The sequence below is a fragment of the Tachyglossus aculeatus genome, chromosome 9 (assembly GCF_015852505.1).
Source record: "Tachyglossus aculeatus isolate mTacAcu1 chromosome 9, mTacAcu1.pri, whole genome shotgun sequence".
NCBI classification, from domain to species: Eukaryota; Metazoa; Chordata; class Mammalia; order Monotremata; family Tachyglossidae; genus Tachyglossus; species Tachyglossus aculeatus.
In genome coordinates, this window is record NC_052074.1 from 26822246 (window position 1) to 27975083 (window position 1152838).

The window sequence follows — 1152838 nt, forward strand, 5'->3', positions numbered from 1 at the left end:
AGATTTTCACCCATCTCTCGCTGCTAACTCACTGCAGGATTTTCAAAACGTTTTGGTCATGTGAATCCGTGTCTGAATAATGAATAATAATAATTCCCTGTATCTCTCCACGACCGCTCCTTCCCTGGGGCTCAGGGCTCACAGGGCAAACCTGGATTTTTGTCATCACCCAACCCCTATGTTATCCAAAGTTGGATTTCGGTACTTTGTGGGGAGTTCGGGTGACTTGACCAAAGGCACTTTTTTTATGGTATTTGTTAAGTGCTTACTATGTGCCACGCACTGTTCTAAGTTCTAGGGTAGATACAAGCTAATCAGGTAGGGCACAGTCTCTGTGGGGCTCTTAGTCTTAATCCCCACGTCACAGATGAGGTAACTGAGGCACAAAGAAGTGAAGTGACTCGCTCAAGGTCACACAGCAGCCAAGAGGGGAGCTGGTACTAGAACCCAGGTCCTTCAGACTCTCAGGTCTGTGCTCTAGCCACTAGGCCACACCGCTTCTCAGCGTGACACTTCCAGACAGATCTCAGGAGCTGAGACAGGCAATGGGCTGCAAAGGTCCATAGAGGGGCTCTGAAAATTTCTCCTAATGACAATAGGAGATAAAAAAAGATAATTTGCTTACTGTCGTTAAGACCCAGATGACCCAGCTTGTGAGATCAAAATGTTAAGACCCCATGTTTTTCTGTACAGCTAGCCACTTATCTTGCCACTAGCCATATAGATTAGTGGCAAGCCCAATAACAGCATGACTAGAAATAGTTTTCATCCATAATGAGAATCATCATCAGAGTTGTACTTGTTAAGCTCTTACTATGTGCGAAGTACTGTGTTCCACATGGGGCTCCAGTGTAAGGGGAAGGGAAAACAGGTTTTTCCTCCCTATTCTACAGATGAGGAAACTGAGGCCCAGAGAAGTGAAGTGAGTTGCCCCAGGTCACCCAGCAGGCTCGTGGCAGAGCCAGGATTAGAACCCAGGCCCATGTTCTTTCCCTTAGGCCATCCTGAAAACAGTAGTAATTATTTTGGTACTGTTAAGCACATACTATGTGCCAATTACTTTTCTAAACTGGGGTTGATACAAGCTAATTGGGTTGGACACAGTCCCTGTCCCACAAGAGGCTCACAGTCTAAGTAGCAGGGATTAGGACTGAATCACCATTTTACAGATGAGGAAACTGTGGCATAGAGAAGTTAAGAGACTTGCCCAAGGCAAGTGGCAGATTAGAACCCAGGTCCTCTGTCTGCTGGGCCTGAGGTCTTTCCCCTAGGCCATGATGATACCATGTACTTGGCAGGCAACAACTAGGTGGGGATGATACAGAACTATTTAGTGGTGGATTTTTCCATCAAGAAGATCTCTCAGAGCAGACAGTCACTTTTTTGGATGATTAAGAACAAAAGATTCTACTGTAGAATGTCTTAGTTCTTCTGTGCCACCTAAGCATTTAAGTTGCCACACCCCCACCGTAACATTTATGTTTATTTATTTTTATCCTGGTGTCGGTTGTGTGCTGTGCGTCAACCACTGTTCTAAGCACTGAGGAAGGTACAAATTAATCAGGTTGAACAGAGTCCCTCTCCTGCATGGGCTCACAGTCTAAGTAGGAGGGAGAACAGCTATTAATCCCCATTTATATTTTATATACTCGTTTAAAAATAATAATAATAATGATGGCATTTATTAAGCGCTTACTATGTGCAAAGAACTGTTCTAAGCTCTGGGGAGGTTACAAGGCGATCAGGTTGTCCCACGGGGGGCTCACCGTCTTAATCCCCATTTTACAGATGAGGGAACTGAGGCCCAGAGAAGTTACGTGACTTGCCCAAAGTCACACAGCTGACAGTTGGTGGAGCCGGGATTTGAACCCATGACCTCTGACTCCAAAGCCCAGGCTCTTTCCACTGAGCCACACTGCTTCTCTTTTGCTTCTGCTATCTGTAATTTATTTAAGTGTCTGTCTCTCCCTCTAGACTATAAGCTCCTTTAGGGCAGGGATCCTGTTTTCTAACTCTTTTGCATCCTCATAGTTGCCTAGTAGAGTGCTCTGTACAGTGTAGGCTCTCAATAAATGCTACTGGGGAGGAGGAAAGGCAGGTTAGTTTGGGAATCCCTCCTTGAGGAGGCGGCTCTCTTGGAAGGCTTTCAAAGTGGAAAGAACTTGATGTCTTGATATCGAGGAGCATTTGAGAATACCCTTCTGCTACCCTTTGCCTCAATGATATCAGATAGGATGTTGGCATTCGGCGAGATCTTTTAGAACCTGTAATTCCGAGGCTGGAAGATAGAATTTCCAACGGACTTCCTAAGATCCTGAAATGTACACTCTTTGTAACCCTAGATTGGGGCATTTCAACCACCTCTTCCTCCTCTGATCTTTCTGAGGGTTTTCTGTGAGCCTCCGCAAACCCGCTTCACCAAGGAAAAATAACGTGTCAGGGAACTTCGTGCTAGAGAGAAGGGAGTCCGATAATAACATCTTGCCTCTTCGGTTTAAACCTTGGCGAGAAGGGCCAACAACGAGGAATTTAAGCAGCTAGTGCGGGGTTCCACACACACTGAGGTAATTAATAAATGCTGCTGACTGACTGTTGACAGGAAAGGGGGTTGGGGGAGAAGAGGTGAAGATGCGAGGGAAAGTGGTTTTGTCAATAGCTCTTGCTTGTAGTACCGATCCCCAATTTTCCGTTGGATCCTCTCCACAATTTTGTGATTTCCCCACTTTGAGAAACACTATATTCCATGATGGCAGCCTTCCAGAAAGAAAGGATGATCTGATATTTAAAAAAAAAATCTAAAACCTCTTGCAATCTTCTTCTAGCTTGAAAGGGAGGTGGAAGATTTGGCTTCTGCTGTGACCCACCCCATTCTCCCCTACCAAAAATAAATTTGCCGCTTCACTGCTCCTAGGATGGAGACTCCATAAAAAACACTCCTGCCTGAAATATGGCTATGGAACAAATAAACAACGCTTGTTGTTTATGTCAGCGGTAATGGCATGAGGTAAGCATTCTGTCCCGCACTGCCAAGAAGCTGAGAAATTGACAGTGAATGTAATTTACTTACTTAAATAACGTAAAACTTAACCAAGTTAGAATTCTAAACAGAATTTTTAATCCAACACCTTTCCACCGCAGAAACGGAATTTAATCTCATTTATTTTTATTTCCTTCCGCCCCAAGTTAGATGTCATTAATTGCTCCGTAAAAGCTGGAGGAAGAGGGCGTGATGCCCGTGACATGAAAAAACGTTTATTTTCAAGTGTTCCCAGCCAGCAGACTCACAGGTACTTAACACAGTGCTTTGGGATAGAGTAAGCTCTTAATAAATATTAGAATTATTCAATCCTGTCAGATTTGTCTGGATCAGGGAAAAAATGTCTTTTTTTTTGTCCTAAGAGTCAGAGTGGCTGGAAGAACAAGGTTAGATGAAACAAAGAAGAGGTGTTTCAAGGATCTCCTCCAGGTGCCTCCTTCGGCTATCCGCTCCCTTCACCCAGGACAACCCAGCTCACACTCTTCACTCCTCCTAAGCTTATCTCTAACCTGAACCTTGCTTGAAACTATTCTCTGATCCACTGCTCACCCCTTTTCCACAAATGAAATTCCCTCCATCTTCAGATCCGTCAAATCACGTCAGGCCCCACCTTCAACGTCCTCTTAAAAGGCCACTTCTCCCAAGAAGCAACCCCTGATGAATCTCCCAGTTTCCTGGACATCCCCTCTAGACTGTAAGCTCGCTGTGGACAGGGAATGTGCTTACCAACTGTGTTAGACTGTACTCTCCCGAGCGCTCAGTACAGTGTTCTGCACACAGTAAGTGCTCGAGAAATACAATTGACTCGTGCCACCTCATCCAACCACCTTAGCACTTGTGGATCTCGATTACATGATTATTCTACTTTTATTTCATTGTTTATGTTTGTTTGTATTGTTTTTATCCACTCAAAGCGTCACATCATCACATAGAAGCAGCATGGCTCAGTCGGGCTTTGGAGAAAGAGGTCATGGGTTCAAATTCTGGCTCTGCCAATTGTCAGCTGTGTGACTTCAGGCAAGTCACTTAACTTCTCTGTGCCTCAGTTACCTTATCTGTAAAATGCGGATTAAGACTGTGAGTCCCCTGTGGGGCAACCTGATCACCTTGTAACCTCCCCAGCACTTAAAACAGTGCTTTGCACATAGCAAGTGCTTAATAAATGCCATTATTATTATTATTATCATTATTACTGGGTTGTATTCAGACAGAAAGGGGTTGTCAGAAAATCATTTCCTAACTCCACACCGGTGTTCTGCCCTTAATGTGAATGATGAGCTCATTTCACTGCTGAACTCCAATTTCATCAATAGACCAGACACCGTGAACTGAATCTCTCAAGGTTTTGATTCCTAAAGCACTATTTAAAAAGATTAATGAGCTAAAGTTTATGGTTAAGTTGATATGTTTGGCACGTATTGTCTCCCACCATTTGGCTCTAAGCTCCTTGAAGGCAAGTAGAAATAGTGTGGCCTAGTGGAAAGAGCACAGGCTTGGGAGTCAGAGGACCTGGATTCTAATCCCGTCTCCACCACATGTCTGCTGTGTGACCTTGGATAAATCACTTAACCTCTCTGTGCTGTTCCCGCATCTGTAAAATGGGGATTAAGATAGTAAGCCCCCGCAGAACAGGGACTGTGCCCCAAACTGATTATCTTATATGTACCCCAGCAGTCAGTACACTGCCTGGCACACAGTAAATGCTTAGCAAATGTCATTTAATTTGATAGCTTTAATTCTACTTGTTATAGCTTTAATTCCATTTTTTTCCTGACGATTTTGACACCTGTCTACATGTTTTGTTTTGTTGTCTGTCTCCCCTTCTACACTGTGAGCCCGTTGTTGGGTAGGGACCGTCTCTAAATGTTGCTGATTTGTACTTCCCAAGCACTTAGGACAGTGCTCTGCTCACAGTAAGCACTCAATAAATACGATTGAATGAATGAACTTAAAAAGGACTGGGTTTTTAGTGCTCTGCACACAGTAGGTACTCAATAAATACGATTGATTATTTCTATCAAATGTCCCCAATAGTCTTTTACAGTGGTCTGTACCCACAGGGCGCATAGTAAATACTGCTGCTGATGATTATGGTGCTGAGAAAATGAAAGAGAAGTAAGGGGAAAAAGTTTGGGGCAACAGTGATGATGAAGAGTGTGTTTCTTGGAGCAGAGAAGGGATGGGCAAGGATGAGACATTTGACATTATTATCAATATTATTATTACTGTATCCATTAAATGCTCACTCTGCATCAAGCACTGTTCTAAGCACTGGGGTAGATACAAGTCAATCAGGTTGGACACAGTCCCTGTCCCTCCTGGGGCTTACAGTCTAAGTAGGAGGGAGAACAAGTATTGAATCCCCATTTTACAGCTGAGGAAACTGAGGCACAGAGAAGTAAAGCAACATGCCCAGGGTCACACTGCAAGCAATTGGCAGAGCTGGGATTAGCACCCAGGTCCTCTAACTCCCAGGCTCATGCTCTTTCCACTAGAGCCTGCTGTTTCTGACATTCACCAGGAAAGAGAAGTGAGATGGAAGGGAAATAGAGAGGGATTGGGGAGGGAAAATGAGGAAAGGAATAAATATTTTCAGAAGAAAATCTAGGAAGAGGAGGAAGAAGAAGAAGAGCGGTAGGGGAAGACAGAGAAGAAAAAAAACACTGTTTGCCAGCTTCTGAGGAATTCAACCCCTCACCACTTATCTTTTTTAACTCATTTTAATGTCTGTCTTCCCCTTTGGTCTGTAAGATCATTGTGGGCAGGGAATGTGTCTACTAACTCTGTTGTACTGTACTGTCCCAAGCGCTTAGTACAGTGCTTGCACACACTCAATAAATACCTCTGGTTGATTTCCTTTGGAAAATTTGGTATTGGCACACTTTTTAAATGAGGGAATTCAAAGAGTGTTTTCTTCTCTTTTTGCTTTGTGAAATCTCATCAGCACTGATTTCTCCTCGAAAACAAACTGAGTTGTAGACAAAGTATCTCATGGTCCAGAAAAGGGAAGGAATCTGAAAAAACACTTCTCGAATCACTGGTAGTTGACCACCAGAATCTTGCATCTACTCCAGCACTTAGGACGGGGCTTGACACTTAGAAAGCATTGAAATATCACAATTATTATCATTATTATTATTACTCTAGACTGCAAGCTTGTGTCTAGATGGTAAGATCATCAAGGGCAGGGAGTGTGTCTGTTTATTGTTATATTGTACTCTCCCAAGCGCTCAGTAAAGTGCTTTGCACGCAGTAAGCTCTCAATAAATACGATTGAATGAATGATTATAGATAATAATGATGATGATGATAATTATAATAGCAACGACACAACTACCTGCGACTAGGGCTTCTTCTTTTTCCTAGCATTCCAACCCGGGCACAAATGAATGCCAGCTGGTCTCCATCTCACTTAGACCCACATTTTCATTTCAGCATTTGATTTTGCTTCTTGCTTTCAGTTCTCCCTTGCACCATGGAAACTTTCATCTCCAACATTATTTCTCTCCCTCCTGCTTAGGTTGAAGTCTGGGTTTGCATCTGGTTTCTCTTTGATTCCTTTTCACTCTGCCTTGTTTACTTTCACATCGAGACGGCTGTTTTTATTCAATTCCCCTTTGTTTTCTTTGGGTTTTTCAGGTGTTTTAATCTTCTGTTCTACTGTCCCATTCTTCCCATTCACCTTCCCTTCCTCGGTGCTATCTGTGACCTGGTTCCAATAAAATGTGTTGTGTCTTGTTTATATCTCCACTTCGGTCCTCGTTTCCTCCCTGAGAGCATCGCTTCGGCAGCTTTTTCTGCTTGACTTGTGCTGTCTGCACTCTCAGAGAGCTGCGTTTCTTGTTGTGATTTCATTTGTTTGCTTTGCTCCCTGCCATAATGCTGGCTGTTTATAAACTCTTAAGGAAAGCTTACTTTTGAAATGGAAATGTGGCTTCTGTATTTCTCGGGCTATGTGGGGAAATGTCCTGAACTTTGGGGTTTCTGTCCTAATTACCGGAATGTTTCCAAATTGGAACCTGGAATGTCCAAACCAGTAACAGTATTAGTAGTAGTAATAGAAGAAAAGGAATTTATTTAGTTTGACTGCATGGCCTAGTGGCTAGAGTGCAGGCCTGGGAGTTAAAAGGACCTAGGTTCTAATGGTGGCTCTGCCACTTGTTTGCTGTGTGACCTTGGGGAAGTCACTTAACATCTCTGTGCCTCAGTTACTTCATCTGTAACACGGGGACTAAGACTTTGAGTCCCATTTAAGACAGGGACTGTATCCAACCCGATTTGCTTATATCCACCCCAACACTTAGTTTAGTGCCTGGCACATAGTAAGTGCTTAACAAATGCTATGATTATTGGTATTGCTTGTATTACTGTGTACAAACCACTGTACTGTTCTTACTAGCAGAGAACTCCCTCACAAACACACCCCAAAACCACTTTCACAGGGGTTCAAATCCTTTGCATTTTTTAAAATGTCATTTCATTCATCAACTTTTTTTTTTTCCCCTCAAGAAAGGAGTACAGCCCAAAACAGACCCTGCAAATTAAATATAGAATCTAGTGCCTGGACTAATCACCTGTATATATGTTTGTACATATTTATTACTCTATTTATTTATTTATTTTACTTGTACATATTTATTCTATTTATTTTACTTTGTTAATATGTTTTGTTGTCTGTCTCCCCCTTCTAGACTGTGAGCACGCTGTTAGGTAGGGTCCATCTCTATATGTTGCCAACTTGGACTTCCCAAGCGCTTAGTACAGTGCTCTGCACACAGTAAGCACTCAATAAATACGATTGAATGAATGAATATTTTTGGTCCCTTTCTTTGGAAGAATTTTTAGGAATAACATTTCATTTAATCCCAGAGGGACAAACAACAACGTTCATGATCCCGTCAGTATTGCACTGTACTTTTCTAGAATCACTTCTGCTACAACTGTAGGAAAACGAATCAACAAATAAGCAGAGCAATTTATTCCCCTAGGACCCAAGAAAGCAAGGACAAGCTCATATTGCACCATCCTTTCCTTTCCTTCACCCTGACTAAGCCCTGTTTTAATTCCCAGCATCTCTTTCTCTCTTTTGGCCCAAGCCTTAATTTCCTTTGGAGGACACTGTCATTCCCAACCTTGCTTTGAAAAGTCTCATTTCTCTTCCTGCCTCACAATGCCTGTAGTGGTGATACAGCACTGTCCTCAAGAAATCCGTCCTTACAAATAGTGTGTGTTTTGTGTGTGAGAGAATTAGAGCCATGGGTGACTGCCAATCCCATTTACAGACTGCCTCTAAACTGCTGTATTTGCCAATCCAGAGCCTACCACTATTTTCATTTTCCCTTGGGGTGTTATCTGATATATTTTGCGCCATGTTTTAAGTGCCTCCTTTGGGACAAAACCTGCTGCTAAACACTAGAGTGAGTAGTTATAAGTAATCACATCAAACACCATCCCTGTTCCAATCAAGGCTCACAATCTAAAAGGAAGGGTGAGCAGGTTATCACGTGAGAAGGAGTGTGGCTCAGTGGAAAGAGCAGGGACTTTGGAGTCAGAAGTCACGGGTTCGAATCCCAGCTCCACCAACTGTCAGCTGTGTGACTTTGGGCAAGTCACTTAACTTCTCTGTGCCTCAGTTACCTCATCTGTAAATTGGGGATAAGACTGTGAACCCCCCCGTGGGACAACCTGATCACCTTGTAACTTCCCCAGTGCTTAGAACAGTGCTTTGCACATAGTAAGCACTTAGTAAATGCCATTATTATTATTATTATTATTACCATTTTACAGATGAGGAAAGAGGCACAGAGAGGTGAGGTGACATAGCCAAAGTCACCCAGCGTGCCAAAGGCAGAGCTGGGATTAGAATCTAGGTCTTCTGGTCCCAGGCCATTTCCATTAGGCCACACTTACTCCCTGATCTTTCCAAAATCTCTGCTCCACGGAATTTATCCACAGCTTTTACATACATATCTGTAACTTATTAGTCCCCTCTAGACTGTAAACTTGCTATGGGCAGGGAATGTGTCTGTTATATTGTACTCTCCCAAGGGCTTAGTACAGTACTCTGCACACAGTAAGCCCTCAATAAATATGATTGATTGTTAATTGCTGCATAGCAGGCTGACTTATCTTGAGACAGTTGTCTTCCAGCTCCTTCTCAAATGTCCATAGCTCTGCTACATTGTTTGAGGTTTAACTTCCTTGTGACTTAAAATGTTTCTTCTGCCATCTTTTCCAAGATTACCCTTCTTCAGAAAGCAAGGTTCTTACTTAATTGTCGGCATGGCTCAGTGGAAAGGGCACGGGCTTTGGAGTCAGAGTTCATGGGTTCAAATCCCGGCTCCGCCAATTGTCAGCTGTATGACTTTGGGCAAGTCGTTTAACTTCTCTGTGCCTCAGTTCCCTCATCTGTAAAATGGGGATTAAGATTGTGAGCCCATCGTGGGACCGCCTGATCACCTTGTAACCTCCTCAGCGCTTAGAACAGTGCTTTGCACATAGTAAGCGCTTAATAAATGCCATCATCATAATCTGTTAAGCACTTACTATATGCCAGGAACTGAACTAAGCGCTAGGGTGGAGACTAACTAATCAGGTTGGACATGGTCCCTGTCCCATCTAGGGCTCACAGTCTTAGTCCCCTCTTTGCAAATGAGGTAAGTGAAGTAACAGGGAAGTGAAGTGATTTACCCAAAGTCACACAGCAGACAAATGGAGGAAATGAGATTAGAATGACATTAGACGGCCCATCCCACCTCTTTCCAGCAAGAAGTCCAGGGACTCGAGCTTTTACTTTACGATCACACTTTCCATTACTAAATTCCTGCCCTGAATCATTCCACAATGTCTGTCATGTCCTGGTGAATTGCGGAGAAAATGTTCAGAGATACTTTGGGAGGTAAATGGCTTCACCCTTTCTATTATCGAGTCAAAACGTTTCAAAGCCCAATGATGTTCAGTGGTTTTTTCTACTCTGTACCCTGTCTACGTATTGAACATAGGCTGTGCAGTGCTCTTTCTCAAAATGGTGCACATGATAAGCAGCCTTTCCACTTTGCTCTTGGCTTCCAATTTTATAGATTTCCCAAAACAGCGACAATGATCGGAAGAGCAGCAGCAGTATCTATTGGGCTCCCACTTAGTGTGGTGTACTCTGCTAGGTGCTTGGGAAATACCGAACAACAAACTGGCATATTCCCTACGCACAAGGCGTTTTCACTCTAACAAGAGGGTGGGGAAGATAAACAACAGATTCCCCAGCACAGTCTCTGGGATGGGGGAGTTATGAATTACAAATATCTATCTTATTAGGTTCATTACATTGTTTCATTGAGCTGTGGAAGGAAATAAAGCATTTAAAATCATATACCTTGCTGGTTGTTGAAAGGATACCTGGTATGATACAAGTGATGACTCAAATTAGCACTATTCTGCCAAAGCTGGAAAATCTGCATAGATGTACTCTTTGTTTATTTTCAAACTTCTATTTCTTTTCAGCTCAGTGGAGAGCCTAGTATAACCCCTGGCACTGCAGTTTCCCATCCTCAAAGGTCCTGTTCTTTATGCGAGACCAGTGTTTTATCAAGAACACCTTGATTCAATCTTGGGTTTATCCCAAAGCCCTCTGCCTCCCCACCGCTTCTCCAATTCAACTTGTCTATACATCACTGGGGAAGCCTCCTAACATCCATGTTTTAGATCTGTCCTTCAAGACATCTGGCATTTGCTCTTTTCGATTTGCATTTTTCCTGCTTTTAAAGGCATCTTGCTTTCCCCCCTACTTCATGAAAATGCATCAGTGCCTTCCCACTTGATGATCACTGTATTTTTTTTAGAAAATTGGAATCAGCATCTCCTATTCTTCTCTCCCTGCAAGGTAAATTTGTGCATGCTAGAAATCCTCTCTGCAACTCTAATGAACGTTTCAAAAGTCAAAGCCATTTTTAATGGAGCCGTCCGAAAAAAACAGACAACCAAAATGCTCTCCACTCGTTCCACATTTTCTTGAACACACATTCCTTCTCTGCTGTCACAACCGTTTTGCTTTGGAAAGGTGAACGCTTTGAGGTTGGACGGGCTAGACAATCCATAGCTCTCGATCCAACGAGGCCCATATGCAGCCTAGTTTCATAACGACATCAAACGCCAGGGCTCGGACCTTATCGCCTGGTCCGGCCCCATCTACTAAACCCTGGTTCACTGCAGATTACTTGTTGCATCCTTTCCCTTTTTCCACCCTCATCCTGATTCCTAACTGACGCGCTCTTTGGCTGTTGGCCCTTTTCCACTGGGCCTCTAATGTCTTCGATTCTGCCTTCCTGCTCTTTGTAAAGAAGCAGCATGGCCTGGTGGATAGAGCACCAACCTGAGAGTCACGGGACCTGGGTTCTGATCCTGGCTCCACTACTTGTCTGCTGTGTGACCTTGGGCTAGTCACTTCACTTCTCTGTGCCTTAACTCATCTGTAAAATGGGGATTAACACTGGAAGCCCTATATGGGACGTGGACTGTGTCCAACCTGATTAGCTTTTATCTATGAGTAAAGCTCTTGGCACATAGTAAATGCTTAACAAATGCCATAAAAAACCCACAAAAGAACCCAAACCACATGTTAGAAACACTATTGAGGGCCTTGAATCCCCCCCCCCCCCCCCGCCCCCACCATGTCACTTATGTATACATTTGTAATTTATTTATTTATATTAATGTCTGTCTCTTCCTCCCCAAACTGTAAGCTCACTGTGGGCAGGGAATGTGTTTGTTTATTGTTGTATTGTACTCTCCCAAACGCTTAGTACAGTGCTCCTCTCACAGTAAGCACTCAATAAAATATGGATGAATGAACAGTGCCAGACAGATGCTAGGGGAACAGAAGAGAAATAACTGCTTCCCTCAAGGATTTTATGTTCTAATGGGAACACAAGCAAAAACTACATAAAATTAGATCACGTGCAACAGAATAAGAGAAATACAAACATAAGCGTGTCTACATGCATGCACGCACACACACACACACATGTGACTATGGACTCTTTTTCAAAAATCATTTCCTAAGTTGTAAGAGATTTGAAGGGCTCAGCAATGCAAAGACCCCATTTGGCCCTAAATCATTTATCCCAGGATTAGACCCCCTTGTCACGAAAATCCCTACCGCTGCACTTAAAAATCCAAGTCCTTGTGTTCTGCCAGAGAAAATTCATGATGCATGATCATTCAGAATAATCCCTTAACTTGAATGAGGAAATGAACCTTTCTACTGACCAGTAGAAGGGATGAACCAGAGTTTCATCTGTAAAGATCAAATGGGACAGGGTAGAGGATTTTTTTTTAAGGTGGAGTATAGTAATAATGACTCCTCTCCACTGCTAGTGGCTACAGAAGCTATTCAGAGCAGGGCTACCTACTGTCTCTACTAATTTCCCAACTTTATGTTTTGTGGTTAATCACTTGAATCCCCCAGGGGTAAACGCCTCTAACCCCCCAAAAAGAGCTTTCCAACATCTAGTCTCCCAATATTTCAGAAGATGTCATGCTTGATTAATTCTTTATAGAAGCAATAAGTTCTGGAAATTGACTTTAGTTTGTGCCAACTGGCTATTCTGGTAGAAAAAAATTGGCTCCTCTTGTTCCGTTTGACAAGGTGGTCTAAAAGCCTCTTCATTCGACCCCTCCCAGGTAATGAGAAGCAGCATGGCCTTGTGGATAGAGCACAGGCCTGAGAGTCAGAAGGACCTGGATTCTAATCCTGGGCTTCGCCACTTGTCAGCTGTGTGGCCTTGGGCAGGTCACTTCACTTCTCTGTGCCCAGTTACCTCATCTGCAAAACGGGGATTAAGACTGTGAGTCCCAAACTGATAAACTTGTATCTACCCCAAGGCTTAATACAGTGGCTGGCACCTAGTAAGCACTTAAATACCCTAAAAAGATGGCTCTGTGGGCTGAGGATGAGAGAGGGGGAATTTCTTTCACCTCTTGGGATATGGACTAGGATGGGCTTGGGAGGCCCTGTAATAATAATAATAATAATAATAATAATAATAATAATAATAATAGCATTTATTAAGTGCTTACTATGTGCAAAGCACTGTTCTAAGCGCTGGGGAGGTTACAAGGTGATCAGGTTGTCCCACGGGGGGCTCACAATCTTAATCCCCATTTTACAGATGAGGTAACTGAGGCCCAGAGAAGTTAAGTGACTTGCCCAAAGTCACACAGCTGACAATTGGCAGAGCCGGGATTCAAACCCACGAACTCTGACTCCAAAGCCCGGGCTCTTTCCACTGAATCACACCGTGCAATTCCCAAATGGAAGGGCACCTGGAAGTCAATGAGATCCTAGGAGGAATAGTTGTGGGGCTTGGGGAGGGGCAGGTATTCAATTAATCAAGACTATTTCTTACACCTAGAGTAGGCAGAGCACTGTACTAGGAACTTGGAATAATAACAATAGCATTTGTTAAGCCCTTACTATATGCCAACCACTGAACTAAGCACTGGGGTAGGTACAAGATAATCAGATCCTTCATGGGGCTCACCTTCTAAATACGAGGGAGAGCAGGTATTGAATCCCCATTTTGCAGATGAGGGAACTGAGGCACACAGACTTTAAGTGGCTTGCCCAAGGTCACACAACAGGTAAGTGGTAGAGACAGGATTAGAACCCAGGTCCTCTGAATCCCAGGCTCGTGCTCTTTCCACTAGGCCAGGCTGCTTCTCTAGGCTGGGCTGCTTCTCTGGAAGAGAGAGTTAGTGCCTGGCCTCAAGGAGTTTGCAGTCTAACAGAAGCTGCTTTAGCCAGTGAAAAGAGTATGAGCATCAGACAACTTGGATCTAATCCTGGCTCCACCATTGTTCTGCTGTGTGATCTTGGGCAAGTCACTTAACTTCTCTGTGTCTCAATTATTTCGTCTGTAAAATGGGGATTAAGACTGTGAGCCCCATGTGGGGCAGAGACTGTGTCTGACCTATCTTGTATTTATCCCAGTGCTTAGTAAAGTGCTTAGAAAGTACTAAAACATTTAACATAAACCACAATTGTTGTTATACAATCAAAGGAGAAGGCAGCTTCTTTGCCCCTCAATAATTTACAGCTCAATGCCACACCCTGGACACAACTCTGTGAAATGAATGGGGGCACTTGAGAATAAAGATAATAATAGCATGGCTTAGTGGAAAGAACACAGGTTTAGGAGTCAGAGGTCGTGGGTTCTAATCCCGGCTCCGCCACTTGTCAGTTATGTGCCTCAGTTACTTCTCTGTGCCTGAGTTACCCCATCTGTAAAATGGGGATTAAGACTGCGAGCCCCACGTGGGACAACCTGATCACCCTGTATCCTCGCCAGGGCTTAGAACAGTGCTTAACAAGCGCTTAACAAATACCATCATTATGATTACAGTGCCTGGGACATTCATTCATTCATTCAATCGTATTTATTGAGCGCTTACTGTGTGCAGAGCACTGTACTAAGCGCTTGGGAAATACAAGCTGGCAACACAGAAAGAGCTTACCAAATACCACAATTATCATTATTGTGGTAATAAGAGAAGCAATAAGAGAAGATAACAAGAGAAGCAGCGTGGCTCAGTGGAAAGAGCCCGGGCTTTGGAGTCAGAGCTCATGGGTTCAAATCCCAGCTCCGCCAATTGTCAGCTGTGTGACTCTGGGCAAGTCACTTCACTTCTCTGGGCCTCAGTGACCTCATCTGTAAAAGATGGATGAAGACTGTGAGCCCCCCGTGGGGCAACCTGATTACCTTGTAACCTCCCCAGTGCTTAGAACAGTGCTTTGCACATAGTAAGCGCTTAATAAATGCCATTATTATTATTATTATTATTATTATTATTATTATTATTGTTATTAAGGTTAACGCAGTGCCTTCGTCAGGCACTTGGAGGCACTCCGCTACCAGCCATAATCTCATCGGGAAAGGCACGGGAAGCCCAAACTGGAAACCAACTCGGTGGGAGAACTGAGGTGTGAACTTCCCCCCAGACCACATTTCTACCGACAACATCCGAGCTGAGAAGTGGCAAAATCCCTCAGAGCTCGGCCTCAGTATGGGAAGGAAAGAATGGGGAGTGTGTGATAATAATAATCATATAATTTTAGTACTTGCTAAGCGCTTACTATGTGCCAAGCACTGTTCGAAGCTGGTTGGGGGGATGCAAGGCAATCAGGTTGGCTCAGTATGGGAAGGAAAGTATGAGGAGTGCGTGATAATAATAATATAATTTTAGTACTTGCTAAGCACTATGTGCCAAGCACTGTTCGAAGCGCTGGTTGGGGGGATGCAAGGTAATCAGGTTGTCTCAGTATGGGAAGGAAAGAATGGGGAGTGTGTGATAATAATAATAATATAATTTTAGCATTTGGTTGGGGGGATGCAAGGTAGTCAGGTTGTCTCAGTATGGGAAGGAAAGAATGGGGAGTGTGTGATAATAATAATAATATAATTTTAGCATTTGCTAAGCGCTTACTATGTGCCAAGCACTGTTCGAAGCGCTGGTTGGGGGGATGCAAGGTAATCAGGTTGTCTCAGTATGGGAAGGAAAGAATGGGGAGTGTGTGATAATAATAATAATAATGACATAATTTTAGCATTTGCTAAGCGCTTACTATGTGCCAAGCACTGTTCGAAGCGCTGGTTGGGGGGATGCAAGGTAGTCAGGCTGTCTCAGTATGGGAAGGAAAGAATAGGGAGTGTGTGATAATAATATAATTTTAGTATTTGCTAAGCGCTATGTGCCAAGCACTGTTTGAAGCGCTGGTTGGGGGGAATTCAAGGTAATCAGGTTGTCTCAGTATGGGAAGGAAAGAATGGGGAGTGTGTGATAATAATAATAATATAATTTTAGCATTTGCTAAGCGTTTACTATGTGCCAAGCACTGTTCGAAGCACTGGGGGGGGATGCAAGGTAATCAGGTTGTCTCAGTATGGGAAGGAAAGAATGGGGAGTGTGTGATAATAATAATAATAATATAATTTTAGCATTTGCTAAGTGCTTACTATGTGCCAAGCACTGTTCGAAACGCTGGGGGGGTGGGGGATGCAAGGTAATCAGGTTGTCCCACGTGGGGCTCACAGTCTTAATCCCCATTTTACAGATGAGTTAACTGAGGCATAGAGAAGTTAAGTGACTTGACCAAGTTCACACAGCTAGGTGTGTGACATAAAGAAGCAGCGTGGCTCAGTGGAAAGAGCCCGGGCTTTGGAGTCAGAGCTCATGGGTTCAAATTCTGGCACCGCTACTTGTCAGCTGTGTGACTTTGGGCAAATCAGTTAGCTTCTCTGGGCCTCAGTTACCTCCTCTGTAAAATGGGGATTAAGACTGTGAGCCCCCCGTGGGACAACCTGATCACTTTGTAACCTCCCCAGCGCTTAGAACAGTGCTTTGCACATAGTAAGTGCTTAATAAATGCCATCATTATTATTAAGTGGAGGAGCTGGGATTAGAACCCACGACCTCTGACTCTCAAACCCGGGCTCTTTCCACTGAGCCAAACTGCTTCTCGTGTACCTTGCGGGGCCTTGAGCATGAAGGTCAAACCGTGGATCAGTGGTATTTATTAATAATAATATTAACTGTGGTATTTGTTAAGCGCTTACTATGTGCCAGGCACTGTACTAAGCACTGAGGTGGTTATAAGCTAATCAACAATCATCATCAATCGTATTTATTGAGCGCTTACTGTGTGCAGAGCACTGTACTAAGCGCTTGGGAAGTACAAGTCGGCAACATATAGAGACAGTGCCTACCCAACAGTGGGCTCACAGTCTAAAAGGGGGAGACAGAGAACAAAACCAAACATACTAACAAAATAAAATAAATAGAATAGAATAGATATGTACAAAATAAAATAAATAGAATAGATATGTAATCGGGTTGGACACAATCCCCGTCCCACCTGGGGCTCACAGTTTTCAACTCCATTTGACAGATGAGGTCACTGAGGCCCAGAGAAGTGAAATGACTTGCCTGAGCTCACAGGAGACATCAATCGTATTTATTGAGCGCTTACTATGTGCAGAGCACTGAACTAAGCGCTTGGGAAGTACAAATTGGCAACATATAGAGACAGTCCCTACCCGACAGTGGGCTCACAGTCTAAAAGGGGGAAGGAAGTCTAAAAGGAGACAGGTGGCCGAGCCGGAGGATTAGAACCCAGGTCCTTCTGACGCCCAGGCCTGTGCCCTCTCCACTAGGCCGCCCTGCAAATTCGTAAGATGGATCCACATTTCGAACCCAAGACTGCTTGCTATAGGAACTGAGGGAACCGCCTTCTCTCCCAGTTATCCATCGGCTTGCCCAAGCGTTTGCCAGCCCTGCATCTTTCAACCTCAGGCTTACTGACCGCAGCCTGCCCACTGGAGTCACTGACTCTATTGGCCCCGAATATTGTCACCAGCTTGCTGATACCTATTCACCTAATAATATAATACCTAATACACCTTTATGCCCCTCTCAGGGTCGCACCTGGAGAGTTTCCAGTACCCTACCAGTCTCGACTACGGGAGGGAGAGTCAAGCAGAGGCCTGTCCATTCCACTTCCAGCTTGGGCAGTGGCTGGCGAGTGGAAGGCAATCAGCTGCAAGTCAAAACTCACCCGAGCTGGGCAGCAGCCGCAGGGGAGAGACTCGAGGGCGGAGACAAGTTGGCTGTGCGGAAGAGGCAATGGTAAAACACTTCTGTATTTTTACCAAGAAAACTCTATTGGATACACTACCAGAACGACTGCAGATGGAGGTGGAAGGGGGGACGTGGCGTTCTGGGAGAGACGTGTCTATGGTGTCGCTATGGATTGGAGATGACTTGACAGAGTAAGACAAGACAAATATCCCTTTATACCTATATAATACCTTTCACATCATACAATACATAATGATAATAATAATTTTGGTATTTGTTAAGCACTTACTATGAGCCAAGCACTGTTCTAAGTGCTGGGGGAGATACAAGGTAATCGGATTGTCCCACATAGGGCTCACAGTCTTAATTTACTATTCTATTTATTTTGTTAATGATGTGCATACAGCTTTAATTCTGTTTGTTCTGACGATTTTGTCACCTGTATACATGTTTTGTTTAGTTGTCTGTCTCCCCCTTCTAGACTGTGAGCCCGTTGTTGGGTAGGGGACGTCTCTATATGTTGCTGACTTGGACTTCCCAAGCACTTAGTACAGTGCTCTGCACATAGTAAGCGCTCAATAAATACGATTGAATGAATGAATGAACCCCCATTTTCCAGATGAGGTAACTGAGGCACAGAGAAGTTAAGTGACTTGCCCAAAGTCACACAGCTGATCAGTAGCAGAGGCGGCATTAGAACCCATGACCTCTGGCTCCCAATCCTGCACTCTTTCCATACCACATAAATAAACGTGGTATTTGTTAAGTGCTTACTGTATGGGGCTTGGGGTAGTGGAGTGGATAGACCAGCCGGGCTAGGGAGTCTGAAGGACCTGGGTTCTAATCCTGGCTCTGCCACTTATCTGCTGGGTGTCCTTGGCAAGTCACTTCACTTCTGTGCCTCAGTGACCTCATCTGTAAAATGGGGATTAAGACTGTGACCCCCGTGTGGGACAGGGTCTGCATCCAACCTGATTAGTCTGTAACTACCCCACATGGTGGCACATAATAAGCGCTTAACAAACACCATAAGAATATAGAGGCCAAGGAGCGTACAAGGCTCTGGGATACACAGAAGATAATTAGGTCAGGCACAGTCCGTGTCCTACATGGGGCTCACAGTCTAAGCAGGAGGGAGAATAAGTATCCAATCCCCATTTTACAGCTGAGGAAACTGAGGTCCAGAGAAGTGAAGTGACCTGCCCAAGGTCACACAGCAGATAAGTGGCGGAGCCAGGATTAGAACCCAAAACCTCTGAATCCCAGGCCCATGCTCTTTCCATTAGGCCACATTGTTTCTCGGCTATTTCCCACCCACGTCGATGATGTGATTTAGGGTGGCCACTACTGTCTGTAAAATAGGCCGGACTCCCTTTAATAATAATAACAATAATAATAATAATAATAATAATAATAGTATTTGTTAAGCGCTTACTATGTGCAAAGCACTGTTCTAAGCGCTGGGGAGGTTACAAGGTGATCAGGTTGACCCACAGGGGGCTCACGGTTTTAATCCCCATTTTACAGATGAGGTAACTGAGGCACAGGGAAGTAACTTGCCCAAAGTCACACAGCTGACAGTTGGCAAGGCCGGGATTTGAACCCATGACCTCTGACTCCAAAGCCCATGCTCTTTCCACGGAGTAACACTGCTTCTCTGGAAGCAATGATATGCTTTGGCATTACACAGGTAACAGCCACAGAACAAAAAGACAACATGCGGACTCTTCAGCTGCAGTCCACAGGATCTAAAATATCGGACCAGGAGAAGTACTAAGTGCAACCTCACTTGCTCCAGCACTTAAAAAATACCTTAAAAAGTTGAAATCAATTTGCGTTCCCAGCCCAGGGCCCTGTGGATACAAGCACTGCTTCCAAGCCATGGGACTCAAATGGGAGGAGGGGAAGTGGAGAAAGGGGTTGGGTTTTATGGCCTGGACGCCATGTCCTGGAATTCAGTGCCAGAGGGAGGCTGACAGCTAAAAATACAAAATGGAAGACATAAGGCATCCAGTGTTGTATTCGTACTGGCCAAGGAACAGACTGGCAAAAATCGGGTATCATGCGACACCTGGCAGAGGGTGGAAGAAGTGGACTTCAGGGAGCCAAAAGGACTCACACGTGACCAGGGAAATGTCACCTGTGGGTTAAGACCAAGGGCAGGCAGCAGTGACCCTTTGAGGATCATCTCAGCCTCTCCCTCCTTCCTCCACCCCACCCAACGTACTCGTTCCGGGAAAATCTTCCATCTGTTTTTCTTTTTTCCACCCCCTTCTTTAATTGAAAATCTTCCTGAACTCTGTGCTTCAGCAATTTCCTGCGGCAACATATTCCCCCGGCTGATTATACGTTGCCGACCCAAGCAGGTCCCCGGGGGGGCATTTTAGCTCCCTCCATGCCTCTCCCATCTCGCCCCTTGTCCCACTCCACGCTTCCCTGGATCTTCCCTCATCCTCCTGCTGCAAGACTGAATGAAAGGAGAAGTGAGGAGCCCGAGTTCACGGGGTCATTCTCGCCCAAACCCCTCATTACTGCATGTCCCTGCCTTGCCCGAAAACCAACTGTGCTTATAGAAACAGCCAAATGGGGTAGGTTCAATCAATCAATCAATCGTATTTATTGAGCGCTTACTATGTGCAGAGCACTGTACTAAGCGCTTGGGAAGTACAAATTGGCATCACATAGAGACAGTCCCTACCCAACAGTGGGCTCACAGTCTAAAAAGGGGGGGGGGGGGGATCAGAGATCAGCCAGCTCACAGGGACGCTGTCACCACCGAGAACAATGTGTCTGCTAAGTCTGTTGCACTGTGCTCTCCCAAGCTCTTAGTACAGTGTTCTGCACATAGTAAGAGCTCAATAAATACCACCAATTGATTATTGTTATAATCATTACTATTATTTTTGCTAAGCATGTATTGTGTGTCAAGCACTGTTCTAAACTCTGGGGTAGATACAAGTTAATCAGGTTGGACACAGTCCCTGTCCCAAAGGGGGATTACGGTCTGAGTAATAATAATAAAATAATTCTGGTCTGTAAGTGCTTACTATGTGCCAAGCACTGTTCTAAGTGCTGGGTAGCTACAAGCTAATTGGATTGGACACAATTCTTGTCACTAAGTGCCAAGCACCATTCTAAGTGCTGGAGTAGATACAAGTTGATCAGGTTGGATACAATCCCTGTCCCGCATGGAGCTCACACTTAATCTCCACTTTACAGATGATGTAAATGAGGCGCAGAGAAGTGACGTGACTTGCTTAAGGTCACATGGCAGCCTTGTGGCAAAGTTGGGATTAGAACCCAGGTCTTTCTGACTCCCAAGCCTGTATTCTCTTCACTAGGCCATGGTAACAGACACTGAATCCTCATTTTACAGATAAACTAAGGCTCAGAGAAATTAAGTAACTTGCCCAAGGTCACACCGGCAGGTGACCAGCAGAGTTGGAATTTGAACCCAGGTCCTCTGAATACAATGCAGAGTACACAAACACTGGATTACAACCAAAGGCTGGGAGAGGGAGAAAACTGAGGGCAAGTAGGGGTTAGCCAAGCCTCCTTTTCAGGGATTGCCAACTAGAAGCTTGCAGTGAGTGGGGAATCCAGTGCGTCTAAGGCCAGAGAGATGCAACATAGAGAGAAACACAGAGAAGCAGTCTGGCCTAATAGATAAAGCACAGGCCTAGGGGTCAGAAAGACCTGGGTTCTAATTCCTGCTCCGTCACTTATCTGCTGTGTGACTTTGGGAAAGTCACTTCACTTCTCTGAACCTCCTCTGTAAAATGGGGATTAATACTGTGAGTCCCATGTGGGACATGGATTGGGTCCAACCTGATTACGTTGTAGCTACCCCAGTACTTAGAACGCTGCCTGTCAGGGAATAAGCGCTAAACAAAAAAAATGAATGAAAAGGACCAGGCCCCTCCCTTAGTCTGTAGTTCCAGCCCCTCCCTTGGGAAGATCTCACTTGGGATGCTAAGACATCTGAGCAGGAAGGGGAAGAGAAAACCATCTCTCTCTGAACCTCAGGCTCTCCCCTCCCAAGCCACCTGGTTTCCCTGGGTTCTCCAGGTGCCATCTTCGAAGGAATAAATGCCACAGAGTAGGTGGGTTGGTGATGCAGTCTAGTCACTAAAAAGGGTGATGATGAGATGGGCCTAGTCCCATCTCAAACCTAGTCCCATGGCTCCACACAAAAGGGCCACCTCTACCTTTGACATTTTCACTCTGATTCTACTTCGATATTCCTCTTTAATCACCCTTGGTGGCTTCTCCCTTCTCCCCCATGGTATCCCCACTTTCTGGTCCTTTCTCTCCCAGAATCCTTCAGCCTCTAGTCCACCCTCACTTCAACCCCCGGACCCCTGCTCCTCTCAAATGATGTTACCTGCACTGAGTTGGGTGTTTTGCACATGGGAAAACAAAGGCTCAGACTGCCTGATGACCATTACATCTAGTCAAGAACAAGAATATCCTGAATACTTAAGTCTTCTGTCTGCCTCCAAATGGGAAAATGGACCAGACAAGACCCCAGGAATCTTTCCTCTTCAATCCTACAATTCCGGGAGCCTGCCTGGTTCTTACAAAATGGTATACTAAGTCAGAAGAGGGAGAAGGCAACTTCTCCAAATGTCTGCAGATTTGTCACGTTATCACTAAAAGAAATGTAATATTTGGGGGCTTGCACTGTCAAAGATCTGATCTAGTCCACTTTTCTGGCCACAGCCAGGATCCCCCTAAACCAGCCCAGATTCGGGGAAGACTTTCTCCTTTCCCCAAAATATCTCCAAGGGAAGAGATCCCCAGAAGCTTCAGACAAATAATCCAATGTCCAACAATCCTCACTACTAGGATGTTTCTTCTTATTCCCTGTAATCTCTCAGAGGTTAAGTGTTCACAACTGTATAAATCACCAAATCGTTGAAACTGCCATGGTAACCATCATCAATCAATGTGCTGTACTAAGTGCTTGGGAGAGTACCAAAGAGTTGATAGACACGTTCCTTAGCCAAAAGGAGTTACAGTCTAGCAATTAGCAGTGCTTGCAATTTCTGCAAGCAAATTATGACCCCCACTCAGCAAAAATACCCACTCAGTCAATCGTATTTATTGAGCACTTATTTTGTTCAGGACACTGTACTAAGCGCTTTGGGAGAGCACAAAAATAGTGGTCTACTTGACAATGATGAATACTGGGAAGGCTGTGGTCTAGTGGAAAAAGCCTTGGCCTGGGTTGCTGCGAGATCTTAGGCAAGTCACTTCATTTCTCTTTTCCTCAGTTTCCTCAACTGTAAAATAGGGATTCACTACCTGATTTCCCTTTCATTTAGACTGTGAGCCCCATGTGGGACTTTGTCCTACCTTATTATCTTGTTTATACTCCAGTGTGTGGAGAGTGTTCAACTCACAGTAAGTGCTTAACAAATACCATTTAAAAAAACCCTAAAAATGAAAGGTTAATTAGCAGGGATATGGTCCCCTTTAGGCAAACTGGTCTTTAGAAAACTGCAAAGAGAGACAGGGCAATATTGAGAGAAGACTCCAAATTAAAACACAAGCCATTCAATCGTATTTACTGAGCGCTTATTGTGTGCAGAGCACTGTACTAAGCTCTGGGAGAGTACAATATAACAATAAGCGGACACATTCCCTGTTGACAATGAGCTTTCAGTCCAGAGGGGGAGACAGGCATTAATATAAATTAAAGATATGCATGTCTGTACTGTTTGATATTCACCCCACCTTCAGCCCCAAAGTGCTTCTGTACATATCTATAATTTGTTTTAATGTCTGTTTCTAGACCATAAGTTCCTCGTGGTCAGGGATCTTGTCTTCCAACTCTGTTGCACTGTACTCTCCTAAGTGCTTAGTCCAGTGCTCTGCACACAATAAATGCTCAACAAATACCACGGATTGATTGACAGAGCTAGTCGGTGGTAATTTGGCTTGACTAATGACCTAAGGAAAAAATCTGGGGAGGGAGGGGGGAGCTTCTCTAGGGGGCTCCAACAGTTCAGCTCTAAATAGTCCTGATGTTAAGATTACCATCATGATCTACCTAGATTTAGTCACCTTTGCCGGCTCCTGTGGCCTCGCCAGCTTGCTTTTCAAAAATCAAGTCCCCAGAGTGAACTTCCCTTTCCTCCCATCTCCTTCCTCAGCAACACATTCATTTCAGTGGCTCCTCATCTCCTCTGGAGATCTCTGCTAACGTTCATTTACCTGGGCAATGACCAGCCTGCTGAGGTTAGGCACAATCCACAATCAGATAAGTCAGGAGCAGGAAGGAGCTGTGCTTGGGAAATTGGATATTCCACAGAAAGCACTTGAGGTTCTGGCCAGAAAGAAACAGAACCAGTTCATCCCACAGTAGAAGGAGCAAGCTCAGAAATGCTAGCAGGTTGCTGCCCCTGTTTCTGAAAACTGCATCGCTAGCAGCCAATCTGATTGCTTTTGAGGTTTTGTACTTCTGGATGGAAGCACCTCTCTCTGCTCAATATATCAAAGGTTTTGTTCTTTTGGATTTTAGACTCCATTGATAAATTGATTATAACCCACTCCTTCCCCCATAAAATACATTCAGTGCAGCACTCTCCCATCCATTTCATGGGGAAAAGAAGTTCAACCAAACCTCTGCTGATGGAGCAGACAGTCTGGGCTCCTATTCAATCTTAACCTATTTATGTTGTGAACTTTCTTGACTGACTTTTTCCAAATGGCCCATAACACTAAAATTTATGGGGCGATGCCCAGCATTTAGTCCCCTTAATTACGAGGCCTTCCGAAGAGTAAAGCAACTCCTGAGTTCTTAATCCCTGATTTGCATGATTCACCGCAAAAGACCTTAACTGTGACCTGGAGTCATCTCCTCTGCAGAAGAAACAGCCCTCAAGGAGAACACACTTCAGAATCCCTTCCACACTTCCCTCTTCCCCTGAGGAGCTGGAGGCTCTTGGAGGCTCTTCTAATCTGGTCCTCACCCCGCCCCAAGGGTTCATGGACAGGAGCTCAAGTCTCCCACTGCCAAATATCGTAACTCCACCGATTGCCGCGGAGAGAGAGCCTTGCTGATCTTCCCTCCGAGGGTCAATCCTTACGATGATTGGCAGCTCTCTGACCATCTTGCCCACGCTACTGCATCTTGCCCTGTGAGCCACCGGAGCTTCTGATTCCTGCCACGAAGATATACGTGTTTAATCAGGCTCTTGACAGGTAAAAGACTGTGGAAAGTGGACAGTTTGTTCTTGGGAAACACTGCTGTTCACTGTCTAAGCTCGGTGTTTACTTTGGAAGTGAATGAATAACATTGTTCTGGGAAAGGAAATTTAAAAAGCAGGGTTATAATTTACAGCAGAAAGACCAGATTTGAAGGTCTTTTCATTCTCTGCTTCCCTCTCCAAGTCTTGCTCCTCTTCGCACACCCTTCTTCCATCTCTAATTCTCCGCTGCTTCAGTTCCACACTTCTAAACCCCCCACAACTGAAACAGAACCCGGCTCCTCTCCTCGGCCCTGACAACAACAAGGGCCGCATAATTGCCAGGTTCTGTCCAGCTGCCAAGGAAGCAAACTGCTTCAAGGCAAAAAGCGTTTCCCCCGGCCCCCCCTCATTTTATCAAAACCAAATGCCCCTGGAACTTGAAAATGCAGCAAAAGCGCCGATTAGAGCAGGACATTTGCCCAACATGGACTCCGGGCAGTGGGAGGACAGGAGATTTTCTTGCTCTCTCCCTTCATGCTGGAGGGAAGAGTATCTTTCTACCAAAATATTGACAAATAAAACTCTCTCTTCCCGCCATTGATAAATTCCTTCTGCTGACACGAAAATATCATTTGAGTTTGCAAGCTCTTGAAAACACAGCATCTTTTCCTTTTCCATTCCAGGTTCAGGAAACTCCCAGGGGCATCAGCGAGCACCCCACCCTCCCCCACCCAAGAGCGCTGTCGGCTTCGTCAGGTTAACGAGATGTGATCGGTGGTTTGGTGGGCGCGGTGTATATGCATGTGGTGGCCCTGAAGCTCAGTGGTTGTTTGTTTCTCTTAGAGCAGACCTTCCCGGCTCTCCTTTCATTCAATCGTATTTATTGAGCACTTACTGTGTGCAGAGCACTGTACTAACCGCTAACAAAACATCTCTCTGCCTCCTCCTTAACCTGCCCCAGATCCCAACCAAAATCTGGGCCACCACTGCATCCCCAAGTAATATTGATAACAGTAACTGTGGTATTCATTAAGCGCTTACTAGGCACCATACTAAGCACTAGGGTAGATACAAGATAACCGGGTTGAACATGGCTCCGTCCCACCTCGGGCTTGCAGTCTTAATCTCCAATTTACAGGTGAGGGAACTGAGGCAACAGAGAAGTGAAGTGACCCGCCCAAGTCACACGGCAGATAAGTGGCAGGGTGGGGATTAGAACCTAGCTCCTTTAACTCCCAGGCCCGGGCTCTTTCCACTAGGCCACTGCATCTCAAATGAACAATAGGAAGCTCGCTGAGGGCAGGGAATGTGTCTGTTATAATGTTATACCGTGCTCTCCCAAGAGCTTAGTGCGGTGCTTTGAACACAGTAAGTGCTCCATAAATATGACTGACTGACTTTTGGGGTCGTAGCTGATGTAGCTCGGTTAAAAGGCCCGACTTTCGGGGGAAATGGCTTGGCAGCTAGGAGGGAAGAGCACTGTTTTAGACTGTGAGCCCACTGTTGGGTAGGGACTGTCTCTATATGTTGCCAATTTGTACTTCCCAAACGCTTAGTACAGTACTCTGCACATAGTAAGTGCTCAATAAATACGATTGATGATGATGATGATGATGTTGAAGACAGAGACTGAACTCTAAGCCGCTGAAAGCAAAGTGTGCTCCATTGCTCCCGCTGCTCTCCCTCTGCCCGTCTTGGGGCAAAGTCAGACATCCTCTTCTTGTCCCCCGCCTCACCCCGTCATCCTCTGCGATCCATTTCCTGGACGTGGAGACGATGCTAGACCTACCACCCGGGATTTGGGATGGATGAACTAATTCATGATGAGGTGGCTGCTTTGAACATTTTAAGGGCTGGTCAGGGGCCAAGCCGCGTTACCCGGCTTCAAAGCCACAGACGACATAAAGGAGTTCATTTGTAGCCCTGACTACTCCAGATTGTCACAACAGAACCAGAACAAGCTCAACCGTGGTGCCTGGCTGATTGGATGCTTTTCATGGAGAAGCAGCGTGGCTCAGTGGAAAGAGCACAGGCTTTGGAGTCAGAGGTCAGCGGTTCAAATCCCGACTCTGCCGCTTGTCAGCTGTGTGACTTTGGGCAAGTCACTTAGCTTCTCTGGGCCTCAGTTACCTCATCTGTAAAATGGGGATTAAGACTGTGAGCCCCCGTGGGACAACCTGATCACCTTGTAACCTCCCCAGCGCTTGGAACAGTGCTTTGCACATAGTAAGTGCTTAATAAATGCCATCATTATTATTATTATGGAGGGAGAGAGAGAGAGAGGGAGAGAGAGAAAGAGCGCGAGCGCTTCTGGACCCTTGAAAAAAAAAAAGGGATATATGCTAGGAGGTCCAGCAGGGGGAGGGGGGTGGGAAATGGCACCTGAGCATATGTCCGTTTATTAATAATAATAATTATGGTACTTAAGTGCTTACTATGTGCCAAGCACTGTTCTAAGCACTAGGGTAGATGCAAGGTAATCAGGTTGGATGTGGGTCCCTGACCCATATGAGGCTCACACCCTTACTACAGATGAGGTGACTGAGGGTGAGAGAAGTGAAGTGACTTGCCCAAGGTCACACAGCAGATGTGTGGCAGAGTCAGGATTAGAACCCAGGTCCTTCCAACTCCCAGGCCTGTGCTCCATCCACTAAACCAGTACAACTGCTTTGTTATACTGTACTCTCCCAAGCGCTTAGAACTGTGCTTTGTACATAGTAAGTGCACAATAAACACGATGGAATGACTGAATGAACCAGAGGCAAATGGGGGTGGTTCTTTCCTATTAAAATTAAACACACAGTAAGTGCTCAATAAATACCACTGATCAAAAAGACACAAGGCTCCCTAAAAGACCTAAAAGACTTCTGCACCCACCGCTGAATTCTGTCCATCAGCTTGGGAGGGAAAACCAACATGATAAACAGTGAAGCAACTGCACCACAGAACGCACTTTGCTCATTTATTCTGACAAGCGCCGTAGAACGGGACTGATTTACGGTCATACTTCACGGCGCGCTAGTAAATGTCCCCTAGTATATTTTGCAAGAGTAATGAAGTCTTAGTAACACGAGCCCTCGCTGCAGCCTCTGCTAATAAATTTCTTTCTGAGGAGTGGGGTTAGGCTGGCAGGCTCTTGGTGAGAATTATTGGGTGGGCGGATTAGCGAAGTGAGAATTAGGAACTCTCTGCAAAAGCCAGCCTCCCTCCCCGGCTTCGACTCTTCAGAGGAGAGTGGGTAGTGTGCTCTCTCTCTTTCCGTCGCCCTCAAAATAGAGAGCACATTAAGGGAAACGCGCTTCTACCACAGTCAGAGAGAAACAAGACATTTGAGTCAAGAAGCTGGAAAGGATCCATAACTGCTCCTGCAGTTGGACGGCGAGCCAAGCAGACTGTCGGACTGTACTGTTTTCTTTGGGCTCCTGTCTCAGCAGTGAGGGAGACGGGGAGAAGCGGTGTGGCCTAGTGGATAGAGCACGGGCTTGGGAGGCAGAAGGACCTGGGTTCTAATCCTGGCTCCTCACTTCTCTGCTGGGTGACCTTTTGGGCGAGCCACTTCACTTCTCTGTGCCTCAGTGACCTCATCGGTAAAACGGAGACTGAGACTGTGAGCCCCAAGTGGGACAGGGACTGTGTCCAACCTGATTTGCTTGCATCTACCCCAGCGCATAGTACAGTGCCTGGCACATAGTAGGTGCTTAACAAATACCAAATACCAAAGTTGTTACTCCTATTATTATTATTGTTAGGTGGAGTGGTGGCACTGGCAAACCACAGTTGGCAGGATGGGTAACAATAGGCTTAGCATCGAAGTGGGCTCACTAACAGCCTTTCCTGGACCAGACTGGGAGTTTGTGGGGTGACAGACAGCAGGACTTTATTCTTTAAATGAGACTGAAGGCAGAGTTGTATTTATTGAGCACTTACTGTGAGCAGAGCATTGTACTGAGCGCATAAGAGAGTACAAAACAGCAGACTTGGCAGGCACATTCCTTGCCCACAATAGAGACAGACATTGATATAAATTCCAGCTATAATAAGAAGTGGGGTATCTTAAGTGCTTAGTCAATCGTCTTTATTGACCGCTTACTGTGTGTACAGCACTGAACTAAGCCCTTGGGAGAGTACGATACAATAATAAACAGACACTTTCCCTGCCCACAGTGAGCTTACTACGTACCAAACAGTGCACTTAGCACTGGGGTAGATATAAAATGATCAGGTCCCACATGGGGCTCATATGCTAAGTAAATGGGAGCGCAGGTATTGAATCCCCATTTTGGAGACAAGGAAACTGAGGCACAGAGAAGTGAAACAACTTGCCCAAAATCACACAGCAGGTAAGTGGCAGAGCAGGGATTAGAACCCAGGTCCTCCGACTCCCAGTTCTGTGCTCTTTCCACTCAGCCATGCTGCTTGTCTACTTGTACTTATGAACGCAAATCCTGTGGGGCTGAGGGAGGGGTGAATAAAGGGTGAACATCCAAGTTAAAGGACAACACAGAAGGGAATAGGAGAAGAGGAAATGAGGGCTTACTCAGGGAAGGTCTCTTGGAGGAGATGCGTCTTCAACGACTCTAAAGGTGGGGAGAGGGATTATCTGTCGGATACGAAGAAGGAGGGCATTGCAGCCCAGACGAAGGATGTAGCCGAGAAGTAGGTGGTAAGATGAACGAGATGGGGGTACAATGAATAAGTTGGCACTATCGGAGCAAAGTTTGCAGGCTGGGTTGTAGCAGGAGAGTAGCAAGGTGAGATAAGAGGAGGCAACATGACTGACTGCTTTAAAGGCCAACTGGATCACCATGGCGAATCTGGAAATTGGTGGGAAAGAGGCAACAGAATTCCCCTGGCATGATGGGTTAGATGTAGGGGAGGCCTTTTTTTGAGCAGGGCATCACAAAGCCCAAGAGAGTGCTGAATAAATATGATCGACTGACTGAGAGAAAGCAGTCAACTGGTTGACAGCAACAAATCCTGCAACAAGTAGCCAGCTTCTCATCGACATACAGGAGTTTTCCGAGACTGGGAAAAGGAAGCCAGCCATTTCAGCCACATTCGTGTTCCCAAACAGCCACGCATACCAGCAACATTTTCTAATATGACAGCTGTAAGCTCACTGTGGGCAGGAAACGTGGCTACCAACTCATTTATATTGTACTGATTAATAACGATTGTGATACTTATTAAGCACCAAACTCCTGTGCCCCAAACTCCTCTAAGCATGGGAATAGATACAAGTTAATCAGGTTGGACACAGTCCCTGTCCCACATGGGACTCACAGTCTAAGTAAGAGGGAGGAACAGGTCCTGAGCCCCCATTTTACAGACAGGGGTAACTGAGGCACAGAGAAGTGAAATGATTTGCCCAAGGTCCCACAGCCAAGAAGTGGCAGAGCCATGATTGGAACCCAGCTCCTCTGACTCCCAGGACTGTGCTCTTTCCACTAGGCCTCTGCCCCTGTTCAATGCCACATCTCCTCCAAGAGGCCCTCTCTGACTAAGCCCTCCTTTCCTCTTCTTCCCTTCCCTTCTGCATTGCCCTGACTTGCTCCCTTTATTGATCCCCCTACCAGCCACAGAGCACTTATGCATACATCTGTAATTTACTTATTTATATTAACATCTGCCTCCTCCTCTAGATTGTAAGATCACTGTGGGCAGGGAATGTATCTCTTTATTGTTATATTGTACTCTCCCATGCACTGAGTAGAGTGCTCTGCACAGAGTAAGTGCTCAATAAATACGATTGACTGACTGAGCCACTCTCTTCCAAGCCCTTAGTACAGTTTTCTGCACATAGTAAGTGCTTAATTAATACGATTGATTGATTGATCAGGCTAGATTTGTAGCTTGGAAGAAGCTTCAGGGTTCTCCCTTCCTGAGCTTCCAAGGGCCCTGTCTGGAAACTCCGCTCTGCTTCTGCTCCTGCAGCTGCTACCGTCGTTCTGATTCTCCTCCAGAGCACTTAGTCCCAAAGCCAAATCGTTTTTAGAGCTTGCCTTGTCTCTCTCTGATTTTTTTTTTTTTTACCCCCCACTAACTTGGAGCCTCTAAGAACTTCTGGGGATGGGGTGAGGGCTAGGGAGAAGGTTGACAGGGAAGAGTCCTCTGGCAGCGATATCAGAACGAGATCTAGGGCAGATTCCCCCGTGGTAGAACATCTTTCTGTTACCCTGACAGTCATGTTTTCGCTTGGTAAAATCTGTTCGAGTTAATAAAACATGCTGTAAATAAGTGCAGGCCTGGTAATGGTTTCATCTGCTCCCGTTCTAATCTCCCCTCTCCGTGTCAGCCTCATGACATCACCTCGTGGAGGCCTGCCCTGTCTGCTTGTCTTCCAGTCCCGTTATGTCAAATGAGAAAATGAGAAAGCTCTAAATATTCTCTTGTTAACAACTGGCGCGTGGATTAGCCTTTCACGTAAAACGGCCCGGAGTCCAACCGGTAACGGCAGCAGCGGTACAGCTGTTAACACTTTTGGTCCCGCTTGCTCCCCTCAGAAGGTCCTGAGTTCTAACACCAGCTCCACCATGTGTCTGCTGTATGACCTTGGGCAAGTCACTTCACTTCTTCTGGGGCTCAGTTACCTCGTTTGTAAACTGGGGATTAAGACTGTGAGCCCTGTTTAGGATAGGGACAGTATCCAACCTGAATAATTTCTATCTATACCAGCATATAGAACATTGCTCGGCATATAGTAGTACTTAACAAGTACCATAATTATTATTATTATTGTTAGGAATAACTTTTTAATTTTTTAAATCATACACTCGATTGCTCTGCTATCCATGTTCCAAGGAGGCGTCTGTCCGACAGATCAACTAGTCCCGCATGCCTCTTCAGTGGCCACAGGTGAGAGACTAGTAAGGCAGGGAATGTATCTGTTATATTGTACTCTCCCAAGCGCTTAGTACAGCACTCTGCCCACAGTAAGAGCTCAATAAATACAATTGACTGAACGACTGATCAGGAGCAGTAAACTATCTGAATGCAGCAGACTTGAGCGGATTATCAGCAATCAATATGTGTTTTTTTAAATTTATTTTTATTTTAATGGTATTTGTTAAGCGCTTACTATGTGCGAGGCACTGTACTAAGCACTGGGATAGATAAAAGCAAATCGATTGGACACAGTCCCTGTCCCACGTGGGGCTCATAGTCTCAATCTGTATTTACTGAGCGCTTACTATGTGCAGAGCACTGTACTAAGTGCTTGGAAACGTACAGTGCAACAGAATTAGTGGACACGTTCCCTGCCCTTAACGAGCCATACAGTCTAGATGGCTATATGTATATATGTATATCAGCATTTAGTGCATAAGTGCCAGTGCTTAGAACAGTGCTTGGCACCCAGTAAGTGCTTAACAAATACCATAATTACATATATACATAAAATTTAAGTACTTACTAAGTGCCAGGCACTGTACTAAGCACTGGGGTATATACAGGGCAATCCAATTGGACACAGTTCCTGTCCCACATGGGGCTCAGAGTCTTAACCCTCATTTTACAGATGAGGGAACTGCGCCTCAGTCACCTTAATCCTCATGTTACAGATGAGGTATCTGAGGCACAGAGAAGTGAAGTAACTTGCCCAAGGACACACAGCAGACAAGTGGCGAAGCTGAGATTAGAATCCAGGTCCTTCTGAGTGGTCCCGTGCTATAATCGCAATAACTAGCTTGGAACTCCCTCCCGCTCCATATATGCCAGATCACCACTCTCCCACTTTCCAAGTCTTATTAAGGTCATATCTCCTCCAAGAGACCTTTCCCAATTAAGTCCTCTTTTCCCCAGCTCCCTCTCCCTTTTGTATTGTCTAAGCATTTGGATCTGTGACCTTTGGGTACTTAATAGTCTTCCCACCCTCAATGCCATAATAATAATAATGATGGCATTTATTAAGTGCTTTCTATGTGCAAAGCACTGTTCTATGTGCTGGGGAGGATACAGGGGGCTCACAGTCTTAATCCCTATTTTACAGATGAGGTAACTGAGGCACAAAGTAGTTAAGTGACTTGCCCAAAGTCACAGAGCTGATTGTGGCGGAGCAGAGATTAGAACCCATGACCCCATACCATTTGGGTATATATCTTTAAATGATATTGTAAATTATTTATTTGTATTAATGTCTGTCTCCCTCTCTAGGCTGAAAACTTGTTGTTGAGAAGGAACATGTCTGCCAACTCTGCTGTATTGTACTCTAAGCACTCAATAAATCAACACTGATGATGATGATGATCTTTTTTATGGTATTTAAGTGCTCTCTACATACCAGGCATCGTACTAAGCACCGAGGTAGACAAGTGGCAGAGTAGGGATTAGAACCAGTCCTTCCAACTCCCAGACCCGTGCTCTTTCCATTAGGCAATTCTGCTTCTTACTGCATCGATCTGATCGTATCTATCCCAGCTGTTTGCACATAGTAAAAGTGCTTATCACAATTATTATTGTAAGCTATTACGCGAGTAAATCTCTCTCCATGGAACCCGTCGTGTTTGCTCTACCGTATTCTCCCAAGCGATTAGCACAGGACTCTGCACGCAAAAGTAATCAATAAATATAATTGACTGACTGACTAATAATAACTGTGGTATTTGTTAAGCACTTACTATATATATACGGAAGGAGAGAGAGCGAGAGGGAGAGAAAGGACTTTTTGTCAGGGAAGCCAAACTCTATTATAGACTCAGACAGTGACCAAGAGCCCAAGAGCAGAAACAGCTAGCCAGTTGGCTTGAGAACCAACATTAGAAAGCCAAAAAGGACCCCAAGCCCCTTTAGAGGCCACTGCAATTCTCCCGACAGCCTCCCACAACCCCCAAGCCCACCACTAGCAGCACAGCCTGGGAGGGGCCTGTGTGATCCTCAGGGCCAGTGAGAGAGGCAAATAATAATAATAATTATGGTATTTGTGAAGTGCTTTCTATGTGCCAGGAACAGTACTAAGCGCTGGGGTGGATATAAGCAAATTGGGCTGGACACAGTCCCTGTCCAACGCGGGGCTCACAGTCTCGATCCCCATTTTACAGATGAGGGAACGGAGGCAAAGAGAAGTGAAGTGACTTGCCCAAAGTCACCCAGCTGACAAGTGGCGGAGCCAGGATTAGAACCCATGACCTTCTGACTCCCCTATCCACTATACCATCCTGCCTCCCAAATCTTACCTCAGGACCTTAATAATAATAATAATGATGGCATTTGTTAAGGACTTACTATGTGCAAAGCACTGTTCTAAGTGCTGGGGGAGGTTACAAGGTGATCAGGTTGTCCCACAGGGAGCTCAGTCTTAATCCCCATTTTACAGATGAGGTAACTGAGGCCCAGAGAAGTTAAGTGACTTGCCCAAAGTCACACAGCTGACAGTTGGCGGAGCCGGGATTTGAACCCATGATCTCTGACTCCAAAGAACGGGCTCTTTCCACTGAGCCACACTGCTTCTCTGAACCTCTGCCTTCCTCCCGAACCTCCACTATGGCCACCAGACTAAGCACCTGGCTTTAACCGAATTCCCTTCCTCCACATCTGTCCCTACTCATGTGATCTGTCTCAACTCCCACTCCTTTTTGGGTCGTCCTGACTTGCTCCCTTTGTTCTTCCCCCCCTCCCAGCCCCACGGCACTTAAGTACATAGCTGTCATTTTCTTTATATTGATGTCTGTCTTCCCACCCCCCAGACTGTGAGCTCATTTTGGGCAGGGAATGTCATTGTTTATTATTGTACTGGAGAAGCAGCGTGGCTCAGTGGAAAGAGCCCGGGCTTTGGAGTCAGAGGTCATGGGTTCAAATCCCAGCTCCACCAATTGCCAGCTGTGTGACTTTGGGAAAGTCACTTCACTTCTCTGGGCCTCAGTTCCCTCATCTGTAAAATGCAGATGAAGATTGTGAGCCCCCGTGGGACAACCTGATCATCTTGTAACCTCCCCAGCACTTAGAACAGTGCTTTGCACATAGCAAGCGCTTAATAAATGCCATTATTATTATTATTGTACTTTCCCAAGTGCTTAGTACAGTGCTCTGCACACAGTAAGTGCTCAATAAATACAACTGAATAAATGAATGAATGGCAGGGGTTGGAAAACCCTGCTGATTCCTCTTCAAAGGGTGTGTGAGCTAGAAAACCTCTCTGAAGGAAGCAATAACAGGCCTGTCGCTACTGAACCACCCAGTTGCAAGAACAGGCCAATGGTTCTTTGGGACCCACAATCTCCTGACGGAGATAGATCCCCCCTCACTTTGTCACCCAGTCAGTAGAGCCACCCGGAGTTGGGGAGGTGTGGCTGTCCTCTTTTTATTTTTTAATGGTATCTGTTAAGTGCTTACTATATGCCAGGCACTGTACAAAGCACTGGGGTATGTACAAGGTAATCAGATTAGACACCGTCCCTGTCCCACAGTCTTAATCCCTGTTATAAAGATGAAGGAACTGAGGCCCAGACAAGTTAAGTGACTCCCCCAAGGTGACACAGCAGACAAGTGGCAGAGCTGGGATTAGAACTCAGGTCCTCTTGACGCCCAGGCCCGGGCTCTATCCACTAGGCCATGCTGCTTCAGTAGCAAACTGGTGCTGAAATGAGATGCTCGGAGAAGTTGGGAGGTGGAAACTATTCCGCTGAAGCGACTGAGTCAGTGGGAGGGGCAGGAATGGGCCCTGTCTCCTGCCTCCTGTTCCTCTCCACAGACCACCCGGGCTTTCCGGTAAACGTTAGCTTATTTTTACCCACTAGAAAAGAGAAGAAATTGGAACAGAAAGTCAAGCCAAGTCATGTTCCAGCTGGAAATAAGAAAAGGGCAAAGAGGAGCCATAGATAGAAACCAAAATAAGCTGTTGCCAGCATAATGAGTGAAGCCTCCGAGCAGAGTGAGAGCTAAAGTTCCTGCGTAGAGGGCTCTCGTGGTAATCGTGGTAGTTGTACGGCACTTACTGTGTCCAGCGTTGTTCTAAACGCTGGGGTAGATACCAGTTAATCAGGTTGGACCCGATCAGTGTTCAAACACAGAGTTCCGAGTTTAAGAAGGAGTACAGGTGTTGAACCTCCATTTTACAGTTGAAAAAAACAGGGAACAGAGAAGTTAAGTGCCTTTTCCAAGGTCACAGAGCAGGCAAATGGCAGAGCTGGGATTAGGACCCAGATCCTCTGATTCCCCGGCCCGTTCAAACACAGTTCCGCGTTTAAGAAGGAGTACAGGTGTTGAACCTCCATTTTACAGCTGAAAAACCAGGGAACAGAGAAGTTAAGTGACTTGTCCAAGGTCACAGAGCAGGCAAATGGCAGAGCTGGGATTGGGACCCAGATCCTCTGATTTCCCCGGCCCATGCTTTTTCCACTAGGCTAGGCTGCTTTCCCCGCTACACCTTCTTAGGCAATTTGCAGTGGCATTTCACAAACTTGACAGTCAAGACTGCTTTCTTCCTGCAAAAGATATAAACAATAGCATCACCATCATGGTGATGAGAGTAGACATCTGGCCACCTTGTGGAGTTCAAACCACATCATGAAAAAAAAATCATTTTTGCATCCCTCCAGCTTGGTGGAGGTACGGTGGGGCAGTGAGCCAGGGTGATTATCACATCATATGTAATTTTATAAGAACCCATAGATTAAAAAAGTTCTCTCTCCTGGATACTCTACACTTTAAAGAGAGAAGAAAATAATAATAATAATAATAATAATAATAATAATAATAATAATAATCTCATTGTGGGCAGGGAATGTGTCTGTTATACTGTACTCAGTGGAAAGAGCACGGGCTTTGGAGTCCGAGGTCATGGGCTCAAATCCCGGCTCCGCCAACTGCCAGCTGTGTGACTTTGGGCAAGTCACTACACTTCTCTGGGCCTCAGTTCCCTCATCTGTAAAATGGTGATGAAAACTGTGAGCCCCCCATGGGACAACTTGATCGGCTTGTAATCTCCCCAGCACTTAGAATAGTGCTTTGCACACAGTAAGCGCTTCATAAATGCTATCATTATTATTATTACTCTCTCAAACACTTACTACAGTGCTCTGCACACAGTAAGCATTCAATAAATATGACTGACTGACCAACTAATAATAATAGCAATAATTGTGGTATTTGTTTAGCACTTACTATATGCCAGGCACTGTTCTAAGCACTGGGGTAAATACAAGATAATCAGCTTGATGCAGTACCTGCCCCACAGAGGGCTCAAAGTTTTAATCCCCATTTTACAGATGAAGTAACTGAGGCCCAAGTTCATGCAGCAGACAAGTGGTGGAGCCAGGATTAGAACCCAGGTCTTTATGACTTCCAGGCTTGTGCACTATCCACTAGGCTGCTTGCTAGGGATTAGAAGTGAAATGAACATTCTCTCTCGATGTGAAATTTATTAAAGAATACCTGAGCTCTTCCCTACCCGCTGGCAGTTCAGTTGGCTCACCCTGGTATTTTTTGTATTTTTTTTTAATGGTATTTATTACGCGCTCTTTGCCAGGTCCTGTTCTAAGAGCTCGATTAGATACAAGATAATCGCACTGGAAGCAGTCCACGTCCCACATGGCACAGAGAAGTTAAATGACTTGCACAGGGTCACTTGAGAGACAAGTGATAAAGCCGGAATCAGAACTCAGGCCCTCCGACTCTGTTTTCTAGCCCCACCTCTGGATCCTCAGTATTTCTTCTTGACACACCCCTGCTCCATGCATCCGTTTACTTACAACAACCAAGCCTAGTGCCTTCCATTCCTACAGATGCTTCAAAAACAAACTCGGAGGGAGAGGAAGGCTAATATCCAACAGTTCTCTAGGTCCTAGTCAGGCAAGACTTGCCCAACGAGTTAATAACAGTTGGGCTGAGAATTCCTTCTGACTGAAACCCTGGAAAGGGGATGATGGGCCGGTTCCAATATTTCACAAGCAGTTAGCATCAAGTGTTTCAGGCCTGAGTTAGCCGGAGAGTCTTCCTATTGCCAAGGTTTATATTTCATTGTCAATGCGTCTGTTTCCCCTTGTGCGAGATCCAGGCACAGCTGCAGCTACCAAGCCCTCACTGCTGGAGCAGGATAATAATAGCAATTCCACAATTCTCACCTCTGAGCCGGAGTTGGAAGATGGAGTTGCTGGAGGTGGCTGAGAAAACAGGAGGAGAAGGAACTGGTGCTTGTCTGTTCCCACTCTGGCTTCCTCATCAGACTCCGTTTGAATCTCCTTTCGGTTTTTCCAGGCCGAGTCAGAAGACGCGAGGACGCTTCTTTAAAGTCTAGGGAATGAAACGGGAGGAGACTTTTTCAGATTGGAAATTCTGATACCAGAAAATTAAACACCAACCTTCATCACGGCTGAATCGCGGATGAGGGCTCGCTGAAGGATTTCCCAGAAAGCTGGGATCAATCAGTCAGTCGACAGCATATTTGAGTGTGGCTCTGTGCAGAATTCTGAACTGTAACTGTGGTATTTATTAAGCGCTTATTATGTGTCAAGCACTGTACTAAGAAGTGGGGTGGGTACAAGGAAATTGGGTTGGGCACGGTCCCTGTCCCACATGGGACTCACAGTCTTTTTACCCCAGTTTACAGATGGGGTAAATGAGGCCCATAGAAGTAAAGTGACTTAACCAAGGTCACACAGCAGACAAGTGGCATAGCCGGGATTAGAACCCATGACCTTCTGATTCCCAGGCCCGTGCTCTATCCACTATGCCAATGCTGCTTCTGAAGTAAACGCTTGGGAGAGTACAATAGAAATTAATATAGGTGATCCCTGCCCTCAGGGAATTTACAATCTAGAGGGAGAGACCAATAATAAAATACCGATAGGAGGAAGTGAAGATATAGTTATAATCGTTTAGGTAGTAACCACGTGAGGAATATAAAGCAGGGAAATAAGAGACTAATCAGGAAAGACTTTCTGGAGGAGAGGAGACTTCCAAAAGGTTTTGAAGATGGGGAGAGCTGTGGTCTGTTTGATACGAAGTGGGAGGGAATTCCGGGCCAAAGAAGGTGAAGTAGCAGAAAAGATGAGAATGAGACCCAGGGAATAGGTTAGGTTGAGAGGAACAAAGAGTGTGAACAGGGCAAAGAGAATAAATACATGGAAAAGAGAGAGCCAATGGAGTACTTGAAAACTAACTGTCAGGAGTTTCAGCTTGATGTGAAAGACAAGGGGCAACCATTGGAGGTTTTTGAGTCGGGGGGAGATTGTGCAAAAAAAAATTTTCGAAAAATGATCTGAACAGCAGAGGGAAATAGGAAGTGGACAAGGGAGAGACTGGAGGCAGGGAGATCAATATTCAGGCAATATTCAGCCTGGGAATTGGATTTTGAGGTTTTGGTGGGAGACCCATGTAGAGATCTCCTGAAGACAAAAGGAAATGCAAGATTGAAGAGAAGGAGAGAAATCAAGAGTAGCCGGGGAGGTTTGGGAGTCATTCACCTAGGGAGGGGGTAAGCTGAAGCTGTGAGGGCAGATGAGTTCCTCAAAGTTGTGGATATAAAGCGAGATGAAGAGACACAGAAAAAAAGCCTCAAAGATGATCACATTTTGGGATGGGCAACAGAGGAAGAGCTGACAAAGGAGACAGAGGAGGAGCAGGAGGAGATGGAAGATGAGAAGCAGCATGGCCTGGTGGATTAAGCACAGGCCTGAAGCCAGAGCACCTGGGCTCTAATTTTGGCCCTGCCACTTGCCTGCTGTGTGACCTCGGGCAAGTCACTTCACTTCTCTGTGCCTCAGTTCCCTCATCTGTAAAATGGTGATTAATACTTTGAGCCCCATGTGGGACAGGGCCTGTGTCCAACCTGATTACCTTGTATCTACCCCAGGGCTTAGAACAGTGCCTGGCACATAGTAAGCTCTAAATAAATACCACAATTATTATTATGAAACTCCCCATGTCTGGCACATCCCCTGTTTTGCGCAGAGTATCTCACCATTACATTCTGGACCTGCCATCCATTTTTATTGTGAGATTAAGAGACAGGCTTAGAATTGTGACTTTCATCATGAATTATACTTCATTTCACCCTTGAAAAGAGTCTTGGGTCCACTATCCGAGAAGCAACGGGGCTTAATGGAAAGAGCCTGGGCTTGGGAGTCGGAGGTCATGGGTTCTAATCCTGACTCTGCCACTTAGCTGTGTGATTTTGGGCAAGTCACTTAACTTCTCTGTGCCTCAGTTACCTCATCTGGAAAATGGGGATTAAGACTGTGAGTAGGACAACCTGATCACCTTGTAACCTCCCCAGGGCTTGGAACAGTGCTTTGCACATAGTAAGCACTTAATAAATGCCATCATCATCATCATTATTATTATTACCAGACAGAGCATTGGATTTGGATCCTGACATGCTGAACTACTTCTGGATCTTCTCCCAGATATGTGAGACTTGACCTCTATTTTCCCCAAATAAGCGTTCCAAATGTTCCAATCCCGAGAATGTTGTGAAGATGAAAACATAAAACACTTGGTTTTCCTTAAGAAGGGCAGTAGATTTTGCTTTTATTATAGACTTCCAAGTGTCTAAAAGAGTTCTCTGCTCACAGTAGACATTAATACTACTGAATGAATGCATGCAAATCTCAAAATAGGAAAAGATAAACATGATTCAAATACTATTCATGAAATTATGTTATACAGAACTGAAGGGGAACCAAACCAAAACTCAGGAGACTTGTGTTCCAATCTCAGCTCTGCCACTTAGCCCCTGGGTGGCCTTGGGAAAGCCACTAAGCTTCTCTGTGCCTCCATTTCCTTATCTGTAAAATGGAAATAAAATGTGTGTTCTCTCTCCCTCTTAGATGGCGAGTGTCACGCAGGACAAGGACAGTGTCTGATCTGAATTGTACTAGCTCAGAACTCAGTACAATGCTCGGTTCATAATGAACACCTAACAAATGACATAATCATCATCATCATGATTTCAATTAGTGCTACTTTAAAGACAAGGGTACCCTGGCACCAGAAACCAGTCTACAGCAGAATAGCTAAAATAGTACAGGAATAAAAGAGAACTCCCGGTTTTCCTTTCTACTTAGACTGTAAGCCCCATGTTGGACAGGGTCTATGTCGACTATGCAGTGCTTAGTACAATGTTAGGCACATAATAAGAGCTTTAACAAATACCACAATAAATATTATCATTATTATTATTGTAAAGCACAAACACAAACTGATTTAGTCCCCTGAAGCTTTGGTTATCCTTTTGGCTACTGCACAGGGATCGTGAAAGCCCAGAGTGGTTTCCAAACTGCAGAGACAGATGGATTTTGGACGGGCCCCCAGTGACTTTTAACCCCGAAACATGTAGTGTTTACTTGCTTGTCGGCATATCCGCTGTAAGGGAATATGTTCACACTCCTTTAGTTTGGGGGATTTGTTTTTATCACCATCATGTTGGACATGTTATTATGCAAACAGAGCCCGGAATAAGCTGGAGGTAGGGAAAGAAGCTGCACCAGAAAGCTTTTCGGGTTTTTGAAGTTTGGTGTGAGCAATTAAACTCATGAAAACGATGGATGAATGATGGATGAGAAGTAACGTGGCGTAGTGGGCTCCACCACTTGTCTGCTGTGTGCCTCTCTTCTCTGTGCCTCAGTGACCTCACCTGTAAAATGGAGATTGACACTGCGAGCCCCACATGGGACAGGGACTGTGTCCAACTCAACTTGCTCGTATCCTCCCCGGTGCTTAGTACAGAGCCTGGCATGTAGTAAGTGCTTAACAAATACCATCATCATTACCATCATCATCATGAACAGACGAGATATACACAAGGGCAGTGCGTGCATCCCTTCTCTTCAAAGCCCATTTTTACCCTTGAACCTTTGCTTCATGCTGTGGAAATATTTTATTCTCCTTTGTGGGGGGTCAAATAAAAAAAACCCAAATATTGCCCCATGAAATCAAAACACATATATGAAAGCAGTGTAGCCTAGTGGAAAGAGCATGGGCCTGACAGTCAGAGGAACTGGATTCTCATTCCGACTCCATCATTTACCTGCTGTGTGACCTTGGGCAAGTTACATAACTTCTCTGTAATAACAGTAATCAATAATGATTGTACTTGTTAAGTGCTTACTATGTGCCAATCACTGTTCTAAGAGCTGGCGGTAGATCCAAGGTCATCAGGTTGTCCCACGTGGGGCTCACAGTCTTAATCTCCATTTTCCAGATGAGGTAACTGAGGCACAGAGAAGTGAAGTGACTTGCCCAGGGTCACACAGCTGACAAGTGGCGGAGCCAGAATTGGAACCCATGACCTCTGAGTCCCAAGCCCGTGCTCTCCCCACAGAGCCACGCTGCTTCTTATTCGGAACTTGATTATCTTGTATCTACCTCAGCACTTAGTACAGTGCTTGACACGTAGTAAGTGCTTAACAAATACAATTATGCTATAACTGTCCTTGAATAATGGTTATATAAAACCTGAGAGGTTTTCCAGGCAGAGGAATTCTTCAACTCACAACAAACTGCAGACCCACAATTTTTAAAACTAACAACTAGAAATCAGTGACATTTCTGAACGGATTCATTTTGGGTTTTTCTAGATTTAGGTCAGATTTCTGCAACGTTTGGAAAGTAGCAAACATAACATCATTATTTTCCCAAATGACCAAAATTGTAGCAGGTAACTTGAGGCCAGTTAATTTCCCCACAGCAGATGTTAAACTCTTTAAAAAAAAAAAAATGAACAGTAGGAGTTTATGGAAGAACAACCAGTAGCTTATGGTTTGTTGAAATCAACGTGTGAGGTAAAGTGAATCATTAAAGGCCCCACTGCTGTGGTGATAGAGTTTTGGGTGGAAGACATTTACATCCTAGGAGGGAAATTAATGCTTAGTAGATGCCTGCCTAAACTTTCCCCTCAGCATATGGAACACTAAGGGCATGCCACGAGACCGCAAAGGCGCCACCATTTTCTAGAAGAAAGGTGAGAGAGGAGAATGGGGAAATGATTGCGGTATCTGCTCTTCCGTGCCAGCGAGATTGTAACTAACTTCCATCTGGACTGGCTAATGAACTGCAACGTTACCCAGGTGCTGCCTAATAATAGTAATGACGATGACGGAATTTGTTAAGCGCTTACTATGTACTGTACTAAGCGCTGGGGCGGGTGCACTCAAACCGAGTTGGACACAGTCCCTGTCCCATGGGAGAATCACCGTCTCAATCTCCATTTTACAGATGAAGTAACTGAGGCCCAGAGAAGTAAAGTGCCTTGCCCAAAGCCACACAACAGACAAGTGGTGCAGCCGGGATTAGAACCCATGACCTTCTGGCTCCTAGGCCCGTGCTCTATCCACTAGGCCGTGCTGCTTCTCTGGCCACATGCTTTGGAACAAAACGAGGCTCAGTGCACGGGACCTTAGTAACACAACAGATCCAGGAAAATGGCAGGGAACACCGACATCAGCAACAGACAGAATTCTGTCTGTAATTTTTTTTACTGTTTGTATTCATTCAATCGTATTTATTGAGTGCTTACTTGTTCATTCATTCATTCAATCGTATTTATTGAGCATTTACTGCGTGCAGAGCAATCAATCAATCGTATTTATTGAGCGCTTACTGTGTGCAGAGCACTGTACTAAGCGCTTGGGAAGTACGAGTTGGCAACATATAGAGACGGTCCCTACCCAACAGTGGGCTCACGGTCTAAAAGGGGGAGACAGAGAACAAAACCAAACATACTAACAAAATAAAATAAATAGAATAGATATGTACAAGTAAAATAAACAAATAAATAGAGTAATAAATATGTGCAAATATATATACATATATACAGCTGCTGTGGGGAAGGGAAGGAGGTAAGATGATGGGGATGGAGAGGGGGATGAGGGGGAGAAGAAGAAAGGGGCTCAGTCTGGACCGAGACTGTACTAAGAGCACTGTACTAAGCGCTTGGGAAGTACAAATTGACAACATATAGAGACGGTCCCTAACCAACAATGGGCTCACAGTCTAGAGCGGGGAGACAGACAACATAACAAAACATGTGGACAGGTGTCAAGGCATTGGAATAAATAGAAGTAAAGCTAGATGCACATCATTAACAAAATAAATAGAATAGTAAATATGTACAAGTAAAATAGAGTAATAAATCTGTATAAACCTACACACAGGTGCTGTGGGGAGGGGAAGGAGGTAGAGCGGGGGGATGGGGAGGGGGAGAGGAAGGAGGGGGCTCAGTCTGGGAAGGCCTCCTGGAGGAGGTCAGCTCTCAGTAGGCCTTTGAAGGGAGGATGGCGGATGTTGGGAGGGAGGGCATTCCAGGCCCGGGGGAGGACGTGGGCTGGGGGTCGACGGCGGACGGGCGAGAACGAGCCCAGTGAGGAGGTTAGCAGTGGCAGAGGAGCGGAGGGTGAGGGCTGGGCTGGAGAAGGAGAGAAGGGAGGTGAGGTAGGAGGGGGAGAGGTGATGGACAGCCTTGAAGCCGAGAGTGAAGAGTTTTTGCTTGATGCGTAGGTTGACTGGTAGCCACTGGAGATTTTTGAGGAAGGGAGTAACATGCCCACAGTGTACTTGTGTGCAGAGCACTGTGCTAAGCGCTTGAGCACTGTACTAAGTGCTTGGCGTCTGCTAAGCGCTTACCATGTTCCAGGGACTGTATTAAGCACCAGGGTAGATACAAGCTAATCAGGTTGGACACGGTCCATATTCCACCTGGGGCTCAAGGTCTTAATCCCCATTTTACAGATGTGGTAACTGAGGAACAGAGAGGTTAAGTGGCTTGTCCAAAGTCACACAGCAGAGAAGTGGCAGAGCCGCGATTAGAACCCCGGTCTTTCTGACTCTCAGGCCCATACCCTGTCCACAAGTCCGTGCTAATTAATAATAATGATGGCATTTATTAAGTGGTTACTATGTGCAAAGCACTGTTCTAAGCGCTCGGGAGGTTATAAGGTGATCAGGTTGTCCCATGGGGGGCTCACAGTCTTAACCCCCATTTTACAGATGAGGGAACTGAGGCCCAGAGAAGTTAAGTGACTTGCCCAAGGTCACAAAGCTGACAATTGGCGGAGCCGGGATTTGAACCCATGATCTCTGACTCCAAAGCCCGGGCTCTTTCCACTGAGCCACCCTACTTCTTACTAATTATTAAGCAAATTTGATTGTCCTTTGTTCGCCACAATTTTATGGTTACTCCATGACCGTTTAGCTTTTCCAGTACATTTGGAGGAAAACAGTGGTAACTTCAGTCTCACTCAATTTTTATTTTCAGGGCTTCCATGCTTGAAGGTTTTTGTCCAGTTCAATCCCCTGGGAAACTCTTCTAACTGAACAGTTTACTACCACTCATCAAAGATGTTCGAGACCAACTAATCCATCAATTAATCAGTGGTGTTTATTGGGAGTTTACTGTGTCCACAGCACTATGCTGAACATTTATTAAGCACCACCTAAGAGCTATGTGCAAGCACTTAGTATATAATGCTCCGCACATCGTAAGTGCTCAGTAAATACCATTGATAGACTGATAGTGAAATCCTCTTCAGAGTCACCAGAGAAGCATTAATCCTGGGTCTGTGTATCAGCCCAAACCAGAAAAACCTACACAGAGCTACAGTTTCCACTGGTAACAGAATTTATACCAAATTCTTCCTGCACAGCTCACTGTCCACTGATGCCTAAGAGAATGATGGTATTTGTTAAGCATGTACTAAACGCCAGGAACTGTACTAAGCGCTACGGTGGATGCAAGCAAATTGGGTTGTTCTACTGGAGAAGCAGCGTGGCTCAGTGGAAAGAGCCTGTATATATGTATATATGTTTGTACATATTTATTACTCTATTTATTTATTTATTTATTTTACTTGTACATATCTATTCTATTTATTTTATTTTGTTAGTATGTTTGGTTTTGTTCTCTGTCTCCCCCTTTTAGACTGTGAGCCCACTGTTGGGTAGGGACTGTCTCTATATGTTGCCAACTTGTACTTCCCAAGTGCTTAGTACAGTGCTCTGCACACAGTAAGTGCTCAATAAATACGATTGACACAATTCCTGTCCCATGTGGGGCTCACAGTATCAATCCCCATTTTACAGATGAGGTAACTGGGGCACAGAGAAGTGAAGTGACTTGCCCAAGGTCACACAGCAGATCTGGGATTAGAACTCATGACCTTTTAACTCCGAGGCCCGTGCTCTATCCATTACATCACGCTGCTTCTCTAGAAGATAGAAGATACTGTACCTTCAGGATGGGATATCAAACTCCTTACCAAGTTGGGCATCTAGAACTTGGGCACCTGTATATATGTATATATGTTTGTACATATTTATTGCTCTATTTATTTATTTTACTTGTACATATCTATTCTATGTATTTTATTTTCTTAGCATGTTTGGTTTTGTTCTCTGTCTCCCCCTTTTAGACTGTGAGCCCACTGTTGGGTAGGGACTGTCTCTATATGTTGCCAATTTGTACTTCCCAAGTGCTTAGTACAGTGTTCTGCACATAGTAAGCGCTCAATAAATACGATTGATGATGATGATGATCTAGAAGGTTTTTATGATGCCAACCTGTTCTATGGCTAAGAGATCTAGACTGACTTCAGGAGAGACATGTCCAAAACAGAACTGATCTTTCCACCCAAACCCTGTCCTCCCCATGACTTTCCCATCACCACACTACCTGGTAAGAGGGCTTGGAAGTAGATACAAGACAAACGTAGGATTTATCCTTCAATTTGTGAGAGAACTGCTGATCCTTTCAGTAGTCTTTCCTGTCTCAATTGGCCTCATGGATAAAACTTCACTTTCATATTGTCATCTTTGAAAAATCACGCATCGCTATAACACTAGGAAGGAGTGGAATGAGCCCAAAGAACTAACGGCCCAGGTTTTCGACTCCTGGGACAACTAGTAGTAGAGTTAGTTGTGCTTCCTACCTTTCTAGACTATAAGTGTGTTGTGGGCAGGGAATATGCCTTTAGGTTGTTATATTGTACTCTCCCAAGCACTTAACACAGTCCTCTTCATGCTCCTAGGAAGGAGCATCACTTAGTAGAATAAGCAGACCTGGGAATCAGAAGACCTGGGTTCTAATCCTGCCTCTGCCACTAGTCCACTGTGTGACCTTGGGCAAGCCACTAGATTTCTCAATGTTTCAGTTACCTCATCTGTAAAATGGGGATTAAGACTGTGAGCCCCATGTTTACTATTCTATTTATTTTATTTTGTTAATACGCTTTGTTTTGTTGTCTTGTCTCCCCCATCTAGAATGTGAGCCCGCTGTTGGGTAGGGACTGTCTCTATATGTTGCCAACTTGGACTTCCCAAGTGCTTAGTACAGTGCTCTGCACACAGTAAGCGCTCAATAAATACGATTGAATGAATAAATACGATTGAATGAATGAATGAATGTGGGTGCTCTGCACACAGTAAGCGCTCAATAAATCAATCAATCGTATTTATTGAGCGCTTACTGAGTGCAGAGCACTGTACTAAGCTCAACAAATAGGATTGAATGAATGAATGTGGGACAGGATTGTCCCCAACCTGATGATTGTGTATCTACCCCAACATTTAGTAGAGTGTCTGTCACACAGTAAGTACTTAACAAATGTCATTAAAAAATAAAACAAGAGAAACAATCTCAAATTCATTCGGTACACAAATGCTTAGTATGATGCTCTGTGTCAAGTAAGCATTCAATAAATATCACTGATTGACTGACAGACTGTAAACTCCTCTAGACTGTAAGCTTGCCCTCTAGACGGTAAGCTTGTTGTGGGCAGAGAACATGTCTACCAACTTTTATATTAGTCTCCCAAGCACTTAGTACAGTGCTCTGCACACAGTATACACACAATAAATAGAATTGATTGATTAGGACAGGCAGCAGCCCATAGGATTAAGCACTAGCCGGGGAGCGTAGGTGATCCCATAGGCCTCCCTGGATTCACTATCTTTCACTTTTCTGGGTCTAAAACAGAGATAGGATTTTTTCCTGATTTCCAGGGGCCTTTAGGGGATTAGTGGGCTAAGAACTCCCTGAACTCTTGGGAAGAAAGCGGCTTTATAAATACCGGGATGATTGATCTTTTTGTCGGAGGTTTTCTCGGAGTGATTGGAGAATCAGGCGACTGTTCCCCCTTGGCTCTCACTGGACAGGAGGGGGAAAAGGGAAAAGCCAAACCAAGGATTAACCACTTTGGTAAACGACACAGGTTACTTCACTTCCATCTAACTCCTAATAGGCACAGGAAATTAAAATCCGGCTTCTCAGCCTCATGATAAATGGCACGTCCGCGCCGGAATGATTGTTGGGGCAGAGAGGTGGGGCTCTGGGTTTGGGGGCCTCTGAGTCCTGGGTGAATGGATTAACCCTATTTCAGGGCCTCACCTGGAGTCTTTAGGGAAGCAGCATGGCCTAGTGGCTAGAGCACAGGCCTGGGAATCAGGAGGACCTGGGTTCTAATCCCGGCTCCACCACATGTCTACTGTGTAACCTTAGGAGAGTCACTTCACTTCTCTGGGACTCAGTTACCTCATCTGTAAAATGGGGATTAAGAGTGTGAGCCCCCGGTGGGACAGAGACTGTATCCAACCTGATTAACGCGCATGTACCTGAGTGCTTAGAACAGTGCTTGGTACATAGTAAATGCTTAACAAGTACCATTTTATTATAATTTCCCAATAATCCTACCAGGCTCCTGTCTCCTGTGCATAGGGCAAAGGGGACCTGATTATTATATCGTTATGGTACTTGTTAAGTACCTATTACATGCCAAGCACTGTACTAAGCATTGGGGAGTCTACAGGTCCAGGTTTTTACAGTCAATAGAAGACTGGACCCCATTATAGCTTACATTATTATTAGTAATAACAATAACTGCAGTATTTGTTAAGTGCTTACTATGTACCAAGCACTCTACTAAATGCTGAGGTTGACGCAAGATAATCAGGTAGGACATAGTTCCTGTCCCACATAGGACCACAGTCTAAGTCAGACAGAGGAGGATTTAATCCACATTTTACAAATGAAGTAACTGAGGCCCAGAGAAGTGCAGTGACTTTCCCAAGGTCACACAGCAGGCAAGTGGCAGAGGCAGGATTAAAACCCAGGTCCTCTGACTCCCTTTCTCTTTCCTCTAGGCCCAGGCTGTTTCCCACCTGGTGTGGGGAAAGTCTAGGAACTAGCTAGCTTAATCAATCACTCAACTGTATTTACTGAGCACCTACTATTTACAGAACACTGTACTAAGTGCTTGGGGGAGTACCATACAACAGAATTAGCAGATACGTTCTCTGCCCATAATAAGCTTAATATAAATCAATAGTATTATTTATCATAGAGGCTTTCTCGGGATTATGGGGACCTGGGGATGGGGGTCTCTCCTCCTTACAACCACTGTCTGATCTGATTGCACCGATTCTACCCCAATCAATCAATCAATCGTATTTATTGAGCACTTACTGTGTGCAGAGCACTGTACTAAGCGCTTGGGAAGTACAAGCGCTTAGCACAGTGCTTGGCACATGGTAAACACTTAAATATCAAAACTATTACCATCACTATTCATATGATCCAACAGTCAGTCAGTTAATCGTATTTATTGAGCACTTACTGTGTGCACAGCGCTGTACTAAGTGCTTTGGAGAGTACAATATAACAATATAACAGACACAGTCCCTGCCCATTACAGGTTTACAATCTAAACTTACAGTCTAGAAGAAGAGCTCCATTACCTTAGCTCAGAGGAGAGTAAGGTTTGTAACAGTCTCCTATCTGGTCTCACTGACAGCCATTTCTCCTGTCTTCAGTCAAACCTACCTACAGGTGAAAAACTTTTTTTAAAAATAGCAAACCTAGGAGATCATTCCTGTCCTCAAGAACCCACATTCCCCTCTCACATAAAACAATAGCTTCTGGCCACTGGCTTCATGGCTGTCCATCAGCTGGGTTCCACCTACCTAGCTACTCACTTCTCCGGGAACACTCGGCTTTCTCTCAGTTCTTCCCAAGGATCGATCAATCAATGGTATTTATTGAGTACTTACTGTGTACTAAGCGATTGGGAGTATACAGTACACAAAAGTAAGTAGGCATGACCCCTGCCCACAAGGAGGGTTAGCACGGCCTAGTGGAAAGAAGCATGGGCCCGGAGTCAGAGAACCTGGGTTCAAATCCTGGCTCTGCCAACTGGGTGGCCTTGGGCAAGTCACTTAACTTCTCTGGGCCTCAGTTCTCCTGTTGTCCTTTGACTGTGCGCCCCACGCAGGACAGGGACTTTGTCCAACCTAATTCACTTGTATCCACCCCAGTGCTTAGAACAGTGTTTGACACATAGTAAGCATTAACAAATACCATAAAAAGGAGCTTGCGGACTAGAGGAGGAGACAGGACCGCCTAACTGTCCGTCTCATTAAGCCTTCTGACCTCCAAATAATGGCTCACAACATTCCCCCAGACCGGAATTCCCTCACTGTTCAATTTTAACAAACCATATCAATCAATCGTATTTATTGAGCACTTACTGTGTGCATAGCACTGTACTAAGCGCTTGGGAAGTACAGGTTGGCAACATATAGAGACATATCCCTCCTTAACTGATCGATCACGCACACAAACCCCTCCCCCAACTCCCCTGCAAGCCAACTCCACCCTTATGCATTACTATTTCTTAATTTTACTCAACTTTTTAACGGTATTTGTTCTTTGCACATAGTAAGTGCTGAACAGATGCCATCATTATTATTAAATGCTTACTATGTGCCAAGCACTGTTCTAAGCACTGGGGTTGATGCAAATTACTTAGGTTAGACACAGGCCAACCAATCTTGTGCTGATTTTTTATATCTAATCTCTGATTCTCTTAACTATGGCTTTTCTTCCCCTTAAGGCTGTAGGTTCTTCAAAGGCAGACACAGTGACTTTATAAGTCTTCGGTACTTTCCTCAAGTGCCTAGGACAGTGTTCTCTCCAAATAGAAAGGAAGATGACAGGGGACAGAAGCACAGAAGCGATGGAGGCATTTCTGTATCTCCTCCTTCACTTCTTTCTTCTCCTGCTAAGTCTCAGTTCACATGGGGTAAACTGAGAAACAGCACCATGTGATGGATTGACCGTAGGCCTGGCAGTCGGAAGGTCATGGGTTCTAATCCCAGCTCTGCCACTTTGCTGAATGACCTTGGACAACTCACTTCACTATTCCTCAGTTACCTCATCTGTAAAATGGAGCCTCACGTGAGACAGGGACTGTGTCCAACTCGATTTGTTTCTATCCACCTCAGCGCTTGCTACAGTGCTTAGCATATAATAAGCGCTTAATGACTACCATTATTATTTTTAATAAATTTGACAAGTGGCTGTGCTACAACTCCTCACCAAGAGGCCGAAGCAAAATATAAGCAGGCTGGAGCAACTGATGGAGAATCGGAGTCTGTGGAGATCGGTTTGATCACTGATTGAACTCCCTTGACTGAGGCTTAGAAGATGAATTTTTCAATGGGGGAAATGAGGTTGTTATCTTTTTGGCTCTGTTATATGCCCCTGTTGTCCTCAGAAAATATAACAACTTAAGAGCATTACTGGATTAGGGAATCATCCATTCAATTCAACATTTTGTCTCTGATAGAATGCTTAGAAGGACTGTAAATAGTTGCCATCCCTGACACCCATTCTAATGCTTAGGGTTGGACCTTCTAAAATCCATAACATCAATCAATCATACTTATTGAGTGCTTACTGTGTGCAAAGCACTGCACTGAGTGATTGGGAGAGTACAGTATACCAGATTTTGTAGACACATGAGTCCCCATTATAAACCTCTTGTCCACGAACCTGTCTAAATCCTTCGTGAACCTACAAATATTTTCTTCTGACTTAAGCTTCTTGTCATAATGAATTCCATATGCTGACTACCTGGTGTGCTAAGAAAAGCTTCCTTTTATTGGTGTTGAACCTACCACGTATTCAAGCTTCAATGAATGGTAGCTCAGCTTGGTGTTGAGGGATTTGATGAAAAATTTTGCTTGACCCTGTCTGCACTCTTCATGCTTATCCAGACTTTAATCATATCCCACTCGGCTTGAAGAATGTGTCTCTTTATTGTTGTGTTGTTTTCTCCCAAGCACTCAGTTCAGTACTCTGCACATAGTAAGCACTCAATAATATGATTGAATGAATGAATGAAGAATCCTAACTCCTTCACTCTATCTTTCAAGGAAGGGTCCGGATATTCCTGGGTCTTGCGATTTTTTTCATAAGGTTGTTTTAAAAGCTGAGACTGAGCCCGTTCCTTCCTCTCCCCCTCGTCCCCCTCTCCAACCCCCTCATCTTATCTCCTTCCCTTCCCCACAGCACCTGTATATTTGTATGTATGTTTGTACATACTTATTACTCTATTTATTTATTAATTTTACTTGTACATATCTATTCTATTTATTTTATTTTGTTAGTATGTTTGGTTTTGTTCTCTGTCTCCCCCATTTAGACTGTGAGCCCACTGTTGGGTAGAGACTGTCTCTATATGTTGCCAATTTGTACTTCCCAAGCGCTTAGTACAGTGCTCTGCACACAGTAAGTGCTCAATAAATATGATTGATTGATTGATTCCTCTGACCATTTTGATCTCTGCATTCACCCCAACCATAGGGTGACCAGTGAATGCACTCGAAGATCGAATAGTATTCATTCGATGCTATGTGACCTTGGGCAAGTCACTTCACTCCTCTGTGCCTCAGTTCCCTCATCTGTAAAACAGGGATTAAGACTGAGCCCCATGTGGGACAGGGACTGTGCCCAACCTGATTAGCTTGTGTCTACCCCAGAGCTTAGTAAGTGCTTAACAAATACCATAAAAAAATGCTATGTGCAGAGCACCGGACTAAGTGTTGGGTGAGTACATTATAACAGAGTAGACATGTTCCCTTCCCAGAAGAAGCTTAGAGTTTAGAGGATATGTTGAACCCTGAGCCCTACTGCTTGTGCTATGTAGAACAGGGAGTTTAGTGTTTTGTGGAAGCCCTCCCAAACCTACAGAACTCCTCCACCTTTGTCAGAGCCTTTGTGCTTCCCTGCCACGTTCCTGGATTCACAATCTCCAGATCTGAGCCAGGAAACTCTGTAGCAGGATCTGAGGGGAGATGGGCTGTGCACTTCTTATAAAATAGTTAGACAACGTGCTTGACAGAGGAAAGTCAAGCTGCAAAGCCATCCAACCACAAGCCAGCTAGACTTAGACAAAATGGAATTCCAACCAAGCCTAGAATTTCAGTTGGGTTTGGAGGTAGGTGGAGTGGGAAAGAAGTGTGGGGAGGAGTTGTGAAATATGCCCACCATCTTTAAGACTCAGCCTCCCACCCAAACCCTATCCTCCCAAAGACTTTCTCATCACTATAGATATCACCACCATTCTCATTATCTGCCAAGCCCACAATCGTGGCATTCTCCTCGACCATCTTTCTCATTCAATCCAGTCTGGCACCAAATCTGGTCATTTCTAGCTATGCAACATCTCTAGAATATCCACCCCTTGTACTTTATCCAAATTGCTACCACTCTGATCCAATCATCTATCCTGCCTTGATTACAGCATCAGCCTCTTTACTGACCTCCCTGTCTCTGATCTCTGTCTACTCCAGTCCATATTTCACTCTTTTGCCTGGATAATTTTTCTAAAAATTGTTCAGTCCACACATCCCCACCTCTCCAAAACCTCCAGTGTTACCCATTCGGCTCTATAGCAAGCAGAAACTCCTTGTCATCAGCTTTAAGACACTCAGCCAACTCTACCCCACCTATTTTACCTTGCTGATTGTCTATTACAGCCCAACCCGCACACTTCCCTCCTCTAATGTAAACATGCTCTATGCATCCATCTCAACTGTCTGCTGCCAACACCTTGCCCAAGTCTACCTTCTGGCCTGCAAGTCTACATACATGACAGACCACCACTCTCTCTACCTTCAAAGCCTTATTAAAAATAAGTCCTCCAAGAGCCCTTCTCCTATTAAGCCCCCATTTGCCCTACTCACCCCTCCTTCTGCATCGCCTACGCTCTTGAATCAGTACCCTTAAGCACTTCACCCCAGCCCCAGCCCGAATATAACTCCATTGTATTGTTCGCTCTTAAATGCTTAGTGCGGTGCTCTGCACACAGTAAGCACTCAATAAATACCACTGATTGATTGACTGATTAAGACTTTAATCAAAAAAGTCGTGGAGGAAATAAACACATCTTTGTGAGCGTCAGAATGGGGCTAGAGCAGTTTGTTGAAAGTCATGAACACCTTGAAACTATCTGAAATTCCACCCACGTCATATTCCCCTTCAAACCAAGTCACTCTTGAGTTAATAGGTGAGATTACAACAAGGATGAATAGAGCGGGAAACATGAGAAACTACTTAAACACAGGTCACAGAATTATACAGAAAACGGTATTTCCACCCCAAACTCCAGCATCTTTCCCCTTAAGCCCCTCGGCTGTCTCACCATTCACAAGTATCAAATTCTTCATTTAATTTCCAAAGGAGATTAAAATTACAAACAGCTCCATTTTTAATAGCTCATTATACCAGAGACCTCCAGCTTTCCTCAGCTCAGCTCCTGCTCCTAATGGAAATGAATAAAACCTGGAAAATATATCAAAATATCGACCTGTCAGCTCGGGAGGGATATTTCCGCAGCTAGGTCTAAAGAAAGGAATAAGCACACCGATAGCTTCTTGGTCAGCCAGTCAATCAGTTGTATTTATTGAGTGCTTGCTATAAACAGAGCACTATACTAAGCGGTTGGGAGAATACAATACAACAATAGACAGACCATTCCCTGCCCAAAGTGAGCTTAGAGTCTAGATGGGGAGACAGACATTAATATAAATAAATTATAGATATGTACACAAGTGCTGTGGGGCTGGGAGGGGAGACGAATAAAGGGAGTAGGGGAAAAGGGCCTAATCAGGGAAGACCTCTTGGACGAGGTGTGATTTTAATAGGATTTTGAAGGTGGTGAGAGTGGTGGTCTGTCATAGATGGAGGGGGAGGGGGAGCTCATCCCTTAGCAGATCTTTTATGGATGTCTTTATTCAAACTCAACTTCATAGCATCCCAGAAAACTAAGGCCCAGCGTGCTCTTTGCTGGAAAATGTCCTAGTCAATGGAGAAGCAAGGAATAGAGTAACTCTTACCACACACCAGAAATTCACCTCCCCTTTCTGCAATTTTAGACATGCCACATGTCTGATTCATAGCTTTGGATGGCTAAGGAAGGTACAAATCTCTATTATTTTCCAGGAAAACATGGAAATTGATGACGCTGACTGTGCTTCTCACAGTCTTCCAGCAGAGATTCTAAACAAGGGGAACCCCATTCTCTCCATTTCACAGAAAGGGCCACGAGTTGAGTTACCACGGCTGTTAAATGGTGATTAAATCCTACTCTCTCCTACTTCGCCTGTGTGTCCCATGTGGGACAGAGACTGTGTCCAACCTATCTTGAATCTACCCCAGCCCTTAGTACAGTGCTTGGCATATAGTGAGCACTTAACTACCATCACAAAAACAGTGGCTTAATGTGAAGAATTGGGTTCAAGACCAGAAGGCTGATGTCAAGTTGGTTAACTTGTTTAACAGCACCTAGCTCTGTATGGGAGCACTTGGAAACACCTATCTGATGAACTGAACTTAGGAGCTATTTTTGAGTCAGCCTTCATCGGCCTCCCTAAATGGGAGGGGCTGGAAAAAACTCTCTCTCTCCATCCTCCTCATTCAGGAGGATGTCAGAGTCTCTAATCTCCTGGTTCAGGCTTGGAAGCAGCTTCTCTTTTTATTTGTCCCCCATGGAGAGGACAGTAGCCGGTTGGATCATCAATAATAATAATAATAATTTTGGTATTTGTTAAGCGCTTACTATCTACCAAGCACTGTTCTAAGCGCTGGGTGATATACAAGGTAATCAGGTTGTCCCACATGGGGCTCACAGTCTTAATCTCCATTTTCCAGATGAGGTAACTGAGGCCCAGAGAAGTTAAGTGACTTGTCCAAAGTCACACAGCTGACAAGTGGCAGAGGCAGGATTAGAACCCGTGACCTCTGGCTCCCAAGCCCGTGTTCTTTCCACTGAGCCATGGAGGGTGTAGGGGAAAAGCTCACACAGAATCAACACGTCAGTTGCATTTATTGAGGGTTTACTGTGTGCAGAGCACTAAACTACATGCTTGGGTGAGTACAATACAAGAGAGTTGATAGACACGTTCCCTGCCCATAACAAGCTCAGAGTCTAGAGGGGGAGACAGACATTAATATAGATGAATTATCAATATGTACAAAAATGTTGTGGGGCTGAGGTAGGGGTGAATAAAGGGAGCAAATCAGGGTGATGCAGAAGACTGTGAGCCCGTTGTTGGGTAGGGACCGTCTCTATATGTTGCCAACTTGTACTTCCCAAGCACTTAGTACAGTGCTCTGTACACAGTAAGCGCTCAATAAATATGATTGAATGAATGAATGAAAAGGGAGTGGGAGAAGAGGAAAGGAGGGCTTAGTCAGGGAAGGCCTCTTGGAGGAGATGTGTCTTCCATCAACCTTTGAAGGTTGGGGAGAGTAATTGGGTCTTTCGAATATGAAAACGGAGGATGTTTCTGGCCAGAGGCAGGACGTGAGCGAGGGGTCGGTGGTAAGATGGACGAGATCGAAGTAGTGAGTAGGTTAACATTAGATGAGTGAAGCATGCGGGCTGGGCTGTAGTAGGAGAGCAGAGAGATGAGGTAGGAGGGGACCAGGTGATTGAGAGAAACTGACAGAAGGCCCATAGGAAGCCTACATGCTGAACAGCAGCACGGAGAATGAAATGTCATGGAGGAGAGAAAGTAATAATAATAATAATAATAATAATGTTGGTATTTGTTAAGCGCTTACTATGCGCAAAGCACTGTTCTAAGCACTGGGGTAGATACAAGGTAATTAGGTTGTCCCACGAGGGGCTCACAGTCTTCATCCCCATTTTACAGATGAGGGAACTGAGGCCCAGAGAAGTGACATGCCCAAAGTCACACAGCTGACAAGTGGCGGAGCCGGGATTTGAACCCATGACCTCTGACTCCAAAGCCCGTGCTCTTTCCACTGAGCCACGCTGCTTCCCAGTAGGCTCTGCAGCTGCACGGTTTCTGGGGGTAGGGGCCGGAAGCGGGGTGGTGGAGGGGTTGGATGTGAACAGCTGAAAAGATTGCATGAGTGGAACTAAGGCTAAGAATCATTTCTTTATGGTAGTTGTTAAGCGCTTACTATGTGGCAGGCACTGTACTAAGTGCTGGGGGAGATACAAGCTAATCGGGTTGGGCAAGTCCCTGTCCCACATGGGGCTCACACTCTTGTAATCCCCATTTTACAGATGAGGAAGTTGAGGCACAGAGAAGTGAAGCGATGGCCCCAAGTCACACAGCGGACAAGTGGGAGAGCTGGGATTAGAACCCAGGTCCTTCCGACTCCCAGGCCTGTGCTCTATCCACTAGACCAGGCTGCTTCTGTTGAAGGGATTTTGATATCGGCAAAGAGGGAAGGGAAGGAAGGAAGGTGAAGCTATCAGACTGGCTAAATCAATCAATCAATCAATCGTATTTATTGAATGCTTACTGTGTGCAGAGCACTGTACTAAGCGCTTGGGAAGTACAAGTTGGCAACATATAGAGACAGTCCTCTGATCTTAGGCAAGCTCTTGAAGACATTAGAAATGTGTGAGGTCTCTCAGCATCTGGAGAAATGTGAGCTGATAAAATGGGCTACCTTCTTGGGCACTTTGCTGGAGAAATGGGATGGAATTCACTTTGTAGAGGGAGATAACACAGAGAGTAGACAGATCGAGAGCGGGAAGGGGAGAATAATTTCCTTGGATTCTTCCGAGACGATTTAGACATTTGGCCGACAGAAGCCCTTGGCTAAGGCATCACAAAAGATGGTATCACTGCTCTCTTGATAAGGCTTTCTGTACTCAACCACTGAGAATCTGCAGAAACCTGAAGTTAGGGGTCAGGGTAAAAGACTGGAGAAATGTCTTTCATATCAGCGTGGCTCAGTGGAAAAAGCATGGGCTTTGGAGTCAGAGGTCATGGGTTCAAATCCCGGCTTCACCAACTGTCAGCTGTGTGACTTTGGGCAAGTCGCTTAACTTCTCTGGGCCTCGGTGCCCTCATCTGTAAAATGGGGATTAAAACTGCGAGCCCTCCGTGGGACACCCTGATCACCTTGTAACCTCCCCAGCACTTAGAACAGTGCTTTGTACATAGTATGCGCTTAACAAATACCATCATTATTATTATTATATCTACCACGTTGTGGACAGGAAATGTGTCTGTCAGCTCTGTTGTACGCTCCCAAAAGCTTTAGTATAATTCTCTGCACATAGCAAGCACACATTAAATACCACATGCCTACCAACTTTGTTATAGTGCATTCTCCCAAGCCCTTAATACAGTATTCTGCACATAATTCTGCACAGTCTTTTAGACTGTGAGCCCACTGTTGGGTAGGGTCTGTCTCTATGTGATGCCAATTTGTACTTCCCAAGCGCTTAGTACAGTGCTCTGCACATAGTAAGCGCTCAATAAATACGATTGATTGATTGATTGATAATAAATGCTCAATAAATTCCATTGATGATGAAGAGTGATGCACTGATTCCCATCTCCTTTGGGTTTCCACATCCGACTCCCTTCTGTTTCCTCAGCACAGCGTGAACCTCCTTACAGGCTTGCTGCAGCTCGGGGTGAAATGAAATCATTAGGTCACTCATCCTGAGTGATTTGTGGTTTACCTACAAGGGGCAATTAGGAAGGATTGTGGTAAAGGGAAGCACCTTAGCCAGGGCCAATCCCATTAAACAATTAATCTCAGCTCTGGGGGGTTGTTAATTAATAGTTCAACACTAATCCTTCCGGAGAGGAGGGGTTTGAGGAGTCTGGCCCTCTGTACTTAAGAGGGTGTTAATGAGTCTAGAGTCCTGGCCTACCATGAGAGTTGCAGTTTATACCCTAGATGCCCAGGATTTAAGGCGGAGTCTCTCAATTTTGCCCTCGCAGCGGCAGAACAACCAGTTTTCATTCCTAGAATCTGTAATTTATTTTAATGCCTGCCTCCCTCTGAAGATTGTAAACTCCCAGAGGGCAGGGATCGTGCCTATCAACTCTGTTGTTTTGTACTTTCCCAAATTCTTAGTACAGTGCTCTGTGACCAATCAAGGGTATTTATTAAGCAACTTGTGCAAAGCATTGTATTAAGAGCTTGTGAGACTAAAATAAAAGGGAATTAGCAGACACAGTCCCTGTCCATAACAATCTTAGAGTCCAGAGGGGGAGACACAGTAAGCGCTCAATAAATCCTACTCAATCAACCTATTGTTCATATATATTGAGAAGCAGCATGGCCTAGTGGATTGAGCACAGGCCTGGGAATACGAAGGACCTGGGTTCTAATCCCGCAACCACTTGTCTGCTGTGTGACTTTGGGCAAATCACTGCACTTCTCTGTGCCTCAGTTCCCTCATCTGTAAAATGGGGATTAAGACTGTGAGCCCTACGTGGGACAGGGACTGTGTCTAACCCGATTATGCTGTATCTACCCCAGCATTTAGAACAGTACTTGGCACATAGTAAGCGCTTAACAAACACCACAATTATTAATTATTATTATTGAGCCCTTACTGTGTGCAGAGCATTGTACTAAGCACTAGGAAGAGTATAATATAACAGACTTGGCAGACATGCTCCCGGCCCACAACAAGCTTACTTAGACCGGGAGCCCAAGTGGGACAAGGACTCTGTCTAGAAAATACAAGATACAGTGCTTGTACAGAGTAAGCACCTACCAATACCATGCAAATAATTATTATTAATAATAATAATAATGGAATTTATTAAGCGCTTACTATTTGCAAAGCACTGTTCTAAGCGCTGGGGAGGTTACAAGGTGATCAGGTTGTCCCACATGGGGCTCACAGTCTTAATCCCCACTTTACAGAGGAGGTAACTGATGTGCAGAGAAGTTAAGTGACTTGCCCAAAGTCACACAGCTGACAATTGGCGGAGCCACGGTTTGAACCCATGACCTCTGATTCCAAAGCCCGTGCTCTTTCCACTGAGCCACGCTGCTTCTCTAATAAATACCACTGATGGATTGATAGAATAAAGGTGCTGCTACTTCTGCTCCCTTTGGCATCTTTCCAACCATGAACTCCTCCACTGGCGCTCACAACCTGCTGTAGCACTTTGGCAAATGTAGATCTACCTATTCTGCTATTTAAGTCCTTTTTCCTCCTGTCTGTAAATTTTTCTGTGTCTTTCTCTTCCATTAGACTGTAAACTTGTCGAAGGCCGAGATGGTGCCTTCCGCAGCTATTCTCTCTCAATCGCTTAATACGGTGCTCCGGACACGGAAGGTGCTCTCCGGGATCGGAGGGAGGTTGTGAGAACTCCCACAGAGGCAGGCTTAAGGGGAGGAGAGACAGGAGGATGAGACCATCACTCTTAGAAACACTGCCCCATGGCTTGGCATCATGACACTTTGACAGACTTTCTGGGATGTGTTAGTCCAACCCTTTTTATATAACCTATTTCCTCAGTTTTAGTCTTTTTCCCCATTTCTGGCACCCTCCTTAATAATAATAATTATGGGATTTGTTATGCACTTCCTATGTGCCAGGCACTGTTCTAAGCACCGGCGTAGATACAAGGTAATCAGGTTGGACACAGTCCCTGTCCCACATGGGGCTCATAGTCATAATCCTCACTTTACAGATGAGGGAACTGAGGTACAGAGAAGTGAAATGACTTGTCTACGGTCACACAGCAGACAAGTGGCAGGGGCAGGATTAGAACCCAGGTCCTTCCTTCTAACCACTAGACCCTGCTGATTTTCTGACTGAAAGGTTATCCTAGGATTCCGATGACCCTTGTCTTGTTCAATCCTTCCTAGAATTCTAATAGAGGCTGGGTCAATAGAGTTTGCGGGTCGAAATACTTTGTGATTCTTATAGGCCATTCCACAGGCCACAGGAATGAACTCAAACATGCAAATTTGCCCAGAGACACAGGCTTTCGGCCAAAAGAAAATTCGGCAGAAGGAAGGACTTAATCACAAAGAGAAAATATCCCACTTGATATGACTAGTTTTTCACCTAACGTTGTCAACTAGTTTGCTCCCAGGGGGATCTGAGATAGTAACAATCAATAATGCAATTTATTTCCTTTTTCTTTTGACTGATTGCTTAGTCGTACTGTGTGCTGTCAGCCAGCCATTTCAGGTTTTTTTTTCCCCACTGGGCTTTAAGGAATGGATGGACAGTCCCACTCAGTCAAGTTTCAAACCTCCTCACAAAAAGATGAGTTCCAAATTTAGACTCAGACTCCAAGCTCTCAAGCTAGAAGTTACCATTTGCTCTGGAAAGGCACAAATTTAGGGCTGTAGTATGTTTTTATTTATTCTTCCCTTATTTTATTTCCCTGGAGTCTCAGAAACAGGGGCAGGAATTACTGTCAAATAAGAATCTTCAGTGTTTGAATAGTGCAGGTTTCTATTTGGTTAGGACTTCATGTTCTGTAAATTCAATTTCCCTAGAAAAACAATGGCTCCAATTAAGGAGAAATATTCCACAAAATTCAGAAAAATTTCATAAAGCCATTTTTTCAGAAGCTCAAAGCACCTCTGGTTTCTACCATGGAGGTGATTGAAGCCCACACAGATGTTCTCACTATTTGTGGAGACTACACTTGGAGGAGTCAATATAACTAGACCATAAGCTTCCTGTAGGCAGGGAATGTGTCTACTGCCTCTCATTCACGCATTCCTTCAATCCTATTTATTGAGCACTGACTGTGTGCAAAGCACTGTACTAAGCGCTTGGAAGAGTACAGTGAAACAATAACTGGACACATTCCCTGCCCACGACGAGCTTCATTGTACTGTCCTCTCCCAAGGGCTTAGAACAGTTCTCTGAATGCAATAAGCACTCAATAAATACCACTGAGGATGATGCTCTGCACAAAGTAAGTACTCAGTAACTACCAGGGATTGAATGAAGGAGGGGTAAGAGAAGCAGTGTGGCTCAGTGGAAAGCGCCTGGGCTTTGGAGTCAGAGGTCTTGGGTTCAAATCCCGGCTCTGCCAATTGTCAGCTGTGTGACTTTGGGCAAGTCACTTCACTTCTCTGTGTCTCAGTTCCCTCATCTGTAAAATGGGGATTAAAACTGTGAGCCCCCCCACGGGACAACTTGATCACCTTGTTACCTCCCCAGAGCTTAGAACAGTGCTTTGCACATAGTAAGTGCTTAATAAATGCCATCATTATTACTATTATTATTATTGAGGGTTGAGTTAGGCCAGTAGCACAGAACCACTGTGCCCATCATACCATTATTATTATTCATACCATTAATCTCACTGCACCTCTGTGGTGATAATGATGGTGTTTGTTAAGAGCTTACTATGTGCACATAGTCCTTCTAGACTGTGAGCCCGCTGTTCTGTTGGGACCGTCTCTATATGTTGCCAACTTGTACTTCCCTAGCGCTTAGTACAGTGCTCTGCACCCAGTAAGCGCTCAATAAATACGATTGAATGAATGAATGAATGTGCCAAGCACTGTTCTAAGCACTGAGCTGTGGTGTCATCAATCATATTTATCAATCGTATTTATTGAGCACTTACTGTGTGCAGAGCACTGAACTAAGCGCTTGGGAAGTACAAACTGGCAACATATAGAGACAGTCCCTACCCAACAGTGGGCTCACAGTCTAAAAGGGGGAGACAGAGAACAAAACCAAACATACTAACAAAATAAAATAAATAGAATAGATATGTACAAGTAAAATAAATAAATAAATGAATAGAGTAATAAATATGTACAAACGTATATACATACATATATACAGGTGTCATCAGGACGAAGCTCACTGAAGGCAAGGAGCATGTCTAACAACTCTGTTATTCTGTACTCTCCCAACAGCTTAGTATGGGGCTCTGCACAGTGTAAGTGCTCAATAAATACCACTGTTGGATCAGTTTACTACTCTGATGGCTCCCACCTGCTGCAGCCTGAGTGTGCTGACACAGAAAATCTGTAATACTTCCCAAGGTGTTCAGTGCCCCTGTTTTTCATTGGAGAATAATTAATCCGTCGATCACACTTATTGAGCACTTACTGTTCCCCCCCGCCCTACCTCCTTCCCCTCCCCACAGCACCTGTATATATGTTGGTACAGATTTATTGTTCTATTTATTTTACTTGTACATATTTACTATTCTATTCATTTTAATAATGATGTGTATATAGCTATAATTCTATTTACTCTTCTGGTATTGACACCTGCCTACTTGTTTCGTTTTGTTGTCTGTCTCCCCCTTGTAGACTGTGAGCCCATTGTTGGGTAGGGACCGTCTCTATATGTTGCCGACCTATGCTCCTCAACGCTTAGTACAGTGCTCTGCACACAGTAAGTGCTCAATAAATACGATTGAATGAATGAATGAATCTCTATATGTTGCCAACTTGTACTTCCCAAGCGCTTAGTACGGTGCTCTGCCCACAGTAAGCGCTCAATAAATACGATTGAATGAATAAACATTATGCAGAGTGCTTGTAAGAGTTCAATATAACTATATAACAGAAACGTTTCCTGCTCACCATGAGCTTACAGTCTAGGGGGGAAGATGGACATTTAAAATAAATAAATTATCGATAGGTGAATAAATGCTGTGGGGCTGAGGGAGGGGTAAGTAAAGGGTGCATTTCCTCTTCTCCCACTTCTTTCTGTGTCACCCTTATACTTGGCTTTGTACCCTCTATTCACCCCTCCCTCACGGGCATTTTGGAAAGACCAGGTAAGCAGCAATCAGTCGACAAATAGTATTTATTGAGCATTTACTGTATACAGAGCACTATACTAAGCGCTTGGGAGAGTACGATATAACAGGGTTGGGAGCCAAGTTCCCTGCCCACAACAGGGGGAGATAGAGAAGTAGTGTGGCTCAGTGGAAAGAGCACAGGCTTTGGAGTTAGAGGTCATGGGTTCGAATCCCAGCTCTGCCAAATGTCTGCTGGGTGACATTGGGCAAGTCACTTAACTTCTCTGAGCCTCAGTAACCTCATCTGTAAAAATGGGGATTATGACTGTGAGCCCCCCGTGGGACAACCTGATCGCGTTGTAACCTCCCCAGCGCTTAGAACAGTGCTTTGCACAGCGCTTAACAAATGCTATCATCATTATTATTATAAACTATGGATGCATACATCAGTGCCGTGGGGCTGAGGGTGAGGTAAATAAAGAGTGCAAATCCAAGTTTGGAAAAGTATTAAATAGTTTAAAGAGGGGAGAGGCCAGGGAGGAGCCTGGGAAGAACAGCGCTCCAAAACTCTTTGAACTATGTCTCTGCTACTGAGAAACGGGAAAGAACAACTACTCTTAAAATCTTCACTAAAACATTCTCTTCAAATAGACTAATCCATGAGCTCCTAAAATTATACGTAAAGAATAACCAAATACATAGGCACGTGGCCCTCCCAATGAGCGCATACCTCTGATCATGGCCCTAGGGGGAAAAAAAAATCTCCCGGAGACCAGGACGGTAAACAGCTAGCGCAGAGGAAGTAGGATGTCATTAGTATTGCACTCTGGGGAAGTAGTTAGTCTGGAATTGCAACGCTGCTGTTGCAATGTTTCCTGCTTAATAGCCAGTGGGGTTGTTATCCTTGTTTATCCTTCGTTACACACAACAGCTCCCAGAAGAAGGTCTAAGCCCCAGGTTCTGGCCAAGTTTCATTTCGGGTCATTGCATCTCACAGTTCCCCCTCAATTGAAGGGAGTAGTCTTCATTACTTAGCCTAGGCTCTAGTGCAATGAGGCAGGAAGGCTAATTAAACCACCAGATTTCACCTCAGAGATGGCTGTCGTTCAGCGGTGGTTGAGCAGATCCTTTCATTTCAGCTCATTGAGTTTGAAAAGCACCCCTAGGATGAATGAGGGCCCCCAACTTGTTTTTTTGTTTCCCTTTCACAAGTTCAAGAAGCAGCAAATACGACACGAGCAGGAATAAGGAGAAGAATGACTACTCAGAAGTAGGATGATTCTCCCCCTCTAAGACGGCTAGCTCCTTGTGCAGAGGGGATGTATCTACCACCCCTGTTGTACTGTACTCTCCTAAGTTCTTAGTGTCATGCTTTGGACATAGTAAGCACTCAATAAATAGGAGTGACTAACCACAGAAAAAATGCCCTCTCTTCTTTTAGCAATGATTCCCCAAAGAGCCTGATGTGTTCAACTGAAGCCTCCAAACATCTGACTCAACAGATAGGAAGTACCATTAGCCCCATTATAAAATCAGTCAGGATTAAGACTGTGAGCTCCATGTATGACAAACAGTGTGTCCAACCTGATTTGCTTGTATCTGCCCCAGTGTTTAATAATGGCATTTATTAAGTGCTTACTATGTACAAAGCACTGTTCTAAGCGCTGGGGAAGTTACAAGGTGATCAGGTTGTCCCACGGGGGGCTCACAGTCTTCATCCCCATTTTACAGATGAGGCAACTGAAGCACAGAGAAGTTAAGTGACTTGCCCAAAGTCACACAGCTGACAATTGGCAGAGCTGGGATTAGAACCCATGACCTCTGACTCCAAAGCCCGGGCTCTTTCCACTGAGCCACGGTGATCACAGTGTCTTTAGTACAGTGTCTGGCCCAAAGTAAGCGCTAAACAAACACCATTAGAAAGAAAAATCATTCAATGGTATTTACTGAGCGCCTATGTGCCGAGCACTGTTGTAAGCGCTTCGGAGAGTGCAGTATAACATTTGGTAGACAAGTTCCCTGCCCACAGTGAGCTTACAGTCTAAAGGAAGGAGAGAAAGAGACCCAGATGACAAGTTTCCCTGCTCCCAGTTCTCAATACTCCAGTGAAAGATGAGAATCATATCACAGGTGCCTACATCTGTTTACCATTCCATCATTTATCAATCGATCAATCAGTGGTATTTACTGAGTGTTTACTGTGTGCTAAGCACTGTACAAAGAGCTTGGGAGAGTACAGTACAACACAGTTGGTAGACACGTTCCCTGCCCACAAGGAGCTTACAGTTTGGAGGTGGGTACAGATGTTGAAATAAATTAATTCAATTCCAGATATGTACATAAGTGCTATGGGGCTGAGGTTGGGATGAATACCAAGTGCTTAAAGGGTACAGATCCGGGTACAGAGGTGAGAAACAAAAGAGAAGGAATAGAGGAAAAGAGGGATTAATAAGAGAAGGCCTCTCGGAGAAGGTGTGATTTTCATAAGACTTTGAAGGTGAGGAGAGTGATGTATATGGAGAAGTTATTTTCCTCAAGAGCTAACACTTTTTTTAATGGTATTGGTTAAGTGCTTACTATGTGCCAAACACTGTACTAAGCACGGGGGCAGATACACACTAATCATGTTGGACATTGTCCCCCATGAGGCTCACAGTCTTAATCCCTATTTTACAAATGAGGTGACTGAGGCACAGAGAAGTTGAGTGATTTGCCCAAGATAACCCAGCAGAGAAGTGGCAGAGCTGACTCCCGGGCCTGTGCGTTTCCACTGGGTCATGCTGCTTTTCTAACACCTTCATCTGCACTGTTGTGAAATCAGTCTATTTAAGTGATTTAAAAGCAACCCTATATTTAAAACAACCCCTTGATATCTTATTTTTCAGAAAGAAAAATAAAATTTGCCCTCCATTCACCTTTCTCCATTATATTGGGGCTGAAACTTGGCTCCTTTGGAAGTTCCTCCAATGGTCAACTAATAAATCAAGAGTATGTACTGAGCATCTACTGTATGTACAAGACAGTAAAATAAATTACTGACGTACATACAATAGATGCTCAATACATTTATTTTACTGTCCCTACCCTTTTCAGTCATTAATTCATTCAATCATATTTATTTGAGTGTTTACTGTGTGCAAGGCACTGTACTAAGTACTTGGGAGAGCCTTGTGGGCAGAGAAACTGTCTACCAACCCTGTTGTACTCTCCCAAGCATTTAATACAGTGCTGATCCCACAGTAAGCACTCAATACCATCAGTTGACTGATTGAGTGAGTGATGCAAAGCCCTGTATGAAATGCTTGGGGGAGGTACAACAGAATTCTAGACTGTGAGCTTGCTGTGGGCAGGAAATGTGTTTGTTTATTGGTATTTTGGACTCTCCCAAGTGCTTGGTACAGTGATTTGTACACAGTATGCACTTGATAAATACTAATGAATGAATGAAAGTGACCTCTTATATGAAAAAACGAACTTTCACTCCAGTCAGAGTGAGAGACAAATAAATTAAAGATAAGAGGAAGCAAGAGAGTATAAAGATACGCACATAAGTGCTACGGGAATGTTTGTGAGGGATTAATCAGAAAAGACCTGGAGGAGGTAATTTCAGAAGGGATTTGAATGAATGACTGAACTGAATTCCAGACTGGAGAGATGATGTGAGCAAGTGGTCCGGAGCAAACTAGACAACTGCAGGGCACATTGAGTAGGCTGGCTTAAGAGGAAGGATCAAAGCATGTGAACTGGGATGTAATGGGAGAAGAAAGATGATAAATAGGTTGGGAGAGTGTTGACTGAATAACCTTAAAACTGGTGTACAGGAGTTTCTGGTAAATGTAAAGAGGAATGGGCAGCCACTGGACGTTTTTGAAGAGTACGGTGATGTGTGTAGAATGATGCTGTAGAAGAATGACCTGGGCAGCAGAGTGGAATATGGACTGGGGAGAGGACAAGCAGCATGGCCTAATAAAGCACAGGCTTGGGAATGAGAAGGACCTGGGTTCTAATCCTGACTCTGCCATTTGTCTGCTGGGTGAACTTTGGCAAGGTACTGTACTTCTCTGTGCCCCTGTTCCTTCAACTGTAAAATGGGGATTAAGACTATGAGCCCCATGTGGGACAGGGACTGTATTCAACCCATTTTTTTGTATCCATCCTAGGGCATAGTAGAGTGCCTGCTTCACAAATACCACAATTATTATTATTATTATGTTATTTGAATACTGAATTTGTAGATCTTTTCTTTGTCCTTCCCCTTAGAACATACGCTCTTTGTGGGTCAGGAACATGTCCCTTCTCTGCTTTCTACTTCCCAAATGCTTAGTATACTCAGAGGGCCCTCAATAAATCCTATCAATCTGTCCAGCTAGAATGACTTCAAAATGGTTGGTTTTGCAGAGTGTGGGAAAATCTCCAAAGGTGTTAGAGGCCTGGCAAATTTTCTGCAATCTATTGAATTTTCACGTAGATGGAATAGTCTATTCTGTTGTGGCTCCACCCCCAGAAATCGTCACTAATTTCACATTCCACCCAATTGCCCAGCCTCCTGAAAACATGAGCCGCCTGTTCCGAGAAGGTAGTCTCACCCTGGTTCCCGGCATACAATCCCAAAAAAGAGAGAGAGAGAGAGAGACAGAGAGAGAGTGTGTGTGTGTGTGATTAATAATTTGGTTACTAAAGCTCTAGGCTTGCTACAAATGTTTCCCCAAACCAACCCAACTCTCCACACTAGTGCTGTCATCAAATGCTGGCGCAAACTTTCCCATCCCGGTTTCTGATTTGCAACTTATAGCACAAAGTGGGGAGGAGGTGAAGGCAGTCAGTCATTTGGATTTATGTAGGTTCTCAACAAAGACTATTAACCCATTCATCTTATAGGCTTAGTACATTGTTTTGCGCTCAATAAATATGACTGAATGAATGAACATGGGAAACTCTGCTTTTCCACTGGCCTGTCCCTTGTTCCAAACAGATATTGCACTGGATGCCCTTCTGCCTGGCATTTTTATTTATAATGATAATGGTATTTGTTAGGCGCTTACTATGTGCCAAGCACTATTCTAAGCACTAAGGTCAATAGAAGCAGCGTGGCTAAGTGGAAAGAGCATGGGCTTTGGAGTCAGAGGTCATGGTTTCAAATCCCGGCTCCTCCAACTGTCAGCTGTGTGACTTTGCGCAAGTCACTTAACTTCTCTGTGCTTCAGTTACCTCATCTGTAAGATGGGGATTAAAATTGTGAGCCCCCTGTGGGACAACCTGATCACGTTGTAACCTCCCCAGTGCTTAGAACAGTGTTTTGCACGTAGTAAGCGCTTAACAAATACCATCATTATTAATATTATTATAGAAGGCTATTAGGTTGTCCCATGTGGGGCTCACAGTTTTAATCCCCATTTTACAGATGAAGTAACTGAGGCACAGAGAAGTTAAGTGACTTGCATAAAGTCACACAGCTGACAAGTGGCAGAGCTGGGATTCGAACCCACAACCTCTGACTCCCAAGCCCGGGCTCTTTCCACCAGCCTCCCTCTGCCTTCCCCTCTAGACTGCAAGCTCAATGTAGACGGGGAATGTGTCTGTTGTATTTTTCTATTGTGCTCTCCCAAGCACTTAGTACAGTGCTCTGCACATAGTAAGCGCTCAATAAATATGATTGACTGACTGACTTTGGCTCCTAGGTGAGTTCCATGGCTTGGAAAAGGTGCCTCTGCTCAGAGTGAAATGGAAGCGGGACCCAAAGGCTCTGGAGAGAGATGGCCGGTCCATCCCAGCGCTTAGTACAGTGCCTGGCACATAGTAAGGGGTAAACAAGAGAAGCAGCGTGGTTCAGTGGAAAGAGCCCGGGTTTTGGAGTCAGAGGTCATGGGTTCAAATGCCGGCTCCGCCAATTATCTGCTGTGTGACTTTGGGCAAGTCACTTAACTTCTCTATGCCTCAGTTACCTCATCTGTAAAATGGGGATTAAGACCGTGAGCCCCCCGTGGGACAACCTGATCACCTTGTAACCTACCCAGCGCTTAGAACAGTGCTTTGCACATAGTAAGCGCTTAATAAATGCCATCATTATTATTATTATTAAATACCATTATTCTTATTATTATATTCAGTTTGCTCCCAGAAACTGCTGGTTATTCCTCTCCAGACTATTTAGTAAGAGGTGGTGGCGTGGGGAGATGGGGGGACTGAAAGTAGGAGGCGGGGAGAAGCCAACAGGCTTATCTCTTTTACTGTTTTGCAATGGGCTGGGGTCTTTGCTCCCAGAACTGGAACTCAACTACTCGTGTCCCCTAAAGACAGAAGTGGAGATGGGGGGCATTTATAGGGCAGTAAAGCCAGAGGGGGGCTCAAGCCCCCATTACCACACCTTTGGGATAACTTTTACTACTAAATAGACATGAAAAGCAGCATGGCTTAATAGATAGAGCAGGGGCCTGGGAATCAGAAGGTTCTAATCCTGGCTCCACCATTTGTCTGCTGTGTGACCTTGGGAAAGTCACTTCACTGGGCCTGAATGCCCACATCTGTAAAATGGGGCTGTATATATGTTTGTACACATTTATTACTCTATTTATTTATTTTATTTGTACATATTTATTCTATTTATTTTATTTTGTTAATATGTTTTGTTCTCTGTCTCCCCCTTCTAGACTGAGAGCCCACTGTTGGGTAGGGACCGTCTCTATATGTTGCCAACTTGTACTTCCCAAGAGCTTAGTACAGTGCTCTGCACACAGTAAGCGCTCAATAAATATGACTAAATGAATGAATGAATGATTGAGACTGTGAGCCCCACATGGGCCAGGGACTGTCTCCAACCCGATTTGCTTGTATCCACCCCAGCGCTTAGTACAGAGAGCATTTAAACACCACCGTTATTACTACAATTATTACATGGTAGCTAAACTGCCCTAAAAAAAAGTTGAAAATTATTCCTCTTGTAATACATATGCACACACCTAGCAGAAAGTCTTACATAGGTGAACACATCCACAGACGCACACAAATACACACGCATATATCCCCTGATCTGACTTCAGCCAGTCATGACTTCTAGAAACAGAGGCCTTTTCTCCGTGCTTTGTGAATCAGGTTATGATCACTTCAGGACTCCGGAGGTATGGGCTTGGCGTTTACTTTTGAGAAGTTCACAGAACTGAATTAAAAAAAAAAAAAACCCAAGAAGGAGAAATGAATCTCATTATTGTCTCTGCAAAAGAGGTTCCTCAACTTCTTTTAAACTCTGCATTTTCTATTTAGACATTTTTTTAAAAAGAAAAAGATTGAATCTAGTGATGCTGAACGTAGGAAATTTAGTCTTCGTAGTCGTATTATGGTAAAGGAAACAAAATGAAAAATATAGGGGTCAGGAACCAAAATTAATTTTAAAAATATACGAAAGCATGTATCTGGTGCCTCTGTCCAACTGAACGGACAAGTCTGCCATACCCACCACAGCCTGCCATGTCTTGAGCTGATTGATTAATGGGACAGAAATGAGGAGGTGTGAATTTATTTTGGACCTCAACAGGAATGGAAAGGTCTGGCATCGACTCCCCTCGGCTAAATATGCATTCGAAAAATCTATGAATGATGAGCACCTACTGCTATCCTCGGGGGCATTGAGACCTTCAGAAAAGAAGCATTCTCAACGGGGTGACTTTTCAGCAAATGCTCCGTGATTTATAGATGTTTGGGTGTTGTATTTTTGGTTCCTGGTTTTTAAGTCCAGGGTTGCCGGTTCAACAACCACCGCGGACCCCTTCCTCCGGGAAATCAAGGCGGGAGCTTTCTTTAGGGGAATTGGAAAGCTGAGAAGGGAGACAAAGAAGAAGTTTTCGTTCCTGAACTTAGCTGATCCAGGAGGGAATGGAGGGGAAAGGGCTAGCGCACTGTTCGGCTTGAAAGTAAAACGGTCCCACTGAGGTGTTTTCTCCATTAAGCATGGAGAATCATTTAGCCGGGTGAATGGTAGTGTAGGAGCAATAAATAATTTTCCAACAGAGAAAAACTGCAGTCAGATAGTTGGGCACGGGATGGGGACAGGGGAAGATATAGTGAAATTCATCAAATTTTATCTGAGTAGAAAACCCCAAACGCAGAAGGATTTCACTGTATTTGAGGGAAAAGATGATTAAAAACTATGTCATCTTTAAGACCAAATGTCGGCTTCCCCGCTCCCGGCGGCCCTATCCCTCCGGTACACTCACCATCTCCTTTTCCTGGCAAAGGCAAGGAACTCCCTCAAAATAAAATAACCATAATAATACAAGACAACCTCTTGAAGAAATTTGGACTCCTACTTTCTGGCTTTATAAGTAGTTCTAAGAGAAACAGAATCCCACCCCAGACAAATCAAATGCCCACATTTTAAAAACAGAGCTGAGTTTTCTTGGGGATCATTTTGACAACATTTGCAGACTAAATGCAGCATTTTTCTCCTGCCCGAATTTGATCGAATGGATTTTTTTTTTTTTTTCTGGACTGTGGATACACACAAATGCATGGAGGTTTGTGCATGCACGCACATACGCACACACATACACAGAGGTATAAAAAGTAATCTTTCGCTAAAACACCCTTCATTAAAAGCAGATCTGTTCTGCTTCTGTTCTATTTCATTTTGATGATTGAAATTTTCCTCATATAATGTACTTTTTTTCTACTTCAGTTATTCAAAGGAAAATATGATTATGCAAACTCAAGCATTTTTGGTGGATTACAGAAGGCGAGGACCGGGAAAGAGTGGAAGCAAAGAGATGAGGGAGAGAAAGAAAAGGGTCAGAAAGAGAGGGAGAGGAAAGAAGATGGAAAAAGAACGAGGTAGGTGGAGGCAAAAAGAGATGGAGAGAAAGAAAAGGTAGAATTGAGAGTAGAAACAATACCAGTCAGGCAAGAAGAAAACAAGCGATACCGGTCACAGAAATTTCAAACATTCTTTACTGCCCTCCTTGGAAATGGAGATTTGAGTACTTAGCTGAAGTTCGGTTCCACTTCCACTTGCTTCTGTTAGAAGGCCCTGTCTCCCACCATTTAAATTAGTTAATTCTTCCGATAGATTTATTAAGCACTGATTGTAGGCAGAGCACTATAGTAGATGTCTGGGTATGTACAATAGGAGGAAAAGGCATGACTCCGGACCTAAAGAAACTTTCAGTAACTAAACAGGTAACCTGAGTCTCTCTATGTGAGACTGTCTTCTTCTTATCCCCAGAAAAATGTTACAAAATGTAACAAAAAACAAAAAACAAAAAATGTTACACAATCCCAACGGAGGAGGAATTTGTAGCTCATTTTGTTCCGATTTATCTTTGGGCCCTGATAATTAAAGCACCTTGACCAGTACAGCCTAAGAGAGAGCTACAGATGTATTTCTCAGACAACACAAAGTTTACCAGCCAACCAAATTTCCACTAGTCCTTCCCTAATGTTAATGTAATAATTCACTGACAACAGGGAGAACTAAGAGCTTAGTGCTGGATTGGACAGATTTATCCAATCCTGGTTGTGCGTAAATTTTACTTTACTAAAATTCTCCCTTCTTTTCAGTCTGTTTTCCTGTGAGACCTGTGGATCTATGAGAAACTTCAAAAAAATTAAATTTGAAACCGATTGGAGCCTACAGAGCATCTACTTCGTCTCAGTGCCTCGATACTGCACCGTGAATAGGACATTTGACTCTTGTTTTATCCAGCTATGAAAGAGGGATCACATCATTGCTGGTCCCTGAACTTGCTATTTTAAAAAGTTTTTTTTTTTTTAAGTTAAATTTGAGTCTCGGGGGGAAAGAGAGTGGATAAAAAAAGATTATGTGATAATAATATGCCTGTGGAGAGCCCGTCAAATAAAATGCATTTTCTCCAGCAGGCTATTTCTGGGAAGGTGCACGCTGAAGGGATGTGTTTATCCTAATGTGAAGCAGGACAGAACTGGGCCCCAGCCCCTAGACAGTTTTTGAAGTTTTTCGTCACCACAGGAGACACCGGTGGCATCCAGGAGACGCAGCGAGAACATTCAGTGCCGACTTGAATGCGTGCTTTCTTGGCTTCGGCAGAGGGAGAGAGGAGAGTGGGTGGAAGTCAGGAGTCCAGAGTTCCTGCTCCACTTTTCTCACTGACCCAGTTGGTGGTCTTAGCCCAGCCCACTCACTTCCGAAGCTTCCTCTTTTGTGAAATGGGTCAGACAATACTGGCATCCTTCCTAGGGCCCACATTAATAATTACAATAATAATAACAATAATGCTGGTATTTGTTAAGTGCTTACTGTGTGCTGAGCACCGTTCTAAGCGCTGGGGTAGATACAAGTTAGGTATCATTAGTAGAAGATATCGGGGAGATGAGAAGAATGTTCTGAATCAGGCTTTTCTACTGATTTGCCTTTTACCCTCCATGAAGTCTCTCCTCTCTAGAGCTGAGATTTCCTGATTTGTATATTTGAGATAGTACTGCCTGCCTCCTACCCATGCCCCCAGGATATGGTGAGAAGCAGCAAGATGCTGACCGGGAAATGTCTGCAAAGGAAATTCAAAGTATTATGAATTCTAGTGAATTCCCCAGGTGAGAGTCCTCCACGTCTATTGTGCTCTACCAACTAGCTAGTACAGGGCTTTGCACACAGTAGCTGCTCTATATCACGGTTCGTTAGGTCTGGTTTTCCTCAGTGCTTCTGAATCAATCAATAGTATTTATTAAGCGTTTACTATGTGCAGAGCACTGTACTAAGCACTTGGGAGAGTACAGTGCAACAGAATAAGCAGACACGTTCCCTGCCCATAATGAGCTTACAGTCCAGACGGAGAGACAGATGTTAATATTAATAAATAATTTATAATATATAATTTAAAGATATGTCCATAACATCTGTGGGGTTAGAGGGAGTTCAAAGGTTAGAGATCTAAATGCAGCATTCTGGTCACACTGCATATGGGAATGTGTCATGCCAGAGAAGTAGCATAACCTAGGGCCTGGAGTGATAGGACCTGGGTTCTAATCCCGGCTCTCCCAATTGCTTGCCTCACTTCCTTGTGTCTCAGTTTCCGCATCTTTAAATGGAGACTAAATAACTGTTCTCCCTCTTACTTACACTGTGAGCCCCACGAGGGATAGGGACTGTGTCCAACCAGACTATCTTGTATCTACCCCAGTGCTTAGAACAGTGCTTAATAAATGTCATTGTTGGTATTATTCATTCAATCGTGTTTATTGAGCGCTTACTGTGTGCAGAGCACTGTACTAAGCGTTTGGGAAGTACAAGTCGGCAACATATAAAGACGGTCTCTATGCAACAACGGGCTCACAGTCTAGAAGGGGGAGGCAGACAACGAAACAAACATGTAGACAGGTGTCAAAACCTGCAGAATAGAATTATAGCTAGATGCACATCATTAATAAAATAGAGTAGTAAATATGTACAAGTAAAATAGAGTAATAAATATGTACAAATATATACAAGTATTGTGGGGAGGGGAAGGAGGGGCGATGGGGAGGAGAGGAGGAGAGGAAAAAGGGGGCTCAGTGTGGGAAGGCCTCCTGGAGGAGGTGAGCTCTCAGTAGGGCTTTGAAGGGAGGAAGAGAGCTATTTTGGTATACGTGCGTAGGGAGGACATTACAGGCCAGGGGAAGGATGTGGGCCGGGGGTCGAGACAGGCTGGACAGGTGAGAATGAGGCACAGTGAGGAGGTTAGTGGCAGAGGAGCGGAGGGTGCGGGCTGGGCTGGAGAAGAATAGGGAGGTGAGGTAGGAGGGGGCGAGGTGATGAACAGCCTTGAAGCCGAGAGTGAGGAGGTTTTGCTTGATTCGTAGGTTGACAGGCAACCACTGGAGATTTTTGAGGAGGGGAGTGACATGCCCAGAGCATTTCTGTACTGAATGTATTATTATTATATTCTGAGATCAAGGGGAGGAAGCAAAATGTCAAAATGAAAGTGTTGCTTTTTTAAAAGGAGAAAACCCCAGATCTGGGACCTCCAAGGATTTATGGTAACATAGCCCAGAGGTTTTTTTTTTTTTTTTAAAAAAAGGCAAAAAACCATGATTTTATTTAGTTTGCTATTTCTGTTTTGTGGCTCTTCTAGTTTGGTGATTGGGGAAAGTAGCCTGAGAGTACACTCACACATGTTTTGTAGGTTGGTAAAGTTTTGTTCTTTGATTCAGAGCTACTTTAAAGGCCTCCAGAACATCCAACCATCTCAAAAGAAGGCCAGGGTAATGGCTCTTTCTCAGCTAAGGCCAAAGCTGCCAGCAAATAGTGCAATCCCCTGCCTCCCTTGCAGGAATGGCTGTGAACACTAAGGTCCATGTCTATAGGACAGGGAGAAGCAATATGGCCTAGTGGATAAAGCAAGACTAGACTGTGAGCCCGTTGTTGGGCAGGGACCATCTCTATATGTTGCCAACTTGTACTTCCCAAGAGCTTAGTACAGTGCTCTGCACACAGTAAGCGCTCAATAAATACAATTGAATGAATGAATAAAGCAAGGGCCCGGGAGTCAGAAGGACCTGAGTTCTAATCCCAGCACTGCCACTTGTCTGCGGGGTGACCTTGGGCAAGTCTGAGTGCTTCAGTTCTCTCATCTATAAAATGAGGACTGAGACTGTGAGTCCCATGTGAGACAGGGACTGTATCCAACACGATTATCTTCTATCTACCCCAGAGTGCACATAGTAAGGGCTTAACAAATACCACAATTATTATTATTATCAATATCATTATTACAATTACAGGACATGTATCACAGACCGGGGGAAAGGGAGCTAAGATCTGGAAAAGCCCCAGAACACAAAGGTAGAGTTGGAGAAAGGATTCAGGACCCCATCTCACTTCCTGTCCAGTCCTAGGTCTGTTAGCTGATGCTCAGGGTAACTTGATTAGAGGTGGCAGACTGAAGAAACAAAGCTACTTGGTCAGCAGTGGGCTCACAACCTTCTGGAGATAATCTAAATCCTAACGGGAAGACATAGCTTCCATTTGGAGGGTAGACACCTGTCTGCATTTAGAGTTTGAATCATCAGGACAAAAAACCAAGGAGAGGAAAATCTTTAGGGTCCAGGGGTATTTATTGGTGGGGAAGGGAAAGCAGTGAGTGAAGAGACCCTCGCCCAGATCTGCAATGATGAGAAATACTGGAAGTTCCAGACCCCAGGCTCACCCCTCCCAGCAAAGAACATCGGCCTCAGTTTCTCCATGTGACAAAAAAATGGGGATTTTTCATTTTTAATCTCTCACTTTCCTGGCCAGGATCACCTCTTTGAAGAAAAGAAACAGAGAAGAAGGAACACACACACACACAACCTAAGGAGCTGATCTCCTGTTGTATCTGATGGGCTTCTCTAAGCCGGCACAACATCGACGGAAGAGAAATCTAAACCAAAGTCCGAATCCGCCGTATGCCCACTGCCCTCGCTCGACCCTTCTCTCCCTGGCTACCAAGCAGGGATGAAAAAAAGAGGGGTAGGAAATTCCCAAAGGAAATCGGAACAGGGAAAATGAAAAATGGAGCGAGAAGCCCTATCCCTCAAGCGGCAACGGAGGTTAGAGGAACTTGGCTTTGATACCCATGTGTATATTTATCAAAAATTCAACACCAGAAGCCTCAGGGATGGACTGAACTTCAAGGAGCCTGCTGACATGTACCCTGCTGGGTCTCTGAGGCCCCGGCAAACACACATCTCCATTTTATCGGCCCCTTAACCACAAGATGGCAACAGAGCTTTATGTCAGGCCGGTGCCCAAACAGGCCAGGCCTGTAATAAGGGGATGAATTACCCAAAAACCTTCCCCTATCTGCTATTTCAAACACAGAGATCTCTGACTGACTTCCAGTCAGGACGCGGATGAGCAAAGGAGTGAGATCACCTTCTGTTTTATTATCACAATGCCTGACTGTGAGTGGACTTGACATGCTAACTGTTGGCTGAGCTACCAGGTTTTTCCACACCAGAGATCTTCCTTTCTTTCTAAATCGCTGAAAGTGGGAGACATTCCATTTTGCAACCCAATTACGCATCACCACGGAGTCACGTAAGAGCCTCTGTTGTTTCATTCCTTCTTTTTATACTTTGATCTTCTACCCTTTTCTGTCCTTCCAAACCTCACTGCACAGTTGTGCCCTGTAATTTACACTATAATAATAATAATAATGGCGTTTATTAAGTGCTTACTACATGCAATGCACTGTTCTAAGCGCTGGGGAGGTTACAAGGTGATCAGGTTGTCCCCTGGGGGGCTTACAGTCTTCACCCCCATTTTACAGATGAGGGAACTGAGGCCCAGAGAAGTGAAGTGACTTGCCCAAAGTCACACAGCTGACAATTGGCAGAGCCGGGATTTGAACCCATGACCTCTGACCCCAAAGCCTGTGCTCTTTCTACTGAGCCACGCTGCTTCTACTTACTCTACTGCACCCTACCCAGCACTCAGTATAGTTCTCAGCACACAGTAAGTGCTCAGTGAATACTACTGATTAAATCAGCAGGACCTGATGGAAATAGCTATCATTTTGTGCCATGGGTTTTATGGATGATATATAGATAATGAACATAACCTAGATGAAAGAGCACAGGCCTGAGAGTCATAAGACCTGTGTTCTAATCAACCCAGTTGCTTACTGTGTGACCTTGGGCAAGTCACAACTTCTCTTTGCCTGCTTCCTCTTTTTTAAAATGTATATTAAATTCCTGTTCTTCCTACCATTTATTCATTCATTCATTCACTCGTATTTATTGAGCGCTTACTGTGTGCAGAGCACTGTACTTTGAGCCCCACGTGGGACAGGGCCTGTGTTCAACCTGACTATTTTTTATTTACCCCAGCTCTCAGTAAATTGCTTGCCACATTGTAAGTGCTTAACAAATGCTGTAACTACTATCATTATTATTATTAATGAACTCATCTCCATTTTCTGTGCCACTGTAGGACTGGGGAGCAGCGTGGCCTTGTGGATAAAGCACAGGTTCTAATCCTGGCTCCGCCATGTGCCTGCTGGGTGATGAGTCACTTAACTCATGCCTCAGTTTCCTCAACTACAAAATGAGGATCTAATACCTGATCTCCCTTCTATTTAGACTGTGGGGCTGGAAATATATTCATCCTCATTGACTTGTATCTACTCCGGCATTTAGAACAGTGCTCAACGCATAGTAGGCGCTTAACAAATATTAAAAAAAAAATTCCCATAAAATGAAAACCTTCATGTGTTGGCTGATTTTATTGTGGTGGTTTTGTGACCTTTGGACATTTGATGTTTGCCCCGTCACCAAACTCACAGCACTTATGAACATATCTGTAATTTATTTATATTAATGTCTGTCTCTCCCTTCTAAAGTGTAAGCTCGTGTGGGCAGGGAATGTGACTGTTATATTGTACTCTCCCAAGCTGTGGTATGGTGCTTTGCACACAGTAAGCTCTAAATACAATTAAACTTATGTACATATCTTTAAATTATACCTAATAAATTACTTATATATTCATGTGTGAGCCCATTGTTGGGTAGGGACCGTCTCTATATGTTGCCAACTTGTACTTCCCAAGCGCTTAGTACAGTGCTCTGCACACAGTAAGTGCTTAATAAATACGATTGAATGAATGTGAATGTAAGTCTCCCCCTCTAGACCGTAAACTCATTATGGGAAGGGAACATGTCTGCTAATTCTATGGTCCTGTCCTTTCCCAAGGCTTAGTACTGTGCTCTGCCCATGGTCAGCTCTCAATAAATACCATTCATTCATTGATTGGTTGAAGCCTCCAGTAATGTCCAGGTGAAGTGTCTCTACTACAGGGGAAGGTGGAGGAGAAGAATGTCAGGATGGGTTTGGTTTTGGGGGGAGAGTACCTCCCTTCTTTCCATGGCCCTGGGACCACAGCCTTAATCTGGTGCAGTGAGTCGGGGGAGGTGGTTAGGGGGACACGGGAGTCAACTATTTGGAGAACGAGGAGCATCGGCAGCAGCCAGGAGGCTAAATAAAAATCCAGCGGGGACTTGATCGGAACGGCCTCAACCCAGATGGAAAAGGATTAGTACGAGCTCCCTGCGCCGTCCAAAAATGACACATTAGAGGCGTCTGCTGCCAGCAAATTCTAGGTATGTTGGCACCAGCTGGAGAGAAGCGGAGTTGCCCGGTTGGAAAAGGAACAAATGATGAGAGAAGTGTGGCCTCCAACTGAGAAACGCCAACATCGGGATGGTAAGGCTACAGGGAAAATCATCTTGGATTGCTGGGAATCAATCGGTTGTAATTATTGAGTGCTTATGGTGTGCAGAGCACTGTACTAAGCAAGTGGGAGTACAATACAGCAATATAACAGACACAGTCCCTGCCCACAACAAGTTTACAGTCTAGAGGGAAGGAGTAGGGACAGTTTAAAATAATCTTCACCTCAGGTTACTCTTGGCCCCACACAGAGATGAATCTCCCAGCACCACGTTTCCCATCCCAGTCTTCTCACATGGGGAGGGATGAGGGTTGCGGATAAGAGAGGGAAAGGGGGACTCAAAGGTCTGTAAGTACAAGCAGGGGATTTTGGGTGATGCAGTCTATCAGGAAGGTGGCAGAGGCAAACTTTCATATCCTACAGTAGAGGCTCTCGTATAAATATGCTACTGGTAAGTTTCCTCTGCCCTCATCAATCAATCAACCAATAGCATTTATCGAGCTCTTTCTGAGTGCAGAGCACTGTACTAAGCATTTTGGAGAGTACAATATAACAGAGTTGGTAGACACGCTCCCTGCCCACACAACGAGCTTACAGTCTAGAGACAGTCTCATATTTTCTCTTTCAAACGGGTGTAACCCTACTTCAGCTGAAGAGTTGCCACTTGGGCAAGAAAGGATCCGCAGTGGCTCTTGCCTCCTCTAATAATAATAATAATAATAATAATGGTACTTTTTAAGTACTTACTATGTGCCAAGCGCTGTTCTAAGTGCTGGGGTAGATACAAGTTAATCGGGTTGGAAACAGTCCCCTGTCCCACATGGGGCTCACACTCTTAATCCCCTTTTACAGATGAGGTAACTGAGGCCCAGAGAAGTGAAGTCACTTGGCCAAGGTCACAGAGCAGATAAGTGTCAGAGCCACGATTAAAACCCACACCCTCCTGACTCCATAGCCTGTGTTTTAGCCACTAAAACATGCTACTCCTTTGCAGCTGTGCTCTGAGCCACCTTGAGAATTTCTAGTAAGGTATGTACACTCGCCCCCTGCCCCTGACTTGCCCCCACAAACCGAGCTGTCGGCCCTTGGAAGCCCACCCAACTACACCACGACTTCATACTGGGCCTGGAGGGGCCCCTTTCTTTCCCCTCCCCTCTTAACTACCACAATAATGGTATTTACTACAAGTTTACTATGTTTAGAGAAGCAACGTGACCTAATGAAAAGAGCACAGGCCTGGGAACCAGGGGATGTGGATTCTAATCCCGGCTCTGCCACAAGTCTGCTGTGAGACCTTGGGTAAGTCACTTCACTTCTCTGGGCCTCAGGTACCTCACCTGTAAAAAGGGGATTAAAACTGAGCCTCATGTGGGACAGAGACTGTGTCCAACCTGATTACCTTGTCTCTATCCCAGTGCTTAGAACAACACAACTACTCAGGCTGAGAGTCAATCACCAGGGGAGGTAGTGGGGCTTCAGTGAAGCCCAGAAAGCTTAAGTGACTTGCCCAAGCTAGGCAAAGAAATGAGGCCTAGAACTCCTATTGGCTAGTCTGTCCACCAGACTTTGTCCTGCAGAGTGTGAACACCTCACAGCATGGCTGTGACTGGTAACAGAAGTCCCCTGAGTGTCAAAGTTCATTCAATCTTATTTATTGAGCGCTTACTGTGTGCAGAACACTGTACTAAGCGCTTGGGAAGTTCCGGTGATCCTCTCAGTATGCACCTGTAGACTTTTGGGTAGGGCCTTTCATCCAAAATGCTGACTGGGCTGGGCTAACAGATGGGACTACTGAGACTCAGAATCAGTTCTGACCCCCTCTGTCTCGAGTCCACAACCAAGTTTGGTCTCTTGACTCCCGACAAAACTCTGCATCATTCTTTTCCCTCCCTTTCTCCCCCCCGGCCGCTCCCCCTAATTTTGAAAATCGCTTCTTTCCCATCCAGAGAGTGCCCTTCTTGCTGGATGTTTAGGACAGAGAAGCAAGCAAGAACCCTTTGAGCATATGCAAGCAGAAAGCCTACCCTGATTGGAATGCGGAAATAGAAAATCTGATGGTGGGCAAAAGTGGAAAGAAATGTCAGGCCCAAACTCTTCCCACGATGTCACTGTATCCCACTTCTCTCCCATCCCAGCCCAAAAGACAGAAGTCAAGTAAATTCCCAAATTCCTCCTTGGGGGGGAACAGGGAGGCTACTATGGGTGGGGAACCACCCCCCTGCCCACCTCTCTTCCCCAGTCTTGGGCAGAGAGAGGTTTTGAGAAACTCCAGAGAGTCTCCCAAGATGGCAGGGAGGGGCTCTTCCCCAGGACACCAGCTTCAGGGAAAATCCAGCACCCCATTCACTGTAAACCACTCAGAGCAGGTAGAAAAACAGATCTCTGGGGAACACGGAAGAAAGGCGGTGGTAGAGATGACTACTGATGCCTTGGGAACCACGGACTTCAAAATCTGACCTTCGTGAGTTTTCTGCACTACGATTCACAATCTGTGAGTACTCCGGGGTCATAGGTTGGCAATGGTGCCCTTCCACGGCACTCAACTTCCACTTGGCATTGCCCTCTGGGAGCTCATTCCTCATCGGGACATGAATCGAGGTGATGGGTGGTTTTGATATTGAGGCTTGGAAGCAGAGTCCTGAACTAAGTGAATTCTAGCACTAAGACTCTGAATACTCCTATGCCCTCTGGGGAGAAAAGTGGAATGGCCACAGCGTATTTTTCATAGAACCACTGTTAATTACAACTTTTCCACTGTCTCTCTAAGGACGCTGGGTGGTTTTCAGGTGCCGAGGCTTAAGAGCCATAGACAATGTACCTTTTGCCTCGGGCTTTTTCCAAAGTCACGTCTGAATTTTTAGTTCACAGAGGTGGCTCCTGGCTATGAACAATTTACTGACCAAAACCACATTGTTTGGAAAACTAATAAACATGAGTTTTGCAAACTCGTTGACACAAAATAGCCTAACTTCCCAGAACTACCAGAGGTCAATTAACTTTTCATGATCAATTCAAGATTGATATAAGCAGGTTAATCAAAATTACAGGGAATTCAGATCAGTTCGAAGAGCTAAAATGTAGCAGCTTTCTAATTAGACACAAACAATTTTGTGCTTGCTAAATGCTCTCCTATTTTCCACAAAACAATATCTAGACAAGGGAAACGTAATCAGTACTTTCAAAGTGAACATTCTAAGGTTTCCAAATATGCAAGGAAGCCTGAAAGGAGAGTAATAGGGAAAGAGGTTTGTTATTGCTGGAAATCACCACATTCTGCACTGCACACATATTTCCATATTGTGATGCAAAAGGAGACTGACAACATAGACTTAATACAGTCTCTTTGGTTCCAGGTCAGTGCCAGACTGGAATAAAGTAGCATGACAGGCTGTTCACAGTGAAAACCCTTATTCATCCATCTTATCCAAGAAGACTTTTCTACTGCGCATCCTCCATTTTTTCCAGAATGATTTCCAATTAAGGCTTAAATAATTCAAGCAAAGGGTTTTCTTGGCTGCTGGGAGGTTACTTTTGTGGCCAGAATAGAAAATATTAGCAAATTTTTCCTAATGCAACATAATTACTGCCCGCTCCACCTCCCGGCCAAATGATATAGGCAGACTAAGTTGGATCATCCTAAAATCTTCCACTTCATGGCAGCTTCTTCTTTTCAACTGTTTATACACAACTGCTTCTGCCCATTTACACGACCCCTAGACCAAGTTGAAGCTTTTCAATTCAGTTACTCCATTCCCATAAGTCATGCCTAGCGTGCTAAAGGTGGACATGTTTTTGAGATTTCAAAACGGGCCAAGGAGTGGGATTAAAACAGGAGGAAAGACAGAAAAATAGAGAACCACAAAGGAAAAGGCAAAATAAATGCAGGAAAAGGGAAAGGATTGGAGGAAAAGACAAAGAAAGAAGTGGGAAAGCATAAAATAAATTGAACAGGGCAGACCCATCAATCATCCTTGCTTTTTATTCCACTGGTGATGGGAAATGGATTGGACAGATGATCTCCAGCCTTACCCGATTCATCCATGCCAACGTGAACTATTCTTGGACTCTATAACTTTTCAGGGCAGTCAAATCGACTAAGCAATTTCTGGAGTTCAAATGAATCAGTGGCCTTGACTAGTGATGCATTGGGAACCACGGACTGCAAAATCCAGCCTTTGTGAGCTTTCCAAACTGTGATACACAATCTGCGAGAACTCCAATGTCATAGGTTGGCAATAGGTTGCCCTTGCTTGGCAGTTAACTTCTACTTAGAATTGCCCTCTAAGAGCTCAATCCGGAGTCCAAATCAACTGGTGTTTTTTACTGAGTGGTATTTATTATGATTTGCGGCAAGTCACTTAACTTCTCTGTGCCTCAGTTACCTCATGGGGAAAATGGAGATTAAGACTGTGAGCCCCCAGTGGGATAAGGACTGTGTCCAACCTGATTAGCTTGTCCTTGAGGGCAAGGATTGTGACCCCTGATTTCTACTGTATTGTATGCTCCCTGAATTTAGGACAACGCTCTGCACACAGTAAGTGTTCAAATCCCATTGACTGATCTCTTCGTGCTCCATAGGTTCAGAAATAATTTGTGCAACTGCTGAAGCAGGTTGTCCCTTTCATAACTGCGAATCTCAGTGGATTCTCCATCAGGTCCAGGTGCTTTGCCATGTTTAATGATTGACTGCTGAGTTGATTTCCTCACTAGCTGAGACAAAACCCATGTCTGAGTTTAGGACGCTTTTCCATTTCGAAGAGCCTCGGCTTCATTAGTAGAAGATGCATTGAGAAGGATGACTCTTCTTCAGGATTCCTTCTTTGTCTGGGGTCAGTCAATCAATGGCATTTATTGAGTGCTTAACTTTGGGCAGAGCACTGTATTAAGCACTTGACAGAACACAACAGAGCTAGAGCTAGGCAATGCTCATTTGGGGTGGGTAAAGTTAAAAAAAAATCCAAGAATCTAATGCAGAACCAAACAACATCTTGGCCCTTTGAAATTTTTGTTGGGAAAAGCAGCCTTGCTCAGGGTGACTCTCTGTGTTTACTTTTTCTTCAATTGTTCCTAAAAGTCAGACACCATGACTTTTTTTCGATTAATTTTATATAGAGAGGGCTGAGTTTCTCAAGAAGCCAGCAGCATGGGCATTAGTAGGTATCTGACAGTACTAATGATATAGTGTAGCTTAGTGGAAGGAGCAGAGGAGGCCTGGGTTCTAATTCTGCCTCCTCCACTTCCTTGTTGTGTGATCTTGGGTAAATTACTTCATTTCTCTAACAATAATTAAGAATGATACATTTATGGCTCTTGTTAAGCACTGTTCTAAGAACTGGGGAAGATACAAGTTAATCAGGCTGGGCACAGTCCCTATCCCACATGGGGATCAAAGTTTCATTAGGAGGCAGTAGGATTTAATCCCCATTTTGCAGAGGAAAGAATTGAGACACAGAGAAGTGAAGTGACTTGCCCAAGGTCACACAAATGGAGCCAGGATTAGAACTCAGGTCCTCTGACTCCCAAGCCCAGGCTCTTTCCACTAGGCAATGCTGCTCTTTTCTGTCTCAATGTTCACATCTACAAAATGGGGACTCAATCCCTGTTCTCCCTCCCCTTAAGACTATGAGCATTATGCGGGACAAGGACTGTGTCCGATTTGATTTCACTGTATCCACCCCAACACTTAGCAAAGTACTTGGCACACTGTAAGAGCGTGATTCATTCAATCGTATTTATTGAGAGCTTACTGTGTGCAAAGCACTGTACTAAGTGCTTGGGAAGTACAAGTCGGCAACATATAGAGTCAGTCCCTACCCAACAATGGGCTCACAGTCTAGAAGGGGGAGACAGACACCAAAACACGTAGATAGGTGTCAAAATCGTCAGAACAAATAGAACTAAAGCTATATGCACATCATTAACAAAATAAATAGAACAGTAAATATGTACAAGTAAAATCAATAGAGTAATAAATCTGTACAAATATATATACAAGTGCTGTGGGGAGGGGAAGGAGGTAGGGCCAGGGGGATGGGGAGGAGGAGAGGAAAAAGGGGGCTCAGTTCAGGAAGGCCTTCCCAGAATACCACAATTCTTAATCTTTAATTCACCCTCATCCACCTTTCACTCACCCCACTCTTTTCAACTGTCTTCCCTCTTCCCCGACACTCACACTTCCCTTCCACCACCAAAATGAAGAACCAACATTTCGCTTAGCCTGCTGCCATTAATGGAAATCATGATGACCTTTGCAAGGGAGGAAAAAAGGGAAAACAAGACTGAGAATGGCAGATGAAGGAGGAATAGGCTGGAGAGTCCACTCTTCTGGTGAGAAAGACACCCTTCTCCAAACAAGATAATCTTTATGACCATCAGCTAAGGTCCATGATCTAGGGGGTATCATTAGGGTTTTTATAAAGAGGAAGGAACAAGGTGCTGAAAGGGTCATGGCAATCAATCAATCACTGGGTATTTATTGAGCACTTACTATGTGCTGAGTACTGTACTAAGTGCTTGGGAGAGTACAACAGAATTAGCAGAGGAGTTCCCAGCCCTTAATGAATTTACAGCCCAGAGAGGGGTAATGTATCACCACCAAGGAGTTGATGTTAGGAGAAGGCTTAGAGGGAACATGAGGTCTTTCTGGTAACTCAAGGGGTTGATCTCATTTTGTTTAATGGCATTTGTAAATTGCTTACTATATTCCAGGCACTGTGCTAAGCACTGGGCTAGAAACAAGTTAATCAGGTTGGACACAGTTCATGTCCCACACGAGGCTCACAGTCTTAATCTTCACTTTACAGATGAGGAAACTGAGGTACAGAGAAGTGAAGTAACTTGCCCAAGGTCACACAGCAGACAAGAGGTGGAGCTGGGATTAGAACCCAGTTCCTTCAGACTCCTAGGCCCGGGTTAGATCCACTAAGCTCCACTGCTTCTCTATTATTTGGTCAGTGACATGAGATCCAGTCCCACCTCTTCGCCACCCCCGTGCCCTCTCAATCAATCAGAGGACTTTGCTGAGCGCCTAATGAGGGCAGAGCACTGTACTAAGCACTTGGGAAAGCACTAGACAAAATCACCATACATCCCTGGAGGGCTTTAATAACCACAGGTGGAAGAAAATTGGGTTTAACACCCTCTCTGTAAGATGGCACCCCTCAAAGGCAGAGCCATCTGCAGGGTTACCTCCTGCTGGGACGACAACCATGGTGGTAGAATGACCCTGCAGAATCAACAGCAGGGTTTCCTGCGGCTCTGAGAAGCGTCTCTCCCGAGGTCTCTTGCCAGTGAGGAGTAACAGGATCTCGACTCAACGGTGGGATGGCTGTATGCCACAAACCCTGGGGCCCTGGGAACTACGAATGGAAATTCCATAAATTCTGGACTGCAGCAGCAACAAAGGGTTCTGTTAATGCCGTCTACGAGGTGGATCGGAGTGAGGGTGGATAGCCAAAGGGGAGGCTCTCAAGCCATTTACAGTGCTGTCGCTGGATTTATAAGGGTTCCTCTCCCTGGCCCCCAGTTGCAAATCAGATCTGAGTAGCTTACTCTACCCTGCACTGTTTGCTTGGTGTACCTCTCCTGGGAAATGGCTAGCCACGAACTGATGCCGTTCTCATTGGAATATGGTACTTGTTGTAATTCCACCATGGGTACCTGTGGAAGTGGAAGTTTTGACTTCTGGTATAATAAAAGAAAAACGCCAGGACAGGAAAGGCTCAGAAATCTAGGCCTCAAAAATTCCTCCCAGGTTCCTCTCGGGCTGGATCCGGAGCTGGTTCGAACCAGTTGTTTTCCCGGGTTCCCAAGGCAGTAGGGGAGTTCCAGCTCCTCAGGACCAGACTCCGTCCTCAGGGGCCCAAGCCTGGCTTCCTTCAGGAGCCGACATGCAGCAGAGGCCTGCCTCTGGCGGCCCTGGAGTCCTCTCCTCTAGGAGAGGCGAGTAATGAGTCACGGCCGTCCTTTTCTGGCCAGCAGCAATCCTGGCTGGCTTTCAGGGCTGCGGTCTGAAGTGATAGATTCAACCCCTGGGGCAAGTTACTGAGGAATTACCCGGCTTGGCCCAGGCTGTCTTCCATTAGGAAGCCCAGGTTCTGACCAAATGTCTCGTGCAGACAAGCCTGCTCTCAGTTGTGTGCGGACCCGGAGGCTGGGGCAGAGAGGGAGCTGTAGAATGTAACCTCCTCTCACATGTTGGAGCCAAGCAGGCTCTACTCAACCCCTTTGAGTGGGGCTGATTTTCAACATGCTGAGAAACAGCATGGCGTAGCGGATGGAGCCCAGGCCTGGAAATCAGAAGGTCATGGGTTCTAATCCTGGCTCCTCCACTTCTCTGTTGTGTGACCTTGGGCAAGTCGTTTCTCTTCTCTGGGCCTCAATTACCTCATCTTTAAAATAGGAGAGTGAGACTGTGAGCCCCACGTGGGATAGGGACTGTGTCCAACCCCATTTGTTTATATCCACCCCGGGGTCTGGCCCATAGTAAGAGCTTAACCAATATCATAATAATTATTATTATTGAAACAATTGGGCTAGGGCCAGTGAAGTTCCTCAGCTCTACACCCACCCTGTCCCCTGCCCCAATGAGTGAGGACAGTGGGAGGGAGGATTAGGAGCAGCTAACCCCTGCCTAGTCTTCTAGACTGTGAGCTCACTGTTGGGTGGGGACCGTCTCAATATGTTGCCAACTTGTACTTCCCAAGCGCTTAGTACAGTGCTCTGCACACAGTAAGCGCTCAATACAATTGAATGAATGAATGCCTCCCCCTCACCACCCAACTTGGGCCCCCCAGACCTCACCCCCATGGTCTAGTGGAAAGACCACGGGCCTGAAAACCAGAGGACCTGGGTTCTAATCGCAGCTCTGCCACTCGCCTTCTCGGTCACCTTGGACATGTCACTTCACATCTCTGTGCCTCAGTTGGCTCATCTGAATAAAACAGGGATTCAATACCTGTTCTCCCTCCTACTTAGACTGTGAGCCCTGTGTGGGCCAGTGATTAGAGAAGCAGGGTGGAAAGAGTGCGGCCTCTGGAGTCAGAGGATCTGGGTTCTAATCCTGGCTCGGCCACTTGCCTGCTCAGTGACCTTGGGAACATCACAACTTCTCTGCGCCTTAGTTTCCTCAACCATAAAATGTGGATTTAATAGCTGTTCTCCTTCCAATTTAGACTATGAGCCCCATGTGAGACCTGCGTGTCTTGTATCCATCCCAGCATTTAGTACAGTGCTTGACTCACAGTAAACACTTAAACACCACAATTTCATTTACAGAGAAGCACCACGGCCCAATGGATAGAGAACAGGCTTGAGAGTCAAAAGGACCTGGGTTCTAATCCCAGTTCCCTCACTTGACGGCTGTGTAACCTTGGACAACTCACTTCACTTCTCTGTGCCTCAGTTACTTCCTCTGTAAAATGGGAATTGGGCCTATGAGCCCTTTGTGCGATGGGGACTGTGTCCAACCAGACTATCCTGTATTGACCCCAGTGCTTAGAATAGTACCGGCACAAATTAAGCTCTTAACAAATATCATTATTATCATTATTGTGTCCGACCTGATTATCTTGTCTCTACCCATTGCTTAACACCTAATAAACACTTAGCAACTACCCCTCATTATTATTATTATTACTATTATTACTACTACGTCCTGTTCCCACCAGTCTGGGAGGGGTTGCTGGGTCAGGGTAGAGCTGGTAGGATCTGAGACCCAAATGAGAAACACTGTGTTTAGCAACCTTCCCTCTCTTCACCCTGCTGTGACCCCACCCGCACACTCCCCTCTCACCCTTTAATTTCCTCCTCGCCACCGTGGCTACTCTTCTGGGCTCTTTCCCCCGAGGTTCCAGAGCTCCAGCTGTTCTTGATTTGGGGTGAGCATAGGCGATGGCCCATTCCCAGATGGCAGAAACTGTCTCGTTCAGCCTCGGAACCCGGTTCGCCTTTCGGTGAGGAAGGGAATTTGGTGCCTGTGGTGGACCGAGTCCCGGTTTGCTGCCAAGTGGAGGAGGACAATAGGTGACAGCTGTGCCAAGGTACTTTGAGGACTGCGGTCTAAGATTGTCCAAACTTATTGTGGGAGGACCCAAACCTCGGCTTCGACTTCCAGAAATCCGTGGTGTTGGGTCAAACCCTATTCCCGCTACTTCCCATTAATTCCAATAAACACCAGAAGCTTCCCGCCAGCACATTTACTTATTGTAAAAAAAAAAATAAAATAAAATGATTCATGGAATTGCACTCGCTGCATTCCCAGGGGCTGGCTGGGCTATGCGTGTTGACATAAACTGGAAAGGAGGAAAGGCTTGACCTGATCAGGATGAAATCCTTCCCTCCAGGCTTCTTTCTTTTCTTCCCTTACCCATAAGCAGCAGTGACAGCAACCTAAAGAACTGGAATGTGGTTCCCAGACCAAACTTCAATTCGGTCCGTGGAGAACACATTTTCTCTGCCTCTCCTCCTCCTCCTTTTTGATGTATTTCAAGTCCCAGGATCCAGATGCTGGCTATTTTTTTTTTTCCCAGCCAAAGAGATCTGCCTTCCTGGAAGCCTCCCTTAGTAGTCGTGTGGATGGCTAAAGAGACCTCCCTGGGGTCTGCCTTGTGGTCGGGCTGTCTGGACTCCCTCTCGGACACCCAGACTCGCCTTCTCTTCCGGTATGCGTAAGATGGGGACAGACGGACAGCTAAGGCCTTACTCGAAATTCTCCCGGGAAGCTCGCAGTTTCAGGGATTGAGGAGGAGGCTTCAGATCATGTTCTTGGAACGAGTGAGATCGACTCTCTCCGTCAGCCAGTCAATCATATTTATTGGGCAATTTCTGTGTGCAGAGCACTGTACTAAGCGCTTGGGAGAAGGCAATACAATAATAAACAGATATATTACCTACCTACAAAAAACTCCCCCTTCTCTATCTTGACCTGGGTCCCTAATTAGGCACTGACAAAAGAGTCATTAACTCTTTCGGGGCCCTAATGTGAGAAGCAGCGTGGTTCAGTGGAAAGAACCCGGGCTTGGGAGTCAGAGGTCATGGGTTCTAATCCCGGCTCTGCGACTTTGGGCACACAGTCTTTTCACTTCTCTCTGCCTCAGTTCCTTCATCTGTCAAATGGGGATTAAGACTGTGAGTCCCATGTGGGACAACCTGATTACCATGTATCTACCCCAGCACTTAGAACAGTGCTTGGCACATACTAAGCGCTTAACAAATGCATCATTATTATTATTGAATAAAATCGCCTCAATGGTACAAAATAGTACTTCCGTCATGAAATGGAGTTACTCCATGCCTCCATAGGTGCCTATAGCTTTGACTATTTTCTTTCTTTCTTTAATGGTATTTCCTAACCTCTTACTATGTGCCAGGCCTTGTACTAAGCGCTGGGGTAGATACAAGCTAATCAGGTTGGCACAGTCCATGCCCCACATGGGCCCCACTTTACCGATGAGGTAACTGAGACACAGGGAAGTGAAAAGACTTGCCCAAGGTCACACAGCAGATAAGCGGTAGAGCCACTTTTCTTGTAGGTCATGGAAAGGGAACTGGTGAACGAATGAGAAAATTGGAAGGACCTCAGGAGATTCCTCCTTTCTTCTCGTAGCTACAAACTTTGGTGGCTCCACATTCCCTTGGTAGCCCATCCATATTTAGTCACCCCAAAAAGTCAAGACTTTCCTCCTGTGTCCAACCAAAATCTCCCTCGATTTAGCAGACATTTCTGTATGATTCATTCCTGTTTTCGAAGACAGGCATTAGGTCTTCCTGGATCCATCACCTCTAGGCTAAAGACCTGATTAAGAACTATAATCCCCATCTGTAAATGGGGATTCAGACTGTGAGCCCCATGTGGGACAGGGACTGTGTCCAACCCGATTTGCTTATATCCACCCCAGCGCTTAGTACAGTGCCTGGCACATAGTTAAGCACTTAACAAATCCCACAATTATTAATTAACTAGAAAGAAAGTCTCAATTTAGAACAATCAAATGATTAAGCTCTTCCTCTAGACTCACTGTGGGCAGGGAATACTTTTACCAACTCTATTATTCTGCACTCTTCCATGTGCTTAGTATAGTGCTTGGCACACAGTAAGCACTCAATAAATACAACTGATTGATTAAGATAGGAGCAATAGGACCACACCAAAACCTCTGTTGGATCAAAAGTGTATCAGGGGCAATATGTCAGATAGAATGCATCCAGTACACAGCTTCACTAAGTTTGGGACAGGACTTTCTTTTCTCTCTTTAACCACATTCAGCTCTCCATCAGTAGGATTTACACACATGGAACCAACTGTAGAATTGGGCCCATTACATTTTACTTCCTCTATTTGATATATCAAATAGCAACTTTCAAAATAAACTGAATTCCTTTTTAGTACTGGACTGTAAAGCCACATTTAGCTGAGGGGTTTTTCAAAGGTGTTTCTGGTCGTATTGAGCATTTATATGCAAGTGCAGTTCCTGGGAGTGTATGCCATCAAACATAAACTCCCAGAAATAAGAGGAAATCAGTTTAATTCTAGTTCTAATAATGGAAGGGGAAGAAGGGGAAGAAGGGGAAGAAGGGGAGGAAGGAAAGGAAGGAAAGAAAGGACGTCTCCCCCCTCCAGCCTGTAAACTCGTGTGGGCTGGGAACGTGTCTACCAACTCCATTATATTGTATTCTCCCAAGTGCTTAGTACAATGCTCTGCACCCAGTGAGAACTCAATAGATACAATTGATTTACTGAAGAAAGAGCTCCCCTATAAACTCAGAATGACCTCCTTTGAAATTGCTATTGTCCAAGCACCAGATCAGAGAGAGCTTGGGGTTATAGAAGTATAGGACTGGAAGTGACCTTTATGGATCATTAGATCCTTCCCTTTGCTTTCAGGTAGGATAACACTACACCACAAAACTCCATGAGGGCTTGAAATTTGGGATTGTAGCTTCTATTTTCTATGATTGTCCCTCACGTGCCTAGCACAGTGCTCTACACACAGCAGGCCCCGAAGAAATTTCTGGAAGATCATGATGATGATGACGTATGCCATCCCACCTTGCCGATTCTGAAAGATCGGCAGGGAAAGCGATGCCATCAGAGGGTCGGGGGCCAGAGGAGGTGGAGTTCATTCATTCATTCATTCAATCGTATTTATTGAGCACTTACTGTGTGCAGAGCACTGTACTACGTGCTTGGGAAGCACAAGTTGGCAACATATAAGGACGGTCCCTACCCAACAACGGGCTCACAGTCTAGAAGATGTCCAGGACGTGACTCCCAAACTACTTTATCCTGTGGATTCCATTGAGGGAAATTAACAAGAAGCAACTTTAATTTTCACCAAAGAAACTACAAAAAGCCAAACTTCCACCAAGCTCATCACAACCCAGGAATAGCAGGCCATGGTCTGCTGCTTCTTACAGGACCCCATCCAGATCATTATCCTGGTGGGGCTTTTCCCCTGAGGCCTTGCACTCTGTAGGGGCCCAATTTCTACCAACAGGAGAACAAGGAGCAATGGCTGGGTTATGGGCCTTTCCACCTCAAGACTTTGAGGGCAGTTTGTCAGGGAAATGAGGAGGAAGGGAAAGATCTCCTGACAGAGGAAGACACAAGGCAGTCTCCATTGCTTCAAGGCTGATAGTTGTCCTGTAACCACTTCAGGAATGTCTTCCTCCCTACATCCCAACTTCTCCCTGGCCCGAATCAACAGGATTGCTTGACCAGCTCAAAGAGTCTCTACTTTTCAGGGGCACTATGGATGCAGAGGTGGGAAAGGCCACAAATAGGATAAAGAAGAGAAACCAAGGGCGGAGGGTCATGTTACCATTTTCGGGTAACTTCTAGGGGTAAATAGAAGAATAGAGAGAAAGAGATCTGTGGTGAGACCATATTGTAAAGGAGGAGGTTACATGAACCTGCTGTTCTGGTATGATCCCCATAAATCCAGTCAGAGTTAACAGTCTCCGTAGTTGATTCAGAATTCCCCAATGACTTTGGCAGGAGTTGTTGACCCCTAGCTAAAGAAACAGTAGTCTATGGGCTCAGACAAATAATGAGGGAATACATACCCCATCCCTGACAACTTAAAACCTTATGGGAGTCATAGCCTCAGCTACTCCATGCAAGGAAGTAGCCATTACTGGTCACTAGCTAGGAGTGCAGTGAAACTTAATAAAATGCTTTTGGGATGAAAGTGACCACTTTTTCTGTAAGCCAAAGGGGAAATTGGAAGTAGAGCTTGGAAGAGAAGCAACATGGAATAGTGAATAGTAAGGTGGTCATGCGTTCTAATCTCGGCTCCACCATCTGTCTGCTGTGTGACCTCGGGCAAGTCACTTCACTGGGCCTCACATCTGTAAAATGTGGGTTGAGGCTGTGAGCCCATGTGGGACAGGGACTGTGTCCAACCCAATTTGCTTGTATCCACCTCAGCGTTTAGTACAGTGCCTGGCACATAGCAAGTGCTTCACAAATACTACAATTAATTTTCATTATGAGGCAGGTATTTTGAGTGGTGGCATTATACAGTATTTGAATTTCCATCATACTTAAAATCTGCAGAGTTGGTATGCGAGAGGAGAAGACTGCCCAATGTAACTGTTCACTTACACCCTACATGAAACTGGGCAAGTGTCAGAGGGGAGTGATCATTTGTCAGATATGATGAGGGAGGGAGGTCCAGGCCAGAGGATAAAGAATAAAGGATAGAGAAAAAGGATAAAGTCCATCAATAAAGATACAGCACCCTGAGAATGAGGAAGCAAAATTCCCAGTTTAAAAACAGAGTCACCCTGTCACTTCACAGGTTTAGGTGTTAAGGACAACCCACCTGCAGATGTCTAGATGTCAAAATCAGATCATTAGGCAGGCGGGTAACTGATTCAGGTGAACCCCCACTTGGAGGTGTGAACCCTAGTGAGAAGTGCTTTGTTCTCTGTGTTTCAGGAATTCCCTCTTGCCATCCTAAGCCAGAAGAGGAAATTCTAAGGCACAGTAGGAAGCAGAATTGGTGGAAGGGGGAGAGAAAGCCTGCCAAATGTTTCTTTCCCTCTTCCCAAAGGATTTGGATTCGTTTTGCGGGTCAGCTCACACTTTCTCCAAACTAGATCATCTCATTCCCATACCCAGCTCTGCCTTGTAAAAACAACCCAGGGCTCGGCATTCATCCCAAGCCAACCTAGTACGTGTTTTCTATTCTTTCTTCTAGCTACAGTGATCCATGAATGAACTGTGAGTGGAAATGGCTCTCCCTAACCCTCTCCTCTCTCCCTAGCTCTGACACGATAACAAACAGCTCTCCAAAAACCACCTAAATTTATGAACTGCTTATAAATGTATGGACTCTTGATTTATAATCCATGGCTCCACCTGACATCAGGCTCATAAGAATATATATATTTTTTCTTAGTATCAATGTGATGAGATTTTAAGTATATTGACGCAACCTAGATCACCTTAAGGACAGTTCTCAGGTTCCTAGTTAGCAGTGTCGTCAAAGACCTAGGCTCAAAAATCCACACCCAGGGATGTAAAAGTAGCTACCTGTTGTTTCAAAGGCTGGGTTGATGCCTTCTGAAGAAATACCTCACTGGTCGTCTCTGCGTAGAAGCCCAGCTCTGCCATTTGTCTCCTGTGTGACCTCGGGAAGTCACTTAACTTCTCCGTACCTCAGCTACCTCATCTGTAAAATGGGGATTAAAATGAACCCTTTGTGGGACAGGAACTGTACCCAACCTTATTATCTTGGTATCTACCCCAGTGCTTAGTACAGCACTTGTAAGCACTGAACAAGTGCCATTAAAAAAAATATGTTGAGAGTTGAGGTCAGGGTATAGGAAACACTTGCTAAGTAAAGGTCTACTGAAAGCTAGAGCTGTTTTGTCCCTTGAGACAGTGTGTGCAGAGCAGAGTGTGCAGAGCACTGTACTAAGACCTTGGAGAGTACATTAAAACAATAAATGGACACATTCCCTGATACAATGAGCTTGCAGTCTAGAGGAGGAGACAGACATTAATATCAATAAATAACAGATATGTACATAAGTGATGTGGGGTTGGTAAGGGGGATGAATAAGGGGAACAAGTCAGGGAGATGCAGAAGGGAGTGGGAGAAGAGAAAAAGGAGGGCTTAGTCGGAGACGGCCTCTGGCCTTCATTTCCACAGTCTCAGTGAAGACGCCATACATGCCACATTTTGAAGCTCGGGAGAACATCAGCAAGCATATGGATAAAGAAAATCCAACACTCCTCCAAACCTCTTTCCCAAACACCACATCTTCTACTACTAGACAGTCCAACCTGTGAAGTCATTGTGCTTCTGAACGTAGGCATGCAGGTGAGGCACTATTGAACACTTCAACATAACCAGAGTATGGACGATAGGGAGGAGCATAAATCTATTCCCACAGAGAGCCTCTCCTCATCAAAACCAACATCACTGACGAGGCAATCAAAACAGCACAAAGAACCTATCCCATGCCAGACCAAGAAGCATTGCCCCAACACCCCAACCCTGAATCCAGAGAAAATATAGATCCTAATTCTGAAAGAAGAGGCTGGATGCTGACATTTTTCTTGATTTAAGCTCCAGGTCCCATGTGGTGTTTGGATTGGAAAGCTGCAACATTCCTTCAAGTGGGGAGCTCTAGATTTCAGCCCAGTTGTTGCTTAGGGATAGGAAAGAATCCTACTAGCTTTGGATGGAGGTGGAGAGGTGGGGCCATGTGTTGGGGGATTGGGGGGTGTCGTTCAAGAGGAGGTGAGGACAGTAAATGGGGAGGGAGAGTGGAGGATTCTGCTCTCCTGACACATCAAGACATTGTGCTCACCATTGTTGCCTAAAATACAGCACTGCTGGCAACCCATTCCCTACAGGAGGGCTGATCATCCGGCTGCAATTTGACTAAAAATAAAACAGGAAGACCAGAGGCTGAACAGACACATTAGGGAAGCAGCACAGAACCTGGGAGTCAGAAAGACCTGGGTTCTAATCCCAACACTGCCACATGTCTGCTGTGTGACCTTGGCCATGTCACTTAATGATGATGATGGCATTTATTAAGTGCTTACTATGTGCAAAGCACTGTTCTAAGCGCTAGGGAGGTTACAAGGCCATCAGATTGTCCCACGGGGGGCTCCCAGGCTTAATCCCCATTTTACAGATGAGGTCACTGAGGCACAGAGAAGTTAAGTGGCTTGCCCAAAGTCACACAGCTGACAGTTGGTGGAGCCGGGATTTGAACCCCTGACCTCTGACTCCAAAGCCCGGGCTCTTTCCACTGAGCCACGCTGCTTCTCATAATGCCTCTATGCCTCAGTTACCTCAACGGTAAAATGGGGATTAAGATGGTGAGCCCCATGTGGGACACGGACTGTGTCCAACCTAATTAGCTTGTGTCTGCCCCAGAGCTTAGCACAGTGCCTGGCATAATGAGTAAGCTCTTAACAAATACCATAAAAAACAACAACAACAAAAAATGGAAAACCTAGCAGCAGAGACAAGAAGGAAACGAACACTCTCTGAATTTCCTAACAGCTCCTCGCTCTGCCTAGTCTCTCATCTGCTCAGTGCTGAGTTTCTGGACCTGGTGTCTGGGCAAGGGAGGTCCTACCCCCTCCTCTCTCTAGGCAGGGCAGTTAGTAAATTTAAAGCACTCAGTCACCATACCCCCTCCTACCTAACCTCCCTGATTTCCTGCTACAACTCGGCTCACACACTTATTCCTCTAATGCCAATCTATTCACTGTACCTCGATATCATTTATCTCAACACCGACCGCTTGCCTACATCCTGCTTCTGGCTTGGAACTCCCTCTCCATCTCTCTCTCTCTCCCCACCTTTAAAACCTTATTAAAAGCAGATCTCCTCCAAGAGACCTAACCTAAGCCCTCATTTCCTCTTCTCTCTCTCCTTTCTATACACTCCCTGCACTTAGATTTACATTATTTATACACCCCTCCCTCAGTACATGTTTCCCCCTCTAGACTGTAAGCTCGTTCTAATCAGGGAACGTGCAGATCGATTCTGCTATTTTGTACTCTCCCAAGTGTTGAACACAGTGCTCTGCACCAAGTAAGCACTCAATAAATACAATTGTTTGACTGGGAATAGTTGAAGTCGTAAGGGTATTTACTGAGCCACCTCTGGCTTCAACTCAAGGGAATTCAGAACTTGGAAATGACAAGACTGAGAAGTGACACTTTTTCTGCCCGCAGGGAGCTTGCGTTCTAACGAGGAAGACGGACGTAAAATACATTTTCCAATGCAGTAATCAAAGTGATTGACTATGGCTTAGTGGCAAGAACACAGGCTCGGGAGTCAGAGGTGGTGGGTTCGAATCCTGGCTCTGCCACTTGTCTGCTGTGTGACCTTGGGCACGTCACTTAACTTCTTTGTGCATCAGTTACTTCATCTGTAAAATGGGGATTGAGACTGTGAGCCCCTCGTGGGACAACCTGATTACCTTGTATTTACCCCAGCGCTTAGAACAGTGCTTGACACATAGTAAGCACTTAAATACCATATGTATTATTAGTATTATAATTGAGAAACATTTACAAAGCACTCGGGATGGGTTTGAAAAAGTCCCCTGTAGACTGCCACTATTCTGTGATGGGGATTGTACCTACTGACTTTATTACACTTGGATTATTACACTTGTACCCTTCGTGATTCACCAGCCTTCAGCAATACAACAGCACTTAAAGACATATTGGTAATTTCTTCATTTATATTAATGTCTGTCTCCTCCTCTAGACTGTGAGCTAATTGTGGGTAGCGAACATTATCTACCAACTCTGTTGTAATGTGCTCTCCCAAGCAATTAGTTCAGCACTAAGCACACAGTAAGCACTCAATACCGTTTATTGATTACTATGTTGTACTCTCCCAAGCGCTTACTACGGTGCTCTGCACACAGTAAACACTCAGTACCATCGATTATTGTATCATACTCTCCCAAGCACTTAGTACAGTAAACAATAAATGCCACTGATAAACTGTATCAACTTTTCCAACTAGTAATAACAATGGATTTCAATGATCTAAAAAAACCACACTGCAGTAATGCTAGACATGGCTGGAGGCCTGGGAAGGCTAAGAGCTGCAAGAAGTGGAGAGGAGTTTGCAAGAAGGAAACTCAGGCTCCTGGTATCCACGCTTTTATCCGTGGAGTCTTGCTTCCTTCCTGGTTTTTAGAGCCTTCATCTCAGTACCAACAGCCGCTACAAGGCCACGCTTTCGGCCTGGACTTTATCAACTGCTGCTCACTGTTTACCAGGGTCAAGAGGGAGGTAGCTGGGGAGAGGAAAGAAACTTCTGAAAATTCTCATTGAAAATAAAGTACAGAACAGTGTTGCTAAAACGAACGGAGAAAATCTCCAACCATTTGGGTGCCTGCGAGTAAACTTTCGAACGTGTCTGAAATGAAACATTGATAAACACAAGTCCGTATCATAACCTAATGGTCTGGAAAATTCAGTTTGAGACACAATGCTGACTTTCAGTTATCCAGGAAAAGTGCACAAACTTGCGAACATATTTACATCCATGCATCACACATACATACACACAGTGTCAAACTACCAACCAATTTTTTATGCATCTTTACAGTATAATACTGCTCAGATTCTTTCTCTTCTCCCCCCCTTGTATTAATTTTCTTTTCAAAGATGTGTTTTATAGCCTTCCTGAATACTTGTTTGTTAGTGGCAACTGGAGACCAAATTTTACAGCTGAATTTTACCCTCTAAAAACTAACGAATGAATAACCAAAACACAGAGTCACCTATCTATAGTTCCATGAAAGCAACTAGTATAATAACATCTCCAGAGTGTGCAGTGTAGCAGCAGCAATAAGTAAAGGAACCCTTGCTTAGCATGAGGAATTCTATATATCTTGGAAATCTTTCATGAATCTAAACATTATTGCTAAGAAAGGAATAAACAGTTTGAACCGCTGTTGCTATTCACTGAGGGCTCACAGAGTGGAATATACAATTTCTCCTCTCAAAGCTCAAGTGAAATATTCCAGATATATCTGGAATTGGGTAGTGGGACAAGAGGCATGTGAACAGAAGTCAAAGGAAACTTTTGGCTTTGCAAGAACTTGGCAAGGATAATGACATTTTACACTTGTTCTGCCTTGCTTTCATCCAGAGAGCGTAGGAGTGCTTTAGAGATTTTTTAAAAATGGTATTTAAGTGCTTACTCTGTACTAAGCACTGGGGTAGATACAAGACAATCAGGTTGGACACAGTCCCTGACCCACATAGGGCTCACATTCAATCCCTATTTTACAGATGAAATAACAGGCATAGGGAAGTTGAGTGATTATCCCAAGGCCACACAGCAGACAAGGGTGGAGCTGGAAATGGAACTCAGATCCTCTCACTCCCAGATCTGTGCTCTCCCACTAGGCCACCCTGCTTCTCTTTTCTTAGATCATCTTAGTTTTCCATCTTCTTTTGTAAAACATGTCATCTGATTTTACTTTATATCTCAGCCCAGGACAAACAGGCTTGAAAAGTTTAAAAAGAGAGGTAAAACCTGCGTTAGGCTAAATACGAGGAGCGCCTTTGAGTCTATACTCTCAGACAACGCTACATGAGATCACCGCATCACAGTCATAGATTCACTGGCCTGGATCCATCTCCGAACTATCTTCATAAAGATATTCCACAGTTTCTGACTGTGATTGTTCCAAAATTTTCCCAGACCTCGACATTCAACCCAGAGGGCTAGAAGTTTTCCATTCAAAGCTTCAAGGGCGACAGCATAGTGGATAGAGCACGGGCTTGGGAGTCAAAAGGACTTTTTTTGGTATTTGTTAAGCGCTTACTATGTGCAAAGCACTGTTCTAAGCGCTTGGGTTCTAACCCTGGCTCCTCCACTTGTCTGTGTGACCTTGGACACTTCACTTCTGTGGGCCTCAGTTACCTCATCTATAAAATGAGAATGAACACTGTGAGCTACCTCATCTATAAATTGAGAATTAACACTGTGAAAACACTTTGTTTTGTTTTTTCCTCTCTCCTGGATCTTGATTTTTGAGTACAGGAAAGCCTTTTTTATGGTATTTGTTTTGTGCTTACTCTGTGTCAGGCACTGTTCTTAGCACTGGGGTAGATACAAGGCAATCAGTTGGGACACAGCCCCCTGTTTTATATAGGGCTCATAGTCTAAATTAGAGGGAGGGGAATTTAATCCCAATTTCACAGATGATGTAACTGAGGCACAGGGAAGTTAAGCGACTTGGTTAAGGTCACACAGCAGATATGTGGCAGAGTGGGGATTAGAACTCAGGTCCTCTGAATCCTAGGTCTGGGCTCTTTCCACTAGGCTGTGCTGGGACATAAAGTTACCGGGAGAAGCTTCTAGGGGATGAAGCTTCTGGGAATTGGTGACATCTTGAATGGCATCAGGGAATTACAGTGCCAGAAACTGATCCCTTCTGAGGCCTGTACATGGTGCTAGATATAGTTCTCAGACATTTGCTTGGCCAGCTCCATTGCCCTGGCAGTCAGAAGGACCTAGGTTCTAACAACAGCTCCTCCACACGTCTGTTGAGTGACCTTGGGCAAATCATTTCACTTTTCTGGGCCTCGGCTACCTCATCTGTAAAAATGGGGATTAAGAGTGTGAGCCCCATGTGGGATGGGGACTGTGTCCAAACTGACTGACCTGTATCTACTCCAGCACTTAGAACGGTGCTTGGCACGTAGTAAGCAATTTACAAGCACGGTACTTATTATCATCACCATTAGTTGACCCAACAGAGTCCTACACCCTCCCTCCCTTCTCTTCACTCTTCCCAGCTCGTTGTGGGCAGGGAATGTCACTGTTTATTGTTGTGCTGTACTTTCCCAAGTGCTTAATACAGTGCCATGCATACAGTAAGCACTTAATAAATACGACAATGAATGAGGTGGGAGAATGTATTCTGCAGAATCTGAAGGTTTGGGGCTGTCCGGCTCAAGTGAGGATGTCTGGTCACCTCAGCCTGTCCCCTGAAGGCTCCACCCTCTAAATCCCATATTGAGCTCCACAAAATATCCTCATTTTAAACCTAGGCCTTGCCTGGGACAGAACCACATCTGTCTCAATGTGTGGGGAGGATGCTGATGGCCAAGGCATTCATCCCTCTTCACAGCTGACAAACGATCACCTTCCCCATCTTCAAAGCCTTATTGAAGGCACGTCTTCCAAGATACCTTTCCTGATTAGGCCCTCTTCTCCCACTCCCTTCTGCATCACCCTTGCACTCGGATTTGCTTCCCTTATTCACCCCTCCTTCAGCAACACAGCACTAATGCACATATCCATAATTTATATTAATGTCTGTCTCCCCCTTTAGACTGTAAGCTCATTGTGGACAGGGAACATACCTACCAATTCTGTTATATTGTATTCGCCCAAGCACTTAGTATAGTTGTCTGCACACAGTAAGTGCTCAGTAAATATGATTAATTGAAGCTCAACATTCTGTCCGACACCCTTCCCATTTCCCCTGCGGATACTCTACCGCCATCCATTCCCAACCTATCTTTGCCTCAACCACCCAGACCAAAGTAGAGTATGTTTAGAGATGTAAATAAAAAGCAGATCTGAAACCTGGCACCTAAGCTTGACAAAACTGCATCAGAGCTTTAATCTCTGTATCGTATCTCCATTCCTCGAAACTCAGGGTCGTGTTTCTGGTCATCAATTGGAAAAAATAAACAGAAGAATTAGGTACAGAAATCCTCCATGTTCTTAAACCCCATGAAACCCGGCTAATGCTATTAGGGGAAGCTCTGACCCTTTTATATTTCTTTCCTACAGACTGTTGAAAGGATCAAGGGCTAATCACGGAGGCTTTGTGGCAGGTCTGTTTTGTGGAAATGAATAAAATATTCACCCAAGTATTCTGCAAGTGATTTCCTTCCAGAGGGAGAAAGGATGTCTTAGCATGGTGTTTGCTCAAGTTTAATTTCCTTTTATCTCAGGCATTGGTGGGAAGACTTCCCTACACTGAGAGCCCTTCAATGTATGCATGACATATTTCATCATCCTGAAAAACATATACGAAACAGAGCCCTGTTTCAATGAAATGGGGGAGGCAGGAGGAAAGATTCTATTTCTAAAAATAATAATAATAATTATGGTACTTGTTAAGCACTTACTATGTACCAAGCACTGCTCTAAGCACTGGGGTAGACACAAGTTAAAAAGGTTGGACACAGTTCCTATCCCATATAGGGCTCAGAGTCTTCACCCCCATTTTACAGATGAGGTAACTGAGGCCCAGAGAAGTGAAGTGACTTGCCCAAGGTCACCCAGCAGACAAGTGGCTCTATCCACTAAGCCATGCTGCTTCTCTGAGGTTCTCTGAGCTTCTCTTACAAGAGGTTAGAGATAGGGAGGAGATGTAAGAACCTCCAGATCCATTCAATATGGGCTTCTAAATATTCTGGACACATCCTCCTTTCCAGGCCTCAGTTTTCTCTCTTTTAAAATAGTGAGTCTACTCCTGTGGACATGGATTATGCAGTTATTGATTTGGGGGTAGAGAGAGTCTCACGAATAACACTGTGCCTAGATAGTTATAATTGAAATGTTTCCACTCCCACTCTCCCCCCTAACAAAAAAGAAATGATCTTCCTTCTTTCGCTTTGCATTTTGCTAGGATAAATATAGGAAGACAATGCGTGCCATGGCTCAGGAAGCTATTTGAACACATACTGTGTTTCTCTAAATAATTTTTAGGATGACATTTCTATTAAAATGGACAATATTCGATTTTTACTAAATAGATTTATTCTGGCTCTCCCAACCTGCTCTCCAGTACCTATTTAATTTACGATATTGTTTGTAATTTCTCACTTGAAAAGAATTGTCAGAACTGTATCATCAAAAGTAGAATTCAATTCCAGGGCAACACCTGTGATATCGCAAATAATATATCCTATGGACATGTATGATATACACACAAATGATGCATATACCAGTGGCAAGAGAGTAAGGGCAGACATAAGGATATAATCCATAAATATCTTGATATATTTGGACCTATCTTCTAACCATGCAGGAGTGTGCGTGTCTGAAAAATGAAACAAACCCACTTAATAGTCACAGATGATCTGTGACAATAACTCAACTGTCCTGGTGAAAAATTACCATTGCATGAGTGCAGACTCAGAATGGTCCCATTACAGAAAGCCCATTAAGCTTCTGTGTTCCTTCCAAATCTTCCAGACCCCAGTATCATCAAGTGAACAGATGGATAACTAATCCAATAGGGTGCTCTGAGGCTTCAGTTCAGGCTTTCATTTGCTGCTTTGAAGTTTTCATCTGAAACTGGAAACACGTTCCAGAAAGGAGATGACTCGGATACACTTTGGGTGCTAAGGCTTTTAGAAGTCAAATTTGGTCATTCGATTGTATTTACTGAGAGCTTATTACGTGCACAGCACTGTACTAAGTGCTTGGGAGAGTACAATACAACAATAAACAGACACAATCTCTGCCCACAACGAGCTCACAGTCTAGAGGGATCGGCCCATTTTCTAAACTGTCCAGCCTGGCTTTCAAATTTGGCACTGGCGATCTCATTCACCTGTGCCATCTGGCTATTTTCTTCTGCTCGGGGCTGTTACTTTAGCACCATGCCTGAAAATCTGTTTGGAAAGAGGGAGGAGCATAAACACAGGAACATGTTGTCAGCTCCTGAACTGGCCAAGGGGACCACAGAGACAGTAGCACATCACTGGGAGAACAACTCTCAATTGGATGTGTGGTCTCCTTGGGAGGAAAACTGATATGTTTTACCCACAAAATGGTCATTTAAACTGCAAAGACAAGGGGAAAATGTGTACTTGCACCATCTGGCTTGTTCTTTAAATAGCTCGTTTGGGGAAAGAAAAGTTTTCTCCTGCACCATGATTTATGCTTTTACCTTTTCTACCAGTAAATTTGCAAAATGAGATGGGTTGGGGGGGGGGGGGGGGGGGGGGGCGGGAGGGAAAGCAGGGGAAGAGGGGAAGGAGGAAGGAAGAATGGACAGAGAGGCCAACAAGGATCCAGCAATAGTTTTGGTTTGCATGCTGCTGCCTACACAGCAATATCCAGCCCAGTTGAAGTACATTAAAGACCCAGACAATTATGTGTCTATAGATATTATGTATAGGTACATCTAAATGCTTGGAATGCAAACCAGAGCCAAAAAAAAATGAAAAACAAACAATTACGAAAAGAGAAATGGCATTCTCCATTTTTCCTCCAAGCTCCATTTTACTCAGATATCTGATTCTATAATATAGGAAACGCCAGGGAATGGAATTGATGTTCTAACTTGGTCCTGGTCCCAACAAAATGAGGGCTGGTGCTGTTATTGATTCCTTTATCAGCCCCGTTCTGGACAAAATCCCCAGTCCAAGCTATCCAAAGCTTGGATTAATGTGGTAGTAGTTTGGATGGAGGAGATCAGATTTTATTGAGGTTGTGAAGATTGAACTGAGAGGATCTGGTGACAGATTGAATATGTGGATTTAGTGAGAGAGAGAAACTGAGGATAATGCCAAGGTTACAGGCTTGACACACAGGGAGGATGGTGGTGCTGTCTACAGTGATGGGAAAATCAGGAGGAGGACAGGATTTGGGTGGGATTATGAGGAGTTCTGTTTTGGACATCCTAAATTTGAGGTGCCACAGGGAGGTAGCGCCTGGGGGTGTCAATTGTCTCAGTAAAGTAGTTGACCAGGTCATTAAGGGCATGAGATGGATTTAAACATTTGAAATTATTCTGAAATTAGGTACTTGAGGAGTGGACGAGGATTCAGCGGATACCGTGAGCAAGAGGTCTTGGATCGTGTCCGCTGAAGTAATGGAATTTCTGGCTCTTGCTTCCTTCCATGCAGTCTCTCCCTCCTTTGCAATGGGCAACTCCTTTGCCTCCCCATCCCTAGCTACCTTTTGATTTTTGGCTCAAGAGAACTGGCTCTAGGGCCACTCCGTCCCCCACCGTAAATAATGTAGAGAACAGGACACCCCTTAGAGGCTCCACCTCTAGTTTCATCTTGCAATATAGAAAATACGAGCTCATTTTCCTACTTCCACCGTATTTGGAGACTGTGGAAACAAGCAACTGGGCACTTTCAAGGTAGAAAACAATTTGTCTAGCACCAGCCGTGTGTGTTGGACTATAAGAGAAAGCAGGAGATCTCCTCTTGAGATACTACTGGGAGAGTTGAAGGAGGGCAGGAGGAGAGAGGGACTGGAGAAGAGCAGAGGATATTTGAAGAAGATCATGCCTGGTGGCTTCAATTTTCTTAATGACGTAGGTGGTCAGAATATTAGGGGCAAGAGAAAGGGGAGGTGAGGGGACAGATGTTTGAGGAGGAAGTTAAATGTCTAGAACAACTGGCAAGGACAATGGGCTATTCCTTTCTCTCCCCAACCCTAGCTACCTTTTGATGTACCAGAGAAGCAGCATGGCTCAGTGGAAAGAGCCCGGGCTTTCGAGTCAGAGGTCATGGGTTCAAATCCCAGCTCCACCACTTGTCAGCTGTGTGACTTTGGACAAGTCACTTAACTTATCTGTGCCTCAGTTACCTCATCTGTAAAATGGAGATTAAGGCTGTGCACCCCCCATGGGACAACCTGATCACCTTGTAATCTCCCCAGTGCTTAGAACAGTGCTTTGCACATAGTAAGTGCTTAATAAATGCCATTATTATTATTATTACTACCATTTCCTGCAGATTTCCTGCAGGCTCAAGAGAACTGGCTCCAGGGCCCCCAAATCCTAGTCCATGATAGGAGACAATGTAGAGAACAGGACATTCCCTAGAGGCTCCACCCCCAGAACTCACTTTGTAATATAGAAAATACGGGCTTCCTTTGGGAAACAAAACTCGTTTTCCTTCATCCCCCATATCTTGAGCTTGCGGAACCAATCTGGGAAAACACGGGTTTCCAATGGGAAACAAAACTCATTTTCCTTCTACCACAGATCTGGGGCCTCTGGCACCAGCAACTAGGTATTTTCAAGGTACAAAACAATTTTATTAGCACCAGTTCTGGGTGCTTCCCTTCTGCTCAGCAGAATGATGTGTTAACAGTTTTGTTGGTTTAAGAGTTCACACTTCCAGCACATTTCACTATTGGCACACGGCATTTTTTAAATGCCTTTTAACAGTTTTCTTCATTACAGCAGGTCCCAGTCCGTTTTCAAAACTGCTTTCCTTAGTCAAGGTGTTTGTTATTCTACATGGGGCCACCGACACCCGGCCCACATTTAGGCCTCCGAAAATGGTTCCCACATAAGGTGCAGGAGATGCAATGAACCGAGCCACGGGATCAACTTCCCCAAGAGCAGCCCCACTTGATATAGGCACCAGGGAGGAGTGTTTCGGTAATTTCTGGGAAACGTCTCTGTTTGCCTGGCCCAAAGGACTGGACGTGAGTGGTCAAGCCAACAGGGCAGGAGAGGGAGGAAGGAGGGAGAGACTGCACGGAAGGAAGCAAGAGCCAGAAATTCCATTACTTCGGCAGACACGATCCAAGACCTCTTGCTCACGGTGTCCACTGAATCCACGTCCACTCCTCGGCTACCTAATTTCAGAATAATTGGGCTGTCTGTCTAACTCGGTTTGTGAGGAGCGGGTTGGGAGGTTGTTGAGAGTCGGGGGGCGGCTAGGCAGGGAGGTATTTCTGCAGAAGCAATTTGACCTAGTGAAGTAAGCGTGGCTTAGCGGAAAGAGCACGAGCCTGGGAATTAGAGGACCCGTGTTCTGATCCTGGCTCCTCCTCTGGTCTGCTATGTGACCTTGGTCACTTAATTTCTCTGTGCCTCAGTCACCTCATCGGCAAAATGGGGTTTCAGCGATTATTCGTATTCATCGAGTGCTTCCTGGGTGTCACTAAGCACTTGGGAGAGGACAGTATAACAGAGTGGTAGACACTTTCCCTGCCCACAGAGAGTGTACAGTCTAGAGGGGGAGACAGACATTAATATAGATTATAGATGTGGATATTAGGTGCTGTGGGACGATATGGGGCATAATAATAATTATGGTATTTGTTAAGTGCCTGCTTTGTGCCAGGCACTGCACTAAGTTCTAGGGTGGACACAAATAAATAGGGTTGGACCCAGTCCCTGTCCCAGACGGGGCTCACAGTCTTAATCCCAATTTTACAGACGAGGGAACTGAGGCACAGAGAAGTTATGTGGTTAGCACCAAGGTCACATAGCAGACAAGTGGCGGAGCCGGGATTAGAACCCAGGTCCTAGCGACTGTGCCTAACCTAATTGTAGCTATCCCAGCACTTGGTACAATGGCTGGCACATAGTAAGCACTTAATAAATACCTTTCACGGAAAAAAAAGAAAAAAGGAATGTCAGGTTCAGGAATATCCAGGTGTCAACACAGCAGGTCCTGCCCAGGTCTGGCTGGTTTAGAGTGGATTTCAATTTCTTTTGCCAAACTATACTTTTGAGAGGTGTCAAATAGCCCAAGCTGATTCCACATGCCAACCAAAGCATTTGGTGGGGAGGGGGGGAAAAGGGAAAAAAGAGAACCCAAGCCAAGAGAGAAAGCTCCTACTTGAAGAAAAATGCATTGTTCTGAGTTGGCTGCTTCTTTTTAAAATGATTAGTTAAGCCATGTATAAAACAGGTAAGTCTGTTTTGCAATTGCTAAGGCGACTTGGCAGTGTCTGCACTCGAGTAATTTTTGTGAGCTGTTGTTTTGTGGGATAAGAGAAGGGAATCCTTTCAGCACCGCTGCCAAAAGCAGCCAGGCTTGTAAGGTGAAACATCATTTTTAAACTAAAAAGACCTCCACACCACCATTCCTTTTTTATATTATTATTTTAAATCCCCAAAGCATCTACCAGACAGTGAGGAACAGAGGCAGGAAGGAAAGAACTAAGGAAACTGTCCATTCTCCTCCTCAGCCTTGGATAGCAATAAGAGTGTTTACAGCTCCTCCTCCCCCTAGAGTTCCGAACTCAACTTTCTAATGAGTCATGAAATCATAAAATTAAGCCATTCTGGGAAGCCAGAGGAATTTGGTTTAAATTGTGTGTTTGGGGGTTGGTAGACATTAGAGGAATTTTTGTGTCTGGATGTCTGTTGCCCCCCTCCCCACCCCACCCCCTGTTTTCTTCATTTTCAAACTAACAAATGAGTCACAGTTGTTAGATAAATGTAAAATGCTCCTAAAAAAAATTAAGAGTTCAAGGAGGATGCCTTTTTTTCCCCTCCAAACCCCCAGTCTCTCCTTACACCTTTCCTCCACCTCCTGCTCCACAACCAGAGATGGGAGAAACTGTGAATTCTTTCTTGGGTCAGTTTTCTAGACCCCCCACAGTTCAGGCTCCCTAGAACATGAGCTGAACCCCACCAGAGCAACAAATAAGTGTGAGCTTCGGGGCCATCTGGAAGAAAGGAGTCTTTATATGTTATAGTGCAAACTGCAACTTTAAATAAGTTGGAAAACCAGAGATGAACAGGCAAAAGCTTAACCAGTGACCTCTCTTCATGAGCCCTTTGAGCCAAAGGGGGGACATTTAACCCAGGAACCATTTCATCTCCACTTGTCCCTTGACTTCAAATCTGACACGGGTAGTTAATTACAGGATCTCAGATTTGATTCCTCTTGGATCTATCTTGGGTTCTCTCTCCCTTAAACAGGGAGCCCAAGTTGGGTAGGAACTGCATTCAATCCGTTTATACTATACCTACTTAGTACAGTCCTTGGCACATAGTAAACATTTAAAAACCACAATTACTATTATTCTTTGCTCATATCAGAGAAAGGAATGCGTGACTGGTCTGCTGAGATGAGGGATTTAGTGCAATCATCTCCTTTGTTTATCTCTGGAAGCTGTACATCGTACCCACAGTGCATCTGCTCTGGGCTTCAGTGTGCTACTGTTGTCTTTGCCTAGAGCGGCTCTGTTTATTTAGGAAAATGGATTAACACTCCACTCTTCAGCACGGCATTTTCGGAAAGGTTAATCTTAGAGGAAACCAACTTGAGGCTGAAATCTAACCCACTGCCAGCGAGGCAGTAACAGCTGATGGACGAGCACGATGCATATCAGCAGAGTCGCTCATTGTGACTTAGTCCCTTGTGAGGAGTTAAAGGGCTCCTGGAGATGCGCTGGTCTATGATTTTCCATTGGAACAGGGACCTGTGGTCTTCGTCATCACTGCAACCAAATAGTCACATGACCATATCAAGTAGCGGGAATACTGGCCACTCATGGTCCTGTCCATAAATTATGGCCTGGAGTGGTGCCACGATCATAATAGTAACAATAATAACTGTGGTATTTGTTATGCACTTACTATGTGCCAGACACTGTACTAAGCCCTGGGGTGGATACAAGGAAAAAGGGTTGGACAAAGTCCCTGTCCCACACAGGGCTCACAGTCTTAATCCCCATTTTACAGATGTTGTAACTGAGGACCAGAGAAGTGAAGTGACCTGCCCCAGGTCACACAGCAGACAAGGGGCAGAGCAGGGATTAGAACCTGTGACCTCCTGACTCCCAAGCCCATGCTTTGTCCATTACACCATGATGCCTTTGGGTTGAGTTCCTCAAGGTACTCAGAGAATTAGGTGATGCTGAGTTACTGATTCTTTCCATCACTGTGTGGTTTGAAACAAGACACTGCATTCACCCAGGACTCTCTTTCAGCTTACAACCTGAAGGAAAGTTCTCGGGCCAGAGGTTAGAGTCCAGAATGAAGGCTTTTTCTTCACCAGTTTCACCAACAGCCCAAAGTTTAGGAAAGTGATACGTTTGATAATGGCTTAGAGCTTAGGCAGTGCTGGAAAGGGTAAAGTCATTATTTGCATCTTTGTTTGGCAATAACAGTGCTCTGAGCTGACTGGTCTCACTCAAATTTCCAAGTAGTTGGCTGACACAACTAACTCTCCAGAGCTCACACATAGGTCAGTTCAAAAACGGTGTTTTCATTCCCAACGTAGTCAGTGGCCACTGCTCTATCATTACATTTGGTTCTCAGAAACCAGGGATTTTAAAAAGCAAGACACATATCTGATCATTAAACCAGGAACTGAAAACGCCAGGGGCAGAGGCTAACATGGAGACAGCACTGCTATAGTGACTGTGGCCAAGTCACTTCACTCTGCTTCAGTTTCCTCACCTACAAAATGGGGATTTAACCTTACCTCTCCCACTTAGACTGGGAGACCCACATGGGACAGGGACTGTGTCCAACCTGATTAACCTGTATCTACCCCAGTGTTTAAGGCAGTTCTTGACATAGAGTAAGCACCCATCCTCTCTGTAGCTTCACTCACACTCTTCCCTCCCTGAAATTTCTGGAGCTGTTTTTGGTTGGCAAAGTTGGCACCTCGGAGAGAAGTGTAAAAGATGGCAAGGAGGAGAGGCGTCAGAAAGGTTGTAGGAGTTCCCTCTGGTGCCACGGCGTACCCTGGGAAATTAGCCAGTTTTCTCGGGGGTAAAGCTCAGCAGTCTAAGTTTTCTATCAAACTGATATTCAAGACTGTCTTTCAGAAGTTGTTCCAAGCACAGGAGTAGAGGCCACATTGCTTTGCAGGTGGCTAGGTGTTGTGAGCCTGAAGAAAACCAACGTAACTTACCAGCCCCCACATAACCTCCTAAAACCTCACCTCTCCAACAAGTCTTCTGTGACTAATTGCCAGCATTTTAAGTCATATAAACCCTTCATCCCCCTCTAGCCCTTATGCATTTACTTATACCCAATCTTAGCAATTTGTATCTATGTTTATTCAATTTGTACATTTGATGATATTTTTCTACTCCAGGTGTAACACTCTTTGTCAGTCTTCCCCATTAGATTGTAAGGTCCCTGTCGGCAGGAAATGTTCCATTTCTTTATTTGTATTTCCCAATAGCACTGCACCAAGTGGATGCTCAATAAATACTGATACTTCTACTATGTCAACAAAGATCTTCCCTGGCAAAATGGTGCTGGATATGATGTCCTGGGCCCCAAGCTTAGCTGGGTCTTTTCCCACTTGAGTGGGAGAGCTACTTTTTTGAAACATATGCTGGACCCCTATAACTAAAGCCACATGACCTTATCAATCAATCAAGGGTATTTACTGAGTGCTTACTATGTGCAAAGCACTGTACAGAGAATACCAGTCAAGAGAATTAGCAGACACAGTCCCTGCTCATAATGAGCTTACAGTCTAGAGGGGGAAACAGACGTTCACACGAATATATACATAATTTATCATTTATAATTTAAAGATATGTATTCAAGTGGGATTGGGGGTGAGGTGAATATCAAATATCCAAAGGTCACAGATCAGAGTGCATAGAAGATGCAGAAGGGAGAGCAAGCTGGGGAAAAGAGGGATTGCTGGGGAAAAGAGGGATTAATGGGGGAAGGCCTCTTGGAGGACATGTGACTTCAACACTGCTTTGAAGGTGGAAAGTGGTGTTCTGGCATATATAGAGAGTGAGGGAGTGCCAGGCCAAGGGGAGGACATGGGAAAGAGGTCAACGGCGAGATAGATGAGACTGGGGCACAGTGAGTAAGCTGGGACAAGAGGAGAGGAGTGTGCGGGTTGAGCTGTATTAAGCTACTAGTGAGGAGAAGTAGGATGGGGCAAGCTGATTGAGTCCTTTAAAGCCGATGGTAAGGAGTTTCTGTTTGATGTGGAGGTGGATGTGCAGTCATTGGAGGTTCTTGAGTAGTGGGGAGACACGGACTGAACATTTTTGTTGATAAGTGATCCATGCAGCAGAGTAGAGAAGCAGCGTGGCTCAGAGGAAAGATCACGGGCTTGGGAGTCAGAGGTCATGGGTTCTAATCCCAGCTCTGCCACTTGTCAGCTGTGTGACTTTGGGCAAGTCACTTAACTTCTCTGTGCCTCAGTTCCCTCATCTGGAAAATGGGGATTAAGACTGAGTCCCATGTGGGACAACCTGATCACCTTGTAGCCCCCCAGTGCTTAGAGCAGTGCTTGGCACATAGTAGGTGCTTAACAAATGCCATCATTATCATTATCATCAGAGTAGGGAGAGACAGAAGGCTGGAAGATCAGAGAGGAGTCAAGGCGGGATAGGATAAGTGTTTGGATCAGCATGGTTGCAGTTCGGATGGAGAGGAAAGGGTGGATTTTAGCAATGTTGTGAAGGTAGAACCAACAGGATCTGGTGACTGATTGAATATGTGAGTGGAGTGAGAGATATGAGTTGAGGACAGTGTCAAGGTTACACGTTTGTGAGGCAGGGTAGATAGTGATGTGGTCTACAGTGATGGGAAAGATGGGGGAGGACAGGGTTTGGGTGGGGAGACAAAGAGTTCAGTTTTGGACATGTTTAATTTGAGGTGGCAGCAGAACATCCAAGTAGTTATGTCTTGAAGGCAGGAGGAAATGCAAAATGGCAGGAAAGGAGAGAAGTCAGGGCTGGAGGTGGAGATTTGGGAATCATCTACATTGAGATGGTAATTGAAGCCATGGGAGAGAATGACTTCTCCAAGGGACTGGGTGTAGATGAAGAATAGAAGGGCACCTAGAACTGAGCCTTGAGGGACCCTTATTTTCAGAGGGTGGAAGGCAGAGGTGGAGCCAGAAAAAGAGACTGAGAAGGAGCAATAAGAGACAGGAGAAGAACAAAGAGAGGACAGTGTCGGTGAATCCAAGGTTGGATAAAGTTTTAAGGAGAAGAGGATGGTCTACAGTAGCAAAGGTGGCTCAGAGGTCTAGGAGGATTAGGATGGAGTAGAGGCCATCAGATTTGGCAAGAAGTCACTGGTTACCTTAGAGAGGGCTGTTCTGTGGAGTGAAGGAGTTGGAAGCCAGACTGGAAGGGGGGATCTAGGAGAGAATTGAAGGATAGGAAGTGGAGAAGTGGGTGTAAGAAACTCTCTCAAGAAGTTTGGAAAGAAATGGTAGGAGGGAGATGGGGCAATAATTAGAAGGAGCCATGGGATCAAGAAAGGGTTTGGGTATTTTTTAGGGTGGGCAAGAGATGAGCATGCCTTGAAAGCAGTTGGGAAGAAGCTGTTGGAAAGTGAACAGTTGAAGATGGCAGCCAAGAAGAAAGGAAGGGAGGGGGTAAGTGTTTTAATAACATATGAAGGGATGGGGTCAGAAGAAGGGGTGGATTCAGAGAGAAGGAGGGAAACTTCATCTCATGTTACTGCAGGCAATAAGGGGAGACTGGAAAACGGTGACGGAGAAAGCGGGGATTGGAGTGGAGAAGGGGAGATTTTAGAGAGATCATGTCTGACGATTTCAATTTTGTTGAAGTATGGCCAGGTCATTAGGGGTGAGGGACTTTTTTTTTTTTTTTTTCAAATAATGGCATTTGTTAAGGTCTTACTATAGCCAGGCACTGTACTAGGTGCTGGGGGTAGCTATAGCTAATCGGGTTGAACACAGTCCCAGTCCCACATGAAGCTCACATTCTTAATCCCCATTTTACAAATGAGATAACAGGCACAGAGAAGTTAAATGACTTGCCCAAGGTCACACAACGGACATGTGGCAGAGAGGCAGGATTAGAACGCAAGTCCTTTTAATACTACTACTAATAATGATGGCATTTATTAAGCGCTTACTATGTGCCAAGCACTGTTCTAAGCGCTGGGGATGTTACAGGGTGATCAAGCTGTCCCACAGGGGGCTCACAGTCCTAATCCCCCATTTTCCAGATGAGGTAACTGAGGCTCAGAGAAGTGAAGTGACTTGCCCAAAGACACACAGCTGACAGTTGGCGGAGCCGGGATTTGAACCCATGACCTCTGACTCCAAAGCCCGGGCTCTTTCCACTGAGCCACGCTGCTTTTCGTGCTGCTTTTGACTCCTAAGGCCCATGCTCTATCCATTAGGGCATGCTGCTTTCCCTTGACCCTGTCCCCTGAAGGCCCTAATCCAGTCCTAATTTCGACCAGCAGCAATTTACTCTTTTACCTTTATTTTACTTCGGCACGATGATTGCTTAGGCATAGTGGTAGAATGGTAGAGGGGTACCACTCATACCAAGGTATTTCATAATTTGTCCTACACATTCACTCTGTGATGAAATAGCAACATATTGGAGTCCAGGTAGTAACCACCAATGATCAGACAATAGCCATGTTAAAAATAAGCTGGAGCTGGTGGTGTTGCCGAGATAGGATTTGCTAGCTAGATTTCAGCACAAAATGAGTAAGCTTTGTGGCAACCTAAGGACCACCAGGGAAGAAGGCTGAAATCTTTGCCTGTTGATAAACGATCCCACTTCCTTATTTCTCTAACAGAAATCATTCAACATTTACTCCACTTCCTTTTTTCTCTCTCTAAGCATTGGCAACCTACATCAACTGGGGGAGAGCAGATCACATTAGACCAATTGAACTTCCTTCTCTGATAGGGTGAGAGGTCTTTTTGGCTAAGAGGAAGCAAATCAATCACTCAGTGTGGTATGTACTCTACATATCACAGACATACAGTGAGACAAGTACTCTACTAAGTGCTTATAGGCTTAGTACATTTATTGAATTATAGTTAATCAGTCAATCACTTAAGCAATTAGGCTTAATTGACTGACATTCTCCCAAGTGCTTTCTCAGTGACAATTTTTCTTCTTGTTTTGTTTTTGAATGGGATTTCTTGAAAGCTTACTATGTGACAGGCATTGTAATAAACACTGGGGTAGATCCAACTTAGGTTGGACACAGTCCCGGTTCCACATAGGGCTGACAGTCTTAATCACCATTTTACAGATGAGGTGACTGAGGCACAGAGAAGTGAAGTGACTTGCCCACGGTCACACAGAAGATCAGTGATAGAGCTGGGATTAGAACCCAAGTTAGAAAGGGTTAGTTGTGGCCTCACTGCTGCTAAGTAAGAATCAACTCTATAAGGAGATAAGTGGACATCCATCAGTAGTATTGTTAGAGGAACTACTATGCACAGAGCATTCTCCTAAGCGATTGGGAAAGTAAACTGTAAGCTTGTAGTGGGCAGGGAATGCATCCATTATATTGTACTCTCTTAAGCACTTAGTACAGTGCTCTGCACACAACAAACTCTCAATAAATACAATAGACTACGGTAAGTATGGTGGATCCCTGCCCTCAGTGAATTTACACGCCTTACCCATCGCAAGGGGATGGGTTTGAAGATCAACATGGAGAGAGTGAGGGACCTGAGTCGGAAAGGCTGAGCCATGCCAAATTTATCCTATGTAGCGAACTGACTTCCTTTTTGGGAGGAATACACTAATAGCTTAGTTATTCACGTGGTGAACTTCTACTCGGGAGGAATTCACGCATCCGTTAGCGAAACACCTAGCCCCCCACCAAGGAACACTTTCCTCTCAGGAGAAATTCACTTATGTGTTATTCTCAGGTGAGCACCTAGCTTCCAGCCCAAGAGTGCTCAGGGGGACACCGACCTGTCCCAGGGTTCCTCATTTCGTGCAGACAAAGCGGGCATCCCACGCTCTGGGCAGAGGTGACATGGAGTTGGCTACTGCAAGTCTCAATCCCTGCTGCTCAGGGGTCAGCAGCTTGGGGTTGCAAAATGCCAAGCCCAATTCTCAAGCCCACTGATTTTGTGATGCAAATATAAGTCTTGCAGAGACTGGCTCCAACTCAATTAGGATGTGATTTAGTCTTAAGAGCAATTTTCAAGCCATTGTGCCAATGAATAGGAGTTTTTCCTCAGCATTTCCTCTTGCCCAAGGGAGGGCAGCTTGGTTAATACATCAACACCCTCGGGGAAGGGAGAAAGGCCCGGGATTGGCACCTTGTTCTGTTTTCTTAATGTCTTGCTTATGAGTCAGAATCTGGGAGAATCCAGTTGGAACCACTAAGGGCTGCATTGATTCTTATCCTGTACTTACAACTTTGCCTTGTGGGGAGGTGTCTCTACCACTGAGGTACAGATTTCCTGGTACTAATAATATTAGTATTTGTTAAGTACTTACTATGTGCTAAGCACTGAGGTAGGTACGGTATAATCAGATTGCCTGGTTGGAAAGAAAGGAAGAGAGGAAGAGAGGGAGAGACAGACAGACAAAGTCCATCAATCATATTTATTGAATGCTTACTGTGTGCCGAGCACTGTACTAAGCTCTTGGGAGAATACAACAGATACATTCCCTGCTCACACCAAGCTTACAGTCTAGAGGGGTAGACATACATTAATGATGATGATGGCATTTGTTAAGCACTTACTACGTGCAAAGCACTGTTCTAAGAGCTGGGGGGACACAAGGTGATCAGGTTGTCCCACGTGGGGCTCACAGTCCTAATCCCCATTTTACAGATGAGGTAATTGAGGCTCAGAGAAGTTAAGTGACTTGCCCAAGGTCACACAGCAGACATGTGGTGGGGCCGGGATTAGAACCCATGACCTCTGACCCCCAAGCCCGGGCTCTTTCCACTGAGCCATGCTGCTTCTCTAAGAGTATGAATAAATTATAGATATGTACATAACAAAATGAGAGAGAAAGGAAGAAGAAAAGAAAGAGGGAGAGAAAGAGAGTGAGAGAGAGAAAGGAAGCAGCTTTCATGGATAAATCATAGGCCTTGGAGCCAGAGAAGCTGGGTTCTATTCCTGGCTCCACCATCATCATCATCATCAATCGTATTTATTGAGCGCTTACTGTGTGCAGAGCACTGTACTAAGTGCTTGGGAAGTATAAGTTGGCAACATATAGAGACAGTCCCTACCCAACAGTGGGCCTGCTGGGCAAATCACTTAACTTCTCTGTGCCTCAGTGTCCTCAACAGCAAAACGCAGATTCCCTACCTGTTCTCCCTCCTACTTAGATTGTGAGCCCCAGGTGTGACAGTTAATCTGCCTGACTTGATTAATGTTTATCTACCCCAGTGCTTAGTACAGTGCTTGAAAAAGGTCCGTAAAAAAAGGAACAAGTTTGTTCCTTTAAGACTGAAATGGGACCCAACAATGTATTGGATTCTTTCAGTCTGGTATTTGGCCCAGTAGATAAGGAGAGAGTGAGGTGTTTCAGTGAACTTATTATTATTATTATTAACAATAGTAGTAGCATCTAAGTGTTTACTATATACTAGACACTGTAATAAGCACTGTGATAGAAACAAGATATTCTGACCATAATGAGAAGCAGTGTGGCTCAGTGAAAAGAGCCCAGGCTTGGGAGTCAGAGGTCATGGGTTCTAATCCCAGCTCTGCCACTTGTCAGTTGTGTGACTTTGGGCTACTCACTTAACTTCTCTGTGTCTCAGTTCCCTCACTGTAAAATGGGGATTAAGACTGTGAGCTCCACGTGGGACAACCTGATCACCTTGTAGCACCCCCCCCCCCGCTTAGAACAGTGCTTTGCACATAGTAAGCACTTAATAAACACCATCATCATTATTATTATTAATTACAGTTCTTCTCCCACATGAGGCTCAGTTTTAGTAGAAGAGTGAACAGGCACTGAAGCACATTTTTCAGACAAAAAACCTGAGCCATGAAGATATTAAATAATTTGTCTAAGGTCACATGGCAGCCAATATTAGAACCCAGGTCCTTTGACTCCCGACCATGGTCTTTCTATTAGGCCATGTGGCTCATCCTCTAGTCTGTAAGCTCACTGTGGGAAGGGAACGTGTCTACCAACTCTGTTATACTGTACTCCCCCAAGGACTCAGTACAGTGCTCTGCCCATAGTAAGCACTCAATAAATACAGTTAGTAGATTTCAGTGGGTGCGGATTTTTGTTGGAGGAGAAGAATGAACTCAGAGCAAAGACTCTGCCAGGCAACTGGGCTGGGGTTACTAGAGGCCATCCGAGCACGATTTGAGGGTGCAGCTGGACAAAGGCTGACGACAGGCTGGCGGATGCCATCTCTTTTAGACTGTGAGCCCACTGCTGGGTAGTGACTGTCTCTATATGTTGTCAACTTGTACTTCCCAAGCGCTTAGTACAGTGCTCTGCACACAGTAAGCGCTCAATAAATACAATTGATGATGATGATCTCTTGGCAAATCTGCCCCTGCTGCCCGCCCCTCACCATTTTCCTCCTCAGAGCTTCTAGAAGTGCACTTGGGATGGGGATACAGAATGGGGAGGCAGCCTGTAGAACTGTTTTGTGGGGGGATCTTCTTTTGGAAGAAAGGGACACCTGAATTGCGATTAAGTCTTCCCAAGAAACTAGTACAATACCAGAGACCCAGGGATGGACAATCTGGCTTAATTCATGGTCATCAAAGACGGCGGCTCTGCCTGGGACTCTGTCTTCACAGAGGATGATATCACCCCAGAAGATTTCGCTGGAGAAGGGCCAGGGGAGAGAAAGTAGTTAGCTGTGCAGGTAGGACTCCAGAGAGTTAGCTGCAAGAGGGATTTTCCAGGAGGAAGGGTGTGCCTTGATGGGCTGGATAGGGCTTGCCTAGTAGTTTTGCTGTTGGATTCCTAGACATTCTGGTGCCTGGGGTTCAAATCCCCAACAGACTTCTTGGTGCCCCAAGGCTGACTCAGCCCCAAGACAGGCAAATCGGAAACACTTTTTGCAGGTCACTTCAAACACTTTGTTCTCCTTGCTACTTCTTGCTGCCCTTTGGCCATTTAATTGGTCCATCTGAGGTCGAGTGACCAACTGTCTCCCAGTCATTTTTCTATCATTCATTCATTCAATCATATTTATTGAGAGCTTACTGTGTGCAGAGCGCTGTACTAAGTGCTTGGGAAAGTACAATACAGCAATAAAGAGAGTCTGCACACAGAAAGAACTCAATACCACTGACAATGATTGATCCCACGCCACATTCCAGCTACAGCCCCATATCCCTATTCCTGTCCAAGTACAAATGCCTCTCACAAGATGTGACTACCCTCTGTCTTCTCTTCCTCTCCTCCTGGTCCTTTCATGAACTCCTATCTGGTTTCTGTCCCCTTTATTCCAGACCATCTTCTCCAAAGTGACTAATGTCCTCCCTGGAAATGCCATCTAACCTGGGTTTTACTGTAATCCTGTTGTGAGCAGGGAACGTATCTGTTTATTGTAATTTTGTACTCTCCCAAGCACTTAATACAGTGCTCTGCACACAATAAAGACTCAAATACGATTCAATGAATGACACATTCTCTCCTAGTTCTCCCACCTCTTCAATCACTCCTCCTCAAACTCTTCCCGCTGGTTCTTCCTCCATTTTTCATTCCGTAACTTGAATCCCTTAAAACTCCAGGTCTCTCTCTCACACACACACACACAGGAGAGAGGCTGCCCCACCAGCCTGGGAAGGACTCAAACACTTCAACTTTTAAACACTGGGAAAGTCACAGCTGGAACTGTCGCTGTGACTTTTCTGACTGTCGATCTGATTTGTGAGGAGCCTGAAAACCCATTAGTTCTGTAATATTTACGTAGGTTTCTCTCCCCTTCTAGACCGTGATCCCATTGTTGGGTAGGGACCATCTCTATATGTTGCTGATTTGTACTTCCCAAGCGCTTAGTACAGTGCTCTGCACACAGTAAGTGCTCAATAAATATGAATGAATGAATGAATATTAAAAAAACCTCCTGCCCACTGATCTTAAGGCCCTTGATCAACTCCTCCTCTCCCAGTTACCCACTTTATCCTAACACTATATCCCACCTCAACCTCACTGTCCTGCTGACACTTTCCCAGAGCATGAAACTCCTCTTTCAAATCCACCTGACCTTATTCCTCCCCATCTTCTAAGCTCTTTTGAAATTATGTCTCCTCCAGGAAGTCTTCCCCAATTAATCTCTCTTCCTCCTGCATGCAAACCCCTGACTTCCATTTTAGCACTTCTGCATCAAGTATGGCTCAGTGGAAAGAGCACGGGCTTTGGAGTCAGAGGTCATGGGTTCAAATCCCAGCTCTGCCAATTGTCAGCTGTGTGACTTTGGGCAAGTCACTTAACTTCTCCGTGCCTCAGTTCCCTCATCTGTAAGATGGGAATTAAGACTGTGAGCCCCCTGTGGGACAACCTGATCACCTTGTAACCTCCCCAGCGCTCAGAACAGTGCTTTGCACATAGTAAGTGCTTAATAAATGCCATCATTATTATTAAATATTCCCCGTGTACTCACCCACCCACAACACTTCTGCTATGTTCACATATACTGTACTTAAACATTCATATACATACATCCTTCTTCCTCTTAATTGTCAATGTTCACGTCTATCTCCCCTGCTAAATTATAAGCTTCTTGAGGACAGGAGTCAAGTCTATTAATGAATGTACTCTCCCAAGCACTTAGTAAGGTAGATGGCTCAATAAATACTACTGATCAATACCAGCAGGCTGTCTGTTATGTATCCTACCCAAGCCCTGCCCACCATCCAAGCCCAATGTCAGAAAAGGACAGCTAGAGTTCTGCCTAAGCACAGCAAAGCCAGAATCTCGCCAAATGCACAGTCTCCAGTTGTCTCCTGTCTCCTCAGACGTGAATTCTGAAGAACAAGTACTCTTTCAAATTTTTCAACCATTCTGGATGTTTATAGAGTCTTTTATTTCCAAGGAGCAGTGAGCTCATCTGCATCCCATTACTAAATCGATTTAGCCTTTCCATCCCCCCCCACAACATCACCTTCAGTGATCCTCAGCCTCTGCCTTCTCACCTGCAATGTATGTTGCCTCTTGGTAAACTCCGCTGTGAAAAACTGCTGTCATTAAGCCTCCGCCAATGTGCTGGACTGACTTGTCTCTCCTCCCCAATTCCAGCCCTGTGGTTTCTGGACCGACCTTGTGGTTTGCTAAAGGTTAGGCCCTGGATAACTCTAAATTTTCTTAAGTGGAATTCAAACCCCACAGTCATTCAATTCATGATTCCCAAATCCACCCTCCCCCATTCTCCTCCAGAGCCCCAGCCCGTGAATTAGGGACGTTGCTCGGAATTAGACGTTTCTCTTTGCCTTGAGTTCTCTGCTCAGATTTCCAGTTCCTACCCTATTATTTGGGGTCCCAAAGTTTCATGTAGCTGTGGGATACTTATTCACAGGCGTGCCTCCGCTCCCATCTCTCGCTCTCTTTCTCTCTCTCTCTCTCTCTCTCTCTCTCTCTCTCACACACACACACACACACACACACACACACACACACACCCTCTCTCTCTCTCTTTCTCTCTCTCCTCACTTGCCCGTCCCAGAGACTGAAGTCAAAGTGCCGGGCCTAGCATATGGCAAGACCCAACTGCTAGAATTATCTTCCTCCTTTCCTTCTCACTTGCGCACTCACGCTCTCTCTGGCTTGCACAGCAGAGCCTCGATTCAGTCATAACTCCAAATTGTGAGCAGATGAGCAGATTATTGAGTTGAACGCCGGTCAATCATGACCTCACCCCTATGTATTGAAATATCTGTGTTGGCTCGCCAACAATTTCACATCCACTTTCTGAGTTTGGCTCCAAGGCTACTGGACTTTACTCACTCGCTCCATTTTACCTTAAAAGAGTCACTTGTGCTTCACAGACATCTTCAGACTCTGAGGTCAGCTAGTGCCCATTTATCGATCATTCCAACATTCTGACTCCAGAGGCCACGGCTACCGACGCTTCTGGCTCCTTGGATTCTATTTTGCGGAAATCCCTGTGATCCCATCCAATTTTTCCTTCTACATCTATTATCATTTTCTAAACATGAAAAGAAGCCGTCTCCTTAAGGAGCGGCAATTCCCGTTCTCCCGCTGAGAGGGCACAGAGAAGCAGCGTGGCTCAGTGGAAAGAGCACGGGTTTTGGAGTCAGAGGCCGTGGGTTCAAATCCCGGCTCCGCCAATTGTCAGCCTTGTGACTTTGGGCAAATCACTTAACTTCTCTGGGCCTCAGTTACCGCATCTGTAAAATGGGGATGAAGACTGTGAGCCCCCAGTGGGACAACCTGATCGCTTTGTAACCTCCCCAGTGCTTAGAACAGTGCTTTGCACATAGTAAGCACTTAATAAATGCCATCATCATGACAAAAGGTTGTGGGCACTCCCAGACTCTGTTCTAAGCAATCAATCAATTCAGCAATGGTATTTATAGAGCTCTTACTGTATGCAGAGCACTGTACTAAGCACATGGGAGAGTACAATCCAAGATAGCAATAAGCTTTATTCAGGCGCCAGCTTCCTGTACATACAGCCCTTTGAAGTTTATTTAACAAATTTAATGTGTCAGATGACCTTGAGTGGATGTACATATTGTTAACACATGGTATTTTTCTAGACCATTTTAGTTGATGACAGACTCAGGCAAACATGATCTTGTTCGCCCCTGAAACAGACTTGAAGAGTCAACTACCCATCCTAAAATGAGAATAGAGAAGCCCAAAGCCATTGGAGAAATTGTCCAACTAGTCCAACAGTGGCACCAGAAGCAGAACCCAGGAGTCCCAGCTCCCATTCCAACCACAGAGACAACATATGCATATTACATAGCCTGCACCCTGGTTCAAAATGGTAAGCATTTTGTAAGTCACTCCCAACTGACTTTAAAACAGGTGTCCCATATTCCCAGACATGGGGCAACTAAAATAGAACAACTGTCTCACCGGACTGTCTTTTACTCTTGATTTGGGCGGTCAATCTTGCCTACTACATGGAATGAATGCTCTTTGGGGGTGTGTGGTCATCCATTTCCTGTAGGACTGGACAACTGTCTAGACATTTAAAAACACACCATTTAATACTGCTGTCTTAATATTTTCTGAGGATTTCAGGCCTCTTTCAGCCCCAAATAATGAAGCTGCAAGGCAACAACTTGAGTCACCAAGGGAAGGTGAGTATGTTTTTCTGGGGAGCTTTACAAATCGATTAAATCCCTGGCTATCGGAAATGGCCAAGGGATTGCCCTACCCGGAGACAAGATAAGGCCTCCTAAGGACCATTTTAGGATACAACTGGGGGAGAGAATGCAGACAGTGAGTAACAAAAAATACGTTTTCACGGCTCAGAGACTTTATTCCCAGCTACAAAGCCAGTCATTTCACTTTATCAACAGAGTCTGCATACTCTAAGCTCCCCAAGAGGTTTTTTTTTTTGAGGGGGGGGGTTGGTGTGGAGGGGGTCAGATCTTCCCATCTGAAGGCTTGCTCAGCACCCAGTTTTGGTTTGGTTTCAACTCAGATTCACTTCCTTTCACATAGGCAACCCTGGGTTGGGTAAAGCCCAAGAGCAAACCTGAAATTCACAGATATTCAGGTTGGGAGAGTTCAAACCTTCCTTTGAGGTCACATCCATTGTTGACACTTCCATCACCGAATTCTCCTACTTCTAAGGAGTAAGTTCCAGAAACATTCCAGTGTTTCTTTTTCCTCTGCTGCTTCTCTGATCGACTGCTAGAGCTAGAATTGGAAGTTGCAGGACCAGGAGCCTGGGGGAAGCAGTTCTGAGACATTCTCTGGCATCTGATTACTAGCATTCAGTAGATGAATATTTGGCAGGATCCAGAAATTCCCAAGACCAGGGGGTGGGGATGGAGGGGTCCCTCCCCTCCTAAAGGAATCTGACCTGGGGCAAAATAATCTAATTCCCTTTGAAATGTGCTTGCGTTCCCAAGGCTGCTGGCCAGTGTGTGGATTGGAATGGTGGTGTGACTATTCTCTGATTCAGGCCTCTGTCTGGGACCCTGCACAGACAGCAGTGTGTGATGGGACTGAGGGCAGCCCACCATAAACTCACCATAAACTCACATTTACCCCTGGTCCAGATACTGCTGACTAAATGTAAAGTGGGAGTTTGCTGAATCATTTCAATGTTGGTTGCTCAACTCTCCAATTCTGCCCATCCACAGTGCATGGGTTCTGTGAGCAGAGCACTGTACTAAGCACTTGGGAAAATACAATATAATAGAATTGGTAAACACGATCTCTGCCCAAGAGGCACATGCAGTCCACAGCGGGAGACAGTCAATCAGATAAATTAAAGAATGGGGAAATAATTTTCAGTTGAGGAAATTATAGATAGGGCAAAGGAAGCTAGACATAGAGGAAGAAGGGCACTTTTGGACACTTGAGTGTCATGTTTACATTCAATGACTTGTTCTGCTCCTTTGTCCTGTTAGAGTTGAAATACTTCCTGTTGTATCATCCTGGGCACCTGCTTTGTAAATCATTAATAATAATAATAATTGTGTTTGTTAGGCATTTACTATTAAGTGCTAGAGTGGATACAAGCTAAATTAGGTTGGACACAGTCCCTGGGCTCACACTTTTAATCCCCATTTTACAGTTGAGATAACAGACCCAGAGAAGTGAAGTGACTTGTCCAAGGTCACACACCAGACAGGGGACTGAGCGGGAATTCGAACCCAGGTCTTTCTGGCTCCCAGACCCGTATTCTATCCACTAGACCACGCTCCTTCTCTTGTCAGTCCCTCTCCCCTATTAGAACATGAGCTCACTGAGGTCAGGGACTGGGTGCCTGGCTTTTGTCATGGTCTCCCAAGACCTCTAGGTTCAGTGCCTCCGTTCATGGATCGAAGAAGTCTCTCACTACAATCTGCCATTCATCATTACATCACATCCCCTACCTCTCCATTTCCTCAACCAGAGCTCTGGCCCAGACCCTGCTCCCAGACCCCTGCAAAATCCTCACCAAGTCCCCTACGACAAACCCCCTTCCCCCTCAGATTGGCCTTTCATAAAAGCAATAGAGTGATGCACTCTGCACACCAATTCAATCACGCAGCATCCCCTCATTCATTCATTCATTCCATCGCATTTATTGATCGCTTACTATGTGCAGAGCACTGTACTAAGCGCTTGGGAAGTACAAGTCGGCAACATATAGAGACGGTCCCTACCCAACAACGGGCTCACAGTCTAGAAGGGGGAGACAGACAACAAAACAAAACATGTGGACAGGTTTCAAGTCATCAGAATAAATAAAAATAAAGCTAGATGCACATCATTAACAAAATAAATAGAACAGTAAATATGTACAAGTAAAATCAATAGAGTAATAAATCTGTCCAAACATATATACAGGTGCAGTGGCGAGGGGAAGGAGATAGGGCAGGGGGGATGGGGAGGGGGGGAGGAAGGAGGGAGCTCAGTCTGGGAAGGCCTCCTGGAGGAGGTGAGCTCTCAGTAGGGCTTTGAAGGGAGGAAGAGAGCTCTAGCTTGGCGGATGTGCGGAGGGAGGGCATTCCCTCCACTTTGAGATCCCCCCCACCACCACCCCAAGTGCTCCTGGATTTGTCTCGAACCGCCCCCTACTGCGCCCCTTCCATCTGCTTCACAGACAGCGAGAGGCCTTTTGAAGAGAGGGACTTGGAAGTATTTCAAGAGAAGAGAAGCAGCATGGCTCAGTGGAAAGAGCCCAGGCTTTGGAGTCAGAGGTCATGGGTTCAAATCCCAACTCTGCAAATTGTCAGCTGTGTGACTTTGGGCAAGTCACTTAACTTCCCGGTGCCTCAGTTACCTCATCTGTAAAATGGGGATTAAGACTGTGAGCCCCTCGTGGGACAACCTGATCACCTTGTAACCTCCCCAGTGCTTAGAACAGTGCTTTGCACTTAGTAAGTGCTTAATAAATGCCATTATTTTTATTATTATTATTATTTCAGTCCAATTCTACCTTGGGTTTGGGTGACCTGCATGGCCCATCCCAACCAATAGATGATCCGGCTTCCATGTCATCCTTTTATCCCATCCCAGGGGAATCCAAAAAATCAACCCAGATTGGGGACTAACCTGGAAGGTAGCCTCTAACGTCCAGTGGCTCTGGACAAATGTCTTGCTGTGGAGCTCCTGAGAGACAAGAGCATTTCTGGCTGTCACAGAATTGGTCTTAGCTCAGCCCTATCTCCCAGACCTGTGGGTTCATCAGAGTTTCACATCCCAGCGAGGGTTCTGGTCCAGGGTTCTATGTCCAAAAAATAAAGATGCCAGAGTCCCGCAGTCAGTTTGCTTTTCAAATTTGATATCCACCTCTCGCTTCTCACCCTCTATCCATCTGAAACTGCCATGGGACTCAGGAAAGCAGCGTGGCCTAGTGGTACTGGTACTGACTCTTGTCTGCTGACACTGGGCAATCCACTTCACTTTTCTGTGCCTCAGTTACCTCATCTGCAAAATGGGAATTAAGGCTGTAAGCCCCGCGTGGGACAGGGACTGTGTTCAACCAGATTAGCTTGTATCTACCCCAGTGCTTAGTACAATGCCTGGCACATTGTAAGCGCATAACAAATATCATAAATTTAAAAAAAAGAGCTGAGACTTTGGTGTGAGTAAATAGGAGCAGGCAGCAGGAGACATGGGTTTTGCATCTAACACCACAGACTAAGATCATCAGGAAAATGTGTGTTGAGAGTGTTTCATGAGGGTGAACTCTGGGCAAACTGGGAAATGAAAACTGAAAGATGTAAATTCCAAGAGATTATCGCTGGATTCTTATAGTTGTCATACAAACCCTCTGCAAACCAAACAGTGGTTCAGAAAGGGACCGTCTTCCTCATGACGGCTACTATGGTTTGTTGGAGCCAGCAGTGGTTTCTAGTCTTTCACTGATGAAGTTTAATGTTCAAAGCCGATTTTTTTTTCACACTTCTGTCATGTTTCCCCCAGCTGTCGGGCATGAGTCAGGAACAGAATGCCGAGAACTAAGGAAAACTTGGCCCGGCAAACTGCAAGTTCACATTCAGCCACTCCACACTAAGATAATAATTAATAATAATAATTGTAGTACTCGTTAAGTGCTTACTATGTGCCAGGCACTGTTCTAAACACTGGGGTAGATACAAATTAATCAGGTTGAACTTAGTCCGTGACCCACATGAGGCTCACACACTTAAACCTAATTTTACTGATGAGGTAACTGATGCCTAACGAAGTGAAGTGACTTGCCCAGGGTCACACAGCAGACAAATGGCAAAGCTGGGGTTAGAACCCAGGTCCTTCTAACTCCCAGGCCTGTGCTCTTTCAGCTATGCCGTACTGTTCATTTATTCATTCCGTCAATCATATTTATTGAGCGCTTACTGTGTGCAAAGCACTATACCAAGTGCATGTGAGAGTACAGCAGCAGACACATTTCCTGCCTACAATGAGCTTACTGCTCCACCAAAGTGGCTACATTTAATAAAAACTGTGAAGGAAGGGAGGTATAGAATCCAAAGCCAAAATCATTCTGAGTTTTCTTTACTACCCATGATCACTGACTCCAAAGCCCGGACTCTTACGACTGAGCCACGCTGCGATCAGGTTGTCCCACTTGGGGCTCACAGTCATCATCCCTATTTTACAGATGAGGTAACTGAGTATTATTATTATTACGGTATTTGCTAAGCTGTTACTACGCATCAAACACTGTTCAAAGCACTGGGGTAGATTCAAGTTAATCAGATTGGGCATGGTTCCTGTCCCTACTAGACTGAGAGTCCCATGTGGGACCTGATGATCTTTTATCAAACTCAGCGCTTAGGACAGTGCGTGGCACATAGGAAGCACTTAAATACCACAATTATTATTATATTATTACTACTATGATTATGGGTTTCTCAGCCTAAGTAGGAGGGAGAACTGGTATTGAATCCCCATTTTTCAGATGAGGAAACTGAAGCACAGAGAAGTTAAGTGATTTGTCCAAGACCACACAGCAAGCAAATGACAGGCCTCGGATTAGAACCCAGCTCCTCTGACTCCCAAGCCCATGGTTTTTCCACTAGAGTATGCTGCTTCTCATCATGGGGAGGAAAGATGAGCAGATCAGACATTTTTTTTAAAAAATGTGCTAAGTGCTTACTATGTGCCAGGCTCCCTACTAAGTGCTGAGGTAGATAATCAGGATGGACACAGTCCCTGTCCCACGTGGGGCTCACAGTCTTAATCCCCATTTTACAGATGATATAACTGAGTGACTTGCCTAAGGTCACACATCAGACAAGTGATGAGATAGGATTAGAGACCAGGTCCTCTCATTCCCAGGCCTGTGCTCTTTCCCCTATTCTACGTTGCTTCTCCAAGTTGGATCTGAGGAATCAGTAAGACAGGCAGATCCACCATTTCCAGCAGAGGTTCCATTCCCCATAACTGTCCACCTTGTTTTCTCAAAGAACTAGCATCTTGGAATACTACCGGAGGGACTCTTCTTCAAAGACCCACAGCCTAGTTCAGCTGGTTAAGACATCTTGGGAAGTTGCGAAGCAGTGCGGCTCAGTGAAAAGAGCATGGGCTTTGGAGTCAGGGGCCATGGGTTCGATTCCCAGCTCTGCCAATTGTCAGCTGTGTGACTTTGGGCAAGTCACTTAACTTCTCTGTGCCTCAGTGACCTCATCTGAAAAATGGGGATTAAGACTGTGAGCTCCCCCCCCGCCGGACAACCTAATCTCCTTGTAACCTCCCCAGCGCTTACAACAGTGCTTTGCACATAGTAAGCGCTTAATAAATGCCATGATTATTATTCTTAAGTTCATACACCTTGTGGCTTCTTTTGGGGTCCAATCCACCTTTTTATGAGAGATTCTCCCCACCCCCTCTGAAAGGAAGTGAGTTTATCAAACCAACACGGAGTTGAAGCAAACCACAACCAAACTCCATTCAAATTGTGGGGCTTGCCAGTATTTCACTGTTCACCATGGAGTTATTTTTACTTTCGTCCTTCTGCGAGTGGAGTTCAGCCTTAGTTCCATTACACCACAGCAATCTCAATCTCCCACACAATAACTATGACAGATCCGAACCACAGCGGAAAGGCTGTCTCCACCAGACACAGAACCGCAATGACTGTCACTCACGCTAACCTGGAGTCTAAACTGAAGAGGAAGATAATTATTATTAATTATTTCTATTAATGTCTGTCTCGCCCTCTACTCTGTAAGATCACTGTGGGCAGGGAATGTGTCTGTTTCTTTTTATATTGTACTTTCCCAAGTGCTTAGTACAGTGCTCTGCACTGAATAAATACAATTGACTGACTGAATGACTCTCCCAGGAGTTCAAATTCAGTATTTTCCCATGGTGGGACCTGAGCAAAGGGCCAACTTAATATAGCCCCAGCTGGCAAGGAAGAAGGGAGAGAGAGATCAGGTCCCCCATCATTTCTTTTGACATTTTTCTTCTTTTGGTGCAATGGAAAGAACACATCCCTGAGAATCTGGAGACTTGGGTTCTGGTCTGGCTTTGCAAGGAGGGGAATTCCTGCTGGTGTTGGGCCATTGGTGAGAAAACCTTCTTAGGCACTCAGTGAAATTCCAATTAACTTCAATAAATAGTAAATTGAATCAGAATGGCTAATGGGATGGTCAAGGCAACTGATGATATTAGCAGTGTGGCCTAGTGGAAAGACCAAGGGCCTGAATGTCAAAGGACCTGGGTTCTAATTCTGACTCCTCCACGTACAGGCTCTGGGCAAATTACTAATCTTTTCTGTGACTCAGTTCCCTCATCTGGAAAATGGAAATTCAATACCTGTTCTTCCTCCTACTTATGAGCCCAGTTCCCTCATCTGGAAAATAGGGATTCAGTACCTGTTCTTCCTCCTACTTACATTATGAGCCCCATGTGGCACCTGATTATCTTTCATCTACCCCAGTGCTGAGTTCAATGCTTACTGTGAGCCCACTGTTGGGTAGGGACCGTCTCTATATGTTGCCAACTTGTACTTCCCAAGTGCTTAGTACAATGCTCTGCACACAGTAAGTGTTCAATAAATACGACTGAATGAATGAATGAATTTATTAAGCACTTACCATGTGCCAAGCACTGTACTACGTGCTGGGGTGGATACAAGCAAATCGGGTTGCAGTCCCTGTCCCACATGGGGTTCACAGTCTCAATCCCCATTTTACAGATGAGGTAACTGAGGCCCAGAAAAGTGCTCTATTCACTATGCCATGTTGCTCCTCAGTACTTGGTACGTAGTAAGTGCTTAACAAATACCACAATTATTATAAAGGAAACCTGGATTATAGTCCTCTGGCACAGATCAGTCCTATGCTGTGGCCATTTCGGCCAGAAATGGGTTTTGTGTATATATATATATATATATATATATATATATATATATATATATATACACACACATACATATATAGATAGATAGATAGATAGATAGATATAGATATGTATATGTATATATATTTAAAAACCCTGTGTCCAACCCGTTTCATTTGTATTCACCCCAGCACTTAGTGCGTGGTACATAGTAAGCACTAAACAAATACCACCATTATTACTAATCGCTTGGAAGAGTACAACACAGCAGAGTTGGTAGACACGTTCCCTGACCACAGGGAGCTTACATCTAGAGGGCATAATCTGGTTACTGTAATGATTACAGTCTCTGGCTTCCAAAAAAATAAAACAAAGACATAAATATGCACAAAAAATAGAAGTAGAGAGAGGAATTGGGTATGGTGGTTATAGAAGCAGAGTTTCTTGCTTCTTGTGGCTCATAGTTGAATGATCAGAGACACACAGTAATTGCTGCAGCTAAGCAACTGCCACAGCCTTCCTTCCAGCCTATTTTGGGGATCATCATCATCATCAATCGTATTTATTGAGCGCTTACTATGTGCAGAGCACTGTACTAAGCGCTTGGGAAGTACAAATTGGCAACATATAGAGACAGTCCCTACCCAACAGTGGGCTCACAGTCTGGGGATATGCAGCTGCTGCTGCTTAAAGCATCCACTGGTACAAGGCAGGATAGGATGGCATGAATGGAGGTGGTGGTTGGGCAGTATGGCATATGGCATGAGAAGCAGCATGGCTCAGTGGAAAAGAGCCCAGGCTTTGGAGTCAGAGGTCATGGGTTCAAATCCCGGCTCTGCCAACTGTCAGCTGTGTGACTTTGGGCAAGTCACTTCACTTCTCTGGGCCTCAGTTCCCTCATCTGTAAAATGGGGCTTGACTGTGAGCCCCCGGTGGGACAACCTGATCACCTTGTAATCCCCCAGGGCTTAGAACAGTGCTTTGCACGTAATAAGTGCTTAATAAATGCCATCATTATTACATGGTCTCCCAGCCTTGCAGCTTGGCACTCTCAGTCAGTCAGGCAATCGTATTTATTGAGCACTTACTGTGTGCAGAGCACTGTACTACGCGCTTGGAAGAGTACACTCTAACAAGAAAAAGACATTCCCTGCCCACAGTGAGTCTACAGTCTAGAAGGGGAGATGGATGTTAATATAAATTACCGATATGGGCATACGTACAGCCTGGTGGTTGAGAGAACAAGGTCACACCCTGATGATGAGGGATTCAGTTTTGGACACGTTGACCTGGATGCGCCAAGCAGAGTCGAGGAGGAAATGCTAGACTAGAGAGGGGTTGGGTTTGACCAGGTGGCTTTGGGAATCATCTGGGATGGTATCTGAAACTGTGGGAGGAGATGAGCTTGCCACGGTAGGGAATGTAAAGAAGCTAGGGGAAAAAGAAGCTAGATAGCTTGGGTTCAAGTTATGAAAGGAAAGAAAAAAATACAAATACAGTGAAGATGAATAGGCTGATCATTGGGTGCCCCCAAAGAGCAAGGATAAGAGTAGGAGAAGCATGTAGAAGTAAAAGGGGTTATCAATAATAATAATAATAGGTATTTGTTAAGTATTTACTATGTGCCAAGCATTATACTAAGTACAGCAGTTGATACAAGGTAATCAGTTTGGACACAGCCCCTGGCCCACTTGGGGCTTACACTCTAAGTAGAAAGGGGAACAGGCATTGAATCCCCATTTTACAGATGGGGAAACTGAGGCACAGAGAAGTGAAGTGATTTGCCCAAGGTCACACGGCAGGCAAGTGGCAGTGCTGGGATTAGAAGCCAGTTCCTTCTGACTCCCAGTCCTGTGCTCTTTCCACTAGGCTGGGCTGTTTTCCTATGCTCCCCAAATCCTGGTGCAGGCTTGAAGATCTAAGGAGAGGCAATCAACACCAAACAGGTTCACAGGAGAGAAGGTGATGCCTTTATAAAGACCAATGTGGCTGCTTCTCTTTTGTCCCTCATCCATCTTTTGTTCAGACCATTCATTCAACTGGAGCCTGGATTTGAACCCATGACCTCTGACTCCCAAGCCCGGGCTCTTTCCACTGAGCCACGGTGCATATATGTTTGTACAGATTTATTACTCCATTTTACTTGTACATGTTTACTATTCTATTTATTTTGTCAATGATGTGCATCTAGCTTTACTTCTATTTATTCTGATGACTTGACACCTGTCCACGTGTTTTGTTTTGTTCTCTGTCTGCCCCTTCTAGACCGTGAGCCCGTTAGTGGATAGGGACCGTCTCTATATGTTGCCAACTTGTATTTCCCAAGCTCTTGGTACATAAGCGCTCAATAAATACGATTGAATGAATGAATGAATTGTATATATTGAGCGCTTACTGTGTGCAGAGCACTGTACTAAGTGCTTGAATACCCTCCACCTTGCCTCGAGCTTCCTTCCCCTTTGCGTTTGCTAGACCACAGCTCTCCCCATCTTCAATGCTCCTCTAAAATCCTATCTATTCCAGCTGGCTTTTACCTGTTCAGTTTATCATCTCACCACTTGATATCCCCACCCCCACCCGCCACTTCAGCACTCCTAATGACCTAAGCACTTAGCTACTCACCCCCTCCCCAACTCTGATTTATTTTAGCCTCTCGCCTGGGTATACTGCAAGCTACTTGAAGGTATGGCTCATGAGTACTAGAGTCCTAATTCTATTGTGCTCTCCCAAGATTTTAGTATAGCTCACTACACACAGTAGGTGCTCAATAAATTCTATGAATAAATTGACTGAGTGTTTGAAAAAAAAAAGGAGGCAGTGAAACCTCCTTCTCTGGAGGGGTTTTTAAAACAAGAGGGTTTAAGGGCTGGCTTAAGCATCATCCTGCCTGAAGGCAGAGGGATTGACCAGATGACCACTTGAGATCCCTCCCAGTCTATAACTCTAAGTCTCTGCTTAGGCCCTGCCATTAATTTACAGCATTTCTGCTTCCTGTCTATTGAAATTGATGTCAACACTCTTACCTGGAAGCTAGTGAATATACCACGATCTTTTTCTTTAGGAAAAACAGAACAAAACAAAAAAATACCCAAGCCTAAACCACAACGACATTCCCCCAGACTGGATTTCCCAGAGTAAATTGATCTGAATCCCCAAAGGTTCAAATTCAGTCTGCATTTCCAAATCTGCCTGGCTCGGGTGGGCTTTAGCGCTGGCAAAAAGCCCTGTCCCTTCCAGTTCCAATGGTCATTAATGGCGGAATCTGCAGCAGCAGCCATTTTTCCATTTCATTTTCAGATCTCATGAATCATTCAATGCTGAACTACCGGACCAGGCTAGGAAGGATTTTGCCAGAACTTTTCAGATCAGACTAGGTAGGGGAGTGGGTTTAAATGGAATTGGAGGAAGAGAGAGAAAAGACTCAATGGGCTCAGAGTTTCTTCTGTAATATCCAGACACTGGCCCCTAGCCTCAAAGGTCGCACACTGACCACCTTTGCCCTTTGTGACCTCTCCGAGACAGACTCCATCATCAGAGGGAACTGCACACAACTCCTAATTCATTAATGGCAAACACATTCACCACTTGCTTAAACCTTTTCAGGCCTCATTAAGTCAGCAGCACCCTGCAGGTGTGAAGCCTTGCCTGCTCTTTCAGCTCCCATGCGGCCTTCCAAATTTTCTCACTTGATGCCTCCCGTGATAGAGTTCCAGTCTCACAGTCTCCCACAGCAGAATGCAAGGGTATCATTTTGGCATTACAGGGTGGGAGAGCATGTCTTTAGGGTTAGGGTGGGGGAAACACGCTCATTTTAGTGAGGCACTCACCACGGACAGTAGAAATCTTTCTGTCTGGGCACTTTTCACAGTTTTCCGCAACAATTCAGAGCAAAGGCTTGGGATAAAAGGCTCCTTTTGTGGTGGCAAACTAGAAGAAGGTTTTTTCTGTTGGTCTGAAGAGGGAGAGGGCGGAATTTGAAATCAGATCAGGAATTTCAGGCCTGGTAGACGCAGGATGGGACCCTCTGAAACTCAGAAATTTTCACGTGCTGTTTCTTCTTTATCGTTAACCTACCTTCACAAATTCAGTCCAGCTCAAGGTAGCGTTAATCCCTACCAGTGACACAATTTTTCATGGTGAAAGGAGTTGAAACATACACTCACCCCCAGGGTGACACGCTCATTTTTCCCAAGGTGAAAAGTCAACTTTTTCATGAGAGGTTTAGTTTTGTTCTCAGGAAAAATGGCTTTTTGTGATAAATTCCCCTTCAGCTCCTCTCCCCATAGGATAACTTTCTTTCTGACTGAAGAAAACAATAGAAATAGGAAGGCAAAAGAGGCAATAGTGATTCACACTGTTTCTCTGCCATCAAAGCAGCGTAAGGCTCCACTCGGGGGCGAACAAGGGTGTCGAGAATGCACCGTGGTCTTCTGAACAGAGCTTGGGTCTGGGTGTCCCAACCGGATGATCTTCTATTAACCCCAGTGGTAAATTTTTTTTTTTATGGCATTTGTTAAGTGCTTACTATGTTCCAGGCACTGTTCTAAGTGTCATGTTAACTATAAGATAATCAGGTTGGACACAGTCCCTATCCCACATGGGGCTCACAATCTTAATCCCCATTGTACAGTTGAGGTCTCTGAGGCACAGAGAAGTGAAGTGACTTGCCCAAGGTCACACAGCAGATGAGCAGCGGAGCCAGAATTAGAACCCAGGTCCCTCCAACTCCCAGGCCTGTGCTCCATCCACCAGGCCATGCTTGTCTGCTAGAACAGTGTTTGATGCATAGTAAATGCTTAACAAATGCCATAAAAAAAATTCAAAACTTCTCACGAACACTCCTTCTCCAGTGTGTGTCTCTCTCAGGGGGAGAGTCACAGTTTTGGGCAGAGACAGGGATGATCAACAATTGTACTGTACAAAAGAGGAGATAAGTGGCCACAGGTGACGTAGTATATCTAAACTTTCCAAATTAGCAGTGTTTTAGCCACCAATCCACTTAACCCACATTCCTATTCCATCTCAGTCGCTTGGTTCTATCCTCCTTAATGAGTCTGTCACATGTCTCCTCTACCTAACTCCTAACATTTCTTCTCCATTTTAAAGTCATGTTCTTTTACTCTCTGGTGAGCCCTCCTGTGATCTTATTTTCTTATTCACCTTCAACTGGTCAATGAGCCAATACTTGTTTCAAGTTAACCTCTCATCCCCCCTACCCCCCCACCCAGTAACTCCAGTAACTTGAGCTAGGCTGAACTTCAAAGTTCTCTTTTTTGATGGAGGCTTTTGTTCAATTTCTCTCCTTGAAATTTTCTGAAATGACCAAATCCTAACAAATAGGGTCATTCTACAGGAGATAAAACCTGGTGTTCAGGATCTGAAGGGATGCTTTCATCTTTATCAGAGTTCTCATCAACCACTGGAACAATCTTGGGGGCTCAGCTAATTTTTTTAATAGTATTTGTTAAGCATTCACTATGTGCCAGGCACTGTACTAAGTGCTGGTGTAGATACAAGCTCATCAGGTTGGACACAGTCCATAACCCACCTGGGTCCCGCACTCTTAATCTCCCTTTTACAGGTAACTGAGGCCCAGGGAAGTCAAGTGATTTGCCCAAGTCACACAGGGATTAGAACTCAGTTCTGTCTGACTCCCAGGCATGTGCCCTATCAAGCCATGCTACTTCACAGTTACTTGCAATACTTGAATCACAATGTGGTTTTAGAGCCAACTGAGGCACAGTATGATTGATGCAGGAAAAGTGCAGAGAGCAAAATCAAGACTTTTATGCTACGTACACTGCCTTTGAAAAAGTTTCTGACACCAACAGATCAGTGCCTCCTACATCCTAGAAATCATAGACATAATTCAGCCACCTATGCAGGGTACCATCCAACAATGTAAGGAGAAAGATAGAAAACCGAATCCAAAAGACCAGCATGGCCTTTGGAAGACTGCAAGACAGAGTGTGGTGACAGTGGTCATCAATCTCAGTTATAATAATAATAACTGTGGCACTTGTGGAGTGCTTACTATGTGCCAGGCACTGTACAAAGCGCTGGGGTAGATATAAGATAATCGGGTTGGACAAGGTCCCTGTCCCACATTGGGCTCACAGTCTTCACCTCCATTTTGCAGATAAGGTAACAGGCACAGAGAAATGAAATGATTTGCCCAAGTTCACACAGCAGACCAGTGACAGAGCCAGGATTAGAACTCAGGCCCTCTGATTCCCAGGCCCACGCTCCTTCCACAAGGCCACACTGCTCACAACAAGATGAAGGTCTCTAAAGCAATTGATGTCTCCAACCTTCTAATCGGTTGTGGGTCAGACCCATTACGGAAGTCAAGCTGCACTTGCACACATGGATAAGATCTCACTAACACAGTAGTGTCATCTTCGAAAACAAAGAATATACTTTCACACACAAGCACATACACACACAGTGTGCATATACCTGAAAGGTTTTGCTCAGAAAGACTGAAATGTCTCTGCCTTCCAGAAGTAGCTTTGGGAAAACCTATTACTTTAGTTTGCTTCTAACGATGCTGGTAGGCCAGCGTGCTCACTGAGGGAAGGGAAAGTAGATACTAGACACTCTCCATATTCTGGAAGATGGTCCCGCTCTCATGTAAAAATGGATAATTTGTTCAGCTGTTCCAACCCCTCTCCTTCCCAATCATCGCAAAGAAAACTTCGGGTGCGATGAGGGAAGAAAATCATTCCTGGACTTGATAGCTCCTCAGGCTAAAGTTTTCCGGTTCAGCAAATAAGCAATTGGCTGTGCACAAAAAGGGGAAAGGCTTGCTGCTTTCACCCTTGCTCTTTTTACTGCGGTTCCCCAATTAGCGACAAATGAAGTCAGATCGTGCAACTCTGCACGAACCCGGTAGGCCAAACACTCTGTCATTCTTCATCTACATTCCTCGGCTCCCCAGGTGGACTCAATTTGCTAAAAACCATTTAAGATCGGACACAACAAGGAAAGTTTAGTGCTGGTGCCAGCCCAGTGGAACCGCGGCCTCTGAAATGGACCAAGTGGGAATAGCAGCAATATATTTATATACACACTCACAGTAGCTGTCCTCCGCAGAGACTCTTTGCTTTCCGGCAGTAGCAGTGAATTGATTGAAGTCATTCATCCTGCCGTTCAGTTCCTCCTGTGATAAGCGGGGCTGGGAAGACAGGCAAAAAAATCCCAGTCAATTGGGAACAGGGAAGAAACCACCCAATTTACCCCATCAATCAATCAATCAAATTTATTGAGCACCTACTATGTGAGTACCTATCTATAAAGGGAAAAAACCCCAAAACCTTGAGAGTCATCATTCCCATTTCTCTTCAGATGCAAAGAGAAACATTCTACCCATTGAAGTTAAATGTTGAGGCTTTTAACATTTTGGTTATATTTTTATTGTTTTTTTTCCATAAAGAGGAATTAAAGACTGAGCTTCTCAAAGAAATGTTGAATCACTTTATTTTCTGGTTTACCTTCTCCCAGAGTGCTTTGCAGAAATGAATAAAGGGGCTGAAGTGGTAAATAGTGTGTCAGTCCAAAAGGGAGAGAGGAATTATGAGGCACAGGAGAGGGAGAAAGGAGTTGAGGGGTCAGAAGGAGAGATTTAAAGAGGCAGGTCCTGACAGAAGGAGGCAGTCAAGAGTGATACATGCAGGAATGAACAAAAACTGTAAGTTGGGGGGGGGGGGGAAAAGGAAATTAACAGAAACTGAGAGGGTGTGTACGAAGGAAGCCACACAGAGAGAAGAGTGAGACTGTGTGTGTTTATGCGTTTGTGCGCACACTTAGAGCAGTTTGGACACTTTGGAGTTAAATTCAAAATTTCTAGCAGAGGAAAAAATGCTTTGACAAAGTTGGGTTCAGAAGACTCTACCTTGTGACCATTTTTCAAAGTGCCTTTTAAAGCCCCTCTGTTGCAGGGGGTCTGAGGAGCCAGGGTTCAGCCGGCAAAATAAAAGCATCTTTCTGGAAGAATACTGCTGGATACCAAATCCAATTCCCCTCGGCCCGCGACCCCGGATCCAAAAAATCTTCTGTGTCTTGAAGGGAGAGATGGGCTAGGTGGATTTCTGGGGAATGATGGAGCCTCTCGCTTCATAAAGTAACTGTGCTGTTAAAGTTCTCTAAGCCAGGCTGATCAGCTGCCTGCCTTCTGAAACCAGGTATTCCCTTTTCCCCCAAGATCATGATACAAGCAAATCCCGCTGCAGGGCTAGATTAACATGGGGATTGTAGAGACTGTAACCTTTGGGTCCTAAACTAAGGCCCCCAGCTGTCCCCCTCAGAGACATATTAAGACTGTGAGCCCCATAAGGCACAGGGACTGTGTTCAACTCAATTTACTTGTATCCACCCTAGCACTTAGTACAGAGCCTGGCACACAGTAAGCACTTAATAATAATAATCATCATTATTATTACTATTACATAACTAGAGCTGTTGTTGCTTCATTTGAATCATATTTACTGAGCACTTACTGCACAGAGAACATTGTACCACGTGCTTGGGAGAGTACAACATAACACAGGGCAGGGTTTGAGAAGAACTCACTTGAGAAGCAGTGTGACCTAGTGGAAAGAGCATGGCCAGAGAGTCAGAGGGTCTGGATTCTAATCCCAGCTGTGCCACTTGCCAGCTGTGTGACCTTCGGCAAGTTGCTTAACTTCTCTGTACCTCAGTTCCTTCATCTGCAAAATGGGGATTCAATACCAGTTCTCCTTCCTACTGAGACAGTGAGCCCCATGTGGTGCCTAATTATCTTGTATCTACTCCAGCACTTAGGACAGTGCTTGGGACATAGGAAGTGCTTAACAAATACCACAATTATTCAGATCTTTCTAGTTCACACCAGAGTCAATTTTTTCATGTCCCAAAATTGCACTAGCACCATTACTACTGTTACCAGTTCATTCAGTCATATTTACTCAGCACCTACTGCATGCAAAGCATTGTACTAGGTGCTATGAATGGTCTGTCTTCTGAAAACAGGCCACCACTCTTCCCTCCTTCAAAGCCTTATTAAGATCACATCTCCTCCTAGAGGACTTTCCCAATTGAGTCCTCTTTTCCCCTACTCCCTATCCCTTCTATGTCATCTATCCACTTGAATCTGTACCCTTCTTGCACTTGATATTCACTCCACCCTCAGCCCCGCAGCTCTTATCTATATCTGTAAATTATGTATTTATATTAATGTCTGTGTCCTCTAGACTGTAAGAATGCTGTGGGCAGTAGGGCTTCAAAGCCCTACTGAGAGCTCACCTCCTCCAGGAGGCTTTCCCAGACTGAGCCCCCTCCTTCCTCTCCCCCCCATCCCCCCCACCCTACCTCCTTCCCCTCCCCACAGCACCTGTATATATGTTTGTACAGATTTATTACTCTATTTTACTTGTACATATTTACTATTCTATTTATTTTATTTTGTTAATATGTTTTGTTTTGCTGTCTGTCTCATCCTTCTAGACTGTGAGCCCGTTGTTGGGTAGGGACCGTCTCTATATGTTGCCAACTTGTACTTCCCAAGCACTTAGTACAGTGCTCTGCACACAGTAAGTGCTCACTAAATATGACTGAATGAATGGGCCTACCATCTCTGGTTTGTAATTTCTACAGTGCTCTGCTAAGTGCTCAGTAAATTCCACTGAATGATGGAGAAAGAGCTCACAGCCCTTTCTCACCCACTCCCATGTTTACGCTAGCATCTCTGGGAGGTCTAGAGAGAAAACTAAATATGAAGCCCAGGCATGTGGACAATAATAATAATAATGATGGTATTTGCTAAGCATTTACTATGTGCCAAGCACTGTTCTAAGCACTGGGATAGATACAAGGTTATCAGGTTGTCTCACATGGGGCTCACAGTCTTAATCCCCACTTTACAGAGCAGTGAAGTGACTTGCCCAAAGTCACAGAGCTGACAAGCGGCAAAGCCAGGATTAGAACCCATGACTTCTGACTCCCAAGCCCGGGGTCTTTACACTAAGCCACACTGCTTCAGCGTCTGAACAGCTGAACATTGGTCAGCCTGTTGTAATGAATTATATTTATTGAGCACTGTAGTAAGTGCTGGAGAGAGTACAAGAGTTGGTTGACACATTCCCTGCCTGCATGAATAGACCATGAGCTTGGGAGTCAGAAGGACCTGGGTTCTAATCCTGACTCCTCCACTTGTCTGCTGTGTGACCTTTCATTCATTCATTCAATCATATTTATTGAGCTCTGTGTGCAGAGCACTGTACTAAGCACGTGGAGAGTACAATTTGCAACAGAGACAGACCTTGAGTAAGTCATTTTGCTGGGCCTCAGCACCTTCATCTGTAAAACGGGGATTAAGACTGTGAACCCCATGTGTGACAAGGACTGTGTTCAACCTGATTAGCTTGAATGTAATCCAGCTCTTAGAACAGTGCTTGGCACGTAGAAAGTGCTTAAATACCATCATCATTAATAAAATAATAAACAAGCCCCCAACAAGCTTATGGTCTAGAGAGGGAGAGAGAGACATTAAACTAAATGATGACGATGTACATAAGTGCTCTGGGAGGCCCCCCTTCCCACCCACCCCTAAAACCTCCAACTCTGACTCCAGATTACCCTTCCTCTGAAAACGATACCCCAGAGCCCCTTCAGAGGGAAGTTATGAGGTTTGGGATCTGGCCACTCCCGTTAAATCTTTAATAAAAAGAGTCGTGACGCTCGGGACTTGTTCACAGAGGGCTTGGGACGCTTAAACACCCCAGCTACGCTCAGGGCTATAATTAACAAGGCCCCAAAGGAAATAGGCAACCAAGTGCACTAACCAGAGGATCAAGTGCCGTTCCTACGTCAGACCTGCCACGCTTCCCCGCCGATTCACCACTTCCTCCCTGTTGACTGGGACGATTGGAAATAAATGGGCTCTTTCCCTGGGATCCTTCTCGTCCACAGGGACTCAGACCCCCTACCCCAACCCCCATTTCTAACCCTTGTCTAGGACACTGGCTCATCAACTTCGGTGGATTCCCACGGCCAGAGAGGATCCCGGCTCTCTCATAAGGTCTGACCATGCAGAGCGGAGATGATATCCTTCTGCTCCACTGGGATTCCTCAGGGTTATTTTTCAAGCTACTTCCCCACGCTCAGCCAGCTTCCCGTCTTCATGTCTCTGGTTCTGCCGTCTGCCTCGCACATTTTTTCCCCTCTCCACATGGTGAGTAATAACCAACTGCTAGACGTCCCTCCCGCGCACCAACTCCCTTCCCCCGGGCCCCTTTTTTGTCCAGTTATTTTTGTTTTCTACTGGATGATCGTCTTTGGGAGAGGATTCTTGCCTGTCTCTTGAATGGGTGGAATCTCCAGCCAACTGCAGGATTCCCTCTGAAACACTTGGGAGAATTGAGTCTAATCTGCAGCTCCTTTGGCCTTAACGGATCCCACAAAAAGGGAGTGAGAGAGAAAAAAAAAACAGGGACAGAGAAAGGGAAATTTTTTTTTACGGTATTTGTTAAGCGCTTGCTATTTGCCAGGCACTGCATTAAGTTCTGGGGTATACAGAAGCTAATCAGGTTGGACACAGTCCATGGCTCATTGGGGTTCGTTTTACAGGTAACTGAGGCAACTGAAGCACAGTGATTTGCCCAAGGTCACACGGCAGAAAAGTGGCAGAGTTGTTATTAGAGTCCAGGTTTTTCTAACTTCCAAGGTCATTCTCTATCCACTAGCCACACTGCTTCTCAATATTAAGAGTGCTAATATGGGAAAGCAGAGTGGCAGAGAGAGAAAGAGAAAGAGAATGAGAGGGACAGAAGGAGAGTGAGGGAGAGGAGAGTTGAGAGAGGAGAATGTGACAAAGGAGAGCAAGAGAGAGAAGGAGAGCATGAGAGAGAGAGAAAGACGGGAGGGGAAAGGAGGGAAAGGGAAAATGTAAGTAATATATCTGAAGAAAGCACAGCTCATTCTCAAGAAGAGTGAATGCGGGAGTGGGACAGTACTATAACCTGTCTAGTCAACAACCTAGGACAAACTACACTGAGCTGTTTACTTATTGCTAACCATCACCTTAGTAGTTGGTCGTTCCCACTTTCCAGATTTGAAAACTCAGGCCAGAGAGGAGAAATAGCTAGCCCACATTCAAGCTTCAATGGTGTCAGAGAGCAAAGACCTTGACACAGTACAACAGAAGTTAAGCATTGCAGTCTATTTACATTATTCAAACACTTGGAAAACAATCACATTAATTGTCAAGGTGATTTAGATGACGTCCCTGCCTTTTTGACTCAGAGTGTGGCTGCCCTATAGCTTGGGTTTGTGAGAGCCAAGGGAGCAATGGGTTTCCAGGATAAATACTACTCTCATGCTCTACCATATGAACCACGGCTCACCCCAGGTCACTAAAGACCTGGGCCACTAGAGCCACAGCCACTTAATGAGCTTGCACAATGGGGGATTCCAAGTAACCGACCTACAGATGACGGGGATGACGAAGAACCCATTCCTGGAGCCTGGGTTCTCTACTTTGCAAAGAGCAGATGAAAAATGATGCTGAATTTTATATCTGGTTTTCCCAGTGTGGAAAGTCAGCCATTTTTATTCTGACCTGGTGTCAGAATAAGCCCACATGTTCAATATGTCTCCAAATCCTATCGGTTCAATCTTCACCACATTACCAAAATCCATCCTTTCCTCTCCATCCAAACTGCTACCATGCAAAACCAAGCACTCCTCCTATCCCTTCTTGATTACTGCATCGGCCACCTTGCTGACCTCCCTGCCTCCTGTGTCTCTCCACTCTGGTCCATACTTCGCTCTGCTGTCCGGATCATCTCTCTGAAAAACCATTCAGCCCATGTTTCCCCACTCCTCAAGAACTTCCAGTGGTTTCCCATCCACTCTGCATCAAACAGAAACTTCTCACCATCATCTCAAGCACCCAATTGTCTTGTCCCCTCCTACCTCACCTCCCAGATTTCCCACTACAACCCAGACCGGACGCTTCATTCATCTAGTGCCAACTGTACTTCGATCTCATCTATCTTACCACTGACCTCTCGTCCACATCCTGCCTCTAGCCTGGAACGCCCACCCCCTTCATATGCGACGATCAGGCTCCCCACCTACTGAAATCACACCTCCCTAAGAGGCCTTCCTCAACTAAGCCCTCATTTTCTCTTCTCCTACTCCCTCCTGCATAACCCTTGCACTAGTATTTGCACTCTTTATTCATCCCTCCCTCAATCCCACAGCACTTAGGTACACACCCATAATTTATTTATATGAATGTCTTTCTCCCCCGGTAGACTGTAAGCTCACTTTGGGCAAGAAACGTATCTACCAACTCTGCTGTATTGTATTTTATTGTACTCTCCCAGGCATTTAGTACAGTGCTCTGCACACAGTAAGTGCTCAGTAAATGCCATTGATTAATTGGTGTAGCACTCTACAATCTAGAAAGGTCATGGTTTGGTTACCAAGGGCTGTTATTGGCCCAGGTGAGTTGAAATTTATTCTTTCAAACTGAGGCAGCAATTTGATGATTTTATTAATAATTATAATGGCACTTGTTAAGCACTTATTACAGTGTTCTGCACACAGTAAGCACTCAATAAATATGATTGAATGAGTGCCAGGCACTGTACAAAGCACTGGGGTGGAAACAAGCAAATCGGGTTGAACAAAGTCCCTGTCCTACATGGGGCTCACAATCTTCATCCCCATTATACAGTTGAGGTAACCGAGGCCCAGAGAAATGAAATGACTTGCCCAAGGTCACACAGCAGACAAGTGGCAGAGCCAGAATTAGAACCCATGACCTTCTAACTCCAAGGCCTGTGCTCCATCCACTAAGCCAAGCTGCTTCTCATGAATTGTACTGGAAATGAGGGCCACCTTCTCCCATAACGCAGCTTGGACAATAACTCATCCAAAGTATAAAACAGTTTGGCCTTCAAGCCTCCGGGTTCCAATCGGGTCACACGGAGAGCAGGAAGAGGCCCCAGAAACAAGCAAATTCTCATAAAATCCCTTGCCAAGCTCTGCAGCTTCTGGGAATGAACTTCAATGCTTAGCCTTGCTCCGCTCTGTGCTCCATGGAAAAATTCATCTTTGGGGGAGAAGAGCTACCGGATCGATTTCAAAATGAGAATCTGAGAGCTCCTTTCGTTGGTTGGAACTCTTCACATGGGTCTAGGAATCTTGGGGTCTTTCCCTGCTCCATCACTAGCTGACTCCTAGAATGAGCTCATTATGCTGCCATTCCTCCAGTTGTAAAACCCAAGAGCATTTGGATAATTAATGCGTTTGAAAAGTTGGATAGAAAGGGAAGAATGAGGCGTGAGGTGGGGAGAGTGAGAGGATGAAAAAGGAGGAGAAAGAGACCAAACCCTTTTTAAATGGCTCTGTCAGTTTTGGGTCTTTTCTTGTTTGGAAAAAAAAAATAAATTCTGCATCCTAGAAATTACAGGCTCCTTAGCATCATCTCTGTGGTTGGAAAAAATGCTCATTTCACTTTTAAAACAAACAATGGAAAGTTGCTTTTCAAGGAGAAATCTTATTAGCCCAAGTCCAAGGAAATCCGCGGAAAATTTTAGCAAGATCTGCGGGGATTTCTGCGTCTTTTGCAGAATAGCTGTGGGAATTCACTGGGGACTTTTCTGCTTCCTTCCCCATCATTGCTGACAGGATTATATGTAGGATAAAAATAATGTCACTCCCTCCCAACCCTCCTCAAAAATCCCTGAGCTTTACAGAACACTTCACATTCGGGAGGAAACCACTCAGACATGAAAGTTCAGAGAATATTCTTAACACAAATAAACAGCAAGGGAAAAACATGTAGGAAAACAAGTACGATCAGACAAAGCCACAAATTAAGATCACAGCAGTCTAGGGCTGGGATTCAGGGCTCTGTCTGTGAAACCTCTTCCAGGAAGTGATCTCACTGTCCCTTGCGACACACATTCAAAGAGCTCTGGTTTGCAGGTTCTGCTCTTTAAAGGGGATCCTTATGTTACAGTCCTAACCCAAGCTAGGCCAAAATGTCAGGGCCCCTAGAACAGTTCCAGAACATTGGAGGCACTGGATTTGTTTGGAAGACGATGTCCCACTATCGATGCTAAGGACGGATGTGGGTGGAGAGAGCGCTACTGAAAACTAAATCCTGAAACCGCATGTCACCTGGCAGTTGTAATAATAACAATAATAATAATTGGGATATTTGTTAAGCGCGTACTACGTGCCAGGCACCGTACTAGACCCTGAGGTGGATTCAAGCAAGTCAGGTTGGACACAGTCCCCACCCCACAAGGGGCTCATACTCTCAATCCCCATTTTACAGATGAGGGAACTGAGGCCCAGAGAAGTGAAGTGACTTGCCTGAAGTCACACAGCAGACAAGTGGCAGAGCCAGGATTAGATCCCATGACCTTCTGGCTCCCAGACCCGGGCTTTAGCCACTAAGCCATGCTGTTTCTGTATCCGGCTCCTTAAGATGTGATGCCGTGTTCGGGTTTGGGATGGTCTCGGTCATTTCTTCTGAGAGTTCCTGATCTTATTATGACTGGATTCTGACTGAGTTACTAAAACCGGCTTCAATCCAGGCTCCTAACTCAGAGTCAGGTTCCTGAGGTGTTTGGTTTAGCTCTGTGGCCTGGCCAGCCAAAATAAGGTTACTAAAAAAGTGTGGGAACCTCCCGTCACCCCCACCTCCACCACCCAACTCCAACAAATTGCTTAACCAATTCAAGTGTTCCCAACCCATTTGAGAGTTAATTGGATTGACAGGGGCTCATAATTCTAGCCAGAGAGGCCCAAATTCTAAGCTCCCTCTAGACTGTAAGCTTACTGTGGACAGGGAACGTGCCTACCAACTCTGTTGTAGTGTACTCTCCCAAGCACTTACTACAGTGTTCTGCCCATAGTGAGTGCTCAACTAATATGACTGATTGATCCCTTCCCTTTGAGCATGTCTAGCCCAATAATAATGATGATGATGGCATTTATTAAGCACTTACTATGTGCAAAGCACTGTTCTAAGCTCTGGGGGGATACAAGGTGACCAGGTTGTCCCACGTGGAGCTCACAGTCTTAATCCCCATTTTACAGATGAGGTAACTGAGGCTCAGAGAACTGAAGTGACTTGCCCAAAGCCACACAGTTGACAAGTGGCAGAGCCGGGATTAGAACCCAATACACCCCTCCCCTTCTTAGGGGAAAACTGCCTGCCCAAAAGTATAGAAACCTGTGGCTTATTCTTCTCCAGGTATCTTTCAGACTTCAAGTCTGTCCCTCGTCCAGACTGAGAATCTAACACGCTTGGAGCTATGATTAATTAATATTAAGAATGTCATTCATTACGCATTTTCTAGGTTCAAAGCACTGTGCTAAGCACTGGGTAGAGACAAGATAATGATGTAGTACACAGCCTCTGTCCCATACCAGGCCTCACCGTATGAGGAAGGAAAAAGAGTTATATTATCCCCATTTTATGGATGAAGGAAGAACAGATATATTATCCCCAAATTTATGGATGAGGTTACCAATTACATTATGCTGTCCTTTCCAGAATGCTTAGTACAGTGCTCTGCACCCAATAAACACTCCATAAATCCTACTTACTGTGATCCCCAAGGAAGATCCGATTATCTAGTATCTACCCAGCACTTTGAACAGTGCTTGGACCACAGTGAGAGCTAAAGGCAGTAATAATTATTATAATAAATAACACCAATTGACTGATGAGGAAACAGAGGCACAGAGGAATTAAGGGACTGTTCAAGGTCCCGCAAGAGGGAAGTGGCAGAGCCGGGACTAGAACCTGGAACTCCTAGCTTTCCTTCACACTTTTCACTAGGCCTCTCTGAGATGATCCTTGGCCCCGCTGGTCTTCCACAGTTCGGCAGATGGGGATGCAATCTAGGAGAGGTGGCTGACGCTGGAATTGGGCTTTGCCCACCACGAGCAACAGTTGGAAGTCACCCAAAGCTCAGTGGGAGCAGCAGAACTCCAAGGCAAGTCACATCACTTCTCTGGGACTCAGTTTCCTCATCTGTAAAATGGGGATCAACACTTGTGGGACAGACACTGTGTCCAATCTGATCTACCCCAGGGCTTAGTACAGTGGCTGATACACTAGATACACACAGACACAAATACCGTTACAAAAAAAAAAATACTTTATCTTGTAACCATAGGACACTCTCGGGCTCTTGTGGCTGGAGTCTCGTCTTTGTATTCCTCTCCCCGAGCTGATTTCCCTAATTTTCACACTGACATTGGAGTAGGATGTCGTGTTATTCACTAAAACAATCTGCCCGGCAAAAGCCACGGGGTTTAAAACTGGGAAGGAAGTGAGATTAAGGTGGGTAGAACCAATTTACAAGGGGAGACAAATAAGGTTCTGAGGGGCTAGTGGTTTGATCAGCACTAGAGCCCCCAAAATCCTTAAAACTGACCAAGCCCAGCCAGCCAGACTGAAATGGCCTCACCGCTTTGAGACATTTATGAGCCTGACTAGAGGTAACAGGGAGTTCTGCAGAGGGGTATTCTCCCTTGAAAGCAAGGAGAAGTGAAGAAATGATCTGGATCGGCCCAGAAAGTCATTTCCAAAGAACTTGCCAATAATAATTATAATAATAATAATGGCATTTATTAAGCGCTTACTATGTGTAAAGCACTGTTCTAAGCACTGGGGAGGTTACAAGGTGATCAGGTTGTCCCACAGGGGGCTCACAATCTTAATCCCCATTTTACAGATGAGGTAACTGAGGCCCAGAGAAGTTAAGTGACTTTCCCAAAGTCACACAGCTGACAGTTGGCGGTTCTCTTCTGCTACCGGGCTTTATTTTGAAAACAGATGATGTAGTAAGTAGATGGACATTTGCAGTCTGGCAGATTCAGAAATGCTCTGTTGAAACTTAGGGAGTGTGACCCAACTAAAGCTTTCAAATGACCAAAACAGAATACACATAAAGGGGGTGGGAGAGAGGGAGGTTGTGGGAGAATCAGAGAGAAGAGAGAGAGAATCCGTTGGGGGGGGGGGGGGGGAATCAGTGGGAGGGTGAGGAGAGAAAAAGAGAATCAACAAGGGGAGAGAATCAGTGTGGGGGGGAGAGAGAAAGAAACAGCAGGAGACGGAATCAGAGGGTGGGAGAGAGAGAGAGAATCAGTGTAGGGAAGAGAATCAATGTGGGAGAGAGAATCCGTGCTGGGGGGAGAGAATGAGAACTAGGGAGAGAGAATGAGAACAAGGATCAGGGAGAGAGAATGAGGATCAGGGAGAGACAATGAAGATCAGAAAGAGAGCGAGAGAGTGCAAGTAATCTACTACAGGGCAAGGGCAGGAACACACATGCGTTGGCACAATTGGCAGCTAAAGGAAGCTCACTTCGACATGAGCTCTTTGTGTCCCAGGGCACAGGCTAGTCATCAAATGTTTCCCTGAGGCTCCCGGGATTCCCCGAGCTCACACCGGGGACACCTGTGGCTCTGGGCTGCAGCCTTCATGGTGTGCAGTCCTCAAAGGCACATTAGGCCTCACTTCAGAGAGGTGGAGGAGTTCTCTTTTCTTTTCAAATTCACCTCCTCCACACTTACACCTTGGCTCCGTGTTTACCTACCCTTTAGCCTCCGTCAGATGGGAAACTCCCTTCAATTCTAGGATTCTGTGGATCTATCTGGGGCAGTCTCTCCGACTCACACCCCTTCCCCACCCCCTCCTCAGATGCTAATTATCCTTTGGCACAAACTTGGGGGGAAACGCAATCCCAAGAGGCTCCTCCAACCCAACCCTCTGCCCGTTTCAAAAGAGTCCAAATTCTCGGGGACACTCAGAGTAAATGGTGAGAATTGGCTCAAGGCTGAGTGTATCTTCCACGACGCTTCTAGAGAAGAAGTCTGGCACAGTGGAAAGAACGAGGGGCCTAGGAGCCAGAGGCTCTGGATTCTAATCCCACTTTCCTGCTGTGTGACCTTGGGCTCCTCATTTAACTTTTCTGTGCCTCAGTTCTTTCTCTGTAAAATGGGGATTCAATACCCGTTCTTCCTCATGTCTAGACTCGAAGCCTGGTGAGAAAGGAGGAACTGGGTTCAACCTGATTATCTACCCCAGCACTTAATGCTTGACATAGGTGCTTAACAAATACTACTATTATTATTACTATTAGAGAAACGTAGGATTGGGTGGCAGAAAAATGAGCAGATGGTTCCTAAATTATAGGGGCAGCCACACTTCTGTACTGTACCTACCTCTGACTGTATTTTCTCTTAACCCCTCTAACTCTAACCCACTCACTCATTCAATCATATTTATTGAGCGCTTACTGCATGCAGAACACTGTACTAAGCGCTTGGGAAGTACAAGTGGACAACATATATAGAGATGGTCCCTACCCAGCAATGGGCTCACAGTCTAGAAGGGGGAGACAGACAACAAAACAAAACGTGTGGACAGGTGTCAAGTAGGCCATACTTCACTCCGCTGCCTGGTTTGTGATTCTGAAAAAAACATTCTGCACATTTCCCACTCTTCATAATCCTCCAACTGCTGCCTACCCACCATCTCAAACTGAAAGCCCTTTTCATCAGCTTTAAGGTACTCAATTGACTCTCCCTCTAATCTTCTACTAGAATCCAGTCTGCACACTTAATAATAATAATGATGATAATGATGGCACTTATTAAGTGCTTACTATGTGCAAAACACTGTTCTAAGCGCTTGGGAGGTTACAAGGTGATCAGGTTGTCCCACGTGGGGCTCACAGTCTGAATCCCCGTTTTACAGATGAGGTAACAGGCACAGAGAAGTTAAGTGACTTGCCCAAAGTCGCACAGCTGACAAGTGGGGGAGCCGGGATTTGAACCCATGACCTCTGACTCCAAAGCCCGGGCTCTTTCCACTGAGCCATGCTGCTTCGCTGAGCCACACTTCACTCCTTTACACCAGTCCGGTCCTCCATCTCATCTCTCTCTCTGACCACCTCTTGTTCACCTCCTCTCTTTAGCCTGGAACTCCCTTCCCCTTCATATCCAACAGCTAAAACTCTTCTCTCTTCAAAGCTTGACTAAAGTCATAAAATCGTATCTCCTCCAAGAAGCATATTCTTGTGGGCAAGGATCATGCCTTTAAATTCTATTGCATTGTCCTCTACCGAGTGCACAGTACAATGCTCTACACACAGTAAGTGCTCAAAAAATACCACTACTGATTTATCCCATGCTTAAAGGGAAATGAGGATCCATAAGAGATAAATTATCCCTAAACATCTAGGTAAGGGGAGGAAAGGCGGAAAGACTTTTGCTCCCGTGAAATTCCGGAGAGGTGAAGGCTGTGGAGACTTAAGAAGAAGCAGGATATAAAACCTCTCTTGCTCAGTCTTTCCTTCTGGCTCTTCCTAAGTGTTTCCAAAAGCTCTCAAACCTGCACAGCATACAAGTATGAATCATTTCCCGGCATGCCACCGGGGATGATCCTAATATCCTTTCACAGTATGAGATGGGGTTGGGGCTTGGGGGCCCGAAGCAGCGTCTACAAGAGGCTTCAGGGTCAACCAAACCAGCACTCCATCATCTCTACTCCATGGCCCTCCATTGCCTATGACTCCATGACCCTAAATTTGCTTCACTACATGATGTTATGGACTGCCCGGTATTGGAACTTCAAGGAAGACAAATGTTTCTCGCAAGGAAAAGGGGAACTTTGAGAACCCCTGCAGTGTGCCAAGATAGCCTGCGCCGTGTAATAATCTCCGAGATTCCACCGCGCTGATGCATTTGATCTTGAACTCTCCCCATTCATTTTGCTATCTCAATTCATCTGGGAAAACGAGGTCTGCCTGTTAAGCATTACATGGCATCCGAGCCTCTTCTGCTGCACAGCCGATCGCGGAATCTTCCCAGGGAAGCTCCCATGGGGAGATGTAACAACTCGGCAACGTTCACCGCAGTGGCCACGTGCAGTCATTTATCAAAAAGGCTCAACTGGGGAAAGTTGGGCCCTGCTCAACGACCGGCATGAGGCAATCGAGTAACCCAAGGGATATTTGTGCTGACTCCAAAAGAGAGACTACAATCCCCGGTTACATTTCAGCCAAGAAGAACAGGTCGGCATTTGGTTTCCAGGTTGTAACCTGAACGGACACGTCTTCTCGCATATGATACAATGAGGGGCAGAGACAGAAGGGAAGAGGAAAACAAATCAAAGGGGAAAAGTTTCCTCCCTCTGGCTGTGCCCAAGTTAAAAAGAAGGGATGGCTACTCTCTTCTTCTTCTTCTGGCCCAAACCTCAGGAGAAAGGGCCTGATGCATATCTGAAAGTCGTAGCCCTGCTGCATCTTGTGGAAGTGAAACTCAGCAGAGCCAAGGTTAAACTAAATGACAGAGTGCAGTAGCATGTGATAATTATTGTTATTATCATTATGTATTTGTTAAGGGCTATGTGCCAGGCACCGTACTAAGCACTGGGGTGGATATAAGCAAATCAGGTTGAATTTGTCCCACGTGGGGCTCACAGTCTCGATCCCCATTTTACAGATGAGGTAACTGCGTTGAGCAATGGGGAAAAGTACACTAGAGGATAACTTAAAGGGGCATCTTGGCCTTAAAAACGATTGTGGTATTTAAGTTTGTATCAAACGCTGTACTGAGCACTGAGTAAATACAAGTTATCACATCAGACACAGTTCCTGTCTAACGTGAAGCTCACGGTCCAAGGGGAAGGGCAAATAGGTACGTATTCCCTATTTTATAAATGAGGAACTGAGGCACTGAAAAGTTAAATGATTTGTCCAAGGACACACAATAGGCATGTGGCAGAGTTATAATTAGAACCCAGATCCTCTGACCCCAGGCCTGAGCTCTTTCCACTAGGTTATGCTGGGGACTCACAAGAAAAGCAGCATGCCCTAGTGGATAGAGAACTAGAGCCTGGGAGTCAGAAGGGCTGGAGTTCTAATCCCGACTCCACCCCACGTCTGCTGTGTGACCCTGGGCACATCACCTCCCATCTCTGTGCCTCAGTTCCCTTATGTGTAAAATGGGGATTAGGATGTGGGACGGCGACCATTTCCAATCTGATTATCTTGTAGCTACCTCAGCACTTAGTGCAGTGCCTAGCACAGAGTAAGCATTTAAGCAGCGTGGCTCAGTGGACAGAGCACGGGCTTTGGAGTCAGACGTCATGGATTCAAATCCCGGCTCCTCCAATTTTCAGCTGTGTGACTTTGGGCAAGTCACTTCACTGTGTCTCAGGTACCTCATCTGTAAAATGGGGATTAAGACTGTGAGCCCCTTGTGGGACAACCTGAGCACCTTGTAACCTCCCCAGTGCTTAGAACAGTGCTTTGCACATAGTAAGCACTTAATAAATGCCATCATTCAGCATTTAACAAATACCATAAAAGTGCGTAGGCAAGTGCGTATATAATATACATATGTACATATACATTTTACCAACCCTATTACGTCCAAGCCCCTATACAAATCTCCCTTTCCATCCTCCTCCTAGCTGGCATTTATTTTGGCAGCCAGTTTGGGGTACTGTGGTTTTAAGGACAGCTTGAGCTTGGAATGTAGGAGATGATGATGGGTCTACCATTCTACTCCACACGTGGCCATGGGGTCTGAAAATTTCTTAGCTCCCTCTGTTGCAGCATGGTGTGATCAAGGGAATGCCAGCGCATCCAGTATTTTTCTTCTTTTGTTCGCCAGGCATACAACCGTGCTTGGCTTTGCGTGGTGGTTGGTGCGTTAGAGTAGAAAATACGATCGAATGAATGAATGAAAAACAAGGCTGTCAGGGTGGAATTTGCCATTCCCATATGGCTCAATGTCTTCCCTCCATTAGGAGATGGACGGGAGAGGTTTCCAACTCTAGCATCGGTGGGAACCCCATGTGGGACAGGGACTGTGTCATCTATTCATTCAATTGTATTTATTGAGTGCTTACCGTGTGCAGAGCACTGTACTAAGCACTTGGAAAGTACAATTCAGCAACAAATAGAGACAATCCCTACCCAACAACGGGTATCCTATCTGACTATCTTGCATCTACCTCAGTAATAATAATAATAATGATAATAATGAAGGCATTTATTAAGCACTATGTGCAAAGCACTGTTCTAAGTGCTGGGGAGGTTACAAGGTGATCAGGTTGTCCTACTGTCTTAATCCCCATTTTACAGATGAGGAACTGAGGCACAGAGAAGTTCAGTGACTTGCCCAAGGTCACACAGCTGACAATTGGCAGAGCCGGGATTTGAACCCATGACCGCTGACTCCAAAGCCTGTGCTCTTTCCATTGAGCCATGCTGCTTCTCGATAATAATAATAATAAATATTATTTATATGATAATAAATATTCATACAACACATTATAATATTTATAATACATAATATTATTAAATAAATAATAGATTATTATTATTATTACAGTATTTGTAAAGCACTTACTACATGTCAAGCACTGTACTAAGCACTGAGGTGGACACAAGCAAATCGGGTTGGACACAGTTCCTGTCCCACTTGGGGTTCACAGTCAATCACCATTTTACAGATGAGGTAACAGGCACAGAGAATAATAATAATAATAGTATTTATTAAGCACTTACTACGTGCAAAGCACTGTTCTAAGTGCTGGGGAGGTTACAAGGTGATCACGTTGTCCCACGGGGGGCTCACAGTCTTCACCTCCATTTTACAGATGAGGGAACTGAGGCCCAGAGAAGTTTAGTGACTTGTCCAAGGTCACACAGCAGACAAGTGGTGGAGCCAGGATTAGAACCTATGGTCTTCGAACTCCCAAGCCCGTGCTCCATCCACTCTGCCATGCTGCTTCTCCAATCAATGCTATTTATTGAGCACTTACTGTGTACAGAGCACTGTCCTAAGCTCTTGGGAAAGTACAATAGAATTGGAAGAAGCAATCCCTGCTCACAAGGAGCTCATAGTGCGTGGTACATACTAAGTGTTTAAATACCACAAACAGCTCATTGTTCATTTATATTTACTGAGCACTTGCTATGTGCTGAGCACTGTACTAAGCGCTTGGCAGAGTACACTATAACAATAAACACATTCCCTGCCCACAGTTAGTTTCCAGTCTACAGTTTACTTATCTGTCTCAGAGCTCCTGCAATGAGTTTGTCTAGATCTTTATAGATTATAGACTGTTTCTCACCACCCTGATCGGATGTGAGCCCGCTGTCGGGTAGGGACCGTCTCTATATGTTGCCAACTTGTACTTCCCAAGCGCTTAGTACAGTGCTCTGCACACAGTAAGCGCTCAATAAATACGACAATGAATGAATTCCACTTTTGCCTCCAACTGGGCATCCCTGCCGCCACCCCCACCCTTTTCCCTAAAATATTCCTGCTCCCTGTGCCCCAGTAATGTGTGGAGAAGGAGAAGCAATCTGTTGGGGTGCCAAGCTGAATGCCATCTGAGGGCTAGTGGAGATTTCCTTCAGATTTCTCCCAGATGTAGATTCCTGCAGGCTGAGTCTTGCAATTCCTGAGTGGTGGGCGCCTGCCTCTGGAATGGAGATTTTTTTTCCCCCGATTTGTCACAGGGGATGCAGATCAGGGAACAATGTGTGGCCACCCACAGAGCACACAGAGGTGCATGGAAATGGATCATTGGTCTAGCAATAAAAATTGTGTTACTAAGTGTTTACAATGAGCCAAGCCCTGTAATAAATTCTGGGGTAGATATGAGATAACCCCTGTCCCACATGGGTCTCTCAGTCTAAGAAGGAGGGAGAACTGGTATTGAATCCCCATTTTATAGATGAGGAAGCCGAGGAACAGAGAAGTCATATATACTTCAAGGATACACAACAGGCAAGTGGCGGAGCTGGGATTTAGAACCCAGGTCCTCTGACTTCCAGGACCGTGTTCTTTAATTAATCAACTGTATTTACTGAGCTCTTACTATGTGTAGAGCACTGTACTGAGTGCTTGGGAGAATACAACACAATTAGCAGACATGTTCTCTGGTCATAACAAGTTTACAGTCTAGCGGGGGAAGACAGACAGAAATTCCACTAGGCCACGCTTCTTCCCAGCTAGTCTGGTGCAAACCTCCTACGATCAGACATTCATGTCAGATCTGCTTAAGGAGGCCCATGTCTCATTCAGAAGGCTGGTTTGGCCTACTTCAGTCCTAGACTTTTTTTTTCCTCCTCTCCCTGCCCTCTCTCCCCCACCAAAGTGGGGGAATAAATGAAATCTCCTTCAGACCAAGAGCAGTGGGGCAAAGCAAACATACTTCAATTTTGGTCTCCTTCCCCTTCTCCCCATTCGATATGTGCACTGCAGCTTTGGGAAATGATTTTTTTTCCCCCTTCTTTGTGTGAGTAACAGATGCTTTTCACATCTGGCAAAATTAGTGGATCTGCCCCAAAGGAAATAGTGAATTTGTTTCATCTTGTACATTTTTTTTTCTTTTAAAGGAAAAAGTAAAGCCCATTTCAGCAGTTTCCATCAGGGCCAAATTAGGGAACCTTTCCATAAAGGGAACCCACCGAAGCCGTGGGCCTGCAAAGCTAAATAACCTTTTTGAGCATCTCGTCGGCCGAGTGAAGGCGAGCCAAGTTTTCCTCTTCCCTTCCCACAGACAAGGACCTAAACGCCACCTTTGAGAGGGGCTGTAGTCCGTCAAACTAGAGCCCATTAAATGCTAACTTCCGTCTAGTTTTCTTCTCAGAGTAGCTTCCTACTGCCCCCAATAATAATAATGAGGGTATCTGTTAAGCACTTACTATGTGCCAAGCACTGTTCTAAGCACTGTTCTAAGGTAATTGGGCTGTCCCATGTAGGGCTCACAATCTTACTCCCCATTTTACAGATGAGGTAACTGAGGCACAGAAAAGTTAAGTGACTTGTCCAAGGTCACACAGCTGATAAATGGCGGAGCCGGGATTAGAACCCACGACCTCTGACTCCCAAGCCCGTGTTCTTGCGACTAAGCCATGCTACTTCTGCCCCAATTACAGTGATCCTGCCCACATCGTACAAGACTCAGCCCTTCCAGGTGGGCTGCCCACCCAGACTACCAATCACGGGGAACGCTTCAGTGAGACAGGAAATTGGGTCCCTGCATCCTCAGGCTCCCTTCCTTAAATTCCAGGCCTCAGTGGATCACTTGGCCTACCCTGACTTGAGGTGCCCTCGCGACTGTTGTCTGCTTCAGCATCTGTTCCAGGCCCGGGCTTGGTGAGCATGGTCCCCTTGGGATCGCTCTGCTTCCAAACAAAAGGTAAAAAAAAAACCCAAAACAACAACCCTGCCAGGATGGAGAGGATTTCAGTTCCCCTTTCCTGAGCTGCATTTCGTGACTTCCCAAGAAGGGAGAGTGATCTGCCTGTCACATACTCTGAATTCTTTTGAAACTTTTCTGTACTTTCCAGGCATTAAGTAAACGAACTTGCTCCAGACGCCCACCTCTCCTCGGCTCCTGGAAGGAACTGGCCGAGGAGGAGGTGAGGCTAAAGCCGTTCTGTGCCTTCAAGCTCCAAGGCCGGCTGGAAGCAATCGGCAACGGAAACGCTATCGCTCTCCCCAGGAATGCACGAGGTCTCAAGGGGACATCGGAGGCAGAACTGGAATGGGTGTATTGTCCAAGGTCAGTTCAATCCATCGATTAAAAAAAATTAATTGGTGGCATTTATTGAGTGCTTACCGTGGGCAGATCACTGTGCTAAATCCTTGGGAGAGTACACTAACATTTTCTGCCCACATTGGACAATCAATGACTTCATACCTGCAGCAGAGTTGTGGAATGGGTCATTAGTATTAAGACAGAATAGGGTGGAGCGTGGGGACAGTAGGCTGATGCTGCTTTAAGTGAATGGAAGAGGAATCACCATCATTCCCTGCTGTCGGATTGCCTGGCGTATAACTGGCCCTGAAGCTGTTCTGCCCCTTCTTCACCACTTCACCTTCCTATCACTCACTGTCTGCTGCTTCTACCTAATAATAATTGTGGCATTTGTTGAGCATTAACTATGTGTCAGGCATAGTTCTAAGACAGAGGGGTAAATAGAGCTAATCAGGTTGGGCACAGTCCCTGTCCCACATGGGTCTCATAGCCTCAATCCCCATTTTACAGATGAGGGAACTGAAGCCCAGAGAATAGTAATAATAATAATAACAATAATGACATTTATTAAGTGCTTACTATGTGCAAAGCACTATTCTAAGCACTGGTGAGGTGAACAGTAATAATAATAATAACAATAATGACATTTATTAAGTGCTTACTATGTGTAAAGCACTATTCTAAGCGCTGGTGAGGTTACAAGGTGATCAGGTTGTCCCACGGGGGGTTCACAGTCTTAATCCCCATTTTACAGATGGGGTAACAGGCACACAGAAATGAACTGACTTGCCCAAAGTCACACAGCTGACAAGTGGCGGAGCTGGGATTTGAACCCATGACCTCTGACTCCAAAGCCCAGGCTCCTTCCACTGAGCCAAGCTGTTTCTCTAAGTGACTTGCCCAGGTCACATAACAGACAAGCGATGGAGCTGGGGTTAGAACCCATGTCCTCTGTCTCCCAGGCCTGTGCTCTTTCCAATATGCCGGGCTGCTTCCAGCTGATCTGTCCATGTGGAGGGTGGCAGGTGGTTTGCCTAGGTACCAGGAAAAACGCATAGGGGATCACCTAACCAGAAGAGACCTCTAGACTTACTGCTCCCGTGCTCTAATCAGCAGGAACCCACAGTGACATCCGGGACCAGGTCAGGGAGATTTCTTTTGCAGGGTGTTTTTGGTTTTCTTTTTTTTAAAATGGAATTTGTTAAGCACTTACTCTGCGCCAGGCACTGTACTGAGCATTGGGGTAGGTCCGAGCTAATCAGGTAGGACACAGTCCCCATTTTACAGATGAGGTAACTGAAGCACAAGGAAGTAAAGTGACTTGCCAAAGGTCACACAGCAGTGAAGTGGTGGAGCAGGGATTAGAATCCAGGGCCTCTAACTCCCAGGCCTGGGCTCTTTCCACCAATAATAATAATAACAACGGCATTTATTAAGTGCTTACTATGTGCAAAGCACTGTTCTAAGTGCTGGGAAGGTTACAAGGTGATCAGGTTGCCCCATGGGGGGCTCACAGCCTTAATCCCCATTTTACAGATGAGGTAACTGAGGCACAGAGAAGTTAAGTGACTTGCCCAAAGTCACACAGCTGACAATTGGTGGAGCCGGGATTTGAACCCATGACCTCCGACTCCAAAGCCCGTGCTCTTTCCACTAAACCACGCTGCTTCTCATACCACCGCTTAGGAGTAGGGTGGGATTATAATGCATTGCTCATGCTGGTCTCTAATCTAAGGCTGCCCTGGGAGCATGATAAATATGACTTAATCCACCCAGAACTACTTGCTCCAGGAGAGCGAAGAGCATCATTCACAAAAACTCAGAATCGCTCATCATGTCATCACGAGGAAGGAGTCGTAAATCACCCTGGTTTAAGTGGAGAAGGATCGCTTCCCAGGAGGCAGAGCTAAAGAGTGGGATTGGGCTTCCTGCACCCCATCATTCACAAGGACTTGGGTTCTAAACTCCATCTGCCACTTGTCAGCTATGTGACCTTGGGGAAGTGGCTTTACTTCTCTGGGCCTCGGTTACCTCATCTGTAAAATGGGGATTAAAACTGTGAGTCCCACGTGGGACAGGGACTGTGTCCAACCCAGTTTCCTTGTACAGGGCACAGTGGACCAAACTCTGTCCCCTGGACAATTTTGCCGAAACCACGTTCAGTCTGCAGCTACTCTGCTGATGAAGACTGTTTCCCAAAGAGAGACAGGCTACTGTGACTATCAATCATAAATACTGAGTGCTTACTTTGTGCAGAGCACTGTTCTAAGTGCTTGGGAGAGTACAAGAGAGGAAGCTGTGGGGGTGGACGGGGAGAAGCGGGCAAATCAAAGCTGTCAGTTGTTTGTGTGTCGGCAATAACTGTGTTAGATCCCAAATAAAGCTGAACCTTTGTGTGTCGTACGTGACAGACCGCAACCTTGCCGCACTCCCTCAGTGACCCTCGCACTCCAGTCTTGCTGGCTTTACGAGCTTTCCTTGGCACAGGGGGTGGAGATATCTCTGACACCTGTCCACATGTTTTGTTTTGTTGTCTGTCTCCCCCTTCGAGACTGTGAGCCCGTTCTTGGGTAGGAACCATCTCTATATGTTGCCAACTTGTACTTCCCAAGCGCTTAGTACAGTGCTCTGCACACAGTAAGCGCTCAATAAATACGACTGAATGAATGAATACAATACTATAATATGACAGAGTTGGTAGCAACTTCCCTGCCCACAATGAGCTTGCAGTCTGGGGTGGGGGGCGGGCGGTCAGACATTAACATAAATAAATTATGGACAGGTATGTAAGTGTTGTGAGGCAGAGGGAGAGGTGATTTAATGGAACAAATCAGGGTGATGCATAAGGGAGCTGGAGCAGAAGAAATGACGGCTTAGTCGGGGAAGTCCTCTTGGAAGATGTGCTAGAAATGCTAGACACTAGCTCAGGGGTCAAATTGGGAAAAGAAGCTCCAGGTTAGTGCAACATACATATTTGAGCATACATGGAATTCAGGATATCCCCATCTAGACTGTAAGCTCATTGTAGGCAGGGAATGTATCTGTTTATTGTTGTATTGTACTTTCCCAAGTGATTCATACAGTGCTCTGCACATGGTAAGCACACAGATACAACTGAATACAATATCGGCAGCAGATGGATGTTGCCTTCCCTGACCTATTCAAGTAATCCAATTTCTTGTCCACTTAGCCCATCTTTAGCACCAACCATGGTGGTCTCTACTTTAAGAAGGAAGCAACCGGAGTCACTATGGTGATTCATGTGGCTGCCCCAGAAAAATCTCGGAAAATATTACCTTCCCCTTCTTATAATAATAATAATAATAATGGCATTTATTAAGCACTTACTATGTGCAAAGCACTGTTCTAAGCACTGGGGAGGTTACAAGGTGATCAGGTTGTCCCACGATGGGCTCACAGTCTTAATCCCCATTTTACAGATGAGGGAACTGAGGCACAGAGAAGTTAAGTGACTTGCCCAAAGTCACACAGCTGGCAAGTGGTGGAGCCAGGATATGAACCCATGACCTCTGATTCCAGAGCCCATGCTCTTTCCACTGAGCCATGCTGCTTCTCATGATGCTCCTTAATACACCCCAACCTATGGTCTATTCAGAGGCACCAAAGAAAGGTGCAGGTAGTTTAAAATAATAATATTTGTTTGACAGTTACAATGTGCCAAGCACTGTACTAAGCTCTGGGGTAGACACAAGATAATCAGGTTCCACATGGGGCTCACAGTCTAAGTAGGTATTGAATCCCCATTTTGCAGGTGAGGAAACTGAGGCACAGAGAAATGAAGTGATTTGCCCAAGGTGACAAAGCAGGTATGTTATGGAGCCGGGATCAGAGGACTACTCCCAGGCCTGTGCTCTTTCGACTACATTGCTTAGAGAAGCAGTGTGGCTCAGTGGAAAGATCCCGGGTCACGGATTCAAATCCCAGCTCTGCCAACTGTCAGCTGTGTGACTTTGGGCAAGTCACTTAACTTCTCTGTGCCTATTACCTCATCCGTAAAATGGGGATTGAGACTGTGAGCCCCCCAAGGGACAACCTGATCACCTTGTAACCCCCACAGCACTTAGAACAGTGCTTTGCACATAGTAAGCACTTAATTAATGTCATCATTATTATTATTATTGCTTCCCTAAGACTATATACGCAAGCCACTCTGAGAAGCAAGAAATGTTAAAGAACTCTGGAATGCCCCATGTGCATTATTAGGCAGCGATGAAGAGGATTATAGCAGTGACTCAGCTCACTTACATGAGGTAACTGTGACCATTCTCAGCCGCAGCAGAGCCTCTGGCTCGGTCCTGGAATCTAAGCAGCGCTAAGCAGCCCTCCTAACCCATACGGGAAGCCGGAAGGGGATCACTGGTTGCAGCTGGGATTCCCACGGAGCTCAGCCGGACGGTGAAGTCAGACACGGAAGACAGACCCCACTCTCAAAAGCCAAGTGCTTCCCTATCCGACACGAATTGCCTCCGCCACTTCTCTCCAGGCGATTCCCACCGTAAGGTCATTCTGGTTTGTAAATGGAATTTCCTGCCGCCTATCGCCAACCTTTCCCTGCAGCCATGACAACTCAGTGTGCAGGGGTCAGCACTGCACACCCATCAAGTGTATAATATTAACAATAATAATGGAATTTAAGCACTTACTATGTGTCAGCCATTGTACTGAGTGCTGAGGTGGAGACAAGCAAATTGGGTTGGGCACAGTCCTAGTCCCATGTGGGGCTCACAATCTCAACCCCCATTTTACAGATGAGGGAACTGAGCCCCCAAAAAGTGGCTTGCCCAAAGTCACGCAACAGACAAGTTGCCATTAACCTATGACCTTCCCTCAGGCCCCTGCTCTATCCACTATGTCACGCTGTTTGTATGTGAGGGTGAAACTGAAGCAAGGTAGGGGATCATCTCTGGTTTGCCATTTTTCGGGTACGACTATTCTGCTTCCTCGGAATTTTCCCCAGGGAGGCAGCTTCCAGGGAAAAACAACCCAAGATACAACTATAAGTTTAAACTGTCTAATGGAGGAGTAGACCCTAAGCCCTTTGCAGGCAGGGAATATGTCTACCAACTCTTTGTATTGTACTCTCCAAATGCTCTAGCGCTCAACAAATACCACTAATTGACTGAGTGGCCGACATTCCTTGAACGAGTCCACCCTGACCACATTATCCTCCTAGAAGCCCCAAATAAAGATGTCTGCATTCTTGCCTGAATTTTCAGGGACAAAATGACTGCCAGGGAATTAGCCTCCAAGTTTCATTCGAGAGATATGGAAGCCACTGTGGAACTTTTTAAACAGGTGAGCGAGGAGAGGGTGTGAAGGTGACCCTGAGAGCTCACAGCTTGTCAGGATAATTTGGGGCAAACAGAAGGGCCAGAAATAGGATTCTGTTCAGATTCTGAATGAACAGGCCTGAACTCAAAGTATCTCTCTCTCTTGTGAAAGCAGGTAAGGATAACTGATCAGATTTTTATGGGGGTTTTTTAATGGTATTTGTTAAGCACTACATGCCATGCACTGTACTAAGCTCTGGGGTGGATACAAGCAAATCGGTTGGACAAAGTCCCTGGCCCGCATGGGGCTCACAGTATTAACCCCCATTTTATAGATGAAATAACTGAGGCACAGAGAAATGAAGTGACTTGTCCAAGGTTACACAGCAGACAGCAGTGGAGCTGGGATTAGAACCCGTGTCCTCTAACTTCCAGGCCTGTACTCTTTCCACTAAACCATGCTGCTTCTTTGCCAACAAGGACAGAACTAAGGCTGGAATCCGGGCATACTGGACTCCTTGTCACTCAGACTAAGCTCCAAACGAATGAATTTTGGCAAACCTATAAGCCCGTGTCACCCAAGAGCACTGCTATTTCCTGGCATTCATTTTTGCTTGGTGTCGAAGCCAAATGCATCCATATACATGCGCTAATCTCCCCGAAGGTATGCCTCCCGACACGCAGAAAATAGGAATTCCTTGGCAGCAATTACCAGCTCAGATAACCTGCCTGAGGTCCAGAGTGTGTGCCCACAATCTGTGCAGAAATAGCTTTCATTTGGATGGTTTATTTTCATAAGCTTTTGTCTGACACTTCACAGCTGCGGTGGTGGGGACCGAACTGTCAGATTCCATCAGCGGCTGAGGTGACCAACCCCTCTCTGGGGAAGCTACTAATACGCTCTCTCACTCCTCAGATTCATTCAGCCTCTCTCTTCCTCCGCCCCTTTCTTATATCTCTTGTCCACTTAGGAGATGGTACGCTGGCCCGTGAAAAGCACCAAGGTCAACGAAAAGGCCCAAGGGAGCTCTAAGGGTAGAAAGTATCAGCAAAAAAATCACCCCTTGTCAATACCTCTGTCCCATCTGGAACCCCCAAATCCCAAGCCGAGTCTTTCATTTCAAATCTCAGTCGGAAAAGCTGCGGAGGCAGAGGGGCCTTGCGGATAGCAGTGACATCAGGTCAAATTGGCTCTGGTAACCAAGATTTTTTATTTATTTATTATGGTAATTGTTAAAATGATAATGATAATAATAATAATGGCATTTATTAAGCACTTACTATGTGCAAAGCACTGCTCTAAGTGCTGGGGAGGTTACTAGGTGATCAGGTTGTCCCACATGGGGCTCACAGTCTTAATCCCCATTTTACAGATGAGGTAACTGGCACAGAGAAGTTAAGTGACTTTCCCAAGTCACACAGCTGACAATTGGTGGAGCCGGGATTTGAACCCACGCCCCGACTCCAAAGCCCATGCTCTTTCCACTGAGCCATGCTGCTTCTCAGTGAGCCATGCTGCTTCTCAGTGAGCCACGCTGCTTCCTGTTAAGCACCTACTATTTTTCCAAAAACCATTCTAAGCACTGGGGGAGATTCAAGTTATTCAGGTTGGACACAGTCTCCGTCCTACGTGGGTCTCACAGTTTAAGTAAGAGGGAGACAATTACTGAATCCCCATTTTACAGATGAGGAAACAGGCATAGAGAAATTAAGTGACTCGTCCAAAGTCACAAGGTAGAGCTGGGATTAGAAGGAGGTCCTCTGACTTTCCAGGCTCATTCTCTTTCCATTTAGGCCACGCTGCTTCCCTTAGCTTCCCTGAGGATCCATAGAGAATGGGTTTGTTTGTTTTGGTTTTTTGTTTTGGGGGGGAAGGCGGTGTTTGGTGCGAGAGAGAGAGATCCATCTCTCTCTGTTCCTCAAAGAGTCACCATATGGATAACCTACTACATGATCAGTTGGGAAGAGCCCTGGACTGGGAATCAGGATGAAGTAAGCGTGGCCTATTTATTAGAGCCCAAGGACCTGGGTTCTAAACTCAGCTCTGCCACTTGTCTGCTGTGTGATCTTGGGCAAGTCGCTTAACTTCCCTATGCCTCAGTTACCTCATCTGTAAAATGGGGGTTAAGACTGTAAACTCCATGTGGGATATGAACTGTATCTACCTCAGGGCTTAATACAGTGCCTGGCACAAAGTAGGTGCTTAAATACCATAAATGAATAATGAAAAGAAAGGATGTGGTAGCTCTACTCCTGGCTCTCTCTGTGACCTTAATAATAATAATGATGGCATTTGTTAAGCGCTTATTATGTGTCAAGCACTGTTCTAAGTGCTGGAGGAGATACAAGGTCATCAGGTTGTCCCACGTGGGGCTCAAAGTCTTCCTCCCCACTTTACAGATGAGGGCATAGAGAAGCTAAGTGACTGGCCCAAAGTCACACAGCTGACAAGTGGCGGAGCTGGGATTAGAACCCATGACCTCTGACTCCCAAGCCCAGGCTCTTAAGGCAACACTCGACCCTTGAGGACCTTGAAGGCAACACTCGAGCTTTAAGGGATTCAGTTCCTCTGCCAGCAAATTGGGGACGAAAATAACTGCCTCAGCACTGCTCCGCACTGTAGGTGAGATTGTAGCAGGAAAGTTCATGGATCCATCCTCTAGACTGGAAACTCGTTATGGGCAGGGAACATATCTGTTAATTTTGTTGTAGTATACTCTCACAAGTGCTTAGTACAGTGCTCTGCCACTGATTGACTGATCCACAGAAGCGGGGAGGGGCTGTAATAGTACTTGTTAAGCTATTACTATGTGCCAAGCACTGTTCTTAGCACTGGGGTAGACACAAGTCAGTCAGGTTGGACACAGTCCCTGTCCCACACAGGGCTCACACTCTTCATCCCCATTTTACAGATGAAGTAACTGAGGCCCAGAGAAGGGAAGTGACTTGCCCAAGGTCATGCAGCAGAAATGTGGCAGAGCCTGGATTAGAACCCAGGACAGTGCTCTATCGGTTTAGCACATTGCTTCTTGATTCAATGCATCTGTTTCACCACCTAAAGCAAACTCTGTAGGAGTGACTCAGGGTACCTGTGGAATTTTCTTTAGCTTGTTTCCAAGGGGGAATAGATTTCATCATGGTCTTTGTTGAGCTATGCGCAAAGCACTGTAAAAAGTCCTAAAGTAGATTACAAGAAAATCAGATCAGACATAGTTTTGTTCCACATGGGACTCACCATCTAATAACAGTAGTAATAATAATGACATTTGGTAAGTGGTTACTATGTGCCAAGCACTGTATAAGGCCTTGGGATAGATACAAGCTAATCAGGATAGACCCAGTCCCTATCCCACTTGGGGCTCACAGTTTAAGTAGGAAGGAGTAGGATTTAATCCCCATTTTACAGATGAGGAAATTTAGGAACATGGAAATTAAGTGACTCGCCTAAGGTCACATAGCAGACAGGTGGCACAGCAAGGATTAGAACCTAGTTCCTCTGACTTTCAGGCAGGTGCTTTTCCACTGGGCCACACTTCTTCCCTGTTTGAGAGGAATTGGAAACAGGTGTTGACTCTCCATTTTACAGGAGAGGAAACTGAGGCCCAGAGAAGTTAAGGGGCCTGCTCTTGGTCACACAACAGGCAAGTGGCCAAGCCGGGATCAGAACCCAGGTCTAAATAATAATAATGATTATGGCATTTTATTAAGCGCTTACCATGTGCAAAGCACTGTTCTAAGTGCTGGTGAGAATACAAGGTGATCATGTTGTCACACGGGGAGCTCACAGTCTTAATCCCATTTTAAAGATGAGGTAACAGGAACAGAGAAGTGACTTGCCCAAAGTCACATAGCTCACAATTGGCGGAGCCTGAATTTGAACCCATGACCTCTGACTCCAAAGCCCGTGCTCTTTCCACTGAGCCACGCTGCTTCTCTGCGAGGTCTTGTGACTCCCATTCAATCATTCATTCCATTGTATTTATTGAGCGCTTACTGTGTGCAGAGCACTGTACTAAGCGCTTGGGAAGTACAAGTTGGCAACATATAGAGACGGTCCCTACCCAACAATGGGCTCACAGTTTAGAAGGGGGAGACAGACAACAGAACAAAACATGTGGTCAGGTGTCAAGTCATCAGAATACATAGAAGTAAAGCTAGATGCACATCATTGACAAAATAAATAGAATAGTAAATATGTACAAGTTAAATAAATACAGCAATAAATCTGTGCAAACATATATACAGGTGCTGTGGGGAGGGGAAGGAGGTAGGGTGGAGGGAGAGGAAAAAGGAGGCTCAGTGTGGGAAGGCCTCCTGGAGGAGGTGAGCTCTCAGTAGGGCTTTGAAGGGAGGAAGAGAGCTAGCTTGGCGGATGTGCGGAGGGAGGGCATTCCAGGCCAGGGCTCTCATTGGGCCACGCAGTTTCTTAGAAAATGTAATATGCAGCCCTGAGATGTCCCACCCAATCATCCAGGCCTTCACAGACCTGGATGGACTGGATAAAGAACAGTGCTTGGCATGTAGTAAGCGCTTAACAAATACCACATTTATTATTATAAACAGGTTCCCCTTATCCTTTGGTTTCTTGCTTCTTCCTCGGCCTCCCCTCCCCTGCCTCACTTACTTCCCTTGCAACATGCCAAGGACCCAGCCTACAGTACAACCCAGCCCACACACTTACTCCTCTAGCACCAACCTTCTCACTCTACCTCCATCTCATCTCCCTTACCACCGACCCCTCGTCCACATCCTGCCTCTTATCTGGAACGCCCTCCCTCTTTCTATACGACAATTACCCTACCCCCCGCTTCAAAGCCCTATTGAAGGCCCATCTCCTCCAAGAGGCCTTCCCTGATTTAGCCCTCCTTTCCTCTTCTCCTACCCCTTCGTGCATCGCTCTTTATTCATCCCCCTCCTTGGCCCCACAGCACTTAGGTATATATCTAAGCAGCGTAGCTCAGTGAAAAGAGCCCGGGCTTTGGAGTCAGAGGTCATGGGTTCAAATCCCGGCTCCACCAATTGTCAGCTGTGTGACTTTGGGCAAGTCACTTCATTTCTCTGTGCCTCAGTTTCCTCATCTGTGAAATGGGGATTAAAACTGTCCCTATGGGACAACTTGATCACCTTGTAACCTCCCCCCAGCGCTTAGAACAGTGCTTTGCACATAGTAAGCACTTAAATGTCATCATCATCATCATCATCATCATATCTGCAATTTATTAATTTATATTAACATCTGTCTCCGCCCTCTAGGCTGTAAGCTTGTTGTGGGCAGGGAATGTATCCATTATATTGCCATATTGCACTCTCCCAAGTGCTTAGTACAGTGCTCTGCTCACAGTAAGCACTCAATAAATACGACTGACTGAAGGCTCCCAACTGTCTAAGGGAGGAGCCGTGGGCTAGTCAGATGTACAGCTCTGCAATCAATCAGGCTCCCCCCCCCCGACCCACCCACCCACCTCCCCAAGTCCAATTTGGGAAAACGGGGTGATTAACGGATTTCCATCACCATTCGCCCCATAAGTCATGGACCGAAATGCCTTTTTTCAAGTTCCAAATGACAAAGATTTCATTATCCAGAGCAATAATTTTTAACTAGAACAGCGCAAACTTTTACTCCGCCTGAATTAGGCCCATATGTTGGAGTCCAACTCGGAGAAGGCAAGCTTGTCTGGAGCAGCCCAGCCTGGGAGTGGGGGAAGGGAAAGCCCCCCGCTGAAGAGCGCACGGACCCTCCCCTCCAGCCACATCAGAGCACTGGGGAACGAAGAACCGGCCACCTTACCCGTTCTCTAAACAGAATAAATCACCGGCATTGTTTCTGATGGAAGCCGAAGGATTTTCCTTCTAAAAGGAAACACTATTTAAAAACTCATGGAAGACAGCAGATACCCTGGGGGCTGAATCTCTGAAAAGCTTCTGGAAATGCCACCTCCCAAAATGATTCATCTTCTTCCCAGTTTTCGCACGGGGAAGCCGGATGTTTTATTGACTTAACTTCGGAGCCCCGAGTCAGGTGGAGTAAGTGGGAATCAAGATGGAGAAGACGGACTCGCCGCGAGGGACCGAAGCCCCTTTGCCTGACAAGGAGCTGGAAATGGAGAGCGAAATCAATCAACTAATGGTATTTATTGAGTACTTAAAGCGTGCAGAGCACTGTAATAACTATTTGGGAGTCTATGATATAGAGCTGGTGAGGAGCACCACAGCCTAGTAGAAAGAGCATAGGTGAGAGAAAATCTGGTTTCTTAATCCTGGCCCTGCCAGTTGCCTGCTGTGTGACCTTGGGCAAGTCACTTAACTTTTCTTTACCTCAGTTTCCTTATTTGTAAAATGGGGATTCAATGCCTGCCTTCCAAGACTGTGAGCCCCATGTGAGACAGGGACTGTGTCAGTCCTGATTCAAGCACTTAGAACAGTGCTTGACACATAGTAAGCACTTAGCAAACATTATAATAATAACTAATAATAAACATAACCCCTGCCTTCATGAAGCTTTCACTTTAGTAGGGTAGACAGACATTAAAATAGATTATGGATAAGGGAAGCCACAGTGTATAAGCATACGCAATATGTAAGTGCTGTGGGGCTATGTGGGGTGAGTATCTAAGTTTTTCAAAGATACACAACCAAGTGCTTATGAGACACAGAAGGGAGGGCAAAGAGGGTGAGGAACTGAGAGGTTAGTCAGGGAAGGCTTCTTGGAAGAGATATGGACAGGTCAGGGGAGCAGGGTCTGCAGGGCTTCCTAAAGGGTCTTTCCTATGGATAGCAGTGATCTAGAGAGGTCCCAAATCTTAGGCCCTCTCATGAGGAGACCGGTCCAGTCTGCTTAAAGGAAATAAGGTGAGCAGTCATCAACGGCAGCAAAACGTCTCCAACTTATCCAAGATGGCCACTACCTGAGACATTCAAAATGGTGCCTATATCAGGCTTCATATGGTGATCAAAAATGAGCAGAGTCACTGCTGCCCTCACCCCCTCAACCCCTAAACATGCATGGCAGTCATTTTTAGCTTTAGTTTGTACTGTGTCCCCACCCTCAGAAACAAAGGAGCCTTTCTAAAAAGTTTGACATTTGTAATTTTAAGTGTAGGGGAACTTTAACCTTCCTCCCATCCCTCTCCAATTTCCTCTGATGCTGAGGTAGATTGGAGTTACTGCTCTTCAATAGCAGGGGGGGAGGCTCATGCCAGGATTCAGTTAAAGCCACTTGGGGGTCCCCAGAGAAGCATGTCGGAGCCCAACAAACCCAGACTCTCTCTCTGCCTAAAGAGAGGTGGCCAAGGAGACTGAGGAACAGATAAGCAGTTTGGCTTACTGGATACAGCACGAGCCTGGAAGCCAGAAGGACCTGGGTTCTAATCCCTGCTCCACCACTTGTCTGCCGTGTGACCCTGGGCAAGTCACTTCACTTCTCTGGGCCTCAGTTACCTCGTCTGTAAAATGGGGATTGCGACTGTGAGCCCCATATGGGACGGGGACTGTGTCCAACTCAATTTGCTTGCACCCACCCTAGTGCTTAGTACAGGGCCTGGCACATAGTAAGAACTCAACAAATACCATCATTATTATGGGACAGGTGGCACACTGAATTCCCACCTCAGGTTGTACATCTGAGAGACACACCTGCCCATGAGGAAAATCGGGCTCAGCGCCGACCAGAGCGACCTTGGAGACCAAACAAACCCAAGTGTCCTCGGAACTGAGACTCTGTTCAGGCTCTAGACTGTAAGCTTGCTTTGGGCAGGGAATGAGTCTGTTATTATATTGTACTCTCCCAAGCACTTAGTACAGTGCTCTGCATATAGTAAGTGCTCAATAAATATGATCAGTTGACTGAAAAATAAGATGTGAGGCCCCAAATCAAGCAATTCCCCTCAGGGCCCGAAGATCCCAGTAGCCACCTGGACCTGGCTAGGATCTTAGTGGGTGTCTACTACCCTAGGGTGAGTTCTGACCTGTTTCTGTGCTGACCTCAAGCACAGGTGAGCACTGATTTTTTTTGGCTTTTCAGTTTGGTCTCCCTGTGGTTCAACTACCAAGACCTAAAGGTTTAGCAGGAACCTTTCCCTTCCTGCTAAACAATTTACGGCATATGTCGTATCCTTCCTTGTTCTTTTAAGACCCTCAATCTCCGGTGCAGAAGAGAACTCTATATAGTAGTTCTTCCCTCGCCACTCTGCACACCAGAATCAGCTCTCTCAAAATGTCGGTCCCCCAAACCATCCAAGTCAGAGCCGCAAAGCCACAAGGAGGATAACTGATTGCCCTGATTTCCTGACCTCACCATGTCGCCCCAGGGCCTTTCTCTGGTTCCAACGGTAGTTGCTGCTGCCAAGCTTCTCCCAACCAGGAGGGATTTTCTTTGCTAACCTTCCCCAGGGTCAGTCAGAAGCAGCCGGAACTAAACCACGGCCTAGAAATCGGTGACCGCGAGAAAGCCGTTTCGTTCCTCTGGAACGCAATTTCTTGATCTGTAAAATGGGATTACCACCACAAATCTACCCCAGAAAGCCACTGTCCATGCTTAGCCAGAAGCAGCAGGGGCTAAACCACAGCCTAGAAATCGTGACCGTGGGGAAGCCATTTGACTCCTCTGGGACTCAGTCTCCTAATCTGTGAAATGGGATTAACACCACGAAGCCACCGAAAAGAAAAACCAAATGAAAATAAATGGCATCCTGGCTTCAAATTCCAATCAGGCTGTGCGAATATTGCCAGGGCCTCTTTCCTCCCCACGGGACTGTCTTCGACACGCAGAGCAGCAGACCGCGGAGGTGGTCTCCGCTGTGTTTCCCATTATCGGGTGTTGGGTTGCAGCACTGAAATTATGAAAATGTAAAACACGAGTGAACATCCTGCAAATCACTTATTGGCAGCCCTCTCCCCTTCCGACGAGCAAACCAGTGAAGATGCTCTCGCCATTCCGTTTTTCCAAATCAGGATTGACTGGGCCTTCCCCAGGAGCGGGGTTTCCTTCTGGAGCCAAAATCATTTATATCGGAACTGAAACCGAGTGAGAAAAAGAACTCACCGGTTCCCGATTCATTCTGTTCTCATGGCCCGGGGCCAGGGCTGGGAGCCAAGAACTCCCGACTTCCTCTCCCAGCTTGGGTCCCAGCTACCATTCCGCACTGAGCAGATCACTTCCCGCTTTTGTGACTCAGTTTCCCCACTGGTAAACTGAGCCCAAGGAGCTCAGAGTTGTCTAGATTTATTCTGTAATCCATCCATACATGCTTTGTAAAATGCAATACCTTCTCTTTTGCAAATGAGGAAACTGCAGAATGAGCCAAGATATCCAAAGTGGCATTGCCCACCTTGGGAATGCCCAAGCCAGGCAGAGAGCTTGGCTCCCCTCCCCCACCTCCAGTAGCCGATTGCTGTCTCTACTAGTCCAGGCCACAGGATAATTTTGATTCCAGCCGCAGACAGAACAGACTGTGAGGGCTCACGAAGAGCACTTGGAAACTGCAGGCGTGAGTCTTCAAAGTGACCTGAGAAATCAGGTAGGGCTCGCCTGCTTCAATTTCAAATTTCATTCTGACTTATTGTTTCCAACTATTTTTCAGATAACCACTGACTCCAAAACGTCAGATGAAAAAGAACGGCCCAGTGCAATCTCTCAGCCAAACAAGCACACTGAAAAATGTCACACATATAGGGGTGCTTATCAACACTGTTTGGGTGACATTCACGAAAGGAAGACTGTAAAAAAGATCTCTTTTGGGAAGTTCTGTTAAACATGACAGCATTAGAAATTAATGAAATGCCTAAGACAGTCTAGTACAGAGTTTAGTTTTAGGATTCAGGTGCACCGAGGGGCACTAGACTGTCTTAGGCATTTCATAAAGAGGCAAGTTGAGAGTGCGGTACAGTAAGAAAATGGTTTCCTTTTGGGGAAGCAACATGGCTTAATGGAAAGAACTAGGGACTGGGAGTCAGAAGACATGGGTTCTAGTACCAGCTCTGCCACTTGGCTGCTCTGTGGCCGTGGGCAAGTCACTTCTCTGTGCCTCAGTTCCCTCAAGTGTAAAATGAGGGTTAAATACCTGTTGGAACTGGGCAGGTCACCGAACCTCTCTGAGAAGATGGTTTAATCACAGTTTCCCCACGGCTGACACGAAAATTCAGCAATGGACAAAAACTCAGAGGTATAAGATGACGCTAATTCAGTTTCTCTAAAACACACCCATAATAATGCTTCTGAATTAAGCCTCAAGTGAGATCCCATATTCTGTATTTACGTGGAAGAATGTGAAGTTTCTGCTGTCCAACTTCTACAAAATTTTGGAGTCCTGAGTCCAACAGAATGCATGTCAACAAACTTCAAAAAGAATGTCCTGTTTAATTCACGGCAGTGAAATTTTGTTATATGGAGGGCACATTATCCTTTAGGATAGAAGGTGAATCTACTAAAGGTTTATGATCTTGAACTACGTTCGTGAGCGGGGCCACAAACAGCAACGTGTTACCTCCCTGCTTGTGACCCTGTCTCGTCTTTTGATATTAAGCATGGTCTACAGGGAATCCAGATGGAAATGATTGAGCAGTCAGAAGTGGCGCCTGGGGTAAGTCCACCTCTCAGAGGTTCGACACTCCAGATCTTTGGTTTGTGTCAGACTTCCGAAAAACACGAGGCTTCCTCGATTCTCTTTGTCTATCATTGTGTCCCCAGAGAATATGCTGTCTTTGTTTCTGGTCCATCCCAGACGGCCTGGCTCACATCAGAATACAAGAGGAGCCCTCCCAAGGTGGATTTAAAAGGGACTTTGCACCTGGTCCTAAAGCCCACAAAAGCCCCTCACGGGTTCTGGGCAACAGGTAAGCCTGTGCCTTCACAGTGCAACACACCATGTTGTGACCTGCCCGGTTTCCACAATCCCTGTGCCCATGTTGATTTCCTTTGGAAGACAGAAACTCTGTAAATATAACTCACTAAAACTGTTGTATTTCTGTCCATGAATCAGCAATTCTTCTAGTCACATTTGTGAGTATTCAAGAGAGAGAAACCACTCCTTCCCCCATCAACTTTTGAAGTTATGAACTGCATCCCACAGAGTCCGAGCTAAGCACAGATCTCCCAAATGATAAAATCTTCCTTTTAAATAATACTAATTGTGGTATTTGTTAAGCACTGACTATGCGCCAGGCATTCTACTAAGCGCCGGATACAAGAAAATCGGGTTGGACACAGTCCCAGTTCCACAGGAGGCTCACAGTCTTAATTCCCATTTTATAGATGAGGTAACTGAGGCCCAGAGAAGCAAAGTGACTTGCCTAAGGCCACACAGCAGCCTAGTGGTGGGGCTGGGATTAGAATCCATGACCTTCAGATTCCTGGGCCCGTGCTCTATCCACTATGCCATGCTGCTTCCCCACCGGTTTTAGACCATGTCAGTTTTAGAACACCGGCATGCTGAGGACCTTTTCCCCCTGTGTTGAGGCACCTCAACAGACCTTATAAATGGGGGACCGCTCCCGTTTCTACCTAATCCATCAAGATGCAGGTGTCCATGAACCCTCCTGTGCACCTCTCCTGGCTCTGTGACAAGTGCCAGGAGCAGGCTGGATTTTGGAAGTCATTTCCCAAGGAGAGAAAGGAATAAGAGTCAAATCGGGCCAGCACAGAGCAACGCTCAGCACCAGGCAGAATGAAATCTTCTTTTAGAGGTGGACGACCAGTAGCAGCAGTGACAAGGGAGGTCTGCAAGCCATGTCAGGAGAGCAAGAATCAATGGAGACAGGGTCATTTCCACCAAATCAATCACTGTCTGAGTACCACTCTCCAAAAACTGCCATAGTTTCTCTCTCACAGCCACAGATACTCTCTCCTAGGACTGGTGGGACAATCACAAATATCTAATTTGACCTGGTTTGGGAGATAAAATGGAGGCAAGGGAGAGGGGCATTTATCTTGCCTCTAGACTGTAAGCTCATATCTAGACTGTAAACTCATCTCTATTATCATGATTCTTATTATTACAGTGTTTGTTAAGTGGTCCATCAGTCTTCGAAGTATTGGGGTAGATAAGAGGTAATCAGACTGGATGCATTCCCTGTCTTGCATGGGGCTCACAGTCTACGTAGGAGGGTGTAGAATTTTAATCCCCATTTTAGAAATGAGGAAACAAGTTAAGTGATTGGCCAAAGTCACACAGCAGACAAGTGGTGGAGCTGGGATAATAATAATTATGGTATTTGTTAAGCACTTACTATATGCCGGGCACTATACTAAGTGCTGGGGTTGATACAAGCAAATCAGGTTGGTTACAGTCCCTGTCCTGCCCAGGGCTCTCCGTTTTATTCCCCGTTTTACAGATGAGGTAACAGGCAGAGAGAAGTGAAGTGACTTGCCTAAGGTCACGCAGCAGACAAGTGGCGGAGCCGGAATTAGAACTCATGACCTTCTGACTTCCAGGCTCACGTTCTTTCCACTAGGTTGTGTGTAAGCTCACTGTGGGCAGGGAATGGGTCTACCAGTTCTGTTATCTTGTACTCTCCCAGGTGCTTAGCACAGTGCTCTGCACACACGACTGATGGGTTGATCTCCCCTCCCAAGACTACAGAGAAGCAGCACAGCTCAGTGGAAAGAGCACGGGCTTTGGAGTCAGAGGTCATGGGTTCCGCCAATTAGCTGTGTGACTTTGGGTAAGTCACTTCACTTCTCTGGGCCTCAGTTCCCTCATCTGTAAAATGGGGATTAAGACTGTGAGCACCCAGTGGGACAGCCTGATCACCATGTAACCTCCCAAGAGCTTAGAACAGTGCTTTGCACATAGTAAGCACTTAATAAATGCCATTATTATTATTATTATTACGGTATGGCCCAGGCTGCCTTGGGCATTGCACTCCATGAAGGATGGCAGCTTTACCAATGCAGCATCTCCCCTAAAATTCCTGACCCAGACCTCCCTCCTCCAACTCTTGGGCAGACTTTTAAACAACAGTTCAGTCACCAGTTGAAAAGGGAACAGTATCTACATCTTCAGATTATACGCGCCTTGAAGGCAGGGATCACCAATGCCACTGTACTCTCCCAAGCCCTCCATAAAATGCTCTAAACCTGGCCAGAGCTCAATAAAGATCACGGATTGAGTGACTAAAAGTCGAGAGCCAAATTTCATTTACTGTCCCCATCTTCCCATATACCTAAATGAATATTTAATACCCCCCAGATCTGTAAATTAAGTTTACAGCCAAGTCTCTCAGCTCTGTGAGTGGCTATTTCTGAACGCCTAAGCTATAGGAAGGAAGGAAGGAAGGAATTACGGCCTTCCCCAAGGAGAGGACTGTACAGACTTTGGGAGTTTTCCCAGATGCTGAAAGGTGTTCTGTCTTGATGGACACAGAGAGGGAATAATTGGGGAGAGCCAGGGAGGAAAGCAGTTTAAAACTGGGCTGAGAGATAAAGCAGAAACGACAAGCTGCTCTTCTCTTTTCCAAGTGACCCGCCGGCCTTGGCCTGTGGTAGAGCCAGTTTACGGTGAGAGAGAATAAAAGTGCTGGGTTTCTCTGAGGTAGGCCTACCATTCATTTTCCTTTAAACCTTTGCTCCCTACCTGGCACTGCAGCACTGAGACTAAACAGTCCTCCGGCAATAATCCTTTATCTGCAGGATTACATCTCGCCTATTGAAATGAGGAAAAAAAAAACCCCTCTAGGACGGGAGCTGGATTTCTTAAGACGGACCACCCTCTGACGTTGTGAGCAGTAGATGGGCAGCGTATGAACTGTTGGGGAGAAAAAGCTTGTCGGGTTTTTGTCTCAGCTCGGGTTGCTGGCATAGTACCATGGCCAAGAATTGAAATATGAGTCCTTAATGAATTATTATGATTGTAATAACTGTGGCATTTATTAATACTAGGATATGAGCACAGTATTAAGTGCTGGGGTAGACCATCAGATGAAACCTGGTTTCTGTCCCACATGAGGATCACAGTTTAAGAGGGAGAAGCAGTCTTCTGAGTGGGAAGACCATGGGCCTGGGTGTCAGAGGACCTGGGTTCTAATCCCCGTTCCACTACACACCTGCTGTGTGACCAAGTCACTTAACTTCTCTGTGCCACAGGTACCACATCTATAAAATGGGGATGCAAAGCCTTTTCTCCTTCCTACTGAGACTGTGAGCATTGTGCGGGACAGTGACTGTGTCTTAACCTATCTTGTAACTTCCCCTTAGAACAGTGTTTGACACACAGTAAGCACTTAAGTCCCACAATCTTTATTATCAATAACAACAACAAATACCACAACAGGTATTTAACCCTCATTTTACGGATAAGGGAACTGAGGCACAGAGAAGTGACTTGCCCAAGCTCTTTCTATTAAGCCACATTGCTTCCCAAAAAGGAAACAATTTTCTTACTGTACTCCACTCCCAACTTGCCCATCTTCTATCCCTCACTGACACTGTTCTCAGAAAATCAATGATATTTAGAGAGTGCTTACTATGTACAGGGCACTGTACTAAGTACTCAGGAGAGAATGATATAATAGAATTAGCAGACATATTCCCTGCCCATAACGACCTTACATGCTAAAGATATTCAAGCAGATATTCATACCAATAAGAAATCTATACTATATAAAGATATATTCTCTCTCTACATATGTATACGTATATACATGTGCATATATGTGTATATATACACGTATGTGTGTGTATTTATATATATATATACATATAAATATATATACATACACACACAAAAAGATATATTCTACCAGGCTGGAACGCCCACCCTTCCCCACATCTGCTAGAGACAAGAGAAGGAGACAAAGACTACCTAGGAAGCACATCGGATTAATTTCATTCTCTCAAAGCACAGGTCTTCCTGAACACACACCGGGGCGTAATGACATCTATTCAGGTCCAGGGTAGTTTAAAATCATAGCTAAATCAATCAACAATATTTACTGAATGTCTACTGTGTGCAGTTGGGAAGAGTACAATAGAGTAAGAAGCCATGGCCCTTGCCACATAATTTATATTCCAGGGAAGCAGCATGGCTCAGTGGAAAGAGCCTGGGTTTTGGAGTCGGGGGTTATGGGTTCAAATCCCGGCTCCGTCACTTGTCAGCTGTGTGACTTTGGGCAAGTCACAACTTCTCTGTGCCTCAGTTACCTCATCTGTAAAATGGGGATTAAGACTGTGAGCCCCCGCTGTGGGACAACCTGATCACCCTGTAACCTCCCCAGTGCTTTGCACATAGTAAGCGCTTAATAAATGCCATCATTATTATTATTAGTGAAGACTTACTACAGTTGAAGTGCTGGCGGAAAGCAAGTAGCGGTGTGATATTGCAGAGGGGGAGAGTGGTGGAGGACAGTGAGATTAGATATGAGAGTCATCCACATAGGAGTGTCAGTTGAAGCCATGGGGGACCCCACAAAAATGAAGTGACAGGAGCCAAAGGAAACCTGGGATGCTTCTATCAGACTTAATGTCCCCCACCCTTCAATCAATCAATCAATCGTATTTATTGAGCGCTTACTGTGTGCAGAGCACTGTACTAAGCGCTTGGGAAGTACAAGTTGGCAACATATAGAGACAGTCCCTACCCAACAGTGGGCTCACAGTCTAAAAGGGGGAGACAGAGAACAAAACCAAACATACTAACAAGATAAACTTCATCAAGTTGTTTCACTCTTCCTTCCCCAGATCTTTCTCAAACTGTTGAAGGGACTGAGGAATAGAGTGGGGTGGGAATGAGTGTGTTGGGGCCGGGGGGAGGATCTGTTTTGTGCACGAGAGAAATATGGAACTGCTACAAGCACAGAAGCCCCTAAGCATTTGCCTCTGACTTCACTATTCCACGTGCTCTCACTTTGAGTTTCACCTTTTGAGGACAATCAGAATTGGAACCACCCACAGCAGTCAGTCAGTTGTATTTACTGAACACTTACTGTGTGCAGAGCACTGTGCTAAATGCTTTAGAGAGTACAATGTACAAAACAGAATTATTCCCTGCCCACAATGAGCTTACAGTCTAGAGGGGTCAATATTTTAGGTCAACAATACTTAAAAGTAACACCTTCCTTGCTTTATCCACAAACCTTAAGAATCTTACCTTCCTTTTAGAATCACTGTAAATTATGTCCCTGCTCTCCCCCATTAGACTGTAATGTGAGTTTTGCTCTTGATATATATCCAGTTCTGTAACACAAGTGGTATATTCTTGAAAAGGAAGCAATGTGGCCTAGTGGATAAAATATGGACCTGGGAGCTAAAAGACATGGGTTCTAATCCCAATTATGCCACTTGTCTTTTGTGTGACCTTGGGCAAATCACTTCATTTGTCTGTGCCTCTGTTACCTCGTCTGTAAAATGGGGATTAATAATAATAATAATAATGGCATTTATTAAGCATTTACTATGTGCAAAGCACTGTTCTAAGCACTGGAGCGGTTACAAGGTGATCAGGTTATCCCACGGGGGGCTCACAGTCAATCCCCATTTTACAGATGAGGTAACTGAGGCACAGAGAAGTTAAGTGGTGTGCCCAAAGTCACACAGCTGACAATTGGTGGAGCTGGGATTTGAACCCACAACCACTGACTCCAAAGACTGTGCTCTTAAGACAGAGCCCCATGTGGAACAGGAACTGTGTCCAATCTGATTGGTTTACTATGTGCCTGGAACATATTAAGCGCTTAACAAATACCACTAAAAAAAGAAAGAAAGAAAGAGTGTGTTAAGGAAATCTCATGCCATAGCATTCACCTGTTTAAACACCGTACACACCTGCAGCAGTTTCTCCAATAACATAGCATACCACGCTTAGTCAGAAGAACGTTCCCTAATCTTACAATCACACTCTAGCCAAAATACATATTCTCCCAAGCAAGCATGGCTTGGTGGAAATAGCATAGGATTGGGAGTCGGAAGATTTGGGGTCTAATACTGGAACTTTCCTGCTGGGTGAGCTAGATCAAGTCACTTAACTGCCCTGTGCCTCAGTTTCCTCACCTGTAAAATGGGGATACAAACACCAGTTCTCCCTCCATCTTACACTGTAATCCCCTTGTGGCACAGGGGATGAGCTGATTAATTTAACACAGTACTTGGCACACAATAACTACTGTTACAATAATTAGCAGTGGCCCAGAGTAGCAGTGTGGCTTAATGGAAAGCAAAGGCCTTGGAGTCAGAGGATCTAGGTTCTATTCCTGGTGCCTTCATTTGTCTGCTGTGTGACCTTGGGTAAGACACAACTTCTGGGTGCCTCGGTTTCCTCATCTGTAAAATTAGGATTTAATACCTGTACTCATTCCTACTTAGACTATCTGAGCCCTATCTGGGACTGTGCCTGACCTTAATATCTTGTGTACCCCAGCACTTAGAACAATGGGTGGCACATAGTAAGCACTTAATAACTTAACAATGTTTATTATTAATGCTCTGTACTAAGTAGGTGCTTAGTAAATGCTATTGATTGATTGGCAGCACCAGAACCCTGTCACAAGCATTTCACTTTCTTCCTTCCTTTCTCCCTCCCTCTCTTTTTCTCTCTCTTCTGGGAGATAAATGAAATTTACACTTCTCTCCCAATCACTCTAAGCTCTGCCCTCCCCTCATATAACAGCCTGCTTCAGAGCTGGAGTTGAATTATTAATAATAATAATTGTAGTATTTGTTAAGCTCATACTATGTGCCAAGCACTCTTCTAACTTCTGAGGTAGCTACAAAGTAGTCAGGTCAGACACAGTCCCCGTCCCATATGGGGCTCACAGTCTTAATCTCCATTTTACAGGTGAGGTCACTGAGGTCCAGTGAAGTGACTTGCCCAAGGTCACACAGCAGACATGTGGCAGATGAGGATTAGAACCCATGTCCTCTGACTCCCAAGCCTGTGCTCTTTCCACAAGGCTAGTCTGAATTGACTGATGAACCTGGAGGTGGCTTATTTTATCTACTAAGCCATCAAATCCTTCTGGAGATTTCTGGAAGACTGTCCCTTGGCTCAGAAATTTATTAGCTTTACCAATATTTTCTTTCTAAGTTCTGTAAAGCAAGCTCAAACTTAGTGAGCACTGACTAGGCAAAGACCTTAAACCACATGTTTATTTTCCTAAGCTATAAAAAGTTTATAAGGGGAGCTGGGCTCCTTATGGACCACTGTACAGTGATTTGCTACTGCATTCCACCAGTATACAGAAGAGCTCTGTGCTTTACACCAGAGGGAAATCCTTGAGATTCAGTTCTCCATCTGCCAAAAACAGAACGCGAAGCGGGCGGGAGAAGAAAAAAAAAAAAAGGATGGTGAGACTTCAGAGTGTGTAGAGAATTTACAGGAAAAAAAAAGGTGTATGGAAAGTGCGCGGGTTCAAAATCCTGCAAATTCCAACGACAAATACACACTTGCCTCAGAATATCTTTCTAGAGAGCCTGCTGAGTTGAGATGACAAACAACAAATACTAAATCAGACCCCAAACTGAAGGCCAACTGCCCCACAAACCTTTCAATGTCTTTATTATTCATCATCATCATCAACGGTATCTACTGAGCTCTTACTGGGTGCAGAGCAGTGCGCTAAGTGCTTAGGAGAGTATAATACAACAGAAATGATAAACCCGCACTCAAATCCCCACACATGTAGACACAGATATATTCATCTTTGTATTAGAAACCAATATTATTAGCAGTGAGATTTTAACCATGTGTGGGGGTTGCAGCAAAGACCTCTCGGTAATGGACAGCCCCTTTCATACTGTCCCCCATAAAAGACTGTCTTTTACTGTGCTGTCGTTTTTGCTAATCCTGTAGTTTTCAATTTTTCCTCAACTTATCAAAATTATTCTTCCTTTCTTAGAGCCGGCATTCATTCATTCAATCGTATTTATTGAGCGCTTACTGTGTGCAGAGCACTGTACTAAGTGCTTGGGAAGTACAAGTTGGCAACATATAGAGATGGTCCCTACCCAACAGTGGGCTCACAGTCTAAAAGGGGGAGACAGAGAACAAAACAAAACATATTAACAAAATAAAATAAATAGAATAAGTATGTACAAATAAAATAGAGTAATAAATACATACAAACTTATATACGTATATGTATATACATACATATATACATACATACAACTTTAGTTCATAACACAAGGGCTTCTTGGGTATTCTGTGGTCATTAGTTAGCATTGCTGGACTCAGCAGTGAAGCTGTATTGTAACGAGGAATGCTCACATGCTGACAGACTGACTGCAGTCCAGGATTTCATTGTTGGAGATCCTGCTTTGCTCTTTGAAGTTTAAAGCACAGAGGCTTTCCTGATAAAAAACTGAAGAGGAGTTAGGGGAAAAGAAAAGACTTCAAGCGATGAAGTTTTGAGACTGCTGACTTTGAGGCTGGGCTACTTAAGGGATCAAGGCCTAAGACACCCTCACCTAGGAGGGTTGCCTCACTAGTTATCAATATTTTTTTATGGTTTTGGTTAAGGGCTTACTATGCCTCAAACACCATTCTAAGCACTGGGGTAAGTATAAATAATTAGGTCGGACACTGTGCTGTCAGTCCTGACATGTGGCATGGTAGAGGGAGACAGAGTCAGCCATCACAGGGTCATGGTTCTCCAGGAGGAGGAAACCATCAGAAGAGGTCAGAGGAGAGACACTGAAGGTCAGCAGGAAGAGGGTCAAAGGTTGGCTTGTGCATTTAATGTTTAGGGGGAACACAAGACTGAGAACAGGTTGAGACCTATTTTTAAAATTCCGTTTGGTACTGCATCTTTGGGGCCGTGAGAAGGCATGGAGAAAGCATCCTGATCTTTGACTGGCCACGATCAATGCCATCTGATAACAATAGCAATAATGATAATAATAATATCTGCTAGGTTAGTTATCCTATTTGTTAGGTGCTTACTATATGCCAAGCTCTATACTAATCGCTGGGGTAGATACAAGATAATCACTTCCCAAATGGGTTCGCAGTCTAAGAAGGAGAGAGGACAGCTACTGAATCCCAATTTTGCAGATGAGGAACCTGAAGCCCAGAGAAGTTGAGTGACTTGCCCCAGGTCACACAGCAGAAAAGTGGTTCTCTGACTCCATGGCCTGTGCTCTTTCTGCTAGGCCACCCTGCATTTCAGACATGAAAGTAGGAATAAGCACAAAAGCAGATCTTCAAGCAACTCAACGGCAGAAATGATAACCACGAAGTAACTCAACATTATTTCAGTCAAAATTGCGTAGAACTCCCCCTTCTAGACTGCGAGCCCGCTGTTGGGTAGGGACCGTCTCTATGTGTTGCTGACTTGTACTTCCCAAGCGCTTAGTACAGTGCTCTGCACACAGTAAGCGCTCAATATGATTGAATGAATGAATGAAGAAACTGTATCATTCCCGGCTGCATCTAGACTTACACTCTTCAGTGACTGAAGAGTTTACTGAGACTATTAAGGATACGGGGATTGGCTCAAAACATTCTCTCAAGGAAGGATAATCTGATGGGAAACTTACTTGATGATAAATGCAGATGATATATGATAGAAATGGGACCAATGAATATGCGACTGAAGCATGAACTTTCATGGCTGCTGTGAATGATATCAAAGACAAAATAATGTTGCTAAGAGCTGACATCAGTAGTTGCCCTACAATTGCAAAGTAGTAAATGGATTAACACTGAATAAGAATGAACTTGAAAATGTGATGGAAGCCAGCTGTTCTAAATTATACTGAAGCATAGCCAAAATAATACACAAACAAATCTTGGCCAACAGACCAGGCATTCTTCATTTGATAAACTACACACACACACCCCACCCCCCAACCCCTTCCCTTCTCTCCCTTTCCCACTCCCCCCCACCAAAAAAAAAAGCCAATATCACTTTAGGATAATCCTTTACCCTAGGAGAAAAAGAATTCCAAGGATGTAGTCAGAGAAGACTAGAAAATAAAATAAAAAGTGTGAAGTTTTAACTATTAAGATGTTGATTAGCATTATTTAATGTAATTAGAGTGGGTTTCATATACATTACACTGGGGATTCTGAACTCCCCGAGATTATAATTCTCTCCTGTGTATTCTCTCCCAGGACTTAATACTATTACCACCTCAGTTGAAGTGATAGCACATTGGGATATTTGTCATAACTATCAATCAATGGCATTTATGGAGTGCTCACTGTGTGCAAACCACTGTACTAAATGCTCAGCACAGTATAATATGAGTAACAGAAGACAAAACCTCTGCACTCAGGTCTAGCCAAATGGTATATAGTTAAATTATTCTGGTTTTTGAAAGGTATAGCAAAACACTGAGATTTTCACACTAATAAAGGGCGGCTTTCTACCTTATACCACAGTACTGGGAATATGCTTTTGGAGTGGATAGAAATGGTACTGTAAAAGATGCATAAAATATACTGCACTTGTTCCTAAAAAGGAACTTGAAGATAAGTGCTCTTTCTTTGAAAGAGGGGCAGAATCCATGAATTATATATGTCATAGTAAACTTGTTAGGATAATTTTGCTATAAAACGTGTTCAATTTATCTACTAAGAGATCTTAAAAGCAGACAGATCATTTATATGAATACTTATTGAGGATCACAAGTGAAATGTTTGGTGCAATTTAGCTCTGGGCACTAACTCCCTTTCAAAGCCAATACCAGAAGCATATTTTATTTTCCAGAACTCCCAGATGTATTTATGCACTATAGAACATGATAATAATAACAACAATAATTATGGTATTTGTTAAGCACCCACTATGTGCCAGCCACTGTACTTAGCGCTGGGGTGAATACAAGCAAATCAGGTTGGACACCATCCCTGTCTCACATGGGGATCACAGTCTCAATCCCCATTTTACAAATGAAGTAACAAGGCATAGAGAAGTTAAGTGACTTGCCCAAGGCCACACAACAGACAAGCGGCAGAGCCCATGCTCTATCCACTGTACCAAACTTCTCTAATCAATCGTATTTATTGAGCGCTTACTGTGTGCAGAGCACTGTACTAAGCACTTGGGAAGTACAAGTTGGCAACATATAGAGATGGTCCCTACTCAACAGTGGGCTCACAGTCTAGAAGGGGGAGAGAGACAACAAAACAAAACACGTAGACAGGTGTCAATCTCTAATCATGCCCTCATGTCTAATGATCATGCCCCCTAGTTCTCTGCTCGACAACCACCAATCACTGGCTTTGTGACTGGTTTTATAATGTTTCCAAGCAGCTTTGTGATACACTGGGAGTATCAGCACTCAGAACAATGTTTGGCACATAGCGTTTAAATACCATCATCATCATCTCCACTGATTCAGTTGACAAGGGCTTTATATAAATTCATTCAATTGTATTTAAGTGCTTACTGTGTGCAGAACACTTTACTAAGTGCTTGGAAAGTACAACTCAGCAACAGACAATCCCTACCCAACAATGGGCTCACAGTCTAGAAGGGGAGGGAACGGACAACACCACAAAACAGGTACCAGTAAACAGGCATCAATAGCATCAATATAAATATAATAATAGATAGATAACTGTGTCTATACCATAAACCTCCAAGAAATAGAGTTGCAGATCTCCTTGGAAGTTCTGGGCAAAGAGATGTGATACTGGCAAACCATGTCAAAAAGAACAGCCAAGGACACCTGTAGGAAAATTTTATATTCATTCAGTCAATCGTATTTATTGAGCACTTACTGTGTGTAGAGCACTGTTCTAAGCAAAAAATCTTACGTGAAGAAATAGACACACCACACAGGAGGATGGGAGTGGGGCTGTGCAGGTGGGATTAAAGAAGCAGCTTGGCCTAGTGGATACAGCAAGATTCTGGAGTCAGATGGACCTGGGTTCTGATCATGGACCTGGGCTCTGATCCTGGCTCTGCCACTTATCTGCTGTGTCACCTTCGGCAAGTCACTTCACTTCTCTGTGCCTCAGTTCCCTCATCTGCAAAATGGGGATTAAGACTGTGAGCCCCATGTGGGAATTGGACTGAGTCCAACCCGATTAACTTGTCTCTATCCCAGCACCTAGTGAAGTGCCTGGCACATAGTAAGTGCTTAAAAATAAATAAATAAAATATTAGCCAAAGTTAGGGTTCCAGGGATGCAGGAAGACTAGTTTCCAAAATGCCAGGGGAGGGAAAATGGGGAAGGATGGTAATGAAGAATGGGTGAGAAGGGTTGGGGAGAGAACGGAGGTGAAGGAAATAGAATCTGGAGGAGCTGGTCCTTGGCTGTGGTGGTTGTGTCAGGAAGTAGTGTGGTCTAGACTGGAAGCTCATTTGTGGGCAGGAAATGAGTCTACCAATTCTGTTACAGTGTACCCTCCCCAAGCATTTAGCACAGTGTTTGACAAAGGGTAAGCACCCAACAAATATGATTGATTGGCCCTGAGCACATCTGGTTCGCTGGTCCCCCTTTGCCACTGGAGAATTGCCAGGCTGCCTGGGCACGTGGCTTAGCCTTTCAGGGTTACGGGGCTGAGAGCTACAAGTGCCTCTAACCCAACCCCTGGGGAGGGCAAGGAAAACTTTGTCACTGACAACAAGAGGGATGTGGCTTCCTGGATCCCAGGGGAAAGGCAGACTAGTTATGGCTGCCCACCCCGCCTTACAAGCCATGGAGACAAAACCAGCATCTTCAATGCCTCACTGCTAATTCCACGGGGTGATGATCCCCCTCTTTGAGACCTTGGAGCTGGCACCTATACCTGTGGCAAACAGAACGCATCTGTTATATTGTACTCTCCCAAGTGCTTAGTACAGTGCTCTGCACACAGTAAGCATTCAAAGACGAGAAGCAGCATGGCCCAGGGGATAGAGCACGGGCCTGGGAATCGAAAGGATCTGGGTTCTAATCCCAGCTCTGCCACTTGTCTGTTCAATGACCTTGGGCAAGTCACTTCATTTCTCTGTGTCTCAGTTTCCTCATCTGTAAAATGGGGATTAAGACTGAGAGCCCCATGTGGGACAGGGACTGTGTCCAACCTGATTATCCTGTCTCTCTATCCCAGCACTTAGTACAGTGCCTGGCACATAGTAAGTGCTTAGCAAATACCATTAAAAAAGTACAATTGACTGACTGGGTCTACTCTGCATGCCTCCTCATGTCCCAGCCTGTTGGCTTCTAGGAATTGTCTGTGAACCAAGAACCAATCAGAACTCTTTGGAGTGAACCAGATGGTGGTTTTCATCGCCATCATCATCATCAACACTCGGCATCTACTACGTGTGGAATCCGGTACATAGAAGTCAAGGACACTGTCCTTCTTGGAGATAATATATGATTAAAAGAGGGGGTGACCCCTGAGAGCTAAGAGGAGCTAATTTTTCGGGTGGAATATGTTGATCCTCATTCCAATCCCGTTACTGAGCACAAGTTCAATTTTCAGACCCGTGACTGAGATTCGACAGCCCTGCTGATTGTAGACTTGTTTGAAGAGCCTATTCAACATATGGCTGTTTGAGGAGTGTATTTTGCTACTAGTGATGATCAGTGTCTGAGTGGTGAACAAGCCGACCCTGTACTATGTATTTATTCACCTCTGGCAAGTGTGGTGCACTGTACAAATCAAATGTCCAAAGTGTCATTCAGCCACCGGGAGCAATAATGACTCCTCTAAGCATTTTTGATGCAGAGTATATTTATCCATCTATCTCGGAATTTCCTGAATCCTTGACAGCCCCAGCAGCACTGAGACGGCTCAGATCAATGTCCATAGGAACCCTGAGCCCACATTTTCCACTTGATTGCTGCCAAGATTCACAGGCCCTGGATTCACCCTGAGAGATAGCTCTTAACACCCTGCCTGCTGGGGAAACCCCCGTGTCTAAGCAACTTTGCCCTCCTCATCGCAATTCCAGCCCATCAGGTCACTTTGCTATTCCATCCCTATTCCATTTTGCGGGGCCCACCCTGTGATCTGTGATATCATCGCATTAGCCAGTCAGTTGGGCAAGTTGTTGGTTTTTTTTAAATGGTATTTGAACGTGTACTATGTGCCAGATACTATACTAAGCGCTGGGATGGATACGAGCCAATCATTTTGGATACAGTCCATGTGCCACATGAGGCTCACAGTATTAATCCCCATTTTACAGATGAGGTAACAGACACAGAGAAATGAGGCAACTTGGCTAAGGCCAGCCGGCAGACACGCGGAGCTGGAATTAGAACCCAGGTTCTTCCGACTTCCTGGCCTTCCTATGCTCTTGTTAGACCAAATTTGTAAAGGTCCCTGGTTCCATGCCTGTTTTAGAGGAGCAGCGAGATGTAGCGGAAAGAGCATGGGCCTGGAAATCAGAGGACCTGCGTTCTAAACCCAGCTCTTCCACTTGTCGGCTGTGTCACTTCGGACAAGTCGCTTCTTTATCTCAGTTCGCTCATCTGTAAAATTGGGATACAATACCTGTTTCCTCTATTTAGATTGCGAGACGTGGTGGAGGTAGCAGTGGCAGGAGGTTCTGCTACAGATAATAATAATAATGATAATGGTATTTATTAAGCACTTATTATGTGAAAGCACTGTTCTAAGCGCTGGGGAGGTTACAAGGTGATCAGGTTGTCCCACAGGGGGCTCACAGTCCTAATCCCCATTTCCCCATCCCCAGATCTCACCGGGGGATGTTCAGGGGGCTTCCCCCCAACTCCACCATTTGCCTGGGGCTCTGAGATTCACCCTCATGAGCCCCTGCTTTAATCCAGCCCTAGCTGGCCCGAGGGTCACATTTGCTAAAGATTTCACCCCAGGGGGCCTGACCCCGCAGAGCAACGGATGAGGGGTGGACCTGCTGAAATGGAATAGCTCAGTTTAAAGACCACAACTTCAGAGCTCGTTGTGGGCAGGGAAAGAATCAGTTTACTGTTGTACTGTCCTCTCCCAAGCGCTTAATACAGTAATTTAACACACATTAAGTGCTCAGTAATGGTGACAGTGAAAAAAAGGGTTTTCCTGTTGGGTCTTAGAGAGCCGGGCTGTGGGGAGAGAAGGGAACATCTACTGTAGCCTGGATTTTCCGTTCTGTGGAAGGGAATTGGGGCCGTTTCCTAGACAAAGTGAACCACCTGGCCATTCCTTATAAGGAATCCTCCCCTTCTAGACTATAAGCTCATCATGGGCAGGGAACATGCCTGTGGGTTCTGTTTTGTAGTACTTTCCCAAGTGCTTAGTAATAATAATAATAATAATAATAATAATAATAATAATGGCATTTGTTAGGTGCTTACTATGTGCAAAGCACTGTTCTAAGCACTGGGGAGTTACAAGGTGATCAGGTTGTTCCATGGGGGGGGGGGGGGTGGCTCACAGTCTTAATCCCCATTCTACAGATGAGGTAACTGAGGCACTGAAAAGTGAAGTGATTTGCCCAAAGTCACACAGCTGACAATTGGCAGAGCCGGGATTTGAACGCATGACCTCTGACTCCAAAGCCCGGGCTCTTTCCACTGAGCCAAGCTGCTTCTCTAGTACAGTGCTCTGCACATAGAAGGCACTCAATAAATATGATTGACTGAAGGATTCTTTCCCATCCCTACCCCTTGCCCCATTTAGCAAGCTGAGGGTCGGATACTGTAGCAACGGCCAATCTGTAGAGGGCAAGGAAGTGCCTGGTTTAAGCCATCATTACCCAAGAGCAAGGCAAAAAACACTACTTAATGACAGTAATTGTGGTATTAAGGTATAAATGTTTCAGGCACACAGGGTTGATACAAGTAAATTGGGCTGGACACAGTCCCTGTCCCATATGGAGCTCACAGTCTTAATCCCCATCGTACAGATGAGAGAACCGAGGACAGAGAAGTTAAATGACTTGCCCAAGGTCACACAGCAGACGAGTAGCAGAGACAGGATTAGAACCCAGGTCCTCTGACTCCCAAACCCATGTTCCATATGGAGCTGTTTTTAAGGTTTGAAGGAACATAGTAAATGTTCAATACAATTAGGTTGATCTACTTCCCAAGCGCAGCTTGTACTTCCCAAGCGCTTAGTACAGTGCTCTGTACACAGTAAGTGCTCAATAAATACGATTGATTGATTGATTGATCTACGTGGCTGGCCAGGTCAGAATCAAAGGGACCCTGTCGGATCCTCTATTGTGGACAGAGCAAAGCCACGCTGGGAGAGACAGCCAGGCAGTTGGCCTCAGGATATGCACATCATCTATATTTTGTGCCGGGGAATAGAGAGCTCGTGATTTAATTCAGACCCCGATGGGGCAGGATGCAAGAGAAAGAAACGCTGTAACTTCTTGAGATGAGCTACCTCCATCAGCTGGGGAAATCACATCAAGGGATGGGATCATTTATAAGGAGCTCTTCATATTTAGAAGTCTTTCAACCGGATTGATTTTAAACCAGCTCTTCTCTTGCCTGTGAGCCCGCTGTTGGGTAGGGACCGTCTCTATATGTTGCCAACTTGTACTTCCCAAGGACTTAGCATAGTGCTCTGCACACAGTAAGGGCTCAATAAATACGACTGAATGAGTATATGAAAAATAATTTCCAACTGCTATAAGTAGGGCAATCCCCAAGGGGCCTCGAAATTTGGCAAGGAAAAAGCTCGGCGACTGTGTGGATGGGGTGGTGATAATAATAACAATCATAACAACTGTGGTATCTGTTAAGTGTTTACTATATGCCAAGGACTGTGCTAAGTGCTGGCCTGGATACAAGCAAATCGGGTTGGATACAGCATGGCTGGAGAAGCAGTGTGGCTCAGTGGAAAGAGCATGGGCTTTGGAGTCAGAGGTCACGGGTTCAAATCCCAGCTCCACCAATTGTCAGCTGTGTGACTTTGGGAAAGTCACTTAACTTCTCTGTGCCTCAGTTCCCTCATCTGTAAAAATAGGGATTGACTGTGAGACGCCCATGGGAAAAGCTGATCACCTTGTAACCTCCCCAGCGCTTAGAACAGTGCTTTGCACATAGTAAGCGGTTAATAAATGCCATCATTATTACACAAGCTAATAAGGTCTCTGTTCCACATGGGGGTCACGGTCACAATCTCTGTTTATTTACAGATGAGGTAACTGGGGCCCAGAAGTAAAATGACTCGTCCAAGGTCACACAGCAGACATTTGGGAGAGCCAGGATTAGAACCCATGACCGTCTGACTCCCAGGTTCGTGCTCTATCCACGAGGCCATGATGTACCCTGGCAGAGATCAGCATCCTCAACACTGGGTAGCATCAGCTAAACAAGTCCGCAACATAACCATCTCACAGGGAAAGAATGTTCCCAGGAGGTTGGCTGAGATCTGTGGCGCTGCCCTCAGTGGAGTCCAAAACCCTCTATGGACACACAAGTGTGGACAGAAGCTCAGGGAGATTTCCAAGACAATGCATTCACACCTTCAAAATGTTGATAGAAATTCCCTTTCACTTCCTGTTACTGAAGCATCCACAAATCTGCAAAACTCACACCTCACATTCAAGGGACCTTTTAAAGCCTTAACAGTCACACTTCAGGGCATGCCCAGATTAACTCAAAAATGACTGGCAAATTAAAATCCAGCCCATCAGCCCATCAGAGATTTTTTTTCTCCAGCATTTGTCACTTTCCTCTGGTCCCATTCCCACCCCTTTTTGTTTCTGTTAAGTCCTTATTATGTGCTAGGCACTGTACTAAGCGCTGGGGCAGATACAAGATAATCAGGCTGGACTCAGTCCATGTCCGATATGGGACTCACAATCTTAATTCCCATTTTACAGATGAGGTAACAGGCACAGAGAAGTGAAGTGACTTGCTCAAAATCACTCAGTAGACAAATGGTGAAATCAGGATTAGTATCCAGGTCCCGTGCTCTTTCCACTAGGCCATGCTGCTTCTCCTTGTATTGTACTGTCCTCTCTAGATCCAGCCTCTCCGATGATAATAATAATGATGGCATTTATTAAGTGTTTCCTATGTGCAAGACACTGTTCTAAGCGCTGGGGAGGTTACAAGGTGATTGGGTTGTCCCATGGGGGGCTCACAGTCTTAATCTCCATTTTACAGATGAGGTAACAGGCCCAGAGAAGTTCAGTGACTTGCCCAAAGTCACACAGCTGACAATTGGCGGAGCCAGGATTTGAACCCATGACCCCTGACTCCAAAGCCCGTGCTCTTTCCACTGAGCCACGCTGCTCCGATCAACCCCATTCTTTACTTCGTTCCCTGGCCCCAATTCTTCCCCTCTCAATCGTCACTAAAATCTACGGATGGGAGGGACGGGGTGGAAGCATTTTACAATTTGTGCCATATTTCGGAATCAAAGGGGAATTATTCACTCCATCACTTAAATTGCCCGCTTCAAGGCTGAGTCAATTCCTTGGAACTAATACTAGGGCTCTCCTCACCTCCTACTGACAATCTGGAACGATTTAACACCCTCTGTGTTATCCAGATGTGGTTCCCAAGTACGAATGGCCAAATTTTAAGGGATAAATCCCTTTGACTCTAGACAATTAGAGTCTAGAGTCTAGACTCTAGAGTGGACATCAGAGCCGCAATTAGCTTCTGGCTCATCAGGCGGCCAGACGATCAAGTGGGGCTGCCCTGAGTTTGGAGATTCTGCCTCTCCACTTTAACAATCCATTAAGACCTCATGGGGTGGGGGAAGGATTAACCAACCGATCATATTTCTTGAGCGTTACTATGTGGGGAGAGCACTGTAGCTAGCACTTGGGAGAATGCAACATAGCAGACTTCGTCGACACGGTCCCTGACCTCAAGGAGCTTACCGTCTAGAGTGAGAGATGGCCAGTAATATAAGTAAATTACAGATGTGTCTGTAAGTGCTCTGGGACTGAGGGTAGGGTGAATAAATAAATGGGGCTCATCCAGGGGCAGGGAAAGATTAAGCAGGGAAATTCCTTTTTGGGGAGCCAAGGCTTCGGCCCGGTGCGTCATGGAATCATGGAAATCATCTAGATTGAAGCAGTGTGGCCTAATGGATAAAGTCTGGGAGTCAGAAGGACTTGGGTTCTAATCCCAACTCCACTGTGTGTCTGCTGGGTGACCTTGGGCAAGTCACTGAACTTCTCTGTGCCTCAATAACCTCATCTTTAAAATGGGGATTAAGACTGTGAGCTCCATGTGGGACATGGACTGTGTCCAGCCTGAATAGCTTGTATCTACCCCAGCACTTAGTACAGTGCCTGGCACCTAGTAAGCACTTAAACAGTAGCATAAAGAAACCCTCTTGCCATCCACCCTGCCTATTTTCCAAATAGAGAAAGCATCAACAGGAGTGAGACAACATAATCCCCAAACCTGGGAACCTAACCAAATGTGAGTCAATCAATCAATGGGATTTACTGATAACTTCCTGTGTGCAAAGCACTTGGGAGAGTACAGTACAACACAAAAAGCTGACTTCCTCCATTTATCGGTCTGTAAAAACGGGTGCAACGAGATTAATTGCTCTGGCCAGCGGGTGAGTGTCGAGAAGATGGCGGCAAGGAGAAACAAAAGCCGAATGCTGCGGAAAAGTTACCTTTGGGGAGATTATGCTGCCCTTTTCCTTCCTTGGTAAATACTCCACGTGGCCCAGCATCCCGAAATAATCTGTAGCATATGAGGGAAAATTATAGCAGTGTCCCTAGATCTCCTCTTTGAAAAGAAGCACTTTCACACACCGAATATATGAATGATAAAAATATTGTCCTTTGAAGCCGAGTTGGCAGAAATAAAAGCACATGACATCGCTGAACTTGAAGTATAAACATGTGCTTAGGGGAGACAAGGCGGACAGCCCTGGGATCTAACCGCTCCATTAGCAGTCTTCCGTGTCCATTATCCTGTCTCGCTGGATTTCCTTTGGTGTCATGGCTCCAACGGCCTCCACAAATAGAACCAACAGACGTTCGCTGAAATTTGCATGAAGATCGCTCTAGCCATTAAAAACATTTCAAGATGTAGCTTGGGGCGGGGGGCGTGGGTGATTCTTACTCAGGGAAGCCAGGGTTGGAGCGTACCCCTTCCCAGGAAGATGGGCCAGAGACCCCGTCCACCGCCAAATTAGCTCTCTTCCTCCCTTCAAAGCCCTACTGAGAGCTCACCTCCTCCAGGAGGCCTTCCCAGACTGAGCCCCCTTTTTCCTCTCATTCCCATCGCCCCCCATCCTACAGCACTTGTATTTATTACTCTATTTTACTTGTACATATGTACTACTCTATTTTATTGATGTGCATATAGCTATAATTCTACTTATTCTGATGTTTTGACACCTGTCCACATGTTCAGTTTTGTTGTCTGTCTCCCCCTTCTAGACTGTGAGCCCGTTGTTGGGTAGGGACTGTCTTTACATGTTGCCGACTTGTACTTCCCAAGCGCTTAGTACAGTGCTCTGCACACAGTAAGCGCTCAATAAATACGACTGAATCAATGGATGAATGAATGCCCTGGTCCACGAAGGGGCCGCAGTGGCTACTTCACGGTGTGCGGCACAGAGGCTATCTTAGAAAAGAGTAGTTGTCTGGGAAATGTTGGCAATGAAAGGGAGAGAGGCAAGAATGATAGCCAGGCACCTGACAAAAGCCAAGGGCCCACAGATTGACTCAAGAGGTCAATGTAAAGGTACAGCACCTCTCCCTCTCCCCCCCCCCCCCCCCCCCGACTGCCATCTCCTGTGACTTTTGAATGAAATGTGTCCATTTCACAGCAGAATCTGAAGGTGAATAATTTTTCCCACTAAGATGGAGGCCGGCCATGAATCTACTTCTTCCCCACCCCAGCCCCCCCCAACACACACACACACTCTTCATAACCAAAACAGATCTTTCCCTCTGCCCATTATCCTGCCAACTGGCTAATGCATTTCCCTTGAGGGCCCATTCCCCATTTCAATCTTAAAGCCATCCTCTCTCTAGATTAGCCTTTCTGTCCATGCGCTTGATTTCCTCCTATTACTCTTAATCATCCCCCTTTGAACTAAGGTCCCTCTGTGGTGTTCAATGTTTCTGTTCTCCAATCTGCCCTCCACCCACCCTGCCCATCTCGGTTGCTTTGGAGGGTGATACGGATTTAGAGTCTTTCTTCCTTCATCTTTCCTCATTAGTGGGTACTTCCGTTTCCTTAATTGTTTAGGTTTCTATCCTCTGAAGTTCCTCCAATATGTCAATGAATGTTCCATTTGAACACGCTAATAAAATGTAATAATAGTCTAAAAGAAACTTCAGAGTATCATGGCTGTGTCACTGCAATCAACCTCTTAGTGCTTTACCCAACTAAGTTGCTTTTATCTGGAGAAAATTAGATCAGCTTAATAAATCTGTCAGCCACATATATAGAACAATTTAACTGTGCAAAACAACAATCGAACACAGTAAAGCTTGAGCCAGGGGATTCACTAATGTAAAGCCCTGGGACTTCTGCCTCCCTTACAGTAGTAGTAGTAGTAGTAATAATAATAATAATAATAATAATAATAATAATAATAATAATAACAATATTTGTTAAGTACCTACTATGTGCCAGACACTGAACTAAGCACTGGGGTGGATTCAAGGAAATGGAGTAGGGAACATTCCCTGTCCCATGTGGGGCTCACAGTCTCAATTCTCATTTTACAGATGAGGTAACTGAGGCTCAGAAAAGTGAAGTGACTTGCCCAACATCACACAGCAGACAAGTGGCAGATCTGGGATTAGAACCCAATATTACACAAATACAAAGACTTGCATTATAATAAATAATGATGGCATTTGTTAAGCGCTATGTGCAAAGCACTGTTCCAAACGCTGGGGAGAATATACGGTGATCAGGTTGTCCCACCTGGGGCTCACAGTCTTAATACCCATTTTACAGATGAGGGAACTGAGGCACAGAGAAGTTCACTGACTTGCCCATGGTCACACAGATGATAATTGGTGGAGCAGGGATTTGAACCCATGACCTCTGACTCCCAAGCCCATGCTCTTTCCATTGAGCCATGCTGCTTCTCGACACCAACACACTTATGACACCAACACACATATAGGCTCTGTGTAGAAGCATCACATGATATAGTAATACATACACACGAAGAAAGGCAGGAACCCCTGTGCTCTCTCCCTACCTTCAGGCTCGTGTCTCCTCCTGCCTTCAAGACACCTCCATCTGGATGTCTGCCTGCCATCTAGAACTCAATATGTCCAAGATTGAACTCCTTATCTCCCCTCCCAAACCCTGCCCTCTCCCTGACTTTTCCATCACTGTAGAAGGCACTACCATCCTTCCCATCTCACAAGCCCGCAACCTTGGTGTCATCCTCGACTCCGCCCTCACATCCAATCCGTCACCAAAAACTGCCACTCTCACCTCCGCAACATCACCAAGATCCGCTCTTTCCTCTCCATCCAAACCGCTACCCTGCTGGTTCAATCTCTCATCCTATCCTGACTGGATTACTGCATCAGCCTCCTCTCTGATCTCCCATCCTCCTGTCTCTCCCTACTTCAGTCTATACTTCACGCTGCTGCCCAGATCATCTTTGCGCAGAAACATTCTGGGCATGTTACTCCCGTCATCAAAAATCACCAGTGGCTACCAGTCATCCTACACATCAGGCAAAAACTCTTCACTCTTGGCTTCAAGGCTGTCCATCACCTCGCCCCCTTCTACCTCACCTCCCTTCTCTCCTTCTCCAGTCCAGCCTGCACCCTCCACTCCTCTGCTGCTAACCTCCTCACTGTGCCTTGTTCTCGCCTGTCCTGCCGTCGACCCCGGGCCCACGTCCTCCCCCTGGTCTGGAATGCCCTCCCTCCCTCCATCCGCCAAGCTAGCTCTCTTCCTCCCTTCAAAGCCCTGCTGAGAGCTCACCTCCTCCAGGAGGCCTTCCCAGACTGAGCCCCCTCCTTCCTCTCTCCCTCCCCATCCCCCCGGCCCTACCTCCTTCCCCTCCCCACAGCACCTGTATATATGTTTGTACAGATTTATTACTCTATTTTACTCGTACATATTTACTATTCTATTTATTTTATTTTAATACGTTTCGTTTTGTTGTCTGTCTCCCCCTTCTAGACTGTGAGCCCGTTGTTGGGTAGGGACCGTCTCTATATGCTGCCAACTTGTACTTCCCAAGCACTTAGTACAGTGCTCTGCACACAGTAAGCACTCAATAAATACGATTGAATGAATGAATGCTGGGGTAGATACAAGATAATCAGGTCCCAAGTGGCCCACAGTCTAAGTAGTAGGGAGAACAGGAATTGAAATCCCATTTTGCAAATGAGGGAACAGAGGCATATGGAAGTTAAGTGTCTTGCCCAAGGTCTCACAGCAGGCAAGTGTCAGAGCTAGGATTAGAATCCAGGCCCTCTGATTTCTAGGCCCATGCTCTTTTTGCTATGCCACAAGGTGCACATTTATTGTGCTTCCTTCCCTCTATTCTCATGACTTTCAGGGCATTCTTACCTTTCATTTATTCAATCGTATTTATTGAGCACTTACTGTGTGCAAAGCACTGTACTAAGCGAATGGGAGAGTACAATATAACAGACAGATTCCTGCTCACACCAAGTTCACAGTCTAGAGGGAGAGACAGACATTATATAAGTAAATATGTGCTGTGGGGATGGGAGGGAAGATGACTGAAGGAGCAAGTAAGAGCAGAGCAGAAGGGAATGGGAGGATAGGAAAGGGCTTAGTCGGGGAAGGCTTCTTGGAGGAGACGCACCTTGACTGAGGCTTTGAAGTGGGAAAGAGCAATTATCTCTGATAATTACCTTTGAAGCACTTAGGAAAAATGAACACATCTGTGAACACGTGAATTCATTGCTGTTAGGCACTGAAGCAAACTGGAAACAGAACTGAGGTCTGATGAATTGAAGAACCATCCTGAGACCTAAGGCAGTTGAAATGGGACTGAACAGTAAATTTTGCATGCCACAGCAGATGGGGAAATTAAAAAAAGAAATAAAATAAAATGTCATGTCCTAGTACTTACCCGAAGCCTCTTTGTCAACATGCTGCTCAAGAGGCTGGGATTGGAACCCCTGCTTTGGAAAGTGATAGCTACAGTCTCGAACACTGCCAAATTTTCCATGTTTTAAGTTGAAACCACCAACTTAGCTTCTCCCATCCTTCCCTGACACACCCTTAAATTGCAGTCCCTTTCCCCTAATCTGCTTTAGAGTCACTGCAAAACCTGCAGGGTAATCATCCTTAAAATAATTTCATCTCCAACAGGCCTAGACTTTGCCAGAGGAGTGGGCGGGAGGTTGCATTATAAGCGAGGAAGATTTTTTTTTCCCATTAAGATGACTGAAACATGATAGAAGCTCTAAGTCCTTGATGACTTGCTCCTTGGAAGTGTTGCACAGACTTGTAAAGTTGACACAGAGGATGGAAGAACCTGGCCAAGGCGGTTGGAGCATCAAACGTCTCCAACACTTGTTCCCATATTTTGGGGTCGGGAAAACCAAAATGCTTTGGCTCAAACTCTTTCCCTTTGTTTTGAAGCCCTTGTGTATTTCAGGGAAATTTTATCCATCTGGTTTTTATTCATTTACGCTCAACTCATCACAGTGTTGGTTTTGTAAGTTATCTGATGATGGAGAGCCCTTTGAGAAGTCTTTGCATTTACCAAAGGAAAAAAGAAAAGAAATGAGAGAAAGTTGCATTTTGCAAAGGAATACATTAACCTGAACCCCCGAAAAGGCTAGAGCCAGTTGAAGAGTCAAACTGGAAGTTCTTATGGGTCTGGACCCTCTGTGCTTGTTGTTTTCACACCAGACTGCCTCAGTGGTCAATGTTATTTGTGGGGCCAAAATTCCTCACTGTTACATTTGGACATGCATTCCCTACCTTACAGAGGGAATATCTATGGGCATGAAATGGATACGAGACTCACAGGGGAAGGAAGTTCTTAGGGAAAGGAGTGGGGGGACATTGCATTTGTTAAAGCACTACCTATGTGCCCAGTACTGCCAGCCAATCATATTTATTGAGTGCTTACTGTGTGCAGAGCACTGTACTAAGCACTTGGGAAAATACAATAAACAATCAACAGTCCCTGCCCACGGTGAGCTTACAGTCTAGAGGACAAGTTTACTGCCGAAGTAGGAGACAGAGAAAGCTTCATAGTCCACAAATGATCACTGTACTCTCCAAAGCGCTTAGTACATGCTCTGCACATAGTGAACGCACAATAAATACCACTGCTCAATATCCCCTGATCTTAGAATCAACAGTGAATTCAATGCTGGGAAGCAGCATGGCCTTCTGGAAAGAGCCAGAAGGACCTGGTTTCTATTCCACTTACCTGCTGCGTTACCTTGGGTGAGTCACAACTTCTCTGGGCCTCAGTTCCCTCCTTTGCAAAAGGGGGATTCAATACCTGTTCTCCCTCCTACTTGGACTGTGACCCTCTTGCGGGATCTGATTATCTCGTACCAACCCCAGTGCTCAGTACAGAGACTGGCCCATAATAAGCACTAAACAAATACCGCAGTTGTTGTTATTGGACCCAGAAGGGAAAGAAAAGATACTGGTAGCCCATGGCTGTGAGATGCAGGTAGCTGACTCCTTGGGCCCACCCCTCCCAAGATGTAAAGTTCATTTGGAAGGAAGACATTCAATACTACACTTAATTGGGAAAGACTCCCCATCTCCATGACCTGGCTGGGGTGATGTGGCACATAGGTAATAGTGAATCTCTACGATTAGAGGGGTTGAGGAATGCCCTCCCGGAGGAAAAAGAAAAAGCCCTTAACAGCACACACAGTGCCAGACTCGAGAGCAGAGCGGAACTCCCAGAATTTCCGCCTCAAATGCTTGGAAGGCGAGGGGCTGGGTTGGTGCTTTCTGGTAATTCATCATCCCTTCTATTATGGCGATACGGTTCCTCGTCGCCTTCCCCCGCTCGCCCCCGCCAGCTTCGACCTTCCACTGCCCTTCTGCATCTGGGGAGATGCCATGACGGCGGGGGCGATGTCCCTTTACAGTCAGGAAGTCTGGTGAGCCAAGTGCAGATGTGCGCGGGGAAAATGCTGTTCTCGGTTTTATGCTCACCCGGTTTAGACGGACGTGAAAGAAGGAACAATCTGGGAATGATTAGGGCCAGGACGGAGCTTCCCCCCCCCCCCCCCAAAGGCCCTTATTCCACAATCGGAAAACAACAACAAAAAGTACACATACAAACCCCTTTTTCCCCTTTATATTTTGTATTTTGTTTATAAACGGCAGTGGTCGCAGTTTCGCTGAATGAAAAAAAATCACTGAAAATTACAGGGTTTTATTAAAACGAGAGAGAAAAGAATGCCTTCTGCTTTGGTATGAAGTTGTGCGGCCCTAGGTCAAACATTTCTTGTGATTTGTTTTTAATGTGGAAAGTGCTTGCAGTTCAACATGGTAAAATTAAAAACTGGAGATCATTTCCAAGTAGGTAAGGTTTTCCCATAAATTCAAGGGATGATTGAAATTGTTGCAATAGGACACTTCTGAGTCTCTGCTCCACCCCCCCACCCCCACCCCCTGCCACAAAAAAAAGCTTCCCCTTTTGCATCAGAGAAGCAGCATGGCAAAATGGGTAAAGCACAGCCCTGGGAATCAGAAGGTCATGGAGGACCTGGCTTCTAATCTTGGTTCCACCATTTGCCTGCTGTGTGACCCTGGGCAACTCACTTCACTAGGCCTCAGTTACCACATCTCTAAAATGGGGATTAAGACTGTGAGCACCCCTTAGAACAGAGACTGCGTCCAACCTGATTATCAAGCACTGAGGTATACGCAAGTTACAGTGCTTTGCTGGCACATACACACTTAAAAACAATTAAAAAGAAAAAAAAATGCTTGCCAGGTAACTTTGTAAAGGAATTCCACGTCTGGGAACCTTTTCCCTTTTGTTAGGTTTAAACCTTTCCCATTCAAATTTCACTTGGTGCTCCATATTCCTCATGGTGGGGGACTTTTTTGGTGAACAATAATTCCATAGTGGCCTTGTCCTCAACCTGTATGATTTTGTAAACTTCAATCAAGTCCCTTTCTCGGCCTGAAAAGTCTTTTGTCACGCGGAAGCGGCTCTCTCTCCTCAATCACTTTAGTTGTACTCCTCCGTTCCTTATCCAGCTTTCCTATGGTTTGGTCATCAGAACTCTGCCTTTTATTTTGTTTTTTAGGACCTCTTTCTCCATGCCCAGTATTTTGCCGGCCATTTTTACTGCCTCTGCTCATTAAAACCTAGCAGTGACGTGGAAAGTTTGCTGGATTGTCACATTCATGATTTAAGCACAACTTCAGAAGTAAAATGCCTACCAAAATGAGGCATTTCTATTTTCTGTCTTTGCTCCAGCTTTCTTTATACTGGCACTAGAGCTTTCTTGGAAACAGGAATTTGGTAACCAAAGATTGGGCAGCAACTGGGCACTGTTCCAACACACCAGGAAATAGGAGATGGTTGCATGTGCCGCACATTAACACTTTTCATCATACTCTTCTGCTGCCTTGTGGAAAGTACACTTCACCACGTAGTGATCAGGAATACTTCCCAGACATCTGTGGCATTCTTTTGGAATCCATTAGCTCTGAGGCAGATATTTAGGCACAGATCTTTGGTTAAAATAGTCAAAAAACTCATCTCCCTCTTCTCTTCACTGTCACCCTCCTGAAAGGTTCAGTCCTAAGCGCTTAGTCCAGTGCTCTGCACACCATAAGCACAAAATATGACTGAATGAATCCTCCACTGTCAACTGCAGTACACTGCACAATCCAGATGTCTTTTTCCCCCCCCCCGCAACTTTGGAGAACAGTGAGGGATGAAATTGGGTGACATTAAATCAGCCATTCATTGATGTCCTTGGTCACACTACTTGCATTTTGGCCCCGCTCCCCATATACATAATATGGATATTTGCTCTTAAGAATAACAAGAAATGTCAGTTTTCACTCCTTGCATGCATAAGCACAATAATAATAACAATGATGGCATTTATTAAGCGCTTACTATGTGCAAAGCACTGTTCTAAGTGCTGGGGAGGTTACAAGGTGATCAGGTTGTCCCACTTGGGGCTCACAGTCTTAGTCCCCATTTTACAGATGAGGTAACAGGCACATAGAAGTGAAGTGACTTGCCCAAAGTCACACAACTGACAATTGGTGGAGCTGGGATTTGAACCCATGACCTCTGACTCCAAAGCCCGGGCTCTTTCCACGGAGCCATGCAGCTTCTCTAGCAAAGATCCCTTCCTTAATCAAATAGTGCTTACCCTTTCTCTTCCCACTCCACTGGCAAAGGTAATGGAAAAAGCATCTTCCAGTTATGTCGTCTGGCAGGGTGATTTCATTTCCAGTATTAGCCCTTAGATGAGAGAAGTCTCCCACAGTAAGGAGGAAAACAAGACAAGACAAGGGTGGAGCTTGGGTAGGACTGAGTTGGTGCACACCCCTGGAAGTAAGACTGTGAAAGGCTGGCAAATGAAACTCACACAGGGACCTCAATGGATTAAACATCTGACACTACTCAAAGCAATGTTGGTAGTTGGGAATGGCTGGCACATGGAATTAGTGAGCATGCATTTTAGCTCAAGTAAAATTCTCAGCTGAATTCAGACAAGGCTGAGCTACAAAAAAAAAAAAAACCCATCAGCCTTTACACAGCAATTGATTGCAACAGCCAGAGTTTTGATCCGTCATAAACACATGTGGACAGATAATCTGAGGGTATACATTTACGTGCACCCAAATCTATAAAACTCAGTTCATATATGCATTCCAGTAAAATCGTCCCAAGTTTTCTGAATAATATGATAGCACTGTATTTGCAAAACACATTTCTAGTTGAAAGTATGCTTGCCTAATATCTCCAGGTTTTTTTGCTTGAGGTATTAGATCTTTGACTCCAGTTTCCATTTGCTCCCTTGGAGACATAATGGTAACAATAATATTTGTTAAATTCTTTCTATGTGTCAAGCACTGGGATAGATACAAATTAATCATATCGGACACAGTCACTGCTAGGTTTTAATGAGCAGAGGCAGTAAAAATGGCCAACAAAATACTGGGCATCAAGAAAGAGGCTTCTCCCCTGCCTCCACCCCATCACTGTTGGAGTCCCTCAAGGATCAGTTCTGGGTCCCCCCCTACTCATCTGCACCCAATCCCTTGGAGAACTCATTTGCTCCCAAGGCTTCAACTACCATCTCTGTGCAGATCATTCCCAAATCTACATCTCCAGCCCTGATCTCTCTCCTCTGCAATCTTAAATTTCCTTCTCCCTTCAGGACATTTGTACTTGGATGTCCCATCGATATCCAAAACGTAACTCTTCATATTCCCACCCAAAGCCGGTTTTCCCCATGATTTTTCCATCACTATAGACAGTACCACCATCTCCCCTTGGCATTATCCTCATCTCATCTCTCATTCAACCCATCACTAAATCCTATCAGCACTATTAAAATCTCCCTTTTACAGTGCTCTACACACAGTAAGCGCTCAATAAATGATTGAATGAACACATTAATATAAGCACATATCCTATCCTTCCTTGATGACTGCATCAGCCTCCTTACTGACCTCCCTGCCTCCTGTCTCTGCCCACTTCAGTCCATATTTCTTCTGCCCAAATAATTTTTCTAAAAATACATTCAGTCCTCAAGCACCTCCAATGGTTGGTTATCCACTTCCCCAGACAGAAACTTCTTACCATTGGCTTTAAAGCACTCAATCACCTATTCCCCTCCTAACTTACGTTGCTGATTTTCTACAACTCAGCATGTCACTTTGAGTGAGGAGGTCAGTGTCAGGAACAATCTCACTGCTCTCTCTCGCTGCCAGTCCCTCACCCACAGCCTGCAAGTCCCTCCTTCATGACAGATGACCACTCTCCCCACCTTCAAAGCCACATTAAAAAAAAAACACACACACATCTCCTCCAAAAGGCCTTCTATGATTTAGCCCTGATTTACCCTCCTCTCTCTCCTGCATCATCCTTGCACTTTAATTTGCACCATTAATCACCCACAACACTTTCACTCGATCATATTTATTGGCACTTACTGTATGCAGAGCACTGTACTAAGCACTTGGGAGACTACAAAACAACAATAAACAGATATCCCCTGCCTATAACAAGCATAGAGTTCAGGGGGCAGGGGAGACAGACATCTGTTATTATAAATAAATAACAGATATGGACATAAGTGCTGTGGGACTTGGAGGTAGGGGAGAACAAAGGGAGCAAGGTAGGGTGATAGACGGGAGTGGGAGAAGAGGAAAGGGGGAAGCCAGGGAAGTCCTCTAAGAGGAGATGTGCCTTCAGTGATGCTTTTATGTAGGGGATAGCAACTGTCTATCAGTGCTTAGAACAGTGCTTTGCATTGCATTCTTAATAAATGCCATTATAAAAAAAAAAACCAAACTGTCTGTCAGATTTGAGGAGGAATGGTGTTTTGAGGAGTGGTGAGGAGTTTTTGTTTGATGCGGAGGTGGGTAGGTAACCTCTGGAGTTTTTTGTCGAGCGGGGTGATGTGCCCTGAACGTTTTTTGAGAAAAATGATCCGGGCAACAGAGAGAAGTATGGCCTGGAGTGTAGAGAGACAGGAGGCCAAGAGGTCAGCCAGTATATATCAGTAATTTATTTATATTAATATCTATCTCTCCCTCCAGACTGTAACCTCCTTGTGCACTGGTAACATGTCTACCAACTCTGTTATACTGTCCTCTCCCAAGCAATGAGTCGAGTGCTCTGCACACAGTAAGAGCTCAATAAATTTAATTGATCAAAAAGCCTTTAATAAGTACTGGGGTACATGCAAAATTAATCAGGCCAGATAGTCCCTGTCCCACAAGGAGTTCACAGTCCAAATAGGATGAAGAATGGATATTAAAACCATTTTGAAGATGAGGAAACAGGCATAGAAAAGGTACGTCACTTGCTCTTTGGCAGACCTAGATTAGAACCCAAGTCATCTTACTCTCAGGCCTGTGCTCTTTTCACTAGGCCACATTGCTTCCCACAAATACAAGCTTTACTAGATAAGCCGCATGGCCTAGTGGCAAGAGAAGCAGCGTGGCTCAGTGGAAAGAGCCCGGGCTTTGGAGTCAGAGGTCATGGGTTCAAATTCTGGCTCAGCCAATTGTCAGTTGTGTGACTTTGGGCAAGTCACAACTTCTCTGTGCCTCAGTTCCCTCATCTGGAAAATAGGGATTAAGACTGTGAGCCCCACATGGGACAACCTGATCACCTTGTATCCCCCCAGCACTTACAACAGTGCTTTGCATATAGAAAGTGCTTAACAAATACCATCATTATTATTATTAAGAGTGCAAGCCTGAGTTCTAATTCCACCTCCAATGTTTACCTGCTGTCTGACCTTGGGCAAGTTACTTCACTTGTCTGTACCTCAGTTTCCTCATCTGTAAAAATGGGGAATATCTGTGCTTCATCCTACTTGGAATGTGAGCCCCATGTGGGAACTGGTCTTGACCTACCTCAGTGCTTAGTACAGTGCATGGCACATAGTAAGCAGTTAATACCACAATCATTATTATTATTATTGGGATGTAAATGAAGAACTACAAGATGCACCATCTAAAGGCGATAGGAAAAGCAAAGGAAACAACTGCTCAGCTGCAATGAAACGCATGATTCAATGAATAAGTTTTGCCATGACCGTATATCAATTTGGAGGCATCTAGAAAACTGGAACCCATCTCAGAAGGTCACCAAACAGTTCAAGATCGCAGCTCCAACCTCTTATTTTTGTTTGGCGTAGCTGTAGATAATGTTCCGATTTCTGTAAGCTGACAGCTAGGGATGAATCACTGTTTAAATTGATTAGATATGCCTCCGCCACAGAGTCCGCTCCAAAAGACAATGCTCATTTGAGATGCATGCAGTTGGCACCCATCTTGAAACAAAGACAGCCCTTAAACCAGCAACACATCCTTGGAGACAAACCTTGGGCTGTTCTGTACAGCATGAAGGCTTATAACCACTCGGGTTCATTTTCACTGAATATTCTTTACTGAATCGTCTTCAGAGCCTCTTGTAACTTTAGCACTTGACTGTAATTGCTGTTGGCTATTCAAGACCTGGCAGTTTAAGCAGAGGGTTGGGAGTCAGGAACTGCGTTCTCGCTCCTGACTCAGAATTCCCCCCGACACTTAGAACAAAGCACTTCACCTCTCTGCCATCCTATCAATCAGTAGTATTTATTGAGCAGTTACTGTATGCAGAGCACTATACTAAGTGCTTGGGAGGGTGCAACAGAATTGGTAGACATTTCCTGTCCACAAAGAGCTCACAGTCCAGTCTGTCCACAAAGAGCTCACAGTCCAGTCAGTCAATTGTATTTGAGAGCTTAACTGTGCACAGAGCACTATACTAAGTGCTTGGGAGAGTAAAGGATAACAACAGACACATTCCCTACCCACAATGAGCTGAGACAGATTAACATAAATAACGGATAATAATAATAATGGCATTTATTAAGCACTTACTATGTGCAAAGCACTGTTCTAAGTGCTGGGGAGGTTACAATGTGATCAGATTGTCCCACAGGGGGCTCACAGTCTTACTCCCCATTCTACAGATGAGGGAACTGAGGCATAGAGAAGTTAAATGACTTGCACAAAGTCACACAGCTGACAATTGGCAAAGCCGGGATTCAAACCCATGACCTCTAACTCCAAAGCCCATGCTCTTTCCACTGAGCCATGCTACTTCTCTTGTACACAAGTGCTATGGGGTGACTATCAAGTGCCCAAAGGGTACAGATCTCAGTGCATAGATGACGCAGAAGAGAGAGGGAGTCAGGGAATGAAGGAAGGTCTCCTGGAGGAGATGTGACCTCTCCTGTTCTTGTTCCCTTCTCTCAGTTCCCAGGCAGGAATACAACAGTCCTACAGTCAGCACCCAAACTCCTTACCCTCAGATTAGAGAACAGCACTCATTATGGCCATGAAAATATATTATCTGGACACTAACTTTCATGGTATTTGTTAAGCACCTACTATGTGCCAGGCACAGTACTAAGCACTGGGGAAAATACAAGTTAATCTGGTTCATTCATTCATTCAATCGTATTTATTGAGCGCTTACTGTGTGCAGAGCACTGTACTAAGCGCTTGGGAAGTACAAGTTGGCAACATATAGAGATGGTCCCTACCCAACAGCGGGCTCACAGTCTAGAAGGGGGAGACAGACAACAAAACATATTAACAAAATAAAATAGAATAGATATATACAAATTAAATAGAGTAATAAATATGTACAAACATATACATATGTACAGGTGCTGTGGGGAAGGGAAGGAGGTAAAGCGGGGGGGATGGAGAGGGGGAGGATGAGGGAGAGAGAGAACAAAACAAAACATATTAACAAAATAAAATAAATAGAATAGATATGTACAAGTAAAATAGAGTAATAAATCCGTACAAACATATATACATATATACAGGTGCTATGGGGAAGGGGAGGAGGTAAGGCGGGGGGATGGAGAGGGGGAGGACGAGGGAGACAGAGAACAAAACATTAACAAAATAAAACAGACTAGATATGTACAAGTAAAATAAATAGAGTAATAAATACGTACAAACATATATACATATATACAGGTGCTGTGGGGAAAGGAAGGAGGTAAGGCGGGGGGATGGAGAGGGGGAGGACGAGGGAGACAGAGAACAAAACATATTAATAAAATAGAGTAGATATGTACAAGAAAAATAAGTAGAGTAATAAATCCATACAAACATATATACATGAGGAAACAGGCATAGAAATGATAAGTCACTTGCTCTTTGGCAGACCTAGATTAGAACCCAGGTCATCTTACTCTCAGGCCTGTGCTCTTTTCACTAGGCCACATTGCTTCCCACAAATACAAGCTTTACTAGATAAGCCACATGGCCTAGTGGCAAGAGAAGTAGCGTGGCTCAGTGGAAAGAGCCCGGGCTTTGGAGTCAGAGGTCATGGGTTCAAATTCTGGCTCAGCCAATTGTCAGCTGTGTGACTTTGGGCAAGTCACAACTTCTCTGTGCCTCAGTTCCCTCATCTGGAAAATGGGGATTAAGACTGTGAGCCCCACATGGGACAACCTGATCACCTTGTATCCCCCCAGCGCTTAGAACAGTGCTTTGCATATAGTAAGTGCTTAACAAATACCATCATCATTATTATTATTATTATTAAGAGTGCAAGCCTGAGTTCTAATCCCACCTCCAATGTTTACCTGCTGTCTGACCTTGGGCAAGTTACTTCACTTGTCTGTACCTCAGTTTCCTCATCTGTAAAAAAGGGGAATATCTGTGCTTAATCCTATTTAGAATGTGAGCCCCATGTGGGAACTGGTCTTGACCTACCTCAGTGCTTAGTACAGTGCATGGCACATAGTAAGCAGTTAATACCACAATCATTATTATTATTATTGGGATGTAAATGAAGAACTACAAGATGCACCATCTAAAGGCGATAGGAAAAGCAAAGGAAACAACTGCTCAGCTGCAATGAAATGCATGATTCAATGAATAGATTTTGCCATGACCGTATATCAATTTGGTGGCATCTAGAAAACTGGAACCCATCTCAGAAGGTCACCAAACAGTTCAAGATCGCAGCTCCAACCTCTTATTTTTGTTTGGCGTAGCTGTAGATAATGTTCCGATTTCTGTAAGCTGACAGCTAGGGATGAATCACTGTTTAAATTGATTAGATATGCCTCCGCCACAGAGTCCGCTCCAAAAGACAATGCTCATTTGAGATGCATGCAGTTGGCACCCATCTTGAAACAAAGACAGCCCTTAAACCAGCAACACATCATTGGAGACAAACCTTGGGCTTTTCTGTAAAGCATGAAGGCTTATAACCACTCGGGTTCATTTTCACTGAATATTCTTTACTGAATCGTCTTCAGAGCCTCTTGTAACTTTAGCGCTTGACTGTAATTGTTGTTGGCTATTCAAGACCTGGCAGTTTAAGCAGAGGGTTGGGAGTCAGGAACTGAGTTCTCACTCCTGACTCAGAATTCCCCCGACACTTTGAACAAAGCACTTCACCACTCTGCCATCCTATCAATCAGAAGTATTTATTGAGCAGTTACTGCATGCAGAGCACTATACTAAGTGCTTGGGAGGGTGCAACATAATTGGTAGACATTTTCTGTCCACAAAGAGCTCACAGTCCAGTCTGTCCACAAAGCTCACAGTCCAGTCTGTCGATTGTATTTGAGAGCTTAACTGTGCACAGAGCACTATACTACGTGCTTGGGAGAGTAAAGGATAACAACAGACACATTCCCTACCCACAATGAGCTGAGACAGATTAACATAAATAACAGATAATAATAATAATGGCATTTATTAAGCACTTACTATGTGCAAAGCACTGTTCTAAGTGCTGGGGAGGTTACAAGGTGATCAGATTGTCCCACAAGGGGCTCACAGTCTTAATACCCATTCTACAGATGAGGGAACTGAGGCATAGAGAAGTTAAATGACTTGCACAAAGTCACACAGCTGACAATTGGCAGAGCCGGGATTCAAACCCATGACCTCTAACTCCAAAGCCCATGCTCTTTCCACTGAGCCATGCTACTTCTCTTGTACACAAGTGCTATGGGGTGACTATCAAGTGCCCAAAGGGTACAGATCTCAGTGCATAGATGACGCAGAAGAGAGAGGGAGTCAGGGAATGAAGGAAGGTCTCCTGGAGGAGATGTGACCTCTCCTGTTCTTGTTCCCTTCTCTCAGTTCCCAGGCAGGAATACAACAGTCCTACAGTCAGCACCCAAACTCCTTACCCTCAGATTAGAGAACAGCACTCATTATGGCCATGAAAATATATTATCTGGACACTAACTTTCATGGTATTTGTTAAGCACCTACTATGTGCCAGGCACAGTACTAAGCACTGGGGAAAATACAAGTTAATCTGGTTCATTCATTCATTCAATCGTATTTATTGAGCGCTTACTGTGTGCAGAGCACTGTACTAAGCGCTTGGGAAGTACAAGTTGGCAACATATAGAGATGGTCCCTACCCAACAGCGGGCTCACAGTCTAGTAGGGGGAGACAGACAACAAAACATATTACCAAAATAAAATAAATAGAATAAATATGTACAAGTAAAATAGAGTAATAAATATGTACAAACATATATACATGTGCTGTGGGGAGGGGAAGGAGGTAAGGCGGGGGGGATGGGGAGAGGGAGGAGGGGGGACGCATAGTTGGACACATAGTCTACATAATTCCTGACCAGGCTCACATTCTTAATCTCCATTATACAGATGAGGTAGCTGATGATCAGAGACATTAAGTAAGTTACCCAAGGTCACACAGCAGATACGTGGAGGAGTCAGGATTAGAACCCAGGTTCTCTGACTTCCAGACCTGTGGTCTCGCCACCAGACCACACTGCTTCTAATCAGGATTTTGCAAGGGAGGTTTAGGTGGGGGCACAGAAAGGCAAGCCGTTCACCCAGGACAAGGATCTCACCTCCACCTGCCCAGGTTCTTGGTTCTTAGGACAAAGACTCTCCTGACAATTGGAGGTTCCTGCGCTCCCGCAGACAATCAGAAACTCCATCGAAGATTAATAATAATAATAAGTGTTTATTAAGTGCTTACTATGTGCCAAGCATTGTTCTAAGCACTGTGGGGAATACAAGGTAATCAAAGTTGTCCTACATGGGGCTCACAGTCTTTATCCCCATTTTACAGATGAGGGAACTGAGTCCCAGAGAAGTTAAGTGACTTGCCCAAAGTCACACAGCTGACAAGTAGTGGAGCCAAGATTAGAACACATGACCTCTGACTCCCAAGCCCGTGCTCTTCCCACTGAGCCACACTGCTTCTCTGAAACATCCATTCCCTGCATTTCCCCGGAATACACAACTCCATTTTGTTTGGCTACCTTTTCTCTTCATGGTCAACAATGCTATTTTCCCAAAGGTGTGGAACCATTTTAACTCAGAGGGGTAAGTCAGCATGGAATCCCCGAAACACAGCAACCTCCCCTTCCTGCAAGGGGTTTCACAGTAATTATAATGATAATAATAGCATTTGCCAAGCACTGTACTAAGCACTGGGGTAGAGATGAGATAATCAGGTTTAACACACAACTCAGTCTAAGCAGGAGGGAGAACAGGTACTGAACTCCCATTTTACAGATGAAGAAACTGAGGCAGAGAAATGACTTGCCCGAGGTCACACAGCAGACAAGTGGTGGAGCCAAGATGAGAACCCGGGTCCTCTGACCCCCAGCCCTATGCTTTTTTCTCTAGGCTCTCAAAAAGTGAACCTCTTAGAAAGACAAGCATCCAAACTAAATCAGGATCAAACCCAGATACCTGACATGGTAGCTAGTAAAATACAGTTTGGGTTGCGTATCTCAGGCAAGTGTGCTTGCTGAATTATAATTATGGCACTCTTATTAAGCCTTACCCTGTGTCAAGCAGTACTGGAAGCACTGGCTGATTTTATTACCTCGGGTAGAACGGGTCACTGGCCAGAATGACTGACAGATGTGAATTTCTAGAACTATGATGTTAGAAAGATGATGAACAAAACCACCAAATAAAGCAGAGAAAATTGTGAATGGTGTCAGAGAGTAAAAGAGTTTCGGACTCTAACGCCCTATGGAACAGTCCCACACCAAAGCAGGCTTTAGGTTTTCTGAATACAGAGACAAAATGCCCCAGAATTGGACTGAGGGGTCACCCACTTCACTTCTGCCTCCGTCTCTCTAACCCACAATAAAAGCAACCCAAGATGAAAGTCCCCCACCCTCTCACGAGCTCCTAAACAGAACAGCCCCTCTTTTGTCACAGACTGAATGTGGGCTGACTGAACTCCCTGTCACGAACAGTTGGAAAATCATAGTTCTTATTTCCTTAGCACCACTCCAAATCACCAAGGCTGGCATTTCTCAAAACATACCCGAATTCCATTTTTAATAACTACTTCCTTCAAACTCAATATCCATCTAGAGCCATTCTATAAAGTACAATTCCCTACTTTTCCTTTAAAAGAAGCAATTTTTCATGACAGGAAATTTGAGCGAGAAGCCAGTTATCCTGAACAGCATTCCCCTTCTCTTATACCTCCTTTCTTAGAAAGGACAGATTTCATTCGGTCTAAAAGGAAGTAATAGCGGTATTACTTACAGTCTTTCGGCTCCGCGCTGGATTTCGGTGAGGGAGGTCTCTTCCAAAACCCACAGGAGAGGGACGGGGAGGTGGAAAAGGGAGGATTTTTCAAAGCAACTAACCCCTTCAAGCACAACTTCCAGACCTGGTTAAAATCGCGTCAAGCCTCCAGCCCATTCAGCCCTCACACTGAATTCCGGACCAAGCTCACCACCTGTTGCCACGTGCACCTGTGAAATTCCTGCCATTTGAGGATTCTGAGCCACACCAGGTGGCAATTAGTAGCTTCCATAATTACCTCATTGGTAGCAGCTGCGGCTGGCATAGTTGAGCCACAGCCAGCACTTGGAAGGTGGTAAATAATGTGCAAAGTGCTGGGTAAATAATAGATAACCAAGAAGATTTGGCCTTGCTGGGTAAATGACAGATAACCAAGAAGATTTGGTCTGAATAGGAATGGCACATACATTTACCCCTGAGCAACAGGGCTGCCGGGATTTTCTGCTGTGTAATTACACTAGAGATAAGACAGCTACAGGTGTTTCTACTCTCCACAATAAAGCTTAAAACATATTGAAAACACGGAAGGATGGAGGTATCCAGAGTCCATTTTGCAGTTTGGGGAGGAAACTCCCTTCTTTCCTGAAATTCAAAAGGAACTTCAAAAGGAAAGTTGAATTCTAGCAGACTTCAAGTAGACAGTCGATCAGTAGTATTTATTGTGCGCTATGTGCAGAGCACTGTACTAAGTGCTCAGGAGAGTACAACAGAATTAGCAGATTCGGTCCCTGACCACATATCACAGCAGGTTGCTGCTGTATTGGGGGGCTTTACAAGCAGCTTTAGGTCAGGTGTTATATTTCCCTTTACTATAGCATTGTGTACTTTAGAGATTGCCAAAATGATAACAACAACTTATTCTTCCCTTTACTTTAGTATTGTGTACTTTAGAGACTGCCAAAATGAAGCAGCGGACTCGGTGGAAAAAGCCCTTGCTCGGGAGCCAAAGGTCATGGATTCTAATTCCGCTTCTCCACTTGTCTGCTGTGTGACTTCGGGCAAGTCACTTCACTTCCCTGGGCCTCAGTTACCTTATCTGTAAAATGAGGATTAAGACTGTGAGCCCCACGTGGGACAACCTGATCACCTGGGCAGTGTGGCTCAGTGGCAGGAGCACGGGCTTTGGAGTCAGAAGTCATGGGTTCGAATCTCGCTCCGCCACTTGTCAGCTGTATGGCTTTGGGTAAGTCACTTAACTTCTCTGTGCCTCAGTTACCTCATCTGTAAAATGGGGATTAAGACTGTGAGCCCCCCGTGGGACAACCTGATCACCTTGTAACCTCCCCAGTGCTTAGAACAGTGCTTTGCACATAGTAAGCACTTAATAAATGCCATCATTATTATTGTATTCCACTCCAGCACTTAGAACAGTGCTTCACACACAGTAAGTGCTTAACAAATGCCATTATTATTATTATAACAACAACAATGATAATATTTGCTAAGTGCTTACTATGTGCCAAGCACTGTACTAAACCCTGAGATAGATACAATAAAATCAGGTAGAACACAATCTCTCTCCTACTTGGGGCTCACTTTATAACACCCATTTCACAGATGAGGAAATTGAGGCACAGAGAAGTTCCATGACTTGCCCAAGGTCATACAGAAGATGACTAAAGATGAAGGAATCGTGTTCACGGGAAGTGTGGATCCTGTGGCTAGCTAAAGTAAAACTGGCGGAGTTAAAATTGGTAAACTCAGCCATCACATTTTTCATTTCACGAACAGCTATCCTTTGGTTGTACCCATGAGTGTGTCATCCTAAAAATCATCACTTGCACCCTTCATCCATGAAATATTATTATTACTATTACCTCTTTATAATGGGATTTGTTACATGCTGACTTTGTATCAAGCACTGGAGTAAATACAAGAAAATCAGGTTGGATGCAGTCTCTGCCCGACATGGGGCTCACAGTCTAAGTTTATTTATTCATTCATTCATTCATTCAATCGTATTTATTGAGCGCTTACTGTGTGCAGAGCACTGTACTAAGCGCTTGGGAAGTACAAGTTGGCAACATATAGAGACGGTCCCTACCCAACAGCGGGCTCTCAGTCTAGAAGTTTAGTGCGCCTTTACTGACTTTTCTGACAGACAAGGAGCGTGGCTTAGTGGAAAGAGCCCGGGCTTAGGAGTCAGAAGTCGTGGGTTCTAATCCCGGCTCCTCCACGTGTCAGCTGTGTGACATTGGGCAAGTTACTTCACTTCTCGGGGCCTCAGTTACCTTATCTGTAAAATGGGGATTAAGACTGTGAGCACCAACAAGGACAACCTGATGACCTTGTATCTACCCCAGTGCTTAGCACATAGTAAGTGCTTAACAAACATTGTTATTATTATTTTGGATATGTGGGTTGAAGGTTACTCAGACCCTAAAGTTGAGAGGGGAAAGGCACATCCTACTGCAAGAGGCACATGCACTAGAGTTATTTTTTGCAGCGGCTGTGATGGTTTGCAGTGAGCCATCCACACTGTCTTCTACTCAGTAGCACACACTTAGAGACAATTGATATGGAGAATGACTGCAGTGTGGGTTAGAGAAGCAGTATGACACAGTGGATTGAGTATGGGACTGGGAGCCAGAAGGTCATGGGTTCAAATCCCAACTCCACCACTTATCTGTTTTGTGGCCTTGGGCAAGTTACTTCACTTCTCTGGGCCTCAGTTACCTCAACTGTAAAGTGGAGATTGATACTGTGACTTGTATCCACCCCAATGTTTAATACAGTGCCCAGCACATGGAAAGCGCTTAACAGTACCATTATTTTTACTACCGAACAGATTTCTAAGGCCTCATGAGTAACAGACCTGGCTATTTCCTCATTCGTGTTGATAACTAGTTTTGACTTTGATGCTCAAGGCTGGAAGAGGGGTTCAGGAAGAGAAGAGAAGAGGAGGAGGAGGAGGAAGAAGAAGGAAGGGAGAGATGAATGAAGAAGGAAAGGGAAAGATGTGGGTGAGAGGGAAAGGAAACGAAGAAATGGTAAGAGGGGGAGATACAGAAGAGGAGGGTGAGAAATAGAGGAAAGGCAAAAGGAGAGGAGCAAGAGGAAGGAGACATAGGTCAGTGGAGATGGAGAGGAGAGAGCCCAGGCCATGGATGGTTCTGTATAAAGTACCACTGGTCCAAACTGATGGAGACATGTTATCCTTCAGCACTGTAACAGTTCAGTCTCCACACATTAATTAGGAGACTGAAATAGACCATAAATATTTTCATTTCATGAAAAAAATCATGTTAAACCAGAGAAGCAGTGTAGCCTAATGGAAAGAGCAGAGGCTTGGGGCGGGGTGGGGGGGGGGGGGGCGGCGGAGGGGTCCACAGGACCTGGGTTTTAATCCTGGCTTTACATTTGCCTGCCATGTATGTGACTTCATTCAAGTCATTTAATGTCTCAGTGCCTCAGTTTCTTCATCTGTAAAATGTAAAACCGGGAGTCCCACATGAAACAGGGGCTATGTCTGACCTAATTATCTTGCACCTATCCCTTCTTGTATCTACCCCAGTGTTTCACACAGTGCTTGGCAAATGATAAATGCTAACAAAACCCACAATTATTACTATTAAGTTTATGCAAACACCATACAACCTTTCATTTCTTACCTTTTTATTTTGGCCTGATATAATCTTTTATCAACTTAAAAGCCCTCCAAATAAAGTGTGATCATAAAAATATTTGGGAGCACAATGGATCTTTATTTCTTTGAAAATGCAAATGCTTTTACCAAAAAATATAAGCCATTATCTAGTTTTTTACAGTCAATAATAGCTGCAAATGTAACCCAATTCCAGACTGTATTGGGTCATTTCAATTTCTTCCACTGATACTTTGCCCAGATTAACCAAATTTTACAGCACTTAATGAACATATCTGTAACATCTACCTCCCCCTCTAAACTGTAAGCTCGTTGTGAGCAATGTGTCTACCAACTTTGTTGTACAGTTCTCTCCTAAGCGCTTAGTACAGTGTTCATTCATTTGATCGTATTTGAGCGCTTGCTGTGTTCTGCATACAGTAAGTGCTCAATAAATACCACTGATTGATCGATTGATTAGTTTAACCCAGTTTTTTGAGGGTGAGTCTCCACCCTTTCTATATCAGGTTCAAGGATGCACTGTGTTCCTTCTGCATTTGCTTAAAGTCTTGCTTGCCTTCCAGATGCCAGCTCTGCCACTTGTCAGCTGTGTGACTTTGGGCAAGTCACTTAACTTCTCTGTGCCTCAGTTATCTCATCTGTAAAATGGGGATTAGGACTGTGAGCCCCCCGTGAGACAACCTGATCACCTTGTAAGCCCCCCAGAGCTTAGAACAGTGCTTTGCACATAGTAAGCACTTAAGTGCCATCATTATTAATTCCATCATAAAGTGTTGTCACAATGGGTGACATGAGCGTGGGTGATTCTCGCAACTGCTAGAACCAATGTGTTGTGGTGTTGACTTTCGGGTGGTCCCAGAAATCAAGTTGTTCCAGGTTTTTGGAATGATCCCCTGAAGGAATTCTTGTTAACTGACAAGAACAAGACTTTAAGATCATTATGGGCGGGGACCATGACTGCTAATTCTGTTGTATTGTACTCTCCCAAGAGTTTAGTACAGTGCTCTGCACACAGTAAATGCTCAATAAATATGACTGATGGATGGTTGTGGGCAGGGAACGTGGCTATCAACTCTGTTATACTGCGCTCTTCCAAACACTTGGTACAGTGCTCTGCATGCAGTAAGCGCTCAAGGAATACCACTGATTTCATTCATTCATTCAATTGTATTTATTGGGCACTTACTGTGTGCAGAGCACCATACTAAGCGCTTGGGAAATATAAGTCAACAACATATAGAGACCATCGCTACCCAACAAAGGGCTCACAGTCTAGAAGGGGGAGACAGACAACAAAACAAAACATGTAGACAGATTGATAAATGCCCTTTGGTACTCAGTCCACAAAGGGACAGGAGCTATTTGTGTGGGCCTGGGTTTGACGCTGGCTTTACCACTTGACCACTGTGAGACACTGGGTACGGCACTTAACTTCTCTGTGCCTCAGTTTTCTCATATGTAAAATGGGGATTCAATTCCTGTTCTCCCTCCTACTTAGAAGTGCTTTGTAGGGTGCTTGGCACATACTAAGGGCTTAACGGATATCATCATCATAATAATAATTCTCTTTCAGTGATGCCCTTTCTGATGCTTGCAACCCTGAAATTAGATCAGTGGCAAAGAGCTAGCAGGAGAGACTAAGGGTTGCCTAAACATGGTGGCCCTAAAGCCACCCTTTTTTCGTTAAGAGTAAAAATGTATTGCTTCCTCTTAGAGCAAAGAGGTTAATGAATGGGAGATTAAGTTCTATATAAAACACATGTAGCTAATGCAGGCACCCATGACTCAATCCAACAGAGCTGGTAAAGTGCATGTTTAAAGCGTGTTCTGCACCCGGACATATGTACCCACATAGACAGCCTTATGGCCTAAACCACATTCAAGATTTCTGTACTCCTCTGGTTTATTTCTAGGACGTCCCGTTAAACTGAGCGACTCTACTGTTTCCTGTCCTCATACAACAATGACATCACCAGATAATAAGTCAGGGAATCGTAACCATATTTCAAAGAATCATTCAGTTTTCTCGTTTCAATTCTATAGGGATTATTTTTTCCACAGCAACAGTCCTGCCAAAACAATGTTAAATATAGGCCTGGTAGTACTTTTCACATTTGTAGGCTGTCATGAATGCTTAACAGGGCACAAGTCAGTTAGCTCCCATAACTTTGTAATTAGGCATCCAACTTCATAAAATAAATCCATCCTTTTAAAAACGGGTGATCCTGAAAACCACAAACAAATCTTGATCTCCCTATGGAAACCAGGACACCAGCTATCACGCCTCTTCACTGGTAATCAAACCAGTTGCTTCACATTTTCTGAAACAACAAATAACTTGTATATCACATTTAGCTACGAACAGATGTCTCTAGCTCATACTCTTTTCCTCTAGTGCCTCTAAACTCTAAACTTCTTGTGGGGAGGGAACATTAGACCTGCTCTATTGTACTCTCCCAAGAGCTTAGTACAGTGCTCTACACACAATAAGCACGCAATAAATGACTGACTGCTGTTCCTTGCCAATTCTGCTGCTTCTTCTTGAAGGTACAGTATGCTAACAATTTCATAACAAAACTTAGTTTCTAATCTAATATCAACTTATAATTGAAATGCTGAAAAAAGGTTCAATTAGTCTTTTATGCTCCTTTCCCTCCCATGAGAGTCTTCATTCCTCAAGGGCAAGGACCATGCTTTTATTTCTGGAGTACACATGCAAGTACCATGTACAATAATGTGCACACAGTACATACTCATTCAAAACACTCAGTCGTTGAAGAACCTCCATTAAAGTAAATATGCATAAAGTACTTACCCCATGTCTGACACCACACACCTCCTCACAACCGTTCCTTCTGCCACTATGTCTTGCTGCATCCCGACTGGTGCGACTCGCTGGAAAAATGTTCTCCAATTCTGCTGTCACAGTCTATCTGAAACACGGAGTGAAATCACATTCTGGCAGAACTGAATGAACGAACCTTCTTAAAATATCCTCTGTTTTCTTCACCTTCGATAATAGTCTCATTTCTTCGGTTTTCATCTGTGTTCCAACAATACACAGAATATTCTCATTTATCTTCTTTTCCAAAACACCAGGTGTTTTCCTTTCACAGCTGGAAGTGAAGTTCTTGCCAAATGCAATGGCCTCTACTCCATCCTAATCCTCCTTGACCCCTCAGTTGCCTTCGACACTATGACCCATGCTCTCTTCTCCTGGAAACATTATCTAATCTTGATTTTCAGGATCAGCCACTGCTTTAAAAGTACTGGATTTATTTTATGAATTTTATTGTATTTTATGAAGTTCGATCCCTAATTATAAAATTATGGGCATCTAACTGACTTGCATCCTGTTAAGCATTCATGACAACCTACAAATGTGAAAAGTACTACCAGGCATATTTTTAATATTGTTTTGGCGAGATTAACATTGACAGTGGCAGCTTCTGGCATATAGTAAGTCCTTAACAATACTGTGAAAAAAAAACTGTCTTCGCGGGGTTCTCCTCCTATTTTTCTGACTGCTCTTTCACAGGCTCTACTTTTGTCACCCACCCCCTGACTATGGGGGTACCTCAAAGTTCAGTTCTGGGTCCCCTTCAATTCTCCATCTCCATCCACTCCCTTGGAGAACTCATTTGCTCCCATGGTTTCAACTACCATCTTTACGGGGATGATTCCCAAATCTACCTCTCCAGCCCCTACTTCTCTCCTCTTCTGCAGTCTCACAATTCCTCCTACCTTTGAGACACTCTACTTGAATGTCCTGCTGACGCCTCAAATTTAACATATTCAAAATGTAAATCTTTATCCTCCCACCCAAACCCCACCCTTCCCCTGATTTTCCCATCACTATACATCACCCTATTCTCCATATCTCACAAGGCCATAACCTTGGCATTATCCTCAACTCAAATTCAGTCTGTCACCAAATCCCATCGCTTCTACCTTCACAACATCTCTAGAATACACCCCTTCTTTCAAACTGCTTACCGTGCTAATCCGCGCATTTATCACATTCCATCTTGTCTGCTGCTCACGTCTCTGCCTTCTCCAGTCCATCCAGAGAAGTGTGACTTAATGGGTAGAGCACGGGCCAGGGGTCAGAAGGACCTGGGTTTTAATCCCGGACCACCAGGTGTCTGCTGTGTGACCTTAAGCAAGTCGCTTAACTTCTCTGGGCCTCAGTTACCCCATCTGCAAAATGGAGATTAAGAGTTTGAGCCCCAGGGACTGCGTCCAACTCTATTTGCTTGCATCCACCCCAGTGCTTAGTATAGTGCCTGGCACAAAGTAAGTGCTTAACAAATACCACAATTGTTATTACTGTTCATTCAATCATATTTATTGAGTGCTTACTGTGTGCAGAGCATTATTATCATTATTATTACTGAGTGCTTACTTACAGTAAAATAGAGCTGGTTCACACCTTCCCTGCCACAAGAAGCTTACTTAAGCAGACATCACTAGCATTGGGATGCCTAGAGTAGAACCCTTTAAGGGACAAGTCCATTTATGCAGCAAATATTTATCCATTGGCACAGACAACGTGACCAGGTATATTGGTCACGTATCAGTCTTCTTGGCCACATTCGCATATAATAATGATGGCACTTGTTAAGCACTTACTTATGTGCAAGGCACTGTTCTAAGCACTGGGGAGGATGATCAAGTTTGTCCTATGTGGGGCTCACAGTCTTCATCCCCATTTTACAGATGAGGTAAATAGATGAGTAGAACCTTACCATCAGTAGCAACAGTTTTGAAAACAAAGGTCTATTAAATACATAACTTGTAAGGATTTCTGTTCTTTTGGAAGATGTGTCCCTTTTTCAGTTTACTTCATGAAATTTTGGCCCCATTTCCCACATATCCAACCACTATCAGGAAGCGCTCAATAAATATGATTGAGTGAATGAACGAATATTGAACAATTTAATTATAGCACCTTCTGGAAATTAAGCTAATGACTACATATCATAACCCAGCTTTTTTCCATTTTTTGTTCAACCTGTTCCTAATAAATGATCTCTCCCTTACTGTTTTATTTCCCAATTTGTTGCCAGTCTGCGTCTGGTTTCCATCCTTAATAATAGCTCAGCTGATGAACACTCCAGTGGCAAAGGAATGGGCCAGTAATTTAAATTTCTGCCAAATGGGAGTCCTTTTCTGAAGTCTTTGCTATTGCAAGTAGTTTCTTCCTTATTGGGCTCTATGTTCTACTCTAATGAAGGATATTACAACCTCCTGAGGCTTCCCCTTGTAGATTTAGGCCAATTACTATTGGATAAAAGTGAAAAATGTGTATAAATCACTTCCAGCCATGAATAGCATTCACTGGTAGTTTAAACTGGGGAGTGCATTCAGCTGTTCTATGTTTAAACAGGGATCTTCCTATGCCTATATCTGTTTTGAATTCATTCCTGTATCACGTTTGGTGTTTTCACCGATAGTCAAACTAACCTCTGAATAAACATTCAATCAATGGTAGTTATTAAGTGCTTACTGTGTGCACAACATTGTACTGAGCTCTTGGGAAAGACACATTCCCTGCCCACAACAAGTTAAAACATAATCACCAGGCTGACTGTCAGTGTGTTGCTGAAGCCTTGTCTTCGCAGGAGCACAAGTGAGTGACTTTCATAACATAAAATGTTGGGGACTTTTTCCTTCACTGAACTTAGGGGGGAGGAGAAAGGGAGAGAGGGTGAGGGGAGAAAGGAAGACAGGGTGAGGGGAAAATGAAAGAGGAAGAATGAAGGGAAAAGGGTGAGTAGATCCACATTCTATGTCAATCAATTTGCTAAGCAGCACTTCATTTAAATTTTATTTTTTTAATTGTTCCTGTGTTTGTCTCTCCTCCCCTCCAAAAAATAGACTATGAGCACCATGTGGACAAGGACTGTCTTTTGTTCAAGTTTTCTATGTCTAGTCCCAAGCACTTAGTATAGTGATCCCTGCATCACCTCACTTAGGCGATGTCCTATCTCACTTCAATGATGACTAATAAAACACATTATGGACAGGAATCCCACGTTCTCTAATTTTGCTTTTTGCTAACTCTGAAAGCATTTCTATGCCGCTTGAAGATATACAATTTTAAAATCTGCCACTCTATCTAGACTTCACATAGGAATGTATGAAGTCCTCTAGACTATAAGCTCGTTGTGGGCAGGGAACGTGTCTGCGAACTCTATTACATTGTACTGTCCCGAGTGCTTAGTGCAGTGCTCTGTACACAGTGCTTAATAGATACAATTGATTGATTGCATGAAATAGCCTAAAGAACTAGAAACCTGCATAGTACAGAACAGAGTCAAATTGTTAAACAAATTTTCATGGGAGTGTTAATAATAACTTCATCCAAGCAGGTAATTTCCAGTAAGTCAATATTACTAATGGTTAAGATGATGGAATTGTGCCATGACAAAGAGGGATTCTAGATATATGGATTGACAAGAAGCCTGTAAGAAAGTGAGGTTATGAACCACCAGGTCGTGGGAAATCCTGAACCCAGGTCCTCTGACTCCCAGCCCTGGGCTCTATCCACTAGGACACACTGCTTCTCACATATGCCCCAACTCACACATGCCCCAATTTTTCTACCTTTTTTGAATAAATGATAGTTTTATGCGAAGGAGCCGTTTGCCCTCTGGTTTCTCCTGCAGACTGTGGACGTGGGGTCATCTCAGAATCTACACTTCCTACTCTGACGAAGGTCAGACGGGCACTTCAGCTAGGAACAGGTGCACTGGTCTAACTCCCTATGCACACAAGTTTTGCCTGAGGATTCCAATTCCCAGAGGCTTAAGCCTTTAAAGCCACCTCTTCCCTCTTTTCTGTTCTCATATTCCCCAGTCTGATTGATTAATAATTTCACATCTCCTTCTGCTTCTGGATCATCTCAACAAGGATGTCCCGCTTGCATCTCATTTTCAACATGTCCAAACCTTGAATTCCTCATCTTCCTTCCAACATTCTCTCTTCAATCAATCAATCAATCGTATTTATTGAGCGCTTACTGTGTGCAGAGCACTGTACTAAGCGCCTGGGAAGTACAAGTTGGCAACATATAGAGATGGTCCCTCCCTACCCGGCAGCGGGCTCAGTCTAGAAATGCAACCAGACCTTGGAAATGAATTTCATCACTTCACACACTTGCTTAACAGGCTATGGGAGGACAGGCTCGTCTCTAGACTGTAAGTTTGTTGTGGGCAGGGAACGTGTCTACTGTTATATTGTACTCTCCCAAGCGCTTAGTACCAGCACTCCGCACACAGTAAGTGCGCCATAAATACAACTGAATGAATCGGTAACAGCAGGACACCCTAGCCGCTACTTTAGGGTTAGCTATAATGGGGCAGAGAAAGTTTGGAAAGTGTCGATAAATAAAATCCTCCGGTGTGCCTTAGCCATGGACCACTCTGTGACAGGACAAGGCTCACCTCGGTATTCCCTGATTGGGAATGGGGAGATTCTCACAGAGCCAAAGGCTCAGAAGGTTGTGACTCAAGGAGCACTTGAGATACCTACAGAGGAAAAGTGGCTTCTAAACATCCTCGTTTTGCCTTACACTGTAAAGATGGAACTTCAGTTGAGTTAGTAGAATGCTTTGAAATCTTTGGCTATAAGGTATTATGTGTGCACAAAGCTTTATAAGTTTTTTGACCATTAAGAAACATCATTTCTTTCCACCCAATACTCGGATGCCAAAAAAAAAAAAATGAAGAGAAACAAATTCAGCTGCCAAGTTTCTTTCATTGACTCTGCAACACATTGGCTCTGCTGTTGCAAAGCTGGTCACTTCCCCAGAAAAAGAAGCAGGAGTGAACCAAGAAAACCTATTTCTAGATCGGTGCTGGTCCCATTGATGATACTTCCAACAAGGAAGTAAACAGGAAGTGCTGAGTTGGCTTGGTGTAGGCCACCAGGAACAAAGAAACAAAATCTGTATTTACCAAATGGAAAAACACAAATCTGGTACAGAAAGAAATGCTATTTCCAAGCTTCTAAAAATGTAGGACAAATAATGAAAAGCCCCAAACCCAGAATTAAAAACTATTTTAAAAAGTGTGATTCAGGCCCCAACAGAAATACAGTCCTTGATTCCCCTTTGGCATGTCTGTTTCTAGAGAAAAAGGACTCATGCCCTCTCACCTATAACTGGGTCTATTTGTGCCTTTTCTGAGTAGTTCTGGAGATGTTCAGATGATGATAAAAAACAAATCTTTCATAAGGGACTCAAAAAAAGTCTCACTACACCCTGTTGGAGGTATTCTTCTTTCCTCCTTTTCATGACTTCCTGACAATTCTTGCTGCTTCTGATCAACAATGATGGTGATGATTATTAATAATAATAACAATAATAATAAGTATAGTATTTGTTAAGTGCTTAGGCACTCTACTAAGTGCTGGGGTAGATACAGGATAATCAGATCCCACCTGGAGCTCACAGTCTAAGCAAGAGGGAGAACAGGTATTGAATGCCCATTTTACAGATGAGGGCACTGGGGCACAGAGCAGTTAAATGACTTGCTGAAGGTCACACAGCAGATAAGGGGTGGACCTGGGATTTGAACCCAGGTTCTCTGGCTCCCAAGCTCATGCTCTTTCCACTAGGCCATGCTGCTTGTGTCTACCCAACACTGAAATGATGGGATTTGGGTTTTAATCCCAGCTCTATGACTTGCCTCCTATGTGACCTTGGGTTAAATCACTTCTCTTTGCCTCAGGTTCCTAACTTGTAAAATGGGGATTAAATATGTGCTCTTTTTTGCCCTTAGACTTGGCGCTCCATGAGGGAGAAGGACTATGTCCAACCTGGTAATCTTGTATTTTCTCCAGCGCTTCGTACAGTGCCCAGCATGGGGTCCTTAACAAATACTGAAATTCTTATTCACGGTGTTACAGTTCTGCATTACCGCTACCCTGGGGCCTCAGATGTGTTTTGGGCAGGAGATGTGTCTATCAAATCTGTACTCTCCCAAGCGCTTAGTGCAGTGCTGTACACACAATAAGTGATCAATAGATCAATCATTCAGTTGCATTTATTGAGCACTTATACCTAGTACAGAACTTAGTACCGTGCTCTGCATACAGAAAGCACTCAATAAATACCATCAATAGATTGATCATAAATGATATTAGATTTTCCCCAGATGAACTGGTATCAACACGGAATTTTCAACCAGGAAATTCTATTAGAACAATGTGCTTGGTTTGAACAGTAAGAGTTGTTAAGATGTAAGCATTTTTGAGAGGGGATATCAATTAGGTAACTTCACTGTTACATGAAAACGATCTGAAGATACCAAGTGACCTGACCATCACCAGCACCAGTTGAAGTGATACGGAAATGGTTTTTTAAAATAAATCTATTGCTCCATTTCAAATAAACCCATTGGTTTTTGAAATTCTTCATTAGAAACTCGGTTTACTCACCAATCTCCCCTGCTTAAAAATCCAACCCTCTCCCGACTCGATTACATACGATATAAACTATGAAGAGAGATTCCTGACCTTTGCAGGGAAAGTCGAGCAGTAAAGATTTTAGCGTCTATAAATTTTGGGGTGTCATTCGCTAGTAAAAGTTGGATAGGAGAAACAGGGGGAAATAGCCTATCCATATGAAAATAATAATCACGTAATATTTATTGTCTGGGATTGAAATGTTTCAAATATTCGAAGTAATAAAACATCAGGAAAAGCTAGACTTCCTGATGTAAAAAAGATCATAAATTTCTTTTTTTTTCACAAGACACAGAAAATATCAATGTGATATTTTATGCTAAAGTACAAAAAAAACCCCTTTTAAATCTAAGCACAGCCCACTCACCGTTGTGTGTCTGAAAGAAGCCGATGGCACCCAGCTGCCCCAGAGTCTGGACTTGTGCCAAGACATTTCTGACGCAGGTTCAGTTTGCAGCGAAGGTGTTTTTGCAAAACTCCAATGTACCTTCTGCCTTCAGAGGCCAGATATTGGGTCTGAAGGTGACTTGCGATCGAAGATGACTCTTCCAATAAGGACGCTGTCGACAGGAGAGATCTTTTGAACCTTGCTCCGTGAAGAGACAGCAGCGGTGCCTCTTGTCTGGGGTCCTACCTTTTGGATGAGCAGTGCTACGATGCTCAGGGCCAAGTGGCTCTTAATACTCAGACCCACAACACTTATGTAAATGCCTTTATAATCCATTTCCCCTATCCATAATCTATTTAAATGTCTGTCTCCCCGCCACTCCCCCAACAGACCGCAAGCTCCTTGTGGGCACGAATCGCATCTACCAACTCTGTTGCATTGCACTTTCCCAAGCGCTTACTACAGTGCTTCACACACAGTAAGCGCCCAATAGATCAATCATTATTCGTTCAGTGCTTACCGTGTGCCGAGCGCTGTATTAAGAGCTTGGGAGAGTTCAAAATAACGGACTTGGCAAACACATTCCCCACCCACAACGAGCTGTAGTCTAGTGGTATCTAGAGATATCAGTAGATATCATTGATTTATTAAGCAGCGTGGCTCAGTGGAAAGAGCATGGGTTTGGGAGTCAGAGGTCATGGGTTCTAATCTGTCTGCGGTGTGACCTTGGGCTAGTCGCTTAACTTCTCTGAGCCTCAGTTAACTCATCTGTAAAATGGGGATTAAGACTGTGAGCCCCACACGGGACAACCTGATCACCTTGTATCCCCCCCCCGACCAGCGCTTAAAACAGTGCTTCACACATAGTAAGTGCTTAACAAATGCCATTATTATTACTATAATTAATACCATTTTCTGAGTGTGCCCTAATTGATGCACAGCTTTATACTAAACATTTGGGAATTACAGAACTGAGAAGTGACTAATCCCTTGCTCACAAGGAACTTACACAAGCATTTTAATAGGGGAGACAGGTATAAAAATAATAACAGCAATCAAAATAAACAATGGAATGTATAAATGAATGCATAGGCATTAGTACTGAGGACAGGAATAAGTGCAACAGTGATGGGAGGGCTGATGGGTTTTGGAAATTTGGGGTGTCGGGAAGGTTTTCTGGAGAAGGTGGTGGGATTTCAAGAGGGCTGTGACTATGGGAATGGCTGTGAACTACTGGATTTGGGAAGGGAGGAAATTCCAAGGCCTAGCTCTATCAGGATATACTAGGGGTTTGGGGTTTTTTTTTTTTTTGAAGTAATGGTGATAGGTTGTCATGAGCCATTCACACTTCTTCACTCATCTCCTTCATCTTATCAAAAACCAGATTTTAACCACAGACCATGAACGCCCTGTAGGGCAGGGACTCTATCCGACCTATCTTGTATCTACCCAGCACTTAGAACAGTAACTGACAACAGAGTAACTGCCTAACAAATACAATAACAATAATGAGAAGCAGCATGGCTCAGTGGAAGAGCATGGGCTTTGGAGTCAGAGGTCATGGGTTCAAATCCCGGCTCCACCAACTTTCAGCTGTGTGACTTTGGGCAAGTCACTTCACTTCTCTGTGCCTCAGTTCCCTCATCTGTAAAATGGGGATGAAGACTGTGAGCCCCCCGTGGGACAACCTGATCACCTTGTCACCTACCCAGTGCTTAGAACAGTGCTTTGCACATAGTAAGTTCTTATTAAATGCCATTATTATTATCATTATTAATGACAATAATACTGATTATAATGATAGCATTTATTAAGCATTTACTATGTGCAAAGCACTGTTGTATGTTTCTCCCTTTAAGATAAACAAAGTTATGTGTAAATCATACCTTTCATAACATGACATGATGGCATTAGAAATATGATGTCTCACTGACTTCTGCAGTCTGTTGAGTTTGGGAAAAAAAATCAATTTTCATTTCATTTCTGCCAATTTACACGGGAAGAAATGGCTCTGACAACTGTTGCAAATGCTATTCCATCTTTCTAAATTTAAGCTGTTCATCATTTGTTCAAATTAATAGCTTAGAGGTAATATAATGACATTCAGACATAATTGCAACTGTCTTTTGAGGTTTTCATGATTATTTTTAAGTGCATGAGAAATACTTCAGTCTTCTTTTATATGTACTAATCCTTTTATGGTATTTGTTAAGTGCTTTCTATATGCCAGACACTGAACTAAGCACTGGGGTAGTTAGAGAAGCAGCATGGCTCAGTGGAAAGAGCACGGGCATGGAGTCAGAGGTCATGGGTTCAAATCCTGCTCCGCCACTTAGCTGTGGGGCTTTGGGCAAGTCACTTAAACTTCTCTGTGCCTCAGTTCCCTCATCAGTAAAACGGGGATTAAGAATGTGAGCCCCCCGTGAGACAACCTGATCACCTTGTATCCACCCCCCAGTGCTTAGAACAGTGCTTTGCACATAGTAAGCTCTTAATAAATGCCATCATTATTATTATTATCATTACAAGATAATCAGATTGGGCACAGTCTATGTCTCACATGGGGCTCACAGTCTTAATCCTCATTTTATAGGTGAGCTGAGGCATAGAGAAGTTGCTTGGCTTGCTCAAGGTCACACGGTAGACAAGTGATGGAGTCAGGATTAGAACCCAGGTCCTCGGAGCCCCAGGCCCATGATCTTGCCAGCAGGCCACGCTGTTTCCCATCAACAGACTGGTTTTAATTCTGTCATTGTGAATTTCAGCGTAATATGGACTTTTATCAGCCTAGTTCCTCATTACGCAAAACAATCTGGCACTGATTTTCAGTCGTGTGATGAGTGGGAGAGTCTCAAAATTTTAATTCATCACTCTGTGACTGGAGACACAGCCAAAGTAAATAGCAATTCTATTTAAGAAAACATCCTAGCCACTTGCTTTGCCCATCAATTTAGTGCTTTGATAAGAAAGGTTCTTTTACAGCTATCTTATCTGAAGTTGTAGTTGCACCATCAAAGAGTTTGTTTATACACTCACCAGGGCAAGGATCCTATTTCTTACTCCTTTGTTCATACCCCCCAAGTGCCTAACCTAGTGTTCTTAACACAGCAGGAAGTCAATAAATGCTGTTGATTCTAGACAATGGGATCCTCCCCCCATCACCTGGTTGAGGACTGAAAGAATTAAGTCAACAGAATTGAGTCTGATCATGGTGGAGACTGTTGATAGTGCTTCTGAACAGACACGCTAATTTCCCCTATTTGGTTGTCCTGGACATGTCTTGAATAATGATTGATTACTGGCCCAAAGTGTGTTATAATTACATAAGCTATATGGTCCCTACTTCCACATCCTGGGGAAGCAGCATGGCCTAATGGAAAAAGCACGGGCCCGGGAGTCAGAGGACTTGGGTTCTAATCATCATCATCATCAATCGTATTTATTGAGCGTTTACTATGTGCAGAGCACTGTACTAAGCGCTTGGGAAGTACAAATTGGCAACATATAAAGACAGTCCCTACCCAACAGTGGGCTCACAGTCTAAAAGGTGAAGACAGAGAACAAAACCAAACATACTAACAAAATAAAATAAATAGAATAGATATGTACAAGTAAAATAAATAGAGTAATAAATATGTACAAACATATATACATATATACAGGTGCTGTGGGGAAGGGAAGGAGGTAAGAAGGGGGGGATGGAGAGGGGGACGAGGGGGAGAGAAAGGAAGGGGCTCAGTCTGGGAAGGCCTCCTGGAGGAGGTGAGCTCTCATTGGGGCCTTGAAGGGAGGAAGAGAGCTAGCTTGGCGGAGGGGCAGAGGGAGGGCATTCCAGGCCAGGGGGATGACGTGGGTCGGGGGTCGATGGCGGGACAGGGGAGAACGAGGTAAGGTGAGGAGATTAGCGGCGAAGGAGCGGAGGGTGCGGGCTGGGCTGGAGAAGGAGAGAAGGGAGGTGAGGTAGGAGGGGGTGAAGTGGGAAAGCAACGTGGCTCAGTGGAAAGAGCCCGGGCTTTGGAGTCAAGGGTCATGGGTTCAAATCCCAGCTCTGCCAACTGTCAGCTGTGTGACTTTGGGCAAGTCACTTAACCTCTCTGTGCCTCAGTTACCTCATCTGTAAAAATGGGGATTAATACTGTGAGGCCCCCGTGGGGCAACCTGATCACTTTGTAACTTCCTCAGTGCTTAGAACAGTGCTTTGCACATAGTAAGCGCTTAACGAATACCATTATTATTATTATTATTTGGAGTCAGAGGTTGTGAGTTCAAATCCCTGCTCCGCCACTCGTCAGCTGGGTGACTTTGGGCAAGTGACTTAACTTCTCTGGGCCTCAGTTCCCTCATCTGTAAAATGGGGATTAAGACTGTGAGCCCCCCATGGGACAACCTGATCACCTTGTAACCTCCCAGGCGCTTAGAACAGTGCTTTGCACATAGTAAGTGCTTAATAAATGCCATCATTAATCCCAGCTCCACCACTTCCCTGATGAGTGGCCTGGGGCAAGTCACTTAACTTCTCTGTATTTTCATTTCCTCAACTATGCAATGGGGATTCAATGACCATTCCCCCTCTTATTTAAACTCTGAACACCTTGTGGGACACGGACTTTGTCTGACCTAATTAACTTGTTTAGATCAGAACTTGACGAATAGTAAGTGCTTAACAAATACCATTAAAAAAAAACTGTAAGAAGAAGGCTATGGGTTTACATCATAGAAAGACTGGCTTTCCCTACAAACTGTCTTCCAGATCTGACTCTGGCTTGAGACTAGAGGGAGGAAGAAGAAAAGCATCATTCTTTACTGCTGGAGTAGGGATTTGGTATCTTTACAAAAGATACTTTCATCCCACCAATCTTTTTCAACCCTAGGTGTCTGTTGATATTTTTGGAGAGCCTAGTGTTTTCCACCTTCTCCCCATGTGGAGGAAACAGAACTCTGTTCTGCTGTGTTCCTGTTGCCCAGAGAACTTTCTGCACAAATATCCTGGAGGAACAGCCACAGACTATGAACTACATTTACTTAGGGAAGCAGCGTGGCTCAGTGGAAAGAGCACAGGCCTGGAGTCAGAGGTCACGGGTTCAAATCCCGGCCCCGTCAATTGTCAGCTGTGTGACTTTGGGCAAGTCACTTAACTTCTCTGGGCCTCAGTTCCCTCATCTGTAAAATGGGGATTAAGACTGTGAGCCCCCCGTGGGACAATCTGATCACCTTGTAACCTCCCCAGCGCTTAGAACAGTGCTTTGCACATAGTAAATGCTTAATAAATGCCATTATTATTATTATTAGAGACTGGGAAATTCTCCGGCTTTCAGGAAGAGCCTGCTCTTCTTTGAAGCCCAAAATATTACCTTTGACCATACCAAATTCTTCAAACCCCAAAATATTCTTTCCTTTGACCATCCCATATTATGCATAGAGAATGATTTTTTCATATAAAAACAGGGTGGGTAATTTACCAGTTTCATTTTTATTAAATTTGTGGTAAAATCAGGTTTTAAATAAAAAAAAAAACTGAAAAAAGAGTTCTGATATTATTTTAGCTTCTTAGAAAATAATTCCTTGGTCCTTGCAGAGAGAGTTGAGGGCAGGTACAAAAGCCACTTACTAAAGTGGGGGCAAATTGGGCAGATTTTAGACTGTGAGCCCACTATTGGGTAGGGACTGTCTCTATATGTTGCCAACTTGTACTTCCCAAGCACTTAGCACAGTGCTCTGCACACAGTAAGCGCTCAATAAATACGATTGATGATGATGATGATGATGATGATGATACAAAGGGGGTGGAAATGGCAACAGCCATGGCAGCAGCTGGCACTTTTCAATGGATTTAAGCCTCAGGTGGAGGGGGGGAAAGGGGAAAGTGCCAGAATCTGCAGGACAGCCACTCACTTCCTCCCACTTGCCTGACCCCCTCCAGCCCCCCAACCCTGGACGTCTGCCCCATTAGCTCACCTTGTCTTGTCTTATGCCGTGGAGTCGTCTCTGATCCATAGCGGCACCATGGACACATCTCTCCCAGAATGCCCCATCTCCATTTGCAATAGTTCCAGTAGTGCATTCATAGAGTTTTCTTCGTTAAAAAAAATGGAAGTGGTTTACCACTGCCTCCTTCTGCGCAGTGAACATGAGTCTCTGCCCTCGTCTCTCTCCCATGCAGCTACTGCCCAGCACCGGTGAGTTTTGACTTGTAGCAGATTGCCTTCCATTCACTAGCCACTGCCCAAGCTAGGAATGAAATGGGTAGGCCTCTGCTTGACTCTCCCTCCCGTAGTCGAGACTGGTAGAGGACTGGAACCTCTCCAGCTGCGATCCTAAGAGGGTGATTACCTCACCTCCCAACTGGGGAAAGAGAGCAGCGTGGCTCAGTGGAAAAAGCACGGCCTTAGGAGTCAGACAGAGGTCATGGGTTCGAATCCCAGCTCAGCCACTTGTCAGCTGTGTGACCTCAGGCAAGCCACTTAACTTCTCTGTGCCTCAGGTACCTCATCTGTAAAATGGGGATTAAGACTGTGAGCCCCACGTGGGACAACCTGACCACCTTGTATCCCCCAGCGCTTAGAACAGTACTTTGCACATAGTAAACGCTTAACAAATACCATTATTATTTTTAATGGACAGACCACGGGCTGGGAGTCAGAAGGGCCCAGGTTCTAATCCCGGTTCCGCCACTCGTCAGCTGGGTAGCCTCAGGCAAGTCACTTAGCTTCTCCGGGCCTCAGTTACCTCATCTGTAAAAGGGGGATGAAGACTGTGAGCCCCATGTGGGATGGTACTGTGCCCAAGCTGACGATCTTGTATCTACCCAAGCGCTTAGTATAGAGCCTGGCACATAGTAAATGCTTAACAAATACCATAAAAATGAGAATGATAAGGGTGATGATAATAACAATCTGTTAAGCACCAAGCACAGTTCTAAGTGCTGGGGAAGATAATTAGGTTGGACACAGTTCCTGCCCCATCTAGGGCTCACAGTCTATATAGGAGTGAATCCCCATTTTACAGATGTGGAAACTGACGCATAGAAAAGTTAAGTGACTTGCCCAAGGAAAAGAAGGGTGGGAACCATCAGGGTGGAGGGAAGGCCGTCTGAACAGCTAGCAACAGAAGGAGTAGGGCTAAAGGTAGCTCTCTGGGTAGGGAGACCCTCTCTGACTGGATCTGTATCACTAGAATTTTAAGACAAATTGATTGAGGGATAGAAATTAGAGTAAAATCTAATAAATGATGATGTTGGCATTTGCTAAGCACTGTTCTAAGCGCTGGGGAAGATACCAGATAATCAGGTCACAGTCTCTGTTCCACACAGGGCTCACAATGTAAGGTAGAGGGAGAACAGGTATTGAATCCCCATTTTACCAAGGCGGAAACTGAGACACAGAGAAGTTAAGTGACTTGCCTAGGATCATACAGCTGGCACTTGGCGGAGCTCCTTCGGTTCCATTTTCTGGAGGTTTCTGGCCCATCAGAAACTGTGTCGGGGTGGTTGAGTGAGGCAAATTCACAAAATGGAATGTGGCCCCCCAAAATGGTGGCGAAGGCTGAAGGGGGTTTAAGGAGCATTCCTTCTCCCTTACAAACTCCAGAGACTCGGTTGGAGCTTCTAGGGTTTGGGGACCCAGAGCTGTCTGGATGGGAAGGTGGGAGCCCTTTACGCGGCCCTTAAACTGGAATTGGGAGGACTCAGTTTCTGCTCTGAGGGACAGCGGGGGGACGAGCCAGCGAAGGAGACACCAGGGACTGAGGATGTGATCGGGCCATTCCTTGTTGCCCCGGGCGGCAGTAGCTCGCTGGAGTCCTGTTTGTCAGGACACACCCATCCTATGGGTGTGGGACATTTTTCCTTACCATCAGCATTAAAGCACTCAATCACCTTGGCTCCTGCCACCTCACCTTGCCACTCTCCTACTACAACCCAGCCCACACTCTTTGCTCCTCTAATAATAATAATAATGGCATTTATTAAGCACTTACTATGTGCAAAGCACTGGGGAGGTTACAAGGTAATCATGTTGCCCCATGGGGGGCTCACAGTCTTAATCCCCATTTTACAGATGAGGTAACTGAGGCACAGAGAAGTTAAATGACTTGCCCAAAGTCACACAGCTGACAATTGGCAAAGCCGGGATTTGAACCCATGACCTCTGACTCCAAAGCCTGTGCTCTTTCCACTGAGCCACACTGCTAATGCCAACCTACTAACTATGCCTCAATCTTGTCTTATCTCACCCACATCTTGCCTCTGGCCCAGAACACCCTTCCTCTTCATATCTGACAGACTCTCCCCACCTTCAAAGCCTTATTGAAGATTCATCTCCTCCAAGAGCCCTTCCCTGACTAAGCCCTCATTTCCTCTTCTCCCACTCCATTCTGTGTAAGCGCTCAACAAATATGATTGAATGATGGGTTAAAAAGTGTCAAGCACTGTACTGAGAACTGGGGTAGGTTTTGTACGATCAGTTCGGACACAGTCCTTGTCCCACATGGAGCTCACGGTCGAAGTAAGAGGAAGAACAGGTATTTCATTCCCATTTTACAGACGAGGAATCCGAAGCACAGAGAAGTTAAGTGACTCGTCCAAGTTCACACATAAGGCAAATGACCGAGCTGGAAGTAGAAACCTGGTCCTTAGTACAGCTTAGTACAGTGAGTACAGTGTAGTACACTTAGTACAGTGCTCTGCACATAGTAAGCGCTCAATAAATACGATTGATGATGGTCCAGTAAGTCCCAGACCCATGCTATTTCTACTAGGCCATGCCTCTTCTCAGCATTATGTAAAATGAAACTACATCACGATCATCTCAACTTATTTTTTCTATTTAGTTTTCTTTAAAAAATGGTGAGATATTATTTTGGTGACTGATTACCAAAATACAAATGCTTTCTTATTAGTTAAAATAGTTTCTGACACTGAAATATATTAGTTTTCCTTATCATTGAGATAACCTTCTATTCCAAAATATACTTCATATGTCAAGATTTCCATGATTCACAACAATTGGAATATTTGATACTCTTCCCCACAAAGTAGATGCAGGGTTTTGAGGTTCCACTGTATCCATAAATGATTAACAGATAGATCACTACTCACAAAGAGAAAGGCAGTACATCAGGAAATTTAACTTTTATATATCTTTGGGGTTTTGCAGACACATGACCCTTACTTAACCATCTAATTTATATTCAATTCTGTAAAGGATAATTTTGCCATTGGCTGAAGCAAACCTTAGAGCTAATGCACACTCCTGCATTTAGCTCTATCACTCTCTCATTTTATGACAGAAACATAAAAAGCTTACCTTGGATTCCAAATGAGAAGACACACTTGAAGCAATAAACTGTAATAGGCTAGGCTTTATACAGGGCCTAGAATTGTGACAAATGTCACTGTCTATTTATTCTTAAATTATTTGTAGAAGTGTTTATGGACTCTGAAACATTCAGTATGAGCTACACAGGAAGCTATAAAATATTTTATGAGATTTACACAGGGCCGATGGTAGAATTTTAATGCGACCCGAGAATCGTCATCTAAATTCCAAGAGGGTAGGAGAATTATTCCTGTATGGTGATCAACGGGCTGTGGGCAATGGAGTAAAATGTACGCTTTAGGGAAGTTACAGACTTTATGAAGAACTAGGCAAAACTGGGCTCTTCATAACTTCTAGGCAAACAAACTTATTTTCTGCCTGGCAGTGAGTCATCAGTTTTGTTTATTTGTCTTTCACATGGTAAAAGCATTAAACATGGATTGTTTGTTATTCAGAAGGCACAACGAACAAACAGTAATACAAGGATCTCAAGAATAGAGATGCTGGAGTTTAACTCCTTCTAAAAATAAAAGCAACGCTTATTTAAAAGACTTGTAAATACAAAACTCCTACAGCTGAAATGCACTGGGTTATCTTTAGCCACCCTTATAGTCTATGTATTCCACACATTCTTTTAACCAGAAATCATCAAAAACCCAGGGTGCATGGTCACAAATCCAAACTTTGTTTTGAGGGGAACAAAAAAAATCAAACAAATGCTTTATTTTATTATTACATTCAAATCTACACTCATGCTCACTAAAAAGCAAAAAATCCATGTCCACATGGTGATTCATTAATGGTATTCATTAAGTGATTACTATGTGTCAGGCACTGTACTAAACGCTGGGGTAGATACAAGTTAATCAGGTTGGACACAGTCCCTGTCCCACATGGGGCTCACAGACTTTTTCCTCATTTTACAGATGAGGTAACTGAGGCCTAGAGAAGTTAAGTGACTCCCCTAGGGTCACACAACAGACAAGTGGTACAGCCAGAATTAGAACCCAGGTCCTTATGATTCTCAGGTCTGTGCTCTATGCACTAGGCCTCACTGCTTCTCACGTCATGGTCTTCCATTTCCAGATAGCTCACTTTCATATCCTCTCTCTTCAGTGTAGCTAGCATCATTTCTCCTATCACTTTCACTCTGTGGCTTATAATTGCATCACTGTCAAGCCAGAGGATTCCACCTTCTGAACCACTCCCAATATTGGGAAGGTCACACTTAAAGCCACACAATCAGAGATGGATCAACTGCACCACAAAACACTTTGGTCCATTGAGCAGTAAGTGTAAAAGCTGCTTTTGTTTCTATTTTTTCTGGTTAGCCGGTGTGTGAACGCATTGGCTTCAGACAAGACCATTTATTTCACTTTTAATTCACTGGTTAAAAGTCTGGTTGGACTAACAAGATCGGGGTGGTTTATCATCTTAAGATATTCCAGATGCATGACATCTGATGATTTCAAAGTGCACCAGATATCAGGAGATACCATTTCTCAATAAAGTATTTGCAGGACACATAGGAAACTGATCCATCCTTTTCTCCCAGCACGTGTGATTGTCCTAGGAGATCCATCTGACATTCTTCGGGAGGCTTTTTCTTTTACATCTAATAAGGAGAGGCATCCCTTGTCATCTCTCAGTATGCCCTCAGCAATGCAGAGGAATTAACTGTAGTGGTTACCATGGGGGCTTGATTTTTCTCCTTGACTTGTCAGAGCATGAAGGGGTGGAATGTTAAATAGGATGGAATCTGTGATAGCCACAGGACAGATGCTATGGCCATGCACCTTTCTCAGTTTTTATGAGAAAAGCTGGTACTCACAAAGTGTGTCTCAACGCTAACAACCGTGGAATTTGTGAGGAGTTCAATATGTGCCAAGCACTGTGCTTGGTGCTGCGGTAGATATAAGATCAAGTTGGGGAGAGTCTCCTGTCCCGTATGGGACTCATATTCTAAGTAGGACGGAGAACAGTTATTGAATCTCCACTTTACAAACAAGGGAACCAAGGCACAGAGACATTAAGTGGCTTGCCCAAGGCCACACAGCAGACAGGCGGTGGAGCCGGAATCAGAACCCAGCTCCTCTGGCTTCCAGGCTGGTGCTCTTTCCACGAAGCCGTGTGTCTTCAAAATCACTGGGTATGAGTTGTGCCTTTTTCATACGGTGACAGCAACATCTAGAACTTTCTGTAAAGAGACTTCTGGAATTCACAGCTAAAATGACATGAACGGTTTTCAAACAGATTTCTCCAAATTTCTACAGTGCCGTCTGCACCTCTACTTACTTGATTCTCCTGACCATATTCAAGAAGTCCTCGCTCTAAATATGGGTTCTGAGTCTTATGTCCGCACCCAGAAACCTTATTTTGCTGGCTCCTGCCTCTTATCTTGCACTTGAGCTTTTGCTGAAGTTACCGGTTGTTTCTCTACCACTCTGCCTTGCGTCCTTGAATTCTGATGCAGAGCAATCCAGAGATCTTGATAAAACTGCTCGGGGTGGTTTAAGTTGCAAAATGGTCCAGGGTGTCAGTGAATACACCCAGCTCTCCTATAATTTGAGGGTGGTGCGGTCGTGAAACCTCTTGTTAAGGAAAACTCAAGCTGTAGAACTCATCCGTTCTAACATGTGTGCATCCACATATGTGGATGGCCACGAGCAGCTTCTTCGATAACGTGGAATGCCGAGCTCAAACAGGCTTGCGTTGCTGGAAGAATGTTCCTTAGTTCCCTAATCACGGACTAGCCAAAACACACATTGAAAGCAAGCCTTGTGGAAGAACTGAAGTGTGTCTGAAGCCAGCACAGTTGAGAGAGAAAGGGAGCCAACAGAATGATTCTGAACCCACTATCTGTAAATAATTTTTGTTTTTCTGTGTGCCTTGCTTCTGCTGGACTCTCCCAAATGTGGGTAATACTGTGCTTTGCACTCAGTAGATGCTCAATAAATACTTTTGATTGATTGATGATGCAAAAGGATAGTTTTGAAGCTCTACTTTTTCCCCGTGGTATTTGTTAAGCACTAATTCCGTGCCAGGTACCATTCTAAGAACTGGGGAAAATGCCATCTAGTTAGGTTGGACACAGTCCATATCCCGCATGGGGCTCACAGCCTTAACCCCCATTTTACAGATGAGGGAAGTGAGGTGCAGAGAATTTAAGTCACACAGTAAACACGTGGCAGAGTTGGGATTAGAAGCCAGGTCCTCTGATTTCCAGTCCCAGGCTCTTTCCACTAGGTCATGCTGCTTCCCAAAATTGAACCTCTGAACTTATGTTCTAACCTTTGGACACCAAACTCCGGCAAGGGGCCTCCCAGGGTAATGGAAGGTCTGGAGAGGCAGATCAGAGTGTGCCCCAACTAATCACCAATTCTCTATATATTGTACTCTCCCAAGTGCTTAGTGCAGTGCTCTGCACACAGTAAGTGCTCAATAAATACGATTAAATGAATGAATTTTGAGTACAACAACTTCATATCCTCATTCAACTCTTTCCCTGGTTTAATTTTGAAATTGGAGAGGGTTTGCTGCTCAGGGAAAGAATGTGGCAGTGCTTGGTCCTGCCCAAATGCTATTTGTCTGCACCATTTTTCTTTAACAGTATTTGTTCATTCAGCCAATCGTATTTATTGAGCGCTGACTGTGTGCAGAGCACTGTACTAAGCGCTTGGGAAGTACAAGCCGGCAACATATAGAGACGGTCCCTACCCAGCAACGGGATCACAGTCTAGAATGGGGAGATAGACAACGAAACAAAACATGTAGACAGGGTCAAAATCACCGTTCTTAACAAAATCCCTGTGCTTAACAAAATCCCTCATTTGTTAGGCACTTATAATGTGCCAGGTACTGTACTACGTGCTGGGGTAGATACAAGATAATCAGATCGGACACAGTAAGCCAATTGTATTTACTGAGCACTTACCGTGCTCAGTACAGAGCACTGTACTAAGTGCTTGGGAGAGTACAATATAAAAATACAACAGACACATTGCCTGCCCACAACGAGCATATGGTCTAGAGGAGTCCCTGTCCTACGTGGGGTTTACAGTCTAAGTCGGAAGGAGGAGGATTTAATTTTACAAATGAGGCAACTGAGGCTCAGAGAAGTTAAGTGACTTGTCCAAGGTCACACAGCAGACAAGTGGCAGAGCTGGGATTAGGATCTAGGTCCTTTGACGCCCAGGCCTGTGCTCTTTCCACTTGGCCATATTGCTTCATCAATCGTATTTATTGATGAAGCAATCAATCGTATCGTAATCGTATTTATGCTTCACCATCTTCCAGTGCGTTCCAATGCACTGGATCGGCTCAGGCATTCACAAGTTTGATGAACGGTGCAGTCCAGATACCAGTGAAAAAACTTTCACTGGTGTGTGGAGTCAGTAGGTTGTGGGTTCTAATCCAAGCTACGCCACTTGTCTGCCGTGTGACCTTGGGCAACTCACTTTGCTGTGCCTCAGTTACCTCATCTGTAAAATGGGGATTAAGACCGTGATCCCCACGTGGGACAGGTACTGTGTTCACCCCAGCACTTAGTACAGTGCCTGGCACATAGTAGGTGCATAACAAATACCATTATTACTATTATTGGAAAACAGTGGCACCTCATGACCATTACCAAGTGTGAGAAAATACTGGGGCACTGAGATTGGAAATGTGGATTCGGCATAAAAAACACAATTCCTGGAAGAGAAAGTCACCCAAAAGGTGGATTTGTTTTAGACGTTAGAAGAGAACAAGGGTTATAAAATAGATCTTTACATAGCATTTTGAATTTTTATAATGCAGCTTACTGGGTATGAATATTTGTTTGCAACACATATCATTTGGCTGATTCTGGTCACACAATTTATAGGCAGAAAAAAAAATGACCTTGAATGCTCAATCATTCTGTAAAGTCTGATTATCTCACAACAGTTCAACCGTGTCCCAAAGCTGTGCCAACTTTGACTTTTAAATTATAATTATGGCAGATGAAAAAAAAAAGCCTGTTAAAATTGTGAATTTGGTAAAAGAATCAGAAAAATAACTAGTTCTAGGAGAGAAAATAATTAAACACTTGAAAAATTAATATTTTGCTATTTTGGGAATGTATATACTGGTCCAAGATAGACATAAACTACCTGTTTTTATTCTAAATTCAGCACACTAGTTTTTGCTGAAAAGTGAAAGGTTATTATACGGGCTTGCTGGGCAAAGCCAGATTTTATAAATAATTACCTGTCAGACTGTTCAAGATAGACAAACACATGAGAGACCAATAAAAACATGGATCTGTCATATTTCTTAGAGAAATGTATGTTGAGTCTTCATTCTTTGGGATGTTAAGTAGACCAGGTAAAACAAAATTTAAAAAAACATATTTTTCCACCTTGAGCATATTTAAAATATAAAATATGGAAGAGATACAACTACAGAAGGGATTTTGATATGAAGAATCAGCTCCTGAAACATCTAATTTAGCCTGTAAGCCTTGCAGATTGAAACCAAATGCAATAAATGACTTTTTTTTTTAAAGTTGGGATGTTTACAGCCAGTTAGTACTTTTCTATATTTAAGAATGCCAAAAATAAGAATGATGATACAAAGATAGGTTTAATCATACATGAAAATCCATGCCAAACAAAACAGATGTAACGCCAAACCCCATAAAAAAATACTATAATACACACCTCAGTACGTGACATTCAAATTAACTCCAAAGGATCAACACATTACAGGTAAAAATGATTTAAAAAAATGGTCACTAAATGGAACAATACGGAGTGATAGTATTTACAGGAGTTCACAGGTGTTTGGTCACAAGGAGAAAATTACACATAGTTTACTTCTGGCTGAAATAATAATCTTCATAATCTTTGAAAAGGGGGAGTAGAGGACAATCTTAATGAAAAATTATGAAAAATGCAGACTTGGGGAAATGACTTTCCATTGCCATTGAAATTCCCAAAGACAAAAATGAATATGGTCCCCACAAATATCAGTGTTGGCTTAGGTTAAATCTACACATAGACAGAGAAATCATCCAACACAGTTGAGAACATCGGAAACGGATATAATCCAACCAGGCTGGGTACAGTGCTCTCTTACCCGAGAGACCTGGAATTTGATTTCAGCATGGCTCCTCTACCTTACATCTGTCTTGGCTGATGGAGAACTGGTGTCCTGCCTGGAGGACTGAGGGAGACTAAATGTCTGTGAGGAAAAAGCCAAGCTGCAGGGGATAGAGGAAAGGAATACAGAAAAGAAAAACGGAGAGATGGGGAAGGAAGAAAGAAATAAAAAGGCCAAGACGGAAAAATCCCCTCTGGATGACTGGAGGTTTTACTCTTCCTATTTGAAATACGAATAGTTGTCTTAAAAAATAAACCAAGATGTGACAAAATAAATTCAGAGAACTGCAGTAAGAGCTATATGGCCCTCCTTGCTCTCTTGTTGCTTTGTCCCAAACATGGATTACCAGATGAATCACGGAAGCATATAAGACTACAAACATAAATGAGGTTGCACTTTAGCTACTTTGGCCAACAGCAGGAAAATCCATGCCAAATTTCAAAATTGTGTGATCTGCATTCTTGTCCACCTACACACTATCCCAAACATCCTGCCATTAATTAGCGGAACGTTCCAGCTAGTAAACAAGAATAACGATTGAGGGGGCAGAAAAAGAGCCACAGTCAGTCAGTCGATAGTCACAACAAACCAGCCCACTCGCTGATATACAGAGAGAAGGGAACTTGATTTTTTTTTTTTTCCTTCATGAAGGGGAGAAGAAATCACCTTAATATAACACTGCCTTTCCTGTTGCTGCAATCACATCCATGTTAGCAGGCTAGAAAAGTCATCCCATTTCTGCGATAGGCACTCTGTCAAAGAAAGAGAAAAAATCTGCAATGAATTATCACATCAGCGCAAACCAGGGATGGAGGGACAGAGGCAGGCGAAGATTTCTCCCTGTGCGGTAGACTCTTCTGGCTGCAACCTAATAGTGTGCTTAATCTGAACATTTCTGGTGGGGCTCCTCTGAGCGACCACTTTGTCTATTAAAAAAATCAGTGTGGTTAACAAGTGGTTAGTGATTCTATTTCAGGAGGGCAACAGATATGTAAAAATATGACATCCCATTTTGTTAATTGCCTCCTGAACAAAGGCTGGCCGGAGAGACACTGTTATACCCTAAGCTGTTTGTCCTTTATAAGCATGTGTTCTCTATTGACCCTGCTCCAGAATCACTTCTAGCTTAAGTATTTTAATAGTCAATAAATTACTGACTCATTACAGCCCTTCCGAGCCTAATTTATAGTCTAGGCCAAAAGCTATGTAAACAGATACTAATAGCGTCCTTTCCTCCTCTCCCTCAAATAAAGTGAATTCAAAGGAGATCTCTATAGTATAGAAAGCTTTGATGTTAGATGATACCGCAGGATGGGTTCGAATCATTCCATGAAGAAGTGGGGAAACTGAAAAGAACAACAAAACAAGTGGGAAGTTATACAGCACATTTCATTCTAAGTTCTGTTTTTATATATCATGCTATCTTTGAGATGGATAAATGAGATGAAAGTTTGAAAGACTGTGGCCCAGTGAAAAGAGCAAGGGCCTGGATGTGAGAGGCCTGGGTTCTAATCCCCACTCTGCCACTTGCCTTCTGTGTGACCTTGTGTAAGTCCTTTAACTTCTCAGGGCCTCAGTTTTCTCATCAATAGCTGTTCTTCCTCGTACTTGGCCTTGTGTGAGACCAGGACTGTGAACCTTGTATCTATCTCGGCGCTTAATAAAGTGCTTGTCACATAGTAAGCACTCAGCAAGTACTACAATGATCATTTTTATCATTATTATTATTAATAAGAATAGCACTGCTTGTCCAGAGGTCTTTCTCTGACTATGCTGAGAAGCCGTGTGGCCTAGTGGATACAGCACAGACTTGGGTTTTAATCCTGACTCTGCCACTTGCCTGTTGTGTGACCTTGGAGACGTCTGTGCCTCAGTAACCTCATCTGTAAAGTGGAGATTGAGACTGTGAGCCCCATGTAGGACATGGACTGTGACCAACCTGATTAGCCTGTATAATAATAATAATGGCATTTATTAAGCGCTTACTATGTGAAAAGCACTGTTCTAAGTGCTGGAGAGGTTACAAGGTGATCAGGTTGTCCCATGGGGGGCTCACAGTCTTAATCCCCATTTTACAGATCAATCAATCAATCATATTCACTGAGCGCTTACTGTGTGCAGAGCACTGTACTAGGCGCTTGGGAAGTACAAGTTGGCAACATACAGAGACAGTCCCTACTCAACAGTGGGCTCACAGATGAGGTAACTGAGGCACAGAGAAGTGAAGTGACTTGCCCAAAGTCACACAGCTGACAGTTCTACCTAGAGCTTAGTAAAGTGCCTGGAATATAGTAACTGTTTAACGAATACTACGAAAACAAAACCAGAAAAACCTCAAATTCAAGACTCTCGAATCTCTCCCTCTAACCACGAGGTATAAGCCTCCTCTACTAGTGAATTAAAAGTATTTGAAAATAACGAGATGCGTCCCTATTTTACTGCCGTCTGTGCCAAGGATTTTTGTATGTTCTGCTGAACTGGAAGTTCTACGGGCTGTCCATTGCTGATTACCTCATCACGAATGTAAGAAAGAGTTCGCTAGAGTGCCATTTCTCAACTCACGCTCTTTTGCCGTTCACCGCAACCTCTCTTTTTTTGCAACACACTATGGTTCTGGATTGGAGTGAATTTTCTAACGGGGACCAGCAGGATCAGACTTTTCCCTCTTAGGTCTGGACACTAAAGAAGAGTGTTAAATTAGTTCCTGAGAGAGCCACAAATAACTTTCAGGAATGGATACAGTGTCTCCCCACAACCACAAACATAAAGTCCAACGGAGCCTCGGGCCTATGAGCGGCTCCTACCCCACAGCCGGCAAAGAGAGGCTTATGCCAACATCATGCCTCTAGCTCCTTGACCTTGATATTTATAAAGTTTATAACCACAGCGACAACCTTTAACATAAATAAAATATTTAAAGCACCGGTACAGTTTACATTGAGATAAATGAACCTGAGTGTAAAGTTGGATTCATATTAAAGGTAAATGGCTGAATTCTGCCCTGTTCAGGAAAAGGTTTTTGGCTCAAAAACAGATTTAGGCTTGGCTGAGTTCACCTGGGAAATAATCAGGTTTAAAATTTTCCAAGCTGGGCAATATTAAATGGTTCCCTATGTCACTGAAAAGGTCATTTTTGGAAGACCAGCCCCCTTCACAATGCATGCTTCACTACCTATGCAAATAGGAGCAAAAAAACCTGGGTTTAATTCTACCCTCACAGACTCCCACTGAAATTTCCACCGGGAGAGAGGCCCCTGTGTTCGTGTTAAAGTTTACGAAGAAACGGACCTCGCTTTTTCTTCCGCATCGGATGCCTCCATTTGGATTTAGATTTGGAAATTAAACCTGAGGATCAGTAAAAAGCAAGCTTAGTACACTTTGGCAGCAACCTCCAACATCTGAGATGAGAACATTTCTTTGAATGCAATGCAGAAGGTCCCATGCAGAGAAAGGAACGATCGCTTCTCTTCCACGACTTCCTTGGAAGATTTTCCCTTTGAGACGACTCCATCTCTTTTAGGAATATCTCCTTATAGAGAATGATTTCTCCCGCTTCCCACCTCATAGGCCTTATCTCCATAAAAGATGCTAAACACCTTTTATTTTACCCCACCCCCCATATTCCGCTCCACTTCCATATTTTAAGACATTCTCCTAAATTAGCTCAGGCCTAGCATTTCAAAGAATGCTCACATCTACAGTCACCTTAACTGCTGGTAAATCTGCATCAAACCCCAGACCCCACTCTCTTGAGTGGCAGGGTGAAAGAACGGTCCAAACTCTGGAAGCGAATTTTGCCCATTACCAGTATCCACAGTGTCCACACTGTGTTTGCCCATGATGAAACCTGGGTTTCCCGGGCCACACTTAGGCATGGTTTAATGTGGGGGCCTGGAGAGGGATGGGTTAGACAGGAATGAGTTGACAGGGTGCAATAGTAGGGATGGGAGATTTGGGTTGGCAGGGAGAGAGAACAGGGATGTGATGACTGGCAGGACATGGTGAAGTTTATAATCTCTATAAACCTCAGGGATTATAGCAGCCTCCAGTCCCTGGTCCTTTGAGTGACAGCAGCCTTCAGCCCCTGATCCTGAGTGACGGCAGCCTCCAGCCCCTCGTCCTTTGAGTGACAGCAGCCTCTAACTCCTAGTCCTGAGAGACTGCCATTTCCAGCTGCTGGTCTGGAAAGACGTCGACTTTCAGTTCCGAGTGACCCCAACTTCCCCTTTGCGGTCCTGAGTGACCCTAGCTTCCCGGTGTTCTGAAAGCCAAATGCCCCGACCTCACTGCAGGTCAGCGGGGCCGGAAGGCTGGGTCTGTTGGTATTGGAGCGGGTTGGGAGGTTTGAGTCGGGAACTCTGAGGAGACAGTGTGGAAAGGGGTGGTCCCAGGCACTACCGGTATTGGGAAGCCACATCTGTTAGGTTGGGAGCAGGAAAATGTTCATTTTAGCACCAGATTTAACAATAATAACAATGATGGCATTTATTAAGTACTTACTATGTGCAAAGCACTGTTCTAAGCGCTGGGGAGGTTACAAGGTGCTTAGGTTGTCCCAAAGGGGGCTCATGGGCTTAAGCCCCATTTTACAGATGAGGTAACTGAGGCATAGAGAAGCTAAGTGATCTGCCCAAAGTCACACTCCCGACAGTTGGCAGAGCTAGGATTTGAACCCATGACCTCTGACTCCAAGGCCCGGACTCTTTCCACTGAGCCACGCTGCTTCTTCTTCTATTTATTACAGATAGAGCTGTTCTCCTGTATAATCTTACTATTTTATCTTACAGGAAGTGTGCTGACATATTCAGTCACAGTTTAGATGCAGCTAAATTCACAGAGGGCAGCAGCACGGCCTAGTGGCAAGAGCCTGGGCATCAGAGGTCATGGGTTCTAATCCTGACTCTGCCACTTGCCTGCTGTGTGACCCTGGGCAAGGCACTTAAATCCTCTGTGCCTCAGTTACCTCATCTGTAAAACTGGGATTAAAACCTACTCCCTCTTACTTAGACTGTGAGACTCCTGGGCAACTCAATTATCTTGCATCTTCCCATGTGCTTAGTACAATGTTTGGCACGTGGTAAGTGCTAAACAAGTACCATTCCAAAAAAAATCCAGTTCTGCTATTAAGCAGGAATTATGTTCTCGAAGAACCCTGCTTCCAGGAAAACTTTCATTGGAGGACTCAGCAGCCATGTGAGACTCATGTGTCACATGATACTATAATAATAGTACTAATATAATAATAATAATAATAATAATAATAATAATGATGACAATAGTACTCTCTCAAGCGCTTAGTACAGTGCCTTGCATTGTCAAGGGAACTCTTAGTTTGGTAACAGCATTCTAGCCAAAATGCAGAGTGAACACACACGTTACGTCGGAACTTGCATATTTGCTTTTCAAGACATCCTACTAGTATTCTCTTGCAGCAATTAATTGAATTTCCTAGAGTCATTATTTAAGGAAATTGCTTATTTCCAGTGCCACATTCAGACCTGATCTATGGCCAAATATCAGTCCCGGTAAATATATTTTAAATACTTCAGTGTCGGTCCTAGATGCCGTTTGCTTTTCAAAGACAACCGAAATAGTTCACAAGGATGGGAAATCTTTGACTCTCGTATATTTTCATCAAAAATCCTAGGGACCTCAATTGCACTTAAAGAGGCTTTTCTCCTTCCCAACTTACAATCCCTGAATCCTCTGTTAGCCGAAGAAGTGGTGCGGGCTCTCACCTGCTGCAGTGTGCCAGGCAGTCATTGGCCACTAGCTGGGCCATCTGCTCCTGCATTCATTCATTCAATCGTATTTATTGAGCGTTTACTGTGTGCAGAGCACTGTACTAAGCGCTTGGGAAGTACAAGTCGGCAACATATAGAGATGGTCCCTACCCAACAACGGGCTCACAGTCCAGAAGCTTAACAGAGAGGCTGGAGGGCCCTGGGGGTCTGGGGAGGGGTAAAGGGAGGCGGGAAGCTGTCCTTCACTACTGAGGTTCCTGCTCTTTTCGCTGGCAGACCTTGAACTCTGACCAACCAAGGGATCTGAGTTGTTAGCATCTTCACCTCACTGCAGTGATTTGAAGTGCCTTGCTTTCAACCTCCACTCCATTCCACCATGCAGTGCCAACTTGCCTCTTTATTTCCCTTTCTAATAATAATAATACTAATGAGGACAATAGTACTCTCCCAAGCGCTTAATAGGATGCTCTGCAGATAGTAAGTGCTCAATCAATATGATCAAATGAATGAAAAAGCACTAAGTATGGGCCAAGCACTGGATTTGTTTCAAGATAATCAGGTGAGACACAGTCCCTGTCCCTCATCAGCCTCAGGCTCACAGTCTAAAAAGGATGGACAGAGAACAAGTACAGAAACCCCACTTTACAAGGGAGAAAACTGAAGCACGGAGCAGTTAAGTGAGATGCCCAAGATCACACTGTAGGTAAGTGGTAGAGCAGAGATTAGAACTCAGGTCCTCTGATGACCAGTGTTCTTTCCGCTAGGCCAAACAAAACACCAACAAGAGGGCCTAGAGATTATGCTTTTAAAAATCCAGAATCGAAGTTAAATTACGCCACCAGTGAGTTTTCAGGTGGGTATTGTTCGTTTGGAACGCTCCCTGTTTTCTGGATCACAGGAAATGGAATTACAGATTCAGAGCATCTGAGTTAAAACAGCATTATTAATCATTATGAAATGGGAATTGGACACTCAGACTATTAAGCGGTCACTAATTAAATCCTTCAATGTCAATGGGGAGAAGGGTGGTTGTTTATTCTTGCTTCCTGCATGTTTAGCTTCTTTTGAGATCAATAGGAAATAAATATATGTACAGGAAAAAGAAAACAGTCTCCCATGTTGTACAGACTGAAAGCCATTGGAATGAATGTCAAAACATCGATTGTAGCTTGGCTGGATGACTAGAACCCTACCTTAAAAATTCAAGTATTTAATTTTCTTCCCAGAATTGTAACATGCTTCGTACACTATTTAATCTCTTTGCCTCAGTTTACTCATTTGTAAAGCACTGCCTGATATTCATACGGTGTGTTAACTTGAATGAAAGGGGCTTGGTTAAATCTAGTGTTCACCTTTAAAACTCTGGCGTGGTTAAACATATACCATGTGTTCCTGTGCAATTCATTCCAGAGATCTGTTCTTTGACTTCTGTAATGTTGAGAAATAAAGGGGTGTGTTTTGGCATGTTTGAAGTTGGCCACTTTGGGTTAAATCTAACAGGAGAAAGACAACAACAAAAAAAATGGGGCCCATATTCCTAAAAAAAAGTAACTACTGTGAGACATGTTGTATTGGTTTAATAATGTAAATCTTGGAATCGTGGGTACATAATACCAAAGTTGTGCAATGCATTTTCAAAAGATAAAATGTGCCCTTTTTTGTTGCCCTTCTGTCTGTGTGTGGGCAAGAGATTTAATTACAATAAATAAAGCTGAATGGTAGTCTGAGTCTTCCAAAATCAAAGAGGGGGTAGTGGCTGAACTTCATTAGCAAATGTAAATACAAATAGACACATCTTGTTTGTGACATACCATGGGATTCTCCTTTCTTTTGATAATTCTGTCTTAGTCTCCAATACTTTTTTAAAAAAATATACATAAAAACATACAATTTCAATGGAACTAGGGCATGATTTCAACACAGTCTCTGCCTGCAGGACATTTTGGATTCTTTTTTTACCTTTATGTTTTCCCATATTCAAATTTTAATGCAAAAATTACAGAGAACTGTGTGCTAGACAGTAGAAGCCTTGATTTAGAAACAGTGGAGGGAGCCCTCTCCTTTAAATAAGAGACATTCTTGGATCAGACACTGGCTGGTAGGGTGGAAAAAAGGATACAGCATTAACTTTCATTCCATTCCAAATAACCTGGAACCCATAAAACACAAAGATTCTCTAATTTTAAATACTCTCCTCTATCCCTGCTGCTTCCTTCCATTTTATTCAGGAATGCTAACTTTGAAATTTTATAAGCCCCCTTAATATCAAACAATCATTTTGGACAGTTTCATAGCTCTTTGAACGTAAAAATGCCTACATTAAAAACTCAGTGATTAAAAGGTTACTCTTCTAATTTCCCCAGCCTCTCAGTCAAACCACATGCAGAGATGTGCCGGTATTTGGAGGTTCTAAATAATTGTAATTAAGTGGCAAAGTACCAAGAGTGTGAGTAAAATTGATTAGGAGAACAATCCTAATAAGGCTTAGGGTAAAAGAAATGTGCATTTTGCATGGCTTTTGCAAAAAGGATGTAGGGATTTGTGGCTATATACCGTACATGCACTCCTGGCTAATTCATCTTTCTAGCTTTTGCCCATAATGTTGAGCTTCTGTTTTAGCAACCTTATTTTATGTATGTATATATAAAAATTCAAACTCAGATGTCTGACATGACTCCAGGCTGCAAACATATAAAATATTTATTTTGATGAAAAGTGCCAGGTTTGGCAAGACTCAGAAATTCGGCCTTCATTCACCCCGAGGACAGAGACAGCAGCAGTGTAAGTTTCCACCGTTCTGCTCTGACTGGGTATGTTTACCCTCATCCTGAGCTAGAGGGTAGCTTAATTCCTGGTCCAACGGATCTTTGGCCCTTGTGATTGTAAAAATCCTAAGCCATGTCCACTGTGAGGGCAGTGTCTCGGACATACCCACCTCCCAAGAAGAACTGGGCTCCGACCACAGCCTCATTTCACGCAGGCAACCACAAGCGGTAAATGTTGGAGGAAAAAAAAATTAGCAACATCAATAAACCACCCAAGCCTGCTGCGACAGAATGCTTACAATGAGATCAGTTCTGGGTTTCCACTGGGATCAGTTCTGGGCTTCCACTCAGTGTTTATCTGCCAGTGGTGTAAAGTTTGCATCAATCAAACCAAACTGCTACTTTAGCCAGAGGAATCTTATCCGACTCCTTCAAAACAACACTTTCAATGTGCCTTTTGGGTCCAAAATTGATCTTTTATTCATCTCTATTTTTAAATTAAAGACTTCATACTCCAGGACTGAAAAGTTTCAATAAGCACTCAGTTTATGTAGGACCTACAGAGTTCCATCTTTCCTCCCTGGGTCCTGACTCTGAAACATCACCACCTTCCATTATTCTCTGTCTAGACGCTTGTGCAATACTGTTGCGGACTAGGGAAAAGCAAAAAACAATACAGTCTGTGTCGCATATTTAAGAGCCTTAGGGGATTACGGAATGGGCAGAGGTCGTTGTCGACATGAAACAAACATATTTTCCTTTGAAACTGTCTTTTTCCCCTTGTTTCTACACAGGGCTGGCCCAGTGCTAAGAGCCAATCTGACCATGGGACTTCTGGAGATGGGAAGGCGAAACAAACATGGCATCACTTCGGCCACCAAATCCAACCTCGAGACATGAGGGATGGGGTGTCTTACTATTGGACAAGCCATATTTCAAGATTTTCGAACCCCGCACACTTGTCCAACCAAATTTCCCTACCTCACTGTGACTGGTGGCTTTATGGAGCTGAGGTAAGTAGGGGGAGAAGGAAAACACCAGGCCTTCAGGATCCCCTAACATCCGCAATCGATTGTGCCGATTTCCCGCATTTATCGAGAGGCGTGTACAGCGAAGCAATTTTGTGCAGAAAAGGAATATCTATGCCCGCAATTTTAACCCAGAGGTGGCTGGAGAGAGGGGTAGGGCTTGGAGCAGTCACTATTAATAACTTCTTGTCCAAGTGACCGTGATGGAGGCAGGCTTTCAGGATGGCATGGGTACTCCAAAGTGGGGATTAATTGTGGTATTTGTTAAGCGCTTACTATGTGCCAGGCACTGTACTAAGCGCTGGGGTGGGTACAAGCAAATCGGGTTGGACACAGCCGCTGTCCCACATGAGGCTCACAGTCTGCTAGCGCTTAGAGTAAGCGCTTAATAAATGCCATTAAAAAAAAACCCTTTACAGATGAGGTAACTGGGGCCCAGAGAAGTGAAGTGACTTGCCCAAAGTCACACAGCAGACGAGTGGCAGAGCCAGGATGAGAACCGAGGTCCTTCTGATTCCCAGGCCCGTGCTCTATCCACTAGGCCATGCTGCTTCTCTGATGTGGGCAGGGAATATGTCTACCAACTCTGTTACGCTGTACTCTCCCAAGCACTTAGTACAGTGTTCTGCACTCAGTAAGCGCTCGATAAATGACAGATTGATTGTGGTTTGGCTGCAATTGGTTCCAGGGCTCACTCTGGCCTGAGTCTGGAGATCTACCAGGAGAAAGGGCAGCTCTGAGACGTTTTTAAAAAGCGCGCAATAGCAACTAATTGTTTTTTGACTTTTTCCAAACTGCTTTGGCAGTTGCTTTGTGTGGATGTTCTCAACAGTTGTCAGATGAAAAGCACTGTGGCCTAGCAGGAAGAGCACGGGCCCGGCGGTCAGAGGACCTGGGTTCTAATCCCAGCTCTACCATGTGTTAGCTGTGTGACCTTGGGCAAGTCACTTCACTTCTCCGGGCCTCAGTTTTCTCTTCTTTTTAGGCTGTGAGCCCCATGTGGGACAGGGACTGTGTCCAACCTTATTATCTGGCATCTCTCCTAGCATTTAGTACAGTGCACATAGTGAGCACTTAAAAGCCACTATTATTAAATGAACAATTTCTGCTTTAAAGCACACCCATTCCCTTATTCTAGGGTCCTACAGTGCAGTCCAATCAGACCGTCCCTATCCCACATAGGGCTTAGTCAAAACAAACAGCTAGAATTAATGAATCTGCAATGGAATTTTATGACAACAGATCCATGCTGCAAAATAACCCTAATGGCTGACACATATTAGGCTGTTTTCTAATGTTCATGCTGTAGAATTAACGGATCACTGGCAAGTTAACTTTGGCCCTGGTGAACAACATTCAGGAGGAATGTACCAGATACTACCATTTTCTGTCCACAGTGATTAGTTCCTTTTTTAAAAAAAAAAGATATTTGCTAAGTACTTACTGTGTGCCAGGCATTATTCTAAGCACTGGGGTCGATAAAATATAGTTGGTTTGCACGCAATCCCTGTCCCACATAAGGGCTCACAGTCTCAATCCCCATTTTATAGATGAGGGAACTGAGGCCCAGAGATGTGAAGTGACTTGCCCAAGGTCACACAGCAGACAGGTGGCAGAGCTGGGATTCTGACTCCCAGCCCTGTGCTTTAACAACTAGGCCATGCTGCTTCTCTAGATTGTAAGCTCTCTGGACGCAGGGAACATATTTCCCAACTCTCTTGCAATGTACTCTCCCAAATGTTCAGTACAGTGCTTGGCACAGAGTAAGTGCTCAATAAATACCACAATTGGCTAAATTGATCAACAGTATTTATTTAGGACATACTGTGCAGAGAAAACCATACTTAGTACTTGGGAGAGTACAACAGACAATTTTTGCTCTCAAGGAGTTTACACTTGAGTGGTGGAGACAGATATTAAAATAAATTAGGGATAGGGGAAGAAATGGTACAAGAATATGAACACAAGTGCTAAGGAGTGAGTACCTAAGTGCTCAGGGAAGGAGAATGAATTTGGTCGAGGAAAGAAAGAACATTTTAAGATTTCACCATCATCATCATCATCATCAATCGTATTTATTGAGCGCTTACTGTGTGCAGAGCACTGTACTACGCTTGGGAAGTTTTCAAATAGAATTTGAATTCTATTTGAATTTCCAAATTCTATCAGAGGCAAGTGATTTTTCAGCCAGATCCTCACACTAGGAGAGGTCTTATTCTCAGTAGCTTCATCGGCCAACACAGACAACTAGCAAATTTGGGATGTCCAGATATTTGGTTCTGCAGTGGACAACGCAAAGGTTAGAAAGTTACGTTCTCAGAGCTTCATGTACATTGTCTATTGAAGGGAAATAAGAGTACTTACAGGCATGTTGTGTGGTTTGTCCAATATTGTAAAGCACTTTGAGATCTCTGAAACAAGATGTTTTAGAGCTTTGAAGAATTATTAACAACAGATGATGTTTGGAAGGTCAAGAAAATGATTTGATAAAAAGGATTTGGCACAAGATAACTCCACTGATAGAGGCTGCTAAATCTTCCAAAACGCTCAACAGAAAAAAACTGGTTTTAGCCAAAAGCCAGGGAACAATGTTGCCAGATTATTCACTGACACAGCACGCTAATGCGCACCATAACACAACATCAAGTAATCAAGCACTTCATTCCCAGTCCAACGTTGAAGGAAAAGTTTGGAGAAAGACAGATGGAGAATGGACTTTGATTTTAAATGTGGAGTCCACATTCCTGAGGTTCTAAAAACATATTTATGTATTGGGGCAAAATATCAACTCGAGTGACTGGATAAAAGCTGCATTTTACCTGAAGATTGATTCTCCCCCAAACCCCAACCCCTAAAGCGTCTCTAAGGCTTCACGACACTTTGTTTTGAATGGCGATACTTTATCACGTGAGTAGATTGATTTTATACTGCACTTTTTAGTACCTCTGAACTGTTCTGCAGAAGAGGTTACTGCAAAGTATCCCAACTTTCTCAATCATCCCAAGGGAGTGACAAATGGAACAAATTTTTACGTCTTGGCTTGCATTCATTCATTCATTCAGTCAATCGTATTTATTGAGCACTTACTTTGTGCAGAGCACCTGTACTAAGTGCTTGGGGAGTACAAGTCGGCAACATATAGAGACGGTCCCTACCCAACAACGGGCTCACAGTCTAGAACGGGGAGACGACAACAAAGCAAAACACGGAGACAGGTGTCAAAATCGTCAGAACAAATAGAATTATAGTTATAACAAATACAATTTTATATATATATTTATAGCAGCAATGCCTTTGCAGTTTCCTGCTAGCTCCACTTATCCACAGACTCCTCTGCTTATTGCCTTAGAAAACCATTCTGGGAAGCTCGTCCTTTAGACTGTAAGCTCGCTGTGGGTAGGGAATGTGTGTGTTTATTATTATACTGTACTTTCCCAAGCACTTAGTATCGTGCTTGGCATCCAGTACTTGCTCAACAAATATGACAATCAATGAACGAACTCAGAATGGACATGTGCTGATGTTACTACAGGAGGAAACTGAGACAGAGAGGCTCTCACTATCAGTGGTATTTCTTGAGCACTCACTGTGTGCTTGGGAGAGTACTTTCCTTGTCCACAACGAGTTTACAGTTTAGAGGGTATGAACGAGGTAAAGTGACTTTGTATTTTCCAAGTGTTTACTACAGTGTTCTGCACACAGTAAATGCTCAGTAAATACGACTGAATGAATGACTTACACCAAACCTAAGATCTTGCAGATATTATGTTTGTAGGCATACTTTGCCACAATACAATGCTGTATTTAGCGTATTAACCAAGTAGGTGATGGATTGGTTTAGATGTGTTGCTTAAAGCCACAGTTGCATCATCAATACTTACTGAACATCTACTGGGTACAGTGCACCTACTAGGTGCTAGGGAGAATACAACAGTGGAAGACCTAATGCCTACCTTTGAGAAGCTTACAATCTAACAGGGGAGTTATAATATACCGGATGAGAGGTATTTATAAGTAGTAATCCTCTATTGAGTAATTTAGAGCCCGTTGCCATTTGCTATTCTAATTGTGAGGCACCAAGACCTTGAATCAGCATGGCCTGGTGAATAGAGCACAAGCCTGGGCATCAGAAGGGCCTGGTTCTAATCCTGGCTCTGCCACTTGTCTGCTCTGTGACTTTGGGCAAGTCACTTAACTTCCCTGTGCCTCTGTTACCTCATCTGCAAAAAGGGGAATAACACTGTGAGTCCCATGTGGGACGTGGACTGTGTCTAACCTGATAACCTTGATCTTACCTCAGTGCTAAGAACAGTGCCTCGCACATAGTGCTTAACAAATACCTAACCTTCCCACCCTCCCCCAAAACAAAAACAAACACAAAAACAAGACAAAATAACAGGGTTAGTGGCTGCTTGAGAGGAGACGAAAGGGTGAATCCAGGAAAGGTCAAACAGGTAATCAAAGGCAAGAGGATTGCAGGCTTCTTGGAAAGAGAAATCAGTGGTACTATCAACAAAAACGCAAAAATTAGAAGGAAAGATGAGAAATTTGGTTTTAGATACGTTTGACAGCTAAATGGAGGTGGGCTCTGGAAGCAGAAGGAAATGTGAATTGGCTTATTTGGAGAGAGGTTAGAGAAGTTTGGGAGTCATCCACTCAGAGTATGTTCTCCCTCCTGCTTACCTTTCCCACAAGACTGAAAGACCCGTGAGGGCAGAGAATGTCTTTTGCTTCTGGTGCCCTATCCCACATCCTCAAAGGATAATTAATTATGGTATTTGTTATGCACTTAATAATTATGTTGGTATTTGTTAAGTGCTTACTATGTGCCAAGCACTGTTCTAAGCACTGGGGGATATACAAGGTCATCAGGTTGTCCCACATAGGGCTCACAGTCTTAATCCCCTTTTTACAGATGAGGTAAGTGAGGCCCAGAGAAGTTAAGTGACTTGCCCAAAGTCACACAGCTGACAAGTGGCGGAGCCGGAATTAGAACCCACAACTTCTGACTCCCAAGCCCGGGCTCTTGCCACTAAGCCACGCTGCTTTGTGCCAAGCACTGTTCTGAGCACCGGCGTTTGATCTCGACTGACTTATCAGGGCAGCCAAAGCTTTTCACCAGTTGCTACAGCCCAGGTCTTCTGAAGGAGTCATGAAGTCTGCACATAGTAAGCGCTCAATAAATATGATTGATTGATTGATTGATTGAGTCAGATGCTTTTATAAGGTCTAGGGAGCACTTTGTAGTGCTCTCGACACTGTTCCCCGTATTTCCCTCAGAGCCGACGCGAGGCGGGGAAGACTTCTGCCTTGCCCCGCCGCGGTCTGAAACCACATAGCGATTCGGGGAGTGCGCGGACAACACCGTCTATTCACGGAGCCCCGAATCGAAACGTAGGTGGGAGTCCCGTAATATATGGCCCCTTGATGTATAATCTCCACTCTCGAATTAATTCAATGAATCATCTAACCGGGGGGAGTGGAGAAGGGGAGGAAAACGGGGAGGAAAAAGTGAAGCTTCTTCATTTACATGGGCCCAACAAGCCGGGCGGCAAATGGAAGGATTTTCTCCAGCTCCGAGGCCCGTTTGCTGGTGGGAGCAGCTGGGTGTGGCTAGTTCCATTTCTCCTCAGAACTCTTGCTGACTGATCTGCTCTGTTTGCAGTTGGTCTCTTGTTCACCAGGAGCGGTGGGAGGTAAGAGGGGGGAAAGGTAATGCATCAGTGGCAGCCAGTGGAGGAGATGGGAAGAAAAAAAGCAAAAGAAATATACTATTTCAATCAAAGTCTGAAATTTGTAGAAGTGGTTTTGGTCTCCCTATAGTGAAAATATTTATCCAAGAAACTTCTACTCGGGTGCGAACATCCTACTTCTAGTGGGATTTTGTTTGGCAAAGTGCTGGGAAAGAGTGGAAGCTAATACAGAGCATGTCTCTAAACAAATTTATTTATTTAGTACAGATTGACACATTCACTAGAGTATTTCAGTGATTACATGTGTAAAACTATTTCCTTCAGTGGTTTCCTTTTGTGATTTTGCTAATTTATTCAATGTACGCCATTTTCATCCAATGGACTCTATGCACCATTTAGCCACCCAGGCTGAATGAGCATTCGGAGAATATAAATGTTCTTTCATTTCTCCATACTAGCATAATTATATGGCGATAGGACCGATTTAGACTCAAAGCCAGGCGAGATTTTAATCACTCAAAAATGACTTTATGTAGAGTCTAACTTTAGATTGAGAAAGGGATTTATACATTTAATAATAGGTATTTTAAAAACCACAACTTCAATAGCCGAATAAATGCCTACAAAGGACTCTACTCTGCAAGATTGCAATTTCAATATAATCAGGTGTCATAATATGACTATCCGGTTTCATGATAGGGAGCAACAAAATTCACTTGGGCAGAAAGCCTCTTAAAAATGAAGATTACAAGGACCTCTAAGCTTATCTAAACCAGCCACTGAAATGTGTATTGTTTTTGTGATGCCACTATAATCGATGGACTTTTTAGTGGTAAGGTACATGAAAGTATCAGGAAACTAGAAAAAATGATTACTTCATTTGTTTTATACCCTTATAACCTTGATAGAAAGGCAGACAGGTACATTGGCTAAAAAAAGGTGGGCTAGTAAATTAAAATACTGGAATATAATCATTTAAAATGAACTGGGGTGTTTATAATGTTCTCTAAGTCCATAATAATTGACAGGCATCCCGTCATTTCTCTGAGAGAGAACTTAGAGGAAATATTTGGCCACGGAAAGCAATGCAAACCGTTTCGCTTCCAAAAGGAAATACTGGGAATTCTGCTACCTCTGTGAAACCTCCGTTTTTAAGATTTCAACAGGAATAGCCTGGACTTAAAATTCAAAAAAACAACCCAAAGGATCTACGTCTGCTTCTATTTTGAAAATAGGTAACTGGCTATAGATCACCCTCTCCCATTGGTATCATTTTAATAATAAACCTGTCAGTCTGTGTGATCCTTTGGCCGATCAGCACGGCACAATCATTTTGGTATTAAGTAGAAGGAAATGAATGGAGAAAGATTGAGTATACAGCTATAAATCAGCGGAGGCCTATTCATGATGTCGTAACTTATATTTATAAAAATTATACCTAAAACATAGTCCGGTGATATATGAAGATTTTAAAAAAATCATTTTTTAAAACTCTAGAGATGCAAGAGCAGTTTTGATGGCGTGTGCACTGACACTGGAGTACCGTGATTACAGTGTGTTGACAGATTGGCTCATTTATCAGGCTGCCTAGGAGACAGGAGTTGAAAGTTTATCACAGTACAGTATTGCAGTGACTATGGGCCTACACATTTTACACTGACCACATTGTAAACAAAATGGCTTTGCTTATGCATCACCAGCAGCACACCAAATGCTCTTTTTTAATGCAAATAAAAAGAAACCTTAGCCGCTCTCATTTTGAAAATACCAGGGAAAGACAAATATTCCACGGCCATGTTGGGAGACTCCCTGAAGCAAAGTGATGTGCCACAAAGGGGGAACTATGATCAGGGCATTACAAAATAAAAAATCCTTGTTTATTTCAAATACCTCTCCCATTTGGTACTAGGAGCATCACCTTTAGCTGCGCTGCTGGTCTGAACAGAAAGAGAAGCATGGCCTAGTGGAAACAGCATGAGTCTGGGACTTACAGCAGCTTGGTTCTAATCCCAGCTCTGCCAAATGACTGCTGTGTGACCTTGGGCAAGTCATCTAACTCCTCTGGGCCTCAGTTTCCTCTTCTGAAAAATGGAGATTCAATGCCTGGTCTTCCTCCTACCTTAGAGTGTGAGCCTGTGTCCAACCTGATTAATTTATACCTACCCCAGCACTTTGTACAGTGATTGATGCATAGTAAGCACTTAATAGAGGTGGAGGAAGAGGAGGAGAAGAGGAGGGGGAGAAAGCAGAGGAGAAGGAAAAAGTAGAGGAGAAGGAGAAGGAAGAGGAGGAGAAGGACAAGGAGAAGGAGGACAGGAGGAGGAGAAGCAGTCAATCATATTTATTGAGTGTTTATTGCATACAGAGGACCATATTAAGCTCTTGGGAGAGTACAATATAACAGAGTTGGCAGACACATTTCCTGCCCATAACAACTGCTCTGGGAATCAGGGGACCTGAGTTCCAGTTCTGATTCTGTCTACAGTTGGTTAAGAAGAGTGCAGACTGTACATGCCCTTTGCAATACACTGCACCCCAGCCTGTGGGACCATGACCAGCAGTGATGATAATAATAATAATAATAATGGTATTTGTTAAGCACTTACCATGTGCAAAGCACTGTTCTAAGCGCTGGATGAGAGAGTGGGAGTCTTTTTGTGTCAATCTCCAGAATTATAATCAGTTCCTCTGCACAGGCTGTTGGTCCTGAAGTCTTCTGATGGGTTTATCCCTTGTTTCTGACAGTATAGTCCATCCATCACCTTCATCCCACTTTATGCCTCATCAAACGCTCAGTAAACATGACTGATTTAATCTCAACCAAGGGGCCTTCCCCAAGCTGTAAGCCGCCACACCCACTACTTCATCTCCCTTCTGCGTCGCCTATGCATTTGGTTCTGTACTCTTTAAGTACTTAATATTTGCCTCACCTTCATCCCCGCAACACTTAGGTACATAGCCATAATTTAATGACTCTAACCTCTTTGTAGGTAAGAGAATGCGTCTACCAACTCTGTTGTACTGTATTCTTCTAAGCACTTAGCGTAGTGTTCTGCAAACTGTAAGCACTCAAACACTATTGATTGATTTACAAAGTCACAACGTGGAAAAGACACTGGCTATATACTGGGATCAAAAGTCACACCTGAGCACAATCATTAGCGTGTTCTTTCAACACGGAGCACGGTTCCATTCAAAGACGCCGTTCTCTAAGAACGTGAAGGCTACGTTCTTGCGAAACCATGAGTTGAGACTCATACACTGCCCTGGTGCTGTGGTCATAGCACCACCTATTTCTTCTATGACACGATACATGGAGTCCAAACACACTCGCGCTGCGGGATAAACATTTCCTGACCGTGTTCTATCCAAAATGCGAATGGAAAACGCGTAGCTTGGCCAAACTGAGTCAGCCTTTCTTTCTCTCTCAATCAATCAATGCTATTTATTGAGCGCTTACTGTGTGCAGGGTACTGTACCATGTGCTTGGGAAAGTACAATATTACAGAGTTAGTGGATGCAACCCTGTCCACAAGGAGCTTCCTATCCACGGGACGCGTATGCATATGCACACGTGGGCAGGCTCACACTGTTGACCCTTAAAGTAGCTCTGACAGCTTCTGTGCTCTTACACCAACATATCAATAAGCGCTTTTGAATACCAGAGATTTTGCTATCTAAGCCCTCCTTTCCTCTTCTCTCACTCCCTTCTGCATCATCCTGACTTGCTCCTCCTAGCCCCACATCACTTATGTATGTATCTATGATTTATTTATTTATATTAATGTCTGTCTAGACTGTAAGCTCATTGTGGGCAGGGAATGTGCCTGTTTATTGTTATATTGTACTCTCCCAAGCGCCTAGTACTGTGCTCTGCACACAGTAAGCACTCAATAAATACGATTTATTGACTGATTACCATCATTAATGATCAGACTGTACCAATGATTCATATTAGAGAATTATTGGAGGCTTTATTCTCAAAATAAGGCTAAGGAGTCATTCTTCATCTTTAAGTTTGGGGAACATACTTGTATTATCTATTTTTCTGGAGACTGATAAAAGTACAGACAGTTGCTACTGTATGTCTGGCTGAAAAGATTTTTGGCACTTCTGTAAATGAACTGGAATAGTTTGGTCACAGTCAAAATCTCTATAAGCTTAAAGGAAATCAGCATGACTGGGAAAAAAAACCTAATTTAGCTGCTTACACAAATATTTACTAAACAAGAAAACGGACTGAAAAATGAGTGTTGGAACTCTATTTAGATAGACTGATTGTTACTTCACTATTCCATAACTGACTGGAAAGTGCCCTGTTATATGAGGAACGAATGTTTCAAACTGCAGAAATCAATCGTGGAATGAAACCTTCCACAAAGAGTCCGGAAGAGTCAGACAATTTTTACAACTCCGTATGTGCGAGCCTGTGTATACACTTGAAAATCCAAGAGCAAAATGTAAGTCTGGAGAAAATATTTTCCTTCCTAATCCATTACAGAAATTACCCAAGAACAAATAATTTCTGTAAAAATATTGTCCGTGTCAATACTCACAAAGCCACTGAAAGAGTCCACATCAATAGGTACTGAAACCTGAGTGCCTCAGTTACATTATTTTTTATCTATCAGGCCCTAATAATAAAACTAACAATAATCATGGTATGTCCTACGCACTTACTATGTATCAAAAACTGTACCTAAGCACTGGGGGTAGCTACAAGATATTCAGGTCCCACATGTGGCTCACAGTCTAAATAGGAGGGAGAACAGGTATTGAATCCCCATTTTGCAGAAGGGGGAACTCAGGCACAGAGAAGTTAACTGACTTGCCCAAGACCACACAGCAGACAACTGGCAGCATCATGATTAGAACCCAGTTTCTCTGACTCCCCGCCTGTGCTCTTTCCACCAGGCCCTACATGCATTTATTACAGAAATTAAGCCAACCATCTCAATAACAACCTGAAAATGCTTTGGGTGTATTAAATTATCAGAGCCAAATGAACTGACATTCAACATTTGGTCCCCTCTTCTCTCAACAACAGACCCTGCAGACCCTACCTCCCACATAATTGGAGTCAGAGTTCATGGGTTCAAATCCCGGCTCTGCCACTTGTCAGCTGTGTGACTTTGGGCAAGTCACTTAACTTCTCTGTGCCTCACGTACCTCATCTGTAAAAGGGGGATTAAGACTGTGAGCCCCACGTGGGTCAACCTGATCACCTTGTAACCTCCCCAGTGCTTAGAACAGTGCTTTGCACATAGTAAGCGCTTAACAAATGCCATCATCATTATCATCATCATCATAATAGGTGGAGGTGGCAGGAGAACCACAATGCAATTGGGTGAGGGGGCAGGACTGCCAAAGGGCTAACATGGAGAGTCCACCATTGAACAAAGGACATCTGCAACAAAGGAGAATTTTTCATTCATTCAATTATATTTATTGAGCACTTGCTGTGTGCAAAGCAAGAAGCAGCGTGGCTCAGTGGCAAGAGCACGGGCTTTGGAGTCAGGGTTCAAATCCCGGCTCTGCCACTTGTCAGCTGTGTGACTTTGGGCAAGTCACTTAACTTCTCTGTGCCTCAGTTACCTCATCCGTAAAACGGGGATTAAGACTGTGAGCCCCCCATGGGGCAACCCGATCACCTTGTGACCTCCCCAGAGCTTAGAACAGTGCTTTGCACATAGTAAGCGCTTAATAAAAAAAATGCCATCAATCATCACACCATTCCTCCAAACATACTATTACTGCTGTTGGATGCCGAATGCTGGGCTTGGTAGACCACCGACCTGCAAATACGTCCAGGAAGAACTCAACTGTCCAACATCCCTTCTCCACAAAGGATGAATTAACCAAGACTGCCCTTGTACAACGTTTTTTAAATAGTTTTTGTTAAGCGCTTACTAACATGTCAAGCACTCTTCTGAGAGCTGAGGTAGATATATGTCGATCAGGCTCGGTACAGTCCCTGTCCCACTTGGGGCTCATGGTCTAGATAGGTACTGAATCACCATTTTGTTGTGGAGGAAACGGAGGCACAGATAAGTTAAATGACTTGCCCAAGGTCACACAGCTGGCAACTGGAGGTGCAGGGGCAGAGGCTGGTCCTCAAATGACCCTTGGTCTTTGGGGAAATCCGTGGGCTTGAGGGAAGAGGCGGGGACAGTGATAGAGGGTGCAGGGGGGGTGGGGTTCACTAGGCAGGGATCCCCAAATCCTGCTTACCCTGGGAAGGGACCAACTGGAGGACCTGGAGACCTAGGGGAGGATAACGGGGTTCTGGGTTTTCTTAAAGTGGCCCTGGGGGGTATTTTGATCATCACTTAGGGCTGAGAATTCCTGAAAATGACATAGTGGGCTCCCACTCTAACAGGAAGGACAACAGGTATCTTTCCCTCATTTTGACAGATCAGGAAACTGAGGCACAGAGCAGAGAAGTGACTGTCCAATCACCTGGCAGGCAAATGGCAGAACCAGGATTAGAACCTAGGTCTTCTGACCCCCAAGCCCATGCTCTTTCCACTAGGCTATGCGGCTTCTGTTTCAGAAGAAAAAAACAAAACATATTTGAGTTCACATCCAATTTTTCAGAATTCCTTCTTATACCAGATGTTGTGCTGTAGACATTGAAAATATAATTAAGCACATGTGAAAGGCAGAAATTCTAAACGCTTTCTGGATAAAAGCGTGTTTATGAAGATTTGGAAATAAAAAAAGCCAAAGCCTTTTCAAGAAAAAAGTTTCCTCAACAGAGGCACAGAAAAAGCTGGTATTAACAGCTAGACTTTAGTAACAGCAAAACGGTTTAATGAGGCTTTGAACGGCCATTTTCACTGTTTTCGTTTATGGACGATAAAAGAAACAAAAATATTCCACATGGGATCACCTACACTCCCAAAACTGCACTTACTGCAGAGCACACAAAAATCGCTAGCACGTAAGGATTAGATTGGTGAGAAATGGTGGACTCATTTTAAATAGATGGAAAACTTCACACAAAATTATTTATAGTACCCTCAGTTCTGCCATAAAAATGTGTTTTCAAACCTGTTACGGATAGAATGTAATTAGGGAGGGAAGATTTTTTCCGACAAGGCGGGCCTGTTTGAGTTGGGGCACACCACGTTATAGAAGAAACCACTTGCATGTGGCACTGGAATGGGTAAGAGCTACGCCACGAGTGTTCCTTAACATGAGATTTCACAAGAATGCCACCCTCAGGTTACAGGTGAAGTGGGGGTTTATTCCTCCATTCATTATTGAAGAGTATCTGCTTCTTGACAGCATGAATGACAATGCAAAAATAAGCACTTCTGCACTGGGTTATTTTAGGTTCAGATGCCTACAGGAAATCCACCTGACTGCCGATGCCACCCAATCAATGGTATTGGCTGTACGCTTATGCTGTATTGATTGAACGCTTTTGCTGCGGAGATCACTGTACTAAGCAATTGGGAGAACACAATACAAACGAGTTGGTACACACGCTCCCCACCCACAAGGAGTTTATAATCTATAGGCTGTACTGACATGAAATACGTCAATTTTTCAATATTGTGAAGGGAATATAAATTCAGCTCGGCGGGATTATTTGAATCACTGGTTGTAAGCAACTACGTCCAATCCCTATTTTACCCTTTTTGCTACACACAAACTCACGAACCAAGATTTCATGCCCTTTGGAATGAAGGACCGTCTCTCAATGTTGCCAACTTGGACTTCCCAAGCGCTTTGTCCAGTGCTCTGCACACAGTAAGCGCTCAATAAATATGATTGAATGAATCCTTCCCAATTCCCCTCGTCCCCCTCTCCATGCCCCCCATCTAACCTCCTTCCCTTCTTCACAGCACCTGTATATAACTATATATGTTTGTACATATTTATTACTCTATTTATTTATTTATTTTACTTGTACATATCTATTCTATTTATTTTATTTTGTTAGTATGTTTGGTTTTGTTCTCTGTCTCCCCCTTTTAGACTGTAAGCCCACTGTTGGGTAGGGACTGTCTCTATATGTTGCCAACTTGTACTTCCCAAGTGCTTAGTACGGTGCTCTGCACACAGTAAACGCTCAATAAATACGATTGATTGATTGATTCGGAATGTAGAAAATCGTCTTCTCATCTAATCATCTGACTTTAGTAAATGTTTTATCAACAAAATCACGGCAGCAAAAACTTCTAATTCACCGAACCTGTTCCTGGGAAATATTTCCTCCCACTTAATTGCCATCTATCATTTATCTCTGAGTCCTGACACACTGAACTACAGAACAAAATCCTTTACTGTGTTTTGAATTCTTGAATTAAGTGATATCAGAAGCTCGATCACTACCGACAAAATGGTTTTACATAATTGAATCGGTATCTTCTGTTAACTCGGGGTTTGTATCGCACACTATTATCTGGGATCAGAAAATGAGATTTAAGTATATTAAGCAAAATTATTTTTAAATGCTAATATCATGTCCTGATGATAGAATATTGAAGACCTATGTTAGACATTACATGATTAAATTTGAAGAGAAAGACCTTTAGGCCAATAACGTCTCAGCTACATCAGGAGTCGTGCTAAGGCTAAGTGGAAAAAATCGTAATTCGGATGGATGCAATAACAGATATAGTCTCAGAGAGTGATGGTGAAAGACTGAGACAGAGGCACAAGAAATACATGCATTTTTCTGTCCACAATAATGGCTACAGGGAATAATTGCGTGTGTGTGAATGTGATACAAAGTTCACCTGGTATCTCACCCTCACTCTCCCTGTGACTCACTTTCCTTTCATTTCCTTGTCCCTCTCCATCCTCCAAAATCTGAGACGTAGCATGGCCTAGTGGATAGCACACAGGCCTGGGAGTCAGGACCTGGGTTCTAATTCTGGCTCCACCACGTGTCTGCTGGGTGACCCTGGGTAAGTCACTTAACTTTTCTGTGCCTCTGTTATCTCATCCGTAAAATGGGGATTAAGGCTGTGAGCCCCATGTGGGACAAGGACTGTTTCCAACCTTGTAGTCTTTATCTACCCTAGCCCTTAGCGCATACAGTGTGATTAACAAAAATAAAAAGGAAAATTGGAAGCCTGGAGATCTTTTAATTGTGCAAAGTTTTGAGAACCCTAAACTTCTTAAAATAGTATTTACTTTCTTGAATTCTCAGAGAACCCCTCTGAGGAAGCAGGTATAGGAAAAAAGGCAGACGTTAGACTCTGAATTTTTGAAGTTAATAGATTGAAGTAAGGAGATTTGGGGATTTGCCTAAGGTCACACTGTTAGCTAGATACCCAATGGGGAACCTACACCAGATCTTCTAACTCTGACTTCAGTGTTCTCCCCTTTAGGTAGGGCTTTAAGCATATTGGTGTAGTTTGAAGGTGTCCAGGGGGGTAGCTACAAGAGACCCGATGCATCAATGGTTCCACAATCCAGACACAAATTTTTGAAGTGAAACATCCATCTTGGGCCAAGAAACCTCAGATTTGCTCTCTCCTCACATCTCAATATTTTGGAGTAAAGGAGGAAGCGATAGTCCACATCCTCAGTTCTCATAATAGCTGACAGAGCCCGGGCCTGCGAGTCGTGGTCCTGGGTTCTAATCCCGGCTCCGCCACTTGTCTACTGTATCGCCTTGGGTAAGTCGCTTCACTTCCTCTATACCTCAGTTACCTTATCTGTAAAATGGAGACTGAAACTGTGAGCCTGATGGGGGACAGGGACTGTGTCCAACCCGATTTGCTTGTATCCACTCCAGCGCTTAGTACAGTGCCTGGCCCAAAATAAGAGCTGAACAAATACCACAGTTACAGTCCTTCTAGAATGTAAGCCCACTGTTGGGTAGGGACTGTCTCTATAGTGCTCTGCACACAGTAGGCGCTCAATAAATACGATTCACTGATTACTATTAGTATTATTCCCCTATGCCAAATAGGGGCAAACCCAGAAGAAAGTGGGCCTTCAGTAAATCTGTTACTGATGAGCAAAACAGGAAGTTCACTGCCCCTTTACTGTACCTTCTTCGTTTTTGAAAAGCGGCCCAAACAGTTCCAACTGGAGGCAAGGCAAAGTTATTGATGTCGAGAAGCCAAGATCTTTCTCCATGGTTTGCTGAATGAGGAAGGAAGAAAACTGTTTGTGCTCAGCTGTCCATTGCCTCTCTAGACTAGCTCTGAGCCAAAGAAGCAGGAAGGGGAGGGAGATGAATAAGTAAAAAGGGGTGATGTTTATCTTCTAACAAAAATCACAATGTTCTGCTCTCGGCCCTCGCAGCCAAGACTGGCTGCTGCATCTTTTAGACAGATAGTCTCTTCTCCGAGAGACGACAGACTCATTACAGTGCTTCGGCCAGAGGGAACTCACACATGCAAACCATTATGTAAAATATAATTTTTTCTTTAAGAATGCTCAAGATCATTAGACATGGTTTCTTCAATGCTAGAAAATCAGGCCAAAAATGAAAATAAACAGTTTCAAGAATTTGCAACGTAATTCCCTCATGCATTATGGAAATATAGTAAAAGTGCCCTAAAATGTGGTTTGACATTTCATGCTGCACTGTTTTTCTATTTTTCTCATTCTCCAACATTTACCCTCTTGTCCTATATCATTTCGGTTTCGCCGTATTTCAAATGGCAATAGGCCTGTCTTTCATAGAATGAGCAACAGGAAGGAGCACAGGGGCTCGTTGTAAATTAAACAAACTCTTTATAAATTAAATTCTGTGACCTAGGAGAACATAAATATAAGGCCAGAAAACATGACGGAACCTTTAAAAAAGTCCATTAAATATACAGCTTTGTTTTCCCTAATGATGTGCTATGCTAATTTAAAACTAAAGTGATGATTTAGTTGATTTAACAGCTTAACATGGAACTCTTATAAAGGATAATAAAGTCTGCAATAAGTCATGGGGACTTTAGCAATTTTGTGAATAGTATTTGGAGTATTGTTAGAGAAAAATGTAGATTTCGGTTAGTCCATTTTCTATATCACAGACCCTACCAAAAAATATTTGACTGTAGGCATTTTAGGGGAAAAAACAAGGGAACATTCCTTCACTTGATTTTTAAAACAAAATCTGGATAGAAATCTGTAAACTGATGCTTCTTCCCTACCCCCTTTTTCAGAGGCTAAATTGTCTCTTCTCTACATCATCATCATCCTAAATCGCAGTTATTATGTATTAAGCACACTAGGGTGTGTCAAGCAGTCTACCAGGCACTGGAAAATACGGTGAAAATTAGCAGACACGATCTAAACTGGATGGAGACAGCACATAGAAAAAATCCAACTCTACAAACTACCGATTGCCTCCATGAGGAATGAGAAATAACTAACACAGAGCATAGGAACCAATTCTCTTCGAACAGTCGACAACCCCGCTTTACGTACGTCTGTCTAATCTCTCATTGCATTCTCTGCTCCAGCAAAAACAGAGAAGCAGCGTGGCTGAGTGGAAAGAGCCCAGGCTTTGCAGTCAGATGTCATGGGTTCAAATCTCCGCTCTGCCAATTGTCAGCTGTGTGACTTTGGGCAAGTCGCTTAACTTCTCTGTGCCTCAGTTACCTCATCTGTAAATGGGGATGAAGACTGTGAGCCCCCCGTGGGACAACCTGATCACCTTGTAACCTCCCCGGCGCTTAGAACAGTGCTTTGCATATGGTAAGCGCTTAATAAATGCCATCATTATTATTATTTATTATTTATGTCTGGCAGGGATGAAGAAGTGCTAGTGCACAAACCATTAGTACCGTGGCCTGGGACTCAAAAGGAACTGGGTTCTAATCCCGGCTCTGCCACTTCCCTGCTTTGTGACTTACAGCAAGTCACCTCCTTGTTGTGGGCAGGGAATGTGTCTGTTATACTGTTATATTGTACTCCTCCAAGCACTTAGTACAGTGTTCACACAGTATGTGCTCAATAAATATGATTGAATGAATGATCTAACTTCTCTGAACCTCATTTACTTCATCTTTAAAAAAGGGGATTAAATATCTGTTCTTCCCCCTGTTTTAGATTGTGTGTCCTATGTGGAACAGGGACTGTGTCTGATCTGATGATCTTGTATTTACCTCAGTGCTGGGCATATAGTAAGCACATAATACAGATATTATTACTATTATTATTATTATTATTATTATTAACAGTTCCTCCGTGCTAATTCTCAGAGGCTGCAGGACTGAGCTCATTATTGACACATTGTCCAAGTATTGATACACTCTAGATTGTAGCCGCTCCTATATATGTTAGACTGTTACATACCTAAATATGTAAAACCCAGAGAGCCAGTCATTTTGGTTCAAAAACTTACCCTAGGCTGAAGCCATTCCATGATACATACAACCTAGGGGTGTGGTTGGTGTGGTTTGACACCTTGACAATCCAATGCAAGAAGCCAAACCAGATGAAGTCAGGGCCCCTTTCCCACTGGATAAAATTTGAGGATTAAGAAATCTAGTATCAATTTTACGGAAGGCAGATGAATTTGTAAAAATGACTACATGAAGACCCGGGTGGAGAGAGGAATTCAAAGATGCTCTGGGGTGTTCAGAAGGAGTTGGCCTGTTATGAAGTACCATAAGTGGGTAATTAAATTTGGAGAAATTCTACATTCTACAAATACATGACATGAACCAGATCTGGAATTTTCCGATCAACGACATTTGATTAAATGCTAATGATTTTAGTTTCTTTCACTCTCATCTTCTAATTATTCAGATAACGGGATAAACAGCAATTTTATTTCCAATGCTGTCAAGACAAGAATAACTGCAAACGATTATTGGCTGCTTTGTATACTGAATCTAACACCTCGAACTGCTGATAAACCCAAAGATGACCAAGGCCACATGTCAGAATGCAACAGAGAACTCTATGCAGGACCTAACGTCTCTACTATCATCTCCAGACTGTAAGCTCGTTGTGGGCGGGGAACGTTTCTACCAACTCTGTTGTTCTGTACTCTCCCAAGTGCTTAGTTCAGCGCTCTACACACTGTAAATACTAAAAAATATACCATTCATCTAATTTTCCTTTTGTTATCAACGTCAATCAATTAATGAAGCACTCAATCAGTGGCTGTGTCCAGAGCACTTTGCTAAATGCTGGGAGAATAGACTGGAAGTTAAAGACATAGCCCCTGCCCTCACAAGGTCTAAAACACCTAATGGTTATGATTTATGTAACACTGCAAGTAAGAAGTATTGCAAGTAGATGTACGTGTCTATATCTTGTCTATCTTGCCGCTAACCTCTCGCCCAACTCCTGCCTGTGGCCTGGAATGCCCTCCCACTTCACACCCGACAGTCAATTACTCTCCCAACCTTCAAAGTCTTACTGAAGGCACATCTCCTCCAAGATGCCTTCCCTCTTTAAGCCCTCATTTCCGCTTCTCCCACTCCGTTGTGCGTTGCCCTTGCACTTGGATTTGCTCCCTTTATTTATGCTTCCCTCAGCCCCACAGCCCTTACGTACATGTCCGTAATTTTTTTATACTAAAATCTTGTCTCCCCTTCCAGACTGTAAGCACATTGTGGGCAGGGAATATGTCTACCAACTTTGTTATGTTGTACTCTTCCAAGTGCTTAGTAAAGTGCTCTGGACTCAAAAAGTGCTCAATAAAACTGATTAACTGACAAACATATCAAGACCAACATGGCCTGTAGGAGTTTGGCATTAGGCTGCAGGCCAAACTGAAGGTTTACCAAAGGACAGTAGTGTCTAACTTGCCATGTGGCTTTGAAACACGGAACGACTATCCATATCGGATCAATCTAAGCCCCACTTTTACTCATCTCCCCCTCCCCTCTGCATCGCCCTGACTTGCCCCCTTTGTTCTTCCCCCCACTCCCAGCCCCACAGCACTTAGTAATTTTATTTATTTGTATTGACGTCTGCCTCCCCCTCTGCCCGCTTCAGACTGTGAGCTTGTGGTGGGCAGCAAATGCCACTGTTTATTGTTGTATTGTACTTTCCCAAGCACTTAGTACAGTACTCTGCACACTGTAAGTGCTTAATAAATACGTCTGAACGATTGAATCAATCACTTTCCACTGTTTCATTTGTGGTACTTATAAGGTATATTTAACAATGTAGAGCCAGTTGGGATTACCAATGAATACCTGTGCTCCCGAGTGGGACAGGGACTATTTCTGGGTGATACAGCCCAGTAAGACTGAGGCAGAGTGTGGGAAAGATAGCAGCATCATATATGGACAGATGGGTGTCGTGTGCAAGAGCACAACGTTGTGGGTGGGGAATGTGTCTGTTATACTGTTATATTGTACTCTCCCAAGCACTTAGTACAGTGCTCTGCAAACAATAAGTGTTCAATAGGTATGACGGACTGAATCATTGCTTACTACACTCCATCTACTACAGTCAACTTGTGCCAACTGACCACAACACAAATCTGTTCCAGATAGAACAGAACACTCCCTAATTCTACCTTTACATTATATGCAAATTGGGAATTGAAAAATTCTGTTAAACTTTTAGATTGTGAGCCCTCCCCTCCACCCACCTCCGAAAGGATGGGAACCGTGTCTAACTTCCACCTGCATATTCTCTCCCATAGTTTAGTACAATGCTCTGCACACAGTAAGAGCTTAATAAGTACTATTGCTTCTATTTAAAACTACTTGCTATAGCAGAACTAGGTGTATAATAATTATGGTACTCGTTAAGCACTTACTACGTGCCAGTCACTGTACTAAGCGCTCATTGTGGGCAGGAAAAGTGCATATCAGCTTTGTACTCTCCCAAGTGCAGGTATACACCTACCTAGGTATGCCTGTATGTGTGTGAATATATAAATATACATATATATGTATATTCAATTGTATTTATTGAGTGCTTATTATGTGCAAAGCACTATACTAAGTGCTTGCACTTTATATATAATATATGCTATATATGTATATAGAATTCAAGCAGTGTGGCTCAGTGGATAGAGCACAGACTTGGGAGTCAGAGGTCGTGGGTTCTAATCCCGGCTCTGCCACTTGTCAGCTGTGTGACTTTGGGCAATTCACTTGACTTTTCTGTGCTTCAGTTACCTCAACTGGAAAATGGGGATTAAGACTGTGACCCCCACCTGGGACAACATGATAATCTTGTATCTCCCCCAGTGCTTAGAACAGTGCTTGGCACATAGTAAGGGCTTAACAAATACCATCATTATTATTATATACATTTTATATACATACACATGATAAAGACTTATAGATTGTAAATTCCTCAGGGGCAATGACTATGAATTATTATTTTTATTGAATGCTCCCAAGTATCTTTGCACACGGCAGGAGCTCGACAAATATCACTGAATAAATTTATTTTTAGACACTTAAAATTACTCAAACAATACCTTTTTCACTCTGGCCACCACAGTATTTTCCTTAAAAAATGACCATTTGGATAATGGTTCAAAATGTCCAATTTAGTCTATTCCATTAGGTCTGTAATCCCTCAACCAGTGCTTTAGGAAGCAGGCACCTTTGCACATGTTAGAAATATTATGGACTAAATCAGTAGGCAAAAAGAGGTTAAATCATTAGCAAGCAGATTTTTCCTTGGTTTTAACTCCTATGTGATGACATAAAACCCATAAAAAACAGTTCTGAGTCGAAAATGATTTAAATTTGCCAGCTCCTAGCTCTTTTGGAATCCTGCCAGGCTGAATTTGGATCTGGGCAGTTTAAACTTTGCAAGGCTCTAACTTTAACCTGCTGCTGCTTAAAATGTTGACTTGGTAACACGTACGCACACACACAAAATATTCCACACAATTCAACGCAATTGACAGATTTTTCCCCATGTGCCCGCCATCAAGTCAGACTGTCTTACTTCTTTTAGTCCTGAAAAGGGTGGAACTGTGTGATTAGTCAAATTTATTTGTTATAGAAATACCTCATGGGTCTATCTAAAACTACATAAGGAGAAGACAAAGATGGGACACTGAATCTGGTTTTTGAAGGGGGAGGCAGCAGTTTTAGATATGCTTCTGCTCTTTATTTTAAAATCTCCAGTTCAACAATTCTTCAGCCACTATAAACTTTCGTACGGAAAGCTCTTATATTTAGGGTAAATAATAGTCTAGTTTTTTTGGTTTTTAGGGTATTATATCCTGGCTTCTGAAATACACAGAACCCCTTGTAGCAAAGCTGTATCACTACACAAATTAAACACATAGCTTAGCTAATGAGGTTAGTACTTAATGGAAACATGGAAAGATACTGAAAAAAGAAAATTTCCTGACCAGTTCGTTGATCAAGGGATTCCAACAAGCCTCCTAGGGTCCTGTCCTAATTTTAAGGAATATTTTCTTAAATATGTAAAAATGAACTTTTGTGCTTGGTGAAAAGTTATAACACTGAAACCTAAGCCCATTTATCTTTTAACTATTTTTCCAGTCCTCTTCCAAAATTCTGCTGGTTATTAAAACATTGCTGTGTAAATAGAAACGTTCTGCTTTATAACTTACCTTCTCTCTCTCCCCTGACACACACAATGAAGCCATTGTTTGTTAAAACTCACTCATTCTCATAGCAACAGGCCTTGATGTCACAGACTGAGTGTGGTGACTTCATTGTAGATGTCCAATTGCACAGTTTAAGACACATGATGGGGAAGAAAGCTTACAGAACACAAAAGAACTTTAGGCCTTTAAATGGAACTGCTGGGGTAATAAAAATCTCCACAAATATGATTACACATATATACTATGTGCAAGTATAGAGAATACATAAACACATGAGAAAGAGATGCACATTCATACAAGAGATGAAAATGCCCTTCTGCACTTTTGCCCATAAGGATCCCACATTTCCCTCCAGCAATTCCCATACTTCCCTCTCCCCATTCCTGCTGGAATTCCTGGAATGGTTGTCATACACGTGCTGCTTTCACTTCCTATCCACTAACTCTCTCCCATCCTGCAGCAAACCTTTGCCGCACTGAGACAGCCCTAAGGACACCAATAACCTCCTCATACCCAAGTCCAACGGACCCTACCATATTCAAATCCTCCTCGACTTCTTGGCTGCTATATGGATCCCTCTTCCTCGAAACACTTTCAAACTTTGATTTCACCAACATGTTACTTGTCTGGTTCCCCTCCTACCTCTCCTGGCAATTCCCTCTTAAGAGAATTGACTTGCCTCCATTCCATCTCTCACCCTTAGCTGTGAGTTTACCACAAGGCTCTGTTCTGGGTTCTTAACTCTTTCTGCTCTACACTCACTGTCAGGGATTTCAACTACTTAAATGGCCTCAACTTTCCCTTTAGGCTTGTAAGCTCATTGTGGACAGGGAATGTGACTACCAACTCTGGTGTACTGTACTCTCCCAAGCGCTTAGTACGGTGGTCTGTCCACAGTGAGTACTCAATAAATACGACTAAGGTTAACTGATTCAGCTTCAGCATAGTAATGTCTGTCTCCTCCTCTAGCCTGTAAGTTCACTGGGGGTGGGGAGCATGTTTTCCACATCTGTTTGTATTGTACTCTCCCAAGCGCTTAGTACAGTGCTCTGTACACAGCAAGCTCTCAATAAATACCCTTGATTGATTGGTAGATTCAGCTACCATCTCTTGGTAGACACCTTCCAAAGATATATGTTGCCGACTTGTACTTCCCAAGTGCTTAGTACAGTGCTCTGCGCATAGGAAGTGCTCAATACAACTGAATGAATGAATGAATGAATTCCCCTTAAGCCCCAATCTCGCTCCTGCTATTCAATTTCACATTTCCTCTTGCCTCCGGAAGACTTGCTTGGCCTATTGGCAAGTCAAACTTAACATGTTAAAAACAGAATCAATGCACCGTGGGTCTCTTTTTCCCTAAATCTTTTCCTCCTTCTAACTTTCCTATCTCTCTCCCAGCTTTCATGTCATCCTCAACTCTAATATCCTCCAGCGCTCACATTCTTCTAGTTCGTTTTTTCATAACACTTCCCTGATCTGTCTCTCCCTCTCCAACCAAAGAGCTACCACCTTGGTCCAAATTCTGGTCATACCCATATCACACTGCTTCAGCTTCTTCACTGGCTTCCCTACCTTCAGTTTCACCCTCTTCACCTCATCTTTAGTTTATACTTCAGCCTACTACACAAATCACCTTTTTGAAACATCACTTGATACATATCCTTCTACTCCCCAAGGAACTTCAATGCCCATTCGTCTCTCTGCATCAAGCAAACCTCTTGCCATTGGCTTGAAGACCAGCTCTCTGTAGCAGCTCTAGTAACAATAATAATAATGATGGCACTTGTTAAGCACTTACTATGTGCCAGGCACTGTTCTAAACCCTGGGATAGACACAAGCTTATCAGGTTGGACACAGTTCCTGTCCCACATGGGGCTCACAGACAATCCCCATTTTACAGATGAGGTAACTGAGGCACAGAGAAGTGAAGTGACTTGCCTAAAGTCACACAGCAGAGAAGTGGTGGAGCCAGGGTTAGAACCCAAGTCCTTCTAACTGCCAGGCCCATGCTCTATCCATTAGGCTGTGTTTCTTCTTTAATCTCTAATTTCTGTTTTAATCTCCCCTGCTTGATCTCTTTGCTTCTCCATTCACACCGGACCTCCCTTCTGACTCTTTGGTTTCCAAACACTTGCTCACACAGCTTCCCTGGATCAAAACTCCTTCCGCAGCCAAATCCACCAGACCACATTATTTTATCCCTACTCTCAGCACATATGCGCATGAGTATATTTATATATATATATTCAATTACTGAATATAGCTGCATTCAACTCTGGATCCAATGATATATCATCAAAAGTTAGGCCCACACCTATGTTACCCTGACCTTTATGAACTTCTGTTACTTGTTCCGATCCTTGTTCGTTCATGACGTCCAGCACTTCTAAACCATTTCACTCTTCCCCTGAAAGTGGGGCGTTCATGAGGGCAGGGAACATGTTTTTTTTGCTTCTTTTGCACTCTTCCATATGCACAGTAGAGTTCTCAGCACTCAGTGAGTGCTCAATAAATATCACTGGACTGAAATTCACGCTGGGTCAGTGGATGTGCTTCCCTGGTTCATTCTGGCCTGTTGCCACTAAGCACTGTGGCCCAGAGGATAGAGCACAGGCCTGGAGGTCAGAAGGACCTGGGTTCTAATACCGCTCCACCACATGTCTGTTGTGTGACCTCGGGGAAGTCACTTTACTTCTTTGGGCCTCAGTTACACATCTGTAAAATGGGGATTAAGAGTGAGGGCCCCATGTGGGACAAGGACTGTGCCTAACCTGAGGAACTTTTATCTATCCCAGTGCTTAGAACAGTGCTTGGCACACAGTAACTACTTACAAAGTACCATAATTATTATTATTATTGTCCCTTTCAGCTTGCCATCAAAGACCAGAAACACAAAATAATTGTCCAAAGTGTTCAAAAGACACAGGCACAGTACTGAAAATAAGGGGTTTTTTGACTCTTCTAGATGTAATCCCATTATTATGAACGTACTCTTCAGAATCTCAAAACATTTCATCAAACTCAAAATCCTCTCTTGAAACTCACGTTCTTCAATTTCTGTTTAGAAGCAACAGAGGCTTATGATGATTCTGTTTCTAATGCATATTTTTTTCAAAGTCCAAGATGCTTCCAACTAAACAAACTTTAGAACTGATTAGAATAAAAACGTTCTCAATTTTAAAAAGAGATACTAGCCTGGATGCTGGGCACATGTTAATAATAAAAAAATGATCTATTAGAAATGGAATTTTAATCAGTACATAACATTTGCACAAAATCAACAAGCTTCAGAGCTACTAGACAATAATAGGAATGGGATTCATGGGCACAAGAACTGCGAGGAAAATGCCTTGCAACTAGATCTCTATAGTTTAAGTTCACGGACCAAGTTTCAATTCTGTATTAGGATCATGTTTCTCCAAAACCATTTTGAGGTTTTTCCCTATTTTTAGCTCTAGAGAACAAAGGATTGTCTTAAAAACAGAAAAAAAATCAAGATCCATGTAGAGCAGTCCTTCAGTTTGGTGTCCAACCTGATTATCTTTCATCTAACCCAGTGCTTATTACAGTGCATGGCACATAGTAAACAGTTAGTGAGTACCATGAGAAGCTGCATGGCCTAATGGATAGAGAACAGGCCCGGGAGTCAGAAGGACCTGGATTCTAATCCTGACTCTGCCACTTGTCTGCTGTGTGACCTTGGGCAAGCCACTTAACTTCTCTATGCCTCAATTACCTCATCTGCAAAATGGGGATTAAGGCTGTGAGTCCTACTTGGGACAACCTGATTACCTTGTAATCCCAGCTCTGCCACTTGTCAGCTGTGTGACTCTGGGCAAGTCATTTAACTTCTCTGTGCCTCAGTTCCCTCATTTGTAAAACTGGGATTAAGACTGTGAGCCCCCCATGGGACAACCCGATCACCTTGTAACCTCCCCAGCTCTTAGAACAGTGCTCTGCACATAGTAAGCGCTTAATAAATGCCATTATTATTATTATTGTATCTACCCCACCACTTAGACCAGCACTTAGTACATAATAAGTGCTTAACAAATACCATAATAATAATAATAAGCTTGTATCTACAGCAGTGCTTAGTATAGCGCCTGGCACACTGTAAGTTCTTAACAAACACAATTTTAAAAAAACTTACAAAAAAAGTAATTAAATTAAATACCATAATTAACACTGCTGATGGAGAAATTTATCCATGGGTGCAATATCATATTGAGAATCTCTTGCATATACACTTGAATTCCCTTGGTCATAGTGGTGACGGTTTGTGCTGAGACATCCACACTCCCTGACCTGATTCCCTTATGCCCAGCAATCAATCAGATTCATTAATCAACCCGTGTGTGCCTGCATTTCTTTTCCACATACAAGGCAGGATGTAGAGAAGACAGGGGCAGTGTGTGGTCATGAAAGTGAATATCTCCAAGGTCTCATCAGAAGCCAGTAGAACTGGGTCCTCGCCTATTTTATAGGCCATCTCTGAATTTGACATTCAATACAGTAAGATGGGTAAGGCCACAGTTGGTAGGGTGATCGATTTTCTCATGGTCACCTAGCATCCCGAGCAGAAGAGGAATAAAATGCAAGCGGCATTTGAAAGCGAAGGAGCCGGGTAGAAAAAGTTAATAACCTAAACCAGATAAAAGCCCACACCAGAGGGAAAACCAGTCAAGGTCTATGCAGTTTCAATGTACTTTCAAATAGTTATTCTAACAGAGGGGTACTATTTTGGGGGAGAAATTTATGACCGGATCCCTGTCACTGAAACTCCACCTTCCATTCTGAAAATCCAAAAGCAGAATTTGGTTAACCCAACCCAAGCATTTATTAGAGTGTCTGGCACATAGTAGGAGCTTAACAAATACCATTAGAAAAAAAAAGAATTACCTCTCTTGAAGGAAAATAAAACAAAATCAGTCTTTAAACTCTGAATTGGGGTTTTATCTGGACTGAATTTAGAATCAATCGGGCACCTGTTGGGAATGGATTCAGTTCAGTTGCTAGGGGAAAATCTACAGACTTTTGCAGCCATCTAAAAAATTCAGAAAATAGCACAGAGCAAGAGTGCATTAGTCTTGCATTTTACTCTGAGGTGTCTTTTTTTTTTCCTTAATGGTATTTGTTAAGTGCTTACTATGTGCCAGGAACTGTACTAAGCTTTGGGGTAGATATAAAATAATCTTCTTTTTTAAAAATGGCACTTATGTGTTGTACACAGTACTTACACTGTTCTAAACGCTGAGGAAGATACAAAGTAATCAGGTTGGACATAGTCAATGCCCATTTTACAGATGAGGTAAATGAAGTAAAGACAAGTCAAGTGACTTGCCCAAGGTCACACAGCATACAAGTGGCAAAGCTGTGGATTAGAACCCGGGTCCTTATGACTCTCAAGCTCATGCTCTATCTGCTAAGATACGCTGCTTTCCCCCCAGCCCCGGCCAATCTTTGGTCATTCATAGGTCAGACTTGCAGGGGATGGAAGTCATTAAAATAATACAAAGATTGAACATATATCAAATCATTTTCACTTTTAACAGATTTAAATAAAACTTTTTTTTCACGTATTTTGGAAGGAATTGCACTGTCACCTTACATTGAGTCCCCTACATGAAATTATAGTTTTTTTTCCCAATTGAGTTCCTGTCGCTTACTCTCCCGAGCACATAGTACAGTGCTCTGCGCATAGTAAGCACTCAATAAATATCTCGTCTCCTAGACTCTGATCCCGTTGTGGGCAGGGACTGTCTCCATTTGTTGCTGAATTGTACTGTCCAAGTGCTTAGTACACTGCTCTGCACACAGTAAGTGCTCAATAAATACGACTGAATGAATGAATAAATGTCACTGATTGATTGATTCTTCATGGAGAATGAGCAAAGTTTTGATGAGGGCGGGGGTGTCTTTTAATCTAGCAAATAACGGAGCGAACCTCAATGCACGGCATTCTCCTTGTCCATGGGCTGTCTGATAATTGAAGTTCTTGAATAACGTTGAATCGGTTTAAGCATTGAAGCTCAGTGTTTAAATGGTCCCTGGAAAAGATGCCCAAAACAGGGATCCAAAAAACTGAAAGAAAGTAAATAAATGCAACCAGTATTACCCTACCACCACTTCTCATTACCAGACCTCAGAAAAGGGATCAATTTATCAGAAAGTTGCAGTGAGCTACTAGAAGGTACATCTTGTCTTTCTCTCAGCCCCTTCCGTTATATAAACTCATATTTGAGTAGATTTCTAAAGTAAATATGTAATGACACTCATGTAAATATATATTTAGGTCCTTTGTTTTTGTAACAAATATTACTTATCAAGTTATATGTGTAGTTTAGTTGACTGTAATATGAAGTCCTTGGTATGTGTGCTATTTACACACAAGACCATAAAGGGTTCTTACGTTGCTGAAGTGTTTTTTGGATAAATGTTTTAAGGTGTTGAAAAGTAAATGCATGTTATTTAATCCAATAAATAAGATTTGCAAGAAGCAGAAAGAACAGCTCTCATTATTTTATCTAAAATGCTGTGGTTTAGTGGACAGAGCAGCAGTTGAAGTCAGGAGACCTGGGTTCTAATCCCAGTTCTGTAACTGGCCAGGCTCTGTGATCTTGGCAAGTCACTAAATCTCTCTGTGCCTCAGTTCCTTCATCTGTAAAATGGGGAAAAGATAACATTATCTCTCTCAGACTGTGAGTCCTGTGTAGAAGAGATACTGTGCTCCATCTGATTATCTTAAATTTACCCCAGGGCTATAATTATTGCAGATGAATTATTGTAGATAATTGTAGATAATAATTATTGTAGATGAATACTTATTAGTTCATCTAAGTAGGATTTCTGCCAGCATGCCAACTGGAAAAATCTGGACTGTAATACCACCTTTAAATACATATATGCTACCCACCTTTTAAGGGATTTAGTTTGTCCCATTAAACTTTAAAATCTGGATTTGAAACGGGGAAACTTTCATTTTTTGGTATGTTTTTACATTTGAAAGATTCAAGGAAGCTAAACTTTGCTCAAACAATGAAAGGTCACCATGATAGCTATGACACAGCAACAGATGATGGACCACTTAGGCATCCGTGATTATAAACAGAAACTTCTGGAAAATCACCGCTTGAAGACAGAGAAATGAAAATGGCATCCGGCTCTACGGGCATAGGTTAATGAATAGAATTTCCTGTTGCTCAAATAGACCCACTCCAACTCTTCTACATTGTACTTTCCCAAAGAGCTCAGGACAGTGCTCGTCACAGAGGAAGCACTCAAAAAATGCCACTGATTGATTTAACCTGCCACTTTCCTGGAAGGCATTAGTCCTGGGGTTTATACCTTATGATCTTTTACCTACCCCAGTGCTTAGTTCAGTGCCTGGTACTTAGAGACCGCTTAACAAATGCCATTAAAAATTAAACAAACACAACACTACTCTTCGGAACAATAGGATCGGAGTCGGTTTGTGTGGACAGTTCTTGTACTGTGCCACTTAACACTGCTACAATCCTGAAATACACATTTCCGAGAATTGGGCAGTATTTTCTTGCTGCACTTTTAGCCTATGTAGAATAGAATCAGGCAGCATGGTAGAGTGGAAGTGCTGTTGAGATTATCACGGTTGGCTTCCTTAACAGGGAATAGTCTTGAGGGCACTTGACTCAAGGAAAACAACCAATCTGTCAAGTGGATAGAGCTATCCTGCCTCAGGAAAAAGGATCAAGACACAAGCGTGCTGTGTAGTAGTAGTAGCTCTATGACCAGAACTAACAGTCAGACTGTGTCCAACCTGATTATCTCAAATCCTTCTAGACTGTAAGCTCGCTATGGGCACGGAAAATGTCTGCTGATTCTGTTCAATTGTACTCACCCCAAGCATTTAGTACGGTGCTCTGCACAGAGCAAGCACCCAATAAATACGATAGAATGATCTTGGCACTTAGTTGAATGCCTGACACATACTAAGTGCTTCACAAATATCACCGTTATCATTAGGAGTATTTATTAACCGTATACTGCTTGCAGGGCACTGTATTAAGTGCTGGGAAAGAATACAGTGATGGGAATCAGACACAGTCTAATTGTACAGTGTTACATAATGGGAGTGCTCAAGCAGAAGGGAATCAGACACAGTCTAAATGTACAGTGTTACATAATGGGAGTACTCAAGCAGAAGTTACTGATGGCTGCTTTCATTCTTTTAAATACATCACACCCTGAGGTCTGAAATTGCCTGATGATTTACTGGAAAAACACCTTGCACTTCTACTTGATTTTCTTCAGAGTCTGATACTTTAACAGTCAGTGCTGCCTGTAGGTAAGAACAGGAGACTGGGGAGTGAGGACGACTGAGTTTGAGTTCCAGGTTTGTCACTTCCCTACTGTGTGTCCTTGGGCAACTCACGTAACCTCTCTGACCCCCAGTTTCCTCAGATATGGGGATAAGATAGAATGTGAGGCCCATGTAGGATAGCGCACATGGCCTTATAACTATCTCCATGCTGAGCATGTAGTTAGTGCTTAATAAATGCCTCAAATTATTGTTTTACAGAAAAGGCAACCCACAGACATGTAAAGAAGATAGCCTTAAAAAATGTACCATGAACAAATCAGTCATTGAAGATTTAAAGACTGCTCCTCCCACATGATGAGGCTTTTTGGGGTATAAAATGTTTCACAGTGCAAATGCCCTTGGTGGAGGAAGAAAGAGCCATGCATGTGAGCATGTGTTGGTTAAGGCATGAATATTAGGTTGTGATTTTTCCATACAACGGGGCTCTGCAAGAACATAGCCATGTTTAAGCTGAACATACCATGTGCATATTTTAGCTTTATGTTGTTTCTCCTGCCTGTTATTTATCAATGTCTGACTTACCTGCTAACTCCTTAAGGTCCTTATTCATTCATTCAATCGTATTTATCGAGCACTTACTTTGCACAGAGCACTGTACTAAGTGCTTGGGAAGTACAAGTCGGCAACATACAGAGACGGTCCCTACCCAACAACGGGCTCACAGTCTAGAAGGGGGAGACAGACAACAAAATGAAACAGGTAGACAGGAGTCAAAATCATCAGAACAAATCGAATTATGAGCAGTGACTATGACAATCAATCGATGATATTTATTGAGTGCTTACTGTACACAGAGCACTGTACTAAACACTTGGGAAAGTACAACAGAGTTGATAGACCTATTCCCTTCCCACAGGGGGTTTACAGTCCCCAAGTAGCCCAAGTAGCTACAGTCTATTTATTCTAATTCACTCTCCAAGGGCTTACTTAAGTGCTCTGAACAGATACCAAATTCCCACCTTACGCACCAGGATGGTAACAGTTGATGAACCTCCTACCAGTCAAAAAGCAGCATGGAATGGTGGAAAGAGCACGGGCCTGGGAATCAGAGTACCTGGCTTCTAATCCTGGCTTCGCAACTTAGCTGCTGTGTGACCTTGGGCAAGAGACTTCACTTCTCTGGGCCTCGGTTCAATCACCTGCAAAATCAATCCCTGTTCTCCTGAACTTTAGACTGTGAGCCCCATGTGGTGGAGGGACTGTGTCCACCTGATCAACCTATCAGTCAGTGGTATTTATCGAGTGCTTACTGTGTGCAGAGCACTGTACTAAGCACTTGGAAGAGTACAATACAACAATGTCACAAATATATTCCCTGCCCACAACAAGCTTACAGTCTAGAGGGATGATTACATACCTCCCCCAGCACTTAATACAGTGCTTGGCACATAGAAAGCGCCTAACAAATACCACAGTTATCATTATTTCCCCAAATCCATGGTTTGATATCTCTGAATTGGGTTTCTCCCTTTATAAAGATGTCAATGCCCCTTGATATCGTTGTTAGCAACTTTTCAAATATTTATGAACTCAAGCTAAACAATTTCACTACAAAGTACTGAACTGTAATTAGGACTCAATAGCTAGTCCCACAATAAACACACCCATCCAATAGAATCCTATTAGTTCACACCCCAGTTAAAAAACAAAACAAAAAAGCCCACAAATCCCAAAACTATGAATCTATGAATGAAGAAAAGGTCTCTTACCTAAGAGCACATTAGCTGCTGCCCTTGGCAGATTGGGTATCATGCCCTATCAATAGGTACATCACCACAAAGCACTCATGTAATTGGATTACATACCAGGAATCATTCAAGTTCATTCTTTATTGTATCATACGCTATATTTGATGTTGGATCTTTGATTTTTTTCTTTTTTTCAAAATCTTTTCCCACATGCTAACATATTTGCAAAATTCTGTAATTCTCAATGGATCTCTCGGTCATTAGTACCAATTAGTACAATTTTTACTATATGTGGCCAGATGTGATTTGCCAAGTTCTTTTCCTGTTAAGGTTTTAAACCCACGTGTATTTCAAGGGAAATCTAATTTGTAGGTTTCGGATTCATTTACGCTCAACGTACAAATGTTGTTTTGTGAAAGCTAAGGTAGTTGGTTGCCCAAGAAGCCACAAGACCTTTTTATTTCTTCCTTTTTACAAGTTCGTGTTAGAGTTTTTTTTTCTTTTTTGGGGTTTTTTCTTATGGTATTTGCTAAGCGCTTACTATATGCAGGGACTTTTCTAAGCGCTGGGGTAGAAACAGGCAAATGAGGTTGGACACAGTCCATGTCCACAAGGGACTGACAGTCTTAATCCCCATTTTACAGATGGGGTAACTGAGGCACAGAGAAATTAAGTGACTTGCCCCAGGTCACACAGCAGAAAAGGGGCAGAGCTGGGATTAGAACCCAGGTCCTTCTGTCTCCAAGGCCCTGGCACTATCCTTTAAGCCACAAGTTTGTGCTTTGAACCAGATGCTTGGCCCATGTTGGTTGGGAATGGAACTTAAATGGAGGAAAGTTTTAAGAATGGTCCAAAAACCATGTTCAAAATGGTTTACTCCTCTCCTGTTATTACTGAATTTATTCTTTTTTTCCAGAAAGGCGGCCCACCAATTAGGACACTGGGCTTGGGAATAGACATAGCAAACTATATGAATCAATCAGTGGTATTTATTGAGCACTTAATGTGTGCAGAGCATTGTATTAGGAGCTTGGAAGTGTGCAATACAGGAGTTGATAAACATATTCCCTGACTGTCAATCTGTATCCTCCCCAGTGCTTACAACATGCTTTGCACATAGTAAGCACTTAACAAATGCCATTGTTACTTATTATTATTTATTATTTATTAAGTCCTGTGAGATAAATGAACAAGTGCCTTGTTTTCAAAGACTGCAAAAATTCAGGTTGAAGCACAAATAGGAGAGAATTTTTCTTCATTAAAGTCTCCCAAAAAACTTGGTTTCCAATTCTGGCTCCACCGCTTGCCTGCTATAGATCTTAGACAAGTTCAGTTAACCGCTCGGTGCTGCCTTTGCCCCATGTGTAAAGTGAGGCTAAGATACCTGTTCTCCCTCCCACTTAGGCTGTGATCCCCATGTGGGACAGGTATTCTGTCAGCTGATTGCACTGAATTCATCCCATTGCTTAGTTCAGTGCTTGGCACATTAATCAATAATCAATCAGAGAACTGTACTAAGCATTTGGGAGAGCACTATACAAAAGAATTAACAGACACGTTCCCTGCCCACAACAAGTTTACAGTCTAGAGGATCTGCAAGCAAATAACATGGATTCTATTCACCAATTTCATTGCCTTTTATTCTAAGGTTGAAGCGATGCACTGCTAAAGAGAAGCAGCGTGGCTCAGTGGGAAAAAGCCCGGGCTTTGGAGTAAGAGGTCATGGGTTCAAATTCCGGCTCCGCCGAGTGTCAGCTGTGTGACTTTGGGCAAGTCACTTCACTTCTCTGGGCCTCAGTTCCCTCATCTGTAAAATGGGGATGAAGACTGTGAGCCCCCCGTGGGACAACCTGATCACTTTGTAACCTCTCCAGTGCTTAGAACAGTGCTTTGCACATAGTAAGCGCTTAATAAATGTCATTATTATTATTATTATTATTATTATTTTAACTACAACAATAATAATGCAATTTGTTAAAGGATTACTATACACCAACCACTGTGCTAAGCACTTGGGGAAATACAAGATAATTAGTTTGGACTTTGTCCCCGTCCCTCATCGGGATCGAAGTGCTTAGATCAGTGCCTGGCACATAGTAAGTGCTTAAATACCACAATTATCATCAATATTATTATTATTATCATAGTCTAAGTAGGAGGGAAAACAGGTACTGAATCCCCATTTTGCAGATGAGGAAACTGAGGGATGGAGAAGATAAATGACTTGCCCAAGGTCACCCAGCAGGTGAGAGGCAGCCAGGTCTCTTTCCTGGCTCTTTCCACTAGGTCACACTTCTTCCCTGTATTGGTAATTTGCAAATGCTTTGCTAAAATAAAACCAATACGCATTAGCTATCTACAGATGCTCTACTGTGAAACTCTGCCATCTTTCTTTTCATTAGGTTTTCTTCCAGGAATAATAATAATAATGATGGCATTTGTTAAGCACTATGTGCTACACTGTACTAAGTGCTGGGTGGATATAAGCTAATCAGGTTGGACAGTGTTCCTGTCCCACACAAGGGCTCACAGTCTCAATCCCCATTTTACAGATGAGGTAAATGAGACAGAGAAATGAAGTCATTTAACCAGGGTCACACAGCAGACGAGTGGCGGACCTGGGATTAGGCTCATAATAATAATAATAGTAATAATAATGGCATTTATTAAGCGCTTACTATGTGCAAAGCACTGTTCTAAGCGCTGGGGAGTTACAAGGTATGACCTTCTGATTCCCAAGCCCGTGCTCTATACGCCTCGCTGTTTTCTTCTGAATCCTACCAATCTCTACACTATCACCTGCCACTCTTATGCCACAGAAGTAGGGGGCAGAAGGAGAAGAGAATGAAAGTTGTCTAAATATACCCTATTAAGGAATATGTAAATGATATTTTCAAGGGTAAGGGAACTTGGTCACACATCGATCTCTCCCAACTACGCTATCCACCCACTCTGACGATCAGTTTGCAGCCAACAAGAAATTTGCATGTGCCTATTATTTAAAGCTCTAAAATGTGCATATTTTTTCCTTAGAGGGTACAATAAAAATTTGGAAACTATCATATTAACAATGAGTCTGTACAGGCTCATAAAGATGGTATACAATACAGACACCTACAAACCACGAAATAAAATATTTCCATGCCATTGAGCCTTGACTTCCTGACAGCTGCCTACTATAATATACATAAAGCCACACTTGAAAAATAAGAAAAAAGCATTCGTTTTCCAAATTGGCCACTTATGACCTCATTTTGTAGCATATTACATCTTTTTAACATTGAAAATATCCATTTTGATAAACCATCTCCGAGAACTGACCAAGAAAATCAGGGTAACCAACATCTGTGGCTACAATACTTTTATGGGGCAGTGAAAAAAAATACACTTTTACAACATTTCAAAACAATATAAGGTATTAAAATTGAAAACAATATTTGAAATGTTCTCAAGAAATTTTTTTATTTTACTTTTCCACTATGTAAAGCTGTGGCACTTTTTAAAATAGTAATACCTGCTAATGATGTTGATGAAATGGAAATGTGCCTAGGACATCCAATGATTGGCAAGAAACTTTAATGGCCACTAAGAAAAGTAATGAGTTTCATTAATCAGCACCTACCTTTCCTCTTTCAATTTAGTCTTGGGTCAATAATAATGCATATAACGAAATTAAATTTACATACTTAATAGAAAACAAGGATTTGATCACCTAGACATAAAAAGATACAGACAGACTGTGAGCCCCCATGTGGGACAGGGACTGTGTCCAACCTGATAATTTGATATCTACCCTAGCTTTTAGGAGAAGTGATTGACCCAAAGTAAGCACTTAATACCATCATAAACATCATCCTACATCTCTAAATATCAGCGTGTGCATGTGTTAAGACTCCACCCAGTTTCCTCATCCTGTACTATAAACCATGGATCAGGGCTTGCTAGATAGTTTAGATTCCGGTAATCTTAAACGTCAACAACCAATATGACAAAAAAAAAAAAAAAAAACAAATCCAGAGAGAAACACTTTGATCTTTTTTGTAATGCATTTCTACATCTTTAATATTTCAGAGATGTTATCATGGCATTATCAATCAATGGTATCTATTGAGCACTTACTGTGTGCGGAGTACTGTACTAAGCTCCTGGGAGAGTATAATACAACAGAGTTGATACATCATCTCACAACACCACTGTAGGGTAGATAGAGAGTTGACAGATTATTTTTTCTCCCTTTTACAGATGGGTAAACTAACACTGTGAACCTCGTGTGGGACAGAGACTGTATCCAACCTGATTATCTTGTGCTTCCTAAAAGGCCAGACTCAGAGTGAGTACTTAGCAAGCACTACTGAAAACAAAAGAAAACAAAAACCCCTAAGGTATGGGAAAGTGAAGTGATCTGTCCCCAAAATACCCAATAAGACTGTAGAGTTGTTAGGAATAATATAAAGTTATGTAAATACACACACACACACACACACACACACACTTATTCTGGATAACACATATACAACCAGAATAACAGTGCAGAACTTCTTTTACATTTGCCTAAATTGTCTTAAATCTTAAATCTTGTGGGAGTAAACCTGAGTTCTGTAAATAACTAGACTTTGTCGAGTTAAATCTTAGAATTTCAGCAGAACTGACCCAGCTCTATGTCCCTGTTGAGTGGATAATCTGAACATCAACCTAATTGTTTAATGTGGGCTTCTAGATGAGATATCTGCTCTCACTGGACATTACAGAGTCCTTAATACATCGCAAAATAGGCTGGTGTTGACCCCGGACCCCTTAGCCAAAATCTCTCACTTCTTTGACCAAACTGTTGCAAGAAAAACTTTAGAAAAACCTAAAATCTAGCTGCATGCAATAGTGTATTCGTCACCTTAAGGAAGTTAGAAGAATGTGAACTTATTAAAATATTAATGGCAAAAGAAACTGGCTTGGCACCTGGAATCACACAGCTGCTAAGTAAAAATTTCCTAATGAAAAGTAATGCTCAATTGGGGGAAATATGCAAACAGTCACAAGCTCACAGCAATGAGCCTTGAACAAAGCAAATTAAAAATGGTTTTGAGAGAAGAACATGGTAAAAATAAAGGCTGCTGCTGGAATAACAATGAGGGTATTTGTTAAGCGCTTACTATGTGACAAACAGTGTTCTAAGCACTGGGATGGATATAAGGTAAGCAGGTTGTCCCATGTGTGGCGCTCAGCTTAAACCCCATTTTACAGATGAGGTAATTGAGGCATCAACGGAGGCGTAGTGAATAATGGTGAGAAAGAAAATATTCAGTCAATCTTGATGGAGTGATTCTGAATTCTGATTTCATTTGGGTAATGGATGCCAGGAGGGAGTTTTTTCTGAAAACTTTAATACAATTTATAATCACAAAATTTCCAGGAATCTTTCCAGTGGAAAATCATCTTTCACAAACAAATGACTTTTGAGGGAATCCATTGTTTGCAGAAGGTGTCAGTTTTCAGTCAACATAAAGCAAATAAGATTAGTCTTTTTCCAGTTCCACACTGCTTATAAACTACATTAACAATCTTGTCACAGCTCTTATGAAATCGAATCACAGGCGCTAGAAATAGTATTTATGAAGTTTTAGAACCCACAAAGTACAGTTTTACTCACACTGCTCCGCATTTGACTTTGACGTGGAAAGAATTCCAAACAGAAGAAGTTCCACTTGTTATTTAACATGGCTCAGGTTTTTTTTGGGGGGGGGGTTGTTTTTCATGGTATTTAAGTGCTTACTATGTGTCAAACACTGTTCTACGTGTTTCTAATACAAGTGAATTAGGTTGGACACAGTCCCTGTCCCACATGGTGCTCACATAGGAAGAACAGGAGAACTGAGGCACAAAGAAGTTAAGTGACTTGCCTAAGGTCACCCAGTAAGCATTTGGCAGTCAGAATTAGAACCCAGGCCCTTTGATACCCAGGCCTGTGCTCTTTCCACTAGGCCACACTGCTTCATGTTGTGGGCAGAGAACGTGTCTACCAACTCTATTATATTGTACTCTCCCAAGTGCTTAGAAGAATGCTCTGCCCACAGTAAACCCTCGATGAATGCCATTGACGATAACGATAACGCTCTGCCTTTTTCTTGTGGTGAGCATTGCAAACCGTCTGCAAATTCACACACAGACCATAAAAATGACTTAAAATCGGCCATATCCCTGAAGCCCGTGAAAAGATTTCAACATTCACTCATTCATTCATTCAATCGTATTTATTGGGCGCTTACTGTGTGCAGAGCACTGTACTAAGCACTTGGGAAGTACAAGTCAGCAACATATAGCGATGGTCCCTACCCAACAACGGGCTCACAGTCTAGAAGGGGGAGACAGACAACAAAATGAAACATGTTATATACACAAATGCTGTCGGGCTGGGAGAGGGGGGTACAGCAAAGGGAGCGACATCTGTTCATAAGGGCAGCTGTCACACTGAGGTGGCTGGGGCAGGAATCCGGCTTGCTCTGTGCTGTGGAGACCTGCAGCCCGGGGCAATGGCAGATAACTACCAACTCTGTTTCCCAGGAGGGCTGGTGAGAGAGCTCTGCCTTCCCTAGTCCATCAGTGATGGTGGAAGGTCCAACCCAGAACTGAAGCCCCAGTGTCTGCTTCTTCCTTACCCTGAGGCAGGAAGGAGATGATTGCCTGCACTGGACACATCTGGGACAGGTGAGCTGCCCACTCCCTATGCCTCCTGGCACCCCAGGTCCTAGGAGTGAGCTACTAAGGCTGGGCACCCCTTTTCTTCCTCATCTTGGCTTCCCTCGCCCACTCCATTTTTAAACGTTGCACTTGGGGCTAAGGGGAAAGGGATAAGGAGTAGAGAAAAGAGGAGACAAGGAAATCCTTATACACTCTCCTTCCCTTCCAACCATCTCTCATTTTCCCCTTCCCCCCCTTCCTTTACTTTCCTTTCCCATCCCTCCTTCTCACTTTCCCCTCCTCCCTCTTCTTTCCCATCCATTCCCTCATTCTTTGTTCCCGTTCTCCATTCCCTCCCCCTTTTCAGGAATCAGTCAATAGCATTCACTGAAGCAGCAAGAAGCAACGTGGCTTGGTGGATAGAGTAGGGGCCCGGGAGTCAGAAGGACCTGAGTTCTAATCCCAGCTCCGCCACCTGTCTGCTGTGTGACCTTGGGCAAGTCACTTAACCTGTCCGTGCCAGTTACCTCATCTGTAAAATGGGGATAAGAATGTGAGCCCCATGTAGGACACGGACTGTGTCCGAACTGATTAACTTGTACCTACCCCAGCGTTTAGAACAGTGTTTGGCACAAAGTAAGCACCATAATTATTATTGAGGACTTATTTGATGCAAAGCACTGTACTAAGCCCTTAATGGATTTAATAGACACAATCCTTGCCCTTCAAAAGTTTAGTACCTTTTCCTTGTTCTGGGTCAGTTTGCCTGGGGGCTGCTGTTAAAAGAGTTTTTGGGCAGGAGGAGACAGATAGGGAGGAAGAGAAAAAGGATCTGTGATTTCTAGAGCATTTCTAGTTGTCCCTAATGTTATTCCCTCCCCGACATACCTGCGTTTACATACCCTGAAGAGCTTTACACTTAGCATCACTTCCCTACAAGCCAAATGGATGTCCTATCTGATGCCCCGTTATTAACGTATTTAAAAAAAAATAGGTCAGTTAAAAAGTTGTAAATCAATAATTTTTTTTCAGACTATTCGTGAAAATCACTCTCAGCAGTTGGCAGCCCTGCTTGAGGGGGCCCAAATGTGTGAACAATCATATACTGTGAATGGGATTGGAAACGTTTCAGCAAATGACTCCAGCCCATTTCAATAATGCCTTCCATTTACTTATAAGAAAGGCTGATTCAAATCAATGACTCCCATATGAAAAAAGCTAATCCCATTAGTCCTTTAGCACTATGCCACAGGATTCTAATAAGGGGACCTGATCTCAAGTATTTCAGGGTTGTGGTGGCAAACATATTAGAACTAGCAAGATAATTTCTACTCATGAAACAAATATTAAATGTTATTTTGATTCTATAGGCAGAACTCGTGACCTTTCTACTGTCTTTTATCCCATTATGGAAAATTACATGGCTCAGAGAGTTTCTGCTATTGGCCAGAATAATTATGCTACGTAGTAAGCGTTGTGGGCTGAGCACTGTACTGAGAGCTACACTTGATCCCACAGGTATATATTGTGCCCGCAGTCCCCAAGTTCCCGAAATTCCCTAGTTTTACAGTCTCTTTAGTTAGAATCAATATTCCCTGGTCACCTTCCTCATCCCGGTTAAATGTTCTATAAAACAGACTCAATACCATATTTTTGTTGGGTGAATATGGAAAATCTGCCCCAAATGATTCCAAAGTATTTCTCTTATCTGGAAATATTTTTGTATTACAGTTTATGTTGTCCCTCCATACAGGGCCCCCCTCGCCTTTGCTATAGTGCTCGTGGCCTGGCAGGACTCGAGCTCCACTGATTTTTTTTCCATCACCACGTCTCAGAGATGCCAGTTATGTATCAAGATCCTCAAGAATTGCCAAACATTCCAATCTATCCATTTCATTTTTCACGTTTCTAACTTTAAAGTAGGAGCCTTTGTATATTCTGGCTTGGTGTTTTTGTCCATTTACACAGTTGCCGGCTTCCCCGTTTGACAGACAGTGTAAACCGACCGCCCGTTCCACCCAAAAGCCCTGTGGGATTCCCGTCGGACCCTCTCACCATTACCATGACCTCAGGTCGCCTCTCTCGATCTGGGCCTCGTGCAGTTCCCCACTCACCGACTTTCTACATGTTTTTAATTTAAGAGCCACTCTATCAGTTTTACAGTTTTTAGTGCCTAAGTTTGGTGCCATTTGGGTTTTGTGCTTAAGGTGGCAGGCAGCTTCTCTTCAACAGCAGCTAGCTTCCTCACCTCTCAGCTGGGGGTGGGTACAAATCTTGTCTTTGAGAGATTTATTTTCAGTTCTCTCTCCTCTCAACTTTCCCTCGCTTAATGTTCTCCCCCCTTTTCTTTACTCATAGGACCTCCCCTTGCTGTTCCTCTCCTCCTCTCCCCGATATCATATCACCGTCATTCCCCCACCCCTTCCCCAAGTCGCTTCAAGAGAACTCTCTCCCCAGCTCTCAGGCTGCATAGATGTTGGTTGTTTCAACACAAACTCCTTAATGCACATGCGGGGCTTTCTGATAATTTGTGTTAAATTGGTAGGTTTTTGTATTTTCCCCCTTCCCATTAGGGGGTGCTCCTTCTATGGCCTTGCTTGTGGCCCTGATTTTACAATTAAAACCTAAACTAAGTGAAGAGAAATCCCATCTAAGTGAGGCTAGCATCAACCTCACCCGCTCCGGCGCCCCCCCCCCCCCCCGCTTAATTAAAAGAGAGCTCGATGAGGTCCCCAGGAATAAACTGTGAGCCAAAAAAGTTCACCACGATTCTAAATTAGGGGCAGGCAATAATTTGAGCTCTAGAACCGTTAGTCCCCTTAAAGAGTAAGGGACACACACAGAAAATGTCTGGTGCTCACAATACATATGCAAGACAAACTGCAGACCTTTAAAAGAACCCTTCATGATATGTCATACATATTCATGATTTGTAGAAACATACTACTATATTTGATACAGGCATTTATATGTGTAATTGCATTAATGTACTTATACTTCTTTCGGTCACACTGATAGACTGGATGAAATCAATTGCTGGGCTGGATGAGGACTACTTGCTCACTTCTGTCCGAAGGCTACACCATGATGCTTTGGCTGCTCAAACTGCTGTTAAAGGCAGCCTAGCTGAGCCTTTCCTCATCACCATCAGAACATAGCAAGGCTCTATAATGGATCCAGTCCAACTTTCCTCCAAGAGGTCTTCCCCGACTAAGCCTTCATTTTCTTTTCTCCCACTCCCTTCTGCATCACCCAGATTTGCTCCCTTTATTCACCCAGCCCTCAGCCCCACAGCACTTATGTCTATATCCATAATATACTAACGTCTGTCTACCCTTCTAAATGGGAAGCTCATTGTGGACAGGGAATGTATCTTTTATACTGTTAAACACTGAACTCTTTCAAGTGCTTAGTACAGTGCTCTGCACAGAGTAAGCACTTGATAAATACAGTTGATTGACTGATCCAGTCTCATTTAACCCAGTTTCTTCTGTAATGCTTGAGGATGTGTCATGAGAACTGGAAACTGGTGCTTTAAGGCACTTCCTGACCCATGAGTTAAGTATTCCAATTTAAAGCACAGTGCTTTGCACATAGTAAGTGCTTAATAAATGTCATTGTTATCATTATTAAAGATCATGTGGATCATTAAATAAGCCATCAAGGTGCTGGATGATGATGGCAGCATCCATACAAGAAGACATGCAGCTATTAGGGATCAAAGTCACGCTCACTGCAACACTGCTTGGCTGGATTCATGAGGAGAATGGACAAGAGTGAGATACCAAAGTGTGTTCTGCAGGGAAAACTGAGAGGGCACAAGGGCAAACAGGGAGGGTAGGACGAATGTTTTAAAGTCTCAAATGATGTGGCACAGCTGCCGACTGATAGACTGTCTTTTGACGGTTGAAAATTCATTCATTCAATCGTATTTATTGAGTGCTTACTGTATGCAGAGCACTGTACTAAGCAGACAGTTAGGCTTGGTGGGCAGCGATCAGGGAAAATATACCCTTCTCGAGTTCCAGAAAATCAGAATGCCAAGAAACAGATTAAAAATCAGACCTATATGAATATATGATCCAAAGATCCATCACTTCTAAGCCCTCTTCACACTTCTTATCCTGTACACTCTGCATGAGCAGGGGCTGGGTCTACCAACTTCACTGTACTTTCCCAAGTGCGTGGTACAGGGTCCTGCACATAGTAAATGTGCAATAAATACCTGTTTGATTAAACTATACAGCTACTTTGCATGTCGTAATCTAAATTATACTCCTATTCTACCCACGGGGTTACAAAAACCTTTCCTTAGGTTACTGAGTTACATTTCTGGGACTTTCCAGGCTTTGTCTTGTCTTACGCTGTTGAGTCATCTCTGACCCACAGCAACACACCACGGATGCACCTACCTCAGAGTATATTTCAATCACTGTCTCCTAACCTTGAAAGGGATGTTCACAATCTGTAATGCTGTGGACCTGGAAATTGTTCTTTGGGAATGCTAACTGCCTCTGTCACCATTTAGTTCTGCTAACAAATTCTAAAAGGCCTTCCACAGGTGGAAGATGGCACAATTTAGGGGTGATAAAAGGGCACAGCAAGTAATCACTTCAAATGAGATTCAACTCTGGAGAACCATGGATTCCTGTCAACTTAGACACTTAACACTAGACACTTAACTAGTTAACACTTAACTAGACAATTAACACTTCTAGACTGTGAGCCCGTTGTTGGGTAGGGACCATCTCTATATGTGGCCAACTTGTACTTCCCAAGAGCTTAGTACAGTGCTCTGCACATAGTGAGTGCTCAATAAATATGAATGAATGAATTAACTGCAGATCAGCCAACACACCAAGTGCTGTCCATGCACCACAGACATTTTCCTTCAGCCACGATGTAAATCAAGGATATCTTTGCTATTATTAGTGATTCTAGTAAAAGATTCATGTTTCAATCATAATATGCTAACCTGAAGTTATGAGCTCTTTGCATAATTGTTTCTGGGGACCCATAACAAAAACCACCCTACTTGTCAAATTTGAGGTGATACTCTTTAAAAAGCTTTCAAGTAAATTAGCCTGATGCCCAAGGCATTTTCTTTACAGTGACAACTGTGAAACAAGTAAGGGGGAGATGTTCCTTTAATTTAAGGCCACACAAAACAAAATCTTTACAAAATCCCACTGAGCAGCAAATCTTTTGCTATTCAAGGTCTATTTTTCAGATTGTATCATGAGAACGATTTCCACCACTGCTGCAAATTTCATTCAGCTATACCCAAATATGTCCAGATACTCAGAAAGGCTGCAACCTAGGTACTAGATTTCAGTTCTTCAGAGGGAGAAGAAAAAAAAAAACCCATACATGAATTCAAGGAACTTGCTTAACTGCCAAAAGTTTGATATTTTACACTGGTGCAATGGAGAAGGCATTCATGGATGCTGCCAAATGCACAATTGTGCTCCCCAAATTAGAGCCACTTTGGAAAATAGAAAAAAACTATTTGCAACTGGTCTCCTTTGCAATGTGGGATATCCTGCCACTGGCTTATTTTCTGACCTAAAGTTTCCAATCTATTTTAAAATGTGTTCCTTTCTATTTCACCCCTTCAAAGGACTGGCAGTTAAAGAGCTATATGCATTGGTAGAGGGGAAAACGGGGCTTTCGGCTTTACCAGAGAGTCTTTGGTTTAATTACCTTCAATAATGATGTGTCAAGAACAGATTTGCTGCTTAGTGCTAGGGGCACCAAGTGCATAAATGAGAAATATCATAAAGCACTCAATTTAAAGCACTTCATCACCTTGTCCCGCCCTACCTCATCTCCTTATTGTCCTACTACACAGGACAACAACACAGTCGGCACGTCTACTCTCTGTACCTCAATCTCTTCTACCTTGCTCGGAATACCCTCCCTCTTCATATCTGACAATCACCCTCTCGACCTTCAAAGCCTTATGAAGGCACATCTCCTCCAAGAGGCCTTCCCTGACTAAGCCCTCATTTCCTTTTTTCCCCCACTGTCTTCTGCATCATCCTGAGTTGCTCCCTTTCACCCCATCCTCAGCCCCACAGCACTTATGTATATATCTGTAATTTATTTATATTAATGCCTGTCTCCCCTCTAGACTGGAAGCTCATTGTGAGCAGGGAATACGTCTGTAGTATTGCTATACCGTACTCTCCCAAGTGCTTAGTACAGTGCTCTGCACAACAGTAAGCCCTCAATACAATTGATCGATTGATTGATAAAAGATAAAGGCCCATCAGCAGGCTCAAGATGGAAGAGGGAGTTCGATGAAATATTGGATGGTGATGGCAATTATTACTGTTTACAGTCTTACAACTGGTCTGAGTGGTCCAATTTGTACTTCCCAAGCGCTTAGTACAGTGCTCTGCCCACAGTAAGTGCTCAATAAATACGATTGATTGATTGATTGACTTGCCCAAAAGCCAAAACAAATGAAAACTGAGCAGTTGGTGCACAAAGATGGCCCCTCCATAGGACACTCAACATGTAGTGCAATGTGATGACATCACTAAACCACCTGTCTGGCTTTTAGAAACAGCTGTTGCTGCTAGCATTTATTCATTCAATCGCATTTATTGAGCACTTCCTGTGTGCTGAGCCCTGTACTAAGCGCTTGGAAAGTATAATTTGACAACAGATAGAGACAGTCTCTACCCAACAACAGGCTCACAGAGGGATGGGGAAGGAAAAGGAAAGGGAATGGTGAGAGGGAAGAGGGCCAAGGGGAGATGGGAGAGAAAAGGGGTAAAGCTGAAAAACAGGGTTGAGAGAGAAGGTAGAGAAGGGGGAGAAGGAAAGAAATTGTCCACCCCAGCGCTTAGTGCAGTGCCTGGCACATAGTAAGCACTTAACAAATACCATCATTTTGGATGAAGCTTGATGGTACTGGAGATCCCTATCCCCCCGCCACCCTACCTCCTTCCCCTCCCCACAGCACCTGTACATATGTTTGTACAGATTTATTACTCTACTTATTTTACCTGTACATATTTACTATTCTATTTATTTTGTCAATATTGTGCATCTAGCTTTACTTCTATTTATTCTGATGACTTGACACCTGTCCACGTTTTGTTTTATTGTCTGTCTCCCCCTTCTAGACTGTGAGCCTGTTGTTGGATAGGGACCATCTCTATTTGTTGCCAACTTGTACTTCCCAAGCGCTTAGTACAGTTCTCTGCACACAGTAAGCGCTCAATAAATATGATTGAATGAATGAAAAGATGGGGGGAGATGGAAAAAGGGGAAATAATAATAATGATAACAATAAAATGGCATTTGTTAAGCACTTACTATATGCCAGGGGCACTGTACTAAGTGCTGGAGTGGATACGAGCAAATTGGGTTGCACATAGTCCCTATCCTGCACGAGGCTCGTGGTCTGAACTGCCATATTACAGATGAGGTAACTGAGGCACAAAGAAGTGAAGTGACTTGCCCAAGGCCACACATCAAACAAGGGGTGGAGCCAGGATTAGAACCTTCTGACTCCCAGGCCATGTTGCTTCCCGAAGGAGGGAGGGGGAAAGGAGGGAGAGGGGAAAGAAGGGAGAGGGGAAAAGGAGGGAGAGGGGGAAAAAGGAGGGAGAGGGGAAAAAGGAGGGAGAGGGGGAAAAAGGAGGGAGAGGGGAAAAAGGAGGGAGAGGGGAAAAGGAGGGTGAAACCAAGGAAAGGGGTAGAGGGGCTAGCAGAACGAGTGGAGGATGGGAGGGAGAGAGGGCCCAGTCATACCACTATGTTAGTGATAGGATAGGTATTAATATAAGTAATATCAATCAATCAATGTTATTTATTCAGCATCTACTGTGCGCAGAACACCGTTCTAAGTGCTTGGGAGAGTACAATACAACAGAGCTGGCACAATCAATCCCTGCCCACGAGGAGTTCACAGTTTACAGCAATAGTAATAGTATTTATGAAGCACTTATTCTGCAGAGCAGTGTATTAAGCACTGGAAACAATACAAAGAGAAGCAGCATGGCTCAGTGGAAAGAGTCCGGGCTTTGGAGTCAGAGGTCATGGGTTCAAATCCCAGCTCCACCAATTGCCGGCTGTGTGACTTTGGGCAAGTCACTTTACTTCTCTGTGCCTCAGTTACCTCATCTGTAAAATGGGGATTAAGACTGTGAGCCCCCCGTGGGACAACCTGATCACCTTGTAACCTCCTCAGTGCTTAGAATAGTGCTTTGCACATAGTAAGCGCTTAATCAATGCCATCATTATTATTATTATAGGTGGGAATTAGACACAGTCCCTGCCCTTCAGGAGACTCACAACCTAATAAAATAGTGTTTGAAATATATAACATCTCTTACTTAAAAGGTGCAGTTTGGTCTAGTGGAAATAGCCCAGGCCCAGGAGTTGGAGGACATGGGTTCTAATCTGCCACATGCGTGCTGTGTGACCTTGGGTAAGACACTTAACTTCTCTGAGCCTCAGCCACCTCATCTGTAAAATGGAGATTCAACACCCCTTCTCCCTCCTATGTAGACTGTGACACTTAGTAAGCGCTTACCAAATATCATAAAAAAAGTTTTCTATGCCTTGAAGATTTGTTCCCAAAGCCTTCTGAACACGCCTTCCTCCACTGAAGAGGTCCTAGTACATACCGTATGTATGAGGTCTTATTTCTTCCTTAGCAATTTCTATCTTCTCCCACCCCGATTATATTGTAAAGCTGAAGGCAGGCGATGTATGTCCTGCTTCCCACTTAAAAGTCCTAGGTTTGGTGGTGTTCAATCAATCAATCAATCAATCGTATTTATTGAGCGCTTACTATGTGCAGAGCACTGTACTAAGCGCTTGGGAAGTACAAATTGCCATCACATAGAGACAGTCCCTACCCAACAGTGGGCTCACAGTCTAAAAGGGGGAGACAGAGAACAGAACCAAACATACCAACAAAATAAAATAAGTAGGATAGAAATGTACAAGTAAAATAAATAAATAAATAAATAAATAAATAGAGTAATAAATATGTACAACCATATATACATATATACAGGTGCTGTGGGGAAGGGAAGGAGGTAAGACGGGGGGAAGACGGGTGTTCAGTATACTCGTGGATTTTTTTAGCTTTTGCATTCCACGCAATTGAAAACATCTCTCAACTTGAACAGCGCTTCCCTTCGCATTTCTTGTTCTGCTGCCTTTGCTATTTTAAATCTCGGCGTCATTTTCATTGAACCATCTTTGGATGTGCCTCCTTGCTAGTTCCCAACGTCTTGACAGCTACTGGGTAGGCTGTGTTGCAGAAAAGCACCCCATTTACTATTTGTACTGGTAATTGGAGCCAGGGCTCCTGTTCCAACAGAGCGCCTTGCAACTTCTTTGTTCTCCAGAAGCTTTGCATTGAGCTGTCTTGTTGGACAGCTCAATGCCTTGCTTGTATTCCTAACTCGCATTAACACAACTTCGTAGCATATAACTGTGGTTGAAAGAATAGCCTTTGTAATCACGGAGTTGTGTCACATATCATTTTCTTTGAAACTGTTACTAGTGGTTTCTGATGAGTTTCTGCAAAAATGATCATCCAGGCAAAAAGTCGTGACTTTTTTTTTTCTCCTTGTGGGCAAGGAACATGACCACCAACTCGGGTTTTTTTTTATGGTATTTGTTAAGCGTTTACTACGTGACAGGCACTGCACTCAGCACTGGGGCAGATAGACGCAGTCCAAGTCCCACATTGGTCTCTCAGTCTTAATCCCCATTTTACAGATGAGATAACTGAGGCACAGAGAAAAAAGTTAAGTGACTTTCCCCAGGTCACACAGTGGACAAGTGGCGGAGTGGGGATTAGAAGCCAGGTCCTTCTGATTCCTAGGCCCTTGTTTTATCAATTTTATCCATTAGGCCATGTTGCTTCTCTATACTGAACTCTCCCAAGCGCTTAGCACAGTGCTCTAAATAGGCTAAGCGCTCAATAAATTCCACTGATTAACTGTTTACAAAGACAACGCCAAAAACTTCCCTTTCCATTTGAGACTTGTGGCATTGTTCCAGACCCGAAACATTTATGCAACTGGTCTCCACTCAGACCTATATTTTTCCAGGAGTATTGCTCCTAGCCCTTGCTTGGAAGCATATGCTGGCTATACTAAAATAGGATGGTGGTTTCTTAAACAATGGCTTCAACTTGTCAAACATTTTCTAAAGCTTTTCCTCCCAACATCCCTAAGTCCACTCAGCTGGAAGCTTCTTGAAGTCTTCCAAGTACAAGGCCTAGTACTCAGTAATAATAATAATAATGGTATTTGTTGGGCGCTTACTATATGCCAGACACTGTTCTAAGCGCTGGGGTAGATACGAAATATGCAGGATGGACACAGTCCCTGTCCCACATGGAGCTCACAGTCTTAACCCCCATTTTAAAGATGAGGTAACTGAGGCCCAGAGAAATCAAGTGACTTGCCCAAGGTACCACACTCAATAAATGCCACTGATCGGTGGACTGAATATGGTTAGTTTATATTTTTAGTAAGGTTCTGGGCCTGATTAGGAATGCACTTTCTAAGGAGACTGATCATACCCAATGCCTCCTGTACCCAATTCCTTGTCTTTAGAAGGGTCTAATTTGTAATTGCCTGTGGTAAGTTCATTTATATTTTCCCCACTTGTAAATCATTCTTCCATAAATATGAAATCCCCTTCAATCTACCTTGCCATTTATTTTCATTCAGTGCCATGACCGCTTCATATATTTTGACCAAAGTCCCTTCTAATTTCCTATTATGACTATTGGTGCTGAGAAGTTTTAGTGAAATCTCGGCAACAAGGAAACCCGTTTTCCTAAAAGATTTATGTTTTTGACAAATTACAAGGATCAAGTTTCCCACCTAAAGGATAAGCAGTTTAGACGATTAAAAACCCTATCTAGCAGCCGGGCTAAGAGCACTAGGGGTAATTTTCTTATTACACAGGCCTTGTGTACTGTGCTTATTCTGTAAAACGAACACTCTCTCAAAGCATCTGTCAACTTGCCGAAAAGAAAGGGTCTACTGGGAAGCAGCGTGGCTCAGTGGAAAGAGCCCAGGCTTGGGAGTCAGAGATCATGGGTTCTAATCCCGGTTCCACCACTTGTCAGCTGTGTGACCTTGGGCAAGTCACTTAACTTCTCTGGGCCTCATCTGTCCAATGGAGATTAAGACTGTGAGCCCCACGTGGGACAACCTGATGACCCTGTATCTACCCCAGTGCTTATAACAGCGCTTGGCACATAGTAAGCGCTTAACAAATACCATCATTATTATCATTGGAGAAGCAGCACGGCTTAGTGGAAAGAGCCTGGTCTTTGGAGTCAGAGGTCATGAGTTCAAATCCCAGCTCCACCAACTGTCAGCTGTGTGACTTTGGGCAAGTCACTTAACTTCTCTGTGCCTCAGTTACCTCATCTGTAAAATGGGGATTAAGACTGTGAGCCCCCTCTGGGACAACCTGATCACTTTGTAACCTCCCCAGTGCTTAGAATAGTGCTTTGCACATAGTAAGCACTTAATAATGCCATTATTATTATTATTATTATTATCACTGTAGGCTGCAAGAGCAGAAATAAGGTTTTGTGAACCCCACCACCTATTTTTATTAAATCCCTTGTTAAGTGCTTACTATGTGTCAAGCACTGAACTAAGCACTGGGGTAGACTTGAGAAAATCAGGTTGGACACAGCCTCTGTCCCACATGGGTCTCAGTCTAAGTAGGAGGGAGTAGAATTTAATCCCCACTTCACAGATGAGGGAACTGAGGTACAGCAAAGTTAAGTAACTTGCCCATGATCACACAGTAGACGAGTGACAAGGACCTGGGTTCTAATCTCGGCTCAGCCACTTGTCTGCTGTCACCTTGGGCAAATCACTTCACTTGTCTGTGCCTCAGTTACCTTATCTGTAAAATGGGAATAAATACTTTGAGACTGGGACTGTGTCCAACCGGATTAGCTTGTACCTATTCCAGAGCTTAGTACAGTGCTTGGCACAGAGTAAGCACTTAACAAATATCATTTTTTTAAAGTGGCAGGACTGGAAAAAGGACCCAAGTCCTCTGTTTTCTAGGCCTGTGCTCTTTCCACTACGCCATGCTGCTTCCTTAACCTCTAACACCTAGCAGCTTTGAACATCACTTCCAATGATTTCCACACTGTGTTGCCTGATGTGACATTAATGCCCCCATAAGGGCATCAAATACTGTCCAGGACATTTGTAAATACAAATTAACTGAGCAGAACGAGAGCCAGTTTTTTATTTCTTCGAATTGACATTTTTGAGCACGCTAAAAATCTATTTCTCTCCTTAATAAAATTACCTAGGAAACTTACCGTTACATCAGCACTCCTTGCTACTAGTTCCCTTAATGCAAAATTTTGAGTTTTAACACTAGCAGAGGCAGCTGGGAAACTGCACCATAAAGTCCAACAGCACGTTTAATGGCCAAAGAACTCCTAAAAATATAGTCCAGAATGATACATCATTGTGTCAGACACTTTTAAGCAATATGCTGTTTGGTTTCTCCCTTTAGAAATATGAACTCCCTTGAAACTGCTACCACATATAGTGAAACTTTTAAATAACTGCCAAGCCACCTGCTTCTCTCCAGGAAACATCATAAAAACCTTCAAGTTGAGAAAATTATTAAGTAAAGCTTACAAAACCTCTCTCTTTCAGGAAAAAAAAAATTTGGACTTGTTTTATTTAGAAAGAGCCTTTGTTGAGAATTAAAAAACACACATGCACAAATGTCATATTCTGTTCAGTGAGCAGATTAATTTGCAAGCTAAAAGCTTACCCAGAGTCCAGTGGCAGGGAACAATTCTTTGTCACTTTAATTTTTTACTGGTTCAGACTTTGGATAACATTCACTGCAATGAAGAGATTGATTACACGAGCTGTCTATTGCCCTTTCTTATGGGACACCACTGGTGGATCAAGGTTTAATAAATGGTATTTATTGGGCGCTTACTTTGTGCAGAGCACTTTATCAGGCGCTTGGGCGAATTCAATACAGTAGAGTTGGTAGACACATTCCCTGCCCAAAAGGAGTTTACAGGTCTAGAGGGCCAATAAGAATACTCCAGTTGATAAGCAGTCAAAAACCTCCCAACCCATCACAGGGTAATTCATTCAATAAGATGATTTAGAGGACATTTTGGTGGCACCATGTTTGGGAGGCTAAAGCATTAGGAGAAGGAATATAAATCAAAGGTGACTGGCAGGTAAAGGATATATGCAGCAATCAGCCAAACCCAGTGCACACTGGCACAAATTCAACAAGATCATTTATAAAAAATTTAAGTCAGGAGTACATAAAAGGGGGTCTGGTGCTAACTAAATCCACAGATAGATTACACACCGCTGAAATAAACACTTCCAGATGCTGGTGTACAAAAACCTTTTACAGAAAGAAATGATTTCTTTCATAAATCTGAAACGGAGGAGCTTGGAGAGGCAGAGGGTGAAACAGTTCCAAACTGAGCCTCCATTTTCATATCACACAAGTTCGACAGGGGTGATGACTGCCTGAGCCAAATGAACGGCCCATGTCAAGATTCAATTCAGAAATATCGCCACAGTAAAGTGCCCATCTCTGGGTGGCAGGGGAAAAAAATACCAGTGGCAAAAAAAGGAGTCTTAGTAACACCAAAATTCAGCTTCAGAGAGGTGGCTAGCTGTATTTTCTTTGAAAGTGCCGGTTAGAAGCAGGTGGTTGAGTCAGGACTGCGCTAAATATTTTCCTAGGTTGCTGTTTTTTTTGTATTTAGAGGCATACGACGATTGTTTTTGTGTAGCGATCTTTTATTGTCAGGCTAAAAAAATCAACTGTAACCCTATTTTCTTTTTTGTAGCTATTGATATTTTAAATTTTAAAATATCTTTAAAAGTTTAAGTTCAAATTTCTTGGCCATTCCATGAGATAAACTCCCTAAATAATCACCTTGGTGCTTTCGAGAATGACTCTCTGAAGCCAGCAGCTGGTCAAGTTCTAAGCAATATGGGTTTCCACAACAATCACGGAAAATAACTCGGCTACGGCTTTAATCATTAAAAACATTAATCTTTCATTTGGAAGGGCACCTTTTTTCACTTAATATCTCCCAGAACCCTTCACAAAGCTCCTTAATAGATTAGATGCTACATTTTCCTATCAATGAAACTCAGCACTCTTTTAGAACTTGCAGTGCAATGATAATCTTTCCAGGTTAAATAATATCAACATTCCAGAAAACTGAAATGCATTAAATATTCAAAACCATTTTTGGAGGCTTCCTTGTTCCTTTCCCGAAAAGCTTACTAAAATGAGTTTTTTGTCTTGTCCGACCCATAGACTATTCCGCCGACTTGAATAGGAATTTAAATAAAATCCAGGAGCTAAATTTGGTTCCGAGAGCATTTTATACCTGTCTCAGTGATTAACAGGATGGTGCTGTGTTTGAATGCTCTTATTAGACCTCTGATCGAATGTTAACGTTGATTTGTGCGCTACTCCTTGGATTGCAGGTTCCCTGCAGACCATTAATTATGTATTCCTCCAAGCCTGCATGCCTTACTTGGATCACATCCCAAAATAACTGAATGTGAACACATCATTCCAAATTCAGCTTTAGTGAAGTTTGATTGGTGTAAAGAGCTCTTTCTGAGACTGAGTTGTGAAAGGAAACACAGACGGAAAGATAACTCTATTAGAAATCCAGGTCCGCACATTGAAAATATGCTGGGTAAGGACGATGGCTATGTATATCTTACTCATTTGATAGATTTAGGCATTATACATTCTTAGATGGATGCTGGTAACTGTAAAATGTGGGCCGTCGGCAAGATAAAGGTCAACTGATTCAGCTCAGCTGCTGAAGCCAGAGTATATGGAGTCAATGTATGGATGGCCTATGAATGAACATTGGGTAAAGAATGGCTAGAGAAGCAGCACAATCTAGTGGAAACAGCACAGGCCTGGGAGTTAGAAGGACCTGGGTTCTAATCCCAGCACCGCCATTTGTCTGCTGTGTGACCCTGGGCAAGTCACTTCACTTCTCTTGAAGTGCTTAACAAATGCCATCATTATTATTTATTGTTATCTCCATTTTGAGAAGCAGCGTGGCTTAGTGGAAAGAGCACGGGCTTGGGAGTCAGAGGTCGTGGGTTCTAATCCCCGCTCTGCCACTTGTCAGCTGTGTGACTTTGGGGAAGGCACTTACCCTTTCAGTGCCTCAGTGACCTCATCTGTAAAATGGGGATGAAGACTGTGAGCCCTACGTGGGACAACCTGATAACCCTGTATCTACCCCAGCACTTAGAATGGTGCTCGGCACATGGTAAGCGCTTAACAAATACCAACATTATTATTATTATTATTATTATTATTATTCTCTGGGCCTCAATTACCTCATTTATAAAATGAGGATTAAGACTGTGAGCCCTGTGTGAGACAGGGACTGTGTCCAATCCAATTACCTTGCAACTACCCCAGGACTTAGTTCAGTGCTTGTCACATAATAAGCACTTAAATACCACTATTATTAATATTATTATTATTGATGATAAAGACTAAAATGCTAAGCTCAGTCTCTGTGCTACATATCAGTAACCAAGCCATTGTGAATCTATGCATGGAAATTACACTCTAAAAATAGGAGTTGAAGCAGGATCTGGTCTTCAGCAGAGGTCACTACAAGAGCACATAATTCAGGTAGAGACAGGGAGCTGTGAGCAGGAAACGTGTTTGCTAATTCTGTCTTATTGTAATATCCCAAGCTCTTAGTAATAATAATAATAATGATGATGGCATTTGTTAAGCACTTACTATGTGCAAAGCACTGTTCTAAGCACTGGGGGGGATACAAGGTGATCAGGTTGTCCCATGTGGGGCTCACAGTCTTAATCCCCATTTTACAGATGAGGTAACTGAGGCCCAGAGAAGTTAAGTGACTTGCCCAAGGTCACACAGCAGACATGTGGCGGAGTCAGGATTCGAACCCATAACCTCTGACTCCAAAGCCCGTGCTCTTTCCACTGAGCCACGCTGCTTCTCGGAGACACACAGCTTCTCTAGTACTTCTTTAGCACTTCTGCTTCTTTAGTACTGTGCTCTGCACATGGAAAGCGCTCAATAAATACCATTGAATGATGTAAAAACTCGTATTCGGGTTCTAATCACCCAAGAAAGTTGTTCAAACTTATGGGGATCATCTGGGCTTGCTTGTCTCCCCCTCTAGACGATATGTTCATTAGGAGCAGAATTGTGTCTGCTAATTCTGTTGTACTGTGCTCTCCCAATTGCTTAGCACAGTGCTCTGCACATAATAAGCACTCAATAAATACCACAGATTGATGCAGAGGGGCGTGCAAGTGTGGGGAATGAAGTAGCTAGAGAAACTTCTTGGAGGAGATGTGCTTTTAGGAAGAATTTGAGGGTGGAGAAAATGGTAGAATGTTAGATAAGAAGGGGGAGGCAGTTCCAGACCCAAGGGAGGATGTGGACAGGGAGTTGGCATCAAAATAGACAAAATTGACCTACTGATGGTAGCATGGTTTTAGAGGAGTGAAGTGTACAGATTGCACTGTCCCCATTTGCCTAATCAATCAATGGTAATTATTGAGTGCTATGTGCAGAGCACTGTGCTAAGCGCTTGGGTGAGTACAATACAACAGAGTTCACAGACACATTCCCCGCCCACAGTGAGCTTACAGTCTAGAGGATGTGATCGGGTGTCTCATTCATTCATTCATTCAATCGTATTTACTGAGCGCTGACTGTGTGCAGAGCACTGCACTAAGCGCTTGGGAAGTACAAGTTGGCAACATATAGAGACGGTTCCTACCCAACAGTGGGCTCACAGTCTCGAAGGGGGAGACAGAGAACAAAACAAAACATAATATCAAAATAAAATAATAGAATATGTACAAGTAAAATAAATAGAGTAATAAATACATACAAACATATATACATATATACAGGTACTGTGGGGAAGGGAAGGAGGTAAGGTGGGGGGGACGGAAAGGGGGATGGAGAGGGAGTGCTATGTGCAGAGCACTGTACTAAGCGCTTGGGTGAGTACAATACAACAGAGTTTGCAGACACATTCCCCGCCCACAGTGAGCTTACAGTCTAGAGGATGTGATCGGGTGTCTCACATTAGGCTGGGCTAACATTATGACCCCCTCACCCATACTGTGGCCAATAACATTTATTAAAGTCCAGCTCTGGTGATGTTGGGGTGGGGGTGTGGGGGGACATACTGGGGGAGAGGAGAGGTAAAACGGGGAGCATCCAGTGGTTGTGGCTATGACACAGAACTTTGTTCCAGTTGTGGCCAACAGCTCAGAGTTGTGATGGTGTGGGCCACAGTGGCAGGGAAACCTAAAAGGAGGGTGCCGGCTGCCCTGTTACCGCTTCTCCAGGACCAGGGTTCCCCTGGCTGACCTCGATTTTCCAGGCTATTTCCGGGACAACCTGAAGCACGTAGGCCAGGGACCTAGCTGCTCCTCCCCCGGAGCACCTTCAGACAGTCAATCGTATTTAGTGAGAGCTTACTATGTGCAGAACACTGTACTAAACTCTTGGGATAGTACAATGGTACAATTCCCTGCCTACACAAGTTTACAGTCTTGGGGAGGGGACAGACATTAATATACATCAATTACAGGTATGTACATAAGTGTCCAACTTGATTACCATTCTTTCATTCATTCAATCGTATTTATTCAGCGCTTAGTACAAGTCAGCAACAGTCCCTACCCAACAACAGGCTCACAGTCTAGAAGGGGGAGACAGACAACAAAACATGTATCTACCTTAGTGCTTAGAACAGTGATTGGCACATAGTAAGTGCTTAATAAAGACCGTTATAATTATAAGAGCTGTGGGGTTGCCAAGGGGGGGGATGAATAAAGGGAGCAAGTCAAGGTGGGGCAGAAGGGAGTTGAAGAAAAGGAAAAGAGGGCTTAGTCGGGGAAGGCCTTTCGGAGATGCGTTTTCCAATAAGGCTTTGAAGGTGGGGAAAGTAATTGTCTGCTGGATATGCGGAGGGAGGTTTTCCAGGCCAGAAGCAGGACATGGGTGAGAGGCTGGTGGGGAGAAAGACAAGATTGAGGGACAGTGACAAGATAGGCTTTAGAGGAGTGAAGTGTGTGGGCTGGGTTGAAGTAGGAGAGTAGTGAGGTGAGGCAGGAGGGGGCAAGATGATTGACTGCTTTAAAGCCGATGGTGAGGCATTTCCGTTTGATAAGGAGGTGGATGGGTGGGCAAACGCTGGAGGCTCTTGAGAGTGGGGAGACACAGCCCGAACGCTTTTGTAGAAAAATAATCCGGGCAGCAGAGTGAAGTATGGACTGGAGTGGAGAGAGAGGAGGAGGCAGGGAGGTCAGCAAGGAGGCTGAAACAGTAATCAATGTGGGACAGGATAAATGCTTGGATTAAGATGGTAGAAGTTCGGATGGAGAGGGAAGGACTGCTCTAAACATGGAGACTCACTGTGGGGAAAGGCCAGAATCATTGCCTTTGCTTGGCTGCCCTCCCCATAAAATTCCCCAGTAAGTATTTTGTGTGTGTGCATATGTGTCAACCTTATGCATCTGTGTCTCTCAGCTTCTGTCTTTACATCTTTCCCCCTTCACAGTCTCCTTTTCTGCCCCCAGTTTTACACCTTGGCAATTCACTTCACACCCCTAATTGTGGTATTTGTTAACTGTGCTTAGTTAAGCACAATGTGCCAAGCACTATTAAGCACTGGGGTAGAAACAAGATAATCAGGTCAGACATCGTCCCTGTCCCACATGGGGGTCACAGACTAAGTAGGAGGGGGAACAGGTTTTTTTTTTAATGGCATTTATTAAGCGCTTACTATGTGTAAAGCACTGTTCGTGTTGAATCCCCATTATGCAGATGAGGAAACAGCCACAGAGAAGTGAAGTGACTTGCACAGGGTCACACAGCAGACATGTGGCGGAGCCAGGATTAGATCCCAGGTCCTTCTGACTCCCAGGACCACGGTCTATCCACTAGGCCACGCTGCTTCCTTATTACATAGAAGAAACTAAAAAAACAAGTTGATCATACCATGTGAGATTGCATCTCCTTATCCGGCACACATATTTCTCATTCCTGCTACTCTAAATTACAGAGCTTGCATTTCGTATCAGTTACACACAACTCCCAAAGCCTTGATGAAGCATAAGAGAAAGTAATCATAAACACCATTCACATATTCTAAGAACACAATGCACATATAAACCAAATGTCTAAGCTATCTAGGACATGAAAGAGAGCTGAAGAATCTAGCATTCACTTACTGGTTTTAAAATGAGTTCGTTCCTTACTAGAGGACACAAAATGTTCCTGAATCCACTTGAATCAAGAATTTACCGAAATTTTCAGCCTACATAACTTACTGCGGTAACCAATTCCATATGTTTACCACTCGCTGTTGAAGAGGTGTTTGGCTTTGTTTGAATTCACCACCTTCATGCTTCATTGCTTTCCCATTGTCCGGGTGTTATGTTCACCCTGCCCACATCCTCCATGAAATTGTCAACTTCAATCACGTTTTCACTCAGCATATACATTTCTAGAAGCAGCGTGAACCAGTGGAATGAGCACAGCCCTGGGAGTCAGAAGACCTGGGTTTTCATCCTGCCTCTGTTACTTGCCAGCTGTGACCTTGGTCAAGTCACTTCACTTCTTTGGGCCTCAGTTTCCTCATCTGTGAAACAGAGATTCAATACCTGTTCTCCCTCCTCCTTCCACTGGGAGCTCCTTGTGGGACCTAATGATTTTGTATCTACCTCAGCGCTTAATACAGTGTTTGGCACATAGCAAGCACTACGCTAGAATTATCATTTTAATTATTAAACCTCTCAATTATTTCAGTCTACACTCATATCCACCTACCTGTACACATATCCACAATTCTCGCACCCAAAACCAGGACAGAGAAGGAAAAATTGGCATGGTCAGAAGCTGTCCAGCGGGAGTTGTAAGAGCCTCTGGATGCACCTTGAAGCACTTGTGGAGACATGGCCATTTTGGAAGGCAATGGGGAGAGATTTGGGGAATTCTGAAGGAAGGCAGAATAAGTACCAGCAGTAGGAGAAGGTTCTAAAGGCCTCATTCAGTGCCATACAGGAGCTGTTTTCTGTTTTTTTTCCTTTTGTTACCTGTCCCACCAAAAGGAGAGCTGGTTCCAGAGAGTATTTCTGTGGAGTGAAGGAGATATGTGTGCCTATATATGCATGGGGAAGATACATGTATGTGTCTGCAGGGGGAAGGGGACATGGAAGGAGGGTGAAGTGAGGTGCTGTATGTAAAACCATACGGCTGCAGGGATATTTCTCAAAAAAGTTGAAAACCCTTGTATTGGCTCATCTACCATGACCACGGTCAAGAGTTCTGTCCTTTCTAGTTACTTTTTTAAAAAATCTTCACAAAAAACTTGAGTGGTGGAGCTCCAAGCCTTCTGGTAAATATCATGGACTCATGATTAGGAAGCTTTTTCCTCTATTCAAAACACATTTTCCTTTATTTAATCTCACCCATTACTCTTCATTACTAACTCAGATGACCCTAAAAAAAACACAATCTCTCTCCCTGGTTTCTACACCCTTCAATTACTTTTAGACTATTATAGTTGTTGTCCCTTCTCGGTCCCTTAGTCATCATTTGGCCAAACTATACAGATCCTGTATTTTTAACCTTTCTTTCTAAGTCAAGTCTTTCCATTTCCTTCCATCTTTTTTTATTTGGTTTGCAAATACATCTTTGTTTAAATCACATCTTGGCTTAGGCATAGGAAACCTTGTTTGGGGTAGGCAGAATCCGCCTACAACAATAAGTCCAACTCCAAACTCCTGGCCCAACACAATAATCGAACTATGATATGCTTTGCTCTTTCTTCAACTCCAAAGATTCCCAACCTCCAAAACTAATATTACCATACAGGTCACTTCCAAATAGCATACCCTAAGCTTCCCAGCTCCAGGAAAGAAGGGGCTATGATAAGTATCTATGGAAAGATGCAACTGAAGATCTACGGAGGGTGGATGGGTGGTGAATTATCCATTTTCTCAGCAAGCACCCAACTTCCAAAACGCCATACCTTCATGTTCTTCTCCCTTTACGTATCGTGGAAGCATCATATACAGTCTGGAAGTGTTCATGTTTGCCAACAGTTGGCACGAGGGACTACTCTGCGGCAGGTCCTGTGGCTGAACCCGCCCCACGATCCAAATAAATAATCCCGGTCGTGTGTGCGTGTGCCAGTACTGGTTGAACGGCGTTTGATTACATTCCTGGGTTTGGAAATTTAATTGCGGCACTGATGGCCTGAATAATTTACTTTCTCTGATCCTATTAGTGGGACCAGATTTTTTTTTGGTTTGATTCATATAGTTCACTGTGTTCAAATCAATTATTAATGTTTTTGGTTTCTAAGATTTAAAAAAAATCCATACTGCCCAATTTTTTCATTAGGATTGTACATCCCATATCCACTCCACCCTACATCCCCTGGGGTGGGAGGGATGCAAGATATAATTTTCTCCACATGGGTGAAGTATAAGTAACGTTACGTGCCAACGCCAGGATGGGCTGTCAGGCGGTACGACTGAGGGTGCTTGAACATTTACGGTAATTTTGCTAGCGGTAGGATTTCTGTTCCCTCTCGAATGTGTTTGAGAGGGGTGTTTGGACACAGAATGGAGAGGGTGGAAGTTTCCATTCAGGGATTCATCTTTTACAAAAATAGGTTTGTTTCCCCAGAGGGAATTTTTGGACCTTCTTTTCTAAGCAGGTGGCCAGAGGTCCACATAGGGTCTTTTAGGGATGTGGGCAGAGGGAAGATGACTACAAGGAGGTTGGCACAAAATGAATGCCATTTTCTCTGTCGGTACATCAGCCTCACCTGGGCTCACCTGCTGCATCCCTCAATGCATCTCTCAGTTCTGCACTGGGGAATGGCAGAACAAAGGCCCTGGCCAAGATTTCTCCAACTGAGGCAGGGTTATCCCAGCTTCAGTCCGAGCGTCAAGGAGGGACTGGGGGGAATGTCCTTCCTTTTCCCACAGATTCCCAGAGTGGATTCTGCTGGGCTCAGTACCAGAATCGAAATAGTAAATTGAGCAGGCATTGTTATAGAAAGAACATCCTTACTGTAAAATAAAGGCATGGAATTACTCAGAACTCCCCCAAAAAAGGCATAGATTGCAAATAATATAACCATTATTGTGGGAAGGGGAGGCGCTCAATTGTCAGAGGCAGGAAATCAAACAAGGGTGAGCATAAGAGATCTCAAATTCTGGATGACGACCACAATAATAAAGTTCACTTTTGGGAAAAAAAGGATAATTTCTAAAGGTATGTACGTCTGGAATGCAAGAGACATCAAAGAGTTCCACGTTCCAGAGGCTACCCCTATCGACTCCCACTAGCTGTCAAAGTAAGACTCAATGATTGATATTTATTCCTAAGAAGAAAAATGTCCTCAAAGGATAGAACTTCTCAGGAGAGAGCTCAAGCAAGATGTCTTAAGTTCATTGGACATTTTTAATACCTGCTTTTTTTTTATTTCCAAAGAGTAATGCCACTCTAATTTTAAATCCAAAAATTGAAGGTTAAAAGCACTGCAAACCATTTGAACTTCATAAGGTGTCTGAGGCTGAATGCATGCACTTCAGTGAAGCTCAAACCTGGTAATCAAATCACTTATTCTCCCTCCAACCCAAGTATATTACTTGGGCGTATGTCATTTGAAAGAAGTGGCATCTCCAAGTAACCTAATTTTAGAATATAAAACTCTGCTGGAAATATTTGCATACACATAATTGAAAAAAAAATCTGTATATGCAAACCTTGAGAAGCAAAAATGGCAAGCCCTCACAAAAGCATAATTTATAATGGAAAGAAAATAATATTTAAAAGGACAAAAAAACTTTTTTGTCCTTCCAAAAAGGGACAGAAATTACTAAGTTTTATTTCCCAAAAGAATTATGCCACTTTTATAAAAGAAAATTACCGATACCGCAAATTGCTCTCAACAATTCCAATGCTTCTTCGCTTGACCACTTGAGAATCAAAGTTCTTTAAGATTATAAATATAACTTTTTATAACTCTGTTATTACGTACTGTGAATGGGGAAACTGGGCCAATCTTGTGGCCGTAGCGTCGGATGGCCTCTCTGATGTGGCTGGGCTGGATGGCATCGCTTTGAGCCTCGATCCCAGAGGCTGCAGTACTCTGTAACAGAAACACACAGAAATGGTTAGTAAATCAAAAACACACAACGGACCTTTAGTGCCAAAAATATGAAAATGAAGCTTTATAAAATGGACCGGGTTTTTGTTTTTTTGACCAAGGATGCACATCATTGCTGCCACACTCCAAATCCTCCCAAAAGTTCCATGGACAAATCCCAGATGACTTTAACGTGACCCATGCTTAACAGATCAGCCAAATGAGTTTTGGGGATCACGGTAATAGTTATAATAATGATGATATTTGTTAACTGTTTACTACGTGTCAGGCACTGTACTAAGTACTGGGGTGGATACAAGCAAATCAGGTTGGACAAAGCAAATTGGGTTGAACGAAGCAAATCGGGTTGGGCGAAGCAAATCGGGTTGGACACAGTCCCCGTCTCACATGGGGCTGGACTGTCTCAATCCCCATTTTACAGATGAGGTAACTGAGGCACAGACAAGTTAAGTGACTTACCCAAGGTCACACAGAAGACAAGTGGTGGAACCGGGAGTAGAATCAATCTCATTATAGGCAGGGAATGCATCTGCTTGTTATATTGTACTTTCCCAAGTGCTTAGTACAGTATTCTGCACACAGTAAGTGCTCAATAAATACAACTGAATGAATGAATGAACCCTGGTCCTTCTGTCTTCCAGGCCCATGCTCCATCCACTAGGCCACACTGTCTCCTGTAGTATTATATTGTTATATTTCACCGAGGGCTTCATGACACAGTGGTCACTGGAGAGCGGATGAAAAGCATAACAGGGGAGTCCCACCAGACAACCTTCAGGGTCCAGTTTTTCTCATTTTTTTTTTAAATGTTAGGAAATGAATGTCTTACGAGGGCTGCAACCTGGGTCGCTGTTTGAAATAACTGTAAGACAGGCTGATTTAAAATCTGAAAGATAAAAACTCTCCGTGATGATGATGATGGGTCCACTGTGTGCAGAGCAGTCTGCTAGGTACTCCAATTGGAAGGGATGGTAGCTCGAATTATGAGTCAGTTAATTGTATTATTGAGCACTTACTTTGTGAAGGTAGAACTGACAGGATTTACGGACAGACTGGAAGTGTGGGCTGAATGAGAGCGATGAGTCTTGAATAATGCCAAGGTTACCAAGGATGGTGGTTTGTCTACAGTGATGGAGTCAGTGGGGAGCAGAGGGTGGGAATGGGAGGATGACTGTTTTGGGAATGTTAAGTTTGAAGAGTTTGCAGGACATTCGAGTAGAGACATTCAAAAGGCAGAAGGAAATACAAGACTGCAAAGAAGGACTGGGCTGAAGAGGTAGATTTGCTTATAGAGATGGTAGTGGAAGCTGAGGGAACCAATGAGTTCTCCAAGAGAGTGGGTCTAGATGGGAACCAGAACTGAGCCTTGACAGATTGTCACAGGTAGGAGGTGGGAGGCAAAGAAGGAGCCGGCAAAGGAGACGGAGAGGGAGCAGCCAGGGAGATAGGAGGAGAACCTGGAGTGTCACATCGAAGTCACCTATAATTAGTGTTCCTAACGTTGAAGGCAGTTGAGAGCTTGAGGGAAGAAGAAACGCAAAACGGCAGGTATACCAACCCCAAATGGCTCCCTTTAGTACTTTCCTATTCAATCTCACCTTTTTCCTTTTTCTTTGCTTGACTTTATCTTGTCCAATGCTCCCATTTCCCAGTGGTCCTGGGGGGGTTTTCCCCAAATGTTGTGACCCAGCTATTGGAGGCGTAGGTGTTGGAGGAGGGGTGTTCTCGGGAGAGTCAGGGCTTGACTTCATCCCTCCACCCTGTCCTAAAAGATGAGGCTGAAAAAGGAAGAAATAAAGCCACTTGAATGTCAAGGCTTTCTAGGCTTAATGAATTTTATGATAAGTGATAGGGTAAACAAAAACATGGTTTTTGCCCACTTATTCAAGTAGATTAATTTAACTGCGATGATGCAGGTTTCACTTGGTACTACATATACCATCTCCTTGCGCATGCATATGCCACCCCATTTCCATGCTTGCACTTGGGCAGAACTTTTTTTCAAGTGGTATTTGTTAAGCACTTACTAAGCGCTAGGCATTGTAATAAGCACTTGGGTAGATAAAAGTTAGTGAGGTTGAACACAGTCCCTGTTCCACATGGGGCTCCCAGTCTTAATCCCTATTTTACAGATGAGGTAACTGAGGCTCAGAGAAGTTAAGGGACTTGCCCAAGGTCACACAGCAGACAAGTGGCAGACCTTATTTATATTAAGGTCTGTCTTCCCCTTTAGACTTTAAACTCATTGAGGGCAGGGAACATGTCTATCACCTTTGTTATGCTGACTCACCCAAGAGATTAGCACAGTGCTCTGCACATACTAAGCACTCAACAAATACAGTTGACTGACTGACTGATACTAAGGTGAAAATTATTCCCGGACTTCATAATAATAATAATAATGGCATTTATTCAGCATGTGCTCAATAAATATGATTATTTCTTAATGACGGATGTGACTTGTTAGACAACTAATCAAATGGACAAATAATATTTTTTGGACAACTAATATTTTTGCTACAATTGAGCCCAGTAGAGCTGAAAAAATGTTGGCTTTTGTTCATGGAGTCCAATCAAGACGGCTGTGTGATGGCTTTTTCATGTATGTCTTCTGACTGGCCAGTGGATACACATGACTGACTGTTGCTGTCACTGAACTCATACCAAGAAACTTTTGGGCAATAGGGCTGACTGATTCTGGTGGTGAACTGAAATACAAAGACAACTGGTTTTATCTGTATGCCTCCAGGACCCCAGAAGTAAGATGGATATTTTACATGACAGTTCCAGGTCACAAACATAATTTATTTTGGATTTTTTTTTTCAAAAAACACATCTCCCGTGTAGCTTGGATTCAAAACGAAGCCTGAAACAAGTTTTCCAAACCAATCGTTAGGAGTTTCCACTTGAGGCAGAGAGAAATGGGTAACCATTACATACGCTTGAGTAGAGCTCATGGTGGGCAGTGAACGTGTCTATGTTTTAACCCTGGCTCTACCAAGTGTCTGCTTTATGACTTCGGGCAAATCACTTAATTTATCTGGGGCCTCAGTTTTCTCATCTGTAAAACAGGGATTAAATCATCCTCCCTCTGTCCAATTTGATTACCTTATATCTACCCCAGTGCTTAGTGCAGTGCCTGACACAGGGTAAGTGTGCTTAATAAGCCCCATGAAAAAAAAGACCACAGACAAGGTAGGTGAAATGGATACTATCTGGACTTCAGGAAGGCTGTCATCTGTCCCACTTAGACTCACTGACAAGCAGGGAAAAGATAGTGTTATGTTAGAACTGTCTTGTATTGCACTGTCCCAAGCAGTTAGTACAGTACTCTGCAGAAGGTAAGCGTTCAGTAAACACCAGTGATTCATTCAATTGTACTTACTGAGGGCTGAGTGTGTGCAAAGCACTGCATTAAGCACTTGATTGATCGATTGATTGATGGGGGTGGGGTGGAGATAACATTTTAGAAAAATGGTCCATTCCTTCAGTCACATTTATTGAGCGCTTACTGTGTGCAGAGCACTGTACTAAGCGGTTAGTACTAAGCTGCTCCAGCCAGCTAAGGGAAGGATGGACTAGATAGGTGAGAGACTGAAGGCATGAAAATAAAAGCGTGATGACACAGTAAAGCTGGAATATGGCAATGCCAACCACGAAGGAGTATGCATAGTGGCTAGAGCACAGGGCTGGGTGCCAAAATGTCATGGGTTCTAATCCCGGCTCCGCCGCTTGTCTGCTGTGTGACCTTGGGCAAGTCACTTCACGTCTCTATGCCTTAGTTTCCTCAACTGCAAAAATGGGATTCAAAACCTATTCTCCCACATATTCAGAGCAAGTATGAGCTCCATGTGGGAGAGGGACTGTATTAGACTTGAGTAACTTGTATCTAACCCAGCGCTTAGAACAAGGCTTGACAGAGTTAGCACTTAAGTATCACAATGACAACAACAACAAAGAATGAGAATGGATGAGGGGGTGGAAGGGAGCAGGGGAGGTAAGAGGACAATTTGGGGGAGTTCACACCTCTCTTCTTTTGTACTCTCCCATTTGCTTAATACAGTGCAATACCCTCAGTAGGCAGTTAATAAACATTATTGATTAGTTGATTGAAAGTCCTCCTGAAACCCCACCTCTTCAAGAAAACTTTTCCTGTTCCCTGATTAATTTATAACCGCTCAGTCAGGTCAGGCCAACGCCCACTTTTTTAGCATTTGTAAACTTTATAATCCTATTCTCAGCATTCACGAACCTATGTACAGTTTTACTTGTTTATACACTATATATTTAACTGTACATTCAATTGTATGTTCAGTGGTTTCACCCTGATGTGCTTGTTTAAGCTGTTTACTATAGGCCACTGACTGACATGGGCACAAAATGTCTAATTTGAGACAAACAAAACATACCTCAGCAGAATTATGATACTGTATGAAGGTGGCAGAAATAGCATGACTGAAGGGGTCACCTGCCTTTGGAGTCATGTCCTGCCTGACAAGAAGAGCCAAATCCACCAACTAGAACAAAACAATGAAAATGACAGACAAATTCACAATGCATTTAGCATCAACAAATCAGCAACAAAAAAGGACCACGTATACTACGCAAGAAAAGCAAAACCCAAAGTATGTGCATGTGAGCTTTACTTCAACTCCCGTGAAGATAATCATTAATAATAATAATAATAATAATGGCATTTATTAAGCACTTACTATGTGCAAAGCACTGTTCTAAGCGCTGGGGAGGTTACAAGGTGATCAGGTTGTCCCATGTGGGGTTCACAGTATTAATCCCCATTTTACAGATGAGGTAACAGGCAGGGAGAAGTTAAGTGCCTTGCCCAAAGTCATATAGCTGACAATTGGCGGTGTCGGGATTTGAACCCATGACCTCTGACTCCAAAGCCCGTGCTCTTTCGACTGAGCCACGCTGCTTTTCTAACTAGATAATTGAAAAAACTAACAAGCAAACAAGCTGCAACTTCCTTGAAAAACATAAGATGCTAGGAAGTCACCAACACTACAGTATAAGGAACAAACTGCACAAATTCAATCTCCTACCAAAAAAAAGGGAGAAGCAGTGTGGCCCAAGTCAGAAGACCTGGGTTCTAACGCGGGCTCTGCCACATGTCTGCTTTATGACCTTGGGCAAATCACTTAACTTCTCTGTGTGCCTCACTTATCTGTAAAACAGGGATTAAATCATCCTCCCCCCTCTGTCCAATTTGATTACCTTGTATCTACCCAATGCTTAGTGCAGTGCCTGACACAGGGTAAGTGTGCTTAATAAGCCCCATGAAAAAAAGGACCACAGACAAGGTAAATGAAATGGATACTGTCTATCTGGACTTCAGGAAGGCTGTCATCTGTCCCACTTAGACTCACTGACAAGCAGGGAAAAGATGGTGTTATGTATGTGTCCAGCTATGGTGTCGTAGTTTCAGAGTCTTAGAGAAATTATTAGTATTATTAATAATAATAATAGCACTTGTTAAGCACTTACTATGTGACAAGCACTGTTCTAAGGGCTGGGGTAGATACAAGTTAATCGGGTTGGACACAGTTCCTGTCCCACATGGGGCTCAGTCTTTATCCCTGCTTTAGAGAAGCAGCGTGGCTCAGTGGAAAGAGCGTGGGCTTTGGAGTCAGGGGTCATGGGTTCAAATCCCAACTGCACCAATTGTCAGCTGTTTGACTTTGGGCAAGTCATGTAACTTCTCTGGGCCTCAGTTACCTCATCTGTAAAATGGGAAGATTAAGACTGGGAGCCCCCTGTGGGACAACCTGATTGCCTTGTAACCTCCCCAGTGCTTAGAACAGTGCTTTACACATAGTAAGCACTTAATAAATGCCATCATCATTATTATTATTATCCTTATTTTACAGATGAGGTAACTGAGGCCCAGAGAAGTTAAGTGATTTACCCAAGGCCACACAGTAGACAAGTGGCAGAACTGGGATTAGATCTTTCTAACTCCCAGGCCCGTGCTCTATCCACTAAGCCACGCTGCTTCTCTAATGGCTCCATCCTCTTCTGGAAATGGCCCGAAATATCTCCCATCGAGCACAAGCTCGACAGTGAATGTTCAGCAGTGGGGAGATGCTAAATCAGCCGCTAGCCAGCCTCAAAGTCAGGTCTGGGACTATTTGAATTGGGTGAAGCCACAGAAGCTAAATGCCAGGGTGTTTATAGGGTAATGAGAAAAAAAATACACAGTCAATAGGGAGTCTCACTCACAGATCTGGGGACACTGAGAATGACAGATGTGACAGATAAGTGCGTGTGAATTAATTCAATCATTTATTCAATCATATTTATTGAGCACTGTGTGCAAAGCACTGTTCTAAGCACTTGTCAGTTGGCAATATGGCAGATTGATCACTGGGTATAAGAGAGACTTCAATCAATCCATGGCATTTATTGAGTGCTTAGTGTGTGCCAAGCACTGTTCTGAGTATTTGGGAAAGAACAGTACAGTAGGGTTGGTAGCTATGATCCCTGCCCACAAGGAACTTACAGTCTAGAGGTGGAGCTAACCAACTAGAGAATTTCCTTAGAGTTCCTGCTGGGTAGCCAAGGGGCCAAAACAGCTCCAGAGCAAGGAACTGTCTTTATGTGCACACAAAACCAGAATGGATTTGTGGTCCTGTAGTCTTTTCCGTTCCAAACTCGCACGGATACAATCTCACTAAATTCACATGATTGTTGGACTGATGGATACTAAGGAAGTCAACTGGGCTTGCTTTGGGTTACAATAAAGATCAAACAATATCACTGGTACTAATAAAGGTCGGTCTCTACTTTCCCTTTTAAAAATCCCAGTTTTCCCTTTTTAATACAATGTAGGCCCCAGGAAAGTCAAAATAAAAGTATTCAAAAGGATTATCATATACTATGAGGCTTTTGTAGAAAAAAAATGTCATGCTTCGCTCAAAATTCTTCAGGGTGCAGTTTAAAAGATACTCCTTTGCTTACCTGTGCCACAGTCTCATAAGCAAGATATGCCAAAATCTCCATGGCAACAACATTTGGCTTTATCTCCATACTGCTACAGTCCAGCCAGTCTCGGAACTTGGAGGCTTTTTTGGCTAAATTGAAATAGGAATGTCCCAAATTAATATTCAACACATTCATCTTGCATATTCCCATTTGCATTCACTCCAGAAAATATGAATAATGATCTGAATGCAATTCAGTGCCCACAGTCCCTTGCACTGGGACTCCTCTCCCAATTTCCAACCACCATCTCTCAATATACCACTAATAAAATCAACGCCAGAGGAGAAAATGGATCAAGAACTCAGAATTATTTGGATCTTCGGTGTGTCACAGGGGAAACCATCAGCAGCTGATCATGCAGAGAGAACTTCACACCCTGCTTTTGTTTGAGAGTTCTAGCAGAGGAAGTGTTAGGAAGTTGGGGCTGACTTGCTGTATTTTGGGGGAGAGTCCTTAAATAGGGAGAAAATTTATTACTTAAAGAAGCAGCATTTAGAGAAGGCCACATTGTAAGGAAATCTTCAAATTTTTTTTAGTAATTGCAGTAGGGTCATAGCCTGAGAAAGTGACTGAAGTTAAATTTGAACTGTAAATACCCTGAAACTGTCTATATCTAGGTCCCTAGAAAAACTGACGTAGGATTTCTCGTCTAAAATGGTGGGCAAATACAACTTTAGGACTGCAACTGGTTTCAGGTAGATAACTCTCAAACCATTACTAGCACAAGTGCAAATTTAATTCGTAACAGAGGGGAAGGGATTGCAAGTGAAGTAATAACCAAATTCCTAAGAATACGATTATGATTTTTTTTTAAATAATCTGTTAACTCCTCCACCCCCGCCGCCCCCCATATCTACCTTTGTAAGTCTATAAACTACATCACTATTATGGAAAATGTGGGGCTTTGATCCCTATAGATAGAGTGCTCATGGATTCCAAGAAAAGCTAGTCTTCATTTACATAAATCATAGACAGTATTAAGCCTGGCTAGAGAAGTGATCATCCTAGGCTGTCAAGAGTGGCAGAATTATTATAATCCTCTTTAAAGCCAGCTCCCAAAGGTAACCAATCATCTGGATACTCTGACATTCAACCATTCCATCTAACTGGTAAGCTGTAAATGCTCACAAACACTTGGTTAACATCTGTGGCATACTTTTGAACTCAAAGTTAACAGTTGTCATGGATTGGCTCCGTCAGTTAGAGGAACTTGAGGCACTTTTCTCTTTGACTGGCATTTGGCTTTATACAAAGAGGCATATTGTGACAGTCCCCTAAAGAATTCATTATGGAGTGTGAGTAAAGAAGACAGTTGAATATGTCCAAGCAGATTCACATGACTTAGAGACTTAAGTAGCAAATGTATTTCTTGTTCTCCTCTTGTCATTGTGTTCAAGCTACTTTTATATTAACGAACTCTGGCTGAATTAAGGAGCAAAAAATTAGAAGGGGAAGGGGGATAAACGGCCGAGAAACGGATAATAAATAGTTGCCCTTGGTATTGCTTCTGATGGGGGAATTCCATCCACGCAGATGTGAAGCTAATAAAGTGGAAGTGTGCACCAAAAAGCCACTTCATATTGTGTACCCAGATGTTTGCTGCATTGATATATTTGCAGAGCCTGTGTTTGTTTTTGAGAAAGCCTTTGGTTGGGTATTGTCATGTTCATGAAGCCTCTGCTATCCTAAATATGGTAAATAACACTGCTTTTTTGCAGGTTTGTTTGTTTATACAATTATGCCAACTTCATTTATTCATTCGACTGTATTTATTGAGCACTTACTGTGTGCAGAGCACTGTTCTAGTGCTTGGGAGAGTACAATGGAACAATAAACAGACACACTGCCTGCCCACAACGAGCTTACAAGAGCACAGTCCAGCTTTGTGGGAAAAAAAAAATGGAAGAGGCATTTTTCTCCTCCAGCAAAGACTTTGCAAAGATTGGGTGGTTAAGAAGCAGGCTCTAGACCAGTGGCAGTGGCTAGATAAAACAAATCCACTACCAGAGGCAGGAACTAGCTTTTCACACAAACAATACGGAAGAGGGTGTCGATCACACGCCAGTCTTTTTGCCACACATACTGACACAGATCATGGAATATCCTCTCGAGAGCAAAGGACCATCCGTGATGCTGAGACTTCAGTACTGAGAACCTGTGTGAAGCAATTGATTGCACTTCTAGTGGTTTGTGCCACACCACTCACATTCTATCATCCTTCATTCAGTTCAATCAGATTTACTGAGTGCTTACTGTGTGCAAAGCACGGTACTAAGTGCTTCATCCTTGCTTGGCATGTTCCCGTGGGGGCACAGAGGGCAACAGTCTTCAAGCTTGTAAGCAGGCAGGGGTTCAACAGGCTGGGAAAGGCACATAGAGGGTTTTTTTTTTTTAGGTGTAGGAACCTAGTGACTGCAGCACAGGGCTGAAATTGTGTCTTAATTCCATCACAGAGCAGGAAGTTGACTTACTACCTGCTGTGGCCCTTTGGGATCCATATTAGAAAGCCTTACTCCCCCACTTCAAAGCCTTACTGAAGGCACATCTCCTTCAAGAAACCTTCCCTAACTAAGCCCTCCTCTCCTCTTCACTCACTCCCTTCTGCACCGCTCTAACTTGATCCTTCATTCATCCTCCCTCCCATCCCACAGCGAATACATATATATCTGTCTATACCTGTAATTTATTTATTTACCTATTTATTATATACATTAATGTCTGTCTCCCCCTCTAGACTGTGGGCTCATTGTGGGCAGGGATGTATCTGTTGTTACACTGCACTCTCCCATGCGCTTAGTACAGTGCTTTGCACACAGTAAGCGCTCAATAAATATGACTGAATAAATGAATGAATGAAAGCTTGTTTTCACGGTTTCTGCTGGACTCCATACGGGGCCCCCTGGATGGTTCTCTTAACACAAACAGACCATATGGCTGGGACTCTCCCAGCAGGCAATCCCTACTTGAATCCAGGACTGCTAGATGTCTCCATTGGTCCCAAAGTAGGGTTGACACATGCATAGAACGACCTCACCATCACTAGAGTCAATTTTTTTAAAAAAAGCAAAAGATACACACATCCACCCAGTGGATTATGTTATTTGAAAATAATGGTAGAATCTCAACCCTCCTTCCTAAACAATAAGCCCCATGCGGGGCAGAGACTGTATCCAACCTAATTCACGTGTATCTATCCCAGTGCTTAGGACAGTGTTTGACACCTAGTAAATGCTTAATAAATGCCACTTAAAAAAAAAACCCTTGTTCCTCACACCCTGCCTGGAACTCTGTTCCCGTTCAAATCCGAGAGCACATCTCTCCCCGTCTTGAAAGCCTTTTCCGTCTCCTCCAAGAAATCTTAGTTGATTAATTTCTAGACTTCCTAATTTAAACCCCACACAGCTGCCACTTCAGCAGTGCCTCCTAAACACTTAAGTACTTTCAACCTCCCATAGCACTTTTGTGTGTTTTATGATGTACTGCTACTTAGTCATTAACTCTTGTACATATGTCATGTATGTACTATATGTCCAGAAAGGCTTTGGGGGAGTTTTGAGTACTCAAGTGCTTAAGGGGTGTGGAAAGGATGTAAGGATTTAAGGTGAAAGGAAGCTTCCTGGAGTAAATGTGATTTCAGAAGGGCTTTGAAGATGGGGAAAACTGTTATTTGTCTGATATAACGGGGAAAGGAGTCCCAGACCAGAGGAAGACATCAGTGTGGACTACAGAGAGAACAAAAGGCAGTAAGTAGGCTAGTCTGAGAAGAACAGAGAATGTGAGCTAGGGTGTAGTGGGAGAGAAGAGTGGGTACGGAAAAAGGGAAAGAGCTGACAGTGGCTTAAACCCAGTCATTTCTTTTTGTTGCAGTGAGGAATGGACAACCATTGGAGGTTTCTGAGGAGTGGAATGAGGGCACTGGGAGTTTCAGAAGGGGGTTAAAGGTCTGAAATAGTTGGTGGGAGCCATGGGCTCGAGGGAGAACTTGAATCGCTGAGTGGAAAAGAGGGCAGAGTTGTAGCATGTAAGGATGACAAGTGGCAAAATCAGTCTGGTACCTGGATTTCTACCAACAGCGGAGCCTGGCACAAGTGCAGGAGCAGACAAAGAGTATTCTGGATTTAAGTCGAGGCTGGGGGTGGTAGTGTGAGACGGATGGAGGGATGTTTAAATGAAAACTAAATTTTATCTTAAATACGTTTTCCATAAATGTCCTTTCAGTATATTGGAAAAAAAGAAACAATATGAGTTACTGATGCATCGATCATTTCAAAGACAAAGCATAGAACATTCTATCAGACCTAGTCCAGCAATTACTGTACTCACATTACATTCATGTCTCTGGAGAATTAACCTTCAGATATCATTTTTTTTCCTTAAAAACACAGTTCAGCAGCTTTCGATGTTATTTTATAAACTGAAGATTTATACTTATGTTGAGGCTTGATTATAATTTTTAGGTTTAAAAATGGCATTATCAAAAACCTCTCATTTGCTGAAATTGCCATAATCCAAAGTACCATTTACTTAATGTTTCACAGATGTATGATGCCAAATTATAACTCATCTTATAAACTATACCGAATTATAAAAAACAAATGCTTCTAAACATGTTTTCTTTCATTTTGCTGACATTTACACAGAAAGCTATTTTGAAAATGTTATTTGTTTGTACTTCATGCTGCATAAATGAAGCACTCACCCCTTCAAATCAATTCTATCATTATTCGGACTCATTAATTGCCCTCCATTTTAAGGCACCATTGTGTATAATCTTTTAGTGGAGTCATATGCTACTTCGTCATGTTTTTAACTGGATCTTTTATTTTCTCGTTCTTGACCTTCAAACTAGAGGCTTAGTCATTACTGAACTGTTGCTGCAGTGCTGTTCTGCTCTGTGATAAAGCCTATTATTGTCATATGCCACAAATGCTTTTAGTTAGTTGATGTTAAGCGCTTGTGAAGTCTTTATTTCTGTTAAAGTAGTATTGTGTGTCAGAATGGGGTGTACTGAAGAGTTTGATAAAATTCGACGGCATCAGGATCTGGGTTTGGAATGAGATTGGTAAATCCTCTGGACTATAACCTCGTTATTAGCAGGGAACATGTCAACCAACTCTGTTATACTGTACTCGCCCAAGTGCTTAGTACAGTGCTCTGCACACAGTAAGTGCTCAATGAATAACTACTGATTGAAAAAGTCCTTTTGAGTGCGCAGGCATACACAAATAAAAAGTATGATGTTACAAGCTGGCTTTAGGTGCTTATAAAAGGGATGATTTTCCCATGACTGCTCTGCTTTGACAAACTGCATATATCATTTGTCGTGCTTTAGAGAACACTTGTTTCGAACGGCAGAGCACAGTGGGGTCACAGACTGTAAGCCCGCTGTGGGCAGGGATTGCCTCTCTTTATAGCTGTAGTGTACTTTCCTAGAGCTTAGTACAGTGCTCTGTACAAGGTAAGCACTCAATGCATACGATTGAATGAATGAATAAATAGGTTTGGCAGGTAAAATGATTGCATAAATTTGGTGCAGTGTTGCCCGTTTGCCCACCTATTAGCTTGCTACAACCACTACCCCATTGGGAACATGCCAAACGACCTTCAAAGCCTTATTAAAATCGTGTCTCCTCCAGGAAGCCTTTTGTGACTACACACTTATCTCCCCATCCTCTTCTCCCTCTCTTCTGCATTGTCTATGCACTTGGGTCCCAGCTCTGCCACTTGTCTGCTATGTCACCTTGGGCGAGTCACTTCACTTCTCTGTGCCTCAGTTCCCTCATCTGTAAAATGGGGATTGAGACTGTGAGCCCCAAGTGGGACAGCGACTGTGTCCAACCCGATGTGCTTGTATCCACCCCAGTGCTTAGAACAGCGCCTGGCACACAGTAAGCGCTTAACAAGTACCACGATTATTAATAATTATTATTAGCCCCCATAGCTTTTGGATACTCGCCCCACCCCTCCATACTAATGTAAATAGTGTTACACTCTGCTGCTTCCCCTGTTCATTTATTCAATCATACCGTACTAAGTACATCCACAGTACCAAGTGCATGGGAGAGTACAACATAACAATAAACAGACACATTTCCTGTCGACAATGAGCTCCTGGAATGTTTTTTAATGCCCGTCTCCTTCACTCGAATGTAAGCTCTTTGAGGGCAGGGGCCATTCATTCAATCGCATTTATTGAGCACTTACTGTGTGCAGAGCACTGTACTAAGCGCTTGGGAAGTACAAGTTGGCAACATATAGCCACGTCAATTGCACACTCCAAAGCTCTCGATGCAGTGCTCTGCACACAGTAGGCATTTATAAATGGCATTAGTTGACTACCTGAGGGTTGACAGGCAGGGAATGAAAGCATACAAGTGGTACTGCTAGTATTATAATGAATGCCTTCGTCCAGATCCTGAGCCAGGCAATATTTGTATCTGAAATGAGGCTCATCTGCTGTTTATAGTGGATGGCTCCATCACCAGCAGAGAACAATATGAGGATTAATCACTGAATACACAAGTAGTATAAAAGCAATATATAAAACCTCGTGACAAGCAAATGATTCACTTTCACATTTTGTGAATTAAGTAAATGCAGCTCTTTAAAAGAAACAGCAAAACACTCACAAAATCAGAATGAGTTCATTTTCCTGCTTCTCCAGATACAGCCATTAACACTTGACATTACTAAAGTACACACAAGAAAATATTAATGAACATAAACAACACTTACAAAAACTTAACTGGCGACTTTCACAGAATTCTGCATACTGAGCGGAGTCCATCGTTCGAGTTTGCCTTTCTGCTCTCTGAAAGATTAAAGGTAATTCATATAGTTAGTGCCCAAAATGTTTTAAAAAGTACTAAAGCAAGGCGTCATCCTTGGAGATATCAATTTTCTAGGATTTCCTTAATGTCAACCTTAATGCATTTTTCACTTTGTAGCTCCAATTCCTCAAATGGAAAAAAGGGCAGAACAGTCTAATTCATACGACTGATGGTTAATTTTCTTTTCCAAACTGAAGGTTTAAAAGTTCACAGACAATCTTTTGGAAATCCAATGGTACCAAATTTAAGAATTTGGAACTTACATAAGACTATCACAGGGAACTCTTTTTTTCTATAAAACTACGATATTAAGTACTTTGGCTTCAATCATCTAAATAATTAAGGCCTCAGATAAAATTAGTATGAATTACTGTTGCTAAAGGAGAAGAGAAAGCAAAACTCTTCAAAGCTAGTGATTTTCCTGATGCCATTTTGCTTTATTCATATCTTTTTTTTAGGAAGGTAAGGTAAACAGCTGGATAAACAAATATTACTTAATACATAGTTACATGTTCTGTATCTCCTAATTTTTTAAAGGGAGGCAGCCAAACGAATCCATATATTTCCTCTGAGCAAGAATGCAGTCAGAGCTAGCAAGATCATATTTTAAACCAGGAAGAAAACCAAGGAAAAAATAAGCACCACAGTGCCTTTAATCAAAGTTCATATAGGAGTCTGAGTCTGGTAGAGCTTGGGTTTCTTTAATCAGTTGTATTTATTGAGCGCTTGCTGTGTGCTGAGCACTGTACTAAGCCCTTGAGTACATTATACGAGAGTTGGTAGACACATTCCCTGACCACAACGAGCTTACAGTCTAGAGGAGGTTTCTTGAGCCAGATGAGCGGATGGCTTGCTGTGGCATAACCTACAATGATAACCATCCTTCACCTAGAGTTTGCTTTGTTTCATTTTTGTGGCAATAGTTAAGTGCTTACTATGTGCCAGGCACTGTGCTAAGTGCTGGGGTGGATACAAGCTAATTCTGTTGGGCACTGTCAGCCCTATCGCGAGCCCTATGAAGGACATGGATTGTGTCCGACCTGAAGAACTAGTATCTTAGAACAGCACTTAGAACAGTGCTTTGACACATAATAAGCACTTAGCAAATACCAAAAAATACAAATAAACACCAGCAAGACACATGGAAAGCAGGGATACAATGAAGGTGGACAGTGTCAGTCAACCAATCTTATTTACTGTGCACTTGCTGTGTGCAGAGCACTGTACTGAGTGGGGGAGTATAATAAAGCAATATAACAGACACGTTTCCTGCCCACAACAAGCTTACAGTGTAGAGGAGAAACAGTCAATCATATTTAGTGAGCACTGTGTGCAGAGCACTGTACCAAGAGCTTGGGAGAGTAATAATAACAATAATAATGATGGCATTTATTAGGCGCTTACTATGTGCAAAGCACTGGGGAAGTTACAAGGTGATCAGGTTGTTCCACGGGGGCTCACAGTCTTAATCCCCATTTTACAGATGAGGGAACTGAGGCCCAGAGAAGTGAAGTGACTTGCCCAAAGTCACCCAGCTGACAAGTGGCGGAGCCGGGATTTGAACCCATGACCTCTGACTCCAAAGCCCGGGCTCTTTCCATTGAGTCACGCTGAGTACAATATAATACCATAATAGACAGGTTCCCTGCCCGCAACCAACTTATACTCTACAGCTATTAATATAAAGAAAATTACAGATATGTACAGGAAGTGCTGTGGGACTGGGAGAGAGGATGAATAAAAGGAGAAAATCAGGGTGACGTAGAAGGGAGTGAGAGGAAAAGCTCCCCTCCTCCTCAAGCGGGTTAGGGTGGGCTGGAATCTGGTGTTTTGAAATGACCTTGTCTCACACTTTCACTGAACAAACCTCGGTCTTATCGGATCAGCCAGATATTTCCAGGCCCTGCCCGCATCTGATATGGGTCAAGTTTTCTTTTCACCTCTGATGTACGGCACTGTATGTGGTCAGAATCTATTCTTCAATCAGTCAGTGGTATGGACTGAGCGCTTACTAAGTGCAGAGCACTGCACTAAGTGGTAGAGTAAAATGCAAGTTGGCAGACACATTCCCTGCCCACGAATTTACAGCTTGGAGGGGGATGTCATACGTTGATATAAACACAAAATTTATAATGTATAATTTAAATATATAATTCTTGGGTTAGAGCTTCCAAAACTCATGTTCTGGGTGGAAATCTAGAATATTGCAGATGAGACACTTGGAAAAGCTGAAATTCTGGAACTATTCCAGGCTGTCCAGCATGTAAACCTAACCCTACTTGTGAGGGCAGACATACTATAATTACTGCTATTTTAAAAAGTATACTTGTCAATGCACCATCCATAATAACTCCAAAGTACCAACAGCCTTGGTAATATGGTTCATATGCCCATAGGACAAGCCTGGTGTCATTTTACTCATCCTCTTAAAAAAAAAAAACTATTTCTGGCTAGTAACATGCATAAATAAGGTCGCAGACCTTTTTAAAGGAAAGCGTACTGTATTTTTCACTGGTAACGGAATATAATCAACATACCACAAATACCTGTATGAAGGTCTAGGAGCTAAGATTTTTCATGTTCTAATCCCTGCTCTGCTACTACTGATTCATTGTGTGAGGCACTGAGCAAGTCCCTTGATTCAGCATTTCAGTTTTCTGCAAAACAGGGACAATAATGCATAATTGCCTAACGCACTGGGGTGTTGGGAGGATTGTTTAGTTGAAATGCATAAAGCCCCTTGAAAATGAAATGTTCTATCTGCTTTGATGCTCTTCAAACTTGGGTATTAGTCATCTTAAAAAAAGTGGAGTGAATCTGGAATGCCTCTTCATTCTTTCTCTTCCCACTTCCCCAGGTGCAACTTATGCTTCCTTTGACTACATGCTTAAGACAAAGCAACAAGTGCGTTCAAATGTCCTGTGAAAGATGTTCTGTTTTGTGTCAGAAGCAGTGGGTGGTGGGGAGGGATGTTGGAAGTTGCAGACACAAGGCCTGGAACTTCCGTGCTATTGGGGATCCAGGTTTCCCCGCTGTCTTATACCCTCTCCTCTCCATCCAAAGAGCTACTACCTCTCACTCACATTCATTCAATCATATTTATTGAGCGCTTACTGTGTGCACAGCACTGTACTAAGCGCTTGGGAAGTACAAGTTGGCAACATATAGAGACAGTCCCTACCCAACAGTGGGCTCACAGTCTAGAAGGGGGAGACAGAGAACAAAACATATTAACAAAATAAAATAAAGAGAATAAATATGTACAAATAAAATAAAATAAAATAAAATAAAGGAATTATGCTCCCTGACTGCAAAGGCTTATTAAAGGCACATCTCCTCCAAGAGGCCTTCCTTGACTAAGCCCTCTTTTCCTTTTCTTCAACTCCCTTCTGCATCAGCCTGACTTGCTCCCTTTATTTATCCCCCCTCTCAGCCCCACAGCACTTATGTACATGTCTGTAATTTATTTACATTAATGTCCGTCTCCCCCTCCAGACTGTAACCTCGTTGTAAGCAGGGACTGTGTCTCTTATAATGCACTCTCCCAAGCGCTTAGTGCAGTGCTCTGCACATAGAGAGTACCCAATAAATACGATCAACTGATTATTAATCAATTGTATTTATTGAGCGCTTACTGTGTGCAGAGCACTGTACTAAGCACTTGGGAAGTACAAGTTGGCAACATATAGAGACAGTCCCTACCCAGCAGTGGGCTCACAACTCTGATCCAAGCCCTTATCACATCCTTTTTGACTTTGGCATCTTCCTCCTCGCTGACCTCCCTTACCTCCCGACTCACTCTACTCCAGTCCATACTTCACTCTGCTGCTCAGATCATTTTTCTTAAAACAGAAAATAAAGTTCAGTCCACATCTCTCCACTCCTCACTGGTTGCCCAGATACAGCTGTATCAAACATTCCTTACTATTGGCTTTAAAATACTCAGGCAGCTCGACTCCTCCTCCCTTACCTCACTGATTTCCTACTATGGCCCAGCCTGAACATATCGTTCCGCTGATGCCAAACTACTCAGTGAATCTCAATCTTACCTATGTCAGCATTGACCCCTTGTCCGCATCCTCCCTCTGTCTGGGAACTCCTTCCACCTCCATATATGACAGACCACCAGACTCCCCACCTTCAAAGCCTTATTCAAATCATATGTCTTACAGACTATGTCAGTTAGGGTGTTGTGTTGTACTCTCCAAGCGCTCAGTATAGTGCTCTGTACACAGTAAGCACTCGATAAAAAATACAATTGATTGATTAATCTCTTCCAAGGGGCCTTCCCCAACCTCTAAGCCCTAATTTGCCCCACTCCTTCTCCCTTCTGTGTCACCTATGTGCTTGGCTCTGTTACCCTTTAAGTACTTGATTTTCACCCTCAGCCGCTTATTATTTATGCACATATCTATAATTTTAATGTCTGTCATCTCCTCTAAAATGTAAGCTCCTTTTGGGCAGGGAACATGTCAACCCACTCTACTGTACTCTTCCAAGACCTTAGGTAGTTCAGTGCTCTGCCCACAATAAGTGCTCAATAAATACCATTGATTAATTGATTGATTGGGTCAGCCACTTCCTTCTTTCACTGCTGTTGCGATCTTCTAGACTGTGAGCCTGTTGTGGGCAGGGATTGTCTCTCTCTGTTGCTGAACTGTACTTTCCAAGCCCTTTGTACAGTGCTCTGCACACAATCAATCATATTTATAGAGTGCTTACTGTGTGCAGAGCACTGTACTAAGGGCAGGAAGCACTCAATACATATGGATTAAATGAATGAAGCAACAACTCTGTGTGTAAGGGTGAGGAGGCTCACATTCCCTCCCATCATTATCAACATCATCATCACGATCAATAGCATACACCTACTATATGTAGAGCAGAACACTAGGAGCTGTGGAATATGCAACTGAAGTAGAAGACGTGGTCCCTAAATTCAATGAGTATATGGAATCCTATGTGAGGAAGAGTTAGGCAGTTGGTTTGGGAGAATCAAAGAAGGTGGTACTTGACAGGCTGAAGTAATTCCCTGCCAATCTTACCAATATCCTGCATCTTTCTCCAGCACTTAGTTTGATGTGCTGGACACATTATAAAGACTTAATGAATGTCATTACATCTTCAACTACTAAGGTTCATTCAAGGGCCTTAACAAACACTGTAAAAGTTCAATAAATATCCTGCTTTTCATATAAGCTTCCAAAGCCCTTTCTCCCTACAAAGATGTTTCTCTGGAAAAGTGATCATTAGTATTTTCTATGAGATGCTAATAGCCTTTATAGATATAATTAATCTCCTTAAGTCAACCAATCAGGGATATTTATTGGGCACCTGAGTACAAAGTACTATATTCAGCACTTGAGAAGGAAAACAGAAGCAAAGCAGATGCAGCCTGCCCCAGAGAGATAACAATATAATGCGGGAGACATGCTGGCAAAAGATATTCACCAACAGAGCAGGAGGAAAAAACAAGGATATAACAGGAAGTAGTACCTTTATAACTGGCTGAAAAACAAAATAGTAGAATATATGAAGTATGCACATTTACAAAAATGACAAGGAAAAAAAAAATCTGTGTTTTAGGGTAATTGTTGGTCCTTATAACATTCTTGAGTGGGAATGGGTCAGATAATAGCTTAAAAACAAGAAGGTTACAAGGGCAGCAAGACAAATCATCGGTAATTCAAGGGGTCAAGGACAAACCAGCAACCTGATTCACAATGAGTAGCTGACTAAATAACAGTTGATCACACCAAAGATCTGGAAGCAGTGTGGGCTAGTGCAAAGAGTATGGGCCTAGGGGTCAAAGGACCTGGGTTCTAATCCCAGCTCCGCCACTTGCCAGCTGTGTCACTTTGGGTAAGTCATTTCACTTCTGTGGGTCTCAGTTTCCTCATCTGTAAAACAGGGATTAAATCCTACTCCCTACTACTAAAACTGGTAGCCCCATATGGGACAGGGACTGCATCCAACCTGATTATTTTTTTTCTACCCCACAACTTAGTACAGTGCTTGGCACATACTAAGTGCTAAGATACCATAATGATAATTATCATGATCTGCATCCCTTATTCTTCACCGAAGCCCTAACCCTAAGCAGTTCTAAATGGGCTGTTCTGAGCTCCTTGGAGAGTAGGCAGCTGGAGTATGTCTGATGAGGACTAATTCAAATACTCTGATTTAGAAAATCTGAAGGTCATCACTCACACAAGTGTAGCGCCTCCCAGGGCTAAGTTCTGCTTTGTTATGTTGAACAACAGAGAAGACATGAGGTCTTTCACTGGCTACCTATCAGCAGCTCCTATCAATCCATCAATCAGTATTTACTGAGCACTTACTTTTGTGCAAAACATTGTGCTAAGTCCTTGAGAGAGTACAATGCAGTTAGTAGAGATGATTCCTTCCCCCAAAGAGCACACGGTCCAACAGATTGTAACACCATCATCTTTCTGCAGATGATTTCCAAATTGACATCTGCCAGCCCTAAATCTTTCTCCTTCTCTGTAGCCTAATATTTCCTCTTGCCTTCAGGACATCGCTACTTGGATGTCCCATCGACACCTCACACATAACATGTCCAAAACAGGACTCCTATTCCACCGAAACTCTGTCCTCCCCTTGACTTTCCCATCAGTGCAGACAGTACCACCATCCTCCCTGTCTCACAGGCCTGTAGCCTTGACTCAGCTCTCTCTTTCAACACACATATCCAATCTGTCACCAAATCTTCTCAGCTGTTCCTTCGGAACATCGCTAAAATCTGGCCTTCCCTCTCCATCCAAACTGCTACCATGTTGATCCAAGCATTTATCCTATCCTGCCTTGATTACTGCATCAGCCTCCTTGCTGACTTCCCGCTTTTGCCCACTCCTGTCCATACCTCAACTCTGCTATCTGGATCATTTTACAAAAAATAAAACAAAACAAAAAACTCATTCCATGTTTACCCACTTCTTAAGAATCTCAGTGGTTGCCCATCCACCTCTGCATCAAACAGAAACTCCTTTCCATTGGCTTTAAAGCACTCTATCACCCTCTTACCTCGCGCTTCACTGATTTTCTACACATTGACTTTGTTCCTCTAACACCAACCTACTCATTGCACTTCAATCTCATCTATTTTGCCACTGACCCCTCATATGCATATTCTGCTCCTGGCATGGAACACCCTCCCCCTTCATATCCCACAAAACATCTTTCTCCCAACCTTCAAAGCTGTATTAAAATCACATCTCTTCCAAGAGGCCTTCCCCAGCTAAGCCTTCCTTTCCCCAATTCCCCCTCCCTTCTGTTTCACCTTTTCACGTGGATATGTACTCTATTCACTCCACCCTCAGTTCCACAGAATTCATGTACATATCCATAATTTATTTCTTTTCACATCTGTCTCCGCCGCTGGACAGAAAGCTCGCTGTAGGTAGGGACCATGTGTACAACTTAATTATACTGAACAGGTGCTTTGAACAGTTCTGTGCACAAAGTGCTCAGTAAATATGATTGATTGACTGAATATTGGGCAAAATACGTAAAGGGTATAATGTAGATGTGTCTGAATCCCACTTCATCTTTTCTGCCTTGATGTTGGTTTGGATGGGAACAGGTCCCAATGCTCTTATCATGCTTAGTCTTGATTCCCTTTATCAAAGTCTTCTCCCAAGCCCTCTTGCCCCTGCAATTTGTGGGGTTTATCCTAGGTTTTCTTATTTGTTTGTTTTTTAAGTGAGAATGAGAACAAAATCTGGCTCTAATCATTATGAAGTTTAGAATGATGAATTTGATTGATAATTTGATTATATGACCTTCTATCTCATTCCTCCAAAAATGATTTTGCCCTCATTATTGTGGGGGAAGCCCGAATGACAGAATTTATGCCCTTTGTTAACTGGTCCAAGACAAGGAGTTAGAAGATGCCTGATCAGCTTGAAAGAGTGCCAGAGACTTTGAACAGACTGTAAGCAACGTGTTTCATGTCACTCCTATCATCAGTCAAACAGTAAATAAGCCTGGCTTATATCTCCTGGATTGGCTCTCATTCCACATTTTTTCCTAACTGGAGCTATAATTCCAACCTCCAAGTACTATACCTTGGTGGTCCTTCACACCATTCTGAGAAATGTCTGGAAATAAACAAAAGGGAAGAAGAGAAGTGTGGTGAAGTAATGGGATTTGACGAAGATAACTCAGGAGCAGGAAGTGGGCTAGAGAGTCAGTGGGACTACTTACAGACTGAGGGGTAAAGGGGCACTTAAGGATGGAAAGGAGCTAGCCGAGAAGCTTAATCGATTACTTTGCTCACCGAGGAAGATGTTAATATGATTCCTAGTAGTTTTTTTCCCCCCCTCACAGATAGGACAGTAAAGCTGAATCACAATATCGTGACCACACAGGATGTTTTAGACCATATTCATTCAAACAAATCATCAGGACCAGATGCCACTCAGCCAGACATTCTAAAGGAAAGCAGAGGGGAAGTTGCAAACTCTAGGCAAGAGTGTGAAATCTATTTATTCAAATGGACATTACACCTAAGGACTGGAGGATTTCCCCGATAAACCCAGCCATTGAAAAATAGTTCTAGAGGTGATCCTTGGAATTACTGATTGGTGAGCCACATGTCTAGTAGCATTTATAATTAAGTTTAAGGCCAATGAACACTTAAAGGAGCACAATTTGTGGTGGGTAGAGACAGCATGGTCACTGGAAGGGAAAAACCTTGGCTCATCTCTTGAAATTCTTTAGCAGAGAATGTGTCTGTTGTACTGTTGTTATACTCTCCCAAGCGCTTAGTCCAGTGCTCTGCACACAGTCAGCACTCAAATACAATCTTCCCCTCTAACAACCCATCAATCAATAGCATTTATCAAGAGTTTACTGTATGCAGAGCATTATGCTTAGTGCTTGGGAAAGTACACTATAATAGAGTTGGAAGATATGGTCCCTGCCCATAAAGATCTTATAATCTACATGGGGGAGAAAGCCTGAAAGCCTGTTGTTGGGTAGGGAATCTCTCTATTTGTTGCTGAATTGCACTTTCCAAGCACTTAGTACAGTGCTCTGCATGCAGTAAGTGCTCAAAAAATATGATTCAATGAATAGGTGAATGAATGAAGACATTTATATAAATTGCAGGTAGGGGAAACATCAGACTGGAAGCTCGTTGTAGGCAGGGAATGTGTCTTTTAGACAGTGGGTTTTTAGACTGTGAGCCCACTGTTGGGTAGGGACTGTCTCTATATGTTGCCAACTTGTACTTCCCAAGTGCTTAGTACAGTGCTCTGCACACAGTAAGCGCTCAATAAATACGATTGATGATGATGTCTACCAACTCTGTTATATTGTACTCTCCTAATCACTTAGTACAGTGCTCCGAACACAGTAAGCACTCAATAAATACAACTGATTGATAGTGGAATATAAGGCTATTTATATGTGCTGTGGGACTGTGGTGACAGATTAACTGCCTTTTAAAACTGTTTACGTGCTTACGAAGTCTTTCTAAAAGTTCCACACTAAAGGCTTTAAAAACACCCGAGAAGTCATGGCAGTAGGAGAATGCTTTCTCATGGATAGAAAACTGGACATAGCTCATTGTTAGGCAAGGAACAGGTACACAACTCTGTTGTAGTACTATACTGTAGTACAGTAAGGCATATGGAATTCCACAAAACAGGAAGTTGTTCAGCGCGAAAATGTCAGTAGGTTCAAGGATGAGGTCAAATCACAAGTTACTAGAAAACAGTTAGAGGGGAAAGTTTAGGGACCTGGGTTGATACACATCAAACCATGAGGATGGACTTCAAGGAAGGCAAGGATCATACAGTTCCTGCAAAAGCACCCGGCTGCCACTGTTGGAGATATAATATTGGACTGAATGGAATATTGCTCTGACCTGATAATAACATTTGCTATATCTTTATATTAAACTCCTATAATAAAACTTGGTTTACCTTGAGGTTCCTGGATCCCCTCCCAACTATTCCAAACTGAGTAGCTTGCATCTACCTCAGCATTTAGTACAGTGCCTGACACACAGTAAGGACTTTAATATCACTAAAAAAATTAGAATTTACCCATGCATTTTACTTAAGGTCTTGCTTCAGAGATTTTTACTTCATTCCACAATGAAATGTGCTAATACAAATTTTATTGACTGATAACTGAATTTATGCATAATGCTGCTTCAGCTAATGACAAATATTATTGTCTAAAAGCATCTATACAATAATCATTATTATTTCCAATGGGCATTTTTTTACTCAAATGAAATGACCATGAGCCACCCATAAAGGATTTGAAGATACCACTTTACAATGACCAATCACTGCCTTTATATGTTTTGTGAAAAAACCCTACTACATTATTTGAGTACATATATCCCATATTATATATAAACACAAACTGTTCAGCCCAAGGAGCTTCAGTGAGTTAAAAGGAGGTACATGTACAGTGTGGTCTAATGGAAAGAGCAAGGGCCTGGGAATCAGAGGACCTGGGTTCTAATCCCAGCTCTACCACCTGCCTGCTGTGTGACCTTGCAAAAAATCACAACTTTTGTGTCTCAGTTTCCTCATTTGTAAAATGGGGATTCAATACCTGTTTTCCTTCCTATTCAGACTACAAATCCCATGTGGGAAGGGACTGTGCCCAGATGATTATCTTGTAAACTACCTCACAGTTAAGTATAGTGCTTGGCATTTGGTAAGCACCTAACAAATACCATTTAAATGGGTTTTTTTAGATATATACTGCTTGACCTCAGATTTCCATGTGGCATAATATTTAGAAAATACAAAAGACCCAGAAATGTACAAAGAGAAAAAAACAGGTCAAACATTATGACTGCCTATTTTCCACTACAGAGAACGCGAAAACAATCCTCAGACACAGAACAGTGCCCTTTTGGAAAGCTTCAAGGTTTTAAAAAGCAATTTTAGCAGTATGAGGTAGATCCCACGGGACAATGGCTTTCCATGTTCTCTATTCTGTAGCACTGACATAACTCTATTGTTTATCTTTTGTTTAATGTTTGTTCTTCCCACTTCTTGGCTCCCTCAGGGATCAACAACTGGGTCCTTAGGTTTTCACGAAGAACATGAAAAGACAAGGCCATATTAAGACGAACTGCTTGGGGATTAGGGAATAAAATGTGATTTTCCTAACCAATACAATATAGAAAGCCTCACATGCAAGCATAATCTTTAAAAACAAATCCGCTAAGCATTTTCCAAATCTCAGCATTATGAAACCCATCAGAAAGTCAAGCCGCTCCAATCTCTTTACCAAGAAGTGATAGGTTCCCCTGCTGTCACAAAAGAACAAGGGCCCATTTTTCAACTGCCATTCAAAAGTTATTTTCTGGAACCTGTCCAAATGGAAATACGGAATATAATATTCATAGATTCACTAGCTACTGTGAATTCCTCTGTGTTCAGTGCTACATATTAAAATCAAAACTTGTCAATGATAACTCCCTTTGGTCTGGTATTATCTATTCGGGGGCAGGGTCGGGGAAGAAATCACTTTAACAATGCCTTTTTTAAAAAAAAAAATCAAAAACCTTTTATACCAGACATTCTAAATGATGGAGCTTTGCTGTTCAATTTAAAGGCTCTATTCGCTTTCCCTTCAGCACGCTGGAGGATTACAGGAGATATGTGCTGGCACAATAAATGCATTTTCAGTCTTCCTTAAACCTATAGCATTTTTATCTTTCCTCACTACTAAGGAATTTCAAAGCATGGCTTTCAAATGAAGATGAAACCTGCCTCTCAGGATTAAAAAAAAAAGAAGTGCTATTCTGACTTCATTTTAAAACATTCACACTTGAACCATAAAACTCTTTTTGTATAAAGATGGCAGAAAGCCAAGTTAACTTACTAATTAGTGTTAGAAGGAAACCTGTGTGCTGAATACCTACTAACTTGAAACATTTGCAAAACACATGTTAGTCACTAGTTGCCAATGTTTGGCCACAAAGTACCTAAGCTACACCCTGGAGTAATTTGTTCTCACTAACTCTGTCCTCTAGATGTATGTTTGCTGTGCATAAGAAATGTGTTTACCGACTCTGTTGTATTGTACTCTCCCAAGCACTTAGTACAGTGCCCTGCACACAGGAAGCACTCAAATATCACTGATTGTATTATACTCTCCCAAGAGCTTAGTGCAGTCCTCTGCACACGATAACTACTCATATACCCCATAATAATTCTATTTATTTATATTGATAATAATAATAATAAAACTATTGATGCCTGTCTACTTTCAATCAATCGTATTTATTGAGCGCTTACTGTGTGCAGAGCACTGTACTTGTTTTGTTTTGTTGTCTGTCTCCCCCTTCTAGACTGTGAGCCCGTTGTTGGGTAGGGACTGTCTCTGTATGTTGTCAATTTGTACTTCCCAAGCGCTTAGTACAGTGCTCTGCACACAGTAAGCACTCAGTAAATACGAAATGGATGAATTTACTGAGTGCATGTTGTAAGCAGAGTACCATACTAAGAGTTTGGGATAGCACAGTAGAGTCGGTAGGCACAATCCCTGCCCTTGAGGAGTTTATAATCTGTCAGTGGCTACTGAGGTTTTTGTGAGATGGAGACGTGTAGAAGTGATATTTATTAAATGCCCTCGGGTACAGTGCTTGGGAAAGGACATCAGAAACAGGTGACATGTTCTGTGCCCACAAGGATCATACAATGAAATGGCAGGGACAGTCAAAAAACCCCCACAACTAGAATAACCAATATTAGTAATGGATTGTATCACTGAATAAGCATGTTCTAAGGATGTCTGTGAATAAATACATACATGCTAGACATGGCTGGTGGGTTGGTATGACCTGGTAATGCTTCTAAAAGATGACGTGTGTAGCGGGGTTACGTACGAGCTGAATGGGGGAAGGCTGTAAACTGGGATACTGACAAAGAGGCTGATTCAAGAACTGAGTTGTTAAGGATTTCTGGTTAAGTTGTTTCACAGCCCTTAATGTAGGATGTAAATCTACATATGTAGCTTCATTATGATTTTTTATCAGTATTTTGTAGAACTTGTAAATGTGCTTTTAAATAAGCAAACTAATAACTTGAAAAGTGATGAGGGTAGAAAGCTGATCTTCCTTTACTTTTCTATTGTAATTTACTTATTTATATTAATGTCTGTCTCCCCCCTCTAGACTGTGACCTCATTGTGGGCAGGGAATGTGTCTGTTCTTGTACTGTACTTCCCCAAGTGCTTTGCACACAGTAAGCACTCAATAAATATGACAACGAATGAATGATTGAAGATGCTATTAATATTTTCCATAGTTTGCATTAGTTTTTTTTTTCCATCAAAAACTCTACATACCTGATCAACATGGGGAAGCCCTTTTAGTCTTCTGAATAACAGTTCTTGAAATTAGTCAGTAATCAGTGGTTTCTGACTGCTTGCTGTGAGTTCAGCACTGTACTAGGCATTTGGGAGAGTACAATAATAATAATAATAATAATGGTGGTATTTGTTAAGTGCTTATTATGTGCAAAGCACTGTTCTAAGCACTGGGGGGATACAAGGGGATCAGGTTGTTCCATGTGGGGCTCACAGACTTACTCCCCATTCTACAGATGAGGGAACTGAGGTTCAGGGAAGTGAAGTGACTTGCCCAAAGTCACACAGCTGACAAGTGGTGGAGCCAGGATTTGAACCCATGACCTCTGACTCCAAAGCCCGGGCTCTTTCCACTGAGCCACAGTACTTCTCTGTATTGAACAGCTCACAAATACTGAACAGCTCACATATAATCAATCATTGGTACTTATTCACCTGCTATGTGCTTAGCACTGTACCAACTACTTGGGAGAGTGCAGTACAACAGAGTTAGCAGACACGTTCCCTGCCCACAAGGATCTTACAGCCTAGTGGGGGAGACACATACTGAAGCAATTTACAGATAGGGGAAATGAGAGAGTATAAGGAATGCTCTGGGCATGTTACTCCCCTCCTCAAAAATCTCCAGTGGTTGCCTGTCAACCTACGCATCAAGCAAAAACTCCTCACTCTCAGCTTCAAAGCTGTCCATCACCTTGCCCCCTCCTACCTCACCTCCCTTCTCTCCTTCTCCAGCCCAGCCCGCACCCTCCGCTCCTCTGCCGCTAACCTCCTCACTGTGCCTCGTTCTCTCCTATCCCGCCATCGACCCCCGGCCCACGTCCTCCCCCTGGCCTGGAATGCCTTCCCTCCGCACAACTGCCAAGCTAGCTCTCTTCCTCCCTTTAAAGCCCTACTAAGAGCTCACCTCCTCCAGGAGGCCTTCCCAGACTGAGCCTCCTTTTTCCTCTCCTCCTCCCCACCCCCCCCGCCCTACCTCCTTCCCCTCCCCACAGCACTTGTATATATTTGTACAGATCTATTTTACTTGTACTATTCTATTTATTTTGTTAATGATGTGCATATAGCTATAATTCTATTTGTTCTGATGATTTTGACACCTGTCTGCATATTTTGTTTTGTTGTCTGTCTCCCCCTTCTAGACTGTGAGCCCGTTGTTGGGTAGGGACTGTCTCTGGATGTTGCCGACTTGTACTTCCCAAACGCTTAGTACAGTGCTCTGCACACAGTAAGCGCTCAATAAATACAATTGAATGAATGAAGAAGTGCTATGGAGCTGGGATGAATATCAAGATCTTAAGGGATATAGATCCAAGTTTATAGGCAACACAGGTCTCATTATGTCTCTCCTCTTTGTCTTTGCTAATTTTATGGTCTGTGTCCCAGGAGTTGCAGAAAACAGAAAGTTACTTTCTGCCTCTTCAGACTCCTGCCCTTTGGTTAGAAATATTGTTGCTACTGGCTCTTCTATTGAAACAGCTGAGGGAACTTGCGGGGAGATATCCTGAATGACAGCTGGCATCTGTTTCATCTAAAGATTTCTATCTAGAATTGTCTATGATTTTTTTTCAAGCTGTTCCTTATTTGCAAAATGCTTTGAATGTGAAAGGTTTTCCATGTAATGAGTGCTAAATATTATTAGTACAGAATTCATGCTAATCAAGATGGCTTCTGTATTCACAAAATGATTTGTATTTGAAACATTCGTAACCAAAGATAATAAGCAACAAGGCCTAGTGAGTAGAACAGGAGCCATAGGAGTCAGAAGGACCTAGGCTCTGATCCCGGCTCTACCACTTGTCTTCTGTGTGACCTAGGGCAAGTCACTTCACTTCTCTGAGCCTCAGTTACCTCATCTGTAAATGGGGATTAAGACTGTGAGCCCCACGTGGGGCATGAATGGACTATGTCCAACCTGATTAGCTTGTATCTTTCCCAGTGCTTAACACAGTGCCTGGCTCATAGTAAGTACTTAAATTTCATAAAAAAACCCCAAAATATTAATGTAAATCAAGTTTTGTAAAAAAAAAAAGTAGAGATGATGATGATTTCAAAAATACAAGCTTAATATAAAGCATACATGCTCAAAAAATAAGGAGAAGATCAATTTATGTTAGAATATTGTGGCTCAATCACTTTATGAGCCAGTGGAAGTCAAACAATTCTGGGCAGATTTACTATGGTAAAACAACCTTTGCAACTGGTTACCATTTGAATTCATATTAAGATAAAAAAAAAAAATCTTACATTAAGTTTGTCCCTAAAGGCGATGTTCCTAATCATTGAAAAAATCCCATTTCTTTTATCATAATTGCGTTGAGTTGCTTTCATGAGTCACGAGTGACCATATTCATCATTAGAAATCTGCCACACAGGCAGATCTAGCGAGAGTCAGAGTTGACAACAAAACTGCGAATAAAATGAATTTTTGATCTTGTGAAGGGTTAGTTACTAGGAAAGTGAAACAGAAGGCAGTTCGCCAGACTTTTAGCCAATTGTAATCTACATGAAAATACTACTAGAAAGCCAAAACAACTTCTTTGCCAAAATAGAAAGGACGGCTCTCAACACAGCTACAGATGAAAAGGGGAATTGTCTATTCATTAGGGAAAAACTCGCTCAACACTTTTTCAACCCTGAAGCAAAGTAAAATGTGGGTAATTGATTTCGTTACAGTAATGATCACTAGACTCATTTAAGAATCTTGAGGCCGAAGTCCTATTAATGAGGAAATCAGGGCACTTTCAGAAATGACAGGGCAGACCCGGGGAAGATGGCACCAGGAGGGGAGGAGAAAATTTGTTTTTTATATTATTTGTTCAGTGCTTACTATGTGCCAGGCACTGTACTAAGCAGTGGGGGAGACACAAGTCAGTCAGGTTGGACACAGTCCCTGTCCCACATAGGGCTCATAGAGGAAGGGGAAGCAGTGTGGTTCAGTGGAAAGAGCATGGGCTTTGGAGTCAGAGGTCAGGGGTTCAAATTCCGGCTCCGCCAATTGTCAGCTGTGTGACTTTGGGCAAGTCACTTAACTTCTCTGTGCCTCAGTTAACTCATCTGTAAAACGGGGATTGAGACTGTGAGCCCCCCGTGGGACAACCTGATCACCTTGTAACCACCCCAGCACTTAGAACAGTGCTTTGCACATAGTAAGTGCTTAATAAATGCCATTATTATTATAATTATTATAGACTTAATTCCAATTTACAGATGAAGTAACTGAGGCCCAGAGAAGTGAAGTGACTCTCCCAAGGTGACACAGCAGAGAAGCAGCAGAGCTGGGATTAGAACCCAGGTCATTCTAACTCCCAGGCCCGTGCTCTATCCACTAAACCACGTTGCTGCTCCGTAGCCAGCCATTAGAAACAGAAGCTCTGAAGTGTTGAACTCGCCGCAGCTAGACTACTGGTCATGTTAATGACCCCTGTCCAGCTGGGGCCACATCACTTTTCTTTCTGCCCTCCACTCTGCATCCTCCAGACCGTCACCCATGCCACCCTGAAATGGACTGTTCAGGGCTGGGCACCCCTTACAATAGGGATAATGCAGTCTATGCATGCTTCCAATCACTAACCCTGGAAAAAAAAAAATCCTTGTTCTAGGCAAAAATCCCAGCAGGGAGACAAGGCTGACATACCGCCTCCACAATAATGATGATACCAAACACTATGTGCCAAGACCTGGGGTAGATACAAGATAATCAGGTCGGACCAAGAACCTGATCCACATGGGGTTCACGCTCTTCTTCCCTCTCCTCCCCACCCCTGAGACGACCCTGAATCAACCTCGCCCCATCTCTTCCAATGGGAAGCCCGGGCCCCTTAAGCAGTCGGCAAACTGGATTTTCCAGAGTTTCTGTAGCCCAGGAGAGTGGTAGGGCTGGGGCAGCCGGAACAAGGGAGAAGTGGTGATTCAAGCCTATAACTGATCCCCGCTGGCATGGAGACAGCTCCATGGAGCCCCAATCCTCAGGTGTTGGGCCACCTGAGAAGCAGCATGGCCTACTGGAGAGAGCACCTGGGAGTCTCAAGGACCTGGATTCTAATCCCCACTCCTCCTCCACTTATCTGCCATGTGACCTTACGCAAGTCCCTTCACTTCTCTGGGGCCTCAGTGTCCTCAACAGTAAAATGGGAATACCTGGTCTCCCTCCTATTTAGATTGTGAGCCCCATGGGGGTCAGGGACTGGGTCCTCCCTAATTAACTTGTACCTTGCTTAGTACTAGAATGGTGTTTGACACAGAGTAAGTGCTTAAATACCAGGGAGAAAAAAAATCTCAGTCACAAAGGAAACAAATCACTTTAGTTTTTCAAAATTCTAAGCCAGTTATTTTTAGGCCTAGCACACACACCCTTTGAAAAGGCTAAAGATGCTGAAGAACTGAATATGCACCACATGAATAATTACTTTTGGAACCACACTCTTGGAAAAGATGCATTTGATCTTCTGATGAAGTAACATACCAAGGCAGGCAGGCAGTTTTAAGATGTGCCATCGACTTGATTATCTCCTACCCTTAATAGCAGGCTTCTGAGGGACTACATTCTGAACAGCTGGGTGCCTCTGGACCCACATTTTATCCTACGTAATTCCACAGGAATTTAAGCTTCCTTCTTATTATGAAGAAGAAAGGCTTCAGAGGAAGAAAAGCCAAAATGTAAAGTAGTAAATCATGAAAAGTGGCATGCAGGGAAAATTTGGATAAAGATTTGCATCACTTACACTCCAGAGATAACCCCATATGGATCTTCTGACTTTCTGTTTGATGTTGTTCTTGGTTAGAAAGATTATGTTAGGTGCCTAAGTAGGTATAAGGAAGCAGAACCATGGCTAAACTCTTTGAGAACACTTGTGAAGCAGATGGAAATATAGGAAATATAAATGAAATAAAAGCCAATGCACCCAATTACCTGGTAATATTCTAATTTTTTTTTTAATGGTATCTGTTATGTGCTTACTCTTTGTCAAGCACTGTACTAAGTACTGAGGTAGATACAATTTTATCAGGTTACTCAGTCCCTGTGCCTCATGAGGCTCACAGTGTAAATGCGAGAGAAAAGGATTTAATCCCCATTTTGCAGACGAGGTAACGAGCACAGAGAAGTTAAGTAACTTGGCCAGGGTAACCTAGCAAGCAATTAGCACTACACTGATTAGAACCCAAATCCTTTGACTTCCATGCCTGTGCTCTTTCCACTAGGGTATGCTGCTTCTCAATTTATACAGATAATCTATATAATACTTCCCATTTCTAGTACATTATTTGAATTGTCTTAAGATGAATCTCAAATCAAATGCTTTTTGATTTTAGTCTGAGCACATAAGTGATGAAAAGTACAGAAAATAGTTCCTGTACTTACGGGACTACTGTTTTAGGGGCGTTTCAGTATGGACCACGTACCAAAACACATTATGCAATCAAACAATCAATAGAGTTTCTGAGTGCTTACTGCAAAGCATGCACTAACGCCTGTGAGAGTGCAAAAGAAAAGAAAATCCCTGTTTCCGAGGAGCTTACGATCTAACAAGCTTATCATGGTCAGATTATATCTATATCTATCTATATAAATATATATACATTCAATCATATTTATTGAGCACTTACTGTCTGCAAAGCACTGTGTTAAGCGCTTGGGAGAGTACCATATAACAACAGACACATTCCTGCCCACAACGAGCTTATGGGCTAGACAACACATGTACATTGAATACAAAAGTGCTGAGATGAAAAGATGATCTGACCCAAGCAGAAAGAAAATTAATCAGGGAAAAAGCCTCCTGAAGGAAGGGGTGGATTTCAGAAGGGCTTTAAAGATGGGGAAAGATAATAATAATGATGGCATTTATTAAGCGCTTACTATGTGCAAAGCACTGTTCTAAGCGCTGGGGAGGTTACAAGGTGATCAGGTTGTCCCTCGTGGGGCTCACATATTTAATCCCCATTTTCCAGATGAGGTAACTGAGGCACAGAGAAGTTAAGTGACTTGCCCAAAGTCACACAGCTGACAATTGGCGGAGCCGGGATTTGGACCCATGACCTCTGACTCCAAAGCCCGTGCTCTTTCCTACTGAGCCACGCTGCTTCTCTAAAAGATGTGAAAGATGTGGTCTGGCAGCTTGCGGGGGAGTTCTACACAGGAGGAAAGGTACGAATATCAGTCAATCGTATTTATTGAGTGCTTACTGTGTGCAGAGCACTCTACTAAGCGCTCGGGGGAGTACAATAGAACAAACACATTCCCTGTCCATAATAAGCTTATAGCTTAAAGGACTGTAACCAGGCCTTGGAGGTGGGAAGACCAAGAATCTCTGTGAAATTCTTTCTGAAAAAGCGAGTTTGGAAGGGATAGAGCACATGAGCTGGGGAGTAGTAGAAGGGAGTACCCATAGCAGAGAAGCAGTACAGCCTAGTGCTTACAGCCCGGGCCTGGGACGCAGAAGGTCCTGGGTTCTGACCCCAGCTCTCCCTCATCTGCTGTGTGACCTTGGGCAAGTCACTTAGATTCCCTGTCCCTCATTTCCCTCATCTGTTAAGACTGTGAGCCCCATGTGGGACAGGGACTGTATCCAACCCAATTATCTTGTATCTACCACATGCTTAGGACAGTGTGTGGCACAAGGTAAGTGCTTAACAAATGTCATAATTATTACTGGTATTATTATGGCCTAGTGGAAAGCACACAGGCCTGCGAGGCAGAGGACCTGGGTTCTAATTTGGCTCCGCCAGATCTGCTGCGTGATCTTGAGCAAGTCATTTAATTTCTCTGTGCCTCAGTTACCTTATTCATTCAATCGTATTTATCAAGTGCTTACTGTGTGCAGAGCACTCATCTGTACCTTATCTGTACAACTGGGAGAAAGACTGTGAGCCCCTATGTGGGAAAGGTACTGTGCCCAACCTGATTAAATTGAACCTACCCCAGAGTTTAGTACAGTGCCTGGTCCGTAGTCAGTGCTTAAATACCAATAATAATAATAAAAGAGGTAAATAATAATAATTATGGTACTTGTTAAGTGCTTCCTACGTGTCAAGCATTGCTCTATGTACTGGGGTAGATACAAATTAATCAGGTTGGACACAGTTCCTGTCTCCCATGGGGCTCACTCCTTTAAATCCCCATTTTACAGATGAGGTAACTGAGGGCCAGAGAAGTGAAGTGACTTGACCAGGGTCACATAGCAGACATGTGGAGGAGCCGGGATTAGAACCTAGGTCCTTCGGACTTCCAGGCACATGCTCTATCCACTAAGCCACGCTGCTTTTTAAACGATTGTGACTGATGCAAAGATGAATAGGTAATCACTGGAGGTTTTTGAGAGAAAATGTGTGCAGAACAACATTGCAGAAAGATGATTTTAGCATTCAAGTGAAGTATAACCAATTGACCAATCAACCAATCAGCACTGTACTATGCATACAATACAGCAGAACAGAATTGGAAGATTGCGACTCCTGCCCTTAAGGAATTTACAGTCTAGCAAGGGAGATAAATTACGTGAAACTGATCAAATCGGAGTATCGACAAGGTGAATGTATTAACAGAGATGTCAACCCACCCTTAATAATAACAGTAAAGATAATAATTGTGGTATTTAAGCACTTACTACATGCCAACTACTGTATTAAGTGCTGGGGTGGATACGAGATAATCAGACTGGACCCAATCCCTGTCCCACCTGGGGCTCACAGTTTAAGTAGGAGAGAGAACAGGACTGCTAGAAGGCTGTTGATGGATCTGGGAGGGTAAGGTCCTCTACATTTTCAATTAGCATGACGGCTTCGCAGTCCTGGTTATTTTTCCTGGAATACTTATGGAAACAACATAACGAGAGTCCAACTTAGAACCAGTTTTCCCAGATAGTAAAATTCCACTCTCCCAAGTGCCCAGTTCAGTACACTTCATATAGTTATTACTCAAAAAATATTATTGATTAATGAGAATCAATGTTATTTATTGAATGCTTTTTGGGGGTTTCATTAAGCACGTACTATAATAATAATAATGGCATTTATTAAGCACTTACTATGTGCAAAGCACTGTTCTAAGCGCTGGGGAGGTTACAAGGTGATCAGGTTGTCCCACATGGAGCTCACAATCTTAATCCCCATTTTATAGATGGGGTAACAGGCACACATAAATGAAGTGACTTGCCCAAAGTCACACAGCTGACAAGTGGCAGAGCCTGGATTTGAACCCATGACCTCTGACTCCAAAGCCCGTGCTCTTTCCACTGAGCCACACTATGTGCCAGGCACTGCATTAAGCACTGGAGTAGATACAAGATAACTGAGTTGAACACAGTCCCTGTCCCACATAGGGCTCACAGTTTTAATCCCCATTATACAGGAGGGGACCAAGGCCCAGAGAAAAGAAATGACTTGCCCAGGGTCACACACCAGGTAATTGGCAGAGCCAAAATTAGAATGCAGGTCCTCTACCTCTCAGGTATGTGCTCTTTCCACTAAGCCACACTGCCTACTGTATGCAAAGCATGGTACTAAGCAGCTCGGAGACTACAAAACAACTGAGCTGGTAGATAATAATAATAATAATAATAATAATGACGGTATTAAGCACTTACTATGTGCAAAGCACTGTTCTAAGCACTGGGGAGGTTACAAGGTGATCAGGTTGCCCCATGGGGGGCTCACAATTTTAATCCCTGTATTACAGATGAGGTAACTGTGGCATAGAGAAATTAAGTGACTTCCCCAAGGTCACAGAGCAGACAAGTGGAACAGTTTATACAGCGTTAAATATGAGCAGCTCATTGAGAGCTATTGCAACCAATAACCTTATTAGGGTGATCGATTAATCACATTCTTTTTTGGGGTATTTGTTAAGCACTTGCAATATGCCAAGCACTGCTCTAGGTGCTGGGGTACATACAAGGTAATCAAGTTGTCCCAAATGGGGCTCACAGTCTTAATCCCCATTTTACAGATGAGGTAACCGAGGCACAGAGAAGTTACGTGAGAAGCCGTGTGGCTTAGTGGAAGGAGCACAGGCTTGGGAGTCAGAGGTCCTGGGTTCTAATTCTGCCTCTGTCACTTGTCAGCTGTGTGACTTTGGGCAAGTCACTTAACTTCTCTGGACCTCAGTTACCTCGTCTGTAAAATGAGGATTAAGACTGTGAGCCCTATGTGGGACAGCCTGATCACCTTGTATCTACCTCAGTGTTTGGAACAGTGCTTGGCACATAGTAAACACTTAACAAATGCCATCATTATTATTAAGTGGCTTGCCCAAGGTCACACAGCAGACAAATGGACAAGTCCACTGACTCCCAAGCCCATGCTCTTTCCACTAAGCCACGCTACTTCTCTGACTACATGCAGAGCACTGTATTAAGCACTTGGGAGAGTACAGTATAACAGCTGGTAGACACAGTTTGGTCTTCATGGAATACGGACACTTAGCAACAGCCTAACAAGTTCAAATATCCAGCAAATTCCAGGTTGTAGTCAAAGAAGCGGAAAAGCCCTTCACCCAAGGCACAAGAAAAAATACCAAAGATCTCAGTCATGGCAGCGTGGCTCAGTGGTAAGAGCATGGACTTTGGAGTCAGAGGTCATGGGTTCAAATCCCAGCTCCGCCAACTGTCAGCTGTACGACTTTGGGCAAGTCAGTTAACTTCTCTGTGCCTCAGTTACCTCACCTGTAAAATGGGACTAAAACTGTGAGCCCCCATTGGGACAACCTGATCACCTTGTAACCTCCCCAGTGCTTAGAACAGTACTTGGCAAACAGTAAGCGCTTAACAAATACCATAAAAAAAAAATCAGTCAACAGTACCGCTAGTAGATCTGTTCCTAAGGTAAGGCCTAATGTGAGATTTACTCCTGCGGTGATTTTTTTCTCTTTTAAATTGCCTTTAAAAGAGAAATGAAAGTCAGCTTTCATTTGTAGCCTGCATTCTAGAACAGAATGTCATAAACAACGTGTTTGCAACCAGAAGGATGCTTAGAGGAAAACTAACTCACCGCATCTTGCTAGAATTGATTATTCTACAGCACTGTAAAAGGCTGCCGTCTGAAATCTCAAAATGGTTTCAAATAGATTACCACAGTTGTGGTTTACTCTTGACAAACTGTAACCTGTCAAATTAGAAGCAGGCAGCTTCTATGCCCTTAACGTTTCCACTTCTACTGTCTACAGTCAGGTTATGTCTACAAGTTCAGTGTTTTTCTCTAGCTAAATTCTTTGTTATTTTGTAGAGAAGCAAGCTGTGCTTAGTTACCTTGGGAGAGAAGGCACTTATTAATAATGAAAAGCTATTTGAAGTTACCCTTTCAGCCTTAATTACCTACATTACTTTACTATTACAAGAGGCTAAGTCTAAAATTTGATACAACCCAAGCCCACTTATTTTGGGAGCGCTCCTCCAACACAGATGATGTGTTTCTGAGACACCTCTTTTATAGGAAGTCGCATTCAAGCCACCACTGATTCGTGGGAATTAATGAATTAGGGGGAAGACAGTTTAACGATATGATGATGACTGAGGTTTTCTGATACAAATACACATTACTGTTAGGCCCATGATGAGTAGAATCCTTTCCCCTGTTAAACCTGTAACATTGCCAAAACACAAAATGTAGTCAGTCAAACAATGGTATTTACGAGCCTGACTTCAGTCCAGTACAGCTGAAGCAGGGGCTGGGAGGGGATGTAATAATATCATGCTTTGATGAACAACTTGCACAAGCTTCTTGTGGGCAGGGGAAGTGTCTACCAACTCCATTACCATGTACTCTCCCAAACACTTAATACAAAAATACAACTAACTGAATGATGCGATCAACCATTTTTCCCTACACTATATCTACTTTGAGCTGATCTGTGTTTTCCAGAACAGAATTATGTTGTGGGAAGAGAATTCTCTTATTCTTCCATGGCGATATATTCAAATGGTGTAATTAAAAGCATATCGATCACAAGCTCTTTGAATCGGAAAGATATCAGGCCTACCAACTCTTCGGTACTGTACTCTCCCACGTGCTTAGTACAATGCTCTTCACACAATATTCGCCTAATAAATATCACTGATTGATTGCTGGGTTAGAACTGGGTGCGTTGGAAACGTCTGTTCTTTCACAACCTTAACATTCCATATATTGTACGCAACTTTTGGCTTATACCTTGTTGATTCATTCTCCAGAAGCCAGTAGCCTGCTATTATCAGCTTAATGGTATAGAAAGCTTACTCTTTAGTTGCTATCCCGCTTGATTGTGGAATGCCCTTCCAGGCATGGGCTGGGCTGAAAAAGTATACCAGTCAAAACTGAAAAGCTATTTGTCCCACCTCACTAATGCTTGCAAGTGGCACTGAACACTCCTTAATGGTGGTAGAAGTGCATGGAAGGTAACGCAGAAGCTTAAAACACACTGCACATGATTTTAAATATAATTTTTAAATGTTTTAAAAATAAAGTATAAACAATATTTTCTTTCTGGATAAAGCATCATAAGTGAAACCATACCACTAAACAATCATATCCTGTTTAGGCCATAATGACATCAGAAATATATGTTTATCATCTGCTTTGGACAACTTAGCATGTTTTTGGCCCAAGGCAAAGTGGAACTCAAACCACTTGCAGTTGTCCAAAACCAAGATCACCACACATTTCTGAGGTAATTGATACCTAAAAGGAATACTGCCTTTAGATCACGGTTCATGATCTAAGCAAACTAATTCCTTAAAGAAGGTTGTTAAAGTTTATAAAGCATATATGTCTATTGGATTTCCTCCAAAACTTAACATGGGTTAATTATAGTCTAGTGCACACAAGAACTATGATAAAGTAGGCAACAACATGATAACCACTCATCTCCTTTGGTTTGACTCCTTTAACCCATTTTAAAGTAGAAGGCGACACACAATCAGCTATATCTTGGCTATAAACTTAAAAGCCAAATTAATAAAATAAATTTGATATTTGACCCTGAATTTTTCACTTAACCATCTCAAAATGCTCTTCAAACATTATGAAATAAAATGTAGATGATTCAAGATGACATAAAAGTCAAGTAAGCAACTGAATAGGGGTCTTCGGCTATGATTTTCACATCTAATTGTTTCAAAATACAAAAGAAATATAATATACATCACTGGGTAAATACTGTGATATGATATGCATACTTCAGTTCATTAGTGTCTTAGGCCATAGACAGTCTACTGATCCCAAATCTCATCATGGTCAAGGAGACAATAACTTTTGATGCTGCAGAGACACCCCTAGAATAAACATCATCATCAACAACCAATTTATTCTTGCTTTTTGATGTACCACGGTAGAACTGTAAACTGCAGATGTATTTTTGCCGTGGTGGTTCTATTGAAATAAATAAAATTACTTGGCCAAACAATTACTTTAAAACAACAACAAAAACCCCCCCAAGAAATGTAGTCAGATCCAAGACGTCATTCACATAACGACAAATTCCTAGGAGTTCAGCAGAAGATTTGCTTCCCCTTTTTTCTTTAGGGCAGCTAGAAACAATTCATTTTCACTTGAATCATATGAAGTTTTAATAGGGAAAGGACACAAAAAGGGAAATGGATTTCAAAGACAGAATGTATGAAGGGAAAAAAGTACTGTTAACGTATGAATGTACTGTTAATGCAGAGGAGCATCAAGCCATCTAGACTGTAAGCTTGTTTTGGGCAGGGATTGCATTTCTTTATTGCTGAACTGCACTTTCCAAAGGCTCAGTACAGTGCTCTGCACACAGTAGGTGCTCAATAAATACGATTGATCAAATTAATGAACGAATGAATGAAGGAGCACCAGCCTGGGAGTTGGTGGACCTGGGTTGTCACTTGCCAGCTCTGTGACCTTGAGCAAGTCACTTTACCTCTCTGTGTCTCAGTTACCTCACCTGCAAAATGGGGATTAAATTCTAGTCCCTCCTGTATGCTCTATGTGGAGCAGGAACTGTATCCAACCTTCTTATCTCCCATCTACCCCAGCACTAAGTACGGTGCTTAGCACATAGTAAGTGCTTTACGAGCACCATTAAAAAAAAAAAAGAATGCTGACAATGCATTAAGAGGGGACTCAATCGAAAGAATAGGGTTGGAGCTGGATTATTTTAACCCAGGAGGCAGGACCAATTCTCTTGGGACAGACAGTTTGGTGGGGGCTCAAGATGATAACAGTCAGGGGTTAGGGGCAGATCAGAAGTTGTCAGATCACCCGATGCCCCTCTGCAAAAGTGTAAAATCGTGGCTTAAACATCACTTAGGAAATCAATCCATCAATTGTACTTATTGAGTCAGTCGGTCAATAATAGTTATTGAGCGCTTGCTGTGTGAAGAGCACTGAACTAAAAACAGCAAGTCAGGGTGACCGAGAAGGGAATGGGAGAAGAGGAGAGGAGGACTTAGTCAAGGAAGGCCTATTGGAGAAGAGTAACTGTCTGTTAGACAATTACAGTTCTTGACAAGTACCGTGCTTGACACATAGTAAGAGTTTATCAAATACCACAATTATTATTACTGTTGTATTGTACTCTCCCAAGCGCTTACTAAGGTGCTCTGCACACAGTAAGTACTCAATGTATACCACTGAATGAGTGAATACAAAAAAGAAGAAAGAATAATGAAAGAACAGTAGAAAAATTAGAAAACACAAGCCTTTACATTATTCCCCCTTTCACTGGGTTAGACTATACCTCCATTCTCTCTTGCTTAACTTCATCTATCTCATCGTCTTCAAACATGGCCAACAGCTCTCCAGTCTGGTCGATAGAATGGAGGAAGTCCTGAGCAAGCTTCTGGCGTTTGTTGGTAGTAGTACTGCCGAATTTATCTTAAAAAAGATAGAAGTAAAACAAAGGGACAACTTTTCAGGACTTCTATAAGCACACACACATTTATTGTCACGTTGTGATCACAGCCAATGTAAAGGAACACAAAAATAAAGGAGCACGCTTTTGTTTCTTACAAGGCAATGGTCAAGTCTACATGGGAATGTTTCTAAAGGAAAATTCCTCTTGCAACCTGACCCTTTGGGAGGCAAATCTAATTCCTGGTGCTTCACCAACGCTCATGATGAGACGATGGTACACACAGCGAACAATATTTTTGGTGCTCATTATGCTCCATAGTCCAGTTAGTAATCCTGCTGCCAACATGGCTACTGGATGAAAGCAAGTACTTTGGCCTGGTCTAGCTCCATCCCATTCTGGCCACCCTGCTAAAACCCGGGTTGGGGAGGTGGGGTGGAGAAGGGGGGTTCAGAGGACCCCACAAAGTACAAGAAGGAGAAGAGCAATAGAGAGCCTCCCTCAGTCTCACCACCACCCACGGAAGCAGCCACTGTCAATCAGGTGGACTCCTGGGCCCATTTCTTGGCTTTGAAAGGATTCCAAAAAATCATTATTTACTTTTTACCCTTCCCCTTTGGGAAGTGGACACGTTTGAGCCATTAGGAAACATCTGGTTTGGGAATTTGAGTGCTGGGGTTGGGGGCGAGGGGATAGATGGGCATATGGTGTTATCCTATGCAGGCACAGTTAAAAGGAACGGAAATCAAAGGACAACTGGATTTACTTCCGTTCTATGACTCTGAGCAGATGACTTAACTCTTCTTTGACTAAGGGCTTCCCCTATGAAACAGAGGTAAACATCACCTTTTCCCTCCCTACCTCAAAGGAGGCTAAATGGGTTACCGGGAACACTGTGCAAAACACTGTGCTCATTGGAGAAAACAAATATATTGAATGCTAACATGCTTTTGGATTATTATTGATCTGTCTGTTGAAATGGCTCCTATCTTAATGGCACAGCTTCTAGACTGTGAGCCCACTGTTGGGTAGGGACCGTTTCTATATGTTGCCAACTTGTACTTCCCAAGTGCTTAGTACAGTGCTCTGCACACAGTAAGCACGCAACAAATACAATTGATCGATTGATTGATTGATATGTACTGCTCAGAGAGTTTTCAGAAAGGTTATTTGGAACACTCCATTCAACTAAGAGCAGAAGTCCACACAAATTTCACCACGTTATGCTTCGAATTACTTTAGTAAAAATTAAGCAACATTTAGTAACATTTATCATTATAGCATACAGCACCTAAAATAATGCCATATATTTTTTCCAAAGATTCTGGAATGGATCCAAATTTAAAGCATATATGCCAACAGGAAACCATATCCTATAAAACTACCACACTGCCAAGAAATGTAACCTAGTTGTATCATAGGACAGGCCTATTCTTGACTTTACCCTTAAATGTTTTATAAACCTGAGGGCAGCAGAGTAGTTGATAAGTTAAAGAATATCAATTGGCTTTTTCGACAATATGAAACCTTGAACGCTTCAGGTTTGGTTCTCTATACGCGAAAAATCGTCAGGCCCCAATACTACCACTGGCAATCACTTACAGCTAAGGGAAAGGTATAACAGCCAAACACCTGGAAAAAAAAGGTCTCAGCACTGTAGCTTGCTAAGTCTTTCCATGGTTACTGGTGTATCTTGTGTATTGACAGCAGATATGAGCTTCCTAAATTCATCACTCTGTCTTTTTGTGGTTAGTTCTGGAGTGCCTTCTAAAAAATGCCATTTGGTATTTCCATGGTTTCCTGTTCTATTCTTCCAGCCAAACACATTGAGAAAATAAAACCACCCATATACCTTCTCTTCGCCCTACCCCCAAAACACATCAAGAAAATATGCAAAACATCTAATTTTGGGGGGTGGGAGGGAATGACTTTTCTTCCCTAAAGCTTTTCAAAATCAGCTAGATCGTCCTTTTGCTAAAGGTTCCAAAAATATTCTCATCCGTTCAGAGAACACATACTAGAGGTTCCAGCTGGGAAGTATCTGCTGAGATGATCCAAAGAAATTCCAGTCTCCAGGATCTGGGCTAACTGCAGAGTCATGTTTTGGCAATAAAGCATTCAGGACCATGTGCCTGGTTTCCTGAGCTAAAGTTAGGGAAGGGGCTGGAAATCGGCATGCTGAAATGCCTGGCGGGGCCAGCAGACAACTGATTAAAACTATTACTGTCAGCTGTTACTGTCATACCCAACACAATCAAGGGGTCTGGATTGCAAAACGCACGCCCTCCTGGAAGCAGTCCAGTCCTGTATCTCAGTTGATCTGGGTTCAAATTTCAGCTCCATCACTTGCCTGATGTTTGATCTTGGGCTAATCCAGTTAATTTCACCGTGCCTCAGTTTCCTCACTGGTGCAAAGGGGATTAAATACCTCTTCTCCCTCTGCTTAAACTCTAAGCTGAATTTGTCTGTGTCTGACCTGATTACCCTCTACGTATCTCAAAGCCGAACACCTAAAGCTTGGCACATAGTACCAAGAACAGTGCTCAGCACTTAGAACAGTGCTTTGCACATAATAAGCGCTTAACAAATGCGATCATTATTATAGCAAACAATACAATTATCATTATTATTATGTTGCCATCATGACTTTCTGTTGTCAAGAAAAACAGGACCTCCTCTCTTGCAGCAATGATTCCAGCTAAAATGGACAAAACCAGTGCAACACTGATTAATCAATTTCACTTGTTCATAATATAAGATGAAATATTTCTTGTTGAGAACAGAAACCTTAACTGAAAACAGATAGAGGGAGTGATAATATGTGAAGCAGTGCTGAGCAGTCATTTCGATTGCAAGACTTTTCTTCTGTTCATCATTTGGGTAGAGGCCAGAATGATAAAAACAGTTATTTGGTGTTATATTGAAAAATTAACAACTTAATCCGACTGCCTAAAATGAAATAGGAGAATTAACATTCCTAACTTTTCACTTTATATCCCCATCTATCCCTCCAGTAAACCACTATGCACCTTTCAACCAAAAATTTTCCCAAATGTCACATGGACCTACAAATATTTTCACGCTACATAGCTTACAATGGTAAAAGCTTTTTGGGTTTCAAAGCCGCCGTGTGGAAAAAATATTCTCCTGGTTTCTTGCTTTTTTAAATTTTATTTTAGTATCACACTCAGGCTTCAATGGGGTGCTGCCCCATCCTGCCCCAACTTTGTTAAAAACAGAGTTCCTCTAATTGTCATTACAGCCGCCTTTAAGTGGCAAAGATGTCTCCATCCATCACAGCCAAGAGACAGCGAAAGCTCTCAATGTTCTTCTCAGCCCATCTTCTACAACTGACGATAAAGTCCTTCCAGACATAGAAAAATCTTCCAACATGACACTTATCCTAACTACTAAAGAAGTCACAGAAGCAGAATGACCTGGTGGAAAGGGCATATCCTATTAAAGCACCCAGTGGAGAGAGAATCAGCCTTGGAATCGGTGGAACTGGGTTTCAACCTTGGCTCTGCCAGTTGCTTGCTGTGTGACCTTCAGCGAGCCACTAAACTTCTCTGTGCCTCAGTTTCCTCATCAGCAAAATGGGGATTTAAAGCCTCTTCCCCCTCCTAGTTAGACTGTGAACCCCACATGGGAAAGGGACTCTATGCAGCCTGACTAACTTGTATCTACCTCATCACTTATAATAGTGCTTGACATATAGTTCGCACTTAATATAATAATGAAGATGGTGAGGATAACAATGATAAAACAAATGCAGTCACGGAATAACTTTCCCTAAGCAGCACTTTGATCAATCATATAATGATAGATGAGAACACAGAAAATCTAATCCAGCAGGCTAGCACATCCTTTGGGATACCGTTAAACAGGGTGGCAACAGTGAGATTTGGGGCCAGAGGTTGACAGATCTGTTCGGTATCCCTATGGCTGTGACACCCAGGGATGACTCTTAGACAGCTCCACAGGCATCTTTTAAGGTTTGTATGCAACATCAAATGGCACGACAGGATAGAAACGACATTTTAGAATGATCTTCATCGGTAAGTGTTGAAGCTCTGCTCACCTCAACATCCCTATAATGGTGAATTTCACCACACCAGTGGTTTCTCCTTTTGAACGTGCAGTACAACTATAAACAGCAACATCTTCAAATACATAGGCCAGCTATGGATATATCTAGAAGTATTATTGCTAAATTCCACAATGTCATTTTGAGGGGACACCCATTGAAGCTGGAGATGATAGGTGTGAAATAAATTAAAGGAAGCACTGTTTCATGCAGTGGGTGGCAAGCATATGGAATGGGTTATCGCAGGAAAGAGTGCAGACAGAAAAATATTAGTATGTTCAAGAGTGCTTGGAAGAGAAAGTGGCCAATAATGGGTTATCAGAGAGAAATAAATGGACACAGAGTGAAAAAGTTAGAGATGTTAGATGCTACACCCCTTAACCATTAGGGTAAATGTCAAGAAAAAAAAGACACATCACAAGGTTTCTCCAAGCGTTTTGAATGGTGGGCGGGATAAGTCCAATATAGGTATTTATTTATTCATCTAGTCCTTTGCGGTTGCCTGGTTTGCTTCTCTTCTGCAGCACAATTTAATTGGCCTTTAATAATTTAGGAGATGAATTTAGAAAGAGCACAGGTGTGGGAGTCAGAGGACCTGGGTTCTAATTCCACTCCGCCACTTAATAATAATAATGATGGCATTTTTTAAGTGCTTACTATGTGCAAAGCACTGTTCTAAGCACTGGGGAGGTTACAAGGTGATCAGATTGTCCCACAGGGGGCTCACAGTCTTAATCCCCATTTTACAGATGAGCGAACTGAGGCCCAGAGAAGTGAAGTGACTTGCCCAAAGTCACACAGCTGACAATTGGTGGAGCCGGGATTTGAACCCATGACTTCTGACTCCAAAGCCTATGCTCTTTCCACTGTGCCACGCTGCTTCCCTAACAGCAGCCACTTGCCTGCTGTTGTGACTTTGGGGAAATCACAACTTCTATAATAATGATGGCATTTGTTAAGTGCTAACTATGTGCCAAGCACTATGAGCCTCAATTCCCTTATGTTTAAAATAGGGATTAATTGGCACACAATTAAATGGGGACTAAATGGGCACACAACAAGCACTTAATATGATTGAATGAATGAATCAGATCTTGCCCATTACTCTGAATGAAATGCTTCTTAAAATATAATTTTTTCAAACAAAATGTTAACAGCTTTAATTAACAGCTTTAGAAAAAATATGCTGCAGCAAGATACTGTAGTTACCAAAATATTATAATTCATAATAGGATATAATTAATTATCTCCCCCTTCTAGACTGTGAGCCCGTTTTTAGGTAGGGACCGTCTCTACATGTTGCCGACTTGTACTTCCCAAGCGCTTAGTACAGTGCTCTGCACACAGTACGCGCTCAATGAATGAATGAATTGTATTAATAACAATAGTGGCATTTGTTAAGCGCTAACCATGTGCCAGGCATTGTACTAAGCGCTGGAGTGGATATAAGCCAATCGGGTTGGACACAGTCCCTGTCAAATGTGGGGCTCACAGTCTCAATTCCCATTTTCCAGATGAGGGAACTGAGGCCCAGAGAAGTGAAGTGACTTGCCCAAGGTCACACAGCAGACAAGTGGTGGAGCCGGATTAGAACCCATGACCTTGTGACTTCCAAGTCCGTGAGAAGCCATGCTGCTTCTCACTAACAGCTTAGCCCGTTGTTGGGGAGGGACCGTCTCTATATGTTGCCAACTTGTACTTCCCAAGTGCTTAGTACAGTGTTCTGCACACAGTAAGTGCTCAATAAATACGACTGAATGAATGAATGAAATCTTCATAGGGCTGTTGAGTTTTGAAGAGGAAAAATTTTGGTTTGGCATTTCATATCAGGAGTCAATCAATATAGAACAACCATGTAGAACTGTCTTGTTTTGTGAGCCCTGCCATGCATGGGTTGAGTCCTGTATCTGATTTGATTACACAATCTACCCCAGCACTGAGCATGGTATTTGGAACGTAGGACAGACTAAGAACTACCAAAATAAATTTAAAAAGAATATATATAAAAGCAGCTCAATGGGAAAGAAACATTAGATACTGCATGAACTTATTACCAGAAAATTAAATGAAAATACAGCACTTGCTTGGAGATCTGAAAGAACACGAAAAGCCTAACTTTCTGGTTATGATTGAAACTGTATTTCAAACATATTTTATTCTGTAGCAATTTTTGAGTTTGCATCAATTGTCACCAAATCCCAAAAAAGAGTTGTTCAAGGTGGACTGAGTGGAAAGGACATGAGAATAATTTTCTTAGTTCTTTAAACTCCAATTATTAGTTCTTTAAACTTCAAACACCACATGTTCTAGTCATATATCAGAATTAAGTGACTTAAAATTATGGCTGCTTCATAAAATATGTCACAAAACCATTGATAATAAATTAACAAATGCCCATTCGAATGAATTTCAAAGCCATACACCCTTCTACTGACATCTGCCACATTCAAACTGTGCACCCTGAAATCAATTATCCTTTTAATCAGTACCAGTTTTTAGTTTGAAAATGTTCTGATATTAAACAGTGCAGCACTTACCATTTTGAGAGTGAACTTCTGTGCAGTAATTTAAATAGAAAATGGCAAGGAAAACGACTAAGGAGATATTTTAGTAAGTACAGTATCTTCCTGCAGCATATTTTTTCTAATATATATAGTGTCATATATTTATATGTACATATCAGTGTTTTGTAGGTGTGTGTATGTATGTGTGTGTATTTTCTTACCTTCTAGAAGATCATCATCTTCTATCCCTTTGACAATCTTAGATTTGTAATCCCGAAAAAACATATACTTAAGCAGTCTTCTGAGTTTCTTCTAGAAAAGAATAACAGAATACTTGGAAAAATCTCAACATACTTAACTGTTGGTAAAGGATGAACATTAAAATTATTGAATCTAAATAATTTTCATCCCATGATCGTTCAGTCATAAACATACTTGCACTAGACTATAAAGGACTAACACAAAACATTCCATAAAATGCAAATAAAGGTTCATAAGGCTGTAAAGATGAAAACCCTTCTATTCTCCCAGGATCGCATTATCCACCCTCATAATTTCTTTTGACCACAAACCTTCTTGGAACCCTCCCTGGAAATCATGATCATATCACCCTATCTCTTCCTCCTACCTTACCCTCACTGATTTCCCAATTTCCTGCTATGGCCAAGACAAAACACTTCACTCCTCTCAGGTCAACCTAGTCAGTGTACCTTGATCTCTTCTATCTTGCTGCACATGCCAGCGCTTAGAACAGTGCTTTGCACATGGTAAGCGCTTAATAAATGTCATCATGATTATTATTATTATTATGTTCTCCCTCTGGCCTGGAACTCCCTTCCCCTTCCTATCTGATGGGCTTCCACTCTCCCCACCTTCGAAACCCTCCAAGAGGACTTCCATGATGTTCTGCATCACCTATGCACTTGAATCCATAACCATTAAGCACTTGATTTTCACCCACATTGCACTTAAGTACATGCCTTCATTCTTTCCCATTTTCCCTATGTGTAATTTATTTAAACATCTGTTAAATGTTTAACTCCTGTAGGCTGCAAGCTCAGTGTGGGCAGGGATTGTGCCTAAACTCCATTGTACTGTAACAATAACAATGATAGCATTTATTAAGCGCTTACTATGTGCAAAGCACTGTTCAGGTTACAAGGTGATCAGGTTGTCCCACGGGGGGGCTCACAGTCTTAATCCCCATTTTACAGATGAGGTAACTGAGGCACAGAGAAGTTAAGTGACTTGCCCAAAGTTACACAGCTGGCAATTGGCAGAGCTGGGATTTGAACCCATGACCTCTGACTCCAAAGCCCGAGCTCTTTCCACTGAGCCATGCTGCTTCTGTACTCACCTAAGCGCTTAGTATAGTACTCGGCACACAGTAAGAGCTCAATAAATGCCGCTGATTGAATAAAGGAAAGAAATATTTTTAGAGTAATGCCTGAACACCAGACCAAGAGAAGCAGGGGATTAGCAAAGTGAAGCAAATGAAAGCTGGAATATGGAGTGAAAAGAGAAAAGGAAAATGGGAGGTCACAAAACACATCTTCAGAACTGGAAATAAAGTGAAGGGAAACGGAAATAGTATATTAGGAATATATGTGAGTCACTATCTACCTTGGGACACTAAAACTTTTTCACCAGAGACTTGGATCAAATGTAACCTTCCTCCCTTCTTTTCCACAGTTTAACCATTTCAATTTTAAGAGTGCTCTTCTCAATTTAATCTCTTCTCTAACTGGTCACAGATGAGCCTTACCTTGCTCAACCAGGGCCACTTATTTTATTCCATGCAAAACAGAATCCCTTCCGATTCCACAGAAATTTGGAAATACAGGAACAGATTTGCCTAATGAGACATTTTACCATAATACATGACACACTTTTTTGAGAAACAAAGGTTACAGCTTGAAGTGTGAGGTCAGGGAGTGCGAGTCATGCAGTGGATGAGCAATAAAGCACCTAAAAATGGGGCAATCACACTCTGAAACAAAATGCCTATTGGGCTTACTACAATGTGCATTCATTAGTCTTACTTTCTTTGGGGCTGATCTCATGCCCTGCTGTGTAACCCCAGCATGACTTTTCAAAGCTTCCAAAGCTATCTTGTTTTCTTGTGCTGCCTAAATTACACCATAGACCTAGAGCTCACACCATGCTTTGTTGAAATTACTTACAGTTCCTGCAAGCCCCTCCCCAAAATATTCATTCAATCGTCTTTATTGAGCGCTTACTGTGTGCACAGCACTGTACTAAGCGCTTGGAAAGTACAAGTCAAAAATATGGGCTATTGACTCAGGTTAAGGATTGGTTTTAAACCCCACCCTTTTCCTCCACCCACCCTGCTTACATTTCTGCTATCACTAACGAGCTGGAAACAGAAAGCAACAGGGCTTCCCACAGTGTAGACTTTTTGCTCTTCCCCAACTCATCTTCTAACTCTCTTTAATCTTCACTGTAAATCAGTCCTCTAGACTGTAAGCTCCTCTACAAAATAAGCTCACTGTGGGCAGGGAGCATGTCTACCAATGGTGTCTACTATATTCTCCTACATGCTTGTTATAGTGTTCTGCACCAAGGGAGTGCTCAATAAATGATTGATTGATTCTCCTGTCACTGACCCCAGTCACACTGTTGCCCATTCCTGAGATGCCCTCATCACTCAAATCCACTATAATTTTCCATTTTTCAAAGTCATCCTAAAATCTGGCACCCTCTAGGAATCCTTCTGTGATTAATAATAATAATAATAATAATTATGGTATTTGTTAAGCGCTTACTATGTGCCAAGTACCATTCTAAGTGCTGCAGTAGGTACAAGGTAATCAGGTTGTCCCACATGGGACTCACAGTCTTAATCCCCATTGTACAGATGAGGTAACTGAGGCACAGAGAAGTTAAATGGCTTGCCCAAGGTCACACAGAAGACAAGTGGTGGAGCCGAGATTAGAACTCATGTCCTCTGACTTCAAAGCCCGGGCTCTTTCCATTAAGCCATGCTGCTTCTCCCAATGCCCCAGGTCAACAGCTATCCTTATCACTTATGTATTTATATTTCCATGACACCTACCTCAATCAATCAGTGGTATTTATTGAAATGCTTACTGTGTGCAGAACACTGTACTAAGCAGTACAGTGAGAGTATATTAAAATACAGTTGGTATCTGTGCTCTCTGCCCCTAAGGAGCTTCAGTTTACAGAGGGAGACAGACATTAAAATAAATTATAGATAAGGGAAATGGATTATATGGATTTTCACATAAATACTTTGGGGCTGCAGTGAACAACCAAGTGCATACACTATGCTTGTTCAGATGATTGGTCTTCCACTGTAGATTATCGGCTTCTCAGTGGCAGGGCTTGTTTCTACCAACTCTCTTGTATTGCATTCTTCCCAAGTGTTTAGTACAGTGCTGTGCACATAAGTGCTCAATGAATACGACAGATTGATTGATTTCAAAGTCAATATCAATGACCTATTTCATCTTTACTTATTCTTGTCACCTGTTTATATCCCTGGTCTTCCTCCTGTTCCTACTACTGGGCAGTCATTGCCCGCTCGTTTTTTTCCCATTAGATTGCTAGTTCCTAGAGGGAAGGGACTATATCTTTTTGCTTTTTCCGTACTCTCTCAACCACTTACTACAGTGTTCTGCACACAGAAAGCAAACAATAAATTTTGTTTGATTAACTGACACTACAGTTTTGTAAGAAGTTTTTTTCTTCTAATTGTTCTAACCACATGGTTTACTTCCAAATCCACTAAATAGAAGAGTTGGAAGTGCTCCTTTTTGGAGCAATTCCTCTTTTTTGTTTCCTCCTTTTTCGGGGGACAGAAGTGTGAGGGGAGGAATTGAGAGTGAGAGAGAAGGAAAGGGAGGCCTAAAGTTTGTGTATCCAGCCCAGGCCACACTTAAGGAATTTTCTCTCTCCCACACAAACACACACGCGCCCTTAATATTTTGGGAACAAATTATTTTACGGTTTGCAACTTTATGGTTAGAAACTCTGACGTGGCAGCAGAATTAAAAAACTAAATCATGGCAAAAAGTACCAAAAAAAAAGTGTTCACCCTTCACTGAACACCTTTGTTCTATCTATATTATGCTATTTTAAACTGGTGGAAAAAATTATTTCCTGCTAAAGGAGGAGATAATGTTATTTATGCTGCTTTAGGCTTCAAGCAAAAATATTTAAAGGCATGTAAAATAGTTCAGACTACTTCAATTAGTTGCTTAGAGAGATTTGCTTCACACGTAAGGGGTATTATACTAATAATTAAGAGGTGTGAGTATTTTTCAAATAAAATGGTTCCAAGAATAAGAATACCTTCCTACCCTTGAAGGAAAATTAAAGATAGAGAAATCAAATTTTCAGAGAGAGAAATAATGCTTGGTACAGTGCTCTGCGGACAGTAGGTGCTCAATAAATACTATTGAATAAAATAAAGATGTGGCTATTGAATCTGAACTACCATGATACAGGAGTGGTAAAAGATACACAGAAAAGAGAAGGTGATGGAGGACTTCAGTTTTTTTTCTGGCATTTGTTAATGGTACTTGATAAGTTCTCACTATGTGCCAAGCACTGTTCTAAGCACTGGGGCAGACACCGGTTGGGACACTGTCCCTGTCTCACATGAGGCCCTCAGTCTAAGTAGGAGGGAGTAGGATTGGATCCCACTTTACATATGAGGTAACTTAGGCTCAGAGAAGTGAAGTGACTTGCCCGAGGTCACATGGAAGACCAGAGAGTAGAGAATTAGAACCCAGGTCCTTCTGACTTCCACGCTCATGCTCTATCCACTAGGCCGGGTTGCTTCTCAGAGTTCCTCAGAGGATCCTGGGCTATGTAGTTGAGGAAGAGACCAAACACTGAGCCCAAACAAAGATGTCCCCTTATCACAAAGAATGATTCTTTCCACCCTCAGGGTTTGGGAACTGTCTTGTTTTGGTCTATCATCATTCCGTACCTAATAATCTTTCCTATCTAGGATAAGTTTTTTGTAATCATATATGGTATTTGCCTGTGTCAATATATACACACACACTTCTTTCTCTATGAACGTGAAATAAGTGCTTAATAAATGCCATCATTAATAAAAGAGAAAAACATTAAACATTAACTACTGAACTATCCATCAAATTCAGTCTTCAATTTTCTCTTCCTGTTTATTCGTAGAATTTACCGCTTTTGCAAATGTCTAACAATTCCCTAATGTAGAATGACTTCATCCCGAAAGAGATATCATGCTTTTTGAACCTGACCAAAAAGCTTCTGCTTAAAGACGTCCACCAGTTCACTGGTGGTGTTCTTCAAAGTTTAATTAGCAAACAGATTATAAGCTCCTTGTGCGAAGGGAACATGCCTACAAACACCATTATATTTTACCCTCCCAAGCACTCAGGACAGTGCTCTACACATTGTAAGTGCTCAATACAATTGAATAAGCTCTTTAAGGTGTATATATGTGTACATATATATTTGTACATATAAATAGATGTCCTATAGACTTAAAGAGCTCATTTTTCAGCACAAAATGAATTAGAGTTGGTATTTTGTGGGATGATTCCTAGACATCCATGCACCAGCCAACATCTCTTCTTTAGAAGTCCATGTTCAACTCTGGTACTAAGTCTTGAAAATACTGGCAGGAAAATGGCCAGGAAATAGCACTTGATCCTTTCATTTTTTAAAAACCTATAATTTCACTCTTTCATTGGGCATTTCTCTTTTCAAGGTCTTAGCGCCTTCCAATTTCCATGGCATCAGCAATAAGACAGCAATTTAGTCACAGTCTGTTCAAGGTTACAGAAATTGCTTCGGGAGAGTCAGCAGACATTTTGCAGTTGTCTTTACTCAAATGTTGAGAATTTAGGCTGTGAGAATTCCATTTATTTTGTCATACTCTGGTTCACAAATTGTGTTCATTAGATCATCCAAAGAGACTTTCTCTGGAGACACAGGTCTGCAGTTTGAGAATTTAAACCAAGCATCCCAAAGATGCTCACTGGGAACTTCTGGATTAGGCTTCCGTCTTTTTCTTTAAATTAAGGTTACAATTTCTATTTGCACGATATCTTTGAGCTTTACTGTTTGTTATCTTAAATCATAACACTGGATGGGATCGCTTTAAAGTTCTTTATTTTAAAAAGACTGGATTAAAGTGTTATCAACGTTTAAAAAGTCTAGCTTTTTATTACCTTGTCTTTGCGCATTAGAAACAGCAGATCTTCAGCAGAAATAACTCTTGATCCTCTCAGCTGAGAAACTTCGGCTGCTTGCTGCAACTAATAATAAATGAAAAATGTAACATTTGCCTCCACGACATGCATTTTATTTACCAAGTTTACACAGAATTAAAGATGAATATACTGCAGTTACGACGCTTCAAGAGTTATGTATACTGAATTAAATATGGTTGAAATCATCTTTGAGGATAATTCCGTAATCACATTATTACATTTGAAAGCAAAAGGCTTGTGTTTTAGGATATAAAAATGCAATTAGATTAAACTAGCAAGCACACCTGCAACATGATACAATAAACAGAAATCTCTGATTTCTTTCATGCAAAAAAAACTTCATGCTCAGCTTCCAGCAATGCATTAATGCACCTGAAAATAATTTTATGAAATTCTATCCTTCATACCCACATGAGCAATGGTTTCACTCAGTATCACTGGCTGAATAAGTATATTATTAATCTGAGCTCCCATGCTGGTATGGCTTGAAATAGGCCTATTCAGAAGTTAAAAAGATCAACAAAAACAGTAGCTGTTTCTAATACCCAAAGGAAAAAAATACTTTTAGTTTTGGCAAGTCTTCAGTGGGCAAAAGATTCAGTCCATAAATCATAATACTGGACTGCATTAATTTTTTTCCACACTAATCACAAGCACACAAAAAGTTAACTGTATCTCCCATGCACAACACAAAACATACTGCATGAAAAGTTCAAGATTTCTCCCCAAATGCTCACTTGGGTCTTTACTGCTACAGAGACTAGAGACTTTTCAGGAATTTGGAAGTTACAGTAACTTAATCTTACTTGAAACTGACCTGGAAAATATAAGAATGTGAAAAATGATAGTTCTATTTTTGACAAGAAAAGCTCCTTATTCTGATTTGTTTGAGGGCACAGAAAATACTTAGGCTTCCATCTGAAAAAATAAGGCTAGTGAAGAAAATGTTATAAAAAGAATGGGTCTGTCACTTCTACCAAAATTCACCTCGTCATGGCCATTTGTTCTTTGAAGCGGTTTATCAAAGCCAAATTCATTGTAAAAATACTAATTCCCAAACTGTCCTAAAATGCATCCTTTCATTAAGTTATAAATATAAAAATATAAGGTACACATATTACCACTACCAAATCAGTGTTTTCTAAAAGGGGGGACAATCTTCAGGAAATGATTTTACTATCTGTGTCACGTAGGCTGTGAGTTGATTATCCTTGTGAATAACACTCAATCAATGGTATTTAATAATAATGATGGCATTTGTTAAGTGCTTACTATGTGCAAAGTTGCCAATTTGTACTTCCCAAGTGCTTAGTACAGTGCTCTGCACATAGTAAGCGCTCAATAAATACGATTGATGATGATGATGCAAAGCACTCTTCTAAGCACTGAGGGGGATACAAGGCTGTCCCATGTGGGGCTCACAGTCTTAATCCCCATTTTACAGATGAGGTAACTGAGGCTCAGAGAAGTTAAGTGACTTGCCCAAGGTCACACAGCAGAGATGTGGCGGAGCCAGGATTAGAACCCATGACTTCTGACTCCCAAGCCCGTGCTCTTTCCACTGAGCCACATTGCCTGTTCAGCGTTTTCTGTGTGCAGAGCACTGGACTAAGTGGTTGGGAGAGTACAATATAACAATACAAAGACACATTCCCTGCCCACAGTGAGCTTACAGCCTAGAAGGGGAGACAGACATTAATGTAAATAAATTAAAGGTAAGTACATAATGTTTTGTATGGCAGAAAAGGGAGTTTAGTCAGGGAAGGTCTCTGGGATAACGTGCCTTCAGCAAGGCTTTGAAGGGGGGGAGAGCAATTGTCTGTGGGATATGAAGAGGGAAGGCGATCAAGGCCAGAGGCAGGACACGGACACGAGGTCAGTGGTGAGATAGACAAGATCGAGGTACAGTGACAAGGAGAGGCAAGTGATATCACTTGTATAACCCCTTGGACATGGGACATCATGTGTGACATTCTGCAGAAGGCAGATTTCCCAGGATGCTAGAGTTTTCCTCATAAGAGACACCGAATCCCAGCTGACTTCAGAATCTCTGCTGCTTCTCCCAGGTCTGTCTGGACTCTGACACTGCATACGACTTCTCGCCCTCGGCATTAGGAGCCGTGGAAGACGGAGGATTGGCCCTGAAAATTTTAAAAACTGATACGAAAGCACCTGGCTATGCAGGGACATTGGACGGGGGACACACCAACTGGAAACTGGACTGACCGGAATAAAACTGGACACTCCAGAACTCGAATGCCACACCTTGCTCCTAAACACATTCCCTTTTTCCTTCTGCCTTCTACCTGTACTGTTCCTGTGCCCTGAATTGTAAGTTCCTTGCGGGCAGGAGTCATGTCGACTAATTCTGCTGTACTCTTCCAAGAGCTTAGTATAGTGCTGAGCACACAAAGTCACTCAGTAACCACTATATAAGAATTACAAACTACACTGAAGACGCAAGAGAATGTCAGGCTCATCCTATTTCCTACTAACTGATGGTTGGCAAATATATAAATTTTCAGCCCTAACTGAAAAAGGAATTTACGATCAATCATTTTAAAATAAATCTGAAGACTGTGAATAGTGCTCCATCTCGCCTCGGCGTCTTTTTCCAAAAAATGGTGTTTTTTTGTGCGTCCATGTGCTCCTAAAGCAATGTCTCAGAAAGCATGTAATCAATGTGGAAGGAACCAGTAGTTAAGTCTCTCTGGCCACACATGCAGACTCAGGAGGTAGCAGTGTCAGGTAATGTTTTCTAAAAATGAATAATGATGATAAATATGTGGCCAAAATAACTTCCCATTTTATAAAAGTAGCATCCGTGTTCCAAGAACAAAGCCTTCTTTTTAGCATTACCCTAGGTTGCATTATTACTTGACCAGTACGAAAATGAAAACCGACAGCAAGACGCTTGATGAATCAATGTTTAAAACATAGAACTTAGGTAAGCGCCTTTTCAATATGCTTTTGAAATTAAAAAAAAAATCTCAAGTTTTGAAAAAATGCAAATTTTTTCCATAAGCAGTGGGGAGCAATCACCAAATAGAAAGCTGGATCGGATAGTCTGAAACCATGTTAGTCTAATTCCACTCCTTGAGAATATGAGATTAAAAGTAAAAAAGCTAAAGCAGCAATATGGCAGGGCAAATCTCTCTGCTCACAATTAAAAGTTCATGAGAAATGTGTATTTTACCATTTTTGAACGCTACAAAGAGAGCAGTATCCATTGTAACTATATTATAAAATCTAACAAGAAATGACTAGGGAATAATATTTTAAGCCTAATCACTGGTTTAATGACTTTATGAAGTTAACTTTCCTGGCAGGATGCACAGGGGTACGTTAATAGTAACCTTACGGCAAAACATTTTTTGCAGCTTCAGCAAATTATAGTTTTGGTGAATGAAGTATTCATTCTGCCATGACAGAAATGCCATTACTTCAATCAGTTTTCTCTAAACTTTTTTTCCAATGTCTCTAAAATGGACTAACTCCTCTGTTCATATTTTCACCAAACACTCAGCGAAAAATAATAAAGGATAAAAGACCCACCCCACCCAGACAGATGCTTATTACAGACTCTATTATTCTGGGGTATTATTAGGTATACTAAAATTAACTAAGGATGTGGCGAGGTGTTTGCATTTCAAACAGTGAGAACTAAAAAAAAGCGCAACAATCATTCTTACTTTCATTAATGAAACAATTCAAATTTAGATCATCATTTATTTCAATATTGAACCTCTATAATAAAACTTAAGGCAAAAATTTTGGAGAATTTTGTGAAATGGTAGTTCTTCATGCAGGACTGTTATTAAAGTGTATTAACTCACATAGAGAGTTGCTGGGACTTCATTATATTGAGGCTTTTCTTATGACAATGTTTAGACTCCATCTTCACCGTATTCTCACTAATTCAAAATTAGCCAAAATATTAAATTGCCAAAGTTCCTGATTCCTAAAAGCAAATACCTAAATCACAAATTCACCTTGCTCTCAGACCCATAGCGCTTGGGCACATATCCATAATTTATTTATTTTAATGTCTGTCTCCTGCCTCCTCATTCCATTCCCCAACCTGGACTGTAAGCTCCTTGTGAGCAGGGAATGTGTCAATCAACACTATCATATTGTACTTTCCCAAGTGTTGATCCAGTGTTCTGCACACAGGTAAACAGCACATGGGAAACAGCGTGGGCTAGTGGAAAGATCATGAGCCTGGGAGTCGGAGGACCTGGGTTCTAATCCCGGTTCTGCCACTTACCTGCTGTGTGACCTTGGACAAGTCACTTCTCTTCTCTGTGCCTCAGTTTCCACATTTGAAAAATGGGGATTAAGACCATAAGCCCCATGTTGGACATGGGCTGTATCCAACCTGATTTGCTTGTATCTACCCCAGTGCTTAGTACAGTCCCTGGCACACAGTAAATGCTAATCAAATACCACAAAAAGTGCTCAATAAATGCCATTGATTGATTTACTGATAATGCTTTATTTAGCAAAAAATATTGGACATTTAAACCCACCAGAGAACTGAGATATTTGTGGAATAGTTTTATTGCATCTTCTTTCCACTCTTTCCACATTGACCCTATTTCTCCTCTAGATGAGGAAACTAAGGTACTCAAAAGTTAAGTGACTTGTCCAAGGTCAGTCACACAGCAGACAAGCAGCAAAACTGGGATTACAACCCAGGTCCTCTGATTCCCAGGCCGATGCTCTTTCCACTAGCCACAGCTTCTCTACCCAGCGCTTAGAACAGTGCTTTGCACATAGTAAGCGCTTAATAAATGACATCATTATCACCTATTGGGATTTTCACATACGGACACGAGGTACTGGTTAAACATCCACACACGCTTGACTTAATGATACTAAAAATAACTTAATTTTTAAGCACTTACCATATGACACACACTGTATTAAGCATTGGGGTAGATAGTAATTAGGTCTGACAATCTCACAGTGTTAAATCTTTTTTTTTTCAGATGAGGAAACTGAAGCACAGAGAAGTTAAGGGACTTGCCCAAGGTCACACAGCAAGAAAGTGGCAGAACTGAGATTAGAATACAGGTCCTCTGAGTCTGAGGCCCGACCTATCTCCGCTAGGTCACACTCTCCTCAACATACGGAACACTAAGGTGGCAAACTAGGACCTCAAAAATGACACCACCATCACTATCTTCAAGACAAAAGGTGAAAGATCCGACTTGACACGAATATGAAGGTATTTCACTCCTCTCTACTACACAGAGTCCTTAGACTCACTCCATAATTGGTTCCTGAAAGCTGAGTCATAAATTGAAACACTGTAAGTTGGAATCAATTTTTCCCTAAGGGACAATATTGTAAGTGGGGGATTGGTTCCTGAATCAAGGCTGGGGAACACTATTTTTACCCAAATTACCCAGTACTGCATACTAAATGAAATTTGACTAGTAGACCTACATTAATGAATTTCATATAGTCAATAGCAACCAGACTGACAGAAAATTGCAAACTACAGTACCTAAAGAATGACACTATATGCATATGCATTACCTCACTTACAAATGATCTAAAACACAGAACGACATTTACAACTATTTGTTTACCTTTGTTTAACTGAGCTCACGGTGTGCGTTTGAGTGGGTGGCACTTCCAGGAATATTTGAGGTGATTTGAAGGGGTTTTCTGAAGAGCTCCAACATGGGTGATTGGGGCAGGATGAGGAGGTAGGAAGGTGTAAAAAAAACCCCAAACACACATCAACCTGTCAGTATCAGTACCAAGAGCTCAGCGGGGAAGGAATTATAAATGTGCTCCAATCTGGTTCTGTTTCATTCATTCATTCATTCATTTTTTGTTGTTTTCATAATGGTGGTAGTTAATCGCTTACTATGTGTCAAGCACTATGCTAGGCACTGGAGTAAACACAAGGTAGTCGGGTTGGACACAGTCCGTGGCCCACGTGGGGCTCACAGATTTAATCCCCATTTGGCAGATGAGGTAACAGGCACAGAGAAGTTAAGCGACTGGTCCAAGATCACACAGCAGACAAGCGGTGGAGCTGGGATTAGAACCCAGGTCCTCCTGACTCCTGGGCCTGTGCTCGATTTTCTTGCTGCTTCATTTCATGCAAGGTGAATGTATTGCTAAAAAATAATTAACTTTATTCTTGACAGTGTTTTTATTTAGGAAGGAGGAGGCTACAGGGAAAATATTGTCAGTTAATGGTGCTATTACAGGAAGAGGGTAGGATCTCCAGAAAGAGGGCTTAGAGGGGTCCAGGAATAATGGGGTGCATTTCAGGGAAAGGAGGGGAGACCTTGGGGATTACTTTCTTTTTATATGGGGGGGGGGGGTAGCCTGCTTTGAATTGACTATCCTCTCCCCAAAGAGAAAATTGCTCTGGGGTTCAGGACCTTATGTCAGCTCCCACTCTAGGAAGACTACAAGAGGGGAGGGAAAACAGGATAACTGTGAAGCCACAGGGCATGGGGTTACCTAACAGGTACTTGACAAGTCTGAGGCCTGAAACTGGATTTGACGTTCTAAGCATGAAATCCAATGTATAAATTCAAAGAGGTTACAATGGCAACTGTCATAACTCAGATGGACATAAATTGAACACAGCCTCTAATGGCATAATCCTAACAGACCCGCTTCGAAAAATATCAATTGCATGTTCCCAGAAGCAATAAAGAGCATTTATTGAGCACCTAGTGTGTGCAGAGGACTGTTCTAAGTGTTTGGGAGCACACAGTAAGTGCTCAATAAATACGACTGATCGATGGGGGCAGGTCTCCTGGAGAGAGACAGTGAAGATGGATTAAGTGATGGTCTGTCGGATATGAAGGCAAGGGACTTTAAGGCAAATGAACAGAAGCTTGGAGGTGGGAGAGGTGAGGATGCAGACACAACATCACACAAGAAATGTGAACGTTGTGGCCTGTTTGCCCCAAGAGAAGAGCAGGCGCAACACCCAGATCTCTGTAGTTTCCACACAACTTAGCATTTGACCCCCATGAGTAGATCAGGACTCTGGAAACCATCCCTCGACCACACGCCCCTCCTAGTTATCACCCTATCTCCCTCCTACCTTTCTTGTCCAAACTCCTAGAGAAAGTTTTTACATCTGCCTCCTCTACTTCCTCTCCTCCAGTTCACTCCTAGACCCTCTCCAATCTGTTTTTCATTCCATGGAAAGTGGACTCTCTAAGGTCATCTTGACAAATGCAAGGGCTGCACTTGTGGTTATGAGAGGCCGCACTCCATTACTGGCCCTACTCAACAAGTGGCAAGGAAAAATCAGACACAACCAAGTACTGGACCGAAGTTGGTTTCCAGCTTCCCTGGATAAGTCATGTGAGTAGGATGGATAACAGTAGCAATTGGCCGTGCCAACTGCTTGCTGTGTGACCTTGGGAATGTCACAACTTCTCTGTGCCTCAGTTCTCCTATTCTCCCTCCTACTTAGACTGTGAGCCCCATGGAGGACAGGGACTGTGTCCAACCTAATTAACTTGTATCTACCCCAAGCTTAGAACAGTGTTTGACACATAATAAGCACTTTAAAGCCGTAATAAAAAAGATTGATTATAAACATCCAACTACATGGTTTAGCCCAAATAAATACACTTGAGGCCTGAATTATTCAATTGGATTCAATATATTCACTTAATCGTACGTATTGAGTGCTGTGTGCAGAGCACTGTACTAAGCACTTGGGAAGTACAAGTTGGCAACATATAGAGACGGCTCCTACCCAACAACGGGCTCACAGTTACACACACACACACACACACGAAATTAACCACATAACTGTCAACCTTCTAATTCACTTTCCATGTGGAGACCAGGTCTAAAGCTCCCATATTTAATTCCAAATATCTTTTGCCTTTTTTGCATTTGCATTAGAATGGAGTCCATGCAAAATTGATTGATACGATTATTTCTAACAAAACAGGAATTGACAGTGATATATCAATAAGAACTTATAATTGTTAAGACAGTGACTTGCATACAAATACATTCATAATTCTATAAATAAAACAGCACTATAGATAACTTTAAGTTCAGCATTTTTGTTTCTATATGATTGGCTTCTACTACTTTTTTTGCAGTGGTTGTCTACTATGTCAAATATGTGAAAGAAAAAGTTACAGTATATAAATTCATCAAAGCTGCATGCAACTTTATAGAAATCCATTTAAGCACTTTTTTAAAAATAATCCTCAAACAACTCCCAAATTTTTAGAAATCAATTTGAACTTTTATTTTGGGAATAATACTCCCACAGCTTAACAGAATTTTTGAACACATAAGCCTATAATTACCAGTATCTCAGGATTCAAAGATTCCTTTTGTATTTATATGGTCTGAATATTTACAAAGCCACAAACAATGGGAGCCAGCAAAGCTTAAGAAGAGCTATATAAACACTTGTTTATGTATTTACTGTAAGAGTACAACAGACTAGACATGGAACTAATTCTTCAGTTATCCCTCTTAAATATGAAATTAGATGAGCAAACAATAATCATGTGACTGTTTTCTTTTAAGATGTTTGTATATAAACTTTATGCAAGGAAATCTTTTATATACGAAAAAAGTCTGAATTTTAAATGTGAGCAAAAAAAATGCTTGGGAAATATTTAAAAAGCTGTAATTGAGAACACAAGAACAGGAAAACTGACAATCTGGATGAATCCAGCCCAGCAATGTGTGACAACCCTGGTCACTCTCTTTAAGGAATTGTACACTTTATGTTCATTTTCTGCCACTGTCTTCCGGGAATGTGATTCCTCATTATCCTCATCACACATGGAGTAACATGGCCTAATGGAAAGAGAACAGGCCTGGAAGTCGGAGGACCTGGGCTCTAATCCCGGATTTGCCGGTTGCATTCTGCGTGATCATGGCCAAGGCCTTTACCTCCCATAATAATGATGGGACTCGTTAAGTGCTTACTAAGTGCTAAGCACTGTTCTAGGCGCTGGGTTCGATACAAGTTAACCACGTTGGACAGTCCCTCTCCCAAATGGGGCTCACACTCTTAATCCCCATTTTACAGACGAGGTAACTGAGGCCCAGAGAGCTTAAGTGATTTGCAGAAACGTGGCGGAGCCGGCATTAGAACCCAGGTCCTTCTGATTCTCAGGCTTGTGCTCTATCCACTAAGTCATAAGTCATGGTGTTTTCTACTTAGACTGTGGGACAGGGACTGTGTCTGATTCTATAAATGTGCATTTACTCCAGCACTTAGTAAGCACATAACAGTAAAGATAATAATTTGAAAAGTGTTCCATTCCCCTTGACCTTTTGACTGCACCTCTGCTATTGTACTCTCCAAAACACTCTGCATCCAGGAGGCACTCAGTAAACGCTGATGATTAATTGATATCTGAGCAGGAAAAATATTTCAGCAGCCTGCAGTCCTAGTAATATTCAGCTATCTCAACCTCCTCTTTAGACACCCTTGTCTTGTCTTATGGTGTCGGGTCGTCTCTGACACACAGACACATCTCTCCCAGAATGCCCCACCTCCATCTGCAATTGTCCGGTAGTGTATTCTACAGTTTTCTTGGTAAAAATACGGAAGTGGTTTACCATTGTCTCCTTCCACATGGTAAACTTGAGTCTCTGCCTGTGACTCTTTCCCATGCCACTGCTGCCCAGCACAGGTGAGTTTTGACTTGTAGCAGATTGCCTTCCACTCACTAGCCACTGCCCAAGCTAGGAATGGACTTGTACTTCCCAAGCGCTTAGTACAGTGCTCTGCACACAGTAAGCGCTCAATAAATACGATTGACTGAACGAATATGCCTCTGCCTGACTCTCCCTCCCATAGTCGAGACTGGTAGAGTACTGGAAACTCTCCAGGTGTGACACGGAGAGAGGTGAGACATCGTATCCCTCCTAATACTCAGCAAAACTAGACGAAGGTAGCACAAGCAACTGCCGACATACAATACATTCAAGAGTTATAAAATAAATAATGAAATAAATAAAACTAAAACCAATGACAATCTAACAGACAATGTTAAGGAGCCAAATTTTACTAATTAAAGAATGCCTGATATTTTTAGAATGGCTTTTTTTTGATGGTATGAATTAAGTACCCAGTATGTGTCAGGCACTGTACGAAGTGCTGGCATAGACACAAGCTAATCACGTTGGACACAATCCATGTCTCATGTGGGGCTCACTGTCAACCTCCATTTTACAGATGAGGTAACAGGCACAGAGAAGTTAAGTGACTAGTCCAAAGTCACACAGCAGCCAAGTGGCAGAGCCGGGATTAGAACCCAGGTCCTCTGACTTCCAGGCCTGTGCTTTTTCCACTAGGCCATGCTGCTTCTCATGATATTTACCGACCTTTTCAGACTGCAGGTCTTGAACATTTTAGTTCATACTAATTTGCATGGGTAGTACCTGTTTCAGAAAAAGCCACACAGAATGAAAAACCCACAAAAAAGGACCGTTATCTGATGAATCGAACAGGTGGATATCTGCTGTCACATATTCACCACTGGTACTAGCTCAGCTTTAGAATTCCCTAATTTGTTTCTTCATATATAAAGTAGGGATAGTGCTTGCCCAGGCCAACCTCAAACAGATATTGTGGACATTAATAGTGACGACACTACAAACTTCTCCACCAAAAGACATTAAATATGTTTCATATGTAAGAGCATGGCATGAGACAACCAACTGCTGAAATAAAACAGTTAACTGGTCTATTTTCTCTTCACCATTCATTTAAGGAAACTAAAACTGAAGGTGCTCTCTTCAAAGACCCTATCTTGCTAGTGCTTTTAGTTATCTATATAAACGAAGTGCCATGCTTGTGACAATACTACTCAGGATAAAAACAGTTTAAACAGATATTTAGTAAAATTGAAATCCAAATACTGCTTGAAAAAATAGTATTATAGCCAATTGTGGCTGACTTATTTTAACTCCAGATATGTACTGTTAAACCAAAAGTCAAGAACTCAGACTATCATTTCCATATAATGGTTTGGATGACTGCCACAATGGTTCCATTGGGAAACTGTTCCAAACAAAGTAATTTACAGAGTTATTAAGAAATAACAATACCACAGTATTAGAGAATTCTAAGTCCATCATTAAATTAAATTTATCATTTTTACTTTCCCAGCACTTGGGAATTTGTGCTTTTTGACATTTTGGGTACCAGATGTTCAAATTTGTTTTTCCAGGATTCATAATTCCTTCTATTCCTACCACGCTGTTTACCATGGTATGCAAATTGGCAGGTGATGTTTATGTTATTGCACAATTTCCTCTCCTATAGTTTCAAATACATTTGAAAACCCAAAGCAGGTGCAAGTTGAGATTAAGGTAATTACTGTAAGCTCTATTTTGAACAACTAAATCTCCGTTGGCTTCCAATATGTCCCAGTGTTCTCACCACATGCGGAACGGTGATCATTTGTATGCACTTCCTTGTCAGTTTGTTACAGAAGATAGCATTTATTCAAATCCTACATCCTAAAGTTGCTTGCATAGGGAAACATCATGCATAGAGTTGCTCAAATTGGAGGAAGGATAGTAAAACTGAAAAGAAAAACCAGTTCCCTCAGGGCAGATTCACATTCGGCTAACACGTACAGAAAACTGCAAATGGTTAAAAGAAAGGTTTATACAACTAGAAGAATAGTCATATCAAGCTAAAAGCCAATGATAAAGCCACTCTGTAGGACGGCAATATTGATTCTGTCCTACTATCTGTTCTAGAAACAGCCAACAGACTTCAGTTTTCAGGACTAAAAGCAGCATGGCCTAGGAGTACAGCATAGCCTAGTGGATAGAGCACGGGCCTGGAAGTGAGAAGGACCAGGGTCCTAATCCCAGCTCCATCACTTGCCTGCTGTGTGACCTTGGGCAAATCGCTTGACTTCTCTGGGCCTCAATTACCTCATCTGTAAAATGGGGGTTAGGACTGTGAACCCCACCTGGGACAGGGACTGTATCTATCCTGATGAGTATATACCTCAGCACTCATTATAGTCTTTGGCACAAAGCAAGCACTTAGCGAATACCATGAAAAGACTAAAAGACTAAATGATTTTCTCCTCTGCCTTTAAAGATTCCATTCATTCATTCATTCAATCGTATTTATTGAGCACTTACTGTATGCAGAGCACTGTACTAAGCGCTTGGGAAGTACAAATCGGTAACATTCTATAGTCTGGGTAATGTGGTTGACACACTTCCTCCCTTTCCCCACTTCAAAGAAGCCTGCTTCCCCCTCAGAACCATATGTCCAAGGTCTAAGAAGTGACTGAACAGTGAGCAACTGTGAATCCAGTGACTAAATACACACCACATACTCTGTTTGGAAAGATAGCAGAGGCTATTGGCACACTGTTAACTCTGTTTTGAAATAGTAGAAAAGTGTGTGTGCCAGAGGGGTGAGGGAATTTACTGCAATTAGAAAACAGCCTTAGAGATTCCAGGTTATTGATTTGTTGACTGCGCCACACTGACTTCTGCTGTCCCAGCTCTTCCTCAGATCACGATGAATCCTTTTCAAACACCAGCTCAAATCACACCTCCTTGGCCTAAATAAGAGCCTGACTTTAAATGAGAGCAACAAGAATTTGTAATAATTCAACTGCAACAAAAACAATTACAACGTGTCCCTATTTTTATCATGTGAACCACTGATTTTGAACCAACAAGACTCATGAGATTTAAGGAAAATCTGATTCCTATTGATGTAATAGCACTCAATCACCTTGTCCCTTCCTACCTCACCTTGCTGCTCTCCTACTACAACCCAGCCCGGACACTTCACTCCTCTAACATCAACCTATTCACTGTACCGCGACCTCATCTATCTCATTGCTTACCTCTCATCCATGTCCTTTCCCTGGCCTGGAATATTCTGTCCCTCTTCATATCCAACTGACAATTACTCCTCCCACCTTCAAATCCTTACTGAAGGCATATATTCTCTCAGAGGTCTTCTCTTAGCCCTCATTTTCTCTTCTCCCACTCCCTTCTGCATCACCCTGATTTGCTCCCTTTAACCACCCCTCCCTCAGCCCGACAGCACTTGTGTACATGTCTGTAATTTATTTATTCATATTAATGTCTGTCTCCCCCTCTAGACTGTAAACTCATTGTGGGCAGGGAACGTGTCTGCCATCTGTCATATTGAACTCTCCCAAATGCTTAGTTCAGTGCTCTCCACACAGTCAGCGCTCAATAAAAACAATTGATTGTTGTAGCACCTCTTTTGAAGTCCCCCTTTCAGACAGTTCTTTTGGCGGCCACACCGCCCCCCCCCCCCCCCCACCCCACCCAGTGAGTACAGAGTGCTGACGATGATGATGAAGCCTGGGATCAGGCCAGTGAGATGAAGGGTGCAACAAAGAGGGACAGGATGACACCAACCCCCGGGAAACTTGCCAATTAGCGAGACACCTTGATGCTATGTTGTTTTGCTTAAATATGAATGCATGATGTACAACCTTGCATAAATGAACTGCTTTCACCTTGAAGATCAAACCAAATTATGTTTCAAAGTTGTTTTCCAACTGAGCCACCGAATCTGCCTCTGGCTGTTACAAATAGGGAACCACTGACGGTGATGGTTATCCTAGACTAACCTCTCTCACGCAGTCTGCATCTTCAGTCAGTTCAGAATGAAGTGAAAATGGGGAGGTCTCTCTCCTGACCTCATTTTAAGGGCAAGTTTGGCTTAGGATAATTAATATTAATCACAATAATAGTATTATTTGTTAAGGGATTTCTCTGTTCCATACACTGTGTTGAACAGTAGATATAAGATAATCAGACCAGACACAGTCCCTGTCCTACATAATAACAATGATGATGGCATTTTAAGTGCTTACTATGTGCAAAGCACTGTTCTAAGCGCTGGGGAAGTTACAAGCTGATCTGGTTGTCCCACGGGGGGCTCACAGTCTTCATCCCCATTTTACAGATGAGGTAACTGAGGACCAGAGAAGTGAAGTGACTTGCCCACAATCACAGAGCTGACAAGTGGCGGAGCCAGGATTTGAACCCATGACCTCTGACTCCAAATCCCATGCTCTTTCCACTGTGCCATGCTGCTTCTCTGAGAGAGAAGAGGTATTTAACCCCCATTTCCCCATGAGGAAACAGGCACAGAAGTCCAGGGACTTGTCCAAGGTCATGCAGCAGCCAAGCAGAAAGAGTCGAGAATAGAACCCAGGTCTCCAGACTCCCAGTTTTTTGCTCTTTCCAAAGATCACACTGCAAGAGATATTTCAGAGATATTTTGAAATAATAATAATAATAATTATGGCATTTGTTAAGCAGTTACTATGTTCCAAGCACTATTCTAAGTGCTGGGGTAGATTCATTATCAGGTTGTCCCACGTGGGGCTCACAGTCTTAATCCCCATTTTACAGATGACATAACTGAGGACACAGAGAAGTTAAGTGACTTGCCTAAAGTCACACAGCTGGCAAATGGTGGAGCCAGAATTAGAACCCATGACCTGACTCCCAATCCCATGCTCTTTCCACTAAGCCACATTGCTTCTCATCAAGTAGACATGCCCTTATCATTTCAAATTTAGTAAAGAGGCTGTGAGCCTAGTTTTTGACATTCTGAACTTAATCTAGATTACTCAAAATATTTGATGAATTTTGGTGTCAGTATGTTACACACACACACACACACACACACACACACACACACACACACACAGACACACACAATGTCTCTTCTGACATCCTGAATGACCCTACTTGGGTTATGCACTGCCCTAAATGTGTGTCTGCTTCAACTACAGATTAATGGAGAGTGTAGAGGGATAGTCTTCTGCTACCTAAGGTGCTTTCACAACATCCACTCCCTCCAAACTGCTGTCACACTGGTCCAAGCCCTTGTCTTATCCCTCTCCTCAACTATAGCATCCCTGCCTCTAGTCTATTGTCCTGCTAGTCTGTACTTCACTCAGCTATCCCGATCATTTTTCTAAAAAATCATCTATGCACACTTCTCAAACCTGCAGTGATTGCCCATCTCCCTCCTCCACAATCTCCCTGAAATTGGATTTAAGGCACTCAATTACTTCTCTCCTTTCTACTTGGTCTCACATCTCCCACTACAAACCAGCCCATAAACTCTAACACCAACCTATTTACTGTACCGTACTCTCGTATCTCTCTCTGGCAACTCCTTTCTCATATCCTCCCTCCTGCCATGAATTCCCTCCGCCTTCATATCCAACAGACCAGAACTTTCCCCCATCTTCATTCATTCATTCAATCGTATTTATTGAGCACTTACTGTGTGCAAAGCACTGTACTAAGCGCTTGGAAAGTACAATTCAGCAACAAATAGAGACAATCCCTATCCAACAATGGGCTCAGAGTCAAGAGGACGGGCTCAAAAAGCCCTACTGAAATATCTCTTCTAAAAATCCTTCCTTGACTAAAATCTATTCTCCCCCACACTATTCTCCCTTCCTTCAGGGTTACCTCTGCATTTGAGTCCTTCAAAGCCCCACTGAGAGCTCACCTCCTCCAGGAGGCCTTCCCAGACTGAGCCCCCTTTTCCCTCTCCTCCTCCCTATCCCCCCTGCCCTACCTCCTTCCCCTCCCCACAGCACTTGTACATATTTGTACAGATTTACTATTGTACTTATTTTACTTGTACATATTTACTATTCTATTTATTTTGTTAATGATGTGCATATAGCTATAGTTCTATTTGTTCTGACAATTTTGACAACTGTCTACATGTTTTGTTTTGTTGTCTGTCTCCCCCTTCTAGACTGTGAGTCTGTTGTTGGGTAGGGACCGTCTCTATACGGTGCCAACTTGTACTTCCCAAGCGCTTGGTACAGTGCTCTGCACACAGTAAGTGCTCAATAAATACAATTGAATGAATGAGTGAGTCTCTACCACCTAAGCAATTTGGTGCTTGGCCCAACCCCATCTCTCCAGCATTTATGGCCACATCTTTATAGAACAGTGCTTGGCACATAGTAAGCGCTTAACAAATACCATCATCACTATCATTATACTCTGTTGCTTCCCCAATCTACTCCCTTGATTATAAATTCCATGAGAGCAGGAATCCTGTCTGCCAATTCACTGAATTGGACTCCACCCAGCATTTAGTACTGTGCTAATCACAAAGTACAGGTCCAATAAATAGCATCGTTTGGCTGAATGATTGATCTAGAACTTCGGGGGGGGGGGGGGGAATAGGTCTTGTTAGAAATAAAGTACATCTAAAAAAGGAATTATAAAGTTGGATACAAATTTGATTTTCAAGGTATCAATCTTGCAACACAGTTCTGGTCTGTTGGCAGTCAAGTTAACAACACAGTTTGGTTAAAAAAAACCCAGCTACCTCTGACTTTCATATTGCTACTTCAAGAACAGCAGAGACAAATCTTTTCATTTCATTAGGCTAAGATACATTCATAGGCTGCTAGGTCTCGGTAAACCTATTTAGCCTGGCCATTGCAATACAGTACATTCTGAATTTTAAATGGTAACAAAAGAATGCAAAAATTTTTTCTACTTGTGCCTATTAGGTACATGTTAAATATGCTGAGTACTGAATCATAAAAATCTTAGAAGCAGTATAAAGACTAGAGAACAAAGAATTAGACCAGATTACATCCAAGATCCGCCCTTTCCTCTCCATTCAAACCGCTACCTTGCCGGTTCAATCTCTCATCCTATTCTGATTCTGGATTACTATTCTGGATTACTGCATCAGACTCCTCTCTGATCTCCCATCCTCCTGTCTCTCCCCACTTCTGTTTATACTTCACACTGCTGCCCGGATCATCTTTGTGCAGAAATGCTCTGGGCCTGTTACTCCCCTCCTCAAAAATCTCCAGTGGCTACCAATCAACCTACACACCAGGCAAAAACTCCTCACTCTCGGCTTCAAGGCTGTCCATCACCTCGCCCCCTCCTACCTCTCTTCCCTTCTTTCCTTCTACAGCCCAGCCCGCACTCTCTGCTCCTCTGCTGCTAATCTCCTCACTGTACCTCGTTCTCGCCTGTCCCACCGTTGACCCCCCCGCCAACGTCCTCCCCCGGGCCTGGAATGCCCTCCCTCGGCACATCCACCAAGCTGGTTCTCTTCCTCCCTTCAAAGCCCTACTGAGAGCTCACCTCCTCCAGGAGGCCTTCCCAGACTGAGCTCCCTTTTTCCTCTCCCCGTCCCCGCCCCCCCCGCCCTACCTCCTTCCCCTCCCCACAGCTCCTGTATATATGTTTGCACATATTTATTACTCCATTTATTTTACTTGTACATATTTACTATTCTATTTATTTTGTCAATGACGTGCACCTAGCTTTACTTCTATTTATTCTGATGACTTGACACCTGACCACATGTTTTGTTTTGTAGTCTGTTTCCCCCTTCTAGACTGTGAACCCATTTTGGGGTAGGGACCATCTCTATATGTTGCCAACTTGTACTTCCCAAGCGCTTAGCACACAGTAAGCACTCAATAAATACGACTGAATGAATGAATATAACAAACTCACTTTTAAGATCATTTCTTTTGAATTTGTTCTGTTTAGTAACGGTCATAGCTTTGGCTGTTAGCAGAAAAAAGAAACAGAAGGCAAAATACATAGGTATTAAAGGCTTCTAACAAGAAGAGTCACTTAACACTGTCAGATCAGTTACTCCTAGCAGATCATCTTTTTATTTTAAATTTACCTAAAATGGGGGGAAACAAATGTTAAGGAGTAATCCAAATTAAGCTCAGAATGTCAAAAACTAGGCTCACAGCCTCTTTACCAAATTTGAGATGACAAGCCAAACTTTCTTCTTTTCGATGAAATGATCTAGCACCCTACTGAGATCAGTCATGTCCCAGTGAGTAATCTCTAAATAGTAAATCCATCCAAATAGAGAAACAGAAATAGCCACCAAGAGACAAACCAAAGCTGCAGCTAATAGCATACAAGAAACCATATGTTCATAGGTAGTGTTTTTTTGAATCTCTATAAGCTTTGGCACATTATAATAAAGAAAGAATTGTCAGTCTCTGGGTACTGTCTCTTTTATTGAAGAACATACATTTTTTTTTTAATTTCTAGACCATCTAGAATTTAGGGCAATCATTCAAAAATGCATTCCTTTAAATTGAACTTATAGTTCCAAGTCCTGAAGTCTGGGCTAACTGAATATACTTCATCTTGCAGAGAAGCAATATTTTTGTAAGTTTATTTCATACACATTGTTTTATTCCAGATAGGTTCTTCCCTAAGGTTCTGATTTCACTGCCAAGGATAAAGAGAAAACGGTGATTTGCTTCCATTTTAAATAGACAGTCATTTCAAATACTGGTAAATGAGAAAGCTTGATGCAACGGGATGTAGTCTGAAGAAACCAAGTTCAACCAATGGAAAGATTCAAACTGTGAAAAAAGGCACCTAGAGAATTTCCCCCTAAAACAGGTTACCATATCCCTGTTCTCGAAAGATGTGTTCTGACAGCTTTTAAGGATAATAATAATAACGATAATGGTGTTAGGTAAGTTCTTACTGTGTGTCAAGCACTGTTTAAAGTGCAGGGGTAGATACAAATTAACCAGATCAGACAGTTCCGATCCTACATGAGGCTCATAATCCAAATAGGAAGAAGAAAAGGTATTGAACCCCATTTTTGCAGCTGAGGAGACTGAGGAACAGAGAAGTTAAGTGACTCGGACAGGGTCACAGAGCACACAGTCGACGCTCAATAAATACCACTGCTTGATTGAGGAGGGATTTTCCTCAAATATTCCCTGTCCTCTAGACTGTAAGCTCGTTATGGGCAGGGATTGTGTCCATTTATGGTTATACTGTACTTTCCCAAGCACTTAGTACAGTGCTTAGCACACAGTAAGCCCTCAATAAATACAATCAAATGAATGAACGAATGAATATCAAGTTCCTAACAGCCTGCCACGAGCCACAGGGTTCGAACGAGGATTTCGGCAGAGATAACCTCACGTCTGGAAAAAGAAAGGGTTTCACTTCGTCCTTTCCAGTGGGAAAGGAGAGAGAAGGCAATGTAGGTGAGGTAACCATCTGCTTCTTAACAATATCAGATTCAGTCATTGTTATGGGGCAAACAGGACAGTTGTGAAGTATACAAACCTTGAAGAATTCACAGTGGTTACAATTTGACCGGGGATATAAGGGCCACAAATTAGTGTTTCACTAAGTACCAAATTCAAAGGCAAAGGTCATGAAGATTACACACAATTGCTCTTCACATACATTAAAAAATAACCTTCATTAATGATGGCTGTCTGAGTACCAAACTGTTTAGGTTCACTCTTCTGCCTTGATCAATGCCTGGTTTATGTTTCTGAACTAACCTCCGGTTTCTTGGGAAGTTCAAGTCATCCTAAAACATCTTTAATCTACCCTATAATCTTCACTCAACATTGGGGAAACTATTTCTTAGGATATACAAAAACGGTGATCACAGTATATAAAATACACAAATACATTTTTGAGAGAATGGATGTCTTTCAAAATGTTTCAAGAAATCTTTCCTTACTCAGGAAAACGACAGTTTATTTTCCCAAAACTCTTATTAAACAATCAAGTGAAAGGACACACTGAAATAAAAATTATCACGCAAAAGTTAATTTTCGATAAGCTTGAACAGTTATTAAAATCTTAGCATCATTTTCCAAAGAGCAAACTTGCTTTTCCTTCAAATAAACATTTGTGGCCAAAATTATATTAGACATCAGTAATTTTTTTAAATTATGTAATTAGCATTAATTTCCCAAGGACATAGATTTGAACAGGCTGTTTCACAGCATTTTAGCATAGTGGGAAAAGAACACTTTTAAACTGAGGAAGGGGGCAGAAGAAAAAATAAACAAGACTGCTGAACATAATTTCCCCTTTATTGCTACTGCAAAGTTATGAAATAAAATCTATTATTTAATTACACTGGATCAAGAAACAGGAAGAGGAAAAAAGTGCCCAAGTCACAACATCCCTGTAAGAATAAATTTCACTGGGAAGAAAAGGCATTTAATGCATGTGGACCTGAATTATCCAAATTGTCCAAATCTAACCATGACATTAGCAAAACCACTTTATCAGGTTTCAAACACAAACATCAGCAGGTCTTTAAAATATCTTTTCAAAGAACTGTAAAACCAGGAACTCACTATTCTATCTCTTCATGACTACGAAAAACTGACCAAATCAACATCTTTTAAGAAGTTTTAAGCCACTTCAATGTTTTCTAGGGGGTTTTTTTTGCACGGAAATCTGTTTTCATTAGTTTATTACAAAACCTCTAGATTTGTATTGCTAACTCAACCACAATTTCATTAGCTATGGAGGATTTTCCTTAGCTAAGCTTAAGTGAAACTTATTAATGTTCTAAATTGAATACAACTGTGAGGTAATAAATTGCATTAAGCCTTTTTAATCTGCTATGAGTTTCAGGATTTTACAAGCATGGCTAAAGAAGAAAAAGAACCAGACAAAATGGCACTGAGAGAAAGAAGAAAAAAATCTCCCAGTCAAAGTAGGAGGGAGAACAGGCACTGAATCCCCGTTTTACAGTTGAATAAACCAAGACACAGAGAAGTTAAGTGACTTGCCCAAAGTCACACAGCAAGCAATTGGCAGAGCTTGGAGTAGAACCCAAGTCTTATGACGTCCAGGCCTGTGATCTTTCCACTAGTAGCACTGCTTCTCTATTGATGAATGTGGACTGTATTGATGAATGGGGAAAATTTTCACTTGATGCACACTCAATACTTGGGTCAATTTCCTTTACTAATAAAAATTATGTGTGCATGGGTCTGCCCATATAATATGTATTTGTAAATGAATACGCACACACAGATATACGTGCAAGCGCCACCCTCAATTTCGCCAAACCACATGCTTGCACAACAGGTTTTGGCTAGAATTCCGGAACGGTCTTCAGATCACGCAAACCTCTATGAATACAGTGCAACAGGTAGAAGGAACAATACTCTGTGCTCTCGAACCCCACAAATACTATAGCCAGAGTTTTCCTCAAAGTGGGATCCTGCAAGAACGCAATTGCTATGTTAAAGAACTGGGTTTACACAGAAAGAAGCTGCAATTGCATGCACACATGATGCTTTCATTTTCAAAGGTGACATTACTGCGAAAGTCACTGTGACACTACTGAATGGCTGGCAGAATTCTGGCAGGGAAAATCAGTCCACGGGTTGAATGTAAATGAAGTGACTGCTCAGACACCCACACAAATATGACAGAGGGATATGTGTATACGTGTGCGCGCACACACACACACACACAGATACACCAAATATATTAAAAATCCATCTAGTTTGCCACTGGAAATAATTAGACCCAGAAGATTCGTGAGGTGGAAACAGGGGCCGCTCGGGCGTGCTGTTTCTCAGCCCAATGCCACTTTGTCTGCTGTGTGACCTCAGATAAGACACTTGTCTGGGCCTCAGTTACCTCATCTGTAAAATGGAGATTAAGACTGTGCGCCTCATCTGGGACATGGACAGCATCCAGCTTGATTATCTTGTATCTACCCCAGTGCTTAGTGCAGTACCTGGCACATAGTAAATGCTTAACAAATATTTTTTAAAAAATCCAGAAGGCCTGAGGCATTCAAGACCAGTAGAGTGGTTATGCAGCCAGGTAGCAACAGCAGAAGAGGGGAGACACAAAGCTGAGCCCATCACATCGCAGCCTCTGACAGTAGCCAGGCTGTTGCTAGGAATTGATCTTGGGGATTCTAGGGGTTAACTGTGCCCGTAGTTTCCCTCAGCAGAAGCCCAGTGGAAGAACCTTCGCTGTTCAAGGCATTCCAGGCCAACGGGGTGCGTTTGGCTCGCTGGCAACTGTAAATCACAGTGTGGCCCACACCTGCTAGCTACCCAGGTAAGTGATTTTAAAAGAATATTTGCCCCAGCCTCCTAACACTCTGCCCTCCTTTAAACAGCCACCTCGACATCTCTCCCGTGGGTCGACAGCCTCCGCTCCCCTGGGGCCCTCAAATCCAGATTGCGCCACACGTGCTTCACCAAAAACTTAACCAGTAGGCCCTTCCACACACCTACATCAATCAATCAATTGCATTTTTGAGCACTTACTGTGTTCAGAGCATTATACTAAACCTTGGAAGAGAACTTTTCTTATATCGTACCCTACCCGCAATGAACTTACAGTCTAGAGGGAAAGCTACAGTCTAGAGGGAAAGCTTCTTTTTTAAAAAAGATAGCATCTGATAAGCGCTTACTGAGTGCCAGGCACGGCTCTAAGCACTGGGGTGGATAGAAAGCACTCAGCTTGGACACAGTCCATGTCCCACATGGGGCTCACAGTCTTGATCCCTATTTTACAAATGGGGTAACTGAGGCCCAGAGAAGTGAAATGACTCACCCAAGGTCACACAGCAGAGAAGTGACAGAGTCAGGATTAGAGCCCCTAGGATCCCAGGCCCATGCTCTATCCACTAGGCCATGCTGCTTCTGGTTTGCACTGATCTGCCAATTCTATTGCATTGTACTCTCCCAAGCACTTAGTACAATGCCCTGCACACAATAAATGCTCACTAAATACCACTGATTATCTGTTTGTCACTTCTCTGGGATGCACTTCCCCCTTCCACCGTTCACTTGGGGATAAGCCACCCCAGTTCACCCCAGTTCAATTGGGGATAACCCTCTAACCTCCGAAGGAAAACATCTGAAACCTAGTTTACAGAGAGTACAAAAATGAAGATAAAAGTGACGGTAACTTACGAGCTTTAGGAAGACAAAGAAATCTTAATTTGCCTCAATGGAATAATCGATGACATTTTAAAAAAGAGATGCACATATATGCTGGCTTTTTTAAAAAAAGAATCCATCCCAGGCAAAGGCACGCCAACATGAGACTAATCTTGAAAACTGAATTCACTTTTAATAGGCTTGTAACCATGGTGTCTTTGAAAAAAGCATCCATTGACCTGAGCTTTTAAATTCAGGGTTATAATCCAAAATCAATTGTGCCCCAGCCAGCTTTCTATCAGCGAGGTGTTTTCCTTGGCGATGACTCAAATTCAAAATGAAGGGGATTCATTGGGGTGATAATTTGCTGTAGGAGCACCTATAGGGTTGTTAAAATAAAGGCGCTGTGCTTTGCCCAGATGTTCCAACATTCTTAGATAAACAGCTCTGCCACTATATCCCCAATCCACTTGCAATTACAAAGTAAGCAAATCACTGTATGAATGTCCAGTCTTTCCTCATCTACCATTTAACTTGGAGCCTGATCTGGCAATGGCATAGATTCCTTTTTTTTTTTCTTAAAAAAAAAGCACATTGCTTCTGTACAGTTGATATTGTACTGGAAAAATGCAGTGGAAAAACCTAAAAGTCAAATTACTCACATTTTGTTCAAAGCTTATTTTGCATTTCATGTACAGGAGGTAATAAAAGGTTTAGAAGTTCCCTTCGCAATTTTCAGTGAGGAAGAAGCACAGTTTCTGATTAGGAAGTCACTGCCCCCTTATGTATCCATTTGTTTTATGACTAAGAAGGGAAAATATCTGCTAAGAGGCTAAAACACAAGCTACTTAGGTAATATTTTATCGGTGAGCAGGTAGCATTTGTGAGTATACCTAACAATACTTTCCTTTTATAAAAAATGGTTAGGTGTAAGTTACTCCTGTGAGTACAGCACAATAACTGAATTTGCATAATACTACCTCATTTGGATACATTTTCACTGTTTTAGTCTTACCCATGAGACTAATGAATTGTTTTCAATATATTATGTATTAATCAGGGACATATAATAATTATGGTATTTGTTAACCACTTACTATGTGTCAGGCATTGTTCTAAGTGCCGGGATAAATACAAGGTAATCAAGTTGGACACAGTCCCTGTTGCAAATAGGGCTCACAGTCTTAATCCCCATTTTACAGATGAGGTAACTGAGGCATGGAGCAGTGAAGTGACTCACCCAAGGTCACACAGCAGACAAGTGGTGGAGCTGGGATTTGAACCCAGTTCCTCCTGACTTGCAGGCCTGTGCTATATCCACTAAGCCACACTGTTTCTGTAGCTATTCAATCTGGATTTTCTTAAACCTGACTTTTCTACAAAGAGACTGTGAACAGATGGCTGATTAAAATGTAAATACAGACCAGTCGTTATTGGCCTAGGGGATAGAGCAAAGATCCGGGAATCAGGAGACCTCGGTTCTAATCCTGCTCTACTGGCTCAAATCTGTTGTACTCTCATAGGCACTTAGTACAGTGCCTGCAGAAAATGAGTGCTCAACTACCACAGACTATGATTTATTGATTACTTGTTGCGTGACCTTGGGCAAGTCACATCAGTTTCCTTAACTGTGAAAAAAGGAATAAAATGCCTGTTCTCCCTCCCTTTAATACTGTAAGCACTCTGGTGGAATGGGACTGTGTCCAACTGGATCTTTAATCTATCCCAGCCCTTAGTACAATGCTGGTCACACAGAAAGACCTCAACAATTACCGCAATTACTGTTATCATTAATAATGTTATTAACAAAACTTCATATTTTACAAGTGGAATTTTGCACCTTTGCAATTAACATTATGAGGAATGGAGCCTTCCTCAAAAATGAATCTACTCCAGATGAACTGTAAAACTATCTCATGATCTTCTGATGTCTAAATAAGATGCAAAATGGAAATCATAACAGATACCCCTGTCTCCTCTCTGGCAGGGCAGCCTCTACAGAGAAGCAGCATGGCATAGTGAATAGTGGCTAGACCACGGCCCTGGGAGTCAGAAGGTCATGGGTTCCAATCCCAACTCTGCCATTTGTCTGCTATGTGGCCTTGGGCAAGTCACGTCACTTCTCCGTGCCTTGAGTTACCTCATCTGTAAAACGGGGATGGAGATTATGAGCCCTACATGGAACAGGGACTGTGGCCAACTCAATTTGCTTGTACCCACCCCAGCGCTTAATACAGTGTCTGGCACTTGGTAAGTACTACACAAATATCACAATTACTATTATTATTATTATTGAAGCTTTTCCTAACAGTTACCATCTCCCCAGGGAACACAAGAAGGAATCTACTTTACCTACACTGTAAGCTCCTCTGCTTATTGTTATATTACATTCTCCAACGTGTTTAGTACAGTGCTTTGCACACAGTAAGCTCTCAATAAATATGACTGACTGACTGACTGAATGAATGAATAATCTGTTGGAACCTACACACACCCCAGAGAACTGAAATTACTCTTCATTTACGATTCATGTCCCCCAACCAGATAGTAACGAATAATAATAATGGTGGTACTTTCAGTGCTTACTATGTGCCAGGCACTGTACTAAGCGCTGGGGTAGATACAAGATATTTGGGTTGAGTCCCTGTCTCACATGGGACTCCCAGTCTTAATCCCCATTTTACAGTTGAGGAAAAAGGCACAAAGAAGTTAAGTGACTTGCCCAAGATGACAGGGCAAACAAGTGGCAGTCCAAATTAGAACTCAGGTCCTCTAATTCCTAGGCCTGTGCTCTTTCCACTAGGCCATAAGTCAACTCAAAAAGCTTTTCTGATTAACCTCCTAAGATTTACACACAGGGAGGAGAGGAAAATTGGACAAGGCTGAAGACATTCACAGCTCATTTTAGTCAAACTGCAGCTGATCTTTTTCCAGCCATATAATGAATTGCCAGTTGGCTTCTGTTCTTCCTTTCAGAGCAGGGAGGCTCTTCATCTGCACCTCCTTGGGATTGGAGGGAAAATGACAGTCCTGCAACCTCTTCCACTGGGGTATTCAGACAGCTGCGCATTGCAGCAGAGGCCAAAACTTTGTTTTTAAAACACTTTTTAATGGTATTGAAGTACTTCTATGTGTCAGGCACTGAACTAAGTGCTGGAGTAGATACAAGACAATCAGATTGGACACAGCTCAGGTCCCACAGAGAGCTCACAGTCTTAGTCCCCATTTTACAGCTGAAGTAACTGAGGCACAGAGAAGTTAAGTGACTTGCCCAAGGTCACAGAGCAGATAAGTGACCTAGTGGAGGGAACACTGGAGCTGGGAGTCAGAACGACGTAAGTTATACTCTGCAAATTCCCTCTAGACTGTGAGCTTCCTCTGTACTGTAAACTCGCTATGGGCAGGGAATGTGTCTGCTTATGGCTGTATTGTACTCTCCCAAGCGCTTAACACACAGTAAGTGCTCAATAAATACACTTGAATGAATAATCGCAGTCCCACGTCTTGTCTGTTGTGTGACCTTGTGCCAGCCATTTAACTTTTCTGTGCCTCAGTTTTCTCATTTGTCAAATGGGGATCAAGAGTGTGAGCTCTATGTGGGACATGGACTGTGTCCAGTCTGATTAGCTTGTGCCTGCCCCAGCGCTCAGTACAGTGCCTGGGCTGTGGTAAACATTTTATATCAAAAAAGAAGAAAAAAAAAGTGGCAGTTCTGGGATTAAAACCCAGGCCTTCTGGCTCCCAGCACAACCATCAGGGAGTCGAGCCTTAATCACAGAATCCCTTCGGCAGTCCCACTGAGATCTAAACTCCTGCTCATTCCAAATCACCCACTGTTGGCTAAGGTGAAAGAGGGGACACTCCAGATGTGATGCCTTGACATACCACCATCTCATCCATGTACGGGTGAGGGGTACAGAGTATTTCTTCTGCCCTCTGTATTTGTATTTCTTTGGCGGCATCCTGCGGCTCACCGACTCTATTAAGCCTAATCTGGAAATCTAGCCCCAGAGCTAAATAACAAAAGAATTAAAAGGGGGGACAACTGAAAACAAATAAGCCCAAGAAATCTGATGAATGGACACTGGCCAGAATGTATACTGGTACAGGATGAAGCTTTAGGAACATTCAACGGTAGTAGGCTTCTGAAAATAACAGAATAAAAAAGGGGACAACTAAAAACAAATAATCTCAAGAAATCTGATGAATGGACATTGGCCAGGAAGCACAGTGGTGCAGAATGAAGCTACAGGAAAACTCTATAGTAGTAAGAATGTGAAGGAGACTTCTGATTTTTTTCAGACCACCCATAACTTGCCTGGAAAATACAGAAGCAAATCTGTTCCCATTTCAGAAGACTGGGTATTGTGAAGTACACATTTCTGGTGGAGGGCGAGCACAACATGGACAACAGCTGGGAGATGAAATCCTTTGATCCCAAAATGGAAGCAATTTTTTTTTTTTTAACAAACAGGAGTGATGACATGGTAACAAGCGTCACTATCAACGTATGGCACACGGCCCAAATTACTGAGTTCAAAATGACCACTGAAATCACAGGGAACAGGACAACCAGGAACAAACAGCTGAATCACAGAACAAACTTCCTGCTCTACTTTCATCTTCTCAGGCCGTTTGTTCCCTGCTATTTCATGCTTACATATATCCGTGCTCTTTTCACCTTGTTGTATTCTGAAGACATGTGCTCTGGTGGAGTGCTACTTGAAGCACAGATAGTTAATACATTTATTCTAACTTGTTCCTCCATCCCACTATCAGTCCCCACTCACTATCTCCCCAGAAAACAGGCCATGGTGAATCACGGATGAAATAAACGAGGAGATTTTGGTAGGTTGAAATGCTGACAGTGTAACCTAAATTAAATGGAAGGTACATACAAAGGCGGTGTCATTCACCTGCTATAAATGTGCTTTCTTATGGTACTTGTCAAGCGCTTACTATGTGCCAGGCACTGCACTATGTATAGGTGTGAATACAAGCAAATCAGGTTGGACAAAGTCCTTTTCCCACATAGGGCTCAGAGTCTTAATCTCCATTTTACAGGTGAGGTAACAGGCACAGCAAAGTTAAGTGACTTCCCCAAAGTCACACAGCAGACAAGTGGTAGAACTGGAATTAGAACCCAGGTCCTCCTTCCCCAGGTCACTTAACTTCTTTGTGCCTTTTTCCTCATCTGTAAAAAGGGGATTAAGACTGGGAGTCCCATGTGAGACAGAGACTCAACCCAAATATCTTGTATCTACCCCAGCGCTTAGTACAGTGCCTGGCACATAGTAAGCACTGAAAGTACCTCCATTATTATTATTCATTACTATCTTGTCGGGGGACATGAATTGTAAATGAAGAGTAATTTCAGTTCTCTAGGATGTGTGTAGGTTCCACACTTCCACTTCCAGGCCAGTGCTCTTTTCCCTAGGCCTTGCTGCTTCATTGTTCCGATGACACACCAGAGTAACACAATTAGCATCAAGAGCAAAGACGACAGTGTCTGTAGCAACTGGAGTTGTGATCAGTAAATCTAGACAGAGAATTCAGTACAGCGCTCTGTACACAGTAAACGCTCAATAAATACAACTGAATGAATTTACACTGGGCTGATCATGTGATTATGAGGAATGGAAGAAAGATGGAACATGCGGTTGGGAGACAGAGGGCTTCATTAAGCATAATTTGAAGGAATGCCATAACTGTTAATTTGATGTAGGAATACAGGATTAATATTTTACTCAGCACTTACTGAATGCAATGTAGTGTACATAGCATATGGGAAGTACAACAGAAGCACAAAACATATTTCCTGTCCGTGATCTTACAGCCTAATGGGAAAGAAAGACTATTATTACTGATAATCATATTTATTGAGTGCTTACTGTAAGCACTGTCCTAAGTGCTTGGGAGAGTACACTATAACATCTTAGCCCCATATAGTTGAGATAATTAAAATCAAATGTTCCCACCAAATATGTGTGTATGGATATATGTATATATATCCATACACACATTATATATATTATATATAATATATTATATATTATATATGTACACAGCTGCTGAGGATGGGCATAAATATATATTAGTAAAGTGGCAGTTGAATGATTAAGATTCATGTTACTAACAATTAATCAGGGAAGGCTTATAGGAGAAGGTAAGATTTGAGAGCGCTCTGAAGGTGCAGAGGGTTAGACTCTGATGGGGTTCGGGGAGTAAAAAGTTCCACCAGGCCCCAAGGACCACCTAAGGAAGGGAGTCAGGCAAGAGAAGGGTTAAGTACGATCTGGAGGAAGTGAAGAGTCCAAGCAGAACCAGCAGGTGAGGAGAGGTGAAAGGAAAATTGAGGACAGGGTTGAAGCCACTGGTAAGGAATCTTTGCTAGATGCTGAGAGAAACGGGCAGCCATTGAGGGATTTTAGGAGGGAAGAGGCATGTTCTCAGAAGGACCTGGGTTCTAATTCTGGATCCACCACTTGTGTGCAGTGTAACCATGGGCAAGTCACCTCTCTGTGTTCAGTTACCTTTTCTGTACAATGGGGTTTAAGACTGTGAGCCTTCTGTGGGCCACGGACTGTGTCCAACCTGATTAGCTTGTTATCTGTCCCAGCACTGCAGAAGGCAATGGTAAACCACTTCCATATTTTTACCAAGAAAACTCTACAGATACACTACCAGAATGATTGCAGATGGAGCTGGGACACTCTGGGAGAAATATGTCCATGGAGTCGTTAGGGGTCAGAGATGACTCGACAGCATAAGACAAGACAAGATCCCAGCACTTAGTACAGCGCCTGACACATATTAAGCACTTAAATACCATTTAAAAAAAAAAAGAAAAAAGGGAGACTGGTGAAGAGGCTGATGCAACAGTCTAATCGTGACATGACAAGAATCTGAATCAGCGAATTGGCTGAACAGGTGGAGCAAAAGGTGAAAATTCACGTGAAGTTTTTTGAGAAAAAAAGATAGGTTGTAGCAATAGATTGGATGTGAAATAAAAATGATGGGGTTGAGGATATCAATCAACCAATGGTATTTATTGAGTGCTGAGTGAAGAACAATTTTTTCAATACAACAGAGTTGGCAGACATGATTCTGCCCATAAGGAGCTTATAGTCTACAGGGGAAGACAGACGTGAAAATATATTGCGGAGAGGAGAAATATTAGAGTATCAAGATTTGTACACAGGTACTGGGGTTGGGGTGGATAGCAAGTGCTTCGAGGTACCGATGCAAGTTTACAGGTGATGCAGAAGGGAGAGCAAACTTAGGAAATGAGGGTTTAGTCAGGAAAGGCCTCTTGAAGGAGATGTGAATTTTAGGAGGGTTGCGAAGGTGGGGAGAGTGGTGGCCTGTTGGATACCAAGATTGCGGGAGGATGGTGGGGTTACCAGTGAAGACCGGGGAAGAGGGAGGGTCTAGGTAAGTAGTTGACAAGTTCGACTTTCGGCTTGTTGAGTTTGAAAAGCTGATTCATTATTACTGGCACTAGTAGCAGCGGTTGTGGTATTTATTAAGTGGTCACTTGAAGCAGTGCACTGCATTAGGCATTTGGGAAGTTCAGAATAAAGGGATATAAACAAAAAGATTTACAGGAGTAAACAAAATAAATAATTACATGTACAAAGGGTTAAATATGTAAACAAGGAATGCTGACGATGGCTATATTAGGTTCATAAGAAGTACAGTTAGCTGATGGGTTTAAGAGTGTTCGGTGCTGGGAGATTAACAGGGCGGAGGATGTGGGATTTTAGAAGGGCTTTCAATGAGGGAAGGGCTGTGGTCTGTCAAATTTGGAAAGGGAGAGAGTTGGAATACTGCACACTGAGCTAGGATGCATTCTTTTAAAACTTTAAATAATTATGCTACATAAAATAATTATTTTAAAGCAAATATCTTGGAAAACCATTAAGAAAACAAGCATTCAGTGAACATGGTAAGGCCCTGCTTCGTCTCTCCAAATACATTTGTACAAAGAGGAAATGAGGTGACGGGTAGCGTCATTTTCAAATGAGATATATTTGTTAATAATATGCTATTATTATTATGGTATTTGTTAAGCACTTCCTATGTCCCAGGCACTATTCTAAGCACTGGGGTAGATACAAGATTTGTTTGTTCCTCCCATTAGAGTAGCTCCTTATGGGCAGGGAATGGGCCATTTCTTAATTCTGCATTTCCCAACCATCAAATAGACTCTCAATAAATGCTACTACTATTAAATTGGCATATTATGCATGTGAGAGAACATATAAAATAAATTGCAAAAGAATAGTGAGTAATAATAATAATAATAATATTGGTATTTGTTAAGTGCTTACTATGGGCCAAGCACTGTTCTAAGTGCTTGGGTAGATACAAGGTAATCAGGTTGTCCCACGTGGGGCTCACAGTCTTCAACCCCATTTTACAGATGAGGGAACTGAGGCCCAGAGAAGTGAAGTGACTTGCCCAAAGTCACACAGCTGACAAGTGGCAGAGCCGGAATTTGAACCCACAACCTCTGACTCCAAAGCCCGGGCTCTTTCCACTGAGCCACGAATAAACAAGTGTTGAAGGGACAACATAGGTAAAAAGATATAATAATAATAATAGTGGTGTTTGTTAAGTGTTACTATGTGCTAGGCACTGTACTAAGCGCTGAGGTTCGAGAGAGTCAGTATTGTTCATCAAATGAACTATGTTCCTAAATCGAGGCTAAAGTCCCATCTTCAAATTATAACCAGTATGAATCAGGCTCTCAAAACCCAAACCCAGGAGAAAACAAAAATTCTCTCACATCCAATAGGGCTCACATTTTAGGCATATCTCATACCGGTATCAAAATCGGTCTATCTTAGATCTGCCTGTCGTCTGGCTCCCCTATAGGGATTAATTTAATTGCAGATCTTAAGGCTTCAAAGATCATGATCCAAAGAATGCTATCACACCTTTTTTTAACCAATTAGCAAAGAGGCCCTGCTATCCACGGAGGCAAATATTCTCTCTCAGAAACCATGACCTAGTGTTAAAATGCAGTTCAATGACTGCTCTAAACTGAAGCACTTAATGAGGACCTGATTACAGTGCTGAAATGTTCAGTCTCTGCATGTGGGGTAACCCTAAACTTCACTTTATAGAACGATATGTCTTGTCAGTTCTCAGATGATAAAACAGCTCACTGACTTGTCAGCATGTTTGGAAAAAAGTCACTATGAATTCACGCCAGACTGTTTGGCTGAAACGTTCTGCTGTATCCAAGTCTTCGAGAATAACATGATAAAGATGAGTACTAATCCTGGCTAGGACCCCCACTTGATACTGAGCTGCAAATAGGAGATCGGACTTGCCCTTGGCCTCCCCGCCTACAAGGAATTTTGGAGCAACACTTAGTTTTCTGTTGAGGACAGTACTTAACAAAACAGTGATAATCATTCCCAAACAGCCTCTGAATTTGGCAATATTGCCACAGCCAAAAAGTGCTTTGGGATCGGAATGCTATGCCAGAATGATTTCATTATCTGAGCAGACAAAGGCATGAAATTCCAACCTGATAAATGAGTCGATAAGGATGCTGCAAGGTTTTTGAATAACATTTGTTGTTATGAATTTGTGTGCTGCTTACATCACCTAAAATAACTGATATTGAAACCACTGCAAGTACAGGCCAAAACAATACTATTATCATTAATTACCATTTACTGAGAATTGATAATCTCCAGGACTCAGTACTGAAGTGCTGGGGATTACGACCATCCAGTGAGTCGGGCAACACATCTCTTTTTCCCTCAAAAGCCTCCCCACACTTACCCTGTCTCTCTGCAACGAGCCAAAACACCTCATAGTCGGCTCCGAGGTTCTAGATGTGTGCGTGTGGATATATGTGTGTTTCAAGACTTATGAAAAATGATACCACGATTCAAAAGAATCTTTCTGAGAGAATGACTTTGGAACACATTTATAACCAGTATGTAACTCCTATAACCGGACCTTAGACTGTACGCTCATTGTGGACAGGGAATGTGTCTGTTTATTGTACTCTCAAGTGCTCGGTACAGTGCTCTGCACACAGTAAAAGCTCAATAAATATAATAGACTGAATTTACAAACACACCCCACCTTATGTATCTGCTCTCATCACCCACTATTCCCCAAATGATAATCCTTCTTCCTCCCAAGAAAACCTTCTATCTATTCCTTGCTCTTGATTTTCCTGCCCTTGATTTTCATGCCTCTGTTCCCTGGCTCACACTATTTCTCCAGCTTGAAACTCCCTCTTTTCTTACATGCAAAACACCACAACCCACCCCATATTTTTAAGCCACCGCCTCCAACAAGCCTAACCTGATTAGTATTCAGGACCCCATTAGGTATAAACCCATTTTTTTTAATGGTATTTGTTAAGCACTTACTACTGCCAGGCCCTGAATTAAGTGGTGGGATAGATACAAGTTTGTTAGGTTGGGCACAGTCCCTGTCCCTCATGAGGCTCACAGTCTTAATCCCCATTTTACAGACAAAGTAAGGGAGGCACAGACAAGTGAAGTGACTTGCCTAAGGTCATACAGTAGAGAAGTGGCGGAGCTGGGATTAGAACCCAGGTTCTTCTAATTCCCAGACACATCTGCCATCTTCAGCACTTTGGAACTTAGTCATACCCACATTCTGCTCCTCTGTACGTATGTTCATTCAATTGTAAATTATTTCTTTTGGCTAATAATAACAAAAATAATTATAGTGTTTTTCGTTTGAATGGTCTTTGTTAATCGTTGCGTGTCAGGCACTGTGCTAAGTGCCGGGGTAGATACAAGATAATCGGGTTGGATATAGTCCTTGTCCCACATGGGGCTCATGGTCTTAATCCCCATTTTACAGACGAGGGAACTGAGGCAGAGAGAAGTGAAGTGATTTGCCCAAGGTCACACAACAGACAGAGCTGGGATCAGAACCCAGGTCTTTCTGACTCTCAGTCTCGTGCTCTATCCACTGGGCCATGCTGCTTCTAACTGCTATGTGCCAAGCAATGTGCTCCACACTGGGGTAGATGTAAGACAATCAGGTCAAGCACAGTCTCTGCCCCCTGTAAGGCTTAACGTTTAAGAAGGGAGAACAGCACATGAATCCTCATTTAAACAGGAAAATGAGGCACAGAGAAGTCAAGTGACTTGGAGATGGTAACGGAGGCAAGTGGCGGACTGAGATTTGAACACACGTGTGCAGAGCACTGGAGTAAGTGTTTGGGAGATTACAATTCAACAGACTTGGTTGACACGTTCCCTGCCCACAAAAATCATACAGTCTAGAGCGGAGTTTACAGGCGAGAGGCTATAAGATGCCTGATTTCCCAGCCACGCTCTTTCCACTAGACCATGCTGCTTCACTACCATATTTCTATACATTTTTATGTCTTTTTTGTGTACTAGCTCCCTGTGGCAGGAGTCAATTCTTTGTTTTATACTACTCTAGCCTCTCAGTACAGTAAGTTCACCCAATGGACACCCAACTATATTATTACTACCCAACACAACACTCAGAACGGCATTAATTTTTGTTTACAACTCACAATAGATTTACACTTGTTTTCTCAACAGAAATTCATCAACATATTTGGTTCAGTAAATGTAGAGATAAATCCCTCCTTGCTTTCAAATCGACTAGGCCATTCCGAATTAGAAATGTAAAGTCACAGTTGTCCACACTTGTAACTACAAAAGTGATGGTGAGGCATAATGCCACGGTGGATATTATTTCAGTAATTATTCATTCCTAGGTAATCATTCCATACAATATATTTAATGGTCTTTTACATACTTGGCTGGCAAATTTATGTATTTCAACAACACTATATATTAAAATATTTAAACGAACTTTACCCGAATTGTATTAGAGGTGGCACACTGAATCAATAATTAAGCCATTATTTCTCTGTGGTGTGTAAAAAGGCACATAGAGTGATGTCAACAGCATTAAATCCTACTGCCAAAACTAGGGAAACAGTTAAACTTAGTTTAACGATAAAATTGATATTACACTGATTCTAATAAAAGAAAAAGATTTACCTTATTTTTTCTTCAGACATGCAGTCATGTGCCTGGTAACTCAATACCCACTGTATAAAATATGAACTATGAAAATGTTTTACAGCTGGTTTTGATCAGCTTCCTTTGTTTAACATTAGAAGTTAACCTCAGAAGATATATACAAGCTGCACATCCTACAGGTAATGGTAAGCAGATGTGATGCTCCCTCTCGATATTGAGCCTTATTCTATAAGGAATATACTGCGAATGCAAAAAAAGAGGAATCCTCACCAGAAATTTGGAGGGCACCTCTGATCTTTTCTAACTTGGCTCTTTAGGACCCAAATGACGGCACTAATAATAATTAATTAATCATTATGGCACTAAGCGCTTAGCTCTGTGCCAGGCTGGGGTGGATACAAGCAGATCGGGTGGGGAACAGTCCCTGTCCAAGATGGGGCTCACTGTTTCAATCTCCATTTTACAGATGAGGTAACGGAGGCCCAGAGAAGTGAAGTGACTTGCCCAAGGCCACACAGGAGACAAGCGACAGAGCCGGAATTAGAACCCATGACCCAGGCCCGGGCTCTAGTCACTAAATCATGCTGCTTCTCTAAATACCTTGGCGACAAAGAAAAGTCTAATTTTGCCCTTGCACGTGGATTTAGCCCTTCAGCACCCACAGCACATAAGTACACATCCGTAATTTATTCTAATATCTATCTCCCTCTCTAGACTTGAAGCTCCTTGTGGGGAGGGAACTTGACTACTACTCTGTTTTACTGTACTCTCCCAAGCGTTAAGTACACTGCTCTGCACTAAATGTGATTGATTGATTGAAGCTGTCACCTCCAAATGATTTAATTCAAGATATCTCCTTTAGTTCTTTTCCCCCAACGGCTGAGTGGCACTAATGCTGGACTGCACCTTGGGCAGAATGCTCCTTCAATCCATCACTTAATCAAGGCTGTCCTTAGGGGCTCTATGTGCAGTTGCAGCAGCCATAGGTCCTACACCAGGTCTGGAAAATTCTCATTCTCAAAGACCCTAAAAAGAACAAAACACTTCCAGGCATAGGATTCCTGTTTTGTGGACCTGGTATGGGACTACTGAATTTAAGGAACAGTGAGAAAGAGAACTCTCTCACTCCCAATCAATCATATTTATTGAGTGCTTACTGTGTGCAGAGCAAAGTACTGAGTACAGCGTACTCAGATGAGATCTCCTCCCTCCTCTCGAGTGCTACTCCGGCCACCTGTGCTTCTGACTCCATTCCCTCTCATCTTATGAAATCTCTCACTCTGTCCCTTCTCCCCTCCTTAACTTCCATCTTCAACGGCTCACTCTCCACTGGTTCCTTCCCCTCTGCCTTCAAACATGCCCACATCTCTCCCATCCTAAAAAAACCCTCTCTTGACCCCACCTCCCCTTCTAGTTATCGCCCTATCTCCCTCTTACCATTCCTTTCCAAACTCCTTGAACGAGTCGTCTATAAGCGCTGACTCGAAGTCCTCAATGCCAACTCTCTCCTCCACCCCCTCCAATCTGGCTTCTGTCCCCTACATTCCACCGAAACTGCCCTCTCAAAGGTCACCAATGACCTCCTGTTTGCCAAATCCAACGGCTCCTACTCTATCCTAATCCTCCTCGACCTCTCAGCTGTCTTCGACACTGTGGACCACCCCCTTCTCCTCAACACGCTATCCAACAATGGCTTCACAGACTCCATCCTCTCCTGGTTCTCCTCTTATCTCTCCGGCCATTCATTCTCAGTCTCTTTTGCAGGCTCCTCCTCCCCCTCCCATCCCCTTACTGTAGGGGTTCCTCAAGGGTCAGTTCTTGGTCCCCTTCTGTTCTCTATCTACACTTCCTCCCTTGGTGAAGTCATTCGCTCCCACGGCTTCAACTATCATCTCTACGCTGATGACACCCAAATCTACATCTCTGCCCCTGCTTTCTCTCCCTCCCTCCAGGCTCGTATCTCCTCCTGCCTTCAGGACATCTCCATCTGGATGTCTGCCCGCCATCTAAAACTCAACACGTCCAAGACTGCACTCCTTATCTCCCCTCCCAAACCCCTCTCCCTGACTTTCCTATCACTGTTGACGGCACTACCATCCTTCCCGTCTCACAAGCCCGCAACCTTGGTGTCATCCTCGACTCCGCTCTCTCATTCACCCCTCACATCCAATCCATCACCAAAACCTGCCGCTCTTACCTCTTCAACATCGCCAAGTTCCACCCTTTTCTCTCTATCCAAATCGCTACCCTGCTTGTTCAATCTCTCATCCTATCCCGACTGGATTACTGCATCAGCCTCCTCTCCGATCTCCCATTCTCCTGTCTCTCCCCACTTCAATCTATACTTCACGCTACTGCCCGGATCATCTCTGTGCAGAAACACTCTGGGCATGTTACTCCCCTTCTCAAAAATCTCCAGTGGCTACCAATCAACTTACGCATCAGGCAAAAACTCCTTAACCTCGGCTTCAAAGCTCTCCATCACCTCGCCCACTCCTACCTCACCGCCCTTCTCTCCTTCTCCAGCCCAGCCCGCACCCTCCGCTCCTCTGCCGCTAATCTCCTCACCATGCCTCATTCTCGCCTGTCCCGCCGTCGACCCCCGGCCTCCCTCCGCACGTCTGCCAAGCTAGCTCTCTTCCTCCCTTCAAAGCCCAACTGAGAGCTCACCTCCTCCAGGAGGCCTTCCCAGACTGAGCCCCCTCCTTCCTCTACTCCCCTCCCCCTCCCCATCCCCCCGCCTTACCTCCTTCCCCTCCCCACAGCACCTGCATATATGTATATATGTTTGTACGTATTTATTACTCTATTTTACTTGTACATATTTATTCTATTTATTTTATTTTGTTAGTATGTTTTGTTTTGTTGTCTGTCTCCCCCTTCTAGACTGTGAGCCCGCTGTTGGGTAGGGACCGTCTCTATATGTTGCCAACATGTACTTCCCAAGCACTTAGTACAGTGCTCTGCACACAGTAAGCGCTCAATAAATACGATTGAATGAATTAATGAATATCCCAACTTCAACTACCATTTCTATATGAACGATTCACAAATTCACCTCTCCAGACCAGAGGTTTCAGCTTTTCTAGAGCCTGGCAATTCCTGTTGCCTTCAGGACGTCTCTACCTGGATGACCTGCCAACATCTCCAACTTAACATGTCCAAAAGAGAACTCATTTTCCCATCCAAACCCTGTCCTCCCCAAGACTTCTCCATTCATTCATTCAATCGTATTTATTGAGCGCTTACTGTGTGCACAGCACTGTACTAAGCGCTTGGGAAGTACAAGTTGGCAACATATAGAGACGGTCCCTACCCAACAGCAGGCTCACAGTCTAGACGCTCAATAAATACGATTGAATGAATGAATGAATGATTGAATGAAGGGGGAGCATGCACTATCCCTGTCTCACAAGTCCATAAACTTGGGCCTTATTCTGAACTCATCTCTCTCACTCAACCCAAATATTAAATCTGTCACGACAGCCTCCCTTCACAGCATCTCTAGAATCCACCACTTCCTTTCCATGCAAACTGCTACTATGCTAATCCTAGCATTTACTTTCTGGCTTAATTACTGCACCTGACTCCTCCCTGCTTCTTGCCTTCCCCTACTCATCTGTACTTCACTTAGAACCCCCTGGCTCATGCTCCTTCCTAGACCACACTGCATTTTAAGGCTACAGATGCGCTAAGGATATTGAGATTTATAAAGACGAAACTCTGAAACACTGTATAACGGTCCACATGCTCCAGGGAACTTCTCAGGCACTGTTAATTTTGGTAATGGCTATCTTAATTACTCCAACAATTTGGAGCTCTACCTTAAGAGAAATGCTGTAAAACTGCAGTAGTTGCAGAATATTTTACTCTTGGGCTTGATAAAACACTAAACCAGAAAATCCTTTAAAATAACTGTCTAGTAATTTTAGCCAACTTTTGCACCTGGTTCTAAGAGGACAAGCCAAGTGAACTTTCCCTCACTTGTAACCTGTCAACTTGAATGAAATGTCTTTCTTCTGATGTGTTGGTGTTTTAACTGGAATAGACAACTAAGCTAAACTAGCAGCCAATCAATTTGTGAATTCTAAGAAGACTATATAATGGGAGCTCTATAAATCTTCCCTTTGCGACCAGAGAATATTAATGAAGTTATGTGAAATTTCACCAGCTCTGTTCTTTTAATAGGGCAGGTTTGACAAATCATTTAATCAAGTTACTAAATTTGAAAGGACATAAAGTTATCCATACGTGAGACAGGATATTTAGCCATAGATATATTAGCGCCTTCATGATGGACTGCTTTCGGTGCCACTTTTCTTATACTCAGCAAGGAAAAAAAAAAACAACCAAAATATAAACCACGAATTATGCTAGGTAAAGTGGAAGACATGATTTTAATGAAAACTACATTAACATTTTAGTGATGATTAGTAGTGTTTACTATCACGAACTAATGGAAAGTGACTATAATTAAATGTTACTCAAGGTTCTTGGTGCTACTCTCAGAAAGATAAATACACCTAACCACATAAACAACAAATCTGCTGACCTAAGGAGGAATAACAAAATGGAGGGCAAGATTACGCACAATTATATCGGACTCTAGTGCATTCTATTCTACTTGACCTTGGCTAAATCATTTTAACTGTTTGTACTTCTATTTTATCATGCTTCCAAATTAAAAGTTCTTGGGAAAAACAAACTATAACATCAAAGTTATGGAAATGGGAGTGGCGGGTCTTACATTCTCCAGCCTTGGAAAATCAAAAATATTATGAATGAACACTTATCAAATGCTTTGGTGTATTTGGAAATAAGGCACGATGACTCAGTATCCAATAATCTCAATCTGCTGTGGAGGGTGGGCAACAGACAGAAGAGAGACACGTGACCTGCAGTTCCTGCTCCACTGGGGCCCTGAGTCCACAGGAGGTAAACTGAGGAATAGGGCAGCTGTAAACTTGTGCCCAACATCGTCGGCAAGAAGCCCCATCCCCAACTTTTTTCATTTTGCTTTTTTTCTGGTATTTGTTCAATGTTCACTATGTGCCAGGCCCTATTTTAAGCACTGGGGTAGATACAAGCTAATCAGGTGGGATACAGTCCCTGTCCCAAGCTAATCAGGTGGGATACAGTCCCTGTCCCATGTTCGGCTCATTGTCTCAACCCCCATTTTACAGATTAGGTAACTGAGGCCCAGAGAAGTCAAGTGACTTGCTCAAGGTCACAGAGCAGACAAGTGGCAGATCCAGGATAAGGACCTATGACCTTCTGAGTCCCAGGCTTGTCCTCTATTTGCTACGCAAGCTTTAGAACATTTGGAAGGAGGTGAGGGTTTGGAGGAGGAGCCAGGGCAGGAGAGGAGAAGAAATAAGAATTTTTTTTTTTTTATTGTTTGCTTCTGAAATTTCATCTCACCCCTCTGACTGTCTTCCCCCATCTTCGACTGTGAGCTCCTTTTGGTCGAGGGACCAGGTCAGAATCAGTATCCAGGTATCCTTTCCAGTGCTCATTACAGTGCTTACTCACACAAAGAAGTGTTTAATCAATGTTCTGATTGTGCGATAATACCCTTTGTGCAATCTTACTTATTGAGCACTTACTGTGTGCAGAGCACTGTACTGAGCACTTGGGAGAGTCCAATATCACAGTGTTGGTAAACGCATTCCCTGATCACAAGGAGCTTACAGTTTAGAGGGAGACACAGACATTAAAATAAATGACAGACAGGTACATAAGTGCTGTGGGTTGGGTGAATAAAGGGCATAAATCCAAGTGTAAGGGGATGGGAGAAGGAATAGGGGAAATGAGGCCTGAAGGCCTCCTGGGGGAGATGTGATTACAGTAAGACTTTGAGGGTGGGGAGATTGGTGGTCTGTCGGATATCAAGGGAGATCATAGGCAAGGGGTCGGTGGCAAGATAGTCAAAATCGAGGTACAGTGTTGACAGGTCGGTGGCGAGATGGTCAAGATCGAGGTACAGCGTTGACACACCTTGCTTACGTTCAAGTCCAAATGTAATTACTGATTTCTTTGGCAACGTGTTATGAATTCCTCACGGCCTTCAATATCAAGGTGGGGAAATAAGGATGCTGCATCATTAAGGGTTTACTATGGGCTATCAAACCCTGCAGGTTTCTCAGTTTCCAAGAAATGAAGGGGGTGAATTACTAGCTCCTTTTGAGATCCTCCCTGGTTGCCAAGGAAGCAACTATAGCAACTATTAGCCAGGAGGACCAGAGAGGAAGGAGAGACTGGAGGACAGGAGGGAGAGGAGGAGAGAAGGCCTCAGGGAATACCAGTCAGGGAGCAACAATCCTTATCCGCCAATCACGTATTATGACTGTCCCCAGTAAAAGGCCGGTGAAGGCAGGGTATTCCACCAATGGAGGTGGGATAATTGGGGAGCAACCCATATGGCTGCACTTGATGGGGTGGAGGCTTCAGCGGTGGCTTGGAGTCCCAATGTGGGCTGTTCTCTACCCCCTCATTAGGCAGAGGCCCTGGGCATTGACCCCGTGAGCCCCAGGGTCTATCTGGCTTTGGGTACGGAGCAAGGACAGGAGCAATGTGGGCCACCATGGGGCTGGGAGTCAAAGGATCTGGGTTCTAAACCCCAGCTCTGCCACGTGTCTGCTGTGTGACCATGAGCAAGTGGCTTGAATTCTCTGTGCCTCAGCAATCTCATCTGAAAAATGGAGATTAAGACTGTAAACCCCACGCAGGACAAGGACTGAGTCCAAACTGATTAGCTTGTAGTTTAGTACAGTGCCTGGCACATAATAAACATTTAAACACCATTAAAAAACAAAAGGATGCTCAAAGAAAACGGATTAGTGGGGTAAAGTCACTTGTCAGGTAGAGTGACAAAGAGGGATCTGTGTTTTATAGTGGATATCTCCTTCAGTTCATTCACTCATTCATTTAATCATATTTATTGAGTGCTTACTGTGTGCAGAGCACTGTACTAAGCGCTTGGGAAGTACAAGTTGGTAACATATAGAGACAGTCCCTACCCAATAACGGGCTCACAGTCTAGAACCACTCACTGATGTGCTTGCTTTAGTTACAAGACTGTGTGGAGTAAAAGGGTGTATTTGCTGTGCTCTGCTAATTTTCATCTAGAAATCTGTACGACGTTTTAAAATTAACACTATACAAATAATAGTACTGTGAATATTTGACAGAAAATTATCCTAAATAAGTATTTGGGAAATGAAAGAGGTAAGCTACAAGAAAAGCATTACATTGTACTTGGAATTTAAAGAGAGAAATTCCAGAAGTAAAAAGAATTGCTATTTCTAGGCTAATAATTATCCTAAATGAGTACTTGGGAAATGAAAGAGGTCAACCACAAGTAAGCACTGCATTGCACTTGGAATTTAAAGAGAGAAATTCCAGAAATAAAAAAAATTGATATTTCTGGGCTAATACCTTACCAAATTTGCTTTATCCAAAAAAAATTGTTACTCTTTTTGAAAACGTAAAATGTCACTTCTTTCCTGGTAATATACAATATATAGTATAATACATCTATAATATATAGTATAATACATCTATAATATATAAGATATAATAAGTGTCACCTACAAAAAGGCAGCCCTTAAGATTGGTTTGTAAGATACTTATAAAGTGTGATGTCACCTGATTAATTTATGATTTCCTGTTAATTTAAGGGCACTATGCAACTCTTGCAATGAGATTATGGGGTAATTTTAACTTATTCCCCTACTAACAACAACTAGACCATTTACATTCTCAGGAATGCTGAACACTAGGTGTCAGTCTAAGAAACAGGAAAAAAAATATATTAAAAAAATCCATTATTTCCAATTAGGTGGAACACCTGAGAAACTGAAAGTATTTGTGACCACATTCACTATCACATTTAACTGCAGAATGCAGTTAAAAAGTCAATTTACCTTTTAAGACCTCCCAATTTCAAAACCAGTAAGTATCTGAAGTTAGATAAGGTGAACACTAAAGGCCATACATCTTTAATGATCTCACTCTAAGTGATACACAGAATAATTCTGGAGTTTAAATTAGCATTTAAGTTCCTTTCAGTATTATTAAACAGTTAGTCGCAACTATTTCTCTAATATAATTAATGGATCAAGTTGAGGCAGTAGAGCCAGGAGTCTACTGAAGGCCAGCCCTCAGAACTGTGCTTGATTAGGTGATTAACAAATACTGATTTAAAAGAAAAAAAGAAAAAGAGCCTGGTGGACTTACATTAGGGAATTTGTTTTGAAGAAGGAGAACCCTCAGAGACTCCCTGTGCGTCTAAGACAGCGATACTCAGAGGAGAAAGTGAGGGTTGTTGAATTAGGATTCCCCACCGCTGCACTGAGGACTGCAAATTCCTGAAGGGAAGCACATATGCCTTCTGATTTTACTTCTTGAGAAGCAGCTTGGCCTAGTAGAAAGAACATGGCCCTGGCTGTCAGGGGAGCTGGGCTTCCATTCTGGCTCTTTCGCTTGCCTGTTGCATAGTCTTGGGGAAGTCGCTTACCTTCCCTGAGCCTCGGTTCATCACCTGTAAAATGGGATTTCAAAACCTGTTGTCCCTCCACCTTAGATTGTGAGTTCCATGAGCGACAGGGACTTTGGATGAACTGATTATCTTATACCTACCCCTATGCTTAATACAGTGCTTGGCACATAGTAAATGCTGAACAAATGCAACAGATTTCATTATCATTACTTCTTTAGATCTCGGCAAGTGGCCAACAACAATCCTTTACACGCACGCAGGACAAAATAAATCGTCAACGAAGCACAGGTCTTTTCAAGAACACCCATATACCTGGATATAGTCTTACTGTCAGTAATCTCAGCTTTGATAAAGGACTGGTGTATAATTTTATACAGTCTCATATGAAGACGTGCTCCCAATTCAGAATGACCACAATACTTACAACCCAGCAACGTGTTATGAACTTATAACTAACCTAGCCCAGGATCTCTAAGTCACTGCCATTACGTCCAATCACTGCAAATATGTCTTTCCTTGCCTCTATTTCTGAATGGATGAATTCGGCAGGCCCCGAGACTAAGGACAGAAGGGTGTGCGCCTGAAGAGACTTGGAGCTGACAGAGTGGAAAGATGGCACATGGCTGGGTTACACTGAACAGGGATCCTGCCATTTGGAGCAAGGAGGCAGAGCTAGGACTCAGGTAATCTAGCTGTCAGAATCCCAGCTGAGCCCCTACAACATTGTGCTACCACTCAAGAGTAAAAATTATGATAATGGTATTTATTAAGCAATGATGAGCCCAACATTGTGCTAAACCATAGGGTAGATACAACATAATCAGGTGGAACGCAGTCCATAGCCTAATGGAGAGACCACGGGCCTGAGAGTCCTGACTCTGCCACCTGTCTGCTGTTTGACCTTGGGCAAGCCAGCTTCACTTCTCTGGGCCTCAGTTACCTCATCTGGAAAATGGGGATTAAGACTGTGAGCCCCAGGTGGGACAGGGACTGCATTCAACCTGATTAGCTTGTCTGTAACCCAGCGCTTAGAACAACGACGGGCACATAGTAAGTGCTTAACAAATACCATTAAAAAATAAATGGGGATCACCACCTAAGAAAGAAGGAGCCAAGATTCTTTCTGGCAATGGGCAGCACATGGTTTGAATGGAGATATGAGAATACTTGGTTAAAAAAAATATGATAACATAAGCGGAAAACGTCTACCAATACTCTCCCAAGCACTCAATAAAGTGCTCTGTACTCAGTAAGTGCTCAATAAATACCACTGATTGATGGACTGGTTAGTGGGAAAGGTGGAACGCAGATGGGGAGACGAGGCTATTGGTTCCTGGCATAGGGCACATGGGGAATCAAACATGTTAGGGAGTAAACTACTCCAAAACAACAACCAGAGGTCCTGAAAGAGGCATAACACCATAGGGAAAAAAAACCCCAACAACCTTTCTTTACATGCACCTGCTGTGAAATGAACTTTCCATTACACCTGTGCTCGAGGAAAATAATAAAAATAAATGATAATTATGGCACTTGTTAAGCACTTACTATGTGCCAGACACTTTTCTAAGTGCTGGGGTAGATACAAGATAGTAGGGTTGGACACAATCCCTGTTCCACATAGGGCTCCTAGTCAATCTCCATTATACAGATGAGGGAACTGAGACTCAGAGGAGTAATGTGACTTGACCAAGGTCACACAGCAGATAAGTGGTGTAGCCAGGATTAGAACCCATGACCTTCTGACTCCCAGTCTCATGCTGTATCCACTAGGCCATGCACAGTAGCTGCCTTTGAAAACCAAGGGCAGCACTTTCACATAGGCTTGCTTGCTTGTTTCTTCATCCTCTCTCCTTTATAGTGGGCAGGGGTGTGTGTGTGTGTGTGTGTCACGGTTTTACACAAAGATAGATTTGAACATGTTATGACAGAATGGAATGGAAACAGTCAATTCCTTCAGATAGTGAATCAAATGCTTCCCTAACTTGGTGGGTGACAAGTGACTGCCTCATTTCCCCTCTCTCTTGAGGTTAAGGCAACAGCATCATAAAATATCACATGAACCACCGATTACTGTTGGCAGTGAAGACTCACAGAAGTTGTAAAATTTGGATATTTCTTATTTCCTTCAAATTCACCGCTATTAAGGGTTTATTTGGGCCAAGAATTTGCTTTATATCTATGTTCATAAAATAAAATAGACTAAGCCCATGTTGATATGTATATATCTCGATATATATATCTCGATTCTATTTATTTTGTTAATGATGTGCATATAGCTATAATTCTATTTGTTCTGATGATTTTGACACCTGTCTACATGTTTTGTTTTGTTGTCTGTCTCCCCCTTCTAGACTGTGAGCCCGTTGTTGGGGAGGGACCATCTTTATATGTTGCTGACATATTTCCCAAGGACTTAGTACAGTGCTCTGCACTCAGTAAGCACTCAATAAATACGACTGAATGAATGAATTAAATGTTCTTTAAATGGGTACTGACCACATAACTTGCTTCTTCAAAATGTTATTCCAGGATGAGTCAGATATAGTTTTTGAAGTTTTGAAAAGACCTAAATGGGAAAAAAGTTGTCTCTTTCCAATGGTGTGTACACACTTAGAAAAAGATGCTGTTTAGTCACTCTTACATAGTTATACACCAAGGTCACTTATGCCACTTCGGTAATGGGAAAAAAAAAATCCTTGTTTTATGACTGGTTTAAAACAGTAATACAGCTTCCTGTACAGGACATTAATTACGGGGGGGTGGGTTATCAAAATAAGACAAACTAATATAATTTGTGATTGTATAAAATAAAGGAAGTGGAGGTACCGTAGGGACCTAATGAATCACAGGATGGAAACAATCTTCTGGATAACTAAACATTCAGACTTTGTACTAAGTCATGGAGTGTATATACAACGCAGCAAACCGGAACCCACTCACTGTTTACATGAATGGGATAAAGGAGTTCACAAAAACCATCTGGGAAAATTCCTTAGAGCCTTCTGCCTGTTCCTACTGTGGAGGAGATTAAGCATCACATATGCAGCAAAAAGCAGACTTACAACACACCTGCCTTGGGAAATAAAAAAACCCGAAGTGGCTCAGGATATGGAGACAAGAGAGTCTATGTAAGATGTGCTAAATACACTGTCACTCCCTCTCTGGTCCGTTTTCTCAGAGAAGACCGAGTAATCCAGTCAAAGAAGCACTTAATACTGCAACGTAGTTTATCTAAAGGACCAGCATAAAAGTCCATGACTATCATTTCGCTAAATGTCTGTCTTGTCATTGTTTGTTCTCCACAAATGTTAAATAATTTGTCTTTGGGGTTATAATGATGGTATTTGTTAAGCACTTACTATGTGCAAAGCACTGTTCTAAGGGCTGGGGAGGTTACAAGGTGACCAGGTTGTCCCGGGTGGGTGGGGGGGCTTCACAATTTTAATCCCCATTTTACAGATGAGGTAACTGAGGGCCAGAGAAGTTAAGTGACTTGCCCAAAGTCACACAGCTGACAGTTGGCAGAGCCAGGATTTGAACCCATGACCTCTGACTCCAAAGCCCATGCTCTTTCCGCTGAGCCATAGGCCTTTGATCTTAACTTTGAAAACAATTTTTTCATACTTCTTTTTTTATAAAGGCTTATGGTTTCTCACAGGGCTGTGGGGAAAAAAGGGTTTTTTTACAACTAAAATATATTTTTTTAACCTGAAAGATACTTTAGAGGGGCCCCCACAAAACTGAGATTCTATAACTCAAAATGACATCACATCATTTAATAATTGGATTCAAAGGGATGAAGGAGGAGGAAGAGGAGGAGAAGGAGGGAGGAGAAAAAGAGGAAGAAGAAGAAGAGAAGCAGCATGTCCTAGTAGATAGAGCACTGGCCTGCAAGTCAGAAGGATCTGGGATTTAATCCCAGCTCCACCACTTATCCTCTAGGTGACTGTGGGCAACTCACTTGACTTTTCTGTGCCTCAGTTACCTCATCTGTAAAATGGGGATTAAGGCTGTGATTCCCATGTGGGACATGGACTGTGTCCAATGTAATTAGTTCGTACCGACCTCAGCAATTAGTACAGTGCCTGGCACATAGTAAGCCCTTGAAAAGCATAATGAAAAAAAGAGCTTCCAATCCAGGCAGGGAGACAGCCATTAAACTAAATTACAGATATGGAGAGCAGCGTGTAAAGATATATACGTAAATGCTATGGGGCTGGGGTGAATATCAAAGTGCTTAGCGGGTACAGACTCAAGATACTGCAGAAGGGAGAGTAAAGAGGGTGTGGAAATGAGAGGTTAGCGAAGGCTTCTTAGAGGAGATGTGATTTTAGTAGGGCTTTGAAGATGGAGAGAAGGGTGGTCTGTCACATATGAAATGTGAGGGAGATCGAGGGCACGAACAAGCGGTCGACAGCAAGAGATGAGATCAGGTACATTAAGTTTGCTGGGGTTAGAGGAGCAAAGTGTGCAGGATGGGTTGTAGTGTGAGATGAGCGAGGCTAAGCAGGAAGGGGAGAGCTGCTGATTGAGTGCATTAAATCCAAGGGTAAGAAGGTCCTGATTGATGTGGAGATAGATGGCACCCATTGGAGGCTCTTCAGGAGAGGGGAAACGTTTGCAGAATCATTTTTTAGAATAATGGCCCGGGAAGCCAAATGCTGTGTGAACTCAAGTGGGGAGACAAGTGAGTAGGCTGGAGGGATATCACTGCAGTAGCTGTTTGGACAAAGATGAATAAAAAAAAAATAATAATAGTAATGATATTTGTTAAGGGCTTAGTATGTGCCAGGAACTGCACTAAGAGTTGGGGTGAATACAAGCAAATCAGGTTGGACACAGTCCCTGTCCCTCATGGGGCTCACAATCTTAATTCCTATTTTACAGACGAGGTAACTGAGGCCCAGAGAAGTGAAGTGACTTGCTCAAGATCACACAGCATACAAGTGGCGGGGTCAGGATTAGAACCCAGGTGCTTCTTATTCCCAGTCTATCCACTAGACTATGCTTGAATTCTAGAGATCTTGTGAATTTAGAAATAACAAGATTTGGTGACAGACTAAATATGTGAGACGACAAAAAAAGATGAGTCAAGAAGGATGCCAAGTTATGGGGCTTGTGAGACAGGGACGATGGTGGTGATGTCTACAGTGGTGGGAGAGTTGGAGAGAGTAGAGGGTTTGGATGGGATGATGAGAAGAATTTTGTCTTGGGCTTGTTAAATTTGAGGTGTCTGCAGGACATCCAAGTAGAGATGTCCTGAAAGTAAGAGAAAATGCAAGGCTGTAGAGAAGGTGAGACACTGGGGCTGGAGATGCAGATTTGGGGATCATCTGCACAGAAATGGTAGATGAGTTCTCTAAGAGAGTGGGCAGACATGGAAAATATAAAGGGGACTCAGACCTGAGCCTAGAGGGGCTCCCATAGTTAGAAAGTAGGAGGCAGGAGTCAGTGAAAGAGTCTGAGAGAAAGCAGCCAGAGAGACAGGAGAATCATCAAGGACTAAACTGAATGCCACAGATTTCTAACAGTTAGGGTAACCAGAGCCCATGAAGTGTCATCGTGGTGCAATATAATTTGGTTTAAAGCACCAACTATATAAATCTGTCAAAACAAGCCTCTTCGTAATCAGATTCAGGTAAAGTCTGAGTTAAAAGTTTTGGGAAATCAAGAGACACTCATCAAAGGTAGACACATGGGCATCTTCTCCTACAAACTCAAATCTGGAATTGATCTACTGCTATATGCTTTGCAAATGAATGCTTGCAAGAATATATTTCAGCCTTGCCCTTAGAAGCAACCGAAGTCCAAATGAAAAGTAACAAAAGGCAGTCCAACTCAACTGACAAAAATCAAAGCAACAAAAACACTGAAATTTAGATGTGAAAACTTACAAACTATATAACCCTTGCATGTCACTTTATGGTTTAGTTTTTGATTCAAAATTGATACAGAAAATATTCAATCAAGAAGTAGTGTGACCTAGTGGAAGGAGCCAGGGGACCTGTGTTCTAATCCTGGCTCCACCAGCTGTTTGACTTTGGGCAAATCACTTAAGTTCTCTGTGCCTCTCAGTTTCCTCATCTGCAAAATGGGGATTCAATACCTGTCCTCCCTCTTACTTAGACTGTGAGTCCCATGAAGAGTCCTGATTGTCATCTATCTACCCCAGTGCTTAGGAAAGGGGACTCTCAGCTCATTATGGGCAGGGAACGTGTCTTCTATTTCTGTTGTATTATACTCTCCCAAAAGCAGAGCACAGTGCTCTGCACATAATAAGCAGTCGATAAATATCATTGATTGACTGACTGGAGGAGTGACAGGTAGATTTCATGGACTAAACACTGCAGAGTATACTGGACAAAAGATTGTAAGCTTCTTACCAAATTAATCAGCTGGGTATGTACCACATCTTCAACTAAAACCGCTGTTTCATGAAGAGGCCTCCGTGCATCTCCTAAAGAAAACCTGCAAAACAACAAAGAAAGTGGTGTCAAATCATTCTTGAGACTGTGCCTCATTTGCTGTTATACACTGTACATATGCTGCATTTTTAAAAACTTACAAAACCCATGGTATTTATTGAGAATTTATTGTTTGAAGAGCACTATATAAAGCACTTGGGGGAGCACAGTACAAGACTTGGAAGGCAAAATCTCTGTCCACAAGAAGCTTACGATCTAATGGGGGTGACAGACATTAAAATAAATTATACCTAGGTGAAGGAGCAGAGTATAAGGAGAGTTACATAAGCTTTGTGGGGTAGAGTATCCAACTGAAGCAGTGGGGCTCAGTGGAAAGGAGCACAGACTTTGGAGTCAGAGGTCATGGGTTCAAGTCCCAGCTCTGCCAATTGCCAGCTGTGTGACTTTGGGCAGGTCATTTAACTTCTCTGTGCCTCAGTTACCTCATCTGTAAAATGGGGATTAAGATTGTGAGCCCACCATGGGAAAATCTGATCACCTTGTAACCTCCCCAGCGCTTAGAACTGTGCTTTGCACATAGTAAGCACTTAATAAATGTCATTATTAAACTGCTTAAGGAGTACAGACCCAAGAGCATAGGTGAGACACAAAAAATGGCATATGAAGTGAAGTATGAAGTTAGTCAGGGAAGACTTGTTGGAGGAGATATGATTTTAGTAAAAGTTGGAAGATGAGAAGAGTAATGATCTGTTGGCTATAAAGGGGGAGGGTTTTTTCAGGCAGAAAGGAGGAAAGTGAGAAAGGGGTCAGCAGTGAGGGAGCAATAGTAAATATGTAAAGGATTGCTGAAAATTGAAGGTGATAAAAGTCCCCCAAATATTCCACTTGTGCTAAAGATGAGGCTTCAGGCCCAAGATAAATAGAAACGGGTTTGGCGTGCTCTAATTTAGTTCAAGCCTTCACTGAGGTATAGTAAGTTGGTGTTAAAGGAATGAAGTGCGAGAGCTTGGATTGTAGTGGAAATGTACATAAGGGGAAATGAAGACAGTGCCTTGAAGGCAATGCTGTGGAGTTTAATGCAGAAAAGCTTACTCATGAATTATTTGTCACATCATTGAGGAACCTAGAGTGAATAGAAGAAAAGGATGTGAAATTAGTGAATGGAACCATCACTTTCTTGCAGATATTGTTAGGGAATGGTACTTCCTTGGGGACAGGTAAAGTGGTCCAAGAAGAGTGGCAAAAATCAAGATAGAAAGAGATTAACAGAGGAGTCACAGAAAGACCAAGACAGATGGGGCATGGAAAAGTCCTAGAAAAGTAGGGTAGCCTAGTGGAAAGAACACAGGCCTAGGAGTCAGAGGACCTGGATTCTATTCCCAGCTCTACCACATGTCTGCTGGGTGACTTTGGGCAAGTAACTTAACATCTTCATGACTTAATGACCTCAGCTATAAAATGGGGATTACATTCTCCTCCCTCCAATTTAACACTGAACCTATGTGGGGTAGAGACTGTCTGACCTGATTATCTTGTATCTACTCCAGCATTTAGAACAGGCTTGACACATGATAAGTGCTTAAATACCACAAAAAAAAAGGGTCAGACAAGAGACAAAGAGAAAAACGGCAGAGACAACGATAGGGGCAAAGACAGAGAGACAGGTAGATAGTTCCCGATAGCTAGATCATAGACAAAGTGACGTGCTGTAAAAAACTTCCGGAAACATCTGGTTAAAAGCTGGCAAGAGAATTTCAGAGAAGGGCAAGAAAAATAACATAATCCAGAGAACTAAGTGGTTGGCTTTGCCTAATCTCCCAGAAGTCATTGGGATTAACACATATGTACGTAAGCATAAATTATATATTATGAATTATTTACTTATATTCATGTCTGTCTCCCCCTCTAGACTGTAAGCTCATTATGGGCAAGGAAGGTGTCTACCACCTCTGTTGTATCGTTCCCTTCCAAGTGCTTAAACTCAATAAATACCACTGACTGACTGATTGATTGCTCTGCATACAGTTAACTATGACAAGTAGATCAAGACCAGGCCTGGGAATCAGAAAGATCTGGGTTCCAATCCTGAATCTCCCATAAGCCTGCTACGGGACCTTCACTTCAGTTTTCTGTGCCTCAGTTATCTCAATCAATCAATGGTATTTACTGAGTGCTTCCTTTGTGCAGAGCACTGTATTAAACCTCATCTGTAAAAGGCAATTAAGATTGTGAGCCGCATGTGAGAAAGGGACTGTGTCCAACCTGATTAGCTTTGGATCTACACCAGTGCTTAGTTCAGTACCTGGCACATAGTAAGCACGTAGCAAAGACTATTTTAAAAAAAAGTGCTCAGTAAATACCCCAGATGATGATGATGATGACCCTTTGGGAAAAGTTTGCCTCCCCTGCCAAGAGCAAAATACATTCACCCCCTTCAACTTATTAATAGTAATAATGATAATAATAATAATGGTATTTATGAAGTGTTTACTACGTGCCGGGCACTGTACTAAGCACTGGGGTAGATACAAGCAAATTGTGCTGGACACAGTCCTTGTCCCACAAGGGGCTCACAGTTTCGATCCCCATTTTACAGTCGAGATAACTGAGACCCAGAAGAGCGAAGTGATTTGCCCAAGGACACACACAGGACAAGTGGTGAAGCCGGGATTAGAACCCATGACCTTCTGACTCCCAGCCATGTGCTCTATTACACCATGCCAGAGCTAAATACAGTTCAAGAATGACTCTGGTACCTTGTTCATATGGAGAGATCCTTTTGTCTCTGCTCAGTCTTTATGTGTGGTAAAGGAGGCTAGACTGAGCTAATCTTGAGTTTTTTAAATTAAACCCAATTCCAGTAATTATCACCAAGCAAAAGCACTATCACTCAATCCTACTTATTGGATGTTTACTGTGTGCAAAGTACTGTACTAAGTGATTGGGAAGGTACAATATAACAGAGTTGGCAGACCTCTTCGACTACATTCTCTAACCACGTGGCATCAGGCAACCGGTAGCTGGCTCTGTATAGTTTTGGAATAATTTCTAGATCTACAGTGGCAAAACCTTGTATCTCTCTATTGATATTCTTTCCGACTGTGATGTTGATTAAACAGTGATTTCAGCCATGTCTCTGCCGGAGAATCTAATTGACCCGCGGTGACTGAGCCATCAAAATTTGCAACAGATTCCTGGCAGGCTTTTCTAATGCCTGCTCTGCCCTGGATATAAGACAGTTCCTATTTTTCTTTTTGTTTCTAGTTTATTCTAGAGTTAGGGGGATCCACCCACTCACTTGGAAACTCATGCTTCTGACTCCGATAGATTGATTAAAAAAAATAGGGAGGAAGAAACAAAAAGAGACAGACACACAGAAAATAGACTCAAAGATAGGCAAACAGAAGAAAGAAATGTAGGGGCAGAGATACAATGGCAGTTCTCAGATCTGGATCTCAATCTTAATCTGGCTATCCATCTGTCTCTATTTTTATCTCTCTGTGGCTGCGTAGAAATCTCTCAGTCGCTTTAAGGGGTCTTGGAAGTCAAATTTGAGGAACAGTTCTATGAATTAATGTGACCAGGTGTTTTGCTTGATAAAGAAATTCTACCTCCCTTAATTATCCTGACTTGCTACCACTTCAGATTTTTCCACTTTCCCCATATCCTTTCTGCCAATTTATTTCCCATAGAGAGAAACCTAGGTTCTGGCACTGTATTTTCTGAAAAAAATGAAAAATAAAACCACAGCACCTAGCTACAATTGCCTAGTGTACTTACTATACAGTACTTTTACATTACTTAAATTCCATACCCAAATAAACAATAATATATGAAAGCGAACATACAGAGTAGAGCACAAAGTCATATGTTTCACATTATCCTTTGGATTTTACATTCAAATGGATGATTTACAGTCTTGAGATGAGTGGATGGTACAGGTTTGACAAAAGCCTCGAAATCCTAGAAATGTGAGTCCATTCATAAGGTTAGAGTAAAAAGTTCCTTTTTTTCATATTTGTATGGAGATTTTGGAACATGAGATTGTTTTTCAAAGGGTTACTGATTCTAGAGCCATCCAATTCAGCACTGTAGATCTATTTCCCATGCACAAAGCTGAAAAATCAGACAGAAATTCAGCAATGATAAATGAATGCTTGATATAACAAATACATAAGTTCCAAGAGGGAAAATTCTACTGAAAAGAGGTAAATGGGCATTCATTAAATAGATACATTCCTAACCATAAGAGCAAAACACATATCAAGTAATAAGCTAAACCTTCCATGAATTTAGGCATTTGGGCTTAAAAAAGGTAATGTGACTTCCACTAGAACTGAAATTTCACAAACAGCATGGCCTAGTGGAAACAGTTTAGGCCTCGTAGTCTGGGGATCTAGATTCTAATCCTGACTATCAATTATTTGCTGTGTGACCTTGGGCAAGTCACTTAACTTCTGTGTGCCTCAGTTTCCTTAGCTTTAAAATGGGGAGTAAATACCTGTTCTCCTTCATATTTAGACTGAGCACAATGGGACAGGGACTGTAACCAACCTGATTAACTCATATCTACTCGAGAGCTTAGAACAGTGCTTGACAGAGTAAGCACTTAAATACTATTTAAAAAAAACGTTTTTACCATCACCAGACCAGTTCACTGTACCATTTGAACTACAAAAGAATCTACATTCCAAATGAAAATAGACCAGTTATCAAGTTGTGGGTATATCATATCACAGAGTCCATTAAAATATTTCTACGAAGATAATTTTAACAGGCAATACGCATTTCAAGTCTTCACAATTGGGATGGCTCCATTTCGTGAAAATAGGTTATTTACCTGGGTGAGACTGAACTGGTAGTAGTATTTATTGAGCACCCACGTGGTACAATACTCCGTACTAAAGAAGCAGCATATTCCCTACTCACAATGAGTACACACTCTAACAGGGGAGATGAACATAAAAATATTTACAAATAGAACAGTCATGGCAAATACCTGAATATGCATTTGAATAAGTGAGGATAACAAAGATAGGTACAACTAAGATCAAAAGGTCTAGAGATAGCTGGTAAGCTTTTATGAGTTGGAGTGCTTAGCATTAACTGGGGAAGGCTTGCAGAGGTGGTGAGATTTTACCAGGGCTTTGAATTGTAGTCTCTGTGGATCATCTTCCAGGGGATAAAAGAGTAGGGAAAAGGGAGACAGAGAGACAGACACAAAATAGAGAGAGAGACAGAGAGAGCATTCCCTTCCATGCTCCTGCAAGTAAAGAGATAAGGAGAAGTGACTATTATTTTAGTCCCTACCTTCCATCTGCTTCCCCAGGAACACACTCCTTTTAGAATAGAAAAGTGCCTCGCATACAATAAGCATTTAAATACCACTAAAAAAAAAATGGAAATGGAAATGTTCTAAAATTGGTACTAGAAGTGAAATATTTCTGAGAGGGACAGCTGAGCTGTGCCTGACAGCTGGCTAAAGGACTCCTGTAGATCGAAATTTCTTTTTTCCAAAGAAACCAAGGATGAACGAGGCAAATAGAAGATGCAAATAGAAGTAAAGGTTTATTATCCTTCCCTAAAACTAAAGGCAAAAGAGCAGAATGAAAAGGAACACTTGAAGGGAACAAAAAACATTTGGAAGAGAGCAAAGGGGCAAGTGGAAGAGGATCTCAACAGAAGATGGAGGGCATCTCCTACCCTTTACAGGTAGAATTTTATTTATTCACAAACTTTAAAAGTCCTGCATTTTTCAGACACCTATATGTCAGCCATACACACATACCCTTGAAACGGTCTATTAGAGTGACAACCAAATATCTCAAAACAGCATGTCATGAATATACAAAAGTTGAGGAAAAAATGCATATCAAGAAATTCATACAATAGCCATGACTACCAAAAAACTTCCAGAAAGAGTGTAAGAAAACCAGGAATCCACAAACAGAAGCATAATTTCCCCATTCTGTGCTTCACAGTGTAATGTTCAAATTGTGGGATAGTTGTAATTCCCTCAACAATCTGGTTTAAAATGAGACAGAGAGAGCATCCTAATATTATGTTAAAAGTGTAACTGGCATCTATTAGACTTCCTGGTCATACAAGCTCCTTGGCATTAATTCTTATAGGTTTCAATTAATCAGTTAATTGTTATTGCTGCATTTGCCCCCTAATCTGTCTTTTGCAAATAAAAATGGGATTTTTGTTAAATAGCATGATAACATGATAACATAACTAGCTCTCTTCCTCCCTTCAAAGCCCTAGTGAGAGCTCACCTCCTCCAGGAGGCCTTCCCAGAAACAGCCCCCCATTTTTCCTCTCCTCCTCCCCTCCCCATCGCCCCCCGTCCTACCCCCTCCCCTCCCCACAACATGTATATATTTGTACACATTTACTCTTATTTGTACATATCTATTACTCTATTTTATTAATGATGTGTATATAGCTATAATTCTATTTATTCTGATGGTATTGACACCTGTCTACTTGTTTTGTTGTCTGTCTCCCCCTTCTAGACTGTGAGCCTGTTGTTGGGTAGAGACTGTCTCTATATGTTGCCAATTTGTACTTCCCAAGTGCTTAGTACAGTGCTCTGCACACAGTAAGTGCTCAATAAATATGACTAAATGAATGAATTATCTAGTATGTCTAAGGGCAGTATTCATAAAAGTGTTATATTTCTTCTAAACATTAAAAATGCATGTCAAAGTCCTCGACTGTCAAAGCAAATATGTATAATTTAATTCAGTTGTTCATTACAATATAGTCCATTTGCCCAGTCACAAAGGGTTTCAGTTTTGATCAAGAAGAAAACAAGACGATTGTCTTTCTAGAATATGCAGATTTTACAGTGTTCAGTCATATTTGTTCTGAGAAAAATACGGAAAAGTTTATCTCTAGTCTCAACAATATTCCCTAAATCAAAACAGAATTTAGCAAGCCCAGAAGAAAGGAATTTTCAGTTTGTTCTCAGGGGACATGATGAAAAAGTGATGAGAAGAATGGCAAAACATAATAATACAGAACATAATTCAAATGTGGCATTTGAAGCCTATACATCAGCGCTTAGTACAGTGCTCTGCACACAGTAAGTGCTCAATAAATATGATTGAATGAATATACACTAATTGAATAGCCTGTGGCTTTCATTTAAGCAGCAAATAGTTAATCCATGCCCAACGTCTACATATACCGTTTCTAAATGTGCTGTATTGGGTGTATGGAGGAATATATGCATTTCTACTCATATAAAACTAAGACACTAATAAAGGCTCATATACAAACACCCCTACACCATATCAAATACTGTTCTCTGGTAATCAAATTCCATAGGCAAGAAATGACTCGCTTTCTGGTTGCATGAGGAAATGTCACAATAATTATAGTAAAAATAATTATGGTACTTGTTAAGCACTTGCTGTGTACCAAGCACTGTTCTAACCACTGGGGCAGATATATGATAACCAGGTTGAACACAGTCCTTGTACCACATGGGGCTCACACTCTTATTCCCCATTTTACAGATGAGGTGACTGAGGTCTACAGAAGTTAAGTGACTTGCCCAAAGTCAGTCAGCAGATGTGGCAGAGCTGGAATTAGAACCCAGATCCTTCTGATTCCCAGACCTCTGCTCTATCCACAAAGTCACGCTGAGGAAATGTCACAACCTATCATCCCCAGCACCTTCAGATTCTTATTTGATGCCTCTCCAAGATAAATCAAGGAACAAGTTCTTTCATCAGAACCCCTAGACTGAAAGCACCTTATGGGCAGGGAATTTATCTATCAACTCTGTTGTACCGTAGTCGCCGAAGCACTTAGTACCGTACTTAGCACACAGTGAGCATGCAAATACCAGTGACTGACTCATTCTACCTTCGACAACCTGAGCAAAAAGATGCACTTTGACATGACAACTTGGTCATAAGTTACCTGACTTGGGCATCACTACTGCCTTCTGCCCGTAGGCATGGTTCAGTCATTGAAAATTATCCTTGGCCTTACTGACCACCACCCAACATGTGATTTGATGGTCTATTCCATTTCTCTAGGCTTCTCTGCCTAATTACGACTACTTGCACACTCCCAGGTTGGCTGTGGCTGCTCTGGCCACTGAACTGATGACCATCATAGGCCATGAGAAGCAGCATTGTCTCGTGGAAAGAGAACGGGCCTGGAAATTGGTTCTAGTTCTAGTCTCAGCTCCACCACTTGTCTGCTTCTATGACCCTGGACGAGTCACTTCCCTTCTCTGTGCCTCAGTTACCTCCTCTATAAAGTGAGGATTAAGGCTGTGAGCCTCATGTCGGACATAGACTGTGGCCAACCTCATTAGCTTGTATCTACCCCAGCTCTTAGTACAGTGCCTGGCACATAGTAAGTTCTAAAAAATACCATTAACAACAAAAAACATACAATGATAATAATGATGATGGCATTTCCTAAGCGCTTACTATGTGTCACACACCGTTCTAAGTGCTGGGGTAGATACAAGCTCTTCAGGTGGGACACAGTCCCTGTCCCACATGGGGCTCACAGTCTTAATCTCTATTTTACAGAGGAGGTAACTGAGGCACAGAGAAGTTAAATGATTTGCCCAAGGTCACACAGGAGACATGTGGTGGAGCCAGGATTAGAACTCAGGTCCTTTTGACTCACAGCCCATGCTCTATCCACTAGGAAGCAACCAGCTTGGGTGAATAGGATTACCAAAGCTGGGACTTTTACCCAACTTCTATCTGAGGGAAATTCAGCCTCACCTAGGGTGGAATGGAGGTCTTCCGCTGTTGGCTTGCCAGTCTTATTGGCATGCCTGATGGAAAGGATTTTTGAAGCCCACTGTTTCAACTGTGTGACCGGCACATCTCAAGAGTCCATCCCTAAACACTCCCTTTCCTCTCCTCCCACTCCCTTCTATGTCACCCTGACTTGCTCCCCTTATTCATCCCCCCTCGCAGCCCCATAGTACTTACATACATATCTGTCACTATTTATATTCATGTCTGTCTCCTCCTCTAGACTGTTAGCTCGTTGTGGGCAGGGAATATGTCTGTTATACTGTACTCTCCCAAGTGCTTAGTACAGTGCTCTGCACACAGTAAGCACTCAATAAATGCGACTGAATGAATGAAAGAATGATTGAATGGAAGGCACATATTACAAGTTAGGAGGGAGGCAGGGGCGTGACATATTGCGGAGTGGCCATTCACAAGCTACAGGCAGGACTAGGACTAGAACCCAGGTCTCCTGATTCCCAGAAAAGTGGTCTATTCCCTGGATCAACAGCAGGGCTACCAAAGAATTATTCATTCATTCATTCATTCAATCGTATTTATTGAGCGCTTACTGTGTGCAGAGCACTGTACTAAGTGCTTGGAAAGTACAATTCAAGAACAAAGAGAAACAGTGCCTGCCTACAAGAGGTTCACAGTCTAGAAGGGGGGAGACAGACATCAAAACAAGTAAACAGGCATCAATAGCATCAATATAAATAAATATAATTACAGATATATACACATCATTAATATAAAGTCGCGATGGATGAGGGACACAGAGAGGATGTGGGTTTATATATCTCCAATTAAAAATGCATTATTGCGATTCTCAGTCACTAGAGCACCTTCTCAAAATGCTGACTGGGGAGACAGCAAAGGCACTACACCCCAATGTTGACGTGACTTACGGATAAACTATAAGAATACTTCTTTCCATTGCCAATGTCAATGCCGTAAGAGCTTCAAAGCGTATAAGGTTTTCTTTAAGTGTCTGTCAAAATGTATCCTGCACAACTAGCCAACCAACATCAGCATCTGACATGGCACAAAGTGTACACAGGTAATAGCCTAAAATTGCAGTTGAATTCGTACTGGGCTGCTCAGTGTTTGGTCAAATTTGGAAAGCTCAGTCCTACATATTTTCTTTAATTAAGTGCATTGGGCAAACAAGAGACAGTGAAACTTACTGAATTATGTTAAAAGGGCTATGTAATGGTGTTTTAAAATGTTAAAAATGGCAATGGATTCCCTTAACTTTATAAAAAAACAGAAGTAGTGAAAATATTTCTATAACTGAATATTTTTGCCACCTTTCTTCCCCCATTTTCCAAGTGCATGATACATAAATGTGTAAAAATGTCACAACCCACAATAATTTGTTCCAGGTGCCAATGGAAAGGGAGAAAAATATTACAGAAGAAAAGATGTCACCTGGAAGCATTTTATGGTGAACATTATAGAGATAAATAGCAGAGAAATCTTAGTTCAATCCATTAGAAATACCTCATTTTTCTTAAAATCACAAAAACACATTGATAGTGGAGAGATCTTTTTTTTTTTCTTAGAGGACTTTATTTAAGAACAATTCGGAAGCTTTTTTGGAACCAGAAATAAAATATTGATGTTTTAAAGTTACCCTTGATATATTTGCTAGAAAAACAAAAGCAGGGGTTTTTAACTAGCACCACATCCGCACCTATTAATTATGTTTGGTTCCTGATTTTATCCCAAACTCTCTCCAACAACAATGTTGAACATTAACACCGAATCATCGAAAGCATTAGGAATAGGGAGGAGTTTACCCTTTCCCTTGGTCTACAGACTTTATTTTCTCCTGTTTTTTGGGGAAAAAAAGGAAATAAGAAACAATTAAGGTCTGGGGAGTGCACGTGAAGAAAATAAGAAAGGTGCATTTTCCTATTTCAAAATCAAGAATGGAAGTTTATTAGCAATTTTATTAAAAGAGTCTAAATTCCATTCAATGCAGAATTTTCTGACATTTAGTAATGCATGATCTACACATACTAAATTCTTCCAAAATATTTTAATATAAGCTAAATGGAATGTAGCATAGGTGTACACGCCAAGCAAGTGGACACTCAGGGACTATAAACTCTCCATCCTGTTTGGCCATTAAAATATTTTGAAAAGTCACTTTTCTCACCTCAAGTGCCCTAGTTGCTCTATTTGTAAAAAAAAAAAAAGAAAAAGAAAAATAGAAGCAAATTGAAATTCTAAAACTAAATTCCCCCTCCCTCTTAGAGTGTGAGCCTCAAAAGAGACAGAGGGGACTATGGCTGACTTATCTGACCTGCACCTATCCCAGCACTTAGAACAGTGTTTAACACACTTAGAACAGTGTTTAAACACTTAGCATATGCCTAAAAAATACCATAAAAAACACACTTTCATCATCACCATTGAGTGAAGAATGAGACTATAGCCGAAGCTTATTTTTTCATTTATTTTTGCCTAATTCAGTTACATTTTTAAAACGTGTGTGCCCCAGGACACATCTGTGATATGTCCCTTGAAAAAACGAGCTCTATCATGGGGAACGTTTCCTACGTAAGTAAATGAATTTATTTGGTTCTGTTCCAGAACCAGATGGCACATTCGGACTTACAAGTACACAAAATGACATTGTAGACCACACCATTTTCCTCACCTCCATCACTGCGAGGGGTTTTCTTGGCCCCATGAACCGCAAAGGGCGTCTCTCTCAGCCCCAGGCTCCAGAACCCCAACTCTGCTCCTACTTTCCAAGCGCTTAGTGTGGTGCTCTGCACACAGTAGGTGCTCAATAAATACAACTGAATGAATGAATGTTCCATCACTCTGGGAACCCCTAGCCCAGACCCTGGGGGTCCCCAAGAGTTCATAACTGTGTCCTCCTGCCTGCAGCCCCCTCAATCAATCAATCGTATTTATTGAGCGCTTACTATGTGCAGAGCACTGTACTAAGTGCTTGGGAAGTACAAGCCAGCTTCTCTCACTGGCTCCCACCACCCCTTACAATCAGTGCCCAGCTGCAGGTCTGCTTCTGCATTGCCAAGGAGACGGGGACATTCACAGCTGTGGGAGAGCCTCCTTAATGGGAAAGAGGAGCCACTGATTGCCAACCAGCTGTGTATTGGACACTAGGCAACCTGAGGGCCCAGAGTGGCCACAGCTGCTCCTAAATGGGAATGGGGACGGCACAATAGGGGACATCAAAAAGAAGAACGTTGAGGGGAGACAGCTAGGGAAAACCAAGACAACTTCCCTGGCCCACATTGGGAAGGGGCGGTGGTGCTGGTGGGGTGACCAAAGAGGGAGAGATACTGAGTTTGGGGGAGGAAAATGCCTCAAAACAACGGATGGTGGAAACAGAGAGGCAACTGACTTAGTCCCGGCTCTGTCACCTGTCTTCTGTGTGACTTTGGGCAAGTCACGTAACTTCTCTAGGCTTCGGTTACCTCCTCTGTAAAATAGGGATTGAGACTATGAGCCCCATGTGGGACAGGGATTGTGTCCAACCTGATTAACTTGTATCTACCCCAGCACTTACAAAGTCCTTGCATGTAAGTAGCAGCATGGTGTAGTGGATAAAGTATAGGCTTGGGAGTCAGAAGGTCATGGGTTCAAATCCCTGTGCTGCCACTTGTCTGCCATGTGACCTTGGGCAAGTCACTTTACTTCTCTGTGCTTCAATTACCTCATTTGTAAAATGAGTACTAATAATAATAATGGCATTTATTATGTGCTTACTATGTGCAAAGCACTGTTCTAAGTGCTGGGGAGGTTACAAGGTGGTCAGGTTGTCCCACAGGGTGCTCACAGTCTTAATCCCCATTTTACAGATGAGGGAACTAAGGCCCAGAGAAGTTAAGTGACTTGCCCAAAGTGACAATTGGTGGAGCCGGGATTTAAACCCCTGACCTCTGACTCCAAAGCCTGTGCTCTTTCCACTGTGCCACACTGATTGAGACTGTGAGCCCCAACATGGGACAGGGATGGTGTCTAACCCGATTTGCTTATATCCACCTCAGTGCTTAGTACAGTGCCCGGCATATAGTAAGTGCTTAAGAAATACCAGAATTATTATTATTACTGACAAGTACCATTATTATTATCATTTACCAACTATGATTGGACATACCTTCCAGGGCAGATTTTACAGATAATGAGTAAGTCAACAACTAATATAGAGTTTATCACTCAGCATATAATAATAATGATGATGATATTTGTTAAGCACTTATTATATACCAAGCACTGTTCTAAGTGCTGAAGGAGATGCAAGGTAATCAGGTTGTCCCACGTGAGGCTCACATTCTTAATCCCCATTTTACAGATTAAGTAATTGAGGCACAGAGAAGTTAAGTGACTTGCCCAAAGTCACACAGCTGACAGCTGGCGGAGCTGGGATCAGAACCCATGACCTCTGACACCCAAGCCCATTCTCTTTCCAGCGAGCCACACTGCTTCTCTGCATATGCCTACACTCCACCTTAGAGTTCAAATTACTGCCTCTAACAGTCATAGTAATTTTTAAAAGTTTTCTATATGCTCAATTGCTACATTAAGCACAGCACTGTCTACAGGAAAAAAAAAACCATGAATCTGGGAGTCAGAGGACCTGGGTTCTAATCCCAGCTCTGCCATTTGCCTGTTGTGTGACCTTGAGCAAGTCACAACTTCTCTGTGCCTTTTTCCTCATCGGAGAAACAGCATGGCTTGGTGGATAAAGCACAGGGCTGACAGTCAGAAGGACAATCCCAGCTCTGCCATGTGTCTCCTGTGTGACCTTGGGCAAATCACTTAACCTCTCTGGGCCTCAGTTACCTCATCTGTAAAATGGGGATTAAGAGTGCGAGTCCCATGGGGGACAGGGACTGTGTCCAACCTGTGTTCAACTTGTATCTTCCCCAGTGCTTAGAACAGTGCTTGGCACATGGTATGCGCTTAACAACTACAATAACAATAATAAAATGGGGGTTAAATGCCTTTTCTCACTTTTAGGTAGACTGTGAACCCTATGTGAGAAAGGGACTATGTATAACCTGACTGTCTTGTAGCTATCATGGCACCTAATAATAATAATAATGATGGCATTTGTTAAGCACTTACTATGTGGGAAGCACTGTTCTAAGCGCTGGGGGGATACAAGGTGATCAAGGTTGTCCCAAGTGGGGCTCACAGTCTTAATCCCCATTTTACAGATGAGGTAACTGAGGCACAGAGAAGTGAATTGACCAGCCCAAAGTCACACAGCTGACAAGTGGTGGAGCTGGGATTAGAACCCATGACCTCTAACTCCAAAGCCTGGGCTCTTTCCACTGAGCCATGCTGCTTCTCCACATAATAATAATGATGATAATAATAATAATAATAATAACAGCATTCATTAAGCATTTACTATGTGCAAAGCACTGTTCTAAGCACTGGGGAGGTTACAAGGTGATCAGGTTGTCCCAAGGGGGGCTCACAGTCTTCATCCCCATTTTCCAGATGAGGGAACTGAGGCACAGAGAAATGAAGTGACTTGCCCAAAGTCATATAGCTGATAATTGGCAGAGTCAGAATTTGAACCCATGACCTCTGATTCCAAAGCCCAAGCTCTTTCCACTGATCCATGCTGCTTTTCAGCCACGCTGCTTCTCTACTGCTACCTAGTATGTAGTAAGCACTTTACACATTACAATTATTACTGTTTTAAGTATTATTATCATTATTATTAAGAGCTGGGGTAGATATAGTCAACCAGATCAAACATTACTTCCAGTAACTGGAAGTAATATTTCCCCACTTCAATAACAGGGGTGGGAAGTGTTCTTGCAGAATCACACATTAGGGAAAACTCATATTGTAGTATTCAACCCTTGCCCGATCCCTAACATGTGGCACTTTAACACTATATTAAGACAGACGTATGTTGTAGGAAAATGGCTCCCTAATTCTGCCACCACATTCGACTCAACATGCATTGTAGCAGAACTGAGCCATTGTGTCATTTTTTACTCCACAGACATGTAACGCTCCCATTTTGTGGCAAAAACATTTTGGGGTGATTATTTCAGGTATTGCCAAGATGTGCCATGCACGTAAGGTAGCTGAAAAATGAAATTCAATTTTAAAATGAGTACAGAAATCTGACAGCTCAGTTGTATATTTGGTTAACTTGTTTTGAAATGCACAAGACCAAATAGCTATTATTTCTGACAAGTACAACTCTGTGCACCTCTGTCCTAACAAGAACAATGCGCAGGAATGAAAAAAAATCAAAACAATCACTTCATTTATCAGTATTGATATTGATTCAATTGCTATATAATTGATTGATTTATTGAGCTAAGATCCTACTACACACAGAGAACTGTACTAAGCATTTGGGAATAACCAAAGGAGATGTGAATTGAAGATCATTAGCTAGCTTCTCCTTTCCCTCTCTATAAAGAGTAATACCGCTCCACAAGAACGACCACGATCCCTAAATAAACCAGTAAGATGTTAATGCAAAAATGATCCATGCATGAAAATTATTTGTCATGTAGAAATTAAGGCTGAATGTTTCTATTTATTCACAGTGCAGTTACCGAACAAGTCTCCTGTTCTTTTCTCTTCCCTCTGCTGCTGGAGCCAGAGGTGTTTTGGCTGAGCAGAAAAGTAGCAGGCTGAAGGAAACATAGTAGTGCTCTTAATTTCTCTTGTTGCTATTGAGAATGGCAGACAAGAGCTTCCTGAATAAAGCAGGCCAGGAGCTAGTTAGCCTGGCTCCGTAACTCTGTCCAGTCACAGTCATGACTACTGAATACTCCACCCTGGCTTTGCTAAACTTGGAAGCCAAAAATGATCTAAGCCTTGAACATTCAGCCCAGTTTCCACTGAAATGTGCAGCATAATACCAAGAGGTTCACTCTATCCCACACAGCCTTCCGTCTCCGTTTTTAAAAATTTGCTTGGGGAACAAAGGCAGGGGGAAAGGAACGAGGAAACAAGGGATAATACTTTCTAAATCCATAAGCTTCTGGGTGTCTTTTCATTTTTTTTTCCCCTCACCTTGTAGTTATCCTCCGGAGTTTTCATTAAATACATTGCTGATGTTTTGAATGCCACTACTGACCCATTGATCTCCAGAGATACAGTAGTTTCATATTTTTCTCCATATCTCTCCCCAACTTCATTAGACCCCAAAGTCGACATTCCAGGCAACATCACTGGATTCCAGATGGGATGTCACTAGGTGCAATTCAGGGTCCTGCTGCTCAACTTAACCTCGGCCCCTCAGGTATTTGATAACTTTTTGATTACCCGGTTTTTCCGTTCCCAGAGAACCGGCTCATCAGGAGCTAATCAGAACCATCAGCCCAGAAGGACTTATGTATAATCTCTCACACACACACACACACACACACGCTCTTAAATTGGAACTAAAAGCTTCAAACTAAATTTCCCCAAATCCCAGCTCCAAGGGCCCTATCTGACACACACAAGCTGAAAGACTTCCTCTCGGAGAATACAGAAAGAGACATCATGGATTTCAACAGCCCCACTTGGCGCTTAGTACAGTGCTCCTCACACAGTAAGTGCTCAAGAAATACAAATGAATGAATGCATGATTCTTCTTGAAAGTCCTCCGCACTAACTTTTCTACAGCTGCTGAAGGTAATGGCAGCAACCCTGGAAATCAGTGAGGTTTGAGGAACCAATGGTCTCCGACAACACTGCTTGTGGGGAAAAATGATGAGAGTTAAAACCAGTCAGTGATTCCCTGCTATAGCAGTATGGCCTAGTGGGTAGAGAGGGCCTGGAAGTCAGAAGGACCTGGGTTCTAGTCCCGCCTCCACCACTGGTCTGCTGTGTGACCCTGGACAAATCACTTAACTTCTCTGTGCCTGTTACCTCATCTGTAAAATGGGGATTAAGACTGCGAGCCCCATGTGGGACAGAGACTGTTTACAACCTGATTACCTTGTATCTACACTAGCGCTTAGAACAGTGCCCGGCACATAGTAAGCGTTTAGCAAATACCTTAAAAAACATACTAGCTAGCTGTGGGAAGGGAATGGGTCTACCAATTCTTATCAATAATAATTATGGTATTTAAGTGTTTACTATGTGCCAGGCACTGTACTAAGTGCTGAGGCAGTGCTAAGCACTAGGGCACTGTACTACACACTGTGGTATTTACTGAGTGCTTACTATGTGCAGAGCACTATTTTGAGTGCTTGGGAGAGTACAAGATAAGAGAAATTAGCAGACACCTTTCCTGCCCATCATGAGTTTACAATCTTGGTTATATTGGACTCTCCCAGGCACATAGAACAGTGCTCTGCACACAGGAAGAGCTCAGTAATTGACACTGCTCTTAGGAAGGATACCGTCCAATGATGCAACAATAGGAAAATAATTAAATCATATTTATTGATTGATATATTAAGCAGTACACAAAGGACATTAAGGCCAGCATTTCCATTGGGAGACAATCTAATCAAGTATGGCAGCAATCTGTCATTAGACTTCAGACAAAATTGATGCCTTACTAAAATCGCATCTTCTCCAAGAGTTCTGACCACACTTCCCCTTTCTCCTCTCCCTTCTGCGTCGCCTCTGCGTTTGATTCCCTACCTTTTAATCACTTGATATTCACCCCAATCTCAGCCATGCAGCACTCACTTACACTTTATGTATTATTATAATAATAATAATGATGGTATTTGTTAAGCGCTTATTATGTGCAAGGCACTGTTCTAAGAGCTGGGGAGGATACAAGGTGATCAGGTTGTCCCATGGTGGGGCTCACAGTTTTAATCCCCATTTTACAGATGAGGTAACTGACTCTCCCAAGAGCTTAGTACAGTGTTCTGCATCTAGTAAATGCTCAGTAAACTCGACTGAATAAAAGGAACCTAACTGAAAACTTGCACTGCCCTCCACAGTACACGTAAAAGTCTCATGAATACTAATCTTAAAAGTGGCCCTTTTAAAATTTCCTCTGCTTTAACAATGTGACTACAATTAATTTATCTTTTTCATTCAATAGGATTCACTGAGAGCTTGCTGTGTGCAGAGCACTGTATTAAGTGCTTAAAATCAACCCCACTGTATGAAGCATCACTCTGAAATAAAAACATTACCCCTTAAGGATTTTTTTTTTCTAAAAGGAAGAAGATAGGTTGGATGGTTATTTTTAAAAGTTAGCTGGTTTCTTTGGACTCTTTTGGTTATAAAAATATGCATTTTATATATGAAATTTTAAACCACACTTCAGTAATGAGGACCAGTGCCAGTGCATATTTTTATATCAAACTGAATTGGTCAACTTTATTCATTTAGGCAAACATCTGCTGCACCCTCAAAACACGAGAGCTACTTTTCAGCCAAAATGTCACTTCTCTGAGGTGATCGAGGTACATACAGACATCATCTCATTAATCACCTCAACTCCCTGAAAGGAAAAGAGGGAGCATATATCACTAACCCTTTAGATACAGAGAAATTGAAACACAGAGCATTACTTGCAATGAGGAATTGGGAGGATAAAGAGAAGAAACAAAGATGCCACAGCAAAGGTTTTAAAATAAGCATAAACCCATCTATAATCTATAAATCTCTAATGAATGGGGAGCAAGGGGAATTGCTGATTCAAGAGGATGATAAAGTTATGCTCATTTATACACTTGACACTCCCTCTAGACTCTGAGCCCTTTGTGGGCAGGGACTGTCTCTTTATTTGCTGTATTGTACTTTCCAAGGGTTTAGTACAATGCTCTGCACACAGTAAGCACTCAATAAATACGATTGAATGAATTGAATGAAGACTCCTGTGGGTAGGGAATGTGCCTGCCTGCTCTGATGTACTGTACCTCCCAAACACTCGGTACAATGCTCTGCACATCGCAGGCACTCAATTAATGCCACTGATTGATTGAGAGATGACCAGGAGCAGCATTCTGCAAATTCTGGAGAGATAATTCTGAAATGAAAAATGGAGGTCGAACTAAAATGATAATACTTTTTTTGCATTTGAGAAAAAGACAGAATAATCTACTTACGTCATTGGGCAGACTTGATAGACTACTGAAAATTAAGGTGAGACTGTAAGAAATGCATCCCCAAGGCTGAAAGCAGTCCACTCTCTAGTCACTCTTTAGTTTTAAACTCTTGTTAGGTTTTTGCTTGGATTGTTTTTTATATTAGTTTACAGAAATGCAATCCAACATCAATTTTTAAGCTGCAGGTTATCCACACTATTCATAAAATATGCTACTATTAGACATTTCTAGGCATTGTTTCAGAGTAGAAAATTAGAGACCTGTCACTTTCTGGTAGTTATACAAGTTTTTTTTTTTAATATGGTATTTTTTATGCACTTAATGTGTGTTAGGCACTGTATTAAGCAGTGGTGTAGATACAAGCTAATCTGGTCGGACATAATCCATGTCCCACATGGGGCTCACAGTCTCAATCTCCATTTTACAGATGAGGTAACTGAGGCACAGAGAAGTGAAGTGACTTGCCCAAGGTCACACAGCAGACAGGTGGTGGAGCCAGGATTAGAACCCAGGTTCTTCTGCCTCCAAGGCCTGTGCTTTATCCACTAGGTCACGATAGGAATTTGATATCAAAGTGTACATTTTCATTCTAAATATTGCTATAAAAATGACGGTGGAAAAATCAAAAGGAATCAGGACAGTGTTATCAGCATGAAAGAGAAAGAAGACATGCAACTGCATTTCTGATTTATAGAAATATAAAATTTAAAATATATAGTAGGAGATCTAAAATCCATGTCAAACAAATCAGCAAACATAAAATCAATAGTCCAGGATAGAACATAATTCCAATACTTACTTATTCACCCTCCACCCCCACCCCACAGTACTTATGTACATTTCCATAGTTCATTTATTTGTATTCATGTCTGTCTCCCCCTCTAGACTGTAGGTTCATTGTGGGCAGAAATGTGTCTGCTATATTGTTATATTTTGCTCTTCCAAGCACTCAGTAAAGTTCTCTGCACACAGTAAGTGCTCAACACATATACAACGGTTTGATTGATTAATTTAGCGCCTCCCTTCTGGATATGGACCGTTAGGAAAATCATTAAAAGTTTTACACAGGACATTCAAATTTATATATATATATATATATATCAGCAACAAATAACAGTTATAATCCACATAAAATATAAAAACTACTTTATCAGGGTTACTATATGTTCAGATCAAAATCCCTGGCCCCCAAATTTAAATCTGTAAAAAATTAAAAATCCACATGTTACTTGATCCTAAGGATTAAATAATTTTGATCGTCTAGAGTAGTATATAGTTGCCTCTGGCATTCTGACACAGGAAGGCATGGAGTCAAAACACTAACGCTAAAATCTGCATGTCAAGACGCTCCACATCTGATTCTTTTTTTATGCTTTAGCTGAGCGCTGACTTAGCAAAGCTTTTTTAAAAGAGAAAAGGTGATTTTACAGGGCAGAGGTTAAACCTATCACTTGCTGAAATTGGAATATATTCCAACGTACGAACATCCGACTATTCTAGATGAATTTCCGTAGGCTCTACTTTCAGTGATCGGAACTCTGAGACCCAAAACCTCTGACTGACGGGAAATTTGTTAATTAAGTTTCACTGATCCAAAAGGATGACTGGCCAAGATAGATTGGCATGGACAGAGTGAAAGGAAGGATTACCAGTCCAATTATTATGAGTTGAAGAAGAAGACAAGAGTCAGCTGAACGGCTGGACCAGAGAAGCTGTGATACACAGCAGAGAAGCAGCATGGTCTAGTGGATAGAGCATGGGCCTAGGAGTTAGATCTGGGAGCCGAGGGAGTTGACTGTGGTAAAAGCGGTTGGGTCAAGGGAGGCTGCTTTGTACTATGTGCAAAGTGCTAGGGAGAAACAAAATGATCAGATTAAATAATAATAATAATGATGGTATTTGTTAAGCACTTACTATATGCCAGGCACTGTACTGAGCACGCGGTGGATACAAGCAAATCAGGTTGGACGTAGTCCCTGTCCCACGTGGGGCTCACAGTCTCAATCTCCATTTCATAAATGAGGTAATTGAGGCACAGAGAAGGGAAGTGACTTGCCCAAGGTCACACAGCAGACAAGTGGCGGAGCTGGCATTAGAACCCATGATCTTCTGACTCCCAAGCCTGTGCTCTATCCACTATGCCATGATACTTGAACACTGTACCTGCCCCACACAGGGCTCACAATCTATACTCTTAACAAATACCATTATTATTAAGACCGTTTTGGCCATTGCCCTATATATTTGAGAAGCAGCATGGCTCGGTGGAAAGAGCACAGGCTTCGGAGTCAGAGGTCATGGGTTCAAATTCCTACACTGCCAATTGTCAGCTGCGTGACTTTGGGCAAGTCACAACTTCTGTGTGCCTCAGTTCCCTCATCTGGAAAATGGGGATTAAGACTGTAAGACCCCCGTGGGACAACTTAATCACCCTAGAACCTCCCCAGGGCTTAGAACAGTGCTTTGCACATAGTAAGCGCTTAATAAATGCCATTATTATTATTATTATTATTATTATTACTTACTATTTCACGTTAGAACTAGACAGGGAATGCCTCTACCAACAGTTATATTGTACTTTCCCAAGAGCTTAGTACAGTACTCTGAAAGTGCTCAGTAAATGTGACTTATTGACCACAACTCTCAGATTAGAATCAACTCTCCAGGTTTACAGTCTCCAAGGGCTCAATCTCCTCCTTTCCTTATTCTCATCAGCTTTGCGAACTGTTTCTAGACGGTGATCCCGATGTTGGGTAGGGACGGTCTCTATATGTTGCCAATTTGTACTTTCCAAGCGCTTAGTACAGCGCTCTGCACACAGTAAGAGCTCAATAAATATGACTGAATTAATGAATGAATGTTTCATCGACATGTGCTCCCCATGCATCCCTTTTCCCTCTTCATTACCTCCTCCTTCCCAGCTGCCTTTCTTAAAAGCTAACTACTCTACCTTTGCTCTACGCTTTGAACCCCCACTCCACTCCATCATTATCATTTTTATTGTCATGATGACATTTGTTAAGCACTTACCATGTGTCAAGCAACGTTTTGAACACTGGGGTAGATACAAGTGAATCAGATTGAACCCAATCCCCGTCCAACATGGGGCTCACAGTCTAAGTAGACAGAAGAACAGATAACAAGGTTACACAGGAATCAATCGGCAGAGCCGTGATTACTCTGACTTCGATGCCCGTGCTCTTTCCACAAGACCACACTGCTTCTCAAGGATTGTGGGCAAGGGATATGACCGTTGATTGTTGTACTGTACTTTCCCAAGCACTTAGTACAGTGCTCTGAAGATAGTAAGTGCTCAATAAAAGCAACTGAATTAATTGAATGAATCAAGATTCTTGTATTTCTTAATTCTCTTACTGCTCCCTTCACCCTTTCCTTCAGCGCTCCTCCTTTCCCAGAGTACATACACCAGTCAGCGGCCTAGATGATGAGTAGCCACCATGACGGATCTTACCCACGTAACCAGAGGCAAATTTCCAATGCCATGAAATGTGTTTTCCTTTTACCCCACAGCTGCTCTGACATCATAATTTTTTTTTAATTTATTCTGCTTCTCAGCACTCTCACATGTGTTAGGCAATGTTTACAGCCACGTTAGCAATAAGAGATGAGGAAGAACTTCCTGATCCTCTATGAGAAAACCTTCTGGAGAGGGATTTTTACTTTTCTCCGCAGAATTTATGACTGCTACTATGTGAAACTTTTTTTCACGGCTGGCCTTTTGTCCCCATTTTTGATCCACCATCCAAAACTAAAAAGGTAATAAAAAGAACTTAGCAGTAAGCCTTTTGGGGGTAATCTCACTGTGCCATCAGGATTTTGCCGTGCATGCTTAGGAAATTCCCCTCAGTTTTCTTAATGAAAACGTCTCTAAAAAAGGATTTACTGTAAATAACTTGTGAGCAATGACAAAAGTACCTTATAAAATATTCCCATTCAAAAACAGTAAGACCTCTGAAATCAAATTACTGATACTTTCTATAAAAAGGTGCTTAGTCACAGGGGATTAAATATTTACAACAAATAATTTATTTTGTAATTTCATTGACTGTCCTGTAGCTAAGTTAGCAACAAGTCATGGAAACGTCCCATATATGTGTGAATGACTTATGAATGCCAACCGCAAAGCCGCTTTTCACTCGGGAAACATTTGGGAGTAAATAAAAGGGTCCTGCCCAAGAACTCTTTATAGAAGACGGCTCTCTTGCTTTGCCTCTCATTGGATATTTTGCTGCGGCACTGTCTCCAGTAATTCCCTCTTGGTGGAAGATCAGGAGTGAGTATGGCTGTAAAATATGGCATTTAAGGTTAAATAGCTAAAAATTACACACTGTAACTAGGATTTCTACAGGATAATATCTTCCTGAAAATGGACTTCAAATGCACATGAGCAAATTTTACATAAAGCAAGAAGTAGCCCAAAGAGCTTCAGCCAAAGCCCTTTTGCTTAAGAAGCAGTGTGGTCTAGTAAGAAGCAGTGTGGTTTAGTAGTAAGAGAATGGGCTTGGGAGTCAGAGGACCTGGGTTCTAATCCCAGCTCTGCCACTGTCTGCTGTGTGACCTTGGGCAAGTCACCAAACTTGCTAAACTGCTTGGGAAGCAGTGTGGCTCAGTGCTCTGCACACAGTAAGCGCTCAATAAATACGATTGATGATGGAAAGAGCCCGGGCTTTGGAGTCGGAGGTCATGAGTTCAAATCCCCGCTCCACCAACTGTCAGCTGTGTGACTCTGAGCAAGTCACTTAACTTCTCTGTGCCTCAGTTACCTCATCTGTAAAATGGGGATTAAAACTGTGAGCCCCCTGGGAGACAACCTGATCACCTTGTAACCTCCCCAGCACTTAGAACAGTGCTTTGCACATAGTAAGTGCTTAACAAATACCATCACTATTATTATTATTAAACTTTTCTGTGCCTCACGTCCCTCATCTGTGAAATGGGGATTAGGACTGTGAGTCCCACATGGGACATGGACTGTGTACAACGTGGTTAACCTGCATTCACCCCAGTGCTTAGTACAGTGCCTAACACATTGTAAATGCTTAAAATACCACTGATACACCCCCCCACACCAATACCCTTTAATTCCTTCCTAATGCAGATAAAGATAGTATTAAACACAAGGCTAGGAATCTGACTCACAAACAAATTTTCAGGCAGGTAGAGAAGCTGCATGGTTTAGTGGAAAGAGCCCGGGTTTGGGAGTCAGAGGTCGTGGGTTCTAATCCCGGCTCCGCCACTTATCAGCTGTGTGACTTTGGGGAAGTCACTTCACTTCTCTGTGCCTCAGTTATTTCATCTGTAAAATGGGGATTAAGACTGTGAGCCCCACGTGGGACAACCTGATTATGTTGTATCTACCCCAGTGCTTGGCACATAGTAGGCGCTTAACAAATACCAACATCATCATCATCATCATCATATCTACCAAATGTTGTATTCTGCAAACTTCTAGTCAGTAAATCAATCATATTTATTGAGCTTTAACAGAGTGCAAAGCACTGTACTAAGCACTTGGGAAAGTACAATATAATAGAGTCAGCAGACACGTTCCCTGCCTAAGTGCTCCATAAATACCATTAATTGATTGATTGTTGAGACAATCAGCCAACATGTGAGAAACCACCCAAGATGAAATATGTCAATCGTACATTTTGCAAAGGGCAAAGCCACTGCTTCTTGTACTTATTAACCACATAGCACATGTGGTAATCAGAATGGGTAGGATCTTTGTTCCCCGGGGGGCTCACGGTCTTTCTGGGGACCGCAAGTTGTCTACCCTCGTTTTATTGATGAGGCACAGAGAAGTGAAGCGACTTGCTCAAAATTACACAGCTGATAAGTAGCGGAGCTGAGATTAGAACCCATGACCTCTGACTTCCAATCCTGGGCTCTTTCGACTAAGCCACGCTGCTTGAATTAACCACGATCTTCTTTTTCTCATACATTCATTTGCTGAGGACAAATATTTGTCAATTGTTCTCCAAGATCTTTCAGAGTTGGACAATGGTGTACTCTAAATTAATACAATACACACATTAGTACAGTACATGGCAGTTCAAATCAAATAATCCATTAAAATCAGTGTTACACAAAAAACCAAAACAACGAATTAGACTGTTACATTTCAGTGCTTTTTCTTAAATTATCCTTGAAAGGAAAAAATGATCTAAGCATTGGCATCTTAAGGTTGAACTGGAACAAATAAGGTTCTTGGATAAGTAGCACTTCCTAATTACAAAAATTGGTTTAATTTTAAGGCAAACCCATTTAGGGGCAAGATGATTCTTTTAAAATACACTGGAATTAAGTTGGTTTACTATTAGTTGCACTGAAATTTGGAAATTAAAATGAAGGTCCTGCATATTCCAAGTATTCGGTTTTTATTTATCCAGTTATGTGATATACTAACCTCACTGCCTACAGTAGCAGTATAAATAGGAAGCCACAAGGTTTGTTTCCGTAGTTCTGGAAGCATACCATACTTTCTTATTCTACCCCATCATCCTTTTGCACTTCAGTTGCTTGACAACACCTCTTTTCCCACCCACTTAGACCGTGAGACCCACGTGGGACAAGGACTGCATCAGAACTGACTAGTTTATACCTATCCCCATGCTTAGGAAAAGTTTTTGACAGATAGCAAGTGCTTAACAAATTCCATAATTATTCATTATTGTTAACAGAGATCATTATTCTCTTTCATTCAAAAAATGTATAGAATTGGCAACATTGGCTCAGGATATTTAAATTTTAAAAGTTACCTTATGTAAATGGCCGATATTAATCAAAACTACCAATGAAATGAAAATTAATTGCAATCATGAATTAGCCATCAAAACTAGATCTTGGATATACGTTTTTTGACTTGTACATATTTCTTATTAAGTTGTACAATTTAGACTTTCCCTCTTCAATCAATCGTATTTATTGAGCGCTTACCACGTGCAGAGCACTGTACTGATTGTTTGGGAGAGTACAATACAGTAAAATTAGCAGACATGTTCCTTGCCCATAATGAGCTTACACTCTAGAGGGGGAGACAGACATTAATATGAATAATTTATAATACATGATTTAAAGATGTATGGCAAAAATATCCATTAGTAAGCCCAACACTAATGCTTTGGATCATAACTTCCACTTTGGAAGCAGTCTGGTGTAGCGAATAGAGCACAGGCTTGGAAGTCAGACGGTCATGGGTTCTAATCCCGGCTCAACCACTTATGTTGTACCCCAAAGGCTGGGGTAGAGCACTTGGAGCAGTGCTTGGCATACGGTACAGAGTAAGTGCTTAACAAATACCGGTTATTAATTATATTACGTTTGGATAATATTCCCACATTCCTTAACAGAACATTTCCCAAGACACGTAGTGAACACATGCATTATCGCAGGACTGGGTGTATCCACAACTGTTAAGTAATTTTTCAAATATATCAAAAGAATACCAAACACATGACCTACTAATAACAACCCATTTGACAATCACATCTGACAAGAATTCCAAGAATGACAGTGAAGCAAAATGTCTAAACTACAGAACAGTCGAAATGTTTTCCAACTGATAAGATTTGACAACATTACAGATTAATGTTCGGCCATCAGACTGTAAAATAGTTTATTAAAAATGAATGCTGTGAAGTACTACAGTCAGTGTGACAAATACGCAAGCCAACCAGAAGATGTCATTGATAAAAATTCCTCCATGCGTGTTAATGAAAAAAAAAATGCCAAATAACTCACAGATGTTGACTGCAGTGCCTACCCTGAAATTATCCTTCATGCAATTTTCATATGTTTTATATTAAACTGGCACTGGTTACCATTTCCACTTAATATAATAATAAAATATCATCACAATCTGCACTTTCAATTAAGACAAATGGTTTCTGAAATCACAAACTTATATTGTCCTGAAACTCTTACTCTTAAACACTAGCAACCAGCTGACAACACGAAGAAAATGTGAATATTATCTCCAGAAGATTAAAGAAGATAAGATGAGAAGCAGCATGGCCTAGTGGATAGAACACAGGCCTAGAAGTCAGAAGGACCTTTGTACTAATCTTGGCTCTGCTACTCATCTGCTGTATGACCCTGGGCAAGTCCCTTAACTTCTCTGTGCCTCAGTTACTTCATCTATGTAAAATGGGGGTTAGGATGGTGAGCCCTGTGTAGGATAAGGATTGTGTCCAACCTGATTATACTGTATCAACCCTGAGCTTAGTACAGTGCCTGGCACAGAGTAATCACTCAAAAAATTCCTTAAAAATAAAAAAAGATGACATGAATTTTTTAAAAGTTTGAATGAGACAAAGAAAAACATACTAAATGTAAAATAGCCCATTTTTGGAATTTGTCTATCGGTCTTTTATTGAACTCTTACTGTGAGCACAGCACTGTATTAATCACTTGGGAGAATGCAATATAACAGATTAGCTGGACACATTCCCTGCCCACAACGAGCTTACAGTCTAGAGGGTAAGTGGAAGACCCAGGACTGGAGCAAAGATCCTCTGACTCCCAGACTTGGGCTCTTCCCACTAAGCCATTCTGCTACTTATTTCCTAGGTGAGTCTAGTACTGAACAAGACAATATATGCCAGATCAATCAATCAATTGTATTTATTGAACACTTACCGTTTGCAGAGCACTGTACTAAGTATTGGGAGAGTACAATGTAAAAGAGATGTTTCTTTCCCACAAGGATCTTAGAGTCTAGAGGGACTTTATCTGGTTTTCCTCCCCACACTTTGTTTTTTTCCCCTCCCTTTTTTATGGTACTTATTAAGCCCTTTACAATGTGTTGTGCCAGGCACTTTACTGAGCAGTGAGTTAGACACCAGATCATCAGATCAGACAAAAGTGGCTTACAGTTTTAACCCCCAGAGGTAATAATAATAATAATGATGGCATTTATTAAGCACTTACTATGTGCAAAACACTGTTCTAAGCACTGGGGGGGATACAAGGTGATCAGGTTGTCCCGCATGGGGCTCACAGTCTTAATCCCCATTTTACAGATGAGGTAACTGAGGCCCAGAGAAGTTAAGTGACTTGCCCAAAGTCACATAGCTGACAAGTGGCGGAGCCGGAATTTGAACCCATGACCTCTGACTCCAAAGCCCAGGCTCTTTCCACTGAGCCACGCAAAGGTAACTGAGGCACAGAGAAATGAAGTGGTTTATCCAAGGCCACAGAGCAGACAAGTGGTGGGACCAAATATCACAAATAGTATGGAAAAAATTGATTTTCAAGTGAAATGCATAATCACTCAATCGAACAGGGCACTGTACTAAGGGCTTGGGAGAGTCCAATGTTGAATGCTTACTGTGTACGGAGCACTGTACTAAGAGAGTGGGCAGACAGCCCATCTACTGGTGTCCTTCAGATCCTGCTGTAGCATTCTGTTGTCTTATGGTGTGGGGAATTTGCTACATCTGTGCTGTTTTTAGTTTTTACCTCTGCTTCAAAGCCCTCTCGATTTCTTTACAAAAACTATTGTTTTCTTTATTTCTGGTTCTTGTTCCAAACCTTCATGCCAAAGCTCACTACCTATTTCAAGTCGAAATGACAAACTGTCTGAGGCTTTGCATTATGGCATCCAAAATGTTCCTCTGTTCCCCTTGGTTTGGGCAATCTATTTCAGTTCACCCATCTATAGCTATTTGGCTATTCCACTAGACTAAGCTCATTATGGACAGGGAACAGGTTTGCTAATTCTGTTGTACTGTACCCTACCAAGAGTTTAGTACAGTGTTCTGCACACAGTAAGCCTTCAATAAATTCCATTGGTTGAGCCTGCATACATATATATATATTATATATAATATATATAATTATATTACCTATTGAGCCACCATGTATCCTGTTGGCAATATCATTTGAAGGGTACTAGCCAGCATTTGAAGGAACAGTGGTTAGCAGGTGTCTCTAAATTAGGAATACACAGCGGAGGTTTTTTTGCAGTACAATTTAGTTTGAATACTTCAAGGTAGGAAATGATAAAATGGAATTCAAAAAGGAACTCAGTTTTCTCAAAATCATAATTTACCCACAGACTTTAGTCGTAGAATTTTATTAGGTGGGCTTTTTAATGCCCTTTGCAAAGGTGCTTTCCTAATTTGATATTTCTTTGCCTTAAATGTTGGATTTTTGAAGATCACTTGTGTTTTATCTCTTTTATGAAAATAAGGGCTTCTTTGAAAGCTACACATCAGACATAAAACTAGCAATCAGGATGCAATGGCTAATTTTGACACATGTCATTTGGCTAGACCTTTATTCAAAATATTGTACATAATCCAGAATCTTTTCTGATTTTGCTCCTAGTATTTTAATAGATAATGGCAGAACTCCCAAATGAGCTGATAATCTCCGAGATGAATCTGGCAGCTGTCTGCTGAAACTGTGACTGAGTTTTTAATGTTAAAGTCTAAATACAAATATACTTGACCTTATTTTTTCATTTAAGGGTTTTTAGGAAGCGAGTGGTCCAATTTGTTTCGAGACCTAAAAACGAATCAAATCTGACCACAAAGCAGAAAAACTGCTTTATGTCAAGCCAAGCTCTGCTGTATAGCTTAAGGTCAAAAGAACAGTTAAAAAAGTGAAAATATTCGGAAGCTAAGGTTGACAGGGCATATGCATAAAGCAAGGCATCAAAGAGATCCAGGTTGAATCCCAAGGAACTGCTTAGAGGGCTCAGCGGAGTAAAACATTAAAACGATATTAGTTGCATCCTTGGGGTTCTTGGCAAATCGGGCACTCAATGAATGCTAATAGTAATGATAGTTCTGCTCTCTGCTACCCCTCTCCTTTCATCGGTGCAATTAAAGGTGCTGCCAGCTATTGAACTTTTTAAACCAATCCTAAAAGTTCCAAATTCTACATTTAAATTTGGTTTGAATTATATAATAATAAAGTTAGCCTAAGTGGTCAACAGATTTGGGAATAAATACGTTTCTGAGATGGCTTCTTAAGTTGACCAGTTGCTAAATAGTCTTGAATGAGAGGAAAAATGCAAGTTAAAGAGTTTAAAACCCCGAGTCTAGGCTGGATGGGAGATGAGAAATTAAAAATTGTTAGGAATTGTTAGTGAAGGCACATGTCCTCCAAGAGGCCTTCTCTAAGCCCTTATTTCCTCTTTTCCCACTCTCTTCTGAATTGCCCTGACTTGTTCCCTTTATTCAGCATCCCTGCCCCTAACCCCACTACACTCATGTACATATCTGTAAATTAATTTTTTATATTAATATCTGTCTCCCCCTCTAGTCTGTAAGCTTGCTGTGGGCAGGGAATGTGTCTGTTATACTGTTGTTTGTACTCTCCCAAGTGTTTGGTATAGTGCCCCGAACACTGTAAGCCCTCAATAAATAAGTCTAATTGACAGGAAGGATGTAAGAGCAGCATCCTTAACCTTGAATTTGGCATTACTAAATAATTCCTCAACATTTGCAAAAGCCTTTTATTTTTCCAAGGCACTGTCAGTACAACTAACTCTTTTTCTCTTCAGAATTTCTCAGTGTGGTAGGAAGAGCCCGATATTACTATCCCCATTTCCTAAATGAGGAAACTGAGGCCAGAAATACGCCAGAGCTGAACCTATAACTCAAGTCTTCTATTTTCCAGCCCAACAAACTCCGTCCTCTCCCTCTAGGCAAAGCTCTGCCGAGGGAGGGAGGGGGGGAAGGGAAGGGTGGAAAGGGGCACAAGGGAATGATTGTGGTATTTGTTAAATGCTTCCTACGTGCCAAACAATGTACTGCGTTCTCGGCTAGATTACAAGATAATCGGGTCAGACACAGGCACTGTCTCACCTGGGGCTCGCAATCTAAGCAGGAAGGAAAACAAGTATCGAATCCTCATTTTACAGATGAGGAAACTGAGTAACAAGAGAAGTTAAGTGACTTGCCCAAGATCACAAAGCAGGAAATGGCAGAGCCAGGATTAGAACCCAGGTCCTTTGACTCCCAGCCCCAAGCTCTGTCCACTCAGTCCTGCTGCTTCTCACAGACCAAGGTGGTTTATCAATAGGGATCAGAAAGAGGCCAAAAGAAGCAAGAGTTTTCATCGTTACAGTAAAAATAAAATGACAACTGATGATCCTTATATGGGGTGCTACAGGGAAGTCAAGAAAGTCCCTAGTGTTGGCTATATTTATTTTTATATTTGAGGACCACGACATGAAATGAAGCTGCTCTAACTTTGGCCCCAGCAGGAGTATGCCTGGGGTGAGGTGGGTCAAGTGATACTGCCTAAACCACTCATGTTATAATCAATACCTTCATACAAGCCCTCAAGTCTCAGGTTCGAGGTCCATCCACTGATCCTAACAGGAGATTCCATCATCATCATCATTCATTCATTCATTCAACTGTATTTATTGAGCGCTTATTTGAGTGCTCTGTTTGCAGAGCACTGTACTAAGCACTGGGAAAGTACAATTTGGCAACAGAGACAATCCCTACCCAACAACGGGCTTACTGCTTGACCATTTTACCATTGGCTTTAAAGAAGTCAATCACCTCTCCACCTCCTACCTCAGCTCGCTGCTCTCCTACTACAACCAAGCCCGCACACTTCTCTGCTCTAATACTAACCTATTCACTGTACCTCAGTCTCGTCTATCTTGCCTCTGACCTCTCAGCCACATCCTGCCTCTGGCCTGGAATACCCTTCCTCTTCATATCCGACAATTACTCTCCCCACCTGCAAAGTCTTACTGAAGGCATATCTCTTCCAAATGGCCTTTCTTAAGCCCTCATTTCCTCTTCTCCCTCTCCCGTGTCACCCTTCCACTTGGATTTGCTCCATTTCTTCACCCTACCCTCAGCCCCAAAGCACTTATGGACAGATCCGTAATTCACTTATTTTATATTAATGTCTGTCTCCCCTTACGGACTGTAAGCTTGTTGTGAGCAGGGAAAGTGTCTACAACTTCAGTTGTACTGTACTCTCCCAAACACTTTGACAAGTGCTCTGCACGCAGTACGACGCTCAATAAATACAATTGATTTATTGATATTTTAGAGAGTCTACCACATGCCACTGAGCAAGTGAATCTGACATCAATATTTATTCAAATAATTGTAATATTCAGTTTTGGCTCAAATGATAAAGCTAGTTTCAGTTAAGGATTTGTTTAGGGGGATAACATAGAATATTTAATCTTCCCTAAACCAGGAAGCATTTTTGATAGCTTGATAGCTTGAGAAGCAGTGTGGCTCAGTGAAAAGAGCCCGGACTTGGGAGTCAGAGGTGATGGGTTCTAATCCCGGCTCCACCACTTGTCAGCTATGAGACTTTGGGCAAGTCACTTAAATTCTCTGTGCCTCAGTTACCTCATCTGTAAAATGGGGATTAAGACTGTGAGCCCCACGTGGGACAACCTAATCACCTTGTAACCTCCCCAGGGCTTAGAACAGTGCTTCACATACAGTAAGCACATAACAAATACCATCACTATTATTATTATTACAGCTTGTTTGATTCCCCCTCCTAAATGCTTCAGGGAACTTAGGCTACTACGATCATTTCAATAGTAGGCATAAAAATTAAGACTATTCCAAATTAATTTCCACCTATGACGTTCAGTTGGTTTCTGGAAAACAAAGGTGTTATATGTGACATAGAAGCACATATGTAAATGTATGTATCAATACAAAGCACGCTAAAATACTTCAAAGATTTTCATATTATTTGAATCTTGAAAAAAATGTCATCAAGGCTGCTGAGTACAATTAAAAATACCACAGTCCTGTATTCAGTAAAAATCCATCACCATGTTTGTGTCTGAAAATTCAGGTAAAAAGCACTTGAAATTTTTAGTTGTCAATTATTCCCGCAAATTACCGAGTGGTCATAGTTAAACCTACAAGTATAAGGGTTAAATTGATGCTTTGTAAAGTGCATTCAAAAGCAAACCACAAAACAGTAACTTGCATTAACATGGTAAAAACAGAGCCTAATAGCAGATTTGCTCCCAGTAGGCAGTTCTCCCTGAGTTCCAGGCATGGAGAATGAAGACATGGGGGAGAAAGCCCACAAGCCGGACAAAAGGTCACATGGCTAGAACTTAAATGAGATCATTGCTTAGTAGGGAGAGCTTAAAAATACTGCTCATTTTGCATACTCAACTTGTTTCCCCTCCGTCTGGGAATAGCAAGGGCGAAGAAACCCACATCCTAAGCCACAGAATACAGGCACCTCGTCTTGCTCTATCACAGGATGACAAAATGCTTTCAATTCACTACTGTCGTGCAGACATCCTTAACATTTGTCTTGTGTTTTTTAACCAACAAAATTGTTGCATCCTTCCTGAGTTCTAAGATAGTCAGATGGTTTAAGGTAAGGGGTTTTGTATTTCTCCATACAAGCTGTGGCCCAAGATTAAAAGAGACACCATTAATCTTCCCCTCTCATTTCTGCTCCAACATCCATGTGATAATATGCTTTCAAAAGGCTTTGCTAATCTTTGTTTTTTTAAAAGTTCAAATCAATCTCTGCATGTCCACACTTACCAATCTACATGGAAAGTATAGTTACCCTTATGCACAAGCCATAAAAATACTTTAACAAACAACAACAATGAATCAGCTTCACCATGATACTTGTCAACAAGTGTGAGAAAAATGCTGTAGTTCTAAAAATATTCCAGCCATCTCGTTTTAGAGGAACTATTTTGGAATGATCAAAAGAGTTATTTTTGCCAATTAGATGAAATTTTGGTATTACTGCTTAACTGCTAGTGATAGTTGGCCACATTTCTTGTTCAAGCAACCAGAAAGCAAAAGTAATATTATGATTTGTTGGTACCATAGTTCCCCATGGTCATCGAGAAAAGGTAGATTTCATTGTGATAATCTAGTTAAAGCCAAAATACAAATTAAAAAAAAAAGGAACCCACAGTTATACTTGCTCTCGACTTCTAATAGTTCTTCTAATAGTTTCTTAAGAAAAAATATCGGGATTCTGACCTTTCCGTCCTACCCTACTGTTTCCTTAATGGACCTCACAACCCAACAGAGGTACAAAGCTGCCAGCACCCAGCCAGTAAGAGTAAATTACACAGACTCCATGGCCTCTCTGAGTCAAGCAATCTCAGATCCAAATTACCCAACTTACATCAGCTCAGCTTAATGCTTTTGAATCCTACTGTGCTGAACTGTGTGACAAAAAATACTGATCTCTAAATCCTCCGATCAACAACTGGATAACGGGTGATATACTGCTAGTGCTGTTAAGACCCCTCAGCTTCCGTGACTTTTTTTTTTCCCCATTGCATTACAGGGGTCTCTAGAGCACTGAGGAGCTTTCCTGACTGTGGGGAGGGGAATTCCAGAAATGGTGCTGTCACTAAATCAATTCTTAATTCAATTCTGCAGCTAGCCAGCTTTTTCTGACACTATTTCAGGGACTGCTGGCATATGGTTGGGAGATAGTGCTGGGGGGTGGGAGGGGGGCAAAGTTGGGGAGAGAAGGAGAGAAATAATTCCAGATGTCAGTTATATTCAAAGGTCTGGCTTGATTTAAGCCATCCATAGTGCCTGACTATTTCTTTTGTTTCTTGCTCGGAGGTCTCCAGAAACCTGCCATGCTAATCCCAAGCCTCGAAACTTTCCCTTTTAAATTTGGTATCCTCTTTCTTAATTGGGATAAGGGAGAAGAAAAGGGAAAAAGGGAAAAGAGCCAAGGGAAAAAATGATCTCCTCCTCAAAAAGGATTTTTCTGGAAATCAACCACCCTCTGAGAATGTTTTACAGTGGAGGTTTCTTTGCTTAAGTTGATCTATCTACTTTGAAATCCTCTAAAGCACAAATGTCATATTATGTAGTCAGTTCAGTAACAAATGAACTCTAAACTTTCCCTCGCATTTCAGCTAGGCATCTTCCCAGCCACTGGCCAACCTGATCACTTTTGGTCACTTTCGGTCACCAAATGTCCACCTAAAGAGTCACTAGAGTGACAATCCCTGGTAAGTATTAAATACCCGTAAGTTTCTTAGGTGGAAGGGAGTGCCTCCTTCAACATGGCTATGAAAGATGAATGAGGGCACAGGAGTGATTGTGAGGATGTGCAAAGATTTCATTGCATCACACCCCTAATCAGACGGTGCTGCTCCCTCCAAATGGCATGAGAACTAGAAAGAAAGCTCTAAAATCTGCCGGCCTTGTCAACCCAAAAAACTTGGATGGAGGACTGTTCCTACTAAGCTTGAATTCTGTGGTCCTACGAGAAAATGGAAAACTAGTGAACAAAGAGAAACCAATGCATTGCGGATTATCAGGATATTGCACAATGACATTAACAGTCATCCACAAAGGATGGCACCTGTGAATTGGCCGGATGCGGAGCTGACAACACAACAATGAAAAAATCGAGATGATGCTGGAGAGGCCTCCCCAATTTGAGTGACTTATCTCACTCACGGCTTGGATCTGCGGTCAGATAGTTCTCCATTTCAGACATAAGAGTGATCAAACGATGATCTTATACTTGCCTCTGAAAGAAATAACCGTAAGTAACTTAATTTGTATGTGATGCCCCAACAATGACTAATAGCAATGAAGAAAGAGACAACTCACAAAATGAGCTGGTTTGAATCATTTCAGAGGCTCCAAACTTGGACAGGACGACCATTACGGCAGATTTCTATGAACGGATGGTTAGGGACGCAGAAAAATTGTAAAACGGATTAGATGACACAGGAAGGGAAAGGTAAAAAGCAACGATTTTCTCAACATCTGCCCAATATTTTCAGAGGATGCTTTTCACTGAGTAAGTTCAGATTAATTGTTCACACCTTTCTCATATCATAAAAGACATTAGAATAATTAGCTTTCGGTAAGTTTTCTCTTTTGAAAATGCATAATGCAGATGCTTAGATCATCTTCAAATGAGGATAAGAAACACATCCAGGTTCTGGTCCCTATTATCTCAGCCTGAGCAAATGATGGTCTCTGGCAATGTCTAGACTTAGTTATTTTAGCCCCTATACTCTGACTCTTTCAGAAGGTAGCAAACAACATGTTTTGTCGAGCAAATTGCCTAGGATTCTGTCACCTTTATTAAAAAAAATATTTTTAATTCTCAATTATGATTTTATGTTTCCTCATAAAATTCCAGCTGTGATGGCATTTCTGCTCTCGAAAAATCCTCCTAATTATTTTAAATCACTAGTACTAGACTCATCCATTCTTGCCTAAGAAGGTCATGGATTATCTTCAATGCATTAGGCAGTCCTTGGGACATTCCACAGTTGAAAAGATTTCTATCACGTCAAAAGGGAAAGAAGAGAAAGAGCGGGAAAGAATACAGCGAAAGAGCCACAGTGTTCTAATCCTCCAGCATGCCCTCTCTACTAATCTTCTTTGCCCAGTCCCTGATAGTCTGTTTCAATTATTTTGGCATTTATTAGCTTTTACTACACACCAAACACTGTGATCATCATTTGGCTATGTACATCTAGAAGGAAGGGAGAGAAAGCAGTTACTCTCTCCACCTTCAAAGCAGAATTAAGGTCACATCTTCTCCACGAAGCCTTCCCTGATGAAGCTCTCTTTTCCCCAGCTCGCTCTCCCTTCTCTGTCGTCTGTGCACTTGGATCTGTGGCCTCTGGGCATTTGATATCTACCGCACCCCCAATGCCACAACATTAATGTACATATCTTTAAATTACTTATTATAAATTGCTTATTTATTCACATTAATATCTTTCTCCCCCTCTAGACTGTAAGCTCATTATGGGCCAGGGACATGTCTGCTAATTCTGTTATATTTTACTCTCCCAAACACTTAGAATAGTGCTCTGCACATAGTAAGTGCTCAATAAATACCATTGATTGATTTTTATCCTCACTTTACCAATGAGAAAACTTGGTGCAAAGACGACATGAATTGCCCAAGATCATCCTGCAGGCCACTGACAGAAGAAGCAACATTAGAACCTGGCTCTCCTGACATAGAGCTATGGTCTTTCCTCCATTTGACAATTTAATATGCCATAATGGAGATCGAGTGAATGAAGACGACGCTGTTGTCCTATATTTTCTTTCCTTATATTCTTACATGAATCCCATTTGACATCGAATGGCAGGTCACAACTGCCACCTTGCCAGCATTAAAACAATGCAGTCCTCTGGCCAGACATATGGGGAGAATGGACAACGGCAGGGGGGACAAGCAGCTGCTGTATGAAGAACTGAAAGATGGCACTCGTAAGCCAACAGGGCAGAAAAAAACATTTTAAAGACATAGTTAAGCATGGTCTCAAATGATGCAAAATAGGAGAGCTTCGGACAGTCCCCTGCACACAGGAAGTGCTCTATAAATACGAATGATTGATTGACTGATTGATTGACTGAGTTGAAGGGAGAGCACTGAAGCAGACAGACCTAGATCAGGCAGAGGTTGGTTTCTTGGAACAATTACTTCACAAAGTCCATAATACCAAGAGGGAGGCTTGTCTGACAGATGACCTACATGGGACAATTCATTAGTACAGCAGAGGATCTGTCCTTGATAATGCAATTAAATGTGCCTTGGTTCCATGACTAATGATTATAATAAGTTTATTATTATTAACATTAATTATTAAATAATAATGATTACGGTATTTGTTAAGCACTTAGTACATGCGTGGCACTGTACTAAGCTCTGGGATACATATAAAGTAATCAGATTGGACACAGTCCCTGTCCCACAGAGGGCTCACAGTCTTCATCCCCATTTTATAGATGTGGGAACTGAGCCTCAGAGAAGTGAAGACACTTGCCCAAGGTCACACAGCAGACAAGTGGAGGAGCAGGATTAGAACCCAGGTCCTCCAGACTCCCAGGCTCATGCTCTATCCACTAGGCCATGCCACATCTTGCAATGGCGATGGTTGGTCACAGTGGGACTGGGAGACGGGGGGATGGCTCAATCTTGCAAAGCAAGCCAGTCAGGGGGCCTGGGTTCTAATCCCTGCTCTGCCACTTGACTACAGTGTGAATTTGGGCAAATTGTTTTACTTTGCTGTGGCTCAGTTACTTCATCTGTAAAATGGGGATTAAGACTGTAAGCCCCATGAGGGATATGGACTGTGTCCAACCTGATTAGTACAGTACCTGTCACACAGTAAATGCCTAACAAATACCGTTTAAAAAAAAAGTGTGGGCCCTGTTCTTGGTAAGATCTACCTTTCCCTTACCCCAACTCAAATAAAAGGGATAGAATAATAATCATGGTATTAAGTGCAATTGAATATCTTTTTATTTTGTGTAATGCTCTTAGTCATGACAACATTTTTAAATGGTACTTACTAAGCGTTTATTATGTGCAGAACATGCACTAAGCGCTGGGGTAGACACCAGATAATCAGATCGGACAAAGTCCCTGACCCCCATGGGCCTCCCCCATGGGGAGAGAGTAGGATTTAATCTCCATTTTACAGATGACGTAACTGAGGCACAGAGAAGCTAAGTGACTTGTCCCAGGTGAAACAACAAGCAAGTGAAGAGCTGAAAGTACAACCCAGGTCCTCTGATTCACAAGTCCATGCACTTTCCAATAGGCCAAATGCTTCCATGGGGCTATAGCAAATGTTTACTTAAAAACTAGTCCAAAAGTAGATTACATGAGTGCTCTAACTAAAGACTTTCCACAAAAAGTCAATGAGCACAACATACATCGTTTTTGCAAGGAGAGCAAAACTTGAAACCAAAAATATTGTTTTAGCTTGCGAATTTTTTTTTTTTTGCATACGTAAGTGAAGTGTGACCAATTTTTCCCACTGCCTAAAATGTGGACTTGGTACCAAACTGAGTTTAAAAAAAAGTATCTCGTAATTGAAAGTCATCACAATTAATCAGAAAAGCAAACAACCCTTGCGGCTCCCCTCCACAAAAATAAAAAAACCCAGCTGGTCTTTATGGTAGACATAGACTTACATTTCTTTTAACTAGAAAACACACCTAATGATCTGTTTAAAAGATGCAGAAGAACCTAAAGATAGTCTTTCACTTCAGTACCCTAAATATTTCCAATTTCGATTAATGTTCAAACCACTTCCACTTTTTAATAATTTATGTGACTGCCTATGCAGTCAGTTCTCTGATAACTGGGGTTGTGTTCATGAGAAACTTTACATTAGGAAAATTTGCCCATAGTACCCTGCTGCGTGGATGCCAAAAAACATTTCTTTAAACATCGCACTCTATACTACCCGGGTATAGTGATGCTGTCAAAAGAATACTCCCTAATTCATCAAAATGGGTGATGAAAATATGATCATGGGAGAACTGATTGTGTATATTGTTTTGTCGCAGGGTTCAAGAGCGGCTTACAAGCTTTCATGGTGCTATCGTTAAAAAGTGCTTGGCAAATAGTAAGTGCTTAACAAATGCCATCATTAATCAATCAATCAATTGTATTTATTGAGCGCTTACTGTGTGCAGAGCACTGTACTAAGCGCTTGGGAAGTACAAGCTGGCAACATAATTATTATTATTATCTGTGGCTCCAAATGCGCGAGGAAATTGATCAGGGCTTGCTATATGTAGAGGCCTGTATCTAAGAGGTGCATACCCAAAAAATATTTAGATGATGCTGACGCTGTTGCTTATACTCTCCCAAGAGCTTAGTACAGTGTTCTGCATATAGTAAGAACTCAGTAAATTCCACTGATTATGAAGTGGGCTGTGGAGTGTACTGAATTCTACCAAGCGCTTATTACAGCACTCTGCACACAGCAAGCACTCAATAAATACGACTGACTGAGTAAATGGACTGACACACAGGAAGCCTGAAGTGAGACAGCAGACAAGTGGCAGAGTCAGGATTAGAACCCAGGTCCTCCTGACTGGTCCTCAGCGTCTCCTACACTGGCTCTCCTCCTTGTCACAAAGGACCTTCCATCCCAACCTGCCTTGCCCCAGGCTGACACGAAAAAGAAAACCAGTCACAGTACGGCCCCACCTCCACAAACCCTTGGGAAGGCTGGTGGCAGCCATAAGGAGCCTGAAATTCTGGTACAATAATAACTGGAGAAGCAGCGTGGCTTAGTGGAAAGAGCCCGGGCTTGGGAGTCAGAGGTCGTGGGTTCCAATCCCGGCTCCGCCGCTTGTCAGCTGTGTGACTTTGGGCAAGTCACTTCACTTCTCTGTGCCTCAGTTACCTCATCTGTAAAATGGGGATTAAGACTGGGAGCCCCACGTGGGACAACGTGATTACCTTGTATCCCCCCGGCACTCAGAGCAGTGCTTGGCACACAGTAAGCACTTAACAAAAGCCATCATTGTTACTATTAACTGTGGTATTTATTACTATGGGCCAAGCACTGTACATAGTGCTGGGGCAGATACGAGATAATCAAGTCCCATAATCAGAGTTAAAGAACCTGAGATTTAATCCTGGCTGCCTGGCATAATGGATAGAACATGACCCTGGGAGTCAGAAGGTCATGGGTTCTAATCCCAGCAATGCCATTTGTTTGTTGTGTGACCTTGGGCAAATCACTTCACTGTGCCCCATTTATCTCATCTGTAAAATGGAGGTTGAGACTGTGAGCCCCACATGGGACAGGGACTGTGTCCAACTCAATTTACGTGTAACCACCCGTAAATACCATCATTATTATTATTACTTGCCTGCTGTGGGGCCTTAACTCCTCTGTGTCTCAGTTTCCTCATCTGTAAAATGCTGATTCTCCCTCAGTAATAATAAATAATGATAATAGTTTATTATTATTATGGTATTTGTTAAGTGCTTACTATGTGCCAAGCATTGTTCAAGTTGAGGCACAGAGATGTTAAGTGGCTTGCCCAAGGTCACACAGCAGACATGTAGTGGAGCTGGGATTAGAAGCCACGTCCTCTGACTCATTAATTCAATGGCATTTACTGAGCGCCAGACCTGTGCTCTTTCCACTAAGCCACGCTGCTTCTTCCTAATTAAATTGTGACCCCAGGTGGGACAGGGACTGTGTCCAACCTGATAATCTTGTATCTACCCCAGTGTTCAGTACAGTGGTTAGCACAGAGTAAGCATTTAAATACCATCATCATTATTATTATTATTTTAAAGGCTTACTTCCAGGAGCTGAAAAGACAACATCTCTGCATCAGAGCCAGGAAAGTAAGTTACTGTCTCTGCCTCTCCAAGAGAACTCTGGAGGCTTGTCCCTGCACAGGACAAACCTTCACTGATGTGAAATAAAGTGAGCTAGCCTGTTTGTTTCCTGGGAAATAGAATTTCTCCTTTCCCTTTCTGAAACACCCTTGCAAACATCCAATCAGATCCCTGGGTAATTTTAAATTACATAGCTCTCACCAAAGATTGACGGTAACCCACCATGAGTCTAACACTGTGACGGAGCACATTTATCAATATATCAGAACTCCAGTATGAGTTACTTTAGGATGTTGGCTATTGCTCATAGCCTGTTGGGTTGAATTAATTTCCCTGAGGATCAGAATAATAGTCTGCCAGATTCTCTGTTCATTCATTCGTTCATTCAATCGTATTTACTGAGTGCAGAACACTGTAGTAAGCGCTTGGGAAGTACAAGCTGGCAACATATAGAGACGGTCCCTACCCAACAACGGGCTCACAGTCTAGAAGGGGGAGACAGACAACAAAACAAAACATGCGGACATTCATAGGTGTCAAGTCGTCAGAACAAACAGAATTAAAGCTAAATGCACATCATTAACAAAATAAATAGAATAGTAAATATGTACAAGGGTTGCAACCTCATGTTAACTCTGACTACACAGAGACTGTTAACACAAGATTGAATTTATTACACCATCTCACTTTATTCTGATGATGAAGGTGAAATAATATGATAATTCTGATTTGGCCAGTTAAATTAAGTCCTGTAACCTTAAGACCTTAATATACTTTCAATATATTTCCTTGGGCAGCAACTTTGTTTTTTGAAGGTTTTTTTGTTTTAAGTTTATTTTATTTTATTTCATTTTTTTGTAGGTGGGTGGGGGGAGACTAGTGTCCTAGTGGAAAGAGCATGGGTTTTGGAGAACTGGGCTCTAATCCCGGTTCTGCCACCTGCCTGATGCGTGGCTTTGGGCAAGTCACAACTTCTCTGTGCCTCAGGTTCCTTATCTGTAAAATGGAGATAAATTCCCTATTCTCACTCCCCTTTAAACTGAGAGCCCTATGTGGGACAGAGACTATATCCACTCCGGACATATCTGTACCTACCTCAGTGACTGGTACAGTCCTTGGCACATAGTGAGTTCTTAAATTCTATAATTACAATTCCCTAAACCTCTGTTACATTATTCTGCTTACACTGTCTTGGGATTATCATAGCCTTGATTCAGCTCTAATGAGAACATGTACTGAGCACCTATGGGCAGAGCACATGCTTGGGACAATACAACTGAGCAAGAGACTTGTCTCCTGTCCTCACAGAGATTTTGCTCTTATGGGGGTGGAGTGGAGGGGAGGGCAGGAGTTTTTCATATTAAAAAATCCAATGATTAAAGTCTCGTACAAACATCAACTTGTCAACAGTTCACATGGAATAGTCCAACTGATTGCACAAAGATCCAAATCACCAAGACCTTTGCTGAAGACAAGGAGTGCAACAATCAATCATTGTATTTACTGATTACTACGTGCTGAGCACCATACTAAGTGCTTGGTAGACCACAATGTAACAGGGTTCTGTGTAATGAGCTTGCAGCAACGGTCCTGTAGAAGGATGCAGACCTTCCTTGGATTATGCTTTTGAGTGGTGCTGATGTCTGCTTTATATTACAGCCTGGGGTGAGTTAAGATTGGGACGTATACTCGAGTTGTACATGATTTTAGTTCCAGGTTGGGGGCAGGTGTGGGCTGGGCAGTAATCATGCATGCATTTATTCATTTATTCATTCAATCATATTTACTGAGCACTTACTGTGTGCAGAGCACTGATTGGGAGAGTACAATTTAAAAATAAACATCTTTCCTGCCCACTACAAGCTTACAGCCTGGCCACAGATCTCATTCATTCATCCATTCAATTCATTCAGTCTTATTTATTGAGTACTTACTCTGTACTAAGCGCTTGGGTGAACACAATATAACAAGCAGACACATTCCCTGCCCACTACAAGCTTAGAGTCTGGCCATAGATCTCATTCATTCAATCATATTTATTGAACACTTACTGTGTGAAAAGCACTGTATCTAGAGCTTGGGATGGTACAATATAACAAATGGACACATTCCCTGCCCACTAAAAGCTTACAGTCTGGCCATAGATCCCACTTAGGAAACAACAGCAGCTACCATGGAGTACATAGGATTGCTCCAAGAGGCATCTCTTTAGGAGCAATTTTTTATGGGGACCAGGATGAATCTCCTTGAATATCAAAAATAAGGATGAAGAGCAGAACATAACCTCCCTGTCATGGCTTCAGAGAGGATCTGTTACTCCCCTTGTAATTAGAAGACTGATTAGTCAATAAATTTAAGCACCTAGGATACAAGGGAATTACAAGGAGACAGTAACAGAATTATTTTTTCTGGGACTCATACTTGCACTTACTCTCATTTCTTTACGAAATTTCAACAATGGGAATTTTTAAAAAGTTGGCATCTCAAACCATTTCTTCCCTGTTGTTGGATTATACTAGAGAATTCATCTAAAAAGACAATGCATTCTCTGACGTTTATTTGATGCTAAGCATAATTTTGAACAGATTACAAAACCCATCCTTTACGTGTTCGTTTTTTGCTTCAGCTTTTAAAAACTATCGTGCAGATTCTGCATTCAATTCATAAAAAAACATTTTCAGAAAAAATAAGCTCAGACATATGGGTGGGGTGTAAATGAGAAATCAAACACAGACATTGGAAAATGCCACGCTGAAACCTCCCAACGTCTGATTGGAAAGTCAACAGTTGAGTTCCACAAAGTTTAAAATGAACGATATGCAGGACGCTTTAAAAAGTGAGTTAACGGCAAAATGCCACTGCACAACCTTTGGTCCCCTAACAAAACTAAAGGTCATTTTCCAGAATTGAAAAATCTTTTTTTAAATAAAAAAGGTCTTTAAAAGCTAGACTTCATACAGAGATATCTACAGCATAATTAGTGCACCTCTAAAGAGCAATGTAGTTAGCTCCTGAACAACAGCAACTAACTTTCAGAACAACCCTCCTTCCCTCCAGCTTCAAAGGCCATTTTGGTGTGAACAATGAAATCAATCAACCAACCAAGCCATGGTATTTATTGAGTGCTTACTATGTGCAGAGCACTATACTAAGGGCTTGGGAGAGGACAGAACAACAGAATTAGCAGACATGTTCCCTGCCCGTAACGAAATGAAGCAGAACTGCAAATGGGCCCGTCCACATATGCTTCCCTACAGTTCCCTCTCTCTCTAAAAGGACTTGTAATTTATTTACAGCTCTCTGAAGGATGATTCCAATGCTTCACTGGAAATGTGCCCTGTTCTCTCAAGAGGCCACTAGACTGTTCTAGTAAAGCTTCTGTTTCCCAGGATGTTATTAAGATTACGTCTCAAAGTCTGGGACATTGAGACGCCTTTCGCTCTTCCCTCTTTCCTCCTTATCCTCCCGTCAGTCAATCGTATTTACTGAGTGCTTACTGTGTACAGAGCACTGTACTAAGTGCTTGCAAAAGCACTGTTTATAACAATAAACAGACACATTCCTGTACAGATCCACAGATCTAATGGAAAGAGCACTGCTCGGGAAACCAAGAGATGTGGGTTAATCGATCAATGGCATTTACTGAGAGCGGTCAGTCAGTCATATTTATTGAGCGCTTACTGCGTACAGGCCACTGTACTAAGCACTTGGAAGAGTACAATATAGCAAAGTTCCCTGACCACACTGAGTTTACAGTGCAGACCACTGTACTAAGCACCAACGCAAAAGAGTTGGTAGACAAGATCCCTGCCCATAAGGAGTTTAGGGACTATTCTATTGGGTCCTAATTGTGGTACATGTTAAGCACTTACCACATTCCAAGCACTGTACTAGACACTGGAGATAATCAGGTCCCACCTGGAGCTCACAGCCTAGGTAGGCATGTGAACAGGTAACAAATCTCCATTTTGCAAATGAGGAAACTGAGGCACCGAAGAAGTGAACTACCCAAGGTAACACAACATTCATTCATTCAATCATATTTATTGAGCGCTTACTGTGTGCAGAGCACTGTACTAAGTGGAGTCAGGATTAGAACTCAGGTCCTCTGACTCTCAGATCTGTCCTCTTTCCACTAGTCCATGCTGCTTCTCTACTCCTAATTCTGACTGTTGGGGCTAAAGCCATCAGGGATGAAGGTTTCTGACTGAAGAATCACACGGAGCATCTGTGAGGTGGTCAGGTCCAGCAGGAATCCTGAAAAGAGCCTGGCTAAAATGGGCAGCGAAAAGTGGAGTGGCTACCATGGTGAGCATCTTCGAAGTCGTCTTCCCATACTGCGGCAGTCAGTCAGTCAGTCAGTCAAACGTTATTTATTGAGCGCTTACTGTGTGCAGAGCACAGCAGCGTGGCTCAGTGGAAAGAGCCCGGGCTTTGGAGTCAGAGGACATGGGTTCAAATCCCGGCTCCACCAACTGTCAGCTGTGTGACTTTGGGCAAGTCACTTCACTTCTCTGGGCCTCAGTTCCCTCCTCTGCAAAGTGCGGATGAAGACTGTGAGCCCCACGTGGGACAACCTGATCAACCTTGTAACCTCCCCAGTGCTTAGAACAGTGCTTTGCACACGGTAAGCACTTAATAAATGCCATTATTATTATTACTAATTGCTTGAGAGAGTACAATATAACAGACATTTTGTAGGGCAGAACCAGGCGGAACATGGTTGCCTAACTGGGCCCTCTTTTTGCTTTAAAAACTGGGACAAGATAAAATTATACATTCAGGAGAAAAAAAAGATTTGAACAAAGCCTAGAATTCACTACTTTTATCTGAAAGGGAAATTACTTCGTTATTCTACCCACATATTTACATATTCTATATGTAGTCAATATCTAGGCTATGCTTTGTAAACCATAATGACCAAAAAATAGACAAGTTGATGAAAGAAAAGGCAACAGGATTTAGCCTATTTGACAAGGTTTCCAATTACAGCTCTTGAATGTCCCTGATAAACTGCCTTATTTCCTATAGACCGTACTGTTGCCTAGATTTTATTTTTATTACAAATCCATTCAGTCCAAATGGCTGTCTGATACGAAGATGAATCAATCATCAGTGCATATTTCGTCTCTCGGAATCTCAGTTTACAAACTGATTGGTTCATATTTGTCCAAGATTTTTGTTTTAAAGCTACACTTTGTTGTCTGAGCAAACTGACTTTAAAAGTGACTAAGCCAGTTCCCTAAGTAAACCTATGCTGAGAAAAGAAGTGCCGCTTGTACTCTTGAAGGTACAGTGGTTGTCTGAAAATGAATCTATGTTTTTTCTGAATCAGGTGACAGTTCCAAATTTTCAAGTGGCCATGTTTACAGGGCCAAAGTTTCCTGTGCAACAAAAATGCTTATAAAAGCTGGATCTGTTAACTTATCTATTTTGGGGGCAGTCACATTTTTGTCTGGGAGTGGACCACAATCCAGTTTTGACTGTTAAGGAACAGAAACACTTCCTATTTCATAAGAAACTCACATTTGAATTCCCAAATTTTAATACATGAAATATCGAAGGTGTCCCTGAACCCTTTATATAGCATAGCTTTCTGTTATATAAAGTTATATAAAGGAAGCAGTGTGGCCTAGTGGATAAAGTACAGGCTTGGGAGTCAGAAGGACCTGGGTTCTAATTCCAGCTCTGCCAACTTGACAGACAGAAGCAAGAATGATTCCATCTTTGAAATTTTCCTTTAATACAGTATTGCAGTATTTAAAATTAGTCTTTTTATTTGGATAATTTTTCTTAGATTACATTCTGCATTTTCATTTTAAAACCCCGCCCATCTGGCACATTAGCCAGAGTTTTATTACTGAATTTACCACTCTAATTATTGTGTCTTTCCTCTGCCTGATTCAAAAGCGGCACATGAAGAACTGCAGAGGATAAAGCTATGGTTCATATGGAGCAAATACGCATATCAGGTTCAACAGGAAAGTGCTTGAAGCAATTTTCAAATGTTCCATGATTACCAAATAAGAAAGGATGTGATTGCTGGGATATTCTTCAGGTATTAAAGTAATGGTTTTTAACCTGCAATACCAGAAATGCCATAAAGTTTAGATAGAGAAAAAATCCAACATTTTTTAATATTAACTTCTTAGGCAATGCATTATAATTAATTTTGGTTGTATTTTATGGAAATTGATAACTTTATCAACCTCAGATCTTTTAAATGGTTTAAAGGATTAAATGTACACATTTTGTTTTGCAATGAAACTACTTATACACTATACTTTCTCCTAAAACTTATTTGGGGCAAATTATTTTGCCCTGTAGCATATTTAAGTGCATATTTTAATCATCTAAGTTGGCAGGAGAAATTTCAAACATTTACCTTAGTGTTTGAATACAATAAGACTATTACTTATTGATAGTAAAAATTTACTCAATAATATTTTCTATTCAAAATGTATTTCTTTTGAACACATTCTTCATATTTTTATGGCTGTCAAGGATTTGGTTTACGATTTAATCACATGCAACTGTGTACCTTCAACATTGACTTAATAACACTACATCATCAATTTTGAATGAGACCTGTTCTTTTGGTATCTTTTAGGTACCCGTTACCTTGACCTTTTGAATTTTTAAACGTGCAGGACTCGATACATAATTTCATGTCTGCACAAGTAAATGTTGAGATTTTCCTCCTCATCATCATCAATCGTATTTATTGAGCGCTTACTATGTGTAGAGCACTGTACTAAGCGCTTGGGAAGTACAAATTGGTAACATATAGAGACAGTCCCTACCCAACAGTGGGCTCACAGTCTAAAAGTCCTCATCATTATGTATCCTTTGCAAAAATTTTCACTTTGATATCTGTACTTCCCAAGCGCTTAGTACAGTGCTCTGCACACAGTAAGTGCTCAATAAATACGATTGATGATGATGATGATAGTGAGCAAAGCTAGGCTAAAAATTCCAGGAAAACTAGACTATTTACATGCTTGGATGCAAAGATAGCAAGCCCCCCCTAACCGTTCTTGTCCATCACCACGGAATCCCACTCCCTACCCTTACCAGAATGAATCAGCCGGTGAGTGCTTACTGTGTGCAGAGCAGTGTATTAAGCATTTGGGTGAGTACAACATAACAATATAACAGTGTTGGTAGACACATTCCCTGCCCACAAGCCCTTGCAGTTTAGAGGGGGAGAGGGAAAAAAATTATGGATATGTACATAAGTGCTGTGGGGCTGGGAAGGGGGATGAATAGAGGGAGCAAATCAGGGTGATGCAGAACAGAGTGGGAGAAGAGGAAATGGGGGCTTAAGGAAGGCATCTTGGAGGAGATGTGCCTTCAGTAAGGCTTTAAACCGAAGGAGAGTAATTGACCTTCGAAGCAGCGTGGCTTAGTGGAAAGAGCACGGGCTTGGGAGTCAGAGATCATGGGTTCTAATCCTGACTCCGCCACTTGTCAGCTGTGTGATCTTGGGTGAGTCACCTAACTTTTCTGTGCCTCAGTTACCTCATCTGTAAAATGGGGATGAAGACTGTGAGCCCTATGCGGGACAACCTGAATAGCTTGTACCTACACCAGTGCTTAGAACAGTGCTTGGCGCATAGTAAGCGCTTAACAAAATACCAACATTATTATTATTATCTGCCTTGGAACCAAAGAGCATCCATCCCTGACAGGAGCAGCCTCCACTCCTGTCTTTCACCATGACAGTCCTACCACCCCTCATTCCACTGTATATATGCCAGCGTTTACTACAGTGCTTGGCACATAGTAAGCGTTTAATATATGCCACATTATTATTCCCCACAGAAATTCCCCTAAATAGACTGATAGAAAGCTAGGAGGCTGTAGTTAGCAGCAAAAACTGAGGTACTTCAATACCTCCATCTCCTACTTAATTCCTCTACCTTAGTTTGACACCTTGTATTTTAATTCTTGGATTTTTCATTGCTCCTATTTTTCATTTCCATTGGTCCTAAGAGACTATGCTCACTGTGGGCAGGTAACACATCTACCAACTCGGTTATATGGCACTCTCCCAAGTTCTCCCTAATAGGGCTCTGCACACAGTAAGCGCTCAAAAAATAATATTGATTGACCAATCTGCTCTTCCCCCACCTACATTAGGAGATCTATGTGAGACTGGCACAGCGTCTGAGCTAATTATCATGTGGTCAGATGACCACTTAATACCAGAGCTGGCACAGAGTAGGGACTCAATAAATACCATAACCAATCCTTGTTAATGAGGAATTGGGAGGTGTACGCTGACAGGCACTGAGGAGGGGTAGAGAGAGCAGCAATAGTAATGGTAGTAGCAGAAGCAGCATTTACTGAGAGCCCACTTGGTGGAGTGCACTTAAGTTCTTGGAAAGTACAGAATAATGAAATGAAATGTTCCCTGCCCCTAAATAAGTTTACACTCTTGTGACACTGCTTTAATGCCCCATTGCAAATGGGTCCATGAATACTTAAAGGACAAAGGACAGTTATTAGCATTGAGGATCTCCTACTACGACTGATTTGTAGATTGTGGGTGTTCCTTTCAGGTTATTCATTCATTTATTCATTCACAATCATATTTACTGAGTGCTATGTGCAAAGCACTGTACTAAGCGCATGGGAGAGTACACTACAACAATACAAAGATACCAAGTTAAAACTCTTCCCTACAGGGAGGGAATTATATTTCAACATCAGTTAAATCCATTGCTTTAACATTAATAATAATAATAATAATAATGATGATGATAGTATTTGTTAAGCACCTACTATCGGAAAGAATAAACTGAACAAAAATAGACCTAGCAATAATTGAGCTATTTATTAAGCACTTACTATGAACCAGGCACTGTATTAAGCACTGCAAATCGGGCTGGACACAGTCTCTGTCCCACGTGGGGCTCATAGTCATAATCTCCATTTTACAGTTGAGATAACAGGCACAGAGAAGCAAGTGAGTTGCTCAAGGTCACACAGCAGACAAGTGGCAGAGCCAAGATTAGAACACAGGTCCTTTTGACTCTCAGGCCCATGCTTTATCCACCAGTTCATGCTACTTCTCACAGTCCTGCTTTACTCTAGTGGTGATGGGACAAGGAACTAAATCCCTCTGGTTCTGGCATGGCCAGCCCCGTTGTCAAGCAATGGTCTAATTCTAATCACGGCTCCATCATTTGTCTGCTGTGGGACCTTGGTCAAATCCCTTCACTTCTCTGGGCTCGGTTACTTCATCTTTAAAATGGGACTTAAGACTGTGAGCCCCATGTGCATCATGGATTGTGCCCAACTTGATTAGTTTGTATCTACCCCAGTGCTTAGTACAGTGCCTGGCACATAGTAAGCACTTAAACACCATAAAAAAACTCTAATAGTTGCCAGGGGCCGGGTTTACTAATGGCATCTAGAGTTTTGTTTTTCCAACAAATACTAGGCTTTCATGTTGTTCCCTGTCCTGCTCCTGATTCTGGCGTGCATGTAAAATCATGTCTGCTATACCCCCGTTGTGGTAGGAAATCATTTTACGCTTCTGGGATTCATTCAGTAGCTGGTCCAACATCATGGCAGCAATGGAGTGAGATCCCATGATATCTTTCTCAATCAACTCTTTCAACTTTCTTATTCAAGATGCTGACTGCATCTTTGAAATCAAGTGGCATTTTCTGTGTTCCATTCTGTTAAAAATGTTTGGCAGTCATTCGAGCAGAATATCCCCTTCCTGCTTGTAGGTGTCCAGGTTTTTTGTTTGATTTTTCTTCAAATGGCATTTGCTAAGCGTTTACTGTGTGTCCAGCACTGTAGACACAACTGAACTGAACTGACCCAGTCTCTGTCCTGCATGGGGCTAACAGTCTTAAGAAGCAGGGAGAACAGGAGAACTGAGGAATGGAGAAGTTATGTGACTTGTCCAAGGTTACAGAGAAAACACTGGGCAGAGCTGGAATTAGAACACAGGTCCTCTGATTCCCAGGCCCGGGATCTTTCCACTAAGCCAAGCTACTCCATTTTGTTGTTCTTAATGACTCGGTGATACTGTCCTTTCTAAGTACTAGTGTCAAGGGCTTGTATCAACATGTTGGCAGGGAACTATTCTGTGTAGTTAAAACTCTGAGGAAGCAGTTCAGATTTTATAACATTTAAGATCGCTTCTTTCCACAGATGGGCAATGAACCACCTCTACTCTTTGGGTCTGCTACGGCTTTATTTATGGATCCATATGCAATCTTCAGGGATGCATATGAGTTTCTGGTTTGTAAATTTTGAAGACAGAATCTACAGAAGGAAGAAAAACTCTGGGCAGAGTTACCAGTTTGAGGTGGGGCGGAGGGGAAAAGGGAGAGAGAGAGAAAGACAGAGAGAGAGGAGAGGGAGTGAGATAGAGAGAGAAAAAGAGAGAGAGCCTATATAAAGAAGAGACAGAAGCCAGTTTTCATGACTAGGACCTATCCAACCTATCATCCTTGTTGAGGAGGATGTCCCCCGAAGGGTTTTATATATGGACCCTAACCCAGATAATGGAGTCGGAGGCTCTGAATGCTCCGTAACTTCTGGGGTCAGGAACTGGAAGTTATAAATTGGGAATTTGGGTACCTCCCAGTATGAGTTCTCATCTCTGAGGGTACAGGCCTTAGGTGTACCAGTCACTTTTAAATTCCTGTCTCCCTTTTTTTCCCCCTAATTCTTCTCCCTCACTTCCACATTCATGAATATCAGGGTACTCATGTAGCCATGACAGAGAGGTGGGACAGAAGGTGGGAAAGGAGGAGAGAATGTATCATGGAGGTCTAAACAAGGGTTCACTTTGAGTTAGTTGACCCTTGGAGAACACTAGAGCCATTTTCCTCCTTGGTGTTCGTCTATGAATCCAGGATTTTCATCAGGCAGCCTAAATTTGATGGAAAAATTCCACAATTTGAATTTAAAACCTAGAGATGAATTTACTTGTAATGAAACACATGAAGCAGATACTAAAACAATCTTATGATTTTAAGAAAACCATCAGCAGTCTGTATCCTTAGACCAAATCAAAACCTTAAGACTCTTGCAAATCCAAGAATTCAATGAAACATACTGTAATTTAAAGTGAGGTTAAACAAATCCATGAGCCAATCTCAGCAATCTGGTTAAAACTGAAGAGGAAACCAAAAGATGGGGTTTGCATAAGTAAAGCTGTAGTTGCTGTTTCTCAGGAAAAGTCGGGGTGAGGTCCTTTTCCTTAAACCTCCAGGCTATGGACCACACAAATGCTTTTTAACTGGTCAAAGCACAGAAATTCAAAGAGGAAGTCCTCTGCACCAAAAAAAACAGCCCTCTTTCCAGCAGAAATTATTTGTGGGACAAACCAAAGGCCCTTAGGTTTGAGACTCCTTTCTTCCACAAGAATAACACAATTAATTACTTCATTTAGGTTGGAGAGCCACAAGGTAATCACCATGAGTACTTTGAAGTTTGGGGCGACAAACAGCACGCTGGAAGCCCCTGATAAATGTTGAATGATAAATAACTGAATCATTTCCCTACAAAATTTCCTTAAATCACTTTTTGTCCTAATGTTCCCCAAGAAATACACTGACATCCAAGGGAGCCTGTTAATGGAAAATTAAAAGACAGTCAAAGCAATCCCATTTACAAATCTGGTAATTACAATTCAAGAAGTAGCATTCCCTGGAACCTAGTCAAAATAAACAAGCGTAAGAAAGTTGCACACTTGCTATATACAGAAATTTTATAATCAGAGGAATTGAAAAAAATAAGATTCCCTTTTAGATTTATTGGCTGTGCCTATGTCAAGATCTTCATTTACCAGGAAAATCAACTACAAATGGAAACAAAAATTTAAAAAAAAATTTCTACTGGCTTTATAAAAGCAAGGCACCAATATAAATTTTAGAGATGAACATCCCACCACGCTGATCAATCTCAGGTCACTATACTGATGGTATTTGTTAAGGGCTGGGGTGGATACAAGCAAATCAAGTTGGACCCAATCCCTGTCCCATGTGGGGCTCACAGTTTCAATCTCCATTTTACAGATGAGGTAACAGGCACAGAGAAGTGTAGTGACTTGCCAGGGCCGGGATTAGAACCCAGGATCTACTGATTCCCAGGCCTATGGCATATCCACTATGTCATGCTGCTTCCCCAGTACGGTAAAACTACACTTCAAATTCCTTACCTACGCTGATCCTTGGGGACAATGACATCCACATGAATGTTCCCTATGACCTTTCCATTGCTCACTTTCTTTCACTCTGTCTCCTGCTGAAGACCGTAAGCTCCTAGTGGGCAGAGATCATCCACCAAGTCTGTTGTATTTTACTTTCCCAAGAACTCAGTAGAGTGGTGGGTATACAATAAGCACTCAACAAATGATTGATATAATGATTACCGCTGTTGTCCTCCTAATCTTAATAAATTGTAACTACCCTAAACTCTGGGAAAAAGGACAAGTCTTCTTGTCTGTAAATCTGTATTCCAACTGTAGAATTATTCCAGTGATGAGAAGCAGCATGGCTTAGTGGCTAGGGCACAGGCTGGGCGTCAGAAGATCACAGGTTCTAGTCCCGGCTCCGTCGCTTGTCTGCTGTGCGACCTTAGGCAAGTCACTTCACTTCTCTGTGCTTCAGTTACATCATCTGTAAAATAGGGATTAAGACTGTGAGCCCCATGTGGGGCAGGGACAAAGATTTCATTACTGGTTTAACCGAACAATAATGAAACAGTTGAAAGATTCAAACTTTCAGCTGTCAGGCAGATGAAATTACCAAAAGCTATTTTACCAGTACAACAAAGGCTGGCAGGGGTGCAATGTTCCCAAAATAGTAACAGGAAATCTGGATGTGAAGAAAAATGAATGGAAATCAGTAGAATTTACTGAACACCTAAAGTGCACAAAGAATTGCACTAGGTGCTGGAAGAAGTTCAACAGAATGAGTATAAACACAATAGCTGGTCTCAAGCAGCTACATTCAAGCAGGATAAAATAGATTTAAACAAAACCATTATATGATTAAACCTGAAACAAATTTTGTATGCAACCAGTAGGAAGCACTATTATATGGCAGAACAGCCAGAATTTGTCATGAATGAAATCATAAAATATGACAATACGGTGAGAATAGAAAAGTCAAAATTATAAGAACTACGGAAGTTATCAAATACGAAGATGTGCTGCATGCAGAAATATGTGTGCAACGGACATAGTCGTTTTTCAGTTGTTTATAATACAAAAAAGGATTATTATATCCAAGTATCTGGAGCACAAACGAGCACCTGACAAGAAGGTAATCTATGAATAGATAAATCAGAATAAAGACAACTACCAGTACTGAGCTCTTGCTAGTGACAGATGTCGACGTATGTATGTCATAACAGAGGAACAACACATTAAAACAAACCAAAATGACATTAATGTTTACAGGAAATACATTTCACACTGAAAATCATTTTCAACAATTAGTTCTAATACACCACCCCAAGAAGCAGCATGGCTCAGTGGAAAGAGCACGGGCTTTGGAGTCAGAGGTCATGGGTTCAAATCCTGACTGCCAATTGTCAGCTGTGTGACTCTTGGGCAAGTCACTTAATCAATCGTATGTAACAACTTCTCTGTGCCTCAGTTACCTCATCTGTAAAATGGGGACTAAGACTGTGAGCCCCCCATGGGACAACCTGATCACCTTGTAACCTCCCCAGCGCTTAGACGGTGCTTTGCACATAGTAAGTGCTTAATAAATGCCATTAATATTATTATTATTATTAATAAAAGCGTGCAGGTGCTGTCTAGGGCAAATAATGAAAAATATCTACTTGGAATCTGAATTGGAAGCTTTACATGTAAATATATTTTAAAAAGAACCATGTGATGGAAGATGTGGAAAAATTTGGAAAGTAGTCTGTTAAATGTCACCTAAGATCTCAAGCACCATAGCAATTGCCTAGTGGCATCCCAAAAACAATGTTGTGATGAAAAAGTACATTACTCTCGTGAAAGAAAGAGATCTCAAACCTGAGGACCTTGAAGTCAGGCATATTGTGGGGTTGCACGTTGAGAATCAGTGTGGTCTAGTGGAAACTCTACAGGCCTTGGAATCAGAGGACTTGGGTTCTAATATTGACAATGCCAACTGCCTGCTGTGTGACCTCGAGAAAGTTGCTTAACTTCTCTGTGTCTCAGTTTCCTCCACTCTAAAATGGGATTAAATACTTGTTCTCCATCGTACTTAGAATGTAAGCCCCAATTGGGAAAGGAAACATGTCCAACCTGATTAACCAGTATCTACCCCAGTGCTTAGAACAGTGCTTGGCACAAAATAAGTGTTTAATAAATGACTATAATAATGTTACATTCAGTGTATGGTCTCCATATTGGTACAACTGGTTTGTTCAGACACAAACAAGTTTAATGGTTCTTGGCAATGGAAGATGGTGATGGTCTCAGAAATAAAACTGTGATGATGGAAATACTATCTTATATCCTCAGTCCCATTATCAGCTTAGTAGGAGCCAAAAGAAAAGCTAGAACCCCAGAAATATGGGCACGGGGCCCCAATTAAAGCCCAAAGCAGGTATGGTCAAACAAAATAAAAATCTCTTTTCATACAGTGCGTGGTGACCATATGCTCTTTTTAAACTTAGGATGTTAGTGTGTGTGGGGAGAGGGCAAATAGAAAATCAGAAGGTTCAACAAGAGCCTGGAAAATGTTGTTAATGGGAAGTATAGGCTACTAGCAGGCAGAGTTAGTGATGATAGAGGGAAGAATATGGGCATGGAAGTCATTGCCACTTGTCTGCTGTGTGGTCTTGAGCAAGTCACATAACTGCTCTGTGCCTCGGTTACCCCATTTGTAAAATGGGGTTTAAGACTGAGCACTGATTATCTTGTATCTACCCCAGTACTTAGTAGAGTGCCTGACACAGAGTAAGTGCCTAATACCAAAAAAAAAACCACTATTATTATCATTAGAAAATTCCTCCATCTTATCCAGGATCTCGTCAAGGCTAGCCACCTTGGATTTCAATTCCATATTCCTCATCAGATTGGGAAGGCAATGTGTACGTGTATTTTGTGTCCTCAACCAATGGTGAGGAATAGTAAGATGAATCCTGTGCTATGAGGTCTCTGTCCTGTACCTCTTGCGACACAATGACCAGGAGGACAAAGGAGTTTCCTTTGACGTGGTTCTCGGATTTTTTCTGTATCTAGTTTGCAGCAAGGATGTCAACTGCTGTCATCCAAAGCCTCACTGCCGTTTGGGGAGTGTGGTGTAAATGATGTTCTTCAGTAGCCTGTAAAATATGACTTTGGCTAGAATCTATCCTATAGTGGGGAGAAGTGAGATCACACATCAGAAGATGTTGATTTATATGGCATCTCTGAAATTCTGTGGTGTTTCCTTGCTTGTAGATCTCAGCTTGTATATCACTAAATAGGTTCACGCTCTCCTACCACACCTCACCAATTTCTTGCAACCCAATCTGCACACTCCGCTCCTCTAATGGCAACCTCCTCTCCATATCTCCAAGCTAGCTCTCTTCCTCCCTTCAAAGCCCTACTGAGAGCTCACCTCCTCCAAGAGGCCTTCCCAGACTGAGCCCCCTTTTTCCTCTCCTCCTCCCCATCCCCCCCGCCCTGCCTCCTTCCCCTTCCCATAGCACCTGTATATACATTTGTACAGAATTATTACTCTATTTTACTTGTACATATTTACTATTCTATTTATTTTGTTAATGATGCACATTAGGCTTTCATTCTATTTGTTCTGACGACTTGACACATGTTTTGTTTTGTTGTCTGTCTTCGCCTTCTAGACTGTGAGCCTGTTGCTGGGAAGGGACTGTCCCTATATGTTGCCATCTTGTACTTCCCAAGCACTTAGTACTGTGCTCTGCACACAGTAAGTGCTCAATAAATATGACAATGAATGAATCTCGATCTCATCTATCCTGACACTGACCCCTCGCCCCTTTAACTACGTCATCCACCAGTACACCGCTCTCCCTCCCTTCAAAACCCTCCTAAAATCACATCTTCTCAGAGAGGCCTTCCCTGACTAAGCCCACATTTCCACCCTCCCCTCTGTATCACCCATACACTCATACTGGTACTTTTTAAGCATTTTGATACTCACCCTAGTGCCACAGCCCTTACATAATTCTCCTTATACTCTACTTCCCCTATATAAAATAATAATAACAATTTTGGTATTTGTTAAGCACTTACTGTGTGCCAGGCACTGTACTAAGTACTGGGGTGGATACAGGCAAATGTCCCTGTCCCACATAGTGAGGGGGCGGGGGGGTCTCACATTCTTAATCCCCATTTTACAGATGAGGAAACTCAGTCACCTAGAAGTGAAATGACATGCTCAAGGTCACACATCAGACAAGAGGCAGAGTCGGAATTAGAACCCACAACCCTCTAACTCCCAGGCCTGGGCTCTAACAACTATGCCTTGCTGCTTATTTCAATAGCTGACTCCCCCATAGGCTGTAAGCTCCTTGTGGGCAGGGATCATGTCTAGCAATTCTATGATATTACACTCTCCCAAGTGTTTATTACAGTGCTCTACATACAGTAAGACCTGAATAAATGCAGATTAATTGACTGTTCATAAAATCAGGGAGCGCTTTGTCATTCTTCCTGACTGCAGCAAGTTTTCATCAAGTGTTTTATACTTGACACAGCAATGGCCACTTCCTTCCACATTACGGGCAACCTCTTCCTCATGGAGCGTCATCCTCAATGGCGAGAGGCAGGGTGGCTTGGTGGATAGAGCGAGTGCCACACACTGTTCTAAGCACTGGGGTAGATACAAGGTAATCATGTTGGACATGTTAACTCCCATTTTACGGATGAGGTACCTGGCACAGAGGTGAAGTGACATGCTCAAGTTCACACAGCAAACAAGTGGCAGAGCCGGGATTACAGCTCACATTCTCTTGACTCCCAAGGCCGTACTCTTGCCAGCCCCTTCAGCATTAACCTAGACACTTATTCAATCATTCATTTGGTCACTTCACCCCAATACACTGATGGTACTAACCACTACATCCTTGTTCTGTGAAGCCCACTATGTTCGGCTTTTGGGTTTTACGCAGGTAGTATTATTATGCAGCCTCAAACCTGACCTAAACTCCGGGTGTCTGCTGTAATAAGCATCCAGTGCTTAGTACAGTGACTGGGATATAGTAAGTGTTTAGCAAATACCATAATAATAATAATCTTATTGCTTTAAAGGACCAAGACGCAGCCTTTGCTGATTGGAGTTTTATTTCATTACTAGAAACAGCCTTCCAACATGGCTATGCAAATTTCACCACCTTTCAACGGGAGCACGATGACCTGCTGGTAAAGCATACAGTTGTTCTGAGGGGATAGATCCCTGGCAGAGGAGAGCAAATCAGTCACTGGGTAACCTTTCTACTTGTGTTAGATCCATCTTACTTCATTTTGAGGACACCCAAGGAGAGCTGAGTTGGCTCCAAAAAACCTCTCCTTCCCATGTTCCAGTGAAATGAGGGACACCATCGTCTGCAGCTGGTTCTCAGCCGCTCAATGAGTGACCCAGGCTGCTGACCTGATGCAGCCAAGACAAGACTGACAAGATTCTAACCCTTCAACATATGGGTTGAAAGGAGTGTAGACCTGACCCAGAAAATTTCTCCCCGAAGTACAATGCAGTCTGGCAGCTAATGCAGTATTGATCCTGACAATCATAAACTCTCATCACGACTAGTGTACACAACTTTACACTAACCCAAACAAAAAACAAAACGCAGCACTGATATTGACAAATATCTGCAGTCATTATGACTAGTGTACACTTTACACTAACCCAAACAAAAACCCACAGATGTTTTCTATGCCTGGACTGAAGACCTAGCCTAAAAGCTAATGCTGAAGAATGGCTGAGTTAATTTGAATTATCTATCACAGCACACCAGAGGTCACAGTGGAAATTGGGAAGCAAAATGACTTAGCTTAGTAGTAGTAGACAATGAATTACTTCATATAATATTTTATTAAAATCATAACATTATCCACAGGACCTCATAATTTGAGTCACACAAGGCAAGACAGAGCCTGCCCCTCAAAAGAAGTAAAATTTACTTCTGATGCCAATTTGTACTTCCCAAGCGCTTAGTACAGTGCTCTGCACACAGTAAGCGCTCAATAAATACGATTGATGATGATGATAAGGGCATGTTAGAAAGATCAACTGGTTTCCAAACATATTTAATCTCTGGTGTGAAAGCATCTATGGGTTGTTTAGCTCCACCATTTGACTGTTGTCTGACCCTGGGCAAGTGACTTAACTTCTCTGTGCCTCAGTTACCTTGTCTGTAAAATGGGGATTAAGACTGCAAGCTCCATGTGGGAAAGGAACTGTGTCCAACCTGACTAGCAAGGATCTATCCCAGTGGTTAGTACACTTCCTGACACATAGTAAGTGCTTAACAAATGCCATAAAAAATGTGTCAAGGAAATTTTCAAAATTGTGCTGCCACCTCTAGACTGTAAGCTCATTATGGGCAGGGAACGTTTCTGCTAATTCTCTTGTATTATACTCTCCCAATTGCTTAGAACAGTTGCAAATAGTAAGCGCTCAATAAATACCACCGATTGATTGATCTAAGATTTCTTCTTCGCCTGTGATGAGAGTGAACTCATCTCCCTACCTTGATGGAAGTGAAGGTGAACGCATATGTGCTCTTTAGGATGGCACAGAAGCCCTAGATTTGGTTTGGGCTGGAAGGGCCTCATATTCCTTTAACCATGGCATCCATCAATTGTCACATGTACAATTTATCATATTTCCTTAAAAGAAGGCAATATAATAGAATTACCCTAAAAGAAGAAACAGCTGTAGAGAAAAATAAGAAGCTTGGATGTGCCAATACAATTTGCACAGGAACAGATTAGGTCCCCTTTTGAATAATTAGCTAACAAACAATTAATTTGCAGTGAACAAGATTGTTTTTCAGTGAAGAGCTTCATCAAAGACACCAATCAGGAATCATCTAATAATTAAAGCATTTAATCACTTTCCTAAGTACAAAAATCCCAACAAATGTTAAACATTACTCGAGCAGTTTACTTAATAATAATAATAATAATGATAATGGTACTTGTTAAGCACTTGCTAAGTGCCAAGCACTGTTCTAAGCACCGGAATGGATACAAGGAAATCTGTTTGGAAACAGTTTGGAAACAGTCCCTGTTCCATGTGGGGCTCTCAGTCTTAATCCCCATTTTACAATGTTCACAGCAACATGGCCTGACCGGGAGGAGAACAGACAATGGCAGGTGAACTGAAAGGGAACAGAAGAAAGCCGGAGGGATGATTAATCTTCTCCTAAATGGAGTGAACCACAATCGCAAACAATGGGACACCAGAGTAGACTGTTCAAATTCCACTATGAAAAGATCAGTCTGGCAGGAAGTAATAGGGAATTTTGATTTGTGAGAGGAAGGGTAAGGACTGAATAATTCCTCTAGACTGTAAGCTCCTTGTGGGTAGGAATTGGGCCTACTGGTACTCTTGTATTATACTCTCCAACTGTTGAGAACAGTGCTCTGCGTAGAGTAAGCACTCAAATACCACTGATCGATGTATTGATTGGGTGAGAAGTGATGCTACTGGCTGTTTTATAGCAACCATAAGATGCCCATCAAAAACAGTGGAAAGATGCACCGCAAAGAGATTAACAGTGGTAACGGACACATAACCATCTGAATCAATCAATGGCATTTACTGCATGCTTATTATGTGCAGAGCACTGCACTAAGTGCTTGGGAGAGTACAATGCAACAGAGTCAGCAGACATGTTCCCTGCCCACAATGAGCTTACAGTCCAGGGGGAAGAACAAACAGCATAAGACCCACTGGAGAGAAAGTGTGAGGAATTTTTCTAATTTCTGAATGCCTCAGGAGAGACTGGGGTCCAATGAAAAAGTTAAAGAGGTCAAGAGCCTTAATCACATGAGATACAGACAAAATACAGATGGTCTTGACCCCGCCTCCTTAATTTATAAAGTAAAAAAACTGATGCTTATGGTTCAAAACCAATGCTGGTTTTCAAAGACTTTGCATTTTAGACAATACACCAAAAATCTCTAATAATTCTTATGACAAAAAGGACTAACAAATTACATTCACACCCTGGGAACAGACCTCAGTGTGATATATTGTGCTATGGAGCATCCTAAAAAAATTATTCACTGAAACACCCTTCTATTTACCTACCGCCAATAAAATGTTAACCAATTATTTTAATCATTTATTCCCAAGTCCCCCCACAACCACACTGACATATAACAAATGGTAGAATCGACGAGTGAGACTCACAGTTTTCCCCAAGACAAAATAATGTTCTTCCGATTAAACACACCCTATATGCAATATAGCTAAAGGTGGAAACAATAGAAAACTAACTAAATTGCATTTTGAGCAACACCTTTCCATCAAAAAACATAGTTACAGTGTCTTTAGGACTTGCACCATTCTAAAAATACTGTCCCACAGCTGTTTAAAATTTATTTTTTTAGACCATAGCACCACTGTTTGGTTGTTTCCAATTTCTAAAACCACAAATAGTAAAAGTGTACTCAGTCTACTGCAAACATAAATAGCAAATGCACGCTTCAGCACTTTTAAAAGGATATGGAAATTGGCAACAAAAATGCAGTTCATGTTGAAAATTTACGAGGGCCCTGCCATATTTCTTCAGAAATACAATCAGGTAAAAATTAGGAAGATCTCTACCAGCTGGGTGGCATTTTTGTGTTTTCTTACTTATATTTTTTCTAACTGAAAGACTTTCATTATGCAACTCTGGCACTCGATAAAATACAGCAATAGTACCTTTGCTAAAACCACAGTTTCTTTGGTTATGTTTAGCATTACACAAACATATTTCACCTTAGATATCCTCTTGCATTAGTGTTTAATTTGAAATAGGCTGAGGCAAATTATTTTTTCACAATATTATGCTTTCTGCGTATCACTAAATGAAACATCCAAAGTTACTCTATGGCTTCATGATCTCTCAAAGATTTCGGTGCTTCAATTTTCAAGTCTTTGGATTTTCAAATCTTGTAACCAAATTTTTACAGTTCTGCTGTTGCAAGATTTACTAACGTGGTAGGAAAACATTTTACGAGAGTGTAGGTTACATCAACTTATATAAAACCATACGTGAGCTGATTATTTTCTCTTTATCAACCAAGTTATTTTTAGACAAAAAGAAACTTAAAAACAAGAATGTCTAATTTGATACTCAAAACCAAAATTGAAGTCTGCATCGGGGCCGCACAACTCTTCATAGGAACATCTGACCATCATCATCAACTATGGTATTTTTGGAATACTTACTGTGTGCAGAGCACTATACTAAGCACTTAGGGGAGTACAATACAACAAAGTCGATAGACACATTCCCTGCCTACGAGGAGCTTGCAATCTAGAGGACTTAATTTAGCGCTTAGTACAGTGCTCTGCACACAGTAAGCGCTCAATAAATATGATTGATGATGATAATTTAGGCCTGTGTGAGAAATTAGACTACGCAGTGACAAGAGAAAACATCATTTCACAATCATCACCAAAGTGATGACATAGTTAATCCGTACTTTTTGTGACTTTTTCTTTTTTTCAAATATACTTTACCACTGGTCAAGATTTCCGTTCATTAGTCCTAGTTCCAAAGATTTAGGCATCAGCCCCAGAAGCTAAAATTTGCTGTAGTTAGGTTTGAGAGCATGTATTTTTTAAAATGTAACTCTGTTCAATCTTATAAATACAGAAGAAATGGATACTACATTCAGATTTTTTTTGGCTCTAATATACTTTAGAACTGACTTTGATTAAAACAGAAGTTCGGTGGGCAATTAATTCATAATATTGTCTAATTATTTTAAATATAGTTCATAAGATGGTCTAATTACTTTAAATATTTTGGGGAAACATGCAAACTGCCAAGATAATAAATTTTTAAAAGTAGCTACTGCTCATGCACAATAACTAGTTTTTATAAGGAGTTTAATTATATGTACTAAGCCAATGCACATTTTTAAAGATTCCCTAAATACGTAGTTACACGATAGCATGTTCATTTTCTCTTAATCTTTCAAAAAGGAGACTTTTATGGGACCACAGAACAACTGTGGAATTCTGTCTAAAACGAGCTGCACCACACAAAACAGAGTTAAATGGAATACGAAGGTAGGAGAGCCAATTTATTTTTAGGTTACATGAGGAAAAGTAACTTTTTTATTTAAAGAAAAGCAAAAACACCCCAAAAAAGTGACTGAAAACACAGGGCTTGTTGGTAAGATTCTGATATTTGGTATTAGTAACCCTAGCCCCTACTGTTTGCTCAATAAATACCCATTTTTTTCCAAGTCTTCTCACTAATAAGGCTTATACACCGTTAGATACTGTGGCCTAACCTGAATGCACCAAGTGGCTTATGAGGGGCAAACTGCTAAAGGTCTCAAAAACCTTGACCATATTAGATCATAACCACTGGGATGAAGTGAGATCATTATCTGGAATTACCTTCTTGGTTCCCAAATTGACTCCTAAATTTATGAAAGTATTCAGTCTTAATTTTTTTTTTATTTCTTAACTTGTATTTGACCACACACGCAGTCGTATATTAGGTTCAGACTGGACAAGCAAAAGCTGAATCTCTAAGTGAAATCTTCTGCTCTATTATGAACAGGGTGGCAATAGTCTTTGGCAATAACATAAGCCTTGTATTTGAGTTGGGGAAAATAGAATTTAAAAAATAAAATTAATGCTCGGAGTCAAAATAATTCAGTAAAGGCTTTGAAGAAGGATACACTAAAAGGTTCATTTTTAATTTGGCCTACATGAAAATGCATATATTCATTTATTTGTTCCATTTCCACCTGAAGCAAGCACAAATGATTTGATTCAGAGTTCTTCTGATTAATGAGAATACTGGATTCAGTATACCTTTTTGCATATCACAATTGAAAATACACTGCCGATTTGGTGATTCTGTGAAAACGTATAAGATTTTCTTATTATAGTTTTATATCAAAACATTGCTACACAGTATAAAAGTTAAAACAATCAATGGTATTTATTGAGCACTTACTGTGAGTAGAGCACTGTACTATGCACTTAGGAGAGTAAAATACAACAGAGTAGGAAGACATGTTCCCTGTCCAAAACAAGATACATAACGGTATGCGTGGAATTGTGAGGGGTCTCAATCAGAAAAAAATAATTTCTGGAAATCAACAAGGACTGACAATCTTGGGCAAATATACATTAAAAGGATCATTCTGGCAATTATCCCTCCTTTGGTTCAAATAATAAAGGAGATCCCGACCCCGCCAACTGTCAGCTGTGTGACTTTAGGTAAGTCACTTAACTTCTCTGTGCCTCAGTTCCTTCATCTGTAAAATGGGGATTAAGACTGTGAGTCCCTCGTGGGACAACTTGATCACCATGTAACCTCCCCAGCACTTAGAACAGTGCTTTGCACATAGTAAGCACTTAATAAATGCCATTATTATTATCTGAAGTGATTATTATGAAACCTTTCTGTTTTTCACAGTATCTTTTTAAATTTAATATGATTATCAGTTCCCAAACTATACGAGTTTTAAATTATAAAATGAACTTCATTAGCGAAAAGTTTTGCCAACTCAAAGAAACAGAGAATGTTTTGAAATGGTTTATCAATGTTCACCACAAATATAATCAACTAAGACAAAAACGTTCAATCCAAAATCACTTTAATTCCAAATTTTCTTAAAATAATGTTTCTATACCCTTGGAATAATCCTTCGAGATAATTTCCATTATAATGATGTTTGATTCTTTTTTACTTTATAAAGTGAATTCTACACAGCCTTTGATGAGTTCTAAGATTAGCCGGAAACGTTATTTTATGAGAAGTTCTAGTCAGTTATAATTTTGCGAGGATCTAATTCCATTATGTAGGTATTTGTTCACATTTCATGATTTCAACTTAATTTCAAAGTATTCCAAGTGCATATAATTTTTTTTAGTGGGCATTAGGTAGGAGACAAATGACTTTCACTGTACCCCATGTTGGAAGCGAAGCACTGCTTTAAAAAAATACTTCGTTATATTATATGAAAGGAAATAGTCCATGGCCGAAGGAACAAGTATTCACTTATTCCATTTATACTTATATAAATCTGTTTCTGCTGAGGGTCGTTAAGACAGGAAATGTATTCACTTATCAAATACAACTAAAAGAGCATGATTATCCTGAAAATATAATAACTACTAGCATATTGAAGGTAACAAAAAATGTTTTGGAAGGGTATTTAAAAAAAATAAGGATTCATATGAAGCAAAACCACAAAATATGTATAAAATCCACCTATAGTTGATGATTATTATAAAAGAAATTTACAAATCTTTATCACTATAATTTTACAATCTACTTTTTTAACACTTTAGATTTTAACATATCTACCCATAATTAATTTTTTAAACCATTCTTAATTTGTTTTTCTTGAACGTTTCAATACCAAAAATATTTTTAAAATTCCATGATGGCAATCTCCACCCAATATTTATTTACAAATGGTATTAAGATAATTTCATGGACTTTCATTTCTTTTTAATGAGACATATCCGATAACTGAGGAATACGTAACATTCCACCAGCTATGTTAATCATAATGCAAAATACTATTTCTCTTGGTTAAATATGAGACAACCTGTCATGAGAATCAAAGATCCATATCTTCAAATGACTCATTAGTTACATTATCATTTTCCTGCGGCTTAACTGGTTCACTATTTTTACAGCATTTTAAACTGTTTGTGAAACCTATAGCACGGCTTTGATTTCCTTTTAGCCTATTTGTCCTAGTTGTAATCCCAAATGAAATATCTATTATCTTTCTGTGGTTAAAAAAAGCATTCATAATTCAACAGTGCAAGGCTTTTGAACTCAGGCTTTCAAAGACCCGTCAAACACTATGTTGCTTTAAGACCAGGGCCTTATTTAGAAGGGTTTGTGGCTTAACTGATGAGTATTTTTCTGTCACAGGCAAAGAGAGAGTTTGTATCTTAAAAACCAAAATCTAGTTTCCAACCCATGTGGAGAGCAATAAGGCAGGCAGTCAGCAGAACAGAATACATTATATCCTGCAGGCAGCCCAATCAGTGTCTATAAGACTGATCATTATTTTGTGTCAAAAGCAAGAAAAAAATAAAATGCCGAAATATTTTTTGACTCTCGAAGCCAATGAGACAAACTTTTATTGCACAGAGACATATGCATGGGTATGGTTATTTTGTTGGAATACCTTTTTTAAAATAAATGGGGCTTTTAAAAAAAGCAAGTGCTTTCTGGAAATTTTCCCCCAAATTTGCAGCATAGGAAATGTACATGGATTTTTCTTTCATTACCAATATTTTCTTTCTGCTTGTCTACTCATCTGTTCTAACTCATATGTTGCCAACTTGTACTTCCCAAGTGCTTAGTACAGTGCTCTGCACACAGTAAGCGCTCAATAAATACGATTGATTGATTGATTGATTCTAACAGTGAAAAACAGGATCCTACCATTTGTCTGCTATGTGACCCTGGGCAAGTCATTTCACTTTTCTGTGCCTCAGTTACCTCATCAGTAAAATGAAGATTAAGACTGTGTCCAACCTGATTAGCTTGTATCTACCCCAGTGCAAACCCCTCTAATATCGCACGTGGAGAGTTTCCAGTACTCTACCAGTCTCGGCTATGGGAAAGAGTCAAGCAGAGGCCTACCCATTCTGTTCCATACTTTGGCCAAATCCCAGCAGTTCTTCCTCTGCAACATTTTCAGGATCTTCCCCTTCACCTCCATCCAAATGACTACTATACTGGTCCAGGAGCTCATGATATCCTGGCTTGGCTACTGCATCGGCCTCCTCACTAAGGCCTCCTTGCCTCCAGATTCTCCCTTCTCCATTACATACTTCACACTGATTCCTAGACCCTTCATATCCATCTCCCAGGTCTTTCTGAAATCACCATTTCCAGGAGGACTTGCTTGACAAATTTTTATTCTTCGGACTTTATATCCCCTAATTGTGCCTATCCTCTTCTAGACTGTAAGGCTGTTGTGGGCAAGCGCTGTCTCTGTTGCTGAATTGTACTTCCCAAGACCTCTGCACACAGTAAGCACTCAAGAAATATGATTGAATGAATGAACAAATGAATGAATGAGTGGTAGGCAATCTGCTACAAAGCAAAACTTCCCTATGCTGGGCAACAGCAGCATGGGAGAGAGTCAAGGGTGGAGACTCAAGTTTACTGTGTGGAAGAAGGAAATGGGAAACTGCTTCCATATTTTTACCAAGAAAACTCTACGGATCAACTACCAGAATGACTGCAGTTGGAGAATGGAGCATTCTGGGGGAGATGTATCCATGGCGTTGCTATGGGTTGGAGACAACTCGACAGCATAAGCCAAGACACCCGAGCGCTTAGTACCGAAGCTGGAACATAGTAAGTTCTTAACAAATACCATTAAAGAAAAGGGGGCCAGTTCCCAATCCAGAACCCAATACAGTTGTAAGCTCGTTGTGGGCAGGGAATGTGTCTGCTTATTGTTATATTGGACTATCCAAGTGCTCAATACAGTGCTCTGCACATAATAAACGCTCAATACGATTGAATGAATTTGCCATATTTGAGTGCTTACTGTACAATTAACGTACTAAGCGCTTAAACTGATGGTAATGCTGAAGAAAGCCTTCTTCTTTGGCACCACTGGTATCACCTCCCCATCACAGACCAGCTACGGCACAGAGGAGTTACGTGTTTTGCCCAAAGTCACACAGAAAGTAATTAATGAGGATCTCTCACACAGAAAGCACTAAATACCACTGATGGATAATTTTATCATTTGGAAAAAATGAAACTTTTTTTATATATGTAAAAAGTACATTTGTATTTTTTTCTCCCCTCACAGTACTTTATCTTTTCCAATACTGGACTCATTTCAGTTTGTGTGAGGGTCTCAACAAGATTCAAAATTTTATGACTAATCCCAATGCAAGATGATGCTAAACATTGCATTCAAAGCCAGAAGTAATTTCTTTGAAGTAAAGTTACAGGTTTTGAAATGAAAATCAGAGCTGTTAAAACATTGGATGATGCTGTGTACCATGTTCCCAACAATGCAAATTTATGTAATGATCATGGATGACCAAATTATGTTAGATAACCTCATTTACATGCCTTTAATTATGTGCAGCTAGGAATATTCAACATTCTAGAAGGACCAGATAGATTTTGAAATGGTCTAATGGCCTATACCAAAGAGAAATTCCAATGCTAAATCATTTAGGGAGTGTGATTTGTCAAATAGGTCACAGGGATGGAGGGAGGGGGGAAAAATCACATGGCAGCCAATGCTTTAAATTCTACAATGCACTTTTAATTTTGATAGCTGTGGTATTTGTTTTAGGGCTTACTCTGTGCCAAGCATTTTACCAAGCACTGGGGTAGGTACAAGATAATCACATCAGACACAGTCTCTGTCCCACATGTGAATCAGTCTAAGAGGGACTTCCATTATTTCAAAATCTGCAAAGTATCACTAATAGTTTCCATGCCAATAACGCATCATTAAAGAGCAAGTCTCAACCAGCCAAATCAAAACTTTTTGTAATTTGCCAAGTCGCAATAAAGTAATATTTATTTTGCAATGAAAAAAAAACTTCAATATCTTAATCTGAATCTTTATAAAATCCAAAAGTCAGCTTTTTTTTTAAGACATAGTACAATCTTTTAAAAAGCATTTTTGAGAAAATTTAACCATGAGGGCTCTGCAGATTGCCTTAGGTGCCCTATATACAAATGAAAATACATTTTGTTTCCTAGGTTGTAATATGGGAAATGTTAAACGCTGATAATCTTACCTAATAATATGCCAATTTACAATGGTAGCAATTCATTCTAATTGGTTGGGTTACACTCTCCGGAAAGAAACTATTTTTCCTTTTCGGTGAATAATATTTCATGTTAGGTTAAAGGCAGGAAGTCATAACACTATTGGAATGTGACTGTCTATAATTCGGGTGACTTACCCATATTCACATTTTGAAAAATAGATTAAAATATCATCACACCCTATTAAATTTTGAATGAGTTTTTTCTACCTACAGCTAGCTAAAAGTAAAAAGAACCTATAATCAGTATAATTTTATACCATGCCTAATCATTCATCAGAGAATTTTATTACCCAATATGGAACGGATTATAGTAAATGTAATTCACACATGCTGTTTCTTATTCAGAGGGAAATACAGAATAGGATGTGGAGAACTTCTAGCCAAATCTTCATTCAGATCCAAGATTCATGGACGCCACTGTAATTGACAGGCATTCCCAACCAGATAGCTGTAGACTTCATTTTCCTCTGCAATAATACTTCTTCCATTTCAGTTCCAACTAAAACATTAATGTTCTTAAGCTTTTAGCAAACTGCCATGAGCTCAGTTTCAAGAAGATTATAGTTTCTTGTTTTAATTTATAGCACTTAACTCATGAAGTACATTCCTGTGATTTTCACATTTACAAAAACCTAATATACTTCCTTTTTCAAGTTATATAATGATAAGGATAACAAACGCAAGAGAAGTAGCATGGCTCAGTGGAAAGAGCACGGTCTTGGGAGCCAGAGGTCATGGGTTCTAATCCCGGCTCCACCCCCGTCAGCTGTGTGACTTTGGGCAAGTCATTTAACTTCTCTGGGCCTCAGTTCCCTCATCTGTAAAATGGGGATTAAGACTGTGAGCCCCCTGTGGGACAACCTGATCACCCTGTATCCCCCTCCAGCGCTTAGAACAGTGCTTTGCACATAGTAAGCGCTTAACAAATGCCACCACTATTATTATTAAATACATTCCATCTTGAGAATTTTTTTGCATTTTTGTTATTGCCAATGGAAAACCAATTGGTATACAAAACAGTACATAAGTTGTAGGAAGAAGTTTTTATTTTGCACTTTTGGCTTCCCTCTTCTCAAAAAACTCCAGTGGTTGCCCATCCACCTCCACCTCAAACAGAAACTCCTTACCATCTCCTTTAAGGCACTCAATCATCTTGCCCCCTTCTATCTTACCTCACTGATCTTCTACTAAACCCAACTCGCCACACTTGTCCCCTCTACTGCCAACCTACACACCGTACCATGATTTCATCTTTCTCGCCGCTGAACCCTTGCCCATGTCTCGCTCTGGCTTGGAACTCCTTCCCCATTTATATTTCCCAGACCACCACTCCCTCTATCTTCAAAGCCCCGCAGATCACCTCACCTCCATGAGGCCTTTCCTAAGCCCTCATTTCCTCTATTTGCCCTTCCTCTTCCTTCAACTGCCCTCCCTTCTGCGTTTCCAGTAAACTTGGGTCTGCAACCCTTAAGCCCTTGGATTTTCCACCCCACTCCTACAGAATGCATATATATATATATATATATATCCACCTGTAATTTATTTTAATGCCTTTCTCCCCATTTAGTCTGTAAACTCCTTTTGGGCAGGGATCGTATCTACCTACTCTTGTACTCTCCCAAACACTTGGTACAGTACCCTGAACACAGTAATCACTCATTACTTTATAAATATCACTGGTGGATTGAGACCAACTACTAAGGAACATTGGAAATCAAATTATCTCAGAATGTCACTGGGGCCTCAACCACTGGAACACAATGGTCATGAACTAAATAAATTGCATGCCCAAAATAGAAGTGTGTGGAAAAAGCATCATACAAAAGCATCTGCCATATCAGTAAAGCTGGACTATGAAAATGACAAAACCATTAGGCTGCCCTGAAAAGCACACTTCATAATTTCAATGGCTGCACCTCCTTTATTCCTTTCTCATCCTCCTTCGTCCTTCTCTCATTTTCTTCCTCTGATTCCCCCCCCTCAACTTCTTACCCTCCTTTTCTTTATTCTCTCCCTTCCCTTCTCCCTCCTTCCTCTCCTTTCCTTCCCTGCCTTGCCATCTCTCTGCCTTCATACATTTCATCATTCCTGATATATCTGTCTCCGGTACCTCCTCCCCATTTACACTCTTCAATTTTGAGCCCCCAAGAGACAGGGACCATGTTCAATTCCATTCTGCGTATTCTCTCTCAGTGCTTAAATACAGTGCTCTGCACACCTCTGGGGCCTCCTATGTTTACACCCCATCACATATATATGGTCCAGATGTTAGCAAGGTAGCCCTTAGAACAGTGCTTTGCACATAGTAAGCACTTAATAAATACCATCATCATTATTATTATTTTTATTCACAATTCTTTCTCTAGTCCTAGAAGCCCACTGGAAACATAATCAGCACATAATGCCTTCCTAGCACCCAGGACAGCAGAGAAACCTGGATTTTCTCTACAAAAAACTAGAATCTCCATCCACATACATACCAACTCCCTTTGACAGTGAACACCTTTGAACCAAGTTAATAATACCAATTAAACAGTGAATTTTTAAAATATGGCCACTTATTAAAAGTAAATCCAGCAATTCAGGCAATTATGTTCTCAGAAATGACTGATTTCACTTACCCTTTATCTGATCTATTTTACATATTGCCTGCCTGTTTGAAGTACGCTTACTAGGAGACATATTCTGATGTGTGGAAGATCTAACCATTAGATTATTTGGTAGAGATGTGGAGTAATAATTCAAACGATCAGAAAATGAAGCAGCTTCAAAATGGGAATAAACTGAAGATAGGTTATCTAATGAAAGTCAATCAATGGCATTTATTGTGTACTTATGGCATGCAGAACACTATACTACGCACCTGAGAAAGTAAAACACAATAGAGTTGATAGACACGATCCCTGCCCACAAAGAGCTTACAGTCTACAGAATGGCAAATGTGAAAAAGGCAAACTTATAATTGACAGTCACCAATTCCAACAATGGCAGAATGAAGGGACACCTGTTAAGACTGGAAGGGGATGTCAAGTTCTAAACCAGCAAAAGTAAGTATTCTACACGGATGAAAAAATAAGTACATAAAAGTCACACAAAGTTGTGCTGGCAGAAAACAGTTCAGATCATTTTTTTAAAAAAATGAACAACAGGTCTGTAACAGACTGTTAGGAGGAAACTCAAACCATTGATTGATCTCTAAATCTATGAGAATGGATGTTAACAATGACAACTCATGCTCTCTCTCAGCATCCTGCTGCCACTAGTACTCTCCCTAGCTCTGTACACAGTAAGCACTCAAAAAATATTGACTGATTCCATGTAAAACAATACATTCCAAGTGTGCCATAACTATCACGGGATCTCCTCACTGCTGATAGGATTCTAGCCAGAGTTCTACTGTACTAACTATTGAAGGACAGATCTATGAACTCCTAGAATTTCAATGTAATTTCTGACCACCGTGGGAAACTGGTAACATGATCTTTAATGACCAACATATGCAGGAGAAGTACAAAATGCAACCTCAAGATCTCTAAATAATGTTCACAAACTTCACAAAAGCATTTTGCATGATCAGCTAACCTGCATTTTGGCAACTCATGAAAATGTTGGGCCGCCCTGAAAAGTCCACCAAAATACTAAAATCATCTTATGATGACAGAGCTAGTGGTTCCGCAACTGAAGTCGTCTTACCTAATCCTTTCCTCAGTGCTCATAAAATAAAACAGTGCTTGGCACATAGTAAGCACTTACCAAGTACCATAAAAAATGCAATTTTCATGAACAGCAAAGCACTATGAACTGAATATCAGTCTCAAGCCAATGGAATTATATGCTAGCTCGAACCATCCCCAAAATGTAGCAAACTGTCTCTATCAGCAGCAAAGTTTTCCACTGCTCCCGTTACCCCTGAGGTCTTGGTTGCTGCCTCAAAGTCACGGCACCAACTCCCATCATCTCTCTTTTCCTCTTCTCCCACTCCCTTCTGCACCGCCCTGACCTGTTTCCTTTATTCATTCCCCAACCCACCCAGCCCCAGAGCACTTATGTACTTATCTGTCATTTATTCATTTTAATGTCTGTCCCCCACAGCCTCTAGACTGGAAACTTTACAAGCACCATAATTCTTAATTATTATTAGCCTTTGTATTTTTGTTTGCCTCTCCTTACATGATCCTAGTCAGTTCTCTCAATCCTTATTCTTAGATCTTGAGGCTCTTGGGGTTAAAGGACCATGTCTATGCCTCTTCCATTTATTTCTTTCCCAGCAGTAAGTACCTGTAGTGTTTTGCACAAAGTGTTAAATGAATATTATTACGAATAACAGAACAGAATTCTGCCCTTCAACTCTACTACAAATGCAGCATACTGTCTAATTTTCCAAAAAATGAATCCAGAAAAACCCATTTAGCCCCTTGTGGCAACAAAAGATATAATATTCAGACCAATCTGCAGGATTTCCACACGACTATTCATTCAATTGTATTTCTTAAGTGCTTTCCCTGTGCAGAGTGCTGTACTAAGTATTTGGGAGAGTATAATACAATAATAAACAGACATTCCCTGCCCACAATGAGCTAACAGTCTAGAAGACTATGAGAGAGCACGAGCCTTGGAGTTGGAGGACTTGGGTTCTAATCCCAGCTCCATCACTTGCCTGATGTGTGACCTTGGGCAAGTCACTTTACTTCCCTGTGCCTCAGTTTTTAGACTATGAGCCCTGTATGGGGCTCACAGTCCTCATCCCCATTTTATAGATGAGGTAATGGAAGCACAGAGAAGTGAAGTGACTTGCCCAAGGTCACACAGCAGACAAATTCTGCTGTCTGAATACCACCCCAAGTCATGGTCACCTTGCAAACTGCTCCAAGGTGATTGGCTGAGAGGACTGGAAGGAGGAATGATTCACACAAACTTTGGTTTGAAGCTTCTTGGTGACACAGTTAAAATATTCATTGCCGGGGGCAGTTATCGTAAATCTTGTGTTACAGTTAGAGAAGCAGAAGGTGAGAAACAAGTTATTGACACAAAGTTACATAAGTTATTTTTGTCACTTCGTTTTATACCCTCACTGCATCCCACTACATATGGCCTAGCAATTACAATGACACAAAGGTCCACTTTAATCAAGTTCTTTGGGGGGGAATTCATCAAAAGAAGCTTTGGAGCATATGTTAAATATAGACAGATAGATATAGGTAGATAGATAGATAGTTATATATTACACAAAAGTAAAGGGGGGATGTGTGTCAAAATATGAAAGGTGGTCCTTAATAGAATTTTTTCCAAAGTAGTTTAAATGAACATGCTATTTAAATGTTGCTGCCTGCTTAACATATTCTAGAGAGAAATACTCCTACCACTCAGTAAAAAGGCTTTTGACTTTATAAAGCTTAAAAGTCAATCTACTGTGAGCAATTAACTCCAGGAAGAGATTTTAAACAATAAAGCTATGTAAAAAATCAGCAAACAAGGCTTACCGCTCAGTATCTTACCATTCAATGACCACCCAAGTACAGGAACACTACAGAAGCCAGAAATGTGCTTCCTACAGCCATTTTTCAAAGGTCTGACCACACACAGACAAGAAAGAAAATATTGAGGAAAAATAGTCAAAATTTAGGAAAAATATAAATTTTACTGATTGGGAAAATGTCCTAGTAGTATTCAAAAAGACTGGCTATTTAAATTGTAGAACAGAACAGAACTTCCAGAATAAAGATTTCCTAGCTTTTGAATCACTTTACAAAAATGACAGGCATTATCAATGTGAGCAATCAGTTTAAACCATATTCACAATCCCTGTAATGGTTCAATTTTTACCCAATTATCTATAAATTTAAAAAGTATCCTGGAAAGAATAAGTTGACAGAAATAAGCTAAAAGATGAAACAGTTCACTAAAAGAACCATGAAGTATGTCTAATGTAGTTCCAAAAAATGTTCCTATATACTCATCTTTTACATACATAGCATAACAGTAACAAACAAAATTTTAGGCTCCTTTACACTGAATTAATGCATCAAACATGCTGAAGATTCAGAAAAATTGATTGTTTGAATGTTAATATGAAATGTATTCCCCTTTTTCAATTCAAGACGTTTTCTTTTTAAGTACTGTAACTAAGAAAAGCTTTTACCACCAATACTTTTTCTGGTTAGGTTCTCCCATTCTAACAACTCTACTTTGAAAAAGGAGTTGTAAGCTAATGTGCTATGCAAGTTTTTGCAAGTTTATAACATTTTTATTACAAACTGAATAAATATTCTTTATCCAAAACTGGCAAAATCTTTCACAATTTTGGCTAAAAAGAAAATGCCTTTGATAATGATAAATCATTACAATTTATTATATGGTATATTATGTATTTATAATTATATATAAATATATAAAATGAATGTTCTATATTAGAGAGACAGGCAGAACATACAAAACATGTTCATCTGTGGAATGAAAATGTCCACTTACAGAGTTAAATGAAAAAAGTGCACAGGGAAATATAAAATTTAATTATCAGTAAGAACTACTGGTATACACATACATCTAAACCAAGTATCAATTTGCAGTAATTACCCTTTCAAAATTATTACGAAGTTGTTTCATATGTAACACAGGCCAACAAACAAAAGGTGGTATTATTTTTTAAATTTAGATAAAAATGTACCTTCCTAAATAAAGATCTTAAATTAAAGGAAAAAAACACCAGAATATGTAACATTATTCTGATATTTTAAAACTTAATTAAATTAAGCTTTGTATTCCAAGAGTAGTGGCAAGGAAAGCAACAACTCAGGTTCAGCGCAATTCTTCAACACAGACAAGCTAAAGACAGGCTAAAGAGATTTTCAAGAAAAAGTCATCACTGATTTAAAAAAAAAATCTTCTGGTCAGTAAAATTGAAATCATTTCTGATTGATCCTGTTAATACTGCATAATTTACTACAATTCACTGAGACAGCATTTGCTTCATCACATATCTAATCAGAAAATTCAGCACTCTTTCTGATTTAGCACTGAAACTTTTTCTTCACTACAGCTTCTCAATGCCACATACTGTTTCCATTAAATGAAATTGCTTATTCAAAAAAGAAACATTAACATAAAAATAATTAAAATTATAGTCTGCATGCCATAAAGAGAAGACTCTTTTAGACCTATCTCACATTTCGAGACATAAAATAGAGTTTATTTCAATTTATAATAAACCATATTTGGTCCAAAAATGTCAATTTTCCATTACTGATTGGGCAAAACAGTCGATTCCTTAGGATCTTAAAAGGATGAAACAATGTATGACTTTAAATTATCCACTTAGAATAAATTCCAGCTTTGAAACATGCAACTGCTTCATAAAAACATATTCAAAGATCTTTAAAATCTTAAAGGACAGTAAGAAAAGAACACAAAAAGCTACAAGATGGTTTCACAGTACCCTGATAAAGATTATTTTCAGGTTGCTTAAATAAGAATAGGGGAAAATATAACTAAAACCTAGACATGATTTACAAAATTATGCTCCATGATGTGACCGCTCAAATACGTTTTTAAGAAGAAAATAAAGTCATTTATGAAAAATAAGCTTTCTGTATAGTAGCAAAGAATCAAATCACTTAATCCATGGGATATTTTACAAAATAATTTGGGTGTCAGGCCTATTTATCAACCTTTCACATAAAATATACATGCAAATATACTATTCATTTTAAAAGTAATTTCACCAAATTTCATTCATTATTATGAATATGCTTAAGTCAACATACAACATAGTAAAATGTCCCAGGTACTAAAGATTAGTGAAAAATTACTTAAACACTAAAAAATTATCTTTCATTCACCTTTAATTTCTGGTTTTTCCAGGAACATTCTAACCACTTATTGAAGGTTTCATGCAACTACACTAGAAAAGGAAAATGGCAACTCAACTCCCTCCATTTTGAACTACTACTAAATTGGGATGAAGAGTATTATTTTGAATCAATACAAGTTCTTTTTCCACAAATTGCTCTTGACAAAACGGTTTATGTGTTTACAAAAAATGTCTGTCAACTGTCAGAATCGGGGCACCTATTTAACTCAACATAATCAAGAGTTCAATACCTTTTGGGGCAGTTTTCCACATTTGGCGTTCTCATCCAGGCCCTAACAGCTCTGAACTTGGATTTCTTAAAAAGTGTCCTTGATCAGAGGGTCCTAAAGATGATTCCTGCTACTATCTACCAGACAGAGTGGAGTGGGCAGAGGCTGAATCCAAAACCTTTCCCCATCCAGAATGTCACTTAGCAGAGCAAAAATCACCGTCCCCAAATATCAACCTGTCTGGGTAACTCCATTGCTCAAAAGTCTAGAACAGTTACAATTTGCCAGTCAGATTAAATCAAAACATACCAGAAATTTTTTAAACTGCTCAGTGGCCAAATCAATCAATCAATCGGTTTATTGAGCGCTCACTGTGTTCAGAGCACTGTACTAAGCGCTTGGAAAGTACAAGTTGGCAACATATAGAGACGGTCCCTACCCAACAGTGGGCTCACAGTCTAGAAGGGGGAAACAGAGAACAAAACCAAACATATTAACAAAATAAAATAAATAGCCTAATGGGCCTTGGAGTCAATGGACCTAGGTTAAATCCTCTCCCACTTGCCTGCTGTGTGACTTTGTGCAACTCCCTCAACTTCTGGGTCTCAGGTTCCTTGTTTGTAAAATGAGGATTAAATACCTGTTTTCCCTCTAAGACTGTTTGCCCCTTGAGGAACAAGGGCTACATCCATCCTGATTATCTCGTTTCTGCCCTAGTGCCTGGAACACAGTAAGTGCTTAACAAAGACAATTATTATTATATTATTATTATGAACTCTCTTCCAGCTCTATGATTGTACAACTCAAATTCCTAACCTGAAGCATCATTCTGCTGACTGTACTTCCACAAACTACTCAAATCCTCTCCTCATCTGTGAGTAATATTTTCAATGATTAATTTTGAAGAAATTCATTTAGCTCTAGATTCATTTTAGTCCTTGCCTAATGTCTTTCAGACTCTGCCTAATTTCTTTCAGGCTTTGGGTCAGTATTATTTACATCAATTTAAGGTTTAATGCTATGCCTAAAGCTTCTTCCATCTGTGGTATTTAGGATCAATTTAGGGCCATTTCTGCTACTAGAGAAATCCAGTTAACATTTCTCTCAAAATGTTTGTATTCAAGACCCTATAGAGTTATTACTGTATAGCCAACTGTTATTACTGTATAACTTTCCCCTCTAGACTGTGAGCTCATTGTGGGTAGGGAATGTGTCTGTTTATTGTTGTACTGTACTCTCCCAAGCGCTTGGTACAATACTCTGCACACAGTAAGCACTCAGTAAATATTACCGACTGACCAAAGAGCAGTGTAAGATAATGGCTATTACCTAGGAAATTAAGGCAATAGAACGTTGTCTAATGGCAGTGAAGCAGTTGTTTAAATGAGTCCATCACCTAGGGCAGCTGAACATCTCACTTAAGGTGGGACGGTAAATCCTTCAAGAGTTGCTTGCCAAAGGCCTTGGGAGGGAACGGTTTGGTGGCCTGGGATAATCCAAGAGGACCCTGAAGCTGAGGTGGGATGGCTGGATGGAATCAGGAAGGAGGGGGAGGGAAAACCCAGGCAACCAGTGTGGCCTAGTGGAAAGAGCCTGGGACTCAGAGGATCTGGGTTCTATATACAGAACTCTTAGATGCAGAAAGGAACTGCACCTGACCTGATTAACTTGTGTCTACCCCAGTGCTTACAACAGTGCTTGACACCTGAGCTTGCTGTGGGCAGAAAATGTGTCTTTTCTCATATTGTACTCTCCCAACCATTTAGTACAGTGCCTTGTACACAATAAGTGCTCAATAAATACAATTGAATGAATGAAATACCATAAAAAAATTTTTAAAAATTGGTCTGTCCTGGGAAGACTTATGGCAGTTCCCCCTAGACGGTAAGTTTCCTGTAGGCAGGGAGTACATCCACCACCTCTGTTTCATTGTATTCTCTCAAGCACTGTGGACTAGTGGATAGAGCATGAGCCTGGAATCAGTAGGACCTGGGTTGTAATCCCAGCTCCGCCACTTGTCTGTGTGAACTTGGGCAAATCACTTCACTTCTCTGTGCCACAGTTACCTCACCTGTAAAATGGGGATTAAGGCTGTGAGCCCCATGTGAGACAGGGACAGTATCCCTGTGGATTATCTTGCATCTACCCCAGCACTTAGTACAGTGCCTGGCACATAGTAAGTGCTTAACAAATATCACAATTAATAAATACGATTGATTGCCTGAGTTTCCAATATGACGAGACAGGCTAGTTCAACTGGGACAGTTTCCAGAGACAGGGTACCTTTCAGACTGGAGACACTGGCAGCACCCTTTTTCCACTTTCATTCAATCGTATTTATTGAGCACTAATTGTGGGCAAAGCACTGTACTAGGTGCATCTCCTTCCCCTCTTATTTTCCCTGACCTCCATTCTCCCCGCAATCACCTCTCCAGCTCTTCCTTGCCTTAAACTATTCTGCCAGCTTTTCTCCTGATAATCACAGCAACAACTGTATTTGTTAAGCATTTACTGTATGTCGAGCATTGTTCTAAGTGCTAGGGAAATAATAATAATTACGGTATTTGTTAAGCACTTACAATGTGCTAAGCACTGTTCTAAGCTCTAGGGTTAATACAAGGTAAACATGCTATCCTACGTGGGGCTCAACCCCATTTTACAGATGAGGCAACAGGCTGAGAGAAGTTAAGTGACTTGCCCAAAGTCACACGGCTGACCAGTGGCAGTGCTGGGATTAGAACCCAGGACCTCTGACTTCCAAACCCATGCTTTTTGCATTAAGCCATACAAGTTGTTCAGGTTGGATATAATCCCTGTCTCACATGGGGCTCACAGTCTAGGTAAGAGGGAGTAGGTCTGAATACCCATTTTATTTACAGATGCCATTGTACTGAGTGGAAGCCAGTAAATCCAGTTGGACTCAGTCCCCGTCTCTTACGGGGCTCACAGTCTTAATCCCCATTTTACAGATAAGGTAACTGAGGCCTGGGAATCAGATGATCTAGATTCTAATTCTGACTACGTCCCAGGATTCCTGTTTGACCGAGGGCATGGCACTTACCTTTTCTGTGCATCTGTGAGAAGCAGTGTGACTCAATGGAAAGAGCACGGGCTTGGGAGTCAGAGGTCATGGGTTCAAATCCCAACTCTTCCAATTGTCAGCTGTGTGACCTTGGGCAAGTCACTTAACTTCTCTGTGCCTCAGTTACCTCATCTGTAAAATGGGGATTAAGACTGTGGGCCCCATGTGGGACAACCAGATCATCTTGTATCCTCCCCAGCACTTAGAACAGTGCTTTCTGTTAACGAATTAACAAATGCCATCATTATTATTATTATCAGTTTCCTCATCTGTAAAATTTGGATTAAATACCTGTTCTCCCTTCTATTTAGACTGTGAGCCCCACATGGGACAGGGTCTGGGTCCAATCTAATTATCAGGCAACTACCTCAGCATTTAACATTGTACTTTTTCTTTTTGCTTTTTGTATGATATTTGTTAAGCGCTTACTATGTGCCAGACACTGTATTATGTGCTGGGGTAGAAATAAACTAATCAAGTTGGACAGAGTCCATGTCCCATGTGAGGATCGCGGTCTTAATCCCCATTAACAGATTAGGTAACTGAGGCCCAGAGAAGTTAAGTAACTTGCCCAAGGTCACACAGCAAAGAAGGTGGCTGAGTCAGAATTAGAACCCAAGTACTTCTGATTCCAAGTCCTGAGCTCTATCCACTAAACACACTGCTTCTCCTGGTAATTTGGTAAACACATAAATACCACAATTATTATAAATTAGAACACAACTTTTACTTTTATTGGTTGACCTCAAGGACCGGTACTGGGCACTGCAAGTGCTTAGTACAGTGCTCTGCACACAGTAATTGCTCAATAAATACGACTGAATGAATGCAAGCCCTCAACAGTCGATGCTGAAGTTCTTTTTCTTTAGCAATTAATTTTCTCCCATATGTATTAGGATACATTTTAAATATAACTATTAACACTTCTTAATGGGCAACTCCTGCATATGAGCAGATTATGAAGTGTTTAAATGGCACTTGTTAAGTATGTACTCTGTGCCAAGCACTAGGGTAGATAAAAAATAATCAGGTCAGATTCAATCCTTGTCTCATATGGGGCTTACAGTCTAAGTAGGAGGAGGACATACATGAGCAAAAATGTGGATGTAGAAAAATTAGAGAGTGCTCACCCACATTATTCTTGGATTAAGTTACCAAAACGAAGCCCTCATTTTCATGAATACTAATTCACTCACCAAATAAATATGTGCCTCGTCAAATAAATATGTGCTTGGCCTATATGTGTAGTCATGTAACTCAATGAAACAAATTGGACACTTTCATTTTTTACTTCAGAATATCCAAAAGCAATACCCACATGACAGTATTGACAAAATTTTACTTTCAAAACTACTTTGCTTACAGAATCCAAAAATGCCTCTCAGTTCATTGTACTCATAATGGAGCTTAGATATGGAGCAAGGAAAAGGATTCAAATCACTTTAGTACTGCCTCAATTAGCATTCACAATTTTTGCCAAAACGCATAAATTCACATTTGTTCACAAGACAGACTACCCAATTTGCACTTTCAACTAAACATTTGCAAACAGTATAACTTGTTTGAAAAATATTGCCCTTTAGGCTAACTCTCTGAGATAAAAGTCCCAAACACAAAAATGTTAATTGCAAAAAAATAAAAGAAGTCTGGACATTCCCTTTTAAAACAAAGATGATTAAAGCCATGTAATTGTGTTTTAAAAACAAGTAAACTTTCAGTACCACTAATTTCGATTTCAGAAAATCACAAGTGTAACTAAGGCAATCAAAATGATTTAATACCTAAAACGGAGTAGGATCGCATTCGGAGAATGAGTAAGGAACTAAAAGATCATAAACACAGGATTTGGAATGACTGGCAGAAATAGCCAGCCTTAGGCCAACGGTGAAGATGAATTTGGTGGTCTTGGCAGCCACTGTTCACCAGAGAGCCAACATTAGAAGAACAGACAGGAGTTAGATTAGCTTGGCAAGGTTGTCGAGAAGGGAGGACTTTGCTGTGGCTAGTACCACCATCCCTCACTTTTCTGATCTCCAAATATTCAAGGTTGGTGGGGGGGAGATTCAGGAAAGAGGGGGACAAAGAGAGAAAGGCAGAGGCAAAAGAAATGGCAGTGAGATGAACCTTCAGAAGGCAATTAAAAACATACTGGAAACCCTAACATTGTCACTAGGTGGTGAAATTCCAAAGAACTTATAAGAGGCAGCTTGTTCTCTTTTCATCATAAGCACTAGAAATCATATGCATACATAGATACATATATATATATAATATGTGTATATATATATATATGTATATATCAGTTTGAGAGCACATCTGAAAAAGAATTATTTGCTGTTTGACTTACTTCAGGGACTTTTAAGCAAGAGGTGCAGGGAAGCCCATGTACTTGAGGATTTGCTAATGGGATCCAGCCAACCACCACCAAGTCACTGGTAAATTGAGGGAACTGAGAAGGGACAAAGGAAAAGGAACAGGTGGGAGGAGTGGATAATGCAGGAAAGGAAGAAAAAATAGGGTCAGCAATACACAGCCGTTTCCAAAACATGACAAGTTTGCTTCATCTTTTTAAATCCTCATTTCTTCTGATTTTTGAAACAGCAAGGCATAGAGGGACCGCTGGTCCAATTTTGTACTGGGCAGTAGGCCCTGGTCTGGTGTAAATTCGTTGTGGGCAGAGAATGTACCTGTTTATTGTTCTATTAGACTCTCCCAAGCATTTAGTACAGTGCTTTGCCCACAGTACGCACTCAATAAATACAATCGACTGACTGACCCCTGTATTCTTTCTCAAGGCTTAGTTCAGGGCTTATGTGCCAAGCACTGTTTTAAGCACTAAGGGGCATACAAGGTAATCAGGTTGTCCCACGTGGGGTTCACTGTCTTAATCCCCATTTTACAGATGAGGTAATTGAAGCCCAGAGAAGTTAAGTGACTTGCCCAAAGTCACACAGCTGACAAGTGGTAGAGCTGGGATTAGAACCCATGACCTCTGACTCCCAAGCCCAAGTTCTTTCCACTGGCCCACGCTGCTTTGAACTCAATAAGTGCTTAATAAATACTATTAGAACTACTACTAGGCAAGTGCCTATTGCTGAGTTGGTCTAGCAGAGATGTTCAGTTCCACCACCTCTGGCTGTCTTTGCTATCTCTGCCACGGTCTCAATTTGTGCCACTGGCCACATGGATCAGGCTAAAGTGAAACGAAACACTACCCACCTATGTTAAAAAAAATAAAAGGAAATGAAAAACTGACATACATATCCTCCAACTGCTGAGCACTTGATATTCATCCCACACTCATCCTCACAGCACTTAACGTTGATATCCCTATTTTAAAATCCAAGTGCCCCTCTGGACAGTAAGCTCCTTGAAGCAGGGAATGTGTCCACCAACTTTTTTGTACTTTCCCAAGGGCTTAGAGTTGTGCTCTGCACACAAAAAGTACTCAGTAAACATCAGTGATGGATAGGATGGTCCTTGCTCTCCCCCAAAGCCTATACTGAAACCTTTTTTTAAAAAAAATTACTGCTTTTTAAGTGCCTACTATGCACCAGATACAGTACTAAGTGTAGGCATAGATACAGGCTCATCAGGTTGGACACAGTCCATGTCCCACATGGGACTCACACTCTTAATCCTTAATACTTTATGGTATTTGAGTACTTCATGTGTGCAAAGCACAGTACCTAGTGTAGGGGAGGGTACAGTCCAACAGAGGTGGTAGACATGATCCCTGCTCATGGGGAGCGTACAGAGTATGGAAGAAGCATAGGCAAGTGGAAAGAGCACGGGCCTGGGACTAAGAGGACCTGTGTTCTAATCCCAGCTCTGCTACTTCCCTGCTGTGTCACTTCCCCATGCCTCAGCTTTCTCAACTGGAAAATGGGGATTCAATAGCAGTTCTCCCTCCCACATACACTGTGAGCCCCATGTGGGACAGGGACTCCGTTCAACCTCATTAACTTCCATCTACCCCAGTGTATAAAGTAGTGCTTGACACAAAGAGCTTAGCAAATACCATAATTATTATTATGACTATTACGGAGAGACAGACGTGAAAATAAATTACAGCTAAGGGAAATGGTACAGTGTAAGGACAGGTACCTAAGTGCTATGGGGTGAATCATATCTCCAAAGGGTTCAGACACAAATGCATAAGTGACATATAAGCACAGCTTAGCAGCAAGAGCATCGGCTTGGGAATCAGAGACGTGGGTTCTAAGCCCGGCTCTGTCACTTGTCTGCTGTGTGACCTTGAGCAACTCACTTAACTTCTCTGTGCCTCAGTTACCTCATCTGTAAAATGCGAATTAAGACGGTGAGCCCCATATGGGACAGGGACTGTGTCCAACCTGATTACTTTGTATCTACCACAGGACTTAGAACAGTACTCGGCACATAGTAAGCACTTAAATATCATAATCATTATTATTTTTATTTATTTATTATTATTATTATTTATCATTTATATAGTTATTATATTATTATATAATATAATGTAGTGATTATTATTATATTATATATTATTGTATTATTTATTATTATTTCTATATTATTTATATATTTTTATTATTATTATAAGGGATGGCAAATAGGGTGAGGGGAAGTCAGGACAGGCCTCTTGAAGAGAAATTCATTCAGTCGTATTTATTGAGCGCTTACTGTGTGCAGAGCACTGTACTAAGCACTTGGAAAGTACAATTTGGCAACATATAGAGATGGTCCCTACCCAACAGTGGGCTCACAGCCTAGAAGGGGGAGACAGAGAACAAAACAAAACATATTAACAGAATAAAATAATGATTTAAGATATGATTTTAGTAAGGCTTTGAAGGTGGGTAGAGTGGTGGTCCGGCGTACATGAAGGGGGAGGGAGTTCTCGGTCAGAGGGAGGACATGAGCCAGGGCTGGGTGGCGGGTAAAACGAGATAGAGACAGTGAGTAGGGTGGCGTGAAAGGACCTGTGTCAGTACTGGATTGTAGTAGGGGATCAGCAGGGTAAAGTAGGAGGGGGAGAACTGATACATCAGTTTATCCGTTAATCTTATTTATTCAATCAGTCGCATGTATTGAGCACTTACTGTGTACAAAGAACTGAGAAGCAGTTCTTTGAGAACTGATTATGAGAAGCAGTGTGGCTCAGTGGAAGAGCACAAGCTTTAGAGTCAGAGGTCATGAGTTCAAATCCTGCCTCTGCCAACTATCAGCTGTGTGACTTTGGGCAAGTCACTTAACTTCTCTGTGCCTCAGTGCCCTCATCTGTAAAATGGGGATTAAAACTGTGAGCTCCCCGTGGGACAATCTGAGCGCCTTGTAACCTCCCCAGCGCTTAGAACAGTGCTTTGCACATAGTAAGCGCTTAACATATACCATTATTAGTATTAACTGCACTAAGCACTTGGGAGAGTTCAATACAAGAGTTGGTGGAAACGTTCCCTGCCCAGAATGAGTTTACAGGCCAGAAGGAGAGACAAACATTGATATAAATTACAGACATGTAATAATCATAATGGTACTTGTTAAGCACTTACAATATGCCAGGCACTGTACTGAGCACTGCGGTGAATACAAGCAAATCGGGTTGGATGCAGTCCCTGTCCCATGTGGGGCTCACAGTCTTAATCCCCATTTCACAGTTGAGGTAACTGAGGCACAGACTTGCCCAAGGTCACACAGCAGACAAGTGGAGGAGCTGGGATTCATTCATTCAATCCTATTTATTGAGCGCTTACTGTGTGCAGGGCACTGTACTAAGCGCTTGGGAAATACGAGTTGGCAACATATAGAGACGGTCCCTACCCAACAACAGGCTCACAGTCTAGAAGGGGGAGACAGGCAACAAAACATGTGGACAAGTGTCAAGTCATCAGAATAAACAGAAGGAAAGCTAGATGCACATCATTAACAAAATAAATAGAATAGTAAATATGTACAAGTAAAATAAATAGAGTAATAAAACTGTACAAACATATATACAGGTGCTGTGAGGAGGGGAAGGAGGTAGGGTGGGGGGTGGGGAGGGAGAGAGGAAGGAGGGGGCTCAGTCTGGGAAGGCCTACTGGAGGAGGTGAGCTGTCAGTAGGGCTTTGATGGGAGGAAAAGAGCTAGCTTGGCGGATGGGCAGAGGGAGGGCATTCCAGGCCAGGGGGAGGACGTAGGCCGGAGGTCGATGGCGGGACAGCCGAGAACGAGGCACAGTTAGGATTAGAATCTAGGATTAGATTCTGGGATTAGAATCTAGGTCCTTCTGATTCACAGGCCATGCTGCTTCTCCATACTTATGTATATAAGTGCTGTGGCACTGAGGGAAGGGTGAATTTATTGAGCGCTTACAGTGTGCAGACCACTGTATTGAGATCTTGGGAGAGTACAATATAATAGAGTTAGTAGACATTCCCATCTCACATTGGGGAAGCAGCGTGGCTCAGTGGAAAGAGCACGGGCTTTGAAGTCAGAGGTCATGGGTTCAAATCCTGGCTCCACCACTTGTCAGCTGTGTGGCTTTGGGCAAGTCACTTCACTTCTCTGGGCCTCAGTTCCCTCATCTGTAAAATGGGGATTAAGACTGTGAGCCCCAGGTGGGACAACCTGATCACCTTGTATCCCCCCCAGTGCTCAGAACAGTGCTTTGCACATAGTAAGCGCTTAATAAATGCCACCATTATTATTTAAATATCAAAAACCCCCACCTCGTAATGGTTATTAACAAGAAAGAGTAATGTGGGAAAAAGAGCTTTAATGACATTATTTCTTCATGCAAATCATGCTGAGCAAAATGACTCATATTTCAGCTTTTCCACTTGTACTCTTACTATTTTCTTTGAAAGGGAAAACATCAATAAGATGAAGTTCAAATGAACAAAAAGACCATTAAAGTAGCTGAAAACTACACCTGATAACCCCTCAACATTGCAAACCATGTCGGTGTTCTAGTTTCTAAATTGTTTTATAATACAGAGGTCCAAAGGAGAAAAGGTTAAAGAAGGTGCTTCAATTCCTGTTAATATTACTTTAATGATTCTTGCTTTCTATTTACTGAAATTTTACTGGAAAGTTTTTTTTCAGTTTCATGGACTTTCTCAAAAACCAAAAAATGGCATCATATACCCCACAATTAGCTAACCTCAACCAATGCTTTTGAGGATTAACCAGATATTTCAAAAGCAACCTGAGATAAGGCAGAATCTTGTGTTTCACTCGTTTAATTAACAAACCTTCTAGGTTTAGGGGAAAAGGTTAACTTTGTGGTTACAGCTGTAGGATTCTGCGCTTGTGGTACAAAACAAAACGTTACCTTAAGCAAGCTTATCTTATGCAAATGGATTGCAAAAGGAAGCAACTCTAAAATTCTTGAAATGGGAATTTAGATGAAAAAAATATTATTCATACCTTAAACGACTGTTTTGTAAATTGTACACCAAAATTGGTATCATGAGCACTCCTGAGTCTGGTGCTAGGCTAGATAACTCCTGCAGGCTGAGCACCCCCAGCTCTCTGATTGTCTGAAGACCTTTAGAAATCAGCAATGACTTATGAACAACCTGTAAATCAAATAATCCCCAAATTCTACTGTGCTCATAATCTTCACTTTAAAACTCTTCCAAGTTCACCAATGGTGGAGCATGAAGGCGACAATGATCAAACCGATCCACAACAATTCTGAGATTGTTTTTCATTTCACTTTTTTCCTTGACTTTAAAAAAAAACCAACAAACCCATCAGGATCTTTAAAAACACTACAAAAGAAATGTGTTAACCGTCTGGAAAAATTTTGGAAAATTCAGTTGTACGGGAAATATTTGAGAAACTAAATTTTCATCTCTCATCCCAAGATGGTTTGTATATCCTACGCACCCCGCCAAACATCCAGTTGGTCACCCCCAAATATACATGTACACAACCAGCCTTCTACATCCTGCCTCTGGCCTCGAATGCCCTCCCTCCTCATATATGATGATTACTCTCCCCCACTTCAAAGCATTACTGAAGGCACACCTCCTCCAAGGGGCCTTCCCTAAATAAGCCCTCCTTTCTTCTTCTCCCACTCGCTTCAACATCACCCTGACTTGCTGTCTTCATTCATCTCCCCTCCCAGCCCCAAAGCACTTTTGTACATACCTGTGATTTATTTATTTAAAATAATGTTTCTCTCCCCTTCTAGACTGTAAACTCGTTGTAGGCAGGAAATGTATCAGTTTATTGTTAAACTGTACTCTCACAAATGGTTAGTACAGTGCTTTGCACACAGTAAGTGCTCAATAAATACAACTGAATGAATGAATACATGCGCACACATGTCAACGTGAAGGAACAGCTACCCACATACCCAAACTCTCCTGTCCCCCACAAACACACACACATTCAGCCACATACATCCCACAATCACAAAAAAATCAGATATGCCTCCCACATTCACCCTGATCACCCCCTCCACATATATACAGTGAGAGAACCCCAACCTATCCCACTCGGACCCACAGAAGTAGGAAACCATGGGGTTGCTCCTGCCCACTAAGAGAGTGGTTCTATTTTAAGCACGTTATTATTTTGAGGACATGTGCCTTAAAAAAAAACAAACTGAGCCAATGTTGGCCACAGAATGGCGTGAAAATCCACTGCACCCACAACGGAAACATCTGTACCACAATGATGGTATAACTAGGCCTCAGACCCATCCCAAACTCCAGTAGGCCCACTTGGGGCTGCATAACCATTGGAGAGTGACTACAGGATGGCTGAACTGTGGGATGCTAAGGAGAATTGTTGCTGATTTCTGGTACAGAGATGAGGATCCAAGCAGCCATAATTTGGAGTTGGCCACCTCGGTTCCTGGGGGATCCCACACCCCAAGCCCACTAAACCACAAGTCATTTAACCCTAATTTTGAGACACTTTTGTCGAGTGGGTGACAACTACTTCTATGACTTTTAGCAGAAAAAGAGAAAATACAGTGCTTTTTGAACCCAGGAGCAGTGAAGCTGATTTGGGTTCAAACAGAAATTTATCTATTCAACTTATCGAACAGGATCTTGTGAATAAATAATAGTACCCTGCTCTAGCTCACGGCACCCTGAAGCACCTTGTTACTAATCCCACACCACCCGAACAGTACTTACGTACATATCCTCGGACTTATCTGTTTCCCCATCTGCAATTTATTTTGATGTCCACCTCTCCCCTCCTTCCCCCCGTCCAGACTGTAAGCTCCTTGTGGGCAGGGATCATGCCTACAAATTCTCGTCTTGTATTCTCCCAAGCACATTAATACATTGTTCTGCACATAGTAAAGGCTCAATAAATAGCATCAATTGATTGAAATCTCTTTGCATAGAGTAGTGTGCTTTTTAAATACTTATTAGAAATAATATTACTAGAAAATAAATCATTTAGACGCTCCTTCAGCTCATCAATCCAATGAAACATCTCTTAGAGCAGATAGTTGTCAAGAGTTAACCCCATTTTGAGGAGGGATGGCCTTTAGGCTATGGCAGAGAAGCAAAATATCCTGGCAACAGCTGGATCATTTACCATACTTGAACTCTGGCTGCCTAGCCTCAGGGGTAACATTACCTAAATGATGAAAAGGGAAATAAACTTTGCTCAGTTTAAATATCACAGCAGAATAGTATAGATTAATAGGAAGGACTTCCGCTTCACAAAAGCTTAGCCAACAGTCGGAAGAAGTCAAAGCAGATAAGATAAGAGGAATCTTAGCAAACCACTACAAGGAACAGGTTTTGATATCATTTTTACATTTGCTAACATCCGAGTCACAGAATTCAATCTTGGGTTGACTACTACCCTGGGTAGTTCTAGCAGCCACCCTAAAAATGTACTCATCCCAAGTTGCCACTCACATTGCCACAGAAGAGGTAATGACCAAAGAATAGCAAGCTCCCCTCTAGGGAGAGCTTAAAAACCTGCCGGAGATAATCCATTCAAAGAGAACCAAGAGTTGACTTTATCCCTGAAGATTTTAATACCACAATAAAGAATTTAAACGTAGAATCCCACTGTTGGGTAGGGACTGTCTCTATGTGTTGCCAACTTGTACTTCCCAAGCGCTTGGTACAGTGCTCTGCACACAGTAAGCGCTCAATAAATACAATTGATGATGATGTGGGAACTTTAGAGGGAAACTTCGGTCTGCAATAAAATACAGGGAGAAGTGCGACTTCACAAACATTCTCCCAGATACAAAAAGGTAACGCAACAGTGCAAGAGTTACAAGAAAGGTTTTTCAGATCAGTGACTACAGGGAAGAAGAGAGAATTATATAATCAGGGAGATATGTACACACAAAAACAAACATTTGCATTACATTCAAAGTTTTTGTAGAATTTCAAGGGATCTGCAGTGGCTTAGGCTATTTTCTTTTTAAAGCAAGCTGTACTGACCATTCCAAATTGGCAAGAATCCATAATAAAAAACTATTCCCTAGAGAACAATGCCAACATCAAAAAATATGCTTAATCATTTCAACCATTCGACTCTGGCCATTCAGCTGGGGCTATTTTTGAAATACACCTTCTGTCAAAGATGTATTTTTTGACTGTGGCAACAAATGAACCTGCAATCATGTTTCATATAATACAAAGTGCATAATATTTCCACAACTAAAAAAAAATTCTAGGGCCATTCCCATGACTTGTAACCTGAGAGAGAATTACTGTCAATTAAGTCTCATCATATTCAATGAAGAGTCATAAAAACAAAAAGGTCAATCAGAAGTGACACCTGAATCACTGTAACAACGGTTTTTTGCGGGTTTGTTTTCACAGTATTTTTTTTTTTTTTTTAACAGCTCTGCATCTAGGAACTAGACATTGCCTGACCACAAACCAGCCTAGTGTGGCAATTATTCATACTATTGCTAATAATCACGTCTGCGTAGTTGCTGCATAAACTTGTAATTATGCAGGCAGGATATCCCTAAGGCTTGGGAAACAACATTAGCTTTACAAGCTGAAACTTACACAAGATCGAAAAATCTTTTCAAGAGAAACTTAAGCCTTGCCAACAATAAATAGCATAATGTACAAATCTATTAGAATATATATATATAAACTGCTGTAAGTACAAAAATAACATATGGAAGGGGAAGTTGAAGCACATTGTGGCTCTTAGATGACACTAGGAGAATCTGTACCTTTATTATGCATGTAAAAATATTCAAGTAAGTTTGGCTAACAAGAAAATAAGCCAGACTCCTGGTCTCTCCATCCATATTGGTATCAGTCAGTCAATTTTATTTATTGAGCACTTACAATGTACAGAGCATTGTATTAAATGCTGGGGAGAATACATCAATACATAAGTCTTGTGAATGACAAGATTGTTTAACATTTGGTCACATGAAGATTAATTTACCAGGTTATTGAAACCAAGGGAATTATTAAGTGTTCCATAAATACACTGATTGATTGATTGATTATGATGTAGTACGGGTATTTTTCATGGCTCACCTAGGGGCTCACATAGCTAGATATAAAAAAGCAAACAAAAAAACTGCCAATGCCCCTCCTGGTCATGATTTTCATTCCTGAAAAGTAAAATACCAAGTTAAGAATACTTTTCTTGTGCATCACAAAGAGTAGTGGCATGGTACACTCATGATCCTTTGAACTCAATTTATGCTAAGATGTACCCTATGGGTACAGTATCAGTTTTCTTGAAAGGGTTTACGTTTCCAAAATGAATTGAGGCAAAGAATTAAAAATAGAACATTTCCCAGGCTCTTTAAAGTCCTATTCAAAGTAGCCTCGGGTGGTCTCCGGAGTGTCCTAGTCAACTTTCTTCTGAACCTCGCCCTCAGTCCCAAGTTCTGTTAGTTATCTACCTCTCTAATTCTGACATTCAAGGCAAGGGCCCATATGTCAACTGGAAAAAACAGACTCAAGTGAAAATTAAAGGGCTGTTCATTTTAAAGGGCTTTGGAGGAAAAAACTAGTGCATGTAATCCTCTAGACTGTAAGCTCTTTCTGGGCAGTCAGTCATACTGACTTACTGTGGGTACAGCACTGTACAAGCCTTTGGGAGAGTACAATATAACAGACACATTCCCTGCCTACAGCAAGCTTATAGTCTAGAGGGGGAGACATTAATATAAATAAGTTAAAGACATGTACGTAAGTGCTGTTGGATTGGGAGGGGGGAATGAATAAAGGGAGCAAGTCAGGGTGACACAGAAGGGAGAGGGCAAAGAGGAAAGGAGGACTTGGCCCAGGAATGCCCCTTGGAGACGTGCCTTTAATAACAATAATAATAATAACAATAATAATAGCATTTATTAAGCACTTACTATGTGCAAAGCACTGTTCTAAGCACTGGGGAGGTTACAAGGTCATCACGTTGTCCCACAGGGGGCTCACAGTCTTAATCCCCATTTTACAGATGAGGTAACTGAGGCACAGAGAAGTTAAGTGACTTGCCCAAAGTCACACAGCAGACAAGTGGCAGAGTTGGAATTTGAACCCACGACCTCTGACTCCAAAGCCCGTGCTCTTTCCACTGAGCCACGCTGCTTCAATAAGGCTTTGAAGGGCATGGAGACTAAGGGCAGGGAACATATCCACTAATTCTGCTTTATTGTACCCTTTCCAGCGTTTTGCATAGTGCTCTTCACATAAGCGTTCACTGAATACCACTGATTGATTGATCTATTGATTTAAGTAAGAAAATGGAATGAGACGGCAAGTAAGCTAGGTTCAGCTGTTCAGATTCATACTTGCACTTTCATTCATTCATTCATTCAATGGCATTTATTGAACGCTTTCTGTGTGCAGAGCACTGTACTAAGCGCTTGGGAAGTACCAGTTGGCAACATATAGAGACAGTACCTACCCAACAACGGGCTCACAGTCTAGAAGGGGGAGACAGACAACAAAACAAAACATATGGACTTGGATTTGCACCCTTTATTCACCTCTCCCTCAGCCCCACAGAATTTATGTACATATTCATAATGTATTGATTTATATCAAGGTCTGTGTCCCCCTCTAGACTATAAGCTTGCTGTGGACAGGGAACACATCAATTCTGTTATACTGAACTCTCCCAAGCACTTAGTACAGAGCTCTGCACGCAGGCAGCATTCAACAAATACAACTGACTCGTGCTTACACTTTTTCATTTCCCAAATGATCAATCAATGGAATTTACTGAGCACTTACTGGGTGCAGAACACTGTACTAAGCACTCTGGAAAGTAAAACAGAGATGGCAGACAATGCCTATCCACAGGAGCTTACAGTCTACAGAGGAGCTATGACACGGGAATCTTATTCCTTCTGCCAAATATTCTGCAGCACTTCTGAAAAAAATGCCACTTTAAAAAGACATTTTAAAATGATCATCAGTCTGAATTTACTTCAAAAATCTTGCCATTGTGTTCAAGTTTTTCCAGTTTCTTAAGCGGGCCACTGTACTGTTGTCATACAAGAATCAGTTTTGTTTCAACATTTAATAGGAAATCACCTTGTGAAATCTGAATTATGTAATTAATGTGTAACTTCTCAGTCCCCAACTTGTCTTTTATATAATGATCCACGTTGAATCACTCTTTGGTATTTACCGCATTCAACTTATTTCTGAAACCTGCCCAACTTCAAAACTGTTGGCTGTTTGAATTCACTAAAGAATGTTTTGCATTTTACACTTCCAACTTAAACAAGCCGAAATTTTATCATGGAAAGTTTCAGGAACCAGCATTCTGATGCAACCCAATTTTAGTATAGGTCTTATATGCCTGACCAGTTTACTCACCTATTTTTTACATTCAACTGTTAGCAAGACAGCTCAGTACAACTCCAAATTGCCCACAATCTCACTCAACCTATGCTAATCCTTTCTGACCTCCAAACCTCCTGTCTCTCCCCACTTCTGTCTATACTTCACTCTGCTACCTGGATTATCTTTCTACAGAAACGTTCTGGGCATGTCACCCCCTGTACTCAAACATCTCCAGAGTTGCCTATCAACCTCAAATCAAGCAAAAACTCTTCACTATTGGCTTCAAAATTCTCCATTCCCTCACCCCCTCCTACATCCCAACCTGCACACTCTACTCCTCTGGCGCTAACCTTCTCACCGTGCCTCTTTCTCACCTGTCCCATCTTCGACACCTGGTCCTCCTACCTCTGGCCTGGAATGCCCTCCCTCCTCAAATCCACCAAACAATCACACTTCCCCCTTCAAAGCCCTTCTGAAGGCTCTCCTCCTTCAAGAGGCCTTCCCAGACTAAACCCCCTTTTCTTCATCTCCTTCTCCCCTCCCCATCACTCCAACTCACCCCCTTTGCTCTACCCCCCAACCCCACAGCCCTTGTATATATATGTACATATCTATATTTCTATTTATTTATATTAACTCCTATTTACTTGTTTTGATGTGTACCTATCTATAATTCTATTTATATCGATGCTCTTAATGCCTACTTACTTGCTTTGATGTCTGTCTCCCCCATTCTACACTGTAGGCCCACTGTGGGGAGAGATTGCCTCTATTGCTGAATTATACTTTCCAAGCGCTTAGTAGTGCTCTGCACACTGTAGGCGCTCAATAAATATGATTGAATGAATGCATGAATGAGTTTCATTTTGCAAAATAAAAAACATCTTTCTTTTTAGAAGCACTAACTGCTAGGAAGAGACCTCTCTCTAAGGTAGCTCTCCAACGGACTACCTCAATACTTCAAGCCCTCCCACAAGATTGTTCTGCTGATGTATTCACTTCAAAATAGTTTGCCCTCTTCCTACCCAGTAGCTTCTGATTCCTATGAAGTGAAAAAAGTATTCTAATTATGAAATGAGTTATGAACCATTACTTGCTCATTTTTCCTCAGACACATCAGCCCAACATCCAGTGGACTAAGGCTCTGTAAGTTTGAGTTTTTTCCTCATCTCACAGAACTTTGATCTGAAGTGTACCCTACTATTGCTCAAATACTATCGACTACTATAGTTTAATCAAAAGACCAGACATCTGAATGAGAAATTATCTGAATTGATATCTGTGGGAGTTAGAGATAAAAAATATCAAGGATGGTGTCATTCTCCATGTTCATTCATTCATTCAATCATATTTACTGAGCGCTTACTGTGTGCAGAGCACTGTACAAAGCGCTTAGGAAGTACAAGTTGGCAACACAATGTTCCAGTCCCAATGTGTCAAAAAAAACCAAACACATTCATTCCTACCCTGCTTCTTTCAGTCATTTTTGATTATCCAGAAAAACAGTGTACATCTTAAAATATTCATTTACATCATAGTACTCCAGTTTAATGATGGTGATGGAGTGTCCCATGAAGGAGGATTCATGAGGCTCCATTCACTATGATTTTGTCAAGAGGACAGTGGCAGAAGTAAAGAATATTTTTCAGAAATCATGCATCTTGCCTGACCCAGCGGGAAATGTGTCAGAAGAAATGGTTGCACACACTGTTAAACATGGGGTGAGCGCTCCATCACAAGCTAGGGAAGTTGCGTTATGACCCCAAATCAGAATTATGTAAAACTTATTTCTGGGGGGGTCTTCCGAGACTGCCTCAGAGTGCACATTTCAGAAGACCAGTACCCTGCCTCATTTGACCTGCAGAAATGGACCGCCACTTCCAACTGGGTATTAAACACGTTCAATTCAGCAGCTGCCGGAATCTATCAATGGCTGCAGCAATGGCTCTGGAGTCCTAGGGAGATGGATAGGGAAATAAGGAGATGAGAGGAAAGTGAGAAGAGAGAGAAGGAATAATGAGAGGATTGAAGGAAGAGTGGGAGAAAGTAAGAAGGCAGAAAGAAGCATGGAGAAAGAAAAAAGGGAGAAAAGGGGAGTGAGTGGATAGTGAGACAAAGGAGGAAGAAAAAGTGGGTAGTAGGAGAGATCCTAAATGGAGGTGGCAAAGACTGGGATGAGAGTAAAGAGAAGAAATTCTTGGAGGAGAGGGGGATAAATGAAAAGGACCCAGATGGGGGAAGAAAACAGTAAAAGGAAATCTAATAGCCTGGGAAACATTAGAGAAAATAAGAGTTGGAGAAGAAAATCCACTGAGGTGGCAGGTCAACAATAGAGGTGGCTAATGAGTCGTTTCCATTTTTGGTAAAATTGGTGAGTTGTGTCAATACTTCGGATTTTATTTTTTTTGGTGTGTTTTTTTTCAGTGATTTACCACTTTCTCCAAAGTAATAAACAAAATTAAGGGGCAATCATTGATGATGCAAAGTAGAACAAATTATAGCCAAAAGGAAGGGACTCAAGGCCAAACTCTATTCTCAAATGTACATGCCTACACTATGGTCAGCAGGAATTACTTTTGGGGCAATTATTTTCTTTTAACTACAAAAGCAAAATAAAAATGACTTTCAACTAAACGAAAGCCTCAAAGAATTTCTGGGAAACATAAGATCAAGTCCCCTCTCTCCTTCTCTCTTGAGCCCTGCCATCTGCACCCCTCTCTCTTGTCACCTTTCTCTTCCCCGCTACTTGTCAGATTTCCTGGCATGGTGAAGCTCTCCTTCTTAGCCTTCCTGAAATCTAGTAGTGCCTCCCTCTGTGCCACCCCTTTCTCAGCCTTCGTGATCTATGAGAGGAGAGCCCCTTCCTCAACAAACCTGAATGATTATAGGCATCTGGGCCTTGAGAACTGCCTTTAAGGTTGCTGTGTGCTCTACTCTGGCTTCAGGTCACGTACACAGACATGGATAAACTAACTTTCTTTCTCCCCTCCCTACCACTCCCCCAATGCCAACAGAGGATGCGATCGAAGTTTTGGCATTCCTTCTATGATAGCCAAGAAGTTATATTCTAAACAGGGAACAATAAAACCAAAATTAAGTTGCTAGTTAAGAGTAAGTAACTTGATGTATGTTCTGTGACAGGAATATAGGCTTGTGCACAAAATTATTGCAATCTTAAAATAACATGAATATATAAGATCTAAAGGCCTTCCATTTTTTTTTTTACATAACTGGCTTTACCTTGACAGATCCTGAATTGTTGCTAATAAGATTTGTATAGCAAAACCTCTACTGTACTGAAAACAAGTTCAAAGGATAAAATAAGATTCAAATATGCTTAAAAATACCACTGTTTGGATAAAAGAAAAATTCAAAATAGTATTACTACTAGACTCCAAGTTTGTAATTTAAGATGGACTACGGTTTTAAGTTCTCTGTGGCTGCTTTTAAAAAAAAACAAACTTCGATTGTACCAGAATCTCCTTACAGGGAACAAATCTGGGGGCAGTTGAAACTGAGGAAATCAGGAATGAAACGTGTGCAGATTAGACTAAACCATCAATGTAAATGGAAAGATGACCTAAACCTCCAAATAAAGTATTTTCTTATGAAACTAATTCCCTATTCCAAAGTTTCCTATAAAAAGGAACCTTTAAAAGTACAGCAAATGAATTTCTATACACTGTGTTTTAAAATCAATCCAAAAATGTCTAGGGAAGATGTAGGTTTAACTTTTGAATACTATCCCTTGACTTTCAAGCTATGTATTAACTTCTGAAATAGTTTGACATTTTTTCTTTGTACCTCAACTTGTATTTCAAGCAGCTATAGTTTAAGCCTTGAGTATCATGCATTTATTGACCAGATGGGAAAAAAACCTATTCCTTACCCAACTAGTAAAAAGATATAAAAATTCAAAGTAAAATGATATATGGAAAAGTATTTGGTTCCTACAAATCAAATAATCCTTAGCATTAACACTAACATCAATAACTTTTTAAACTCCAGGGAAACGCACATAGGCCTACGTTTTAGTTACGGCACATTTAAAGGCTGATATTTGCCTATTTATAGTAAGAAAGATAATTCGGGCCTACAGGTCCTTTTAAAAATAGAATAGAGTCCTCTTTAATTTGAAAGCAAAGTTCTGAGGAGACTCTTAGGACTGGAGACTTTAGGGTTACCCAGCACAGGGCCTGGGGAAATTTCATATCCTAGGAGCCTCTGGGCTCTGACCATCCTTAGTCATGTCACTAAATAACTGTGGTTTACTCATGCAGTACAGGGCTCCACTGACTCTCTAAGGAAAAGGAAATCAAATAAGAATCTATACACCCTTCTCACTCATATCAAAAGGACCGATTTTACAGCCCACTGCCTCCACTTATCAGTGAGGACATTTCATTTTTCTCTGAGGAAGTTGACTGGGAATCTCAGATATGAGGGCAGAAGCACAGGGCTCCGAGAGTGGACTCTCTTAGGAAACGGAAATCAAATCATCATCAACAATCGTATTTGTTGAGCGCTTACTGTGTGCAGAGCACTGTACTAAGCGCTTGGGAAGTACAATTTGGCAACATATAGAGACAGTCCCTACCCAATAGTGGGCTCACAGTCTAAAAGGATCAAATGAGAACCCCCGCGCTCTTCTCGTTCATATCAAAAGGTTGGATTTTAAGGCCCACTACTTCCATGAAGCAGTGAGGACATTCTGCTTTTCCCTGAGGAAATACTGGGAATCTCAGAGGTGATGGTGGAAGTCAAGGTTCTAGATGGCTTAAGGGCTGCAGGAGCTCAGGTGGGGTCTCTGCACCCCCTCCCCCAAAACATACAATCTCCAAGAGTCGCAGCCAGAAGACTTTAGAATTGTGGTCTCCAATCTAAACCCCACAAAGAAGACCCAATCCCAGGGATGACACAGGGTCTCTTCTCAACTCTCCTTTAAACTTAGGCAGTGATTGCTATAGTTTTTTTGCAAAGTAGTATTGTAAAAATCTTTCTGCCTATATAAATCAGATCTATATCCCTCTTGGGTGTAGAGTTGATCTAAAAAGTATAAGCCCCCAGATCACTGGGGTTGCATGAAAGTGCTAGTGGTTTTGCAAATTCCACTTTAATTTTATGACAACTTCAATAAGCTGTGCCCTAAAATAGTACCTCCTTCCTTAAAACGCCTCAAATCTATAAATATGCTGCTTAAATTTCTATTTTACAGGCATTTTGGAAGAAAGGCCACCCGTCTTCAGATAGAGTCCATTTTACATTACTGTAGTAGAAAGCCAACCGTATAATAGAAAAAAAAACCAAAGCTGCTGGTAAACGTTAAAACATGGAAATGGTGCAGGTATAGAGTATTTATTATTCTTGAGTCGTACAAAAATACCAGATTTGATTTCAGCAGTTGGAGGTACCGAGAGTCTTGGGATAACAATTATCATGGGTCATTTGTCCTCAGAAATGCAGGCTTTTGAATCCCATCATTTCTTCATTACCTAATCTAGCTCACCTAAAATTGCTTCTTAAGGAAACAGAACATTGGAAACACTGGATTACAAGAGTTTTGGCTTTAACATGCATAATGTGGGGGCTTTGCACAGAGGCATAACAAGCTTGGAGAGAAGAGGATAAAAGGCCTGCTGGACTCCAGCATCGGCACTACTTGTAGTTTGAGGTCCCCAAACACTGTGCTATATGGCCCACTGCCCAAAACGGGGGCACGGGAAATGGCGAGCCATCCAAACCCAAACAGCTTTGGCCTTCTGCAGGGGCAGACTGGTGTTGAGGTGCAAATGTCTAACACAGTGGCCTAGCAGAGACAGCCCAGTCCTGGGAGTCAGAGGACCTGGGTTCTACTCCCGGCTCTGCTGCTTGTCTGCTGTGTGACCTCAGGCAAGTTGCTTGACTTCTCTGGGTCTTCATAACCTCATCTGCAAAATGCGGATGAAGACTGTGAGACCTATTCAGAACAGGGTCTGTGTTCAACCCGATTATCTGGTATCTACACCAGTGATTAGTATGGTGTCTGGCACCCAATAAGGGCTTAACAAGTATCACAATTATTACAGTTATTACTATCATTATTATTATTATTAAAGACATGCAGTGAGAAGCGGCGTGGCTCACTGGAAAGAGCAGGGGTTTGGAGTCAGAGGTCGTGGGTTCTAATCCTGGCTCCACCACTTATCAGCTGTGTGACTTTGGGCAAGTCACTTAACTTCTCTGTGCCTCAGTTACCTCATCTGTAAAATGGGGATGAAGACTGTGAGCCCCATGTGGGACAACCTGATCACCTTGTAACCTCCCCAGTGCTTAGAACAGTGCCTTGCACATAGTAAGCACTTAATAAATGCCATTATTATTATTATTTATTATTATGCAGGACCCCTTGTGTGACCTTGCACCCCCAAGGCATCTCTAAAAGGCATGCTTGCTCTGAGTGACCCCAAGACAGAGAGATAGAGGCCCAGAGCTTCATAATAACAATCATAATAACAATAATAATAGTAATCATGATATTTATTAAGCTCTTACTATGTGTCAAGAACTGTACTAACCACTGGGGAAAAATCAGTATCTTCAAATCATCTAAACAGGCTCAGGCCATGTTGAATAAATGCTCTTTAATTCCCTAACAACGATCAAGCTAAAATAAAGAGTGGAAACATTCATCATGGGAGACCCAACTGCATTATGATGGCTAACTGGGATAGAGAATAGCTTTCAAGTAGGGGAACTGAGGGAAAAATGAGGAAACTTGGCTCTTTCCTAGTGCTTAGTATAGTGCTTGAAACATTGTGATGACTAACTGGAATGGAGAATAGCTTTCAAGTTTGGCAGCTGAGGGAAAAATGAGGAAACTGTATCCCTTCAATTCACCGGGATCATGTCCTATCCGCTCCCCAGCAAACATTCCACGCCGAGCATCTGCAATAGTGTGTAGTTCAGCTGGAGGCGCAGCCAGTGAAAAGGATACGAGGTTGAGAGTCTAATGACAATAATAATAATAATTGTGGTATCTGTTGAGCACTTACTACGTGCCGGGCACCTTACTAAGCACTGCGATAGATGCAAGCAAAACGAGTTGGACACAGTCCCTGTCTGATGTGGGGCTCACAGTCTCAATCCCCATTTTACAGATGAGGTAACAGGCACAGAGGAGTGACTTAACCACAGTCACACAGGAGACAAGTGGCGTGGGGATTAGAACCCATGACCTTCTGACTCTCAGGCCCGCGCTCTATCCACTATGCCAAGAGTCTACTGACTTTGTAATCAAATTGATTGATCACTCAGTGCCACGTATTGAGCACTTGCTATGTGCAGAGCCATCCCTTCCCAGCTGAATTTTTAAAGACGCCCAAAGCCACTTTCCTGGAACCCTCACCTGGGTTGGTGTTCGCTGCACAAACTCATCCCAGTCTTCTTTGTCGGATTCTCTTTCTAGTCTCCCATCCCATCGGCACCTCCCGACTTTGAAGCTGAGCCACCCTGAATGTTGCACTGGTCAAGAAGCAGCCTGGCCTCCTGGAAAAGAGCCCAGGTCTAGGAGTCAAGAGAGCTGGGTTCTAATCCCTATTTACCGGTTGTTTGACCAGAGGCAAATTCTTTAATAGCTCAGTGCCTCCATTTCCTCACCTATAAAAGTGGAGATTAAATGCCTGTTCTCCCACCTCCTTGGACTGTGAACCCCATGTGAGGTATGGGGCTGTGCCTCATCTGCTTATGTTGCATCTTCCCCCAGTGCTTAGCATGGTGCTAGGGGTATAGTGCTTAACAAATACCACAATCATCACTGCTATTATGGATCACCTAGAAATGCACAGACAAATTCCCCAAGCTCTAACTAGAAGAACAAGTTCACGGGATGAGTCAGCAGGGATTGGAAGATCTGGGTCGGCACACAACAGGTCAACATACAAATCAGTATGTAGACTACTAATTCTTCTCAATGCAAAATTCAGGCTTCATTCTTCTCTTACCACAGAAGCTTTCATAACTCTTAAGGTCTTTCCTGAAAAAGGTAGCTAATTCTTCATATCCTTTTTTCAGTTCCTTTGCCCCAGATTAACCTCCCTCTTAGTTAAAATTTGGCATGTGAAATTGGGTCTTATCAAGGGAATCCACTCCATCCCACTGGGTTTGAATATCATTTCTTAGCAAATGCATGTCTTATATAAAGTTAAAGGATATATATATATATATATATATATATAAATATATACACTATATATATTTATACATAAACACTTTACATATATACTTTATATATGTGTATATATATAGCTACAAAGTATATTAAGTTAAAGTTATATAATGGGATATCGTGTAGTCCCCTTTTTCCTCTCCTCATCACCCCCCTGCTCTACCTCCTTCCCCTCCCCACAGCACTTGTATATATTTGTACATATTTGTTATTATATTTACTTTACTTGTACATATTTACTACTCTATTTACTTTATTAATGGCATGTATATAGCTATAATTCTATTTATTCTGATGGTTTTGACACCTCTCTACATGTTTTGTTGTCTGTCTCCCCCTTCTAGATTGTGAGCCCATTGTTGGGTAGGAACCGTCTCTATATGTTGCCAACTTGTACTTCCCAAGCGCTTAGTACAGTTCTCTGCACACCGTAAGCGCTCAACTATGATTGAATGAATGAATGAATGTAAGGTCTAAAAGTCCTTTAAATAGGTGGTCTCCCTTTAAAGAAACGTTGAAATACTCTCCAACACTGACTTGAGGGGTTTTAGAATCACCAAATGATAAAGCTGTCTTTCAAATAAAGCTTCATTCTGAGGTGTCAATCAGAACAGAAACATCTACAGCTATCACTCAGATATGTTGGTCAGGATCCTATGAAGCAGATTTTTTTTTCCTGAAAGTTTTTAGATAATTTTTTTTCCTGGATTCTTAGCAGGATGGAGAAAAGATGACAGTTTCCAGATAAGAGGAAGAAGTTGCCAGACGAGGAGCAAATGGGCAGAAATGAAATGGGGGCAACCACCTTTATTACTGTTAATATTCGTTGAATGTCTACTTTAGGAATATATTACCGCCCATTGTTGGGTAGGGACCGTCTCTATATGTTGCCCATTTGTACTTCTCAAGCACTTAGTACAGTGCCCTGCACACAGTAAGTGCTCAATAAATACAACTGAAAGAATGAATGAATGAATTACCACTGTACTAGGCACTTGAGGATGCACAAAGCTGTGGACAATTCTTCTCCAGGCTAGAGAAGGGGACAGGAAACAAACGCAAAAAAAAAGTTCACTTTTAAACATCAGCACTAACCCTTTGCCCTTATCCCAAGCCCTATAACTATCAAGTCCCAAACATTATGCATATTTATAAAAGGCACCCATGTTTCACCTACTCTCTTCCTCTGCTCCTTCTCCCCTCTCCATCGCCCCTACTCCCTCCCTTTGCTCTACCCCCTTCCCCACCCCACAGCATTTGTGTATATTTGTACGTATTTATTACTCTACTTTATTAATGATGTGTATATGTAAGTGCTCAATAAATATGATTGAATGAATCTATAATTCTATTTATCTATTTTGACACTACTGATGCCTGTCTACTTGTTTTGTTGTCTGTCTCCCCCTTCTAGACTGTGAGCCCGTTGTTTGGTAGGGATTGTTGCCAAACGGTACTTTCCAAGCACTTAGTAAAGTGCTCTGCACAAAGTACGAGCTCAATAAATACGACAATGAATGAATGAGTTTTCCAGCTGAAGGGTGGCTTTCAGTGCCACAGTGGTAGTGGTGTTACTGGGAAAAGGATCTAAGGACCAAACAACAGGATATTTCTTCTCCCAAAGAAGAACACAGGGTTGTTTAGGGCTCCTCATCCAGAGAGAGACCCAGATAATACTGTAGTAAAGGGTTTTCTAAAGTTGTGTCAGAGCACCTTCAAACATGCATTTCCCAAAGGAATCCATACATCAAAGTAATGCACTCGGTGAAATGATCATTTTCTCTAAGATAAAACTCTCAGAATTTAAGAAAAGGATAGTTTTGGAAAAGCAGATCCAAAATGGGAAATAGAGACTTCTCTCTCTAAACAATGAAATAAAATACTCCCCAAGATAAGGGGATTCTTATAGCATAACTCCAAAGAACAGCTTCATTTTCCTCCAAAAGCATATATGGCTATATGGAGCTCAGTGTTCTGAAAGAATAGTATCTCAAAAAAACATGTTTTTATTGATTAAGAAACAAAACAGGAATAACTCAGTAAAACAAGACTTAAAACCTACTTCCAGTTGTGCTTTGTGAACACAGCTCTTGGCATGTCTATGCATGCAATATTAATGACCATCTCAACAGGGCATTATCCCAAATAAAGCTTGCTGCTAAGAGTCATAGTACAAAAACATAACTTCTTCCCAAATCTATTACTGCTTACCATATTTTCTACTGTAATTTAGGAAAAGTGCATATGGCACAGTGTTTTCAATGACCTCATTTTGAGCATAACAAAATGAAAACATATTAAAGTCTGTCTCCCCCCTAGACTGTATGCTCATTATAGGCAGGAAACATTTGCTAATTCTGTTACATTGTACTCTCCCAAATGTTTTGTACAGTGCACTGCATGTAGTAAGTACTCAATAAATACGAGTGATTGAAAATAGGGGCAAGGGTGACTTCACTCTCCTGCTTTCAAAGATGAGAGCAACGAGGGTGTAGAAGGATGGGAGAGATTATAAAACAAAATTTAACACACTCTGACCACCCCTTCTCAAAATCTGATGCAGGCTCCTCCTCTACCTCCCACCCTCTCACAATGGCAGGGTCACTGGGGGGCATTAAACTCTCTGGGCCTCAGTTTCTGCATCTGTGAAATGGGGACAAGATAAATTGTGGAGCAGGTACCATCTGATAGCCTTGTATATACCCTTGGGCTTAGCATCTAATAAGGGCTTAATAAAAGCCTTAATGCAATTTGTAAAAATTAGGAAACCAAAAAAGTTTTTTTCAAGACACCCAAGATTAAGACAGCAGAGGTGTCACTTTGCATTTCTAGAGCAGAGGCAAGAAGGGGACGAGGATTTTTTTTTAATGGCATTTGTTACATGTTTACTATGTGCCAAGCAATGTACTAAGCACTGGGGAAGATACAAGTTAATCAGGTTAGACACAGTCCCTGTCCCACATGGGGCTTGCAGTTTTAATCTCCATTTTACAGAAGAGGTAACTGAGGCACAGAGAAGTTAAGTGACTTGCCCAAGGTCAGATGGCAGACACATGGCGGAGCAGGGATTAGAACCCAGGTCCTTCTGACTCTCATGCCCATGCTCTGTCCACGAAAACAATGGGCTTAGATTGGCTCCCAAGAAAAGAAAAGGGCACTGGGACAGAGGATCTCCCACTTATTTGGGGCCATTAGGAAAGATTGCTGATTTTTTTTAAATTTTATTTCAAGGGACGCGATCAGGGAGATGTATGTAGTGCTCTGGCAGGGCTGCTTCTCCATAGGTGTCTTTTATATACATTGAGCTGCTTTTCCAGTGAACTACCAGATCTAAAGAGTGTAAGTTGTCTAGAACTTGTGGGTAGGGAATGTACCTACAAACTGATATTGTACTCTCCCAAACGCTTACTACAGTGCTGTGCACACAGTTAATGTTCCATAAATACGATTGACAGAGAGAACAAATACACAGTTATAAATAGATATTTTTAAATATGGTATCTGCGAGAGTGCACTAAATATACGTGCTGGTTTTATAGACTTTGCAGATTAAGTAAATCTTGTTACTTTTGACAACTGTGTGAATTATACTCACAACCGGTGAGCCAGGATATGGAAATCGCTTATTTGCATTTGTATCCAAATGGATACACTAGAATTGTAATTCTGATTTCTGGACAATTTCTCATTTGAATTGGGCTAAAGAACAAGCTCATACAGCCTTTGGAAGTAATTGAATATACCCTTACATGCACACTTCCAATATTTTTCTGAACATAACTAAAGCCTTTTAAAGTAAACCAAATGTTTATCCAAGAAAGGCTTAATTCAATACTAAGCTTTACTGATGTTCACAGAATCATTAAAATCTTTTTTGGTTTTGAGGAGCAAGCCTGGTTTAGGCCTGGGTACCACAGGACCTGGGTTCTAATCCCATCCCCGCTACTTACCTGCACTGTGACCTCAGGACAAGTCACTTAACTTTTCAGTAGCTCAGTTTCCTCATCTGTATAATGAAGTCTCAGAACCTGGTCTCCCTCTGACAGACTGGAAACCCATGTGGGACAGGGACCGTGTCCAACCTGATTACCTTAGAACAGTGCTTAACACATAGTAATACCTTAACACACATAATAATAATAAGCAGCAGTGCATATGTTTACCAAGATATCCTGTGAAATTGTGTTCTTGTGAAATTCACTCTTTAGTGCTTTACCTGCTCCGACATCACATGCAAGAGCAGTTTCCCTGATAACAGAGCACAAAGAGCCAAAGCAGGCTCTTTTAGCCCGAAAAATATTCCAAAATTCCCTAGCAGTGTCCGTGCCAAAGTATGTACTGAAAGCAAGCATCATGGCAAAACTCCATGCATGGTGATCTGAATATTCAATGACTTCTTCAAACTACTTCATCCTGATATTTTTAGTACTTAAATGTTAGAGTCTTTTTTAAAAAAACTAGCCTCTGTTGACCGCTTATTATGTGCCAGGCACTGTACTAAGTGCTAGGGTAGATACAAGATAATTGGGTTGGACATATCCACTCAGGTCTCACTGTCTTCATCCCCATTTTACAGACGAGGCAATTGAGGCACAGGGAAGTGACTTGCCCAAGGTTACACACAGCAGCTAAGTGATGGAGCCGATATTGGAACCCAGATCATCTGACTCCCACCCCACTGCTAGACTGAGCTTGTTGTGGGCAGGGAACGTGTCTATTACTATACTGTATCTCCCAAGCATTCAATACAGTGCTTTGCACACAGTAAGCGCTCAATACAACTGAATGAATGCTTCTCAGTGTGGGGCCAAATGTACAGTACTCTACATTATGCTATTCCTAGAAGCTGAAGGCCTTCATCTTCAAAGAGAAGTGTATATCATAATGAAGTCTATAAGGCAGCTCAGTGGTGTTAGAAGTAAGATGTGGCAACTGCTTTTTGTACATAGTCTTAGAAAGGAAACCCTGTAATTAAAATGGTTATGAAAGCTGCTTCTATGGCTGGATATGTTACGGAATACACTGCATCTTATACTAAAGCTACACAAGATCAGTGCCAACTGGCTCTAATCCTTTCCAGAAGCTGCAAGCAGATGGCACCAAGAGGTACTACTTCATGAAACTTCCCTGAAGTGGCTACAATGTCTTCTAAGATTTCTGGTGTTCTTTCATTCTGATTTAAAACTTAAGTTGGTTTTCCATTCTCCCTCTTCTTTACGATCCTATATATTCAGATCTATGAAGCCAGGTGAGACAAATTTGTCAAACTAGATTTCAACAGTAATTTCTGTGTTCTTACCATTTTTTTTGCACTAAATTCTAGTTACAATAATAATGATGGCATTTAATTAAGCACTATGTGCAAAGCACTGTTCTAAGCACTGGGGAGAGTACAAGGTGATCAGGTTGTCCCACAGGGGGCTCACAGCCGTAATTCTCATTTTACAGGTGAGGTAACTGAGGCACAGAGAAGTTAAGTGACTTGCCCAAAGTCACACAGCTGACAATTGGCAGAGTCGGAATTTGAACCCATGACCTTTGACTCCAAAGCCCCTGCTCTTTCCACTGAGCCACATATGTACACACCCTGCAATATATGCAGGGTTTAAGCTCCTTAAGAACAAGAATGGCACCTCTCCCTTGACTTCTCCTGTTCTGCAAAAATAGTGAGCCAAAGTGGGTTACAGAAATCTGCGGGATGCAAGAATCTTTATTATTGTTTTACTAACTCCAATTCAATCATTATAATTTGGCCACTCAAGTTATTCCAAGTAAAAGGGTTCAACCAGTGTTGGCTTGGTTCATCCAGTCTGATGCTCTCAGTTTTTGCCTCTTTTTGCTATCTTTCATTCACAACCCAGTTTGTGTTTGTTTGCTTGCTCTCTCCAGTGATCCCCGGCTATGTTCAATAATTACACATAGGTTTACTTGTTTTTAAACAATGAGTTTTTACTCATCTTTGTTAAAGGGATAAATATATTTGTCATGTTTTATCAGGTGAGGCAAATAACTACTGGTTGCTACAACCTTTATCATCACTATCATCATCTGGTATAATCTTTTTGTTCAATAAATATTTTTACAAATCAAATGCAGGTGCTGCTTTGCAATTTGACTTCAATTCCACTCATGATATAATGAGGAAAAGTGTGGCCCACTGGATAGAGCACAGGCCTTGGGAGTCAAAAGGACCTAGGTTCTAATCCCAGCCCTGCCACTTGTCTGCTGGGTGACCCTGGGCAAGTCACTTCACTGTGCCTCAGTTACCTCATCTGTAAAATGGGGATTAAGATTGAGAGCCCCATGCAGGGCAGGGACTGTGTCCAACTTGACAACGTTTTATCAACCGGTGCTTAGTACAGTGCCTGGCACCTAGAAAGTGCTTAACAAACACCAAAGAAAAAAAGACTTCATGGAACTGGACACTGCCCAATTACACTGAAATCTAAAAATGGTGAATTAGTGTACATAAAATCTTTCTTATTAAGCTAGAAACAGCTGAACATTCTGTGTGCCTTGCAAAGCTCTGTCAAACTCTTTAAAGTAAAAATCCTCTCCTAGGAATTTTTCAGATTGGGCAGAGGACATGTAAAATCTTCTGATAAAAGGAAACACCTAAAATTAACTTTGAGAAAAAAAATCCAAGACAAGTTAGAGAACATTAATGACCCTAAAATTGCAAATAAGGTGCTGGCCTACATGTTTTAAAAACCTGGTTAAATGGCTGCTTTAACCTTTAAAAAATAGAAGGGAAAAAATCAATATTTCAAAGTGAATTTTCAGAGTCTCAAGGTCAATATTGAGATTTTATGGGTCACTGAGCTCTCCCTGTGTATGGACTGGGTGGAGGTGACAGAAGGGAATCTGTGAGACTAAATGGCCTTACCACACCTTGTAAATACTTATTTACTATTTCTAACATCTGAAAAGTTTAGATTGTTGATCCAAAAATAAAAAAAAAATTTAAAAAATGCTGGTTTGGGGGTTGAAGCTATGATCAAAAGATTCTCCTTATAAATAAAAATATTATGTGCTGTTTTCCATAAATGAGCAACCACTTCCACCATAAACCCTCTCTGAAACTTTTGGGACTAACAGTTAATCCAAGAGGTACAAGCTTTGAATTGGAAACGCTAATAACAAACAGTAATGTAAATTGCCAAAATGAAGAGCATATAACTTGGGTGGCCTAGGAGGCACAGAACCTAAAACTATTTTCTTCTGCCTGTTGAAGTTTGAGATACATGGTGGGGAAAGGATTTATTCAAAAATATGCTTTTAATATGTGCTCTTATTCATGTGGGAACAACCAAATATCTGCGATGCTTCTAGTGAATAAATGCTTATTTTGTCACTGCCACTGTTCAACCTGACATTATTTAGGAAAAAGAGGGCTTTTTTGTTTGTTTTTTGAATGGAATTTGTTAGGCACTTACTCTGGGCCAGGCACTATACTAAGAGCTTGGGTAGATACAACATAATCAGGATGGACACAGTCTATGTCGCACTTGGGGCTCACAGTCTTAATTCCTGTTCTACAGATGAGGTAACTATGGCACAGAGAATTTAAGTGGCTTGCCCAAGGCCACACAGCTGACAAGTGGCACAGCCGGAATTTGAATACAAGTCCTTCTGACTCCATGCTCTATCCACTAGGCCATGCTGCCTCTCTGACTGCCACAAAAGCAGTGTTGCCTAGTGGAAAGAGAGGGTACAAAAGAATTAGTAGAAACAGGAATCTTCAAGACCAGAAGCTTCACAGTATCAGTGAACTCAATGCATTAGTACCCTTAGTTTTCTAGTTCTGGGGATCAGATCTTTATACTCCCTCAACTTTGACATAAAAAGGCTGCATTACACAAAAACTGCTGGATTCTTTGGAATTGTTAAATCTCCAGTTAGTAAAAACAGTATACGCATCATCGTCAAAAGGCACAACCATCCTCCCGGTCTCACAAGCCCGCAACCTTGGTGTCATCCTCGACTCTGCTCTCTCGTTCACCCCTCACATCCAATCCATCACCAAAAACTGCCGGTCTCACCTCCGCAACTTCACCAAGATCCGCCCTTTCCTCTCCATCCAAACCGCTACCCTGCTGGTTCAATCTCTCATCCTATCCCGACTGGATTACTGCATCAGCCTCCTCTATGATCTCCCATCCTCCTGTCTCTCCCCACTTCAATCTATACTTCACGCTGCTGCCCGGATCATCTTTGTGCAGAAACGCTCTGGGCATGTTACTCCCCTCCTCAAAAATCTCCAGTGGTTACCAATCAACCTAGGCATCAGGCAAAAACTCCTCACTCGGCTTCAAGGCTGTCCATCACCTCGCCCCCTCCTACCTCACCTCCCTTCTTTCCTTCTACAGCTCAGCCTGCACCCTCCGCTCCTCTGCTGCTAACCTCCTCACTGGGCCTCGTTCTCGCCTGTCCCGCCGTCAACCCCCGGCCCATGTCCTCCTCCTGGCCTGTCCCTCCGCACATCCTCCAAGCTAGCTCTCTTCCTCCCTTCAAAGCCCTACTGAGAGCTCACCTCCTCCAGGAGGCCTTCCCAGACTGAGCCCCCTCCTTCCTCTCCCCCTCCCCATCCCCCCGGCCCTACCTCCTTCCCTTCCTCACAGGACCTGTATGTTTGTACAGATTTATTACTCTATTTTACTTGTACATATTTACTATTCTATTTATTTTGTTAATATGTTTTGTTTTGTTATCTGTCTCCCTCTTCTACACTGTGAGCTCGCTGTTGGGTAGGGACCGTCTCTATATGTTGCCAACCTGTATTTCCCAAGTGCTTAGTACAGTGCTCTGCACACAGTAAGCGCTCAATAAATGATTGAATGAATGAATCCGCCAATTTCCCCTGCAAATCCTGGTTTCTTGGCTACACTAGGGATCAAAAGTAACTCACTCGTACCTACTGAACACCTACTAATGAAGGCCACTGTACTAGATGTTTGGGAGAACACAATAACAACAACGGAGATGGTTTCTACCACTGAGAACCTTACGGTCAAGGCAAGGAGAAGCAGTGTAGCCTGGTGGAAAGAGCAGGGACTTGGAAGTCAGAGGACTTGGGTTCTAATCCCAGCTCTGCCACATGTCTGCTGTGTGACTTTGGGCAGGTCACAACTTCTCTGTGACTCAGCTACCTCATCTGTAAAATGAGGATTAGGACAGTGAACACACATGGGATATGGCCTATGTCCAACCTAATTAGCTTGTATCTACTCTAGTGCTTAGCAGTGTCTGGCACATAGTTAAGTACTTAAGTACCATTTTTTTGTTTTATTTGGGGGCAGCGGGGGGATTTTTTTTTTTTTTAAGACACAGAGATTCTCTAGTACCTTATTCCTCCACACATTTTGCACACCACACCTGGAACCAAACATTTATCTTCCACTGGAATCAGAGTTAGGAGTAGGGGAAGGAAAGAAAGGGCCAGAGATGGCTATGAGTCTTTCAGATGCCACTTTTCCCCTGACAAGATACAATGCAACACTGAATGCCCCACACTCACTGCATCCCAACTTCAGGGTAAATCTATACCCGGGAGGGAAAACAGTTATTTTATATCAATTTTAAAAGTGACGAAACTGAGGAATAGAGAAGTTTAAGTGACATGTCCAAGATCACAGAGCAGGCAAATGCAGGAGCTGGAATTGGAACCCAGGTCTCCACACTCACAGCCCTGCATTCTTTCCACTAGACAAGTCTAGTGGAAAGAACACTTGAGAAGCAGTGTGGACTAATGGATAGGGCACAGCCCTGGGAGTCAGAGGGACCTGGGCTCTAATCCCAGCATTGCCACTTGTCTGCTGAGTGACTTAAGGCAAGTCAATGAACTTCTCTGTGCCTCAGTTACCTCATATGTAAAATAGAGGGGTTAGGAGAGTGAGCCCCATGTGGGGCAGCGACTGTATCCAACTCAATTTGCTTGTATCTACTCCAGGGCTTAGTACAGTGCCTGCTATATAGTAAGTGCTTAATACCATTACTATTGCTATTATTATTAAGTCGGCATCTTATCCACATTCTTCTCCTACGACCCTCCAGTTTGCACTTTTGCCTGCCAAAGTCAACTCACTGATCCTTGTTCTCTACTCCTGTTCTGACCCCCGGTTCGCCTCTTTCCCTCTGACAAACTCCCTTCCCCTGCATTGATAACATTTATAGAGCACTATCAACTTTATTATATGAACTATATGAAAAGCCCAAATAAGGGCTCAAGAGAGCATAACAGAATGATTAAACATGATCCTTAACCTCAAAGATTTTATAATCTAGTGCAGGAGAGGGGCACAAAGAAATTACAGAAAGAAACCATTAGAGTGAACATACACGTGCAAAGTGCTAGAGTTGTGAATATTTAAGGACTTAGGTGGACTGGAAGAGTTAAAGTGGCAGTTTGGTGATATAAACTGGGAAGATAAGAGGGTTTTAACTGCAGAGGTCATCCTACAGGAGATGGAGCTTTAATAATGATGGTACTTGTTAAGCCCTTACTATGTGCAAAGCACTGTTCTTTAAAGATGGGAAAAGCTGTGGCCTCTCATATGAAAGGGGAGGTAGTTTCAGGGAAGGGCCAGGGCGAAAGCACGAGGTATAGCAGCTTGGCTTAGTGGAGAGAGCCCGGGCTTGGAAATCAGAGGTCATGGGTTCTAATCCTGGCTCCACCACTTGTCAGCTATGTGACTTTGGGCCAGACACTTAACTTCTCTGTGCCTCCATTACCTCATCTGTACAATGGGGATTAAGACTGTGAGCCCCATGTGGGACAACCTGATTACCTTGTATCTAGCTCAGCGCTTAGAATGCTGCTTGGCACATAGTAAGCATTTGAATACTATTATTATTATATTATTATTACAATGTTGACAGAGGAGACTAAGTCCCAGTGAAAAGTTTAGCTCAAAAGATTTCAAGTTGGAGTGTATTAGGGAAGGAGAGTGGCTAGAGAAGCAGTGTGGCTCAGTGGAAAGAGCACGGGCTTTGGAGTCAGAGGTCATGGGTTCAAATCCCGGCTCCGCCAACTGTCAGCTGGGTGACTTTGGGCAAGTCACTTCACTTCTCTGTGCCTCAATTACCTCATCTGTAAAATGGGGATTAAGACTCCAAGCCCCACGTGGGACAACCTGATCACCTTGTAACCTCCCAAGTGCTCAGAACAGTGTTTTGCACATAGTAAGCACTTAATAAATGCCATCATTATTATTATTATTATTAAGTGAAAAGGAAAGATAGCTGACTCAGTGCCTTAAGGCCAGTGGACAAGAGTTTCTGTTTGATGCAGAGAAGAATGAGGTTTTTGTGGCATAGGGAGACATGTGCAAAAGATTTTAGAAAAAATCACCCAGACAGCTAGAGTGAAGCATGAACTGATGTGGGGAGACACTAGCAGCAGGAAGATTAATGCAGTAGTAGTAATGCTACGACCCAAGGGCACAGACCAGCATGTAGTGAAGGACGGTGCCAAAGTTACTGGCTTGAGAGATGGGAAGGGTGGTGATACTGTCAAATATGCTGGAAAATTTGGATGGAGGCCAGGATTTGGGAAGGAAGATAAAGATTTCAGCTGCAGGCATGCTGATCTTGAGATTCTGGAGGGACATCCGTGTAGAAATGGCCCAGTGACAGGAAGAGAGGTGCCAAGACTATCAGGATACATTTAGAAATTCTCCACATAGGAGAGTTGAAGCTGTGAGAGCCTCAAAGCTTACTGACTGCTTGAACACTCAATTCCCAAAGGTGTTAAATACATAATAAAGGGACACTGTGTTCTTGCAAAAACCCATGCTGTGGAAAATTCATACTACAATACCAATTTTGATACCATGAACATGTGAACAAAGTATTTCTTCAACCAACTCAACATGGAGTACGCAAACAAGCTCACACTGTGCGATGAACACTTCCCAAATGTCTGTCCACAAAGACTGGTGATTTTTAATCTCTTTCGATAGGGATGGGGCAGTGATGCTGTGTTTCCTATCACATCTTTCTCCTCTGCTCCCTCCATCCCCTCTTCATTTTCTGAAACCTTACATCTTTTCTGGGAGGCAAAGTGGGGTTGGACTCTGTGGAAAAAAAAAAGCCAGGGCCAGTTTACAGGAGTGGTGGAATTGTTATTGGAAGTGAAATTGATATGCAGAGCTGTTATCCTCAAGTGTACTAGGTATCCTCCTACACATGGAACTGAGCTACAAACTGCTCAGAGAAAGTTAGACACACACACACAGCTCCCCCTTGCTAGATTTTTTAAGATCCGCAATAGACAAAAGGGACATAAAGGTGTAGACAACCGGCATTTCATCTTAAAGCTTCCAATCAGATCTTTGAACCTCGGGAATCAAGCTTAAAGGAAAGCTAGAATAGGGCTATGAGATGATTGGAAAGGAAAAGTGTCAAAAAAAATTAACCAAAAATTTTCTGGCAAAGGAGAAAGGATATTGGTAATACAATTACTATTCCTTTAATTAGTATAGTTCTTCCAAACCGCTTAAAAGCGCCTTCATTACATAAAATATTTCATTTGTGCTCACAACTGCCCTGTGACATAGTTAAGTACTGAAACTAAAATTAGCATAGGTCTCACAACTCTTTCTTCTAGATTATGCTGCCTCCCCTAGACTTGATATTAGTTAAAAACTAAGGTGCTTTTTGGGTGGAAATAGTAGAAGTAGATTTCAGTAACTGGAGAAAGTGATAGGGATATGAGGTAATCTATGAGGAAGCAATTCCTGCAGTAAAATTTACTTCGGCTAACAATAAATTAATAGGTATCACTAATCAGATTTTTAAAGACAGAACTGAAAAAAGATAAGGAAATAGTAAACAAATTGACAAATATATAGATTTGTTTGTTTCCAAGAATTCAAAATACCCATCTAACCTAACCTTTTCCAGAAATAATTTACTGCCACTTTCAATGTGAATGCAGTTAGATTTAAAAAAAAATAAAAAACTTAAATACAATATTCCAACCATTACTTTCATTGATTTTCCTTATTCTAACATTAGAAGACTAGAAATCCAATGTTGCGATGAAAATTTATCAAATGTTAAAGAGTCAAATACTTCAATCATTTTATATCTTTCTTACATTTAATGGTTTGACCATACCTCCATAAAAACTGGCAATACAGATGTAGCATTTGCTTTCTGGTAAAAAATTAGAAATGATGAGTTCATTGGATCATTCAGCTATGAATCAGAAATACTTTCAAAGTATACATCTTGAACCAGAAAAACCCCAGGAGTTAAGTAAATAATTACAAACCAGTCCTGAACAGAAGTTTTATCATATAATTATAATGCTGATCATTTAAAAGTATCCAAAGCGTCTCCAGCATTTTAAAGAGCTAAGCAAAGTTATTTTTAAAATCAAACATATGTGCTTTTTTTCTGTTTATGTCTTCGGAAAGAACATTCTGTATAATGAAAAACACGACCAAATTTTTCACAGTACATCACTATAAAACCCTGTAATTGACTTTTTGGGTTGGTTTACTCTATATCTATTTTTGTCCATGTAGAAAACAGCAATGATGTGGTGAAAAGACCAAAATGTAGGTCCCATTGCAGGATAAGGCTCCATCCTGATTAGTGCAGAGGTATCATGTTTGCTCTGGGAAACATGCCCGTTTTCATAGAAGGGAATTCAGTCCACAGGAACCTCCTCTTTTTTAATCAAGCCATGTAAAATGCACAGCCTCTGGTGCCTGGTTTGGACTCGGGTTGGGGTCGGAATGCCTACACCCTGAGCCCTTCCACTAACTTAAATGTGATTCAGTTCCTTGGAGTTGGATGTATTTTGAAGTGATATGTAGATTGCGAGCAATTTACCATTTTAAAATGAGATGCTAGCCAGGAGGGTCGACCTTCTTTATTATTGACTCAACTTAAGATGACATAATGTTTATGCCCTATTAATAGCTTCCATTGAGAGTCCAGCTGAAATAAGGGTTTTCTATTACCCAGTAAAGACCGAGGGAGGAATCTGATGATGAGTCTAAAGAGTATACGTTGAAAGCTGCTCCCAATCTTTCAGGCTTTATTTATCCAAAGCCCATCTGCATAGTTCTGAAGAAATGCTCCAATCTGCAACGATCGTATTAGAGTGTTTACTTTGTGCATAGAGTTGTACTAAATGCTTGGGAGAGTACGATACAACGGACTTTGCACATTCCCTGCCCATACTGAGCTTCTAGTCTAGAAGGGGAGACAGACATTAATATGGCTATAACGGGCCACAAAGTTTTTCCTTCCCTTCCTCTACTGGGGTGCAGACTGAAATCCTCCTATAAAGCCACCTCCTCCAGAAGCCGTTCACTACGTGACTGATTCCCGCCACCCAGATCCTATCCTCCCCTCAGCTACTCTGAAGCACTGTTCTAAGCACTGGAGTAGATACAAGTTCATCAGGTTGAACACGGCCCCTGTCCCACATGGGGCTGACACTCTTAATCCCCATTTTAAGGGTGGGGTAACTGAGGCCCAGAAGTGAAATGACTTGCCCAAGGTCACAAAGCAGACATAAGGCGGAGCTGGGATTAGAACCCAGATCCTTTTGACTCCCAGGTTCATGCTCTATCCATTAAGCCATGCTGCTTGTCAGTAATAATAATAACTGTGATATCTGTTAAGCACTTACTATGTGCCAGACAAAGTGCTTGGCACATAGTAAGCGTTTAAAAAATACCATTATTATTATTATTATTATTATTACTAAACGTTGAGGTAGATAGCTTCTCCCACATGGGTCTCACAGTCTTAATTCCCATTTTACACATGAGGTAACTGATTTTTCATATTTTTTTTACCAATTGTATCTGTGGTTTTTCCTCTTGCTCCCATTGTAAGCAGTCTGGGTCTGCCTGTCTCCTCTATTACACTGCAAGCTCGGGGGCGAGGACTGTTTCTACTTAACTGAATGCTCCCACATTATCTAGTCCAGTGCTCTACACACTCTAGGGGCCCAACAATTAATGATGATCATCATCAATGGTATTTATTGAGCGCTTACTGTGCGCAAAGAGCTGCACAAATGGCTTGGGACGGTTCAAAAACTTTATTCAAATAGTAGACCTCTTTGCTTTAATAGATACTTTCTGTCTACAAACTCAAAATTACCTCCATTTTACAGATGAGGGAAAGAACAATATGAATATTGGCAAACAATCCTAAGCAAAATATATCAGTAGAGAAGGTGGTTTAACTGTTTAATGAATCAGTGCTTGCTATACCTACACACAGCAGAATGAGATTGAGTCATCTTGGAGTGAATCACTATGGCACTAATTCATCATCTCGCCCTGTGAGATGAACCAAGGACTACACCGTATACAATGCTAGAGGTTGTCACGGGGTGGATGTTTGTCAGAAAAAATTGCCCAGACTGAGGCTTGCCCACTCTGGGTGGATAGTAAAGGGCTCCCAGAATTTTGTCTTTATAATAGTAATATTAATAATACTTGTTAAGCACTTACTATGTGCCAAACATCATTCTAAGCACTGGGGTAGATACAAGTTCATCAGGGTGGACACAACCCCTATCCCACAAAGGCTCACATTCTTAATCCCCATTTTACAGAAGAGGTAACTGAAGCCTAGAACTGAAATGCCTTGCCCAAGATCACATAGCAGTCAGGTGGTAGAGCTAGGATTAGAACCCAGGTCCTTCTGACTCACAGGCCTGTGCTCTATCGCTAGGCCACGCTGCTTATGGCCCAACTTCTGAAGTATCAAGAAATCTTAGAGTCCTGCAAATCCATTAATACCGTTTTTCTATTTATTCTTTTTTAAGCAATTTGGAATATTCATCTTGTTAACTGAATTACACCATAAAAACTATAAAAGTCCCATAAGATTTACTAGGTCAACACTTGATTCCTCTACTGTACTAAAGCACCCTCAGGATTACACTGGAGAGTTTCCAGTACTCTACCAGTCTCCGCTGCAGGAGGGAGAGTGAAGCAGAGGCATACCCTTTCCATTCCTAGCTTGGCCAGTGGCTAGGGGGTAGAAGGCAAACTGTTACAAGTCAAAACTCACCTGTGCTCGGCAGCAGCAGCACAGGAGAGAGTTGAGGGTGGAGACAAGTTTACTGCGCAGAACCCACCAATGGTAAACCACTTCTATATTTTTACCAAGAAAACTCTATGGCTATACTACCAGAACGTCTGCAGTTGGATGTGGGGCGTTCTGCGAGAGATGTGTCCATTGAGTCACAGTGGGTCAGAGATGACTCAACGGCACAAGGCAAGAAAAGACTGTACTAGAAGATGAAGTTTATTTTTGACATCCAAAAAAACACCTATCTTAGAACCAAAATTTGGGCCAGGGACTAGGCACACAGCCATTCCGACCGGCTTTGAACTCGGAATTTTTCTCTAAGGGTTGGAGCCCTTTCTATGGTATCAAAGGCAGAAATTCCCCTTTCCTTCAGTAGTCGGCTTAAAAAGCTGCCAGGAGCTTAGAGAGAAAATTGAAAGAGATGTTTGGTGGAAAGTTAAGAGCCCTCCAACATCTGCCTTCAGAGAACAATTACAAGAGAAACAAGGTTCTATATTCTCTTGCATTCTCTAGCACTGTATTTCCAACCTAAGATGGTCAATTTGTCTACTAGTTAGTGCCAAGTGGCAAAACAAAGGTTAACCATCAGGGTCCAATTGCTTCAACCTACAAAATAATTCATAAACATATGAGTAGAAGACAGTGAGAAACTGAAAACAAATTTAAAATAAGCTAAAACAAACAACAGATAAGACAAATAAGATGCATACTACACGTACAGAAAGAGGAGAACTGTGTTCAATCAAATGGGAGATAAGAGACAGAAAGAAGCAAAAAAAGAAATCACATGAATTGAGGAATTATATTTTTGTTCTGGTTCAGAGGTAGAGAATCAAGTTCAGTCCAGAATCTCTGTACAATCATACAACATTTGGAAGCTCGGAATTGCAAATATTCATGGAAAAAATGCAAGAACCTCTGCCACTACAAATTTACCTTCTTTCACTCTAACCCTTTCTTTTCCTCTGTTTGACAACGTTACTCTGCCCCTCTCATTAAATCCCTTAGCGACCATTCCAGTTCCTTAAATTTCTTGGATGACCTAACTACTATTTTGGCCATATATAGGCTGATTCAATCTTCCCCAGGCACTGCCCTCTCCTTCTCAGTACTCTCCTGCCCTTATGATCACATTCTCCTCCTTCCCAACTGTCTCCCAAGAAGTATTATGCCTACTCTTTGAGGACAGGGAACGTGTCTACCGACTCTGTTATGAGTTTATTGTCTACAGATGGCAGCACAACTTTGATAATTTCCTTAACATCTTTTTTTCCATGGTATTCTTTAAGTGTTTACTATGTGTGCCAGGCATTATTCTGAGCACTGGGGTAGATACAAGCTAATCAGGTTGGAGCACAGTCCATGTCTTACACGGACTCAGTTTTAAATCTCCATTTTACAGATTCAGTCATTCAATAGAATTCATTGAGTGCTTACTGTGTGCAGAGCACTGTACTAAGCGCTTGGGAAGTACGAGTTGGCAACATATAGAGACGGTCCCTACCCAACAACGGGTGCACAGTCTAGAAATGGCTACAATTACCTACAGATGAGGTAACTGTGGCACAGAGAAGTGACTTGTGCAAGGTAACACAGCAGAACCTGGATTAGAACCCAAGTCCTTCTGAATCCCAGGCCTGTGTTCTACCCACTAGTCCATGTCATTGCTTCTCCCCCACTTTCCTGCCCCCATCTGTTTGGTGGGGGTCTCTCAAGGGTCCCTCTGGGTCTCCATCTTAGGGAACATTCTTCCACCAGCACATGCCTGCCTGAATATTACGGGATATGGTATCAAAGAAACGTTAGGCACATGCATGCGGTGTCAGCCACAAGCAGTACTGGAAAGTAAGTTCTGTTAATGTGGGGTTCTATCACGGTGTGACCCAATGCTGAAGGGGCACTATAATGCAGAGACACCATAGGAGACCCGAATATTCTACTGTTTCCATAACCACTCAGAAAGGGCATGAAAAACTGATCGAGTAGACCCGTCTCGAAGTTCAATTTAAAGTCTTCACCAATCAACCAATAATACGACATGAGAAAAATTAAGTTAATTTAACAAATGACATACTCCTACGGCTCTCCTGAGGCAGATGCCAAATGTTTCACTTAATGCCGAAGCGAAATTCAAAAAACTGTAAATCTATCACTTTAGATGGCATTACCTAACTTTGCTGAGGGCTTCTGACAAGGACTAGAGAAAATAAGGTTTTTAAGACCTGAGGAATTAGTAAAAATATCCAAATGAACTAGAATTAGTATTCAGCCATTATGTGGACTGCATAAACTCCTTTCATCATGGTGCTGTCCTCTAGGGCCCCTCCAGAGCCGAATCTAAATAAAACCATGAAATACTTAACTTATTTGTATTTGAAACTAGAGATGGTTTTCTGCAAATTCCTACAGTCTGATTTAAATAAATACCCATCAACCACTACCCTACAAAACTAAATCTTGTACCACCCATTGAAAATCTTAGTTCCTTTGCAAAATATGAATGAAATCCTGCAGATTCATTTTTCTTCACTTTTGATGGCCTGAACCTAAGGAATCCACATAATGACCATGATCTTCTGTCCAAGAAGAAATTGAAGGGACTACCTTCGAAACCTGTCAACACCACTTCAAGACTGGCTGATGGGTCGCTGTAAACCACAAACCCTCTCATTCCTTCAGGAGCTAAACACACTGCTTCCTCAGTACTGGCAGCTTTGTGGTGAGCAAAAGATTGCACACAGGACCACATGACAATGGAGTGAAAACAACTACTGGTCCAAAAGACCGGCCTACATTAGACGCACCACAGCGTATCAGAGATTTACACCTTGTCCCTCGGGAAATAATCATCCTTCGGCACAAAGGGCCCAAATCTCTCATATTACGACTCCAAACTACAGAATTATAACTCTAATCTAGGGGGTGTTTTGTGAAAGAAGGTCAATCAGGGCTGATGGTGGAAGAATCATAAAAACATCCATGGCTGCAGTGGACATTCAGAAACAGGAATTAAAATATAATAAAAGGAGGTGGAAAGGGGAAGCAGAAACTTAAATCCTGGCCCCTTTATTTAAATAAATTACATGGGGTCTCCCATTGAGAACAACAGAAAACCTTGGCCCCCAGATTTCACGTTCCCTGCTCTCATGTAGCTTACAATCTAATGCATAGCACAGTGGATACAGCACGGGTTTGGGAGTCAAAGTCAAGGGTTCTAATCCCAGCTCTGCTGCTTGTCTGCTGTTTGGCCTCTGGCAAGTCGCTTAACTTCTCTGTGCCTCAGTTACCTCGTCTGTAAAATAGGGATTAAGACTATGAGACCCATGCGGGACAGAGACTGAGTCCAAGCCGATTTGTTTGTATCCACCGCAGATCTTAGTACCGTGCCTGGCACATAGCACTTAAATGCCAAAATTATTATTATTATCATCATATTATATAAATATTTAAGTGCAGCAAAAGCAGGAGTAAAAGGATAATAGGAGAAAGAAGTACAATGTATCAAATATATTACAATTTCCTTTTTTAAAAATCCGTATATACAGAAATGCTGAGGATAGAGAGGAAATGCAAGGGTAGACTACTGTGAATTAATTGGGGAAGGTTTCAATAATGAGGAGCCGTATGCTGGCAGACTTGTACCTTAGATCTTCAGGAAATGCTAGCAGAAATAAGTTTTTTGCCCAAATTACACATGCTTCTCATTTTCTCCATTTTCCTTCCTCTCTCTTCTGGTGTTCTCTTTGTAAAGGAACCTTGAACTTCTTCTGCACTAGCACACTGAATTTTAATGCTATTTTGCACAATATTCTCTCATTTAAAAGTAATGCCTTGGTTTTGCACTGCAGAATTTACCTTGGCTCTAATACCTCCCTTGCCTCCCCTCAATCTTTTAACTACTTTTCTTGGCTTGAATAAACAGAAAGCCTATTTCAATACCTATTTGTTCTCTATTATTTAGCATTAGATAATGACAGTTCTCTATTAGCACAAGGTGGCTTTTTGTTTAAAAGGATGTGAAGGCTAACATTTTGAAAAATAGTGTAAAATATATAATTCAAAACATATTGATATCTACAAAGCTGCTTAATCATGTTACTAATATATTTAATCACTTTTTGATATTCATATTGGTTCATTCCATTTTTTAAAATCTTGGAACATACTTAGTCCATTAAATTTTATTTCCTATGGGAAATTATACTTTAACACTTCTACTTAACACTATTTTTATGGAACCAATTAAGAGCATTAACCAAGAGTCCCTGTACTCCTTTCCTTCTCTAGGCTTTGATTAAAAAGAGTGATATTGATTTAATAGTATGAGAAACTGAAGGATGTTTGGTTCTGCATGTTTTTATGGTATTCAAATGATTATCATACGCTCCTGCCTTCAGGGTATGTCTACTTGGATGTCCCATCAACACCTCAGATTTAACATGTCCAAAACAGAACTCCTTACCTCCCTGCCAAATCAAGTCCTCCCCCATCTTCCCATAAGTGTAGACAGCACCACCATCCTCCGTGTCTCACAAGTCCGTAATTTTGGCATTATCTGACTCAGCTCTCTCATTCAACTCACATATTCTACCTGTCATGAAATCCTGTAGGTACAACCTTTGCAGCATCACTATAATGCACCCTTTCCTCTCCATCCAAACTGCTACCAAGTTGGTCAGAGCACTTATCCTATCCCACTCGATTACTACAGCAGCATCCCTGCTCACCTTCCTACCTGTTTCTCTCTACTAGAGGCCATGCTTATCTCTGCTACCCGGATCATTTTTCTAACAAAATCCTTCAGTCTATGTTTCCCCACTCCTCAAGAACCTCCAGTGGTTGCCCATCCACCTCCACATCAAACATACATTCCTTACCAATAGCTTTAAAGCACTCAATCAACTTGTCCACTCTCACTTTACCTCCGTGATTTTCTACTACAACCGAGACTTCACGCTTCCATTCTCTGATGCCAACCTACTCATCCTATCCCGACTGGATGACTGCATCAGCCTCCTCTCTGATCTCCCATCCTTCTGTCTCTCCCCACTTCAATCTATACTTCACACTGCTGTCCGAATCATCTTTGTGCAGAAAAGCTCTGGGCATGTTACTCCCTTTCCTCAAAAATCTCCAGTGACTATCAATCAACCGACGCATCAGGCAAAAACTCTTCACTCTCGGCTTCAAGGCTCTCCATCACCTCGCCCCCTCCTACCTCACCTCCCTTCTCCCCTTCTCCAGCCCAGCCCGCACCCTCCACTCCTCTGCCGCTAATCTCCTCACCGTGCCTCGTTCTTGCCTGTCCCGCCGTCGACCCCCAGCCCACATCCTCCCCCTGGCCTGGAATGCCCTCCCTCCGCACATCCGCCAAGCTAGCTCTCTTCCTCCCTTCAAAGCCCTAGTGAGAGCTCACCTCCTCCAGAAGGCCTTCCCAGACTGAGCCCCCTCCCTCTCCCTCTCCCCATTCCCCCCGGCCCTACCTCCTTCCCCTCTCCACAGCACCTGTATATATGTTTGTACAAACTTATTACTCTATTTTACTTGTACATATTTACTATTCTATTTATTTTATTTTGTTAATATGTTTTGTTTTGTTCTCTGTCTCCCCCTTCTAGACTGTGAGCCCACTGTTGGGTAGCGACCGTCTCTATATGTTGCCAACTTGTACTTCCCAAGCGCTTAGTACAGTGCTCTGCACATAGTAAGCGCTCAATAAATATGATTGAGTGAATGAAGGTACCACCATCTTCTTTATCTCGCCACCAACCTCTCACCCACATCCTGCTTCTGGCTTGGAACACCCTTCTTGTCATATATATCACACAATCACTCTCCCCACCTTCAGAGCCTTATTACAAACACATCTCCTCCAAGAGGCCTTCCCAGACTAGGCTCTCATGTCCTTTTCTCCCACTCCCTTCTGTCACCCTTGCATTTGGCACCCTTTATTCACCCCTCCCTCAGCCTGACAGCACTTGTGTCTATACCTGTAATTTATTTATTTACATTAATGTCTTTATTCCCCTCTAGACTGTAAGCTCATTGTGGGCCAGGAGCATCTCTACCAGTTTTGTTATACTGTACTCTCCCAAGTATTTAGTACAGTACTCTGCACACAGAAAGCATTCAATAAATCTGACTGATTGATTTGCAAGCACTGTACTAAGCACTGGGGTAGATACAAATTAGGTCGGGCACAGTCCCTGTCCCACATGGACCTCACATTTTAAGTAGGAGGGAGAACAGGTAATAATAATTCTGGCGTTTGTTAAGCACTTACTGTGTGCCAGGCACTTTACTATGTGCTGGGGTGGATACAAGCAAATCGGGTTGAACGTAGTCCTTGTCACATTTGGGGCTCACGGTCTCAATCCCCATTTTACAGATGAGGAAACTGAGGCATAGAGAATAATAATGATGGCATTTATTATGCACTTACTATGTGCAAAGCACTGGTCTAAGCGCTGGGGAGGTTACAAAGTGATCAGGTTGTCTCATGTGGGGCTTACAGTCTTAATCTCCATTTTCCAGATGAGGTAACTGAGGCAAAGAGAAGTGAAGTGACTAGCCCAAAGTCACACTGCTGACAAGTGGCGGAGCCGGGATTTGAACCCATGACCTCCAACTCCCAAGCCCGTGCTCTTTCCACTGAGCCACGCTGACCTGCCCAAAGTCACCCAGCAAGAAATTTGGCAGAGCCTGGATTAGAAGCCAGATCCTCTGACTCTCAAGCCCATGCTCTTTCCACTCGGCCATACTGCTTCCCACATCTTCCTTCACCCACCTCCTCCTTTCAAACTTTGAGCTCCGTCTGGGACAAGGACTATGTCCAACCTGACAAACTTGTATGTGAACACGTACAACCAGTTCTTATGACCCCAGACTGTGTCCTATCCAGGTAGATGTGGGTGATTGGAAAAATGTCCCCAAATTTTCCAATAATGCTTTCTCCAAGATGCAAAATGAGAAAGAGGTTTCTGCCAGATTGCTGTCAAAACTACATCCTTTCTGGATTTCTCTCCTCAAATGCCTCTATCTTTTACAAAAGGTAAGAATAATAATAATGCTCATCATTTTTGCTTATCTTTTACAGAGTTCAGTAAAACTCTGTAAGTTAAAAAAAATGTATTTGGGCTTGGGTTGTCCTCTATTTTTAAGATGTATGTATCATTCAGGTGATTGGGCCATAAGAGTTTTTCAAATTACATACGATTTTGACCGACACAATGCCAGATTACTAAGCGTACTAAGGTGCTAATACCTTAAAAATACATAGAGTTGCAGATTCCATGTTTAGAAAAACACTACTACACAATGCAGGTGTACAACTGTTTCTTTTGATACCCATCTGGCTATATCAATACAAAATAAGTAAAACAAGCTCACAGTATCAGAAGAACAGTCCCTAATTCTGCCATCATATGGTAGCCAAGACATGTAGTAAAAACATGTGTTCTGGCAGAACTGAGTGTACCTATTTGACAAATGGGTAAACAAAAATAATAAGATTAAGTGGGAATTCAAGCTTACATGGAAGATAGGCATCAGTGAAACCCAAAAATGATTTCAGGTATCATTCCTTTGCCCAACTCCCTTAATGCTTCATGTTATGCTGTTGAATATGCTCCGATGTTCCAAATCAAAATTTACTTTTGGGTAGCTTTCAGATGAAACCAAGATGAAGCTCCCCTTCTAGTCCCTCTGCTTAGCTGTGGGCGGTGCTAAAAAAAAAAAGTAATTCTAACTAGGATGTCGGCAAATGGGCTTACTGGAAGGGAGAAGGGCCACCACTGACCTCGCCAATGGCCCCCTCCCCCTGACTGCTCCAACCCCTTTCCCACTGGAACTGTCATTTGGTGACTTTTTGCTCCCTAGAGTTGAGTTCCAGCTAGATGCAGCTTACTTCTAGCACCAGCTTTGAGGAGGGAGGAGTGGAAATGGTCCCTTAAAATTGAAACCAAAGGAACTGCAGCACCTTTTAAATTATATATTTCTACCCTCCTGCTATTTCCCAACTCAGTTTTTGTTCCTCCCAAGCCAACCTTCTAACTGTACCTCCCCTCTTGAATACCCTGCCTCCATCCTCTCACCCCTCCTGCTTCCCCAGCCGGCAACTCCCTCCCTCCCAACAGAAAGAACCGTAGTCAATCATATTTATTGAACACTTACTGCACGCAGAGCACTGTACCAAGAATTTCGGAGAGTACAATATGATAAACAGGCACATTCCCTGTCTATAGCTCTACTTGAATGAATCCTCCAGTAAATCACACCTCCTCCAACAAGCTTTACCCAGTTAATTTCCCAGCACTTCTCCAGCCAACTCCAGCACTTATGAAGTTATTAGCATTCATGTCCACTTTATTTCTGACTCCTCAAAGTGTAAAGATGTTTATGCTTGTCTCCCTCAGTATATAAACCCTTTGTGGGCAGGTAACTTCTTACCTCATTATTCTGTACTTACCAAGCACTAAGAACTTACCAAGCTGGCCTTCAAAAAATACTGCTAACGCTATTACTACTACTACTAGAGGACCCAGCTTATAATTAAAAATTCAAACCGAGGTGGATGAAACCTACTTAAGATCAGGATCAAGATTTATCTGATTTTAGAATCACTCAGACATCTGCAAAAAGCCGCACTGATTTCCTCGACAAGCAAGCGGGATCTATTTAGGGAAATTCCCAGCTGGGAGGGAAATCCATAATCCTGGCACAGTATGTTCGCTTAGGCACAATAGCTATAGCAACCCTATGTTCATGGCAGGGGAAAGGAAAAGGGGATAAATTAGGGAAATGAGGCAAGCACATTTAAATTCAAAGGAAAAGACAAATAATTCAAATGGAGGAACAGATTGGAATATCGCACTTCCTTAAAGCTTAAAAAAACCTCTTGAAAGGTCATTACCTTTAAGCAAGGAACTCATGAACTGGCCGTTAAATACTACCAAACATATTTATTGAGCACTTACTGTCTGCCGACTACTGTACTAAGTTTTTGGTACTAGTACCCCACATACAAAATAAAAGACCAACAAAAAGCAGGTCAATGTCCACTACTAGCATGATCTAGTGGACAGAACTCGGAACTGAAAGTCAAAAGACCCGGGTTCTAATCCTGGCTCTGCCATTTGTCTACTATGTAACCTTGGGCAAGTCACTTGACTTCTCTGTGCCTCGGTTCCCTAATCTGTAAAATGGGGATTAAAACAATGAGCCCTATGTGGGACAGGGACTGTGTCCAATCAATCTGATTAGCTCATATCTACCCCAGATCTTAGAACAGGGCTAGACACATAGTAATGGCTTAACAGATACCATCATCATTATTTCATAATTAGTAACCCACTTTATTCTCATTACTTCCCTCTAGAATGGGTAGGTGTTGCATAAAGCATGCAAAAAGCACAGCCTGCTCTCCAGTGTTGAAAAAATACAGAAAAGACTAGAAATGGAAAAAGAGAAAGGTTTGGGCTGTACAATCTACTATATCGGATTTGGGGATATAATAGATTGTACAGCTCAAACCTATTTTCATTTCTAGTCTTTTTTTTTTCCAACTTTGATTTCCAGTTTTGTTTTAGTATGAGTATGAAGAGTGTGAAGTTGAAGCTCCCATGAGATTAAAGCTAGTTTGGTGGCAAAGATATTCACTCATTCATTCATTCAATAGTATTTATTGAGCGCTTACTGTGTGCAGAGCACGGTACTAAGCACTTGGGAAGTGCAAATCGGCAACATATAGAGACGGTCCCTACCTAACAACGGGCATCATTATCCTACTCCACTCGATTGTGGTGCAGCAGATTTAAAGGGATAAGTAAGGAAGGGAAAGATTTGACATATGAGTATTCACCATCCGTGGGATTAGAAAGAGGAGTAAGCAATTTCATAAATCACAAACGAGTGACTTTTCTTGAAAAATGAAATTCCTACATATTTTCCGTAGTTCAAAGTAACAGAGACTCATGCCTGATCAATTACCTCAAAGGAAAAAAAGATTAAAAAACTGACTTCTACCTGCATTTGACTGATACACATTTTTGATAGCCCTTCAAAAAAAAACCTGGTGATCTCATTCTAGAATGTGCCACACTCTATATATTTTAATAATTGGAAAAAAACAAATGATCCTGTTGCTTAATAATAAAACACACTGTCCCCTCAAAAACAGGTCATATTTTATTGTAAGTGAATCCAACGTTCAACCAAATTTGTGGTGGGTTTTTTTTTTTCCAAGCTATTTGATCATTATGTTTAGCTTGTAAAGATGCCACTTGCTATTGCAAGTATTCCAGTTCACTAAAGACTCGTATCATTTTTCCTAAAACTAAAACACAAATAGACTGCTACAGAAGCTATTTCAAAGCCACACAAAGCCAACGGACCTCACAAAGCAAGAAAAAAAAAGTCAAATACACATTTTTAAACAGACATATCTGGAGGGAGAGAGAAATAAAAAAAACCTGACAGGATTCAAATTAAATTGGAAAAAAGTTTTCTTATAGAATGGCTTCAGAGCTGAATATAGAAAAATAAATCACATCCTAACCAAGCAGAACAATCAAGATCAAACCACATTTAGGGAACGTTTTACCTACTTCAGCTCTGCAAAGTTTCAAAAATCTTCAACTCTAAAATCTCCACCCGCCTATAAAATTTGCACTGGTTAAACCCACATTTGCCATTGCCACCCGCTCTTGAATCTCAACACCAACTCAAGCATCCTCTGTAATCAAATATATTCAAGAGTTTCTCTCCAAATAAAAATTAGCATAATACCAAACAATAATAAAATAGAAAGGGGAAGAGGAGCTCATTAAATGTCTTTTAGCTCTAGGCACGTGCTAATTTCCATGGCTCAACTATTCATTCACGCAAGACTCTCCTTTCTAAAAGAATAATACCCTTCAAAACCTGAGTGGATCAAACATGCCTCTGGCTCTCAGTTTTAAGTGGAGGCATCTAACAATTTTTCTTTGTTTTTTGCAGTAACCTTCCTCCCACAGTATTATTGATCAATGGAAACAAACCTAAATTATATTTCATTTTCTATTTCATAATATTCTTCAAATGTGCTTCAATTAAATGTGGAAACTAACTGAAAATCTGACTGGAGTAACCATTCCAAGAACAAATTTCAAGGTAAAAAAGCAAATAAACAAAAAAATTTTATTGTAGCAACCACTCCAAGAACAAATTTCGAGGTTAAAAAAACAAAAATAATATGAAAAGTCTTTTGACCATTTTCATTCATTACACTTTGCCAAAACCACTTTTTTTTTCTTTGACCATTATTGCTTTTTGCCTGACATGGAAGGGCTAAAGACACTACAGTTTGGAGGTCATTGTAAAAACAACTGAAATAGAAAAGCTTATTTCCCAAACTTGAAACTAAAATGTTTTCATGCAATTATTTTTAATTTTTGAAGTTGGGTCAGAGGGACCACAAACATTTAAGGTGGTAATACTTTTTTCATTTTTAATATACTTTTTCTGCACTTGCACTAATCAAGGTCATCAGTCAAGATGATCTGCTGATGCTATTATTGTCACCCTTTAGTTTTTATTAAGTGCAAAACCTATTTTCTATATGTTGTATGCCTATGCATAGCCTCATGTGTGTCAAAATATAAAACATAAATCACAGAAAGAGGACTTTTCACTGGAAATGTATGAATGGAATAAATACATGGGAACAATTCCCGTCTATATTCTAAAGGGCTTGGGTCATTTTTTTATATACCTTAAAATTACTAGCAATTAAAAATAAAAACCAGGATGTGCTGGTGTCTCAAATACTAGTTTTCTTTCCCCCTACAAATGATTTTTTTCTCCTGTGTTTTGTGTTTTCTGTGTGCGTGTGTGGGTGTGTTCCATTTTTATACCTCTCAGCATTCTCAGGGAGACCGTCCCAAAATGCCTGCCCAATACCTTGGGAATGAAGCCCCAAGGAGTTAGGCGAAGAAAGAGAAAAGAATGGGGAGAAGCAAGGAATATGGCCAAACCCTCCTGGACTCCATCTGGAATGTTGGAAATGGAAAGATCGTGGTGCAATCATACTTATTGAACATTTACTGGGTGCCGAGCACTGTACTAAGCACTTGGGAGAGTCCCGTATAACAGATGTTCCCCGTCCACTGGAATTTACCGTCTAGAAGGGGAAAGACATTAAAATAAATTACGGATATATAATTTAGTATTGTGGATCGGCTTTGCCTCAACCAGTGAGGATTCGAGGCATCAAGGATTACATACATAGGCAGGAAACAGCAGCTGTTGTCCTACATATTGGAAAAAACGCACCACTGAAGGTGATTTTCATTCAATTGTATTGACTGAGCACTTACTGTGTGCAGAGCACTGTACTAAGCGCTTGAGAAGTACAAGTTGTCAACATATAGAGATGGTCCCTACCCAACAATGGGCTCACAGTCTAGAAGGAGGAGACAGACAACAAAACTAAACATGTGGACAGGTGTCAAGTCATCAGAATAAACAGAAGTAAAGCTAGATGCACATCATTAACAAAATAAATAGAATAGTAAATATGTACAGGTAAAATAGAGTAATAAATCTGTACAAACATATTTACAGGTGCAGTGGGGAGGGGAGGAGGTAGGGCGGGGGGGTGGGGAGGAGGAGAGGAAAAAGGGGGCTCAGTCTGGGAAGGCCTCCTGGAGGAGGTGAGCTCTCATTTATCGGTGATTGTGTGGCTGAAAAGACCACGGTCCAAATCATTCTGGGGCCACAAAAAGTTGTCCCTCATTGTGACGCTGTATTTAATGATGGCAACACCTAGCACTGTTTTCTCTTTTGCCTCTGTCTCCCTTTCCAGGGGAAGTTTTTGCTCAAAACGAGCTACTTCCCTACTTGATGATACTGTGCCACGCAGGTCTATCCTCAGCAATGGACTCTCAGTTATCAGCTGAGTTGCAAGTACCAGATCTTTAAACTCTTCTTCTGCCCTTCTTAATAATAATAACAATAACCATAATAATGGCACTTAAGTGCTTACTATATGCCAAGCACCGTTCTAAGCATCAGGGGTAGATACAAATTGATCAGGTTGGACACGGACTCTGCTCCACGTGGGGCTCACACTCTTAATCCCCATTTTACAGATCAGGTAACTGAGGCCCAGAGAAGTTAGGTGACTTGCCCAAGGTCACACAGCCAACATGTGGAGGAGCTGGGATTAGAACTCAGGTCCTCCCGCCCTATCAACTAAGCCATGCTGTTTCTTGATTTCAGTTCACCAATTTCAGCATTCCATACCACATCTACTTGGACATCCTGTTTTCTTTCATTCCATCCATATGTCCCATCTAGCATTGCTGAGTTCCGCTGAAGATTCATTCATTTATTCAGTCATATTTATTGAGCGCTTACTGTGTGCAGAGCACTGTACTAAGCGCTTGGGAAGTACAAACCGGCAACATACAGAGACAGTCCTTACCCAACAGTGGGCTCACAGTCTAGAAGGATGGTTTCCATGATAGAAGACTGGCTACATCACAGAACTTCACTGTTCATGATCTTAACTTGCCATCTGACACCAAGGCCTAGATCTTCGAGGCATTAACAAATTGTGATTTTTACTGTTTTTGATTTATTTTTGTCTCATTCTTCCCTTGTCCCTGACCTCCTCCCTTTAGATTTTGAACCCCTTGTAGTCAAGGACTGCATCTGAATCAATGTCTAAGAATTGTCCCCAGTAAGAGAAGCAGCATGGGCTGGTTGATAGACCACAGGCTGGGAGTCAGAAGGACCAAGGTTCTAATCCTGGCTCCGCCACCTGTCTGTGTGAACTTGGGTAAGTCACTTCACTTCTCTGTGCCTCAGTTATCTCATCTGTAAAACAGGAATTAAGACTGCGAGCCCCATGTGGGACGTGGATTGTGTCCAATTACCCTTTCTCTACCACAGCTCTTGGGACAACACCCAGCATATAGTGTTTTACAAATACAATTTTAAAAAGTCCCTAGTATACAGCTGCACACACTTCAAGCTCTTAATAAGTCCTAATAATTGACTTTTAGTACAACTCTACATTTGAATTATCTCTCTAGGCATTGCTTAGCAGTAGGGTTCTACGCACATTCACTAAAGCACTAAATTTTCCACTTCAGACACCTTTGCTCTACATATCAATTTACTTTGTTGTGTCTAAATGTAATCGTTCCAACATTCCATTTTAGGAGACCCTGCAGTTTGGATTTTGTGCCTAAAGTTAACCAGGCATATTTATATCATTTTAGTCTTTGGTTATCCTGGCATGTCCTTTGGAAAAATGCTTTGGGAATACCGCCCCCTTCTGTCTGGTGACCTACGTGTTGGGCACCACGATTTGGACAGCCACAATTGAGTGGCTAGCCTTTTCAACCAGTCGATAACACCAGGAATGGGAAATTACAGGAATCCAAATGAGATACAAGAGGAAATGATGCTAGTTCATGTAAAAAAAAAAAAAAAAACCTCTAAAAGGAAACTCTCAAGCTCTCAACCAACTCCTGAATAAATTCAGGAAGTTTTGGGGTGAAGCTACCCCTTGTGGCACAGCTGTGGAAACATTTTTTTCCAAACAAAGCCAATCCATTTGTTTTGGCGGCCGGGGGTGGGAAGCAGTGAGAGGGAGGTAAGGATGGGACGAATTTTTTAGGCACACCAATTTTCTTGGATGACTAAACACTGACTTGAGGTTTAAATCATGAAGTCTCCCTTCCAGCAAGACAGAGGAGCCTGGATCCTGAGGCTGTAGGACTGAGTATCTGCACGGAGTAATTGACTAGAGTGGATAGTGATTGCCACACAGATCCAGTCACACTCCCCCTTCCCTATGGGTCGTGTTCCCTCAGGGACATGAGTGAGTTTGCATGCAGGAATGGCGCACATTGCAAAGTACCTGAGAAGGATGGCTTTTTTTGCATGCAGGACCCATTTTGGGCCAAAGTGACCCCAGTATAGTATCAATAATCTGCCACAGCTCCATGACCCAGCAAGCTCATGCCTTGGTAGCAGCTGTAGTCTTCACCATCCCTATAAGCCAGCTATTTTGCACTCGGATTTGCACTCTAGTTACCTCTCCCTCGGCCCCACAGCACTTGTGAACATATTCACAGTTTATATTACTGTCTGTCTTCCCCTCTAGACTGTAAGCTCTTTGTGGGCAGGGAACATGTACCAATTATGTTAAACTGTACTCTCCCAATTGCTTAGTAGAGTGTTCTGCACACAATAAGTGCTCAATAAATGCGATTAATTATTTTTTCAGCTACTCCTGCTGGGTCTGTCAACCTCAGTGAAAAGCTTTCACCGCTGATATTATAGGCCCAGCAGGCCTAACTGAGACTACCAGTGTCCAATGGACAAGGTAAATCAAACAACGGGATTTATGAAGTGCTTAATGCATGCAGACCACTGTAGTAAACGCTTGGGAGAGTATAATACAACAGAGATAGCTGACATTCCCTGCCCACAATGAGCTTACAGTCTAGAGCGATGAAGGAGAATTGTGCTAAAAGGACACAGATGTACAAAAAGGATTTAGAAGATACGACAAGTAATTATAAAGGGAATTAAGTAAGTTCTACAGTACCAGACAAGCTATTTCCCTAGTTTATTTCAATGGTTCAGGTTATTCTCCTACTTAATATCTTGAATGTGCAAAGCACCATTATTCTAAGTCACTTGCACAACAATTATATCATTTCATCCTCACAATAGCCCTGTGAGGTGGTGCAAAGCAGATCCAAATCCAAAGGACCTGGGTTGTATTCCCAGCTCTGCCAAATGTCTGTTGTGTGATTATGAGTAAGTCACTTAACTTCTCTGCGCCTCAGTTACCTCATCTTTAAAATGGGGATAAGAGTGTGAGTCCCATGTGGAACAGGGACTCTGTCCAACCTGATTAATTTGTAACTACCCCAGTGCTTAGCAAATAGTAAGCACTTAACAAGTACAGTATCATAACCATTACCCCCATTTTACAGTTAAGAAAACATGTACAAAGAGGGTGAGTACATTGGCCAGACTGAGCCCCCTTTTTTCTCTCCCCCTCCCCCTCCCCACAGCACCTGTATATATGTTTGTACAGATTTATTACTCTATTTATTTTACCTGTACATATTTACTATTCTATTTATTTTGTCAATGATGTGCATCTAGCTTTACTTCTGTTTATTCTGATGACTTGACTCCTGACCACATGTTTTGTTGTCTGTCTCCCCTTTCTAGACTGTGAGCCCGTTGCTGGGTAGGGACCATCTCTATATGTTGGCAACTTGTACTTCCCAAGCACTTTGTACAGTGCTCTGCATACAGTAAGCGCTCAATAAATATGATTGAATGAATGAATTGGCCACAGGCACAGAGTAGGGTAATGGCAGACCTGGGCCTAGAACCCACATCTCCTAACCCCTGGTTGCATTAGACCTGTTCTGTAAGATGCCCTGGAACCTCATTTGAGAATCACTTAAGTTGGTCAGACTCCATGCGTGAAACAACTTCAGTGTATACTCTCATGCCAAAGTTGCTCTGAGTCCTAACTATCCCACTCTGAACAGTCTCATGGTCTCAACATCAACACATCCCTTCACCCAATTTAAAGCCCAATTGTCCACCCTCTAACCACCTCTCTCTTCAGTTCCACCTGCTCACTGACCTGACTTGACTCAAGCACGATCCTAGACCAGAGTCCAAGTCAGGCCTAAATAAGGCGTGAACCCACACCAAATCTAGTGTTTGTCTGGAACTCACGGTCTCACACACATGAGACTGTCCCAAAGATGGATGGAAAAAGTAGTTCTGGGCCAAGGAAGAGCTTGGCATGGCCTAGTGAATACAGCAAGGGCCAGGGACTGGGTTCTAGTCTCGGCTCTGCCACATCCGCTGTGTGACCCTGGGAAAGTCACTTAGCTTCTCTGTACCTCAATTAAGTCATCTGTAAAATGGGGGTTAATACTGTAAGCCCCATGTGGGACAGGGAATGTGCCCCACCTGATTTGCCTGTATCCATCCCAGCACTTAGAACAGTACCTGGCACTTAGTAAGCGCTTAAATCCCCAATTGCTATTATTATTAAAACTATCACAGAAATGCAAGAGTATCCAAAACAGCACCCTAGTCCTCAGGTTTGAGAATCTGAAATGGGGGACACCAATCAATTTATTGTGCGCTTACTGTGCAGAGCACGGTGCTGAGCGTGTGACAGTACACTTTCCAGGCTCACAACAAGCTCACAGCCTAGAGGGGCACAAAGACATGAATAAATAAGTTATGGATTTGTACATAAAAGTGCTGTGGGGCTGAAGGAGGAGTGAATGAAGAGGGAAAATCAGGGCAACGCAGAAGGGAGTGCGAGAAGAGGACATGAGGGCTTAGTCAGGGAAGGCCTCGGAGAAGACGTGCTTTCAATAAGGCTTTGAAGGCAGAGAGAGGAATTGTCTGTCATATGAAGAGGGAGAGCGTTCCAGGCCAAACATGGGATAAGAAGGGCCAGGGTGCACTGTATGAAAAAGGGAGTTCTGACGAAGCTGGAAAGATCTATACAAGATTTGCAGAATACTGGGTTGGATCTAGTCCATTCAGGATTCTACATTCTACCATATAACCCATCACCTAGCCATTTATTACACATGATTTCCTATCTTGATCATGCAGAATGTCATGATTTGGTTTGCAAATATTCAAGTGACTATTAACGTGAACTTAAGTGTACTTTTTGAAGGCATCTGTTAAGTACTTATATACCGGGCACCGTTAAAAGCTCTGAGGTAGACTAAAGCTACACAGTCCATGTCCCATATGGGGCTCACAGTCCTAATCCCCATTGTACAGATAAGGTAAACAGGCACAGAAAAGTGAAGTGACTAGCCCAGACAAGTGGTAGAGCCTGAACTAGAGTCCAAGGCCTTCTCCCAGGCCTGTGCCCTAACCACTAGACCACACTGCTTCTCTATTTTGTAACAGAAGTCAACAAATGGGCAAAGTTGTTGAAGTGGGCAGGACTGGTGGTGAGGGGATTGCCAAGTAGGGAGCTGGCTGTAAAGGAAAAAGTGGAGCCTGTAATCCTAACTACACCTTGAACGCTGTCCTTTCTTAGGCTGTAGTGATGGGTGTTTGGAGCGCCCAGAGCTGGATTGTTTTATAAAGTCATTTTATAAATAACGTTAACCTGAACAAGTTCAATTCCACGCCATTAACCGAAACAGGTTCAGTTAAGATACCTCATTTACCACCATGAAATTAATAGTCAATAATTATAATCAGGTTTATGACTGCAGGCAAGCGATATGAATCTCTCTTTGATGTTTCATCGGGGATCACATTTAGGAACTGCAAGGTACAAATGGTTAAGGAACCAAAATTAGAATCCAAAACTTTCGGACAGATATTTTGCTTCTAAGTTATGTGTGATCTTAATCATTTAATGATTTTGCAACTTTTACAAGTCAATCAATCAACTGTATTTGAGTGCTTATTGTTTCAGTACATGGTACTAAGTGCTTGGGAGAGTAAAACATAACAGTTGGTGGATGCAAATCAATGTCATCATTATCAACAGGATTTACTGTAGCACTGCTTTTGGATAAGTTACTATGTGCTAAGAACAATAGAAAAAGTTTCAGTTGTCTACAAGCTGCTGCCTTGGTCAAATAAAGAATGCAAACACACATTTAGATAAATGTCACCCAGGGAATATATACAAAATAACCATATACACAATAGGCTGCACATAGATAAAAGCATTTGTTGCTCATATGAAAATTTCTAGAAATAATTTTAACAAGGGGAACAAAATACTACCATCAGTATAGTATTCTTTAAACTTTTTCCAGAAATAGAATTGTATCCTCACAACCTAGAACCACAATAACTTTTTCTATTATTTACAAAAAGGTTCAGTCCACTCTACTTAGCTTAACAAAACATCTGTATTTTACGGAAGGTGCACCAAAGAGTCTGTTGGCTGAGAAACACGTTTAAGAACGTGTTTAAGAACAACGTACAGTGTGCTTATGAACTTTGATTTCCACATAGAAATCTAATTTCATAAACACATAGGAAAAGTTACAATATACAATTGCTAAGGCTGCACCAACTCAAATCTCCTACTGTCCTGCAAATTTCACTTCACTGGACAGTGCGTGGCCTCTACAGGTTAACTGAAAAATCTCATGTTTACCCCAACTCAATACTAATTACTGGACATGCTAAATACATTAAGCATCACTGTCCATTAGTATCACATCTGAAGCTGCTAATACATTCCCTGAAGTTCAAACACATCTGGTTTCAATATATAGTCAATATATAAGTGGGAGCTGAGCTAAATGGGAGCAATACCCATTCCCTATTACATTTAGGTCTCAGAATGCTAATGTTTAGTATTCCTACAGCTGTTGTTCCCTAAAAGAATGAAGAATTCTGGTATAACTGACAATTTCATATGGGGATATACTGTCCGACTTGGTATATTTTAATGAGCATTTAATACGATCATCTTCTGAAAGTGGTGTGACAACATTTACAGTCCAACTGGTTAAATGTACTTAAAACATCTGCTAAATTATGCAAAATCTAGAATTAGTCTGATATGCATTAAAGTTACATAATAGAATGTTGATTTTTTTTTCAATCCTTTCATGTATGAGAACCTCAGGCTGTTTAAAAGTATGTCACATAAATATTAAGATGTGCTCAAAGCAATCAAAATTAATGTTATTAAAAGTTCAGCATATTTGGTTTCTGGAATTCAAAGTTTCAACTTAAAGATTTTTTCCCTCAGCAATTATGCCTGTAAAATGCAGAAATATGATTTTAAAAGCACGAATTTAGCCAAGAAATGCAATTGCATGTACCTGTTGTCAAATGTTGATTGACAGTGAAAAAGAAGCACTTTTACAGTATAAATGTGGTGCTTCAATTTTACAAATAGTAATTTAAGTCTGCAATGGCCATTACTAAATAAATGAAAAATCTATAAGTAGTAATGAAGCTGGCATGCAAATATAAGAAGTCAAGACATATATCGCCTAAAAATAAGCTTACAATAACTATTTTAAAGGCTGTGTGTGGTCTTACCCATATATTTTGGCAAGATGCACTTTCTCCAACCACAGCTAGATTCATCCAAAAGTAGTGGCACTGGAGAGTTTCTGTCTCACCTGTCAAAGTTGAAGAACGTTGTTCAGCAGACCACCATGAGTCCATGGATAGGATCCATAGCACTAAAGCAGCTGTTCTTGATAAGTGGTCTCTTACTAGAGAAGAAAATACTTCAAATATTCTTCCGTAAGAAAATCGCTCTTAAAACACATCCATTTTAAAACAATGAGATGCGGCCACTTTGCCAGGTCTAAAGTAAACCATGTGCAGTTTGCATGGCTGCAATGGTCTGCATGATTCAGGTACCACTAATTTCCCTTTCCTTTCTTGCTGTGTCATTTTTCTTTACTAAATGGATCTCTTCAAGTTACTTAGTAAACAACTTATACTCCAACTAACTCCCAAAGAACTCATATGCTCCTACCATTCAAGAAACCATTGTATTTAAATCATTAAAGTTTAACCAGTTGTTTATAGGCTTAAAAGATGTAGAGAGTTTTATAAAAGGATGTTACCTAATTTACTGAGTGCTTAATATGTGCACATCATAGAGTTTAATGCTTGGGAGAGCTGAATACAATAAATTCTGCATTTTTTAAAAAAAGATGCCTTTATGCACTGACTATCTAAAGAGAAGGAGTTTCAATTTAATGATAAGCAGGCAGGTGAGCCCAAGACAGAAACAATAAAGATGAAGAAAATAAAAATTACCACTGGAACGAAAATATCAGTAAACGGTACTAGGGTCCTCACTGTAAAACTGAACCTAAATTCGAAGGTCTGAAAACACCCACTAGTTATGTTCAGACTAACATAAGAACATGAAAACACAAAAATGCACTTCACTGCTTAACTACGACGATGCTCTGTAATTTCAAATACTGTTTAAAACCTAAAAAGGACAAAGGTTCAAAAAAAGATTACTTTTACTTTTCCCCAGAAATATTTAGTATACTAACTAGCACAGTTAGGATATTATTTTTCTTTGGTTTTGTCAGTAGCATGTTTGAAATAAATTTTATTAAGTGGTAGTGTATGTAACATTGCATCGTGGGTAGTAGTTTCCTGCTTTAGCCTAGCCACATCCTCAGCTGTTATACGAGACAAGTTTCCCATATTTTCTGCAAGTTGCCTTTTTTCCACTTTCAGAAAATGACAGCAGAGAAAAAGTAAAATGATTCTAATAAGTTCTAGGTAGCAGGATTTGCCACTTCTAATATGTGTTTTAAATGTAAGCCATTTCGTACCTTAAATACTGAAGAACAATAGAAATAATATTCATAAAGGAACAATGAAATATTGGAGTTAGGATCAACAAAAAGTACATGATATCGAGAGTATGTCTGATATGTTCAGGGAACGTGGAAGCATTCTCTGATGAACTGAAACCTGTGTACGGAGTTTCCAGTCATGACAAGAAAACAATATTCCAAGGAAAAGGATTAACCTTATTTATTATCATTAACTAGGCCAATAATTACTTAGAATAACTTTGTGCTTCATCTACAACAGAAACTTCTGCCACAGAACACAAGTACGTACGGAATTTTAAAATCCAAGTGTTCGAACACAGAAAAAGAATTTGATCCTTGTCTTCTGCTGAAGTTTAAATTTTGCCTTTATGTCACAATTTTTTTGAATTTAGCACCCAAATTCTAGGTAATTTCATAGCTAGTTAAGGATAAAAGCTAGAGACTGAGGGTGAGTATAAATAATCTTAAAAAGTGGGCTTTTCATTATGTGTTTGCTTTACTAAAATTCAAACTGGGGATCATTGGGGGAAGAATAGTAAAGATAAATTTCATTTTAAAATCCACAAAATGTATATTTCAATCCATATTTTGAACACTGGTGTGTTTGAGTGAACTAGTATGGAGGAATATTTTTCTGATTCTAATGATTTTCAATTAAAATCTAAACATAGACTTATCATAAGTTTTAACACTGGATATTAAAATGTCATATTACAGGTATAAGGCTCAAAGTTATACAGAAATACATATCAGCCTTTGCATTAACACTTCCCATACTATTACAGTATTCATATTGTACACCCTATGTTGAAATTAAAAGCAAAATAATTGAGAAAAAATGAATAAAGCACAACTACTATTTTCAGTCAAATAAGAATGACTTCTTTGCAGTTTATGAAATTACCAAGAATGATTTTTCCCCTCAGGTAAAATTGAGTAATACTGAAAAAGGAATAAAAGAACAGTAGTTGCAATTCTGAAAACATATCAAACAAAATAAAAGTTTGTGGCATTCCAATAGTCCCAAGTGAAATCACTGATAGAATTTGTTTCACAGAGATGCTTCACTGCGATGAGTCAAAAAGCAACGAATAAAGAAATGCATACCTGATCCTGTAATTTATACAGAATGCTACACCCCAAAAATCAAATTACTCCCTAATGTTTTGATTTTGAATAAATGAAGACAACTAATTTTCACACATTCGTAAATATTTTTGCTATTTCTTTTAAATTCAAAGCTATATTTCATTTCAGTAGAAACAAAGTCTATAATTTATACAGCAGCTTCTAAACCTGCTACTTTTTTAAGCGTACTAAAATATTCCCAAAGGAAAAGGGGTTTAGTGGGTTCCTTTCTTTAAAAAAAATAAAATTGAACTGTGGTTTTCAGTTCAGATTTTAAACATAATACTTCATGGATATAAATCTGTAATCAAGGGTTTTATGGGCACAGTGACTCTTTTCAGAACTCATATCTTTATCTCATTTACTGAAATATTTCTAATGAACCAAGTTGTCATCTAGTGAACCAGTGCTACTTAAAATATACTCGGCACAATAAATACCATTGACTGATTGAGCACAATGAAAGATTTTCTCTAAAACAAAGACGGAAAGTTTTGGTTTTTTTTAATTTTAGCAAAAACAAAGTTTACCATCATGAACACCACAAATGTTTAAACTTTGTCAGCCACATATTGGCCTCTTCCCACCTCCCTCCTACCCCTCTCCCCTCCGTTCCTCTCCCCATCACTCAAGAGTTCAAATCGACTGCATGTAGCATCAAAAGTATAAGTGATTTCAGAAACCAGTGATGGGGGGGGGGGGGGGGTCATCATATACCTTCAACTCTTCTTAACTTATTTAAGGAATGTGAATTGAGGGAAAAGAAATAAATGCTCCAGGACTGTACAGCAAAAATCAAGAAGGATGTTGTTTACTCAGGGCCAAGAAAATGCTCCCATTTTGAAGCATCCAATTAACATGGATAAGAGTTGATGATCAGCAATCATTTCATCTCTCTTTCCAAGGTATTTCACCGGTTCCTACTGAGTAGAAACATTGAATACACTCAACTCGAATGTAAGTATTAAAGGACGCATTCTAATACAAGAAAACAGTTTACTCACCATCACACAAAAAACAGTTCAAAGTGTATTCAATCGCCAGATTGTGCTGTAACTATGTGCAGAGGTATTTGCAGTTACAATTCCATAAATTCAGAGCCAAATATCTGCCAATACCTTCTTTGCAATAAAGGCTGGTTTGAAATCTAATTTACAGTATACGTTGATTATGTATTGAAACTCATCAGCTATTTAATGACCCTATTTTCTTTGAAAAAATAAGACACCTATCTTTAAAGCACAAAAGTTAAAAATGTGATTTGCTAGCTGTCTTATCCTTGCCATTAAAATGGAGTTCTGGGAATATGGGAATAACAATAACCAAAATCTTTCCAACATTTTCTCATTCTGTGTGTCTGGACCATCGTAGTTTCATAAACTAGTTCCATGAATTGGTTTCAATAAGCTTTACTTATTTAGATTGATTTACAGAAAGATCTCCCCGTAAAGAGCACATAAAAAAGTAATACAGTTTAGCTAGAGAACCCCCAACGTGCGTTCCCCATCATACCCCCAAATATGTTTTCTGCAGATCACCGTCTCCACACATCCTTTCAACCACTAGCTTCATGCCACTCTTTGTTAATCTCACACTAGGAATAAGACACATGCAAATCCAGAAAGGCACGAATGAATGGTTAAGAGGGAAAATTCTAGTATTCAGCATTACAGTTATTTGCTGAAATACCCCACCTCTCCAAATTGGTGAAAACAGGAAGCCCTATTCATAAATATAAAATTCATTGCCTATGATATATAATCATCCTAACAAGGAAATGAGTTCTACACATACATATCCAAAGGGGTAAAAAGGAGATAGCTTTCCAAAGATGTTTCCAATTTTGTTCTGAATCAGAGTTAGCAAATCGAGACAACTAATATAGTCTGTCTGTGCACATTATCCCTTACTACACACAGCATTTTGTAATTTATTTCAAAGCTTCTATTATAAACAAAAAATACAGCTTCTGTTAACCCACTCCATCCTGAGCCTGTTAAAACCTGTACTGTACAGTTAGAATATAAGTGTTTTTTTATGTTACATGCATACGAGGTTGAAGATTTATTATCAATGTATCTATTAAAGTTAATGGCAAAGTAATGTTATTTAAAAGATCCTTAAAGAATTGAGATTTATATATATGAAGGAAAAGTCTTTGTGATCATAAAGCAACCAATATAAGCCATCAAAATTCTAACCAATAAAATTCACTCGAGCTGTCCAATAAATCTTTTACATTTATATTATCTGCCAAGTAGTTATAACAAATGATGAGATTCAAATCATCATGAAAGACAGATGCATAACTTCATTTAATTTTCATTACAGGAATCTGCCAGCTAGTCTTGAAGATTGGCAAACGAGACAAGACATGATTTAATATTTGTAAAGGAATCCCCAGACTAACACTTCCATGACAGCCAATTACTGTACAAAACACAGCCCAGCAAGCCATCCGCTACCAGACCTTAGCAAAGGTAAAGTTTCCTACAATGAGTTACAGAGTCACAAGTCTAAGAAGACAAGAAGAAAAAGAGAAACAGAAGGAATCCAGCCACCCAGCAAATATGAAGCAGACCCCAGATCGTGATACAATCCAAAGATGTAAATTATTGTAAATCATCACTGTTGTTCAGAATTTCACACAGTCACTTGTGCCAATTTTGTTCACTTTTCCACAGACACAATAATGAGTTAGAGAGAGGAGGGGGGTGTGGGGGGAGGAGAGAGAGAGTTGTTGGTGGGAGAGCATAAGAGGGATGAACCTGAACTGCATAATACAAATAGAGTTCTGCTCTCCATATGCTTTAACTGCACAGGAGTGAGGGCTCTTTCAGCATTTGTACTCTCTCCAAATCCTCATGAGTCACAAAAATTAAAAAGCTATATCCTTCTGAATGCCAGGAAGGGCCTTACCACGGGCCTTTTGTCAGAAAGAAAAAAAGACAGAGAGAGAGAGAGAGAGAGAGAAAGAAAGAGAGAGAGAAAAAGAAAAGGAAAAATCCACAGTGGTAGGCAGTCCCACTTTTCTTTGAGTACTGTGAGGTCACAAACCACATGATTCTGTCTCTCCAGTAACAGTGCTTGCAAAAAAAAGGAGTTTTAAAGCTTTTGCTTTTTTGGATTGTGTGAATGCTTCATTCGCCTCACAAACAACCACAGAACCACAAGTGCGGTGCAAACTTTCTCCAGGAGGACAGCAAGAAGTCTCTGGTTTTTAAATGGTTAAACTCCGCAGGTCACTACCAGCCACCGAGACCAACAGAGGCAGTAAGTGCTCTCTAACCACAGTCTATGCAGTAATAGTAGGTCCTTCAAATATTTGCTCATTCTCTTTTTTTGTTTTGTTTCCTTGCTTTTCACATGTTACCAGAGCTACAGAACTTCTTGACAGAAAAAAAACAAATATAAAGTCTATGCACTCCAGGCATACTGTAAAACTAAAACAAGGTTTGGCTATGGTTTGTATTTTCAGTTTAAGGCTTCAAGCGTTATTTACACCAGAAGGTACAAGTTCTACTTGAAAAAAAAAAAGAGGGGGGACTATGGCATCAAACAGCCTCTTCAGCACAGTGACACCATGTCAGCAAAACTTCTTTTGGGGTAAGTGTTATAATATTTTTTTATATTCTATAAATGTTCTTGCTTGTTATCGAAATAGGAACCTGTCAAACCGAAAGGTCTGTTTCTTTTTATGTTGCTTGCTTTTAAAATCAGCAGGTATTATAAAAGTTAGCTTGTAACCTGAAAATCTGGAAAATGAAATGACAACCCATCTCTGAGTCTGGTAGTGGGCACATGATTGTCATTTACTTCATTCACTAAGTAATGATTGCATCTAATGGGTAGGAAATTGATCAGGACTAGATGAAAAGCTATTAGGAGTGACAGAAATGAGAAGGGTACAGCATCCAGAAAACTGACAGATGAAGGCACTGACCCAAATTGGGCCGTGTGGGAGTGATATGAGGCACACAGCTAGGTTCATCAAAACACTGAAGTGGGCAACCATAAATCACCTGAGCCCCTGACAACTCCTGATATTAGCTGAAAGTCGGGAAAAAATAGTTTGGCAAAAATGTTCTACGTATGTATTTTCTTAACTCATGCTGTCTGAGCGTCCTGTAAAACAGGAACTAACTTCACTGTCACACATCAATTTAGCTGGTTGCAGTTCAACTCAAATTAAAACTTCAACTGTACAGTACTTAAAATATTGTCTATGGAGAGATTTAGAATGTATCAGATCTTCCTAGTCAGCTTAACACGAGAACCACTGAAACGCAAACTTTCCAAGTTAAAAACGGTTACGGAAACACTACCAACCCATTAAAAAGAAAGTATAAAAAAATTAAAAATATGGATAAAGTCAGGCTTGAATTGTAGCGGTTTTAAAACAGCATGATTTAATAGGGTTGCAAAATATTGGCTTAGATATTCAGAACAGTAAACACGGATGTCCCAAAAAGCCTCCATGAAATCATATAACTATACACACTTATCTTTACATATATGTACCTTTTAAAACACCACTATGTTGCAAGCACCAAAACCAGATTTCTAACATTAATTTTAACCCTGTCCTCTCATATCTACCTCATTTATCAATGTTAATATCATTCACTCTCACACAGCATATAGAAACATAAAAATGATCAAGCCTAACGAGATCAAGACGATGCAAGATGAGGAGGATGTGGAGTTTAGAGGACAATAGTAAAGTGCTAAGGCTTTATTCAATTTTAATCAGCAATCCTCTATCACTGAAAGAGTTCACTTAGTGGTACTGATGCAAAGTCAGCAAAATTAGACACTTACAAAACTCTCTTTAGGATGTCCAGCATTTTTCAAATAAGATGAAAGGCTGCAGGTATTTTCCTTTTTTCTTTATCCTTAAAAAGTGAAGAAAAAAGATAGACACTAGGATTCCTTCCACTGCATATACCTAACTAGATTACGCTTGCTTTCGAACTTAGTACCAATGACTGGATCTTCCTTTACCCCTACCTCACACATTTCAACTGGCTATTACTTCAATGTCTGAAACTAGTTTAAGTCCGTGATTAACAATTAAACCTGGAGAAAAGTGGGTACTCTCACAGATTTTTAAAGGGGAATCTCTACTTCTGTACATTGTGTGTCTGCAAGGAATCATGCTCAGCAACAATGCAAACGGTTACTGGGTGATGAGTAGACAAAAAAAAATCCATTTATGATAGATGGCATTTCCTCTCAAACTGCTGCATTCATGAAGCACTGCACCCATGTAGCCAGACCACATTATCCCAGTGTTTACAACAGGAAACAGAGTTTACATGTATGAGGACTTTCTTTTCCTTTAACTTCCAAGGGAGATTACCAAAAATGTAGCTGGCGAAAATGATCATAACATACAATGCTGACTAATTAATACACCTAAAGTCATTTTTAGCAGCTTTAAAGTGTGGCTTACATCTACTCCGGGTTAACATGGGCTCAGAAGCATTTGATTTTAGAATTGATTAGTTTTTCAGGATTGCCATAAAATGCCTAAGAAAACCTGCACTTTTACTTTGCTAAAGGCCTCTGTCTATATCCCACTTTCAACCTGTGTTAAAAACTTCATTATCAAGAAGATTTGTGAATTATGTAGCTGACAGTTCTAAAGCCGATGAAACGATAAGAACGCTTATATCTGGGCTGTTTTAAGCCGTAATATTGTCTATATGGTGAGTCCAAAATTCTTCGTTAACAGACCTTCCATTCCGTACCTGCTTGTTCCTGTTGATATTTTAGATTTTATTTCGGTTTTTGACATATTCCTCACTAGTAAAATTAATGATGGGTGGAAAGTAGGCAATTTCATGTACTGAATAAAGGTATCACTATACTATCAAGAAAAAACGTTTCCCCAATTCTCTGGTAATTTGAATCCATGTATTTAAATTTACCCAGTGGTTATGAATATCATGAGCATCTCTCCACTGTAAGGTCCAGAGTTATGAACACCATGTGTTTAGTTAGGAGTTCCCCTTGGGCCAGCATGATAGCAGAAATTGAGCTGGAAGGTAAAAGATTAACAGATACCCAGTTGTATAGGATCTCACTGTGCGTAACCAGGTAGCACCAACTTTGAATATGTACAAAAGCTAGGGATAAAAGAATGTATATGACGCACACGACATTACTCCTTGATGTGCTTTTCGAAACCAGTCAAATTCTAAAAACCCCAGTGTATCATCACTAGCCAGTGAGGGCTGGACAACATAATGGGATGAATACATGACCTTCCAAGGCCCATTTTGTTTAATGTTCCTGAAGTGATTAAGTTCTATTTCCATACATCCTTCATTAATGCTATGACTGGACCAAACATTTCAAGTCAATTTTATATAATCTCCACGTCATGGATATATGCAACTCATTGTTAGTTTCCAACTGCAAAAGCCAAGAACCAATCTCAGATTTTATTTTAAAAAGAAATACCGCAAAGTCCCAAACCTCAGCGAAGGGAATCTAACAATACAGGCAACGAAGTTAAAAGGAAAATACTCTAATAGTATTCCAAAATAAAATGTGCACAAATACAGAATACTTAGTATTATTTTAAACTAAAATTAGTACATACCTAGCAAAATAAATTATAGCAAGATAATATAAAGAACGACAGTACTGAAGTTCGGTACTCTTCTAGAAACCTTAGTAAAAGTTGTGGGTCGCTCACCATATTTTCTAAAGATTATTAAAGGCATGAAATATGCATGAGTATGTTATAATACCTTCAAAATGATTTTTAAAAGAATATTACTGATCTATTTAATTACCTCTGAGCTAATCACTGATAGACCGATTTCTTTACATCCCTGAAGCTGAAGTAAACTTTGAAAAGATAGAAATGTTCCAGTTTGTTAAAAGAACACTGAAATATTTGACGGTTAAATAAACTGCACAGAGGAAAAAAACTAATTCATTGGAGGTACTAAGATTTTATCAAACACACAGGATTAATCTTTATTGAATAGAACCATTCACAAATCAAACCTTACTGCGCTTCAATACTTTCTACCAGTACTAATCAATTACAAACCTTTTCTAGTGCTTCTAAATCCATGTGCTTTTAATTTTATACATTGGTGGTCTAAAATACAGTACTGAGGCTAAGATTCTATATCGTGACTTTTCTTTTTTCAATAAATATTCATCTAGAGATTTTCTTAAAAAGAGCTGCTCATATGAAAACTCTGGCAATATTTTTATACTGTACCTCTTTGTTGAAGCAAAAGGTTAGGGGTTACCTAAATACCTCAACTGTATATACAAAAAAAGGAAAAGGTAAGTATTCACATGAAAAATCCAATGGGACTAGATTATTTATTTTTGCATTTCCTATGATTAATGATGCACCAGTGCATACTTGAATACTGAAGTCAAAATAAGGTAACACCTCAAATTCCTTTAAAAACTACAAATATCAAACTTCCACATTGCACTAATAACAGATTTTAATAATCAATTCAAAACTAATAATGGAAGAATATAGAAATTCCTCAGATTCCTTGTGCCACTACATAACAATTATACCTGTACGATTTCTTCTAGGAAAATAGCCTTTAGGAATATCTTTCAACTGTAGAATGTCAACTTTTTAGTTGGTAAAACTTTACTTCAAGAACCACAACTAAGCACTGTAACTGTAGGCATAACTTATCCAAATGAACGTGTGAAAACTAACTTATACAAATGAACGTGTGAAAACTACTGATTCTTTTAAAACTTCTTCTCACTGAAATTTTAATCCAGATAAGAATGATTAAAGGTCTACCCAGTTTTGCATCATCATATTCACAGTACTATACTAATAGCGGTATTACCACTACAGAGGTTACTAAGCCTTGTTTTTTTTCCTACAGAAGTAATTACAAACCTACTAGTGAATTAAAATGGAACAATTTGTATTTTATTTGTAAGGAGTTTTTTCCTTTAAAAAAAAAAGATAGAAGCTATGATACATCCCAATAAAGTTGACTAAGTTTCTATCTGTAGTAAATCCTAAGAGAACCTCGAAGTCCGCTAGAGCATCTTAACCATAATAGAACCAAAATAACTTTTGTGATTTTTACTGGCAATTGAACTTGTATTATACGCTTTCCAATATTTTCACCTTTTACAGTATCCCTTGGGCTATCTGGTAAAGGCTGAGAAGTGAGAATAAGGAAGGAGGAATGGGAAGAATGGTCAGATCAGACATCTCAGGGTTGCTGGTTTCTTTTCCCCCATTTAATAAAAACTAAATCTCACAGCATGTTTCCCTTAGTAAACAAAAAGCGCATTTCTAAAGAAAGTATTTTAAAGATGTGATGAGAACTTAAATATTTGTAGACTCCATATCCTATAAAATATTTGTCAATTTAAAAGAATTCATTATTCGCACTATCCCTTTATGTAGTTAACATTTATTACATTTCAACAAGCCTTGAGGAAGTAGCTAGGGCTATTCAACTTTGCCCTACCCTCTAGATTTTGTGTTTATTAATTTTGACAGGTGAAATTACTCAATCTGCATATAATCCCAATTAAACTTTATGAATAGCTACTGTATGTGTACTCAATTTAAGGTTTCATTTTTACAAAACTTCAGGAACATCCTAATATACCAGCGCTTAGAACAATGCTTTGCACATAGTAAGTGCTTAATAAATGCCATCATTATTATTATTATTATAAGTTAGCTTGAGTTGTTTATGAACAGTTTTTTCAAAAATACTTCATTAATCAATACTTAAAGCCATTATTTTCTTTGCTAGGGGATAGTTTTTAATCATATATTCACTAGTATATATTCACTAGACAACTCGGTAATTAGCAATAGTATTATCTTCATAATGTTCAGGCAATATAGGCTGAAAAAGTCTGATGGAAACTCATAGACTGTTTTGGTTTTTTTGGAGAGGTTATGACTATTTTTGTATGTTATACTAGTTATCAAAATAATTTATTATTTAAACCTACCACTCATATAAAAAAGTTAAAAATGCAAAGTCTTAAAATATAGATTAATTTCCACTGCATTTATTTGAACCATGAGTGTGCCAAACCATTGTTTACTTATCCCTTATGGTCAGATATCTTACATCTAAATCCACTTTGTGGTTTAGTAAAAGAGAAAGACAGAGTAGCTGCCAGCTCTGTAATATTTTATTGTTTAGAAAAAAATTCTAGCCAAAAATCAGAAAGGCAGTCAGTAATAAAATTTACCAAAGGCAGACAAACATATAAATATACAAACACAAACAGATACACACATACTCTCTTGAAAATGGGGCAATATCAAGAGGAAAATTATTCAGGTATTCATTTTGGACATTACACATGCTGAAATAAGAAACCTTGCCAAAAAAGCTCAATCTTCCTTGTGCTTATAAGTCTCATGTAGAGCTGAACACATGAATTTTTGTGTTTATACACATGTCTATACTGAATACACATCCAACCACCCACCACACATCCCACATGAAGATAATGCAAATTAAATCCTACAATATTCGTTTTGAAGAGATAGAATTCTGGGTTATATACTGGTTCCATACTAGGTTCTATATTGGATTACAGTGGTGATCCAGTTTCTAAAGTACATTTCTTGAGGGCTTTAACAACTCATTCTCTAACATAAGAGCTAATATTCTCAAGTATCAGGAAAGAATCTCTTTCCATGGAACCGCTTAACTCCTATTTTTACTATAATAATAAAATGTACTGAAATGAGTCCAATTCAGGTGAGTTAACCCTGAAGCTGAAAAAATAGAATGAGGTACATAGTTCTAGAATTATTACTGTACAGGCATATTTGACACTACACTAATATAATTCAGCAATTCAGAAAACGATCTCGCACAAAGATTTCTCCTTTATTTCAAATGCGATCCTGGAAAAAACCTTCTTGGCGACCCAAACTTATAGTGCCCTTTCAGTAATGACAATTATTTTATAACTGTTTCACATAAGCACAGATCATGGTATAAACACTAAAAAATGACTTGAATGAGGTAAATTCTCCCTTTCCGGGGCTCACCTGGGTCACAAACAAGTAAACAGAGCCTGTAAAATCAGTATAATACTATGTAAAAGGCAAATTTTCTAATTCTAATCAATTCTGTATTTAATAGCTTTTACCCAAAAATGAAGTCCTAATATTTATGTACAGGTTATCTCCCCTGCTGGATTGAACTCATAAAAACATGGTGATGTATTAGATCTTAGAATAAAATATTATTCTGTTGGGTAATCAATCAATGAATAGTAGCTTCTTATCTATAGGTGTGCTTTAGTAGGTTTCTATAGTAAAGTAGGTTGTTATTTCCCCAACCAACAAATTGATAACAGTGCTGTGAATTTTGAAGAGTAAATGATCTAGGTGTCAAGCAAGTGAAATATTATCATGAACAGTTTACCTAATTCAATAAAACTATAAAATAGATATGATATTCATAGGCAGCATACCTTAATGCGCATTAATAAAACATTCCCTTTTCCCAAATGTCTTTTATATGTGAAGACTATTCACTTCACTTCTTTGTACCATTCCATCAGCCCTCAAAATGATGCACTGAATATGTCAATGTTGTATAACCGAAGTAATTATAGATCAAACTCTAAAATTTTGTTTTCCAATCTATTAAAAATTGATTTAAAAGAAAACTGCAGAAGACAGACACTTATTTTACTAACACTTTTTATTGCTGAAATCAACTTCATTGAATGAAAATCAAAATCAGTACAAACTCACAGGGCACAGCTAATGCACTTTCCACACAGGCACAAGGTCCAGAATGAAGGAAAAGGCAAAATATGCATCTGCTACATCTACATGATCACACAAGGCACAAGAAATGTAAAGTTACTTGACTTGTTACAACTTGCCAGAGGGACAATTAAAATCAAAACACTAATGTTAATTCCCAACGAGTAACTATATGATTGTTTATTCATTATTAGCTATTCCTAGTTATGTAAATATTCCTGCTTATAACGTCTCTTTGAAGAATTCCCTGCTAATATTTATAATATAAATATTATATTTATAGAAAAAATGTACACATTTTTCTTTGGGGTTGCTAAATTATATTGAAATATAAAAACCGTCAAATCATTCACTTTAACAACTTTTCTGCGCATTAATACATGTAATTTGAAACCAGAGAGAAGTTACCTCTTCAAATAATTTAATAGCTCACAAAATGTTAAATCTTTTGAATGTGAATGTCCTCAAACATTATTCCACATAAAAACAGCAAGAGTTAAAGTCCTTTTTGGGGGGCACCAGTCAAAATTTGTTTTTCCATATAATTTTCAGACACATAGTAATGCATATCTAAGAAATTTATTTGATGCAACTACTTTAACAAGGCTACAGCATGTTACGTATGTGACTAACACAATGCCTGTTTTGATGAAAAATGTATGTAGACAAGTACACGAATAATTCACTGATAGGAGTTTGCAAACTGAAGTCATATTTAGAACTATACCTTTACTCTAAAGAGCTGAGCTCAAAAATGCCAAAAAATGGATTTAACATTATCACTAGTTTTCAGACAGAATTTTCAAAAAACAAAATGTGAATTTTTGGCCTAAAGACAGCTTCATCTTAAATCTAAAATGCACAAAATAAATGCAAAAAAATATTGCCACAAGAATACGTGCATAGCCCTGTGAATGCACACAACACAGCTCTATCTTTTAGTCGCCTAAATACTTAGGATAAAATAAATCTGCAAAAACAGTCTGTAAAAATTCATAGTTGCTTTCTGCACTGCCCAACTAACTTGAATAAACTTTACTTAAAACCCCTTCATTTTTATCAGATATCCTGAAAACTAAAAGAACCTATACCTGACTCGTAACTTTGACACAGCTGTGTCATGACAGCTTCTTTCTTCAATTTTAAAATTAGTAATTGCCACAAATCACCTTGAACAAGTTCTGCAGTCCATTTTCTCCTGTACATACCTGTTTATTATCAATTTTGGAAGGGTCCTCAGCACTCTGCTTGCAAAAATAGATCCTTTAAAACTCTAACAGGGAACACAAAGTGCAATATTAAAGACATCATGAAATGCATTAATGGAGGTTTGGAAAATTTTCATTCCTAGAAGCCCAGCAAATGTCTGCCTTTTTTAGGTTGATAGCATCTTCTAGAAGCAACAGAATGTCTGCATATAGCCAGCAACCCTTCTTGCTGCAACATAATGATCTGATCCAGAAATTCAAGGGTACTTAAAACAACGGGCTACCTGTTCTAGCCACGCTTAGGAATGTGGCCAAATCATTTTTATTGATTTAACCTTTATAGGAATGCTACATATCCTTAGAGCAAAACATTTCTAATGTATTTATAATATGATACACCTCTGAGAAGCCTTAAAAAAAAAAAACTAAGGACAGATCGACAGGCAGGCACCCTTTCCTTTCTGGGTTTTTTTCCCTTGGTCTAGCGATAGCTTGCCTTAGTAAGTGATCTGATTTACATTAGCTTGAACAGATGGGTCGAGCTGAAATAAAACTGCGAATTGCCTTATATTCTAACTTTAAAGGATAACTACTGAAGACTGATAATGCACACATCTACTAGTTCACCTAGATTCTAAATGCTCCTTGCACGCTAGAATGAGACATTAATCGTCTCATTTGCAAACATATTTACAGGCTGAAACTTTTAGGTTTCATAGGCCTTACTAAAGAGCCTGGGCTGCATGCTAGTTACAGTCAGAGAGCTTACAGAGAGATGTTTGCCCGGACCATCTTTTCGGACTTTTGCAAGCTTGACAGTTAAAAAAAAATTCCTTCAGGGACCAGTATCCATGCTACCGACATTTGCTGAATAATAACTTCACATTGCTGAACTTCTGATGGTACATCATGTTATTTTTGCACTTCACCTCTAACGAGGTTGTACTTTAATTGTAAAGATTTATCTTAAATGGCAAACAACTTAGAGCGTTTCCAGATGGATAATCAAAAGGAGAAGCAAACAACAAAAACAAATGTACTTAGAAGATACTAAACTGTTGTAAAAAAATGTTTTTACCTCAGTAAGACTTAAGTTACTATTTAAAACTTCAAATATTACCAAAAAAAACCCTTATAAGGAGAGAAGAAACTAAATCAAATGAAAGAAACTACCGCAGTTGCTGGGGCACTGATGAAGAACTGCTATTGGGCAAAATTGCCTAGCATCTTTTTAAATGCTACTAAAAACTCACACTGGGAATTGGGAATTTTTTTTTTTTTTTTTTTTTACACAAAACCAGTATGCTACAGTATATTCTCAGCCTGAAATTTTCGAATACAGGATAAATCTCACTCTCTCTCTCATCTATGCTTTTTGAGTTTACATTTGCAATAAGCTTGGTGCTAAACTAGCAGTGTCAAAAAAACATGATCCTTCCCTCTAAAATATTTTATTCTAAAATGGAGGGCTTGAACACAGGCATTAAACCATTTTAAAACACGAAATATACACAGATTTGACAATACTAATAATAACGATCCTTGTTAAGTACAATTTGACAAGCACCTTACTGAGGCGTGGGATAGATAAAATGTAAGCAGATCGGGCCTAGTCTTTGTCCCAGGTAGGACTCACATTCTGAGTATGCTTGTATGTTTGTGGGGGGTGGGGGGAGAGGAGGAGAGAAAACAGGTGTTTAATCATTTTAGATGAGGAAACTGAGGCACAGAGAAGTTACAAGACTTGCCCAAGACCACACAGCAGGCAAGCAGCAAAGGAATCAAAACCAGCTCTACTGAGTCCACAGCCTATTCTCTTTTCATTAGACCATTCTGTTTCTCTGACAAAAACATAAATCAAAATCAACTGTATTTATTGAGCACTTGCTATGTTCAGAGAACTGTGTTACATGCTTGGGAGAGTACAACAGAGCTGGTAGACGTGTTCCTTGCCCTCAACAAGCTTACAGTCTAGAAGAGGAGACAGACATCAATCAAATATATAAGTGCTGTGGGGCTGGGAGGGTGGTGAATAAAGAGAACAAGCCATGCTGATGCAGAAGGAAGTGGGAGAATGGGAAATGAGGGCTTAGTCAGGGAAGGCCTCGTGGAGGAGAAATGACTTCAGAAAAGCTTTGAAGGGGGCAGGGGGAGAAAAATTGTCTGTTGGATATGAGTATGTTATATAACAATTTTGTTTGGTTGTGTTTTGTGTTCCATCAAGAAATAATATACCTTCCCTCTCCAACTTGGTAGTGATTGTATTTACTGAACACCCACTGGATACAAACTAAGCTAACATTCTACTAACTAAATTCACAAACTAAAAGGAACATTCTACTCCTATCACTTAATTACTCCTCTCAGTGTCTAGATGTGTGGGATTGAACAGGGGAACTTGCAAAATTTAAGATTCAAAAACTTTTACTCTATCCCTGGATGAATCATAATCATTGTAACTCTATACCATCACCAAGTCAGAAAGTGTCTTCTTGCCAAGATAAGTCCCTAGTTATGTGACCTTAAGTTGAAAACATGAATTTGTATAGTAGGAATTTCACAGGATCATCAGGCAAAAATATGTGGTTTTCCTTAATCTGGTAACACCAACCCTCCATTACACTTGACGATGAGGGTAGAGGGACAGTATGAATAAAGGATAAATATTACTTCTAAACCTTCTTCCCCTAAAATCTTTTTAAGTCCTGTTAATAATAATAATAGTAATTGTGGTATTTGTTAAGTGCTTACTGTGTGCCAAGCACTGTTCTAAGCCCTGGGGTAATCAGGTTGTCCCACATGGGGCTCACACTTTTAATCCCCAATTTACAGATGAGGTAACTAAGTCATAGAGAAGTTGAGTGACTTGCCCAAGGTCACACAGCAGACAAGTGGCAGAGGCAGAAATAGAACCCACATCCTCTGACTCCCAAGCCGATGATCTTTCCACTAAGTCACGCTGCTTCCACCACCAACAAAGCAACAAAGTGGATTTATACTGCTTTTTATCTTTCAATCAAAGGTATTTACTGAGCGGTTACTATGTGCAGAGCACTGCATTCTAAGCGCTTGGGAAGAATACAACAGAATTAGCAGATACTTTCTCTGCCCATAACAAGCTTACGGTTCATTCGTTCATTCAAATTCGCTTAGTGTGCAACAATATAAAAATATAACGGACACATTCCCTGCCCACAATGAACTTACAATCCTGAGGTGTCTCCTTACCTTTTTCCCATATTTTATATTTTTAAAATTACTCTGACATAAACCTCCAAGTGAACCTCCCATCCAATATCCAGTGGCAATATTAATGTCTAATTTGCCTCTCTATATGCAACACAAAATATCCCAATAGCTTTATTTTATTCCTTGATGGCTAGTGCAAGATGGTTAACTGAGAAGCTCCTTAAATCACCTTTTCCAAGAAAAAATCTTTTAAATGAAAGCTATTTCCTGTGGAAAAAAAACCTATATGAAGACACCTTGATTTCTACAATTGCTCCATAAGCTTAATTCTCAATATTTTGAATAGCACATAAATTTGGAAGTTTGGAGGCTGTATGGAGAGAAGATATGAAACTAGAATAGTGATGGTTATATGTACTTATACCAGTTTTCCCAATGAAATGCTGCAGTCTAAACTTGGCTGCCCTTCAAAATACAGGAGATTTCAGCTTGACGGTATTAACACATTCATCAAAACCCATGCATTTTAGTTAAATGGTTAATTATTTTATCTTTGTCTTACAATAAGATGCTTAACAAGAAAAGAGGAAAAGAAAATTACTTCAAGGTACATCCAGTTATCCTACAAGAAGGAGTCGCATTTTTGCAAATCCCCATGTTGAGGAAAACTAATAATACTTAGCATTATTTTATTTCTTAAACACTGACTATTTGCCAAGCTCTGTACTAAGCGATGGGTTAGATACAAGATAATCAAGCCAGACACCGTCCCTACCCATTTGGGGCTTACAGTCTAAGTACGAGGGAGTAGGATTTAATCTCCATTTTACAGATGGGGAAATTGAAGCAGAGAAGTTAAGTGACTTGAACAAGGTCACACAAAAGACATGCGGCGAAGCTGCGATCGGATCCCAGCTTCTCTAACTTCCAGGCCCGTGCTCTTCCCACTTGGCCATGCTGCTTTCAATGTGTAGTACTCAGCATCTTCAATACCACGCACATGCACACAAACTCCACAGCTCACTGATTTCAATTAGTCTTGAATGATTGGGCAAACACAGCCAAGTTCCCTAACAACCTTCCAGCTAACGCATGTTAACGCTGAACACATAGGTAATGGCAGAATTAGTCTAACGTCATTAGACTTATCATTCCTTTAGAGTCTCCAGCATCCAAGTCGTTTGAGCATGCAAACGGTGTCTTTCCTAAAGATGGAAAGAGATAATAATAATAATAAGTGCAATTGTCAAGCGCTTATTATGTGTCAAGCACTGTTCTCAGCACTGGGGGAGATACAAGGTAATCAGGTTGTCCCACGTGGGGCTCACATTCTTAATCCCCATTTTACAGATGAGGGAACTGAGGCACGGAGAAGTGACTTGCCCAAAGTCACACAGCTGACAAGTGGCGGAGCCGGGATTAGACCCACGACCTCTGACTCCCAAGCCTGAACTCTTTCCACTGAGCTAAGCTGCTTCTTAAGAGATGGAAAAGGGTCTATGAACAACTTGATTATCTTGAATCTACCCCAGCACATAATACAGTGTCCAGCACATAAAAAGTGCTTATCAAATACCATAATCATTATTATTTTAAAAATTAAAGATGGAAAAATATAGCCTTGGTAGAGTGGTTTAAACCTAGTAAAATATCTTTTTTTCGTTATTCACTGTATAAATAATATTCTAGTTCTCTGTATTGGAGCTAACAATTTATTTTAGATAATATAGAAAAACATAAACAAGTCACTTTTTGTAGGAAAACATTACTAGCTTACTTAGGAATTAAGATTTAAAGTTATACCTCACAATTTAGCTGGAAAAACATGGAAGACGAGGATGGCACTGAGCTTACATTTAAGTTTCAGAGTGTGATTTGGCAGGTGAAGAAAAGGAGCCTGTTCCAGGGAGAGAGAAGAAATGCTTTAAGTCAGGAGACAGGGGAGTTATAAGTAGGAAGGAGCAGAGAGATTTGTCTCAAAGAAGAGGAGCGAAGTTAAAAATATCAGGAGTTGATAAGTGAGATAGAAGAGTGTTTTGGGTCCATAATAAAGCAATCTCGTTTTGAAACAGTCAAATCAATCAACTAATGGTATTTATTGAGCCCTTACTGTATGCAGAGCACTATACCAAGCACCTGAAAAAGTACAATAAAATGGAGTGGTAGACATGATATCTGTCCACAATGGAACAGGTTTCAAGATATAAAAACTTGACTATGGATTTTGTTGTACTGTACTCTCCCAAATGCTTAGTATAATGCTCTCCACAAAGCAAGAACTCAAATACCATTGACCGATTCTAAGAGACAACGCAAAGAAGACTAGACAACTTAACTAAATCAATCAATCATATTTATTGAGCGCTTCCTATGTGCAGAGCACTGTACTAAGCGCTTGGGAAGTACAAATTGGCAACATATAGAGACAGTCCCTACCCAACATTGGGCTCACAGTCTAAAAGTGGGCTCACGGTCTAAAACTAAATGAAATGAATGATGACTCAAAAGGTTCTGTAATAATAATAATAATAATAATGTTGGTATTTGTTAAGTGCTTACTCTGTGCCAAGCACTGTTCTAAGCGCTGGGGGGATACAAGGTAATCACAGTTGTCCCACATAGGGCTCACAATCCTAATCCGCATTTTACAGATGAGGGAACTGAGGCCCAGAGAAGTTAAGTGACTTGGCCAAAGTCACACAGCTGACAAATGGCAGAGCTGGGATTAGAACCCATGATCTCTGACTCCCAAGCCTGGGCTCTTTCCACTGAGTCACCCCCTTCTGCATTTGAGAAGCAGCCTGACTACTTCCTAAAATGATGTGAAATTCCAGGAAGAGAAAAACTGGTCAGTTGAAAGATAAGGAGTTTGACCTGTCACAAAGTTTAAAGTGTGATAAATCCTGCAAGAGATGTTTCACTGAAAGAGAACCAAAAGTGGATTGATGAAGTGAGGGTGCGACTTGAATAACATCTATAGGGCCCAGTGCATAAAATGAAAGAACTCAAATTAGTGTACAGAATTAGATTTAAAGCCTAAATTCATATGATCAGCAAGTGAAAAGTGACTTATGGTTTACCTACCATAATATCCAAGACATTATAGTCACACTTCTGGCTCCTAGTAAAGTGAAGAGCATCACAGGCTTAAAAAAAAAAGATTACTTTAAAATGAAACAAATGTGATGGGAAAAAAGTCTAAGACCCATAGATAGGGTGTCAGGATGTCCAAGTTTCAGAAGATTCAAGTTTACCACTAGAATCTGAAAAAGTTATTTCCCCACTCTAACACAGTTATTGTTTATGAAGTAAAAATAACATTGTCCACATGAATTCTTATTTTATATTATTTTCTACTTACCTCACCAAATATTAAGAGGGCTTTACTGTGAAAACGGTTTTGAGTTTCCCAGCTGAAAGACACTGAATGACAAATTACAATTATTGAAATGGGGAGGTGAAAATTCTGATTTGCGATTCCTCAAACTTAATTAGTGTGAGGGGTTTTTTTTTCCTGTTTACCTTCATGGTATTTGTTAAGCGCTTACTATGTGCCAGGCACTGTACTAAGCCCTGGGATAGTTACAAGCTAATCAGGTTGGACAAAGTCCATGTCCCACATGGGGCTTCAAAGGTTTCTTCCCCATTTGACGGATAAGGTAACTGAGGCACAGAGAAGTGAAGTGACTTCCCCAAGGTCACCCAGCTGACAAGTGTCAGAGCCAGGATTAGATCCTAGGTTCTTCTGACTCTCAGGCCCGTGCTCTAACCACTAGGCCATGCTGCTTCTCAAAGTGCCAAGAAATATACCTTAAAAGGAATCTTTTTCTTGAGTAAATGGGCTTACACTGTCCTTTTTTTTTTTAACTTAATGTGCATGCTCAAAAAGGCAGAGTTTACTGTCTTGAGATTGAGATTATTATTGTTAAGTGGCAGAGCCAGGAGTAGAACCCAGGTCCTTCTGACTCCCAGGCCTGGGCTCTATCCACCAGAACATGCTACTTATAATAATAATAATAATAATAATAATAATATTAGCATTTATTAAGCACTTATGATGGGCAAAGCACTGTACTAAGTACTGAGCGCTTACAGCTCCACCTCCTTCCCCTCTCCATCCCCCCCACGCCTTGCCTCCTTCCCTTCCCCACAGCACCTGTATATATGTTTGTATGGATTTATTACTCTATTTATTTTACTTGTATATATCTAGTGTATTTATTTTATTTTGTTAATATGTTTGGTTTTGTTCTGTGTCTCCCCCTTCTAGACTGTGAGCCCACTGTTGGGTAGGGACCGTCTCTATAGGTAGCCAACTTGTACTTCCCAAGCTCTTAGTACAGTGCTCTGCACACAGTAAGCGCTCAATAAATACGATTGATTGATTGATACTGGGGAGGTTACAAGGTGATCAGGTTGTCCCATGGTGGGGGGGGGGGGGCTCACAGTCTTAATCCCCATTTTACAGATGCGGTAACTGAGGCCCAGAGAAGTGAAGTGACTTGCCCAAAGTCACACAGCTGACAATTGGTGGAGCCGGGACTTGAACCCATGACCTCTGACTCCAAAGCCCGAGTTCTTTCCACTGTGCCATGCTGCTTCTCTTCCATATCCCTTTACCCTCGACCCCTTTTCTTACCTGTGAAGGTCCCCCTAGTCCACTGCAAACGATTCTGGGTTCATCAGGGAGAATCTGGCCATCATTCTCTGTGGAGTGGGGCTGGCCACCCAGCTCCAAGCAGAGTTGCCAGAGGCTTCTGGACTCTGGTCATCAGGGAATGAGGGAGAAAGTATGTACGAGGAGAAGGAGCAAAAAGAGAAGCAGTGTGGCTAGGTGGAAAGAGCACGGGCTTTGGAGTCAGAGGGCATGGGTTCGAATTCCAACTTAGCCACATGTCTGCTGTGTGACCTTAGGCAAGTCACTTAACTTCTCTGAGCCTCTTACTTCATCTGTAAAATGGGGATTAAGATTGTGAGCCCCACATGGGACAACTTGATCACCTTGTATCCCCCCCAGCGCTTAGAACAGTGCTCTGCACATGGTAAGCACTTAACAAATGTCATCATTATTATTATTATTAAAAAGTGGATATGGGCTAAGCACTGAGTGGACCTGACAAACCCAGACCACTCTCAGCTGCCAGATATTGGGCCTTGGTGTCCCAGGAAATAGAGTTCCTGAGGGACCTTCTTCCAATTACCAAGCATACAGCAATTCAAAACATTAACAGCCTGAATCCCTGTTACGAGTGTTATAGTCCCAGCTGTAAGGGGTCCCCGGGGTTCAGGGTCATGGTAGAGCAACCTACCCAAAGTCCCAGGAAGAAAAGAGAATAATGAAGAGCAGGCCTTGACTAACCAACTTCTTGGGGACAGAGTACAGGCAACAAATTATGGTAACAGGTAATAGGTAATATGAAACTCCTCACCCTCGGCTTCAAGGCTGTCGACCACCTCGCCCCCTCCTACCTCACCTCCCTTCTCTCCTTCTCCAGCCCAGCCCACACCCTCCGCTCCTCTGCCGCTAATCTCCTCACCGTGCCTCATTCTCACCTGTCCCACCATCGACCCCAGGCCCACGTCCTCCCCCGGGCCTAGAATGCCCTCCCTCTGCCCATCCGCCAAGCTAGCTCTCTTCCTCCCTTCAAGTTCCTACTGAGAGCTCATCTCCTCCAGGAGGCCTTCCCAGCCTGAGCCCCTTCCTTCCTCTCCCCCTCTCCATCCCCCCCATCTTACCTCCTTCCCTTCCCCACAGCACCTGTATATATGTTTGTACATATTTATTACTCTATTTATTCATTTATTTATTTTACTTGCACCTATCTATTCTATTTATTTTATTTTGTTAATATGTTTGGTTTTGTTCTCTGTCTCCCCCTTCTAGACTGTGAGCCCACTGTTGGGTAGGGACTGTCTCTATATGTTGCCAGCTTGTACTTCCCAAGCGCTTAGTACAGTGCTCTGCACACAGTAAGCGCTCAATAAATACGATTGACATTGATTGATTAACAGATACAATAACAATATTTGTTAATTATGGTATTTGATAAGCAGTTAATATGTGCTGAGCATTGTTCTAAGGACTGGGGTAGATACAAAATAGGTTGGACACAGGCCCTGTTCCACATAGGGCTTGCAGTCTTAATCCCCATTTTACAGATGAGGGAACTGAGGCTCAGAGAAGTGACTTACCCAAGGTCACATGGCAGACAACTGGCGGAGCCAATTCTAGACACTGAGCTCCTCTGTAGTATGGTATAGAAAAACGCCAATCACAGACTACACCAACCACACATTTCCTCACCAGAATTCTAGGCAGAGCCACACTATTCCCTCTATTGCATATGCCCCAGTCCGTTAAGGAATACACCAAGTACCCATGGACAATCATATACACAGCTGTCAAAACTAAGTGACTGCTTCCCTTCCCCTTTCCTTCACCACACCAGGAAGCTTGGTCAGTCCCAACTGGGACAAACCCAAAAAGAAGATGGGTTCTGGATCATTTTGAGCCCCAACGTTATCAGGTTAGACTTGGGGTCAGGCTAACCCGAGTTGGGGCAAGGCCTCAGATGTCTGACCTGTGCAGAAGTCCACTTAGTGCTTTCCAGATTTGATTCTCAAAGAGACATCAAGGAGTATGGCGAGATAAATCTCCTCAACAATGTTAATGGCTGGGATTAAAACTGGGGCACTTTGTACCACTGCATGATACCTACAGGCAGAAGAATTCTGACGAAAAAAAAAAAAAAAAGAAAAAAGCATATATGTAGATAAAAAGTTAAAAAAAATCAGGCTTGCAGAAGAGTATTTAGGTCTAGGCTGGGGTGAAGATAATATATCTACCTATATATATCTATATATATTTGTATATATATATGCATATATATATAGATATATATAGACAGATATATTATCTTCACCCCAGCCTAGACCTAAATACTCTTCTGCAAGCCTGATTTTTTTTTAACTTCCCTCATTAACAGTGATACCAGCACTCTCTTCTGTGGCTTTCCTTTAGGAAGAAAAGGAAGGTCTGTTTACTTTCATATATGGATAGTCCCCTCCTCCACATATCTGATAACTGGGACAATTTCAAGGCTAAACAATTTGGCTCCACGGGTGATACTGTTTGGTCAACTTTCCAAGCTGATGTAGCAATAGAAAAACCATTTCTCACAGAATAATAATAATAATAATAATAATCACAATGGTATTTCTTAAGCGCTTACTACGTGCCAAGCACTGTTCTAAGCACTGGGGTAGGTACAAGGTAATGAGGTTGTACCACGTGGGGCTCACAGTCTTCATCCCCATTTTACAGATGAGGTAACAGGCACAGAGAAGTTAAGTGACTTGCCCAAAGTCACACAGCAGGCAAGTGGTGAAGACTGGATTCGAACCCACGACCTCTGACTCACAAGCCCAGGCTCTTTCCACTAAGCCACTAACAGGGATCAACAAACACTGGCTAAGTTTTCCAGGAAAAGACACAACTCCTCAGATGCCCTCTACCTCCCTATGGTGGGATCTTTGCCATATTACTTTGTTACACTTTCCTTAATCTTTTATGTCAATACCCCCTACCCCTCATTGATTTTTACACTAATTGCACTGAGTGTTTACCTAAGATCTTATCAACCCTGAACACACTTGCTGAGCTATGAAAATTGGGCCTTTTAAAAGTAGTCATACTGATTAAGGTGTGCTTCTCATTGTGAAATCACTCTTGCAAACCCTCTTTCCATCTTGTAAGAGTTCTAAAAAATTCAACTATTAACTTTAAAGCTTCAAAAATCACAAGTTAATCTTATTGTGGTTTTTAATCACCCCCTGCTACTTTTGCATTTAACCTAGGACAGTTGCTAAAGTTAGGGACCTTTTAGAAAGTAAGTGCTAATTAAAAATGCCATTACACCTAGCAGAACTGATGTAAGATTTATACTATGTGGGTGTGTATGTGTGTGTGTGTGTGTGTGTGTGTATAAATAAAATAAATAAAATACACACACACACACACACATATATATATTTTTTTTTAATGGACACAGACTGATTAAAGAGGATCCAGAAGCATTGTTCTCTGTGGGCAGGGAATGTGTCTACACACTGTTATACTGTATTCGCCCAAGAGTTTAGTACAGTGCTCTGTACACAGCAGCAACTGCTCAATATATATGATTAACTGCTGTTCTTAGCACCAATGACTGTTACAGTACCTTTATTAAGTGTTCAAGTATGAGAAGCAGCATGGCCTAGGGATAGAGCATGGACCTGGGATTCAGAAGGTCACGGGTTCTAATCCCGGCTCTGCCACTTGTCTGTTGTGTGACCTTGGGCAAATCACTTAACTTCTCTATGCCTCAGTTCCCTCAGCTGTAAAATGGGGATTAAGACTGTGAGCCCCAAGTGAGATGGGGGCTGTGTCCAACCCAGTTTTCATTCATTCAATCGTATTTATTGAGCGCTTACTGTGTGCAGAGCACTGTACTAAGCACTTGGGAAGTATAAGTTGGCAACATATAGAGTCGGTCCCTACCCAACAGTGGGCTCACAGTCTAGAAGGGGGAGACTGACAACAAAATTATCTTCTATCTACCCCATTGCTTAGAACAGTGCGTGACACATAGTAAGTGCTTAACAAAAACCATTATTGCTATTATTATTAAGTGAAAGCCATATCTACACAGCCTTGTCTTTGAAGATTTTCAGTCAGTGGCAGAGAGCTTTGAAATACTGTTGCCAATTTCTTTAAGATTTCCTGTTTGTTATGAGTGCTAGTGTTATGTATGGGGATCCATAGTCACACTTCAGGGATGCATAGAAATCCTTGATTTTGTTTTGGAGTACGCAGACCTGTATCCCTTCAGCCTTAGAATCTTACCACTCATGATACTTGTTCTGCATTCTCACCATGGCTCTGTATTTCCCAACTAGATTTCAATTATGCACTCCTTTTGCATTAGGTGTGACAAAGTACAAGGAAAATGGGACATTGCTTGATTTGCTGAAAGTAGCATTTCGATCTCAGAGTCACTCATCAAAACAATCCTAGAGTTCCCACCTGGCAGAAACTACAGTTTTAAAGTCTGCCTTACAGAAAGTAACCGCTATAGAAAGGAAATAAAAATCAATATAAGTGCTAATTGCTAAATAGACAGCTTCCTGATAAAATACACCTTCTTTGGAGTCTGAAGCCCACAAAAGAGAAGCTTTAATGCCGGGTTTAATGAGCAATCAGGATAATGAGCGCTATATCCATTCCTTTTTTTTTTTTTTGAAATGCTGCTTCGTACAGTAGGATACAGATTGTGACCCCAGAAATATAGACCTCGAAATATTCCAAAGCGTTTTCGCCAAGGTCCAGAAATAAACAAGAAATGAAGCCGAAGGAGGTCCAGGGACCTTGCCCCACAAGAAGATTATATAAACTGAGAAGAGTAATGCAAGCTGCCTAAACCAGTGGCCTTAATCTGGCCGATTTCCTATACAACTAAACCACGCATTAGGCTCCCCTAACGCTAACTGGCTTACTGTACTCAATTTCATCTATCTCACCGCTGACCCCTTGCCCACATCTCCCTCCAACTGAAACTCCCTCCCTCCACATACAACGGACCTCCACTCTTCCCCCCCTTGAAAGCCTTACTCAAAACCATATCTCCTCCAGGAAGCCTTCCCCGACTAAACCCTCATTTCCCCTACTCCCTTTCCCTTCTGTGTCACTTATATACAGGATCTGTACCCTTTAAGCACTTGATACCCACCCTCAGCTCCACAGCACTATGTACGTATCTACAATTGATATTCACTCATTCAATCATAGAGATGGAGTAATTACTGTGTGCAGAACACTGCACTAAGAACTTGGGCAAGTACAACACAACAATAAATAGGCTTGTAGTCTGATCAGTGTGGAGGTGGCTCAGTTGCAATTTAGCCAAGAGATTTCAAGAAAGGAAGCTCCTTTCTCCCCCTGTGGACTGTACACTCCCAGTGAACAGGGAACATGTCACTAACTCTGGTGAACTGTACTCTCCGAACTGCTCAGTACAGTGCTCTGCACACAGTAAGCGATTAAATGGTAACACATTAGAAGGGGCTCTGCAGCATCCGATCTCACTGACGAAGGCAGCCTGCCATTACTTTCCAGCATCCGTGTCTCCTTCCGCGGGCGAGAAGGACATTAGTAGACAGCAAACAAGGCTCAGATTCCCAGCAAGCCCATGGCATTGTGTGTCTAACCAGAGACTGTGATCACTGAGACGCTCCTCAGCACTATTCCTTACGGTGGCAATATGATGCTTGAATTTACCTGGCAAAACATCCAGTGGCCTTTGTTCTACTCATCATTGCTGGGTAAAGTGCCTGCTGATTCTGTTGTACTGTACTCTCCCAAGCACTTAGAACAGCACACTGCATATAATAACTGTGGTATTTGGTAAGTGCTTACTGTGAGCCAGGCACTGTACCAAGCGCTGGGGTGGATACGAGCAAATCAAGTTGGACACAGTCCCCGTCCCACATGAGGCTCACAGTCTCATTCCCCATTTTACAGGTGAGATAACAGGCACAGAGAGGTCAAGTGACTTGCCCAAGGTGTCACAGCAGACAAGTAGCAGAGCAGGGATTAGAACCTATGATCTCCTAACTCCCAGGCCTGTGGCTATCCACTATACCACACATAGTAAGCACTCAAAAAATACCACTGAGTGCCTCACACATCAGAAGTGCTTAACAAATACCATTTTTTTAAAAAAGAGAAACTTGCCCTATGGTTACGGTTCTATGTTATGCATGTGCACAACATTTTTCTTCTGACATCACCACGTGCTCAGAAGTGCCTTGGAAGAAAGTTGTGTCTACGAGAGCAGAAGCATTTGTGGTCTAATACTTAGTACCAGCTTACTAAAGTGTGTGAGTGTGTGTACACATATCCTCATGGCCAAATCAGGGAAAACTGACTGTAAAAAAAAAAAATTGAAGGGAGAGAACTGAACCATGGAGCCACAGAAGGGAAATGGAGGTAGGCAAAGCTTAGCTATAAAACAGTGTTAACAGAAATGAAAAATGGAAATAAATACAACAGCCATAAAAAAACCCTTGTGCTCACATACCAAGGCCTTAAGGAATGCAATAATATGCCAACAGAAATCAGACAATGTGTTTTAGAGAAACTTCAACATGCTCATTTCTCATTCTACTAATTCTTCTTTTCATACGGGTGTGGGTTTGTGAGGTTATTCTTTTGCTTATGTGCTCTCGGCCTGGTGAAATAAACAGAAGAGATAGAGATTACTTGTAGGAGAAAAAGAAAGCATTGATAAATGCGGAAAGTCGATGCCAAATTTGGAGAATCTTGACTACTTATGACAGAGGTAAAATACAAATCTAGAACTTTTTATATAGATGACCTGCAGCTGCTCCTGCTTAACTCTCTAGGTGCTAAAATGAATGAAAAGAGACCACAAATTCAAGTTCCCTGTTCCTTGAAAAAACTCAATCCAGGCAATTCATAATTTGGAAGTTTGAAAGCAATTAAATAACTGTTAAAAGCTGCTGGGGAATATAAAGCAATGGCACATGTAAATATTTATTTTAATGATAACATTTTAAATACAATATTTCATGTCCCCTTTCTTATGAACATTGCCTTCTGAAAACCAAGGCATTCCCAAAAACAAATTTTTAGACCAACTGAACTTGATTGAACTGTTTTGACAATGTACAGTACCAGACTGAGTAAAAACAAGCATCATCTGTAATTATAATGTATGCTTCATAACAATATTCCCTATTAATACAGCATCCACCAACACCACACCAGACATTACTAAAACAAGTAACTTCAGATAACAATGATGCAAGTGGACTCAATTTAAAGACTTAAGAGATATGGGAGCAGGCATGTCCAAAGTCATGCTCACATTTCTAATTGTGCTGAATTTTCAGATTCGTTCTTCCAGCACTGACATACAACCTTACTTTTCTATCAAGAGTTGCACAAATAGACAAAAAATTAACTTAAAAGTATGAGGGATAACACTCATGTTTGTGTTAACTACTTCGGAAATTTTAGCATCTATGTCTGATTAATTTTAAAGGCATGCATACTGCATGCAATATCAGACAGCTTTTAAAATAGAATTTAGACAAGAATGTTGTAAAGCCAGAAAGTTGCATCTAACTTTGAAAGTTAAAGGCTTCCAAACTTGTTGCTGAACACTTCATATCACATGTATTTCTTCAGCTTAGATTTAAGATTCCTGGAGAAATACCGATATTTACACCTACCAATAGCTACTATTGGAAGAAGCAATAGTGGCATTTGTTAAGCACTGCACTAAGCAGTGGGATAAGTACAAAGTAATCAGGTCAAACAGTGCTCAGTCTCAGGGGGAGAGAGAACAGGTATTTAATGCCCATTTTCCAGATGGGGAAAGTAGGAGGGAGAAGTTAGATGACTTGTCCCAGGTCACACAGTAGCCAAGTGGCAGAGCTGAGATTAGAACCCAGGTCGTCCTCCTCTCAGGCCCATGATCTAGCCACTATGAAGCAGCACAAAAGTGGAGAGAGCACAGGCCTGAGAGTCAGAAGGTCATGGGTTCTAGCCTCAGTTCTGCTACTTGTCTGCTGTGTGACCTTGGGCAAGTCACTTCACTTCTCTGTGCCTCAGGTCCCTCATCTGTAAAATGAGAACTGAGACTGTGAGCCCCACAGAGGACAAGGGACTGCGTCCAACCCGATTTGCATGTCTACACCCCAGTGCTTAGTGCAGTGCCTGGCACATAAATACCACAATCATTATTATTTCTGTGATGAACTTCCAAAAGAAGGGCTGTGTTGGTAATTTCATACTCTTTGTTTCATTCCATTAGACTTTAAACTCAGTGGGGATGGACACCCCATTTATGACCTCCCTCAACGGCAAGAACTTTCACCAAGTAAGGAACCCTGAGTTCGACAAAAGCACAGTATGCTTTGATTAGTCTACGTAGATCCATTTCTTCTTGGGGTGTCAATAAAAACTAGGCCACACAACATTACACATCATAGGATGGTACACCAAACAGCTCTTTTAGAATAACAGCTTCATAAGGAACCAAAGACAGGGTCCTAAAAGAAAAAGCAGTGCCAAGCGTTGCAGACGCTGAGCCTGACAACACAAGAGACGGCCTTTTTGTGTGCACAATGTGGCTGGGACTTTGATCCAAGTCAAACATATGTGTGAGGGTGTGGGCATGTGTGAGTGATATACAACCGCACGCACACTCCAAGTCAGTCTCCCTAGCCTGCCAGTCTCTTTGTAAACATTAATAACTAAAACCTTAAAGATGCTCCAGATCTAAAAACATTACATTCTATTTCTCTACATTTGCAGTGAAGTTTATATTTCCCCCTCTAAACCAGCAGCTCACTGTGGGCAGGGATCATTATCCACCACCTCTATTATTTTGTACTCTCCCAAGCACTTAGCACAGCACTCTGCACACAGCAGGTGCTCAATAAATACGATCGTTTTGCACGGCACAGGCCAGCAATTTATAATGGTTTCCACACAATCTGCGGAATATTTTCTTTTAGCCTAACCATTAAAAGACCCCTCAAAAGCTCAGAAAACAAGTGTCCAACTGAAGCTCCTTCATTTGTTTCCACTGTTACTGTTTAAACTCTTCTATGGGCCCTCACCACCTCGGCCATTCAGACTGCCGTAAAGTCGCCAATAAGCAACGGCAGTGGCAGCCGTACCCAGCTCCCACAACAGTCCGTAATCTTGCCCCAGTCTACTCCTGACCATTCCACCAACAGGAACTGGGAAGGGGAGGAAGGGCTACATGTGGGGACGTGCGACCAGTGCCTTGTCGGACTTGTTCGCGACGGTAACATTACTAGACTGTAAACTCGTGGGCAGAAAATGTGTCTGTTAGATGGTTATATTATACTCCCAAGCGCTCACTACAGCGCTCTGCACACAGTAGGGCTGACGGTCTAGAAGGCTCAATCCAGTGGGCCACAGAAACTGGGGGGGGGGGGGGTACTGGGGGACTTCTACTGCTTAAAGTCCTATAGTTGCCTTGGTGTTGCATGCGACACTATTGTAGTTTTCTGTGGCTTCCCTGCAGCAATTGAATGCTAGTGGCAAGACGTAAAGATCCAGCAGTGCATAAGATCTCCAGATTTTTCGCATTGTGGTGGCTTAGAACTGGGGATGTCTGTACTTTTGTGCCAAAATGCAACATGAAAGTAGAAAGGTCTTCACAATTTTAAAAGTACCTTTTTAAAATTCAAATGAGTACCAAGATGTAAACTATTATTTCCCCTCCAGTTTCAGAGAAACAGTGTTATTAGAGAGGAATTTCCAGACTAGTGAAAAGTTATTGCATAATGCTGGTAGGTAGCCAGCTACTTACAATAGATTATAATCAACATAAAATAACATCACCCACAGGGGCAAAAATGCTGCTCATTGACAAATTCCAAGTATTATTGTGAATCATTTGAGTCATTAAATCACTTATTTGGAATATCATTTGACATGGCAGAGTTGATAATACCATACTCTCTCCCAGGTTTCCGCATACCTTGGCACTTGTTGCTGTTCTGACAGTTAATAGTATTTCCTTCTCTAGGATTCTATTACTGCTTCTGAATTACCACTCTTCTAGCAGAGGCAAATGAAACCCAAGTAGCCCATTTTACAAGTCCCCTAGGTATCCTTCATGGCAAAATAAGGACTACTTTATATAGCAATAATTATATTTGTGCAAGTATCCTTCAATATTGGGATTTGCTATCATTGTTTACTATGAGATGGCTTTAGATTGAAAACCTGGACAACGCTTTTTCCTCATTTAAGGTTTTTTTTTTATGTGGGGAAGAGAGTACAGAGAACAACCTAATTTTGCATTAATAAAGAATATGTATATGTAACTACAAAGAGCAATGGTACCTTTTAACAGAACCAAAAAAAGGAATTAAAGATTAGCAAATGGGAAAAAAAATTACAACAGCTTTAGTTGATGATGTAACAGTAGCAGCAGTAGTAACCCCATGTATTCTAGGAAGCACCCTGTACTATAAACATTTGGGAAAGTACAACAGAGCAAGAGAACTGGTTCCTAACTACAGAGTTTAACACCACTTTTCTTTAACACATGGAAAATATTCCAAAGAACAAGAATCTTTACCTGATTCAAACCATAATATTTACATTAATGCCTGTCTCCCCCTCTAGACTGTAAGCTCGCTGTGGACAGAGAACGTTTCTACCAACTCTGTTGCACTGTACTCTCCAAGCACTTAGAATACTGCTCTGTACACAGTAAGTGTTCAATAAATATCACTGATTGACCAGTGCAGAGTACTGTACTTAGGAGGGCACAATTAGAGTCAAAGCACTGACACTCTGTCAGTCGCCCAGAGGACACTCCTCCCCTTTGATCCCCTTTTCTTTAACTTTTAATTATTCTTGAATCATTGGCTACTGTTAGTGAGGCCTAGGTACCAAAATTCAGTGGCATTACTGACAAAGCTCCTTGCATGTGTGTTAAATCTGTCAATCTTCCTCAGGCTTATTCAGAAAAGCGATTTACACTCCCTTGCATTTCTTCTTTGGGGGTGTGATGGATATAAGAGCTTTTGATAATGCTGTTTCCCTCTCTGAACTCAAAGAAGGTCTCAAAGGACCGGAACCATATTTTGGCACCAGCTTCCGGAGCCCTTCTTTCATTCTAAAGCATGACTGCTTGAAACAACCATAGCCTAAACAAGGATGAACCTAGCACACAAACACGCATTACTCTTTTGGTGATCATTACTGTTACTGTTATTGCTATTATTATTATGGTATTTGTTAAGTCTTAGTATATATCAAGCATTGTTCTGAACACTGGAGTAGAACAAGTTAATCAGGCTGGACATGGTCCCTGTCCCACAAGGGTCTTACAGCTTAAGAAGTAGGGGGAACAAGTAACTAACCCTTACTTTAGAGTTGAGGAAACGGAGGCAGAGAGGAGTGAAGTGACTTGCTCAAGGTCATAGACCAGACAAGCATCAGAACTTTGATTAGAACCCAGGTCTTCTCACTTCCAGGACTTGGTCTTTCCACTAGGGGAAAAGGATCAAAAGGATCTTTTGATTCCATATCAGTCCAAAAGGCCTATGGCTAGAATCTTCCTAGTAGTAGAGTGACCCCCATAGTATTTTCCAAAGTCGGTTCACTAACCGCTATTTTTGAAGATGTTCACTGAATGCTGAAACATTAATAATTATGTAATTGGAGGGAGAGAAGAGAAATAATTAGATTATTTAAATTGAACTGAATAGAGATCCAAACGTGCCTACTTTTCATTTTGAGCATGTCAGCAAACTTGGGGTGAGATTGAAGGCAGATGGCTTTATAGCAGCCACAGTCTCTTCCATTGGGATACCAAAGAGTCCATAAAATTTTCCTGACTGGCCCCAGCTAACTAGGCAAGGGGGAGAAGAGCCTCAGTTGCCCAGCACCAAGAGGAGGGACAGCCTACTTTCCATGCTTCAAAGTTGCCCAAATTAGAGCATGGCCTCCACCTTCCACTCACAAGACAATACCAAGGGGAAAATGTAGTTATGTTCCATAACTTCTCATTTTCAATTGTGCAAATTGTATTTGCACAGAAAATATTTCTTCGAAAAAATCACTCCTTTCTGGTGCTTTCAAGTGATACAAATGGGTAAATAGACACTCAGTTATGGGTTTACATACATAAAGTCAAGACATCCACACTTCACTTTGACTATCGAACTCCAGGATTAGTCTGAAACTCCAAAACTATGGTCTCAAGTTGGTACCAAGGTAAAATTGGATTTAAGTTCCATAATTTTTCATCTTCACTTTTGTATGAACAGTAGCTGGCTGGCAAATGTTTCTTCAAAAATCTCACTCCTTTCTGGTGTTTTCAAATAACATAAATGGGTAAATGGACACTAAGAGTTATGTTTTTTAATATACATAAAATTAAGACAACCTTGTTTCGCTTTGGGTATCGAAATCCAGGACTAATTCAAAATTCTAAAACTATGCTAATTTTGGTTTTGAGGAGAGGACAGTTTAGAGAAGAGAGAATATTATTTCCAACAAGAGATAAACAAAAACCTATTCCAGCTGCCAGTTACCCTAGGAAACGCCACTCTGAATAGGGTTGTGGGGGAAGGAACCCCTATCCCCTAAAAATGAAAAATGACATTTTAAACAGACGCAAACCTTTCAGAGATCACATTTCAAAATATACATTAATTCTGGTGATGACAGCAGAGATATTAATTGTTCATCACACACAAATGTGCTAAATTATCTTACAAAGAATGTGGGAGAATTAGGATGGATTCGTATATCAAGTTAAGTCCATTTTGGCATTGAAAATGCTACCGAAGGCTTAATTTTTTGTTAATGAAGTGCTGGGGACTTGGGTGGGATTTAACTGTAATTCTTAAATAATGATTTGGGGGCAGGAGGGCAGATATTGGGTTTAAATATGTAAAGCCTCCGAAATCCCTACTCTATTCACGGGTGGGGTGGATACCCCTTGAGATGCCTGTGATAAGTTCCATGTCTCATAACTTCACAGAACGTTGGACAATTACTCTCCAGTCCTTAAGTTTCATCTGAATTTCAGTGTCATATCGATTCCATCCACATCAGCCTTCCAAAGACATGCTGGCCTTCTTGACTGGATTTTTTAACTCTAAGACGCGTATCATCGGACAATACACAGAACACTAAATGATAGCATCCACCCTATCACCAGTGGAGAGCCTTGTTTCTCAATAAAGCTTCCTGGGTACAGGCTGATAAAGAGCACTGTCAGCCAATTATTGGTCCATTTTGTTTTGCTGATTCTGTAAAGCAATTGAGAATCATCGACTTTTTTGTACACGTCCTTTACGACACATCTACTAGTGTAAGATTAAGTATTTCCTACAATACTCAGTCTGTTGAATTGGAAATTTGCTGGAAAATGGATCAACTTCCAGGTATTTCATTGCCTATGATGAACAAGGTCTACCAACCCTGATATACTGTATTCTCCCAAGTGCTTAATACAGTGCTCTGTACACAGAAAACGCTCAGTAACTACAAGTGATTGATTACTGCCAGGCCTAATCGCTGCCCATGTGTGACAGGGAAAGGGCCATGTCCAGCTCTTATGATTTTGACTGACAACAATATTATTGTAAAGGAGCCCATGGACCTTGATAAACTTCTCAGGTTGCCAAACTTAGTCAATGGTTGCCACTGAATAAGGGTTAGGAACCTTGTTTTTAAACCCCTAATTGCAAGTTCCCAAGCACCTAGAAAGTTTTCTGCGCACACAATAATTGCACACTCTTTAATGATGGGGCTAATGATAGTCTAGCCTGCTTAAACTGTCAGATACTCTGGTTGGAGATCTCCAAACACTGTGGAATTGTTATTCTTTTCTGAACATCTCATATAGAACCTGCAGCAAAAATTATGTTTGCTGTGTCCCATTACATATGATCAAAAAATCAATTTAATCCTGGCAGCCCTTGCTTAACAATAGTCATTAGACAATCCAGGAGAATACTGGATCTAGATCTAGCTAGCAATAGCTACCAGTGAGATTCCACTCAATCAACAAAATGTACTGAGTGCCTGCTGAGTGCCAGTCACTGATCTAAGCATTCTGGAGAATGAAAAAGAAGACAGATGTCATTCCCCACCCTCAAGAAGTTTACAGTCTAATGGAGGCAGACAAAGCTAGTTTATAAATGGAACAGGAGGAAGAACACAGACAGAGCAGGAATTGTATTTTTGGATCAAAAGAGATAAATAATTGAACTGAATGTACAAAGGAATATATAATACACGATACCTTTAAGACTACATTACATTATAAATACTTGAATGGCAGTGATGATGCCTCTCTTTTGTGTTTTTCCCAAGTGAGTAGGTTTGGGGCTTAACCCTCAGTGAGTAAATAATAAATACTATTTAAGATGTAAATGATGCTGGCAATATGGACACGTGTGGTAAGGGTAGGAATCAATTATATGGGCACTTGGGGTGTTTGGCGTAACAGATTAGGGTGTTGTGAATTATCCAGGATAGGTTCTGTGAATAGATGGGATTGTAGAAGGGCTTTGAAAATGAGGAGACCTCTGATCTGGGGGACTAGTGGGGCAGAGAGAGTCCCATGTCAGTAACATTAATCATACACATGAGCCACTAAGATGAGGATCAAATGCTGTTATGATAGCGCACACAAACACTGAATATGGCTGACAGAAAGAGACTCTGCAGCATGTTGCGAGCACAAAAGCCCCTATGGGGATAGGGACAATCCCACTGGACACTAGGCAGGAGAAGCACAGACCAGAAACAGTTTGCAATACTAGGACACCAAATGAGAACAAGAGCAGAAACAAAGCAGTTCAGGCTGCCATTTTGAAGGAAAATTCCAATACAAACACTGCCCCCATAATTCTTTAAACTTACTTTTTTCCCCCAAATGTAATCAATATGAAAAAATCAGCTCAAATAATATGCCATTTTCAACTGATATTTTCCCAGTATTTTAGATAAGCAGTCATTCAAAATTATGCATGTACATACTTTTCTAGCACCTTCCCTTGACCAAGTGCCACTGCAATCTTGTTGTAACATAACTTCTAACTGGATTACTTTAAAATGGTCATCTGTGAATTGCAGACTTTCCTCCAAATTACCAAAATTTAATCACACTCTGCTGCATAGGATTTTAAATCAGCCAACTTATCAAAACTCCAGTCTAGAATGCAAGTTCTTTATGGATAATCGCCTAGGGTCCTCCAATAAAAACTTAGCCTAAAGTTGAAAATCCAGAGTGTAGATTTTCAATAAACAGTAGGCCTCTGTATTTCTTAAGAAGAGGCTGAAGAATACAGTTAAAAAAGTTGAGTATGAGTAGAAAGGTTGAAACAAACGATATGTTGTTGACTTTTCACTATGAACCCATACATAAAAATTAGATTTTCCAGCTAGATACTAATGAGACGAGACAACTACTTGGAATCTGTCCTTTACCCTGTTCTGAAGTTCTCTAACTTTGCAGAGGAGTCAAGGGAAGGAGAATGGTAATATACCCTCAGTCTCACTCAGAAAACACTTAGCAATTCTTTGTGATAGTAGATTATCCCCATTACACTGAAAAGCAAGGAAAATATTTAGTAGCTTTCACAAAGACAAATACAGTACATTCAAGATGAAATAAACTTTTGACAAGTTATAGTACCCACAACACAATGAGTAACAAACCATATATATATAAGGAAAAAAAGCAATCAATGGTGTCTTTTGAGTGTTTTCTTTTTAAAGAGCACTGTACTAAGTGCTTGAGAAAATACAACAGAGGTGGTAGAAAGGATTCCTGCTCTTGAGCAGCTTAAAATATAGTGGGGGAGACAAAAATTTATACAAATCACTGGTAATGGAAGCAATCAGGTATAAGGATATATGCATAAATGCTGTAGAGGTGAGGTACCAAAGGGCCTCGGTGACAATGAATAATAATAATAATAATGATGGCATTTATTAAGCGCTATCTGCAAAGCACTGTTCTAAGCACTGGGGAAGTTACAAGGTGATCAGGTTGTCCCATGGGGGGCTCACAGTCTTCATCCCGATTTTACAGATGAGGTAACTAAGGCACAGAGAAGTTAAGTGACTTGCCCAAAGTCACACAGCTGACAATTGGCAGAGCCGGGATTTGAAACCCTGACCTCCGACTCCAAAGCCCAGGCTCTTTCCACTGAGCCACACTGCTTCCCACAGAAGGGAGGGAGTATAAGGCAGGGAAATGAGGTTTGTCAGGGAAGGCTTCTTGTATGAGATATGATTTAGTAAAGCTTAAAAGATAGGGAGAGAGGTGGCCTGACATTCAATTGTATTTACTGAGCGCTTACTGTGTACAGAGCACTGTACTAAGCACTTGGGAAAGTACAATACAATAATAAACAGTGACATTCCCTCTCCATAAGGAGCTCACAGTCTCGGGGGTGGGGAGATAGACATCAGTACAAAGAAAATGATGTATGTACATAAGTCCTGTGGGGCTGGGAGTGGGGAAGAACAAAGGGAGCATGTCAGGGCGACGCAGAAGGGAGTGGGAGATGAGACAGATCTCATCTCAGGGAATGGGGACCGATATGGAGGGAGGGAATTCCAGGCAGGAGGGAGGACCTGAGAAAAGGGCCACAGTGAGAGAGACAAGTTTGAGGCATAGTAAGCAGGTTGATGTAAGAGGAGTGAAGGTTGCAAGCTGGACTGTAGCGGGAGAAGATCAAGGTTAAGTAGAAAGACAAGTGTTGACTACATGACAAAACCAATGGTCAGGAGTTTCTGTCTTGGCAAAAGGTGAAATATCATTAAATCTGACAATACCCTACACCAAGTAAAAAGTAATCATTCAATGACAGAAAAGAAAATGTGTCAGGAATGACAACTGAAGAAACAAATGTCTACTAATTTAAAAAAAAAAACGCTAGTCGATTAATTTTAATTCCTAAAAATCATAATTTGAAGAACTAAAGTCAATAAAATATATAACAATCAGAAAAATATAGCAGGGTATTATGTTTTTCCATTAACTTAAACAAGACTATGCTATTTACCAGTCTTGATAAATATTGAGGTTGAGAATATAATGACTTGGAAGTTACCTACGCAGAGTAAGCAGGTAAAGCTAAGAGGGAAAGGGAAAAAATTTGGAGAGAAAGCGGAGTAAGAACAAAGCTGGAAATGAAGTGTGGGAAAAGGCCACATAATACCATAAGAACTAAGTGGTACCCTAATTTCATAAAAACAAAATCCAAAGCACAGAAAGCTTGAAAGGTCTAGCTCAAACTAGGCATTGATATTAAAATATACCCCCTTCAGCATCACATGTTGGCAAACATGCATCAATTTATGAGTTTCATCATCTGCTCCTTGCCACTGTAGAAATCCTCAGCACATGCACATGGTCAGATATAAATTAAGCTTTTTTTCAAACACATCTAATTCAACATTGGAGGACCTTAATTTACTAGCCACTGAAAATCCTAAATTTCAGCCTAAGAGGATTTAAAGACAGAGGGCAGAGAACTACTTGGATTTGTGTGATTTGTCAAAGATTTGGAGGGAGTCAAGTCAAAATATTTACTTTATTTTATTGTATTTTAAGTTTAGCTTAATGTAGGGATCATTATGTATGTCTAGCAGTCAAAATATTAATGCTAACATCTTTTAAAACATTAATTTATATTGTAAAAAAAGCAGCATCGGGACAACTGTATAAACCAGGTATTCTGGGGCTATGAAATTGGGAGTTTCCTGAAATTTGTTAAATATATACCCAGTTCTGTGCAGTAAGGTTTGCATTCTTGCAGACCCAAATTAAGGAACGTGTGCTCTGACACCTACTCCCCATGTCCAATGTCGTGTGCTCAGCCATAACTGTTTCTTCTGACACCACATCATGCTGATTCAAACATACCTTGTCAGAACATTTGCTAATTCTATCACCACGATCTAGCCGAAACTCCTTGTGAAAGAATGAGTTCCAGCAAAAATGAGTTTATATATACACAAATTCATTCATTCAATCGTACTTATTGAGCGCTTACTGTGTGCAGAGCACTGTATGCGCTTAGGAAGTACAAGTTACAAGTACAAGTTGAAATGCAGCTTTAAAGCACAGGGTAACAAATCTGGGGTTCATGAATAGTTAGGATTTAGCCTCCACCTTAAATCATATAACACAAACCCAAAAACGGAATAGTAGCCTTGTCCAGAGGTACCTATCAACAATGACATCTAAAAGCTCAAAAAAATTCAACTCAGTAGAAGCAGATGAAAATAGCGGATGTTTGGGTCAGAAGTAAAATGTAATATAGTGGTAAATTAGTTTTAATGTTTACGAGATCAAATATCCAAAAGCTGCAAGCCCCTGAAAATAATAAAAGCTATGCGTGTCCACATTAAATTATACTGCAATATCTTTTACATATGTGTTTGTGTGTGGCCTTCAGCAGCTTGGTGTGCTACTCCGGCTTATGCGTGATTCTAAAACCAAGGAATTGTCTTTAATACTCCTTTCTAACTCTACTTTAAAAACATTTATCTATACACAATTTTCTTCCAAAGCAAAGTAGCATGAATTTCAGTTAGTCCAAACATTATGCCACAGCTAACCATTTTTTAAGAGTGAAACCTCCTACCCAGAAAACAGTTACTCAATTTGTGACCAAGCTTTATACCTACAGCCCTTAAATGCAGCAAAGGATGCATAACTTTCATATAACTGATACTCACAGCCCAGAGCCCTAAAGAAGTAGTCAGTGTTCTTTTCATCAACAAAAATTATTTTTAAGCACCTATTCTGAGTGGAGTCTAGGCTCCTGGAGATATGCAGGTCAAATAATTAACCCAGCATCTTGCCTCCAAGGCCCTAAGTAACTGCACAAATGATCAAAAGATGTAGAAAAACAATGTAGAGCTCTATGAAGAATTCTTGAACTCAAAGAAATTGTAACAGTTCTGAACCATACTATATTAGCCATCAGCCAAGCTACTAGGCTAACTCAGAAAACCTTTGGGCTTCCTTTAACTTTTTTAAGGATAAGGTAAAAATTCTTCCAATAAGTAAATTACTTACAGATTGGAGATTAGGCTTCTGAATAGATGTTTTACTTTTTCAGTCCTAATCAAGCACTATTTAGCACAGCTCTGCTCGAACACAATAAATGGTACCTTACAGATTTGAGGGACCTAGTCTGCCAACCCAAAAGCCTGATCTGAATTATCTGGGCCCTTATCATTTTCCTTTAAAAAAACTGAACAATTAATGTCTTCCCCCTACCTTATTTTCAAAATGTTTGTGATAGTCATCATCACAAGACTCTACCAAAGTTAAGTGCATGCCATTCCTACCATTCCTCTAATTCTAAAGGGACCACAATACTTCGAGGGGATTGCAAAATGGTTTTTCAGTTTAAGCACTCCTGCAGTACAGACTTCAATGCTCGATTTTCCCCAAACGTTCCATTCTCCCCAAAAGGCATAATTCCTCAGTATTACTTTTTTGCCAGCTAGTCAACATTTCTGATGAGACATAAACACTCTTCACTAGTGTGTGAACAAGCTTGTTTGAAAGATTATAAAAATGTTCCAGCTTTTCCAATAATATACTCTTCCCTTCCCATTTCTTGAATAACCTTCTATTATAACTTCAAGGGAGAATTCTTAACTTCTTCACTGTGGAGCCTGTGAATAAAATTGTATTTTATGTCAAAACCCAAAAGAGTGGCAGTTTTATCAATGCCAAAAGAAACAGTCATTTTTCAACCTACGGTCCACTCTTGGCATTGATCCCTCTTTAATAACTCGATAATTATTTTCTTCCACAAATAAAATATTCATCTTCTTACAAACTGACATGGGATTCACTCTGTCCTTATTCTTGCATCTGAGACTGGGGTTGGGGGAGGAGGGGGGAAACGCGTGGGTGGGGGTGGTCGGGGGGTGAAAAACATTAACATCAGACTATACTGAATTGAAAAACTAGTAAAAGTGGCAACTCAATTAGGTCTGAAACAGAAGGAAAATGCCCATTTCTTCCAAGCATAGCGCCAAAAATAACTTTCCAAATGACAATAGTAGGGATAGGCTTAAAGCTTTTAATGAGGAAAAAGGGGGATATAATGAAAAAATACATACTATCAGTCCTCCAAACTGGCACCAAACAGACCCTGAACACAAACTAGAAAAACAGCAGCCTTGCAACAGCCGCACCTTCTTTCCTTTAACACAGAGCTTCCAAATATCCACCCACTTCAACCAGTTGGGATGGTAAATAGGAAGTTATATCCCATTGACCATGATCAAGGAAACCAAGTTCAAAGGAGGATGGAATTGTTTCACTTCACAAACTGCTCCACAGTACATCAATCATTAAAATTTTAAAATGGCCACAAATAATATTTTAAATTCTTAAGACTAAAACCACTAAGCCGAACGGAGTAAGCACACTCAACGAGGGTCTTCAATCAAAAGCATTTAAAATGTCTAAAACCTTAAAAACACTCATTAAAAGTAAACCCGCATACCTTTACTACGGTTACGGGATTTCCATCATCGGTTCTGATTTTTTTAAATGGGCTTCATTTATCCCAATCATCTCTCTTACAGGAGGAGAGCTGCAAATATAAACTAATTAAGAAAAGTAGACTATGGTTCCACTTTGCCCTCTGGCACTCTAGGATCCCAAACCTGAAAGTCCTAACCAAATTCTGCTGAAAGCACTTCCTTTAAAAGAATTAGAGGGCATAATGACACTCTATGAGCACATTCTAGGAAGATCCCAAAGAGAGGAAAGAAGAAAGAAAAAAAACAAGTACAATTTGTACACGCCGCTAAGTCAAGCCAAATAACTATTTTTCCAAACATCTTATTAGTCATTTAAATGACCGAAACAAAAAGATCCTCATATAACAATTTTCAGTCCATTTAATTCCTATTACCCAAATATTCAAACACAAACTGTCATGGTAATTTTGATATTTATTAAAAGAGGCATGTTTTACTTATGAATCTAATAGAAACAAAGAGGTCCAGAAGCCATTGAAAACATTTGGGTTTCTCTTGGGAATTCCTTTATCCTTTACAAAAAAAGACACAAATTACAATATAAAATAATTATGTATCTTTGAGTTTGGCACACCAAAGACAGCTCTCTTTCCACAGCCTTCAGCAGCTCTTTGTATTGCCATTATTCCCCAAACAGCAAGAGTGAACTTTGTTTCCCCATAAAATTCTAGAAGGTCCAATACTCTGTTCCAGGACAGAATTATTCAATTACTAAAATTATTCCCAAATGTTTGGAGGATTAGAAAAAAAGTCCTAAAGACTTGTAGCATAAAGTTATAATTTGATGAAATTTCCCAAATTTCCCAAAAGAGAAAACCAAACTTCTATGAGGATGATGTGTGCTAACAATCTAATTGAGGTATTTAAGCACTTACTATGTGCCAAGTACTGTACTAAGTGCCGGGGTAGATGCAAGCAAATCAAGTTGGAAACAGTCCCTGTCCCACTTGGGGTACACAGTCTTAGTCCCTATTTCACAGATGAGGTAACAGGCACAGAGAAATTAAGTGACTTGACCAAAGTCACACAGCAGAAAGATGGAGAAGTTGGGAGTACTGTCTAAGTTCTTCCGAATCCCAAGCCCATGCTCTATCCCCTAGACCACACTGCTTCTCAGAAATCTGTTTAAAGTCTTTTAAATGGACTATGTGTTTTTGTATTTTTTCCAATAATATTCTTGAAGTATTTTAGTATTAAGAATAGAAGCCCTGGTGCAGAAGACGCCCTCCCGGAATTCATATCTTTAGTTTTCATCTATGATGGCTCCGACCACTTTTTCAATGATTGCTAAAAATATTCCAAAAGCTTTCAAATTGAGAATACTTGAAATTCAGAGGCATATTATAATAATAGTGGTATTTGTAAACTGTTTATTATAAGCAAGGACTGTACTACATATCCAGCAATAGGAGGGATTTTTTTTCAATTAGTTTTTAATGATTGATTTAGTTAAGTATTTGGGGGGCTGTTTTCTTTATTGATTCTTCATAAACGCAATACTACTAGCAAAAAAAACCCTTCCAGGAATACAAGAACTATAAACTCCGTGCATTTCCCAACAACTTGACAACTTTTTTCAAATTCATTTTTAAGGTAACAAAGGAATCCACATATTTTGAAGACAGTTTACCATCCCCTATCTTGTATCTCCCACCCACACAGATATTTTAGTTTCCAGTCTTATTACAACACAGATTTTTTTAAAAAATCATCGTTTTAAAATCATTATAACCCTTTAGAGGAAAATACAAAATATACTGGTCTAGACATACTAATAGAGCTGATATCAACCAACCATAATAACTGAACACTATATGGACTATATTGATCATGCTATGTAGAGCACTGGGTTAAGTGCTTGGGGAAAGTACATATAACACCAAAACAGACACAATGAGCTTACAGTCTAGAGGGGAAAAAACAGACATTAACAAAAATAAATAAATTACAGATATGTAAATAAGTGCTGTGGGGCTTGGTGGGGTGGGTAAAGAGAGAAAAATCAAGGTGCCCCAGAACTGGGTGGGAGAAAAGGAAATGAGAGCTTAAGGAAGGCCTCTTGGAAGAGATATGCCTCCAAAAAGGCTTTGAAGGTGGGGATATGAAGAAATGAAGAGGGAGGATATTCTAGGCCAAAATAGTACAGTTTCATGTATTTGTTCAAATAATTAAGCATGGACACTGGAAACACTTTATTTCTTTGAGGTAAAGCTTGTCATCTTTTTTAAAAGCAAACCATATATTTAAATCAGTTTACCAATTACCTGTATACGTAAATTCGGTAGTTCATAGTTACTAGATTTCTTCAGTTAAGTTTTGGAAAGATATTTAAAAATAAGTACCTTAATGTTAAGAGGAGTGAATACTTACATCATGCTCTGCAGTTCAGGAACAAAGCTTGCTGATTTCCCTGATGGTCTTCCACTACTTGAAGTGGGTACAGTTGACATTGGACTTGCTGCAGTACTATTCATCTGAACGAAAGAAAAAAATAAAATTTGCAAAATACATTAAGTGTGTTCCCAAGTGTTTAGCATAGTGTTTTGCAAACAGTAAGTGCTCAATAAATATAACTGAATGAATTCAAGTGTGGTTTTAAACATCTTGCCTAGTGCTACGTTCCCTGGGATAACCGTCTTTTTCCTCTATCACAAAAATCATTAGTTATACAAATTGGAAAAAAAACAATTTTCTAACATTTACTAGCATGATGTTCTAACATTTTAGATGATAAATATTTCAATATTTGTTTTGCATGAGAAAAACGGACATAACTAGTCTGAACAAGAGTTGAAATTTAAAAAAATTTACCTATGAAAATCTTTTGACATGAAACAGAATTTAATTTGCATTAAACCTACAATCTTTACCTACTGAAAATATGATCAGCCAACAGTATATATTGGCAATTTCTTTAAAGATTCATTATTAAATTATTCTTATCACTAAAAAATATGGCATTCCACATAATGGACCATTTTGAAAACTGGCTAAAGCCAACACTACTGAGACTTTCAATCTTTGTTTTTTAAGAGACTTTTCTCACCTTTGAAGCCATTCACCTTTTAATAAATTGAATAAATTAAAAATGTCAGGTATTATAAAAAGGATCTGTTCCTTTTATCGCTTCATTTAACTTTTTCAGCTCTTCAAATATTAGCATTATATACTGCATGATTACTAAAATTTCTAGATTAGTCTCATTTTCCCTAGTGAAGAATATAATGAAATAAGACACTACAGACATGTTACTACCTAAAAAGAAACAAGACACACAGAAGTCAGCTTTTCCCCGCCTTTCACACATCAACTTAATTTGTTCAACGCTAGAGAAACGTCACTTAAAACATCCTCATATTATTATTATTACATTATAATAATTATAGTGTAATTTGTTAGGTGATTACTTGGTGCCAGGCACTGTACTAAGCACTGGAGTAGATACTAGCAAACCAGGTTGGACCCAGTCCCTATCCCACATGGGGCTCACTGTCTTAATCCCCATTTTACAGATGAGGTAACAGATACAGAGAAGTGAAGTGATGTGCCCAAGGTCACAGCAGACAAGTGGTTGAACCAGCATTAAAACCCAGGCCCTTCTGTTGCCCAGCCTCTATCCATGAGGCCATGTTGCTTCATAAAAACCTTTGGTAGTAGAAATATTAATTATAAGAAGTATGTATTAAGATTATGAGCTTGCTCTTCCATATAAGACCTTACACACATCAGGTCCCACACAACTGCAAGTTTTGTGATTATGTTTTTACATAAATTAAACATCAAACTATATTTAAACATAGGAAGCATGTAGAATGTGTTTATCATTGTCATTTAAGTGTTTAGAGAATACGAAGTATTGTACTAGGTACTTGGGAATGTACAAAATAAGACATATCCACTTGACACATAGGAAGCATGTAGAATGTATTGATCATTGTCATTTACATGTTTAGAGAATACAAAGTATTGTACTAGGTACTTGGGAACGTACAAAATAAGACATAGCCACTGCCCTTGAGGAGCTAAGAAACTCCAAATACATATATACACATATGAGTGTGAAGGATTATTATGGGATAAAATGATCAGGGAATTACAAAACACCTCCTAGAAGAAATGTCTTTTTAAGAGATCTGTGAAGGGGCTGGTTTGGTAGAGCTGAGGAGGAGATGGTGTTCCTTGCTGACAGGGCTGGTGAGGTGAATTTGGGGGTTGCATAAATAAAGGATTAAAAGAGAGTAGAGGCAATTAGACGTACCTAAGACAACATCACTGGCAATTTTGAGTCCACTCTCAGGAGAATGGACGGCAAAAAACCAAATTGCCATGAGTCGAGAGAATTGACGGAGTCCTGAATGCAGGGGATATAGTCAGTCTGCCTTTCCTTCCTCCGGGACTTCTCGACATGGCTATCCCACCGGCACCTTAAGCTCAACAGAACCCAAACTGAATTCCTCATCTTCCCCCATAATCCTCTCCTCCATTTCACATTCCCATCACATTTGACGATACCAGAGAAGCAGCATGGCTCAAGGGAAAGAGCCCGGGCTTTGGAGTCAGAGGTCATGGGTTCAAATCCTGGCTCCGCCAATTGCCAGCTGTGTGACTTTGGGCAAGTCACTTAACTTCTCTGGGTCTCAGTTACCTCATCTGTAAAATGGGGATTAAGACTGTGAGCCCCACGTGGGACAACCTGATCACCTTGTATCCCCCCAGTGCTTAGAACAGTGCTTTGCACATAGTAAGCGCTTAACAAATACCATCATTATTATTATTACCACCATCCTCCTCAACTCTGAAGCCCTGGAATTTTCCTTAACTCCCAGTTCCCTTTCAATCACCATACTGAATCCCCTTGAGGGGAAGGATCATGTCTGCTAATGTCACTGTACTCTCACATACGCTTACTATAGCCCACTGCACTAGGCAGATGCCCAAGAAATATTTTTGACTGACTGAAGCAGGAAGGTGCCGTGCGGTCATGAGACTGTGCGCTAGAGTGAACAGTGTGGTTTTTCTGTATGGGAAAAACTTGAGTTTTGCTTGACAGTGAGAGGTTAAAGGTAGCTGAAAGAGAAAGAGGAGGGTGGGAACAAGAATGTTCAAGAAGGGAGAGGCGATGAGGTGCGGACTTTTGTACTTAAAGAAGGCATGGTTGTTAGAAAGACCCAAGAAAGGGCATATTAGCTTGGAATAAGGGAGAGGGACCACAGCCTCGAGGTTTCCGTGGTGACAAGAAACAGACGCATGCATTCACGCAACACGGGAAAGCGTGCAAGTGTTGAAATGCAGCATGGTTTAGTGGAATAAGCAAAGGCCTGGGAGAGCTGAGTTCTAATCCTGCCTCTGCCACAAGCCTGCTGTGAGACCTTAGGCAAGTCACTTAACGTCTCCGTGCTTCAGGTTCCCCATGTAAAATGGGAGTTAACCAAGTGTGATAAGGTTCCTCAAGAACTCAAGTTTAGAAAGAATGACTACATGTAAAATATAAAGCCAAGTATATATTTTCCTATAGTAATTAGCAGATATTGTTAAGAATTAAATCAACAAGCAGCAAAATGGATAAAATGGCAGCAAAACCCAAAAGAATTGTTTTCTATTGTACATTTATAACTAAATCAGTTTTGCAAAGTTGGGGGTTGGATTCTTGTTGAACCCCAGGTTTAGGAAAACCCATATTGTGGTACTTACCCTGTGTATGGCACTAAGGGCACATACACAATCATTTCTTCCAACACAACATCATGCTGTATTCACACAGATGTGCGATGTCAGAAAGCTTTCCTTATTCTGCCGTCAAACTCACCAAAATACGTAGAGAGCAAGCATTTTGGCAGAACTGAGTGAACTAGAAATGTTACAAAAACAAAACCAAAAATCTTGCTTCCCACTATATTATGACAAAGCCCTGGTTAGTAAACAAATCTTAGCATTTTGTTTGCCATGTAGCCATAATACATGCGACACAAATATGCAAACATACACACATCATTTGTCTAAATGCAAATAAATGAAAATCCATAAAAGCAACACTGTACACCAAAATCTCAAATGAGGCACATTCCCATAAGCACTTGAGTCACGATTCATGCAAAGGCAAAAAGGATTAACTGTAAGGTGAGACACCAGGTAATTCATTTATACATTTTCTTCAAACATTTTCTTGCCCCATAAATGCACAGTGGAAAGAGCACGGGCTTTTGAGTCAGAGGTCATGTGTTCAAATCCCAGCTCCACCACTTGTCAGCTGTGTGACTTTGGGCAAGCCACTTCACTTCCCTGGGCCTCAGTTACCTCATCTGTAAAATGGGGATTAAGACTGTGAGCCCCCTGTGGGACAACTTGATCACCCTGTAACCTCCCCAGCGCTTAGAACAGTGCATTGCACATAGTAAGTGCCTAATAAATGCCATTATTATTATTATATTTCACAAGACAAGATCCACTGTGCTGATCTCTTCCTCCTAATGGTCACATATTGAAATGCTGCACAATGAAGTCTATAGAATAGTGGTCTTATAAAAGTTTGCAAACATACCATTAAGTGAAGACCAGTTATTTCATATTTGAGGGGCTACTATCATTAACATTTTATTCCAAGTCTTTGCACTTAAACTGTGGGGATAATAGAGAATTAACCCTCTTCTGCGGCTTATATCTCAGTGAGCATAAATTAAAATAATAATAATAATCTACCCTTCCCATCAGCAAGCAGGGCTGTCCAGATGGATGCAGGATTTGGGAAAATATTATTCTAAAGAATTAGGCCATAATAAGAGGTAAAATCTGATCTGGATTTCTCAAGAAGCAGGGTATTTTCCTCTCTATTCTCCCATTTGAAATTAGGGATGGGTCATGGAATAAGGATTAAGGAAGAAACCTCAAGGCTGAAAATTTCAGTTTAATTTTCCCACTGCTAACCCAATGACCACCGCCACTCTCTTGCAAGTATTGCCCTTGTTTGAACTCAGATGAACAGACTTTCCATTGGGATATCTTTTTTTCTGGAAATATTTGCATGGTTGTTTTGGACAGGAAAGGTATCTGCCAACTCTCAAATTGCACTCTACCAGATGCTTAGTACAGTACTCTGAGAAGCAGCATGGCTCAGTGGAAAGAGCACAGGCTTGGGAGCCAGAGATCGTGGGTTCAAATCCCATCTCTGACGTGTGTCAGCTGTGTGACCTTGGGCAAGTCACTTAACTTCTCTGTGCCCCAGTTACCTCATCTGTAAAATGGGAATAAACACTGTGAGCCCCATGTGGGACAACCTGATCACCTTGTATCCTCCCCAGTTCTTAGAACAGTGCTTTGCACATAGTAAGCGCTTAACAAATGCCACCATTATTATTACTCTGCACCCAGAAAGGGTTCAATAATTACGATCGAATGATGCTATCTTGAACATTCTACTATGGTCATCTTTTTATTACTTTTATAAATCTGCTCACATTATCTTAAAGCCTCTGTTTGAAAAGGTTTCTTGAGCTCTTGAAGAACTGGGACGGTGTCTCCTTATTCTATCGTACTTCTCTCCCGGGTGCTTAGTACAATACGCTGAACACTGTATACGCTGAACTCAGGATATACCACTGACTGACCAGGATTTAGAATTGCAGCTTTTTTTGCAATTTCTAATGCATGTGTTTTGTCAGGGCTGAAAGCTGGAAGGGGTATCCAATACTACTTAAAACCACTGTCTTTTTGTCCACCAAATGACTGAATTTACAAATCAAACAGCTGTACAAGATTTTCTTGACACAATGAACCAATAGCTCATCAGATGCTTTAAGAGAATTATTTTTCTGGCCCGCATTCTGTTTGATGATTTATATAATAAACTTCTTTACACATCAAAGTCCTAACATTTGAATGCTCGATTTCCTTTCTTCCGGACACTGAAAAAAATGTCAGTCAAAAGCAGAAGCACTCAAGTCAATTGTCTCCAATAAATTCAGTTAACAGAGAACTGAAAACCTACTGTAATCTTCTCAATGGGTTAATGTACTGCAGTTGTTCTAGCTTTGAATTGAAATGCAGCTGTTTGCCATATTCTGTAAAACGAATTCAGATGTGCAGATTGGATTGCAGATTATTTCAACATGCCTAGTTTAAAAACCAACCCTAGAAAGAATAAGATAAGTTTGGATTAACACTATTTAACAATAATTATGAATACATTTTTACCTCTAACATTTACAAATGCTTTTCCTCTGAAGAAAATCTGGCATTCACATTCAATTAAAAAAAGGGAATGGAAAAAGCAAGCAACACTTCCAATGAAAATATAAGTGCAAAATTTCTAATTTAGACTGAAAAAATCCTTTCATAAAATCAGAATAAACTGAACTTTCTATACAGCTATAGTTCCAGCTAGACATTATTTGTTTTAGAATGTAAATTAACATCTCACCACTGACCCCTGGTCCACTTCCTGCCTCTGTCATGGAACTCCCTACCGCTTCCTGACAGACCACCACTCTCCACTTTCAAAATCCTTCCAATATCACATCTTCTCCAAGAGATCTTCCCTGACTTGGCCTTCATTTCCCCTCCTGTGTTATCTGTGCACTTGGATCTTTATCTTTTAAGTACTTGAAATTCACTGCCAGCTCTGCAGTACTTGTGTACATATCCTTACACGCTCCCATTTCCCCAATCTGTAATTTATTTTAATGTCTACATCCTGTCTATATTGTAAGTTCCATGAGCGCTGGGATCTTGTCTACCAGAACTTTGGTACTTGCCCAAGTACTTAGTACAATATTCTGCATACTGCTAGTATGCAATAAATACCATAGATTGGCTGGTAACAATAATAGTAATAATAGTATTTGTTAAGCACTTACTATGTGCCAAGAACTGGGGTAGTTACAAGGTAATCGTTGTCCCACATGGGGCTCACGGTCTTAAGCCCCATTTTACAGATGAGGTAACTGAGGCCCAGAGAAGTTAAGTGGCTTGCCCAAAGTCACATAGCAGACAAGTGGCAGAGCCGGGATTAGAACCCACATCTTCTGACTCCCAAGCAAGTGCTCTTTCCACTAACCCATACTGCTTCTCTACGTCTAATGAGTAGCAAGTGATCACAGAGTGATTTACACAATCTCCAAGAACTAGGACTCTATTATAGTACTGTCAGTGCACTATGAAGCCCTGTGAGTTTACACAAATGATCAATCTGCCCATTTATCATGAAGTGATGTTTTCACATGTCGTTCTTTGTACCCTGAAACGGTAAAGATGATGAATCACTGAAGGAGATTAATTTGAGATGATGAATCACTGAAGGAGATTAATTTGATAGACCAATTCCGATTCTAAATGTCCACAAATAATAATAATGATGGCATTTTTTAAGCACTTACTATGTGCAAAGAACTGTTCTAAGTGCTGGGGAGGATATAAGGTGATCAGGTTGTCCCATGGGGGGCTCACAGTCTTAATCCCCATTTTACAGATGAGGTAACTCGTCTGAGGTAACTGAGGCCCAGAGAAGTGAAGTGACTTGCCCAAAATCACACAGCGGACAATTGGCGGAGCCAGGATTTGATCCCATGAACTCTGACTCCAAAGCCCGTGCTCTTTCCACTGAGCCACGCAGCTTCTCTAGACTCTTCAACCCACTCTTGCTATAATCAACCCACTGTATCATATACAACAATGCAAGAATTTAAGGAGGAATTTTTTGTTCTGGTGTTATTTTAGCACTCACAGGCATGAAAACTAAGCTCTGAGATAGATACTAGCTAGTCAGGTTGGACACAGTCCATGTCCCACATGGGGTTCACAGTCAAACCCCATTTTACAGATGAGATAACTGTGGCACAGAGAAGTTAAGCAGCTTACCCAAGATCACACAGTAGATGGACGAGTGGCAGAACCCAGGTCTGTCTCCCAGGCCCATGCTCCATCCACTAGACCATGCCTCTTTAAAGTCAGTGAAATAGAGAGAAAGTAGAAAGAAAATTATACCATGGTATAATTCTGAATTAAAACAAGCATCATCTGCTAGGGTTTGTTGATTTGTAGATGTTCCCTCTAGACTATAAGCTTATTGTGAGGGGCGGAATGTGTCGGCTATACTGTACTCTCCCAACTGCTTAGTACACTGCTTTGTACCCAATAAGTGCTCAAATATGATTGACTGACATTTTTTTGAACACTGGAAAGCTAAGAACATTTCAGGCCCTTCACATGTCCTGTTGTGTAGTAAAAACAACTGCCAAATAATTCCAAATGCCCACTTTGGCATGACATATTTAAACAAAATTATAATACTTAAAACAATTGGTACATATGAAGTAGCTTTACTGCTGGTCCAATGGAAAGAGCACTGTTCTAGGAGCCAGGAGAGCTACGGTCTAATTGCCAGTCCGCCTTCAGCTGGCTAATGTGGGCAAAACCAAACACACACTTCACGATGCAGATGCCCTATGCTGTATATGCTGACCCAAGCTAGCACTTATCTCATCCCGACTCAGTTATGGCATCAGCCTCCTCGCTGACCTCCCTGCCTCTCCTCACTTTAGCTCATACTCCACGCTGCTCCCCGGATCATTTTTCTAACATAACTTTTACTTCACGTCTCCCCACTGCTCAAGAACCTCCAGGGGTGGCCCATCCAGCTCTGCATCAAAAACAAAAACAAAAAAAAAACCTCCTTACCATTGGCTCTGAAGCACTCAATTAGCTCATTCCCCACTACCCCACCTCCTTGATTTACTACCTCCCAGACTGCATCCTCTGCTCCTCTCACAACCGGCTCAATGAACCTCGATTCATTCATTCAATCAATATTTATTGAGCGCTTACTGTGTGCAGAGCACTGTACTAAGCGCTTGGGAAGTACAAGTTGGCAACATAAAGAGATGGTCCCTACCCAACAGCGAGCTCACAGTCTAGCGGCTAACTACTTGCCCATGTTCTCCCTTAGCCTGGAATTCCTTCCCCCTTCATTTCTGACAGACCACCACTCTCACCACTTCAAAAAGTCTTATTAAAAATATCACCTCCACCAAAAGGTCTCCCCTGACCAGGACTTCATCTCCCCTACTCCCTCTCCCTTCTGTCCCGCCTTGGACCTGTACCCTTTAAGCACTTGATAGTCACCCCACCCTCTCCTCACCAGAACTTATGTACATACTAATAATTTACTTTAATGTCTGTCTCCCCCTCTAGACTCAAAGTTTGTTGTGGAATGTATCTGCCAACTCTGTGGTACTCTCCCCAAATGCTTAGCACAGTACTGTGCACATAGCAGGCACCCAATAAATACCAGGGCTTGACTGATCTCTGCATGAGCCACAAGTACTTTGATTCCTCAGATGGGTTCTCAGTTCTGATGTCTCAGGACTGAGGCTCATCCATCATTCCCAATGGGAGACTCTACATTATTTGCCTTACTTATCTACATCATCTACTCTTTGGGTTCAGAAATGACATTACAGGAATAATAATAACTGTGGCATATGTTAAGCACTTTCCCTGGGCTATACACTGTACTAAGAGCTGGGGTGGACACCAGCAAATCAGGTTGGACACAGTCCCTGTCCCACATGGGGCTCACAGTCTCAATCCCCATTTTACAGATGAGTTAACTGAGGCCCAGAGAAGTGAAGTGACTTGTCCGAGGCCGCATAACAGACAAGCAGCAGAGCAGGGATTAGAATCCACGTCTTTTTGACTCTCGGTGCCGTGCTGTATCCACTAGGCCACGTTGCTTCTTACTTGAGTTGAATGTGGATGATAAGGGAAGCAGAGTGGCTCAGTGGAAAGAGCACGGGCTTGGATGTCAGAGGTCATGGGTTCTAATCCCAGCTCCGCCATGTCTGCTGTGTGACCATGGGCAAGTCACTTAACTTCTCTGAGCCTCAGTTACCTCATCTGTAAAATGGGGATTAAGACTGTGAGCCCCATGTGGGACAACCTGATCACCTTGTATCACCCCCCAGTGCTTAGAACAGTGTTTTGCACTTAGTCAGCGGTTAACATATGCCATCATTATTATTATCATGTGACTGGAAATGGAGTCTGGTCCAGTTCTGATTTACCGGGAATCCTCCAGCACAAAGACTCGGGAGCACAGACCAGTTTGAGGAGAACATGTCTACTTCCAGCTGCTGCTAACAGGCTGCTCCTTACAAGCTGCAGTCCGTAAGGAGCTGACTCAGCCCCCTGGCCACCAGAGAGGCCCAGAACGGCCCACCCAGGCATCTGCCCATGGAAATTTTCCTGGAATCCCAGTGGGTTAGCCATGCCCTGCCAACAATCCCTTCCACCACGTAGGCATGTAAAGTCTACTTCTGGTTCCCCTGGATCACTGGCAACGCGCATTACCTGCTGCAGTTTTCATTGCTCGGCCTTGAAGCCCCCCAAAAGTTTTGTGTTATATGAAGCTGTTTTACCCTCTACTCCTTTCCCTCAAGTGTTCATGGCTGTGCTACATTATTTGAGATTTCGCTTTGAGCCCTTGGAACATGTCTTCTGTCATCCTATCTGCAGTTTCCCATTTCAGCTCGCTCTCCACTTCACCAACTATGAGGACTAGATTCTATAAAGACCCAATGGTTAGCAAAGCAACATATCTTTGGTACAAATGGTTGGAGTGATCTCAGCTTTGGACTTGACTGAGTAAAATTAGGGAAGATTTGCAATAACAAGAAATGAATTCGCTCAACATGATAAATATCAATAAAAAGAAATAGTATGTACATACCGATAGTACAAGTACTCTTCCAAAAATACTACTTCACTATTAAATAAGTGAACTTTCCATGCCCTCTTCCCAAACTGCTTATTTACTTTTCATGAATAAGATCAAATAAGCAATAATCTCAATGCAGAGCATGGCAGCTGTACATTAAAGGTCTGGGGTTTAACACAAGACTGGCCAGGAGGCTTAGACACTCACACTGGGAAGGGTACAGGAGGCACACAAGACTTGGCAGCAAGGAGAGCTCCATGATGGCAAGAGTGCTTAGTACAGTGTTCCCGCACACAGTAAGCGCTTAATAAATACTACTGATTGATAGGTTGAGAGCTCAGAAGGGATTAGAAATGGATGGTAGTGGAAGTGCAATCACCAAAAACGTGGTTACTCAAAACTGTCCTGTGGTACTCCCAAAATGATGTACAACATTTCACAGAATGGACACTCAAATCCCATGATCAGCATATAATCCCCTTCAAGCAATTCAGTCTAGCCTATACTATCATTCTATACTAGCATTATTTAAAGGTCACAATGTATATATTATTAACACCGGTCAGAACAATCATTATCAGAAACATTCCTAAATTTTTAGGCCATTGCAAAATATAAATATCCTACACCCAGTGTTTTTCAATCAGTAGGGTATAGTAGCAGAAATGCTCAGACCCTAGAAGTTTGAAGTCTCATGGTGTTCTGAGACACAGTGAGTACTTCAGAACTAATGAAGGGTCCAGATTGGTCTTAGGTAGCCTGAAACTACATGCGGAGGGGGTGGGGAGAAGGTTCCCCAAAACCAGGAACCACCATGGCTAAACTGGTCATCTTTTGTCCAGAAGGCTAACCAAAAATCTGGCCAGCCTGGAATACCCTCAAGTAGCTTTTATTGAGTATAACCAGAATTCTAGGACACACCCCACTGGCTAGCACTTGCTTCCATGAGAGAATCAGGGAGGGTGATATTGTGGGGAAATGCACCCCTGAGCAGTTCTGGGTACAATGACTAAACCCTTGGAAGCCCTCCCTTAGAGAACTGGGTTAAATTAAAGGTCAATTACCCTAGATTTCCAGCCAGAAAGGCAACTTTTCTTTCTGTTTTCCAGACAACTAAAATCCACAGTTAGTTTAATGGCTAAGAAGTCAAGCCAGATGAAAATCAGACCCAAATGAAGTATTATTCAATACATATAGGGCCTCCGACTTCCAAGGTCATACTACTGATAGATCCTATCCACGTGTGTGACTGTGACAAAAAGCCCAATGCGTGAGCAATGCAGCCTGCCATATTGTTGGCATTAAAGGAGGCTAATGCATTGGCCTGGGAAGCAGAAGGACCTGAGTTCTAATGTGGCTCCACCACTTATCTGCTGTGTGGCCTTGGGCAACTCACTTCACTTCTCTGTGCCTCAGGTACCTCATCTGTCAAATGGAAATTAAGACTGTGAGCCCTCTGTTGGACAGCGGCTGTGCCCAACCTGATTAGCTTGCATCTGCCCATCGTTTAGTACAATGCTTGGAACACCATAATTATTAAATGTTTTCGGACTTGTCTCTTTGGCTTGACGCTCTTTGCCAAGTTTTTGTTCAGGAGAACAACCCCTCTCCCGATTACGCTGATACCGTAATGCTACTGATTGCACTGACACTAAACTTGATACACTGATACTGAACCCTGTGCTTCACTCTTTTATTCTGCGCTCCTGGCTTGCATGCACCTCCTTGAGTTCACCATTCAACAACGGTTTAGGAGTCCTGCTGTCATCCACTTTACTTCTAATCCCCATTCCGTTCCGCCACTTGTCTGCTGTGTGCCCGCAGGCAAGTCACTTCATTCTTCTAAGCCTTTTTACCTCATCTGCAAAATGGGGATTGAGAATGTGAGCCCCACATGGGACAGGGACTGTGTCCAACCCAATTTGCTTTGTATCCATCCCAGTGCTTAGCACGGTTGCCTGGCATTTAGTAAGGGCTTAACAAATACCATAATTATCATCATTAGTGTGGCCTAGAGGAAAGAACATGGAACTGGGCATCAGAGAACCTGGGTTCTAATCCTGGCTCCACTAGTCTGCTGGGTGACCTTGGGAAAGTCACAGCTTCTCTGTGCTTCAGCTCCCTCAACTGCAAAATAGGGATTCAATTCCTGTTTTCCCTCCTACTTAGTGAGGGGTATTTTATTTATTTTACTTACTTTATTTTATTTGTACATATTTACTATTCTATTTATTTTACTTTGTTAATATATTTTGTTTTGTTGTCTGTCTCCCCCTTCTAGACTGTGAGCCCGTTGGGTAGGGACCATCTCTATATGTTGCTAACTTGTACTTCCCAAGCGCTTAGTAGAGTGCTCTGCACACAGTAAGCACTCAGTAAATACGATTGAATGAATGAATGTGAGACCTAATTATCTTGTATCTACCCCATTGCTTATTACAGTGCTTGGCACAGTAAGCGCTTAACAAATGCCATAATTATGTTAGTGAGCCAACTGCATGAAACTGCCTTGAAACTTCTATGAATTTCAACGTACAGCAAAATTTACTTGGTAATTTCCAGAGCCTTGGTCAATTGAAGGTGTCTGCTCAATCAATAGTATTTAAGCGATTACTAAGCACTTGGAGGAGTGCAGTACAGGTAAGAGACAATTCTTGCCCTCAAGGCACTTCCAATCTAACAAAAGAGAGAGAGTTATAGATTACATCCAAATATGAAAAAGACCAATAAAAGATGAAGCGGTGAATACATAAATGCTAAAATAGAGGACTTAAATCCAAATATATATGTGCGTGCAAAGGGTGTCTGTGAGAGCATTAGTCTTGAGCTGGGAGTTAATGATTTTGGAAGAACAAAAATATATCAGATGGGCTTTGAGGAGGGTTTGGAAAATGGATAGAACTGTGCTGTGGCAGATTTGAGGGGAGAGATCCACTCTGGAAAAAGGGGCAAAGTTGAATGTGAGGTGCAGTTAGAAGGTAAACTTCAGAGAAACAGAGAGCGCAGAATAGGCTAATGGGAGAAGAGAAATCATAAAATATGGAGATAGAAATTCTAGGGTACTAAAGTCAATGGCCAGGAATTTCTACTTGAGGCAGAGAGGAATGTGTAACCACTCAAGTTTACCTCATCTGTAAAATGGGGATTAAGACTGCGAGACTTAAGACGTGGAATATGGAATGTGTTCTACCTGATTAGCTGTTTATCTACCCCAGTGCTTAGTACAAATAGTAAGTATCAAATAGCTACAAATACCATAACTTTGTTACCAATGTAATACCATAAAATAAGTTTTTGAGTGCAGATCATTTTAGGAAATGATCCAGCCAGAGTGATGTGGAGAGAGGGAGCCCAAACAGGAAGCTGATACAGTAGTTTATCCAGAATATCATAAACATCTATACCAGGTTGGGGACCACTTGAAAGGAGATGACGGGAACAATCCAGAAAATACTGGAAAAACCTGGGGAATTTAGCAAAGGATGGAACATGAGAGCTGAAATAGAGTGAAGCATTGGAGATGTTTTTGAGACTGTGGGATTCTTGGGCAGGAAGAATGGTGGTGTTACCTGTGAATGCAAAGTTAGGAGAAGAGAATTTGGCAGGGAAGATGGGGATTCCAATTTTGGTAAAATGCTTCTGTAAGGGCAACAGAACAGGAGACTTGATTGTGTTTTCTGAACCTGCCACTCTATAAAGACCATATTTCCTCTTCTGAGCTTTAATCTGAAGCATCATTGTAATTTGCATAGTGGTTAGTAGACTACTGTCTCTGGTAGTCTGTGCAGAAGGATTCTGGCTCACATCTTGCCTGTAATGGGAAGCTGGAAGATTCCCCCTGCATCTTCTAGTCACTTCTCTCTCCCTTTCTTCTTGAAAATGGTAATTATGGTGGTGTCTTTGAAGTTGTGTGGCATTCTCCCCAGTGAACCACATGTTGAAGGAAAGCTCTTGCAGACATCTGAGGACTTAGTATCCATCCTGTTTGTAAATTTCTGGAGGACTGTCATCAGATCTGGGTGCTTTTCCATTTTTCATGGCTGATGGCGGAGGTTACAAGATGTCAAACAAATTCAGGATTTACTGAAACCTCAGAAGATTAAAGTACAAGCTACTGTACTAAAGGAAATCTGCGGGGTTTTTTTTAAAAAAAGCATATTGTGACCCCTATGCCACATACAGAAACTATTTCCAAGAGTCAACATATGTCTACTTTATGAATAAAGCTGTGCCCACCATTTTCAAAGCCGACTGGTGATGGTGAGAACTCTAGCATGTGAGTATGACAAAAAAGCTGTCTCTTTTGATGACAGTCACATATTCTGATCAGCGTAGAGGTGGCTCAGTTGCCATTTATCCGAGATTGGAAAGAAGCTCACGAGCAGGGGAAAGGAGAAGGGAAAGAAAGAGGAAGAACAGCAGAGAAGTGAAGGAGGAAACTAGAGACGGAGAAGGGACAGGCTGCAGCCTCTTTGGGAGATTAAGGAAAATGCTGATCGGGATGAGGCTAAGGAAAATGCTGATCGGGATGAGGCTAAGTGCTTTGTACAGTGCTTTGCACACAGTAAGTGCTCAATAAATACAATTGAATGAATGAGGCAGAAGCAGGGAAGCCGGTGTGCCAACCAGGCATTTGAGAGAAACATACTCTCTCTTTAGAGCTTCTGCAACAGAATGAAAAACAGATAACAGGGAAGCCTGACATCTACGCTGCTAATATTTCACATAATAAAACACAATACATTCTGCCAGAGTGGTTTTATTTACTCAGTGAAAATCAGGTCATTTTCCTGAAACCCTAAATGAGAGGCAACAGCAATATAGCCCTAGTCCATTGAAAAATATTAGCCATCCTAATAGCAGACACTGTAATTTACAAGAATTTAAAGCCATTTTAATTATGTAATAACCTAGCATAAAATGCATAGTGGCAGTACAGGTGTGAAACAAAGAAATACAACTACCTCTAAACTGACTCATTGTCTTTGCTCATAGGCTCTCTTTTAGTCATGGTCTTTCAATTCACTTCTGAATGAACTCCAAAATGTTTGCAATAAAAGACTTCTTTGAAAAAACAGGTAGCTATCCGAAAGCGTAAGAAACAGACTTAACTGCCCTACGAATTTGACGTATCATCTCTCACTTGCGTTATACTGTCCAAACTAAATGGAGGCCACACCATTCCTCAAACAACTTCCTCTTTCCATAGTTTACTGATACTTTACTTTCAAATTTTCTTGTCAAATCCAATGCCCTCTACTCCATCCTAATCCCCCTCAGCTTCTTGGCTTCTTGGAAGCCATCAACCACCCCCTTCTCAAGGGAACATTATCCAAACTTGGCTTCACTGACACTGTCCTCTTCTGGCTCTCCTCCTATCTCTCTGGCTGCTCACTCTCAGTCTTTTTCATGGGCTCCTCTCCTGCCTCCCACCAATTGTGGGAGTCCCTCGGGGTTCAGTTCTGGGTCCCCTTCTATTCTCTATCTATACCCACTCCCTTGGAGAACTCATTTGCTCCCATGGCTTCAACTTCCAGCTCTATGTGAATGATTCCCAATCTACAACTCCAGCCTTGGTTTCTCTCCTTCTCTGCGGTCTTGCATTTCCTCCTGCATCCTGCCAATACTCCAAACTTAAACTCCTGCATCCTGCCAATACTCCAAACTTCAACTATCCAAAACAGATCTCATCTTCCCACCCAAACCCTGTTCTCCCCATCACTGTAGGCATTACCACCATCCTCCCTGTCTCACAAGCTCCTGACCATGGCATTCGCCAACTCATCTCTCTCCTCCAACCCACATAATCAATCTGTCACCAAACCTGCCTGTTCAGCCTTCACAACATCATTACAATCTCCGTTTTCCTCTCCATCTAAATTGCTACCACGTTAATCCAACCATTCATTCAATCATATTTATTGAGCGCTTACTGTGTGCAGAGCACTGTACTAAGCACCTGGGAAGTACAAGTCGGCAACATATAGAGACGGTCCCTACCAAACAACGGGCTCACAGTCTAGAAGGGGAGACAGACAACAAAACATGTAGACAGGTGTCAAAACCGTTAGAATAAATAGAATTATAGCTATATGCACATCTGATTACTGCAATAGCCTCCTTGCTGACCCGCCTCCTGTCTCTGTCCACTTCAGTCCATTCTCCACTCTGCTGCCTGGATCATTTTTCATTCATTCAATCATATTTATTGAGCGCTTACTGTGTGCACAGCACTGGACTAAGTACTTGGGAAGTACAAGTTGGCAATGTATTTTATATATTTTACTTATAAAATAGAAATACTTATTAATATGTATTTATACTTATACATTTATATATTTATTTCTAATATATCATATATTTATATTTTTAGAGAAGCAGTGTGGCTGAGTGGAAAGAGCATGGGCTTTGGAGTCAGAGGTCATGGGTTCAAATCCTGGCTCCACCACTTGTCAGCTGTGTGACTTTGGGCAAGTCACTTAACTTCTCTGGGTCTCAGTTCCCTCATCTGTAAAATGGGGATTAAGATTGTGAGCCCCCCATGGGACAACCTGATCACCTTGTATCTCCCCAGTGCTTAGAACAGTGCTTTGCACATAGTAAGCGCTTAACAAATACCATTATTATTATTATTATTGTTTTCTATAAAAAGGTTCAGTCCATGTTTCCCTACTCCTCAAGCCCCTTCAGTGGTTGCCCATCCACCTCACACAGGAACTCCTTATCATAGACTTTAAAGCATTCAGTCACCTTGCTCCCTACACCTTGCTCCCCCCCTCGCTGCTTGGAGAAGCAGCATGGCTCAATGGAAAGAGCACGGGCTTTGGAGACAGAGGTCATGGGTTCAAATCCCGGCTCCGCCAATTGTCAGCTGTGTGACTTTGGCCAAGTCACTTAACTTCTCTGTGCCTCAGTTACCTCATCTGTAAAATGGGGATTAAAATTGTGAGCCCTCTGTGGGACAACCTGATCACCTTGTAACCTCCCCAGCGCTTAGAACAGTGCTTTGCACATAGTAAGTGCTTAACAAATACCATTATTATTATTATTACAACCCCGATTTCCCTCTACAACCCAGCCAGCACACTTTTGCTCTTTTGCCAACCTACTCGTTGCACCTCAAGCTCATCTATCTAGCCACCAACCCCTCACCCACATCCTGACTGACCTGGAATGACCTCCTCCTTCATATACGACAGGCAATCCCTCTCCCCTCCTTCGAAGCCTTACTGAAGCTACATCTGCAAGAGGCCCTCCCCAACTGTGCCTTTATTTTCTCTTTTTTCCTTCAATGGTATTTGTTAAGCACTTACTATGTGCCAGGCACTGTTCTAAGCACTGAGGTTGGTCACAGCTCATATCCCACATGGGGCTCACAATCTTAATTCCCCATTTTACAGTGGGGATTTTACCCCAGGCACAGAGAAATTAAGTGACTTGCTCGAGGTCACACAGCAGACAAGTGGTGGAGAGGAGATTAGAACCCGGGTCCATGCTCTATCCATTAGGCCACACTGCTTCTCAACTTATTAAAAGCACACTTTGTTAGTTATTTGACCATATCAACCAAATTACTTATTTTAGTGCTTGAAAATAGCCATAAATTAAAACTTTCAAAATACTTAATTTTAAATCGATTACTTCTTCTGCATTGGTACGTCTCAAGTCGACACATTCCCTGCCTCAGTCAGGGTTGGCCCGACAAATCATTGGACAGGAGACCTCGATTTAATCAAGACTTTCCACAAAAGTACATTCCACTTAAATAGTAAAACATTTCCAAAAAGATATTATATTCTAGCAAGCCTGTCCCAGAGTTTTTCTTTCCACCATGTGAGTCCCTCCCAATCACTCCAGAGGCTATACTGAGAAAAGTCTCTGTCAAGATTTCCTGGAATATTCTGCTCCAAACGTTTCTTTCCTTTGCTTTCATTTCCAGACACCTCTTCTTCCCCTAGATCCAATCCCCACCCCCCAGCAATCCTCTTTTTCACAGATTTCACACAGGGCACAACCCTTGGAGGTACTCTAACATATTGGAAGGGGCACGGCTATCAAGGTGGCAACAGCACTAGCTAAGCTGCTGGGCAAAAAGGGTAGGGAGCCCAGAATGTAGTGGCAGAGCCACAGGGGAAGAAAGATGATAAACTGTTCCTGCTGTTACTACCACTAGTTCCCTAAATTCACACTTCTACCAGCAGCCCCAAAGACCTGTAGTCCAAGAAGTCAGGTGAAACCCCTACTGTTGTATTGTACTCTCCCAAACATTTAGTACAGTGCTCTGTACACAGTAAGTGCTCAATATGACGGAATTAATGGCCATCCATCCCTTAGCCGTAGCTCTGCAAAGTAGCAGTGAGGCCTAGTGGAAAGAGCACAGGCCTGGGAATCTGAAGACCTCGGTTCTAATTCTGGCTCCGCCACTTGTCTGCTGTGTGACCTCGGGCAAGTCACTTCACTAGGTCTCAGTTACCTCATCTGGAAATGGGAATTAAGACTGGGAGCTCTATGTGGAACAGGGACTGGGTACAACCCAAATACGTCATATCTACCCCGGCACTTAGTTCAGTGCCTGGCACATGGTAAGCACTTAACAAAAACTACAGTTACTATTACTCCGTGTGAGAGAAAGGGTGCGCAAGGGGAGTCTAGTGATATGTGCTCTAGTGATAGAGAAGCAGCGTGGCTCTGTGGAAAGAGCACGGGCTTGGGAGTCTGAGGTCATGGGTTCTAATCCTGGCTCTGCCACTTGTCAGCTGCGTGACACTGGGCAAATCACTTACCTTCTCTATGCCTAGGTTCCCTCATCTGTAAAAGGGGGATTAAGACTGTGAGCCCCACGTGGGACAACCTTGATTACCTAGTATCCCCCCAGCACTTAGAACAGTGCTTGGCACATAGTAAGCGCTTAACAAATACCAACATTATTGTCAGGTGAAACCTTCAGGCTGAAAGACCACAGCTCCTAAAGAAAGCTTATTCCTCTATTTGTTTAATCTCTTAAAACCACCCTATTAAAGAAAGGGGAGGCCTTGTGTCACTGCACTTTTAAGCAGACTCAATGGGTTTGGTGGGAAAACAAGCAGACTATTGCCGTGAAGAGTCCATCAATGGCATTTACTGAGTGCTAACTCTGTGCAGAACACTGAACTAAACTATGCACCAGAATTAGCAGACACATTCTCTGCCCATAACAAGCTTACAGTCTAGGAGAAGCAGTGTGGCTCAGTGGAAAGAGCACGGGCTTGGGAGTCAGAGGTCATGGGTTCAAATCCCGGCTCCGCCCAAAGTCACCCAGCTGACAAGGGGCAAGCTACTTCACTGGGCCTCAGTTATCTCATCTGTAAAATAGGGATTAAAATTGTGAGCCCCACATGGGACAGCCTGATCACTTTGTATCCTCCCCAGTGCTTAGAACAGTGCTTTGCACATAGTAAGTGCTTAACAAATACCAAAATTATTATTATTATTAGGAGAGGAGAGAAAGGGGGAGGGGACGGTGGAGGGGGGCGGACTAGGTTTTTGTCTCTTTGGGACTTGGTCAGCGCTGGATCCTCCGTCCTGGGCAAAGGTCTCCATCCACCCAGAGGTCAGGGGTTTGGGAGGCTGCAGTGGGTCTCGTGGGGAGATGGACTTCTCGATTTTTTTGGCTGCCTCCTGCTCTTCCTTCTCCATTAGGCTGCCGGATCACCTAGATCCAGGGGGAAGCAGCGTGGCTCAGTGGAAAGAGCATGGGCTTTGGAGTCAGAGGTTCAAATCCCAGCTCCACCAATTGTCAGCTGTGTGACTTTGGGCAAGTCACTTAACTTCTCTGTGCCTCAGTTACCTCATCTGTAAAATGGGGAATAAGATTGTGAGCCTCCCCAGCGTCTAGAACAGTGCTTTGCACATAGGACGTGCTTAATAAATGCCATTATTATTATTATTACCCAGGGTTGTTTCCTTGTTTTGCCTGCCGTTGGCTGATGTCCTTGATCGAGTGCTTACTGTGTGCAGAGCACTGCACTAAGCGCTTGGGAGAGTATACAATATAAAAATAAACATACACATTCCCTGCCATGTTCTGCACCACTGCCTGTCAACTGGCTCATTGCAGTCCACACCCCAGTGGGAACCTGCCTGGAAGGGGCAGAAAAGCACAAGAAATGCTACACAGCAACTGGCCTTATTTTTGGTATTTGCTATGCACTTACTGTATGCCAGGCACTGTACTAAGCACTGGGGCAGATACACGCTAATCAGGCTGGATACAGTCCCTATCCTACACGGGGCACACAGTCTTAATCCCCATTTTACAGATAAGGGAACTGAGGTACAGAGAAATAAAATGACTGGCCCAAGGTCCCAGAGCATACAAGCGGCACAGCGGGATTAGAACCCAGGTCCTTTTGACTCTCAGGCCCGTGCGCTACCCAGTGGGCCGTGCTCCTCTGTGCAGGTCCGTAGTTCCTTTTGGGAGATGCCATCGCTATGTTCCTTAAGTGTTTAGTACAGTTTTCTGCCCACAAAAGATGCTCTAATATTGTTGCTATAGAAACTCTGGAGCGACAAATCCATGAGAACTAAGTCCTCATGGAGATGCAGAATCATCATCAATCGTATTTATTGAGCGCTTACTATGTGCAGAGCACTATACTAAGCGCTTGATGGGACTGAACAACCTCTTACTGTAGAGGGTGGTTTACACAGAATATGACAACAGTGGGATGGAAGCACCACGCCAAACTGAAGTCCATTCAAGGCTGTTTTCAGTGACCAAGTTTCACAAAGTAGGTCCAACGGCAGGCAAGTGGCAGAGGGGGGAAATCAGAACCCAGGTCCTCTGGTTCCCAGACCTCTGCTCTTTCCTCTAGGCCACACTGCTTCTGCGCTGATCTCAAGTGATCATATTTAATTACACTTGTAAAACACAATGCATATCATTTGCTATCAAATCATGAAAAGTAAATGTTACTAGTGATGAGGTCATCTTTGTGAGTAGATCCTATTAAACACTATTATATTTTTCACAAGTGCCCAGTTCAGTGCTCTGCGCCCAATAATTACTCCATAAATACTGTTTAGATTAATGATCTCCCTGTGACATTGCTCTTTTATTCAATTGTATGTATTAAGCACTTACTGTGTGCAGATCACTGTACTAGGCATTTGGGAAAGTACAATACAACAATAAACAGTGACCTTCCCTGCCCACAACGAGCTCTTTAATTTATAATAGTATTCACTGGGCATCTGCTATGAGCAGTAAAATATAAGATATAGTCTATATATGTACATAAGTGCTATTGGGTTGGGGGTGGGAGTGAGTAGTAAAATGCTTAATTCATTCAATCGTATTTACTGAGTGCTTACTGCGTGCAGAGCACTGAACTAAGCGCTTGGGAAGTACAATTCAGCAACAGATAGCGACAATCCCTGCCCACAATGGGCTCACAGTCTAGAAGACGATAGGCACAATCAGAGTGAAATATGTAAAGGAGAAGAGAGAGTCTGGAGGCAAGGAGGCCACAATGAGGAGGCCAATGCAGTAGCCAAGCCAGGAGAGCTAAAGTGCCTGGACCAGTGTGGTGGTCATTTGGATGGAGGTGAAGGGGCAGATCCTGAAAATGCTGCAGAGGAAGAAGCGATGGGATTTGGCCACAGGTTGACTATGGGAGCTAAATGAGAGTGAAGAGTCGAGGAGAAAATCAAGAATGCAGCATCGAGAGACCAGAAGGATGGTGATGCACGGCGGAGTGGATAGAGCACTGTCTGGGAGTCAGAACCCCATGAAGGACTGAATTAAATGACTGAGATAGTACAATAAGATTAATCAGTGGTATTTATGGAACATTTTTGGGCAGAGCACAGTACTAAGCATTCATAGGTCTAATCCCTGACCTCAAGCAGTTTACAATCTAGGAGGAATTTCCAGTGTAGAGTCCCCAAAACAGCTTGGGGGCCGGGGCAAGACTGTAAATTTTAACAACCTGAGTCCATCACCTCTGAGATCACAAGGGTAAATAAGGAAAGTAGAAAAAAGAAAACAATAGCTCCCTTTCCCGGCAGAAAAAACAGTTAAGTGTAAGAAGGAAAATCCCCAGTGCTAGATTATAAAAACAGAAGCTTGGTTCCTGGACAGAGCTATATCTTCCAGACCTATTATCCTATTAAGTCAAGACAGCTTGATTCTAATTCTCATTCTACTCTTGATGATGATGATGATAATAATAATGATAATAATAATAATGGCATTTGTTAAGTGCTTACTATGTGCAAAGCACTGTTTTAAGCACTGGGGAGGATACAAGGTGATCAGTTTGTCCCATGCAGCTGAGCTTATTTAAATGTGAACAACCTAATGCATAATCAGCAAGAATCACCAATTCTAATTGGTTTACTTTGATGAATACGATTTCACCTTAAGAAATAAAATGACCTCCAGATATTTTGCAAGGCCATATTACAATTTAACCTTACCCCCTTTATGAAATGTGATAATCACTCACCAATATTGACCTCAAAAAGTCTTATTGTTGAAGAACAGTGTAGGTGTATTCCAACATAATAGAGCATTAACCAAAAAAACTACATTACCTAAAATGGTACTACAAGTGTAAATTACTAACAGATACTTTACTAAACTATAGTCTTCCTTAGTCTCACTGACTAATCACATTTCAGACACTTCCACTTTCTACTATCAATATGTATGGTCAGTTCTACCCAAAACGCAGCAGACAGTGAATCCTAACTCCTAGAGCTCTTGCAAAAACAAGCAAACACTCAAGGTATGCTTAGTAAACAATAACCTAACTATAAACAAATTTACTTCGAGAGAAAAAAATACAGCTGAATTTATCAAAAACAACTTCCAGGCATCGGTGTTTCAACAAATTTGTCTGCAAAAGCTTCAAACCTTTTGGATACTTTTAATCTTGAAATAATCTAGAATTACGGCACATCAACTAAAGCACTTATCACCTTGTATGCTAGTTCTGTCCTACTAGGCCCTCCCAAGGGTTTACTACAGTGCTTTGCAGTAATAGTATTTATTTTATTAGTATGTTTGATTTCGTTCTCTGTCTCGCCCTTTTAGACTGTGAGCCCACTGTTGGGTAGGGACTGTCTCTATATGTTGCCAATTTGTACTTCCCAAGCGCTTAGTACAGTGCTCTGCACACAGTAAGTGCTCAATAAATACGACTGATGATGATGATGATGATAATAGTCACTCCATACTACTGATTAACTGAACCACCATACAGCCTCAAGTAGGTGTTGATAAAAACCAAACAAAGGAGGAAGTAATTCATTAGGTTACGTAAACAATACTATACACAATGCTAGGAGCTATCAAAGAGGAAAAAACACAGTTTAATCTTGAAATAATTTCAGTGGCTCATCTTTCTGAATAGAACCTCAGGGCATGCCCTTAAAACCTCAAGACAACACTAAGTGCTCTAGAATTATGGCACATCAACGAAAGCACTTATCACCTTGTTTGCTCCTTCTGTTGTACTGTACTCTCTCAAGGGTTTACTACAGTGCCTAGCAGTAATAGGCACTCCCTACTACTGATTAACTGAACCACCATACAGCCTCAAGTAGGTGTTGATAAAAACCAAAGGAGGAAGTAATTCATTAGGTTACGTAAACAATACTATACACGATGCTAGGAACTATCAAAGAGGAAAAAACAGTTTAATCTTGAAATAATTTCAGTGGCTCATCTTTCTGAACAGAACCTCAGGGTATGCCCTTAAGACAACATTAAGTGCTCTAGAATTATGGCACATCAACGAAAGCACTTATCACCTTGTTTGCTCCTTCTGTTGTACTGTACTCTCTCAAGGGTTTACTACAGTGCCTAGCAGTAATAGGCACTCCCTACTACTGATTAACTGAACCACCATACAGCCTCAAGTAGGTGTTGATAAAAACCAAAGGAGGAAGTAATTCATTAGGTTACGTAAACAATACTATACACGATGCTAGGAACTATCAAAGAGGAAAAAACAGTTTAATCTTGAAATAATTTCAGTGGCTCATCTTTCTGAATAGAACCTCAGGGCATGCCCTTAAAACCTCAAGACAACATTAAGTGCTCTAGAATTATGGCACATCAACGAAAGCACTTATCACCTTGTTTGCTCCTTCTGTTGTACTGTACTCTCTCAAGGGTTTACTACAGTGCTTAGCAGTAATAGGCACTCCCTACTACTGATTAACTGAACCACCATACAGCCTCAAGTAGGTGTTGATAAAAACCAAACAAAGGAGGAAGTAATTCATTAGGTTACGTAAACAATACTATACACAATGCTAGGAACTATCGAAGAGGAAAAAACACAGTTTAATCTTGAAATAATTTCAGTGGCTCATCTTTCTGAATAGAACCTCAGGGCATGCCCTTAAAACCTCAAGACAACATTAAGTGCTCTAGAATTATGGCACATCAACGAAAGCACTTATCACCTTGTTTGCTCCTTCTGTTGTACCGTACTCTCTCAAGGGTTTACTACAGTGCCTAGCAGTAATAGGCACTCCCTACTACTGATTAACTGAACCACCATACAGCCTCAAGTAGGTGTTGATAAAAACCAAAGGAGGAAGTAATTCATTAGGTTACGTAAACAATACTATACACGATGCTAGGAACTATCAAAGAGGAAAAAACAGTTTAATCTTGAAATAATTTCAGTGGCTCATCTTTCTGAACAGAACCTCAGGGTATGCCCTTAAGACAACATTAAGTGCTCTAGAATTATGGCACATCAACGAAAGCACTTATCACCTTGTTTGCTCCTTCTGTTGTACTGTACTCTCTCAAGGGTTTACTACAGTGCTTAGCAGTAATAGGCACTCCACCATACAGCCTCAAGTAGGTGTTGATAAAAACCAAACAAAGGAGGAAGTAATTCATTAGGTTACGTAAACAATACTATACACGATGCTAGAAACTATCAAAGAGGAAAAAACACAGGAGAGGCTGCATGGACATCAAAGGAGGGAGGAATTTGATTCTATTTCTGTCTCTGCCTCTAAAATCTGTGCTGTGCAACCTCAGGCGATTCAAACTTTGCTTTATTTTCTTTTCTTTCCTGATCTAAAAGTGGGGTGAAAACGATAACCTGCACTGTTTGAACTGCTTACATGGAAATAGTCTTATAATTCGCCTCAGCGTGGGGTGGGTGCCCCACTGAGCCCCCATTTCTGGAGTTAACAGGCCCCAATAAGTACCACAGGCTCAGGTCATCAATCAACCCTAATTATTGGGCGCTTACCACCATCATCATCATCATCAATCGTATTTATGGAGCGCTTACTGTGTGCATAGCACTGTACTAAGCGCCTGGGAAGTACAAGTTGGCAACATATAGAGACAGTCCCTACCCAACAGTGGGCTCACAGTCTAAAAGGGGGAGACAGAGAACAAAACCAAACCTACTAACAAAATAAAATAAATAGAATAGATTACCACTGTACTAAGCGCTTCTGAGAGTGCGCTGTAAGAGTTGGTAGACGCGTTTCCTGCCCCCAGCGAATCAATGGTATTTACTGAGCTCTTCCTGCGTGCAGTGCACTGTGCTAAGCGCTTGGAAAAGTGCAATATTCATTCAGTCAATCGTATTTATTGAGCGCTTACTGTGTGCAGAGCACTGTACTAAGCGCTTGGGAAGTACAAGTTGGCAACATATAGGGACGGTCCCTACCCAACAGCGGGCTCACATAAAGAGTTGGTAGACACGTTCCCTGCCTAAAACGAATCTATGCTACTTACTGAGCGCTTGCTGCGCGCAGAACACTGTGCTAAGCGCTTGGGAGAGTGCAATATAACCAGAGTTGGTAGGCGCGTTCCCTGTTCACGATGAAACAGTGCTACTTACTGAGCGCTTACAGCGCGCAGTGCACTGTGCTGAGCGCTTGGGAGGGTGCACTAAAACGAGAGTTGGTAGGCACGTTCCCTGTCCACAATCAACGCTTACTGCGTGCACAGCACTGTGCTAAGCGCTTGGGAGAGCGCACTATAAAGAATCGGTAGGCACGTTCTCTGCCCACAACGATTCAACGCTACTTATTGAACGCTTACTGCGTGCTGAGCACTGTGCTAAGCGCTTGGGAGACTGCAATGGAACAAGAATCGGTAGACACGTCCCCTGCCCACAATCAGTGGTACTTACTGAGCGCTTACTGCGTGCAGAATACTGTGCTAAGCGCTTGGGAGAGTGCACTATAGTTAGTAGGCAATGCCACATGGGGCAACCTGATCACCTTGTATCACTCCAGCGCTCAGCACAGTGCTTGGCACATAGTAAGCGCTTAAACACCAGTTATTATTATGACTTATTAAACACTTACTGCGTGCAAAGCACTGTGCTAAGCGCTTGGGAGAGTGCACTGCAACAAGAATTGGTAGACACGCCCTCTGCTCACAACGAATCGACGGTACTTACTGAGCGCTTACTACGTGCAGAGCACTGTGCTAAGCGCTTGGGAGACTGCACTACAAAGAACTGGTAGGCCATGCTACTTACTGGGCGCTTACTGCGTGCAGAGCACTGTGCTAAGCGCTTGGGAAAGTGCTATATACCCAGAGTTGGTAGACACGCTCCTTGCCCACAATGAATCCAGGATGCTTACTGAGTGCGCAGAGCACTGTGCTAAGCGCTTGGGAGAGTGCACTATAAAGAACTGGTAGGTACTGCTACTTACTGGGTGCTTACTGTGTTCAGGGCACTGTGCTAAGCGCTTGGGAGAGTGCACCATAACCAGAATTGGTAGACACCCTCCATACCCACAACGAATCTTAGTACAGTGCTCTGCACACAGTAAGCGCTCAATAAATACGACTGAATGAACGAATCCATGGTAGCAGCATGGCTCAGTGGAAAGAGCACGGGCTTTGGAGTCAGAGGTCATGGGTTCAAATCCAGGCTCCGCCACTTGTCAGCTGGGTGACTTTGGGCAACTCACTTCACTTCTCTGGGCCTCAGTTACCTCATCTGTAAAATGGGGGTTAAGACTGTGAGCCCCCCGTGGGACAACCTGATCACCTTGGAACCTTCCCAGCGCTTAGAACAGTGCTTTGCACATAGTACGTGCTTAATAAATTCTATCATTATTATTATTACTACTTACTGAGAGTTTACTGTGTAAGCTTGGGAGAGTGTACTATAATGACGGCATTTGTTAAACGCTTACTATGTGCGAAGCACTGTTCTAAGCGCTGGGGGGAATACAAGGTGATCAGGTTGTCACACGTGGGGCTCATAGTCTTCATCCCCATTTTACAGATGAGGTAACTGAGGCCCAGAGAAGTAACTTGCCCAAAGTCACACAGTTGACAAGTGGCGGAGCCGGGATTAGAACCCATGACCTTTGACTCCCAAACCCGTGCTCTTTCCACTGAGCCACGATGCTTAGGCAATGCTACTTATTGAGCACTTCGTGTGCGCTGGGCACTGTGCTAAGCGCTTGGGCGAGTACCAGATGGCCTCAGGGGGGCTGCAGCCAACCCCCTTCTAATAACAATAGTGGTACTTGTTAAGCGCTTATTATCTGCGAAGCACTGTTCTAAGCGCTGGGGAGGATACAGGTGATCAGGTTGTCCCACGTGGGGCTCAGTCTTCATCCCCATTTTACAGATGAGGGAATTGAGGCACAGAGAATAATATTAATAATAGTAATGGTATTTGTTAAGCACCTACTATGTGCAAAGCACTGTTCTAAGCGCTGGGGAGGAAACAAGGTGATCAGGTTGTCCCACGTGGGGCGCACAGTCTTAATCCCCATTTTACAGATGAGGGAACTGAGGCCCAGGGAACTGAAGTGACTTGTCCAAAGTCACACAGCTGACAAGAATTAGAACCTATGACAGCGTGGCTCGGTGGACAGAGCATGGGTTCTGGAGTCAGAGGTCATGGGTTCTAATCTCGGCTCCGCCAATTGTCAGCTTTGTGACTTTGGGCAAGTCACTTCCCTTCTCTGGGCCTCAGTTACCTCATCTGTGAAAATGGGGATGAACCCCGTAGGACAACCTGATCACCTTGTAACCCCCCCAGCGCTTAGAACAGTACTTTGCACATAGTAAGCGCGTAATAAATGTCATCATTATTATTATTGTAACCTCCCCAACGCTTAGAACAGTGCTTTGCACATAGTAAGCACTCAATAAATGCCATCATTATTAGTAGTAGTATTATTGTAACCTCCCCAGCTCTTAGAGCACTGCTTTGCACATAGTAAGAGCTTAATAAATGCCATCATTATTAGTAGTAGTATTATTGTAACCTCCCCAGCTCTTAGAGCACTGCTTTGCACATAGTAAGAGCTTAATAAATGCCATCATTATTATTAGTAGTATTATTGTAACCTCCCCAGCGCTTAGAACAGTGCTTTGCACATAGTAAGCGCTTAATAAATGCCATCATTATTATTAGTAGTATTATTGTAACCTCCCCAGCTCTTACAGCACTGCTTTGCACATAGTAAGCGCTTAATAAATGCCATCATTATTATCAGTAGTATTATTGTAACCTCCCCAGCTCTTAGAACAGTGCTTTGCACGTAGTAAGCGCTTAATAAATGCCATCATCATTAGTATTATTATTATTATTATAACCTCCCCAGCGCTTAGAACAGGGCCCACTGTTGGGTAGGGACTATGTTGCCAATTTGTAGGTCCCAAGCGCTTAGTCCAGTGCTCCGCACACAGTAAGCGCTCAATAAATACGACTGAATGAGTGCTTTGCACCTAGTAAGCGCTTAAGAAATGCCACCATCATCACTATTATTATTATTATAACCTCCCCAGCACTTAGAACAGGGCCCGCTGTTGGGTAGGGACTATATTGCCAACTTGTACGTCCCAACCGCTTAGTCCAGTGCTCCGCACACTAAGCGCTCAATAAATACGATTGAATGAATGCTTTGCACCTAGGAAGCGCTTAATAAATGCCACCATCATCACTATTATTATTATTATAACCTCCCCAGCACTAAGAAGAGGGCCCGCTGTTGGGTAGGGACTGTCTATGTTGCCAATTTGTACGTCCCAAGCGCTTAGTCCAGTGCTCCGCACACAGTAAGCGCTCAATAAATTGAATGAGTGCTTTGCACCTAAGCGCTTAATAAATGCCATCATCATCACTATTATTATTATTATAACCTCCCCAGCACTAAGAACAGGGCCCACTGTTGGGTAGGGACCATGTTGCCAACTTGTACGTCCCAAGCGCTTAGTCCAGTGCTCCGCACACAGTAAACGCTCAATAAATACGATTGAATGAGTGCTTTGCACCTAGTAAGCGCTTAATAAATGCCATCATCATCACTATTATTATAACCTCCCCAGCACTTAGAACAGGGCCCGCTGTTGGGTAGGGACTATATTGCCAACTTGTACGTCCCAACCGCTTAGTCCAGTGCTCCGCACACAGTAAGCGCTCAATAAATACGATTGAATGAATGCTTTGCACCTAGGAAGCGCTTAATAAATGCCACCATCATCACTATTATTATTATTATAACCTCCCCAGCACTAAGAACAGGGCCCGCTGTTGGGTAGGGACTCTCTATGTTGCCAATCTGTACGTCCCAAGCGCTTAGTCCAGTGCTCCGCACACAGTAAGCGCTCAATAAATACGACTGAATGAGTGCTTTGCACCTAGTAAGCGCTTAATAAATGCCACCATCATCATTATTATTATTATTATAACCTCCCCAGCACTAAGAACAGGGCCCGCTGTTGGGTAGGGACTCTCTATGTTGCCAATCTGTACGTCCCAAGCGCTTAGTCCAGTGCTCCGCACACAGTAAGCGCTCAATAAATACGATTGAATGAGTGCTTTGCACCTAAGTAAGCGCTTAATAAATGCCATCATCATCACTATTATCATTATTATAACCTCCCCAGCACTTAGAACAGGGCCCAATGTTGGGTAGGGACTATGTTGCCAACCTGTACGTCCCAAGCGCTTAGTCCAGTGCTCCGCACATAGTAAGCGCTCAATAAATACGACTGAATGAGTGCTTTGTACCTAGTAAGCGCTTAATAAATGCCATCATTATTATTATTGAAGGAATGAAAGAAGATTGAATGAATAAAGCCCCCCCCCCCCCAAGCGAGAGGGCCAGCAAGGGCGATGCGCTCCGCCCCGCTCCCGCACGCGACGAACTCGGGGTACTTACTGAGCGCCTACTGGGCGCAGAACACTGCGCTAAGCGCTCGGACCAAACCCCAGCCCCTCCCCCCTCCAGCCCCCAACCGCGGCTCTAATGCATACTCCGAGGGGCAGCTCCACGTCCTGGGCTCCGGCAGCTGGTTGCACGGGGGGTTGCAGGGGTGCATGCACCGGGGGTTGCAGGGGGGCCTGCACCGGGGGTTGCAGGGGGGCCTGCACCGGGGGCTGCAGGGGTGCATGCACCGAGGTTTGCACGAGTCGCCGCTGCTGCCCGGACAGAGGCGAAGGGGGAAGCAGGGAGCCGGCGGGGGGACGGGAAGGAGCCAAAATGGCGCAAGGCCGGGTGGAGGAGGAAGGGCTGGAGGGATGGAGAAGGGAAGGGAGGACGAGGGGAGGAAGGGGAAGGAAAGGAGGACGACGACAGCAGCACGACCAGCAAGTCGGACCGCCGTACCGCTTCTTCTCCGCTCCCCCCGCAGCGCGGCTCACGTGCCCCCGGCCAATCAGCGCAGGCGCACGTGGTCCGGCCGCCGCACTTCCGCCACACTCCTCCGCGGGGGGCGGGCGCCGCCGCCATCTTGGGTGTGGCCCCGGGCCGCAGCGCGCATGCGCCCGACCGTCCCCCCCACCACCGCCGGGACCGTTCCGAAGCGGGCGGCCTTATTCATTCGGTCGCGCTTATTGGGTGCAGGGCACTGTACTGAGCGCTCGGGAGAGGACAGATCGGCAACGGATAGAGACATTCATTCATTTTTAGACTGTGAGCCCACTGTTGGGTAGGGACTGTCTCTATATGTTGCCAACTTGTACTTCCCAAGCGCTTAGTACAGTGCTCTGCACACAGTAAGCGCTCAGTAAATACGATTGATTGATTGATTCAGTCGTACTTACTGAGCGCTTCTGTGTGCACAGCACTGGATTAATAATAATAATAATGTTGGTATTTGTTAAGCGCTTACTAGGTGCAAAGCACTGTTCTAAGCGCTGGGAAGCGCTTGGGCAGTACAAATCAGCAACATAGAGAGACATTCATTCAGTCGTACTTACTGAGCGCTTCTGTGGGCAGAGCACTGGACTAAGCGCTTGGGAGGGGACAAATCAGCACCGTATAGAGACATTCAATCGTGTTTATTGAGCACTTACTGTGTGCAGAGCACTGTATTAAGCGCTCGGGAGAGGACAAATCGGCAACATATAGAGACATTCATTCAATCGTATTTATTGAGCGCTTACTGTGTGCAGAGCACTGGACTAAGCGCTTGGGAAGTGCAAGTTGGCAACATATAGAGACGGTCCCTACCCAACGGTTGGCTCACAGTCTAGATATAAAAGATGTCTAGATATGAGAAGCAGCGTGGCTCAGTGGAAAGAGCATGGGCTTTGGAGTCAGAGGTCATGGGTTCAAATCCCGACTCTGCCAATTGTCAGCTGTGTGACTTTGGACAAGTCACTTCACTTCTCTGTGCCTCAGTTACCTCATCTGTAAAACGGGGATTAAGACTGTGAGCCCCCTGTGGGACCACTTGATCACCTTGTAACATCCCCAGTGCTTAGAACGGTGCTTTGAACATAGTAAGCTCTTAATAAATGCCATCATTAATATAAGATAATGAGTTGGGACACAGACTCCGTCCCAGCTGGCCTGGCAGTCAAAGAAAATTGGCTTTTTATCCCTATTTTAAGGATGAAGATCTGAGGCACAGAGAGCTTGAGCGGCTTTCCCAAAGACACCCAGCAGGCAAATGGCCAAGTTGAGAAAAGAGGCAGGCTCCTGACTTCTGGTTACCTGCCCATTCCACTAGGCCACAGTTTCCCAATTTACAACTTAGGGTCAAGTAAAGTAGTAATACTTGCCTCTCCTCCTATCTCACAGAAACATGAGGACAAAATACAACATCGTGGTATTATTACTATGTGTGAGGAAAGCTGAGCCAGGGACTGAATCCAAGCAAGAATATGGGTGATCAAGGAGGAGGGTGGCCTTTTGTCTGATTTTACCACAGGTATGTCCCTTGTCCAACATGCTTCTACGTCAGGTATACGTTTAGCACCTAATCAGTCCATCATATTTATTGAGCGCTTACTGTACTAAGCGCTTGGGAGAGTATAATACAACAGACACGTTCCCTGCCCACAATGAGTTTACAGTCTATTCTGTTCTCAGTTCCTCTACTTTGGCTGTTTGCCGCAGTTCTGTGGTCTGGTTGCAGCATCTTAGTTGTCACGGACATGGGAAGGCAACACAGTGGCCAGTGCTGAAAATAAATGTTTTTTGACCTGCACATTAATGGTTCCTGACCCTCTTGGGGCAAGAAGGTGGGGACGAGGCACACTGAGGGGAGCCAGCCAGCCCTTAGGAAGAAGCAGCGTGGCTCAGTGGAAAAGAACCCGGGCTTTGGAGTCAGAGATCATGGGTTCAAATCCCAGCTCTGCCAATTGTCAGCTCTGTTAAGTCACTTAACTTCTCTGTGCTTCAGTTACCTCATCTGTAAAATGGGGATTAAGACTGTGAGCCCCCCGTGGGACAATCTGATTACTTTGTAACCTCCCTAGCAACAGTACTTTGCACATAGTAAGCACTTAATATCTGCCATTATTATTATTATTATTATTATGGATAGAACATGGGGTGGGTGTCAGAAGAACCTGGGTTCTAATCCCAGCTCCGCCACATGTCTGCTGTGTGACCTCGGGCAAGTCACTTAACTTCTCTGGGCCTCAGTTCCTTCATCTATAAAATGGGGATTAAGACTGTGGGCCCCCTGTGGGACAGAGACTGTGTCCAACCTGATTAACTTGTATCTACCCCAATGCTTAGAACAGTATTTGACACATAGTAAGTGCTTATTAACAAGTGCCATCACAATAACAATAATAATTATTATTATTAAGAGGTTGGGCATGTAGACCAGTTGCCTCAGGGTGGAGTAAAGTGGAAGAGGTGAGATCATGGCTGTTGGTGACCAGAGAGATAGCACGCAAGAGGGTGCAGGTGAAATGGGCAGCTGAATCAATCAATCGTATTTATTGAGCGCTTACTGTGTGCAGAGCACTGTACTAAGCGCTTAGCTGAAGCCTATTTGGATGACGCACTGCACCTCACTGTCCACTGTTCCAAATCTTTTTTCTTATGCTAGAGCCAAGATCCAGCAAATTCTAGTCAATTAATCAATCAGTGGTTTTAACTGAGTACTTTCTATGGGCAGAACATTGTAATAATTGCTTGGGGCTGTGCAGTTCAGGAGAATTGGTACACGTGATCCTCGTCCTCACAATCTATCTTATGAAGAGTTTACAATCGAGTCAGGGACACAGACCTTAAATTACAGATAAAGGAAATCAGAGGATATAAGTGTATGTACATATGTGCTGTAGGGCTGGGGCGGGGTGAGTAGTAAAGTGATTAAGAAGTTCAGACCCAAGTGCTTAAGTGACATAGAAGGGAAGGTTAATAGGGTGGGAAAATGAGAAGTTAGTCAAGGAAGGCTTCTTGGAGAAGGTTGTCAAGGAAGCCTTCCGGCCCCAACTCCTTAACTTTGCAGCCACAGAAGATGGGGATCAGGTGCAGGTACCTTTTAGACTGTGAGCCCACTGTTGGGTAGGGACTGTCTCTATATGTTGCCAATTTGTACTTCCCAAGCGCTTAGTACAGTGCTCTGCACATAGTAAGCGCTCAATAAATACGATTGATGATGATGATGAGGTACAGAAAAGTCTGGGGTGGCAGAAGCTGCAGTAGTAGTGAGGTCCATCTTGCTGGAGTTGTAGAAAAAATAAAATGTTAAAGTATATAAATATAGGAGGGCTTGAGGAACCAGAGCGGCAGATCTGGGGGATGAAGAGGGAAGACATGAAACCTAGGGTGAGGGAGGGTCTAACTTTAGGTTGCTCTACAGGAAAGAGGTTGTTTACCAAACTTCTGAAATTCGTAGACAGCAAAATTAATTCTGACAGGCAACTCTCAAGTGGATTTTTCAGTTCCCATGTTCATCCACTATAATGCCTTGATCCTTTCTCCCTTTTCATTGTTTGGGAAAAAAAATAATTTAGAACATAAAAGTTTTTGGTCTTGTGTTGCAAGTGCATACTTCCAACTCCTTTCACTGTTATTTGCTAATCTCTGAGTCTATCTAAATTAACCGACATCTTTTTGGAAGCCTTCTAAGAAGATATGCAGATGGTTATCTCTAAAGTGTGCTGCTTTTCCAACAAGCAGTCTAGATTTCAGCAATGACTTTACTGTCATATATTATAAGGATCTATTTAGATCTATTTAGGTTCTATTACAAGTTTCTATTCTTTTTTTGACATTAACTGTCTTAGAATCATTCTCCCTATCATTATATATCTTTCCTAGATGTATTCACTGGTGTGTTCTAGGTTGGCTTTCATTTTGTACTTCATATCTTGGAAAGATTGCTCAAGTAAAGGATTCTGTAGGGATTTCCCACCAACACGAAAGGGCTGCGGGGGTTTTCAAAACTCCAAGTAGTGATACACTATCTCTACTCTGCCCTCTGTGAGCCTATTGGGGTTCCTTGCTATGGAAGCTGAAACCTAGGTCTTGGTGGTCCCTATCAACAGCTCTGAGATGATAGCGTGAAATCAGAATTCCTCTAGGATGCCTTCCCAAAATGGGATTCACGTGGGGCTTACAGCTTCCTCCTCTGTGAAAATGGAGATTTTTTTTACGGCATTTGTTAAGTGCTTACTGTATGCTAGGCACGGTTCCAAGAGCTGGGGTAGGTACAAGGTCATCAGGTTGGACACAGTCCCAGTCCCATGTGGGGCTCACGGTCTTAATCCCCATTTTACAGATGAGGGAACATTAAAATAAATTACAGATCAGAGGATATAATAAGTCTAATGTACTTAAGTGCTGTAGGGCTGGGGTGGGGTGAGTATTAAAGCGTTTGAGAGGTTCGGACCCAAGTTTCTTCAGTTGAAGAAAAAGTGAAGTGACTTGCCCAAGGTCATAAGGCAGACAAGCGGCGGAACCAGAACTAGAACTCAGGTCCTCCTGACTCCCAAACCTGTGCTCTAACCACTGGGCCGTGCTGCTTCTCCAGACCGTTCAAATCCTATCCCGGCTTCTACTTAGACTGTGAGCCCTATGTGGGCCAGGAACTGTGTCCAACCTGATGACCTTGTGCCCACACCACTGCTTAGTTCAGTGCTTGGCACAAAGTAAGTGCATAACAAATGCTACAATTATGATATTCCTGAGGTCTCCCAAAGGCTCTAGAGGCCCCCAATTTTACACACAATTACTTGGAGAGAAGGGTCTGTGTCTTCAACTGATGAATCAGATACATCACTAGGACGCGGATTGGTGTGGGGAAGGCTGATGAAAATGCGGGATAGGAGAAAGTGGAACTTTTTTTGCCTCTCCGCAAGGCTGGGGAAAGAGCTTGAAATATAGTAGCAAATTAATGCAGGATTAAAAAGATTGGTGTGGAGTTACTTGAAAATGTGCAACAGATAAAGTATTGGGAAGCAGGCAGAATGATTTTTTCAAGAAATGAGCCAAAGAGAAGGACAATTTGGGGGTAGGAAGCTATGTTTGGAGTTTGGCACAACACAGACTTGGACATCACCCTAAAATTAGGGTATACAATTTATAGACTTGGCAGCTTGCTGCATGGCCAAGGAGCCTAAAAGGCACTTAAGATCTTTTGAATTGTCTTACTGTTTCTGCCCACTGGAATTTTCTGAAACCTTAATTCATTAAAAAATGACTTTTCAATAACCACACTTCTCTCCTTAATGGCTCTTCTTCTATGTTAAACAAAAGCAGAAAGAATGTTTTTCCCCTTAGGTAGTATTTAAATGACCTCGGTAATTCCAGAAAATCAGGGCTTCCAGGGTTATATCTCAATACAATAAAGGTAAAGTAGTAAAGTTTTCTGATGATTGCAACTTCTCAAAGAAGAGTGACTTTCCGAAGCTTGTGGGGAAAGAACAAGAGGCTATGTGAATCCATCCCACCGCAAAAATGTCTCCATCCTTTCGACAAAGTCATTTTTTAAAAAGCAAAGCATTGCTACTTTAGGCTTTTAATTCCTTTGGAATAATAACCTCAGTGTAGGAGCCATTCTACAAAGAGAGTTTGCACATGTGTAAGGAAAAACGGTAAAGTATCCGGGTTATGTAATAAAATAAATCCTGTACACTGCAAAGACGAGCCAGAGCCTCTGTAGAAGCTAGTTATTAAGGAGTCATCTGCAGTATGATGGAATGGTTTCTTTTCCTCTTGCCAACAAGGCAAAGCAGATGCCAACGAAGGATGTTCATTTCAGATTAACTGCAAATGATGCCCTCTCAATACAACTATTTCAGTCCTATAGTGAACCATGACTATCCAGTTTTTAGGGCGCTTTTTACAGGGTGTGGTTTTTCTTTTTCTATAGTCTTTTTTCTTTCACTAATTTTGTTTGCTTTTACTAATGCCCTCCAATCACCATAGAAACAATCTAGGCGGAATGTGAGGATTACCGAACTTGGCTGTATTCAATTTTATTTAATTTCCTGGCATTGAGGATCTAAATTATATAAAAAATGTTATGTTTAAATGCTGTAAACTGAAGCATATCGATTTCAGGTGCTTGATTTTACTCGAGATACAGCATTCTCTCACTGAAATGGCTACTTAAGAGTGAGGATGACCAACGGACAGCCCTTCTGACATCCCTGTGGTACTAATGAGCCCTTGTGAATTCTTTTGCACAGAAGTTTTTCCACACTATGGAAGAGTGAAGCAGTCCTTAGGAAGGGTAAACTTGGACTGAAAGCAACACCAGGCTGGTGTCTGATAGGAAGTTCAGCCTGGGTTAAACATTTCAAGACTGAGTCTGTAATTGGCACAGTGTCTTGGAAACTAAAACCTCCTGATTCCTAGTACTCAGAGAGGCATGCTGTATTAGTAGACAGTAACTTTTGTTTCATAAATGCTTTTAAAATAAACAATGCATAAGGAACTGTGTTGAAAGGAATCAAGTGTATTCTAAGTGGAACAAGAAGTCTGAGAAGTTAAGGTTGCCATTGGGGAACACTTTTTCACGTGAGCTGATGGCAACAGTCTTATTGACAACAGTAATCACGCTTCTTGGGCATCATTTCAGTTCACTGAAATGCATTTTACTAACTATTCCCTGGTAATCATCTGAATTAAGTGTGTGTTTCTTAAATTGCCAGCAGCCAAGTAGACCCTATTGCACCATGGAGTAGAAGGCAATCACCAGCTTGTCATGTACTCCTAAATGTACTGAGGCTTAATCAAATGGAAGCCAAAGAGCAATACAAAATGAAAATACAGAGTGGATTGTTTACTATTAAATCTATGGTACAATGCAGCCGTTTAGCTCAGAAAATAGTACAGCATTTGTTCAATATCATCACTGATGAGAGCCTGAAATTAATGGCATAGGCCTACATAATGTCCAAGTAAAACAGTAGTTTAAGCCTGACTTGCAATCCTGACTAGGTTCATCAATCTGGAAACTCAAATTAAGTGATGAAACAAGTCTACTATGGCCATGGGCCAATTTCCACATCAGGACTCTTTCCTTCGCCAGCATCACGGCGTCACATTAGCACATGTGAGAAAGACAGAAGGAGGGGAGGGAAGGAATGCAAGACTAAATCTTCTGGGAATTGTAGTCCCAGGTAGGGCTTAGCTTGTGCATTGAGAACCATCCTAGTAGGTAAACTGCAAGTCCCAAATAAGACTTACCACCATGGAGATCTAAATCTTGTGCTTTGCTTAGCTGGGAATTATGCTGCGGTAATTAAGGGACTCTGCTTAATACAGTGGTCTACACACTATTACTATTATTAATACTATTATCCCCGATTCCCCTAACATGAAAAGTGGACCCTCTAAGACTTTGGGGTCCAGCCATACCAGTTCCCCAATGTAGTTGAACGTCTGGTACGATGTGTTTTATAATTTACCTTTACAAAATTATTTGGTACACTTGTATTTGCAAGATTTTTTTTCTCTTCAAAAATATTGGTACCCTTGATGATGGACTTGCAGAAGTTTCATGGAATTCAGCAAGTGAATTTCTTTAAAAAGTTTCCCGTTAGAGTAAATAGTTGCTCTCGGCCCCGCATTTAGAAATGCCTTGTGCACCAATAATTGAGCAAGGACTCCAGGACCCCCAGAGCTTTTAGGGAGTTGGAGCTAGGGGCTATTAAAAGTGGCTGCCGGAGATCACAGGCCACCATAAGAAATCCTACAAGACACATGTAGCCCACAGGTCCATGGTTTAACCATACTAATCTGTGTCCTTTCTTTCCCTTTACCTGTTCCCCAGTTGACCCAGAAATACACAACCTGATGTCATCATCGACACCTCTATGGCAATTTCAATTTTAAGAAAAGGCAGAAGACCGTATATTGAGAGACAGCTGGGAAGGTGGTTGTGGGCATGGATAGATTGACATGTGGAGAACATCTGGAGACCTATGGGAAAATTCTAAGGACCTCCTGATTCCAATGCAGCCCATTTGAAACTTGAACAAGATCCTGGGGGGAACCTTAATCACAGCCCCTCAAATATTACCCTACTTCTCTTGGGGATGTCAAATTCCTTCAGGGGGTGTAGGTCTGTTCAGACGTGACTCTCCAACTATTACTATCATGGGACGCTACTCTAGCACTCCTCAGCACTCATGTATATTTGTCTACTCAATGAATTGACTTTGACCATTTTTGACTATTTCTATGTGTGTTCCCTCCACCGTTAGAATGCAAGCTCCCCGTAGGTGGGGAACATATCATTTCATTATTCTGTACTTTCCAAGCACCTCATGTAGTACACCTCACCAAGTGAGTGCTCAATAAATGCTGATACTACTACTGCTACTACTACTACCACTACTACTACTACTAGTGACTCAGGGATTGCTGGACACTGTTTTGGAACTTGTCGGGCACGGAGGAGAAACCAAATCACACATATCCCCTAAATGCCTGCTACTTCACGCACTTTAAGGCTCTGTTCTGTAGAACAGAAAGTCCTAGGTAAATGACACCAGCAAGTGGAATCTTAAAAAATTAATCTTGCTTGATAAAATATCCATGGCTATTTTTAAATGTCCCCTTTCTCTCATTCATTATTTACATAGTGCCATGAACATGCAGGATTCTAGACAATCGTTTATTAAGATTACTGTTACAGCATTATTGTTTATTCTATTTACTGGATGCTCATATTACTGAATAACCTTTGCATCTTAGAGATATGGGAAGAAAGGAGGGAAGGAAGGAGAACAAGGTTTTTTTTTTTTCTTTCTGGGCCTAGGGAGGCACTAACTTATCTTCCTTTAAAAAAAAAATGATACTTGTTAATCGCTCATATATGCCGGGCACTATACTGAGCTGGAGTAGATACAAGATAATCAGGTTAGACGCAGTCCCTGTCCCACATGGGGCCTCACAATCTAAGTCAGAGCAGGAGGGATTAGTCCCCATTTTTCAGATGAGGTAACTGAGGCACAGAGAAGTTAACTGACTTGCTCAAGGTTACACAGCAGACAAGAGGTGGAGCTGGGATTAGAATCCAGGTCCTCTTTGTAAGGAAGGATTTAGCTGGAAGGAGCCTGGGATTGGGAAATAAAACCCTTTTGCAAAGGAACAGATCATACAGTCAGGGGGAAGAGGATGAGATGGGGCTCTGCAGCTGTTCTTAAAGCAGGTCTAATAGAAATTTTGTAGAGAAAAGGAAGTGGGAGAGAAGAGAGGAGGAAGAGGTAGATTCTTGAATTAGATTTCTGCTCATTTACAAGCTTAATCCTCTTTTAAATTTTACCAGAAATTGTCTCCCATTTTTTTTTCTCCTTTGCCTCTTTTTTAAGAGAAGCAGCATGGCTCACTGGAAAGAGCATGGGCTTTGGAGTCAGAGGTCATGGGTTCAAATCCCAGCTCCGCCAATTGTCAGCTGTGTGACTTTGGGCAAGTCACTTCACTTCTCTGGGCGTCAGTTACCTCATCTGTAAAATGGGGATTAAGACTGTGAGCACCCATGGGACAACCTGATTACTTTGTAACCTCCCCAGCGCTTAGAACAGTGCTTTGCACACAGTAAGAATTTAATAAATGCCATTATTATTATTATTACTATTCTCCTTTTCAAAGTTGTGTGCTTCTTAGATGCTGACAACAGCATCCTTGTCTTCCAAAGCAATTACCTAGATCACCAAACTAACTGGCCAAGTTTTCAGGGTTTACTTCAAAGAAGTTGTCTATTGACTATAATCAATAGCTCAAGCATCTTTTCTCCCTAAACCTGGAAACACTGCCTAGCCTCGTTTTTTTTTTTCTAAAACAGTTTGCTCCTGGTTCTCCTCTAACCAATCTGGCTGCTCTTTCTCCATCTTCCTCATTTGGCTCTTCCTCTGACTCTGAATTCCTAACTATGGGAGCTCTTCAAGACTCCGTTCTGGTTCCTGTTATCCTTTCACTCCACATTCACTCTCCTGGGAAGCTCATCTACTCTCAAGGCTCAGTAAACATCTCTATATGGATGACTCCCAAACCTACCTCTCTAGCCTTGGCCTCTCTCTTCTTCAATCTCACATTTCCTCATGTCTCCAGGACATCTCTACACAGATGTCCCAACAGCTCCTCAAGCTCAAGATGTCCAAAACTGAACTCCTCATCTTCCCTTACAAATCCCCTCTTCTACCTAACTTTCTCATCCCAGTTGACATCTCTCAAGTCTGTATTTGCTAGTATTTCTTGCCTTGGCATTTTGCTTGACTTTCTCTTTCAACCACCACCACTCAATCTTGTCACCAAATCCTGTCAGTTCTTCAATCGATCAATGGTATTCATTGAGTGCTTAATATGTGTGGAGCACAGGACTAAGCGTTTGGGAAAGTACAATACAACAGATTTAGTAGAAATGTTCCCTAATCATAACGAGCTTCTTTTCTCCTTCAAATCCAGACGAGTGAATAATAGCATCTCTCTGGGATCAAAGGGAAGAATTGACCCATCATTTTGAATAAAAACAACCTAAGAAATAATTGATGATGTTTCATCCTCTTGCTTTTTCCCTGAAAATATTAATTTTTATCATTTTTAAAGGAACAGTTATATTGAAATGGATTTTTGCTTACTTGAAATGGATTTTTGCATGTCCATTGACTGTAAGCTCCTTGTGAACAAAGATCATGGCTGCCAACTTCACTTCATTGTACTTTCCCAAGTGCTTAGTACAGTACTCTGCACAGAGTAAGTACTCAATAAATGCCATTGATTGATTAATGACTGGCAGAATTATTGACCACTAATGTCTTTGGTCCCATTCTCCCCTGCCAGTAGAATTGCAACTCTGTTTCTGGGTTTGGCCTGGACTATTTCTGCCAGGGAGATAAGGTTAAAAGGAGGAAAATTACTTGCTAGTATTTCTCCTCTTAAGCACATCACTTATCTAACATAACCATTTGTAATTTATTTTAATGTCCGTCTACCTTTCTAGTCTGTAAACTACTTGTGGGCAGGGATTGTCTATACCCCTTTCTTTAATATTGTATTCTCCCAAGCACTTGGTACAATGCTCTGCATGCAATAAAGTGCTCAATAAATACCACTGATTGATTGATTAAATCATTTCACTCTTTTAACCACTCTTTCCCCTTTGGACTGGGACCTCTAATTTCCAGCATTTTTGTATCAGACAATTTTTCCTGATCAGAAGCTCTTCAAAATTGGCAGTTCCAAGCAGGTACCTGTTTCATCTGCCCCTAAAACTAGCTCTGACCATTCCCAGGAGGCAGTGTAGGAATGGTACTGTCACGCCAACATAAATGTTCACAAATCTTCTCTTCCTCTCTGTCTCCTTGGAAGTGAGAATCGGGTTAAATTGTTTTCACTTATTTCCCTCCTTAAAAACGCAAAGCATTTTCCAAAATAGCATCCCAGGACCCTCTGAGGTATTGATATGTATCATGAGTCTATTATACTGGTACTTTTCATGGGACTGAAAAAGTATGGAAAAAAGTGTATATCAAATTTTCAGTGCTTTCATCCCCTAAAAGCCACATATGCTTTTCATGTGATAGCAAAGATTTCAAGGCTTAACTGGATTAAGGTTGATATTTTTCTTTGATATTCAAAAGGGGCTAATCAAAACTTAGGGCCTAATGACCTAGAATTTTAATTTACACTAGGTCTACACCAGCAAAATGAAGAATTGAGCTAATTACCCAGATATTTCAGGACAAAGTATATTTTGACTTTCAATATACCTACAATTAAAACAAAAGTGTTTTGGGGTTGTTTTTCTTTTATGATCAGCATGATTGGCTCAATTCTCCACATAACTTTGCTAATACTCTCCTGGCCATGACTGCATAATACATTTCTTTAGAAAACAGATACGCAAAACAACCGAGGAGTTCAAAATTAGAAAACGTTTTATCTCTAGTTTGGCTTCCGGATAGAGATATTTTGTTAGACTTCTGCCCGGAGGGAATTTTTTATGGTTGAATTATAAACGTATGTACAGCAAAGTTAGAAACTGAACTACTGCTAGTCATATTGGTTGTATAGGGAGTTGTCCTTTGGTACAAATGCAATGCTGTTGACAGTGAGATTGCATCCATGGGGGTGAATATGCTCATAAAAATATAGTCATCGGTGCTGGCTTCAGGTACTTCTGCTTGAGGCAGGGAAAAATTTGCTCTCACTCCCCTCCACCCCCCAATCCATGTGATATGACGCATGCTGTAGGATTTTGTTACACAGGCTGACAAGTTGTCTGGAATATATTTTAAAGTCTGTCTCCCCTTCTAGATTGCAAGTTCCTTGTACGCAGGGATCATGTCTACAACTCTAGTGTGCTCTCCCAAGTATTTAGCACATTTGCTCTGCACATGGAAATGCTCTGCCCAGTAAATACCAATGATTGATAGAATACACAAATCTGCTTCAACCCCCATTGCTCACAGGTCCTTGTTTCCTCAGATGCCACTTCCAATGGGTGGTCACTTTTATATTTTTCACTGCTTCCTGCCCACCACGGTCCATGTGCAATGAGGCTCTTGGCTTTCATTCAATCATTCATTCGGTCGCATTTATTGAGCGTTTACTGTGTGCAGAGCACTGTCCTAAGCACCTAGGAAAGTACAATATAACAGACACTTTCCCAGCCCTCAACGAGTTTACAGTCTTGCCTCCCTTTGTACCATCCAAAGCTGACACTAGTGGTAGTGCATTTTTTCCGGAGAAGCAACATGGCCTAATGGTTAGAGCCCGGGCCTGGGAGTCGGAAGGTCATGAGTTCTAATCCTGGCTTCGCCACTTGTCTGCTGTGTGGTGTTGGGCAAGTCACTTCACTTCTCTGGGCCTCAGTTGCCTCATCTGGAAAATGGGAATTAAGACTGTGAGCCCCACGTGGGACAACCTTACTGCCTTGTATCTGCCCCAGCGCTTAGAACAGTGCTTGGCAATTACCATAATTATTATTTTTCTGACCCTTTGTCCTTTGGGGTGAGAATAGCTCAGCACCAGTGGTTAAGAAAAGAAAGGGATGTCCTGCAGCCAGCAGGTCATGCACTAGAGTTGTTTTAGCAGTAGTGGTGGTGGTGGTTTGCACTGAGCCATCCGAACTCTCTTGCTCAACTCCTTTTTGCTCAGTCCCATGCTTTGCGAGAAAGTTGTTACGGGAGGATGGGTGAAGTCTGTGGTGGGGGAACAGACTATCTCTGAGGTCTTAATAGCAAGCAGACAACTTTGTGCCCTCACCCATTTTGTAGGCCATCTTTGAATTTGATGTTCCAAGAGGCCGAGTAGGGAATCAAGGGAGTCTTTTCCCCTGTATTGCACAAACCAGTGGAAAATCAAAAGAAAAAAATACAGCCAAGATTAACAGCAGCAGCAAATATACATTTTTATATTTGTGTATGTGGATGCATGTCTATACATATAAACACGCACACAGTAATACAGTTGTTCTCTGCACAACTAGACAGACCAGAGATGAAAAAATGGTAGCTACAGATCAGAAATGAAAAATATAAAGGTAAGGGTGTTGCTTCAGGGTGCACGGTCACCAGATAGTGCAGTGCCACCTGAAAGTCACTTCTTCCTCAGGGCAGATTTGGAAGGATTGCTCCCAGCTGTTTGTGACATCACCCCACAATAACCATCAGTCTAATGAGTTTAGTCCTCTCCCAGACAAGATGCATCTACCATCAGACTCCGTGAATCACGCTTCAACAGGCTTCACACTCTCGTCCCGTGCTGTGACACTGACTCTGCATCTGGCTAACCCAGGTAGTGACTGTTCCAATCTTCACTCAGCTCCCCAGTACGGAAGTGGCACTCCAAGTGAACGAAGGAGTGAGGTAGAGAAAGTTAAAGACCTAAATGAGACAATCAATCAATCAATCACATTTATGGAGCACTTACTGTGTGGAGACTACTGTACTAAGTGTTTGGGAGAGTACAACAAAAGAAAGTAGATAAAAGTCCAGGTTCTTTGCCACCCTAGTCAGGAAGACAGAAGCAGGAGATCCCTGCTTATCCAGAAGTCCCTTTTTTTGGGTCAGGTCTGTGGAAGGAGACCTAAGAACCAAATAAGTGACTTACCAGGCTTTCTGCTCTCTTTTTGCCCAGGTTCAGCTTGTATATTGTGATCCATCAGTCAATCAGTTGTGTTTATTGAGTGCTTACTGTGTGCAGAGCACTGTACTAAGCATTTGGGAGAGTACAATATAACCATATAACAGACACATTCTTGCCAGTTGCAGATAGTGGAAGAGAAATCCGATGAACATGTGTGGAGTACGCATGCAGATCTGTACACATGGAACTTTATACTCCTCTCCATGTTAGCCAGGAGACTTCGGTCAGGGGAACCAGACATCCCTACAAGCCCAACTTTGTTGAACTAAGCCGTGGAGGTAGAGAAAAAAACAAACCTAAAACGAAAGGAAGCTTACCCTCCTTATTAGTCTTCTGCTACCTGGTTCAGAGTCATATTAGTTATTGAATCATTAGAATCATTTTCAGAGTCATTCAATTTTGGTTTGTTTATAAAAATTTCCTTTTTTAGCAAATTGTATGAGTGACGTGTGAATGACAGTTCTCTTCTGAGCCCTGTAGTTTTCCTTCGTGATAGTGATGTCAGCGGCCCTTGATTCAGGCATGAAAAAACAACTCGTATTAAATTTAGAATACCACAACCGAAGAAAGCAAGGTACTTTTTAACAGCAATTGTCACTCACCCAAGTCAAGCAGAAAAGTTACCTTTTATTTAATGACTATACATTCTTTTTTTAAGCAACCAATCAGAAGCATTTATTGAGTGATTACTGTGTGCGAAGTACTCCAAACTAAGTATTTTTAAGAGTATAATAGAGGCCAAAGACCCTATCCAGGCCCTCAAGAAGCTTACAAGCTAATGGAAATAGAAAGTATCACAGGACTATAGTTACAAAATTTTGTAACTGGTGGAAGTGGTGGTGAGCAGCGGTGAAGGAGCAATGTGTGGAGTCAGCCTGCCACCTGGATTTCCGCCACAGGTTCGAAGGTCGGAGCCACATCTTAGCAGTAAAGAGTAAGGACAGGACAGCCACCTTGCCTTCCCCTCTAATCCCCAACCCCTTCTGGCTTTGAATTGTTGGCGATGAAGAGACTGGTCACTGCAGCCCCTCCCTGGACTGGACCCACATGAGTAGAGGGACTCCCACCCTACCTCCGCCAGGTGAAAGGACTGCTGCCACAATTATCACCACGCAATTTTCAAAATGGAATGGCTATCCCAGGAGCCGTTTTTCTCCTCCAGAGCCGAGTTAGCACCTGTACCGATTTACTTCCGGCACTGCAGACACAGAAACTTTATTTATGTCTAAGACATAAGTAAAAAAATCCTTAGGTAAAGTGACCTAAGATCCTTATTTCTTCCCAGAACTGGTTCTAGGACTGGATAAATTCTGTGGTCACCCAGAAACCCTTGTTTTCCAGAACTGGTCCACTGTCCGTGAACTGAGGGTGGAATCCCCAAGGGACCCTCTCTGCCTCTCTCCCCACCTTTCCCTGACAGGACATTTGTTTGGAGACTCTGGGGAAGTCTGTAATTTGTGGCCCCCAGCTCAGTCTGGAAGGGATATGAAGTTTAAAAAGCAGAGCTACTTGGAATTATTTGATGTTCCAACCCTTAAACCACAGCTGAGTCTGAGGTGGAGGGGGGTCTGATAGACTCTGAGGAGAGGGCAGTTCATCAGCAAGTACATTTGCTCTTTTAAGCCCCCCTCCTCTGCCATACTCCATCACTCTCACCCCCACCGAGCCTTGAGGCATGAAATTCCAGCTTTCCCTGTGTCCTCAAATTGCTAGCATCAACCCTGATGCTCACTTTTAAGCCAGCCTATGAAAATTGTTCTTTGAAAAGTGAAGAACTAGGTTGTTATTGCCAGGACAAGAACTTGGCCATAAGGACTGTAGGAAGATACATGAAGCGTGAATATTTCCAGTTAATATTGGCTGATAATGAAACCCGTGAACTGAACGCTATGAATTAGTGATGTGTTTTGTTGGGCCATGAAAATATAAAGAACGGGGGAAATAAATTCCTCGTGGTATCATTGGCCAAGTAAGTTCCTTTTAATAAGGTGCCACTGAATATACTCCGATGAAAGCCCCACTTCTAACTGCCTTGTCCTGAAACGATCATGTTATCATTGTGTCAGAGGGCTGACTATGTTGCATATAGTACCAGGGATGCATTTGAAAGTTAACGGGACGTAGAATTTGTCTAAACAGGCTCAAAACACTTCACCCTGGCAACAAATTGTAGCTGAATAAAAGAATAAAAACTAACTTCTAAGGGCAATGCATAACTGTCTTTTGAGTTGAGAGATGACATACCTTGGGGGGAAATTTTATAGGAAAGGCTGTCCTCTGACTTTCCTAAATTTCAGAATTAGAAGTCCGTGAACTCTGTTTCTCTTGCTTCGGAAAGCGTTTTGCAAAGAAGTCTCAAAATCAGTTAATTTCAGAATTGCCTTGTCCCTTGACTTTTATATAAAAGAGGGAATTGATGTAATTTAAGAACTTACAATAGAAGAGACAGGAAGAAAATAAAGTGCTGTATTGTAGATTGCATCAGTTTTCAAGTGGTTCAAGTTGATGATTTACTTTATTTCTGGATTTTGAATACAATACAAAGTGGACAAAGCTGGGCTGTTTTATATTACATAGATTTTTAGTGTTGTGTACCAGAGCAGTGTAAGGTGACTTTGAGTTTTTCCTGATAAAAATAGAGCCACGAAAAAAATTCACTGAAGTGCATGGGGCACTTATAAATTTATAATGATTATTAAAGAGCTTCTTTTTTCTCTTGGTGCCAGTAAGTCTATATGCTTATCAAAAATATAGTTTCAGAGTATTTTAGCACTACTGCCCCACAGGTGTAGCCACTCAGCATGGGGGGGAATGGGGAGAGAATAGGAGCTGTCCATGGGAATGTGCTTTTTCGGCCATTTTTTTCCAGATTCATGCACATAGAATGCTTTTGTTCAGATAACTCAATGTGTTCAATCCAGTTTTAAATGGTTTTTTTTCTTTTTTAAATGATAATAAATACTACATTGCTTAAGTTTGGATCTAGAATTCACCCCTTCTAGGATGCCTGATGTGTCTCTGTCCAATGTGGACATGTCCCCTTAGGACTGTATACTCTAGGCTAATGAACGAGTGGACTAGCCTCACACAGAGCAGTTCTGCTCACGCATAGGTAGTAGAAGCAGTAGTAGCAACAGCAATAGTGTATTAGTAGTAATATTTATTAAGCCCCAAATATGTTCAAAGCACTGTAGGAAAAAGTACCTAGGTGAAAATTTGACGAGGTTCCTGGCCCTTAAAGTGGCTCACAATCTAAGGAAAAAAATTCTTCCCACTTCCATGCTATCTCCTTGGGTGAACCTGCATGGCTAGTGTCATTTTGGCTCTATGAAACTATTCTTTCCTCTTCCCCCTCTTCCTCCTTTTTCCTCCTCCTCCTCCTTCTGCACCTACATAGTTCAGCTCAGAGCAGCTGAAACTATCCAATGAATTCCAAGCAGGGGAAGGGGGAAAGGAGGAGCCCAATTTCCTCCACCTACTCTCTCTTCTCCAACTCAGAATTTGCTTACTCACCACCGCTGCTCTGCCACAATAATAATAATAGTAATTATGGTATTTGTTAAGTGCTTACTATGTGCCAGGCACTGTACTAAGCGTAGGGATGGATACAAGCAAATAGGGTTGGATGGAGTCCCTGTCCCATGTGGGGCTCACAGTCTCAACCCCCATTTTACAGGTGAAGTAACTGAGGCCCAGAGAAATGAAGTGACTTGCCCAAGATCACACAGCAGTCAAGTGGCAGAGCCAGAATCAGAACCCATGACCTCCTGACTCCGAGGCCCGTGCTCTATCCACTTCACCATGTGAACACAGGGCTGTAGGTAGCAGCACCAAGCATAATGGATGTTTGGGTTTTAGTTTTTTTAGTTTTAGAAAGGGCCGATGGGAGCCTGTCTTAAACCAAGACTTGTGTTATTGTGAGTTGTATTATAATGGGGACTGGTGGCTCTGCAAGGCTAGTGCAATCAAATAAAGCCCACAAAATATGAGCATTCGCTCTGTGTTCAAAACCTTTGTGCAAAGCTATGTCCAAAGGAGAAACATATCTAGCACAGAACTGATCATATGTGGACTATATCCTAATCCAATTACCCCATTTTCTAACCCCTAGTTTTTGAGGACCCCTTTCAGTGTCTACACTTAAGGGACCCCATTTGGCCCAAGACTGAATTCCAGAGATCATTTTTAATTCCCTTGGGCTCCTCAAGTCCTTTTATCTTCTTAGGACCTTCAGGTTCCTTCTGTTTCTTTCTCCCCAACTCACAAAATCCCCTAACTCCAGCTCCTCTCTCCAAATGTCCCCTCCAATTTCATAGTCCTAACAGCTTCCTCACTCCTTGCCAGTCTCCAAATTTTCTCCCCTAATTATATAACATTACCACACTGGTTCCCATACAGCTGAAGTTGTCGTGGGTGAGGGAACACGTTGACCAACTCCGTTGGATTGTACTCTCCCAAGCTCCTAGCATATGGTTCTGCCCAGTAAGCACTCAATAAATACCACTTATTGACTGCTTCAGTATCACACAATCAAGACTCAAATGGGACCATCTACAGAAAATTTCAACATTTCATTTTGAGTGAGAGTAAAAGAGGCAGGGCTTCCTTGGGCACAGCTTCTACGGGCAGGGTTCAAAAGGCAGGAAAGAGACCATTAGAGACCCAACCAGAGAGCTGAGAAGCAAAAAGCGACCGCCAGAGTCCCAGAGCCAGACCCAGAGAAATAGCCAAAGCCACATCCAAAGCCACAGAGATCCAGTGGCACAGCCAAAGCCAGAGAAGCAGAGCCAGAGCCAAAGGCCCAGAACCAGAGAAAAAAAACCCAGCCAGAAGCCAAAGCCACGGACACATTGTCCGGACACGGACACATCATCTCCAGTCCAAACAGAGGGGTGACCAAAGACCCAAACACAAAACTGGAGACTTGGCTAACCTGCAGCCGGAGAGTCACCTGGAAACGCTTGGAGAGGAAGCGTGCACACACATAAATATGCATACCACCCCACAGAAGAAACAGAGGGACACACACACAGACAGACTCAGAGAGAAAGGATAGCTGGGAAGGAAAGAGAGAGACAGGCCCAGATAGGAGGTGGAGAACAAGGCCCTGGACCTTACCTGGGTGTGGATGAAATTCTGGAACTTCCAGCTCTGGCTCTGTCCTGGGCTCCTGCCCAGTCGGAGGGGAGAGAAGGGAAGGGCGGGAATTAAGACTAGGTCCTGGAAGGAGGTGGTGGGGGAAGGGAATGCTGCAGCCATCCCTGAAGGAAGCAAGCTAAGGTGGGGGTTGTTGATGAAGGGGCCAAACCGAGCTGTGATCATTCCGCTGGTACCCGGGGTGGGTGACTGAGATGTCCTGGGGTCTTAACTCTTTCTTCCCCCTCTTGCACTTGCGTATTTATTTAAGTCCATCCTCTGCACTAGGTTATATGGATGTGTATTTGATTTTCTGTGTCTTATCTTTTCATTCAGAATGTAAGTGTCTCATGGTCAGGGAATGTCTCTTGTTCTTCGGCTCCATCTCCCAGATGCCTAGCGTTCTTGGAACGACTACAGCCATTTGGCACACGGATTCACTATTACCCCCAATTTGGGAGTGGGACGGAGCCCTGAGGTATTCCAAGCCTATGCCAGCAACAAAGGGTGGCAGTAACTATGTGCTTTCACTACTGGCCCAAGGTTAATTCCAGAATTCCAGGAGGGTATAAAGAATGGCATCACCTCATAGTTATTGGCCAAGAGGTCTTCACCCTCAGGGAATCGACACCCTCGAAAATTTCCTCACCAATATAATTCACTATAATGTGACTTTCCATGTATGTAAATAGTATTTAATGGCTCTCCTACAATATTTTCCCTGTAAGAAAAAAATTTAATCCTGATCCACTGAAAGAATCTTAAGAAGGCTTTAGTGTATTTAGGAGGACATTAAAGTTGGCTTTTTCATCCATCGTAACTGTGATAACGAAAAGAATGAGACATTCTGTTCAGCAGTTAACTTGGATGATGGGTGGGTGTCCTCTGTTCTATTTCTAGCTCTGTGCCTGGAACTGTCATCAATAACGTGACATCTCTGTGCATCAATAGAGGTTAGCAGTAAAGACCGTTATAGAAAACATGGGCAGAGTTTTGGATTCAGAGACTTCACTTAATTTAAGGTGTATCGTGTTTTTTTGATAATAATTGGTGAAGCAATCACATTCCCAGAAAGTCTGCTATCTGTTTTCTGACTCCATAAAAAGCTCTACAAATAGGGGTGCTCCTCCCTAGTAATCTGAAGGGAGAAGCCAAAACAATTATATCTTCTTCTAGAAGAAACTATAAACCAAAATGAGGGAGGATACATGTAATATCATAGATTCCAAAATTCCATGTAATTTCCATATGTGTCTGCCCCTTACTGGCATCAGGAGGAGGTTTTGTTCTTGGGGGGGTCTAACGTATTTTTTTTTTTCCTTGCAGAGAGATTTGAGCTAGAGATCAGTTCCAGGCTTTAGTCAGTTCCAGTTTTAAAGTGTAAATATTCAGCAGAGAGACACTTTCGAAAAGAGACTGAGAAATAGGCTGTGCCAGGTAATCTGGAATTTTGTTAGGGTGGCCTATGGAAAATTTTATTTCTACATTATAAATAACTGAAGGATATTTTAAGGAACTTGTTACTGGTGACTACCAAGAGCTACTTTTAGTTTGTTTTAATTAGCTTTTCTGAAATGTGTGTGAGGGGCCAGGGGTGGGGTGGTGGTGGAAGACACTGAGGAACAGATGGCTGTAAAACTCAGCTACCGGATATGACTAATTAAAACAAGTAATTTCTCTTTTCAAGAAGATGGCCTCAAACCTTAATTCTCTTCAGTGCTTGGTGTGGAAAGGCACAGTTACTAAAAAGTGTGGTTTGCTATTTATTCATTCGACCGTATTTGTTAAGCCCCCACCTTGTAACCTCCCCCCACCTTGTAACCTCCCCAGCGCTTAGAACAGTGCTTTGCACATAGTAAGCAGTTAATAAATGTCATTATTATTATTATTATTATTACTGAGCACTTACTATGTGCAGAGCATTGTACTAAGCACTCGGAAGAGCGAAACACAACATTAAAAAGACACATTCTCTGCCCACAGCGAGCTTGCAGTCTAGAGAGGGTCAAGCTTTATCCCTGTCCTTAATTCCTAGGTACCTGCATAGAAAGATGAGAGGGAGGCAGAGAAATGGGAGGAGACAGAAAGTTGGCTAAATGAAAACTGTCTTAAAACTTTTGAAAAACTTTTCTGATCCTAAAGTGGATATTGCAATTCTTCTCCTTCCTCTCCTCTTTTCCTTTTCCTCCTTCTCTCGCTTCTCATTTTCTCACTCAGGCTCTCTCTCCTTCACCCTCTTTTTATCCGTTGCTTTGTCTTTCCCATTTGCCTTTCCCATCTGCAGGTCTACTGCTGTTTTTCTCTTCTTCCGCACCCTCTATATATTTCATTCCTCTTCTCCAACTGAACTTGCCTTCATGAAGCACTTAGCCCCAGTGTATTTTGGTGGTCTCTAATTTTTTTTTTTTGAGGTGATGGGTGGGAAGGGAGAGATTGGGGGAGTGAGATGGGTATCCCCCGGGTGGTTGGCTATTAGACTTTCAATTTCCCTTAGACGCAGGATTAGACACTTTCTGCAACTCCTTCCCTCTCGCAGCCCCCTGTAATCGATACCGAAAGATCTCAGTTCGGCTGGACTTGGAAGCGGTTCTGCCTGGCCCGAAATAAAATGCAGAGCAAACGGTTGGTTCAGTTTTGAAGGAAAAGAAATAACCATCCAGGCCGGGCCACCGCAAGCATGGGGGAAATTGACCGCGATGTTTGCAAACAGCGAACGGTACCCAGAGTTAGAGCTCTCCCCTGTGACGGAAAAGATTATTTTTTAGAATAACTACTGCAAACACTCAAGCAATCAGAAAGCTCGTCGTTTGTCACTTTTGGGTTCATTTCAGATAACCCGGCAACACTGACTTAAAGAGAGGGTGGGATGGAGATGTCATTTATAGGTGGGGGCTGTTCACATAATCCACATTTTATTTTTTTCGGTTCTCTTTAGGAGACGGTGGGTCACCTCCGTAGCCATAGCGAGATGAAAAGGGGGAGGAAAGAGGGAAAAGGAATAAGAGGAAAGGGGAGCGTGGAAAACGGAAAAGGCGGGGGAGGGAAATTGGGGTGGGGAGGAAAAATACAGGGGGAGAAAGTGAGTGTGGGTCTGTGCAGGGGACCAGTGTGCAGGGGATGGAGAGAAGAAAAGGTTGTGAAATAAAGGGGGGAGATTAAAGGAGCTAAAAACGGAGGAAGAGTTTTATATAGCAATCTTGCGGTAGCATCTCTCTCTCTCTTGTTTTTTTCTTCCTTATCTGAACATGCTCAGTGTGCTATCCTGGGAGTGGGGGGGTCTCAGTAGCCCCCACTTAACCTCTTCATCAGGTTTTGGGGAGGTCCCTCTCCCCCATCTCTCTCCCCACCCCCCACCGATTTTAACGAGGTGGAAGTAACAGAAGTAAAGCCCGACAAATTAGAAAGGAGGGTTTTGATAGGTCGTTATCTGCTGGGAGGAGACGTCTGCACTTTTATTCTATTGGATATGTAAATTACTTTAATAAGATTTGCGCTTTTTGGTTTGGGGGGGAAGCCATCACACTCTTTAACTTAATATGTGTGTGTGTGTGTGAGTGTGTTACATTTTTCATTCATTCAAGGAAGTGCTTTAAGCTTAGGTGAAAGCTGGACCCGAAGTCTTGAAAACCTGGTAGTTCACGGTTATCTTTTTTTTTTTTTTTTGGTAAAACAAGATTTTCAAGTTGTTGAGGGGGGAAAAAAGTGTTAATGAAAAGCCTGAGGAGCAACAGTTACCATCGGGGAGAGAAAACTGCCTTTCCAGCCCCCTCTCTTTCCTTTGGGCTAAATTAATTCACTTTTTTTCTCCTATTCTTCTTTGGGCGATGCACATTGTTTTATTTATTTTGAAGGCTGCGGAGTAAGAAGGCTGGTTCGAGACACCCACGTGCTTCTGACTCTCATCAGCATAATGATCGCCTTAGCCAAAGAGCCCTGTCTATAGAAACCACAAAAACCTAATCATTAGAAATCCCAGCCTCCAAATACCACATTTTAGAACAAAAACTGCGGCATTTTTCGGCTCGTTCAATCCTTTCGACCGCAACTTTTCGGGGATGCGGAGAATATTTTTAACCCTGATTTCGAAATAAAGAAAAAAAGATTTCCACTGAAACATTTTGTGCTTTTACTGATCCTCCCCCCCCACCTTAAACAGGGGGAAATAACATTCCAATCTATTCAACCCAACCTAGCAAAGGCTTATTAAAAGCGGAGAACTGCCTTGTTTTTCTACGTCCTGGTCACTTTTTTTTCTACCAAGTTTTGGGAAACCGATTTTCTTCATCAGGTAGACAGGTCTCCAACGGATTTTCGGTCTTCTCTGGGAATCCGACTTTTGCGAATGTAAAAAAAAAAGTGATTTTCATCGCTGTCACCAATTAGGGTTTTTTTTAATTGTTATTTGGATAAAATCCCTCTCTTTCCTTTTGGAAAAAGACCTACCTCTCCCCTCCCTCGGCCCACCCACCCAAGGAGCCGCTACTTGGGGAAGCGGTGCGAGGAGGGAGCGGGAGTACTTAGCGCTTAGTGCAGTGTTCTGCACATAGGAAGCGCTCAATACAATTGAATGAATGAATGAATGAATAAGGACTGTCCCCTCGGCGAAGGGATTGGGAATTGTTCGCCGCCTGAAGTCACAACGAAAAATGACTCCCCTCCGCTCCGCCCCGAAAATGCCTTAGCGTCTCAGCTCCATCGATCCCGGAAAGGATCTCTCCGCTTGCATTCGTGGATCGGGAGATTTTTCCCTCCCCTTCCCACCCCCCCCACCCAAAAAAAAAAGGGAAGAGTCCGGGTGGGTCGGGAAGCTCAGCGGGCTCCGCTTACCTTACCTCGAGAGGAAAAGAAAATCTCGCACTCAGAAGCAGAAGTGGTTGCAAGGAGGCGGTGCTGGGGGCGAGAACAGAAGCAGCGGCAGAAGAAGAAGAGGGGAAAAAAGGGGAAAGAAGGAACCCAGAGAGGCTGCAGCCGGGACAGCAAACGAGCAGGAGGAGGAGAAGCATTCTGCAGCTGGGGCAGCTGTGCAGGGAGCAGCGCAGCTGTGCTGGGACCAGCGCAACTGTGCAGGAGAGCAGTGTAGCTGTGCTGGGAGCAGTGCAGCTGTGCAAGAGCAGTGCAGCTGTGCTGGGACCAGTGCAACTGTGCAGGAGAGCAGTGCAGCTGTGCTGGGACCAGGGCAGCGGTGCAGGAGAGCGGTGCAGCTGTGCAAGAGAGTTGGGCTGCCGCGCAGGGAGCAGTGCAACCGTGCAGCCACCCAAGGGCTATGCAATCTGCAGCGGGGCTGGCCTGAGCGGGAATCCGCCGCCCTCCTCCAGGACTGGAGCGGAGGAAGGAGGAGGAGTGGGGTGGCCCGGGGACCCAGGCGTCCGGCAGGGACCCAATCCCCCCCCGTCCGTCCTCCGCAGCGGTTTCCCGGGTCTCCGGCGGGCTTCTTCCCTCCTGGGCGACTTGAACCGAGCTGGTTTTTTTTTTTTAATTTTTCTTGCGCGCTGCTGTTGCATTTCCAGCAGCCTCGCAAGCGCCTTATCTCGGAGCCCCTTCCCCCCCGTTTCCTCCTCTCCCTCCCACCCCCCCCTTTTTTTTTTTGGCCCCCACCTCCTCGTCTCTTCTTCCTCCTCCTCCTCCTCCTCCTCCTGCGGCCAGTTCGCTAACCGGCGGCTGTTGTGATGCGTATTCCCGTAGATCCGAGCACCAGCCGGCGGTTCAGCCCCCCCTCCAGCAGCCTGCAGCCCGGGAAGATGAGCGACGTCAGCCCGGTGGTGGCTGCGCAGCAACAGCAGCAGCAGCAGCAGCAGCAGCAGCAGCAACAGCAGCAGCAGCAGCAGGAGGCGGCGGCGGCGGCTGCAGCGGCTGCAGCAGCGGCTGCAGCTGCAGCCGCAGCGGTGCCCCCCAGGCTGCGACCCCCGCACGACAACCGCACCATGGTGGAGATCATCGCCGACCACCCCGCCGAGCTGGTCCGCACCGACAGCCCCAATTTCCTCTGCTCCGTCCTGCCTTCGCACTGGCGCTGCAACAAGACCCTGCCCGTGGCCTTCAAGGTACCAAATCAATCAATCAATCAATCGTATTTATTGAGCGCTTACTATGTGCAGAGCACTGCACTAAGCGCTTGGGAAGTACAAATTGGCAACACATAGAGACAGTCCCTACCCAGCAGTGGGCTCACAGTCTAAAAGGGGGAGACAGAGAACAGAACCAAACATACCAACAAAATAAAATAAATAGGAAAGAAATGTACAAGTAAGATAAATAGAGTAATAAATATGTACAACCATATATACAGGTGCTGTGGGGAAGGGAAGGAGGTAAGATGGGGGGATGGAGAGGGGGACGAGGGGGAGAGGACTAAAGACTCCCCTCCCCTGCCCCACTTTCGGCCCAGGGGCAAGGACTTCTAGCCTTCTGGTGGGGAGGGACTGTCTCCGAGAAGCAGCGTGGCCCAGTGGAAAGAATAAGAATTATAATAATAATGGCATTTATTAAGCGCTTATTATGTACCAGCAAACCGCTGTTCCAAGCGCTGGGAAGGTTACAATCAGAATAGTGCTATTTATTAAGCTGGGAAGGTTCCAGTCATAATGGCATTTATTAAGCGCTTACCATGTGCCAACAGAGCGCTGGGAAGGTTACAATCATAATGATGCTATTTACTAAGCGCTTCCTATGTGCCAGCAAAGCACTGTTCTAAGCGCTGGGAAGGTTACAATCATCACAATAATAACGGCATTTATTAGCGCCTACTGTGTGCCTACAAAGCACTGTTCTAAGCGCTGGGAAGGTTACAATCATCATAATGATAACGGCATTTATTAAACACTATGTGCCAACAAAGCACTGTTCTAAGCGCTGGGAAGGTTGCGATCATAATAATGCTATTTACTAAGCGCTTACTATCTGCCAACAAAGCACTGTTCTAAGCGCTGGGAAGGTTACAATCATCATAATAATAATGGCATTTATTAAGCGCCTACTATGTGCCTACAAAGCACTGTTCTACGCGCTGGGAAGGTTACAATCATAATAATGGCATTTATTAAGCGCTTACTATGTGCCAACAAAGCACTGTTCTAAGCGCTGGGAAGGTTGCAGTCAGAATAATGACATTTATTAAGCGCTTACTCTCAATCAATCAATCAATCGTATTTATTGAGCGCTTACTATGTGCAGAGCACTGTACTAAGCGCTTGGGAAGTACAAATTGGCATCACATAGAGACAGTCCCTACCCGATAGTGGGCTCACAGTCTAAAAGGGGGAGACAGAGAACAGAACCAAACATACCAACAAAATAAAATAAGTAGGATAGAAATGTACAAGTAACATAAATAAATAAATAAATAAATAAATAAATAAATAAACAGAGTAATAAATATGTACAACCATATATACATATATACAGGTGCTGTGGGGAAGGGAAGGAGGTAAGACGGGGATGGAGAGGGGGACGAGGGGGAGAGGAAAGAAGGGGCTCAGTCTGGGAAGGCCTCCTGGAGGAGGTGAGCTCTCAGCAGGGCCTTGAAGGGAGGAACTATGTGCCAACTATGTGCCAACAAAGCACTGTTACTATGTGCCAACAAAGCACTGTTCTAAGCGCTGTGAAGGTTACAATCATCATCATAACAATGGCATTTATTAAGCACCTACTGTGTGCCTACAAAGCACTGTTCTACGCGCTGGGAAGGTTACAATCATAATAATGGCATTTATTAAGCGCTTACTATGTGCCAGCAAAGCACTGTTCTAAGCGCTGGGAAGGTTACAGTCATAATAATGGCATTTATTAAGCGCTTACTATGTGCCAACAAAGCACTGTTCTAAGCGCTGGGGAGGTTACAATCATCATAATAATGGCATTTAGTAAGCGCTTACTATCTGCCAACAAAGCACTGTTCTAAGCGCTGGGGAGCTTACCAGGTAATCAGGTTGTCCCCCGTGTGGCCCAGTCTTAACCCCCATTTTACAGATGAGGGAACCGAGGCACAGAGCAGTTAAGTGGCTTGCCCAAAGTCACACAGCCGACAATTGAATTTGAACCCATGAACTCAGACTCCCAAGCCCGGGCTCTTTCCAGTGAGCCACGCTGCTTCCCGAGTCTCCGGCGGGCTTCTTCCCTCCAGGCGACTTGAAAGAGCCCGGGCTTTGGAGTCAGAGGTCATGGGTTCAAATCCCGACTCCTCCAGTTGTCAGCTGTGTGACCTTGGGCAAGTCACTTCACTTCTCTGGGCCTCAGTTACCTCATCTGAAAATGGGGATTAAGACTGTGAGCCCCCGTGGGACAACCTGATCACCTTGTAACCTTCCCAGCGCTTAGAACAGTGCTTTGTACATAGTAAGCACTTAATAAATGTCATTATTATTATTATATGTTGCCAACTTGTACTTCCCAAGCGCTTAGTACAGTGCTCTGCACACAGTAAGCGCTCAATAAATACGATTGAATGAATGACTTGGAAGCCGGAGGGCCTGGGTTCGAATCCCGCCCTCCGGGTGACCTTGGCCCGCTCGCCTCCCGTCTCAACTTATGATTGTAATAACGAGGACAATTGTTAAGCGCTTACTATGTGCCAAGCACTGTTCTAAGCGCCGGGGAGGTTATAAGGTGATCAGGTTGTCCCATGTGGGGCTCACTGTCTTCATCCCCATTTTACAGATGAGGGAACCGAGGCATAGAGAATGATGATGATGATGATGGCATTTATTAAGCGCTTACTATGTGCAAAGCACTGTTCTAAGCGCTGGCGAGGATACAAGGTGATCAGGTTGTCCCACGTGGGGCTCACAGTCCTCATCCCCATTTTATAGATGAGGGAACTGAGGCACAGAAAGATGATGATGATGATGGCATTTATTAAGTGCTTACTATGTGCCAAGCACTGTCATAAGCGCCGGGGAGGTTACAAGGTGTTTAGGTTGTCCCACATGGGGCTCACAGTCCTCATCCCCATTTTACAGATGAGGGAACTGAGGCACAGAGAATGATTTTGATGATGGTGGCATTTATTAAGTGCTTACTATGTGCCAAGCACTGTTCTAAGCGCCGGGGAGTTTACAAGGTGATCAGGTTGTCCCACGTGGGGCTCACAGTCTTCATCCCCATTTTACAGATGTGGTAATTGGGGCACAGAGGAGTGAAGTGACTTGCCCAAAGTCACACAGCTAAGTGGCGGAGGCGAGATTAGAACCCACGACCTCTGACTCCCAAGCCCGGGCTCTTTCCACTGAGCCACGCTGCTTCTCTAATAATACCATTATTAGCGCTTAGAACAGCGCTCGGCACCTAGTACGCCCTTAACAAATGCCATTATTAGCGCTTAGAACAGTGCTCGGCACATAGTAAGCGCTTAACAAATACCATTATTATTATTACTATTCCCCGGACTTGGAGAAGCTGCCTAGTGGATAGAGCCCGGGAGGAAGAGGGATCTGGGTTCATTCATTCATTAAATCGTATTTATTGAGCGCTTACTGTGTGCAGAGCACTGTACTAAGCGCTTGGGAAGTATAAGTTGGCAACATATAGAGACGGTCCCTACCCGTCTAGAAGGGGGAGACAGAGAACAAAACAAAACATATTAACAAAATAAAATAAATAGAATAAATATGTACAAGTAAAATAGAGTAATAAATATGTACAAACATATATACATATATACAGGTGGTGTGGGGAGGGGAAGGAGGTAAGGCCGGGAGGAGGGGGAGAGGAAGGGGGGGGCTCAGTCTGGGATCTAGTGCACTGCCCCACCGAGTGACCTTGGGTAAGTCACTTCCCTTCCTCTGGGCCTCGGGCTCCTCATCTGGAAAATGGGGATGGAGACTGCGAGCCCCTCGTGGGACGGGGTCGGTGGCCCACCCCATTTGCTCGCAGCCATCCCAGCGCTTAGTACAGTGCCTGGCACTTAATTAAGAAGGACTGGACGAATGCAGCCCTCTAGGCTGGGAGCCCGTCGTGGGCAGGGATTGTCTCTTGATTGCTGTATTGTACTTTCCGAGCGCTTAGCGAAGCGCTCTGCACACAGTAAGCACTCACTAAATGCGATTGACCTTATTATTATAATTATTATTTTTAAAAATTATCCCCGGCCCAGCCTGCACCCGCCCTTCGTCCTCCCCCTCCCCGACCTCGTCTTTGATTTCAGGGTCCCTTTTCCCCACCAACTTTTCCAGATAATAATAATAATAATAATGTTGGTATTTGTTAAGCGCTTACTGTGTGCCAAGCATTGTTCTAAAACAGGGATTGGTGGTGCCCCTCCTCACCCCCACCGCCTCTCAACCTTCTCCTCTTGACCCAGCGCTTAGAACAGTGCCTGGCACATAGTAAAGCGCTCCACAAATATCGTACTTATTATCATTATTATTAATAATAATTCTATTTTTATTATTACCACCCCACACTCTTTTCCTGCATCTTTGCTTCCTTACTTGCACTCCAATCCTCCAAAACCCCCTAACCCCAGGGGTGAGAAAATTCACCATTCCCCATCCTCCCCCTCCCCAAATCCCTCTTCCCTTTAATCCTAAAACTCCCACCTTCTGCATCCCCCCCATTCCCTCTCTCCAAAGGGGATTCCCTGTTCCCCTCCCCTCTCTCCCCCTGAATTTGGACCCCCCCCTTCTCCCCCAACGCCCGGGAATTGGCAACGTTTTTGGGAAGGTTTGGCATGTCCAACCTCCACCCCCTCCCAATTTCCCCGTCCAAGCCAAAAGGACCGGACGCTCCCTTGGAGGAGGAGGGAGTGTTTAGTCAAACATCCAGTACGTAGCTCAGTGGAAAGAGCCCGGGCTTGGGAGTCAGAGGTCATGGGTTCAAATCCTGCTCCGCCAATTGTCAGCTGTGTGACTTTGGGCAAGTCACTTAACTTCTCTGTGCCTCAGTTCCCTCATCTGTGAATTGGGGATTAAGACTGTGAGCCCCACATGGGACAACCTGACCCCCTTGTAACCTCCCCAGCTCTTAGAACAGTGCTTTGCACATAGTAAGTGCTTAATAAATGCCATTATTATTATTATTATTTATTGAGCGCTTCCTGGGTGCAGATCACCGGAGTAAACTGGGTTGGCATTGAGGGCAGGGGGTCGTCTGCTGTCCGAGAAGGAGTCGGGATGAAGTGTGCTTGAGGGGGCGATGGGTTTAAGGGCAGGGGGCTTGGAGCCTCCTGCATCCCCCCCCCCTGGAGCCAGGAAAAAATCAGGATGGCAAAATCCCAGCCTTGGGAGCCTGAGGACCTGGGTTCTAATCTCGGCTCTGCCTCTTGTGTGCTGCGTGACCTTGGGCAAGTCATTTCACTTCTCCGGGCCTCAGTGACCTCATCTGTCAAATGGGGGTGAAGACTGTGAGCCCCGTGTGAGACAGGGACTGTGTCCAGCTCGATTAACTTGGGTCTACTCCGGCGCTTAGAGCAGTGCTTGGCACGCAGGAAGCGCTTAGCAAATACAGCGTGGCTCAGTGGAAAGAGCACGGGCTTTGGAGTTAGAGGTCATGGGTTCAAATCCCGGCGCCGCCTGTCAGCTGTGTGACTTTGGGCAAGGCACTTAACTTCTCTGTGCCTCAGTTTCCTCATCTGTAAAAGGGGGATTAAGACGGTGAGCCCCCCCCGTGGGACCACCTGATCAACTAGTAACCTCCCCAGCACTTAGAACAGTGCTTTGCACATAGTAAGCGCTTAATAAATGCCATCATTATTAAATACCATAATTATTATTATTATGAATGACATGGACTGACCCCCACCCCTCTGGGCTGGGCCTCCTCCCCCTGACCTGCAGCCCCGACTGCCCCAAGAGCCAAACATCCATCCCACCCCTTTCCTCCTGCGACCCTTCCCCTCCCGGGGGGCATTTAGAGGTCACTAGGAAACCCCTCTTCCTCCAGCCCCCCGTTAGGGTCGTGGGGAGGGGGCATGGAGGGGGTTGGAGGTTTTAACTTTTTTTGGGGGGGGTCTGGATTTCCCCCGCCCCTCCCTCCCACTGGGGACACTGTCAGCTCGTTGTGGGCAGGGAAGGTGTCAGTTCTACTCTCCCAAGCGTTTAGTACAGCGTTCTGCACACTCTAAGCCTTCATTACATTCATTCAGCCGCATTGATGGAGCTCTTACTGTGTGCGAAGGGTTGTACTAAGCTCTTGAGCACTTACAGTGTGCAGAGCACTGTACTGAGCGCTTGGGAGAGTTCAATACAATCATCATCATCATCATCATCATCATCAATTGTATTTATTGAGCGCTTACTGTGTGCAGAGCACTGTACTAAGCGCTTGGGAAGTACAAGTTGGCAACATATAGAGACAGTCCCTACCCAACAGTGGGCTCACAGTCTAAAAGGGAGAGACAGAGAACAAAACCAAACATACTAACAAAATAAAATAAATAGAATAGATATGTACAAGTAAAATAAATAAATAAATAGAGTAATAAAGATGTACATACATATATACAGGTGCTGTGGGGAAGGGAAGGAGGTAAGATGGGGGGATGGAGAGGGGGACGAGGGGGAGAGGAAGGAAAGGGCTCAGTCTGGGAAGGCCTTCTGGAGGAGGTGAGCTCTCAGTAGGGCCTTGAATACAATAGCAGACAGACCACATTCCTGCCCAAAACGCGCTCACTACGACCGATTGATGGCAGGGTGTCCCTCCCCCCTCCTCCACTCTGCCCTCCAAGCTTGCTCGAGAGACTGGACCACTGGACCCCTTGGCCGAGCATGTGTATTGTATCCGTCGGGTCCCAGCCTGACCAGCTTCCTCCCAAACTGGCCCCTGGAGGAGCCCTCCTTCTATCCTCTTTTCACCCCCTCTTCCTTCCTTTTCACCCCCCTTCGTCACCCTACTTTCCCTGCAGCAATCCTTCAGGGGTCACGGTCCTCTTGGAAAGGACCAGACACGAAAAAGGGGCGCTCCCAAGCAGTCCAGGGAAGAAACCGTTGTTGTCCAGTGCCCCCAACCTCGCAGCCTGCAGATGTGACGTGGTCACCCAGATGTATTTGAGAGGGTCCCTCCCTCACCCCTTTATACCCAGAGGTTTAGATCCCCCCGGACTAATTCCCCTTCCTCTCATCTAGCAGGCAAGTTTGCGCCTGGGTCCCAGGGTAGACACATCAGCGGGGTCTGCGTATCAGCAGGCCCAGGTATTTACCTCAGGTAAGGCGGGTGCCAAACACCCACAGGCCAAATATTAGGTCTCAGGTGCTCTATCGCCTCTATTCTCCACCACAGTTCAGATGGGATGTGTGGGCGGAGGTGGAAAGAGAAACGATTCCAGGTCAATTATAGAGCTAGTTACCTTGCTAGGCCTTATATTCAATTAATATCCCAGCAGAAATCAAAATGAACCTGCTGAGTGGTAGCGCTGCCACCCGGACCAAGTTTCCTTTTGCTTCAAATTCTGGAGATTCCTGTGAACCCTCACATCTCCCCCCACCTCCTGCCTACCCGTCTTAGAGAGAAGGGTAGTCTCTCTTGAATTTTCAAAGATTTGGGGGAACTCTGTGGCCAAGTACTGAAAATATCAACTCAGAGGAAGGGGAAAAGGACATGTTTTAATCAGGACACAACCGGAGGCCTATAATTTTCTGACTGGTCTGTTCATGGGGCAGACTGTTTCACTCAGCTGAATGGTGGGGATCAGGTTTAGGAAGATCAGGATCTTTCTGATGCCGATTTAGAGCTGTGGGTACGGGAACATATTTTGGATAGACGATGATGGATGTGAAAATGTTTATTCCATAGACATATGGGACACTTTAAGAGGAACTTACGACACGGTTCTCTTCAGAAGTAGTGTCCTCTAGAAAAATAAAGTACTTCCATCGAACTTATTGTTCCTAGATTTTAGATTGTTTTTCAAACTCGGGCTATTTGGGGGGAATTTATTTCCCCATGCTGTTAATCATAGTAGTTGCCCTATCGTATAGTTAATTCTGAAGTTTTGTGCAAGAAGAGTTCTTTTGGTTGTGAAACAACAAAGGAGAAGTATAAAATTTAATGCGTCTAAGAGGCTCTCTATTAACTAATTTACCTAGAGAGTAGCCAGTTTATTACAGGAGATAGTTAACTGCATTGATGCAATAAAACAGAATTTAACTAAAATAAAGAAACAGTGCAGTCAGGTGACATTTCAGAATAGAAATCCCCTAATTGGCTGCCAGTTTCTAAAAAGTAGCAGCTTTCTTGTTGCCATGAAGTCATGTGGTAATAATAATAGTTTGAACAATAGATTGAATATGTTTCTGTTATATGGCTTGTTAGTATAAAAGTACTATGCACATATCAGATGTGTAGATAACTTAAAATACCATGTAACTGTGGACAGTTCCCATTTTCATATGCTAAACTAATAATGCCATTTTGAAAAAAAGATATCTGCAAAGTTTGATTCTGATGTTCAGGTATTAGTTTTGTCAAGAGCTGGGATGAATAAAGTCTCATTGAACTTATTCCTTAAAATGGTTTTCATCATTGCCATCATTATCACCATCGAAAGCATTTAATCAGTGCCTGTTGTGTTCAGAGCACTGAGTCGAGGCATTTGGGAACATATAACAGAAATAAAAACATGGTGCCTTCTTAAATCCTCATAATGTGCCAAGCACTGTACTAAGCCCTGGGGTAGTAAACAAAATGATCAGATCAGACACAGTCCCTATCTCAAATAGATAAAAGAATAAGCGCATAAAGTAGAAATGCTGAAAGCCAGAGTAAATGACTGAATAATAAATAATCAGCAATACACATGAGTGTTAAAGTGGCTGGTGAGCTAGAACATGGGGATTAAGTCAGGGAAGTTAACACCCTGGAAGGTAATGTCGCACTTTGGGCTGGAGTTTCTTTTTGCTTCTGGTTCTTTAAGACTACAGTATTGTATTTATTAGATTTCAGTTCATAAGAAATCCAGAGAGGGAAAAAAACCCTAATTTACTCTAGATTTTTTCTCTTGAATTTGTGCTTCAGTAATCTGTTTTTAAATATAGACTTGTAGTTTTTAACATGGTCCACCAACTCAGTCGCAGATGAAACATTAATTCAAGAAGTATTCTAGGGCATTTTTTAGAAAGGTAAAAGGGACGATACATATAATTACAGAACAATTAATCCTAAAGGAGTCTCCATGATGTTTGTAGTGATGAAAACACATCTCCAAACGCAAGCCAATAGCTGATGGAAGATAGAGGTATCAAACAGAAATGAACATGCTAAATTTGCTGTTAGGGTCCATCAGCATTTCCACCGCAAAGTCCAATATTCAGAGTTATAAATCAGTCATCTTAAAATGTTAAAGCATTTAACTTTAATTTTAGTAAAAATATTCTTTTCTGACAAACCTAATGTATGAAAAAGCACTATTATGCAATATGTGACATTTTACATGAGGTTAATTCTTTGTAAGGATGACGGCTCTAAGTGTTTCTCTAGTGGAGTAGCATTTCGAAATGACTCTCATTTCCACTGAAGGTTGTTTTTTGATCAGTGGCCTGCGTTTAGGTTGTTAAAGGTACTTTAAGACTAGACAATTAACAACTTGCCAAAACGGAGCAGGATTTTATTTCTGTCCCTTTGTATTCCTAAATGGACAGAACTCAGATTTGGGTCTACTCAGATCTCACTTTGCTGAAACCAGACAAACAGGTTATTAAACCACATGTGAATTGTTATCCAAAAAATTTGTAAATTGATGCTCAGTTTTATATTGAAGAGCCTTAGTAGAATAATTTTTGTTTTACTGTTTTTAACTCAGGATTATTAATCATTCTTTTTTTCAAACTCCAGTAAAACTCAATTTAGGTTAAATGAAATGTGTTGGTGGGCCAGTTTGGATATTTTGGGAAATAAGTATTTTAAGAGGTTGGAAAACTTAAATTTGAAAAATAGCTGCTCGATTCCTGCAATAAAAGCTTTGCAAAATGCTTTTTCTCCTTGGCGTTAATGCCTACTTGCCTGTGCTTCTCCCAATCTATTTGTAATTCTCAATTGTTTATCGCTAGACATTTTAAATCAAGTGAGGTTCATACGTGGCACAAATATTGCTTCATATGAATTCCACTTCATTTAAAATGTCAGCCAGAATTCAAATCCTTTTTTGCCAAAAGTTCACTCTGTGAATTTTGGAAAAATGATCAAATGTCACTTTTTTCCCCCCCTTTTTGAAGTGTGACCTTGCTTATAAGAAAGAAGCTCAGATTATAGTCTACAAGTTTTAGGCAAATTTTAAGTTAAATGCAAAGTTGACTTTTTGCTATTTTATTTGAAATTATTTAGCAATAGCAAGAACAAATGACATTATTACTTCAGTAGCTGTCTATACATAGTTGTTGATTTATACTGTGAAGTACACAGAACAGAGCTGAAAACGTCCACTTCATCGTTGCTTTTTGAGGACTCTATTATAATGAAATTGCATATGAAGTGGGCCAAATAATATGGGCCAGAAGAATTAACAGAGTAATCAATTAGATTTAAAAAAAGCAGTGTACTGGGCATGGGATTACAGTGGGCAGGTTTGATTTCAATTTACCAAAATCACATGAATCAAAATTAACCACAGAAACAATTTTACCCCTGTTGCTAATCCACTCAGAGAAAGAAATTCAGAGTTCGTCACAAGAAGTTGTATATTCTGTTTCAGAATAGTGTTCATATCTTTTCTCCCTACTGTGTCCAGGCTATAGGGCTGCCTCTCAGAAGACCGGAATTAAAAACATACTATGTGTGCTAAATACCTAGTCTCAGTGAGGTGAGTTAAGGATAAAGGAGGCCTCTGGATAGGACAATCACTTCCTTCTTTGACTTGAATTTTCTTGCATTTGGGTAATGTTCCCCCTCTCCTCTGCCGCTTTAAAAGAATTGAATAGACTTCATGGCCCAACTTTACAATTCACCTCTGATTAAGATGGTATTGTCTCTGACTGATGTGTAAAGTACACACAAGTTTCATTTTACCCCTAATCAATTAGCGTTTTTTTTCTTTATGGTGGTATTTATTTTAAAACTATTTTCAGGTTCGTAGCATTGGAACAGTTGAAACTGAGCAAAGATTTGTGGATATTCATTCTCATTCATAAATGCAGTTGGGAATATCTTCAGGGAGAACTTGCAGTTTCAGTTACATTTTTTTTATGTGAAAATTCTCAAAAGTATATTTCCATACATGTTTGATATAAAAAATTATTTTTTTAAAGAAAAAACATTGTGAAATTTTATGATTTAAAACGATGCCTAATGGGAAAACAACATAGCTGTTCATTAAATTGAAGTTCAACTCTAAAAGGAAAAATCTTAGATAAATAATTTTAACTAGCAGTTTTAAGGCAAACTTCCCTTTTTGCTTTCTTCTTCTATGGCAATCTTGGGAGAAGATTTAGAGAATTTATGATTATCTGTTTGCTCTGAGGTAAACAATGGTATTACACATAAATAAATAATAAGCAGCAATATTCCAAGTGGTCATTATTGTGATGCTTGGACAAAACAAAAGAAATTTCTGAATATTATGTAATTTTTCACATTCATTCCCATAATTGAATTAATTTTCCCATTCTTCCACATAAGAAAATATTATGTTAAAAAGATTCAATGTAACAATAATGTCCCAGAGTGCTCAAAAAATCTAGTTACATTGGGGAAATTACTTTCCTCACAAATACAGCCAGTTCGAGGGAGTAATGCAGCAGCTAGGCTATACCTTAACAGTACCATATGGAATTTTAGAAGAGGAAGTGAAGAATGCCATTCTCTGTTTAAGCTTTAGGGAAGACCTTAGAGCAAGAGACTATATTTAACACAAATTGGAATTTGGCCAGACTACCACCTTAGCCCTCTAAGACTTACAAAAAGTGCAATATAATAATTACTCTTTGTATTTATGTAGCACCTTTCTTCTTAGGAGCCAAAGTATTTTACAGATGTTAACATCTCATTAGTCCTCACACCATCCCTATGAGGTAGGGAAGAAAGAAGCAGTTTATTATCCCCATTTTACAGGCTGGAAAACTGAGGCACTTCACTTGTTGGAGAGACTTGCCTGAGGTCATATGCAGTAAGTCGGGGCAGAGCCAGGATGAAAATCCAGCCTTCCTGCTTCCTAGCCCTTGTTTTTTTCTGTTAGATCATGCTGCCTCTCTTCTGTCCTCAATAAGTCCTTTCCGAGTACCAAGTTTACAATTGGCTGACATCTATTCTCTAAGGAAGATTGAGGAAAACTGTGGCCTAGTGGAAAGAACCCAAGCCTGGATGTCAGAGGACCCGCATTCTGACCCCCCACTTGCCTGCTGTGAGACCTTGGGAAGGGCATTTATTCACTTTTCAGTGCCTCTCGCCTCCCTCAACTGTAAAATGAGGATTCAGTGCCAATTCTCCCTCCCGCTTACACTGTGAGCCTCATGTGGGACAGGGACTGTATCTGACCTGATTAACCTGTAACTGCCCTAGTGCTTAGAGCAGTGCTTGACACATAGTAAGCGCTTAACAAATACCGTAATGATTAATTACTCTCATTATTGCTCAGTCAATAACTGGCGTGCTAGGACATTGACTCCTGAAGGAGAGAGCAGCACCAACAGCAGTAGCCGCAGTTGCAGTGAACATATTTTAGACTATGAGCCCACTGTTGGGTAGGGACTGTCTCTATATGTTGCCAATTTGTACTTCCCAAGCGCTTAGTACAGTGCTGTGCACATAGTAAGCGCTCAGTAAATACAATTGATGATGATGATGATGATGATGATGATATTTTGAGTGCCCTCCGTTTACCGGGCCATACACTGGGTTTCGTGGGATGTATGTTACGTATATAGAGGTTCATGCCCTGAGAGAGCTTACTGTCTAGACAAGTAAACACTGAAGGGCATAGTTTAGAAAAAATACCTGCATAACGTGTACGATGCAGGTAAGTCCAAATTTCCCCTTTGGCGTAGATGGCCATCTTTCTGGGGCATTCTACTCCTCCTTGATCCCAGCAAGAATCCTGTGGCAGTCGGGGTCCTGATCCAATTTTCCATCTGGAAAATGTACTTGGGTAAGTTAGACTCTAAAACAGGGTTGTTGAGAGGCTGGCGATAATGGAGCATTCTGGGAGAACTCATTCAGAGAAGCAGCGTTGGCTCAGTGGAAAGAGCCTGGGCTTGGGAGTCAGAAGTCATGGGTTCTAATGCCGGCTCTGCCACTTGTCAGCTGTGTGACTTGGGGCAAGTCACTTCACTTCTCTACGCCTCAGTTACCTCATCTGTAATATGGGGAGTAAGACTGTGAGCCCCACGTGGGACAACCTGATCACCTTGTATCCCCCCACCCAGCGCTTAGAACAGTGCTTGGCACATAGTAAGCGCTTAACAAAAACATCATTATTTATTTATCATTCCTCTGCCTCTTCCCTTGCTGTGACCACATCTCAACTAGGGCTCTACAAGCTTCTACTGTGCTCAGGCTCCCCAGCTGTCCTGTTCCTGAGGGTGCCTGGAGAGAGCACTGTGGAAGAAACCTTTTTGCTCCCCTGTATCACTCAATCAATCAATTTTATGTATCGACCACTTTCTGTGTGCAGAGCACTGTACTAAGCCCTGGGGAGAGTACTTTATAACAGAGTTGGTTATCACAAGTCCTTACCTACAAGGAGCTTACAGTCCAGAGTCTGCATAAATTCTTTACTTCACCCTGGATTTACCGTCTGAGGGAGAGAGGGTGTCGTGGGATGGAGTGGGAGTAGTAGATTGTAGAGAGTGGGAGAAAGCATCCAGAGGAATTGGATTTTAAGATGAGGGCTAGAAGGACCCAGGATGACAGAAGACAGGGGTTAGCCTATTCTGGATTTAGGGGTTAACTTGAGAAGAGGATTTGTGGTTCTCTTCCTATCTCTCTGGCTATTCATTCTCAGTCTCCCTCGTGTGCTCCTCCTCTGTTTCCAACCTCTAACTGTGGGAGTCCCTCAAAGTTCAGTTCTGGGTCCCCTTCTATTCTGTGTGGATGATTCCCAGATCTACATCTCTAGCCCTGATCTCCTACCTCTCTGCAGTCTCACATTTCCTCCTGCCTGCAAGGCATCTGTACTTGGATTTGCTGCCGACACCTCAAACTTAACATGTCCAAAACAGAATTCCTTATCTTCCCACCTAAATCCTGTCCTCCCCCTGATATTGCCATCACTGGAGACGGCACGACCATCCTTCCTGACTCTCAAGCCCGTAACCTTGGCGTTATCCTTGACTCTCTCATTAATCAATAATCAATAATCAATCTATCACTAAATGCTGCCGGTTCCACCTTCACAACATCGCTAAAATCAACCCTTTTCTCTCCACCCAAACTGCTACCATGTTAATCCAACCACTTACCCTATCCTGCCTTGATTAGTGAATCAGCTTCCTTGCTGACCTCCCTGCCTCCTTTCTCTCCCCACTCCAGTTCATACTTCATTCTGCTGCTTGGATCATTTTTCTACAAAAAAGTTCAGGCCTTATTTCCCCACTCCTCAAGAACCTCCAGGAGTTTCCCATCCATCTCCGCATCAATCAGAAACTCCTTACTGTTGGCTATAGCACTCAATCACCCTGTCCCCTCCTACCTCACTTTGCTGCTCTCCAACTACCACCCTGTTTGCACACTTCACTTCTCCAATGCCAACCTACTTACTGTACCTCGATCTCATCTATCTCACTGCCGACCTGTTGCCCACTTCCTGTCTCTGGCCTGGAACGCCCTACATCTTCATATATGAAAGACAATTACTCTCTCCACCTTCTAAGCCTTACTGAGGACACATCTCCAAGAGGCCCTGATTTTTCTCTTCTCCCACTCCCTTCTGCGTCACCCTGACTTGCTCCTTTTGTTCATTCCCCTTCCCAGCCCTTATGTACATATCTGTGCTTTATTTATACTCATTTCTGTCTCACCCTCTAGATTGTGAGCTTGTTGTGGGCAAGGAATGTGTCTACCAACTCTGTTATTTTGTACTCTTCCAAGTACTAAGTTTGATTGATTGATGGATTACAGCAGGAGAGGGAGGACCATCTGTGGAGAAGGAGATGCATTTGGGGTTTGGATGGGAACCACACGTGATTAGGTAGGATGGAGCAAAGGGCTGTGATGTGCTTTGAAGTCCAGGGACTGAGAGGTTTGTACTTGATCTCGTTCAAAGGAACCTGTCGGACAGATCTGAGGAGGGGTCTGCTGCAGTGGACCACTCCGGCTGAAGTGTGTAGGACAGATTGAAGTGGGAGAGTCTGGAAACGGGAAGATGAGTCTGCCTTAAGACTTTAGTGATGGAGATGGGGAGGAAGGGGAAGATCTGGGAGAAAGTGTGTAGAGAAAAGTGGTAGTACTTGGCAAGGGACAAAATCTAGAGAGTGAAGAAGAAAATGTAACTATCATCTTCAAGGTAGAAAACTTGGGGGAGAAGCTTAATCGTCATATTGCTGCTGATACCCGGGACAAGTGAGTAGCTGGATGCAGGAAATTAGAATGTGAGCTGTTTACCTACTGAGAGTCCAGCATCAATTTCAGCAGATGTGAATTTCTCTGAACACTTAGAGGCAAGACCTCCTCAAGCTTCACCTTTTTTTAGCCCATAATCCTGGTAAGATCATAGCTAAAAACCGTAGGGATTTCAGACGACAAATACCTTGGTGTATGCACTTCACTCAGTGGATAGGAGTACTGGAATTCACACTGTGATGTTTCCTAAGGATAGTTGGGGGATTTAAGAAATTCTACGTGCCTCCTGTGAAACATTCAATAAATGCAGATCATTAGTCTAATGATGAAATGAGTGGACTACCTGAGAGCATTTACTGGTCTATTTGAAGTGGTATTCTAGCCCATATGCAGATACTCCCCTACAGTTTGCCACAATCGGGACTAAATAGTATCAGAGACTTGATAAGATGCACATTCGTTTGGTAGATACATTTATATGCTCTGTCTGAACGTTCCTGATGGTCTGGTGTTGTCTTAACCTCATTTGTGTAGGTGGTGGCCCTAGGAGAAGTACCAGATGGGACTGTGGTCACTGTTATGGCTGGCAATGATGAAAATTACTCCGCAGAGCTCCGAAATGCGTCTGCTGTCATGAAAAACCAAGTGGCAAGATTCAATGACCTGAGATTTGTGGGTCGGAGTGGAAGAGGTAAAAGTCTGAAATTTTTGCTCTGGAAATGGAATTAAAAAATAAAAATAGAGAGCTGGGTTGAACAGCGCATGGCACATAGTAAGCGCTTAACAAATACCATCATCATCATCAGATGATGAAATGGGGAATGATCTGCAAACAAATAAACCCCATCATTCATTCAGTTCATTCAATCGAATGTATTTATTGAGCACTTACTGTGTGCAGAGCACTGTACTAAGCGCTTGGGAAGTACAATTCCTTTTCTCCACAGTGGGAGAAGCAGCGTGGCTCGGTGGAAAAAGCACGGGCTTGGAAGTCAGAGGTCATGGGTTCTAATTCCGACTCTGCCACTTGTCAGCTGTGTGACTTTGGACAAGTCACTTCACTTCTATGTGCCTCAGTTCCCTCATCTGTAAAATGGGGATTAAGACTGTGAGCCCCATGCAGGACAGCCTTATTACCTTGTATCCTCCCGGCACTTAGAATAGTGCTTTGCACATGGTAAGCGCTTAACAAATACCATTATTATTATTATTTAATTTGTAGACTTTAACATTTGTGCAGATAGAGCGTATTGCATCCCTGATGCCATTTGTGTTTTTAGACTTGCTTGGAGAGATTTAAAATTTAAAAATGATTTCTAGAAGAACCTGTTCCTAATTTCATCCTGTGCTTGAATATGAGATGGGAAGAGGAAGGTTGCAGAGGTTCAAGTTCTGGGTTATATGGAGTCAGATAAGAAAGTTAACAAGAGTAGCAAAGGGAGAAGGAAAATGCCAGTTGCTATTTTCCTTTAGTACCACATCAAGGAGAACTATTATTATGGCCTTTGCATAGACCATAGAAAGGCCCCATATGAACTACAAAATAAAATCATTCAAAATGCCTTATTTTACTCCACCAGTGACTTGGTTAAATTTGTAGAAGGAGTAGAAACTAGGCTTTTGTGGTAGATTTATTTTATTTTTTATTTTTTGGTTTGAACAAACTCACATCCCTAAAGCATTGCTTATTTTAGAACTTAGCTGCCTAACCCCTACATGATCATTGTCTGGGTGACTCTCTACTCTTTAAGAGTTTCCTACAAGCTGAAATGGATACTCAGATTATAGGAAGCTTTGAAAAAGATGGTGAAATAGAAAATAATTTCCTTTTATGGTTCTCGCAGCTGTTTCATAATTGGAGTTAAAGATCGAAAAGCTGTCAGTAAGGAAACCAACTCTTTAGCTTTCAGATGTAGCTCTCATGAGGGGTGACTGCATTCGTTCATTCATTCACTCATTCAGTCGTATTTATTGAGCGCTTACTATGTGTAGAGCACTGTACTAAGCGCTTGGGAAGTACAAGTTGGCAACATATAGAGACGGTCCCTACCTAACAACGGGCTTACAGTCTAGAAGGGGGAGACAGACAACAAAACAGAACGTGTGGACAGGTGTCACGACATCAGAATAAATAGAAGTAAAGCTAGATGCAAGTCATGAACAAAATAGAATAGTAAATATGTATAAGTAAAATAGAGTAATAAATCTGTACAAACATATATACAAGTGCTGTGGGGAGGGGAAGGAAACGATAGGCAGGCCACTGAGTTACATCCATTAAATAAAACTGTACATCTGGCTATGGAATAGCTACCACGGAGCAAGGGTTTTTAGGAAATGAGAGGCACCAGGTTTGTAAAAAGGCCAAACCTATTGTTCTAGAGTTCAGCTCAGATGTCAAATTATTACCATTGTAAAAGTTTGATAAGAGAGATTCAAGAAGGGTCATTTCCGATGAGTAGTTTGAGTAGTTTTAGTTTCCTTTCTAGGAACAGGGCCAAGAAGTTGTAGTTTTTAACTTTCTTTTTATAATTATGCATGATAATGAGATACTGCCCCAGAAAGGTTGTTTGAAATAAATTAAAGACTGTGCCTTCAGTAGAAGTATCAAAGCAGAAGGTGTTATCTCTGCATCATGTTTAGGTTACTTTCATTTACAAAAAGAAAAAAAATGAAGTATGCTGTATTTTCCTATTGACTGATTAGGTTTGAAATACTTTGGCTTAGTCACTGGCTTAGCCGCACCATAAATATATTGCATTTCAGTGCAATAACAAGCCTAGAGAAATAACTGAAATATGATGGATTATCTGTGTACTCTAAATGTCATTAGAGCCCTGTGAAATATTATTTTCTATTGAGATAAAGGAAATGAAGTGAAGTATTTAAAGAATCTGGCACCATACTTCTTATTTTATTTTCCTTTTCAGATTCAGCCTAGTGCTTTCATTTATCTTGATTTTTGCATTATATAGACTCTGTCTAAGTTTTCTCTGATCAATATGAGTAGAAACTATGGCAAAGTGATAGTGTACTTTGTAAACCCTCAACATATTTATTTAAGAAACTTCAAAGAGAAACAAAGGGTGTGCACTGTTTTACTATATTGGCTTTCTGAGTTTTGGCTGGTTTCCCAAATAGCAATTTTTATATTTAAAAAAAAAAGACAGACTTAACTGCTTGCAGACTTTTCACGCATGGAAGATGAAGAAAGCTTCTTTTGATGAAGTGTAATTATGTCCAAACAGAGCTGACCCCCTCCCCCTATATTTCTTATGATCTTAACGGAAGAAAGTAGGGTTTTTCCTTTGAAGCAGCCGGGACTTGGTGGAGGAGCTGAAATGCTGCAGTCTGCTGCCAGAGGCAGGATGGAGAAATTGGTCCAGACTTGTCTTCCAGACTTAGACAGAACGGGGAAAGAGAGAGAGGGAGACATAGGGAAAAAGAGAGCGAGGATACGTTTATCAGTAATAATACATTTTCATATCACATCCTTAACATCGTATGAAAGGAAACAGTAACAGTAAACAGAAGTCAGAGAAAAAGAGACAGCTTGAAACAAAAAGGCTAAGTTATTTTTCAGGGACAGGAAACTCTTCCTATGTAACTCTATTTATTCCTGCTCTGGTTTATGCCCTCCCTTTTCCAGATTCTACTTGGTTGTGCCCACCTCTAACTTTCTCTTATGCTGGGAAATTTGGATCAATACCCTGTTCTCAGTGTATCCTCTCGCTGTCTATTCTTGCACATTTGTTGTCTGAAAATAGAGCCAGGCTCCGCGAATGCCCTTCCAATCACATCTGACATCAGCTCAGGCAAAGGGATTCGTAGCTACTTCATGTTTCTTCAGAGCTCGCTCAGCCAAGCCCCTGGTGCTTGGGAAAAAAGCTCAGACCTAGGGTATCCTGTGACCTTGACCATGAAATTCCACTGATGTCCAACACTCTTGGTTAGAAGTGGGCTCTATACCAATATTCAGGGAAACTGGCCATTCAGTATCAAGGTTGACCTGTCCATCCGACAGGTTGAGAATGGGCCACCCCTTCCTCTTCTTGATTTTGCATTTTAAACGGAGCAGGGTTGTAGACAGAACATTCACCGGGTTTCTCCAGCCTACGAGGCCTTTGATTTGCCTGGACTAATTTATCTCTTTTGATCTCACTCCCCACCCTCCCCTGCTTCAGACAGCAAATCGCTTTTGGTTACAGTTGAGTCAGTTCCCTGTGTTAATTACAGGAAACACACGACTTTGGGGACTCACTATAGAGGTGGCTCCCAGATGAGTTCCAAACTGACAAAGTTAGGAAAAGAACATTAAAATTAGTTAGTTCCTTTCAGTAAAGAGGTTGCATTTTTAAGGGCATATGGAAGGCCAGTAATTTTTTTCAGCTGATGAAAGATATCCAGGAAATCAAGTGAGGTTTTATTTGCGGGAAACATAAATATCTACATAAACACATAAATTATGAAATGCACATTATTATAAAAAAAGTGGAGAATTGATTACCCAGTAGATGGTATTTCCTGAATGTTTTTCCAGCATTTATTACCACTCTCTCCCCTAAGAAGTGAGAAGATGCCTTTGGAATTATATCTTGTTGCTTGGAGTTTGACTTTTGGAATACAATTAATCTAAATGGCAATTGAAAGCAAAATTTAATAATAAATATTATTATTTAATATTAATAAATTATGTTAAGCACTTACTATGTGCCAGGCACTGTACTTAGCATTGGGGTGGATACAACAGTGCTTTGCACGTAGTAAGTGCTTAACAAATGCCATCATTATTATTGTTATTATTACAAACAAATCAGGTTGAACGCAATCCCTGTCCCACGTGGGGCTCACAGCCTTAATCCCCATTTAGCAGATGAGGTAACTGAGGCACAAGAGTGAAGTGACTTGCCCAGCATCACACAGCAGACAAATGGTGGAGGCAGGATCAGAACCCAGATCCTTCTGATTCCCAGGTTCGTGCTCGAGCCACTGTGCCAGGCTGCTTCTCATGTGGGTAGAGAAAGCCTTCCAGGAAAGTGGTTTCATTTTGAAACTTTACAGTAGTTTTATCCATTTAGCAAGGATCTCTAGAATTATATGACAGGCCAGCAGCAATTTTGTCCCTGATTTTGGGGAAGAACTGAGGGGACTTTATGATGAAATCATACAGTTTCATACTCAAATTTGAGTTAATAATAATGATGGCATTTGTTAAGCACTTACTATGTGCCAAGCACTGTTTTAAGCACTGGGGGGCGGGTACAGGGTAGTCAGGTTGGCCCACATGGGGCTCACACTTTTAATCCCCATTTTACAGATGATGGACCTGAGGCCCAGAGAAGTTAAGTGACTTGGCCAAAGTCACACAGCTGACAAGTGGCGGAGCCGGGATTAGAACCCATGACCTCTGACTCCTAAGCCTGGGCTCTTCTCACTGAGTCACGCTGTTTTCTGTCATCCTGAAAAAGTTTTTGCCCCTGATAGTCATTCATTCAATCATTTTTATTGGGCGCTTACCCTGTGCAAAGCACTGTTCTAAGAGTTTGGGAGAGTACAATATAATAATAAACAGACATGTGCCCTGCCCACAACCAGCTTACGGTCTGGGGAATATTGGCCGTATTCTTTTGGTTAGCTGAGCCCTTGATCCTCTAAAGATATCCCCTTAGAGAAAGATAATTTGACTGATTTAAAGGTTGTTGCTTTTTTTTTCAATTTATGGCAACTAATGTGATTTGTTTATTATTTGTTCACTTTAGCTTGAGATATATTCCTCATCCTGCCCTAGCTTTTGCCCTAGGCCTCATGGCCTAAGGAGGTGAAAAGGGAGTACATTTCTTCTTTGGAAACCATTATCTGTTAAATCCTATTTTATAGTCCCAGAGAACATTCTCCACCACATTCTAGTTCATTGGTTAAATGTAGCCAAGGCGACCTAAAGCCACATGCTTGGTAATAAATGATCTGCGTCTTAAACAGGTTTTAGGAACTTCCATGGCTTAGGTTGAAAAGAAAACCCAGTCACTAGACTTGACAGTCAGAGACCTGTTCTGCATTAAGCTTTATATATAACCTGCTCCGTATTAGGCTTTGAAAAGATTGCATTAAGTTTTGTGCTGCTACATATTGTTTAAGATTTGTGTTTTGATTTAATACTCTCGGAGCTCAATGAAGGGAAAAAGAATCATTGGCTAAAATTGCCCTTTTAGGTTCTGGTACAGGAACAGACTAAATGAGCAGTAAGGCTTGGGATTGCTGAATGTTTTATTGAGTCACTCTTTTACGCCCACCTTTTCCTGTCTTGTAACAGTTTGCAGTTTTGACTATCTGACATGACTTAACCGCTGCATATCTAACTGATTACAACTGTCAGTGAGTCTGCATAACAGAGACTGGTGTCCTCTTTGGGGGGATTGCAGGGTGGTGCGGGGGGAGCATTCACTCAGATCTAGTCTCACAATTTCCCCTGTGTTTTCTTTCTTCCTTTTCATCACCTTCTGCCCACAAATCTGAATCACGAGTTGTGATATCTCTACCAAATACCCACCCCCTTCTAAAAATTCAAATTCAAATTTCGTTTGGAAGATAGCACGTATGCGTAACAAACAATAAGTCACTGTCGGTGAGTTATTTCAAGATTTGAAAGAGGGAACAAATGGAAGAGGAGAAAAAAAAAAAGGAAAACTTTGTTCCAGTAATGATGAAATCATCATCATTCCACAGGCACATTAAGGCCAGGACAGGAGACACTAGCTCCCTGTTAAAATGATTCCCATAAGAAATTTTCTCTTTCATCTTCTTATTGTAGTGCAGTTAAACAAATGAAACGGTAAAGCCATGTGAAGTAAATAATATAATCAACAATGATCTACTATTGTTGTCTCATTGTGTCCCGATCTAATCCTAAGTAAAGACTGCTAAAATTGCTCTGGCTTGGATGTTTTCCTGATGTTGCAGAAAGCTGAAAGGGAGAGAAAACTTATAGGGTGGACTGCGGCTTCAATTTTTATTACCAGTGCTGCTACCACATAGCTCTTTGTAAAGTACAGTGCCAACCTTCTCGCTGTACATCCATCTCGTCTATCTCGTTGTACCTCCATCTCTTCTGTCTCGCTGCCAACCACTTGCCAACGTCCCACCTCTGGCCTGGAATGCCCTCCGTCCTCAAATCTGACAGACAGTTACTCTCCCCGCCCCCTTCAAAGCCTTACTGAAGGCACATTTCCTCTGCGAGGCCTTCCCTAAATAAGGCCTCTTTTCCTCTTGTCCTACTCCCTTCTGTGTCACCTTGACTTGCTCCCTTTATTCATCCCTCCTCCATAGCCCCATAACACTTATGTACATAACCTGTAATTTATTTAGTTATGGTAATGTCCGTCTCCCCCTCTAAATTATAAATTTGTTGTGGGCAGGGAATGTGTCTGTTTATTGTTATATTGTACTCTCCCAAGTGCTTAGTACAGTGCTCTGAGCACAATAAGTCTTCAATGAATATGGTTGAGTGAATGAATGAACATCTTGTTCTTGTAATACCACTTTAAGTGGTATTTTTTTGCTCAGGGTTGCTTACTGAGCTGAGGAGACTGAGAAGTCACAAGACTTGCCTAAAACTACAGGCTTCCTGCTCATCACAGGCAGGATCACACTTCAGGCTGTTCTATAAGGGAAATGCATCTGTGGGTTCAAACCTCAATCTGCTTGAAAATCTGAAGGAGGAGTGTGGTCCACTGGATAGAGCATGGGTCGGAGAAGCTGAAGGACCTGGGTTCTAATCCCAGCTCTGCCACTTGTCTGCTGTGTGACCTTGGGCAAGTCACTTAATGTCTCTGGGCCTCAGATACCTCATCTGCAAAATGGGGATTAAGATTGTGTGCCCCATGGGGGACATAGATTGTGTCCAGCTTGATGTGTTGATTCTGCCCCAATTCTTAGTACATAGAAGCAGCATGGCTCAGTGGAAAGAGCACGGGCTTTGGAGTCAGAGGTCATGGGTTCAAATCCCAGCTCTGCCAATTGTCAGCTGTGTGACTTTGGGCAAGTCACTTAACTTCTCTGGGCCTCAGTTACCTCATCTGTAAAAGGGGGATTAAGACTGTGAACCCCCCGTGGGACAACCAGATCACCTTGTAACCTCCCCAGTGCTTAGAACAGTGCTTTGCACATAGTAAGTGCTTAATAAATGCCATTATTATTATTATTATTATAAACACTTAACAAGTACCATTAAAAAAATCTGTGACACCGCATTAGTGTTAGATATGATTACTTGCATTTATCGTGAACTTTTTCCCTTTGCTGTTTTCAGGAAAGAGTTTCACCCTGACGATAACTGTCTTCACAAACCCACCCCAAGTTGCCACGTACCATCGAGCTATTAAAGTTACAGTAGATGGGCCCCGAGAGCCAAGAAGTAAGTACTCGAATTACTGTTGTGGTGTTCTGAGAGTATATTCTGACTACCTATTGAAATGTTAGAAAATGATACCATTTTCCCTCTATCTGAATGTGCTCCATTGCCAAGCATGCTGTTTCTATATGTAATTTTAGTGAGGAACAATTAATGGAAATTCCCAGTCTGTGGGGAAAAGAAACAACAAAAAACCTGCAGCCCTAACCTTTTTGGGCTGAAATATTTTTGCCTCGATGCTCCTGGAACTCTTGGAAGTGGTTTAGAATTTGTTTGCTACCGAGAACTTAGTTTTCCAAGAGCCACGTCCATTTCAAATTAATGGACAGAACAAATGCTGGGGAAACAAGGAGTCAGATGACAAACCGTTAAAAGGACTGAACTCAATGGAAAGCACTTGTGTATGTTTCCCATGGCTCAAGAATGTGTTTTAACTTTTTTACTCGCCCACTCATTCTCTTTATAAAGAGCACACTCCTTAATTACAAAGAATTTATTTGCAAATGATAACTTGCTCGATTGTTACAACACTGTCTTTGGTCATGTTCCAGTAATTGTTATAGATAGTTTCAGCTAATAGATAGACCTGGTTTAATCCGTCTTGGTTTATTTGTCTGTCTGGGCATCCGGCATATTTAACTGGCAATCAGTTTTATACAGTACAGATACTCTCAATGGGCCCAACATTTTTTTTCTCAAACTAAATTGAACAGAGGTCGTTGTTGCTTTTTTCAAACTAATTAAAGTAAACCTGACCTTGCTGTATTTAAAAATATTTAGAGATTAAAGATTATCCGATGAACAACCCACATTAAAAAAAATGTTATTAGGGGAAGCATCATGTTCATCACTCTGCTTTTGATGAGAATGCAGGCAAGACCTAGCCATCGTTTTTAGGGAGTCTAATTTGATGCAAGGTGGAGGTAGAGCCAACAGAAATTTTCTCAAGAGATAGGCACAACTACCCAGATTCTGAGAATTGCATTCCCTTTCTCTGAAATAGGGGTGATAAACGTGAAGGTCACTGCCTCTGTCCCATCTGTGGTAGCACCTCCTTGATCAGGAGAGCAGCTGGATAGTTTTACTCCCATGATTTTTGACTTCTGACAAAAAGAGGTTTCCTGCTGCAAAAACTGAGTTTGAGGTTGTTTTTGTGTGCATGCTTTTTTTTTCGATATTTTTCTTCTTTCTTGGTTTTGTATATGGCATTCTTTTAAGGGTGCAGTTTCTGCAATTATGGCCACTTGCTTAGGGCAGCCAGTCCTGTGTGACTGGCTTGAAAAGTTCCCCTTCTGAGGCGGGCACACCACACCTCTGTGTGGGCTAAAAAGGGAGGAGTCAGTATTAAGAAGTGTGGAGGAATGAAGCCAAGCTGAGAGGGTACCACCTGAACTATCTCAGGTCAGGCTTGGGGTGGCAGAGATCAGGACTACTTTGCTCCTCTGAAGGATGGCCACTCTTTTCCCCAAGCCCCAAGGCCCTGCTAAATTAGCCAGACTCACTTTCAGAGCTGCAAATAGCGACACACCTGCTTTATATTCAAAAGGTATTTCTTTCCCCACTGATCACAGATTCCTTTTGGAAAACATTACAAGGGGAGGGATTACCCTTTATCTGAAAAGATTTACCCGAAGTTGTGCCAAAGAGGGAAAGAATAGTCATGACTGGTAGGGAGGTAGTCCTTTTTTTTTAATAAAAGGTATTTGTTAAGCGCTTACTATTTGCCAAGCACTGTACCAAGCACTGGGGTAGATACAGGCTAACCAGGTTGGACCCAGTCTTTGTCTCACATAGGGCTCAAAGTCATAATCCTTCGATATTTTTTTTTTTACAAATGAGGTAGCTGAGGCACAGAGAAGTTGAGTGACTTGCATGAAGTCACACAGCAGAAAAGTGGTGGAGCTGGGTTGAGAATCCAGGTCCATCTGATTCCCAGGCCTGTGCTCTGTCACTGCTGCTTCTGAATACAAACCTTAATCCAGTCTCATCTTGGTGTCTAGAATACTTTGGACCTTAAAAAAATTACTAAGCCCCCTGAAAAACTGTGCATAACACCACAGTTTCACAGAGGCCATTGGGAGGATTTAGTAATTGAAATGTGAATATATTTTGAAGGTGGTCAGTACTCACTGTCACTTTTTTATTTTAATCATTATAGATTTTGGGATGTGCTTGCTTTTATTTTCTAACAATAAAATAAATGAAAGTGGGGTCTCTAGGGAGTCTCTCTGAAGCTGATTGTTAAATACTATGGTCTGGAAGTTCTTTAGAAGCTCTAATTATGCAATCCACGCTCACAGAATATCCGCGACCTTTACAACCTTTACTCTTCCAACAAAGAGTCATGGAACAGGATCTCCTAGAAAGACACATCCATTAATTTCATGGTACAGAAAAATAGATTTTTCCCTAGTGGAAGGCCTTAAGGGTCTATTGTTTGTCTACTTTAATGGTTTGAAGCAGTTGAGGTTGTTTTGACCAGATGACCCTCATGGCAATTTATGACTTTTGAATCAGCTTGGTTATCTGTCGTAGGCCTCCTCCTAGCTGATTTCCCATTGAAGCCTGTGGGATTAGGGCTGGAATGGGGGTTAGTTGATGGAGTCTTAATTAGTAGAATTTTCTGCAGATTTAAAAAGTTTTTCATAATTCAGACCAAGTACCTTGCTATTCTGGAGAGCCGCTCTTGGTAGATTTCCAAAGAAACGGTCAGATTTCCCTTTAGGAAGAGAAGATGTCTCAAAAACAGATTCCACATCGATACTTCACCCTAGTGCTCCTTTCTCCTAGAGATGACTGCACTAGTTTTTGCTCATTAGAAGTTGACACTAATCAGTGTTATAAATTATGCCCTGAGCAGGCTGTATTGCCCGAGGTAAGCGAAGTAAAATTGGGGGTATTCACGATCTGGGTGCAGCCAGGAACCTCTAATAGAGAGACCTTTTCAAGCAGTGCCCCTCTCAGAGGTTCATCCTACTGGCACATCTGCTGGACCCTACTTCTCACTCAGAAATCTGACGGGCTTCATCCTTGTTCTATGTTTTCTGTCTCTGGCAGCTGAGGCAATGCTGTCACATCACAAACAACTTCTTTCCTTAATATACACATCTGGCGTTGGCAGTTGGACCAACTTCATAAGAGCACATGATCATCACTCATTACAAGATTAAAAAGTACCCCATGGCATCATTGATGTTTTCCAACTTTGATCTTTTGCAGTTGTGATTCATCTCAGTTATAAAACTTCCCTTTAAAGGAACACAGCCGATGACTTATTAGAACCTTCATCTTAAGTAGTGTAAACATGAAAACGGTGCACATCTTTACAGAATGTCACTTACTTTCTTTGCCAGCTTATCATTTTAAGACATGACATCATGCTTAAGATCTCAAATTTGTAAGTCTTGTTTTTAGGCAAGGCACTTTGACCTTACGTTGGCAAGTTAACTCAAGAGAACACATGCCGTATGTTTTCCAGCAGTAGCAATCAACAGCAGCCGGAATGACGGAACAGAGTGCTTTCTCTTTTGAATGTTTCCATTAGATCCTCCGGGCCATCAGCACTCTGGAGGCTACCTCTCTGACGGTTCTAAAGGTTTCCTGTGGGAGATGTGAGTGGTATAGTGGAGTTGAAGACTAAACCAGTGATTTCAAATTGGGAGCCTGGTATGGCCAAAGAGGGTGGGGCGGTCTTCGGGCATGTGCAAGGGAAAAATAAACCACCCTTTTCCTAAAAATCCCAAATCGGTTTGCTGCTCAAGGTCCAAGATTTGAACGTAATTCAGCCTGCCCCTAAAACTGGATCTATGTGGGTAGATTTTAAGATAAACCAAGATAACTGACACAAAAGTGCTTTGGAATTAAAAAAAATACAATAATCAATTTCAAGGTATTATAATTATGATTTTTTTTAACCAGTTTTTCCTCAAAAAATATTTAGATACCTGAGGTCAGAGTATATTTTGGGGGGAGTTTTTCAGGAAATTTATTGTAGGGAACCTAGTCTAAGTGTGAGTTATGCAGGGGATAACCATTCCTGAATTTTTTAGAGGGGGAGAATCCCAAAGAGGTAAGTGCAGATGCCAATGTAGGATTAAGCTCTTGGCCTCCTCTTGAATTTGAAATTGGGGCTGCAGACAGATGGCTCCATCTTGATTTGAATATCTGTGTGTTAGAGCAATGAATGCTGAGAGGACATCCTTTTTGGTTTTTTTTTTGGTGTTTTTTTTGGCACTTAAACGTAAGAATTTTTTCTATTACATAACAAACAAATTAGGGAATGAATTTGATACACCCAATATTAAATTCTCATTTGTGGAATTTTGAATCTCTAAAAGGAAAACTTTCTAAAATAAAAACTGTGGCTAGGTTGAGGGGCCCAGCCTCAGTCCTTCCTCTCCCTGGTTTCCAAGGTGGAGGCCTCCTATCAATCGATCTCATTTATTGAGCGCTTACTTTGTGCAGCACACTATATTATGTGATTGGGCGAGTACACTATAACAGGGCTGGTAGACACTTTCCCTGCCCACAAGGCGCTCACAGTCTAGAGGGAGAGACAGAAAGAGCCACGTTTGGATACTTTGTAGTTCTCCATTAAGCAGCAAAAGGTGGATCTCTAGGCTGTAACTCATTTTGGGCAAGGAACCTGTCTGCTAATTCTGTGTTATTGTACTCTCCCAAGTGCTTAGTTCTGTGCTCTACACATAGTAAGTGCTCAATAAATACCATTGATTGATTGATTGATCATAGCTTCTGCTGAGTAAGGTACTAGGGAAAGATAAAGACAGGACCATCACTCGATAACTACCACTGATTGATTAATTGATTGCAGCTCTGCTGTATCCCTGGTGTCTCTTGGGCTTTGAAGCATCAGGCTTGATTTGTTGAATCTCTGGGCCTGTGTGACTCTGGCAGTTGTCCCTGTGCTCTGCTGATTTTGAGGATTGGGGATTGCTTTCCTCCTGCACCCTGGATGGCTTAGGGAAGGAGAGACCAGAGGAAGAGGAAAAAAGGTAAGAAAGAGAGGAATAGGAAGGACTAGTTAAATGAATCGTGGGGCAAAACTACTTCCCTAAAAAAGCATCTTCTACTGTATAGTAGAGGATAATTGGAACGTAGGGATTAATATATGGAACGTCACCCTCCAGACATCGTTTCAGGAAGTTTCCATTCTAAATATTGAGTGGATGACTGGATTAATTTCAAATTGTTTGTCTTCATTTGCCATTTCTGTGGCATCTCTCAGAGTAATAATAATTGTGGTATATGTTAAGTGCTTACTATGTGCCAGGCACTGTACTAAGCGCTGGAGTACATACAAACAAATCATGTTGGACACAGTCCCTGTCCCTAAAGGGGCTCACAGTCTCGAGCCCCATTTTACAGTGAAGTAACTGAGGCCCACCCAGAGGAGTGAAGTCACTTGCCCAAGGTCACACAGCAGTCACGTGGCAGAGCCAGAATTAGAATCCATGACCTTTTGACGCCCAGGCCCGTGTTCTCTCCACTAAGCCGTAGTAGGAGAAAAGACATTCTCCAGGTCTGGGAAAAGTGGGGCCAATGATAGCTGATAAACATCATCATCAGTCCTTGTTACATGTGAAGAAATTAAAGTACGAAGAGGGTAAGTGACTTGCCTGAAGTCACATTCCAAGTCAGTAGTTGCTGGGCTGGCTTTATGAATCCGGGCAGATGGGTTTTTGGGAGTTCCCTTGACTATCCTGGGGAGTTTGCTTTACTGTCTAGGAGGAAAGACAACTTCCTTCACACATCTTTTGCATGTCCCTGGGGCTTTGCTACCCACAGCTAGGTGGGAGAAAGATGTCTTTGAAGAGCTTTCACCTCCCTGATCTTTATTCCTGCTTTCATTTCCTGGCTTACACTGTCGCATTACTTCTGCTTTACTCCTTTTCTTACTTTCAGAAAGGGCTGGAGTTCAGGGGAAAGGGCGACTGACATGGTGGGTAAGTATTTTTTTACTTTTATTTTCAGGGCTACTTTAGCCCACTGGGGCACGAAACTTGGGGGAAAAAGTGCTTTTTCAGGTCTTTCCTGCACATGCCCAACTAACTGAGCTTTTGCTTATTTAGTTTCCTAGGATGCTTTTCTTGTCTACACATCCCAGGGGTATTTTCAGGCAAAGAAATTCTGGCCAGGTTGAACATCTGGAGACTGCGTGATGATGATGATGGTGGTGGTGTTTAAGTGCTCACTATATGCTAGGTACTGTTCTAAGCACTGAGGTAGATGCAAGCTAATGTCCGTGTCCCACATGGGACTCACAGCATTAATCTCCATTTTAGAGATGAGGTAACTGAGGCATGGAAAAGTGAAGTCACTTCTCTGATGGGCAGGGTGGGATTGGGTGGGTTTGTTGAGGTGGGAAGGGGACTCACATTTTCCATCAACCTCCCACTTCCTTCAGTGATAGCCAGTCCAGTCAGATGAGCAAGAGGAATATTGATTAAGAGAACTTTAGGGTTAAGTTATTTCCCCCCCAGCCACCAGTTTATCAATCATCCCTCCTCTTCCTCCTTTTTCTTTTTCTCTTCCTCTTCTTTCCTCTTTTCTTCCTCCTCCTGTTACTCCTTCCATTCCTCCTTCCCCTGCTTCCTCTCCTTGCCTGGCTCATTCATTCATTCAGTGCTTGGTAAAGTACAATGCAACAATAAACAGACACATTCCCTGCCCACAGTGAGTTTACAGTCTAGAGGGGGGAGACATTCATTCAATCATATTTATTGAGCACCTGCTGTGTGCTGACCACTGTACTAAGTGCTTGGAAAGTACAATTCAGCAACAGATAGAGACAATCCCTACCCAACAACGGGCTCACAGTCTAGAAGGGGGAGACAGACAACAAAACCAAAAGGTAGACAGGCGTCAATACCATCAAATAGAAAAATAGAATTATAGATATACACATCAATAAAATAGAGAAATAAATATGTACAAATATACACAAGTGCTGCGGGGAGGGGAAGGGGGTAGAGTAGAGGAAGGGAGTAGGGGCGATGGGGAGGAGGAGCAGAGGAAAAGAGGGGGGCTCAGTCTGGGAAGGCCTCCTGGAGAAAGTGAACTCTCAGTAGGGCTTTGAAAAGGGGAAGAGAGCTAGCTTGGCGGATGTGAGAAGGGAGGAAGCCTGGAATGCCAGAGGTAGGACATGTGCCAGGGGTCGACGGTGGGACAGGTGAGAACGAGGCACAGTGAGGAGGTTAGTGGCGGCAGAGGAGCGGAGGGAGGGTGCTGGCTGGGCTGTAGAAGGAGAGAAAGGAGGTGAGGTAGGAGGGGGTGAGGTGATGGAGAGCTTTGATGACAATCGTGAGGAGTTTTTGCTTCATGCAAAGGTTGATAGGCAACCACTGGAGATTTTTGAGAAGGGGAGTGACATGCCCAGAGCACTTCTGTAGAAAGATAATCCGGGCAGCAGAGAGAAGTGTAGACTGAAGCGGGGAGAGACAGGAGGATGAGAGATCAGAAAGGAGGCTGATGCAATCATCCAGTCAGACAGACCTCAATACAAATAAATAAATGAATGACAGATATGTACATAAGTGCTGTGGGGGTGGGAGGGGGGAAGAACAAAGGGAGCAAGTCAGGGCAACACAGAAGGGAGTGGAAGAAGAGGAAGGGGGTGCTAGTCTGGGAAGCCTTCTTGGAGGAGATGCACCTTCAGGGAGGTTCCCCCCATCCCTCCTCTTCCATAACGTTCAGTGCCTTCTATAATCCAGGGAATGAGGGAGCAGAATATGCTATTGTAGAATGTTATTTCTAGGGTAGCAAAGGCTGGCTTCGTGACTCCAATTTGATCCTCCCCAAAGGAAGCTGGCAGAGTGGCTATTAGCACGCTGGGAAAGGCAGGAATCAGCAGAAATATGTTGGGTGGAGGGAGTGGGAAGAAGCTAATAAAATAAACGAGTGGCACATTCTGCGTAGGGCCTGTGTCCAGGGCCTTGCTGTCAGTGGAGACAATTTAGCAATCCAGTGGCAAGTTTTGGCTGACACCTCTGTTGGCAGGCCAATTTTAGCTCTGTGTAGATAGCGTCATCAGAAAGTGACTTTGTTTCCCTGACTTGCAGAATATTCCTCAGCCACCAATGCTTGTGCGGCGCACAAGTGATGAAAAGTTTGAACAAATATTGCACTTCGACTGCACTCTACAGTCAGCAAAGACAAGCCAGGGTCTGGTCAGGATGAATATTTTAACCATTTGAACGGCCAGTTTGTAAAGCGCAATACCAGGATCAAAATTTTTGTGATCCTTAGCGTTAGCGCAGAGAAACATTTTAGGAAGATTTTTAAATTTCTTCTTCTAACGAGGAGGATGGAAAGGCGGACAAGGAGGCAGTAGTGATGGTAGAGGTTATGTCTGGTGTTGGCGGAATGTGTTCTTAAGTAGAACAGCTTTAAATTTCTTTCAGTATTTTTTTTTGTTGTTGACTGACTGTCAGGAACTGGGAAGATGGCCAAGGAGGAAATGACACATCGAGAGGCATTTCATGTTGTGCAACATTCTGTGGAACTGATGCAAGGATATATAGCCTGTTTACGCATTCCTTCACTAGAAGACTGCATGGCAGCAATTTTATTCAGCAGCACATGGCATGCTACAGCAGGGAGATAGAGCCCTAACATTTTTTTCAGAGCAAATTATCACAGCGGTTAAAACATGCTGTGTCCCCGCTTTGGCGTATTCCCTGATTTGCCTTTAGAATTCACTAAGGCACCCCCCTTCTGCCCCTGGTATTTATTGATCTGAATATGTTTTTCCACTGTGGTAAGCTCATGTTAAAAAGGAGATGTAGTTTTCAGAACAAGAGCACATTTTCCACATGCATATGTTCCAGTTGATATATTTGCTTTGTACTAAATATAGTAGGGCAGTTTTTCAACGATATGTGTTCTGAAAAGCATATGCATATTTGATCTGGATATGGTAACGGTTTAGTTTGAGCTGGAAAGTTTTCATTCTTAAAGCAGTACTGAGTACTTTAGCCAGCAATGTACTGTTTTTTTTTTCGAGAGAGGAAACAACTTTTCCTTTCCAGAGGAGATGATCCCCTTCAAGATCATGGGATCTACTGAAGGCTGCTACTGCTGGTGGAGCTTTAGGGATTTTGTTCCTAGTGGCCTAGTGAGAAGCAGTGATGCCTAGTGGTCAGACCACCCGCGTTCTCATCCCGGCTCTGCCACCTTGGGCAAGTCATTTAACATCTCTGGGCCAGTTTCCTCATCTGCGAAATGGGGATTCAGTGCCTGTTCTCCCTCCTATTTAGACTGTGGGCCCCTTAAGGGATCTGATTATCTCGTGCCTATCCCAGTGCTTAGTACAGAGGTGGCACAAAGTAAGCACTTAAAAACTATAATAATAATTATTATTATTCTATTCCAGCTTATAAAGACTAATGTGGTGCCCAGTTAGTGTCTCTTGGAACTGGCCAGTGCTTTTGAATATCCCAATCCTATTTGTCACCAACCCAGTGAATTTCCAAGATGAATTCATCATATAAGCTAGAGCGCATTTATTTTAGATCACGCTATATCTAGGCTGTTTTACCTTCTTTATTTACTTCACATGAAACCTCATTAAATTTTATTCTGTTGTGGAAGGGCCAGGGCAGGGGAGGGGGATAGAAGAAAAATATTCTCGTATTCTCCAATTATCGATTAGCATTTCTAAGTTAATTTCAGAAACTAGGAGAGGAAACTCAAAACAGTTTAAATATTTGGATTCAAAGCCTCGTACCCATGTCACAATTAGGATTTCTCTATTAACTTGATTTTGGAGGGCTATAATGGGGAGAGAGGTTTACCTGTTTTTACCGAGATACATTTTTAGTTCCTCATTCATTCAGTCAGTCTATTTATTGAGTGCTTACTGTGTGCAGAGCACTGTACTAAGTGCTTGGGAAGTACAAATCGGCAATATATAGAGATAGTCCCTACCCAACAATGGGCTCACAGTCTAGAAAGGGAGTCCTCCTCCTGTTCATGTTGTGTGACCAACAACTTATTTGACCATTCTACAGAACTCTGTTTATACTGCTTAATACTGACTGGAGCTTTGGGTCTCTCAGAGCAGAACCACTAGTTAAACTGTGGGAGGCTTGGTCCAACTGGTTCTTCACCCAAACCATCAGCTCGTTCGATCTGCTTATGGCTTCTAGCTGGAGGTAAAAGATTTCAGAGATTCCTGGAGTGAGAAGGGTGAGAAGCAGCATGGCCTAGTGGAAAGATCATGGTCCTGGGAGTCAGAAGGTAATGGGTTCTAACCCTGACTCCGCCACTTGGCTGCTGTGTGATCTTGGGCAAGTCACTTGACTTCTCTGGACCTCAGTTACCTCATCTGTGAAATGGGGATTGAGACTGATAACCACATGGAACAGGGACAGGTCCAACTCAATTTGCTTGTATCCACCTTAGTGCTTAGTACTGTGACTGGCACTGCAGTTGTATATATTTGTACATATTTTGTTTGTACATATTTATTACTCTTTTATTAATGATGTGTATATAGCTATAATTCTATATATTTTGATGGTATTGACGCCTGTCTGCTTGTTTTGTTCTGTTGTCTGGCTCCCCCTTCTAGACTGTGAGCCTGTTGTTGGGTAGGGACCGTTTCTATATGTTAATGATTTGTACTTCCCAAGCGCTTAGTACAGTGCTGTGCACACAGTAAGTGCTCATTAAATACGATTGAATGAAGGAATGAATGGCAAATAGTAAGCACTTAACAAATACCATCATTATTATTATCAAGTACAACTCCATGCCTCAGTGAGGGGGAATAATTAAGTCACTCAGGGCAGATAGCTGCCTATTCCCCCCGCACCCAAGCTCCCCAGGAATAAGGGCTCTTGGTGACGTGATCCGGGGTTTAATTATTCTGATAGTAAAAATCTAGTGCTTTCCAGGATTCAAAGTAATTGTTCTTCACATGGAGAGGCTTAAGAACTGGAGTGAGGTTCTGGTGGCCCTTGCACAGGAGAAGCTCCTGGTGGGCTTTACAGAACAAATATCACTCCTTTCCTTCTTACCAGAAAGCTTCTAGCCCTTTTATCATTAGGAACCTCAGTTTCCCTTCATCTATAAAATAGGAACAATAATACCTGCCTTCCCTATCTCAGAGGAACATTGAGAGGATGAAAAAAATTCATATTTGTTAAGCACGTACTATGTGCCAGGTACTGTTCTAAGTGATGGCGTAGATACAAGGTAATCAGATTGGACACAGTTTAGGTCCCACATGGGGCTCATAATCTTAATACCCATTTTACAGATGAGATAACTGAAGCACAGAAGTGAAGTGACTTGCCCAAGGTCACCCAGCAGACAAGTGATGGAGCTGGGAGTAGAACCCATGTCCTCCTGACTCGTAGAACCTTGCTCTATCCACAAGAACATGCTGCTTCTCAAGCGAGATGTGAGGCTCAAGTGAGACTGTGAGAAAAATAATGAAAAATCCCTTTGAAAAAATAAAACTGCTCCACAAAATCAAAGTATTGTTACTGTTGGTAATGGGTGAAATGTATATGTTCAGTAATTAGGGAAGCAGCATGGCGTAGTGGATAGAGCATGGGCCTGAGAGTTGGAAGGTCATGGGTTCTACTCCGACCCTTGTCTGCTGTGTGGCCTTGGGCAAGTCACTTCACTTCTCTGTGCCTCAGTCACCTCATCTGTAAAATGGAGATTAAGACTAAGAGTCCTATGCGGGACCTGGACTGTGTCCAATCTGATTACACTTGTATCTACCCCAGCGCTTAGAACAGTGTCTGGCACATAGTAAGTGCTGAACAAATACCACAAATATTATTATTATTATTATTATTACTACTACTACTAATAATAATCCACCATCAAATGCAGGCGAGTTTCCTAAAGTATTTTGTGAATGATTTGAAGAACCTCAGCTCCGAAGATGCTGCTGCCTTGGACCCAGATGGGACAGGAGTAGATGGAAAGAGGTAGTTCAGAATTAAAGAACAGGAGAGGATATTCTCTGGGTAACAGGCAGGGCAGTTGTCTTGGGGTGGAGCAGTAAAAGAGAGTCAGAGCCTGTGGAGCAAGCCTGGGGAGGTGCCTGGGAAATTTGGACAGGTGCCATTTTGGCAGGGAAAGTTGGGAAATCACTGCCGGAAAAGTTCGGTCTCCAGGGCCAAGCAACTGGCCATGCTTCTTAATTCACACAGAGCAATTCATGACATTTGGCTCTCGACTCCAGAGATAGCCCTAGGTCAGCACAGTGAGTCTAAATGACTTCCTCAAGTTATATGGGGAATTAAAGCCAATTTAAAGTCCAGGAAGACTGATCGCCAAGCAATATGAGTTCGTATTCAGGCATAAGGGTAGTTTAGGCCTACAGGAGGTGGTACGTTGCCGTTCGGAGACATGAAGGGCTCTGGGTTCTTATTTCGGGTTCAGCTGCTGGTTTAGTGTGAGATGTTGAGCAAGACATCTAATCTCTCTGCCTCAGTTTCCTCATCCATAAAATGGGATCAGTAATGCTGTCTACTTCACAGGCTTCTGTAAGGAATAACTCATAAGGAATGGCCGTAAAGAACTTGGCAAGCATGAAGAACTGTGTAAATGCTAAACAGTAATTATATAGCGCCTTTCTGCCAAGGAGCTCAAAGCACTTAGACATTACCTCATGAATCCCCGTAACATCCCTGGGAGGGAGGCATTCTGTGTTTTACAGGTGGGGAAACTGAGGCACAGACAGGTAAAAAAGTCACTTGCCCAAGGTCACAGCGCTTGCCAGCAGATCCACAGAGAAATGGGCAAAGAGCCCAAGCGTCTGGATGCCCCATCCTGAGTTCTCTATTCCCTTAGATCCTTGCGCCTTTCCATGTTTTATTTCCTTACTAAAGCCCCCTGGGTCTTCAGATGCTGGGCCATATTTTTGGAGGATGACATGAGAGGCTCTTTGAAGCAGGGCAAGCCTACTGATACAAGAGCTTATTAAAATCCTCCAGCGCTTAGAACAGTGCTTTGCCCATAGTAAGCGCTTAATAAATGCCATCATTATTTTTAATATTATTATTTCCAAGGCACTAGTCTTGTCTGGATATCTTGCAGCACTCAAACTAAGAAATTATATCTTAGGATGACTATAACCAACCAGGTCATGGTAGTGACCAAGCAAACTCTACAGAACTCTCAAAGGGATTTATGGCCTGGGAAAGGCATTTCGTTCATTCAGTTGTATTTATTGAGTGCTTACTGTGTGTAGAGCACTATACTAAGCGTATTTGTACTTTGGGAAGTACAAATCGGTAACATATAGAGACGGTCCCTACCCAACAATGGGCTCACAGTCTAGAAGGGGGAGATAGACAACAAAACAAAACAAGTAGACAGGTGTCAATACCATCAGAATAAATAGAATTATAGCTATATACACATCATTAATAGAGTAATAAATATGTACAAATATACACAAGTGCTGTGGGGAGGGGAAAGGGGTAAGCTGGAGGGAGGGAGGGGGGCTATGAGGAGAAGAGGAAAAAAGGGGGGCTCAGTCTGGGAAGGCCTCCTGGAGGAGGTGAGCTGTCAGTAGGGCTTTGAAGGGAGGAAGAGAGCTAGTTTGGCAGATGTGTGGAGGGAGGGCATTCCAGGCCAGAGGTAGGATGGCGGAACAGGCAAGAACGAGGTACTGTGTGGAGGTTAGTGGCAGAGGAGCGGAGTGTGCGGGCTGGACTGTAGAAGGAGAGACGGGAGGTGAGGTAGGAGGGGACGAGGTGATGGAGAGCTTTGAAGCCAAGAGTGAGGGGTTTTTGCTTGATTCGAAGGTTGATAGGCAACCACTGGAGATTTTTGAGGAGGGGAGTGACATGCACAGAGTGTCTCTGTACAAGGATAATCCAGGCATCAGAGTGAAGTATAGACTGAAGTGGGGAGAGACGGGAGGATGGGAGATCAGAAAGGAGGCTGATGCAGTAATCCAGTCGGGATAGGACGAGAGATTGAACCAGTAAGGTAGCGGTTTGGATGGAGAGGAAAGGGCGGATCTTGGCGATGTTGTGGAGGTGAGACCGGCAGGCTTTGGTGATGTATTGGATGTGTGGGGTGAATGAGAGACCAGAGTCAAGGATGACACCAAGGTTTTTTTTTTTATGGCATTTATTAAGCACTTACTATGTGCAAATATGTTCTAAGCCCTGGGGAGGTTACAGGGTGATCAGGTTGTACCACGGGGGGGCTCACAGTCGTAATCCCCATTTTACAGATGAGGTAACTGAGGCCCAGAGAAGTTAAGTAACTTGCCCAAAGTCACACAGCTGACAAGTGGCAGAGCCGGGATTTGAACCCACGCCCTCTGACTCCAAAGCCCAGGCTCTTTCCACTGAGCCACGCTGCTTCTCTGCAACCAAGGTTGCAGGCTTATAAAATGGGAAGGATGGTATTGCCATCTACAGTGATGGGATAGTCAGGGAGAGGACAGGGTTGGGAGGGAAGATAAGGAGCTCAATCTTGGACATGTTAATTTCACAAGAATTAGAAGAAGAAAACAACAGAAAAAGGTGAGGAAATAAGATTTCTTTTCCAACAAAGTTGAAAGGAGAGGTTGATGATAGCAGAACAGTTAGGCTCATGAGAAGTGAGAATGTAAATGGGACCAGCCCTACTGATATTTGGAAAAAGTAACTTCACACCAAAATCGTAGCAAAAACTCCCTGAACTGCATCAAAGTCTGTCTGGGTAGACCCGTTTGAAAGGTGAAGAAAGCCTATGAGGTCAAAAAACTCAGGCTTTTTTAGACCAGTGAAATTCCACAACTTGATCTGGATTTCACAATTTGGAAAACATAGAAAACATGGAGACGATTCATAGGAAAGTAACAAAGGTAATTAAAGGGTGAGAAAACAGGATCTCTAAGGAAGGTTAAAGGAAGTAGGGTCACAACCTCAAGAGGAAAAGGTTGAAGGAGGGCTTAATAACAGACTTCAAATTTATGAAGAGTCAAGCAGAGAGTGGTGATCAGCTGTTCTGCATTTCTACGTAAGATCCACTGAGAGCAAGGGGAGGGAATGGGGTTTAATCTCTGTTGAAAGGATTTAGATTACCTGTGCAGAAAGGGTGTTGAACTCTATGATCGGCCACTGAGAAAAACTGGGGAAATCTCCTCTGAACTTCTGTCGAAATACTAAGAGGAACCTACTAGTCTGGTGTGGTTAAGGGTGGTTCTATTGAAGGCAGCGAGGGCTGGATTAGGTTAGTTCTCAAGGTTACATTCAAAAAGATAAGGCTCTTTCTTTTGCTATTAAAATGAAAAGCATAATTTAAGATTCTTATCTGAAACTGAACCCAGAGGAACTTAGACATAAATAGTGTGAGGCAAGCCCTTCACGCCAACTGCCATTAGTACTGTTTCTTTAAAATCTTAATTCAATTTTAAAAAATCGCTCAAATGGCAAATGGCCTTGTGTCAAGAAAATTCTATTTTTGGACCAGCTAGATGAATCACTGAAGCCTAGTATGGCCTAGTGGAAAGAGCAAGGGCCTAAGAGTCAGAGTACTTGGGTTCTAATCCCAGTTCCACCAAATGTCTGCTGTGTGACTTTGGGCAAGTCCCTTAACTTCTCTGTGTCTCATGAGGTGCAGATCTAAGAAAAGGAGAAAGCGGGGAAAACCAAAGACCTATTTCTCTTTCTTCCAAATATAACTCTGTCTCCCTGATTCATTAAGTACATCTAGGCATTTGTACATCTGTGACCTACCTTTCCAGTGATACCACCTACTAAGTTTTCATATCCGGCCCAGAATTAGGATGGAAAAGCCATATTTTTTTTTCTTTTTCTGTTCCCTTTGATTATATTTTCCCATTCTTACTTTCGGGATTTTCGATCCTTCTTGTGTATTTCATTTCTCCATGGATTTCTCTATTCACCTCTAGGGTATTTAGTCTGCTTTCAAAACTGCTCCTGGTGACCCAGTGAATTCTCTCTTATGCATTCTTTTGAAATTCCTTAGGAAAGACCAGGAGACTGAGATAGCCTCCCAAAGGCTGATGCTTTTACCTTTTTCTCTTCAGGCTTGAATGATGAAAATAGTTCCAGTGGCCATCCTCAACCAAAAAGAATCTCATGACCGTTTTGGTGGCAGTGGGTTTGAAAGATGTTTGTTTTGTTCCTGAATTACAGGGCAAAAAAAGTCCCCTAATTATATATGTGTGAAAACAGTGGAGGAGGGGAGCTGTTATCTTCTGCTGTTTGTTTGAAAAGTTATGAACCGTGGGCCCTTATCAGGTAGTGAGGTGAGAAATGGAGCTTGAATGTGAAGTTGAATTTGTTTTGTAGGTCTACAGGCAGTATATCTGTGACAATTTCCAACAAACCTGTCTCCCTACCTGCCTCCTATCTGCATCAAGAGCTCCCAATGGGATTTTCCTCTCATAACTACCCTTCTTAGAGGAATTCTTAAGGTGTGGATGTTGACTAAATCAATAGTGAAACAAGGACTTTAAGATACCTCCACATCAAATTTTCCTAAGATTTTTCACCCACTGACTCTTCCAATTCTGGAACTAAAGTGCCTATCTTTCTCATATTAACAATTTAGAGGCAGGGTCCCATAGAGATTTAGCAGATGGTGCAAAGTAGGGATTTTAGCATCCAGGGATTGTGAGGAAGAGTGGGTGGTAGTAGTAATAGAAGTAGAAGTAGTGGTAATAATAATAGTAGTAGGAGGAGTAGCAGTATTTATTAAGCATTTGCTGTGGAGTGGGAATTAAACAAGGACCCTGTCCCTCGAGGGGTTGACAATCTCTGAATATAGGTGGGAGGGAGGGTTTGAAGACTGGGGCACAGAGACATGATTAGAAGATGGGGATCGAAGATGAGGGTGGGTGAGATAGTGCCTTAATGCTGATTGTGGAATGCTCTGAGATTTGTCCACTGCACCTTTTAACACAGTGGGTGGACAATTCCAGGGACCATCAGATTCATTTCCGAATCTTTTTAGGCAAAGTGGATGACATGGCAAGCCAGCCAGGGCCCTTGAACGTGGATGGAGACTGGCAGGAACTGTAGCTATAAGACCGTGGCTCTGCTTATAGCTGGCTTCCTCTCCTGTTTGGGGTGGACCCCTTTTATGTCCAGAGTAGGGAAGCAGTACAGTTCTCTTGGCTCCTAGGTGAACTGACAGAGATGGTCAGATTAACCTGAATAAGGAAAACAAAGGGAAGAGTGGTCAACTTCCATTTTTCTTTTACTCTGTGGTCCTCGGGGCACAGGTGAGAAATGGCCAAAATGTGCCGTGACTCTGATCACAGTGGCTTTGGTATGCCATAGAGCTGGGCACATTTTAACTAGCCATGTCCGAAGTGGATAAATGAAGGAGGGTTTATACGGTAGACCAGAACAGTTGCAAAGCATCCATTATGGTCAACCATCCACATTCTTCAGAGCCTGTGACACACATTTTTACACCCTGGGCAATTAATTACAGTTTGAGAAAATCTCATGTGTGGTTGGGAGGTAAATCTTGCTTCTCTGTTAAAAAATGAGACACAAGGAACTAAAATTTCCCAGCTTTCTAAAAATGAGTTAATTAATTAACCTAACGAAGGGAAACAAACAGCCTCAAGAAGCATTATATGTGTGACACACACAGACCAGAGCATGGCAATCTGGTGGTGATGTTGCTTGTTGCTGTTTACAGCGACTGCTGTTTCTGTTGCAAGAGCCCAAGAGAATGGATCATTATTTGTTTAAAGGAATAAATTTTTAGATTTGAAAAGATAAATTGAGTTGCTGGCCAATTTGAAAATCTCCTTCTCCGTTTGTCCAAATTATAACAAGTACTTCTGGTGGGACTGTGAGAGAGAAGCGAGGCTTTGGAGCATCAAGATTCAGGCGAGTCAGTCAGTCATATTTACTGAGTGCTTACTGTGTGCAGAGCACTGTACTAAGCACTTGGGAGAGAACGCTATAAAAATAAAAAGACACATTCCCTGCCCACAATGATCTTACAGTCTAGAGGGGAGTATCTAGATTCCAACAAGACCTTTCCAGGTACATGTGGTGAGCACCTTGCTGTGGCTGAACTTTTGAGAAGCCAAAATAATGTTATACTAATCTTGACCCTTCTTGACAAGGCTGTTTTGAAGATCAGGGTTTGCAATATTTTAGGAAAATATGAATGAGATGAGGTGGATTTTTGTTGAGAGTGATTTGCTTTTTCTCAAATTTTTCAAGTTTGAGGCCTTTACTAAAATTTCTAAATACCTAACCAAAATAAATCAAGCCTTATAGCATCTCAGGAAACAAAATAGTGTTAGTACTTCCACCCCTTTTTCTCAGTAGAGTATGGGGTAAACCTAATTTAGAAAGGAAGCGTTATTATTGGCATTTTACAGAAGGGCAAACTAAGAGGAAACCATATACCCAGGAAAGTGAGTGGGAGAACTGAGGTTGATGTTTCTTAACAGAGTTAGACTCCCGTAGTTTCTTTCCAAAACCATTTGAAAAGTTGACTGTAGTAAGATACTCACCTATAATAACTCAGTCCTGGTAACTAGCCATTCCTACGACAATGCACAGGTAATTTACAAATTAGAGAATTAAGATTACTTGAGACACTGCATTTTCAAAGTCTTGTAACAATGTATTAGATAACCCTAACAACAGTTGGAGGGATCAGTAAGAGTCATAATTATTCATCTTTATGCTTAAATATAAAATGGGGATTAGTAGTAATATCCGTTTCTTTCCAAACTTACGGAAGCATAGAGAGGGTAAATAGATGTCCCTGGTGTACTTTGAATTTCCATATGAGAAGTGTTTATGGAACTGCGAGGTAGTTTTAGGGATCCAGTTGGGAAACTGAGGCCCATAAAAGTCAGGTAATTGTGAGTGTTGGGCAATAGAGTACTACTAGAGTAATAGAGTATTGTATTTCCATTGAGGGAGAGCCGTAACTGCAGTAAATTTGCCATTGCTTCAGGGTAAAGGATCAAATGTATTTTAGTAGTAGAATGGAAATATTAAACTGTGACCAAAGACATACCCTGATCAACCTGCTAAAACCAATTCACCAACATAGTGACAGATCAAAAATAAAATTCACAGCTTCTGCTTCCCAAGGGCATCTCTTACCCCCACTTACTCAGGTTGTTCTCTAATGAGAACTCTTGTTAGTTGTGGGATTGGTCAGTGAGTTGGCCCTCAGCTATTTTAGGAGGTGATTTTATGCCTTGTTTTTATGAAAAGGCTTTATCCTCTTATTAATTAGTCTGATAGAATGATGGCTGAAAGACAGGGCTGTGGCAGACTATGGTATGTAAAACCCTTTGAAGTAGCATCGACCGAAAGACATGAACCTTGGTTTATATCCTCTTCTGTGGTTCAGCAGTACACATCACTTTAAAATGGACTCTTAAGGGTTTTTACTGGGAAGAATCAGTATGGATGGTAGGTTTTGGATAATCTCATTCTCTTTGAGAACTTTCAAGAGATAGGACTGGTCACTTTTGTTATTTTAGAATGGTGGACTGAATTCTTACCTGATGGCCCCCGATATCCAGTGGAAGAAGGCACAGGGGCATGTGTGTGGCTCAGGAGTTTATGGCTATGAGGGTCGATAAGGGCCCAAAAATGTTTCTTTCCCCTACAAAATGTCTAAAGTCACCCCTCATTCTGTGACTCTCTGCTTACTGAATCTAGCTCTGCCTTTCTGCCTTGGCCTTGTCCCCTTCTTTGAAAGAGAAATTTGACACTCATTGAAACTCTCTTCTTGAAAACCAAGTGTTTTGAGTGTTAACAAGTGACTTTGTCCCAGAAGCAATTGTAGCAAGGATTAACTGAGCTGGAAGCCAAGATTTGTAACCTTGCTGTGTATCAGAGCAAACATTAGGTCCAAGACAGTAGCTAACAAGAGTTCAATGTATGTCTTTCCATTCTTGCATGCTGTGAGAAAGTACTGACCAATAATAGACTCATTCATTGTGGAACTGCGGGTTATGGGAGGCAGAGTCCTTCAAAAATCATCTATACTGTATATGTACCTCTAAAAACACACACACATTTATCTTTAAAAGTTCTCCCTTTTTTCTTTACATTAATGTTTTCATTAATGAGCCCCTGGGGTCCTCAGAGAAAGTCCAAACGCAAAGTCTTCCACCTGAGAGGAATTTTTTAAAAAACCGAATAAATAAAAAAACCCACAAAAACCTTAACAGAAACCCTCTCACAGTTCCATCTCACTTCACACAACCAAGAGCCATTCAGATCACTGTACCTAGGAGCCTTCATATTTTTCCAGGCAGTTTGTTTGGAAAGTGTTTAGAGACCAGTTGCATGTGCTGGAAAGAACAATTCAAAAACAACTGGGAAATGCTGAACATTTTCCCTGCCTTCTACTGCCAAGTTTTAGTAGTTAATGGTTGAGTGTCTCGGGAGCTCTAGGAAAGAGTTGCTTTCCCCCATACCCCAAGTCAAGAAACTCATAGCAGCAGCAGCAGCAGCAGCAGCAGCAGCAGAGCCAAGTGGCAGAGGAGAAAACATTTCCCAACAAGAGGGGACAGTTGTGCAATGAATGTGCCGTGCGTGAATGGAACTTCTCTTGTTTTCACCTGACCCTCCTTTACTTCACTTAGTAGAAGATGGAGTCTTTGAGGGGAAAACCCCCAAGGCCGGATCAATCAATCCTCTCATTTTTAGAGCCCTGGGAAGAGTCTGGGTGCCATGGCACAGGTTCAAGACCCTAGGTAAATCCTGAAAATTGGGACAGTCCTCATTTTGTTGGGATGTCTGGAAAGGAGGGATCTTCCTTTCTGGCAATCGCTAACTACTGCCCACTCTGCCTACCTGGAAATGCGTTTGAAATTCATTTTAAAAAATCTAAGTGTGTTAAGCCAACATCAGCCTTTTCAATGACTAATTGTCCGCATTAAAGTCCAAGGGAGGCAGGGAAGACCAAAGGACCAGCTGGTGTTAGGAAAATGGACTTTAGTCTACATGGTCTTTATGGGCAGGGAATGTATCTGCTAATTCTGTAGTCTCCCGAATGCTCAGTACGGTGCTGTGCATATAGTAAATGCTCAATAAAGATGATTGATTGATTCAGTTTGTCACTGTGGTTAAAGTTGAGTCTGCGCTGTATGGCACAAACTTTTCTTCTACTCTTGTGCTGAGAACACAGTGCTGAAGGGGCAGTGAACCTGATGTTTGCAGAATCACCATTAATTTGCCTACTGAGGCTTGTGGCACAGACGGAGAGATTATAGAGCTGTCTTGGTCACTGGTGTTCTGGCAGAGTTTATGGCTATAAGGGTTGATAAGGGCCCACAGATTTTTCTCTGCTGTACATAGAAGAATAGTATATTAATGGAATGCTGTGCTCATTTTCTTCAAAACTCATGCTACTGCTCCTTTATCTTAACGCTGTTTTTGGCTTGGGGTTCATTCATTCGTTCAGTCATATTTATTGAGCGCTTATTGTGTGCAGAGCAGTGTACTAAGTGCTTGGAAAGTACAGTTCAGCAATAAAGAGAGACAATCCCTGCCCATACTGAGGTTGTTGGGGTGGGGTAGGAGTAGCCCTGAATTTTGCCACCCATTTGCTGAAAAACCCTAGAGAATCAGAGGGAGTTGATTCAGAGGGAATCAGATTCAGTTGATTCAGTTGAATCAGAGGGAGTTGCCAGTTTTCACTCATCCCCAAACCTCTGGTAATAATGGTGGCAGTGGAGCCTCCCATCAGGAAATCAGATGAGCCTTGGTCCAAGTCAAGAAGACTGAGACCAAGAGCCCTCCTAGAAGAATCAATTGTAGTGCTAATGGTTGGGGCAAAAATAATAATAATAGTAGTAATAATAATAATAATGGCATTTATTAAGCACTTACTATGTGCAAAGCACTGTTCTAAGCCCTGGGGAGGTTACAAGGTGATCAGGTTGTCCCACAGGGGGCTCACAGTCTTCATCCCCATTTTACAGATGAGGTAACTGAGGCACAGAGAAGTTAAGTGACTTGTCCAAAGTCACACAGCTGACAATTGGTTGGGCTGGGATTTGAACCCATGACCTCTGACTCCAAAGCCCGTGCTCTTTCCACTGAGCCACGCTGCTTCTCTAGTAGTAGTATTTGTTAAGCGCTTACTATGTTCCAAGCAGTGTTCTAAGCACTGGGGTAGATATAAGGTAATCAGGTGGTCCCACATGGGGCTCATAGTCTTAATCCCCATTTTGCAGATGAAGTAACTGAGCACAGAGAAGTTAAGTGGCTTGCTCAAGATCACACAGCAGACAAGTGGCAAAGCCGGGATTAGAACCCATGACCTCCTGACTCCCAGGTCTGTGCTCTGTCACTAGGCCATGCTGCTTCTCACACTTCAACACTTAAATGAAGGTATCATAGCAGTCACTGGTGCGAAGAACAGCAGAGAAACTGGCAGAATCGGGATTAGAACTCACATCCTCTGACTCCCAAGCCGTGCTCTTTCCACTGTGTTATGCTGCTGCTTTTGCTCCTGCCAATTGTGTTCCCAATGGGGGAGGAGAGTGTAGCACCGCAGAGTGTGGATGGTCTTTGTCTGTTATCCAGCTACAGGCAGAAGCAGGACTAGAACCCAGATCTCTTGATTATCAGGGCATAACTCTTGCCTCAGACCAACAGCAGTGGGTACCATTCCTGTTTTTTTTTCTTTTTATACTAATAGCACCCAGGTTTTATTTTCCGGATTTCCTACCCCCTCCTCCCAAGTTAATCCCCACCACTTGTTCTCTGTTATTTTCTTGCAGTCTGCTCTAGGTCTTCGTCTTCTCTCTTCCACTTAGAATCATCAATGGTATTTATTGAATGCTTACTACATGCAGAACACTGTACTTAGCGCTTGGGAGTTGTAGCCTGGATCTTAACTCTGCTTTTGATTCAAAGAGTTTACAGTTTGCATCCCTATTGTCCATTCTCATTATTACCTAACACCATTGAAATCCTTTATCCTGGGTATAACATTGTTCTGCAAAGCCCTTGGTGCTTGGAGGCCCGTTCTGTTTTGCCCTTAGCACAATATCATAGTCTAAAAAAACCCTATTCCACGAACAATCTTCAGATCCTCTTTGTTTCGTTATTGACAGCTGGAAGTTTCTAGACCATTGAAGTTCATTTGAGAAGGGGGGTCGGAATTGGATTTTTAGAACGGAAAAACAGACTAGCCCACTGTTTACTGCTGTTTGGCCTAAGAGAACTGGGTCTCTTAGGGCAGGATGTGCTACCAGTCAAATTATTATTATTAATAGTAATAGTATTATAATACTAGTATTTGTTAAGCACTTACTATGTGTCAAACACTACTGTAAATGCTGGGATAGATACAAGGTAATTGGATGGGACACAGACCCTGTCCCACAGTAGGGTTCACAGTCTTAATCCCATTTTACAGATGAGGGAACTGAAGCACAGGAAAGTTGTTACTTGCCCAAGGTCACACAGCGGACAGGTGGCAGACCCGGAATTAGAACCCATGTCCTTCTGACTCCCAGCTTCTGCTCTGTCCACTAGGCCATGCTGCTTTCTTAATTGCTCTCATGCTGGTGAGTCCACAGGATTGAGAATCCAAATTGGGAGAAATGAGATAATATTTTGATCTGTGCCATTTTAATAATATTATATATACAAAAAATGACCCTGAAATTCACTTGGCCTTCTCCAGTGTGAATGGCAAAGCTACCTGCTTATTCCTCAGATAATGAGTTGAAAGGGGGAAGATCTCTCAGAATGAAAGCCTCCATCCAGCTGTTTCAGCCGTTGGTAGGTCAGAAGGGCCTTTCACCAAGATAGTGAGAAGCAGCCTGGCTCAGTGGAAAGAGCATGGGCTTTGGAGTCAGAGGTCATGGGTTCAAATACTGACTCCACCACTTGTCAGCTGTGTGACTTTGGGCAAGTCACTTAACTTCTCTGTTCCTCAGTTACCTCATCTGTAAAATGGGGATTAAGACTGTGAGCCCCCCGTGGGACAACTTGATCACCTTGTAACCTCCCCAGCGCTTAGAACAGTGCTTTGCACATAGTAAGCGCTTAGTAAATGCCATTATTATTATTATTATTCTTGTCTTCCAATGATGCTGGCGTTTTACATTTGTACAAGAATAAGCCCTGTGGATAAATGAGGTCTAGTAGAAGTTGGAAGGATGGTTAAACAAATCTCCTTAAGTAAGCATGAAAACAAGCTATTTAGTGCTCATTAGTGTCTCAGGTTAAACTTTTTGAATAATTTGTCATGGTTAGGTCCTTCTGGTTTCAATGGTGCTTTTCCAGCAACTAATAGGTTGACTGCTACATATGTTCCTTGGAATGCCACTGTTCACAATAGGGTTTTAAGGCCGTGTATTTGTTATTGATGTCATTAAAGTGATGGATTTGAGCTGGGTTTTTGAGGCAGCTGGCTGGGTGGTTGAGACTAATTTCTAGCAATGGCTTTGGAGGTTGAAACCGACGTGTGGATAAAAGGAAATGTTTCTCCTTCTGAGCAAATAATTGGAACCCAGATGAATGAAACTTAAGCAAGTGGGCATTGACTGCTAGTTAATTTTGACATAGCTGTCTGGAAATCATCACCAATTAATATTTTTATGTGTAGAAGTGTCTTTCTGTGCTTATGTAAGAAAGGAACAAACTGCTTGTTCAACCCTGGGCTTGAGTTGACTGGCTGAAATGCATGACAGAAGTCATCCCCATCTTGTTCTGCGTGAAGGGGATGCTCCTTGACACAAGCATCCTATCAGAACGGTGACAGCTTCTATATCTGAACCAAAGTAGATAACTTGGGCATGTGGTAAGCACTTACTATGTGCCAAGCACTATATTAAGCACCAGGGTAGATGGTAGTTAATCAGGTAGGAAACCGTTTCTATCCCTCATGGGGCTTGCAGTCTAAGTAGGAGAGAGAACAGCTAGCCCCATTTCACAGTTCAGAAAACTGAGGCACAGAGAAGTTAAATGGCTTATTCAAGGTCACACAGGAGGTAAGTGGTAGAGCCGGCAGAGCTGGTAGAAGCAATAGTGTCTAGTGGATAGGACACCCACCTGGGAGTCAGAAGGACCTGGGTTCGAGTTCCGGTGCTGCCAATTGCTTGCTGTGTGACCTTGAATAAGCCATTTAACTTCTCTGTGCCTCAGTTTTCTGAACTGTGAAATGGGGCTAGCTGTTCTCTCTCCTACTTAGACTGCAAGCCCCATGAGGGTTAGGAACGGTGTCCTACCTAATTAATCTGTACTTACCCCAGTGCTTAGAACAGTGTTTGACACACGGTAAGTGCTTAACAAATTTCATCAAAAAAACCCCAGGTCCTCTGAGTCCCAGGCTCGTTGTCTTTCCACTAGGCCACATGGCCTCTTTGGTAGATGCAGACCAGAGCAAATACCTCTTCTTGCGGAGAACATAGGGTTGATTTAAAAAGAAAAAGAAAAATTTTTCTTTACTGAAGGGATTTAGCTATTAGGTCAAGTTTTGGCTTCGTTTCTTTTTTTCACATCTTACCAAGAAAGGGGAAATAAAATACATGCTATTACTTTCAGTGGAAAAAAACATTTCCCTACAGAAAGAAAAAGAAAAAAAGATTGCAAAGCAATATTTATGTTTTTCTATATTTCAAAAGAAGGCCTATAATATTAAGGTAATTCTGAAAAGGAGAATTCCACAGTTGTCCAGAATTAAGAAGGACATCATTAAGTCATTTAAATTTTTGTTTATTTTTCTCTTGTTATTATAAAGGATGGAGAGATCTCCTTTCAAGCTGGGGAGAAAATTCCTTTCTCTTCCAAGTTTTGTTCTTTTTCCATTTGGTAAATGTGGATTTTTCCTTTTTTCTTGTATTGCCAATGGAGCTGAAATGAAAAGGACTCCATCAACATAAACTTCATGGAGGTAAACCAAAGGAATCCATTAAATAATGCCTGACATTATTTTAAACATATCAAAACATCCTGTTTCTTGAGTTTCGTCAAAATTTATTCTTCATTTTCTTACTTTTTTACCTTTCACTGATCAAAAAGCATGGAAGACCAGTTGCTGTTTTATGTTTTCTTATCAATTTTGCTTTGTCATTTTTTTCCTCCTGTACTATGGTTCTTGAATAGAGATAGGAGGAGGGAAAATATTGGCATCCACTCCTCCCCATTTCCATTTGGTTCTATTAGTTTCACATAGGATGGTGATGGTGATGATGGTGACGGTGTTCGTTAAGGGCCTACTAGGTGCCAAGCACTGTTCTAATCATTGGGGTAGATACAAGATAATCAGGTTGTCCCACGTGGGGCTCACAGTCTTAATCCCCATTTTACAGGTGAGGTAACTGAGGCACAGAGAAGTTAAGTGGCTTGCCCAAGATCACACAGCAGACAAGTGGCAGAGCTAAGATTAGAACTCTTGTCCTCCGACTCCTAAACCCATGCTCTTAGAGAAGCAGTGTGTTTTAGTGGCTTGGGAGTCAGAGGTCGTGGTTCTAATCCCAGCTCTGCTGCTTGTCAGCTGTGTGACTTGGGGCAAGTCACTTAACTTCTCTGGACCTCAGTTACCTTGACTGTAAAATGGGGATTAAGACTGTGAGCCCCACGTGGGCCAACCTGATGATCTTGTATCTACCCCAGTGCTTAGAACAGAGCTTGGCACACAGTAAGCACTTAACAAATAGCAACATTATTATTATTATTTCCACTAAGCCACGCTGCTTTTGTAATGTCCATTAGTTCTATTTAGTTCGATTTACAATTTTTGCACCTTTATGGGATGAAATTAGACTGTTTTTGAGCCATACCAATATCTGTGTATTACGTTGACCCTTTTAATGGAGCAGGAATATGGGTTTTAGGAGGTCAGGCGGAGTAGGTTGGGCTGAGGCCCTGAACCAGTTGTTCAGGACATTTAGCACTGGCCAAGATTTCTCCAGGGTTGGAAGTCTACACCTTGAAGTTGGGACAACGTTTGGGAAATTGGGACAGGTGGTCTTTTAATCTGCTCTCCCTGGAAATAAAGGTGTTTGCATTGGTCATTGGTCGGTGTCAACCATAAAGGGCAGCAGCCAGGCCAGATGTATCCTCCACACAGTGTTCAATGGGGGAATACTCTTAAAATGGACCAATTCCTTTCATAATGGAGGCTTATGTGGTCTCCAAGGATGTCACAGACAAAACAAACTATTTTAAGCTACTTTAATAAGTGCTCACTAACTTAAACATTCTAATAATAATATTTTTCCAAGAACTTTGCCATCAGTTATCTCGTTTACTCTTGCAACATCACTGCTCGGTGTTGATATTATCCCATTTTACAGGTGAGGAAACTGAGGCTCTGAGAGGCTGATTTGTCCAAAGTCACACAGCAGGCTGGTGGCAGAGCTGAGCTACAACCCCAGTCTGTCTCTTGTCTCCTAGCTCCATCTTTTTTCAATAGACTACACTGCCTTCATCCCATCTTGAGTGAAACACGGGCTACAGTAATTCAGTCTGTTAGCGCTGTCATCTCAGAAGGAAAGGTTTCCTCATAGGAAGCTGAAAGCAATTGGACAAAATGTCAAAAAAGATACAGTTCTGCCCAAACCCATTTGGGCACTTTTCTGCTGTGCGACCTTGGGCTAGTCACTTAACTTCTGTGCCTCAGTTTCCTCAACTGCAAAGTGGAGACTCAGTACCTCTTCTCCTTCCTGTTTAGACTCTGAGGGCCATGTGGGACCGAATGATCTTGTATCCATCCCAGGGCTTAGTACAGTGCTTGGCACATAGTAAGTGCTTAACAAATACCACAATTATTGCTATTATTATTATTTTTAGCATCATTATTTGGCTCATTTAACGACTGGGTCCCCTTTAGGGAAGTTTGTGTATGAAAGTAGTGGCATTTTGGATCATCTCTGGCCCAAAGCGTCCAGCCAGGTCTTGCTATAGCTCAACCTCAGGACCTGTTTTGGAGCCCCATCACTTTGGGGAAGAACCAGGGAAGGTTTTAGCCCCGTGTCCCTTCCCCATCATCCTAGCACTTGGATTTGCACCCTTTATTCACAGTCTCCCTCAACCCCACAGCATTTATGTACCTATCCATAATTCACTTCCATTAATTTCTGTATCCCCTTCTAGACTGAAAGCTTGTTGTGGGCAGGAAACCTGTCTCTCAACTCTGTTATATTCTAATCTCCCAAACTCTTAGTACAGTGCTTCGCATACAGTAAGCACTCAATACATACTATTGATGGAGTTCCAGATGGATTTAGATGGCTAGACTGTCAAAACAGCAGCTGAATGAGATGGGTAAATACTTCAGAATGGAGACTGATCTGTTACTTTCTCTCTTTGGAATTTACCGGGTCCCACTACCTGTTGTTAGGGATTGTGTCTATTTGTTGCTGAATTGTACTTTCGAAGCACTTAGTACAATGCTCTGCACACAGTAAACGCTCAATAAATACGATTGAATGAATGAATGAATAATTCCCCCTGTGGCACCTGGTAAGAGCAGTGTGACTCCTGAATATAATCGTCTACGGTTGTGACACCCTCATATCACCCTGGCCAAGTCCACTTCTGTGTGCTTTCCATTGAAATTGAAAACTCAAGTTCCTGTTATGATCTCAGGGGAATTGAATGAGACCCAGCCAGCTAAATTCTCTCAGTGTGCTGAAATGGAAACAGTCCCACTTTTAACCCTTTTCTCCCAAGATATTAAGAGTTCACAGCTGATTGCCCTGGAGTTTCATGGGAATTTATTGGGTTTTGAATAAGGCCCAGTGCTGCAGATCAGTATGGTTAGTCATATGCCTCATGTTCAGTGCAGTTACCATGCTTAGCTACTATAGTAATAATAATAATAATAATTGTATTTGTTAAGGACTTACTATGTGCCGAGCACTGTTCTAAGCCCTGGGGTAGATACAAGGTTGGACACAGTCCCTCTTTCACATGGGGCTCACAGACTTAGTCCCCATTTTACAGGTGAGGTAACTGAGGCCCAGAGAAGTGAGGTGACTTGCCCAAGGTCACACAGCAGACGTGGTGGAGTCGGGATTAGAACCTATGTCCTCAGACTCCTAGGCCCATGCTCTTTCCAATAGGCCATGCTGCTTCCCAATCACCACTTAGTTCATAATGTACTGGAATAGGGATTTTCCTAGTAAGGATCGTCACATTTTAGTCTGTGATCAGTTTGTTGGATGTTAGACAGTAACTAACCATCTATTCCTACTTCTATCCAGAGAGTGTGCAAGTCCCTTTAGCTTTCCATGCTTCAGTGTCTACATCTGTTATGAAACTGTTATATTATGTGAGTGAAATGCCTGCCTCCTCCCAGGGATGACAATGATGATGATGAGGATAAAGTTCTTAAGTTCAGGACAAGCAAAAGGAGATACTTCTTCACACAGTGGGTAGTAAACACATGGAATTCATTATCTCAGAAAGTTGTGTAGAATGTTTCAAAAGGGATTTCTATGCATTTGTAGAACTACATCCAAGATGGGTTTCCAGGGGTGAAATTTAGCAATTTAAAAATTACATTCCTAACCTTGAGAATGGATTCCTAGGAGGACAACCAGCATTCTGTTCCTAAAGATTCCTTTGGGGATCCCGACAAAGGTATCAGTCATTGGTATTTATTGCATTTTTTCTCTGTGCTGAGCACACTGTACTAACTATACTCATTTTCATCTTCCTCACCAACTAGTCGCTCAATCAGTGGTATTTATTGAGCTCTTACTTAGTGCAGAACACTGTATTAAGTGCTTGGGAGCATACAGTACAACAGAATTAGCAGACAGGTTCCCTGCCTATAACGAGCTTACTCCATCCCCTTCCTTTCTGGCTCTCCCCATCTTCAAAGCCCCTCTGAAATCCTATCTCCTCCAGGAAGCCTCCTCTGATTAATCTCTCAGTTCCCTACCCTTTCCTCCCACCTTGCTATTGCCACCCCACAACTTTCCTGTCAACTAAGCAAATAGGTATGCACCACCACACCCCTCCAACCTCTCCATAGTACTTATGAACATGTCATTAAATTTTGTTCCTTCCCCCTACCCCTAATTTATTTTAGTGTCTGTATCATTCACTAACTTGTACACATCTTGAGGGTAGAGATCGTGTCATGGCTAGGTGACTGTGAATGGGAATTGGAAATGCTTGAAAGCCTCCACAGCCTTGCTTCATTACCATTTTCAGGCCAGCTAAATTCCCGTCATAAGATTGGTGCGTGTGTGTGTGTGTGTGTGTGTGTGTGTGTATTTCCAGTTCCTGGATTTGGGATGGGAGAAGGTGGGGGGAGAAGTGGGGAAGGGGAGGATATTTGCACAATTAAAGGGTAAACGCAAAGGTTATTATTATTATATGTATTTATTGAGCACTTACTCTTTGCAACGCACTGTACTAAACACTTGGGAGAGTACAATATAACATCAAACACATTCCCTGCCTACAATGAGCATTCCTAATTTATTTTTACATTGTCATTTTTAGCTATATTTCCATTTGTCCAAGTTTCTAAAACAGAGTTTGGACAAAATCCTTACATTAAACACCTCTTTCTGCCCGCAGATTAGTAAAACTTGAGAAGTATTTGGAAGGGGCCTTGGTCTTGTATTTATAGTCTTGCATCTTGCCTATAAGGTTGCTCAACTGCTGACCAAGATTTTAGTCAACCAAAAGTTGAACTAGGAAACTGGCCAGTGACTTTGACAGTGACTTTGACAGTTGCTGGCCCAGCAGCTGCCATACACATTTGTTGTATCCTACTCTCCCCAGCACTTAGTACAGTGCTTTGTACCCAGTAAGCGCTCAATAATTACAACTGAATGAATAAATTTCAAGGAAATGGAAGCCTCTGTACGAAGACCAGTGTGGGGTTGTCTGGGCCCCAGAGGAATTCTGGTCTTCCCTGACCAAGCCCTCATTTCCTTTTCTTCCACTCACTCCTGCATCTCCCTTGCACTTGGATTTGCTCCCTTTATTCACCCCTCCCTCAGCTCCACAGCACTTATATTCATAACCAAAATTTGCTCATTTATATTAACTAGTCTTTCTCCCCATCTAGACTGTAAGATGGTTGTGGGCAGGGAACGTATCTACAAACTCTGTTATATTGTACTCTCTCAAACACATAGTACAGTGCTCTTCATACAGTAATAATAATAATAATGGCATTTATTAAGCGCTTACTAAGTGCAAAGCACTGTTCTAAGCGCTGGGGAGGTTACAAGGTGATCAGGTTATCCCACGGAGGGCTCACAGTCTAAATCCCCATTTTACAGATGAGGTAACTGAGGCACAGAGCACTCCGTAGATATGATTGTTTGATTGACTGATTCAATTCTGGGCACTTGTTGACACTCCCTGTTCCTAAACTGTGCTTATTTTGAAAACCTCCTTGGTAAAGCATTTACTACAGTACCTTGCACCCAATAAATACTATTAATTGATCGATTGGCTGTGCTCATATCCAGTGTGCTCAGAGTAAGGGAAGGAAACATTCTCCTACTTCTCATAATATATGGCAGGATTAATCACCCCCTTCAAAATGTTTGCCACAGCCACTGGTTTCTTCCTTTATAGGGGCAGATTTAGGCTTATTTATTTACTTATTAATTTTAAAATAATTTTGGTTGGCATCACAACTGTTATCCTCTAAGCCACAGTTGGGGAATCGTAGGAGTAGATGTGGTTGGTTGATTGATTGATTGAATGAAAGGAGTAGCTCATGTGAAAGACTGCTTGATATCAATCAGTCAGTAGTATTTGTTGAGTGCTTACTATGTGCAGAGCACTGAACTGGGCTCTTAGGAGAGTAAAATCGAGTTTGCAGTATAAATGCTGGTCTGTTTACAGCAAACAGGCATCTTTACAAATTCGTTTACTAAAACAGAAACAACTCTTTCCTTCCATTAGAAAGAATTCAAACATTGAGTAAACTCAAAGGCAGTCTCTCTGGCTAACATTCAGTTCTGTAATCAAGGAATTCAATCCATTTTTCAAGGCTGAAACAGGGTGGTGTGCAATTTCCCTATTTTTTCCCCTTATTTAAAACCTCAAAACCACTATGGGCAAGTTCCCCAAGGTCCATCTGACCTCTGTGGTATGTAGCCTGCTAAGTGCACCTTCCAAGACAGACCCATCAAAGCACCCTGCTTCATTGAAATCCAAATCCACAGCTCACCCTAGCCTTGGAACAAAGCCAGTAGTGGAGTATCTTTAATAGTTGGAATAGAATGTATTTCTGCCCACCATATCTTCCTCACCATAGTTTCTTTTCTGCTCATCTTAGTCCCTCAAAATACCTCCTAGCAATAGCCGTTCATGAGAAATCAGAATCCCCCAACAACGAACAATCCACTTATGTTCTTAAACCCCAGCCACTGGAAAGACACATATTATTTTTCTGCCCTTTACTATACAGCAATGTTCAGTAAAGTTTGGGCAGCTGTGTTAGCTAACAGTTAGTCACTCCAAGGATGCTAATCAATTGAAATAGCATTACTCTTCAACATTTTTAGGTATATAAGGCACTTTTAAGTATACTTTACAGAAGCATGTAGTGGTTGACTTTAGAGAACAGTTTTTTTAAATGGTATTTGTTAAGCGCTTACTATGTGCCAGACACTATTTTAAGCACTAGGGTAGAAACAAGGTAATCTGGTTCGACACCGCCCATGTCCCTCATGGGGCTCACAGTCTTAATCCCCGCCTGAAAGATGAGGTAGCTGAGGCACAGAGAGGTGAGGTGACTTTCCCCACAGCAGACAAGTGGCAGAGCCAGGATCAGAACCCGGGTCCTTTTGAATCCCAGGTCTGTGCTCTATCCACAAAGCCACCTTGATAAGAGATCTTGGCAAGTAGCTTGGATCAGTGGGGTACAGAATGCCACCCCCACTTTGTTGAGGAGAGACCCCAGTATTTGGAAGGATCCCCTGAGGCAAAGCCCTTTCTGCAGCCTGCAAAATGCTTTTATTGTGAGACTCAGAGACCCTCTCCGGGGTCGGTTGGCCTTGAGTGGACTTTTCCCCTAATGTTGCAGAGAGTTGGTTGTCAAAGGTGATTAAGCTTGGCTTCCTCCTCTGATTTCCCCCTTGATTTGCAGCTGAAGAGATAATGCCCATCATATCTTGTAACTCACTTGTATTGACTTCTGACTGAGGCTAGACTGTGTCTTCTAACTCTGTTATATTGTTAGAGTCTACGCTCCCAAGTGCTTAGTACAGTGCTCTGCACACAGCGCTCAATAAAAATGATTGATTGATTGATTGATTGAAGCAGGTACTATAGCTGGCAGAGAACAGAAAGTACTTCTAAAAACCCTACGGTATTCCAGGAGTCCATAAAGTTTTCATTCGTCTGAGCTAAGAAGTTAAGGTTTATAAATGATTTAATAATAACAATAACGCCCTGGTAATCAGCTTGATGCCCTGATCCACATTTCCCAGTGGGCTAGGAAGGCAAGAGGAAATAGCTAAAGATGGATGTAAGAGTCCTTGGGCTATGAGATATGCTTTGGTAATTTTGAAACTTGGGCACTCCAAAATGTGTGGTTTGGACCGAGGTAAATGTTAGACTTTGTTAGGACGGAAGTTACAAACCCTCTTTTCTTGCCACAGAGTGTGCTGATGCAAAACTTTGGTACCTCCAACTGAGTTAATAAAAGGTGAGCAATCTGGGTCTTAAAACCAACAGAAAGAACTTCAGTTACTACTTCTGATTTCCTCAGTTACGATGTATGTGAGCTCTGCAGAGAATTCTGCTTTCCTTTTTGTTTCTGGAGTTATTTTTAGGTGTTGATTTAAGACTTTTTCTCTTTTTTTTTCTTTTTTTGTGGCATTTGTTAAATGCTTTTCTATGTTCCAGACACTGTACTAAGTACTGGGTTAGATAAAGATAATCAGGTTGGGCACAGTCCATTTTCCCACATGGGGCTCACAGTCTTAATTCCCATTTTACAGCTGAGGTTACCGAGGCACAGAGAAGTTAAGTGACCTGCCCAAATTACAATCTGAAGTAAACACCTAAACAACTCCTATTCAATCAGTCAGTCACTGGTATTAATTGAGTTCTTACTGTGTGCAGAGCACTGTACTAAGCACTTGGGGAATACAATATAACATATTTGGTAGACATGTTCCCTCCTTCATTTGCTTAAACTCTTAAACAACTCAAGCTATGTCTTGCTGATGGAGAGAATCCTTAATCAAAAGTCCAACTCCAGTAAGTGTACCAAGGCACTGATCACTCAGCTGTTGATGAGGCTGTAGCACCATTCAGTAGCTTCTTGATATCTAAGTGGCTGTAATTAATAATAATTATGGTATATGTTAAGTGCTTACTACATGGGAGGCACTGTTCTGAGCGCTGGGGTAGATACAAGCAGAAGGGATTGGACACGATCCCTGTCCCATGAGCGGCTCACAGTCTCCATCCCCATTTTACAGATGAGGTAATTGAGGCATAGAGAAGTGAAGTGACTTGTCCAAGGTCACACAGCAGACAAGTGGAAGAGCCGGGATTAGAACCCATGACCTTCTGATTACCAGTCTTGTGCTCTATCCACTATGCCATGTTCTCCCTGAAAGGGAGGGTCATTTGGTGACCCTGTAAGTTTCCTGCCTCACTAAAGCCCATACTAGGTTCACCAGAGGATCATGACTTGCGGTCAAATTCAAACAAAAACATCAGGCACTGGAGTAAACAGACGCAGCAGTGTAGCAAGGGGTAATCTTTCCATTCTGCACTTTGTGCGTGTATTAACTCCATTCAATAATTAGTCCCTCTCCCCCCACCATCAGTAGCCCCCCACCTCTAGACTGTAAGCTTGCTGTGGGTAGGGAGTGTGTCTGTTATATTGTATTCTCCCAAGTGCTTAGTACAGTGATCTGCATACAGTAAGCACTGATTGATTGATTGGTGTTGGAAGAAACTGTCATGCATCTGCACATAGGGTCGGTTGGGGTTTAATAATAATGATAATAATAATAATGCTAATAACACTAGTGCTTGTTAAGCACTTACTATGTGCCAGGCACTGCTCTAAGCACTGGAGTAGATACAAGATAATTGGGTTCATTCATTCATTCAATCGTATTTATTGAGCGCTTACTGTGTGCAGAGCACTGTACTAAGCACTTGGGAAGTACAAGTTGGCAACATATAGAGACGGTCCTACCCAACAGCGGGCTCACAGTCTAGAAGGGGGAGACAGACAACAAAACAAAACATATTAACAAAATAAAATAGAATAGTAAATATGTACAAGTGAAATAGAGTAATAAATATGTACAAACATATATACAGGTGCTGTGGGGAGGGGAAGGAGGTAAGGTGGGGGGAATGGGGGGGAGAGAAAGGAGGGGGCTCAGTCTGGGAAGGTTGGACACAGTCCCTGCCCCACATAGGGCTCACAGTCTTAATCCCCATTTTACAGATGAGGGAATTGAGGCACAGAGAAGTTAAGCGACTGGCCCAAGGTTACACAGCAGACAGGTGGCGGGGCCGCAATTAAAACCCATGACCTTCTGATTCCCAGGCCCATGCTGGGGTGGATACAAGTAAATCGGGTTGGGCGCAGTCGCTGTCCCAAGTGGGGCTCACTGTCTCAGTCCCCATCTGAGGGAACTGAGGCACAGAGAAGTGAAGTCACTTGCCCAAGGGCACCCAGTATTGTATGACTGTACTGTATGAATGCTGCTAGGATTTCTGCAATTTTACAGCATTGAATACAGTCAAATACCAGTCATTGGCAAGGATGCAAAGCATTCTGCTAGTGGTGGGCAAAACAGTAATATTGGATTTATATTGAAAAATGTTAGTCCTGGTTACTATCTATGAACCAGCTACCCACTAACCTGGTAACTTCCACTGGCTCAGTGGTTTTCTCTAATATGATTTTCCCTTTAGTGTGAAGTCATTCAAGAACACATCAACCTCACCAGAACAGAAATGACTGCATTTTAAATAGTTCCCTGATTGGAATTTCAAGGAGGTCAGGTGGTTATTGTGCAAATTATTTTACCAAAAGATTATCTCTCTCTTCTGTCCTGAACCGTAGATTTTGAAAATGGGGGACATGGTTCAGGACTCACATTTAAAATCAGAAATAGCCTGGTAGGTAGGGTTTTTTGTTTTGTTTTGTTTTTTTTCTTCCAGGGGGGCTTTAGCTAATTGCTGCATGGAAGTTCATTTGTAGAGTTTCATGGATTGGCCTGTGAACCTAACAGAGGAACAGGTCCTGAGTGAATTTACAAAGAAACTTAATGAAAGAAATGAATTTAGTCTTCAAAAATGAAATGAAAACCAGTTTGGCCACATAGCTCTCTCTAGGGCGGCCTGAACCACGTCCTCTTGGTTTCACTTTTTAAGGCATTTCCCCGTTTTTGTTTTATTTTAAACCTTTCTGATGAGGGTTAGAAACGAGAAAGCAGGAACTTGGGACCGACTGTAAATGCAAAGTAGGACCGAGCAGCCTATTTATCCGCCCAAATGGGTAGACCAACCCCAGACTTAAGCCAGCAGTGGATGAGGAATGGCATTGGATGGTTAAAATCCCGAGCTGGGAGCAGCACCATTCAGAAGGCATTCGGGGGAATAGAAATCTGAAATGACCGTAAAAAACCAAAGTTTGGATCTGTTCCCTTCTGCCTCAAACTCCCGTCCAGCCTGTAGATACATTCCATAGGCCACACACACAGTGACCAGCTGTCCATCACAGGACCCAGATGCCCAGCTGCAGAAGATATTCTTTCGGCAGCATAGGGCCGTTGCTTGGCAAGAGCCTTTGGCAGTTGTGAGAAAACAGTTCCGGAACCGCCGATGGGTCTGTCTTGTGGTTTTGCTGTCGCCGGCCTGTATCTGGTTTTGGATTTGACCTCATATGCCTGGACACTGTTTTCTTTTAATTTACCTTTTTCTTTATGTGTGTGTGTATGTTGGGGGTGGGGGAGGCTGGGTGTGTGTGTGTGTGTCTGGATAAATTTGTATTTTAAATTCCATGACAGCCCTGTGAACATTCAGAGATGGTGAACTTGAAGGGCCTGAGGGAAAGGCTGAGGGTGGGGAAAAAAATTTGTCGATCCCGCCCAGCAAACTGACAAAATAAAGATCAGTTTTTGTGACCGTTTGCACACCCGCTTAGTTTTATTAGCCGGAAAGGGAAAAAAATGGTTCGTTTCATCAATCGGCTACTGTAATAAAAATCAGATACAAGGGCAATCTGGCAACTTGTCAGGGTGTTGGATTCTCAAGGGAATATTCCCAGACTTAAAGGGTGGTCTACCCTTCGAAGTGTTTTTTTTTTAATTCATTGTATTCCTTGGTTTCAATCCTTATTTTTACAGTATTCATGTTATTCGGCTTCTTCTCTGGAGGAACTTTTATTTTCCTATTCTCCTGATTGTTTCAAGGTCAGCAGTTGAATGTTGCCTAGCTTTCACCCAAGGGAGTGGTCCTCCCCCTTCCCCTATTGTGGGTGGATTATTCTGAAGTTCTCTGACCAGGATATGAACTTAGGTCATTTATTTGCCAGCATGGCTTTTGGTTTGTGTGAGACACTGTTTTTTTTTCTTTTCTTTTTTATAATTTGTTCTGAAACGCGATTGATAATTTCCTGATTGCTAGTTTGGAGACCTCATTGATCTCTTTCCTCCCCTCCATTCGATCCACTCAGTAGAATTAATGTAGGTTGGCCTAAAAGAGGCCTTATGCAAGGCGACAGGTGCTAATCTATGAGGAAATTCACCTTACATCCCACCCATTAAGGGTATGGTACATAAAAATGGCTTAATGTCTCTTTAAAGGTGTCAGCAGGCATGTGTGGACCACACAGATTGGGTTCCATTGCAAGTAATAGAGTGAAATTGTCTGCATAATTATTTTAGTTGGATTGAGAATCAGCAGCCCTCTTTCAGTTCAGGAAATAAACCTCTGTTAAAACCATATGGCACTATTCTCAGAAGAGATGTTATTACAGGGCCACTTCCCTCTGAAATTGCGAGTCAGAGTTCTTGAAAGGAGTCACATGTGGGCAAAAATGAACGCAAAGATTTCCTTTTCGGGGAGTTAATGTGAAAGTCTGATATTTTTTGCTCTTTGCATAAAAATCACCCGGACACCGGCCAACTTACAGTGCACTGAAAAAAAGGCTGAATGCCTAACCGAGTTGAGTGGTTTTATTTATTATTTGAAAAATTTGCTCCCAAACCAGTAAAAAAATGTGTAATTTGTCAACATTGAAAACCTAGAATAAGGTCAGGGTAATGGCATCCTGTCTGCCCGAGCACCTTTAGCAGTTTCAGTTGGCTCTGCTGGTTTTTTTCCACTCCTCAGCATAACTGGCAGTACAAATCGCTTCTGCACTTCGGTGTAGCTGCTGAGTTTCCCACATGAGGTGGCTGCCCTTTCTTGATGGGTGAAAATGATTACTGGTTCTATCCAGTTTATATAACACTTAGTGATACTTTCGGGAATGCATTAGACTAAGTCTAGCGAACAATAGCCACAGTATTATTTTAAACTCCATGTGTCATCCGCTAGTCTGTTCTTTGGGAGATTGGCAGACCTCAGTGTCTACATGGCATCAAGATTTAGACCAAACTGAAGGCCTGTAGAGCAATTGTTGGGTTGAGCCTCCTGTAAGGCTGTGTCCTGGTCTTCCGTGAGGCACCCCATCTGAGTGCCTATTTATTTTTCAGTTTTACTCTCCCAAGCGTTCAGTACAGTGCTCTGCACTCAGTAAGCGTCCAATAGGTATGACTGACTGACTGACTCACTTCTTGAACGGTTCTACTAACGTCAGCTGAATAGCAAGACAGGATTATAAACATTGAAATCCTGGAATACAGTCAGTCAACACAAGAGCAAGGCAGTGCCCTTTAATAATAATAATGAAGATGATAATTATAATAATTGTATTTGAAGAGGAGCAGTGTGGCTTAGTGTCAAGAGCTCGGGCTTGGGAGTCAGAGGACGTAGGTTCTAATCCTGGCTCTGCCACTTGCCTGCTGTGTGGCTTTGGGCAAGCCACTTAACTTCTCTGAGCCTCAGTTACCTCATCGGTAAAAAAATGGGGTTTAAGAGTATAAGCCCAGTGTGGGACAGGGACTGTGTGCAACCTGATTGACTTGTATCTACCCCAGTGCTTAGAACAATATTTGACACATGGTAAGAACTTGATAAATGCCATGTAATTACTATTATTATTATTATTATTATTAAGTACTTACTATATATCAGGTACTGTACTAAGCACTGGAGTGGATATAAGCAAATCAGGTTGGACACAGTCTTTGTCCCACATGGAGCCCACAGTCTTAATCCCCATGGTACAGATGAGGAAACTGAGGGACAGAGAAGTGGAATGACTTGCACAAGGTCACCCAGCAGGCAAGTGGTGGAGCCAGGATTAGAACCCAGGTGCATCTGACTCTGGGTGGGACATACGAGGAGAATGAACCCAAACTTCTGCTTTAGGATGACTGGGGTGATTAGAAGAACACTTGTAAAACCAGAACTCAAATGATGTGGCCTGGCCATGCTAAGGTCCTTGAGGGCAGGGATCACGTCTAGACTGTGAACCCATTACTGGGTAGGGACTGTCTCTGTCTGTTGTCGAATTGTACTTTCCAAGCACTTAGTATAGTGCAGTAAGTGCTCAATAAATACGATTGAATGAATGAATGTCTACATATCTATTATATTGTAGAGTAGTTTGCACACACTAGGCCCTCAGTAAATATCATTGATCATTTTTAACCTCCCAAGCACTCAGGACAGGACTCTGCACACAGTAAATGTTTTAATAAAATACTAGCGATCGATTGATCGATTTGCAGCTGGGAGAAAGCAGCAGAAGACAGATCAATCTGCTGTACAGTTAGAAATGGGACATCTATCTTAGAAGAGACGTTTCAGAAAGATTGGGACACAAAAGAAGGAATGAAAATGGCGCAAGCACTGTGGTTAGCAGATGCAACAGTCCAGCGAGGAGTAATCTTCGCATACACATGGGGCAGAAGGGATTGTCAACCACTCATTGGGCTTATCAGCCACACTCTCACACACACTGATAAAATCTCACTGTCAGTACCATCATCTTCAAACCCCAAGGATGGCTCTGTATTCAAATGAATGTGTTACACAATACATAAATATTAACACCCACAATGATAACTTCAAAGTCATAGTGTGAGGAGATTGATCTTCCCACAGTTCAAGTGTCCTTTTAAGGATATTGGTTTCATTTATTGATTGTTGTTCTAAAACCTACCATTTAGTTTGTTTAGGACAAGCCCCCTAATGAATTCCTCTTCTGGAAAGCTACCTCTGGGTAACCTCGCCCCTGTTAATTTCAACCATGTAGAATCCCTGCTTTGAGCTGCTACTCTCAGAGCAGGCTTGGGGTTGGAAACCAGAGTCATCCAGAATTGCATTTTAGCCCAGTCCTGCACTTGAGGAGGTTCTTCAAGGGTAGGAACCGTATCTGACGGTTTTATCAAACCGTCCTGAGCACCCAGTATAGTGCTCACTCTCCAGTAGGAGTTTGGTAATAGCCAGTGCATAAATAAATAAATAGGCCCCATCCCTCTTTCATCATCAATCGTATTTATTGAGCACTTACTATGTGCAGAGCATGAGGGGCAGACTGGCGTGGTGACTCAGTGACAGAGTAAGGGGTGGAATTACTGACCTGGAAAGTTGCTCATCTTAAAAACTCACAACCCTCCCAGGTCAAACTGGGTCTCTCGTGGTTCATGTCCAATTGATTTGATTTCAGGGGAGTTTCTTGTGGCTGCCAAGTATCTAGAACCATCTATCTCTGCTCTAACTGAGGAAAGAGGCCCAGGAGTCAGAAGGACCTGGGTTCTAATCCTGGCTCTGCCACTTGTCTGCTGTGTGACCTTGGGCAAGTGACTTCATTTCTCAGTGCCTGTTACTGCATCTGTAAAAAGGGGATTAAGACTGTGAGCCCCATGTGGGATAGGGACTGTGTCCGACCTGCTTAACTTGTATCTACCCCAGCGCTTAGATCTGTGCTGTACTAAAATTGTTATTATTATTAACAGGAACACAAGTGAATAATTAATACAGCATTCCATCTATGGATCTGGAATGTTCAAAAATCTTTAGTGGTGAATGCTAAGGTCCTTAAGATATAGTAATTAAATGACAATGATGCTATAATCTCAAACATGAGGGATATTTGCTTTTGAAGGTTCTTTAGAAAATGACTGTAGTGTTTCCATGATTGGAGTTATGGGAGATGAATCCAAATGATTTTCCCCTTAGAAATCCCTGATTTGAAATCCTGACAGTCCACTTTCAATCTTTTCAAGCCATACTGACAGATTTGTTTATTTGAGAATGTTACAATCCACCTATTAACACAAAAGGCAAATTGAGTTGAACTCTCGCAACTAAATGGGGATTCTTTCTGCTCCTCTTCCCTGTGAAGTTGGTACATTTTCTGTCACTTAGGTGATAGATTTGGTGACCACGAAAAAGAATGTTTTATGTTGCAAGGAGAAATTTATAGAGGCTCCAGGGTTGAAACACTTCCTTGTAAATCATTCTGGGGAGGCCTGCAGAATTCTGAAAGGTTTCAGAAAGTTTTAATTGGGGATTTATATGAGGGTACAGAGTCACTGCTTTTCCTGTTTGGCTTTGGAGAGCTGATAATTCACTGCCTACTGAGTAGCAACCTGTAGTTTGTCTTTGTGCTGGTAGCAGTGAACTTGAGACCCTGCACTTTTCTTCTTTTTTGTTGTTAAGTGTGAATTCTTAGAGGTTTTTCCCAGGGTCTGCTCCACTCTGAGAAATATCTGCAGGGAACCTCCCATAAAGACAACATCAGCTTTTCAAATGCAATATAGAAAGTCATGATCTTCTCCCACGGTTTGCTATTGCCTTCACTGAGCTAAGCCCTGGGGTAGATTCAAGATAGTCAGGTTGGCCATAGTCCCTATCCCACAGGAGGTTCATTCATTCATTCATTCATTCAATCGTATTTATTGAATGCTTACTGTGTGCAGAGCACTGTACTAAGCGCTTGGGAAGTACAAGTTGGCAACATATATAGACGGTCCCTACCCAACAGCAGGCTCACAGTCCAGAAGGGGAAGACAGACAACAAAACAAAACATATTAACAAAAGAAAATAAATAGAATAAATATGTACAAATAAAATAAATAAATAGAATAATAAATGCGTACAAACATATATACATATATGTTCACAGTCTAAGTAAGAGGGAGGAGATTTTAAAATAGGAGGGAGTAGGTTGTGTACTCCAGTTGGGGTAGAAAACTCCTAGAAGCCCTTGGAGGTCCCTGAATCCTTTATTCTATCGTCCCCTATTCTCAGGGGAGACAGAGGCAGATCCAATTAGTGGGTTTTCCCAGGCTGGCATGTTTCTTGTTGAATTGATGGTTGTTTTAATCAATATTGAGGCAGTCTATGTCAACATTAATTGATGGAGCTGTGGACATTTGACCTTTAATGGTTTGAAATTCAGTTATTTGTTATAGAAACTCCTGGTGGTAAATTGTGGTGGAAACTTCTACTGCCACCACACCGGACAGTCACATAGAAGGCTCTGGTTCTCAGAGACAGGTTTAAAGTCTTCTGAATTCCCTTTCATCTTCCAGAAAAACAAACAAAACAATCAGCATGTTTGAAACGGGGACGCTTTCACTTGAGCTGGAATTTGGGGGCCCAACTTCAACATAGGGGAGAAGAAGTAGAGAAAGAAATTTGACAGAGGACCTGGGCTTCATGGAAGCCCCAGACTTCTCAAAGTCCTTTCCCTGTGTGTGTTTATCAGTTCAGTCTGCAGCCCTGTAAATGACATCACACACATTGCTTATGTTGGGCCTAGGCCAGGCCCCTTCTCCCTCCGACAGGGAATCCTCTTCCCCAGCTCCTGCGCACATTCTTTAGGGTTTGTTAGCTCCTGGGAGTTGGACTGAGTGAGAACTGAGGAAGCGAGAGAACTGACAAGAGTGGCAAGAACGATTGATATCAGAGGACTTTGTTTTTCTATTGTGTGTAAGCTTCAGGGGGCTGAAGAGAAGTGGCTGAGGATTTACTGTCAGTAAACATATGTTGCCACCACGCAGGTGCCGGCTGCCTCTTGAAGGAGATTTCATGCAGAAGATCTTCTGCTCAGGAGAAAGACAGATCATTCATTTCTCCTTCCACCACTATCATTCTACACTCCCTTTGGCCTTCCTTCCCACCTGCATTATTCCCCTCTAATTAAAGGCTGGAGTGGCCTTCCATGTTTAATATAAAGGGCAAGGATCCCAACATTGATTTGTGCAAGTATTCCATCCTCAACTGGAACTTTCTCTGTGCACTGGCAAGGCGCGGCTGATTACACCGAGAGACTTTTCAAGTAGGGAAGAGTCCTACGTTCATCTCCTGTTCCGTTTTAGTACCATGACCAAAGTTGAGATTAGATTAGCCTGAGCATGAACCTCCCAGTAATGGTACATGGAATCTTCACTTTGCCATCAGATTCAATATATTTGCCTGCTTCCTGCCTCCTGCAAATCTCCTGCCTCCAAGACCCTTTTGGGATGAGTGTAGTGGAAAAACAGCAGACACTGTGTTTCCTCAGTAGCCTCATCATGTGCTTTAGTGAAAATTAAGCTAGTGGGTCCTGGTATTTTCAAGATCAAACCTTGGTCCCTTGAACACAGTCTACCTTTAATATACTGCTACTGAAAGGAGTTCCACTTGATCGTGAAACCCCCTCCACCAAATCCACTGCACTTTTTAGGTGTGGCTTGAGTGACAGCCGAAGAGTGGACTGGCATTGCTAGTTCTGCAGGATGTGATAGAGGTGCTTGGGTTTCAGGGGAATAGGGCTGGAAGGGTTGAAAGTGTACTTGGTGAGCTCATGAGGCATTCTTGGAAAGACCTTACTCTTTGGGTGGGAGAATGCTTCAATGGGGGAGATGCCAAAGGGGACAGTGTGAGAGGGAGCAAAATTGTGAGTTCTCCCAATTATAGTCCCACTTCAAATGATGGCAGTATGGCCCACTGGAAAGAGCATGGGCTGGAAGTCAGAGGACCTGGATTCTAATCCAAGCTCCACCACTTGCCTGTTGTGTGACCTTGGGCAAGTCACCTAACTTCTCTGGGCCCCAGTTACCTCACTTGTAAAATGGAGATTGAGATTATGAGCCCCGTGTGGGATATGAACTGTGTTCAACCTGATTACTTTGTATCTACCCCAGTGCTTACTACAGTGCCTGGCACCCACTATGTACTTAACAAATTAAAAAAGAATTATCAGCAGATATAGATGTCCTTTGTATTTGAGAATGGTGCCACTGTTTGTGAGATCCTAACCCTGCATGCAAGAATGGCTGGGAAAATTGATGAGTAACTGACACACCTTTTCATATTGTTTGCATGTAAAGCTGGATCCTTGCTATGCTAGCTAATGGGTTTGTCCATACAGGATCTATGTCTGATTTTGAGCCTGCCTCTTGATATCCTGATCTTTGCACAGCCTTTGCCTGATGACTATAAGGCACTGGGAAAAAGGAAAAGGGGATGGTTTCTACCAAATAGGGCAAATCCTCTCTTTTCTGATAAAGGTCTTAGAATTCTGGGGTCCATTGAGAGAAGGCAGAATGAAGAGGGCCCGCAAGGGAGGGCCCAAGAGAAACAGTGTGGCCTAGTGGAAAAAACGTGGGCCTGGGATTCCAAGTACCTGGGTTCTAATCCCAGCTATGCAATTTACCGGCTGTGTGACCTTGAACAGGTCACTGAACTTCTCTGTGTCTCAGTTCCTTCATCTGCAAAATTCAGTACCTGTTTTCCCTCCTATGTCAACTTTGTGGAACCTGATTACCTTGTATCTACGCCAGTTCTTAGTATAGTGCTTGGCACAGAGTAAGCACTTAACAAATATTTATTATTATTATTATTATTATTATTATTACAAAAATTTCACTCTTGTCTAACCAACCTCGAGGAATAGGACAGCTGTCAATGCAATTATCCCTTAGCCTTGCTCCCTTTAATTAGACTCCAACCTTTAAAAGGAAATGCAAGTAACCTATTCTGAATGTGAATCGTATATAAGTATATGTATATTTTGGGGGCAAACTCCAATTCTTTATATGTTTCCCAAGGAAGAGAAAGAAAGAGAGACTTTCATTAAATAGTCATTCCTGATTAGATGCCTCAAAATCAAGACTGAAACTTATAGAGTTTTTGACATTTTGGAAAAACTAAGAAAGTAGTCCTCAAAAACAATTTCCAAGTTTTTCTTTTATGAAAGTAGAAACAGACTGACACTTTCACGATATGTCGCATTACTTGTGGGGTGATAATGAACTTCAAGCAGATTAAACAGAAGCCCAATTTGGATTCTGGTTTAATACCTTGTATTTTGCTTGAGAATGAAATCTCATTTCCAATCTTGTGATTTGAGAAAAGCCCGTGACATTTAGTGTTCTAACTGCATTCAACCTTAGTTTTAGGTGGACTTTTATATAACAATAACTTGATACTTCTCAAAATACTTGGCACCTGGTGCATCAGAGTGGAATGTAAAAAGAACACTTTAGCAGATCTGAGTGTGAGTAAACTCCAGTAGTTTGGGAATGAAAGAGTAGGGTTTCCAGTTACTTATTTGGAGTTCACAGAAGATAAGAATACCAGGATTAACACAATAGACACCATTTATTACACATGGATGGATAAAGCAATTATCTGTCTATCAAAGCTGCAGTAAATTGTGCAACAGCATTAAGGATGGGTGGATAGGTGGATAAACGTTATTCCGGCAAAAAAGGGTGCTGATACATGAGATAATCCTTCAAGTCTAACTTGTAAAAACTGTTTTCTTTTGGAGTTTATATCATGTTACCCCTGCAAGCTTAGATTGAAATAGCCTTTTTTATTGTCGACAGCATTTCTCAGCTCTTTAGCCATCTGAATTTTATTAGGAGGGCTATTTCAGAAACATCTCTTGTTTAATCATGTTTAAACAATCTGTTTAAGACCTGTTGTGTAGATATAAACACAATAGTCCTTTAATGTAGTAAAACAGACTTCTGAAAGATAGAATACCTAACAGACATCCATACATTATTGCTTAAACTGCTGTTTCTTCCATGCCCAAACTCAAACGGTAACCACAGACCTCAAACCATAATATACCTCGGTTAGAAGAAACTGAAAAGCACCTCATTGATGTCTAGCAAGCACAGAATTGCAAAGCAGAATACAATTGGAGAGGTCTTAGACTAGATTAAACCTAAGTATCTTAAATCTGCTTTAATGGTTGTGTTTACATCGCCTTCTCTTCATTCCTTTAAAGTAATCAGGTTTCGCAAGCGTTAAGAAAACCACCTCTCCTTGCTAACTGGACTAAGGCCAATTAAAGCAAAAAGATTTTTTTTCTCATAATTTTTTTTTCTTCTTTCCTTGTACTTTCCCCCACCTCTAAGGTTTTTACTCCTATCAGGGCAGTAAGGTTAGGCTTTAGGAGAGGGACGATTCTTTTCCTCTCGTTTTACCATTTCCAGTGTTCTTTTTATTCAGTGGAGAGGTGGCAAATGTGAAATTTGCTGGTTCTGTCGAAGGAGGAGTCCAGTGCACTAAAATGCTTCTGTGTAGTTTTCTTTTTCCCTAAAGAAAAATACACAGGCCAGAAATAAGGAAAGAGGAACCGAGTGGATAGCATTCAGAGGGAATTAAGCCAGGGATCAAGGAATTGCGTGACAGTGTCTGTTTGTATGCTAGTTGTATTTAGAATCTTTGAAGAACGATGCCAACCATGTTTAGCTGGATTACTGGCAAAGACACAGTGATGCTTTATGTTCCCTTGTGGAACAAAAAGGTGAACAAAAGTTACAGTTTGTTTTTTTCTTCCTCTCCTGCCTCGCACTCGTGCTACGTGCTTGTGAATGTGCTTATGAGGAACTTGTGTATGTGTGTTTGTGTGTAAGTAACCATGCCATTGTCAGTGCTTAAAAGGCAAAAATAAAGATGCAGTGGACCCCTTGTCATTCTGCTGCACCGGAGAGAGTATTGGGGAGCAGAATGCAGAGAGAGTAGGGCAAGAGAGCGGGAGAACTGTTCTTCATTGTCATCATCATGGGAAGTTTATTGACTGTTTACTGTGTGCACAATATTGCACAGTACTAGACACTGCTCATCTAAATAGAAATATAAATGAAGTGAGAAGGAAAGGTGGGCAGAAACTGTGATGGAGTAAATGTAGAATACTTGTCCAACCAAGTGTCACTGGAATTGGGGTATAATAAAACTGAATGTGACAAACTAGATATATAGAACTTCAGTTGAAACCTTCTTCTCCTTTTTTTAGTTCTCTTTATTTTACTTTTCCCGACTTATTTTTTCTTTCTTTCTCTTGTTTACTCCCTTTCACTTCTCCAGTCCCTTTCACTGTGCCAGTCTTCCTTTTGTCCTCTTCATCTTCAGTCAATCAATCAATGGTATTTATTGAGCACCTCTTGTGTGCAGAGCATCGTATTAAGTACTTGAGAGAATACAGTGCTGCAGAGTTGGTAGACAGGTTTCCTGTTCACAACCATCTTCGTAGCTTTTCCTCTCTTTCTTCCCTTCCCATAGGCTTTTTTTGGTCATTGAATGAAGCAGTGACGCTGTTGGTGTGTGTTGATTCTGGAAAGGGTAGCTATTCAGATGTGAAAGTACCTGTTTATCCAGACCCCTGGGCTCCAGGATGCTATTCCTGAAGAGAAACTGGGTTTGGTTTGACTGGATAACCCTTGTATTTTCTTCCAAAGATTTAAATATCAGCTGTTTGTGATTGGCCACAGGCTGAAAATTCTCAGCTCCAAATGCAGATAGATCTGGGTTTTTTTTTCCCCTTATCAAACTCAAGGATGAGATTGAATGAAGCTGGTTTCTAGCTAGAAGGCAACAAACATCCCATCCCCCAAAATAGAAATGGGATTTATTTCCTGGTGGCCTCAATGTGTTTTGGAATTGATTGGACCCAAAGTTCAACTTTTAGAAAGGAGAACCTTGCACTGATGGTCTGAGCCTCTCTTGAATTCTCTCTCTGTTCACTTAACTCCTATAAAAATAAATGTCAGTATCTCATGAGCATTAAGAAGAACAGGCTCTTTAGTCCTTAATACAAACTGGTGCCTGAAGCTATTAAAAAACAAAACAAAACAAAATAAAAAAAAGCCTAAATATTTTCTCCCAAGTCAGCTTATTAGAAGCAGCTATTGAGCATGCGCAATACTTTGTCTCATGAATTATTATAATAACTCTTCTTGTAGAGAGCTCATGGCCTAATTATATAATTATGTCTCTTGGGCATATTATATTTTTCTTCCCATAATTACATATTTACCCAAGAGACTGGAAAGACTCCAGACCTGATCTCCTGGGTGAAAAGCTTTTTCCCCTCTGTCCCCATGAACTTTGAGTCTCACATCGTGCGTCTGACTCAGTGGTGGAGACTGAATAAGGGTTCTTGAAGATGCACAGTCATATGGGGTTTTTTTTGGGAAATCAATATTTATATTGAGATGGACTCGGTAAATAGAAGCTGTGTTGGCTCATTTTTGGAATGCTGTTTGGGAAGATCCAGCATGCAACCATTTCTGGGTGGTGATTGATTAATGGCTTTATTTTTAACCTCTTTAAAGCGATGTAGAACTCAAGCTGTCGTCTTCACATCTGATGTACTTTTTGAGTTCTGGGATGAAGTACAGAGAGTTCCCTTTGATGGTAACTAAGTCAGTCATTAGAATGGTTGGGTGCTGACTCTCAAAACCTTAAAACTTCTAGGACCCAAAGTCAGTTATTGAGCCCATCTCATTGAACTTCTCCAGAAATAGCATTTGTGGACGGGGACAGATAGTGGCTTTTGAATAAATGATGATTCGGCAAGCAGCCTTTCCCAACAACCATTTCTAAAGTGATTGAATCCTGCTGTGGGAAATTCTTTTCTATTACCTAATCTAAATTTGGTCTTCTGACCTTTGTCTCATCACCACACAGTGGCAGGGACAGTTTGATTCTCAACTAAGTAGGAAAGGGGCTCTGTCCGACCTAAATATCTTGTATCTACCTCCAAGCTTACGCCAGTGCTTGGCAAATAACACTTAACAAATAACACAGTTGTACTCTTTGTTATTATTATCATTAGTAATAACAATTCCTCACAATTAGGCCTAATCTGAAGAAGATTACACAGCTCTAGGTCAGTGTCATCCTTAGCTCCTTGGAGATCCAGACCCCTTCATAACTAGGAGGCTTTTGAAGTGGTCAGCAGGTCTAAATATCTGCTCTCACAGTTTCTTTATTCTTTTTCCCCTCTTGCCTCTCCCTGTAATCTGTCCTCTTTGCCCCCCGGGCTTTTGTCCCAACCAATACATTGGCTTCAAGATATTTCACTGGGTGACTATAGGAGGGGGCAACAGATCAGGAATATTTAAATAAAGGAACAAGAAAAATCATGGGAAACATGGAGGGAGAAGGTCTTTACGGAAGTTCGTGGTGGGTATACATTTTAAGAAAAGGAACTAAATCCCTTCCATGGGACAAGACTATCTTGCAGGCTCTACCGGTTCACACCTCAGTAGCTGGTTAGCACAGCATTTAAATAGCATAATGAAAGGTGACTCGATGGACAGGAGAAGCATGATTCGTGTGTGTGAGGGGAAGCATTATGAACCAGACTTCTCCCCTCACGTCCATCTGAAGAAAAAAATGGCCAAAGGACATTGTGTGACTAGGACAGAGTCCAATTTGTTTGGAATAATTTAGGTGGGGAAAGGCAGGTGGGTGGACTGGGTGGACAAGGAAGAGTTTCACCCAGCCCATGGATTAATGATTCTGTGAGAGAAATAATTTGATGATTGAAGAATGGGATCAGCAGTTTCTTCAGACTCATAAACATAGATTGAAAAAGTATCACCATGGCGTAAGGTAACCTGGACTTGGGCATGGCACAGGTTGTGTTTATTAGCTGCTTTTTGCCACTTAGACATGCCACTTATCTATTATTTTGATGTGCTCTCTCTCCCTCATGGAAGTTGATTCAGTCATTTATTGTTTACTTGCTGTATAAAATGGAGCCCCGAGGTGAATTTTCATGATGGACTTAGGTACAAAAATCGATCAATCAGTTGTGTTTATTGAACACATAATGTGTGCAGAGTACTGTACTGAGCAGTCAGTCAGCCAGTAGTATTTAATTGAGCACTATTGTGTGCAGAGCACTGTACTAAGTTATGCTTGGGTGAATAAATGTACCAATAGCACAACAGATACATTCCCCTCCCACAATGAGCGTATAGTCTAGAAGAGGGGGGTGAATCGATGTAACAGATTGCTGGACACATTTCCCATTTGGTATAGGTTAGTGGCAGAAATTGACATTTATTAAAACCTGTAAGAGGTCCTTTTGTAAGAAAAGGACAATTTAAAAAGATTGATCTTCAGTATGCTCTTCAGTTTAGTCAACTTGGGCTATGGTTATAAAAATAATAATAATAATAATTCTGTTTTGTTTAAGGGGTTAAGTGCCAGACACTGTACTATGCTCTGGAAAGATACAAGAATTAGATGGGACATTGTCCCTGTGCCACATGGGACTCACAGTCTAAGTAGGAAGGAGAACAGATATTGAATCTACATTTTACAAATGGAGAAACTGAAGCACAGAAAAGTTAAGTGACTCACCTAAGATCACACAGCAGGGAGGACAGGGGGATTTATAAGCAAGAGCTCTCCACAGAAAATGTCCAGAAACTTTCTGATCCTTGACTTAGGAACTGTCAGCAAGAGGGCCCTGGATAAATGTTTTAATAGGGAAGTGAGGCAATTTAAGACAGCTAGGTAGACGTCTCAGGTTGTTTTGCCTTGCTCAATAAACTTAACAAGTGTGGTAAATTGGCGTGAGCAATGGAGAGATAAAGCCACCATTGTTTTCTTAGTTCCCAGACTGGATTGGCACCTCTGTCTAATTTAGCAAATTCATGATGTACGGTTTTGGAATTAGGGAGATTATTAGGTAAGCTGGGGCTTCTACTAGCTGCTGGAGCAGAGGAGCTGTTATGTAGTCATTCTCAAAACCTTTAAATCTCTGAGTCACATTAGGATTAAAGTTACTGGATGGGGGCAGAATTGACTGGCTGGCTAGATCACTGCTTAGTGCTAAACCCCCTTGTCCCCCCTTCCCCCATCCCACGAGCCTCTGCTCTCAAGCCCATGGATGTGTGAATGTGGTGACCTTTGATCACGCTTTACTCTTTTGCACATGGCTTTGTTGTAACAAAAGTCACATTCAGCCAAAAACACTCAACTTTTGAGGGGAATTTTTTTTTTTCCTCTTTCTGAAAACGTTTTAAAAAACAAGCTTTTGAACATCATTTCCCCCTCCAGGATCAACACCGCTCTCTCAAGATCTGAAACTAATTGAGTGACTGTCGGCATGGCTCAGAAGTTACTGAGAGCACATACCAGTGCCAAAAGACTTGAGAGCACAGGAAAGCTTTGACTTAAACCAGTAGGGTTACTTAAGTAACCTGCTGTAGGGTGGAAGATAGAGAGGCTAGATGGCCCCTCAGAGAAGATACTACTATTCTGGGAGAGGGTTTTCTTTTTTCCCAAGGCATGCTGATGGAGGAGAGCTGAAATTTTCAAGAAATAAATTGCGAACAGAGCTGGAGACAGAGAAATATAGCTTGAGCTAGCCTAGTCTCAAGGGATAAGGAATTTTTCTGTCAGCAGAGGCATATATCAGCATCAAGATGAAAGACAGCTTTTGTCTAAAGAGCCTGAAATAGATTGCATGCATTTTCCCATTCTTTTTGCCTTATTTCTCTTTGGGGTTTATTCTCTTTGGGTATTTGGATATGATCTTTAGCTCTCTCTCCACTGTGAGGTGCTCCATCTTCTACTTAAGTCAGGTTGCTTCCTTTCATCTTCTCATTCCCTTGTTCAATAAGAATTTCCTGGCGGCCTTCGGCTTAAGCACGTCTTATTCTCCTGGCTCATCACTCAAGTGTAGCTGTAATGTGGTTTGGTGTTACGGATTTTATTTGTCATAAGTGAAAAATGGGAGACCCATTTTGACTTGGCTTCATATTGTAGTAAAACAATTCCCCAGGGCCCAGGCGGGGTCATAAATTCACAATTTGAAAAAGAAGGAATGCATGCTCCTGAACCCACCTTATGGGTTCTACCTCGTTATACAACTCTGCTAATATCTTCAAATAGATCTCCGGGGCACTATAAATTTTGCCAGCCCCCATAATTTTTCCTGGACTTGACGCGTTGACCACTGTTACTCGTTACATTCTTGTCTTGTCCATGTGTCTTTACTACTTCCCACAGCCCTAGGCCCAGGGAAAAATTATAGTATCCCTGCAGCTACGTTTACTGAAATACTCCTTGCCCAATTCCCAACATTACTTTTAAAAAGAAAATAGAAAGTGAGAACAGCATTAATCCACTCGTGGGCAGGGAATGTGTCTACCAACTCAGTTGTATTGTCCTCTTCCAAGTGCTTAGTACAGTGCTGTGCAACCTTGGAGAAGCAGCGTGGCTCAGTGGAAAGAGCACGGGCTTTGGAGTCAGAGGTCATGGGTTCAAATGCTGGCTCCGCCAACTGTCAGATGCGTGACTTTGGGCAAGTCACTTAACATCTCTGGACCTCAGTTACCTCATCTGTAAAATGGGGATGAAGACTGTGAGCCCCACGTGGGACACCCTGATCACCTTGTAGCCTCCCCAGTGCTTAGAACAGTGCTTTGCACATAGTAAGCGCTCAACAAATACCATCATCATCATCAACCAATCAGTCAATCAGTGGTATTTACCAAGCATTTACTGTGTGTGGAGCACAGTACTAAGCACTTGGGAGAGTAATAGAATTGGCAGATACGCTCCCGGCTTATAATGAGCTTAGAGTCTAGAATCTTATAGTGTAGAGCTTATAGTCTTAACACAGTAAGCATTCAATAAATATCATTGATCGATCAAATTCAGGCTGATCCAGTGTCGCATTTCATGTGTTCAGTTATAGGGTCAAGAAGGGCAAGTCTCTGGGCCCATTCCTCCATCTTCTCATTTCAGGGGGAGATTCCGTGCAATGCCTTGATAATGCATTTCAGGGTGTTGCAAACCTTTAGACTATGGTCATACTGGTCCACTAATAGTCCAGTACTGGTCTGCTCTTCACAAAAGTACTATTCAAAGCCCAGCTTCTCCATCCCCCCCATCATCTCCCCACATCCTGCTCTGCAGCTTCAGCAGGCAAGGACCACATTCTGGAGGCCAAACCTCTAGCCCACAGCCACTGAGCAGAGATGTGAGGCTCAAGACTTCTCCCAGCATTGTCCATTTTCTAAAGAACGGCAGTAGTTTGCAAAAGGCATCCTCTAGACCGTAAGCTAGTTGTGGGGAAGGAATATGTCTACAACTCTGTTATATTGTAATCTCCCAAGTCCTTAGTAAATTGTTCTGCATGCAGTAAGCACTCCATAAACACCATTTTTTGATTGATTCATTGATTGACTTTTAGACTGTGAGCCCACTCCTTTAGACTGTGAGCCCACTGTTGGGTAGGGACTGTCTCTATACGTTGCCAACTTGTACTTCCCAAGCGCTTAGGACAGTGCTCTGCACACAGGAAGTGCTCAATAAATACGATTGAGTGAGTGAGTGAGTGAGTGATCAAAAGTGGTAATGAACCGTCGAACCCAGTGAAACTTGTGGATCAGCCACAGATGTTGGGGTGGTGTGTGTGTGTTTAGAGGGGACTCTCAATGGATTCAACCAAAAATCTGCCATTGGATACTGAAAAAGCCCCCTGCCCAGTGCCACTTATGGGCAAATATGAACAATTTTGTGATGTTTACACCATATTTAAATTGTAATTGGAGAAGAAAGTGGAAGGACAGACTTCTAAACTATTTTTGCTTTGGTGGGGCATTACTAGCAGGCTCTTCCACTTTCAACTCTCAGACCTTGGGTAAGTCACTTCAGTTCTCTGTGCCTCAGTCACCTCATCTGTAAAATGGGGATTAAGACCGTGAGTCCCATGCAGGACATGGACTTTGTCCAACTTGATTACCTTGTATCTACCCCAGTGCTTAGTGCAGTGCCTGGCACAAAGTAAGAACTTAAAAAATACCATTAAAAAAAAGCCCAAAAGAAAACACAGCTGATTTTATTCCACTAGGCAGCTCAGTATTTTCACATTAGAACCTATCTTAGATGTTAGGTATATCTTAGAGAAGCAGCATGGCATAGAGGATAGAGTATGGGCGTGGGAGTCAGAAGGTCCTGGGTCCTAATCCTGACACCGCCATGTGTCTGCTGTGTGACTTTGGGCACATTACTTCACTTCTCTGAGCATGTCACCTCGTCTGTAAAATGGAGATCGAGACTGTGAGCCCCACGTGGGACAGGGACGGTGTCCAACCCGATTTGCTTGTATCCACCCCAAGGCTTAGAACAGTGCCTGGCACATAATAAGCGCTTAACAAATACAGTTATTATTATGTAATGGGGATACTTTCTACAGCTTCTTTCAGGGCAAACTTGTCTAGGCTCTTCAGCATTTCTACCTCTTGGGATTCATTCATTCAGCCATCGTATTTATTGAGCGCTTACTGTGTGCAGAGCACTGTACTAAGTGCTTGGGAAGTACAAATTGGCAATATATGGAGATGGTCCCTACCCAACAACGGGCTCTGCCACCCAAATGAAATTGACCCAGACATTCTTGTCTGATTTCCAAAAAGACTTCTGAAAGTTTGGAAATGCAGCCTCAACATCTGGCTTCTCTGCCGTTTCTGAATATTCAATTTCCAACCTGGTTGGAGCGATAGCTGTAGGTAGGGAGCGGGGGGCAATGACTATCATTGGCCCCACCATCTCTAAACCCCCAGATCCGCTGGAAGCTGTTGTCAAGCAGAAGTTGTGTCAGTTGGGTATGCAGGGGTGGCAATCTAGAAGGTGACTGATGAACAAGATGCTCCTTCTCTTATTTGCCTCCTTCCACTCCCTCCCACTATTCCTTCTTGTAGTTTGGGGGTGAGTCACCAACAAAAGTATCATCTCTACCAACTCTGATTGCTGGTTTTAATCTTCTGCAAGTGCTAAGGAAAGAAAGGAGTGGAAAGAGAGGGAACTGCAGCATCAAGTCAGGGCAGTTCAGGGGTTAGGGGGAGGGGGCAAGGTGAGCATTTGGGAAAGAATCACCAAACGAGAATCAGGTTTAACAGATACACACTTTGGGTTGAACCAGATGATCTGTCTACCAGCTTTTCTGTCCTCCTGTCTCCTGTCTTCTGTCACTTTTATAATAATGATTGTGGTATTTGTTAAGCGCTTACTACATGCCAGGCACTGTACTAAGCATTGGTTAGATAGAAGATAACCAGGTTGGATACAGTCCCTGTCCCGCATAGGGCTGTCAGTCTCAGTCCCCATTTTACAGATGAGGTAACTGAGGCACAGAGAAGTGAAGAGACATGACCAAGGTCACCCATCAGACAAGTGGCAGAATCAGGATTAGAGCCCAGATCTGTGTGACTCTCAGGCTCCTACTCTATCCACTAGGCCATACTGCAAATGACTTTTAGTTTGATGACCTGGGGACAAACAAAGGGATGGTGCTGGGGTCTGACTGGATGTCCCTAGCTCCTGTGGACTCCCATGGGATCCAGTGGATCTGCTAACCAGACTTAAGCATCCAGGGCGTAAGATGGAGCGGATGGTCCTTCAGGAGTGAGAGGGAACAGAGCAATGTTTCTTAGGTGCAGGCAATGTTTGGTCAACCCACATTATACAGTTAGTTGCCTTATGGATGATCGTTTGTGGTCTTCTTCCTTTTCTGCCTTCAAGGACTTTGGGTCTAGTATATATCTGAACTTGATTTTCTCACCAATCCCATCAATCCCTGAGTAGGCATGTGTAGCTACCATTTTTATTTGAAACATGGGCAAGAAACAAAACAGTTCAGGGTGAAGCTAGCCCAAGTGCTTAGCACAGTGCCTGGCACATAGTAAATGCTTAACAATTAAAAAAAAAAAAGAGAGGCTGATAAGGTTCGTCATGCATTTTCTTTCCTTCCCTTGCCGGGAGAGCCATGAGGCCCAGCTAGACCCTGGCCTTATTCAGGAATAGGGGAGGAAGCTGGATGAGACCATTCTGACAAAAGATTGAAAAAAATTCACTGAGGTTTTGGCCCATATGGTTGATAATACCACAGAACTACAGGAGTTGGAAAATGATGGCTTCTGAATGCCGAACTCTGTAGGTGTGAAACCTTCATAGGAGTCTCCTTTCAGCTTAGGGAGGATTAAAAAAAAAGCCTGCTGTAATTTCACACCTAAACTACACACTGTCCAGGTAGCATAAATCCTTCAGAGCAGCTTCAAGAATCTTAGACAACAAGCACACAAAAAGTACATCCATGCGGTTCCTTTAAAATTTAGAATTCAGTTGCCCTCTTGGCTAGAGAAATACCCAGGATACCTAAAACAGTCTAAAAAAACAACCCCTCCTTCTTTAGTGTTAGGATTATAGAAGGAAAAATTTGGGAATCTAATAGTAATAATAATAATAATAATGGTACTTGTTAAGTACTTACTATGTGCCACCACTGTTCTAAGCACTGGGGTAAGTACAAATTTATCCTGTTGGACACAGTCCATGTCCCATATGGAGCTCACAGTCTTAATCCCCATTTTACAGGTGAGGTAACTGAGGCCCAAAGAAGTGAAGTGAGTGAAGCGAGTTGTCCAAGGTCACACAACAGAATTGTCGCAGAGCTGGGACTAGAACCCAGTAGCCAGTAAGCCATGCTGCTTCTCCAGCCTGACAACAAACTTGGGGTTTTCTCATTCAAGGGACTTAGGGCTATTGTCTGGGGGAGAGAGGCACTGTCCCACAGACAGACGCCAGAGTCTTAATGGAGAGAGAGCCCTGATGTGCAGCTTTTATTTCTCTTGGCCTGTTTCCTGTGGGGTGAAGCTTCCTCATGATGGTGGATTTGGTGGGAAAGGACTGCTCCGCAGACCTTAGTAGAGAAGGAGACTTGTGTCATTCCCAAGGGCTTAGTACAGTGCTCTGCATTCAGTAAGTGCTCAATAAATGACTAAGCTCACTGGGGGTAGGGAATCTATTTATTGTATTATAGTCTTCCAAGTGCTTAGTACAGTGCTTGGCACACAGTAAGCGCTCAATAAATATGATTGAATGAATGAATGAATACCATTGATTGATGGATGGCTGCAGCCTCAGCTTCTGCCCGCCCTGTCTCTTTTGCCTTTTCATTTTTTTAATTACTCTTGCTTCCCAAATATGCCTCCCTAGATATGGCTGAGGGGAGGGCTATTGGTAAGATTTCCTGTCCGACAGTTGTTAGCCCAGGCAGAAAAGAGAAATCCCCAGGCAAAAAACCCATGTGTGTATTTTCTGTTGGATTCAGTCTCAGTTTGGTCTGTCCTCAGAGCCATACTCCCACTGTGGGATGTGTATTAACGTTCACTGGAGGCTGATTTTCAGGAGGAAAAGCAGCATGCCTTTTGGAAAACGTCCCCTACACAAGACCCCCAAGGTCTCACTTTGAGGGGAAAAGCAATAGTCAAAAGAACCCTACCACTACCACACACTATTTTTGCAGACTAAAATAGCCGTAATGTCTATTGGATAGGATTCTATTTTCAGAAGCTACTGCTCCTGTTCTCCCCATTCATTATTTGCTTTAGCTGACTTTCTATTAGGGAGACAGTGGGGGCTACTAGAATGGGCTTGGTTGGGTCTGGGAATTGGCAAATTTTGGTTTAATCCCAGATCTGCTACTTGTCCACTGTGAGACCTTGGCAAGTCACTTAACCTTTGTGTGCTTCAGTTTCCTCATGTGTAAAATGGAATCTTAACTACCTCTCCCTACCTCACAGAAATGTGGGGACAAAAAGAGATGAGCAATGTGAAAGCACTACAGTAAGCACTCAAATACAAATGATTTAGAAAAATCAAAGTGCTGTACAAATGTAAAGTATTATTACTCGGTTTTTGGAAAGAGAATCAGTCAATCCATAGATTTAAGAGTGCTTAATGGTGCAGGTCACTGAACTGAGAACTTGGGGAAATACAATAGAATTTGTAGACTTTATTCCTACCCTCAAGGAGTTTGCAATATAACATGGGAGAGAGTTCAATACAATTTTCTCTTTTCTCCTGTCTCTGGTAAGTGGAAAGAAGTGAGAAATATAGAAGGGTGGGTTTAATCATACTTCATCTTTTTCTTCTTTCCCCTCACGCACACATTATTCCCCTTGTAAGAGCACAGTTTTCAGTATTAGTCTTTGATAAAAGGCTACAGAGATGACGCATAAAATATAGTTTCAACTCAAAAGGGAAAAAAAAAGCTTGGACACTTCTTGGAAAATACCTTTGTTAATTACATTCTCTTTTCCATAAGCCATTCTGCCTGTATCATGATAGTGCGCCATATTTATCCCAGAAGCAGGAAATGCCAAGAGCAGTGTCTTACATGCAGAAGACTCTGAGCCTTCAGCTCCTCCTGTCAATTTTTCATAAAGACCACATCTTGGCTCTGTTTATGGCCCAGAAATAGGGGCATCATAGTTCAGAGGAGAGAATAGTAGGAGCCAGGAGACCTGGGGATGATGTGTTTCCTGCAGGCAGTCTCTCAATATTTTTGGTTTTTTTCTCCTCTAGAATGTAAGCTCCTCTAAACTGCAAGCTCATTAATAATAACGGTATTTGTTAAACGCTTACTATGTGTCAAGCACTGTTCTAAGCGCTGGGGTAGATACACGCCAATCAGGTTGGACACAGTCCCTGTCCCATATAGAGCTCACAGTCTTAATTCCCGTTTTACAGGTGAGGGAACTGAGGCCCAGAGAAGTGAAGTGAATGAAGCGAGTTGCCCAAGGTCACACAGCAGACAGGTGGCGGAGCCGGGATTAGAACCCAGATCCTTCGGATTCCCAGGCCCGTGCTCTGTTCACTAGGCCATGCTGCTTCATTGTGGGCAGGGAACGCGTCTACCAACTCTGTTATACTGTACTCTCCCAAGCGCTTAGTACAGTGCTCTGCACACAGTAAGCGCTCAATAAATACAACTGATGGATTGATAGAATGGAAATAATAGTACTTGCCTCCAAATAAAGCTTGATAAGCACTTTGAGACAGGAGGCATTTTATCAATATAGACTTGTTAGTTTTACTAGTTTTTACAGATACTCCATCTATATTTATATATTTATATATACATTTATAATATTTATTTGATATGGTCATTGTTCAGTCATATTAATAATCTTTTATTTTATGATTTGCTGTTTCCAGGGCACAGACAGAAGCTTGATGACTCTAAACCTAGTTTGTTCTCTGAACGCCTCAGTGATTTAGGGCGCATTCCTCATCCCAGTATGAGAGTAGGTGTCCCGACTCAGAACCCACGGCCCTCCCTGAATTCTGCACCAAGTCCTTTTAATCCTCAAGGACAGAGTCAGATTACAGGTAAGAGATAGAACTATAGGTTTGACTTGCATAGACTATGGTAGACATGGGGAGATGGGGCTGTGGAATGAGATGTGTTCCCAAACTGAAAAGCTCTTGGCACTGCTAAGCGGGTGTGCTTCTGAAACACCCAGATCTGCAAATGTTAATTCGTGATTTTAAAAGGATTTGACGCTATTCAGTAAATCTGGGGAGGGAATTCGGTGAAATTCCTGCCAACCTCATGCCCTGCAGAAATATGCATCTGCACAGTGGTGGAATGACAGTAGAGATACCCTTTGGGAGCGTGTGGTAGTAATAGTATTTAATCAGTACTTACTGTGTGCAGAGCACTGGAATTAGTCCTGGGAAAGAGTATACAAGTGGGAATAGGCATGGCCCCTGTCTGTCCCTCTAGGGGCTCACAACCTATGTGATTTGGTCAGTTTTTGTTCCTTTGGCCAAAAGAGCAGGAATAGCCTGCTGCTTCAATTTTTAGCTTTTGTTCAATGCTAAGAGTTTAACTATGTCATAAAGTCAGCCTTGGGAATTGGTGTAGGCCAATGGGGATCTTTGAGTGGCAGTTATAATGAAGAGCTAGTGAGTGACCCATTGTTCAGCTAGAATTCATTTCTGACTCATATGTAACTTGTGGTTGACATGTTTCACTTCTTTGCCTATACCCAGAATTCTGTTTGCATTTTCAACAGTGGATTCATATTGAGCTTGTGGTTCAGTATGACCCCTAGCTCTCTGCCTGACACTTGTTCGAAGCAAATTCTTCTTAAGCTTGGTCTGAGGATATGTTTTAGGTTATGGTAATGTGGGAATAGCCTAATTTTTCGAGAATTCCTAAGCACCTTAGGATGGGCAAACCCCCAAAGGGTCAGAGGAAAAATACAAATAATTAAATAAGACCTATGGGAAACAATGGTCTGAATGTCAAAAGCTATTTCTAAAATCTAAGGATCAGTAACTCCTGGGCAGAAACCCTTTTTAGCATTTGACCTACCAGTGTTCAGCACATAATGAGCTCTCAATAAATACCATGATTGAAGATATTTATTTGCTTGGATTGGGTTTAGAGTTTGCAGCCGGTTTTTGTCCTGAAGGATCTTTTTTTCTTCATCCTTAGTTATGGCAGTCTTGTCAAACACTTGTCAGGCCCACAGACAAAATCTCACCATCTTCCAGTATTTCCATTAGCCCCACCTTTGTCTACAAAGGTGCCACTCCCCAGACTCTTCCCTCTCCACTTACTAGTCTCCAAATCCTTAGGTTAAAGAGAGTGAAAGACAGTGCTTCCAGCCAATTCCCTTCATAATTTCCCTTGAACATAAATGCCCAAGTTAAATTCCCTAAATCGGAATCAACCAAGGAGAAAAGAACTATAACATTACATTTTGTTTAAATGGCTGAATGATTATTTGACCCAGGAGAGGCTATCCTAACATTTCTTATAAGTGTCTAACAAATACCATGGTTATCATTATTTTATGGCTATGATTACTGCTATATTTTAGGCTGACAATGAGACAAAATAATAAAATGAATAATATTAATAATAACAATAATTATATATCATTAGTATTTGCCATTATTTCCCAATAACCATTCCAGTGTATCACTGGTCTCTGAAAACAAAACCATTTCTGCAGAGTGCAATACACCAGATAGTTAACATCCCTTGTTTTATTCCTATTGAGGTTCTGCATTATTACCGCTCACTCTCCACTGGTTCCTTCCCCTCTGCCTTCAAACATGCCCACATTTCCCCCATCCTAAAAAAAACCTCTCTTGACCCCACCTCCCCTTCTAGTTATCACCCTATCTCCCTCCTACCATTCCTTTCCAAACTCCTTGAACAAGTCCTCTACACCCGCTGCCTCGAATTCCTCAACACCAACTCTCTCCTCGACCCCCTCCAGTCTGGCTTCCGTCCCCTACATTCCACTGAAACTGCCCTCTCAAAGGTCACCAATGACCTCCTGCTTGCCAAAACCAACGGCTCCTACTCTATCCTAATCTTCCTCGACCTCTCAGCTGCCTTTGACACTGTGGACCACCCCCTTCTCCTCAACACGCTATCCAACCTTGGCTTCACAGACTCTGTCCTCTCCTGGTTCTCCTCTTATCTCTCCGGCCATTCATTCTCAGTCTCTTTTGCGGGCTCCTCCTCCCCCTCACATCCCCTTACTGTAGGGGTTCCTCAAGGGTCAGTTCTTGGTCCCCTTCTGTTCTCTATCTACACTCACTCCCTTGGTGAACTCATTTGCTCCCACGGCTTCAACTATCATCTCTATGCTGATGACACCCAAATCTACATCTCTGCCCCTGCTCTCTCTCCCTCCCTTCAGGCTCATGTCTCCTCCTGCCTTCAAGACATCTCCATCTGGATGTCTACCCGCCATCTAAAACTCAATATGTCCAAGACTGAACTCCTTATCTTCCCTTCCAAACCCCGCCCTCTCCCTGACTTTCCCATCACTATTTACGGCACTACTATCCTTCCCGTCTCACAATCCCGCAACCTTGGTGTCATCCTCGACTCTGCTCTCTCGTTCACCCCTCACATCCAATCCGTCACCAAAAACTGCCACTCTCACCTCCGCAACATCGCCAAGATCCGCCCATTCCTCTCCATCCAAACTGCTACCCTGCTCATTCAATCTCTCATCCTATCCCGACTGGATTACTGCATCAGCCTCCTCTCTGATCTCCCATCCTCCTGTCTCTCCCCACTTCAATCTATACTTCACACTGCTGCCTGGATCATCTTTGTGCAGAAATGCTCTGGGCATGTTACTCCCCCTCCTCAAAAATCTCCAGTGGCTACCAATCAACCTACACATCAGGCAAAAACTCCTCACTCTCGGCTTCAAGGCTGTCCATCACCTCACCCCCTCCTACCTCACCTCCCTTCTTTCCTTCTCCAGCCCAGCCCGCACCCTCTGCTCCTCTGCCACTAACCTCACTGTACCTCATTCTCGCCTGTCCTGCCGTCGACCCCCGGCCCACGTCCTCCCCTGCTCCGCACATCCACCAAGCTAGCTCTTTTCCTCCCTTCAAAGCCCTACTGAGAGCTCACCTCCTCCAGGAGGCCTTCCCAGACTGAGCCCCCTCCTTCCTCTTCCCCCTCCTTCCTCTTCCCTTCCCCATCCCCCCCACCCTACCTTCTTCCCCTCCCCACAGCACCTGTGTATATGTTTGTACATATTTATTACTCTATTTTACTTGTACATATTTACTATTCTATTTATTTTATTTTGTTAATATGCTTTGTTTTGTTGTCTGTCTCCCTCTTCTAGACTGTGAGCCCGCTGTTGGGCAGGGACCATCTCTATATGTTGCCAACTTGTACTTCCCAAGCGCTTAGTACAGTGCTCTGCACACAGCGCTCAGTAAATACGATTGAATGAATGGATGAATGAATTGTTATGATTATTATTACATGATTAAGCTTAAATAGTATTTAAAAGCCTGGTTAACTCCCATTTGAGTCCAGAGGGAGCTACAGTACAGTATGTAGCTGCTATTGCAATTTTGCATGTCTTTATTCAGTTTCATTATTGGATAGCTGATTTTTAATGCAGTGTTAGTATTAAATTGTGGGGGTTCCTTTGCTGTAGTGTAATTTTCAGTTTGTGGGGCTTCATTTGTTTTATCTCAGAAAAGAGCTAACGGAGGGTAGCGCCTTATAGAATTCATGATGGTCAGGATCTGCTCTGCTGTGCCTGCAGGGAAACATTTGGTAGCTTAATCTTTTCAGAAAAAGCAAAGCCCGGCTGGATTGCTTGTGTCTCAGATTTCCATCCTATTAATGTACGAGCAATCACACGATTCCTTAATGTGAAATGAGGGTAAAAAAAAATAAATGAAATCAGTAAGAAGATGAGTGTCTTTTGGATGGAAAGAGCCAGTAGTGATAATGTAAGAATATGGTCAGTATGAGTGGTGGAATCTCAACTGCAAAGCCGTAGGAACCAGAAAGGGGAGTTAAATGAGGTTTCATACTCCATCACCACTATGGAAGCTACCGATCTATAGTTTATTTGTGACTTGAGGTGTTAAAATAACAACTCTCAAAGGCCCGTGGTTTAATACCCTAGTTCTTCTTTTTCTCTTTTGCCAGTGCTTTACTAATTTCTAAGGTCAGAGAAAAACTCCCTGAACTTAACATTTTGAAATCTTGGGCAGAAGTAGTCAGAATGACTGGTAGGGCGGAGTTTCTCTCTCTCTCTCTCTCTCTCTCTCTCTCTCTCTCTCTGTGTGTGTGTGTGTGTGTGTGTGTGTGTGTATTAGTGAGGAAGAGTCATCTCAAGGGCTACTTGTATTTGGTTATTCTAGTTTCATGGTTTTTTTCAGTCAGATGGTGATGTTTTGAAGAGTGAGTTCCCTGCAGGAACCTTTGTAAAACTTCATGGAGAGCTGCAGTGGAGAAACTGGCTCATCTATGTTCTGGTTAATTTAGTCTCCTGAAAAAAAACTCCTCTCTGCTGAGATTCACTTTTTCAACAAATGAGATTTTAGGGTTCTTTAAAAAGCAAACTGGAAAACAAAACGAGGTCATCATAGTAGAGAAAATTAGCTCCTTGTGGGCAGGTTCCGAATGTTTGGATGTTTTGCTCTTATGAACTGTCCAGCCACTATGGCTCCATAACTATTAAGTCACGAGAAAGTTGGACACCTCATTCATCTCACCACAACACCAAGAAAATAGGAAGTTGAGCCTCTTATGTGCTTTTCACCTACAGTGGGTCCGTATTCTATCCCAGGGGTTATCTGGTATTGACTTTTGCAATGATTTTTTCTCCGACATTGTCTCTCCTGACTCTGGTCATCCCATCCACTCTTTCACACCTGTGGCAACAAGGAAGGGAAAGGGTAGGGGTAAAGGGCTGAATGAAGAGAAGAGCTGTAGGGTCTTGCCCATCCCTAGCCAGGGTGGAGAAGACAACTCAGAAGGGTCCAGAGCGAAGAGCTGCATTTTCTGTTAGGGGTTGTTGATGTTGAATGTGAACCCGTGGCTGGGATGGGTGTGGTTGGGGAAGTGGGGGGTGGGGGGGGGTAGATCACCCAAGATAGTTTGGACAGCTCAGTACACCTTGTTTCCTTCCCTAGAGCAAGTTTGTGCAAGGAAAAAAAGTGGCCAACCAGATTATCACTGTTAGCATCGTTAATGATATTCATCTTCTAAGTGCAGTAGAACTTCGAGTCTTGCGAAGGACTGTACAATTATCTTTACTACTCACACTGAATGTCTGTTTGGCGTGGCACAGTGGAAAGAGCACAGGCTTGGGAGTCAGAGGTCATGGGTTCTAATTCCGGCTCTGCCACATGTCTGCTGTGTGACCTTGGGCAAGTCACTTAACTTCTCTGAGCCTCAGTTACCTCATCTGTAAAAAGGGGGATGAAGACCTGTGAGCTTCACATGGGAAAACCCGATCACCTTGTATCCCCCCCAGAGCTTAGAACAGTGCTTGGCACATAGTAAGCGCTTAACAAATGCCATCATTATTATTATGGTTATAAGGAAAGTTTCACAGGAGATGACACTTCGGATATCTCTCTCTAATTCCTCTTTAAGTGTCCAGTGGAGAGATTCGAGCATGGGTGACCTGTCCTGTGGGGGATTTGGATTCAGGGTCAGCAGGGGGCTGGGGGGGTATTCATATATGTGGTCTGTCACCCCACACCAGTCACACTCATTCACTTGAAATGGAAAAAAAACCCAAACCCTAATATATGGGGAGGAAGGAAAGAGGCATTTGGAGGAGCAAATTCAGGCTTGTGCAGATACTCACTTTACAGTGCCAATATGGGGGCAGTTGGTGGCGGTTTGAGGGAGCAGGATAGAATAGGGAAAACGAAATGTAATCTGATATTCATTGGTTGGTATTTAAGCACTGAGAAAACCTACCTACACTTTCAGTGGAAGTGTATGGTGATGGTATGATAGCGGTTGTCTTTGTAATGCGGGGAAAAAAACCCCAAAACTATAAGGCTGCTTTTCTTACCTTGATGATGATTGAGATAGTCGGTCTTGGAGGCAGTGGACTCTGGGTTGCATTCCACTAACTTGTAGTACTAATTTTCCTAAGAGTCTGAGGCAAGCACAGTAGAATAGGTTGGGTGGGAAAAGGGAAGAGAGGAGGGAGTAGGGGAGAAGGTAGGGGTTGGAATTCTCTCCTCCTCCCTCAAAGCAAAAATTGCTTATCATCATGCCACCAGGCCATGGAAGGAAAAAAAAAAGGCAGGCAGCACTTGACATCTCATGATCCACAGAAGTCTACCTGGCAGTGAAAACAGGAAGGAGCTGTTTGTGTATTAGTTTAGGCCTCACCCGGCTGACTTGTTTCAGCCGATCTCTGCATGAAGTTCAGTATCATGTGCATGATATGCCCTATTGTGAGTGATTCTTACGAAAGCACTGCTTTTCTTCACACCCACACATGCATAACAAAAATGTTTACAAAAGGAGGACTGCTATTAGTAATCACTGAATTTTCGAGTGCGCCTTTTGCTGAGCCTTGGTAAAACTCAGCAGCTCCGTCCTCCTCTCCAACCCACCCCCAAACCCATTTTTCTTTAGCTGTTTGTATCAGGCTGAGTTGTTTTATTCGACCAGAGTGTTACCCCCTCCAGATGCTAGTCAAATGAGTGGATTTATTTTTTTTTCCTAAGATCCTGAGGATTCCATTTTGCAAGGGACAGTGTGCTTCTGGTTAGCAATACTAGGAGGGTCCTGGCCTTTGATCATCTGAAAGACACTGTGATTTTCAGAACTCCCAAAGACCCCTACATGATCCGAAATGATGTGGGCAAACATCAAGAGCTCCATTGCCAAAGTAAAAGGAAAATTTGCCCTGTACACATCAGAAAGCTAAAAGAGCGCGTCATGCCATTTAAAGAGGAGCTCTTTTGCAGAAAGGAAAAATGGCATGGAAACACTCTGAAGCATCTCCTTCCCCTTCTTCTCCTCCTCATTTCGCAGTTGAGTGTCTACTGGCTATACAGCCAATTAGTATTCCCTCTGGGGAATTTATACACCTCCAGGGAGAGAAGGCAAGTCTGACTACAGCCGAAACTAGCTCCAAAGTGGGCACTTGGGGAGGCAGTTATTGTGGACCTCAAGTTTGTTCACCCTACCGGAGCCCCCACAATCCCTCTCAAAACCAACCTCAGCCTCCTGTGAGTGGCAGCTTTCTTACTCTTGGGGTAGAAAGGTGGGAAGTTGGAAAGTGGGCAGTTTGCCTCTGTAGCATCCCAGAGAGAATGGTTGTGGGAAGGGGTGGGGCTCCTGGAAGGGAGAGAAGTAATAATAATAATAGCAATTATTATTATTATGGTACTTGTTATGTGCTTACTAGGTACCAAGCAGTGTTCTAAGCCCTGTCCCACCTAGGGCTTACACACTTAACCCCCATATTACAGTTGAGTTAACTGAAGTCCAGAGAAATAAAGTGACTTGCCCAAGGTCATACAGCAGACATATGGCGGAGCCTCGATTAGAACCTAGGTCCTTCCTACTCCCAGGCCTGTGCTTTTGGGACTGGCTGTTGTAGCTTCCTTTTTGAAGTGTCCCCATCAATCAATCAGTGTTATTTATTGAGGGCTTACTGTACCCAGAGCACATGGGAGAATAGAATACAATAGACGTGGTAGCCACGATCTCTGCCCTCAAGGAACTAACAATCTGTTTCTCTGCCCCTTCCATGCCATTGCCCAGGCTATCCATTGCTTAGCTGTTGGACTAATGACAATTGCTCCTCTCACCCTCCCTTACCTTCTCTCCAGCCTTCTGGAGAACATTCAAGTTAGATTGACATTTAAGAACAGCTTTAGCATGCCTAGTTGGGCCCCATCCATCAAGGCACTCAAAGAGGCTGACAAACCCACACTCACTCCTACAGCAGCACTGCTGAGTGAGTGAAAGGTGGGGTCCCTGACCTTCCCCAGTTCTCTCCTTGGGAACCTGAGGCTCGGCGAGCCAGTGTCTTGTCCCAAAAAAGACCTGCTGAGACCTTGGAGAAACCATGTTTGCAGAGCTGACTTGCTTTTTGGGGATTCCTGCTGCGTGACTCAATCCAAGGAGTGGGATCTTTTTTATGTTCCCCAAGGGTCTAGTACAGTGTTCCGCTTCTGCACACAGTGGGGGGTTCATTAAGTCCTGCGGATGCCGTGATTCTGGCCATCGTGGGGTAGCCTACAAAACTCAACCTTGTGAGCAAGTTAGGCCCCTAGCAAGCTTTTATATAGCAATAAACAGACTGCAAAGGGATTTCCAAGGAGCTCCAGGGTGTTCTTCCATCTGTGGCATAGTTTTAAACAGTTCTGACAAAAAGAGAAGCAAACAACCCAAACCTTTATCAGCCAGCATGGCTCCACTAGGATGACAGAGGTTACTGGCTCCTCCTGGGAGAGGGCATGGGCAGTATCTGGGCCTCCCAGGAGGCTTGGATTTGGAGCATGCGTGTCTGTGTGTGTCTGTGTGTCACTGGCTCCGAGGAGGAGTCTATGTTTAGTGTCTAAATGGAAAACGTTGACCATTTTCCAGTTTGCTCTATTCACTGGGCAGGAAACTCCTGAACACAGGGGCAGCCTTTACTGTTTTTATCTCTAGTCGTTTTTATTAGTCACATCCTGCCTGCAAGGTGGAGCAGCTCCATTTTTCACACAGAAATCTGGAGGATTGCCCGGCAAGGAAAGGCGAGCATCTATACGGCAAGTAGCTCCCCTCGCCTCAGTGCTCGTTCAAGGAGCTCTGACCACGCTCACGTTCTTTTTGGGTCAAATGGGTCTTGGGTCAAATTCTTTAACCCTTCTCCCTCCCCCACCCCTTGACTTGTGGGGGTAGGGATCGTATTTCAGGGCTTGTTGTCTGGAACAGTAGGGGGTGAAATGAAGACAGAAACTTCAGTTTCCTGTTTGTTAATAATCCAGGAACAGTGCACAACATCAGTAAGCCACAGAGCGGGGTCCTCCACCCTGCCCTGACAGTGACCTTAACCCCGACTTTGGGTGGTTAAAGAGCATCTTCATCCTCTTCCCTGGGCCATTCTAGCACTCCTTACAGTCACTGGGGCTCGACTATCTCAAGTCTTTCCTGAGCTCAGGGACATGAGAGTCCATGGCTCCTACTGAGCTAAGAATTGATGCTAACTGCCAGAAGTAACTCTTTGTCCACAAAGAAGCACATCAGGGAACATGTCTAACTAACTCTGCTGAATTATACTCTCCCAAACAGACAGTACGGGGCCCTGCATACAGTAAGCACTCAATAAATCCTTCTGATGATGATAATCATATATTGCCATCTCAAAGATCCCAATTATGAATGTAAAAAACTTGTCATTCTCTGATGGAATCTTACTTGACAGGATCTTATCTCTTTGGCCTTTAGTTGATGAATTGAGGACACTCAGATTATTTTTTGGAATTAAGCCATTTTTCAAAACAAAAACAAAGAAAAAACTTTAGCTATTCCTTTCCTTGGGAGGTGATGGATATCACAGATTAAACCTCAAGGGGTCCTCAAGGGATCAACTAGATTATCACCAAAGAGGACTACACTTTAATTCCTCCTAGAAAGAAGGATGTCTTTCCAAAGAAGGAGTTTCCAGAAGTTCTATGATAAAATCACTAAAGAGTGGGAGCAGGGGGAGAAAAGACCAATAAGACTTATGATAAAGTAGTTCTTTCTTATATCTAATCCACATTCCTGTGGTTGCAACCCAAGACTGCTCTTGTTGTGTTTCTAATGAAGATGAAGAACACCTGGCCACGATTCTTCTACTTCCTACTGCTAGAGGATTTGAAGACTGTTATCAAATCACTCCTTGGCCACCTCAATTCTGACTCTTTTAGTTGTCCCTTAGAGGTAGTTTTTTTATATCTCCTGTAGGTTCTTCTCATCTTTAAGAAACAGACCTTGATACTGGGCTATTACCATTCCTACTTTTTAAGTCAGGTGTAAAATCAGGATTAGAACTCAACTCTCTTTAAGTCAGTGATTTAAGCATTGAGCCATACTGTCTCCTGTCATCTTTATCTAATGAAAAGAGTATGTCAATAAAGTCTTTTATTTTATGAGATTGCTTTTGAGAACATTTTTTTTGCTCCAGCTGAAAATCATTTACCCTTTTTTTGAATAGTGAATTATATTAATGGTACAAGGCAAAGAAGTATGTCAATATCAGATATAACAACTACCAGTCACTCAGATTTGAAACACTGCCAGTTTATACAAACCTAGCCTTGAAATTGTTAAAACACAGAAGTTCATTACATTTAATGATCGAGTATCCCTCAAATTTATGAAAGGAGTGCTTATGTTAACCATTTACAATGCTAAGCCCTAGTGTAAACTGCAAACTCAGGGAAAATCCCCTTAAAATTTAACTCAGAAAGTAATTTCAAATATCCATGAACCATAAAGGTATATATTTTATGTACCTATGTATTTCTTGTAGGTATTTACCAACCAAATGTCTATGCTAGTTCATCTCCTTCAGTTAAATGTATGCTATTTAGATATCTCATCAAGTAAATTATGGGTGAATGGAAAAGAATGAAGAAAAATGAAATTGGAAGGCTTGGCTGTGAAAGAGCTGAGAGGGATTTGAAAAGATGAATTTTTTGTCATGACAAGAAAACTCAATTTTAAGAGCTCACTCCAACTTTTAAAGTGTAGTGATGCTTGAGAAAAAGAAAGAGCTGTTCCTTATAAAACAGCGGGAGGGATCCTGGGGAAAAATAAACAAACTCTTTCCCTATTTGCACATTACAGTGTAGTTGCATCTAACTATGAAAGGAGGTCTTTTCTCCACCCAAGAGCTGCTAGACAGTGCCTCTTCCTTTTCCAAAAAACAAACAAAAAGCTGACCGTAAAGTATTATTTATGAGGATATTTTGGTTCTTGCCTTAAATCACTAACCAATAACTAAAGTTAAAACCATTTGATTCTGGGTAGTTCCTTTCTTATTTTCTCTAATGTAGCCTACAACTGCTCCAGGAAATCTTCTCAGCCTTGAGATGTTCACTTTAACTTAGCCAGATACAGGACAGGATATCAAAAGTCATTTTTAAGTTTCAGAGATTAACCCGAGCCAATCAGTTGTCCATTATTTTCACTGTAGGAGCTGGGGGCAACACTAGGCCACATTCTAAGCATGTGAACTATTTCAGGCAAATATTAATAGGATTAATAAAATCCATTCCCTTCCCCCACCCCACTTTTCTTTTGGGGTCATTTTCTCAGTATGAAAAGCCAGTCTTCTAATGCCAAATTAGAATAATTAAGGGGTCTTTGCAGGTTTTTATGGACACGACCCTCAAAATTCATTCTTTTTTTCCTCTGAGGCAATTTACAAATTCAGCCATAGCATGAGCAAAACCTAACCTCCCCCTCCCCACAGGCTGCAAACCTTATTACCCAAATGTGAAGTAAATAAAGCCTAGAGCTGACAGCATGCATTTTAAGGTTAAACAACAGCATGAAACATCGTGGTTGGGTGTGGAGTACAGTATATTTTTCGTATCGTCTAAACAGGTGGACCCCCAAATGTTGTAAAGAGCCATACCTGAAAAAGAATAATCTGTTTTTCAGTGGGATTCTGAGACCAGAAAATTCAGGGGTGGACAGGAAAAGGTCATGGCCCATGGGCATGTATGGGCCCTGTTTCCTAATTGTTGGGATTTCATGATGTCACTCACATTACTGAAGTGTCCTAAATTTCTTTCTTTATCTCTCCCCCACCCCCCTGTTTTATTTTTTAGATCCCAGGCAGACCCAGTCATCCCCACCATGGTCCTATGATCAGTCTTACCCATCCTACCTGAGCCAGATGACATCACCATCCATTCATTCCACCACCCCCCTGTCCTCCACCCGGGGCACGGGACTTCCCGCCATCACCGATGTGCCCAGACGCATCTCAGGTAAATACAATGTTTCAACTCAAAACCATCAGGACATGGTGCGGGTGGGATCAGGGTAGCTTGAGAACAACCCATTCCAGTGTTGTATTCCCAGTAAAAGCAGTTGGGTAGAGCTGTGACTCCATGGAAGGGAGGAGTTTGCAAACTCTGGTGGTGATAGGCCTCCTGAAGGTCCAGGCTTTAGTAAGGAGGTGATAACCTACCAAGCCTTTGGGTTTTGTGCTTCTGATGTGTATTCCGAATCAGATGATCATTCAGTGCACTCAGATGGCTGCACTGTTGAACTGCACCTAGGGTGGAGTTCTCTGTTGTGCTAGTAAAGGTGTTAGGGTCTTTCTTATTCCACACCTCTGGCTGCTGATGTTTCTCTATCTTGCTTCTCCTAACTTTGGCATTGTAAACTGGAATAAGGGATTGAAAACCCATCCTCTGTTTATTTCCTATTTAGGTCTGCAATTCTGACTGATTCGATTCCCAAGAGTTCAAGAATGCCAGTTCTTTAAAACCCATGTGTATTTAAGATCCATATCAGAAACAGGTCTGGTCAGTTTATGCTGCAGAGCAACACTGCAGAGTTTGGGCAAAAAAAAAATTATATATATACATATAAATACAGTCTCAAACCAATCAAAGGAAAATAGGCAGTTTCTCCCAAGAATGTGTAGCAGAGATGAATGAAATCTCTATTGGCTCTAGCCAGCGGTCATCGGCTCTAGACTGTGAGAAGCCTAGGTTAGCCTAGACTCCACGGCTCATAGCGAGTGACAGGCTGCTATGTTAAATGATTGGGCTGCTCCACTCTGAGATAGCTAATCTCATCCATTTGGCTAGCCTGGGACCGTGAAGCACGGAGAGCTGTTTTGTGTCCCAGCAAGGCTTGAAGAAGTCAGGTGAATCAAGGTTAGGGGATGACTGACCAGCTATATCATGCAAAAGAAAACATTCCAATTCCCTTATAAAACCAAAAAGAATTGGTTTCTCTGTCTGGCTTCCTGGATTTGCCAGATACTGTTCCTTGTTTTAGCGTTCGGGCCCCATACACCTGTTTGATTCCTGGCCAGGTTAATTTCTCTCTTTCTCTTTGTGTCTCTGTCTCTTTCTCTCTCTTGTTTCCACAAAGCTCGCAGCCGTTACTCACTTGGCTGAATTGCATCACTGACAAGTTGAACCTCCGCCAACAGGCTTGCAGGTTTTGATTAGTTCAGACTCCTTTATTTCCTTCTAGTTGGGAGGAGGGAAGGCTTTGTTTCTCAAGCAAATAGCAGGAAAGTCTCTCTGGTACTAGTGCTCTTTGTATTTTCTGTGGTAGATGGCTTCTTATTGAGGTGAGTAGCCAGAACAAGATGAGCTCAGGGTTCTCTGGAAAACAGAACAATACTTTTTTTTTTTAATCCTTGTTATTGCTACCACTATACTCGTTCCAATTCAGTACATGTTGGGGTCTAAGAGTTCTAAAAAATATGGAACCAGACACAATCCCTGCATTTGGGGTTCACCATATTACCAGCGGGATAAAAGCAGTCTGGGGATAGGAGAAAAATGAGCTCTGAAACAGGGCAGAGGTTTGAATGGACATCAGTATTCAGTCTGTAAAGGCCCTTTGATCCATTCTGCTCAAAGTCCATTTTGTTTTACTCAGTACCAAATTGATTTGATGTTGATTAGAGGGGGAAAGTACATTCTTGCTTCTGGTTAAGTTGAAGTAGTTGTGTTTTCGCAGGTGATCCCCAGGAATATCTAGGGGGACAGTGTCAGGGACAGACTTCAGTAGCTGCACAAATCCCAGCATCTGCTTTTGGATGGGCGTTTAGATTTGAGTTTCTGCAGGGAAATAGTAAAAGAAAACCACCGACAAAAGTAACTAATAACCTAAACAGTCTGCTAAAAGCCCAGTGAGTATCGTTTACCGTTTCTGTGGCACTCTGTTCGTATGAAGTTCTTTTCAAATCTTTTCAACTAGCTGTTGCTCATCATAGTCCTGTGAGGTAATTCACTATAGTCACCCCCATTCTACTGAGGAGGAAGCTGGAACCCAGATGGCTTAGCTACCCAATGCACCCACTGAGCTAGTGCCAGAACAGGAAATACAGCTCTCTGTTCCTGAGCCTCTGATTTAAACTAGTTCTAAACCAAATTTGTTCCAGTTTTTCCTCCCTCTTCTGACATTTCCTTGAGTGAAATGCCTCTGTGCCATACTGAGAGGTGCTAGGTAAACATATATAGTATTCAAATAGAACAGAAAATCCCTTCTGTCAGGATATGGGGTAAAAGGAAGAAACAGCTGGATTTAGGCTGTCAGGAAACTGGAGGGACCTGAAGAGACCCAGTCTTGTTCCCTGATGAGGAGCTATGTCGGGGGGCTGAGTGTGGGGCCGGGGGCTGCTGGAACATTGATGAACAGTTTGTTATAAGGTAGTTTGGAGAAGGGTGTCATTTTGAATTCCCCAAGGATTGGCCATATTGAAGCATCTTACATGGGAATTTATTCTCTGGACTCTTGGGAAACACTTCATCTGAAAGGAGCTATTGTGGGATGTAGTCTAGTTGTGCAGTTGAGGCAACATGGCCTAGTGGATAGAGCACAGGCCTGGGAGTCTGAAGGTCATGGGTTCTAATCCTGCTTCTGCCACTTGTCTGCTGGGTGACCTTGGCCAAGTCTCCTAACTTCTCCGTGCCTGTTACATCATCTGTAAAATAGGGATTAAGACTGTGAGCCCTGTGTGGGATGGGAACCGTGTTCAAACCAATTATCTTGTATCAACCCCAGTGCTTAAAACAGTGCCTGGCACATATTAAGTGCTTAACAAATACCATCATTATTATTAGTTCTGTTTTCTCTCTGGCCATTCTCTAGTGCTTCAAACTCAGATTGCTTCACAATTCCTTAAGAAGGAGATAACTGTACAGCATAACTGCATGGTGGGAGGAGGAAGGGAGAATTTTTTTTTCTGAATTAACACAGTAGCTCAGAGGGAGATGCACAGTGACAAACTAATTTGGGAAGAGCTGCTCCTAATTTCTTGTAAAATGACCTGGAGTCCTTCCATCTTGCCTGCACAGAATGCTCAACTTGTCAGCTCATTCATTCATTTAATCATATTTATTGGATGCAGAGCACTGTTTTAAGTGCTTGGGAGAGTTCAATACAACAGTAAACAGACACATTCCCTGCCCACAATGAACTTACATTCTGGAGTGGGGAGGCAGATATTAAAGAAAACGAAATATATTACAGATAGTTCCATAAGTGCTATGGGGCTGGGATGGGGGAAGAACAAAGGGAGCAAGTCAGGGCAATGCAGAAGAGAGTCAGAGAAGAGGAAAGGGGAGCTTAGTCAGGGAAGGCCTCTTGGAGGAGATGTGTCTTCATTAAGGCTTTGAAGTGGGCCATCAGATAAGGCTATGACAGAATATTTAAGGAAAACAAATGGAAAACTAGAGAAGATCATTATTTATTTCCCCATTTTCAAAAGATCTTTTAAAATATATTGCTCACAGTAACTTGTGTGGTAGAGCCACAAAATAATAATAGATACCAGGTACTAGGTACCACATACTGTGCTTAGGGCTGGGGTAGATACAGGATAATCAGACTGGACACAGTTCCTGTTCCGCATGGGGCTCACAGAAAGCCCATTGTGGGCCGGGAATGTGTCCATTTATTGTTATATTGTACCCTTCCCAGTGCTTAATTCAGTGCTCTGCACTTAGTAAGTGTGCAGTAAATATGATTGCCTAACAAATGGAGATGGAGATACATATTTAATACTCATTTTACAAAAGAGGAAACTGAAGCCCAGAGAAGTTGTGACTTGTCCAAGATCATACAGCAAACAGGTGGCAGAGCTGGGATTAGAACCAAAATGTGGCTGCCACTCGTCCAGCCAAGGAAGCTCCAAAAGAGTGGGTCCCTGGCATTGTTGGGATCAAACTCACATGTCCTTTAGTAATAACAGTAATAATAATAACAACAACAACTATGATGTTTGTTAAGCACTTACTACATGCCAGGCACTGTACTAAGCACCCTGTCCCACATAGGACTCAAGGTCTTCGTCCCCATTTTACAGATGTTATCTGAGGCACAGAGAAGTGAAGTGACATGCCCAAGGTCACTCAACAGACAAGCAGCTGAGCTGGGATTAGAATTTATGACCTTCTGATTCCCAAGCCCATGCTCTTTCCACTACACCGTGCTGCTTCTTTTATTGCTCATAGGTATCTATGTGCAATAAAAGAAGCAGCATGATATATATATGTATATCAGGACATCATGACAGAATAGGTTTTATCATGTTGACATGCAGTTGAATGGGCTGAGTGATAGAAGTGACCTCACCTATCATTTTGGGTGCACAGATGACTGAGCTACCTAAGGAGGAAACACTTAATGGTAGGGGACAGGTGTTCCCTTTACTTACAATAAAACCTCTGTGACATCCAAAAGGAACAATTGAAAATCACTTTCTGTGTTTCTCACCTTTTATGTGTTCCCACAATTAATATTATTCACTCCACTCAGCTGCTCATTAGATAAGAAGGAGGGGGTGCCTTTGTATTCTGTTCCCCTAGTTGCCATTTCAGTACTTCTGAGCCACCAAAGCACAATTATTCTCACCCCCTTCTTTAGCACTTCAGGGTGTATGTTACATACCCTGTTACTAAACATTTTCTCATGCACATATCCCCTTTTCCTTCTTCCTCCTATCTGTAAATTATTTTAGTATCTGCCTCTTTGACTTGATTGCAGGCTCCTTCAGGACAGGGATCTTGTCTATTTGATCTCTTGCACTCTCCCAATCACTTAGCACAGTGCTCAAATAATACTACTGATTGATTGATTGTGTGTGTTACCCACGCATGTAGAAGATTGTTGATAAAGGGGCATAAAGACAGATCCCAAATTATTTTCAGAAAAATGAACTACAACACATGAGCACTTGAAACTTCCCTGGAAGCATAAAATAAGTCTCCATCAATAACTTTTAAAATGAAATGATGTATTTTCCTGATTTCAGAAGAGATTTGTCACTGGGTCAAATTTTCTAGAGACATAAAAGAAAGGGTTTTCAAAGGTCTGAGTCCATGAGGACAAACACTGACTCATGCACTCAAAATGCCCCGATATTTAATCAGTGGTATTTATTTTGATTGCTTCCTATGTGCAGAGCACTGTTCTAATCGCTTGGGAGAGTACAATGTAAGAGAATCAACAAACGTGTTCCATTAATTAATTCACTCATTTGTATTTATTGAGCGCTTAAGGTGTGCAGAGCACTGTACTAAGCACTTGGAAAGTACAATTCAGCATTAGAGACAATTCCTGCCCTCAATGGGTTTACAGTCTAGAAGGGAGGAGACAGACATCAAAACAAGTAAACAGGCATCAATAGCATCAATATAAATAAATAGACTTATACACATCAAAACAAACAAGCATTCATATAAATAAATAGAATTATAGATATGTACATATATATACAAGTACTGTGGGGCAGGGGGTAGAGCAGAGGGAGTGAGTCAGGGCTATGGGGAGAGGGGGAGCTGAGGAAAAGGGGGGCTTAGTTTGGGAAGGCCTCCTGGAGGAGGTGAGCCTTCAGAAGCGTTTTGAAGGTGAGCTTCCAGATTCCAGTGACCTTATATTTTGTGTACCCTAATAAGGCCTGTGGGTTCTTTAGATTGTTAGAGGCTCTTGCCATCCAATGGCATAGTGTATCTTTCTTCTCTGCATCCGTGTGGCTCTTCGACCTCTATGAAACCAGAGAAGCTCTCCCTGTTGATGACATCTCTGGAAATTCAGGTGAGGTGGGGGTGGGCGTAAGATTTAGGATTGATAATGTTTTTGCCACTTTTAAAGGACATGTAAACGTTTTACATTATTCTGTTCTGCTGCCAAAATGTTTCAGAGCAAGGGCTAAATTAAGTGGACAATGGATACCTGAGGAAAAGGAGAAGATTTTGAACTTTGCTTTTGAACTAGAGAAGCAGCATGGCGTAGTGGACAGAGCACGGGCCTGGGAATCAGAAGGTCGTGGATTTTAATCCTGGTTATGCTACTTGTCTGCTGTGTGACCTTGGGCAAGTCACTTCACTTCTCTGTGCCTCAGTCACCTTATCTGTAAAATGGGGATGGAGACTGAACCCCACATCGGACAGGGACTGTGTCCAACCTGATTTGCTTGTATCCACCCCGGTGCTTAGTACAGTGCCTGGCACATAGCAAGCGCTTAACAAATACCACAGTTACTATTTATTTGATTCTCCCCTTAGGGTTCAGGAGGTTGGAGGGGAGGTGGGCAGGGGGAGGCTGAGCCTGCCTGTACCTGCTTTCCTGACATGAGATATTCCTTTCTCACTCCCCCTTCACCTTCAACCAGCCATTTACATGGCAGATGGGCAAGGAAGAATAATTAAATAATCAAACTGTGTCTCACCTGATTAGCTTGCCTCTACCCCTGAGTTTAGTACAGTGCCTGGCACAAATACCATAAAGACCTCTGAATAGTGTTTCATAAATCTTATACAAGCAGTCAGTACAAAACGTAGACCCGGACTTGGTTGACTTCAGTTAAACTTGGCTTCTTAGATATGTTCATCAGGATCCATAAATTGCTTCAAGGTGATATGGTCACAGTTAGAGGAACTTTCTTCTTCAGCAACAGAATAAATCAAGGCTATAGACTAGGTCCGGACTTGTTCATTCTCAAAGTTGGTGCAAGAATATGATTCTGATTCTCTGGGGAAACTCATGACATTCAACAGGCAGGGGACATAATTAAAATTACAGGAGCATCTGCACGCTGATAGTCTGAAAGTGCGCACACACACACACACACACACACACACACACGCCCCCCCCCCCTTGTTAAAATTAGAAAAATATTTTAGATGGGCAATTAATCTGAGGGAGACTGAATTTACGTAACAGCCTGCACCTGGCAAAACACAAACCGAGGATCACATTAGTAACACAGTGACATAATAATGAATGTTGTCACCAAATTCTGTTTTCCATGTAGCCCTTTATTCAGTGCTGCAAGGACAGACCAGGAGATAGATACCTCAAGCAAATGGGCTAGTGGGGCCTTTGAGAAACTGAAAGATAAAATATGGGGCCAATACAGCACCATTATTTAAACCAAATCAAAGAGTGGTGTTAGGATGTGACCTTCTTTTTTTGTGGTATCTGTTAAGCACTTACTATGGGCCGGGCACTGTACTAAGCTCTGGGGAAGATACAAGCTAATCAGGTTGGACACAATCCAGGTCAGTAAGTCAATCAAATTTATTGAGCGTTTACTGTGTGCAGCTTGGGAGAGTACAAAGCAACAATAAACATACACATTCTGTGCCCACAACGAGTTTACAGGCTGCCCCAGTCTTAATCCCCATTTTATAGATGAGGTAACTGAAGCCCAGAGAAGTGAAGTGACTTGCCCCAGGAGACACAGCAGACAAGTGGCGGAGCTGGGATTAGAACCCTTTGTGGAAGAGAGCTGGATCTACCAGAGATGCCCCATCTGACTCTTAGAGCAGCCTCACCAACTCCTCTTACATGCAGTACTTAACGTTAAGCAGCAGAATAGGATCACAGAAAGTGGGCTTCTGGAATGCAGTCAGACCACCAGGGAGGAAGCAGTGCTTGTTAAATCACACCTGGGCAGGACATCTGAAGGGAGTCGCTTCAGCAGGCTCTTTTGTGAAATGAAATGAGGCATCTAAACAGCAGAGACCCAAAGATGCCTGAAGGACACAATGAAGTCAGATCCCTGTGACAGAGCTGTGGAGAATGTGGACACAAGCATACAATCTGGTATGTGACAGTAAGGAAGTGAAATGGCCATCTTAGTAGAACAGAGGCTTCAGGAAGATCATGAAACCAAGAGAGAAAAGAAAACAGTGTTAGATCCTGAGGGTAGCATATGTAACTGTATTGCAAGGGGTGTCCTTTGTATGCTTGTGATGCACCAGGGGTTGTCAGATTCACCTTGGTCTTATCCATCAATCATATTTATTCAATCGTGTTTATTGAGAGCTTACTGTGTGCAGAGCACTGTACTAAGTGCTTTAGTTAAAGTCTCACCATTAGTAATATCACCTTTTAACTAGAAGGACAGTATTATCCTCTCCCGGTCAAACAATCAATGGTATTGTATTCAACCAAGCCTTAATATAGTATTCTACACGATAAGCAGTGAGCAGGGAGTTGGTAATAATAATGACATTTATTAAGCGCTTACTATGTGCAAAGCACTATTCTAAGCGCTGGAGGAACATTCCCTACCCACAAGGAGCTTACAGACTAGACGGGGAGACAAGTGGGGTGACCAGAAACTCCTTGACAGCTGTGGATGCAGGAATAGCAAGGAAATGAGGTGTGGAGAAAGGCTAACCAATCTTTTCCTTACTGCAGTGGCAGCCACCACAGCTGCAACCAATGCCACTACACCATGGCTTAAGTGCTCATTTTCTGTGTGGCCATGCCAATGTGGTTCTATGCCACAAGCTCTAGGATATAGATGATAGGGGTGGCAGTGTCAGGAGTCCTGCTGTTATGGCCCATGTCATACTAATAGAATTTATTTATTTTTTAATGGTATTTGTGAAGAGCTTACTATGTGCCAGGCATAGTACTAAGCACTGGGGTAGATACAAATTAATCAAGTTGTACACAGTCCATGTCCCACATGGGGCTCAGAGTCTTAATCCCTGTTGTACAGCTGAGGTAAATGAGGCACAGAGAAGTGAACTGACTTGCCCAAGATCCCACAGCAGACAAGTGGCAGAACTGGGATTAATATTAATAATAACAATAATAATAATAATAATAATTGGCATTTGTTAAGCACTTACTATGTGCAAAGCACTGTTCTAAGCGCTGGGGAGGATACAGGGTGATCAGGTTGTCCCACGTGGGGCTCACAGTCTTAATCCCCATTTTACAGATGAGGTAACTGAGGCCCAGAGAAGTTAAGTGACTTGCCCAAGATCACACAGCAGACGTGGTGGAGTCGGAATTCAAACCCATGACCTCTGACTCCAAAGCACAATAGTAATTGTGGTGCCTGTCTACTTGTTTTGTTTTGTTGTCTGTCTCCCCCTTCTAGACTGTGAGACTGTTGTTGGGCAGGGATCGTCTCTATCTTTTGCTGAATTGTACTTTCTAAGTGCTTAGTACAGTGCTCTGCACACAGTAAGCGCTCAATAACTACAAGTGAATGAATGAATGAAGTGCTTAGTGTGTGCCAAGTACTGTATTAAGTGCTGGAGTGGTTACAAACAAATCGGGTTTGACACAGTCCCTGTCTGATAAGGGGCTCAGAGTCACAATCCCCATTTTGCAGATGAGGTAACTGAGGCCCAGAGAAGTGAAGCAACTTGCCCAAGGTCACACAGAATACAAGGGGTAGAGCTGGGATTATTCATTCATTCAATCATATTTATTGAGCGCTTACTGTGTGCAGAGCACTGTACTAAGTGCTTGGGAAGTACAAGTCAGCAACATATAGAGACGGTCCCTACCCAACAATGGGCTAACAGGCTAGAAGGGGGAGACAAGACAACAAAACAAAACATGTAGACAGGTGAAACATGTAGATAGGTGAACCCATATTAGAACCCAGGTCCTCTTGACTCTCAGGACCATGCTCTAGTCACTACACCATTCTGAATCCAGGTCCTTCTGAGTCCCAGACCTATGCTCTATCCACTAGGCCACACTGCTTCTGTGCTTTGAAGTGGGGAAGGTGAACAAAAGGACAACCAAGATAATTAGGGGAATGGAGAAGCTTCCTTACGAACAATAACCTGAAAGAGTTAGACTCTCTCATTATGGACAGATGCAGGCTGAGTGGATATAAAACAAAAGTCAACGAAACCGTGAAGAGTGTGAGCAAGGCAAAGTCCAAATTGCTGTGAACTGATTCCCACAACAGCAGGATGAGGGGACACCCACTGAAAGCTAAGGGAGTTTGATCCAAAAGAAAAAAAATAAGAAAAGCAAACAGTTCACATAGTGGGTGGTATGCATATGGCATTTATTATCACAGGAAGTTGTGCAGCAGGAAGTATCAGTATGTTAAAGAGGGGTTTGGATAAAGTGATGGAAGAGTGGTTTATAATGGGCTACTTGAGGGGAATTTAAGGATGTAGCAGGAAAAATGTTAGGGATGTGAGATAATCCATGTCTAAGATTTAAGATGGTTGTCAAAGAGGGCCATCTCATAGTGTTTTGGACTTTGCTAAGTGCTACTAAGCACTATGCTCAATGCTTGGGTAGAACTTGATTGACAGTTCATAAACCAATCCCTGTCCCAAAAGGGGTTCACACTGTTCCATTCACACTGTTCCTTCAAGCATCTCGTTGCTGCTGACGAAGATAGAACATTGGACCACTAGGCCAGTGGTTATCCTCAGTAATGACTGTACCTATGTTCTTAAGTTGTCCTCCCATCCCCCTTCTTGTCCCCTCCTGTTCAATTCCATCTCCTTGCTCCTCCTCTTCTTTGGTCCCACTTTCATTTTGATCCCCCCATAAGCTCCTTGAGGGTATTGTATTCTCCCAAGTGCTTAATACAATGCTCTGCACACAGTAAGGGCTCAGTAAATACCATTGGTAGATCGACTGATTGATTTGCTCTGTCTCTGTCTCTCATCTTCACTCTTTGTCCTCTCCTTCTTCTGTCCCCACTTTCTCAATCCCCACCTCTCTTTTTCCTCCATTTCTTCTTTTCCCTCTGACTCTGTCACTCTGTGTGTTCTGTCTTTCCTGCCTTTTCAGTCCTTCCTCTGACTTCAACCCTTACCCCCTTCTTCAAGCTCCCCCAAATACGGTCATTTTAGCACGGAACTACTTGTTTCCCTCTTCCTTAGACTGTGAACATCATGTGGGACTGGGGGACTGGGACCGATCTATCTTGTATGTACCCCAGTGCTTAGAACAGTTAACGCTTGATCCAGGGCCCAGAGTGCTTGCTCTTTCCCCGGCCCTATGTTAATTTTTGGAAATAGAGAATATCAAAGTCTTTAGACACGATTGGGGACCAAGTGTATGGAAACATTTGTTCTAGCAGAGTAAACATTTTAATTCCGAGATGCACACAAACTCTGAAAAGAAAACTACAGCCAGCAGCACTATTATTTGAAGTTCAATGGAGCACTATGAGAGTGGTGTTGGAGCATATGTATTTTTCAGTCCCAAATCCTGTCTGGGTGAGCAGTCACCTGTTGTGCTAACTTCATCTGTTCTTGGAAACTGAGTGCAAGTAGTTAAAACTTAATGGAGCCGTCTTGTTTAGAAGCTGCTCACAGTTTTAAAGCCGTAGGGGGGAAGTGATTACATTTAACAGACCCTAAATAAAGACAGGTAGTGTGTTAACAACTGAACTTTAGCTAGTGTTATTTTTCAATGTTAACTGCAACTAAATTAATCAATCAATCGTATTTATTGAGCGCTTATCTTGGGCAGAGCACTGTGCTAAGCAGTTGGGAGAGTACAATATAACAGGCACATTCTCTGCCCAGAGCGAGCTTACGGTCTAGAGGGGGAGAGAGGCATTAATCTAAATAAATTAGAGGTATGTACATAAGTGCTGTGGGGCTGGGAGGGGGGATGAATAAAAGGAGCAAGTCAGGACGATGCAGAAGGGAGTGGGAGAAGGAGAAAGGAGGGCTTAGTAAGGGGAGGGCTTAGTAAGGGAAGGGCTCTTGGAGGAGATGTGCCTTCAGTAAGGCTTTGAAGGGAGGGGAGAGTAATTGTCAGATATGAGAGGGAGGATGTTCCAGGCCAGAGACAGGACTTGGGTGAATCTACTAGGTCCATGGCCAGCCTTCCTACACAGATATATGTTGTCAGTTTTAGTCTCAAATTCCCAAAAAAGAAAAAGAGAGCTCCCCCCCAACCCTTCTCCTCCCTGACTTTTTCTGAACTTCTAGTTCTTTTTCTCTCTGTATCCATCAGGGCCCTCAGATTTAGGAGTGTGATCACCAGCTGCTTTAGTTGGCACAGTGGCAAGGTTTCTGGGTTTTTGTGTTTGCAGCTATGTTGTTAAGTGTGTGTGTGTAACTGGAGTTGAGATTGAAAGATGTGTGAGTTATTTAGCTTTGGTTTTGTACCTGGTCCTTTTCAGTGGTTTGTGTGGGTTCTCATTTTTGCCATGCAACCAACCACTCACACAGGAAAAAACATTTAATCAAGTAGAGAATCATACCTACCCAGAGGCAGCAGAGCCGTTCCACGGCATTTCATTGACAGCCTGGTGGGTTTCTGAGTTTCTTCTCAAGAAGAAACGAAATTTAAAGATGAAGTTTCCATACAATTCTCAGAATGACTGTCAGTAACACAAGTAAGGTCTGGAGAACTGACAGATGGAATGAGAGCTAGAATCAGGCCTCAGCCTTAGCGGCACACCACCTGTAGCAAAGCGTATTTTTAGCTCCTCCCTGGTCCTTGGATGCCATTTTTAAGTCAGTAATTCAGTCATATTCATTGAGCACATGCTGCGGCAGAGCATTCTACCAAGTGCTTGGGGGAGTACAACATAACAATAAGCAGACACATTCATTCAGTTGTACCTATTGAGTGCTTACTGTGCACAGAGCACTGTACTAAGCGCTTGGGGGAGTACAATAGAACAATAAACAGACACATTCCTGGCCCACAACGAGCTTACAGTCAAGAGGGGGAGACAGACATTAATAGGAATAAGCCACACTGCTCACCTGGGAGACAGGTTGGTCAGGGTGAGTCAAATAATAATAATAATTGCATTTATTAAGCGCTTACTATGTTCAAAGCACTGTTCTAAGAGCTGGGGAGGTTACAAGGCGATCAGGTTGTCCCATGGGGGGCTCACAGTCTTAATCCCCATTTTACAGATGAGGTAACTGAGGCACAGAGAAGTTAAGTGACTTGCCCAAAGTCACACAGTTGACAAGTGGCAGAGCCGGGATTTGAACCCCTGATCTCCAACTCCAAAGGCTGGGCTCCCTCCAATGAGCCACGCTGCAAGCGAGGTGCCGATAGACAGGGACAGTCCCATCCTCTTTGTGCCCCCTCCCATCTTCCATCACTTGGCTTGGCACTTCCAACAGTGCCAGGGGAGTGGGGCAGAGGTCCCACAACAGGGGCAGAGACCTCTGCTCATTCCCCACCCCAGTCATGTGGCCCTTTTCCACAGCAGCTGGGGAGAGAAATCACTTCTATATCTCCAGGTGAGTCTCCATGCTTCACATTGATACAACTCTAGGCAGGAATCGTGGATTCTAAGCCCAGCTCCACCCAGGACTTTCAAGATTATTTTAGCCAAATAGCCCCTAGGCTTGTGTTTTCTTATATGTACAAGGGGTTACTAATAACTGTCCTCTCATTTTCGATTAGGAAATTCAGGGAGTGAGTGAAATAAGAGCTGTCCAGTGTTCTCTCCTTAAAAGAGGGTTATGATAATAATAATGATATTAGTTAAACATTTGCTATGTTTCAAGCACTGCACTAAGTGCTGGGATGGACACAAGATAATCAGGTTGAATACGGTCCCTGTCTCACTCGGGCCTCACAGTATACCTGTCTGCTTGTTTTGTTTTGTCGTCTGCCTCCCCATTCTAGACTGTGAGGCCGTTGTTTGGTAGGGATTGTCTCTATCTGTTGCCAAATTGTACTTTCCAAGTGCTTAGTACAGTTCTCTGCACACAGTAAGCACTCAATAAATATGATTGATTGAATGAATGAGAAGCGGTTTTTACTCCCCATTTTTGGATAATAAATATGAGGCATAGGGAAGCTAAGTGACTTGCCCAAGGTCACACAATAGGCAAATGGCACAGCCAGGATTAGAACCCAGGTTTTCTGATTCCCAGGGCTGTGTTTTTTCCATTAGGTCACACTGCTTCTTGTAACCTCATCAATGACTTTCAGATACACACATACAAGGTCAGTGGTGACTGTTCATTTCCTTCTCGAAAGAAAAAAAATAAAACCTGCCATTCAACCAATGCTTGAATTATCTTCATCCTCCCTGGTGATTTCTCCAAGCTCTTTTTCTTCTGGGACTACTTCGGACAAGCCTTTTTTTTAGGGGCTAAAGGGCAGGTTGTGAAGGAAGTGAAGGGAGAGGGGGAGGAGAGAAAGGATTCATTCATTCAATCGTATTTATTGAGCGCTTTCTGTGTGCAGAGCACTGTACTAAGCGCTTGGGAAGTGTAAGTTGGCAACATATAGAGATGGTCCCTACCCAACAACGGGCTCACCGTCTATGAAGTATGGCAAAGAATGAAAAATGGAATTAATAAGAAAATGGCATCATTATCACTCATTTTTGGAGAACAGGACACCATTTTCAATTTCAACCAGTTTTTATTTAAAAAATTCTTGTGTTTTTACAAAAAGCATCCATTTATTTCCCATTTTTAACCTGAGTTTTGTTGTTAACAAACAACAGAAGCAGTGTGGCCTAGTCGAGAGAACACAGGCCTAGGAGTCAAAGGACAGTGAATCAGACAACCTGATCATCTTGTACCTACCCCACTGCTTAGTACAGTGCTCGGCACATAGTAAGCACTTAGTACCATAATAATAATTATTATTAATAAATATATTTCACATGAAAATAGAATCAATATCCTCTGCAAGCTTTCTAGCATCTGAAATAGTTGAAGATCAAATTTATTTCAAGTACTTGAATATTTTGATAATGGAAAGGGGAAGGCTGGGGGTTGCTAGATAGGAAAGAAGAATCCAGAAAAACCTTCTCAATCAATTAATCAAGGGTATTTATTGAGTGCATACTAAGTGCAGAACACTGTACTAAGTGCTTGGGAGAGTACAATACCTCCAGATTTGGATAGAGGAGAGGGATGTTCTTAGCTCATCCCTGCTCTAGGAGATGAACTCTTGAATACCATTTCACTCCAAGGATCAGCCTTAGGATGGCTCCCTAGATCTTGCTCCAGGACAGACTGAAAGCTCAAAGTCCCCTCCTTCTCTTTCCTCCCCTCTGTGTACCCTCCCTCCCACCCTGCTCACCACCTTAGCTTTGGAATAGGAAGTATTTTAGGCCATTCCCATATTGGGAAGCAGTGTGGTCTAGTGGAAAAAGCTTGGGCTTGGGAGGCCGAGGACGTGGGTTCTAATTCCGACTCTGCCATGTGTCTGCTCCGTGACCTTAGGCAAGTCATTTCACTTCTCTGTGCCTCGGTTACCTCATCTCTCAAATGGGGATTGAGACTGTGAGCCCCATGTGGGACCGGGACTGTATCTGCCCCAGCACTTAGAACAGTGCTTATCACATAGTAAGCACTTAAATACCACAGTTATTATTCATTTCCTACTAGAAGCCAAGGACAGAGAAATGTATCCCCAAAACATCACACTTAAACATTGATTTCCCTTGTTTTTATTCTAGTAATAAATCCTTATAAGTTCCTGCTTAGGGAGGGTTGCCGGGGGGGGTGGGGACCATACCTAATAAAACTCCCCAAAATAGAGTCGTCTGTATGGATAATGGCAGCAAGCACACAGGAGTTGGAACAAAGAGACAAACTGGCTAGTTGGAAGTAGTTAGGACTTCAAAGGAAATGTTTTTGGGTTTATTTCAAATGATACCCCTATGTCTAAATGGTGGAGCATCTACTGTGGACTCTGGCTAATTTGGATATCTTGGTTGAGATGGCCATGTTCATCTATAATAGCTCCTCTTGAGGAAAAAAAAAATGTTTCTGTGGAGCATAGTCCTGGAATCTTATTCTAAACTTGTTATAATTTCAACTGTTTTACCTGTTGTACCTGAAAGTTTCAGGGAGGAAGGGGAGGGGACTAAGGGAGAAATTGGTAAAAGGGAATAATCAAAGAGAGGAGGGGAAGGGAATGAGTAAAGGAGAGAGAGAGAGCTTTCATCTGGGATCTGAAACAACACCAAGGAAGGAAGAACAAAGAAAGTGGTACTTTCTTAAGAGAAGTAACTTTTTACTAAGAGCAGGAAATTGCACACTAAGATATATGTATATGCAGTGTATATTTTTATCTCCAACTCTTTCTGCAATGTGCTTTATATTTAGGACATATATCAAGATTGCATCTGTTTCCAGGGTTTGCTAATAGCATGAATACCAAAACATATTTTAGTCCCAGCTTGAAACCAAATGACAATATAAAATATTTGATTACTAATTTAGAGTCTGACTTTAATTATGGGCATCTTCTAGGTAAATGACAAATTCTTTGCTGAAGTGTTCTTGGAAGTGTATTAATGCATGGTGCTATCTGAAACAAATAATTTAAGAAATGTTTTCCTCCTGATTTTTGGAGCATTGATGAAAGTTGTTTCAATGGAAAAGATAAATTCCACTTCCTCAGGATTGTGTCATATATCTTCCTTTTGACTACTTTTGACCTTCTTTTAATTCTATATCACTGTATATAACCCACTTTATAACTACTAGGATCCCTCTGTGAGTTCATTTTATGGACAGTTACTTCTCCCCCTCTAGGCTATAAGCTCATTGTGGGCAGGGAATGTTACTGCCTACTTTGTTGTATTGTACTCTCCCAAGCATTTAGTACAGTGCTCTCCACACAGTAAGCACTCAGTAACTACCATTCTTGATGATGATGACAGAATAACTCTTGATTTCCAGTTATTGGGATGAACTGAGCACAATGCAAAACACTGTACCAAGTACTTGGGAGGGAAAGACAAGCAAGACTCATGTTTCTTGCCCTCAAAGAATTTACACTCTGTTGAGTCCTCCTATCACTCAGCTCCCTCTTTTCTGACTCCTTTTCCTTTCTGAAGTAATTTTCAAGGCTCAGTTACATGGGCTCCATTTTTCTCCCTTTAGCTCCCCTAAAGCATTAGTATAATCACCTCCAGGTTGCAACTATTTTTTTTCACTGTAGATAATGCCTAGACCTACATCTCCAGTCCTGTCCTCTCCTGTCCAGTTCTCTCCCGTTTCCTCTGGCCTTTGGAACAGCTTTGGCTGGATGACCAACCAATATTTAACATTTAATATGTCTAAAATTTAGCTTTTCCTCTTCCCTTCTGAACCCTGTTTTTCCTTCACCATTGACCACCTCACCGTTCTCCCTTGCAACCTGATGACTGTTTGTCTCCTACATTCGATCTGTCTCAAAGTCCTGCTGTTTCTTTTCAGTGATATTTCCAGATCTGTCCCTACCTCTCCACCTTTCTGTTGATTTAATTCCTAATTACCTCTCTGGAGTACTGCAACAACCTGCTTGCTGATGTCCCTGCATCCAGATTCCCTCCACTCCCATTCATTTTTTATGATGTATAGCTGCATAAATCTCCTTTCTAAATCACTGATTAGAGAACATCACTTTCATCTTCAAAGATATCTGATTTTTCCCCATTGCCTCTTGCATCAAATCCTTGACCTCTGATTACAAGAGGTTCTATCAACTAGTTCCCTCATGCCTAGCGTGCCCTTTTTTGCCCAGCTTATGTTCTCTGCCCTTCCCAAATAAGTCTCTTAATTGTCCACTGCTTTTTACTCACCAATTGCTCTTGTTTGCCCATGCCTCCTCCTTCAACAGTTTTCTAAAAACCACTTCCACCATGAAGTATTCCTTATTATCTCTCCCTTCCCAGGCATACCACCTCGGTATTCACATATCACCTTATTCGGTACTTAGCTATTGGGTATTGATCCATTTGGGCTTGCTATTTTTATCTCATCTTGCATTCTGGCAGTTATTCATCACCTTATGGGTCCTTAAATTGAGACATCATGTCTTCTACCATGTATTTCATAAGTGCCTAGTAAAACGCTCTGCGTGGAATAGGTGCTCGATAAATATTGTTAATGATGATATGTCCATATGTACTGCCCACACAACCAATACCACTGTCCAAATACATCAGTTTTAGCATTAATTATGATGGTTAAGCATGTAAACGCATATAATATATACAAAAAGGATAATGAATCCATAATATATTGTCTTGAAATTTGGTTACATTATTTAGTTAAGAAAAGTTTTTGAAATCAATTCTGGAGGAGCATATTATTTACTACTGGATGGGTAGTGGAGGGCTTTGAGGCATAGAATTTTTGCATTTGGAAAGTGCTTTGCAGTCATTGAAGTCTTTTCCAAAATCTGGTGAATTGTTCAGATTGAATAGTTGTACTTTTCCAACGAGGAAATCAAGATGAAGGCCAGTCCTGTGACTTAGTCACAGAGGCAGATTAGATCTCCACTGCTGAAGTGACTGTAGGAGCCATTTATCTCAGTAACTGCGGCAGAATTACCTGAATTGCTTCCAATGTCCTCTTTAATGTGTCTGGGGAGACAGCCTGAGTCAGCAGTTATCTTAGCATTTCAACTGAAAGCCCTCAGAGTCCCTGGGTATGAAGGATATAAGCGATAGGTAAGGAAATAGTGTGAATATAGGGATCCATTGGTTGGGTTGGAATTCAATATTGGAAAATATTTTAAAATTCTTATCACAGCTGTGACCTAGTGTCTGTCTCCATTGACAATTTATAATTCTAACTCAGTTTTCCATGGGCAGTTGGAAAACACCAGCTGATATGTATAAAAGACTGGATGTTTAGGTTAGAAATGTTAATTTCATGCACTTTGATCATAATGCTTGATGTGCATTTACTACTGAATCCATTCAACAGTCCTGTGAGTCAAGAATTCTGATGATGTCAGCCATACTCTGTAAAAAAAATATTAGAAGGAGATGATATGTGGGAGACATTATTATGAGTCAAGACTGTAATTTCTTTTAGGGAAAAATTGAAAGTTAAAAAGTCTGCATCTAGTAAGTAGCCCTAGTAATAGTAGGACTAACAAAGCAGCAATATATACTGAGCGCCCACTTTGTGTAGTGCATTGTACTAGGCGCTTGAGCTCAGTAAATATTATTTGGTGATGGAGGCTTGGGGAAAGTAGAGGGAAGATCCTAAAAGGTTACTGTGATAGGTTTAAGGTATAAGTGGCAGGCAGTAGACTCTCAAAAAAGCAACTAAATAACATGGGGATTTATGTAGCTCCTTTCATTTGAGCAGTTTAAAGTGTTCCCCAGACACTGTTTCATTTCCCTGGGGAACAATTAGGCAGGTATTATTAACATTCATCCCAAAAGATTAGGTGAGGATGGTGTTTAAGTGCTTACTATGTGCCAAACACTGTTCTAAGCACTGATATTTGCTCAGGATGACACAGTCTGAGACAAAAGAAGGCTAGAACTTAGGTCCCCGTCTAGACTAAGTTGCCTAATTTTTAAAACAGTTTTCACTGACATAAAAATAAAAGTAGGTAATCCTTAAAAAAGACTCTTCACCTCGTTTCTCCAGTCATATCAGCTTCCGCTTGGCATATTATGTATCCCTATGTTTGGGGATCTTTTAGTTTCTAGCGTGAAGAGTATTTTCATGTTTCCATACCTCTGACACTTGCGTGTTTGCTTATTTCGCAGATTCATTATTTGCATTCTGTTTCTCCCTCTTGACTGTAAACTCCCTTGAGGACAGAGGCTGTATTTCTTTTTCTTTTGTAACTCCCTCCTCTCAGTGCATAGTGCAGTGCCCTATGCATAGTGAGAGCTCAAAAAGAACTTCAGCAGACTAGACTGACAGATCTAAATCTTACAGGGTTCGCTAAGCAGGTGAGTGCTACCATCCCCATTTATAGGAAGTGGAACTGAGTTAGACAGTGTCGGAGACAATTGCAGATCATGACGGTGTTTTTGCAATCCAGTGGCCTCTCTCACTAGTCATACCTTCTTCCAGACCAGTCCCCTCCTGCAGTTACTGTAATGTCATAGTTAAAAGAAGAAGAATAATTGTACAAAGAAGGATGATAAATTTGTTCTCCAAGGGCCAAAGGAGTTAGGGTGTTGTATGATGATTTATAGTTCATCAATAATAAACCCAGTTATGTGGCCACAATAAATCCATAGAAAATTTAAATAAAGAAAAGGCTTCCAGCTTCCAAAGCCTATGAAGTAAACAGAAACAGAAGCTTGGAGAAGAGGAAAAGTTTTAGTACTATTTGCACAACAAAAAGGAATATTTGCAAAACAGTGTGCATCATCAAGGGAAAAAAAATCAGAATGACTCTTAGACATTGTAAGTGGGCCAGAGGATATGAGGTTGTTAAAAAAAATTGGTCCTGGGAAGGTAGCCAGGGGGTACAAGTTTGTCCCTTTCCTTTCTGAAAAGTGAGGAATCAAATTCAGTCCAGTAGAGACATGCATCCCAAATGAGAATTTGGTAAGGTGGAGGAACTGTTATACTCTGCTCCCCGCTGTTTGGTTGGAAGAAATGATATAGAAGCAGTGTGGCTCAGTGGAAAAAGCATGGGCTTTGGAGCCAGAAGTCATGGGTTTGAATCCCAGCTCTGCCAATTGTCAGCTGTGTGACTTCGGGCAAGACATTTAACTTCTCTGTGCCTCAGTTACTTCATCTGTAAAATGGGGATTAAGACTGTGAGCCCCACGTGGGACAACCTCATCACATTGTAACCTCTCCAGCACTTAGAACAGTGCTTTGCACATAGTAAGCACATAACAAATGCCGTCATTATTATATAGAAACAATCGTGAAAAGACTGTAAGCTTTTTAAGGGCAAGGACTGTGTCTTCTAATTCTGTTGTACTCTCTTGAACATTCACTACAGTGCTCTGCACCCAGTAATACTATTGGTTGATTGATTATGTCTGTAAAGGGCAGTAAGAGAGTTAAGCAAAGAGAGATAGGAATGCAAGCACAGGCTTTCCTGTTAGAACCTTCAAGGATTAGAAAATTTGTTGGTAGTAATATACAAGATCTTGGCTAATACCAAGGTAGCAGTTTGCTTAATATGTTACACCTGGACCCAGTAACCTACTTTCAGGAAGCTGTCTGGCAAAACTGGCTTGGAAAAACCTCCAAAAAACTTTTTTCAAAGACCACCAATTTCTTTGCTTCCTACATAAAGGACTTCTTGGTGTCAGATTGGGGATGAAGCAGCATCCACATGCCTTTGAGGTGGAGACTTGAAGATTCTTTTGATGCCCGCGTTACTCCTCCACCACCACTGTGGCTGAACTATCCTATCCTGGGCGGGAGAGTTCTGGTGCAGCTGAAAGGACGTGTTCCAGCCGTGCTACAGACTGTCGTATGCTCCACGCTGCTGGAGAAGCAGCCTGGCCTGGAGATAGAGCATAGGCCTGAGAGTCTGAAGGCTCTGGGTTCTAATCCAGCCTCTGCCACGTATCTGCTGGGTGACCTTGAGCAAGTCACTTCACATTTCGGGGCTTCAGTTACCTCATCTGTAAAATGGGAGTTAAGATTCTGAGCCCCACGTGGGACAGGTACTGTGTCCAACCCGATTTGCTGGTATCCACCCCAGCACTTAGAACAGTGCCTGACACATAGTAAGCGCTTAAAACAAATACCACAATTATTATTAGTAGTATTATTATTATACACAGTGCCAAGATGAGCTAGTTCAGCTGTGGTAGCTGCTGGGGCCACCCTAACTTCTTCCTGGGTGAGTCATTGCTCTAAACTGTAAGCTCTTTATAGGCAGGGAATGTGTCTGCTGATTCTGTTGTGTTGTAATAATGATGGCATTTGTTAAGTGCTTATTATGTGCCAAGCACTATTCTAAGCACTGGGGGGATACAAGGTGATCAGGTTGTCCCACGTGGGGCTCACAGCCTTAATCCCCATTTTACAGATGAGGTAACTGAGGCTCAGAGAAGCTAAGTGACTTGCCCAAGGTCACACAGCAGACATGTGGCGGAGCTGGGATTAGAACCCATGACCTCTGTCTCCCAAGCCCGTGCTCTTTCCACTGAGCCACGCTGCTTCTCTGCTGTCTCTGTTGTACTCTCCCAAGTGCTTAGTACAGTGCAGTGCACATAATAAGCACTCAATAAGTACCATTGATTGATTGATTGATTGCTAGCTATACCAGCCCACTTTGGGGTAAAGACACATGCCCCACCCAGCAGGAAGTGGTCATGGCCCTAACAGCCTGGTCGCTGATGGGAAGTTCAGCCAGTGCTGCTGCCACCACTGCAAGGAGAAGTGATAGTGTGTTTTCTTTTTTCTCTCCCAAGTATCCTTCTCCCCCTTCTCTCCTTTTTCCAATGTCTCTGTCTCTTTTCTTCTCTCCATTTCCATTCCTTTTTTCCCTTCCCCCGCCCCTCCATCCTGCTCACACCTTCTGGCCTTCTCTCCTAAAGATCCAGTTGCCATACAACTTTGAACCCAGTTTCTTATGCTTACCAGAAAAACTGGGTGACTTTGATAGTTAGGCTGCATTTTCCTGTATTTAAAATGGGGATAATACTTAGAGAAGTGTGGTAGGGATCAATCAGGGAGTATTTGTGAAGTCAGTAAAACAACGTGTTCACGTTTTGAGGCTCAGAAGGCAGGTACAGCTGTAATAGGGTCACAGCTGCTTAGCTTTTTACCCGAATGATCCTCAGTGTTTGAGCCACTTGACTTCCAAACCTTTCAAGGACATAAGGCAGATTTTTCTTGTACTTCCTATTTCAGACCTGGGCCAAAAGTAACATGAAGAAGGCCATTCTATGGGTACTCTGGTATGTAGACTTCCCATTTGGACTGGCTCCCAAAGGAGCAGAGGTGCACAAAACTGGAAACCACTGGAACCATAGTAACCCAATGTTTTTAAAAGGAAACAAGGAGGGTAATCAAATTAGACAACCGTCCACTATTAGGGTCCAGTGAGCAATTCACCCATTGAGTTGTCACTCTTGTAAACAGAATTTGAATGAATCAGCAGCTCAGATTTTTGAAAGCCCGAAGGTCAAGGAGACTGATTCCACAGAGCTAAAGTGTAATGGTATATCACTGGCCGAACTGTTCTAGAACTGCTTTGGGAACCCAGCTCATGGTACATTCTTGATCACTATCTTGGCTCTCTTCCTGTGCCGCAATAATAATAATACTAATAATAGTGGCATTTATAAAGCACTGACTATGTACTGGGCACTGTACTAAGCGCTGGGGTAAATAGAAGTTAATCGGGTCAGACACAGTCCCTGTCCCACAGTCTTAATCTGCATTTTACAGCTGAGGGAACTGAGGCCCAGAGAAGTGAAGTGATTTGCCCACGGTCACACAGCAGGCAAGTGGTGGAGCTGGGTTTAGAACCCAGATCCTCCTGACTCCCAAGCCCGTGCTCCTTCCACTAGGCCATGCTGCCTCTCAGCACTCTCTACATGCTCACGCTCCTCCTAATGTTTGCTAGTCCCTCACCTATCAATCAGTCAACCCATAAGTGGTATTTATTGAGCGCTTACTATACGCAGAGCACTTCTCCTCTGCCACCTCAATCCAGGGGCTAACTGATTGAACAGGATGAGGGTCATTTAATTAGAATTTGAGGAAGGGAGAATGAGTTGAGCCAGAGGAAAACTAGAGAAGGCAGTGAGAATAATAATAATAATAATAATAATAATAATGGCATTTATTAAGCACTTACTATGTGCAAAGCACTGTTCTAAGCGCTGGGGAGGTTACAAGGTGATCAGGTTGTCCCCCATGGGGCTCACAGTCTTCATCCCCATTTTCCAGATGAAGTAACTGAGGCCCAGAGAAGTGAAGTGACTTTCCCAAAGTCACACAGCTGACAAGCGGCAGAGTTTGGATTCGAACCCACGACCTCTGACTCCAAAGCCCAGGCTCTTTCTACTGAGCCTGAGAAGGCACATAGTAGGAGGAGAAAGTTAAAAACAGTTAAGTATGGTTTTACCAAAATACCTCAGTTCTTTATGGTAAAGCACTATGGAAGTAGACAAGCAGACACATAGATATATGTAGAAATGTCAAATGGGAGAGCTGGATAAAGCCCCAAATTACAATTCTTCGGCAACTATTCCTAGGTAGAGAACAGAGACAGACCAGGAGATGATTGATCTATTTTGAAGAAGGATGCAGTGCCTCTGGTAGAAAGCTGTGATATCATTTCTCCAAGAATAGAGATACTGGAAATTGTTAGAAATAGTTCAACAGCCCAGCACAAGAGACCAAAGTTGAAGAAATGAGGGATTTTATGAGGAAGTGGAAGATAGACTTTTCAAAAGGTCAACTAACATATACCAAGGTACTGTTCAAGTGAACTTTAATGCTGTCATGAGACAGAAAGGGAGTCACCAAGGGTGACTCATTGACAAGTTTGGAAAAAGACAGTGAACTGAGCCTTTGGTTGCTTTGGCCAATATCAACTGCTGGTGCATCATGAACACAATATACCAAAAGGGACAGTGACATCAGAAGGTCTGGAAAAGCCCTGAAGAAATCAACAGTCAGGCAGCAACCTTATGGGTATGGAAAGAATCTTCTTCAGTGTCTCAACAGTAGGAGGAAATATCATTTACACTTGCCCAGTATATTGGATACTGGATGACCACATTTACTCACATAATTCTCTTGCTTTTTTGTAACCCCTAAAGCCCGTACTCATAGCATGTGTACCTTCTGACCCTTCTCTTCTTCCTACCTTGTCATTGCTGTAATTACCGCTTACAAAAATAACCTTTTATTTCCTCCTCAAAAATCTGGGGAAAGGGAAATCATGCCTTGGAAAAAATTATGTGAGTAAATTGAGTAACAATTGTCTCTGTATAAGAAGAACAAGTCTAAGAGAAACAGCATGGCCTAGTGGATAGAGCATGAGCCTGAGAGTCAGAAGGACCTGGGTTCTAATTCTGACTCTGTCACTTGACTGCCGTGTGGCCTTGAGCAAGTCACTTCACTTTTATACGCCTCAGTTGCCTCATCTGTAAAATGGGAAGTAAAATTGTGAGCCCTATGTGGGACAGGGACTGGGTCCAACCTGATTAGTTTGTATCTACTATAGTGCTTAGTACAGTGCCTGGCACATAGAAAGTGCTTAACAAATACCATAAAAAAGTTAAAATTGCTCAGAAGCTCAGAAGAATTACACTCACTGAGCTTCATCTGTAACTTCCCTAGGAAAAAGATTAGGGCTTGTTCTATGGATGAGGTGCAAAGTTTAAGTGTGTGGGAGAAGGAGGCATAGATGGAAAAGTTAAGAATTAAGAGCAAAGAGGGTCAGGAGAGAAGTTGGTGGCACTACATAGAGTGAACATTAGATTCAACATGAAGACGATATCTTCTCAGCGGAGCATTGATATGAGGCTTCGTTGTGGGTGGGGAATGTGACTATTTTTGTATTGTACTCTCCAAAGTGCTTAGTACAGTGCTCTGCACACAGTAAGCACTCAATAAATACTATTGAATGAATGAATGAATATGTTATTCTTGAGTCAGAAGAACCAAAGATGGGGGCTATAAGGTCAATTCTTCTAAAATATAATTTTAGCCAAATGGTCCAAGGCTAGTTAGCCCTTTTGAAGAGGTTCAATCTGACTGCCCTTCTGTCTGATGAGGGGATTTAAACCTTTGGTCAGATTTGATGGGCCAAATTTTGATGGATCAGATTTGATGGATTTATGATGCCATAAATCCCTCAAATAAGTGTCCATTTAGAAAAAGGGAGGGAGGAAGCCAGCTCCGGAATTTTTAAACCAATCTTCTTCAAGAAATTTTCCTTTCTACATGCGTGAGTTCTTAAAATCACATGTTCTTAAGGATGAAGGATTTCTCAGTGAGACAAGGAAAATCTCCAAAAGATGACAAACTTGACTTTAGTGGAAGCATGTATTCTTAAAAATATACAAGGAAAACGGAAAGGTGGGGAAGCAGTGTGGTATAGTGGGAATAGGATGTGGCTGGGACTAAGGGGTTCTAGTCCCAGCTCTGCGACTGATCTGATTTGTGACCTTGGGGAAATCATTTCATCTCTCACTTTCTTCATCTGAAAATTGGGGTCAATCAGGTAATAGATGGTATTTATCGAGTGGTTAACTGTTTGTAGAGCACTGCGCTAAGCACTTGGGAGAGAACAAAACAATCAAGTTGGTAGACAGTTCCCTGCCTACAAGGAGCTTATATTTTAGAAGGGGAAACAGACATTAAAATAAATTGCAGATGCATATATTAGTGCTGTGGGGCTGAGGGTGGGATGAATATCAGGTACTTAAAGATACAGATCCAAGTGCATAAGCAGTGCAGAAGCGAGAGAGACTAGGGGAAATGGAATCAGGAAGACTTCTAGGAGGAGGTGTAATTTTAATAAGGCTTTGAAGGTGGGGTGAGTGGTGGTCTGTCATTTATGAAAGGGGAGGGAATTCCAGATCAGAGGGAAGTCGTGGGCAAGGGATTGGTGGTGAGATAGGTAAGATTGAGGCACAGTGAGTAGGTTGGAATTAGAGGAGCAAAGTGTGCAGGGTTGGTTGTAGTAGGAGATCAGAGAGGTCACGTAGGAGAGGATAATAACATCTTCTTTTCTAACTCACAGGGATATTTTGAGTATAAAATGAGATCATTGATGTAAAATAATTTTGGAAAAAATATAAGCACTCCTCAAATCCAAAAAGGAAGAAAGGCCAATGTGCCAACAATTGGCTAGAAGAAACTAAAGACCTAAAGGAGATTAATAAGGAATACCACCCCAGTGCATTCACAGCTTTCCACTTGGCTAAGTTTACCGAGGAACGATTTAGCTAGGTGGTGCTGCATTTTCTTTTGGCTCCTGTAGTAAGGTGAAGTCAGTTGTTATTGCCTGTTATTTTAAGGGATGGAATGGCAAAATGTCTTCAAGACTCTTCAAGCTTGTACTTTTTGCAAATCTGGTTTCTTTTCTGGGTGGACCATGTGATTCTTTCCATAAAGTAATGGGAAGGGACTCTCCACCCAGCTTTAGATGGGTAAGCATAGACACAAAAAAGATAAAATGGTGGTTTCAGAATTGCACTGCAAGTGAGTGAAAGAGCTTGTTGACTTTCGGTGTCTTGTTTGAACTCCTGGAAACCCTCGTAGTCAAGAAGTAGCAGTGTAGACTGGTCACTTGAGGATGCATTGCAGCAGTCAAGACTGTCTAATGTCCGTTAGCTATTCAGAGCTCTTGGGAAGACATATAAATTCGGTATAAGGTTTTCTTAATTGATAATTATAGAAATTGCCATCGACTTATAGTGAGGTTTGTCTACATGTGTATGGCTGCAAAGATCAAGATGAGAATCCCCATGCCAACCAGTGTGGGCACACAAAGGGTGTCTTTACTGTCATGTTTGTTGTTTGCTGCTCTGGTTTTGTTTTCATTTACTAATGATTACTTCATTGAGTGGTGACACCACCTGAACTAACACACCATGTTTTTCTTGTTGCTGGACTAATTACATTCGAGGTCTGAACTAGAATGAGAAAAAAACCCATTCATTCAATCTTATTTATTGAGCACTTACTATGTGCAGAGCATTGTACTAAGCACTTGGAAAGTACAAGCTGGCGACATATAGAGACGGCCCCTACCCAACAACGGGCTCGCAGTCTAGAAGGGGGAGACAGACAACAAAACAAAACATGGGGACAGATGTCAAGTCATCAGAATAAATAGAATTAAAGGTAAATGCACATCATTAACAAAATAGAATAGTAAATATATACAAGTAAAACAAAGTAATAAATCTGTACAAACATATATACAGGTGCTGTGGGGAGGGGAAGGAGGCAGGGCTGGGGGGATGGGGAGGGGGAGAGGGAAAAGGGGGCTCAGTCTGGGAAGGCCTCTTGGAGGAGGTGAGCTCTCAGTAGGGCTTTGAAGGGAGGAAGAGAGCTAGCTTGGCGGATGTGTGGGGGGAGGGCATTCCAGGCCAGGGGGAGGACATGGGCTGGGGGTTGACAGTGGGACAAGCGAGAATGAGGTACAGTGAGGTTAGTGGCAGAGGAGTGGAGGGTGCAGGCTGGGCTGTAGAAGGAGAGAAAGGAGGTGAGGTAGGAGGGGGCGAGGTGATGGAGAGCCTTGAAGCTGAGAGTGAGGAGTTTTTGCTTGGTGTGTAGTTTGACAGGCAGCCACTGGAGATTTTTGAGGAGGGGAGTAACATGCCCAGAGCATTTCTGCACAAAGATGATCCGGGCAGCAGCGTGAAGTATAGACTGAAGTGGGGAGAGACAGGAGGATGGGAGATCAGAGAGGAGGTTGATGCAGTAATACAGTCGGGATAGGATGAGAGATTGAACCAGCAGGATAGTGATTTGGATGGAGAGGAAAGGGCAGACCTTGGCGATGTTGTGGAGGTGAGACCGGCAGGTTTTGGTGATGGATTGGATGTGAGGGGTGAACGAGAGAGCGGAGTCAAGGATGACACCAAGGTTGTGGGCTTGTGAAACGGGAAGGATGGTAGTGCCATCCACAGTGACGGGAAAGTCAGGGAGAGGGCAGAGTTTGGGAGAGAAGATAAGGAGTTCAGTCTTGGACATAGTGAGTTTTAGGTGGCAGGCATCCAGATGGAGATGTCCTGAAGGCTGGAGGAGACATGCGCCTGAAGGGAGGGAGAGAGAGCAGGGGTAGAGATGTAAATTTGGGTGTCATCAGTTAGAGATGATAGTTGAAGCCGTGGGAGCAAATGAGTTCACCAAGGGAGTGAGTGTAGACAGAGAACAGAAGGGGACTAAGAACTGACCCTTGAGGAACCCCTACAATAAGGGGATGGGAGGGGGAGGCGGAGCTCGCAAAAGAGACTGAGAATGAACGGCCGGAGAGATAAGAGGAGAATCAGGAGAGGACGGAGTCCGTGAAGCCAAGGTTGGATAGTGTATTGAGGAGAAGGGAGTAGTCCACAGTGTCGAAGGCAGCTGAGAGGTCGAGGAGGATTAGGATAGAGTAGGAGCCGTTGGATTTGGCAAGAAGGAGGTCATTGGTGACCTTTGAGAGGGCAGTTTTGGTGCAGTGTAGAGGACGGAAGCAAGATTGGAGGGGGTCAAGGAGATAGTTGGCTTTGAGGAATTCGAGGCAGCGGGTGTAGATGACTCATTCTAGGAGTTTGGAAAGGAATGATAGGAGGGAGATAGGGCGATAACTATAAGAGGGGGTGGGGTCAAGAGACGGTTTTTTTAGGATGGGAGAGACGTGGACATGTTTGAAGGCAGAGGGGAAGGAACCAGTGGAGAGTGAGCGGTTGAAGATGGAAGTTAAGGAGGGGAGGAGGGAAGGGGCGAGAGATTTCATAAGATAAAAGGGAATGGGGTCTGAAGCATAGGTGGATGGAGTAGCACTTAGGAGGGAGGAGAACTTCTTTCTTCTTCTTTCTGTGACCCACCCTCTCCTCTCTCCCCCCCTGACCCAGAAGACCAGTATTCAGGATTAAAATGAAGTGAATCTGCTGTGGAATGGTGAAAACCTCTCTTGGGAGAGCAAAAGCTACAAGCAGTTGTGGCTCTTAGGGAGGGGAAGTCACTCCATTCTCATCATCATCAAATGGAGAAAAACAGTGCTGGCGGGAAGCATTTTCTTTGCACTTTCGAAGCTGCTGCTGTGTGTCTTGTCCCACAGCAGACCACTTGGCCCGAAGTGTGGATACATTTCCGTAAAATTCACTAACCACCTGTTTTTTGCCAGGAGCTGTTTCAGCTCTTCTCCTGCCTGTTTTTTTTTTCAATGTCTTAAAAAACAGTAGCTGTATTCAGTTACCTTGATACACAATGATGTATGTCTGTTTACACTGGGGAGGCAGGGGCCTGCAGGACTTGGAAAAACGTGAGGACTTTGAAACGGTCCCAAGCAGATACTAAGAGTGCATATTTTTGAGATCTAACCCTAGTATTTTACCAGAAATAGACATTAAAGATGTGTGGATGCTGGTGCAGAGGGTAGAGTAGGGAAAAGAGGTGCCTTTTTTTCATTTTTTCTGTAGTACTTGCCGATCCAGTGCAACATGGGAAGTTTCACTATTTGGGTCCATCTGCTTGAAGGTTTTTGGCAAATGGTTAACAATCTGTAGGATTTGATTTCTCTCCGAAAACCACTTTGAGAACAAAGCCCTGTGTAACCAAGATGTGTTTGTTTTTGTTTAAATCACTCAGAAGAGAAATCATCTCTTGTCTATTGTTAAAAAGAAAGTTTTCAATCAAAGGGAAATTCTACATATTCTAAAATATACAGACAACTCTTTGAAAGTGAAGCCAAATCAAACTCTGAGAGACCCTGTCCTCGTGCAGAAGTTTTGAGTTAATTTTCTGTGCCGAGCTGAGTGGAAAAAAACTCTCAGAACGTCTGAGGAACAGCTCTCTAGTGCACTTCACTAGATGGGCATTTCACAAAGATCTCCGACTCAGAGCTGTACCAAGATATTCTTATATGGTTCTAACAATGAAGAGAATCACCTTTGACAGACAGGGAAAGATTACATGATTTAGCCAGGGGTTTTCAGAAAATCATGTTCAAAGCGAGGATCCACAGTGGCTGAATGTGGATTTCTCTCCCATCATTTCACTCGCAAGCTTTTAGTAAAAAGACAAAGTGTAACAATATGCTGGTAAAATTAAAGGTGGCCGATTTTACTGGATCATGCCGAAGGGGCACGCTGATTGTGTGGAAAGCCAGTTGCTTTTTTTTCTATATCCCTTACTGTCTATCAAACCAAGTCCTGTGTTGTCACCAACCTGTTCTATGGCCAGTGCTGTTGTGATTAATGCAGGGTGTCACTCAGTTTAGTCACTGCTGAATATGTCGCTTTCCCTCCCCTCCCTTGGCTTTGCTGTTTGGTGGCTTGTGTCTTTGGTCAAGAAGGCATTGGTGTTCTAATGTCCTGTCTGCATCTTCTGACCCTCCCCACTCACCCAGCGTAGCTTAGTGGATAGAGCAAGGGCCCGAAAGTCAGATGGACCTGGGTCCCAATCCCAGCTCTGCCACTTGTCTGCTATATGACCTTGGGCAAGTCACTTCACTTCTCTGGGCCTCAGTTACCACATCTGTAAAATGGGGATTAAGAGTGTGAGCCCCATGTGGGACAGGGACTGTGACCAACATAATTAACTTTACCCCAGCAGTTATGACATTTCTTGGCACATAGTAAGTGCTCATCAAGTACCATAAGATTATTATTGTTATTATTAGCCCCCCACACACACCTGAGTCCCAGTAGCAGGGAGAGTAAAGAGGATAGAGAGGAAACAGCTAGTTTTAAATTCTCCTCAAGCTGATTCTAGGGTTTGGGGGTCAGTCTTTTTAGATCTTTGCCTGATTGGCTTTTCTTATCCTCATGGAGGCAATGAAAATGCTTTGCCATTGAAGCACCTTGGATTCACTAAACACATTCATAAACCAGAAGACCCCTATGACACGTTTTGGTACTGATACTTATGGGAAGTAAACCTCAGACAGGGAAAGATTACATGATTTAGCCAGGGGGTTTCAGAAAATCATGTTCAAAGTGAGGATCCACATTGGTTGAGCACACCATCCACAACTTACGGCTGCCTGAACTAAATCATGCAACAATTTTCTACCTCTGAGGGATAGTGAGAGGAGGCAACAGTGAATATTTCTAAAGTGGTATGAAAATTTAAAGCACTGTGTATTAAGCCATCTTCAGTCCCAGATTTCTCCCCCATCATCACCCTGCCACCTTCAGCCAAGACAACTCTAAGCAGTAGGTTCATGCTGGCTTCGGAGCCTTAGGTCTCTTGCCATTGTAACCACATTTTTGCTGCCCACAGGACATATGCCTTCTCATCAGCTTGACTTTGGCATGTAATATGTAACATCTCAACCAGCTCATAAATTTCTGCTTTTAATATGGTCCCAGTTACAACTAACACAGGCCACAGGAAAACATCAGGATGTCCCTTCTGAGTATAGCCTTTCTTGAGAGATTTACTTGAGCAACAATTTATCATTTAGCTGTAATTTTGAAAATGATCTTAATTGACCACACATGTTATCAAATAGGCAGTCAGTTCTCTATCCTCCACCCCTCGACTTATTTCTTCTTCCTTCTTTGCTGTGACTGCAGAAAAAGCAGTTTATGCCACTGGAGGTAGATGCTGTGTTGAGAAAGTCATGTCCTGATTTATCATAAGCAAATTGATATTAAGATTCACAAATCTTGAGAGGGAATGGTTCTCCTTCTTTCTCCCATTTCTTTCTGTTCTCCCTTTTTGTGGCTCTGTGTTTTGGTAGCCATAAGTCATTAGTGGTTTTTAATTTTTGTAGAACTGAAATAAGGGCTGAAAGGGTGGATTTGTCTTTTTTTTTCTTTTTCTTTTTTTTTTTTTTTGGCTAATCTGAGGCACGCAACCACATCTGAAGCCACTTGGCTCATTATGAATTTCATGGAAACTGATTCCCTGAAAGTGTTTCCATATGTGTGTTCCCAATATATCCTATCCCCTCCTAAATGAGAGTACAAACTTGTGCAGAGGCTGGAAATGGCTTCAGGATGTGACAGAGCAGTCACGTGTCCGCTGTGGCACTGTGGGTGGCCTCTTCCAAAAGACATGGTGTCCTGGGTGCTGGCTTCCGTCCGACAGTGGATCTGGTTTCAAAGAATATCAACCCTTCCTGGTTTTTTAAAAGTTCTTAATCACGGACCGGCAAAAAAAAGAAAACTCTCCTTCTTCCTCTCCCCCCGATTCTTTCATTCTCGTTTTTTTTCTCTCGCTCGCTCTTCTATTTGCCACCTTCTCTCCCTGAATAATGCATTTCCTTTTTTCTGAAAACAGGATCCTAAAATATCGCTTGAGTTTAAGGAAAGGTTGAAGCTATTGATAATAGCCAAAGTTCTCGCTACATCCAGTCCAACATACTTTCTTAACTGTAGGAGGATCAGATGGTCTTTGAGCATTTGTGAGCATGCAGTGGAAAAGTACAATTCATGACAACATTGGAAACAAATATTTATACTGGATAGTAGAGGCACATTTTTTCTTTTGCGAAAATCCGGAGGCTGTTATACTAACGTTTTTATTATTTTATTTTTCCCCCGGATTAGACCGGGATTCTTGTTTTGGAGTCCCATCTATACATTTAGAATAACACTTCTGTGCCACACCACAAGTTTCTCCATATACACAATGTCAACAGCTTAATCACCCTCAAGGAAAAGTCACTAAAGCTCTTGAGAGTTCCAGGTGGAAAATGACTGAAAAAAGAGGGAAATTGATGGAAACTCCCAAGTCCAACACTTTTACATAACAGTTTTTTTTGTGTGTGAGTGTGAGGGGAAGAGTGGATGAATTCACTCAAAAGTCTTGTTCGGTAAAGTGTTTTAAACTGAGATTTGGGGGAAGCTGTTTCACAGTGCAACAGCTTCTGAGATGTTGCCTGCTTAAGCTGTTTCTGGGTTGTTTGTGATGTTCTCAATCCCCTACCTTCTTTCACTCAGGGTACCTTTTCTCAGCCTTGTTAAGCAGATATCCTTCCTCTCCAGAGGATGCTTTTTTTTTTCTGGTAGTGGGTGAAATGGTTCTGGTTTAAGGATTCTGGACCAGTGTGGTAGAAAATTGCTGCATGAATCGAGCTGATTTTCTTTGTGGATCATGCACTTGCACGTACTTGCAAAGCCACAGATCTGTGGCTTTGGGTCAGTGCTGATCCTAAAAGGAGGTGTTTGCTGTCTCTTTAATGAAAAGGACCCAATGAATCCTTCCAGTGCCTAGCACAACCAGCAGATTACCTCATTTTTCCATTCACCCTGCCTATGTGCCTCACCCATTTGTCTCCATTTTCTTAGCTTCCCAGTTGCCAATGCTTGGCAAGAAGCATTATGGCCTAATGGATAGAGGGCGGGCCAGAGTGTTAGAAGGACCTGGGTTCTAATCCTGGCTCTGCCACTTGCCTGCTGTGGGACCTTGGGCAAGTCACCTCACTTCTCTGTGCCTCAATTACCTCATCTGTAAAATGGTGATTAAGACTGTGGGACAGGGACTGTGTCCAACATGATCAACTTGTATCTACCCCAGTGCTTGGTACAGTGCCTGGCACATAGTAAGCACTAACAAATACCATAAAAATCCCAACGCTTGATCTGCATTTACTATTATTAATCATAAATGTAAGGGAGGCTCTTTCCTCCACCTGTTTCTTCTAATTGGTGGTCATGCTCTAATTGTAGAGCTACTGTCAATGGGCAAAAATTGAGGCAAACAGGGAGTTTAGATCCAGGGCTAGTCAAGACAGTTTAGACCAGAAATGCCAATGATTGCCTTGCACTGAATAGGATTCTGGAAAAGAAGGGCCAGATCTGATTCATCCATCCATGTTTACCATTGGGTCAGTATCGGCCAGTATGGACTCTCTGCTTGCTCATTGTGAGCTCCTCCATGTACCTTGCAGCAGTGTTAGGAAGGTGAGTTGAGAGTGTCATCATACCTATAAAGCCCTTAGAGTTCCTTGGAAACAAAGTTGTCATGAAGCACAAATAACGGGAATTATTTTCAACATGAAATGACATATGTTTGCACAGTACATTAGCTTCATTTACAGTACATTATATTGTACATTGAATTCACTTTGCATTTGAGTTGTTTCATGTCTTTTCTTCCCATCCCGTGAGTTTTCTCTTTTTCTGTAGAGTGGGCAATCGTCTCTACTGGGAAGATATGCCGCACTGTTTTTTCTCTTCTCTTGGTACAGTGAAGAGAAAAAAGTAGGGATCTAGAGAGTCAAGGACATCGGGAAAGGAGATTGTTTGAAGAAAAATAACGGGGTGACTAGAACAGTGATGTGGAGACTGAAGAGAAGAAACAGTAAAAGCATTGTGGGCAAAGGAGAATATTCTTTGTTTTTTTTTCAAGAGAAACCTAAAAAACTTAAGAACTCCAGTGTGTCACAATAAAATGTGTAATTGCTCAGAGCAGATCCGTAGGCAACATGTGTCTGTGGTAGCCATGGTTAAGAAGAGATTGTAATGGCTTTGAAGAGTGTTAAAAAAGTGCTCAACTTCCACTTGAGCTTTGCTAGTCTCCTGTGTTTAACAACATTCAAACCATTTAGGCTTGAGAGTTAACACCTCAGTGAAGCAAAAGATGCAGTTAACATTCCGCAGCTTGTACCTTTGCTACTTTTGTTAACTACACCGGAAACAAGACTCTCTTTCTCTATCTCTGGCTGGCCTGGCTCCCAGCCAGGCAGATGAACAGAAGGAACTTGAAAAACATTCTGGATTTTTAAAAAATTGCTTGCATAGGCACTAAATACCTGAAGGGCCCAAAGAGCAAGGATAAGAGAGAAGGGTCAAAGTGGATTCCTTTTCATTTCAAGTCTTTCCTTTCTGCTTTTCTTTGTTTCCCCAAATCTCATCAACATGTGTACAAACACACATGTAGCAGTATCTGTTAAATGCTTGCGATGTGCCAGGTACTGTTCTGAGCACCAAGGTAAATACAAGCTAATCAGGTTGAACACAGTCCATGTCCCAAGTGGGGCTCACAGACTTAATCTCCATTTTACAGATGAGGTACCTGAGGCTCAGAAAAGTTGAGTGACTTACCCAAGGTTACACAGTAGATGAGTGGTGAGGCCGAGATTAGAACGCGGGTCCTTCTTACCTGTTCTCTATCCACAAGGAAACTAGGCCACACTGTTTCTCATTTCCACAACAGTATTAAGTAGGACAGGTTCATAGGTGCCTTTGGGCCATCTTACTGCTGTGGAGCCTCACTTGGTGAAAAAAAAATAGGAAGGCAGAGCTTTAAAGTAGTCAGTGTTGTGAGAGAAGAGTGAGTCAAACTATTATGACTAAAATAACACAGAGATGTTCTAGTGGCAGGAATAGAACAGGAAGGAAGTTTTGGAGCTCAAGTGCAAAGCCCAGTGATTGGAAATACTGAAGCAGCAACAGGCAATAAAAGCAAATATAATTAAAGACTCTGCTCCTGTGAGTAATCATAAATATACCGAGTATTGGCACAGGGAAGCTTTTCGTTTGATTTAGCACACCTTAGACTGCACCTAAGGTATGGTTCTTTCTAGGCCGCAATACAGCCAATTGTTAAAAATCCCTCACCTAGAAGACATATTTTGGTAAAAATAACAATCACTTTTTCTTTTAATGGTATTTACTAAGCACTTACTGTGTGTCAGGCACTGTACTAAGCCCTGGATAGATACAAGCTGTTTAGGTTGGACAAAGTCTATGTCTCACATGGGGCTTTCAGACTTAGTCCTCATTTTACAGATGAGGTAACTGAGGCATAGAGAAGTTAAGTGATTTGCCCAAGATCCCACAGCAGACAAATGGAGATTAGACCCCAGGTCCTTCTGACTCCCACCCCTTGTTCTAACCATTAAGCCACACTGCTTCTAAACTGACTAAGCAAATTGCATTGTTTGTAAGTTATAAAATTATCCTATAATCCTTTTAAAGTCCACATCTTCTTGCTGCACCTACAAGGAGTTAATCCCCGGTACATTACAGAGTATAATAATTGGAAATGATTGGTTAAAGTGCTGTAAACCTGGAGGAAATTTGTGGCATTATTTTCTATAAACCGCAACCAGAACTCATTAATTGAAAAATGAATGTCAAGTGGCATTAGCCATCATCTATAAACCAGGAAGAACAATGACCCTGACACACGATTGGTTGTAAAAACACCAGCAAAATAGTAGCAGGTAAAAAAGGGAACAAAGAAATATAAAGGGCCAACGCAAAACCATCTTAGAATTCGCTGGCAGGTTCCCAAGTATAGGGTTTTAATTATGCTTCTGCATCAAAATAAATGGAACCACATGGAATTTTAATTGTTCTTATTTTAAATGTGAACCCACAAGGGCAGTATTCTTTGGGAAATAAAAGAAAAGAAGTCTGTATCTATGTGAACCCCAGGCTTCACCAAAGAGGACTGACATTACATTGAAGCTTCATTTTTTATTTTAGTTGCCAGGGCTGTTCAGATTTTTTTTTTTTTAAGCATGATCCAAACTATGAAATGGAGGCCTGTAGAGGCATGAGCTTTGGTTCTCTTTTTTCAACTTACCTAGTGCCCCTGGCTGGGCCACTCACTGAGTTCACTCAGAGTCTATGAGAACATTTTCTTTTGTCCGAAGAGCAACCGTGGTTTATGCTTATTGCCTCCATTGTGAAACTTTAGGCATAAGCAAATCAGAGTGGAGGGTGGAGAGTATACTTCCACTCCTGGTGACTCCTTTTTTCAGTTTGGAATAAGAGAGTCTTTCTATCAAAGCAACTGGTAAATTATCCCCATTCTTTCTAGAATTTTAACAGGTTTTCTGTAGAGCTGAAGCATGGTTCATTTTCCTGAGCGACTTGGAAATTGGAAATAGGACAGGAAGGGGCAAAGAAAGCAATTAGTAGAGGGAAGTAGAAGACCCTGAGTAGAATTTCCTTTTTCTGGCTGAATCAGAGGAGGGGATGTGGGTAATAGTAATAATAACAATAATAATGTTATTTGTTGAGCACTTACTATGTGCCAGGCACTGTACTAAGTGCTGGGATGGCTAAAAGCAAATCGAGTTGGATACAGTCACTTGACCCATGTGGGGCTGAGTCTCAATTTCCATTTTACAGATGAGGTAACTGAAGCACATAGAGAAGTGAAGTGACTTCCCCGAGGTCACACAGCAGACAAGTGGCAGTGCCGGGATTTTGTATTAAAATCTGCTTAAAATGGCAGTACCTTGTCCCCACCTGGTCTGTGGTGTTGGAAGTGTGTCTAGAGCAAGAACCGGTGGGGAAAAATGGTCTGATTTTCTGGAGCGCAAAGTGGGTCAGGAGTGGGACTTCCACAGGACTGGGCCTGTATTCTAGACCTGAAGGGAGAGAGGGTGAAAACTTAAGAAAGACTTACACACACACAATGAGTGAGAAGAGATCCATGGGTACACACATGGACTTACTGAGAGACAGGGTGAGAGAGAATAAGGGAAAGGGAGAGTTGGAGAGATGGAGAGAGAAGGAGAGAGACAGACAGACAGACAGAGACAGACAGGCTTACCAGGGGAGGAAAACAATGAGAGGTAGGTTGAAAATATGAGACCAACAATAGGCAGAGTGATAAACCACAACTTAAACATACACTCACAGAAAATGCATTCCCCAAGGGGATATACTTTCTGCAATTGTTTAGATGGTAGGGGACAGAGCAGAAAAGTGAAGAGAAATAGCAGGCAACATGGCCACCGCCAACACCATTGTATTTGTCATTGCCCACCCTGCTGCTTAATCCCATTCCTGGAGTTGAGGCACATGGTCATTCTGCTTGCAGCCCACTAGGGAAGGGGAGACTGAAATTGGGAAGGAGGGGGAAACCAGATGAAGAGGTGGAGGTGGTGGTGGCCATGGGAGCTATGTCAGCTGCTGTTTCACTTTTGTTACTTGTTCCTGTATCTGAGTACCAGGCTCTTTGACACCATGACATGGCTTCTGTCACCGCTATGGCAGAAAACAGGACTTTTGGGCAGTTCCAACAGCTCTCTAAAAATTTTGTATTTTCTGGGATGGGGGAAAAGAGGGACAAATGTGGGGCCAGTCCTACCCAGTGTGGGGTAGCCAGTCACTTTATGCCAGTGGTGGGGAGCTTTGCTCTTGATGTCTTCCCTACCTGTCCAAGCATTCCTGCTCCATACAAAGGAAGTAGAGCCATCTCAGACCAGTACTCATCCTGAAAGTCTCCTCTTTCCCTTCACCCTCTTGGACTTCCCCTTCCTCTGACATCAACCAGTTGCATTTCACTTCAAGGCGGCAGAGAGTCAGGGTGCTGAAATTCTTTATAAATTTTTGTGTGACTGGTTTACATGAGCTGAATTGTCAGAGGTATAAGAAACGAGAGGTTTGATATGTTCAGCTTTGCTTAATCATCCTTCTCAGGGACGGTTACTGAGTTGTGTCCTTGGGTTGTTTGGTGGTGTTTGAAAGGCATGAGCCTCCATTCTCTTTTTTAACAGATAAAAATCATTTTCATCGTAATTATTTGTTAAGATACTAAGAGAACCGAGTACTCTGAGCTCTAGGGAAAATAGAATATGTGCAACTCCTGCCTTTAAGGCGCTCAGTCTAAATGACAGAAGTTTTGAACATTTTGGATAGCCTTAAAATTCTATATAAGCATCTGAATATAGGAGGAAACTAAAATGTGAGAGAAAACTCGTACTTATTGATGTCTTTACATAACTAATCTGGACTTTTCCAACTGTCCAAAAGAAACAGAAGTACTTTTCTTATATTCTTGTATGATTATACACAATTTTTTTGGATTTGGGGGGCACTAAGTAATATAAAAAAGCTTGCTTTGAATCTTTCAAGTGTGAATGAGCTAATGAAATGCAGCAAGCACCAAATCTAAGAAACATCCATGAGTTTAAAAAATAAGTTGTCATGACCTTTGAAAGCAAAAGTTAACTTCTTAATAAAATGCCCTTTACCTTTGCTTTCTAAGTAGCTAGCAAAGACTGTATAGTGAGAGGCATGCAGTTTGCTTTAAAGGTCAGAACTACATTACATTTTAAGATGACAATTCTTTGCCTCCAGATATCTGGTTCAAATCCAGCTTGGGTCAGAAATCAATCAGTGGTATTTGTTGAGCACTTACTGCATGCAGAGCATCATACTAAGCACTTGGGAATGTACAGTACAAGAAAGTTGGCAGATGCAATCCATGCCCACAAGGAGCTTGATGTCTACAGGGGGAGACAACACTATCTTCAAAAATCAGCAGTAATCTGAAGCCAATTTGTGGTTTTGGTGATCAGATGGGTACAAAGTGAGGTGTAGTGTCTTGTTTCTCTAACGGTTGCACAGAATGAGTTGTCTCTATCACAAAATTCCCAGTTTCCTTTGTCACTCATCTGCTGGTCCATTAAGTGTGGTACTAGATCATAGAATGAAATGGGCCCTCAAAGACTAAACTGTCCTTTACCTTCAAAATCCATTTGTTAGTTTGTGATTGGAACTTCTTCATGGAAGGCTCTGAAGGATTCCTTTAGGTTCATTCTGCCTCTTTCCTGTAAGCAACTTCAAATTACCTAGCATTGCCTGCTGGGAATTTGTTAGCAGGGCAGGGGGTGGCTCCTAATTTAACTTGGTTCAGTGAAGGGGTCAGGTTGGCATTTGATGTTAATAGAGGTGACCAAGGTCCAGTCCTGTTAAATGCCCTTCCTCACTGGACTAATACAAACTAAGTCATTTCAGTGTAAGCAGCTATTTCATGGGTCTCAATTTGAATCTCTTGATATTCTCTCCCAATATATGAGCAGAAAATATTGGCGTTTACACGCTAACATAGGTACATTATGGATTTACAAAGCGCTTTGGGATTCTTTGGAATGAAGGAGCTTATGTCTAAATGATGTGGGACTGGAAAACATCCTGTTCACTTGAAAGTGGGCATGGGCAATCTCATTAATAGTTTGGGGAACCTTTTTGGGAAGCTAAGGTTTTTCCTTTTCTCTCTCTCTCTCTCTCTCTCTCTCTCTCTCTCTCTCTCTCTCTCGCTCTCTGAAAAAATCATTCATTGTAATCAATATTTACAGATTTTCCCCCGTCTTTTGTTATAATTTTTTAGGTGCTTCAGAACTGGGCCCTTTTTCAGACCCCAGGCAGTTCACAAGCATTTCATCCCTCACTGAGAGCCGCTTCTCCAACCCACGAATGCACTATCCAGCTACCTTTACTTATACACCGCCCGTCACCTCAGGCATGTCCCTCGGTATGTCAGCAACCACTCACTACCATACCTACTTGCCACCGCCTTACCCAGGCTCTTCCCAAAATCAAAGTGGACCATTCCAGACCAGCAGCACTCCATATCTCTACTATGGCACTTCATCAGGATCATACCAGTTCCCCATGGTGCCAGGGGGAGACCGCTCTCCCTCCAGAATGCTTCCTCCCTGCACCACCACCTCCAACGGCAGTACGCTATTAAACCCCAATTTGCCTAACCAGAATGATGGCGTTGATGCCGATGGAAGCCACAGCAGCTCCCCTACTGTTTTGAATTCTAGTGGCAGAATGGATGAGTCTGTTTGGCGGCCGTATTGAAATTCCTCAGCAGTGGCCCATTGCCTTTGAACCAAACAAACCAAAAAAAAAAAATCTAATATATATTGATCAGCTATCTACAAAGTGCCTGTTTTATAGATTGTCACTCACTAAGTCATGCTATGTGCAACTGCTAAGAGAGTAGATTCTGGGAAGAGAAAGGCCTTGACAGCCACAATCAGGTCTCTCATTATGTGGATCCAAGCACATTTTTGGTCTTTGGAACAATTCGCCTTGCTTGATATTTTAAATCTACTTTACGCGGAAACAAACAGATGGAAAAAAGGTATTTTGTTCTATTTTGTTGTTGTTCAGACTGTTGTCGGAAATAACCATATCATGTGCCAATTCAAAGAGTTGGATGCCAAGAATCAGGAGAAAAAAGCAACACAACTCATCACAAACATTTGACACCTCCTAAATGGTTATAGGTACAGTTGCAGCTATGCAATGTGTCGGGGCAGCGCACTTTCCAGCCCAGTTCAAATAACTTGTGTGGGTGCCCAGAAAAAGAAAATGTAGATTGAGTGCTTCCATTAAGAAATAATTCATTCAGAAAAGCTGTTCCAAATTTTTATTTAAGCCTTACTGCAGATAAACAATTGAACTTTTCGGTTCACTGCTTTTTCTACTTTAAAAGAATTACTCCTCAAAGAACTGATCTTGTTTTGCTTTTGTGTGAATTTTTTTGCCTTTGTATAATTAACCAAACCCCTCTCCCTCAAGCTCAAACACCCCTAAACCAAACTATCCACTTTTTTATGCAAAAATGAAAACGACAATATCGTATTATAGCCATAATGGTATAGATAGTATTTGTATTTGGCTCTGTGGTTATTTTGTTTATTTTTTTTAAATTATGAATGTGTGTAAAATCTAAAATTATTTGCTATCATGGATGGTCATATAGCTTTAAAAATATTTATTATTTAATGTTATTTGGACCTTTAAACATTCCTTAGCATAATGATTATGTTGACTTTGGTCCCTAAAACCTTTTTTTAAAGAACAAAAATATTTCAGTGGGTTAAAACCTTACCTGAAACACTGCAAAGCAATTCAATGGATCCAGGCACAATGTGATATATATATCACATTATATATATATATATATGAAAGATGCTTCCACCCCACAAAATACTTTGGATGTAGCATGCTTCTATGATGTATGAAGGAAATATTGTTTCAATTTCCATTAGTTATTTGGTTGCCTTCAACACAGTTTTGCCTTCTTAAGCAATAATTAGGGATTAAAAAAAAACCCAATCGTTTAGCCTTTAATCATATATGTCACCCTTCGTCAGCATGAAATGCTGGAGTGATGTGGTTTCTTTTCTTCTTTCAAATGGATATGACACTTGTCATATTAAAGAGACAAGCACAAGTGAATCACTGAATTGCAGAAAAATACTCTGCGGTTTCAGAGTTCAGTAAAATTTCAATCTTCAAGCTTCATACTGAAGACGAAAGTCACCTTAAAGCCACATGTGTGGATTTTTTTTTTTAAAAAAGCATCAATCAAGGTATCACGGTACACCCCAGTACAGTATAGGGAAGCAAAATTGCACCTGGTGTTCTAAATCAGCCAGCCTACTCCTTACCAAACAAAAATAAATCAGGAAGAGATGAAGGTGTACCCCGCCAGGGCACTGTTGGCAACTTGGCTGGTCATTTATATTTAAAGGAGCAGTTTGCAGCCACCTCCTGTCCTGAGAAAGCAAGATGTCCTGAGGAGAAGGCAAGCCGCAGCAAGCGGCTGGACTAAGATGGAACCTGCAGTCCTTGCAGGCAGTCTTCACATGAAGGGAAAGGAAGGAGGCCAAGAGCCACAGAGGAGAAGGTTGGGCTGCATTTCTCCTGAAGGATGCACTTTGAAACCCCTACAGTGGTGAATTCCTGCCTTTCAGTAAGCCAGAGTCATGTCGAGGCATCTTTAGAGAATTACTCACCAGGTCTTCCAGGGAAATCTTACATTGTTGCTTTGGTACATCTGGCACCCTTCAACCTGATTCCTTGCTCTCTTCTGAAGAAAACTGCAAAGAAAAAACCAAACAGACCAAAAAACCCCCAAAAAACCCATAAAACCTAAACAAACCAAAAATTTGCCTTCTAAAGGTTGTATACCAAGTATGCTTAAATAAATAAGCCACTTTTCTGTTAAGTTTTCTTTTAAAACGGAAGCTGTAATTGATACTATTTATTGTTTGTTTGTGGTAGCTCGAAGCGTACCACTGTCCATTTATTTGTAAGTGTAAAATGTGTGTCTTTGTTTCAGCAGCACTTAAGCCAGTGTCTGGTTACACATTTCAATTTTAATTAAGCAAGAGAAAAATGTACTGCCAGTGCCAGCTGTAGCCTATTTAATAAAAAGGTACTATATTTGTACATTATCTTTTATTTCTGAAAAGGGCTTTTTTAAGATTTACTGTATACATATTAAGTAATTTTTAGGGGTGCTTTTGTGTTAAAATGATGTTATGATGGCTGCAGGCAGCAACCCAGAAACACTTTAAAATTTGAGAGTGGGTGGGGGTGGCGAAATTCAAACACTTCATTTTATATCTGGGTAAATTCCATTTAGACCAGATCTGTTGTGTGTTTTTTGGGTGGGGATAGTGGGAGGGAAGACTGAGATGGGTGGGGACTGGACCATTATGAGGATTTGGGGTGGGGTGGGGTCTGGGCCATTGCAAGGATTGATGGGGAGGTGAAACAGGACCAGTAATTCACATTGAGAAATGCACTCAATATGAAATTTCAGGAAAAAAACAGTGTTATTTCCTGTTGAAGGAAGCTTGTAGTACGATTCTTTAGGTAGCAGAAATGTTGGCAGAATGTTTGTAGTGACCAGCTGAGCTTACCCTACTTCAGTCTCTCCACGCCCTAGCCCTCTCACAGATCTTTACCTTACCAGAGATTTGCAAGAGTGTCACAGTTTTGTGTGAAATTGAGGAGAAGGCATCTGATCAGTACCTGTAGACTATTTCAACAGATCGACCACTGTTGACTTTCAAGCCTTCTATAATATCATGAAGCTTCTTCCCAAATGGGCAAAACATCCCAAGCCATTAAGGATCCTTAAGAAGGAGGAAGGAAGCAGGGGGAGGAGATATTTGTGCTGCCTCTGAGAGAGACCTTAATTCTATCTTCATTTTAAAGGTCTACCTCAGAATCCATCTTTACCCTCCAGACAACAAGCCATAGTCAAAAGCAATAAATTCACTTGGATTCTTCCCAAGAACAGGATTAACAAAAGCCCAGTCCTTTCCCCCTGGAATTTGTTTTTATCTATAATGCATTCTGTTTTAACAGTTTCTTTGTGAGGTGTGTTTTAGATGTTGTTTACTTCATGTTTACAAATAACTTTGCTTTTTAATGCAGTACTTTAAGTATATCAGCCAAAACCATACTTTACAGTAAGTTTTTTTTTTAGATATTGTGAGTGACATTCCATTTTTTTCGATATGCTTTATCATTCTTGGATTTCTGCTGGAACAAAAATATTTGTAGCATTTTGTGTAAATACAAGCTCCTTTATTTTTATTTTTTTTCCAATTGCTGTTGCCCAAGATTTGCTTTTCATGCACATATTGTACAAATTCTGCTTTGTGCCACAGACCGTGATTGTGGATGAGTTTACTTTTAACTTCAAAGGGACTATTTGTATTGTATGTTGCAATTGTAAATGAAATTGTTTGGCATTTTCCTCATGATTGTAATATTAATTTGAAGTTTGAATGAATTTTCAATAAAATGGCTTTTTTTTGTTATACGTGTGTTGACCTCCTTCTCCTCTGCCGACCTTTTCAAATCTGATTTCAACTCCAAACTCCTATCTTGCCCAGTTCAGTATATCAGTGGGACCTCCTACCCTGCCAGGTACCAAATGAAATAAATTGTTGAAGAGAAAAGGACTCCGGGAAATAGCCATCATCCTCTTTAGCTTCTCTCCTGGAGGCATCTGAGGGGTTGAGAGGAATCTAATCATTAGTTTCTTCTTTCTCTTACCCTGTTTCTGAACAGGGAGTTCAGATGCTCCCATTTTACAAATATCTGTATCCTAGATATTTACATATATATAGTAGTCACTCCCATCACACCTTGACAAACTCAGGGCAATTTAAGCTCTTAGTAAATTGCTTTGCCTAATCCACAGGCAGAAAAGCAGGTTAGCTGCTGGCTGCAACTGGATGAGACTAGAGGGAAAATTGGCAGATCCTTTTTTTTTTCTTTCCCTCTACTCTCCTGAATCCTTGGCAATGAAAGTCAATCAAAATGCCCGAGTGTGCCAAGCAATGCTCTTACCTGGCTGGCTCTGCCCCAGAAAGATAGCTTCTGGAGAATATGCTGGAACACAGTATTTTACTTGTTTCTAAGGACTACAAATTTAGGTTTGGTAGCTCTCAAGTGCAATCATCTAGAGAAAGCTGACCTCCTAGTGGACTAATTTATAGGAGAGAGACATAGCTTTATTCATTGTTGTTCATTTCATTCCCATGAGGTAAGCGACAATCACTGGTAGGGTAATAATCATTTCTTCCAATTTTGAATCCCCCATCTGCCAAGGTTACCTCAGGGCTTAGGAGGAATAGGTCTTCCATTTTAGTGGGATTCTCCTGTGGTCATTTTCCAAGTGTTCACACATTTCTTTTGGAGCAGAAACTTCTTCCCTTGGGGTTGCCAGATTTTAGTTTTAACAATACAAGACTCTGCTGCCAGATTTCATCTGCCCTCTGCTCTGGTGGAGAGAGCTGGGTTGGGGCGGGGAGGGGGGGAATTCCTGTTCCTCAAATATGGCATAATTACGCACCTCCTTCTTTCAAGAGAAGCCGGGACAGAGCATACTAGTGAGGGATAATTCAGCTTCTTCAAAACCATGGCCTAGAGGAAAGAGCATGTACCTGTGAGCCAGAGGACCTGGGTTCTAATCCCAGCTCTAGCATTTGCCTGCTTTGTGACTTTAGGCATTGTCTCTGTGCCTCATTTTCCCTCGTCAGTAAAATGGGGATTAATTGCATGTTTTCCCTCCCATTTATACAGTGAGCCCCAACTGACCATTTTGTTTCTACCCCAGGGCCTAGTAAAGTGCTGGCACATGCATAGTACACACTTAACAAATACCACTATTATTAATATTGTTATTAATAATCCTATCTAGAAAGAAGACAAGATATGCTTTACCTACTCTCGAGAGTAGGCTAGTGCCCTCCTCTCCCCTCAGTGTAAACTATCCTGGGTACGTGTTCCCAATGACTTTAATTGAAGGAATGTGCATACCTCTTTCAATAGGTGTCTTGCAATAGAGCTGGCACCTTGAAGTAAGGATGTGTTAGGAGGAGATTCCCTTCGTTACCTCTCTTCTTCTGAATGACTTGGTGCTCCATAAAAAAAATAAATAAATATTTTTGGATAAACTATAGTGTTGCTGGAGCCAAACTATTTGCACAGGACTAAGCTAGCTCTCTCATCTCATTAGAAATGGCAGAAAGGAGAAGAGGGAAAAAAAATCAACTTTATCACACAGTCCCCTCCCCCTCAATATTTCAGGCATTTCTGTATGAATGGGTGTTTCCTGTTAACTCAATCCCAGCTGGGGCATGGGCTAATAAACAATTTGGCTTTATGCCTCCGAGTTTATTTAGCCTGGGAAATGGGTATTACCATGTAAACAGGAAGCCCCCTGAAGTTATTATCTACAGATGCTGTTGGAGAACTACAAGCTTCTATTTATGGGATTTGAAAGCAGTCTAAAATGACTAGGGAAGGTAGGGGAACCCTTTATTCATAAATGAGTTGCTTTCACAGACTTCCATTATTTATCATTTTTGTCCAATGGAAATGGAACTCTTCCCACTTTTGTTTTGGGTAAATCTACAATAAAGTATAGAATCGAAGGAGTGATCACGAATATTTGGGCAAAAATCCATCCCTTTCATCTCTATTATTTACTTAATTTGGGTTAAATGGGAGGGCCTTCCCCCTAATTAATCAAAAGTATTTGAATGTTTACAGTGTCAGGGCACTGGATTAAATACTTGGGAGAGTGCAACAGAATTGGTAGACACATTCCCTGCTCACAATGAACTACCAGTCTAGAGGACAAGCTTGCAACCTAGAGCAAAATACCTTAGAACTTTACTTGACTACGTTGGTGGAGACCTCTCTGAAGAATGTTTCTGGGCTTCCAATAAAAGTAATTATATTACAATTTGATAGAGAATTGAGCATTTCAATCAGAGTGTCTCAAAGAGCTTCAAAGACTTCATTTGCAGGGTAGAAATGTGATTAGTTCTGGGTAAAAATGTTACCCACACCCTTCTGAGGAAGGAGGATTTGTCCTTAAAGGCAAACAGGAGAAAATTATTTTGCAGAAAATGAAAATAGCTCATGGAAGTGGGATGATTATTTGAGTTTGTAGAGTCTCGCCCAAAAGCACAGTACTCCTTTTCCTCCCCACTCATGTATTCCACAACACTGGGCCCTAAATTTACTTTCAAAGGCCTCAAAGTTTCCAGGGACTTGAAATTGTGCTTTATGGTTTAGCAAGGTCCTATTCACCTGGCACATAGTCCTTTAAAGAATTCCTTCCAAAAGAACTCTTAAGTTTTAAGTTACAGAAGAAGAAGTCAAGCAATGTGAAACAGGTGGGCACAGCACTGAACTCTATTAGTTCTTTAAAGGGATACACTCTGCTCCTGGCAGTCAATAGGTAGTCTGAAATTTGAACCAAATGTAATATGAAGGCTATACTCACAAAAGCATTGCCTAAAAACTACGCTTCTCCACATACAATCTTCTGTATGAGAAGAACTTCCCCATGATTCCAAGGAGCGTTACTGACAGTACATTAGCACAACACAGCTGTTGGTTGGTTATCAGAACCCTTATGTAAGCTTCTAAGAGTTCCTTACCGCTCAACAGCTATTCTACTTCAAAGAGTTTGGAGGAGGGGTGGCATAGGGCCAGGATACGGAGAGGAATTGAGAAGAAACCATTAGACCCTCTTTCTTTCTCCCCGCACCTCTCCAGGTCAAGTCTCTGTAACAGCAACACCTGTTGCTACCCCCCAATTCCTTGTATGGGGCTAATGATTTATTTAGGTAGACTGTTAGCATCAGGGCATGCTCAGCAAATTGGAAAGAAAGGGCAATCACATTGGTTCTTTTCAGGTGTCTGGTCATATGCAACATTTCAAGTGGGGCCAGTTGAATTTCTCCCTTGTTATCACTGCTTTAAGGTTTCTACCAGATAGCATCCAATTTGCTTCAAACTCTCCCTTACTAGCTCAACAAGGATAGTTCACCCATTGATGGCTCCTTTTCCTTTCTCAACACTTCTGTCCTACTTGTGGACTCAAGAAAATACATAACTACTCTAGGCATATAACTTCTAATGAAGAAGGAAAGGTTGAACCAATATCTAGTAATGTGCTAATAAAAGTGACAACTGAAATTCCCTTTAAGCAGTGTATCAGAAGAAATGTATCCTTAGTGCATTGTAAAAAGGTGCAGAGAAAATTCATTCAATCATATTTATTGAACACTTACTATGTGCAAAGCACTGTACTAAGCACTTAAATGATAGACACAACAAAGTCTAACCAATCAGAGGCCATCTCCAAGTGATCAGTATCCACCTTTCTGGCTAAATGAAGGGCCACAACCAATTGGAAAAGTATCTTCTCTGATTGGTGACGATCTCTAATTGGAGGGCTTCCCTTCAAATCATTTATGTGATTGACGAGAGATCCCAAATGAAGAGTGGTTCTGGCCAATTTGGAGCTATTTTCATTTATAGAGTTTGGAAGTGGACCCCAACTAATTGGAGGCCCTCTCCATCCAGTGAGCATCTTTATGGTGAGGAAACAAACTAAATGAGGTCTGTCTTTGTAGATTTAAGGTGGAAGCAGGATCAGGAGGCAATGTGAAGCTGCCTGCACCTCTGCCAGTCAGGGTCACTTAAGAAGGTGTGATTTAATGGTCAAAGAAATGTAATTTGTATGGCCTTAATGGTGTTTGTTGAGTGCTTACCATGTGCAGAGCACTGTACTGCAGGCTTGGGAGAGTACAAAAGAGCCAGTAGACATGAACTCTATCATTCAAAAGCTTAAACAAACAGCAGTCTGGATAAATTTTGGACAGCATTAGATACAAACCTTTCTTTTGTTTAAACAAAAATGAGACTGAAGGTGTGGAGTGAAGTTAATATTTAGGGGAGTTTTTTTCAAGTGGAGTTAGAGGTTAAGCTTTTGTTATTGTTTTGTTCTATGCCTGTGAGAGTTTTTCCTAGTATATGGAGTGTTCTAGTATGGGTAAAGCAGAATCGGACTAGTACCTGTGTTTATTTTGTCTGACGTGCATTTCACCCAGGCCACCTAAGGTGATTCATATAAGGAGCAAATTATACATTTTAAAAACCAATTGTGTTGTAAGTGGAATAGTTTGAGCACTAAACTGGTTATAAAATGTAATCTTTTCCTGCCATTCCTTCCCAGTTGTGGCATTCCTTTCATTTTTTTCTCTTCACCTAGTCCTGACAATGCAACTAGGTTACCTGGTTTTGCTTTCTATTTCTAAACTGGTTTCACTCTATTCATCTTTTCCACAAAGTATACTTCTGTGATGCTTGGGTTCACACCACTGCCCTCCTTTTTGATTAGCCTTTATAACACCTACACAGTGTATAATTACATTAAAATAGCAGGAGGGGGGTGACGACTCTTTGCTTCCCCCATCCCCAATCCTGAGTTTGGAAACAAATCCAGTTACACTTTTCACAAAGGTTTTCTGAAAGCTTCTGTTGTGGGGTTTTTTCCTGGTATGAAAAATATCACCCTTTATCCAAATTTCCTTATTTTGCATCTGGCAGAGGAACAATGCAGAGACTATTGCGGAGCAGAATTCTCAGCCACACCTTCTGGAACAGAAAAATGCACTCAGGTTTTACAATAAAAGGTGCTGGGTTGACCAAGAAGTGTCAGTTCAGTTTGGGAAATTGAGGGAAAGGGGAGGGAGAGGGGAGGAAACCAAGAACAAAGTTAGCCTGGAGCTGAGGTAGTTACTAAGAATTAGTTTTTTAAGGGCTAATAAATTGCTCAAGTCCTTTCCCTCCAATTGGATACTCCAGGCTTCTGTTCTAATGTGTGTAAATCTCTCAACAAAACTAGAGCCAGAATCCCGATGCAGTCCAGTTTGGTTTACTTTTTCATTTCCTTGTTGTCAAAGAACTTCCCCTGGGAGCCCAGCTTCATCACATTGCTGAAGCAAATCAATGTTAGGGATGTTACATGAAGGTCTTTCTCCCAAGGAAGTAAAATATATTCTCTCTCCCTATCCCCATTTTTCTGTCCACCTCCCTCTGTGATGTTAGGTGTCTCCCACTCCCCCACTTGCCTGTTTTCTCTCTCTCCCTCTATCTCTCTCTTCTCTACCTCTATCTCTCCTCTCCCCCACCTTCTCTCTCCCCCTTCTCTCCCCCTCTCCCCCCTTCTCTCCCCCTCTCCCCCTTCTCTCCCCCTCTCCCTCTTCTCTCCCCCTCTCCCTCTTCTCTCCCCCTCTCCCTCTTCTCTCCCCTTCCCCCTTCTCTCCCCTTCCTCCTCTTCTCTCCCCTTCCTCCTCTTCTCTCCCCTTCCCCCTCTTCTCTCCCCCTCTTTCTCTTCTCTCCCCACCTTCTGTCTTTCTCCACCCCTCCTTGATCCCAATCCAAATGTCAGAAAATGGAGACAATTATGCAAATGAAGAAAACACCAGGAAACCTTGAATAGTGGATCAAGTCTCTTGAGGGGAAAACAGGACAGAGAAGGAGAAAAAAGAGAAAAGAAGAAGGAAAAAAATAAGATTCAAACAGATCTTTGGACTCCTGAATGCAAATGATCTTTGTCCTTTTACTGCGAGTGATGGTGTTCTCCCAACTGGGCAGGATGTTCTTGTTTTTAATAATAGCCAGACCAGATGCTAAACTCTATCCTGCAACATGCTGGAGAAGTGAGAAGGACAACAGCTGATTTCTGTTAAAATGAACACCAGGAGAATAAGCCAGAAAGTATGAGAAATCTCTGGCGGTCTTTGCTTTGTAAACCCCTGTTTGGCAGAGAGATCACAGGATCCGAACTGAAAATCCAGTCTGTCCTTGTGCTCCCATTCTTTATTTGAACCGATGAGCGGGCAGCCCTGCCCACTTTTGCTAGCATTTAGGCCCTTTTCTGTGGCATCCGAAGCAAGGACCCTGATTTTTTTCTGAGTTCTGGAGTCTGAGGCCAAGGGCCCCTTGGCGTACAGTAGGTCTGCAGAAAAATACCAGTCAACAAGGAATTTTCTTGACTTGCTCCTTGCCATAGAAAATAGTGAAATCCTGACCAGGAGCCAATGATTTTCAAATGGCATCTTTGTTCTGTCCTCTTTCACTCTTTTCCCCTTGTCACACTCTATCATATCTCCTGGCTCGTTAGAGTAGAGTAGACTATTTTCCCAAATGCTGCTTCTTTCGTCTTTCTTGGGCCCCGTCAGAGTCCATTTTGGTCTCCTGTGGGTTGTGATTGACTCGCGTGGAAAGCGCCTCTGGAAAGGCAATGTATTCAGCCTGCAAGCCTCACCTTGGAGGGCTGCACGGGAACGACTCCAGGGAGGGATCTGGAGAAGGAGCAGCCTCCGTATCTTATTTTGGAACTGGACTGAAATCAAGACTGGTAGGGCTAAGATGACAGCAACACCCATATGTTGCCAACTTGTACTTCCCAAGCGCTTAGTACAGTGCTCTGCACACAGTAAGCACCCAATAAATACGATTGATTGATTGATTGATTAAAGAGAAGCTTTCTGTTGCTGCTTCCCATACAAATTGTGCCCTGTCTGGGGAGATCTGGGAAGAAAAAGAACTTCAAATAAAGGAAATTTGGATGTCAATTTGAGGATGATGTATTTAACTGGGTTTATTTTAGGAAACCTTTCTCTGTAGGATATCCCAGTCAAGCTAGGTGGTTTGTTTACCGTGGATTTCTGCCCAATAGGGGCTCACTGACCTATCATGTGACTGAAATTATCACCTGAATATACAATGGCAGGTACAATAATAATGATAATAATAGTGTGTTAAGGCTTCTCCCTTCCCACATGTTCCAGTTAGGCTTTGTGAGCTTAGGTACATGATTCTACCCATTGGCACAACTAAGAGGAATGTTGTCTTTGACGTCACGTGAGACAATTGGCATTGGTGCTGCTGGCGGTTAGGGGTGGGGTGCAGCTCCTTTGCAAGAGAAGCAGTGTGGCAGAGTGGATAAAAGTGTAGTGGAAAGAACACAGGCCTAGGAGTCAGAAGGTCATGGGTTCTAATCCTGACTCTGCCGCTTGTCTGCTGTATGACCTTGGGCAAGTCACTTCACTTCTCTGGCCTCAGTTACCTCATTGGTTAAATGGGGGTTGAGACTGTGAGCCCCTCATGGGACAGGGACTGTGTCCAACTCAATTTGCTTGTATCCACCCCAGCACTTATTACAGTGCCTGGCACATAATAAACACTTAACAGATACCATTATTATTATCATTATTATTTAGAGAATGAGGACCAAGAGCACCCAGGCAAATCCAAAATTTCATTCATCCAGTCATATTTATTGAGCACTTACTGTGTGCAGAGCACTGTACTAAGTGCTTGGGAAAGTACAATATAACAACAAGCAGATACATTCCCTGCCCACAACAAGCTAAATTTACCTCCCTAATGATGACACGGATGTCCTTATTGGTCTAAGATACCTCTAACCTTCCAACAACTAGGTTGGGTAACATTTGACCTCAGATCTGTCCCTCTATCACATAGTCCACCCTTCCTGAGAGCTAAGAAGTCTCAAAAGTACCCTCTTACGAAGGAAATATATATATATATTATATATATATATATAATAATGATGGTATTTGTTAAGCGCTATGTGCCAAGTACTGTTCTAAGCTCTGGAGTAGATACAGGGTAATCAGACAGCCCCACGTGGGGCTCACAGTCTTAATCCTCATTTTAGAGATGAAGTAAATGAGGCACAGAGAAGTGAAGTGACTTGCCTAACATCACACAGCAGACAAGTGGCGGAGCCAGAATTAGAACCTCTGACTCCCAAGCCCATGTGCTTTCCACTTAGCCACACTGCTCCTCAATATTTGTGTGTATATATGGGTGTGTGTGTGTGCGTGTGCATGTGTGCGTGCATGCTTGTATTTTGTGGGGTATATCTAAATACCACTACTCATTCTGGAAAGGAAATCTTGTTTCTTATTCCTTGGCTTGTGCTTTAGTCTCTAGACCCCTCCCCACTTAGCTCAGCAAATAGTCTCAAGGCATCAAGACTGCAGAAATTATAAAAAGAATTTGAGGTCTTTTCCATATTTGTGCCAGTGGGGGAGATAATATAGTCCACTCTTTGTCCCCTTCAGTTTATATCCATTTTCCCATTCCATTTCTTGCACACTGTTGTTATTGCAAAATATTTCCAGGACTGTAATGTTTCAAAGGTGTGGATCATTTATTCTAGTTAAACTAAACTCTTGCCACAGTACTTATGGGAAGAGATGCCTTGCGTCATATAACATTAAGCTGACGGTCAGCCATTTAAAGCCTGGAGCATGTGGGGAATGCAGAGCCCAAAGAGCTCTCTGCCAGGTCGGAGACCCAATTCTCAAATCCAATTGCAGTATGTCAGTACATGTGTGGAAAAGGGAAAAGTTGGATGGGTAACCAGGGTGGGATGTGGGGAGCGGAAATCTGACTACTAAACTGCTAGACTCTTAAGTAGATGGATAAGATTACCAACAACGAGGTCTCGGTTCACGCTTATCTCACCAACGTTGCTTCAATGTCCACAGAAACATAGGAGAGTAGATGATGATTGGATATCCAAGCAGCTGCCAAGGGGTAAGATGGAAGAGCAGAACAATTTAAAGACCTAGCGAAGGAGAGCCATAAATGATACGTTTTAGCACTGCGTTTTGAGAGGCCACTGCCACAGATAGAGCGGCAGTTAGGAGAGGTTTGCTTTCCTTGAACAAAGTCTTCACAAAGGTCATTATACTAAGAGGCTGGTTTGAACACAGAGACCAGCCGTGTATGGGGCAGGTGGGATGTCATTTAATCTGGACCCTCCAGAGAACAGCCAGAAGGCCTATTGGGAAGAGCACGGACTTGGGACTCGGAGGACCTGGGTTCTAGTTCTGCCTCTGCCGACTGCTTGCTCTGTGACCTTGGACAAGTCATTTAACTTCCCTGTGCCTCAGTTTTGTCAACTGTAAAATGGGGATTAAATACCCGTCCTCCTTCCTACTTAAATTGTGAGCCCTGTGTGGTACGGGGACTGTGTCCGACCTAATTAACTTGTATCTACCCCAGCGCTTAGAACAGGGTTTGTTACTTTGTCAAGCACTTAACAAATGCCATAAAGATAAAAAATGACATTGAAACTATTCATCAGGGAAGGCTGCACTTGGCTGTAGCTTTCTTTCTTGCTATTCTGCCATCCACCTCTACTACATCTGCTCCTGGCTGCAGGGATCATGGTGCTAACCATTCTCAGCCATGGTCATCAGGGCTTTTGCCATCATCTTGGTGAGTAGTTTGATGCGAGTGTGTGTTTCATTGTGTGTATTCCTCTAACCTCCTCACTGTGCCTCGTTCTCACCTGTCCCGCCGTCGACCCCCGGCCCACGTCCTCCCCCTGGCCTGGAATGCCCTCCCTCCGCACATCCGCCAAGCTAGCTCTTTTCCTCGCTTCAAAGCCCTACTGAGAGCTCACCTCCTCCAGGAGGCCTTCCCAGACTGAGCCCCCTCCTTCCTCTCCCCCTCCCCATCCCCCCCGCCCTACCTCCTTCCCCTCTCCACAACACCTGTATATATGTTTGTACAGATTTATTACTCTATTTATTTTACTTGTACATATTTACTATTCTATTTATTTTATTTTGTTAATATAATTTGTTTTGTTGTCTGTCTCCCCCTTCTAGGGTAGGGGCCATCTCTATATCTTGCCAACTTGTACTTCCCAAGCGCTTAGTACAGTGCTTTGCACACAGTAAGCACTCAATAAATACGATTGAATGAATGAATGCGTACATATATGTCTATAGGAAAATCTCTGACTCTCTCCTATTTACTTTCACTGTCTTTCTTTATATGTTCCTTCCTCTGCCTTTGTTACATTCTCTTGATTGCTGTCTCTTCCTCCTGTCCTTGTCTCTTTCACCCATCTCTTTCTTTTTTTTCCTCCCTTTTCTATCTTTTGGACCTTGCCCCTTACCCTCCCTTCTCCACTTTGAGCTGCCCAAATATGGTCCCAATAACTCTGCCCTATCTCCAACATACCACATGTGAAGTTGGGAAGGAGGGGGAAGAGTGGCTAACTCTGCCTGGAGTCAAAAGCAGAAAAAGCCAGTAAACCCATCTTCCCCTCATCAATTTGGGTCAGTGAGTGAAGAATACCATAATAATAGTAATTCACCTTCCATTTAAGCTGAACACACTGCACTGGACATCTAGCTGTAGACGGGACAGGTGGAATTTTTGTTTTCGAGTCACCACAAACCCATTGCAAATCTCAAACCCCATTCCAAGGCAACTGAATGAGTGAGCCAAGGCCAATCAGAGATCTTGTCTAAGGGCAAATTTGCCCTCCTCTGGGAGTATCAGTGGAGGTTCTGGTTACAGAGGGGATCTGGAGTAGGTGGAAGGAGAGGAAGGAGCACAGATCTGGCAGTCAGAGGACCTGGGTTCTAATCCCAGCTCTCCCACTCATCTGCTGTGTGACCTTGGGCAAGTCACTTCACTTCTCTGGGCCTCATCTATAAAATGGAGCTTGAGACTGTGAGCCCTATGTGGGCAGGGACTGCCTCCGACCTGATTTAGCTTGTATCTACCCCAGCGCTTAGTACAGTGCCTGCCACATAATTTAATAATACTAATAATAATGATGGCATTTGTTAAGCGCTTACTATGTGCAAAGCACTGTTCTAAGCACTGGGGAGTTTACAAGGTGATCATGTTGTCCCACAGGGGGCTCACAGTCTTAATCCCCATTTTCCAGATGAGGTAACTGAGGCCCAGAGAAGTGAAGTGACTTGCCCAAAGTCACACAGCTGACAAGTGTCGGAGCCGGGATTTGAACCCATGACCTCTGACTCCCAAGCCCGTGCTCTTTCCACAGACCCATGCTGCTTCTCAAGGTAAGCATTCAGCGAATACCACAACTGTTATTATTTGCATCAAGGGTCATGTTCTCTGTAGAGTCCTCTTAATCATTTTGATATCTCTAATGCTGGTTTCTATGTAATTAATGGTGTCCTCAGTATAATGTAGTCCATTGCTGGACAGAGTTCTGTTCCCAGCTGGGATTTCCAGCCGGTCTACCAGTCTCTGCCTTGCCTTGGCCGCATGGCGCAACATCGCGTTTGAATGCGTTGGCCCCAGAACGAAGTTCGCATTGTCCCAGAAATTAGCAGTGACAGGCCGAGGTGCACCAGGGGGGTGTCGCTCTGCAGCATTGGCGTTATGAGACGTAAAGGTGTTGGGAGGTTACGCGGCCTTCTCCAAGAAAAATCAAAGCTGGAGTCTCGCAACATCAACCGGAGTGCAATGAGAAACTCTGTGGGGACCAGAGCAAGCCATCCATTTCCCCCTTCCTCGCCTCCTGCCTTCAGTCCGGCCAAAAAACGCCTCTCCGTGGGACGGAGTCATTGCTGCGGGCCTGAAGTGAAGCTGTTCTGTTCTCCAGTCAGCGGTTAACGTTAGTAGGCTCTTGGCTGCTTGACAATTTTGGATAATAATTCAATATTTCTTCGTGAAATACTTGACCTTATTGTTAGTTTTTGTGACAAGGGGAATTTGAAGGAGCTGCAAGAATGTGAGCGAGTGTGACTGAAAAAGGCCAGTGTATGCCAGGAAGCAGTGAACGGTTTCTTTTTCTGACATCTATAAAATTTAGGTGAAAACAGGTCAACATTGATCTTGGCAAACGTGAAAGCAGTTCTATTGTTAGTAAATGAACTTCAGTTATGGATGGAACCCTAATTCAATCAAAACCATGTTCTGTTTTGAGAGACAAGGACAGTTCTTTCTGCAAAAATAAAAAAAAAACCCAGCCACTTAGAACGATGCACATAGTAAAAATGTGTTTGGGCAAAGCAGATTATTCTTGAGGAATCAGTCGGTCTAGTTTAAACACTAGGTGGGACCCATTTTGCTCTTGCCCAGTTATTAGCAGAGTTCATGCTGCCATGCCTACTTTCCCTCCTATGTTCTGAAAAGAAGGGAGACGGAACTTTTGCAGAGGCTCAGGTACTAAAAAAAATGAATTTTATTATTCTGTGTTTCATAGCTCACCTAATTTAGAAATGTTCTTTTATGATCAGTTTTAATAGCTACTTCGCCTCACAGTCCTGGAAGGAAGGGTAAAACAATCACACCCATTTTACAGATGGGGACTTAGCGCTTAGTACAGTGCTTTGCACACAGTAAGCATTCAATAAATACGATTGAATGAATGAATGACAAGGAGGCATAAACCAGTGAAGTTACTTGCCAAACCCAGTCGGCAGTAGGGCAGTCATTTGGTTTCCATGTAGGTTGGTCTCAAGATTTTCCCTTGTCTGCCACTCCTATTTTTTTAAAGATAGTTGTTAAGTGCTTACTATTTGCCAGGCACTCTACTCTGTGCTGGGGTAGATAAAAAAAAATCAGGTTGAACACAGTCCAGGCCCCACATGGGACTCACAGTCTTAATTGCCATTTTGCAGATGAGGTAACTGAGGCCCAGAGAAGTGAAGTGACTTGCCTGAGGTCACCCAGAAGACAAGTGACAGAGCTAGGATTAGAACCCAGGTCCTTCTGACTCCCAAGCCCACACTCTATCCGCTAAACCACGTGAGCCGGGATGTGGCAAAATCCGGGTTGAGGATTGACTCCAACCGGCTGAGAGAGTTAATCCAGCTGTAGATCTACCCAGCAACCTCTTAGTGTGCTGCTACTTTGAGAACTGGTGTCTTCAGGGGCTACTGACTGTATTCCTAGCGGACTCAAGCTGGGAAGCAGCTTCTGCAGACAGAAGTGGCCGAGTTTCTGCAGTTTCAATATCCCACACCTTGCTCTCTTCCCCAGCTCTTCTCCACTGGCCAGTCCGCAGGGGGCTACCAAAAGGGGAAATTGGTTGTTCTGCTTAATCCATTACCTACATGGGGGAAGCCAGCCAATCCAACACCCAGGTAGCTCCTTAGTATGGCCCACCCATCATTCCAGGGGAGCTTTGAATGTGGGATAAAGGATCCCATTGACAATTTCAAGTTGCTTCTGGGCGGGTTTTCCCTGCTTGTTTCCCTGCTACCCCCCATTTCCACTGAGAAAGTATATTAAAAGGAGGTTAAAAAAGAGAACAAAATGGTGGAAATCCATGACCTATACCTTATCCTCTACCTGCATGTTTTCCACTACCCTGAATTCAATTGGGCTCAGGCTGTATAATAATAATAACAAGAATAATAATTAAAAATAATAAGTATTTGTTAAGCACTTACTATGTGTCAAGTTCAGTGCTACTAAGTCTTGGTGGCAGGTACGGGATAACCAGATTGGAAACAGTGCTTATCCCACCCAGGGCTCACAGTCTAAGTAGAGGGGAGAACAGGTATTTAGTCCCCATTTTGCAGACAAGGAAACTGAGGATCAGAGAAATGAAGTGACTTGCCCAAGGTCACACAGCAGGTAAGTGGCCAAGCTGGGCTTAGAACCCAGATCCCCTGGCTTCCAGTCCTCTGCTCTTTTCACGAGGCCATGTTGCTTAGTGGGGATGAAGAGGTTATCTTCCTTTAAAGAAGTTTCCATCTTGATTTTTGCAGGGTGAGGTGCAAAGTCAGGGAAGATTTAGGTGACAGTTCCAAGGGGCAGTAGAGATGGTTGTCCCCACAATTTCCAGCCATATTTTCATGTCCTCTCAACCCAGCTGTTTGGGCTGGACTCACCAACAATCAATCAATCAGTGATTTTTATTGAGCCCTTATTGTGGGCAGAGCACTGTACTAAGTGCTTAGGAAACTACGATATATTAGAGTTGATAGCTGTGATCCCCGCCCAAAAGGAGCTTACAAGACTGGAGAGCTTCCAAGCTGTCTGAATAAAGCTACTAGAACCAATGGCTCTTCAACCTGTTAGTTTTTTGAAGACTGTCTCTTCCCAAAGCCCCTCTCCATTTGCTCTTCCCATAGCATTCCTCCCCCTTCTGCCCGGGCTCACACAACCAGGAGCTGACACCTATGGGAATATACACTTTCCCTTTATTCCTTGCCTTTTAATGTTCCAAACGGAATGGCTTACTGTCAGCTTCAATTCTGGTCCTTGACTGTATTAGAATGCTGTTGGATTCTGGTTCCAAATGATGTGAAATAATTATGTGAGGTGAGCTTTCTCAGTGGAAAGAACGTGGTGAGCAAGAGGGAGAGAGAGATAAAGCAATGGAATTCCTTCCCTCCTCACATCCGCCGAGCTCGCTTTCTTCCTCCCTCTAAAGCCCTACTGAGAGCTCACCTCCTCCAAGAGGCCTTCCCAGACGGGGACCCCTTTGTCCTCTCCTCCTCCCCATCCCCCTGCCGTACCTCCTTCCCCTTGCCACAGCACCTGTATATATGTTTATACAGATTTTTTACTCTATTTTACTTGTACATATTTACTATTCTATTTATTTTGTTAATGATGTGCATTTAGCTTTAATTCTATTTGTTCTGATGACTTGACACCTGTCCACATGTTTTGTTTTGTTGTCTGTCTCCCCCTTCTAGACTGTGAGCCCATTGTTGGGTAGGGACCGTCTTTGTATGTTGCCAACTTGTACTTCCCAAGCACCTAGTACAGTGCTCTGCACACAGTAAGTGCTCAATAAATGCGATTGAATGAATGAATGAATGAATGAATGAATGAATGAATAAAGGTTGGTATGGTGGAGATGTTCATATCAAAGAGACATTTTTTAGATTTGGTTTTCTTGTTCTTCCCTAATTTGGGGGACCTCGGCTGTGCTGTGTCTCTTTAAGATTTCTCAACATTCTCAGTTCCCCTGCTATCTTGAAAGTATCTGATAACTTACATTTGTGCTGGGTGCCATCCAAACTGTCACTAGACCAAATTAGAGATGCAGGAGGTAGCCTAGGCTTAACTAGGTCTAGAAAGCAGGCTCTCCCGAGGTTTCTAACTGAAATCTGTCTTCCTTGATATAAATCATCCAGGGGGATAATCATTTTCAAATGGCAAACAATAATAAAAGCTTTCCTCTATTTGGCTTCCAAGTGTCAACTTATCTACAAAGCCTGTGACTATGTAAGGGTGTGTTTTGTGTTAAAAGAGGAAAGGAAAGAAGAATTTTGGGCAGCACGCTAGCTTCTTAGGGAAATCTGGATTCTCGTTTGATCACTTTTCAAATCCTCTGGGAATGGGGGCCTCAAGAGGACCAGGTATGGGGAATGAAGGAAATGGCTGTCACAGATGTAGTTCAGCCCTTTATTTAAGAGCCAAATAGAGCTATTAGTTTTATTCATGGGTCCATGGGAGAAACTGGACAATGTCCAATTGGTCTATTTTCCTCTCTGCTCCTGACTCGATCGAGCAAATTTATCTGTGTTTCAGTATCTTCACCTTGAAAAATGGGCATCATCTTAGTCAGTGGTATTTATTGAGGATTACTGTGAGCAGAGCACTATACTAAGCCACTTGGGAATGTCCATTATAATAGATTAGGTAGACAAGACCCTTGTCCACAAGGAACTTACAGTCTAAAGAGGGAATCTTGTTCCAGTTTGAGCTTTGTCCTTCGTTTTGATGCTCTGGTGCCAGCTGTGCCTGACGGAGGGAGACTCAAAGAGAAACACACTGAGGATTAGATGGATGAAAAACTGTGAGGCAACGGGTGTCATCCCTGAATAAGAGTATCTCTCCAACGACTTCAGGTTTCTGATGGTAGCATTGTGTTTTCCCTAGACGTAGGCCAAATTTCCCACGGACATTTTAGGACTTTTGCCAAGGGGAAAATGAAGGCCAGGGCTCACTCAGATGCTTATAGTGTCACCACTGAAGAGCTATGGGGCAGAGTTCTTATAGAATTGCCCAATATGGCTGTGAGAGGAAGCACAGGCAGAGTGAGTTTGTAAGCTATAGTTGTGCCCCAAATCCAGCTTCTTCCAGAGTGTCCTAAAACTCATCCCAAAAGATATGATGGCAGTGTGGCTTGCTGGAAAGAGCACAGGCCTGGGAGTTAGAAGATATGGGTTCTAGATCACTTGCCTGCTGTGTGATCTTGGCCAAGTTACTGAAATTCTCTGTGCCTCATTTTCTCCATGAAAAACCTACCTGCTCTCCCTACTTGGCACCACCAATATTTCTGTTCCTTTTATTAGGCACCACCAAGTCCCTGAATGGAGCTTCCAATTAAAGTCCACTCAGTCAAGCAGTCATGTTTATTGAGTGCTTGCTGAGTTCAGAGCACTGTACTAAGCACTTGGGTGAGTACAGTGAAACAATATAACAGACACATTCCCTGCCCACACTGATCTTACAGTCAAGAGGCCAATCCATCAATGCTCCTTCCCAGTCATCATGGAGGAGGCAAGCCACCTTGAATTGGTGTTCTGAGAGAAGTGAGCCTCCATTTTGATGTTTAAATTGAGGAGTAGGGATTCAGGAAAGTTGTAATTTTCTAGAATCCTGAGTCAGGTATGAGTTGAAAGCAGACATCCTGAGTTCTGTGGCTTACTTGGGCTTTGAGGGAAAGCTTAAGGTTCCTGAGGGAAATTTTTCCACTTGTGAAGAGAGGACCTTAACCCTTACTCCACCTCTCTGTATCTAATAGGACAGCTTTTTGAATTGCATCTGTGCAAGTAGTGTATTCAAGCAGGCAACCAGAATTCCTCGGAGAAATGTAAGCTCCTTGAGGGCAGGGATTTCTATTTTACTCTCCCGAATGCCTGGAATAGTTTTCTGCACTAAATACATACTCTTGAGGATGATAAAGTGTAGATTTATGAACATTGGTGAGGTATCTTCATTTATAATCAAACCAGTCAATGCCTGTTGCATTAAACAACACATAGCTTATTTATAAGATGTAACTGTGTCTAGGCGAGTTTCTCTCATCTGCTGCTTCTGCTTGTTCTTAAGCTTCCTGGCTCTGTAACTTTCCCTGTTGAAGGTTAACCACCCTAGTAGTAAATATTAGCATGCACTCTTTTTCTGTAAAGCTTGTTTTTACTCAGAGAGAACACTATTAAGGAAATAGGGAATGCTTTTCTGAAAATGTGCTTCTATCTGGGTAGAACACAATTCTCTGTTGAAGGAAATGGTTGTGCACATGTGCACAACACTGGTTGAGCATTGTGACTATATGAGTTTTCCAGAATGCACAGTTTAACAGGAATGTAGCCTTGGAATCAAAGGAGAACTGAGTAGGGATGTTAGTCTAAAATTGCCAAATGCCATTTCCATTAGTACTTTCTCCTCTAGACTGATTTTACACTCTAGTTGACATTATTAAAATATCATTCCATTTTCTTCCCTCCTAATATTGTTGTTTTTCCTCATTTTCACTCACATTCCAACACCGGCGAGTATATTCTTGGTCAACTTCTTTTATTCCAATTTTTTTACCGAACCTTGATGTCTGTGACTATTATTTTCTTTTATTCTTCACAGCTGCTGTTTGCCGTTAATGTTTCCTGTTCCTTCTGTAGATTTCTGTTCCTTTTTTCTGTTTTACTCTTATATGACTGTGGCCTAGTTTGCCACATACACATTTATCCTCTCAATATGGTTTTACAAGAAAGTTGACTTTATCGTCCTTCCTTAATAGATGTGGTATTTGAGTGCTTACTGTGTGCCAAATACTGTACTAAGTGATGGAGTAGAATCAAGGTAATCAGGAAGAATACCATTCCTGTCCCTCAAGGAGCTCCTAATCTAAGTAGGAGGGAATCCCCACTATACAAATGAGGAAACTGAGGCACAGAGACGTTAAGTGTCTTTCCTAAGGTCACACAGCAACCTAGTGGCAGAGACTGGATTAGAGACCAGGTCCTCTGACTCTCAGGCCTGGGCTCTTTCCTTTAGGCCAAGTGTCATCCTAGCCAGCTTTTCTTTCCACTTTTTGGTCCTTTATTTGGTGAACTCCCCTTAATTTCATTTCAAACTTATTTCAAGTCTAATTCTGGTAGTCCTCCCAAATAATTAATGGTAATTATGGTGTTTGTTACGTGCTTACTCTGTACCAAGCACTGTTCGAAGCGCTGGGGTTGATACAGGTTAATCAGGTTGGACACGGTTCCTGTCCCACATGGGGCTCACGTGCTTAAACCCCATTTTATGAGGGAACTGAAGCACAGAGAAGCAAAGTGACTTACCCAAGGTCACAAAGCAGACAAGTGGTGGAGCTGAGATTAGAACCCAGGTCCTGCTTACTCCAGGCCTGTGCTCTATCCCGGCTCCTGACCGTAATATGGTGCAGTGATGTCCTAATATCAATTAAGAGTCCTCCCTTGGGACTTTGGCATTTACAAATAGTTTCTTAAGTCTTTGAACCTCTCTTTTGCTACCCAACTAACCAAGAGCATCCTGGTCTGGAAGCGACATGTAATAAGTCATATTCCAATACAATTTTTTAAAAATTGGAGCCCATTATTTTTCACAACTTTAGAAGGCATACCAAGTCTTCGAGAAATACAATTGAGTTATTTTCTTGGGACTGTAAGTTCCCCTGTAGACTGTAATCTCCTTCTAGGCAGCGAACTTGTCTACTAACTCTGTTTTATTGTACTCTCCCAAGCATTTAGTACAATGTTCTGCAAACAGTAAATACTCAATAACTACCATTGATTGATTATTAATAAAAAAATTGCGATATGTTGTTGGGGGCAGGGAATCTGTCTGTTTATTGTTGTACCATAATCTCCCAGCACTTCGTACAATGCTCTCCACACAGTAAGTGTTCAATAAATATGATCGAATGAATGAATTTGTTGAAATGTTTGCTGTGTGCCAAATGCTAGGAGAGATACAATGCAAGCAGATCAGATACATTCCCTTTTCCCAAATGGGGTTCCCAGTCTAAGGGGGAGGGAGAACAGGTATTTATTCCCCATTTTACAGATGAGGAAACTGAGACAAAGAGAAGCTAAGTGGCTTTCCCAAGGTCACACAGCAGTCAAGGGAGTTTTGTGCCACTTGCCTCTTTTTCTAAGTGGCTCCAAGCTTGGCTAAAGTGAAACACTGGGGATGGGGGAGTGAAGAGAATTGAAACTCCTCCAAGTGCAGCTATTTCTGCTTCACTGACTCATTCCACCCCGAAATCAGCCAGGATTCCAGATAGTAATGTCCACGTGCTGTTGGTCTCTGGGTCGTAGCAGGTGGAGGTCCCAGCTATCTCATATAGCCTGTGGCTGGAATAAATCCCCCTGATGGACTGGATCCAGCCTGTAGGCTGTTTTTTGGCCCATTCTCCCTCCATGGATGGTATGTCTGGAATAATTAATACTCTCCCCGGATCGAAACCCAACTTCATATCATATAAGATTATGATATGAAGGCTAAAAGATAGCCTTGGATGTGTGTCAAGTCTATTTTCTTTAAAATGAGAACCAACCATCTATGATCGTTTTCTGAGTGAATGATGTTTCCCACAAAAAGACAAGATTATTTTCTAGGTAAAGAAAAACAGTAAGGTCTACTTCTATCTGAATATATGCCTCTCTGTCATCATTACAGACATAGATGTATACAACTGGTATACATTTTGATTCAGAGTGCTGCATGAGTAATGCTTCTAGCCCTGGTTTGGTAGACTCTGCTGAGATTTTGATCTCTCTATTACTATCGAAATACCTGTAGTGCTGGTATCAAAATACAAATAAAGGCCATGAAACTGAATAACAGTAAATTTAAGCTGTGGAAAATTTCATATTTAGAGGGAAAATTATCGGCAGATGGTGTAGAAGTAGATCCAAGCAGAATGCAGAAAATGGGGAAGGATTACTGAAGAAATTGAACATGTTCAACTTTTAGGAAAGGACATTCCAAATGTGACACTGAGGAATGATTTCCATCTGACAAACTCTTTCTAATGCCTTCCTTTCAATAACACTGCAATGATTCTTAGCATTCAACTTAAATGTCTTCTGTCTTGTACTACATTTAGAACCTGGGTTCTGATCCCAGCTCTTCCATTTGTCTGCAGCATGACCTTGGGCAAGCCACGTAATTTCTCTAGGCCTCAATTACCTCATCTGTAAAATGGGGATTAAGACTGTGAGCCCCATGTGGGACATGGACTGAGTCCAACCTGATTAGCTTGCACCTACTCCAGTGCTTAATAGAGTGCCTGGCATTGTAATCATTTAACAGACAATGTAAAAAGAATTCAATTTCCAACATGTGAAGTGCATTTTTGCCATCCTTCCTGTTCTATTTTATTTCTACACCACCTGCCCCAACCTCTCCCCCTAAATATGAAAAGTCCTTCCGTTTCCATTTACCCTTATTCAGTTTCATGTCCTGTTTTTGAATATTAATCAGTTTCAAGTTCCTACCATGTTCCTCTAATGATGAACCCCAAATCAATGCATCAGTTTTCACATTTGAATTTCCCAATATCTTTACATCTGTATACTTCCTAATAAATTCATTGTACTTGTTTAAGAAAAACTTCAGAACAAAACCCAAATGGGAGCTATGTAAAACAATGAGCTACAAATGGTATATTTGAAAGTATACTTCACCCTACAATAGTATTTGCCAGTAGTAGTAGGAGGAGGAGGAGCAGAAGGAGGAGGAGGAGAAAGAGGAATAAACTACACTGTGTGTCCACTGGGTAAATTTGCAGCGTATTAAGTAATTGGTGAAATCCATAAGCTCCTTGAGTACTAGTAATAGTACTTAGTAGGAATAGTAATAATATTTCCCTTCCCTTAAGGGCAGACCTGGAGAGTTTTCAGTACTCTACCAGTCTCGACTGTCAAGCAGAAGCATATCCATTCTATTCCTAGCTTGGGCAGTGGCTAGTGAGTGGAAGACAATCTGCTACACGTCAAAACACACCTGTGCTGGCCAGCAGCAGCATGGGAGAGAATCAAGGGTGAAGACTCAAGTTGACTGTGCAAAAGGAGGTAATGGTAAACCATTTCCTTATTTTTACCAAGAAAAATCTATGGCTACAATACAAGAATGATTGCAGATGGAGGTGAGGAGTTCTGGGAGAGATGTGTTCATGGCATCGCTATGGGTCAGGCATGACTCGACAGCATAAGGCAACAACAACAAGGGCAAGGAAAGGGACTGCCTACTCTATTGTGCTCTTCCAAGCACTTATTACAGTGCTCTGCACACATTACGTGCTCAATAAATATCACTGATTGATTGATTACAACAGACGTGATATATTCCTTACCCACTAGGAGTTTGGAGATACATTTAGAGAGGAAAATAGTTTGTAACACCTGCCATTTGACTAGACTTCTAGCCAAGTCTTCTAGTCTAGTCTTCTAGACTGTGAGCCCACCTTCTAGACTATGAGCCCACTGTTGGGTAGGGACCGTTTCTATATGTTGCCAACTTGTACTTCCCAAGCGCTTAGTACAGTGCTCTGCACACAGTAAGCACTCAATAAATATGATTGATTGATTGGCTAAAACAATGTGTCTTTTAAGAATAGGAAAATATTATCTTTTAATATACTCAATTCTTTGAGATTTATAAAAAATTAAACAGTCCATTCTTTTTCTCTAGGATCATTACTGAATGTACCCATTTCATAGGTCTGTCTTCTTTAGAATTCTTAGCTAGTTGAATATTATGGGTTTTTTGAAATTTTCCCTTGAAGTTAGATAGATTCCTTTGAGTATATATTACCAAAATATATTTTCTCAGGCATTTTTATAGTTTATGTTCCTCTTCACAGCTTTCTTCAACATTTATACTGCCTTCCTTTAGCAACTGATATACTCCGTAAAATAACCCTGCATTAAGTATCTTCATAATCTCAAAATTGCCACACCATTCCCCTTATCAATTTCCTTCTTCTGCTTAAATTTCCAGTACATGATTTGGGTATTACTTCTGAACATCTGTGTAGTTAAGATTTAATTTTTTGTGTGTTTATCTGTTTTGGTAAAGTATTCACTTGGGCACCTAAGTCTAACAAAAACTACAAAAGTTCCATTTATCCTCCAAAACCTGGACTGTTTCCATTTGATTTTATATTTCTTATCATCTTACCTATTGATATATCAGTGATGATCTTCTTTTCTTGTCCACTGTAAGTTGCTCAAGTGTGTTCCTGTCTTTCTTAATTGATTGTACATGCAGCTTCTCTTTGGTTCTTAAGTTCCTTTTGCTATTGCAACTAGTACAAAATGATTATATTCATTGCCAAAGTTACAAATTTTTCCAAATGCAGGACCTCTTGTAGTTGATCACGCCTCTGATTTCATTTTCAATTGAAAGTCATTTCCATTCTCACTCCACTGTGATGTTTTTATTTGATCTACTGTGACCAAATTCCAGCAAACCTTGCCACATAACCTTGCCTATTGTTGTTTCCCATCAATCGCATACGTAATGAATTAGCTTCAGCTGCCTGACATATTTTAATGGTTTTGTTTAAATCCAGCTCATCCACTTCCAGTAGTTTTTTCCATATGTCCACATTCTTTATTCCAATCACTATTTGATCTCTAATGAAGGAATCTGCTTGAGTTCCAATACTGCAGCTTTGGCTTAAATTCTTTAACACTCCTAGAAAAGTTACAAAAGTTTCATCTACTACTTATCTTTCATGGTGCCTGGATCTATTGATCATCTCATGATCCTTGGCTAAACAGTTGTCCTGGAATCATTGGATTAGTGGGTTAGAATTTCTTTTTAAAGCTCTGAGAGAATAAACATTCAATAATGAATCAGCATATTCCCTGTTCTATTTGGAAATATATGGGAGAGGGAGACAGCAACAGAGGAAAAATATGAGCGCTTAGTTTTCATAGAAGAAGCTACTGAGTAAATTGTAACCTTCTGAGGCTCCTCTTTTAGATTTAATCCAATTGCTCTCAGGGCCAAGTCAAATTCCTGTATAAAACGTTTCCAGTCCTGAGCAGGTTTTACAATCCATTTGAAAGGCTTGGGTGCTATTTCATATCTAAATAGGCATTGCCCTCACTCACCAGCCTGTTTTCTGTTTCCAATTCACTTTTAGTAGTCATTCCTGTTACAAAATGAGAGTTGCTTTTTGGAAAACCCTTGTGTTAACCAAAAAAAATCTGTCATTGTCAATCGTTGTTCCCATGATAAACAAAGAGTCTGGGCAGAGATGGTTGGTAAATGATTGAAACAGTACACACGTAGAATGAGCGCTGGCAGATCATCTCCACTAGTCAGCATTGTGTTTCTGTCACTGTATCCGCTCTAGCGTATTTTAGGGAGCTAATTTGTAACTGTTCACTGGTTTCAATAACCATAAGATAACAGTGAACTTTACATACTTAAAATTAATAATGGTATTTGTAATTGCTCGGTTTGTTGCTCTGCACACAGTAAGCATCCAATAAATACCATCAGTTGATTATTAGGAACTAATGGATAGAGCACAGGCCTGGGAGTCAGAAGGTCATGGGTTCTACTCCTGGCTCCGCCACTTGTCTGCTGTGTGACCTTGGGCAAGTCACTTCATTTTTCTGTGCTTCAGTTACTTCATCTGTAAAATGGTGTACTGTGTGCCCGATGTGAGACAGGGACTCTTTCTGTCTAACCCGATTTCCTTTCCTTGTATTTCCTCCCCGCACAACCCCAGCTTTTAGTACAGTGCCTGGCACATATAGTAAACTCATAACCAATGCCATCACACACATGTGCCGAACCACATGTAAACACGTTTACTGTTTACCAGAAAGTCACAGCTTCCTCCCCTCTGAACTCAGAGTTGCCTAGAGATGAAGCTCTCTAGACCATGAGTTGGCAAGGACCCTAGCTAAGTCCAAAAAGAGGGTTCCCACTGGGAAACACACTTCCCCTCTAAACTTCTTCTGAGGGATCTCGAACACGATGAAATCTCTAGGTACTGAAGTACTCAAGCTGAACTGTAGAGATCAGAGCAAAGAGAGGAAAAGCACTGAGGATTAGTGGAACTAGTGTGGGCTTGAGGGTCAGAAGATCTGGATTGTAATCCTGACTTGGCCGCTGCCTGCTATATGACCGTGGGCAAGCCATTTCACTTCTCTGTGCCTCAGTTTCCTCATCTGTAAATTGGAGTTTAAAATACCTATTCTCCCTTTCCCTTAGACTTCATTTCCCTCTAGATTGTAAGCTCGTTGGAGGGAGGGAATGTATCTGTTTATTGTTGTATTGTACTCTCCCAAGTGCTTAGTACAGTGATTTGCACACAGTAAATGCTCAATAAATACAACTGAGTGAATGAATGAATTGGGGCCCCCAGGTGGGGCAGAGACTGTGTTTCATCTGATGTATCTACATTAGTGCTTAGTGCTGTGCTTGGTACATAGAAAATGATACCACAAAAAATAAGGAAGGCAAACTTGGGGCCCCCAGGCTAAGAACCGAACCCAAGTCCAGGAACCATTTCCTGCTGAGTTGTCACCATTCATTCATTCAATCATATTTATTTAGCATTTACTGTGTGCAGAGCACTGTACTGAGTGCTTGGAAAGTACAATAAATCATTGTCACTGTAATCTTCATCATCACCATCATTTCAAATTCATTGAGCACCAACCTGTATTAAATCTTTCTGAGTGGGGACTGGGTTTTGGCAGGTTTGGTTTGCTGAACATACAAGAGAGAAATAGCATGGCCTAGCAGATAGAGCACGAGCCAGGGAATCAGAACAACCTGAGTTCTCATCCCGGCTCTGCCATTCGTCAGCTGTGTGACCTTGGGCAAATCACTTAACGTCTTTATGCCTCAGTTCCCTCATCTGTAAAATGTGGATTAAGACTGTGCGTCCCAAGTGTGACATCCAACCTGATTGCCTTGATCCACCCCGGCATTTAGAACAGTGCCGGGAACACAGCACTTAACAAATACCACTCATAAAAAGAGAGGGATGTGCACGGGGTTGTGGGGAAATGAGAAAACAAATCCAGAAACCCCAATGGGAGATAAAAGGTAGTAGAAATTTTAAAGTGGTGGGAGCTGGAGAGAAAAGGGATGGCAGAGGGGCAGGGTTACCTGATTTCTAAAAAGAGTTGTTGGGGAAGGTGGACATGTCCATTTTATCTCCAGGGATGTTAAAACTGGCCGCCCAATCATGGAATTTCTCTGACTCAATATTAATACATTCATATAGTTAATGTATTATTATAATTATATATATATGAGAAGCAGTGTGGCTCAGTGGAAAGAGCACGGGCTTTGGAGTCATAGGTCATGGGTTCAAATCCCACTCTGCCAATTGTCAGCTGTGTGACTTTGGGCAAGTCACCTAACTTCTCTGTGTCTCAGTTACCTCATCTGTAAAATGAGGATTAAGACTGTGAGCCCCGTTTGGGACAACCTGATCTACTTGTAACCTTCCCAGTGCTTAGAACAGTGCTTTGCACATAGTAAGCGCTTAATAAATGCCATTATTATTATTATATATAATACAATGTATATTGTTCACCAAAAGTACACAATTGTGGAACATTTTGGTAAAAATAAGGACTCTGATCTTGATTCAAGAACCAAACCCCTATTTACTGCATTTTTCTCCATGATAAATTGCTTCTGACTTGAAACACCAAATACAGTCCCCTCAATAAATACTACTGTTTGATTGAAAATGAGGCTTAGGAAAAGTAGTTAAGGTTATCTTTCTGCCCACAGAGGCCTCTTTCCCTAGAGCCCATTTAAATATACACTCCAGAGACTTAACCACCCAACAACAGCAGAGTACAATGCACTCAGTAAAAGCTTTCAGTCCCCATACTGACATGAAAGTACATTACAACATTTGCCATCAATAAAAAACAATTCATTCCATGTGAAACGCATTACAGCTGCAGAATGGTTATTGAGTGATGATACCTGAATGATGGGATTACAGGAACAGGAAAGTGGACAAAGAAAAACTTCACAAGAGATGCCAAGTCACAAGGAAAGAAGCCTTGAGATCAGTGAGAATTTGACCAGCAGAACTTAGTGCATTTGCTTTCACCCAATGACAAAAAGGAGAAAAAATTTTCTGAGAAAAAGAGATAGAGAGAAACAGTGGGGTTGAGTGAGGAAATCTGTGAAATATTGAGGAAAGAAAACAAAAGAGAAGGCTATTCCTTAAATTTTATTAACTCCCCAAAGTGTTTCATATGTGGTAATTGGTTTTGTCCATAGAACATCTCCTGGTAGGGAGAGGCAGATATCACTCTCATTGCCATAATGGTATTTATTGAGTACCTAGTGTGTGCAGAGCACTGTACTAAGCACTTGGGAGACTATAATACAACAGAGTTGGTAAGCACATTCCCTGCTCACAATGAGCTTAAAGTCTAGAGGTGGAGACAGACTTTAATATAAATAAATAATATATGTTAGAAATATATACATATGTACTCTCACTTTAGAGATGAGAAAATGGAAGCACTGAGAGGTTAAGTAACTTGGCTGAAAATATGCAGCAGGACAGGGGGAGAGCTGAAATGAGAACCCAGGTTTTCTACCACCCAAACCTGTGCTCTTTCCTTTTGCCCATGCTAACTCCTTAATGGATTGGTAAAAGGTAAGCATGGTAAAATAGAAACAAAGTACAAAAAGACCAGGGCATCTGAATCATCAGCTCAGATAAAACTCAAGATGGTATCAAAGGGTAGTCAATACCAGGGGATTTCAAGTTTTAGGATCTTTGGACTGGAAAGATCTCCCTATCTCTAGGCAAGACTGTAGAAGTAATCGTAGTAATCATATTTATTAAGCAGCTCCCTTTGCTCTTCCCCCCTCCCCACCCCACAGCACTTGTGTATATATCTGTAATTTTATTTATTTACACTGATGTCTGTTTCCCCTCCCTCTAGATTGTGAGCTCATTGTGGGCAGGGATTGTCTCTATTACTGTTTTCTACTTTCCCAAGCACTTAGTACAATGCTTTTCACACAATAAGCACTCAATAAATATGATTGCATGAATGAATGAAGAGCACTGTACTAAGTGCTGGGTAAGGGTTTACAAGTGGGAATAAGACACAGACCCTAGTCCTAGAGGAGCTCACAATCTATGAATATAGGTGAGGGAGAGGACTGGGGACAGGCGTATGGATAGCAATGAAACAATACAACATCAAAACAGCATTAAGAAACAAGGACAGGTACACAATATACAAATTAAAACTATACTTTAACCATCTTAGTTGTCCATCTCCCACGAAAAAAATACCCTCTTTCTATTACTAGTTTCTTGCCACCCTCAAAGCCTTAAAACTTAGTTAAGGCTTGTAATCTTACCAGCTGCAAGGTAAACACTGAAAATCAAAGGTATTTTTTGAGCATTTACCGTAGGCAGAACGTTGTGCTAACTGCTTAGGAGAGTATAATACAACAGAGATGGTAGACGCATTCAAGGCTCACAAAAAACCTACAGTCTAGAGTGGGATAGTAATAATAATCATATTTTTTAAATTTATGGCATTTGTTAAGGGTTTACTATGTACTGTACTGAAATCTGGGGTAGATATAAACAGAACTGATATAGTCCCTTTCCTATATAGGCCTCACAGCCTGAGAGGGAGAACAGGTATCTAACCCCCATTTTGCAGATGAAGAAACTGAGGTGCAGAGAAGTTGTGACTTGCCCAAGGTCACACAGTAAGATAGTGACAATAAATCCATTTATTAATCCCATACTAATCCCAGAAAATCAGATTATCAACTAAATATCCCAAACCCTGTCCTCCTCCTGAATTTTCTATCACTATAGATAACCCGCTGTCCTCCCTATTTCAGATAACCCGACCATTCTCCCTATCTCATAATCTCGTAACCTTGGCATTATCCTTGACTCATCTTTCTCAGTCAACCCACACATTTAATCTGTCACAAAATCCTGTTGGTTCTACTTTCACAACATCTATCCATTCCATCCAAACTGCTACCAGGCTGATCCAAGCACTTATCATTTCCTGCCTGGACTACTGCATCAGATCCTTACCTGTAATTGATTTTAATGTCTGTCTCCCCTGTAAACTGTTAGTTCCTTGCAGGCAGGAATTTTATCTATCAATTCTATGGCATTGTAGTTTCCCAAGCCCTTAGTACAGTGCTCTGCTCATAGTAAGAAGCAACATGGCCTAATGGATAAAGTATAACTTGGGAGTCAGAAGGACCTGGGTTCTAATCTCTGCACCTCCACTTGTCTGCTGTGCCTCGGTTATCTCATCTGTAAAATGGGGATTAAGACTTTAAGTCCCAAGTGGGGCAGGACTGTGTCCAACCCAATTTGCTTGTATTCACCCCAGTCTTAGTACAGTGCCTGGCACACAGTAAGTGCTTAGCAAATACCACAGGTATTATTAACAGTAACTGCTCGGTAAATACCATCGATCGATTCATTGCATAGTGGATAGAGCACTAGTCTGGGAGTCAGAAAGTCATGGGTTCTAATCCTGACTCTTTCACTTGTCTCCAATTTGAACTTGGGCAAATCACTTCAGTTCTCTGGGCTTCAGTTACCTCATCTGTAAAATGGGGATTGAGACTGTGAGCCCCACATTGGACAGGGACCGTGTCCAACTCGATTTGCTTGTATCCAGCCCAGTACAATGCCTGGCACATAGTAAGTGCTTAACAAATACCACAGTTATTATTGTTATTATCAGTAGCAGCCATCATAAATGGTAATCTTTGTTGTCCTTAAGGACAACTTAAAGAGGAGTTGAGAACCACATTAACCTGGGAATTTACAAAGCACCAAGTTAAACCAAAGGTGTATGTCTGGAATAAAATGGAGAAGAGACTGTTACCCTCTTACGTGGATAGACAGAGAGCATTGTGGCTGTCAATCCAAATTCTCTTTCAAAAAACTACTCTTCCCTTTGCCCATTAGAGATAGCAGCTGTTTTAATTTCAGCAGCATGAGAGAATGCTAATTATCTCAATTAACTCAACGCATTAAATCCACAAGTACAAACTAATATTAAATAACCATAAATCACGATCCTCAAATTCCCAAGATGCGAGTCGAGTTATTTGATGCCGGAATGCATAAACATTTAGTGGAAGAAATTGTGACTTCAGAGAAAATACAAACAAAGCAGTCTGTTTGTTTGTGCGACAGCCTACTCAGAGTGGGACGAGTGAGAGCCGTAGACAGACTCGAGAGTGTCTTCCTAAGTTTATGTTTGCAATTATACTCCAAAGGAGACAGAACAAAGCTTCTCCTATTTATAGATGAAAACTAAAGAGGAAAAAGAAGCTCAATCATGAGAAATCACGAGAAAGTTAAATCATGAGAAAATACAATCTATAATTGCTGTAAAAGCATAGTTTATCCAGGGAACAAACTGTCTGGAGGGAACATAACAAGCCCTTTCCCAATATCCATTTTCCTTACCAGTGATGAGCAGAAGCTTGCTCACGCTACTTGAGCTGATGGAATTTGTCTGTCTTAATCAGCCCTATCTCAACACAGGAAGTCATGGGTAAGGACACACTGTTATGGTTTGGATCCAGCAAACATGAAGAACATGGAGCCTTGGAAACAATAGTCCTAGATATTTCGGTGGTTGTCAGAGCTTGGACCCCAGGAGAAGGAAATTGGGAAAGCGTTCTGGGTAAAGACGTGCTAATGAGCCCCGATGAGCATCACATCTTGCTTAAGTGGACACATTGTTCGGTCTTGGAAAGTTGGTTCAAAGGGCTCTAGGGGTGGTGGGATTGCTTATTTTCTGGGAAGATACAGGGATCTTCCATTCCTCTGGATCCAAGACATTCTAAGCTCTTACACCCTGTCCTGTTGACCGTGGAATCTAGATTAGTGAAGTATTCCTATACCATATACTTGTGAATATTCACTGAATGGCAGCTCACAGAAGGCAGAGACTCTGTCACACTGACTCTCTACAGTCACAGCTAAAGTAATGATGGAAAAATAGCAATTATGTCTAATGGGGAAGAGTTACCGGGAATCAAGAAAACTGTAATTCCTAGGCAAAAGGACCTTATGTCCCAATGAAGTGACATAATGATGGTATTTGTAAAAGTGCTCAATATGTGACAAGCACTGTGCTAAGCACTGGGGTAGGTGCACTGTGGGGCTCCCAGTCTAAGGAAGAAAGAACAGTTATCTCCCTTTTACAAATTAGGGAACTGAGGCACAGAGATGTTAAGTGACTTGCTCAAGGTTATGTTGCCAACTTGTACTTCCCAAGTGCTTAGTACTGTGCTCTGCACACAGTAAGTGCTCAATAAATACGATTGAATGAATGAATGAATCTTGTGTCTACCCCAGCACCTAGAACAGTGACTGGCACATAGTAAGTGCTTAACAAGTACCACAGTTATCATTATTATATTATTATTAATAATAAATAACTAGCCCCTTAAGGAGATACCAGAGGAGAATATATGGTCCAAAGCCAGAGGTAATACAGGTTGCACAGAGTAAAGAAATGAGCAAAAACAACAACCACAACCACAATAACAACGACAACAAACATAGGTAGGTCCATCTCCAGAGCCAATGTGGACATTCGTCTGATGACGCAGCTATGGAGTCGTGTTTTCTTGGTTTCTGTATTTCTGGAAGTATTCTCGGAAGTTGTGTAAGTTGTAGCCCAGAGCAAATCTCCCATCTATAGTTACCTTCTTGGTTCAAATTCAGCAAACCAAACATGTCAAAAGCTCATGGCCTTTCCAGCGAGCCAGCCCACTTTGCTGTGTATTCCCCATTGGCCTGCTGAGTTAGATGGATTTCAGAAAATTAATTGACCCCTCACTGACTTCGGCAGCACAGGATACGCGAGCTGCCATTGCTACAGCTCCAGCTTCCGTAGCAGGTCAGAACTGGTAACTTATGGGGTGAGTGACAAGCTGGGTGGCTCCAGGGGAGTAGTGGTGAGGTGTCATAGAAGCAGGGAGCCTGCCAAAGAGCTTTGTTTTAGAAGGTCATGCTGACTGAGGAAAGGGAAGTGACCCATTTAAATGGAAATGCCCTGGCTTGAGTATAAAGGGGGAGTTCAGGGATTGGAGAGCCCTTGGCCTTTTAGAGAGGACTGCATTCTAAATACCCTATGCAGAATCGGGAAAGCAAACACTCTAGGTTTCTGGCATATAAAGGAAGCTTTAGTCATACATGTGGAGATGCTCTAAGTACTCAGGAGAAAGGGGTCCAAAGATGATTCCAGTTATCAAAACTTTTTATGGTATTTGTTAAGTGCTTACTGTGCGCCAGGCCCTGTTCTAAACACTGGGGTAGATACAAGCTAATTTGGCCACCAGGTGATGAAAGAGCCCGGGCTTGGGAGTCAGAGGTCATCGGTTCGAATTCCGGCTCCGCCGATTTTCAGCTGTGCGACTTTAGGCAAGTCACTTAACTTCTCTGTGCCTCAGTTACTTCATCTGTAAAATGGTGATTAAGACTGTGAGTCCCCCGTGGGACAACTTGATCACCCAGCCTCCCCAGCGCTTAGAACAGTGCTTTGCACATAGTAAGCACTTAATAAATGCCATCATTATTATTATTAGTAGTAGTATTTACAATCCTCTTGACTGTAAGCTCCATTTAGGCAGGGAGCAGGTCTACAACTCTGTTGTCCAGGATTCCCTCAAGTGCTTAGTACAGTGCTCTGCACTCAGTAAGTGCTCAGTAAATACCATCGATGGATTGATTCTCTAGGAACTTCATTGTTCGAGGGAGTTAAGGAGGCTTAAAATCAGCCCTCGGCAAGTAAATGGAAAAGCTCCCCCAGTCAGCATTCTCAAATCCCTTTCATTCTGCATTCGGTGATCTGCATTTGGAGATCTGGCTTGGGTTTGCCAGGACTGGATCAGCCCATCAGACAAGGAAATGTTTGTTCAGAGGGCCACCTTTTCTACAGCCACCAGTGTCCACTGACTCTTTCTGCCAGTGAGGGTGCCGTTAGGTTAGACTTCTCTAAAGACTGTGAGCTTGTTGTGATCAGCGAATGTGTCCATTATATTGTTATATTGCACTCTCCCAAGCCCTTAATACAGTGCTCTACACACAGTAAAAGTGATTGACTGTTTTCTCTGAAGTCTGGCATTAGGGCACTCTCCCAACCATGGTGCGTAGTTAGTGTCTGAGTCTACTTGGGGGTACAGTGGGGGTGCCCCGGGACCTGTATCAGTATCCTGGCCCCTTTGAGGAGAAGGGGAGAGCCAGAATGTGGGGGATGTATTGATCAGGAGCTGGTGGATTTAGGGACCACATTGGCCTGAACCTCCCCCTCCTCTCATTCATTCATTCAATCATATTTATTGAGCGCTTACTGTGTGCAGAGCACTGTACTAAGCACTTGGGAAGTACAAGTGTGGCAACATGTTGAGACGGTCCCTACCCAACAGCGGGCTTACAGTCTAGAAGAGCGGACTCCTCTTGATACTTTCCCTCTCTAACTCCTTTCCAGGGGTGCCACTTTCCCTCTCTAATTCCTTTCCAGGGGTGCCCTCAGCCTTAAGAATCATGACTGAGTCTACTCCATGGTAGACAGCACCAAGAGTAAGTCAACATGGCCTAGTGGGTAGAACAAGGGCCTGGGAATCAGAAGGAAATCCCAACTCCACCAACTGTCTGCTGTACGACCTTTGGCAAGTCATTAAGCTTCTCTCTGCCTCAGTTCCTTCATATGTAAAATGAGGATTAAGATTGTGTACCTCACTGGGGCATGGACTGGCTCCAATCTGATTAGTTTAGTACAAGGCCTGATGCATAGTAAGAGCATAACAAATACCATTAAAAAAAATCTGTCCATCGTCCAAGATGAGGCTAATGATGTGGCTCAGTGGAAAGAGCCCGGGCTTTGGAGTCAGAGGTCATGGGTTCAAATCCCGGCTCCGCCAACTGTCAGCTGTGTGACTTTTGGCAAGTCACTTAACTTCTCTGTGCCTCAGTTACCTCATCTGTAAAAATGGGGATTAAAACTGTGAGCCCCCAGTGGGACAACTTGATCACCTTGTAACGTCCCCAGCACTTAGAACAGTGCTTTGGACATAGTAAGCACTTAATAAATGTTATTATTATTATTATTATTAAGTTTTCTCTTTAGGTGCCGACACTGACACTTTCTTCCACGTTGTTTGTAAGTTCCTTGTCATGTTGATGCCTTTAATTCATACTTGAGTCTGTTATGTGGCATCCTCCTCTTCAAGAATCTTTAGGTGGAGGAGACCAAAGTCTTTCCTGAATTGCTTTCCATCAGGATGCTCTTCCTGCTGGGGTGATTTGCCAACAGTTCACTACTATTAGTCAATCAGTGATATTTATTGAGTGTTTACTATGTGCAGAGCACTGTACTAAGTGCTTGAGAGAGTACAATACAATCGAGTTGGTAGACAAAGAGTATACAGTCTAGAGAAGGAGTATGGTATAGTGGATACAGCAAGTGCCTGGGGGTCAGAAGTTCATGGGTTCTAATTCTGACTCCACCACGTCTGCTGTGTGGCCTGGGGCAAATCACTTCACTTCTCTATGCCTCAGTTACCTCATCTGTAAAATGGGGATTGAGACTGTGAGACCCATGTGGGATAGGGATTGTTTCTAACCTGATTTGCTTGCATCCACCCCAGCACTTAGTACAGTGCCAGGCACATAGTAAGTACTTAAAAACCATATTTTTTTTTTAGTGGGGAGACACAAATTACGGATATGTACATAAGTGCTGCGGGACTGAGAGAAGGGTGAATATCAAGGGCTTGAAAGGGTACAGATCCAAGTGTATGTGGGATCAAGTGCTTAGTACAGTGCTCTGCACACAGTAAATGCTCAATAAATACAATTGAATGAATGAAGGACTGAGAAGGAGAAGGGGAGATGAGGGCTTAGTCAGAGAAGGCCTCTTGGAGGAGATGTGGTTTTAATGAGGCTTTGAATGTGGGGCGAATGGTGGTCTGTTATATCTGAAGGGGGAAAGAGTTCCGGGTGAGGAGGATGTGGGCAAGGGGTCGATAGTGAGGTAGACACGATCGAGATATAGTGAGTATGTTGGCGTTAGAGGAGCAATGAGTATGGACTGGTTTTGCTTGAGACTGTGCTTTACTCTGTCTTCCAATTATTTATTCTGCCCTCCCAGCTTGTGTGTTCAGAGAGCTGTGTTGCAGTGAGCCATCATTTCAATACAGGTGATCTGACTGCAATATAGGTCCTTGTTAGTAATGTTGTCTTGGTATTTGATGGAGAGTATGGTTTGTAAGTGATATTGGTAAAACTGCTGCAGAAGTGTGTACTCTGTAGTAAGACCACCTACCTTGGCCATAGACAGGATTGGACTACATAGCTTGCTGTGGGCAGGGATTGTCTCTTTTTATTGCTGTATTGTACTTTCCAAGCACTTAGTACAGTGCTCTTCACACAGTAAGCGCTCAATAAATACGACTGAATGAATATAAGCCAAGACGAGAGAGGTAGGAAGCAGGGAGACAGCAAGGCCCATGTACCCGTTACCTTGTAAATTCCCTACAAGCAGGGGCTAAGGTTCCCCATTATATCATATTTTACTCTCCCAAGCACTTAGTACGATGCTCTGCACACATTAAGCCTTGAATAATGGCCATTCATTCATTCATTCAATCGTATTTATTGAGCACTTACTGTGTGCAGAGCACTGTACTAAGCACTGGGGAAGTACAAGTTGGCAACATATAGAGATGGTCCCTACCCAACAGTGGGCTCCCAGTCTAGAAGGGGGAGACAGAGAACAAAACAAAACATATTAACAAAATAAAATAAATAGAATAAATATGTACAAATTAAATAAATAGAGTAATAAATACGTACAAACATATATACATATATGCAGCTGCTGTGGGGAGGGGAAGGAAGTAAGGTGGGGGGGATGGGGAGGGGGAGGCAGGGGAGAGGAAGGAGGGAGGAAGGAGGAGGACCACTGACTGGTTGATTGATTAATGGAGTAACAAGTGGTTGGACCAGCTCATGTGGGTACAGAGGGGCCGATTTGGGAAATTCTGCAAAGGAAAAACTGACAAGATTTAGAAGGCAGAATGAGGAGGTTAAAAGGCCACAGCTTTTTAGACTTTCTGTTTGGTCTGGATCTTAATGGACCAAGACCATCATTTTATAAAACCTTTTGATTTAGTGTTATACCTTTTGCGGATATTCACACATCTTTTCCAAGTGAAGTGCCAAAGTAACAGAATTTGGCAACCAAAGTAACAGAATTTGGCAACAGCATTGAGGTTCGTGTTGCCAAAGAGAATCTTAGGTAACACATAGAAAGTTTCCCTGGTGGTGGGTCAGTACACAATTTCAGTTTTCTTTAGGCTTATTGTCGGTCCATAGTGTGGTGATAAATCTGCATAGCCATTCATAGTCATTTGCACATCTTTCTACACGTGTGTCTCAAAAAGACATGATCAGCATATGACAAGTTCTAGATGACCAGCTCAATCAATTTTGATGGTGTTAGCCTAATGAGTTGGGAGAGTTTTTCAGACTCTTCAGTCCATCCTCAAACATGGTAGCACAGAATAGGTTATCCAGGGCAGGAATTACTAGTCCTGCTTAATTCGATTGTCATGTTAACAAGAACAGGATGAGCACCTTCAAGTAATATTTTTCACTTGACTGACCATTCCATCATGGAATGGTGAACTTCTCAAGGGAGCCAAATTTTTTCAGTAGTTGCCAAAGCCCTGGGCTGTTTGATGGTGTCAAATGGTTTTATGAGGCCCAGGGAAACAGTTACCATTGTTCTCTGCAATTTTCATGAGTTGGTCATGGCTCATCAATGGATGGGAACTGGGAGTCCTCTGGGAGCCAGAGGACCTGGGATATAATCTCAGCTCTGCCACTTGTCTGCTACATGACCTTGGGTAAGTCACTTAACTTCTCTGTGCCTCAGTGACCCCATCTATATAAAATAAAACTGCAAGACCCATCTGGGACATGGACTGTGTCCAACCTGATTATCTTGTATCAACCCCAGTGCTTAGTAAAATTTCTGCACTGTGACTGCATAAAAAATACCAGTAAAAAAATTACTGGTTGGAATGGAAGCTGTATTGAAGAATGAAAATATGAAATTATAGTCTAATAGAAAGAGCATGGAAGTTAAGGTACTTGGGTTCTAGACTCAGTTTTCCCACTTGCCTGCTGGGTGAATTTAGGAAAGCCATTTAAATTCTCTGCACCTCAGCTTCCTCATCTGTAAAATGGGCTTAAAATACCGGTTCTCCCTCTCTCATAGATTTCGAGTCTTTCGTGGGACCAGGATTGTGTTTCATCCACCCCAGTGTTTGATCTACCCCAGTTTTGCCAATGGATTAGTCTGGGGTAGATACAAGTTAATTAGGTTGGACACAGGCCCTGTCCCTCATGGGGCTCTTAGTCTTAATCCCTATTTTATAGATGAGGTATCTGAGGCACAGAGAAATTAAGTGACTTGCCCAAGGAGCAGACTAATGGCAGACAGAATTAGAACCCAGTTGCTTCTTACTTCCAGATCCGTGCTCTATCGACTAGGTCACACTGCTTCTCTCCTATCTATCCATCACTCAGTGGTATTTATTAAGCACTACGTGCAAATCACTGTATTAAGCTCTTGGGAGAATGCAATACAAAAAAGTTGGCAGGTCGTGATTCCTGTCCTCAAGTATCTTACAATCTAGTGGAGGGGACAGACATTAAAATAAATTACATAAAGGGCTTAAACAAATTACTGACTCACACGAGTGTCCTGGGATGGAGGTCTAAATTATGAAGTGATTTACATACAACACATTAAACCGTCTAGTCTGTTTGTTCACCCTGTCACGTCGGTGATAATCACAGCAGAGAACTGATTAATGAACAGACTGAAGAAACTGAACCCATTCACAAATACGCATGCACACCCAGAAAAAGACAAAGTAAAGAGGAAGAGACAGTGTGTGTGTGTGTGTGTGTGCGCGCGCACTAGCAAACAAATCTTGACTCATATTTCTAGAAGAACCCTCTTCTTCCATTTCCTAATGGTTTTCTCATGATTTGTCCAGGTCTAAGAAAACCTTTATGAAATTCAACCCCCGTTTCTCCTTTCTCCGAAAAACCTTTAAGAAAGGCCATTTTTCATACTTAAGACTTTTTCAAATCTCTCTAACTAGTTCCACTCTGCATTGTATCTTTCATAGCTGGCCACGGTCCAGTGACAATCCTCCAAAATCCCTTTACAGTTTTAAAGGAAAATACAAGCTCTCATTTACCACTGGATTCAGCCTGAAAATAAAAGTGTAATGCCTTGACAGTCCTGGATATTATTTTGGGTTCTAAGTCTGATTTATGGCAGTAGCCGGCAAACCAGGCTGGTGAAATATTTGCTGCTGCTCTCAGGGATCTGGAAAAATGAAGTGTGAAGTTCTGAAGAGAGCAGGCAACAGCCTTCCAGTCACTAAACACTCCCAACAAGTTGGCAGGGGAAGAGAGCTGTGGTCTGCAAGATGAACCTCAAAGGAATAAGGGAGGAGAACAGGACTGTGTATAGTGTCAAAATACTGCCACAGTTTAAAGCTTTCCAGCCATTTGTAACAAGGGTCGGGGGGAGAGGAGAAGAGAAACATTTTCTTCATCATTTATTCGTTTTTGTCCTCTAAGGTTGTTCCTTAAGGGGTTTCACCCCGAGTAGGAGAAATTAAAATCAACAACAGGAGAAAGGAAGTTACCTAAGCCTTTGCCATAAGGCATCTCAGGTTGAAAAATGGGATCTGTTAGGACAAAAGCACCAAAATATTGTTTCAGGGCTTGTTGCTCTGGGCTGGGAGGCAGGCACACTTCCTGAGTGCCAGTCTTCCTAGATCTGTGGGTGTGGTAGCTGGGATTTTCATTCCATGGTAAGGGAATTTCCTCAATGTAGAAGTGAAGTGGGGATTTTTTTTTTTTTTCAGAATTTCTTGGCATGAGTCATTTCAGTCACAGGTACCAGGTAAAGCACTTTCTTTTATTTTAGAAAATATAGTTCACTATCATCACAGAGCTTTTATTGTTATTTTTTGAAGTCCATAAGATCACTCAATCAGTGGTATTTATTGAACACTTACTGTGTGCAGAACACTGTACTAAGTGCTTGGGAGAGCACAATACAACAGAGTTGGTAGATGTTTTCCCTGCCCTCAGTGAGCTTATGGTTTAGACTGGAATGAATGTCAAATCTCTTGCGGGACAAGGGAGGTAAGTAGAATTATTCCAGGAATCAGAGTGCATTGGCTTTGGGAGTGGAAAACAAAGATTCATGTTTTCAGTGAAGATGTTTTAACCAACAAACTAACCAAACAATCAAACAAACTACCTAACAAAAAAGACCTAAGTGGGAATAAGGATTCTTTTCTCTGTACTCCCTGCCTATCTCTTCCATCCACACAAGGATTTGTTTGGGGGAGAGCCATTTCCAGTTCTGATTCACTTTGGGGCTGGAATATGCATTTTTCTTTAAAGTGCATTAGAGACCTGACCATTGTAAAAATTCATTCAATCGTATTTATTCATTCAATCATATTTATTGAGCGCTTACTGTGTGCAGAGCACTGTACTAAGCGCTTGGGAAGTACAAGTCGGCAACATATAGAGACAGTCCCTACCCAACCACAATGCCATATCTTGAATGCATAACTATAATATATGGATCTTGGGCTTTATCAAATGGTTAGGGAATTTTCTGTAACTGTGAAATTGCCTCCCTCTAGTCATTAACTGACAAATGAACAATTCCCTTACCCTAGGACAAACTCTCTGAGACTCGGCTAAGCCATTTTCCATTCCCTAATAATAAGAAAAATAATGATAATTGTGGCATTTTTGAGTGCTTATTATGTGCCAAGTACTGTATTAAGTGTTGAAGTAGATACGAGACATCTGTCTGGACAGACACAGTCCCTGTCCCACGTGGTGCTCACAGTCTAAGGGGGAGGAAGAACACGTATTTAATCCCCATTATAAAGATGAGGTAACTGAAGCACAGATAATTTAAGTGACTTGCCAAAGGTCACACACAGCACGTAAATGGCCAGAACTTGAATCTGGGTATCCCAACTTCCAGGCCTGTGCTCTTTATACTAGCCACACTTCTCCAAACAAATTTCCTCCATCACCTGCTCTTGCTGTTCCCTAACAAGCATACACACACACACACACACACACACACACACACACACACACACACACACACACACACACACACACACATTGATATGCATCCTACACCCACAGATTTTTACACACACGTACATAGTCATAGTTCAAATACTTTAGCAAATGTCCTCCTGGCTTCTTTCCATTGTTAAAATGACAGCAAAGGTAAACCCATTTGGGGACCATTTAAACGGTGTTCTCACCCCTGATAACTGCCGTAGATTTAAGCATCTCACAGGAGACCCAATTAAACATGAGAAAGATCCCAGTTCACTGTGGGCTCGTATTTTCTGGCCATTTTCATCACTCACACTTCCCCAGCCATTTAACGATTTAACGATGCGTTTAGGATATGACCTCTCCCTCAGGTGAAAAAAAAAATTGGGGTCTGGTAATAATATACAGGAACTTTTCTATCTGAGTCACTAGTAGCTCATTACATAGATGGTAGTTTATTAATGGTTCCAAGTCATTAGAATCTGATTGTCATAGTCATTTTGGAAGTGATAATGCAGAATTCATTCAGGCACCAAACTTCCTAAAGCCACCACAACCGAGACATCGTGTCTCAAGGGATTATTAGACACGTGAAATTTGATGCCTAGTGTGGCCCAGTTGAAAGAGCAATGTCCTTGGAGTCAGAGAATCTGGGTTCTAAACTTGGCTCTGCCACTTGCCTGCTGTGTGACCTGAGGCAAGGAAGTTAGCTTCTCTGTGCCTCATTTTCCCCATCTGTGAAATGGGGATTCAAGGCCTGTTCTTCCTCCTACTTTAACTGTGAGCCCCACATTGGGCAGGGGCCAAGTTTGATCTGGTTGTCGTGTATCTTCCCCACCTTAGTGCAAGTGCTTGGCAAATAGTCAGTCAGTCAGTCGTATTTATTGAGCACTTACTATAGAGCACTGTGCCACACATTTGAGAGAGTGCAACATAACAATATAACAGACACATTCCCTGCCCACAACGAGCTTCAGTGGTTAACAAATACTGCAGTCATTGTTGCAGCACACTTCAGTCTAAGGGTGCTCAAAATATACCTAATGATGACAGTGAAACCTTTGAAAATAGAATCTCTAAAGTGAGCGTGGTTAATAAACAAAGCAAAAATAAAGAGGCTTTCTTATTAGACTGTATGTTCTTTTCTGAATGGTGGCTATTGTGGGAGCCTTGAAACCCTAAGTTCATTTCTGAGTAGGGAACGTGTCCACCAACTCTAATGTATTGTGCTCTCCCAAGTGCTTAATAAAGAGCTCTGCACACAGTAATTGCTCAATAAATACCATGATCGACTGAAACTTTACTTATAATCATAACAACATAACAGTCACAAGGCAAGAGCAGCAACACATTAACCTGGATACAGCAGGACAGCATCAAGACCCTAGAAAAATGGAGATTCTGATTGTGATCACCAATGGTGTGAGATTAAAGAAAGATCACAATCAGTAAAAGAAGAGTTGTTTGATCATTGTTTCCAGTCGACAACGGCTGGTACTATTGTTCGTATTTTACAGATGGGGAAAGTGAGGCAGGGAATAATTAAGTGACTTGTCCAGAAGGAGTCTGCCCAAGTCCTTGGACATTCTCCATTGTAATATCTTTCAGAACCCTCTGGTAAACAAAGTCAACTCCGCATAGCCTTACCTTTCCGTAACTAAATGGAGACACTGACACGCACGGGCAATTTCGCTATTTTTTAAAAGCGACTTTTCAGATTTGTTAGTCCTGCCAAGAAGTCATTATTTCCCATTTCACCTCTGGGACTGTTCATTAACCAATAGGCCATGAAAGCCATCTATGGAGCATGTGAGAATCATAAACTGTTCCCATGGCTGAGCGAATCCCGAATACTCACTAGAAGGCTAAAATTCCACCTGGAATTATTTCCACTGAGGTCCTGTTACAGAAAAGACAAGCCAATCTCATAAATTGGACACACTTTTAAAGATTTATTGGGTAGAAATTGCCAATATTATTGCGAAAGATGTGTGATTCGGTGATGGTATTATGTGCAGAGATGGCTGTTTTTAGGTGTTTAATTTACTACTATCTGGCCTTCCTGCCCTCTTGTTAATCTGTCAACCCAACGAGCACTAATTACACTTCTTGTAACAGTGAACTACAGAGTATTGCTCTCATCTGGGGAATAGCTCTCTCAGATTTATTGCCTTGTTGCCAGCAGTCCTCTGGAACTCCAAACAGGGAAACTAATGCTCATACTAGCAGAAAATGTTTATGACAGAATCTGCTTCCCTAATTATCCTTCATACATTCGATTGGAACAATAGAGATTGAGGTAGAGAGGAGGTTCTAAGTTTTATTTTTGCTAGCTATTAATGCTGAATCCCAGTTCCACCACTTGCCTTCTGTGTGACCTTGGGCAAGACATTTAACTTCTCTGTGCCTCTGTTACCTCATCTGTAAAATGGGGATTAAGATTGTGATCCCCATGTGGGACATGGACTGGGTCCATCCTCATTATCTTGTATCTACACCAGTGCTTAGAACGGTAAATGGCACATAGTGAGCATTTAACAAATCCCCATTTAAAAATCCTGACTCAGCATAAAAGTAGCTTGCACGCATTTCATTTTAGCTGGATAAGCACTGGATACTCCAGTGTATCAGATCAGGCTAGTTCATTAATTATCCTGCTCCCAATACATTTAGCCAGTGTTTGGAGCCGTATTTACTGCTGTCTCCTTGAAGCTTCTCTCTAGAGATACTGTTTTTGACATTTTTTTTTTTCAGCATGGCTCAGAGGAAAGAGCACAGGCTTGGGAGTCAGAGGTCGTAGGTTCTAATCCCAGCTCCGCCACTTATCAGCTGTGTGACTTTGGGCAAGTCACTTAACTTCTCTGTGCCCCAGTTCCCTCATCTGGAAAATGGGGGTTAAGACTGTGAGCCCCATGTGGGACAACCTGATTATCTTGTATCCCCTCAGTGCTTAGAACAGTGCTTGGCACATAGTAAGTGCTTAACAAATGTCATTATTATTATTAGGCACTTACTGTGGTAATTATTAAGCACTTACTATGTGTTAGGCACCATACTACACACTGGGGTAGATATGGGTTAATAACAATAATAATAATTATGGTATTTGTTAAGTGCTTACTATGTGCCAGTAATTATACTCAGCGCTGGGGTGGATACAAGCAAATCCGGTTGGGCACCGTCCATGTCCCACGTGGAGTTCACAGTCTAAATCTCCATTTTGTAGATGAGGTAATTGAGGCCCAGAGAAGTTAAATGACTCGCCCAAGGTCACACAGCAGACAAGTGATGGAGTGGAATTAGAACCCAGGTCCTTCTGACTCCCAGGCCAGTTAGTGCTTAGTACAGTGCTCTTTACACGGTAAGCACTCAATAAATACGATTGGTTGATTGACAACATCATCATCATCATACATGGTATTCATTGTGTGCTTGGTATGTGCAGAGCACTGTAGTAAGTGCTTGGGAGTAAGTACCACACAACAGAGTGGGTAGACATGTTCCCTGCCCACAAAGAGCTTATAGTCTAGACGTGAATTTAAACACCTTGGAAGCCTGCCGAGAGGAAGGAAGTGTTTGCATGTAGTAAGCGCTTAATAAATGCTATTAAAACAAAAAGGAAGGGCATTTGCAGTGGGATATTTCTTCAGGACAATCTAATCTAGTCTAATCTGTGCCTTAAGGCTCCACCCTGTCTGGGATCAGTAACTCTCACTCTTCTGAAGGGAAGCAGTATGGCCCAGTGGATAGAGCACAGGCCTGGGGGTTAGTTAGAAGGACCTGGGTTCTAATCCTGGCTTTGACATTTGTCTGCTGTGTAACCTTGGACAAATCACTTCATTGCTCTGTGCCTCAGGTACCTCATCTGTAAAATGGGGATTAAGACTGTGAGTCTCATGTGGAACAGGAATTATGTCCAACCCTATTTGTGTCCAGTGTGGCCTTTATGAGAAAACAACAGGTCTGGGACTCAGAAGGACCTCAAAATTGCTCAGGTGAAAGGAAGAGATAGAATAATGATTATAGTAATAATAACTGTGGTATGTGTTAAGCGCTTACTATGTGCCAGACACTGTACTAAGCAATGGGGTGGATAATAATAATAATAATTGCGGTATTTGTTAAGCATTTACTATGTGCCAGGCATTGTTGTAAGCACTGAGGTAGATACAAGCTAGGTGGGTTGGACACAGTCCCTGTCTCATGTGGGGCTCACAGTCTCAATACCCATTTTACAGGTGAGGGAACTGAGCCACAGGGAAGCAAAGTGACTTTCCCAAGGTCACACAGCCAACAAGTGGTGTAGCCAGGGTTAGAACCTGTGATCTTCTGATTCCCAGGACTGTGCTCTAACCATTATGCCATGCTGCTTGTAATTTATGATATAAAATTTAAAGATATATACATCAATGCTGCGGGATTTCAATATAGTTGGCCCAGGATAAGAAACACCCTCTGAAAGACCCATCTGGAATTAGGTCAGGATGCTGGGATTTATTCTTTCCTTGGATTGGAATAGTTTCTTTGATGGCAAGTATAGTCTTTAAAGGCAATATTCATTCATTCATTCATTCATTCAATCGTATTTATCGAGCGCTTACTGTGTGCAGAGCACTGTACTAAGCGTTTGGGAAGTACAAGTTGGTAACATATAGAGACGGTCCCTACCCAACAGTGGGCTCACAGTCTAGAAGGGGGAGACAGAGAAGAAAACAAAACATATTAACAGAATAAAATAAATAGAATAAATATGTACAAGTAAAATAAATAAATATATAGAGTAATAAATACATACAAACATATATACATATATACAGGTGCTGTGGGGAAGGGAAGGAGGTAAGGCGGGCGGAATGGAGAGGGGCAGGAGGGGGAGAGGAAGGAGGGGGCTCAGTGTGGGAAGGCCTCCTGGAGGAGATGAGCTCTCAGTAGGGCCTTGAAGGGAGGAAGAGAGCTAGCTTGGCGGATGTGGGGAGGGAGGGCATTCCAGGCCAGGGGAAGGACGTGGGCCGGGGGTCAACAGTGGGACAGGTGCGAACGAGGCACAGTGAGGAGATTAGCGGCAGAGGAGCGGAGGGTGCGGGCTGGGCTGTGGAAGGAGAGAAGGGAGGTGAGGTAGGAGGGGGCATGGTGATGGAGAACCTTGAAGCCGAGGGGTGAGGAGTTTCTGCCTGATGCATAGGTTGATTGGTAGCCACTGGAGATTTTTGAGGCCAACATCACTGGCAAGTGATTGCCCAAATCACTTTTCCTCAGTAAGTTTGAGCTCACCATCATTTACTGAACCTAGTTCAATAAACAAAATAACTAATTGTGTTGCTCAGATGATATGTGTGCTATATAATATTAAGGATGCTCAAGGCTGTGTAACCAGTTTAGGATAGCTGAATGTTCCAGTGCCTTAAAGGCAATCCCAACTAAACATCCATAGGTAGAAAGTTCCCATATTTTTTATTAAGGAATTTTAATCACATTTTACTTTGTTTTAGCCTTTGATTAATACTCTGGATATGTCACCCAGCAGCCTTTAGGATCATAAAATGTGCTTTGTCTAATCTGTGCGTCAGTTTTCACTCTGGAGCTATTGATTTCATTCCATTTGCCTCTACCTTCTGGCCAAAGAAAATGGATAAATTACAAGTTTGATCCATAGGGTGTTGGGAGATTGTTGTCATCATCCACCAATCCAATTTATCTGGGGGATTTTGGACTTTAGATATCAGCACTTGGAAGAAGACTTAATGAAATCTCTGCAATTAATATTAAAGTGAACGTAAAACCATATGCTTACTTAAAGACAAGGGTTCTAGCTGCCTGTTGCTATAGGTGCTGATTTTCACGTGTTTTCTGGTTTACATGTATTTCTGTTTTTGTGTTCATCTCAGGCATCAGAGATACCTTTGGTAACCAATTACAAGAACAGAAGTGTGGTTTAAAAGCTGGCATGTCCAGGGAAATAGTAATAAAGTATTCATCACAGACATGAGAAAATGGAAGTCAGAATTCTAATCAGAGATGGGAAGAGACCTTAACAGAGAAGCAGTGTGGCCTAGCAGATAGAACCGGGCTTGGGAGACAGAAGGACCTGTGATCCAATCCCAGCTCTGGCACTTGTCTGCTGTGTGACCTTGGGGAAGTCACTTAACTTCCTTGTGTCTCTATTCCCTCATCTGTAAAATGAGGTTTGAGATTGTGAGCCCCATGTGGGACAAGGACATTGTCCAACCTGATTAGTTTGTATCTACCCGAAGGCTTAGAACTGTGCTTGAAACATAGTAAGCGCTTAACAAATACCGTCAATATTATCATTAGGTCATCTTATCCATCACTTTGCCTCCTGGTCAGGCTGTACTGAATCCAGCCCATAGCAATAGTCTTTTGCCTATTGTAAAGAATCACAGACAGTACATTCATTCAGCCTGAAAAAAAATCTGAAATTGGTCATACATGTCTGTCATAGTAATGTCTGTCAGAATATTTGGATGATCGTAAATATGGGTAAATACCAGTGTAGCAACAAGATAAGTCATGGGCGTGTGATTGCTTCTGACTCCTCCTTGAAAGCAACCCAATATCAAGGGCCAGGACATCTTCACCCCAACTGACTCTGCAGGGCTGATAGCAGAGCAGCGCCAAGAGAGGTCTTGGGTTCCAAATTCTAGTAAATCGGGGGTGGGAGGAGAACGTGATCCACCATGCCCACTTTCCTGAATTCCCCTCCTATACTGCCACATCCATTTCTGGATTAAGGTCCCTGGTTTCTGTCACTGCTTTTCTCCATCCTATTACCTAAGTAGTCAAGACGGGGTAGTTGTCATGGTAGAGGTGAAGATGAGATTTAGTGATTTCCAAATTTCTCCCCTCTCTGATGGAGAGAGGGGTAGGATAATTTGATCAATCAGTCGTATTTATTGAGTGCTTACTATAATATCAATGAGGGTGTCTGTTAAACAACACTTACTATGTGCACTGTACTAAGCACAGAGGTGGATATGAGTAAATCGGCTTGGACACAATCCCTGTCCCATTTGGGGCTCACAGTCAATCCCCATTTTACAGATGAGGTAACTGAGGCCCTGAAAAGTGAACTGACTTACCCAAGGTCACACAGCAGACGCATGGCGGAGTGAGGATTAGAACCCATGACCTTCTGACTTCCAGGCCAGTGCTGTATTCACTACACCATGCTAAGTGCTTGGGAGAGTACACTACAACAGAATTAGCAGACAGGATGGGAAGTTTTCTCCAGGTTTAGGGCTCCCAGCTGTCCCCGAAACACAGCCTTGTCCTGAACTTCCAACCGACTCCTGCAGAAGTGGTCCTTTTGCCTGCAGGGGACGGGAGAAGAGGGGAAGTGAAGGGTGAGGGTTAGAGTTCCAGGCATTGGGCTCAGCATGGCTCCTGGGCTGGGATGTTTGGTCCCTTAGATGGACAAGAGTGAATGGGGGTGAGAGCTGGGACAAGAAGTGTGGAGAAGAAGGAGTTTGAATCAATCCCCAATTCAGTCCCTGCTAGACTTCCTCATCCAGTGCACAGTCTTAGTCAAACCACCTTTGAAACTAAAATGTCCCCTCCCCGCCTCCGCCACCGCCATTCCACCCCCAGGATGGATGGGGCTACACAGAGGAAACCATTTTGCCTTTCAGATCCCACTAGAATTGGGGAGAAAGGGTGGCTCTCTTGGCTTCATCATCCTGGAAAACTCCTCTCCACTAGCTCTACTACATTCTACTCCCCGTCGACCTCTAGGCTCCTTCGGCATCACTGGCCACGCCACTCCGTTGATCGAAACACTACCTAAGCTTATTATCCTGGCAAACTTCTCTCTTGGCTCTCTTCCTACCTCTCTGGCTGATCCCTCTTGGTCTCTTTTGCTGACTCTGCCTCCCACTCCCTAACTGTGAGCAACCTACGAAGATCTTTTCCTGAGTCCCCTTCTTTTCTCCACCCACACTTGTTATCTTGTGCTAGTTCATCTGCTCCCATGGATTCAACAACCACTTCTATGTGGATGACTCTTCCTTGCCTCCCTCGACCTCTGTCTTGCTCTGCAATCGCATATTTGCTCCTGCCTCCAGGACATCTCTACAAGTGGAGGACCTGGGATTGGAACACAGGGTTCCTTGCTTCCAGTCCTGTGCTCTTTCCCCCGGACCACATCGCTTCACACGAGTCTGGCCCGCGGCTCTCATGTGAACCACCCCCACCCCTCTCCCCATAATGCCTGCCCTCTGCTGCTTTTCATCTGCCAGTAAAAAAAGCTTGAAAGTCAGTCATTTTTATTCATCCTACTTCTAAAAATCATTCTCAGCAGTTGGCCACCCTGTTGACACCAGACAGAAACTTCTCTGTTCACCACACCAATTTGCTCTTCCCTGTCTTGCCTTCTCCCCACTCTGGCCCTCTACTGAGTAAAATTGTGGCCGGAAAGTTCTGCTGCTGCTTCCCCTCACGGGACAGGTATGGGAGAACGATTTCCAGGTGGGCCGGTGAAGGAATAAAGGGATAATCATTAGCATTCCATCTCACTGATAAGAGAGCACACTCACTGTTTTGTCTGCGGAGATGCTGCCTAATGTTCCTGGGGGCTGGGGCAGTTGGAGGTAGAAATGATCTAAACCCAACTGCTGTTTTTCTGGTAGGGCAAGATAGGAATAATCCGGTTGCTTTTTGTGTTTTCTTTCTATCTTCCACAGGGGATGTGCTTGGTTTCAGCGCCCTGAACAATGAAATGATTGTTAGAGGTCAAATGTAGGTGTGGATGTGTGTTCTGCCGTGACTTCTAGGTTATGGAAGCCTTCCGGGATGGATGATATTTATGAATGATGTCCCAGGGGTATATGAGTTCTATTACTCACTCTTGGAACCGGTTCTATGAAAATGTGCCAGGTGAACTAGGCACCCCAACCTTGGCGGTGGTGCTGCCTCTCTTCTCCCTGAGCTCACCCGAGGTTTGATTGGTTTTTCAGGGCTTGTTAGTTTTTCCCAGGTAGGGGTCTGAGTTTATTCAGGATAGGAAGTCCTATGCCAAAGTTTGCTGGAGTAAAACTATTGTACAAATCACAAAGGAGCCAGCAAATGGTTTTTCATGATTTCAGGAAGTAAAAATATACAGTGACTACACATATAAGTTCGTTGTGGGCAGGGAATGTGTCTGTTTATTGTTATATTGTACTCTCCAAAGTGCTTAGTACAGTGCTTTGCACACAGGAAGCGCTCAATACATACAATTGAGTGAATGAATGAATATTGTATGTAGAGCACTGTACTAGGCTTTTCAGAACAACACATGAGCAGAAGATCTAGCCTTCGATCTTTTGAGGTTTACAGTCTAAATGGGGTGAAAAATGGACACAAATGATCATATATAAAAGAGTTAAAAGGGTCAATATTACTAGGTTGCAAATGCCACTGTTAGGGCAGGGATTGTGTCTGCTTACATTTTTGCCCTCTCCCAAGTAGTTATCATTATTTTTATGCTATTTGTTAAGCGCTTACTATATTCCAGGCACTGTACTAAGCACTGGGGTAGATACAAGAAAATAGCAGCAGACAAGTGGTAGAGCCAGGATTCTGTATCCAGTAAGCTCCTAATGAATACCATTGGTTGGTTGATTACATGTGATAAAAAAAACCACAAGCAAACAATTCAATAAATAAATAGGTGAATTCATGGGTTTTGAGGTACCTGGTGGGAAGATTGGGAAGTCATCATATCATTTTTATTACTTGAATTTAGCAAATTTCCAATTCCTGATTTCATGTTTTGGAGAGGTAACAACAACTTGGTCTGAAATGAAGCCCCATTTTTTAACAAGAGTATTTCTGGCCCATGCACATGAAATTCCTTGCTCTTCCAATTTAGGAGATACCTTTATCTCTATCTATCTATCTATCTATCTATCATGTATGACGTTTGTTAAGCACTTATTATGTGCTTGGCACTATTCTATGCACTGGGGTAGTTACAAGCTAATCAGGTTGGACACCATCCCTGTTCCACATGGGGCTCAGAGTCTAAGTAGGAGGTAAAAGCTGTATCGAATCCCCATTTTACAGCTGAGGAAACTGAAGCAAAGAGGAGTTGTGACTTGTCCAAGATCACATGGCAGGCAAGTGGCGAAGCCAGGTTTGGAACCTAAAGTCCTCTGATTCCCAGGCCCATGCTTTTTCCACTAGGCCACGCAGTTCCTAGGGTAAGAGCAGAAGTTAAGCTCTCTCTGCTCTTGGAATCCTGGGAGGAATTTTTGGTCCAGTAACCTGCATTCTGCATGCCTCACTAAAAGTTCATCAGGTCAAAGGAAGTTCAAGGGACCCTATCCATTCAGAGGAGAAGGTCCAGCCATTTTATTTTTGCCACAGTGAGCACAGATGCTATCAGAGTCTGATCTTTCTCCCTTAACCGTGAGCCCTAAATAGGTCAGGGACTGTGTCTGATCTGGTTATTTTGTATCTGCCCCAGCACTTAGCACAGTGTTTGACACATAATAAGGACTTAACATATCATAATTAAAAAAAATTACTATGATCAGTGGCTAAAGCGATTGGGATCTTCAAACTCTGTTGCCTCCTCTACTTACTTGTAATAAATCTTATTGCCTATCTCCCCCCCAAAATCACAAGCTCTCCGAGGGCAGGGATGGTATCTTCTAACTTTACTGTACTATCTCACATGCTTAGGACAGTGCTCCAAGCAGAGTAAGCACTTGATAAGTGTTCTCAATTTATCTATTGATGGTTTGAAGGAGATCCTTGTGAGCAGGGATGGAATCTACCAGCTCCGGAGGTGGATAGAGCACAGGCCTGGGAGTTGAAAGATCATAGATTCTAGTCCCGCCTCCATCTCTTGTCTGCTGTGTGACCTTGGGCAAGTCACTTCACTTCTCTGTGCTTTAGTTCCTTTGTCTGTAATACAAGGATTGAGACTATGAGCTGCGCATGGGACAGGGACTGTGTCCAACCCGATTTGCTTGTATCTACCTCAGTGCTTAGTACAGTGCCTGGCATATGATAAACCTTAACAAATACCATTATTATTATTATTATTATTAGTAGTAGTAGTAGTAGTAGTAGTAGTAGTAGTAGTAGTAGTACCAAGTGCTTAGAACAAATGCTCTGAATACCGTAAATTCACAATAAACAGCATTGATTAGAATGATTGAAAAGAGCTCAGACTGTCTTGGGTGTGAGCTGTTTCATTTGTCAGTTGACAAAACTCTGCCTTCATTACTAGATCCCTGAAGGACTATGTTGCATGGTAATCCTGTCCCTTTCAGTGGGCACCAGTCAGATGTGTGAGTTTAACCTGCAGGCCACCCCAAGCTGGCTTCACAGGTGCATGTGGTTTGGAAGACACTAACTGAAACAATATCTCTCCTGTCACCAAGCCAGGGACAAACCACTGATGAGGTGATGCCCCTGCTAAGGTGGAAATGATTATAATTACAGACACAGGACTTGGGGGCTTTCCTACCACCATTTGGGTTGCCTTTTGGGTTGTAAGATCTGGGGAGCATTTAAAATCAAGTAACAGTAATAATAATAATAGCATTTATTAAGTGCTTACTATGTGCAAAGCACTGTTCTAAGAGCTGGGGAGGTTACAAGGTGATCAGGTTGTCCCATGGGGGGCTCACAGTCTTAATCCCCATTTTACAGATGAGGTAGCTGAGTCACAGAGAAGTTAAGTGACTTGCCCAAAGTCACACAGCTGGCAATTGGCGGAGCCGGGATTTGAACCCCTGACCTCTGACTCCAGAGTCCATGCTCTTTCCACTGAGCCACGCTGCTTCTCTAAAAGCACTAAATAAGAGCCATTCATAGTTGGAGGAGAAACTATCAATCAATCAGTGCTCAATTGTAGTTTCCAAGCCCTTAGTACAGTGTTCTGTTCAACCAGCGCTTAGAACAGTGCTTTGCATATAGTAAGCGCTTAATAAATGCCATTAAAAATAAATAAATAAATAAATATAGTTGAATGACTGAATGAGTCAGTGGTTTTTATTGAGTGCTTCCTGTATTCACAGCACAACATGTGGGAGAGTATAATACAACATAGTTGGTAGATAAATACCCTGACTACAAGGAGCTTACAACATGATTTTTGCAAGCAGAAATATGGGAACATAAATAGATTAATATGTAATGTAAGTCAAGAAAATGCTTAAATGTTGGGTGTATAAGCCAAAATGCTATTCTATGGATATAACCTAGGACATTAGAGCTTAATAAATACCATTGATTGAGTGATTGATTGATCTCACTAGACAGCAGGTAAGGTATCTGTTGTGGATATATGTTTGGTCCGATTCCTTCTTACCCTAAACCCAAATAAAGAAACATTTTATTTTGAGGGTAGATTAAAGGTTACTTAAAGTTACTTAAATGATATTGGAGTTGGGCTCTCACAATATTGAAGCTATCCTTAATTTGTAAGGGGAGAGTTACTGGGTGTTCTCTCCCAAGAACCCTAAAAGATTTGGTCCTGGCACTTAAAAGAAGCTTGCCATTTAGTGGCTCTCAATTGACTTAATCCCCCAAATCACCTACCCTGGCCTCAGACACAATCAAAACCTCCTCCCTAACAAGTAGTAACAAGCTCAGGGCTACTCTTTAAAGAGGTATGGCCACACATCTTTAACTCCCAGCAGCCATCGATACAGCTGAGCACTGAAGAAGATTTCAGACCATCAGACTCAGGCAAATGGCAGAGCCAGGATTTGAACTTGGGTCTCCTGATGCCCCTTTTTGTGCTCTTCCCACTAGGCTATGCTAATAATAATAATCGTGGTATTTGTTAATAATAATAATAATGGCATTTATTAAGTGCTTACTATGTGCAAAGCACTGTTCTAAGTGCTGGGGAGGATACAAAGTGATCAGGTTGTCCCACGGGGGGCTCACAGTCTTCATCCCCATTTTAAAGATGAGGGAACTTAGGCACAGAGAAGTCAAGAAACTTGCCCAAAGTCACACAGCTGACAAGTGGCAGAGCAGGAATTTGAACCCATGACCTCTGACTCCAAAGCCTGTGCTCTTTCCACTTAGCCATGCTGCTTCTCTAAGTGCTTACTATGTACCAGGTACTGTACTAAGTGCTGGAGTGAATACAAGCAAATAGGGTTGGACCCAGTCCCTGTCCCACATAGGGCTCCCAGTCTCAATTTCCATTTTACAGATGAGGTAACTGAGACACAGAGGAGTTAAGTGACTTGTCCAAAGTCAAACAGCAGACAAATGACATGCTGATAGTGTACTTGCAGATATGTAAAAGGCTAAAGGCATCTGGCAGATCGGGATTGAAAAACTATACACCTAGGATAAGTAAAGGGAGTTATAATTGTCTGGGACACTGGCAAAGCAAGTGGCTCCCTGAACTGAAGGAGAAAATATTAGGTGAGTTTGGAGAATGATATGGTGGCTTAGAAATTTAAGGTGAAGTGGCAAGCAGTTAGATCTGGTGGAAAGAGCATGGGCCTCAAAGTCCAAGGACCTGGGTTCTAATCCCAGCTCTACCACTTACCTGCTGTGGGACCTTGGGCTAGTTACTTAACTTCTCTTTGCCTCACTTACCTAATCTGTAAAATGGGGGTTAAGAAGGTGAGCCCTATAGGGGAAAGGACTGTGTCCAACCTGTTTGTCCTGTACCTACCCCAGCTCTTAGTATGGTGCCTGGCACACAGTAAGTGCTTAACAAATACCATTAAAAAATAAAAAGAAGAAGCTATGAGTTCAGTGCTACCTGAATATGGTACAGCTTTGATGATATTGCTTAGATACTGCCTTCAGTTCTGGGCCCTTGTCCTTTAGCAAAAAGATTTTGAGCAGATGAGAAGAGTTTAGATGGTGAGTAAATATGTGATGGAGGAGCTAAAAGAAAGGGTTTGAAGACAGATCAAAAGCAAGAAGTCAAACTAGGGTCCAGTGGATTCTATCCTATGTCTCAATATCTTCTGGGCTTCCAAGTGAAGAGTTAGGCACCTATAACAGGTGACCTACTTAGAATGTTGCTTTTGGTGAGATGAAAGGGTGAGGTCACTTCTCCACCCCACCTAACCTCCTCTTTCACTACTAGGATGGGAGTTAGTTCCAAGCAAAGCCCTGGCTCTGTCATCAAGCAGTTCCAGCAGTTTGAAAATAAAGGGTGAGATGAAGCAAAGGAAAACTTGAAAGCAAGCATTTTTCTCCTGGAAAAGAAACAGGATTCATAGTTTTCCTCAGGAAGAGGCAGGAAGCCCCAATACTTCAGTTACTTAAAAAAAGACTGGCTGACAGACACCCTCTCCACCACCCGCATCTGTTCCGGATGAAGGTGGTGAATTGAGATCACTGATTACCTGAGGCCATTTTGGCACTGGAGATTGCTACAAAACACCCCCTGCTCTACTGTCCTCCTTCATCCTTCCAACCTTGGTCTTCCCTCTTCTGATCTGGATTGGTGAGCTCCCGAGATGGCAGGTGGGTACGGTTGTTTATTTTATTTTATTTTTTCTAGCTGCCTTATTGACTTAAACCTAGCAAGGACAAAGCACCCAGGAATGCACCTTAGAGCGTCATCCTGAATTGGCAGGGAAAGAACTTAATGACCCCAGAGGTCTTTTCCAGCTCTAATTTCTATGATTCACTAATTTGCTGTGTTGCACTCAAGTTTGTCCATGAATTTGGAGTTCAAGAAAGATGCAGTGCAAATTGCCTAAGGTGATGAGAAGGCTGGAGAGGCGGTTGGGGCAGCATAAGCCTTGCAGTGGAAGTTAAACATAGGCAGGGTTTTTAAAAGAGCCAGAGGCTTCCTTTTGGAGTTAGCACATTTTAAAGGTGGGGTAGGGAGAATTCCAGGCCCTCTCTTTTGCAACTCCATGACTAGACCTTTGTTATATCCCTAGCAGAGTTGCTTATCTGAATTAGAATTTCCCCAGGGCTGTTGGATGTAGGTAGGGCTAGCTCACAAAGGCTCCTGCCATTTCTTTATCGCTTTTGATGTGGGTGGCATTGTGGGAAGGCCAGAGATCTGTTGATGTGCAGTAAGGTCCTTTTCTTTTGAGTAGGTTGCTCGTGGAAAGGGATCATGGAAATGGGATTCTGGAATCTCGTTTGCTACTTCATTTAAGTGCTTTTATTTCTATATGAAGTCCTTTGTGGAACCTCGTTTGCTACTTCATTTAAGTGCCTTTATTTCTCTATGAAGTCCTTTGTGTCTTTGTAACGTCTCAACCTTTCCTTCTTAGCAATGCAATCTAGGGATGAACTGGAGGTAGCTGAGTAAGGGTTGTCTGGATTATCTCCCATGTTGCAAGGTTGCCAGTTCTTCAGGAAACCAAGAACAGGACAAGAAGATGAACAACAGAAGTATCTTGGGAGACAGATGAGAGTTGGATGAAAGAGAGGCAGAGGAGGGAGCTGGGATAGGGAAGTGAGGCCAAGGCAGGAAAGGTAAAGAGCAGATTGTGTTAATTGTGGGAGCAGAGAAGAACACAAGAAGCACCATGTTAGAGACTTGAGTGCGCTGATGATCCTGGGTTGGAATGGCTTAGCTAGCATAATTGGAATTGGCATTTGTTCATTCAATCACATTTATTGAGTGCTTACTGTGTGCAGAGCACTGTACTAAGTGCTTGGGAGAGTCCAATACAACAATAAACAGACATATTCCCTGCCCACAAAGAGCTTACAGTCTAGAGGAGGGGGAGGAGCACTATTTGCATTCAAGTGATTTTTATCACTGTCGTATTTACTGGGCACTTACCGTTTGCAGAGCACTGACTAAATGCTAGGAAGAGCACAATATAAGAGTTGATGGATAGACAAGTTCCCTGACCACGAGGAATTTATAATCTAGAGAGTTTCTGAGGAGTTTTTTCTGATGTTTGTTGGGGTCCTCTCCCATCTGTGGAGACACCGTTGTTGAGCTACCATTGTTAAACAGATTTTGTTTTTTTACAAATCTGTATTTAGGGACCCACACACAACCCTGCCTCTCTACCTCAGTGGGTGTGAAGTACTGAAATGTCAGCTCCAGAAGGCTTAACCAACTCAATCAATCAGTTAATTGTATTTATTTAGCACTTATTGTATGCAGAGCACTGTACTAGCCACTTGAGACTACAATATAACAGTTGGTAGATATGTTCCCTGCCTTCAACTGGGAAAGTATTAAGGTAGGATCAGTAATAGGGAATTTGATCATGCTTTTCACTTCAAAGACCAAGCTGGTTAAAGCGAAAAGATTCTACATGAATTGTGAAAACAGGAGTGAAATTCTGGGTCAATCCAAGCCACACAATGGTCATTTCTGTCAGCCCTAGAAGCAATGCAGATAGGTCAGAAAAATCACCAACTCTATACAGTGTACCCTAATGTGTACATTCAGTAAATCAATGGTATTTATTGAGCACTTCCTGTGAGCAGAGCACTGTATTAAGCACTTGGGAAAGTACAATACAATAGAATTAGTAGCTCTGTTTCCTGCCCACAAGGAATTTACAGTATTAGTGGGGGAGACTGACATTAAAATGAATTACAGTTAGGAGAAGAAACAGAATAGAGGGATAGGTAGAAAAGTGCTGAAAGATGGGATGAGTATATCACAGTCCTTAAGGGGTACAAAGACCCCCATGCATAGATGATGTAGATGACTGAGATATAAAGCTCAAGAGAATATGCATAAATGCTTTTGGGGCCAATTCGGGGAAAGACATGTAAAGTGAGGACCTCCATGGATAGCGTTTGTGGTTGCCAGACACCTGTATGTCATGAACACAAATTGCCATAAAGTACGTTCTCTGCTGTTGTAGTGGTTCAGCATGCACAGTAGGAGCAAGTGCAAATTGGCTATATAGCCAAGAACAAAGATAACATTGCCAAAGAAAGGAAAATGGAAATCTTGGAAATACCCATTCGATATCTCTCCTCTTCCAATTATCCAGCCTTCACCAGAATCTTACTAAATCAGGAGTGACTTGAAATGACACCCCAGTTGGGAACAAACTCAGAATATTCTCAGGATTTACCACTTCCTTTCCCTCTGCCGGCGCTTGAATATGCTAAGAATACTAAATCGTCATTTGCATCACATTTGCCGATCGTGAGAGAGTATTCGATTCCAGAATTTCAACAATGCTACATTAATGAATTCTACATCTAGAGATGGCAGGAAGAAATGAACTGCAATTGCCTAATAGAAATCACTGATTTCTCTTTTTGGCAATCCCTGACCTGGAGTGGGAAGTTAATTATGTTCTGAGGTGACCGGGGCTCAGGGGAGGGGAAGGGCTCTTGGCTACCCAGAGTTCAGGGGAGTGGATGAGGTTTGGTATAAAAGCAGCATGGATAGGGCACGGGCCTGGGAGTTGGAAGCTCATGGCTTCTAATCCCACCTCCGCCACTTGTCTGATGCATGACCTTGGGCAAGTCACTTCACTTCTCTGTGCCTCAGTTACCTCATCTTTAAAATGGGGCTTGAAACTGTGAGTCCTATGTGGGACAGGGACTGTGTCTGACCCGATTTGCTTGTATCCTCCCCTGTGCTTAGTACAATGCCTGGCACATAGTAAGTGCTTAATGAATACCATCATTATTATGTTTTCCCATATCTCTGGGGATAGAAAACCCAGCTTGGGGGTTGGGAGAAGACAGCTGACATAATAATAATTAATAATAATAATATTTGTTAAGCACTTGCTATGTGCCAAGCATTTTTCTAAATGCTGGAGTAGATACAAGTTAATCAGGTTGGAGACAGGCCCTGTCCCACATGGGGCTCACACTCTTTATCTTCATTTTCCAGATGAGGTAACCGAGGCCCAGAGACCTTAAGTGACTTGCTCAAGATCACACAGCTGACAAGTGGCCGAGCTGAGATTACTCTTCTGGTCTAAATGTATTCAACCAACCCACTGAGGCAAGCCACTTCATCCTCCAAACCACCTTGGTTTACCTCCGTCTGTCTTCTAACCATCTTTCTTCATCCACTTATGTCTTCCTTTCCTCTTTGTTCTCCATCGCCAATGCCCTCTCAGTCCAAACCTGCTTTGCTTGACCCCATTTGTAACCCCCACCCATCTCCAGCAGTTTGATCCTGGACTGAGAACAGTGGATTGTGCTGGGGCAGGGATTGTGCAAAGCAGGTTTGGGGATTGGGAATTGTTGGAGTGTGGGCAAAAGTTGGTAGTCTGTTTCCCTTCCCTCCACTCTGAGACTGCAGGACCCCACTTAATCAGGGTTTGGAATCCAGCCATATCAAGGCAGGGGATTTAGTTTAGAATTCAGCAGGACTTAGAATCCGGGGAGGAAACCTGAATACCTTGTACCATCCCCCACGCCCCTATTTTTAGGTTTCCTTTAATCCACATGGGCCCTGCGCTATATTGCAGCCATTTCTGGGGAGGATTAAAGCCAAATGGTCTCTGCAGATTTTCACTGCGTTCTCTTAGTATTTGGTTTTTCCTGCCTCTCTTCCATTTCCGCTGTTCTCCTGAGAGGAATGTCCAGGACCTACAGGAACAACCAAATGCTAATGTTCTGACAGAAAACCTTTGTTGGAATATTTTCCTTTACAGTCCAACTTCCATTCACCTAGCTCTTCGCTCAGTTGGCTCTAGAAGTGAGACCCTTTCATAGTTTTTCATAACAAAACCCCCATTTCTGATTTAAAATGAAAACACCCACACAGAGCCCATCCCCTTTTCATTTTGAGCATCGGGACACGTGTGTGTGTGTGTGTGTGTGTGTGTGTGTGTGTGTGTGTGTGTGTGTGTGTGTGTGTTGTGTGTGTGGGGGGAAGCCCATTATCCTTCTTATTTTAATTTGAAACGACTCTGGTTTAACTGTTCAGCCTCAGCTGAAAATAGCCTGCTGGGCAGAAACCAGTGTGTTTCAGGATCCAGAATGTTAAAAGCTCAGCAGTTAAAATAATCACCTCCCCTGTTTTCACTGAATGTTCTTGAACAAAGAAAAAACATAAAACGGGATCAGAATGAGGAGGAGGAATGCCTCAAGAAAGGCTACAGAACTTCGCATTACTATTCTGGCATCGATACAGGAGAAATGAAATGATTGGCAGAGGTATGTTTATAGCTGTTACATGGGAACCTCTAATCCCTGTTAAATCTCCTGAGAAACAGCCAATCATCACAACATCTCACAGGCTGACAGCGTCTGACTGGAAACACAGTAACCAGGAAGCTACACTTTAAGAAAATGTTGAACTGTATCCTATTAACTAATAAAATGCTAATTTTAGGAACCTTTTTTCCCTGCAGAATTCCACTTTCGCTACTTAAGAAAGCCTCCATAGTAAAAGTCTAGGTCAGAGTTTAGAAACACTTTTCAGGTCCGACGTTAATTTCCTATCACTGAAACGATTAACTCCTTGCTCTTTGGGGCAAGCAGTAACCTTCTTGGTCGGGGGAGCAAACAAGTAGCTGTCAGAAAATCAGAGAGGGATGAGGAACATGGGATCGAATGCCCCGCTCAGAACACTTCTGGATGAGGGGGAGTTGGAGTTTCAAATCTGATTCAGACCTAGGTTCCCTCTCTGTGGACAATCAGTTCTCTATTGACGCCAAGCCCTTGTGAGATATGGAAGTATTCTTTCAAGGTAGGGAAACTGAAACGACCAATTGTTTTTGGAAATTTACCTTCAGTCTCTAGCGTAAACAGCAGCCTTGAAATCCAGAGCCATGAGTTCTAACCTTCCTTTCATGAATATTTGGCTAAGAGACCTTGTCCAGTCCTCTGAACGTCTGTCTCGCCCTCTAGACTGTAAGCTTGTCATGGGCAGGGAATATGTCCCTTTATTGTTATATTGTACTCTCCCAAGTGCTTAGTACACTGCTTTGCACACAAGAAGAGCTCAATAAATATGACTGACTGACTGACAGGATTGCCCATATCCATTGAATAAGGAGGCACTTAATAGGATCCTGGCAATATTCCACTTCAGGGTCCTTTTTTGGTGAGCCTGGAAAATCCTAGCTAGAGTCACTTTTACTTTACCCCTGCCCCTTTCCCCCCCTTACAAAAAGAAGAGGTTCTTCCTTGTGAGTTCAGTGAAAGCTCACCGTGAGCAGGGAATGTGTCTGTTTATTGTTGTATCGTATTCATTCATTCAATCGTATTTACTGAGTGCTTACTGTGTGCAGAGCACTGTACTAAGCGCTTGGGAAGTACAAGTTGGCAACATATAGAGACGGTCCCTACCCAACAGTGGGCTCACAGTCTAGAAGGGGGAGACATACAACAAAACAAAACATATTAACAAAATAAAATAAATAGAATAAATGTGTACAAATAAAATAAATAAATAGTACTCTCCCAAGTGCTTAGTACAGTGTTCTGCACACAGCAAGCACTCAATAAATGAGGATATGTCTGGTCACTCAGACCCACCCATGAAGGTGTGGCTGCCCTCCATCTTAGATTCAATTCCATTTGACATGGAGCCACAGCAGGGCAAAGAGAGAGCCAATTGAGTATACTCTCACCCCAAGCCAGTATCTGAGAGATAGTGTTGCAAAGCTTTGTAACCTAATGGAAAGAGCACAGGATTGAGACTCTGCCACATGCCTGTTGTGTGACCTGGGCAAGTTACTTAATTAAGAAGTAGCATGGCCTAGTGGCAAGAGCATGGGCCTAGGAATCCGAGGGCCTGGGTTCTAATCCCAGCTCCGCCATTTGTCTGCTGTGTGACCTTGGACAAGTCACTTAATTTATCTGTGCCTCAATTTCCTCAACTGTAAAGTAGGGATTAACTACCTGTTCTCTCTCCTACTTAGAGGGACTGGGTCTGACCTCATTAACTTGTACCTGCCCTAGCGCTTACAACAGCGTTTGACATATAGTAAGCGCTCAACAAATATCATAAAAAACCTGTTGTATGCTTCAGTTTCCTCATCTTAAAATGGGGATTAAATACTGAATATCCCTCCCTCTTAGGCCATGAGCCCTGTGCTCTGATCATACTGTATCATCCCCAGGGCTTTGCCTAGTGTTTAACACATAGTAAATGTTTAACAAGTACGGCAGTTATTATTACTAGGCTTAGCTTTTCCTCCACTTAGTCAAGGAAAGAAAGCAGTGAGGAGGAGATAAGGAGAGGGAGATGGGGAGAATACATTAAATGGGAGAGAAGAGGGAGTTGTGGGAGTGGAAATGATGAGAGAAGAAAATGAGAAGGATGAAAGAAGAGGAATCAGTGCACAGTTCTCTGTGGCTCACTTTTTTTAGGGCATTTGTTAAGCACTTACTATGTGTCAAACGCCATTCTAAGCACTGGGGTAGGTAAAAATTAATTAGGTCAGATACAGTCCCTGACCTGTATGGGGCTTACAGTCTAAATAAGTGTTGTGCTCTGCACACAGTAAGCGCTCAATAAATATGATTGATTGATTGATTGATTGTGAGGCAGGAAGACAGTGAGCATTGTGTTCTGTATACTGCATTACATCTTCCCTCCTCCTTGTGACTACTGGATTCTGATGATGACTGGATTCCCCCTCAAGACCAGAAGCTTGTTGTGGGCAGGGAATTTGTCAGTTTATTGTATATTGTACTTTCCCAAGCGCTTAGTACAGTGCTCTGCACACAGTAAGAGCTCAATAAATATGATTGGTCATTTGATTCTGAGGGTCAGTTATTGCTGCCTTGAGTGAGACAGCATAGAAAGAGCTGTAGGGAGGATCTACTCCCAGCTCCACCAATTGTATCCCGGCTCCACTAATTGCCAGCTGTGTGACTTTGGGCAAGTCACTTAACTTCTCTGTGCCTCAGTTCCCTCATCTGTAAAATGGGGATTAAGACTGTGAGCCCCCTGTGGGACAACCTAATCACCTTGTAACCTCCCCAGTGCTTAGAACAGTGCTTTGCACATAGTAAGTGCTTTATAAAATGCCATCATTATTATCTACCCTTCTTCCGAAACTGTTTTGGAGTTATGGCTCCCAGAAAGATTGTGGCTGCTGTCTGCCGAGCCTATTTGTTCTTTGTGGCTCAGCCACTTAATCACAGAAGCTGCCCAGAAAGAAACAGAAGCAGACCAGATTAACCTGGAATTGCACAGGGGGTTGAAAGTGGAGGAGGAAAGAACTTTTGGATTAAAAAAAACAAAACCCAAAACCCACAAGACAGTGTGTGGTGAAGCAGAGCCAGAATGAAGGTGTAGCAACTAAGTGAGTGCTTGGAGAGAGGTTTCTGACACCTCCCTGTTCCTGCTGATTCCTCTTATTCTTAGTAATAACAATAATAATAATGATAATAATTATGGCACTTTGTTAAGCACTTATTATGTGCCAAACACTGTTTTAAGTGCTGGGGTAGATACAGGTTAATCAGGTTAGAAACAGTCTCTGTCCCACATGGGGCTCAACCCTCTTAATCCCCATTTGACAGATGAGGTAACTGAGGCACAGAGAAGTGAAGTGTTTTGCCCAAGGTCACACAGCAGACATGTGGTGGAGCCGGAATTAGAACCCAGGCCCTTCTGACTCCAAGGCCCATGCTCTATTAACTATGCTATGCTACTTCTCCCACTACCCTCTTCCGCTAGGTGAAATGTAGGTGAAATGCCTTTGGGATCTGTAGAATGGAAGTTTCAGGGCAAAGAGGTTCTTAGGCCCACCCCACGAGTCTGTCTTTAAAGAAATGATGGCATTTCTTGCAAATTCAAAATTCCCTCTCCCCCAACCCAGTCCTGGATTTTATTTTTGAACCTCCAAATATCTCCCCAATACACATTTGTGCTACCAGAGTGAGACTTTCTGGAGACTCCAGAAATACCAGAAAATTCACCAAAATCATAACAACCATAGAAAGCAACAATAAACCTTTTGCCGCATGAAACCTTCGAATCCCCCTGCTGTTACTTTGATTGGTTTAGAATTTCCCTTACCTCAGGCAGATTAAAAAACTAGAAAAGCCCACCTAGGTTGAGTTATAAAAATAATAGTTTCATTTCTCACCTATAATGTGTTATGCATAAACCCTTCCTACACCTTTTCCCCAATTTAAAGGTCCTGCATATTTTGGGTTGGATGATACACATCTGTGGTAGAAGGAAGAGGTACTTGAAGGTGAAAATTATTTTTTTTTAGTAAAGGCTGTAGCTAAGCCAGTTAAATTTGAATGTGTTCTCCAAGAGTGCTGGTTTTATATTGCCAGCAGAGAGTTTGAAAGAGAGAAAAAAGGTGAATATAACTTTGGTTTTTTATGGTATTTGTGATATGCTTACTATGTACAAGACACTGTACTAAGCACTGGGGTAGATACAAGCTAACCAGGTTGGATAGAGTCCATATTCCACAATGGTCTCACAGGCTAAATCCCCATTTTTACAGATGAACTGAGTCCCAGAGAAGTTAAGTGACTTGCCCAAAGTCACACAGCAGACAAGCGGAGGATCCAGGATTAGAACCCAGAATTTTGTGTTTGGGGCATCAGTGATGGGAAATCATTCCTCTTTAGGAGCATAGAGCAAACCTGCACCTGGAAAGTTTCAACCAGGGCTGGCTTCAAACAATAAGCGAAGTAAGCAACTGCCTAATGACACCGTACAGTGGGGTAGCTGCATGGGGTTTCCTCGAAGTAGAGTTTCGGAGCCAACCTACCCAAAGGCACTGGATTGCGGGGTGGCAGCAACATGGTAGTGAGGCAGAGAAATGCTGTCCTGCAAAATCTTGCTTATGATGCTTTTGTGTTATGTTGATAAAGCACAGGCCTGGGAGCCAAAAGATCTGGGTTCTGATCCTGGTTCTGCCTCCTGCCTATGTAACCTTGGGAAAATCACTTGACTCCCATGTGCCTCAGTTTCTTTATCTACAGAATGGGGATTTAATACCTGTTTTTTCTCCTACTTAGATTCTGAGCCTCATATGGGACCTGATTATCTTGTATCTGCCCAGACCATGGTACAGTGTTTGACACCTAGTAAGCACTTAAAAAATCCCACAGTTATTATCTTTATTATTACACAAACATATAGCAAGCTCCCAGAGGGCAGGGATTGTGTCTACCAGCTTAACTGTATTGTATTTTCTAGATTATAAACTCCCTGAGGGACAGGGATCCTACCTAATTCCCACCATGTAGTCTTTCCCAAAATTTACTAGACTGTTCAGAACACATTTGATGCTTAATTACTATTACTACTACTACTCTTATTATATTCTCCGAAGCACTTAGTACGGTACTCTCCACACAGTAAGCACTCAGTTAATACCATTGATTGGCTGATTGGATGAAGAGTATGGCAAGTGGTTGTTTATGTCTTGTGTTGGGGCTATCGAATGTCTGAACCGGGACTTGGCCTGGATTATCAGTAAATGATATTTTTTGAGCACTTACTGTGTACTAAGCACTTACTTTATCCTTACCCTAAGCACTTACCCTGGATTACCCTGGTTCCACAGGCAACACAGAGATTTCCTTGACCTCCCAGCCTTCTGTCTCTCCTGACTCCAGTCCATACTTCACTCTACTGCCCGGATCACTTTTCTACAGGAAACACTCAGGCCATGTTTCCCTACTCCTCAAGAACCTCCAGTCATTGCCCATCCACCTCTGCATCAAACAAAAACTCCTCACCATTGGCTTTGAAGTGCCAGTCACCTTGAACTCTCCTACCTCACCTTGCTACTCTCTGACTACAACCCAGCCCGCACACTTTGCTTCTCTAATGCTAACCTTCTCACTGTACATATTTATTACTCTATTTATTTATTTATTTTACTTGTACATATCTATTCTATTTCATTTTGTTAGTATGTTTGGTTTTGTTCTCTGTCTCCCCCTTTTAGACTGTGAGCCCACTGTTGGGTAGGGACCGTCTCTATATGTTTCCAACTTGTACTTCCCAAGCACTTAGTACAGTGCTCTGCACACAGTAAGTGCTCAATAAATACGATTGATTGATTGATTGATTGTACTTTGATCTCATCTATCTCACCACTGACCTCTTGCCCACCTCCTACTTCTAGCCTGGAATGTCCTCCCTCCTTATATCCGACAGACAATTACTTTCCCCACCTTCAAAGCCTTACTTAAGGGCACATCTCTTCCAAGAGGATTTCCCCGAGTAAATCCTCTTTTCCTTTTCTTCAGCTCCCCTCTGAGTCACCCTGACTTGCTCCCTTTATTCATTCCCCCTCCTAGCCCCACGGCACTTGGTACGTATCTGTAATGTATTTATTTATAGGGACCGTCTTTATATGTTGCCAAGTTGTAATAATGATGGCACTGTTCTAAGTGCTGGGGAGGATACAAGGTGATCAGGTTGTCCCATGTGGGGCTCACAGTCTTAATCCCCATTTTACAGATGAGGTAACTGAGGCACAGAGAAGTGGAGTGACTTGCCCAAAGTCACACAGCTGACAAGCGGTGGAGCCGGGGTTTGAACCCATGACCTCTGACTCCCAAACCTGGGCTCTTTCCACTGAACCATGCTGCTTCTCTAACTTCCCAAGTGCTTAGTACAGTGCTCTACACACAGTAAGTGCTCAATAAATATGATTGAATGAATGTCAGTCTCCCCCTTTAATAATAATAACAATGGCATTTATTAAGCACTTACTATGTGCAAAGCACTGTTCTAAGTGTTGAGGAGGTTACAAGGTGATCAGGTTGTCCCACGTGGGGTTCACAGTCTTAATCCCCATTTTACAGATGAGTACCTGAGGCACAGAGAAGTTAAGTGATTTGCCCAAAATCACACAGCTGACAGTTGGCGGAGCTGGGATTCGAACCCATGACCTTTGACTCCAAAGCCCGGGCTCTTTCCACTGAGCCACGCTGCTTCTCTAGAATGTAAGAATTCTTCTTTGGAATGTAAGCTTGTTGTAGGTAGGGAATAGTCTGTTTATTGTTATATTGTACTCTCCCAAGTGCTTAATACAGTGCTCTGCACAAGTGCTCAATAAATATGACTGACTGACTGCTTCCTCTGCCTAGACCACATGGGCCTTTGGATGCAGGGTCAGTAAGCACTTTAAGGAGATGATCCAAGTAGCTCTTATCAGTGACTCCTGCTGTGGTCAGGCCGGAGGTCAGAATACTGTAGGGGTGAAAGGCACTGACATGAGTGCCACTCCTTCGGGCATCTCTAACGTGGTTCTCCGACTAATAATAATAATTACTGTACTTGTTAAGCGCTTACCGTGAGCCAAGTACTGTTCTAAGTGCTGAAGTAGATACAAATTAATCAGGCTGGACACAGTCCCTGTCTGACATGGGGCTCACATTCTTAATCCCCATTTTATAGATGAGGTAATTGAAGCCTAGAGAAGTGAAATGACTTGCCCAGGGTCACACAGCAGGCATGTGGCAGAGCCGGGATTAGAAGCCAGAAACTTCTGACTCCCAGACGCACGCTCTATCCACTAAGCCACATTTATTACTGCTTCCTGTGATCCTAGATAGTCTCAACCCATGGGATTAGGAGTCCCTACCATTTAAATACTTCTGACTTCCTAGACATACCTTGCCCAGTGGAAAATCCTGAAAATAACAGGATTTCCTTCAAACCTGAAACTCTCTGACTCAGAGAAGTGCTATAATTACTGAACAAGATTAAGAAAGTCAGAATAATCTGGCTCCAGGCCAAAAAGGAAGCCCTGACTCACCTTCTTGGGAACTCCATAATCAGGTGCATAAGAGCTCTGACTGTGCTGTAAATCCCAGCAGACCCAATCAAGGTCTACACAATTCTACTCCTTTCTACAGGATGGAGCCATCACTTGGGAGGGGCAACGTGGCCTAGTGGAAATAGCACTAGCCTGGGAGGACCTGGGTTCTAATCCCACTCCTCCACCTGCCTGCTGTGTGACCTTGGACAAATCACTTAACTGCTCTGTGCCTCAGTTTCCTCACTTATACAAATGGGGGATTAAATCCTAGTCTCTTCTACCTAGACTGTAAGCCTCCATGTGGGACAGGGACTGGGTCCAAACTGATAACCTTGTATCTACCCCAGCACTTAGAACAGTTCTTGGCACATAGTAAGTGCTTAATGAATACCATAATTATCATTATTATCACTTCAGACTCCCTGCACAGATGACTGTGACAGGCCAGTGCTTCTCGTTTGCCACCAGAGCTCTCAGCAGATGGGTGGAAGGCATGGCCCAATTCCTATGTATGAGCAACTATTTTATGGCATATTAAGCCCCATTCTCAACTCATTGGACAGAACATGGCCCGGGCAGGAGGAGATGGGAGGATTATGGAAATGTTATGGCGAAGACTGAGGCAGAAGGATGGGGGCTAGGCCACGGGATCTTGGGAAAAGAGAGTCAGGAGAAATGATGAGGCACAACTCTGTCAGCCTTCTCCCAGGTATCTTCAACTGGGCTTCTCTCTACCAATCCATCCACACCCACCACTTCTTCTCTCCCAGTATCTCCTGGGCTGACTCTCATTCTCCATTACTCAGAATGAGGGGCACAGCTGATGTTGATTGGTCAGGACCTCTTGTTGTGGGGCAGGAAGTTCTGATCCCTAACCAACATCTGTGCTGAATTCATATATCGTTAATTCCATAAGGAACCAACTGTTTTCAGACCTGGTATTTGGGCCTTGTTTTAATTTTTGACTTTGTTTTGTTTTCTCATGAGAGATTACCCACAGAGAGCATACTTTTCAGTGAGGTTAATTTCTGGATGTCGTTCTTTGGTGAAGCTGTTCTGTAGTTGGCACAATACCTTCTCACAGGAAAACCAGGAGAGCATGTAGAGCCTGTTGTGACCTAGGTATTGTACAGCTGGCATTGCTAATGGAAGATTTTAAGTAGTGGAGCAGAATTGGGCCAGCATTGTATGATGGCAAAATTCTGGAAAACGTAGGTAAATTCCTTGGGTCGCTTCAAGCGTATTCGTAGAATTCTAGACTCTGGGGAATTCACAGCCTCTTAAGATGAAATTCCCTTTCCAACTTCTGGAACACCACTCTGCCTTCATTTGCCTACCTCTTGTTCTCTGCATTTGCCAATTTGTGAATCGGTTTCAGAGTCTTTCTTGAAGCCTGTGTCCAGCACAAAACTCTGTTAACTAAAATGAAGTTTGAATGTGAATAGCATCATGTTACTGAGCTTAACTCAGGATTCTTTTTACCTCTGTTTCAGCAAGTGGTATACAGCTATTTCAGTGAATGTTTCCCTTTCCATGAACACTTGACAAAGAATGTCTCTTGAAAGACTTCCAGGCACGATAGCGCTAAATAGGCAGAATAGATAATTTTGTGAATGTAATAGAAATGGTAACTCAAAGCTCCTTAAAATAATAATAATAATGATGGTATTTGTTAAGCACTTACTACGTGCAAAGCACTGTTCTAAGCACTCGGGGGGGGATACAAGGTGATTAGGTTGTTCCATGTGGGGCTCACAGGCTTAATCCCCATTTTCCAGGTGAGGTAACTGAGGCACAGAGAAGTTAAGTGATTTGTCCAAAGTCACAGAGCAGACAAGTGGCGGAGCTGGGATCGAACCCATGACCTCAAACTCCCAAGCCCATACTCTTTCCACTGAGCCATTCTGCTTCTAAGCAGAGGAGATAGACCGTGTTCTAGGATCAGTGTTGCTGTCATGAGGAACAAAAAGCCCCAGATCTGAAAAAAGATGATTAGACCCAGATTCAGTGATAATCCAGAGCCTTAATTCCACCATGAGCACCAAGGAAAAGAGACTCCAGTTTCTCTCTTTGAATTCTGCTGGTGGAACAGAGAAAATCACTCTACTTGGCCAGTTGCCACTGTGGCCAAAGATACAAATAATAATAATGATAATAATCAATTATATTTATTAAGCACTTACCATACGCAGAGCACTGTACCATAAAAAAGAGTACAATGCAAGAAATATTTTAAGATCATACTGAAGCCTAGCAGAAAGAGCACATGCCTCTGAAGTCAGTGACAGCCTGTCTCTCTTCGAGGCCAGAAAGCAGGCAGTCCTTGTAGCCACCGAGTTGGTCGCCTATCATACATGTGTGTGGTGTGGAAGGTTCTGCGTGTCACATGTTGCCCTGGGCAGACACAGTCACCCACTTCTTAGAGAAGCAGCATGGTGTAGTGGCAAGAGCACAGGCCTGAGAATCAGAGGTCATGGGTTCTAATCCTGACTCAGCCACTTGTCTGCTGTGTAACCTTGGGAAAGTCACTTCACTTCTGTGGGCCTCAGTTACCTCATCTGGAAAATGGGGATTGAAACTGTGAGCCCCATATGGGACAGGGACTGTGTCTGACTTGATTTGCTTATATCCACTCCAGTGCTTAGTGCAGTGCCTGGCACATAGTAAGAGTTGTACAGATACCATCATTATTGTTATGATGCCCCACATTTTAAGGGCAAGGATAACAGCACTCATAATGTCTATAGTTTGGGAGAGGTGGGAGGAGAAGAGAAAAAAGAGAAAGGGAGTTTGAGAGTGGGGGTGCCTAGGGAGGAGGGAGAGAAACAGGGAGGGAAAGATTGGGAATAAGAGGCTGTAAGGTGGGAAGGAGAGGGAAACTTGGCCTGACCACAGGCTGGAAGCCAGGAACTCCCTGGGATTCTAATTTCAGCTCCAGTCATGACTCCCTCTGTTGCCTCAGGCAAATAGCGACCTCTCTGTGCCTTGACATTCCCTGTCTGCAAGACAGGGATAATCACACCTACCTGACAAGGGCTGTTGTAAGGATTAATTAGCTAATGTTTGGGAAGGGCTTTGAAGATGAAAAGTGCTGTATAAATGCTGGTATAATTACATCCATACTCGAATCAAAGCCTGGAAACCCTTGGGCTGGGTAAATGTGAACCCCATTGATTTTAGCATAGATCTTTTCCTGCCTTGAAACAGGTAATTTAAAAAAAACAGTTCTTATTATGCAAGCCGGTTCTGGTCACTGCCTTCACCCCGATCCTATTTTGTTTTTTTGTGTTTTTATGAATGGTTTTATTGGCTGACCTTTTTGGGGAGAGGTTGCATTAAAAAAAATTAAGAATTGAGCTTGCAGCGACCTGTGCTTTTACCCAGAGAAGATTGTGATGGTTCCTACAACTGCCGCCGGTTGCTGTTTCATCATCATCAGTGGTATTTATTGAGCACTTACTGTGTGCAGAGCACTGTACTGAGCATTTGGGAGAATACAAAAGAGTTGGTAAGACATATTCCCTGCCCACATGAGCTTTTAGTCTCGAGTTTGCCTGAAAGTTTTCCTCTTTAGCTCTGCTTGTAGGTTTTCCCACCTCTTTCAACCATCCTTTTGGCTTAGTTTTTATAATAATAATGATAATAAAAATAATAATAATAACAATGGCATTTGTTAAGCACTTACTATGTGCCAAGCACTGTTCTAAGTGCTGGAGGGGATACAAGGTAATCAGGTTGTCCCACATGGGGCTTGCAGTCTTAATCCCCATTTTACAGATGAGGTAACTGAAGCACAGAGAAGTGAAGGGATTTGCCCAAAGTCACACAGCTGGCAAGTGGCAGAGCTGGGATTAGAACCCATGACCTCTGACTCCCAAGCCCGGGTTCTTTCCATTGTCTGGCATGCACACACACACACACACACACACACACACACACACACACACAAAATATACATATAATTTTATATATGTATAGGTATATGTATATGTATATTTATATATATATATATATATACAGAAAGAGAGAGAGAGAGAGAGAGAGAGGGAGAGAGAGAGAGTCATACTATCCAGTTGTTTCTGATCCATAGTGACTCCATGGGCACATCTGTCCCAGAATGCCCCAACTCCCTCTGCAATCATTCTGGTGGTGTATCCACAGTATTCTTAGTTTAAAAAAACCCAAAAGCTGTTTACCATTGCCTTCTTAAACACAGTAAATTTGAGTCTCTGCCCTTGACTCTTTCCCATGCTGCTGCTGCCCAGCACAGGTGAGTTTTGACTGGTAGCAGATTGCATTCCACTTGCTAGCCACTGCCCAAGCTAGGAATGGAATGGGTATGCCTCTGCTTGACTCTCCCTCCCATAGCCAAGATTAGTAGAGTACAGGAAACTCTCTGGGTGCCATCCTGAGAGGTATATATGGGTCTCTTTATATCCTATCTATAGAGATATGGAAATAGCCAAAGAAATGCAGATTATCTTTGACTTTTTTTGGATACGATTTGAGCAAAACCTTGTCATTTGGCAAATTTTATTGGGAAATCCCAGTGCTGTCAAAAAGTAAACAAAACACACTCTGGAAAGAAGATAACTGCTATGTAAATACCATTTGATGTCTCTGTTTCATTATTACTATTATTATTATTTGTTAAGCTCTTACTATGTCGAACATTGTTCTAAGCACTAGGAGAGGAAGAAGTTAATTAGATTTGACACAATTCCTGTCCCGCATGGAGCTCACAAACTAAGTAGGAGGGAGGACAGGTATCCCCATTTTACAATGAGGGAACTGAAGCACAGAAGTTAAGTGACTTGCCCAAAGACACACGGCAAGTAATTGGCAGAGCGGGGATAAGAACCTTGGTCCTTCTGACTCCCAGCCCATGATCTCTCCACTAAGCCACACTGCTTCTCAGTAGTCAGGGATTAAATTCTGGACTGGGGACTTTTTCAGATTTGCATGAAGTCCCCTTTGCTCAGTACTTGCTGCAATGTCAGTGAAGTCTGGAAAAACACTTTGATGAAAGCAAATATAGTCTGTTTATGGTTGTATTGTACTCTCTCAAGTGCTTAATGCAGTGCTCTGCACAATAAGTGCTCAATAGGTAGTATTGAATGAATGAATGTTGACCTTGTGAGGTCAACAGCTTGGGATTGTTTGTGGCTTTCAGTGATCAACTCGTCCTGTGTGGGCTCCTAGGGAATTTTATTCACTGTTTCTCTGGGCACAGAATAATATACGAATAGTTTTCTGATGGGAGATGAAAATTCTGCACTCTGTGCTCATGGATCAGCCCCAGGGAGCTATTTGCAAAAATCTAATATTGGATCATTTAGCTGATAGATGCCAGAAAACAAATTTCATCGTTACCGAGGCAAGCTGGTTGGACCCCATACTGGGCGTGAATTGAGGAAGAAATGTATTCTTTTATCCAGATGGAATTTCTAGGTCAATCAAATAAACGTTGTAATAAGGTTAATCTGGTTCCTACCCATTGAGGAGAATGGGAGGAAGATGTGGATCCAATTATATAAATACTGAAAAGTCAGTCTCCATTATTCTCCCTATACAGCTTTCTCATTTACATCCCACACTCCCACACTTCTATATGGGAGACGGTTCCTTTCCGACCAAATGATTTAAATCTGGGCCTTTAAAATCATCTGAGATTTATTTGAACAAGGAAATCGTGTTTTCTTTGGAAACTTTCAATGGAGTCATAATTACAGTGTCACAAATACAGTGCTCTATTTAAGGGTTTGTCAGCATTTCCATAATAAACCTCTATTTTCGGGAGTTTATAATATTGCCAAAAAAGCAAAAAGAGGGAGAGACAAAGTAATCCTTCTGGACTAAAGCTGGTATGTAGTTTCCCTGTCCATAGAGGAGTTTATTTTAAACCAAAGTGTGGAAATGTATTTACAACTGCACATTCTTCTCCGTTATTGATTTGGGGAGCCCTGATTTGAGCACCAGGACCACCCGTGCCAGCTCAGCTGGGATTCCACTTAGAATGGGAATCGGCCGGAGAAGCCTCTCGGGTCGGTTTCTTTTCAATTTTACAGCTAGTTTTTCCGTAGGCCGGACTTAGACTTCAGCAAACTCTCAGAAGCCATCTCGACTCTATGAAGATGCTCCTGCTTTGTTCTGAACCAAGCATCTCCCAACCGGATCTCTGATTTCAGAGGAAGGGGAAATGAGGAGTCTCAAGCAGCGTGGCCTAGTGGATAGAACACGGTTCTGGGAGTCAAAAGGTCATTATGATAATAATAATTATGGTACTTGTTAAATGCTTACTATGTGCCAAGCACTGTTCTAAGTGCTGGGATAGATACGAGGTAATCAGGATGGACACAATCCCTGTCCCCCATGGAGCTCACACTCTTAATCTGCATTTTACAGATGAGGGAACTGAGGCCTAGAGAAGTGAAGTGATTTTTCCAAAGTCACACAGCAGACGTGGTGGAGCCGGGATTAGAACCCAGGTCCTTCTGAACCCCAGGTCTGTGCTCTATCCACTAGACTATGCTGCTTCTCTCAGGAAATCCTCAGGGAGCCAAGAGCAATTTACTTAGGTCTTGTCAACCTCCGCGACTGATCGAAGCCGCCTTTTTCCGGCCTATCACTCTTTCCTTCCTTTTCCTTCCCAAAGCGGGAGGGCCCTTTACAGAAACAGTTTCCCTCAAGCCACTTTCAGTTAGGCAAAAACTTCTCCCTCCACCCCACCCGGGGAAGCAGTGCTACTGTTTCTGGTCTGGGCTGTTCTGAGGTGAAAAAAACAACAGCCACATAATGCAGCCCACAGGGGAGCAGAACCTTTTCAAACATAATAAAACTTTCCAGGTTGTTGGCACAGAGCAGACCGTAAAGGGTGGTCTCATTTCCCCCCTGCCCCCAACACCAATTGCTCCTGACTTCCCTCTAGCCCCTGGGTGCAAAGGGGAGAGTAGATTAACCCTTTCCACGTGTTCCACAGTGCCTCACTGGAATGGAATGATTTCTCCCTTTGACTTTATGATTGTGGTATTTGTTAAGTGCTTACTATGTGTCAGGCACTGTAGTAGGTCTTGGGGTGGATACCAGCAAATTGGTTTTTGGACACAGTCCCTGTCCTGCACAGGGCTCACAGTCTTAATCCCTATTTTACAGATGAGGTCACCGAGGCACAGGGAAGTAAAATGACTTGCTCTAGGTCACACAGCAGACAAGTGGCAGAGCTGAGATTAGAACCCAGGTTCTCTGAGTCCCAGGCCCAGGTATTTTACACTAGGCCACACTGCTTCTCAATATGGAGTCATATTATTGTATTGTACTCTCTCAAGCACTTAGTACAGTGCTCTGCCCACAGTGAGCACTTAATAAATACTATTGGTTGATTGAGGGGAGAATTTGTAGTTGGGAGTGAGAGAGAATTCTCTTCAAGAGTCCACACTCCCCTTCTTTGTAAAATGGGGGAAAGATCATCCCTTTTTCCACTAAAGATGTAATGTGAGGACTGTTTCCACACTACTGGTTTTAGGCAATTGATGGATTTTACTTTCCTGGTGAGGGGACAGATACTATATTCCTTGCTCCTTAGACATTTAGATCATAGCACGATAACGTTTCAGCACCACATCCTGCTCTTCCCACAGGACTGAGCCGAGATGACACCAGACCCCCATCATGTAAAGACCAAATGGGTTTCAAGTGGTTTGAAGCCATTGTGCCCTTCCAGGGCTGATTCTCTCTGTCCAACTCCCTGCCTTCCTAGAATTACACTGTGGATTTCTCTGGGGCCAATTGCTCATCTGGCAGGACACAGGGACAGCCTGGCTAGACTTGGGACCGTCCCATAAAAATTGGCACTGGCTACATGCCGAGGCAGTCTGCAGCTTAGGGCCCCATATCCCTAAAAGTGCCAATGGAAACAAGAGTTCTGTTCCCTTTTGCTGGAAAACATGTAAAATTGACACCATTTGCCAGATGTTCCTGTGTTTTATGAGATTTACAAGGCCTACTGTAAGTAACACTTACTTAAAAAGAGTAAGTTCGCCTGCTTTGAGTGTATGCTTTTTTTTCCCCTGAACTCTACAGCACCTGTTTGCACAGCACAGCTTTTTGTCCCCCATGGCTCTTGTGGAGAAGTTTGTGTTCAATAAATTGATCCTAACTAAGAGAGGACAAGGTGTAATGAGCTATCCCCATGGCCAATTGTCACTGGCTGACATGTAGAGAAGCAGCAAGGCTTAGAGGAAAGCATAGCCTTGGGAGCACCTAGATTCTAATCCTGATTCTGCCACTTGCCTGTTGTGTGACTTGGGGCAGGCCGCTTAACTTTTCTGGGCCTCAATTTCTTCATTGCTAAAGTGGGGATTCAATATCTATTCTCCCTCTTTACTTAGACCATGAGGCCCACATGGGACAGGGACTGTGTCTGATCTGATTATCTTGTAACTATCCCAAGACATAGTACAGTGCTCGACACATAGTAAGTGCTTAGCAAACACAATTATTAATGTCATGAGATGTATGCACATAGGGCAAACTTCAGTGTTAATGTTCAACCAAATGTCGGTTATCTGGCATAGTGAAGAGAGAAGCAAGACTGGGCCATAGAAATCTAGGTTCTCTATAAGGTCATTGTGGGCAGGGAATGTGTCTGTTTATAGTTAGATTGTACTCTCTCAAATGCTTAGTATAGTGCACTGCACACAATAAGTGCTCAATAAGTACAATTAAATGAATTAATGGATAGTCCAAATGTTTCATTCAAAACTTTTTCTCTCACTGAACATTTTATAAAAGCTGCAATGTAAATCAGCCAGAAAATTATTTATTGGGGAATCTATAGAATGCCTGTTCTGGGCACAGCACTACCCTAAGATCATGGTAAATTACTTGGAAATTAATTAGGTACGGCACCTGCCCTGAAGAACCTTACAAGATGAAGAGGAAACCAAAACAGAATGTTTCCCCACATAAAACCATTATCGTGTTGAATAAGAATGAGTGTTCTGGGGGACCTCTAAGCCCTGAGTTAGTTGTTCCACGTAGTCCTCTCCTGTCTTTGTGATACCCAAATATAAAAATTTTCACAGAATTCCTTTAAGATTCCTGAATAAATTTTGATCTACCTCAGCTTGATGGCTCAGCCCTAGCTAAAAGGATGGGAATAGGGCTAAGGCCCATGGAATTCTGTGCTTAGAGAGTCCACGTTAGGTGGGATAATCATGAATTTGGGGGTTATGTTCTGCTTCTTCACAGCCTACGGGTTCTTCCTTCATTTGGGGTACAACAGGGGAGATAGCTAGGGCCATAGTGGAGAAAGTGGGACTGTGACAGTAGCGAGAAGGAAGAGGAGGAGAAAGTGGAGGAGAAGGAGAGAATTAGAGAAGCAGCGTGGCTCAGTGGAAAGAGTCTGGGCTTTGGAGTCAGACGTCATGACTCCAGAGGTTCAAATCCCAGCTCTGCCAATTGTCAGCTGTGCGACTTTGGGCAAGTCACTTAACTTCTCTGTGCCTCAGTTTCCTCATCTGTAAAATGGGGATTAAGACTGTGACAACCCGATCACCTTGTAACTTCCTCAGTGCTTAGAACATTGCTTTGCACATAGTAAGTGCTTAATAAATGCCATTTTTAAAAAAATTCCCGACCTCCCTCTCTCCTTCAGCAGTTATTGCTGCTGCAGCTGTCATTGCCCCCCTGGAGTTTCTGGTTATGCCCCAAACCTCCATTCATGCATGGTTGTAGGGTTGGCCGGCTGAGCTGCAGCTCCTGTCAGTGTCACCACCGCTCCTGCTTAAGCGGCAGAGAGATCTGGGATGGTAGAAGCTGGTAACAATCTTCTCCCATTCCCTTCTGCGCCAGTCTTGCACTTGGATTTGCTCCCTTTATTCACCCCTCCCGCAGCCCCTCAGCACTTATGCACATATCCGTAATTTATTTCTACAAATGTCAGAAAGTCATTACTGAGTGGTTACTTTGTGCAGCACACTGTACTAAGCACTTGGGAGAGTACAATATAACAATAAACAGTCACATTCCCTGCTCATAATGACCTTACAGTCTAGAGCTGGGGGGAGATGGACATTAATGTGAATAAATGAATTACAGATATGTACATAAGTGACGTAGGGCTAGGAGCTGGGGATGAATAAAGGGAGCAAGTGAGGGTGCTGCAGAAGGGAGTGGGAAAAGAGGAAAGGAGGGTTAATATGTCTTTCCACCCTCTAGACTGTAAGCTCATTGTGGGCAGGGAACATGTCCGCCAATTCTGTTATATTGTACAGTATATTAGTGCAGTGCTCTGCACACAGTAAGCACTCATTTTTTTAAAATGGTATTTGTTTAGCACATATTAAATGCCAGCCACTCTTCTAATAGCTGGGGTAGAAACAAGCTAATCAGGTTAGACATAGTTCATGTCCCACGTGGGGCTCACAGAGTTAGTCCCCATTTTACAGATGAGGGAACTGAGGCACCAAGAATTTAAGTGACTTACCCAAGGTCACATAGACGTGTGGCAGAGCTGGGCTTAGAACGCAGGTTCTTCTTCCTCCCAGGTCTGTGCTCTACCCACTAGGCAATGCTCCCTCTCAACTGATTGATTGATTGATTGATAGTTGTTGACAGTGAGTATCTTCTCCCTTCCGCCCTCTCCTGTTTTTCCCTCTTTCTTTTCCCTTTTCCCCCTTTCCCTGCTTTCTCTTCTCTCCCTTCTTCTTTCCCTCTTCATATCCCTCTTTTCTTCTTTCTTCTTTCTTCTTTCCCCTTTCCTCACCCTTCCCCATCATCATCTCTCTTCTTCTCTCTTGCTCTTCTTTCCTGTCTTTCTCTATCCCTCAGTGGTCTTTTCTCTTCTAGTCCCTTGGAAGCCCTGCTTCTGCTTCACTGAAGGTGACAAACTTTGACTCTGTCACCCAGCCTGATGGCAGGGGACTTGTCCTTCTCCCTTACTGCACTAGGTTTGGGTTTTCTGTTCTCTTCCTGCCCCACAAGCCCAATGATTGAATGAATGAATGAATGAACACCAGCCTGCCACCCGCCATCTGTGGGGACTGAAAGAAAACAGCTGCTAAAAAGCAGAACCTTCTCTTTACCTAGAAGATGGTTGCAACGAGACTTGAAAATCAATAGTATTTATTGACTGCATATTGTTTGCAAAGCACTGTATTAAGTGCTTGGGAGAGTACAATATAACAATAAATAGATGCATTCCCTGCACACGTTGAATCTCTCAGTCTAGAGGACAAGCTAAATCAGAACAACTTTTCCTTTGATAACAGAACGGGGCGAGCATCAGTTACTCTGGGCCCAAAACCAAGAAACACTTGGGGGATGTCTGAGAATGGCAGATGAGGTCTCAGGTTTGTTTTATCAGGCGATTTTGGTTCTGCCAAATATCTGTAGTGTAAAGAAATCAAAGAAAAATCACCAGTGGTCTGGAGCAGGAGGATGCCCACTGGGTAGATTTGAGGCTGGGATATGAGCTGGTAACACGGCTGTTTCATCCACAAGCCTGGAAACAAATTAGAGTCAGAGAGAGAATGAATGAAGCTTCCTAGAGAGCCTGAGTGTATTTTCCTTCCCTCCCCCTTGTCTAGGGGAAACCAAGAATATTTTGCCTCGGAGCATTATTTGTGTGTAATTATCACCGTCTAGGCTTCTTCTCTTGTTTGGGGAGGCAGAGTGTAATACTTCCCTTTCGTTTCCCTGCTCTGGAGTGGCATAGGTGCCGTTCATAATTATCACTGTCAAATGTGTGTTCTGATTTCACGCACATTATAAGAGGAATAGTTGGTTTAAGCTACAGGAGGCAGCTTGGGTCTTTATTTTTCCTTTTGGTGGCTCCTCGATCCATTTTCTCTCTAGGTTGTAAGCTCATTGTGGGCAACGAATGTATCTACCACCTTTGTTATAGTGTTATATTGTACTCCCACAAGTGCTTAGTACAGTGGTCTGCACACAGTTAAGTTCTCGATAAATATGACCAATTGATTTTTCCACAGTTTGTGCATGGGGAAGTACCCAGATGTTTGCTTAAGGCTAAGCACAGCCTAGTGGTAAAAACACTGGTCTGGGAATCAGAGGAGCTGGGGTTTAATTCCAACTCTACCTGGGACCTGGGTCAGATTGCTTAACTTCTTTGTGCTTCAGTTTCCTCATCTGTAAAATGAGGTCAGAATATCTGTTCTCTCTTTACCTTAGATTGTGAACCCACTATGGGACAGGTACTGTGTCTGTCCTGATAATTTTGTATCTATTCCAGCATTCAGCACAGTGCTTGGCATATTGTAAGCACTTAATAATCAATCAATCAGTGGTATTTATTGAACCTTTACTGTGTGCAGAGCATTGTACTATGCCCTTGGGAGAGTATACATTCTCTACCCATAAGGAGCTTATAGGACAAATACCATTATTATTAAAATGTTGCAAGCTGATCTGGTTGATGCAATGGACAGTGATCACCTGGGAGGGCAGAAAGCCTACCAAAGTCATGAAGGCAGTGAGGGATGGCCAGAGAGCGACCAGCCACCCAAGATTTGAATGAGTTAGGAGGTGAAGAGGGAGCTGCCTTTTCCTCTCAAGTTTCTGGCCTTCCCCTGCTCTTCCTTGCCTTACTTCCCTGCTCCTGATAACCTAGGAAGAGCTGTGGTTCTTCTAGTGAGTATTTCTTTCATTTGGTGTAGTGGATAGAGCATGGACTTGGGAGTCAGAAGGACATAGGTTCTCATCCTGGCTCCACCACTTGTCTGCTGTGTAACCTTGGGCAAGTAACTTCACTTCTCCGTTGCCTCCATTCCCTCATCTGTAAAATGGGAATTGAGACTGTGAGCCTCATGCGGGACTGGGACTGTGTCCCACCAAATTTGCTTGTATCCACCCCAGTGCTTAGTACAGTACCTGGCACATAGTAAGCCCTTAACAAGTACCACAGTGATTATCATCATTATTATTTTTGTTCCTGGGGCAAGTTTTCCTGTGCCTACTCACAGGGCCTGTTCCTTCCAAGAAGGAAGGAATTTGTTGTATTGTACTCTCCCAGGCGCTTAGTATCATGCTTTGCAAATGTAAGTACTCAATAAATATGATGGAATGGAATGTGAAACCAACTGACATTATTGTTGCCGCATTTGAGGTCTCCCATAGTTGTGAGCATAGGGTTGGGGGTTCATTCATTCAATTGTATTCATTGAGTGCTTACTGGTGGGAAGCACTGTACTAAGCACTTGAGAGAATACAGTATAACAGTAAAACAGACACATTCCCTGCCCACAACAAGCTTGGGGTCTGGGGCGGATTGTCAAAACCAAGACTAATCCCCCAGACAAATTGATTTTACGATTCCCTTGACTCAGCTGTCATCTCTGACCTAAAAGAGGGTGACCTTCCTAAAAGAGGCTCTGCCATTAAATGAGGGCCAGTTTGCGACACGCCACACTGTGTTGTAGCAAGAGTTTCTCCCTTAAACAGGCACGACTCTGCCTCTACCCCTCTTTGCCCCAGGAAATCAGAGGACAGAGTTTTTTCCCCTCTTTCCAGACACCAGGTCCAGTCCTGCTCAGAAAGGAGCATTTGTAACCGAGCATTCTTTATGTGGTCTTCAATTAATAAACAGGAATACGCCTTTTGAAACCCCGCGGGGAAACAACTTGTTTTTTTGGTTTGCCGCTCCTGTGTGTAGCCTAGATGAATGGGGGCTTTTAGAGCTGGCCTTTCATCCCTGGATATCAAAGTGCTGCTCACACACGGATCTGCCCTCTTGGTGGACAGCGTCCGGCCTGTGGCCACCATGGAAGGGGAGGGTGGTTGCCATTTTGGCCGGCTTTGCATGCCGCGGTGGCAGAGTTATGATGACCCAGTTTTCCTTCCCGGGATGAGTGCCGACCCACCAGGAAGGAGACGGAGACCACCGGAATCCTTTCCACATCGGTCATGGTGATTAATCATACTAATATTAATACCACTGTTAATGTCTTACAGCAACTTAATGCCTCTCTCTCTCTCTCTCTCTCTCTCGCTCAGTGCCTTACAGATGTGCTCTTTGGACTCCCTTGACATGCCTGGGAAGTGAGGAGGGAGCCACCATTGATCCATTTTCCAGATAATGATAGTAATAATAATAATTATGATACTTGTTAAGCACTTACTATGTGCTAAGCACTGTTCTAAGTAGTGGGGTAGATACAAGTCAATCAGGTTGGACACAGTCCCTGTCCCACACTGGGCTTACGCTCTTAATTCCCATTTTTTACAGATGCGATAACTGAGGCTCAGAGAAGTGAAGTGACTTACCCAAGGTCACACAGCAGACAAGTGGTAGAGCTGGGATTAGAACCCATGACTTTCTGATTCCCAGGCCCGTGCTCTAGCTACTATACTATGCTGCTTCTCATGTGGAAACCGAGGTGCTGAGAGGCTGTTAGGTCACTGAGAACCCACAAAGCCTCGTGAATAGAGCCCAGGCCTGGAAATCAGAAGGACCTGGGTTCTAATCCCAGCTCCACCACTTGTCTGCAGTATGACCTTGGGCAGGTCACTTAAGTTCTCTGTGCTTCAGTTACCTCATCTGCAAAATGAGGATGAAGACTGTGAGCCTCACGTGGAACAACCTGATTACCTTCTGTCTACCCCAGTGCTTAAAACAGTGCTTGGCATATAGTAAACACTTAACAAATACCATCATCATTGTTATTATTATTACAGAGGAGTTTATTATTACAGAGGAGCTTACAGTCTACAGAAAGGTAAAGATAATGGGAGGGAGCACCTCTAGTATCTGTTTATGAGGCCTCTGCAGACTGAAAGGGATCTGATTTATCAGATTTGAAGTGGAAGGTGGCTCCATGCTGAGGGAAAGGCATAAACAGCTGGTTGGAGAGAGGAGAATTGTGAATAGAATATGGTAAATCACCAAAGCATGCAATATAACTACCGACTTTGTTAAATCTACTGGAAACTAGGGATGCAATTGCAAGCTAGCTATGCTCTCTCCTGGACATTTTTGTGGCTGGCCTGCTTATGCAGTTAGACATTGATGCACAGTCCAAATGTTGAAGTTACTAGGTAGAGCAAATGGAATTGAAACCAGGGAAGAAAACTATTTTTATTAATGTCTTAAAATCTCATCATTGGCGGATGGGACTGCCGTAGGGTTGGGACCACTGGTATAATCAATCAATCAATCAATGGCATTTATTGAGCACTTACTGTTTGCAGAGCACTAGACTAAGCACTTGGGGGAGAGTACAATAGAACAGTGTTGGTAGACACACAAGGAGTTTAAGATTAGGAAGGAGAAAAAACAGAAGGGAGAGACAGCAGAGAAAGAAAGATTGAAATTGAAATCTTCTTGAGCTCACTCGCAGATACAGTGGTTGTGCCTAAACACCCCCTGCCCCCTACCACTTGAGATCCCAGAGAGCTGCCCCTTTGAGTCCTAGTGTTGGATACCCCTCTAGCTAGAAGCAGGGCTGTCAGCAGAGGGGGAATAAGGGTCTCTCTGTCCTCCTCCTCCTCTGTTTCTCTCCACCTGCTTCCTTTTTGCAGCCACAGAGCACCTAACTGCGGGTCATGGTTTGGCGAGTCTGTCTGTCTTCCCGTTGAAATAAGTTGCACAAGTCTGGAACTTGGTTCTCTAGGCTCCAACAAACATTGCCAATTGGCTGGTCGAGCTGTGACATCATACCTTCCCGAAAGGAAAAACCAGTCGGCTCCACCATGATCCATGGGACAACCTCAACACCTTGTAACCTCCCCAGCGCTTAGAATAGTGCTTTGCACATAGTAAGCACTTAATAAATGCTATCATTATTATTATTATGATTCCCCAAACAACCTGTCAGGAATGGATTTGAACTAGATTTGGGCTGAATTAAACCAAGAGACAGGCGTCAGAAAAAAAAAACTGCTGAGAACCTCCTGGAGATCTGGTTTTCAAAGTACTTGTTCCAAGTCATAAAAAGCACAGAGGAAGACAGATATGGAAAATGTAGAACACCTAAGCAGAATTCTACTTTATAATAATAATTTGCACTCCCATGGACACTTTCATCTGAAGACCTTAAAGCACTTCCAAACCTGAAATAATTAAGCATCATCACATACCTGTGGGAAAGGGAAGTGCTATTATAACTATTTCACAGAGAGGTGAAGGCCCGAACAGAGAGCTTTTAGGTAACTTGGCCAAAGCCAATGAGGGAATAGTCAAGAGGCCTTGACACACCACTCTCTCCCCTGATGCTCCACTCTCAATAATCTCCAATTTTTTACAGTATTTAAGTGCTTACTATGTGCCAGGCACTGTACTAAACACTGGGATAGATACAAGCTAATCAGGTTGGACTCAGTCCCTTTTCCACATGGGGCTCACAGTCTTAATCCCCATTTTGCAGATAAGGTAACTAAGGCACAGAGAAGTGAAGTGACTTGTCCAAGATCACATAACAGACAGTGGCAGAGCCGGGATTAGAACCCAGGTGCTTCTGACTTCCAGTCCCGTGCTCTATCCCCTAGACCATACTGCTTCCCCTTTTCAATGGCCAAATGCAAGCCAAATGTAATGGTTTCCCCTTCGCCACACTTTGCCAGCTATTTTTCCAACTATTTGGGCCAGGAATCCAGACAGGACAAGCCCGGTGTCTGAATGGGTAAAGGCCTGTTCCCTATGGCGACCACAGATCCTGCCATAGGAATTCTGCCATCACCACATCCACTTGATAGGAAGAGATTGCAAGATTTTCCATTCTTCTTCCTTGCCTCCCAACTCAGATGCTTCAAAAATCAGGTGGGATGGAGTAAACTGTAAGCTTCTGGAGGGCAGGGATTGGTATCTACCAACTCTATTGAATTGTTCTCTCCTAAGTGCTTAGTACATGGCTCTGAAATCAATCAATCAGTGGTATTCACTGAGCACTTACTGTGTACTGAGCACTGTTCTAAGCACTTGAGAGAGTACAATATAACAAGGTTAGTAGGTATTCCCTGCCAAAGCTTACAGCCTGGAGGGGGAGACAGATATTAATATAAATGAATAAATTACAGATATGTACATAAGTGGAGGGCTTAGAATATTAAGTGTTTGAAGGGCTCAGATCCAAGTGCATTGGGATTAGGGGAAAAGAGGGCTTAATTTGGGAGCACTGTACTAAGCCCTTGGGAGAGTACAATATAACAGTAAACAGACACATTCCCTGCTCACAACCAGCTTACAGTCTAGAGGGGGAGACAACAGTCTAGAGCATTGAATTCAAAATAATAATAATAATAATGTTGGTATTTAAGTGCTTACTTTGTGCCAAGCACTGTTCTAATCGCTGGGGTAGATACAAGGTAATCAGGTTGTTCCACGTGGGGCTCACAGTCTTCATCCCCATTTTACAGATGAGGTAACTGAGATACAGAGAAGTTAAGTGACTTGCCCAAGGTCACAGCAGACAAGTGGCAGAGCCGGGATTAGATTCATCTCCTTTAGGGACTGCAGAGAGGCAGAAGGTGAGACTCCTAGATTTCTCTAGTGAGGAGAACTGAGTCTCAATTTTTCCTCAATATTTGCAAGTGGTTTTCCTCTCCTGTGGTGAGACAAACTTCCATTATCCAGGAAATTCCCTTCAGTCACCCTGCTGCTCGTAGTTTTGGCCAGAACTGGGGAAAAGAAGGAAACGCAGAGAGTTTTCCTCCACAATCTTGCAGATTAGGTCTGAATCAAGCCAGAATTGACTGGAAGTAAGGTACCATCTCCCTGATTAAAGCTGGAACCATCCAGTTCTGAACCGGCTATGGCCTTCATTCCAGAGGGATTGTTTTCAAAGATTTTATTTCAACAGTAGGGAACTGGAACTTTTCTCTCTATGTCCAAGTGGTATGGATGAGTGCTATGTCCAAAACAATTTTTTAATGGTATTTGTTAAGTGCTCACTATGTGCCAGGCACTGTACTAAGCACTGGGGCAGAAACAATTTAATATAATTAGGGTATTTTTTAAATGCTTACTATGTGTCAAACACTGAACTAAACGTGGGGGTAGATACAAAATAATCAGCTTTCTTATGAGGCTCACAGTCTAAGTAGGAGGGACAACAAGTATTGATTGAATGCCCATTATGCAAATGAGGTAGAGACACAGAGAAGTTAAGTGACTTGCCCAAAGTCACACAGCAGGTAAATGGTGGAATCGGGATTAGAACCCAGGATCATTTACATCCAGACCTGTGCTCTTTCCTCTAGACCAAATCACTTAGTTGGGCACAGTCCATGTCCCATTTGGGGCTCACACTCTTAATATCTCTTTTACAAATAAGGTAACTGAGGAACAGAAAAGTTAAGTTCCTTGCCCAAGGTCACACAGCAGACAAGTGACAGAGCAGGGATTAGAACCCTGGTCCTCCTGACTCTCAAGCCTGTGCTCTATCCACTAGACCAAGCCAGACCTAACCCAATCCATGGGATGGGAGTTACTTGAATGCTGGAGTTGGCTGGTTTCCTCTAGAAATAGACACTGGCACAAAGTGGGGTTATGGATCAAATGGCAGGAGACAGAGGAAAGGAAAAATTAGGCTCAAATCAGGAAAGACATCCAGAGATGGATACAAGGTGGCAAGACTCAGCTTTCTCAGGGATTACTTGATAGTACCATGGAATGTAATCAAGCACTGATGAGGATCTGAGTAGTTGATCATTTATTTTGACCACTATAGCTGTAAATATTCTTATGTTTTTCTCTCCCATTATAATGTAAGCTCCTTTTGGCCTGGGAATGCGTCACTTGGTTATTCAGTATTTTAAAAGCTCCCATTTCAGTGCACTGTACCAAGTGGGCACTCAATAAATAATAATAATGATAATGATGGCATTTATTAAGGGCTTACTATGTGCAAAGCACTGTTCTAAGCGCTGGGGAGGTTACAAGGTGATCAGGTTGTCCCACGGGGGGCTCACAGTCTTAATCCCCATTTTACAGATGAGGTAACTGAGGCACAGAGAAGTTAAGTGACTTGCCCAAAGTCACAGAGCTGACAATTGGTGGAGCCAGGATTTGAACCCATGACCTCTGACTCCAAAGCCCGTGCTCTTTCCACTGAGCCACGCTGCTTACTACTACTATTACTACTAATAATAAATAATAATGGCATTTGTTAAGCACTTACTATGTGCAAAGCACTGTTCTAAGCACTGGACTACTTATGCCTCCTCCTTCTACTATCATTCCTCCATTACTACTAGTACCAGGACACCTTATGTGTACCATTCATACAAGAATGGAAATGATAATGGAAGACACTAAATCTTAAAGGAATTAGATTTAAAGTCCTAGACTTCCATCCTTTGAAATGTGTAGTTTTTTGGGTTTTGTTTTTTTTTTGAGTTCCAGAAGATGGAATTCTTGGAAGTGCTCCATACAGCTGGAGGCAGGTCTACAAGCTATTCAGAAGGTCATCTAAGTAGTCTCCCAGGAGGAAGTTGAAATAAGGAATTCTGGGATCTTTTTCCAGTTCATTCATTCATTCAATTGTATTTATTGAGTGCTTACTGTGTGCAGAGCACTGTACTAGGCACTTGGGAAGTACAAGTTGGCAACATATAGAGACAGTCCCTACCCAACAACGGGCTCACAGTCTAGAAGGGGGAGACAGACAACAAAACAAAACACGTAGACAGTTCTTTCATTGACTCTCTCAGCGGTTCTGTCCAAATTGATTTGGGCAAAATGCTGAGCCAGCCCGTTAATCATATTTATTGAGTACTTACTGTGAGCAGAACACCTTTCTAAGCATTTGGGAGAGTACAATGTAACAATAAGCAGATACGCTCCCTGCCCACAGCAAGTTTACAGTTTAGAGGGCTTACAATTTGATTTGATTCTTTAGTGTTTGGTAAAGACCAGAGGGTCGGTTATTCTCCCTAAAGTCTTGAAGAATGCGAACTGCCCAGTGCCCAGTCTTGCAAATATGTTTGTGCTACATGCATCCCTGCCTGATGTGTGGAGACACAGAGGCCCACAGACCCACACTGCCTTATTTGTACACACATACATGCATGCGCGCGCACACACTCACTCACATAAAGGATTGTCCCTGTACCATGCAATCCTTGATTCTCCCATCTAGCTTGCCTGTTAGCTCATTTATGGATCTCTGCAGCTGTGCCTCAGTTGTTCCATACAGCCATATCGCCAGACTGTCTCTCCTCACATTCCTGGTGGCGTCCTGGCTCTCTTTGACCTCGTGTTCTAATACTTTTGGGTTAGCACAGACTGCCCAGCTGGCTCAGTTCCTGACTCTCAGGCCTTGTTAAAGACAAAATGCCGTCTTTTTACTGCGCAGCCTCTTTCCATAAAGTTAATCAAGCAATCCTCATTTTACAAGGGAACTGACCCCTTTGGTCTTTCTTCCTCTTGGCAGGCTAGCGTGTCTTCCCGTCTCCCCCACTAGAATTGTCCTATTTCTCACATTTTTAGGCATTTCAAGAAGGTAAAAAATGAGTCATCCTCGCCATAATGGGAAGGGGTAGGTTTTGTGAGCTTGTGAGTACACTTTCCCGGGATTTGCGTTATAGTTTATCATTCTTTGTGCATTTTAGGGATGTAAATGGATTACAGGATATCTCTCACATTTTCCAGTAAGTTGGGGATTTTACTTCAAGCTTTAATTAGCCCAGTAGCCCTTTTTTTCTGTCCAATTCCACCCAAACAGCTCTGTATACAGTAAATACTCAATAAATATCAAGGATTGATTGGTTCCTCCTCATTTCCAAAACTCTTGGCATTATCCAAATCCCCATGGGTATACTCTTTCCCAGCCCTTAGTAGAGTGCTCTGCATGCAGTAAGAACTTAATAAATGCTATTACTTCTACTACAGTTTCTTCCACAATTATCTGCTATGGCTGCATAGCCTATGACCCATAATTCCAGAGATCCAGGGCTGACAGGTATTGGACATGGCATCAGGGGTGGCAGAGAGGAAAGATTCTGGGCAGTTCTGATATGGGGAATCCTGTTAGGAAGGAGGCAGAAAAAGGATTGAGGCACCAATCTGCCTTAACCATTATGAATTTTGTCAGATATGGGGGCAGTGACAGGAACAGGCCTGAGGACTTGAGTATTTGGGCTTCCTTGGCTACTGTGAACTCTGGCAAAGGTGGAGGTGTAAGTGGCAGCAGCACTTTTAATGTATTTTCCCAAAGCCAAATCCAGATTGAAAAAAAAAAAAACAAAACATTTTGGCAGCAACCCCGAGCAAACTCTGAAGAGAAGGGGAAGCAAGGCTTCCTGATGAAACACCTCTTAATCCATTTTTTCTTCAAGCCATGGCCAAATTTCAATACATGATATACCTTTCTTGCTCTCACTCATTCTCACTCACTCTCTTTCTCTGAATCCTCAATCAGGTGTATATGAAATATGAAAGCCTACCCACATAAATACACATGCCTAATATATTGCCATATAGTGACAATGTATATTGCTTCAGAAAGCATATCTACCTGATGATCTTGTATCTACCCTAGCATTTAGTACAGTGCTCAGCACATAGCAAGTGCTTAACAAGAACCATTATTAAAAAAAAAAGTCATCTGTTCTAAATTAAAAAAAAGTGGCCTACAACCTTGGTGTCATCCTCGACTCCGCTCTCTCATTCACCCCTCACATCCAAGCCGTCACCAAACCCTGCCGGTCTCAGCTCCGCAACATTGCCAAGATCTGCCCTTTCCTCTCCATCCAAACTGCTACCCTGCTCATTCAAGCTCTCATCCTATCCCGTCTGGACTACTGCACCAGCCTTCTCTCTGATCTCCCATCCTCGTGTCTCTCTCCACTTCAGTCCATACTTCATGCTGCTGCCCGGATTATCTTTGTCCAGAAACGCTCTGGGCATATTACTCCCCTCCTCAAAAATCTCCAGTGGCTACCAATCAATCTGCGCATCAGGCAGAAACTCCTCACCCTGGGCTTCAAGGCTCTCCATCACCTCGCCCCCTCCTACCTCACCTCCCTTCTCTCCTTCTACTGCCCAGCCCGCAACCTCCGCTCCTCCACCGCTAATCTCCTCACTGTGCCTCGTTCTCACCTGTCCCGCCGTCGACGCCCAGCCCACATCATCCCCCGGGCCTGGAATGCCCTCCCTCTGCCCCTCCGCCAAGCTAGTTCTCTTCCTCCCTTTAAGGCCCTGCTGAGAGCTCACCTCCTCCAGGAGGCCTTCCCAGACTGAGCCCCTTCCTACCTCTCCCCCTTGTCCCCTTCTCCATCCCCCCATCTTACCTCCTTCCCTTCCCCACAGCACCTGTATATATGTATATATGGTTGTACATATTTATTACTCTATTTATTTATTTTACTTGTACATTTCTATCCTATTTATTTTATTTTGTTGGTATGTTTGGTTCTGTTCTCTGTCTCCCCCTTTTAGACTGTGAGCCCACTGTTGGGTAGGGACTGTCTCTATGTGTTGCCAATTTGTACTTCCCAAGCGCTTAGTACAGTGCTCTGCACATAGTAAGCGCTCAATAAATACGATTGATTGATTGATTGATTGATGTCAGCAACCTATGCCCTTTAAAGGAGACTTTAACTTTGAAATGAGGGGCTTCGTTGGTCGGGCTTTGTTCTTTGCTTCCTAGTTCAGCTCTACGTTATATACTGTATTCCCCTCTCTCTTGTACTGTAGCCCCTATTTTTTATCCTTTAATCATTGAACAATTGTCCCTCCCTACTTCCACACTTTTTTTGCTCTTTCCTGATGAAGTGCCTGAGGAGAGACTTTTGGGAAGCTTGCCCCCAGGTCCATATGCTGATCTTACACCCTCTGCAGACAATAGCCTTTGTAGAGTCAATCTGTAGACAATATGCAGTCTTCTGAAGTAGGTTTCCCTTCCCTTGAAGATGGAATTGTGGAGAATTAGAAGGTTAGTTAGACAAATGGTGGTGGTGATGATGGTGAAAAGAAAGAGGAGAATAATGATAATAATGATGATGATAATTTTGCCATTTATTAAGTGCTTATTATGTGCCAAGGGAAGAGGGGGAGGAGAAGAAGGAGGTTGTTTCAATGCTTATGGCTAAAGTTTCCATCCTATCAAAGCAGCCAACACCATAGCTTGGAGTCCCCAGTGCACCACCTCTATGCTATCCTGGGGTCTTTCTCCACCTGCCCTCGTGCAAGGCAAGGGGGTGGGGAGAACTTAAACTCCCTCAAAAGCATAGTCTCCCTCAAAAACCTAGGGTGCTGGGAAGCTTTGAGGGGTTGCTGTGTCTGAGACTCTGACCGCTGAGCTCTGAGTAATGGGGAGCCTGAAATTCTGCTTCTGTACTCATTCATGGTGCCCTTTGGCTCTTGTACTTATTATTTTCCTATGATTCCATGTTGTCTTTTGGTTTTCTTTTCATTCTTCCTTAGGTGTCTTTCACCAATCCTTCCCCCTTCTTCATTCTTAGAATTGAGTCCCTTGGGGACTGATGAGGACTGGGTCAAAATGCCTTACCAGCCTATTTTTCCCCCAGTGCATAGTATAGTAATAATAATAATAATAATTGTGGTATTTATTAAGGCTTATTATGTGTCAGGCACTGTTCTAAGCACTGGGGTACCTGGCACACAGTAGATGCTTAATAAATGTTACTACTAATAATGATGACATTTATTAAGCACTTACTATGCGCAAAGCACTGTTCTAGGTACTACTAGAGCTCTCTGGCCAATCAGGAATGCCCAAATGACTCAGCTTCCTCATATTGGGCTAAGGAGTCCATCTGGGGTGTGGCCGGATAGTTTAATCAAGGAAAATATGGGCGAGGTACTCTCTTGACTTTCTGGCTGTTTCTAGGGGGAAAACAGCTTTTGCAAATAAAGAAAACCTATTGTTTCATCTCACAGGCCCATCCTCATTAAGAATAAGTCACCTCTGGCTATAGACTCAGTGCCAGATACAGACTTCAGGATTCTTTGTGTTGCAAGCTTATTTTTGGCTCTTGTGCTGTTGTATAAAGGTATGAGCTAGGTCGGGATGAGGGAAGGGTGTGGTTCTCCATTCCTCTTTCTTTTATTCACATGATAGAAGGAGGAAAAGACATATACCCTCAATGCTGCACAACTCTGCCCCCTCCTTCCTCTCCCCCTACTCCCCATCCCCATCCCCCCAGCCTTACCTCCTTCCCCTCCCCACAGCACCTGTATATATGTTTATACATAGTTATTACTCTATTTATTTATCTATTTTACTTGTACATATTTATTCTATTTATTTTATTTTGTTAATATGTTTTGTTTTGTTGTCTGTCTCCCCCTTCTAGACTGTGAGCCCGCTGTTGGGTAGGTAATGTCTCTATATGTTGCCAACTTGTACTTCCCAAGTGCTTAGTACAGTGCTCTGCACACAGTAAGCGCTCAATAAATACGATTGAATGAATGAATGAATGAACTCTGAATACGGCTCCATCCATATTTAGCTCCCACCATGCCCTGGGGTTGGGAAATCACTTGTGTTCTCTGGTCATACACTTACCATTCTCTCTCCTACTCTCTCCCTCCCTTTCTCTCCTCTTTGCTTAGATGAATCATTATTGTCTTTCCATTTGGATGAATCACCTCATTGTCCCTAGACTCTTCACCTAGGATGTTTTAAAGAAAGTTCTTCCTTCTTCCCCAAGGATGAGGCTGTCTGAGATTCACATTCTTGAGTTTGGAAAGAGGAGGAGAGAGGGAAGATGTGAAACAGGCCTGGGAAAATATGAAAGAAGTAAAAAAAAGGTCATTCGAACTTCAGAGGTCTTTTCTTTCGTATAAAAAATAATGAATGCTCATCTCCAACAAAGAAAGAATATATTTTTGATTACCTCAAAGAGAGAAACTTTGGTTTCGATGAAGATTACTGGGAATGATGCTCGACAAACTGATGTTTTCATACTACGCACAGCTACACAATCATCTTTTACTGTCATCTCTTCTAGTGATTTCCTTAATCTCAATTAAATGATCCTTGAACATAAGGACATAGGCAAAGACAGACATTCTGTCTCTGACAGTGGCTACAAAAATGGTTACAAAATTTATACATGATTTCTGTAGGTCAGGCTGCTGTGTAAGGTAGTATTAAATCCCATTAGTACAATAAATTAATCTATCATTAGTATTTACTGAGCTCTTTCAGTGTGAAAAGCACTGTACTAACTGCTTGAGAGAGTAGAGTAAAATTGGTAGACAGGATTCCTGTCCTCAAGGAGTTTACAGTCTATCAGGGGAGATACTTAAAAAAAAGTTCAGATAGGAGGATGTAATAGAATATAAATATGTTAACATGAATGCCATGCAGGGGCTCTAAGAGCTTTAGATTGTGTGGAAGTGTGGAAATAGCAGTTGGGGGCTATTAGGTGGGGAGAATAAAAATTAATCATGCACAGCCTCCTGGAAGAGATGTGGAAGGGAAGGGATTTCCAGTCAGGAGGAAGGGGATGACCAAGAGGTTGGTGTCAGGAAAGACAAGAAGGGACAGGATGAGAATGAATTTCCTTAGCTAGGTTGAGAGGAACAGAGAGTGTGAGCTGGAATGTTGTGGGAGAAGAGAGTGGATAGCTGTCCTCAAGGAGTTTACAGTCTATCAGTCTATCCAGTGGCTACCAATCAACCTATGCATCAGGCAAAAACTCCTCACCCTTGGCTTCAAGGCTCTCCATCACCTCACCCCCTCCTACCTCACCTCCCTTCTCTCCTTCTCCAGCCCAGCCTGCACCCTCCACTCCTCTGCCGCTAATCTCCTCAATGTGCCTCATTCTCGCCTGTCCCGCCGCCGACCCTCGGCCCACGTCATCCCCCGGGCCTGGAATACCCTCCCTCCGCACATCCACCAAGCTAGCTCTCTTTCTCCCTTCAAAGCCCTACTGAGAGCTCACCTCCTCCAGGAGGCCTTCCCAGACTGAGCCCCCTTCTTCCTCTTCCCCTCCTCCCCCCATCCCCTCCGCCTTACCTCCTTCCCCTCCCCACATCACCTGTATATATGTATATATGTTTGTACGTATTTATTACTCTATTTTACTTGTACATATTTATTCTGTTTATTTTATTTTGTTAATATGTTTTGTTTTGTTGTCTGTCTCCCCCTTCTAGACTGTGAGCCCGCTGTTGGGTAGGTACCATCTCTATATGTTGCCAACTTGTACTTCCCAAGCACTTAGTACAGTGCTCTGCACACAGTAAGCACTCAATAAATACGATTGAATGAATAACTAGAAGGGAAAGAGGTGATTGAATGCTTTGTAACCAGTTGTCAGGAGTTTACAACCACGCAGCATGTGAGTATGGTGTGTGTTTAACAATATACCTGATGGTGATTTCAAGATGCCTTTAATTTAATAATAATGGCATTTATTAAGTGCTTACTATGTGCAAAGCACTGTTCTAAGCACTGGGGAGGTTATAAGATGATCACGTTGTCCCGCGGGGGGCTCACAGTCTCAATCCTCATTTTACAGATGAGGTAACTGAGGCCCAGAGAAGTTAAGTGACTTGCCCAAAGTCACACAGCTGACAATTGGTGGAGTCAGGATTTGAACCTATGACCTCTGACCACAATGCCCATGCTCTTTCCACTGAACCACACTGCTTCTCTAATAGAGGAACCAAGGTATACAAATATTCAATATAAATACAAGCTAATAGAGACACTAATTACAGTAAACACTGTGATTACAAAATGAGTCAGCAGGAGAGGTGGGTCATGGATATTTCTAATGGGTGGACCTTGAGATAAGATTTTATAAAGGAAATGAAAGAATGGGTGATCCTTGCAGAAAGAATGGCTCAAGCAATTGTTTGCATCTCCATCTCTAGCCAGCTCCCTACCAGACACAACGGAGTGAATAGAATAAAGAAGTGCTGAAAGGGCTGCATCAGTGGGAGTGGTAAAATGCTCTTCCTTTTACCCTTCCCAGCCATCGTTATACTGCTGCCAGAGCTTGCTTCACTGGGGAGAAAATGTCATTCTTGTGCTCTCAGTCCAAGATTCTGCCAGCCCAGGGTGATGGGCCAGAACACGGACTACTAATCCACATTCGGTCTGCATGTCATGTTGTCCAAATCTGATCTGCGGCCCGCTCGACGGCAATTATTTGTATTTTCAATTGCACAATTTGGGAGAGCATCTGTGGAGAGCCAGGACTCTGTTGAGAGCCTTCTTTCCCAGAGAGCGATTTTCCCTAATGAGATTTATCGATAACTCACTGTCAATTAAGAAGAAGGAGTAGTAGAGCGAAGAGTAATGAATAAGTGATTTGCCCAAGGTCGCCCAGGAAGCCACTACCAAGGCTGGAAATTGAATCCAGATGTTCCCAGTCGTTGGTGCTTTCTATGTCCGGGCTCTCCCAGGAAACATCTGGGCAGTTGCTCGTGGGCTTGCTCCAGGCTGGCCCATTGAATAGTCCCCGGGATCTAGGGAAGTTCAAAGGCTGGGAAGGTCAGAGTGTCTGTTGCTGCTGGCCCAGTTAGTCCAGGGGAAACACTCCCCACTCTTCATCTTGACCCTTGTTGTCAGCCCAATAACTGCATGACCTAGTGGATATAGAGCACGGACCTGGGTTCGAATCCTGGCTCTGCCACTTGTCTGCTGCTGTGTGACCTTCGGCAAGTCATTTCACTTCCTCTGTGCCTCAGTTACCTCATCTGTAAAATGGGGATTAAGACAGGTGAGCCCCGTGTGGGACAGCAGCTGTGTCCAGCCTGATTAGTTTGTATCTATCCCAGCACTTAGAATAGTGCTTGACATGTAGTAGGCGCTTAACAAATAAAAACATTTGACATGTAGTAAGTGCTTAATAAATACCATCATCTGTTATTATTCCCAGAGATGTGGCTCTCTCTCCTCCAAATGACAGTGCAGGAGAGGCGAATGTAAGCTCTAGACTGTAAGCTCACTGTGGGCAGGGAATGTGTCTGCTTATTGTTGTATTGTACTCTCCCAAGCGCTTAGTACAGTGCTCTGCAAACAGTAAGCGCTCAATAAATATGATTGAATGAATGAATGAAGATGCCATGTGCTCTTTTGGTTCCCACCTTTTGCCAGTCTAGGATTTGCCTACGACACAAGGTCCCACTGAAGCCTTCCATTCAAGGATCTAATCAGGCACTGGCAAGGAACCTCCCAAAGAGGTTCTGGGAAGTATTTAGGGATATGGTTCTGGGAAGTATTTAGGGATATGGAGACAAAGCTATATTGTGCCAGCTGGGTTTTTTTTTCCCACCCTGATCCAAGATCAATAGATGGTATCTATTATGCACTTACTATTGCAGGGTGCTGTACTAAGCACTTGGGAGAGTACAATACAATAGAATTGGTAGACAAGTTCAGTGCCTTCGAAGAGTTTACAGTCTAGCAGGATCTAATTGACATGGAGTAGTTGGGAAGCTGCATGACGTAGTGGATAAAACGTGGGCCTGGAAGCCAGAGGAGCAGCATGGCTCAGTGGAAAGAGCCCGGGCCTTGGAGTCAGAGGTCATGGGTTCAAATTCCGGCTCTGCCAGTTGTCAGCTGTGTGACTTTGGGCAAGTCACTTCACTTCTCTGTGCCTCAGTTCCCTCATCTGTAAAATGGGGATTAAGACTGTGAGCCCCACGTGGGACAACCTGATCACCTTGTATCCCTCCAGTGCTTAGAAAAGTGCTTTGCACATAGTAAGCACTTAACAAATACCACTATTATTATTATTAATCCCGGCTTTGCCACTTGCCTGCTGAGTGACTTTGGGCAAGTCATTTAACTTCTCTGTGCCTCATTTTCCTCAACTGCAAAATCGGGATTCAATACCTGTTCTCCATCCTACTTAGACTGTGAGTCCCATGTGGGACAGGGACTGTATCCGGCCTCATTAACTTGTACCTACCCCAGTGCTAAGCGCAGTGCTTGACACATAGGAAACATTTGACAAGTACCATAAAAACAAACAAATAAAAAACAATAGTCTGTGCTGGAAGGGTACTGACTGCCTCGGGGAAGGGCAAGTAACTCGGCTCAAGCCTTTTCAGAGCCCTCTGAGATGTGGTTGAAAAGCCAGCCCAGGTCACAACAATTTGGGATGGGCCAGAGGCACTGAGGATGACAAATGAACAAGCTTTCTGGCTTGAGCTGAAGTCTTTGCTATTCTGCCTGCTTAAGGGAACTAGGTCAACCCTATTCAGCCGCAGCTACTGCTGAAACAACCTGCGTTTTTGTTTTTTGCTTTTCATGATATTTGTTAAGTGCTTACTATCCACCAGGCACTGTTTTAAGAGCTGGGGTAGATACAAGATAATTAGGTTAGACTGCCCCACATGGGGCTCACAGTCTTAATCTCCATTTTACAGATTTTACAGAGAAGCAGCGTGGCTCAATGGAAAGAGCACGGGCTTTGGAGTCAGAGGTCATGGGTTCAAATTCCAGCTCTGCCACTTGTCAACTGTGTGACTTTGGGCAAATCACTTAACTTTTCTGTGCCTCAGTTACCTAATCTGTAAAATGGGGATTAAGACTGTGAGCCCCCTGTGGGACAACCTGATCACCTTGTAACCTCCCCGGTGCTTAGAACAGTGCTTTGCACATAGTAAGCACTTAATAAATGCTATTATTATTATTACAGATGAGGTAACTGAGGCACAGAGAAGTGAAGTGACTTACCCAAGGTCACACAGAAGACAAGTGGTGATGCTGGGATTAGAACCCAGGTCGTTTTGATTTATTCATTTAATCTTGCTTATTGAGCACTTACTGTGTCCTGAGCCCTTGGGAAAGTACAGTACAACAATAAATGGTGGCATTCCCTGCCCACAATGAGCTTACAGTCTAGATACGCCCAGGCCCTTGCTCTATCCACTAGGCAACACTGCTTCTTGGATTCATTCATTCATTCATTCAATTGTATTTACTGAGCACTTACTGTGTGCAGAGCACTGTACTAAGTGCTTGGGAACTACAAGTTGGCAACCTATAGAGGTGGTCCGTACCCAACAATGGGCTCACAGTCTTGAAGGGATTCTTCCTGGCTGGGCGATAAAGTTTTGTATAGCGGCCAGCTCACATGGGGCTACCTGCTGGGTGGGAGGAATTGCCCTACCGATTCTGTTCAGCACCAAGTCCCAAGTCCCTTCGTCGATGCAAAAAACGACAAATGGAACAGAGGCACATGCCTGCGTGCTGTGCCCTTGACTGTTGGTTTCTAGGACTTGGAATCCCATGTAAGCCATAGGAATTCACAGGCTTGACTCACCTGGATTTAAAACCAGCTGATTGCACTAGGTGTCTCATGACTTTCCTGGAAAAAAAAAAAGTGACTATTATTAGGTTGACTTCATCCAATGCTTTGGCCCAGCTTTTGTCAGCTGAGTATTCTGAGAGGAACAGGCAATCCATCCCATTAGAGGCCAGCCCATGGTGGGTTCCGGCTATTATACACATAGATACCACCCCACTCAGAGTTACCAAACCCTTCTCCTTCTCTTTCCTAGCAGTCCTGGGTTCTAATCTCCACTCCACTACTTGTCTTCTTCGTGACCTTGGGCAAGTTACTTCACTTCTCTGGGCCTCACCTGTAAAATGGGGAATAAGATTGTGAGCCCTATGTGGGACAGGGACTGTGTCCAACCTGATTATCTTGTATCTAATCCAGGGCTTAGTACAGTGCCTGGCACATGGTAAGCGCTGAACAAATATCATAAAAAAAATCTCTGCTCTATGTCCTGGAATATTAAATGATGTCATTTGTTAAGCACTTACTATGTGCAGAGCACTGTTCTAAGCGCTGGAGGGGATACAAGGTGATCAAGTTGCCCCACGTGGGGCTCACAATCAATCCCCATTTTACAGATTGAGGTAACTGAGGCTCAGAGAAGTTAAGTGACTTGCCCAAGATCACACAGCCGTCATGTGGTGGAATCGGGATTCAACCCCATGACCTCTGACTCCAAAGCCTGTGCTCTTTTCACTGAGCCATGATCATATCAAACACAGTCCTTGTCTTGCATGGAGTTTACAGTCTAGAGGTATGTCATTTCCATAAATTGTTTACATTGTCACTGGTTTGGCCCCAGTTTTTCGTGGTCACTGAATCATCCCAATGCTCCATATATATTGGAAGTGATCAACCTCGATTAAACAAGGTGGACAGAGATGAGGAGAAGCATGGGTAGAGGAGAGGATGCAGATTGGGGGAAAACAGGTGGTGGAGGTGAAATATGGCAGTGTAGAAATACATTATGATAACCCAGCTGGGGGAGGCCACTACCAGTTAGTTAAGGTTGTGGCAATATCTGACCACGTCAGAGTCAACATTTCACACTCTCTGTGGGCAGGGAATGTGTCTGTTATATTGTTGTACTGGACTCTCCCAAGCGCTTAGTACAGTGCTCTGCACACTGTAAGCGCTCAATAAGTAGGACTGACTGACACCCTTGGAAATGATGTAATCTTTTGCCCCTCTGAAAACCAATATGTGTGGCAACACACTGCCATCTGGTGGGGAGGGAGGATAAAGAAGCAAAGTGAACGCCACATTGAGCCATGATGAATTTGATAATCCCAGAAGTTGCATTTGCCAAAGAGGGGCTGCGTTTTTCCAAAGGTTTTGGATGTTTCTACATTTAGAAACAGTTTCATTTCCTTCCAACTCCTCTCCCTACTCAATGTCTAGCCCAGCAGCAATTTGTGTGCAAGAGCCAGACAGGAGAGTATGTTTGGTGGTCACTAAGGACTTGTAGAAATTAAAAAATGTGCCGGATTTAGCCTGAACAGTAGCCATGTCAAACTCCAGACTTACCAGTTAAGTCACTGAAAAAAAAAAAAGAGGATGTGAAGAAGTCACAAAGGGAAACTTGAGTTATATGGAAAATCCAGGAAAGAGATATTTTTGTCAGATAGTGGAAAGAGTGGCCTAGTACAAAGAGCATGGGCCTGGGAATCAGAAAACTTGAGTTCTAATCCTGGTTCCGCTTCTAATCTTCTGTTTAACCTTGGGCGAGTCACTTAACTTGTCTGTTCCACAGTTACCTCATCTGTAAAATGGGGATAAAATATTTGTTCTCCCTCCCTCTTGGACTGTGAACCCCATGTGGGGCAGGAACTCTACTCGACCTGATTGTCTTGCATCACGTCAGTGCTTAGTACAGTGCACGGCACAGAGTAAATTAATAGGAAATGCCAGTAGATCCAAGTTTGGAGCTATAGTTAGATTACATTAAGGGACTGGTAATAACAACAATCGGTGCCTGTAGTTGTTGCAGTTGTGAGGCATAGTTGAAGAGGAGAGGAAGCACATGTACCAACTGTTATATTGTACTCTCCCAACCGCTTAGTACAGTGTTCTGCACACAGTAAGCACTAAAACACATTTTGATTGATTTCCTGGCAAGCAGTGGACTTTCAGACAATGGTGGTCAAGGCATACTTCATATTTCAATAAAAAAGCAAGTAATCTGTTCCTCAAACCTCTCCAATGATTGGTTGGCTAGAGTTCTAAACCAGAAGATTATTCTGAATTTTAAGCAACCGTTCAATCACTCAACCAATCGATGGTATTTACTGAGTACTTTGTTTACAGTGCACTGTACTAAGCTCTTGGGAGAGTCTAATACAACAGGACAGACACATTCTCTTCCCACAAGGCTACAGTCTAGATCTTAATCAATCAATCAATTGTATTTATTGAGCACTTACTGTGTGCAGAGCACTGTACTAAGCGCTTGGGAAGTACAAGTTGGCAACATATACTCAATGCAAGATCACATTTTTCCTGAGTAGTCCAAAATGGTGTTACCCAACTGATGTGCTGCTGAATACTGGTGTAACATTGGGAACAGCCTAGTCTCTGTCCAAACATATGAGCTGATGCCAGTTAAACCTCATCATGCAAGTCTGTGCACCATCTGGGGAAGATGATGGCAGCCAGAGCAGGCTCTTGGCACCTATAAATAATAACAACTGTGGTAAGTGTGAAGACCTTACTATGCAGGAAGCAATGTTCTAAGTGCTGGGATAGATACAGGATAAGCAAGCTAGACGCAGTCCCTGTCCCACATATCCCTCAGTCTCAGTAGGTGAGATAAGGGTATTGAATCCCCATTTTGCAGATGAGGAAACTGAGGTCCAGGGAATATAAGTGACTTGTCCAAGGTCACACAGCAGGCCCGTGCTCTTTCAAGTAGGCCAGGCTTTTGGGAATTTCATAATGTTGCCAGATGTTATGACAACCCAAATGAAAGTAGGCAGTGTTGAGAAACACTGCTATAAATGATGTATACATTACCTGTGTACCCAGAAGTGTGCATCTGTTGCCAAGTATTATTTACAAATTAAATTAATGAGGTTGATTATTCTATGTTCAATCCAGATTACTTAAAGGATCATGACAGCTGGACAAACAACAATTATCCTGATCAAATGATGTCTTGTGAGTGTTTAAAGCATAGCCTAGTGGACAGAACACAGGCCTGGTCGGTGACCTGGGTTCTACTTAGGCTACAAGTCCTATGTGGGACAAAGATTGTACCTGACCTCATTATCTTGCCTCTGTCCCAACACTTTAGTGTTTAGTACTTGGCAAATAGTAAGAACTTAACAAATATTATTGTTATTATTATTAGCTCTCCAGATAAATCCAACAGAAGCTATTTAAGTTGTTTAAAAAATGACATTAAATATATGGAAGGGGAATTTACTGACATGTTCAATCAGTAGTATTTATTGAGGTTAAACAAAATAGAAGGAAAGTTCCAGAACCAGCTGACTTAATGACCTCTGGGCATTTAATATTTACCTCACCCTCAGCTCCACAGCATTTATGTACATATCCTTCAATTATATTTTACAAGTCATTTATGTATATTAGTTTCTGTCTTCCCCTCTAGACTGTAATCTTGGCATGGGCAGAAAGTATGTCTGTCAGCTCTGTTGTAGTTTCCTCTCCCAAGAGCTTAGTACAGTGCTCTGCACATAGTAGGTGCTCAATAAAGCCCATTGATTGATTGATTGATTTTAACAGAAATGAAACAAGCATCATTTTCTATTTAAAGAAGACAGGGTCTTGGCAATGAACAGTTTTTTACCTCAGTTCATCACTGTAGGGCTGAAAAACGCTTCCTTGGGTTTAAGCCGACAAGATAGCAGAAATAGCCTATTCAGGAGTGCTTTCTGATTGGCTCGGGAATTGGCATGATTGACGGTTTTTATGTAGGACAGTTGGTAGCTTTGACTTTCACCTCTCAGCGAGGCAGTCAAGAATTTTGAAAATTGTTCTGTGGTCACCCAGGTGGACAGAGGCCTGGGGAACAGGAATGGAGTGTAGAAATCAGTGAATCAATCAGACAAAGGTATTTGTTGAACGCTTACTATGTGCAGACCACTGTACTAAGCACTTAGGAGAGTACAATACAACATCATCATCATCATCAATCGTATTTATTGAGCGCTTACTATGTGCAGAGCACTGTACTAAGCGCTTGGGAAGTACAAATTGGCAACACATAGAGAGAGTCCCTACCCAACAGTGGGCTCACAGTCTAAAAGGGGGAGACAGAGAACAAAACCAAACATACCAACAAAATAAAATAAATAGGATAGATATGTACAAGTAAAATAAATAAATAAATAAATAGAGTAATAAATATGTACAACCATAAATAAATATGTACAACAGAATTAGCAGTCACTTTCCCTACTGATAATGAGTTTACAGTCTAGAAGGAGCGAATGAATATCTCTCCTACTTAGACTGTGAACCCCTCGTGGGACTGGGATCATGTCCAACCTGATTAATTTTTGCATACCCCAGCACTTAGAACAGTGCTTGACAAATACCATAATAATGATAATTTACTGAGAGCTTATTCCATACAGAGGACTGAACTATGCAGTTGGGAGAGAACAACAGAAAAAGAAGCTACTGGGCCTGCCCATAAGGATTTAATAATTTAATAGGGCAGACTGGCAGAAATAAATTCTTTATAGATAGTGGGAATAGAAAGAGCCAAAATACAGCTAATAGTAACATGGCCTAGTTGAACGAACACGGGCCTGAGAGTCAGAGGACCTGGATTCTAATCTCTGCGTGTGTCTTTGGGTGAGTCACTTAACTTCTCCGCGATTCAGTTTTCTTAACTGAAAATTGGGATTAAATATCTGTTCTCCCTCCTACTTATCCTGAGCCCCATGTGAAACAGGGACTGTGTCTGATCTCCTTATCTTATCTCTACACCGGTGCTTGACATATAAGTGCTAAACCAGTACTGAAATCATTCTTATTTTATGTGATGTCTGTAGATTGATATGTACCTACTGAAGATGGTTACAAATATTCAAATGCTAAAGGCAGCTGTTGTGTTGATGTGACATGGGACAGTGGAAATTAATTAGGGAAAGTTTCCTGGTGGAGGTGGGATTTCAGGAGAGCTTTGAAGGTGGGGAAAAGCCTCAGGCTCTTTCTTTGATTGGGTAGATGGGGGAAAGCCAGGGTTTGGGGACATTTTGTGAAGTCAGAGGCAGACCATTTAGTGAGACCACTCCATCTTCCCTCCTTCCTTCCTCTAAGAGAAGCAGAGTGGCTCAGTGGAAAGAGCATGGGCTTTGGAGTCAGAGGTCAAGGGTTCAAATCCCAGCTCTGCCAATTGTCAGCTGTGTGACTTTGGGCAAGTCACTTAACTTCTCTGTGCCTCAGTTACCTCATCTGTAAAATGGGGATTAAGACTGTGAGCCCTCCGTGGGACAACCTGATCAGCTGTTCTCCAGCGCTTAGAACAGTGCTTTGCACATAGTAAGTGCTTAATAAATGTCATTATTATTATTATTATTATTATTACTGCCCAAGGTTACATGACAGACAAGTGGTAGAGTGAGGATTTGAACTCAGGTCCTCTGGACTCCCAGGATCGTGCTCTATCCACCAAGCCACATGGCTTCTCAATTATTTTGACTATTTGATTTGTAAATATGTTTATATCCATCTCCCTCAATAGAGACAGATCCATAATTTATTTATTTATATCAATGTGTGTCCCCCCTACCCCAGGGGTACGTTTCTTGAGGGCAGGGAAAGCATCTACCACCTCTGTTGTACTGTATTCTCCCAAGAATTTAGGCCAGTGCTCTGCACAGAGTAAGTGCTTAATAAATACCATTGATTGATTGATTGAAATAAATATTTTTGGGTGATGGGGTCAAGCCACCAACCTTGATGACCAGCTGTTTGGCTGGCCTGGGATCATCCTGTTTCTAGACCTGTGCCCTGCCCCACCACTATGGCAGTACTCTGCAAAATTAAGCCCTCAGTAAGTACCATGGATTGATTGATTGAGTTCTGCGGGAGCAGCAGGGCTGGGTTCTTGGACAAAGAAGAGTGGGAAGCAGCTTGGCCTAGTGGCTAGAGCATGGTCTTGGGAGTCAGGAAGACCTGAGTTCTAATCCCAGCTCTGCCACTTGTCTGCTGTGTGACCTTGGGCAATTCACTTCATTTCTCCATGCCTCAGTTACCTCATCTGTAAAATGGGGATTAGGGTTGTGAGCCCCACATAGGACAGGAACTGTGTCCTGTCAGATTTGCTTGTATCCACCCCAGCACTTAGTAGGGTGCCTGGCACATAGTAAATGCTTAACAAATCCCACCTTGGGCAAGTCATTTAACATCTCTGTGCCTCAGTTAGCACAGCTGCAAAATGGTGATTAAGACTGTGAGCTCCATGAAGAACTGTAAGGTCATTGTGGGCAGGGAATGTGTCTGTTCATTGTTATACTGTACTTCCCTAAGCACTTAGTACAGTGCCTTCTACACAATAAGCACTCAATAAATACGACTGAGTGAATGAAGGTGAATTCTGCCTGCTCATGGATCCCGCTCTGGGAGCTTCTGCTGCCCCTTGCTGGTCCTATATTTGGCTATTGGCCCAAATAACAATAATAATGATGATGGCATTTATTAATTACTATGTGCAAAGCACTGTTCGAAGCACTGGGGAGGTTACAAGGTGATCAGGTTGTCCCACGGGGGGCTCATAGTCTTAATCCCCATTTTACAGATGAGGTAACTGAGGCACAGAGAAGCTAAGTGACTTGCCCAAAGTCACACAGCTGACAATTGGCGGAGCCCAGATTTGAACCATGACCTCTGACTCCAAAGCCCGTGCTCTTTCTACTGAGCCACGCTGCTTCTCAAATCCCAAATCCTCTAGAGGTGTGAGGCCTAGGGACAGTTCCCATTTTCCCAGTCCTCCCTGACAGCCCTGGGTTTGGGCGGGGGGTTAATGGGAAATTTGGATGACCTTTATGTCTCCCTGATGCGCATTTTGTCAGCACAGCTCAAAACCTGCTCGCTTTAGGTGCTTGGCTTTAGGTATTCCCCAAAGAAGTCTGGGTCAAACATGACCTCACCCAGTGGGGTTTGCCAAAAATACACTCCCCTTTCATAGACACATCATCCTTATGCTCGTTTCTGAGGGGGTTAGAGAGGGAATCCACCACAGCTTCTGAGAAGATCTGGCTAAGAGAGCCAATCGTGTCTTTATAACGGAACCAAGTGCCTTTAAAAATATACTCTGGGCCTCAGCAGCTTCTGGCTCTCCTTTCCAAAGGTTCTGTGAACATCAATGACTGACTAACTCAGAGCCTTCCACTCAAAGAATTGAAATAATGATCACATCCTGCTGGAGCTCATTGTATTTCAGGTTCTTCCTCTGGAAAGGGGGAGTGGAAAATACTTGTCCCAAAAAACAGAAGAATTACATTAGTGTAAATGATATGACAGTAACTTCCTTAGATTGCAAACTCCTTAAGGGCAGGGATTGTGTCTACAGATGCTATTGTATTGTACTCTCCTGAATGCTTAGCACAGCGCTGTGCATGCAGTGATGAATGAATAAACCCTCAGTAAAAAAACATTGATTTTTTCCCTTCATCTGTTCATCAGCCTTAGGGCAAATGGTTCATCTTTTCCTAAAGGAAAGTTTCCACATTCCAAGATCCTGGAAGATTTTTTAATTTTAAATGGTATTTGTCTAGACTGTGAGCCCGCTGTTGGGTAGGGACTGTCTCTATGTGTTGCCGACTTGTACTTCCCAAGCGCTAGTACAGTGCTCTGCACAAAGTAACCGCTCAATAAATACGATTGATTGATTAAGCATTTACTCTATGCCAGGCACTGTTCTAAACACTGGAGTAGATACAAAGTAATCAGGTTGGACAAGGTCCATGAAGCTTACAGTCTTAATCTCTGTTTTACAGCTGAGGGAACTGAGGCACAGAGAAGCTAGGTTACTTGCCCAAGATCACACAGCAGACATGTGGCAGAGCCAGAATTAGAACCCAGGTGCTTCTGGCTCACAGGCTGCGCTCTGATTAGAGATGACCTTTTCCAGTTCTCCTTTTTCTCTACATAGTCTGTTTTTTGAGAAGCAGTGTAGCCTAGTGAACAAAGCACGGGCTTGGGAGTCAGAGGACCTCGCTTCTACTCCTGGCTCCCCCATTTACCTTCTGTGGAACCTTGGGCAAGTCACTTAACGTCTCTGTACCTCAGTTTCCTCATCTGCAAAATGGTGATTTAATAACTGTTCTCCCTCCTACTTCTTTTTAAATAGTATTTAAGTGTTCACTATGTGCCAGGAAATGTACTATATACTGCGTAAATGCAAAATAATCAGGTTGGACACAGTCCATGTCCCACATAGGGCTCACATACTTTATCCTTTGATTTACAGATGAGGTAAAAGAGGCACAGAAAAGTGAAGTGACTTGCTCAAGATAATACAAGCAGGCAGAGACGGGGTTAGAATCCAGGTCCTTCTGATTCCCTGGCCTGCGCTCTATCCATACTAGCCACACTACTTCTCCAAGGCCTACTTAGACTGTGAGCCCGGCGTGGGATCTGATAATCTTGTATCTACCCCGGTGCATAGGACAAAATAATCTCTTAACAGATACTACAATTATTACTACTATTATGATTCCAGGCAAACCATTTGTCACTTTCTGAGAAGTTGGTCAGAATCCCCATGTTCATTCTTCTCCCCTCTTACAGACATTCTTCTCTGGGGTCGTCCCTTCACCGAGTCCGGGTTTGACGAGGCTAGAATTTGAATGAGTAATGTGAATTTGACCTTTGTGGAGTGTTGCTTTTTCAAAATCTTTTGAGCAGTGGTGCCATATGACTAAGTGCCTCTCTTTGTCACATGTGCACAGTTTCTTTCACCATCTGTCGTGGATAAGCTGTTGTTTTATCCAGCCTTTGGCTCAGTCTCTTGTTCTCTTGTCTTACTCATCTATTGACACTTCATTTCCTCACACAAACATCAGGACTGCTCTTTCACAACACTCGTGGCTCAGTGGAAGGAGCGTGGGCCTGGGAGTTAGAGGAACTGGGTTTTAATCCTGGCTCTACCATCTCCCTGATATATCACCTTGGGCAAGTTCGCTTCAATTATCTTTGCTTCAGTTTCCTCATCTGTAAAACTTTGATTGAATGCCTATTCTCCTTCCTGCCTAGACTGTGAGCCCTGTGAAGGACAGGGACAGTGCCTAATCTAATTATCTTGTATCTATCTCTGCACTTAGTACAGTGCTTGGCATTTAGAAGCCCTTAACAAGTAGCACTAGTTCTACAAGTCCTGGGCTTTGGGACAAGCTATCAATTTATTATATGTGTATATACATACATATTTATTATTGTAATTCTATTTCTTTTTATTAATGATGTATATATATATATATCTATAATTCTATTTATTTATAATGATGCTACTGTTTGCTTGTTTTGATGTCTGTCTCCCCCCTTCTAAACTGCGAGCCCATTGTGGGCAGGGATTGTCTCTATTGTGGAACTGTACTTCCCAAGCTCTTAGTACAGTGCTCTGCACGCAGTAAGTGCTCAATAAATATGATTAAATAAATGAATGAATTTATTGATGGGCAGCAGTTATTGGTGATGATGATGTTGGTATTTGTTATGTGCCAAGCACTTTTCTAAGCACTGGAGTAGATAAAAGGTCATCAGTTTATTTCATGTGAGGCTCACAGTCTTAACCCCCATTTTACAGATGAGGTAACTGAGACACAGAGAAATTAAGTGACTTGCCCACAGTCACACAGCTGGTAAGTGGCAGAGCCGGGATTAGAACCTATGACTCCCAAGCCTGGGCTCTTTCCACTAAGGGGGCTCATCCTCTTTAACTCTCCTGGAATTTTTCACAGGCTGGCCTCTCCTCATTGCTCCATTTTCCTGACTTTTTGGATGATTTCAGTTTGTATCGAAAACAGGAACTGGTGTGGATTTACTCTGAAGAGAGAGTCAATCAGTGGAATTTATTGAGTACCTATTGAGTTTAGAGCACAAAACTAGACACTTGGGGAGTAGAATTAGTAGATGTGATCTTTCCCCTCAAAGAGGTTATGGCAAGGGAGGCAGACTCTAAAATAAGTTATAGATAAGATGGAGAAATAGAATATTTAAAAAATGGATCTAAGTGCCTCGCAGTGAATGAGAGGGATTACCCAAATTCTTAAGTGGCACAGAAGTTCTGAGGTGGCAATTGAGGGGGACATAGGTTAGGGAGGTGAGAGATTTTAGAGGTGTAGAAGCAGTGTGGCCTATTGTCAAGAGCATGGGCTTGGGAGTTAGAGGATGTGGGTTCTAATCCCGACTCTGCCACTTGTCTTCTGTGTGACCTTGGACAAGTCACTTAACGTCTCTGGACCTGTTACCTCATCTGTAAAATGGGGATTAAGACTGTGAGCCCCATATGGGAAAGGGACTATGTCCAACAGTGCTTGGTGCATAATAAGCACTCAATAAATACCATAATTATTACATATCAGGGAAGGCATCCTGGAGGAAGTGTGGCCTACAGAACTTAAAAAATGGGAAAGCTGAGGTCTGTCAGATATGAAGGGGGAGAGAGTACCATGCAGAAGGGAGGGCATAGCAAGAGGTAGACAGTAGAAAAGATAAGAGAGAGAGACACGGTGATTAAGTTAACCTAAAAGGAACAAAGAATGAGAAGAAGGAGAGGATAGGAGTAAGGAGAGAAAGAGCTGATTGATTAAGTGCCTTAAAGCCCATGATCAGTCAGAGGAGAGGGAAGATGAGGAATTGAGTTTTGGATACGTTGAGCTTGAGATACTGGCGGGACATCCATGTAGAGATGCCCTGAAGGAAGGAGGCAATAAGAGATTGCAGAGATGGAGGGAGGTTGAGACAAGCAAGGTGGATTTGAGAGTCTTCGACATAGATAGAGGTCATAGTTGAAGCTGTCGGAGAGGGTGAGTTGCCCAAAGGAGTCCGTACAAATTGGGAAGAAAAAGGAACCTAGACTGAGCCCTGACTCAACCCCACAACATTTTTGTAAATATCTGTAAATTATATATTATAAATAATTTATTTGTATCCATCTCCCCCTCTAGACTCGAAGCTTGTTGTGGGCAGGGAACACGTCTACCAACTCTGTTATACTGTTATTACCAACTCTGTTATACTGTTATACTCCCAAGCTCTTAATACAGCGCTCTGCACCCAGTAAGCACTCAATAAATGCAATTTATTGATCTATTGAGTAACTTGATTTGGGATATTTACTTCCTGAGTTTCACAATTAGCTCCCCGAGTGTGAATGCCACTTGGTTTTGCTCTCTGTTTAGGGAATAATGTCCCCGGGCTGAGGCAGAGGTGTTATCTGAATCTCTGATAAATGTTATCAGCGTGGTGAGGGCTAGTCAAGACCTGTTAGATTGGGCTTGGACCACTATCAGACACAGGTGTTAGTTGAGGTGACCCAATATTTCTGTAAGTGTAGAGTGTGCTGGGCTGCCTTTCATGTGTTTGTGACTTGCATCATATACTTGGTCACCCGTGCTTCATTTCTTCCTTGACAGATTCAGAGGCTAGTATCCTGGACTCCCCATCTTCTACCACGTCATTCTTGTCCTCCGAAGAACACAGACATTCCAGCGGGCTCCCATCCCCAAACTCTGGAGACAGAGGGCCTTCATCCTTTTCCCAGCCCTCAACAGCCCTGCGGCCCCTGCCATCTGCACCTCAGGCTGGCTCATGCATTGCCGGGCATCCGGGGATTTACTCCCCCGTTGCCATTTCGCCAGAGCCAACCACTCACCTCATAGACTGGTTACCTGACCTCACCTCAGCCCCACCGGTGGGCATCCAAGGGGATGGCCAGGAACGCCAGGGCCCAGAGAAGGGTGGGGGCAAGATGCTGCATGCAGTTGGAAAAGAGGGAAATAGTCCAAGGCTGGGCATGGAGGAACTGCTGCATAGAGAGTTGGTTTGCCCCTCTCCCATCCCCTCGGGGGGAAGCCTAGGAGCCAATCAGATACCCAGTGCTGGGCCAAGCTTGGAAACTGATGTCGGGAGCATACTCATGGAGCTGAAGACGATGAACGGCCATTTAGCCATCATAGCTACTGCTCTCACTAAACTTGCATCATCTCTGGCACCACGTGCTCCCAGTTCTCCCGAGGCCCCAGGATCTAAGTAGAGGAATGTGGAGCAGCCCACTTTTCTGGAACCTTTACTTGTCAACTCAAGAAGCTCGCCCCTCAAGCTCAAAGCCGGACTGTGGGACGGTACCCGCTAAGTGGACTCGGAAGGAAGCTACAGTCTTCGCCTAGAAAGCATAAATCTTGAAAACGCATTCAGGTTTCAGCAGTAATACACAAGGCACGGGGTTTCCAAATTCTTTTTTTTCTCCCTTCCTGAAATGGGCCTTGGACGTGAAATTGTGGCCCTCATCTAGTGGGGGAAGAGGTGACCCCAAACATCTCTTCCTGCCCTTTTCTTTTCTGTCCCCACTTAGATTGTGTAGATTAAAATGTCATCTGCAAAGAGGCATTCGGGAAGACTTGAGCTCCTGGGAAAAAGATGCTCTGTAAATGTAAGCTAGTAGCCAGTAACAGACAGAAGGGTCCCAACAGACTGCCTGACCCAGTCTTTGGTTTTCAATATCCATGAATTCTCAGAGGGACCCAAGAAGAGAAGAAAATTGTGAACAGCAGCATGGCAAAACCCAATCCAGCTTCTGACTGGACTTCTGGTCATTCCTTTTCTGAGTGATCTCTGATATAATAGACAAAGTCTTTAGGTATTTCTTGTAAAGAATATCAAAGAGAAGCTGGTTCTTGACCCCAATAAAGACATTTATATTTGCTCTGTGTGTGTCATTTGGCATTACCTCCACCATCAACATCATCCATTGGTTATGTGCCGGCCTCTGTCCAAAGGACTGTAAAGAATTTGGTGTCTTGACCCCACCCAGTTTCTCTTGGTTTTAATTTGTATTTTTCCCAAGACCTTCACACGTAAAACCACCAGGGGATCCTTCTGGCTCCTGTCCACTTCTGGCCTAACCTAAGACTCTGAAATCTAGCCCACTCTTCTGGCAGAAAAGAGAAACGTTTGTAATTCAGATTCAGAGTTTTAAGGCAGTAAGCTTACTGCAAAAGACTGTCCAATATTCAGTTACTGCCAAATCAATTCTATTGTACTCACCCAAGCGCTTAATACAGTGCTCTGCACACAGTAAGCACTCGATAAATACTACTGATTGATTAGTCGATTGATCAACCAATGTTCTGATCCCTCCCTTTATTAAACTGAACTCACAAAGCAAAGATCAACAGGCTAGCACCTAAAAACACCAAGGACTGTATTTGCAGGTTTTACTCTAATCAAAGAAGGATTTTGCGTTGCTTAAAAGTATCATTAAATCACACATTTCCATAGGTTACTTGTACATCTTTCTACATATTTTGCTCAAGGCTTTACACTTGGCCCTGTATCTCTCAAGACCTCTGTTAGTCACCACAGGCCCAAACCACTTACGTACATGGAGAAGCAGCTTGGCTTACAGAAGAAGCATAGCCTAGTGACAAGGGCATGGGTTTGGGAGTCAGAGCTCATGGGTTCTAATCTAGGCTCTGCTACTTGTCTGCTGTGTGACCTTGGGCAAGCCATTTAACTTCTCTGGTGCCTCAGTTACCTCACCTGTAAACTGGGGATTAAGATTGTGAGCCCCATGTGGGACAACCTGATTACCTTGCATCTACCCCAGCACTTAAAACAGTGCTTGGCACACAGTAAGCACTTAACAAATGCCATCATCATTATTATTAATAATAATATATTCTTATGCTCTATTGTGAGTCCCATGTGGGATGGGCTGTGTCCAACCTGATAAACTTATATTTACCCCAACACTTAGAACTGTGCTTGACACATAGTAAGTGCTTAACAAGTACCATAATTATTATCTATTTTGATTTTAATGTCTATCTCCCCCTGTAGACTGTAACTCTATTGTGTTGTACATTCCCAAGCGCCCAATGCTTAGTGCTGTGATCTGCACACAATAAGCACTCAATAAATACCATTGATGGATGCATTGATTGAAGAGCACAATTATTATTATTTAATAATATCATTTAAGCATGTATTATGAGTCAAATATTGTTCTAAGCACTGGGATGGATAGATACAGGGTAATTAGGTACACAGTCTCTGTCCCACATGGGGCTCACAGTCTAAGTGATCAGTCATTGGCTATTTGTTAAGCCCTTACTGTTTGCAGAGTACTATAAGTAAGTACTTGGGAGAATGCAACAGAGTTTGTAGATATGTTTCCTACCCACAAGGAAATTAAAGTCTAGAGGGAGACTAGTAGGAGGGAGAACAGGTTATTGAATTCTACCTTTTCAGATGAGGAAACCAAGGCATGGAGACACTAAGTGACTTGCCCAAGATCACACAGCTGGGAAGTGGCAGAGCTGGGATTAGAACCCAGAGCTGCTAACTCCCAGGCCTACAATCTTTTCACTGGGCCACACTGATCCCCAGTTTTCTTCAGTTGTCAGTATATGGAAGTTCCTGAATGATTGTAAACTTGTTATGGGCAGGGAATGTGTCTGTTAATTCTGTTGTACTCTCTCAAGTGCTTAGTACAGTGCTCTGCACATAGCACTCAATAAATACCTTGATTGATTGATCAATTGATGCACTGGGTCAAAGACTTTTGATAATGCTAACTTCCTGATGAGTTGAAGGAATTTCCAGCCGACTCCACTTTCCAGATTCTCTAATCCCTTCTTCAAGAAAGGTGGCAAAGATTAGGGTTTTTTTTATAATGTTTTTTAATGACTTACTATGTGCCAGGTACTGTTCTAAGCACTGGAGTGGGTACAAGTTAATCAGATTTGGACACAGTCTATATTCCACATGAGATTCACAGTCTTGATGCCTATTTTTCAGATGAGGTAACTGAGGCATAGAGAAGTAAAGTGACTTGCCCAGTGTCTCACAGCAGACAGTGGCAGAGCTGGAATTAGAACCCAGATCCTCTGAGTACCAGGCCTGTGCTCTTTCTACTACTACTACTACTAAATATAATAATAATTGTGATATCTGTTAAATGCTTACTATGTGATAGGCACTGTACTAAGCGCTGGGGTGGATATGAGCAAATCGGGTTGGACATAGTCCCTGTCCCACTTAGGGCTCGCAGTCTTATTTATAGATGAGGGAACTGAGGCACAGAGAAATCAAGTGACTTGCCCAATACCACCAGGATTACTACTTCCCAGATTGTCCAGAATAGGATTTACCTGTACTGCTTAATTTTTTTATGTTGGTAAAAGAGTCAGGCAAGGCCCTTCAAATAACATCTCATTTGACTGACCATTCCATCATGGATAGACTACAAAGCTTGTTTACCAACTTGGGGAAGCCAAATTTGCTTAGTGGTGACCAGAGCCTTTTGCTATTGATAATGTCAAATGCTTTTTATAAATTACGTTAAAAAAATAGTACGGAGTACTTGGTAGTATGCTCTGCATTTTTTCTCTATCTGTTCTACCGTAAAGATTTTTATCAGCTATGCTGTTTTTCGATCTGAAGCCACATTGTGATTCTGCTTAGTTCAAGGCTTTTGATGATGCTTATTATAGCCTGAGGAATTAGAAGAGTTTCCAAGAGGACCAGAGGTATATTTTGAGACTAGCATTCTGATCTTTCCTTGCAACCTCAAGCACAGATTTGTCAAATAGGTGGCTGAGATAAAGTGCCCTATTCCTTCTAATTTCCAGCGGGGAAGGAACAGACGAGGTTCTTTTAAGTCTGAAATGCCTGGCTTAACACCCTGGGATTATCTTAGTATCTGATAAACTTTTCAGCGCAGCCAAACATTTTCTCTGGTTGTTGCATCTTGGCTGGACAAAACAGACCTACAGAAGGTAGAGAAACCATCGACTAAAATGAAAAGGGGAACGGAGAAGTTTTCTTACAAGGAGAGATGGAAAAGACTAAGACTTCTGTCAGTAAAGATGAAATCTGAGTGAGGAAATGATTGAAATTTACAGAATCATGAAGAGCATGGATAGAGTGAGTCAACGTGCTCCAGAACTCAGGACTATCAATCAATCAATCAATCAGTGGTATTTATTGAGTGCTTACTGTTTGCAGAGCACTCTACTAAGCACTTGGGAAAGTTCAGCCTATGTTCTTCCACTTCTCAAGAAGCTCTGTAATTGCTCATCCACCTCCACGTCAAACAGAAACCCCTCATCACTGACTTCAAAACACACCATCAACTTGCCCTCTCCTATTTCACCTCGCTGCTCTCCTACTCCAACCCAGTACTACTTTATTGCTCTAAAGCCAACCTTCTCACTGTACCTGGACCCTGTCTAACTCGCTTCCAATCCCTCATCCACATCCTGCCTCTGGCTTTCATATTCCCTTCATATACAACAGACGATCACTCTCCCCACCTTCAGAGCCTTATTAACAGCACATCTCCTCCAAGAGATCTTTCCTGACAAAGCCTTCATTTCCTCTTCTGCATCACCTTTGCACTTGGATTTGTGTTTTAGTCACCCCACTCTCAGCCCCACTGCACTTATGCACCTCTCTGTAATTTATTTATTTATATTAATGTCTGTTTCCCCCTCTAGACTGTAAACTCATTGTGGGCAGGGAGCATGTCTGCCAACTCTATTATTTTGTATTCTCCCAAGTGCCTAGTACACAGTAAGTGCTCAATAAAGATTATTTATTTGACTGATTGATTGAAAGTTAATAATAATAATGGTATTTGTTAAGTGCTATGTGCCAAGCACTGTACTAAGCACTGGGGTAGATACAAGGTAATCAAGTTATCCCACATGGGGCTCACAGTCTTAAGCCTCAGTTACCTCATCTGTAAAATGGGGATTAAGACTGTGAGCCCCACGTGGGACAATGTGATCATCTTGTACCCTTCCCAGCACTTAGAACAACGCTTTGCACATAGTAGGCACTTAATAAATGCCATTATTATTATTATTATTATTCTTAATCCCCATTTTACAGAGGAGGTAAGTGAGGCACAGAGAAGTTAAGTGGCTTGCCCAAGGTCACACAGCAGACAAGTGGCGGACCTGGGATTAGAACCCATGACATCTGACTCCCAAACCCGTGTTCTTGCTACTAGGCTATGCTGTTTTTCTACAATACAATAGGCATGGGGCACTCATTGATACTTGAAGCAGTGTTGCTTAGTGGAGACAGCCTGAATCTAGGAGTCAGAGGACCTGGGTTCTAATCCTATTTCTGGCATAATAGTCATTATTACTATAATTGCAAATGATAATAATAAAATAGAACTGGGAGTCAAGACACTGTGGTTCAAGTGCCAACTCTGCCACTAGTTTTCTCTGTGACCATGGACAAGTTAATCAACCTCTCTGGGCCTCAGTGCCCTCATCCATGAAATGAGAATAAGAGAGATTGCAAGTCCTGTGTAGTACAGTGCCCTTGTTCCAATTCATAACCTTGTTTCTACCCCAGTATTTAGCACATAGTAAGCACTTAATAAATTCCATAAATATATGGTATTAGGTTCAAAATAAACAAAAGGAAATATTTCACACCATGGGTGGTAAGCACATGGAATTTGTTACCACAGGAAATTGTGCAGGCCAAAAATATCAGCACATTCAAGAGAGTTTAGGATGAATTTATGGAAATGATCCGTAATAGGTTTCTAGAAGAAAAGTTAGGGAGGTAGAGGAAAGTTGGGACTTTTTGATGTCACATCCATAAGAATTAGGGAAGGAATCAACGATTCCAATGTTTAGCCTTGCATCTTGTTGTCCTGATAAGCCACTGTTCTGGTCCAGTAATGACATTTATCATGTTCTCTTGTTCTGAAATAGCAGCAGTATCAATGACACAGAGGACTCTTTATGCGTACAAGGTGTGAAATGGACCATCGATTGCTTTGTAAGTATTTTCATCCACAAATACAAATAAGATCTTATTCTCAGTAACACCACCTTGAAGCACAAACATTTTCTTTCTTCCTCTCTTCCTCTGTTTCTTTCCACATCTAGTACTACAAAGTATAGCGAGGATATGTAATGAATGTAAGCTTGGCATAATGATATTCTCTCAATTTTACTTTTGCTACTAAGATGGGCACGGCTTCTCCTTCTTACCACTGCACCTGTCATAATATTACATTAAATTCTATTAAATAAGATTAAATTGATATGAAATAGCATTTATAGCCACTTCATCTCAGTGCTTAAGCTTTGAATGAGTGAAATTTTCCTTGTTCATCCACAAGAGAATTCCTGCTTCGACAACTGTTCCCGATGAATACTAAATTTCTTATTCACACCTCATGATGCCATCTTGACTAATTCACTTGATTCCATCCAACACCTGGTTTCCCTCAACATTTTGGCTAACATACGGTGGCAGAATCAGAATGTTCTTTTGACAGTGCGTGTCTGGCTGGGTTCAGAGTGATACAGTTTTGGAAAGGGGATTTACTGGACACTAAGGAACAACTAGAGTGGATACCAAGAAACTCACTGATCAAACAGGGAGCCACAGGTTTGGATCTCTCAACTCTACTTTCTCAACTAAGGCTAAGGCTCAATTTCAGCATTCCTAGTAAAGAGGGGTAGCGGCTGGAGGAAAGGGCAGGATGTGACTGGGTCCTGGGTCTGGAGTGAGGGAGACTCAATTCAGACTCACCCTTCTTGTCATCCTTGACTAACAAAATGCTCTAATCCTTGGGCTGGAGCTGGAGAGTATATTCTGTTTTCCCTCCCACTTGTCAGTAGTATCTGTCAGATTCTGTCCTTAGCTGCTTCTACAAAAGGTAGAAAGTGTGACTATATATATATATATATATATATATATATATATATATATATATAAAATAGGCTCTAATTCCACCTATTTTAAACTCCAAATGTGAATGCTAAAAATAGTTAGAATATTATTTTTAAAACCATGTTATGCTTGTAAGGAATCAATAACTCTTTTTCCAAAGACTTTGGAATGGAATGAAATCTAATCCAATGTCAATATCCTGACAACGTGGGTAAAGAGAATATGTCTTCTGCACCATAGGCATGCTGGGAATAGTTCATGTTACTAGCTCTCAAGACTCCTAGACTTCCAAATGTGGCATTGGCAAGTCAGTATTTATGGCCAGCCCCAGGAGAGTTATAAGCCAGACCTGAATACCGAATGTAGATTTTAAGAGAGAGCTACATTAAGTTTGAGGAAATCACACCTCCTTTTGGTTGTGCTAATTTTCACATCATGAGGCTACACAGACCTCACTTGACTTTATGTACTGTAATTTCAGTGACGGTGGCATCCATGTTGACTTCAAACAATGAATTCAAGCTAAGTAGCAACATAGCAGGACATGATGATCTTGTGGAAAGAACAAGGAATCAGGCGACATGAATTCTAGTTTTGACTCTGCTTCTTGCCTTCTGTGTGTCCGTAGCAAGTCATTTAACCTCTCAGGACCATAGTTTCCACATCTATCAAATGGGGTATAACATTCCTGCTCTCTCTCCTTAGTGGAAAGTGGCCTAGCAGAAACAGCATGGGTATTGGAGAAGAAGCATGGCTAGTGGATAGAGCACAGGCCTGAGAGTCAGAAGGTCATGGGTTCTAATTCCGCTTCCGACGTTTGTCTGCTGTGTGACCTTGGGTAGGTCACTTCATTCATTCATTCATTCAATCCTATTTATTGAGCGCTTACTGTGTGCAGAGCACTGTACTAAGCACTTGGGACGTACAAGTTGGCGACAAATAGAGACGGTCCCTACCCAACAATGGGCTCACAGTCTAGAAGGGGGAGACAGACAACAAAACAAAACTTTACTTCTCTAGGCCTCAGTTACCTCATCTGTAAAATGAGGCTTGAGACTGTGAGCCCCACATGGGACAGGGACTCTATCCAACACTATTTCCTTGTATCCACCCCAGTGCTTAGTAAAGTGCCTGGCACATGGTAAACGCTTATCAAATACCACAGTTATTATTATTATTACTATTATTATTATGGAAGTCAGGAGACTTGGGTTCTAATCCCTACTCTACCGCTTCCCTGCTGTGTGGCTTTGGACAAGTCACTTGACTTCTCTGAGCCTCAGTTTCCTCCTTTGTAAAATGGGGATTAAACCTTTCTCCATCCTATTTAGCTGTGAACTCCATGTAGGACAGGGATGGTGTCCACCCTAATTATCTTGTATCTACCTCAGTGCTTACTACAGCATTTGGCACATTGTCAGCAGTTAAACCCATAAAAAATACCTGTTCTTCCTCTCCCTTAGACTGTGAGCCCCAAGTGGTAAAGGGGCCCTGTCTGATCCGCATATAATTTAGCACATACTTAAATATAGGGTGTGGCACACAGTAAAGTGCTTAACAAATACCACAATTCATTTTAGATAGGGACACCCATGTGGGGCTGTGTCCAATTTGATTATCTCATATCACCCCCAGCAATTTGGCATATGGGGCTCCCAATAAATATTATTCTTATAATCCATTCCTTTCATATTAACCGCACTGAGAGCCAGTTGCCTCTCAGAACGTGCAACATCGGGGTATTTTTGCCTACTAAGTTAATGTGAGTCCAGTCCGTAGCTGTTTCTAGGGAGTCCCCACATCTACTTGTACTGCAAGGCGGCCTGGCTTTCTTCATTCTGTCACTAGAGCTTTCATCGCAGTGTTGTGGGAGGCATTTTTGCTTTCATTTGGTTTTCTGCAGGCAGGAACCTTGAGGGCAGCCCACACACTGTGAAGAGATTAGTGAGCCCTGCAGATAGCAAAATTGTTTCACTAACATACTGCTTCCCAATTCCATCATTAGCTTTCTAGTCCTCGCTGTGTATTGCACCTGGCTGCCGAATGCATAATGGACCTAAGGAGCCAGTCTTAAGGCTCCCCAGAAAAACCCCAATCATCATTCCCCTTTGGCAGATAAATGGAGCTCAGAGAGGTTCAGTGACCTGTGTGATGTGAGTGAGATATAAGGCAAAATTAGCATGGCCTAATGGAAAGAGTCCTGGACTGGAAGTCAGAGGAGCTGGGTTCTAGTTTTGGCTCTGCCAGTTGCCTGCTTTGTGGCCTCAGGCAAGTCACTTTAATAATAATAATAATAATAATAATAATGGTATTTGTTAAGCTCTTACTATGTGCAAAGCACTGTTCTAAGCACTGGGGGGATACAAGGTGATCAGGTTGTCCCACGTGGGGCTCACAATCTTAATCCCCATTTTACAGATGAGGTAACTGAGGCACAGAGAAGTGAAGTGACTTGCCCAAAGTCACACAGCTGACAAGTGGCGGAGTCGGGATTAGAATCCATGACCTCTGACTCCCAAGCCCTGGCTCTTTCCATTTAGCCACAGTTTCCTCGTCTGACTTGATATCTTGGGTCTAATCCAGCATTTAGAACAGTGCTTGACACATAATAAGCTCTTAACAAGCAATAATAAGTGAAGTAGCTCTCTGGCATACCAGTCATATCCAGGAGCTACGTCTCAACTGATTACCACAGCAGTTAGTTTTTGGCACATTCATAAGCACTTAATAAATCCCATAAGGATGATATTGGGCTGGAATCATGTCTACCTACTCTATCGCACTCTCCCAAGCATAGTACACAGCAAGTGCTCAGTAACTACAATTGATTGATTGATTTTGAAGTCAGGAAGGCTCCATTGGAAGTTTATTGATCAGCCTCTGAAGTCAGGACCTGGGGCAGTAAGTAGTGATAGATTCTGCCAACAGATACCAGGAACAAGATGAAAAGTCCCATTGAAACTAGCCAGGAAAAAAGGATCAGGTCCGATGTCCTGGGGAGCCACCTGTCCTGTGGGTAAAGACAGTCAGGGCCTGGTGTTTGCTGCTGACTTGGGTTTGGGGAATGCTATCTGGTCCACTTTTGTTGTCAGGTGGATTCTGAATCGATAATGATGATGGCATTTGTTAAGCGCTTACCAGGTTTTCCTCAGTGAAAGTGAAGTGACCCACTCTTCTCTGCCTTGAGAGTAAGCTTCCAGGAGTCTAGACTGGCCACATCCTGTGCTTTCTTGATCCTCAGTTCCCCTGAACAGAGAAGTCTTTCAAGCACTGAGGATGGGGAGCAGAATCGCTTCTTCGTGGCTCCTCAGCCCACTCCTGCCCCTCCCATGCTTGACTAGGCCAGGCTGTCTAACTCCCAAGCTCTCTTCCTATCAACAGTACTGAAGTGAAACTATCACATTGACATGTGAGGACACACACACTCACACTCATACCTGATAACACACACAATCTCACTCACACCTACAGAGACAGAGATAGGCACCAGGCCCAGAAACTCAAACACACCCAAGCATACTTTCACAGCTGGCCCCTCCCTTTCTGCCTGTCAGACCACCTCTTCTTCAGTCAATCCTTAAACTCCCATCTGGGGGAAGAATCGATGCTCCCTTGCCAACAATCTTGGGGCCTAAATTCACCCACTGGAGGGAAAGGGAATGGTTTCTGGGTTTTTTTGTAGGAGGGGGATTGGAGCAAGGGGTGTAGGGATTCAAGGGAAAAGAGGGGAGATTTGAGGGCTAGAAGCTGGGTCATTTCTTTTCTCCCACCTATAACCCCACCATCACTGGCAATCTCATTTGAAATACAGGAAACCAGACCTCTCTTGTCTAGTCATAGGCCTGGTGGCTTTTTTTTAATAGTATTTGTTAAGCATTTACTATGTGTTGAGCACTGTTCCACGCTTTGGGTTAGATACAAGTCAATCAGGTCAAATGCAGTCCCTGTCCCACATGGAGCTCACCGTCTAAGCAAGAGGGAAAACAGGTATTGAACCCTCATTTTACAGTTGAGGATACTGAGGCAGTGAATAATAATAATTATAATAATAATAACAATAGTATTTAAGTGCTTTCTATGTATCAAGCATTTTTTTAACTGCGGGGGTAGATACAAGATAATCAGGTTGGACCCAGCCCAGGTCCCTCTTGGGGCTCACAGTCTTAATCCCCATTTTTCAGATGAGTTAACTGAGGCAAAGAGGTGTTCAGTGACTTACCCAAGGTCACACAGCAGACAAGTGGAAGAAGCGGGATTAGAATAATAATAATAATATTGGCATTTGTTAAGCACTTACTATGTGCAAAGCACTGCTCTAAGTGCTGGGGGGGATACAAGGTCATCAGGTTGTCCCACGTGGGGCTCACAGTCTTAATCCCCATTTTACAGATGAGGGAACTGAGGCTCAGAGAAGTGAAGTGACTTGCCCAAAGTCACACAGCTGACAAGTGGGGGAGCCAGGATTAGAACCCATGACCTCTGACTCAAGCCCGGGCACTTTCCACTGAGCCATGTTGCTTCTCCCAGGCCTGTGCCCTTTCCACAAGGCCACACTGCTACTCCCAAACATTAATTTGCCAGTTGACCAGACATCACCACCTCTGCTTCTCCTCCTTAAGGGTATGCAGCCCCCTCCAGCATCACATCTGGCCACATCTTCCAGAGGGTAGGGCTAGGATGGGATGGGCAGGTGTGGGCTGCAGTCTCTTGGTTAGGACAGTGTGCTGCCGTGGCATTTAATGCCAATCCCATGGATCCTGTGAGCCCATTGTTGGGTAGGGATTGTCTCTATCTGTTGCCGAATTGTTATTTCCAAGTGCTTAGTACAGTGCTCTGCACACCATAAGCGCGCAATAAATATGACTGAATTAATCCTACCTCCTCTCTTTGGTCTGTAAACTCATTGTGGACAGGGAATGTGTCTGTTTATTGTTATATTGTACTCGCCCAAGTGCTTAGCTCCCTTCACTCCTCTAACATCACCCTGCTTACCATGCCTCAAACTTGTCTCTCTTACTGTGGCCCCCTTTCTCAGGTCCTCCCTCCTGCCTGGATTTCCCTCCCTCCATATCTGTCCCCATTCCCCGAGATGAGATCTGTCTCATCTCCCACTCCCTTCTGCGTAGCCCTGACTTGGCTCCCTTTGTTATTCCCCACCCCCAGCCCCACAGAACTTATGTACATGTCATTTTATTTGTATTGATGTCTGTCTCCCCACCCCAGAGACTAAGCCCCCATTTCCTCTTCTCCCACTCCCTTCTGTGTTGCCACCATTTATTCACCTTGCCATCAGCCCCAGAGCACTTATGTACATATGCAGAATGCATTTATATTATATTTATGTCTGTCTCCCCCTCTAGTCTGTAAGCTTGTTATGGGCTGGGAACATGTCTACCAACTCTGTTATATTGTTGTATTGTACTTTCCCAAACACTTACTATGGTGCTCATCACATGGTCAGTGCTCAGGAAATGTGATTGATTGATTGAATGACTCACCAAGATTGAGATCATCTTCCAAATGATTCAGTGAAAAGCAAAGGTTCTGGGATTCTACAGGATTAGTGTATCATTCTTCTAAAGCGGCATGGTTTGGTTTCTAATAATAATAATAACACTAATAATAATAACAATAATAATAATGGCATTTGCTAAGTACTTACTATATATTAAGTGGTGGAGTAGATGCACAATAATAATAATAATAATAATAATGGCATTTATTAAGCGCTTACTATGTGCAAAGCACTGTTCTAAGCGCTGGGGAGGTTACAAGGTGATCAGGTTGTCCCACAGGGGACTCACAGTCTTAATCCCCATTTTACAGATGAGGTAACTGAGGCACAGAGAACTTAAGTGATGTGCCCAAAGTCACACAGCTGACAATTGGCAGAGTGAGGATTTGAACCCATGACCTCAGACTCCAAAGCCCATGATCTTTCCACGGAGCCATGCTGCTCAGTTTAGGCACAGTCCCTGTCCCATATGGGGATCCTAGTCTAAGAAGGGGAGAGAAGTATTGAATCCCCAATTTACAGATGAGAAAACTGAGGTACAGGGAAATTAAGTGACTTAAGGTCACACAGCAGGTAAGCAGCAGGGCTAGGTCAAGAACCCAGATCTTCTGACTCCCAGACCTGTGTGCTCTTTCCACTAGGTCACACTTTTGGGAAATTTCACCAAACTTCCAGGTGTTGTGACAACCCAGATGAAAGTGAGCAGTGTTGAGAAATGCTGCTATAGAGCGGGGTTGGAGTTGGGGAGAGAGAGAGAGAGAGTTGGAGAGAGATGGAAAGACAGAGAGAGATGATAAGAGAAAGAGAGACTGGTGAGAGAGGGAGAGCGAGAAAGATGGAGACAGTTGTCTCTACTCCCTCTGTTTTGTAATTAAATTGCTGCCGAAAGATTTCCCCTCTACAAGATTGGCTTTATAAATTCCTCCTCTAGTCTGTTAAATCCTCCTCTTTAAGCTCCTTGTGGGCAAGGACTGTGTCAATCAATCAATCGTATTTATTGAGTGCTTACTGTGTGCCGAGCACTGTACTAAGCGCTTGGGAAGTACAAGTTGGCAACATATAGAGACAGTCCCTACCCAACAGTGGGCTCACAGTCTATAAGGGGGAGACAGAGAACAAAACCCAACATACTAACAAAATAAAATAAATAGAATAGATATGTACAAGTAAAATAAATAAATAAATAGAGTGATAAATATGTGCAGGCATATCAGTTGTACTTTCCCAAGTGCTTACTTAGTACATGTTCTGCACACAATGGGCACTCAGTCAGTCAATCATTTATTGAGCGCTTACCGTTTGCAGACCACTCTACTAAGCACTTGGGAGAGTACACTATAACAATAAACAGAAACGTTCCCTGCCCACGGGGAGTTTACAGTCTAGATAAATATCATCCCAGTGGTCATAGGATGCAGAGTCATCTGGGCACTTTCATTTCCTTCCCTGTAGAGACAAAACCCATCTAAACACTGCCACTGTCAGCATAACACAGTGCAACGACTCTGAAGTACAAACGTCTCTCACTTTACCTCACCCATGGCAATGGAAATCATCAGCGGTATTTACTGAGCATTTGCTGTGCGCAGAACACTGAAATCATGCATTCCGGGAACTTCACCCATGTCATTGATAAACTTTTTGCATTCAGTGGGCGTTGTGAGATTACAGAACTTTGGTCTTCCTTGTAATTCTTTTGATTTTCACCACGACCTGCTCTTCAGTTTCACAATATTGAAGAGTGCATTATGTGCACGAGAGGGGTTTTATTTATTGATTGATTGATTTATTGATGTATTTAATCTGAGCAAGGGAAAAAGGAAATGCTTGCCTTTTTTTTTTCTTTTTAATCAGCAACTCCTCTTCCTGTAATACCCTCCCCTCTTTCTCCTCATCAAACCATATCTCTCTCCTTCAAAACTCTGCTGACAATCTATATCCTTCTTGGGATCTTCTGAGTTAATCTAGCCCAACTGAATATTTCACGCTAGTTACCCTCTGTCAATTGATGGTGTTTATTGAACACTCGTTCTGTGCAAAGCACTGATCTAAGGACTTGGGAAAGCACAATACAGATAGTAGACATGGTCCCCGCTCATGAGGAATTTAGTACACCTTTCATGGTATAAGGATGCAGATGTGTTTCCGATGATTATACATATGTGGATTTTACGCTCTTTAACTGTCACATGACGTCTGTCTATTCCTTAATATTACATCCTGCACTGAAGTGTATGCTCCTCAGTGGAAGAGTCTGAGAAACGGTGTGACCTGGTGGAAAGAGCATGGTTTTAGGAGTCAGAAGACCTGGGTTCTAATCCCAGCTCCACCACTTGTCTGCTGTGTGACTTTGGGCAAGTTGCTTACCTTCTCTGGGTCTCAAGTACCTCATCTGTGAAATGGGGATTAGGATTGTGAGCTCCATGGGAGCGGGGTGTCATGGACTATGTCCAACTTGATGATCTTGTGTCTACCGCAGTGCTTAGTACAGTGACTCCATATAGTAATTACTTAACAAATACCATTAAGAAAAAATCGCAGCTCTTCCACTTAAGGTCTCTGTGCCTCAGTTTTCTCATCTATAGAACATGGATTTCTTACCCATTGTCCTTCCCAGGTAGACTGTGAGGCCTTTTGTGAGGAGACAGGCTCAGGCATGATTATCTTGTATTTTTCCCAGGGCTTAGGACAGTGCTTGGAACATAGTATGTGCTTTACAAACACCATTTTTATTATTCAGCATTATCTTTTCTCTTACAATGTCCAGAATAATGCTCTCGCCACAGAGACGCCTTAACATTACTGACAGCAAATGATTGAAATAAAATGCCTCCCATCCTGATTTCTGACTTGTACTTCCCGAGCGCTTAGTACAATGCTCTGCACACAGTAAGTGCTCAAGCACTTAGTACAGTGCTCAAGTGCTTAGTACAGTGCTCTGCACTCAATAAATATGATTGAATGAATAAATATGATTGAATGAATGAATTATTTAGAAGACTCCTGGCTAGTGGTGTGCAGGGTATCCACGAGGTGCGTTCTTGGCTGCCTTTTCTCCCATCACAACCACCCCCCTCCCACACCTTCATTTTTAATGGCATTTAGTAAGTGCTTGCTCCATGCCAGGCACTGTACTAAACACTGGGGTAAATACAAGCTAATCAAGCTAATCAGGTTGGATACAGTCTAGGTCCCCATTTCACAGATGTGGAAACTGAGGTAGAGAGAAGTGAAATGACTTGTCCAAGGTCACAAAGAAGAGAAGTGGCAGAGTTAGTACTAGAACCCAGGTCCTGTGACTCCCAGGCTGGTGGTTTGTGCACTAGGCCAGGCTGCTTCCCACACTTTGAAAGTTATTCCCAAGCAGCTCCTCCACAGTTGGCCTGAATTTCTCAATTTGTGTAAGGATGAATGTCCTGTTGTCCTGCTTCTCCTCCAAACTTTGTGGGGCTGTGGTTGGGTACAGATATAAGTCATTTTGCTAGCTCAGTTGGGTGGAGCCTTGATGTCCATAAAAGAGATATTGTCAGAGTGGGGATGCAGGGGAATCAGCATCTCAGCTCCAAAATGTTGAATGACTCAGTGGTATAAGCAGTGTGGCTCAGTGGAAAGAGCTCGGGCTTTGGAGTCAGAGGTCACGGGTTCAAATCCCACTCCGCCAATTGTCAGCTGTGTGACTTTGGGCAAGTCACTTAACATCTCTGGGCCTCAGTTACCTCATCTGTAAAATGGGGATTAAGACTGTAAGCCCCATGTGGGACAACCTGATTATCTTGTATCCTCCCCAGTGCTTAGAACAGTGCTTTGCACACAGTAAGCACTTAATAAATGTCATTATTATTATTATTATTATACAGGGGGAATACTTTATCTACTCCAGCACTTTGTACAGTGCTTGCCACAGAGAAGGACGTGGGTTCTAAACCCAGCTCTGCCTCGTGTCTGCTGTCTGACCTTGGGAAAGTCACTTAATTTCTCTGGATCTCAGTTATCTCATCTGTAAAATGGGGATTAAGAGTGTAAGCCCCAAGGGGGAGAGGGACTGTGTCCAACCTGATTACCTTGTATCTACCCCAGCATTTAGAACATTGCTTGGCACATACTAAGCACTTAGCAAGTACCGTAATAATAATAACTATTATTATTACAGAGTGAGAGCTTAACAAATACCCTAGTTACTATGATTATCATATCATCATCATCATCACTGTCTGCTGTGTGATCTTGGGAAAGTCACTTAACTTCTCTGAGCCTCGGTTACCTCATCTGTAAAATGGGCATTAAGACTGTGAGCCCCACGTGGGACAAGGTGATCACCTTGTATCCTCCCCAGCACTTAGAACAGTGCTTCATATGTAGTAAGAGCTTAACAAATGCCATCATTATTATTATTATTATTATTATCACTGATGATATTTTTGAGTGCTTATTATGTGCAGAACACTGTACTAAATGCTTTGGAGGGTTCAATACAACAGAGTTGGTAGTCACGTTCCCTGTCCACAATGAGTTTACAGTTTAGATGGGGAGACAGACATTAGTAGAAATAAATAATTTATAATATATAATTCATATATTATTATTATTATTATTACCAGAACCAATAAGAAGCACTGGGAGTCCCTAGTCTCTTCAGGGAGCTGCTCAATGTGACTCCACTTTCTGCTACACCCCATTCAGTGGAAACTCAGTTTCCCTGACAAGTACTTAGGTATTAATCCCTCTATAGCAATCTGATCAGTAGTGCTCATTGAGCACTTAGTGTGTGCAGAGTACTGTATTAAGCACATACAAAAGTACAATAAAACAGAATTGATAGCTGTTATCTCTGCCTACAGGGAGTTTACTGTCTATCCAGGGAGACAGACATTAAAATAGTTTAGAGATAGGGGAAATAGTTGAGTGTAAGAATATTCAGGTATGTACCATGGGGCTGGGGTGAGTATCAAAGTGCTTAAGGGGTACCCAACTAAGTACATAGTTCATACGGCTGGGAGGGGAGATGAGGAAATAAGACCTCCTGGGGGTGGTGTGGTTTTAAAGGGTATCAAAGATGAGGAGATGGGTGGACTGCACAGGGAGAGAGAATGTGGGTAAGGGGTTAGTTGCAAGATAAACAAGACTGAAGTACAGAGAGTAGGCTGGTGTTAGAGGAATGGAGGTTGGGTTACAGTAGGAGATCAGTGAGGTTAGGAAGGAGGGAGAGATCTGATTGTGTGGCTTAAAGCCTAGGGTAAGCACTTCTATATCTATCTTTTGACTCCCCCTATCTTTATTTTAGTGTCTATCACCACTCCCCCCACCCCACCCCGCCCACCTCCATGACTGTAACCTTCTTGAAGGCAGGGATCCTGTCGACTAACTCTAGTGCACTCCAATATTTCTGAAGCAGCATTGCTTAGTGGAAAGAGCCTGGCGTCAAAGGACCTGGGTTCTAATCCCAGTTCCACCACTTCATTCATTCATTCAATCATATTTATTGAGCGCTTACTGTGTGCAGAGCACTGTAGTAAGCGCTTGGGAAGTACAAGTCGGCAACATATAGAGACGGACCCTACCCAACAATGGGCTCACTTGATTGCCATGTAATCTGGTAAGTCACTTAATGTCTCTGCGCCTCAGTTCCCTCATCTGCAAAATGGGGATTCAATACCTCTTCTCCCTCCTGCTTAGCCTGGGAGACCCTTGTGGCATCTGATTATCTTGTATCTGCTGACCTGTGGAAGCAACAGCAGGACCCCCTGGACCCCACACCCTGAAGCTCACAGTCTCAGGTCTCATTTCTTTTATTCTTTTTATTGAGTGAATAATAATAATAATGGTGGTATTTGTTAAGTGCTTACTATGGGCCAAGCACTGTTCTAAGCACTGGGAAAGATACCAGGTTATCAGGTTGTCCCATGTAGGGCTCACAGTCTTAATCCCCATTTTACATATGAGGTAACTGAGGAACAGAGAAGTTAAGTGACTTACTCAAAGTCACACAGCTGACAAGTCACAGAGCTGGGATTAAAACCCACGACCTCTGACTCTCAAGCCCATGCTCTTGTCACTAAGACACCCTGCCTCTGAATGGGGCACCTCACCTCTTTACTCCTCATTATGATACAGTTTCTCCTTCTGTGAAATAGGGAGGATCACAATGCCTTTCCCCCATCTTAGCAATGAGGGTTTCTGTCAGGGCTTAAACCTCCTTTCATGCTCAACCAATCAATCATTTAATGGTATTTTTTGAGCCCTTACTGTGTCCAGAACATGGTATTAATCTCTTGGCAATTTAGCAGAGTTGGTAGACACATTCTCTGCCCTAGATGGGGAGTCAGAGAGTAATATAAATCAATAAATTAAAGATATGCACACAAGTACTGCAGGGCTGAGGGTAGGGTGCATATCAAGTGCAAAAACTTAAAGGGTAACAGAAAAATGAAATAACTTCCATCATCCTGAGCTCTAAGCTGCATGTGTCAAACCTCTAGCCCACTTCCTTCACTGTTCAAACTGTATGTGCATGAGTGTGTGTGTGTATATGCTTGTGGTGTGTTATGTGTGTTTATGTGAGCTTCTATCATGGCTCCACACAAGCAAAGCAAGCTCACTCCTAGCAAGGGCAACGCAAGGAAAGAAAGCAGTAATCAATCAGTCATCCAGTGCCTGAGTGCTTATTGAGCGGTTACTGTGTACAGAGTACTGTCCTAGGCTTTTGCTAGAAAATGATATTGTAAGTAGACATTATTTCTGCCTTCAAAGAGCTTAGAATCTAGTATGGATGGCAGATATTAAAATGATTACACAAGAAAGAGGAGCTACTTAGATGAAGAAGTGAGAGAGAATATGAATTAATTAGGATTCTGCAGCTTTTCACATGCTTCTATTGTAGGAAAACTAGCCCTCCGGAAATCTTGAGAAGTAGTTTGGCCTAATGTATAATGTATAGAGCAAGGGCTTGAGAGTCAGAAGGCTCTGTGTTCTAATCCTGACTCCACTACTTGTCTTCTGTGTGACCTGGTGCATGCCACTTTACTTCTCTGGGCTTGAGTTACCTCATCTGTAAAATGGCGATTAAGAATGTGAGCTCCATGTGGGACAGGGACTGTGTCCAACCTGATTAGCTGGTATCTGCACCAGTGTCTAGATGGTAAGCTTGTTGTGAACTGGGAATGTATCTGTTGATTATTAATGTATTCTCCCAAGCTCTTAGTACAGAGCTGTGCACACAGTAAGTGCTCAATAAATACAATGGGACAAATTAATTGAATTCTTAGTACAGTGTCTGACACTAAGTAAATGCTTAGCATAAACCATTAAAAAATAAATTAAAAAATAATCATTCATCAGTCCAGCTCAGCTCATCCAAGTGGAGTGTTCCAGAGCCTTGGTTCACTAGAATTCAGTTTATCACTTTCCCAGGACCTTTTCTCAAATAGTCATCATATTGTAGACAGGAGAAGAGACTTCTATTCTTAGTGTATTTACAGAGCAGCTATAAAGTGCTTCTGACAAACATGCCATTTCATGACCCTAATGAGGGCTAGAAAGGCTTAGTGACCTTTCAAAGCCTATCCTATTAACTGAGCGCTTGTTGTGTATAGAGCACTGTACTAAGCACTTGGGAGAATACAATAGAACAGAATTAGCAGACACATTCTCTGCCTATAACAAGTTTACAGTCTAGAGGATATGAACATAGAATTAAAACTCACAAATACTGATCAATCAGTGGTATTTACTTAGCTCTTACTGTGTGCAGATCACTGTACTAAGCGCTTGGGACAGTACAATACCACAGTCTGGAGACACATTCCCTGCCCATAACGAATTTCCCACTATCATCCAGTCTGTGCCTTAGCTCCTGAGACAATGTTGCTGCCCCCTTAAAAACTATTTTTCTGTGCCTCATTCCTCTCTGCTTTTGTCCTGGCATTGCTGAGTCTGTCCACTTTTTCTCTTATCTCTCAAACCGTCTCTCTCCATTCACTTTCTCTCCCTCTCCCTCACTTTCTCGGTGTTACCTTGAACTTGCTCCCGTACCATTGGAGCTGTTGCTGGTAGGCCACCTGTTTGCCACTTCTCTTTCCTAATCTCTCAGGTCTATGGCTAAATATCCCTCACAATGTAACTAAGTCTTGTTCAAATGACACTAAACAGGCCACGAATTCACTGGTTTGGAGAAGAAGTCTCTGAGGGTATAATAGGAGAGGACTATCAAGATTTTTTTATTGAAATTCCTATTTTGCCTGACTTAATTAAGGTTTGGGCTGTTACTTTCAATGGTAGAGAAACAGCATGCCCTAGTGGGAAGAGCCAGAAGCTGGGAATTCTAATCCTGAATTGCTGTGTGACCTTGGACAAGTCACTTAACTTCTATATGTCCCAATTTCCTCATTTGTAAAAATGGAGTTAAGATACCTTGTTCTCCCTTTAGACTTGAGTTCCATTGGACTGTAAATTCGTTGTGGGCAGGGAATATGACTACCAACTCTGTTATGCTGTACTCTCCCAAGTACTTAGTACCGTGTTCTGCATGTAGTATGTGCTCAGTAAATACGATTGATTGATTTTGTCTGATTTGCTTTTAGATTATACCTACCCAATGCTTAGCTCAGCGTTGGCACATAGGAAATTCTTAGCAAATATTACTATTATTATTATTATTATTATTATTTAACTGCCCCAGGAGATGAGGGAGCAATTAATGAGATCACTCTATTCTCCCCTTTCTCCTTTTCTCTTAGGAAATATATCTAAGATGCTTCATTTCCTTTTTCCTTTCACATAATGGAGGTTTAGAACATTGGAATGGGTCTGTCACTTGCCTGCTCTGTGATCTTGGGCAAGTCACTTTACTTCTCCAGGCCTCAGTTTCCTCCTTTCTAAAGTAGGGATTCAATGCCTTTTCTTTTCAATGCCTGTTCTTTCTTCCCCTTAGACTGGGAGGCCCATGTGGGATAGGACTATTTCTGACTTGATTGTTCATTCATTCAATCGTATTTATTGAGCACTTACTGTGTGCAGAGCACTGTACTAGGCGCTTGGGAAGTACAAGTCGGCAACATATAGAGACGGTCCTTACTTAACAATGGGCTCACAGTCTAGAAGATTGTCTTGTATCTACCCCAGTGCTTGGAACAAATATCCCAATTATTGTATCCAACAGACTATAGTTCTCCCTATGTTGAAACCCTCTTTAAATCCCACTTATCCCAATGAATTCCCCACATCCCAAGTCATAACATCTCAGGAGCCATCTCTAGTACTTTTGTAGACTTATTTCTGTCTTCAGCGGTTGTGAATATATGTTTATTGAATTGTAGTTTCGTTATTTATTGTGGTCATTCTATCTGTAAATATTTTTAGGTCTGCCTTCCCCTTGAGAGGGTAAATTCCACATGGGCACTCATTCTGTGGTATTTTCCCAAGCAGTTAGTACAAAGCATCGCACACAATCGGTACTTAATACAATCCATTATCACTACTGTTTACATCTGTTATCACACACTTACTGTTATCACACTAACTTGAGTCAGGGAAGATGGTTGTTCCAGTACTACCATTCTGAGATTCATCTTTCAGTCAGTCAATCATATTTATTGAGCTGTACTAAGAGCTTGGGAGAGTACAACATAACAATATAACAGACACATTCCCTGACCACAACGAGGTTACAGTCTCTAGCCTCAACCTTAGTAGTTTTTAGCTCTGTTTGTAAATACTAGCGTTGTTCATGTTTTATAGATGCATTCAATTATCTGTTATCCTCATATAGCATTTTCTCTTAAGAAAAACCCTAAGCCACCATTATGTTGGAAGTCAAAAGCCCATTTTATAGAAACACAGTAGCTCTTTCAGGTAGTACTCTTTATAGGCTTTTTTTCACCCACCATGGCCTTCAATTATCTTTTGTTATAAAGGACTTTGCTAGCAATTTTTATTAGTCACTCTTCACATCTGCTGTCTTAAGGGGCCCAGCCCCAAGAGTCCTGTTTTACAGATGAGGAAGTTAAGCACGCATTCTACATTTAAATGCCTTTCCCTGGGCCATAATTCAAATGCAAGGGGTGAGCTGGAAATAGAATGAAGGGCCCCAACAATTGTTCACTAACAAGCTACTTATCTACTGCTGTGTGTTGCAGGTCCCTTTTATAGGAAACTGGAAGAAGTAAACTCAAAGTAGTATTATCTAGCTTCTAGCATGGATAACTGAGAAGCAGTGTGGTCTAATGAGAAGAAGAGCCCAGACCTGGGAGCCAGAAGGACCTGGATTCTAATCCCGGCTCTGCCCCTTGTCTGTCGTGTGACCTTGGGCGAATCATTTAATATCTCTGGGCCTCAGTTGCCTCATCTGTAAAATACAGATTAAGACTGTGAGGCCCACGTTGGACGTGGGCTCTGTACAGCCTGATCAGGTTGTATCTACTCCAGTACTTAGTACAGTGCCTGGCACATAGCAAGTACTTAACAAATACCATTTTTAAAAAGAGCATGGAGAGAGTGCTACTTAGAGATCTTTGTGAGAAGGAGTAGGAGTGAACACAAACCCTGCCAGTTTGGGTGTGTGTTTTAGGGCTTGGTGGGCATGTAGGTCTTAGAAATCCTTAGTCCCTGAAACTTTTGTTATAAGGGGACGGTTTGTTAAATGTATTTGCTTGTCTGTCCTCGGTTATCCCCAGTCAGCCCCGTGATGATTCCCAGTCAGAGTTTAAGCAGAATCTTGAGGGATTGGGCAGGAAGCTAATCCAGTTTGATATTTTTAAATACCCCACCAACACCTGGGGGAAGACATGGTTATATCCAAAAACATGTGGGTAGAGTTTTCCTGAACAAGATCTTAGTGACTAAAATGTCTCTCGTATTGGGGGAGAACGGAAATGTTATTGAACTTCTAGATAACAAGGATTTTATTGTTTATTATTTAGTCATGATTATTAGCTTAAAATGACGCATCTGTATTTTATTTTCAATTTTATATTGATTATGGCAGCATCACTGCTCCCCAAGGAAATTAAGGAAGGGCTAAATAGGTGTCAAGGAAGAGAACACTTAGGGCAGTGAAACACAGCCGAAAGGAAAGCTCTTGGCAGAACGAGAGGTCCCACCTCTCAGCAGGAAGATCTTTCTTTAGCATCCTAGAGGAAGTGGTGAAAGCCACAGTACTTGACGTCTTTAAGACGTCTTTCAAACGTCTTTCAAATTGGCCTGGAAGCCCCGTGTGAAACACACAGAAAGGAACAAGTTAGCCTCATAAGAGGGAATAAGGTCAGAGTGACTTGTCCTATGTCTAATTTCAAGGCATTTTGCCTTTCTGTTTTTTTGGGTGTTTTAGAGTCTACACACAACAGGATGTCATATTTAGCCACATCAGTCCCTGGCTGGACAAAGCTCAGCAGAGCTTGTTTTGAGAACTAGAAAGGCAGTGTGGTTCTAATGTTTAAAGAAATAGACCTTCTTCTGGGTCTCTCTGAATGGGGACCACTGTAGGGAAGCAGTATGGCTAATAGAAAGAGCACGGGCCTGGGATTCAGAGGATCTGGGTTCTAATCCCAGTTTCACCACTTGCTTGCTGCTGTGTGACCTAGAGTAAGTCACTTAGCTTCTCTGTGCCTCAGTTACCTCATCTGCCAAATGGGGATTCACCACCTGTTATCCCACCTGCTAGGACTGTGAGTCCCATATGGGACTTGATTATCTTACATCTACCACAGAGCTTAGTACAATGCTTGGCACAGAGTAAATGCTTAATGAATGATACAATTATTAGTTATAATTATTAGTTATCATCAATTATATTTATCAAGTACTTACTCTCTTCAGAACATTGTTCTAAGCGCTTGGGAGAGTAGCAATAAGAATAATAATAATGGCGTTTGTTAAGTGCTTACTATGTGCAAAGCACTGTTCTAAGCTCTGGGGGGGCTACAAGATGATCAGGTTGTCCCACATGGGGCTCACAGTCTTAATTCCCATTTTACAGATGAGGTAACTGAGGATCAGAGAAGTTAAGTGATTTGCCCAAAGTCACACAGCTGACAAGTGGCAGAGCCGGGATTAGAACCCATAACCTCTGACTCCCAAAGTAACAGAGTTGGTAGACATGTTCCCTTTAGAGATATTTCATAGTAGAACATTTTATAGGCATTGTACTCAGGGAATATGTCTATCTACTCTGTTGTATCGTACTCTCCCAAGTGCTTAATACACTGCTCTGCCCACAGTAAGTGCTCAATAAATATGATTAATTGATAGGTGCCACTGTAAATTGGGTTATTATTTACCATTCAGTCTTAAAGCCTAATCCTATGGATAAAGCCCAATCCTATGGATTGTCAAAGGGCTGCTGATGGTGAGTTTGTTTCCATGGCTGTGGCAAATTGAGAATTACTTAGACACTGTGACAAAAAAATTGCAGTAATTCCCCCCTTCTGGTCATTGTGGGACACTAACTGTTTAGAGGAGAGAGGTATGTCATCATCACAGGGCATGTACATGAGTTGTTTTGGCAGTAACTATGATGGTTTTCATCCACACTCTCTCACCAGCTTGCTTGTCCTTTTAATGGTATTCGTTATATGTTTACTATGTGCCAGTTACTGTACTAAGCTCTGGGGTAGATACAGGCCAAACAGATTGGACATAGTCCATGTCCTACGTGGGACTCACTGTCTTAATCCTCATTTTACAGATGGGTAACTGAGGCACAGAGAAGTGAAGTGACTTGCCCAGAGTCACACAGCAGGCAAGTGAAGCAGCGTGGCTCAGTGGCAAGAGCACGGGCTTTGGAGTCAGAGGTCATGGGTTCAAATTCCAGCTCTGCCACTTGTTGGCTGTGTGACTTTGGGCAAGTCACTTAACTTCTCTGTGCCTCAGTTATCTCATCTGGAAAATGAGGATGAAAACTGTGAGTCCCCTTTGGGACAACCCAATCACCTTGTAACCTCCCCAGCACTTAGAACAGTGCTTTGCACATTGCTTTGCTTTGCTTTGCTTTGCTCTCCTACTGAGAGCTCACCTCCTCCAGGAGGCCTTCCCAGACTGAGCCCCCTCCTTCCTCTCCCCCTCCCCCCCATCTCCCCGCCTTACCTCCTTCCCTTCCCCACAGCACCTGTATATATGTATATGTTTGTACATATTTATTACTCTATTTATTTTACTTGTACATATTTATTCTACTTATTTTATTTTGTTAATATGCTTTGTTTTGTTGTCTGTCTCCCCCTTCTAGACTGTGAGCCCGCTGTTGGGTAGGGACCGTCTCTATATGTTGCCAACTTGTACTTCCCAAGTGCTTAGTACAGTGCTCTGCACACAGTAAGCGCTCAATAAATATGATTGAATGAATGAATAGTAAGCACTTAATAAATACCATCATTATTATTATTATTAAGTGGCAGAGCCAGGATTAGAATCCAGGTCTTCTGACTCCCGGGCTCGAGTTCTTTCCACTAGGCTGCACTGCTTCTGTAGGTCATCCTAGCAACATTTTAATGCCAGTGAAAAAAAGACTGGTAATCCTAGGTGTCAACTTTATAGGGGTTTAGGACTCATCACCCTCGTGGGCTTGGCACATTGGAAGCCATTAGCTGATTCACCCTCAGCTTTATGGACTATGGAATGGGATTGAAGTGAGGGACACTCAGCACTGCCCCCCAGCCCAGTGAGGACAAGCTAATCAGAAGGACCTGGGTTCTAATCCTGACTCTGCCACGTGCCTGCTCCGTGACTCTGGGCAAGTCACTTCACTTTTCTGCACCTCAATTACCTCATCTGTAAAATGGGGATTAAGACTGTGAGGCCCAGTTGGGTCAGGGATAGTGATGGACCTGATTAACTTGCATCTACCCTAGCGCTTAGTGCAGTGCCTGGCACATAGTAAGTGCTTAAAAAAATACCTTAAAAAAACAAATTCAAAGTGCTCAATGTTGGTGGTGGAGGAGGACATTAAGGGGGAGGAAGGTTTAACCATTCATTCATTACGCATTTACTGTGTGCTTAGTACTAGGGAGATTATGATAGAAGTGGCTTAATCACTGCTGTCAAATGCCTTCTGTATCTTCCTCTCCCCTTCCACCCTCTTTTCCTCCTCTCTCCATGTCTCTCCTCTCTCTCCCTCTCCTCACCTTTCCTCTTCTTCTCTTCTTCCTTTCTTCCCCTGTCCCCCAATTTTCTTTTCTCTCCCCCTTTAATCCCTTGCAGGCTCCCTTCTGCTCCCCTTTCCAGACCCAGTGTCCTCTCAGTGTTGTGCCCTCAATAATCCAACTCCTCAAAACTCTGTCCATAATTCACCTCCATGCTCAAAATGAAAAGGGAGCAAGGATGCTCATTATTTTGCACAGGGCAGAAGGGTTCACCCTCACGATGCAAATCCGAGCTCCTGAATGCAAGGATACGTGGACATGGTTCAAATTCATTGCATCACTTGGTTGGCCACCAGATTGACCGCAGATGCTTGCGGTGCTGGTTATCCTGCCCCTACCCACCCACTCAAGTCTGTTCTCTAGGACCTGCCTTGAGTCTGGCAAGGGAAGAGGAGGGGTAGTGGTGGGGGTGTAAAAAAGGCTGAGACATATTCTGTTAATTACATGAATCACAAGCTTAGAGGTAGGGGTAACTCCTCTAGACTCTAGGCTCGTTGTGGGCAGGGAACGTGTCTACCGCCTCTGTTGCATTGCACTCTCCCAGTGCTTAGTACAGTTCCCTGCACACAGAAGACAATAAATATGATTGATTGATCATAGGTTTCTCCATCTATAGAACACACCCACTAGTGTTCATTAGTTACCATTTTCTGGTATAGTATAGGCTCAATTATTTCCTGTGTAATCATAGCTCCAGGTAATTAGTGATCCACTTCACTAAATGGTCACCTTGAGCCATTCTGGAACTTGTTGTTTCCAGTTGATTCAAAAGGGAATCTCACATTCAATCCTTTAGAATTTTCACCTACCTGCACCTTTTCTGTATATTTGTTAGTAGATATTTTTATCTTCCCTTCCAGAAACTTCCACATTTGGGTTATGGGTTTTATTGGGTGACAATTTTAAGGTTCTCTTTCCACCCCTTCCCACCATGAAAGCCACACAAGTACACACACATATACTCTCTCTCCTCTCTCTCTCTCTCTCTCTCTCTCCACACACACACACATCCCTCCCCTTCAAATTAAAAGAGTAGTAATGAATCTAACACAGGGATCAAAGTTGGTCATCTCTGGGTTGGAGAGAGGCAGATGCAAATCTACTCAGACGGAGGAAATACAGACTCGAATAGAAGTGGTTAGGAAATAACCAGGACTCTTTCTAAATGGGAGGGCCGGGAAAGGAAGACGACAAGGGTGGGACAGTGAAAATGTATTTTACCAAAAGAGAAAAACAAATTTTTTGAGTTTCAAGAACATTTACTTCCTCTCTATCATCTCTGGCTCCTAAACTAGTTCCTGTCTAGCCAGGGAACTCATTTCTTTACAGTTACTGAACCAGAATAACCACAAATCAAGCAGGAAGTGCACGATAACCTGCTGAACTCTGCAGAGCCTTTGCTGACTGCTCAGAACGGTCCTTCACTTGAAGCCTGTCTCTGCAGCTGTGAAATATCTTATACGCATCAGCCAGAGTCTTAAAGCTCTGGCCTCGGGCTAGTCATTTCCACAGTCGGGGAAAGAAAAAGGGAAAAAGTGACAGACAGATGGAACCACGAACATTCAAAGCAGTTGTAGCCGTTCACAGTTGTTAAAGATTTATGGGCAAGCAGTTTGGAGTTTAAATATGAGATGACACCAGAAGCCTTTAATGTATTGTGAAGCTTTAAGCCTGATACAGAGGGAGAAAATATGCTGTGAAACTCTCCTAGCACAGATCTTAAGAGCTCTCTTCTATTGACTCCAGACAGCTCCTTACTGAAGGTGAGCTTAACAGGCCCATAAATATAACACTATTGGACAAAAAAACAATCTTTCCCTAAGTGATTGGACCCAGATTGGAGAGTCTATAAATCAATGCTAAATAAAAACTATAAAGTTGTGAATCAACATGTCCCAGATCTCTAAACTAAAATAAAAGGAGAAAATAGCTGGAGTTCTTCCAAAGTTTTCATTTTTTTTTCTTTACTCCAGCACATTTGAAAGGCCTCTCTCTTTCCTCCTCACCTTGGCCTGTGTTTTTCATAGACCCCTTTTCTAGCAAGGAAGCATGATCTAGTGCCTAGGATAGGGAGACGGGGTTATGGAGATGTTGGAGAGGTTTGATGGGTTGACAAAGTGTTTTAAGATCCCTGCATGAAAAATGCGACCCTTGGGTAAACTATTAACAACTGTTCTTCTCTCTCCGCCGATTATGAGGTTGGGAATGAACAGCAGCTGGGGGAGGCTCCCTGAATCAATCTAATTTTAAGGGGTGACCAGGTGTCCTCCATTAGTCAGGACTGTTTTGAAATTCGGGCCCTCATCTTGACGTTTGTAATGAGAGGGGCAAGTCTGAGTGGCTACTGATGGCACTTAAAGAATTCTGGATCCACTTCTTTGTGTAAGTAACAGACAACATAAATGTGTGCCAGAATATTCTTTATGTCACAAGGGCATCAGAGAAAGGATCTTTGTGGAAATTCGCCAAGTCTGTGTAGTATCATAAGCTTCACTGTGAGGGTTGCTGGGTCTTCAATGTCTCCCTGACACTTCCACTCTGCCAAAGTTGTTACGTTCCGCTACCCAGTTCCATGGGAACACAGGTGTTACTTCCCTGCACACAGAGCCACAGAAACTGAGATGAAGGGAGGCGATGAATTTAAAATTAAAATTCAACCCCACAGCACATACGTGCATACCTTTAAATTATAAATTATTTATATTAATGTGTCTCCCCCTCTAGACTGTAAGATCATTGTGGGCAGGCAATTTGTCTGCCAACTCTGTTGTACTCTCCCAAATGCTTAGTTCAGTGTTCTGCCCAGATAGTAAACATTCAATAATGTTTATAATACCATCAATAATTCATAATACCATCAGTGATGTTGATGATAAATGTACTATTTCGTGACTGGAGAGAGAGGACATGCAAGATGAAAAAAGGACTGTCGATTATAAGACCAGAATAATAACAATAATTATGGTATTTGCTAAGCACTTACTATGTGCCAGGCACTGTACTAAGTGCTGAGGTGGATATAAGCAAATTTTGCTGGACACAGTCCCAGTCCCACGTGGGGCTCACAGTCTCAATCCCCATTTTACAGATGAAGTAACTGAGGCTACCTGTCTACATGTTTTGTTTTGTTGTCTTTCTCCCCTTCTAGACTGTGAGCCCATTGTTGGGTAGGGACCATCTCTATAAGTTGCCGACTTGTACTTCCCAAGCGCTTAGAACAGTGCTTTGCACACAGTAAGCGCTCAATAAATATGATTGAACAAATGAATGAATGAAGCACAGAGAAGTGAAGTGACTTGCCCAAGGTCACACAGCTGATAAATAAAACAGTTACTCTAGGCTAAACCCCAAAAGTCTCACTTTCAACTGCAATAGTGGGGGTGGGGAAGGTAGGTGGAGGGTGAGGTAAGACCAAAAGCAGAAAAAAAATGATGGCATTTGTTAAGTGCTTACTATGTGCAAAGCACTGTTCTAAGCACTGGGGAGGATACAAGGTGATTAAGTTGTCCTACATGGGGCTCACAGTCTTAATCCCCATTTTACAGATGAGGGAACTGAGGCCCAGAGAAGTTAAGTGTCTTGCCCAAAGCCACGCAGCTAGGACAAGTGGCGGAGCCAGAATTAGAACCCATGACCTCTGACTCCCAAGCCCGGGCTCTTTCCACTGAGCCATGCTGTGGACATGGCCCTGCCATAGCTGCTGTGGGGTGGATCTAGTGGACACTACAGTTAGGCTGGTGGTTGCTGAGGGAAAATAGTAGGAATCGCAGGGAGAGCAGCGAAGGAGAGAGAAGCTCAGTCACTTGTCATTCATTCATTCATTCAATTGTATTTATTGAGCGCTTACTGTGTGCAGAGCACTGTACTAAGCGCTTGGGAAGTACAAGTTGGCAACATATAGAGACGGTCCCTTCATTCATTCAATTGTATTGAGTGCTTATTGTGTGCAGAGCACTGTACTAAGCGCTTGGGAAGTACAAGTTGGCAACATATAGAGACGGTCCCTTCATTCATTCAATTGTATTTATTGAATACTTACTGTGTGCAGAACACTGTACTAAGCGCTTGGGAAGTACAAGTTGGCAACATATAGAGACGGTCCCTACCCAACAAGGGGCTTATCCTTTCACTACTCTTAGTCTTATCTGATTTTTTTAATGGTATCTGTTAATAATGGTACTCGTTAAGCTCTTACTATGTGCCAAGCATTGGGGCACAAACAAAATTATCAGGTTGGACACAGTCCCTGTCGCACATGGGGCTCACAGTCTAAGTAGGAGGGAGTACGATTTAATCCCCATTTTACAAATAGTGTAACTGGAGCACGGAGAATAATAATAATGTTGGTGTTTGTTAAGCACTTACTATCTGCCAAGCACTGTTCTAAGCTCTGGGGTAGCTACAAGGTGATCAGGTTGTCCCACGTGGGGCTCAGTCTTACTCCCCATATTACAGATGAGGTAACTGAGGTCCAGAGAAGTGAAGTGACTTGCCCAAAGTCACACAGCTGACAAGCTGCAGAGTAGGGAGTAGAACCTATGACCTCTGACTCCTAAGTCCATGCTCTTTCCACTAAGCCACGCTGCTTCTGTTAGAGAAGTTAAATGATTACCCAAGGTCACACAGTGGACATGTGGCAGAGCGGGGATTAGAACCCAGGTCCTCTGACTCCTAGGCCCATGCAGTTTCCACTAGGCCATCATCATCATCATCATCATCAATCATATTTATTGAGCGCTTACTGTGTGGAGAACACTGTACTCAGCGCTTGGAAAGTACAAGTTGGCAACATACAGAGACAGTCCCTACCCAACAGTGGGCTCACAGTCTAAAAGGGGGAGACAGGCCATACTGCTTAACAACAAGTTTGGTGAGTCCAGCCGGCAGCATTTCCCCCTAACCAGTGTAGTGAGAAGGACTGGGACTGAATGAATGAGATATTTTGCTAACGAGCTGCCCTTTCAGTGTTTTGCCATCAGCAGCCCCTGAAAATCTTGCGGTGGATGTTGAGAGAAATGCATTCTGTAAACCTCAGCCGACCACCTCTCAAAAGGAGCACTGTGTAGGCCGTGTAGATTTAAAACAGGTTTAGTGTAGATTAGCGTGGGGTACCAGATTCAGGGTGAAATACCATTCTTGTAGAGTGGTAGTGGAATCTTTTCTGAGGGAGTCTTATTCTTTCCCCAGACCTCCCCTCATCCCCAGTATCACCTCATTCCTTTGGATATTCTATTGACTATTCACTGCGCACCAGCAATCGAATGGAAACTCTGAACAGCCTAGAGTACCCAATGTGCCTCCTGCTCTGCACAACCACCATTTCAATTTCACAAGCAGAAAGGCTAAACATGCTGGAAAAACATACTGTGGAAAGGTGGGATCAGCTGAGTGATCAGATTGGAGCTAAGAGAGAGTCATGGATTAAGAGAAGCAGCATGGCTCAGTGGAAAGACCACGGGCTTTGGAGTCAGAGGTCATGGGTTCGAATCCCAACTCTGCCAATTGTCAGCTGTGTGACTTTGGGCAAGTCACTTCAATTCTCTGGGCCTCAGTTACCTCATCTGTAAAATGGGGATTAAGACTGTGAGCCCCCCGTGGGAGAACCTAATCACCTTGTAAGCTTCCCAGTGCTTAGAACAGTGCTTTGCACGTAGTAGAGCTTAATAAATGCCATTATTATTATTAATTAAGGAGAAGGTCCCCAGAAGACTCTGAAGGGAGACTTTAGCCAACAGAAATATCGTACTCACCCCCAGTAGGAGCTCACCAGCAAAGTAATCCCCTGCCCTAAGGGGAATCTGACCTTGGAATAGAAATTACGAATTGGAGTATTGCTAAACTGATTTGAAATATATCAGGGCTTCAGGGTAAACATGCCAGAATAAAATGGGCACAAGCTTGTTGTGGGCAGGGAATGTATCTGTTAACTGTTGAATTGTACTCTCCCAAGCACTTAGTACAGTGCTCTGCACACAGTAAGTGCTCGATAAATACGATTGAATGAATAAACTGTAGGTGGGAAGGTAGGTCACCTGTTGGAGTGGCAATAGTAGATTGCTGCTCCTGAAATGTGATTTGAGGAATGTATAAAATAGAAGTGGAAGGACTTAAGATCCGCTGGTCACTTTGGCTACCAGGGGTACAGATGGTCCAAAGTTTTCTCCTAAAGGTAAGCTCTAGACTGTATAGGGTAAACTGTAGATGGTAAATCCATTATGGGCAGGGAAATTGTCTGCTAATACTGTTGTATTATATGCTCCCAAGTGCTTAGTACAATTCTCTGCACATAGTAAGCACTCAATAAGTACCATTGATTGATTGATCGATATAGGTGCCTTAAATAGTTTCTCTGCTTCACTCACTGACGAGGGGCAATGAGTTTTGTGTGGAACCCCACTACTGTTTAATAGTTTACACAGTAGAGAAATGAAATCCTAATCAATATGGAATTTGTTGAGCACTTACTATGCGCCAAGCACTGTGATATGTGCTGGGGTGGACCAGTATAATCAAATCAGACAATCCCTGTCTATATGGAGGGAAGACAGGCATTTAATCCCCATTTTCCAGAAGTGGAAACTGAGGCACTGAGTAGTTAAGTGACTTTCCCAAAGTCACAGAGCAGGCAAGCGGCAGAGCTGGGGTTAGAACCCGGGTATCCTCACTTACAGTCCAGTGCTTTTTCCTCTAGGCCACCCCCATTCTCTCATAAAGAAATCTTAAGGAAAAATGCTTTAATTAATAAAATGAAGAAATCAAGTATTGAAATAACTCTTTTACATTTATTTAAGTATTTTAAAATGAAAATAATTCTATAATCTGGGCGAGACAGCTCTGTGCCCTAAACCATGATCCTAGAAGGGAAGAGTTGTGGTTCATAATGGTGGTCTTGCCCCAAAGGCACTTTACAAGCCTCAAACTCCTTTACCTCTCATAAAAAAGGATCCCAGGGTCCATGGTAATTCTAAAGTGCTTTATGGAGGTGAAACGTAATAATAGTAATGATCTCTAAGGGAATGAGGGCCCCACCATGTAGGGTTTTGTAGATTAAATTAAACACCTTGAAGAGCTCCCAGAAATGAATAGGTAGCCAGTACAGACAGGTGTAATGCATTCCTTTCAGCTCATGTTCTTAGGTAAATAGACTCCTGCATTCTGTAGAAGCTCAAATTCTGGGTGGTCTTTTAGGGGTAGTAGTCCAGAGGGGAGGTCTCAAAGGCCTGGATTGTTAGACAGAGGCTTGGACCAGAGAATCACATGACTCCATGTTGAAACACCCAGGCTTATTGTGAGACAGAGGGACACTCCAAGTCCCCGAAGACTGGGACAGCCTTTTCTCTCTCTATTCACTACAGAATGAACTCCGGTACAACCACTGTACTTGAACCAAATCCAGGTTTAAATGGGAAGAGAAAATAAAGGATCTGATCACCTATGCCCCCCCACCATTTGCCAAAAGGTCAGATGGATTTGCATAAAGGGTGGAAAATCCACTTCACAAAGAAAGGATTCCCATCTGCCCACCTGGCTAGACCACTAGATATGAAACAACTTCTTTTCCTTTTTGGAAGCAGTAATCTGCAGCAGCTACAGGGTAACCACAGCCCCACGTGGATGTGTGCTTGCTACGTTTGTGGGACAGCAATGATTTTGCACCATCAAAGAGGGCTTTTGGCCACTGATCTGAATGAGGGAGCCACGTTGACACCATCCAAGCCAGGATCCAGTCTTAAAGGATCCATTATAGTAGGAAAACAGAAGGAGAACGACTTTGCAGTGGTTCTCACTCTGCAATGTGGGCAAGAGTGTGGAAATTGGAAGTCGGGAGAACTAGGTTGTGGTGTCACCTCTGCTATTTTCCTGCTCTGAGACCTCAGCCAAGTCACTTAACCTCACTAGGCCCACTTTTCAGCAATCAATCAATTAATCAGGGTATCCATTTAGCACGTAATCTGTGCAGGGCACTGTACGAAGTGATTTGAACATGTTCTAGCAGTGTTCAATAAATGCTATTTGATAGTTCTACTAGTACTACTATTTCTATCTGTGAAAAAAACTTTGATTTTACACCCTGTTTTCCAACAGTTTCCAACTTACCTTTAGACGGTGAGCTCATTGTGGACAAAGAATGTGTCTCTACCAACTCTGTCATATTGGACTCTCCCAAACGTTTAGTACAGTGCTCTGCACATGGTAAGCACTCAATAAATACCACTTGTGGGGAAACAAAAAAATGTACACTAACTTACTTCAACATCTTTCCTGGCAACATCATATCTCATATCTGGGTAAAGTCCTCTCCTCAGCAGCTTGCTGATGTCAATGCTCACTGTTGTGGGAAGGGATTGTCTCTGTTGCTGAACTGTACTTTCCGAGCACTTAGTACAGTACTCTGCACACGGTAAGTGCTCAAGAAAAATGATTGGATGAATGAATGCTGTCAGTGGAGCAGAGACCCAAAAACCATAGCTGAAGGTTATTTTAACACTGTCTTCACTTTACTTCAGGTTCTGCCCTTTGGGGAACAGTTTTTTTGTTTTAAATGGTATATATTTTGCATTTACTATGTGCCAAGCTCTGTACCAAGCACTGGGGTACTTGGGGCACTGGGGTAGAAATAAGATAATCAGACTAGACACAGTCCATGGGGCTCACAGTCTTAATCCCCGTTTTACAGGTAAATTAACTGAGGTACAGTTAAGTGACCTACCAGAGGTAACACAGCAGATGCTCTTTAAGTAAATCAATCAATTGAATTTGAGTGCTTAGTGTGTGCAGAATACTGCACTAAGCATTTGGGAGAACAATATAACAGCGTTGGTAGACATGTTCCCATGTGAAGGAGCTGGGATTAAAACCCAGATACTCTTGACCCCCAGGCCTGGGGTCTTTCTACTAGACTGTAACCTCACTGTGGACATGGACTGCATTTACCAACTCTGTTATACTGTATTCTCCCAAGAGCTTAATACAGTGCTGTGCACATAGTAAGGGCTCAGTAAATATGATTGATTGATTGATAGGCCATGCTGCTTCTCTAACAGTTGGGTTAGGCATCCGAAAAGCTGCAGGGCCCAAGGGTAACTTGGAATAAACAATCGATCATATTTATTGAGAGCTTACTGTGTGCAGAGCACTGTACTAAGCCCTTGGGGGAATACAATATAACAGAGTTGGTAGACATGTTCCCTGCCCACAGACAAACATATAAAGAGGGCAAAGTCACAGTGGACCAAATTTGGGTCATCTGTGAGTTCATGATGTCGAGAAGTTCTGTATATTGGCAGCGAGGGAGTAAATGTGGATCTGGAAGTTGAAGGGGAGATTGGGAAAATTTTCTTACTATCTGCCCAATGTGAAAAAGCCTTTTAGCCATTAATAATAAAAAGTATTAATAATAATGGTATTCGTTAAGTGCTTACCATGTGCCAGGAACTGTACTTAGTGCTGGGGTAGATACAAGCAAATTAAGTTGGACACAGTCACTGTCCCACATGGGGCTCACAGTCTCAATCCCCAGTTTACAGATGAGTCCCCATTTTGCAGATGAGGCAACTGAGGCACAGAAAAGTGACGTGACTTGCCCAGGGTCACACAGCAGCGAAGTGGCGGAGCCAGAATTAGAACCCATGACCTTCTAACTCCCAGGCTCGTGCTCTACCCACTATGCCATAATGAGTTTTAAGGACTTGGTGGTAGCCATTTCTGTTTTCCTTTGCATGGTAACTTTTAAAATTCCTGTCAGGAGGTTGCAGCTTCCATATTGGGTCCAGCCCCATTCAAGTGGTAGCTTCAAATAAAAGATAGATCTTTTTTTTCCCCCTTTCATCCCTGCAAATAACTTGTTCAAATGATGATTGAAGCCATGCCACGGGAAACCGCTTGTGACTCCGGGAGGGAAGCTAGGTTAGGTGTTTCTAACCCTCTTTCTCCAACCCACCTCATTAAATGAGGCTTTTTAAGAGGTCAGGAAGCTAGACAGTTAAGGGAGGAGGAGTTATCCTCTTAGCCTCAGGTCAGGGAGGGTAGATCAGTTTCACTGTCTGGTAGAGAGGCAGGGGTGGAAAAGAGGGCAGAGGTTAAGAGGAAGTGGCAGGAATTGAGGTTGGAGGTAGGCCTTTATTCGATGGGGACTGAGCAGGAAAGGAACGGCTAGAAAAAGACATTTTCAGCTTTTATTCTCTTTTAAATGAGGAAACTTTTCCTAAAATGTAGCTCCCTGGAGCTTCAACTGGGTCTCATAATTTTAGCTGCTGCAGTGGAATCATCAAATGAGACCAAGAGATTTAATTTATCATTAGGCATTTATGACAGACCCTTGGAAATCGCCTAGGGTAGGGTCGATTGATGGTTGAAGTTGGAAAAGGCAGGTATGCAGCGGTTCCATGGCTGCAATGTTTTAGTTGAGAAAGAAATCTGTGTGTGTTTGTGTGTATAAACTATAACTATGCAAGTTTGTTTATAAGGCAAATGAGATGGGTGGGGTTGTTATGAGATAATTATAGAGAATTAAATGGCATGAAGAGAGGCTCATTTTACATTGCTCCCTGCTTTTCCTTTTTGGACCAAATACCCCATCAGTTTGCTAATTTCTGTCCTTACTTCATCTTTATGATATTTGTTAAGTGCTTACTATGTGCCACGTATTGTACTAAGCGCTGGGGTAGATTCAAGCTAATCAGGTTGGACACAGTCCATGTCCCACCTGGGGCTCATACTCTTAATCCCCATTTGAAAGGTGAGGGAACTGAGGCACAGAGAAATGAAGTGACTTACCCAAGGTCACCCAGCAGACACGTGACAGAGTCAGGATTAGAACCCAGGTCCTTCTGACTCCTAGGCCCGTGCTTTATTCACTAGGCCACATTGCTTCCACTGACTGACCTTATTCTGACAGGAGCTCCTCGACTTGTCTGCTATGTGACCTTGGGAAAGTCGCTTCACCTCTCTGTGCCTCAGTTACATAATCTGTGAAATAGGGATTGAGAGTGTGAGCTCCACGTGGGACAGAGACTGTGTCCAACCCAATTTTCTTGTAACCACCACCACAGTACTTAGTACGGTGCCTGGCACATAGTAAGTGCCTTACTTGTATCTCTGTCTACCCTGGCGCTTAGAACAGGGCTTGACACATAATGAATGCTTAACATAAAAAAAAGCAATTTTTTATTCTTAGTTGCTCTGTCCCAATTTGTGTTTGTTGATATGAGGATAGGAGGAAGAGATGAGCCCTTGGAGTGATTTTTTTTCAATTTTATTTGCACCCTGGAATCAAATAGGATGAGTAGAACATATTTCTGTCTTCCTAGCTTTCTTTTCCTTGGGTTCATTGTGCTGGTTATGTTAATACCAACATCTGAACTTTGAAAAGGAATCTTTTCTTGACCCAAATTAATTCTCCCCTCTCTCCGTAACTCCTGATCTCAGTGTCCTAATACAGAGATCCAAATTTGAGGAAGTTTTAAATCTCATCGATCATGACATCTAGAGGTGCTTAATTCACCTCGGGTTTTTTTGACTGAGGCAAGACTTCAAGTTGTTGAGAATCTGGCCCACCCTATCTATTTCTGGCTATTAAAAAAATTCAGACATCTTTGTGAGATTTCACTTCTTTATAGACCCTCCCGTTAAGGCCTGGTTTGTGATTTAGAGTGATTTATAACAGCACTAAAACCTCTCACAAAAGACAAATTAATACTCAGATGCCTTTTCAGCGCCTCCTTTGAGAAAGGGGTTTTGATCGGGTGCCAAGAAGTGGAAGGCCAGGAGTTTCACTCAAACACCAATGGGTGGTATGTTCTGGGATAACGTTTTGGCATGAGCTGAAGTTCTTAGTTTTCGGTGTGTCTTTTCTCTAGAGGGTTCTCGGCATTTTGGGGTTGTGAACTAATTGTTCCCCAATAAAAAAGGGGAAATAAAGAGAACACAATCAGTCTAAGTAGGGGATAAGGGTTTCCTTAAATGATTTTGCATGTCTTGGGTTTTAAGTTGTATTCCCTGTTGCTCTTTAGTCGAGTTCATTGGTGGGTCCCAAACTTTTTCTTTGGCTTGGTTTAATATTATGATATTAAAATTCCAGTTAAATCTTTAAGGTTTGTAATTAGAACTGAAGAGCTCCCTCCCCAACCCCTACAAAAGGAAAAATGAGTTTGCAGAGCTTCTGCAGAGGAAATTGTTCAGTGAGGGGAGTATGGGGTGAAATAAAGTAAAATTAAGCAATAGAACAGATGGGGAATGAGCCAGTGTTGGAAAAATATATAGGATAATTGTGGATCACTGGGGCCTCCAATGGAATCCGCTCCCCTTACATTCAATTTCTGGGGTTCACTGCTTAGGAGAGAGGCTGTCCCACTCCCATGTCGCCAGTCAGTCAGTCAATTGTATTTACTGAGCATTTACTGTGTCCAGAGCACTGTGCTAAGCGCTTGGGAGAGTACAAGATAACAATAAACGGATACATTCCCTGTCCACAACAAGCTTATAGTCTAGAGGGGGAGACATAAATAGACTACAGATAGCCACATAAATGCTTGGGGCTGGGAGGGGGGATGAAAGGGAGCAAGTTAGAGCAATGCAGAAGAGAGTGGGAGAGAAGAGGGAAAGGTGTAGTCAGGGAAGGCTTCTTGGAGGAGATGTGGCTCTGAAGGGAGGGGGAGAGTAATTGTTTCCCATCAGCCCTTGCTCCAAAACCCTCTCCAACTGGGCAAAGAATGTGTCTTTTATATTGATATATTGAACTCTCCCAAGAACTTAGTACAGTGTGCTGCACACAGTAGGCGCTCAATAAATATGATTGATTAATTTGATTGAGCAGTATGAGGCCTTTTCAATTTTTAGAATCGTGGGAAGCACTACAACCATGGCCACAACTGTGACTTCTGTGCTTGATGATCTGACCCAAAGACCTGCTACCCCTGTCATATTTATCGTCATCCTTTCTTGTAATGGTTTTGATTCATCTTTTCTTCGGTTTCTCTAGTCAACCCCCTTCCCTTCTTACTGTTAGATTTTGAGCCCCTTGAGGGCCCAGGACCATAACTATTTCTCTTCAGGCCTGGGTTCTAATCCTGCTCCTACACTTGCAAGGCACATACCTCCTCTGTGCTTTGGTTCCTAAGTCTGTAAAATGGGTACTAAGCATCTGTTCTTCCTCTTACGTAGACCGTGAGCCTCATTTGGAACAGGGATTCTGTCAACCTTATTTTCTTTTATCACTCATCAAATACTCCAATTATTATTATTCTCTCAGTTCTTAGGACAGTGCTTTTGGCACACAGTAGTCACTTAACAAATGCTGTTACTACTACTACTAATGAAAGGGTTGAATCAAGTCATGTTTCTCGGAAATTCAGATCCAGAATTGGGATAAGATCTGCTTTCATTTTCGGGGAGACATGAGGCTGGCACGAGAGGGTAAAGAGGAGAGGGGATCAGATACAGCTTTCTCTTTCTATAAAACCTAGGGGCAGGGTGTGGGTTAGCTTTTTCCACAGTGGCTTGGAAAACAAAATTAAAAAACTGGGATGATTAGGCAGGTAGGTCCAAATGTGAAAGTCATCAAGGCTAAGAAAAAGACCCACCAAACGGTCTAAATATGGAATTGAGAAGGCAAGTGGGAAATGGCAGTAAATGACTGACTCCACAAAGAACTGTCGAAAGCACAGAAAATTCAGGCTTGTAGAATGGCAGGAAAACAGAGGAAGTATTGAAAATGAAATGGATATTTTTGAAGTAAAGCAGGAACAGTTAAGCAACGGCAAGGCAGGTTCTCTGGAGGTTTTTGAAGAATCAATGGCATTCTCCTTCTGCTTTCCTTCTCTTCACCTCACAAAATCCTACCACAGAGTCATTCTGAATTATGTTCTTTCTGTTCACGAAGGAGGACAAGAGGGCAGAAGGCAAGCAGTACTAAACCCAGAGTTTCTAGAAAGAAAATAAAAAAAATGAGGGGGGAAATTGGTTTGGAACAGGTGAAGAAGAAGTTAAAATGTCTTCGGCTGAAAAAGCTTCAGTTTTATGTGTTTTTTCCAGTCTGAAAAGGTTTGAGGGTCAGAGATCTTAACAGAAAATCCATAGCTGAACCCATTTTACAACTGGGTGCTGGGAGGAGGGTTGGGAAATGAATAGAATTAAACCCTCCAAAAAATGGTAAAAAAAAAAAAAAAAGTCTAAAAAACTATGGGGCTTAAAAGTTGGAACAGCTGGTCCCACCCCAAAAGAAATTCCCTAGTCAAAATTATATAAATAGGGAATTCAGCCTGGGAATGAAGTTTGGAAAAATGAGGTCTAGACTTGGAAAAGATAAGTGGAGGGGGATCAGTAGATAAGAAAGTTTTGTGTGCATCTTCTAGCCGGCATGGGCAGAGATTGTCTCCCTTTATTGCTGAATTATGCTTTCCAAGTGCTTAGTACAGAGCTCTGCGCACATTAAGTGCTCAATAAATATGATTTGAGTGAATGAATGAATTTTGTGTATTCTCATTTGTCCTCACATCATCTGTAAGACAGTAAAAGGATGGGTATTAACTCCACTTTCCAGCAGGACAATCTGAGGAACCGAAAGTCGAAATAATGCGTCTGAGCTCAAACGAGCCGTTAGTGGCAGACTGGATTTGTTACTTGAAGGTTTTTCAGTAGTATTAAAGCCATGGAGGTAATGGAATAATCCAACAGGAAGAAATGAACACTTCCAGGTTCATAGATCAGGAATCTTTCAAGATTCCAGGAATAAGAGGAAACTGGCTCTATATATTGGAAACCATAGATAACTAAAGTTCTGAATATCTGTCTACTGATTATATCTGCAGAGCTGCTTAAGACAGAGCGGAGAGGCTGATGAGGATCCAAAAGTTAATCTTCCATATCAAGTTTGAGAAATCTTAGCTCTCTACATATGTAAAATGAATTGATTAGTGAGGTCTCACTGAATCACAGTCACATCCAGTATGAAGTACATGATTTACATTCAATCTAGGTCTGTTTTAAAAAAAAGGTAATTCTATCCCAAATTAGGGAACTAAAATTGAGAATAATTCTGAGATAGTGGGCAAAGCCCTAGGCAGCGAGGATATGGTGGTGGTGGGTCTCTTTCTGAGACTGTCCCCTTAAACAGGAGTTGCCTCTTGTTGTCCTTTCAAGCCATTCTCTGCTTCAGACAATCAATCAATCAGTCAATCAATCAGTGGTATTTATTGAGCATTTACTATGTGAAGAGCACTGTATTAAGTGCTTGGGAGAGTACAATAAAACAGAATTAGCAGACATGTTCCCTGCCCATTGTGAGTTTACAGCCTAGAGGGGGAGATAGACATTAACATAAGTAAGTGATTTATAATACATCATTTAGAGATATGTACTTAAGTGCTGTGGGGTTGGGGGTGGGTTGAAGATCAAATGCAATGACTTCCTCCTTCTTGTTCTAGCCATCGGCCTCCTCTCTCAAAGTCTTCATCCTCTTCCTCTTTTTCATCCGATCCCACCATAATCCTCCCTTGAGCCCTTTAGTGGCAACGATTCAAAGCAATCTCCTGACCTAAGACTCAAAAGAATAGGGAGCCCAGTTAATACTTGTCATGACAGGCTGGGTGGGGGTGGGATAGCAGATGCAATTTAGCAAATACAGCACGGGCCTGGGAGTCCGAAGGACCTGGGTTCTAATTCTGGCTCTGCCACATGTCTGCTGTGGGACTTAGGGCAAGTCACTTAACTTCTCTGTGCCTCAGTTACCTCATCTGTAAAATGGGGACAAGAGTATGAGCCCCATGTGGGACAGGGACTTTGTCCAACCTGATTAATTTGCATCTACTCCAGCACTTAGTACTTGGTACATAGTAAGCGCTTAACAAGCATCATCATCATTATTATTAGAAACATAATCTGCAGGCAGGCAAAGAGAGGAAAAGCCAAGTTGCTAAGGCATCATCCTGTACTAGGCACAAGAAGCAAAAGAATTGAAAGTTCTGGGCCTGAAAGAACTGAAGCAACTGGAGCATCTTTTTTTTTCGTATTCTTTAGGTATGCCTTTATTGCACTGAGAAGTGGAAAGAAAAGCAAACAACAGAATATTGGGAACATGCAGAAATATCTAATTTTGCTTAACAGAGACTAGGGCTTGGAGAGAGCATCCAATTTGATTTTACTTGAAATTTAAAATAATAAAATCAGTAGATATCTCTAATTGATTATTTATCCAGGCTAAATAATCCAATATTTTCTGGCTGTAAGAATTGGGGGGTTTCAAATCCTTGAAGTTTTAGTGAAACTGGGTATTTTTTTGTTTGTTTTGGGTTTTTTTAACCTACTTCCTGCAAGGGCAGAGAAATGGAACATGTGAAAAGATTCTCTGAACATTAGTGATGAAGTCTTGTTTTCAAATAAGACCTCAACTTCCCTTTTAAAGCTATAAGAACCATTGCACTTCCCCATCTTCAAAGTTCTGAAAACTCATACTCTCCAGGAGGCAGTCTTCAACTATCACCCCAGGGGCCACTGTTATAGCATGGCACATATCCAATTATGTACCCCGTTATTTTTTTTCATATATTTATTCTTCTGTACTCTTGCTAATGCCAACTCTACCTCTATTTCTTCATGCTCTGATTGTAGTTATACAGTTTGTGTCTCTGCCTGTCTCCCCCATTAAACTATGTGGCCTAGCTGAAAGAGCACTGGCCTGGCGGTCAGGAGGACACCCGCCCGTGGAGGGTGGGAATTGAGGAAAGTAGGAGGGGAATAATAATAATAATAACAATAATTATGGTATTTGTTAAGTGCTTACTATGTGCCAGGTGCTGTGCTAAGCGCTGAGGTGAATACAAGCAAATAGGGCTGGATACAGTCCCTGTCCCACATAGGGCTTGCAGTCTCAATCCCCATTTTACTGATGAGGTAACTGAGGCACAGAGAAGTGAAGTGACTTTCCCAAGGTCACACCGCAGACAAGTGACAGAGCCGGGACTAGAACCCATCAGTAAGGGAATTCTTACCCGCAGGTGACTGTGGGTCCCTGGGACCATCTCAAGTCTAACTCAAATTCTTAGGAAGTCTCTAGGGGCTCTTAAAGCTCTCTCTCCATCCCTTCCCACCCCCAAACCCAGGTCTCTGTTGAATTGGGGTTGGGGGAAGTGAGGGAGGTAGGGAGGCATGAAATCCACAGAGGAGGACAATGGGTTGTCAGAATTTTTACTGTCTCCAACAGGCAGATTGGCAGATCAAACAATCAATCACTCAGTGGTATTTATTGAACACTTACTCTCTGCAGAGCACTGTACTAGGCTGTAAGTACACTACAACAGAGTTGGTAGACATGTTTCCCTGTCCACAGTGAGCTTACAGTCTCCAATCAGATCCTGTCTTGGAGCACCAATCAGAAGACCCATAAAGCAATGATTTTAAACTGAAGGAATATGATCAAAGCTAAGCAAGCTGCAGCAATTTGTAGTTTATTGGATATGCAGACCTGACACGTAACTTCTGGAACTTGTAACTGTGGGTGAGAACAATTTTTAACTTGGAATTCTTCCTTTAGCTTCCAAAGCAGACCCTTGGGAATCCCTCAAGTGGGACAGTTTCCACACCAGTTCTTGCATATATTTGAGCATAGGACTCTCTGCATTTCTCTGGAGTTTTATCTCCCTAGTTAGACTGACAAATGGCCCCAGAGATGTTCAGGAGAGTTAGCTGAATGTTCACAAAGCAGTTTCAGGACTTGGAATGAAATGTGATGAATGAATGCAAAATATTACAGTTAAAAGATTAGAAGCAGCATCTCCACCACATGTCTGCTGTGTGACCTTGAGCAAGTTATTTAACTTCTCTGTGCCTCAGTTACTTCATCTGTAAAATGGGGATTAAGACTGTGAGCCCCATGTGGACATAGACTGTGTCCAACCTGGTTAGCTGGCATCTACCCCAGTGCTTAGTAGAGTGACTGACACGTAGTAAGCCCTTAACAAATACCATAAAAAATAATTTCCAGCATTTAGAATTAATTCTGTTTACTTCAGCAGTCAATGGGCATATAAAAACCAATGTAAATTCATTCATTCAATCGTATTTATTGAGCACTCACTGTGTGCAGAACACTGTACTAAGTGCTTGGAATGTACAATTCGACAACAAATAGAGACAATCCCTACACAACGGGCTCACAGAAATAATAATAATTGTGGTACTTATTAAGGACTTACTATGCACTACACACTGTACTAAGTGCTTGGCTAAATGCCGTATAGTCAGGTTAGACACAGTCCCTGCCCCACATAAGGTTCACAGTCTATGTAGGAGAGAGTAGAATTGAATCTCCATTTTGCAGATGAAGAAACTGTACCATAGAGAGGTTAAGGGACTTGTCCAAGTTCCCATGGCAGACAAGTGGCATTACCAGGATTAGAAACCATATCTTCTGAGTCCCAGGCCCATGCTCTTTCCACTAGACCACACTGCTTTTGCAAATAGTCTCTTCATTCTTTATTAAAATGGTGTAGTATTATTGGTTATGGACCCTAGGTTTACTTCTGCCATAAGGATTCTATTGGCCACCCAAAATTTGAACACACTAAATTAGAAAATGGAGTATGCAACTCAGTTTTCCATTTCACTAGATAGATATATTGCTCCAGTAAACCCTCAAGAGTTAATTGCACCCATAATCAGCTGTTAAATTGTATCTCACTAGGGGATTACCGCTGAAGACTTTACAGAAATATGATACTGAAGACAAGAACTTTTATGGCAAAATCTTTGGGAACTCTTCTCCCTTCTTCCCCCTTTCACTTGAAGCTTCAGAGAACGAAGCCTTAGGTCCTGAATAATAATAATAATAGTAATAATTGTGGGATTTATTAAGCACTTGCTACATGCCAAGCCAGGGTGGATGCAATATATTCAGATTGGACACAGTCTGTTTCCCTAATGGGAGTTGCATTCTACAAAACTTGTAAGTAGTTGGAGATGCATCAGTTTATGAAGATATAAGGCATGAATAGGGAGATATATTTTAGGGTAAGGAGTCAGTGATATCTTACCCAGCATTTTAATTTCACATACATTCAAACTTCAATTTAGACAGCTAAATACATACCTGATCTTGAATACATAGAGCCTGATTTCCTCCCAGTTAGACACCCACCTCAAAATCAAATGCCCAACTTCTTTGCCCCTGAGGTGACCAAAAAAAAAAAAAAACACAACAAAAAAAAAAACCCCAGGGAAGCAAGAGGAATGGTACTGATTTACCAACAAAAGTGTGGAAGATGTGTTAGTCCTGAATCTGTCTGATTCAATCTCACTTGCATAAAAATCTCACTAGCCCATGACCTTAAGTAGATTCAGAAAAAAGGTAAGTTCTCCGAAATGTGAAAGTATGTGCAAGGGGAATCTCATGCTGTGGAGTGGCTTATTTGGAGAACGGGACTTGGGGTTACCTCAGTTTCCCAATGCAAACAATAAATTTTTTATTATCGAGATATGGGTTATTCCAAACAGGCCTTCTCCATTTCCCTTAAGGTCAGGAGAAAGAAAATGGGCTAAGTTAGATGGGAGGGAAATGTGAAGATGTGAGACTACAAGATGCTTTACCAAGGGAGGTTGGAGATAATGTGCCCTTGGATATTTTCAACATCAAAAACCTCTCTAGAAGAGCTTAGGAACCAGGTGTCATTCTAGATCATCAGAGGTCTTTTCTAGTCTGATGGTGGGTTTTATCAAAGGGTGGTGACTTTTACTTCTGCCTGAAACAATGTGTTTTGACGTCTATCTCCCCCTGTAGACTGTAAGCTCCTAGTGGGCAGGTATCACTTCTACCAACTCCATTTATATTGTATTTTCTCAAGCACAGTGCTCTGCAGACAGTAAACACTCAATAAATTCCATTGATTGAAGTAAGGTCATCAAGTCAGCCCTGCCAGCTAACCAGATAACCCACTCTCGCCTATCGCCTCCCTCCCTTTCTTTCCCACCCTCCTCATCCTCTATGCTACTCTTCAAAACATTCCCTTTCTCCTACCCACCCTGTTTCAGGTTTAAAAAATGTTCCCCATTTCCCCTTAGTTCCCCCATCCCTGTGCCTTCTCCTTGCCCCACATCTCACCTGCTGAATTGCCTTTTTATTTTTTACTTATTTAATGACAGTGGTCAATCCTTTAGCTAGCAACTTGGTTCCAGGACTCCTAAAGCCACAGGGTGTAGAGGGTGGTGGAAATTGCTTCTCAGGTTACCTCCCTGACTCTGTCCAGCCCTGGATCGGCTCTGACCCCACATGCAACACAATAATTTGATCTGGATTAGAAATGTATCCCTTTGATGATTGTGGTAGTGATTCTATAAATCGTAATGGATGCTTTATATAATTATCAAGAAGTATATCTTGTGGGTTATGGAATAGTCATCTGTGCAGGAGTCATATTTTAAAATATGCTTCTCATATTATGAGAAGCAGCCTGGCCTAGAGCACGGTCCTGGAAGTTAGAAGGACATGGGTTCTAATCCCTGCTCCACCTCTTGCCTGCTGTGTGACCTTGGGCAAGTCACTTCATTTCTCTGTGCCTCAGTTCCTTCATCTATAAAATGGGGATTAAGACTGTGAGCCCCATGTGGGACAGGGAGTGCGTACAATCTGACTAGCTTGTATCTACCCCAGTGGTTAGTACAGTGCCTGTCACACAGTAAGTGCTTTAACAAATACCATAAAAAATCCTCATCACTATATTCAATGAATATTTATTCATTTGAATCAATGTCTTGGATATTTTGTAACATAATCAGTAGACACAGTCCCCACTTGTTATGTTAATGGACATTAATATAGAGTATTTATCCTGGCCAGATGGCCTTATTCAGGCAGCTTTTTCTAATTGAAAATAATTTGAACAAATGATTCAGGATAGAGCTAGGAGATCAGTTTTGGTGCATGCACATTCTCTCATTCTGTCTTTCTCTGGCTTCTTTCTCCCTCTTTTTCCCTCTCTCTCCCCATCTTGTTACTCCTTTCTTGATCTCTTTTTAAGCCACCATCAAGTTACTGAAATGTTATAGGAATTCAGTGATCAAGTCCAAATCTCTTTGAATCTGAGTCTATTTAACCTTAGTAAATTGCAAACTTTTATGGTTTAGGAAAAAAAAAACATTTTACGAGATCATATGAAAGTTTTTTAATCTTTTTATTGAACTAGATAGTTTTACCCATCAACACTTGAGGGCAATTCTTAGTATTAACCAAGGAATAATCCTGGTAAGAGTACTTTATAGAATACTTTCTGATGATTTCCTAGTATAATTCACTTGCAGCAATTCCAAGATTACAATTCCTTTCAAATAATTCCTTACTGACCAGTAAATGCCTCTAGCAGTCTTGGCCCTGTACAGAAAAAGTAAGTTACAAAGAGACGTTAACAGTAGGGGAGAGATGGGGGTGGAAGAGAGAGACGAATGCAAGGAGGATAGCTCATTTGAGCCCTTATTAAATTTTGATCTTTTGAAAAACAGTTAAGTCTTCAGACTCTACAGTAGCATTTGACCCACTTTAATGAGAGCCACAAGAGGAAATGGCTCTGAGTTCGAGCATTATGTGAAGGGAAAATTACTGGGTTAGATCTGCTAAATCCAAATATAAATTGCCTGGAGTTGAATTATGCTGAAATCTACGGCGTTTTCAGTTGGTCTTCGCTAGAGACTATTCGTTTTCACTTGCAAAAATCTTTAGCAGTAATGTGTTGATTTTGGTTTAGTGCGGAAAACAATTTTCTGTTCTTGCTAAAATTTTGCTGGATTAAAATAGACGGTTTCGTATTTACTCACCATGTGGGTTACGGTTCCAGACTTCAAATAGCTGAAGACTTTTGAGCGTTAAGAAACCCGTCGCTGTGTAATATCCCCCTCTGCTGGATTTCTAGGTAGAAAATACTAATTTAGGGTTTGCAAGCCACTAATGGAACAGAGGCTGATTTCTCTCAGCTTCAGTCATTTGGTAAAATGTTTATAGTTGGCCATATGTGGTTCTTTCATATTTATGAGAGGCAAAATGTAATCTGCAGGTATGAAAGGATTGGGGGACAAGAGAAGGAGATAAAGAAATGAAACAAAAAAGGTCCCTGGCATAGAGAGGAGTGAGAGTAATCACCTGCATTTTTGTTAACCCAGGTGTCAGCCAACCTGTGTCAATGTGTGTGTGTGTGTGTGTGTGTGTGTGTGTGTGTCCCCGTCCCAGGATTACCGGCTTCAGAAAATGATTTTTACAGTTTTTCTTAATCAGAATCATCAGAATCAGAATGACTGTCAAATTTGTTAAGTACTTACTACGAGCGATGGGACTGGGTTTGGGGTGTTGCTTGTCTTGTTCATTCCTATTTCATTCATCTTGAAATTTTGGAAGATACCCGTGCATCCAAAAATATATGAAATCAAAATCATCATGAAAAACCTCTTCCCTTAACTTTCATTATTATTATTTTTCCAGTAGAGGATGTTCAACTATTTGACACTTTAATTTACAATGATGGGAGATGTTTAATATCAAATTTATGCCTACTAGGTACATTTTGAAGAGGGCATACATCAGACTGGAATGAATCTTTGTGGTGAGGTCAGTTTAACCAGAGGCAACTGCAATATTAATAAACTGAGATCATAGAGTAGAGGCAGAAAAAAATTCCAGGGTCTTTGTTTGAGATATATTAATAGGGAAAATGCTTACATTCTTAGCTGGAGAAACTATTTGATCTCCTGAGCATAGCTCTGATGTTTCTTATGATACGTATTATCCAGAAAGCCATTTGTCAAGTGGAAAGGGTTGGAGATCTCCAAGAGGCTCAGAACTTCAGGCAGAAAAAAAAATAGCCCGCTCCATCAATTGCCCAGTTGTGATGATGTAAACCCTAAGTACATTTTCCATATACTGAATTCTCTTCACTAGCCAAAATACATGGAAATGTGATGAGTCTTAGTCTCTAAGGCCATGAAATAAATGGCACTGCTGTTTGGGCCCTGCTGGTTCTTCATTCCTAACATAAGGATTAGATTCGCAGGAGAAAAACTAGGAAATAAGGGGAGAAATACATTCATTATTAATATTCTAAAAGCTCCTAGTTTGTGCTCGGTTTCCTACCAGGCTTCTGGGAGTTTCACTGCCCTTGAGGTCTGAGTTTTATTCTTGTGCCATGTGGTTTTTGGCACTTCCCATCAGAGGAGAGGATTCAGATGCAACAATTACATTACCCAAGTCATCATGCCTGCCCTTCTCACCTACCTAGGGCTTCGATTTTCATTCATTTACTGAACACCTCCAACATTGTGTTAGGCACCTGGGCGTGTCTGATAAAAATAAAAGGCACATGCCCTTCCCTCAAGAAGCTTGCAGTTTATTGGAGGAGAGAGACAATCATGGAAGATGGGCTTCTGCCATAATTGACTCAATTGGACCCATAAATGTCTGGAAAACACTTAGCATTGCATCACAGCCTTGGGAATGATAAACTGGAGATGTGATAAAGTCTCCTCCTTCTCTCTTCTCACAGTTCCTCTCTGGCTGTCCTGTTTTTCAGAGGGGTGGGTGGAAATGATTGAATGCTGAGGGTATAAGTCTTGGGGACAGGACAAGGGGGCATTCCATAGGTCCAATCAATCTATCAATCAATCAGTCATATTTATTGAACCCTGGGCAGACCACTGTACTAAACACTTGGGAAACTACTTTAGGGTAAGTAGACAGTAGCCATGATCCCTGAACTCAAGAAACTTCCAAGTCAAGGGGGGAAGACGGACATTAAAGGAATGTATAGGTAGGGGAAGAAACAGAGTAGAAGAATATAAGTGCTATGAGGTTTTTTTTAGGGTATTTGTTAAGCACTCACTATGTGTCAAGCACTGTTCTAAGCACTGGGATAGGTACAAATTAATCAGATTGGACATGGTCCACTTCGCACTTGGGGCTCACAGTCTTAATCTCCATTTTACAGATGAGATAACCAAGGCATAGACAGGTGAAGTGGCGTGTCCAAGGTCACAAAACAGAGAAGTGATGGAGCTGGGAGTCAAACCCAGGGCCTTCTGAATCCCAGGCCCAAGCTCTATCCACTAGGCCACAATGCTAGTTGGTGGGGTGGAGTGAGTACTTAAAGGCTTATGGGGTAGGGACTCAAATACACAGATGATGCAGTAGTGAGGGACCAGGCTGATTATCTCTAATCCTAATGAAAAGGTCCCCAGAAGGGGGAAAGTAAAAACTTCCTGTTATTTTCACGACAGTGCTGGGTCACCACTCCAAGCTGTATCATCCCTTCATTAAGTAGCTATTGGAGGTTACTGAAAAGGGGAGTTGTGATATGCTAAAAATATCAGGGGTGGTTTTGAGCAAATTTTTTTATGAAGAATGAGAGACAAGGAGGCAAAAGAGGAAACAGCCAGGCGTTGCAAACACTAGCATTACTATACAAGGGAACTTAACCACTGATGTGCATAATGAGGCCTGGACCCCACTTTGGGCTTTTCAGCCACACATATACTCATAGGTAAATTTATTATTATTGTTGTCATTATTATTTTAATAGTACTCATAGGGAAATTCATTATTATTATTCACAATAGTAATAATAATTGTGGTATTGTTCGGGGCTTACTATAAACCAAGGTCCATACCTAGCAATGGGGAATATTTCAGATAATCAGGTCAGGTGTGTCTTCAAATGTATGAAGGCAGCTAGATATAAATGGTGTTTTCAGAAATTTATTTGGGCTGCTGATTGGAAGATAGGCTTTATTACAACTGTTATTCATTCATTCGTTCAATCATATTTATTGAGCGCTTATGTGCAGGCACTGTACTAAGCGTTCGGGAGAGTACAATAAACAGACTCATTCCCCACCCACAGCAAACTTAAAGTCTCGAGGGAACTTACTAATATAAAACCTCTAGGAAGAGGTGAGAGCTGTTGGGGAGACCAATAAAGAAGCTTATGCTATAGTCAAGCTGAGAGTTAACCAGGATTTGTACCAAACTGGTGGCCAGAATTCTATGAGATTCTCCCAAGCGCTTAGTACATCTCTCTGCACATGGTGGATGCTCAATAAACTCTGCTGACTGGCTGATTGAAGAGGTGGCCACTGAATTTTCTGTTCCCCTTTCCCTTTTAAATTAAACCATCATATTATGATGATGATGATGGCATTTATTAAGTGCTTACTATGTGCAAAGCACTGTTCTAAGTGCTGAGGAGGTTACAAGGTGATCAGATTGTCCCACAAGGGGCTCACAGTCTTAATCCCCATTTTACAAATGAGGTAACTGAGGCACAGAGAAGTTAAGTGACTTGCCCAAAGTCACACAGGTGACAAGTGGTGGAGCTGGGATTTGAACCCATGACCTCTGTCTCCAAAGTCCATGCTCTTTCCATTGAGCCACACTGCTTCTCATGGGCAAGGGACTCAGCTTTAACATTTTTGCATTTTTCTCCAGCACTTAGTAATGTATTTATTTGTATTTAGGTATTTATTACTCTGTTTTATCAATGATGTGCACATAGCTACAATTCTATTTATTCTGACGGTTTTGACACCTGTCTACATGTTTTGTTTTGTTGTATGTCTCCCCCTTCTAGACTGTGAGCCCATTGTTGGGTAGGGACCGTCTCTATATGTTGCCGACTTGTACTTCCCAAGCACTTAGTACAGTGCTCTGCACACAGTAAGTGCTCAGTAAGCACTCAATAAATATGATTGAATGAATATCTGGCATTGTACTATTTAACAATTGTCCATAGTGATAACGGTGATGATGATAAAAATGATAATTGTAATAATTATAATAGTCACCTGGTTGGATGAGGTTAACTAACTACTCACCTTCCCAGGCAAGTTCACCCACTTACTACTTTTTATTGTAGCTCTTATTTATATTCTGTCTTATTTCTTTTAGGCTAAATTCTAATTCCTTTCAGGCCTGAACTGACATATCTGCTAATTTGCACAGCTAGCCAGATTGCTTTGTCAAGTTGACCTCACTATCATCACCTTTCTTTGAATTTGTTTAATGCTTCATGGCCTAGTGGATAGAGCATGAACCTGGGAGTCAGAAGGACCTGGGTTCTAATCCTGACTCTGCCATCTGTTAGCTGTGTGACCTGGGGCAAGTCACTTCACTTTTCTGTACCTCAGTTGCCTCATCTGTCAAATGGGGAGTAAGACTGTGAGCCCTATGTGGGACAGGGACTGTGCCCAACCCAATTTGCTTGTACTGATCCCAGCACATAGTACAGTGCCTGGCACATCGTAAGTTTCCTAACAAATACTATTATTATTATTGTCATTTACCTCACTTTGTGTCCCACGTTCCTGAGAGGTCAGGGCTGGTATTAAAATAGCTATTTTACAGGTGGGGGGAACCGAGACACAGAGAGGGCTTTTCACCTGCCCGAAGTCACACAGCAAGTTTGTGGGTGATCTGAACCCATATTTCATGACTTCATTACTCAGAATGTTGTGGCTGACCTCACTGGTGGGACCCAGTGAGAGACTCAGAAGGGGAAAACTCCACAATTTAAAAGTGAGGAAATTCACACTTCTAGAAGCTCCAAGTTAGTCCTTAAATCCATCCCAACAGCTATTTCTGATGTGGTCATTGATTCTCCAGGTTCTACTGAATACTTTAGAAATGAGTCAGGACTTTACATTAAATCCAGTCTGGGAATGGCAGCCAGTGCAGTGGAGAGAGCAGAGGGCATTCATAGAGAAAGAGAATTTGAGAAAAAAAAAATAACTGGAGAGGATCCAGGAGAAAGCAACAGAAATGATAAAAGAGTTGGAAAGCAGGACATATCAGAGAAAAATAAAAAGAACAAAGGATTATCTTGTCTCGAAGAAAGAAGGCTAAGGGGTGACTTAGTAACCGTTATTGTTTGTCTGAAGGGTTATTAAAAAGAAGATGGTGGCCAGCTGTTCACTGAGCACACGAGGAATGGAAAAAAAGGCCGATAGGGTTCAATTGCAGGGAGAAACATTTAAGTTAAAAGAAAGATAGGTAAGGAAGACTGTCTTGAAGCATTATGGCCTAGTGGAAAGAGCCCGGGCCTAGGTATCAGAAGATACGAGTCTTCTGTCTTCTAGACTGTGAGCCCGTTGTTGGGTAGGGACCGTCTCTATATGTTGCCAACTTGTACTTCCCAAGTGCTTAGTACAGTGCTCTGCACACAGTAAGTGCTCAATAAATACGATTGAATGAATGAATGAATATGGGTTCTAATCCCAGCTCTGCCACATGTCTGCTATATGTCCTTGGGCAAGTCACTTAACTTCTCTGTGCCTTAGTTACCTCAACTGTAAAATGGGGATTAAGACTGTGAACCCTATGTGGGTCAGTAAAAGTGTCTAACCTGATTAACTTGTTTCTACCCCAGCATTTAGAAGAGTGCTTAGCACATAGTAAGCGCGTAACAAATACCCAATTATTATTCCGATTATTAGTGGGAGATTAAGAACTCTTTTTCCCTGAAGACATAGAAGTAGAGTCCCACTTACCCACTTTCCCAAGGAGGCTTAGATGCAGTTATTACAGTTTGAAGGCAGTGAGATTGAGGCATTCATTCAGTATGGAAGCAGTGTGACCTAGGGAAGCAGTATGGACTAGAGGAAAGAGCACAGTCCTGGGAAGCAGAAGTCTTGAGTTCTTATCCCTCATGTGCCTGCTGGATGACCCGGGTCAAGTCACTTAACTTCTCTGTGCCTCAGTTCCCGTATCTCCAGAAAGAGGATTCAAAACTTGTTCTCCCTCTTACTTAGACTGTGAGCCCTGTGTGAGACTTGATTATTTTATATCTACCCAAGTGCGTAGCACAGTGCTTGACCCATGCTAAATACTTAGTAAATAATAATAATAATATTTACCAAGTGCTTACTGTATGCAGAGCATTGTACTAGAAACTTGAGACAGTATAATAAAAGCAAAAGGCCCTTGAGGAGCTTGCGTCTAATTAGAGGAGCATACATCTAATAATAGTTGTGGTATTTTTTATGGCATTTGTTAAGCACTTATTATGTGCCAGCCACTGTGCTTGCCTGAGGAACTTGCACCTGATTGAATTCGCATACAACCTAATAATAGCTGTGGTACTTTTTTTATGGTATTTGTTAAGCACTTGCTTTGTGCCAGGCACTGTGCAAAGCATTAGGTTAGTTACAGGATAATCAGATCAGACGCAATACCTAAGTCACTTGGGGCTCAGAATGAAAGTGGTATTTGTTGTGCACTTAGTATGTGTTAAGCACTGTTCTAAGCACTGGGTTAGATATAAATTAATCAGGTAGGCCACAGTCCCTGTCCTACATGGGGCCCACAGTCTAAAGGGGAAGGGGAACAGGTATTTACTTTCCATTATACTGATGAGGGAACTGAAGTACAGAGAAGTTAAGCGACCTGCTCAAGCTCACACAGCAGGCAAGTTACCGAACCTGGATTCAAACCCAGGTCCTCTGACTCCCAGGCGTGTGCTTTTTCCACTAGGCCAAACTGCTTCTCCATTCTAAAAGAGAGGGAGAACAGAAATTTTACATATTAGGAACCTGAGGCACAGAGAAGTTAATTGACTTGCCCGAAGTGACACAGCACATCGATTGGTTTTTCTCGCAGCCCCATGATCTCTGAGCTTGCTCTACTAGAACAATGGTATTTATTGAGCGCTTACTGTGTGCAGAGTACTGTACTAATTACATGGGAGAATACAATACAAAAGAGATGGCAGACATGCTCCCTGCCCAAAATGAGTCCAGAGTGGGAAATAGATATTAAAATAAATTATGTATATGTATGTAAGTGTTGTGCAGCCATCTCTATTTGAATGGCTATTGTATCTCCCCATACAATAGCTGCCGTAGCAAACGTGGTGCATCTAGACCTTGGATAGGAAAATTTGAATTTTCACACCCCTCCCACATTTTGACTGGATAAGTTGGCATAAAAATCTGCCTGTTGCACAACTAAGCAGGGTATATAATTGCCCTTCCTGTTCAACAATGCTACTGCCAGTAATGATACTTACTGGCTCTGCTTGCACTTAAAATATGTGCTCAGGGTCATAAAAGCAGTAAGGCTGTTTATGTTCATCTCTGTTTGCTTATAGTAAGTAAAACACTTCAACTCCAACTCCCAAATATTAGCTGTGATTGGCCTACAGATAAGCAACTTGATGGCAGATTCATCTTTCAAGAGATGTCTCTTTTTACCCCTATCCCACACCTACTAAGGGTTTGTTTTGCAGCAATGGCTTAGCCCCTCCTGAAGCTGATTAAAGAAATTGTGTAATGGTAGCACCTTGGCTGGGACTGAGAGACAAATGCTCCTTTGTGTCTCGGTCTTTGGCTCATCTACACATGCCCAGGGGTGCCGTTTTTCTTTGATAGTCAAAGTAGAGTTGGCATATGGGTGTGTATCAGTGTCATTGGCTGTTGGCATCATCAGAAGGGACAGTAGAGAGGGGGTAGAGGGAGAAGATTGTGGCAGTTGGAGGAGAAAAACAGGTTAGAACAAAGTAGAGTCTCTTCAGTCTTTTGTAAAAGAATAAAGAGAAGTTACCAAAGAAGCAGATACTGCTTTAGAGCAATTATTCAAAGATTTGGTTTGAGTTGAGTAATAGAGCCTTTAGTGAGCACTGGAAAAAAAAAACACCTTTTATTCATGCTGAAACTGAAGTTTTGGCACTTTCATTTGTTTTTTTTTTAGAGATTGTGTTTCCCTCCCAGGAATCAAAACGGGTGAATTGGGTGTGAAATTGCACACTGAATCCCCTCTTGGATGGATGTTTCTTTTCCCTGCAGTTCGTGGGTCGGTTTCCCTAATATACTTACCAAGGGAGAGATAGAGAGGGAGACAGAGAGGCAGAGAGACACACAGAGAGAACCCAAGAGAGCACCACGCACACTGTCTTTGGATTCAAAAACGATTCCACTGCGAGTGGCAATTCAATTAGCAAGGGCTAGTGATTGACTGATTGGCTGAAAAGACAAATGTTTGATTGACATTCCCTTCCTCAATGCGTGGTCACTTTCACATTTGTCTCCTGCAATGTCTGGCAGCGTTTCTGTTGCTTCCTCTTTTTGTCATGATCTGAAATCTCTCCAGATGGGAGAGGCCCCCAATTTTTCAGTGAGAAAGTCAGGGTATCCCATCTTCTGCTGATGTCTTCCAATTATCAGTGGGAGAAAGAATGTCAATTGAAGTGAGGGGATAAGTAAGAAGGAGAGAACTGATAAGGGCCTTAAAGTCAAGAGTTGGGAGTTTCTGCTTGATGTGGAGAGCAGTGCATGACCACTGAAGGTTTCTGGAGAGTAAGGGAAATGTTTTGATAGAAGAGTGAAGTCTGTACTTTTCGAGTGCTTAGTACAGTACTCTGCACACAGTAAGTGCTCAATAAATGTGATTGAATGACCCACAGAGGGGAGAGGCTGGAGGCAGGATGCTGATACAGTAATCCAGATCCTTGACTGCTAGCAGGGTATCACAATTTCAGGCAACTCCTTAACCTTGCTTATTATTATTATTATTATTATTATTATTATTATTATTATTATTATTGTATTTGCTAAGCACTGACTATGTCCCAAGCACTGTTCTTAGCCCTGGGGTAGTAATAATAATGGCATTTATTAAGTGCTTACTACGTGCAAAGCACTGTTCTAAGTGCTGGGGAGGTTACAAGGTGATCAGGTTGTTCCACAGGGGGCTCACAGTCTTAATCCCCATTTTACAGATGAGGTAACTGAGGCCCAGAGAAGTGAAGTGACTTGCCCAAAGTCACACAGTTGACAATCAATGAATCAATCAATTGTATTTATTGAGCGCTTACTGTGTGCAGAGCACTGACAATTGGCGGAGCCGGGATTTGAACCCATGACCTCTGACTCCAAAGCCCATGCTCTTGCCACTGAGCCACGCTGGGTAGATACGAGTTAATCAGGTCGGACATAATCCGTGTTCCAAATAGAGTTCACAGACAAGTAGGAGTATCAATTTATGACACTTTACTAATTTTGAAAATCGTTCACAATCATTTGTATTTCTTTTGTATGAATATCTAGAGCCCAGTCTTGGGTCTAGAGGGGCTCCCATTGAGTGATTCAAGAAGTTTCAAAAATATTCTCATCTGTTGAATGGTATGAGCCTGTTGTTGGACAGGGACTGTCTCTATATGTTGCCGACTTGTACTTCCCAAGAGCTTAGTACAGTGCTCTGCACACAGTAAGCACTCAATAAATACGATTGAATGAATGGATGCAAGAACTTCCCAATGAATTGGAGCCATATTCAACACCTTCCAGATTCTTTGTTACGTACTTGAGTAGGAATGCCCAAAATGGGTTGATCAGTACTAGACCTGCCTCACAACCCTGCTTTGCTTCTTTCATTCATTCACTCATTCAGTCGTATTTATTGAACATTTACTGTGTGCAGAGCACTGTAGTAAGCACTTGAGAAAGTACAATACAACAATAAATAGTGGCATTCCCTGCTTGGAACAGGGAAAGAATTTGTCATGGACTCTTCAGTTTCAAAATAGTCGACAGCATCAGTGTGGAGTGATATTAGGATCTGGATAAATAAATGTACCAATACTGTCAATTTTTTTTAGTAATTGACAGAACCTAGATATACTAATGATGTTAAATTTTTTTGTTAGGTCTTGAAAACTGTACAGAGGTCTTGATATCATTCCCTGAATTTTTTCTGTAAAGAGAATGTATCTACCAACTCTATTGTACTGTACTCTCCTAAGAGCTTAATACAATGCTGTACGTACAGTTAGCACTTGATCGATTGACTGATCAGTTGATCTGACATGCAATGAAGATGATGTCTTTTGTGTCTTGCTGTGATCCATAGTTGCATTAAGAGCTTACTAGAGCATTGGTAGCCATCATTCAATGGTATTTTTTGAGATCTTACTCTGTGTATGAAGCACTTGGGAGAGTACAGTACAACGGAGTTGGTAGACATGTTTCCCCCAGAACAAATTTAAAGTCTAGAGGACAATGTTTTTCAGCTGTCATTCTAGGAGGATTCTGGCTAGGGTCTGTCATCAGTGGAGAGCAGTGTGGTCCCATGGTAGTTTAAGCAAAACATGCTCCCTTTTAAAAAAAAAATTGTACATGTTAAGCACTTACTCTGTGCCAGACACTGTACTAAGTGCTGGGGTAGATATAAGATAATCAGTTGGGATACATCCCTGTGCCAAACGGGGCTCACACTCTGAATAGTAGAGGGGGGATTTAATCCCCATTTTACAGATGAGGTACCTGAGGCACAGAAAAGTTGAATGACTTGCCCAAAGTTATGCAGCAGGCAACTGGGGAAGCCAGGCGTACTACCCAGATCCTCTGGCTCAGAGGTCTGTGCCCTTTCAACTAGGGCACACTGCCTCTCCTTTCATGAAGCTGGTCATACTGATGGCATTTTAGAAAGCTTGTGTCATATCTCGAAGATCCAATCTGTTGAAGGATATCCTGAATAAAGTTCCCCATCTCTACCTGTAGCTTCCAGCTGATTTGTGGTAAACTATAATTCAGTCAGTCTATATATAATACAGGTTTTCATTTTGCATTGCAGAATTAGGGAACATTTTCATCCCAATTCACAACCTCTAAAAATGGTAAACTCCTCCTCCAGCCTTTAAGCTCCTCCTGGGCAGGGAATGTGCTTACCAACTCTGTTATATTGTACTGTTAGAAGAGAAGCAGTGTGGCTCAGTGGAAAGAGCATGGACTTGGGAGCCAGAGGTCATGGGTTCTAATCCCAGCTCTGCCACTTGTCAGCTTGTGTGACTTTGGGCAAGTCACTTTACTTCTCTGGGCCTCAGTTACCTCATCTGTAAAATGGGGAGTAAGACTGCGAGCCCCACATGGGACAACCTGATTACCTTGTATCCCCCCCAACACTTAGAACAGTGTTTTGCACATAGTAAGCGCTTAACAAATGCCATTATTATTATTATTATTCTGCCAAGCACTTAGTACTGTACTCTGTACACAGTAAGCACTCAATAAATACCATTGCTTGATTGCTTGATTGATTGACTGATTCTGGATTCAGTGTGTGATGTGGTACTAGGAGAAATAGTTTTTCATGTGTGTGCTACAAAATCAAGATGTGAGTTACCGTAGCATGTGTTTTCTGTAACATGAGGTTTTTCCAGAGGACAGTGTCCACATTTAAGAGAAGTTGACTCTATGAAGCTTGTTGAGATGACCAAGAGTATTAAGCAGAAGTAATTATATATGACTTTTATTATGACATTTCAGAAGAGAGGACTTACTTTAACCTTCCTACACTTGGAGTGAGGAAAACTGAGTAGTAAAACCTCAGGAATTAAAATTAAAGCAAGAAATATGATGAAACACAAATCCAATCCCAGCCCATATGTCAGTGGATTTTGCATTGACCAAGAGCAATCAACAGTATTTATTGATTGTTTACTGTGTGTAGGGCACTGTAAGCACTTGGAAAGGTATAGTACAATAATGTTGTTTGACACAAAGAGCTTACAATATAGTGGGAGATGCCGCTTAAGCATGTTCAACTCTGTCATCCAATACCCAAAGGAGTCAATATCTTTTTGTGTTGCCCCATGGAGGAAGATAACCCCACAAAGAATTCTATCCTCTAGGACTTCCCCCGGGGCTGTGGGTCAAAAACCCACTCTAAGTCATATTTTCCTATATCCCCAACTGTTTACCCACTGAAATCACACTGCTCCAAGAAGGCTTTCCTGATTAATCTCCAATTTCTCCACTTCATAGCCCCCAACTGCCACTTCAGCCCTTCCATGCCGCATAAACACTTAAAACCTTCATACCCCTCTAGAATTTATGTATGTATCTTAATGTTTTATTTAACGATCAGCAATATATTTTAATATCTGTCTCCCCAACTAGATTGTAAACTCCTGAAGGCAGGTATCATGTCTACCAACTGTATTATACTCCCCCAAGTGTTTAGTATACTTTCCCAAGTGAGGAGCAGTGTGGCTCAGTGGAAAGAGCATGGGCTTTGGAGTCAGAAGTCATGGGTTCAAATCCCAGCTCCGCCAACTGTCAGCTGTGTGACACTGGGCAAGTCACTTAACTTCCCTGTGCCTCAGTTACCTCATCTGTAAAATGGGGATTAAAACTGTGAGCCCCATGTGGGACAACCTGATCACCTTGTAACCTCCCCAGCGCTTTGAACAGTGCTTCGCACATAGTAAGTGCTTAACAAATACTATCATCATTATTAGTAGTAGTACAATGTTCTGCCCATAGTAGGTGCTCAAAAAAATGGTATTGGTTGATTGATTAAATCAGATGATTTTCCACCTACTGCAGGAAGAAAGAGATTGGATTCCTTTCAGCCTTATCTGAATTGTGAGCCAGAATTTCCAGTAGGATGTCAGTTTGGGCATCCCTACTATCACTCCAGCATTAAAATGCTGCCAGAATGAGTATTCTGCTGGCAATTTTGGTGTCGATGATTGAAGCGCAATGGAATCCTGCAGCTGCATTGACTCTGGGGCGTGCCAGCTGTAGTCAAAATGTGCCCATGGTTTATCAGATAAGCAGATATGAAAGGATAGCTGTACTGAGACAGAAAGGGGAAGATACTGTTAGACATAAATCTGGGCACTTTCAATCCCTTACAATTCACTTTAAGACTATAGCACAGAATTCTCTAGCAGTCTTGGCCTGGAGAGGTTTAGCAGAGGGCTGGTTAAACAGAGGCAAGAAATGAGTTCTGAGGCAGGGGAGAGCCAGAAAGTTTAGTATATTTTAACCCTGAGAGGAAAGGAATATGAAAAGAAGGGGAATGGATGTAGTGGACAGTTTACATGCTGGAGTTAGTGCATAGAACTACATCTAATGATAAGAACCTTGTGGACAGAGAACGTGCCTTCCACTTTTATTGCAACACACGCAGTAGACACACAGTCACAGAGGGAAAGCAGCTTGGCTAAGTGGAGAGAGAATGGGCATGGGAATCAGTAAGACCTGAGTTCTAATTCTGACTGCCACTTGTCTGCTGTGTGACTGGGCAAATCACTTCACTTCTTTGTGCCTCATCTCTAAAATGGGGCTAAATGGTGGGAGCCCCATGTGGGACAGGGATTGTGTCCAACCTGATTAGCATGTATCTGTCCCAGTGCTTAGAACAGTGCTTGGCACATAGTAAGCGCTTAACAAGTATCATGATCATAATTATTATTATATATTGATGCTGGTGAGAAGAAGGACCATATCCTGAATGGTCCTTCCATAATTAGGAAGTTAGTGATTTTTTCTTTCCTGAAGCTTTGACTAGCTCCTTGACTGATTTGCCTTTTTTTAGGACTGGTAGACACCTTGTTCAATGGGGCCCAGCTGTGATGACCGTTTTCTGTGGGGAAACCCTTTGCAGACTGAGGGGCCTAGGGATGAAATGACATGGGCTAGTGTAGGGAGGGTGGATTGAGAGGCTTCAGGTGACAAAGGCTATAGAGGGGTGCTATCGACATGTTATATTTCCCCCACACCTTCAACTCTTCATCCCAACTTCTGATTGTCTCTTAAAGTTTGCTGTGCCTGAAAAATAATGCACCTCCCAAGCCTGTTGTGAAGATTAATGGATTTCTGTACTTACTGTACTAAGAGCTGAGGTAGATACAGGCTAATCAGTTTAGACACAGTACCTTTCCCATATGGCACTCACAGTCTTAATCCTTATTTTATAGATGAGGTAATTGAGGCATGGAGAAGTGAAGTAATTTGCCCAGGTTCACCCAGTAGACAAATGGTGGAGTAGGGAGCACTGTTGCCTCGTGGCTAGAGCATGGGGCTGATAGTCAGAAGGACCCGAGTTCTAATCCAGGTTCTGCCACTTGTCTGTTGTCACAGACAAGTGTCTGGGAAAGTCACTTTACTTTTCTCTGCCTCAGTTACCTCATCTGTCAAATGGGGATTAAGACTGTGAACCCCATGTGGGATAGGGATTAACTTGAATCTACCCCAGTGCTTAGTACAGTTCCTGGAACATACTAATTATTATTATTGGTAGTAGTAGTAGTATTAACATTCCACATCCTTCTGATTCCCAGGCCTGTGCTTTATCCACTAGGCCATGCTGCTTCCTTTGGTGGATTGCTTTTGGTGGGCTTCTGTCCTAAAGAACTGTAGGAGATGAAGCAGAATTGCCAGAAGCCAAAAGGCAACTCACTAACATGACTTCAACTTGGAAGAAGTAAATGGACACAGAAAGTCGGCGCAGCACAGGAAAGTCATAAAATTCCCTTTTTCCCAAATCCTGTGACTTCCTTCTTCAGAGCAGGTGCAAGAAAGTGATTTAGTGTTGGCAGTTAGTATACGTGAGTATCATTTCAGCAGAACTTTGTCTGACAGTCCACCTGCTTGGAGACTTTTGGTCTGCCTGCAGTCTCCTAACTGTAAAATGAACTTGATAGGAAAAAACAAGGTGGGTGAGTGGAAACTGAATGGAAAACAAAAGTGCAAAGGTGACTCTACCCTTTGAATCAACCAATCAATCGATCACTCAATGGTATTTACTGAACACTGTGTGCAGAGCACTGTGCTAAGCACTTTGGAGAGTACAATGCAACAGAATTAGCAGACTTGTTCCCTGCCCATAATGAGTTTAAAGTCTAGAGGAGGAGACAGACATTAAGATGAATAAAGCATCAGGTTTGGGTACAGTGGATCGGTTGACTGTCTTGAAGATGCTGCTGCTGTTCTTTGAGATTACAGACATTTAGTATCCTAGTCTATGCATTTTACTAGCCCTTTCTCTCCCAGTTATTTTTAATGGAATTTCTTAAGCACTTACTACGTGCCAGGCACTGTACTAGGCACTGGGGTGGATGCCAGATAGTCAGGTTGGACACCGTCCATGCCCTACATTGGACTCACAGTCTTAATCCCCATTTTACAGATGAGGTAACTGAGGCCGAGAGACGTTAAATGATTTGCCCAAGGTCACAGAGCAGACAAATGGTGGAGCCGCTACTAGAACTCAGGTCCTCTGATTCCCAGAACTGTGCTCTATCCACTAAAACACACTGCTCCTTCCCTAAAAGTAAGACCCAATTGAAGTCCAAAAGAGCAACGTGAGAAAAAAAGTTTAGAATTGCACTTTGACCCAATCTGGACTCCAGCTGGAAAGGTGTACACACAAGACCTCAAATTTGGAACCCTGGTCAGTCTGATGTAAGGAGAAAGAGCCAGAGAATTGATTCTTGACTGTTATATTAGAAATAGTGGGGACCAGACCTTTTTCAGTGAAAATTAAAATCTTGATTCATATTTTAGACAAATAGAAGTTTCTACTAATTTGTCAGTAGAAGTGCAATGAATACAGAAAATTCAGATACCAATTTTTTTTTATCATATTTACTTTGTTGAATAGTCCAGTTTGACCTGGACAAGGGAAAGTATTTGGCTGACAGTAAAATCTGCCCCTATTTGAAGGAGCCTGACATTTAGCATGTGCTTAGCACCTCCATGCCCTAAAAGATATTGGGCATTAGGCCTAAAATAAACATTGTCTCTACTTCCTGTTAGCTTTTGTTTAGAGTTTCAAGGGAATCTGTGGGAGAGGAAATGATATTTCCTATAGGCAGATGCTTGCATTTTTATTCTAACGCTTCTGTGAGTAGTAGGTAGGGATAGGTTTAGTTAGAGGAGGAAAGAAGTGGCTTTGATTTGTGAGGGTGGCTTTTTTAGTAGGTTCATGGCAAAGCTCATTTAATGAGCATAAAAGTTTAGAAATAATATTGTGAAAATAATTTATATTTTAAACATCTCCAAGTTGCACAGCAAGATAACGGGCCTGACAAAAGGATAAACTCCCCTCCGGAATGGTCTGGAACATTCTGGGAAGAGTCTGGGGAAGCCTTCACCCCTCCTGAGCCGGAGCCATGTTCTCCTGAGGGTACAGTGAAGGGATGTCAGGCCACTGGGAGCTTCCTGTTGGCTTTGAGGTGTTGTTGCTTACATGTTCCTCCGAGACTTAGCTGGAAAAAATCTTTATGCTGTAAAATCTTCTTGTGGTAGAGTCATTTCTTTAAGTGAAACCTCGCCCCCTCTAACCTTGCCTCCGTGATTTTCTACTACAACCCAGCCCACACATTTCACTCATCTAATACCAACATACTCACTGTAACTCGATCTCATCTATCTCGTCACCGACTACTTGCCCATGTCCTGCCTCTGGCCTGGAACACCCTTCCTCCTCATATCTGACAGATGACCATGCTCCCTACTTTCAAAGTCTTACCAAAAGCACATCTCCAAGAGACCTTCCCTGATAAGCCCTCATTTCTTCTTCTCCCACTCCCTTCTGGGTCACCCTTGCACTTAGTTTTGCACCCTTATTCACTCTCCCTCGGCCCGACAGCACTTATGTACATATGCATAATGTATTTATTTAGATAAATGTTCACATCCCCCTCTGGACTGTAACCTGGTTGCAGGAAAGGCTACGTGTCTACCATCTCTGTTGTATTGTAATATCCCAAATGTAGTATACTGCTCTGCACACAGTTAGGGCTCAATAAATATGATTGATTGATTGATTGATTGATTGACTGGGTAAAAAGAAAGCTGGAATGAGTAAATTTGATCATGATCTTCATTTGGGGGCTCTTTTAGAGTTAACCACATTGTCCAGTTTTTCTTTCCCTAAGCAAAACTCTCAGGCAGCCAGTTGGACAGAGGCATATGGTGTCTGACTTCTGGTAGACTTCTTTTGAAAGTGGGACCCTGAATTCTGACACTTTTGCTTTTTGTCTGATGCCTAATGTAACTTTGGCATTTTATATCTACATAGTTAATCTTGTCAACCATGGTCAATAAAGCAATGGGATTCAAAGATGAAACTACTAGAAGAGAATTTTATTACTGAAGTAGGGGTGAGGTTTATTAGACTATTATGTATTTGACAATCCCTTCCCCATCAGGTAGGGAAAAGGGTTAGATCTCTAGACTGTAAGCTCGTTATGGACAAGGAATGGGTCTGCTTATTCTTCTGTATTGTACTCTCCCAAGTGCTTAATCCAGTGCTTTGCATAGAGTAAGCACACAGTAAATACCATTGATTGATTAATTGATTATCATCATATGTGAAAGTGTTTTGCCAACTGATGTCAAGTTTGTGCCTAAAGTACAATCTCATCTTGTCCTCTGCCATGGAGTCATTTCCGACCCGTAGTGACACCAAGGACATATCTCTCCCAGAACGAACCACTCTCCATCTGCAATCATTCTGGTAATGTATCCATAGAGTTTTCTTAGTAAAAATACGGAAGTAGTTTACCATTGCTTCCTTCCATGCACTAAACCTGAGTTTATGCCCTTGACTCTTTCCAATGCCATTGCTGCACAGCACAGGGGAATTTTGACTTTTAACAGATTGCCTTCCACTCTCTAGCCACTACCCAAGCTAGGAATGGAATGAGGCCGAGACTGGTGGAGTACTGGAAACTCTCCAGGTGCCCCTGTGAGGGGCTACAGTACAATAGTTGATGCCAAAGTGGAAATTGGTTCCATTAGCCTCCCCAGAGAGGTTGTTCCAAGCTGTAGACTCCTCTTCTCCTTCTGACTCTGTTTTCCTTGGACTGGGTCACTGTTTTCTCTCCAGGGATTAGAATGCAAACCTCTTTACTCCCAATCTCGTCTTCTTTCTACTTAGTCATATTGCCTCCTTGAAGACATTATTATTATTATTATTATTATTATTATTATTATTATGGTATTTGTTAAGTGCTTATTATGTGTCAAGCACTGTTCTAAACATTAGGGTAGATACAAGTTAATCAGGTCAGACACAGTCTCTCTCCCCCAAATGACTCACAGTCTAAGTAGGCGGGAGAACAGGTATTAAATCCCCAGTTTACAGCTAAGGAAACTGAGGCCCAGAAAAGTGAAGTGACTTGCCCAAACAAATAATTGGCAAAGTTGGGATTAGAACCCAGGTCTTCTGACTCGCCGGCTGATACTCTTTCCAGCTAGCCCATGGTGCTTCTTCATTGAGTGTGGGAAGCTCATTTTTTTTAATGGTATTTGTTAAGCGCTTACTATGTGCTAGGCATGGCTCTAAATTCTGGGGTAGATACAAGCTAATCAGGTTGGACACAGTCCCTGTCCCACATAGGGCTCACAATCTTAATCCCCATTTTACAGATGAGGTAACTGAGCCATAAGGAAGTAAAGTGACTTGCCCAAGGTCACACAGTAGAGAAGTAGCAGAGTCAGAATTAGAACCCAGCTCCTTCTGGCTCCCAGGCCCTATTTACTAGGTCATACTGCTTCCCCAGTGTTTAGGATGTCAAAATTTCTTTGATTCTATCATAAGAGGGTGTGGTATGGATTCTTGTCTTAAACGAGATTAAATCTGTCTACATTCTTCCAAAGAGTTTGAAATGTTTCTGGTGAAGAGAGTAGTAGTAATGTGATAGTATTTCCTCAACTGTAAATTGGGAATTAAATCTTACTCCCTCCTACTTAGACTGTGAGCCCCATGTTCAGACAGGGACTGTGCCCAACCTGATAACCTTGTATTTAAACTGGCGCTTAAAACAGTGTTTGACACATAGTGAGCGCTTAACAAATTCTATTAAAAACCCAAAATGTTCTCTAGAATGACAACTAGGTTTTTACAATGTCCCATTTCTTTAGTTCCCTAACCCCCCCAGGATAAAGTTTAACTTAGAAAATTGGGAGAGTAGCTTTAGGCTGCTGGTTATTCCTCTATTTGGAACTTGCCTTTCTGTGTTCATTACTTAGTTACTGAATCAAGGCAATGCTTCACAGAAAGCCACTCAAAGTGAAGGGTTTCCAAGGGACATTCTAAAGCTTTCGACAGCACATCATCCAAGCCCTTCATAGAGCTGCCCGACAAACGGGAACAAAAACACCCTTGAACCAAGAAAACCCAGTCTCCTTCCGAGTGTGATGCTAACCCATGATGACCTGACCCACAGATTTGTGGTTTTACCACTGTGTGGAGAATTTGTCTCTAAATTTAAACTGTGCACTTTTGAGCAGGAAATGTCATCAAGGACAAAGTAGGAATTTGCAAGTAAAGTGCAAATATACAGACTGCAGGGTAGCACAAAAGAGAACAAGTATACAAACACATACCATACTGTCCATATGCAGGCATTTACATATCCATTTTTTTTGTCTCTGAAAAACAAGGAGTTGAATTGTTTTAATCCAGTAACACTATCAATTTAGAATTATGGAGACCTGACTTCTGAATTAATTCGTGACGTGAGGGAGTTCCCAAGTATTTTAATAAAATGCTCAGTGAATTAGCCAGAGATTTCTAAGTTCATCTAAAGAACAGTGCAAGAGAAAATGAATATGCAGTGACTTTTTTTGTTGTGGCTATATTCAGAATGTGGTTATGGGAAGAAGGAGGGATTTTGACTGTCAGAAAGCGACTTTGGAACAGAAAGCACTCATTGAATTTTAGAGCAGTGAATTTCCCTAGAGTGACTCTAGGAATTGAGATAGGGACTTGGGAGAATCCGTGAACTGTGGTTTGGAGGTCACCTCCGTAGGCTAAATGTTTCCGGCCCTATTTCACCTAATCTTCCTTTCTGGTCCCTCATATTCTAGCCTCTGCCTCTCTCTCTGGGAAGGCAGTCTAATCACCACCAAAGATGTAGAGGTGATAAATTACAGGAACCTGACAATTAACTTTTGAAAATAAAAACAGTCTTAGCCGCAGCTGCTCTTCTTGCAGAGTAGAATTTCCGTCTCCTGTATCTGCGTCTCCTTGTAAATAAAATTTTACCAAGAGCAGAAGAGTCAACGGCCATCAAATTGTACAGTTCTCCTAAGGTGATGTGCATTAACAGGGGGCACTAAGATGATGTAGTGTGTGAATTCAACCTGTCACGTTGCATAGTAGCTGAAAGTTTGGGTCAACTCTGGCCACAACGGCTAGAATTTAGGGTGGCTGAAGGGAACCCTACCTATGGCTATCTCTGAGGAGTTTTCCTGAAAGGGCAAATGGAAAACATACAGAAAATCTGTAAACCAGGGGAAGCTTGAAGTTATGAAACATAACTTGGATTAGGTTAGGATAGCTGAGGTTTTTTAGATCCTGGGGGTAAACGAGGTGCTAATTTTCCTAGGAGTGTCCAGGCTTCAGGTTTGAAGCTACCTTCCTCCCTTTTGCCTTTCCCAGATTCAACCTGAAACTGGGTCAAATGTGGTTTCTGCGATTTCCCTTCTTTTAACCTGAAACACATAGCTCATCTCAGAGGAAGGTGAATCAGCAAGAACTGAAACTGAAATACATTCACATGAAGCTCTGTGAACTGAAACTGTTAAGTTTCACATACGCTTATAGTTCAGAGTACCTCCCCTCCTGCTGAGAGCAACTTCAATATCTAATTAACTCAGTGAGCAAGTTATATTGAGAATTTTCCTAAGAGTAGTAATTGGGGTATTTGTTAATCACTCACTATGGGCCTAGCACTGTATCGAGCATTGGATTAGATGCAAGATAATCAGGTCGGTTATAGTCCATGTCCCACACGGGGCTCATACTCTCCATTGTCATTTCAAAAATCCATAGCCTGTGCCCTGCTTCACTGGTCGAGGACTAGTTAAAAGTTGTCTTGTGATTTGGTCAGTGATTACTAAATCCTTAAGGGCAGGGATTGTCACCACTGTATTCTCCCAAGTGCTTAGCACAGAGCTCTGCACACAATTAGCATTCAATAAATGCCACTGCAGCTCTAATTTAGGGTGATTTTTTTTCAATCAGGACTGATAATCATGGCTAATTAGGAGGAAAATTTCCTTTATGTCACTTAAGCAAGTGGATGTGACTGAAAGGCTTAGGGACATGATTTGTCAACAGTTTAAATTTATGCCCAATTGAAATTTATCCCGTGTTAACTTCTAAGGAGTTGAATCAAAGAGTGGGTTGCATTTGTGAAGGTTGAGGAGGGGCAAGAGTTGGAAAAGGTAATCTGTCCTCCTCACCTATGGGACCTTGGGCAAGTCACTTCACCTCTCTGTGCCTTGGTTTAGTCAGCTGTTAAATGGGGGAGAACAGCACCTATTCTGCAGGCTGTTTGTACAATGTAATGAATAAATAGGATCCAAAAGGTTTTACAGGTATGATTTGACACTGAAATTGGTCTCTGGTGAGCTGCATTTTCTAGAATTCCCTGAGCTGATGGGGTGTATTAACTCAGCTTCATTTGGGGCAACAAGTGAATGAAATTTTGGAGAGACTGTGGTTGAGATGGGGTATCAGTGGTATTAGGATGGCTAGCTACATGTTTATTGAAGTATTAAGTCCCTATTCATCTTTCCATTATTTTTTAAATGGTATTTGTTAAGTGCTTACTAAGCATCAAGCACTGTTCTAATCCCTGGGGTAGAGACAAGGTAATTAGATTGGGACACATTCTGTTGCTGTTTCAGTTGTAGATTCAGCCTCCTTCCCCTTTCCACTAAGTGTAAATTGTGCAAACTAGTTTTTTTTTCCATTAGATTACAAACCCCCTGAGGGCAGGGGTACATATCTCTTTACTGCTACTGTCCTTGCCCCCAGTGCTTAGTAGAGTGATGAATGCACACGAGTTGAATAAACACTTAATTGTAGCTCCTTCACTAAACTGTAAACTCCTGGAAGGGCCAGGATAGTGTTTACAGATGCTATTGTACTCTCCCAGGAGCTAAGTACAGTGCTCTGCACACAGTAAGTGCTCAATTAATACTATTGATTAATTGATTATTTGTATTTGGATTAGTGTGATAATATTTAGAAAATCAATACTGAAAGTAAATGTTAATTAGGCTAAGAATCAGGCTTTTTTTTTCCCAATGGTATGTGTTAAATGCTTACTATGTACCAGGCACTGAACTAAGGGCTGGGGTAAATACAAGGTAATGAGGCTCACAGTCTAAATTCCAATTTTGCGGATGAGATAACTGAGGCACAGAGAAGTTAAGTGACTTGCCCAAGGTCACACAACAGGCAAGTGGCAGAGTCAGGATTAGAACCCAGATCCTCTGACTCCCTAGCCCATGATTTTTTCTCTAGGCCACTTCTGCACAGTGATGGTGCAAGGGAATCTAAGGAATAGAATATTTTTATTTTTATTTCTCTCCATCTTTCTCTCTAAATGCACACACACACACACACACACACACACACACAAACTTATCTGGATATACAATTTTATTTAAATAACTGAACTCACCCTATCCCACCTTCCATGTCATTTCTTTCCAAGAAGTTCAACCCTGCTCCTGGAGGGATTTTTTTCCATGTTTTTCCTATCTTTCATGTAATTCCTGCTAAGAACAGTACATCTTCTGTAGTGTGTACCCACATGCAAGTTCAGGTTTAATTTTTTTTCCAATCACCATCCCCTCCAAAGTCAGAAGGAGCAGAGCACAGAAGGCTTTGGAGGATTGGCACTCAAAGGCAAATCAATCATGAAAAATAAAAAGTGAATTGGAGGTGGGGGACCGGGGGAATCAAATTAGATTTTAGAACCTAGAACTATTAGCTGGTTTAACAACAATTCTCTAAAACAGTAAGCTGAAATATTTGAAATGAAATCGTTTAAAAAATATTCTCTCTATAATCCTTTCCAGCCACTTTAATGATGGAGAGAGCAGAGTTCTCCTGTGAGGAAAAGGACTGTCTGAGTTTTATCAGAATGTTCTGCCAGAGAGAGGGGGTAATTTGCATGGCTGCGAGCAAGACAAAAATTTCACTGAAGGAGTGGGGCTGAATGCAACCCCCTGAAATGGCTGATTTGGGTGAATGGGAAGTTTTACAGTCCAGTAAAAATGCAACCCTGAGCATGTGTTGTGACAGAAAGCTCCTCAGTGGTAGAAAGACCAGTAGTATCCGGTTCAAGGGGTTGTTCACCCTCTTAGTCTGGACGAGACACATCTCAAGTGTGTGTTGTGTGTAATCTGCAGATCCAAACAGAGGCCATTGCTAATTTCCTGAATAAAGCTCCAGGAAGCCCTGTTCTGGAGCAAAAGCTTTTCTTGGTAGGTGAGAAAAAGGGAAGTTTGCAGACCACTGTACGCTTTGAGGTTTCGTTTTCAGTGTTGTGTGGAACTGACAAATAAACCTATCTGAATTGGCTCTCACTTTCTGCCCCCTACTCTTTCCCAGATAGATGTTAATGTTATGGTTAACTTTATCCTCTCATGTGTTATTGTTGTTATACCACATATTAATGTAGGGCTTCTGTAGCTGAGAGGAGTACGGTTGAGTTACAGTAACAAGCTACAAGCAGAAGGAAAGTACTGTGGTTTTGGCTGGTCCACTATTAGATATACACCAGCACATCTGGACAGGAGATCATGTGACAAGTCGGAAAGCCAGAAACATATCCTGGATACTATAAAAAAAAAATGGGTTCTGTTAAATTAAAAAGGCTTTAAATACTGGCTCAGCTGGTTTTATTCGAACTGTTTTTTTTTTCATCCTTCTGGAATGTGTTGCGAGATTTGTGATCACCAAACCCTTGATTTAATCTCATGACTCCATTGTATTGTTAGTTTATTTGCTTGGGTGGTTTGCATCCTGCCAGTTCTCCTGTGCTTTGGTAATTCAAGGCATCCTGATTCTGGAGCAGAACTCTGTGTCCTCATGAAAACATCGTGGGATTGAAAAGAGAAAAAAAAAATCCAAAACGTGTTTCCTTTTACAACTTGGGAGGGAACTTCGGTTGGGTAACTGGCTTTGAAATAATTTAGGAGAGGAGAAATGATACAGCTTTCTTGGGTAAGGAGCCAGTCAGAAGGGTTGCGACCCAACGTTGCTTGAACCAGCCAACATTAACTCTCAACTTCTTCCATGCTCCACCCCCTTTCCAGTCATAGAGCATCGAAGTTTCTCACATGCTGAATGAATCTTTTTTCCACAAATAATCGGGATTAGCAGAAATAGATTAAATAAAATTCCTGTTCTGGGAAAATATGATCAAATTTCAGGCTAGGAGACCCCCTTTGGAAAGAACCAGGGGTTAGTTTTGATCCATAAAGTCAACTTGACCCTTGTATTTTTTCTGGTTTGTGCCCTGGGTTCTATTTTGGGGGAAAGAAGACAGAGAAGATGGTAGAAACATTATACACTACCAGCACTGGAGTTTCTGAATTTATATGGCGGCATTGAAATCTCTGTATCCTCCCCTTGAGTTTGAAGACCCTGAAGACCAACAGGGAAAGTGTCTACCAATTCTGTTTTACTCTCCCAAGCACTTAGTTCAGTGCTAAGCACACAGTAAGCACACAATCAATCAATCACATTTACTGAGTGCTTACTTTTTTATGGTATTTGTTAAGAACTTTCTATGTAAAAGGCACTGTAGTAAGCCTGGAGTAGAAACAAATTTATCATGTTGGACACAGTCCCATCCACATGGGTCTCATAATCGGTATTCCCCATTTTACAGCTGTGGTAATGAGGTATAGAGAAGTAAAGTGGCTTGCCCAAGGTCACACAGCAAACAAGTGGTGGAGATGGGATTAGAACCCATGACTTTCTGAAAATACCACAGTTCTTCTTTTGTGGAGATCAAGAAAAAGATCATAAGTGCCAACTGCACGGTGGTGATGAGACTATTTCCTGTGCTGCTTTTAGAGCTGAGGATCAGGTTTGCTCATTCCTGCTCTTTGAAAAGATCCATGAGTTGCTAGGCAGGGCTGCAACTGTCCTAAATGGTGACTTTCTGGCCTCTTTGCTCTTTCAAATCTGTTCTCTCCCTCTTCCCAGTTTCCCACTAACATCCTTGCCACTCTTATACAGGCACTTATTACAGTGATGTATATACAGTATATGCTCAACAAATATCACTGATCAATGCAACCCTGTTTGCTCAATGAAAAATCACCTCCTTTGGGGTAGAGAACTATTTCTCTTTTAATGTGCTAAAGTTGACCTCTCTCACTCTTCTACTCAACATGGGAGAGGGATGAACAGATGACCTCTTAAAGACCCTTGGCATCTCAGCATTCCCATTTGATAGAGCAATAGTAGTCCAAATACTGAAGTCTAAAAAAATCATGAAGGGTGTGGATAGGGTGAATACAGAATTGCTGTTCACAAATCCCACAACAACGGGATGAAGTGGGATGTATTGAAGATTGAATGTGATAGTTTCAAAACAAACAAAAGGAAACATTTCTTCACACAGTGAGTGGTAAGCATATGGAATTTGTTACCAAGGAAAGTTGTGTAGGGGGAAAATATCAGCAGGTTCAAGAGACATTTTGGATAAATACCCAGGCAACTGGTCCTTATTGAGATTCTAGAGAGAAAATTATTCATTCATTCAATCGTATTTATTAAACACTTACTGTGTGCAGAACACTGTACTAATCGCTTGGAAAGTACAATTCGGCAACATATAGAGACAATCCCTACCCAACAACAGGCTCACAGTCTAGAAAATTAGGGATGTAGAGGGAGGAAAGGTAAGGAGACTAGTATATGGCATATCTTTGTCCCTTCAGATCAGTTGTCAAGGAGGGAACCATCACTTTTTTATGGTATTTGTTAAGCACTTACCATGTCAGGTATTATACTAAGCTTTGTGATAAATGCAAGATGATTATGCTAGACACAGTCCATGTCCTGCATGGGGCACTTACATTCTTAATCCCCATTTTACAGATGAGGTAACTGAGACCAAGAGAAGTGAAGTGATTTACCCAAGGTCACTCAGCAGAAAACTGGCAGAACTGGGATTAGAACCCAGCTATTCTGATTCTAGGACTATGCTCTTTCTACTAGGCGACACTGCTACAGGCTTCCTACTACCTCTTTTAGAGACAGAGTACAGATTTGGATGGACATTTTTGGTCTGTTACTATCATGATGGTGACCTAGTTATATGCTTATGCTCTGCTCTTATTATTCACATATGCTATGGGTCTGCATGACAAAGTGGGATGTGCACTTGTAAGTCAGCATAGCCAATTCCTGCAGCCTGGTTACACTTTGGCAAAGGCTCTATGTGGGTAAAGAATGCTATCTCATGGGAACCCACCTCCTTGAGAGAAAACTTATTAGTCAGTAAAATTACTTAGGTCTGCCTGAAAGCCAAATGCAGACTGTGGGGGTGGTAATAGTAATAATAATTGTGGTATTTGTTAAGTGCTTACCCCCTCCCACCTCACCTCACTTCTCTCCTACAACCCAGCCCACAAACTTCGCTCCTCAAGTGCTAACCTTCTCACTGTGCCTCAATCTCGTCTGTCTTGCCACTGACTCCTAGCACACGTCCTTCCTCTGCCCTCCCTCCTCAAATACGACAGACAATTACTCTCCCCCCCTTAAAAGCCTAATTGAAAACACATCTCATTCAAGAGGCATTCCCAGACTAAGCTCCACTTTTCCTCATCTCCCACCCCCTTCTTCTGTGTCATCCTGACTTGCTCCCTTTGCTCTTTCTCCCCTTCCAGCCCCACAGCATTTATGTACATATCTGTAATTTTATTTATTTGTATTCATAGCTGTCTCCCCTGCTATAGACTGTAAGCCTGTTGTGGGCAGGGAATGTGACTGTTTATTGCTTTATTGTACTCTCCCAAGTGCTTAGTATAGTACTCTGCACACAGTAAGCACTCAATAAATGCCATTGAATGAATGAATGAATGAATGTGCCAGGCACTGTACTAAGCACTGGGGTAGATATAAGATAATTGGGTTGGACAAAATCCCTGTCCCACATACGGCTGACAGTCTTAATCCCCATTTTCCAGATGAGGTAACTGAGGCCCAGAGAAGTGAAGCTACTTGCCCGAGGTCACACAGTAGACATGTGGTGGAGTCAGGATTAGAACCCAGATCCTTCTGACTCCCATTCCCGTGCTCTATCCGCTAAGCCATGCCACATCTCTCTATCTGCACCCTTCCACCGTTTTCCTTATATACTCTTATCCACTCATTCCCCCTTTTATTTGTAAGATGGTGAGTGATGTTTGTTTAGTTATCATCATCAAACATTTCCTGAATCAGTTGAAGTAGCCTTGTTAAAAAAGTAATCAAGAAGGCAATAATGTGTTTCAAACACTTAACCAATCATGATATAGAGTTATTAAGCATTCCTTTAGAATTTTTTAAATTATACATAAAATACATGTTTAGGTTGGGTGACATACTTCAAACAAGTTATACAGGTATTCCACATTAAAAGAAATCTCTTTTTTATGTCCCATTCTGGGAGTGTATGTATTGAAGTAAACTCTAGTCTCTATGCTCTTTGAGGGCAGGAATTGTATCTATCACCTGTGTTGTATTCTCTTAGGACTTAGTACAGAGCTTTGCACACAGTAAGTGCTCAATAAATACCAGGGATAGATTGATTAACCTATACAGCAGCAATTGCATGTTTATATTTCTGTAGGTTCTGTTCTAAGATTTTGCTTCTGATTGTATGTGTGCATGTCTGAGTGTGTGCGCTTGTGTGTGTTGGAGTGTGAATGTGTGTGGGGTTGTGGAAACATAGCAGACAGAGAAGGAGCTTCAAGAAGACAATCTACTTTTTTTCCTCATAACAACCCGCTCATTAGCAAAAAAAAAAAAAAATCCCTATTCCATTTAACCTAAATCCTTTCTGCTGCAATTTAAAGTAATTTCAAAGATTCAGTGAACATGTAATTGCCATCATTCAATTATTTTTTTTCCTTTCCCATTGAAGCGGGTACATAGCTATCTACTCTCTGTGATGGGGAAGGAAATTGGGCTAGTCTATGGTTACTTGGCAACCTGAAAATATCTGGAAACCTGGGACTGGGGCATGATGACACCTGTCTGGTGTTGGGCTTGTGATCTCCCTCTCACAGGAGGGATGCATGAAACAATGTCTAAAGTAACTCTACATTCCATGATAAGCCATTCCCTGCATGTGGATGGAAAAGAGGCCAATTGTAATACAGAAAACAACCTCATTGTCCAGGAAGAGGTAGAAGGGAGGGTTGAAAGTGTTCTGACTCCTTTGTAGAATTTATAGTCTGCTTTATGTTTGCCAAGTGCCCTATAACTCTTCATGAATTCATGCTTGAAATGATCAAAACAACACTTAGAAGGCACGGGAAAAGGTATTTTTAGTGTGCCTAATCCTGGTCGCTGTCCCCAGTGGCTGCTGGAAGGCGGTCTAGAAGGATACCAGACCAGAAACCCTCTCACAGTAGCTGACATGGTTTTGTGCCTATACAAGCTCCCTCAACCGCCCCGTTTTGGGAATCCACAGAAGCAGGGTACGCCTGTCAGCAAGTCTGAGTCATTTTCTTTTCCGTTCTGGTTTCAAGGCCGGAGCTCCCCAGACACCTTAGCACACTCACCCGTGGGCTAGCAGAGGATGATTACACCGTGACAGACAATTAGGCGGTTTACGTGGAGGCTGTCGAGAGTAAGCCCTAGGAAATAGCTTCTGCAGCTGAAGGGTTGCAGAAAGTACGTCAGCGTCTTTGTTGCCTCTCCTGAACTGATGAAGTCTGTGTGCAACCAATCCCTGGAGGCACAGATAACCCAAGTCCCCAAATGTTCAGTCATTTGATTGCATTTCTTGAGCACTTACTGGGTGCAAAGCACTTTACTAAGTGCTTAGGTGAGTACAATATAAAAATAAACAATCACATTCCCTGCCCACAACAGGTTTACAGTCAGAGCTGTAATGTAGTGACATTAATACAAATAAATAAATAATGTGTCCCAGGTTCCCCAGGGCAGAGAAGGAGCCTGTGGCCAGAATCATCATCATCATCATCATCATCAACAATGTTATTTATTGAGCACTCACTAGATGCAGAGCACTGTACTAAGCACTTGGGAGAGTCCAATACAACAGTGTTGGCAGAAACGTTCCCTGCCTACAGTAAGCTTGGGAGGACTGCTGGGTTCTGGGCAGGACCAGGGCTTTTTGGAATCTCTTCGAATTTCCAGAACTGCTGAGTCCTTGGGGCAGGTACTTGGCTTAGCTTGGCTTGTGAACTTGGCTTAGAATCAGCCCCTTGGGGAGGTCATCGGTTGCTTCTCAAGTCCTGAAGCCCAACTCCACGGCCCTTAGAGACACTAAATGTCAAGGTTGGGGAACCTTTTACAATCTGGCTCTGACTCCTTATGGTATAGGAAACAAGCCAGTGGGAAGACCAGGGGGGCCCTGGGGTGGGATGGGGGAGTAAGAGTCCTGGCTTTTATTTGAACACTCTGCCTAATCGCTGTAATAGGCAGGGAACGTGTCTACCAACTCTGTTATATTATGCTCTCCCAAGCTCTTAGTACCGTGCTCTGCAAACAGAAAGTGTTCAATAAATATGATTGATTGATTGGTTGATATCACCCAGAAATGTCTCGCTGTGGGTGGAGGTGGATTGTGAAGGGGAAACAGGAGTTCTGATGTGGGAAATAGGGATAATGATACCTGAGCTCTACCTCACAGGAGTGTTATGGGGGATAAATTAAAATAACTAAAGTCAGATGCTTTGGTAATAAAAGTACCAAATAGAACTCAGGTTTACAAGGGCTTAGAACAGTGCTCTGTGCACAGCAAGTGCTTAATAAGTACCATTGTTGATGACCCTCCTGGTAGCTCAGGTATATCCAAAACAAGGAAGCCTTTTTTTTTTTACTGACTTTGGGGAGAGAATTATTGAAGATTTGTGTTTCACTTGTTCTCACAGGTCTAATATACTGGGCTCTGTTGCTGCAATTTTGTAATTGCTATTAAGGGATATTTTTAGTTAAAGAAGGGATAACCAACTGATAATGATGACAAAGTGAAGAAGAGATATTACAGGCACTAGAGCCCAATAAGGGAATCCTTTGAAATTAGTGGTAATAGTAGTAGTAGCATTTATTGAATACTCACTTTGTGTGCGTAGGCAATGAAAGTGCAGAGTAACAAAGCAACACAATCTCTGCCCACAAGGAACTTACCCTGGAGAGATAAACATAAAAATATTTACAATCAGAGTGGTCAAAATAAATGAACTGAGCAGACTACAAATGCCTGCTACAGAAGGTGTAAATTAATTCATAAATCCTAGAGTTGGCTGACGGGATGATACGGTTCAAAGTGCTTGGAAATTAATTGGGGAAAGGTATTGGAGGATGTGGAATTTAAGGAGAGATTCGAAGATGGGGAGGGCAGAAGTCTCTCTAATGTGGTGAGGGAGGGAGTTCCAATCCAGAGGAACAACAAGGACAAGGAGAAAGGGTCAGGGAAGTTGAGAGTGAAGTACAGATTGAAAGTCAGCTTGAGAGGAATGAAGAAAGCAGGCAGGGGAACAGGGGGTGAAGAGAGCAGCTAGGAAAGGTGGCAATAGATGGTGGAGAGCCTTGAAACTGATTATGAGGAGTTTTTATGTAGAATGTACCTAAGATTTTCATTTGATTAGAGCATTTTTGAAGATTAGTGTTATTTTTAAAGTGGCTATTAAGGATTTTCTGAGCAGAGATAAGAACCTGGAATGTTTGCCAAGGGTGTACAGGGTGACTCCCACACAGTTGTTTCTGGATCCCAGTCTCCTCTTCTGAATAATAGGTGAAGCAAGCATCATCCAAACCAATCAATCAATGATATTTATTGAGGGCTTACTGTGTGCAGAGAACTGTACTAAGTGCTTGGGAGAATTGGATACAGCAGAGTTGGTACACACATTCCCAGCCCACAAGAAGCTGCAGGTAGAAGGGGAGACAGATATTAAAATAAATTACAGATATGTTTGTAAGTGTTGTGGGGCTGAGGGTGGGGTGAGTGACAAGCGTTTCAAAGGTGCAGATCTACGTGCATGGTCAATGCAGAAGGAAGAGTAGGAGAAATGAGGGCTTAATGGGAGGAAGACCTCTTAGAGGCGGTATGATTTTAATAATATATCCTAAATCTTTGAATGTGGAAAGAGTGGTAATCTGTTCTGTATAAAAGGGGAGAGTGTTCCAAGCTATAAAGAGTATGTGGGCGAGGGGTCAGTGGCAAGATAGATGAGACTGAGGTACAGTGAGTAAGTTGGTGTTAGGGGAGTGAAGTGGGAGGACCGGGTTATAATAGGAAAACAGAGAGGTAAGGTAGGTGGGGGCTGAGCTGACTGAATGATTCAAAATCAATGGTAAGTAGATAGTGCTTGAGGAGGAGGTGGAAGGGCAACCAACGGATGTTTCCCAGGAGCTGGGGAGAGGTGGACTGAACTTTAAAAAAAGCTGAGTGAAGAATGGACTGGAATGGGGAGAGACAGGAGGCAGGGAGGTCAGCAAAGAGGCTGATACAGCTTTCAAGGTGGGATGTAATAAGGGCTTGTATCAGCATAGGAACAGTTTGGGTGGAAATCTGCCATTTCTAGTAATACTGTGAAAGTAGAATCGACAGGAATTGGTGATGGATTGAATGAGAGAGAGGAGTGGAGGATAACACCAAGGTTATGGGCTTGTGAGAAAGGGAGGTTAGTCGGAAAGATGTGGAGGATAGGGTTTGAATGGGAAGTTTAGGAGTTCTGTTTTGGATAACAAGTTTGAGTTGTCATGATACATCCAAGTAGAAAAGTTCTGAAGGCAAGAGGAAATGCAGTACTGCAGAGAAGGAGAGATATCCAGGCCAGAGAGTTGGATTTGGGAATCATCTGCATGAAGATGATAGTTGAAGCAGTGGGAGCAAATGAGTTCTCCAAGGGAGTGTGTGGAGATGGAGAATAGAAGGGGACCCAGAACTGAGCCTTGGGGGACTCCCACAGTAAGGGGTGGGAGGCAGAGGAGGAGCCTGTAAAAGAGACTGAGAAGGAATGGTCAGGGAGATAGGAGAGAACCAGGAAAGGACAGTGTCAATGAAGCCAAGTTGGATGTTTCTCCCATATTTTATTTCCCTATAGTAGTGCAGTAATGAAGAACTTCATCAGGTTATTAAAGGCTAGAGGTGATACAGTCATATTGTGCCATGTTCTTGTAGTATCCTGTGACATGAAAACACTTCCATCAATGCTCAAGTATGCAAGGACGACCACACACACCACTTTTTTCCTCCATTAAAACACTTTCCCCATTTCTTTTAGACTCAATTAGCATTGTGTTCCTTGCAGGGGAGTTTTTCTTGGCATTAAGCATCCTGGGTTTCTCCATTTTCAAACAATGGTATCTGACATATACTGAGCCTCAATTAGAGAGCAAGGAGATGGAAAGAGAAGAAGAGGGAAGGAAGGAGTGAAAGAGAGGTAAGGGAAGGTGGAGAAGGGAGGAGGGAGGGGTGAGAGTTGGGGAGGAAAGAAGTAAAATAGGAAGAAGATAAAGGGAAGGGAGATGATACAGGGAGAGGGTGAGGTGAGAAGTAGAAAGAGTGGAGGGGGTGAGAAGGGAATCAGTCAATCAGTACAGTGCAGACCACTGTACTGAGCACATTTGCAATAGTATTTAAAGAGTGGAGGGGGTGAGAAGGGAATCAATCAATCAGTACAGCGCAGACCACTGTACTGAGAGCTTTTGCAATACTATTCGTTAAGCATTTACTTGGTGCTTACTATGCACCTGGGTTAGTAAAATAGAATAGAATAAAATATAATTGGTATACACGATCTCTGCCTACAAGAAGCTTATATACTGAAAGGAAGAAAGGGGGAAAGGGGAAAGGAAAAGAGTAGAGGGGAAGGGGGAAGGGATAAAAAGTTAATGGAATGTTGAGAATTATACAAATTTAAGTGCTCATTATGTGCCAAGCATTGTACTGAGAGCAGGGGTAGATGCAAGTTAATCAGATTGGACACATTCCCTGTCCCATATGGGGTTCACAGTCTAATTAGGAGGGAGGACAGGTATTTAATTCTGTAAACTTGTCCTCCAGACTGTAAGCTTGTTAATGATAATAATAATGTTGGCATTTGTTAAGCGTTTACTATGTGCCAAGCACTGTTGTAAGCACTGGGGCAAGGTAATCAGGTTGTCCCATTTGGGGCTCACAGTCTTCATGCCCATTTTACAGTTGAGGTAACTGAAGCACAGAGAAGTTAGGTGGCTTACCCAAGGTCGCCTAGTTGACAAGTGGCAGATTGGGGATTAGAACCCATGACCTCTGACTCCCAAGCCCGTGTTCTTTCCACTAAGCCATGCTGCTTCTCTGTTGTCGCCAGGGAACATGTCTAAAATCTCTGTTAGAGTGTACTCTCCTAAGTGGTTCAGTGCTCTGCATAAAGTAAGCGCTCAATGAATACCACTGACTGATTTTACAGATGAGACATCAAATGACGCAAAAGAACATGAACGAAGCTACTGTAGATTGTGATCTCATCCTGTTTTTCATCTGTTTCTGAGCACCTCTATTAATGGAAGGACTCTAGAGTGATGCTGTCAATATCATCTAAACCTTAAATGAACCACATCTGATACGTTTGACTCCAAGGAACCTAAACATGCTGCAACCTAAGTGACCAGTAGATAGTTAAACCTGCAGGGCCCTGTTTTCCAGTGTCCAACAGATGTGTCTTTACCACCCTTCTCTCTGCACTGCCATAAGAAAGGAACCAGACTTTGAGACCCTACAATATAGCTAGGGCTGGGCCAGGTTGGAGGGTATTGTGATACACAAGTCTGCTGTTCACAAATCCCTGGAGCCTTATAGGTGAGATTATTCTAGGGCAGGATCCATTTATATTTCAATGAAATTGTTGTAGATCAATAGGAGAGTTTTACTGGCATCTTTCATGACAACATGGTACTGGAGAGGTGGCAATTGGATCTCTGAATAAAGACAAAGCCCAGACAAGATTGCATATCTGTTTATATATCTGTTTATCCTTGGTGCTTACTTTTTTACCTTGGGGATGCTTTGGGGTGGAGAATCCAGCCAAAGTGACCATAAATTGAGATTTTCTGCTTTCCTTCCAAGGGCAAAGAACATGGGCCTAGTGGAAAGAGCGTGAACCTGGAAGTCAGAGGACCTGGGTTTCAGTCCTGGCTCCTCCACTTACCTGCTGTGTGACCTTGCACAAGTCACTGAGCATCTCTGTGCCTCAGTTTCCTCAACTGTGAACTGGGTATTTAATACCTGTTCTTCTTCCTGGTTAGACTACAAACCCCAAATGGGATAGGGACTGTGCCCGACTTGATTGATTATATCTATCCCAGTGCTTAGAACAGTTCTTGACACATAGTAAGTGCTTAAAAAATACCATTTTTTAAAAAAGGAGAGTGGTCATAAATCAGAACCTGAGGAGCTTTATCGACACATCCATTCTCAACCTTCAGCGAGATATTTCTTGAGCAAATTTTTTGGAATTTTGGTGGGCTCTGACCTGCAGTTTTCACTTCCAAAATAACTTGACTTTTCTAAAGTGGTAATTTCATTTTCATGATAATACTAAACTCAAGCCACATGTGCTTTAATTTGAAGCAGGGCTTGGACTGCAGAGGCTGCCAAGAAGCAGGAGAGAAACATGCTTATTCTACTAGTTTGCTTGAGGCATTCAGCGTTTTTGAATGTCTGGGCAGAAGTATAGTTTTTAAATAAAGCCAATCCCAGAGAAAGGAGGGGGTGAGAGGAAGGGAAGGGGAGAGGAGAGGGAGAGAAATGGGGAGAAAGAATAAAAAAATCAATTTTTGCACAAAAACCTCACCCATTGTTGGCTTTACCAACTGTCTTCTGGCTATTGAGAAATGATAACTAACACCAAGTATTGACATATTTGAGGCTGTTGGAATTTACTCCTATAGGGAAGGTGTGAGTATGGATAGAAACTTTGGTTTAATTCACTTCAGAACCCTGGCTATTCATGCTTACCGTGGTTTAGCTAGATTTTTTGTGTATGGAAACTAGGGACAGACTTCTTCTCCGCCCCCCCCCCCCACCTCATCATATTGCTTGTTCTGTTAATCACATCCTGATGAAAGATGCATTTATAATTTCCCTGGTGGCAATCAGAGGATTATTTTGAACATCTCAGGGGTGGTGGAGTAAAACACAGTCATAACTTAAAAAATTTTAGAAGCAAGGAAGGGAGGGGTGAGCAGGGAAATACAGAAGCAAAGGGCGACTTCTGATGGTGTTCCTTTGAAAAAGCAGCTCTCCCTTCTGGAAAAAATTATGTAACAGATAAAATGCGAATCAGAACTCTTTGACCAAAGCCGAAATCAGTTTCTAACACTAGTCAGCTGTTTAATATCATATGGTCTTTTAAAAATACCTTTTCTTCTCCACTATCCTCTTTTGAGTAGTTCCATTTTGGGCATGTTAGCTGGTAAGGATTCTGTCATCTACATTTGACATGACTCTTTTATGCTGCATTAACATTAAAGCATTAACACTTTCTACTGGTATCATTCTAGAGTTTCTCACTGGGGAAAGATTCTTTCCAATCTAAGTTCATTTCCTAACCTCTGTCTCTGGGAATCTCTCCTTCTTGGTCTCTTGCCATTCCCAGTTATAAGCCATTGTTGGGGGCCACCAGCCCAGCCTAGAAGTGAGTTTTAAGTTTCCTTCTCATCTGTTCCTTGTGGAGCCTGGAAAGTTGATCAGGCTGAGAGATTCCAAGTTTTCTGGAATCCCTGGGTGTAGCCCAGGCACCAAGGGATTGAGGTCAGAGTAGCATGGCTTAGTGGAAAGAGCATGGGCTTGGAAGTCAGAGGTTGTGTGACTTTGGGCAAGTCACCTAACTTATCTGTTCCTCAGTTACCTCACCTGTAAAATGGGGATTAAGACCGTGAAGTCCAAATGGGACAGGGATTGGATCCAACCTAATCACCTTATATCTACCCCAGTGCTTAGAACAGTGCTTGGCACATAGTAAGCACTTAAGAAATGCCACAATTATCATTATTATTACTATTAACAAGACTACTCCTCTCAAGGTACATTTTGGAAAATTCCTGAATTTACGCCTCAATTTTCTCAAACCAGTTCATTCATTCAATTGTATTTATTGAGCGCTTACTGTGTGCAGAGCACTGTAGTAAGTGCTTGGGAAGTACAAATTGGCAACATATAGAGATGGTCCCTACCTAACGCAGCACATATCCTGATGCTCTGTTGCTTCCCCTTCCTGGAATTTATTTTAATGTTGGTCTCCACTGCTAAATTGTATGCTCCTCAAGGGTAGGGATCATGTCTCCCAACTATATTGTACTCTCCCAGGCACTTAATACAGTGGCTTCCCACAATAGGTGCCCAAAAAATACCAGTGATTGACTGATGGGTGGAGAAGAAAACGTTTTCATTTTAAAGTCTTAGTGTTGCCTGCAAAACTATTGTACTCTGTGTTACAAGAGGGTAGCCCAGGGTTTGAATTAAAAGAAAAATGTCTTCAGGAAGAAGTATTTAGAAATGCAACCACAATGCCTCAAGACAGACGTGATTCAGTGATTTCCCAGAACATGGATTTGAGATAAATATCACATTACATCTTTTTGTATTTCTTGACTTGATTTTTGTAAAGGGGTAATTTTATTTTTGATTTAAATACTGCTCAGTTAAGGCACCCACTGCATTGCAAGGAAAGATCTGTAGGTTGTGGCCCGGGCAGAAGAAATAATTCTCTCTCTCTCTCTCTCTCTCTCTCTCTCTCTCTCTCTCTCTCTCTCTCTCTCTCTCTCTAAGACGTCCTCAGGGTTACTTTGGTTCCTACGTGAGATCGCTGCTCACATGGAAATTTTTCTCCAGGTACCTTTCCACCTACAGTGAGGACCCTCTTGGTTAGGTGTGGAAGGGAGTGACTTACGGAAAATCTGTTGGGAGATCTTTTGATCCAAGAAGCCAAGGGCCAAGCATTGTCCTAAATGTCACTTGATTCACTTTTCTAAGCCTGAAAAGGGCCTCCAGAAGGCTTCCGGTCCAATTCTTTGACTCCCATCAGCACTTAGACCTCCCAACTCATAGTCTACCCTATGTAATCCCAGACAGTCAAAATAGTGTCCATTCGTGCTCAAATAATATTGCTTGAGAGCCTCACACACATGGCATAAAGCTCGGAGTGGGCTGCTTAGCATTGTTTGTGCTGTTTTCAGCTTTTCCTCCACAGTCATTAGAATATTTGTTAAGTACTTACTAAATTCCAAGTGCTTAGGTAGATACAAGCTAATCACATTAGACACAGTCCATGTCCCACGTGGGGCTCACAATCTTGATCCCTATCTGTATCTGTATGGTACAGATAAGGTAACTAAAACCCAGAGAAGTTAAGTGATCTCCCCAAGGTCAGACAGCAGACAAGGGGCAGAGCCGAGATTAGAACCCATGTCCTTCTGATTCCCAGGCCCTTATTCTTTCCACTAGTTCACATTGCCTCTATTCTCTCCAAATAAGTCTCTCCGCATCAAATGTTGAATGTCAGCCCCTGAATAGAATCACAGAGAACAATCTCAGTTGTGTTTCTTTTGCCTCATAAATAAGTACACTGAATTTCTCAGCCCGTAGAAAATTGTTTTACCAGTTCACTTTTTCCCATCGAAGGTTCACAGATAATAAAAATCATAAAACCATCATTCTTTTCTATTTGTCTGGTGGAAATTATTATTCGTCTTAGACAAGTAGCTATTTGTTTAGTTTGTAGTTTCCTGACCCATAAATTCAAAGGAATACAAAAGGCAGCAAGTAAAATGAATATTCTAAGGGTTAAAGAAGGATAATGTGCTTTATTTTATTTTAGCACAAGACACATTTTCTGCAACCTGCCATTTCTAAAATAAATAATTCACAATAATTTAAATGGATTGAGTCCCAGGTTTCGGTTAAGACCATGTAATTTAGAATTCAAAATGACCAACAATTTGACAAAAAAGTTATGTATATCTTGGTTGTAAATTCCTGTGCCTTTAAATATCTTGAAATACCGAGATAGGTAAAATGTTGACTGACAAGAACTCCAAATTGCATTGAGTGGCTAGAGAAAAATCTAAGAATAAATTATAATTGATAAAACCACCTGAAATTTTGATCATTATTATGTCAGTCTGACTTTATATTAGTGAAGTTACAATTGATCTAATACAAATCACCTCAAAGTAAGGTTTTTTTTTTTAAAAATCAAACTGTTTGGAATTATCCCTGGGATTTAACTACTTTCCCACAATGAGTAGCAATTTTTGACAGAGTTGTAGGACTTCTATGGTAGTTTCATTTCTATTCCATGGTAAATCAATTCATCAGTAGTATTTATTGAGCTCTTAGTATTAGGTTCTTCAGAGAGTACAATCCAGTTAGTAGACATGATCCCTGATCTCAAGGAGTTTATAATATAGCTGACTGATGGAATCTCTGTGGTTTGTTCGGCTTTTCCCACTGGGGAAGAACCCTGCTTCAAACTAACCTGGAATTTGTTTGCTACTGGGATTTTGACTTTATTGTATTTTTTTGATAAATTGACTTCGTGTGATTATGGATTTTTGGTAATGGTTGCATTTTAAAAATAAATGACATCCATTTGTTAAGTGGCAGTAGTCTTGTGATTAGCTCAAGGTTCACCACTGACTCAGTCAAGCATGATGTTGGACAAATCATTTGGGTTTTTTGCATCAGTTTCTCCATCTGAAAAATAGAGTCACTTATCAAGAAGGGTAGAAATGGGAAGTTTGAGGAAGGAGAAATCTACAAAATCCCAGTTCTGGAATTTTTAATCCTAGGGATTGCAAATGTTTTGTTTTCAGGATCATAGAAATAGGAATGGGTAGAGTCAATTTCATGATGCTTTCCATCTTTTCGGCCTTGTCATGAATTAAGTTTCTCCAGCTCTGCCTCCTTAGGAATAACAAATAAAATCATTTAGTTGGACTGCAGACCCAAAGCACTCCCAGGAAGTCTAGCCCTTAGGGACAAATACTAATTAATGCCTTAGGTCTCTAGGAGACAAATATAGTGCGTGAACACTGCTGTACTTTAAGTGACTCCCTAGAGACCTCAAAGCCTGAGAGCAATTCTTTCCCTTCTCTTTCTAAATGCCTCAGGAAACAGCATGGCTTAGTACATAAAACATGGGCCTGGAAGCCAGTGGACCTGGGTTCTAATTCAGGCTCTGCCACTTACCTGTTAGGTGACTTTAGGGAAATCATTTAACTTTTCTGTCCCTCATTTTCCTCAGCTGCAAAATGGGGATTCAATACCTATTCTCCCTCCCTCTTAGACTTTGAGCCTCATGTGGGACAGGGGCTGTTGATGGTTTGATTAATTTGTATTTACCTCAAAGCTTAGAACAGTGCTTGACACATAGTACAGGAGTAACAGATACCATTTAAAAAAGTGCAAAGGGGCTATAAGGCCAGATAGAATGAGACTCACCAAAAAACATCCTGCCGGTTGCTTTATTTACAGGGAATTGGGTGATCAAAACAAACACCCTCTTACTAAGAGGACAACACACAGTTCTCTTCAATGGAAGAAGAAGCGATGCTATTACTGATAGTAGGAAGCGTGGCTCAGTGGAAAGAGCACGGGCTTTGGAGTCAGAGGTCACGGGTTCAAAGCCCTACTCCACCGATTGCCAGCTGTGTGACTTTGGGCAAGTCACTTAACTTCTCTGGGCCTCAGTTACCTCATCTGTAAAATGGGGATTAAGACTGTGACACCCCCCCTCCCCCCCCCCGTGGGACAACCTGATCCCCTTGTAACCTCCCTAGTGCTTAGAACACTGCTTTACACATAGTAAGTGCTTAATAAATGCTATCATTATTATTATTAGGAAGAAGGAAAAGCATTTTGCAAGAGATTACACCAGCCAAATCTATAAAGGAAATGCACAAAGGCCTCTCCAGTTTCCATGCTAAGACATGGAGGATGAGCCTAGAAGAACCATGCTTCTCTAGAAAGTGGTTGTTTTTCCTGTCATACAATCAATCAGTGGTATTTATTGAGAGCTTACTGTGGGCGGAGAACTGTGCTTAGCGCCTGTGAGAGTACAGTGCAAGAAATTTGGAAGATACTTGCCCTTAAGAAGCTTAGAATCCACCCTTTGAGTTGATGAGTTGGACATCACCTAGTGAAGAATGGAGCCGCCTTGCCCAGGTTGATACCCAAATGGGTATTTAACGTTTCTAGATTGTAAGCTTCAGAGAGACAGGGATCATGTCTGATTCCCACCTGGGTATTGTTTCCCAGTGCTCTGTGCAGCACTATGCACCCAGTAAGCCTGGGAGTCAGAAGGACCTGGGTTCTAATTCGGGGTCTGCTACTGGTCTGCTGTGTGACCTTGGGTAAGTCACTTAACTTCTCTGTACCTCAGTTCCCTCATTTGTAAAATGGGAGTAAGCCTGTGAGCCCTATTTGGAACAGGGACTGTGTCCAACCCGATTATCTTGTATCTAGAACAGTGCTTGACGCATAGTGCTTAAAAAATAACACTATTATTACTAGTAGTAGTAATAGATACTATAGTACTACTGATTGAAAGTACATATACTAATGCATAACATGCAAATCCCTATTCCTGATTTGAAAATAATTGTTCCAGACAGCTTAGAGCAAATCATTTCCACCAGTATACTCCTGCTGGACACCTAGCTCACAAGTATATGGTAAAAATAAAGTATCTGATTCCAAAGTACTATAAGATTCTGGGATAAGGTTGCCAAATAAATGAAAGTTTCTTTTCTTTTTCTTTCACAGCAAATGCTGAAGGTATTTACTACTAGTACAGCTAGTTCTCCTTTCACAAGAAGGGTTCATTCATATATAATCCTGCCTTAAGGAAAACATGTTGTAGTTCTGTCTCTCAATGCTGCCTATATGCTCACAAATGCTTCTTCTGACACTGCATTTGCTATATCCAATCATTCCATAGTGTTTATTGAACACTGTACTAAGTGCTTGGGAGAGTATGATTCTCTCAATAGAGTTAGTAGACATGATCTCAGCTCTCAAGGAGTGTTCAATCTAGCACAGAAGACAGGCACTAAAATAAATTGTAAGTATGCAGAAGGACCTCTCAGTATCGCAGCTGGAAAGTTTCCAGGACTCTACCAGTCTCGGCTATGGGAGGGAGAGTCAAGCAGAGGCGTACCCATTCCATTCCTAGCTTGGGCAGTGGCTAGCGGGCGGGAGGCAATCTGCTACCAGTCAAAACTCACCTGTGCTGGGCAGCAGCAGCATGGGAGAGAGACAAAGGTGGAGATTTGAGTTGACTGTGTGGAAGAAGGCAATGGTAAACCACTTCCGTATTTTTACCAAGAAAACTCTATGAATACACTACAAGAACGATTGCAGATGGAGGTGGGATGTTCTGGGAGAGATGAGTCCATGGAGTCTATGGGTCAGAAACGACTCAGCAGCATAAGCCGATACAAGATGGGGAAGGAACAGAGTTAAAAATAAGTGCTTAGGGGCAGAGGACTCGAGTGCATAAGTGATACAGAAGAGGGGGAAATAAGGAGGTGAGGTGAGAGATTAATCAGGGAAGGCTTCCTGGAGGAGTATGATTCTAGTGGGGCTTTGAAGATGGTGGAGTAGTAGTCTGCTGGATGTGAAGGGGGAAGGAGTTCTAAGCAAGAGGGATGGTGGGAGAGAGGTGGGAGTGAGACAGAGTGAATAGGCTGGCTCTAGAAGAGCTAAGCTAGCAGAAAGGCACAGGCTACTAATTCTGCCGTCTCCCTCTGGCCATAGTTTTATTGCTTTGCAAAATGTTTTAACTAACTACATTGGACCAAATAGTGGAATTAAGAGACAAGCAGTAGGTGGATAGTCGGAAAAACTGAGTTCAGTTTTTTGGCTACTTTGCTGACTTTGTCTGTGATGTGTGATTGGTAAACCATCCCCCACCCCCTGAGCTAGTACCTCAGTTTCCTCTTTAACAAATGAAAGGTAAGGTGGAAGGGCACACATTTTTGGAGAGATGAGAAAAGGATCTCTAACGCAGAGCCCAGTTTAAAATGAGACTAGGTCTACCATATGTGCTGTGAATAATTTTCCACTACACGATATGGTAGCTCCTCAGGAGAAAGTCATGCTTTAATGAATGGATTCTGCACTCTTCCTCTCCCACAGGGAACTTGGCCAGATGCTCCATGCCTTTGGTGTTAGGAAATAGGGTTTGAATTTGTTCATGAAAGACAGACTCGGTTCTGATTCCAAAGGAAACCCACATGTTGAAAGAGGGGAGTTTCAAGAAGGTTACTCTGCAGGTATCTCTCGTTGGGTGATGCCAGGATCAGTAACAGGTCCGCAGAAGCAAAATCACCGGTCATATGCTACCTTATGGGGAAACCCCTGTAATCTCATCATAAACATAATTATGCTGCGTGAGGCTTTCATTAATCTAGTGGAAACCACAGCCTGACTTTCCCTGGGCAGGATTTACATGGTTTTTCCCCTTTCCAGCACCAGCCAATCTTTAGAGTAACTACAAGATGCTTATTAGTACACACTGAATTTAGGGAAAGCACTGGAGAAGCCAAATCTCTCCCTTCATCATTTAACTCTAATACTTGGGGAGTAAGAGTCCTTATGTAAGTGTGCAGGGGATCAAAGCAGGATCCAGCCTTCCAAACGGCAAATGATGTATGGGCTCAAAAGACTGGCAGGGTCATTGCGGCGGTTGGAAAACGTTGATTGAGGTAGGGTTCCATTTAAGAAGGAGGGCACCATTTGTGGAATAGTGCCATGATGATGTTGATGATGATGTTGTTTGGGCACGTTGGTTGGAGAGGCCACAGAGTGGGGAAATATGGCACCGGTGAAGAGGCTTCTGGGAGTTTAAGTGGGCCGGACCATGCCAGAAGAATTAAAGCCACAAACCCTAGGAGAATCTAAGGGAGTTCAAGAAAGGGTCTAAAAATAATAGAAGAAATAATGATATTCCAAGGCTGAGGTTCTGGTCATGGGTGCTTTCTGCTTTTTAACATGTTCCATCGCATTAAAACAATAGCGAAACTACAGACAAACTCACAAATCTGTCTCAGGAGTTGTATGCAGGTTTTATTACTTGTAAAACCAGTGTTCAAAGCTGCAGGAGAGTCAGTTCTGTCAAAGAGCAGACCCTATGTAAAACTATGGGGTAAAGGAGTCAAATGAGACCCTTATTATAATACATCTAACATGATAATTTTGTGATATTTCCCACATTCCGTGAGTCTGTCTTGGGTCACTTCATTCTATTCTAATAAAACCTACATTTCCAAATTTGATTATGGATGCTATAAGGAACTCCCTGTTGAGAGGAATTCACAACACAAAATGAATAAAAACAAATTGTGGGAAAGAAAGAGGATCTTGATCTTCCATTAAGAAAAAAAAGTGTCACATTAGAGCATCTATGGTGACAATATTTGGAAGAATGTGGTAAGTGAATGAATAATTGAGCTTTGGAAATCAAGAATTAGCTTCCATGGGGTAAAAATAGTTAGATAAGTGAAGGCATTATATAAACAGGTAACAGATGTGACCATGGATGTCCAAATTGACACAACTGACAGGGTTTATTGGCTTAGTTTTTGGCTTTATGCTATGTACCTTGGATATCCACACAAATATTCCTCCATGTCACATTGTCTCATTTCAGTGAGGCATGGGAACAGGCTAAGGAACCGAATATAATCTTTTATTTGCAATGAAAAACTGATTGCCTTAAATACTGGGAAAGTTTGGGCCCATCTAACCTAATATAGTCCACCAGGCTGCTTTTTGCAAGATGGGTATCTCAGAGAAAAGGATATAAGCATCTACATAAACTCAGTACTTTCATACTTTGTACTATAAGGCATGACCTTTCCTGAACACGGGGTTTGTTAAGAGCCTAATCCTTGCAACTTAGAACTGAGTGAATATAATTATAGTTATTTAAATATAGAATCTTGCCTCATTTTCTCTGAGAATATATATGTATATTAACATTGTTAGGAACCACAAGAAAACATTCACTCCTCCCTCCTCCCACCCCAGCTCCATGCAGAACTACAAATGAACTAATCCAAATAAGGGGAGAGCATTTAATAATTTGTAACATGTCTGTAGGCACAATCTGCACCTAAGTAGTTGCTGAAAAAAGTTAAAAGAATGTATAGCAGGCAGTGAACTGCATGTGGCTCAGAGACTCTAATTGGCTTGATTATCTTGTATGTATCCCAGTGCTTAGTACAGTGCTTGGCACATGGTAAGAGCTTAACAAATGTCCCAATTATATTATTATTATTATTGGGCAGCTATCAATAGGTAGCTGAGACTATATAACAGAGATTAACAATAGGGCTGATAGCTGATTTAATGAGAATAGAGGACAGTGGCCAGGATACTTGGTGATCCTCTTTGTTTGGATGGAGTAATAAATTACAGAAAGGTGAAGCAACTTTCCTGAGGTCACACTTGGAGAATTAGAATTAGAACTCACAGTCCTAGAAGTGACTAATCTCCTGTTCAGTGAGTACACCAAGCCACAGAAAGAGAAAATGAAATCCCTATGGCAAGAAATCCAAAGAAAGTACACTAGACAATGAAGAAGGACCCCTCACCCTCAGTAGAGTCCTACCTTAACATTAAAAAGGGAGTGTCTCTAGAGGCTGGCTTGAAGTCAGGACATTTGTTGCTATTATCACTGGAAAGATTAAGGAGGGATTTCGGTGCCCAGATGGAAAAATGTAGTAAAAGCATCTTTCTGTCCCCAAGAGACAGAAAGCTAGGGTTCAGTGTATGGATCTCATCAAAATCCAACCAAGGCAGACGATCACTAGGAGCCTCATTGGTTTGTATTCATTCATGCCCTGCCAGTTGAATTTACTTTGATCACTGCATTCCTTTCCAGTGTGATTTTTTGGGCAGAGGAGAGGGGGAGGAACAGCCCAAAGCATATAGGGAGATATTTGCTTGGATTTTGTAAGTTTAGTCCCCAAATGGATTAACAATACTGTAACCAAAGCTAACAAAGAAAACACAAACATGTCACTAAAAGTAACATGCTGACATATGTTGGTCCTTGAGCCAAAACTTAGAACATAGTTGGGAAGGAAGACTGAAGCTTGGCATCTGCTTTCTTGTTGATATTGGTTTTCTGGAGTATACTAAAATGAGGGACCAAGGTCCAAGTCAAGTAAGAGACTAGGAATCATTGGCCGATGGTTTGATTCCTGGCCCCTGACTTACTCTCCTTTATTCTGTAATACAGACAATAATGTTGGAGGGTCATAAACTCAGGAATAAAGAGGTGAATTTGATAATCAGTAAATTCCTCACAAGGGAGTTACTATTGCATTTTTTTTCTTGTCTTTTTGACTAAAGGAAAGAAGTATGTTGATAAAACTGACAGAGGGTCTATTTCCCCAAAAGGGTTGATGAATTAATGGATAATGGTATTTTTGAGTAATTATAAGTCGAGTACTGCGCGTAGTGCTGCAGTAGATATCAAATAAACCAAAAGTGGATATTTATTCCTAAAAGCATCTACAAACTGTTCTGTCCCCAACCTCTTCAATTCCCTGTTCTCCGTCCTACAAAGAATGTGGATCCTTTGGGGTACAGGGACTGTGTCCAATCCGATTAACTTGTATCCATCCGAGGGCTTAGTTTAGTGCTTGGCACATAGTAAATGCTTAATAAATGCTATTATTATTAGTAATTATTATAATACTTATGGCAGTTATTAATTGCTTACTATGTGCCAGGCACTGTACAAGCAAATTGGGTTGGATATAGTCCCTGTCCCACATGGGGCTCGCAGTCTCAATCCCCATTTTACAGATGAGGTAACAGAGACCCAGAGAAGTAAAGTGACTTGCCCAAGGTCGTGCAGCAGACAAGTGGCAGAGTCAGGATTAGAACCCATGACCTTCTGGCTCCCAGGGCCACTCTCTATCCACTATGCATGCCATTATTATTATTACTAATAGTCATCATTACTAAAACAAAGCTAAGGAACTGCAGAAAATCCTCAAAATGTTCCTTTTCTTTCCCACTTGTCATACCTCCCTTCCTCCAGTAGTTTTCATGGGATGGAGACCATTATTTTAATTCACTCCATGTTCCATATGTTGGCTAGAACAGATCTCATTCATTACCATTCAAGGGCACTCTATAGAGTGTATTCTAAGTGTGCAGAATCTCCATTGGTTATGAATGTGATTGATGATGGCAGTTTATTAACTTCAAAATTACTCAGTACTTAAAAACAAATGCTAGTTAATCTCTTTACACTGGCCCATTCTTTAAAAGCAGGGCTTTATTCCGTGTTTATTGGACTTGGCCTAAAAGCCCTATCTCCTTCAGGAAACTTTTCTTGATTAAACTAGAAGTGTCTACTGGCCTGCATCCACTATCACTTCCCTCATTTTGTTGTTCCCCAAGTAATTCATATTTATTTATGTGTTGAATGCTCAAGCACTTAGTACAGTGCTTTACGCAAAATAAGCGCTCAATAAATACAACTGAATGAATGAATGAATGGTCTCTATGTAATTTCCACGACTATAGGTCATAACTAAGGTATTTATGTCATTTGTGTGCTTTTCTATCCCATTTCCCTTCTAGATAGTAAATTAAATTACAAACTTCTTGATGGGACCATTGTCTAAACTCAAACTTTAAAAATTCCCTAACATCTATTAAAGTGTCCTACACACTCCTAATAAAAATAATTAATGATAAGCATTATATTTATTAAGTGCCTACTATGTGCTGACTCCTGGACTAGATACATCTATCCTAGCCCCAATTTACAGATGGGGAAACTGAGGTCCATAGAGGTGATGTGACTTTACCCAAGGTCAATGTTTAATGGAGATGATGATGAAGGAAATCTAGATAAGCTCCTTGAGGGCAGGGATCATGTCTCCCAACTGTATTGGACTCTCCTAAGCACTCTGTATGGTGGTCTACACAGTGACCATTCATTAAGCAATTAATCAATCAATCATTTGTACTTATTGAGCACTTACTGTGTGCAAGTCCTGTACTAAGCAGTTGGGAGAGTACAATACAACAATGTAATAGACTCATTCCCTGCCCACAACGAGCTTACAGTCTTGATTGATTGACTAGAGCTATGCACAAAAGGGTAAGGTCAAAATTAGGTGAGGGATTTTGGCAGCTTTTCAGGGGGCTTTTTTAGCTGTATTTGGTTGGAAATCAAATTAACAGCTGGCCTACAGACCAAACAAGGTGTTTAGGACTAGGCAATTAGACCAGAGAAATGATCCGTGCCTCCATGGAGTTTACAATCTGAGCTGAAGAAAAGACCTGTGTCCACTCATCAGTTCCAGACTGTGAAGATTCTAGGGGCTCCTGAATTACATCAGGGGAGCTAAGGAGCCTCAACTCATCCCCCACTCTTCACCCCCGGCTGCTCCTTGTGGGAGAGAAAGATGAGGAGCGAGAGTTGGTTTATTCAACTCATCAATATGAGCCCAAATTCCAAATGAATTCCTCCTCTCTCAGGCTAGAGAACTCAGAGTTGTGTTAGGTGGCCCTAGATCCCCCTTTGGATGCCCAAAATAGAATACGCTCCTTGTTTTGTTAGTAAACATTTTTTTTCTTAAATCTCTCACTCCATTCTAAAACTGTATTAAATCTTTGCCTTTACAAAGCAAAAAAAGTCAGTCAGACGCCCAGGAAAACTTTTAACCACGGGAAGCCCATGCCAGTCAAACCAGAGTGAGGAAAAAACCCAGCTTAGTATCATCGAATCCATAACCAACCTATGGCTACGCCCAAGGAGACGCCACACTGATTCTGTTATGCCTCCCGCTTTCACATCAAATGGGGAAATGTCAAAATACAGCAGCATCTTGTCGCTCGATGAAATGAAATTCCCCCAAATTGAATAACGTTGAACAGAGAGTCGACTGTAATCCTGAGCGGTCCTTCCCCGACCCAGATTGCAGGACCTATTTGGCAGGGTGATCAGGTTTCAAATGAAAGCAACGTGTTGGAACAGACTGAGTGATGAAAAAAAAATGTCCCTAACAGGAACTTCATTAATTAAAATCCAAGAGGCTGACAAGCCCGGAGTTAATAGTTTGCAGGTCTGGGGGTTACGTTTCCTTGCAGCTTCAAACCAATTTGGTCACTACTCCCCACACTGTTCCTGCCTTCTTCCCTTCCTCGTTTCCCTCTCTCCAGCCTGAGGGAGACTCTTCTCTAGTTTGGAAAGAATTAACTCATCACCAAATCAAATAAACAACAAAGCTGCAAAGCCCCCACCAAACCGTGCCTATTGAAAACAAGAGAAATGAGTATCTGACTTTTCAATTGATCCCAGCTATGATTTAACACATTGTATCAATCACAACATCCCATAGATTTGAATCCACTGGGGGTTAAGAAAGCAAATCACATGGAGCAGAGGGGGGAAAAGAAAAGTTTTGACAGCAATGCCGACTGAGAATTTACTTTCTCATCTGCTGAGTTCTGTGACTCTTCCTATTAGGCTTGCTTCCCATCTGTCGATCAGTTGGGTTTAGAGCCTGGCTGGGTACAAGGCTGGAAGCAGTATGTCCTAGTGAAAAGAATGTGACACTGACAATCACTTCATTGTTCATTCATTCAATCATATTTATTGAGCGCTTACTGTGTACAGAGCACTGTACTAAGTGCTTGGGAAGTACAAGTTGGCAACATATAGAGATGGTCCCTACCCAACAGTGGACTCACAGTCTAGAAGGGGGAGACAGACAACAAAACAAAACATGTAGAGAGGTGTCAAAATCATCTGAACAAATAGAATTATAGCTATATGCACATCATTACCAAAATAAATAAAATAGTAAATATGTACAGGTAAAATCAAGAGAAATTTGTTCAAGTTTCAGCTCTTCCACCGGCTTATTGTGTGAACTTGGGCAAGTCACTTAACCTCTCTGAGCCTCGGTTGCTTCATCTATAAAATGGTGCTAATAATACCTGCCCCTCCCTACGCCACTGGGATATTGTGAGGATAAAATTAGATAATTGGCGTGAAAGTGCTCTGGAAGCAATGTGGCTGGGGGCCCAAGGATGGAGTTTTAAGAGCAAGGGAAGAAGCAGCTTATTTTAGAGGAAGAGCACAGGACCAGAGTTGGGAGACCTGAGTTCTAGTCCCAGCTCTGTTACGTGCTTACTGGGTGACCTTGGGCAAGTCACTTAACTTCTCTGTGCCTCAGTTTCCTTATGGGTAAAACTGGGATTAAAACCTTGTTCTCCCTCCCCCTTGTCCCTAGAGGGGACAAGAACTGTGTCTGATCTAATTATATTGTTTCTACCCCAGGGCTTTGAAAATGGGAATTGTTTAACAAATACCGCAGTTATTCTTATTTCACCGGGCAAGGGAGGGAGGGATTGAGGAGTGAAAGTTGCTGCATTTCTGTTGGGTCACTCTTCTCCCAGGCCCTGAGTAGCTCCATTTTACAGAGGAAGAAACAGTTACTCTGAAGTTAAGTGACTTATCCAAGGTCACACAGCAGACAAGTGGCAGAGCTGGGATTAGAACCCAAGTCCTCTAGCTCTCAGGCCCAAGCTCTTCCCACCAGGCCACACTGCCTCCCATTTCCATTTGTCTTCCCTTCGGTCACAGTTACCACAGACTTGGGTTTTCCACTGTTGCCGAGACCAGTTGAGGACCAGTCTAGACTTCTACTGAAAGTTCTTTTGAAGTACCGCTATCTGTGGTCTTGGTGGTGGAACATGAAAGAAATGATAAATGAAACAATTTGAGAGCAACTGACTTAGGTAATGAGATCATAATCACAAGTGAAATGTTTTGATTTAATAAACCCTTTCTCTACCTCAGCTTCAACTCTCTCTGTCTTGTGACAGTGAAGCCGCTGGCCAAGATTGACCCCGAAACTCAAGGAGAAGCTTGGGAAAGCTCTGACTTTGCCTTTTCGCCTCTGGTTCACAAGCATAAATTAGCTTCGTTCTTCATCCAGTCCTTAGAGTTTATTATTTTAGGTCATAGCACCAAGATATAGGAATTCAGCCGCCATATGGGTGCGGGTGAAATGAGAATTATTACGCAGCCTGTTTTGGAACCTATAAGGCACTGAATCTCTGGAGGAGGGTAAGAAACATTCTTTGGTTATCTTTAAAAAGGGTCATGCAGTCAATCAATCAATCAATCATATTTATTGAGCACTTACTGGGAGCAGAGCACTATACTACACATTTGGGAGAGTACAATATACAAATATAACGGACACATTCCCTGCCTACAACGAGCTGACAGTCTAGAGTCATGACTGGAGCTGGCAGACAGACTTGGCGACCTATGAAAATCTTCCAGTTATAGGGTTAGAAAATTCTCATATAGAAATTTTAAATTTCCATTGCTTGAGGGTGGGAATGCTCAGAAACTCTAAGTTATTTCTCCTGATCTTACAAAATTCAAATGATTTTGTAAATGGTATTTTGTTAAGTGCTTACTATGTGCCAGGCACTGTACTAAGCGCTGGGCTAGATACAAGATGATCAGGTTGGACAGTCTCTGTCTCACCTAGGGCTCACAGCCTTAATCCCCCTTTTACAGATGGAATAATGGAGGCACAGAGGAGTTAAGTGATTTGGCTAAGGTCATATAGCAGGCAAGTGGCAGAGTCACAATTAAAACCCAGGTACTTCTGATTTCCAGGCCCCTGCTCTACCCATTAGGCAACATCGCTGTTCTGCATGATCTTAAGGGCTGTGTTTTTTTTATGGAAGTGTTCCATTTTCAAGTGGAACAAAGTTCTAGAGAAAAGAAACAAACTTATGGAGAATCATAGGTTTAGAGTGAAGAAGACAATGGATAAGGACAGGGAAGGGCTAAAGAGATGATGAGAGGTGATAAAAAGGACTTAATCAAACTCAGCCCTATAGAGAACAGGCTAAACAAACACCTTGTATTGTTAATTTAAGGTAGGGTTAATCAGCAAAGAAAAACGGTGTTATGGTTTACTAATGAAGTACATGAAAGGGGAGCTATTTATATTGTTTTCTTTGTCATGCTATTTTTTTAATGTTTAGAGCTTGTATTTGTTAAGAGTTTACAATGTGCCAGGCACTGTATTAAGTGCTGAGGTAGATACAAGCAGATCAGGTTGAATGCAGTCCCTGTCCCACATGGGGCTCACCGTCTCAATCCCCATTTTACAGATGAGGTAGTTGAGGCACAGAGAAGTGAAGTGACTTGCCCAAGGCCACACAGCAGATAAGTGGGAGGGCCAGGATTAGAACCCTTGACCTTCTGACTCCAAGGCCCATGCTCTATCCATTATGCCATCCTGCTTTGGGACTTGGAGAAACAGAGCAGGAAATGACCAGCTGAATGGTTTCTAGACTGTAGACTCATTGTGGGCAGGGACCATGTCTACCAATTCTGTTGTAGTGTACTCTCCCAAATGCCTAGTACAGTGCTCTGCTCACTGTAAGTGCTCGAAATACCTTTGATCGATTGATTGATTGGTGGGTGCACTCTGAGCATGAAGCAGCCTGGCTAAGTGGAAAGAGCACGGGCTTTGGAGTCAGAGATCATGGGTTCAAATCCAGGCTCCACCACTTGTCAGCTGGGTGACTTTGGGCAAGTCACTTCACTTCTCTGTGCCTCAGTTACCTCATCTGTAAAATGGGGATTAAGACTGTGAGCCCCACGGGGGACAACCTGATCACCTTGTAAACTCTCCAGCGCTTAGAACAGTGCTTTGCACATAATAAAGTCTTAATAAATGCCATTATTATTATTATTATTATTAAGAAGACACATGACCAGCTTGTAGTAGTTGGAAGATTGCACAGGCCATGGGAGGGATCATAGCCCAAAAGAGGGGAGTTACAACTGGCAAAGTTTCCCTAGGGAGGGCAGGAAATATGTGGTTCCACAGCGAATATCCATGAGAGAAAGTTTTTAATTTAGAATAGAAGATACAAAGTCACAGTCCCCATATGAGGGAGAGAATACAGATGACTCAAGCCTTCATTTTGGGAAAGTCAGTGAACCTCTTTCAGTACCTCTATTTTCTTTTCTATCTCCCAAGACGCATGGAGGAGCAGGAGGCAAAGGTAGATAAAAAGGTTGCTTATAGGATGTCTCTCTCACAGACTGGGTCAAAAACTCTTTAAAAAGACAGGAGATAATTGAGGGTGTGTTTCCAATCCCTGAAGAAAGATCTGCTCTTTTAGCTGCAGGGGGAATTTTCTAGGAAATACGTTTTTCCAATGGGCCTCATTTTCCAGAAAGAGAAATACCAATCGTGTTACATGAGTTCCACAAGGTCATGTCAGTAGTGAAGTGGGAAGAGGATCTAATTTCTAGAGCCATGTCTCAGGATTACAGCTTCTGTTGAAGAACACGGTTGATTCAGTGCCATAGAATACAGAGGTAAGACGGAGAGAAAACTCTTGAATGTTTTTTTCGCTTTCACTAAGCACATGTAACTCACTTCAATTTTAAATTTAAAGATGGCATGTTGTCCCTAGAGAAGTCTCACCTATCCTGCCTTCTGGCTCTTGCGAATACTGTCTTGGGCCCAGCAAGCATCCAATTCACACCAGTACATTTTTTTTTTCCAGGCAGCTCAAATGTCAGGCAAAAAGGAATAGTTTCCAAGTTCCAATGGATAAAGCCACACAGCATTAGAATCTTGACTGAAGTAGCAGCCTTTGGACAGATGAATGTTTTTAATGGGCTGTGTGGGGAATGCTAAGTGTTCTTTCTGTGGCATGGATTGGTTTCTTTAGAGAAAGAGTTTAGCTCTACAAATGAGACATAGAAAGTTGGTGCTCAGACATCTGGGGATTTGAGTGAACTAGAGTGAAGTGTACCGAAGAGTGAGGGGGTGTTTGTGTCTATTTTGTGAGTCCCGTGTGTGAAAGAAGAATGGTCTCAAACAGAAGGCTATATTTCCCTCCTTTGATTTGCATTCTTATGGGCTTTTATGGACAGAGTTAATCAGCCACATTGTTCTGAGATAGGAATTTCTGTCTGTTTGCTGGAATCTGCTCCTGCTTAGAGTCAGGAGTTCAAACTTACCATCATCTCACTCCTCTCTCCCTCTGCCAGATGGTTTCCCATTACTGTGCAAGGTGGCCATTGGAGACTTCAGAATTCCAGGCCCAGAACTAGTCAGGGGCGAATGGGAGGGTTTGCAGGCCAGCAGTGGGGAGCCAGTGGGGGTGGCTCAGTGTAGCTTTTTGATTACCCCCCTGCTCCCCAATACGGGCACGGGGCTTTTTGTCTCCAGCACCTTTATTGTTATTGTTACCATAATTAGCATTCCCTACAATTAAAAGCTTCTTGAAGGCAGGGACTGAAAATCTCTCACAACTCCTAGAACATTAATATAAATGAAGATGAACAAGAGCCCCAAGGAGGCAAAATTGCAGGGAGATTATAGGTAAAAGATGGCTCGGTTCTATTGCCATCTACAGATTCTACAACTAGGGCCTTCTTATAAGAAATCCAGTGGTATTTTTCAGGGCAGGTTCATTGCTGGATTTTCTTCATTCACTGACTGAAGAAGAATAATTGGGTGGGCTAGAGTGGGTTTCTATTTTTCGGTCAACAGAGGGGGTCCTCTTTGTATCATCAGCTCTTACTACAGTGCAAGAGGAGAGGAGGAAAAATAGGAAAAAGCAGGAGAGAAGCTGTAGGGAAAGATGAATGAAAAAAATTGACTTTGTATTTTCCTTATTTTGTTGACTGAAGTTCACCATCTGCATCATCCTGCCCTAGGAGCCAAGGAATTTTCATGCTACAGTGAAACATTTTGAAATGCCTTTCTCTCTCTACAAGCCTCTACCTTTTCTTCTTAATCTCTCTTTCCCTTTGCTTTTTCCTTTCCCTTCTCTTTTCCTTTTTTCTCTCCTGTTTGCTTTTTGTTTTTCAGATCTTCAGTGAGGCTGGGGTTTTCAATCTATGTTGGAGTGGTGTGATGCTTGGTTCACTGTTTAATTACCTTGATACATATGGGATTATGTGTATCAGATGACCATAAGGAATCAATAAATTCATAAAAATTCTTGAGATTTCATGGACAGTTTTTTTGATTAAATGAAATTTGGCTCTTCAACATTAGCTTGAAGTTTTTGTTTCATTTCCAGGGCAAAGATATTTTTCCAAATACTTTCATCATTATTTTTAGCTGCCTTTTTTACCCATGCTATGTTTATTAATATTGCTGCAAAATAAAAATGTTATCTGACATGAATGAAAGCCTTCTAGTTCTACTTTTAAAACATTAAATTAACCAATCAATCAATCACACTTATTGAACACTTACTATGCAGAGTCCTGTTCTAAGCGCTTGGCGTACTGGATAGAGCATGGGCCTGGGGGCCAGAAGGCCATGGATTCCACTCCCAGCTCTGCGACTTGTCTGCTGTGTGATCTTGAGCAAGTCACTTCCCTTCTCTGTGCCTCAGTTACCTCATCTGTAAAATGGGGATTAAGACTGTGAGTCTCACTTGGGACGGGGACTGTGTCCAACTCGATTTGCTTGTATTCACTCCAGTGCTTAATACAGTGCCTAGAACATAGTAAGCACTTAATAAATGTCATAATTATTGAGACTGTACAGTATAACAGAGTTGGTAGGCACATTTCCTGCCACAATGAGCTTATAGTCTAGAGGAATCGGAGGGATTCTTTGCATGAAGATGCAGAAGCAGAAGCTTGTTCTGCAGTCTAGAGAAGCAGCATGATTTAGTGGAAAGAGCACGGGCTTGGAAGTCAGAGGTCATGGGTTCTAATCCTGGTTCTGCCACTTGTCAGCTGTGTGACTTTGGGCAAGTCACTTAACTTCTCTATGCCTTAGTTACCTCATCTATAAAATGGGGATTAAGACTGTGAGCCCCACGTGGGACAATGTGATAATCACCTTGTATCTTCCCCAGTGCTTAGAACCGTGCTTGGCACACATTAAGTGCTTAACAAATACCATTCTTATTGTAGTGGTTTTTCAACTTTTCTGAAGAAAATGTCCAATTTAGCTTGAATAGAAGCCAACTTCTTGTTTTGTAAAGTTCTTTGAAGCAGGCTAATTTTTAGTACAGTGCTCTGCACACAAGAAGTGCTCAATAAATGCCACCGATTGATTCTGAGCAGTTCTGTGAACCTTTGAACTTTTCCATCCATCAGGTCTTCTTCATTTATTTAATTCTTCAATCAAGTTAATTTGCTTTTTAGAAAATAGCTGTAAATTCAGCTATTTAAAATTCAGTTTAAATTTCAAAATCTTTACTGCCGTGGTGGGTGCACATAACTATTCCTTCATCTCTTTTGGCATCTGGCAATCAATCACTGGATTGTTGAAGTTCAGTGATTACTCTGAATGAGCTGTAATTAACTCATCAACAGCTGTATCAGTCATTTCTAAAGTAAGTTGTTTTTGGTGACTCACTCAGGGGGTCTCCTCTAAGGCCTTGAAAATCTGACACAAATTGTGGAGAGAGTTTCTTCTAAGGTATATTGGAGGCCAGATGGCCTAGTGGAAAAAGCAAGAGTCTGGGATTCACAGCCATTCTGTCCCGGCTCTGCCACTTGTCTGCTGGGTGACCTTGGGTAAGTCACTTCAGTTCTCTGTGCCGCAGTTTCCTCATCTGTAAAATTAGAGATTAAACCTTGGTCCCTCTGATTTAGACTATAAACCCCATGTGGACAGGGACTATGTCCAAACTGATCATCTTCTATAGACTTCAGCACTTAGTAAGGTTTCTTGGAACACAGTAAATACTTATACAAGTACAACCATTACTATATTCATCAATGATTACTTTGATGTTGGGGTAGATACAAGGTTGTGTCAGTTATGATTGAGATACAAGCACTGACAGTTGTGGCATAATCTGTTTTAGGTCTTATTAAAGACCAAGTTATTGATTTTTGTAATTGCTCTATTGCATAGATTGTGATGCAGGATGGCCTAGTGGAAACAGCTCTGACGTGGGAGTCAGAAGACCTGAATTCTAATCCTAGCACCACCATTTACCTGCTGTGTGACCTTGGGTAAGTCACTTGACTTCTCTGTGTTTCAGTTTCCTCATCTGCAAAATGGGGATTCAGTACCTGTCCTCACTATTTGGACTGAGAGCCCCACGTGGAACCTGCTTATTTTGTATCTATCCTAGTGTTTAGTTCAGTGCTTGACCTATGCACAGTAAGTGCTTAGCAAATGCCACTATTAGTACTATAGACTGATGTTATGATGAGTCTGTCTTTAAAATTAAGCTACTTCTGTTAAAAATACTGTGATCATCTCAGTGGTTTTCTGTTTCTCCCCAAAGCAATATTGGATGCTGCTTATATTCCTTGAGCTAAAATCAAGGACACCTTCTGATTGACTTTTGGTTTAAGGGAATGATAGTCATATTGATTTCATAAGAAAGCATTTGCCATTGTCGACTGGAATGGAGAAGAAAGAGCATGTGTGTATTATAAAAGTATGTTCATCTAAAACTTGTTTTAAACTCATAATATTCCCTTTGAACATTATATAAATGCTACTGTGGACCCCAGAGGTTAATCCATTACAACAAGGCAATTAGATTTAGTGACTGTTGGGAAGATAAAAGCAGTAAGTAGTAATCAGTCCTAAGAACTCAGACATGATAAATTCCTATAATTTCCTCTTACTTCATAATCTGAGTATGACAAAGCAAGTTAGGGTGGAGTGATTATAGTCTTGTCAGAACTGCAAGAAGAATACTATTTCTATTTAAGTTTTTTTTTTTCCTTTTCCCTCTCCAGGCAGTTATATTCCTGCTGGTAATACAGTTAGCCTTAAATGAACAGTAAATCCTCTTGCTCATTTTCAAAATCATTTTTAAAAGAGTGGTGATCTCAACCACTTTTTAGCCTAATCAGCGTTATTTCTTTCTAGCTGAACTGACTTTCACCTAAAACATTAGCCTAGGTTAAATTCCGGTTTGATTTGTTGATTTACTTACCTAACCTTCTAAAGGGAGTCTAGGTACATTATTACTGAAGCAAAATGCTACCTTTCACACTTTCCTGATGACAGCATTTGATGGCTAGTAAAGAATTAAGTCATGAAAAAGTTAAGTGGTCCCATGACATATAGTTAATAGCAGGGCTGAGATGAGCAACTAATCGCCAGCTCTAAATTTGCTGTTGCTAATTGCTAAAAATTGCTAATTTGCTGTTCTCTTTTCATACCTGGTCTTAATTTAAATGCAGATGTAGAACCTAGAACCTCTCTCCAAGTGGCTTCCTCAACCACCATCCCTCCAACCCAAGTCCAGTAGGCTAACTTGGCAGTGGACTCCATGATTAAAGAAGGTTATTCTTTGCCCATTTCTTCTTCCTTAAAATGATCTCTATCTTCTTCTGGTAAATTGATGAGATTTTCAAGGAATATTCTAAAGATTGATCCTGAACTAGGTTAGAAGCTGTGCTTCTTTGGAGACCTTTTCACCCAGGTAACACAGAACCCTATTCAGTAGTTGGAAACAGTAACTGCCTGTTTGGAGAGTTAGTGTTGGAGCCGGCAGATAAAGAGGCATTTTAGCAGTAGTATTTCTCGAGTGCCTGCTTAACAGTAATAATGAAAAAATATAATAATTATAATAGTAATTTTGACATTTTTAATCATCTACACTGTACTAAGCACTGAGATAGGTTCAAAATAATTAGGAGGAAAGAATCTGGGACTCACAGTCTTGGGACAGTGCAAACTGAAGTAGGTGCTTGGGAAGTGCAGAATCAAAAAATGAAATGAGATTCCATGACTATGAGGAGATCACTCTGTATCAGGGAAACATGCATAAGAATCTTTGCAACCAAAATCCATGTTTTGGGGGGATTTTTGTGAATCTATTTTCAGGGTGATTTCTAGGAACTTGCTAGTAACCCAGTGGTTTGTGCTCTATCCCTGTTTTGGAATAACAACTACACATCATCAACACATTTTTAGTAAGTGCCCATTGGAACACAGCACTGTGCCCTTTATACCGAGGAGAATCAAATAAAAAATACATTTTCTCCCCCTGGATGACATTTAATAATAATGATGGTATTTGTTAGGTGCTTAGGAGCCTGAACAACAGAACAAAAGTTTGATTAGCACACTAACAGTGATTTTTGTCAAATATAAAAGACAAACCATACCAAAGTATATGTATGACAGACCAGCACTCTCTCCATTTTCAAAGACCTTTCAAGATCCTATCTCCTCCAGGAAGCCTTCCCTGACAAAGCTCTCACTTCCTTTACCCTATTTTCCTCCTCTACTGCCTCACCTATGTGATTAGTCCCAGCCCCTAACTACTTAGGTACTCACCACAGCCTCACAACACTTATATTCATAGCCTTATTCATTCATTCAATCATATTTATTGAGCACTTACTGTGTGCAGAGCACTGTACTAAACACTTGGGAAGTACAAGTCAGCAACACATAGAGACGGTCCCTACCCAACAATGGGCTCACAGTCTAGAAAAATGCTTTTCTAGTAGCCTTATACTCCATTGCTTCCTTTATCTGTACTGTATTTTTATATCTGCCTCTCCTGCTAGACTGTAAGCTTCTTGAGGGCAGGAATCATGTCTGCCAACTGCACTGTATTTTCTAAGTGCTGAGTATAGTGCTCTGCAGAAAGAAAGTTTCCCATAAATATTATTGCTTGCTTGTTGTATGTTTTGCTCTTTGGGGCTACTTTCTCTTGCAGAGAATTATATGTAGATGGTAAGGGAGTTGCAAAGAAGCAGAAGGGTGACATTTTGAATTCTGCAAGGTTTAGCCATATTGAAATGTTTTATGTGAGAATATATTCTTTGGACTCCTTGGAAGCACTTCCAAATGCAATGTGGAATACACTGTAGTTGAGAAGTTGAAGCAGTATGGGCTAGTGGATAGAGCACAGGCCTTGGAGTCAGAAGATCATGGGTTCTAATCCTGGCTCTAATACTTGTCTGCTGTGTGGTCTTAGGCAACTCACTTCACTTCTCTGTGCCTCAGTTACCTCATCTCTAAAATGGAGATTGAGACTATGAGCCCATCGTGGGACAGGGACTGTGTCCAACCCAATTTCCTTGTGTCCACCCCAGCTCTGGAACATAATAAGCACTTAACAAATACCATCATTATTATTACTCAAGCATTTACTACAGTGTCTGGCATACAAGTAAATGCTTAACAAATACCATTAAAAAATGAAGCCAGATGAGCCCTGGGGAGTCCTCTCAGTTCTACAATTCACTGGAGCAACATTTATTCATTCATTCATTCATTCAATCATATTTATTGAGCGCTTACTGTGTGCAGAGCACAGTACTAAGCACTTGGGAAGTACAAGTCGGCAACATGTAGAGATGGTTCCTACCCAACAACGGGCTCACAGTCTAGAAGGGGGAGACAGACAACAAAACAAAACATGTAGACAGGTGTCAAAATTGTCATAGCAAATAGAATTAAAGTGATATGCACATAATTAACAAAATTAATAGAATAGTAAATATGTACAAGTAAAATAAATAAACAGATCTGTACAAATATATACAAATGCTATGGGGAGGAGAAGGAGGTAGAGCGGGGGGGATGGGGAGGAGGAGAGGAAAAAGGGGGATCAGTCTGGGAAGGCCTCCTGGAGGAGGTGAGCTCTCATTAGGGCTTTGAAGGGAGGAAGAGAGCTAGCTTGGTGGATGTGTGGAGGGAGGGCATTCAAATCCAGTTGGTGGCTGGATACCAAGCTCATCAATGAGGCAATCCTTCTGTTTGCTGTGGTAAGCTGCCATGCCCCTGTCTTCTTGTTTTAAAATGATTCCAAGCCTATTTTGGGTCTTTTTGAATGCCACCTTTAAATGGGACAGGTATTTTAGGCTAATCCCCTGTGATACCAAGAGAAATATTTGCTATGGTAATAGTACACTGTCACTGAACACCTCGCAGGAGCAATGGCAAACAATTAGGCTGACAGAAAACCTCACAGTGAGGAGATGTGGGGGAAATGGAAGTCAGTGCACTGAATTAGGGTCATTGCTTCTTTCCTTGACCCGGCATATAAGGGGCTGATACCCTCAATGAAGCATATTTTTGTTAAAGCTTTCTCATCTGGAAATCAAAGTTTTTTGTGTATTGGGATGGCTTTTTTATGAAGAGCAAGCAAAGTCTACTATCCTAGAATCAGCCAAGCTTTTTGAAAAAACAAAATCAACTCCTCTCACTTGCATCGTTTCTTGTTTCGAAGACGATCTATCCTTAGTGTCTGTTTTAAGTCAACTATTTCAAAGGGCAGTGAAACATGCCATGGATCAGAACTGAAAGTTGAAGAATTGGTATGTGGATGGTGTTTTTTTTCCCTAATATCCCCAGCATCAACCCAACTCTTTCTTGAAATGAGCAAGATTTCACTGTGCTTTCACCTAACGAGTAGGTTTCCAGCCTCTTTGTGTTTGGTTTCCATATCATGCTTTTGCTGGAAATGTCCTCTTTCCATACACTGCCTCTGAGTCATGGCTCATTGAGAGCGATGATTATAATCTTCTCTTGACGTTAAAGATGTTGCTCAGAATCGAGAGGATATTTCGAGCCCTGGAATTTGTGTTCTGCCACATGTTTGGATTGACAACCAGTTAAACCTTGCTAAGGCAATATTTTTGTACATAGTTAGTTTTTATACCAAACAAGGTTTGTAGTAATTGGATGCCCCACTTGAGCAAAGCTGTTTACCAGAAATAAATCACTCCCGGCACTGAGAAAACACAAGCACCGGGATTCGCAAGCACAGCATCATTCAGTTCTTCATTTCTCATAAACCTAGCCCCAAACATGTGTCTTCTCATCCATGATGACTTATGCTTTGAATTGTGGTGACTTTATTTCCATACTCATTATAATGCTTACCTAAACATTTAGCCCTGTTTAGCTGCAGTGCTTACAGTAACAGCTTCCATTAAGCTGCTAAAGACATGAACCAGGTTTCAGTAACCCCTATGGAAAAAAAATAGAAAAGGCGGTTTTTTTTGGGGGGGGGGAGCATTTTTTATGGGCCTGGCGGTGAACTTTACTCGGCTTCACTGCTTCTCTCATTTTCCGACAACGAAGTCTTGGCTCTGGGAAGCCCAGTGGCTCAGGATGGAGTAGGGGAAGAGTGGGGGGCGGAAATGCAGCCAATTTGGAAAGAGGCAGCACCCTCAGAGGGCAAGCTTCATGCTTCTGCCATAATGGTAGTTGCAGCTAGGAACTTTCCCTCTGCTGAGATTGTTCATGGGGCAAAATCTGCCCAGCTCATTAAACCAATTCCTCTCCCCTCCTTCAAAGCCTTATTGAAGGCACATCTCCTCCAAGAGGCCTTCCCTGATTGAGCCCTCCTTTCCTCTTCTCCCACTTCCCTCTGCATCACCTTGACTTGCTCCCTTTGTTCACTGCCCCCTCCCAGCCCCACAGCACTTCTGCACAGATTGGTCATTTATTTATATCAAGGTTCATCTCCCCACTCTAGACTGTGAGCTCGTTATGGGCAGGAAAAGTCTGTTTATTGTTGTATTATACTCTCCCAAATGCTTAGTAAAGTGCTCTGCACACAGTGAGTGCTCAATAAGTACAATTGAATGAATGATCTCGGAGCTGTCATAGAAGCCAGAAGGAGGCTTCTGCTCAAACAGGGCCTGATCACGGCTGGCCCAAAGCAGGGCTGGATTTAGGTCACTTTGAGTCAAGTAGAGAGGGGTGAGGGATGGAGATTGAAGAGTGGTAGGGCCTCGTTAGACTGTAAGCTTCTTGTGGGCAGGAAGTTTGAGTCCTGCTTCTGCTTTAACTTCCCAAGCTGTACTGGGTAGGTGCTAAATATATACTGTTTATACTTAGTGGCTTCTGTCTTGAGTCTTGATGCTCCATCTATCAATCAGTGCTATTTATTGGGTGCTTTTGACAGTACTATACTTCAGAGTAAGTAGACATGACCTCTGCCGATAAGGAGCTTCCAGATTAGAGGGAGTTCTCTGGGCCTCAGTTGCCTCATCTGTAAAATGGGGATGAGATAGTCTGTGAACCCCAACGGGGATACGGATTGGGTCCAAAGTGATGAAAACTGTATCTACCTCAGTGCTTGGCACATAACTAGTGCTGAATAACAGCCATAATCATTATTACATAAGGGTCGAGGATAGGAAGGATGGAAATAAGTGCTTAGGGAATCCCTGAACTCTGTAGTAACCTGTCTTTGGGATGGAACTTTAGTCATTATTAATAATGCCTGTGGAGTTTTTCTTACAAGGAGAGCCTGGTTCTAGCCGCTTCACACATTCAACAAAAAGTGCAGTTCCTGGGCTCAAAGAGACTTCATTTTATACACCCACTTTCTTCTTCATTTTCTGAGAAGCAGTCAAAGTTGGCCTGGAAAGACATTCTCAACACACTAAAATGAAATATAAACAGCAGTGAATCTAATTACCACCAGTAGTACAAATGCAGTCACTGCTTAGCATCCTCTCTTTGGAACTCAGTTAAGTTTTGGTGTCTGCATAGATCAGTCAAACTCAAGGTGATTGCCATTCAAATAATGAAGTAGCAGTTGCTTTTAGGTTTCAAATTCTTTCCCTTGTTTAAAAAAAAGAGAAATATTACCTTTCAGAGTATTGCTTTTTTAATCCCAGTTGAATTGTTTTTCAGCAGAAGTGTTTGAAAAAAAATTTTTTTGCAAGAATTTGTTCCACTCTCTCATGTTTCATTACAGTTTTTTGCACATTTTATTCTTCTTGCCATAGATGTGCAAGGAATGTCGCTTGACCATATTTCCACACAAATTGTGTTGCCTTGCCAGTTCTTCTGTATATTTAGCTCCACTGACAATTCCCTGTTCATGGTTGAAGAAAAGCTCCATGCTACTGAGGCAGAATGGTATAGATTCCTGGAATTACCTTTGGTGGTTTGGAAAAAAAAATCATCCTTAGATCCCTCTGGCTTCTCCTCCTTTGCTGTGGGCTGAGTAGGTTACAGCTGACCACTGAATTTCCACGCTAATGGGGGAGTTGCAAAGGGTGGATGAGAGAACCTTAATCCCTAAACCTCTGGGAAGACACTGGATACATCTTTCTTCTGCGTGTGCCTTCCAACTCGAGGTGGGGGAGGGGAAATGCCACCCATGTGAAATTGGGTGACTTCAATGTGTGGACAGTTTAGAAAATCAGCTGCCACCCAGGGTAATTGCAGTTGTTTGAGCTGGAGAGAAGTTACTGGGGCAATATTCACCCTCTGTCTTCTGTGGAACTCCATTGTTCTCAACAACTTCATTGATTATCAACTAAGTAGAGCATGATTTTTTTTAACAGTATTTAAGTACTTACTATGTGCCAGGCACTGAACTAAGTGCTGGGGTGGATAAAAATAATCAGGTTGGACACAGCCCCTGTCCCACCTAGGGCTCACCATCTTAATCCCCCTTTCACAGAACAAGACTTGTCTAAATTCACACAGCAGACAAGTGGTGGAGCCAGGATTAGAATTTAGGTCCTCTGACACCCAGGCCAGTGCTCTTTCCTCTTGGCCTTGCTGCTTCCCTAATTCCTGGGCTATCCCTGATGGAACAGAGCCCCAGTTGGGGTGAAAGGTGACAGTTAACCCTTGATTCAACCTGCCATCTGAATGTGTCGAGGAGGAAGTTGAGTTGGGAAAGATGAAATTGATTGATTCCTGATGGTCAGTCAATCCAAAGTATTTTCTAAGCTCTTACAGAATGCGGAACTGCGGAACCCTGTACTGGAACACAAGTAGTTTGGAATTTATCAGCATGGCTTAATGGAAAGAGCCTGGCCTTGGGAGTCAGAAGATTTAGGTTCTAATCCCTGCTCTGCCGCTTGTCTGCTGTGTGACCTTGGGTAAATCACTTAATTTCTCCATGCCTCAGTTACCTCATCTGTAAAATGGGGATTAAGACTGTGAGCCCTACATGGGACAGGGACTGTGTCCAGTCTGACTATCTTGTATCTACCCTAAAGCTTAGTACAGTGCCTGTCACATAGTAAGTGCTTAACAAATACCACTGAAAAAAAGAGACCTCATAAAGATGAAAAACAGTCATTGAGCTTCAGTGTGAGCATGCCTAAGGCAATGCCTTGAGGGAAAAATAATCCAACTTCATGTTCATGACTCTGAACTATATAGGAACTCAACATTTAGTAAAGTGCTCTGCGCTCAATAAATATGATTGAGGAAAGAGATCTCAATCATCGTTGACTGTTCCATTGGCTCCATTTGAGATGACTCCCCAAAAGGCCAAAAAATGCTGAATATCATCAGAAAGACAATAGTTTTGCCACAATATGAAACCTTGGCATGCCTGCACCTGGAATACTGTGGTCTTTATTCTTAGTAAGCACATAATGAAACTGATCTGCAATACAGATTGTCATCAAAGATGATCAGGGGGATGGTGAAGCTTTGATATGAAAACAGACTGAAAAAATTAGGACTCTTCAATCTAGAAATCGGATTTTAAGTTTACAAAATTATAAGGAGTTTGGACAGAGTCATTCCAAATTGTTATTCACTGAATCCTACAAGAGGACCGGTGCACACCCATCTTTTATGGCATTTTTTAAGCACTTACTATGTACCAGGCACTGTACTAAACACTGGGGTAGTTACAAGTTAAACAGGTTGGACACATTGTTCCACATAGGGCTCACAGTATTAATCCCCAATTTATAAATCAGGTAACTGAGGCATAAAGAAGCTAAGTGATTTGCCCAACATCACCCAGCTGATCAGTGGCTGAGCGGGTATTAGAATCCAGATCATCTGACCTCCAGGCCTCAGTTCTTTCCCCTAGGCATGCAGCTTCTCTAATTGAAACTTTAGGGTTCAAACCAAATGAAAGGTAATGCTTCTTCAGTTAGCTCATGGTGAGCAGGGAATTCAGCATCTCAGTAAGTTGTGCAGACCGAAAAGCACACTAAGGTCATGGAAAGGTTGGACAAAATCATGGACTACAAGTTGATAAGAGGTTGGTATAAAAAAGATGATTAGACTTTCCAACACATTTTAGCTCTAATATCTTGTGGTCACTGCTGGAGATAGAATTTTGGGCTGGCTGGACCAATTTTTTTTTAATGATATTTCTTAAGCGCTTACTATGTGCTGGGCACTATACTAAGAGCTGGGGTAGTTACAAACGTATCGGATTGAACATAATCCCTGTCCCACTAGGTACTCACAGTCTTGATCTCCATTTTACAGATGAGGTAACGGAGGCACAGAGAAATCGAGTGACTAATTTAAGGTTACACAGCAGACAAGTGGAAGAGCTGGGATTAGATTCATTCAATCACATTGATTGAGCACTTACTGTGTGCAGAGCACTGTACTAAGCGCTTACCCCAGGTCCTTCTAATCCACAGGCCTGGGAGTCCTTCTGTGTTCTATCCACTAGGCTATGCAGCTTCCATCAATCTGATTTTCAAAGAGCATTTCTCAAGTTCTCATGTCCTTTTTGAGAGGATGGCTGAGGAAGAGAAGGAGTGGACAGGGAAAATGGGACCAGGTGGAGATGGGCAGTGACAGCCATAGCCAAAGGCTTGTGTTTAATCAGGGGGTAATGGGGGATTTGTGAGTAGTTTAGTGCACTGAAGTAGTAGACTGAGGGCAGGAATCATGTCTACTAATTCTACTGTACTCTTCCAAGCACTTAGTACTCTGCTCTTTACTCAATAAATGCTACCGATGATGATGATCATTTTGATGATCATGAAGAATTGTAGAGCAGCCTGGCCTAGCGGAAACTGCACAGACTTGAGAGTCAGAGGACCTAAATTCTAATCCTGGCTCTACCACTTACCTGTTTGGTGACCTTGGTCATGTCACTTCACTTCTCTGTGCCTCAGTTACCTCAACAGCAAAATGGGGATTCAATACATGTTCTCCATCTGATTTAGGCTGAGAGTCCCATGTGGGACCTGATTATCTTATATCTACCCCAGAGCTTAGTACAGTGCTTGGCACCTAGAAGTGCTTAACAAATTTCACAAGTATTATTCTTATTATTAGCACTCACATGGTTTTGAAGTGGGGAGTAACTCAAGGTTGGGGAACATCTCCCCCAAAAGGCCTTCTCTGATTAAGCCCTCATTTCCTCTTCTCCCACTCCCTTCTATGGATTTGCTCCCTTTTATTCAGCCCTCCCTCAGCCTCACAGTACGTATATATAGATAGCTATAATTTATTTATATTAATGTCTGTCCTCCTCTAGACTGTAAGCTCATTATGGACAGTGAAAGTGTCCACCTACTCGTTATAGTGTATGGTCCCAAGGGCTTAGTACAGTGCTCTGCACACAGTAAGCGCTCAGTAAATATGATTGACTGATCAAACACCTTTGAACAAAACTGCAGTGGATTGATGTCAGGTGTGTCACAGGAATCTAAACTCATTTTATGTATGTTTTTGGAGTCAGTGAGGTTTGGGGTGGGCTGGGCTGACTGGGTGGCATCCTCAGGGGGCTGAATTGCAGCTTTTCCTGAAATAACAGATCAAATCTTACCCATTCCATTTGTTATTTACAATGTAGAAATTCTAGATTGGTTGACATTGGCTTTCAGCTTTAAACCAACTGTTGGGAAGGAAAATCTTAGCACATGTTATTGATTTAGTAGCCCTTTGCCCCCTAAAACATGAAATTCTTCTCAAAAACCATTATTGTAGTCCTGAGGTCTCTGGGAATGAGAGATGTAAGGCAATGGCTAGTCCACAAATCCTACTGTTATCCTTCTGTCATTCATTCGGTTTTATCCCACGTTCCAGTGCAACCTAGTGGATAGAGCACGGGCCTAGGAGTCAGAAGGACCTGCGTTCTAATCCTGGGTCCGTCACTTGTTGGCTGTGTGACCTTGGGAAAGTCTCATAACTTCTGAGTTCCTCAGTTCCCTCATCTGAAAAATGGGGATTAAAACCCTGAGCCCTATGTGGGACAGGAGCTGTGTCCAACCCAGTTAGCTGGTATGTTAGTATAGTGCCAGGCATATGGTAACCACTTAATAAATACCTTTAAAAAAAATGGGACTCCCTGATTTTGAGTACATTCTATGCTTAAACTGAGAAAGCATTATCAAATGAATTGTAAATGTGCTAAACTTTATGTACAGTATGCGTAGACATTTCTGCTATAATATTTTGGCTGAGTTCTGGAAAAACAACATGTTGTGGGAAAACCATGTTATGGTTGCCATTAATCCAATGGGAATAAATCAGTTAGGGGAGGGGCCTCCAACATGTGGCTCATGAACAGAATGTGGCCCACTTAACCTTGAACTGTGGCCCATTGGAGAATTTTAGCAAAACATTTTACCTCATCTAGCCCACATGAACAACTCTGAAAGTAGTGCCTATCCAGCTGCTTAATGCTACTGTTCTGTAAACTGCCTGCTGTCAGGTTTAAATCAATTAAGCAAGCAATAAATAAATGGTATTTAATAATGATAATAATGATGGCATTTGTTAAGCGCTTACTATGTGCAAAGCACTGTTCTAAGTGCTGGGGGGATACAACTTGATCAGGTTGTCCCATGTGGGGCTCACTGTTGTAATTCCCATTTTACAGATGAGGTAACTGAGGCTCAGAGAAGTTAAGTGACTTGTCCAAGGTCACACATCAGACTTGTGGCAGAGTCAGGATTAGAACACATGGCCTCTGACTCCCAAGCCCGGGCTCTTTAGCATTTAGTATGTGCAGAGCACCACACTAAATGCTTGGGGGAGTGCAACAGAATTAGCAGACTCATTCCCTACCATATCAAGCTTACACTCCTAGACTACAATAGTAATTGTTGATGAAGCTGCATGTAATTAAGTACATAATTTCAAGATGTTCAGATGTAATTTTACTACAATTGTAGCATGACTTTAAATAATGTAATACAATCTGTGTTGGATGAAGTTTTTTTACCTTTTAAATATATATTTTGTAATTGCTTAAAATCCATATTTTGGAATAGCTAATTGGCTATACTTCACCCTTGTTATCAGTTAAATATCTGTGGGGCCCACATGCATATGGATTTCTTGTCATGCAGCCCACTATGGGGAAAGGAGCTTACAATCTAGCTAGGAAGACAAACAGTAGAAGGAATTACAGATAAGGGGAAGCAACACTGTTTAAAGATACAACTCTGTTATATTATACTCTCCCAAGCGCTAAGTACAGTGCTCAGTACCCAGTAAGTGCTCAATGAATTCGATGATTGATTGATTGACATGCTTAAATGGGTGGGAAGGATGAAGGCTGAAGGGCCAGGTGACCCTGAAGTGAAAAAATGGCAGTGGCAAGGCAAACCATGTTGGGGAGGTGAAAGATTAATCAGGGTAGGCTTCCCGTGGGGAGAGGTGCTTTCAGAAAGGCCTTGATGTGTGGAAGGAGGGAATTCCAAGCAGAAGGCAGGTCTTGAGCAAGAGCTTAAAGGTAAGAGAGGTGAGAGGGAAAGACAGTAAATACTTTGGCTTGAAAGCAGTGAAGCAAAAATAAGTAGTCAAGAGAGGGCTGATTGAGTGCCTTCAAACCAGTGTCAGAAGATTCTGCTTGATGCATAGAGGAATGGGCAAACACGGGAGGTTTTTGAGGTGTGGAAAAAAATGCATAAAATGATTTTAGAAAAATGACTCAGGCAGCAGAGTGGAGTATGGATGGAGGCAGGAAAATCAGCGAGGAAGCTAGAGTAATGTTGAACTGGATCAAGTCCTTGGATCAGCATGTTGGCACTTTGGAGGAAAAGGGGCAGATTGTAGGGATGGTGTGAAGGAAAAACCATAGGATTTAGTGATAGACTAAATACCCCTTGACTGTCATTTTCTAGAACAATGTTCTACATGTAGTAAACACCTAATTTGTACCATGGATTGATTGTCAGGTCTAGACAATAATACCGCAACAAGGAGAAAACCACTGGTTACACAGGATTAAGCAGTTAATCATGAAATTGCAATGTGGCTTACACAGATGTGTAAATATCAGCTAGTAATCACCAAGTTAATTCTTCACTTACTGTGTAAGAGAAAGAGGTTTTTGGATGCAAACAATATTTAAGTAGTGGAATCATGTTTGTTATCATGATCTAGTAGTGAGAGATTTGTAGGTGATCCTGCATTCTTGACTGACTGCAGCGTGGCTCAGTGGAAAGAGCATGGGCTTTGGAGTCAGAGGTCATGGGTTTGAATACCGGCTTCACCACATGTCTGCTGTGTGACCTTGGGCAAGTCACTTAACTTCTCAGAGCCTCAGTTTCCTCATCTGTAAAATGGGAATGATGACTGTGAGCCCCACGTGGGACAACCTGATCACCTTGTATCCCCCTCAGCACTTAGAACAGTGCTTCACACATAGTAAGCACTTAACAAATGCCATTATTATTATTATTATTATTATTATACTCCTAAAATTCACTGATGAAACATTAAGTGAATTTGAATGTCACCCAAAACCACGAAGATCACTGAATGCCAAACTTCAGGAGAATAATGATGCAGGTAAGAAGCCTCATTACAACATCAAAACAGCAACATCTAGATTTTGTTCCAAATTTTTTTCATTCCTTAGATGTTCTAGGTACCTCAGGGATGGCTAATAAGAACATATCCAATTTACTAAAGTATCAACCAGCTCTTTTTTTTCGATTCTTGCATAGCTTTCACTTTATTTGATCACAATTGACCCTTTTTCATGAAACAGGTTTGAAAAAAAGGCAGAGGATAATTTTTCTCATTAGGGCACTTGGTGTTAGAGAGACTGTGGTATTTGATATGTGTACTTCGAACTTCTCAACTTACCCATCCTGTTGCAAGACATTGAGATGAACCTAGCAACCATTTTCCAGTATTTGTACAGGAAAATCTTGCCTGAATTTCATTCATTCATTCAATCATATTTATTGAGCACTTACTGGTGTGCAGAGAGCACTGTACTCAGTGCTGACTCAGGTAATAGGTCTAAACTCCAACTCAGGGTCCCCATAAAAAGTGCTTATAAAAAGTGCTCCATGAGGAGTCAATCAATCAAGGAATACTATTTATTGAGCACTTACTGTGTGCAGAACACACTTTAGAGAGTATAGTGTAATAGAGTTGGTATTATTAGACGTGATTCTTCTCTACAAGGAGCTTACAGTCTAAGAGGGGGAGGCAGTTGTTAAAATAATCATGATTTCTCAAAAATAAGGAGAGGAGGCTCCTTCTGGGGTCTCAGACAAGCCCACGTGGCTCTCAATAGTCCCTTGATTATTTCTGTCCTTACCAATTCTTTACTTTTCTTCTAACTTTCCGAGCCTTGTCAACAGTTCCAACCTTGCCAAGGCCTTTGGTTTAAGAGATCCAAGTTCTCCTTCTTCCTTTCCTTACCCTTAACTCCCCCTGCACCAGAAAAGCCAAACAAAATCTTCAGGAATATTTTTAAAGCAAATTACACAGCTCCAGCCGCAAGAATGTGCTGTCATTTTGCAGTGGCTTGTCCCACTCTTTTCCCCAGGGATTTCAACAAGGAAGGCACAACTTGGGTTTTCCTGAAAGTCCTGTTAGGTCTGACTCTCACCCTGCCCTCTCTGCCCTCCCTGATTTCCCCCTTAGAGGAAATTCAGGTTTTGAATGTGTAGCCTTTTCATTCCTGATCAGCTTTCTGATCTGAGAACTGTAGCTTAGAGAAGCAGCGTGGCTCAGTGGAAAGAGCATGGGCTTTGGAGTCAGAGGTCATGGGTTCAAATCCCGGCTCTGCCAATTGTCAGCTGTGTGGCTTTGGGAAGTCACTTAACTTCTCTGTGCCTCAGTTACCTCATCTGTAAAATGGAGATTGAGACTGTGAGCTCCCCAGGGGACAACCTGATCACCTTGTAACTTCGTCAGCACTTAGAACAGTGCTTTGCACATAACAGGCGCTTAATAAATGCCATTATTATTATTATTATTATTAACCATGCAACGTTTCAGCTACAGTGATGATCCAAGTACATAGCCTTCTAGACTGTGAACCCATTGTTGGGTAGGGATTGTCTCTATCTGTTGCCGAATGGTACTTTCCAATAGCTCTGTAAGTGCACAGTAAGTGCTCAATAAATACGATTGAATGAATGAATGGATAGAGCTCAGGCCTGGGGGTCAGAAGGTCCTGGGTTCTAGATCCGGCTCTGCCACTTGTCTGCTGTGTGATCTTGGACAAGTCACTTCACTTCTCTGCACCTCAGTTAACTCATCTGTAAAATGGAGATTAAAACTATGTGGGACAAAAACCGTGTCCAACCCGATTATCTTGTATCTAGCCCAGTGCTTCATACAGTGCCCAGCATGTAGTGAGTGCTAAACAAATACAACAATTACAAATATTATAGTATATAACTGCCATCTCTCTTACCAAGAACACCGCAAGTTCCTTTTTCTTGACAACTTTGGCGTTCATTCATTCATTTCTTTCTACTTAGTAGGTGCCTATTAGTGTGTGTTCTTTACTAGCCACTTGGGGACAAGTACAGTCCTTGTCTTCAAGGAGTTTGTCCTTGTCTTCAAGGAGTTTGCATTCTAATAAGGGAAACAAGTATTTTAAACATAGAGAAGGAACAGGAGGAAAAGCAGAACTGTAAGTGGAGACAGCAGAAGTTACCCAGAGGTATGTGGGGATTCAATCAATCTATTCATTATGTTCTTACTGAATGCAGGGAACAGTATTGAGTGATTGGGAGAGTACAGTGGCATTAGGAGGGCAATTCCTTTTGGTGGAAGGGGATTTGCTGAAGGGTTTTGAAAATGGGATAGGGAGGGGCTTGGCGGATTTGAAAAGAGAGGGAATTTCAGGCAGGGAGAAAGTTGTATGCGATGGTTCAGGGAAGAAGTCGAAAGCAAGGTATTGTCAGGAGATTATGTTGGGAGGGTTGAAGCCTACTAGCTTGGGGTATAGAGGAAGAAAAGAGCATAAATGGAGGAAGATAGATCTTGGAATGCTTTGAAGCCATGGTTCAAGAGTTTCTATTGATGTGGAAAGAAATGGATTGCATTTGATTTTTTTTTGAGGGCAAAATGAATTCTAAAATGGAATTTTTGGACAATGACTCTGATAGCTTAGTGTAGGATGGATTGAAGTGGGGAGGGGTGAAAACAGAGGGACCACTAAAGAGGAGTTTTCTTCTGTTTTTCTTTTTTTTTTTTTTTTGGTCACATTTGAGGACATGTGGTATGGTGAATGCAAAGCCATAATCCCCCTAGTCTTTGCTTTTGTGGGAAGCCCCTCTAATTCAGGCAAGCAGCAGTCCGCTGCAAAATTAGGAACTCACTGGAGAAACAGCATTGCATAGTGGAAAGAGCATGGGCCTAGGGGTGTCAGAGGGCCTGGGTTCTAATCATGATTCTGCCTCTTCTCTGCTGTGTGACCTTGGGCAAGTCACTTAACTTCTTTTGGGCCTCAGTTTCCTCATCTGTACTGAGATGAGGAAACTGTAAAATGGAGATTCCATTCTAGTTCCTCCTACTTAAACTGAGAGTCCCATGTGGGACAGGGACTGTGTCCAACCTGATTACCTTATATCTACCCCAGTGCTTAGTGTAGTGCTTAGCCCATAGTAAGCACATAATAACTATCACAGTTATTATGATTAATATTGGATATGTTGGAGAGATGCATTTCCATCTTGGTTTGAGCACCCAATTAACCTGGGGTCTACTCCAATCATCCCTCAGCATGACCTAGTGCATGGAACACGGGCCTGGGAATCAGAAAGGCTTGGGTTCTAGTCCTGGCTCTGTCACCTTCCCACATGGGACATGGACTGTGTTCAACCTGATTACCTTTTGACACCTGTCCAGTTGTTTTGTTTTGTTGTCTGTCTCCCCCTTCTAGAATGTGAGCCCGTTGTTGGGTAGGGACCATCTCTATGTGTTGCCAACTTGTACTTCCCAAGTGTTTAGTGCAGTGATCTGCATACAGTAAGCACTCAATAAATACGATTGAATGAATGAATGAATCTACCCCAGCACTTAGAACAGTGCCTGGCACATAGTAAGTGCCTAACAAATGCCATAAAGTAGGAGCTCAGCAGGGAAGTTTGTGGGTAGCCAGGCTCAACCCAATTTGGCATGGTCTGATGTGCAAATTGATGTTAATTCCACTATGCAAGCACTCAAACATCTGCTGATTCCCCAACTGCCTCCCTAAACTTTCCACAAACCAAGAGTCAAGTACTAGAATGATTTGCTCTCCCCAGGAGCCATTTGATTTTCTTCTAATAAGACTCCTCATCCCTTTAGGATTAGACGCTGTCTTCTTAAAGTGCTATACAGATGAAGACTGAAATATTTCTATTTCTTAAATTCAAATGCCTGTACCTTGCCAAACTAGCGCTCAGATCACCTCAAACACTTGTTCCAGATATTCATTCATTCAATCATATTTATTGAGCTCTTACTATGTGCAGAGCACCGTACTAAGCGCTTTGGGAGAGTACAGTATAATGATAAACAATTTCCCTGCCCACAAATTCCCCTCCTATCCTCAACAAAAAGTCACCAGGATGTTCTGTCCTACTCAGTGTTATGGAGTGTAAGGGTATACCGTATCTGCCTTTCTGCCCAAAGAGGAAAAAGCAGCTAAGTTAGAGAAACCACAGGGAGGAAAAGAAATGTATCCTCATATACTCAATTGCTCAGCTGCCTTATGGAATCTAACTTGTGGATTGCTGTCTCCAGGCTACTCAGTGGTCAAAGGAAGTGTGAAACACCACAAGCGAACTGCAAATGTAGTTCCTATGTTACTCTGAACAGGCTCCAGAGCTACTTCTCAAGAAGGCTCCAACTGAGTGAGTCATTAAACATTCACTGGGGATACACACATGAAGAATGGAAATGGAAACAGCTAATTCTGAAGGATCACCTTTGGGGAAATCAGTGCATTGTCTTACATTTATATACCTAAGATGATAATAATACCATAGTTATTTTTCTTTCTACTATGTAATTTACCTTCACTGTGTATTATGTATCTGTATCCTATGTATATCCTGAATACCTATATATCCTGTAGGGTACATCAGTTAGTCAATTAATCAATGGTATTTATCGAGTGCCTGCTATGTGTGAAGCACTGTTCTAAGCAGTTGGGAGAGTACAATTCAAGAGAATTAGGAGACACATTCCCTGCCCATAAGGACCTTATGGTCTAGGAGAGAGACAGACATTAATATAAATAAGTAATTTATAGCACATATGGGGTATATAAGATATACATAGGACACAAATACATACATCTGAATTGTATAATAGAAAGGAAAATAATAATTGTGGCATTTGTCAAGTGCCACGCACTACACTAAGGTCTAGACAATCAGATCAGACCCAATCCTTGTCCCTCCTGGGGTTCACTCTCTGAGGGGGAAGGAGAATTGGAATTTAATCTCCATTTTAGAGATAAAGAAACCAAGGCATGGAGAAGTTAAATGACCAAGGTCACACAGCAAACAAGTAGCAGAGCTGGGATTTTAATCTAGGCCCTCTGATTCCTGGGTCCACGTTCCTTCCATTAGGCCATACTACTTCTCAAAATCTGTAGATGCGTCTAAAGCAATAACCCATACTACGATTATATGGCCATAAAATTACCTGAACTTACCTCTGGTGCCTCTTCTGACTTCTAAAGCAGTTCTGTTGATTCATTCATTGATTCAATCATATTTATTGAGTGCTTACTGTGTGCGGAGCACTGTACTAAGTGCTTGGAAAGTACAATTCAGCAACATATAGAGACAATCCCTACCAAACAACGGGCTGCCACGTATGCACCATACACTAAGTGCTCCTCTTCACAGGATGAAACCTTCATTTTTTTTTCTACAGTTTCAATTCTATAGGTTCCCCCAGCAGAAACCTCGCTGTTGTTGCTGCTTTCAGAACTGTAAAGTGAGAGGGGTCAGGGTGGATCATGGTGGGATGGGAGAAGGGAAGGCAGTGATGGTGCAAGGAGGGGGGACCAAGGGAGAGCCTCTAATCTCTCCCCTGCATCCTCCCATCCTTCACCTTCACCCTCTGCCACAGATGTCTACTCTCCCCACATCTCGCTCCAACCGGGCTTCGGGTCCTCAGCTTCGAAATGCAGAAGGTGGAAGTTACAAGTCATAGCAGTGGCGGGGTTGGGTGACACTGTCCACAAGAAATCACTTCATTTCTCTAGGCCTCAGTTTCCTCATCTGTAAAATGGGGATTCAATATCTTTCCTCCCTCCTACCTAGAGTTAAGTGCATACTACATACCTAGTACTAAGAACTGGGACACATACAAGATCATCAGGTTCCTTACCTGCTGTGTTACCTTGGGCAAATTACTTAACATCTCTGTGCCTCAGTTCCCTCATCTGCAAAATGGGGACTCAATATCTGTGCCCCATCCTACTTAGATTGTGAACCCCATTTGGGACCTGATTATTTTGTATCTGTCCCAACACTTAGTACAAAGCTTGGCCTATAGTAAGTGATTAATAAATGCTATTATTATTATTATTCAGGTTTAGGACATCAATTCTGGGGTGTGTTTTAAATCACAAACAATATCTTGCCCCAATTAAAAGTTAAGAAACCTCTTTTCCTTGGTCCTTTAGAACACAGTTGACCAGTTGCCACCTAGATTCATAGGTTTGTAATTTTATTTTGGGTTTATGCTTCTGCGTTGCTGATGATTTGTCCCTTGGGTTTGTGGGACAGAAGAGGTGGATTCCAAGAAATACTTGTTTAGAGAATTCAGGAAGGCACAAGGAAGTGGATCCAATCACTGGCTAATTGGCTTGTTTGCCCAAAAAACCCTCATGGTGCTCACCACAGCTCTACTGCCAATTTCTAAGTAACATTCACCTCCCTTGAGGTCATTGGGTGAACCACTAGCACAAATGTTGCTGTCTCCTCAGGTTTGGAAGGTTTAGTTTTTTTCTCTCCCCCGCGCAGCCTTGCCCAAACCCGTTGTCTAAGAGCTTATTAAAGGAGTCACAAACCAGAGGCCTATAACTGCCAAAATCAATTGTGGACATTTCAGGAAGTGGATTACCATGGCATGTGGCAGATGAATGCAAATCGAAGGAAATGAAATATACTTAGTTGACGTGATGCGGGGCTGTTTTGGTCATCTTGATGCCCCTTGGTAGCCCTGATATGCCACTGATGTTGTCTGAGCCTATCTAGATTCAATGGAGCAATAAAACAGTGTCCCTAGAGTTTGGGCAGGGCAGTGTCTGGAGCAGGGAACAACTTCCTTGGGGATCTGGGACTGAGTTTTGGCCCAGGATATTTCCACCCTGGGTAGTGGAACAAACAGGAAAGTGTTGGGGAAATAGACAGGGAGCATGGGAAGAGAGGGCTTAAAGGCCATAGAGGATCCTGAGTGGTCCCAAGGTATGGGACATTCTCATTAGGGCTATTTTTGTTGCCATTTGAAAGGCTGCTCCCAAATGTCTTCCCCAAAAGGCCTTTAAAGTCCTTACCGTGAGGATCAGTCAATTGTATTTATGGAGTGCTTTCTGTGGGAAGAGCACTGTACTGAGCGCTTGGGAGAGTGCAATACAACAGAGTTGGTAGATACATTCCCTGTCCATGGGTAGCTTACAATCTAAAGGGAGATAACATTCAGAAAATGTTATGCCATTTGATGACGATACAGGGCACAGAGTGTTTATTTCTAAAGAAAATTAGTCTGATGAAATGAACTCATTTAGTTTCAAGTTCTTAGGATTTATGGAGTTCAATTGGGTCAGGAATGAATTGAGATTGCCTGAAGCACGGGCAGTCTTTATTATGTTTGCCTTGAGTTTGTTACAGTCACAGATAGCGTAGTAAACTATAATGTGAACCAAAGACTGTGTCTTTAAAACAGGAACATGTTAATCTGGACTTTCAATGTAGAATCCAGATGTCTGATTAAATTCTTTGATTATTAAAATATGATTTGATCTAAATGTAAAGTGACTTTTCCCTTTTACTAAAAGAAGCCTTCATAGCACCCCATGAAATGACACCAGGAAAGAATCAAGCATTTACAATTCAGTCATAAAAATTCACTCTCAGCGGAAAATTTCCATCCTGGAAAAAGAACAAAATAATGGTTATAAAAATGAATAATAGAGGGCTGAAATTAGACCTGAACTTGGAAACATGTTCAAAACGAGCTCAGAAATTGTCGTAAAATATATAATAGAAATGGCAAAGATGTTACATTTTTTACAGTGGCTACTGGTTAATTGGTTTCTTTTCCCCTGGACTAATTGATTTCTTTATATTTTTATGTGAGTGGGGGTGTTATGAATATAGGTACATGTATTTCCCCCTCTCCCCTTGTTGTGGGCAGGGAATACATCTGTTTATTGTTGTACTCTCCCAAGTGCTTAGTACAGTGCTCTGCCCACAGTAAGCTCTCAAAAAATATGATTGAATGAATGAATATGCACAAGATCGGGCCACTGAAATAGAATTACTAAATTTATTCGCACTTGCTAGGTGCCAAGCCCTGGAGAAGGTACACGCAGATGAGACACACTCTTTCTCCCATGAAGGACTCACAAATAATGAGGAGTATGTTACCCCTGTTTTAGAGATGTGATACAGAGAGCTTAACTGACTTGCCCAAGATCCCACAGAAGGCCAGTGGCAGAGTTGGGACTAGCACCCAGACCCATACTTTTTCCATTATTCTACAATTACTGCAATTTAAAAGTTAAGGGAACCAATAAAACCACCCCTTTAGTAGTTCCCCTTCCTCAGGATATTGATGATACTTAAAATAGATGAGAAATTAAGTTTCTTCATAATCAGGGCTGGCTTCAAAGAGGAAGTGGAATTGGCAGTGGGAAGCAAAAGTAAGTAGCTGGGAATGCATGAAGTTTATCCAAACACAGGTGATGGCTTGGTAATTCGCAGAGTTGAGAAATACTTCTGAAGCACTGCCTGAAGACAGACTTGTCACCAATCCCATAATCCTTTTGGTCTAGGCTGGGGTAGCACATTAAGTAACCTCGAGTAAATCACTTCAATCAAGTAATCAATCAATCATTCAATAGTACTGATTGAGCACTTATTCTGGGCAGAACACTTTAGTAAATGCTTGCTCTGTTTGAAGTTTCCATAAAAAGAGTTTTCAATCTAGCAGGGGAGAAAAACATGAAATAATTTACAGATAGGAGGAAGAAGGGAAAGGAAGTGAGTACTCTTTTTTCTTTTTTTTTTTTCTTTTCTTCAAGGTATTTGTGAAGCACTTACTATGCACCAGGAATTATACTCAGCACTGGGGTAGATACAAAATAATCAGGTTCAAAGCCTTACTGAAGGCAAATCTCCTCCAAGAGGTCTTCCCTAACAAAGCCCTCCTTTCCTCTTCTCCTACTCCCTTCTGCATCATCCTGACTTGCTCCCTTTATTCATCTCCCTGGCCCAGGCCAACAGCACTTGTGTACTTATCTGTAATTGTATTTATTTATATTAATGTCTGTCTCCCCCTCTAGATTGTAAGCTCATTAATTGTTATATTGTACTCTCCCAAGTGTTTAGTATAGTTCTCTGCACCCAGTAAGCACTCAATAAATATGACTGACTGACTGATGGGCTGGACACAAGGATTTTAAAGGTGCAAAAAGCTGTGGCCTACCAGATTTGAAGAAGGAATTGAGAAGCAGCGTGCCCTAGTGGATAGACCACGGGCCTGGGAGTCAGAAGGACCTAGGTTCTAGTCCCGACTCTGCCACTTGTTTGCTGTGTGACTTTGGGAAAGTCACTTCATTTCTCCATGTCTCAGTTATCTCGGTGGCAGCTGAAAAAGGGACAGTGAATAGGTTAGTTTGAGAGGAATGAAGATTGTGACCTGGGGAGTGGTGGTTGAGGAGAATGGATATGTGGAGAGTGGAGAAGGCAGATCGAGGGCCTTAAAGCCAATGATCAGGAGTTTTGTATGTTTGCATTCCTAATAGTACTCATTACGTGCTCACTATGTGTCAGTCACTGGACTAAGTGCTGGGGTGTATACAGGCTAATCAGGTTGGACCAAGTCCATATCCCACGTGGAGCTCACAGTCCTAAGCCTCATTTTACAGATAATAATAATAATAATAATAATAATAATATTTATTAAATGCTTACTATGTGCAAAGCACTGTTCTAAGCGCTGGGGGAATACAAGATGATTGTCCCACGTGGGGCTCAGAGTCTTCATCCCCATTTTACAGATGAGGGAACTGAGGCATAAAGAAGTTAAGTGAGTTGCCCAAAGTCACACAGCTGACAAATGGCGGAGCCGGGATTTGAACCCATGACCTCTGACTCCAAAGCCCGTGCTCTTTCCACTGAGCCACGTAACTAAGGCATAGAGAAGTTAAATGACTTGCCCAAGGTCGCACAGCAGACAAGTGGCAGAGCATGGACTAGAACCCAAGTCCTCTGATTCCAAAGCCAGTGCTCTTGCCACTAGGCCATGCTGCTTCTTCAGTGCAAAGAGACAGGGGAATGACCTACATGGCTTCTCAAAAGCTCTTTGAGCTCTTTTATGTGCTTATTTCCCTGGCTATTGAAGAGTTTAGAGCTCCAGGAACCAACTAGATTGGGTTAGTTGCCTGCATATCCATCTGATAAATCGAATTAGGAAGAACTCGCTTTTTTCCCTGGAAAAATATTCCAGCCTGCCTCATGGATTCCTTCCTTCACTCATCCTACCTTTGTACATCTTTAAGGTAACCTCTATGTGGAAGACAGATTTGACTCTGACGTCATTTCTGAAGTTGCAGATGTATGGAAGAAAATAAAAATGGCTTTGATGTTGGCGGATGTCAAATGCCACTAAAAAAATTAAACAGTGTGGTCACTGGGGTGGATTTAACTGAATATTATGTTCTGAACTGATGGAAGTTCTGTGGGGTTTAATATTTGTAGCTGTCTCCCCTAATCCTGCTTCCGATTTCAGAATGAGTAGTGGGTTGATGGATTTCTAATTTGCAGAAGCTTCCTGGTGTCTTTATGATGAAATCAATAGTAGATTCCTTTTAGATCCAGAATCCCTCTTTTGACATTGTCTATTCCAATGAAAAGAGAATAGCTGCTTTGTGTATCCCCGCGTGTCTGGCCCACATCACTAAGAGTTACATCACTGTTCACTCAGTCTTCCCATCTAATTGTGCAGGTCAGTGACTGTTCCATGCATCACCCATTCCCAAATTCCACCCGTAGCCCTCCAAAATGAGTCTTTTATAGTTAAATGATTCAGTTATTAGGTAAAGTAAACACAAAAATGACATCAAATTAAAAGGAAACAGTGGTGCAGAGCTAAATTCGGAGTGACACTGAGCAAACAGTCTGGATGGAATCATTATACCCTTTTGGAAGAAGGCATATATAGCTAAGTATGGCTCCAATTAGCTTCCACTGGGAAGATCTTTAGCGTTACAAACTTATGACTCTGAAGTTTTGACCGCCCCAAACTGGAAAGCCAGATCTAAAGTTGGAAGGATGAAAGGAGTCCTGCCTACCTCAAGCTATTGGAACCCTGGAAATTCTAGAGGATGACTTTTCAGGAGAAAGCACAGACTTCGGCATGTAATGGGTAACCTGCCTCTCAGACCTGAGTAGAAGCAAAGTTTAGAAATAGTGCCAAACCAGGATACCAAGGGAGTTTTAGCATAGAATTTGAGGTGGTTTATTAGGAGCCAAGTGCAAGCGTGAGCCATCAAGGTCCATCAAAAAGGAAACACAGACAGGAGTCCATGGAAAAGCTGTAAAACTGTGGTAGAAAGCCAGGAATTTTGAGGAGACCTGTCCTTATTCATGGAAACAGAGTTGCATGCAGACCATGGCCTTAGTATGAAGCTGCCTCCTTCTTCCAGCATCCTCATCCATAGCTACTTCATCTTTGGTAGAATTGAAACCGGATTTTGTTGTTTTAATGAAAGTAAAGACAGTTGAGTTTCCAAAATATGGCCAGTTATTCTTAGAAGTTGTTCTGGAAATGGAGGAATAGGGAAACATTACAGAAGCAGCATGGCATAGTGGGCAGAGCATGAGCCTGAGAGTCAGAAGGTCGTGGTTTCTAATCCGGGCTCTGCCACTTAATAATAATAATGGTATTTATTAAGTGCTTACTATGTGCAAAGCACTGTTCTAAGCACTGGGGAGGTTACAAGGAGATCAGGTTGTCCCACGGGGGGTTTACAGTCTTCATCCCCATTTTTACAGATGAGAGAACTGAGGCACAGAGAACTTAAGTGACTGGCCCAAAGTCACATAGCTGACAATTGGCAGAGCCGGGATTTGAACCCATGACTTCTGACTCCAAAGCCCGTGCTCGTTCCACTGAGCCATGCTGCTTGTTTGCTATTTGACCTTCATCATCATCATCAATGGTATTTATTGAGTGCTTACTGTATGCAGAGCACTGTACTAAGTGCTTGGGAAGTACAAGTTGGCAACATATAGAGACAGTCCCTACCCAACAGTGGGCTCACAGTCTGAAAGGGGACCTTGGGCAAGTCACTTCATTTCTCTGTGCCTCAGTTGCCTCATCTGTAAATTGGGGATTGAGATTGTGAGCCCCACGTGGGACAGGGACTGGGTTCAACCCAATTTGCTGTATCCACCCCAGCACTTAGTTCAGTGCCTGGCACATAATAAGTGCTTAATAAATACCATTATTATTATCATTGTTATTATGTGCAATGGGACTACTAACTGAGATAAGCCTTAATGCATGTAGTAGTATTGGAGTAGTAGTGATAGTAGTAGACTGTGGGCTCATCTCTAGATTGGACAGAGAATGTGTCTGTTGTATTGTACTTTCCCAAGCACTTAGTACTGTGTTTTGCACACCGTAAGGGCTCAATAAATGCGATTTAATGAATGAGTAAATAGTAGTTGTGGTGGTAGTAGTAGTTCTAGCATTTCTTGAGCTCTCACTTGGCACCGTACTAGGCACGTGGGAACTAAAGAATGATGAAGTGATATATTCCCTGCCCACAAGGAATTTACACTCTATTGGAGCATCTCATATGACTGAAGTCATTCCCTAGCTCTGATTAATCTGGCAGCGCTTCAGTCTGACCACAGACCAGAGCAGATAAATGTTGGAGCCAGAATTAGAACACAGATCCTCTGACTCCCAGGTCTGGGCTCTTTCCATTAGGCTGTGCGTCTTCTCTTGAATTTAGTGGTTGAATTTAGGCAAGTTACTCAACTTCTCAGTGCCTCAGTTTTCTCATCTGTAAAATGGACATTAAATCTTACTCCCTCCTTCTTAGACTGAGAGCCCCATGTGGGGCAGGGACTGTGTCCAACCTGATTATGTTTTATCTACCCCTGTGCTTAGTACAGTGCTTGGTACATAATAAGTGCTTAACAAAGCTACTGCTACACTGTAAGTTCCTTATGGGCAGGCATTGTGTCTGCCCACACATTCAATGTGTCTGAGCCACACAAGCAGTGTGCCTCAGTGGAAAGAGGCTGAGCTTGGGAGTCAGAGGTCAGTGGTTCTAATCCCGGCTCTGCCACATATATGCTGTGTGACCTTGGGCAAGTCACTCAACTTCTTTCAGCCTCAGTTACCTCATCTGTAAAATGGGGATTAAGACTGTGAGCCCCATGTGGGACAACCTGATCACCTTGTATCCACCCCCAGCGCTTAGAACAGTGCTTTGCACATAGTAAGCACTTAACAAATGCCATAATTATTATTGTACTAACTCTGTTTTATTGCACTCTCCCAAGTGTTTAGTACAGTGCCCCAAATCAAGTAAGTGCTCAATGAATACTGACTAATTGATATTTTAAAAAATAATCAGTGCAGCAGCAGTGGATTGACTACCTTGAGCCTAACTGACATTGCAGCCTAGAGCCTGCTGTTGGGTAGGGACCTACTCTATATGTTGCCAACTTGTACTTTCCAAGCACTTAGTACAGTGCTCTGCACACAGTAAGTGCTCAATAAATACAAATGAATGAATATAGCCATGTTATTAATAATGATAATAATAATTATGGTATTTGTTGAGCACTTATTATGTGCCAGGCACTGCAATCAATCAATCAATCAATCAATCAATCGTATTTATTGAGCGCTTACTGTGTGCAGAGCACTGTACTAAGCGCTTGGGAAGTCCAAGTTGGCAACATATAGAGACAATCCCTACCCAACAGTGGGCTCACAGTCTAAAAGGGGGAGACAGAGAACAAAACCAAACGTACTAACAAAATAAAATAAATAGAATAGATATGTACAAGTAAAATAAAAAAATAAATAAATAGAGTATTAAATATGTACAAACATATATACATATATACAGGTGCTGTGGGGAAGGGAAGGAGGTAAGATGGGGGGAATGGAGAGGGGGACGAGGGGGAGAGGAAGGAAGGGGCTCAGTCTGGGAAGGCCTCCTGGAGGAGGTGAGCTCTCAGTAGGGCCTTGAAGGGAGGAAGAGAGCTAGCTTGGGGGATCTCTATGCAGCAGACAAATGGCAGCAAACCTGGTGACTCCCAGGCCAGTGCCCTGTCCCTATGCAGCAGACAAATGGCAGCAAACCTGGTGACTCCCAGGCCCGTGCCCTATCAATCAATCAATCAATCAATCAATCACTAGTATTTATTGAGCGCTTACTATGTGCAAAGCACTGTACTAAGCGCTTGGGAAGTCCAAGTTGGCAACATATAGAGACAATCCCTACCCAACAGTGGGCACACAGTCTAAATGGGGGAGACAGAGAACAAAACCAAACATACTAACAAAATAAAATAAATTGAATAGATATGTACAAGTAAAATAAATAAATAAATAGAGTAATAAATATGTACAAACATATATACATATATACAGGTGCTGTGGGGAAGGGATGCTGGTAAGACCAGGGGATGGAGGGGGGACGAGGGGGAGAGGAAGGAGGGGGCTCAGTCTGGGAAGACCTCCTGGAGGAGGTGAGCTCTCATTAGGGCCTTGAAGGGAGGAAGAGAGCTAGCTTGGCTGATCCCCATGAAGCAGAGAAATGGCAGCAAACCTTGTGACTCCCAGGCCCGTACCCTGTCCCCATGCAGCAGACAAATGGCAGCAAACCTGGTGACTCCCAGGCTCGTGCCCTATCCCCATGCAGCAGACAAATGGCAGCAAACCTGGTGACTCCCAGGCCCGTGCCCTCTCAATCAATCAATCAATGAATCAATCAATCGTATTTATTGAGCACTTACTGTGTGCAGAGCACTATCCTAAATGCTTGGGAAGTCCAAGTTGACAGCATATAGAGACAGTCCCTACCCAACAGTGGGCTCACAGTCTAAAAGGGGGAGACAGAGAACAAAACCAAACATACTAACAAAATAAAATAAATAGAATAGATATGTACAAGAAAAATAAATAAATAAATAAATAGAGTAATAAATATGTACAAACATATATACATATATACAGGTGCTGTGGGGAAGGGAAGGAGGTAAGATGGGGGGACGGAGAAGGGGACGAGGGGGAGAAGAAGCAAGGGGCTCAGTCTGGGAAGGCCTCCTGGAGGAGGTGAGCTCGCGGTAGGGCATTGGAGGAAGAGAGCTAGCTTGGGCGATCCCTATGCAGCAGACAAATGGCAGCAAACCTTGTAACTCCCAGGCCCGTGCCCTAACCCTTTGCAGCAGACAAATGGCAGCAAACCTTGTGACTCCCAGGCCCGAGCCCTGTCAATCAATCAATCAATCAATTAATCAATCAATCGTATTTATTGAGCGCTTACTGTGTGCAGAGCACTGTACTAAATGCTTGGGAAGTCCAAGTTGACAGCATATAGAGACAGTCCCTACCCAACAGTGGGCTCACAGTCCAAAATGGGAAGGCAGAGAACAAAACCAAACACACTAACAAAATAAAATAAATAGAATAGATATGTACAAGTAAAATAAATAAATGAATAAATAGAGTAAAAAATATGTACAAACATGTATACATGGTGCTGTGGGGAAGAGAAGGAGGTAAGATGGGGGGATGGAGAGGAGGAAGATAGGGAGAGGAAGGAAGGGGCTCAGTTTGGGAAGACCTCCTGGAGGACGTGAGCTCCCAGTAGGGCCTTGAAGGGAGGAAGAGAGCTAGCTTGGCGGATCCCTATGCAGCAGACAAATGGCAGCAAACCTTGTGACTCCCAGGCCCGTACCCTAACCCTTTTCAGCAGACAAATGGCAGCAAACATTCTGACTCCCAGGCCTGTGCCCTATCAATCAATCAATCAATCAATCAATCATATTAATTGAGTGCTTACTGTTTGCAGAGCACTTTTCTGAGCGCTTGGGAAGTCCAAGTTGGCAACATATAGAGACAGTCCCTACCCAACAGTGGGCTCACAGTCTAAAATGGGGAGACAGAGAACAAAACCAAACATACTAACAAAATAAAATAAATAGAATAGATATGTACAAGTAAAATAAAAAAATAAATAGAGTAATACGTACAAACATATATACATATATACAGGTGCTGAGGGGAAGAGAAGGAGGTAAGATGGGGGGATGGAGAGGGGAACGAGGGGGAGAGGAAGGAAGGGGCTCAGTCTGGGAAGGCCTCCTGGAGGAGGTGAGCTCTCAATAGGGCCTTGAAGGGAGGAAGAGAGCTAGTTTGGCGGATCCCTATGCAGCAGACAAATGGCAGCAAACCTGGTGACTCCCAGGCCCGTGTCCTAACCCTTTGCAGCAGACAAATGGCAGCAAACCTTCTGACTCCCAGGCCGTGCCCTATCAGTCAATCAATCAATCAATCAATCAATCATATTCATTGAGCGCTTACTGTGTGCAGAGCACTGTACTAAGTGCTTGGGAAGTCCAAGTTGGCAACATATAGAGACAGTCCCTACCCAACAGTGGGCTCACAGTCTAAAAGGGGGAGACAGAGAACAAAACCAAACATACTAACAAAATAAAATGAATAGAATAGATATGTACAAGTAAAATAAATAAAAAAATAGAGTAATAAATACGTACAAACATATGTACATATATACAGGTGCTGTGGGAGGTAAGATGGGGGGATGGGGAGGGGGACGTGGGGGAGAGGAAGGAAGGGGCTCAGTCTGGGAAGGCCTCCTGGAGGAGGTGAGCTCTCAGTAGGGCCTTGAAGGGAGGAAGAGAGCTAGCTTGGTGGATCCCTATGCAGCAGACAAATGGCAGCAAACCTTGTGACTCCCAGGCCCATGCCCTGTCCCCATGCAGCAGACAAATGGCAGCAAACCTTGTGACTCCCAGGCCCGTGCCCTAACCCTATGCAGCAGACAAATGGCAGCAAACCTTCTGACTCCAAGGCCCGTGCCCTATCAATCAATCAATCAATCAATCATATTCATTGAGCGCTTACTGTGTGCAGAGCACTGTACTAAGCAATTGGGAAGTCCAAGTTGGCAACATATAAAGATAGTCCCTACCCAACAGTGGGCTCACAGTCTAAAAGGGGGAGACAGAGAACAAAACCAAACATACTAACAAAATAAAATAAATAGAATAGATATGTACAAGTAAAATAAATAGAGTAATAAATATGTACAAACATATATACAGGTGCTGTGGGGAAGGGAAGGAGGTAAGAAGGGGGGGATGAAGAGGGGGAGAGGAAGGAAGGGGCTCAGTCTGGGAAGGCCTCCTGGAGGAGGTGAGCTCTCAGTAGGGCCTTGAAGGGAGGAAGAGAGCTAGCTTGGCAGATCCCTATACAGTAGACAAATGGCAGCAAACCTGGTGACTCCCAGGCCCGTGCCCTATCAGTCAATCAATCAATCAATCAATCATATTTATTGAGCGCTTACTTTGTGCAGAGCACTGTACTAAGCGCTTGGGAAGTCCAAGTTGGCAATATATAGAGACAGTCCCTACCCAACAGTGTGCTCACAGTCTAAAAGGGGGAGACAGAGAACAAAACCAAACATACTAACAAAATAAAATAAATAGAATAGATATGTACAAGTAAAATGAATTAAAAAATAGAGTAATAAATACGTACAAACATATGTACATATATACAGGTGCTGTGGGAGGTAATATTGGGGGCCGGAGAGGGGGACGTGGGGGAGAGGAAGGAAGGGGCTCAGTCTGGGAAGACCTCCTGGAGGAGGTGAGCTCTCAGTAGGGCCTTGAAGGGAGGAAGAGAGCTAGCTTGTTGGATCCCCATACAGCAGACAAATGGCAGCAAACCTTGTGACTCGCAGGCCCGTGCCCTGTCCCCATACAGCAGACAAATGGCAGCAAACCTGGTGACTCCCAGGCCCGTGCCCTAACCCTATGCAGCAGACAAATGGCAGCAAACCTTCTGATCCCTGGCCCGTGCCCTATCAATCAATCAATCAATCAATCAATCGTATTTATTGAGCGCTTACTGTGTGCAGAGCACTGTACTAAGCAATTGGGAAGTCCAAGTTGGCAACATATAAAGATAGTCCCTACCCAACAGTGGGCTCACAGTCTAAAAGGGGGAGACAGAGAACAAAATCGAACATACTAACAAAATAAAATAAATAGAATAGATATGTACAAGTAAAATAAATAAATAAATAGAGTAATAAATATGTACAAACATATATACAGGTGCTGTGGGGAAGGGAAGGAGGTAAGATGGGGGGATGGAGAGGGGAACGAGGGGGAGAGGAAGGAAGGGGCTCAGTCTGGGAAGGCCTCCTGGAGGAGGTGAGCTCTCATTAGGGCCTTGAAGGGAGGAAGAGAGCTAGCTTGGCGGATCCCTATGCAGTAGACAAATGGCAGCAAACCTGGTGACTCCCAGGCCTGTGCCCTATCCCCATGCAGCAGACAAATGGCAGCTAACCTTCTGACTCCCAGGCCAGTGCCCTATCAATCAATCAATCAATCAATCAATCAATCAATCGTATTTATTGAGCGCTTACTGTGTGCAGAGCACTGTATTAAGTGCTTGGGAAGTCCAAGTTGGCAACATATAGAGACAGTCCGTACCCAACAGTGGGCTCACAGTCTAAAAGGGGGAGACAGAGAACAAAACCAAACATACTAACAAAATAAAATAAATAGAATAGATATGTACAAGTAAAATAAATAAGTAGAGTAATAAATATGTACAAACATATATACATATATACAGTTGCTGTGGGGAAGAGAAGGAGGTAAGATGGGGGGGATGGAGAGGGGAACGAGGGGGAGAGGAAGGAAGGGGCTCAGTCTGGGAAGGCCTCCTGGAGGAGGTGAGCTCTCATTAGGGCATTGAAGGGAGGAAGAGAGCTAGTTTGGCGGATCCCTATGCAGCAGACAAATGGCAGCAAACCTGGTGACTCCCAGGCCCGTGCCCTAACCCTTTGCAGCAGACAAATGGCAGCAAACCTTCTGACTCCCAGGCCCGTGCACTATCAATCAATCAATCAATCAATCAATCATTCGTATTTATTGAGCGCTTACTGTGTGTACAGCACTGTACTAAGCGCTTGGGAAGTCCAAGTTGGCAACATATAGAGACAGTCCGTACCCAACAGTGGGCTCACAGTCTAAAAGGGGGAGACAGAGAACAAAACCAAACATACTAACAAAATAAAATAAATAGAATAGATATGTACAAGTAAAATAAATAAAAAAATAGAGTAATAAATACGAACAAACATATATACAGATATACAGGTGCTGTGGGAGGTAAGATGGGGGGACGTGGGGGAGAGGAAGGAAGGGGCTCAGTCTGGGAAGACCTCCTGGAGGAGGTGAGCTCTCCGTAGGGCCTTGAAGGGAGGAAGAGAGCTAGCTTGTTGGATCCCCATGCAGCAGACAAATGGCAGCAAACCTTGTGACTCCCAGGCCCGTGCCCTGTGCCTATGCAGCAGACAAATGGCATCAAACCTACTGACTCCCAGGCCTGTGCCCTTATCCCCATGCAGCAGACAAATGGCAGCAAACCTTCTGACTCCCAGGCCCATGCCCTATCAATCAATCAATCAATCAATCGTATTTATTGAGCGCTTACTGTGTGCAGAGCACTGCACTAAGTGCTTGGGAAGTCCAAGTTGGCAACATATAGAGACAGTCCCTACCCAACAGTGGGCTCACAGTCTAAAAGGGGGAGACAGAGAACAAAACCAAACATACTAACAAAATAAAATAAATAGAATAGATATGTACAAGTAAAATAAAAAAATAAATAAGTAGAGTATTAAATATGTACAAACATATATACATATATACAGGTGCTGTGGGGAAGGGAAGGAGGTAAGATGGGGGGAATGGAGAGGGGGACGAGGGGGAGAGGAAGGAAGGGGCTCAGTCTGGGAAGGCCTCCTGGAGGAGGTGAGCTCTCAGTAGGGCCTTGAAGGGAGGAAGAGAGCTAGCTTGGGGGATCTCTATGCAGCAGACAAATGGCAGCAAACCTTGTGACGCCCAGGCCCGTGCCCTGTCCCTATGTAGCAGACAAATGGCAGCAAACCTTGTGACTCCCAGGCCCGTGCCCTATCAATCAATCAATCAATCAATCACTCGTATTTATTGAGCGCTTACTGTGTGCAAAGCACTGTACTAAGCGCTTGGGAAGTCCAAGTTGGCAACATATAGAGACAGTCCCTACCCAACAGTGGGCTCACAGTCTAAAAGGGGGAGACAGAGAACAAAACCAAACATACTAACAAAATAAAATAAATAGAATAGATATGTACAAGTAAAATAAATAGAGTAATAAATATGTACAAACATATATACATATATACAGGTGCTGTGGGGAAGGGATGCCGGTAAGACCGGGGGATGGAGGGGTACGAGGGGGAGAGGAAGGAGGGGGCTCAGTCTGGGAAGGCCTCCTGGAGGAGGTGAGCTCTCGGTAGAGCCTTGAAGGGAGGAAGAGAGCTAGCTTGGCGGATCCCTATGCAGCAGACAAATGGCAGCAAACCTTGTGACTCCCAGGCCCATGCCCTATCAATCAATCAATCAATCAATCATTCCATCAATCAATTGTATTTATTGAGCGCTTACTGTGTGCACAGCGCTGTACTAAGCGCTTGGGAAATCCAAGTTGGCAACGTATAGAGACAGTCCCTACCCAACAGTGGGTTCACAGTCTAAAAGGGGGAGACAGAGAACAAAACCAAACATACTAACAAAATAAAATAAATTGAATAGATATTTACAAGTAAAATAAATAAATAGAGTAATAAATACATACAAACATATATACATATATACAGGTGCTGTGGGGAAGGGAAGGAGGTAAGATGAGGGGATGGAGAAGGGGAATTGGGGGAGAGGAAGGAAGGGGCTCAGTCTGGGAAGGCCTCCTGGAGGAGGCGAGCTCTCATTAGGGCCTTGAAGGGAGGAAGAGAGCTAGCTTGGCTGATCCCCATGCAGCAGAGAAATGGCAGCAAACCTTGTGACTCCCAGGCCCGTACCCTAACCCTATGCAGCAGACAAATGGCAGCAAACCTGGTAACTCCCAGGCCCGTGCCCTCTCAATCAATCAATCAATCAATCAATCAATCAATCGTATTTATTGAGCGCTTACTGTGTGTAGAGCACTGTACAAAGCGCTTGGGAAGTCCAAGTTGGCAACATATAGAGACAATCCCTACCCAACAGTGGGCTCACAGTCTAAAAAGGGGGAGACAGAGAACAAAACCAAACATACTAACAAAATAAAATGAATAGAATAGATATGTACAAGTAAAATAAATAAAAAAATAGAGTAATAAATACGTACAAACATATGTACATATATACAGGTGCTGTGGGAGGTAAGATGGGGGGACGGAGAGGGGGACGTGGGGGAGAGGAAGGAAGGGACTCAGTCTGGGAAGACCTCCTGGAGGAGGTGAGCTCTCCGTAGGGCCTTGAAGGGAGGAAGAGAGCTAGCTTGTTGGATCCCCATGCAGCAGACAAATGGCAGCAAACCTTGTGACTCCCAGGCCCGTGCCCTATTCCCACGCAGCAGACAAATGGCAGCAAACCTGGTGACTCCCAGGCCCGTGCCCTCTCAATCAATCAATCAATCAATGAATCAATCAATCGTATTTATTGAGCTCTTACTGTGTGCAGAGCACTGTACTAAGCGCTTGGGAAGTCCAAGTTGGCAACATATAGAGACAGTCCCTACCCAACAGTGGGCTCACAGTCTAAAAGGGGGAGACAGAGAACAAGACCAAACATACTAACAAAATAAAATAAATTGAATAGATATGTACAAGAAAAATAAATAAATAAATGAATAAATAGAGTAATAAATATGTACAAACATATATGCATATATACAGGTGCTGTGGGGAAGGGAAGGAGGTAAGATGGGGGGACGGAGAAGGGGACGAGGGGGAGAGGAAGCGAGGGGCTCAGTCTGGGAAGGCCTCCTGGAGGAGGTGAGCTCGCCGTAGGGCCTTGGAGGAAGAGAGCTAGCTTGGGCGATCCCTATGCAGCAGACAAATGGCAGCAAACCTTGTAACTCGCAGGCCCGTGCCCTAACCCTTTGCAGCAGACAAATGGCAGAAAACCTTCTGACTCCCAGGCCCGAGCCCTATCAATCAATCAATCAATCGTATTTATTGAGCGCTTACTGTGTGCAGAGCACTGTACTAAACGCTTGGGAAGTCCAAGTTGGCAACATATAGAGACAGTCCCTACCCAACAGTGGGCTTACAGTCTAAAAGGGGGAGACAGAGAACAAAACCAAACACACTAACAAAATAAAATAAATAGAATAGATATGTACAAGTAAAATAAATAAATTAATAAATAGAGTAAAAAATATGTACAAACATGTATACATGGTGCTGGGGGGAAGAGAAGGAGGTACGATGGGGGGATGGAGAGGAGGAAGAGGGGGAGAGGAAGGAAGGGGCTCAGTCTGAGAAGGCCTCCTGGAGGAGGTGAGCTCTCAGTAGGGCCTTGAAGGGAGGAAGAGAGCTAGCTTGGCGGATCCCTATGCAGCAGACAAATGGCAGCAAACCTTGTGACTCCCAGGCCCGTGCCCTAACCCTTTTCAGCAGACAAATGGCAGCAAACCTTCTGACTCCCAGGCCTGCACCCTATCAATCAATCAATCAATCAATCAATCAATTGTATTTATTGAGTGCTTACTGTGTGCAGAGCACTGTACTAAGCGCTTGGGAAGTCCAAGTTGGCAACATTCAGAGACAGTCCCTACCCAACAGTGGGCTCACAGTCTACAAGTGGGAGACAGAGAACAAAACCAAACATACTAACAAAATAAAATAAATAGAATAGATATGTACAAGTAAAATAAATAAATAGAGTAATAAATACGTACAAACATATATACATATATACAGGTGCTGTGGGGAAGAGAAGAAGGTAAGATGGGGGGATGGAGTGGGGAAAGAGGGGAAGAGGAAGGAAGGGGCTCAGTCTGGGAAGGCCTCCTGGAGGAGGTGAGCTCTCATTAGGGCCTTGAAGGGAGGAAGAGAGCTAGCTTGGCAGATCCCTATGAAGCAGACAAATGGCAGCAAACCTGGTGACTCCCAGGCCCGTGCCCTATCCCCATGCAGCAGACAAATGGCAGCAAACCTTCTGACTCCCAGGCCCGTGCCCTATCAATCAATCAATCAATCATATTTATTGAGCACTTACTGTGTGCAGAGCACTGTACTAAGTGCTTGGGAAGTCCAAGTTGGCAACATGTTGAGACAGGCCCTACCCAACAGTGGGTTCACAGTCTAAAAGGGGGAGACAGAGAACAAAACCAAACATACTAACAAAATAAAATAAATAGAATAGCTATGTACAAGTAAAATAAATAAATAAATAGAGTAATTAATATGTACAAACATATATACAGGTGCTGTGGGGAAGGGAAGGAGGTAAGATGTGGGGACGGAGAGGGGGACGAGGGGGAGAGGAAGGAAGGGGCTCAGTCTGGGAAGGCCTCCTGGAGGAGGTGAGCTCTCAGTAGGGCCTTGAAGGGAGGAAGAGAGCTAGCTAGGCGGATCCCTATGCAGCAGACAAATGGCAGCAAACCTGGTGACTCCCAGGCCCGTGCCCTGTCCCTATGCAGCAGACAAATGGCAGCAAACCTTCTGACTCCCAGGCCTGTGCCCTATCAATCAATCAGTCAATCAATCAATCCTATTTATTGAGCGCTTACTGTGTGCAGAGCACTGTACTAAGTGCTTGGGAAGTCCACGTTGGCAACATATAGAGGCAGTCCCTACCCAACAGTGGGCTCACAGTCTAAAAGGGGGAGACAGAGAACAAAACCAAACATACTAACAAAATAAAATAAATAGAATAGATATGTACAAGTAAAATAAATAAAAAAATAGAGTAATAAATACGTACAAACATATGTACATATATACAGGTGTTGTGGGAGGTAAGATGGGGGGATGGGGAGGAGGACGTGGGGGAGAGGAAGGAAGGGGCTCAGTCTGGGAAGGCCTCCTGGAGGAGGTGAGCTCTCAGTAGGGCCTTGAAGGGAGGTAGAGAGCTAGCTTGGCAGATCCCCATGCAGCAGACAAATGGCAGCAAACCTTGTGACTCGCAGGCCCGTGCCCTGTCCCCATGCAGCAGAGAAATGGCAGCAAACCTGGTGACTCCCAGGCCCGTGCCCTAACCCTATGCAGCAGACAAATGGCAGCAAACCTTCTGACTCCCAGACCCGTGCCCTGTCAATCAATCAATCAATCAATCAATCATTTTTATTGAGCGCTTACTGTGTGCAGAGCACTGTACTAAGCGCTTGGGAAGTCCAAGTTGGCAACATATAGAGACAGTCCGTATCCAACAGTGGGCTCACAGTCTAAAAGGGGGAGACAGAGAACAAAACCAAACATACTAACAAAATAAAATAAATAGAATAGATATGTACAAGTAAAATAAATAAATAAATAGAGTAATAAATACGTACAAGCATATATACATATATTCAGGTGCTGTGGGGAAGAGAAGGAGGTAAGATGCGGGGATGGAGAGGGGAACGAGGGGGAGAGGAAGGAAGGGGCTCAGTCTGGGAAGGCCTCCTGGAGGAGGTGAGCTCTCAGTAAGGCCTTGAAGGGAGGAAGAGAGCTAGCTTGGCGGATCCCTATGCAGCAGACAAATGGCAGCGAACCTGGTGACTCCCAGGCCCGTGCCCTAACCCTTTGTAGCAGACAAATGGCAGCAAACCTTCTGACTCCCAGGCCCGTGCCCTATCAATCAATCAGTCAATCAATCATATTCATTGAGAGCTTACTGTGTACAGAGCACTGTACTAAGTGCTTGGGAAGTCCAAGTGGGCAACATATAGAGACAGTCCCTACCCAACAGTGGGCTTACAGTCTAAAAGGGGGAGACAGAGAACAAAACCAAACATACTAACAAAATAAAATAAATAAGCGCTGGGGTGGATACAAGCAAATCGGGTTAGATATCGTCCTCCAATGGTTACTACAGATTGTAGCCAGTAGGAATACTAATACTACTAAAATCAATTTATACTTCCATTGCAAATTAAGAAATGGATTAGCACCAAATTGGAAAAATGAATGCAAGAATATGATAGAAAATGGTAACTCAAAGAAGTTTTGTCATTATACCCATCAAATGTTAACCTTCAAAGTAACCATTTTGTGTTTCATTAAGCCTGATAAAAAGAATTTGGAATATTCATATTACTTTTGCCCTAAGCAGAAATACTTCATGAATGTACACAGAAACTTTTTTTTGTCTGAGTCTATTAAAGAGTCTAAATCAAGTGTGGAAACTCAAGCACATCCAGTTAAAGCCAATATATCATTCAACACCTGGGGTGGGTCTACATACACTAGTTAAATATATTAAAATACCATAGTAAAGTACTGAGTTTTCTCATTATACACTGGCCTCAATTATATTCTGGCTACCTGCCATAAAACCTGAAAAATTTTGTCCTAAGAATTCCAAAGAATTTCAGTAATCTGTGTCCAAATACCAACACATCTATACCCTCAATTGTCACAAAAGAAATCTATCAACTTAGACAAAACACCAAACCGAGTTTAAACCTGTACAGTTTTCCCATCTTGAGGAAGTTTAATTCCTTCAACTCATCCATAGAAGTAGAAGGGTTTCTTCTAGGCACAGCCTGAAGCAGAGTGCTTCACTTCACTCTATACCAAGCTATGTTCAAGATCATTATGGGATGTGCCAAGATTCATGCAAAAATCAGCAGACACAAGTGCATTTAAAGCCAACTGGCCGGGCTCAGAGCTTATCTTTATGTCCCTTTTACAAATATTATCTGAAAAAAAGCTGTACATAAAAGCAAAATTACGTTTAAAAATCTAAAAATGCAGACAACTTTTAAATAACTTCTCTGCCATTTCCTCTTGCTCTTTTCATAAGCTTCATTCTTGTTGTAATATAAAATACTAATCCCAAGAGCCAATTTTAAATGTAGTTCTTAATTCTTGGTTTTAAAAGCATCATGCAGTTCTTCTTCACTCAGTAAACCCTTGTCTTCTGAGTCATCAGTTCTTGGACCTGTAACATTTAAATGTCTTTGGACACTTGGCAAGCAAAGGGCTTTAAGATGATCACTGGTGCATATTCCCCCACAAAGACAGACTGCACTGAAGAGAATATTCAACAATTACAATAGTTTCAACGTTAGAACAATATAACAGGGTAGACATATTTCCTGCTCACGGCGAACTTACAGTCTATATGAAGAGTGGGACAATCTGATCACCTTGTAGCCCCCCAGTGCTTATAACAGTGCTTTGCACATAGTAAGCACTTAACAAATGCTATTACTATTATTATTATTATTAAGTGACTTTTCCAAGGTAACATGGCAGACATGGGGCAGAGCCAAGATTAGAACCCAGGTCCTTCTGATTTCCAGGCTCGTGCTCTATCCACTAAACCACAAGGCTTTCTCATGATTTGGTAGTTAGCTGGTTCATTCAATCATATTTATTGAGCGCTTACTGTGTGCAGAGCACTTCAGACTAATGCACATACATACACACATCTCTCCTGCTGGATGGAGCTCTGCCTCCCCTCAATCCCTCCCCCAAACCTTGGTCCTCTCCCTTTTCACACTCTTCCAATCAATCAGTAGTAAATATTGAGCACCTATCATGTTCAGAGCACTGCACTAAGCACTCGGTAGAGTGAAAGCCTTGATGCCTGCCTCAAGGAGCATACAATCAAGAATGGGAGACAGACACTAAACAAATTACAGCGAGGTGAAGAAAGAAAAGGAGATGTTTAAGTGGTAGGGTATATAAGATGTATAAAATGTCACTCCGTCGAAAGGCATTCCCCACTTAGATGATGTTATGCCCACAACCACCTTAGTACACACGTATTTATCTCTTTTTTTATTTATTTAACTGCTTACTTCTGTTGAGTTGTATCAATCCAACAACACTTCTAGTACTTACATATTTGTTTATACAGTCCTCGGGAACTGTTTATAAATATATATTCAATTGTACATTCAATTATTTACTCATTACTCCATTTGTAAATATTTTTATGTCTGTCTCCCTCATTTCAGTGCAAGCTGCTTTTGGGAGATGTTTCTGTTGGACTTTTCCAAGTATTTAGTACAGTAAATTCCACTACTTCTTCTCCTCCTCCTTCCTCCTCCTCCTCCTCCTCCTCCTCCTCCTCCTTCTCCTCCCTCTATGCTCTTACTTATTTACCAATTGTAGGCATACAATTTATGCTCACTTGTTTTCCCAGTGATACTGTTAATTCTCAAGAGCAGGGACCATGTTTTTTGAATTCTACATCCAGTCCCTGTTTTAATCTCTTTCTATCACATCATTTCCCAATGATGCAACCAATAATTAATAATGCTAATAATAATAATAATTTTGGTACTTGTTAAAGCACTTCGTTTGTGCCAAGCCCTGTTCTAAGCACTGGGGTAGATACAAGTTAATCAGGTCACTGTTCCACATGGGGCTCACAGTCTCAAACCCTGTTTTATAGATGAGGTAACTGAGGCCAAGAGGAATGAGGTTACTTGCCCAAGGTCACAAAGCAGACAAGTGGCAGAGCTGTGGAAATTAGAACCCAGGTCTTTCTGACTCCCGGACCCATGCACTAGCCACTCCACCATGCTGCTTCTCTATTAGATAATAATAATAATGATGGCATGTATTAAGTGCTTACTATGTGCAAAGCACTGTTCCAAGCACTGGGGAGATTACAAGATGTTAATGCCATTATTTCTAAAGCAGTCTCTCACTTTGAACAAACACTGTAGTGTTCATGTTGACTTATATACCTGCTCTCCTTTCCTCTTCAAGCTTTCAAATTTTTTGACTGATGTGCATGGAGTGATAAAAGCCCATATCAATTAATGGTTGATCTACTTAGCATCAATAATAATGGATCTCTAATTTGGTAACACCAGGTCCTTTTTTTTTTGCAAATAGGATGTGAAAGATAGCACTTTGAAAATTAAACATACTAGTTGAAACAATTTGTATTATTGAGATGTATTTGCATTACTATTTGATCACATAACTGCATTGTGTTATCATTATTGTTTGCTTTATATTTTGGTCAATTTTTTAGGTTTCAAGAATGCATTCATGCACTTCACATTATTTCTGATAGAAATCTATGCTTTTATTCGGGCTATTTCACTAGCACTTAGAACAGTGTTTTGCACGTAGTAAGCACTTAACAAATGCCACTGTTATTATTTTCATGGTCAGTAAAAGGTACTAATGAAATAAAATATTCCCGGAGCTGTTGCTATGACAAAATAAATGACTTTTGGAGCAGAAGCACTGAGAGGATCCTGAAACAAGAGGAAAAAGCTAATCCAGGGTCAGGCATTGGAAACAACAAACACAACAATACATGGATTTTGTGTGAGCGTGATGTGGTCAAAACTTAGGGTTCTGAATTTGCCTTTTTAGCTTAAAGGGTGAACTTCACCATCAGTGATGTCATCTTCTAGCATGAAGGACAAATGTAAGTAATCAGTGAAATGCTGAAGGAATGTCCTTCTGCTTCTTCCCAAAAAATGAAGAAACAAACAGAAAAAACCCACAAAAAAACAACTGTGCAGTTTGATCTGACAGAAATATTCAGTAATTTAACAAGGAGCAAAAAGCAGGGTCCACCCCTGTGTGTCCCCTGAATACAAAATAATCCTGCTCATTGCAACTGTCAGGACTATGGTATTGGGCCCCATCTTGGAACCAACCTCTGATAATGAGCTCAGAGCCAGCAAGGAAAGCTAAGAGAATGTTTTCAGAGGGTCTGATGCACAACTCCTCGCTTTTTTTCTCCCTGTCTACACCCAACCACAACACAGACCCACCCTTCCTTTCCTAGCTCCTTTTCCCTCTTCTTCTTCGTCCCCTCTCCTCCTTTCCTACTGTCCCTCAAACCCACCTCCTTCTCCTTTCCCTGAATCAGCCAGCATCAGGGTAACACAAAGAATTGCAAGTCGGCTAAGAGAGCAAGATGTAAAATTTGTAACAAAATAGAAAACAGCTGGGGAAACCTGATCACTGTTATTCTGAGCACATGAACCTGAAAAGATACTGTTTATTTTATAAGACAAACAAAATTTGGGGCTCGTTTGATCCGAGAGAACATCCACAGTCAGAAGCTGTCCATTTTCATTTAATCATTCGGGGGCCGGTCAGGAGGTACAGGAGCTATAAACAAAGAACACGGAGTATCGGTTTCCATGTTAATTTGACAGTAAACACTACTAATTTGACTTTGCAGCTGTTTATTGATACCAAAAAAGTTGCAATTCAATAGAGAGAACAGTAGCCAGTGTATTGGGACTGTACTGTTTTGTTAGATGGACCTTACCAGGCTGGTTTAAATCTCTTGATGAGAGGGAAGTTGCATGAATGTTATAAGGAGTTATAGGGACATATAGTTATGCCATGTGGCTTTTTCCTCTCTGCATTATGGGGAGAGGGATATTGGAATAGGTCTCAACCAACTTTATTGTTTGAAAGCGCTTAGTACAGTGCAAGCGCTTAGTACAGTGCTCTGCACATAGTAAGCGCTCAATAAATACGATTGATTGATTGATTATTTCTATCTATCATGGGCTCATGGGTTCAAATCCTGGCTCCACCAATTGCCAGCTGTGTGACTTTGGGCAAGTCACTTAACTTCTTTATGACTCAGTTCCCTCATCTGTAAAATGGGATGAAGACTGTGAGCCCCACGTGGGACAACTTGATCACCTTGTATTCTACCAGCGCCTAGAACAGCGCTTTGCACATAGTAAGTGCTTAACAAATACCATCATTATTATTATTATTATCACCTCTTGGCTGCCTTTGATGATCAATCCAGCCATCTATCATATTTATTGAGTACTTTCTGAGTATAGACTGACTGTAAGTGTGTTGCAGGCAGGGAATGTGTCTGTTATATTGTTACATTGTACTCTCCCAAGCACTTAGTATAGTGCTCTGCACACAGTAAGTGCTCAATAAATACAATTGATTGATTGATCGACTGCAGAATACGGTACTGAGTGCTTGGCAGTGTACAACATAACAGAGTTGGCAGGCACATTCCTGAAACACCTCCTAGACACAAGATCGAACCTTGGTTTCTATGAAATGGTTTTCTCCTGGTTCTCCTCTTACTCCTCCCTGATCCTCTGAATCTTTTTCACTGGCTCTTCCTCTGCTTCCCACTCTCTAAATGTGGGTGTCCTCCAGGCTCTGCTCTGGGTCTCCTTATCTTCCTGGGGGAATACATACACTCCCGTGGCTTTAACTACCACCTCGGTGGTAATGAAATCTAATGCAACTCTGACCTCTCTCCTTCTGTGCAACCTCATATTTCTTCCTGCCTCCAGGACATTCTGTCTGGATGGTCTCCCAGCGTTTCAATCCCACAAGGTCCAAAACTGACATCCTCATCTTCCAAAATCTTCTCTTCCACCAAACTTTCCCATTGGAGTTGACAATCCCGCCACCCTCCCCATCTCAAAGCTAATAACCATCTCAATATCTTTGACTCAATCCCTCTCTTTTTTATGGTATTTATTAAGTCAACTCCATACCCCCACTCTGGTTGATATTCCCTCCCTTTTCATACATGACAGACTACACTCTCCCCACCTTCAAAGATTTCTTAAAATCACATTTCCAAGAGCCCTCCCTAAGTCATCATTACCCTACAGTTTCCTATGCATTCCTATCTCTACTCCTTAAGAACTTGATATTCACCCCATCACAGTCCCCAAAACACTTATGTATATATCTTTACACTCCGACATTTCCACTTTTTATAATTCATTTCAACAATAATAATAATAATTAATAATAATTGTTGTTAAGTGCTGACTAAGTACCAGGCACTAGGGTGGATTCAAGCAAATCAGGTTGGACACAGTCCCTGTCCCACATGGGGCTTGCACTCTCAATCCCCATTTTATAGTTAAGGTGACTGAGGCCCAGAGAAGTGAAGTGACTTGCCTAAGGTCACATGGCAGACATGTAGCACAGATGGGATTAGAACCATGACCTTCTGACTCCTAGGCTTGTGCTGTATACACTACACCCTGCTCCTTCTCACTATACCATGCTGCTCTCCCAAGCTCTTACTACAATGCTCTGCACACAGTAAGCACTCCATAAATATGATTAAATGAATTGAATGAATGAACTTTACCCAGTTCTTCAGTGCCCAGACTAAATGCCTGGACTCTGCAGGCTTGAATGCCCAACTCTCTCTGTCTCTCTCTGCTTCTGCATTCCTTTACTTGATCAAGTGCTTAACAAATACCATCATAACCTCATCAATCATTCATTCAATCATTCATTCATTAAATTGTATTTATTGAGCCTTTACTGTGTGCAGAGCACTGTATCAAGTGCTTGGAAAGTACACTTCAGCAAGAGAGACAGACAATCCCTGCCCACAACGGGCTTACATTTAGTAATTACTGAGCACCTACTGACACCTCATCAACTGTTCAGTCAGTCAATCTATAATAATTAATGAGAACCTACTAAATGCAAACCACTGAACAAAGCCTTTGGGAAGGTGCAATAAAAGTAGGATCTCTCCCAAGAAGCTTGGCAATTAGTGGGGAAAATAGACATAAAATACTTTACATTATATGAATTATGAGAGAAGCAGCATGGCCTAGGGGTAAGAGTCTGCTGTGTGACTTTGGACAAATCACTGATCAACCCTGTGTTTCAGTGTCCTCATCTGTAAGGTTGGGATTAATCATCTTTTCTACCTCCCCCTTAAATTGTGAACCTCACAGGGGGTTGCATGCCTAATATAATGCTTAATGTTTGGAGAAGCAGCAGGGCTTAGTGGATAGAGCACGACTCTGGGAGTCAGAAGGACCTGGGTTCCCAGCTCTGCCACATGTCTGCTGTGAGATCTTGGGCAAATCACTTAACTTCCCTAGGCCTCAGTTACCTTATCTGTAAAATGGGGATTAAGACTGTGAGCCCCATATGGGATGGGGACTGTGTCCAACTTGATTAACTTGTATCTTCCCCAGCGCTTAGAACAGTGCTTGTCACATAGTAAGAGCTTAACTAGTACCATAATTATCATATTATTATTAAGTGCTTAACAAATATCACAAATATCAGTATTATTGTTATTATGGTTACTATTAGGTGATACCAGCCAGAGCAGAAAATGCCCAAGACTCATAGCTGCTGCAAACCCAGTCCCAAGTCCTTGGGGAATGAGGAGAGGGATGTGGTCATCATGCTCAAAGCCCGAAGTGACTGTCCATTTAAACTGGCCCCAGCTTTCTGTACTCTGATGACTGACATGGCTATGTTTTTATTACCACTTAAAAACAATAGTTGAGAAAAATGGGTCTAGATCCAGAGTTGAGCAAATAAGACATTAATGGCCCTAGCCCTTGCCTTAGGGTAGTTCCTTCCTGGATGCTTATTGGCTAAACAGGGCTATAAGTCCATCAGAGAGATCCGGGTGAGCACTGTTGACTTAAATAGATCATTTTCCTTGGGAAACATAAAGTATTCCAGAGGCCCTGTGCCCTCCAGGGTTAAAATGAATCATAGATGCTTGAACTGTTTTCCCTCCCTTTTCTTCCCCCCCCCCCCTTTCTGACAGATTCAAAGGAAAGAATTTGATTGAATAAAGTGGATTGCATCGTGTGGTAATTTAGTGAGTTTCTGAGTTCGGTTTCCCTCCTATTTACTTTCTCTTCATTACATCTCCATTCCCAAAGTGGATTCCTTGGCACAGACCACAGATGCATATGTTGTCAGGATGAATGTAATTTGGACATTTGAGAAACACTCCGGGAGTTAAGTGGCCTGTGGTGCTCTTCATTTGTGGTTCATAATTTGGCTTGCTTAGCTTCTCTGAGCCCCACTTTCTCTGTCCATAAGCATGCCCTTCCCCTACCTCTGGATGTTTTCCTCCAGCAATAGAGGATAATGGTCTAGTCTAAATGTGGAGGGAAAGGAGGAGTTAGAATAATATTCTGGCATCACTTTTGTGTCACAGAATCAATCAGACACTGCTCTGATTTGAGCACTTTCTTTGTGCCAAGCTCTGTATGAGTCCTTGGAGAATATACCCCAAAGTGGATGGACACAATCCATGCCTTCCAGATGTTTGTACAAAAACAGTTGGATGGACCAAGAGACAGGGCCAATAGCACTTTCTTTTTAAATGGTATTGGTTAAGCACTTGCTATGTGCCAAGCACTATGTTAAGCAATAATGATAATAATGATGGCATTTATTAAGCACTGTTCTAAGCGTTGGGGAGGTTACAAGGTGATCAGGTTTTCCCACGGGGGGCTCACCATCCTAATCCCCATTTTACAGATGAGGGAACTGAGGCATAGAGAGGTTAAGTAACTTGCCCTAAGTCACAGAGCTGACAATTGACAATGCAATAGATTGAGTTGTGTACAGTCTCTGTCCCGGGTGACACAGGTAGAAGGGGTGGATTTTAAGAGGAGGCGGGGTATCTCCTCGAGATACTGCTGGGAATATTCCAGTCATACTGAGGTGTTATTTTATCTTAATTATTAGTAATTAACTTAGTAACTATATCAATGTCTGGCTCCCCCCTCTAGATTATAAACTCGTTGTGGTCAGGGAATGTGTCTGTTTACTGTTGTATTATACTCTCCCAAGTGCTTAGTACAGTGCTCCGCACACAGTAAGTGCTCAACAAATATTATATTAAACAGCCTGGAGAGGACCAGTTCAGCTGCATTTATGGTGGATTCTACCACCAAAGATGAGGAAGAGGAGAAGGGTTGAAAGCTAGACTGTAAGCTCCTTGTGGGCAGGGAACATGTCCACCAACTCTGTTGTATTGCACTCTCCTGAGCGCTTAGTGCAGTATTCTACACACAGTAAAAACACAATCAATACAATCAACTGATTGATAGAAAGACTCAGGGATGCAAATCAAATCAAAGCAAAGGAAGTATTGGACCATCTCCAACAATCTGCCCCTTAGCTTCAAGACTTTTTGAAGATTGAGCAGCTGTGACTTCTGTTGGTCTGAACTTTATGGAATTTAAAATCCTGCTTCTTTTTTATGGTATTTGTTAAGTGCTTACTATGTACCATTTGGGAAAGTCACTTAACTTCTCTGTGCCTCAGTTCCCTCATCTGTAAAATGAGGATTAAGACTGTGAGCCCCCCATGGGACAACCTGATCACCTTGAATCCCTCAGTGTTTAGAACAGTGCTTTGCACATAGTAAGTGCTTAACAAATACCATCATTATTATTACCAGGCAGTGTTCGAAGCACTGGGGTAGATACCAGGAAACAAGACTGGACACAGTCCATGCCCCACATGGGGCTCATAGTCTTAATCCCCATTTTATGGGTGAGGGATCTGAGGCCCAGAGAAGTTAAGTGGCTTGCCTGAGGTCACACAGCCAACAAGTGTCAGAGTCGAGATTAGAACCCAGGTCATTCTGACTCCTAAGCCTGTGCTCTATCCACTAGGCCCATGCTGCTTTTCCTTTCATGTTTGTCATCAGCTTTGCCCTTTGTGCTTTTGTTTGCCTTTCATTTCATGTCTGTTGCCAACATCCTTGCTCCCCTATGTTGTCCTATTTTCAGCTCTTTGAGGCTAGAGGATTATGCATGTATCTATACACACATGCATCTATGCATTTCTTTCCTAGCACCTGGTGCAGTGCTTTTCACAATGTGAAATCCTGTGCCATGATTTTTTAAATGGTATTTATAAAGTGCTTACTATGTGCAAAGCACTGTTCTAAGCGCTAAGGAGGTTACAAGGTGATCAGATTGTCCCATGGGGGGCTCACGGTCTTAATCCTCATTTTACAGATGAGGTAACTAAGGCCCAGAGAAGTTAAGGGACTTGCCCAAAGCCACACAGCTGACAATTGGCTGAGCCAGGATTTGAACCCATTACCTCTGACTCCAAAGCCCGGGCTGTTTCCACTGAGCCATACTGCTTCTCTTTCAGAGGCTGATTCTATGCCAGTTCTTCATTTTACACCATTTTCTCCATTTGCCTAAAATATGCTCTGCCATGTTACTGGAATATGAACAAAAACGAATTAAAGAGAATTAAATGGGAGGAAAATGAATTGCAGAGAGGAAAGAACAGCAAAAAGAACTATCTAGAATGAACTTCTAGAGAAGCAAAGACCCTGAATGAATAAACAAAGAGGAGGAACGTTTTCTCCAGAAAGCATTATTTCATCTTCTTGCATCTGATGCCCACAACTATGTTTGTGCAAATATATCAAGAATATCAAGAATGTTGTAATGATACTCCATCACCCATGGTTCTAGTTTTAACCACTGTAATAAGCAAAACATACAGAGCACATCGCTGGCCCCAAAGACTATAATTTTCTTGGAGCTGAAATATTGCAAAAAGAAAGGAGAAAATGTGATAGTTTGTCCCATTCCTAAAAAAAGCAAGTCCTTGCTGCTCTTTCCTTTCATTAAAACTTTCTTAAGTGCTATTAGAGTAAAATAAGCAGCCACAATTCTGGGATGGTGACGCTAAATAATTGTAAGTCTCAGAGAATCTTGGAAAGTAGAAGGAGACACATGTATCCTTCGGGAAAACCTATCATCCCAGAGGAATTATTAACAGCTGGGACTAGCTTCCTCATGTTGAAATAATTTCTCATTTTGAAAGGAAATCAGTGGAATTCTTATCCCTCTTATTTCCTCCCCAAAGCTCTGTCCTCGTGCACCCTTTTACTGGAAGATGAGAACCAAAAAAATCAGATTAATGACTTGTGCAAAGATGTCATATCTGAGAGTTATAATACGTTAGTATAGAAACTAGGGAATTTCCAAATCAAAGTCCAAGAACTAAGAAGTTTGCACTGCCTTTTATGTTCATTTTGTTGGAGGCACGTAGGCAGTCTTCAACTTAACTTGTTTCCAGGTATGATGAAAGACAAGCGTGTTTCCAAATTTGCACCCTATTTCACTTGTACGCCCCTTTGGTTTGGACTCTGCAACAGTAGCCTCCTTTAAAGAACTTGCTCTTTTTACCACCTACAATATATCGCATCATTGAGGGCAGGATGTTTTATACTCTCCCAAACACGTAGTACCGTGCACACAATAAGCACTCAATAAACACCACTGATTAATTGATGGACATGTCAACTCTTCCTGGTGATCAGGTGACATAATTTGTTTCTCCCCTTTTCCTGCGACCTACCCCTCCTCCCATCCCTCAGACTAGTTTGGCCCTATGGTTCTTAAGTCCTTTCTCTTTGTAGGACATTCCTTCACCCCCCATCTTACAGAGGCAGAAAAGAAGGCATCAAGAGGGGAAATGAATTGTTCCCTTACCCTACAAACAACAGACATGAGAACACAACTAAATGCCTTTTCCCCAGTCCTGTCTCTTAAGAGCAAGAGAAACACCCCCATTTGAATTAAACATGCTTTTGAGATTTTGAGGAAGTTTCCATATTGGGTCTGGAGATATCCTTTCTCTGGCTGGAATACATGGGCCCAGGGACTGAGTGGCCATTGGTTAGGGAGGATGCTTATATTTCAAGACTCTTTTGGAAAAGAATGACTAGCACCAAGAACTAGTGAAAGAGCATGGGCCTGGGAATCAGAATGACCTGGGTTATAATTCTGTCTGCTATGTGACCTTAGGCAAGTCACTAAACTTCTCTGGGCCTCAGTCACCTCATCTGTAAAGTGGGGATTAAGACTGTGAGCCCCATGTGGGACAGGGATTGTGTCCAATTTGATTAGTTTGTATCTATCCCAGCGCTTAGTACAGTGCTTGGTACATAGTAACAAATATTTTTGTTATTATTGTTATCATCATTAATATTTATTAAATGCTTACTGATAACAGTGTGCTATAACAGAATAGGTAAAAATAAGCCGAGACAATACGGAAAAGGGTCCCAGAAAAATGATAAATTGCAGATCAGCCTCTTGGGTATAAATTATTTTAAAGCAGGTAATTCTCCCACCACCTTTTCAGCACCTAAGCTCAGGAGAGGGGCTGACAGATCTAAACCAGGAGGAGTTTGGCTTGTGATCTCTGGTCTGAGGGTTCCCTTGGCAATATGGGGACAGGGGCTTGGACTAGAAGAGACCCCCAAAATGTTGGGGGAAACAGCATCTTCTAGCCAATGTGTGATGATTTGATGTGTGTGTGTGATTTGATGCATGTGTTGATAACGGTGGTTTATTCATTCAGTCATATTTATTGAGCACTTACTGTGTGCAGAGCACTGAACTGAGCACTTGGGAAGTACAATTCATTATAACCTCTCTTTTTTGTATCTGTGTAAGGATATGACCTAAGTGAAAATGGACAAATAAAAGCTAGAGCTCAGGTTGTTGAGCCCCTAGGTATCTTGAAAGACCTTGCTTTCACTAAAAGTTGTCAGAGGAGTAATTGGAAGGAAACGAGAGGAAACAACCCGAGCAGTTTAGGAAAACTTTCACCTGTAATATCTGCCAAAACCACTAGATGGCAAAAAGGACAAGAAAAAAGATTCAGTTTATCCCTTTTTAAATAATAATACACACTTAAATTCAGTCCCATTATCCACCCTTATCCACCACAAGCCCAAAGGAAAAACTTACCCCATTCTCCCCCGTTACCTCGTTACAGTGCTCTGCATGCACACAGTAAGCACTCAATAAATACGATTGAATGAATTATTAGTCTATTATTGTTATCATTATTGCCATCATTATTATTAATGAAACTGCTAATAATAATAATATTTGTGGTATTTATTAAGTGTTCACTCTGTCCTAAGCACTGTACTGAGTTCCCATGTAGAGGCAATAGAATCAGGTCTCTCAAGGGACTCACAGTCTAAGGGGAAAGGAGGACAGGAAGTGAGTTCCTATTTTGCAGATGAAGAAACAGGCATAGAGAAGTTAAGTGATTTGCCCAAGGTCACCCAGCAGGCAAATGACAGAGCTGGGATGAGAACCCAGGTCCTCTGATTCCTTAATGCTGCTCTTTCCACTAGGCAACACTGTTTCAGCAGGATCGGCTCAAGGAAGGCCCATCTGATTAGTATTACTCCAATCACTGATAACTCAAATGAGTGGAACCAGACTTTATTTAGGAAAATCAATTTGTGTCATTCCTACTACTCCTGCCTGATCACCATTCTTCAGGTTGGCTACAGTCCTGGACCCTAGCCGTATTTCTAAGAGCAGAAAGACTCCTTGCCTGGAAGTAAATCTCAAACTAATGTAAGCTGTAAACTCACTGTGGGCAGGAAATGTGTCTATTGTGATGTTGTACTCTTCCAGGTGCTTAGTACAGTGCTTTGCACACAGTAAGTGATCAAAAAATACGTTTGATTGATTAATATCAATCTTCCAGAAGACATGAAAGTACGAGACTATCTCCTAATTTGCACCTGACATGGGAATAACCAGCCCTTCTTCAGGATTCAGTGAGAATTCAGAGGTTATTACCCCTTCATTGATGAACTTTTTGTCTGTAAGCTCCTTGAGAGCGGGGATCATGTCTATTGCACTCTCCCAAGCATTTAGTACAGTGCGCTGCACAAAGTAAGCACTCAGTAAATACCATTGATTGGCTACATATACAAGCCAGGAGATTGGCTTGTATCTCTAGGCATTTAGGGAATCTAGGACCAGCAGATTGCAAGTGCCGTAAAAGATTCAAATGGAACCACGATCATGTGAAACATGTTACACTAGTGGTTGTGGGACCGATCAGAGATCAATCAATCAATCAATGGTATTTATTGAACACCTTCTCTGTGCAGAGCACTGTTCTAAATGCTAGAGATGTTTAAGTGCTTGGTACAGTGTTTTGCACACAGTAAACGCACAGTAAATACGAATGAATGAATGAAGAGCAGGACTGGTGCCCATTTGGGATGGGTGTTTTTTCTGGAGGAAAAGTGTTGTGCTGGTCTCCCTGTGTCCAGCTTCTAGCACCATGCTCCTTCTGTGGGGAAAGAGTTGGGACAAGGAAGACTCTTGAATTCCCCCATCACCTCTCATACTTGGATGCTGTGACTTTAGGCAGGGGGCCATGAATGTAAGCCATGGCTCTCCACCCGTGAAACAGGGTCTGATGGGGATAAGATCAAATTTACATCTCTGCCCCTGCTCTCTCTCCCTCCCTCCAGGCTCACATCTTCTCCTGCCTTCAGGACATCTCCTTCTGGATGTCTGCCCGCCACCTAAAACTCAACATGTCCAAGACTGACCTCCTTGAATTCCCTCCCAAACCCTGCCCTCTCCCTGACTTTCCCATCACCGTTGACAGCACTACCATCCTTTCTAACTCACAAGCCCGCAACCTTGGTGTCATCCTCGACTCCGCTCTCTCGTTCACCCCTCACATCCAAGCTGTCAACAAAACCTGCCGGTCTCACCTCCGCAACATTGCCAAGGTCCGCCCTTTCCTCTCCATTCAAATTGCTACCCTGCTCATTCAAGCTCTCATCCTATCCCGTCTGGACTACTGTATCAGCCTCCTCTCCGATCTCCCATCCTCTTGTCTCTCCCCACTTCAATCCATACTTCACGCTGCTGCCCGGATTGTCTTTGTCCAGAAATGCTCTGGGCATGTTACTCCCCTCCTCAAAAATCTCCAGTGGCTACCAATCAATCTGCGCATCAGGCAGAAACTCCTCACCCTGGGCTTCAAGGCTCTCCATCACCTCGCCCCCTCCTACCTCACCTCCCTTCTCTCCTTCTACAGCCCAGCCCGCACCCTAGGCTCCTCTGCTGCTAATCTACTCACCGTGCCTCATTCTTGCCTGTCCCGCTGTCGACCCCCAGCCCACGTCATCCCCCTGGCCTGGAATACCCTCCCTCCCCACATCCGCTAAGCTAGCTCTCTTCCTCCCTTCAAGGCCCTACTGAGAGCTCACCTCCTCCAGGAGGCCTTCCCAGACTGAGCCCCCTCCTTTCTCTCCCCATTCTCCCCCTCTCCATCCCCCTCGCCTTACCTCCTTCCCTCCTCCACAGCATCTGTATATATGTATATATGTTTGTACGTATTTATTGCTCTATTTATTTTACCTGTATGTATTCTATTCATTTTATTTTGTTAATATGTTTTGCTTTGTTCTCTGTCTTCCCCTTCTAGACTGTGAGCCCACTGTTGGGTAGGGACCATCTCTATATTTTGCCAACTTGTACTTCCCAAGTGCTTAGTACAGTGCTCTGCACACAGTAAGTGCTCAATGGATATGATTGAATGAATGAATGAATAAGATTGGGATGGAGCCAAGGGATAAGCAAATGGCATTTCTCTAGTCCATGATCCTGGCTCACCGGGGTCCTGAAAAAGGCTTGGGCTACAAAGATTTAATAATAATGAAATAAATAATAAATAATTTTGGTATTTATATGCTTACTGTGCACCAGGCACTGTTCTTAGCCTCGGGGGCAGATACAAGCAAATTGGGTTGGACACAGTCTTTGTCCCACATGGGGCACACAATCTTAATTCCCGTTTTGCAGATGAGGTAACCGAGGCCCAGAGAAGTGAGTGACTTGCCCGAGGTCACACAGCAGACATGTGGTGGAGTGGAATTAGAACCCAGATCCTTCTTATTCCCAGGCCTCTGCTCTATCCACTCATGTTTGCCCATCCGGCTCTTCTATCCATTACTACCTAACGCAAAGAGTATAATTTGAGTGTGGTCTGACTCATTCTCCAGCCCCACATGCATGTAGGTGGGAAAAGAGAGTTACTCTCCCACCTGCACCCAGAATCAATCAATCAGTGGTAATTCATTGAGCGTTTACTCTGTGCAGAGCACCGTACCACGCAGCAGATACATTCCCTGTCCATAACGAGCATACAGAGGGAAGGAAGGAACCAATCCTTGTGCGTTCTTGGGTGCCAAGGGACTAAAGATGAAAAGGACTGGAGACTTCTGGGTCGGAGACAGAGGGCGATTTTGAGCTGGCAGAAGCTCCAGTGTCAGGGAACTGGCATTTGGGATGGAGATAAGATTAGAACAGGCTTGGGTTGGAGATGGGTAAAGGGAATGTGAAGGACCCAGAGGTTACTGACCATAATCTGAAAAAGGATTTGGATGATGGAGGCGATGAAGACTTTTAGACCCACATTCCTGTGGATCGTCTCTTCACTGAGGCCACGTAGCTTTCTTCAATATCGGGGCATGGCAACGGGAAATTCCGGGACTATGGGGTAGGTTCATTCTCGTTCACTTTGGTGGTGGTAGGAGAATCTTTCTCTGGCATTTCCATTTCAGCTTAATCAGCCAAGCAATCTCGGCCTTTACACGGTAATTACCTCCCAGCTCATTTGTGTGTGTTTTACAATGGTGTTGATATAATCCCTGCAGAGGACCCGAAGCATGTGTAAGGAGTTCCCACCAGAAATCTAAACGCCCTCGTGTTGCTGACAGCTTAATAATGTGACAAAGTTCAGCCCCTTCAATGACAGGAATGCAGGCCGAGGCTGGTCTGACCCTGAGCTTTAAAAATATCACCCAGCTCCGGCCCAGCATTTGACAAATAACCTTTTCTTTGCCTTCTTGAATGCATCAGACATAACCAGGTGCCATGTACAGGCTACATGCCACTGTTAAAATGTTAAATGGAGTGGCAAGAGCCATCAGAGTCTCTTGGGACTGACATTTATCTTTATTATTATTGTTATTAATAATGTATATATTGCTTTTTTGTGCATTCCACAGTATTTTTGCGGCACTAAATCATGCGGCCATACATCAGCAGGCCTGATAAATCACACAATAAACCAAAATTCGATGCAGCTGTCAGGCCAGACCATAAGTGAAGGCCGGGTAAGCCTTAATTGAGCTGCAGAGGGGGAAGGAGCAGGAATCGCTCAGAAAAGGAGAAATAATCACCGTGTAACTAGTGACATTTCAAGAGCTAGACATGAGCTGCCAGTCTCAGTTGCAATTTTACAAGGATGGGGAGGCAGGGAGGAATTCGGGCTTCCATAAACATTTAAACTCTTGCTCTTTTTGCATCCCGCCCATACTTAAATCCACGGCAGACAATGAGTTCCACATTTAAGTGGCTCTGCAGGAAAAAGCTTTCTTACTCTTTCCCTTTCTCTCTTTCTTTTCTCTCTTTCATTCCTCCTTCCCTCCCACCCCCCCAAAAAAGCCAAAGTGGGGAAAGAACAAGAATTGAGTCAGAGCCAAATCCAGTGGGCCAAGAGGTTACATATGGAGCCAGCAAATCATAGCGTTGTGAAGGATGTTACTGATTTAAAGTTATGTATGTTGGGGCCTGAATCTTTGTGGCATTCATAAAGTAAAGGTAACTAATGGAAAGCCTTCATAGACAGCGAGTGATCTTCCCTCCCTCCCCTTCAATTTGGTTTAATATTGCCCAGTAACTCTCAGACCCTGTGAGACTTTCTCCAGAAAGAGTTTACCGCCGTCAGATGATGAAAGGTGAAAACTACGGCCCTGTTTACCAGGGATGGGAAAACTCAACTGGATTTTAATTTCACCCTATTCCTCAGACCCTTCTTTCCTTTCTTTCTTTTTTTTAAGATGTTTTGGGGTTACAAGAAAACCCAAACCCTTTTCCCTTAATTTTTCAAGCCATGTGTAATTTGAGGGAAATTTAATCCGTATGTTTCTGATTCATTTACACTTAATCATCAAAATCTTGATTCCAGAGAGCTATTCGATGTCCCAGAAGCACTTGGTGCCATTCTCAATAAGCACTGTAGAGCCCCCTCTCTCTCTCTCTCCCCCTTCCTCCCTCCCTTCCTAGAATGGGGGGTCATGTTAGGCCAAGGAAAACCAACTTGACCACTAAGAGTTTGGGCTTGGTTTGAAATATCAAACTTGTGCACTCTGAGTGGATTTTGGAGAGGGGAAATGAGCTACCCATGCCCCGAGGTTTACACCGAATAAGAGAAATCTCTTCTTGATGGGGATATTGCACCAAGTTTCATGGAACCCAACTACAGAGAGGTGGCAGATCGACTGACCCAAAAGCCAATTTTCCAAACACTCAAAGCAAAGGGAGTTGGACCACTCTTTCCACTCAACGGTTCGGTCACGTCTGAACGGAATGTCTCTTTGGGCCCTCTTCAAGTCACAGGGCTTGGATCAGCGATGACCTCCGGAGAGGTTTTCTTACCAAGGGTAACGCCCCATAGCCCTCTGGAAAGTTCACTGGTGTCACGGGCACTGCAGTGACATGGATCACACAATTCACATCTCTCCACAACAACTCAAGCACTGACTGAGAGCCACAGTCGCATTCCTTCAATCCAAGATAAACATGTCATTACCAATCTCAGATTAATTGGTGCCATTTGTATTTCCTAAGTACAGTTCCAGCTGGGATCTGGTGGACTCCAGTGACTACCATCATCACAAACTTCATAAGGCTTACGATGTCTGCCTTCGGCTGTTGCTTCTTTGGCTTTTGCTTGGACTTCCACCCCTCTTTCAAGTTCACCAGTTCTTCATGGCACAGGACTGCCTAAAAAGTTTCCAACAAGTCTAAAATGAGTGGTAAATGAAGCAAAGGTAATTGGATCTTGGATAAAATGATGGATGTGAAATCCATAATGGATTGCTAAAGAAGCAGCATAGCAAAGTGGGAAATAACATGGCAGAGTGGATAGAGCACGGGCCTCGGAGTCAGAAGGTAATGGGTTCTAATCCCGGCTCTGCCACTTGTCTGCTGTATGACCTTGGACAAGTCACTTCACTTCTCTGTGCCTCAGCAACTTCATCTGTAAAATGGGGATTTGAGACTGTGAGCCCCATGTGAGACAGGGACTGTGTCCAACCGGATTTGCCTGTATCACCCCAGTGCTTAGTACAGTGCCTGGAACATAATAAGCACTTAACAAATGTCATGATTATTATTATTATTGTTAGGGAAGTTTGAAGACTCAAGTAAAGTCTGGCTAACCCTTTTTGAACTATTTGAACTATAATATAAAAGATAAGTTGGGTATATTTGATTTTACATCATCTAGAGGGGCTGCCCTCTCATTATTCAGTCAATAATCCTTTGGACCCAGTGTTAGAAATGGAATATCGAGCTAGGCAACTTTTAGTTTGAAATTTCTAGGTTTTTAGAGTGTCCGAGCAAGGCTAGGATGTTATATATCAGTTTTCTTTTTTGGACTTTGGTTTCTTGGCTCGGGATTCAACTGTCTTCCCTTCCTTTTGCTGTAGAACAGTGCATGGCACATAGTAAGTGCTTAACAAATATCATAATTATTATTATTTTGCTTTAGATTCTGAATCATCTTGAGCTGCTCCTAATGCCACGTAATTACCACCAAGAAACAGAGAACTTATGGGGTTGCTCTTCACTTGTCATTGATTTTTATCCCTTTGCTTATGATTACTTCATTTTTTTAATTTCCAAAGTGCACCCTATGATAAAAATTCTTGGATGAAGTGAACTGAATCAAAAATAATCTAACAAAGGGAACTAAGACAGAATAGCAACCTCTCAGGACTTCCAACCCAATTCCATGGCTGATACTTGCACAGCAGCTGTGTACCTAGCCTACTCTACTCCTTCCCCTAGCTGTAACACATTTTAATGTCTGTCTCCCCAACTAGATTGTAAGGGGGCAAGGCTCGTGTCTATCAAGTTTATTGTATTGAACTCTCACAAGGGCTTAGTACAGTGCTAGCACTCAATAAATACAATTTATTCATCGATTGGAATGACTGTGGATTGGAACAGTGCTACGGTGACTTTTCTGCTGCAAGAGCTGAGATCTCTCTGAGTATCTTGGTCTAACCAGAATTAGGTACTCTCTAAAAATTGTATTCTTTAAGCTCACTGTAGACAGGGAATGGACACTGCTATATTGTATGCTCCCAAGTGCTTAGTCCAGTGCTCTGCACCCAGTAAGTGCTCAATAAATATGAATAACTGATTGATAGACTCCAAGCCTCTGGAGCCCATTTGGACTGGCACTATGTAATAAGTTTAGAACAGGGTTTGGCTACCTCCCTCTCCTCCTTGTTCTTCTTCCTATTTCACAGCAAGAGGAAGGAGAGAAAGAGAACTAAATGGATATTTATATGAACTTTTTGTACTGAACATTTACATGAGCTTTTTGTCCTAAGGTTTTGGGAGAGCACATACAATAAAATATCTTCTAGATTGTAAGCTTGCTTTGGGCAGGGAATATGTCTGCTATATTGTTATATAGTACTTTCTAAAGCACCTAGTACAGTGCTCTGCACACTGTAAGCGCTCAGTAAGTACAACTGACTGACTAGAATTAGTGGACACAAGCTCAGTCCACAGGAGCGTAGCATCTACCTAAATCCATCTGGCCTAGGGGTTTTCTCCAGGAGGCAAATGTGGCAAATACAGGGGAATCTATAGCAGCAGGGTAGGGAAAAATTGGCAACTAAGCTGCCTCATAAATAATAATAATAATGGTGTTTGTTAAGCACTTACTATGCTCCTAGTACTATTCTAAGCACTGGGGTAGATACAAATTAATCAGGTTGGACACAGTCCCTGTTCCACATGAGGCTCATTCTCTTAATCCCCATTTTACAGATGAGGAAACTGAGGCCCAGAGAAGTTAAGTGATTTGCCCAAGGTCACAGAGAGGACATATGGCAGAAGCAGGATTAGAACCCAGGTTCTTCTGACTCCCAAGCCTGTGCACTATCCACTAAGCGATGCTGCTTCTCAGCATAGCTGAGAATTTTGTAAAGAGATGTATGCAATGGATTCGCTCACACAATTTATTCCCCTGCCTTAAGCTCTTCTTCAAACAATCAGTCAATCAGTGTGGTATTTACTGAGCAATTATCATGTGCAGGGCACTGTACTAAGTGCTTGGGAGAGTACAACAGAGATGGTAGTTATGTTCCCTGCCCACAAGGAACTTAAAGTCTGGAAGTAGTCCATCCCTCTTTCTTGAATCCATCCCGCACTTACCATTGTCCTGATGAAAATAGATCCAATGCCAACTAGCATTTGGAGTTGGAACTAGCACAGAATTTTCAGTGTTCATTTAAATCCTTACTTATTCTTTTTCTTTTTGGCTTAGATAAATCTTTCCATCTTGTCCCAATTGTAACTACTGACCCCATGTTATATTGCAACATTTCTCCCCATTAAGGATTCCAACAGAGGGTGGATAGAGAAAACTAATGCTGTCAGCAGCGTGATCGTGAAATGAAAAGGGCAAAACTAAAAATTCATTTTCTAGTTTCCATTTTCTCACCCATTTTCTTAACCACCACATCTGTTGAGAATATCTATCAAAGGTATTTATTGAGTGCCTACTATGTGCAGAGCACTGCAATAGTAATCACGGTACTTGATAAGTGCTTGCTATGTGTCAAGCACTGTTCTAGGCGCTGGGGTAGATACAAGTTAATCAGGGTGGACACAGTCTCTGTCCCACATGGGGCTCACATCTTAATCCCCATTTTCCAGGTGAGGTAACTGAGGCACAGAGAAGTGAAGTGACTTGCCCAAGGTCACACAGCAGATATGAGGCAGAGCTGGAATGAGAACCCAGGTCTTTCTAACTCCCAGGCCCGACCTCGATCCACTAAGCCGGAACAAGTCTAAAAGCATGAGTGCGGTGGTCTGATGGATTTGACGTAGAAGGGAGTTTCAGGAAATATATGAGCAATTATTAGAAAAGATAAGGATAATTAGACAAAACATGGTACTTAAATATTTCCTTATGTAATTGTGACAAGTAAGTATAGTTATGTCTGCTATAATGTGAGAGTTGGATTCTTGAAGAACATCACTATTGAAAAATTTTGTTGTAGTAATCATTTGATTTAATGTGAACTATTGGGTTAGGGTGTCAGTGGTTTGTAGATTTAGTCCCCCTTCCCCACCGCCCCCATTAGACTGTGAAGTCCATATGGGAAAAGGACTGTGTCCAATCAAGTTATCCTTTATCTGCCTTAGTGATAAGCACAGTGCTTGGCACACAAAAAGTGCACAATAAATGCCCAATTATTGTTATATCACCATGTCTAAAGGACATTTTTTGTTGCTAATTTCCATATTATGATTATGCCGCTACTAGCAGAATTTTCTGTGTCTTGCCACACATCCTTATTTTCCTGCTGAGTTAAGACTCATGGCATTTGCACTATTTCTAAATTTACCCCCTATTGTACAACACATTGGTTTTTGTCTTTAAAATTGTGGTTCCAGCCCATCATTTCCAGGGCACCTGGAGAAGCCTCCCCAATTCCACACCCTTCTTGCAGGGGAATGGCAAACCTTTGGAGACTTTTTTGTGTATTTGTTAAGTGCTTACTCTGTGCCAGGTACTGGTCTAAGCATTTGGGTAGATACAAGCCTAATCAAGTTGGATAAAGTCAATGTCTCACATGGGGCTCACGTCTTAATCCTCATTTTCAGATGAAGTATCAGGCCCAGAGAAGTGAAGTGACTTGCCCAAGGTCACACAGGAGACAGGTGGCAGAGCCGGGATTAGAACCCACGTCCTCCCGAGAGTCCCTTGCTCTGTCCACTAGGCCATGCTGCTTCTCAGGGCCCAGCATCTCCCAAAGTGTTCCAAGATTTCCAAGGTCTCGAAAGATGCTAGAAGCTGGAACAGATAAAGTGAAGCCGGGGGTTGCTGACAGGAACAGGAGTAGGTCTTCGATTCATGCATTCATTTATTCATTCAGTGCTATTTATTGAGTGCTTACTATGTGCAGAGCCCTTAGATACAGTCCATGCAGCCAAGGAAGTCCTCCCTCCTGCTAAAACGTGCTGAGGAACAGGCCATACAGTTTAGAGAAGAATCAATCAATCAATTTTATTTATTAAGCATTTACTGTGGGCAGACCACTGTACTAAGCACTTGGGAGAGTACAATATAATGTTGGTAGACATGTTCCCTACCCAGAAGGAGCTGACCATCTAGAGAGGGAGAAGAAATTGTACTTAGTTTGTTGAAGCTTATGAAAGGATCATCCAATGTGAAAAGAGGAGAGCCACTGAAAAAAAAAATTTATTCAGATTTTCCAAGGTCTTTGACAAGGTTTCACACTAAAGGTTAACAAAAATACCGTAATCATGAGATAGGAGGAACTATTCTTCCATAGGTTAAAAAAATCTGGCTGAAAGATAAGAAAAAGTGTTGGGATAATAAGGCACTTTTCAGAGTGAAAAAGTGCCATTACTGAGGTCTATTTTGGAATCAGTGCTAAAACCTGTTTTGTGTAGCATTTTAATAAATAATTTTGAAGTGTTCAGTGAAATCTCCAAGTTTGCAAATGGCCCTAAGCTCTTACAAGTGGTGAAATATTGGGTTGATGGTGCTGAACTCTAGGATCATGTCAGAAAGATGAGTGAATGAGCAAAAAAGAGGCAAATGAGCTGCTTAGGGAAAACTAATCAAAATCAGAAGTTAATTTTGTGGCCTAGTGGAAAGAGATAATGGATCAATCAATCAATCAATCAAAGTTATATATTGAGCACTTACTGGGTGTAGAGCACTGTACTAAGGAACTGTTGCTGACTAAAATCCAAAATACCAGTTTTAGAAGGGACCTACAAGGGATCTCTTGTTTACATAGAGGATGATGAGACTATGGAAGTTGTGTAAGCAGAAAAAAAAATCAGTGAGATCAAGAAGGGTTCAAATCAATTCACAGATGATACATACTGGATTACTAGAAGGAATCAATCAATCATGTTTACTGAGACCTTACTGGATGCAAAGAACTGTACTGAGCACTTGGGAGTATACAACACAACAACCTAACCAACATCTTCCCTGCCCCCAACTAGCTTACAATCTAGAACAAGCTTAGAGTATAGAATGAGTTTACAGTCTAGATGTGATAAGATGAGAAGGAAAGTTAGGAATGATAGAGGTACAGCTCAAATCACACTTTGGGTTTAAAGAGGACATATACTACACTTGTTGGATTTTGAATACAAACCAGAGGTCTATGGTTCAGCTTCCTTGTACATGTCGCTTAATTAATCAGTCCCCCTAGACTTATGTTTTCATGCCATAATGGAAATGCTCATAGAATGTTAAAATGGGAGTTAGAAGCCCAGCCATGATTTTCCACCACCTAAATCTATTGACAATTTTGCAACTATAGATTTATTATATGAAGCCTTAGAGAATTCCCATAAAAGCAAGAAGACTGGTGACTCTTGCAATATTTTTAGATAAAGCCATTTTATTTGAATGGAAAAGAACCACTCAAGGTGGAGAAGCAATTTTATAAATAGTTTAGATTCAGGAGGATGAAAAAAAGGCTATTCATGTAAAGGGCATTTTACATTTATTCAGGCTTGATAGAGGGTTCTGTTCTTTCATTTACAAAGATTAAACCATCCAATATCTTGCTCTTGGAGAATTTTTACAAAGGAAGATGGTCTTATATAAAATCAGGAAGATTTTGAGCCATAATTACATTCACAATCTACAAAAAGCAATGTTCAGAGGTTCTGAAAGACAAATTCAAACATTTTTGTATATTACTAATTTTTTAAAAAACATGCATAGTTGTAATAAGAAATTTTGAACTGGAAAATGCCAACAGAATTTAGATCAGTAGGCCTGCATTTCACCATCCCAACAAAAAGCTGTTTGGAAAACCTAGAGTTATCCAAACATTCTAAAGGGCAATGTTTCTAGAGGACAGTTTCTGCCACTTAAACCTATATCCACTCCCAGTTTGTAACTGATAAGCTTTAAAGATCAAATCACACTAGGAACTGAATAGCAATGATGGAGCTTAATGATGGAGTTTTGGGTGTGTCTACACAGGGAATGAATTTGAGGTGAACAGTGATCTGGGAAATCCAGTTAATGTAGATGCACAGTCTGGAGAATTCAGGCCAAAATCCTGGCAGGTCTTCCTCAAAATCAGGGATTATTCCTTTGGAAGATTATCTCATCTCTTGCACTTCACTCTGACATAGGATTTTTTTTGTACTTTCCCAAGCAGTTAGTACAGTTCTGTGCCTGAAATAAGTGCTCAATAAATACTATTGTTTGAATGATTTTGAACAAAATTTTTGAGAGGGGATCAGAATCCAAAGCAATTCTACTCCAATGCACAATAAAATGAACTTATTTTCAACATGTTCCTTTCTAACAAGGTAGCATGCATCCCAGAATCTAATGGTAAATTTACTAAAATTACTAAAAATTTCCCCCACAAGACTTAACGGTTACAGGAATCTCTTTATGGTGGATTTTTTTTTTGTACTCAGAAAATGCAACTGCCTTATTAAAAGCAGTAACAGTCATCCCAAATTTAATTTACATCATGAGGTTTTAACATTAACATAGCCACCAGTTCTTCTAGAGAAAGTGCTCTTGGATTATGACCTACTATAGAGGCCAATTCACAACCAGCAGGTCTTCTTGAAAAAAAACTGGATATGGATGATCAAATTATGATTCTCATATTTTTCTGAACATTGGCCATTTTGACTGTTTATTTTCACCTGGTGGAAAACAACTCCTTTTCCTTCCTTCCTCCATTTCTTTAACAGCTCCCTACTCTGGTTCAGCATGGACCTTATAAAACATCAGTTACTCTTGCAGTTGACTCACCAAAGACAGTTTCCAAAGACAGTGACATTGGGGAAAGTTTGCAGGTGACCTGTATACTGAAGAATCTCTACTTTATTTTATGAAAGAGGATGGGCAATCCAACACAGAAAATCCACTATGGACAGCTTCCTCATCACTGCACAAAGATCAAAAGCAATGTCCACTACAAGTTCCACCCTAAAGGAAAATTAGAGCAATTCTGCCTTTTTGTGGAAACCCAAGGATGAGAATGTTGAGTGTTTTCTTTCTCTGCACAGATTTGTTTGATTTTCTTTTATCCACACCAGCAGCCAAATACAACACCATAATTAAGAGCACTTGACAAAGATAATTGAATGCTTTCTGGGAGAATTTGATTGCTCTTGCACTATGCCAGCTTGTTTTGTAATGAATGCAATCCTAAATTGAGACAGAAAAGTGACCATGATTTGAAACCCAATTCAGTCATTTCGTTAGCTGCTTCAGTGAAATGGGCTCCAGGAGTCCATCCAGGAGTAACATCCCCCTCTCTTCTGTAAACTCATTGTGGGCAGGGAACATGTCTACCAACTCTGCCATACAGTGTTCTGCACACAGTAAGCCTCAATAAGTCAAATCCATGGATCACTCTGTCGGAGATATCTGTGTTACAAAAACATACCCTCTTGCTAGGCTAATGGAAAACTCCAAATCCTTATTTTTTTATTATTATTCATTTTTCTTTCAGTTTGATAACAACTGTTCTCATGACCAAAATCTCTGGAATAGCAAGCAGGAGAAGGAGTGAGGCTTTCTAGGATGAGCGCTGTTTGACTAGAGAGAAAGCTGGGTTTGAAAGCGTAGCAAGAGAAACAAATCAAAACAAAATCTAATCTCAACATCTGAATTATTTTTTATGGATCAATTAAATTCTCCTCAAATTAAAAGCACTTGCTCAGGACTCACTTTGTTGGATATTCCAAGAAACCATAAAATTCTAATTCCATTCCAGTGTTTTTTTCTTTAGGCCGGCACTTCCTTTAGGTGTTGTTAGATGGTGTGTGTATTTTAAGGCTATATCAAAAGCACAGAGGAGCCTAGGCCTGTTCTACAATCAGACAACTATTGCTAATATTAAGGTGATGTTTCCAATGTTCTAGTGGTTATGCCTGTAGATACATAGGTCAGAAATAACTAAAATACAGGGGTGACCACAGGTGCACGTATATTTGCCCCATATAATCAAAATTTGGGAGAATGCTGTTTTTTTAAATGTCCTAATAATTGGCTTTTAATTAGCAGTATTTGTAGTAGAACCAAGGGAGCAGCCTTATCTTGATATTTTTTGTAGTATTTGTGAAGTGCTTACTATTTGCGGGGCACTGTACTAAGCACTAGGGTAGATACAAGATCATCAGGTTAAACAGTCCACAGCCCAGTGTTTTCATCAGGTCTTCGATGTCCATTCTAGTTTTTCCTCAAAGAACACACTTTACCAGAAATTAAAAATCACACTATTTAAAGCACATCTTGCCAATTCCTTAAGGTAGGGGAAAGACTATGAGATACAGAAACTGTTTATACAATTTAAAAGGACTCTTGAGATTGCAAAGTCCAGCCCTAGGGGACCAGTTGAGGATTGTGCTCCGCAAAATGATTTCTTTTCCATCACCTGACCCCAATGTTACACGATTCAGTTGACTGGGTTTCCATAGAGACCACAGAAATGGCCCGAAGAGGAATTGGGTAATTTTCCATTTCCATTTTCTTGGCATGTATATGAACCAACCATGTCCACTTTCTTTCCTCAAAGGAAAGGAAGTAAAATTCCCAGCTTTTTAATAATGATGGTATTTGTTAAGCGCTTACTATATGCGAAGCACTGTTCTCCTTGCAATAGGTCGAAATGTGATTTTCCTTACAGCAGTCTTGGAGTAGAGTAGACCCTGTCCACTAAAGTTGGGGGTCAGGAATTTTACTTCCTGTTTCCTAAATTAAAACCCACCTGTTCTTCCTCCCAACAGAGCAAAATACATTGATTCTGGTATTTCAGAATTCCCCTGTCTTTCCACCAGACATCAAGCATTACATAGTCAGTGAGCTGTTGAAGAGAACCATGGCAGTTGATCACTATGGTGAATGCGAGCTCATTCTCCTCTTGTTTATTTTGGCTAAGGCTTCCCAGAGGATGGAGCTAGAGTAGAGCTAGACCATTCCCCCACAGAGATTCCTACAAAGAGCTTGGCTACAGTGGTCAGCAGATCAAAGGAATTGAAAAGGTTAGAAGAATGCTTGTTGGCCATTTTGCTATTCTCTATGGGAAAGGTTAGTAGGGAGGACTACTAACCCACTGGTTTCAGGTGAGGAAACCTTGTTATTATTATTATTATGAACAATGTTAATAGTATTTGTTAAGCATTTACTATGTGCCAAGTACTGTATTAAGCACTGGGGTGGATACAAGATAATCAGGTCCCACATGGGACTCACAGACTAAGTAGATGTGAACAGGTTTCGAATCCCCATCTTGTGGATGAAGGAACTGAGGTACAGAGAAGTGAAGTGGAAACATCTGGATTAGAACCCAGGTCCTCTGACTCTCAGGCCTGTCCTCTTTCCACTAGGCCATGCTGCTTCTACTCTCCCTGTCCTCTTTTATGCCCCTACAGCCTCTAGACTTTAAGCTCATCGTGGGCAGGGAATGTGTCTGTTATATAGTTTGGTTATATTCTCCTAAGTGCTCAGTACAGTGCTCTGGACAAAGTAAGCACTCAATAAATACGATTGATTGTTGCCTCTTACTTTAAAGTGCTTATAAGATACCTTCCCTCCTGTTTTCTGGTCCAAAAGCTGATGAATCAGGACAGGAAAGAGAAAGCCTACCTAGATTTCCATTTTTCAAGAGGGCATTGGGCATTTAACATCTCCACAGGTGATCACTTCTCTACAAACACCCTACCTTGGTGATCATCAAATACTCATCAAAGAATACTCTAATCTCAAGGATGAGCAATCTCCAAACAAGGCAAACACCAGTGATCAAACAGTTCCCACCAGTGGGCACACCCCTGAGTATTTTGGCATCAAAGCTACCCTACCCCTCCCTCCCTTTCGACTCCCTAATAATTAAAATCTGAAAGCACATGCTTGCTCTCTTTTCTTCCCTGGTCTTGGCTGAGTGAAAGATTAGCTCAAAACTTGCCAGCCTGTTAAAATCAACAAAGCCTTCTCCCTACACAAGCTGATTCGGAACTTTGCAATTCTTAATATCTGCTGCCCTATTCATTCAGGGCCGGATGTCAAAAAGTTGCTTAAATACATTGGCCAAAGGCATTTCGGCACAAAAGCCAACCCTCCCCGTGTCCCTTTATCTCAATCACTTTGCTCCCCGTGGCTTCAGCAGTACTTTATCTGATGAGGTCTGTTAAGGTGGCTTGCGTAGATGGTCTCTGAGACTTGAAAATAGATGAAGAAGAGTCAACATTGCACAACCCTAACCTGCCCAATAATACATCTTTAGTCATCAGCGGAGCAGGAATTGATTATGGTTTCTGTTGCCCCAAACTTCATGTTTTCCTCCAGGGTATGCTGGTTCAGTTCCAACCCTTCATTATAGACAGCATGCTGCAGTCCTGATTTCAATCTGATACGAGAGTGATGCTTCTCAAGGCAACAAGGAGAGGAGTCTGTGAGACAGGGGTCCTTCGGGGAGAATGAGTCCTTTGTGGAAACGATGTTCAGGACTTGCTGAGTCGTTTGGCTACGTCAGCATAGGCCCCCTCGATCTCTTTGTCCGCTGCACAGGTGTTGGTGAATTCATCCCGGGCATAAGCGTTCTTCAGATACCTCCATAGGCCCGCCATCTCTGCCGGTATCTCATAATTGCGATATTTCTTGGCCACGATCTAGAACCAATGCAAACGCAGTTGCTATGAGCATTTTTTTTAAGGCAATGCAGAGGAGAAATGGTGGCCAGGTCAGGTGTTACTTTGTAAACATGTTAGAAGAGGATAGTGAGATCAGAGTGGACCATAAACAACTTTCGATGCATTTATTCATTCAGTCGTGTTTAAGTGCTTACTGTGTGCAGATCACTGAACTAAGTGCTTGGGAAAGTAGGATACAACAATAGAGTGACATTCCCTGCCCACATCGAGTTCACAGCCTAGCAGTGAGCATGACAATGGGCTCTTTAAAGGCAATGGACAAGTCTCTAAGCCTCAGTAAATCTCCTTTCTTTTCTCATAGAAATGGAAAAAAAATAGAGTCCTGTTAGAGTTGAGTGAGTGAAAGGGGGCTCATGACTAAAAAAGCAGGGAAGTGGAAGTCAGGAGGAACTGGTTTCTACTCCTTGGGGAAAAGAGACTGTGTCCAAACTGATAATCTGTATTCATCCCAGAGTATCATCACTTGCCTGTTCTGTGACCTTGGGCATGACACCTGAGTTGTTTATGCCTTAGTTTCCTCATCTGCAAAATGGTGGCTCAATACCTGGACTTCCTCCTATTGAGACAGTGAGCCCCATGTGGGATGGGGACTGTGTCTGATCTGATTAACATGTATCTAATCAAGCACTTGGAGCAGTGCTTGGTGCATAGTTAGCACTTAACAATTATTATTATTATTGGGAAATAGCTACACAGTCATTGCTAGCAAGCAACATAGAGTCTCCTATGAACTACAAACAGTGGGCTACGAACAGTATCTATGCATTCGCAAGTGAACAGGAAAGCTTTAGTACTTGCACAAATACAAGTCAGATGAGGCATCTCTTTTCACCTTGACCACATGAAGTTTGGGCAGCAGATTGCAATCAGCCAACGTCAGCTCTTCCCCATCTAGAAACTTGCGTCGGGACACCTTCCTCTCATCTCCGCAACTGCTGGCGTCGATTTCATCAGGTAGAGGGGTGTTCAGAAAGTCATCCAGCTTCTTCAGAGCCTTCGTCAAGCCCCTTTCGAGGTCTAGGAAGGAGGCAAAGAAATGCCAGCTTAGGGTCCCTTACCATTTTTTTTCTTTTATGATATTTGTTAAGTGCCTTACTATGTGTCAGGCACTGTACTAAGTGCTGACATAGGTACAAAGTTAGACACAGTGCATGTTCCACATGGGGCTCACAGTCTTAATTCTCATTTTACAAATGAGGAACTGAGGCACAGAGTAAGTGACTTGCCCAAGATCACACAACAGACAAGTGGTGGAGCAGGCGTTAGAACCGAGGTCCTTCGAACTCCCAGGCCCGTGCTCTGACCACTAGGCAATGCTGCTTCTCACTAGGCCACGTTACTTCTCACTGCATTCATTATGTCACTGCTCTCATGAGGACAAAACTGAAACATCAATACGTTTTCTGGCTTACAGCAGTGGCAGAAAGAAAACCAGTCATAAAACTCAGCTACTCCCTCTAGTCTTTGCAGGAAAGCAGAACGGTTCCCTAGAAATCCCATCCTGCCTGATGGAAAATCTTTCACCTCGCCAAAGAAGACAAAATGGTCTAAAACACACAGACATACCACAGATACACACACACAAATACACAGAGTTGTCTTTGTGGAAGGTTTATTTCTTTGTCCAAAAGGACACTGCAGCACATTCAAATACAATGAATTTCATTTCACTTGAACATATCCCATTACAGTGTAGAATAGTTGAACTTGTTTCCATCGTCCATGCTCAGGGAAAGAGCAGGGACTTGGAAGTCAGAAGGTCTTGGCTTCGGGCCAAGACTTGGCCAAGTTCCTAAAACTCAACTTGAAACCTACCTCCCAACAATGTTCAGTGACTAAGGGGATAATTGGGCATGTCCTTTGAGCTTCTCTAAAAAGAACCTTTTAGACTTCCAAAGTATTACTGTTATCATCTATCATATCATGATCAGGATAGCATCATCTATCATCTTAAATACAAGATCTTTTCAGCTGCCCTTGCCCACTTGCATAGGATCTCACTGCCCTTAAATCTTACGATCTTTAAGGGCAAATGATGACTGCATAATAGAAGGTTACCATTGGCAGATGGCTTTGCTGCCAGAAGACTAGATAGTTAATCCTCAGCATCACAAATAATCACTATATAGTCCCTGAGATGTTCCCACTCAACATGGAGATAGGTATACAAACACATAAATATCCCTAGCGACATTTTTGAACATGGAGATGGGAACTAAGGGCTTAATGGTGGCCTCTTTTTTCCCTAATGCTCTATAATTAAGGGAGTAGCAACTAATTAATTAATTAACTAATCAGCATATACCTGTGGCTCTGCCTTAGGATGAACACCAGAACACCTGAAGCCAGTTATGACATCATCACTCCAAACAAGCTGGCTAATTAGCTTCACTGTGATCCTGCCTCCAACATCACCCCACAGTAGTAGTAGTATCTGTTAAGTGCTTACTGTGTGCAAAGCACCATACTAAGTGCTAGGAGAAAAAGCATGGTTGCTGTCCCTTGCAGTTATCCTGAGTACAGGAATAGGATTCTGCTCCAAAAGCAATTTTACCATAGAGGTAAGAGGGGGAAGAATCATTGAATTCTCTGACTGACTTTCTAACTGTCTCTGCTTTTTTAGTTTGCTTTTTGGAGTTTTTCCAAAATGGTATTTGTTAAGTGCTTACTCTGTTCCAGGCACTATATTAAGCACTGGGGTATACACAGGACAATAATAATAATAATAATGATGGTATTTGTTAAGCACTTACTATGTGCCAAGCACTGTTCTAAGCACTGGGGTAGATACAAGGTAATCACATTGTCCCACATGGGGCTCACAGTCTTAATCACCATTTTACAGATGAAGTAACTGAGGCACAGAGAAGTTAAGTGACTTGCCCGAAGTCACACAGATGATAAGTGGCGGAGCTGGGATTGGAACTCACAACCTCTGACTCCCAAGCCCAAGACAGTCAAGTGGGACACAGTCCATGTCCCTCATGGGGCTCACGTTCCTAATCTCCCTTTGACAGATGAGGAAACTGTGGCACAGAGAAGTGACTTGCCCAAGTGAGGCACAGAGAAGAGAAGTGACTTGCCCAAGGTCACACAGCAGACTCCCAGGCCTGTGCTTTCTCCAGTAGGCTGACATTGCCATTGAAAACCTTGCCCACACAACCCCTTTCTTTGAGTCACAGCTTGGTTTATTGTCATGCCCTGATCAGTTAATGAATCAATCAATCATATTTATTGAGCTCTTACTGTGTGCAGAGCACTGCATGGAGCACTTGGGAGAGTACAACACATTCCCTGCCCACAAGGAGACTCCATAAAAAGTTAACTACTCAGGGCTTGGGATACTAAATGAATTGTGATCACTAATACCCTAGGTAATTGATTGATTCCTTTTCTTCTAACTGCTCTCTTTCTCCCTGTTGAGATTTACAGTACAGCACACACCAACGTGCTCAGTGAAATATGTAATGAGAAAACATGGGGAGCAGTTCATAAATATTCTCGGCCATACACAAACAATCTCAAATTTATTTTCTTCTTCTTAAAAGAGGAAAAAAACCCCACCCATTCCATGATCACTTCCAGATTCATTGAGGTTGATATTACATAAGACCCAATATTGTTTTCTCCTTGTGGAGAAATAACGACTTGGAAACAGCAATTTGAGCTAAGAAAATAATATACTCTAACCAGGGTACAGAGTCTGACTGGAGATCCTAGGAGCCAAGTTTTCAACTCAGTTTCCAACACATCCTCTCAAATCCATCTAAGACCTGGTCACAGGTTTCTCTTCCAGGGGAGAAAAGTACTGAATAGGGAGCTACTTCTAGTTGCTCTTAAGCTGGGACAAACTTTACATTTTTTTATGGCATCTGTTAATCCCTTACTATGTGGCAGGCACTGTACTAAGCGCTGGGGTAGATACAAGCTTGTCAGGTCAGACAAAGTCCAGGTCCCACACAGGGGCTCTTAACCCCTATTTTACAGAAGAGATAACTGAGGCACAGAGAAGTAAAGTGACTTGCCCAAGGTCACACATCAGACAGATGGAAGAGCCAGGAAATTTGTGGTTTGGTGCGGAAAGGGCTAAACATCAAAGTGACTTTTAAAATGGGCCACATATCTTTCACTGTCCTCAAATTTGGGCCGTTCTGCACGGAGATTCTACTTGACTTGGGGAGAACACACAAAGAGACAGAGTACAGGAATTACTCTTAGGCTTTGCTTTTCGTCCCCTCAGTTGGTACATATGGGGAGGGCAAATTTATGAACTGCAACCCCAAGTCACACATGCCCAGGCTGGTACTTCTGTGTAAAATGGCTTCAGAGATAATGTTTAGTGCTCTGTTCCTCTTTCAAAGCAAGTAGGTGTTCCTACAGTATGTGGTTTGGAATTTTTCTTTTAATGAATCAGTAGATCAATCACTGGAATTTATTATTTATTTTGTGCAGAGCCCTGTACTAAGTGTTTGGGAGAGTACAATACAATAGAGTTAGTAGACACCATCTCTGCCCACAAGGAGTCTAAAGGGGGAATAACGAGAAGCAACAAGGCATAATGGGTAGAGCTTGGACCAGGAAGTAAGAAGAATCTGGGTTCTAGTCCTGACTCCACCATTTGTCTGCTGTGTGACCTTGGGCAAATCACTGCACTTTAATGTGCCTCAGTTACCTCACCTATAAAAGGGGGATTCAGACTGTGAACACCATGTGGGATGGGGACTTTGTCCAACCTGATTAACTTGTATCTGCCCCAGCGCTTAGAACAGTGACTAGAACATAGTATGTGCTTAACAAATCCCATAAAAATTATTGATGAATTCATAATAATCATCATATTAGTTTGTCCTCGATGAAACTTTCGACTAGGCAACGGTGTCAAGCCTTAAACCTGGGAGTCAAAGTTTCTATTCATTGGCCATGAAAAAGGTCAAAATGGTTCTGTTCCAAGGCAAAAGTTCATCTGCTCAGCTGAAATTTATCCGAACATCCCAAGACCTTTCCGGTCCAGGGAACGGGCTGGACAGCTCTCAGGAACAGCCTCTTTGGTGTGTCTTCCAGCACTTCTGTTACTCAGACCAAACTGGAATCATTTCGGAGGGTTTGGCTCCCTTGCTCCCCAAGATCGTGAGGCAGTTTCCAGTTTTCTTTATCTGCTGTTTTGGAAGCTTCTGCCGACCCTCTGCTCACATACGTTCCACATAAGACTGAGAAAATTGGAATTGGCCTCTCAGGGAGGACAGAGCTGTCAAATTGACACTGACTGTGAGGGCCACTGAGATTCTTGTTTCTCAGGGCTATCCTGTGATTCTGTCTCTAGGTCTCGATGAAAACAGGAAGTGCAGAAAATCATCTGGGTTTTTTTTTTCATTATTCCAACAACAACTTTGTTAAATTCTCTAATATTTCCCTAGGAGGGGTAGAGTTGGCTGAAGGAAAAAAAATGGTGAGCAAAACTTTGAGGCTGGTTGTTGTGGAAACTGGTTTCTGAACTCCTGGCAGGAATGTGGTTGGAGACTAAAACAGGATTGAATCATGGGACCAGGAAATTCTTATTCACTGGCCTATCTCTTTGCACTATCATCATCATGATAAACAGGATTTATTGAGTGCTACTGTGTGGAGAGTACTTTACTGGGTGCTGGGAAACATAAGATTAAAAGTTGTGATCCTACGCACTTGAAATCTAATGGAATCTTCTGGTGTCTGGGCTAGGGAGAGAGAGGTGGTGTGCTTTTGTCTACCTGACAGATTTCTGCAACTTTTTTTCTGCTTTAGAAAAGCAGTGTGGTCTAGGAGCGAGAGCACAGGGCTGGGAATCAGAAGACCTGGGTTCTAATTCTGACTCTTCCACTTGCCTAATCTGTGGCTTTGGGCAAGTAACAACTTCTCTGGGGCTCAGTTGCTTCATCTGTGAAATGGAGCTAAAACCCCTTTTCTCCCTCCCCTTTAGACTGCGTGCCTCAAGTAAGGTAGGGAATGTATCCTATCTGACTTAAATCTACCCCACTGCATAGTAAGTACTTAGCCTATACTATTATTGTTATTATTATTGCTTCAATGTCCCCTCAGAAAGGCTCCAGGGTTCTTTCTGGAGGAAGAGATACTTTCTGTTCCTGTTTCCACAGGCCGTGACACTCCCCAGTACAACACTCTATGAGACTCATTTAGTGAACCATTTTGTACGAGGTGGATAATGTAACCTAAAACCTTCATTGGACATAGGTTCGGAGATAATTATCTTCAACCTAGGACGGCATATTGGCAAAGAACTGATAAAAAGTTCTCAGGCCCCAGGGGGAAAAAAAGTCACAGCATGATAACGTACAGAACTAAAACCCCTTCCCCTTTTCAGCTCTACCAAATTTAGGACAAGGGCAAAGTGCCTTTCATGTAATATTAAAAAAGTCTGAAAGGCCGTATGGATAATATACACGATTCCAGGATCAGATCATTTTCCAAATCTCCTAAAAGCCGCAGTATGTTTGAAGAGTCAGATTATCACTTCAGCGTTCAGATTTAAGTTTTCCTTTATTTACACAGACTGTACCATATGGGGGCTGAAAAATGTTTATTTATCAACAGCAAACAACAAGGGAGAGCCTCCGCCAGGGCCAATGGGGAAAATGCACAGACCCTCTGGATCCAGAAAGAATGTGTTCCTTGTTAGGGTGGCCTGTCTGTGGTCCTCAGCGGTGCTTCGGCGACCCCTACTGTCTTAGATTTGGAACGGAGAGGACCATATCCCTCGCTGGGACCCAGCCTGGATGTTCATGTTTTCTATTAGGTTTTCCAGAAATTTCCCAACGGTTACAAAAGCCACTGTGCTAATAGAGAGTCCTCCATAAATACTGACTGCGACTCAACGCTGGATGTAGTCTCTGCAGCTGACTGAAAACGCCCCGAAACAATTTAGGGTAATTTTCTAATAAGTTATTATTGTCATACCACCACAGGCAGGAGGTTGCTGCGTGTAGCTTAATATTAATTTTCATAGATTTGAAATGAACATGGAGGAAAATCCACAACCTCCCTCAGGAACCCATTCCGAGGTATGAAAACCTTCTTTGTTTGAAACTACCTCCTCCATCCAACCTAATCTTCCATGCAGCATTTTTAAGCTTTTTCTCTTAATAAGTTCCCAGTGGAGAGGGAGAATAGATGGTCATCATCCTCTGTATAGTGAAACATAACTTAATTTACTTGAAAACTTTTATTGTTGCCATTCAGCCTGTACTTCTGTAGGCTAAATAATCCTCATGATTTAATCTCTTCACCTAGGTGTAATTTTATGGTTCTTTAATCACATACCAGTCTCTCCTCTCCGCGTTATCTAAATTTTCCATTTCTTAAACTGGGCCACCCATAGCTGGATATAGTGATTTAGTCCAGGTTGGAACTAGGTTTACCCTGTGTGCTTGGAGATGCATCTGAAGATGAAGTTCACTTATAATAACTGTAGTATTTAGTGGTAATAATAATAATAATGGTATTTGTTAAGTGCTTGCTATGTGCCAAGCACTGTTCTAAGCACTAGGGGAGATACAAGGTAATCAGGTTGTCCCACATGGTGCTCACAGTCTTAATCCCCATTTTATGGATGAAGTAACTGAGGCACGGATAAGTTAAGTGGTTTGCCCAAAGTCACACAGCTGACAAATGCAGAACCAGGATTAAAGCCCAAGACCTCTGACTTCCAAGCAATGGATGCTGGAGGGTGAAAAGTTGTCAAGTCTCCAATGGGGCATCAGCAGCAGTTGCTGTTTCTTTCACATCATTGCCGAGGCTGAATTTGCCTTCCCTGGGGCCATCCATGGGCATTTTCAGCCAAGCCAGAATAATGTGTTTTAGCCACAACAGAATAGAGATGGGCTTGTTTAGTTAGGGTGATGGAGGCAGCTGCAGTGGCAACTGCCACCACAGAAGAGAAAGATATCTCAACTCATCCGATGCAACAGCATCCTCATCAACCTCCCTGCCTCCTGCTTCCCCCTCTCCAGTCTGTACTTCAATGTGTTGCCTCTCTAATACATCATTTTTGGCACTCATCTCCCCACTCCTCAAAAACCTCCAGTGGCTGCCCCTCCAACTCCACATCAAGCAAAGATTCCTCACCAATGGCTTCGAGGCCCTCTATTTGGCTCTCTCCCTCCTACCTCTCCCACTACAACCCAGCCCAGACACTTCATTTCTCTAATACCAATATACTCACTGTGTCTCATTCTCAACTCTCTGCTCATCAACCTCTTGTTCACACCCTCTCTCCTTTCTGAAACTCAGGTCAAATCTCACAGACCATTACTTATTTCATTTCCATAAATCCTACTAAAATCACATCTCTAGGAAGTCTTACCTGATTAATTTACCTCCCAGCTCTATAGTCCTCCGTACTGCATCACTTATACACTTGAATCTTCAGCCACTAAGCATTATAGATACTCATTCCCTCCTCCAATCCAAGCACTTATAAATCATATCAGGAGGCCTTCCCAGACTGAGCCCCTTCTTTCCTCTCCCCCTCGTCCCCCTCTCCATCCCCCCGTCTTACCTCCTTCCCTTCCCCACAGCACCTGATGGTTGTACATATTTATTACTCTATTTATTTTACTTGTACATTTCTATCCTACTTATTTTATTTTGTTGGTATGTTTGGTTCTGTTCTCTGTCTCCCCCTTTTAGACTGTGAGCCCACTGTTGGGTAGGGACTGTCTCTATGTGATGCCAATTTGTACTTCCCAAGCGCTTAGTACAGTGCTCTGCACATAGTAAGTGCTCAATAAATACGATTGATTGATTGATTGATTGATATCTTCATACTAGTTGCTACTCCAACCTGTAATTTATTTTAATGCCTGTCTCCCCTGCTAGATTGGTAAGCTCCACGAGAGCAGGGATCATTTCTACCTATTCTGCTGTACTCTCTCAGGTACCTGTTACAGTGCTCCACAAAGAGCAAGTGCTCTGAAAATACTATGGATTGACCAACAGAGGAAAAATCAATCAATCGTACTTATTGAGCGCTACTAGGTTTAGAGCACTGTACTAAGCACTTGGTAGAGTACACTATAACAATACAACAGAAGAGGCTGCCTTCTACTTCTCCCAGCTGTTTACTGCGATCCTGGCTCCATCACTTGTCTGCTGTATAACCTTGGACAAGTCACTTCACTTCTCTGGGCCTCAGTTACCTCATCTGTAAAAATGGGGATGCAGACTGTGAGCCCCATGTTGGACAAGGTCTGTGTCCAACTTGTTTGCTCGGAATCACTCCAGTGCTTAGTACAGTGCCTGCCACATAGCAAACACTTAACAAATACCACAATTATTATTACCACTTCCAGTCAGATAATGGCAGAGGTCAGAGGTCAAAAGTACAGATTAGTGCATGCAATGTCCCTTTTCTCTCCTCTTGGTCTCTGCTCTGACTTGAATAAGGGGGTCAGATTCTTTGGAAAAGGGGGTGGCTTCGGGGGAAGATGCGTTCCCCTGCTGTATGTCTCCTGGCTAATATGGTGCAAGCACCTGAATTTATCTTTGCACCCACGCTGTTTATCAATGAGATTTCACCAGGAAGATCCTCTGGATGACCTTGGGCTAGTCACTTAACTTTTCTGTGCCTCAGTTACCTCATCTCTAAAATGGGGGATAAAATATCTCCCTCCCAGAGTAAACACCTTACAAATATTATTAGTAGTAGTAGTATTTTAGAAACATGGGCTGGATGGATGAGTCCGGGTACAAATGGGAGAAAAAATCTCTTTTGGACCTAAACCCCAGTGTTTAGCTTCCAAGAAAAGTCAGCCGGTGAGGTCTAATTCACTTAAATCCAACTCCATCTCCCTTCTGCATTTTCTGTGCACTTGGATATGTGACATTTAGGCCCTTGGTATTCACCCCACCTTCAGCCCCACAGCAATTATGTGCATATCTATAAATTACAAATTATAAATTATTTGTTTATAATAATGTCTGTCTCCCCATGTAGGCCATAAGCTTGTGGGTAGAGAATGTGTCCACCAACTCTGTAGTTTTGTACTCTCTCAGGCACTTAGTATGGTGCTCTGCACACAGTAAGTGCTCAATAAATAGTATTAATGATAAGGTTAACTCCTCCATTCTGCCATATTAGAGAAGAATTTTGAATCACAGGGAACCATTTCCAAATTTAGATTGCAAAAACCCCAATTTAAAGGAGGAAAGAATGATGAGCCCCCTTTTTCCTCTCCTCCTCCCCATCCCCCCACCCTAACTCCTTCCCCTCCCCACAGCACCTGTATATATGTATATATGTTTGTATATATTTATTACTCTATTTTACTTGTACATATTTATTCTATTTATTTTATTTTGTTAATATGTTTTGTTTTGTTGTCTCTCTCCCCCCTTCTAGACTATGAACCCGCTGTTGGGTAGGGACCATCTCTATATGTTGCCAACTTGTACTTCCCAAGCTCTTAATACAGTGCTCTGCACACAGTAAGCACTCAATAAATACGATTGAATGAATGAATGAATGATGTCTGCATCTGTTGTTTCTTAGTGGGACATTCAGGTTCTCTTTACAAAAACTCATTTGAATGGATTTCTTTGGTCCTAGTAGCGGTAGTGGTTGAGAATAAAACTTCCATGTCATTATCACACTGGCTAAATTTTCCCTATGTTCCTGTTGTACAGTACAGCCTGCTTTCCTCTGCTCCTACAAGATATATTTTTGCCAAGATTTTTTTTTCTCAATTTTCATCAAATCTGGGGAGTTTTTCAGCCTCATTTATCTGCAAAAAGTGCATTCTTCTACAAAAAGTGCAAAGGGGGCATTCTCTGTAAGTTGCAGCAGCAGACATTTCTGGGAAAAAGTAGTAGCACTAATAGTATTTATTAAGCAGGCACTGGGTGCGATCCTCTATGCTAAGTACTCAGGATATACAAAACAAAGAAGAGACTTGTTCCCTGCCCACAAGGAGTTTAGACTCTGAGGGAAGTAGACATTGAAGATATTTACAACTAGAAAAGTAAAAAAAAATGTGAATGTACAAGTGAATAAAAATTGATACAAAAGTGGTGAGGACAGGCATAATTAAGAGCTAAAGTTGAGTGCTGGGTTTATATGGCAGGGTGGATTTTAGGAGGGTTTTCAAGGTGGAGCTTTGGGTAGAGCAGATTTTTAAAACATCCATTTTTTGTGTGTGTGTTTTTCATGGTATTTATTTAGAGCTTACCACATACCAGGAACTGTACTAAGTGCTGGAGTAGTTACATATTGGATACAGTCCATGTCCCACATGGGGCTCACAGTCTTAATTTCCATTTTACAGATGAGGTAATTGAAGCACAGAGAAGTTAAGTGACTTGCCCAAGACACACATCAGACAAGTGATGGAGATGGGGATTAGAACACAGGTTCTCTGATTCCCAGATCCATGCTCTTTTCACTAATAATGATAATAATGATGGCACTTATTAAGCACTTACTATGTGCAAAGCACTGTTCTGAGCACTGGTAGGCCATGCAGCTTCCCAAGAAGCAGCACGGCTCAGTGGAAAGAGCACGGGCTCGAGAGTCAGAGGTCATGGGTTCTAATCCCGGCTCCGCCACTTGTCAGCTATGTGACTTTGGGCAAGTCAACTTCTCTGTGCCTCAGTTACCTCATTGGTAAAATGGGGATTAAGACTGTGAGCCCCATGCGGGACAACCTGATTACCTTGTATACCCCCAGCACTTAGAACAGTGCTTGGCACATAGTAAGCATTTAACAAATGCCATCATCATTATTATTTATTAATTACTAGGGGGCACACACAAATATATGAAGTTTATGATTCTTTTAAAAAATGGGAGGCAGCTGGATCTAACAGGAAAAGCAGGCAACTGGGAGTCAGTGTGACCTTGGGCAAGTCACTAAACCTCTGTGCCTCAGTTTTCTTCTGTTACATGGTGATAAAATGGCTGCTGCCCTCCTCCTTAAACTGTCAGCCCTCTGTCAAGGTTGGAAACCTGGTCCTAAGATTTGATGTTACCAGTACTATGCTGATCCAATCACTTATACTATCCTGCCTTGATTATTGCATCAGCTTCCTCACTGACCTCCCTGCCTCCTGTCTCCCCCTCACTCTAGTCCAAGCCACAGTGATGCCCAGGTTAATTTTCTAAAACAACCAAAAAAACCATGCAGTCCATGTTTCCCCACTCCCCAAGAACCTCCAGTGGTTGCCCATCCACCTCAGCATCAAACAGAAACTTCTTACCACTGGCTTTAAAGCACTCAATCCCCTTTCCCTCACTTATCTTACCTTGCTGGTTTCCCCCTCTTCAAATCCAACAGATCACCACTCTCCCCATCTTCAATACCTTGTTAAAAATCACATCTTTCTCTCAAGTGGCCTTGCCCAAATGAGCCATCATTTCCTCTCTCTTCTGCATCACCCTTGCACTTGGGTCTGTAGCCTTTAAGCATTTGACAGTCACAGCACCCTCAGCCCCAGAGCGCTTATGTACATATTCATAATTCATTGAATTGTCTGTCTCCCCCTTAGACTGTAAGCTCCCTGTGGGCAGGGAACATGCCTGCCACCTCTGTTGCACCATACTCTCCCAAGTGCTTAGTTCAGTGTTCTGCACACAGTAAGAGCTCAATAAATGCCATAGATTTATTGATTTAATCCTGTCAAGTTTGGTCCATACATTGTGACCTGGCTGTGGGCAGGAAATGCATCTGTTTGTTGTTGTATTGTACTCTCCCAAGTGCTTAGTACAGTGCTTTGCACACTGTAAGTGCTCAGTAAATATGATTGAAAGGATAATGCTGATGAAACTGCTCCAGGACCTGGATGTATTTTCTGTAGGGTGTCCTGGCCCAACATCAGTTTAAAAAGTTGGACAACAGCACTTACGTACATATCTGTAATTCTATTTATTTATATTAATGTCTGTCTCTCCCTCTAGACTGTAATCTTGTGGTGGGCAGGGATGTGTCTGTTGTTGTACTATACTCTCCCCAACACTTAGTACAGTGGTCTGCGCACAGTAAATGCTCAATAAATTGACTGATTAACATCAGCCTTACAGATCTTCGACCTGGTACGGAGCTTGATGCCCCATCATCAGAAAATATTGAACAACATACCCTAGGTAGCAGAATTCAGTGAATGTTTTAAGTTCTGAGTTGCCAGTGAAGCTTTTGATTGCAGAGAGTCTGGTACATGAATTCCATTTTTTTGGGAGGCTTCTTTGAAGAAGGGACAGTAGAGTGAGACAACATAGTGTACAATTTTGCTCACTAACATTTCAATAGGAGTCTATTCCTATTTTGATCAAAACCACTTGAAATACAATGTGGATTTCATCATTATAAGTCTAAGTTTTTATTGTTAGGACTGCCTTTACACTTTCAACACTTCCATTTTCTCAACATTAATAAAATTCCTCACATAAACTGCATCTCTCTGAGTAAAGTGAGGAGTTGAAGCAATTATTTGGAAAACTAATGCATAAAACCAATTAATCAATGGTATTTATTGAGTGTTTTCTGCATGCAGAGTGCTATACTAAGTGCTTGGGAGAGTACAGTACAACAGAGTTGATAGACACAACAGGCTTACAATCTAGAGGTGGAGACAAACATTGATGTAAATAAATGATTTATGGATATGTACCTAAGTGCTGTGGGGTGAATCCCAGAGGCTCAAAGGGTATGGATCCAAGTGCCCAGATGACACAAGAAGTTCTGCTATTTAGGAAAAGGAGATTTGGGGTCTGAATGATACATGCTTCCCCTTCCCTACTGATTGAATCCATGCAGGATCTTGACTTAAAGTCTTATTTCATTTTGCCCGACAAGGCATTGATTTTAGCGATGGGGAATATACGTGGCAAGATGATGAACTCTGGACCACAGCATCAAAAGTTCTGCTCCAAAATTCAGGACGATGTGAGATGTTCCGTGCCCACTGTTCCTGGCATTTCTCCCAGGGCAATGTTCCACCTTTTAAACTGATGTTGGATCAGGATGAAGTATCCTGATAGCAGTGCCCAGACCTGGACCTGGGCTCTTGAGAAACCAAAGGCAGGATGTTTTCATGGAAGATCCCTGTCTCTGGAACTTCCTGGTCTGAGGGACTTGAGAGCACAGAGTTTGTTGATCTTCAGGGTTTGGTCCAAGATGTGCCTCTGTGGCTTTGGCAGTACCCCTTTGCTGCCGTCTTCTCTTTATGTGAGAAATTTTAGTTTTTGCCTCCGCATTTCATTTAATGGTTGGATTTATATCTATTGGAGCCATAAAGTTTTGACCCAATCCTAATCTTACTTAATATATTCATATATATCCAATACATTCCTTTAGACTGTTAGCTTCTTGTGGGCAGGCAATGAGTCCAACAACTCTGTTATATTATGCTCTCCCAAGCACTTAGTACAGGACACTGCTTGCAGTAAGTGCTCAATAAATATGACTCCTCATGCATTATATTGATTCAGCAAAGATTTTGGTTATCTTAAATATGCATAAACATTTCTGACTCATGACACTTTGAATTTGTGAAGCCCTTCAATTTCTCAAAGTACTTCCTTATTACTTCTCTAATTTTGTCCTCCCAGGCTCCCTGAGAGAGGTAGGGGAGGGTCAAGAATTATTATCCCCATTCTACCGATAAGGAAACTGAGGCTTGGAGCAGATGAATGACTTTTTCAAGGTCATGCAATAGGTGAATAGCAAATCTAGACTGTAAGCTCATTGTGGACAGGGAACATTTCTACCCACTCTGTTATATTGCTATAGTGTACTCACCCAAGCACTTAGTACAGTACTCTGTACTCAGTAAGCACCCAATAAATACGATTGATTGATCAATAGGGGGTAGGACACATCCTCCAACCCCCACACCCGTGTTCCTTCCAATCGAGGAAACTGAGGCAGAGAGAAGTTTAGTGACTGGTCCAAGGTCATACAGGAAGCAATTGGCAGCACCAGGATTAGAGCCCAGGCTCTCTGACTAGCCAAGCCAGTGCTGTTTTCACTAGGCCATGCTGCTTCCTGTCTTTACTTAACCAGATGAAACTGGAAATAATATTTTAATCTCTTTGGCACTGGATTTGGAGGGAGTAAAACACAGGAGCAAATGACTAAATTACTAAATTATCATAGAAGAAACAGGGGCAGGTATGTGTTGGGTGTGGTGTGTGTGTGTGTGTATGTATGTGTGTCTGGCCATATGACCATCATGTAGGTCAGGGGTAGGAATCTTGAAGGTGTTTAGCAGATGGTTTTGAAACTCACGGAGATTATAATGTTAGGAGCAGCAGTGGGGGAGAAAAATGTGAAGACTGCATAATTTCCACATCCTACTATGATGCAAGGAATAAAAGCAGGGTCTGAGAGTATATAATTTGCATTCCTCCTGCAAAAATCTTGCTTGGGTTTTTGAATTTCTCACTCTTCTATGTTGAAATTGGAAAAACAACAACAACAAAAAAAGCACAAATCTCTGAGGCTCAAGTCCATCAGGAAAGGAGAATTTTGCATGCTCCAAATGATTTTCCAATTGGCTAGGGAGTCAGCCAAACTACTGTAGGAGGAACAGTAGCATTTATTAAGTGCTTACATTGCAAGGTACTGTACTGGGCATTGGTAGGTACAGAATGATATTGTTTTGTGGCATAAGGATCCCTGTCCACGAGGACTTAGAGAGAAAAATCCTAGGAGGCAAGAGATTTGCACTGGATCAATATTAAGGAAAAGAAAAATGCTATGTCCTTCACAGTAGAGAAGCAGCATGGCCTAGTGGATAGAGAATGGGCCTGGGAGCCAGAAGGGACCTGGGTTCTAATCCTGACTCCACTGCTTGTCTGCTGTGTGCCCTAGGGCAATTCACTTAACTTCTCTGTACCTTAGTTACCTCATCTGTAAAATGGGGATTAAAACTGTAAGCCCCATATGGGACATTGTCTGTGTCCAACCTGATAAGTTTGTATCTATCCCAGGACTTAGAACAGTGCTTGGCACATAGTAAGTCCTTAAAAAATACTATGAAAAAATTGAAAAGTCAGTTTGTTTTCCTCTGTGCTCTCAAATGTGTGTTTCTGAAATGGGATTTGTATTACACTCTGCCTTAGAGTTGGTGGGGGAATTCATGAAACAAGGTTTGGAATTCTTAAACTGTTGAGTATTTTGAAGGAAGGAGTGGTAGTGGCATGCTCATAGTTCTTCTGGATAATTCAGGTCAAGTTCTCCTCCCTTCTCCCACATAGAAATTTAATTTGATTTTAACATGGGAAAATGAGGTACTTTAAAATCTCCAAATGGATAACTAATTTCTCCTCCTAATCTCCACAAAACTCACCCTCATCTGAGATTGAACATGAGCCTTTTCAGTGCAGGAAGAAAATTTTTCCAAAGTTTGTATATGATCAAAAACAATGTTTTTTTTATGGACATCCCTATGCAAACAATTATAGTACTCTCTACCACATGGAGTAGACTATGAACACCCAATGAAATATACTTATTTCTATATATACTATCGTGTATTACTCAAACCACCCCCACACTTAACTGTAAAGCTGGGAGACCTAGAATTTTGTCCTATCCTTAATGGAATTTTCTCTTGTAAGCACATTTTTCTGGCTAATTGGCATATGTGCCTGTTTATTTAAGAAGGTATGTAATGGCCTCTGGTGGTACCTAGAAAACATCAGAACACACACATCGTGTACAGGCTGTGTGTGTGTGTGTATGGAGGGGTGGTGGTGTATTAGTGGGAGTGAATATCTACCCTCCTCCATCCCGACAAATAGAGCTTTGATTTGTGATCTTGGGCAAGTCATTTCACTTTTCTGGGCCTCAGTTCCCTCGTCTGTAAAATGGGGATTTAGATGGTGAACCCCATGTGGGACAGAGGCTGTATCCAACCTGATTTGCTTGTATCCATCCCAGCACTTAGTATAGTGCCTGGCACACAGTAAACACTTAAATACCACAATTATTATTATTATTATTATCCTGCTTCTAGGTGAGCCACTTCCCTACTCACATATTCAGCCACATAGGAGGTTGAGGTAAAAGGGCAGTTAACTGGTGTACAAATTAATCATTTAGTGTTCCTTTATTCTTGGGCCCTTGATCTTAACTCCAGGCAAACTGTTGGAATCCTCTGGATCAGATGGCTGGAAATTCCACCCGGGAGAATCGTGTGCTGATCGCCCGCTCTGCTTTGAGCGAGGAGCCTGCACATTAAAACTCCCTCATTCTATTAATGAATGCTCCCACCTACACCAGAGCCAGCACTTTCCATTTCTTCTGCCCTCCTCCCGGCCACCTTCCCTGACCCCCACCTCTCTGCCCACCTGAGGATTCATTTTTTTTTAAGATATTTATTAAGTGCTTACTATGTGCTACACACTGTTTAGAGTGCTGGGCTAGATTACAAGCTAATCAGGTTGGACACAGTCCACATTCCACATGGGTCACATGGTCTTAATCCCCATTTTATAGATGAGGTAACTGAGGCACAGAGAAGCTAACCAGTTAGCACTAACTCTCCCAAGTGCTAAGTGCTCTGCTCACAGTAAGTGTTCAATAAAAAAGTATCTGGATTTAGCAGTAATGATTATAATAATATAACTGTGGTATTTAAGTGCTTACTATATGCCAGGCAATGTACTAATCTCTGGGATGTGTGCAAGTGAATTAGTTTGGACACAGTCCCTGTCCCAAATGGCTCCCAGTCTTAATCCCCATTTACAGATGAGGTAACTGAGGAACAGGGAATGTAAGTGACTTGTCCAAGGTCACACCGCAGACAAGTGGTGGAGCCAGAATTAGAACCCAGGTTCTCTGACTCCTACGCCCATGCTCTTTCCTCTAGGCCACACAGTTTCATTTCAGGGACAAATTCTTTGAATTGGAAATCACAGGCAATCAATGAGGGAAAGAATCACAGGGTCCCCTGGGGGGCAAACTTTAAATTGTTTTGTCTAAGAGCGAGTGTGTGACTGCGAGTGGCAGAAGGGATTGTTTCTCTCCCTTCCTTCCCTCTTCGCCGAAGGGGACATGTAGCTGTGCAGAATGCACAAACCCTTCCCCCAGAATCCTAAGGTGAAAACACAGCTTCTGGCCTCACCGGGCCAATACTGTTTATTTTTCCTTGTGAGGACGTTATGCCCAGCAAAGCGCTAACCTGACAGACAAACAAACAAACAAACACATACAAAAAAACCCCCATGGCTGGCCATTTTCATTTGCATGTTCAGATTTTGCCAAGGAAGCCAAGCTGAAGGGTTTCTTTGTCAGGGGGCTTTTTCAAAGGGTTTTCAGACTGAGAAAGAAACAGCCTGTAAGGAAGTTGGAGACAGATCATTATCCACACACACACTCTGGGGTGTCCAGTGAGACCACCCAGCCTCTGCTGTGGCCAGAGACATGGCTGTGAAGGCTATTTTGCCAATACATTCTTGGGGCCTCAGCTGAATTTGACAGGAGTCATACAAAGGTCCAACTAGGGGGGCGAACTGTCAAAGACCCTCAGATAAATGCAGGAGAGAGAAGGACTGTCAGTGTCTTGCCAGCCTGTCATCCCCACCTGAGAAGAATCCTTTGAGCCCTGATAAGGCACTTTCAGTCAGTTCATTGTATTTATTGAGCACTGGGAAAATACAGTACAGCAATATAACAGACACATTCCATGCCCACATTGAGCTTCCAGTCTAGAGGGGGAGGCAGACATTAATATAATAAAAAAATTACAGAGATGGACATGAACAGTGGAGTAGATTCTCATTTTTCCCACCCTGAAGTGCATTAGAAGCCAACTTCCAATATAGCATCTCCATCTGTGCCTTCACATCTCCCTCCAAAAATTTCTCAAGTCCTTCCCTGTTCTGCAGTTCTCAAGGGACAGAAAGAGGGAAGAGGAGCTCAAACCATCCTGCCCCAGAACTTAAGAATTCCTGTCTGTTCTCAACCTCCAGTCACTGAGGAAATGGGGCAACACACTTCTCTCCAGCTAAGAAGCGTGGCTGGGGAAGACATGAAGTCTACACGAACTAGAAGGCATTGTCTGAGGAAAAGGTGGGTGACTGTCACCTCGCTAGGAAGAGATGGCTCCCTTAAGGAATAGTCTGCGATGAGTTGGTTGAGTGTGGGAGGGTGGGGAAGGAATCAAACATGATGTAATTGAAGTGGCTTGGAATAATAAATATATATATACTCTCTTCTAAACCCAGCTTGCCACATCCTGAGGATCTGGAACAAATCCACTCTCCCTGCCTCTTTTTCAAGAGGCTTTAGAAGTACCACTACTTTGATCTGCCTAGGGTGGGTTTGCATCTGCCTTGCTGCCCTCCTGCTCTGTCCTTTCAAGTTTCTTGACATTTTAGAATGAGAAAGTTAGCAAAACCAAAAGAAAAAGAGCAAAGGAAGTGGGGGTGGGAGGTGTGGGCAGAGGGGAGAGCAAGGAAGAGAATTTAGGGAAGGGGCATAGGGAAAAAGAGTAAGATAGAAAAGCTGAAATCAATCAATCAATCATATTTATTGAGCACTTACTGTGTGCAGAGCACTGTACTAAGCGCTTGGGAAGTACAAGTTGGCAACATATAGAGACAGTCCCTACCCAACAGTGGGCTTACAGTCTAAAATGGATCAGGGACATTAGAGACAGCACAACTGCTAACCAACACACCCACGAGTGAACTTCTCATCCACTCTCCTTAACTCTTCCCTACTTTCAATTTTTCGAGATCTGTTGATAACACTACAGTCCGCTAGAATGTAAACGTGTTGAGGACAGGGATCATGTATACCAACTCTAATGTACTGTACCCTCCCAAGTGCTTAGTACAGTGCTCTGCACACAGTAAGCAGTCAATAAATATCACTGACATTACTTCCTTCTTGTCCTAGAAGCCAGGAACTACAGTGCCTCTTCACTCAAACAGTCAGCACCCTTGTTCAAGTATTTATTGAGCGTTTCCTCTGTGCCAAACATGGTCTAAGCCCTCAGGAGAGTAAAATAGAATTTTTAGACATGATCCTGGTCCTCAGTGAATTGCAAAATCTACCAGAGGAGACAGACACTAAAATAAATTACTGGTGGGACATAACAGTAGAAAATAAAGATTTGTACATAAATGCACCAGTGGTGTGTGAATACCCAAATGCGTAGGTGATGCGGAAGTGCTGAAGTGGCAGCTGTAGGGAGATATAGATTGGGGGATATGAGAGGATAATCATGGAAGACCTCCTGGATGACAGTGATTTCAGATGATAGCAGGGAGAAGGAGACCTAGGAAGAAGAGAAGCAGTGTGGCCTAATGGAATGAGCACAGGCCTAGGAGTCAGAGGACCTGGGTTCTAATCCCAGCTCTGTGAGACCTTGGGCAAGTCACTTAACTTCTCTGTGTCTCAGTTACCTCAGCTGTAAAATCCCCATTAAGACCGTGAGCCCTATTTGGATCAAGGTCTGTGTTCAACCTGATTACCTTGCATCCACCCCACTACAGTGCTTGGCACTTAGTAAGCGCTTCAATACCATAAAAAATAAACATTTATCAGGAAATGTTTCCTGGAGTTGGTAGGGTTTCAGAGGAATTTTGAAGTCTGGGAGAGCTGTAGTCTGATGGATTTGAAGGGGGAGGGAGAACCAGACAGAAGTTACATTGCCGTGAGGCTACAGCACTGGTCTAGACTGTGAGCCCGTTGTTGGGTAGGGACCGTCTCTATATGTTGCCAACTTGGACTTCACAAGCGCTTAGTACAGTGCTCTGCACACAGTAAGGGCTCAATAAATACGATTGAATGAATGGTCTCTACCCCACCCTCTTCCTTTCTCATACTCCATGCTGCTGCCCAGATCATCTTCCTGAAATATCGCTGAGCACCTTGTCTCTTCACTCCTCAAAACCCTCCAATGGTTGTCAATATCCCTCTTTCAAACAAAAAGCCTCCTTTCCATCGATTTCAAGGCTGTACACCATCTTTTCCATCTTGCATATCAACTCTACCTCCTATGGTTTGCATTCTTTGCTCCTCTCACCCTCACCTTCTAACCATACAACATTCTCAAATCTCCCACCTCTGGCTCTGGGCTCAAATTGTGGGAGCTTCCTCCCGGTTCCTCCCCCTCCTCCTTCCCTCACCCCCAACGATCTGGCCTCCTACTTCATTAACAAAATTAAATCCATCAGGTCCGACCTCCCCAAAGTCTCTTCCCCCCTTTCTCCAACCCCCCGGCTCTCAACACTCTCTGCTACTCTCCCATCCTTCCCAGCGGTATCCTCAGAGGAACTCTCCTCCCTCCTCTCAAGTGCTACTCCGGCCACCTGTGCTTCTGACCCCATTCCCTCTCATCTTATGAAATCTCTCGCTCCATCCCTTCTCCCCTCCTTAACTTCCATCTTCAACCGCTCACTCTCCACTGGTTCCTTCCCCTCTGCCTTCAAACATGCCCATGTCTCTCCCATCCTAAAAAAACCCTCTCTTGACCCCACTTCACCTTCTAGTTATTACCATTCCTTTCCAAACTCCTTGAACGAGTTGTCTACACGCGCTGCCTAGAATTCCTCAACAACAACTCTCTCCTCGACCCCCTCCAGTCTGGCTTCCGTCCCCTTCATTCCACGGAAACTGCGCTCTCAAAGGTCACCAATGACCTCCTGCTTGCCAAATCCAACGGCTCATACTCTGTCCTAATCCTCCTCGACCTCTCAGCTGCCTTTGACACTGTGGACCACCCCCTTCTCCTCAACACGTTATCTGACCTTGGCTTCACTGACTCCGTCCTCTCCTGGTTCTCCTCTTATCTCTCCGGTCGTTCTTTCTCAGTCTCTTCTGCAGGCTCCTCCTCCCCCTCCCATCCTCTTACTGTGGGGGTTCCCCAAGGTTCAGTGCTTGGTCCCCTTCTGTTCTCAATATACACTCACTCCCTTGGTGACCTCATTCGCTCCCACGGCTTCAACTATCATCTCTACGCTGATGACACCCAGATCTACATCTCTGCCCCTGCTCTCTCCCCCTCCCTCCAGGCTCACATCTCCTCCTGCCTTCAGGACATCTCCATCTGGATGTCCGCCCACCACCTAAAGCTCAACATGTCGAAGACTGAGCTCCTTGTCTTCCCTCCCAAACCTTGTCCTCTCCCTGACTTTCCCATCTCTGTTGACGGCACTACCATCCTTCCCGTCTCACAAGCCCACAACCTTGGTGTCATCCTCGACTCTGCTCTCTCATTCACCCCTCACATCCAAGCCATCACCAAAACCTGCCTGTCTCAGCTCCGCAACATTGCCAAGATCCGCCCTTTCCTCTCCATCCAAACCGCTACCCTGCTAATTCAAGCTCTCATCCTATCCCGTCTGGACTACTGCACTAGCCTTCTCTCTGATCTCCCATCCTCGTGTCTCTCTCCACTTCAATCCATACTTCATGCTGCTGCCCGGATTATCTTTGTCCAGAAACGCTCTGGACATATTACTCCCCTCCTCAAAAACCTCCAATGGCTACCGATCAATCTGCGCATCAGGCAGAAACTCCTCACCCTGGGCTTCAAGGCTCTCCATCACCTCGCCCCCTCCTACCTCACCTCCCTTCTCTCCTTCTACTGCCCAGCCCGCACCCTCCGCTCCTCCACCACTAATCTCCTCACTGTACCTCGCTCTCGCCTGTCCCGCCATCGACCCCCGGCCCACGTCATCCCCCGGGCCTGGAATGCCCTCCCTCTGCCCATCCGCCAAGCTAGCTCTCTTCCTCCCTTCAAGGCCCTGCTGAGAGCTCACCTCCTCCAGGAGGCCTTCCCAGACTGAGCCCCTTCTTTCCTCTCCCCCTCGTCCCCCTCTCCATCCCCCCATCTTACCTCCTTCCCTTCCCCACAGCACCTGTATATATGTATATATGGTTGTACATATTTATTACTCTATTTATTTATTTATTTATTTTACTTGTACATTTCTATCCTACTTATTTTATTTTGTTGGTATGTTTGGTTCTGTTCTCTGTCTCCCCCTTTTAGACTGTGAGCCCACTGTTGGGCAGGGACTGTCTCTATGTGATGCCAATTTGTACTTCCCAAGCGCTTAGTACAGTGCTCTGCACATAGTAAGCGCTCAATAAATACGATTGATTGATTGATTGATTGATTCCTCTTAAATCTAATAGACTTCAGCCCTCCCCATGGTCAAAGCTCTTCTAAAATCTCACCTCCTCCAACTAGCCTCTCAAGTAATTCCCAAAGCCCCAGTTATATCATATCAACCTACTGGCTCCCTCTAGCACTTATGAATGTACGCCTCTATCAATCAAGCAATCAGTGGTATTGAGTACTTCATTTATTCAATTGTATTAATTGAGAGCTTACTGTGTGCAAAGCATTGTACTAAGCTTGGGAGAGTACAATACAACGAGCACAGCACCGTTCTAACTACCTGGAAAGTACAATAAAATTGAATTGGTAGACATGATCCCTGCCCATAAGGATTTATAGTTTATGTAATGTTAATATATGTGTATATATGCATGCATACATATAAATATTCAATTGCACATTCAGTATTTATTTTAATTTATGTCATCCTGACATACTTGTTCTATTCCCATATGATTCTTGTTTTACCCCCTTTAGACTGTAAACTCATTATGGGCAAGGAATGTGCCTGCTAATTCTGTTGTATTGCACTCTCCAAATCACATAGTAAGTGCTCAGGAAATAGCAATGATTGACTGGTTCTTACCACTTCCACTATTTGTAAATATTCTTGCAAGCTCCATATATACCATGCCCTTTCTGTACTTTCCCAAGTACTTAGTTGTTGCATTCAGTAAACACCTATAAATACCATTACCACTATTACTAGTCCTTCTAGACTGTGAGCACGTTGTTGGGTAGGGACCGTCTCTACATGTTGCCAACTTGTACTTCCCAAGTGCTTAGTACAGTGATCTGCACACAGTAAGCACTCAATAAATATGATTCAATGAATGAATGAATGAATATTACTATTACTGTATTTAAGCGCTTACTATGTGTCAGGCACTATATTGAGTGTTGGGGTAGATACAAGCTAATCAGGTTGAACACAGTAACTGTCCCACACGGAAGTTACAGTCTTAATTTCCATTTTACAGATGAGGGAACTGTATCCAATCTTCCAATGATCCCTCACCCATACCCTGTATCTGGCCTGCAATGCCCTCCCTTCTCAAATCTGTCAGACAATTACTCTCTCGTCCTTCAAAGCCTTATTGAAGGCACATCTCCAAGAGGCCTTCCCTGACTACCTTCCTTTCCTCTTCCCCCACTCCCTTCTGAATCACCCTGACTTGCTCCCTTTGTTCAGTCTCCATCCCAGCCCCACAGCACTTATGTCCACATCTTAATTTTTTTCTATTAATGTCTGTCTCCCCCTCTAGACTGTAAGCTCGTTGTGGACAGGAAATCTGTCTATTGTTATACTGTATTCTCCCAAGCCCTTGGTGGAGTGCTCTGCATTCAATAAGTGCTCAATAAATACAATTGAATAAATGGAGAGCTGGTATCTACCTCAGAGCTCAGAACAGTTCCTGGCATATAGTAAGTGCTTAAAAAATACCATTAAAAAAAGAGGATGGGATGGAAAAGGAGGAGGAGGAGGATGACAAAGAAAAGCAAGAGAAGGAGGAGGAAAAGGAAGAGAAAAGGACTGGCATCCAAGTCAACTTGTTCTCAGAGGGTGTGATTAATTAATATGGGAGGGAGAAGTTTTCTAAGGAGGCAGAAGAATCGGAGTGAATTTTTGGCCCTGGAAGGATGGACTAGGATAGTCTCCATCCAGCAACAAGTCTCATTAATCACACAGTTGTTATTAATAATAATACTAGTCTTTATTAAGTGCTTATTATCATCCAAGAACTATTCTCAGTGCTGGATTAGATACAAAGTAAGCCAATCAGACACTGCTCCTGTCCTCTGTAGGGCTGAGTCTAAGGGAGAAGGTGAACTGGTATTTTATCCCCATTTTACAGATGAGGAAACTGAGGTACAGAGAAGTCAAGTGACTCAATTTTAGAACGGGAGAGGGGCCTTCCTTCAACCGCACAATCCATCAGCCATTCACTTGCTGTAGGCTCCATTCCTACACATGACTTTGGACAAATGCAAGGGGAAGGATTCAGAGGCAAGAAATGGGTTCTGAGCCTGTTATTGGGTAGGGACTGTCTCTATGTTGCCGATTTATACTTCCCAAGCACTTAGTACAGTGCTCTGCACCCAGTAAGCGCTCAGTAAATACAATTGAATGAATGAATGAATGAAATGGGTTCCTCACAGTCACCTCACCTAACAACAGGGGCAGCTTCAGAAATTTTGGAACAGCATCCACAGAACAAGGGAGGAACAATGAGTTCCTGGAAACTTCTTGCCTTGTTCAGCAGTGCAGACTTGGAAGCCAAACCAGCTCTCTTCAGCCCTGTTTTTGTTTTTGTTTTAATTTGGGAAAAGTAGCAAGCGGGGCTCCATCAACAACCTACTTACTGTGTCATCAGGAAAGGAAAAAGAAGCAAACTAACAAGCAGCATTAATAGCAGATGGCACTTAGATTAAGACATCACCCACACTAATGGGGAGAAGCAACATGGCCTAGTGGATAGAGTACGGGCCTGGGAGTTAGAAGGACCAGGGTTCTGATCCCTGCTCTGCCACGTATCTGCTGTGTGACCTTGGGCAAGTCACTTTATTTCTCTGTGCCTCACTTACCTCATCTGTAAAATAAGGATTAAGACTGTGAGCCCCATGTGGTATTGTATCCAATATGATTACCTTGTATCTACCCAAGTGCTGAGAAGAGTGCCTGGCATATAGTCAGCGCTTAACAAATACCATTAAAAGAATAAATAAGTAAAGGAACATGTGTATTCTGAACAAAATATGGGGATGGGGTTACTCACTGGCATTGTCCTGCTGCTTCGTATTCTTAATGTAGGCAGAGAATTTGGAAAAAATGTCAATCCCTGCTGTGTTGGACTCCCGGTATTTTGCAGCCAGCTTAGGGTACCTAGGAAGCAAAAAGGAGAGAACTAAGACCACACACCACCTTATTTTTTTTTTTTTGGTAGTGTTTTACTATGTGTCAGACACTGTACTAAGCACTGGGATAGGCTAATCAGGTTGAACATAGTCCATGTCTCATGTGTGGCTTACAGCCCTGAGCCCCATTTTCAAACTGAGGTAACTGAGGCACAGAGAAGTTTAGTGACTTGCCCAAGGACACACAGAGGCAGAATTAGAACCCCTGTCTTCTGACTCAAGGCTCATGGCTTTTCACAAGGCCATGCTGCTTCTCTTTCCTCATTGCATTCATTCACTCAATTCGAAGTGATGTTTGGATGCAAACACCCCCTCCAAATGAAGTGGATTGAAGAAGTCCCTGGCATTAGTAGCTTTGAATTTCAGTCAGACTCTTCCATTCACTTACATTAATCAATCGGATTTATTGAGTGCTTACTATGTGCAGAGCACTGTACTAAGCTCTTGGGAGAGTACAATACAACAAAATTAGCAGACACATTCCCTTCCCAGAATGAGCTTATAGTCATATGCCCTGAATCTTCTTGTCTGTGCAATGAGTGATAGGGGAATCACCATCCCTGTCATAGTATTGCAGGGACCAAAAACAAATCTGTGGAAAAGACTGCCAAGTGCTTTACCACAGTTAATGCTATATGAATGCTGAAAATGGAATTGGGATCATCACAATACCTCTGGGTGAGCAATGGTTTGAGGCCGCATGATTTCCACTGCAGAAGCCGGGAGGATTATCTTGCCAATTTTGGGTCCTCGTCTGACTTAAATTTGAAGTTCTTTTGGAGCTTTTCTTTGGATTTCTGTACTCAGTGTAAGTCTTGATTTTTGTTGAGGTGCTTTATGTTTTATTTTATCACTGTCATCAATTCCTTATTATTTAAGCAAGGCAGAGATATGAAAGGCTCCCTCAGTTTCTTGGACACCCAAAAGCTCTTACACAGGAGGGCTTTACTGGGAAACGCACACGGAGCCAAAGTGTTCGGCAAATGTTTCTTGGGATTTTGCTGCCCTCTAGAGATTTAAAAATCCATTTTAAATCCTTTCCAATACAGGTGGCCTTGCAGTTCACACCAAAATGAGCTAGTCCTCTCCTTCTGCTGGTGGAAGTCCAAGGGGTAACCATTCTTCAACTTGGTGTTCTCTAATTTTGCCTGACTGTTCCTGAGAATTCATGCAAACCTCCTCACTGTACCTCGTTCTCGCCTGTCCCGCCGTCAACCCCCAGCCCATGTCCTTCCCCTGGCCTGAAATGCCCTCCCTCCACACATCCGCCAAGCTAGCCCTCTTCCTCCCTTCAAAGCCCTACTGAGAGCTCACCTCCTCCAGGAAGCCTTCCCAGACTGAGCCCCCTTTTTCCTCTCCTCCTCTCCATCGCTCCCCACCCTACCTACCTCCTTCCCCTCCCCTCAGCACCTGTATATATACATATTTGTACAGATTTATTACTCTATTTTACTTGTACATATTTACTATTTATTTTGTTAATGATGTGCAGATAGCTTTAATTCTATTTGTTCTGACGATTTTGACACCTGTCTACATGTTTTGTTGTCTGTCTCCCCCTTCTAGACTGTGAGCCCGTTGGGTAGGGACCGTCTCTATATGTTGCCGACTTGTACTTCCCAAGCGCTAAGTACAGTACTTAGTACACAGTAAGTGCTCAATAAATATGATTGATTGAATGAATGAATGAATACCCATCTGGGGTGCCTCAGGCACAGAGTGTCAGAGGACCTTGCTCTACCATCTCCTATATTTGTAACTGATTTTAGAGTCTATCTCCCCCCTCTACTCCAACTCTATCATATTGTACTTTCAAAATCTCTTAGTTCAGTGGTCTGCTCACAGAAGTGCTCAATAATACCATTGATTGATTGTCCTAAGAATTCCTAAGAATTCCTTACATCGAGTGACACATTCAGCCAACTAGCTTTCCTGAGCCACCCAGCTGTTATTTTACTGCTACTACTGCTAAAAGTTTATTGGGCTTCAGGATATATCTCCCAACATGGGAATTTCAAATTCTACATCTATTGCAAACTTTTTAACATCTGAAAGTCAGCAGTGTCCACCCCTAGCAGTCGTATTATGGTGAGGCAAGTGTAATATTATTCATTCAATCGTATTTATTGAGCACTTGGTGTGTGCCGAGCACTATTATAGTTGTGGTACTTGTTAAGCACTTACTATGTGCCAAGCATTGCTCTAGGTTCTGGGGTAGATACAAGTTCATCAGGTTGGACACAGTCCAACCTGATTAGTGTGACTACCTATCAAAAACTTCATTGTCAATTTTCATTTTCTGTATTTGTTTATGGTATTGTTAAATGTTTATTGTGTGTCAGGCACTGTACTAAGTGCTGGGGTAAATACAAGACAATTAGGCTGGACACGGTCCATGTCCCACATAGGGCTCACAGTCTTTATCCCAGTTTTACAGATGAGGGAACTGAGGTCCAGAGAAGGTAAGTGACTTTCCTGGGGTCACACAGCAGACAAGGGGCAAAGGAGAATTAGAACCCAGGTCCTTCTAACTCCAAGGCCTGTACTCTTTTCACTAGGTCCCACTCTTTCTCTAAATGGGAAAAATCACTCTTAAAGCATGATGCCCCTTCAAAAATGGAAAAGATTCAAGTTTAATATGAGTTTTAGTATGAACGAGTATCTAGCACATTACTTTGGAGGCGCCAAGGTCTCTTCTAGAAACTCTTCAATCTTATTGACATCCGTCTTGACCTCCCCATTGAACGTCAGGAATGGGGGATGGGTCCCAGGGGCTAAATTGTGCAGATCAGCTGGCTTCCTGGAGAGAGGGAGAGAGCAAGTGAGAGAGAGAGATGGGTAGGAATTATGAGCCATGCCATTCACTGTGCTGTGTTTCCTGGCCTTCACCAATGCAGGTCAGAATTCCCAAGCTCCCTCCTCCAGAAAAATGAGAAAGGGAGTTGCCAAAGGAGCAGAGGGAGGTCGAACTGAGCTCAGATAATAGTATTACTACTACTTCACCCCAAAATGCAGGATGACTGCTCAGTTCTGGGTCCCCTTTGTATGGTCTGGATTGTGGAGGTCCAATTCAGTTTGGATCCCCGGACCAGTGGAGCTATGATCTAAATGCCCTGAAAAACATGGGGCCATTTGGATCTTCCCAGAAGCCTCTGCTAAAGTCCTAGAAATGCCTTAAACTGGACCACTCACCAAGAATGTGACTTGGTGAAATGTATTAAGCACTTACTGTGTGCAAAGCACTGTATTAAGCACTTGGAAGTGTACAATATAACAACAGACACATTCCCTGCCCATAATGAGTTTACAATCTACAGGGGAAACACATATTAATATAATGTATTTATAATATATAATTTATAGATATGTATATAAATGCTGTGGGTTCGACCTCCCTTCTCTCCTTCTCCAGCCAAGACCACACACTCTGCTCCTCTGCCGCTAACCTCCTCACTGTGCCGCGTTCTCGCCTGTCCAACTGTCGACCCCCGGCCCACGTCCTACCTCTGTCCTGGGATGCTCTCCCTCCAAACTTCTGCCAAAGTAGCTCTCTTCCTCCCTTCAAAGCCCTACTGAGAGCTCACCTCTCCAGGAGGCCTTCCCAGACTGAGCCTCCCTTTTTCCTCTCCTCCTCCTCCTCATCACCCCCACTCCCTCCCTCTGCCTTACCCCCTTCCCCTCCCTACAACCACTTGTATATATTTGTACATATTTATTACTCTATTTTATCAATGATGTGTATATAGCTATAATTCTATTTATTCTGATGGTTTTAACACCTGTCTACTTGTTTTGTTTTGTTGTCTGTCTCCCCCTTCTAGACTGTGAGCCCATTGTTGGGAAGGGACTGTCTCTATATGTTGCCGATTTGTACTTCTTAAGCACTTAGTACATTGCTCTGCACACAGTAAGTGCTCAATAAATACAATTGAATGAATGAATGAATATCAAATGTTCAAACGTCACAGATTCAAGTTCATAGACAGTGAGCCAGGGAAAAGAGGACTTAATTGGGGAAGGCCTCTTGGAGAAAATGTGACCTTAATAGTTCTTTGAATGTGGAGAAAGTGGTGGTCTGGCATATAAGAGGGGGGAGAGAGTTCCAGGCTAGTAGGAGGATGTGGAAAAGAGGTCGGTGGTTAGATAGAAGAGAGGGGGGCACAGTGATTAAGTAACCCTAAAAAAATAGACAGTTTCTATTATTTTTGTTTCAGTTACCTCTTCAGATCGACAGTGGTGACGTTGAACACAACCCCTTTCAGCCAGAGGATCATGAAAAGGCGCTGAGAGAAGGGGCAGTTTCCAATGCTTTCCCCATCTATTCCAGCCTAGAGGAAAGAAAAACAAAATTCAAGGGTTTTTTTGTTGGGAAAAAGAAAATTAAAATCTACCAATCCCTGGACTACCAACCATGCTTGAGCCTGTGCCCAGTATAAATGAATTAGCACCTCAGATCCAAATGCTTGGGTATGAATAATAATTATTGATTATGGTATTTATGTAATTTTTGAGAAGAAATCCTTAAAAAAGGGGGGGGGTCCTTTAAATCAATCAACCAATCATATTTACTGAAGCCTTATTGTGTACAGAGCACTGTACTAAGCAATTGTAAGAGTAGTAATAATAACGATGGTATTTAAGTGCTTACTACATGGCAGGCACTGTTCTAAGCACTGAGGCACTGTTCTGAGTACAATATAACAGAATTCATTCAGTCAGTCATATTTATTGAGTGCTTACTGTGTGCAGAGCACTGTATTAAGTGCTTGGGAAGCACAAATCGGCAACATATAGAGACAGTCCCTACCCAACAGCGGGCTCACAGTCTAGAAGGGGGAGACAGACAACAAAGCAAAACAAGTAGACAGGTGTCAATATCATCAGAATAAATGAGGCCTCATGCCTTACTTCTTCTCTCCACCACAGGGCTAGTTGGCATATGGGGAGCTTGAAAGGTTCCCCCCCACCCCATCTCTCCCTCTAACCTAAATCACTGCTATCTCCGACGATGGCTGCTTTCTGCCACTTGAGTCCTGTCAGAACAGGGCTGCTAGTGAGTGACATTTTCCCGTCTCTAAGGGGGTTTCCCACTTGCTGAAGCAGCCCCTCTGATTATTTCAGGGTTAGATGAGCCTCTGTTCTCTCTCTCTCTCTCTGTCTCTCTCTATCTCTGTCTCTCCCTCTCCACATTCCAGTTTGAAGGGCACTTCCAAGAGAGAAACCGGAGTTTAAAAAGAATTGCAGTTTTAAGCTCTTAAGAAGAAAGATGATCTATAAAGATATTTCATTACCAGCAGTATTTCTCCCCGAGACCCCATTCACCTCTGGGTGATCGGTTCGGGAGTCTTTCCTAAGAGGGATGGATTCTGACACAATTCACCAATTTGTTCCCCTTTCACTCCACCAGAACCCCTCCCTGGCAGAGCACCGTCCTGTATGTCTGATCTCCCCTTTTGCAAAGGTGGTTTGACAGGAAACTCTGGGATCTGAACCATGCAGAGATGCCTGCCGACTCTTTCTCTAAATCTAAGGGGGCAAAATCAAGAAAGCTGCAGCTGAGATGGTCAGATTTTCATTTTAAAAGTGGCATCAGGGTTAGAATGCAATTTGGGAGCCAGTAAGAAGTTTCTTGATGTTCCTTCAAAATGCTGCTAGATTCAGATTTCTCTACAGATGCAGTCTGAGTCAGCAATAGGACTTACCAAAGAATTGATATTTCTAAAAAGGACACACTTGGAGATAATGTGAAGTGTTGTTTTGTCCTGGCTCTGCTCCGAAGAAGGGGAAGCCAGAAGAATTGTACTTTCAGGCATCAGCACAGATTGTGGATGGTTTCAGTACTGCTAAATGCATTCCCAGCACAGAATCACAGTTTCCGTGGAAAACTGGAATGTTGTTTCACAACGTTGGACACAAGGAATTTGCTATGAAATTACAGTAAACCTTGTTCTGTCTTCATAAAGCTGAAAAGTCTCACTGCCTGTAGTAGGGGTCCAGGGTTTTGCCTTCCAGGAGTGGGTGAGAGTTGGGAACCATTGGAAAACAAATCCCAATCCTCCATCCACCATCCCATAGCTCTCAGATAAGCTTCCAGGATAGTACAAACAACATTTAGAGTCTAGTCAACCATCCTTCTTCCTGAATCTTACTGAAGGAAGCTTGAGACGTCTCCCTCTCCAATGCCTTTCCCAGGCAAACTGATCCTGTCGTCACCGGATCTACCAGTGACCCCCACCAAATACAGATACAGACACTCGATCTGGCTTTGAGTGGAAAAATGGAAATACTCTTAGTGAATAACTTAGGTAACAATGGTTAGGTAAAAACAACAAACCTGTAAGCTCATCCTCTAGACTGTAAACTCATTGTGGGCAGGAAATATTTGTTTATTGTTGTATTGTACCCTCCCAAGTGCTTAATACGCTGCTCCACTTAGAACAGTGCTTGACATATAGTAAGTGCTTAACAAATACAATTTTTCTATACTGTGAGCCTGTTGTTTGGTAGGGATTGTCTCTATTTTTTGCCAAACTGTACTTTCTGAACACTTAATACAGTACTCTGCACACAGCAAGTGCTCAATAAATATGATTGAATGAGTGTTCCTCTCATAGCAAGTGCTCAGTAAAGATGAATAAATTAACTCTGATTCAAGCCACCTCTCCTTTTTCTTTACCACATTCCCTTCGAGACTGAACTCTGCTCTCCCTGGACTGTTTTACACCAGTTAGCTTTCCCTGTGAGAGGGGATCCCCGGGAGTGATTTTTTTTTCCAGTTCTAAAAGCTTCTGTGGTTTCCACGACACTGCCCCATCCCCACATTTCTATAAATAGGGCTTTTTGAAGGGACTGACCCACCTGTTTACTTCTTAAATTCCAGGAGTGCTGAAAATACATGGGCAAGGCGTGACCCTGCTGAAGTGGGTTCTAATGCTTGAGATCTACATTGGATGAAGTCATAGAGCCAGACAACCACCAACACCTATTCTGCTGGCCCCATCAAGCAGAAACTCCTGACTACCATTTTCCAGCTTTCAGTTGACTACTTTTCCTACTTCCACCCTACTTATCCTACTTCTCTCTCACTACAATGCTTTGCACATAGTGCTTAATAAATGCCATTATTATTATTATTACTACTACACCCCAGTTGACCTGAAGCCAAACCTACCCATTATTCCTCACTCTCATTACTTCCCCCACCAACCTCCTGCTCACATCTTCCCTGACCACCTGGAACTCACTATCCCTTCATATCTGGTAAACCACTGCTCTCTCAGTCAATCAATCAATTGTATTCATGGAGCACTTACGGTGTGCAGAGCACTGTACTAAGCACTTGGGAGAGCACAATATAACAGACATAGTAGACATGCTCACTGTCCACAATGAGCTAATCGTCTACAAAGGCCATTTGAAGTCACTTCTCCTCCAGGAAGCTTTCCTTGATTAATCTCATTTCTTCCTATGCTATATCCCACCCCCAGCCAAACACTTCAACACTTTCAATCACCTAGGGACTTGAGTATATTCACTCTTCTCCCCGGTGAAGCACCTGTGTACCAATTTTTATATTCTATTGCTTTGTTCTACTTGCATTTTTTTTTTTGTTTCTATCTCCCCAGCTAGCTGGGACAGGGACTGTGTCCAGTTAGATTATCTTGCATTTCTACAGTGCTTGGCACATAGTAAGTGGCTTAAATGTTTCCACTGAAATCTTCCTGACAAGCTGTAGAAGCAGTGTGACCTAATGGAATGAGCATGGGACTGGGAGTCAGAGGAGGTGGTTGCTAATCCCAAATCTGCCAGTTGCCCGCTGTGTTACCTTAGATTAGCACTTACACTGCTCTGTGCCTCAGTTTCCTCATCTGAAAATGGGGATTCTAAACCTGTTCTCCCTCCTACTTGGATTATGAGCCCCATGGAGGACATGGACTGTGTCACCTGATTAACTTGTATCTACCCCAGTGCTTGACACATAGTGCTTAAAAATATTATAATACTAATGAAAATGATAATTTTCAAGTTGGAGTCAAGACAGACATTGTCTTTTGACAGGGAAATTATGGCACAAGGAGGAAAAGACACTTATACAAGGTCATCCAGCACTTACACATACATGAATTTATTTAATTCTGCTTTTTATACAGTTTTACTTTCTCACTTTTTGCTATTACCTGTTGTATCTAGGTCTTTCCCTTTGTTCCGACTGTATGTATTCAAATTGCACCTGCCTATCTCCTCCAGTAGATAAGAAATTCCTTGAGGATAGGAGCCACAAGTGATACTATTACCCAATGTTCCAAAGCACAAAATATGGTGTTGTGCACATAGCAGCACTCAGTGCCTCCCGGTAGATGAATGAATTCAAGATTATTACTCAGCTCTCCTTAAGCCAATCCATTGTTCTTTCAGTAGATTTTTCCCTGCCTAAAGCACAATTTGAGGCTGCCCATTCTACAGTAGCCAGAAGTCTTCCTTCCTTCCTGGATTTGGCAAGTAAAATCACTCCTCCCCATTGTGTGGTTGGTCAGCAAACTCTGAATGGGTCATGTAAAACTCTTTGCTGTCCAAGAAAAATAATGTCAGAGCACTGGAGAGGATCCAGGAGAGAGGAAATAGAATGATCAAAACCACTGAAAGATTGGCTTTGTAGAAAGAAGAAGGGCTGAATTTGCATAACTTGATATGGCAGTGAAGCATAAAGACAAAATAAATCTACAAGCAGTGCAAAGACATACACAATCAGAGAGGAGAGATATTGAAGAGGGCGGTCCAAAGAATTGCAGTTAGAATTAATAGCGTGAAATTTGAAAGGGGAGAATTTAATCTGGACAGAAATCAAGGAAAAATGTCTATCTAACAATACAAAACAATAGCGCAGTAGTGTCCCAAGGGAAAGAAGTAGAATTCTTCTTGGTTGATTCATTTAAATCAGGCAGCATAAAATAATAGAAGAGAAACAGCGCTAGGAGGAAGAACGCCCACAGGGAACGAATAAAGTACCCATATTCGTTGATTTTTCTCTGTCCTGCACTTCTGGAATTTGCCTCCATGAGCTTAGAGACTGTGCCTCGGGCTTCAGTTGTATCTCCCAAATGCTCAGTATAGTGCCCTGAAAATTCAATAGGCACTCAATAAATGCCATTAGTACTAATACTAAGTGGAGTGGGAAGAGGAGCAGCATGGCGTAGTGGATAGAGCATGGATCTGGGAATCAGAAGGTCATGGGTTCTAATCTTGGCTCTTCCACTTGTCTGCTGTGTGACCTAGGGCAAGTCACTTCACTGGGCCTCAGTTACCTCATCAGTAAAATGGGAATTGAGACCATGAGCCCCAGGTGGGACAGGGAGTGTGTCCAACCTGCTTTACTTGGGTCCACCTCAGAGTTTAGTACTGGGTCTGGCACATAGTAAGTGCTTAACAAATACTACAATTATTATTATTATAGTAAGAGACAAACACCTGCAAAATGAAAGATCCATCAGTCAGTCATATTTATGGAGTGCTCACTGGATACAATACTGTGCACTTGGAAGGATAGATTATAACAGAATTGCTAGGCTTGTTCTCTGACCAAAACAAGCTTAAAGTCTAGAAAGATGCTTTCTCCCCAAAATCATTACATGGTGAAGTTTCCCTTATGTTTGCTCCTGGCACTTCCCACCTCTTTTGACACAGTCTCACTATGTCAAGAAGTTGATCATTCAGCTACTAAACTGCTTGCAATGTGACTTTTTAATGGTATTTGTTAGGTACTTACTATGTGCAAGGCACTGCTCTAAGTGCTAGAGTAGATACAATGTAATCAGTTTGGACATAATCCACATGCCACGTGAGGCTCACCATCTAACTCCCCATTTTACAGATGAGGTAACTGAAGCACAGAGAAGTTAAGTGACTTGGCCAAGGTAACACAGCAGACAAGTGGCAGAGCCAGGATTAGATCCCAGGTCCTTATGACACCCAGGCCCTGGGTCTGTCCAGTAGGCCATAAAGCTTCTCTGACTTGCTGTCTGAGCAAGAGAATGGTGGCTTGAGAATAAGAAATGTGAGCCTCTTTAAAGGATGTAACACTGGTTTTTAAGCACTTACTATGTGCCAGGCACTGTACTAAACTCTGAGGTGAACACTAGTAAATCGGGTTGGACACAGTCCCTGTCTCACATGGAGCTCAAAGTCTCAATCCCCATTTTACAGATGAGGTAACTGAGGTCCAGAGAAGCAAAATGACTTGCCCAAGGTCACACAGCACACAAGTGGCAGAGCCAGGATTAGAACCCATGACCTTCTGACTCCCAGGCCTGTGCTCTATGAGAGAAGTTCACCAACTCGTCTTCCAACACCTCCAAAAGATATGACTGGATTCTCCAATATTAATTAGCATGAAAATTTTGAACTCTTACTTATTGAAATATCTATTTACCTGCATACACAGTTGGTCTACAATTTCAGTGACTCACCAATTTATTGCTGGCCTAGTAGTAATATGGCCTGATTGAATTATGTAACAATGTTTCTGGCCCCGAGCTACCTGGTCTGCAAAATGAGTGTGTTGACATGTTTCTTGGATTCTGAGGCAGTAAACTCTAGATAAATGACTATATAGAGTAGATAATGAATCATAACATCAGCTCAATACTCTGGCACTGCAGTTCCTGTGAATCCTTACGCAATAAACATTTGTGAAGAGCCAATTAGAAATGTTCTTGGGAAATGATCAGCCCCTGAAAGAAGGAGCAGGTCTTTTCTCTAGGGAGTGCAATAGCCAGAGACATTTTAATGAACAGACTCCAGAGCATAAACAAACCCCCAGTGGATAACAAACTCTAAAGGGATCACCAATGGAGCTTAATCATCGTTCACCACCCATTACGGCAGTGGAAAATGGTGAGGAAAGAGGAGAAGGCATTCTGAGAAAGATCATTCTCATAGTTTACTCTAGAAGGAAGAAACTGGTTCAATGGTAGTGAACTGGACTCAACAGCTGAAAAGTCACTAGACTTCTATGATGAGACTTGGGTTCCAAAACGGGAGCTAATAAGCATTCTTTTAATCAAATAAAGAGTCAGAGATAGAAAAGCTATGGGTAGTGGATGATATAATGAATGGAAAACAGGGCTTGGGCTAGGGAGACTACTGATAACCTAAATTTAAGAACATTAGACACCTCTTTGCCATAAGCCCTGTCCCCCAAACACACAAACACTTACAATACCAAACAGTGGATACACTAATTATAAACCAAACTGTCCAGTGTAAAACTAAACAAATCACCACCACAGATAGGATCTGTTGCTGCTTCTGGGGACATTATATTGAAAGATAAGTGTCGGTCTTTTTCATAGTCTGGAAAAATTTTTTCATAAATATTCATGACATGGCTATGGCATTCTTTAGGCTTTTTAACTGAAATGAATGCTTGAACCAGCCAGAATAAAAGTTTGAATCTTTCTGCCAGATTAATGTAAGAAGCACAGAAAGTCAATACAAGATACCAATCTGTGGCCTCGAATGAACAAAATTCCTTTCCAGATCGTTTTCATTTGAGGAAGATTTCTTCATGCATGAGTTGTCCCCGGAGAATTCCCAAATTTTCTATTAGAGGAAATGAGTCAAAAGTTTTTATTTTCCCCTTTCTTCACACATGAATTTTTCGTGGCTCAAGATGCTTGGAAATCACCTATGCTGTAGCTCTTGATCAAACCACAAGGTAACAATTTCTCCCCTAGACCCCCACCCCCACCCCCATCTGTTTCCATTAGGCAGAAGGACCTGATCAGGATTCTTGCCATCTCCACACAAAGCGAGATATGCCTGTCAATCAGTCAGTCAATCATATCTATTGAACAATTACTGTGTGCAGAGCACTGTACTAAGCACTCGGGAGAATACAATGTAACAATATCACAGACACTTTCCCTGCCCACAGTGAGCTTACAGTCTAGAAGCGGACCTTACAGTCTAGAGGTGGAGAGGTGCCCAATTTCACTTCAGCATTGCTAAGCTATTCATAAAATTGAAACTGAAATTATGTATTTCCCAGACAGCTGCTTTCAGTTGTGACTCATTCAAAACACAACTGGACTTATTGAGCAGTTACTGTGTGTGGAGCACTGTACTAAATAATAATAATAATAATAATAATGGCATTTATTAAGCACTTACTATGTGCAAAACATTGTTCTAAGCACTGGGGAGGTTACAAGATGATCAGGTTGTCCCATAGGGGGCTTACAGCCTTAATCCCCATTTTACAGATGAGGTAACTGAGGCAAAGAGAAGTTAGGTGACTTGCCCAAAGTCACACAGCTGACAAGTGGCGGAGCCGGGATTTGAACCCATGACCTCTGACTCCAAAGCCTGTGCTCTTTCCACTGAGCCACACTGCTTCATCCAGTGCTTCTATCTTGTCACCTGCCAATTCTGTTCCACCACCTGCACCATTCCTCACCTTGGAATATTCTGGCCTCCTTATCTGGAGTCAGCATCGGGGGCGGGAGGGGGGTGGTGGTGCTGGGTTGGGGTATGTGGTCAGTTCAAAGGATTCTGGGATATTCTAGGGTATTTTGAGGGTTCCTATATGATCCTGAAAGTTCTTGGGAGATTCCAGAAAGTTCTCGGGAGACCCTCAGGACCCTCCAGGAGCTACTTGAGTCCCTGGTGAGAAGTGGGAAAGGTGACGCTAAAATAAACTTGAAGATCCAGAGGTACTCAATATATACAGGTCAAGTTAGATTCTAGAGCAAAGTTCTTAGCCTCAAGAGGGTCAACTTTGCTCTGGAATCTGGTGTGGAATCTGGTTTGCCCGGCTTGATTTTAAACTAGTGTTGGCTCCAAAACTGGTTTCATCTAAACTAAAATCCCTGGAGCTACCCTGAGGGATCCAGAGTCATTTTAGGGATTGGGGGTGGCCTGGGAATGCCCCAGGTGCAGTACAATTGGTATCAGTACTATGAATTCTGGTTGACTCCAACTGGGGCTCAAAGCCACAGTCCAAGAGGTTCTGTCATATCATTACAGAGAAGTCATATTTCAGCCATACAATGGCCCCCCACTTTGACATTTGCTATGTTTTAACCAGGCCCATGATTTGCACATCCAAATAAGTCTCGTGCACAGACTTACTGAGCTCTCTGATTACCCACGCTATTTTCCCCCATTCCACTACTTCAAAACTTCCACAACGCCTGTCCACATGCACTTAGACAATGTGCCCCAATCTAATCTTGTATCTACCCCAGTACTTAAAATAGTGTTTGACACATAGTACGTGCTTTTTTTTAATGGGTTTATGTTTAGTGCTTACTATGTACCTGGGACTGTACTAAACACGTGGGTAGATCCAAGCATTTCAGGTTGTCCCACACAGAGCTCAGTCTTAATCCCCATTTTGCAGATGAGGTAACTGAGGCCCAGAGAAGTGAAGTGACTTGCCCAAGTTTACATAGCAGAAAAGGGGCTGAGTCAGAATTAGAACCCAGGTCCTTCTGACTCCTGGACCCAGGATCTTTCTACTAGGACACACTGCTCCCCAAATACCTTAACAAAGTACTTAAATACAATAAAAAAATCCTCACTCTCTTGATGTGACTTGGCTACTCATACCCCTGTCCCATCCAATAATATTTATATACTTGCCTTCAAACTCTAATTCTTCTGTAATTTGTTTTAGTATCTGTATCTCTTGTAGATTTTAAACTCCCTGAGGATGGGATTTGTTTCTATTAATTCTATTGCATGCTCCCAATTGCTCAGTACAATGCCTTGAATCCAGTAAGCACTCAATAATTATTACTGTCTTACTGATTTACTTGCCATGGGGAGTGCGACCATTCTAATTTTCACTGCTGCTTATATTAGCCTGTAGGAAAACAACTCCCTTTTTCCCCCATTTCTTTCACGCTGGATGAAGTACAAGAAGTGACTTGAAAGAAGTTAATTAATTTCAAAGTGGGAGAGTCCTAGGATGTATTTTTTTAATTAGCGAGAGGTATTTGGAACAGCATCATGTCCTAACACTTTGTGCATTTTTCTATTTTAAATCCTCCCTGGATAATTTAAAACAGAGCAGGTGGAAGAGGATAGTGCTCTGCACACAGTAAACACTCAGTAAATGTCACTGATGGATTGATTGGTTGATTGAGTAGGTGGCAGGAGGAGGCTCCAGGTTTGAGGGAGAATGTAAGGGGTGTCACCTGCATTGCTGTGAGACTCCCGTGGCTTAGTGGAAAGAGCATGGGTTTGGGTCAGAGGATGTGGTTTCTAATCCTGGCTCCACCACATATCTGCTGTGTGACCTTGGGCAAGCCACTTAACTTCTCTGTGCCTCAGTTATCTCATCTGTAAATTGGGGATTAAGACTGTGATCCCCATGTGGGACAACCTGATTACCTTGTACCTACCCCAGTGCTTAGAACAGTGTCCCACTTGGGGCTCACAGTCTTAATCCCCATCTTACAGGTGAAGGAACTGAGGGACAGTGAAGTTAAGTGACTTACCCAAGGTCACACATCAGGCAAGTGGCACAGCAGGATTAAAACCCAGGTCTTCTGACTCCCAGGCTTGTTCTTTATCCACTAGGTCACACTGCTTTCATACCTCTTTCTGAAAGTTTAGGGACATGATGCAGCAAAAAGGACACAAGCACAGTTTGTGTTTCCTTCCCACACAGCAAATTTCTGTGCATCCTCTTCTGGCCTCTCACCACCATCGCAATAGAGTTGGCATGGGACTTTGAGAACAATGCATCAGGCCTCTAACCTTTACTTCCCTTAAACACACACCTGCAAGTGTTTGGTATTCCTCTAATTCCTTTAATAACCTTTGACTACCAAGAAAATAGGCTTGGCTAAGAGCCACCATTTCTTTGGGAACTAGTATCCAGAACTCTGAGGAGAGGAGGGTCACACCTGCAAATGATAAAAGGCATCGGGTGCTGAAAGTCAACACTGAAATCGAAACCAGAGTTGGGGCTAAATTATTCATTGATGCTCTCCGACTTTGCTTGCAGGACCAGAAACCAGAAATTTTCCCCTACTGAAGAGGCAGAGACTTGTAATAGTAGTAGTATTATTTATTGAGTGCTTATGGTGTGCAGAACACTGTACCAAACCCCTGGTGAAATTTGACTTGCTGAAGTAGTCAAGCATTTGATTCTCATATGTTTTATTAGTATTAAAATTTTATATAATATTATATATTGTATTATTATAATAATATTATATTGTTAACAATAATAATATGGTATTTGCTAAGCACTTACTATGTGTCAAGAACTGTACTAAGCACTGGGGCAGACACAAGATAATCAGATCCCATATGGAGCTCACAGTTCTGATTAGGAGGGAGAACAGGTATTGAATCCCCATTTCATGGATGAGGTAGCTGAGGCACAGAGAAGTGAAGTGACTTGCCCACGGTCACACAGCAGGGAAGGGGCAGAGCTGGTATAGAACCCAGGTCCTCTGACTCTCAGGCCCACGCTGTTTCCATGAGACCATATTGTTTCTCTTGGTTTTTCATGCTGTTTCATTCAAGGAAAGTCAATCAAATTTATTGAACGCTCACTGTGTGCAAGCACTGTACGAAACACTTGGGAGAGTACAACATAACAAAACTGTGTGCAGAGCACTGTAATAAGAGCTTGGGAGCTTGGGAATAAGGGCTTCCCTGACCAAAGCGAGCTCACAGTCTACTTGGGAAATAGACATTGCTCTGGGTAATGAACCGGGTTCCATCTCAAAGGCAACAAAGGGCCCACTTGATATGGTAATTATTCAGCAGGGAAGCAGCCTGCAAACCCAGAGATGCCTGCCATGTCCCTTAGAGCCCTGTACAGGATCTGAGTAGCCTGTGCCAGATCGGGTCAGCCCAGGGCCCACCTGGATCTCTGGAGCCAAATGTTATGAATGGAAGAGGAGGGCGAGGTGGAGTGAGGAAGGGGTGCATGAGGAACCTGGCCCTTCTGACTTGTTAGCAAGCCCAGAGACGAGTTCTGGGCCATTTCTTATTTGGTCCAGGTCACTTCCACTTCAGCAGGACCCCGGTCACTGTTCTGTTGCCAGTATAGGCGGGACCGGGTAACTACTTGTCACAGCCAGGCCTAAGCTGGTCCAGGCAGAGACACAGACAAAGGGCAGGGAGGGATAGATCTGAACACTTTTGAAATGATGATGGTATTGATGATAATGATATGACAGGTATTGAGACTAAGTTCATTCTGGGCAGGGAACTTGTCTGCTAATTCTGAAGCATTGGACTCTCTCAAGCAGTTAGTACAGTGCTCTGCACATAGTAATATCTCAATAAATACTACTAATTGATTGATCCATGCAGGTTTTAATGCTTCTGGACCTGGTGGTCTTTGGATCACTGTGTACTCTCTGACCTCTGTCTTTCAATTTCTCTCTCCAGACCATAAGCTCATTGTGGGTAGGGAATGTATCTCTGTTTATTGTTATGTTGTACTCTCCCAAGCGCTTAGTCCAGTGCTTTGCAAACACTAAATGCTCAATACAACTGAATGAATGAATTCCTCTATCTCCTCTTGTGCCAAGGCTCTATTCTGTCCTCTTCTTTTCTCCCTCTTTCATCATTTTTTTCCTCAATGGCACAATTCCTTGAGTTCCTTGGATAAAAATTCCCCAGACCAGGAATCAGTTGGGCCTGGATCCTTCCACCTTTGGGGAGGGGCCCTACATAAGCCCCCAACACAGACCCAAGAGCTCCAGACCATCAGATTCGAGAGCCTCACAATTTGGGAGTACTGGTGGCTAGCTCTAAGAGATGGTAAACTTCCTGCCACTTTATACTGTACTAGGCAGTGCAAAGAAACCCAGCATCAGGTAAATCAGGCACTTAGGATGCTAATTTGAAATTCTCTAGGGGATCTCCTTACATCTGACTTTTTTATGAGATTTGTTAAAATGGATTGATATACTGATAGATTTGGGACGAAAGGACCAACTTTTCAACTACCACTCATCTGACCTATGTAGGCAAATATACCCTATGCAGTAAGGTAGAGATGCATGAATTAAGCCATATTTTAGGAAGTTCATCTAGAATGGCACCAAAATTTCCAAAGCTGTCTCTTCATTATACTGGAGCTTTGGCCCTCACTGAATCAAATCTGGTGGGTATTGGTCAGCTGACAACAGTGGATGCTGTTTTTGCAGGGGTAGGCGTGTCCATGAATTATCCTGAAGCAATTAGTGTGGATAAAAGGGAGCCAAGGGAGCTGGAGTTTTCTGGATTCTGATTCTTTCTGTAGAGTCAACAGGTATATTGTATAACTGCTTTTCACTTTGCTTTTAGTAGCTGAATGGCAGCTTCAAACAGATCAGCTGGAACATCATAAGAGGAAATAATTTTTTTTCACCATTGTGTCCTCCAAGCAGAATATCTTGAATGCTTTATTGTATGACTGCATTTTATAAAAGGGACGTGCTATTTTTATGTCACCTTTGAACCAAGGAGAGTGTGGTAGAAAATTCTCAACTCCCTCCTCCTCTCTCCACCCAACTCCCAGCTCCTACCAAAGCACTTTCACTATTTTTAAGCCGTCTGCATTTCCTATCAGCACACGTTACATTATTTGCTGGATCATGCGACTGTTAATTGTATGTTTTACTTTCAATCCACCTATCTGCTTGGTTTGGACTTCATCTAAATAACAGCAACAACAATAATAGCACAAATAGGATTTGTCAAGTGTTTTCTGTTGCCAAGCACTGCAGTAAGCAACAGGGTAGATACAGTATAAGCAGATCAACACAGTCCCTGTCCCACATGGGGCTCACAGTCTGAGGAAGATCAGGTATGTTATCCCCATTTTACAGATGAGGTAACTGAAGAACACCGAAGTTAAGTGACTTGACCAAGGTCACACAGCAGACAAATGGCAGAGTAGGGATTAAAAACCAGGTGCTTCTGATTCCCAAGCCCACTAGGCCATGCTGCTTCCTAAGGGTTGACAAGAATTATCTTTGAAAGGATGACAGAGATGAAGTTCATCTCAGAGCTTCTTAGTTTTATTCCTATCACTGAAGGGAATTGTACTGATTGAAGGTAATACTTTCAATGCTTATTTTCAATGCTTTCCAAACATTTTTAATTACTTGAATTATTTTCTGGTAGGAAGTCCTTAGTCTTGCCAAGTCTGTGCAGAATGAAGTCTAGTTAGGCACTGATAGAAAATAGTTGGGACTGAATCTGCCTCCCAACCTTCCTCCTCTCCACCCAACTTCCTGATTTAGTCTTCATTTTGGGACCTCCTACAGCCTTGCATGCCTCAGGACAGACCCCCAAATCCAGGCAGGCTGGAGGGGACAAGGGAGGGGCAGTACCACTAGAACCCCTAGCTGGGCAGGCACTGGGACAATCAGATGCCCTATAAGGGGACACGGTCTCATAGAATAAACCCCATTCAATTCAATCCTCTGCATCTCAAATGCTGAATTATCACAGAACATAATACCGAGTACCAAATCTTGATATTAGCCCACCAATATGTGAGAGGCCATTAGGGAGAGAAGCAGCCAGGCTCAATGGCAAGAGCCTGGGCTTGGGAACCAGAGGTCATGGGTTCTAGTCCCAGCTCCGCCACTTGTCAGATGTGTGACTTTGGGCAAGTCACTTCACTTCTCTAAGCCTCAGTTACCTCCCCTGTAAAATTGGGATTAAGACTGGGAGCCCCATATGGGTTACGGACTGTGTCCAATCTGATTAGTTTGTATCTACTGCAGCACTTAGTATAATGCCTGACACATAGTAAACACTCAACAAATACCTTAACAAAAATTGGTGGAGATGGAATAAATGGGCTAGAACTGCCTTAGCTACCCTTGGGCTCCTTGGGTCCAAGACAGGAGAGATCTAAATGCTGGTGTTAGAATCCTCTTCCAGTCCTCTGGGAGGCTCTTCCACCTCAATAGTTTCTGAGGAGGAACATGGTTAGGGTGCAGTGAATTGAGACAACTGTTTTGGACTCTATTCTTTGATGAAGGGGCAATGTATCAACCAAATTTCTCTAATGTCATGGCCTCCCACTCTCCAAGAGCAAGATTGGTCTTTCTTTGCCACCTTGGGAGAGAGAGACTCAGATTCTGCCCGGATTATCTTTGTCCAGAAACGCTCTGGGCATATCACTCCCCTCCTCAAAAATCTCCAGTGGCTACCAATCAATCTGCGCATCAGGCAGAAACTCCTCACCCTGGGCTTCAAGGCTCTCCATCACCTCGCCCCCTCCTACCTCACCTCCCTTCTCTCCTTCTACAGCCCAGTCCGCACCCTCCGCTCTTCCACCGCTGATCTCCTCACCGTACCTCGCTCTCGCCTGTCCCGCCATCGACCCCTGGCCCACGTCATCCCCCGGGCCTGGAATGCCCTCCCTCTGCCCATCCGCCAAGCTAGCTCTCTTCCTCCCTTCAAGGCCCTGCTGAGAGCTCACCTCCTCCAGGAGGCCTTCCCAGACTGAGCCCCTTCCTTCCTCTCCCCCTCATCCCCCTCTCCATCCCCCCCATCTTACCTCCTTCCCTTCCCCACAGCACCTGTATATATGTATATATGTTTGTACATATTTTTTACTCTATTTTATTTGTACATATCTATTCTATTTATTTTATTTTGTTAGTATGTTTGGTTTTGTTCTCTGTCTCCCCCTTTTAGACTGTGAGCCCACTGTTGGGTAGGGACTGTCTCTATATCTTGCCAATTTGTACTTCCCAAGCGCTTAGTACAGTGCTCTGCACATAGTAAGTGCTCAATAAATACGATTGATGATGATGATGATTTTGCATCCTCTGCCTCTTTTTTTTCCTCCTTTCCTCTCCATCCCATTCCTGATCCATCCTGGACTTTCCAGCATTGCAGGACTGATTTATCCTGAATCTTACATACTCCTAGGAATGGTCCTGGCATTATGGAAAGTCTTTGAGAATGTAGAAGTTGCAGTACTGACCCATGAAGGCAGGCACATGATTATGAAGCACTTTAAAGAATCAACACAGCACTTTGGACCAAAGAAATCTGAGCTTCTATACCATTCTGCACCTAAGGTCCTGCACGCAACTGAAGATTTTCATCAGCAATATATGAAGTGGGCAGGGAATGTGTCTATCAACTAAATTATTTATTATAAATTACTTATTCATTCGTATTAATGTCTGTCTCCCCCTCTAGACTGTAAACTCAATACGGGCCCTGAACACGTCTGCTTATTCTCTTGTATTGTACTCTCCCAAGCACTTGGAATGGTGCTCTGTTCATAGTAAGTGCTCAATAAATACCATTGATTGATTGATCAACTTTGTTATACTGTACTTTCCCAAGCACTTAGTACAGTACTCTGCACACAGTAATTACTCAATAAATATTAATGATTGATTGATAGCTGACACTGAATTCTGCTACTTAAGCAGTTTACTCTCTAATAATGCATGGTTATAGGCAGGATTAGAAAATAGCCAACATGGCAATAGGGAAATTAACATGGCATTTGGTGGCAATGGAGATTTAAGCTTCATACCATGCTGAAGCTTGATAAAACTGTTCCTGGATGGCCCATCTGTAAGATCTAACCTGAAATCCGACAGACAATTACCCTCCCTGCTTCAAAGCCTTATTGAAGGCACATCTCCTCCAAGAAGCCTTCCCAGACTATGCCCCCACCCCCACCCCCGTTCATCTTCCACTCTCTTCTTTGTCATCTGGACTTGCTCCCTTTGCTATTCCCTCCTCCCAGTCCCACAGCACTTTTGTACATATCTATAATTTTTGTATCTGTATTGATGTCTGTCTCCCCACTCGGAGATCATAAGCTCACTGTGGGCAGGGAATGTGTCTGTTTATTGTTGTATTATACTCTCCCAAGCACTTAGTACAGTGCTCTTCACCCAGTAAGTGCTAGATAAATAGGATTTAATGAATGAGTCACCTATGAGTCAAATTAACATGAAATGGCAAGACAACATCCTTGACGGTGAGGATTTTTAGAATGCACTAAAGCAATGCTCTTAGCAACACAAATTTGCTGAGAAAATTGATGATAGCAAGCAACTGAATTGGACCCTACAAACAGAAAAGGCAAACACTTGAAAACATACTGAAACAGTTTCAAACAGCAGGGCATTGCAGCAGATAATTAAGGAACAACTGCAGGACACTAACCAGCTTGATATAGCATTCGGTAAAGGGGTGGCTGTCTCTAAGACGACACTTTGGGAAGACCAGAAGATCAAAAGACAAGTTTGAAAATACTAACACATGCTGCAAGTAGCAAATGCACTAGTGTGACTAAAGACCATCTTTCCATGCATTAAGTGAGGGCCAGACATGCTAATTCACAGTTTGGCTTTCACCATCAGTGGCATTAGACACACACACACACACACACACATTTTATTCATAATATCTTTGTCTTTACTGGTCAAACTCATTTTCCACTCCATATTTCCCTTTCTATAGCCCCTTCAGGACTTCCATGACATCTAAGCACGTGAGTACTAACTCTGCTCCTTTGGTCACTCCTAGCACTTATGAACATTCCTTTCAACTCTGTTTTGTATAATACTGTTGTTGCAATAATACTGTTGTGTATATGTGTCCTGTCTTAGATTGTAACCTTTTTGAGGGTAGGGTTCATGTCTATAACTCTACTGCATTCTCCCAAGTGCTTTATGCAGTGCTCTGCACAGAGTAAGCACTCAATAACTACTAATGATTGATTAACTGGGGTAAATAAACAGTGTGCTCAATATGTTTTAACAGCAACCCACCCTACAAACTTTTGCAACGTTGGGAAGGCTGCGATAATTGGACTATGAACTAGCCTGCCACAATGCTGCATGATTTTAGGCAAGTCACTTCACTTCTCTGTACCTCAGTTTCCTCATCTGCAAAATAGGGACTAAGATTGTGGAACATGAACTATGTCTGACCTGATTAGCGTGCATCTAACCTGGCACTTAGTGGAGTGCCTGGAACATAGTAAACACTTAAAAAAAAGGCTTTAAAAAAAGGTTTCTACTGAAATTTTGGACTATTCAGACTAAAATGTGGCATTAGGACCAATTGTACTGTACATAAGTGCCTTCAAACTGAAATATTTATTTAGCTTGAGCATGGCAGGATGACTGAACAACTTAGTGTTTGCCTAGGACCCAGACATCCTTGGAAGAAAAGTACGATAAAATCCCACATATTTTTAGGAATATTTTTTGAGCATTCTTTCAGGGCCCTGAATTACCTCATTCCTTTCCTCCCTTCTGCCCCTTCTCCTTATCAACTGGAATGAGTAGCCCCCTATCAGTTTCTCCCTTCAATACCACTGATCTTACCAGTTAGGAGGGGGTAAAATTTCCCTGGAAATAGACCATGTTCTTGGGAGTCTTTGGGAGTAAAGTGTTCTCAGTGTTGGACCTAGAAAACTGGAGATGTCATTCTCCTTCCCGTCTCCTCTACCCCCATGCTCAAAGAAAATTGAATAGTAATAGTATTGAACATGTGGAAGACAGTTTCTTCATCTAGAGACACAATGTGTCTAAGTAGATCAAGCATAGGCCTGGGGGACAGAAGGACCTGTGTTCTAACCCTGGCTACTCCACCTGTCTGGTGTGTGACTTGGGGCACGTCACTTCACTTTCTCTCTGCCTCAGTTCCCTCATCTGTAAAATGGGGGTTAAGACTGTGAGCCCCATATGGAACATGGACTGTGTCCAGCCTGATTAACGTATATCTACCCTGGCATTTAGTACAGTGCCTGGCATATAGTAAGTGCTTTACAATTTTAAAAAAATGGGACAGCATTCCAATTAAAGATCCGGGGCCAATACTCTGCAAGGCACTGTACTAGAAGACAGTACATTGGTTTCTGGGAATGAGAAAGCTTGAATACCATCGCTGACCTTGTAACTGAAGTGCTTCGTAGCCCAGGGAAAAGGTCTTAACATATGTCTTTGTACATTAGTTTCCAAATCAGAGAATGCTCCTCCCTCCAGGAAACTTCACAAAAACTTGTGAGACTAGGTAGTCTGAGTAACTGAAAGAAAGGTCCCATGTTAATGCGTGTTATTAATATCCTTATCAGGTGTGTGATGAGACATTCACAACAGCTGGGACCTTGGAAATTGTCAGCTTGCCACACTGCCAGTCACCGAAAAAGATTTTCTCTGACAGTCAGTTCCCGCTAATGAGCTTTTGCACTTTCCACTGACTCTGCTTGAAGAGGTCTTGCTCATTCTCTCTCTCTTTCCCTCTCTCTTATCTCTCTCCTCCTCTATTCCCCTATCCCTGAATATTTTGGGGGACATCGTTCAGATGACCCTCCTGACATTTGCCATTCTGCAACAGCCTCTATAAAGCTAAGTGCTCCTGGGATACCCAGCCACTCTGGGCCATTTCCCTGTCATCCCTGAATTATAAGGCACAACCACATGGAAGGTCCATAAGAAAGAAAGTCCCCTGCTTGGTGTCTGGGGACAAAATCATCCAGCTTAGAGCACAAAGCAAGTTTAATGAGGATGGGCAGTGGCATGTCTTTCATTTCCATACTAATTTGTCCATGATAAATTAACTGTCATCAATTGTTGTCAGTCGTACTGAGCGCCCCATATTGTCCCACATTTGCATAACTTTTGCCACCCCAAAACAGGGGAGAGGCTATTACCCAGGGAATTAAGGTGAGCGATGAGGAGAGTCAGAGGAAAAAAAGAAGAAAAAAACAAGGAAGAAACAAGAGAAGAATAAGGGGAAAAAGAAGTGTTTAGTACAGTGCTCTATTACCAGTAAGCGCTCAGTAAATATGATTGATTGGTTGGTTGATCCCCACCCTCAGGGAGTTAACAGTCTTAGCAAGGGAGACAGACAAATTACAGAAGCAGCGAAGTATAAGCAAGTATTCTTCTCCTTATTCATTCCAAAAGAGACTTTCAATGTGCTCCTGTCGCTCTGACTTTCGAGAAGTATTCGTGAATAGAAAAATCAATTTAAGCGCAAAACTACCTTATCTTCACAGCTATGAAAATCAAAACACAGAAAGTGACAGAAAGCACTTCCATCTTGCTAAGCTTGCTCAGCAACGGCACCAGGTGAACTGACTGCCCACATCAAAAAGCAAAAGAAGAAAGGCATTGAGAGAAGAAGAAATTTAAATTGGATCATGAAGCCTGTATCCTTTGCCTGTGCCAGTTATCCCTTCTCCATGGCAACCATCCAACTGAATTTTTAAAGAGATAGCAACTGGGACACTTTCCCTTCCTCTTCGTTCTGTTTAAGTAATCGGGTCGCTGTTTGACTCCTATTCAGCCAAGCCCATTTTCTGCTTTATCTTTTGAATGTTTGTAAGCATGTGCCTGCTTCTTCTATGAGGCACAGTGACATGATAAATGGAAATCAAAACACATTCTCAGTCCCACACAGGACAGATATTCATGGAAATTACACAGCAAAATGATGGGGATCACTCAGAAGAATTGGTAGTTTATCCAAAGAGCAAGATGGCATCATCGTTCTGCAATTTTGGGGTCTTTTCACTGAATTCGGAGACATTGCCCTTCATATCTGTTAAGCATTTACAACGTGTCAAGCATTGTACTAACTGCTGAGGTAGATACAAGTTAATCAGACTGGACACAGTCCCTATTCAACATGGGGCTCACAGTCTTAATCCCCATTTTACAGATGAGGTAACTGAGGCCCAGAGAAATTAAGTGGCTTGCCCAAGGTCACACGGCAGACAATTGGTAGTGCAGGAATTAGAACCCAGGTCCTTCTGACTCCTAGGCCTGAGCTCTATCCACTAAGCCACGCTGCTTCTCTTGTGTTCCAGTGAGCCACACGATCTCACAGCACAAGTCCTCTACACGGCAAGCTCATTAAGAGCAGGGAACGTGTCTATCAACTCTATTATATTGTACTCTCTCAAGTGCTTAGTACAGTGCTCTACATGCAGTAAGTGCTCGATAAATACAATGGATTAACTGATTGACAAACTGGATCAATCGTGCATGCAGGGGAACAATAAATGGGTGTAGTGTACCAAGAAATTTAGTGAAGAAGGTCACGATATAACAGTTGGTGGAGAGCTTTGGGAAAGGTGTTTCTGTTTGGTGAAGAGTACGTACAAAGGAGTGCTTTTCAGGGGTTTAGAGAGACATAACAAACACCTTGTAGAAAAGTAACTCCTCTTACTTTAGACTGTGAGCCCCCTGTGGGACAGGGACTGTGTCCAACCTGATTGACTTTTATCTATCTGAGTGCTTAGAACAGGGCTTGGCACATTGAAAGCATTTAACAAATATAATAATAATAATGACAATAATCATTAGCAGTAGTAGTAGTACTGCAAGTCATTTGAGTTAAATGATTCCATTAAAAAAATTTCCAGTTTTATAGCCTCTATTTTATGCCCATGATTAGATTGAACTGTATCCAACTTGATTAACTTGTATCTACCCCAGAGCTTAACACAGTGACTGGCACATAGTAAGCACTTAACGAACACCATTAAAAAAAAATGATCTGATGGGTCTGTGGTGCTTTGCAGAAGAAATGTGCTTCATGTCAAGTATGTCCTGGCTTCATATCCTTTGGAACTGAGAAGGAAAGCAAAATTATGTATCAAACTATACCTGGAAAGCTTTTAACCAGCTAGAGATCAGCAGCAATGGGACAAAACAGTGCATTCAATAACTTATGAGACCTAAGCAGTTCACCCTCTGACACATGCATAGACAAATTAAAAATAGAATGAAGAAGATGAGCCTGGTATTTGGGAGTCTGACAAAAATTTGGAGCTTGGCAATGGGAACTCAAACTTAATACCAAGCCCAGGGCTTACAAAACTGTAGCTGTGTCCCCCCACTTCATTATTCCTTGAAGACCTGGACCTACCACAGAAGACACAACAAGTTTCTTGAGCACTTTCAACAGTGGTATCACCTAAGGTATCAGTCATGAAACAATGTTTTCTCTTTTTTTACGTATGCTTTAAGCATTTATTTGTCAAGCACTGTACTAAGCACTGGGGTAAATACAAGTTTAACAGGTTAGACACAGTCCCTATCACACATGGGGCACACAGTCTAAATTAGAGGGAGAATAGGTATACAGCCTTATTTGCGGATGCAAGGAGTATTAATGTCTTTCTCCCCTGCTAGACTGTAAGCTCCATGTGGACAGGAAATGTGTATTGTGATATAGTTATACTGTTATATTGTTGTGTTGTACTCTCCGAAGCACTTAGTACAGTGTTCTGCACACACGTCTATCTCCCCCTCTAAACTATAAGCTCATTGTGGGCTTGGAATGTATCTGCTTATTAGTGCATTGTACTCTCCCAAGCGCTTAGTGTTCTGCACACAGTTAGTGCTCAGTAAATATGACTGAATGAAAGTAAGTGCTCAATAAATTCCACTGACTGTAAAAATCACTGCAATGCTCTAGGGCATCCTTCCAACTCAACTGTCCAAGAGTACATTCAACGTTATCTCATCAGTCATTCAGGAACCCCTATATCCTGGAGCTGTGCTCTAGAAGTACAAAATGAGGAAACAGGGCTATGGTTCTGGAGAACTTGACAGAACCTGCAAAGGAATCAAGTGTGAAAAATACTATGACTCAGGGGAGGTCTCTCTGGGTGTGCTGGAACGTAGTGCCAAATAAAACAGAAAACTACACTTCTCCGATTGCAAGAAATTTAAATAGCACAAACATTCTTCTAGGCTGTAAGCAGGGAAGGGCAGGGAAAGTACCTACCAACTTTGTCATACTGTGCTCTCCCCAGTGCTTAGTACACTGTTCTGCATGCAGTAAGCACTCAATAAGTACCAGTGATTGATTCTGAAAGTATCTGTATTTAATAATAAGCAGTGTGGCTCAGTGGAAAGAGCACGGGCTTGGGAGTCAGAGGTCATGGGTTCAAATCCCTGCTCCACCAATTGTCAGCTGTGTGACTTTGGGCAAGTTACTTAACTTCTCTGGGCCTCAGTAACCTCATCTGTAAAATGGGGATTAAGACTGTGAGCCCCACGTGGGACAACTTGATCACCTTGTATCCTCCCCAGTGCTTAGAACACTGCTTTGCACATAGTAAGCGCTTAACAAATGTCATTATTATTATTATTATTACAATAATAATCGTGGTATTTGTTAAGCATTTACTGTGTGCCAGGCCCTGTACTAAGTCCTGGGATGGATACAAGTGAATCAGGTTGGACAAAGTCCCTGTCCCAGTCCCACGTGGGACTCCCAGTTTCAATTCCCATTTTCCAGATGAGGGAACTGAGGCACAGAAAAGTGAAGCGACTTGTCTAAGGTCACCCAGCAGCCAAGTGGCAGAGCTGGGATTAGAACTCAGGTCCTTCTGACTCCCAAGCCCGTGCTCCACTCCACGGCATTTATGCACATGTCTACAAATTATACCATAAATTATTTAATTATATTAATGTCTGTCTCCCTCTCTAGGCTGTAAGCTAATTGTGGCTGGGAATGCGTCTACCAACTCTGTTGTATCAAACTTTCCCAAGTGTTTGGTGCACATTAAACCACACTGCTTCTCAGCAAGCCAACAGGCGGCTCCGGTTGACCCGTGTGGAGGTTTTAGAGCTGAACTGGACATAAACATGAATGAATGACCCCAGCTCCACGGCCAGGCAAGAACTGATGACTTGTGGGCTTCATTTGATTACAATCCCATGTTTGGCTGTTTAGTTACTGCACAGATAAAGATCAGAACATGCTTTCTCTGTTTAGAAAATGGGCAACATGGGCAGGGAGCTGTGGCTTGCAGGGTGGGGGGGGTGGAAATAAGGGGCTAACCAGACCTTTGCCCTCTTGCCTACAGAAGCAGCATGACTTAGAAGATAGAGTACGAACCTAGGAGTCAGAGGACCTGGGTTCTAATCCTGGCTCCCCCACTTGTCTGCTCTATGACCCTGGCCAGGCCGAATCCCAGCTCTGTCACATGTCTGATGTGTGTCCTTAGGCAAGACGCAACATCTCTGGGCCTCAGTTACCTCATCTGTATAATGGGGATTAAGACTGTGAGCCCTATGTGGGACAGGAACTACATCCAACCTGCTTAACATCTATCCACCCTAGTACAGTGCCTGACACAGTAAGCTCTTAACAAATGCCATTAAAAAAAAAAAACCAAGCCAGAAAAGACTTAAAGACCCAGGCATAATAACCACCTTTTGTCTCCATCAACTTCATTTGTGGTTTTTGAAGGGCTAAGACCCTGGCTTGAATTGCTTTTTTTTTTTCTTGTTAAAATGTAACTCTGAGGCTTAAAGTCTTTCATAAATTGGGAGATTTTGTGATGAGATCTTTACTTTCTTGGGAAATATTTTCAAAGCTGGAAAGGAGAAATTCCAAAGACTCTGGAAAAATTGGAATTAATGGACAAAAAACTACTTTTGACCTGTAAAGGACTGATTGGTATTTGAAATGGGCATCATGAACTTGATACTGGTCCCTGCTCTCAAGGACTCTGAGTGAGTATGAGAGCAGATCAATTAATGGTATTTATTGAGCACTTACTGTGTGCAGAGTACAGTACTAAGTGCTTGGGAGAGTACAACAGAGTTGGTTGACACATTCCTTGCCCAAAACGAGCTTAAAGTCTAGAGGATGACTTCAAGGAAGGAAACATCTCTCCGCACAAACCTTCCTTTGACCCATTCCTAGTTCTCAATGTGGAGGTGATTATCCAAGGATCCTCTGCTGATTCACAATTTGGAAAACCTGGCTTAAAATTCCAGAGGAGTGATAAGGGGGGGAAATAGGGAGAGTTATTCTTCTCTTCTTTTATAATCCATTTTTTTAAGGCACGTGAATCTGAAATAGGGAAGGACAAATGCAAAGAGGAATGTAAAGGTGAAAAGGGACAAGTAGAAAAAAGAAGAGTGACGAGGAGAAAAGAGGAAGAGGAGAAGGATGAAAAAAGCTAAATAAGGTCACATTTATTGACACAGTTGGGGTAGTAATTTTGAAAACTGTGAGTGCACCCATGAAACACTGACAATAATTGTGGTATGTGTTAAGCACTTACTGAGTGCCAAACACTGCACTAAGCACTAGGTTAGACACAAAATAATCAGGTTGGACACAGTCCCTGTCCACATGGGGCTCACTATGTACAGGGGAAGAATAACAAGTATTTAATCTTGATTTTACAGATGAGGAAACTGAGACTCAGAGAAGTAAAGTGACTTGGCCAAGGTCACACAGCAGGTAAGTGGTAGAGTATGAATTACAACTAGGTCTTTTATCTCCTGGGTCTGTACTCTTAAGGTGAGTAAAAGTTGAGGTGCAAAAAATTTCCACCTTTGAAAATACCCCTTTAGCCTAATCCAGGGTTGGATTTTCAATTCCTTATGAGAAGGGAAATGCACTTGAAACTAATGAGGTATTGAAACTATCATCTGGTATGTGTAGAACACTTACTGTTATCAAAGTTCTTTGCAATCACTCAGTAGCGCCGTGGGTATTTTAGATATTTTAGATAAGGAGCCATATATATCTCCTGGTTTTTTATTTCTCTTTGTCAATAATGCAAGTAAAGTTCATCTAGCTGGTTGTCCTGGCCTGTAGACTCATTCAATTTAGTTAGAATCCTAACAGTCACAAACCGCTTTTGTACTTTGGATATCATCAGGATCACCAGGTTGATTTTGCTATTCTTTTTTTTAAATTGTATTTGTTAAATGCTTACTGTGTGCCAGGAACTAAACTAAGCATTGTGGTTGATTCAAGATAATCCTGTTTAACATAATTCATAACACAACATAGAGAAGCAGCATGGTTCAGTGGAAAGAGCACGGGCTTGGGAGTCAGAGGTCATGGGTTCAAATCCCTCCTCTGCCAACTGTCAGCTGTGTGACTTTGGGCAAGTCACTTCACTTCTCTGTGCCTCAGTTCTCTCATCTGTAAAATGGGGATTAAGACTGTGAGCCCACGTGGGACAACCTGATCATCTTGTATTCTCCTCAGTGCTTAGAACAGTGCTTTGCACATTGTAAGCACTTAACTACTATTATTATTATAATTCCCCATCCAAAACCAGGCTCACAATATCAATTCCCATTTAGCAGGTAAGGTAACTGAGGCAAAGAGAGAAATTAAGTGACTTGGCCAAGGTCCCACAGCAGATAAGTGGCAGAGTTAGGATTAGAACCTACTCTGAGGTTACTTTGTTCCCTAGAAAAAATATTTCAACTAGCCATCCCTGCTAACACAGGTGAACAGTTTCAGCATGTTTTATGAGGAGGCAGTCCTCACCTCGCTTCAGGTTTCACTTGTCTGTGCGAGCTGCCGATCAAATGATTCTCTCCCATTGCAATGGCAGGACAAGGAAATTTAGCCTTCCTGCTGATCTCTTTCTAGAGCCGTGGTTTGAAAATAAATTAGAACAGCTTTGCTGTTCAGTTGTTTCTGCCTATGGAGTAAAATGACTTAGTACAGTGCTCTGCACACAGTAAGCGCTCAATAAATACGATTGAATAAATGAATGACAATTCCTTTTAATCACTGATCCCGCAGCAGTTTCCTATTGCAAACAAACTCAGCACTTCCCGAAGCACTATTTTAAAAAATCCGATTATACAATATTTATAGTTTCAAGAATAATAATAACTTTAAATGTCTACACAGTCTTTCTTAGCTTTACAACCCCCAAGTTCCTTAAACACTTTTGGCTTGCCCTTCACTTTTAGGCAAATTAAACTAGAGGGTAGCAAATTAGTGAATTGGTTTAATGGTAAGGCAGTCACCTGAATTAAATATTGAGATCACTATCTCTATGAGGTGGCCAGTCCCGTCCCAAATCTGGAATCTGTCAGGTGTTTGTATTTTCCTGGGTTCATGGGGTTAGTCACAAAGAGTATGGGCCACAGTTGTACTTGGAGATGGATAACCTGAACATCCTATCTGTCACTGGCATCAGTTAGATAGATAGCCAGAAAAAAGTTCCCAGTTTTTTTCTGAACCTAGTAGCAGCCAGTATGGGAGGGGGGCTGTTTCTTTCTTTCCTTTCACCTTCAGAGCCTGCACAAAGTTTGAAGCCCCTGGAAACAGCCTGGAATAAGAGGAATGGGGTTTCAGGACCTACCTTCACAAAGAGTTCAATTTCAGGGTCTTTGCCTTCCCCGTTAGCGGAAGCTGAATCCGTCATGTCGTCCAAGCCAGGAGTGACTGCCCTTATTCCGAGAGCCAAGGAAAGGTGTCACTTCAACAACAGCTGGGCTCTCTCTCTTCTGAAGAGCCCCACAAAGGCCTTTTAAACATTTATTTGTCTTGGGAACACCCACTAGCGCAGAAAATGTTTCCCTGTTGACTACCAAAAATGGAAAAGGGGCTAAAGTTTTAAGAAAAGAAGACAGAAAAGGAGAAAACTGGCCTATGATAGTTCTGAGAGCAACAAGTGACGGAAGCTGGGCTGTGTTGTTTTACAATATACTCTGCTGTCAGACCTCCTGTTCATGCTATCAGCCCAAAATAGCCTGGAGCAGAAGGAGGCGGGGACAAAATAGCCTGGAGAAGAAGGAGGCGGGGACAAAATAGCCTGGGGCAGAAGAAGGTGAATCCAGCAGATGGGGCAGAGGGAGACTGTATTAACTGTTTGTCAGCATCTTTGTTACCCAGAAAGCTGCTTCTGTCCCTTCCTTCAACCTCAGGGAAGGAATCTGCTGCTGTTTGTATAACCAGAAAGTGCCCATGTCACACTAAAGTTATATCTTTTTTTCTGTGAGGATACAGAGGAGAGGTCAAGATGACTGAAAGGCAGAGAGGGACAGAAACAGGTTAAAAAAAAGAACGCTGGGGAAGGGGAGAGAAAATGCAAGAGTTGGAATAAAAGAGAGAAAGGAACAGGAAAGGAAGAAGGGTGATGGTTTGTATTTGGTATGGAAATTCTTCAGGGAATTAGAGGGCTAGTATTGCCATTGAGAAAGAACCTACATTATCAGAAGTTAGGACAGTACCAAAGGAAAAGCCGGGTCCAACAGAACACCGCTTGCAGCTCCCTGGCTGCAGAGTAAATAGAAAGTCCAGCAAAAGGGAGAAAGAAGGGGACAGTCAAACGCATCACAATAAACCAAGCTCAATTTTTTTCTATTTCTCCCCCTAACCTTCCCCGTCTTATTTCACATTTAATATGAGGGAAGTAAACCAAACATTTTTTCCCTTTTCAAAGAAAGTGCCCATGTCTTGACCAAGTGATTTCTTAACTTCATATTATATAGAGCTGGAGCTCCGCAATGAGGTTCCGAGGGCTGCGGGCTCTTGCTTCTCAAAATAACTTGACCAGCAAACATTGAAATGATACAGTGCTATTTGGGTGAACATTTGGCAACCACTACCAGCCTGGCACCCTGTAGGTATTCCATCAATCTGAATAGTATTGCAGTAAATTAAACCAAAGGTCATGTATGCCAGCTCTGTGGATTGAAACTTACCTTGTGAAAGACACTCACCTGAGTCTTTTTTTTTGTATTTGTTAAGTGCTTACTCTGTGCCAGACACTGTATTAAGCTTTGGGGTAGGCAAAAGCTAATCAAGTTGGACACAGTCCACATCGGGCTCACAAGTTTAATCCCCATTTTCCAGATGTGGGAACTAAGGCCCAGAGAAGTTAAGTGGCTTGCCCAAGGTCACACAGCAGGCATGTGTCAGATCTGGGAGTAGAACAGAGGTCCTCTGATTCCCAAGGCCGTGCTCTGTCCGCCAGGGCATGATGCTTCCCTAAGAAGCATTAGACACTGAAGTAGCTCTAGAATAAAGTTTCCCTGTAGCCTAGTTACTAAATTAGGGAAATTCCAGGTTTGCCTTGTTAGAGTTAATCAATCATCAATTGTTTGTATTTACTGAGCACTTACCATGTGCAGAGCACTGGACTAAGTGCTTGGGAGAGTACAATGTGACAGAGTTGATAAACTTATACCCTGCCCTCAAGGAGTTGACAGTCTAGAAGGGGAAAAAGAAAGACATTAAGATACATACACGAAATGTGGATATGTACATAAGTGCAGGGGCTGAAAGTGGGCTAAATAAAAGGTGCAAATCCCAGTGCAGGGGCAATACAGAAGGGAGTGGGAGAAAAGGAAATGAGAGCTTAATCTGGGAAGACCTCTTGGCAGAGAAGACAATACTCTTCACAGAACCAATGACTGCTTACAATAGCAACTGGACATTATTTCTATCCTGATGAACTCTTGGTCAAGCTCATTCAAGGTGCCCAGTGAAGATCACCAGCACATCAACCCCAGGCAGATCCATATTTCTCTTCTCTCCCTCAGTCCTGTCCCTAGTCTCCAATCCTCTCTCCTTTCACCTTCTCCTCCCTCACTTCCCTGAGAGAAAAAGCCACCACCATTTCTAGGAACCACTCTTCAAGGAGGGAGGAATGGCAAACTCTGACCCTGATGAAGCTCAGCTGAACTAAGCACATTCCAGAGCTCTTCCCTAAGGGCCAATTCTGGTTTATGTTTAATTATCTGGGGTAAAAAAAAAGCCAATGAAACAGATCCCTACATGGCTGCAGCACCAACAGGGAATGCTCTGATACAATTGAGAAGCAGTGTGGTCTAGTGGATAGAGCACAGGCCTGGGAGTCAGAGGACCTTTGTTTTAATCCCAGGTCTGCTACTTGCCTGCTGTGTGGCCTTGGACAAGTCACTTAACTTCTCTGGGCTTCAGTTACCTCATCTGTAAAATGGGGATTAAGACTGTGAGCCCTGTATGGGACAGGGACTGTGTCCGACCTGATTAGCTTGTATTTACACCAGTGCCCAGAACAGTGCCTTTCACATAAATACTACTGAATGAATGAATAAGAGCTTAACAATATCATTTTTAAAAAAATCAGCTTTACTCCAAGCTCCAAATCTAATGATGGCTTCTCCCCCAAGTAAAATCTTATCTCATTAAGCAACCAACTCTCAATCCCTTTCCTCCTGGACCTAATCATTGCCAACATGTGATTTCTCTCCTCTCTGTTCTCAACTCTGGCAGAGGCTTGAGGACTTTCATACTAAAACATCCTAGAGCTTTGCATTGCAGAGCTTTCTGATGGGTGTTGATTACTGCATATGAATTGCTTCTGCCTGACCGACTCCCACAACATCTGGGAAACAGCATGACCTAACAGAAGGAGCACAGGCCTGAGAATCAGATGACCTGTGCTGTAATCCCATCTCTGCTATTTGCCTGCTAGGTGACCTCTAGCAAATCACTTCTCAGTGCCTCAGCTTCCTCACCTGCAAAATGGGGATTCAATACCTGCTCTCCCTCCTACTTAGACTGTGAGCTCCAATTGGAAAGGAACTGTGTCTGACCTGATTATCTTGTATTTACCCCAGCATTTAGTACAGTATTTGACAGATAGTAAGTGTTTAATGAAGACCACATTATTTTTATTAATATGGGACCTGGGCAGTTAAGTGTCTCAGCTTCCCTGAAATGTGCCCAATCATGCAATGTCTTGTGACCCTGAGCAAGTCACTTAACTTCTCTGTGCCTCATTTACCTCATCTGTAAAACAGGGGTTCAAAGTAAGGGTCCTATGTGGGACAGGGACTGTGTCCAACCCGATTATCTTGTATCACTCCTAGGGCTTAGTGCAGTGCCTGGCATATAGTAAATGCTTAACAAATAACACACAAAAAAACTAAGTAAAATGTCGGAATGCAGTTCTGGGCCTTTAGCTGTGATTTTGCATTTGGTTCTGGCCACTTGGAGCCCCCAGGACCCCCAGGGCAAGAGAACAGCTGAGCAATTGCCCCTGCAGTTGCTGGACTCTGGAAAAGGGTAGGGCTGTCCAATAGATGGGAAGGGAGGGCGAGGAAAAGAAAGAGAAAGAGACTGAGGCAATGAAGTCCAGAAGACTCATTCATTCGATTCATTCAACTGAATTTATTGAGCACTTACTATGTACAGAGCACTGTACTAAACACTTGGGAGAGGACAATAGAACAATAAACAGACACATTCCCTGCCCACAACGAGTTTACAGTCTACAGTTTAGTAGAATTAAACAAATGACAGATATGGTCATAAGTGCTGTGGGGCTCGGAGGGGAGGAAGAACAAAAAGAGCAAAAACCACACCCACTGCCTTTCTCCCCACCCGACCAAAGGCCGGGTCCTCGATTCGAAACCGAATCAAGAAGGGGGTGTGAAAGTAGAGGAAAATAGATTCCCGGAAAGTTCCCAGCTTTGAAATTGATCTTTGACCACAGGGCAGTGTGTCCACTAATGTGAGGTACAACGGAGGAGGCCGTGGTCAAAGCCAGAGACTGAGAGGCTTGGGGTGTACCATGTGAATGAATAGGTTACTGTCTTCTGTGTTTTCTTAATACGGGTGTGCTGATTGGTTATTCATTCATTCATTCATTCCATTGTATTTATTGCGCACTTATTGTGTGCAGAGCTCTGTACTAAGCGCTTGGGAAGTACAAGTCGGCAACGTATAGAGACGGTCCCTACCCAACAACAGGCTCACAGTCTAGAAGGGGGAGACAGACAACAAAACAAAACATTGGAAGGGTGAGAGCAAAAAGATCTATGATCATCCGCTATCACGTGAACTTGAACCTTTGCATAAACACCTGTAACTAGTTCTGGGGAGTCAACAGAATACTGGTGATGATCGCCTGCCTTTAATCTAGCCTACTTAGACTATGAGCCCCATGTTGGCCAGGGACTGTGTACAATCTGGTTAACTTGTATCTACCCCAATGCTTATATCAGTGCTCGGCACATAGTCAGCATTTAATAAATACTATTATTATTATTATCATTATTATCCTAGGCTCCGCACCCTCGGAAACTGTAGAAAGGAAAACTAGCTCCTTCATCACCATTATTGATGTGTTTATTGAGTACCTACATTCATTCATTCAATCATACTTGAATGAATGAGTGCTTACTGTGTGCAGAGCACTGTACTAAGCGCTTGGGAAGTACAAGTTGGCAACATATAGAGGTGGTCTCTACCCAACAACGGGCTCACAGTCTACATTGTGCAGAACACTAGACTTCCAGGAGTACACAGTGGAAGTGGAAGATACATTTTCTGTTCTTGAGGAATTTACAATCTCCCAGACTCCCGGATGGGTTCTGTGACCACATGGCTAATCTATTTCTTTTTCTTTCTTTTCTTTTTTTTTTTGCTTTTCTTTATGGTATTTGTTGAACACTTACTATGAGCCAGGCCCTGTACTAGGTATTGAGGTAGATACAAGCTAATCAGGTTGTTCACAGTCCCTGGCCCAAACGGGGCTCGCAGTCTTAAGCCCCATTTTACAGATGAGGTAACTGAGGCATAGAGAAGTGAAGTGACTTGGCCAATGTCACACAGCAGACTGGTAGTGGCTCTGGGGTGAGAACCCTGGTCCTTCTGAATCCCAGGCCCATAAACTATACTGGTGACAACCTTCTCTGGTTATGCTAAGGAGCTGCTAGAGGCCCTGAGGGCAAACCCTGATGCTCTCTGGGGCAAACCCTGAACAAGCACACCTCAGAGTTCTCTGAAGCAGGTTGCAGGACGTGGAAATGCATTCTTTGCCTCTCCCCCTACAAATCGACAAATTATGGAGAAGCAATGTGGCCCATTTGTTAAGTGCTTACTATGTGCGAAGCACTGTACTAAGCGCTGGGGAGGATACAAGGTGATCAGGTTGTCCCATGTCAGACCTGGGAATCAGAAAGACCTGGTTCTAAACCCAGCTCCTCCACGGGTCTGCTGTGTGACCTTGGCCAAGTCACCTCACTTCTCTGGACCTCCGTTCCCTCATCTGTAAAATGGAGGTTAAGACTGTGAGTCCCATATGGGACAGGAGCTGTGTCCAACCTGACTATCCTTGTGTCTAACCCAGAGCTTAATACAGGGCCTGGCACAAAGTAAGCGCTTAACAAATATTATTATTATTATTAGCACTTAGAACAGTGCTTTGTACTTAGCACTTAACAAATGCCATCATAATTATTATTATTACTATTATGATGTGATTAAGAAATACCTTTACTATTAAATGAATACTAATGATTGATCAATTGATTATGCTTTAACCTTATCTTTCATCTGGCTGCCAAGGTTAGACTCTGTAGGCTGGTTTAGCAAATACCGTTTGGTATGAGGAAAAGAGTAAGGGATTCTCAGAACTACAAACTGAAAGTTCTAGCTATACATTTCTCTCTCCAAATGTAGCCCTTCCCATTCATAGATAGATATGCTGATTCCACCACTCTAATGGAAAAGATCTTTTGAGTGTTTATAGAGTGAGGATAAGTGTACCATCTTGATTCTCCAGTGATTGGGAAATTATGGAAGAAATAACAAACATTTGATTCTGGATGGATGAGAAGCGGTGTAGCCTAGTGGATAGAGCATGGGAATGGGAGTCACAGGACCTGGGCTCCAAGCCCGGCTCTGCCACCTATCTGCCTTGTGACCCTGGGCAATTCACGCAACTTCTCTCGGCCTCAGTTCCCTCATCTGTAAAATGGGGATTACGGCTGTGAACCCCTTCTAGATTGTAAGATCGTTGTGGGCAGGGAATGTCATTTTTTATTGTTATATTGTACTTTCCCAAGCTCTTAGTATAATGATCTGCAAACAGTAAACACTGAATAAACATGATTGAATGAATGATTACCCCAGATACATCCCAGCACCCAGCACACTGCCCAGCACGTAGTGAGCACTTAACAAATACTATTAAATAAAAAAATGGATATCCACTTGGTCTTGTTCATTAAAACTAATCTCTAGTTATAAAACTATCTAGAGGAAGAAGGTACAGTTTTTCCTTAAGAAATGATCATCCTTTAAATGCAGTTAAGCTCTTGCTCACTGCTTTATCTAAACTGCCTCTCTTTCAGCAGACAGGAATCTTAGCTACTGTTCTAGCCAAAAGATCCCAATCGACTAATCAATGTCAACAGGTGAATTCTGCTCACTCAAAGAAGAAAAAGACATTTTTCTTCAGTTAAGAGGCATTTTGGCCAAGCGTCAAGAAGTTCTGCCTGTTTCAGGGAATCATTTGTGTTGTGTGGTGACAGTTTGCAAGTGATTGATGTGGGTTGGTGGTTCTCTAAGTGACAGAGTTTTGCTTCATTTCTCCCATCTACAATTCATTTTCTGTCTAAAATTCTCAATCCCCCAGAGCTGAGTCAGTTATAATACTTGCATAGTGGCCTGAAGGTCCAATCTTCAATACTGAAATTGTATTCTGTAATGATGATGATATTTTAGTACAGTGCCTGGCACATATTAAGCGCTTAGCATGTACCATCGTTATTTATTAAGCACTTAGTGTGCACCTAGCACTGTGTTAAGAGCGAGGGTAATTGTAAGGTCATCAGATCCAGAATAGTCCCTGTCCCACCTGAAGCTCACAGTCCAAGAGGAAGAGAGAACAAGTATTTTATCCCCATATATACAGATGAGGAAACTGAGGCACAGTGAGATTAAGTGATTTGCTCTAAATCAGATGGCAGGCAAGGGCCAGAGCCAAGACTAGAACTTTGGCCTCTAGAATCCCAATCTCATGATCTTCCCACTAGGTAACGCTGCCCATTTATGGGATCCAGAGGTTACATTCAATCAATGAATCAATGGCATGTATTGAGCACTTACTGTGTGCAGAGCACTGTACTGAGCACTTGAGAGAGTACAATACAATAAGAAGCTGTGTAGTATAGTGGATAGAGCATGGGCTGGGAGTCAGAAGGACCTGGGTGCCAATAGCAAGAATAATAATAATAACTGTGGCATTTGTTAAGTGCTTACTATGTGCCAAGGCACTGTATTAAGCACTGGGGTGGATACAAACCAATTAGATTGGACACAGTCCATGTCCCATATGGGGCTCACAATCTCAATCCCCATTTTACAGATGAGATAACTGAGGCTCAGTTAAGTGACTTGCAAAAGGCCACACAGACACGGGATAATCAAACCATGCACAATCCCTGTCCCACATGGGGTAGGTTGGACATAGGAAGGGTAAGGGATGGGGTTGATTGTCAGGGTAGAGGGATAAAGTGCCTCAGTCACCTCAGTGGTAAAATGGGGATTAAGACTGTGAGCCCCATGCAGGACAGGGACTATGTCCAACCCATTTTGCTTGTATCCACCCTAGTGCTTAGTAGTGTCTGGCACATAGTGAACTCTTAACAAATACAACAATTATTACTATTATAATTATTAATAAGGAGGGCACTCCCCTGCTCGCCAAGCCGTGACAGTCCCCCAAAGTCAGGGGACTAGGTATGATAGGAGAATGAGAATGTGTCTGTTAAATTGTTATACTCTCCCAAGCGCTTAGTACAGAGCTTTGCACACAGTAAGCACTCAATAAATATGATTAATTGATTGATAGCAGGTAGTATGGGGATTGAGTGGAGGGCCAGCAGTACTGGGACAGAGAGGGGTGTGAAGATAGGACCTAGGTAGGGAAAGGTAAGACATGAAGACAGAAAGGGAAAGGTTGGAAAAAGCTGCAGCATTTGCAAATTTATTTTGACCTTCAACCAGAATATTTCCTCATTATCTTGTGATTGGCAATTCAGGCTAGGACCATTGGCTCCATGTGTGGTGTGAGGTCCCTGTATGTGAAGTATACCAAATTTGTTGTATTGTATTCTCCAGTGCTCGCTACAGTGCTCTGCACAGTGTAAGCACTCAATAAAGTGACTGAAGGGTAACCTGAAAATGAAGCAACATGAATTTCCCTATGGTTCCTCCACCTTTGACTCTGATTGACTTGTTTTAAAAAAAAAAACTCCTCGTAAACTATAGATACAAACACTGTGGTGTTGAACCAAGACATGAGAGATTCTGATAGAACTGAAATCAAATTTCACTGACCAGAAGTACTAAACAGAGGTCAGATAAAAAGAGAAATCAATCTCTCTTTAGACCCAAAGCTTTAACTCCCTCTCTCTGCCTTTAAAGTAACTGTTCAAATAATCTGGACAATTAGTGTTTACTATTTGCAGATGCTTAACTTGCATAAAAATGAGGTGGAGATGGCTGCAATTTATCAGCCCCTGCTGTGAAAAGTGAATAGTGACTAGTTCTTGTTAAACAGCAGGAGGCCAGACTTTGAATACAGACCTCACCCTTCCCTTCATTCCATGGAAAAAGGAAAGAGTGGTAGACAGAAAGTGTGGTGTCCCATTAATGGAATGGGCCCTTCCACCTTCTTGTGTGTTGGATACACACACTTCTCACATTTGCTGTCACTGCAACCTAAGCTTTTAATGGAATGGGCCCTTCCACCTTCTTGTGTGTTGGATACACACACTTCTCACATTTGCTGTCACTGCAACCTAAGCGCATTTATGATTTAAGCAATGCAACCTTGTCTTCTTCTTCAGCTGTTGCTATGTTACTGTTACACACCAAGAGATGCTGACAATTTAGAGGACTGATTTGTAAGGCTTTGAAAAGACAGTGCGGCTCTGATTGCAGAGCATCTGAACAGGGTATGCACTTTAGCTGTGGCTGAAAGCACACACAGCTCACTAACCTTTGTACCCTGAAGATTACACAAGATGCACCACTTCTGAGCTCTGCTCAGAAAAGATTCGTCCCATAATTGTGAGAGGGACGTTATCTGGGGCAGGGACTGCCAGCCAACAAATTTCCAGTCAGCAATTGCCCTGTGTACACACAGAAATTCATGGGAACATAAATCAAGCCAGAGAAGAAACTGAAAACTAGGTGAGGCAAGTAACAAGGTTGTTTTTAAATAGTTAATTGAGGGAGATGATTTTCCCTAGGGATGAGTGTGTGTGATACTGAGAACACTTTTACTACAATGATCAAACAATCAGTCGTATTTATTGAGCATTTGCTGTGTGCAGAGTGCTATACTAAGCGCTTAGGAGAGTACAAAATAATAAAAAGCATAATCGGTAGAAATGGTTCCTCCCCGCAACGAGTTTACAGTCTAGTGGGGGGAGAACAGACATGAATATAAATAAATTAATCATGGCTATATACATAAGTGGGGCTGTGGGAAAGTGAATAAAGGGAGCAAATCAGAGGCAGATTGCAAACTCCACTGGTTTGTAATCTCCACTAGATTGTCAGAGCATTGAGGAGCTATCTAGATTTTTGATTCTATGGATTAGGCTCAGTCTTGTACTCCCCAGGTTTTTTAATCTTCTAATCCTGCAGCTTTCTGGAATCCTAAATCTTCCCTCCATGTATCTCCTTCTTTCCTGCAACATGAATCCCTTTATAATCCATGACCCTCGAAGCTGGGGGGCTGGACTGGGCTGGGGATGCTGTCTCTCCCTCAAGACTCCACCGTCTCTAGCCCATCTTGTCCCATCCTCATGTATTTACTGCCATCAATCAATCAATAAATAATATTTATGGAACACTTATTATGTGCAGAGCACTGTACTAAGCACTTGGATGAGTACAACCGAATTAGCAGACAGCACTCTACGCACAGTAGGTGCTCAACAAATATCCATGATTGATTGATTTATTGATTTTAGCCCTGCAGCCTAGAAGTTCCTTGGTAGCTCAGGTTGCAAAGGATCCATGTGGTGGGAAAGGGGTGAGGCATTCCGGATTGGAAATGGCTTTTCAAAAGCCACGTGGGGAAAGATTAGTTACAGTTTCAGATTCACCTCACAGAGGGTGGAGCAAGCTAAATTAATTTAAAAAAAAAGGACGAAGAACATCCTCTGTCGGTTTCGCATGGGATGTGGGACTCGTGAAAAAAAAATGGAATGAGAAATGGAATAATAATTAGATAAATAAAGATAAATAAATGAAATTAGCAACAAGTTGTACTTGACTGTAGTGAGGTAGGTAGTATTATCCCCATTAAAAATGAGAAAATGGAGGACCAGGGAGACTGAATGACTTGCCCAAGGTCATACAGTGTTCAGTGCTTAGAACAGTGCTTTGCACATAGTAAGCACTTAATAAATGCTGCTATTATTATTATTATACAGTAGTCAAGAGGCAGAACCAGGATTAGAACTCAGGTCCTTCTGATTCCCAGGCACGTGCTCTATCCACTAGGCCATGCTGCCATTTGGCAGAGCTGGGACTAGAATTCAGGTCCCCGGAACTCAGCTTCAAGATTTTCCCACTAGGCCAAATAGATGCCCTATAAGATAATAATTGTGGCATTTATTAAGTGCTTACTATGTGCCAGCCACTGTTCTAAATGCTGGGGTGGATAGAAGCAAATCAGGTTGGACACAGTCCCTGTCCCATGTAGGGCTCACAGTTTTAATTCCCATTTTAAAGATAAGTGAGGCCCAGAGATGTGAAGTGACTTGCCCTAGGTCACACAGCAGACAAGGGGCAGAGCCAGGATTAGAACCCTGGTCCTTCGGACTCCCAGGCCCACGCTCTTATCCACTAGGTCATACTGCTTCAAGGTACCAGACAATAATAATAATGATAGCGTTTATTAAGCACTTACTGTTATTAAGCAAAGCACTGTTCTAAGCACTGGGGACGTTACAAGGTGATCAGGTTGGCCCACAGGGGGCTCACAGTCTTAACCCCCATTTTACAGATGAGGTAACTGAGGCACAGAGAAGTTAAGTGACTTGCCCAAAGTCACCCAGCTGACAATTGGCAGAGCCGGGATTTGAACCAATGACCTCTGACTTCAAAGCCCATACTCTTTCCACTGAGCCACGCTGCTTCTCTGACCTTTTCTGACGTAGTGACCTTAGATCTTACACACTTCCCCACTCTCCTGCTTCCTTGCCTTTAACACAATGTTAAACACCATACTTGTTTAGTAGCTGAGAACTGAGTCCTGGGAACACTTCTGGTTATGCTCAAACTCTTCCCCCTTGGGCAAAGACCTGAGATGGATCCACTGGCATTGATCTTGGCACGCTGCACCAACAGGGAGGGGACGGGACCAGGGTTGGTGCTGATGCAGTGGGTTGATAGGAAATTTGAGGCCAACCCAAGCCTCTGTTGAGTCCACAGAACTCAAGCATATTTTATGAACATTTTCCTGTAGAAAATTCCATCTGGGCTCAAGTCCAGGTGGTCGCTTGGGCCCCAGTCTGGATAAACCATCCCAGTTCCTCTCACCAGGGGCCGGGGATTTTATAACACATGAATTTCTCTTTTTAAAACTGTGTTTGTACATGTGCCTGAAGAACTTGGCTGGTAAACCAAGTACTAACACACGAACTCTTAATAATGACAAAGAACTTTGAGAAGTGGTGTGGCCTGGTGGGTAGAACTTGTGCCTGGGTGTCAGAAGGACCCGAGTTTTAATCCCATCTCCACTACTTGTCTGCTGTGTGACCTTGGACAAGTCATTTAATTTCCTGGCTCCTCAGTTCCCTCATCTGTCAAATGGGGATTAAGACTCTGAGCCCCATGTGGGACCTGGGCTGTGTCCAACCTGATTAGCTTGTATCTAGCCAAGTGCTTAGTAGAGAGACTGGCACAAGGTAAACCCTTAACAAATACTATGAAAAAAGACCTGCCTACAATGAGGAGGTTTAGAAAGCACTTCTTGGAACAGGAATTTGTGTCAAGAATAGTATCCTCTCTCAGACCTTTCTATTTATTTATTGTTCCATTTTTGTATGATTTGACAATCTGAGAAGGGTCACCTGACTACAGAGGACTAGTCCAGACTTGTTAGAACAAATGTTTCCAAGCACATCACTAGAGTATTTTTTTCTGTTAGCCCCAGAAGGACCTTTTGGAGTTTCCCAGTAGCCCCCACTGATTCCTGTCATGCTCATAACTAAAGCTGACTTAATAATGATGGTATTAAGTGCTTACTATGTGTCAAGCACTGTTCTAAGCGCTGGGGGAGGATAAAAGGTAATCAGGTTGTCCCACGTGGACTTCCAAACCCTCCTCTAAAATCGCTGCTTTGAGTCATGGTGTCACCTGAGTTCTTCACTCTGAGAGAATGTCCTGACTGAATTCTCCAATCTGTTTCCCGCTCACTGTCTGACTGCTCCTACAAGCAAACCCTCTATTAGAGCTTACTTTGTGCAGAGCACTGTACTAAACACTTGGTAGCGGATACAACAGAGTTGGTAGATACAGTTCCTGCCCACCAGGAGGTCAAGTAGAGCATTTTAATGTTACTTTCCCAAGTATTTAGTACAGTGCTCTGCACACAGTAAGTGCTCAATAAATAATAATTGTGGTGTTTGTTAAGCACTTGTTTGTTTGTTAAGCACTTGTGGTGTCAAGCACTTGAACTGAGCACTGAGATTTCCTCACAGATTTCCCCCTGCAGTGGCAATTCTCTCAAAGAGAATCTTTCCTCCAGAGTCCCAGAACAATGAGAACAGATCACTAATGACATCTTTTTTATTATTATAATTATGGGATTTGTTAAATGCTTACTACATGCCAGGCACCTTACTAAGAGCTGGGGTAGATACAAGCTAATCAGGTTGGACACAATCTCTGATCCACATGGGGCTCACAGTCTTAATCCCCATTTTACAGATGAGGTAACTGAGGCACAGAGAAATGATTTGCCTGAGGTCAAACCCAGATCTTCTGACTCCTAGGCCCATGCTGTTTCCACTAGACCATGCTGCTTCTCATCTGGGCACAAAAACCTCTAAATGAGCCTCTGGTTCATCCAGACAATGTGGAGAAGGGAAGGAGGAAAACTTCTATCTGAATCAGGGGTAGAGTGTTACCTGGCTCCTTCCAAATGACAACAGGAGAATAGAAACCTTCAATAATAAGAAGAGGCATCCTTAGATCTTTCCTAAAATAATGTATTCATTCATTCAATAGTATTTTCTGAGCATTTACTGTGTGCAAAGCACTGTACTAAGCACTTGGGAGACTACAATACAACAATAAACAGGCACATTCTCTGCCCACAACCAGCTGATTCAAAGCAAGGCAGATAGATGGGAAAACTGTGTTAATAGTTTAGAAAAATGCTTACCCTCCTGATTAATAATTAAAATGGTTTTACAGACCTGGAATGCTTATTAGATAAAGGTTACGGAAGTTGATCCTTCCTCTTTCACTGTCTCACTGCAATGCAGAGATCATCAGATGCTTCCACTTAAAAAAAACTGCTACTTCAATAACCTTATCATCCAGCTCTAACAAGGGTAATAACTTTCTGCCTATTACTAAAATAGAAAATGTTGTACTTGACAAACTCATTTAGATAACTACAATAGAGATCAAAGAGCAAAGGCTTGTCAATCAACAAAAACAGGCAGTAAAGAGAAAAGCAAATATCATTGCTTTAAGAGCTTAAGTACCTTTTTCTTAGAAGAAACTAAATCTTACTCTTAGGGAGGAATTCCAACAGGTTTACTCTCAACCCACAGAAGCAGCATGGTACAGTGGATAGAAACCGGACCTGGAGGTCAAAAGGTCATGGGTTCTCCTCCTTCTGCCACAAGTCAGCTGTGTAACATTGGGCAAATTACTTTACTTCTCTGCGCCTCAGTTACCTCATCTGCAAAATGGGGATTGAGACTGTGAGCCCCACATGGGACAGGGACTGTGCCAAATACCATCATTATTATTATTATTATTATTTGTTTGTATCTACTCCAGAGCTTAGTACAGTGCCTGCCACATAGTAAGCACTTAACAAATCACAGTTATTATTATTATTAACACACTTTCACAGACATCAATGTCATTTGTGAAAGTCATATTGACAGGAGGAACTTCATTTGAAAATGTAAGTGTTGACTTCAAATATAAAATCAACCGTATGTACCATAGGTTCTTCTTTTGTCAGTACTTAATGACTGTGGTATTTTCTAAGTGCTTATTATGTGTCAAGCACAGTACTAAGCACTGGTCCCACATGGGGCTCCAGTCTAAATAAGAGGGAGAACAGGTATTGAATCCCCATTTTGCAGATGAGAGAATTGAGGCACAGAGAAGGTAACACAACCAACAAGTGGTAGAGTTGGGATTAGAACCCAGAATCTCCAACTCCCAGGCCCATGTTCTTTCCACTAGGTCAAACTGCTTCTCGATACTTTTTTTTTTTTTGCTTTCTGGTATTGCTACGTGCTTACTATGTGCCAAGCACTGTACTAAGCACTGGGGTAGATACAAGGTAATCAGGTTGAATGCAGTCTAGGTCCCACGTGGGGCTCACAGTCTTAATTCCCATTTTACAGAAGAGGGAACTGAGGCACAGAGAAGTGAGTGACGTGCCCAAGGTCACTTAAAACTTAATATGTGTGTTTTCAAAATGAGGGTAAAATGTTAATGCACCTTTTACCCTAAACAGTCCTGGAAGTTTGAAGAGACCCATTTGAGCTTATAATATCTTATTTATGAATATCATCGGAAGGTGCTGTTTAAGAACTGCAGCAGGTAATTTTTAAAGTATTCAAATCGTATGATGTGGCTGCTAGTAGGTTAACAGCCCCCAAAAGGAAACATATATCAGAACAGGCAAAGTGCTGCAAAGACATGTATTAGGCTCATTCTACATTGTGCCTGGAGCAGTCTCTTACCTTGATAAAGAGGGAGATCTCCAACTCCTTTGGAAAATTGTTATTTTCCTCCTGATGGTTGAAGGTCAGGGCTCTATTGCTGGTGGGTGAAATCAAATCAGTGGAGAAGCCTCTGCCTTTCAGGGGAAATCCAGTGGGAGAAGGTTGTTTGTCCCTCGAAATGCTCCTAGCCATTTGTTGCTTTTCCCAAATAGAATCTAGTATCTGTATTTCCTCCTGGAGCTGGCACTCCTCTTCTGCACTGTGCTGAGAGAAGGCTGAGCCATCTCCCTGGTCATCTCCCATATAAGACTCGGAGTTATAATAGACTTGAACAGTAGAAGACATTTCCTCTCCATCGATCTGATCAGCAACACTCCCCCTATTTTCTTCTGAAGGATCAGCAGCTTCAAACACCTCCTGCTCTGAGACCTCAGAAACTTCAGATGACTCCTCTTTTGGAACTTCATACATCACCTCCTGTGAGACTTCATAGGACTCCCTTTTCAAAACTTCGTACATCTCCTCCTGGGAGACTTCATACAACTCCTCTTTTGGGTCATTGTACAACTTTTCTTTGGGGACTTCGTATATCCTCTCCTTTGGTTCTTCATAAATCTCTTCTTTTGGTTCTTCGTATATCACCTCTTTGGGGGCATTTTCATAGATGATCTTGCGTTGTCTGTTTTCCATGCTGGTGGGTTAAACTTGTCTTTCTTCAGAGGACCCTGGGGAGAACTGGAATGAATAGGGAGATGAAGTCAGATAAATACCTTTGGGAAGAATTAGGGTTTGTTGTGTGCCGTTTGAATACAGCAACAATGTTTGACAGGTATTTAGCAATCATTTACAGGCTTTAATCAGCAAACCACACTTCCATTGGACTAGAAGATAAAGCCGATTCATGTTCTTAACTCCTTCCTTCCTAAAGGTAGTTGACAGGATTTTTTCTTTTTGAACAATAGCCATTCTCTTTGAGGTACTCCAGGCAAATTAGGAATGGGATTTGTTCCCCATGTCAAGACCTGAATGTTTGTCCACCTGTCCATACCTTTATCCCACATCCTAAACCACATTCGATGACCCCAGGCCATTTTGTGGAAAATCACAATGGAGGAAGGCCTAATTACAGTTTCATTCTAGTCTAGACCTTTCTTCAGTGTGACAGGCCTTGTATGGTATAGGGGATTGGGACTTTTATGCAGGCAGCAGAGAGGTGATAAATTGAATTTCCATTTCCTATCTGGAAGTAACACCACCTTACATCATGGTAATAAAATATCAGAAGGACTAAGAGATACTCTGGCACATGTGTGCATCTGAGGAGACAAAACAAAACAAGAGGCGAGAGGATTCATAACTCATGTTCCCTCACTCAATTCAAATCAAGAGATGAATACTCAGCGACAGCAAAATTGTATTTTTCAGGGTTTCCAAATGCATCTGGTCCCTTTATTGAAGAGTTAGCACGGGACTGTATTCAACAGAGTCCTGAACTGATATTACTAATTCCTTGTCCTCCATGAAGGATTTTATAATTTTTTCCATAGCATTCAGATCCCTTTAACTTAGGAATTAGGGGAAGAGCACAGGCTTGGGAGTCAGAGGACCTGGGTTCTAATCCTACTCCTCCACGTGTCTGCTATGTGACCTCTATGCCTCGATTACCTCATCTGAAAAATGGTGATTAAGACTTTGAGCCCCTTGGAGGACAAGGACTTTGTCTAACTGGATTAGCTTGTCTTTGCCCCAGTTAGTACAGTTCCTGGCACTTAACAAATGCTATAAAAAAAGAAACAATCACCTTATTGACAATTGCTGGTGCTGATAACTTTGTGTTTTCCTCTTCACCAAGCAGCCTGTCTTCCTAGATTCCACACAAAGTAGGTGCTCATAAAATACTCATTACTTCAGTCACATTTATTGAGCATGTACTGTGAGCAGAGCACTATACTAAGCATTTGGGATAGTACAATATAACAATAAGCAGACGTTCTCTTCCCACAGTGAGCTTACACTCTATATGGGGAGACAGACATTAATATAAATTAATGAATTAGAGATATGTACTTAAATGTTGTGGGGCTAGGAGGGGAGATGAATAGAGGGAGCAAGTCAGGGTGCCCCAGAAGGGAGTGGGAGAAGAGGAAAGAAAGGTGTAGTCAGGGAAGACTTCTTGGAAGAGATGTGCTATTGATTGATTGATTGATCTGAAGTCTGTTGAAGTGAGGGGGAGTAAGTAGGCAGGGAAATTAAAGCCCCAAATGTGGCTAATCAGGAAGATGTGAGCTGCAGTATGAGGGCTACCTCAACTATCAGAACATCAGGAACACTGCCCCACATCTGTGAGTGCAGCCATGTCTGCTGCTTTAAGCCCCAAAAAGCCCAAAACTCTGCTTCTTATCCACGGTGCCCTATCCCTCTTGTTGCCTAAATCGTTGTCCTTGTCTTTTATATTGCTATTGTTATTATTATTATCAAATGCCATCTAGTTGTTTCTAATTCATAGCGACTCTATGGCTATATTTTCTCCTGAACATTCTATCTTCTGCCATAATCTGTAACCTCGCTAATGGTTCTTCTGTTATCATTGTTATGGTTTCTATCCATCTAGCTGCTGGTCTGCCTTTTCCATGTTTTCCCTGGATTTTTCCTAGCATTAGTGACTTCTCCAGAGAATTAGTCCTTCTGATGATGTGTCGAAAGTATCCTAATCTAAATTGAGTCATTTGGCCTTCCAAAGGCCACATTGGCTTAATTTGCTCCTAAACCCATTTGTTTGTTTTTTGGGGGCAGTCCAGGATATTAGCAAAAGTCTTCTCCAACACCACATTTCAAAAGAATCATTACTGTTTCAGCCCTTTTTTTTTCCACTGTCCAGCTTTTGGATCCATGCATTGTCACTGGAAGCATCATAGAATTGACAATTTGTATTTTTGTGGCAGTTGTTACATCAGCACATTTCATGATGGTTACCATGTTTTAATTGCTTCATATTTCCTAATGAATCAGTTACCATTCCTTCTCCCCTCCCTTCTTCCTAAATTGTGAGCCCCTTTGAAGCTAAGGACTCTGTCTAATTTTCACTTGAGTATTTTTCCCAGTGCTTAGCACAAAACTCTGTGCTATTGTATATTGCTACTATTACAACTATTAATGACAAAGGACTCAAGATGGGCTTACAGACATTTGGCTGTCCTGTAGACTGTAAGCTCCTTGTGGGCAGGGAGTGCATCTATTAACTCTATTGCATTGTATTTTCCCAAGCACTTTGTACTGTGCTCTGCATACAGTTAGTGGTGAATAAATACTATTGATTGATTGATTGCTTAATACTGTCCTCGTTCATGTAAGGACAGAGTTGAGGCCATGATGGAAATGTCCTATTAGAAAATTATGACTGGCTGGGATTTAGAAGGCATAGGTCTTTTTTCTATGGTTTTTCTTAAACACTTACTAAGTTGCAGGCACTGTACTAAGAACCCAAGGACCAAGTATTTTTTTTTTATTTAAGATCCTTTCTTGGAAGCAGAATTCCTATTTGTAATGTATTATTCTTTCCTTCTCTGCTATTCTCTCCCAAGGAAGGTATTCATACCAAATATGGAAAGTTAGAGTTTGGCCTTAGAGTTTAAAATAGGATTTTCCTCAAAGAAAGGTCTAAATCCCAATGCTACAAAAAACATAAAAATGAAATTGCATGTGTTCACAATTGCCCTCAAGCCACAATTAAATAATGCAAAGGTGTTGTGAATTGTTGTTTGCTGATTTTTTTTAATTGAAAGCCAAACTTAGTAAAAATGTGCTGGACGTTCATCAATGCATGTTTGGTTGTAATTTTCCAATACCCTTGGTTGTGAAGAGAGGAGACAGTTCAGTTCTGCTCTGTTCGGCTGCTCTTTTGCTTCCTCTCCGTGCTTTTACACTTTATTTCCATGAGAGGGCAATGGTTCCTGATTTTTAAAATCCCAAATCTGTTTTCAAGGGGACCTGTAACTCCTTTCCTCTCGTTTTTCACAAAACCAGCCTCCACGACCCAAACACCCTGATCTAGCTTCGACCTGGATTTTAACTTCTGAAACACCGTGGTAATAAATAACTGCCGTTTCTGTGCACTTTAATCATAGACTATAGCTGGTGGGGAAGGTAGATGCAATTAAAATGACAGAGGGAAAAGTGACCATTCAGTTATAGCCTTGTTGGACATACAAAAAAGAAAGGGGAATACTTTTTAAAAACTCCAAGTGTTAGAAACTATTTCTGCTGCTTTAATTTTCTTTCAGCTTTACAAATTGTCATCTTTGGAAAAATAAAATTGTAATTTTTTTTTCAAAGACCAAGATGTCTTTTCTGCTCTCTCTCTCTCTCTCTCTCTCTCTCTCTCTCTCTCTCTCTCTCTCTCTCTCTCTCTCTCTCGTCAGCAATGACCTCCTTCTTGCCAAATGTAGTGGACTATACTCTAACCTAATCCTCCTTAACCTCTTGGCTGTCTATGACATTGTAGATCACTCCCTTGTCCTAGAAACACAATCTAGCCTTGGTTTTGCTGGCACCGTTCTGCCTTGGTTCTTTTATTGCCTTTTCTCTTTCAGCCGCATTTCCTCTGCTTCCCACCCTTTTTCTTCCCGGTTTACACTCACTCTCTTAAAAGCAATGTGGCCTTCCCGTTAGAACACAGACCTGGGAGTCAGA

General features: G+C 42.5%; 5 protein-coding genes, 1 long non-coding RNA gene and 3 other non-coding genes across 13 annotated transcripts; 5 read left to right on the forward strand and 4 right to left on the reverse strand.

The window, feature by feature from the left end:
- The first annotated feature begins 17494 nt into the window (after positions 1-17494).
- On the forward strand, positions 17495-17632 carry LOC119932665. The gene has a single exon (XR_005452407.1). It is a non-coding gene; the product is annotated as a small nucleolar RNA SNORA7 (small nucleolar RNA).
- A 120082-nt stretch (positions 17633-137714) lies between these two features.
- On the reverse strand, positions 137715-219234 carry LOC119932101. The gene is made up of 3 exons (XR_005452283.1): positions 219154-219234; positions 217973-218090; positions 137715-137786 (listed from the first exon to the last, which is right to left on the reverse strand). It is a non-coding gene; the product is annotated as an uncharacterized LOC119932101 (long non-coding RNA).
- Positions 219235-231202: 11968 nt separating this feature from the next.
- Positions 231203-231340, reverse strand: LOC119932749. Its single transcript, XR_005452484.1, has one exon. It is a non-coding gene; the product is annotated as a small nucleolar RNA SNORA7 (small nucleolar RNA).
- Positions 231341-239820: 8480 nt separating this feature from the next.
- SUPT3H (SPT3 homolog, SAGA and STAGA complex component) lies at positions 239821-654989 on the reverse strand. Of its 3 annotated transcripts, none has more exons than XM_038750985.1 (13): positions 654860-654989; positions 649247-649298; positions 598990-599093; positions 415653-415737; positions 365954-366040; positions 359966-360056; positions 353040-353176; positions 325893-325968; positions 319134-319246; positions 316568-316675; positions 313757-313936; positions 312030-312140; positions 239822-241208 (listed from the first exon to the last, which is right to left on the reverse strand). In XM_038750985.1, exons 3-13 carry the CDS (start codon positions 599091-599093, stop codon positions 241167-241169), a joined length of 1134 nt encoding a protein of 377 aa, XP_038606913.1. In that variant the 5' UTR covers positions 649247-649298; positions 654860-654989; the 3' UTR covers positions 239822-241166. The 3 variants fall into 3 exon arrangements, with proteins under 3 accessions (XP_038606912.1, XP_038606913.1, XP_038606911.1); XM_038750983.1 differs by lacking the exons at positions 649247-649298; positions 654860-654989 and adding exons at positions 604601-604743; positions 629593-629616 and having other exon boundaries at positions 239827-241208; XM_038750984.1 differs by lacking the exons at positions 649247-649298; positions 654860-654989 and adding an exon at positions 629593-629942 and having other exon boundaries at positions 239821-241208.
- Positions 559384-584477, forward strand: LOC119932122 (runt-related transcription factor 2-like). Its single transcript, XM_038750987.1, is given in 4 exon segments — positions 559384-559550; positions 559756-559812; positions 559814-559883; positions 584333-584477. Coding segments are annotated over 4 exon segments (345 nt in total). The 5' UTR covers positions 559384-559412; the 3' UTR covers positions 584413-584477.
- Positions 654866-791384, forward strand: RUNX2 (RUNX family transcription factor 2). Of its 2 annotated transcripts, XM_038750980.1 has the most exons (6): positions 654866-655305; positions 671213-671369; positions 678984-679088; positions 738399-738572; positions 750330-750491; positions 790866-791384. In XM_038750980.1, the coding sequence occupies exons 1-6, from the start codon at positions 654931-654933 to the stop codon at positions 791342-791344; spliced, it is 1452 nt and encodes a 483-aa protein (XP_038606908.1). In that variant the 5' UTR covers positions 654866-654930; the 3' UTR covers positions 791345-791384. The 2 variants fall into 2 exon arrangements, with proteins under 2 accessions (XP_038606908.1, XP_038606909.1); XM_038750981.1 differs by lacking the exon at positions 738399-738572.
- Positions 791385-849064: 57680 nt separating this feature from the next.
- On the forward strand, positions 849065-904306 carry LOC119932121. Its single transcript, XM_038750986.1, has 2 exons — positions 849065-849110; positions 903103-904306. The coding sequence occupies exons 1-2, from the start codon at positions 849104-849106 to the stop codon at positions 903720-903722; spliced, it is 627 nt and encodes a 208-aa protein (XP_038606914.1). The 5' UTR covers positions 849065-849103; the 3' UTR covers positions 903723-904306.
- Positions 904307-992911: 88605 nt separating this feature from the next.
- Positions 992912-993049, forward strand: LOC119932640. The gene has a single exon (XR_005452384.1). It is a non-coding gene; the product is annotated as a small nucleolar RNA SNORA7 (small nucleolar RNA).
- An 81752-nt stretch (positions 993050-1074801) lies between these two features.
- On the reverse strand, positions 1074802-1148931 carry CLIC5 (chloride intracellular channel 5). 2 transcript variants are annotated; one of them, XM_038751478.1, is made up of 6 exons: positions 1148168-1148931; positions 1105893-1106002; positions 1104349-1104474; positions 1101536-1101642; positions 1076467-1076651; positions 1074802-1075592 (listed from the first exon to the last, which is right to left on the reverse strand). In XM_038751478.1, exons 1-6 carry the CDS (start codon positions 1148837-1148839, stop codon positions 1075425-1075427), a joined length of 1368 nt encoding a protein of 455 aa, XP_038607406.1. In that variant the 5' UTR covers positions 1148840-1148931; the 3' UTR covers positions 1074802-1075424. The 2 variants fall into 2 exon arrangements, with proteins under 2 accessions (XP_038607406.1, XP_038607407.1); XM_038751479.1 differs by lacking the exon at positions 1148168-1148931 and adding an exon at positions 1132786-1133100.
- Between the last annotated feature and the right edge of the window lie 3907 nt (positions 1148932-1152838).

Coding starts and splice junctions, on each gene's coding strand:
- SUPT3H (XM_038750984.1), bottom strand. CDS start 599,093: ATGAATAGTACTGCAGCAAGTCCAATGTCAACTGTACCCACTTCAAGT. Junction 312,141..313,756: donor AGCAAAGAAAAAGGAAAAAG/GTGAGATTGAAT, acceptor TTTCTGTTACAG/AGTACTGCAGCCTCTGGGAT. Junction 241,209..312,029: donor GCCCAGTTTCCCCATTCACA/GTACGTAATAAC, acceptor TTTCTTTGACAG/AGTGCCTATCGCAGAAATGG.
- RUNX2 (XM_038750980.1), top strand. CDS start 654,931: ATGCGTATTCCCGTAGATCCGAGCACCAGCCGGCGGTTCAGCCCCCCC. Junction 738,573..750,329: donor AGGACAGAGTCAGATTACAG/GTAAGAGATAGA, acceptor TTTATTTTTTAG/ATCCCAGGCAGACCCAGTCA. Junction 750,492..790,865: donor TGTGCCCAGACGCATCTCAG/GTAAATACAATG, acceptor ATAATTTTTTAG/GTGCTTCAGAACTGGGCCCT.
- CLIC5 (XM_038751478.1), bottom strand. CDS start 1,148,839: ATGGAAAACAGACAACGCAAGATCATCTATGAAAATGCCCCCAAAGAG. Junction 1,104,475..1,105,892: donor ACCACTGTCGATCTGAAGAG/GTAACTGAAACA, acceptor CCCTCTCTCCAG/GAAGCCAGCTGATCTGCACA. Junction 1,075,593..1,076,466: donor CCAAACTTCATGTGGTCAAG/GTGAAAAGAGAT, acceptor CATTGGTTCTAG/ATCGTGGCCAAGAAATATCG.